General features: G+C 45.7%; 9 protein-coding genes, 2 long non-coding RNA genes and 1 pseudogene across 30 annotated transcripts; 8 read left to right on the top strand and 4 right to left on the bottom strand.

The window, feature by feature from the left end:
• The first annotated feature begins 142,117 nt into the window (after positions 1-142,117).
• On the top strand, positions 142,118-421,013 carry ABTB3 (ankyrin repeat and BTB domain containing 3). 4 transcript variants are annotated; one of them, XM_074326261.2, is made up of 17 exons: positions 142,123-143,768; positions 316,359-316,508; positions 323,177-323,381; positions 357,564-357,716; positions 381,322-381,487; positions 383,535-383,624; positions 385,819-385,920; positions 387,886-387,979; positions 388,091-388,226; positions 388,933-389,153; positions 390,915-391,093; positions 399,999-400,104; positions 404,941-405,043; positions 407,327-407,408; positions 409,795-409,863; positions 411,501-411,614; positions 419,199-421,013. In XM_074326261.2, exons 1-17 carry the CDS (start codon positions 142,628-142,630, stop codon positions 419,406-419,408), a joined length of 3,321 nt encoding a protein of 1,106 aa, XP_074182362.2. In that variant the 5' UTR covers positions 142,123-142,627; the 3' UTR covers positions 419,409-421,013. The 4 variants fall into 4 exon arrangements, with proteins under 4 accessions (XP_074182365.2, XP_074182364.2, XP_074182362.2 ...); XM_074326262.2 differs by lacking the exon at positions 385,819-385,920; XM_074326264.2 differs by lacking the exons at positions 388,091-388,226; positions 388,933-389,153 and having other exon boundaries at positions 142,118-143,768.
• Positions 421,014-440,083: 19,070 nt separating this feature from the next.
• PWP1 (PWP1 homolog, endonuclein) lies at positions 440,084-460,174 on the top strand. 2 transcript variants are annotated; one of them, XM_088796938.1, is made up of 15 exons: positions 440,084-440,257; positions 442,397-442,455; positions 442,924-443,108; positions 444,774-444,859; positions 444,964-445,060; positions 447,036-447,146; positions 447,985-448,115; positions 448,737-448,798; positions 453,728-453,824; positions 454,471-454,532; positions 455,569-455,680; positions 457,351-457,441; positions 457,536-457,657; positions 458,818-458,923; positions 459,806-460,174. In XM_088796938.1, the coding sequence occupies exons 1-15, from the start codon at positions 440,186-440,188 to the stop codon at positions 459,913-459,915; spliced, it is 1,503 nt and encodes a 500-aa protein (XP_088653064.1). In that variant the 5' UTR covers positions 440,084-440,185; the 3' UTR covers positions 459,916-460,174. The 2 variants fall into 2 exon arrangements, with proteins under 2 accessions (XP_088653064.1, XP_088653065.1); XM_088796939.1 differs by lacking the exon at positions 440,084-440,257 and adding an exon at positions 440,630-440,817.
• A 4,634-nt stretch (positions 460,175-464,808) lies between these two features.
• On the bottom strand, positions 464,809-487,869 carry PRDM4 (PR/SET domain 4). 3 transcript variants are annotated; one of them, XM_074326267.2, is made up of 12 exons: positions 487,731-487,869; positions 487,133-487,399; positions 483,758-483,891; positions 481,960-482,145; positions 479,109-479,903; positions 475,152-475,301; positions 474,022-474,140; positions 472,980-473,065; positions 472,258-472,385; positions 471,321-471,635; positions 470,020-470,188; positions 464,809-466,482 (listed from the first exon to the last, which is right to left on the bottom strand). In XM_074326267.2, exons 2-12 carry the CDS (start codon positions 487,141-487,143, stop codon positions 466,170-466,172), a joined length of 2,406 nt encoding a protein of 801 aa, XP_074182368.1. In that variant the 5' UTR covers positions 487,144-487,399; positions 487,731-487,869; the 3' UTR covers positions 464,809-466,169. The 3 variants fall into 3 exon arrangements, with proteins under 3 accessions (XP_074182368.1, XP_074182367.1, XP_074182369.1); XM_074326266.2 differs by having other exon boundaries at positions 487,581-487,754; XM_074326268.2 differs by lacking the exons at positions 483,758-483,891; positions 487,133-487,399; positions 487,731-487,869 and adding an exon at positions 483,135-483,244.
• A 9,433-nt stretch (positions 487,870-497,302) lies between these two features.
• ASCL4 (achaete-scute family bHLH transcription factor 4) lies at positions 497,303-501,541 on the top strand. The gene has a single exon (XM_019728493.3). The coding sequence runs from the start codon at positions 497,920-497,922 to the stop codon at positions 498,412-498,414; it is 495 nt and encodes a 164-aa protein (XP_019584052.2). The 5' UTR covers positions 497,303-497,919; the 3' UTR covers positions 498,415-501,541.
• An 8,918-nt stretch (positions 501,542-510,459) lies between these two features.
• RTCB (RNA 2',3'-cyclic phosphate and 5'-OH ligase) lies at positions 510,460-529,207 on the bottom strand. The gene is made up of 12 exons (XM_019728426.3): positions 529,022-529,207; positions 526,063-526,141; positions 524,916-524,983; positions 523,725-523,824; positions 521,524-521,680; positions 520,467-520,623; positions 519,287-519,446; positions 517,765-517,940; positions 517,064-517,252; positions 516,266-516,376; positions 515,132-515,251; positions 510,460-511,567 (listed from the first exon to the last, which is right to left on the bottom strand). The coding sequence occupies exons 1-12, from the start codon at positions 529,112-529,114 to the stop codon at positions 511,460-511,462; spliced, it is 1,518 nt and encodes a 505-aa protein (XP_019583985.1). The 5' UTR covers positions 529,115-529,207; the 3' UTR covers positions 510,460-511,459.
• Positions 529,208-530,487: 1,280 nt separating this feature from the next.
• Positions 530,488-578,400, bottom strand: BPIFC (BPI fold containing family C). 12 transcript variants are annotated; one of them, XM_088796901.1, is made up of 20 exons: positions 575,632-578,363; positions 570,982-575,523; positions 570,229-570,313; positions 570,020-570,079; positions 568,403-568,496; positions 561,992-562,115; positions 560,068-560,188; positions 555,843-555,971; positions 554,451-554,732; positions 554,258-554,321; positions 552,158-552,218; positions 548,904-548,995; positions 547,310-547,486; positions 546,134-546,187; positions 545,163-545,333; positions 544,402-544,469; positions 534,753-534,795; positions 532,704-532,767; positions 531,904-531,980; positions 530,488-531,067 (listed from the first exon to the last, which is right to left on the bottom strand). In XM_088796901.1, the coding sequence occupies exons 6-20, from the start codon at positions 562,113-562,115 to the stop codon at positions 530,945-530,947; spliced, it is 1,650 nt and encodes a 549-aa protein (XP_088653027.1). In that variant the 5' UTR covers positions 568,403-568,496; positions 570,020-570,079; positions 570,229-570,313; positions 570,982-575,523; positions 575,632-578,363; the 3' UTR covers positions 530,488-530,944. The 12 variants fall into 12 exon arrangements, with proteins under 12 accessions (XP_088653027.1, XP_088653037.1, XP_088653041.1 ...); XM_088796911.1 differs by having other exon boundaries at positions 568,403-570,313; positions 575,632-575,728; positions 578,261-578,400; XM_088796915.1 differs by having other exon boundaries at positions 568,403-570,313; positions 575,632-575,731; positions 578,261-578,399.
• Positions 578,401-578,493: 93 nt separating this feature from the next.
• On the top strand, positions 578,494-604,746 carry FBXO7 (F-box protein 7). 2 transcript variants are annotated; one of them, XM_019728424.3, is made up of 9 exons: positions 578,494-578,883; positions 582,399-582,693; positions 586,696-586,923; positions 588,260-588,401; positions 590,580-590,663; positions 594,150-594,245; positions 596,012-596,188; positions 603,054-603,091; positions 604,084-604,746. In XM_019728424.3, the coding sequence occupies exons 1-9, from the start codon at positions 578,762-578,764 to the stop codon at positions 604,471-604,473; spliced, it is 1,572 nt and encodes a 523-aa protein (XP_019583983.3). In that variant the 5' UTR covers positions 578,494-578,761; the 3' UTR covers positions 604,474-604,746. The 2 variants fall into 2 exon arrangements, with proteins under 2 accessions (XP_019583983.3, XP_019583984.3); XM_019728425.3 differs by lacking the exon at positions 578,494-578,883 and adding an exon at positions 578,975-579,115 and having other exon boundaries at positions 582,551-582,693.
• SYN3 (synapsin III) lies at positions 604,747-1,014,520 on the bottom strand. The gene is made up of 13 exons (XM_019728421.3): positions 1,014,210-1,014,520; positions 992,388-992,445; positions 961,827-961,918; positions 902,308-902,464; positions 899,151-899,240; positions 687,162-687,224; positions 638,026-638,168; positions 633,098-633,172; positions 627,852-627,954; positions 622,721-622,855; positions 621,432-621,519; positions 616,365-616,656; positions 604,747-613,344 (listed from the first exon to the last, which is right to left on the bottom strand). The coding sequence occupies exons 1-13, from the start codon at positions 1,014,518-1,014,520 to the stop codon at positions 613,212-613,214; spliced, it is 1,740 nt and encodes a 579-aa protein (XP_019583980.2). The 3' UTR covers positions 604,747-613,211.
• Positions 807,879-808,326, top strand: LOC148759013 (large ribosomal subunit protein eL21 pseudogene; annotated as a pseudogene).
• Positions 839,984-897,344, top strand: TIMP3 (TIMP metallopeptidase inhibitor 3). The gene is made up of 5 exons (XM_019728422.3): positions 839,984-840,406; positions 883,907-883,989; positions 891,444-891,555; positions 892,231-892,352; positions 893,424-897,344. Exons 1-5 carry the CDS (start codon positions 840,286-840,288, stop codon positions 893,619-893,621), a joined length of 636 nt encoding a protein of 211 aa, XP_019583981.1. The 5' UTR covers positions 839,984-840,285; the 3' UTR covers positions 893,622-897,344.
• LOC141570160 (uncharacterized) lies at positions 1,002,388-1,014,221 on the top strand. Its single transcript, XR_012494093.2, has 4 exons — positions 1,002,388-1,002,433; positions 1,004,959-1,005,104; positions 1,006,356-1,006,424; positions 1,013,987-1,014,221. It is a non-coding gene; the product is annotated as an uncharacterized LOC141570160 (long non-coding RNA).
• LOC141570161 (uncharacterized) lies at positions 1,014,433-1,016,142 on the top strand. 2 transcript variants are annotated; one of them, XR_016020780.1, is made up of 3 exons: positions 1,014,433-1,014,566; positions 1,015,248-1,015,339; positions 1,015,450-1,016,142. It is a non-coding gene; the product is annotated as an uncharacterized LOC141570161 (long non-coding RNA). The 2 variants fall into 2 exon arrangements; XR_012494095.2 differs by having other exon boundaries at positions 1,015,248-1,016,142.
• Positions 1,016,143-1,028,622: the final 12,480 nt, after the last annotated feature.

Raw genomic sequence — 1,028,622 nt, 5'->3', positions numbered from 1 at the left:
CCTCTTTTTCAGAGTGAGTATTTGTATTTAAAAGGGGAAAGAGAGATGGGGAGCATTTCAGGAATCTTGTGGAATTCTGCTGGGCTCCAACATCATGGCGGTAGAGAGAGTTTGGGACTGGGTTCTATTTCAGCTCACCATTAATTAGTTGACTTCAATAAGTCACTTAGACTTTCTTGATCTGATTAATTCATCTATAAAATGAAGAGATTGAAGTAGATGACTTTTAAGTTTTCTATACTATTTTAAAATTCTAGGATTCTGTCAACGCTACACTGCATGGGCTCAAAAATATCTAAGAAGAGTTCTGTTAAACATTTTTTAACTGCCACCAATGTTAGAAAAATCGATGTCTCTTTGATTTCATAAGCACCCTTGATAAAAGTATGTCAGCCTCTAAACTGAAAGCCTGTGTTCTCTCTTGACCCCATCTTACAGAGGTGATTTTTTTGGCATGCGTTATCAGCACACAAATAATGAAGGAGTAGACAGTGTGATCAGCTCATTCAGTCTTGATGTGATGTGAATGTTAGTGATGTAGAATATTTTCTTTGTGCCGGGATCGTGTCTTGTGAAACCAAAGAATGGAAGCACGGACGAAGGGAGAGGTGACGAGTTGTGAAAAAGGATAGTTTATTAAAAGTAAAGAGTAAAGAGTTGCAGCTCTCGGAATGAGAGGGGGTCCTGACCAGGGTGCCCAGTGACTGAAGCAAAAGCTCTTACTTTTCTACCTTCCCATGCCAGTTTGGAGAAGGGAGCTGGCGCCTTCTAATGGAATTCGTCTATCAGGTTTGTCCTGTTTGCCCACCCTAAAGGGATTAATGAACCCATTCCTATGTATCAGATCTGTTCCTTTTGTCCAGCCAAAAGGAATTTAGGAGATAATTTATTAACCTCAAGGCACATTCTTATATCTTTGTCCTGGAGTGAAGGATATGGCGGCCTTTTGTTTACTCCACCAGGGACCTTCCTGTCTACCTAACAGCATGCTAGCTAATCTGTCTCATTAGGCTGGTAGCCCTTGGCTGATGGACGCCCAACACTAGAGTTGGTGGGGGATTGAATTTAAATGTGTTAAAGGATCACATTTTTTTTAAAGGTAAAAATTATGACTCATATGACTATAAAATGAACATGTCAAAGATTTTACTTAACTTGTTAATTAATGAGGGAACCAGTAAGATGTTACAATGGAGTAAAAGAAGATTTCAAAGAGCAGTTACATATATAGCCCATCAGGAATGTTAAAAATGAATTTACTTAATATATGTAAAACTGGATTCTTCTACAAAGGGGTGAGGGGAGGGAAATCAATTGCACTTGCACAGGACAAAATATGTTTCCATGTCCATGGACATGGTTCATTTGCATTGCTAGCAATCAGCTACAATTTACAGAGTTGTAAAGTAGTTCAAAGATAAAAACAGGCAGAGAGTAATTTGAAAGGTGCAACTGACAAGAGATCCAGTAATTTTTTTGCCCGTTTCAAAGTCATTCATAATTTTTGTCACCTCACAGAGGTCTTCCAGGCAGCCCATTCTAAAAACGGCCCCCTTCTTTGTCTCTATCATAGTTCCCTATTTACTTTCATCAGAGCACTAATCATGATCTTGTAGACAGAAAATGTCTACATGATCATGTAGACATGTTAAACCTGACACACTCAGGGGAGGCCTACATAGTGGGCCGTACCTACTCAGAGACTGAAAATAACCGCACAGCATGGCTTGACATACAAATTCCTAACTAAAGTGGGCCTAGGCCAGAAGTTACTTCTTTAGCCTGAAGCTTCCTTGATAACGTCAAACTTTACCTTAAGTCTTTTTACCTGTCTACTGTCTTTCTGCATCAAAGATAACAAACTCCTGGAATGTCAGTAATCCCTTTTGCTAACCCCCCCCCCCCCCCCACAACCCACTGCCCAAGAGCAGGACACTACAGAATCCTTCATTGTTATTCTTGTCCCTTGATTACCACCTCTAAGTCCTGTAAGATGCTAACTCTTAACTATCCTGTACCCACCTATGTAGAAGAAGTATCTGTCTCGCCAATTAACTTTTTACCCAATCCCAGAGATTCTCTTCCCACCTTTGGTTTCTCCCACCTCCTTAATCTACCACCAATGGATTTCATATAACCCTCCTCCTTTGAATATAATGTATGGAATAAATTGCAAAATTGGCATTTTCCGAAGCACTTTCTCAATCTATTGAGATTTTGCTTCCCTGCAATTGTTGCCAGTTTGACTCAAATAAACTCTTATAAGCTTTCTCTCAGGCTGGATGTTGACTTCGGTTGTTTACTTTTATTATCAGTCACTCTGTGCCTGCCACCACCCCAAATGCAAGCTCCAGGAGGGCAGAGATTTGGGTCTAGCAGGTTCTTCATTGTGTCATTAGCACTTTGACACAGTGCCTGGTACTCCACAGACTCTCAATGTTCTTCTGGACACCATGCTAACACCCGATTGATCACATGGACACTGTACTTTATCCACTTGTCAGTTATTAATTTATTATCTCTCAGCTCCAAATTTACCTTTCATGCCTCCTCAGTGTGCATAGATTTAGACCCTGGAAGGATTTCTCCTTTTCCACTGGCTTCGTGTTAAACACTGTCAGTAGAGGGCGCTGGAGGGACACTGCAGGAGGAAAGGGCCTCTCTCTTCCTGGTTCTGTTCCGTTTTTCTTTTCTTGCTGGTACTCCACGGCTGCCAGAGGTGCTTGGGATGGGGACACACTGTGACACTCACTTCTGTCAAGTTTGAGTAGCACCCCTGCTGGTGAGACTTGCTGGCATTCCAGCAGGCAACTATCCTGCGTCAGCCCACCTGCCTTCTGGCCAGGTGTTTCCTTTCCTGTGGCTACTCCCAACCATGCTTTTCTTCCCAGCAGCCTTGGCTTCAAGAGTATAGATCAACTCTGGCACAGGGCAGCCCACTCACTAACTTCATCAGCTGGTAGCCATCTCAGATCCCAATGAGATTTGAACCCACCGTTGGAGATGACCCCTGGCACTCTCCCTCGCAAATTTGTCCTTCCTCGGGTACTCTCCCTCTGTCCTGGGGTATTCTTCATAGTTCCCTTCCCTCTTTATAATTAATCCCTGTAATAATTAATAAATCTTTTTATGAAATATTCCTTGGATTTACTGTGTGTTTTCTGTCTCCTCATGGTCACTGACTGATACAATCCATTAACTGACCAAGTCCACAAACATGTACTTGTGAACAATTTCTTGCTTGTTCTTGTCCTTTTTCTTGACCAAGTGCATTTAGAAAGCGTATATAATTCCACATGTGGCAATATGATATTGTGAAATATTAGCCAATGTTTTCCCCCACAGATCTTTTTTTGTCCTGTGACTATCCCCATTCAGGTCACTGGATGTGAGTCCTTTGTTGCCTCAGAGGGGCAGAACTAGAGGACAAAGGTAATCCAATGTTTTTTGTTCTAAATTTAAGAGTCTTGATCCACATGTAAGTTAGGAAAGATTTGCTGCTCCCTAGCCCTTCCCCCAACACTATATAAAAATTCTCTAAGCTGGGTTGGAATATGAGTGCAAGGAAAACAAGATAGATACGCATCAATCTTTTCTAAAATAAGAAGATACTGTTAAGCCATATTTAGACCAGGAGCAGAAACCTTACCTTAAAAACCATCTAGTCTTGATCCTGTCTTGCTGTATCTCCTAGAGGCCTGTGATCAGCGGGCCTGGGCAGACCTGGATGGTGACCTGGGACCAGGGTGTGGAGCCAGAGGGCTTGGTCATGCCCTGAAACCCTTTGTCAAAGAAAACCCTCTGAAGCATTGAAGAGGGACCAGCCTTGTTGACCCCCTCCTATAAAACTCCATACCCCTCTTTGCTCGGGGAGGTTATGATCTTTTCCTTCTGCTCTAGCCTGACTTCCCGCAGCTCAAACACGCTAAATCAATTCTAATAGACCAACCTTGGTCTCCCACGGCTCATTCCTCCGACTCATTCGTCCGGCTGTGCCTAACACATAGTATCTCACCTGTTCTTATTTGGGATTAGCTCCAGATTCCTAGATAAACTTAGGGTGTTCTGAGAGTGGAAGAGATTTGTGCCAGCTTTCCATCTGAAATCTGGAGTCTCACCCTCATGGAAGGCCCTGTACCACTGTACTGTGGCCTAGCACAAAAGCCTATCAGGGATGCCATCAGAGAGGGCCTGGGAAGCCCTGCCAAGCCACCTGCTGGCGAGAACAACTGGATGTTTTTCTAGATGTCCCTTCCTTAGAGGGCTGCAAAAGTTAGCTGAAATAGAAAACCAGAAAGAGAAATGAGCGAAGGAGGGAGGGGAGAGACAAAGAAACAGAGAGAAAACACTCTGGGGTCTCTTTTTACAAGGACACTAATCTTATTGGATTAGGGCCCCATCTTCATGACCTCATTTAACCCTAATTACTTTTGTAAAGGCCCTATTTCCAAATACAGTCACATTGGGGGTTAGAGGTTTGAATTTTGGGCCCCATGTGGTGAGCTGAATGTTTATTTCTCCCCCCCCCCTGCCCACCCACCAAATTCACATGTTGAAATCCTAATCCCCAAAGGTGATGGTATTAGTAGGTGGGACCTGTGAAAGGTACTTTAGTTATGACGGTGGAGCCTCAGGAATGGGATTAGTACTTTATAAAGGAGGCTCCAGAGAGCTCCCTGGCGCCTTCTACCTCATAAAGACACAGCAAGAAGCCAGCAGTCTACAATCCAGAGGAGGGCCCCCACCTGAATCTAACATGCTGGCACCCTTATCTTGGACTTCCAGCCTCTAGTACTATGAGGGATCAATTTTTGTTGCTTGTAAGTCACACAGTCTGTGGCATTTTGTTATAGCAGCCCTAACGGACTAAGACATCCCACAATATTTATTAAGTGAACGAGTGGATAAATACCCAAAATACTATTAATATAATACCCATATCAATCGAGTTCTTAATATGTGTCAGACACAGAATTATTATATTAGGCACTTTGCTACGCACCTTAGATACATGATCGCATTTCATTTTCACAACAGTCTCATGGGATATTACTATTTCTATTTTACAGATGAGAAAACTGGGACTCAGAATAGTTAAGTTCTCATAATTTGCCCTCAAACGTGGAAAAGGCAGGAAACAAACCCAGGCTCTCCCAACTCCAAAGGCTATGGGTTACCCAGCATACTCTGCTTCCTTCACTGCACTGGCATGTGGGTGCTTTTATGTAGGTGCAAAATAAGGACTGTCAGAACATGGGGGAGGCTGAGGGAGTCTTGTTAAGATGGACCTGGGTAGGTTTTTTGTGGAAAGCAGCACTTGCAATGGCACAATAAAAATTTTTTTTCTTTAATTCAAAGGAACGAAGGGAAGGATTCCAAAGGAGTAGATGGCTGTGCAACATAAGGCACATTTATTTTAAATGTTTATGGAATGAAGTAAGTATGCACAAGAAAAAAGTTGCCAAGTATGAATTAAAAACCTAGTAAATAGTGACAGAAACCTAAGGGGCATTTGTTATAATTGCAGCATCAGCACAACTTGTTAGTATAAAAGAAGACAGTAACGGAAACAAAAGGCAGAAGGATGGCACTGAATTGTGCTGCGTGTTATTCAGAGTTTTCGATGGGCTTCTGAAGGGCTCACCCCCAATGGTACTTGAGCATTCAGTGAGGAATAAACCAGCCACACCTGGGGTTGTTGTATTGAGATGGTAGTGCCTGAAGAAGGGTCAGGGTAGAGAAATGGATTTAGGAGTTGCTTCATAAGTTCACCAAGGCCAAAAAGGACTGCTAGGAGCTCTCTAAAGAAAATAACAATGCAAGTATTATGAACTCAAGGCAGAAGAAAGAACAATTCTTCTGTACTTAAAGCTCAATTTTTAAAAAAATACATTTTATTGGGGAATATTGGGGGACAGTGTGTTTCTCCAGGGCCCATCAGCTCCAAGTCGTTGTCCTTCAATCTAGTTGTGGAGGACGCAGCTCAGCTCCAAGTCCAGTCGTCGTTTTCAATCTTTAGTTGCCGGGGGCACAGCCCACAATCCCATGGAAGAAATTGAACCAGCAACCTTATTAAGAGTTTGCACTCTAACCAACTGAGCTATCCAGCCACCCTTAAAGCTCAATTTTTAAGTAGCAATATTTAGCAGACAAGACTGAAACAAGTTGGAGGAGTGTGGGGACAGAGCCAGGAGTGCAGTTTCCAGGCTCTCGCCCTCACGTGGAAAGGTGCTGGCTCATTTAGTAAATGGCCATCAACTATCAGCTGTGGCTAGTTGGCTGTCAGCTGTAACCAGTGAGCTATTGGCCACTAATATAACTGCCGTGGCTACACTAGCAGTAAACGGGGGCTAGCAAGAAGATGGTAGTGTAGTGGCGTGGCGTGGTGGAGTGTGGATTACAGATTACAAAGAAGTGGATAGCAGGTTGCGGATAGTGTGGCTCCTGCTTGCTGTGTCTCCAACCCAGCCGCCAGCGAGACTGTAGTGGTGTGACTCCCCTATCTATGGCTCCGTGGGTGTTCCTTTTTGGCCTCACCATGTCCTGTGTTCTTATGTGGGGAGCGGGAGCTGAGACCCTGCATGACGCCCTGCATGACAAGGAGTCAAGGTACACAGTATACATGCATGCTGGTGTGACAACAGGCACTACCCAACCAGCTAACTTCCTTGGTTCCAACCTCTCAGAATCCTGGGAAAGCAAAGAAGTTGTCAGGGGCTGGTAATGCCACCTGGTGGCTAATGCAAGAAGTACAAGCAGTTCCACAACAATCCATACATGCATTCCGAAAAATCTTCGTTCTGCAAAGAGGCACAGCCAAGACAATAAGGATTACGGAAAAATATTTCGTTGAGACACACCACTTAAAATGTATGCAACTTAATACCGTGTTTCCCCAAAAATAAGACCTAGCTGGACAATCATCTCTAATGTGTCTTTTGGAGCAAAAATTAATACAAGACCCAGTCTTATAGTAAAATAAGTCATAATATAATATAATATAATGTAATGTAATGTAATGTAATATAATATAATATAATATAATATAATATAATATAATATAATATAATATAATACCTGGTCTTATTTTACTATAAGACTGGGTCTTATAATATAATACTGGGTCTTATATTAATTTTTGCTCCACAAGACGCATTACAGCAGATTATCCGGCTAATTCTTATTTTGGGGGAAACACGGTAAATATGCCAATAGCAAAAATGAACCTGATAAAATAACAGTACAATTCAAAAGATAAGTTTAATCACTAATAAAGAAATAAGTAATTAAATATAGGGCTTTACTTTGAAAAAGTGAAGCTTGATGTAAACAGGTATAAGAAAAAATTGAGGCTATTGATTTATGGAGACAGTATTCAATAAACAAAGATCTGGTAGAATTTCACCTCTAAGACAGGACATGATTAGATCAAGACAAGAAAACAATGGGATGAATCACGGGTATTTATACAGTACTGTATTCCTCTGTGGCTTGCTGTGTTCAGCTGCTGTTACTTAGTGGAACAAAGTGGAACAAATTCAATGGAACAAAACATTGACCTATTGGGTAAAATTGTGTATGAGTCAACACAATTTTTGCCTTTTACTGACATCACTTCTCTATTGACCAATCACATATGGATAATTTGCATATCAGAAATACATGTTGTCTGTCTTGGATGAGCTTGTAAGCCATTTTCCCTTCCCAAACATTCAAAGGGATCTTGACCTACCGAGCATTCTGCATCTAATCCCCATCAATCCCCCCCACCCACAGCCCTGCTCACATTTTCTCTTCAAAAGTTAATTCCACCTCAGGCAAGCTCTTTATCACTCTTATTTAGCTGATATGAATCTCAGTCCACAAAACCAGGTGTAGAGAAAAATGATTTTCTACAAATCAACTTAATTTCTCATGTCATGCTCCAAGTTGGCAGGAAATCTGCTGCAGTCATTCTTGGAGCTCTCGTCTCACTTCCTGGGGGTCGTGGCAAGGTTACGAGGCCTTGTGCAGGCCCACATTTTGGGGGCCCTCAGTCATCTGTCTGTAGTGGCCTCTACAGAGATGGCTATTGTCTCTGTCTCTCTTACGTGGTCTTTTCAGAGCTGGGTACTGTCTGCTGATTTTTGTGCCTCCCTTACAGAATGATGGTTTGTCTTTCGTTGCTGGGATCTCCCCCAACCCCAGACAGGCAGCTACCTTCCTAGGTCACCACTCCATGGCTCTGGGGCCTTGTCAGCTCCTTGGGGCACTGCCACCAAGAGGTGTATGGAGCCCCTGCTTCTCCCCCCCCCCCACCCCGTAGGGAACATCTCTTCTCAGCCCCTAGTGATCTGAACCCCTCTTCCTGCTTCTCTGAGATACCTTATTCTACCCTCACATCTAATCTCCCTCTTATCAGTTAAGAATATTTTAGCTGTAAGCAGCAGAAAATATAGCTCAACCTGAATTAAAAGAAAGTATATTGGCTTAAGTGACTGAAAATCTAGACACAGAACTGGTTTCAGGTTGGGATTGATTTGGTCCATCAGAAAAATGGGTTGAAATATGTCCCTATGTTCCAGGCCCTGGTCTAAGCAGTAGGTATACTGGGCTGAGCAAGGCGTCCTCTGCTCCCAGTCAAGCTGCCATGTGGCACAGAGATAGCTGTACCTCCCACGTCTGCTCAGACCGTGTACTTGGGAATAGATGAATGATTATTGCTGTTTTAGCCCATTAAATTTTGGAGTGGTTTGCTACACAGCAATGGTAACTGAAACCCCACTGTGAGCGCAAAAGAAATTCTAGTATTTATTGGTAAATGTAAGATTGATGCCAATGAAACACTTTTATCAAGGATAAGGAAAGGGATACATTTTGAAATTAGAAAATAATAATAACAACAATAATAATGTCTATACCAGTCAACTGCGTATTCCCTTTCCGATCTGTATGAGCTCCTAGCTGCTCTGCCCTGAATTCAGTGAATCACCTTCCTCAGGCTCCTTGGCCTCTGGCTTCTAGATAGGTTTGGCCAGTGGAAGGTATTGGCATCAGACTGCAAAATAGACGGAAGGGAGAAGCTCAGATTTATCTCTATCCCCCATACCTCCCAGCTACCACTATTTCTTGTGTCATCATTTCTGGCAGAATCTGTGATTCCTCCATCATTCTAGTACCAGCTGGACAGTCCCTCTCTCAGTGATGCCAGTTTCTGCCTGATAACCCTCACTGTGGTTCTGGATCCCCTTCACAGCCTGTCTTCTGGGCTCCGACAAGATTTTTTCTTCATTTCCTCCTCCAGGCCCAGGGACGGGAGCCACTTACCGTTCGTGTTTGATGACCTCTGGGTTGTCCCACCAGACTTCCTGGCTTCTTAGCTCCTCCACCACCAGGCCTCTTTGTTATTTTCCCTTTGTTTGAAAGACTTAAAATGGTTCCTATTTCCTTGTTGAGCCCCGATTGATTCAGTTGCTAACATTTCTTGGTATATTTCAGCAACTACCTTATTTGGAAGCAACTATCAGCTCAGTATTCCATAGGAGGCAACGAAGGCACAGAGAGATGAAACTGCCCGAGATCACACATTCATCCTCAGTGATATGAATGTCTACAATCAGTGAGGTACAATCAGAAATTATTTCTTAATTAAAGGTTAAATGTCATGGAAGTCATGGTTAGGGGACTCCAGGGTCATCTTCTTGGATTGCTGGAAATGTTCTGTTATTTGATCTTGGGCTGGTTACCATGAGTGCTCACTTTGTGAAAACTCAGGTTGCTGTCTGCTGATTATGGAAATTTTCTGTATGTTATACTTCAATAAAAAGTATACTCTCTCTCTAGATACATGTCAATGTTGAATTTTTCAGAGTCTTCACTAAATTCCTCATTCAACCCGTTTTTCTCAAATGCTGAATTTCAAGATACACTATTTCTTCTTGAATTTTCAAGATTAGAGTTGCAATTTCATTTCAAATCTACATTATAAATAGTTTTTGGTGGCATAATTACGTGCCAGACATGTGCCGGGTTTGGGGAATATAACTAAACACAAACACAGTCCTTGCATCTGGGAGCCCAGTGGGGAAGACCACACTGAGAAGCGATCAGGACGTGGGTGTGTACCCTACCCAAGAGGAAGGTCCTTGGGATATGGGGCTTATGAAGGAGTTAACCCAAGTGGAATTGAAACAGACCTGAAGCTTCAAGGGGGATGGGGACGCAAGGGCAAAGGCCCTGCACTGGGAGAAAGCAGAAGTGAGAGGTTGCTGAGGAGTGGACAGAGCAAGGCTGGGAATAGCAGGGCAAAAAGGCTACAGTCGGATAAAGCAGGCCAGCAAAGGCCACATATCAGAAAGGAATTTTCTTGTTGTAAAATGTTATCGGTAGTTATCAACGGCTCTCAGGCTGCCTGCCTGCAAACTTGTACTAGGGAACAAAACCTACACTTAGGGGTTCCCCGAGGCATATCAGAATGTCAGAAAGAATGTCTTTCCATGTAGCAGTGAGATGAGACCTTACTGATTTCCCTACTACCACCACCACCTCATTGGTACAGGTTATAGCAAATCCTGTATACAGAGGTTGGAAATGGGAAGGTGGGGAGTTATGGAGTAGAAGTTCCCTGCCTTGGGCCACTGTTACCGTTATGCCTCTCCTCCTAAGCACGCACTTCTTGATGTCCAGCCAGCTCTTTTCCTCTCCCATTACACGCAGATGGCCACAAGCTTCCCTTCCCAGCCAGAATCTCTTCCTTCTCCATTCCTTCTTACAACAGAATGCAGTGTCATAGCATTCCTGGGACTCACTCCTTCCTTGAAGCAAACACAGGCCATCGGTTAAGACTTAAAGATTGTACAGATAGCAGACAAAGGCAAAAAAAATGGAACATAATGCCCGATTCAATCAAGCAGTTAAAAGCTAGTTGAATCCACTTAAAATTGTGAAGGAAACATGGGGGATGGGGTGGGTTGTGGACTCAAATAGGAGCCAAGAATTAGATAAATGGTGTAACTTAAATCCAGAAGGTGAGTTCAGCAAAACCAACCATTTCCATTGGAAAAAGTTTGGACTTAAATTTCCCAGTTGAAATAAATGACTAATTTTTAAAAAGTCGAATGCATCTATTTTTGGTGTTGGAAAAATAACCCTGGAATTCAGATCCTGCCTTGGGCCAAAAATTTCTGGCAAGAAATCAATGCAACTTGCTTGGGATGGGAATATCAACTCATACGGAGATGATATAACTGTACCCTTAGTCGTAGTATATGCATGTATTTTAGCCTTGGGAAGATTTACAGTTAAATATAGAAAAATAAAAAGACCAAATCCACAGTATTAACACTTTTGTATTAAATTGAGGAACAACAATCTGTGTATTCAGAGTATTTATAATGTTTAAAAAAATTGGGTGTATGAGAATATCTGAGAGATTAGCCTTCTGATTTCAACTTGAAATGCATAATGGAGTAAGCGACTTCAGATTTATAACTTATTGCTGAAAAGGTGTAAGAAGATTTTATGGTTTGCAAGCAGTATAATATTGGAATGTTTAAGAGATTCATTATATTTATAAATTTAATTGAGTCTGTAAGTACTTGAGAATGTTTTGCTTGTCAGGGTTGGTGACTAATGTGCTTAAAAAAAGAACATTGAATATGTTAAATTTATAAATGCAGTTTAAAACATTTATGAGAAATTTAATTAAACTAAGCTTGTAAACATAACTGGTTGAAGGAAGTTTCGTTTGTTCAATTTGAGAATGTTAATCAAAGCCCCCTTATTAAAAGGTACTAGACTTATTAATAGAATAATATGATTTGTATAGTAACTTAAAGGCTTAAAGAAACTATGCTTTAAATTTCATCATTTAAAAAAATTGAATATAAATTTCAAAATATTTTCTGTACATATCACCAACCTTCCACCTCTCTTTCTTCAGGGACACCAAGCTAAAAGAACAGTCTTTTCATTTTTCCCCTAAGAGATTTTACTATTAGCAAAATTGGTGAAAAGGAAAAAAGAAGCTTAAAGTTCCTGGCTGCAATGAAATCCCAAGACTTCAGGAGAAGAAAATTGGGAGAGTGGAGAGGGAAAGAGAGCTTCTGAGACCATGAGGTCAATTTGGCTGGATCAGCTTTTCCTACAGGACCATTTATGTATAAGAAACACACATTTGTTGTAGCTTTCTATGCTGAGGGCTCCCTTAAATACTGTAACAGTATTGTTTCCCACAATTTTCAGTTCAAATGTAATTTATTTCAGCTACAATATGAATCAAATAGGCTTGGAGAACTAGCCTGGAAACTTAACTGTTGACAAAATTGTTTTGATTGAAATGGAATTCCGTAACATTTCAGAACTTTTAAAACATGAAACAATTGGAAGTTTGAAGTCAAATACTGACTTTCACAAATGAAAGAAAAAATGGAAGAATATCCAGGAGGAGTATTGTGAATTACCTACAAATGATACTTTCTCTGAAAGTTAAAGATGCATACTTTTGTATATGGCCCACTTTAGAATGTATGAGAGTCAGGGTTATGTTGCTGCTCTCATTATAGCTTTTAAAGGACTAGAACTAATTTTAAAGGTTAGTAATTAGTGTAGCAAGGTAATATTGTAAAGTATTAATGACAGCATTCTCTTTTCTCAGCCCCTCCAAAATATCCTTGGAAATTCTTCATTTTTTCCAGGTAGGTCACCCCTCAAACCGACTGTAACACTTGAACTGTCCCAAAGAGAAGGAGGCTCAGCAGGGCTGATGGAACACAGCTTTCAAATTCCTGGGTTTTAGGAAAGAACAAAACAAACAACCAGCCAGAAACCAAACAAACCAAAAACCCAAACAGTGTTTTAGGAGTAAGGTTAAAAGATTTGGATAATTTCTGCTAAGCTACTTGTGTCACCTGCCCCTCCCCCAATTATGCAGATCCCCTGGGAAAGGGGCTACATGGAGAGAAAGGAGAAAGTTGAATAAGAAATTAGAGCATTAACTTCTGCTCTGAGATTAGCTAAGAACATGTGGGGGGAGGTACGATCGAACCCTTAGACACATACATTTGGGCAATTCAAGAAGAGGGAACTAGCACCTCCTTTCCTGCCTGGAATCCTGGGAGGCAGAAGCCTTTTAGAATCGCACTAATACAGTAACTGCTAGCATGTGCAGCAATTAAGCCCTGGAAAAGTGCCTGATCCAAATTGAGATGTGTGTAAAACCACCAGTTTTTAATATATTAGTATCAAAAAGAATGTAAAATATCTCACTAATAACTTTTATGTTAATTGCATGTTGAAATGATAACACTTTGGATATACTGGATCAAACAGAATATGTTATTACAATTAATTTCACCTTTAGTCAGGTGATCAACACTCAATGGTCATAAATCATATTGACAGTATGTATCCTTGATATGATGTGATCAAAATGGCACTTTACCTCTGTGATCTTCCTCACACATACCTATAATCCCAATCTAGTCATGAGGAAAACATCAGACAAATTCTAGTAGAGGAGTATCTTACAATATATCTGATGAGCAATTCTCAAAACTCTCAAAGTCAAAAACAAAAAAAGTCTGAGAAACTGTCATCGCCAAGAGGAGCCCAAGAAGACTTCATAACTACGTGTAATGTGGTATCCTGGATTGGAATCTGGAACAGAAAAAGGACATTAAGTAAAAGCTAAGGAAATCTGAATAAATTTTGGACTTTAGTTGATAATAATGTGTCAATGTTGATTTATTATTTGTAACAAATAGACCCTACTAATGTAAGACAATAATAGGGGAAACTGGGTATCTCTGGAGGCATGTGGGAACTCTTTGTACTATCCACTTATTTTTTCTGTAAATCTAAAAACTGTTCTGAAAATTATGTCTGTAGACTAAAAAAAAGAAGAAAAAAAAGTCAGGAGACTGGTAAAACACACAGAAGACAGGATTGGGTTGGCATTGGGCCAGGACACTTTAACAGCCTTCTGAGATAACCAGCAAAGCCTTATTTCCTGCCTTGGGTCATACTTGCACAGGTGTTCACCTTATAGTAACTCATTAAGCTATACATTTGTTCTGTGAGGTTTTCAGTATTTATGATCTGATTTTTCTTACAATATAAAAGTTAAAAACAAATAAACCAAATTTTAACGTCATCTGTTCTCTTTTACTTTTCTTTTTTCTTAAATGTGGCTACTAGAAAATTTTAAATTACATTTGTGACTTGCATTCTATTCTTATTGCAGAGTTCTGCCTTAGAGGCTTCCAGGGTCAGAATATTATTACATTTTGACTTTGCACCAACTTTTCATGCAAGGTGCTTGTCAGGCTCTATAAGGATAGTGAGCAGGGACTTCACTGAAAATACAGATTGTATGATTTTTGTGTGTGTGTGTACCTGCTTGCCAATAAATGTTTGTCCCTGTTGCTTTCATCGTACAATACCATCCAGTAATGAGGTTGTACAGAGAGACATATTAGTCTCTCTAATCATGGGACACCCCTGATCCTCACCGAAAGAGCCTGGCAATTACAGGACAGACAAATTAACTTAGGACAGTTTGCCAGGGAGAACAAGCGTAATTTCCAGAGTCTCCATGAAAGGCTTAGGAATGAGGTAAGAGAGAGAGTGAGTTTACAGAACACGTCTCAGTTCCAGGGACGGGGTCGATGCAGAAAGCAGTGTACATGATGCCACCTGGGCCATGGTTGCCCCAGTACAAGCAGCCTGGAAGAATGCCCATGCCCAAAGTTCACCCATGATTTATCCTTTTAGCCAGTGTCAGTGTAGGGCCAAGGACAGCTGCTAATCAGACATTTCCCTGTCTTGCTTCCAAGCTGCCTAGAATTTTGATCAGTCCTGGGGAAGAGGGAATAAAGAAAAAAGAGAGAAAAATCAGAATCAGCTGCATCTAAACCTAAGGTGCCTGAGAAAATCATGAGCTGACTGAGAAAAACTGAAAACATCCAGACTAAGATTTCTGCCCTCAGGCAGATTGGGAGCTCAGCTGAAAAACAAAATTGGCTATTGGGAAATATGCTTAATATCTGTTTGTTTGTTTGTTTGTTTGTTTATTGGGGAAGGGGAACAGGACTTTATTGGGGAACAGTGTGTACTTCCAGGACTTTTTTCCAAGTCAAGTTGTTGTCCTTTCAATCTTAGTTGCAGGGGCGCAGACCACCCTCCCTTGTGGTTGAGAGGATACCAACTGAGCCATCCGGGAGTTCAGTGGCAGCTCAGCTCAAGGTGCTGTTGCAGGGGGCGCTGCCCACCATCCTTTGTGGGACTTGAGGAGTTGAACTGGCAACTTTGTGGTTGAGAGCCCACTGGCCCATGTGAGAATCGGACCTGCAGCCTTCGGAGTTAGGAGCATGGAGCTCCGACAGCAAAGGGAGCTCTAACCGCCTGAACCACCGGGCTGGCCCCTTGTTTGTTTTTTAAACATCTGAGTGTTGTAGCTTCAGAAACTTATACCTAATGTGTAGGCCAGTAAGCCACAGCTTTCTAGCTTATTGAAAAGATACAAAATACTTGTTCCTGTTGGTAGTGGTGCACCAAATACATATTTTGGCCAAATACTCAAGAGCTGAGTGTTATAATCAGGTCAGGAATATTACCACCACAGAATGAATTTCTGGCTGACAAAAATGTGGTAGGTTATTGGGAAAATGGCCTTAATTATGCCCCTCCCTGTATTCATGCTTGCTTAATAGTTAGGATTCAATTTTTTGAGGCAATTTCATACAAATAAAAGTTCTGTGCAGTATTTGAAGAAGAGGCTCTTTTCTGAAGCAGACAAAATTATTGCCATCGCTTTTACTTTTTTTTTAAGGAGGGAGCAGCTCATAGTGGCCCATGCGGGGATTGAACCAGCAACCCACGCTCTAACCAACTGAGCTAACCGGCCACCCCCACTTTTTTATTCCTAGTATTCGTACATATACTTGTTGCCTCACACCATCACTTGAGAAAAAATTTGTTCTTAACTCTTGGGTCCAGAAATGTGGCAATGGACCAATTTAACTGGCTTCCCAGGTAACACCAATGGACCAATTTAACTGGCTTCCAGCATTTCCGTCTGCAGCTCGATTTGTGGCATGCACACCAATTTTAGTGCCTTCCTGGCACAAAACGGTAAGAGCATCTTTGTGATAAGAAAGACCTGCTCTCTTAAGGAACACTGCTTTTGGTATTTCTTCAGCAGGTTGTGGCGTATGAGACACTTTCTCTGCAGGCAACCTTTGGTGGTTAGTAAGTCCTGCTCTGTTGGTATTTTAATCTGCCAGGTACCACATTACAGGCTTTCTTTTGTTCAAGCAGCCTTTTAAGACTGTAATCGCTGCTATTTCATCTTGTTTGAACATCTTGTATAAGTACATGACAAGGCAGTTCCAAAATCCCTCGCTTGCCTTCTGGTCTGTCTTTGCTGGAAGAAAAATGATGACAGCGGCCTGTTATCTTTCTGTTTACAGTCAGTAATTCTGCTTCATTAGGCTGCGTGCTAATTACTTTCAGAAAACACAACTGAAAATTCATGGCCTCAGTGGAATTAAATAACTAAAAGCCAAATACAGTCTTAGAGGTTATTGTATTGAATGGTTATGACTCCTAGAACACCAAACAGTTCTACAAACCTTAGAATAATGATATAATCTAATCTCTACTATTCTGCCTTGTGCTATTTAAATTTATATAAAGCTTTGTTGATTTAAAAACGATATGTCCTTCCTAAAGCTTTGTAGTGAATGCTGTCTCTATTTCTATATTAGAAATTTCTTAACTATTTTTTTCATAACATGAAGAGCTTTCCCAATCCTCATTAATTATTCTAACATTTTACTCTTGTAAACTAAAAATATACAGTTAGAATTCAAAGTCCAAAGTGCACAAATGTTTTTTTTTGCTGTGTTCCATCTAAAATGCTTACCTATATTTGAAAGTATGTATACAGATATTAATAATGACTCTGAATGACATGTCTTACTTTATTATCCATGTGGATTAGATTTAATGGTAACTATGCAGTCACTTGCATATTGATCATGCAAGTTCAGGGAGGCCAGAAATGACATAGAAGTTGGCATTCTGCTAATTAGAATGCCAGAAGGCTTTATGCCCTTCCAAAGAGTATAGCCAATGCCAAAAACAGATTTTGGCCAAATATTATGGGTGAAGCCAAGCTTTGATACAGCTCAGATTTCTAGGAAACAGTGCTTGAAATGAAGTATAGGAAGTTAGGCAGGAAGCAAAGAGTAAGCTGCCATAAGAGATGGCAGCTACAATAGAATGAAACAACAATTGCTGAAATTAACAGGGAATACGGAGTTGGGTCAGAAATCAGGTTTGGTGACCAGGGCTGTAGGACTTCGCTGTCAATGAAGGGGAAGCTTAGTTTAGACCTATTCTTTATGAAAAGCCTGCTGAATACCACACCAATGCTAAGTATCTTCTATGTGCAGCCCAGATGTCTGCTAACTTCATGGGCCCACTACTTAGTAGCTATACCACAGCCTGCCCCCATCTCACCAGCGACCCCAGTTATTTCCAGAAGACACCCAAAGGTGTGACTTACATCTTCCTCTGTCAGTTGATATCATGTGTTTGTGGACACTGTCTATGCAGCTGCTTGGAAAAGACCCACCACTCAGCATGGATCTGGGAAGAACAGTCCAGGCAGAAGGAACAGCATGTGCAAAGGCACTGAGCATGGAAGATAGAGAGCACGAGAGAAAGAGGAAGGAGATGCTAATGCCAGTTCAGGAAGCATCTGTATATCAAAGTAAGGGCTGTGGACGCTTCCTAAAGTTTAAGGGAATTAAAAGAGGTTTTAAAGCAGGGGACAAAGCTGATTTATATTTTAAGAGAAGAGACATCTCTGGTAGCAGGGAGGATGAATGACTGGACCAGGCAGGAATAATAATGAGATAGGTGGAGGTGAAAGTAGAGAAAGGGGAGCAAATTTGAGAAGTAATAGGAATGTGGGACTCCCATCTCCCACCAAGTGCAGCCCTTCTCAATCATGGGAATAAAGAAGTAGTGATTAGACACGGATCCTACTGTGCCAAGTTAATGAATGAGGGCTTTGTAAGGCAACCCAGGATCTTTATCGTAATAGGATCAAAGTAAACTGAGATTTGGGTGTGAGAGGCAGTGGTGGGGGGTGGGGTAAATGTCATATATAGACAAGACGCAAGCCCCTGGAGGTGATTTCATGTTGCCTTCCTGATGGGTCTGATTAACTTTGGATACTCTGGGACAAAAATCAATTTGTTTATTTACCTATCCATTCTACCCTTGTTCCAGAAGCTTCTCCCAGATACCCCATGGCTTGTTTTCTCATTCCCTTCAGGTCCATGTTGAAGATGGGGAGGAAAAATTACTGGTGAAAACTAAAAGGTTGGGAAAATAAAAACCAACTTTTGCTTAGTGTTTTTGGGAAACAAGGAAAAGGGGATCAACTCTATTCTAAAATATTACTTTTATTCTTTTTTTCTATTGTACATTCTTTCTTCCTTATATTCTATGTGGTTTTTTTTAAGACTTGAATTTTTTGTTGTTTTTATTGGCTACTAAATATATAAAAACTAGTAACTATAACATACATGTAAGGCTTAAAGAGTAACAATACCATGAACACCTATATATCCAATGTCTAGATTTAAAATGGACTATTACCGGCATCCTTGGAGCCAAGTTCATTCTGAGTGTCTCCTTGATCTCTTTCCTCTGCCTTCTTCCCAGAGGGAACCATGATACGGAATTTTATCATTTCCTTATTTTTCTTTATGATTTCATCACATATCAATCTCTAATCAGTACGTTGTTTAATTTTTTGTACTTCTGAACTTTTTTTTGTTTTTAAAGGAGGGCACAGCTCTCAGTGGCCTATGCGGGGATCAAACTGGCAACCTTGGTGTTATCAGCACCAAGCTGTAACCAACTGAGCTAACCGGCTACCCCTGGACTTTTTATAAGTTGAATCATACTGAATTCAGTCTTCTATGACTTGTTTTTTCGTTGCTCACCTTATGCTTTTGAAATGCAGCCAAGTTCACTCATTTTCATAGCTGTCTAATACTCCATTGAAAGAACAAGTCACAATATACCCATTCTCTGATCAATGGACTTGTATAAATTTCATTTTTTTTTATTATTTCAAACATGGCTTCTATAAATGTTTGTCTTCTGATATTTATACACAAGAGTTTCTCTAGGAAGTATGCCTGGAAGTGGAATTACTGGATCATAGGGTATGTGCACCCTCAGAATTCTTAATGTCAAATTGTTTTCCAAACAGGTAGTATCTACTTCTACTCCCAGTGGAAGAGTGTACAGTATCTCTTGCTTCTCATCTCCAATCAAATTTGATATTGTGAGGATGAAAAATTTTTGCCAGTCAGGTAGATGTAAAATATGTCATTTTAGTTTTGATTTGCAGTTCGCTGAATAATAATGAAGGTGAGAACTTTTTCATATTTATTTGACATGTGGTTATGTTTTTTTTCCTCTCTGAAGTCCCTATTCAAGACTTTTGCCCATTAAAAATTATGTTGTCCTTATTGATATTTTGGAATTCTTCACATGTTCTGGATAATAGTCCATTGTCAGTTGAATATGTTTTTAATACCTTTTCCCAGGATATAGTGTATCTTTTCATTTTTCTCATGTTACTTTGCTGAACAGAAATTCTGCATGTTAATGTGGTTGAGTTTAATCAATCTTTTTCTTTTATGGTTTATGCCTGTTTGTGTCTTGATTCAGAAATCCTTTCCTCTTCCAAGCTCTTAAACATATTCTCCTGTAGGTTTGTTAGAAGTTTTACAATTTTGCTCTCAATATGTAAGCCTTTAATCCATCTGGCATTTATTTTTGTGTACGTATGAGGTAGGGGTCTAATTACATGTTATTCAATATGGATAACCTATTGTACAGGCCCTTCATTTCTCACTAGTCTGTAATTCCAGCTGTGTTTGATAATCTCTAAAGATGGCCATAATCAGTTCCTTCCCTCTTTATATGAATGCCACTCCATCCATCAAGAGGTAGGGTCTATTCCTTTCCCTCCCCCCCATCTGCCTCCCCTTGAATCTGGACTGGTCTAGATGCTAGTTTTAGCAAATAGAGAGAGTTCTCCTGGAAGAGAACTGAACTCCAGCCAGCAGTCAGTACCAAGGCCCCAGCCATGGGAGACCAGCCTGTTTGGATTTCCAGCTGGGCCCAGTGGCTAGCTGAATGCACTTGCATGGCTGACTCAATGTTAGACCAACACAAGAACTGGCCAATCAATCCACAGAATTGTAAGAAATCATAAAACAGCAGCTGTTTTAAGACATGAAGTTTTGAGGTTGTTTGTGACATAGCAATAGAGAATTGCTCGATAACAAATCCATTTTCCATACATGTTAGAGTCTGTTTCAGGGTTGTTTATTCTGTTTCATTGGTCAGTTTGCATCAATTGCTATCTGATAGGGCAAGTATTTTTACCTCATTCTCCTTTTTTACATTTTCATATAATGCATGGAAATAGCTTACTAGATCTCTCACACACACACGTGCACATATACATTTACACGCACATACACACACGTTCCCATTATACATCATTCTTCATTTATTTGGTTTCATTAAAAGATAAATGGAGGCATACAATTCTTAAGCGTTATTTGAGCAAATATCCATTTGAATTGAGCAGTACCAAAGTGGAAGTCATTAGGACTGCTCCACGACAGGAGCTAAGAAAAGTATTTTGTATAAAAGAGGCAGAAGCAAAGCAAGGAAATCAGTTGATTGGCTATAGCTTAAGGGATTGCATTATTCGGGAGAGCTTAGTGGCTATTTGTGACTGATTATCCTTGGGTTTCAATTTCTTAACACTGAGGCATCAGTTTCCTAACCTAAGGTTTTGGTTTGCTTACCTAGGCTTCTAGGGCTTAAAGCCTCCTCCATCGGATGGCCTCCTTTTAAATTAATTCAACAGTCTTTTGAAATGTTTTTTCATATTAGATTTGTAATTTTCTCCATAGAGATCTTACACGTCTTTTATTAGATTTATTTCTCAGTAACTTTTTGTTGTTGTTGTTATTGTAAATCCTCTTGTTACTGATAGAGAAAAACGCAATTTACTATTGTATACTGATTTTGTAACCAGCGACTTGACTAACTCTCTCATTAATTTTTAAACTTTATTTTCAGATTCTTTGGAGTATTGTATATAGACAATCTTGTCTTCAGCCTCAAGTTGTCCTTTTTTTAGTCTTAGTTGTGGAGGGCGCAGCTCAGCTCCAGGTCCAGTTGCCGTTTTCTAGTTGCAGGGGGCACAGCCCACCATCCCTTGCGGACGTCGAACTGGCAACCTTGTGGTTGAGAGGATGCGCTCCAGCCAACTGAGCCATCCGGGAGCTCAGCGGCAGCTCAGCTCAAGGTTCTGTGTTCAATTTTAGCTGCAGGGGGCACTGCCCACCATCCCTTGCGGGACTCGAGGAGTTGAACCAGCAACCTTGTGGTTGAGAGCCCACTGGCCCATGTGGGAATCGAACCGGCAGCCTTCGGAGTTAGGAGCATGGAGCTCTAACCACCTGAGCCATCGGGCTGGCCTGATGAACTATGATTTTTTGATTTAACCATTGCTAGAATCAGTTTGCTAAATTTTGTTTAGGAGTTTTGCATTTGTGATCATTATTGAAATTGTTCTGTAATTTTTAATTCTTATATTTGTCTTGTCTGTTTTTTATGTATGTCATACTTGTGTTGACATCATATAGCACAATGTTTCTTTATATATATATCCTAGAAGAATTTGTTTAAGATTGGATTTACTCGTTCCTTAATTATTTTATAAAACTTCCCCATGAGATTACCTGGGCATAGTATTTTTTGTGGAAAGATTTTTAACTAACTATTCAACTTCTTTAAAGCTTATATGATTGTTAAAGTTATTTTATTTAATCTGGAGTCAGTTTTAGTAAGTTATACTTGTCTAGCTTTTTATCATTTTGAAGTTGTTCATAATACCCTCCTATTTCTTTAACAATTAATTGTGTCCCTTTTATGATCCTAATACTATTTATTTGTGCTTTCTCTTTTCTTTTCCTTATTTGAACTTTACAGAGATTTGTCAGTTTTATGAATCCTTAAAAAAAAATATTTAGTTTAGTTGAGCCTCTCTGTTTTTGTTTGTTCTTCATAAATTTCTGCTCTTCTATGTATTCCTTCTTTCTTTCTACTTTCTTTGGGTTTATTTTTTCTTTTTCTAGCTTCTGAAGTTGGATGCTTACTTAATTACTTTTTTAGCCTTTATTCTTTTATAGTCTATGCATTTAGGGTATTTTAACTGTCCCTCTAAATCCCCTCTTTGCTACATCTCACTAATTTTGACAAATAATATTATTGTTCAGTTCTAAGTATTTTCTAATTTTTACTATGATTTCTTTGTTCCATGAGCATTTAGAAGTATGTTTTAAATTTCCAAAAGTGTGATTTTTAAAATTTGACTTCTAACTTAATTGCATTGTAGTCAGAGATTGTGCATGAAAATTATTTGAAATTTGTTGAGATTATTTCATGATTAGTATACAAATTACTTTTTATAAATTATTCATGGGGTTTGTAAGGAATGCATATTTTCCTGTTCTTGGGTTCAGTGTACTATAAATAGAGCTTACATCACGCTTGTTCATATCGTCTTTATCTTCACTGACTTCTTTGTCTCCTTGACCAGAAACTTCTTTACATGTTAAATTTCTTGTCTTGCTCTAGGAAGTGCCTATTATATGTTTACACTGCACCTCCTTTCAAGCCTCTGCTTAAATACCATTGGGTGACTCTGAAACTTGATGTTCTAGTCTACTCTTGCTAGGTTGTGTGAAATAACAAACAACCCCTACATCTCAGTGGCTGACAACCACAAAAGTTTACTTCTTATCCATCTTACATGTTGTTCACTGGTCAGCTCTGCTCCACGTCTTCTTCATTCTGGTACCTAAGTTGGAGGAGGAACCCATCCATGTCTGGATGGGCTATTTGTGTCAGAGGGACAAGAGCAATGCATTACTGGAAAGCTCTTCAAATTTCTGCTTGGATAAGGCATACAATACTTCCACGCGCATTGAGTTAGGCAAAACAAACCACTTGGCCAAGCCTGATGTTGGGGGGTGGGGAAGTATAATCACATCACAGGGAGGGAGGAGAGAATGATAGGGAACAATAATACAATCTGCAACACCTGTCTTTGTTCTGTTTGAATAGTCTCTACGCAGAATTTCGAAGCAAGATCTTTTCAGTAACTAATATAGGGCTGCCCCTGCCTGGCCCCAATTATATGGTACATCTAGTTCAAAACAGCTGGGTGGAATGATTTGTTGATGCTTTGGTTATATATGTCCTTGTACCTTTTGCATGTAGTTTTGCCTCACCTCAACCATTAGACTGAAGATGATTAAGAATCTGCTGAAAACAATGAGAAAGGCACATAAACACATATATCCAGTTTCACTTACTATTTAAGGGATTTTTAAAAACTCCTTGAATTTCATGCATGAGCGATAGGTCCTGGCTATTTTTGCAATTGCCTATTAACACATCTGCCTACACTGTGAGGTCAGGTTGCATCTATTTTGTTCACTATTGTGTCCTGGTGACTAGCACACCATTTAGCACATACGTAATAAACAGTGGATGAAAATGTGTGAAATGAATAAACCAACTAAACTGGAATTAAATTACAATGCTAGGATCCCACATCAAATGAACAGGTCTAGTGAGTAAAGATAAACTATTGTCATTAGAAGCCCATGATAAAATGGAGATAATATTTATACTAAATCAACAAAGTCTTTGGGGACTTTCTATTTCTTTTGCATAAAGCGCAATGAACAACGAAACACCTAGACAGATTGAAGCTAGTTTTAAAGTTGGTGTGAGTAAACTGACTTTTTTGCCCTTTTTCCTTCAAGGGTCCACAGTCAGAGCTTGTCAGGCTGGTAATGATTGTTCCTATTTTATGTCACATCCCTCCGAGAATAGTGTCATGTGAGAACCTCATAAAGGTTGAGGGCCTGGCTGAATGAATGGGCCGGAAAGAGTGTGTCACGTCAGGAGTCTTTTGCTTGGGAACCAGCCTTTTCTATATACCTGGATCAACCAGCAGATGTCCTGCCTGATCTCTGTGGTGATTCTGCTATCTGCTTTTGGTTAACTGTGTTCATCACACAATGTTTTTCCACATGTGGTGTGCATTGTACCACACAAGGCATATTTTCTTTATCATCCTCCATGATCAAGGCAGCTATAATGTGCTTATTTATTCCTTCAAGAAAGATTTATCATGTGCCTACTCTGTGCCCTGTACTGAGACCACAGTGGTGAGCAAAACAAAGTCCCTGCCTTCTCAAAGGATTCTATGGGGGAGGACAGTTATTCAATGACTAATTTCCAGTAATCATGATTTGGGTTATGATGGTCGGAGTGCATGGTACTAGGAGGGCAAGTGAAAGAAAATGAACCAAATGTAGCCTCAGGAAGCAAGGTTTCTACTGGGTTTTGAAAGACGACTGAGTTGAATAGACCAGGAATCACTGAGAGAGCCTGTAATTCACCTTAAGTGAATCTTTGTTTTTTTAATGAGAGACAAGAGAGTGTCTTATTAAACTCAGAGACTCTGGGCTATGTTTCCTGGGGTCTAATACTCACTGACATTTACTGGCTATGTTCCAGTTTTCTCATCTGTATAATTAGAAAAGTAACAATACTTTCTTCACAGGATTATTGTCAGGATTAAATGAAGTAATTCACCTAAGTGTCTGGCATAAAGTAAGCACTCAATGCATGCTGACCCTTAGTTACTGGAATATTCAGCAATATCCATTGCACATCAATTATGTTTCAGATTCAAAAATCTCTGTGAATTAGAGCAGTGCTAACCCAATGGACTACAATCTGCTAAGTATTTTTCTGAATCTTTTGGCTTTGATTGTTGTGTATGTATCCTGTGTAGATGGCACAGAAGAATCTGGCCAACATGTCATTTCACATGACAACATGATATTGTTATGAGCCACATAATATAGTTGTGAGTTGTATAAGGTGCAGTAGTTCCCCCCTTATCTGTGTTTTCCCTTTCCATGGTTTCAGCTACCTTCAGCCAACCATGGTTTGAAAATATTAAATGAAAAATTTCAGGAATAACAATTCATAAGTTTTAAGTTATGCACTGTTCTGACTAGCATGATGAAATCTCGTGCCATCCAGCTCCTTCCACCTGAGACAGGAATCATCCCTTTGTCCAGCGTTTTCATGTTGCATATGCTCTGCATTAGTCACTTAGTAGCCATCTTGGTTATCAGACCAATTGTCACGGTATCGCAGTGTTGTGTTCAAGTGACACTTATTTTACTGTCATAATTGTTCTATTTTATTATTAGTTACTGTTGTTAATCTCTTTACGGTGCCTAATTTATAAATTAAAGTCTATCATAGGTATGTATGTGTAGGAAAAAACATAGTATATATAGCATTTGGTACTACAGTATCTGCTGTTTCCATCATGCACTGGGAGTTTTGGAACGTGTCCCCCAAGGATAAGGGGCGACTACTGTAATGCTTTTGTCCCTAATGTCATAAGAGATCCCATAGATAACACAGACACATTGATAGGAATAGAGTCCTTGAATCTTAAGATAACAAATCACAGGCTCGTTTCAAAGTTATTGACACACAGGTCTTTGCAGTGTCTTAGACTCAATCAGTTTTAATTGCATCCTTTTCTCTCATTTGACAGCATAATCCCTTCAGTGTCACAGCTGTGGAGCATGTTAAGTCACATAACTTCCCTTTACTGTTTAATGAGGATCACTGTGATTAGATTTGGGGGAGTGCTTTACAGTTTCTTTCCAATAAAAGGAATACTGAAAAAGACGGATAGGGCATAATTAAATAGTCTCAGGTTGCTGTAGAAATTAGTAGCAGAAAAACCGCAAAATATACACACAGACCTGACAGAAAAATACTCGGAAAAGAAGAACACACCTTTTAAATTGCAAATGACTTTTGTCTTCTGAAATTATACCCTATTCCAGAATATCAAATGCCCTCTTGCGTTTTGAATATTGTAAGTTTTAGTTTTCTAACTTGTGCATGATCCACTCCTTCTCAATCTTTTTGATTGTCAAAGCATGCCAGAATTTTCTCATAGCTATTTAAAAAATAAAGCCATGGATACTATACCTATTTTATTTACATTTACATACAGATATATAGAGAAAATACTGTAAAACGTTACTCATGGTTCTTTTTGGTTTCTGGGATTAAGGGAAGCCTTTGTTTATGTGGTTACTGTTTTTCTATTTATAATTTTAGTTTTGTAATAAAAATGTGTGGTATTGGTTGGCTAAGTGGACCTAGAAAATAGTTCTCAGTCCTAAGCAATTCCATTTGAATATAATTCACTATTTTAAAACAAAAGAAAGCCAATCAAACAAATTAGCTGGTAAAAGAAATACTAGCTTTTATTGGAAAATTCCCCAGTCCCAATATGCTTTGCTTGTCAAGGGTTATTATACAATACCTACAACTTACCTTTAAATGCTTCTTCCAGATCTTACCCTTGGGTTGATTCATTACTGAGACCACGTTCAATTTTCTGGAAAAGAGAATTCCAGTGCTCAGCAAGCGAGCTGCCTTCAGATTGGCTACATTGACTACCTATTCCCAATTTAGCCAAAGAATCAATAAAAAATGGTGGAATAAGACAAGTTATAAATTTGATTTCTATTTCCAAAATCACTTCCATTCCGGGCTGACCTCACATCGGAGGTCTGATTTGATTACAAGGTCATTTCCCCACATGTTGTACTCAGCAGTTTGAAAGGTACAATGTGTTGGTTAGAATCTGATCCTTGGGGTGTATTTGCTCATTTTACAAGCAGCTCCTCAATTTGACATCATTCAATCCAGTGGGAGCCCCATGCGTGAAACCTCAGCGTTGTCCCAGCCCTGTTCTCGCCGTGCCCTGACAAAGCCTGTCTGGAGCGCCGCTCAGCCGAGCCATTGCTGCTGAGGCTCTGCTTCCTCCCAACCTCATTTCAACTCAAACCTTTAATAACAATCTACAAGGAAGTCTTTGTGCTCCAAAATGTTCTCATATTTATAAGAGCTCTAATGTGGGGGAAAATATTCAACCTAAAGATTTGATTGAAAAAGGTTTTCTTAGCCTCAGAATAGTCATTTTTATAATAATATTATTTCCATTACTCAGAACTTTAAAGCCACTTTAAAAGCACCATTTCTCATTGATTTTCATTTCAGAGCTGAAAAGGACGAGGTACAGTAGGGATTTTATTTAATAAATGAAGAGACTGGGGCCCAGAGAGAACCAACTGGACTAGCCCCCCAAGTCACATGGGTCGTTCCTAACAGAACTGGGATAAAAACCATAGGTCTTCTGATTTCTAATCCAATGCACTGCCTCGTTCTGCCCTTTTAATCCCCTTGTCAATGTTGGCTGAGGGACTTCCGTGTTATTAATAATGATCCATATTATTAATGACTCCAAATTATTAATAATGATCACTACCATTTATCGATCTGTGTATCACACTCAGTCTTGACAACAGCCTGATGAGGTAGGTCCCTCTTATTATTCCATTTTATAGCTGAGAAAATTGAGTCCCAGAGAGGATAAGTAAGTTACCTAGCATTTTAAATGACAGTAAGTGAAAGTCAGTGCTGGGGTTTACATCAAGTTCTTTCCGACCTCAGAACCCAAGCTTTTAACTATGTAGTACTGTGGCTGGACATTACAGAAACTTCTTTTCTTTGCAAAAGGTACAAAGTCTTTTTCTCTCTAAGTCTAGAGGGGTAATTGCTGAAGACCACATTTAACAAGCCGGGGATGGCTGGGCAGAGAGGCCTCTTGTCTGGGAAAGACAAGAGTGTGGGGCCCATCTGGGCGGCCCCCCGGATCCAGGCAGGCGTAGCACGTCATAAATAACCTCTTACACAGACCTCACTGCCAGCTCAAAATGGGTTTTGAGTGTACTTGGTTTGTTTTTAAAGAGAGTGTGAGCTAAAAGCTGTCATTTAAAATTGCCCAGAACCCACGTCACAAGAACAGGTGGGCCCAGATTGAAAACAATATAAATGAGAGGCTAAACTTACTAAAGCAAACATTTTGGAGTGATTATTTTTCTTTAGAACAGGATTACCCTTGAGACTCTTTAAAGTAGTGATCCCCCGCCCCCAACTGCAATTAAAATGTAAGTTTCTCTATTCAGATGTGGTTAACACTCATGACTTTTCAGGAAAATGCTTGTTTTATTAAGCAAGGGACTCCCTTGTACAGGAGAAGAGCAAATTAGAGGTTTGGTTCTTTCTTATAAATACTGAAGAAGGCCTGCAAAGCTCTGTTTCCTTTTCCTTTATAAATGTTAAAGCTGTTACAGAAGCCTCTTTGTGGGACAATTTTTGTTGTTAAATATTACCTGACATTCCTTCCTGAAATGTATTAAAGCCCAACAGATAACCAACCCGTTTTGAGCACATTTCATCTGCTGCTGAAGTCTTTTATCAGTAGGTGGTGCTCTAAGAATGAGGTTGCTGTAGTGGGGAGAATGAATTCAGGCAAAAAAGCAAACTTCCACCCTTTCTTGGGCATCTCCCTGAAGAAAACAGCTTTGCCCAGCCCCCCTAGAGGGCCTGTCTTCCCGAGGTCTGCACCTGCTGTTTGCACATAAGGATGCCCACATTTGTCCTTAGAATCACAGATGATGAAGGCTAGAAAGGAACTCTTATGTAATAGCTTAGCTTTCAGCCTTTTAGACCTGGAATCACAGGCTCTGTGAAGCTTGGAAGAACCTTAGAAATCATCTTCAACCCTCTCATTTATTTTATTATTTTTTTAATGCGGAAGTTGAGATCTGAAATGAAGGACTAGTCACCCAAGGTGACCTAGCTAGTTCTTAGCTCAGCCAGGACAAGAGCCCTTGTGGGCTTGCTCCACATCCAGCGCTTCCCAGCTTATGGGTGAACATCTGGGAGCATAGTGGGGAGTGAAAAGACGCCAGCTGTGTGCTGGGAGACAGTGGCCTGCTGGGGTGGGGTGGGGAGACGGGGTTCCAACAGAGCTCATCGACCATGCGTCGGGACACTAAGCACCTAGGATTTTCTTCCTCTTCACACTCATGACGGCCATTCTAACAGGACTTATTACAAATGTCAGGTGCTGAGTCTTTCTGTCCAAGCTACTAATAGCTTTCTCAGGTATCTTATCTCTGTCAACCCAGCCACCATTTCGACACCCCCCAGATTCGAAACCCTGGAGTCCCTATTGGCTAGCCCTTTAGCATGGATTCAACACGTGCTTGAAAATATTCTAGGCTCCAGGATATAGAAGTGAACAAAGCAGACAAAATCCCTGCTCTTACAAAGGAAACAGAGAATAAATAAGTCAATTATATAGCATGTTAGTGATAAACGCTAAGGGAGAATTGAAAAAGCATGAGAGAAAGATGTCAAGTGTTAGGGAGAGAATGGAAACTGGGTCAGGGAAAGGCTCACTGAGAAAGTCACTTTTAAGTTGAGAGGGAAGGAAGGGAAGGAGCTAGTTGCAAAGCTTTGGAGAGGAAGAGCACTGTAGCAAAGGCAACAGCAAGTGTAAAGGTCCTGAGCCAGGAGCAGGCTTGGAGTTGTAGGAACGTCAAGGAGACCAATAGATGATTTCTAAATTCTTACCAAGTGCAGATTTTTTTTTTTTTTTATCAATATGTCTTCTCACTCCCTCACTCACTTCTGTTGTCTCCTTAAGCTCAATCCCTAAACCTAGATTCTTACAATTCTCATCTAACTGGTCTCTTCACCCTGAATCTCTTTCCCAGGCGGCCAGATCGTTAATGAATTGCTGTGTTTGAGACAGGCCAGCTAAATGCAATGTTGCATCCTGGAGTAGAGCCTGGAAAAGATACAAGGCATTAACGATAAAAAACTGGTGAAAGCCAAATCATGTCTGGAGTTTAGTTAACAGTAACGAAGCAACGGTGGTTTCTTAGCTGCGATAAATGTAAGAGGTCAACAATAGAAATCACCAGGTGAGGGTATAATGGGAACTCTATGAACTATTTTTGCAACGTCTCTATAGATTTAAAGTTATTCCAAAATTAGTTTATTTTAAAAGATTCTATTTTTGATATATCACTCATTGGCTCTGGAATTTTGAATGACTCCCTAGAGTTTTTGGGGTGAAGTCAAAACCCCTTATACTAGCATGTAAGAGACCTATAGATAGTCACACTTTTGTTCAACAAGTAGGTTTTGGATCACCTAATGTGCCCCAGACACTGCTAGACACTGCGTGGTGAAAAGATAGACACGTCTTGCTCAGGCAGCTTATTGACTGATGAAGGGCTTTGGTAAGTCAACAAGCAATGAATTAGAAGGGGCTGGGTACTAACAGGGAGAGAGACAGCACGAAGGGCCAAGGGAATCCACGAGAGGAGTTAGGGAAGGCATCATGGCAGAAACGATGTCTAAGCATAAATGGGACACATGAGTCAGTGTAAACCAGGTGCAAGGAGTTGGGAGGGGTGGAAAAGAAAGGATAAGGAGAAAGTTCTCGCATGTAGTAAAGGTCCACTGTTCCCAAAGACTCACCTTGAGCCAAACTAGAGGACTTAGTGACTTTGGAATCCACATTGTTCACTCCACTCTTGTGGCCTCGCTGGTTATTTCCCCTATTCCACCTCTCAGAGTCCCATCTTACTCTTTCCAGGCTTAGCCTTCCAAACAGAGACAATCTTTTAAGACCCAATAAAAATGCCATTTCTTTCTCGAAGCCTTGGGCAATAGCCCCATCTTCAAGTGATCATTCCCTACTTTGAGTCCTATCACATTATAGACGACGCCTTTCATTTGCTGTTGAATCACCTTCTACTTTGTTACTGATCTTTGACTTGGCTGTGTGTTGGCACAACGCTGTTCTCAGCCACAGAAAGCAGGAGCTGTGTCTTTCCCACCCCCACACAGAGCTCTGCAGATTGCTGCCAGAACCTGCATTGAGAAAGGCAGTTTCCTCGTCTGCAAAATGAAAGTAGGAAAATCTGCCTCATGGGAGAGTTGTAAGGATTACACGAGATACTGTAACTAAAGTTAGGGTCTGTCTCCATTGTAACCGGTTAATAAAAGAGAATCGTGATTTTCTTGTTATTGGAAAGACCTTTGGGCTTCTAGTTCAGCTTTTGGTTCTGCTCTGTATGTATTAGCTTTGTGACTTTGGACAAGCCGTGTAACAGGGCTCTTGGGGGTCTCTCTTTTCTCGTCTGTAACATAGGATTATAATAACTCACCTCACAGACCAATTCTAAGGCCCAAATTGATAATCGTGCGTGCAATCAGTTCTGTGAAGGGTCTCAAACCATGTGGATGCAATAATCACAGAGCAGTTTTATTTTTTTCAGTCATTGCTCACACTGTGTTATGTTGCATTCATCTTTTTGCCCCAGCAGGGCTCCCTTGGTGGTGTCTTGGACAGGTTTCATAACTTTCAGTTTGCCTTTTCCAAATGACATATGATGTGGGGCATCTTTTCATGTGCTTATTTGCCATCTGTGTATCTTCTTTGGTGAGATGTCTGTTAAGGTCTTTGACCCATTTTTAAATTGGGTTGTATGTGTTCTTACTGTTGAGTTTTAAGCATTCTTTGTATATTTCGGATAAAGGTCCTTTGAAAGACTCATCTTTTGCAAACATTTTCTCCCAGTCCTTGGCTTGTCTTCTCAATTCCTTGGCACTTTTTTTCTCAGAACAGAGTTTTTCATTTTAATGAAGCCCCGCTTATCAATGATTCCTTTCATGAACCATACCTTTGGTGTCGTATCTAAAAAGGCATCGCCATTTGCCTGTGATGTCCAGTTGTTCCAGCACCGTTTGTTGAAAAGACTATTTTCGTTCCATCGTGCTGCCTTTGCTCCTTTGTCAAAGATCAATGGACTATAATGATGTGGGGGGCTAGTATATTCATCACCACGTTACAGGCAAGAAAACTGGAGAACTGGAAAGAGGTTAAGTAACAGCTAATAAGTAGCAGAGCCAACATATAATAATAAGAGTTAATAAAAGCTAATAAGCCTTGCACAAATATCCCTGCCCTTAACTGTCCCCTACTACCTGTCTAGATAAATAGACCCAGTCTGGGTCCTGGTGTCATGTTGGAGCAGATTGCACTTTCTCTGGACTGCCTATATTTGTATTTATATGTATGAAAAATAAATCTCTATTAGCTTGTATTATTATGTGTGAAAAATAAATCTCTATTGCTTAAGCCATTATTATTCAGGTCTCCTGCCATGTGTAGGAGATGACAGTCCTGTGATTTTAGGGTATTAGTCACCCAAGCTATAGGGTGATTAATACCCTAAAATCACTGTTATATGCTTTTGTGGCGTATCATTCCCCCGCCCCCATTAGGGAACTAGCGCAATGAAACTGCAGCAATACTGTGTATTATTGTACTGTAGTACAGTGCTCGGTATATATTAGATGCTCAATAAATATGTTGGAAAAATTGAATAATTCAATAATGATTGATCGCTAAGACTGCGATACATTTAATCTCCTGTTCATACTTTGCTTGGCATCACACCAATTTGCATTCTCTGTGTATAGGCTAGCAAAGAGAGGGGCAGAGGTTCTGTACTTCATGGTCATGTCCGTCTAACCTGGCATTAAAAAAATATACTATGAATAAATCATCAAGTCCATGAACTGTTGAGAGGTAAGTATGCTTTTGGGTTTTTTGTTTCCCTTGCAATTGTTCTGGCCCCTTTCTGCCCTGTGTTTAGCGATCAGCTTCTTATGTCCTTTTCATTTCAGACTACGTCTAACATCCATTTATCCTTTTGATTTATGCATCTCATATATGCTCTTTTCTTCTTCCTTGTCTCTCCTTATTTCCCTGGACATGCTGCACGGTTCCTCGCCACTTTTGATAGAGTGATTTCTCTAAGGTACAGAGAACTGTTTGCTACTCTGTAATGTACCCTGCTTGTGCCATCCTCACCACTCATTTCAATTTCCTGGTGTGATTTATCCAGCAAATAGACCATTGCCCAAAATTGGCTTGGAGAAAAGCTTAATACGTTTGGCTTACCCCTTCAGGGACGGCTCCTGGTTATCATCCAGGGGAGCTCAGGTCTCCGTTTTGCTGATCCTTCTTCACTTGGGCCAGCTCGGCCACGTGAGCCGTTTTGTTTAATATCAAATTGAGCTATGAATTCCCAGAGTAACATGCAATGTGTGGAAGGCGTCACGTGCCTCTGTCGGCTTCTGCCCCATAATGCAGCTGGTTTGTTCTCTGTGACACAGGGGAGAGAGCATTGGAAGGCAGGCGAGCTGGCGCCTAGGCTCATCTCACGGACACGTGGGTCATGAGCAAGTCATTGATTCTCTTCGGGCCTCAGGTTCTTAAACCTCTGAGAGTTGAACTCGATGAACCCTAACATATCATCCAGCCTTGTCATTTATGATTTTATAAATAAGAAATGGCAAAGTAGCTTGAAAAAAATCATTATTACAAGGCAACATCAATCAAATGTTAGGAAAAAGGCTCAGACTCTTCCCATGACCATTTATCATAAAATGAATCATATTCAATCTCACAGGCCAAGTTGGGAAAAACAGACTACAAGAGTGAAACAGTAGGTAAAATCAGAATCCAGGATTCAAGGTTAGATTAATGGCAGGAAACAAGAACAAAGGGATCGAGTGCAACCAATGACTTGGGTGAGGAGGCCCAGGGGAAAGGGCTTCGAAGCAGTGAAATGAGTTGTGTCTTCCGAGTTCTGCTCTCTGTGTTCTCTTGTTTCCTGGCCCCTGCTCTCTGCTCTCCTTCCTCTCTCCCAACAAGGATGTTTTTTATATTTCCTATAGAAAAAAATACATGTGTATATTTCGGTAGGAAATTTATAAAATAAGAAAGCATGTATTGTTTCCTTGTTCTTCTCCCATGATCATACTCAGCTGTGTTTGGTGTTCCTGGGCTATAGCCATCTAATCAGCGGGTGGCTCTAATTGCGGTGGTCCCAGGACAACAGGTGAGGGAGCTGCTGACACTCGCTACCTCAAGGTTCCTTCCAGTCAGTGATGCCAGAGGATGGAGCAGATGGAACATCAGAGACATGCAACCACGTGATTTATTACCTGCATGGACTCCATCTGAAGTCAGTACGAGTTGTAAGAACACCACTTGGAACCCAGAAAGTCTAACGTGCCCAGGCTCAATTTAGGCCATTCATGTACAACACACGTGTTCTGTCTGCTGCACAAATCTCTCCCAGAACGCCTCCCTAACCTTCTCCCAAGGTGGAGCCAGTTAGATCACGCACGGTGCTTGAACTTCTCTTGCATGCAATTGCCTCCCCATGAAGCAGGCATCCCCTACCTGCAGTTAAGCTGTGGTGATGGTTAATTTCATGGTGCCCAGATAGTTGGTCCAACATTATTCTGGATGCTTCTGTGAAGGTGTTTTTGAGATGAAATGAACATTTAAATCAGTGGACTTTGAGTAAAGCAGATTACTCTCCCTAAGGTAGGTAGGCCTCACCCAATCAGTTGAAGGCCTGACTAGAACAAAGACTGGCCTCCCCCCAGCAAGAGGGGATTCTGCCAGAATGCAGTTTTCAGTCAGTCTTCAGCCCACCTTCAGCTCTTTCCTGAGTCTCCAGCCTGTTGATCTGCCCCATCAGATTTTGGATTTGCCAAGCTTCCGTAATCATGTGAATCAATTCCTTAACGTCAGTCTCTCTCTGTCTCTCTCCCCACACCCGCCTTGATGGTTTTGTTTCTCTCGAGGATCCTGGCTAATACAGATTCCCGTGGCTCGTCTTGCACATAGAAAGCCCCTTGGCACACAGAAACAGAAGATGCCTGGCCTTGAGGTGCATGCGCAGATCGTAGACGATTACCCCGGACAGAATTTCAGGTCTTGGAACCAGGACCTTAAGCTTAGATGACCTGACTGGCTGAGAAGCAGAATTTCTGCCTTATATGGTAATATTAGTTGTTTCTAGCTGCTGCCATGGCTGAGGGTGTAGAAAGCCTGGAGCCTGTGATTCTGTGCTCCTCTGATCTGGCAGACACTTCACTCTGTGTGGCCTAAGTTTAGGGGCATCTCTCTGAGATAAGAAAATGGGGGCCAAGTCCATTCATTTGCACTCTTGTCCTATTCACACTCTTTGTGCTACTTCGGGAGTAATCCTAAGGAGAAGGAAGTTTGGACTGTCTCAGGTGTCATTCTTCCCTAGTCTAGAACCCAGACCAAATGTTACGGCGTGTCTCAGCACATGCGGTAGTGCCACGTCCCGCCATTGTCAGTCTCAAATGGACCTGCTGCTCTATTTGGTCAAACTCCAGCTGCTCTTGGCTACCTTGTCCTCTCGGTCATAAGGATGCAAACATTTCGCAATCTCCAGTTTCCATCTCTTTATCTCACCCGTTTTTCTACCAGGTCTTTTTGTCTATACCCAATGCCTTAAATTCGTTCCCTTCTCTAATACGATTGATTTTTCCTCTGATCAATGAATGCTCTTCATTCAACAGTGTAAAGAAAAACAGAAAAATCACCTGTAATTCTACTATCCAGGGGTCTCTATTAATAAATGAGCCTGGGCAACATGGCGGATGGCAGTACCCATTTATATAGACTGGAAGATTGGGAGAGGGGCAAATTTCAGAGATGGATATCAGGGTGTAGGGGAAATTAAGAGTTCTATTTCGGACAAGTTTGAGAGGCCTATTAGATATCCAAGGGCAGAAGGAAAGTAAGCAGTTTGATAGAGTCTGAAGTTTAGGGGAGAAACTGAAATTGAAGCGAGATCTTAAAAGTCATTAGTGCATAGATGAAATTTAAAACCATGGGCAAGATGAGGTCACCAAGGGAGAAGAAAACAGAATAGAGACTTGAGGACTGACTTCCGGGGCACTACAATGTCTAGAAGTGGGGAGAATACAGCGGAACCAGCAAAAGAAGACAAAGAAAGAGTGACCAGCGAGGTAGGAGAACAAGAAAGAGTTGAGTTTCAGAAGCCAAGTGAAGGAGGAATTTCAAGGAGGTGTAAGCCGTCGACTATGTCAAATGCTTCTGAGGTCTCAGGTCTAGAAAGATGAGGATTGAAAATTGGCCAATGGACTTAGCAACGTGAACGAGCAACGTGACACTGACAAGAGCTATTTTATGGAGCAGAGCCTGAGACAGGGACTTCCAGAGAGAATGGGAGGAGAGACTGGGGACAGTGAGTTCAGATAAGTCTGTCTAGGAGTTTTTCAGAAAAGGGAGGAGAAAGATGGGAGGTGAGATGGAGGAGGATGTGGTGGGTCCAGGGAGGATATCTTGTTAAATGGGAGGTATTACACAGCACGTTTGAATGTGGGCTGTGATGAATAATACTGCATTCCATTTATAGGTGCACCATCGTTTCTTTAACCAGTCCTGCATCAGAACACATTTTGTGTTTCAAACTTTTGTGATTAAAACGAATGCTGCAATAAATATCTGCACTACTTCAGGTGCAAGTGAAACCCAACTTGAAAAGTAACTGGCCTTCCCTGGACGTATACATGACCATTGGTCAAGGGGATGGGAACTCTCACTGGCTCAGTTTAGGTCAGGTGCCCAGTTCTGCTTTCTCCAATCAATCAGTGGTGGCTAGGAAGCTGCGACGGGTAAGAAGATAGCATTTCAACCACAGGAGAAGGTGAATTTCCACAAAGGTGCATGTGGTGAGTAGTTACTCTGGATAGATTTCAAAAACGTTGTTTATCACAATATCCTTGCATACCAATCATTGTTTGCCTTTCTAAATATTTCCTTAGGTTAAATTCCTGAGTAAAATTAGTGGGTCAAAGAATATGAATATTGCAAGGCTCCTGCCAAGCTGTTGGCCAATCTTCACTTCTACCTGCTGAGTCTTACAAAATCACGGCATGCCCTTTCCCATCTTAGCACTGACTGCTATAAAAATATTTCAAGCAGTATTTGGAAAGTGGAAAATAGTTTCCCATTGTTGTTTTGATTTTATTTAAAAAATATATTATAAGCGAGCTCAAATCCAAGCAAAAATGAGCATTAACTAACATGGGCTTCAAAAGTCCACTCGTTGGGCTGTTCAACATGGTGGAACTCAAAGGTGTTGACCCTTGGCAGCTCTGTCCCCTCACAGCAGCACAGCCAGGGGATGTTTCCAAACACAGAGACCTGCCTTCCTTTCAGTACCCTCCAACTTGAATTGTTCCCAGACTATCCGCTGCGGAGACTCAAGCTATCCTCCTCAAGGTCTCAGCAAAGAGGAGAAGCCAAGGGGACTCTTGGGGCACTTGTCCCAATGCACCAGAAAGTAAATTCCAGCCTCAGCTCAGGATCTGCTCTGTGTCCTCTGCTCACCTCTGTGACTTTCCCTGTCAGATGGAAGAGAACATGCCTGAGGCCACAGAAAGCAGCGGCTGATGGTGGCAATGCAGGCGGTAGTCCTAGTTCAGTCAGTCCCTTCTCCTTTCTCCAAGGCCCTTGTTTGGATGTCAGTATGATTCATGGGACCTCTTCCAGTCCAAGCACCTCTAGCCCCATCCCCTGAGTACCTAACAGACTATCTGCTGCGGTGACTGAATTCCTCAGGAGTAAAAAACGAACCTTTATTCCTAAAGGGGAAGAGAAGGAGGGGAAATAAAGCTTTATCTTTAAAATTTCCTCTTTAAGTCTGGGGTTTGTGCTCAGACGTTACAAGCTCAGGATAATGCGAAAGAAATCCATCTTGTATCTCCCCACTAAATTGCCTATGGTAATAGGACCCCCATAGAACGTATTTTGAGTCCTCTATTGTATTTGGGTAAATCATGTGACGTATGTGCTTCCTAATTTGTAAAATAAGGAGAATAATGGTTATCACTGTCTCTTGGGTATCATGAATGCTTGTTTGAGTGGGTTTCTACAGTGCTCGCTTCTAACAGCAAGTAGAGCATTGGATAACTGTATTGTACTGCATGCTGCTGCTTATGTTCTGGCTTTCTAGTGGGTTAAACATTGAGGGGCCACCCCCAATGTATTACAGAATTGTACACCTTAAATCTATGTAACTTTGTTAACAATTGTCATCTCAATAAACTTTAATTCAAAAAATACATGAGGGGCCTTGAAAAAATTTAGAAAAAAACAATGTCTCTCAGCATTTATTAGTGCTACGGTGAGACAAACTTGGGTTCAAATTTCAGGTCTCTCACTTTCTAGCTACATCAACCACAGGCAAAGTCCTTAACCTCTCTTTGCCTCAGTTTCCTCATTTACAAAATGGGGATATGAGTTTGACCTCACAAGGTCGTTAAAGGTAAAACATGTAAAATGCTTGGCACATGATAAGTGCTTGATATAGGTTGGCTATTATTATTTTTAAAAATTATTGTTAGTTAGCACTAAGGCTCTGGCATGAGAATAGACCTTGGGTCAAATGTCAGACCTCCTGTTTATTTAACCTCTCTGTGCCTCACTTTCCTCATCTGTGAAATGGGTGTAACTATAATAACACCTATTAGGAATGTTGTAAGGATTAATGAAATAATTAAGTAAAGTGCATGGTATAGAATGAGTGCTCTACAGATGTTAGTTATTTTACTACTGGTCCCTCACTGAGCCCATCCTAAAGCAAAGTTATGTCGCGGGTTCAAGTATGTCATCTGGGTTCTAGTGTCTGCCTACCTGGCTCTGCCATGAGTTCCTTTCCCTTTGACACCCCAGGTATTTATCCACGTCACGTTCCTTCCACACCCTTGATCAAAACTCAGGAGAAGCTCAGAGAATAAATTTTATTGTATTTGCAACATAAGCCTTCCCTTGAGTGTTAAAACAAAGCTTTGGCTGCTATCCAGGGAATGTTAGGCGTCAGCAACCAGGTAAGTCTATTTTGCAAGCAGCTGGCTTTTTCAGTGCTCTTAATATTGCAGTACTTTTGTGGCAGCTTTTGGAGAAGGCCAGACCTGAACAGAATAGTAATTCAAAATCAGGTGTATAAGATGACATATCAGTTAGGAATTGTGTTCAGCTGCTAATAGCAGAGTCCCAACTGAAACAAGTAGGGGTTTATTCTCTCACAAACAAGAAGCCTCTAGGCAAACATATTAGAGAAGGGATTGTATCTCTGACAGCATTAGGGACCGGAGTGTATTTTCTGCTGTGCCACCCTCAGCATGTTACTTCCATTCCCAAAGTAGTCCCATGGGCCCAATATGTCTACTGGAGGTCTAGCCTTCACATCTTTCCAGAAAGTAAGAAGAAGAAGGCCAAGGGTCAAAAGACAGGAGAAGAGAGGCTCCCTCCTGCCAAGTTATTCTTCTTTAAGGAGTGTTCCTGAAAACCCCACCCAAGATTTGCATTTACATCTCCCCAGCTGCTAGGGAGGATGGGAGAAGTAGACTTTTAGCTGAATATGTTGCTATCCCTAATAAAATCAGACTTTTATTAATGATAAAGAAGATGAGAAAGGATGATGTGTAGATAAACACTATCTCTACCATAGATAATATTTCTTTTAAACCAGCTACTTTCTTTATTTTGTTTTGTTTTTCAGGGCTGAGCCGGTGGACATATGCAAACTCACTTGGCACGTGATGGTTGTGGCTTGGACAGGATGGAGATGGTGAGAGGTGCTCAGATTCTGTATGTAATCTGAATACAGAGCTGACAAATTGCTGAAGCAGTGAAGGTGGGGTGTAAGAAGAAGGGAGGGATGACTCCCAATCTGTGGCATATCAGCCAGATGGAATAACATGGCAGCACTAAGACCATAATTATGAAGACCGTCGAAAATATAGGCAAATATTTATGATAAAATGTTAAGCGAAAACAATAGAATTCGAAACAGTGTGTGTCTGATGATTATAAGCCTATAAATTGCCAACACATATGCCAAAATCATAATAATTTTATGATAAATAAATTTGAAAAACGTATCAGCCTTAAATCCAAGAGTAACACCAGCAAAAGGTTAGCATGCCCTTTTCAGGATTTGGCCATTATGTAACTTCACAAAGTAGCTCTCTTGCTCTCAGTGCGTAAGAAATGGAATCACAGAATTTAGACACGCACAGGGCTTCTCCTCTTATAGATGACAGAACTGAAGCCCCTAAATGTTAAAAGGTCCCATAAGGTCACGCTACTAATTACAGGCAGAGCCCGACCTAAAGTACAGCCTACTAACTCCTGATCCATCCGTCCATGTAAATCCCTCCATCTAATCTTTTTCCTTCCATCTAGTTTTATTTTCTGCTTTTTAAAATGATCCCGAAATGTGGTTCTTATAGTTGACTGAAACCTTATTTCTTGGTGATTTATTCAAAATCACTATACTCACACAGACTTGATTGCATGCAAAGTATACCCTATTTTCAAAGTTGAGAAGATTTGAAATGTCTTTTCCTCTGCAAAGCCTTGCACAACATGTGAATCCTAATATTAGACCTTCAAATGCGGAAACTTGGTAAATCCCATATGTGCATAACAAATGCTTACTCCACATTTTTTCAGGGTCTCTGATTTATTCAGCAGGGCAAGTTATTAATAACTCTGTAGTGTTGGGTGAGATAGAGTTACCTGTCATAATAAATTTGAGTCTGGAAGTAAGTCAAGTCAAAAACTGGGAAAACCCCACAAAACCCACCGAGATCTTACATTTATTAGATTCCCACCAACGTCACATTCCTATTACTAAGGTTTTTGGGTAAATAGTACAGAGGAATTGGAGAGAAAATCCCCAATAATAAGATTGGTTATATATCTTTTACAGGAATCAGATACTGCAGAGAGAGAACTATGATTCTTGAAAAGAATGCAGAACCAAATACTCATATTACTAGATTTAAGATATTGAGGTGGTACTAGGTTGTAGAAAGAATTTTGCGCTGGAACTCAGCACACCAAAGTCCTAGCCTCTGTTCTATCACCATTAGGATGAACTTGGACAGTTTCCTCATCCAACCTTGAGTGCCTAGTGCTGACATTCAATTTACAAATATTTATTGAGCTCTGACTATGTCATTGGCTGCAGAGACATCGTCAGTGGCCAACTCGATATCCATCTCCCTTTCTTCTGTGCTCACAGAACCCTGATTTTGGGGTGGGGGAAAGGCAATGGGCTCAGCTAAAAACTCTCTTTCCCAGCCTCCCTTGCAAATAGAGGTGATCATGTGACACAGTTTTGGCCAATGAAATAGAAGCAGAAGATGACTGGAGATTTAATGGAGGCCAGAGGTTCCTGGGATGCAGAGAAGACTTGGCTCCTTCTCATAAGGAGTTCAGAATCTGAGTATGTGTATCACCGACAAGTTCTATGACAGAGGAAGCGTACCCTGCTCAGCCTGCAACAGAGAAGAGAAAACTGGGAAAGCTTGTTGGCGGAGATGATACTTAAACTGGGTCATGAAATATCTCTGGGCTTCTGGGCTTCTGTTTCCTCATTTATAAAACAAGAGGATTGAACTAGATCCACAATTTATGCCTTGAGTTAAAACAAACAAACAAACAAACAAACAAACAAAACCATAGTGATTTTTTTTTTTTAAATCCTACTTATAAAATACAGAGGAAATTTAAAACAACAAAAAGCCATATTCTATTTGGAATAATAAACAGGGCATTTGGAAAAAAAATACACACACATATATTTTTGCAATTTTATATATATATATATATATATATATATATATATATATATATAGTGCATATGAGAAATTCAACAACTTCAATGTGAAACTACAGCCCACAGCAAAGAATAAGCTTTATTGTAAACCCATGGCCCTAAAATGTACAGAAGTTATTTCTATTAATTTGTTTTTGGACCCCTGTTTTAAAACCATTATTCCTTGGGCAAAACTCAAATTGCAAAATTCCAAACTATAAAAAGAAGAACTTTTCTGTTACTAGAGGTGAGAGGGAGTGTGAGGAAGTGAACCCGACCATCTGAGAGAAACGGAGGAGGGGAATTAACTTGACAGCACCATGACCAGAGAGAATGAACTTAAAAGGCAAATGCAACTTGACTCCCTGTTACTGGAGATAAGAACTAACTTTGTCTAAAGCTTTATTGTGAACAAAATGTTTCCATATCCCTTATCTTATTTGATCCTCACAACAACCTGACAGAGAGGCGGTATTAATATCCTTGTTTGACAGGGAAGAGAGCTGAAGGGATCTGCCCAAAGTCAGGCGGCAGAAGTAAGCGGTAGAACTTGGACTCATATTACTCCAAATACTATGTTTTTATATGATTCCAGAATTACATCCACCTGAAATTTAAAAGACAATAATTTGGATGTCCCTTAACAACAAAAGACATCAGTGCAAGTGTTTCCTACACAAAATGGCCAAACAGCAAAATCTCGTTGAGGCAGCTAGGGGACAATTTTCTATTCTAGTCTTTTATCCCGGCTACTATAATTTGAAGCCATGGGTAGGAAATTTGAAAGTGGGATTTCAGGAAGCAACTCCAGAACAAAGAGGCTTATGTAAGTCAGGACAGGCTAACTGCTGTAACAAAGAGCCAAGCACTCTTAACATGATAAAAAAATTACTTGTCATTTTCAAAATGTGGCAATTCCTGGTCAGGAGACTCTCCTGAGTGGTTTTCATGTAAGTGGTGACTTAGGGATTAGGGTTTCTCCATCTCATGACACCACAATCTTCACAAATGGCCTCTATTGTTGCTATGGGAAGGAACATGAGTATGAGCTCGCGGTCACATACTGTGTCTGGGCTCTCCAGACACACATCACCTTTGCTTTCACTCTATTGGCTGGGACTAGTCACCTGACCACAAGAAAGTGGGGCTGGGTGATTTAGTCCCTGCCTGGGGGGCTGCTTCCCCATTCCAAGACCATACATGATGGAAGGGAACCATGGATCTTTGGCATCAGTTGTCTGCTGTAGGCTTCCAAGTAATCAGGTATGTGGATCTTCTCACCCTACTAAAACCCAGCGAGGCCTGAAAACATTGTTCCTTTGCAGCAATCTAGAAAGAAGGCATTTTGTCTCAGGAATATTTGCAAAATTGGAGGAGCGTTGTACCATCAGCATTGGCTCAGATATAAGTAACAGGGAAGGGAAACGGACCTAGTGGGAGCCAGGGAAATGTTGGGAAGACTCTGTGCTTTAAAGATGTTTTGCTGGTTACTGTTTGGTACCCACTTGATGCGGTAGTTTTAGAAACACAGTCACTGAGCCAGCTATCTTTTGTGGATCCCCTAGATTCACTCTCATCCTTTTCTGCTGCCCTCTCTGGCCTAGGAGCTTCCCTGTCTGTCCTACATTAAAGGCTGCTTTTGCTCTCTGGATCCCAGCTGAGTTTGGCCAATGGGGTTGCTTGCAGGAGACTGAATGGAGGAAGGAGAGAAGGGCAGAGATAAATGCCCTTGGCTTCATTCCTGTAAGGTAGTCTTGGGTTTGCTGTGTTCCCCTACAGAAGGTTATTGCTTCTCTCAAGGCTCCCTGCTCCACAGATGCTCTCTCTTTTCAGGTTCTGGTAATCGCACTCTCCCCAGGTTCTTTCAATCCCAGGGTGGTAATACCTCTTCTGCTGATAGGCCAGGATTTCTCCACCATCTCTTGTGGTCTTCCTAGGTCCCACTCACATTTTTGTTCTTAGCTCCTTTGTAAACGAATTATTCTAATTTGATTTTGCCATTTGTTTCCATTTCTTTTTTGTTTTTTCATTTATTGGCATTGCGTTTTCAGTCCCAAGGACCAGACCTATTCTCTGTATAAACTAAAAATCTTTGATTATTATTATTGTTCTTAGCATTTTTAAATAAGACTTAGAGATTTGAAGCTTTAGCCTCCAGGACATAATTCTTACAGGGCTTTGCTAGTTTTGGGCATTCAGTCTTGATTATGTGCCCCCGATTTCTCCTCTGGAACATGCCCTTTGAAAATCTGAGCTCATCAGCACACTCTCCACACAATCACATGCCCCTCATCATTGCTTCCTGGATCTTCTAAAAGAAGAAATTGCTAACAAGGCAAGTGGAAGATTCATCAAATGTTTTGCTTTTTGCAGAATGAGAGTTCTATCAGATTTCAAAAAAGCTGAATTAGGAAGAATCCAGTATGAGAGGTAAAAACTTGTTTTGAGATTTCCTGTGTTACCAGAGAAATCCAGATACACTGGATACCTGAATTTAACCGTTCTCTCTACATTTCTTTTCCTTTCTGATTATTTTTGAAAAATCTGTTTTTGTTTTATTCTTTTCAGTTTTACCTGTTTCTATCCCAGCTCCAAGCTGAGTCATTTCCCTCCCCAACTCTCTCACATGTCCAAGGAAGGTTTTGTTCGATTTCTGTTTCTGCTTCTAGCCTACACTTCTTTGATCCTGCCTGTCTGAGAAGCAACTTTCTTCTGGCGTGACTGTTACAAAACCCACTCTTCCTTCTCATTTTCCTCTTCTTTTTATTTTCCTAACATAGATTCAGGGTCGAATAGTGGAAAACAACCAGATTTTTGAGTCAGAACTGAGCTTGAGTCCTGTTTCTGTTGCTTTTTAGACTGAGTGAACTTGGGGATCTTTCTTAACCCAATTCTCAGTTTATTCACTTGTAAAATGGAGATCATTAAGGTTCTGTAGGTTAGAGAACTATTATGAGGATTAAATGAGAAAATGAATGTACAATGTGTGGCACACTCAATGAACATTGGTCATTTTTGTTGTAACCCTTTATACATCACCCAAATACAGGGGTGTAAATTTGGTCTATTGCTCAAAGTGGGACCCGAAGTCTTTCTGTTCCTTCTAGAAGACCCCACAAGTATTTTTGTTTCTTCGTGGCCAACTGATGCCCTCAGTTAATTCTGGTTATTGCTCTAAGTAGAGAATAGTCACTTAAAATTAGCTTAAAAATTAGTCACTTAAAAAGAAAAATCAGATTCAACCAATAATAATGGAGTAACTTATAAGAATCAGATATTGTGCTCACAGATTTTCTACCAAAAAGGTTCATGCCACCACAGAATCAGACACAGCCAGTGAACTGTTTTGCGTAGGACCTGTACACATTTTCAACTTTTTTATTCCTTATTCTGGTTTGACTTTCAACTTGTTCTAATCATCTGACCATAGGACTCTTTTCTGGAAAGATGGCAGTTATAAAAAGCAACCACAGTCACATAAAATTTAGATGGGAAGGGATCATTTTGAAGTCTTTTTTACTCTTTTACTTATCAAAAGACAGCACTTAACTTTGAATGAATATAATTTCAAAAGGCTTTTTAATGGTCATTTGCTTCTTGATAAAGCTGTACATTTGTTCGGGTTATATTTACTCTCCAGTTCTGTTCCTACAGATTTGCACCAGCTCTTTTCCCTTCTCCATAGGGACCTGGCCCAATTTCCTGTTCCTATGGGCATTTCAATTTGCATTTTAGCTCTTTATGCCATGCTTGTCAGCTGGTTGATATATCTAAGTTTAGCCATCTTCAATTGTTTCTTCTCCTTTTAAAACTTTTCTTATCCCTTCATGTATTCCAGGACAGTTGCTTTTTGTCTTTTCTTTTGGAGATGTTATTTAAAATTCTGACAATTTTGGACCTGGAAAGACCTCTAAAAGTTATCTACGTTGTTAGTTAGGAGTGTTCTTGGCTGCAAGTAACAGTATATGCAAATAAAGTGGTTCAAACAGTAGGGGTGCACATTTTTCATGTTAACGCTAAGACTGGAAATAGGTTGTTGTCCTAGGGTTGTTCCAAAGTTGCAGCAATGTCACAGGAGACCCTGTCTCTTCCTATCTTTCTGTGCTGGATCTCCAGTGTGTTTGCAGTCTCTCCGCTCAGGGTCCTAGGCAAGCTGCAGCAGCTCCAATTGTCACAATCTCACATTTCAGCAACCCCCCAAAAAGGAAATGGATAGGGCCAAAAAGTCCTCCTTCTTGTGCAGTTTTCTCTTTTATCAAAGAGGGCAAACTTTTTCTGAAGGCCCCCAGCTGATGTCCCCTTAATCTCATTGGCCACATCCTGATCACAAGTTTACCTTTAATTGGTGTCGAAAAATAGAATTGCCATTGTTGGCTTCAACTAAACATAATGAATCCCCTGAGAGTGGGCACATTGACACCTATGAACAATTGGGGGTCTGTTATTCAAGAAGAAAGTGAAAGGACTGTTGGGTAGGCACCCAACCGTCTCCATATTTCTCTTCCCACCACAATTTGTAGATGAGGAATCTGAGGTCCATTGAATTGAAGGGCTTTACTCAAGACCACATACCTAGAGAATGTTAAAGCCAAGACCAAATCTTATGTTTTAGAGTTAATTTCTCCATTTCATGCTCTCTAAAGTAACCTTTTAACAATGAAAATTCTGGGGAAGAAATGGAAGTAGGTGAGGGACCAGGTCAAGGGAAATTTCTGTTTGTATTCCAAGTCCTAGACGTTATAGGGAAGTGAACTTGTCTTGTTCAAATTTGCGAGAATCATCATTCATTTAGCAAATATTTACTGCTCTCCTACTATATGTTAGGAATAGTGTTAGGTGCTAGGGATACAGTTCATTTGGTTAATTTTTATAATTGCCTCCTCAAATATGAGATGGAAATCTAGGGGTAGAATTGTAGAAATCATTGTAATTGGGGACAGAGATAACTATAGAGTTCTCAAAGCCTGTTTTATTTTCTTCCTCCTAGTCACATTGGAAGACTACATTTCCCAGCCTCCATTGCAATCAGGTTGGCCCTGACTGGCATCTGGCCAATGGGATGTGAGCAGAAGTAATGTATGCCATTTCCAGGCCTGGCTATAAACCCCTTTGCACTCTTGACAGTGGACTTGAGGTTAAAGCAAGGACATCTATGCTAGTCATTTTGCCTGTAGTTTGGATTGTCAGACTGTACCTCCATCTTTCCCCCCTTTAGCTTCATGTGGTTTAGAAAACTGATAGCTTTGGGGGTAGTCTTGAACTCTCCTAGCCTTTTGATTCTTTCCCATGGATTTCTCTTAATAGCTTCACCTTGTTTTACTTCAGCTTCTTTAAAATGAAAAAAGGTTTTCCTTTTAATAATCCAAAACAGAATTCAATTTCTCCATCCAGAGAGGAAGATCTAGAAGTCACAACCTTGTTAGTGGACTTTCTAGCCCAGTCAGAGAGAGTGGGGAAGGGGATTAAAGTTCATATTAGGGGCTGAGCTTAGTTATTGTTTAATTCCCTTACAGTCTTGTGATTCTATGTTTTCAAGTATTTGCCATGTTTCTGTCTCCTAGTGCAACAACTCAATGGGGAGAGGAAAGAACGCAGAGACAAGTAACAGGATAAATCGAAGCCTTTTAAAATTTTAAGCTCCTCACCTTTAAAATGGAAGTAGGAAACCCAATTTCATTGGGTTCCTTAGAAAGATTAAACAAGATAAAAGATAAATGGTCTCACAATGAGGCCTAACACAGACTAAGAGCTTCAATGATGTTGTTTAAATTGATAGAGAGACACCAGAGTACAGTGCTTAAGAACCTAGCCTTTGGAGCCAGACGGCCTGCATTCCAATCCCTGCTCAGCCATTTACTTGTCATCTCATTTTGTGTAATTCAATCTCACATTGCACATTGTCTCTATCTACAAAATGATAATAATGATACTATCTGCTTCACAAAATTGTGAGGATTGAGTTAAGCACCTCAAAACGTTAGCTATTAGTGTGCTAGTTTTACGTTCCCTTGGCCCAATTTCATCTCTTTCTCAAATGAGACAGCATAGCATCAAATACTGGCCCTTTTGTGTTCTCCACGTTAAAAAAAAGGGAAAAATCTTCTGGTTTTCTATATGCAATTTACTTTTGCTGCTATGTCTTATAACTCTCTGTCGAAGTATGTGGTATAAATAGTAGGTTCATAATCAATTATGTATTAAAATTATATGCCTGCCCTTCTTTTGTGTGTGTGTGTGTGTGCGTATTTCATGTTAATATGAAATGTTTGTTTTTGTGATTATTTCACATGCTCTAGTATCCAAAAGTGTGAAATCATTTTTAAAATCCATCTAGTACTTGTGTGAATGAAAGCCATAGTCTCATAAAATTTGAGAAAAATACAAATTGTTAGCCTTTTAAAACTGAACATATCAGGACGCGCTTTGAGGTTTTACTTTTTTCAACTGATGCTGTAGCTTCTGAGTTGGTGGTTCCGTGTTAGCTCTTGGCCACACGTAAAACATCTCATAAGCACTGGAGATTGAATAATCAATATATCCTAATCAGTATGTCAATAAAATGCATGGGAACATTGAGAAGGTAACCAATAATAACCAGTGACCTATATAGTATTATGTAAATGTTATCCAACTTCTAGGCCATTTATAGCTAATTGAGACATAAACATAAGATAAAATACAATAGCTTTTGAATCTTTTGAAGAGACAATAGAAATCAATTTCAGAGGTCTTTGCAATCAATCTAATAACACAGACTATCAAGGTAATCTGCTATACGTTTCATTAAAGATGATCTGTTTGTGGGGTGATTAAAACCAAGGACAGAGAAAAGCAATAGATTGACTGTCACACCACCTCCTCAGTTTAATAGGAGCCAAGTTCAAGGGGACACAAGAACAACAAATCAGTGGAGGAACCCCAGAAGCCAATTATTCATGATCCTTTATGTTGCTCTTATCTACCTAACCCAGGAGGATGAGAGACCAATATTGGTTGTATAATAGGATGAGTTATGTGACCACGGGAAACTGTATAGGGTGTGGCTTTAACATAAAACTAGACCTGGATTTGGGTCCTGGTTCCACTGTTTCCTGGTTGTATAGCTTTGGGCTTCACCTTTGCAGTGTCACAGGTTTGTCATCTGTAAAGTGGGCATAACATTATTATTTCTGTAAGTGTGAGAATTATAAAGCATTTTACAATGGACCTGACACATAGTCAGTATAAAAATAAATATATCTATTATCATCATTATGTTTAATTTTTGTTAAGTAAGTTCCTTTGGCTCTCTGGGACTCACTTTGCTTCGTAAGTCAAAATGAGTATGACTATTTGTATGCATCTGAGGGAACCAGGCTATATTAGATGACCTCTCAAGGTCACGTCCTGTGATTCTTGGCTATATAAAACATATATGTATAGTTTTCAACTACTTGTCTTGAGAATAGCATAGGATTAAGGCTGATTCCATAATGAATCAGGATTTAAGCAAAGATAGCCCGGTGATGGAATCATTTTGATACCTCTCTTTTCCTCATACCTCATATTCAATGTATTATGCATATTCATTAAGCAAGTACATAACAAATATATATTGAGTGCCAGTTATACAACAGGCACAATTTTAGGAACTATAGATAAAGTAATGAAAAGAAAATTCAGACAAAACAAAAACTCAAAGTCTTGCCCTCTTGGAGGTCATTTTCTACTGCCAGAAATGGACACTGAACAAGTAAATGAATACCACGGTGTGACGTCCTCTGAACTGTATCTTCAAAATAGATCTCAAATCTGACCATGCTTACTGCCTCCCCTGCTACCAGTGTGTAAGCGACCATCATTTCTCACCTTGGTTACTGAGCCAGCCTCCTAACTGGCACCTCTGGTTCCCATTGTCCATTCTCCACCCAGGAACACGCATGGATAACACATCATGTCACTCCCTTACTCAAAACCTGCAGATGGCTTCCCATCACACTGGGAAACAGAAACAAAAGCCAAAGTCTTTCCATGTATGAGTTAGCCCTTGGCTACCCCACTGATGTCTTCCTACCACTCACCCCCTTCTCTCCACTCAGATCACACTGTTCTCCCTTGACCATGCCAAGCATGCTGCTGACTCAGGGCCTTTGCACTTCCTGTCCCTTCTGCCTGGGGCACGTTTTCTGTACCTTTCTTTTTTACCTCATTTGGGTCTCAGCTCTTCAGAGAGGTCTTCCCAACTACCCCTTGAAAAATGAGCTCTCTTACCATCTCTCTTTAACCCTTATCCCACTTCACTTATCTTCATAGTACATACAATCCCATGGCATTCTATGCGTATTGGTCTGCTTGTTTGTTGCTGTCTCCCTGCAGTGGAATATAATAAGCTCCAAGAAAGTGGGGCTTTGGGTCACCGCTGAACCCCCAGTCTCCAGCACCGTATCTGGTCCACTGTGGGCCACAGCACAGGTGAAGAGCACAGGTTCTAGAGCTGGATGGTCCATCTTTGAAGCTCAGCTCCCCACCTACCAGTTGTGAAATTTCAGACAAGGCCCTCTACCCCACTGCATCTGCACAATGGACATAACAGCAGGCATGTAGGGATAAGGTTGTTACTATGAGGGTTAAGTTGGTTAATATTTGTAAAGTGCTTTAAACAGTGCTGAATGCATGACAGGTCTGCAGCAATATTTGCTAACTACAAAAAAAAAAAAAAAAAAAAAATCTGTGCCATGAATAGACAGAGTCCTACCTGTCAAAAACATCTCACACAGTCTGCCTCAGTGTCTTGAATTCTTCCATTATTGGTAAATGAATGAATGTATTTGTTTTACTGCTTAATGAATACTCATGCTATCCTGCTTTTTTGTCATTTACTTTTGCCCAGGGATATGTCTTATTTCTCTAGCTATGGTAGATTGTCAACTGCTAGAGGACAGAGACTTTTATTATACTTTTAAACTTTCATTCGCCTTCTAGCATCTCTCCTCACCCTCCCACTCAGGCCCCCCTCCTCACCCTCGGATCCACACTCACAGCACTTATGTTTAGAAAGTATTCTTAAAAGTATAGTACTTCAGGGATGGAAGCTTCCTTACAGCACATCAAGTTACCCAACTCTGATCTGATTCATGAGTCCCTCCACATCTCTGCTTTTATGCTTCCAGTTACAGGGATCTTACCTATTTTATTTTCTAACCGACATTTTATTTTTACTACAATTTATTGAGCACTTACTACATGCCAAGCACTGCAGTAAGTATTTGATGTACATTATCTTCCCTAATCCTGACCACAACTGAAGGCATCGGTGTGGATATTGTCCCATTTTACAGAGGCAGGAACTCAGTGAGGGAGTTGGGATGTAACCATAGGCTGTCTCACAGTCTGACTCCTACATATACTATATTGCCTCTAGAAAGTCCCTCCTTAATATGAACCCTTTACTAGCAGTCCTTTTTATTTTCATTTAATCTTCCCTGTCTACATAGGAGTGTTTATTCTGACATGGTAGCTTATCCCATCTCTATGAACCTATAAAACCGGAGAGTAAATCTTATTCATTTTTGCATCTCTACCAACTAGCAGAGTCTGGAAGATGATAAGCATTCAGTAAACGTCCACTGAACTGACCTCCACTAAAATGTGAACAGTTCTGGGAGGGGTATTCTATACACAGTGCAGCCTCAGCCATTTCTCCCCGCCCCTTTCTCTCAGGCAGCCTCTTCATGCCTTGTCAATGCCACACTGTTCAAAAGTTTTCCAGGATGTGGATTTTTAAAACTAAAGATTATAAATAATAGTCACAGAAATGGATGCTATTTGGCTCCGCTCTAGTCTATGAAAGGAGTTCAGAGCAGCAGTGGGTGGGTGGCCAGACCGGGAGCGGCTCTGATGTATAAGTTAGGTGAACTGGAAAGTATGGACACAGTGTATACACACAGACACACGTGTATAGTTTTATATACAGAGAGAAACAAAGCAAAAGATTTTTCACATTTCTCCTGCTCTAACCACAGTATGTTGTTTTAGTTTACTGGAGTGAGTGATTATCCACTCCACAGAAAATTACTATTTTGGTTTTTCCTAAAGGGTGGTTTGTTCTACAGTAGAGAAGGACAAAAAGACTAAGTTTCTAAAAGGAGTATTTTTGTCATACAGCAGAGCAGCAAGATATGGAAGAAACAGGGCTGGCTTGGGGTCAGGATCCTGCATTTACACCCCGCGCTGCTCTGACAAACTGTTGCGATGGGGCAAGTCCTCCTTCTGAATTTTAGAGTCTTGCCTAGGATTATTATTATTTAATAAAAGAAATATTAAAGACGTAATCCTTACCTTCCATTTCTCCTCTGTAATCTAGCTGACCTACAGTAACCCTTGGAAATGGGGAGTGCAGGTTTGGGGTCCGCTGGAGCTAAGACTCAATGTCTGGAGATTCAGTCTATGGGAGCCCCTGTTTCCTCCTCAGTGAAATGGGGTTGATAATTGTGCCCACTTTCTAGGACTGCTATGAGGATGAGGAAACGGATGCACGTGAACACTTGGTTCAGTATTTGACACCAGGTATGTCCTGGACAAGTGTTAACTAGAAGAATAGCAGCAATAACAATAATTACTAAAAAACCAAAATATCAAAAAATTATCAAAATAACACAATAATGATCAAAATAGCAATAATGATCAAAACCACGTGCTGGAAAAGAGATGGGAGGCACAAAGCAGAGGACACAGTCCCTGACGCTGAGGAGAGACGGTGTATCAAACATGAAAACAATGAAAGGCAATGTTCATTGAGCTCTAGGGATGGGTAGAGAGAGGTGATATCAGAATTCAGAGGGGGAGAGAGCCCCTCAGACTGACATGGTCCACAGGGGCTTCCCAGAGATGGTGGCAGAGAACCTGGGCCTTATTATATCTGGGTGGCAGGAGGAAGATGGTGAGATTTCCAGGAGAGGGTGTAATGGGCTTCCAGAGGTCAGTACACAGATTGCTTTGACGGAGCACAGGGTTTTTAATCAGTGGGCAAAGGCCTGTCTAGTTTCTTTCTCAGGGAATACAAATCAATCATTACTGTTTTCTTTCCACACAAAATTCGAAATCTGAAATTTACTTCCATGAAAGCCGACTTTGCCCTGGGGACTGTGTTGGAGTGGCTTGAGCATCACGATGTTTGAATTCTCCTGGAGCATGCATGTAACCTACAGATGCAGCCTGGACAGGGCTGGGGGCGGGGGGACAGTGAATGTATGCGCAAGAGCCAATGCCAGCTGTCCAGCTGGGCAGGGCCTCCAGGCATGCAGAGAATTTGGCTGGAGAAGAATGAAAGACGGTCCTCCTGTTTGGTCATTTATTGGCTTGCTCCGTTATCTGTGGTTTGGACCCCCTGTGGTGGCCACCCAGGAGCCCACACGTCCACATAACCTGTTGAACAGGTTATAAGTCTGGTGCTGAGCCTCAGGGTTTGTTGAGATTCTGTGACAGGATAAATTATTAAAAAATAAAAACAGACAAAAGACTAGCTAAGAAAGTATCAATCACCCCCACCCCCGCCCCGCTCCCTGAAACAAGGTTAACAATAGATTTCTAAAGACCCATTGATGGAAATTGTGGTGAAGGGAAGAGCTTTTGGGTGGAGAGTGGTCATCCAAGAATGGGGAGAAGTGTGGAGATGGGGTCCCAGAGACTAATGCCCTGAGGAGCAGCCCAGCTTGGGGGATGGCCGCAGGGTGCCATGTCCTTGTGCCATGGGGACTACTCCTGGAAGGGTGTCTGTGGGCCCACCTACAGAGCGGCGTCCATGAGATGGATGGTGAAGACCAGGGCTCAGCAGACACAGCGTGAAGAAGCAGTGGTAAAGCTGGTGACCACCAAGGTGTAACGAGTTGCCTCCTACCCCTGTTTTCTGGTCTCACTAATTCCAGGATTCTTGAATTACCCAATAGAGAGGGAGAGAGAGGTCTACTCCCACAGCAATTACTAAGTTCCCAATACATCTTCCACCTGCCAGGAGAAGGTTGGGCAACTTGGGGCAGGTTACATTTGATTCTGAGAAATGAAAAGTATTGTGACATATCTTACACCCTAGATTATGGACTAAATTCTTTGCCCACTCCACTTCCATACTTAAGTTACTATGAGCAATTGAATACTAGAGTAAATTGATTTGCATGCTAGCATCCCCACTGTTGCTCCATGGGAAAAGCCCAGTTTAGCTCAGGAAAATCTGTGGCTAACTTTCCAATAGGGCAGCAGAGTTTTCTAGGCCTCTCACCAGGGTCTGAAGTGCAGTTGCTGAGTAGGCCCATCCCCCAAAAGCAAAGACTGCCCAGGAATCAGGCCAGGTGACCAGTGCGTATGGTATTTGTACTCACTGTGCCCAGACATTTCAGTGCCTCAAAGCCAAGGGGTCACATTACTATTGCAGAATTTACAGAGTAAATTTCCAAGAACAATTCTGTGACGTTTGATTCCCTCAACCAGATCAAGGATATAAAAAGGAGTTAGAGTGTGTGAGAGAGGATTTGTGGAGAAGGTTCTGCGTGGAGGCATTGTCAGGTCCTCTCTATCCTCCAGGGGGCGGGGAGAGGGGAGGGGTTTCTACCTCCTTTACCTCAAGTCTAGTGTAACCATTGCCACAATCAATTTTATCACGTTTTCATGAAGAAATCCCATATCCATTAGCTGTCAGTCCCCATTTCCCCCAAGCCCCACCACCCTAGGCAACTACTAATTTACTTTCTGTACCGACAGGTTTGCTTATGAAATCATATTATATGATATTTTGTGACTGGCTTCTGTCACATAGCATAATGGTTTCAAGGTTCATCATGTTATGTGACTCTGTACCTCGTTCTTTTTTCTTGCCCAATAATATGCTATTACATGAATGTACTGTATTTGTTTACCATCAGTTGGTGGACAATTGAGTTGTTTCTATTTTTTCGCTATTATGAATAACCCTGCCGTGAACATTGGTCTACAAATTGTTGTTTGGACCATATGTTTTCATTTCTCTTGGGCGTCTATCTAGGAGTGGAATTGCTGCATGATAACTCTGTTTTAACCTTTTTGAGGAACTATCGGACTGCTTACTGAATCACTTTTAAAGAGACGGTGGGAGATAAATATAAAATTGTGTTTGGATTATGTCACAAGTTGTACTTGTTTAACATGCTGATTACAAATGAACTCAACCCCACCCCAACCCCAGCCAACCACCCTCTGTGTCTCCAGAGGGACAGAGATGGGGGTGAAGAAGAGAAAGAGAGAGAGAGAGAGAACAGGCAAACAGGAGCTTAAAGATAAGGCAGAGGACACGAGATGAGACCTCAGGAGTGGTCAGAAACAGATAAGTGGCTTGAACCCTGAGGTCTCACTTAGCCTGGATTCCTACGTGTAACTTGCCAGCCCTTTGAAGGACTAGGTTTGCATGCCTCCAAAAATCCTTCTGTGGAGTGGGGTGTGCTGGTGAAATGGCTCTCAAACAACGTTCAAAAAGTCAAGCTATGTAGTGTGTGCTGATTGCCACGGTGGAGATATGCCTATCACAGCAGATTTCAAGGTACCATCGCCCTTACAACTAGCTCCCAAAACTCCTGAATATTTAACAATTAGCTCTCAAGAACCAATATTAGCAATGTCAGCACATCTCTGCTTCTATGCCTTTGAATTTTAACAGACCTTTGCTCCTAGTCTTTAGAATATGATTACCAAAATTCCAGAACAATATGCATTCCTTGAATGTTCTGGTTAATTGAGGGGTTTAACCTGTAAAACTAACTCAACAAATGATTTTGGAGGGAAGACACGCTTGTAAAACCTGATGTTTCATGACTCACAGAAATAGAAGCAAAGTCATATTAAAGACATGCACTAATTTGTATGCATTTTCCTCCTGTACATCTCACTAATAGTTAACATAGTTTTAGGCTTATTCCAGAAACGTCAGTTTTCTAAGCCAGTACACATATGACAGAAGCTAAAGTTGACAAACGCCGTCCCTTCTTCAACTCAGTATTTCTTAAACTAGGGTCTGCATGTTGATATTGTACCAGAGTTTAAAAACAATAGTACATGTTTCCCCGGGGAATCTGTAGAAACTTTATCAGTTATAAAGATAAAGATGAAACTTCTCTTTGTGTGTGACTCTCAGTCATTCAGCACAAAGGCTTTACTTTCTTATGGGAAATGAATTCTTTGGTGGGGGAGGATGATGCTATATATTTTTTTCCCTTAAGATGGGTATGTATATTCCTTATGGATGGGGAACCCTGCTCATTTCCTCATATCTGATCCTCTTTTTTAAAAATCACCCTTCTATATTGTTTCCAGATTTTTTTTACACATTCTTTTCAGCTTTATTCAGCTTCTTTTGTTTTCACACCAACAGGCAACTAGTGACAACCCCCAGCCCTCGCTATGAGACAGCTCAGTGAGAGCAGGATAAATCGGCAATCTGTAATCTTCCAACCAATTTCACGTGGTTCACTAGAGCAAGATCTGCAGGAATGGTATTTCCTAGCTGCTAATGACCAGCTTCATTATCATGCCGCCCTGAGCTAACATTTTTGCCTTTGGCTTATAAAGGGAGTCATTAGATTCTAGAAAATTCCCTCTCTGTCCTGTTTCTGATTCCAGAATCAGAGAGAATACACATTCTCCTGTGGTTTGCGTATAACAGGTAAATTATGTGGGTGAAACAAGAATCTGTATCACCTTCGTGTTGCCCGAGCACGGCCCCTGATCCAACAGGAAGAAGCCACACTCCAGGTGGACACTGCATCTGGAGCTCACTGGTGTGGCATGCTTGGAGTTTTCTGTAGGAAATTAACTAAATAACACTACCATTCTTTCCCTCCTCTCCTTTCCACTCTTCACTTCCCCCTGTAATGAAACAGCTTAAGCTCAGCACTTGAGCTCTCTCACGAGGGCAAAAGTGGTTGACAATTTCCTTCTCTTGTGACTCTCTGATCAAAAAAGCAAAGTTTCTTCTGTCCTTCATTTGCTTATTCCAAAAAGTACTCCTCATCAAGCCTATTGTACTTCACTGAAGACGTACGTTTCTGAAACAAGATGTCCTGACATGATAGTTGGAAGATGCAACCTTTAAAAATGGCAAAAGTGGCACTTTAGAGAGAATCCAATCACATTGTAAGTGGGTCCAATCCTGTATTCAACAAAATAATTGTGGCATCGTCAAATAGCGGGTTGCTAATTCTGTAGACATAAAATCATCCAATGAATCAAAATGAAGGTCAAATCTTCCCCAAGTGGTCATTCTTTTGTGTGATGTGTGAGTTCCTTCTTCATAATGAACCCGCGAGTGGAAGGTTTAAATGGAAATGTTCAGTAGCAATTTCAAAATATTGATGGAGTGCCTTGTAGATGCAATAATAGTTACCATCCACTTTAGAGACTTCTAAACACTCATGGCCTAGGATGCACAAAGCTTTGTGATAGGTGATGTGGGACCTAAATAGGTGGTCCCTGCCTCAGAGAGTTTGTAATTTAGAGTAGAAGAGAAGCTAGTATAGAAATAACAAGAATATCCGTGCCAAGTATATCCCCTTAGTGCCTTTCCTGGGTCAGGGACTTTCCTAAGATGATTGAGACACAGTGATGAGCCAAGGGGCATTGGTACCTCCCTTAATAAGAGAGATGGCAACTATTAACATTCCTTTCTTCCCTCAACAAATATTTATTGAGCATCTACTATAGGCCAGCTGCTGCTCTTGGAGCTGTGGGGATGGCAGTGAACAAAACAAAGACCCTACTTTCATGGAGATTATGTGTTATTGGGGAGATAGAAAACAAATAAATATATAGTGCCAGGTAGGGGTAAGTACTGTGATCAATATAGGAAGGGGTAAGTGGGTGAAAAGTGACGCAGGGGGCTATTTTAGATAGGGTGGTCGGGGAAAGCCTCTCTGGGAAGACCTTTGAGCAGAGACCTGCTTGTGGGAGAGAGAAGACAGGCAGATGTCTTAGATAGAGGGAATGACAAATACAAAGTCACTCAGGTGAGAAGGAGTGTTGTGTGTTTGTGGAAAAGCAAAGAGGCCAGTGTGGCTGGAAGAGAGTGAGGTGCAGATATAGCCAGAGGTAAGATCATGTGAAATCTTGAAGGCCCGGTAAGGACTTTATATGTTGTTCTGAGTGTGACAGAGGCCATTGGAGGGTCTTGAGAAGGGCATGATTTTACCTTATTATTTTTTTAATTATTTTGGCTACTATGTAGAAATAGATGGTATGTAGGGGAAGGCAAGTGCGGAGGGCAGGAGGAAGTTAACCCTCCTCCTGAGAGGAGTCCTCCCTGGCTGCTTTTGAACTGGGATATCAGCTTTTCCTGACTTCAGACAACAACTGAAACACTGGCTTGTGCTGGGTCTTGAGCTTGCTGGCTCATCCTGTAGATTTTGGGGCTTGTCAGCCTCCATAATCACGTGAGCCTTTTTGTTCTATTTGAGAACTCATTGGATGATGCCCACCTACGTTAGGGAGGGCAATCTGCTTCATTCGGTGTACCTATTTAAATGTTACACTCGTCCAGAAACACCCCCACAGTAACATTGAGAGTGGTATCTGACCAAATGTCTGGACACCCATGGCCCAGTCACACTGACACATAAAATGAACCATCACACTGCCATTGGGGTGCACCCGCCTCTCAGTCATTCTTCTACACACCCCAGTCAAAGGACCCCCAACTACTTTCTAATCATGCCCAGCTCTTCCCACCTTGGAACAGAGAGGTCCCCACCCTCATCTCTGCCTGTCCAACTCCTGCCCACTCACTGAGGCAAATACCACCTCCTGCAAGCAGTGTGCTCTGCCGTCCTCAGAATGACATCATCTCACCTCTCCTTTGTTTATGCCTCATATCATTTGACATACTCCCCTCATATCATTGTTACTTATACGTTTATAATGGAAGCGAGATGCTTATGCTTCTGAGAGACGTTCCAGGGAATCGCCTAGGAACCACTGGAGGAGTGGAGTTCCTTGTGAAGTTCTTTTACAGGGATGAATTGCCTCGGCACATAAATGGTTTGCTGTCTCTTGCTTCCTCGTCAGGAAAGTGAGGATAACGGGAGTACTGAACCTACCTCCAAAGATTGTTGTGAAGATTAAATGAGATGATGCATCGAAAGCACCCAACACAGGATGCGGTGAAGAGTAAACCCTCCATAAGCAGGAGTGAGTGCCATGGCCACCAAGGAGAGCCTTCCTCAGAGAGGTAGAGAGCTGGCTCCTACAGGTGCTGAGGGGAGCTTCCCACAGGAGGCTGGAGCAGACAGCACAATTAATAGACTGGAAAGGGTGTGAACTGAGAGCTACCGTGCTTTGTTTAAGATTGAAAAGGAACTGGTCTGACCCCTCTGAATGGTGAAGTGGTTCTGGATATGAAAGAGGATGATGCTTAAATGGGTCTGATAAAACCCTCCTGAGGCAGTGGGATTGTGGAGGTGGGGGGAGGGGGTGAAACGGACTATGCAAGGGGCTGAGGGAGCTGAGGACCTGGGGAGGCTGAAGCAACTTTGGTTCTGCTTAGCCAGGGGGTGGGGGGTGTGGAGCTGGCATCCCTCAGAGGACCCGGGCAGCTGGCTGTCACGGGGGCTGAGCGGGGCCACAGATCTAGGCAGCCCTTTGAGTGAGTCAGTTGTTCCCGTCAGGACTCTGGCAGAGCTCACCCCAACTGCATTTGTTTACCTTTTTTCCCCCACTTCATTTATTTCAATAAACTCATTATTCAAGTATAACACACATGCAGAAAAGTGCAAAAATCAAAGTCAAACAGCTCAATGAATTTTTATAAAGAGACCCCCTCCCACCCCATGTAGCCACATCTAGGTCAAGAAATAGAACTTATCAGCAACCCAGACCCCTCCCCCGTCATTAGTCTCCACCCCCATCCTGAGAAGTAACCACCAGCTTGATTTCTGACCACATAAGCTAGTTTTGCCTGTTCTCATCTAAGTGGAATCATACAGCATGTGCTCTTTTGTGTTTGGCTTCTTTGTGAGATTTGTTCCTTTACTGTGCATAAGATTACTTCATTTACTCTCATTGCTGATTGGAATTCCACTGTATGAATGGGTCACAATTTATTTGTCCATTCTACCATTGATGGATACTTGGGTTGTTTCTGGTTTGGAGCTATGGTGAACAATGCTACCAAAAGCATTCTAGCACATGTCTTTTGATGACCATATATTTGCATTTTAGTTGGGTAAATACCAAGAAATTGAATTCCTGGGACTTAGGGAATGCATATTATTTAGTTGTAATAGTAAAGTGGTTGTGCCAATTTACACTCCCACAAAAAGTATCTGAATGTACCAGTTTTACCATACCAGTCTCTCTACAAAATTGCCAATATTTGGTGTGTCAAGACTTCTTAACCTTAGCCATTATATTTCTGTGTGGTAGGATGACCAGCTTTAAGAGCATGGCAATGCAGCAGTAGCCAGAATGGGTCTCATTCATTGTCCCTGAGGTGTCCAAAGTGAGATGTGCTTCCCCAGGAGGGCACAAAACAATGAGGGGAAGGAAAAGAACTGTTTGTATGTATTTGTTAAACAGCATTATTGAGATATAATTCACATACCATATAATTCACCCATTTCATGTGCACAATTCAATGGTCTTTCCCCCCGCCCCCCCCATGGTCTTTAGTATATTCGCAGATACGTGCAACCATTACCATAGTCAATTTTAGAACATTTTGTCACCTCAGAAAGAAACCCCATACCCTTTAGCTATCACCCTCCTATCACCCACCATCCCTACCAGCCCTAAGCAGCCACAAATCTACTTTAGATTTCCCTATTTTGAGCTTTTATACGAATATAATCATTTACTGTGCGGTCTTTTGTCACTGGCTTCTTTTACTTAGCATAATGTTTTCAAGGTTTATCCTATAATAACATGCATCAGTAGTCTATTCCTTTTTATGGCTGAATAATATTCCATTATATGGACATACCACATTTTGTTTATCCATTCACTCATTGATGGACTATATGTATTTTTAATCATTTAAAAATATTGATTTTTTTGTGTGTTTTATAACAGTATACTAGTATGTAATTTACTATCTTAATATAAAAGAACTCATCCAAGGTTTATAAATAAGTAAATGTATACATACATACATGCACTGGGGAGACAAAAGATTTTACTGTAGGAGTTCACGGTCAATAGTTTGAAGGTCCCTGTATTAGAATCAATGTCCTCTTTCCCTTGGGGTTAAAAGTAGAATTGACTCCCCTTCGAGGCTTCCTAAGTTCCCAGGGTTTGTTTGTTTGTTTCAGATAATCATGGTGGAAAATGGAACCAAAAGAGTGAGTATTCCTGCTAATGTGACAAATGAGGGCTCCAGTCAATTAAGAAAAAACAAAAAAAAACCAGACATGGCCATATTTATACCTCAAATGTTAAGGAGCTGTTTATTCTAAAATTATTCTTCCTCTAACAGCAGAGGCCATACTTCTTTCAATGTTGGGTCTTCTTCAAGAGTGTAGACCCCAAGTCTAGTCTTGCTCCTCTGTCTGGAACACTCTTCCTGCTGTCTATGCAACTGGCAATGCTGGGGAAGAGCCCCGCCTCCTCCAGGAAGGCTCACAGGCTGCGCTCTTTTGGACGCAAATAACAGAACCTCACTCACTCTAGCACCGTGGTTCCCCATGGATGTGCAAGTTTGCTACCCCTCCCTTCCCTGGGGGACACTTGGCATTGTCCTGAGCCATTTCTGACAAGTATTACAACTAGAGAGCACGACTGGCATTTGGTGGGTAGGGGCCAGGGATGCTACTGAACACCCTACAGTGCGCAGGACAGGACAGCCTCACAACCAAGAATGATTTGACCCCAAGCTGCAACAGTTCCAGTCTATTGCACAATAGTACCAGTCTCTCTTCCTGTCTCTCTCTCTCTCCCCCTCCCTTTTTCTCTCTCTTGCCCTCCCTCCCTCCCGTTCTCCTTCCCTCCGTCCAATGTAGTAGCCTGTCTTTGTATCTCTCTGAGAATGAGTTTTATTCTCCCCTGTTTACAGCCTGGCTGTCCTCTCCCTAAGCAGCAGTGCATGACCACCCACTGCTCCCAAATCCACAAGTCCTTAGTGCAGGTGAGCAGCAAAGACTGACGAGCATCCCTGAAGCACAGTTCAAGGGAGAGGAACAATGACTCACCCAGCTTGGGGCAGGTGTCCACCTCTTCCCCCGTCTGTTATGACTGAAGGACCGGATGGCAGGATCACCGTGGTACATCATTGTCGGGTCCTACTCCTATGGACCAGAAAGGGCAGTTCTTAGAGAAACAAGAGCCGGGGTGGAACGGACTGTGGGCAGCCGCATCATCACACCCATCTCGCTTCCCGGAAATCTTTCACTATATCCTTTTTACGTCCACCAGAGCGTGAGCTGCCTTGGGGCTCATCTCTGTAGTACAAGCGCCAACACACTGCCTGGCACATTGTGAGCACCCACCAAAGACTCCTTGAATGAAGGAACATTTTTTCATTTGCTTTCAAATGATAATAAATGATTTGTGTACAAATCTCTCAACAAAAACACCACAAAACACAGTAAGTAAACAACAACAGTAACAGTGAGGTTCTTGAGGCATATCCTGGGGAAGGGTGTACTGAAAAGAAAAAAATATATATCTGAAAAGTGCTTGCCTGAAAGTTACAGAGAGTGGAAAAATGTCCCGTTTTAGGCCATTACTGTCAGTCATGGGCAGTACAACTATTACATATGACAACACTGGTGTCAAACCTCATTATGGAAGACATTCAAAACTTCACTTGGCATTTGCTTCCATATTCTAAAATCAGATCTTCTTTACATTAAACAAACAAACAAACAAACAAACAAACCACAGGCAGGGTGGCCTAGGAGACAGCCTCTGTGTTAGGGCCACCCACCAACAATTCATCCAACAATCTCCGTGGCTCAGGCTTTACTGTCTAAAATTTGTTTGTGTAAACGTCTCCTATAGTGAGGTCAGAGTGACCATGAAAGTTAAAAATGAATATTAAATTATTGTGATGGGTTGATTTTTGTGATTAAATTATTGTGATGGGAATTATTGTGTCCCTCCTAAATTCACATATTGAGGCTGTAACCCCCTGTACCTCAGCACGTGACTGTATTTAGAAAGAGGTTCTTTAAAGAGGGGTGATGACATTAAAATGAGGTCTTTAGGGTGGGCCTTAATCCCATCTACCTGGTGTCCTTCTGAGAAGAGTAGATTAGGACGCATAGAGATACATCAGGGATGCGTGTGCACAGAGAGAAGACGACGTGAGGTCACAGGAAGAAGGTGGCCATTGCAAACCAATGAGAGGGACCTCAGAAGACATCAACCCTGCTGATACCTTGGACTTCCAGCCTCCAGAACTGTGAGTAAATAAATTTCTGCTGTTTAAGCGCCTCCAGTCTGTGTCATGGCAGCCCCGTCAAACTAATAAAATCCCTTTCTCTGATGGCCCCCTATCTTTTCAAGTACGTATAAGGACTATTTGTTTCATTATTTGTTTATTATTGCATATAAATTTACTTCATTGAACCAGCAAAGGAAAAGCATAGCAAATTTAGCGCCAAAGCAAGTTTATCAGACATCCCAGAAAGAAAGCCTGGAAAACCAAGGATTAGGGCCCATCCTAATCCAGGATGACTTCCTCTTAACTTGATTACATCTGCAAAGATCCCGTGTCCAAGTAAGGTCCCATTCACAGGAACCAGGGGGTAGGTTAGGACTTAAATGTATCTTTCTGGGAGTCACAATTCTACCCACTACACATGGCTCTGCTTGAAGGGAGTTGGTAGTCATTGCGAGAAGCATGAAGACTCTCTCTCCTGGAGTACTGGTGGTATTCCTGCTTTTGATCTGGGTGCTGGTTGTACTGTGGTTTCAGTTTATGAAAATTCATCCAGCTATTCCTCTGTGATATATGCACTTTCTTTTATGGATGTTATGCTTCAACCAAAAAACATTTTTAAAGTTACCTTTGCTGAGAATTTATTTATTCTTTTGATTTATGTTTCTCTAAAATATTAGAAAAAAGCAAATCTATCAATGTCTCAAGATAAGGCAAGAGAAGACTGTAATTGGATATATCACCATGGGCTTTGATTTCTCCCCTGTATTTGTGATCAAGAAACTATATAATGAGTAAAAGCCACAATATATTCAATATTTTTAAATTGAATTGATATTTTTCTTCTTCACAATATCTATATACATTTGAAAAACATTTGTACATAAATGTTTCAGGCATTATATATTTGTTTACAGAGTATGCTTGCCTGCCATATGGAGTCACGGGCACTTTGCAATATTTCACGGTTATTCTGTAGTCACAGGTTGGGGATCACTTGTCTAAACCCCTTCAGGGATAAAGTACGGTGGTGAAGAGCATGGAATTTGGAATCAGACTGTCTGAGTTGGAATCCTGGATTCTGCCAGTTTCTTGGTATAATCATCGATGTGTGCCTCAGTTTTTCTACCTGTAAAATGGAGGGATAATAATGGTATCTAACTCATAGGATTGTTGTGAGTACTGAGACAAGTTAATACCTGTGAAACACACAAACTTTAAGTTTCTGTTACATAGTAATTGGGCCAGGTTATATATAAGTATTAGCCATTATTATTATTATTATTATTACTACTGTTATTATTATTATCAGGGTTTGCAAGTGTGTGGTTGTTGCCAGAGTGAGGGTCCAAGGCTGGTAGCTGCCCTGCTCCTGATTGGAATAGATATTGGGGGTACAGATTATTTGGTGGAATCTTCTCTTTTGGCTGTCGTGAATAATGCTATGAACATGGGTGTGCAAATATCTGTTCCAGTCCTTTTGTATATGTACACCCAGAAGTGGAATTGCTAATGCTAATGCTAATGCTAATTCTGTTTAATTTTTTGAGGAACTGCCATGTTATTTTCCACAGCAGCTGCACCATTTTATATTCCTACCAGCAATGCACAAGGATTCTAATTTCTCCACATCTTTGCCAATGCTTGTTGTTTTCCTTTTTTTTGATAAGCGCTGTGATGGTTACTTTTAGCCATGATGGTTACTTTTATGTATTCACTTACCTGGGTCACAGTGCCCAGATAGTTGGTCAAACATTATTCTGGATGTTTCTATAAGGATGTTTTTGGATGAGATTAAAATTTGAGTTAGTGGACTTTGAGTAAAGCAGATCTCCTTCCATGATGTGGGTGGGCCACATCCAATCAGTTGAAGGTCTGAATAGAACAAAAAGACCTCTCCTCCCCTGAGTAGTGGGAATTCTCCAGCAGTTGGCTGTTGGACTAGAACTAGAATATTGGCTCTTTCTGGTTTTCCAGCCTGACACTCTTTGGACTGGAAATGAAGCATCAGCTCTCCTGGGTGTCCAGCCTGCTGGCCCTCCATGTAGATTTTGGACTTGCCAGCCACTATAATCATGTGACTCAACTTATAGACAAGAAAACAGGCATGTAGAGGTTAAGCAACACTTGCCCAAGGTCATGCAGCTGGTATGCGGTGATTTGAACTCAGCAGTCTGGTTCCAGAATCTCTGCTCTTGCCAAATGATGCTCAGCCACCTTCTGTTCTGGAAGCTTCACTTAGTGGTAATCATCACGGTGACTCCTTATGTACTGATTTCCCTTCCTATCGCCTCCCATTCTCCTAGAAGTCCTTCTGTATCTTGTTCCCTAAAATCAGTCAAGGCTGGGTACTGCAGTATTGCCTATTGTGATGTATAGTGTGAAGGGAAGGAATAATCGTTTCTGGTCATGACAGAACCCTGAAAATATGCCCTTGAGAAATAAAATTAGGAACTGTTAAAGTCCTTTGCACTGAAAGGAGAAAAAAAATAAATCATTTAAAAATGCAAATTATTCCTATCATGTATTTCAGTCAAATAATTAAAGTGTACTCATATATAATTACACTTCAAAGATCTCCTTGCCCTGCTCTGTGGGGCTTCCCTTTTCCCTGGGGTTAAGTGAGGACAAGCTTTTTGAGGTGGCACAGAATTCCATTTCAAGAAAACTCTTACAAGGCTGGTTAGGTGAAGATTTCTATCCAAAAGAATTGCTCAGCCAAGCAATTAAGTCACTTTCAGAAGTTACTAACTTCCAGCTAACCTTTGTAAGAAGCTGGAGCCACATTTATAACTCACGGGTTTGATTTTTTTAAAGATCAAACTCTCCCTCCAGGACGAAATATATCCAGCACTTGAAACTTGGAAACAGAACTAAACCAGGTCCCTGTCTTTAGAAGTGCTGCAAATGCTGGCACATCCAGAGTTGACCTGACTGTGTCCCATCTTTTAAAAGCAGAGCCTGAATAATTTCATCAGAGCTGTTTGCTTTGACCTTGATGGGCTTCACAGGATAACTGTCTGCTGTAAAGTGTCTTGGAAACATGGACTCTCCCAGGCTGTAAAGCATTCGCTACTGCTAGAAGGTGGCTTAGCAGGGCATGCCACAGCTCAAATTATTTCAAAGACTTTTAAATCAGAAAGTGATCTTGAAGACCATCAAATCATACTCAGCTTTACAGGTGAGGAAATGGAAACTCAGAAGGTTTGTGGGAAGACATTGAAGGACTTTAATCGGGGAGGGGCCAACAGGATTCTCCTGCTGAACTCACTCAGTAAATCTATGGGTGATGCAAAGCAAAGAATCGGAGCGACCACTATAGATTGGGACAATGGGCCCAAACAAGCATGATAAAATTCAATAAATAATAATAATAAAGCACTACATCTAGCTACGGAATCAGCGAGACTCTCTAATAACATGAGGATATGGGAGATTTGGCAGACCACGATCTTTGTACGTGAGCCTGAAGAGACAGTGGCCAGCCAAATGTTTATAAACCTAATTAAATCCTAACAATGGCACAATCCTGTGTGCTAGTATATGGAAACTTCAGAAGGACACACAAAATTGTTCATGGTAGTTACCTTTGGGCGGTGGAACTAGAAGGAAACGGAGGAATATTTTTTACTTTATACATATTATATGACTTGACTTATTTTACAATGAGCATTTTATTAATTTTATAATAATCAAACCTTAAAAACTTTAAAAACAAATAGTGATTAACAACAACGGAGGCTAAAGGAGGCAGATGAACAGGAATGTGCTAGATCGATGGTATGGGATGTTGATTCTCTAGCCTTGGGCATCAAAGGGACGTCAGTAAGTTAACAGTACTATGTTCAGGAGGAGAGAAATCAAGATGATGGCAGGGGCTGTAAATCAGGTCACAGAAGGGATTTTTGAGTGAATTTAGCTAACTTCAAGCTGTTGAAAGCTGCGCATGTAAAACAGGGACTTACCATCCATCTCATTATGAAGAGCTAACATATGAATGAATGGACATTCATTCATTCATTCCTTCTTTCATAAAATATCATAAACAAAGTGTAACTTCCTTAAAAAGGCATTTGAGAAACTATTTCCCCTCACAAAGAATTAGACTAAGAAGAATGAGCTGCTTGTTCTGGAACGTGTTTAAGGAATGGTTGACTAATCAATTCTCAGAGATGAACACCTGCATTTTTAAGGATGTACTAGGGAATGTCTAATGATTCTTACTGGTTTCTATTTATATGTCCTCTTCCTGCTCAAAAATACCATGAAGGCTCCAAACTGCCCATATATAACGGAAGCTTAAATTATTTGCTGTAACGTTCAGAGCCATTCAGAATATTGCTCTGATCACCCTTCCAGTTTATCTCCTACCATCCCCATTAGGCACCCCCTTTCCCAGCCTCCCTGTCTTCCATTTGTCAGGTACCTTCTGGTCTCCTTGCCTTTCTTTTGTTCATGCTCTTCTTTCCTAGAATGCCCTTTTGGCTTTTCTTAACTTAGTGACATGAAATTAATTTTTCAGTTTGAATCATCAAATACTACTTTGCTTTGAGGCTTTCCCACTCTCCCAGAGATTACTTTTCAAAACTGACACTCGCTGGTAGGAATTCACATTCATACCAATAGCTAGGATCCACTCTAACGATTGTCTACTTGGTTGGTCAGTGCCCACGCCATGTTAGAGTTTAAAACTGTAAAACATCACCCTGCTGTCACTGTAACACATCTAATATTGTGTTATGGTTAGTTTTCTGTGCTCTTCTATCTGCTATTAGACCATGAGCCCCTTGAGGTCAGGACCATGTCCAGTCAAATTTGATCCCCAAGACTTAATGAAAGGCTTTTCACCATAGCTATCTGGAAATCTGAGTTGAATGAATTAATGAACTTTAAATATCTCTGGTTCTAATCTTTACCAGCCAGTTAAATCTTCTAATGTCAGTAAGCAGCTACCTCCTTTATGCTTAGAAACTTTAGCTGAAATTGGGATAATATACAAATGTAGTATTTCTTACTACTTTACAGGCCTTTGGGAACATTCTGAGAACTCACCTAGTTGTTGTAGTTAAACTTTCAAAGAGGCAGGGATACCCGTGAGCATGATTCTCAGAAGGGGTCGTTTTAGAGTCCAACAGATAGAGTCTACTATCCAACTCAGGAGTCCAACAGATCTGACTGAATTCTAGCTCTGCCAAGTAAGTGCCAGCCATGTGAGCCTGGATACGTTACACTGTATCTAAGTCTCAGCTTCCTCACCTGTAAAAAGAGGGTAAAAATGGTACCTCCCTTGTAGGGTTGCTGGAAGGAGGATTTCATAAAATTCTGCATACAAAGCACTAAGTTCAATACATGGCAGAAAAGTAGATATTTTTACTGCTGAATGTTCTGGGTTTGGGAGTTGCACAAGCATTCCTGGATTCGTAACTGTTACCTGTTGTAACTTCCCCTAGCTGCTCACAAGGATGTATACATATTTATAGTGCCTGGTTCCTAAAAGGCACTATAAGATGCTGAATATACTCAAAACATGTTTTTCAATGTTTAGAGGTTTTAGATTTGTCATGTTTAACGTTGCTGTTTTTGCCTTAAATCCAGCCACACATGGACTTGACCCATTTGTATTATGCCCTTTACATGAGCAGAGCACTTACTCACATCCCAATTAAGGGCTCAATCTGAAAGAAAAGAAAATTACCTTTTTAAAGATCCAAACTCCATGAGGGCAGAAAGTAGGCCAAACACCTACCCGACAAGCTGTTGGAAGGTTACACTGTTTCTTTTTAACTAGTGTTACTTGCTGCTGGCACTAAAATAAATCCATTTGTGCCAGCACCTATTATTTCCCCACTTCCAAAGAAGGTCGGCAATCAAACAATACAGAAGATTCTGGATAGAACCTCATAATAATGATTATTTCTCATGGAAAGTTTATATTCTGGTTCTGCATCCTTCAGGCTGTGTGATTTTGCTGTACCTCAACCATTCTGAAGCTCAGTCTTTGTTTTCCAATCTCTAAAATGGGGTAATAATGTAACTATATCCCTTAACCTGTGACTCAGTTTTTGGTCCAACCTCATATAATTCCAAACAATAGGGATAATATCTATGTCTGGGTTTTTTTGTGAAGAATGCCATAGACTCCTTCTGTTCTCACCCAAAGTTCAGCAGTTTTTCATGAATAAATAGTTTTTAATTTCGTGTTTGCCTTTGGTCAACTTCTAGAGCTCTGAAATGATCATTCTTGAATAATTTTGTCCGGTTTTATTGGTTATTGGTGGTGGTTGGGGGGGGATTTTCCTGCCTCTTCTCTCTGCCCTAGCCAGAAGCTCCTCTGGTGTATGCATTTTTAATACTTTTGATACAGAGGGATAAATTGCCCTCCAGAAAGATTATACCAAATTATGCTCCTATCACTAGTATACGAGAGTGTCAATTTCCTTATCATTTTTCCACGATTGGATAATAGCATTAAATAAATCTATCACAATTTATAGACAAAAATCTTACCACATTATGGGTTTAATTTAAATTTCTCTAATTACTGTTATTTCAAGGATCTTACTTGAAATAGGATGAGATGATATTATATGCATTTAAATCCCACTGGATGTAAAAAATGTCTAGAGAAATGCAAGTCATGCATTACTGTCTTGCAATACTTAAAGTCTGACCACAAACCAAAATAGTTCCCACAAATCTTTGCATTCAAGATCCTTAGGATAAGCCCAGAAAGATCTCTGCCTTGTATATAGAGAACTCAGGGTTTAATGCATGTGTCTGTCATACCCATCCTTGAGGAATATTAGTGATAATATTCCTGCAAACCAAGGTTAGAATAGTGTCCCAATAAATGCAGGAATTGCAGGATTTGGCAGGAAATGGGGGCGGGGGTGCAAACCACAATTCCACCTGACAGCTCAGTGTTTGCAGACCAGTTCTGATTGGACGTAATATCTGAATGTCAAGACAACAGCTCTATGACAGTGTCGTAAGAATTTCCAGGAATGATGTATGAATTGCTGAATTTTCATTCAGCATTTACTCTGCAGGGAACAAGAGAACGAGAAGGAAAATCCATTGGAAGTCCTTGAAACCCAGAAGATAAGGGCATGGACTTCTTTTTCTCTCTATTACATGATACATATCAATTGTAGAAAATTCGATATGCAAAAGAACACTTCTACTCTTAGTCTCATTACTCAAAGATAACCATTGTCATAAGGTTGGATATATCCTTTTTGGTTTTATATATGGGAAAGGGAAAGAGAGGAGAGTTACCTTGTAAGCCATGCGAGTTTTTTTTTTTTTTTTTAACTCTGGCGTGATTTTTTACCCCCTCAGTTGAGAGGAGAGGCTGCGAAGGAGAAATCAGAAGACTAGAACCTGAGCAAAGACATCAGAATTAATTTTTAAAGGCCAAGAGGTAAGAGGCTAATGAAGAATGTTATCTACAAGTAGATAATGAGACTTTTAATACCTGGGAAGACAACATCAATACCTGTTGTGTGAGAGAAGAGATGTAGAACGAAGAACGATGCGTGTGGACTAAAGCAGTACTTCTCAAGCCACCTGTGATGATGGATCCGTTTTAAATTTCCAATCCATCCTAGACTGATGCTTTGTGAAATATAAAAAATATATGTTATGGATTTGGATGTCACAGCAATTTCAAAATGCTATAAATTAAACTTCTGCATTTATTGCAGAGTGATAATAACCAGTTTGAAGGCCAGCATAGGTCCATGCCTCCCATAGTAGGCAGGGTTGTACTAAAATATTTGTTGCCGTGACAATTTAGGTATCAATAGGGATATTGGTGGAGAGGGAAACGCCCTGATTTATAGTGTTAGACAATTTCCATGGTGTAAGTATTCTCATCATACAAATTTCAAGTTCCTAAGGTGAAGCCAACGAACATAGAGAACAGATGCGGGTAAGTTGTCGGCAGCTCACCATGGTAAAAAGAAAGCTACAAATGGGTCTTAACACAACCGTCATAACAAAAATAGAATATATAACCTTTAAACCAACAGAAGAACACTGACCTTATCTGATGGAAAGCAGGAAAGAAACACCCTTCCTTTGTTTAGAGTATTTCTCACATCGTACAACCTGCCCCTTAAGACAGAAGCCAGACTCCTTTTCCCAGTTTCCTCTGCAGCTTAGCTGCAGACGTGACCTAGGCTCAGCCAATCAGATTGCTCCGCTCTAGACTTCTATTCAGAAGACAGTGTCATGAGGAAGCTTAGTGTAAACCGCAGCTGCAAAGATATCCAGATCTTGGCAAGTAGGAGCAAAGGGAAAACTAGCACCGGTTCCAAACCTCATCAGTGAGAGCGGTAGAGTCTGGCGAGTGCTGGCTTCACTGGGGAAGTCCCCAAGGTGTGGTTTGCGGACTGACACCCTGATTCTCCTGGAGAGTTTATGAGATTCCTAATAGCCTTACTAGATTCCCTTTTCTGTTTAAACTATCAACACTAGATCCCGTTGTTGGCAACAAAGAACAATGATTGATACAGCACCTGTACCTCATTTTTAAAATAACGTCTTTATTGAGATATAATTCACATACCATATGTGGGGACAGGGCCCCAGAAAGCAGTTTCCAGGCTCTCAGCCTCACTTAGACAGGTGCTGGCTCAGGTAGTAAATGGCCATCAACTGTGATTGCGTGGCCATCAGCTGTGGCTAGTTGGCCGTCAGCTGTAACCAGTGAGCCATTGGCCACTAATATAACTGCCGTGGCTACGCTAGCAGCAAATGGGGGCTGGCAAGGAGATGGTGGCTGAGCTAGCAAAAGCGGATTGCAGAGAGGCAGATGCCGCCAGCAAGAATATAGTGGTATGACTCCCCCATCTATGGCTCCGTGGGTGTTCCTTTTTGGCCTCACCATATGCTGCGTTCTTATGGGGGGAGCAGGAGCTGAGACCCCACTAGGTCTCCCACATGACAAATGGCGCAGCGAGCAGGGTCTCCTGTACGACACTTGGCGTAGTCGGCAGGATATGGTGCCGGCCAAGGCTCTCAGAAGAGTGGCAGAGCAGTTTGTGTGTATGAACACTCAGTCTCAGGAAGACCAGGAGGAGCAGCTGCCAGAGAGCTGGACCCCCGTGGAGGGGTGGGAGGATGTGGACGGTTCTCTCACCAGCACAGGAAAAGCCATGCAGCTGCTGGAGAGATGGAGCCCCGTGGAGGGGTGGAAAGATGTGGAAGGTTCCCCAACCAGCACAGGCCGGAGAAAGCAAAGGTCGTTGCGGCCCTGTGGGCTGGGAAGTGCTTGCTGAGGCAGCCCGGATGCAGGACTTATAGTCCCAGGAGGAAACGCTTGCTGAGTCCTCTGTGGGAGATGAGGGTGATGTCAAGGTCGTCCCTCACCCCCAGGACAGCCCTGGCAAATGACTATGGGGCCTTCCATCCCTAATTTAATGGACAGCTTGACTGTTTGTTTGGGAACATACCACCATGTAGCGGAACTGGGGGATATTTGCTTTTGTGTCTTGACTGGCCGCCACCGAGAATATGTAAGCACCTTGACTGTTAGTCGCTGTTGTTCCAGCATGGTACCCTGAGAGGCCCAGAGAGAGTGGCAGTGCCCTGAGAGCCCTGGCTGAGTCCAGGAAGTCGGGCTGTTCCCAGAGAGAGTGGCAGTGCCCTGAGAAACCCTGGCTGTACCTGGGGAGACTGGTGGGACCCTAACAAGCCCAGGAAGTCTGGCCGTACCTAGAAGTACTGGTGGTGCCCTGAGAAACCCTGGCTGTGTCCAGAGAGCCTGGCTGTGTCCAGGATATTGCATTCACCTCCAGGCTCCTCGCACAGGGCCCCTCGTGGAAGATGCTTGTCACGTAGATTGTGAGGTAAGAGCCTGTAGGGGTGGAGTGTGGGGACAGAGCCCCAGAAAGCAGTTTCCAGGCTCTCGGCCTCACATAGAAAGGTGGTGCTGGCTCAGGTAGTAAATGGCCATCAACTGTGATTGCATGGCCATCAGCTGTGGCTCGTTGGCCGTCAGCTGTAACCAGTGAGCCATTGGCCACTAATATAACTGCTGTGGCTACGCTAGCAGAAAATGGGGGCTGGCAAGAAGATGGTGGCTGAGCTAGCAAGAGCGGATTGCAGAGAGGCAGATGCCGCCAGCGAGAATATAATGGTATGACTCCCCCATCTATGGCTCCGTGGGTGTTCCTGTCTGGCCTCACCATATGCTGCGTTCTTATGGGGGGAGCAGGAGCTGAGACCCCACGGGTCTCCCACATGACACCATACAACTAACATATTTAAAGTGTATAATTCAGTAGTTTTTAGTATACACACAAACTTGTGCAGCCGTTCATAGTCAATTATATATTTTCATTACCCCAAAAAGAAACTATATAATCATTAGTAGTTATTGCTGATTTCCCCCCAACACCCTGTCTCCCCCCTGCCCCCCAAGGCTTAGGCAATCATTAATCTATTCTCTGTATTTGCCTATTCTGGACATTTCATATAAGTGGAGTCATGCGTTAAGTGGTCTTTTGTGACTGGCTTTTTTCACTTAGTTTCAAGGTTTCAAGATCATTGCATGTTGTATGTATTGCTGAATAATATTGCATTGTATAAATATACCTCATTTACCTATCAGTTGATGGACATTTGGGTTTTTTCTACTATTATGAATAATGCTGTTACGAACATTTGTGTACAAGGATTTTTTTGGTGAGTGTGTGTGTGTGTGTGTGTGTGTGTACGTGTACATACGTTTTCATTTTTCTTGCTGGGAGTAGAATTGCTGGGTCATACTTTGTTTAACCTCTTGAGGAAGTGCTAGATTGTTTTTCAAAGCAGCTGCACCATTTTACAATTCCTCTGTAATATATAAGAGTTTAAAGTTCCCTACCTCCTCGCCAACAGTTGTTATTATCTGTCTTTTTTTTTTTTTATTATAACCACCCTAGTGGGTGTAAAGTGGTATGTCATCATAGTTTTAATTTGCATTTTTCTCATGGTTAATGATATTGAGCATCTTTTCATGTACTTATTGTCCATTTGTATATCTTCTTTTGAGAAATGTCTATTCAGTTCCTTCATCCATTTTAAATTGGGTTATTCATCTTTTATTATTAAGTTGTAAAATTCTTTATATATTCTAGATACAAATCCTTTATCGGATATAATATTTGCAAATATTTTCACACATTCTGTGGGTTGTCTTCTCACTTTACTGATGTACACCTCATTTTTCATTTACAAAACAGAGTTAGTTAATCTTCAATTGAGTACTAGCAGAATCACAAACAGAGATGGTTTGTGAGTATTTAGAAAATATTAAAAAGATCACTTGGAGCTAATATGAGTTTACTGAGAATAAGAACTAACATCATTCCATTTTGCTTTTATATCTTACTTTCCTTCTGTTGCCTCTTATTAAAAATGTTACTTCCTCTTGCTATTAGTATTACCTCCTATAAGAAAGCAGATTTCAACTCTCTATAAGCCACAATATTCTATGGTAAAGCTGGAATAGATTATTTTACCAGGTGGAGAGCTAATCAGTGCAAAATCCAGATCAGGCAATTGGACCCACCACCTATCTGCTAATAATGTTGCAGAGGAAACACCTGAATTGAATTACATGGTTTCTGAGATCCTCTTCTAATCTAAGATTCTAGTAATTCATTCACTCATTTATCCATTCATCCACTAATTCATTCTTTGTCCAAGAGAGAATTTAAGAGTCTTATAGGAATTCATGAACTACTACAAGTGAACACAACTTAGAAGTGAGAAAGAGGAAAAATTAGCCATGTTGGAGATATCAGTCAAGAGTGAGGCAAATACAAAAGGGCTGTCTTTCCATTGCATGTTGTTAGATGTAAAGCCACACGTTTGGCTTCCAGTTTTCCAGCAGTCAAGGCCAAGAGGGAGACTGGATCAAGTACACAATTTACCGGGGCCATTAGGTACAATTCATCTTCATTCTAAAACCAGAAGAAAATGTCACCTGATGCCAGCCCCACAAGTCACTCCTTTGTATTACAATATTTCCTTTTCCTGTTCCCCATTGAGCTTTTTATCACTTTGCTAATGGCCTTCTCTCTCACAGTGGGTAACATTTAGGAATGCTGACAACTCTGAAGCCCAGAGCTGTTGCCCCACAAATGAAAAATTAAGACAAAAAGCACTTTTTTTCCTTAGACTCTTAACACTTGAGTCCTCCTTGAATTGGCTCTTATCATGATGTCTCTTATCATAATTGGCTCTTATCATTTGAATAATAACCACAAGTACCATATATTGAGCACCCAGACACTTTACCATCTTGACCTCTAGTCTTCGCAATAATCCTAAACAAGATAACAGACATATTTTGTTTTATTAAATTATATTTGCTTTATTGCGCTTCACAGATGTTGCGCTTTTTACAGATTGAAAGAAGACCCTCCACCAGCAAACAGACTACGACTCGTTCTATCGTGATACTTGCTTTATTGTGGTGGTCGGGAATCAAACCTGCAATATCTCTGAGGTATGCCTGTAGCATTTGCCTATTTTATAGATGGGGAAACAGACTCAGGGGAAATTCTCTCTTCAAGGTTATAGAGCTGGTAAGCAACAGAGCCAGGATTGTGAGGGATGTGGGGGTGGGGTGTACAAGGGGTGTGGGTGTGACATGGGTGTGTGTGTTGTATGGATGAGAGAAAGAAGAAGAAAAAAAGAAAGGGGATAAAGAAAAAGAGGAAGAATTCTAGAATGTGTGTCAGCAAAGTAAGCGTAAGGAGAATACAAGAGCAGGAGTAAAAGTAAGACAGAGACAGAACATGCTAGAATGTCTGTGAGGGGGGAGGGAGAATAAAACAGAGGTGGGAGAACTCTTAATGAGGAGAGGCGTGATATGAGAGCAAATACTCCTCCTTCACCAGAGTGGCCATCAGTCGGTCATCCAGCCGTTGATGAGTCAGTAGAGGTCACGGTCCCACCCACAAGGAGCTTGTAAGAAGATGGGGAGATACAGGAGAAAGACCTCAGAGCCCCAGAGCAGGGGGGAAAGTCAGAACCAAACAGCTGTGGGGAGAAAATGACTATATGTTAGTTTGCTGGGGGGTAGGGGATGGGGAGGAAAGAGGACCCTAGTCTAGCACTGAGTTTAACAAGAGGGACTGTTAAATAAATTATAATAGTCCGCCATGTAACATGCTGCCGGGAATAATGATATAGATGTATATTGATTGACATGGAAAGAGACCCATAATTTATTATGAGTGGAAGAAAAACAGCAGGTTGTGAAACACTATATACATACAGTATGATGCAATTTTATTAAAAAATACACATTTAGATATATTAAAAATGAAGGATATACATAAAATTGTCAACAGTGATTACTTTAGGATAAAGGGATCTTGATTTCCTTATAAAGAGAGAATGTGTATGAGAGAGAATGGGAGGATGTGAACGAGATAAGAGCAAGTGCCTGTTTATCAGTTCTGTTTGGGAGGGTGCAGAAGTCTCTGCTCGGAAGTCCAGAACTCACCAATGACCACCCATGCTGACCAATGGCTCCACTGTTACGGTTCCTGTCTCCCCTTCCTCCATCCACTTCTTTCCCTGCTTCCCCGTCTCCTCCACCAGCCTCCTGGCATTATGGGACAATCCAGCTAGTCCTTGGGAAGGTGCCGCCCCACCCAGCTGGAATGAGCCATGACCCCAGAGGAGCAGTGAGGTTTCCGTGCAGGTTTTCCCCCTCCCATTCCCAGAAAGCAGAAGTGAGTCAGGCCTCGGGGAATAACAACACACACGTTCTCCACTCCGCTGAACTCGGAGGGCCACTTTGTCCTGCCGCATGGAATACCCACATTGGAAATTCTTGTGAGAAAACCTAGGGAGCGCATTCTTGGCAGCTGACTAATGTGATTTGTGGCTCTGATTAATTCTTTGAAAGTTCAAGTTTGGGTCTGAGGCTGGCTCACACTGCCGGGGCCATCTGCCAAGTGGGCAGGGGTGGCTCAAAACTCAGCAAGCGGGGGGCTGGCATAAGGAAGACAGTGATATATACACAGTGCAGAAGGTGGACTTAACGTGGACTGTTCTTGTTCAAGTCCATTCTGTTCAAGGCTTTGCTTCTCCATACAAGTGAGTTTTTTACACTATGCATAGCACACAGAAAAATAAACCCTGCTATTTAAAACACCATTGCCAACAGCTGCTTCTACTCACAAAAAGGAATATAATTTCTCTCTAGAGGAGGTAGCTTCTTGCTTAGCAAAATTCAATTCAATTAGGTGCTCAAGCAAACACCCGTTCCTGTGGCCCCTCCCACGCCCAATCAGAGATGGTTGAGAAAGTGACAAGAAAGCAGGGAGAGATAAATATCTCTGATAGGCAATGCATGGAAACTTTGGAGTGGGGTATGGAGAAGGAAAGAGCTCAAAAGTAAGTGACATGGTGGCAGGGTAGATGCTATGGAGAAACACGACGAGGAAGGTCCCAGTATCTAAGGTGGCTTAAGGACAACTAAAACGGAGTTTTTAAATATTCAGTGGTTTTGGTTTTGTTTTACCACTTCTGAGACTCTGTAGCCTCCTCAACTACCCCATTATAAAGAGCATAGTTCAAGGGACAGAGAAGGGCCCATGGTTTAGAAATCGGGCTCTGGGGCAGGCTGCCCAGTGAGAGACCCATCTGTGCCACCTGGGGGCTCTGTAACTTTGACTTAAGCTCCTTGACTTTTCAAAGCTTTCTTGTCTTCACCTGGAAAAGGAAAGTAATGGTGTTTGTGAGGATTTGATGAGATGAGCTGTGCAAAGTGCTTCGGGTGGTGCTTGGCTCAGAGTAAATGCTTGGTAAGTGTCATCCACGGTGATGATGAAGATGGAGGAAATGAGGATGAGGATGAGGGCCAGGATAGCACAGTAGCTGCAGCTGCGTTCTGTCGTCTTTCATCTGCCAGAATTTATTATCAATGGGAGAAACCACAGAAAGCAAGGCCTCGTGGAGCGGCAGACTTGGATGAACTAGTGCAGTGGTTCCCAAAGTGTGGCCCCTGGTCCAGCAGTGTCGGCATCACCCGGGAACTTGTTAGAAGTGTAGGTTCTAAGTCCCCCCACCCCAGATCCACTGCACAGAAGCTGGGGGTGTAGGCCTAGTAATCAGTATTCTAACAAGCCTTCTGGGTGATTTTGATGCATGCTTTAAAGTGGAGAACTATTGAATTGGTGAATACCGTTTTCATGTCTTGCAAGAAAGGGGCCACACGGCTGCTGGGTTCATTTGTTTCATGCTTGTTCAAATGTGGGTACTGTGTCATCATCGTAATTTGACTGCATATGAGTATAAATAAACACGTGGTGGAATCAAAATTTATACAGGCGTGAAACACAGTACTTTGGTTTCCTAAAACTGATCTCACCTTGCTCTGGAGTTCCCATTCTCTGGGGCGGGGGGGGGGGGGGGGGGGGGAGGTTCTCTTTCAGCTTACCTCATCCGTTTGCGTCATCAATTAGGAATTGAAACTTCTGTCGGGGGTGGTTTTCCTTCCTCCCACACCCCCTTCCTAGGATGGCATCTGGTTGCAAGAGGGAGCTGAGGGAGCTTCATGGCGGCAGGGGAGATATCTCCGCACGTGCTCGGGATCTTCCTACCGCTCCAGACAGGAGCTCTGAGGCTCTGGCCTCTGGCTGCTCCCACCTCCTCTTTTGCTGCCTCATGCTGGTACCTGCTGCTGGTCCCTGACACAGGTTCCTTCACTGCAGCCTTCTTATTCCAACTCTATTGCCTAGGCCTCCTTGGACCCTAGCGACTTGGACAGTGGACCACAGTCCAGACTGCTTCCAGCCAGGGAGGAGGCAAGGGTAGAAATGCCGTTAGTAACAAAGGACAAAACACCACCTTATCCCATTGCTGTTCACTGACCTTCCTTCCTTCCTTTTATTTTCTTCCTTTTATGAAAAGCCAAGAAGGAAGACATCTGTCTTGGAAATTGAGATTTAATAAAAGCAGGTAATGTTCTGCGAGGCCTGGTTGCTATAATTGCTTAAATAATCAATTCAAGATTCTTCCCAAGAACTCAAGATCAAGGGTACCTGACAAGACTCATCAGGAATTAAATTTCTTTTTACTTTAGATAGAACAAAAATCAAAGTTTCAGGCGATTTGGGTTTTATAAACCCAGACCTTTCCTGATCATTGTGGGCCACCATGGGGACAGAGTCCCAGAGAGCAGTTTCCAGGCTCTTGGCCTCACGTGGAACAGTGCTGGCTTGGGTACTAAATGGCCATCAGCTGTTAACAGTTAGCCATTAGCCACTGATATAACTGCCGTAGCTAAACTAGCAAGCACGGAGGGTGGATTGCGGATTGCGGATTGCAGATTGCAGAGAGGTGGATAGCAGTTAGCAAGTGAGGTTGGTTTGCAGAGAAGCGGATAGTCATTTGCGCTAGCAAGTGGGGTTAGCGAGCATGGATGGCAGATTGCAGATCGTGTGGATCCTGCTTCCTGTGTCTCCAACCCAGCCACCAGCGAGACTATAGTGGTATGACTCTCCTATCTATGGCTCCGTGGGTGTTCCTTTTTGGCCTCACTATGTCCTGCGTTCTTATGTGGGGAGCGGGACCAGAGACCCCGCATGACACCCTGCATGACAGACACAATCTCTTTCTCTTCAGTGCCTTCTAGAATGTACAGTGTATTGAAATTTTTCACTTATTTGGCACTTCTCATAGGCAGTGAAAGCTTATTTAATATTTCATTTTCTTAAATCTCACTTCTGCTTTCCATGAGCTATCAGCCTCTGATGGACAATGATTATAATAATCATAGCTATAATTGAGAAGTTATTGTGTACCAGGTGTATTAGGCAGGATGGGCTAGGTTATGCTGCAATAACAACTCACCTCAAAATCTCGGGGGCTTAACAAAACAAAAGTTTTTTGTTTTTTTTTCCTTGCTCAGTGTACTGGTCCATTGGGGTCATCAGGCAGCCTCTGATCTAGATTGGCAGAGGCTCCATCACGACCTGTGCTCCCACCCAGCAGAGCAAAGGGAATGTGGCAGATTGCACAGCATTTCTTAAAACGTCTGCCCAGAAGTGTCATATCAGCTTCCTCACATTCCATTAGCCACAGCAAGTCACATGGTCACACCTAACTATACATTGGGAGGGTACAGTTCTATCGTGTGCCTGGGAGGAGGAGAGCTAGAAATATTTGGGGAGCAGCACTGATGATTATACACGCATTGTGTTAAGCTCTTGACTCTTTTGTCTCCATCTTTACAACTTCATCATGGAGGAACTGTATTCGTCCCCTTGTTTTATCATATGGGAAACCAGGGTCACACAATTTGTAAATGGTGGAACGCGATTTGAAACCAGATATAGTGGATTCCAACATCTGTGATTATAAACAAAGGCTACCCTTCTTTAAGAATAATGAATTTCCTTTTTTTGAGCTCACAGGCTATCGAGGCACAAAGTGTAAGTGTTTTACACATTTTATCTCATTGAATCCTCACAACAATCTTGTGAGGTGGCTTCAATGATAGGCCCAGGCTAAGGGGAATCAAAGCTTAGAGAAGTTAAGATCTCCCAAGGAAATTATTTAACTCCAAGGACCCTATTTAACTCCAAAGACTATTCTTCATGAGAAGTATTTGGGGTGTTTATCCAAATGCAGGCTCCTGGACCTTATACTTACCTACAGAATCAGCTTTGAGGGGAGGGCGTTGGGAATGACAACTCTGATGCTTGCCATGATCCTGTTGTCACTCTCACGCACTGCTGGCCCACTGCCCCCAGCGTTAGCCCCCTATGCCTGGTGATGAGTCATCAAATCAAAACCAAACAAAAAAACCCCAGCCCACCGCCAGACCAAAAAGAGATGATTACTTTGCCGGCGCTTATAGGAAAAGGTAAAGAAACGAATGCATTCAACACCAGGTTCCTGGGCAAAATCTCTTCCATCAACATTTTTTAAGACTTAAGGCACTAAGGGAGGAAGACACGTCAAAGTTATTTCTCCTTGAAATTAACTCCACACTTAAGTCATAATTACAGGAGCCATTACTGACCTGAAGCAAAAGCTAAAGACATTAAGATTCTGTGAGTGTAGACAGTGGGTCCCCTTTTCCCTCGATACCCCGCGTGAAGGCAGCTAGGTTCTGCTGCTCTGAACAGAAAGGGCAGGTCCATCCTACACAGCTGAGCAGGTTGAGCAGGGCAGGGTGCAAGGACAGTCCCACTCACACAGGCTGTAATGTACCCTCTGTGAGGAGGGTGACAGACGTGAGTCACGGGGCTTGCTTTCTGAGCCCGTCTCTGGCCTGCCCCTCTCTAGCTGGTGTGGCTTGGCCCCGTCTCTTAACCTTTCTGGACGTCTAAAATGTCATGATTTTGTGAGGTGCATTGCTGTGGCGATTTTACTGATTGTTGTATTTAATGAATACTTTATCTACCTAAGCCCTATTCTAGCGCTTTAAGTCATGCAAATTTCAAAATAACGCTGTGAAGTAGGTACAATTATTATCTCGTTTTTATAGATGACGAAGCAGACACAGTGAGGTTAAATGACATTTGCAACCCAGCTGCTACCGTGCCTCCCCAAAAAGAAGAAATAGCTGGACAATCAGCTCTAATTCGTCTTTTGGAGCAAAAATTAATATAAGACCCAGTATTACATTATATTATATTATACTATACTATATTATATAAGACCCGGTCTTACTTTACTATAAGACCGGGTCTTATATTAATTATATTAATTTTTGCTCCAAAAGATGCATTAGAGCTGATGGTCTGGCTCGGTCTTATTTTCGGGGAAACACGGTATGTTGCTGGGACAGTGTTCAAATGCAGGCACTCTGGCTCCCTAGCTCAATTCTTAGCCCTTACGTGCTATTGACTCTGTTCTATAGGACCTGAAAGCTGCAGGTATAAAAGTGAGCACCTAGAATGCACTAGTCCAGTTTAGTCAGGGCTGGCCAGACCAGTCAGTGGTAGTGCTCAGCTCTGGGTGATCTACTTTAAAGGAGGCGTAGACAAATCAGAGGTGATTCAGAGAAGGCTGGTTAGTACAGTAAGAGGGCTGGAGCCCTGTCATCGTTAATAAACTCACACTTACTTAGGGCCTGACTGTGTAAAGTGCTTTACCTGGATTGCTTCATTTAAGCCTTTATAACATCCCTGTGGAATAAGTTCGCAAATTATCCCCATTTGATAGAAAAAGAAACTGAGGCACAGAGAGGTTAAATAACCTGCTCTCTCACAGCTAATAAGCATCAGGACCAGAGTACAAACCCTGGCAGTGTGAATCCACTCAATATATTAAACCAGCTCTCTGCAGAATCACGGAGTGGGGGTGGGTAGGGGAAGGATCTGGTTAAAATGCAGACTCAGATGCAGCAAATCTGGAGTTGAGTCCAAGGTTCTGCATTTCTCACAGCTCCCAGGTGATGCCGCTGGTCCACAGACCACACTTTGAGTAGCAAGGCCTTTCAGTCGCTTTGCTTGACTGCCTGCTAAGTGAGCAGTGATGGGAGAAACCAAGAGTGTTTAGCCTCCAGGCAGCTCAGTGGGGTGGAGTTCAAGAATGTCATGGCTGCCCTCAAGTGTTTGAAGGACCTCCATGTAAAAGCAAATCAGACTTGACTTATAGAGCCCCAAGGGACAAAATGACATGGACATGTATTTATTTCCAGCCCTGACCTTTCCCTGGAGCTTCCGACTTCCATATCTAACTGCCCGCATGACCAGCCACTTGGGTGTGTCCCTCAGGAGACTGAAACCTCATATGTCCAAGTATACCCACTGCCTTTCCCCCGAATTCTCCACCTCAGTCGCTCACATTGGGAACTTGGAACCATCCCACACCACACTTGGTCACTCCAACATCCAATCGGTCATCAAGACCTGCCCGTTTTACCTTCTATTTTTTTTTTAAATTTTAAATTGAGATGTAATTGACATATAACAATGTATTTTAAGTGTGCAAATAATCATTTTATATACGTATATATTGTGAAATGATCACCACAATAAGTTTAGTTCACATCCATCACCACATAGTTCCAATTTTTTTTTTCTTGTGATGAGAACTTTTAAGATCTACTGTCTTAGCAATTTTTCAATATACAGTATTAACTATTAACTATAGTCACCCTGCTGTGCATTCCATCCCCAGGACTTCTTTATCTTATAGCTGGGAGTTTGTACCTTTTGACCACCTTCACCCATTTTGCCAACACCCCACATCTGGTAACCACCAATCTGTTCTCTGTATATGTGAGTTTGGTGTTTGTCTGATTTTAAGATTCCACATATAAGTGACAGCATACAGTGTCTCTCTCTGACTTATTTCACTTGGCATAATGCCTTCAAGGTCCAGCCTATCTTCTATTTCTCTGACACACCCGTTTCTTTGCCTCTATCTACTGTTGCTTCAGTCTCAGCATTTCCTCCCCTCAACTAGTACAGCTTCCACACGGGCCTTCTGGCCTCCAATCTGGTCTTGATTCCTTTCTCCACGCTTGGGCTGCTGGAATAACCTTTCTGAGGCTCACATCTCACCACATATCTTCTTGGTTTTGCACCCACGAGTGGCCCTCACGGTCGGCAGGATAAACCCAATCTCCGTAGGATGGCCGAGACCCTTCTCAGCGTGGGCTGTGGACTCCCCACCATGTTCCATCCTGCATGCTAACCTCCAGTCACAAACACCCAGTACTTAGTGTTTTCCTCAACACCTCCCTCAGTTTCCTGCTTCGTGGCCTCAGCCAGGCTGGTCCATTCCCTGAAAAGATCTTCACCTGCCAACCCTTACCCATCCAAGACTCGGTATTTCTCCTCTAGAAAGCCTTTACTGCCCTTTTTCTGGGTTCCCAACCATGTTCATTTTAACATTTAGCTTAACTACAGTGCCTGTACTATATTAGGCCCACATCTATTAAAATGGTCTGGGGTTGTGTCTGTCTCTCTTTCAAGGGAGTACATGAACCAACACGTGTTTTATTCATAGATGTACCCCCACCATCTTACGCAATATTTACTGATGTAAGGTTGTTTGTTTAAAAGTGACTTGGCATTATCTTTGCCTCTCCTCTCACTTTCACACCCGCGTTTAATCCCATGAGTCCTGTTGGTTGCACCTTTAAAGTATATCCAGAATCCAGCTGCTTCTAACCCATTGCTACCTGGATGACTACAGCAAGGTCCCAACTGACCTCCCTTTGCCCTGTCTTCTCCACCCTCCTCCTGTTCTCACACAGCAGCCAGGCAGTGCTTTGAAAACATCAATCAGCTCATGCCATTCCTCGACTTAAAATCTTCCAGTGGTTTGCAGTTATGCTTAGAATGAAATCCAAGGCTCGCCTGGTCCTCAAGGGCTTTATGGTCTGCCTTTCCAGTCTTCCCTGATCTCATTCTCCTGCTGTTCTCTCCAGCAATCTTGGCCTCTGTGCTTGTTACTCAGGTATGCCAAGCAGGTGTCTGCTTCCGGACTTGCCCCTTGATGTCCCTCTATCTGGAATGTTCCTCCCTCAGATCTTCACAAGGCACCCTCTGTCACTTCAGTTAGGTCACAAAGGTCATCTCCCTAGGGTGACCTTTCCTGCCTACCCTTTTTAAAATTGTGCTCCACTCACTCTCAACCCTTGCCTTGATGTATTTTCTTCATCGTACTTAGTGCTGTGTGTGTGTGTGTGTGTGTGTGTGTGTGTGTGTGTGTGTGGTGAGAGAGAGAGAGAGAGATTGTGTATTTTGACAATTAAGTTCACAAACTTGTTATAACAATGTTGCTAACGTTTTCTGATATCAGAGGGATTGTTTATTAGGAATTTGTACCAACTGGACAAACAGTTAACCAAGTTTACTATTTGGAAGTGCTGAAAAGGCTGCATGAAAAAGTTAGATGACCTGAACTTTTTGCCAACAATTCATGGCTCCTGCATCACGACAATGCACCAGCTCACACGGCACTGTCAATCAGGGAGTTTTTATCCAGTAAACAAATAACTGTATTGGAACACCCTCTCTACTCACCTGTTCTGGCCCCCAGCGACTTCTTTCTTTACCTGAAGATAAAGGAAATATTGAAAGGAAGACATTTTGATGACATTCAGGACATCAAGGGTAATATGATGACAGCTCTGATGGCCATTCCAGAAAAAGAGTTCCAAAATTGCTTTGAAGAGTAGAGTAGGCACTGGTGTCAGTGTATAGCTTCCCAAATGGAGTACTTCTAAGGTGACCATAGTAATATTCAGCAATGAGGTATGTAGCACTTTTTCTAGGATGAGTTCACGAACTTAATTGTCTGACCAGGTACTACAAAATTGCTTTCCCAAAGTGTTGTACCTACCAGTTTATATTCCTGCTACAATGCATGCAAGTGTCTGTTTCACCTAATCTTAGAAATTACCATTAAGAATTACCATTAAAATAAAATGGTTGCTAATTCAATAGGCCAAAAGGTATATTTCTTTACATTTCTTGAATTACTAATAAGAGTGAGCATATTAGCCTCTGTTTGATAACTTGCAACATTAAAAAGTTATCTTTTAAAAAAACATTTTGTAATTGAAAACATAAAGCATTCACAGTAGAGAGAATAGTGTAGTGAACCTCCATGTACCCGTCATCCAGCTTCATGACACCCAACCCATAGATGGATGGATGGATTTCATCTATAACCTGTTACTCTGCCTCCTACATTAAATTATTTCTAAGGAAATCCCAGAAATCATATTATTTCCCCATAAATATTTCAGTATGTATCTCAAAAAGATAAACACTTTTAGAAAACATAACCATAAAACCACTATGACACCTAAAATATTCTTTCATGTTAAATATAAAAATATTCTTTAATATTAGATATCTAGTCAGTGTTCGAGTTTCCCTGCTTGTCTCATAATTTTTTAAAAATTGGTTTATTTGAAATAGAATCTGAAGACCTGCAAATGGAATTTGCTAGAAGTGTATCTTAAGACTTTTTAACTCTACAAATGTATCCTCCATTTTTTGGGGTTTGTTTTTGGATTTATTTTTTTGAGGAAACCAGGTCACTTACTTGTCCTATGGAATTTCCCATATCCTGGATTTTGTTAATCACATCTCTGCTGTTTTTCAACATGTTCTTCTGTCCCTTGTATTTTCTGTGAATCAGTAGTTAGATGTAGAGAAATGGTCTGATTCAGGTTTGAATTGGGCAAAAAGTAATTTACAGATGGCATCGTAGGCTCCCACTGGGAGCCGTGATGTTGAGTTTTCCCTCTTTGTGATGGTAGCTGCTAGTGATGATATTGCCTTAGAACCATTATATCCTTAAATGAAGGTTTGGCAAAATAGTGACTAAAGAATTCTTTCATCCCTTCTTTATTTATTAGATGGAATGTATCCACAAGGAGAAACTTTTCTCATCGACTATTGGGTTACCCCGAAGTATGTTTATATATGCTTGATTCTTTCCCTTTACTTACCACATTTCAGAATGATGAGTTGGTGTATTCATTTTCTGGGGCTGCCACAACAAGTACCACGGACTGGGGGGCTTAAACAACAGAAATCAATAGTCTCACAGTTCTGAAGGGAAAAAGTCCAAGATCAAGGTGTCAGCAGAATTGTTTCTTCTGGGGCTTCTCTCCTTTGCTTGCAGACGGCCGTCTCCTCCCTCTGGCTTCACATGGTCTTCCTTCTGTGTGTGTCTGAGTCCTAATCTCTTCTTTTTAAGAACCTGAATTGTATTGGATTAGGACCCACCCCAGTGACTTTAATGAACTCGTGAAAGGTCCTGTCTTCAAATACAGTGACATTCTGAAATATTGGGGGTTAGGATTTCAACATGAATTTTAGGGGCAAACAATTCAGCCCATAGCAGTTGATTCCTTAGTGTTCTCCAAAGGTGACCAGTGACGTTTGTTTACCCTTTAATATCATTATAAACTTGTAGATTTCTAAGACATTTTATATATTGTAATCCATTGTAGTAGTTATTCTTTCTGCTGCTCAAATTGTCTCATTTTTGACTAGTGGGAAACTGTTCAGGTTGGCTCCTGAGTCCTTTGGACACGGTCTGATAGTCTCTGGTGGATTTCTTGCTTTCTGGCATAACAAAATGTTCCAGGCTCATCTACATGTTTCTTGCCTCAGACATGAAATCAGCTATTTCTCCAAGTAGCCTTGTTCTTTGTCATTGGAAATGGCAGTTAAGGCCCACAGTAGAGGCAGGGGGGATGCTCAATACTGCTGGGTTGGTTATGAAATATTCATATTTTTGTAAAGTAAAATGCCAAAATATCGATACGAAGTGATGGGATTATACAGTATCATAAATCTCAAACTCCTAGCAAGGGTGGGAGATAGTCCCTGCCCTGCCCTTACTCTGCTCTGTATTTCAGGGAAGTACATTTTTTGGGCCCTCTGGCCCTATCCAGCTCCCAGGGAGGTTCAGTCATGGAAGGTTCTGGTGGAAAAGTAGAAGACAGGTCTGGGGAGAGGGCAAGAGTATTTCTCCTCCTCCTGTCTGCCTCCTGTGGCATCTCCTCCATGGCTGCAGCTCAGCCCCTGCTGTGGTTTCTGCCCCTGCAGGACAGCCTGCTACTGTCCCTCTAGCCCTAACAGCATGCCGCTATTTCTAATCTCTGAGCTCGGTATCTGTTTGGTGTCTCAGCTCTGTTGTTGCCTGTGTCACCTATTTCCTGTATTAAATTCCTATTGATTGAAAGACCTGGAGTGGTTTGTGTTTCCTGGCTGGAAGAGTTACCAGCTAATATTAATATCAGTATCGCATTTAACTGTTTAATAATGACCAGGTTAGTACCGAAGGAAACAGAGACAGCATAAGTTTAAGTAACTTGTTTCCAGTGACATGCTTAGTAAGCGGTGGGGCTGGGATGTGAACCCAGATGTATCTGTCTTCAGTCTGGTTCTTGATGTGCACGGTTAGGGAAGACAACCACCTACCCACTCAAGGTGCTTTGAGAAGCCTCTTCTTATGCTAAAAAGCTAGTTCCTAAGCTAAGAAGGGGTGCCTCTTGATGTTCTGAGGTTATTTCCCTTTTGGGAATTTTTCTGGACAATTTTGTCATGAAGCTCTCCTCCTTGGGAACTCATGAATGAATTAAATGTCTGTGTTTCGTTTCTGCATTGCCCTGTTTTAGTGATTTATTGATCATTTAGAAGGCTTTACTGTCTAATGCACAGGCATATAATGGATAATTGATTAAGTGCAGGGTTTGTGGTCATGTCTATAAAACACTGAGTACTGGTCCTTGGAAGGGATGTAACTCCACAATAAGACTGTTTCTCTGGTGTAGCTAGAGTCAACTGACAATACCTTTTTCTAAATACCCATTTATAATAGCCCAAAGAATGCCCGTGCTATACAAAAGACACTCAAAGTTTAGAACAGCTGCCTTTGAGTGGGATGAAAAGTGAAAGCTTTACAAGGTGGAAAATTACTATTGTTCCCTAGAGCCTGGAATGAGAAATGGAACATCAGATTAATCTCATACACAAAATAAAAAGTATTAAAAATCCCTATCATCTTGGAAAGACATTAAACATGGACACTGATGAAAGATTACTTTGGTTCAGAGAACTGAGGCTTTTTCCTTACAACAGATACCATTGTTTTTACCTAAAAGATTCTTTACCTTTTTAATCATGAATCCATTCTTGGGTTTTGCCAATTAAGCGAGGACTAAATTTGGGGCAAGCTGATCATTCAGGACTTGTGTCCTGTGTCACCTTGGCAGGTCTGGTTGAGCTGGTTATGTAACAAGCTTGCTGGTTTTGTGGATTCTGCCTTTGTAGGCTCCAGCCATGAAAATCATTTCTGTCCAGCACCTTGGGAGATTTGTAGATTGGTTACATCCGCCCCAGTTTGGTGTTTCTACTGTAAACAATACTGGACTGAGATTCTTTAATGAGGACTTTTGAAACAAGATCTAGTTTCAAAGGGATGTTAGAGAGTGTCAGGAAAAAGACACCACGTCCCGGCACTACATCATACATTCCTGTTCCCTGCCCCAAGAAACGAGTGAATTCTTTCTTTCCAATCTTTACCTATTTCTCATTTTAAAGCATCCTCTGTCTACAATTACACTGAACCTGATAGGGCTCAAAGTCACATCTAGGCAGTAAGTTTAGAAAAACCATTCCTTAGTTTTCATACTTAGCTTTTTCCCCCCCGACTACTATTCATGAGTGCAAGACACTGTAGCCAATTAATTTTCATTTTATCCAGAGAGAGGTCACCTAATAAGTCTGTTGAATCCTTTTCTGTGGGAATTTCAAAGGACCAAAGCAAAACTGGGTCAAGCCCAAGATAGTCTCATTAAATCCCACGCTTGCCAAACTAGAATCATGGGTCGGGGTGTGGTGTGCAAACCATGCTGAAATGAGGTATCAGAGGCAGGCTCACTGTGCTGACCTTTCAGATTCTCTGCCTCCTTATCAATAGTGCAAACAGCAGCCCTCACCACTTAGAGCAGCCACAGAGCAGGGGACTCCTTACTGCCGTATCTGAGAATAAATATGGAGAAGGGGGCCAGCATGTATCCAGAGAGCAGGCTGCAGACAGCACCTTGACCAAGAACCCAGGCCAACCCTGACAAGAGCTAAGGAATAATTTGTGAAGAACAAAAAGAAGTTATCAGCCTATTTGCAAATTTCACAGCCATATCAATTTTTAGCATGAGGCAGAGAACTTTCCAACTTATGATCATCAAAGTCAGAAGAGTCTCCAGGCTTCCTGCTTGCATCGCCATCACACCTAGTGAGCAGAGTTCTCGAGGCCATTGTGGGGACAAGACTTTGCAGTAATAGTCAGTGATTGTCAGTAACTGTAAATCTCTTCCTTTCAAGAGACTGATTCAGAATGAACTAGAATCTTCTAGTCCCAATTCCAAACCCCCAGGATATGAATTCTGATTGGCTCAACCTGAGTCACTTATTATCATAGTTGGCCCAATCAACATTGGGTAGGTGGCGGAGGCCTCATAGAACACATATGGCTGCCTGGGACCTATTCCTGTGGGTGAGGGGGCAAACTAAGATCTTTGTGAGCTGAGCAAGTAGCAGATACTAGGATTGTCTTGCAGAGAAAGAAAGTGTGGGTTGCAATTCCTGTTCTTAGAATAGAATGTCACTACTCTAAAGCTATACCACCCCCTTCTTTACATTCTCCACGTTCTGATTTAGTTGTACTTTCAGAACTCAGGACATCTGTTGTTAGATGGACCCAATGCTAAGGATCCCAGATCCTGGTTTTTGAATTTTGCAACATGGCAGCACGTTTCTCTAGGCTCAATACTAGCTAGATCCACCAGCATGATAGCCACCTTTGATGAATTGCCAAACTGTAATGCTTAGTTACCAAGATATGCCAGATATTTTCAATCTCTCATCCTTTGTTCTTGCTATCCTTTCAACCTGGAATAGTCTTAAATAATTCAGCTATTGAAATCCTATTCATTATCCCTTAAGGCCCAGTTCAAATGCCAATTCCTCTCTGAAGTCTCCCTTGATCTTTCCAAGTTTAGAGTTGCCACATTTAGCAAATAAAAAGATAGGATACCCAGTTCAATTTAATTTCAGATTCGCAATAAGTAATTTATAATATAGGTATTTCTCAAATATTTCATAGGACATACTTACATTAAAATTTAATTTGTTATTTATCTGAAAATAAAATTTAACTGAATATTCTGTATTTCTTATCTGGTAACTAGACTCCAGTTGGATTTCGGTAAAACCTCTTTTTGCTTTCAATATTTTGCCTACACTCTTTTTCACATTTATTTTGTTCTGCTGTGGATATGTTTGTTGCTCCTGTTTCCTCCTTCCTCACTAAATTGTAAGATACTTGAGTAAAGTATTCTTCCTTGTGTTTAAGACTTTTGTTTTTTAAAGAGCAGTTTTAGGTTTGCAAAAAAGAGGAAGAAACAGAGAATTCCCACATGCCCCTTCCCCCCACACATACATAGCTTCCTCCAATATCAATATCACTCACAAAAATGGTACTTTTTTTTTTTTTTTTTTGCAAAGGATAAACCTACATTGATATATCATAATCCCCCAAATTCAATAGTTTACCTTAGGGTTCACTCTTGGTGTTGTACATTTTATGGTTTGTACTAATATATAATGCCGTGGATCCATCATCATATAAAATACAAAGTGTTTTTTTTGTGTGTGTGTTTTTTTTTTACAGGACTTTATTGGGGAACAGTGTGTACTTCCAGGCCTTTTTTTCCAAGTCAAGTTGTTGTCCTTTCAATCTTAGTTGTGGAGGGTGCCATTCAGTTTCAAGTTGTTGTCCTTTCAATCTTAGTTGTGGAGGGCGCAGCTCAGCTCCAGGTCCAGTTGCCGTTTTCTAGTTGCAGGGGGTGCAGCCCACCATCCCCTGCGGGAGTCGAACCGGCAACCTTGTGGTTGAGAGCCCACGCTCCAACCAATGACTGAGCCATCCGGGAGGCAGCTCAGCTCAAGGTGCCGTGTTCAATCTTAGTTGCAGGGGGCACAGCCCACCATCCCTTGCGGGACTTGAGGAATCAAACTGGCAACCTTGTGGTTGAGAGCCCACTGTCCCATGTGGGAATCGAACCAGCAGCCCTTGGAGCCAGAAGCACGGAGCTCCAACCGACTGAGCGCCAACCGCCTGAGCCACCGGGCCGGCCCCAGAGTGTTTTTACTGCCCTAAAAATCCTCTGCCCTCTGCCTACGTATCACCTCTCCCTCCAGAACCACTGATCTTCTTGTTTTCATAGTTTTGCCTTTTCTGGAAAGTCATATAATTGGAATCATACAGTATGGAGCCTACTCTTTCACTCAGTTGATTGTTATTATGCATTTAAGGTTCCTCTACTTGTCTACCTCCCAGACCTGTTTAGCTTGAGCTTGGCTATATGACTTATTTTGAGCCATGGAATGTAGATGGAAGAGACACTGTGTTAGTTCTAGCTAGGCTGAGTGTTTAAGAAGCCTGGTGAATTTTCCATCAGCCCACTAGAGCCGCCACCTTCACCACGGGAGGAGCGTGCTCTGTGTAGCCATTGTCCCTTCAGCCTGGGCTCTACGGTGACGATACCTGACACAGCTCTGAACCTGACCCAACTCTGGACCCACATCCCAACTAAGCTCAGCTGAGCCCAGTCAAGATGGGCCAAATCACAACTCACCCATGGAGATCAAATAAAATGCTTGTTGCTGAGATTGGAGAATAATTTGTTATGTGGCATTATCACAGATGAAACCTGACTATTGCAGTATCCCTACCGGAATGCTTCCAAGGTATAATTTAGGCTGACAGTTGGTCCGTGATCATGTTCTAGAACAGCTGTAGAGGTGATTTATCATCTTCCACTCTTCTGATTAGTTGGAGCCTGTATCATACGGTTGTCAAATATGTGACAATCATCCCTAGGTTTGGTTGTCCCTGGCTATATGGCTACCATTCTGGACATTCTGTGATGTACACCTAATATCCTTGAATAAATTAATTTTCTGCGCAATGAAAGAGTATGTTTTGATTTGCAACTTAACACCCGGACTAAAAGAAATGAGAGTGCCAAAGTCAGGGCTCCTTGACCTTCACAGGGGGGCTCTCACCTCCTTCAGTGACGACAACACATTTTCAAATTTGCTACATGAAAGTATTTCAGCACTTTCTATCTTTGGACATTGGGTAAAAATGTAAATAACCTAAAAACTCTGATGCTCTATTTTACAAATTTGGTACTTGTACTTAAGACTCTTCGTCGTGGTGCCCCTAGGGCAGGTTTCTTTTTCTGTTCAGTGGAAAGAAGACTTGGCCATGACCCAAGAGTCCTAGGCTGCAATCCCAGTTGTGCCAACAATCTGTATGACCTTGAGAGAATGAATTTACTTCCTTGGGTCTTAGTGTTCCTGTACGCAGAATCCCAGGACACTAACATCTACCCTCCTTTCTGTAATAGTGGCCAGGGAAAAAAGAAATGACGGAACGTTTCATGGAAAGACACAAGATCTAAATAAACGCAAAGTGTATGGCATGCATCTCTGTTTAATATGTAGTTTGGCATTAATTATGTATAACTGTGTATATAAGCATACATTAACAGTCTGGAAAGAAATGTGCAAAAATGCGAGTTGTGCTTTTCTCAGGGCTCTGAGATTATGGGTGATTTAAGTATTCTTTTTTAAAATGTCCCTGCATTTTCCACATTTTCTATAATGAGCATTTATTACATTTGTAGTGAGAGGATTATTTTTTAAAAGAAAAGAAAGGCAGTAATGTACTCTGTTAATGTAGGGGAAGTTCTGTTGAAATTATTTCGGCCTAAAGTGGGACCTATTTTCAAGTAGAAGTAAATTTAAGAAAAGGCAGGACAAATGAGGAGAGGGAACAAGAAATGGTAGGAAGGAGGTCCCCCCTTGCAGTCAGGGTACTGGCCCCTTGCAGGGAGGGACATGAGGAGAGGGGGGTGGAATAAGGATCTCCCTTCTAAGCCCAGAAACCCCCTGTATGGCGGCACTTTCAGTCACAGAATCATTCATCACCAGTTAAGCCATGACCACCACAGGCACAGGAAGTGGGGAGGAAACCTAACTCCCCAGCTTTAGCCTATAGGCTACCGTTGTTGCTGTCCCCCAGCGCAGGGCAATAAAGGATCCGATTACTCACATCCTCAGGAAATCCCCAGGAAATAATCTGGGCTCCTGACCCTGGTGAAGAGGGGCCAAACTCTTTCTCTGGGCCCCGGGGGTTTTGAGATGCCTGCAGCAATCATCTCCCATAAAATTTTTCCCGTTGTTAGTGCTCTGGTGATGAGGGAGACTGAGGCTGCAGGCTGGGGGTGCGTGCAGAGGTCACAGGGTTTGCTTGTCACCTCAGTCACCTCATCTCCATCATTACTGTTCCATCCCAACAAGGCAGCTCTGGTGCTGCCAATAACAACAAGAGAGAGAGGGAGAAAGGGAGAGAAGGAGCCAGGGAGCGAGCGAGAGAGAGAGAGAGAGAGAGAGAGAGAGAGAGAGAGATTACCATATTGCTTCCACAAACTTTTATGGAGCACATAGTGTGTTCCAGGCACAGGGAAGGCTAGGAGTACAAGGCAGTGTCCCGAGATTACAGTCTAGTGAGGGAGACGAACAGACACACAGATTTCAATACCGACTGGTAGGTTCTTTAACAAAAATAGTTAATGATAATTGCTAATATTTAATTGAAGTTTCAGTATATACCAGGCATGTGCTAGACACTTTACCTGGATTATCTCATTTAAGCTTCACTATAACACTATGAGGTCCCCAACACTATTCCTGTCCCCATTTCACAGATGGGAAAACTGTGGCTTGGGGAGTTTAAGTAACTTGCTGAGGTCACACAGCTTCGCAGCAGAGGAACAAACGTGTGAATCTAACGCACTTGGCTTCAAGCCCACCTTCCTAATCCGTTGGCTCTACAACACAGAGAGGGGAGGCAGAGGAAATACAGTCCCATCTCTCTGGGAGAGATAAGAAAAAGCCTCATGGAGGAGGTGACTCTTGAGCTGGGTCTTGAAGGATGAGCAGGAGTTTGCTTGAGAGTAAGGAGTTAGGAAGGGCAAAATATTCGGACGTAAAGCATGGAGAAGCACCTGGGCTTTTTCTGGAAATACCAAATATTCTGGTACAGCTGGAAGGTAGGGGGCCAGCAAAGGTAGGCTGTGAATGATGAGAAGTCTGTTGAGACCCTTGGCTTACCAACTCCCACACCTGGTGGCTTCTGCTCAGAAGCGTCACCAACATGTGGAGATGCCAGCAGGCAGGGTGTGAGCCAGCCGTGGCCTTGCAGGGCCTGGCACTCCCAGCCTAGCTGGGGCTCCTTTCCAAGGAGCTGAGTTGGGTCTTTTCCAGGATGTTCCCTGGTGGACCTGAAAGCAGCCTAGCTTAGTGCCAGATATAGCAACCGTGTTGGAATGTGAGAACGAAAGTTCTGGCAAGGAAAGACAGGAGAAGTCTTTTACCTGAAACGCACTTTCCCTACAGAGGACAAGACTTTACCTACAGAATCATAGATTTGAAGCTGGCGGCCTCCATTTACCTACCGTGTGACCTTGAGCATGTCACTTAGCTGCTCTGCCCCACCTGCCCCTCATGTGTGTCGTATGTACATTTGGGCACCATCATACCTGTTTCTTAGGCTATTTGTGAGGATTAAATGAAGCAATTCATATCCAGTGCTTAGCACAATGCCCTGCGCAGAGTAAATCCTTACTTAGTCGATGGTGGTCTTTATTATAAGCAGTTACAGTCACTCATTCAACACTCATTCAGCAAAGATTTAGTGACTGATTCCTCCTGCCCGGCATTGGATCATAGCCGTGAACAGGTATACAAAATTGTTGACTCCCTGCAGCTTATATTCTGGGGGCAGACAATAAACAATACATACGAGGTCTGGCAATTAAGTTCGCAAACTCAAGCGTTACATGGCTCATCGCTGAATATCACTACGGTCACCTACGAAGTACTCCCTTTGGGAAGCTATGCACCGATGCCAGCGCCTAGTCCACCCTCCAAAGCAGTTTTGGAACTCTTTTTCTGGAATACCCATCAGAGCTGTCATCGTATTACCCTTGATGTCCTGAATGTCACCAAAATGTCTTCCTTTCAGTATTTCCTTTATCTTCGGGTAAAGAAAGAAGTCATTGGGGGCCAGATCAGGTGAGTGGGGAGGGTGTTCCAATACAGTTATTTGTTTACTAGCTAAAAACTCCCTCACAGACAGTGCTGTGTGAACTGTTGCATTGTCGTGATGCAAGAGCCATGAATTGTTGGCGAAAAGTTCAGGTCGTCTAACTTTTTCACGCAGCCTTTTCAGCACTTCCAAATAGTAAATTTGGTTAACTGTCCAGTTGGTACAAATTCGTAATGAATAATCCCTCTGGTATTAGAAAATGTTAGCAACAGCATTGCAACAAGTTCGCGAACTTAATTGTCAGATCCTCATGTATCTACACTATAAGCATATACACATATATACATATATAGTATATATAGTATATATACTACAATATATTATGTTCTATGGTATACATGCTATATAGATGCATATATATTCATATAAAGGTTGTATATTACATACTATTACGGATACTGTATACTTCAACCCTTGCGAATATCTTCAGCTCCTTAGTTCCTTCCAGCTTTGCCATCCTCTTCTGACAAAACAAAGCCCTGGTTAAATCCAACACTGCCTACTCCATGTCCAAAGCTATGCAGCTAAACGTGACTGGAAAAAAAAAATCATCCAAACTTGCTGCTGGTTTCACTTTAAATTCATGACCACAGACTTCATCTGCTATTTCTCTAGTGAATTCACTCTCGCTGTGTAGATGAACTCCTGCTTCTATCTCACATCAATCCCTCCTCCTGTACACGAGATCTTATCCCCTCACCAAAGGGCATCACTTCAGCAGTTCTTTCCTCTCTCTCTTGGATTTTTCCCTTTACAAGATTATTCACAACCACATTCAAACCTGTTTTCTTTCTTCTTACTCTAGCCCCACTGTATTAGTTATCTATGGCTACATGACAAATTACACCGGAAACTTAGCAGCTCGGGACAACAAACACTTACTGCGCAGGTCTTGTGGGTCAGGAATCTGGACATGGCTTAGGTAGATGTGTCTGGCACAAGGGCCCTCAGAAGGCAGCCATCAAGGCACCTGCCAGGACTGCAGTCATCTCACAGCTCTATGGGGAAATGAGCCGCTTCCAAACACACACACACACACACACACACACACACACACACACACACACACAGCTTTTGGCAGGCCGCAGGTGTTTATTGGCTTTGGCTAGACACTTTAGTTCCTTGCCACCTAGACCTCTCCCAGGGCAGCTCACAGCATGGCAGTGTGCCTTCTTTAGAGCCAGAAAACCAACAGACGTTTTTTATAATCTAATGTTGGAGGTGACATCCTATCACTGTGCCTTTTTCCATTCATTAGAAGCAAGTCGATAACTCAGCCTAGGAGAAATTGCGCACCATTGGTGGGAACGTGAAATGCTGCAGCCGTTGTGGGAAACAGTATGATGATTCCTCAAAAAGTTAAAAATAGAATTACCACACGATCCAAGAATTCCACTCCTGGATATCTACTCAAAAGAACTGAAAGCAGGGGCTCAAACCCCCGTGTTTGAGCATGAGTGTATTTATACCCCCAGTGTTCATAACAGCATTATTCACAAAAGCCAAAAGGAGCAAACTACCCAAGTGTCCACTGATGTATGAATGGATAAACGCAATGTGGTGCATATATACAACGGAATATTATTCAGCCTTAACAAGGAAGGAGATTCTGATATATGTTACAACATGTGTGAACATTGAAGACATTATACTGAGTGAACTAAATCAGTCACAAAAGGTCAAATATTGTGTGATTCCATTTATATGAGGTACTTAGAACAGTCAACTTCATAGGGACAGAAAGAAAGTACGTAGAAGAGTACTTTCCAGGAGTACTCTTGGAAGTACTTGCCCAGAGCTGGGGAGAGGGAAGAATGGGGAGTTAGTGTTCAATGGGTACAGGGTTTCAGTTTGGGAAGATGGGAAACTTGTGAAGATGGATGGTGGTGATGGTTGCACAATATGTGACTGTCCTTAATGCCACTGAACTATATACTTAAAATGGTTTAAATGGTAAATTTTGCTATGTAGATTTTATGACAATTTTTCACAATGATAGGAGAAGAGAGTAAAGGGGGCCAAATATACGGTGATGGAAGGAGAACAGACTCTGGGTGGTGAACACACAATGCAATATACAGATGAGGTACAAGTATAGAATTGTACACTTGAAATGTATATAATTTTACTCACCAACGTCACCCCGATAAATTGAATAAAAATTTTAAAATTGTCTTGTTAAATTTAATCTGATTTATGTCGAAACATTAGAAAACTTTTGATTAAATTTAATAGTTACAAAAAATGATAGGAGGAGAATAAGTCAGCCGACACTTAAGAGAGGGAATGAATATATGAATACAGGGGCATGAACACCGGAAGTAGCTCTAATTGGTGGGTGGTTAGGCGTAGGGTGTGCAGTCTCAGTGGGGACAGTAGCCCCCCAACCAGGTGCAAGTCGAGTCTTGGTGGGAGAGAGGACTAAAAAAATCTCTTATTTTTTATGTATAACGCTGAGGTATGCACACAGTATGTAAGCAGGAGGACACTTGTTGGTGTTATTAAAATTTCACAGAATCTGTTAGGAAACAAATGCTTTCAAATGCTACTTTAGGGAAGACCACACTAACACAGGGTTAGGCATAAAGCTGGACTCTTCTGGCCACACTGAGGCAAGGGGGTTTGTGGGAACCCAAAATCAATGATGAGAATCCCTTACATTGATCTTCCTCAAGTCCCATCAAGTTTTCCAAGTGCTTTCATAGACAGCAGGTGTTCTTCGCGCTAGATCTGCGGACTTTTAAGTGATCGTGGATGGGCTTTGGGTGGAGGAAACGGACTCTCCCATATTGTAGGCACCATCTAGATACCCCCTGTATGAGGAGCAGTGAAACACGGTCGGTAAATCAGTGAGTTTGAGTCACATGACCTTGCTTCTTACTGTGTGTGTGACTTGGGCAAGTTACTTAAACTCTCTGAGTTAGTACCAAATCATAGGTTTGCTGTGATGATTAAATAAAGCTTCTAGAACAGTGACTGGAACATAGCAAGTGTTTAGCAAATGTTACCTATTATTATGCATGTTAGTATTTCTGGAAAGAGAGTGTATAGATTTCATGAAATTCTCAAATGAATCCATGGCTCCCATAAGGTTAAGAATCTCAGAAATGCAAGAAGTGTTCTCATCAGAAACCCATGAGGCAGTATGCAATCCTCACTCTGCTTACCCACTCCCCAAAAGCCACCACGCTCTGTCTATTCAATTAATGTATCTCCTACCTTTGCCCAATCACTCACCATCTCACACCTGGACAATTTCAACCACTACCTGCCCCCATCCATAACCCCCAATTCATCTCTTTGTCTTCCATCTGCCCTCTTCCAATTATCTGGAATCATTTTGGGTGGTTGGTTGGTTGGTTGGTTGGGTTCTTTAATCTTTCAAGTCCTGTCCTATCTCTCCCCTACTGAAAATGCTTCAGTAGCTCACCATGACGTTTAGAATAAAGGCCAAAGTTGTTTGCAGGACATGGTTCATGACCTGGCCCCACCCACCTCTCCGATTTATGGTGGCAGTCCCTGCCTCATGCTAGAGCCATCCTGTGCGACCTTCTCCTGCCTTCATGCCTTTGTAGATGTTCTTCTCTGTCTAGAATGCCCTTGTCTCTCACAGCAGATGTCTGAAGCTCAGGGCATTGCGTGGTATTTCCAGACAGACTTATGTGCTTTCTCTATACCTCCCTTGAATTTTAAAACAATTTTTTTCATTGTTTTTGCAGTCATTTTCTCATTTTTGTCTACCCGGGAGACTGTGAGTTCCTTAACAATAGGGAACAAATAGTTTCATCTTTCTTCCTTGGTGCCAAATTCAGTGTCTAGCACTTAGTATATGATCAATAAATGTTTTGAATAAGCGAATGAGTGAATAAATCAAAGAATGAATAGAGTTTAATAAACTCCCCAGGCTCATATGTTAGTAAATGCAACAGCTAAATCTAGAATCACTTTATTCAGACTCTTTTTGGTCATAAGGCACAACAAAGCCCCGAGTAGGCCAAGCTTAATCAAAAAAAGCAATAGGCCCAAAACTTAGAAGCCCAAGGGGTAGGATACAATCTAGGTACAACTGGACCCATGGGGGTCCAATGATAGCATCAGCATTCTGTCTCTCCCTCTCCACCCCTCAGCTCTGTTTTCTTCTCACCTCTGCATTCTTCTATAGGCCCCCTCCACTGAAGATGGCCTCTATCGGCAACAAGCTTAGTTCATCCTTAGAGCTCCACCATTCTAGAAAAAACAGAGCTACTCCCTCTCCTAGCAACCATACCTCGAATTACTTGGAGGGGCACTCAATGTCCTCCTGGGGTCTGTGTCTATCCCCCTACCATTACAGTAATCATTGTAAGAAGGAGATGGGGTGTTATGGTTGGCCAGGCCTGAATCTCATGTCCCCCTGTGGCCAGAGGGCAAGCAAGGTAATGTGATTGACAGTCCACTGGCACCAGAAGGGGTGGGGTCTGTACAGTGACAATGGAGAGAAGGGTTTTGGATGGACAGAAGCTGTGTATCTTCATTCTACCTAGTGTTCCCTTTCTTACTCCATGGAGACTTTCCAGCCAATGGCAGGCAGAGAAAGAGACAACACTTGTTTTCATTTGCATGGGTTCATTAGAGGGGTGGCTGAAAGGAATTTTGGTCATTCCTCCTTTCAGCTGGTTTTGTTTAAATGTGACTGGTTTGAGGAGTCTCAGCTTTTTTGGGGGGAATAAACATGTAACAATTTTTATTTATTCTATTCACTACTCCCGGATATACTGTATTAAATCTTTCTGCCTCACTGGGTAGTAGATACGTTATCAAGAGCATGAGCTGATCTAATCATTTTCTGGACACAACAGATGATTAAAACTCAATTCAATCCAGTTTAAAACCCTTGCTCTGAGTGTCCTTTCAAAACTCCCCGCTGCCCCATCCCAGAAAAGGGGACTGTGAGCTGCTGCCTTCCCTTGCACTTGGGCATTGTAGCTTTGGAATCGGGGGAAGGGGAGGAGGGCATGAGCAGCGTCTGGCTAACTCACTTCCCCTCCCTTTTCTGGGCCTGCTCCCTGCAGGGTATTAAGAATCAGGGAGAGGAGATATGTTATCTGTTGGTGGGGGTGGGGAGATGCCCTTGGTCTTCTCTGTTTGATGCAGGGCTATCTGTGTAGATGAGCTGCATGGTTTTCTAGGGGCAATACTGAGATTCATCCTGACACCTGCCGCCCCTGACCTTCCAATCCCCTGCTAGCAGCCCCTCACCTATGAGACATCCCTTCTCTTGTCAGCCTTGGACAGCCCACATCTCCTACCCCTTCCTCTAACCCCCGCTGCCTCACGTGGGGTCTTGCCTGGGAACCTCTGACTTCCCCTTTATCACTCTCAGATGGCCTGGGGAACTAGGCTGGGGTAGAGATGTCCCATTTTCTTCCTGTGTACACAGTGCACGGTCCCTTCTTTCTCTACCATCACAGGCTACTCCAGCAAGCCTCTTGACTTCAGAAATGTCCAGGCGAGAAGCCCCTGGGTGCACACATGACCCCAAACCAGAGCTGTCACTTAGTATACACTGTGCTTTGTGTATACCGTAAAAGGACACCCCATCTGAGTGGGCAAATTACCAAAACGTTCCCCTTTCCTATTGCTCCTCAGCCTCTATTCACCTCTTCTTTCAGGCATCTTAATGCAGGGCAAAAATGCACAATCCTACACTGTGACCCTCCCGAATTCCAAGGGACACATGCCAAGTTCTCCCAAAATCTCCTCACCCTGATGGCAGCCCAGGGTTTGCCCACTGGCTGCAGTTCCACAAGTATCCAGAGAGGGAGCCAGTGTCCACTTCTTGCAAGCACCCACTGCTCTGATTTTCTTGGAACTTCTCCTCCCCTCCATTTACTGGGACAGCAGTTCTTATATCGTGGTCTGTGGAGTCCTGGGGGGTCTTCAAGACCCTGTGAGGGGATCCACAGAGTCAAAATTACTTTTATAATAAACCATTATTTGCCTTTTTCACTGTGATGACATTTGCACTAATGGTCCCAAAATGATTGGTGGGTAAAACTGCTGGCACCTTCAGCTTGAATGAAGGCAGTGGCGCCAGAATGTATTAGTAGTCGCTGGATTCTCACACTCACCAGTACGAGAAAAAAGTTCAGTTTCACTTAAGGGTGTCTTGATGAAGTAGTAGGAATGATTAAATTGAGTAAATCTCAACCCTTGGGTATATGTCTTTGGAATAATAGACTGCGTGACAGACAGAATGGGAAGTACACGCAAATCACTGCTGCTACATACGGAAGTATGATGGCTGTCTTAGGAGAAAACACTTTTGCAACTTAGTTGTAAGCTGAACTAGCCACTTCTTTCATGCAACATTTTTATTTGAAAGGATGACTGACATAGACTATTGCTATCCTGACTTGGGTATTTGGCAGCTATTTCTTGAATTGTACAAAGAGAGCCTGTCGCTTCCAGAAAAATGGCTGACGGTATTGGTTGCTGGTGATAAAATTTGAGTTTTTAAGCCGAAGTTAGAATTTTGCAAAACTGGCATCTGAAACCATGAGCTTGCTAGCTTCCCGTACTTTTCTGATGGCGGTGTGGGTGAGGATAACGAATGTGGATTTTGACTGATATAATGAAAAGCATGAATCTGAAAGGTCTGCGTAAGTCAGTGAACTAGTATTTCCAAATGACTTATCAATGGATGATGTACAAAGATCTATCCTGAGTACAAGATAGAGCAATGGATTAAACAATTTTAACTGAGATATGATTAAAATATAGTATATTAGTTTGGGTACAACATAATGATTTAATATACATATACATTGTGACATGGTCACCACAGTATGTCTAGTAAACATTCATCACCTTACATAGTTATAATTTTTTCCTTGTGATGAGAACTTTTAAGATCTACTCTCTTAGCAACTTTCAAATATATAGTATAGTATTATTAACTATAGTCGCCATGCTTAAAATTTTTGAGATACAATTGACTTATAACATTGTAGTAGTTTCAGGAGTACAACATAATTGATTATAGATGTATATATTGAGAAATGATCACCACAATAAGTTTAGTTATCACCCATTCTTCACATAGTTCTTTTTTTCTTGTGATGAGAACTTTTTAAAATTTTTTATTAGTTTCAGGTGTACAAAACAACATGATAATTAGACATTTACACCCCTCATAAAGTGATAACGCCCCCAAATCTACTACCCCTCTGACATTGTATATGGCTGTTACAATACCATTGACTATATTCCCTATGCTGTACTTTACATCCCGTGACCATATATATATATATATATATATATATATATATATATATATATACATATATATATATACACTTACATATATATATATATATATATATATATATATATATATACATATATATATATGTATGGTCACAAGATATATATATATATATATATATTTATATTTATATATTTATGTAATTTATAGTTGACATTCAATGTTATTCTACTTCAGCTTCAGGTGTATAATGCAGTGGTCAGGCATCTACACAGCCTATGAAGTGATTCCCCTGATAAGTCCAGTGCCCATCCGATACCCTACGTAACCTTTACAACATTATTGACTATATTCCCCATGCTGTATTTTATATCCCTGTGACTATTCTGTGACTACCAATTTGTACTTCCTAATCCTTTCACCTTCTCCCCCATCCCCATCCCCCTCCTAGCTAGCAACCATCAGTTTTTTTCTGTATATCTCGGAGTCTATTTCTGTTTTGTTTGCTCATTTATTCTGTTCTTTAGATTCCACATATAAGTGAGATCATATGGTATTTGTCTTTCTCAGTCTGACTTATCGCACTTAGCATAATATTCTCTAGGTCGAGAACTTTTAAGATCTCTCTTAGCAACTTTCAAATATACAGCACAGTACTATGAACTGTAGTCACCATACTGTACGTGACATCCCCAGGACGTATTTGTCATATAACTGAAAGTTTGTATCTTTTGATCACCTTTACCCATTTCACCCAATGTCCTTTAATATGAAAAAGTACAAAAAAGATCAACGTGGTTTCAGATTCCAAATCGCAAATAATCCTTAAGAAATTTCTACTTAGTTGAGTTTTGGCATAACATCAAAGAATATCCATGGTTACATAAAAGGCTATTAAAATATTCCTCTTTTCCTACTGTATATCTGTGTGAGGCCAGAATTTTTCATACCCTTCAATCAAAGCACCATAATGTAACAGACTGAATGCAGAAGCAGACATGAAAATCCAGTTGTCTTCTATTAAACTAGGCATTAAAGAGATTTTCAAAAATGTAGAACAATGCTACTCTTCTCGTTAATTTTTTATTTTTGGAAAATGGAGTTAATTTTCCTTAAAATGTTATTTGTGTTAACATCTAATGGGTGTATTATTTCCAAATGAATTAATAAATATACAATTTTAAATTTTCTTATTTTAATTTGTAGTACTGTGAATATTCATAGGTAGAATTCAGATAAACCAAAGCTCTTTAGGGTCATCAATAAATTGTAAGAATAAAGGGGCCTCGAAACTGAAAAATTTGAGAACTGCTGTGCTAGGGAATGGGGAGACACCCTTCCCATCCAGTATAGAAGAAAAATTCTCTTACCCCACATGCACTAGGACCCACTAGGCCTGTGACTAACTACCTGGGTCTGCTACAACTCCTCTCTTCCTGATATAGAACCAGTATTTCTGCTGTTTTTATGAAGTCCTGGGTGGCTATCTGGCCCAATTATTTGTGGCTGTATTGAGAAGGTTGGGTATGTGGAAACTTCGTTCCGTCTCAGTTGTCAGTTCCAGGAACTAGAAAGTTTCCCATTTAATATCTTATTTAATAATCTCTAACAGTTTGACAGTATTTATTTTTGTTTCATTGCTTGAGTATTTATTTTTGTTGCATTGCAGGAGGATCGTTATTCTGTTACACTGTAGAGTCACTGTCATTTAAGAACATTCAATACCCTTTTGGTATGACAATGTGGAGAAGTCAGAAAATAGTGTGGTGTTTTGAAAAGAACACGGGCTTTAATTTAGAATCCCAGCTTTGCCACTGGCAGAGAAACTGTAGGCAAAGTACTCAACCTTTCTAACCTCATTTTCTCATCTGTGAAATTAGGATAAAAATACCTGCCTTGCAGGTTGTTTAGATAGGGCATATAAATCATAAGATACATGATACCCAGTCAAATGAACTATCATCATCACCATCATTATCATAACCATCATCCTAGTACAGGAGTTGGGAAAAGTTTCTATTGGAATCCTCTGAGACAAGCAGCCTAAATCCTTTGTGGTGTCCTGGCTAAGCTCTTGGGGGGCCTCTTATTTATTTTCTCACTGGAAACTCAAGGTTTCTCTCTGATTACGGGGTGAGAGCAGATCCATTGAACAAGATGACTATCTGTCATCCTCTTCCCCATTCTGTTTCCATGCTTATTTAAGGGTCATTTTCCCTAAAGAGACTTCTTACCTCCAATTTCCCCCGAGGCAAACACCTTTTCTGTGGGCTTCTCCTGAATTCTAGGCCTCAGTGTGGGCTAGAATGGACCAAAAAACCCACCGCTGGGTACCATGTTTGACCAGTAGTGAAGGAAATAAACAGCTGGATGAATTTTATGAGGTAGGATTTGCTTTATAAAGAGCTCTGTGAAGCTGCAGAGACTGTTCCCTTGAGTTTTTTTGTTTTTGTTTTTGTGTCTGTTTTAGATCAGGACTCTGGGAGAGGATTTTTATGGAATGAAGTGTGAAAATGGTGTGCTTCTTCTTGCTGCTAAAATGGAAGCCCTGGGTCCCTCTCATAGCTGAGGGAGGCAGATTAATGAGTTGAGGGGAGGTGGTTGCTGTCTCTTAGCAGCTGGCTCAATTACCTCTCCTATTCAAGCTGTGCTTTGGGCCTTGGAACATAAGCCTGGTGGAATTCTGCCCTTGTCGAAGGACTTGGTTCCTTCACTGAGGCTGCCTACTTTTAGCTGGAATATGTTCTTTACTTCTCATAAGTAGATTTGTTGGAACCATGAGTATGAGGAGATTGTCCAGTGAGTTTCTTTTCAAAAACAAGGGAAGTAAATGAGATCATGAGAATGTTAACTAATGAGAAGCTCTGGGAAGAAAAACGATATCTATTCGGAGAAAGGCTATTAGTGCATTTTATTCTGATGACGCATTTTGGTGGGAAAGTTGGCTTGTCCAAAGAACTTGGTCAGAAATAATTTGATTGCAAGTGACAGAAACCCTCTCAGATTAGCTCAGTAAAACATGTCTTTAAAAAAAAAAAAAAAGTAAGGCATTAGGTATACCTCATGGATCCAAAATGCAGAATGAAGAGCTGAGAATTAAGAGGTTTATTGTTTTAGGCTAAGTGTAGGGTTCTAATTCAAGTTACTCAGCTTCAAATTTTGGATCTACCGCTTACACCGGACGACCTTGGACAAGCTACTTATCTTTCTTCCTCAGTTCTCTTCTCTGTAAAGTGGAGGAAATAAGAGTGCTTCCATTTTAGCATTGTGGTGAGGTTTAAATGAGTAGATACACATAAAGTGTGTACAGCAGTACCTGGCACATATTAAACTTTTTATAAATAGTAGCTGTTGAGGAGTTCCATAATAGCTATCCTGTTTCAGACCAACTTTCCCATCAAGGACAGCTAGAAAAGCTGGATGAAAATTTTCAAAATCATGTGAAAGATATTGGAAAACTGCTGTGGCTGAGAAGACGTTAAGAGCCTAAGATCTCAGAGAAAAGGGAAACAAAAAGTTGTGAGCCTGACAGTTTGTGCTGCTTTTCTTCCAAGGCAGATGCTGGTCCATGGGTTGGCTGGGGTGTCTTAGCTCCTCTTGTCACATTCTATGGCTTAGAATTCCCAGGGTATGTCCTTCTCATGGCAATGGCAGAATCATGAGAACAGTAGAGAAAGAAAGGTCTTTCCCATAAAAATGGTCAAGCTCTGTCAAGTACTAATGTATATAAAAAAAATCTTGGCTTCCACCTCACTCAAAAATCAGTTACAGGTGGAATGTAAATCTAAATACAAAAGATAAAACAATAAAGCTTTTAGGATACAAGATGGGAGAATATCTCCATGGCCTCCTAAACATTATGGTCTTCATAGACAAAGATTTCTTAAACAGGACACAAAAAGCACTAACCATAAAGGAAAAGATTAATAAATTGAAATACACTTGAATAAAGAATTTTTGTTTATCTAAAGGTACCATTAAGAGAATGAAATGCAAGCCAAAGAGTAGGAATTTGTATTAGATGTAACCAACAGTGGACTTGTGTCTGGCATACATAAAGAACTACAAATCAGAAAGAAAAAGTCAGGGAACCCAACTTTTTAAACTGACACTTTAAGAAAGAGGAGATGGAATCAACTTTAAATGTTAATGCGTAATTTTGATTAAAACAAGTACACAAGCTAACTAAAAAGCAAAAATAAATCTTCTCAAATGGGCAAAAAAAAAATATTCTGAAAAAAAAAAAAAGAAAGAGGAGAATATCCAGTATAGCTATTAATATGCAAAAAATATGTATTAGTAACATACAACAATATGTATTATTACATAGTTATTAATAATCATTAACATTATTATTCACAAGGGAAATGTTAATTAAAACCACAGTACGATACACCTATATACCCATCAAAATGCCTCAAATGAAAAAAAACTGACTGTGTCAAGTAGTTGTTGAGAATATGGAGCAACTGGAACTCTCACGTATTCCTGGTAGGGATGGAAGTTAGTACAACCTCTTGGGAAAACTTTTTGCATGAATGCATCCATACCCTAAGACCTTGCAATCCCACTCCTAGGAATATATACTCAACATAAATGAGTTTATAAGGAAACCAAAAGACGTGTCTGAGAATGGTCACCGCGGCGTTATTCCTAATAGCTCCAAGTGAAAATAATCTCGATGTCCCTCAGCAATAGAATGAGTACCTTCAACGGAATACTAGAGAGCAACGTCAGTGAATAACCTAGTCCTACCTGCAGAAACATGGATGAATATCAGAAAGAAGCCAGATGTAAAAAAAATACATGCGAGAAGACTCCATTTATATGAAGTTCAAAATAGGCAAAAGTAAGACAGAATGTTAGTTACTTTTGGGAAGGCTGGATGCAGTGGTCATTGGAGGGGGACGTGAGAGATGCTGGTAATGTTTTATGTCTTGACACAGGTGGTGGTTACATGGATGTGTTTATGAGTGTGCACTTTATGTATGTATGTATGCTTCAAGAAGAATTTTATTTTTAAAAGGTTAGCTCTTGTCATTATTATTATAAAGGCCTGGTGAAGGAAAGCTGTCAGAAATCAAAGCAGCTTGGGTGGATTATATCATATAGGTGTTTCCTCAGACCCTTCCCTAACATTTGCAGGGTCTAGAACAAGGATACATACAGAAGCCCAAACACAATTTATTACATAAATCTGTAAAAGTTATAAATCAGACTAAGAGACTGTTAAGTAAAATAATGTCTCTCTTCCTACTTTGAGAAATATGCCTTTATACTGCTCTGGAAGGCCATGGTAGAATTTCGAATTCTTAGTTCCTTCTGAGTTCAGAACTATAGTGACAGTCTGGAGAGTGGTAGTCCCCAGCTCTTTGGACCGAGTCTGAGTTGTTCCAAGATTTGTGCCTGAGAAGCCACAAGCACAGAGAACACACCAGGTGGCTGAGTGCAGGACCTAGCTTTATGGAGACTTACAGACTGGGGACAGTCTCCGGGGGTGGCTGGCCAAAGGGGTAGCGCTCTACACTCGGGTGGAGAAGAAGCAAGGTTATATGGGTACAGCACAACAAAGAGCATTCCATGGGAGAAGTCATCCTGCAGGCCCTGCAGGCCTGCTCTCATGCACACAGCATCATCCCAAGAAGCCAGGAGAGCTTGACTGTAGGCCAGCGTACAGAACTGGCTGTCTGATACGCAGCGTTCCCATAGAGCCTGGGGACCTTGACTGCCTGGTCCCTACACCAGCTCCTGCTTATGGCCCACCCCTCCTTTTCTCCCATCTCTGGCCCTCTGAAAGGGGTCGTGCACATTTCTGTGGACATCCCAGCCTGCACATGCAAGCTCTTTCCATATCCCCAGCAAAGAGCTGCCCTGTGGCCACCCAGCAGCATGATCCAGCTTGGGAGGACTGACCTGGAGAAGAAGCCAGCAAGGCCTTGGAAACAGACAGAGGGGCTTTGCAGTAGGGGACACGGGGTCACAAGTAATAAGAGCCTGGTGTAGGAGGGTGGCATGTAGCCTCCGAGTGGGTATATGTTCTTAGCCTCATGGACTTCTCACTCTGGGTGGAGGGTATAGGCAGAGAGCAGTCAGAACGGGCCTCTCGAAAGTGTGCACCAAGGGTAGATAGAATCTCTTGCCCAATTTTAAGGGACATACTGCATTTTCTTATAAAACGCCAACTATACATTTTCAGGCATTAGAGGGAGGGAAGAAAGGAGAGAGGGAGGGAGGGAGGGAGAGAAAGATTTTTGAGTAAAGAATTCCACTCAGGAGCATACTTTAATACGAATCCCTCATCAGGATATAAACACCATGAGTATGGGGATTTTTGTTTTATTTTGCTCACTACTATATTCCCAGGGCCTGGTGCCTAATCGGTCTCGAAACATGTTTGACAAAAAACCAAATCTGCAGTTCCTTCAGTTGTTGTCAGATGCTACACGCTTCTCCTAGTGTTTAAAGATACAGCCAAGTGTTTCGAATAATGGAGAAAGGGGAGTGAAGTCTGGCTGGCCCAATGCTTCTCCTGGCAGATTGAAGAGGCTGGGATTATGGACCTGAATGCTGGAAGCATCTCAGCATTTCAGGGGATCCAAGTACCCCAGAAGCTATATGCAAATATGTGAGCGTGGACAAATGTTTATTTTTCTGGGGAGATGTCCACCACGCTCACGATAATTTCAAAGGTGTGCGTGACTCCCCAAATGTCAAAAGCAGAACTCTCAGTGAGACCTCTTTATTTCATAGACGATAGGTGTGCGGCACAGGGAGGTGAATTCAAGGTCACTTGGAGCTCTACTTAAATCGACTGATTCCTGAAGCTTCTTTGTATTGTCTCATAGCAGAATCCATGTCCTCAGGTGGAAAGGGGTTTGGGGAATTGTTAAGCTCTGCTTTGCAAAGGTTCTCAAGTTTAGCCACACATTAGAATCACATGGATCTCTTGTGGGGAAGGAAGTTCCAACGTGCAGCCAGAGTTGAGAATCACTGGGTTAGACTATTTCACTAAGAAGGGTGTTGTGAGGGTTGAGGGGTGAGATTTCAGTGCCAAACCCTGATCTGTGAATCTCCTAGCCCCAGAATTCTGATTGCAAGTGTCTATATAACAAGGAAAAAAAACCCAAATGAAAACCCAGGTTCCACTTTATCAATGGATGAGCAGGTACCCAATTACCCCACCACCACTCATACCAATTAGGGCTTCCCTGATGAACAGGGTCAGACCACTAGACTTAAGCTGGGAAACCCAAGTGGAGCTTCCTCTCTTTTTCCCCTAAAAAAGATAGCAGATTGCAGAGCACACCCCACCTGGTTTACCTACCTGGGCACAGGTGAAGATGCAAGCACAGAGAGAGAGAAGGATGGCTGGGCGTGCAAGGCAAGACGGCCTGGTCTCCATCGTCACACAGCGGCATGCTTTCTTACTGCAGCAATGGTACAGGAGAGAAGAAGTGGAAGAGAAAGCTTGCCTGAGTCACCGACTCTCTGTTGATGGCAAGGAAAGGCGAGGGAAGTTCTGACCCGGCACAGGAAGGGTAGAGTGATCTTGACCCTGGCAACCTGACTCACTAATGAAATGTGGCCTAATCAATATCTCAGGCTCATCAGATGAGCAGCTATTTTCCCATTAGGTGGGGGGTGATGGGGGAAAGGTGGGAATTAGAATAGAAAAAGAGTGCCCTGGCATGGTTGGGAAAAGGACATCTCGCCTCAACCACAAAGGGACAAACTACAAAATAGTGATCACAGTGAAGGTCAAGGTTTCTTGAGCCACAGGGCAAAGAGCTGCTAACCTTTCTGGGGTACAGTCAGTGGTCAGCAGCAGCTTTATGGAGGCAACTCTTTGGCTGAATCCTGAAGGAAAAATGAACGTTTTCCAGATGGACAGGGGAAGGAAATGAATTTTCACACATATTATGGCATAGAGGTTTGAGTAATACGTATGGTGAGCTGAGTCTGACTAGAATGTAGATTGTATGAAGGAGGTCTATTTGTAACGGGTCGTTAAAATATAAGAATTAGGCATGGCAACCACTCAATGAATATTGCTTGGGATGAATGAATTACTTATCTGATCCCCAAATTAAGGAAATTCTTCATCTTCTTGGTTTGGAAAATTTTCATTAATGTATTCACTAGACTCCAGATATTCTCTGAGGACAAGATTGCTTCGAATTTAACTCAATAAGAGTCACAAACAACAGTGTCGGACTCTTCATAAATTCTGAATTAGCGTATTTTAAATAAGCTTTCTATGCATGAGCCTGCATAGGAGAATCTCAGAGTTACCAGAAGTTGTTGAACTGGCCCATGAATTAACACAGTATACTCCTGAGAGTGGAAAGGTCTCGCGCAGGTTACAGAGAAAGTGGTCTTGGGATCAGCTGCTGATTCTGACACTGACAAGGTCCCTTAGGAAGCCGTGTGGTGAAGCAGAAGGTGTTTGGAGCCAGACAGGCTTGGGTTCAAACCTGTTTAATCACTTACTAGCTGAGCACTTGAGCAGGTGATGTTCCTGTCTTAGCCTTGGTATACACATTCGTAATGTAGAAATAATACTTATCTCATTGAATTGTGTGGATTAATCTGGAAAAAATGCTGGTGAACAGACTGTCCTGGTAAAGGCTTTTTATTCTAAAGCACAGGAAGCCACTTCAGTTGGTTCAGCTGAAATCCAGGAACAGGAAATAAAAGACAGAGTTGCAGGGGGAAGAGCCAGGAACTGGATCGTCAGAATCCAGCTACATGCTGCACTTCCGAGGAGCCACAGAATCAGTCTGATGGTGCCTCCATCTTTTCCTCTGTGCATATCTTCTCCTCTTCTCTCTCTGTAGACTTCTCTCCTCAGCTCCTTTCCACTTCTCGCTATTTTCCCATTCTCTATACCTTTCTACACCCCAGCCTTTCCACAGAAGGTGCTGTTCAGCTTTCCTGTGTCCAGTGCCATATTCTGGGGAGAATAACTGGATCAACTGAGTCCAGTGTGTATACCTGATCCAATTATCTGTTATCAGGGTATAAGACTGGTCACACAGGATAAACGTGGGCCTAGCTGGACCCACCCCTTCAGATCTGTATAGGGATCATTCCTAGAAAGAGGGCTTGTAGGAGTGCAAACACGAAAATATATCAGCTGCAAGCACCTAGCACAACATATTAGCCTCTATCTTTCTCCTCTCATTACTCTAGCAGAGTAGGTTTCCATAAGGAGCCCTGAACAAATTCATGATTATCTTTAGGGTTTTACTTTTGCTTGGGCTATAACTCTTACTAAGGATATACTCCTCCATCCATCTCTCCATCCACCTCTTCATTTAACTGTCCATCCACCCGTCTATCCATCCATTAGTCCATCCTCCCGTCTCTATCGTCCTTTTACCTTTTACTTATCTATGTCCTATTCACTCCTGGAGGCCCAATTCTTCCAGGAAATCTTCCCTAATATTGTCAGTCCTGCTTAATCCTCCTCATTTATGTCAATTCCTTATAGTCTATAGCATACAAGTTAGCACTGCATTAGGCAATGGCTTGGATTTTTCTTTCTATCACTTTTAAGGGCTTAGCCTTATTGTTCCAACTAGATTATAAATTCCTTCAGAATGCAGAGCACCACAGTGCCAAGCACAGAAAGGAACAAAGCATAGAATAAGTGTTCAGTGAATGGAGAAAATGACGGCACCGTGAATATTCTATAGCTGGAAGGGATCTCAAAAATAATTTAGTCTAATCTCCTTACTTTCAGAAGAACTGAAATCAAGACGGAGGAAGTACTTTTGGTTGACTGAATCTCAAGAATAAAATGGAGCGTAAATATTATATTATTTCTGTAACAGAAGAATCCTCTCCAATTATACTGTAGAATAATAGCATTTGAAGGATCACAACTCATTAGACCTAGAAGGGAACTCAGAGGGGATCTAGGACGTGCTGTTCAGGTTTATAGATGAGGAAACTCTTTCCTAGGGAAAGGAAGTGATTTGTTTAAGCTCACCCGTGTATTTTGTGACAGAGCTGGGACCAGGCTCCATATCTCTTTCTGCTCACTCCTCTGATTTTCCCCTGCACTCACTGTCACCAAGTCCTTGCCTGTGACCTGAGGGATTCCCACCCCCACCCTCACCATGCACCTGGCACCACGTGAACACCAGGCTCATTTGCCTTCACAGCCTGAGATCTGTATTACTTGCCCTGACCCATCCCTTGCGCTGTATTCCTTTTTGGCCTCTTCTTCCACCTGTCTGTTTTCACTTCTGCTGACTTTGTTATGTTTTGCCTTGCCTTGCCCTGTGGACTAAATGTTTGGCCCTATCTCTTTGGTTATGCTTTTGATTCTGCTCCTCACCTTTGGCTGGTGTATATACCCTCTCCAGTTCAGCCTGGCCTCAGGAATGGGTATTGCCCACTATTGGCTAATTTCTGCATTGATTTAACACACATTCACTGCACTTGTCCTTTGTGAAAGGTTCTGAATCTGAGGGATTCAGCGATGAAGAATACTTAGTCCTCACCTAATAAGTTTACCATCTAGTGGTAAGAGATAGAGATTTTAAAACAATATGTCAGGTGTATTAATTTCAGAGGTTTATTCATATGGCACCCCCACACTGAGCATGAAGTGGTGGGAAGGTGCTAATCAGGGAAGACTTCCTGGATGAGGTGTTCCCTGAGATGGGGCATTAAGGACAGATAAGTGGATAAGTGTTAGCTGGTGAGGCAGTGAGGTGGGGGTGAGGAATAACATAAGCAAAGGCATAAAACATGAAATTGCAAGAGGTATGAAAGAAATGACAAACACCCTGAAGGATAAAAGTTGGGTAGGGGGTAGTGTGCGGTGAGATTGAAGAAGTAAGCAAACCAAATCAGGAGGGCCTTGACTGCAAGGAAAATAATTCTACTGTTGGGATCTCGGGAGCTAATAAATGACACCCCTATTCCTTGCCCAAGTTCCTAATTAATTGAGAAAAACCCCAAGGAGTCAGCTAGATGGAGATAAAAATGTCAGCTTTACTGCTGATAAAACAATAAACATGGTTTAGATCTGGCCAAATTGCTTGGTAACACTTCCCAGTACTGAACTTAATTCCCCAAATGTAGAACTTTCCTGCAGGGACAGATCTGCTTAGAGCTGATGAGAACGGTTCCTGAGCATCTCCCCACAAAGAGAGAGAGAGAGATGGAACTGAGCATGCTCATCTCCCTGTCTTAAATTCACCAATCAGATACTGGTAAGTCACTCTTCCTCTGGGGGAAGAGGGCAGAAGTGTTACTATAAAAATGGTCCCTCTACTTGGAAACTTCAAGCAAGGGGGAAAGGAAGTTCCTACCTAACACTTACCCACCATTTACTGAGCACCTACTTACTGCATGCTGCCGTGCAGAATTCCCAGTTTCCACAAGCTGGAACTGGACAGAATCAGTATTAGGTTGGCAAGATTCTCTAACAGAATGGGTAAAAGGACATGGAAGCCTCCACCCTAGAATGTCAAGACTGACAGAAGCCCTAAAACTCATTGAATCTGTTTCTCCAACAATGCTCGAAAATATCAATAGCATCTTCTTCCTGCCAAATGGCCATTCACTCTCTGCTTGGATATGCCATTGAAAAGAAACTCACTATCTCCCACAGTACAGATATAGCAGAGGAGAAGGCTGGTGCTAACTTAGATAGGGTAGAGCTCTCTAAACATGATGTTCATAATCTTTGTGGTAATTTTCTATTTTGCTATTATACCTGCTGGAACTAGTAGGCACTTGATAGATATTTACTGAACGATCACATGAATAAGTGAATAAAAATATCCCTTTCTGATCTAATATCTAATATGGCTATAGATATGGGGGTCATGCTTTAATTACTCTGTATTGGTCAAAAATCTTTCCTTGCAAGTAACATAAAGTCAATTCAAACTACTTCAAGAAAAAATTTTAAAGCCAGGGGTGGAGGAGGGATATGGAATTTTTGCCCCTGCATAATCTAGGAGAGGAATGGGCTGGACTCCAGCTGCCACAAGGGGTCTCAGATGCTATTACGTCTCTCTGCTTCTTGTTCTGCTGTCTCCTTATGTGGGCTTTATTCTCCCTCTGGTGGGATAGTTGGCCATGAGCAACTCCAAGTTCATCCAAATCTGGCACTAGAATGAAAGGAGCTGAACAATGATTGGTTCAGTTGAGGTCACATGCTCATCATTGAATCGATCACTACGGCCAGAAGAAAGTGGCCCTCCTGTTGGTCTATCTTATGTGACCATGAGAACCCCAGAGGTTGAGTAAGGACCATACATGACTGGTAGCCTACACCAAGAGGTGGTTCTCCCAAAAGAGAGGAAGAACAGTAATCAGTTGAGGGAGAGGAGCTGTGGAGACCCCAAAATCCCAATTAGATGCCAACCGCAGAACCCAACCTCCATTGTCTAATTGTCTTTGCTCTCAGACATGCCTTCCAGTTCTGGGAGCTCCTTCCTGTCACAAAGGCAATGGTTCAGAAAAGAAAAAGCTGGTGAGTGGCTAATTCTTTGCAGGAGCAGAAGTTGACACAATGCATATTAATAAAAACTCAGGGAATATGTGCTGGGGCCTGATTCAAAGAGTCCAAAGTTGGGTGGAGATTTTTAAAGAAGACAGTAGCTGAGTCAGCCTTGACAAGAAGCTCAAGGAAAATGCCAGATGGGAAGACAATGAACCTGTTTTGTAAGAGAGTAAGAAGACCTGGTGGCTGTGATCTTGCTTTTATTCACAAAACTCATTAAGTACCAGTAAATAATCAGCTTGTGAGCAGGCAGTGGAGGTGACCTCTGTGTTTATACCTGTGCAGGTTTTCAAAGTGTGCAAATCTTGCTGAACTCATTAATCCTCTCTCCCTCTAAGAAGTCATTAAGCATTAGTTGAAGCCCAACTCCCACCCTACCCCCAGGAAGAAGCCCAAGGATCTTGAACAATTAGGCCAAGGCCATGTGGGACATATTTTGCTTTTACGCAAATTATTCAAATATTTGAGGCTAAAACAGTGGTTCTTAATGTGGGCAACTTTGCCCCTTCAGCTGTCAGCCCCTTCAGAAATTATTCCAGCTGCAGTGCCACCTTCCCCAGGGTAGCTCACATGCAATGACAGAGCTGTTTGAGGGTACAAAGTTCTGGTTGTCTTGACCCATCTTGATACAGCTATTCTATTCTATACCCAGAACTCCCCATATAGTCAGCTGAGGCTGCTGTTGGGCCTCGTCACAGCTCAGATGGTCCTTCTGACCAATCCTGTTCTTTTCCCTCCCTCCCTCTCACCCTTGAGAGGTCCCAGGACACTTCTTAATAAACATCCTTGCATGCAAAACCTCTGGTTTCCTGTTTCCTGGGAACCCAACCTGCCACATCCTGTCTATAAAGCTATGATTCAGCACCTGCCTCCCTCTCTGATGTCATAACTCATGAATCTCCCTCTCACTGAGTCCACTTCTGCCACATGGACCTTGTGATGCCTCAGGGTCTTCTTACTTGCTGTTCCCTTTGCATACAAAGCCTTATCCCCTTCACCCTTTAAGACCAGCTTAAACGACATGAATTTAGAGATGCTTTTCCTTGACTACCTCCACCCTGTCCAAGTGAAAATGGGATTTCCCTTTGTACAATCTCTTTCACCATCCTTCGCTTTTCCTTTATGGTGCTTAGACCACATAGCATGCTTTGAACTGAAAAATTAGGACGTTCTTACAACAGTTAGGATGCAATGAACAGAACATCTGACTAAAAGTAACTTAAATAATAGAGGTTTACAAGCCTCATGTAATTAGAGGTTAAAAGGCAATTCTAGGGTTGGTGTGGTGGCTCAGCTTTGTGGTTGGGCTGAGGGAGGGGTGCTTTGTGCCCCTTCCTGAAGTTTCCTTCCATGTGAAGGAAGCTCAATCACTGTAACTCCTATTCTCTTTCTTCCCCTTTACTCTCTCCATCCCTGGGGAGGAAGAGTGCCTTATCTGTTTGATAAATTTGGTCAAACTCCTTGTGCGACTGCTGGTCTGGGTATGATCTATAACTAGGTGCTAAGTCTGCCTAACTTGGAGGGTCAGGCCCAACTGGTTCTCCCATTTAAGTAACATCCCCATACCCAGCATTCATCAGTAAGCAAGATAATATTTTTCCCTTCATCTCTTTCTCCTTTATCTGATTTCTCGATGTGTTCAGAACTCAGAATGGGAAAAGGGAAGCTATTGATTGGCCTTCTTTTGAGACTCCAATAGACACCACCAGGAGCCCAGATATGTTCAATCTGCCTCCTCTGCCATCATTTTTGTGTCAACAGTGTGTTTCTTAGTATCACAAGATGGCTACCAAAGCTGCAAATATCACATTGTCACATGACTGCATCCCAAGCAGGAAGGACAGGGTAAGAGACAAAAGGGCTTTTCCTTCAAGTAGTTTTCTCTTTTATCCGGCAGGAAAATAATTCCCAGAAGTCTGCAGTAGACTCTCCCTTACAGTCTATTGGCCAGAACTGGGTCACATGTCCATCCCAGACCAGTGAGTGACAGAGGAAAATGGAAGTATTATGAAAGTTTAGTCCAATTCAACTAAATTATAGTGAATCACTGGGAACTGGGGATTTGGCTTTCCAAATGAAATCAGGGTGTGTGAGCAAAAGAAACAGGGTTGATGGTGTTGGATCGGCAGCTCATAGTGTTTGCTGATGTACTATTCACAACTTGTGGTTGAGTATTTCTTGGTTTGATGATTTAGTAATGATCTAACTATCCTTTCTAACTTAAGTCCCACAAGGCAAGATGGGTGGCTGTGTTGTTCAGTGCTGTGCCTTCAGTACCCACTGCAGAGCCCTCCTCAAAGTAGGGGCTCAATAAATATTCATGAGGCCCATGAATAATTACATGCTCAGAATTGCTGGGCACTGTAGTAAATACCGGAAGACATGCCAGACACACTTCTTGTTTTCAAAGAATTTATTGTGCAGAAGAGGCAAGGCTAGCACATTTAAATCATTTTCTATCGATATGAAGCAAGGTGTGTCTCTTCCTTACTTCTTCCCAAAAATATTTATCGAATGTCTACTATGTACACACATAGTGGTAGGTACTAGGGATGTGACAAGACCTAGATTCTGTCCCGATTGGTGAAGGACTAGTGAGGGAGGTGAATGAGAAAACCATTATGATAAAGATAAGGAGGGTGGCTATGGGAGCACAGGAAGGGAAATTCTGTTTCCTCTTTGTCCTCAAATCCACAGGATCCAGCCCAGAGTCTGGCACCTTGTAAGCACTCAAAAACCAGTGGCTGGTGCCTTGGAACACACACACACACACACACACACACACGTACACACACACGCACACACCCACCCCTTATCAAACATGTAGGGCCAGCATTGTTGGTTCCACTTTACAAATCAGGAAGTTGAGGCCCAGAGAAGCTAAATGACCTTGCATAAATAGTGAGGGACAGAGCGGGGATGAGACCCAGCTCTGCTGATGGCTTGCTTGCTCCTTGTTTCTGCTCCTCATGGCCTTCCTGGGGAGGTGACCAGCTGACATCACATTCTTAGGCATGGGAATTGTTCTATGTCCTCCTCCCGTGACCCACAAACATCTAAATCCATCTTCTCACATGTAGTGGGGACACCAACATTCATTTCCCCCCTGTCCTCCAGCTAGCAACCCCAGCCTCAGCAAATGAAAATAGCCAGTGCTGGGAGACCAAGGTCTAAACATGTAAGATTTACTTTTCTCCTTTTCTTTTAATGACAGTATGTCTTTTGTATTTAAGCACTAATTATAATTAGTCATTTCCTAGAAAGTGTGCAAACATCACAGCACAGCTGGGAGCCTGCATAATTTAAACATTAATTTAAACATGCTAATTTAACTTCACAATCTGGATTGTGTGGGTTCTACAAAAGAGCCATCACACCCTGGAAGGTGAGGGGGAAAGGTCCTTTGTTTTATTATCTCCCCTGGTGTTCTGTGCAGGCCTCTGTACAGATTTACAAGGTTTCACATGAAAATGGTAACAAATGTCCTCAAAATATTTAAATGCTATCGTTACCGTAAGCTTTCAAAGAGCTTTGGTTTGCCAATTCCCAGCTATCATTTTCATAGTTGAATGGGTGTGAATAACTGTTCTCTAACTCAGGCCCTATACGAAATAACATTTTCTTTATTTCCTTTAAATCATCTTAATTATGACACTAGACCTTTTTCCTACGGGGATGTGGGGGATTTAATCTCAAACCTTACTGGGGATTCCTTCATGTCCCAGGGTCTTAACAGGATCTGGGAGGTTCAAGGGATCAGGTGTCCTCACCGAAGCTCTTGTTCCTGGGCTATTCATAGGATTCGGGGATCTTCCCAGATGGGACTAGGGTCTCTCTGCCTCAGCCACACTAAACAGCTGTTCTCTCTGAGGCTCTTACATCTTCTCAGAATAGGCCGCCGAGCAGTGTGTGGGTGTCTGCCGCATGAAGAAACCATGGTCAACACCCCTCTTCCTGGCTGTGCAAGCCTTCCTCTCTCAAGTCTCTCTACCCTCCTTTCCCTTTAGGGGGAGGCCAACATTTTCTCATCAAATGGCTGAGACTTGAACAAAAGATCAGAAAAACTCTGGGCTCCAGGTGGTTTTGTCTCTTCCACCCTGTCAGCAGGCACACAGAATCCACTGGGCTTCTGCTTAAACTGCAGGGAGGGAAAGATTTAGGAAGAACAAACACAAATTAGTCTCTTAATATATTATCCTGCCACATTAGTTAATCCTCACCAACCGGTGGTTTTTTTTTTCCACCCAGAGAGATTCGTTTACTAAAAATACCCTATATATGTATTCACACACTATTTATTTCACATCTCTGATATACAATGCAGTGTGCTGGCAACTGCAGACACAGCCATGTGACATGTTGCACTATTGCCCCCCAACTCTTCACCACCCCTATACCTGCCCCATACACTGTGTGCCTGCAGGTGACCCTACTAGAGGGAGAGAGTATTTTCCCAGCCCACTGAGGTCAGGTTTGGCCATGTGACTCACTTTAGTCAATGGAGTGTGGGCAGAAGTGACTGTGTGTGTGTGTTCTGAGACTAGACCTTAAGAGATTTGTTAGCTTTCACTGCCTCTTGTACTTCTGTCACTGCCATGAGAAAAACATGCCAGTGGGTCTGAATAATGAGAAGCACTGGCAGCTTGTAGTTAAGTTCAATAGAGACCAACCTAGATCAGTCAAACCCCAGCCAACCTGGGGATATTTAAGTGAGGATAAATACTTGTTGTAAGTTACAGAGTTTGGGTATTGTTTCCTATTTAGCATTAGCTGATTGATACAAGTGGTGAGTGAAAAAGTCATGCTCTCTGTCCTTGTGGAGTTTATAGTCTAGAGAAGGAGGAAGGCCTCAAATCAGTTATTACACAAGCAAACTTTAAAATCGTGATGAGTGTCCTGAGGAAGTACATGAGAAGATAGGGTGCTGGGGCAGTGTGTAACAGGAGCACCTAGCCACGGTTTTTTGGTGGGAAGGTAGTTCTGGAAAGAGTAACAATGAGGTTTCCTTTCTTTAACTAATGATGCTTTCGAATTCCTTCATATAGTCAAGATTGACACATTTGTGTGGACCGTGTAAGCCATCTTAACTCTAAGAAAATAAGCAACTAAAATACATGAATAGGTACTGATGATGTGTACAAGTCTATGATAAGGCTCTGGAACGTTCAGGAAGCATGAGATTCAATATGCTCTCAAGCTACTGGGAAGCAATCTACAAGCTAACCAACAATATGAGGTGGCACACTGTTAGTCTCAGAGTGCCCCAGGTAAACCTTGATGGCTAGGTGAGGTGCACGTCTCTATGGCCTGATCCCTTCCTTTTTCTATCCTAGAGGAAAGCAGTCTGTGCCTCTTTAGGACAGTCCAAAGATTTAAGAGTTGTGGGCCTCTTCAGGTAAAGTCCCACAGGGATATGCCGATAAAATATTCTCCAGGTGCAAGTGGTCTTATGGGATTGGAGATGTCATATTCATTCATGTTGATAGTACAAGATGGAATGGGAGATGCAGAAAGGAACAAGTGAAAGAGTGGACGTCAGTGCCAGACCAGCCTCGATTTGAGGCCCAGCTCTGCCACTTAGGGTCTGTGACCTTAGGCGAGTGATGTCTGTGAGTCTCATTTCCCTCATCTGGGAAATGGGAATGACCATGACGGCAAAGGCTGCTGGAGCTCACCAGTGTCTGGTTCCCCTCTTCTTCCTGCTTGACTGTATTTGCAGTTAGGTAGGGCTCCATGTGAGTTCTGTTCCATAGAATGTGAGTAGAAATTAGTGAGTCCCTTCCAGGACTGGTTGATAAAAATCTCCCATGTGCATGCAGTACTTGCTATCTACCCCAGCTTCCAGCTGAATAGAGAATCCTGCAACCCCAGAGGAGGGTCCAGCCACAAGGTGGAAGGATCCTGGGTGCCCGAATGACTGCATGGAGCATAGCTCCTCCCCCCCCAACCCAAATCACATTAGATTGTGACGTGAGCAAGAAATAGCCTTTCATTGGGTTTCACCACTAGAATTTTGGGGTTGTCTTATTATAGTCTTTAACATATCCTGATTAATACAGTTATCTACTTTGCTTACAGTTATCTAATTTGCAGGATTGTTGTGAGAGTTCAACAAGTTTATGAAATGCCCAGCTTAGGGGCTCCATATATAGTTATTGTTATCATCAAGATTATTAATATTTCTATGAAATGGTACTAAACAGATGATATGAGGCTTTGAGGGAGTGTGGTGGTTTCCTGTCTGGCCCCCAGTTCCTTGAGTTTGGGCCCTGCCAAGCCACTGAGGTTATATGAAGTTTGAGGGACTCGGACACCTGCACTTGGGGTTCTCTGAGACCTGCCCAGAGCCAGCAGAGTACAGGAGACTGAGGGAAAATGGGAATAGGCTTAGAAATAGATGCAGTCAGAAAAAGAAATGCAGTTGTTTCCAGAATACAGACAAGCAGAGGGTTCTTGATGATGACTGATGCTAGAAATGAGAAACCTAGACATGGCAAAGCCACAATGTACCTCCTGAATCAGCCATACAGCCAGCCTTAAGTGCACTGTAAGATGTTCTGATTCTCAGAGATCCAATCATCTTTGACTGGATATATTGTCTCTGGTATGTCAATTAACTAGCATTTTCACTTAAACGGACTACAGTGTTTTCCAACCCAAAACTTGCAAATTGGCAGCCCAATTGTTAAAAAGTGAGTCAGTTGCCAACTTTTAAAAACTGGAGGATTTCCCATAAATATTTGTATTTCTAGTATCTCTAATCATCAAGTGACCTGGTAATGCTGAGCCCACATTTCCAACTGGCAACAGTTGGCTGGTGCTGAGTTGCAGTTGCCTCATTAGATGTGACTGACACTATAACATTGGCCGCCATACTTACCCAGCCCATTTCACCATTTACACTACTTGCCTGACCCCCACCAGGGAGTTTGCAACCCCTAGGTTAATGAGTATGATAAACAGGACTTTATTACATGGTAGAATTGTTGGTGACGATGGCTTAGGGCTACCATTTTTATGACAATGATATTTTGAAATATACTCATTTATTTGTTCAAGAAATGCTAATTGGACATTTACTATGTGCAATGCAGTGTGCTGGGTATTGTGTTGATACAAAGATGAGCTGTACTCTCAAGAAGTCCTCAGTCCAATAAGGGAGAGAGAACATGTACAAAAACTATACTAAGAGGTACAACAGTGTCCATTTCTAGGGAAGGAGAAGAGAAAGGTATATCTCTCCTGAGAAGACAAAATATGGCTTCATGGAGGAGGAAATATTTATGCTGAGCTTGGAAGCTTTACTGTGATTTAGGAGTATAGAACCCGCAGGGGTGGACTGCTAGGAATGCGGGAACAGCGTGAGCTAAAAGGCATGGAGGTATTAAAGAACTCAGTATGTGCAAGGCAAAAAGAATAATGAAGTTTGATGAGAATGTAAGATTCATGGATGAGAGTAAATAAAATCAGAAAGCTAGATGAGAGCCAAGCATGAAGGTCTTTGACGCAATCTAAAGAGTTTAAACTATTTCTGTGGACAATGAGCCACTGAGAGATTTTAAGAAGGAAGCTCCGAGTGGTGATTCAGAGAAAAGAGTCTGGAAAAGATGTGGCTGTAGATTAGTAAAGAGAGAAGCCAGAGATTATTGCAATTATCTATATCAAAAGTAATTAGTATCAAAATCAAGGTCATAGCCATCAGAATAACAAGGAGATGATGGAGGTGAGAGATACTAAGGATACAAAAATCTCTGGGATTTCATAAGCATTTGGTTGTTGAGGACCAAGAAACAACTGGAATTCAATGCTTCTGAGAAGTGAAGGCATAAGCAGAGAGTCAGGAAGAAATGGGAAGTATAGACAACTCTCTGAAGAAGTGTGGCAGCAAAGGAAGGGGGAGGGAGAGCCTGGCAGGGTGCAGAGATGATTTTGGAAGGGGGGTTCTTGAGCACGTTGTATTCTAAGGAGGATTCAGGGAGAGGCAAGAGAGAGGAGTCAATGAAGCAGGGCCTCCAAGGAGGCAGGAGGTGGAATCAGAGCACAGGAGGAACTACCCTCAACTGCTGCCTGACCAGTGAGAGCGATCCTTACCCGAATCAGCCACTGCTGGCCTCAGGACCATGTCTCACAGGAGGGACACCTTGACTGTTTACAGCTGCTGAGTGGAGCACTCCTGGGCAATACCTCCTTGGGCTGTGTGGATAGTGCCATCGCAGGAGGCCATCTCTGGGCCTCTGGTAACACTAGCTTGACAGCTTCTTAGTTTCTGGTTATCCTTTTTCATCTATCACCTGAAAAGTGATTTACAACCAAAACATGTTATACCCCAGGTAAGACTGTTCCTTCTCTAGTTCTTCCCTACCACGGGTTCAACTTACTAACCAGAGCAGACTCTCAACACCAAACTCTATAAAAGTTCTTATGTCTCTTCCCCATGCCATGCTTTCTATAGCTGCTTCTATTTCCTTTTCACTATTATTCTCTGTTCTCCATGCATGAAGATTTTGATGCTCACATAGAGGGTATTTAACATCTACAAAGTGTTTTCTCATTTGATCGTCTAACAACCCTGTGGGTGGGTCTACTCATTAAGCCCATCCTCCAGATGAGGAAACTGAGGCTCAGAGAAATGAAATATCTTGTGCAAGTGTTGACAGGTAATAAGTAGCAGAGCTGGGATATGAATCCAAGATCCTAAGACTTCAGAGTTCATGCTGGAAGGAGCCAACCCACCCAAATACTCCATCTGAGCTATTGCCCCGCTGAGGCACTTGCACAAACATTTCCTAGTGGAAGTCTCACAAAAATCATATTATTATCCTCATGTTACAGATCAAGAAACTGAAGCTCAGGGACATCAACTGACTTTAGTCAGTGCCCAACTTTTATACAAAAGAGTTACGGAAAATGTATATGTAAGTCAAATGTTAGAAGGGGTGAAGGAGGGGAGGTGTCTTCCCAGTTACAAGAATACTGTGCAGTTCCTATTTCTGTGTCATCTGTGATGGCATGGCTCCTATACTTTCATTGTGTTCTTTTTCTTCACAAGTAAATATAGTTGGCCAGCTTATATCAGTTAAGTGTTAAACTGAAACTAAACATTTACTGATTTGTCTGCTCCATGTTCTCCCTCTTGCTTCTTAACAGTGTTACATTTCTGAGAGCTATGTTTCTTAGTACTAATATTAATGTTATCAAGATTCTATTTTCCACTCATTTTTATAGAATGGTGAAGAGAAAATGAAATAAAGTAGCTCACATTCATTAAGCGCCTTACCATTTTGTGTAGCACCCATAAAAACGGTGTGGCGTGTTCACAATCGCGTATGCTGATTATCAAGTATTTTCCTGAAAAGAGAGAAATTCTGTTTTGATTAGGTATGGATGAGGACCCAGTCCTGCACTTAGAAATTTACATGTCTGATGCTGAAAGGAATTTTCCACAGATGGGGTGCTGCCTTCCTACATTTCAAGCCTTGTTTCTCTCCCCACCCACTCCCTTGTAGTGCCAGGCTCTGGCGCACACTTGCATAGCATCGAGTGAGTCTAGCCTGTTCCTTTGGGTGACAATGATGGATGAGTGTCACGGTCGGTCATAGGAGAATTCTGGAAGCCATTCCCACACTAGGCCACAGACAATAGCCTAACCATACACACAACTGACTGTGAAATGCATAATCATCTCACTAGATGTAAACTAAATGGTTCCCCTTAGGCCAGACCCCCAGAATTCCCATGATCATTTCAACGCCACCTGACATGAGGGAAAGTAGGAGGGAGAGGAAGTACTGTTAAAATATCTTCCTTATACAATTATATATATATATACACACACATATATATGTATGTGTATATATATATATATACATATACATACACATATATGTATATATATATATATATATTCAGTATACATGTATATAGATTCAATATTATATAATTATATATATATAATCCCATGCTGGGGGCCCACCTGGGGCCTCAGAAGAAGCAGGTACAAGTGACCCTATGTAGCTGAAGCGTCAATAACTTGAATAATTTCATGGTAATCTGCCTATTCTGTCACAACTAAACTGGAGTCATCTGAACTCTGATTTCACCAGGAATAGGCATTGTGGTAGCAAGTATAGTAGAAGGGATGAGAGTGCTAATAGGAGAAGCAAGTAGGTGATGACCCAGGGCAGGGGTCAGCAGCCTGTGGCCCACAGGCTGTCAGGCCCACTGCCTGTTTTTTGCAAATAAAGTTTTATTGAAACACAGTTACACTCATGCATTTATGTATTGTCTGTGGTGGTTTTTGTACAGCAGTGACAGAGTGGAGTTACAACAGAGACTGGTCCACAAAGCTGAAAGTATTTACTATCTGGCTTTTTATAGAAAAAAATTTGGGGAAATTGTAAAGGTCTTGAAGAAGAGGAAAATGAGGCAAAAAACAGCTTGTGCTATATTCAAACTATTGCGATTTAATTCTGGCTCCATTATTTCATGACTGTGCCTTTGGGAAAGTTACTTGACTTTTCTGAGCCTCAATTTCATCATCTGTAAATGGGGAGCACAGTTCTTCTATCATACCTTTGCTATGAGGATTCAATGAAATCCTGTATGCAAAGTGTGGCACAGTGCTTGACATAAAGCCACCGCTCCACACAGGTCATACTCTATAAGCCTCAATGATACCAGTTTTCTGTTGAAAATATTGTCAGCTCAGGTAGAAGGATTTTATATGTGCTGTGAAGCCCTATGGTTTGATGCTAGCGCTTTGTGCCCTGAGAAGTTCTCGTTGCTATTTTCCATGGTGATACAGCTGGGACAGCCCAGAGTGGTTTTGATGTGATTGAATATCATCCCATTGTCTCTCCACTAACCACCCCATATCACAACCAAGGTCTGTATCACTTTCCTTTTTCTCAGGACCCTCACCATTTTCCCAGAGGCAAGTGAATTCTTTAACTCAATCATTCATTCACCCATGTCTCCTTAGAAGAATTTCAGGATTTTCGAAGGAAACATAAGCTGCAGAGATCCAACTGCTATGCAGTTGCCACCCTGCCTCTCTTACTTATTCCAGGATACTCTTCCTCATCCAGTGCATAACAGGGATGGGGTTGGCAGCAGAAATTTTTTAGGAACTAAATCTGTATCAGTCAAAATAGTTTTGGCTATAAATAAAAGAAAACCCAGCTCAATTTATCTTAAGGAATAAGGCCAATTATTCGTTTATTAGCTCTTATACCCCTAAATCCAGAGGTAGTATATTTCCAGAGGTGGGTACTCAGAAAGTAGCTCAGAAACCTCAGCAAGGGCATGTTCCTTCCATTCTGATGGTGTATCCTCTTGGACTAGCCTCCCTCAGGGTCTCAGGATGGCTGCCTTAGCTCCAGTCATCACAGGATGATTCCACGACATCAAGAGCAGAGGCAGATTTGATAAGCTAATGAAATTTATACTTCAGTGTCCCTCACTTTCACAGACCCCTTCAGGGCCTAGCAATGTGTTCAAGTGACAATATACTTTTGTGAAATTTTCAAAAATAAGATGGATATGTTCTCTTTCACTTAAAGAAAGTTCTTCAAATTATATAAGCTTTAGGACACACAAAATCTGTATGTATCCCTGCTCCTATGATAAAAACAAACAAACAAACAAACAAAAAAGAACTGTCCTATCGTGGGTCCCTTTTCTAAGAACAAAGAAAAGCTTCCTGGAAGCCCCCTACCCACCCACCTCAGACTTCCCTTTGTATCTCATTGGCCAAAACTGTATCACACATCATGCTTTAATTGTTACTTGGTGTAATGGTCCAGTTTCTCTAAGAGGCAGATGCCAAAATAGAAGAAAACATACTAGAAACTTTTTAGAGGAAACGCCTGTGAGAGAAAAGGGGAGGAAGCCGGAAGAGACTGGGAGAGCTGACTGACAGCGGTGCAGACCAGACCCTGCGTAAAGGAGAGAGAGAAGGAAGTTTGGGTGAAAGTGTGTTACACTGCAGTGTAGTCTAAGGAAAGCTCAGCAGGGCCTGTGGTGAGAACTCAAGGCAAAGTCACCTGTTAAAGGAGTCCTGAGTCTCCCAGCAGTCAGCCTGTCTTAGTGTCCCTGCCACACTCTGTCACTGGCTGGGAGCAGCCCATGGGAGACATCACCAAAAGCAGTGGTTGATTTTCAAGCACAGCAGATAAGCTGATGTCCAATTACTCTCCTGGCAGTAGGGGATCTCAGAGACACGTTCTCATGGCCACCACATTTAGCAAGGAGAATGACAGCCCTCTGGCTGGCATAGAGCAATAAAGATTCATTCCCGGGGCAAGGAAGGGCCCAGCCTGCCCAGGAACTTGGCCACTTAGTGGAAGGGAGAGAGGGATGGTGATGAGGAGGCACCAATGTCTGCCAGCCTCCCCACCCACCCACCTCTCAACACAGCTCTTGTACCAACAGATGGCCACTAAGCATGTCCATCTCAGCCAGACCTGAATCACACATGGCTGACTCCTTTATCAGGATCCTTCCCCACCCCCGGGCCAGCTTAATGTGCAGTACAAGGGAAGAAAGTAGCCGCTTCATTAGTCCTGTCCAAACCTCAGTTTTTGTGATGAGCCTGTTCTATTGTGAAGCCAACAAAATGCCCGGGTCCTAGGTCTTCTCTGCAGACCACCTGAGCTCAGGGCTTGACTGCTTTTGTTTTTGATTTGGGAAGGCGGCTAGGTGAGCCTTGGTGTCCTGTGTCTATTCTAATTTGGCTAATTGCATGTTGTCTATAAAAAAGCTACCTCCACTGTTTCAATTAGATGAAGAGTTCTGCATGTTCTGCTTGGCAAATTGGGGAGCACTTGGGGTCCTCCCCTTTTCAGGGGAGATGGGTATCATTAATTATGCATGAGGTGTGGCAGGTTCAACAAATCGTTTGAGTAACATTGCCCTACTCTTGGCCATGATTTGGGAACCAAAGAAGTATTTCACGTGATCGGAGGCTGGATTACTGCCGTGATCTCCTAACTATTCTCCCTGCTTTCACTCCTGCCCCTACTCTCTATTTTCTATTCTCTACCCAACACCCAGAGCAACCTGGTTAAGATGCAAGTCAGATCGTGTCACTCCCATGCTCAGATCCTTCTAACAGGTAAGCAATTACTTCTGCTAAAAGCCAAAGCCCTTACAAAGATCTACAAGGCCCTGCATTTGGGCTCTGCAAACTACGGCCCTCCAGCCAAATCCAGCTGTCTGCTGCCTGTTTTGGTAAATAGCTTTGGAACACAGCCACACCCGTTATTTACATAGTGTCTATGGCTGCCTCTTTGCAGAGCTGAGTGGTCGCAGCTGAGACAATATATCCAGAAAAGGCTAAAATCTATTGGCCCTTTACAGATAAAGCTTGTCCACCCCTGTTCTACATGATCCCCCTCATTCCCACTCCCCACTGTCACATCTCCTACTGTCCTTGCTCACTTTGCTCCATCCACACTCAGCTCTTTGCTATTCCTCTAACTCAGCCCACATCCTTCCACCTTGGCCATGACACTGGCTGGTCCCTCTGTGGGAATATTCTTCCCCTTGGTATCCTCATGATTTGCTCTCTAAATTCCTTCAAGTCTTGATTTGATACTCACCTTCGCATTAGAGACTTCCCTGGTCACCCTTTTAAATTGCAACCCTTCCTCTCCTGACAGTCTCTATCCTCCTTCCGTGGTTTATTTTTCTCCTCAGCGCTTTTCACCAACATAATATGTATTTTACTAATATTGTTTATACTCTCAACCCTGAAAGTTAGCTCCTTGCAGACAGGTTATCTTTGTCTTTTTTGCTTTCTGCTCTATCCCCAGGGTCTAGAATAGTGCTTTGCACATAGTAGATGCTCAATAAATACATTTATCAACTGGATAACTATAACATCAAAGGCTCAGAATTCTGCTGCAGAACAGAAGACCCAAACAGCAGTGGCTTATCCAGGCCAGTACGGTGGCTTCACAATGCCCTCAGGGCCCCTCGGCTCCCACAACTTGCCTCTGCCATATTTGGTTGGTTCGCTTTCTTTTCCCAATGGTGTCCTCATGAGCACAGATGTTCACTCCACCTCTGGCCTCCCTTTCATGTTCCAGGCTGGTGAAAGAAGGAAGTGCCTGGGAGGAGGAGGTGACACCTACATCAGAAAAGCAAATCTTTCCCAGAAATGCCTGGCACACTGCTGCTTACATCTCTTAGGCCAGAACTAAACCGCACAACTATCCCCAGCTGCAAAAGTTAGGAAATGTGGTCTTATAGCAGACATATTACTATCCTGAAAAAAATCAAGTTTTAATAGTAAGGAGCAAGGAGAAATGAATATCAGAAAGGTGACTTACAGTGTCTGCCACATCTGGCCTTTGACTTCTTTTTCCTTCTTCTCATCTGGCAGCAGTATAGCAGGTGGAATGTGGGAGAACTCCCAGGACCTTGGGAAGTGTAAAAGGCAGAATCGCTGACTTTTACAGGAGTTCAGTCTAAACGTTCCCTGTACTATAGTGTCATAGCTCCCTGAAATTCCCTTGCCATCTCACTTATCATAAGGTTTATATCATGCTCACCATGGCGTCTCACTCTTAAGCAGTATGTGCAGCATATTGGTAGGTGCCCAGGAACTATTTCTATATGAATTAATAAATGAAGTGAAATGAATTCTGGGCGTGCATGTGCATGCGTGTGTGTGCGTGCATGCGTGTGTGTGCGTGCACGTACATATACGTCTGTGGTTGTCTCAAGGCCTATATTCCATTTATTACATACTTCCTGTATGCCGTCATATATATTCCATTCTGCCAACAATGTTGGAAAACCAGTAGTACTCCACGTTGTGGCGAAGACGACAGAAGTCTCCGTTCCAAGGCTCCTGTGCAGCAGCACACAGCTACTAAATGGTAGAGGCAAGACTCGAATCCTAAATCACGGATTCTAAAGCCTGTGCCCCAATCACATTCATTTGTTAAGTCATTCAACAAATGCTACTATATACTTACTGCTTACTGTGTGCCAGGCACTGTTGTAATAATTTCCTGTGTTGAGAAAATATTGCTCAAATCAGAAGACTGAAATTTTGGCAAGTGAAGGGTAGTACAGAGAAATTAAAATGCACATGCCCTATCCTGTTTTATCTGTGTCTTTCTTCTGAAAGTTCCCAGGTGAACAACCCACCCATGTGTCGTCTTCAGTGTCATGGGCCCCTTTTCAATTCCTCCACGTTTCATTCATACGCATATTATTTGTTTAATGAGATTATAAATTACTTGAGATTAGGGAGTATGTCCTATTTATTATTGAGTTCCCATCTTAAGCTTGCTTGCAGTTAGTACAATGTGGGCACACTGGGCTCAATAAATTCCTTTTGGATGAAACAGAGTTAGTATTAGGCAAGGTTTTTGGCTGCAAGCAACAGAATCCTGCCCTGAGTGATTTATGCAGGAAAGGAATTTATTGGAAGTATACAGCTCACAGAACTAGCTTTATAACATAGGTAGGAACAAACCGAGGTTAGATTAAAAAAAAAATACAGCCAAAGTCATGGCTGGTTGGGCTGTTACCACTGGCGTCACCCCTATTGGACATTCAATCTACCATTGCTGGACACTGAATGCTGATGTTCACTGCCGGACTACTGTATCAGCTAGATTGTGCTGCAGTGACAAACAGCCCCATCATCTCAATGGCTTAATGACAAAGGTGCATTTCTCACTCCCATTATATTTCTACAATGGTGGGCAGGGTGCCTCTAATGAGCAGTGTCTCTGCTCCTCAGAGTCACTGAAAGTCCCAGGCCAATAGAGGCTTTGTGATTCCATGACCCCAGAATCTGGAGAAGGGAAGGGGAGCAGGACAATTGCAGCTAACCAATTTAACCAGCTCTTAAAGCTTCTTTGTGATGTAATACATGCTACTTCCTCTCACATTTCACTGACCAAAGCAAAGTCTATGACCGTGCCTAATTTCTTAGGAGTTAGGAAAATGCAATTCTATTAAGTGCCCAGAATGAGAATTTTTGTGTTTGTGATCACCTTCGATGACTCCGCAAGTTCCAGTGCCATTGCCACCACTTCCTCACTAGCTCTGTCTGCATTTTGTGTGACCCATTTAAAATTCAAAATCCTGGAGGACTCATCCCACCAGCCGAGGTTAGATCATGTCCAGTGCTTCCTCAAGGAAGGGTACATTCTAGTCAGTCAAAAGGCCACAAACGTGACGAATTCTTCCCATCTTTTTTTGGTGGGAATCTGTACTGCTGATCAGTGAAGCCTGCTTCTCCCAAGGCGATGCATTCTGAAAGGGATTCTCAGATTGGGGCTAAAGTCTAAGCTCTTCAAGGAGACAGTGCTAGGTACTCAAAAATAAGTTGACAAAGAAATTGTGGACCTAGGACCTAGCACTCAATACATATTCTACATGTTTCCTCAGATGTTCTTCTAAATGAAAAAACTGTTACTTGAAAAAGTTAGGAAGCCAAATAGGTATGGAAAATGCCGGGTTCATTCTGTCATTGTTTGGGGTAGGCAGCCTCTAAGCTGGTCCATCATCCCTTCTCCCAGTAAGCACACCCTTGGGTAAGTCCCCCGCACCCGCCCCCCACCTTGAGTGTGGGTTTGATTTATTGACTCACGGCTAACAAACAGAATGACAAAAGTGATGAAATGTCATTTCCGATAATAGGTTACAAAAAGACAGTGGCTTCCATTTTGGGTACTTTCTCTTGCCCTTTTGTTCAGAGGGAAGCCAGCTGTCGTGCTGTGAGCTGCCTATGTGACAAGGAACTGTAGCCTCTAGCCAACAGCCAGCGAGGACCGGAGGTTTACCAAAAGCCATAAGTGATTTTGAGATGACTGATGGCACCCCAGCCAACACCTTGATTGTAGCCCATGAGCCCATGAGCTGACGACTGCACCCCCCTTAGCTGGGCCTGGATTCCTGACCCACGGAAACTATGGCATCAAAAATGTTTGTCCCACAGAAACTGGGATATAAAAAACTGTGTCGTTTTAAACCACTAAGTTTGGGGATAATTCTTTATCAGCCTTAGATAACTATAACATTCTTTCATTCATTCAATAAATGTCTAATAGCACTATATGAAGTTCTTGGGACACATTAGTGAGCACAACAGACCTGATTTCTGCCCTTACGGAGTTTAAATTAATTTAAACAGGTTTCTAAGCTGCAAGAATAGACAGCACCTTTAATATGCAAATGTTTTCCATGAATCTCGAAGAGAGGGGGAATGGGTCTCTAACTTTTAAACATTTTTTTCTCTCTGCATTTCATAGGGCTAATGTTTTATGGAACACATACTGGAAAATTCTCTAGTAGCTAAATGAATAAATGAGTTAAAGTTGTAATTGTAAAGGCTTAACCTCCCCTGCAAAAATCTCAGAGTATGCCCCCCTTTGCTTCCTAGCCATTCTTCTTTTCCTGGACCCCATGCTCACTTTCACTAATTTACTTAGCAAACATTGACTGATTATCCAGTGCACTGCAAGCACTGAATTGTTGCTTGGGCTATGGGGCTGCTGTATTTCTCCTGAAGTATATTTGGAAATCACATCCACTAATTGTTTCATTTTGTGAGTAATGGTTTCAGCCACAACATTTGGGCAAAGAGCAAAGGAGGAAAAGAATGGGATTGGCTAATGTTAAAATCAAACCTGTGCTGAAAACAGTAATGTGTATTGAAGCAAGGCATTGTCTTCAAGGAGAGGAGACATAATTGGTATTGAAACTGTGCCTGAAGCACTTCATCGGACTGTATTTAAAACGTTTAAAGAACTCTTGGAACAAATAAAGCCTTGAAAAGATCTTTCAAATTGAAATGAATTCTTGGCATGCTTTTCCCTCAACAACCATAGCTCTCCCCACAACAGCTTGCTTCAGAGAAGCCAGGGGAAGCTGGCTTTCGTCTCAATCGTCTAACATGGATCAAGTGTTTCATATTTTAGATGGAAAGCAGGGAGGAAGAGGCACCTCATTTATGAAATAGATCGAAATAGCAATCCTGTTTTGTCTTTGGTGCATTGCTCCTTAGGAATTCACGTGACATTTCCAGATGTAATGAAGTAGGAAATGGCCTGGGACACACATCTCAGCAAACAATGTCCCATTTCTATCGCGGGAAGGCACTTGGGGTCTGGTTTAGAAATAAGGCAGCGCTGGTGTTGCCAAAGGTGCAGAGAAATGAGATGGACGGAAGATTTAAAAGTAAAATGTGAAGACAGAAAATAGAGGATGATATTTATTCTCTTGAAAGTCGGGCAGACCTATCTAACCTACCAACATTAAACAGAAGACTTGACAAATTTATGCGAAAATCAAAAATTTTATGCTTGCCAGCTAGCTAAATAAACATAAATGTAGAGGGGGAAATGGCAAGCCATGGAAAATTACCTGCAATACATGTGACACAGAAAGAGTAGTTTTATTCTATAAGTAGTTCTTTAAAATCATTAAGGAAAAGACAAACATCTTAGGACCTATCTCTCTCCCGCCACCCCCAAAAAGGAAATGATGTAAACAGGGAATTCTTACAAGCAAAGACATAAAAGACAAATACGTAAACAAAATTCAACTTCAGGGGTGAGCAAATAAATGTTAGACACTCTATTGAGAGGTGAAAACATCACGTAGCTAATGGCACAGTCTCTGGATTCAGGCTGCCTAAGTTGCTGCTCCCTCGTTGTGTGACCTTGGGCAAGCTGCTGAAACGCTCATTGCCTCAGTCTCCTCATCTGTAAAATGGATGATATAGGGTATTGTAAGGGGTAGGCCAGTTCATATATATCATACATTTGGCACAGTGCCTTGTGCATCAGGAATGGTATATAAAAGTTATTATGATTTCTTGTTAAATTAATAAACACAAAAATAATAGCAGTGATGTCAAAGGAGTGAGGCAGGTACTCTTGTACACCACCAGTGGGTATAACTGGTACCGTCTTCTTGGAGGGCAATTTAGCATCAGCATCAGGCTTTTAGAATGCTGTGTTGCCTTGGACCAAATTCCATTATATGAATTTTTCCCAAGGAAATAAGAAGTCAAATATATAAAGAAACAGCTATAAAGAGTTTTTTCAGAGCTGTGTACAATTGTGCAATACCAAGAGAACCTAAATGTCCAACAATAATAGATTAATTGAACCAATTATTGAACATCCGTTAAGTAGAATTCTATGTAGCCATCAGATGATATAAGGAAAAACCACTATAAAGGACATCTTGGGGACAATTGGAATATGAATGGCATTTTAGATAATGTTGTTATATCCCTGTTATTTCTTGGGTGTGATAATCGTTTTACAGTTCCTTGTAGGAGAATGTAGACTCTATGCTGAAGTGTCATGATCTTTGCAACTTACTTTCAGATGGTTCAGGACAAAAATAACATGTATCACACACACACATACACACACACACACACACACACACACACACACACACACAGAAAGCAAATGTTAGCAATGGGGAATAGGGGTTAGGGATGGATGGGTGTTTATTTTATCTATCAACTTTTGTTTGAAATTTTTCAAAACAAAACGTTGGGAAAATTTTTAAAAAATGACAAGAAAAAAGTGATATATTTTCATGAAAAAAGTCATTTATAAGACAATATATACAATATGATATTTTTTGTTGGTTAAGAGTTTAGGATTCGATAACAGTAGCTGGTAGGCACTGGAGCCATTCCATGTCCCACTGTGCTAAGTACTTACAAGCATTGTCTCATGTAGCTAAAACCCTATGAGGTTATGATTTTCCCCACATAAAGAATTAATAGATGGAAACTCAGAAGTTAAAAACTTATCTAAAAACCACATGGCCAGCCACTGGTGCATAAACATGGGTCTTTACGACCTCAAGTCCATGCTCTTAACTCCTACTGCACAGAGGGAAGAGCAGAGGGCTGCTGTAGCTGCTTATATTGATTATAGCTAATAATTATTGATAAGGGCTATAGTGGAGGTACATTTAAAGAAATAGCGCAAAAAGAGAGGCTAGTTCCATAGGGCAGGACACAAGGAGTGCGGTAGCTCTTACCAAAGTGGTAAAATTTAAGATGGGCTTTGAAGGATACATAGGAGTCCAATAGGCAAAACAACAACCACAAAACATTCAATAGGGAACAGCACGAGTGAAGACCCACAGTGTATTTAAGAAACAAATACAGCCTTGAAAAGATCTTTCAAATAATATGATTAGTTTGTAGAGAGTGTAGAGGTGGAAGAGCAGGGCAGATGGCACCAAATGAGATTGGACCGAGACCTGCACTACTTCTGATGGTGATGAGACTTGTTTTAGAAAAATGGCCCGGGCAGCAGAGGAGAAGTGAGTCTGGATGGGGAAGAGAATGGAACTGGGGAGACCAAGTGAGGGGCTCTGGGGAAGAGTCCCAATAGGACGCACTGAATGATTTCACTGGGGTAAGGACAGTGGCAACAAAGCCAAGACAGAATCAAAGCTTCCTCCTCTGAAAGTTTGCAGCATTTCTTTGGGACACACTCCATAATCGATACGTCTTGAAATATCACCTAATCTTCCTGAACTGGTCCTTTGCTGGTCTGTGATCATAGCCACACCTGCCCTTCTCCTGCTCTGCTTTGCCCACTTTGTGTCACAGAAACTACATTTCCCAAAGGCCTTTGCCTTCCAGCGTCTTGGTGTGTTTGGCCCACGACAGGGATTGGCCGAAAATTGGGATACAGAAGGAGAGGAGAGCCCAGGTTGTTTCTGTCTCTCCTCGTCTGCTTCAGGTTGTGTTCTTGGCAATGGTTAGTTGTGTCTCATCCATTAGCCCAGACCCTGCCAGGCAGCCCCTGCCAAACTGGAGATACCTATCCTGCTGGGCCCCCATTGTGGTTCTACATCCTGTCAGGTGGCTTGGCTTCTGGGCTCTGGTAACACCATCTTCTCCCCATCCCTGCAGCCCTGGGGGTGGCAGAGCCTTCTTGCTGATGCTACTTTTCTGGTTGTCTCCTTCCTATCCCATTTAGCTCCTCAACTCTCCCATCTCCTCTGTAACTGACTCTTTGCATTAGAGTCTTTCAGATTGAAATACCTTGAGTGGTTTTTGTTTCCTGGCTGGACCCCACCCCCACCCCACTCACTCAGAGCAGAAGTTCCAAATGGACAGGATCTGTACCTCCACTTTTAGAATTCCATGGGAGGGATATAGCAGTGATCATATTAATGGACCATTAGGAAATCCATGGGTAGAATCTGGGGGTCAGTGAACCCCAGATATTGTATAGCAATTGTATATAAGTAGTGTTTACGCACATATATGCACTTTTTTAGGGAGAGAGTTGGTAGCTTTACCAGTTTGTCAAAGGATGCATGACCCCCAGACATGAAGGAATCGCTGCCGTGAGGTCACACTCACCCTGGGATCTGCTCTGAGAGCCCGCTTATGCTGACAGGTGCATTATACCCCTTGCTTAAAAGTAACCTGTTAAAGCTCTTTGAGCTGTGTGACCTATCTGCTCTGCGAATGAGCCAGCTATGATGTTGACTCTACGATTCCTTCTTTCAGGAGAAAGTTCAGAAGTGGGCACAGACTTCCCTTTCTGAGGTGGAGCAGGCTGGAATTGGGGTGGCCTCATTTATAGTCTTCTACTTAGTAACAGAGTCTTGCACTCATGAAGACACTTACATAGCAAAACGATCATCGCTGAGCTTCACTCACACTGACTGTGCATTTAGGAAATAGCTGATGTTTGCAAGGGTTTGCCAGAGAATGGTGCCGTGGAACCTATACAAACTGTGAATTCATGTGTGTAAGACTTGGACTTCCCCCTTTCTGGAAACATTGCACTTGCAGCTCTTATTAATGTCTGTCTTTGGACTAAAAGCTCGGCAGATGGAGTCCCCATAGCCCCCCCACAAATATCACCTTGCCTGACCTGTAAGAAAAGTAACCAACACTAGTAAGCTTTAGTGCTAGCCAGGCACTGTTCTAATGGTCTCATTTAATCCTCACAGGTAACCTATTGAGGCGGGTGGTTAAAGATGAAGAACTCTCAGAGGCACGGTGAGGCAGGAAGAGGCTCGGAAACTCGCTCAGTGTTACATAGCTAGTAGTTTGCAGGCTGCAAACCCAAGTGGCCTTGCTATGCACAGTAGATGCGTAGGAAACGCGTGATGAAGCCCCCAACATGTGTGAGTCCAGCTGAAAGAGGCTGGTCCACGTTCTGGTTGTTGGTTTAGTTGCTATGCTTGCTGATTGGTTTCTAGAATCCTGAAGGACAAAGGGTTATATATTAGTACTCTGATTGACAGGTAGCCTTCAGAATAATGGACAGAAAATAATTTAATTTTCTTTTGAAAATAGCTTTCTGGCTCTAGTAAAAATGATACCTGTTTGTTATAAAAAGTTCAGACATACAAAGAAGAAAGTTAAAAATCACCAGAAACCAAAAGAAGAAAACATCCGGGGTAGAATTAGAATCAATAAAACTCATTTAAAAACCACCAGAAATCCAACAAACTAGTTATAGCTATTATTTCCATCATTTCAGGCACGTTTACATACTTATACAGGCACACCTCAGAGATATTGTGGGTTCGGTTCCAGACTACTGCAATAAAGCGAGTCGTAACCTTTTTGCTGGTGGAGGGTCTTGCCTTCGAATTATAAAAATGCAATATCTATGAAGCATAATAAAGTGAAGGAAAATGAAATGAGGTATGCCTGTACATATATTTAGCTTTATCTCTACATAAAGCATTTTACATCAATGCAATCATACGCGCAATTCCAAAACCTATTTTCAAAAATTTCTTTGCTCACCCCAATATATTGTAGAAATAAGGATTGCCACCATTATTTTTTGTAACCGTTTTGTATTCCTTATATGAATTACTGTAATTCATTTCATCAGGCCTTATTGAAAGACACTGAGGTTGTTTCCCAAAGTCCTATGTTAAGACAACATTACCAAGAGTTATGTATACTTTTGAAAAAACTCATAAGGATCACCTTGGATAATATCAGAAGATAGGATTTCTGGGAAATCACAGGAACACACACTGACATTTTGATACATATTGGCAAACTGCCCTCCCCAAAGATTGCCCAATTAATGCCTCATCGTGACACACATTCATCAAGACTGACTCTATAAATCTTTGCTAATCTGATAAGCAAAACGAATCCCAGTAATTTAATTTCTGGGTTTTTTGTTTATCTTTTAATCTTTAGTATATGCTTATTGTCTGTCTTTATTTCTTAGAGGAGAACATATATAAAACTTCTAGTTTTGAGGAAGAGAGTTATTCATGTATAGAGAGGCTCATTATCACAGCAGTTAGAAAACAGGAACAACCAAATGGGGACTCAAAATACACCAATTAAGGTATAAACATATGTTGGAATATTTTGTAACCAGACAAGAAAAGAATATTTTGGATGAGTGTTTAATAGCCTGGGGAATGATTATACTATCAAGTTTGAGGAAATTTCTTGAGGACAAAAATCAAAATGCAAAATCATTTACACAATAAATCCAAGTCTTAAAATATATATTTGTAGAAGAAAAAAGATGAGAAAATATTAGAAAGACTATAAGGAAATAGAAGAAGTTGTTACTGGTATGATCTCTGTGAGGTGGAATTTTGGATTATTTAAATTTTCTTCTTCAAACTTCTTTGCTGACACTGGGTTTTCTAATTGTATGGGGCTCATATTTAACATTTGGTTGATGTGTTTATTATTTTCAGTGTCTTGAGGTCACTCACACTCAGATACTTCACATTATCATTAATGATTTATTTTAGTAAATTAAATGGATATAGGGTTTATTCACAATACTAAGGAACATGTTCATTCGTACTGGCACTGTGTTAGGGGGAAAGATCCCAGCTCTCAAGGAATGTGCCTTCTGGAAGGTGAGAGAAAGCATGTGCATACCACCTATAGCATAAGAAGGAAAAGCATGTCTGCTGAGATATGTAAAAACCTCCTACAGAGGATGGCATTTCAGCCCAGGCTTAAAGCATAAGTTGAATTTTATATGTAACATTTGTCATTTTTTTCCTGACTCTCTAAGAAATAAATGTTTATTGTAGTGTAGATAACGGTAACAGACATTTATGTGTGGGACAGTGTTAAAGCCCGTATATGGAAAAATCTCATTTAAGCTCCCATGGGTGTGATGATTTTGTGCATTTCAAAGGCAAGAAAAGGAAGGATAAAAGAGACTGAATGAGTGAACACTGGGTACATTGATTGGAAAACTGGCAGAGGCAGTACTGGAACCCAAGTCGACCTGGTACCACAGAAGAAAATAAATCAATATTAAGCTCACTGCTTTCAGTCTCTTTTTTCCCCCTACGCACAAGGCTTTCCCTGGGGTTCTTTTGCTGCCTGCACTCTCCTGAGTGGTCATCACTCATGCAATCAACACATAGGTGGTAACTGAAGGCATACAAGTGGATGAGATCACAGGGAAACAGCAGAGGAGAAGAGTCAAGGCCCTGGGAACAAACCCCAAGCATCACAGATAGACTCCTTCCCAGGTCTGAGCTGGGTGAAGAGCAGGCAGCAGTAGTGGTAATCTGGGAGCTAAGTCTTAGAGGGAGAGAGGTTTGCCAGGTGGAGAAGAAGACGACAAGTGTCTTGAGCAAAGGGAATAGTGTCTGCAAAGGCGTATCAGATGCAAGGGACAACACGGTAACTTGGAAAACCAGCAAGTGATTTCGGTATGGAGACAGTGCAGGGTATGTTTGTGTGTGTGTATCTATGTAGATGTGCGAATATACCTGTGTCTGTGTGTCTACATGAGTGAATATATGTTAGGGAGACTTGAGTGATGATAGAGAGGCTAGAGAGGAAGGCAGAGTTCAGGTCATTAAAGACCATATATTCCTGTATTAGTTGGGTTTCCAGAGAACCAGATATATACATATGCTAGTCTCATCTGGAAAAATCCTTACAAGACATACCCAGAAACAATGTTCAAACTGGGCACCTGTGGCCCACTCAAGTTGACACAGAAGATGAACCATCACAATCCCTTCTAAAGGTTTGGAATCTTATGGAAAGCTGGGAACAGAGTGAAGAGATCACTGAAGACCAGCCAGTCAGTGCAAACTTGATTTATCTGGAAGGCAACAGGGAGCCTTTGAATTTTTTTCTAGAGGAATGACAAGATCAGAACTGGGCCTTTGGAAGGTTCTTGGACTGCATGGTTTGGAGAAAGAAGAGGCAAGCGAGGAGACCAGTTGGTAGAAAGTTATACTAGTCAAAGTGAAAGACAATAGAATGTGTATTAGAATGGTAGCTACAGCGTGAGGGTGGTTTACTGATGTGAAGGGATGGGTAGTTTTCAATTTCAAGCTCTAGTTAGTTGGTTCATTGTGGTGAATGGAACAGGTGATGGTGGATTTGGATTGACAGATATGAGAAACATCAATCTACTGGGTTATCTGAGAAAGTCTATTGTTGGACATTCAAACCAACAGTTCAGAAGCATGTCCTTCCTTCCTTCATTCACCCATTTGCAACAAATATCAGACTGAAAAAACCTAGTGTTACAAGGGCCCAGAAATCAACAGGCTCAGAAGGTGAGCCAAGGACCCAAGCCAGTACTGAGGGACCTGGGCTACCTTCCTACAGGAGGGCACTTCTAAGCTGAAAATTCTAGCCAGCCAGAGGAAGAGACATTGTGTGAGAGCTGGGGAGCCCCAGGTGAAAAAGATACAGGTTTCTGCCCTGGTGGGTGGAGACAAATGGGAGGCCATTTGACATAAACGCAACCAAGTTATGCATATGTTTTATCTTTCTGTAGTCAAAAAAGAATATTACTCTCTGTGCAAATTTATCCTTTTTAAGGCTAAGCTGTCTGGAACCAGACCCGCCAGGACGGCTAAGTGGGACATGAGCTTTCCCTCCAGTGCACCCCCCAGGGCTTTGAAGGATGGGCGCAGGGTCCTCCTGGCTACTAAAGGAAACCTAGTTAATATGCCCTGGTGGCAGGCGCCTATCCTGAGTGAGATTCGGCCTTCCAGTGGTGTTCATCGCTCTCGCCCCTCAGCTGGTCTGGTTTCTCATTTCCCTCCACACTGGGGAAACCGGGGCTGAAAGAGCGCAGCATTAATTGGTTTGGAACCCGAAGGCGGGGGAGGGGTGAGAGAGAGGAAAAACATGTTTCGTGTATTAAAGAGAAAAGGTAGTGAAATCCGAAACGCGGGGGCAGAGAGCGACCCCAGGCAGACACTTTTGTAAAAAGCTAGGGGGAGCAAACCTCGGTGAGTGGGTGGGGGAATCACCTGCCCGCCCAACCTACCACCTTTCAGTCTGGCACCAAAGCCAGGCGTCTCAGGTTCAGGGACAGCAGCAAGGGGGCAGTAAAGGCGTCTCCACGCTTCCAAAGGGCCCCTGATTCCCAGGCCACCTCTCCTCACTTCCTGCAGCCTGGATCAAGTCCGGGGGCGTGTGTGAGGGGCGGGGATGCGTGGAATTGAGGCGGGGGGGAGGGAGAAAGGGGGGAGTAATTAGCATACTCAGATCCCATTGGCTTTCTTCCGGTCCTGCTTTACATACGCCCGCCCCACTGGCTGCTGGGGTTTGCGGGGTTTGGCTAGGTTTGCAGCCCCGGCGATCGCTGCTGCGCTTCAGTGCGGGGTGGGCGGGCGCTGAGCGGGGCGGGGAGCAGGGAGCAGGGAGCCGGGAGCCGGGAGCCGGGAGCCGGGAGCCGGGAGCCGGGAGCCGGCCGAGCGGCTGCTGCAGCGGCGGCATCAGAGTCGATTTCCGTCCTTGGAAGCCCGAGGCCGGCGGCCGGCGGCTTCTGCGCCCAGCCAGGCCCAGGGAGGAGCGGGTTAGACACTTCATATTTTTATTTTGGAAGAGAGGAGCGAGTTCCGGCGTGAGCTTCACTCCCGGCCTGGCTCGCTACTCAGTGCGCCCCAGCTCCGACCCGCGCTCTGGAAGATGACTCCTTGGTCTGCTCTGTGTATTGGGGAGGCGGTGGCTTGGGGAGGCAGCCGAAAGTAGTACCACTTGGTAGTAGCGGCTGGTGAAAAAGTGAGCTGAGGCGGCGCAGACTCGGCTCTCCCCGCGTCCCTGCGCCCGCTGCTCCTCGCTGTTCCTTCTCGGCTCCCCGGCGGCCGCAGCATGAAGTGGCGCAGCGATGGCCAGGAGAGGTAAGAAGCCCGTGGTACGGACACTGGAGGATCTGACGCTGGACTCGGGTTATGGTGGCGCGGCGGACTCGGTGCGCTCGTCCAACTTGTCCCTGTGCTGTTCCGACTCGCACCCGGCGTCCCCGTATGGCGGGAGCTGCTGGCCGCCTCTAGCTGACTCCATGCACAGCCGGCACAACAGCTTTGACACCGTCAACACTGCCCTGGTGGAGGACTCCGAGGGGCTGGACTGCGCCGGCCAGCACTGCTCGCGGCTGCTGCCGGACCTCGACGAAGTCCCCTGGACCCTCCAGGAGCTGGAGGCACTGTTGCTGCGCTCGCGGGATCCCCGGGCAGGCCCGGCGGCCCCCGGCGGCCTGCCCAAAGACGCGCTGGCCAAGCTGTCGACGCTGGTGAGCCGGGCGCTGGTACGCATCGCCAAAGAGGCGCAGCGCCTGAGCCTGCGCTTCGCTAAGTGCACCAAGTACGAGATCCAGAGCGCCATGGAGATCGTCCTGTCCTGGGGCCTGGCGGCGCACTGCACGGCTGCCGCGCTGGCCGCGCTGTCCCTCTACAACATGAGCAGTGCGGGTGGTGACCGCCTGGGCCGCGGCAAGTCGGCGCGCTGCGGCCTCACCTTCTCTGTGGGCCGCGTGTACCGCTGGATGGTGGACAGCCGCGTGGCGCTGCGCATCCACGAGCACGCCGCCATCTACCTGACTGCCTGCATGGAAAGCCTTTTCCGGGACATCTACGCGCGGGTCGTGGCCTCCGGGCTGCCCCGGAGCTGCAGCGGCCCCGGCTCGGGCTCCAGCTCCGGCCCAGGCCCGGGCTCGGGCCCCAGCGCTGCCCCCGCGGCGGATAAGGAGCGGGAGGCGCCCGGAGCGGGAGCGGCGAGCGGCGGCGCCTGCAGCGCAGCCAGCAGCGCCAGCGGGGGCAGCAGCTGTTGCGCCCCGCCGGCCGCCGCTGCCACCGCCGCCGCAGCCCCGCCGACCGCCGCTGCCAACCACCACCATCATCACCACCACGCGCTCCACGAGGCGCCCAAGTTTACGGTGGAGACGCTGGAGCACACTGTCAACAATGATTCAGAGATCTGGGGGCTCCTGCAGCCCTACCAGCACCTCATCTGCGGGAAGAACGCCAGCGGTAAGTGGCCGCGCGGGTGCCGCCCTCTCCCTCCCAACCCGGCCAACTCTGGTCGCAAGTTTGCCTCGTGCCCCCCTTCTGTATGGCTCTGGCCACCAGCTGCTGTCCGTAGCATCATAGGGGACCACCGAGCTGGACGCCGCCGGAAACCCGCCCGTTTCCTCGCGTACTCAGGATCCGCGTACTTTGCGAGGCTCCTAAGGTCCCAAGTCCAAGAGCGCGCCGTTCCTTCCCCACTGTGAGAGGAGACTGCGGCTGCCTCCCATAGGCTGTGGGAAGAATCCAGCACCCATTTGGGGGGCAGGTTTGCGGTCCTTTGCGCCTAGTACATACTTCAGTCAGAGCCTTGTTTTTTGACCTTGAAGATGCCAACTTCCCAGGCGCGCGAATTTGGCTTCCTGGAATTCGCAAGGAGGCGCATTCCTCCCTCTGCAGCCCAGTTCGCTCACTTCCCCGCCCCCTCGGGGATACTGTCAGCACGCGGGTGGAGAGGCCCCGCGGCGCTAAGGGTAGAACGTTTAAGAGCTCTAAGGGTCTAGAAATAGTAGGGGAGAGGTGTGTGTGTCTGTGGGGCGGAAATACTTATAGTTCCCAAGTTTTTCCCGGGCAGTTTTTGAGGGCCAGAGCGAACAGCTGGGGGGTGCTGCACAGTGGACAGCCCCACTCCCCAATTTCGCGGTCCCAGCTTTCGCTGCTGTTAGTGCGCTGTGGTAGGGAGATGCAGCTAAGTGACAACCCACTTAGCTTAAGGAGCGCCACTGGGAACCCGGGCAGGAGGGGAGTGCGGTGGGGTTCTGGAGGGGGTTGTCAGGGCGTCGTTTCCAGCAGATTCTGTCATTCCTCCCGCATCCCCCAGTTTTGGAGGCAGGAGTTGGGTGGGTTTGAACCTGCAGTTCTGGCGGTGGAGGGGGTGGGGCCGGGGCTCTTATTTTCGAGAGCTTGAGCTGGCCGTCCTGCCTGTCTGAGAAAGCCGGAGCTAGACACTTCAAAGCTTCAATTTTCCACAGGAAATGGTAGAAGCGTAACTGGAGACTCTAAAAGCGAAATAAAACTTTTGTTACATATTCAGCGGTTTGGCCGGAGGTTGCGTGGTGGGAGCTGAAATGCAGTCTTTCTGGGCAGATTTCATTCATGTTGCTGCCTGTCGGTTACCCGGGGGCTGAAGGAGAGATGCGGCGGGCGCGGCCCGGCCTCTGGGGATGCCAAGTCTGTGCATGGGAGTGTGCGCGTGAGTGTGTGTGCGGCAGTGCGTGTGTATGTTAAATGTGCTTGTGAGTGCGCGCAGGAGCGAGCTGGCGCGCCAGGAGCGCCCCTCCAGTAGAAGCCCTTTGGAAACCCATCCTCCAGCTCTCAGTCCCTTCACCTGGCTTTGATCATAGTTGGGGGAGGGGAAGGAAGGAGCAAAGCGGGTGTGTGTGTGTGTGTGTGTGTGTGTGTGTGTGTGTGTGTAGGGGCGGGATCGCGACTTCCGCGTTGATCCCCAAGACTATTCGTGATCTCTTGGCCAGAGCCCTTCCCCCTCTGCTGCCAGTCGGGAGTGCAACCCCCTAAAGAGAAGGTATCTGTAAGGTTCCCTCCTCTCTACCCCGCAACAAAGTGAAAAATTCTGACCAAGATGGAAACACCTGGGAGAAGACATTGGTCTTTGTGTATGCTTCTTTAGAAGGGGTTGGATACACCTGCAGGAACTGTCAGCTTTGGACTGGATTTTTCCTTGTTTGGAACCCTATGTCCCACGAAAAGTACAGAGGGGCTTAATTTTCTTCCCATTGTCTGTGCCCACCGCCCTTGTTCTTACCTCCTCCATTACAACCCTCCTGTACTCCTTACTACTCCCCTCTCCCCCGCCCCCCCCCCCCACTCCAACCCTCACCTCTCCTGGGGCTGGAACCTCCTCTAATTTTTCCCTCAATGTTTCCTTTGGGAAGTGGGAGCAATCCCCTTAGGGAGCTCCAGTTTGGGAATCTGAGCATCCCGCTCTACCTTTGTCTTTGCAATTCTCTTGGAGTTACTATGATTTGGGGTGACTTGCTTTCCTTCTCTGGGCCTCTGTCTCATCTGTAAAAGAAGAATGGAGATCTGCCAGACACCCCAGGTCCTCTCGTAGCTCAGTCTGTTTATGTTAGGAGCCTCTATATTTTTTTCAAGTTGGTTTTACTTTTATGATCTTGAACATCTTTTAAAGACAGTGTTTGTGTTTATCCTTTTTGGAGTAAGTATAATGGAAGGAAGGAAAAGCCCACAGTGTTGGTTTTGGGCAGGGTGAGTGTGTGGTGCTTGGGGTTTGCTGCCATCACAGTGCTTCCCACACCACAGATCTTAACTTCTGGGCTTCAGGGCCCCTTAAGCCATCGCTTAGTATGAGATATACTATCATTTCATTGTGATCTCTTCATCTCTTTTCCTTGGGCTTGTTTAAAATGGCAGGTCATCTATGCGGAAGATTTAAGGAATGAGCGATTAATTTCTTAGGTATCCGAAACATACATTATACATCAAACCTATTTCTTAAACTATTTTGCATGGCAGTCTTTCTGATCTGCAATCCATATGAAGGCGCCCATGCCTTGCATAATCGATTTTTTTCCCCTTTAACTCAGTAGCAGCCCTTATTCATTCATTTGTGAATGCATTTGTTCAGCAATATTTATTGAGCAGTTACTAAATCTAATGACTGAGGGATTCCTGAGGTACAGAGGCAATAACAACTAACACACAGCCAACAGTACTCTGTATGTTGACCCATTTCATCTTCAACATTCACTTGAAAAGGCACTATTACCGCCATTATACAAAGAGGAAACTGAGGCACAAGAATGTTGCTTAAGTGTCTTGCTCTTTAATGACAGATGAGTTGCCTGCCTTCAGGCCACCCTCCCTGCCCTTCATTTCCTATGCAGTTGAACAGAGGCCCCTCACAGCCTGACATTCTTCTGTCCCAATTTATACACCTTTTGTTCTACCAAACTGAACTGGGCGATACCAAGTTCATGTTTGCACGTGCTCTGGCAAGCCTAAGAGAGGATCTGGTACCGAGATGGAGCTTATTAGATGCCTGTTGAGTTGAGCAAACTATTGTACTGTATTGCCCAATGATGGCCTGAAAGAAACTATGGATTTTTGAGTTTCTTGAATCATCTTTTCACGTCTTTCTACCTTGGTCGCCCCTTCTTACTGCCATCTCTGTGCCTGTCCACCCTTCCAATGTACTGCCAAGGCCTGAGGAATCATGAAACCAGTCACATGGGACTCAACTCAGAGAATAAAAGATAAATTGGCTCTAAGCAAGAGCTTGGTGGCTCTCAGAAATCACAGGCATGGGCTTCAGGCATGCACTTTGTGGTGATTGATTCTTCAGAGCTCGTTTTCTTCTTATGTTGATTTTTAGCTGTTTTGAAGATCTGGGGACCCCAGTGAGTGTTACATTTCTGTGGGCTTTTAAAATGTGGCTTGATTGATTTTGCTGAAGCTAACTAAAGGGCAGACAGAAGTGCTTCACCATGCTGGTGTATGTGTTAGTCATTTTACCTTAAACCCCCTCAGAACTGACCAGTTCCCACTCATCCTTGAAGACTTGGCTCAAGAAGGATCTTTCTGGCATATCCGTGAGGACTTACTTGATGCAGCTCTCCCCCATTCCCCAAACCTGGGCCTTACACACAGTCCTTTCCCATTCCTTGGGAATCCTGACCCTGACCTTGTTTTAAGTGTTTCCCCATCACTGTGGTGCCTCCAGTGCAAGCTTGTATCTTATTCATCTTTATATTTCCTTCCATATCACTCAGCACAGCACCTAACACTTTGTAGACGCTGAGTGTTGTTTGTTGTTTGTTGTTGGAAAATAACTGGCCCCCGTTAAATCTTTGGGATTTAAAATTCACCCATCAACATCTGTAACCAACATCTATAAAGGCCTCTAAAGTCAGACCCCTTGGATTTGACTTTCAAGGCTACCATTTTCTAGCTGTGTATTCTTAGGTATGCTACCTAACCTCTCTGAGTCCCAGTTTCCTCAGCTGTAAAACTGAGGTAATACTTACGAGGATTAAATTAGATCATGTGTATAAGGATTACAGTCTAGTGCCTGACACAGGACAGGGGCTAAAATGGTGCCGTTAGTTATGATAATCCAGACACAGTGGTACCTCTTATCACTGTCTCATCTGGATTAACTCATCCCCATGTGTTCAGTGTGGATGGAGCTAGCAGGGTGCAGAATTGTATGGGGGTGTGGGTTCAGAGGCATGTGCATTTGTCAAAAGCATTGCATTGTAAAATTTAGATATGTGTGTTTCACTGTATTGCAAAATATACTTCGGTAAATAAAGACATACAAAAAAAGGACAGCCCTAGGCATCCGTGAATGAAATTTTGTTTTAAATGCAGAAAGAATTTGAAGGGAAGAGTGGAAGAGGCAGCGTGGTGTGATGAAAGGGAGAGGACTTGACACGAAGAAAGATCTATCCTTGAATTTTGGCTCTGCTGCTTTCTAGCAAATGACTTAATTTTGCTGAATTTGGTTTTCTCATCTGTACAGTGAAGATTATCAAAAACAAAAACAAAACAAAACAAAAGACATAAAAAAGGAAGAAATCCGAACCTACCACATAGGGCGATTGAAAGGATTAAGTCAGATCAAGTATGTGAAAACGCCTGCCGCATGGTACCGTGTTTCCTGGAAAATAAGACCTAGCCAGACCATCAACTCTATTATATTATATCATACCCAGTATTATATTATACTATATTACATTACATTATATTACACCCAGTCTTGTATTATATTAAAGTAAGACCGGGTCTTATATTAATTTTTGCGCCAGAAGATGCATTAGAGCTGATGGTCTGGCTAGGTCTTATTTTCAGGGAAACACGGTAGTAGGCATGCCATAATAATGGCTTCCTTAAAAAGCAGATTATTCTGGCTGCTGATAATAATAACGCTTTGGGGATTTTGAATAGTCTCTTTCATTTCAGGGATCCCCAATCACTTTATAAACATTAATTAACATGAGCCCTGGTCTCACCAACACGGGCATGATGGGTGCCCCATAGATTCTGATTCTGCACTGAATGCTTACTGGGTAGTTTTCCTGTTCTCGAACTGGCTGTGCTGTTCTATGGTACATCATCGCCGTGATGAACAAAAATGTCACAGAAGAAACCTTGCTTCTTATAAAGAACAGCAAAAGCTATCTCCTGAGCTAGCCGCAGGAGTGTCTGTGGCTCACAGAGCACGTTTTTAATTAACTAGCTCAGTGTAAATTAAAACTTGGAATTTGGGTTAGTGGAGGGTTATTTGGTTTTCTACACAGACTTGCCAGTTCAGAGCTGGGGCATTTGCAAGTAGGGTGTTTCCTGAAACATAAAATAAAAATAACAACAAAATAAAACAATGGGGGACCAACCTGGAGACCTGGGGTCAAGGATGAGGTTGCTGATGGTCTCTGAATAGGACGAAAGCCTCTAATTCTGGGTCTGCTATTTGTGACCTTGAGCCAGGCACCAATAAAATAGGTCTGATTATCATCTACTGGGAGGTGAATATAAAATAGTAATAAACTTTGGAGTCAGATACACCATAACTTGCAGTTTTCCTATCTGTAAAATGGGTATTGTAATAATAATAGTTATACTTGTGTCGGGTTTATTACATGTATGTACCAGGTACTGCTTTAAAAGCTCTCTGTATTATAATCATTACAGTTACATTGGCTATTACAAAAGACAACCCCTATATCTCAGGAGCTTAATACAACAGAAGGGCATTTCTTACTAAAGTCAGATTGGGAGAAGGGAAGAGTGGGAGGAGGCAGGAGGGTCATTTAGGTAACAAGATTTTTGCCGTCTTTATGGTCAACATGTGGCCTTCAGGGCCTTCCTTGGACATTCATCCAGCCAATAGAGGAAGAAGGAGAGTGTGGAGGACCATAAAAAAGGTGTTATGAGCTCAGCCTGCAAGGGACCACCTCACTTGTGCCCAAATGTCATTGGCCAGATGTGTCATTGGCCCCTGGCCACCAAACATCTGCGTGCATCCTTCTCACACATAAAACATGTTTCTCTTTCCACAAGGGAGAAAACTCCTGTTCTGTCCAGTCACGGCTCCCAATTTCTAGTTCAGGATCTTTGGTGAATCTCTGTCCTAACTATTGGATTGAGTGTGGCTACTCACGGTCCAGGGACCCCCGAGCCAAAAGAGACATCTTATCTGTCACTCCACGTCCCCCAACCCATTAGGAAAAGGCAGTAGTGGAAGTCACATAACTTAACAGTGACGAAATCTTGCCATGCAGGCACTGTGTGGTCCTGCCCTGGAAGTGGGTGAGGTTCCTTGCTTAAGCCCTCTGTGAGAAATTTCCTGTTTCACTCTCCTTGGCTCTGCCCCGTGGGAGGGTTTTCTTTGTCCATTATTCTTCTTGGCCACACCTGAAGTGGACCTTAGGCAGTATGGTCTCCTTCAGGAGCTAAATCTTTTGTAACCTAGTTCCTGCACTCGGGACTTTTAGGGGCTCAAGAATTGTTTAAAAATCCAGGCTTACAGATTTTGCCAATGCAGTTCTTTCAACAACTTAAGATCTTCATCTCTGATGTCTGCTGTGCCAGTAGCCACACCCAAAGTTACTGCTGAGACCTCATTCTGAAGCCTGGAGTATTTTTGTTGCTTTCTTAACCCCATGCCTCTTTTTCAATTTCATGGCAGCTACCTTGAGGCCATCAGGCTCACGTGGAAGTTTATACCTGTGATCTGATCTTTCACTTAAACATCTTCTCCGTCTCTTCTCTGATTGTTTGAGGTCTAGAAATAGTTGTCTTTTTCACCTCTCCACTATTCCTTTCCAATTTTACTTGCAAACTGGCTAATTCATGCCTGAGTTCCTCTCTTTTCCTAATACCATGCTAAACACAGCCAGAAACAATCAGCAAACTCGATTACCATTATTTTTTCAAACCTCTTTAGAGCCTCCAAGCTCAGTAGGTATGAGTTCTGCCTTCTAAGTTTTCATAGATGATAGTTTAACCAAACATTTTCCTGCTGCATAACAGGGGTCTCCAGTTTTGCAGTCTCTAATATCATAACCTGCTATCTGACTTGTAAGCCAATGTTGCATATTTACGCACCCCACTTATGTGTGGTACCAATTACTTTATTAGTTAGGGTAATGCTAACTCTTCTGTCAGATAAACCCTAACATCTTAGGGCTGAACACAGTACAATTTGTTTTCTCATTCAGGTTGAGTCCAGTTGAGGTCAGGGGAGGGAAGTACTCTGTTCCGTGGCAGTTGATGGGGTGCTGCCATCTGGTCATGTGACTCCCAGGAATTTCCCTGATTGGGGGAGACAGGAGTGTAGAGGATTGGGACATTTTTATAGGACAGTCTTGGATGTGGTGTTATTAATTTCTTCTACATTCCAATGACCAGAACCTAGTCATATGGCCTCAACTAGATACGAAGGGGCTGGAGATGATGGGCACTGGCAGGACGGCCACTGCCAGCCACAACTCTACACTATTGGAGGGGCAGACATTTTTGGTAGAGTGCTAGATACCTCTGCCACCACATATTATTTGAATCCTAAGCGCAATTTATGAAACAGATGCTATTCTGATTATTCCCATTTTATAAATTAGGAAGTCAAGGAACAAAACATTTAAACAATTGGCCAAAGGTGACATGATTAGCAAGTGTTTGTGTCAGATTTGAATGCAGACAGCCGTCTCTGAACTGCCTTATAGAGTGTTTATATATATGAAAAATGTAGTGGGTGCAAAGTGTTTTTCCCAGTGTCTCACACATGGTACACATGTAACAACTGTTATCGTATTCTGGAAGTGGGGTGACCCAGTGTGAAGCTCTCAGGCATGGGTAAATAGGACTCTGAAAGAGTGGGTGCTCCAGGCAAATTGTACTGTGCACCTGTCTCCTCCCCTCCGCCATCCCCTGTGTTTTATCCATAGGAGGACTGACAGCTGCTAAGCCAGGTACTGTGCTAGGTTTTTCACACACAGTACCTCATTCAGTCTGCGCCCTGTTTTTGTGAAGCGGGTGTTTCTTATCCCCATTTTACAGGGGGAATCTCAGAAAGGTCAGTGACTGGTTTGAGAGACCATTGCTACTAAGGGGTAGAGTTGGGATTTGGGCTCCAGAACCTGCATTCTGGATGGCTACGCACAGTGGTGAAATTGGGTTCAGAGGAGCCCCTGAGAGGAGCCCAGAAGGACGCCAGTGCAGCCCAAAGTGTGTGTGGGGTAGAGGGCAGGGCTTGCCTTGGTGCTGGTGGTCACGGTCAAGGACTGTCTTTGTGTCTAATGAATGTAATGTGGTTACATTTTTAATTCCCACCAACTTCCCTTTCCCTGGCTGCCCCGTGACTCACTGCCCAGCTGGCCATGAGGTTGCCATGTAGCCGCCTCAGCTGAGGCCCCAGGGCAGTGGGTGGCTTTATGGTCTCCAGGGTACAGCTCTGTTCATAGCTAGATAGGCTCAGTGCCAGAATAAGCACGGGCCTTCTCACAAGAACTAATGCAGAAATCCGTAGTATGGTGGGGGATTTGCCCTGGTCCTCCCTGTGAATCACAGAGCTGGGTTTTCCCAGACTCTGGAGTTATGTGGACCAAGGTTCAAATTCTGGCTTCACCACCTATAAACCGGGTAACCTAGGGCAAGTTAATCTTTCTGAGTCCCAGTTTCCTCATCTGTTAAGTGAGGAAAGTGGTAGTACTCTCTCCTAGGCTCATTGGGAGAATGAGATGAGTTAATTCATGTAAAAACCCTTAGAGTAGAACTGTACACATCATAAATATTCAATGTCTGGTAGCAATTATTTTTATTAACGAGTGCTTAAGAAGTGCCAGCTCTTTGCTTCAAGATCTGCTCCCTGCTTCATTTATTGAGTGTCAGGCTTTAACTAGTCTGCCAGACACCAGACTTCCAGGGTTTGACCATTTATTAGCTGTGTAAAACCCAGCTTTGGACAAGTTACCTAACCATTCTGTGACTCAGTCTTCCCCTTTGTTAAATGAAAATAATAGGAAAACTTAATTCTTAGGGCTGTTGGGGGAAGTACCTGACATAGAAATTGCTTAATAAATGTTGGCATTATTGGATTTTATTATATTCATTATGACCTTTTTTTATGGGCATTGTATTAGATATTAAGCAACACGGTCCCTGCGCTCGTGGAGCTTGCAGGCCTGTAGTGGACTTCATTATTATTTTTATCAAATAATCATGCAGATATAAATTTACAACTGTGCCAGTTGCTGCAAAGGAGAGATGCATGGGGCTCTAAGAGTCTTTACTGAGGCTCCTGATGTATTGGGAGAAAGGGAAGGCTTTGCTAAAGAAGTGCGGCTTGAGTGAGATTGAAGCATGGCTCGTTTGGTTGGAAAGGTAGAAGAGTACTCCATGAATGCAACAGCAAGTGCAAAGGACCTGGGGCAGAAAGGAGCATAATGAGAAGGAGAGCTGCCAGTGTGGTTGCAATGGGAGAATGAAGTGAGGGGAGCTGCGTAGAGTTGGTACAAACATGTGCCACAGTAAGAGCTTCTCTTTTCCCCAGGACACAGGAGAGGCGTTGAAGGGCTTTCAGGAGAGAGATTCTATGATCAGGTTTGTGTTCTTAGAAAGCTCGTTGTAAGCTGCCATGTGGAGAGCAGACATGAAGGAAGGGAAGGGTGAATATGGAAAGGCCAATTAGGTGTTACCACCCCCATCTTACACAAGAAGAATCTGAGGCAGTGAGACATTTAGTAACTTGCCCATAGTCACTAAGAATAAATGGCAGAGTGGGATTTCAGCTGAAGGCGGGGGGACTTCAAATTCTTCCTTGTCCCACCCATGTCACGCCTCATCCTTAGGGAGCCTTTGGTTCAACTTTCACATTTTACAGATGGGAAAACTGAGGCCCAGAGTGAGACACAGGCTTGCCCAAGGTGACACAGAAGAGCTGGAACCAGTATTCCAGGTTTCTGGATTCTTAGCCCATCTGTCTGTTGTGATGTATTGTCTCCTCCAAACCAGATTGCTCCTGGGAGGCAGAGTGGGAGGTGAGAGGCTGCCTGTTGAGAGCAGTTTTGGAGATTAATTTACGACTGGCTGTGATATCTCTGGTTTTACTCTCCATCTCGCAGTAAAAGACATGCTAGTCTGGAAGCATGTGGAGGTCCCCATTAGCTTGTGGCTGAGCCAGTGAAAGTAATTACTGTGAAGATCAGGTGTGCTCAACGCAGAATCAAATCAGCAGTTCCCCCAGTGCATTGCCATCTGAACGCAAACCAGAGACGCAGCTTGATGGGGCCGGCCCAGTGGCTCAGGAGGTTGGAGCTCCGTGCTCCTAATGCGAAAGGCTGCCTGTTCGATTCCCACATGGGCCAGTGCCAGATGGCTCAGTTGGTTGGAACGCCAAGGTTGCCGGTTCGACTCCCGCAAGGGATGGTGGGCTGCGCCCCCTGCAACTAACAACGGCAACTGGACCTGGAGCTGAGCTGCGCCCTCCACAACTAAGATTGAAAGGATAACTTGACTTGGGAAAAAGTCGTGGAAGTACACACTGTTCCCCAATAAAGTTCTGTTCCCCTCCCAAAAGAAATATTTAAAAAACAAAACAAAACAAAAAAACAATGCTGGCCTCGGAGGTGGAAGTTGCTTGGATCAACTGGATTTTTCGAGTGGCAGGTGTCATTGTTTTTTCCTAATCCCCACTTGCAGTACCATCCTGGGGGTCAGAAGCATGTAGACATGTTACCTCTTCTCTCTTCATGCCTCAGAGAATTTCTAGTATTGGGGAGCGGGCACAGCTGTTCCCTTCTCAGCTCCGTGCAGCCTTTTCTTTGCTGACTTTGAGGGTGGGGCCTGAGAGCAGAACTAGACATGATTCCTGCACTCATGCGGTTTGCAGGCCTGAGATGGGTGTAGTTTATTCACAAATCCTCACTCAGATGTTAAACTGCACCCAGGTCAGTAGCTACTTAGAAGAGGTTCCCGGGGCCATAGAACGAAGCCTTTTCAGACTGTGGGGTGAGGTCCAGGGAGGTCCAGCTGCCCTTCCCTTGTGCTTCCAGGGGTGTGTCAACGTAAGAAACCTCCAAACCTGCAGAGAGAAGTTTAAGAAGTTTATTTGAGCCAAACTGACGACAATTGCCGGGAAGCAAAATCTCAACGGATTAAGAAAATGCTCCGGAGAATGACAGTTTTGCAGTTTATTTTATGCATTAGAATCAAAGGAGGAGATGTAAGGAGGGTTATATGAAATCCATTTGTGGTGGATTAAGGGGGCAGGAGAAAGCAAAGTGAGGAAATCTCTGGGATTGGATAAAACGTAAAATGGACAGATACTTTTACATTGGTGGGTATAGGATAGTTAATAGCATTTTACAGCACGTAGAGATGGTATTCGGGGAACAATATAGCAATGAGGGGTTCTGTGGTTTTGTGTGCTGCTGCTGTGGGTTATGCCCTGAGGGGTCCAGAAAAAGGGATCACTCTGACATTCCAAGGGTACGTTATCTTAGATGCAAAAAGACAATAACAGACAGGCTCATTTAAGGTAGAGATCGACCTTTGTCAAGGAAGTTACAGGCCAAGGATGTGACTGCCCGCCATGACCCACTTTTAGTTAGGAATTTTAATGTTCAGACATATGTGGTTAATTTCAGTCTCTGAGTTGACCATACAGGCCTCCCCTGAGCTTGTCAAGTTTAGTGCGTAGCCCCTTCTTCATCCACAGATGGCTGTGGCCAGCACCAGGACACCAGACATTTGGGGGTCTGGCGTGGAGTTAGGGGTTAAGACTCGAGATTCTCCTTCCCACACTGGAGGCATGTCCTCAGGGTGGGGATGGGGGTGGGGGAGGAGAGCCGGGAATCTCATCCCTGAGTCAGGGTCTCTGCATCTGCTCCTCTCTCTTTAGGAGCCGACCCGGCCCTCCTCCTGTTCTCTCCTTTCTGCAGCTGCCATCTTCCGGGCCAGATGACCAGACCCTGGAGGTTTCTTATTCAGACCACTGGGGCAGTCTGGTGTGGGTGAGGGGCTAAAGGGGCTGCTCCGAGTGGCCAGGTGTGGGGCGTCCCCGCTCGCTCTTCCCCCAGAATTCCTATATTCCTCCCCACTTGCTCTCATTGCTCTTGCTGATTTCTGCCACTGCTCCAAGTTTTCCTTTTTCCCAGCATGAGACCCATGGATGAAGGGACAGACCAAGAGCAAGCTGGTGATTGCACATCATGTGGAACCGCTGGCTCTGGGCAGCCGGGAGCCTAGGGGGTGGGGTGCGGGGTGGAGGAGGAGGGGGGTGTGGGAAGTTCCTCTGAACCTTGCAGTCAGTGGGAAGGCTTCAGCTCAGCCCTAGCAGTGCTGTGTGACCTTGGACAGGCCCCTGACTCCTCTGAACCTCAGCTTCCTCTATAGGAATGGGAAACAATGATAATACCAGGTTACGTATTCATGGAGTCACAAGTATCAAACGAGGCAGCACTTAGTAGTGGAAAAAGCTACCTTTATTGAGTGTTTACCACTGTATTAGAGTTTTCAAGAGAAACGGAGCCAACAGGATATACAGATAATACATAAGAGGAGATTGATGATAGCAATTGGCTCACGCAGGTATGGAGGTCAGAAAGTCCCACAATTTGCTGTCTGCAAGTGGGAGAACCAGGAAAGTTATTGATATAATTCAGTCTAAGTCCTAAGGCCTGGGAACCAGGGGCCACTCGTTAAGTCCTGGAGTCTGAAGGCCCGAGAACCAGGATTTGTTGCCTTTGAGCTTCCTAGTAGCCTGTGCAAAAGGAGGGAGCTCAAGCAGATACTCAGTTCCTAGTATGATGGATGAGACAGAAGTCAACTAGCTGCTGTAGCTGTTCCTGCAGCTTGGGCCTGAAAGAAATGTCTCAATAGGAGACGAGAAGCAGTGATTAATTTGCACTTAGCACCCTCACATTTCAGCCCATGGTGATTGAGGAAGACCCAGGAGAGTCTCTTCTTGATTTGTAAAGTATCTCTCCTTTCCCTGCTGCCTGCACCCCTTCCCTCATTCCTTATCTTGATAGTCCAGTTGTTTTGATAGGTACATAAACATAAGGCCAGGAGTGAGGCAGCCCATCAGGGTCCCTCGTGTTCTGATGGAGGAGTTTAGGGTGAGAAGCTGGCCTGGAAGCTTATGTCTATGACAGATGGTCTCCCAGAGATAAGACATGAGTTCATTTGTGTGAAAGTGTGTAAGTTCTCCTCTTGTGGGGGAGGGGGACGGGAAGCAGCCTAGGCTCTGTCCCTGCAGATCTGGTCACCAGCAAGCTGGGGTGTGAGTTTGGGGAACAGGAGAGAGCTAGGTGGGGCCTGGGCTTAGGAGAGATTGGTACCAGTGTGGTCAGATAGGACAGCGCTTGAGAGTTTAAGGACAGAAGAGGGCACGCTGTGTGATCTCAGGCAAGTGATTTAACCTCTCTGGACCGTTTTTTTCATCTGAAAAATCCCAAGACAGTTTTGAAGCTCAAAGAAATCATCCGATGTGAAAGTGATCTACAAGCGGCAGATAATCATTTGTTCGTTTGTGCAATCAACAAATATTTATTGAGCGCCAACTATGTAGGAGGCATGGTTCTGGGCACTTAGCATACATCAGTGCCCAAACAGACAAAAATCTTTGCCTTCATAGAACTTGCATTCTAGTGGGAGAGACCCTAAACGATAATCATAAGTAAACAATATAGGATGTTAGAAGGTGATACCTGCCATGGGGAAAAAAATAAATCCGAGTGGGAGCTGGGAAGATAGGGGACGGTGGGTTGTAATTATAAACAGTGTGGTCAGGGTATCTCATTGAGAAGGGGACATTGGCACAGAGAGGTGAAGGAAGTGAGGGATTCAGCCACCTGAGCATCTGGGCGAAGCGTGCTCCACAGGGAGCAGCCAGTGCCAAAGCCCTGAGGTAGGAACAACAAAGATGCCTTTGTGGTGAAGAGGGAGTGAGCCAAGAGGGAGTAAGAGGTGAAAGCAGAGAGTCCCGAGAAGCCAGTTGGGGTAGGTCCTCATAGGCTACTGAAGACTTTGGCTTTTATTCTTAGTGAACTGAGAAGCCATTGCAGGATTCGGAGTAAAGATTGACAGGTCGGCTTATGATTTATAAGGACCACTTTGGCTGGTTGAAAGCAGGCTCTACAGGAGCCAGCGTGAAGGCAGAGAGACCATTGTGTGGAGGCTCTTACAACAATCAAGGCAGGCGATGATGGTAGCCTGGACCAACATGGTAGCAGTGAGGTGGGCTAAGAAGTGGCTGGATTTGGGCCATCATGAAAAGCAAGAGCCAACACGATGTTAGGTGTGGGGGGTGGGAGAACAGGAAGAGTCCAGAATGATTCCAGGGTTTTCGGTCTGAACAACGAGAAAGATGGAGTTGCCATAAACTGAGATGGGGTGACTGAGGAAAAACCAGGTTTGGTGCTGGAGGAGGGCCCAGGTTACTCTGGGACATGTGAAATTTGAGGTGCCTTTCAGATGTCCAGGCGGAGCTGTCAGCTCGGTAGTTGGATGAACATGGCTGGTGTTCAGGAGAGGGAATGGTTGGAGATACAGATTTGGGAGTTGTGAGCATCTGGATGGTTTTCAAGGAGACAAGACAAGGTCACCTAGGGAGTGAGTGTAGAAGAGACAAAAGGACCAAGGGCCGAGCCCTTCCTTGGGCCAGGCAGAAGAGGAGGAACCAGCAAAGGAGACTTGAGAAGGAGCAGCCAGTAAAAAGGAAAACCAGAAATGTCCTAAAAGCCAACAGAAGAAAGTCCCTAGAAGGAAGAAGTGATCAATTGTGTAGTGTGGCATGCAAGGTACTCACAGCTGAGGTACCCCCCAGCTGTGGGGGTATTTCTGCCTGCAGCCCCTGGGGACTGTTTCAGGCCCAGTGAGCGAGCAGTAGCAATGTGCTAACCAGAAGGATGTCTTCAGATGTTTTTCTCAAGGGAATGAAGACAAAGATGACCTCAGGATGTTATCTGTAAACTGAGGGGATTAGGCCAAATCGGTGACTTCAGTCTGGGCTCTCAGGAGTTTTGGGGTTCTATAAAGGGCCTTCGGGACCTCCGTGGGGGTCAACTGGGGAGGCGTCCCATCCTCACCCTATACACACACTTCACTAGTGTTGCTACCCTTTCATCTGTTTTATATACATTGGACTTTTGCATAAGGTATGTTTGAGAAAGGGATTCTGTTGCCAAATAGAGTTTGAAAAGCCCTGGCCTGGGTGATTAGCAAGTCGTCCCTGCTCTGCCATCCTGGCAGGCTCAGGCGACTGGGAGCAGGGATCCACCCCCCAGTGTGTCTGTGCTTTGGTTGTGGCCAGGAGAGTGCGTGTCCCGCTGAGGCAGGGAGAAGTACTGAGCAAGGGGGGGTGCGGAACCGTTGCAGAGCTCTAGTATCCAAAAGCGATGGAAGAGAGAAGGAAGGGAATGAAGAGAACCCATGTGAGAAACAGAACTGATAGGATTTAGGGGCCAACAACTAGATGCTTCCAAGTTGAAGATGACTCTCCTCTCCCCCTCATCACGATTATTTGCAATTCTGCCTTTTTTCTTTTCTTTCCTGATGCAAAGCTCTTCTTTTTATCTCACCTTCACAGCTGCACCCTCACCTCCCAGGTGGCATTTGTGATACAAGGGAGCAGAGGTGGAACTCACCAAAGCTATCTCTGACCCGACACTAACCCTGCCCAGCCAGACACTTCCCAAGCTCCCATGCCAAGGTGTTTGTGTTCATTTGTCAGAGTTGGCACATTCGCCTGTGGCTCTCAAAGGTCAGCCCTCTAAAACTGGCTTGCTTCTGTATTAAAGAAATACGTTTATTTTTTCCAAAGAAGTGTTGTGGTTAAACCAATTTTACAAAAACAGAAATTCCTAAACCTCGGTGGAGAAGAGGGTGACTTTGGGTATTGTGACTTGTGTGGTCTAAGTTATTTACTCACTAAGACGCCTAGTCTGGTTGATGTTACAGAGAGGCGTTCTGTGTGGTATAGTCAGTGGTGCTATGTAACCGAGGGTTTGAGCTCAGATACCCTGGGTCACATCCCAGCTTCCTCCCTTACTGTGCCCCCTTGGGCAAGTATTTCTCTCTCAGCCTCAGTTTCCTCACCTGTAGGAGTGCCCACCTTATAGGAGTGTTCGGGGATAAAGCGAAATGCCACGATGTGTATAAGCACTTAGTGTGGCAGCTTTTTTATTGGGATTCTCACTTCCCAGTCATCTGAAGCCTCTATGACATCACTCATCAGGTTATACCAAAAAGCCCACTTACCTGCTCACCTTTACAGGTCAGACTATTTCTTATTCACCTTCGCGCCTCCAGTACCACATCTGTTGCACACTTAGCACCTAAACACATTTGTTCAGTGAATGAATGAGGCCATAGACTGTAAGCTCCATGTAAGCAGCGATATCGGTATGTGTCTGTTTTATTCACCACCATCACCCCAACAGTGAGAACACTGCCCACACATGGTGGGCACTGAGTAAATATTTGTGGTCTGTGAAATGAACCAGAAATCAACAGAACTTCACTGACAGGCAAACCAAGAGCCCCCTGCTAACTATTGGCTAACTGGCTGGGAATCTTCCTCTGTATTTCTGAATTCTCAGCCTGGAAAATCTCTCCTTTTCAAAGCTTGCTTGTCTTTGAAGAACAGAAAAGGAATGACTGCTCATTATTCCTTTATACCCACGTTCTTCCTGTGAGACGACACCTCGCTGTAATTCAAAGTTGAAAGCTGTGTTTGCCTAGCTGTGTCTTGGATTTTTGAGCTGGGAGAAGCCGGCTCCTGGTGCAGCCCCGCTGCCTTTAGTCGGGGTGTCAGGCGGATTTTGCAAATCAGACACCTGAGAACCACTGGAATTAATGGATGTGTGTAGGGCCCCTCAGCTGCCGGCAGATGGGTGAGTGTGGTGGGTGAGGGAAGGTTCTGAGCTTTACAAGCGGAAAGCCCTCACTTCATGGCTGGGCCTGGACTACAGCTGCCTGAATCCCCAGGTTGATGTCCACGCTGCCCCAGGAAAAGAAGAATCAAGGCTTTGTTCTCTTTCCTTAGTTGTGCTTAACACCGGGTCCTGTTCATTGAGGTCTGCCCTGTGTTAGCATCTGTGCTGAGCACTCTTCCTAATATTCTGTCAGCTTAATCCTTCCAACCCCACCCGTGAGGTCAGTGTTCGTTTCACTGCACAGCCTAGGAAAGTGACTCAGAGAGGCAAGCAAGACTCACTCAAGGCGACGCAATAGGGGTACAAGAGATGGGGTTCTTACCCAAGCCACCTGGCGCGTCATCAGTAGGTACTCCCACTAACCTGTGTTGGCTGCCTGTGACAAGGGTGCAGTGGGACCCATGGAAAATTCCTTAAATGTTCTGATGACCCTAAGACTGTCTAGATTGTGCTGAGGCAGCTGGTCAATTCCATGGGGGTGGGGGCGGGGAGGAAATCAGCCATTAGGTGAACAGTCAGTTTAATCAGATTGGCAACATAGGATTGTAAAGATAAAGCAACCGCTTGTCCAATCCACCCACTTCTGACTCATTGTTTGTGGTTTTGTTGGTCTCTCTCCATCTCTCCCTCTAGTCCTGTATTCAGGACGCACTGTTTCCCCGAAAATAAGACCTAGCCGGACCATCAGCTCTAGTGCATCTTTTGGAGCAAAAATTAATATAAGACCTGATCTTATTTTAATATAAGACCGGGGAATAATATAATATAATATAATACAATATAATACTGGGTCTTATATTAATTTTTGCTCCAAAAGACCCATTAGAGCTGATGGTACGGCTAGGTCTTATTTTCAGGGAAACATGGTAGTTCAGTGTCTACTAAGTGCTAGGCACTACCATAGCAGGAAAAGCACACACCACTGCCAACATCTAGTCCAGTTTTGTGATTGGCAAGACCAGAACCATTTTTTTTTTTCCAGAATAGTGTGACACCGATTGATTCAAATACTTAATCTGAGCTGGTTTAACCTAATGTTGCTATTGACTAACTCAAGTTGGCCTCTTCTTACCCCTTCTCCAGGGAACAGACTCACCTTCTAATTGAGTGGAACGGAAGCAAGGGGCCACTGGAGGAGATATTTACTCTTTACAAGGCCACAACACCTTGTAATTTTTTTTTCATTTTTTTTTTTTTTTCAATTGGGGAAGAGGAACAGGACTTTCTTAGGGAACAGTGTGTACTTCCAGGCCTTTTTTCCAAGTCAAGTTGTTGTCCTTTCAATTTTAGTTGTGGAGGGCGCAGCTCAGCTCCAGGTCCAGTTGCCGTTGTTAGTTGCAGGGGGCGCTGCCCACCATCCCTTGCGGGACTCGAGGAGTTGAACCGGCAACCTTGTGGTTGAGAGCCCACTGGCCTATGTGGGAATCCAACCGGCAGCCTTCGGAGTTAGGAGCATGGAGCTCTAACCACCTGAGCCACCGGGCTGGCCCAACACCTTGTAATTTTGAACCCCACAACACCTTGTTATTATTGAGTCTTTAGACTTGCACGGTTTACAAAGTCTCACCAACCATTTCTATTGCTATTCCTAACAGCCCTGTAGTAGGTGGGTGGTTAGGTATTAGTATCCTAATTTTGCATAAGAGGAAGCTGAGAGTGGGAAAGGAGAAGTATCTTGCCCAAGGTCATCTAGTAAGTGGCAGCACAAGGCATCTCTGACTTCCGGTGCTTCCCAATGCCACTCTTTGCACGTTGTTCGTGCTCAAGTGTTTTGAGAACCTGGATTAAGTGTCTCAGGCGCGGGAAAAAGAGTACACTGGGGCCCTATCTGAGGGCTAATCAGGACGTGGAGTTTACCCCAGCTTTTGGAGCTTCCAACCTTTGGACGTATGGAGTTACTCTGACCCTCCCCGGCAACCTCTCAGGCCTCCATGGAACCATGAGTGTGACAGGCGTTTACCCTTCCATCTTTAGCTGTGGGAGGGAAAGGGCCCCCACCCCAGAGCATTATGATTTGGGCTTCAGATGCTGCTACTTGAAGGTCAGGAAGTCCTTGGGATGTCCATTCAGAAAGGAGTGTGGGGACTGTGGGAGCTCTGGTCATGAGAGCGTCTGTTGGTCTAGGCAGAACACGGCCTCTTAGCCAACTTCCCACTGGCCCACAAAGAAAGGGCCGCCATCTTCGGCTACTGGAGCCTCCCCCTGGTGGGACTTCCTAGAGGAATCTGTGGCCCAACCTGAGGAAGCTCTTTCTGAAGGAAAACACCAGTGCAGAGGCTCATGAAGCCCAGTGTGCCTCTGCTCAGCTGCAAAATCAATTCTGTGCCCGTAGAAAACAGGTCTCTCGGTGTTGCACTGGGTACGTGAAAAGGTGGGGCATGCCCATCGGGAGCCATGCTCCTTCGTAGGTTTCTGACCTTTATTGTTTTCAATTTGCTAAAAGTTTTCCATTACAAAGACATTTCTGTTGCAGCCAGAAATCCTTATGTATTCTCTTCACAGGGTCTCTGTTTTGGAGCTTAATCACTCATCATGTTTTCCTTAAAGTAAAATGAGTTTTCTATGAAAGAAGAAGTAGGAGGTTATTGATTGTACATCATACATCAAGGAAAGCTTCAGTTTGTTTTCATTTGGAAGAAGCGAGGAGAAATATTTGTTAACCACAGCAGTACCCGGGAAACAGGCAGCTGCTGTGCGTAGTGTGTGTGTGTGTGTGTGTGTGTGTGTGTGTGCGCGCACATGAGCCTATATCAGCTCAACAGAATTGTGGGAAATCAGACATTTCCCATAGCTTCTGGGTTTAGGCTGAATTACAATAGCTAACATTTTGTAGACTGTCATGTAGGTAGTTTTAATGTCTTCCTAAACTCTGGTCTCCCCACCTGTGGAGGTACCTACCATCCCCATTAAATTTGTATAATGGCTGGAAAAAGTTTGTAATTATTTTGCTGTGTGTGTCTTACCTGATTTTTATTGGTGGGCTCTGATTTATCTGCCGTCATCATCATGTATCCTTAGGAATTCTTGGAAAAGGAGAAAAAGCTAACCAGCGAAAACATCATGAAATTTTTGTGAAGGTTGAAGTGCGCAGTTCATGACGTTGACTTCATGTTACGGGTTTTAGTCACTTAATTACGCAGTAATTAATTATGGCTTTGCAGTTTTCTTTTCATGTTTTGGAGCTAATAATTTTGACTTTTAAGGCATTGGCTATTTTTTGTAGGCTTAAGAAGGCCCAAGGAGAGGCCCTAGAACTGAGTTGCCTAGTGGGAAAAAAATGGTCTTGTGCTTGTGACATCAAGTAATCTCAGAAAGGTTACTCTGCTGAGGCCCCCTCACCCCCCTGTGCCCCCCACACACTGTGCAATCATTGAGATCATTAGACTCGAGTATAAAACCAAACGATGAGCCGTCCTGCCTCTCCCCACTTCTGGTGGAAGGTGTCACATGTTGCCTGTGAATCTGGACAGGAAGTTTGGTTCTGCTGGCGTTTGGGCTCAGTGATATAGGGTGAAACCGCAGCTGCTGCCAGTGACGTGGTTCCTTGTCCGCCGGTCCCTTTTCCTACAGCTACACGAAGCATCAGTGCAGCCCTCAGGGGTTGGTTAAGGGGCCAACCTTACCATTTTAGAGAGAAGGAAAAAAGTGAGCACCAGGCAGGAAAACACCACTCCTGGGACACTCACCAGAGACTTCTCAGGACGGAGCCCTTTTCCAGCTCAGCCACTTCACAGTTTGCATGTTCCCAGCTGCATTTTCAAAGACTTGCCAAATGTTGTTTATTTTTTAAAGCAGGAATTTGGTGAAGAGAAGCAGAAAGGCAGTGCTGTGTGCCTGTTCTTGGCCAGGCTGGGTGCTGGAGAGACAGCCATGAATGTGACGCAGTGGGTGCCCTTAAGGAGGTCGCACCATTACTCAAATACAGGATGTTGTGAACTGTAGTGATGGCTGGAGACAGTGGCCATGGGAAGGGCTGGGGCACAGACTCCAAGCCCTGCCACAGGTGGCTGGGAACTGTGTGAGCACAGGAGCCAAGGATGCCCTGTTACCACACGCCCGAGCTGCAGGCGTGGCCTGGCATTGAATAACCGTGGTTCTGCCACTGGCTTGCTGAAAGCCACCTCTGTCCCCTTTCATCTGTAGCTCCATTTAGGAATCAGGTTCTTGTGAAGCACCTACCTTGTGGCAGGTTTTGTGCCAGAAACTGGGGAGTCCAGCAGTGAGTGGGAACAGCATTGCCTCAACCTCGTGAGGCTGTCCCGGAAATGTAAACATTGACCAAGGGATTACAAAATTGATGGGACTCATAAGAAAGAGAGGGTGAGGGTCTGTGGCCTTCCTTTTCTTGATCTGTGAGACAAGGGAGGGAGTTGGGCTGTGGATGGTTTTCGGCTTGGTAGTGACCCTTTGGTTTGGAATGCAACTGTTCTGGGAGCCTCAATATATGAAACATGAAAAGCAGAGTTGTTTGGGTCCAATCAGCATCCCTTTGTATATAGTGCACTCTACTACTGTGTGGAACCCAGTTTGAAAACTGGTAGGTGAGCTTATCCCTGCCTGAGGAGTCTCCTAGGAACCTATACTATCCTAGAATCCTGGGACTTTTGGATGACAGGTGAGGTCCCTCCCATACCAAGTCATTATGACCCTGGGTCTGGAATCTGGAACTGTCATTTGGATCTGGCTAGCACATTTCTTTGTATGTGGACGCCAGGTTCGCACTTCTTATTTCTCTTTGTGGGGAGGAAAGAGTCTGAAGGCAGAAGCTTCCATCCAAGGAGCTTGCCTGCAGGAGGGTAGAGGAGGGATGATGTAGAGTCAGCTTGCTCTGTCCCTCTGGCTGTCCAGAGGGATTCTCAGCTGGAAGGACTGGGTGATACTGTTGCACTGTCATTCCACCTGCCATGCTGGCCAGAGCCACCGAACCCCTCCCCGCTCAGAATGTCCCAGGAGCCTACAGACTGCAGTTTATAGTCTGCAGCCTCACCTCAGTCTTGTTCTCCACCCTCTCCTCGCCCCTGTCATCCCTCCTGAAACCCCGGATCAGCTTTGCTCTGATAGCATTATTTCCCTGTTGGCTGCAGGGTCAAGTCCGAGCTCCTAATCCTGGCACCCCCTCGTCTTGCCTCAGTGGAACTTTTGTAGCCCCAGCTTCCCCTGAACACTTTATTCTTAATTCCAAGCTTCTGCTCAAGGTATTTATCTGCCTGGAATGGCTCTTTTCCTCCCCGCCTCTCCACTGCACTGCTCCATTCCAAGCCCTACATCCTTCCTGGGGCAGCCCCAGAGCAAGCAGATTTTCCCTTCTTTGAAATCCCACAGCACCAGCTTGCTGTCTGAAATGCTTCAGCTGTGGCTCACACAGGTCCTTTTGTTGGAAACCTTTTGCTATGGCTGTGATCTGCCTCTCCCATTACACCATCAGCCCTTTGAGGACACAACCTGGATCTTCCAGTTCTTTTGTCTCTTTTCCTGCCCTGTACTCAGTGAAGATGCCACTTGATCGGCTCTCCCCAAATTAGAGCACAAACCCATGTATTCAGTAAGAGTGTTCTGATTGCTAAAGGTATCCGGAGGTGAAGGTGCCATCCTTGAGCAGTAAGAACACTTGATTTCAATTTGCCGCTCTGATGTCAGATTGTATTTGGTTGTTAGTGTCAGAGACCAAACTCACAGTGGCGTACAGAAGGCAGGAAGTTGGTTTCTGTTCTAGAACAGTCCAAGGCAGGTAGGCAGTCTGAGGTCAGGAATGTGGTTCTGTAACACCTGAGGCTCCTTTTTCTTTCTGCCCTACCATCTTCAGCACATAGTTTGCTTTCTCAAGATACCCTCGTGGTCCCAAGATGGCTGCTACAGCTCCAGTCATTGCTTCTACATTCTCAGCAGGATGAAGAATGAAGAAGGGTGGGGGGAGAGGGTACCCAAGCATGAGAGGAAAACATTGGCTCCAGTGGCATCAGCCCTTCTTTTAAGGAACTTCACTGATGCCCCACCCAAGAATCCAGCTTATGTTTCTTTGGCCAACACTTAGCCCCCGAGCCATCCTTTCTCCAAGGGAGGCGAAGAAATTTTGTTCTTTAGCTGATCGTACTTATCCTACCACCACTACTCAGTCAGAGTTCTTTTAGTAAGGAAGAGGACAGGAAGGGATATTGATTGGGTTGGCAGACAGCAGTGCCTGTTGTAGCTGGTTAATGGCACCTATTGTGTTTCTGGCTGAGTAAGTACCTGTCAAAGAAGGCAATGGATATTTCCAGTCCGTGCTTTGCAGTTTTCTGCCAGTAAATTGTAGGACTTTAGAGGTTGGTTTTCTCCAAGACCTCATTCTCAGACTAGAGTTTCTTGAATGATTCACCCTGAGCTCCCAAAGTCACGGAACTGTAATTGGCCTCATAAAGGAGTGATGACTGACACCTTTGTCATGGCCAGCTCATCCTTTAGCACTGAGGAATGGTCCTGCTGTTCTGGGTAACGAAAGATTTGCTAAAGCAAAGGCAGAGCCAGGCCATGCCCTCTGTAGTAAAGTCATTTGTTCCCAGTGCTTGATGACGAGCACAGTCTTGATTGCATGCAACACTGAGCTTCCACACAGATTCGATATTTCTGTAGGTTTTAACCTGATGAGATGAATAAGAGTAACGTCTAATTTCAAAATATGATTGATGTGCTTTTAAAATCACCCTGGGTAAAAGGGACCTGTAAAAGGAATGAGCCTCGGACCAGAAAGCGCTCCAACCTCATTTTAGGATTGGACCTTGTTTATTTCCAATGGAAGACAGTGATCTTCCTGCCAGGTCCTTCACCCTGGCTCAGCTGGCGTCTCCCTTGCTTTTACCGTTGCTCACGAGGTTCCCTCTGCCTGGAGGGAGAGGCCTTTCATCCACTTCTGCTACTAATTTCAGGGTATTTAGTGTTGAGAGATAGTGTGAAGTGTCTTGTGCGTGAATTGCCATGGACTGGCTCGGGGTTGAAAAGGGGGGCCAAATCAAGCACGTTGGAGGCAAGAGCCCCTTAATAAGTAAGTAGACACTTTGGCGGGCCTGAAACACGTATCTCTGAGGCCACTCATAAAAGCAAGTAGATGCTCCATTGCCTGGTTTTAGAGCTTTCTGTGAAGGGAGAGGCTTATAGGATTTGTTTGGCAAAGAGAATTGGAGGGAGATTTGATTTTGTGCTTGGATAAGAAGGGCTTGGTATCAGTGGAGTTTTTTCAGTTGCAAGTGATACAATGCCTGATCCAAACTCACGTAAGCACGACAGGAAAATATTGGCTCACGTCGATGAGAAATCCGGGAATAGGGCTGGCATCGGGCTGCCTCATGTACTCAGGCCTCTGCTGCCCTTTGCACTTTTCAGCGGTACCTTCCTCCTTGGGGGGGCTTCATCTTCAGCGTGGCTTCTCCTGGACTCGCCAGATGGCTATCACTACCACAGGTCTGACTTCCCTGTGTTACGTTAGGAGGAGAGAAAGAGCTTTCCTTTCCCAGACATCCGGTGCCCATTGGTTCTGACCTGGGCTTGGTTGGGCCCATCTCTGATCTCGTCACTCTGGTGGGCGGGGGGCACCCATGCTGAAATGAGGTTTCTTCCAAAAGGAGGGTGGTCCCAGAGAGCTGAAGACTGAACAGGTAGTTCCAATATCCAGAAACACCAGAAAATAGAGTTGGGATCGAGAATGGCCAAGAGGTTTTATGGGGCTGTTAGGGCTGCAGCAGGAAAGCCCTGATTTCAGGCTGAAGCTGACAGAGTGGTGTAGTGGCCTCCATCCTCATCAGCGATCTCCCTCCCTCCCGTCCTCCCGTTCTTCCTTTCCACAGTTTGTTCATTCACCCCGCACACATATCTACTGGGCCCCTGCTCAGGCCAGACCCCGTCACACATTCTGGGACTGTGAAGATGAAACATTCATTCCCTGCCTCTGAGAACTCACAGCCACGTAGAGGGGACAGACAGGGCACCTGGTGAGTGTGATAAGAGACTCAAATATGGGAACTGAGAGCATGAAAAGGGAGGTTGGGAGGTGTGTGGGGGATGAAGGAAATTCTGAATGAGACCAATCAGACTTTGAAGAGGAAGCAAAAGGATGGGTACCTTCTTCCCCCAAGTCTGAACTGACTTTGGGCAGGTGGGACGAAGCACTGAGGGAGCAAAGCAGGAACCATGGATAGAAGAAAATGCAGGCTGAGCTAGAGAGGCCACCCACAGTGAGCAGACGATCACCCTTCGCTGGTCTCTGCTGTCTGTTCCACTAGACCAGCTCTTGCATTCAACACTGACTACATTCTAAGCGTTTCACAAGACGTTATCTCATGCAGTCTTCACTAGTCCCATGAGGTATGAGCTGTCCCTGGCCGGGTTAGTCCCAGTGAGGTTACGTGACTTGTCTAAGGTCAAATCTTCTATAAGTGGCAGAATCAGGACTCACACCTGGGGCTGCTAAGATGGAGTTTGTGCCACTCCCACCCACCTGCTCTGCAAACCGGAAGCGTCTGGTTGAAAACGGCCTGTGTTCTTGAGCAGGGATTCGATCAGGGCCTGACATAAATGGCCCTGAGGTTCCTTTTGGTTCTGAGTTTATGGTTTCAAGGAAGAGGGAATGTCTGGATTTGGGCGGGAACTAAACTGAGAGGACTTTTTGGAAGCACCCCCATTGAGGGAAGTTGGGGGGGTACATTGGGTGAAGCACCCCACGCCAGAGAATGGCCTTTGTGATGGTCCAATGAAGGCATCCTACAGCCAGATCTCTCAGCTACCAGCGATATCATGTGACAGGAAGCCCTTCAAATTGCTCCTAATTTTTAGGCAATAAAAAGTAAATGTGATTTTTACTGGAGCCAGAGACCCTGGCTGGCCAGATCCTGTCTTTGAGTGCCTGGGAGTGAATGGCCAAAGCCATCGGATCACGTCTCCATGCTGGTCCTGCAGGGAATAAAGAAGTTTGTCAGGGCTCCTCGTACCAGACACAAAAAGAGTATTTTTATATAATATATTTATAGTGACTGTTGTAACTGGCAATATTCCTAAAACTCACTGAGCATAATTATAGTTTTAGTTCATCCCTATAAAAGTCTTTTGTTTAGAGCAGCATCTAATATTCTGTAACTTTCCAAATAAACTCTACCCATCCATTTTCACATGGGCTAGGTAGTAGCGTCAGCTGATCGCCAAGGACATTTTGGCTTTATCGACGGAAGCAGTCATCCTAACTTGGAGAAAATGTAATTCCGTCTGAGTCAGTTCAGTTCGGCCATATTTTGTGGAGCTGACTAGGAGCCTCACGCTGTTCTGGGCTGGGAGATAAAAAGTTAACTAAGAGATCCTCCACCGCGGATGTTCCAATGAACGACTGTTGCATAGCAAACTAACCAAGGCTTGTAGTGACTTACAGCCACCATTTTATTTTGCTGCTAATTTTGTGCGTCAGGAAGCTGGGACGGGCTTAGCCGGATGCATGTCTCTGGGGTGGCTGGGGCTGAAGGATCTGCCCCTGAGATGGCTTCCTCCCACACACATGTTGAGGAAGCCACCTTGAGGTTTTGCGCCCATCTCTCTACATAGCATCTCATCTCCCAGGGCCTCTTCACACGGCTTGGGCTTCCTACAGCATGGAGGGCTCAGGGTAATGTCACTTTGTGCATGGTGGCTGGCTTCCAAGAGGTAGAAGGTAGAAGCTTCCAGGTCAGTTAATGGCGAAATCCAAAACTGGCACAGTGTCACATTTGCCATTGGCCAAAGCAGTAACAAGGCACAAAGCACAAAGCACGCCTCACTTTCGGGGGCGTAGGAAGAATTCCACACCTGATGGGGGAGTGGCAAGGTCACATTGCAGAAGAGTAAGGTCAGTTTGGGATGGAAGAGACTGTTGCAGCCATCTTTGGCAAAATATAGTCTGCCACAAAGGACATCAGGATGCCGTTTAGTATGTAATTTGGGGAATAACCACAACAGTAAAAGCACCAGCAAGTTGAACGAGGGACCCAGAGATGGAGGAACAGGCTCTCTGATGGTCGGGGTAGGGAGAGGATCAGTCTTGTGGGAGAAAAGAGGTACCTGAGCTGAGTTTTGAAAGATGACTAGTTTGTACATTTCAGGGAGAGGGAACAGTATGTGTGAAGTTGTGGTGGTGTGGTCCTTATGAAGGGTTTACTCAGAAACAACCCCAACATGTCATTGCTTGTATTTACTTTTAGCTGGATTTATGGTGTGTGTGTGTATATACATATATATGTATGTATGTATATATAAATACATGTACACACACATAAATATACACACATATATATATACGTATCTATGTATCTATGTACCTATGTACCTATCTATCTATCTATGTATCTATCTATCTATCTATCTATATATCAATCGATCGATCGATCGATCTGTTTTTTAAAGCAGAGCCCTCCATGCAGGCTTCCACGCAGCAAATATCCTGAGCACTAGTGTTCTGGGTGCTGAGGATGGGCAGTGAAGAAAACAAAAGCCGTTAAACACGAGATCTGTTCATGGAGCGTGTGTCCTGTGATGGAGACCAGCAGTCAACAAGGAACATTTGAATATGTGATATGATTTCAGGTAGTGCTGAGGGATAAGGCAGAGACTGCAGGGGATGCTGTTTTAGACAGGGCAGTAGGGAAGCCCTCTCGGGAGGTGACACTTAGCAGAAGTGAGGGGTGATCTTGGGCACAGAGGTCCAGGCTGAGGGAACTGCTTTTATTATCCACCTGGCAGTGGGGTCCTGTCTGTAAACCTGCCTTGTTGCACTGTAGGCTCTCTGAGGTCAAACGGCGAGAGCAAGTGCGGGACTCCCTATGCAGTGCTCTCTGTTGCTCTGAGCCCCAGAGGACGGCAGCTTGGTTGAAGATGGTCAGCTCCAGGCCTCGAGCTCCAGGGCACTGGCTTAGGGTGGTGAGCAGCCTGTTCTGTCTGGACGCCTTTCCTCGCTTCTGTTCCTGGCACCAGGAGACTTGTTTTTACTTAGAGAGAACCTGGCCTCATCCACAGCATCAGTGTTGTTACCGGGAAGCTGGCCCTTGCCTGACTGGAGGAATGTGGGGCGGCGTCATCTCAGTGAGCCATCTCGTTAATAAGGAAGTGTGGCTGGGGTTCCAAAGAGGGAGTGATGACTCAGAGGAAAGCACAGAACAGGTTCCCTGGCTACTCACCTTCTGCCTGCCTGCATTGCCTTCATTCATTCATGCATTGATTCATTCATTCCCCAGACATGTATTGAACACGTAGATGGAAGCGTGTACAGGTTCAAAGTCAGCTGTCTCACCTACTAGCTGTGTCATCTCAGCAGGTTAGGTGGCCTGTCTGAGCCTTTGTTTCTTCAACTAGACAATGGTATGATACCTATTTTTCAGAGTTGTGAGGATTAGGTGAGAAGAAGCAGCCCTGGAGATGGGATCGCCAAATTTTGCAGGTGAAAAAGACAGGACACCAAAGAAATTTGAATGCCAGATAAACGAGTATTTTTTAGTATCTGTCCTGAATATTACGTGCTTATTTGACATTCAGTTTTAACTGTGCGTCCTGTATTTTCACTGGCAGCCCTACCTGGGGATAAAGGGAGGGAAGAAAATGCCTGACCTTGAAGAACGCACGCTGGCGAGTGGTAGGACAGGCGTGAAGAGCATAATTGCAGTGCAGGGCGATATGAGGTGTATACCTCCTGTCAGAGGTGCAGCCAGAGTGCTGTGGAAACACAGCCCTCCCCCTTGGCGCTGTTAAGAGAAAGTCCAGACTCACCCTTGCTGATGGCTGGCGTGCTTGTCAAATGCTCCTGTGACCGTGGAATTGACACCACGCAAGCACAAAATGCACGCGCCTTAAGTGAGACGGATGATTCGAATTCGCTTTGCCAAGTAATCTGGCAAGATGAACTTGGTTTTCTTCCCTCTCAAACAAAGGGTGATCTTTGTTGATCAGGAAACAGACAGTTCATTGCTTCTACTCAATTTCTATAGGCCATTTTAAAATAAAATGAAATTAAGTTAGGGGGGGAAAATCACATCGTTCCCTGACTTTATGGAATGTGCATCTCTTAGATGAAATGCTAGTAATTGATTATTCTGCTTCCTTGGAGACCTAGAGGTAAATTTGCCATGTGCCACCCAGGCATCTAATAGAAGACACACAATTGGATCTTTGGCTCCAATTTACCCAAAGCCTCTCTTTGGTAAAGCTGCAAACAGCAACATACTGGGAGAACAGGTTGGGAATATTTTTAAAAAGGTGAGACCTGCCAGGCCCATGGTTATTTGTCCTCGCAAATGAATGGCCTGGTATATTGAACATGGTCTGATCACCATTACTGAAAGCTCCCTCTCCCCTCATTTCCCAGACATGGCGGGGGACAGTTTAGATTGAGGGTATTGTTTCAAAACCCTGAGAACCTATGAAGACTGTGTGGAGTCCTCTCAGCTGCTTGCAATCATCTCTAAAACTGAACCCCCTGTGAAGTTTGAATTTTCCATTGTATCTCAGTGAGGGAGTCGGAGGATGGGTTTGTGCAAAGGGAAAACAAGAGAGCCTGGGGCTGAGTTGGGGGAGGAGGGAGCGTGCATCCCTGGGTTATGGAAAGCATTGTTCAGTTACAGGACTTATAGCCAATTCTGATTGGTTTGTAAGTGCCAGGCACCATGCTAAGGGCTTTTCATGCAAAATCTCTTTGATCGTCACCCACACCTCCTGCAGGAGGTGCCTGGGCTCCCATTTTACTGATTGGAGACCCAAAGGGTTTGAATTACCTGTGCAAGGCCACGCAGCTAATAAGTACGGCCAGGCCTTCTGACTGCCAAGCCCTTGAGATTAACCCCTGTGTTCCACTGTGGTATGCCATCAGACTCTCCTTAAAGGAGATTTGAGTCCTTTCCAGATCTCAAATCCTGTGTGTCCTACAGATGACAAGCCATTTTGTTTCACTCACTCAACCTCTTCATTCATTCATTCATTCATTCATTCATTCATTCATTCATTCAATAAATGTCTCCCTCGTGGCAAGTATGTGCCCAGATACAATGGTGAATAAACAGCAAGTCCTGTCCTTGCAGAGGTTTGGGTCTGGGGAAGAGACAGCTGATTAAACAGGCTGTTAGGGTGCAGGGTGGAAAGAGCTGTTCGGAGGGAGTTGCAAGGTGCCGTGGGGGCACCTGTCTAGGACTTGGTGGGGTCAGGTGGGGCTGTGGTTAAGGGAGGGACATGTAAGGTCAGGGCTGAAGGACGTGCAAACTGCGAGGGAACGCTTTGTGCAGAGGGAGGGCACATATGGAACGCTTGGGGAATTGAGAGCTGTGCTGTCTGGAGGGAGGTGGAGTGCAGAAGGGATGTGGTCGTCCGGGCAGGGGGGGAAGAACGTGAAAAAACAGACGGGGGCCACACTGTGCGGGACGTCAGAGGCCCCTGGGAGGGGTTTGGTGTTTGTTTTTAGAGCAGTAGGCAGACATTGGAGGTCAGGGCTGCCCTAGGTGGTTACCCACGTTGTGTCTTGCCAACTACGGTGGGGTGGGTTAGGGGGGCTCCACTCACCAAGCCACGGACCTGTGCCTGCCCAGAGGAGGCCCTGGTGTTGAAATCTTATCAAAGAGCCTTGGGGGTGGTGCTATCCTTAATATCAAGAGAATGATGTGATCAAATTCGTATTTTCCAGCCTTTTCTTTGGTGACAGGATTTGTTGGATGAAGGATTAGATGGGTGGGGTGGCACATGGAGGGGGTGTAGACAGAGAAGAGATGGCGTCAGCATGGGGAGGCAGTTGGGTGGAGAGAAGTGAATGGATTCCAGAAACCAAGGAAGTCCACGGCCTTTGCGAATCACCTAGATCTCCTTGCCTCCTGTGAGTTGGTGAAGTGAGGAAATTCCTTCAGGAGCAGAAACACTAAATCATGGAAGAACGCAGCTGAAAGTGTGTTTTTCCCCCAGGCTCCTGAGAGAGCCAGCGTTAGGTCTGGTCCCCTGCTCTCCCCCTCATGCTCAGACATTGGATCCAACTGCAGGAGACCCATTAGATGAGGGTCATGTGGCCCAGGGGCCAGATTCAAGGCCAGGAGTCAGGAGACCCAGGCATTCAGCTCATCTTAGGCTGTTCTTCTGCCTGCCTCTCTTTCCTTATACCCTGATCCTCGGACATTTGTGGAGTGCCTGCTGAGTGGCTCTGGGCCCAGCATGGTGGGGGTTCAGAACCCTAAGGCACAGTCTTGCCCCTCAAAGAGCTCGCCAATGGGGCAGTAGTGAGTGGACAGTCAACCATTGAAGACTACCTGAGAGGTGTTCAAAGAATGTTCCAGATTATCAGTGTATAGCGAGGCAGAGCCCAGTGGATATTGACATGGGATCTGGGATCGGACAAAACTGAGTTTGGATTCTGTTTTTGAAAATATTTCCTAGCTGTGATCCTGGACAAGTCACATAACTTCTCTGAGCCTCAGTTTGCCTGTCTATAAAATGGGGACAGCAATACTTAAGTGGTTTGCTTTAAGGATTAAACAATTCAAGGAATATAAAGTGCTTAGCATAGTATCTACTAGATGGTAACCATTTTTAATATTGATCAGCATTTTTGCATCTTTGGTGTATCAGTCTATGTGTTTTGACAAATGCATAGAGTCATGTAACCAACACCACAAACAAGATACAGAATAGTTCTACTACCTCTCCTCTTAATAAGTTCCCTTGTCTTATCCCTTTGTCATTAAACCCTTCTCATACTTTTTTTTTCTCTTGGTAATAGATTATCTCTTAGTTTCTGTAATAGCTTTCTTAAAATCTAATTCACATACCATACAATTAACCCATTTAAAGTGTACATTTCAGTGGTTTTTACTAAAAATTAAGAGTTGAACAACCATCACCACAATCAATTTTAGGACACTTTCATCACCTACCCCCAAAGAAGCCCTGTACCCTTTAGCAGTCACTGCCATTCCCTCTACCTACCCCCTCTTCCCCTGCCCCAGCCCCTGACAACCATTAATCCACTTTCTGTCTCTGTGGATTTGCCTATTCAGACATTTATTATTAATGGAATCACACAATCTGGTCTTTTGTGACTGGCTTCTTTCACTGAGCAGAATATTTTCAAGGTCCATCCATGTTGTGGCGTGTCTGAATACTTAACTCCTTTGTATTACCTAGTAATAATTCCACTATATGGCATTTTATTTATCCATTTGTCGGTTGGTAGATATTTGAGTTGTTTCTGATTTTTGACTAATATAAACGATGCAGTGAACATTGGCGTACAGGTTTTTGTGTGGACATAGGTTTTCATATGGAATTGCTGTGTCATATAGTAACTCTGTGTTTGAGACTCTGCCAGACTGTTTTCCAAAGCACCTGCACCATTTTACAATCCTACCAGCAGTGTATGAGGGCTCCAGTCTCTCCACATCCTTGCCAACACGTGTTATTATCTATATTTTTGATTATAGCCCTCCTAGTGGGTGTGAAGTGGTATCTCAGTGTATAGTCTCCCCATACATACCCTTACCCCCTGGCAATCACTGCTTTATTCTCTGGCCCTATCATTTTGCCTTTTCTGGAACGTGATAGCTGTAATCATACATTATGTAGCCTTTTGACTCTGCCTTCTTCCACCTCCATAACGCACTGGAGGTTCGTCCATGTTCTTGTGCACCTTTTTGTGTCTGAGTTGCCTTCCCTGCATGGATGTACCACCCTCGGAGCCCTGCTCTTACGTGCAGTAATGTGTGAGGGGCCCCTTGCCCAGATGAATCCAAGACTAAGTCTCTCCCATTGCCAGGGGCTTGTACGCTTAGGGAGGCCTTTGCCAAGTGTCCCTGGGCTGCCAGTGTTGTAGGAGACGCAGCCTGTTCCTCTCACAGCTCCCTCTGAACTGTAGAGTGTAGAGCTGAGTCTGTGGTCAGTGAGCTGGAACTCCTGGGGAATGGAGACTCACCGGGATGAGAATTTCTGTGTCACAGCTCTGATGGGCACATCATGGCAAGAGGACTCTGTGTGTGGGCCACCGCCCAGTGAGACAGGTGGGATCTGGGCCACGGGGACAGCTGCTGCATGGGGCCTGGGTCTCTGCTCTCCGGCTGTCTTCCTTCTCATCAGGGAGCCCCTGCAGCTCCCAGGGCTTATATACAAAGACATTTTCTTGTTCCTTATCTGTTTTCATGGCTGGCTCCCAACTCGGGGCTTTGAGCACTTGCCACCTCCCCGCTGTCCCCCAGCCACCCTAGTGTAGCAGTTTTCCAGCTCTCTAGTACAGGCACGGGGAGAATATGATGTATTAATAATAAAATAATAATGAATTTTCATCACCAAGTTCATTAACGTATATCAGAAACCACGAGGTAGACATACTCACTTTAGGCAGGCAGAAATCAAGATCCTTGGTGGGTAAATAACTCCTTCAAAGCCACCTGACTGGTGAGCAGCGGGGCTGGGTCTTGAACCCTCGTCTGTAATTGCGTCCACTACCAGTGTGTCTCAGACCTCAGTCATTTGCATATGACCTCATGACTTTCTTTCTACCACCTGTGCTTTCTTTATCTAACATTTTTATTATAATTGACTTTACATTAACATTTTTTGTTCATCAAAAGCTTGTCCCGTGCACTAGCCCTTGTGATGCAGAGGGTCTGATGTCCTCGTTGTATTTTTGTAAAATACATGAAAATAAACACATAACTCAAAATCAAAATGTTCATCCACATGTCACCTAAAACCAGCCATGTCCACCAGTGATACGTGTGGTGTGCAGTGACTTGCTTACCTTCTTTGTCCCTCGATGGGGAGTTAAAAGCAGCCTGTGCCTGTGATTTCGTCTCGGCGTCTCAGCGCCTGCACCATAACAGACCCATTGGAGGCATTTGGTACATGATTAAGGAGTAAATGGCAGAATGAATGGAGTGATGAAGGGGAAGATGAGGAATGAGTGGCATTTCCCCCTTCCTTATGGAGAACATTAGAATGACCTGACCGTTGATGAGAATGGGAGGCTGGCAGGGAGCTGGGGACGCCAGGAGAACAACAGTGCTTAGCAGCTGTCATGGCTGCAGCCACCAAGGAGATGGTGGGAGGCTGACGTTCTCTGTGGGAAGTCCTTCCAGGCCTCTCAAGCTCTTGGTTTGTGGGACTGTGGACATTGTCATCTTATCACAGCCCTTCCAGTCACGTGGATCCCCAAATGAGGACAAATCAGCCTGCATCTGGTTGTTTCTCTAGCCAGAAGAGTTCCCACTCTGTATGTCACTTGCTGCTTTCCTTCCTCCTCCGGTTTTCTTCCCCCCATCTGACAGCACTCCAGATTCAGCACCATCTCCTCGACAGGAAAATGCAGCAGCAGCAGTCTCCACAGCGGTCAAGGCCCTGGAGCTACCTTTAGTACTTGGAGGAGTCAGGAAATCTGTCTGTGAACCAATCAGTCACCATTGATTAAGGACCTACCTACCACACACCCACCACGGCGCTACCTGCCCTTGAATCCTCCCATCAGGATTCAGAATCAGATCATCTAGGCCTAGGTACTAAAGCCAGAACTTGATTTCTGAGGGCAAAAGGGAAAACGCAACTCCACAAATATTTGTTGAAGCCCAGCTGTGTGCGGGGATCTGAACTCAGCCTTGAGAAAGCAAAGATACTAAGTTTTCGCCCTCAAGGAGCTCAGAGAACCCTGAGGAATCTTGTTGAACTATAGCTTGGGAAGATGCATGTTCGTGGGCCAGTGTCTTGAAATGCCCCTGTACTCCTGACCTTAGACGGCCAGCATATTGAGGACACATTCAGCAGACAGATGTCATCTAGGAATTCAACAAACATTTATGAGGCACCATTTGCAAGTTTGGCAAATACATGGCACATGGGTGCTTGCATTCCCACCAACTGTTCCCCACTTGGTGGTCTGGAAGTGGCCTCAGCATCCTTCAGTGTCCCCAGACATTCAGAGTTGGTATTTGAAGTGAAATCTATAGCCCCTGTTCTGTTACTTGAAAGGCACTGGGGCTAAAACGTCCTTTCTGTCATGAAATGACGGTGCCCAGAGTGCAGCGTGGCATAATGAAGGCTGCAAGTTACCCAACCCCAGGGGCGCCGCGCACTCAGGCTGCCTGGGGCCTGGTGGCCTCTGGTGCGCCCTGTGGGGCCCTGATGGGATAGGAGGTGGCAATCGATGTTTCTGGGCTTTTAAAGCCTTTACTTGGAAAAAGAACAAACTCGGCATCCCTGTTCATCTACAACTATTAAACTATTGTCTGTGAGATTCCTTCCTTTCTTCTTTGTTTCTGTCTTCCCGTTCCGTTCTCTCTCTCCTTTCCTTCTCCCCTGTCTTCCTCCCGTCTTTCTTTCTCTTCTATCCACGAATAATAGATTACCTACAATGTACCAGATACTGTTCTGGGATACAACAGTAATCAAAACAGACAAAATCCCCTGCCTTTGTGGAGCCCGCATTCTAGTGTGGGAGGCAGAAAGAAATAAAGTCAGGGATACAAACTATATAGTATGTTACGTGGGAATAAATACTACTGAGAACAGTAAAGCAGAGAATGGGGGTAATAAATGTTGGGAGATTGCGATGTTAGAGAGAGTGGCAGAGGAAAGCCTCACTGAGAGAGTGACGTTTTATAAAGACCTTCAAGAAGTTAGGCAATGAGCTGTACAGATAACTGGGGAAGGGCCTTCCAAGCAGCAGGGACAGTACACGCCAAGGCCCCGAGGCAGGACCGTGCCTGGCATGTCTGGAGTGGATTGATTAAGGGCAAAGTGTGGGAGATGAGTTCAGGGTGGGAACCATACCTTTATAGGGCTTTGGAATTCAATTCTAAATAATGGTTCTCCAAGTACAGTCTCTGAACAACCCAAGATCCGCAGAATCAGAAACTGTAGGGGTGGGGTCCACAATCTCTGTTTAAACAAGCCCTCTGGGGATTCTGCTGCCCGCTGAAATGTGAGAGCCACTGCTATCAAACATCTGGTCCACTCTTGACCATTCCTACAGGGTCTGCTATTCCCTCTAGGGTTTGATACGAAACAGAAGGGGCAGTCATGGTTGACCTGACCGCCTGACCCCAAGAAATGAAATCATCTTAGTGCCTGAAAGTTGACATTCAGACTAATAAAAGAAGTCGGATGCTGTGCCAAGTGCTCAAACTGAGGTCAGGCGACTGTGAGGGAGGCGAGGGCCAATGGCTGGGAGATGGGGTCATTGAGTGTCAGGAGCTGCAGGGCCCCAGAGAGCCTGAGGACATCCAGTGCCATCCTCAGACTTGTCGGAGACGACTGAGGCCTAGGAAGGGAAAATCCGCTAAGGAGATACGTGTAGGGTTCCTGTGGGTCCTCTGGACTTCTAGGCACCTGCTGTCTTTCATACTGTGCTCATAGGGTTAGAGATTTGTGGCATCCAGGGAACACTGCTGCTGGGTATAGATGAGGATGGTGGTGGTGTAAGTAGGTGTAGGAGACGGTGGCGGTGTAGGTGGGTGTAGGGGATGGTGGCGGTGTAGGTGGGTGTAGGGGACACTGGTGGTGTAGGGGGGACGTTGGTTGTGTAGGTGGGTGTAGGGGACAGTGGTGGTGTAAGTAGCTGTAGGAGGGACGTTGGTGGTGTAGGTAGGTGTAGGGGACATTGGCGGTATAGGTGGGTGTAGGGGACAGTGGTGGTGTAAGTAGCTGTAGGGGGGACACTGGTGGTGTGGGGGGACACTAGTGGTGTAGGTGGGTGTAGGGGGGACGTTGGTGGTGTAGGTAGGTGTAGGGGGGACACTGGTGGTGTAGGGGGGACACTAGTGGTGTAGATGGGTGTAGGGGGGACACTGGTGGTGTAGGTGGGTGTAGGGGGGACACTGGTGGTGTAGGTGGGTGTAGGGGACATTGGCGGTATAGGTGGGTGTAGGGGACACTGGTGGTGTAAGTAGCTGTAGGGGGGACACTGGTGGTGTAGGGGGGACACTAGTGGTGTAGGTGGGTGTAGGGGGGACGTTGGTGGTGTAGGTAGGTGTAGGGGGGACACTGGTGGTGTAGGGGGGACACTAGTGGTGTAGGTGGGTGTAGGGGGGACACTGGTGGTGTAGGTGGGTGTAGGGGACGGTGGTGGTGTAAGTAGCTGTAGGAGGGACGTTGGTGGTGTAGGTAGGTGTAGGGGACATTGGCGGTATAGGTGGGTGTAGGGGACAGTGGTGGTGTAAGTAGCTGTAGGGGGGACACTGGTGGTGTAGGGGGACACTGGTGGTGTAGGTGGGTGTAGGGGATGGTGGTGTACGAGGACATCAGGAGGTGATTGGAGGAGGGTGAGGAAAAGAAACATCTCGTCAGGGGCTTTTGAGGGACCAGAGTATGGGCCATTTGGGGAGTGGTGAGGCTTTTATCTGGAGCTGACCAGCCAGTGGGTAAGTGTGAGGGCCAGATCACAAAGGCCCCGAAGGCCGGGCTAAGCATTTGGAACTTTAACCTTTGGCAGTGAAGGCCCCGAAGTCCCAGGCGCCCTCTTCCTGATAGTTCTTTCAAGGCTGTTCTAAGCTCCTTACTTGCGTCACCACCTCCCCTACCTGGCCACAAATGACTGTCCCATCAGGGCTTTTGGCTCCTACAGAACCCTGCCCCGACTTCTTTCAGAACAGAGTCAGAACAGCCAGACGTCAGGAAGACTCTGGACTGAGCACAGCCACGTTTACCTGATGGCTCTGTTTCCAAGCGGGGCCAGGCCCCTCTGAAGGCAGGAAGTCGAGGTTGATGTCTCCAGGGGCGTTCTCGCTTTCTCCATTGGCCACTGAGCAACTGGCTTTTTGAAAAATGAAAAGGACCATGTTTTCCCTTATTTTAAAGGAAATACATGTGCATCAGGGAAAATTTAGAGCATTTACATAACCAATAAAATATAAAATTTAAATGACCCCACCCTCCCACCATCTAGAGAGCAAGTGTTAACAACTTGTACACCCTTTTTGAACGTTTCTATGCATTTAATATTTTCCTTACAAAATAGAGTCATATTGCACATATTGCTTGTACTTGATTATTTCACTTATCAGATTATGAACATCTTTACCTACTCTTTGAGAGCATCATTTAAATGGTTGAGTAATGTTCTCTCTTATGCTCAGTTCCCTAATATTAGACATTTAAGTTGTTTTCCCATTTTTCGATTCTATAAACGGCTCTGGAGTGAATTATCTTGTAATATAACTTTTCATATGTGATTGATTATATCCTAAGGATAAATTCCTAAACGTGGGATTGTTGGGTTCGACCAGCCAGCTCATAAAAGGTCTTGAATGCCCGCCAGAAAGATTGCAATGACTATCATTGAGGTTGGAGGCAATCCAATAGAATAACACCTCCTTTCTCGACGCTAGTTCTCACATAGCTGAGGTAGTAGACACAGGATACATCAGGCAGATGGAGATTAAAGTGTTGCTTTTATTGCTAATGAAGACGGGTTTGGAGAACATGCCTTAGAAGCGCAGTAACCATTGGCTTCCTAATACTGGACTCAGCACCTAACCAGCTGTATGTACCTACTGGTGGGCAGTGCTGGAAAACCACAGACCTCACCCTGGAAACCAGTGCCGGAGTTTAGCAGAATGCTTGCTTCCTCTAGGCAGCTGGCTTCCAGGGCTGAGCTATGCAGGCCCAGCTCCTGCTACCCAACTCACTAATCAGGTGAGTCACTCCATCTCCCTTGGGAAGGAGTAAGTAAAAGGGTAAAGAAACGCCAGGAGTGTTATACAAATGGATGTCCCTTCACATGGCAGGAAACAGAACCAAGAGGGCAATAAGTGTTCTCCAATAATAATTAGAAAAGTGATAACTAATTTGGATTGAGTACTATGCTAGGCTTTTTGCATGCATCCACTGCTTTGATCCTTCTAACAATGAACTAGGTATTCTGTCCATTTCTATCTTGTATATGAGGAAACTGAGGCTTTAAAGAATTAAATAATAGGTCCCACATCTCCTAGCTGGTACCTGGAGGAGCTGGGATTTGAACCCAGGCAGCCTGACTCCAGAGACCACAGTTCTCCTTTATCTGCCTCCCAGAATCAACATCATCTGACTTTTGAAAGGTTGACCCATGCCTAAACTTAGAGAAAGAGTCAGCTAAGAGCCAGACCTGCTAGCTTGTCAGCACTCCCAGGTTGAAATGGCAAGCCCCTCACGGCATTCAGGCAGACCTTCTGACCAGCCCTGTTCCCAGGAATTCATTAATTGCTTTTGAAAGGACCACTTAACCCAGTGTCCTGAGTTATGATGGGCAGCGGATATGATGGATCGCACATAACAGAGAGGACCTTGACAAGTGTCCTTACTGAAAAGGGGACTAAGAGAGACACACTCAAGTTCACGATGTGAGGTTTTTTCGATGATTCCATTTTATTTGAAGGATCTCAGCAACTCATTAAGGATTTGCTTTGATTTGGGGAGAAAATAATGAATCTGTTAAAGAAATAATTATTTTTAGTTAGAAAGAAAACATATAATTTTGGGGGAGGATGAGAACACTAATTATACTTTTAATTGTGTCTATTGCCCTTTAGGGTAAACTCTAAGGAATTGGATAAAGAAAGAGAAACTTTCTCTTAAAGTTTTTCTTTAACTGTTTTTTTCTCCGTTATTGCAGGCAATTCCCCAAAGAAGAGTCACCTCTGTTGTAACACATTTTCAGTTTTAATTGCATTACAAGCAAAAGCCAGGCTGTTTTTTTGGTTGCTTTTTGAAAGCAAGCAATTTTGGTGTTTCTTTAATTATATGTTCTTATAATTCTATAATTTTGTTATTCTTTAAACAATGACTGAGATATACCAAGAAATGTATAGACCTTGGTGTTTATGCTTTAGCCTATCTGATTGGTAAAAAATGTTAGTGAGGGAATGAATACTGATTAAGAGCATGGGTTCTGAAGTCTCATTCTTGAGGTTCACAGTTGGTTCTGCCTTTTACTATTTGTGTGATCTTTGGCAAGTTTCCTACCTTCTCTGTGCTTTAGTTTCTCACCTGTGAAATGGGAGTAACAACAGCACACCCATCAAAGAATGCTTATGAGGAGTCAATGACCATTAGTCAGGATAAGCTCGGTTATGCTGCAGTAACAAACAAACCCCAAATCTCAGAAGTTTGACGTCAAGCACAGTTTGTTTCTCACTCACACAAAGTCTTCAGAACACGGGGAACACTCCCAGCGCACTGCCCTCCATGTGTTGGTTCAGCAGAGTCCAGGCTGCTTCATTTTTACAGCCCCTTCGTATCAGCGTGTTTTCATGCTTGCTACAGTGGAGAAGACAGAGTATGGAGAATTATGTCTTTGGCTACTGAAGGATTCACAGACAGTGACACACACCACTTCTGTTTGCATTGCATTGGCCAAAGCAAACTGCATGGTCATGCATAAATCCAAAGGGGCAGAAAGGGCCCAGAAGCAGAGGGAAACCAGGTATATGGGTGAGCTGTGGTACATCTACCACCGTATGAATTGTGCTTATTAGAACTGTGCATGGCACACAGCAAGCACGAAGTAAGTGTAAGCTATTGTTGCTGAAGGTTGGCACTGCCAAAACAATTTAAATTTTTACTGAGGCTATTTTCCCTTTCTTTCTAAATTTGGTGTAAAGAATAACTTCCATTCACTGAAAGAGGCCCTGATAGACTCCCCTGGGAGGAAAGGGTGTTTCTCGCTGTCACAGTGGTTGTTCTAGTGCTGTAGCACTTATTAGGTGGCACACATTTAGGAGGTAGCATGAGGCGTGTTTGAGAATATGGGCTTAGAGGCAGATGGATTTGAGTTTGAATCCCAGAGCCAACACGTACTGAATGTGTGTGACCTTGACCAGGTGATGTAAGCTTTTTTAGACTCAGTGGCTTCACAGTTAAAATGGTCATAATAATGCCTATATCACAGGGTTGCTGTGGTAATTAAATAATAGATATAAAGCATTTGCAGAGTCTGACCTAAAGTAAGTGTTCGTGGATAGTAGTTGTTGTTTGTGTTGTGATGATGATGATGATGATGAACAACAACAACAATAAACCTTCTTGAAGCCTTAGCTTGCTCACCTGCAAAATGGGAATGATAATACTTACCTTGAAGAGCTTTTTAGATCACATATGTGGACATGTAATACACAGAGCAAACACCAAATTTTTTTTTCCCTTCTTCTGTCCACCTGCTTCAGAATCATGTCAGATTTTGATCCTGATCCAGCTGTAGGAGAGCCATTTGGGATATCTTCTTCAACTCTTCCCTGCCCCCAAGGGTTAAGTGGGCTGATATAAACACCTATCAATGCAGGTACCTAGTAGCTGCTCAGTCAGTGTTGGTTTCCATCACCCTCCCCCATCCCATCATGTCCTCTCCTCACTAGAATGCTGTTCCTACGGTGGGATGGGATTTTAGACATCAGGGAGCAAGAGGTTTAGGACCATGTGTGGGTCCCGCTTGGCACTGCATGAATCTCAGCACACAGCTGCCCGTTCCACCTGCTGTGGTGAATTGATCCACCGCAAAGCGAAAGGTTAGACTTCACTCACAAATGAGTAACATTCATGGAATTCGACCACCTGCAAAGGAATGCCGGCAGCCAATAGCCACCTCACACCAGGATTAACGAAGGCTTAGGTGCCTGTAGGTACCCAGGGGAGCTGGTGAAGCCAGAGTGGGGGTCGTGCATCATGAGAACACACCACACATGCCTGATAGCACTGCTGCCACCAGCACCCCTCTCAGGCCACGCTAACTCTTCTAGAAGGCTTCCAAGAATGGGTCACCTCCTCTTGAAAGCCTTTTCCTCCCCTTCCTAGCCATTTGGCCACTCCTTGCTTTTTGCCCCCACTTGCACCCCTTGTCAGTATGTATCGGTGAGCCTATGGAAGGAGAACTGGATCACATTCATCTTGGCACCCCAGACACTTGCACACAGTGGGCAGTTAACAGGTGATTGTTAAATGAATAATTAAGGGAGGAAATCAGGGACCTTGAAAACAATTATTTTCTAGAGAAAACATCTTACATAAGCTCTTTGGATATAATGAGACTCCTAGGAAGAGGAGAGAGAATATTTTCCTCCTCTTCTTAAAAAAAAAAAAAAAAAAAGGTGGGGGAGGAAGTAAAAAAGAAAAACCCTTTTACTAGGAGCCTCTGCAGGACACTATTTGAGGCTGCAGAAAAGGCTCAGGATGAGAGGGAAAGCGCATGGTGATTGATTAGTCATGCCTGCAGGGAGAGGGCAGGGAGGAGAGCAGCAGTGATGCCTACACTTGGCATCTGTCTTAAACCCTTGACTAGCGACCAAATGAGTGAAAATGCAGCTCAAACAGTGAAGCATGGCCTTTTCTCCGATCTTTAATTGGGTTATTTAGCACATGTGTTTTACTATTACAATGAAAATGGGGTGGAAAATAGACTTCATTTTATAATCCATATCGAATATATATTGGTACCCTATCAACAGAAAAGATGTTTTTAATGAGTGAAAAGGAAACAACCCCCTATGTCTGAATGACTGATGATTCTTTCTGGCTAGAGAGGGATCTGATAGCAGTCCAGAGGACAGGGAGAACGGACATTGCTTATACACCAAAGGTCTCCTATAGGGGTCGTGTCAGTGTGCTGGTTAATCCTTGGCCTCAAAATCAGAACACCTATTTTCTTCCCAACTTTTTTAAATTGACAATTTTCAAACCTATAGAAAAGTTGGAGGAATAAATACAATGAATACCTGTATACCCTTTTTCTTTATCTTGTTTTACCAACTGCCAGCATTACGTTATATTTGCATGCCCTCTCTCCCTTTCTCTTTACACACACACACACATTTTCGTTTTGCTGAATCCTGTAAAAGCAAGTTTCAGATATCATCACACTTTACCCCTAATCTTCACCCCAAATGCTTCAGCTGCATTTCCTGAGAACAGGGACATTCTCCTACGTAATTACAAGACAGTGATCACAATCACGAGATTTAACATCAATACAATAATGTCATCACACCTCAGAAAATTAATATTAATCCAGTAATACCATCTACTGTTCAGTTCTTATTTAACTTTCCTCCAATGTCCCAAGAATGACTTTGATAACTTTTAAAAAATCTAGGAACCGATGCATTACATTTGATTGTGATATGTCTTTTAATCTAGAACAGCTCCTTGCCTTTTTATGGTTTCATGACTGACTGTTTTTAAAGAAAAACAGAATGGGTGCCTTGTAGGATGTCTCATCTTCTGGATTTGTTTGATGGTTTCCTCATGGTTCTAGTAAAATGAAGCATGTTTGGCAGGAATACCCACAGGTGTTATTGTGTACTTGTTACTGCATCCCATGGGGGACACATAATGTCTGGCTGTCCCACAGTTGGAGACAGTAAGTTTGATCCCTTGGTGAAATGTAGTGACTGCAAGATCTCACCATTATAGAGACACATTTTCCCTTTGCAGCTAGTAAGTAATGCGTGAGTGGTTCTTTGAGAGCATGTGAATATCCTGTTCCCCAACAGTCTTCTCCCAAAAGTCTTCGCACTGGTTGGTGATCTGTACCTGAGTAAATTGTTATAGTGAGGATTGCAAAATGGTGATGTTCTAATTCTATTGTTCCTACCACACTGCATTCCAGAAAACTGTGGGTTGATTATTTACTCTCTTTGAGCTTTATCTTACTTATCGATATAAAGAACGTAGTAAGAGTGTTGATATAAGGATTAATCTCAATAATGAATATGAAAGAACCTTGTATCATATGTTTGACAATTGAAAGGAATTACTATTACATTTGGGGGTGGGGACTCAAATAAAATGCGTATATTTATCAAAGTTAGTGGTTTCTAAAAGAAAATGAATAAGTAAGAAGCACATAAACAATTCAGTTCAGTTCAGAAAATATTTATAAGCTTCTGCTGTGTGCTTGACACAGTGCTAGGCATGGAGACAAATAGCTCAATGCCCTGAATTAATTCGATGCCTAGGGGGAGAGAAGATATGTAAAACAGAGATCATTGGAAGAAAACATTTTTTAATCAATTAACTAATTGATTCATTCATTATTTTATTCACACAGTAAACATTTGATGAGTTGCTGGAGAGACTAAATCAAATAATCCGTGGTCTCTGTCCTAAAGAGACTTACAGCTTCTCCCTGGGGGCACCCCCTGAACTCAGACTCAGGTCTGCTGGACTCCATGTTCAGCCCCTTTGCACTAATCATGGAGAGAAAATGATGAAGGGACTCTCTTTGGTGAGCTGTTTGGGCTGAGCTGTGTTTGTCTTTCAAGTGTGTCTTGCACAGTCATTGCTGTACTGTGGCTAGCTAGTGGCATTCCAAGTCAGACTACTTCTGAACCCCATGTCCTCCCTGAACCCAGCAAACTCGCGCTTGACTAAGAGCCTTGCATCATCTCCTGCAGGTGCCGGTCTGAGCAGGACCTGCAGACTCACCCACTTGGCCATTCCGTTTGTTCTCAGCTGACATCCTATCAGGAGCCAGGACTACGCCCCACATGGGGGGTGGGGCGCAGCCCATCAAAGCCATTGGCTTGGAGTTTGCCACAGCTGGTGCAGTTCCGTCCTTGTCTCTCCAGTCAGGCGGCTTGCTGTTCTGTTCCCTCACAGAGGCACCTTTCCTCAGATCACAGAGAAAGGAGATATGGGCAGTAGCTGCCATGGCTGTAATCTTGGTTCCTAGGAGGCCTGGTAACCATGGCAGTTGTGAGGCAGAAGCCTGTCTGGGTTGATTGAAACTTGGTGGGAAAGGGAGACTCTGTGCATGTAGGAGGTTGAGTGGTTATGAAGGGTTTAAAATGCATACAGAAGTCAGCTAAGAAGAGTTATTTACACCTTTTCCCCTTTCCTTTTTGCATTTCAGATACAAGAGAGAGTTGACTTATTCATACGCATAAGTTTATGGAAATGTCATCATCGATGCAAGGCTCTCTTCTAGTTTTAGTTTTCAATTTTTTTTCTCTTCATCTATGATGTCCACTCCCCTATAAGTACCCATCTAAGGTATTTAATATGCTCTTGAACAGATATGTCTGTAAACCATGTAGTATTGCTTTGTGTGCATGTATTATTGATTTATAAACACGATATTGTGCCAAGCAGCTTGTTCTCTGCTTACCATTTCAACACATGTTCTCACCGTGGTTTTAAGATCTGTCCATGTTGTTGGCTGGACATCTAGTTTATTGCTTCTAACAGCTGCATACTTGTAGCAACCAAGGTAGGCTACGTTATGCTGCAGTAACAACGCCAACATTTTAATGGCTTAAAATAATAAAGGTTTACAGCTTGGCCATACTGCGTGGCCATCAGGTCAGTAGGAGCTTCGTTTTACATCTCACTCAGGGACTTAGGATGCTGGATCCTCCACCATGGCAGGGAGAGGAGAAAGTGGCAAGTCGCTCCCTGGCTCATAAAGGCTCTATGGCAAATAGCACATTGGTCCAGAATGGCCAACATAAGTCACATGGCCATTCCCAACTTCATAAGGCGTGGGAACTGCAATCCTACCATGAATCTAGGAGGAAAACTGGAAATAATTGGTGAATGATGCTAATGATTACCACGTAGTACGTACCCACCATGTTTTATATTTGTCCATTCGTTAGTGGTAGGCAACCAGTTGCTTCCAATTCCCCACTACCACAAACAGTGTGTCATCATGAGTCTCCTTTTGCTTGTCCTTTTGTAGACCCATGCAGGTATCCCTCTGGGCTCTACCCGCAAGCATGGGTTTGTTGGGTCATAGGGTTTATACGTACTTGGTTGCAATAATCACCTGATGAGACTAGAATGGCTAGTCTAGACTCCCACTGGCGGTATGTGAGCATTCCTGTTCACCCATATCGTCTCCGGCATTTGGTATTACGCGACATTCTAATTTTGCCAATCTGTTGAGTATAACGTGAAAATTTCATTTTCGTTTCTTTCATGACTGGTGACTTTGTATCTCTCATATCTTGTGACTTAGCTAGCATTTATTTCCGCTTTTGTGAACTACCCATCATATTCGTAGACAGATTTTCTGCTGCTTTTTTTTCCCCTGTTGATTTATTGGTGTTTCTTGGATAGCTAGATGTTGATGCTTTATTGGGTTTAGACATTGAGTATATTTTTTCCCACTCTGCCAGTTCTCTGTTAACTTTGTCCATAGTGTCTTTTGTTGAACAGAAGCCCTTAGTTTTGATGTAATGAAATCCATCAACTTCTTTCGCTGTGTTCGTGCTTTGGGGACCTTATTTGAGAGGTCCTTCTGTATTCTAAGTTGACATGATAGTCTCTCACACTTTCGTCTGTAGCTTTATAGTTTTCTTCTCACACTTAGGCTTTTCATCCATTTGGAGTCCACCCTTATAAATGGTGTAGGAGAGGGATCCAAATTCTTTCAGTGAGCCAGTTTTCTCAGCATTATTAAGGAATCACTGTTATCTCCATTCGTATGAGGTGCAACCTTTATTATAGATCAAGTTCTTCTGTGCATAGGTTTGTTTCTGAGCTTTTTATTCTGTTGTGAGCTTTCTGAACCTTACCATTCAGAAACTAAAGCAGAAGGAGGTTTTGTTTGGGGGAATTTGTATGGTGTGTTCTGGGCCGGGAGCCTTGGTGATTTCCCGTAATGCTACGAGGTGGTGAAGCATAATGAAACCAACAGGCATCTTGGGGTCAGATGAACCTGCCGTCAGTCCCAGCTCCTCCACTTCCCAGCCATGTGACCTTGAGCAATTTCTTCAGCCCGTCTGAGCCTCCATTTCTTCATCTGTAAAACGGGTGATAATATGCACCTCCTAGGATTGTTGTAAGAATTAAATGCCTTAATATATGTAAATGCATAGCACTCAATAAATGTATTTCCTTTCATCATCATCAGACAAATGAAAGTAATGACGCTCTAAGTCATTTCCTGAGGCTTCATCGAGGTGTGGTTATACATAGGGAACATGTTACCCCTAGCACCCCAAATATCGTTGACTTTTGCCCCCACCTGCTAATACACGACACCTACTAATTATTTCTGGGTGCACCGTGGTGTCCCACGTGGGCTCATGAAAGCTTCCCACTGAGCTGTCCCCCAGCACCTCTGTGGGTACCGCTGAGGTCTCCATGGAGCACTTGCATTGTCCAGCCCCACGAGGCTCAAAGACCAGGGCCTAGCGCGTGGTAGCGGCTTAGCTAGGAACGTGGAACGCGTCATCCCAGTGCTCATCTCGCCTGCCATTTCTGCACCTGGACTTTTGGCACACGTCGTATTTCTGGTCAGCCCCCCTGAGACCTTTCTCCTGAAATGCAAATAAAAATACAAACAAAATAAAGCCAGGTCTCTGAGCCATGTGGTTGAGGGAGGCACTGAAGTCTTCACCACCAGGCAGGGGCTGGGCCCCCTGGTGGGGCTGGTCCGCCTGAGCTGCTGCACATAGTTTGGTTTAAAGGCCACACAAAGCTGGCTCTGTAAGGAGGCACTTTTTTTGGCTGCCTTTCAAAACAGGACTTTTTTTTTTTTTTTGGACTTTTGTGATTTAAGCTTTTGATGCCTTGGTGGCGGCTCTGTGCTGTCACCTTCTTTCCTCAGCCTCGGAGGGCTGTCAGTCTCGGCAGCAGGACAGAGCAGTTCCCCGTGACCCTGCGCACTGGCCAACAGGGCGACCGCCTCCCCCCAATATATGGGGTATCCACCCGGCCCACTTCCTGTTCTCCTGCCTTCTGATTGTTTGTGTTTTGAAGTATTGCTGGCGCAGCAAGTCCAGAACACGTTCTTCCTCCTACCCCCACTGGGTGATATTAATAAAGCAATTTCATTCTGTCTGGGTCCTGAGACCTGTGCATTGTCTTTGGCTCAATCCCAGCCTGACTAGCAAGTGGGAAGATCATTCTGGAGCTTTGTTGTGTCAGAATAGGACTAAATCCCATCTCTGCGTTGCTTCTGCCACGCTGACAGGGTTCTTCAAACAGCCTAAAAACGGGCTGTGGACAGGGTCCCGACAAAGGAGATGTAGGAAGTCTGCCCCAAACCTATTGCTGAACAGTCTCGTGAAGGGCTGGGCAGTGACAGACGGACATTTCGCACTGTCCACCCAGTCCCTGGGAAGAATCCAGTTCAAAAAGAAATTTCACTGATCTCCTGTCAGACTCCCCAAGATGGCCTTCTGTGGGACTCCGGGGAAAGAAGGTGTGGGGGCGGGCGGGGCAGGGCCCTTAGCCCAGAGCTCCACCCTGTTTCAGAGCCAGCACCTCCTGACATTAAGTTGCAACACCTTGACTGAGCCTTTTGTAGTTGTTCATTTAGTAGTAGAGAATTATTTCCTCTGTCTCTTTTTTCTTAAATATTCCTAGAGTTGAGGTAAATAAATGTACACTAATCATTATGAAATTGAATTTTTTTACTACTCCATTTCCACTTTAATAATGTAACATTTATTATATCTCTATGTTACATGTGAAAAGGAAGGACATAATTCACGCTTACGACTACAGTTCCACTTAATTGGTGCCCACTTAAGCTTGGATGGTGAAGATACTTGGTTCGTCTGCCACGTGGCACCTTTGTCCATGGCAGACACAGGTAATTGGGCATAGCACTTTTCCTCACTGAGCTCATATGGGACTTCAGAATCCTTCTCAACACTGTTCTAGGCAACCACTATTGTTTTAAAATGATTTTTTGTTTTACAATTACAGTTGACATACAATATTATATTAGTTTCAGTTGCACAACATAGTGATTAGAAATTTATATAACTTATGATCACCCGTAAATCTTGTACCCATCTCATACCATACATAGTTATCACAATCTTATTGGCTGTATTTTATATCCCCATGACTACTTTGTAACAACAAATTTCTACCTCTTAATCCCTTCCCTTTCTTCATCAGTCCCCTCAAGCACCCTCCCATCTGGTAACCAGCAAAATGTTGTCTGTATCTATGAGTTTGTTTCTATTTTGTTTATTCACTTATTTTGTTTTTTAGATTCCACATATAAATGAAATCATATGGTATTTGTCTTTCTCTGTCTGACTTATTTCACTTAGTACAATAATACCCTAAGGTCCATGTTTGGACAGATGGCAAGATTTCATTATTTTTATGGCTGAGTAATAGTCCATTATATACATGTACCACATCTTCTTTTATTCATTCATCTATTGATGGACACTTAGGTTGCTTCCGTATTTTGACTATTGTAAATAATGCTGCAATGAACATACGGATGCATAGGTCTTTTTGAATTAGTGTTTTGGGTTTCTTCAGATAAATACCCAGAAGTAGAATTACTGGGTTCTTCTTTGTCTCTTGTTATGGCCTTTGTTTTAAAGTCTATTATGTCTGGTGTAAGTATTGTTACCCCAGCTTTTTAAAATTTCTGTTTTCATGAAATATCTTTTTCCGTCCCTCTACTTTCCATCATTGTGTGTATTTCAATCTGAAGTGAGTCTCTTGTAGGCAGCCTATGTAAGAGTCATATTTTCTTATCCGTTTAGCCACCCTCTATCTTTTGATTGGAGTACTTAATCAATTTACGTTTAAAGTAATTGTGGATGATATGTAGTTATTGCCATTTTATTATTCACTTTTTAATATATTTTTTCTTCTTTTTAAAAGAAATCCATTTAACATTATTTATAATACTGGTTTGGTGGTGATGAACTCCTTTAGGTTTGTCTTGTCAGGGAAGATCTTTATCTATCCTTTGATTATAAATGATAGCTTTGCTGGATAGAATAATCTTGGTTGTAGGTCCTTGCTTTCAATATTTCATGTGAAAGCCTCTGGCTTGCAAAATTTCTATTGAGAATTCAGCTGACAGTCTTATGGGAGGTCCCTTGTAGGTAACTAACTGATTTCGTCTTGCTGCTTTTATGATTCTCTTTGTGTTTAACCTTTGGCATTTTAATTATGATGTGTCTTGGTGTGGACCTCTTTGGGCTCATCTTGTTTGGGACTCTACTTCCTGGGCTTGTATGTCTCGTTCCTTTGCCAGGTTAGGGAAGTTTTCTGTGATTATTTCTTCAAATAGGTTTTCACTTTCTTCTCTCTTTCTACTTCTGGTAACCCTGTGATGTGAATGTTGGTACACTTGATGTTGTCCCAGAGACCTCTTAAACGCTCCTTAATTTTTTGGATTTTTTTTTTTCCTTTTTGCTGTTTTAATTGGGTGTTTTCTGCTACCTTATCTTCCAAATCACTGATTCGATCTTCTACTTCATTTAATCTGTTGATTCCTTCTAATATAGTCTTTATTTCAGTTATTGTAGTCTTCATTTCTGACTGGTTCTTTTCTTTATTTTCTATCTCTATTTTTATGTTTCCTATCATTTTTGTTGACATTCTCACTGAGATCACTGAGCATCCTTATAACCAGTGTTTTGAACTCTGCATCTAATAGATTGTTTGTCTCCATTTTGTTATTTTGTTTAGTTCTTCTTTTTTTTTTTTTGAGCTTTGTTCTGTTGTTTCATTTAGGACATGTTTCTTTGTCTCCTCACTTTGGCTGCCTCCCTGTGTTTGTTTCTATGCATTAGGTAGGGCTGCTATGTCTCCCAGTCTTAGTAGAGTGGCCTTATGAAATAGGTGTCCTGTGGGGCCCAGTGGTGCAGTCTTCCTGCTCTCCTAAGTTGGGTGCTGCAGGTGTATCCCTTGTTTGGGTTGTGTGTGCCTTCCTGGTTGTAGTTGAGCCTTTGTTGCTGTTGGCATGTCATTGGGAGGGATTGACCCTCAGGTTTATCGGTTATGAAGACTGGCCATGACTACAGTGGAGGAGCTGTCATGCAGGAGCTGACAGTATGGAGGTAAATTCACTTTAGCAGGGCTCTGGTGCCTGCTGAGTCTGCGTTTTGGATGTGTCGTTTATGGAGGTGGTTGGGTGGTACCCTGGTATAGTCTGAAGCTGGCTACCAGTATGTTCGTTCTGGGGACTCTTGGGAGAGGCTCTGGTGCAGGCCAAACTCAGCTGCTGACTGTACCCTGCCCAGGGTCACTTGGTGTGCACTACAAAGTGATCTGTAGATGGTTGCTGCTTGTGCTGGGCTTGGAGGTGCTTAGAAGAGGCTAAGCTGTGAACTAAGGCCAGCTGCCACTAGTGCTAGGCTTGGGGCTGCTTAGCAAGAGATATGGGGTATGGTAAGGCCAGATGCTGTTTGTTTGGGGTTTGTGAACCTTCGAGAGATTTTTAAGGAAGTCCACAGAATGAGCCAAGACAGGTCATTGTATGGAAAAGCCACTGGAAGTGGCTTGGATGGGCCCACAAGTTGGATAAGGTGGGGGTTTCAGGGAATCACCAGGGAAGCTCCAGTGGTGTTAGCTAGGTTAATAAAGACTCAGATACAGTGCCTGCCTCCTCGTACAGGCAGGGTGGTGGGAGGGCGCAAGAAAGGAACAACGGCTTCTGTCAGCAGTTAAGTCTGGGAGAAAGCCGCCCTTCCAGCTCTCACCCAGAAGCCAGGCAATTCAGTTCCTCCTTGTATGTCCCTGATGCCTTTCGAGCTGCTGCCCAGCACTGGAGCTCAGAGCAAGTGAGTCCATCAGCTAGTAAGTCTGTGCCTGGGCCCTTTAAGAGGAATGCCTGGGACGCCAGCCATCCCCCATCTCACTCAGTCACAATCTCCACTGGTTTTCACAGCCAGAAGTTATGCGGACTTCTTTTACCAGCACTGGAAATCTGGGCTGGGTAGCATGGTCTGGGGCTGGGACCTCTCACTCCTCAAGGGGGACCTCTTCAGCCGAAATACTCCTCCCGATTTTTAACTGCCACATGTGAGTGTGAGACCAGCCCTTCCACATTTCCACCAGTCTCAAGGTGGCTTCTACTGTATATCTTTAGTTATAGGACTTCTATTCATCTAATCTTCAGGCAATTCTCGATGATGGTTGTTCTGTAGTTTAGTTGTAATTTTGATGTGGTCTTGAGAGAAACATTTACCTACTCTGCCATCTAGCCCGGAAGCCTAGGCAACCACTATTGATCAGAATTGGCATGTGAGATGAAAGCAATATGCTATACTGACTTATAAGTAGTCACCAATTCTTCATAGTTCTTTGTTAATTCTCTTCAGTTGGTACTTTGTACCTTATATTATTAATTAGCTACATGTATGTCTTAACTTTTCTACTACCCCGTAAGTTGCTTAAGAAAGAATCTCTGCTTGGTTTATCTTTGCATCATCCTAGCTCTACCCTATGGTCACCTTCAAATAACTACTTGTTGGATTGATGGAGAATACGTCTTCTTATTAAGACTAAAAGGACAGTGTTGAAATTCTATTCAGAGTCAGCTCCAGGTCTTTCAGCTTCCTCCCCAGTGATATTTACCATTATATACTCTCTCTCCTTAGGGGAATGAAGCCAACCAACAATTACAAAATAAAAGCTGACAGCGTCTTTAAACCCACTTCCTGCCTTAAACCAGAACAAAACGGGGACACCTTGTCTAGTGTAAATTTCATAGAACAGGAAACTGCCTGCCCAGAGCCAAGATACAATTCAACTTGGCATCTTCTTCAGTTTAGTTCCGGCAAGTGTGTGGCACCAAGAGATTGCATACAGGGACATGACCTGTGTCCTCAAGGAGTGTAGCATCTCTGGGGCCGTAAAATGACCACACAGCTAACTAAGTTGTCCTGGGAACTTTCCGACCTCATCTCTGACCGCTTGCTCTGTGCTCACTGTGCACCAGCTGCACGGACCTTCTGCTTTACCCAATAATGCACATGTGTCCTGCACAGGGCCATTGCACGTCACGTCAGGTAGCCACAGATTGACCCCTCACTTCCTTCTGGTCTCTTTTCAAATGTCTCATTATGTCCCCGGTGACCCCATTACACTCTTTCCTCCTGTTCTACTTTTTTGTTTCCTCCTTAGCACTTGGTACCAACAGACCTCTACACATTTCTCTGTTATTTGTTCATTATCTGTCTACTGTCCTGGGGTGTGAGCTCCAGGGACACTGTCTTGTGCAGAGAAGGGTTTTGCAACCTCAGCACTGTAGACAGTTTGGACCAGAGAACTCTTTGTTGTGGGGGGCTGTCCTGTGCATTGTAAGATGTTGAGCAGCATCCCTGGCCTCTACCCACTCGATGCTGGCAGCATCACCCACCACCCCAAGTGGCGACAATCAAGAATGTCTCCAGACATTGCTAAAGGGGCAGAATGACCTCTGATGGAGAACCACTGGCCCAGAAGCATTTAACACATAGTCAATTCAAATGTGTGTTGAGAGAATGAATTCACTCGGCATTTATTCACACTTGTACCATGTGCCGGGCACTGTGCAAGGTCCTCTCCCACTTACTATCACATCTGTGGGCAGATAGAGCAATTCTCACCTGGTGGAATGGTTTTGAAGTATAGGAATCATATCCATAAAGACATGTAGTAGTAGGTGCTTGTTAAGTGGAAGCTGCGATAGTGGGCAAAGCCCCTGACCTGACCCCATTGGTCCTTCCAGCCTTATCACCCCACACTCCCATCCCCAAGTCCCTCCATTTTACATATAAAGAGCTGGAATGAAGACTAGTTGAGGACTTTGCCCAAGGTCACAGAGCCAGGGGATGACAGAGCTGGACTTGAGCTCTCAGGGACCTGCCAGTACATCCCGGTGCTTTCTCTCCCAATCGTCCTCTAGAGAGGGGTGACCTCGTCACTCAGTGTGCTTGAGCCCAGCACCTTCTTCATGCTCAGTAAATATTTGTGGAAGAATTAAGTGCACAGCCCAGCAAATAAAAGTGAGACAGGATAAATACTAGGGTGGAATCCATGCAGAGAACTCAGGAAACACAGGAGGGAGACATCTGTGCTGGCAGAGAGGACTTTTAGTGGAATTAGTATTACCTTGTTTCCCCGAAAATAAGACCTAGCTGGACAATCAGGTCTAATGCGTCTTTTGGAGCAAAAATTAATATAAGACCCGGGTCTTATAATATATGATATAATGTAATATAAGACCGGGTCTTATAGTAAAATAAGACCGGGTCTTATATTAATTTTTGCTCCACAGGACGCATTAGAGCTGATTTTGGGGGAAACAGGATAGCGAGTGTCCTGGGCAGAGGCCCAGGGGAGCCTGAGGGCCGTCAGCAGGTCTCCATGTCGGAAGGGATGCTTGAGTCCTGTATCACTTACCCATGTGTGTGCTGTGGGAGTGGCCAGGGGATGGGCTGCTGGCAACTCTGCCTCTCCTTAGCCTGTCTCCCCAGTATCCCTCACTCTACTTCATCAGAGCCATTCTTTTTTTTCCTCCCCCTGTGCTCCTTTTCCAAATTGGGAGGCTTTGAGGCCCGCTTGGTCTTTTGTCTTTTCTATTTCCTATCTCCTACAGCCCCTGATTTCCCAGGCTTGAGAACTGCCCTAGATGCCTAACCTACATTTCCTTCCCTTGCTGCTCACACTTGTCAGGCCCCTCCTGGAGCTGAGAAACATTTCTCCCCTGCCCTGGGGGAGGGGGCGTTCTGAGGCTTTGCTTCCATCCTTTCTTGCTTCTCACCCTCCCCAGCTGGGACCCTTCACATCAAGCCCAAGATCTGGCTTCAAATCTTTGCACTTTGGCTGGTCAGGGGCCAAAAGTGCCCTCATTCTTCTTGGCCTTTTCAAAAGGAGCTTCGTTCTCTGTCCCCTACAGTTTGCCCCCCACAGACAGGGACTCCTGGCCGCCCTGCCTGCAAGTGATGCTGAATGTACATGAAATGCACCCCAGGAGATCATTTGCTTTCTGGGCTCTGGCCACCAGAAGATGGACTCAAGCTACTAGTGGCTTCTTGGCTTACGGCCTTGAATCTTCTCACGCCTTTTCTGCAGGCACCGCCCAGCTAAACACTGAGGAGCAGTTTCTCTCCATGGTGAGTGATGTGGTTATTCCACACTCTCGTATCCAAACTCACCTGAGAGCTGGACCGTTTTCCCTCTTGGGCCCTGAGTGAGTGCATGGGGACAGAGGAAGTAGCCTGCTCTGGGGAAAGGTTAAGTCTTTTTGGCCCCCTGTGGTGTGTGGAACAGAGAGAGGCTGGTCAGAGGACACAGAGAAACTGTTTAACGGCTGACACCTCAGCTGCCGTGACTAAGGAACCTCCTCCCTAAGCTGTTTCTTTTCTTTTTTTTTTAAAATACCATCTCTGTTAGTGTGAGGGTTTGCCTTACAAACATCAGTAACAAAACTAACACTCTCTCCTCCGTGTGTGCTGGCAGAGCACTTCCAGGGGAGAAGACCAAGTCCTCATCCTCCCTCTGTCTCTCAGTGGCTGTGGTATATTCAGCAGGTGTCTTGACGTCTCTGGGCTCAGATTCCTCTACCACATGGCAACATTCATTCCTTAATCCTCAGAAGGCAAGACGCTGGGCCAGATACTCTGGAGACTCTTCACTGCTTTGGGATCTTCTCCCTTTTTCCTCCGTTGACTTATGCTCAGCTGGACGATTTTCATTTGTGAACTTCTCTTCCTGCGTCTTGGAACCCCATGCAGCCCAGCAGCGTTTCTCTCCTGCTCAAAACTGCGAGGGGCTTCCTTCTGTCACCGTCAGGGGAGAATCCAGAGCTCTTGCCTGGCCTGAGACCGTGCGATCCGGCCTGACTGCCTCTTCAACCCCAGTGCCCTCCCCCGTTCCTGGCTTTCCAATCCCCCAGGCCCTTTTTGCCGTTCTCCATAGCAGTTTCCAACCCCAGGCTTTGAACTCGAGGTTCCCTCTGCCAAGATGGCGTCCATCAGATGTGCTAATGCCTTGCGTCTTCAGTTCCGTCTGGAGTTTGCTCACCTCCTCAGTGATGCTTCCCTGATCATTCTGTCCAAAGTAGTCGTTTCCTTCCCCCGCCACCTGCCCTTGCGGTAGTCTCTTCTGTCTTCTTCCCTGGCTTTATGTGTTTTCAAAGGGCCTGTGTCAAACATACGGCTGCTTTTGTTCCATCAACTCCATGAGGGCTAGGCTTTCTATGTTTGGATCCTCACTGTATCCCTGGGACCTAGAACTGTTCCTGGCATAGGCCCCGAATAAATACCCGATGAATTTGCATTTATGCTGCACACCCTGTGAGACTAAGAAGCAGGAACACTGCTGCTGTGGCCTGAAGTAAGCAGTTTCGTCCTCTCTTCTGGGTTTGTAATAATGATCATAGGTGCCTTTTATTGCGTGATGACTGCATGCCAGGCACATGTGTTGTTTCATTCAACCCTGCAATAGCTGAACGTGGGAGATACTATTAGGGTCCCATTTTATAAGTGAGGGGCTCACAGCTATGAGGGACAGATTCTCCATTGGAGCCCAGGCCTAACTCTAGAGCCTGGGCTCCATCTCAATTACTGCCCTGTGTTTTCCTGCCTTTCAATGGGGACAAAAACTCAGTGGCTATCCCCTGGACTGTCTCGTACACAGAGATGTGCTGCTGACGACCCCATCAGGACCTAAGGCCACTCCTCGCTGTTGGGACTGCTACTGGTACCACCCACGGCTCACAACCCTCTTTGGAAATTGCCTCCGTAAAAGAGAGTATCTGGACCAAAGTCACATCCCCTTTCTAGGCAGTGTACCTTAGTGACCGATTGACACATGGGTATGAAAGCACCACTCACCAACTCCGGACACCTAGGAAGGGTCATCCCAGCTTCTGAGCATCCAGCGGGATGGGCTCAGTCCTCCGCTGAGCTCATATCACAGCCCAGCTTCTCCCTTTGCCCAATCCGGCTTCTCACCTTCCCTCACACAGGGATCAAGCCCAACAACGCTCCTGTAAGTCCTATATATACACCTCTTTATACTCACCTCCATCGGCTCTTCCGCTTCTCAGGGAATGCAGCGTGCCTCGGGGACTGCCCTCCTGCTTCCCCTTGGAGTGTCCTGGGTCTTGGAGGGCCAGCACGTGCTGGTGGAAGGCTCGGAACTGTTCATGGGTAGTGATGGCCAGGCGGAGGGGAGTCCCCCGTCCCAACTGTCAGACTCAGTATGGTTTCTCTTTGTGGTTTTGGTTGTGCTGTTCCACTGGTGAGATAAAGAACTCTTTGCTGAGCCACTGTAAGCCCACACCGTGGTCTTCTTAGGGAAATGCTTGTGAGGAATGGGTGGTTGGAGAATGAGAAAGGCAGAAATGGGATTGCCCCTTTAAGGTATCACAAACAGCCCACACAAGCCAGGGAAAGACCTTGTTTGAGGTCGACCGGGATGTGGCCAATACATAATTCACGTCCCGGTTGTTCAATGCTTATGTCTGGTTGCTTCAGTTATAGCTCCGTCCCGACTGCTTTTAATACCCTCCTAGAGTCCAGAAGGACCACGACACACGTTAGAAGCTCAAGAAGTGTGGGAAGAAGAGAAATGAATCAGCAGGGAGGAAAGTAAAAGGGAACCCAGCAAAGTGAGAAAGCAGGGCACATAATCTCATTATCGACTTCAGGAGACGCAGCCACTTGTACATTTCTCGAACATTAGTGGAGTGCCCACTCTGTGCAAAGCCCGTAAAACCGGGGGCTGGAATATCAGATGATTCAGCCATGGCCCCTGCCCAGAAAACACTGTGACTCAGCCTTGGGCATGTCACATAACGACTTTCTTTGGCTTGGCCCTATCCAGACATGGTCTGTTAACTCATGTCATTTACAGGTTGGGGTGATATGACTGCACCCTCCTTATGTCTTGCCCACTCATGCCTTTGCCTCCCCTTAGTTTACACATCAGTTAACAGGACTGTACCCCCCCACCCCCACCCCACACCAATCACTCTTACATACTGAGCGCTTCTTATATGCCAGGCCCTGGGATTGAAGCAGTTTATGTGCACTTTTATTTCACCCTTATAGCAACTCTGTCAGCTAGGTAATATTGTTTATCCTCCTTTTATAGATGAGGGCCAGAGGCTCTGGGAGAATCAGTACTTTGTCCAAGTTCTCATAGAGGTCAGTGGTGGAGCCAGGGCTGTCCGACAATGTAGGCCATTCTCTTGGTGCTTCTTCACCTGGAGATACCCACCTTTCCACTTTTTTGCCTCCCACCTTGACACCTGACATCCCATCCCTTACCAGGCCCTCATTCCCCTTGAGCTTCCCGGTTCCACCTCCACACACCTCCACCTCCATCTTCCCTCCATTTTCCCTTTCTCATCCTAGACCTGACTGTTCATGCCCAAATTTACAACTGTGGTGGCTCCTTCTGCCTTTGAGAGTGAGAATGGATCTTCTGTCACTTGTGAAACTGTCCACTGACAGGGCTTTGGCTGCACGCCCTGCCCTGTGGACAGGAATCAGGTTCCTTAGAAGGCTGGAACACAGGTGTCACCAGGCTGCTGTCTGCACCTGACGTGAGAGCCACTCCGCTCTTACAACACAGCATGGCAGAAGGTGCTGGAAAGAATTCAAGAAGTCTGATTTCTGCTCCCTGTGGCAGGCAGTATGGGGTAGTGGTTAAGCACCGGAGCTGTCAAAGCTGACATTCAGGGCTTACCACCTACCTGCTGAGTGACGTTGGGCAAGTTACCGAACCTCTCTGAGCCCCCGTTTCCCCTTCTATACAATGGGGATCACAGCAATGCCCTCCCCATAGGTTGTTAGAAGAGTAGATGAGACATTGTGTTGAAAACACTGGATGTACCAGCCGGTGCAGAGTCAGGGCTCTGTAAGTGGTTGTTTTTAGCGCTGTTCTCAGTATTGATAGAGAAACCATAAAGTGAGCTCCTCTCTCTCATCTCCTCCCATCCCTTCCTCTCTCACCCCCCTTTCTTCCTTCCTAATATTAGTCACCACCTACTGCCAGCAAATCCTGGTGTTGGGGCAGTGAGAGACAGATGACAAAGACCGACCCAGCCTACAGAGCCTTCCAGAAGAATGAGGATCAGTGGACCAGGCTGCCCGGAGCCTGGGCTCCGCTCCTAGCCATGTAACTCATGGATGAGTTGATTTCTCTGAGCCTCAGATTTCTTAACTGAACAACGGGCTGACACGCACCCACCCTAACTCATCACAGTGCTGTGTCTGGCTGTGCTCCACAGGGGAAACGAACTACCACCATCAATCCTTGGGCCCCTGGAGCCCTGGCATTGCACGAGGTTGACATTCATCTAGGACCCGTAAAGGACCTGCCTTAAGTCCGGGGCAGAACAACAGAATGGGTTCTCAGCGCTGGTGAAGGTGCTCGGGAGTGAGTGCTGCTAAACGGACCTGGGATTTATGAATGGGTGTCACTGGCCTGCTGTTTTGCGTTTTATCACCAAAGAATATGGAAGATTGGGAGCTCTTATTTCAGTGCATGCTTTATGGTTTTCATTACTCTCTTAAATGTCTGCTTAATTCGCTGGGGTTAGAGCTAGAGCGCCTTTGTTTCTTTGTTTGCATTTTTTCCCCCTTCCATGTACAACATTAAAAAAAAAAAGTGAATAAAAGGCCAGCAAATGAAAGCCCTGCCCACACCAGAATTCGGCTGCACCGTCGCTATACAACCAAGTGGGTCCCCTTCTAGGTCAGGGAGCAGTGGTTCAGGCTGAGTGAACCTGACCCTGGGTCTTCATGCCTGTGTAGACTCACGGAGGCCCCTGGGGATTTACACCACACCCTGTATTTACAGACGGGTAAACTGAGACCAAGAATTAGGAAATGACCCGTCTGAGACTGACTTACCTGGCATCTACTGAACCCATCCCCTGAGTCATTTGATAAATTATTTTTGGGTGCCTGCTGTGTATAATTAGTTAGGATCAGGGAGTGGCCTTGTTTCTTTGTTTGTATTTTTCCTATTTAACACTAAGGCGAGCTGACATTTTGGCACAAGAGTCTCTAAATCAGGGTGCATACACGATTGAGCAGGATGATACACCAGGGGTCGAAAAGAACATTCTAGAGCATCTCTTCCTTGTAATTTTTTTCTCATCCTTTTGGTAGTTCTATATTTTGTGTATATTTTATAATGAGCTATATAATACAGGAGCACAGCAGTGATTAGATATAGTCTATAATTAAACATACATTCATATACTGGGAGGTGTCCTCAAGAATTATAGGGGTGTATGATCAAAAAACAAAATTGGAGATCATTGGCTTAGGGAATGCACAGCCATCCCTGACCACTCTGTCTAATGTAGCCCTATCCCATTACTCTTTCTGTCTCCTCTGCCTTTGTCTCCATCCTTCTTCCTGACATTGCATTGCATTTTTGTTTGTTTCCTGTCTGTCTCCCTCACTAGAAAGCGCCGCATGGTTGGAGACTTTGTTTTGCCGGCTGCTGGCTCCCAGTACCTCTAAGGCTGGGCACGTCATGAGCATGCAGTAAATATTTGCTAAAACAAATGGATGGACGTGGAGCCACTGCTGACAGGTGAATTCGCATGCCCACCAGCGTGGGCTACGTACAGGATTGGGGAACGTGTGGGGTGCTAAGGGGACATCTGCAGAGGGCGCACCTGCCCCAAGCCTCAGGAGGAATTTCCTAAACTGGAAACCTGAGCTGGTACCTAAAAGGTCAGAAAGGAATTGTTCAAGAAAGATGAGAGCTCCATATGGAGACCAGCAAGGGCAAATGGTAGAGAGGGAAGGGTCTTCCAGAAGGTTCCGTGGGGCTGGAACTTAGTGTGTGCGTCAGGAACTGGCGAGAGATGAGGCTGGAAAGGAGATTAGATCTGTTCACCAAAGGATTCCTCATTGTTTTAAGGATGGAAGGCTATATCCCGAGGTCAGGGAGAACCACTGGACCTCTTCGTGGTGTGGAATAAGGGCCTAGCAGCTTAATTGCCTGGGTTCGCATCCTGGGTCTGTCATTTCAGCAAGTAGTTTAACTCCTTCTGCCTCAGCTCCCTCATCTGTAAAATGGGGATGATGACAGGACCAGTCTCAGCAGGGTGTTGTGAGGAGCTACTTCACATGCATGACAGAAATCATTTCTGCCACAGAGTAACTGCTCAGTAAGTGTTACTGATTACACTTCATTCTCCAGATATTAATTGTGCATCCTACTGTGCTCCAGGCTGGGGATACATCACAAGCGAGTCATACATGAACCACCCTGGTATGGAGCTTGCATTCTGGTTAGGGGAGAAAAATAGCAAATGAGTAAACAAACAAGAACAAATCAGCCAACAATAAGAGAATGAGAGTCGGGATGTACAGGTGTGCCTGGGGCTCGCTCAGGTTGGGTCTCCTGGAGGAAGGTGACTTCTCTGCAGGAAGGGCCTCCTGAAGGAGGTGACTTACGTGCAGTGAGTTGGGTGTGTGCAAGGATCCAGAAGAACCAGCATGTTTGGGACCAGGACCCGGTCTGCCAAGGAAAGGGCTTCAGGTGGAAAGGCACTGGAGGGTTAAGGTGGTGATGGGATTTGGCTCCTTTTAAAAGGACCCTGTGTCTGCTGTCTGGACTCATTGCAGAAAGGGAGGAAAAGATGAGGTGGAGAAAAAGATGGGCTGTCTGTGTACCCGTTCTGAGTCCCTTCACCCGCCTTGATGGCACCTTCGCCTGTCAGTGCTACCAGTGTTGTCTCCCCACCCGTGTCTCACTCTGACAGTCATGCAGGAGAAGGTCAAAGTGATTGCAATACATACTTGGTGGCTCTTGATTTGGGGGTGAGATCACCCAGCAAGTGAATGCCACACTTGGGGTACAGACCCACTCCTGAAGTTGGAGCCTGTAGCCTCCCCGATTTGCTGAGACTGTCACCATCGCTGAGGTGTCTCCTACCCATACTGTGTTTCCCCCAAAATAAGACCTAGCCAGACAATCAGCTCTAATGCGTCTTTTGGAGCAAAAATTAATATAAGACCCGGTATTATATTATACCCAGTCTTACAGTAAAATAAGACCAGGTCTTATATTAATTTTTGCTCCAAAAGATGCATTAGAGCTGATTGTCCGGCTAGGTCTTATTTTGGGGGAAACACAGTAGGTCTTCCTTTTGCACTTGCCCCCAGTGATGTGTTGACTCCTGAGCTTTGGGAGCTGCATGGTGTAGCATGAAGCAGGCCCCAGACGCAGCCTGCCTGGGGTGGAGTCCTGCTTCTGCTCCTGCTGGCCTTGGGCAAATTCCTTACCCTATCTGGATTCTAGCTTCCTCCTCTGTAAAATGAGAAACCACAGTAGTAACTGCCTCATGGAGTTGTAAGTGAGTTAATATTTATAAAGCAGTTGAAATACGGCCCAGCACAGAATAAGTGGTCCATAAGTATTCCCTGTTACTCTCAGTATTATTCTCCTGCCTGTGCAAGGGGAGAGGCGCCTGTGCTCTGCCTATCTTTCAGAGATGGCTGTGGGATTAATGAGATAATGATTGTCGGCTGTTTGGAGCTTTACAGAACAAAGGCACTGCATAAATTCACATGGCTGTTATTGTCATCTTGAGGCTTTGCTGGGCGGGCCTAGTGTGTGGTTGGTTGATTTATGGAAATGACATGTCCCTGGCTGATCTGAATTAGTGATCAGCAAATTTCAGATAGTTCAGATAATAACAGTATCTTCCATCTCTGCTCAGGGTCTTTCATTTTGAAAGCTTCCAGAGGGATGGGTGGGGGTGGGGACAGCAAGAGAGCACGCATACAGGTACCACTCTGGCGTCCAGGCATGCGTCCATCTACCCATGTTTCCTGCCTTGCAGGCATTCATTCATTCATTCTTTTGAGGGTTCACTCATTCCACAGCTGTTTACTGAGGAAGTGCCAGGTGCTGGAATAAAGCAGGCAAGATGGGCTCTGTCCTCAGGGAGTTTACCTTCTCCTGGGTAGACAGACAGTAGACAAGTGAACACATGGGGTAATTTCCGGTAGTGGTGAGGCTGTGATGAAAATAAAGCCAGGTGTTGGGAGAGTGATTGGGGGCCCTCCTAGTGACAAAAATGAGCCAGTGACTTACACGTCTTTGCATTCCCTCCTTAGAGCAGTGCTTAGTGCAGTCTCCCAGGACATAACAAATATTTATTATTTGAATATAACTGATTGACAGGCTGGCTTAACTTTCATTGTCAGGACTAGGGAGCCTGTTTTTGTTTCTTGCTTGCTAGGGTGGGCTTCCACGCAGCTTCTCCAGAGGTGTGGTACCTGTTGACTCAGCAATCCTCTGCCTGCCAGGGCTGAGATTTTCTTGGAAAATCTCTCGCCTTGGTCTGGATACCCTGGAGATGCCGATCAGAGTAGCTCTGCCATGAGAACAGCTCGTGGGGCCCCATGGCTACATACCGCCTTCCGCAAGCCCAGAATCAGATTGGGCAGTCTTGTGAGAATGGGTGTTCTCTGCCATTTCCTGCTCTTGCTGGCCTGGAATGCCTTGTGAGAATAGCCCTACCTCCTCCCTCCCACCCGCCACACCAGCATGCCCAGCCTGGCCGGAGCCAGGACCATGACATGTAGGGTGTCTTCGTGGGACACGGTTGCAAGTCTGAGGTCCAGTGGGACACCTGTTGTGTGTGTGTGTGTCTGTTACCCTCCCCGCTGAGGGCGATTTTCTCTTCATGTGACTTTTCTATTATGTCTCTCCATACGGTCTTTCCAGCACAATAGCCACCGTCTCTTGTGATGGTTCAGGGCTCCCAGAAGGTCAAAAGCAGAAGCTGTTAAGCCTTCTCCTATGGCCAAGTCCTGTTTAGATTCCATGTGAGACGAGACTGGACCAGGGCATGGCACCCAGAGGGGTGGTCCATTCAGGGCCACCTTTGAAGACCAGCCACTAAGTCAGGGTCAGGCTGGTTAGTGCCGACATGGTACTTCTGAGGATGGAGAGAGTTCACAGACTGATGACCTCAGATGGTGCTTCTTGGAGGAAGTGGGATGTTGGAAAAATGATTGTAATTTGGAAAAAAGGCTGAGTCCTGGGGGAATAATAGTTGAACTTGTGTAATGTATGCCATGTGCTACATTGCACACTTACAGCTTTATGTGAATTAATTCATTTAACCTTCAAACAGCACAGAAAACTGGGTGTCATCATTATTGTCACTTATAGATGAGGAAACTGGAGCACAGAGAAGTTAAGCAACCTGGCCAAGTTCACACAGCTCGTAAAGTCGCAGGGCTGGATTCAAACCCGGGCAGCCTGGCACCCAGTCAGAATCCTAATCATCAGGCCTTACCGCCTCTTCTAAGGGAGGCTGCTTGAGGTAGGGGGGTGTCTTTGAGAGGATAGTATGTATACCAGTTTGGCCAAAACATTGTGTGCTTGTAGGGTAGGACTGAGCGCAATCGTAGTCAGCACTTAACTAGTGCTGACTAATTCCCCGTGAATGAATGCCTGTCTCCTCTCCAAGACTACGCTCCATGAAGGCAGGAATCACGCCCACTGATGAACTATTGGGGATACAGCAGTCCTTTCACACATGTTTACCAGAATGAATTGAAGTGAAATGTGTAGGTCATACTAATAGAGAAAAGGTATATCCTTTTGTAGGGTATCAGGAAGAGTTTCTCTAACTCGGGAAAAGCTCCATTACAGACTCAAGGTGGACAGATGTCTAAAAGGCCTGAAGAAGGAGGATGGGAACCTGGGAGGTGGTTTGGCTTCTTCAGGATGTGGTCTTCAGAGCAAGAGCTGTTGTGAGATGAGGTGGGGGAGGCAGGTGTGCAGGACTCGGGCGGTACTTCTGCTGCAGCTGTTGAGGAAGCTGGTGATTGGCTCACAGGTGACTCAGGAAATGCTTCCTTGGGGGGCCCTGCGGGGCATCAGGCAGTGACAGGAGCTTCTGCTCTGCAAAATGCAATCATCTCCTCTCGTCTTAAAAATAAATCTTCTGTGGTTTTCTAATGCGGTCACAGGAAGAATGTTCTGTGCTTTCTAGTAGGAAGGGTGAGCAGGGCGGGGAAGACGATTTCTGGGTCTCATTTCACCTGAGGCAGAGGTGCACTGAGGTGGGGGTGCCAAGGAGAGTCAAGGGAACGGAAATCCGTAAGCATCCAGAGCTTCCTTTCAACTCTTGTGCTGTGTGCCAATCGGGGCATGAGACCAAAAGCTCCCAGTGATGACAGGGCCCTGAGCGCTTGCATGTACAGTGGCTACCCCAATGGTACTGACTGTGGTCAGGTACCATGTAATGTCCTCCACAGAGGTGATGCCATTTAATCTTCACCATGGTCCCCCCATTTTCCAGAATCATGCCTGTCGGGGTGCCTGGGTCATAGTAGGCACTCAGTAAATGTTTGTTGAATGAATGATAAAACCAAGGCACAGAGAGGTGAATTCACTTCCTTAAGGTTGCACAGCTAGCAGGGCCTGGATTGTCACCCAGGACTGCCTGACTTCAAAGCCAGGGTTCTTAACCATTGCTCCATTCAGCCCTTTTATGAAGAACTTCCACATGGGTGATTCTTAAAGCCCCACAAGTAGTCCCCCAAACTGGGGTTTCTCCAAGCAGTCTGTATATATCATGTCACATAATTTTTCCAGTGAGCGTTTGACATGGCTCACATCAGCCCATTTTTCAGAGAGAGAAACGAAGCCTTAGAGAGGATAACCAGCTTACCCGAAAGTCGCAGAGTAATAATGACAGAGTCCTGGAGTGAAACTACAAATTGTAAACACATTTCATTAGTCAAGTTTTCATCCCCTTAGCATGGGACTTCCTCCTGGCACCAGAGTCTCCGTTCTTTCTGATCCCAGCTGCCCTGGTGGTGGTGGGTACAGCATGACTGCATTAAGACCACTTGAGGCTCAAACAAGGAAACGAATGCCAAAGGGCTTTTGTAAACCCTACAGCAATGTTCAGATATGAGCTGTTAGGAGTGTGGGCTCTAGAGCTACATGGTGGGGTTCCCAGCTCTGTTACCAGCGCAGCCAGCATAGCCCTGGGGGGCCACTCTGTGCAGAGGTCCTGGGGTTTTACCTGGGTCCTCATTCTTACCTTTATGTTTTACTCTCTTTCCTCTGGCCTCACCGTGGAGCTCTGAGTACTGCACACCCCAGGGTAGCTGGTGTGTTTTGCAGCTCACTCTCTCCCTCATCAACGGGTGGCATCTGGAAGTGCTGCCTTTGTCCTCACCTGTTGGAGTCCCAGACACCCATCACACATGCACTACCCCACTGCTGTTGGGTTTAACTGTTTCTTATGCTGGGGGTTCTGCCTTGGTTTCCTGGTTTGGCATTTAAGTCCCCTGCTAACACTGTCTAGAGGTCTAGGCTATATGCTTCTGACCTTGACAGCCCCACCCCCCAATACACTCTGCTCTGGGCATTCACCTGTACTGCTTGGACCCCTAGCCAGTAGCTCCAAATTAGTTTTGTTAAATGTGTTTATGGAGCACCTACTCAGTATACAATTCAAGGCCACTGTCTGTGCCAGCTGTGTCCAAGCATTTTCCCAATTGCAGGTACCCCCCTGGTCAGATGGGTGCTGTCACCCACCCAATCAGCGGTTCTTTCTGTGGCTGTGCATGGCCTCCCAAGTCGGCCACACTCCCCAGGTGCTGTGGGAGTGCCACCCAGCCCCAGCAGGGGCCAGCCCCGGGCACTTCCCTCACTCGGTCCATGCCCACCTGCCCCTCTTTTACACACTGTCCCCTGAGTTCCCATTTTTTTGCACAGAAGGGAGCCCAGGCACGGGGAGAATAAGTAATTCACAGAAGGCAACGTGAAACCATGTGTGGGACAAATGAATGGTGACCAGAGACACTCAGAGCACAGTGTGATGTGTACCAGGAAGCTGGTCTGTAAGGATGCTGGAGGGGATAGGACCCAAGACCTGGGTGCTCTCCAGCAGTGGGGAGGTTGCTGTGAAGTTGCAGACCTGGCTGGGACAAGTACCTGTTTCCTGTTAGCTCCTGACTCCAGCACGTCCTCCTCCTGGCACTGCCCTGCCTAAATCGGGGAGGTCATGGGCAAAGTGTGCCCAGCCTTACGTTTCAGACCCTTGACTACCCAACCCAACCTCTCTCTGCCTCCCCTCACTGTCCTCCTCATGTTAATAATAATACTTGCCTCTTGGGTTTGCTGTGCTATTTTAATAAGTTAATGTATATGAAGAATTTAGAACAATATCTGCAGCTCACTCCCTCTGCCCCACCTTCTCCCAAGCCTCCTGCTTCTCGTGTACATATGCCCTGAACTTTCCCTACCCATGTTTGTAGAGTTAGACCCAAGTTCAAAATCTGCTAGACTTGCGAGCTTAGGCAAGTACTTTAACCTTTTCAGACTTCGGTTTTTCCATCTGTACAATGGGGGCACTTCTAAGGCTGTTGTGAGAAATGAATGGGGCAATGCATTAAAAAGGTCCATTCATTCAGCAGGGATAGACTGTGGCCAGACACCATGCTCTGGGTTTGTAGCAAGAACAAGGTCCTAAACTCCACCCTCGGGGGAAGTGCACCCAGAATAAATAGTGAGATGGATGATTTTTTTCACATGATGAATTATAACTTTATTTGTTTTGGGATTTATGTTCTTTTCAATAATTAAAAAAGCAGAGAACATAAAACTAACAACTAGAATTAACAGTGTGGTTAGTAATTTCTCCTATTTGCATGATTTTCTCAAAAGAAGGAAAACACTTCAGCAAAAGCAGAAATCCCTCGTAGCCTCCCCCCTACCCCCTCCCCCCCCACACACCCAGACACCCCTGGACCTTTTGTCCTTCCCTAAAGACAACTATTGAGCTTGGGGCAAGTGTTCCAATCTGTTTTTATATTTTGCTTTCTCTGTAAATCACAGATGGTCTTTTTGTGTGTTACATCTACATTTATAATATCAAACTTGGGTGATACTCTGCAACTCACTGTGATCCACCCAGGATTGTTTTCCCAATATAGTCAGGTTGAAACATTGCATTCGTTCATTCATTTTGATGGCTACGCATTTTTTTCATCCGTTCCCAACCTTTAACCTCCCAGGGCTGGTGTTCAGGCTGGTATGCCTTTCTTTGGGCTCCTGTGGCAGGTGTCCCTAGGGGTAGAATTGCTGAATCACGGGGCGTGCTCGTTGGCAGCTTGGCTGGCCAGCGCCAACTTGTTTTCCGAAGTGTTTGTACCAGTTTACTCTAGCAACATCCGAGAGTTTTTGTTTCCCCACATTCTCACCAATGGTTGGTGTTATTAGACCTTTTAATTTTTGCCAATCTGATTGGGTGTGGAATGGCATCTCGTACTTCTCTTCATCTAAATACCTTTGATCACGAGTGAATTGAACATTATTCCAAGTTTTCTGAATGTTTAGGTCTCCTATTCAGTAAAATACCTGTCCAAATACGTTACCCATTTATTTTCTACTGACTTGCTTGCCTTTTATTTTATTGTTTGGGTGGGAGCTCTTGATAACATTTTGGGGACTAATTCTTTATTTGTAATGTATGTGGCAAATGCCTTCTGGTGTATTGCTTATCGAGCTTTGTTCATTGGGCTTTTTGTCATGCAGAAGTTTTTAATTTTGTTGTGTCAAATTGATTTTTTTATGATTACAATTTTCTTGTCTTAAGACCTAAGATTATAGAGATACTCTTCTATGTTTCCTTGTCATAATTTTGAGGTTTGTGTTTTAGTTTCATGTGTAGGTGGTTTCAAATTTGGAACTTACGGGGGCGGTCAGTTAGCTCAGTTGGTTAGAGGGCGGTGCTCTTAACAACAAGGTTGCGGGTTCAATCCCCACATGGGCCAGTGTGGGCTGTGCCCTCTACAACTAGATTGAGACAACTACTTGACTTGAAGCTGATGGGTCCTGGAAAAACACACTTAAAATTAATAAAAGTTAAAAAAAAAAAAAAACAAATTTGGAAGTTATTTTTGTGTGTAGTGTGAGGTAGGGGTCTAATTTAATTTTCCCCTTAAGGAAGGCCATTTGCCCTCCATACCATGGTTTGAACAATCCATCTTTCCACACTGCTTTATCCTGCCACCTCTATTGTATACTAAGTTGACATGTATATGGGGTTTTTTTTCTAGGCTCACTTTTTTCATCTCTTTCTAGATATAAATAATTACTTAATCATAATTGTGACAAATGCTGTGAGAGAAAAGCCCAGGATGCTATGAGAACATACAGCAGGAAGATTTGGCAGGTCCTTCCTTCCTTTGCTCTATTTTACTGCTTTCTTAGCTTTTCTATGAATTGCAGACCTTTTCATGACACAGCCTGGTTATCTGGTGTGAACTGCCTACCTTGATTGGGTTGCGACTGTGGTGGGCCCCCACTAGGAGAAGAAAGCCTGACTCATTGAGCAGTGACAGATACCACACTCCTCGGGGTGGCCCTGTGCAGGCAAAGCCCAAGTTTGTTTGTAGAAGCTGGTGTTTGTTTATGTGCACCTGTCCTCACTGTGATAGAGTCATTTTTCAGAGCAATTTAAGCATGGCCGTGGGCCTGTCCCCGCAGAGATTAGCTCATGTAGATGCACAACAGCACAAGTTGGTTCCCAGAAAAAAAGTTAAAGTCTCCCAGCTCATTGGCAGGACAGGCAGGCATCTTCCAACTGAAAGAGCAGGCTGGAGGTCCATTCCTAGGACGGGTCCTCCTGGGGCGCACGCCGAGGCCATCAGGAGAAAAGCAAGCATGCTGCTGGTCGGGGCCACTCCAGGAGGCTGCATGTCACGTTGCCACATCCCTTGTGCAGCATTTGCACGTGCCCCAAGGCACTCACAGCATCTCTCGATTTCCCGCTTCTGGTTCTTGCGTTCCAGGGTATGGCCTTGGCGTGCAGTGCTCACACTTGCTCAGTCTTACTTTAAAATCCAGTGCATGTGATTTAGAAGACTACTAAACTGGGGCTGAGCAGGGGCTGAGGGAGAGTGAGTCGATTGTTTACATTTTACACAGAGGGTGTGAACTCACACAGCCCAGGACATGGAACAGGGATTTCCGTGGAGCTCTGTGCAATTTGCAAAGCACAGTGTGGCTTCCCAGAGCCTCGCAAGAATCAGTACAATCAGTACAACGTTAAGCTAACTGGACTCCGGAGACCAGACCTGGGGTGAGTTCTCTATGATCCTAAATGAGCTACAGTGGCACCCCATCTTTCATGCAGTAGGAGCAACGGTGAGGGCGGGGTGGGGACTAAGTGTAACCATCAGGGCATTAAGCGAGAGTCGATGTTACTTTGGAAAAATCCTTAACATTGTCTATAAAGTGTAATGTACAGTCTTACATTCTCAAAACAGGGACACCACAGCTAGCTTTCCTGCCGTTGTTAGAGCAGGTCGCCGTTTCTTTGGTTGAGCACCAGATGAAGTAGCGGTGACTTGTGTGTTTAGGGGATGCATTTGGAAACCGGTTATCCTCAGAAAGAAGCACAGCTGGCTGGGAGTGGGAGGGGTGCGAAGGTGCCGTTGGCTGAGCACTTTCCCTGAGAGTGACTCCTTTTCGACGATGCTTAAGCGACATGTTTACATGACCATAGTTAAGACCATGAAGAAAGGAGCGATGTGGAAACAGGACCCAAGAAGCTGCCCCACAAGGGGCACAGCTCCCCACCCGCACACCCCTTCCCTCCCGAACCTGGCTCTGCCTCTGTCTTTGAACACTGGTCTCAGTGAATTCTGGGCCAGGAAGGAAGCCCCTTCAGATGGCCGGGAGCCACGGAGGAAACAGCAGATTCACTCCCATCTCCACTGCACTCTGGACACGAGCTGTTTGTAAGAGTGGGTATAATCACCAGCCCTGAAAATGATGCTAATCATAGCACTAATATTACAGCAGCTAACACTGTGTGTCCAGCGCCATTCTAAATGATCTCTATGAGCTTACTTGATAATATGTATGTAATAAACACGCCACTGTGCCCCAAGATAAGATCGCCTGGGGCACTCATTAACCAGACAGGTTGCCAGGCCTCTCTGCTGGAATCTCTGATTGAATAGATCTGGGAGGGGGCCCAGGAATCTTGTTTTGAACAGGTTCTCCAGGTAACCCTTGGATACAGATGGATTTCTGAAACCCGGAAGGAATCATGTTTCTCTCTGTCCCTGTTTGGTTGCTGAGCTGAGATGGTCAAAGTTGTCAGCTTCCATGTGTGTGGGTATTCGCCTGAACTGAACCTTTCTGAGCCCAGGTCTCCTCTTCCGGGGAGTGGGAATGGTGAGAGGATGTGCTTCCTAGCGTGTGTGAGAATTCAGTGAGATGAAGCTTTCAAACGTGATGTGTGTGTGGTTCCTGGTAAGTAGCCATGTTATTGCTACTATTTAGGAACGGGCAGAGCATGGGGAAGGACTCACACCCCTGCACTGGGGTGACCTGATGGCGTGAGTGGCCTTTGTCCAGTTTACTGCTGGGATATGCTCACGCTAATCTCCTTTTGCCAGCTCTTCCATGTAGATCCGGTGCCCGGAGGAAAATGGATTGGCAGAGAATTGATTACCTCCTGCCTCCCTCAGCAGCTCTGTTTCAGAAGGCCCTGGTCAAATTAAAATGCATTAACTGAGTTTGTCTAGGAGCCACCCGCCATCTGGGAAGGCCCGTCCCCTGCCTCCTGCCCGTGTGTGCCAGGCCACAGACCATGTCACATTCACATGCAGGACCACGCAATGCAGGACTTCTCTTATGGCCGCATCCCAGCTCCCATGGAAACCTGGGGTTTGGTTCTGAGCCTGGAGACAAATGAGGTGGCTGTCTGCACCATGTTCCCAAATGGGCACTCTTTCATGTTCAGTATCTTCTCTGCCTATTGTGGAGACGGAGCCTCAGAAAGCAAAAGCAAAAGCACACAAAGGCCAAACGGAGAACTAGAGCAATGGAAAGCGAGCCAAGGGGAGGTGATTACATAAGCCAGCAGTCAGGCTGTCTGCAGGCTGTATGACTTATTTAGCTGTCTGTCTTTGCGGGATGTCAGACTCCGTCCTTTCCAGCTGGCTCTCCTCTTCGGTGATTACATTAACACTCAGTAATTATAGGAAATAGACACCTCTCCAGTCACCAGCATTCCCATGTGGTGGGACAGGAGATATTTAATACCAGGAACGCCCGATCGCTGGCCAGCACACTGGTCCCTGCCCAAGGTCTCGACAGTCTGTGGCAAAATGAGACAAAAATAAGAGCAGAGTAGTGAGTTTCCCCAAGATGCAAAATATGTACAGTTTAAAGGCTGGTGCTTGATCTTGAGCTGACGTTTAAATGTCCTTTAAAAAAATCCAAAAGGATCGTGATACTAAATAGTGGTTGCCTCTGTCATTTGATACAACACAGAGTTGGCCCCCCTATTATTGATCTCTACTTTGGGGAGAAATTCCTGATCTACGAAATCCTAGAGTCTGAGAACCACTGCTTTATATATAAAGGACTAGCATAATAAATAAAATAAAAGAATAAGGAATAAAAGGAACTGCTTTCATTCGTAAGTCCCATGTGCATAGCATTTTAAGCCTTAACCTCTTCTCTTTACACAATAGGTGGCAGCTGCCGAGGGAATCCTTGCTGCCTCCTACTGCCTTGCTCCCCCATCTTCTGCACCCCCCACCCCCCGCCCTCCCAGAGTGGGCCTTGGAAGCATCCCTGCCCATTGGCTGCACCCTGTCTTGAGTTTAAGCCAATCTTGATTGAGATGGAAGTAAAAAAGTAATTATAACACAGCCAGCATTAGCTGCATCCTTACTATGTGCTAATTGCTTGACATACGTTATTGAGTCTTCATAACAACACCAGGAGGAAGGTACTGTTATTACTAGTCCCATCCTATTTAATAAATGGGAAAAGCGAGGCTCAGAGGGTTTCAATCTTTGAATGGCAGAGTTGGGATGTAAACTCAGGCAGCCTGACACTGAGCCCACGTACTTAACTGCTAATACACCGCCTCCCACTGGGTCAAGCATGGCAAGGGAGAGAGGTAAACCTGGATTCAGAGCCCAGCTTTGTTACCTAACAGGCTGGGTCTTATCCTCTTGGAGCCTCTGCTTTCTCTTCTGTAAGGTGTTCCTGGTAAAATCTGCCTCCCAGGGTTGTTTTGAGGATAAAGTGAGGTAATGGAAAGCCCTTGGGATGTGGTAGCTCTTCCCTTTCCTTCTCCCCACCTGGTTGGAAAATGGTGGTTCAGTCACACCCGCTGGCCTCTTGAATGGCTTCCTGGGACTTCTTTACTGCCATTCAGTCCTGAAATTTGCTCAGCACTGTGACTCAGCCAAGCTGCAGCTTCCCTTCCTCCCCACACATGGCTTTATTACCTCTATCAAGTCCTGACCAGCACCCTAGCTGCTACCTTCACCCCCAGGATTCTGATTGGTGGGAGTGGTGGGGCCTGCGAACCCCTACCCCCAACTCCATCTTACTCCACAGACTCAGAATTCTGCAGACAGAATTCTGAACTAATGACATCCTTGCCCCCTACTGCTAACCCCTAACTTCCTCCTCTTCCTGGATTTGCATCTCTGTGGCTGGCCCAGTGGATTGAAAACTTATGGGGCCAACAGTTTTCAGGATAGTAACTATGGCTGTTGGGTCACATACCCCATGTTTGTTTTCTTGCCCAAGCTGCACTGTCGGGAGGTGAGAAAGGGGTGGTCCCCAGCCATAATATACCTCGGGCACATATCCTTGCTCCTCCTTCTTCCCCGTTTTCCCTGTGTTACTGAGAGGGCTCCCATGGGCCTTGGACCTAAGTCATACGTCTGCTTGCGTGGATGCCATTGAAAGTGGCACCTGTAATGTCCCAGGCATGGTCTGTAGATCACATATGTAAGGCAGTCCTCCTGACTGCCTGGGAGATAGTCTCATTAACTTCTGTCTGGTGGATGAGCAAACCAAGGCCCAGCCAGGGTGAAGAGAGGTGCATATCACCCATAGCCATTACTGACCAATCTAGACTTCGCAAAAAGCCTTCTTGTACCCTGGCTTGACGCAAGCCAAAAATGCAATGGGTTGTTTAACCAGGCTCTGTCTATTTCCAGAATCCATAAGAAAATGGGGGATGGGTGGTACCACCTCCCAACCAGCTACCTCTGCCCAGGGCGTGCCTGCCCTTCTCCGCGGAGCCTGGGTTTTCTCATCCCTCAAGTGGGTCTACAGATACCTACTAATACCACCTACGGCTCTAGGAAAAATAAAATGAGATCATGTCTGCACTGTTCACCCACAGTTGACACTTAAATGTTATTCTCCTTAACCTTGATAAACCCTCTATAAATACAGCAGCATGCTTGTTTTTTGGAAAAATACAGCCCTCCGAGGGCACAAACTGTATGATCAGAGAGCCCTTTGCTGTCACAGATCCCAGAGGGCAGAGGAAACACCAGGCAAGGAAGGCACCTCTCCAAAGGGCTGCATATTTACTTGGAACTCTAAGGAGGCCCGTGAGACTCTCCTTTCCCAGCCTCCTCCCCAAAATGGAATTTGGGCAGAAACAAAATTGATGACAACCACATCGCATCTGCTAGAAGGAACTTGTTTCCACAGTGAAATACTATCTTGGTCAGGGGGATAGGGGCCAGTGAAGTTGCAGTTTGGCAAATTGGCCCCCTGTAGACGTGGTCTCTCTCTCCACACAGTGCAGTGACTCTGCCACCTCCCCATTGCCTCTCAAGGGCTCTCCTTGTCCCCACATCCTGTCTCTTTAAAAGGCATCGTAGACACAGATCTGCTTAAGATTGTCTTTGAAAGCAACGCCAGCATCTCTTCTAGCACCCCGGAGGATGAAGGATGCTGCGAACACTTTGATGGCTTTGGTTCTCCTAGGACTTCTTTTGGCTTCTAGGAATAATGCATATCCAGTTTTTCTACTGGTTTGGGAGCACTGATTAATGGTGCTGTGAGGCTCATTCGAAGCAGGTGCTTTTTCACTGCCACGGGCGGCCCTGATGGATGGCACAGACTCTTCCCTGACTCGGGCGGCCTAGATCAGGGTTCCCTCTCCCCACTGCAAGCCTTATTCATCACTGTGTCCCAATTGCCCGCTGTGTATGAGGCACTGTTTATGTGTCTGAGCTTGGGTAAACCTCCTAGCCACCTCACAGGGAAGGCACTATGATTATTGTTCATTTTGTAGTTGAGGATAGTAAGGTCTGGTGAGGGTCAGGAGCCTCTCCCCCTAACCCGCCCACCCCCAGGCCTCACATCAGTATGAGGTGGCAGATCCAGGATACAAATTCAGGTGGCTGTGAACCGAGGGCCCTGATATTTTGCTGCAGCACTCAGCTTTGGTGAGCAGGTCTTGGGAGTGATATAGAGAACATACTGGTTTGCTTCACCAGCTCCAGTGGGCACCTCTGTTTGGGCCATGGCATACAGTTGGCCAGGTTGTGCACTGCACAACTCTAGTGGGTACCAGTTACCGAGTAGTCTCTGTGAATGGTGTCAGCCCTGCGATTCTAGTTGTTTTCAGCAGTTTACTCAGTGACAGCGCTCAGGAGACTGTGCACTGACCCAACAGCTCTGGGTTGGACAGCTGGCTCTGCAGCTTAATGGAAAGCATAACCTAGATCAAGTTCCTTACCCCTTCTGTGCCTCAATTTTCTCATGTATGAAATGGGGAATAATAGCATAGTCTATCTGCAAGGGTTGGTACGATGATTACATGAGTCCATTCATGTGTAGTGAATGGGACAATCCTGGTCCATAGTAAGCACCCATGAATGTTAGTTGTTCATGTCTGCTGTCGTTTATATGACCCGCACAGCTTCACTTCTCACCATCCCTTTCACCACCCATCACCCTCAGCCCAGTCGAATGGCTTACCTTTCCCCATACTTTCCTCTACTTTCCCACTTCAGTGGCTCTCTTCCTGCTGTTTGCCCCAGCAAGAAGGCCGTCCCTCGTGTTTGCTATGTCCAAAGTCTACCTTCAAGGGTTAGCTCAGATGCAGCCTCTTCCATGAAGCCTTCCCTGATCTCCATAGGAGGAAGTTCCCCCTCCCCTCTTCTGATCTCTCATAGCACATTGCTTGCCTCTCTCTGACAGCACTCACATCACAGCTATGCCTCCTGAGTGAAGCGTCTCCCCCACGAGACCCTGAGCTGGTTGAAGACACTACCAGTTGACTGGCCATACCTGTCAGTCTGCATAGTGTCTTGGCCCTGAGCTGGGCCCGTGGTATATCTTTAATAATTAAACGGTTTCTGTTTTTAGTTGAATGACTAGATTAATGTCCTCCTAATGGTGACCTCACAACAGAAACTTGACGTATCATGGGCACAAGCATATACCTTTTTCTTTGTTTTGTTTCAAGATACAAACAGCAATTGTTTATTTAGTTATTTGACCTCATCTTTTTTCTTTTTCTTTTTGTTTATTTTATTTTTTAATTTTTAAGTGTCCAATTCAGTTGTTTTTAGTATACTCACAAAGTTGTGCAGCCATCAGTCTCTAATTCTAGAACGTTTTCATAACCTCAGAAACCACCCCCATACTCATTAGCAATCATTCTTCAACTTCCACCTAACACCCTCCCCGATCCCGCCCTCCCCAAGGCTCTGGCAACCGCTGTCTATTTTCTGTCTCTATGGATTTTCCTATTCTGCACAGTTCCTATAAATGGAATCATACAGTATGTCACCGTTTGTGTCCGGCTTCTTTCACGTGGCATGATGTTTTCAAGGCTCATCTGTAGCGTATAGAAGAACATTACTTTTTATGGCTGAATACTATTCCATTGTATGGATAGACCACATTTTGGTTACCCACGTACTCCTTCACAAGCATTTGGGTTGTTCCCACGTTTTGGCTCCTGTCAATAACGCTGCTGTAAATATTCATGTACAAGTTTCCACGTGCCTTTTCTCTCTTTCATACCAGCCCTGATACCTCTGTGCATTCAGGTGAATGGTGTGAGAGGGATGGTTACAGAATCGAGAAGAATAGAGGTTTTTTAAGGGAAGAGGTAGAGGACCAGAGGCTGAGAGATGGTAGCATGCCACGGGAGGGGCCTGCAGGGGCCAGAGGAGGAGGGTGAGGTGGGGTCCGGCAAAATGAACAGGTGCATACGTGAGGGATGTCAGAGTGTCAGACAGAGGGCCCCCTGCAGCCCAGTCTTCTACCGGGGGAGAGGGGGAGGCAGCAAGCCCCTTCCAGACCACTAATGACGCTTCCAGACCCAGAGCTAAGCTTCTCAGCCCACGAAACACTTACGATCACAAGTGCTTAGCTCCCAAAGGATCCCTTTGAGGTTGTGATCTGATCCCTGGAGGGTGGGTGGACTGACCCACAGGGATGTGTGTATGCGAGAGAGAGACCCTAACCTAACTGATGATACACTTGGGGTCTGTCCGGAGAGGCCTCAGGCTGCGATTCAGAGACCATCGTGATGCCGACATTGTTGACCGCCTGTGTAAGTGCCTTGGGAGCTGCTCCATCTCGTTTATTTCCTACATACAACCCTGTGTGGTGTTAGTGCTGATTTTATTTTACAGCTGAGGAACATGAGGCCCTAGGAAGAACTCTTCTTAGGCCACAGCACCAGAAGCAAAGGTGCTGCGATCTGGGCCCAGGCAGTGAGGTGCCCGACCCCAGCCCCTTAGTTGTGACCCCTCTTGCTTCCCCCTGACCACGTCCGAGGCTTTGCCAGTCTGCTCTGGCCAATGATCAGCAGGCTGCCTGGGCCTGGGTCCATCTCAGTTATTTATTTGCTGTGTGACCTTGGCCAAATCACTTCTCCTCTCTGAACCTTAGTTTTCTCGTGTGTGAAGTGAAGGGGTGGCCCGGAGTGATGGTTTTCAAAGTGGGTTTCACAGATCCCCCCAGGATCGTATGGGGGGGAGTTCAGAGGCCCCTGCCACCAGAGCAGTGCCCGTATTATTTATTCTATGTATTGGGATTCTGAGGGAGACTTTGAATAAAGACTTCTGGTGGTTATAAATAAACAAAGAAGTAAACATTAAAAACCTCCAAAGTAGAGACAAAAGAGCCCAGGCTCTGACCTCCTAAGATTCAGAGAAGCAGTCCTGAACTTCCCATCAGGAAACTCTGGAACAGACTGGGCCTGTATGGTGGGCTGTCCTGCTCTGAGGGGCTGCATTGGTGTTGGGGTGGGAGGTCCCCAAAAGGGGCCAGTGTTTCCCAGTTTTTTGAACACTAAACCATGATTTTTGTGCATCTGCGGTACAAGGGGCAGTATAGCCTGATGGTTAGTAATCGGGCTACCTGGCTCTCTACTTACTCTTTGCTGCCTTGGGCAAGGTACTTAACCTCTCTGAGCCTCGGTTTCCTTCTCTGTACAATGGGGTGATAGTAGGGCCTATCCATGGAGTTATAATGATTCAACACATGCAAAACGCATTTGGCACAGTACCCAACTCATTGTAAGTGCTGTTACTTAAGCTGTGTGATCTTGGCCCTTTATTTCAGTTTCCACATCTGTTAAATGGGGATAGTGATAATGGCAGCCTATCAGGGCCATTGTACGGTGTGAGTAGCATTTGTTAAGTGGTCAGAATGGTACCTATTTTTATTTACTTGTAGTTTTCTTTAAATCGATGCACATTTTCATCCTTTCCTGAGATGGCCACCATCTGAGCGGTAGGAGGACGCAAGGGGTCTGCGCTGGTATGGCCACCTGGGTTGTCCAGCTGAGTCACTGCAGGAACTTCAAAAGGACAGACACTTGGAAATCCTCAGATTTGGGCCAGAGCCATGGCGGGCGCTTGACCGGCCAGCTCTTGCTGGAAAGAGAAACCAGTCCCTGGGGGCCTGTGCTATAAACAGACACGAGGCCCGGCATGGATGTCGGCCTGACGTGGACGCTGGCCAGGGAAGCCCTGCCCGCCCGGGGGTGGTGGCATTGGCTGTCTCTGTTTACCTGCCTGCCTAGGGCCCCATTGTCTGCACGTCCTACGAAAGAGCTGGGCGATTAGAGATCCGGTGCCAGTCTCTGCTCCATCCCCGACCAGCTCCCTGAATTGGGCATAATGCCTCCACTCTTTGTCCTCAGTTTCCCCATCTATAAAGGAGGGCACGGTTTGGATGTCCTCAGAAAGTCTCCTGTTTCCCCGCTCTGGTTAGTATGAGAGGCAGCATAGGGTAGCAGTTAAGTGGAGCAGAGTCACACAGACTCCTGGGTTCTAATTCTGGCTTTGCATCTTTTTCGCTGGGGACAAGTTACTTACCGTCTCTGGGTATCAGTTCCTCATCTGTGAAATGGATTGACCGTGGGGTTGTGATAGGACCTGCCCCAGGGGCTTGTTGCGCGGACTGAGTTCACACACACAGCGTTAGATGGTACCTGGCACGAGCAGCACTCCACAAACAGAGCTGGTTACTTACTGGGCTGCTCCCTACAGATGCCCTGGTTTTCTTAGTCCCACAGTCGCTGGCCTTGGAATCTCGTTGCTGTTAAGCCCAGCAGCCTCAAGGCAGCTCCGAGTGCCCAGGTGGTCCCAGCCAATGCACATGCACCCCTTCATTCAGGGCCGCTTGGTGAGCACCTGTGCTGTGCCAGGCACTGTTCCAGGCATTGGGGCAACGCTAGTGACCCAGATAGGCAGAAATCCCTGTCCGTATGGAGGCTACAGTCTAGTGGGGGAGACAGACACTAAACAAATAAACAGGTAGAATATAAGCACGAATCTCTAGATGTTGCTTTGAAAAAGCTGTAGGTGACTTTCTGATTTCCACCATTCCCATCCCAGGTTGAAACTCACTGATTTATAAAGTCCAAACTCTCCTCTGTTCCTACTGTATTCCTCTAGAAGTTCTGAGTCACCATCCTCCAAGCTAGACCCTCACTCCATTATTACCCCCCAAGCTTGAGCTCTGGAGTCTGGCGGCTGAGCCCTGACTGGACCACTCACTCCCTGATGGCTCCACCTTATGCAAGTCACTTAACCTTTCTATTCCCGTTTCCACATCTTTAAAATAATATTGTCTGCATCCTAGGATTGTCATGAGGATTAAAGTAGTTAATACATGTAAAGCATTTAGAACAGTGCTTGCTCCTGTATGACCTTGGGCAAGTCCCTCTTTGAGCCCCATTTTGCCCATCTGTAAAATGGGCATAAAATGATACCTGACATGCAAGGGACGTGGAAGGCTTAAATGTGATCATATGTGTAAAACACTTGGCTTAGCACAGAGTGGATGCTCTTCCTTCTCGCCCACACTGATTAATTATTGTGGTGTAACAAATCACCCCGAAACTCAGTGGTTTAAAACAACAACAACTTCTAATTGCTTACATATCTGTGGGTCAGGTGAGGCAGCTGAAATACTCTAGGCTTCACTGGGCCGCTGTGCTTTTTAAGATCCAGATCCAGCAGGGCATGGCTCCTTGCTGAGTTTGGCCTCAGATCTGCCCCATGTGTGCACTGTCTTGGGACCTGTCTAAGAGGTGCCCAGGGGACACGCTTCTTCTGACGGTGCAGAGATGCAAGGGCGCAAACATGCAGAGTCTCTCAAGGCTTACAGACTGAGCCAGTGCTGTTCCTTCTGCCTGTTTCTGTGGGTAAAAGCAATCACACGGTCAAACCCCACAGCTGAGGGATAGAGAAATAGACTGGTCTTTGAGTGCAAAGTCACATGGTAGGGGGTGTGAGTAAGGGCAGGAGTGAAGAATCATTAACATTAATGGGACCTGCTGGGCCTTCTAAGCACCCCTAGGAGAGAATCAGTGTGAGAACTTCCAGTAAGGGGAAGTGATGTGGGGAGAGTCTTTGTATTTTCAGCTGTACCATGGGGCACTAGCCCTGCAACACTCACCGGATTGCTGCTCCAGGTTGCCCAGGGATGTGGTGTGGGATTTTCCTCCCAGGAATGCTGTGAAAAGATGGAGGATGGGTGCAAGAAGGCTGGACTGCAAAGCCCTGGAATGCCCCCCTTATCCCCCCATAGAATTTGTCTTTGCAACAAAATAAATAAAACTGTCAGCTGGAAAAATGAGGGGCAAACCGCCAAATATGATAAACTGTCTCTTGCTGTGTATTGTACTCTCCACAATAAAACCCCCAGCGGATGCTAAAAATGTGTGCAGCTTTGTGAGGAGACAAGCATGCTCTGTGTGGCCGAGATTTTCTGAGAAAGGTAATTTCACTGCAACGTACCTAAAGGAGAGAAATACAAAGAGTGGTAATTTGGAAATTGTACATCAGGTGTTTTTTTTAAAAATTGATATTGTTGGTTATTTTTCTTTTATTAAAACCCAGAGTCCTGCAGACTGCTGTCCCCTTCTTATCTAGCTCATTCAAGGCGTGCGTTGACATTTCTAATTTGCAAATTTAAAGATTGTCAGGAAGTGGTTTAAATACTCCACATGGTTGGGGAGCTCTTGACTATTTGTGACAGGACTCATTTCAGAAGACAGTGGGAGGAGAGATCAGCTGGATTTAGGGAGACTTGGGAATAGCTAACGCTTAACTGAGCAGTCAGTGTAAGACACATGTATTTTACTTTAGCTTATATTAAGCCTGTGATTTCCATTTTGCAGATGAGAACAATGAGGCACTGAAGGTTAGGTAACTTGCCCAAGGTCACATGGCTCCTCAGTGGAAAAGCTGGCATTGGAACCAGGCTTCAGAGCCTTGGGCCCTCCCATTGCTTCCCTGTCTCAGGGAAAGACCATGAGCCTCAGAGTCAGACAATCTGGGGGTTCACATCTGAGCTCTGTTAGTTACGACAGGCTCTGTGACTTTTCACTCATCCATTTATTAAGCGAGTGTTAATTGAGGATGTTATATGCTGGGTGCTACGCTGGGTACCAGAGGCCCAGTGGTGAGCGAACCCCAGGCTCCTGCCCTCCTCCACTTTGTGGCCCTCCCCCAAAAGTGCACGGCTGCTAGGAAGGAACATAATGCCATAAAGGCACGTGGCCAGGATCTTGGGGGTCTGGCAGACTTCCCCAAGCAAGGGACATTAGAATGGCTCTCTAATGGAGTAAAAGTCAGCTAGGCTATGGCTCTCTGTCTTGAAACTCTCAAACCTGAACCCAGCTGCCATGCTGAGAGAAAGCCCAACACCTGTAGGTGTTGAGGCCAACAGCCTTAGCCAGGACCAGCTACGACATGTGCAGGCTCCAGCGCGAAATAAAAAGATAGGCCCTGATGTGGTCAAATGACTAAAAATATAGAGATGGTGACCACAGAGCACTAAAGCAAGCAAGGGCCCTTCTCAGTGAGGGGCCCTGAGCACGTGTATAAGGTACGCGTACATGACGCTGGCCCTGGCCCCAGGTGAGGTCCCTGCATCAACTGCCTGCCGTAGGAGTGAGAAAGATTTCAAGGCGACTCCAGGCCCAGCCACTGTCTGAATGCAATGAAATGAGAGACCCTGGCTTAGAGCCACCTAGCTGGACCCAATGTGCCTCCAGATCTGCAAGCGGTAAAAATGGATAGCTAGATAGATAGATAGATAGATAGATAATTAATAAATAAATGATTTCTTTCTTTTTTTTTTTTTTTTTTTTTTTTGTGAGTCAGCTAGGCTAAAGACGTGGGTGGGAGTGGGTTCTGGGAAGGGGAAAAAGTCACAAGTGCTGGACCAGGTGGTTGTATGACTGTGCTTTGGCGGCTATAAGTGGGTCATGTTAGTGAGTGTAATAATAGGGGTGGGGGGCCGGAGTGGGAAAGAAGCCCTGAACGCAGGGGTTCTGGTCTTGGTCCTGGTAGCAGAGGACGCCGTTGGAGGGTTTGGGGAAGGAAAGGATTCACCTGGATTCACATTTTGTAAAGATCACTCTGGCTGCTCTATGAGGACGGATAGAGCGTCCGGACTAAAAGCAGGGCGCCAGTTAGGAGGCTGTGCAAGATGACGGGTCTTGGCGGTGTGGAGCAGGCGGTGGGCACTGGAGACGGAGCCGCATTGGACAGACTGTGATGATGGAATTTCACAGGCCATGATGAAGGATTTGCTGCTGGTCGGTGAGCAAGAAAGGGAAAGGCAGGGAAGGGCGACCAAGAAGCTGGGTGAATGGAGGTGCCGTGACCTAAAACTGGAGTGCAGAGTGGGATTTGAGGAAGAACATCGTGGATTTCATTCTAGACTGGTTGAATTGAAGGTGCTTTTGGTATAAAGAGATGTTAATCGAACAGCGGGACATACCAAACTGGAGATGGAAGTTGTATTGAGCTGTAGAAGGAACGTGAAGCCCTGAGTATCGATGAAGTGACCCATGGAGAGCGTATGTACGTCACTAGCCACTTGTGGTTAAAGAAATTTAAGTTGATTGAAATGAAATAAAATGAGAAATTCAGCATTTGGGTTGCGCAAGCCACATGTCAAGTGGTCAGCCGTAAGTGTGGCCAGTGTCTCCCGTGTTGGATAGTATAGATAGAGAGCATTCCGCCATGGCAGACAGTTCTCTTGGGCAGGGCTGCTATTGCGAGAAGGTAAGGGAGTCGAGGGACCCACGTTTCCTGGCCTGGTGGAGGAGGAGCTGGCATTGAGAATGAAGACCCAGAGGAACCAGGCCCTCCTCGGGCCAGACATCTCACCGTGTGAGTTTTAGTTTTCTCCTCTGGGAAAATTAATACCCACCTCATGGGGACATTACATGGATTTAATGCTGTAATATATGCCAGGCACTTAGTACAGCACCGGGCCGTCCTTAGACATTGCCTGCATGAAAGTGGGCTTTTCCATAGGCACGCAATAAATGTCAGCATCCCCTCCTTCTTGCTCTTCCTCCACAGCCTTCCCCTGGCCAGCTGTGATTCCTTTGTGAATCTCTTTCCCTCTCTGGCCTTCCGTTTTCCCATCTGTAGGACTGTGAGCCCTCTGAGCCACTATCTCTGATTCAGTGGCCCATCAGCTCGAGGGCGCCAGGGAGCTGTACAGGTTTACACTTCCTCTCACCATGTCCCTCAGCCCTGCAGTGCTTTGCGCTGGGAGTGTTTGTTCCTGGTTCAGGGATACTGGGGCCCCAGTATTCCTCACTTTTCCCGACAGACAAGCAGCTGCAGTGTCACTTGGGAATCGTGAGCCTTATCGTAATTGACCATGTTTTCGGGCGGCCCTCTATTACTCTACATTACTGCTGCCTTCAACAGCACACATGCGTTGAGCACGCACTCTGCTAACACTCTGTACAGACAGCCCTTCATCTTACTCCTGCAACGGTGCGTCATGCCGTTCTCCCCACTGGGTAGATGAGGTTTGGCAAGTAACATGCTCCAGGCCACCGAGCTCCTGGTCTGAGCTTGGCTCAGATGCCTGAGTCTACACACTTCCTCTTGGATATTGTTCACCCAAACAGGACACATCAGTCCTGCCAGGTTGAAAGAGGCAGTGAAGAGGAGCCATTTGTGCGTCATGTCCTCCAAGTAGCGATGTCATTCATGAAATTGCATTCACAGAGGAACATGGAGACGTAGGAGGTATGAGCAGGCCTCAGAGATCCTTTTTCTGTTATGCAAATGAGAAGACGAGGCCCAGAGAGATGACAGCTGAGCCAGGTGACACACAGGTTAATGAAGATACATCCTACCCTGACCGCCCAGTCAAACTGAAAGCCTCCTGCCGACCTCGTTCCCTTACTTAATTAGGGTGCTTAATCTTTCAGGCAAGTAAATTTGGAAAATGTTGAGTTAAAGGAGTGATGCCCAACTGTGTCTGCATGTTGCAGTCACCTGGGAAGCGACAGTCCTGAGTCCATCTTTAGGGACAAGACTCAGGCATAAGTAGTTTGTAAAGCTCTCCAGCTGGTTCTAATGTGCGGTCAGGTTGAAAGCCACTAGGTTAGACAAACGACTTTTGAAAAAACCCCAAAAAAACTGCAAGATTTCTCAGGGCCTTCAATACACAATGTACATTATGAATCTCCAAAAGGAGAAATATACAGATTATTTTCTTAACGTGGTGACCAGGGGCATAGAAGAAGAAAGAAGGCATAGCTAGCAAAGAAAGGCCATGGTGAATGTGGAGAGCGTGTATAAGAGGAGAGGATGGTAGGCAACGTGAAATTCAGAAGCCAGTGGAATTTTTGAACTCAAATGAGCACGAATGGCTTTCGTTAGATTGATTTGAGTAATGGTGATGATTTCATAATAGGTTAGTAGTTCTGATACCTTTTTGGCTATACCGATAGCATTTTTCTAAGCAAGAAAAACAGTGTTTCAAGGTTATATTTTGGGTGCTCCAAACACACTGGGTGGGTCGTCTGGACAAGGAAGTTAGCCATTCTATAGGGAGTGATGCTTTCTAAACATCAGCCAGTGCCTGTCATTCTCCCACTCTAAACTCTTCAAAGACTCCATCATCCAACTCTTCGCTCTTTTACAAAGCCCTACATTGGCGATGTCTAAACTTATTTTGTATTATGCGCCCCCACCCAAAGCTTGGAGCATGCACCCTCATTTTATGCATGATCATTGGGAAATTAAGTACCTGCACTACCAGCAATTATGTAGTGAAATTCATGAGTTTGATTTCCTTCTTATATTTTTAGGCTCAAAAATACATGTAGCTAGAAGTTCTAATACTTTTTTCCTGCACCTCGGTTGAGCATCGTGCGTACCCAGTTTAGAGCCCCTCCATCATCTGGTCTCTGCCTTTCTCCTGCATCATCTTTCATCATCTTACCGCCCACACTCCACTCCAGCCACTGGCTTCTGCCTGAATTTCCAAGTGTGGCTCAGCCTTTGGGCCTTTGCAGTAGCTGTTCCCTCTTCTTTGAGCTGCCCCTCTTGCTTTTTGCGTGGCTGGCTTCTGCTTGTTAACTCCGGTCTTATTTTCAATGTCAGCTCTTCTGAGAAGCTTTCCATGGCCACTCCAGCTAAAGCTGCAATCCAGCCACTTTCTCTGACGCTGCCCGTTTTAATTCTCTGAGTAGCACTTACCATCATCTGATATTTTTTTCGTTTGTTTACGGGCCTCCTTCAGCAGAGAGGATCGGTGCCAGGTACAACGTGAGGGCTCAGTAACTGTTTGTTGGATAAACCCACAAACTGAGAACTCAGAGGTTAGAACATTTACCTAGGACATGCCATCAGTAAATGGCAGAGCTAGGATTTGAACTCCAACCTGTATGACCCCAAGTTCAAGGTCTTTTGCATCAAGCCAAGCTGCTTCTTGTTCTTCAGAGGCCAGCCGAGAGATGTTTGAGTCCCGACTCTTGACAGTTTGATTCTGAAATCTGTTTTGATGTCAGATGACTATGGAATTTGAAAGAAAAAAAAAATATGACTGGCGTTTTACGCTCTGTTTCACAGCCAGCCGGTAATGGGAGTTTGGAAACATTCCAGAGTCTGAAATAATTCAGGCAGGCCCTGCTGCAAATTGGGAAAGTCTGTGGTCAGGAACCGCTGTAGGTGGATGCAGCCTGGAGAAATACTTGGCCCACATGACACGGGGAAGCCCGGAATCTGAGGAAACTTGCCTGTTGTAGTAGGAAGAAAGTCCTACCACCTTCCCTTCTGTTTCTTGTGCAGTTTTGAAGCGGGACCTCAGGAACTGACACCTAGATGAAGAGGTATTGAATGTCCACTTTCTTCCACCCTTCTGTTAGTAGGTTCTGAAAAGCCATCTGGTTGGCCCTTTCTCTATCCTGAAGGCACGGCATCTATCCCGTAGGCCTAGGCAAAAAGGGGAAGGAGACAGACAGCAGAAGAGAAGAGGAATGCCTGAGGCCCTGGACCTTTTGAAGAATAGGTGGTTCATTCTGATGCCTAGTTAGGTATGTTTAAGAGACCTATCACCTCCCTGCACGACTCTATTTTCTCTTTCCAGGAGTAACCCACTCACGTTTGAACTCACAAGCATTTGGTTGCCAGGCTCAGGCGGGTGGTTTCTCTCTTATTTTCACCCCACGGCCTCTTTATACGAGGCCTGCTGTCTCCTCTTCCCCTTTTTGTTGAGCACAGGAACCCTAATGATGAATGAACGGGCAGAATTAAGAGTATCAGATTTGATGCCTGAAGACAAAGAAATTGGCAGATTTATTGTTCCTGTCTGGCTCTCCCTCTTCCCCATCCTGACACCGAAACAATATTGATATTCTGCTGTAATGAGGTTTCCTCAGTAATTCACTCATTCATTCATCCAAGCAGGGATCATTCATGGTTAAAAGCATGGCTTTTGGGGTCAGACAGACCCACCTCTGCCACTCACTAGCCTTCTGGCCTGCATTAGTGTCCTACAGATGCTGTAACAAATTCCTACAAATTTGGTGCCTTAAAACAGTAGAAATTTATTTTTTCACAGTTCCAGAAGCTAGACATCTAAAGTGAAGGTATCGTCGGCAGGGCTGCACTCCTGAAAGCTCTGGGGGAGGATCCTTCCTGCCTCTTCTGGCTTCTGGTGGCTCCAGGCGTTCCTGGGCTTATGGCCACATATTTCCAACCTCTTCACATGGCCTCCTTCTCTTCCATCTCCTCTTCTGTATCTTTTAGGAAACTTGTCATTGGATCTGGTGCCCACCAAGACAATCTAGAATGATCTCATCTCAAGATCCTTAATTTAACTACATCTGCAAAGATTCTTTTTCCAAATAAGGGACACATTCACAGGTCCCACCATTCAACCCACTGTGTGACCTTAGGCAAATTATTCAACCTCTCTGAGCCTCAGTGTCTCTGAGCCTTAGCTGTAAAATGGGGATACCTCTACCACACGGCTCATAGGGATAGTATGTGGGAAACTTTCAGTGCCCATGCATAGCTCAGGCTCCATCAGTGGCCGTTATTCTTACTTATTGAGTGTCCGTCATGTGCTAAGAAATTGCTCGGGCTCCCACTGTATCCCCTGACAAGTTGAGTCCCATGTTCCTGCTGATACAATCTGCAGAACCTGTGTCTAATTCCAAGGCCTACCTACCCAGTTACATGTCCAGGAACTCTGGAAAACCCAGTTTTCCTATATATGTGTGGAATGACCCACAGCTCCACTAGTAGGGACAGTTCTAGAAAATTCCTCAGCTCAACCTTTCGGGGATTGTCAGGATAGAGGAAACAAGTCCCTCCCTGGCTGTCGGAAGTCATCCCAGCCCTGCATCCTGGCCCCCCACCTCCGCCCACCTACACCAGCTACCACAGTCTTTTCTCAGTGTTTGTAATTGACGAGGACACTTCTCACCCACCACATGGTAGGTGTTCCACAGATGGCAGGGCTGGGAACATTCTGAGAGCAGTGAGCAGCATACTGTAGCCCAGAAACTGGACAACCAAGGAGGGAGTTGGCCTGATGGAGAGCTGGCAGTGGGGTTCAGCCCTGCTCCGCGATTCCCTCGTATGACCTTGGGCAAGACTCTGAACTTCTTTAAGTTTCACATATTGAGCTAGGGATCAGTAGGGTTGCTTTAGAGTAATCCTCCAACTTAAAAAAAAAAAAAAAAAAAAAAAAAAAAAAAAAAAAAAGGCAGTAAGCCTGCTTTATAGTCTTATCCAGAATCCCATTTTGTGTAACCCAGATGTCCACTCAGGGCACCCTGTCCACAGTCCCATCCCCTGTGAGACTTCAGTGGCTTCCCTGTGATTTTTTTCAAGTGTCCATACTTGCTTCTTCATTTGCAAGTATCTCCCTCAATAACAGAATACAGAACTCACTCCCTTTCCTCTCTTGCAGGAACTCCCCTCAGTCCAAGGATTTTTATGGACTTCATTGAAGGTGTAAGGGAGCCATGAGAAAGGGTCACATCCTGGCCTGAGCTGGCCTGACACCCTTCACATGCCTCACCCCCATCTTTTTCTTCTCTTCTCTCTATACTGTCTCCCAACCTTCCACCATCACCCTGTCTCAGCACCTCCTCACCATCACCACACTCAACTCCCACCACCACCACCAAGGGAACTGCCACATTCCTCCCCTGGTCTCCCACATGGCGGGTAGCTCCTGCCGTGCCACCATCCCCACGGCTGATCCCAGAGCAGGGCAGACATGACTAATCCATCGCAGCACTTTTCCCCATGGAGCGTGAGTATGACCACAACCCTCCAGGTGGTCCTGGAGCTGGCCGCTCAGGTGAAACCTCCCTGCCCTCACACACCGGGATGGGGGCATGGGGACTGGTGCCGGGGGGGACTCACTGTATGACTGCAGGCTGACCTCCACAGCCTGTCAGGAGCAAGATTTCTGCTTGTCATGGGCCATGACCCCCAACTTGTAGATATCGGGGTTCCTTGTGTCCTTTCTTCTCGTTTTTCCTTCACACTGTTTTCACTGCCACCCTTAGAGTTTTCTTTCTCCAATACAGATCTGATCACCCCATTCCTGTACCTCAGGATGCTTAAAAATCTCCTGGCACTCCCTGGTGCCTACAGAGCACATTCCCAGGTTCCGACATGGTGTCACCAGCCTGGACTGCCCTGGCCCCCACGACTTTTCAACGTCCCTCCAGACAGTCCCTGCATGTACCCTATGGCCAAGTCCCCCTCTTGGTTTTCTAAACCTAACTGTGCCTTTTTGGCCTCTGTGCCTCTGCTATGCTGTTCCCCCAGCCCAGGAGGCCCTTCCCCACCATATTAGGTTCCTCGTGCCGCTGTAACAAATCACTGCAACTTCAGTGGCTTAAAAAGCACACAACTTTATTATCCTATAGTTCTGGAGGTCAGAAGTCCAAATGGGTCTCACTGGACTAAACATCAAGGTGTTGGCAGGGCTGCGTTCCTTCTGGAGACTCTAGGGGAGAATCTGTTTCTTGCCTTTTCCAGCTTTTAGAGGCGCCTGCATTCCTTGGCTCATGTCCCTTTCTGCATCTTCACAGCCAACAGTGGCCCATCTAGTTTTTCCCACGTAGAATCCCTAGGATCTCTGCTTTCATCATCCTGTCTCTTTCCCTGACTCTGACTCCTGCCTCCCTCTTCTAAGGACTCTTATGATTGCATTGCACTCACCCAGATAATCCAGGATTATCTCGCCATCTCAAGATCCTTAATACAATCATATCTGCAAAGTCCCCTTTGTCCTGTAAGGACATATTCACAGGTTCCAGGGATTAGAATGTGGACATCCTTAGGCGGCATTTATTATCTCTACCCCACCCACCTGTAAGTATTATTTGAATTAGTCCCTCAAAGGCGTTTCAAAAGTCCCCTCCTGTGTATAGCATCCCCTGTGTTTCTCACACAGAATTACTCCTTCATCTTTTTTAAGTCCATGACTCTGGGCATCATTCCGTTAGAGCAGGTACTGCCTGCCATTCTGGCTCTTGTATCTGGTCTTGCTTCCTTGGCAGAATGTGAGCCCTGGAGGCAGAATACTGAGACTTGATCATCTTTGGGACTCATTGTCTTCCATAGTCAAATATTTGAGGAATTTGTTGGATTTGCCTTTCCTTCAAGAGGCATCTTGAGTGCCACCTCCCCCACTATGCTCTTCTATTCCCTTTAAAAATGAGACTTTATCCTCTTATGAACCCAGTACTAGCTGCAGCCGGGTGCAGAACGGGGGCCCAATGGATGCTAAAGAGCTGACAACCTTTTCTAGCCTCTGATCTATATACAGTGGAGCTGCACCTCACCCAGGTGTTAGGGTAGAAAGTGGTTCTGAGTTCGAAATTATCCTTGACACGCAAATCACATCCAGAGCGCGTGAAGTTCACAGCGGAGCCCATGAGAACCACAGGTTCCTGTCTCCCGTCTCAGTCACTCCCAGGCAGTGTACAGTGACCGGAACTCTGGATATATCTGCCCAGCCCATCGAGACGGTGTTGTTCCTCTCTTTCCCTGTGTGTCTGTATAGGAGGGGTGGGCTTTGCAGAAGGAGAATGCCTACAGGAGGAAATAGCCAGAACCTCTCTTGATGCTCCACTTCCCTGAATTTAGGCTGCTTACCTGCTCCTCTGTTCCCAGGTAGCAGTGGCCTGATAATTGAACGCCATGAAAGGGAGCAGGTCACTGGGGAATTTATTTATTTTTTTTTAAAGCACTTTTATTGTTATTTATTTATTTTAAAACAACACGAATTTATTTATCTTGCAGTTCTGGAGGTCAGAAATCTGCAATGGGTCTTACAGGCCAAAATCAAGGTGGCAGCAGAGCTACATTCCTTCTGAAAGCTTCAGAGGAAAATCTGTCCCCTTCCCTTTTCCATCTTCTAAAGAATACCTTCATTCCTTGGTTCGTAGCCCCTTCCTCCATCTTCAAAGTACATCCCTCCAACCTTTTTTTCCATCCTTAAATCTTCTGTCACAAAAGCACTTTTAGAATGCTTGTTCTCAGGGACAAAGTTGAGGGCTGGGTGAGTAGGGTCACTGGGCCGCCCAGCCCCAGAGCCTACATTCACAGCAGAGCCCAGGTGAACGCCCCCCCAACCCCCCCCCCCCAGAGTGGTGTGGAGCATGACCTTCATGGCTGTGTACAGTGGCCTGTGAGGGAGAAGAGGTGTTTGTTCTGTGATCTTGCCCTCTCCCGTCCCACTCCTCCAGGCTCTGACTTGCTTGGTCTCCTTATAGGCCAATGAGACACTTAGGATAAAATCCAGATCCTTTCTCGTGGCCTAAGAGGCCCTCCACGGCCTGGCCCCTGCCTGCATCTCCAGACCCTTTAGCACCCGCCTCCCTTTGCTCACTACACGTCTGTGTCTCCAATATGTGGGATTGATTCCTGTCACAGGACCTTTGCACATTCTCTTTCCTCTGCCTTATTGTTCTTCCCCCCTTTGACCACCCCACTCAGGTCTCAGCTGAAATGCTACCTCCTCTGAGAGTGCCTGGAGCGCTCTATTTTTTTTTTCTCCCTATATTTTTCAGCTTGGGCTGCCATAACAAAATACCATAGACTGGATAGCTTAAACCGCAGACATTAATGTCTCACAGTTCTGGAAGCTAGAAGTCCAAGATCAAGGTTTTGGCTGATTTAGTTTCTGAGTGCTGTCTTCTTGGCTTTCAGATAGCTGCCTTCTCACTATGTCCTCACATGGTGGGGAGAGAGAGTGAGAGAGAGTAAGAGCGAGAGCGAGTGAGGGAGAGAGAGGAGAGAGAGAATGCTCTGGTCTCTTATTTTATAAGGACACTAATTCCATCAGATCAGGCCCCATCCTTACGATCTCACTTAACTGTAATTACTTTCTTTTTTTTTTTTTTTTAATTTATTGGGGTGACAATTGTTAGTAAAATTACATAGATTTCAGGTGTACAATTCTGTATTACATCATCTATAAATCCCATTGTGTGTTCACCACCCAGAGTCAGTTCTCCTTCCATCACCATATATTTGATCCCCCTTACCCTCATCTCCCACCCCCAAGTAATTACCTTCTTAAATGCCCTGTCTCCAAATATAGTCCCATTGGCATTAGGGCTTCAACATAGGGATTTTGAGGGAGCAGACACACACTCAGTTCATAACACTCTCCATCACCACCCCACCACTCTATTCTGTTACCCTTAGCTACTTAACACCTCTGTGCCTTGGGCTCTCACCAATGAAAGAATGGCGCCTTACCACATAGGATAGTTAGGATCGAATGAATTACTGCACGAGGAATACTTCGACCAGAGTCTAGCACAGAGGGGATGCTCAATGAATGCTTTTTCCCATTATCACCCTCCTCTTTGTTTTCAGCCCAGACTTGCTAACCCTGGCACGAAGCCTCAGAGAATGCTTTTCTGCACACATGCTGCAAGAATAAGAATATTAATGAAGGAACAAAGAGTTAGGTGAAGAGTTGAGGCAAGGGCATTCCTGGCAGAGGGAAGAGCACGATCAAAGGCTAGACACAGCATTGTGCATTGAGAGAGCCCAGCAGAGTAGTATTAATAAAGTATGAGGTTTGAGGAGTGAGGAGGGCAATGAGGGTGGGGGAGTCACAGAAGACCTGGTAGATCAAATTGGGAGGTTGGCCAAGAGGAACCAGGGAAGGGTTTTCAGCAAGGGAGATGTGTTCAGATTTGCACGTTGGAAAGATTTTCCTGCATCATTTTTCCCACATGAGGATCAAACCTAAGACAAGGGCCCCCATCACTTCACTGCTCTTGCAGGGACGCCAGTTTGCTAATCCAGTGGTGGGTTTTCAGGTGGTGCACTTCTTGACTTTTCTGTCTTGCTTAAGATGGGGCCACGCCATCCCTCCTAAGCCTAGAGCCTTGGCTTTCCTGACATGTTACCGGGTCTCCTGGGGGGCAATGCCATGTGCTGGAGAGAACCCTGACCTTGGTCCTGAGTTGGAATCACGGCTCCATGATTGTGTCCCTTGTGGGAGTAGGCAAGTTCTCTCACCATCAGAAACAACTCTGTGCCCTGGGGAATAAAAGACCTGCCTAGGGATTGACGTGGAGTACACAGAAGCCACTCCCCTCCCCCACCCCTTCCTCTATCTCCCGCCTTCCGTTTCTCCTCCTGCCCCTAAATGTACGTATTCTCAAAGGGGGCTGCGTGAATCAATACTGTTCAGATTACCTGAGTCTTGGTACCCAGTTTTTCTTGTCTCTTTCACCAACTTTCTAATCTGTTGTGAAAGAGAAGAGAGATCTCAGGACCCCTTTCCTGGGGGAAGTTGACTGAAGGATATTGTCTAAGGCAGGGGTGTCCAAACTGCAGCCTGCAGGCCAACTAGGCCCGCAATCCATTTTTAATTGGCCCGCAGCAAATTCCAAAAATATATTTAGTTTACTTAAATAAACCAGGTGAGGCAATACATACTTCACCTCGAGTGAGTGGCCCGGATGTTTGTGTATTTTACCGCATATGGCCCTTGGTGAAAAACGTTGAAAAAAGTTTGGATACCCCTGGTCTAAGGTTTATACTGAACCTTTTTTTTCCCCCCTACATACATCTCTCAATATGCTGAGTCTATGGAGGAAACTTTTGCCTCCAAGAGAAGGTGCAAGAATAGGCAAGAAGCACATTCTACTGAGATGCTTTTTAATTAGCCTCATACGTGGATCGATTTTCTCTTCGTGTTTAAACTTCACATCTCTGTAGTTTTAGAGAAATTTTCCAGTTTCTCTAAATTGCATGCAGTAAAAGAAAAAGGAGAGATTTGTTGCCAAGTGAGGAGGAGGGAAGGGATTTCCTTTAAATATCCGAAGCATAGGGACTTCTCTGCTGGAACCTATCATGGCAGAGGGTGTCAGCAGATACTGACCGGATAATAAATTGGTAACAGAGACAGTAACCCCTCCGTGTTTCTTTAATGAAGAGAAAGAGATTCCACTAAGACTTGCTCAGAATTTAAGGCAAAGAGAAAAAGCCCACCAAGCTCTTCTGCTATGAGAACATGTAAAGAGTGCTGAAATGACCTGTGTGCATGTGGCGGGATGCAGGGGGGGTGGGGCGCCTTAGCACTGAAGTCATCCAGAAGATCATGTAAGCTACCTCTGAACAGCGGGACGTGTTTATTTTCTGTGGAACCCCAGTATAGAAAAATAAAAGTTGAGCTGTTCTGTGGGAGTAAGGATGCAGCCCCAGCAGTGCCCCTCACACCCACCCAGCCTGAAGGTGAGCTATACATTGAAATCCACAGATCTCATCCAGTCTCTTCCTACATACACAGGAAAATGGATGGACCAAAGAGGCGGCCCATTGCCCAAGGTCATTCACTGCATGTGCAGTACTGACTCAGGCGCTCAACAAATACTTCCTGAGCACCTAGGATGTGCCAGGCACTGTTCTGGGCCCTGCCCAGGGGAGGCACACCTGTGCTCCAGTGGGGACGATGGGCAGTATACAAATGGAAAACATATATAGGCGTATAATGTCAGGTTGTAGCAAGTGCTACAGAATAAGTCAAGATGGTCAGAGTGAGGAGGGCTATTTTAGATGGAATGGTCAAAGAAGTTCTCGAAGAGGTGAAATTTGAGCAAAGAGAGGGAGGGAGGATGTATCAGACGAGGGTTGCAGACAGGAAGGGGCGGGTACAGAGGTCCTAAGGGGAGAGTGCACATGGCACAAGCAAGGATCCGCAAGGAGGCCTGCCTGGCCAGCGTCGAGAGAGGGATGAGGAGGGGCTGAGAGATGGGCCAGAGAGGGAGCTAGCTGGATCTCCCTGGCCTCAGATCTGCGTGGCCTGCTGGCCATGACAAAGCCCTGCAGGTGGTAGGAGGCCTTTGGATTTTCTCCAATGTTGGATTTTATCCAAGCATTTGGTTACCAGGCTCAGGCAGGTGTTTCTCTCTTATTTTCACCCCATGACCTCTTTATGCAAGGCCTGCTGTCCCCTCTTCCCCTTTCTGAATGCTTCTGAGCAGAAAAGTGACGTGGTCTGAGTTAGATTTTTACAGAATCTTTCTGTCTGCCTGTTAAGTGAAAATAGGCTGAAGAGGGATAAAAAGGGAAACAGTGAAACGGAACTGGAGACTTTCACAGTAGTTTAGGTGAGAGATATTGGTGGTGGGACCTTGATGGTAGCAGTGTAGGTAATGAGAAGTGGTAAGATTCGAGATATGTTTTGAAGACAGATCCAGCAAGATTTGCTAATAAATTGGGTGAAGAGATAATTTCTTACACCTCCTTGGTGGAAAGTACTGTGGTAGGTTATAGGAATCAGGACCCTTTTGCTTGTAAGAACAGAAACCCAACTCAGACTGGCTCCTATAACAGAATAGTCTAACTGTATATAGGCTTCAGGTACGGCTGGTTCCAGCAACACAAGCGCTATCCTCAGGACTTAGTCATTCTCTCTTTTCGTGTCTTATTTTGTCTTCATATCTCACATGGTGGCCCCCTGCAGCTCCAGGCTTACATGAACCTTACAGATAGCAATTGCCATGGGAAAAGGGTATTTCTTCCTTAATGTTATCGATAAAATTGACGATTCACCTACCTTACGTCATCTGTGCATCCCTGACCCAACCATTCTGTCCAAGGAAACAGAATACACTGATTGGCAACCCTTGTCACATTCCCAAACTGGAATCTGGATGGTGGCGGGGGAAATGCATACTCCCCCGCACCCCCAAAATAATTGTGCATTACTAGGAAGAGGAAAATTGGACTCTGTAGGCTAAAATGACCGATTTACACTATGCAGTCATAATACGAATTTTTTGTTTTAATAAATGAGAATTCTGTCATCTCGTTTTTCTTGTGTCACAAAATATGCTTTCCCGGAGACACAAAAAGTAATTGTAGCAATGAGAACGACAGTGTGCTGGATACCAGTTTGCATTATCCAGCTGCAGAACATGGTATTTCCATGCCAAGAAAAGGAACTTGAATCCTAAGAGCTGACAGGCACATGTGTTTCTCTAGCCACCTGATGAGCCCAGTGAGGACAGAAAGAAGGGCAGTATTTCCTGCATTCAGAAGGGATAGAACACTGCATGGAGCTATTGTGTAGGGAGAATGGAGACTCATAACACAGTGGGGTGGGTGGGGGCAGGGCAGGAGAGGAGCTGGCTCAGAGAACCATGGGGGACTATTGCACAGAGGTCCAGATTTGTAGCCAGTGATGCTTAATGACCCCCAAACATCAGGTTTTTCTGTTTTAAAAGGCAGCTGAATCATATTGAATTATTCAGATGCAAGTTCAGTGACAATCTGATAGCCAAGCCTGGCCCTCAGCAACCTGGGCTATTTGGCCTTGAGATTGCAAGCTGCATTCATTTAAAAAAACATTCCAAGAAGATACTGTTTTTGCTTCATTAAGATAATGGTTCCTCCGTCGCCTTTCTTGCTTTGAATGACACCTAGTCACATCCCCGAGTTGGTGTTTTTTAGGTAGTTTTGCTCTCCCCTGGGTTTGGTTTGCCTCTGGGGCTGGTTTATTCTTGCCAGTTAAGAAGCTCCCAAAGCCCCAAATTTGTTCATGAAATTGTTAACTTGTATCTTCCTCCCCACCACGGCATCATAAGCTGGGCCACGTGACACGGGAGGGATCAGCTAATGCCATTACCTTGAGAGGCCAGAGCCGGCACTTGAGTGGTATAAAAAAATATGCACGGTTCTGACTCTCCACCCCGGAGACGTCTCCCTGGTTACCTTATCGGAGGCTGCTTCGGCCTCACCACGCTGGGGTCTACTTCAAGTTCAGCAGCATCTCCAGCACATTCTGGGGAATTTTAAGTGTTTACTTGGAAAACTGTCCTCCTCCCCCTCTCTCCTTTCTCCGCCCTCTGCCCATCACTGTAGAACATCAAGATGGCAGAATTACAGCTCTGTGGTGTGTTCAGGCGCATATTCCTTCTTATAAGGAAGTGCTGTGTAGATTTAGAGTGTGAGGAAAGCAGCGGGAACTTCAAGGAAAGAATTTAAAGGCAGCTTGGCTTCATGGAAAGCTCAGGGGCTTTGGAAACAGCCAATGTGTGTTCGAAGCCCAGCTCTGACACTTATTAGCTATGTGGCCTTGGGTATGTGGCTCAGTCTCTCTGAGTCCCCGTTTTCCCATCTGTAGAATGGGCACACACCAATTCTGTAATGCAGACTGCTGTTAGAAACTACCCAGTTGCAGTGGGGGGGGAGCCATCTGGATTACCCCAAAACCTAACCCACAGCAGATCGTCTCATCCCCTCCCAGAACTCATCTGAGACTCCTGCCCATCTGTCACCCTCAATCCAAGGTGAGTGGGCCACGCCTGTTAGGTCTGTCCGTTTAACATGCCTGCAGCACGTCCCCACGGCTCCTACCTTAGTCCTGGCCCCATCCTCTCCCAGTAGCTGCCTAACTGGTCTCCCCCCTTCAGTGGTCCTCACTCCCTCTTCAGTGGTCCTCACTGCATCTTTTCTGAAGTGTAGATCTGTCATGTCACCCCCTGGTTTGCCTTCCATGGCTCCCGTTACCTACACATAAAGTCCCCCCAGCCTGCTAGGCACTTTCTGCCTTCTAAGCCTCATCTTTCACTGCCATCCTGACCTCTGGGGAGACCCTACTGTTTCATGCCTCCATGCTTTTGTCAGTATGCCCTCCTCTGCCAAGAATGCCATTCCCCTTTGTCTCCCTGGCTTGCACACACCTACTCATTTTTCAAGATCAGCTCAAGAATCCCCTCCTCTGTTGCTCAGCCATAAAAAGGAATGAAGTACTGACACCTGCTACCACGGATGCACCTCAAAAACATTACACTAAGTGAAAGAAGCCTGACACAAAAGGTCACATATTGTATGGTTCCATTTATATGAACTATCCAGAAAAGGTAAATCCATAGAGACAGAAAACAGATTGGTGGCTGCCAGGGGCTAGAGGAAGGGGGGGAATGGGGGCTGCATAATGGGTCTAAAATTTCCTTCTTGGTGATGAAAATGTTTTGGGACTACATAAAGGTGGTGGTCGTAAAGCATTCTGAATGTACTAAACACCCCTGAATTGTTCCATTTTAAATGGTTAATTTTATGTTATGTGAATTTTATGTTAATTAAACAAACAAAAAGATGGCTTATGCTATAGACTTTCTGAACCACCCAGGTGGAACAGAGTCCCCCCCCCCTTCCATGGAGGCACCCACACCCACCATATGCTGCCTAGATGTTTATCAGACCACTCCCAGGGCTGCTTCAAGTTCCTGTCTGTGCCCCCAGCAGTCTCAGCTCCTAGACAGCGTCCATCCAAGTCCATCGCCTGCATTCTCTGTAGCTCGCACCGGGCCAGGCACACAGGCATGCTCTCAGGGGATGTTAACCCTCCCACCCCACCTTCTCTTCCTGAGAGGTTGTAACCTTTCAAGTCCTCATGTTTTAGAGAAGGGTTTGACCCTCCATCACAGCCTTACTACGGAGATGCTTGGCATTCAGCCTTCTGCGGATCTGTTCTGCGGCTGCAGAAAACATTTGCATTTCCAACATGGGCTTCCCTGCCCCATCCCCCTCCTACCCCCTACGAGGGGGATTCACAGAGCTCTCTGGCCTAGTTACATAAATGCTGGCATCTCCTTTTCAGCTTTTCTCCTGGGTGTTTGTTCCCTTTTTATTTACTATTCTCTCCAATTTTGTGCCATCAGCACTTCACAGCGGTGCCACGTCCCTCTTCTTGGAGCAGTTTCGACTGATTAAGGACACAGCTGGGGCCAAGTAGTGGCCCGCTGGCCCCATTGTGTCTGGGCAGGCTGAAGGTGGATGGATGGGGACAGGGAAAGGCAGCTGTGATGCCAGGCCTGAAGTGGTGGCCGTGAGCCTGCTGTGAGTCAATGCAGACCCCTCAGGCAGCCTCCCCACCCCTGACACGACATGGCCTGTGGATCCATGTGTGGACTGCTTCTAGCTAGAGGCCTGGATGGACTCCCAGCCTGCTGTGGCAGGGTCGTGTCCAGAGCTAGGATGTAGACTTCACCTCCTGCCCACCCAACCCCACCCTTCTCCCCTCCTTCCTTGGTCACCCAGGCAACATCCAGACGTAATTCCCTGTAGCCCCCCCCCTCGGCTCTCTTGCACATCTTGACTAGGTTGATTTTCTGCATTAGCTCATTGCCACGCACTAGCCTTGCTGGGGGTCAGGCTGCAAAGAGGGTAGTCATTATGGAGAGGGGGTGCCAGCACTGCCTTGACTCCAGGGGCAACAGGGCCTAAAACTCATCTCTCCCAGCCAGAACTCAGCCTTCTGTGCCCACCACTGCCTGCTCTCGAAGCATCTCACACACTGGCTAGACACAACAGCCAGTGGTGCTCAATAGATGCTTGGGGAATGGCGGGATTAAGGATGGAAACAATGAACAAATGCATGAATGGACATAAGGAAGATCAGCTCACCTGCTAAGCCCTGAAATGGCTCAAAGATTGTAGCGTCATCGACATGCAGGGATCACATTGTCTAATAACCCTCGTCCACAGTAACAGGTACTATGCAGTGCCCCACCTGTGTCCTCGCCTGCCCCCCCCATCCCCCAGGGCATGTCTGCCCTGAGTGTCCTCTGCCGCTGGGTTGTGTTTAGGCTACACCCAGACAGGCCGGAACTGTTGGGAGTTAACACCCCAGAAGCGACCCTCCATCAAAGAAGGATGGGAGTTAATGGATAAACACCTGGCAATTTTGCCCCCGTGGTGGGACAGTTCTGGGGTGTGTTCCACAGACTCTCAGAGGGTCCCCAGCAAGACTGAGCCCCAGTTGCCTATAGTGTAACCCTCTCATTAAAGCATTCTTGGGTTTTCTTCCCACTCTCTCATGGTGCTTCCCAAATCCTTGTCTCAGGGTCTGCTTCGGGGGAAAGCCAAACTGAAAGAACACACACTGTGAAGAGGCGACATCGGCTTAAAATAATAAAGCCAATAACATCATTGAGCACTTGCTAGGTGCCAGGTGCTGTGAGAAGCCACCAACACCCCTACCGTTTCATCCCCACAGCAGCCCTGTGAGGTGGGTGCTAGTGTCACACTTTTTTCTAGGTGAAGGAAACAGAGGCTGAGAAACATGGTGAGACTTTGTTCTAAGTCACATAGCTGCCATATTGCTCCACCAAGCAACAGTGCATCTAGGGCAGGAGGGAAGGAAGGTCCAGGCGAAAGAGGGGGAGGGAAGGGAGGACCATCCTGAAAGGAGGACTTGTTACCAGAGGTGAGGTGAAGGAAGCGTGGGGTCACTTCTCTGGTTTAAAGCACAGAAAATGCTGGTCTTCTTTCAGTGCCAGCTGGCAGGCACCCACAACCTCCTGCTATGCCCTGCTTCTGAAGTGAGTCAGCCTGTCCCAAGCTGAACGGTGCCTGTGAGAGGGGGTGGCGCCAGCCACCAGCTGACCCTTGGCTGCACCCTCCTCTGCCCTCCCTTCAGCCTCAGAAGCCCTCTGTGTCTCCTCCTCTGAACTTGAGATGAGAACTGCCCTTCCATCCGTGTTGACAACTGGTCGACTATACTTCTCAGCCACGCCAGCTGTTAAATTTTCGTTTTCTTGCCTGGTCTGTCCTCTTCACTGGGAGATAGGGAAGCGGAGTGTCAGTGAATCAGAGCTGTCTCATGCATTCCCCTGGGCCAAACAGTTCCTCACCCTGTGGGCTGGGCTCTCAGAAGTTCTGGCATTTGCCCTCACCTGTCAGGTTTGAATTGCTTCACGGAAACCAAGGATTTCTTGGAACTCCATGAGCTGCCACTTGCTGAATGTGGTGTATGAGAGATTTGGCCATTGGGTTAGGTTTTCTCCAGGGCTCAGTGCACAAAACAGTCTGTTTTATGATTGCATAGACCTGGTTTTATTTTACAGATAATCACAGTCCAAGTCAGCCATAAAGCAGAAAATGCTGTTAGCCTGTTACTGGTTGGTGGAGAGGCTTGGCCATGTCTGGCATTGGGTACCCATTGCGATTGTGACCTGAGATGCAGGCATGCTTTACCAAGCATGGCAGGCAGTACGTAGCGCTGGTAAGCACTGTGTCAACTGAATTTTTAAATAGTACGTTTCGTTTTCTAAGTACTTAATAATAAGCACAAAGGAAAGGTAAACAAAACTACCAATATAATAGTTCTCGTATTTGTGTGGGAATCTTTCTAGTCTGTTTGCTGTGCTTTTACGAAGCTATGATTTACAAAATCAGATTATACAAGCATACTGTTTGTATCATTCCTTTTTCATTTAGTAGTGTATCATGCCCTCTTTCTTGTAATAAGTATTACTTAAAATAGAATTTTAAAGTACTGTTTTATATTCTATCCATCTCCTAAGGAAATCATGCTTGATATACCCAGTCCCCTTTTGCTGGACATTTAGGTTGCATCTCCTTTTGTCGTTTTATAAATAGCAGAATTTGAACATCCTTTTTTTTTTTGTATTTCCTTTTTTTAATTAAAATGATTTTATTTTCAATTACAGTTGACATTAACTATTATTTTATATTAGTTTTAGGTGTATGGCATAGTAGTTAGACATCTATGTAATTTAGGAAGTGATTCCCCCTGATAAGTCTAGTTACCCACCTGGCACTGTACATAGTTATCACAATATTATTGACTATATTCCCTATGCTGTGCTTTACATCCCTGTGACTATTTTGTAACTACCCCTTTTCAAAATTCTTATCATAGTTCTTTTATTATTATTAGTTTCAGGTGTACAAAACAACATAATGATTAGACATTTACACCCCTCACAAAGTGATAACCCCCCCAATCTACTACCCCTCTGACATCGTACATAGCAATTGCAATACCATTGACTATATTCCCTATGCTGTATTTTACATCCCATAACATATATGTGTATATATATGTGTATATATACATATATGATTATAGTTGACACTCAGTATTATTTTGTATTGGTTTCACATGTATCACGCGGTGGGTAGGCACTTATATAATCTATGAGGTGATTCCCCCCGTCAGTCCAGTATGAACACCCTTGAACATACCATTGCCCAGGCATCTCAGGTTATTTCCTAAAGACAAATTTCTAGATAGGCAATGACTGGGTTAAAAGGTATGAAAAAGGCTTTTGCTTTTTATGTTTGTTGTTTCAATATTGCACTTGAAAAGTCTGTATAATTTCTACTCTAATGATCAGTGTTGAAGAGTTCCCATTTCCCCAGTTTTGGCTTTCTAGGTTGACAGGCACCACACCTGCATATAATCATGATTTGGGCCTCTTATTTCTGGTATTTGTCTTTCTTTCATCTACCCCTTCATCCATCCATCCTTTCCTCAATGTATTGGCTACACTTGCCAGAATAATGTTAAGTAACGGTGATGGGTCACTTTTTAGTGTGCCTGAATTTCGTGGGAATATCTCAAATGTTTCACCATTAAGTATAGTATTGATTATTGGTTAGTGGGCCATTCCCCATAACAGTAAAAAAAAATGTCCTAGACTCTTAGTTTTTGAAATCTTCAAGAAGATTGTGAAATTCCTGTTGTCATCTACAGAGAAAATCATTTGTTTATCTCCTTGGATCAATCAGTGTGTTTGAACTACATTATTTTCCTCATAATTGAACTACATTTTATTATTAGAATGAACTCTTCTTAGTTGAGACTTACAGTTTCCTTAGAATATAACACTGTGTATGGTGTTAACGTTATGTTAATTTTATAAAATAAATGAAAAACGCTTCCTGGCTCTCCATTCCCCAAAACACTCACCATAAACATGTGACTATGTAAGTGCTTATACTCCCTCCGGATATTTCTAGTAAATGAATCAGGGTCTACATGACCTGGAAGAGTGGAAAGTGAAGCCTGCTAGACCTGGGTCGGGCCGGCTGTGTGTGGATCTGTATTGAAAAAATGACTCACTGTTTGATTTCTGTTCTTGTCAGTCACTGACCAGTGGGTGGCAGCGCACACAGGAAACACTCATTCTGTTTCGTAAACAGGCTCGGCTTAGTCACCTCTACACTCCTAAGAGTTCTGGCACATAGTAGGTACTTTAAAAAGTCAACCCAAAGAACTGCAAAGTGTGCCCTTTTCTCCCTGGGCAACAAGTATGTAAGTAAGGTCCATGTGACCAGACACATGGAAATTGTATTAACCTAGCTCCACCCTTTATCCCTCCTTTGTGTAGCCAGGTGGTATGAGGTGTAGAAAGCCCTAGAGGTCAAAGGTCCTTCTGAGGCTTGGGGAGACTGATGGGGGTTGGGAGGGAAGGAAAGAGCGCCCCTCCCACCCCTGCTTGTGAGCGCCCTCTCACCCCTGCTTGTGAGAAAAGAATGCAGTAGCAGGGAAGTGGGTTATGAGCTGTTTTTGTGTGAAAGACCCTCTCGTACACTTTTTCCATCTCTCTGAGTCACCATAAAACTATTGAGTTCTCAATAAGGCGGTCCCCTCAGCTCCTGTGGAGGAACCAACCTCTGTCCTTTACCCTAGGAAAGCCCTCGCATTCCTTCTTCTTTGAGGACCTACTGTGTGTTTAAAGCTGGTTCCCGATGTGCTGAAAGTGATATGGACCTTGTTTCCATTTGGCGACTAGTATGGTAGTCCCAGTGCCAGCTTCATGGCTGGGACAGAGGAGGTGTCCAGTAAGAGATGCTGAGCGGACGAAAGGATGGAGTTTATTCTGCTCCAGGCACTGGGCCAGTGAACACCTGTGCAAGTAAAGAACGAAAGGACTGGTTCCCCCAAGTGTGTACTGGGAGGTCCAGGGCATTAAAATCTCTTGGGAAAGTCACTACAATGCAAATTCCTGAGCTCCATCCAGATTTTCTGTATCAGAATCTCTGCAGGAGGGATCCGGGAATATGCATTTCTAATACACTCCCTCCACCGTTCTGACGCACTCCTCAATTGGAGACCCATGCTCTAGGTGATCGTTCTTAATGAGACTGTGTTGTGAACAGTTTCCTGTTCACCACCCCCTCATTAACAAGCACGCCCACTTGCCTGCCTCTTCTTCACTACAGAGTAGGCTTAACACTTTCAACACAAGAAGAGCCGTGGAAGTTTGTTGGAGGTAGCTCAAATCCTAAAGATGAGTTATAATTAGAAACTGTAATTACCCAGATAGCTGTTGGGGGAATAGAGGAGTATGACCTTGGCGGACCAGGGAGGCTTTGCTGGGCTCTGTGGGAACAGAGAAAAACTGAGGAGAGAGCAGTCTCCACCGAAGGAAAGTCCAATTTGCTGAGTGCCTACTGTGTGTCACTCTGGGTGTGGGATGTCCATCTCTGAATCCTCATAACAGCCTTACAGGATAGGTCTGTAACCTAACCTGGTCTTCTTAGGTTAGGTTTCCCCCAGAAGCGGAAAGACCACAAATAGATGTTAGCAAGCCAGCTACCATGGTGGGTGACTGGAGCTTATTCCCACTAGGGAAACTGGCAGCCAGTGTAGGAGATCTCAGAATTATCCTACCTGCAAGGCAGCTGGGGTATTTATACACCAGCTTCTAACAGTCTCAGAGGCTCCACCCAAATAGTTAAAGCAGACCGGGAGACAGGTGCTCACTGTAATTCAATGTCCAAGAAGCATCTCTGTGTTAGGGATAAAGGCCACTGGGAACATGGAAGAGAAAATCATTCTGCTCAGATGAGGGAGCCAAGGGAGTGGTCAGCTGGCTCTTAAATGTGACCAGCACCATCCCAAGGGGGCCACCTTGTCCCCCAGGGACACAGCCGCATGGCCCTAATTTTGGCGGAAGGTTGATACTTAGCTGAAGTTTCTTCTTTGAAGCCATGAACTTCAACAGCATTACAGAAACAAATAAACCAAAACCATACTTGCCGAGTGTTAATGAAACATAGGCACCTCTGAATTCTCTTCCAGTTGTCACTGTGTGCACACACGTTTTTGTGGAAATTTCATTGGTGCACACCAGGCATTTCTCCTGCTGCTTACACTTGACACTGTGTGCCCATATTCCAGATGCTGACTTTAATCCACATGGTCTGAGAGAAGCCACCGAGTCTTCACAGGTTAGGGGGGCAGTACACATGAGAGTCCTTTGTAAATTGTACTCTCCTCCAGTCACTCTCTGTGGCTTCAAGCGTTTTCTTTCTTTGGTGATACTTAACCCATTTTGAAATCATCTTTATTCATTGATCAATGTGTTTATCACCTGCTTCCTGCTCTGGAATGAAAGGTCCACAAGGACAGAGCCTTCTCTGCCATGTTTGACTTCTATCTCCTGCATTCAACACAGGGCCTAGCACACAGTAGGTGCTCAATAAATGTTTGTGGAATGAGTGAATAAATACAAACATGAGGAGTCATTACCTTCATGTTCAGGTAGCTTGCTTAGCCAGTCTCCTGGGTGGCATTTGTGATGTTTCCGGCTTCCTCTTGTTTGAAATGATGCCCTCTGTACAAGATATTTTGTTCTGCCTTTATTATTTCCCAGACTGTAATTCCTGAAGTGGAATTACAGCATCAGACACCATACCCTATGCTGTGCAATAGAACTCTCTACTCTGATGGAAAGTTCTGTAGCTGCACTGTCCAACATGACAGCCATTGGCCACATGTGGCTGGTACGTACTTGAAACATGGTTAGTGTGACTGAAACACTGAATTTTTAACTTTTAATTAAGTTTAGCTACACATAGATAATGCGTGCCATATTGTACAGTGCCGGTAGACAGAGACTGTTTTAAATTTTTTTCTCTGGTTTTCTAGGGCATCCTCCTCAGAAATGCAGCCAACGCACCGGGCCACTCGTTTGCCTACATCTGCCCACATGGAATTTTTATGATTCTTCCTAAGTGAAGGTAGAAGGAATGGGAACAAGGGACAGTTCATAGGCTCATTTCTTCATTCAGGAAACTCCTGCCGAATACTCTCCAAGGGGCCAGATGTGGTGCCAGGAGAAGAGAATTCAGAAATGACACTTAACCTCTGCCCTCAAACAACTTATCGACAAGGAACCATACTCCTTTTGGGAATGATGTGACAAACCCTGACAGAGGCCTAACCAAAGCCAGTGGTTCTGAGGGAGTGATAAGCTGGGCTTGGGGAATCTGAGTGTGGCCTGCAGTTAGCTCTAGAGTTGTGTTTTCTATGCCAGTCATGTGGTCACATGGTCTAAACAAGGATTTGGGGCCACTTCTGGGTGAGCTAGGCAGTCAGGAATATGATCACCATATTGGAATTTCTCGAGCATTCTAAGGGTGTGAGGGCTTCCCATGGCAATATATTTAAGGCTATGACTTACTCACAGCACTGGAAGTCTTATCCTGCCTGCCACACTCTTCCAGATGGAGCAAGCATTCAAGGCTCAAAGGAATATGGACCTCCTAGGCAGAAAATCCAGGTGTCAAACGCCTCTCTCTGTATTTTCCCAGCGTGTAGTGGGAAGTCTACTACGTATCTTTGCTAATTTAGCACACAGCCAAGCATCTGGCGCATAACAGGTGCTTTATAAGTCTTTGTGGAATGATTGCTAGAATAAGTGAGGGAATGAGTCACGAGCTGTATGACCCTGGACGGCCCTGGGCCTTCATGGAGATGTGTGGTGTTTGATACTTTTTGGAGTCCTGGTCCCATTTGATAGTCTGATAAAAGCTGTGGGCACTTTCCCCTCAAAAATGAGTGCCCAGTCACACAGAATTTTGTATATGATTTCGGGGCTCGAAAGCTATCTCTGAGCTCCTTCGGTCCAGGGATCCTTCTTGAGAAAGCTTGGGCTGTAGATGATGCTAAGCTCGTTTGGGTAATGTCCTCTAATTATGTGTATTAGATTCCTGTGGCTGCTGTAACACATTGCCACACACTGGGTGGCTTAAAACAACAGAAATTGATTCTCTTGAAGTTCTGGAGGCCCACGTTCAAAACTGAGGTGTCAGCAGGGCAGCACTCATTTGAGGTTCTAGGGAAAATCAATTCTTCCAGCTTCTGGTGGCTGCCGGCATTCTTTCACTTGTGGCTGCGTCGCTCCCGTTTCTGCCTCCATGGTCACATTACCTCCTCCTCTTCTGCCTGTCTGCGGTCTCCCTCTGCTTGTCTCTTACAAGGACACCTTAGGCCCACCTGCATAATCCAGAATGGTTTCTCATCTCAAGATCCTTAATTACATCTGCAAAGATGTCTGTCCCAAATAAGGTCACATTCCCACAGGTTCTGGGAATTAAGATGTGGACATATCTTTCGAGGGTCACCGTTCAGCCCCCTACAGTGAGGATGGGGGCTTGTTTGCCTTTTCTTGCTGTCACCCCAGTATTACCCCTCAACAGCCTGGACCTTGAGGAGAGCTGTTCAGTCACAACCACAGGGCCTGGTGTGCATTTCACCTGTTTCCTCTGGCCCCAGATGACTTCTTCGGAGGATGTTCTCTAATGGGAAGGACTTTCGGAGGTGATCCAGAGACATAAGCTGGGCCTCGCTCAGCTCTAAGGTGGCGCAGCCAGGCCCCATGGCCACTCTTGTGTCTCTGAGTCTGCTCTGGGTTACAGCCCCTGTGAACACTCTGATGCTATTTTCTGGAAACGTGAAGGGGATGGAGTGTGTGTGGGGGGGTCTCACATGGCACCGCTTTTTCATGCATTGGCACACGTAGAGAGGACTGTCTATAAGCTATTCTACTGAGGATGGAAAGTCACCAATTTGTGCCTTTCCAGGCCACAGAAACAAGACTGCCTTTTAAAAATTGTCTTAGTAGCAACTGTGTAGAACCTTGTGATGGGTTTCTTTAGGTGGGGGTGTGGTGTTTAACTCGGATAGAGCTGTGTATGAATGCTCAAACGGAGCCTGCCTTTTTCCTGCTGTAGCCTTGGGAGACACGAGAATATTGCTTTCCATTGCTCAGTGCTTTGTCCTCAGGAAATGCAAATATCGGTGCTTTGGGTGGTAGTGGGGTGGGGGCGACAACACACATCCTCCACCTGATAAAAGGCAGCCACCCTCTCAGAACTTCTCCCTCTCTTTCTCTTTTTAACCAACAAACTGCTGTCATTGCCCTGACTCCCCCCCTTGAGTTCATGGAGCCATTCATTCAATGTAGTGCCCCCAAAGATGAGACACAATGACACATTAGCACCAGATCCTTTGTGGGGATGGTCTTGATGGAAAAATAAATTCTTAATATCAGGAAGTATAGCTGCTTGCCTCTCAGAGGGCAGTAGCTCCAGGTGAAATAACTTTGCATGCCAAATGATTGCACCCCCTTTTCAAAAAATTCTTATTTAATATCTGTTTAGCTGAAGAAAGCACTCCTGCTTATGCTTGTACTAGGCAATTAGCAAATGGTACTGTGTTCTGCAAACAGAAGGTATCACCCATTTTATTTTATTTTCATGGTTGTTAACTGCTATGGAAGTGTGGCTAGCACTTGTCTCTTGAAGAACAAATTGTTTGTTGCTTAAACATAAAGACGGTCATCCACACACATGAAGTGCTAATAACTGCACGTCTTTAATGGTGCTGTAATTCATAGATAACAACACTTCAAAGGTCTGTGTATTTTCTTCTTCCAGGATTTAACCTTAGCCAGACATGCCTGGTTTAATAATAAGGTTGGCTGTCTCGGTTTGACACAAGCTGGGTCTGAACTTGAGCTCTGGGGATATTCGGAATGTGGAAGGAAGCGTTTAGACCAATTAGCCTCTCATTTCTCAACTTGGGCCTCTTACTCCCGGTGAGGCATCTGTAGGACAGAAATCTCACCTCTACCTGTCTGTCCAGTTGCTGGCTGGGGTGGACAGTCTACAGATTCCCTCTGATGAGCCCTGTGGATAACTGGGAGCCCATCTGTGGGGTGGGCTCCAGGGCACCTTGGGTGCCACATGGGCGGGGCTGAGACCACCAACTGGCCCCACCTCTCCTCCTCTGAGGGCCCCTCACTAACTCCCCCATCTCTCCTGGACCCGCAAAGAGACCTCCCCCTTGCCCCTGCCGTTCATCCGCACACAGCAATCAGAGGGGGCTTTTTAAAATGTCATCCTACTGGCATTATCCCTCTGCTGCTTTACCCATCAGTGGCTTCCTGTTGTGCTTAGAATGAAATCTAAATGCCTTCATAGGCCTTATTTGGTGCGCTGATATTTAGCTGGTATTCATTGGTGAGGCTATACTGGTTATTAGAAGTCTTGTGTGGTTCATTACCTGGGAACTCCCCACCCCCCACCCCCACCCCCGCATCCCCTTCCCAACAGCTTCTCACGATCCAGCAGTGAAGGGTTAACACCCGGCACATTTGGGGGCTCGAGGCCCCAGCTTCAGCGCTGTGGTCAGCATCCATTCCGATGCTGTGGAGGCCTGTGAAATATTCTGCTTGCAAGTCTCTATATCACCTGACTTCAGCTTTCCCCTCCAGGTCCACGTCTTTGACCTCTTTCAGTTCCCCAAACAGCCCAAGATCACGCCTGCTTTCCAGAGCATTCACTCATGCCGTTCCCGCTGCCGGGAAGGTTCTAATCTCCAAGCCCTTGTGATCCCTCAGCCTCCGTTTCACTGTGGCCTCTTGAGAAAGGCCTTCCTACCGTGCTTCCTAGTGAGGGGCCCTCCCTTGTTCTCTGTCTCTGCACCTTCTTTATTTCATTCACAGAAGTTAGCCCAGCCTTGCTTATTTTGTTTGTTTGTTCACATGTCTTTATAAACTCTTCCCCATGAGAATGTGTGCTCCAGCCCTGGAGCCATGTCTGTGATGACCACACTTGACCTTCCCAACTGCCTGAGACAGCGCTGGGAACCTACTATTCACGTGATAATTATTTCTCAAATGGAAGGAGGAAAGAAGGGAGACTGGGAAAGGAAGGAGGTGGAGAAAAAGAGACAACGGCAGTGAGTGGGAGGGGAGAGGCCCTCAGTATGAAAACAACAAAAATGACAGCAGCGTTGTATGGATGCTTCCACCGCGCTGAGCCCTGAGCCCTGAGCCCAGGGCAGCCACCATGGTCTTTAAAGTCTCACAATGACCTTTGTAAGTTCATAGTATTTCTCATTTCACAGATGAGGGGAACAAGACTCCCAAGTGGAAGGAACTTGCCCAAATCACACAGCTAGGCAGGTTTGAGGTTAGGGTTCATTCTGAAGTCTGCCGACGAGATAACCTGCTTGCACTAGCTACTGAGCAGGGGCCTGGAGGAGGAGACAGGCTCGGTTCTGTGGAGATAGATGATGGGCCACTGGTGCTCAGTCTTTAAGGTTCATACGTGCTTGAGACTCACCTGTGTTGTTTACTCAAAATGCAGAATTCCAGTTTTAGCCCTAGTTCTGATTTCTGTAGGTCTGGGATGGGGGCCCAGGAATCAATTTTTTTTAAAACACCTTTGGGCTACGTACTTTTCTGACTTTTGAGGACAGTGAGGGGTCATCCTATCTTTGCATTTCCAGGGTCCAGCATGGGGTGCATGTTCAGTAAACATTAGGCAGGTGAGTAAATGAGTGAATGAGTGAATGTTTTCATTTTGTATCCTTTTTTTCCAATTAAGCAAGAAATTTCTAAAATAATTCGGGTCCTGTTAGAATTTAATAGCGTGTTAGCTCTAATCATTTTGCTCTTTTCTGGGCTGTAGCCTAATTTGTGTTTCAAAAGTAGAGAAGACGCTAGGTTTCATTTCCTGTTTGGCCCGTTGGAAGCCAAACATATTTTTGGTTGTTGTTTAATTGTGTGTTTCTAACTGTGGAGGATTGACTTTGACGACTTATTTAATATTATTAATTTTGCCAACTATCCTAATATCGGCTCACTTTTCTTCACGGGGCTCCAACATTTTAGGAAATGAAGTAGTAAATCAAGAAGTCTATGGGTTCTTTTCTTGCCCCCTGTTTTCCTTCCTTTCTTTGCTTCCCAGTTAGTAATGATTCCAGGATAGGTGATAAGGGGCTCACGAAAAGAATAAAGCATGCAAGTCCTGTGAGATCATTGTGCTTCCTGGAGGCCCGGGAGGATTCCTAAGTAAAGAGCATAGGGGAGGGTGGAGGGCACTTGGTTTGCTTGCCATCCTGGACTCTTCTCACCTCGACTTGGTGTACGTGATTCCCAGGGCAGCCAAATTTATGTTCAACACACACACACACACACACAGAGGAATGGGATGCATTTGGTCAGAAAGAGTTGGAGAAACAAAATGGCATGGCTTGTTCTCTTAGGTTTCTCAAGAACAAAGGAGAACCTTGGGATGACCAGGCAGCCTGTAGGGGCAGAGGGCGTGAGATGTCCCCGACTGCCCATTCGGGAGAAATTGGAGGTCAGGGAGCCAGAAACTAGAGGAGTCAACTTGGGAGACGTGTGACTGAAAGGATGAGCCACTCACTCATTCGTTCATTTGTTCATTCATTCATTTATCAGCAACTGTTTATTCAACCCCTACGATGTTTTGTTCATTGTTGTAGCCTCAGCACCTAGAAAAGGATACAACCATGAGCAAAACATAGTCTTCGTGGAGCTTATATTCTAGTTGGGGAGACAGAAAATCCATCGATCACGCAATCAATGTAATGCAGACTTGGATGGAAGGTGATAAGTTCTAGGGAGAAAAAGCAAGAATAGGGGAGGCAGAGAGTTGCTGGGGCAGGGGAAGTGGCCATTGAGCAAAGACCATGGCGGGGTTTAGAAGCTAGCTCTGAGACAGAGATTGTCATGGAGAATGATCACAAATTTAGTGGCTTAAAATAATATATTATTTTACAGTTCTGCAGGTCAGAAGCCCTAAAATCAAGGTATTGGTACAGCTGCACAACTTCTGCAGGCCCTAGGGGTGAATCTGCTTCCTTACCTTTTCCAGTTTCTTGAGATCACCTGCGTTCGTTGGCTTGTGGCCCCTCCCTCCATCTTTAAGACCAATAGCATAGCATCTTCAAATCTCTCTCTCTGACTTCTGCTTCTATCATTCCATCTTTTTCTCTGTCTTACCCTCCTGCCTCCCTCGTATTACCCTTGTAATTACATTACCCCCTTCCCCCGATCATCTAGGATAATCTCCCCATCTCCAGGTCCTTAATTTACTCGCATTTGCAAAATTCCTTTTGCCAGGTAGGGGACCATCTTCACAGGTTTGGCCCCACCTTTTGGGGGCTGTTATTCTTCCTACTGCAGATGGAAAGGTGTACCAGGCAGGAATAACTGCTTTAACAAAGGCATAGTGAACACCGTGCTAAGTGCTATGTGAATAGAGAAGAATCCGAACTTTTGGGGTGTGGGGGCTCCTCCTAGGTGAGTTTTCAGCTCAGGGCTCCTAGATAGGAGGTGCTGAGGTCATTCTGAGTAGAAAGGTGATCCAGGGGACCTGTTCTGAAGCTACCATGTTCCATAACAAGCACACTGTCTACTTGAATGGTGTGTTTCTTCATGGTGGCTTGGGGGAGAAGGGACAGTGTGGAGACTGGGGGGGGGCCTGACACCATACATGGGAGGGGGAATGGGCACGTCTTTGGTCAGGTTTTATCGATTCTAAAGACTGGAAACCCACCGTGTGCTAGAGGATGGACACAGGAAATGAGACACCCCAAAGACCAGATCATTCCTCCCCTTTGTCCCCCAGCATGTGGGCTGAGAGGCAAACCCCAAATGACTGCCAGGACGTCAGAGCATCTCCTGGGCCCTTCCTGGGGCTGGCAGAGCATCAGCTCCGGTTCTAGCCACCCCTGTGTCTGTCCCCAGAATGACCACTGTCAATTCCAGAGTAAAGAAGTGACTTTTGTCAAATGGAGTATCCAGGAGATGTGGGATGGCAGGAAGAGGCTAGACTCAAATTCTGATTTGTGCCCAGATCCCAACTCTCTTGCTGCCAAATTGTGTGGCCCTGGGCAAGTTACTTATCCTCTCTGAGCCTCAATTTCCTCATCTAGAAGTGTGGATAATCACTTCTACCCCAGGGACTGTTGGGAAGATTCAGTGATGTAAGGCTTTGGAAAAGGCCTTCTGACTTTATAATTTTGAAAGGAGTAGGACTAAGTAAGGACTTCTCCGTAACTGTCTTAAATGCACTTCGGAGCAACCCTGTAAAAGTAAATTCTGCAATCCCCATTTTAGAGATTAGAAGAAGGAGGCTGGGGTGGGTAGAGAAGCAGACTGACCTGAGCTGGAACTCCATCTCCCAAACCAGGCTCCATCCCCCAAGTTTGTGTGGCTTGCACAAAATAAAAATACTGATCCTCTCGGCGTCAGTGTATTCACCTGCAAAAATGGGGCTTGTTTACTGAGGAGTAAATGAATTAAGGTGTGTAGTTAATTACAGTGGGAACGTCAAGTGGCAGCCCTGTGATTGATGGTTTGCCTAAGTCCCACATGGAGGATTGGGTGGCACCGCATCTTTGACCATTAGTTCCAGGCTCTGCCTTCAGGGCACGCCACTCAAAGTCTGAGCTCTAATCTGACTCCTGTCACTGTACAAGGCACCCAGAAAGAAAGGAGGGCCGTTTCCAAAGAAATTAGAAGAGATGAGAACAAAATAATTTAAATTTAAAGCAAAAATCCAAACCAAGCCCAAAGTGAGGCCTGAAAAACACCCACCATCAGCTACAGCTGCACCTGAGTTAGTCGGAGTACCAGCTGCATTTGTTCATTGTGGGGCCTCAGGACCACACAGAGTAGGAGCTCAGTGGCAGTTTCTTGAATGAATGAATGAATGAATGAATGAATGAATGAATGAATGAATGATCAAACGAAGAACCCAAGCAGTATCTAGAGAAGCATGAGGAAGTCCAGTACTGAGAAGTAAGTACTGAGGTAGCATAAAGGAAGCCTTGACGGGACCCAGGTGGCGTGGGGCCACTCTTGGGCTGCCACTTGCCAGTTGTGTGACGTCAGGTGAAGCAATCATGTGCCTGGGACCTTAGGTTTCCCACTTGTGAAATTCCAAAGGGACAGGCTAGACTCCAGAGCTCTTCAACCCAGTATGCTAGGCTCCAGGAAGCCCAGGCAGCACTGCAGGGAGAGCCACTGCCATTGGAGTTCTCTCCTTCCTGTGGTAGGTCTGTTTCATGGTGAGGACAGGCTGGATACGCTCTGATGAAGTAACACTCTTAAAATCTAAACTGCCCACGTCAGCATCGTATCTCCAGATGGCATGTGGGACAAGTAACAAAAGGACATCCCAAAATGTAGAAATGTAAAGCTACAGGGAACCTCTCCTCCACTTCTCGTTTCACTACCTAAATCTCCCTTCCCGGCCTCGGGGGCACTGAGGTCCTGGAGGGAGGGGCCTTGCCTTCTCCTTCTTTGGAATCCCGCCAAGCACCGCGCTGTGTTGGCCGTGGAGCATAATATCCTCAACAGCCTTGTACTGTCTGCATACCCTTAGCTACATCACTGAATTTTTCAGGCCTCTGCTTTTGCACTTGAAAATAAGGTCAATAAGATGCTCATTTCCGAAGGAAAGACGTGAGGCTTACCTGAGATGATGGGTTTAGCACAGTGCCTGGTATGTAGTAGGTTCTCAATAGATATTCTTCCCTTAATAGTAAATCTTTGCTGTCCAAATGATTCATGTATTGTTGCTGGAATTCGGAGCCACGAACAGCCCACGGGGACGGGTGGGAAGTGATTTGAAGCATTTCTTGAGGGTTACTTGTCTCTGGTCTATCTTATTCTTACTGATTCCGTCCTTTCCTTCCCTCCCTCCATTCTTCCTTTCTCTTTCTTTCTTTTTGTTTTCCCTCACTTTCTTCTCTTCCCATAGCAGGGCAGAAGAAAACTCGAATTCCCCATCTGGGGTAAGATATGTATAATTTTAACTTTTAAAAAAGAGAGCATGTGAAATAATTCTAAAAATGCTCAGGTCAAGGAATTCACCATCAGAAATGGTGCCCCTGCTAGAGCGATGGACTCCATGTAGCGGCCCCGAGATATCATGCAACTGCCATGTACAGCACGTTTTGCTTTGATAGGTTTGAAAAAAGTGACATTAAAGAAAGAAAACGTGGCACCATAGAGGATGGATTTTCCTTCTCTTGGTCACGACTTAGATCTGAGATGAGCTTGGTGTGCTGTGATAACTCTTTTCACTCTCCCTTTCTTGCAAAACGAGAGATGGAAACCTCATTCCTTTGTCAGCAGGATGCTGAGATTCCAAAGGCGAGCCTGTTGAGAGCATGTCAGAGCATGTGGGAGGCAGGATACTCTGCCACAGCCCATCACTCTCCCACTTCCTTACGTCCTCCTGAGCCCTCCGATGGGCCGCGTGCAATGCATGGATGTGTTCCCTGGAGTTCATAAAGAGCTTCTTCTCCTGCCTCCTTCTCATTCATCCTCCGTACAACCACCACCACACACTATCCGAAACAGATCATGTCTTGCTTTAAATTCTCCATAGGATTCCCTCCAAGTCCAAGCCTCTTAGCAAGGCTGACACCGTCTTTAGGGTCTGACCCGTGCTGCTTCCCCAGCTGCATCCCTCACTGCTCTCTCTCCACCCACCCAGAGCTCCTCCCAGGTAGCCAGACACCTGTGCTCTTTCCTGTCTCCCTGCTTTCCATTCATTCATTCATTCATTCATTCATCCATCAAACAAGTGTTGAGCACCAACTATGTACTAGGCACGGTGTTTGGTCCTGGAGTTGAGAATGACTCAGACAGACGAGAAGGTCTCTGCCTTCATGGAGCTTACAGTCTCCAGGGGTGGGTCATGGAGGGGAGATTCTTAAACATTTAGAATGTATCAGTGAAATAATCACCAATTGCGATAAGTGCTGGGTGAAAAACAAAAAACAAGAGGTGATAGGGATAATGGGGCAGGGCTGAAACCCCTTTTGATAGCGTGGTTAGGGAAGGCTTTTCTGCAGCTGTGACTTTTCTGTTCAGAACTGAACAGGAATAGAAGACCCGCTGTGGAGCAGTAGGGGAAAGTGATACAAGTCTAGGGAACAGCATGTGCAAAGACCCTGAGGTGGGAAAGAGCTTGCTGTACTCAGAGAACTGAAAGGAGGCCAGGATGTCAGGATAATCATGAGCAAGGGGGAGAGCAGCATAAGGGCAGAACAGGAGACCACATCAAGGGGCTTGAGGCCAAGCTTAGGTGAGATTTCATCCTAAAGGCAATAGGAAGTGATTGGAGGGCTTTAAACAACGGAGCGATATGATGTTGTTTACATTTTAATTCCTCTGGGGAGAGAGAATGAATGGGACGGGACAAGAATGGAAGTGGGAAGCTCAGTTAGGTTGTTGGAGCCCCCAGGTGAGAGGGGATGGTGGCCTGGAAGAGGGGGACCAGGGGGAATAGAGAGAAATGCACAGATTGGAGCTAAGTTTTGAAGGTCAAACCCACAGGACTTACTCTGGTTCTGCACATAAAGGTGAAGGGGAGGGAAGTGTTAGGATTCCTGGGTTTCAAACTGGAGAGATTGGGAGGATAGTGGCATGCTTTCCTAAGTGGGGAGAGTGTAAGCTGAGGAAGAAGGGAACGGGTTTAAGAGAAATCAAGAGGGCAGAGTTCTTGAAGGTAGAGTCCATGTCTTATTATACATACCCAGCACTTAGCCCTGTCCTGGTACACAGGTCAAGTCTACCTGACCAGTGGGGGTGCAGCTTTGGTCCCTGCTAATGCAGACCTGATCTGGGGATACCCAGAGGATCAGTCCACACTTAAATAGGTCCCAAGCAAGACAGTCTACGTGATTCACAGGCCTGGTGCAAAATGAGAATGGAGGGCCCTTGTTAAATAGGAAATTCAGGATGGTGACGGGAGAGCATGAAACCAAACACAAAGTACTGTGTGACTGCACAGGTCACACGCCTGTGAAGCTGGCCTTGTTCCTAATTAGGAAGCCAGCCTCTTGAGGGCAAACATGGGTTCATCCAGGGTTTCTGAGATAAAGTGTGATGCAGAACTTTCCTTAGAGGCAGCAGAAGGGGCTTAGCTGTTCAAGGAGCTCGGTGGAGACAGTCTGAGTGCAGCCTGCCTGTTTTGGGGAACAGTTGAACATGCATCTCTCTTTGATGATGTGTCCCCCCAGCTCTTAGGGGCAGGCCCTGGTGCAGCAGGCAGTACATAGCCCAGTTGGAGGTGGGAAGACAGACCCTTGTGGCTGGTGTCCTTCCTGGGGCAGGAGGAGGCAGTGGCCCCTACTCTCTAAACTGCAGGTTCCAAAGGCATGTCGACCCCAGGGCCCACATGCTGGGTGGGGAGGGGATACATTTTCCCTCCTTTACTCCCCCTTTCCTCTAATTAATTTATACCTCTGTTAATTCAGGCTACTTTTAATTATAATCAATAATAATAACAACAAATGGCTGCTAATTATTCAGCTCTTGGTATGTGTCACCTTATCTGTACATGGGTTGTATTTAACCTGAGGCACACATCTAGTAAGGGACAAAAAAAAAAAAGCTGGTGAGGGATTTGAACCCCTGTCTGTTCCATGCCAAAGCTGGAGCCTAGTGCACACGGTTGGGAGATGAATCTGTGTCTTAACCATATGGTCTTACGCAAGTCTCCTAACCTCTCTGAAAACTCTTACCACTTAGGTTGTTGAGATGATGACATGAATCCATCTAAATTGCTGAGATCTTGTGTTGACATGGAGAAGGTCATTTGGTGCTTGTTTTCCCTTCCTATTCCATCATTGTTGAGGGATGGGGTGCTCAAATCCCCTGCTCATTGGAGAATGGCAATAGTGGGAAAGAAATACTGTCACACCTCTGTGCCTTTGCTCATGATGGTCTTTCTGCCTGGAATGCCCCTTACCCTTCTTGGGGGGTGGGGGTGGAGGCAAGTTGGGGGAGGGGGGATCCTAAAAGGCCCAGTGTGACAGGATTTTTTTTTGCTGTTGTTTTCCCTACTTGACAGCAAATCCCTGAAGGTGCGAACAACATCTCATTCACCACTGCCTCCTCCACTGCCTGCTATGGTTCTCAGTATGTAGTTGGTTCTGTATCAGTTAGGTATAGCTGCGTAACAAGCAAACCAAGTTCAAAACGGCTTAAACAATAAGCATTTACGAGTATTGATACAATGCATAATAAATGTTTATGAAGTAAATGGATATGCACTTAGCATGTGCTAGGGACCATCCTAAGCCTTTTCTGTTGCTCCAGGCTGAATGTTTGTGCCCCCTCCCAATTTATTTGTTTAAGCCTAACCCCCAATGTGATGGTATTAGGAGATAGGGCTTTGGGGAGGTGCTTAAATCACGAGAGTGGAGACCTCATGAATGGGATTAGCGCCCTTTAAAAAGAGACCCAAGAAAGCTCCCTTGCCCCTTCTGCCATGTGAGGCTATGGTGAAAAGACAGCCATGTATGAACCGGGAAGCAGGTCCTCACCAGATGCTGAATCTGCAGAACCTTGATCTTGGACTTCCCAACCTCCAGAACTATGAGATAAAAGTTTCTGTTGTTTATATGCTACCCAGTCTGTGATATTTTGTTATAGCAGCACAGACTAAGATATCCATATTAACACATTTGATCTTGACAACAGCTCCCTGAAATAGTCACTAAGTTTTATTCTCATTTTATAGGTGAAGAAACTGAAGCACAGAGAGGTCATGTATCTGGCCCAAAGACACACAGTTAGGAGGTAGAACCTGGATTTGAACTTGGGCAGTTTGGCTGCAGCAGCTATGTATGTGGCTGTTAAGGTAGTCTTACTGCCTCTCCATAATTTCGGGCAGCCCTCATGTTGTTCACAATTGCTTATATTAGTCTGGAATAATTGTTTGACAAGCTTGCTTTTGATGGCAGTGGTTGTTTTTAATCCGAGGGTGTGGAACTTTGAGATATGGCACTCATGGCTCATTTAAATACAAACTGCTTCAAGGGCTATTCCAAATTTTACTGCTCGCAGCAGAGCCGACTTGCCAAAAGATAGACTCCCAAGAAGTTTTATTAACTGTCACCATGGCAATTTCAAAGACATTGGTTATGGCGAAAGATTTCCTGACACTTCTTATTCATAATGGTGCTGGCGGGTCCCAGGCAGGCTGATCTATGGCTTTTAATCAACTAATAGATGGGGTCTCTGGGTACAGATTCATAGCATTCAATCTTGTTAGAGCAGAAATGATTCTGTGGGCTCAGGGCTCCCAGCCCAGGGCCAGAGTCCTTCTGGGCACACAGTGATAACATGGCCTTCTTCAGCTCGATAAAAAGCAGCAGTGTTATCACGGCCCTGGAGGCATGGCCTCAACTGCCTCTTGTGTGCCCAGCCTCATGCGCTGTTCCTCCCTCCTTCTGTACCTCCCGCTCGGCCAAGTGAGCTAAGAGAATCAGTGGCTCAAATGTTCACTGTGAGAGAGGCAGTCAGTACATTACAATAAGAACGAAGGCTTTGGCAACAGAAAGAAATTGGTTTGAATTCCTGCTCTGTCCATTAGTGGCTGCATGACCTCGGGCAGCTTGCTTGACCTTGCTGAGCCTCAGTTTCTTCTTCTGTAAAATGGGAATAATAATGTTGTGAAGATTGAAATGGGTGATCCATTTAACTTTGCACAAGATTGGATGCAAAAACTCGGGAACTTCACTGCTGCTATCTCCTTTCTCTTCTTCTTCCTCTTCCTGATCATTGCTAGGGCTGCTTAATCTCCCCCTTCCTCCCAGGCTGGATGAGAAGGGAAGGCATGTATACTGAGCCCCTACTGTGTGCCAGGCACTGTTGTGAGTGTTCTACATGGGCTCAGGTATTTCACTGTCACAACTCCCTGTAGGATAAAGAGGTTTTATTGTGATTTCACAGATAAAGAGAATGGGGTGAGAGAAGTCAAGTGACTTTTGTAAGGTCACTCAGCGAGAAGGAGCAGAGCTGGGATTGGAGTCCACTCAATACCAAGACCAAGGGGTGCCCTCTGGGTGGTTGGCCAAAGGACCAGATCAGAACAGCAGCCTCATCAATACTTGTTTTATGGGTCAGGATGGAATCTGGTGGTATAGGTCTCCTTCTGGGGTTTTCCAGGTGCAGTCATGCCATAGTCAGACCAGTGAAGACCACCAAGCATGTCACAGCAAGAAGGGCACTCTACTCTCTTCCCTCATGTTACTGAGGGGGAAACTGAGACCCTGAGTAGTCAAATGACTTGTTCCAGAGACATGCAGCCAGCTGGAGGCAGAGCCAGAATCTGAACCTCAGGTGTCTCAGGGAGTATCTGTGGCCAGGAGGGCCCTGGAGGGAAAACCAACAGGCAACCTACTCCATCTGGACACCCCCCGCCACACACACACACACACACACACCCCAACACTTCTCACCACCGAATTATCAGCTGTGTCCCATGGGTGAGGCCTTGGAACACAGAACCGTCCTCTGGGGCTCTGGGGAATGAGGCATTTTCTCTGTATTCACCTGCCACCTTCTGCAGGCCTATTATGCGTCAGGCACTGTGTGATGCTGGTTGCCTCTGCAGAAATGGAATATGTCTCCCTCATCTTTTTTTTTTTTTTTAATAACATTTTATTGGGGAAGGGGAACAGGACTTTATTGGGGAACATTGGGTACTTCCAGGATTTTTTCCAAATCAAGTTGTTTTCCTTTCAATCATAGTTGTGGAGGGTGCAGTTCAGCTCCAGGTCCAGTTGCCGTTGTTAGTTGCAGGGGGCGCAGCCCACCATCCCTTGTGGGAGTCGAACCGGCAACCTTGTAGTTGAGAGACGCGCTCCAACCAACTGAGCCATCCGGGAGCTCAGCGGCAGCTCAGCGGCAGCTCAGCTCAAGGTGCCATGTTCAATCTTAGTTGCAGGGGGCGGAGCCCACCATCCGTTGCTCAAGTCGAGGAGTCAAACCAGCAGCCTTGTGGTTGAGAGCCCTCTGACCCATGTGGGAATCGAACCGGCAGCCTTCGGCATTAGGAACACAGAGCTCCAACCGTCTGAGCCACCGGGCCGGCCCTGTCTCCCTCATCTTGTTCTCCCCAGGAGAACTTTGCAGTCTTCTGCCCCAAATAATACTACAAATCTAATAATGATAATGGCTGATATATATGGGGAGGGTTGGCAGTATAACAGGCACTTCAGATTCATCTCAGTTAGTCCTCCTCCCAACCTTATGCGGTAGGCACTGTTATTACCCCCATTTTACAGATGAGGAAACTGAGGCCCAGAAACACTAACTTGCCCAAGGTCAAGTGCTAGACAGTGAGGAGTTAGATTCAAATCTAGAGAACTGAATCCAGAGCCTCATGTCATCACACTGAATCCTGTAGTAAGTTAATTCACTCATGTATTGATTTATTTAACAAATGTTTGTTGAAAGCCAAGTAATATGGCAGCCACTAGGGGTTCAACAGAGAAAACCACCACAAACATCCCCGCTGTCATGGGCCTTACAATCTAGAGGGATAGACCATAAACAAAATTGAAAACTATAATACGTTAAGATGTTGGAGGAAAATGCAGGGAAGGAACTCAGGGGTGTTGGGGGTGCAGTTTTAAGAAGGCTGGTCAGCGATGGTCTCAAAGATGAGATGGTTTTGAGCAGAGCCGTAAAGCAAGTGAAATGCCCATGTGCCTGTCTAGGAAGAATATTCTGGGCAGAGGGACCAGCAGGTACAGTAACCCCAAGGCAGGTGGGGACAAAGAAGACAATTATCAAACTCTCGCTTATTACCCATTTATTAAATGAACAGGATTATACCTGTGCTTTCTTCAGAGGGAAATCAGGGCTTGCTAGCTGGCACCCACATGGCCCTTTGTGGTCCAGCCCTGTGCCATGTGTGTTGAAGGGATGTGGCCGGGCCCTCCAGAGTGCCCACTGCAGGCTGGTTGAGTGCATCCCTCCCGCCCTCCAGGCAGACATATATCAGCCCCTCACTTTCATCTTTCCACAGATTTTAAAGCTACACTGGGGGCTAAAAAGGGAATTAGCCAAAGGAGCCTGCGACAGCATTCTGACAAAGCTTATCAGAGGGAAAAACAGGAAAGGGGAACCAACAACCTCTGGCTTCTCTTGATGTTTTCTTTTTAAGGGAAAACAGACTGGCTTCCACCCTGCTCTGCTACTCTGTTCTGGGGCACTCCTTTACGCCTTCTTACGTTCTTAAGAGGCGGTTTCCCCCAAGCCCCCAACAGGCTTCCAAGTCACCGGTTTTCTGTTGCAAACTCACCATCCCTGTCCTTTGCTGATGACAAAATGGGGAGACAGAAAGAGCCTTGGACTTGGGGGAGAAGGCCTGGGTTCTAGGCCCTGCTTTCCACTTAGCAGCTGTGCAACCTTGGGCAAGTAGCCTAACCTCTCTGAGTTTTTTCTTCATTGGAAGATGAGGAAGGCCACTCTCTGTCCATGGTCATTACGAGGTTATAGTGACGTACTGGCTGGGAAATGGTTTGAAAATTCCAGGTTCTCCCACGGAAGAGCCACAGGGTTGCTTCTCTTGCTAACTGGACATTTCTCCTTTTTTTGTCACACTGGGGGGTTGGTGGCTGTGTGAGGCACTCAGAAAGGAGCCCAGTGGAGGAAGGGACTAAATAAGTTCTGAAAATTCTTGCCCCCTGTACTGGGTTGAATAGTGCTCCCTCAAAATTCATGTCTACCTAGAACCTCAGAATGTGACCTGATTTGGAAATAGGGGCTTTCCAGATATAGTTAGTTAAGATAAGGTCATAGTGGACCAAGGTCGGCCTCTAATCCAATAGGACTGGTGTCCTTATCAGAAGACCAGAGGACACAGAACAGACATCGATGGAAGAAAGCCCTGTGAAGATGGAGGCAGAGATTGGTCTGATGCAGCTACAAGCCAAGGAACACCAAGGTTGCTGACACCCGCCAGAAGCTGGGACAGGCCTGGGGCACAGTCTCCCTCCGAGCCTCAGAAGGAACCAACCCTGCTGACACCTTGATTTCAGACTTCTGGCTTCCACACTAGGAGAGAATAGATTTCTGTTCTTTTAAGCCACGCTGTTTGTAGGAGTTTCTTACGGCAGCCCTGGGAAATGAATATACCCCTGCCCCTTGTTTGTCAAATCTCTGACTCTTGTGGTTTCTGAACAATCAACTTTCTATTTGAGACTTCTCTTGCAGAATCACCCTGAAAAAGAAAGACAGTTTTGAGGGTGGGGAAGCTGGGGAGATGAAGGACACAGAAGCCTGGAGTCAGAAACCCAAATCTCAGACATTCACAGCAAGCCCGAAGCCTCCAGAGAAAGAAGATAAACCCGGCCTGGAGCTGCCAATCTTGAGTGTGGAGCTCTCAGCCTTATCAGGTGTTCCCCTCCTGGCATGATTCCAAAGATGGCTAGACTTAAAGTCCGCTAATGAATAAATAAGGAGAGCCAACCAGAAGCAGGGCTTCTCTGGATAGTTTCATCTGATTGTGCATCATGGGTTGGGGCAAAGAAGAGGGTGTCTCCCGGAGAAGATATTGGAACAGGGAGAAGTCCAGTCCTCCCTGACTGGTTGTTTCCCTTTGGGGCCCCTGGGGAGAATCTTGAGCCTTAAGTCAGCTTCAGTTTAGAAATCCCTTTAGCAGGAGACGGGGTGGAGCTTTGCAGACTGTGGGCATCTTTTTAAATTGTGCATTGACTTTTTTTTTTTGCAGAAAAATTAAAGTCTTATTTTCATTAATGCCTTTCAAAGACGTGAGATTTTAATACTAGTTTAATATTCCATGAATAAAACTATCTTGAGTTCATTTTCAGCCTGCCTGTGATTGCTCTTGTATTCAGAACAATTTTTGTGAGTTGAAAAATCCTCTAAGCAATTATTTTGGGAGAAACAAAAGCTTCCCCGGGAACCAAAGGGTGTGGATTTGGAAGTCAGTCAGCAAGCAGATTTGTGGAGGCCTTCTGTGGGCCTGGCATTGTGCCAGCCTTCATGGAAATTTGGAATGATGAGAATGGTGATGGTGATGACGATGGTGATGATGATAATGATGAAGAAGAAGATGATACTCGTGGTGATGGGGATGATGGTGATGATGATGGTGGTCGTGATGATGGTAGTGGTGGTGATGGTGGTGATGGGAATGCTAAGGATGGTGAGGATGGTGGTAGTGATGGATGATGGTGATGATGATGGTAGTGATGGATGACGGCGGTGATGGGGATGATACAGAAGGTGATGGCGGTGATGGGGATGATAGGGATGGTGATGATGACGTGATGAGTATGACGATGATGATGGTGGTGATGATAATGACCTTTAATGGGCACTGGCTGTGTACCTGGCCACTCTGCTAAGCACTTTGCACACATGGTCTCTTTTCATCCTTGTAAGCTCCCCACGAAGTAGATTCTATGACTATCCCCATTTTATGCATGAGATAACTGAGGCACAGAGGGGTTAAGTAACTTACCCACACAGCCCGTGAGCAGCAGATGTGGGGTTGGAACGAAGACAGACTTCAAAGCCTGTACCCAAGCCACATAAACTCGGTGTGAGACAAGTGCTTGCAGTAACGATGATAACTGTCAACAGCAATAGCATCACATGCTCCTACTTTGCACCGGGCATGTGCTGGGTGCTTCGTAAACATTCTCATTTAATTCCTTCAACAACCTCACAAGAGGTTTCTACCTTCATTTGTAGATAAAGAGCGTTCCCTGATGCTGTGTTAAGGTACCTCAACTAGTCAGCTTCTTGCTTCTAGAGAATGCCATTCCTGCCTGGGGTCCGAAAAGATGGGGATTCTGGTCCCTGCACTGCCGCTGTGGGAAGATCTGCCCCCTCTCTGGGCCTCTGTCATTTCACCTGAAAGCAAGGGGGAAATACAGATGATTTCCACAGCCTATTTGGGTCCACCCGGGGAGGGAGGGACACAGTCTCTAGGCGCTGACAGCCTGGCTCTGCGTCTCGCCTTGCATTGGATCGTCAGGCTTCTCGAGTCAGGCCAGCTCTAACTCTGGCCAGATGTAAGTTAGCTGCAGGGCGGAGGGTGAAAGGAGTTTGGGAGCCATGAAACATGTATGTGGTGTGTGTGTGTGTGTGTGTGTGTGTGTGTGTGTGTGCACGCACACTACATGTTGCACTGGTCAGATAAGGCGTTTCTAAGGAGGTGGTGACATTTGAGCAGAGGGACTGAGCCATCTGGTTATCTGGGGGAAGAACATTCCAGGTAGAGGGAACAGGAGATGCTGAGACCCTAGAGCCTGAGTAGGTTTTTTTATTTGAGGAACAGCAAGGAGACCAGTTTGTCTGGAGCAGCGATTCTCAACCAGGTGCCATTTTACCCGCCTAGGGGACGCTTGGCAATATCTGGAAACACTTTTAGCTGACACAGCTGGGTGGAGGTATTGGCGATGCTACTGGTATCTAGTGTGGGGAGAGCCAAGGATGCTGCTGAACGTCCTACAGGTGCACGGGCAGTCCTCTCCGACCACACACATCAAAGGTGATCCCTAACACCAAATGTCAGTCGCATTCAGGCTGAGAAACCCTGGTCCAGAGTGAGTGACGTGAGAAAGGTGTTCATTGTTGAGGTCAGAGAGGGACTAGGTCATTAGGGCCTTGGGGCCCATGGCAGGGACTGCCACAGCATTTGTCATGGTGTAATCATAATTACTGTTACCATCAGTAGTAGTAATATATCAAACTCAGGCATTATATCCTGCAAACCATAGTGTTCTGAAGACTGCATACATATTAACTCGTTTAAACTCACAGCTACCCAGTGAGGGAGGCACCGTTACTACCCACATTCCAGGGATGAAGGACCCGAGACATAGAGGTAAAAGGACTTTCCCAAAGTCACATGTTTAGAAGGTGACAGCAGAATTTTACTAGGTAGTCTAACTCCAGAGCATAAGCTCACAGCTGGCAGGCTCCACCCTCTGGTTCACGATCATCTGTTTACATTTCTGTTCCTCCCCCCAGCCGTGAGCCTCTTCCTACCTTTTTATCCCCAGCACCTAGCATGGGGAGGCTGGCACATAGTCGGTACTCAGTAATGGCTTACTGGATGCAAGTGGGCACACAGCTCTTAAATTGAAAAACCAATGCAGTCTTGTCAATTCTGAAAAGTGGAGGCATCCTGCTTAGGGGAAGAGGGTGAGGAGGACAGATTTCAGCGTGACTCTGTCCTTATCTACACACAGGGAGGAAGAAGTCACAAGCAGGACCTCTGCCCTGGGCTCAAGCTCACCGCCGGTGTCTCTTGATCACTGGGCTGCTCTAGTTGGCACAGCCTCTGGCACCTGACTTGCCCACCTGATCTCATGGGCCTGGCTTGTCTCATCTCTCCCTGCTTTATGTTCCAGGCCTGACGTCCATGACCCCTATTCCCAGAAATCAATCTCTCTCCCTCTCTCTTTCGCTCGCTCTTTCTCTCTGTCTCTGTCTCTGTCTCTCTCTCTACACCTATCCCTCCCCTTCCCTCCTCCATTTATGTCTTTCATGCTCTTATAGAAAATAAATGTCTGCATTTTGTACTGCCTCTCAGGGCTAGTCTTCAGCTGTCATTCATTCATTCATTCATTCATTCATTCATTCATTCAGCATTCAATTGTCAAAATCCTACTATGCATCTAGCTTTGTGCTAGAGACCGAGGACACTGCGCTGAGCAAAACAGACCAGTGCAGGGAAGACCAGTGCAGGGAAGCTAGACAGGTAATCAACTGTAATAAACGGAACCTTTTTATAACTTTAGCTGCTGCCTTCAGAATACCCCAGGGAGGATGCTGCTGGCTTTAGGGAAAAGTCTTAACGAGCGGCTTGTGATAGAAGGTGGGAGCCCGAGGCTCAGGGGATGGGATGGAAGGGTGTGCGGAAGGTCCTAGGCAAGGGAAAAGCTGGCCATTTTCTCTGCAAGGATGGACCAGGAGTCAGATCTGCTCCTAAGAGGGTGAAGCAGAGGGGAGAAGAGGGCAGAAGGGAAGGGAGGGGGAAGGACCAGTGACATGGTGGGGGCTTGGGCACTGGGGAGTGGAAACCAAGAAGTAGTCCTGCAGGGGCATTTTAGAAGAGTTCGTTTAAGAACATTCAGTGTGAGGTGGGTTGTATTTCTACAGTGTAAACGTCCTCTCTATTCCACCCCAAACGCAAATGTCTGGCGAAGGTCACTCCTCTCTCCTCTGCTTTGTGGAAAGGATTTGTGCTGGACGTCAAGGAGGGAGCTGGTTACTGTGTGAACGAGACAGCTCACAGGAGAGAGCCTGGAGGCTGTGGTCACCACAGATGAGACCCCACCCCTGGGGATCTTCAGACAACTTGAGGGGTCTTTGGACTTCTGAGGGCTGCGGAATTGGGGGTGGGTATCAGATCCCGAGAGCAGGCGGGGTCCCCTGGCACCTGGTTCGTGCTCAGTGGAAAGTGTTCCTGGAGAATTAACAAGGAGCTGTGTAGCTCTGAGCCGGGCCAAGAAGGATACAACAATTCATTGTGGATCGATGGCAATCAGCTTGTGCCTCATCAGGGAAGAAGCATTTGGGTGGCTTTCAAAGGATGAATAGGAGTTGGCCAAACAGTGAGAGAAGTCAGGGGTACTCAAGGCACACAGTATTTATAAATGCCATAAGGAGCGAAAGGGCCTGATATGTTCAGAAACCTGTATGGTTGGCTCCCAGGGTGCGAACAGGAGTGTGTGAATAGCAGTAGGTCTAGGGAGGCATGCTGGGAGCAGAACCCACAGGCTTTTGCATCTGGGAAGGTAACTTTAGACATTTCCATATACACATTAGGGAAGCATTGCAGTCAGCGAGGCTGAGAGCCCAGTTCTGGAGCTGGTTGGCCTGGTGTGAAGCTGCTTCTGCACTTACCAGCTTCACATCGCCACGTGTCACTTTTCTCTACAAAAGGGCTCTTACTGCATTGTCTGTGATCCCAAAACTCAAAACGCTCTGGAAACCAGAGGGTTTTTTTCATACACTTGGCACAAATTCATGTGGCAGCTCAACCTAGCCCAAAGGACACAAGGCTGTCTATAGTCTTATTTTTCCAAGTGAGAATATCCCTGCAAGTGGTTGTAGCAGCGTTAAGGTGATGGATTACATATACGCCATATCAGCTTTCTGAAACTCAAAAACTTCTTAATTCTGAAACACATCTGGCCCTCAGCGCTTTGGAAAAAGGATTGTGTATCTGTGGCGTCTATCTCATAGCGTTGTGGAGGGAGATAAAAATTAGTTTATTCAAGTGAAGTGCTTAGAACAGTGCCGACAGCACATGGTAGATGCTCCGTGAATGGAAGCTGTCCACGTTGTTGGTTTGATGAGCTAGCGAATGCTGACATCCTTTGGTGCCGTAGTCTCGGTCCAAGCCCACAGTCTGCAGGGTTGGGGTGCATGGAACAGCCAGGTGGGGTAGGAAAGCCATCGGCACAGACAGCCAGTCTCTGGCTTAGCTGGGGGCCACATGAAAGCAGGCTTTTGTGTCATGCTGGGCGTCCTATGCCTGCAGCAGGCCCGGCCTGTCCTGGTGTGTCACAGACAGCCTGCAGGTTCCTGGCAGACCGGGCCTTCCTGTCACCTCTTGTCTTCAGTGCCAGCTGGGGCACACAGTAATTATTCCCTGAGTTGAATCCCGTCTATTGACTAAACAGAAGCTCACTTGAGACCTGCTTAGGATGCTGCATTATTCCCCAGCCCCGGGACACACACACGTACACATGCGTGAACACATATGCACACAAACACACATCAAGACCCAGCCTGTATTTGGATCCACTCAGAGCTCCAGGGGAACCAGTTTTTTGAAGCGACACTCATTTTTTCTCCTTCAGAGGAAGGGACTGTAGAGGGAGGACCAGGAGAAAATGCTTTGTTTTACATCAAAGGTTTAACCCTCCTTTTGTTTATGAAGAAGTTTCCTCTCCCATTTTCCCTTTCTGGAGCCTCTTTGCTGTCTGCTGCCTACTAGAAACAAAGAGCAGAGACGCGCTGGCTTGAGAGGACTCCAGATGTGGCCACCAGGGATCCCTCCAGATGTGGTGTGCCTAAAGGGACCGGAAGTGCCCCCCACCCATGTGTGGGAAGAAGCAAGGGAGGCGCCTGCAGAGACCCCTGTCTTTGCCTGGACTTCAAAGGTTCTTGGGCTTTGCTAAAACTCCTCCATGCTTTTCACAACCAGGACATGCCAAACCCATCCTTTGCCGCGGTTTTTTTGCATGTGAGCCCTTCCTGCAGGGGCTTAGGTCAGCTGAATTCAAAGCAAACCATGCCCCTCTGAAGGCTGGGCAACAAGGAACTGGAGTGGTATTAATAAAGCAAAAAAAGGGGAAATCTGAAGACCAGGCGCTCCCTGGCAGCATGAAGGTGGAGCTGGAGCCAGCCAGCGTGGGGTGTTTATTTTTCACTTCTGTGGGCCTGGCAGGAGACAGGCGCTCCTTCCTCCCTTAATCTGGGAGAGAGGGAAGCTGGTCCGACAGTGACCTCGTGAGTGGGTAGAGTTGAAGGGGGCTCTGGCTTCTGGCAGAGCACCACCAGTGCCATGGGAATTGCAGTCAGGCAGGGTTGGAGTGTGAGCCACATGCTGCTGGGGGGCTGCCGGCTGGGAAAGCAGGCTTTTGAGCGTGACCTTGAAAACAAACAGCGCCTCTTCAAAGATCTGCCATGGACAAACAAGGCTGGATGGGAAAAGCTGGTCTATAAAGATGAGCCGCTTCTGGGCTATGGATTGTGAGCTGAGTTGCACTTCATACTCGGTAAAGGGATGGGAGCAGTCACGTATTATTTTATCAGGTTGTTCAACAAGTATTTATTGAGTCCCTTCTGTGTGTTAGGCACTGTTTTCGGCAAGGGGGATATAAAAATGAATGACATAATGAGAGTCCTGCTCCTCAGAGCTTACATTTTGGTTGGGGGGAAAATAATAAGTAAGTAAATAAATCCATGAATACTATGCCTTCTCATGTAGATAAGAGCTATGAAAAAACACATCAGGATATAGAGGTAGGAAGGGGGGTGGGTGTTCTTCCTGTTGCTCTCGCTCCAATATTTAACAATAATGGAGTATTCTAGGTGTCTTAAACCTCTGGTTTATAACATTTAACCCTCGCAGTCACTCGGTGAACTGAATGTTGTCATTTCTGTCACCCTTGGATAGTTGAGGCTTGAAGCCAGTAGGCCCCGATGACACAACTGAAAATGTGGTCCAGGGCCGCATGTGACCTCAGAGAATTTCATCCAGGTCACATAACCTTTCTGTGTTTATCTGTAAAATAAAGATGGTTAGTGTAAGGATTTTAGGGGTTCAGTAAATAACACCTGTCTTCTCATACCCCCTAAGTTTGGGATTACTAGACAGAGAGACCCAAAAGCAGGCAGACAAGGATAACAGTATCTCTTTTCTAATGGGGGAAAGGCTGGGTTGAAGGAGGTGGCTTTCCTGTGGGGCCACAGTGGGCGTCCTTACCCCAGACCCAGCATTAGACAGCTGTGGACAGTCATGGGTCTCCAAAGTTTCACATGAAGGGATCCCGTACACAGAATGTGTTTCCTGTTGGCAGCTGGCTCCTAGAAACAGGCAAGAAAAGAGGAATAAAGGGGCTGACCTGTGCATGCTCACAGCCTCTTCCCCACGCTCGCATCAGCTTACCCACCAATACAGTGTAGACTGGGTTCCAGTGCTGGCTTTGCCCTTTGCTAGGTATATGACCTTGAACAAGCTACTCAAGCTTTCTGGGACTCCATTTTCTCATCCCTAAAATGGGAACAACACTGGCACCCATCTCCTAGGGTTCCTGTGAGGAGTACATGAGATGACATGTGTTAATTACTTAGGACAAGGCCTGGCAAATAGTGGAGTGGAGACGGTTCTCACAGAAGCCCTCTACTCTGAAACGCAAAGCTAGAGAGAGAAGGTTCCCCCCACCAGCAAGTAGTACCCACCCCAGAGGGTGATTGTGAAGATTCAACCAGTTAATCTGAGAATAGTACCTGGCACGCAGGCTGTGCTTATTAGATGATTCTAGTTTGAACCTTATGAGATTGTCAACATTTAATCTTTCTGACCTATAAAAATGGCAACTTCGTATGGTTCAACCCAATCGTTACTATTTTTGTTATTGCTTGGCAAGGTCCTTACGGTAGGGGCTCAAAAAGTGTTTAGTTCCTTCTTCCCAAAGAATCTGGTTGGGATAAGCCAGCCTGGAGTCCCAAGGAAAGCTGAGGTTCCCACCCTTGCCCCCCTGCACTCCAGCCCAGTGGCCCTGAGCCCTCCGGAGGGCTGACCACGCCAATCCCTGAAACTTTGATGCCCGAACAGCAGCTGTGGTAAGTGCAGTCACCGGAACCAGCTCGGCATGGTCCTTCACAGAACTGGACGCTCCTAATTTATCACTTGGAGCTGAGCAGGCTGCCATCTGCAGGGTCGCCCCTGGGCCTCGTCACTTAGTGCGTCTGCTAATTAAAGGCAAGATTAACGACTCTGCTCTGGTGGCACCTCTCCCAGTGCTTGGCTCTGGCTGCCTGAGCCTCAGCTGGGAGAGGCTGCCCCGGCTACTTGGGATGGTGGCCAGAGAGGAGGAAACCCACCCAGAACAGACACTCAGGGGAGAAAGCACAGAGCCATCTGGAAAGCTGGGGTTAGCCTAGCGCCTCACTGGCCACCTGGGTGAAATGAGATCTTCGTCTAACAGGGGAGTGATGGGGAGGGAGGAGGAGATAGGAACGTCTTATCCCCTTTGGTGTCCTAGCACCTTCAAACAGTTGTTGGGAATTGTTGCTGTCAGAGAGAACAGATGTGAAGTACCAAGCCTGCCGGGCACAAAGGAGGCATTTAATAAATAATAAATTGTTGACTGGCTGGATGCATGAGTGGATGGGGCTATAAGTAGATAGTCGGTGTTTTTAGCATAAATTATAATCGCAAGCCCTCATGAGGTACTTTTGAGATGTGTTATTCTAAACATTTATATATATTAACTCAATGGATTGTCACAAGAACTCTATGAAAGATCATTATCCCCAATTTACAGATGAGGAAAGTAAAGCACAGAGCAGTTAAGTAACCAGTATAAAGTCATACAACTAAGAAGTGTTAGGGATAAGAGAAGATAAGGATCACGAGATTTGGGAGATTTGGAGGGATTATATGGGTGAACCTGACCTTCTTCCAGAAAAGGTGTCACTTTTCACTTCCCTGGAGTCTTAGGATTGGGAACAGAAATAGGGGTTCCCACTGCAAGTCAAGGGGAGAGAAAGGGAGTGGAGAGGAGAGGAGAGGAAGTAGTTGTAATAAAAACAATACCTACTAGATATTGAGGCCGTACTGTGTGCTGAGTTCTATACTGCGCCCTTGAGCTGGTTCATCTTATTTAATCCTTAGAGTATTTGGAGGTTGGTGTAAGTTTTCTCCCTAGTGTGTAGCGTTTACAAATGGGACACATTGTAAATGGTCCTGGAGTCTCTGGGAAGGAGACAGAGCTGCAGCGTCTCCCTCTGTGATCCACCAGGTCAGGCTCTAAGACGGACCATTGGGGCTTCCTGGGCTCCTCCATCCTGACGTCCATGGTGGGGTGAGTGCTGTGTGTCTCAGTATCCTCATCTATGAAGTCAGGCTAAGAATACCTTCCTCACAAAGCTCAGAGGCTCAATGGCATAGTGGGTACTCACCACCCTACCCCCCACCCCAGTGCCTGGAGTTCTAAAGTGTTGGTTTTCTCACCCTAAAGCTTTCTATATGACTGCCGATTGGCCCCAGACATTAGGGCTGCCAGACCTTCCTCTGGGCCCTGGTTATAACCCCACCCCCTGGAGTAGATAGAGCAGACATAATCTCCCCAGTTTTCAGATGCATAAACTGAGGCTCAAGGGGTGACTAGAACCCGGGGCTCCCAGCCCAGTGTAGTTTCTAGGACTGTTTGATACCTCTTGAACCTAAAATAAAAATAGCTGATCATTACCAGGAAAGACAGTGGGGATCAAAGAGAAAACACTGAGGAACTCATGAAATAGCTTCTCTATCTATCCCCATTATTTCTGCAGCAGAGATGGTTTTGGACAAGAGAAGTCCAGAGCAGGGCCGTTTCAAAGACGAATGGCTTTGAGCAGCTGCTGTGGGTGTGTACAGATAAACCTGGAAGGTCTCTCCAAGCTAAGAGGGGCTATGATGGAATAAAATGTTGAAGGGAAGGGATGGTAGAGCAAACACAGGACAGGAGCTAGCCTGGCCTTGCCAGAAGCCAGGACAAATCAAAGCCCAGCCAGCTTTAGAGAGAGGATAAAAACATAGACTCTGGAGCCAGACTCCCTTGGTTTGAAACCTTGCCCTACCATTTACTAGCTGTGTGACCTTAGGCAGTTCACTTGGCTCCTCTGTTCTTCAGGTTACAACTGTAAAATGAACTAGAAGGTAGAACCTGCCTCGAAGGGCTGCTCTGATGATAAATGAGATACTACCTGGAAAGGGCTTAGAACAGTCCTGGCACAAACCTAGTAAGGCCTGTATGAGCATTGGCTGTTGCTGTTAGTGGGAATGTCAGCTGTCCCGTTCAACAGTTTATCTGGTCCCTCCACTTGGGGCTGGCTCTCAGGGTGCAAAAATGAAGGAATTCACAGCCTGGTGGGATAAGATATAATGACAAAATTGAGCATCGAGAGGCCCGTAAGGTTTAGCTGACGCCCAGGATACTCCATGGGGTTATCGAAGGAAGTTGGAGACATTTGGAGTATGACCTTGGCCTTTTGATATCCCTTGGCACCATCGTCAGAGACAGTCCCCACCAGACAGTAGAGGTCATCCCATTCCAGTGCCCTTGCTCTATGGATGAAGGACAACACTGAGTCCCCAGGAGGCCCAGGGACCTAGGTGAGGCCACAGCAAGCCAGTAGCCAGGTGAGGACAAAGGAGTCCCACGTGGCAATTTTCTGGATACTTTGTGCCTTTTTTCATTCATGAATATCTCTGGGGTAAAATTTTTTTTTTCTAGGTAGAAACGGAACATACATATAGCAAGGGGGCACATCAAAAGTAGACAGCTCGGTGCATTGTCACCACCAGAGCACACCTGCGGAATGTTGTCCTGACTCCTGCAGTAGTACATTAGTTTCACATAATAATGAACTTCCTGATAATGGACTCACTCTTCTATGTCTGGCTTCTTTTGTTCAATATTATTATTGCTTGATCGACCCATGTTGCTCTGTGCAGCTGTATTTTATTGCTTTGGGTGGAGCAACTCCACTTTGATTTATCCATTCTACTGTTAATGGGCATTAGGTTATTTCCTGGCTGGGGCTACCACATATGGTGTTGCCGTGAACATTCTAGAACATGTTTTTGGTGATGGTTTGCCTGCAGTCCTTTTGGGTATATTCCGGGGAATGGGGTGGCTGAGTCCTCTGTACTTGACCTCTAGCATCGGGCTCAAGAGACGCTGCTCAGCCCACATTTATTTGGCACGGTTCTGAGCTAAACCCCGTGCAGGGCTCCCAGCCGTCCACCGCAGCGGAAAGCCACCTCAGCTTACTGTTTCTCTAATCAGGATGTGACTCCCGAGTCAGGCCCCTGGGACAGAGCCACATGGAAGATTTATAGCAAGACATCAACGCATTTAAGGGAGTACTGCTCTGAACAGTAGGCTTGTTCTGAATGATGAAAAGCCAAGGGAAGCAGGGACACTTGAGCAAAGATTAAGAAATCAGAGCCTGTTTTCTGAAATGGCTCTGCTCTGGGGCAAATAGGCTGGGACCGGGGACCTGTGGCTGGACCAGTGATATTGGGAAGGAGAGTGCTCAGTCACACAAAGGAGGGGGGCACTAGAGAGAAATCCAGAAAGGTTGTCTATTAGGATGTCCTTAGCCCTGGAAGGACAGGCAAGGAGGAGACAGTCAAACATACATTGAATTAGGATAATATGAACCTCCACTTGTTCCCATATTTTACCAACCTTTAGTGCCACGCTTGGTTCCCATCCTCCCAGGGCCTGTAGAGTTGAGTTTCACATAGACATCTGGTCTACCGCCTCCCACTGAATCATATTCTCCTGGACTGGGGCCAGAGCAGCGATGTGTTTGTACTACCATGTTTCCCTGAAAGTAAGACCTAGCCAGATCATCAGCTCTAATGCGTCTTTTGTAGCAAAAATTAATATAAGACCTGGTCTTATTTTAATGTAATATAAGACCAGGTATAGTATAGTATAATATAATATAATATAATATAACATAATATAATATAATATAATATAATACCATGTCTTATATTAATTTTTGCTCCAAAAGACGCAGTAGAGCTGATGGTCCAGCTACGTCTTATTTTCAGGGAAACACGGTAGCTCTGGTAGTGATCTGATTCTAGGTTTGGAAACTACTGTTTTAAAGGCAGTCCCTGTGGCCTACACTGGGCCCCATCAAAAAGGGGCTTAGCTTTCCCGACTCACCATTCACAGCTTCCCTACTCCCTGACTTTCTCGGGTCTCCCAACACTGCGCTTGCCCTTTACTCTCATGATGATTTTTTTTTAACCATACACCCTGTCTAGATGCAGCATTAACGCAACTCATTAGTGGACCCCCTTCTCATCTCAGCTTCCTCGGGCTGCTTTTAAGTAACACCCCCATTCACGTTGACCTCCTTTTTGTACCTTTTAAGAGATAGTGTCTCTTTAGGCCCAAGACCAGGAAGCAGTCTCTATGGGCTGATAGGTTCAGGATGGAAGTCTAATGAACTTTGAACTTTCGCAGCCTCAGTTTCCTCACCTGTTGACTGGGAATAGTAAGACCTATATTAAGGTGTTGTGATTACCAAAGGACATGATGGATATAAGATGCTGAGCATAACTCAGCTGACCAGCTGGTTATCAGAGCAGCCAGGAGCAGATAGGACCTAAGGGTGAGTGCAAACCACTTCCATTGCCCAGGGTCTGTGGCACCAGCCTCCTGCCTGGTAGCCCTGTCTCCAGTCCTGTCCCCTCCAAATTTTATCCACACAGTTCCCAGAGAGATCCTAGTATAACCCAGATATGACTTGGATCCTTCCTGTGCTGCAGCCCTTCAGGGGCGAGAGAACTGTGGTGAATCCTACAGCGTCTTTGTATTAGCCCATGAGGTGTAGGGACTTTACATGGGTTATTTCATTTCCTCTTCACAGCAATCCTATGCAGATGACATTATTGTTAATTTCGTTTTTTAAAAATGAAAGTGAAGTAAAAGATAAAGCTGGACCTGGCATCCAAGGCTTCTGTTTTTTCCTCGTACCAGTTTGTGTTCTGGCCCTCGCTTGGGTGTCCCAGCTACTGTGAGTGACATTTGACAGCAGAACATGCCATGCCAGCTGAAAGTTGCAAATACCTCAGGGTAGGACCACCTGGCCTGACCAGAGACCATCTTTATAGCTTCCCAGGCCCCTGGAGCTCACTGTGTTGGGGTCTGAGATATGGGTTCTTGGTGGCTGGGGATTAAAACGATGGATCACATTTCTATAGGTAGGGGCAAGATGCAAACATTCCTACAGCAGCTGGGGCCCTGATTTGCTTACTTTGCAATTTTAAACCACTACTTCCTTCAGTAGGTTGGAGAGAAACAGCAAAGCAAGGGGCCCCGCCAGGTGAGAGGTAGAGCAGGGGGGGCTGGCTGGCTGGCTCGTTGGGCCCCCTGGCTGTCCAGGCCGAGCAGACTGTGCTCAGGCTGCTGGGCCCATTGCCTGCCCCTCCCTAGTTAGGCTTCCTGGAACACAGTGAGAGGTGCCAAATGTGAGCTGGGAGCTAGCAAGCTGGGTTTCCACCACCCCACACCTTCTTTCTGGATTGTGATCTGGAGACTTCAGCTTTCTGAAATATCCAGGAACCTAAACTTGCAAAAGGGTAGGGTGGGCACCTTGGGAATTGTCTAATCATCTAACCCCTTATCTCCACCTCCAGGTGTCTGGAGGCCTGGATTCAGTCCCAGCTCCTCCTTTGCCTGGAAGTGAAACCTGGATGTGTCAGACAATCTCGTAGGGTCTTATTTTATCATCTGCAAAATGTAGATAATAGTAGTTCCTACTGCAAAAGGGTTTTGTAAGAATTAAGTAAGATGATATGTGAAAAGCATCTAACACCATGCCTGACTCACAGTCACTGCTCAAAAACAATAATTCTGGTTCTGTTTTCCTGGGGACAACAGCAGTATCATTCATTCACTCACATATTTATTCACTTACTCTTTCATTCTGTGAGTATTTATTAAGCATCAGATGTATTCTATAACATCAGTGCTGTCACTGGACCTATAAGCCACCTCACCTGCTTGGGGGAGACAGGCTTGCCGGAGGAGGTGATGCCTGAGCTACATTCTGGAGTCTCCAAAGAAATAAATTAGTGAAGTACAGAGAGCCAGGATTGTAGGCACATGTCTGTTCCCCCACCCCGAACTGGACTGCAAGCTCCTTAGAGTCAGGGAACATGTATGCAGGAAGGAATGCAGCAAGTCTGTGTGCACAGATCTGCCTGCTTGCTAACTTGCTTATTTGTGCATCCATGCACACACACCCACATACTCCTTACTCATTTCATGTCTATATACTTTATCTAATATGATGTTCACATAGTAGGTGCTCAATAAATCTTTGTCAAATTGAACTAAAGAAAAGTAGCTTTGTTCTCTAGTTGGGGGTCCAACTTTTGGGAGAAATCTGCCTCCGCTGTGTCCACAGGACTCCCCGTGCTCTGAGCTGGCTTATGACGGGCATTTAAATAGACCTGTGCTTGAACAGGCTGGGCCTTTGTGCTTAAAAACTGAGGTGCTGGTACTCACGCCTTTAAACATGGCAAAAGACCACCTCCTTCTCTCACCTCTGGCTGAAGTAAGGTCAAGGGAGCCTGGGGCCTCTCCCCTGCTATTGCCTTTAGCATGTGTCCGTGATACAGAGTTCAATGTCAAACCACATCACTGTGAAAAACAAAGGAATGGAAAGTTGACTGACTGCTTCTTAATGCTTATTGGTGGGGAAATGGTGATGAAAAGTATTTTTTTCCTGGGGTGGGAAAGTCGCATGGATTAGCAGACACACTGGCATTAAAACTGGCTCCTGCCAGATGCATCAGTTGAGATGGGAGTTATTAACCAATCAGTGTTGGGCCTTTAGAAAGAAGATGCTAGAATGTACTCTTTGTGTTTTATTGTAAATACTGTAGGAATGTCATCCTGGTTTAGGGGTAGAGCAGAGTTTGGTGTTTTTTTAAAATTCAGGGTCAAAATTTATTTTATTTTACTCTACTTTAGTCTATTGTATTTCATCCCATTCCATTTCATTCTATTTTATGTAGCAACATGCTGCAAAAAGGATTAACGTTTGCTTTCAAGGTTACATAATACATGGCAAGATAAACTACATGCGAACTCAGTGACAGAGATAAAAGAAAAACAAGGGCGAAGACACAAAAAAGAGCCAGAAATGAGATGAATTTAAAAAATGAATGCTACACCATTCTATGGTGAGCAGGAAAGAGGGCTCTGAGCTTCCAGGAAGGCATTATAAAAAGGGAAACCTGGTCAGTCCCAGTGGCCACCAAACAAACCTGTTGATCAGGAGAAGCAAAACGATGGCTGATGCTGAGACTGGATGGCATTTCCTCAGAGCCCGTTGTGGGGAGGACCCAGGGCAGTGAAGAACAACCTCCGGAGGAAAATCCTCACGGAGAGCCCAGCATCACATGAAATAGCTGTGTCACTGGTTATGCTCAGCATAAGCCTTCCTCAGAGTACTGTTCGGGGGTACGTTATGGCCCAAATGCCCAACTCTGCTGATCCTGCAATGACTTGGGTTGGTTTAACACAGGATTCTTGCCTCAGAGCTGAAACTATATGTAATTATTTTTAAACTGGTGTTGAATCATATGTCATCCTTTTTTTTTTAAGAACATATGATCTTGTTTTAGTTTCAAAAGCTGTGACCGTTGACTGGAGAGGGAGTGGAAGGGGACCAAAAGCCCACCAAATCAGGCCACATGGTCAGGCTGGAGGAGGCGAGGGCCCCGTGGGTCTGGTGTACCTAGGCTGGTATGTGGCATCCAGCAGGTACTCAGGGTGTTTGCTGAATGAATGGGCTGGGATGTGGTTTGAACAGAAGTTTGATAACTGATTTAAAGCAAAGAATTAATCGAGACACATTAAGGCCGTCATCGTGAAAAATTGCTGAACGTTGTTTTCATTTTCCATCATTTGAAGAGTTTGAATAAGAAGACAATGACTTACAGTCAGGGAGGATTGGATCTCAGATAACAATCTAGTCTCATCCCTCCCCCCCCCCCCCCGTATTGACATTATATGACTAGTATGTTTGGGTACATGGGATTTGGAACCCCTCGCATCTCACCCCTTGGAGAAAGGACTCTCATCCGATCATCATCTTGAATCTGAGAGTAGTTTTCTGCCTTGGCCACCTTCTCAGCCTCTGGCCGCCCCCCTCCAATGGCCTCAGGCCCAGCCACCTTCTAGCTTTGCCCTAATACACACTGAGCCAGGAGTAGCCGTTGAACTGCCTGAACCTCCAAAACTTTGAAACTTACAGGGGAAGTAGGATTTGTTTGAGATTCTCCCCGGAGATGTCCTTTCTAACTTTACCCATCAACCTCCTTCTCCCTCCTTCTCAAGAAGTATTTTAAAATGCTTTGAGGAGCAACAAGTTTTGAAAATGGCACATACGTTTACTCGGCCCAGGGACTAGTGGACGCATCTGGGCGCCAGATGTTTTCCGGCCCTGCAGAGTGGTACGCGATCCCAGGTGGTGTGGACAGAGCTCAGACTAAACAGCAGATAGCCCTGCATAAAGGCACCTTTCACAGTCCTGTATGGTCTATGCCACTGTCTTCTCCTGGTCGCGACGCTCCTTGAATTGCTCCCCAGGGTCTCTGTTTCAAGGGACATCACAGACACACCTTGTTAGAGCACAGGATTGCTTAGGACAGGGTAGGGGGCTCGGGAACCCGGTGGCCTGGGATTGAATCCCAGTTCAGCAGTGTGACCACAGGTGAATGATTTGTCCTCGCTGTGTTTCAGTGTTCACATCTCTAAAAGAGAGCTAATGGTTTTCACCTTCTAGGGCTAGAGTGAGAATTACAGAGTTCATGCATAGAAAATGCTCAGGACAGTGCCTGGCACATACTCAGCATGACGTAGGTATTTGCTGTTATTATTCCTAAGTTCCTCCTTCTCTGGGGGCCGCTGTGGAATTTGACGTTGGTTCATATCCTTTAATTGGTTGTTATCAATTCACCTTAACCTCGTTTCCCCCCATCTCTCCCCAGAGTCTGATAACGATGGCGATGACAGTACTGAAATTTACTGAGCATCTCCTCCGTGATAACGCTTGACAGATGTAGCCTGTGTCCTATAGCTTGGCTCAGTGCCTGACATGGAGTGGAACACACGTAATAATTCTTGGATGTAGGCACTACTATTAGCTCCATTTTTCCGCTGAGGAAACGAAGGCTCAGAGAGGGGCTGAAACAGCAGGTGGTGTCCAGGACTTGATCCAGATAATGAACCTCAGATCCCATGTTCTCAGCTACCACACAGAAGGACGTCTTTAGGTGAGAAGCCACAGGTGCGGGATACAGGCAGAAGATGTGAGGCCAAGTGCTGTAGCAACTGGGGGTAGGAAGAAGCGGTGTCTGCCTCCGGAGGAAGTGGCCTTTGAGCCAGAGGCGGTGTCCTTTGAACAAGGCCTTAAAAAGGACGGATAGAAATGAGGCTAGAGAATGGCATTCCAGGGAGAGGGAGCAGCATGAACAAAGATACAAAGGTAAAACAACACAACAAACAGCGTTTCAGCACGGAAGTAGTTCGCTTTAGCTAGGGCGTAGGTAGGTAGAAAGCTAAAATAGGGCCTGACTATGGAAGGTATTGGTTGACAAGAGGTGGATGTTTTTCTTTAGGAAATAGGGAGCCATGCAAAGCCTTTGAGCAGAGGAGAGCATGCCCACAGCTGTACTCTAGGAAGATTAATCTAGGAGAGCAATGTCCGGTAGCATGAAAGGTCAAGAGAGTGGACACTAGGAGATCATTGGATCCGACGATGACTACTTTTCCTTACAGCCCCAAACCAATGAGGTCTTTCCAACTTTCCAGAACTGAGGCTCACTGAGGTCAGGTAATTTAGTTAGTAGTTAGTAGACCCCAAACTCCAGGTCTTCTGACTCTGAATTCTGTGTTCTTTCTGCTCTGTTAGGCAGAGACATGGCAGAACCTGTGAGAAGGTCTGCAAGGTTCAAGCACCACGAGCTCCAAAGGGTCTTGGCTCTAGCTTGAAGGGGGTCAGAGGACTCCCTGCCATTGTGTAGGCAGAATGGTGGTATGTGTGTGTGTCCTGTGAGCATGTGCGCAGGGAGGGCATTTCACTTGGGAGATGGTCACTGCTTCACAGAGGAAGCCATCACCACAAAAACAATGATGAACCACCGTGATGTGTCAGGGTCACAGCCAAAGGGGAAGCTCAGGCTTCTGCAGGAACAATGCCTGGAACCCAAAAGCAAGGAGAAAGAGATGGATTGATTGGTTGGTTGGTTGGTTGGTTGGTTGATTTTGCTGGGAAGAGATAAGGAGAGAGGTAAAATGAACACTTCCAGCTTAGGAACCAAGTGTCGCCCTCTGGGCTATCAACATTCTTTAAAGCAGTAATTTTGTCCAGGGGTGATTTTGCCCTCCCTTCTCCTGCCCCCTCCGCCCCCCAGGGGACATGTGGCAATGTCGGGAGACATTTTCGGCTGTCACAAGTAGGGGAGATATGCTGCTGGCATCTATCTCATGGCGAGAGCTCAAGGATGATGCTAAACATCCTAAAAAGCACAGAACAGCCTCCCAGCAGTAATTATCCACCCCGTGATGTGAATAGTATTGAGGATTCTGTAGAGAAAAAGAAGTCTTGCCTTACAAATACTCAGAGGCTGAGCAGGACCCAATACTCACGCCTTCTACGCTAAGCTTCCCTAAGCTTCCGAAGACATCAAGGGGCATTGGCCTCCTATGGAGTGCCAGACTGAAGTCTGCTGAGCAGGTGCCTGGAAGGCTTTATGATAGCCATTAACCATCAGTAAGAAGAGGACCATTCGGGACCCCAGGCCTGACCCAGGAGGCCCTGTCCAGCGCCCACTTGGCCTGGGTCCCTCTGGACACCAGGGTGCATCTCCCCCTCATTAGTGGAAATTCGGGACTTGGGCTGATGGTGATGGCCCTCTGCACAAACCCGCACTGCAGAGCTGGAGGGGACCTAGGATGTCATGACATGAAGTCCCCCCCACCCATGTAGAGGGGGGAAGGCACTAAAACCCAGGGAGGTGAGCCGACTTGCCCAAGGCTGTAGCTATATACCCACGCGTACTCTTCTGGCAAGTGGCAGGAAATCTGGCTCAGACCGGATTAAGCCAAGTGTCTCACTCAATAACCAACACACCCAGAGTTCCAGCTTCAAACACAGCTGGGTCCAGGGCCCCTGACAGTGACATCAGGTCCCGCCTCTGGCCACTTCTGGGCTCTGCTCTCCTGTCCTCAGCTCTGTTCTCTCCCTGGGGCATTCCAAGTCTTGCCTTTCTTGGAGGCAAGATAATCCCTGGGTTTCCAAGCTATACCTTCACAGCTTCAAGTGAGGAGAAAATAATTGTTCCTCATGCAACGGTCCCCAGAGTACACCTTTTTGGCTCTGAATTAGGGAACGTGTCCATAGTGACGCTCCAAATGACCGTCCCAGAACAGACAGAAGGGCCCCAGTGCCTGCTCAGTGTGGGAGAGGGCCAGTCCTCCAGAGGAAAACTGACGAGGCTATTACCCCAGGAAGGGGGAGTGGACACTGAGTGGACCAAAATGACGATGGTCACACCCTCAGCCAGTAAGTGGCTGAGCAGGCTCTCAGCCCAGGTGTCCTGTTGTCTGGCCTGCTCTTTCGGCCGTGTCACCGTCCCTAAGGCACAGCGGCTGCCACCCAGGTCCCCACACATGGTTTTGGCACTTGGCCCAGGATGCAGCAGGTTGGGGAGAGGACAGCCCAGGGACTGAGATCTGGCCCTGCTCTCCTCAGTTTCTACTGTGGTTAACAAAGTGGGGGCAGGTGGCTTTGATATGGGCAGAGACTCAGGGAGACAGAGAACAAGAAGGGCCTGCATCCAGGATTGGGAAATGACCTCCCGTTCATTTTGTTGCCTTCCTGTCTCCCTTCCTCCCTTCTCGCCTCCTTCTGAGAAATAGGAGTCGCATGTACATCACCTGTTTATCTCCCACTCCAGGCCGAGGGTCAGGAGGCTCAGGTGTAGGATATCTCCTCCTCTTCCTGGCCCCTCCAGAACTTGCTTTGATGTTTCTGAGAATCCCTTTTCATCTATAGGGGATGTAGGGGTGGAGGGTTTCCGCCTCCTGGTTTCCTTGGCTCCTGCTCTTCCTGGGGTCCAGTGAGTTGTCAGACCATCTGGCATTGCAGACACTCTCTGCCCCTTCCCAGGCACGCTGCCACATGTGAGGCCCACAGCCTTTCTCCCTGCAGCCCCCTCCCCTTCCCCGGCAGGCCCCTGGCAGCTCTCTGACTGGCACCAGCTAGAAGCAGAATGAACTTGTTTGTTCTGACTCCAAAATGCTTGCCCAAAGCTCTTTCCAGGTAGAGAGGAGGTGGCATTGATTAGACGGGTCCAGGTTGCTTCCTTTTAATAGAATACAAACCAGGAATATAAAGTATGCCTCTGCCTCATAAATAAGCATCTGTTAAGTCCTTCCCTGGGTGTCCATGGAGTGCGTGCTCTGTGCCACATACCCTGCTAGGCACTGGGATGGAGAAGGAAACACAAGACAACCATCTGTGCCTTCGTGTTGCTGACCATGAACAGAATATAAGAAGTCAAGTAGACAGTAAGTCAGGTTGGAAAGGCTGAGTGGAGAAAAACCAAGTGGGATGGGGGATCGAGAGTACCAGGGGCAGAAGCTGCGACTTCAGACAGGGCGTCCCAGAGCCCCTGAGAAAGTGACATTTGCATGTACCCCTGAAGGATGGGAGGGAGGGAGCCATGTAGTCTAGGGAGAGGCCCCAGGCAGTGGTGAGTCCCTGCCGCAGCCTGAGAACCGGTTAAGGGAGGGGTGTACCTACCAGGTCAGAGAACAGCGAAGGGGCCAGAGTGTGTGGAGCTGAGCCAGCCAGGTGGGTGATGGCAGATGAGCCCCAGAGGTGCATGATGCCCCCACCAGGCGTTGTAAGGACTTCAGCCTTGACCCCAGTGGGATGGGGGCCATTGGAGGGTTTGGGGAGGAAAAGGGACGTGATCCAACTTACTTCTTGACAGAATCGCTCTGGCTCCTGTGTTGAGAATAGACCTGGTTGAGGGCGGGGCAAGGCTGGAAGCGGGGAGACGGGTCGGGGGCTACGGTGATAATCCCAGTCAGAGATGAGGATGGCGGGCCTGGGGTAGTACCCGCGTGGGTATTGAGAGGTGATCAGATTCTGAACTTATTTTGGAAAACAGACTGCAGAATTTGCTGGCAGATTAGATACGGGACGTAAGAGAATGGAGAGTGAAAGCTGACTCCAGGCATTTGGGCCCAAACACTGGACGGTGGAGTGGTCGTTTACTGAGCTGGGGAAGAAGAGGCTGGCGGGGCTGGTTTGGGGACGATGCATAGATCAACATGCAGTGTGGGATGTGTTATGTTGGAAATGCCCATCGACATCAAGTGACAATGTCCAGTGGGCATCTACTGAGATGGAGAAGGCTGCAGGAGGCCTACTCTGGGGTTTACAAAAAGATCTTCATACACGCTCTTTTCTTTAATACGTATAAGAACCAGAGGCTGGTGGGTTATATTATACCCATTTTAAAGGTGAGGAAACTGAGGGTCATAGGGGTAAGTAACTGGCCAGAGGTCATGAGATGCATAGGCAACAAAGCAGGCTCAGCCCCTCTGATTTCAAACCCATCTCCTTTCCTCTCTGCCATGCTGCCCCCTCCAGTTTTTCAAGAGATTAAAAAACTGGTGGGGAAATAGAAACCCAGAGAATGATATCATCATCGCCCCCAGCTAAGGGAGGAGAACTCCCGTCTGCACCACAGCTGCTGCTGTGTCCCAGGAAGGCTGGGTTGTGGGTGACAGGGCCACAAGAACCACTCCCAAGTCAGGAAATGGGGCCATCTAATTCACCTGAAAGTTTTTTCTTGAATGCCTTTCTTCTGGCTCTCTGCCTCTTGCTCCTGGAAAGGGAAGCTCTTTAGAGGACTCTGGGTATGTCTGTCCATGTGTGTCTCTGTGTGTGTTTTTGCACATTGTAGGCCAGTACGATGAAAATAGCAGAAGGTTTGAACTTGTGAAGTGAATAATCTAACCTTGCAAATAAATCAGCCACCCCACCAGCCCAAGAGGTATTACATCTGTAGGGCAGTTGATGAAACCAGTTTCTCTTTTCTTTTCTTTTCTTTTCTTTTCTTTTCTTTTCTTTTCTTTTCTTTTCTTTTCTTCCTTGTCTTTCTTTCTTTCTTTCTTTTCTTCCTTCCTTCCTTCCTTCCTTCCTTCCTTCCTTCCTTCCTTCTTTTTTTTTTTCATATTGACACAAAACATAACTTTCTCCGGAAAGCACTGCTTCCAGGACTGCACAAAACTATGGTCAGAATTATTTTCATGAAAAAAAAAAAAAAAAAGTATGGATAGGCTGGGAAAAAATGACATTATGTATCTATTTTACTCTCTTAAATGTTGAATAGCAAATAATCACTGACATTTCTAGAAAACTGTGTGCCAGACTCTGTTCTAAGCGTGTCACATGGGCTAAGTAATTTAACCTTCATAGTAACTCTTAAGTAGTAGGTGCCTTTATTATCACCGTTTGACAGGTGACGAAACCAAGGCACAAAGAGGTTAAGGAACTTTCCACAGTCACACAGCTGGTAAGTAGGTGAGCTGAAGTTTGAACCCAGGAAGTCTGTCTCCGGAGGCCAGTCCATTCACCATCTTGCCGTTCGGTGCTGTTAGTATCCCCATTTTACAGTTGAGAAGCAAGAACTAGTATACAGCATAAATTCTGTTGTGTTACAATAAGGTGCACCCATGTCTGTCTCTTCCCAGTTTTTTCTCGAGGGCAGATATTCCTCTCCTCACCACAGACCCGGTGCCTGGAACACAGCAGGTGCTCAGTAGCCAACGGCTAAGGTGGGGTCACTTTCTCTACTGAGAACCCCTCAAGGCCAGGAAAGTCATTTCATTTATCACCGGTCCCCTGTGCCCAACACAGCTTGCCTCCAAGAAGTGGGCTCAGCAAATGGATGAGGAAGAAAGGGATTTTTCTGAGACTAGGAAGCCCTTCTCTTTTGGCTTGCACGTGCCCTTCCATTTCTTTGTGCCCTCAGCTCATCACTTCTATCCAGTACTGGCCGCCGAAACACAAGGCCTCTATCTTCCAGACTGCAGATAGGAAGAGGTCAGCCAATCCTCTATGCCAGCGCCTGTTTAACTTGGCTAGGAGGCATTCCCCGGAGAAGGGAAGGACGTGACCTGCTTCATTCACTGGTGCTTAATGTGACTTGGCTGCGTTTTCACTGATTGCACTTAAGGAGTAGATCAGCATAAATTCTGCCAGAACCTGGACATATTTCAGCAAATGGAATGTACCTCCCTTTCATTCCAGTGGGGTTGATCTTTGAGGAAACCCACTGATAGACAAAGACCCCAGTGACATTTTGGCAGTCACAAAATCAGTCATCTGGTCCATGAGAGGGAAAGAACAATTTTTTTAAAAATCACCGGAGTGCAAATGGTATTTGATCACCATCAATTGAGTATTTCAGTAGCGTCCAAGGAGTGACAGAGATGACAAGGCGATGGGCACTCACGGGAGAGGGGGCCGCCCTTGGGTGGGCTGGGTCAGGGCAGAAAGCCTTTCTGGAGGCAAAAAGGTTAAAGCCCAGCTCCTAGGGAGTGGTGGGGTTTGGTTGAGCAGGAGGAGAAGGGAAGAGAGGCATTCCCGTTTGGGAAACATTCAGGTACAAGGGGCCTGGCTTCAAGGGGACACATCCGAGGAGGTACAGCTGGTGGTGGGAGATTTGGGAGGACAGCGTGGCCCAGAGTCTGGTTCCAGCATCAGACCTGGGTTCAATTCTCAGCCACTCTCTTTGCTAGCCGTGTACCCTTAGCGCTGTGTGCTTGGGGAGGATGGAAATGTACGAGGACGTGGTTGAGGTCTTAGGTACTCAGGTTGTACATTTGTCGAAACTCAACACGCTGTACACTTAAAAACGGATTCTTTTATTGTATGCAAATTATACCTCAAGAAAGTTGATTTTGAAAGGAAGAAAATCGCTTTGTGTCCTGATTTCCTCATCGGAACGAGGGAAGAATAATAGTGTCTACTTCCTAGGAACGTGTGAGGGTTGTTCGAGATAATGGCCTGTGAACTGTGTAACCCACTATTGGCTCAGCACATTTTGATGCCTGTTATTGTGTTATGATTGTGGAGCACCTTAAAAGCCAAAGCTGAACCCTTTGAACTTGTGTCTGGTAGACGCAGGGAACCATTGAAGATATCTGAGCAAGGAAGTAATCAAAGCTGTGTGTTTTTTAAATTGTGTTAAAAAAAAAAACCACATAACATTTACCATTTTCACCATTTTTCAAGTGTACTGATTAGTGGCATTAAGTACATTCACATTGTTGTACAACTACCAGCACTGTCCTACACTTTGTTTTTAAGAAAAGCATTGGGCAGGATAACCCAGAGGCGAGAGAAACTCCAGGGAGACCTTGAGGATGTCATTAGAACAGGACATTTGGGAGATGGCAGGGGCCTGAACAAAGGAGGGCCTTACAGGAATGGAAAAAACACAAAAGAGCACTTAGGAAAGAAAAAACCTTAAGATTCGGTAAATGATTGCAGTCTGGGTATAAGAAAGAAAGAATCAAAGATGACTGTGATTTCCAGGAAGAAATAGAAGGACATTTCAAGCTCTATGTAATACATACTTCTATTCCCAATATATTATTTGGCTTATGATTCTGGCAGTCTTAGTAATACTTAATGCTGGTGAAGGTATGGTGAAGTTGGCACGTTAGTGTATTACTTGGGGCACAATCTTTAGAAAACTAATTTGGGAAAACATGTCAAAAGCTGATCCTGTGCTTCAACTTCCCAGGAATCCATCCTCAGAATAAGACAGACTTCACAAAGCTATGTGTGTATTGATATCCATGAACCTCACATTATTATTATTAATTATTATTATTATTATTATTTTGCAATATCCCTAAGTGGCAGCAACTCGAATGTTCCTGATTAATGAATAGTTCAATAAACCATGGCATTGCCCCTTAAAAATTTTCTTTCAAAAGATGTGTTGTAGAGCTTCCTTAGGTAGGGAGGTACTTATAGGCATTTAAAATAGAGTTGGACAAAAATTCTATTTATATGCAATAGTTAGGGAGTTATAGGCCCAATGGAAAAGTGAGATCCACTCCTAGGAGGATGTGTGTCCATAGACTCTTTAACCCTACTTTTCTCCAGCTGCCCAGACAGGAAGACAGCCTGGCCGTCATCACTGAAACTGGCAATGGCCCATGCAATGGATAGGAGAGGGTATCTTCTGTCCGCTTTGGGAAGAATATGATTCCATCCAAACTAGGGGAAGTGGCAGGTGGTGGCGTAGTGCTGCCTCTGGACTTAGGATCAGATGTGACAGTGTCCAGGACAGAGGGATGTGGGTGTTCACCAGGAATATCCAACCCTGGAATCTCGCACGCCCTTAGCAATCGAAATGGCGCAGATACCCATAGGAATTAACTGCAAAATGAAAACTACCTTTCCCTGGGTGCCTGTATGTTTATAAAGCACTGCCATTTTCTTTATCTCTTTGCAACAGTCCTTTGTAGGAGGCTGGGCAGATATTACTGACCACACTTCACAGAGGGAGAAACTGAGGCATGGTTGGGTAGAGCAATTTGCTTCTTTTTTTTTTTTTAACTGGGCGTCCTGTATTTTTATTCTTCTTTATTTTTTTATTTTTTATTTACTTAATTTTTTAAAAATGCTAACGAGTTTTATTATTAGTTTAAATTTTTTATTGGGGAATATTGGGGGACAGTATGTTTCTCCAGGGCCCATCAGCTCCAAGTCATTGTCCTTCAATCTAGTTGTGGAGGGCACAGCTCAGCTCCAAGTCCAGTTGCCGTTTTTCAATCTTTAGTTGCAGGGGGTGCAGCCCACCATCCCATGTGGGAATTGAACCGGCAACCTTGTTGTTAAGAGCTCGTGCTCTAACCAACTGAGCCATCCAGCCGCCCCTCCGGAAGTTCAGCGGCATCTTGTTGTCTTCAATCTAGTTGTGGAGGACGCAGCTCACTGACCCATGTGGGAATCGAACCGGCAACCCTGTTGTTCAGAGCTCGCGCTCTAACCAAGTGAGCCATCTGGCCGCTCCTGATTTGCTTCCTGAGCTGCATCAAGGATCAGGGGAGAAAGGGCGCTGTCATGTGTTAGCCACATACAGTGTTTCCAGGACTGTGCTGGGGGCTTTTAAATCATTGCCTCTCTTAATTCAGTCTTCACAACCACCCTATGGATAACTCCTTTTGTAGATGAGGACGGAGGCTCCGAGAGACTGAATCACTGGCTAAGACCACACAGCTTCTGAGAATTAGAACTCAGTTCTGCCTGACTCCAAAGCCTGCTGGGGCTACACCTTTACAGGAGTCACTGTTGCGTAATAATACTGTCCATATGAGTAGGATTCTCCATGGCTGAGGAATCAGCCTGCCTCCAAGACCAAAGATAAGACCAGCTCTCCAAGGTTCATTCGTCTGTTCATCACCCAGGTGCATAGCTCCTTAGCCATGTGGATTGTCCTGTGGATCAGGGCAGATCCACACTCCCTGTCTTCATGCTCTGTTCTTCAGGCCTCTCACGATGTTAATAAACAGGAGGGAACATGGTCCCAGCAGTGTGCAGTTTCCTTTTAAATGTGTTCATGCCTTCTTTCACCCATTCACTCATTTATTCATTCAACAAACATCAGCCAGGCGTACATTCCCTTTGTGGCAGACCTTGAGCTAAGAACGGGCGCTGCAAGCTGACTGGAACCCAGTCCTTGCCCCCACAGAGCACAATCAATGGGCAGGACGGAGGCGTTAACAGTGATAAACCACTTCATCCAAGAACGGGGTAGAGTTGTGGTTCTAGTCGTGGATCCAGGGGCCTTAAGGAGAGGGTTATAAAAAGGCGCGTTCTCTGAGGAGACTTTATAAAGTGATGTCTCTGAAGACTTTAAATGAGAATTTAGATTTCGAGAGTGGAAAGATGCCCCTCCCCCTTTACCCCTTTCCTGTTATGCTTCATTTTCACCTCCACTGACTACAACCTCCTAATAATCATTTATTGACGACTCACCATTTCCTCATCTGAAAAATGAAGGTGGTGCTGCCAACCCACGTGCCGTCGCTGCTCCCCGCCCTCCGTAAGGGGAAGCTGAGGGTCAGAGAACGCGCGTGCCTAGAGTGCATTGCCCAAGGTGCCCTGGCTTCCCTGCTTATTTATTAGCTTTGTGCCCTCAGCAGTCACATATCTTCCCAGGAGAGCACCGTAAGCTGAGGGCCCAGAAGGAACTTGAGGCTAATAAGTGCCACCCAGAGTCAGTGTTTGGTACCTGTTGTTTTCACGGTACTGCTGTTAGGATCAGAATGATATTAGACAAACAGGAAGCATGCTAATCCCCAGGGTTGGAGAGATGAGCTAAGCTCCCCCAGGGCCAAGCCACAGAGAAACGATTTCTCTTCCATCATAATAGGACATAGAGGAAAAACGCTAAGCACCAGCCCAGGGGAGTCACCGGGGGACTGAGGCAGCTCTTAGGGCGTCCCCACTCAGAGGCCCCTGAGGGAAACGTGGTCGAGAAAGACTGAGAACAGGTTGGCCTTTCCCTGCCGGCTTTGGCCCCGTCCCTCCACTCTCACAGGCAGGGGGAGCTGTCATGCAGAGGACAGCGTCTCCATGTGGAACAGGGCAGTGTTCTCTGGGGCAGGGCATCCCAGATGGGAAAGTCAGGCCAGAGCATGAATGCAGATCTCTGACGGCACTTGTCAGGGGGCACTTTTCCAGGAAGTAGGGCCTGCACCCACCAACAAAGCAGTCCGTGTGCTAGAACCTTCTCTCAGCCTCTGAGGTCAGCTCCTCCTTCATGGGGAAGGAAAAGGGCCTGGCGTTTCTTGAAAACCCACCTATGCTTAGTACCTTTATGTACATGTTATAAATTGAATTGTGTCTCCCCCAAAAGTCTTAACACCCGCCAAGTACTTCAGATGGTGACATTATTTGGGAAATAGGGTCACTGCAGATGCCACTAGTTAAGATGAGGTCATATTGGAGTAGGGTAATTTAGACACAGACCCACATGCACACAGGGAGACTGCCACGTGATGATGAAGGCAGAGATGGGGTGATGCTTCTCCATGCCAAGGAAACTACCAGAAGTGAGGGGACATGCATGGAACAGATTCTCTGTCCCAGTCCTCAGAAGGAAGCGCTCCTGCCAACACTTTGATCTCAGATGTCCCGCCTCTAGAACTGAGGCAATAAAAGTCTGTTGTTTAAGCCACTAAGTTTATGGTACTTTGCTATGATAGCCCTAGGAAACGAAAATAGTCTGTTACCTTCTTAGACCTCACAGCAAGCCTGCAAAGGGAGATATTATTATCCACACTTTACAAACGTCAGAATTCAGGCTCAGAGGGGTCAGGTGACTCATCCAAAGCCGCACAGTAAGCAAGAAAAGAGGAGGTGGTAAGCCCCACTCTGTTCAGCTCCAAGCACACAGGCAATGTGGGAGCCATTTGAGTCCTGAATCCTGGGTCTTGGTTGGAAGCAAAGGAGATCTGAGAACCACTGTGATATTCCCAGAGAAGCACTAGAAAAAAAACCCTGGAATTCAGGGCCTACAGAATGAGTCCTGCAGAGTCCCTTCAGCTGCCCACAATTATGGGGGCTGGGACAGAAAAGTGAGGGAATTGAGCTGAGTCGCTGGTAAGGGGTCTGGAAAAGTCAAGGGTTAGGAGCCGACCAGAAATCAGAGGGAGCAGCTCAGCCAGCTGACCAAAGGCCAGCGGTCAGAGGCTTCTCCTGGCCTGGGCTTCTTGTGGCCAGGGAGCCAAGTGGCTCCAGCTGTAAGGCTTGGCCTTGCAGGGGCCAGGAGCCAGGAGGTCATTGGAGTGTCCACCAGAGGGCTGAGTAAATCTGCCTCTGGCTCTCTTTAATGTTCTTCTCCTGTGGGCTTTCTATGCCTGGGCCTCTCCCCCAGGGCACTAGAATCCAGGCTAATCCCAGCAGGCCTCCTTCTTCCCCTTGCCCCCTCCCTAGGGCTCCAGCAGCTGTCCCCAGGCAGCACCTCCCTTTCCTGGTGAGGGCTTTCTCTCTGCAGCATCCCTCTCCCTTTCCTGTATCCGGCACCATCAGGGGAACTCATCCTCTCCTACCACAGGGCCCCAAGGATCATTCTTAATCAAGGCACAGAAAGATGGCATTGCAGTCCCCCTGGAGCCTGCAAAACAGGACTTTTAAGCTCCGTCTTCTGCCAGGGGACTGTGGGGGACTTGGGGGAGCTGTCGCTAACTGGGAAATGCAGAGGTAGAGAGCAGGCTGGTTGTCGCTTCTCAGGATGCAGAGGAAGGCCTAGGTGGCCAGGACCTTTCTCTGGGGCGGTGCACTTCCAGTTGTCCTCAGGAATGTAGCCTCTCCCTTGGTGACTGGGAAAGGGGACATGACATGTTTTGCAGGCAGCAAAGCCAAAGCGCACTTGGGGTAATTACATTTTGCCTTAGCGGTTGCCTCCTGTTGGACCAACCTTGGAAGGAAGCCAGGCCCACTTCCACTGGCTCAGCCATGCTGTGGTGGGCTCTACAAGTAGACCAAGCTCAAAGCAGGCAGCAGAGGGACTCAGGGACCCAGCCAGACCCCCATGTGCTGGGGATGATGGCCAGCCCTAGATGGTGCGAGACCTGTAGGGGGAGCTCCTGCCGGCCCCTGTGTGCTAGTCATAGGCCTGGCCTGGGTTCTCTCTAGAATGGCGTGTAGCCATCCCAGGACCCCAGCCCTGACGGGGCCACAGGGGCATCAGAGAGCCTAGAACTGGCTGCCCCCGTCAATTACCACCTTCCAAGACTCAGCCAGGACCCCACAATCCCCTCTCAGGGGCTGTGCTCTATGAGTGCTCCCTAAAATTTGGGGAAGGCCTGTCTTTAGCTGATACTTGAGGTATCAGTTCCTAACGTCCATTTCCCACTGGGTAAGCCGGGCGGCTTCTCACGGGGCCTAACATAGTCTTTCACAAGCATCCAGGTCCTAGGTCTCTGGGTTCCAGTGCAGCTTTGCCCACGTCACATAACTCTTCCTTGCCTCTGTTTTCTAATCTGTAAAATGGGGATAATAATAGTAGCTACTTCGTATGGTTTAGTGTGAGGATTAAATGAGATAAATTATGTAGAGTGGCACTTAGTAAGGACTAAATACACGTTAACTCTAAGGAGGACAATAATGAGGGTTCACTCCCCGCAATGCTGCTCCTCTTACTTTCACCACTGTCATCACCGCTGTGACGACTACTGGCATACAGTATTTCCACTGCTGTCTGTGCTGTTGCACCACTGGAATAAACACCACTGCCTAGGACGTGCATAACAATGACAGGTTTATAAAGTGTTGGAAACGTCAGTGGCTCCCCACTGAACTTCTAAAAAGTGCGTGTGGTCAAGGTTTTACATCCTAGAGTTCTGCTTCCTGCCTAATGCACCCTTCTCCCCCACGTTTCCCCTCTAGCCAGAGCAGCTCCTTCTGTTTTTATTAACTCCCCCCCCCCTTTTTTAAATTACACATTCCTGAAGATTCAGCTCAAATTTCATCGGTTTGATGAAGTCTTTCTTGGCTGGGAGGAGATGAAGGTGCAAAACAGGAATCAGGTTTAATCAGAAGCGGGGATTTGGGCGCCCGGGATGACAGCAAAAATGGAGGCAGTAAACACTCCCAATTAGATGCTGAGAACTAGGAAGAAACCAAGATTAGGGATCTGAAGCAACCAAACCTGCCTCTGAGTGCCTTAGATGGATTCTGGTGAGCGCCTTACAATAACGGGAAACATGGGTTATTGAGTATCGCATGTGTGCCAGTCACTGTTCAGGTGTGTGTACGTGCACAACAACCCTATGCTGTTCCTATCACCCCCGCTTTATGGGTTAGGAAACTGAGGCACAGAGAGGTTCATTCATTTGGCCAGGGAGTTGGTATAGTTCATAGGTGACAAAGCCTGCGTTTAAACCCGGCGCTCTGGTTCCAGAGCCCATACGCCTAAGCACTGCTCTGTCTTACTCTGTCCCGTTGTTGTTTCTAGTGCTGTTTCCCCTTTCCCATCTTCTCTTCATTCTGCTTTATCCACTCCCTGCCCCTAGTTGTGAGCTTAGGGTGGTAGGGACCGTCACCCTCTATTCATTAATTTATTCAGTGAATGTGTCACACTCACCACCTGAATATATAAAATGTATGAGTATATGACAAGCACTTTAAACAGTGGCTGGCACATACTGTATTTCCCCAAAAATAAGACCTAGCTGGACCATCAGCTCTAATGCGTCTTTTGGAGCAAAAATTAATGTAAGACCCGGTCTGATTCTATTGTGTTGTGTTGTGTTGTGTTGCGTTGTGTTGTGTTGTGTTGTGTTGTATAAGACCCGGTCTTATTTTAATATAATTAAAATAAGACCGGGTCTTATATTAATTTTTGCTCCAAAAGACGCATTAGAGCTGATGGTCCAGCCACGTCTTATTTTCGGGGAAACACGGTAGTGGGTGTTAGCTCCTATCATCACCATCATCACCATCTTCATCATCATTTTCATCATCACCACCATCATCATCATCATAACCATTATCACCATCATCTCAATCATGACCATCATCATCATCGTGTCCCTTGCACGGTATCCGGCACTAAGAAGGTTTTCAGTGAATATTGAATAATGGATGACAAGGCCTTTTTCAAAATCACTTACATTCCCAGCAGGGACAGCTTTTCAGTGTCAGAAAATCAATGCTCTGATTCTCTGAGTCCCCTGAGAAGCCATTTGCTGCCCATCTCCCTCCCCCAAGATGGCCGATGCACCCTTCCTTCTCCTGGAAGTGGATCTTTCCCACCTCAGCTCCCTGACCCTGGCGAGCAGGAGTGATTCCTCCTCCTCGCGCCTGAACACGGAGCCTGGCCCCCCTCCGTAAGGCCCTCTCCTTTCCATCTGTGTCAGGAGGGCCTTGGATCTGAAGCACAGCCCCCGAAGCTGAAGACAGTCTCCAAGCAGACACAGACATGAAAGGAGCCTGGGGCCATGGGGAGAGCAGCACTGCCCCCACGGTCACTTCAATGTGCTGCAAGGAATGAACACCAAGAGCATTTCTGTAAATGAAATGCCGGAAACAGTGATCTGGAGGCAGAGAGAGAAGTGTCTGGAAGAACTGAGGAAGAAAGTTATGGAAAATGGCATCCTTTGGTCATCTCTTTCTGCATTAAGTGCTGGAATGTACCCAGAGGGGAAAAAGCAAAGGCTGAAGGAGCTGGCCTAATTGAAAACAGGTCCTAAGTTTTAAATGAGATGTCTGGGCTTCTGGAAAGAAAAGTGACTCTAGCAGGCCCCCAGCAGCTCGAGGTGCTTTGTAAGGTCTAATTATAGGGGGCATTCGTTTCCTAGAGCTGCTGTAACAAATTACCACAAGCTGAGTGGCCCAGAACAACATAAATTTATTCTCCTTTATAGTTCTGGCGGTCAGAGTCCAAAATGATGTCGCAGAGCCAAAATTAAGGTGTCAGCAGGGTCGTGTTCCTTTTCCAGCTTCTAGAGGCTGCTCACATTCCTTGGCTCGTGGGCACCTTCCATCTTCAAGACCAGCTATGGCCAATCGAGTCTTTCTCACACTGTGTCACTCTGATACTGACTCTTCTGCCTTCCTCTTCTCCATGAAAAGGACCTAGTGGTTATACTGGGCCCACCCAGGTAATCCAGGCTAATCTCTTTCTCCTCAGGTCATCTGATTAGCAACCTTAATTCCATCTGCTCCCTTCTTTCCTTCCATCCTTGCCAGGTAACTTCACATGTTCCCAGGTTCAAGGGATTAGGGTGTGGACATCTTCGGGACCATTATTTTGCCTACCACTTGGTGTTAAGCATATAGGATTGTAGTCTGATTTTTCCGAAATTGGTGATTCATGCCCAGAGCTGGAAGTATCATTAACGTAATTAAACCAAGTTAGTGTGACCTCTCTGGTTAAACCTTTGTTTTCTCATTTCTAAGAGTTGTGCTGTAAGCTCTCTTAAAGAGGGGCCATGGCTTGACCACGTCACACCCAGGGTCCGGCACATCTAGGCACTCAGGCAATATTTGTGCTAACTAGGGGGAAGCTGGATTTAGTGGCATCTACCCTTCCCAGCTTTCAAAGTCCGCAATTGCACTCACTGGTTCTAAATAACAGAACACAGACTTTCAAAATGGATACTCACCTCTGTTGAAAAACTCCTCGCAGGTTAAAAGTGTCATTTTCTCGATTATACACACATGTACATACAGTAAATGAATAGATGGGGAGATGGGGAATTGTGAATGGGGGTGTCTTACGTCTGTGTGTATGTATAGTCATATAAATACATGGTTACACACACACATACACACAGAGGGAGAGAATACGTGTGTGCACACAAACTTCAGATCGTAAGAATATTTACCTGGCCAGCGAATGGACTCCCTGAACAAAGGCTTTCTAAAAACTGGGTGATGAATTTGCCCTGATAAGACAAGAGCCATTTCTTTGTTTTGGAGCCTGGGCTTCTGAGACCTGGCTCTTCTACAGCCGGTGACCTTGGATGAGAAAAGACCACTCCTCTGAGATTTGGCAAGGCCAGCGAGCTCCCCCACTTCTCCCTCCCTTGGGTTACCTCTTAGTTCCCTGGCCAGTGCCTCGTCAGGCCCACTCTGCGTTGTCTTCGTCCACTTTTCAATACATAGTTTTGGGGGTTCTTCCAGGCAACTAAGTCAGTGATTCTTTCCGATTCTTTCCTGAGCTTTGTCTCCATGATCGGTGACTGCTGGTCATTATAAGTGTAGTGCCCAACTTGGGAGATGAAGTTGGTTCAAGTCCCAGCTCCCACATTTATTAGCTGTGTGGCCTTGGGCAGTTCGCCAAAGGCTGTGAGCCTGGTCCCCGCTGTCTACAGGATTTGTCTCCCTGCCCTGCTCAGACCACAGGTCTGTATGAGCTGGGGGTCCTCCATCCTGGCTGCATATGAGAATCTAAACTATTTTTGTACAAGCACCCAGGTGTCATTCTGACGCAGGCAGCGAGCAGAGTCCACTCTGGGAAACTGCTCTCAGCCGCCACTTTCCTCCCTGGGACCCAGCTGCTATCTTCTCTCACCCAGATGGCTGCAGCCCAGCCTTGTTCACACTGTGCCCAGATCGTTTCTCTGTCTCCCTGAAAACCTTTACGTGGCTCTTTGTTAAGTTTAGAATAAAATCCAGGCTTTTTAACATGCCTGTGACTCCTTTCCTGACTTGGCCCCCACCTTTCTTTCCGAGCAGTACAAACCCTGAAGCCAAAGAGGCTAAGTTCCAGTCCCAGCTCTGCCTCTTACCAGCTGTGTGACCTTGGGGAAGTAACCTGTCCTCTCTGTGCCTCAGTTTCATCATCTGTAAGATGATAACAATAATATTATGCCAACGGCAGAGGGGTTTTGTAAGGATTAAAATAGTTCATACATGTAAAGTACTTACTGCCATATAAAGTCCTCACTGCTGTTTTTTGTCATTGTTATCTTGCCACATGCTGAATGGATGTGGAAGTTTCATAAGTCACCCTCCTATGGGAAGAAGAGGGAGTCCCGGTCATTTGGGGAAATCTGCAGGAGGAAGAGGCACTGGAGTTGTGCCTTGAAAACCAGGTAGAATCGCTCCCTGTAGAAAGCTGAGGGAAGGGTATTCTAGAATTCTAGATGGAAGGAACCATCTGAGCAAAGACACAGAGGTGGGGAGTCCTTTCAAGGAAAGTGAGTCCTCTGTCACTTTGGGAGTGGACAGTTAGGTTAAGTAAGGTCACAGAGGTGCTTAATGCCTGGTTAAGAAGTTTCAATCTTATCCTCTAGACAATGGGAAATTGTTGAAAGTTGTTGAAGAGGGAAGGGTGGTCATGAGCTCAAAGCTTTGCTCTAGGCCGTAAGAGACATTTGAAGTCACCGAGAAATCAGTTAGTCCTAGGGCTGCCATAACCAAATATCACAAACTGTGTGGTTTTAGTTAAGACAAAAATTCTTGTAGTTCTGGAGGCCAGAAGTCCACAATCAAGGTGTTGGTAGGGTTAGATCCTACTGGAGGCTCTGAGGGAGAACCTGCCGTGCTCACTCCTGGCTTCTGGGGTTGCCTGCATTCCTTGCTGTTCCCTGGCTTCTAGACACGTCAGTCTCATCTCTGTCACTATCGTCACACGATCTTCATCTCTGTGTGTCTCTGTGTCTCAAATCTCCCTCGGCCTTTCTGATAGAAGGACACATGTCCTTGGTTTTAGGGCCTACTCTAAATCCAGGATGATTTCATTCTGAGACCCTTAATTACATCTGCAAATTTTTATGTGACATATGGTCACATTCACAGATTCCGGGGGTACAGACATGTCTTTTGGGGGCCACCATTCAACTTACTACAAGTGGCTATAACAATTGTTCTATGTCTACACTTAAATGCCAGTTTCCTGGGCTGAAACAGGATAGAACTTTTAGAAGTGTGGAAGGGCCATGGACCCCTGACTCATTTGGGTCTTTTCCTGTGGTTCCTGTCTGTACAAGTACATGTAGTGTGCAGGGGCCAGGTTTGGTGAGGGGTCGGGTGGGGCAACTACTGTGATTTGGGTTAACTCAGAGGTTCTCAACCTGGATGCATGTTAGAATCACCAGGGAGAATGTTGGAAAGATACCAGTGCCTGGTCCTGCCCCCAGAGATTCTGGTTTAATTGGTCTGGGGTGGGGACCGAGTGTAGGTATTTCTCAGAACTCCCCAAGTTGTTTTCATGTACAGTGCTGATAGGTTAACTCATAGGTTTTCTACAGGGACAAAACAGCACCAACGGGGCGAAAATTGGTTGTTGGGGGATTTTAAAAAAAAGCCCCTCAGATATTATAATGATTTGTGACCTTACTAAGGGCCATAGTCCATAAGCTGATACACAGTATATCTATGGTATTAAAAGTTCTTGGGGTGGGGTGTTTTAAAATATATATTAATAGAAAATCTGAGGGACAGTGAGGTCAACAGATCAGGAGACGATTGCCATTGAAAATATAGTTTGTTAATCTCAGTTCCCAAGGAGAGAGGCACACAACTGGGGGTGGGGAGGACACACAGGGAAGCACCAGGGTGGATCAAGAGGCAGACGGAGAGGGGGACCCATAGGCAGGAGCCTTTATTGGGATTTCCTGCAAAGGAGCTGGTGAGGCAAGGTGAGCAGATTTAGGATTGACTGGTTTGAATAATTTCAGACGGCTCGTGGGGTGGGGTGGTGAGGCCCACACGGGCTGTCCCCGGTTGTCTGGTACCTGGCCCCGGGGTGTGATCATGGTCAGGACAGGTGGATAGTGGTCCGGAGCTGAGAGCCCGATTAAGGAAGTGCACACACTAGGCAAGTTGTTTGCTATCTCTAGGAAGTGGCTAACCTGGGAGGGGCAGCCCCTACTGGGTGAGCAAGGCCCAGATGTCAAAACATCAGCATACAGAAAATAAAAGACCTGGTGAATATAGCGGAGGTGAGGCGTGGGGTTGGAGGGAAGAAAATGTCCCAAAATTTTTCTTGGTGGGGAGAAGGCCATAATTTTTTTTTAAAGGTTGAGAAATATTGAGTTACATCTGGGCTATTTCACGTATTTCTCTATAGAACTTCCAGAACAGGTGCTAGGAGGAGGCATCTCCCCATAAACATCCTTATCCAGGTGTATAACCAGATAGGGCCCCTCTTCACCAGCAAGGACCATGTGCTCATTTCACCAGAGTCCCCTGGCCTTGTTGAAAGTGCAGTACCTTTTAACAGCAGCAACCAACGAGAATTTAGAGTCCTCTTGTGGTTTATTTTGCTCTGTAATCAGCTGCTGATTTTAACCTAATGGGATCCTAATGTTTTTAAAAGCCAATTTAGTAATCATTGTACAGTAAATCCTCACTTAACATCCCAATAGGTTCTGCGACTTTAAACAAAAGAACGGACAATGAAACCAATTTTATCATAGACTAATTGATAGAAACAAGAGTTACGTTCCTACGGCATCTCATCAGTATAATAACAAAATGACAATGAAATGGCATTGTTCAAGGACCTGCTGTATTTTTGATGGATTGCGAAAGCCCTGTTAGTTATTTATATCAGCATACACATGCATAGCTGCAAATGGCAGATTTATGCTTTTATGTGCCATTAACATCTAAACTACATTAACAGCAACATTTAACTAGCTCTCAAAATGTTAGCCTAATCTCTACGCCTGTAAACACACACATACTTGTCATTCCGTGCGGTCAGCCATAGGGTATTTCAACTTATTCAACATCCTAGTGAATAGTTCCCCACTATATCATATCAAATAAGTGACAAGTTATAGTCACCAGGCTGTTTAATTAAAAATAATCAGTCTTTGAAGACTTAGAATACAATTAAATATACTTAACACTAAAGCTTGGTTCAACATGATTTCATCTTTCTTGGATGATTCAGGATCTTACGGGCCTTGGGGGCCTTCATTATGAATATTAATGATCCCATGCTCTTACTCTGCAGAAGTTTCATTGGAAAGAGATTTCTGGTTGGAAGCCTGCCAGAGGCATGGGCTTCCACTGTAGAGGGTACCCTCGCTATTATCTGCAAGTGGTTTCTGGACATCCTGGGGATTACAAATCTGTGAATATTTGTCTTTGGCATAAAATGCTCTGACAGCTGGTTTGAAATCTCTCCATTTCTGAGCCCCCTTTTATTTCTCTTGACAGGGATAAATTTTCAGTGGGGTGTTAATGTGTTATTAACACCTTTCTTTAAAACTTACTAATCTATCTTTACCACCGGTAACTCTACCCAGGAGTTACTTGTTAAGTGAGTCTCAGTGAGATACAGTGGAATTAGGGAGTTGGCAACAGGGAAGGATACAGATAAATTTGCATTAGGGCACACAATGTATATTCACGTAATGAATCCAGAGGATTTCTTAAATGGACATACACCTCCTTACCACCCCTACCGCCTTCCCCATTTGAGCCATAGTCACATATTTAATGATTCAGAATTAAAATTAATCTGGGAAAGAAACAGATAAAAATAGCCTCAATATACCCTTTAAAAAGAAAAAGCAAAAACTGATAGAATTGAAAGGAGAAACAAGTGAAGCCACTATTATAGTTGGAGACTTCAATACCCCTCTATCAGAAATAGATAGATCCAGCAGACAGAGTATCAGCAAGGGCATAGTTAATTCAACACCATCAATCAGCTGGATATAATGGACATCTATAGACTACTTTATCCAACAACAGCCGACACACATTCTTCTCAAGCTCACATGGAACATTCACCAAGATAGACCATATTCTGGGCCATGGAACATATCTTAACAAATGTAAAACAATAGAAATCATACTGTGTCTGTTTTCAGACCACAGTGCAATGAAACTAGACATCAGTAGTGGAAGGTAGCTAGAAAAACCCAAATACTAGGAGATTAAACAACGCACTTCTAAATAACACAGGAGTCAAAGAAAAAATCTCAAGAGAAATGTTAAAAATATTTTGAGCTAAATGAAAATGAAAACACAAGTTATCAAAATTTGTGGGATGCAGTAAAAGCAGTGTTTAGAGGGAAATTTATAGCAGTGAATGCATATATTAGAAAAGAAGTTTAAAGTCAGTAACCTATATACTTCTGCCTAGGAAAGTAGAAAAACAAATAGAAAGTTAAGTCCAAAGTAAGCAGAAGAAAATAAATAATCAAAATTAAAGCAGAAAGCAATGAATTTTAAAACAGAAAATCAACGAGACCAAAAGTTGGTTCTTTGAAAATATTAGTAAAATCATATAATCTCTAACCAGGCTAAGAGAAAAAGAAAGAGGACACAAATCACTAATATCAGAAGTAAAAGAGGAGATATCGGGGCCGGCCCCGGTGGCTCAGGCAGTTGGAGCTCCATGCTCCTACCTCCAAAGGCTGCTGGTTTGATTCCCACATGGGCCAGTGGGCTCTCAACCACAAGGTTGCTAGTTCAACTATTCGAGTCCCGCAAGGGATGGTGGGCTGCACCCCCTGCAACTAGCAATGGCAACTGGCCCTGAAGCTGAGCTGCACCCTCCACAACTAAGACTGAAAGGATAACAACTTGAAGCTGATCGCCACCCTCCACAACTAAGATTGAAAGGACAACTTGACTTGGAAAAAAGTCCTGGAATTATACACTGTACCCCAATAAAAGTCGTGTTTCCCTTCCCCAATAAAATCTTTGGAAAAAAAAGGAGATATCATCTCAGACCCCATGGAAATTAAAAGGACAATAAATGACTACTATGAACAACTTTATGTACACAAACATAGGTGAAATGGATCAATTTCTTGAAAGACACAATCTACCAAAATTCACATAAGAAGGTATCTGAATAGGTCTATATCTATTAAGGAAATTGAATCAATAATCAACAGCCTTCCAAAACAGAAAGCATTAGGCTTAGGTGGGTTCCCTGGTGAATTCTACCAAACATTTAAGGAAGAAATTATACCAAATTCTATACAGTCTCTTTCAGAAGATAGAAACAGAGGGAATATTTCCTACCTCATTCTATGAGGTCAGCATTACTGCAATACCAAAACCAGATAAAAACATTATAAGAAAACTACAGCTCAACATTTCTCTTGAACACAGATGTAAAAATCCTCAACAAAATATTAGTAAATTGAATCCAACAGTTATAAAAAGAATTATACCCCATGAACAAGTAGGATTTATCCCAGGTATACAATGCTAGTTCCACATTCAAAAGTTAATTAATATAATCCATTACATCAACCGCCTAAAGAAGAAAAATTATATAATCATATCAACAAATGCAGAAAAATCATTTAACAAAATTCAACACCTGTCCATGATTTAAAAACTCGCAGTAAACTTGGATGGGGGGATCTTCCTCAACTTGATTTTAAAAATCTACAAAAAACCTACATCTAACATCATATTTAATGGTGAGAAGCTTAAAGCTCTCCCTCTAAAATCAGGTATAAGGCAAGGATGTCCCCCTCTCACCTTTCAACATCATATTGGGGGGTCTTTGCTAATGCAATAAGACAAGAAAAAGGAATGAAAGGTATAAAGACTGGGAAGGGAGAAATAAAACTGTCTGTTTTAGCAAATAATGTGATCATCTATGTAGAAAACCCAAAGGAATCAACAAAAACACCTCTTGGAACTAACAAGCAATTGTAGTAAGGTTGCAGGATACAAGATTAGCATACACAAGTCAAGTGCTTTCCTATATACCAGCAGTGAACTAATGGAATTGGAAATTAAAAACTCAATACCATTTACATTACCCCCAACCCCCAAAGTTGAATACTTTGGTATAAATCTACCCAAATATGTATCAGATCTACATGAGGAAATCTACAAAAAAAAATCTACAAAGTCTGATGAAAGATATCATGTTCATAGAAAGACTCAATATTGTCAAGATATCAGTTCTTCCCAACTGCATCTGTAGATTCAACTCAGTCTGAATCAAAATACCAGCAAGTTATTTTGTAGATATAAACAGATTCTAAAGTTTATATGGTGACTCAAAAGACCCAGAATAACCTGACATTACCCAACTTCAAAACTTAATATAAAGTTACAATAATCAAGACTGTGTGGCATTGGCAAAAGAATAAACAAATAGATCAAAGGAATAGAATAGACAGCTCAGAAATAGACCCTCCATAAATATAGTCAACCGATCTTTGACAAAGGAGCAAAAGTAATATAATGGAACAAAGATAATCTTTTCAACAAATGGTGCTGGAACAGTTGGACAGCCACATTAAAAGAAATAATTAGTTACCCTTTAATTTGGTAAAGGATGGTCCATTATATAAACAGAAGCTTGGCTGGATGGATGGATGGATGGATGAACTGATAAATGAATTTGGATTGCAATTCCCTCAGGAAAATGCATGGCCACCTTGATACAGAGCAAGACTCTCCATTTTCAAAAAAAAACTGCCTCCTCATTATTTTACCCTGGCCTGTTGACATGTGTTAATTGAAATGTCAGACTATTTCTTAACTCAAAACACTCCAACACACAACTTTCCTTTTAGTCACACCCAAGGCTATTTTATCAGCATCACATGCCACTATGCCCACAAATGTCATTGCTGTGTAGGGAGCAATAGAGATGCTTGTCAGAATTTCCAAAAGGCCCCAGTCCATGCTCCCAGGAGCCAGATGACCTCTAAAATCTGACCAACCTCTGACATGTCCACAGCTACCCAAGACCTAGCTGGAGGTCTAAAATTTTAATACCATTTCATTACTAGACATTCTGAACTAGAGCCCTGAACCTCTTAGGAGGAGTCAGGGACTGAAGCAGATGCTCACGAGCCCTGCAGGACCCCAGGCACTCCTTACTGCTGAGATGAGGAAAACGAGTCTTTCTCTCTCTTAAGCCCTTATGAGATGGATGTAGCTCAGGACTCTGGGTTGTAAAGATAATACAATAAAGCCTCAACCCTGGGAGAGAAGGAAGGAGGGCAAAGGAGGTGACCAAGGATCGTGTAAGGATGTTAACAGTGCTCCCTGGTGACAGGGAAGAGGAGAGAGCAAAAGAAGCATAAACAGCCTTGGGGCTTACATGATGAGGGTTTGCATTATAGGAGGTGGGGAGAGAGCAGGGAAACCTGCTTAGCAACTCCACCTGGGTGTTCAACAGGTGTCTCAAGGTGAATGTGACCAAAACTGAACTCTTGATCTGTTCCCCAAACCCAACCCTCCTGCAGTGTTCCCCATTTCAGTAATTGGTAAATCTGTCCTGTCAGTTGTGTAGGTGAAAATCCTTGCAGTTACTCTTGGGTCCTGTCTTTTTCTTACACCCTACACACAATTAGCAACTCCAATGGCCTTACATTCACTTTATATTGAAAATCACGTTTGTACCACCTCCACCATAACTATGCGGGTTGTACCTGGCCACTCCCTACAGTCTATTCTTAACTCACTAGCTGGAGTGACTCTCCAAAAAGGTGGGATCACAGCCTTCCCCTGCTCAGCACACTCCAGCAGCTCTCATCTCACTCAGAATAAAAGCCAAAGTCTAGAGTCACCCTGGAGGCTCTGCCCTCACCGCCTCTCTGACCTGGGCACCTGGTCGCCTACTACGGTTCCCCTCACTTTCTCTCTTCCTTTCTCCAACTGGCTAAGCCCAAACCCCTCGGGGCCTTTCCCCTTGCTGTCCCCTCTGCTGGCCTGTATTTACCCCAAGATGTTAGCCTGGCTTGCACACTCACTTTCTTCAAGACTCTCCTTGAATGTGCCCTTTGCAGTGCCTTGCTCCCCAACCCAGCAGTCCCTATCTTCCTTTCTTGCTGTTCTCCGTGGCACTTACTGTCCAACTAGCTCCATGTTCTAATTATGTATTTGGAACACATGTACCAAGATGGCAAGGATTTCCACTGTTTTGCTACTGGATTCCCAGTACCTGGAACTGTGCCTAGCAACTGAAGGAGTGAATGAACAAAGTGTTTTGCCCTTTGTTTCTTCACGGTCCTGTAACAGTTGATTTTCTTATTTAGGCTATCACTGTTAGAGCCAAACTATCGCCATACTGGCTCTGCGCGCCTCATACCATGTGTAATGTCTTAATGACCGCATGGCTGCGTCTGTGCCCTGCTCCCAGGACTAACACTCCCGAGCCCAGATTTTAATGAGCTCCCCTGGCTCCTGAGCTGACTGCAAGGGAAAGCTGGCTGCATCTGGCTCCAGCCTGTGGGGCCGCCTGGGCCACTTCCTCCTTTGTGACACCCTCTACCCTGTCCCTGCCTCTCTGTCTCAGTACTCAGCAGACATGCTGGGTACCGTTGTCTCGGGATCTCACTGTCTGGACTGTGAGCTTCGTAAGAACTAGCCGTGTGGCTTCTTTGAATCTGGGGACATTTGAATTGGGCCTTGAAGGATGAACATGAACTTGCTGGCACCCAGCAAAAATGGAGATAACAAGGTATAGAGATAGTGAGGGAGAGGAGAAATGGAGATGGTGGGTGTAGACCACTCTTTCTGGAGTTTTGGCTGTGAAATGAGAAGACGGAGACACGCAGTAGCTGGAAAGTGAAGGTTCAGTGTGTGTGTGTGTGTGTGTGTGTGTGTGTGTGTGTGTGTGCTTTTTTAAAGATTTTTATTGGGGAAGGGGAACGGGACTTTATTGGGGAACAGTGTGTACTTCCAGGACTTTTTTCCAAGTCAAGTTGTTGTCCTTTCAATCTGAGTTGTGGAGGGCGCAGCTCAGCTCCAGGTCCAGTTGCCATCGCTAGTTGCAGGGGCACAGCCCACCATCCCTTGCGGGAGTCGAACCGGCAACCTTGTGGTTGAGAGGACAGGCTCCAACCAACTGAGCCATCCAGGAGGCAGCTCAGCTCAAGGTGCCGTGTTCAATCTTAGTTGCGGGCGGCGAAGCCCACCATCCCTTGTGGGACTCCAGGAGTTGAACCGGCAACCTTGTGGTTGAGAGCCTACTGCCCTATGTGGAAATCTAACCTGTAGCCTTCGGAGTTAGGAGCACGGAGTTCCAACTGCCTGAGCCACTGAACCGGCCCCGAAGGTTCAGTTTTTAAGTCCAAATCCTTGTTGGCCCAATGCCCAAGGTTCTCCATGGCCCACCCTGCTTCCCAGTCCAGCTTCTTCTCCCACCTTCTGTACCCTCTGCTCCATGCAATCACTCATATACACAGCATATCCCCTGGGCCTTTACTCTCCCCTGTAATGTCCTTTTCTGATGGCGATGATGATGATGATAATGGTAGTAGTATTAAAAGTAGTGGCAGTAGTAGTTGTAGTAGTAATGGTAATATTTACTGAGCTGTGAATAGGGGCCAAAATGGACATGTATTAACTCATTTGCTCTTCAGTGGCCCTATGAGCATTATACTATGACCCATATTGTTAGGTTGGTGCAAAAGTAATTGCGGTTTTTGCAATTATTTTTAACCTCTTAAACCGCAATTACTTTTGCACCGACCTAATATTTGCAAGGGAACAGGTACAGGGAGGCTTAATGACATGCCTAAGGTGACATTGTTGGGAAGTGCACAGCTGTGGTTTAACGAGAGCATTCATTCAGGCTCCAGAATCCACTCTAAATATCGCTGTGAGGTGTCTGCTTCCCCAGCCCCCAACTGCAGTGTAAGTTCCCCCAGGAAGCTTCTCTAAAGCTCCTAGGCTGACGTGGGCTCACCCTGCTGTCCTCCCCACTGGGAGCCCAGGCACGCCTCTGCTCTCGGCTTTTCCCCATAGTATGTCAGTTGGTGGGGGGGGGGGGGGTCTGTCTCTCTGGCCAACTGGGAGCCTCTGAGGGCAGAAACGTGTCCTGTTGTCTCTGTGGTTGGTGCTCCGTGTCGTCCGTAAGTGTCTTCATGTTCTTTTCAGATGAGCACACGTATTCCTCAGGCTCCACGTCTGAGCATGTCATTGAACCCATTTCTGAAAATTCTCCATTTTGTGTTTTCTACCTCTTATTTCTTTTTTTTTCTTTTCTTTCTTTTTTTTTTTTTTTATGGTTTGGCTTCAGAATTCCGAAGAACTTTTTCTTTGAATGTAATTCATTCTGCGGGGGAGGGCAAAACTGAAGCATGGTCTAGGTTTATCCTAATTGGAGTAAGGCTCGCCTTTCATAGACGAATGGGTTTACCGAACCACCTCTGAATCTGTTTCCCACTGTCAAGTCTCTTAAAATGAAATGGGGTTTTCAAGCTACTTGTGCTAACATTAGGGGAAAAAAATCTGATAACTTCCTATTTTGTTTCTTAATAAATTTAACAGTAAAAGAAAGCCTCCTGGCATTGTGTTATTGAATTCCTAAATCTTTAGCTTCGAAGAAAGAACGTCATTTGGATTATTAGCAAACATTTATCGACCCCTTTTTCTGTGCCAGGTTGTCTCTATACATTATCGCATTAGGGCCCCCCAACCCCGCTAGGAGGTAGATAGCATCGAACATTTTATAGAGGGAGAAACAAAGGCTCAGAAGAGCCAATCACAAGCCCCGTGCCACACAACTGAGAAACGGCAAGGCAGGAATCTGAGCCTAGCCAGGTCTGTCCGGTGCACGGTCAAGGGCCGGTCTGCTGCACCCCACCTGCTTCCTTCCCATTTCTTAAAGCTGGGACTGGTGCCAGGACTCTCCACTTTAAATTCTGGGGATAACTTAGCAGAAAACAAGGTGTAACTTGGCAGGCAGGGGCTTAGGATTGTCTGTTCTCCTCTTGTAGCCAGAGACAGACAAGGCACACCCCAGGCCCATGTCCAGGGTGCCAAGGGACAAGCAGTCGCCTCCTCCTTAATCACTATTCTCACCATCATCACTGAGGGGAGAATGGGTGAGTGCTGACGGCTCTCACTTGGTTTTCTTTTAGTGAGTAGATAGCATCAAGGTCCCAGAATGGAGACACAGAAAAGCTGAGAGGGGAGAAAGGATGGCAGGGCATTATATTTGCCAAGGGGCTTTCCTGGGTGAATGGGAAGGTAGCAGGGAGGCAGAAGTGCACCCCGATCGCCCCCATTGGAGACAGATGCCAGATGTGGTCAGCCCAGGGGCCCACCCAGAGGAGCAGTTCTCATATATTATGTCCCCAGTGACCTAACCAAAAGTTATCTGTCTCCAGTTGCACGATATTTTGGAAAGATGATCCTCAAGACTGTTTGAATCCACACATTAAATAAACAAAACTGTACATTTGTGGGCACAGGGTGTTTAGCAGGCACTTACTGTAGGCCAGAGTATTTGATATATTTAATATTTAATATATTGTCTTGTTTAATCACTACAATAAACCAATGAAGTAGACATGTTCACCCCTCTGCTGGCATGGAGGCTGACTGGGGATCTGGGAAGGTCTTTATTCGGGTTGCACAAAGGGCTCCATCAGGGCCCATGGTCATACCCGGCCCACTCTGCCCCACCTACAGCCAGTCGGTCCCCGAGCAGAGACCTGGTGATGATGGCTGGGAGTGTGAACACTCAGAGGTATTGGTTTCTCACCTTTTAGGGCCCGCAGACCCCTTTGAGAATGTGAATCTACTTCCCCCTTAGACAAATGCACAACCCATTCCAAAGTAATCGCATTTCAGGGAGGTCATGATCCTTGCAAGCCCATCCTGGGCCGTAGTTGATCACCTGCTGTCCAAGGAAGTTATTCCCTTTAGGTCCAATCAAAATCATATTTGAACTTTGGTTCTCCCTGTCTTTGAACTTGAGGAGTCTTAATCACCAGGCTGTGGCTGTCCTTGGCTCCAATAATGGAAATTGGTGAGTAGCCCAAAATTCAGGCCTGCATCTGACACTAAAATATGATGCTGGGAACTTCTTATTGACCTAGTTGATTTTTATATAAAAAAGTAAATAACTCCAGTTTATGTATATACTCCTCTAGAGCCCCCCATTGAGAGAGAGAGAAGGAGAAAAAGGAAGGAAAGAAGGAAGGAAGGAAGGAAGGAAGGAAGGAAGAAAATTTTGGTATATAATCTTTGCATAATAGATCAATTATACAAGCTTTCAAAGCTTCTTTGAATAATTATATTTTCATGCTTTGATTTCATAACCTTCTAAAAGGGGGAGTAATCCCAAGGGAAATTGTTTTTGCTTATGATAAAGCGTAAAGTAGTCTAAAGCTGGGTTTCTACATATTAACTGTTTTTCATCTCAGTTAACATGTTGAGAACCTACTACCATGTTTCCCCGAAAATAAGACCTAGCCAGGCAATCAGCTTTAATGCATCTTTTGGAGGAAAAATTAATATAAGATCCAGTCTTATTTTACTATAAGACCGGGTCTTATCTAACGTAATATAATAAGACCGGGTCTTACATTAATTTTTCCTCCAAAAAGACTCATTAGAGCTGATCATTTAGCTAGGTCTTATTTTCAGGGAAGCACGGTATTTGCTCAGCGTATGTAAAATACTTCGCTATACATTATTTCATTTCATCCCCCCACCCCCAGCAGCCTCAACCCCATGAGGGAGATAAGGTCATTACCATCACCTCCATTTCACAGAAGAGGAAACTGAGGTCCACAGAGGCTCTGTGACCTGCCTAAGGTTAAACAGAGGGGGTGGAAAGTGGCAGAGCCAGGACTGAAGCTTTGGGTTCCAGACTCCCAAGTCCCGTTTGCTTGTGCCTCAACCAGTGTGTGCGGCAACTTCTCAGATGCAGGTCTGAGATGAGAACACTTGCTATACCAAGAAAGCAATCCTGTGAATATATGTAAGGGTCATTTCTACTATTAATTAGGTAACTTTATCCTCCCCGATATCCAGGGCTCAGTCTCAGGTCTCCTTTGTTCTGAAGCCCCCTGACCACCATCCCATTCCCCCTAGATGGGGGGACTCATGCCCTGGAACCTTGGGTCCCTTATCACACAGGGTCGTGATCCTCTGGTGCCATCTGCAGTGAGCGCTCCCGGGTAGTAAGTCTCTGAATAAGAGTCAGGGACATCCGGAGCGTCTGATAAGGGATTGGCCCAACGTTCTTGCCATGGCAACGTCTACTTGATTTGGCTTCTGACCAAATGTTCCGGCAGGTGAACAAACGGGAGGAATGACTCAGGGTGTCCCTAGTCAACAGGAGAATGACTTGACTTGGCTGTTACATGAGAGGGGACAGATAGGAGGCCAGCCTTGGATGATAGGAATTTCTGTGAAGGTCTTGTCTTTCCTGAAAAGCTGAGGGTTGCTGAAGTGCAGGCATCACCTTTTGGTCATATCTACATTCCATGTAGAGCCTGGCACGGCACTAGGTGGGGTCCAGTAAATGGTGAGTCTGTATTGGCCAGTAAATGTCAAGTTGTGTACTCGGTCCACAGTGTTTTTCAAACTGCCCATCATGACCCATTAAATCACTGTTAGTGCTGCAGACAGCACTTTTTATTGAGAGGAGAGGAAGGGAGGGAAGAGGAGGGAGGGGAGGGGAGATTGTGTGATAGTAAGGGTCAGCATTATTTTCCATGAAATTTTTTTTCATGGAAAACTGAAAAGTGTGTGGTGGTGCTGGTGGTGGTGTGTGTACTGGATCATGATACAAAATATATTCTTCTTCCGAGTCACAGTCAAAAGTATTTGAAAAACAATGGTTAGAGAACAATCTTAGAAAGAAACTTAGTTGACCAGTTTCCTGATTATAGGAACGTTAAAAGTGAGTGGTCATTTGCACCGTTTATCCATTTATTCACTGTTCATCCAAAAAACATTTCTCTAGTTACCTTCCCCATTGCGCCATCCTGTTAGGTGTGAAGGTGAAACATTCAGGAACAAGTGACTGACTCACTGTGGCTGGAGCCACTAATTAGGCAGCACAGGCCAGGAAAGGTGTGTGACAGGTGTCACCTCACACCTGTACATCTTCAAAGGAGGAAACTTTGTTGAGCTTTTGTGATTCGAGCAGGGTGAGGAGTGGACTGGAACTACTGACCATTGCATTCTCCCTGTTTCCCCTCACCCTGCAAGTTTTCTTAAATAATTCAGCACCTATATATTGATACTGTCCTATTGTTCCCAAATTATTTTGTCATCGCCAGTCTTGTCTCTTCAATTAATGTACACACTATTTGAAGACTCCTCTGCTTCTTTTGCATCTCCAAAATGCCTATCAGCGTTGGGAATACAGCAGGCACTCAATAAGTGCTTCCTACTTATTGACAACTATTCATTGTGCAGGTGCCTGCTAAGGCATCCCCTCCTGTTCGCCTACCATAGAGCATTTTTTCATATGGCTTTGTAGTTATGTGTGTAGCAGTCTATCTCCTTCGCTTAAAATGTGAGCCCACTGAGGGCAGGCAGTGTGTGTATTGTCTAACCGTGTTCTCAGCCCCTAACACAGCACAATGCCTGCTTTGTTCATTGTATCTTCAGTGATTAACTCTTGGTAGGTGGAGCTGTCAGTTATCACCATAGTAATGCTGAGTAACAAACAACCCTTCTATCTCAATGGCATACCAAAGTAGCATTTGTTTTTGTGGGACAGCTCTGGGCTGCAGGTTGGTACTGCATTTGCTCTGTGTATCTCTCACCCTCCTTAGACCAACAGGCTAGCCAGGGTATGTTTTTCTCATGATGATGACAGAGACACAAGAGTGTTCAACTGTACAAGTGCTTTTCGGGCCTTCGGTTCCACCGTGTCCATTAATCTTCCTTTGGCCAGAGTAAGTCAGTAGTCAAGACCAAAGTCAAGGAGCTAGGAAGCACATTCTGCCTCTGGAGGTTGGGGTGGTGAAGGGAATAGTGACTATTTCTGAATTACCTACCAGAGTAAGTGCTCAGGCTCTCGCTAAATGTTCGTGGAGTGGAAAGAAAAGGAAGAGAATAATTGGATTCCAGGGTTTCCCCTGGGTACGCTCCATACAAGTTACAGAAGTCCATGGGGACTCTTTACCACCTGACACTGAGCTCTACAGAACAAGCCAGAGCCTTGTCTAATAGATAACAGCCCAGCCACCCAGAGATAAACGTGTTGGGCAAATAAACCAAGCCCTCAGAAGAGACTGCCATCAGAGACCCTTCCTCCGGGCTCTTACGGACACCAGCTGCCTCTGGGAGGGAGAGTGGGACACTGACCACTGGCTTCTCAAGAGGCATCTCTGAGCGGGCAGAATCCTGCAGGCCAAGGAAAAGGAAAAGTTTCTGTGTTCTTTGGAAATGTGTGCGTACAGACGAATGCCCACATGTTTGTTAAAGTCAGCAGACCAGGATCTTAGAAACCTTCTACAATAGTTAGACATCATTTCCAAAAGGAGTCCGGAGCCTCGGGTGTCAGCTTGGCTCTAGGGTACGCACTCTGGTGTGGTGGAAGGTTGTGCAAGGTTTTGTACCCCTCCTTCAGTTCACTGAAACATAACAATCTGGTTTCCTTTCCTTCTCTCTCCCCACTGACTGCAGGAGTGCTGTGCCTGCCGGACAGTCTGAATCTTCACAGAGACCCTCAGCGGTCAAACAAGCCGGGAGAACTGCCCATGTTCAGCCAGTCGGAGTTGAGAACCATCGAGCAGTCCTTACTGGCCACCCGTGTGGGCAGCATCGCAGAACTGAGTAAGTGGATGCTGGTTTCCCAGCCCTCTCTGTGCCCAAGGTACCCCTGCCCTCAGGGCAGTGCTTTGTCACCAGCCAGCTGACACCTTTTATTGAGCACCTGCTGTGTGCACAAAACAGTGCCCAGGGGAAGGCTCTGGAGTCAGGCAGGCCTGATAAATGTCCTGGCCCTGCCACTGTTGTAGGTCAAGTTCATAAACTTTCTGAGTCTCACTTTCCTTTTTTATAACATAGAGAAAATAATACTCCCTTGCTTAGAGTGGAGTTGTGGTGATTCGATGAGCTAATGCCCATAAAGGAGTTTGACATGGTACCTGGCACACAGGAAATCCTCTGTAAACGGTGGCTGTTCACCTGATTTTCACAAGGGGATCCGTTTAAAGCATATATCAGATCACATTTCTCCTCTGTTCAGAATCCTCCACTGGCTCCCCATCTGACCCCAAGTCCTCAGAATTGCTTCTAGACTCCCCCAGGCCATAGGCCTCAGACATCTCTTTCTACTCAAGCTGCGGCCCACTAAACTCCAGCCACTCTGGCCCCTTGTTGGTCCTTGAACATAGCAGGCATACCTCAGGACCTTTGCACTTATGTTCCCAATTCCTGGACCACGCTTCTTTCGGATATCCACAGCGCTTGCTCCCTCATTACCTTCAAGTCTCATCCAAGTGTTACCTTCTCAGTGAGGCTTTCCCTGACCACCCTATGTAACATCATAACGCCCTGAGGACCCTTCCCCCTTCACTGCTTTACCTTTCCCCTTAGCAGTTATCCTGTGACATACTTGGTACATATTTTGTTTTTTAATAGCAGCATCACTGGGGTATAATTGATATACAGTTCCCCTATTTAAAGTACACAATTCGGTGGTTTTTAATATATTTACTGAGCTGTGCAGTTACAGCCACAACCAGTTTTAGAACGTTTTCATCACCCCAACAAGAAACCTGATAACCACTAGCAGTAGCTTCCCTGCCCCCTAATTACACCCTGTATTTGACTCATTCATTTTTTTAAAAATTATCTCTCTCTCCTTACTAGAATATAGTTTCACAAAGGGTAGAGATGTTTGTTTTGTTCACTAATGTAACCCCAGCACCAAGAATACTGGGACATAATGGGGCCTCAGGAAATTTTATATATATATGGAGAGAGAGAGACAGAGAGAGGAGAGGGGGAGGCAGAGAGAAGGGAGGGATTATGAAGAAGATTGGGGGTGCCTCGAGTTTGAGTAATGATTTGTCATGCTTGTGCACCCCTAATTTAGGGCTGTGCTCTCAGAGGAAAAGTAAAGCTGTGTTTCCTTATGATCCCGTTGAATGTTCAATGACTTAGCTGTGTGTTCGTTCCTGATGGGACTGGATCATTGATCTCAGAAATGCTAGATTGTCCTCAAGGATGAGTTGGTGTGCGATTCTAGAAAACCCTGAGCTATAAAAGGCGTCTGGATCTAGACAGGAACGCGTTCCTCTTCCCAAGGGGACTACATGTACACCCAGGAGAGGCAGCCATCCTCCCTTTAGCACATGGCACCTCTGGAAAGGGGAGTGGTAACTGATTGAAGCCGTAGTGGGGCCTTGTGGCCACTAGAGCCACTTTCCTGGCACCCGAATTTGGAAATTGCATTTCCATTCTCGTTAAACCCCTGAAGTCACACGATGTTTCTAAGTCACCAGGTCTTTCAGTTACCAGTCAGTCGATTTTCTTCAACTTTGGGATGCCATGGACCCCTCTGGCAATCTGGTAAAGCCTATGGACCCTGCCTTGGAATATTTTTAAATACATACAATAAAGTGCATAGGTTTACAAAAGAAAGCAATTACACTAAAATTTTCATCTCAATTGCGGTATAGTAATTCTATGCTTTTTTTCTTAGCACGGTAACAAAATCTAGCAGCAGCTCTGGTGACCTCATTATTTTGAGATGGTGTGTGTCAAGGATATTTTGAGATATCTACAATTGGCACGGGATAAGGAAATGTCTGCATTTTAACAGCTCTCCCCACCCTCCGCCCATTCAGATATAGAGGGTCCAAGCAGCCCCCTGGGAGAACGTCACTGTAAGAAATGCCAAGACATGTCCGTGACCCCAGGGGAAATGCAGAAGCTGGCTACAGTTCTGGGTCATGTCTGCAAGGCACCTGGGAAGAGGCCCCCACTCCCGCTGGTCCGCACACACTGTCCCCTGGGTTCTTAAAGGTTTGTCCTGGGCTATCCTCATGGCCCCTCCCTGGGCTGGGCCCTGCTGAATTCCGGAGCTCTCTTTGAAGAAAGGATTTGCTAAACAAATCTGCGCTTCACCTAAGCAGGCAGTCTGCAGGAGCGGCTTGCCGCATAAATTGTTTCTAAGGACAATTTACTCTGCAAATTAAATGCTGTCATTGTGGTTGAGTGTTGACTTTTGCATATGAATTGTTGGCACACAAATGGGTGCTGCTAATTATGAACGGATTTTGTACATTCATTAAGTGAGACCCATAGAACAAATGCAAGGAAGCATGTTGAGTGGGTGACTGAAGGTAATAAAATTGCCTTCTTTTCTGATCTGATTGTAAGTTAGATTGGCTTGCTCTGTGGTCTGAATCAATACAGCCTTGCTCTCTATGTACATAGAGAGCTATTATTCATATTCATATTCAAAGGTTACTCTGCCAGTGTGGATTTTACAAACCACTGTTTTTCCAGCAAAGGTGAGGTGGAAAGAATTTGTGCCCAGGCGTCCCTGCTCTTCTTGAATCAGACTGTCCAGGCTCGAGGGCGGAGCCCCTGACCATGGCCTTATTAATGGCCAATAATAATAACAGCAGTAAGTGATGTTATTGAACTAGGGAACTATGAAAAATCTATGTGAATTATTTCCAATGTCACCATTACTGTCTACATTGATATGGGAGTGGGTGAGACGAGGATAAACAATTTCTCTAAGATCAACCATACCTGTGAGCTGAATTCAGGGCTGGAGATTGAATCCAGGTAACAAGGCAGAGCTTTCATGCCTCACAACTGGACTAGACTCCTCCTGGGGGAAGCCCAGCACATGTTTCTACGTGTTGCAGGGGGGAATGAGAGGCCCCTCTGTAAGATTGGGGTGTTGGTCTGATCCGTGTTCCTTCCAGCTGAGGATTTGCACTTTTCTCTGTAGGATGCATTGTGGATGCTCTCCTCAAAACTAAATTGGAGATGTGAAAATTCACAAAGGTTAGTTAGCAAGTCCCTTTCCAGGCACCTAGATGGGTGCGCACCCCTGCAGGCTGAGGCTTCTCCCTGTGGCCATCATATTAAAATATAGAACTACCTTGATCGGTGGTGACGTCCAGAGCCATCTCTGTCCAGCCTGTCACAGCTTGGGGTGAAAATGTATCCACTATTTCTGGAGCACCTATGCCAAGTGATTTAAATACATTAAAGATATTATTATTATTCCCATTTCACAGATAAGAAAACTGAGACTTAGAAGGATAAATGTCTGGCCCAAGGCCACACATCGCTAGTAAGTGACAAGGTCATCATTCAAGCCTAGTTTTTCCTTTCTCCTCTTTGATACGCTGTGTCCAATTCAGCTTTGCCTTCTTAGCACCTAACACATTGCCCATAGCTTGGGAAATACCCGTTGAATGTCAAATGAATAAATGAATGACCCACAGTGAACTAGTCTGAAACAAAAGCTGCAGAAAATGCTGCAGGTCAGGGGACCTCTTCACGAAACGCCAGTCAAATATTAAATACTCTATTGAACTGAATTTTGAACTCAGAGAACAGGATCTGAACCTCTGTATGTTTAAAATATTTGAATGAGAAGCTTAATCAGGATACCACAAGGGTCCTCAAATTTACGCAGGCTGGTGATTCTTTAACCACGAGCCCTGGAAATTTGCATAGTGATGCACCAAACTTCACAGCTGACTTATAGTCTGGTGGGTCTGGCAGGAGGTCCAGGTCTCCTTCCTGAACCAGTGCCTAGGTCTGGGAGAATGGGGCCCATCCAGTCTCCTCCACTGAGGCCCTGGGGAAAGAGAGGCGCTGGTTTTTCTTTTTTGCATGTCCTCCAGAGATCTTGTCTCTGCTCTTCTGTCTGACATCCCAGTCTTGCCCCCCAAGCTCCCAATTAACCCCCCTTTGGTCAGTCATTAATTATAGTAATTGCTTTCTGTCATTTAAAGGGAAAAAAACTGAGGGCCTCATTGAAAAATACCTCTTCCTGTTGTCTTTTCACACTAAACCATGAACTTGTTGCTCCCACTCAATGAGGCAGTCAAACTGGGACGTTAATTTACAACTGTGTATAAAAAGTGTTTCTGGGTTGTCTCTCCTCGGTGCCAACAGAAACAAAAGAAAACAAAACAGCCCTTATTGCTTGGACAAGGGGAGGCCTCTCTTCTCGTTTGAAACTGCCTCTAGTCCCAGAGTTGTGGAAGGTTTTGAAAACGTGCTGCAGTAAGTGGTAGGTGACCACGGATGAAACGAAGAGAAGGGAAGGAAGTGAAAGGGCTGTCTAAGCACAAGCTTGGGCAGAAGGAGTCCCCCCACCCCCTGCCCTGTTGGAATGTGTGGCCCTTTGTCCCAGGGCAGTCACATCTGGCATGCAGGAGGACGGCTTAGTGGGAGCTGCACTGATCAGAGCCTGCGTCTGACAGGTTAGAGCCGCATTTCCCAAAGGGTGGCCCTGGAGATGATGGTAGGTGATACACACAAAACACTTTCAGTTTTTAATTGCTATGAATTTTTTATGAGTACTAGAAAAATATTGGTTTTCCATTTATGGCACTGATAGGAGGTTTCCTTTTAAAATGAATTTATGTGTGTGAAAGAATGAGCCAATTTAAAGAAAATTATTAAATAAATAAATTGTACCTGTGGCACACAGATATGAAAGAAGTCACAATGGTGACTCCCAAATGGCTGACATTTCGGAGACCTGGTTTATACATGGATTCTCAAGTAGGTGCCTAGAGCCAAACTCCAGCTGCCCAAACTCAGGGCAGCTAGTTACAAGTGATTTGTTGTTTGGGGTTGCAAGTGATTTGTTGTGTTGGGTTCATGAAGCTGACAGATAAAGCAACAGATAGCACTTATACAGAGTGGGGTTTAAAATCGAGCTAGTGATTGCAGAATCCCTGTGCCAATTTCATCCCCCACGGCCAGCCCTGCTCAGAAACACCCCGGGACCTCTGATTCAGGGACTGGGCTGATAATGATGGTGATGATGATGGTGATGATAATGGTGATGGTGGTGATGGTGATGGTGGAGGAGGAGGGGGGGGAAGGAGGAAGAGGAGGGAAGAGGAAGAAAAAAAGGATGCTGATGTGGCAGTCTGAGTCCAGAGAGCATATTCCTAACCACTGCACACACTGCTCCTTCAGGAACAGGACGATGAATGAGTCTCATCGTCTCTGCCCTTGAGGTTCAGTAGGGGAAGCAGACATGGGGACAATTAACTGGGAAACACGACAGAATTAAACAAGTAATGTGTTAGACTTTCTTAGCCGGTGTTGCCGGGTACACAGGGGAAGGGGAGATTGATTCTGACTCGGGCCATTCTGGAGGGCTCCGTGGAAGAAGTGGCATTTGATCACAGCCTTGAAGGTCTTCATTAGTTGGGAGAGTGAAAGAAAGGGCACTCTACGGTGAGAAAACAACAAGAACAAAAGCAGGAAGCTGGAAGTACAGGACGAGCTGAATGATGCTCAGAGGAGACGATTAGCCAGAGGAAAAAGGCTTCCCAGTGTCTTGGGGAATGGAGTGGGGGTGGTACAAGAGCCCTAAACACAGACCCTCTTCTCTTTTCCATTCCCTTTTGATTTTTCTTGTTTTGAGCTGCTTTTTTGGGAACTCTCAAGATGGAAAGGTGAATGCCCTCCAACCTGACCCCAAAGGAAAGTACAAGAACATAAACATGCCACCTAGGTAAGCTTATTATTCTGATAATACCAAGTAGCACATGCCATAATTCAAAATTTAGAAACTACAGAAAAAATGGAAGGGAATATCACCCATAATCCCACGAGGCAGAGAAATCCTTGGTCAACATTTTGGTATTTTTTTCTGGTATTTATTCAGTGCATAGTTTTTAATAACATAATCCTAATCACACTGTGCAATTTTAAATTTCACTTTTTTCCCCACTTACCATTTTAACATAAGGATTTTTTTTCATGCTACTGCACCTCTATGTAAACATTCTTAATGACTGCATACGTTTATGATTTTATCATGTGGATGTACCAGAGTTGATTTTACCATGCTCATATTTTTAAACATTTGTTTCTTTGTCAAATTTTGGATCCTGTAAATAGGGTTTGGGTGAAAATCCTCGTGCATAAAGATTTTGCTGCATTTTGGATTCTAACATTGGGACTGAGTCCCAGAAATGGAATTACTGAATCAAGGGTAAAGAACATTCGTTAACACCTTGGCTGCATAATGCCAAATGGCCTCAGGATGGACTTGGAGCTGGCCGTGGCTGCATTAGGCCAGTGTGGCGAGAAGAGCACAAGCATTAGAGTCAGAGAGACCGGGCTTCGAATCTTGTCTCTGCCTCTCACTAATCTTGCGACCTTGAGCCTCCGTTTCTTTATCTATAGAACAGGATTTCTCAAAGATCTTCAAGCACATCTTCTCTGTAAGTCTTTGCTGCCTGAAGGATCTGAAATCTTACTTCTGTCCGCAGGTGACCTGGTGTCCCGAGCAATGCATCACCTGCAGCCCCTCAATGCCAAGCACCATGGCAACGGCACCCCCCTGCACCACAAGCAGGGGGCGCTCTACTGGGAGCCCGAGGCCCTCTACACCCTTTGCTATTTCATGCACTGCCCGCAAATGGAGTGGGAAAATCCCAACGTGGAGCCTTCCAAAGTCAACCTCCAGGTGGAAAGGTAAGACTTACCTTTGCTTTGGATGGTCTACAAAAGGAGTTGCCCTGTGGCCAACACTGCCTTGTCATGGGAGGGTGGGTACTGCCTCCAGGGCAGCACAAAGTTGGGGAGGGGAGAGAAGCTGGCATCAGAACTGCCAGGTCCCAGAAATTCGCTAGAGGAGTCCAGAAAGGTACTTGGTGCCCTTAGAGGGTATCTGAGACCCTGGTAGGGTCTTTGAAATGGTATTGCTTAGGGCTAGTCCAGTTCAAGGTAAAATGGCCTGGGTCAGAAGAGCAGGTCAGCAAATTCTGGCGGCGTGAGGGCCTCTGGAGTGCAGGGTGGTTTCCTTGCAAAGGCAGCTTTGGGGGAATGCCAGCTCCTTAGGTGGGAGGTGTCTTGTCTTCTTGTCATCCTGGCTGCCCCGAGGCCTGGGGGTGTGATGGGGACGTTGGACCATACCCACCTGCTCAGCCAGAATGGACCTCTCAGCTAGGCGGGAGACTGGCTTGCTGGGGAAGTAGAATCCTCAAGGGAAAGGAAAAACAGGAGAGATGGAAGGGAGAGCTTCCTCGGAGACGAAGGTCCCTCTGACCCGGCTTCTGCTACTCCTTGGTGCTGTCCCTCTGCTTCCCTGTGCCTCAGTCTCCCCATCTGTAAACCAGCAGCTGACCCAAGTGGTTCCCAGATTCCCTTCTATCTGGAAAACCCCAGGATTCTCTGAGGATGGTTTCAGCCTCTCAGAGGCAGGGCATCAGGAACCACCCTGAGGAGAAAAGGCTGCCTGGAGGCATCCCCTCTCCCTCTGGGAGCAAGTCCACAGAGATCACCTTCCCACAGTGTCTCACAAATCAGCCCCCTCCTCCACACAGGCCTCTTTACTCCAACTCCTGCAGCAGTGATCCCTGTTTATCAAAGCAGTGGCTAAGGGAGCAGGCTCTGTGACCCAGACTTCCGGTGCAAGTCCAAGCTCTTCCAATAAAAGCCAGGGGGCCTTGGGAAAGTGCCTCAGTTTCCTCATCTGCATTATAGGGCTACTAAAGAGTAATTCCTTCATAGGGCTGTTTGAAGATTAGATGCATTGAATAATGCCCAGCACATAGTAAGTGCTCAATAAATGTTTACTTTTATTGTTGCAGTTAATTTATTATTGTAGATATTAACTGCATGTAGCTGAATAACTCTCTGTTTGGGCTCAAATGCATTTTCCTTTCTCTGTTAAATGGTTCCAAGTGGTTTTGCAATTCTCGTTGGACGCTCTGTTTCTGCCAGGATGGATTAGGGCTTAATTGGGCTCCTTTACAAAACCACATCTCTTGGCTTTTCAGTTAAGGAAAGAGGACGGAGCCTGGGCTAGACAGAAGGTGCCTTTTTTTTCTTTTTTCTTTTTTCTTTTTAAACATCCCAAGTTAGTGTTAGTATTTCAGTCCAGTCTGGAGTTAACTTAGTCAGAGGATTACTCAGATCTCCTGCAATCCAGGCCAAATCAGAGGGTACGCTATGCCTGTTTTCGTGTGCCAAACATACCCAGGATGAGAGGTGGCAAAATTTCCATGGTCCCTGGGCAGAAAATAACAGCAGTCAGACACACCAAAACTTTGCTTTCTAAGAGTGTGAATCCAGTGTTGAAAGAATGGAAACCATTGGCCTGTGCGGTGTCTAGGTTCTCAGCCCCTCCCCCACAGCCTGTACAATAGCAGTTTCTCTGACTCACCCCTCTCATCTTGTCTTCAACTCCTGAAGCAGATGACCCCTCTCCATCTCCAGCCAGCCAGCGCCTCCTCTGAACTCCAGAACCTTCTCATCCTCCTCATCCTTCTGGTTTCCACTGTCAAGTCTCATACTCAGTCTGGTTCCTCTTAGCACATTTATTCTTTTGTGCCTAACGTACCATAATTTATAATTATACGTGTATTTCTGTGTTTGTTTTGTTTATTGCCTGTAAGCTTCATGAGGGCAGAGAATACATCTGTTTTGGTCATCGCCACACACCTAATGCCAAGCTCAGTATCTGGTGCATAGTGGGAAGTCAACAGATATTTGTGGAACGAAAGAATGAACAAATCCATTGATCCAGCTGCCTATGGAACATTTCAATGTAGAGTGCTCACCACCACCTCAAAACGAAAGCCATCATCTTTTCCAAACCGACCATTCCTCCTTTCTCCCCAGTCTTTACAAAGGGTATCACCATCGATCGGGTCACCCCAGTCAGAAAACGGGGACTAGCCCCACACTTTTCTGTCTCCCTCACTGCCTCCTATGGCCAACTGGTCAGTATGTCTCATTGATGCTACACCTGTGACATCTCTCATGTCTCTATTCCTTCTTCCCCAGATTGCTGCAACTGCATGACTCAGGACCTCGTTCCCTCTTACTTCCGTTATCCATTTGATTTCTAAATGGTCTCCCTGGATGGGAGGCTGAGTGTCCTCTGACCAGCTCCATCCTCCTCACAGCCACCAGACTCAAGTTTCTCAAATATAAACCTCATCACGTGACATACTCCCTGCCCCCTGCTCAACACAATTGCACAGTTGCTGTTACATTTTCTAATATGCAGTTTCCCTCTTCCCGTCTGGAATCTATTTCAGAATTCAGAGTGTGGTTGGAATGGCTACGTCTAGGAAGACCATCTAAGAATTCCAAATTCCCTTGGACAAGTTTTATTTATTTATTTTTTGGATTATAAATTTTTTTAATTAGTTTCAGGTGTACAAAACAATGTAATAGTTAGACATTTATCATTTATACGCCTCACACAGTGATAACCCCCCTCCCCCCATCCACTACCCCTCTGATATCACACACCGCCATTACATTCTTACAAGAAGTGGAGTACAGCATTATACATATATAATTATACTTGACATTCATTATTGTTCAGCTTCAGCTTCAGGTGTACAGTGCAGTGATCAGGCATCTACATCATCCCTGAGGTGGTTGTTGGACAAGTTTTAAAGAGTCATGAACTACAAGGGAGAGCAGAGTAAAGAGAACATGTCCCAGCATTTGTTGGAGTCATTTATCTTGGTCTTTCCACTCCTTTTTGGTTGAATTTCCAGTCAACCACACAAAACACAAAGTGGAACTTGTCATTTTTAGAATTCTGTTCATGTTGATCCTCTGGAAAGAGTATGGATTTGGGAGTCAGATAGACCTCTGGATTTGGATCCCAGCTCTGCTTCTCTAGCTCTGAGACCTTGAACAAGTCATTTCACTTCTTTGAACTTCTTTTCTTCAACCGTAGAATGAGAACCAGACCAGCCTCGCAGGACGGGCATAATCAATGCATTAGATATTATAGCTGAGACATCCAGTGCCAGGGCCCTCCTCCCCACCCCCCAAACAGTAGCTGGTATTACATATTTTGTTGTTGCTCTAAAATCTGTCATCATTGTCCCTACAGAAGCCCCTATGTGGATTCTTCTAGACAAAAGCTATTTCTTCCTGTTCCCTGATGGACTAGGCATTGGTGTTTAGCATCTGAAAACACCCATGGGAGGGCTTCAGAGGACAGAGAGCCTTTAACTGTCTCAGGCAAGTGTTTACACCAACTCCTTACCAAAATCTTGAACCAAGAATTTTCCAGTGGGAGGTAGAACATGAGTTGGGAGTTGTTGGTCTCTCTCTCTTTCGGTCTCCTTTTTTTTTTTGAATCCCCCAGATCAAACAACATGTCCTCGACTCTCTATTTCTCTTCTGGCAAAGTCAAGTAGGGCCATGGTGCCCATGGTTTTCCACTAGACGATATAAGCTCTGCAGGAACAGGGGATGAATATCATTTGCTTTTGTTCATGCCCAGCAGAAAGCCTGGGAAATAGTTGTTGACTGAAATATGGATTGTTTTGTGCCTGAAACCATTTCTACTTGTCAGAGAGCCTTTCTTGGTGGGAGTATTTGGAAGTAGGCCTACGCGAACCATTTTCTTCTCTCATGTGGGCACAGCATTAGAGTTGCTGCATTTGTTTTGGAGAGTTTCATGTTTCACTGTGGGATTTTGAAGCAGCTCGGTGCCAATGTGAAATTTCTGTAATTTAAGTTTTTCCAGAACTTTGGCTACTATTTTTTGAGCTTCTGAAATTTTTCAAGTACCTCTGATGTTTTTATTTAAAAAAAAAAACCAAGTAAACTTATTTTGTAAGATTATCGTGAGGCAATGTTTATTTTCCAAATAATAGTAATAAAGGTAAACACCTTAATTTTGAAGGTAGGGGCCCCAGGAGGCTGCTGTCTTGAAATGGAATTATCTTAAATCTGTGATAAGATTTTCCTGGAAATCTCAGTGATCCTTAAATGTGTTTGCCATGGATGATTTTGGTAATTTGTTACCACAAGGTGAAAAAACAGTAGGTTGAGTGGAAGTATTTTGTTCCTGAGGTATCCTGAGAGGAACAGTGATCAGCTTCGCCTAGAAGACTAGACAACTAGGTAGTTCAACTCTCCCCGATCTCACTGGAAACAAACCAGAATTTATACTTAGGCAGTGGCTGCTTTTACTTCTTTTGTAACCGTTGCTGTACAGACAGATGTGGCACACTGTCTACCAGGGGAGTGTCAACTGCAAACACAAGTATACAATCACCAATCAACTATTCGAGGAAAACTAATGGGAGCAACAAAATAATCTTAACAAATGGAAGAATTTATACGTGAAGAAATAGAGTTAATAACGCAAGTACAGCAGACATTAGAAGTTAGTGGTATCCAATACATCTTTCAAGACATTCACCCTACTGAAAGATCACCCCAACACATCAGTTCTTAATGCTTTTTCATCTGTGGCATATGTGACAAATGATATTCAAATTTTAATATACTCCAATGGACACACCCAAGGTTACACAAAATTTCCAGCATTATAGTTATAACTCCCTCATTCTTTCCTGTGAAGGAATGTGTCAGAATCCAAGTGAGTGGAGTTATCCTTGACTCAAGCAGCACTCTTAGTAGGAATGCTTAGTTGTAAAATTGAATGTACTATGACCGCTTAAAGCAGAAAGAAAACCCCTGGGAGGGCTAGTGGAGGCAGAGGTTACCAAATCCTTTCCCCTTCTGCATGAGAATATGACCTTGGGTTAATTCTCTAGCTCCGTTCCCCTGGAAACCTCTAAAAATTGCAGTGTCAACTGTGTTGCTAAGCAACATTGCTTATGGTCAAAATGACCGTAGATTGGCAAATTAGATCTAACTTGGTGGTACTATAAATACTTCACAAATATCCAGAGCTGGGCTTCCTTAAATTCATTGACGCTTATGTCATTGCAGGGATCTTAGAAACTATTTTTATGAAGTTGTTACAGGAGATACTGGGGTTCATAAAGCAGGGAAGTTTCCACAACCAGCCAAGTGAATGTCATGTCCTTGCACCTGTCCTCTGGGCAGAATAGCTCTGGGTGAATTGCTGTTAGGACTCCCACTAAAAGGAACATCTGATGATGTCCTGCTGGGCCAAGTGTGACCTATGGAAGTCCCATGAGTCTAAATGTTTAGTTGAGCTTAAGAAGACTTATTTTGGGCACCAGACTCGAGGCTACACAAGCTGGAACAGTGCCCAAGTTGCACCCCAGGACTGCTCCAGCCGAGACTTCACAGCCTCCAGGGCTGGGCACAGACACTTGACCTTCTTACCACTGATGCTGGGCATTGGACACTCCGAGCAGGACCTCTATTACTGTTACCTCTGAAAGCTGTATGTCTCTGCATCACCCTTGTCAGTTCCATGTTTCACCTACGTCACACCAGGTGCTTGGAGCCCAGGGCACATGTCTGCACCATAGCTGCAAGGGAGTCTGGGAAGGTGACAGTCTACCTTGTTGCATCATGGACTAATAGTATGGGAAATTCTACAAATATAGTAAGGTCACCAGTGGTTCTAGGCAGCTAAAAAGGTTGATGAAATTCCACTACACTCTTCTACTTTGCTTTTTCTTTCGTTCTTTTTGTTTTTCATAAATAACACACAAGTGGATCATTTACACAAATCAGTATTTTTGATCATTATTGCCCATACATCTCACAACTGATTGGTTTACACACCACAGTTGAAAACCAAAATACTCCCCAGCATAAGGACCCCTTGGGCTAACACCCTGGGAACCTCAATAGCTATTCCTGGCATCCTAAGCAAGGATACAGAAACCTTTACCCAGAGGAAAAATTATCCTTCCTCATCTTCCTAAGGACAGTGATCACATCTGGCACAGAAGTCCTCTAAAATGCCCAGCCCAATGCTAGTGGGTACTGGCGAAATTCAGAGTCAACTGAAGAATGGGGACACGCTAGAGGGAGAGGCCCATATATATATTAGACCTGTTTTATGCAGGGCTGTCTGTGGGCTTTTGGGGCTGGCCTGGCATCTCAACCACCATATAAGTGGTTCCAAGTGGTTCTAAGGGGTTCTAAGTGGTTCTAAATGATTCAGCTAACAAAGTTTTAAAACATGATCCACTTGTACCTTGAGCATTTCTGCAATTTATTTCATTTGGCCAGGGTAAAAACAACTCTAAACCCAATATTTTTCAAACTGTAGGTTACAGCTCATTAAATGGGCCATTAAATCAGTACAGTGCAGAGATTGGCAAACTGCATACCCCCACAGGCCACATCTGGCCCACTGCCTGTTTTTATAAAGTTTTATTGGAACAGAGCCACACTCATTTGTTTACATATTGTTTGTGGCTGCTTTTGCACTTTTGATTCGTTGTAACAGATGTCAAATGGCCCACAAAGCTGAAAATACTATTGGGCCCTTTCCGGAAAAATTTTGCTGACCCCTGATCTTGTGGACTATGACCTGTATTTTTTAAAAATGAACTAGAATTGAATTTTTCTTTAATCAGAGTAGTTTACATGAGGTAAAGTATGTTTCATGAGACTTAGTTTTTCAGTTATATTAGTTGAGGTTGATTAACTTACCCAAGGTCATATAGCTAACATTGCAGAACTAGTGTTTGAACTCTTGGAGTCAGGCCCTGGTCGGTGCTTGAATTCACGAGGCTATTTTGCTATTATTGATGGACTATGGTTTTAAAGAAATCATAATGTTTGAAAGCCTCATCCCTAATCCCTAGAATTTTTTTTAATAATCTTCATGAATGTTTCCAGGATTTAAAACTAACACACTTACTAAATAAAATGTGGTAAATTAAAAACACACACACACACACACACACACACACACACACACACACACAATAAAAAAGAAATTTTTAATCACCCATAATCTCTGCATCCAGGAATAAGCACTGAGACCATCTGGGGCATTTCCTTCCGATCTTAGCTTTCTGTGTATACACGTTTTGTTTGGTTGTTTCACAAAACATATCCATGGTTGGTCTGTATCACTGAATAGCCTTTAAAAGCATTATTTTTCAATGGACTGTTCCATCCTTGGAAATGGAACTTATACTCAAGACAGATCTGGGAGTAGGACTGTCAAACATGTTTTATGTAGAAAATGATAAAACTGAGGCCTAGAGGGACAAGTGGACTTGTCTGGAGTCATAAGCACATTTGCAGTAGATTTGCAAGGCAGTGCCTCAGTGCCTTTGCACATGCTTCGCCTTCTTCCTGGAACATTGTCTCCCCTCTACTCCATCATCTGGCTACCTCCATCAGTTCATCCTTCAAGACTCATTTTAGGTATCGCCTTCTACCACCTCATCTGCACTAAGTGTCCAGGGCCTAGCTCAGGACATGGCATATAGTAAGTGTTCAATAAATGCTTGTGGAACTGACCAGAGCTGGGTCTGAAACCTATGTGTTCCGGATCTTGGTCCAGAGAGCCGTGTGGCCAGTGTCAACTCAGGCAGCCCTCAGCTTGGTACTGGCTCCAGTTCACATGCTCCAGGCCTTAGTTTCTTCAGCTGTAAATAAGAAATAATAATCCTGCTTCATGGAACTGTTTCAATGACTAGTGAACTAACTTATGTAAGTGCCACACACAATCACTGGCGCATAGCAGGTTTATCCATAAATGGCAGGAATTATTATTTACTCCTTTCATCTAGGGTGATATCTTCTTAGATAAAAGAAATTTTGATCAACACTTAGTATGTGGCAGGCCCTGCTGTACCTACTGTATGTGTATTAACTAAGTCAGTCCTCATAATACCCCTTGAGGCAAGATTAGCCTTACCTCTGCCCATTTTATAGATAAGGAAACTGAGGAGCAGTAAGGTTAACTTCACATTTCAGCAGGTCTATAAATATCAAATATATCAAATGAATGCTGGGGAAGAAAGCTGTACACTAAAGGAACGGAATATATGCCATGGTGTGGGGGCGGGGCAGGAAATGAGAGAAAAGAAAGTGAGATCTTATTCTGAAGAGGTGTTGGAGGCAGCAGTAAACTGGGCTAGAAGGAGGTTGCGAGACTCGCCAAGGTGTCAGGACTTCCTCCTATAAGCAGTGAGGAACCAGGTGGGATTCTGAGAAGGGAGGTGAGATGAGAACTGTATCTGACAGTCACTTCCCTCGATAGAGGTATAAGGAAGCTAATGGACATTTGATGAGCACCTACTATGTGCCATGTGCTATGCAAGGCACTTTACTTACAGAGTTTAATTTAATCCTTACATCAAACCTGTGAGGTAGACTGCATCTACAGATGAGACAATTAAGTCTCTTTGCTACTTAGTAGGAAAATGCTATTTGGAAGCTTTTTAGGTAACATTAAGGACCTTCATTGCACATTAATTATATCTCTGGATATTTTTTATTCTCGAGTTAGAATGCCTAAATTAATATCTTGGTACTAACTCTTATTAGCTGTAAGATCTTGAACAAGTTGCTTAACCATTTTGAGCCTAAGTTTTCTTATCTGTAAAATGGGAGATACCATAGAATCTACTTCAGAGGGCTGTTATGAAGCTATTAGGTGTATGTGTGTATATATATGTATATATAAAATACACGTATATGCATATATACATATACACACACATATAGCACTTAGGTGCTATATGTAATATAGTATAATATATATTATATATAATATATGTATATATGTATATGTGTATGTATGTATATGTACGTGTGTGTGTGTGTATATATATATATATATATATATATATATATATATATATATATAAAGAGAGAACTTTCTATATATATATATATATAGAAAGAGAGAACTTAAAACCCAGCATAGGCTCCTTATAGATCATGACCATTATGATTCTCGCTGTCATGGTGCTCATAACTGAATGTATTCTATAGCAGTGTTTCTCAAACTTGAATATGCATTTGAATTCCCTGGCATCTTGTTAAAATGCAGATTCTGTCCTTTAGGTCTGAGATGGGGCCTGAGATGCTTCGTTTCTAACAAGTCCCTAGGTGAGGTGATGCTGCTGGCCCATGGACCACTCTGTGAATAACAAGATATGATAGTTGTCATTCATTTCCCAACCTACTCCAGCTCCTGTTTTTAAGTTACAAAAGGGCAAGAAATAAGCATGTATGGTGCTTTTCATCTCTGGTAGAGTGTGGCACATAATAGGTGCCTATTAAATATTTCCCAGGCTTTGGGAGCTGGCGTGAGCCTTGCAGGACCTCTCCTTCCCTTACCTCATGAGATGCTGGATCCCTTTGCAATTTTCCAAAATGAATGGATTCCAGAGTTCAGACGCAGCCGGACTGCCGAACTCCCAGGCTTTGGAGCAGCAGCCAAGGAAAAATGCTGAGTATCCGAATGTAATGATGTCTTTAGCTTAACGAGGTGGCCAACAAGTCTGAAGTGGCTCAGGGACAGCAAATGAGCAACAAGCATGCAAGGGAAAGTGAGACAGGATGTGACAGGTGTCGTCCCTGGGGAGAGGCAGCAAGGCATATCCAGAACCTCACCAGCTTCAGGGCTGTGAAACACCTCCAGCCTCCAGGGCTTGTCAACAGCTTAGACTGACTTACCCAGGAGTCTTTTCCCAGCCAAGGGGAAGAGGTTGCTTCTGACTACAGGTGACAAGCTGAGGGGCTCAAGTTTAAAACAAGCCCCCCCTCTGCTAGCATACGGGGTTAGTCTGATCAAACACATGCACCAACCTTGTTCATTTCAGTGTCCACGTCTTTTCTGAATCCCAGTGAACTGGCTGCCACAGCAGTCTGGCCTGGTCTAACCCCAGCTTCTTTTCATTTAATGGAAAAAGGAAGGAGAAACTTAAACCTTTATGACACAAAGACAGAGGAACTAGCACTGTCCTCTCCAGTACGGTGATCAGTAGCCATGTGAGGCTGTCTAGATTTAAATGAATTAAAATTAAATCAAACGAAAGCCTCAGTTTCTCAGTACCACCAACCTCATTTCAGCTGCTCATTAGCTACAAGTGGCTAGTGGTTCCTGTGTTGGACAGTGCAGATACAGGACATTTCGAACATCACAGAACCTTCTATCGGACAGCACTGAACTAGAGACTCAGTGCAGGTAGGGCCCCTCCAAAAACAAACCAGAGAGCCCATGGTAATCAGCACTCCCAAAGCAGTAAGGTAAGGAGTGAGTGTAGAGACCAGGCACCAGCTTACCTGCCGCAGCATAGTCCCTGTTTCCATGTTTTGATCATCTTAGGGCTGTTTTTTTTTTCAGGGTGCGGGGAGGGGAATATTGAGAGACAGCGTGTTTCTCCAGGGCCCATCAGCTCCAAGTCGTGTCCTTCAATCTAGTTGTGGAGGGCGCAGCTCAGCTCCAAGTGCAGTTGCCGTTTTCAATTTTAGTTGCGGGGGTCACAGCCCACCATCCCATGTGGGAATTGAACCGGCAACCTTGTTATTAGGAGCTCACGCTGTAACCCACGGAGCCATCCAGAGCTGTCTTTTGAAGCAACTCTCATCTTCACTCACCATCACCACCAAGTTTTACCAGGTATTTACCATGTACCAGGCTCTCTTCTAAGTGCATTAGTCACTGAGTCCTCACAAGAATCTTATGAGTGTAATAGCACCATCTTTCGCTATTGCCCTCTATCTTCTCATGAGGAACTTAGCATTCTTGCTTTAATATGCTTCCCCCCCCCCTTCCCTTTTCCTTCTAGTATTCTCCATGGCTTAGGCCTCAATAAATATTGCTCATGCAAATGGAATGATAATCAAATGACTTCATCTCATCAGACAGTAGCTAAAAACCTTTGCGAAACAAGCTTACCTGAAACAGATTGCTGTCTATATAAACATAGAACCTGCCTTTTAAATCTTCACCTCGATGCTACTTGAGCTTTTCCATCTGTGTTTTATTTTTTAATTTTTAAAATTATTCATTTTCTTTTGATTGGCTTTGTTGTTCAGTTGTTTATCCTTCGTTCAGTGAACACGCATTGAGTGCCTGCTCTCAGCATATGGTAATAGTAGCAAGAGCTGGTGTTCATCAAATTCTCACATGTGCCAGGCGCCATTATAAGTACTTTACATGCATTAACTCATTTATCTCTCATAACCCCATAAGGTAGGTATTATTAGTCATCCCCATTTTACAGGTGGAGAAAGTGAGGCAGAGAGGATAAGTAACTTGCTAACTTGCCCAAGTTCACAGGGCTCCGAAGTGACCCTGTACTAGAGAGGTGGGACATGGGACCTTACGTGGCTCCTGTCCTGCCCAGCTCATTTATTGTCAAAGAAAGTGCAAAGAGTCAGAAGGGAGGTGTAGATAAACTGCTAAAGGGGATCAGGAAGGTGGTTTTGAATCAAACTCTGAAAGATAGATAAGATCACACATTCTGGGTGGGAGGAGCCGCTGGCAGAAGCTCCAAGGTAGGAAATCTCAAGATACATGGGGAGGAACCATGTACCATAGACTGACTGAGTCAGACGAGGGGAGAAGCCAGGCTGACCTTCCACTAGTTTGCAGAGGTGCAGATGTGAAGCCAGTTGTTAAAAACTGAAATAGGTCTCTACAGGTTGGTAAAGGGCCGCTGCCTCAAATGTTCCCTGTGGTGTCCCCGCCTGCCACTCAGCAGCTGCACCTTAGCCTCTGTCCGACAGGCTTCCTGTGTGCCTGTGCCTTACCAATAGTTAAACGTATTTAAGTATCACTGCTGAGTTGAAAGTGTGTGGGACAGAAGGATGTTCTGCAGGTGATGTTGGGCTCTGTTCCTTCAACAGTGGGGTTAGGGCGACGATTTGGACAAAGGGAGAAGCATGGGCAAGTGCAAATGCCTGCTCACCCTTCAAGGTTCAGTTGGATCCTCACCTTGGCTGTGAAACCTTCACTCCCCCCCCAGCCCCCATTTCCATGAAGCCCTCTGTGAATAATTCTAACAACCCTTGAGTGCCAACGTGTGCCAGGCCCTGTGACGAGTGCTTTTCCAGATCACCCCACTTCAACTTCACAATCACCCTTTGAGATACAGTCATTCTGCCTGTTTCACAGATGAGGAGAGTAAGGCTTAGCGAAGTTCAAGGATGTGCCCAAGGTCACACAGCTAAACTAGTAAGTAGCTGGCAGGAGGGTGAGCCCAAGCACTGTGATTCCAAGGCCTGTGTCCTCTTGACTACCTCCTGTGTGGCCCCAGTCATTGCTGTGGCGTCATTTGCTTTCATGTCTTGTGTCTGCTGCCAGACTTTGAGCTCCCCACAGGTAGGGATTGGGCTTGTAGCCTCCCTTGCTGTCTCTGGCAGCCAGCCAGGGCCTGGCACAGGGTGCTTGGGGGACACAAAGAGCAACTGAGTACATGGCAGCAGGAGGATGGAACTGAAAATGACGTAGGGACACATTAGAAGTTTCCTGCAAGACTCCTAAAGACAGATGACAAGTGCATGGCCTGACTGAATGCCATCCTCTCTATCCCACAGTGAGAAATGTCACCAGCTGGCCGCCTCCCTTTGCTTAATGGTCCCAAAGAACGCGACATTAGTCTCCTTGGATTTTCAGTTCTTTCTCACTTGCCTGGTACTGGCGGCCCTCTGCATGCTCTGAGTGGGGCCTTGGGCACTGTACCTGAATATTCTGAACAGGCAGGAAAAGTTTTTTTAAAGGACATTAGCAAAAGTTAGCCCCTGAACCTGCCCAGTGCAACCTGAGGACAGCCCCAGCATGCCAAGGGCCAGCGGGAAACCGAGTGCCTGGGAACAGAGAGGCTGCAGGGAGAGACTCAGCTTGCTTCCAAATCATCTGTCCCTGTGCCAAGTTTCTGCTCCTTTTTATTCTGCTGTCAGAAATAGTATATTGACAGCTGCCAGCACATAGCTGGGTTTCACATGTTTAGGAAAATAACCCAGGCAGTAAATCTGGTCATTTGCCCAGTAGACATAGCATCTGCGTTGATTTTGCATGCTTCAAAGTCTGACTTCCCAAATGAAGCCTATACATGTCTACATGTATCCTGGTCTGCCGCTTTCCTAGGTTTTTATTGATTTAATTACTCTCTCCCTTCCATTTTGGTCTCCTCATGGACTTCATTTGCTTATAATACAAGGTACTATAAATTCAAATTTTTATATGATTGTATTTTTTACTGAAAAGTTAGTTATATAGGCTCATTTTTTTTAATTTTGGCAAGTCCAAAAAAAAAAAAAAGACAATTTAAATTATTTACAGTTCAGTGACCCAGAGGCAACCAATTGATTATTTGATATATTTTCCTGTCTTTTTTCTTTTTTTAATACAAATAGTGAGGCTTTTTAAAATAGCTGTACTGGGCACATATATAATTTTAGATCTGTTTTATTTCACTTAGTATGCCATAAGCATTTTTCTACAAAATGTTCACAAACATCGTTTTTGTAATAACTACTAAATAGTCCATCTTGTGGATGCTCCATAACTCGCCGACCGGTTCCCAGGTTACTGGTCATTGGGGTTGTTTCCAATTTGTGAAATGCTGTTTTTTTTGAAACTGTCCATAGTAGCGTGACTAAAACACTCGTGTAGAGGGAATAAATATAAAGAGTCATCCGTCTGGAGGAGAGCAACTAAGGAGTTAATTCACGAGACCTCTGATGGTCTGTGTATGTGAGAAGTTGCAGAAGGAAAGCCTGGGAGGCTGGCTTACCCAGCCCCACCCACCCTGTTGGTTTTTCCAGGAAGAAAGGCCTTGTGGGAACCATAAGGAGTGGTGCCCTCTTGGCCTGTGAGGTCTCTAGCCACAGTCATCAAAATCTCTTGGAGCAAGCACTTCATGGTTTCCAGGGGTCTTCCACCCATACAATCTCCCTGGATTCTAGAAGTGGGACGACCAGCCAAGGTTGCTTTTCACAACTTAAGAGAGTCTAGAACTAAAGTCCTGAGATATGCCCAAAGCCCAGCTGTGAGTGGCCAAATTGAAACCAAAAGGCTGTTCTAGGGATCCCTGGAAATCCCCACCCTCCTTCCTATATTGCTTCTAGAATGGAGAAGAGACATTACAGACCATCAGAAAGCTAGTTTTGAGCTTGTACCTTGTACTAAGTTCATTGCATATGCACTTGGCCACGTCTCTAGACGAGGAAGTCTCCACAATTCTAGACATTATTTGTTTGTTTGGTGGTCGTGTTTGTTTATAATTCTAGATTTAAAATTTTTGCTCTGTTTTTATGTTTTCTGCACGTATAAGAAACATTGCCCATGAAGGCTTCATCACTTGTTTCAAACTGGTGTGTGAATCTGTCAAGATTCAGCCAGTCAGGTTCAGGCTTGCCCAGGAATTTAGACAGAACATGCTGGCAAAAGAAGGTGGATATTTTCCCAGGCTTCTGTTCTCCCTGAAAAATTCAAATTCCAAGGCTGGAGTGAGCCCTTTGGGCAGTTTTTTGTCATGCTGATAGTAGTTCCTTACACAGAATCCCATCCCTCAGACGGCCACTCCCCAGATCCTATGATAGCAGAGTGGGAAAAGACCATTTTTGTGAAGAAACAAGGAAACCAGTAAATAGGCAGAACCAACGACCAACTTGTTGAAAACGCTAACACTGACTGCAGGTTCCACTGCCTCCAAAATCCTTCCATGGAGGCACTTCCTTCCTCAGACCCCAAGCCCTTTATCATAGCACCTCGCAAGGCACTTTCCACAGGCAGCCTTGCATTATGGTTATCTACCCTTTCTTCTCTGACGGCCACTTTATGCTCCAATCCACCAATCAAAAGTCATGATCCAACAAGTATACGAGGATAATTAAGGGCAATCAAACAGACTTATTGCAATAGGCACTGCCCTGGGAAATTGGGGACGTGTGGCCACACTAAATTCCTTTGCTAGATAGACCACCAGGCTCCAGGCTTTTAAATCCCTGTGTGCTCCACAAAACTCAGCATAGACCCTTGCTCCGAAGAGATAGTCAATGAACGGGTAACAAGTTAAATGATCAGCTTGCTCCATAAATGGCCGTCCGTGTTCGTGCATTTATTATCTCTCAGGTTCATCTATCCACTTATCCCTTCAGCTACTGCAGTCTGCACAGAGTCCCCCAAACTTGTTCTGCCTTTCCTCATCTGATTTCCTCTGCCTGGAATCTTCTTCCAAGCCCTTCTTTCTCCCGGTGCCAGGCTCAGAGCAATGTTTCCCAACACACTCCCACACCCTTCAACTCCAGCTGATTATTTTCATTAGTTCTCTCATAAGGCTTTCTGCATTCTTTTACCATAAAGCTTTTCAAATAGCTTCTTTTCTCGTGGTTTTACATTAGACCAGGAGTTCACTGAGGGCTGGGACTGTTGTAATACTAGCAAGTATAGAAGCTGGTAAAAAGCAGATACTCAGTTTTTCATTCATTTATTCATTCAACAAGTGTTCATAGAGTATCTATCCTCTGCCAGGCAAAATGCCTGTCTTTGTGGTGCTTACATTCTACTAGGGGAAACACACAAGGAACAAATGCATAAATCATAAATTATCAGGCAAAGATAAGTGACATAGAGGAATAAAACTGGGTACTCAAACCAGGTACAGATGATGAGAGGTGCTATTTTAGCCAAGATGGTTAGGGTTGGCTTCTCTAAAGAAATACCGTGTTTCCCCAAAAGTAAGACCTACCCAGACCATCAGCTCTAAAGAGTCTTTTCCAGCAAAAATTAATATAAGACCCAGTCTCATTGTAATATAATGTAAGACCGGACCCAATATAATATAATACAATATAATACCAGGTCTTACATTAATTTTTGCTCCAAAAGATGCATTAGAACTGATGTTTCGGCTAGGTCTTATTCTGGGGGAAACACGGAAGCATTTGAGTAGAGAACTAAAGGAAATGAGGCTATAAGCTACGTGGATATCTGAGGAAAGATCTGGGCAGAGAGGGAACAGTACCATGCTGTACTTGGGAAAAGAGCATTCTTGGCCATGCAAGGAACAGCACAGAGGCCCATGAGGGTGGAACAGAATGAGTGAGCGGTTAGAAGAGGAAGGAGATGAAGTCCAAGGTGGGCACAGTCAGATCTTGCAGAGCCTTTTGGGCACGCTGAAGAGTTGGGTTTCTAGTCCATGTGTGATGAGAAGCTCAGTAAATGTTGGTTAAACTGAATTATTTGAATTGAACTGAGCTGAATTGGATTTCCCTGAGCTGAACAGAACCGGGTCTCATCTTAGTACAGACTTCATACAATTTTTTGAATCTTGCAATATCCCAAGTCTGCCCTTGTTACCTCCAAATGGAAAAGCACGATAAACAGTCCCACTTTGAAAACTTGTTAGTGTGTGAGTCTGCCTGTTCTAGAACTGGGTGACCTTGTAGGTTGTTCCAAAAGCCTGTGGCCCGTGACACTTTGGCCAGCCCCTCCCACTTGCCACCAGTTTCATTGTGGTGACAGATAGGTATAGGGGACATCTAAATTCTAGAGGAATGTGGTCCTACTGGCTGCCTATCATTTCTGCTTTATTTCTGACTTTCCCAGAGTCTTTGGAGGGTCACTGGAATTTATTCTGGGCCTTGGCCGGGGTCCTGGGCCTAACTTTTAACATAGTTTTTTACCCAAGCCTGGTTCTCATTGAATCTTAATCATGTGGCATTTCTACCCTTAATACAACTGAAATAAACCACATTTAGCCCATTTTATCATTTTATTTAGTCTGTATAAAATCGTTCCAGTGAACCGTTATTCAGAGAAAAGTGGGAAACCCACCAGAATCTAAGCTAGGCACAGTCACAGGATTCAACCGTACATTTATGGATTCACTTAACAAACGTTCATTCACTCAAAGAATTTTTTTGTCAGAAACTTGGGAAGTATTTTATTTTATTTTATTTTATTTTTGAGTGATAATTGAAATATAACATTAGTTTCAGGCGTATAACATGATTCGATGTTTGTGTATATTACAATATGATTACCACAAAAAGTCTAGTTAACATCTGTCACCATACATACTTAGAAAAAATTTTTTTCTTCTGATGAGAACTTTTAAGGTGTACTCTCTTAACCTCTTTCAAGTATACAACACAGTTTTATTAATTATAGTCACCATGCTGTACCTGACATCCCCTCATTCTCTCAAAGAATATTGATGAAGACCTGCAAAGTGGCAGATGCTATACTAAATGCTGGGGATACAGCAGAGCACAAGATACGCCCCTGCCCTCATGAAGCTGACAGTCCAGTGTAGGAGACAGAACTCTAACAAGGGCACTAACATAACATGTCACCTTGAGTAGTGGCAAGTGGCTGCTGTGTGCAAGTTTGGGGGATGCCCCCATAGTGCTGTGGGGGTGGTGGTAAAGACATAAATTCTAACACTAATATGATGTGAATGGTATTATGGAATTAAGTACAAAATTCTATGGAGACCGAGGGAAACACATAACTAACTCTATGTGGGTATGGGGCCTCTTGGGGAATACTTCCCAGAGGAGGCGACGTTTGATCGGTGTCTTAGAAAAATAAGTAGAAGTTAACTGGATGGAGAGGGTAGAAAGAGAGTGGAAACAACAGCAGAAGCAAAGGCAGGGAGATGTGAAAAAACATGCGTGTTCCAGAAAAGGCTGGTCATTTGGAGTGTCTGAAGCCCATGGGTTCTGGGACAGGCATGGAGAGGGAGCATGAGAGAATGAAGACGGGGGTTGAGGCCAGTTAATAAATGGCCAGGCCGCGGAATCTTTATCAGATGACCAGATTTACATGTTAGCACATTCACCCTGGCAGCAGTGTGAAAAGATTGGAGAGAGAAACTAGGATCAGGGAATTATTATGAAAACAGTGCAATGGTCCAGTCCTAAAAAGAGTCTGCTAAAGTGGCCAACCAGTTCAATTTGGAGCATTGCGCTCTTAGGGTAGGGAGGGACTCTAAAAGTCGTCTAGTCCAACCACCCATTGGATGTTTGAATCTCTTTCTAACATCTTACCCGAGGGACTGTCCAACCAAGGCACCAGCCCTGGAGGCTTCCTTCCCATTCCGGCTTCAGAGAGCTGAGACTCGTCCTCTGAGGTCTTACTGATGAGGAGCTGGGATCTGCTCCTTGGACCTTCTACCATTTCTCCTTCTTTTGATCCTTGGGGCTTCCAGACCCGTCCAATTCCTAATTCAGATGCAACTTTTCACTGTTTAAAAACAGCTGCAATATACCAAGCACCATCTGTGTGCCGGGCGAGCCTGCAGGGCGCATATTACCCCATTTCCAAATTGGAACCTGGGGCTCATTGGCCGTGTGACTTGCTGAGATTTGGTAACTGACCCAGTGTAACAGGATTAAAAGCCAAAGCTTTCCAGTCCAGTGCCCGCACTCCTGGAAATAGCTATCAATTTAACTTGACAAACATTTATTTAGCACATACTCCTATGAAACCCCCTGCCCTGGGTATCATAGGAAGGAGCAACTTAAGATGAATAAGCATGGTTATTAAGTCCCCTTTCTAGTAGTTTGGACAGTGGAGTCAACACCCCAGCATGGTGGTAATGCACACTTGGCTTTGGCTTGTAGCCTGGCTGTTCCAGAAAAGGAAAGTGATTTACGGGTTTGGCCCATTGCAGGAGCCACCCCATGGAGGCGGTGCCTGGGAAAGAGGTCTGTATCACAGGAGGCTGGAGGAGGAGGATGTACTTAGAAAGGTGGGAGGCGTGAGACCGGTGTGTATAATCAAATTTGAGTAAAATTAAGCTTCAACTTGGACACATCCCAGAGCTGAGCAGAGAGGAGTACGACAAGACTGAGAGGCTGGAAAGCTGGAAGCAGAATGAGAACAGGTGTAAGGAGACGATGGGCAAAGCCGTCAGAACGGAGCCTGTGCACTGAGCATGTATGCAGGAGCTCCCCCTTCAGGCAGATTGTGGTATTGCTCCAGTTGTGGCCCGAGGACTTAGAGGAAATGAACTCTGACAAGAGGAAGTTTTTGTTAGTGGGTTTACCTCCATAGTTGTGTTTTTCTTTAGTCTTTATTGGTAACAACTTAGACTAGATGTGATAGATGCCTGATGTACGTGAAAATGCCCGAATGTAAATCTTCCATATAATTGTACTTCCACACCTGATAACCTCATTTATCCTCTCATTTATCCTCATTTAACCTCATTTACCCTCCGGTCTTTGGGTGACAGAAGGATCTAAGTGTTAGGTGACATCTTTGTCTCATACACTCACCATACACTCAGCTTCCATTCAGAACCAGCACCTGCACCCCAGCCACACCCAGACACCCCCCACCTGTTTGCCAGCCCACGACCCTCCATCTTGGAGGAGTACTGCTCCTGACCTGGCGGGGCCCCCTTCCCTGGCCGCGGCTTAGCCCTGGATGAGATTTGCTTTGGTTCTTCTGGTTACTAATTACTTTGCCTACCCTGGAACTGGCCCCAGAACTCAACCTCTTCACTAGCTGGTTTGGAGAGAGAGGCGGCAAGAACTCTGCTAAGAAGGTTAGACGGGTCGTGGTAGGTGGGTAAGGGACACACCCGGTCCCCCTTCCATCTCACCAGATAATCAGCCCTGGTTGTTCTGCATGTGTAGTTGGAGAGGGTTGCCCTGGAGTACTGACCTCTACAAGGGTCCTTTCTTAGACAGCACCAAAGTCCAGCTTAAAAAATAGCCCTTTTGGTTTTCTTCCTTTTATTAAAATCGCAAGCATCCTTCCTGGTTTCTGTCATCTCTCACTTCCAGATTCAGCAAAATGTAAAATTGGTAACATTTGGTCCGAGAAGTAAATTGCACATATGTTTTCTTCTCACGCATGTGGAGATCCCATAAATCTGCTAAATGGCCAAATAGTTGTTTTGTGTAGACACCAAAACTGCCTGTTTTCCCCCACTTGTCTCTTCCTTGATTTTTAAGGCTCTCTGGGGATTTCTCTTTTCTTCCTTCCTTTCTCCTTTTTTATTTTTGTTTTACTGAGCAATTCTATCCCATTGCTATCTCCTACCTTTTCAGAGGACACCCCCCCCCATTCTACATGGTGACATTCTCTATTTCATTTTATTATCCCAGTTAGTCTTGGGACTTTGGCTCATTCTGAGACAGATGATGTTTATCTATTCGTCATTTATAACTAATCTAATTCTGAAAAGGGTTTGGGCTAGACTCACAGTATGAGTTAGATCTAACAGAACCACAAAACAAGGATAACAATACAAAAAAAGACATGTTATCAGCACTAAGGAAGACCGCTGTACCAGAAAATCTCACCTCAGATTTGTTACTATAATAGAGCATAAAATTTAGCATTGTTTCCTGGCCCGCAAGGCAGAAAGGGCAACATTCATTATAAAGCTCTCATTATCTAATGTAAACACACACACAAAAACAAACCAACACAAAAGTCTTCATCAAAAACCTGTTCACAGAAGGGTCTCTTCTGCCTTGAGCAGGTTCAGTCCAGAGCTGATACTCTTAGACCTTTCTAATGGTATGAATCACCTGGGGAGCCTTTAAAAACAATCTATAACGGAGTCCAGGGTTCTGTTTAGGACAATCATTGAACTGTGCTCAGAGTAATCGGGGTCGTTTCGTGTCACATGGTCACATCTATAAACAGGAGCATTCGTTGTATAAAAGTGGCCCTCGAGGGAAGTGGCATATAGGAACGATGACCTTCTCCCACTTAAGCAGATCTTAGAGTTCATATGGCCCAGCCTCCTCACTTCACAGACCGAGACCTGAAGCTGCTCAGGGTTCAGCAACTCACTCAATGCCACACCGATCTTTGGAGAAGTGATATACTCATGACTCAGCACATAGGCTTTGCATTCTGGCCGACTTGGGATCAAACCCCAGCTCTGCCTCTCTGAGTTATTTTATGTTAATGAATGTTGCTAAGGCTCAGTTTGCTCATCTATAAAGTAGGGATGATAATAAATACCTTCCAAGGATGCTTTTGTAATTAAATGAAATACAGATTATTTAATACAAAGCTTTTTGCAGAGAGCCTGGCACAATGTAAGCACTCAAGACATGGCAGGTGCTATAAAATGATGATGATGATGGTGAGGATGCAGATCGTGATAATGGAAAAAGTAGGTTAAAAAGTTCACGTTACCTAATACCTACTATAGCCCTTTTTCCACCCACATTCTACCAGGATTCTCGTCTGAAGGTATACTGGCCTGAAGGACATCCCTTAGATCTGCACTATGCCATAGGGTAGCTGCTCACCACACGTGGCTATTTCAAGTTTGATTAATTACGGGGTGGCCGGTTAGCTCAGTTGGTTAGAGCGCGGTGCTCTTAACAACCGGGTTGCCGGTTCAATCCCCACATGGGCCACTGTGAGCTGCGCCCTCCACAACTAGATTGAAACAACAACTGGACTTGGAGCTGATGGGTCCTGGAAAAACACACTTAAATAAATACAAGTAAAAATAAATAAATAAATAAATAAATAAATAAATAAATAAATAAATAAATAAAAGTAAAGTTAGATTAATTAAAATGGAATCAAATGAGAATGTTACCCACACTCTGAGTGCTCAGTAGCCGTATGTGGCTTGTAGCTGTTACATTGGACAGCACAGATATAGAACATTTCCATCGTAGCAGAAGGTTCTATTGGAAGCTGCCTTCTTGGCTTGTTTCCCCCTTAGCTTCCTTATATCAGTATTTTTGTTATTTATTTATTTCAAAATATTACACTATCATTTTAAGCTGGAAGAAAAGGTTTTCTGGTCTCCTAACTTGACAGTGAGTACACTCGAGGCCCGCAGAGCCTCAAGGATACACAGTCACCCAGCGAGTTAGTAGCAGAGCCTGCTCCAGAACACGCTTCAAGCATGCGTGGTGGCCCAAGACGCCTGGGGCGGCGGCTCTTTCAAATCTGTGTTTTGATAACTAGGATTCTGATTGATCAGGGCTGGGGTATGAATTTAATCCATCCTGTCGTACTGCCAAACGCAGGGTAATGTGAGTTCAAAGGGTTTATTACAAGAGAACTAGAATATCGTTTTCTCAAAACCACAACCACGGACAGCATGGAGAAAGCTCGAGACCACACTCAGCCTCTCCTTTGTGTGCCCTTTATTTGTGTGGAAGAAAGAGATTCTGCATGGTATTTTATTATAACGTTGATCTGTTGATGGAATATTATTCAGCCAGGAGAAAGAAGGACATCCTGACATTTGCAACAACATGGATGAACTTGAAGGTGTTATGTAAATGAAGTAAGTCAGACAGGGACAGACAAGTATTGTAGGATCTCACTTACATGTAGAATCTTAAAAAGCTGAACTCATAGAAACAGAGAATAGAATGGTGGTTACTACAGGCTGGGGTGGGGGTGGGGAATGGGGAGATATTGGTAAGAGGGTACAAACTTCCAGCTGTGAGATAAGTTCTAGGGATCTAATGTACAGCATAGTGACTGTAGTTAACCATACTGTACTATATGCTTGAAAGTTGCTAAGAGAGTAGATCTTCAACGTTCTCATCACAAAATGGAACTAGTAATTATGGGAGGGGATGGAAGTGTTAACTAACCCTCTGTGGCAATCATTTCTCAATATATAAGTGCATGAAATCATTACATTGTACACCTTAGACTTACACAATGTCATATATCAATTATATCTCAATAAAGCTGGGGAGAAATGGCTAAAATAAAATAAAATTGATCTGTTCATTTTAAATTTAAAATGTGTCCTTGCAAGAAGACTTCAGCAAGGATAGAGACTTTGAGATATGTTTTCTGACTCCAAGAGCATCTATATTGTTATTTTTCATTGATAGGGTTAATTATGATGAGCACAAAGCCATTGTCAGTACATTTTCACAAGGTTGCTGAACAAGCTCAACTTTCTATGACATAGTTTATCCCTGGAAATGAACAAACAATTGTAACAAATATTTTAATAAATGTAGCTTCTTGGCACAAATATAGTCTCAGGGCTACAAGTTCACAGTCTTTAGAAGATAACTATTAAAAGGAAGGCTTTTTTTTCTTTTTTGGTAAACAGAAATTCAAATCCATAGTGACACAAAAAAGGAAAAATGGAGATTTAACTTAGTGGTCAAGGGAACCGATGTGTCACTTAGAATGAGGTTTGGCTGTGAGTGACAGAAAACACAAATGCGAGTGTTTAAACAAGACGGAAGTTTATTTCTCATATAAACAGAGTCTGGGAGTAAGAATCCAAGGCAGGTCTGGCCACGTAAGCAATTGTCAGAAATCTAGGTCCTTCTTCTATGTTTTTGCTTTCCATCAACATGCGTCTTCCACCTCATGGTCCAGTGTGACTGCTGGAGCACCAGCCATGGTGTCTACATCCTTGCCAGCACAATGGAAGGCCAGAGATAGTTGGGCCACCTCCCTTTGGGGACCTTTCTAGAAATCCTTCGAGAAACTGCTGTTTATATCATCTTAAGAACCAATGCAAGGGAGGCTGAAAGATGTATGCTAGGTGGTCAGAAGCCCAGCTAAAGATTGTGGGGGTTTATTGCCAAGGAAGAAGAGGATAAGACTTCCAGAGGGACACCCAGCTGTCTCTGCCAGAGTATAACAATATTCTCTGTTAACTTTCTAAACAAACGGTTATGGCAAACCCATTGTTTGGCATTCTCAGAGGTATTTTTGTCAATCCATTCTTGATGTTTCCTTTCAAATACTTTTCTGATTTTGTGTTTTTCAATTGCAGTTCTAACTGAGGAAACATTAAAGTATTAGGAGTTTATAGTTTTATTCCAGAAGGTAAAGGCCCTGTATGATTCTTCCCCTGTCTCTCTCCAATGTTATCTCCTACTAATCCACTTCCCTCCGTTGCTTCCTCTCTTCCGTCTCAGCTCCAGCCACACCAAGCTGAGTTCCTCCAACGCACCATGCCCCAGCTTGCCTCTGGGCCTTTGCACATGCGGTAGCCTGTCCTGGCACTGATAGAACCCATGGCTATTAGCCCTGACTCTGGGTCCCACTGCCTATATGTGTATCCCGTAGGCAAGTTACACAGCCTCTCTGTGCCTGTTTCATTATTTGTAGAATGAAGATAGTAACAGTACTTACTTTATGATTCTTGTCATTCTCAAATAAGCCAATGAAAGAACAATGTTCAGAACCATGCCTAGCATGTAATGAGTCCTCCATAATAGCTAACTTTGTTGAGCATTTACTATGTGTAAGCACCTTACACAGATTCTCTCACCTAATCTTCACAGCAGTCTCGTGGAGTGGCCTTACTATTTCTCCTGTTTTACATAGGAGGAAACTGAGGCACAGGGACCTTAGTAACTTGCCCAAGGTCCCACAGCTAGCAAACCATGGAGCCTGGGCTCAAATGTAGGGCCTTCTGTCTTCTGGGTGTGTGCCCTTTCCCTCACGCCTGCCCCAGATTCAAAGGTGTGGTGGGTTTCCTTTGTCAGGCCGTCTGCTGCCTTTGCAGACTTTCCTGAGAATCCTGTTGGAGACAGGGGCAGGCCAGATGACTCCTGGAGCCCTTCTCTCACCTCCGCCTTTTGACCTGCAATAGGCTAGGCCCTACCCTTTTAGACTTCTCAAGCCACTGCTCCCAGCATCTGAAGCTGTACAGCCTCTGCTACCTCCTCGCTGTTTATCTTTTGTGCCCAAGTCTGCGAGGAACGTCCTGCGGCAGCCTTGAGCAGAGCCTGTGGCTTCCCCACTTCTGAAGCCACCACTCCCCTCCCATGGCCATTTATATCCTGGGCCCCATCATCATTCCACCCACTGGAGATCGGGTTCCCACCACAGAGGCCTCCGCACCCTAAGCCAGGCCTCGCTGTGGTGCAGCCAGCAGCCTGGAGAGGAGAGGTGCGGGCTGGTGTGCTGACCCCTGTGTGGCGTGTGAGCAGTGACCCTGGGCCCACCAAGCATCCTGCAGCTCAGAGCTAGTATTCTCTAGACCCGAGGGTCTCAGCCTTCTGTTAGCATCACAAGCCCTGCAGAGAATGGACTAGATAAAGAGGTCAAGTACAGTAAGCTACACAGTGGCCCCTAAAGAGAGCAGGTCCTGATCGCTGCAACCTGTAAATGTTATTTTATAAAGAAAGGGGGTTTTTGCAGATGTGATTCAGTTAAGGGTCTTGACATGGGCAGATTATCCTGGATTATCTGGGTGCACCCTATAGCCAAGCACAAGTGTTCTTGGAAGAGAGCAGGAGATTTGAGGGAAAGGTGACATAGACACAGACGCAGAGATGGGAGTAGTGTTGCCACACGCCATGAGTGCCAGCAACCAGCAGAAGCGAGAAGAGGCAAGGAATGGGCTCTCCCTAGATCTTCTGGAGGGAGCACAGACCTGCTGACACCTCAATTGTGGACTTGTGGCCTCCAGCACTCTTGAGATTTCCAATGTCTGTTGTTATAAGCCACCACGTTTGTGGTAGTTTGTTACAGCAGCCCCAGGAAACTAAGACACCTAGCAAACGGGCAGGAATCCAGGAATGTGCATTTTAACTAGTTTTCCAGGTGATTTTGAGCCCCTGCCTCCCAAAGATGGTGCATTAGACAGAGTACCTAGACTGAAACTCCAGGAGAATTGTGGATTCTTACACTCCATCATTTTGCTTCTCTCCTATTCAAAGTATGAGAGACGGGAACATGTCAAATGCTTAAATGCTTCTGCTGGGAAAGTGCGGAGGAGGTGGAGGTCGCATCATGGGACTGCTGGGAGGACAGTGATGGAGCCACGTCCCCAGGGAAGCACATGCATGGCGTGGGGTCCTCAGCTGTTTGTCATCAGGGAGGAGATTGTTTTTATTCGTATATCATCATTGCTCTGCCTGAACCTGCTTGTATGTCAGCATTCCATTTCCAACCCTCCAGCCCTCTAAGTCACCTTCTTGAAAATGCGTGACAGGAAAGCCAAGAGGGTACCGTGGTCGGTCACAAGCACCAGCTGGCACTATTAGCAGAAATCACCTCCTCACTCCGTGCCCCTTGGCACTTGTCCCATGTCAGGGAATTTACATAATCACCCGTGAATGGGGCCGACTTCCACACTACAAGGGGCTGGTTCTTTTGTCTGAAATGGCTCACCATTCCCTAAAATCACTGGCCATGCCCATGGTGGCCTGGTCTCACAGTTCCCAAACAGCGTGCCTGCACACTGGGGATGCTGGGAAGTGGTACTCTGGGTGGTTCAGCCCCAAGCTTCCGCCCTGCTCCGGCCAATGCGGACAGTGGTGAAAGAGTGGAATCAGTATAGAAAGAGGAGTCTGCATGGCTGCCCACAGTTGTCTCATGGCTCCTGTGGCAGGTGTGCGTGAGTCAGGGTTCTCCAGAGAAACAGAGCCAACAGGAGGTGTGTATGACCTCAGCTCAAATCTGAAGGTAGGGTGCCGGCAGAATTCCCTGTTCCCAGAGGAGGTTAGACTTTTTTCTCCTAAGACCTCCAATTGATTGGGTGAGTCCCACCCACCTTACGCAGCAGAATCTGCTTTACTCAGAGTCCACTGACTTAAGTATTGATCTCATCTAAAAATAAAGTACCTTCACGGCAGCGTCCAGTCTAGTGTGGTACCACATATCTGCATCCTGTGGCTTAGCTAAGTTGACACATAACATTAACCATTGCAAGGTATATATTTTTAAGCATTTACGTTCCAAAGAAGATCCTGAACACCGTCCCGAATACCAGATACCTCTCAGACAGGGGGATGGGTGCTTGGTTCCAAATGAGCTCCCCCAAACTGAAAGATTCTGTTTCAGAAGCTTGTTGGAAGGCTAAAGGAGAATTCTGGTAGGAGGCAGAACCGACCTTCCACAATAAAAGCTGAAATCACCACCAGACACTTGCTCTCCAAGCCTCCCTTGCAGCTTGGCACAGGCTTGTGAATTAGGCTCAGCCAATCTTTCATCCGGAGGGTCAGGTACAAAGAAACTCCTCTATTCCATTGTCTCCCGGGCCTCTAACCCCTCCTGCAGCTCTCTCACTTCTGGCCTCACGTCCTCCCCCTTAAACATGATAATAGAATTCACCTTCTCCGGTTTCTGGCTTGAATCATACTAATCCCTAGGGATGGGTTACTCAAAATGTGGTCCATAGACTGGCAGCTGCATCACTGCAGAATCTCAGGCCCTGCCCCAGACCCACTGAATCAGAATCTGCATTTTAACAAGATCCTGGTCGACTCACATGCACAGGAATATTCCAGAAGCACCGACCTAGATCGCAGTCCTTGGCTCCTCCTACTCCAGGCCGTCTGCAGGAGCCACCCTCATGCGCAGTCTGACCACACTTTGCACAGTAGGATTGTCACTATAGTAACCATCATGGCCACCTCTGACCTCTGCCATTATTTTAGCTCCGGTGCCCACAAATGCAGTGAGATTACAATGACTATTGCTATAGAAACCAGCACTGGAGATGGTCTACTATGAATTTTGCTGTTTGCCTTCACTCCCTGTGTCTGTGGAATTATGAACTTTCTAAACCACAGTCAAACACCTGAATTCCTCTTCAGCCTAAGAGAGAATCCACAGATAACAGAAAATCCACAGAAAAGTCAGGGCCACACAATTAATAAGTAAAGGCACAGCAACAGCAGAGGTTTGCTTTGATTGGAAAAGAGAAGACAGGAGCGTCGCTGTGTGTAGCAGGGCCTTTCCTCCATCCGGCAGAGAGAAGGTCGACTGATGCTGAAAACAAGCCGGTGGTCGGGATGCCGACAGCTACTACTTGTTGGTACCAGGCGCCAGGCTATGTCATCATCCCATTCAATTCTTGCAATAACCCTGTTAGTTTCCTGTGACTGCTATAAAAAGTTGCCACACACATGGAGGCTTCAAACAGCACAGATTTATTATCTGAATGGTTGTGGGGGTCAGAAGTACAAAATCAGTCTCACCGGGTTCCAGTGAAGGTGTCTGCAGGGCGGGTTCCTTCTGGAGGCTCCAGGGGAGAACCTGTTTCCTTGCCTTTTTTCTAGCTTCCGGAGGCTCCTGCATTCCTTGGCTCGTGACCCTTTTCTTGCATCAGCCCAACTTTTTGCTTCTGTTGTCATGTCTCCTACTTCCTCCTTTGGCCTTTTTACCTCCCTCTTCCAAGAACGCTTGTGATGGCATTTAGGGCCCACCTGGATAATTCAACGGTCTTTTCTTCTCAAAATCTGTAACTTAATCATATGTGCCAAGTCCATGTTGCCAGGTAAGGGAACATTCATAGGTTCTAGGGATGAGGATGTGGGCACCTTTGGGGGGAGCCATTCTTCAGCCCCCCACACCCTCTGAAATAGGGACTTTTTATTGTCCCCTTTTTTCCTGATGAGAAAAGTGAGGCACCACAATGAAAATACCTTGTTCAAGGTCACACAGCTAGAAGGTGGAGCCTGAATCCAACTCTTGGTCAGGCTCTCTCCAAAGCCTGAGCTTCTAACCTCTGCACTGTATGGCCTCCAGATGGCTTTGAGTTCATCTACTGCGTCACTAGGTTAAAGGAAGTAAACCAAAAGCATCAGCTCTCTAAAGAGTCTGAACCTACTTGGGGTAGAAGTTGACGCCCTTCTACCTCAGACTAAAACCTCACGGGCAGGGCAGGGCTTAAGTCAAACCACAGGTGGATTATTCTGCCAGGGCTTCCGTGACAAATTAACACAGACTAGGTGTCTTGAACAAAAGATACTTCTTTTCTCACAGTGCTGGAGGCTGGAAGTCCAAGATCAAGGTTGCATCCAGTTTGGTTTTTTTCTGAAGCATCTCTCCTTGGCTTGCAGATGGCCGCCCTCTTGCTGCGAGGGTACCCCTCTGTGCATATATGCCCCTGGTGTCTCTGCGTGTCCTAATCTCCTTTTGTAAGAACACCACTCATAATGAATTAAGGCCCACCCTAATGGCCTCGTTTTAATACAGTTAAACATTCTGAGGTATTACTGGGCTTCAACATACAAATTTGGGGAGATACGCTTCAGCCCATATTGTCTCCTACCGCAGGCACAAGGCAGGTTAGGGATCTGAGATGAATCCCAGAGCCCTGCGATGCCCTCCTTCCCACTTTACTACTTGCTTCCTCTTCTTTATCGCCGTGTCTCCAGCCTCACTCGCCATGACCTTATCATTACCCTGGCTTCGTGACTGTATTAGTTCCCTGTGGCGGCTGTGACAAATTACCACACAGTCGGGTGGGTTACAACAACACACATTTATTCTCTTACAGTTCTAGAGGTCAGTTGTCCCAAATCAGTTTTAGCGGTCCAAAAATAAAGGTGTCAAGTCTTTTGGAGCCAGAACTCAGCCTACCACAGATCCTTCCTCACACATGTCCTGGCCACCCCATGTGCCCTGGACGGACAAATAGGAGATGATGCCTGTGAAAGCCCTTGGTGAGCTATAAAGGTCTTTTCTGCCTCAGGACCTTTGCACAGGCTGTTACTGCTGCCTGAACATCCATCCCTTTGCACACACGTTCACATATGGCTGATTCCTTCCCATCTTAGAGGCTTTGTCACCTCCTCAGAGAGGCCTTCCCACCTCAACCCTGTTTATTGTCTACCCCAGCACCCTGGCTCTGATTACAATTGTAGTTGCTTTGTTCCATACTTGTTGGTTTATGTGTTTCTTATCTGTCTCTCTATTAGCCTGTTAAGTCTATGAGAACAAGGACCTGGTGAGTTCTGGTCACTCTATCTCCAGCCCCGGGAAGTGTGAGTCCAATTTGGTGTTCCCTAAAGGATTGTTGGGTGAATAAATGGTGTCAATAGATGACATTTATCAGTGACACATCATGGCCAGGTTTGGGTTTTATCACTGAAGTTATGGCCTCTGGTATGCCTCTGGCTCCGTCTTCCCCAAATCCAGCCATGACCTCTTTGTGGCAGGGCCCTATTTCTAATCTCTCCAGAGCTTTTTGTCCCCATCGCTAGCACCTTTCTGTGCTTATTCCCACCTTCCTTGCTTCACACTCGGGGCCTTTCCTAAGCCCCCAGGCAGCTGGCTATTTCAATAGAATCAAAAAAGTTTACAGAAGGAGGAAACCAGATAGACCCCGGGTCGGCCAACTATGACCCACCGTCTGATTTTGTGAAGAAGGTTTTCCTGGAACACAGCCAAGTTCATTCATTTATGTGTTATCTCTGGCTGTTTTCTCATAATGGCCGAGCTGGGTAGCTGCAACAAGACTATGTGCCCTGTCTGTAATATGTACTATCTGGCCTTTTACAGAAAAGGTTTGCTGACCCCTGAAATAGAGCATCTGATCCAAACCCACCCACTTTACAGATGAAGGCACTGAGAGCCAAACGTCTACAGGCCGGGGCCAGAGGTCCTACTGTGAGGTCCAGGCAGATTCAGGGCTGGGATTCAGTTCTGCAGAATCCCACACCACGCTTCTCCCACATGTCACACCATCCTCTTTAGCGCTCAGCCCCTCCCCAGCCAAACTCCTTTCAATTCTAGATAGTCACCCCCATCACCAGAGCTCTCTCCTCACATTTCAGACAGGTCCCAGCAAACTTCCTGAGCTGACTTGCTCTCTTGACCCTACAAGAATCCCATCTAGGCTTTCCCTTCCTTTCTAGAGAGTCTGGTCCCACCCCACAGACCGTCTCTTTGAACACCATAACAAAGATTTCAGTGGCCACTGCCCTATTTGAGTTGACTGTGTACCCCCTCTGTTCACCTCAGGCCACCGGTCAGGGGTTATCAAACATGACTTGTTCTAGAATTCCCAAAGGAGCTTGTTTAGAATGCAGATGCCCGGGCCCCACCCACACCTGTTGAAATCAGGGATTTGGCCATTTTCACACACTCCACCCATGGTCCTGATGTTGATACAACCTAAAGAGCCAGTTCATTAAGCCAGGAGCTCCTTAAGCTCCCTCTAGGTTTTGGTCACCACACTAGGTTTTGGTCACTACAGACGACTTCAGAACTAAGTTGGTAGCCAGTGGAACAATGTTTGCTTCAAAAACCTATAAGGAGAATGCAGTCTTTTTTCCCTCAGCATTCTCTACCTTCTCCTCAACTCAAGACCTTAGAATTCTTTCCCATCTCCAACTCCTCCAAAAGAAACTCAAAAATCATACTATTTTTTTCCACTCTGAGTAGACAAGATAAGAAGATTTTTAAATGAGTTGCTGGCAAAGAATTCACGAGCTTATAAACTGTTGAGGTCCGAGGGATGAAAAGACGGCAATGTTGAAAGGACAGAATAGGTACATAGAAAATTTCAGAGGAGGCTGGAATCCCAGGGATCAAGGTTTCTTATTCTCGTGCTGCCAGCTGTCTTGGTCAAGGTGGTGTTTTGAAGGCGGCAGAGCCTCTTTTTCTCCTCTTTTGGCATTCATCAGGAGCTGGCTGCCTGCCCTGGGCCTTGCATCGCCTATGAAAAGCAGCAGCCGAAGGGCAGCCTGTGATGGAGGTCAGCCCCCAAGGAACGCAGCCCCCATGACTGGGCTCAGTGCTTGGCTGTGCTTTGTGGGCACTGAGCAAAGTAAAGTGGTGATAGGGACAGAAGTGGGGTGGCGTTGCCTCTGCAGAACAACCCGGGGGAGTTTTCTGAGCACTCGGGGCTAGTTTCAGCAGTGATGGAGACGTGGTGACAAAAATAAGTCCTGCTCACCTGAGACAATAGAATCCAATTCAATTTCAATTCAGTGTGTGTTTATTGGGTGCCTGATTCAGTTTAGGTGATGGAGAGAATGAGAGAACGAGGGAGACAGCTTAGCAGCAGGCCCATTCAGGCAGAAATAGCCTGGTAGCCTGCCCCATAGGTCCATGGCTCCAGAAACTTGATTTTTATCCATTTCACACAGTAAGAAATTGGTAAATCTTAGTCTGTTTCATGAACAAACATTTATTAAGTGCTACGGCCTGCCAGGAACTGGGGCTGGATCAGCGAACGGAGCAGTCCCAGGTCCCTGCCCTGTGGAGTTTACATTCTGATGGGGCAACTGCAAGGACAGCAGGTAAGGCCAGTCCGCCATGCAAGGGGTCCAGGTAGGGTGGAGTCATCAGGAGACATGTCTAGGGAGAGGTGGAATTTGAACTGTGGTTTGAAGGTTAAGTGAGGTATAGATTTTTAAAGGGCTGGAGTCCTTTCAGACAGGGGATGAACTGCATTGATAGAACTGCACAAGGTGTGCTATCAAGGTCCATGACCAGATCAGCTCCCCTCGGGTAACAGGTACATGCTGGGTAACAGAGTGCATGCTGGGAAGTTGGGCAAGAGAATGTCAGTATCACATGGTGTTATGGCACATGGACTATGTAGTCAAAACACTTGGGTCTGACTCCCAGCTCGTTGGCTGGTCCTAAGCATTTAGATGAGGTCATAAATGGGATTAACTGAGATGAATGTAATACACTTAGCTGTTGAACATTATTAGCATTGGATAAATAGGCCCTACTCTGGGAAACCAGAACCTGCCACCAAATCTTGGTGGGAAGCTCATGACACCTGCATATAGTGAGGGGTTCTCTGCCTTGTAAACTGTCTGTTTACTACCCCCGCTCGTTCCCATGGCAGCACCAGGGCTAGGGGAAGGCAAGAGAGGCACCTAGAACAAATTTCATGACCTCTTCAAATTTTGTACCCTAGACACCCCACTTGTCTCATCCTAGTCTCAGCCCTGCTTAATGGTAAGAAACGTTTTTGATCTACACAGTGTGTTTCTCAAAGTGTGGTCCTCGGTCTCCCTAAATCAGTATCATACGGGCTGCTGATTAAAATTATACTCCTGGACCCTACACAATCAACATTGATGGAGATAAGGCTGGGAAGGTGCATTTTCACACACATACACACACACACACACACACACACACACACACACACACACACGTGATTCCCAAGCCCTCTATCAACACTTTAGAGCAGAAATTCTTTGAGCGTGGCCCCTCAGTCCAGCTGCTGCAGCACCACCCAGGAACTCCTTAGAAATGCAAATTCTTGGTCACCTCCCCAGATCTACTGAATTGGACACTCTGGGGGTGGGGCCCAGCAATCTGTATTTTAACAAGCCCTCCAGATAATTCTGATGCACGTTAAATTCACATGGGGAGGTTTTAAAAACTACCGATGACTGCCCCCATCCTCAATGAATTAAATCAGAATTCTTGGGATAGGACTCAGGTCTCATTATTTTTCAAAAGCTCCACCCCCCCCTCCTCTGTAATCCTTATGTGAGGACAGAGATTTATAATCATCTCTGGAAGAAACAGGAAGATGGCACAAATGTGTTGCACTTAGAAAGTTAGAGTTCAGCCACAGGCATTGTCTCGGTTAATTCTTGCCCCTGGCTGGACACCCTGCTGTGATCCCATTAGCAGGTGAGGAACCTGAGGCTCCCAGCGCTGCAGGCCTGTGGCCAAGGCCCCCTGGGCCCCTCCACCTTTGCAGGCTGTGACTGGGCAGCTGCTTGTTGACTTGGCTCTCTTTACGCCTTTCCCAGGTGCTAAAGCCTGTTGGCAGCTGGGTGCTTGGGCATAGCTGAGGCCTGGGAGAGCTCCAGAAGGATGACAGGGGGCAGCCTGGGGATGGGAAGGGAGAGCTGAAGGACGCCTTAACATTGAGCCCAGAATAGGGAGCCCCAAGTACTAATACTTTCAGGCTTTGTGGGGGGGTCGGGGAGGGGGGGGTTCTACTAAGCACCGGACCCTGTGCTTGGTGCTTTAAGTGACTCAGCTCCATTATGTTCACATGATCTCTGAGGGAGATAATACTCCCAGAATAGTCCCATCTTATCCTTTCACAGTCACTTTATCCCCGGTTTATAGATGAGGAAACTGAGGCCTAAAGACTCGGGAGAGCCTGCCCCGAGGTCACCAGTGCGGTCAGGATGTCTCCAAAGGCTATCCCGCTACTCTGGAATCCAGAGGCAAGGTCTCCTGGGAAAGCAGGATGGGGTCGGGAGATGGAGGGAATAGGCGACGAATGGGGATGGGGGAGCTGGGCCGGCAGCCCCCGTGCCCCGGCTGCCCTAACGTATCTCCACGTCACTCCCCCACTGCAGGCCCTTCCTCGTGCTGCCCCCGCTGATGGAGTGGATCCGGGTGGCCGTAGCACACGCCGGCCACCGCCGCAGCTTCTCCATGGACAGCGACGACGTTCGCCAGGCGGCCCGGCTGCTGCTGCCAGGCGTGGACTGCGAGCCGCGCCAGCTCAGGTAGGGAGGGCGGGCAGGGCGCAGGGAGGGGGCGCCCTTCCCGGACACTCGCCCAGCTCGCTTCCGGGCGGAAGGAAGCCGCCAGCAGCCCGCGGAGCTTGGGACTCATTGCATCCACCCCTCCAGTCTGAGTCCTGCAGGGCGGTTTGCTCTGGTGGCGAGCAGACGTTGCCCTCGCCGAGATTGAGGCTGCGCTGGTTTAAATGACAGGCGTGGGCTTAACAATAAGCAAGCCCCACGAGCTCCAGGGATGGATGGAGGACAGCAGCAAGGCTATGGGGGAATGCCCGGATTCTTCATTTACAAGACGTCCTGTGCCTTGTTTCTTTCATATTCTTTCTATTCGTGATTTCTCTCTCTCTCTCTCCCTCCCTCTCTACCTCCCTTCCACTCCCTCCACAAGAAGTAAATTTTGGTCTTCCTGTCGTTTTGTAACAAAAGCTTGCAGAGTACAATTTCTGGCTAGGGAGGAGCACACCTCTTTTTTTCACGTGCTTGGGGATGGAGTGGCTCGCTGTCTATTTCTCATGCCTCTGTCTCCTCTCCAGGCAGGTGGGAATGGGGCATGCGCTGCTCAGGTACCCCATGCATGGGTGCTCATTTTCATCCAACCAAAGCAAAAGAAATAAAACAACTCACTCAGCCAAGTCAAAACCTGACTCCAAATGTAAAAGGCACAGAAACTCCGAGGTGTGTGTGTGCGCTTTCCCGACTCCCTGCGCTGTTTGCCAGGTGGTCATTGTCCGTATTTTCAAATGCCCCCTACCCACATGATGAGAAACTGCCCTTCCTCTGAAGTTCATCTGGCCCGATCATGTGGCCAGGCTGCAGCAATTTTCCCTCTTTCAGGATCTGATTGGGGAGCTGCAAGGAAATAGAGGGTTTGTGGTATCAAACGTAGCCCATAGCAGCCCAGAGATACCGCTAGCAAGGGGCTGATCCAAGCCATCATTGCAGGATTTATTGAATGCTGACCATATATTGGGCACTGTCCTAAGTACTTTACACAGATAAACTAATATCTAATATTCCCCAAAACCTATGAAGCATGTACTATTATGTCCACGTTACAGATAAAGAAACTGAGACACAGATAGGTTAAGTAACATGCCCAAGGTCACAGGGACTAGTAAGTAGTGGAGCCAGGATATGAATTCAGGTAGCCCAGAACCCCCAGGCCCATAGTTTTAACAATTGAGTTGTACTATTCTAAGGTTTCTGTCTAGGCATTTTCTGGCTGTGCCACCATCCCTTACTCCTTATCACTTAGAATAACAGCAGATCTCAAGGAAAGGCCAGGGAGCCGCCATCTATTGAGCATTTATGTGCCATTTATGAATTGCAACAATAGATTTGTATTCATTACTTGTTTCCTTCAGTCCCTGAAGCAGCCTCCTGAGGTTAGTGTAATCTTCCTGTTTTGCAGATTAGGAAGCTGTTGGTGGGACAGCTTGTTGGTGGAGGTGCCCGGGTTGAGATTCTTGTGGCACATACTCCAGAGCCCATCCTCTGCTTCCGAGACTCGCCTGCCTCCTGTTTCCTGGGTGTGGCACCCTACCTGCAGGCTCACTCCCATCACGCCTGCTCACTGCCCCAGCTCCAACCTGGGATAACCTTGAGATTCTAGCTTTCTTCCTTGCAGGAAGCCTGGGGCGGCTGGGTGGTGGGAAAAGTAAGATGTTTCTTTTACTCTTGCTGACAAAGTACTCCTTGTTTGTCATGCTCTCAAGAGACCCCACAGTTTACAGGTTAGGAAGCTGGGCTCCAGAGTCCCATTGCCTGGGTCCAAATCCCACCACATGGTTAATTAGCTGTGCAACCTTGGGCAAGCTAGTTAACCTCTCTGGACCTTCATTTCCCCACCCAAAACAGGGACTTCATAGCAGCTCCCTTTGGAGGTTGGTGCAGGCACAAAGCAGGGCTATGAACATGAAGCACCTATGCAGACAATGCCTGAAAGGAATAAATGCTCACAACGTGGTTGTTACGAGCTGGCATTGTCCCAGCCTCTGCTATCCCTGAACTAGTAATGGCAGCTCACACCTAGGTGTTGCTTTATAATTCTCACAGGCTTTTAACATGTGAGCCTCCAAACAAACACTGTTGTTACCCAGGAAAGTAGTGCTGTCCCATTTTACAGAGGAAAAAATCAAGACCCCCAGCAGGATTAGGTAACTCTCCCAACATCACACAGGTAGGAAGTGACAGAGTTAGGCGCCGGATATGAAACCCAGACACCCAGAGACATAACCATGTTTTCTGGTCTCTCGCCCTAGTCCTAGACTCAGCCCTCTCGGAGAATGCTGGCAACCCTCTTCAAACTGCCTGTGTTCTTTGTCATAATTCCACAGGCTGAACGTGAGCTTCAAGGGCCACTGTGCATCTCTGTGGCCCTCGTCCTGCAAGGAGCTTTCACTCCATGGTCTAGGGACCAAGTGTGTGTTATTCTGACAGTCATGCCAAGGAGTTCAATTTCACCATCCGTCCAGTTTGAGATCTCAGCATGGCAGTCAGGCTGTGAGTGTGATATCCTGGCAGGCCAAAAATGCACACATTGAGAGCAGGGAGAGAAAGAAGTGAGTTCCCTGTGAGTCTCTGGGCTATTTTTGGTCATTTATCTCTCAATTCTGGACTCATTTGTCTCTAGAAGAATGATTTGTGCATAGAAAATATACTAATTGATTGTTCCAGCTATATTTTCATTATGTCTAGAAATCGTTTTCAACGAAAAACAACTAAAATAGAGTCTTTCCTTAGCTTTCCTACATAATAAGTGTAAGACGAGTTCCGTTAACTAGACTAAATTCAGTATGTGAAAGGAGGAATGAGTTGTTTTTTTAAAGTACCTATTTTTCAGTCTAGGCAACGTATAGGTACAGCTGTACAATCTCATTTAATGTGACATGCGGTAGGAATTACTGCCTTCAGTTTACGGGTAGCAGGATCAGAGAAGTTTTGTTTAGGCAGCCACCCTTACTCTGAGCCTTGCACTAACAGTCTTCATGGCGTGCTTTCCTCAACAACTGTGCAAGGCAGACTTTACTGTCCCATTTTACAAACAGGAAAGCTGAGGTTGCTTGAGGTTACGGAACTTATCCTAGGTCACACCGGCTACCGTGAGGCAGATGAGGTCTGGCATGATGCTTTGGCGAGTAGAGTTAAAAAATCTGTAGATAGTCTGCTTGTCTCTTTCCCCTCCCAGACATTCATCTTCGAAGTTGCCAGACAGGCTCCTCGGTCTGAGTCAGTCAGTGTGGAGTTCCCCTGTCCAAAACAGCCCTAGAAAAATTCAGGTAGTTGGGCGGCCTGACAAGTGCAGGAGCTTGGACCTCGGTGTGGGAGACTCGGGTGTCCGTGACCATTAGCACATATTACCTACGAGCTGGCTGAGGTTTCCTGGTGGGAGGCAGCTGGACACCAGCCAGGACAGAGCAACCGAAGTCAAGGATTCCCAGGCCTGGCACGCGTGCTGCCATTGATTTTCAGAGTGACCTTGGTCAGAAGCTGCGGGATTTCTGCTTTGGTCTGTATTTGGCTGCAGAGAAGCCTCACCATGGTGATCAGGTTTATTCAAGAGGAATACCATTTGATGCGGCTGCAATTTTGAAGGGGGAACCTATGTATTCTTCCTTAATTAAAGTATCAGACAATCTACCCCTGAGAAGTTCCCCCCCCCTCTTTTTTTTTCTTTCTTTTTCCTGTCTTTTGGGCAATGGAATAAGGGACAGGACAAATGGTACCTCCTGGCAGGGTTTGTACGTTTTTCTTTTTTAATTGGTTTTGAAACATTTCAGAAATGCAAGGGATAAATACTGTTGTTTTCCCCATATTTGTAAGAGGCAGGTTTTCTGCTCCAAAGTGAGGCTGTGTTAAAATAATGGTAGTAAGGGGTGTTCCAAGTTCCTGTCTTAGCTGCTACACGGCACCTACCCATAGGATTTGGGGGTTGTTAGAACCATGAACTCGCTCTAGAAAATGGTTAATCTTTTTGCAGGTGTTTCTTAAATTCAAACCAGATTTTGAGCTCAAAGTGGATACGTTTTGGGGTGTAACACACAAAGAGTTATCAGGATGGGACTCAGGAGCCCTGGGTCGTCATATGCTTTCCTTTGCTCTTTCGTTATATTTGTTGAGTACCTACTAAGTGCCAAACCCCACACCAGATGCTGTCATCTGGGTCTGCTGCTTTCTAGAGGTGACCTTGGGCAAGTCACTAGCCCTTCTCACAGGGCTGTTATCCTCGCCTATAAAGATGAGGGTGACAGCTGCTTCGTGGGCTGAGGAACATCACAGAGAGCCACGTGTGAATTTAGTGAATTGCACCACTGTTTGATCTGCTACTTTCCACCCGTCCCACATCTCCTGGACACCTTTTGAGGTTAACAGGTTTTGTTATTTGTACGCTGCAAGTCAAACTGGGTTCTAAGGTGAAGGCTGTGCCACAATAGTACCTGTCCTAAAATTCTGGCTCCTCTTACATAGCCCTATAATGACAGCTGAAAGTTCGGGTTCATTCACCAAACATGGATGAGGTGCTGATGGCCCACCAAGCCCTGTGTGGGGCACAGGGAGACCAAGTCAGGAAAGACCCAGCTGCTGCCCAGAAGGACCACAGCATCTAGTGCTGCTGAGTCAAGTAGGAGACAGGCCTTGTGCTGTTGGAGCTGCTGGCCCTCGTTTCTATAAATATCAGTGGCCTTTTAAGAAGATGATCACCCAGGTGACGGGAATTCCAGCCCTTGGTGTCAGAAGGCCAGATGCTCTCCATCCATTCTTTGCCTCATCTAGATGGATCCAGGTCTTCTTCTGGGCTTAGAGGAGACGGAGTCCCTGCTGGGCAGACACAGACAATAAACACTGGTGAACAAATGAGCAAGATCATTTCACAGAGTATGAGTTCTACAAAGAAAGTCAAAACAGGGTAGAGAGGAATTGAGGGAAGGACGGATCGATGGGCTGTCCAGAGAGCACCTCAGGACCTTGAAGGGGAGGGGACAGTGTTACTCTCCTGCTTTGGAGGCATGCGGGGTATCCTAGTCAGGAGTCTGGGAGAGACGGGCTGGGACATCTTGGGCTACATCTATGCCAGCCATTCCCTCAGTCATGTCCACATTGAGCCCTGAATTCAGATGTGGGGCCTCCACGCTTTCTCCCGCAGGAGGGCACCTGCAGCGGTAGAACACCTGGGCCTGGGCATGGCTCTGTGGGGCCCTGGAATGCTCCCAGCCTCTCCCAGAGTCAGAACCACCCTTTCCTCTCCCTGTGAGTGCCCTTGTCCTTGCCTAGCTCTAGACAAATCCCACAGCTCCCCATAGCCTCCCTGGCGGGGCTGCCATGGAAGTGCAGCCACGGAATGCCAGCCCCTTCTTCACCTACAGCAGACATCAAATCCACACTGCAGGCCCCATGGCGACCCTGTGGGAGCTGCTGCTGCCCTTGCACTGATGTGAATGCATTATTGCCTCCTGGAAGACAGGAAACTGCCCTCTCCCTGATCCCAGGAGGGTCACTTTTGGGCTCAGCTATCCTCCCCTAACAGTGCCAGGGACAGGCCATGGAGCTGGCTCCAGGAGCTGAGCTGGCAAGGCAGCCCTGCACTCCATAGGCACATACCAAGCGCCTACTGTGTGGCTGACCTACTATGAGTTAGACTGGGATGGGACGATTAGGCAGAGGGGTCAAAGTCATTAGGGAAAAATCTGGTAAATGCTGTAATAGGCAGTAAAGATCGAGGTCTGGGAGAGCTAGAAATGCATGAGATACTGTTTGATCTGAATCCTGAAGAATAAACAGATTTACCAGGTAGAGATGGGGAAGAGAGGAGAAGAAGAGGGAGGGCATTAGAAAAATAAGTCCACACAGAAAGAACCACATATGCAAAGGCCTCAAGATGGGAACGTGTGTTGGGGGAAACAAGGATTTCAAATCAAGAGCAGAGGGTTCAGCCAGCAGGACTGTTGAGTGCCTCCTGTGGACCAGCCCCTGGCACCGAAAACTTGGCTAAATTCAGCCCGGGCAAGGTCTTTTATGCCATGCCAATGAATTTTGACTGTATCCTGTAGGAGATGATGATTATTATCACAGATTATTAAGCAGGGAAATGACATCCGATTTATATTGTAGGAAGAGGGGCTGGTGGTGGCCTGTACAATGGGCTCAGGAGGGCAGGGACAGGGGCCTGGAGCCAAGGAGCTTGAAAGAATCCAGGTGAGAGATGTGGACAGCTGGACTAAGGCAGAAGCGTGGGGACAGAGAGATGGTGAGCATGCTGGAGACACAGAGAAGGTAGAAGCAGCAGGACTTGGTGACTAATGTGGGGGGTGATAGAGTGAAAAGTGTTAGAAAAGTCCCAGGTGGGCTGGGGGGAGTGGGGTATAGGGAGTTAGCGTTTCATGGATACATATAATTATATATGTACATATGTTTAGGTTAAGGAGCACTGAATATATTTTACTACACTTTTTTTAAATGGCCCTGGTGTGTTATCAAGTGAAAAAGACCACACAGAATAGTGTATAAGGTGTCACCCTTGTGTGAAATATACACATGTGTATTTGCTGTCTATACTTATATCTCCGAAAGTGTAGATATGAAACTGATAACCAGTGTCAAATCTGAGGGGAATTGGAAAACTGGGTGTATCAGGTTCCTGGGGCTACCCTAACAAAGGACCACGGACTAAGTGGCTTAAAACAGCAGACATTTATTGTCTCCCAGTTCTGGAGGCTACAAGTCCAAAATCAAGGTGTCAGCAGGGCCATGCTCCCTCCAAAGTCTCTAGAGGCAGATCCTTCCTTGCTTCTTCCAGCTTCTGGTGGCCCCAGGTGTTCCTTGGCTTGTGGCAGCATAACTCCGATCTCTGCCTCCTTTTTCACACAACTGTCTTCTCTCTGTGTCTCTGTCCAAATTTCCATCTTCTTATAAGGACACCAGTCACACTGGATTAAGACCTACCTTAATGACCTTGTCTTAACTTGATTACATCTACAAAGACCTATTTCCAAATAAAATTGCATTCACAGGTACGGGAGGAAAGGTGGCTTAGAACTTCAACATACCTTTGTAGGGGATGTAATTGAACCCCACACTGGGGGACAGAGATGGGAGGAAACTTACTTAACTGGTGGACTTTGTAGCATGTACACATGATACTGATTCCCGTTTACCAAATTTTTATGTTAAAAATCATCTCTAAGGTTTCTGTCTTGGGAGAGTATATAGCTAGGGATGCTTGTCACAAATACAGGACAAAGACAATGGGGGAGAAGTAATCACGTGTTCAGCTTTGAAAATGGGGAGTGCAAGATGCCGTCCCGCTTGGTTGACCATGGAAATGAGAGCATCCGTGTCAGGCTTCCCCGGCGGTGCAGAGTTGCCGGGGAATTAAGTGCTCACCCTATCATCTGATGAGAGAAGAAGCAGACCATAGTGGAAAGGAGGGCAGGCTTTAGAGCCCAAATGCCTGGGTTCAAATCCTGGCTCCACCACTTATTTCCTTAGGCAATTCACTCACCTGTCTAGACCTCAGTTTCTGTATATGTAAATCGGGGATGATAATATGCCCACCTGATAAGATTATGGGAAGGATGAAGTAAAATAATGTATGCAAACCATTTAGCACCAAGTAGCATGGAGACCCTGTAGCACACTTGTATCCGCTACCGCGACACACTCTCGTGTCATAATGCACATTATATATTAGTGATTATTCTTAGCCCCCACCCGCACTCCAAACCAAGAAGGTCAGCTCCTCTGGTTGCCAAAACAATAGCCTCAACTTCCTCTGAGAGAGAGGGGAAATAAACATCCTGAAGAGATGTGGTGGTATATCACAGGGGATATGGTCTGTAGGCCAGGCTGAGTCCAATGTGTGTTGGCCCTTCTGCCACAGCTGGTGACTCAGTCCCCACCCAGTGCAGGAAAAGAATCAACAGGGACTGACTGGCTTAGTGGTCACCATCCCCACCCCAGTGACTCTAGAGTTCCTCTGGATAACTCTGGTTTTATATTTTCTCTGAAGTATCAGATTCTCAAAACTGTCATTGGCTGGAGTCCATTTGAACCGTGTCCAAAGCAGCTGAATGTCCATCACCAGCTGTATTTGCAACCTTGGAGTCACTAGTGGGAAGATACAGGAGAAGAAAAGGAAGACGTGTAGTCAGCAAATATGGCCCCTGATGTCACATATGGTCTTGTCTCAAGTGAGCAGAGGTTAGGAGAGAAGTTACGGGGCCTAGGATATTCCAGAAGAAAGAGTGACAGCCTGGACTTTACCTCAGATAGTTGGCTTCATTCTCTCTTTAGGACTGGGGCAGAAATCAGTTTCCTTCATCATGGGGCCTACCACCAAGCCTGGCACATAGTGGGGCTCAATAAACACTTGTTGAATGAATGAATGGATGAATGAATGAATGAGGCAAAAGGCTATTACTAGGTGTGTTGCTGATACTGTAAGTAAACAGATTGAGACTTTTCCTGCACTAATTCAGATGCAAAAAGACTTCAACATGGAGACATTGGTAGGCAGGTAAGATTCAGATGTGGAACTCCGAATAGAGGTCTTCACCAAAGAGGCTTTTGGGGGAAAGGCTGGCAAACAGGTGGCCTTTGAAGTCATGGGTGTGGATGAAATTGCCCAGGGAGGGACTGATGGAGACACATCATCATGAGGCAAAAGAAGAGTGGTCCCAGGTCAGAGAAAAGCCCAAAGAAAGTGAGGTGGCAGACGCCAAGGGAGCTTCAGATGGAGAGGGGTCACCAGAATCCAAGGCTGCCACTCCGGAGGAGAAGACGCAGACTGAAAGAAGGCCACCAGGCTTGGCAGTGAAGAGCCATCCGCCCTCTTCACAGCAGCAGTTTCAATAACCTCATGTGGGTGGAAACCAGATTGCAGGCGACAGACAGTTTGCCAACACTTGGAATTTGTTCTGAGCTTCCAAAGTGTTAAAAGCAAAACAGAAACACATTTGGTGCGTACAGCAACACAGAGAACTACAGCTTAAATGGCATTTGGGGCTCACTTCCAAATTAGGGCTTCCAATTCAGGCTGGCAGGCCGAGGGTATGTCATTTGCCATATGGGATTTGGCTTCCAGAAGAACAGGAATTTTTTTTTTTGGCCCACTCTTGAGTCTGTTAAATTTCTGCCCAACGTGCTATTTCCTCATCTGCCAACAAACCTCCCAAACGCTAGTTAAAAATCTTAGCTACACAGGAACATTATCTTCCCTTAGCAATTAGTCAGGCAACCAGTACTTATTCCAAAGCCACGTACCTAGTACAAAGTACTTCCTACAAGCCGTGACAAAGGTACTTTGGGTAACAATAAAAGAGCAGGTCCCATCCTTCAAAAAGCTGTGGTTATCACAGTAAGTGAACTTAACCTTTCATCAGTTCATTAAACTACCCTATGGAAGGTTAAGGACCATCAGACTGAATGATCTTCAAAGTCCTTTCTAACTCTGAACATTATTCAATTTCTGGTCTAATGTTAGATGTACAAATGGTAATGACACTTCTACCTGTGGAGGAAACTGAGGCATGTAGAAGGTAAAGAAAATAAGGCTCTCAGTTCATGCCCTCTCCTGTATCTTACAAGGTGATAGAGGGAACTAAATCGAGAACCTGCATGGACCAGAACTATCCTGGGTGTTTCTTGTGCTCTGCTCCACTCATTTCTCCCCCAACCACATGAGTGGCTTCATTGTTCTCTTCACACCTAAGGAAACGGGGGCTCTGGGAAGTTAGGCGACCTGCCCATGGTCACATGTTGAATGTGCCCCATCTTGGATTTGAACCAGGTCTGTCTGACTCCAAAGCCCACGTTCTCTCTATTAGAAAGGTAGCTCCAAACAAAGAAGTCAACACTGGCAAATGTGAAAGTAACTTTTGAAAATGCCCAGGTTCATCTTGAAAGGCTCGGCCTCCAGCCTTAGCTCTTCTGAGAAATTTGGATGCCTGTCAGCCTCTTGTGTCAGTCAATCATTGTCACCGTTGTCCAGTGCCAAAGAGCCCTGTGAAGATTTCATGTAGAAGTATTCTGAGAAATATATGAAAGGATCTCAACCTCACTAGTAATCCTGGAAATGCAATCAAAACCACACCCAGTATGCATTTCATACCCATTAGATTGGCAAAAAAATTAAAGTCTGACAATATCAAGTTTGAGCAAAGATACAGAATAATGAGAACTCTTAAACACTACTGGAGGGGACTCTGAATCCTCTTTCAAGTAAACTTGAAAACACATAATTCTACTCTCAGGTCTATACCGTAGAGAAACTCTTCCATATGGAAATAAGGAGACATGTACCAAAATGTTCATAGATGCAGAGTTTGTAATCACAAAATAAATTAAAAGAAGAGAACTAAGCAGTCTGTCTACAGGAGAATAGATAAATAAATTATGGTATGTTTATACTTGGAGTACCAAGTAACAATGAAAATAAATGAACTAGATCTACAGGTTATTAAACAGCTAAACCTGGAAACATAATACTGTGGGGGAAAAAAAGCTAGTTGAGCCAGGATTTGTGTAGTATGCTACCATTGACATAAAGTTTACCAACATTCAAGACAGTCCATATATCATTAGGAATTCATAAAAGTAGTAAAAAGTATAAAGCATGCATAGGGATGATAAATGTCAAATTCAGGAGCAATGGTGATCTCAAAAAGATAGAAGAGCTGATGGAATCAGGAGGGGTATACAGAGGTCTTTGTATTTGTAATGCTTTATTTTTTCAGCTGGGTTGGGTAGTCAGCATGTAGGTGGTCACTGTATTCCTCTATATTTTACGTGTGCCTAAAATAACTCACTAACAATAAAAGTTACTTAGCTGGTGTTGGCTATAGCACATTCAGAAGACCAGTTCTAGGATATTAATAAGCATTAGTTAAAAAAAACCTGTTAAGTGGTTCAATACATTTGGGAAACCCTGGCTTAAATAAAATTAAATAGGCTTTTAAAAAATTTTTCTCAACACTTTTAACATCCTGTGTTTCTTATAAATCCCAAAGAGAAGGTTATCCTATTTAAATCTTTTACCAGAGATCAGGGGTCAGCAATTTACATCTGCCTGTCACTCATTTTTGTAAAGAAAGTTTTAGGGGAATGTAGCCACGCCCATTTGCTTAGTATTGTTTATGGCTGCTTTCACACTACAGTGGCAGGGTTGAGTAGTTATACAGAGACCATATGGCCCACAAAGCCTAAAATATTTACTAGTTGGACCTTTACAGAAAAAAATTTGCAGACCTGTCATAAAGCATTTCATAGAGCACAGACCTGGGAGTGTAACACTAGAACTTTACCTTTACACCTCAAGAATTGGTATGTCTATTTATGAAAATTGTTGTAAAGAAGACTATCAGTTCTTTCTAGAATTTCTTGGAGGATGGTGTGTGCATTCATCTTTGAATTTCTAGCACAGTAACCCAGCATAGACTTAACACTTTCTGCATGTTTCACTGAATTGATTTAAATTTAAAAACCATTTGTGGAATGGATTAACTAGGCTGGGGATTCATTAGTTATAACGTGAGACGTGCAGAATACCTGTGTCTTGAGTAAGATAGGAGTTTAAAATTCTCCCTCAAGTAACAATCCAGGCATAAGCAGTCCTGGGCTGTTATGGCAACTGCAGGTCAGGGACCCAGGCACCTTCCCTGTTGTTGCTCTGCCATTCCTTAGGTGATACTGTCCTCTGCGTGGTTGATATGGCCATCCCCACCCACCAGATCTATACCTATCTAGTGGGAGGAGGTAAAGTAGAAGGATAGGGCTTGCCCCAGAGATTATACACATCACTTCCTCCTCCCGATTGGTCAGTACTTAGTCATGTGGCCATGACTAGCTGCAAGGAAATCTGGGAATTGTAGTCTTTATCGTGGGCAGCCACATAGCCAGCTAAAAATTCAGGTCCTACAATACAAAAAGGAGATGAAGCATTCTGGAGGACAACAACAAATCTTTGCCAAAAAGGCAAAGGGGTATACATTAACAGCTTGCCAAAATCAGAGGTGACTCCTTTCTCTAGGGACTTTGCCTTATTTTCAACTCTTTTGAAACAAGGCATGCTGCCGAAGTAAGAGATGTGTAATGGAGCTTCATTATTTTCTACTCAAAATAACATGACAGTACATTCAGCTGTGAACACACTAGTTTCATTCTCCTGGGTGCTCGCATTTGATATAAATCTTTTTGCACATATTTGAACAGACCCAGATTTTCTATTGTGAGAGGAGGCAAACACAGTGGGTTTTACCATGAACTGGGCATTTACTCCTAAAGAGGAGAACGATTCCTGGCCCCTTGGTACTCTTGCAATGCAGAAAAGATTGGCCGGGAGGAGAATGTGGAATCACCCTTTCTTTATCTTATCTGAGGCAGGTTTAATGAGCTGGCTCTTTTCTGTATTTTAGTAGCAGCATTAAACAGCAAGTGGGCACAATTTTTGGACAAAGATTTCTCCTAGGAACTTTGCAAGCGTTGCATGCTCCATTTGCTTCTTTAATATAATTTTTTTTCTTAGAAAGGTGCATGGAGATCTTAGTGTGACTTGCTTCGGCACAAAAGTCTCAATTTGTTCATCTTTTTCCTACCCAAAAGAAAAAGAAAAACTCATCAATTGCGGGACTTGACGCCTATGAAAGGGAATTTGGCTTTCTTGGGAAAATGTGTTGAAGAGGGGGGTCGAGGGCCTGTATCCAAGTCAGGACTATGATTTGCCATTTCACAATTCATTTCTGAAGACACCATTTTATTGTCACGCTTACAGAACCCTGTAATGGGAACTGCTTGATATATAAGAGATGATACCAAAAAAAATTATTACCCTCCACCAGGGTTTTCAACCTCAGAACTAGTGATATTTTGGGCTGGATAACTTTTTGTTGAGGGGGGCTGTGCTGTGCACTGTAGGATGGTTAGTACCATCCCTCACCTCCACCTACTGGACACTAATAGCACCTCCCTAGTTGTGACAATCAAGTGTCACCAGACATTGCCAAATGTCCCCTGTGGGTGATAAAATCACCGCTGGCTGAGAGTCACTGACCTACACAAACCTAAAGGTCTCCATAGAGAGACTTGCTAAATGACTTTAGAAGAAGACATGGATTCTGCTCCTACATACATCTGTGACCTCCACGATTAGTTAACCCGTCTCAGGCTTCCAGCTGCCTGATCTTACGGTCAGGCGTTGAGCCGAGCGCCCTCTCTCAGCACCGACATTCTGTGATTCTGCAAGTCACAAGCTGTTACATGGTACTTGTCTCTAGAATACAACTGGAAGGCAAGCAGGGTACGGGGGAGAGAATTGGAAGTGAGGGACACGCCGTGCATGCAGATGAGAAAGCAGTGGGAAACTGTGTATATGGAGAGGGGAGCTGGCCTTGTTAGCTGGAATGGTGAGAAAGTAGAAATGGTTGAGATGGAGAATTTTTCCAGGACAATTGCAAGAGGGCCTTGAATTTGAAGCCTGTGGATGGGAATTTCTATTTCTTTGGCACCCAGCCCAGTACTCGGCATCTAGTAGTTACCCAGGCAGCAGTTGAATAGAATTTATGCGAACATGGAAGGCCTTTGGTAGCACAGAGAGGCCGTGGAGTCCCGCGGTGGTAAGAGCAGAGGTCCAACAGCAGCCTGCCTGCCTCAAATCTCAGTTCTGCTACTCGTAGTTTGCGTGACCTGGGGCAAGTACTGCAGTGTCCTCGCCTGAAAGATGAAGATAAATTTTCTATGGTCAAAGTGAGGATTACATAAGATCATAGATGTGAATGTGTGTGTATGTGTGTAATACTCATTCACAGATATGTGTAGGTTTTATACATGCGTGTATGTATATGTACAATTAGAATAGTTCCTGGCACACAATAAATACTATATGTGTTTGCGGCTGTTATTATTACTATTATTATTATCATTATTATTATTGAACCCATGAAATATTTTGAGTATGGAAGCTCTCAGTGTGCCTAACAAACTGTTTGACTTATGGTCAGAATGGCAGCTTTTTCCAATTTCCTAATTCTGGGAAAGGTAGTCTGTATCTGAACGGCCATGTGCCCAGTCAAAACTTTGTAAGGGCAGGCGATTCTGCACCACTATAAGGAGGAAGTGGAGAATGGACGCTGGGGGGACAGTTCGCACTTGTTGCCACACATTTCTTTCCCAAATGATCCTCTTGGTAATAACTATTTGTATGAAATAAGAGAGAAAAAAAAAAAACAGAGAAGCTAAAATGTTGAGATAGAGGAAGGGAGAAAAGCTATTGCATCGTAAAGAATGGCACGCAAGCCCCAGAAAACGTGATAAGCTCAGAGAATGTCCATGCTTGGAGGCGCCCAAGAGTTTGACTAGCCCAACACCCCATTTTATAGACAAGGAAACTCAGGCTGTCAGTGGAAAGGTGACTTATCCATGGTCACACAGCTAATGACTTAAAACCACTGGCCCTACTCCTGCTTTACCAGTTGCTTTCAGAACTGTTCTGTAAGCCCCTGTTCTGGAGGGTTCCTTTCCTGGCTCAGTCTGGACATGGCCTCAGAATCCTCCTTAACACCATACTGCCGTCAGCCAGACCAGCGAATCCAAGTTTGCCCAAGATGACCCCTGTTTTCCATCCCTGGTTTAGGTGTTGTTTCACAGCCAATACATTACCCCAAGTTCCCTAAGAGGTACGGGGGTGTTGACTGCCTGTAATGTCTGTCCTGCATTTCAGGTGGCTGACTTAGCTCCACATCTCCTAGACAGTCTTCGTCTATGTCAGCGTCACATACCCCACATGCTCTAGGTTCGTGTTCATATTCAAACAGTGCCTCCAGCCCAACAAGAATAGATTCATATGCAACCATCTCATTCCCTACAAAAACCTTAACACAGAGGTACTGCTCTCCCATTTTGTAAATGAGGAAGCGGAAGCCTAGAGAAAGATGGGGAGACTTGCCCAAGATTGTACTGCAAGGAAATAGGCTGTGTTGGCATATACTTGAACACCAATAGTTTTTCCTGCCGCCCTTGGGTGAGGATCCAGATAAATGGAGTCAGCCTTGTCGTCTGCTCCTGGATATCATAAATCTCTCTGGTGTGCCCGCAGAGAGATAAGAGAGGCCAGCATCTTGATCCTTAATTATTATTTTGTGTTAGTGTTGTGTTTTCATTTTTCTCCCCGAGGCACATGCATTTTCAATTATGTAGTCACCTATATAGCCAGTTTGCTCAATGTCTTTCTCCGTGACAGCCTGGGAGGGGAGGGCCCATGTCTGGCTCACTGGCTGCTGCATTCCAGCACCTCACCCAGTGCCTGGCCTGTAGCTGGCGCTCAGAGAATGCGTGTGTGGGAATGCATGAACCATGGCACTTCCCTTAGCCTCCGAGCTTCTCCGGGGCAGAAATCTCATCCGGTTGGCCTCTCTGTGTCCCCAGTGTGTGGCACATAGCAGGCATTTGATAACGTCGGGTTCTGTGGAATTGCGCTGGAACAGAGTGTGGGAATACACACAAATCCAAGTTTTCCTTAAGCCTGGTCTTTGAGATGAGACAGGTCTGGGTTAAATGGAGGGAGAAGGAGCCCAGTGAGTTTAGGGCAACATATGTCACTCTTCTCGGGCTCTGTTTCCTCATCTGTGAAATGGGGATGCTGAAACCTGCCTTTTGGGCTTCCGATGAGGGTTTAAACAAGATATGAGCATAGGCTCAGGACTCAATGCCAGCCCCACCGCCTATGAGCTGTGTGATCTTAGGCCGGTGACATAACCTCCATGCCTCAGGTTTTTCATCTGTAAAATGAAGAGGACAGGGCCTGGTCCATGGGGTAATTTGGGGGATGAAGTGGCCTATTACATGGGAAGTGCTTGGCACATGGAAAGCTATCTAAGTATAAATTATTATTATGATTATAACGATAGTGTGTTAGGAAAACTGTAAATACTCCTATTTCTCTGATTATCACTAACATCTGTTCCACTGGCCTTGGGGAGCCATACTGTAAACCACATCATGGGTCCGTGGGGCCCGGGTAGCAGAGTGGGGCCGCTCCCTCGCCTGGTCATCCCCACGACAGTCCTGCAATGGTGGGCTGGGGCACCTTCCTGGTGAGTAGGGCAAAGCGGCCCCTCCCCTCACACGGCCCCCCAGGCTGACCCCAGGTTCCTGCCTCTCAGAGAGGCTCTGACCCACGTTACCAGCCTGCTGGTAAGACCCGCATGAATGAGAACAGAAACCTGGGGAGAGAGCAGTAAGGAGCCATGGACAACAGCAGAGCTGTCACAGGGCCCAGCAAGCAGAGGACACAGGGAGGGCTCGGCTCAGAGGGGCCAGGCGCCAGAGCAGATTGGGGGCAAGGAGAGGCCCTCAGGGACTGGAGGATTGTGTGGTTGGAGGATGGGGGGAGGGTGGGACTTCCAGATGAACTGATTACATCCCTGAGAAGAGGACCTACAATTAGAAGATAATGGTATAGTAATGAATATGCATTTCATGCACTGGGCAATTAGTATCACACACTGTGCTGAGTGGTTCAAATATATTATTCCCTTTAATCCTCATCACAGATACAGACGGTACTGCTCTTCTCGTCCCTGTCTTAAAGACGGGGAAACAAACAGAGGCTTAGAGAGGTTAAGTTACCTGTCCCAGGTAGCAAGTCAGAAGCCAAATGGGGATGTGAACTCTGGTCTTGGCCTGATTTCAAGACCAGGGGCTCTGCCTGCTCCAGGGTGCACAGGCTTTGTGTCAGACTCTCAGACCTCAGCCTCAGTTTCCTTGCCAATCGAATGGGAATAACAGCAGCTCCTTCGTGGACAGGATCACTTGAAGTGGTGGGATCTGAGTACATAGCACAGTGTCTATGAGCATGCAATAAAGGGTAGCTTTTTTTATTACTGCAGAGGAAGGTCATGGTGGGGGAACTGTTTATGCCTCTTGGGCTACAGATCCCAGAGTCATGCATGAGGAATCCCTTTGGAAGCCCGGAAATCGCCAGTGCATCACTAAGAACTGGGTGGTACAGAGTCGTCAGTGGGACTGCCTCGGTTCAAATCCTGACTCCTACTTATTAGCTGTGTGACAATGAGCAAGTTAATTAACCTCTCTGTACCCATGTTCCTCATCTGTACAACAGGTTAATAATATTAATGACTTTCTCATAGGGGTGATCATGAGAATTAAATAAGTTAATATTTATAAAAAGCTTATATGTAATATGCCTGGTATATGGTAAGTGCTAAGTATTTGTTCAACAAGTAAAACGTGTAATATTAGTGTTTCTATTATATACGTCAGAAAAATAAATGAGGTTAAGGACCCCGTGCAGACTTTCCCAGTTAGTGAGGGCAGAGCCAAGCGATGAACCCAGGCGTTCTGGCTTCCGAGCCCACGCCCTCAGGATGAGCTTCCCGGAGTTATACTGGAGTGAGCACTCAGGGAACCTGGGAGCTGCCAGTTTCCTCTAGCACCGGTGCGTCCAGGTTGGTCCTGGGGGTAGAGGAGGAAAGAGGCGTGGAATCCTGGCTGCACGGGCCTCCAGCACCCTGAGCAGCTTCATTTTTTTCCTTGTTGAACTGTCCCAGAAACTGCTCTCATCAACAGTGGCTCCCTTTCCCTCTCCCTTCCCAACCTGTGTCATCACTTAATTTGTTTGAAAAACCATGCTGGACAGGACAGCAGCCCTTCTGGGGCCCAGGGTTTCCCCACTGGGAAAAGACCTGCCTTTATCCTGGTGGAGTTGGTTAGATACAGTAGCTGATTGGAGACCTTACGAGGCGCTTTTGCTGTAATGTTCTTTAGTCTCTGTGTCTCTCTATTTGCATCTGCCAAATAGGGTGTATTCTCTCCAAACAGTCTGCACCTTGCTTTGTAATTTATAGTAATGATTATGAGATGAAATCTCTAACGTTTAACAAGAGCTGTGTGCCAAGCTCTGTACTTTTCTAAGCACCGTGCATGGATTATCTCATTTAATCCTCACCCAAACTCCTAGGAGGAAGGTATTATGACTAAACTCATTTTACAGATGAGAAAACTGAACAACAAAGAGGTTAAGTAACTTGCCCCAAGATCACACAGCTGCTAAATAGCAGAGCTGGGAACCAGAGACCCTGCTCATAACTTCTATGCTAGCTTTAAAAATTAGTAAATGAATAAACTGTGTCTGAGGCCTCACCAGCTTTCATTTGTCACTCAGAGAGCATCAAGAGATCAGCAGAATGCATCCGCTCCCCCCTCCACACCACTCCTTGCTGTGCTGAGGCCTGTAAGCCTCCTGGAATACATCTTTCTGAAGTCACATTCCTGAAGTGATGGAAGCTATTGAGCTAGTCTGTTGGGGCTGGGGCCCTTGAGAAATCAGAGAAATTGACCGCTTTGGTAGCTGACCTCTTAACTTGAATTGATCCGATTTTTTATGGCATCACTGAAAGCTACTCGAAGGGAAAACCACAAACTTGATCACCTTCTGATGAAGCCCCAGCTGGCCGGCTTAATAGATTTCTGCATAGATAAGTCCTGCACTTAGAAGGGAACACCCATTTGTCAGGCCGTTGGGGATCTGTTGGTCTTCAGTGGCAGATCCTTCAGAGACTTTTCAGACAGAGGAAATGGAGCTCTGAGTCATCTTTACAGGAATGCTGCAGGAATTAAGATTTTGCAGAGTTTAGTTTGCTATCAAACCCGGTTAAACAGAAAGCCATGTTTCCTAGACCTTTATGAGAGATGTTTCTTACCTGCTGTACTTACCTACCTGCTGGTCTGCCTTGGCTGGTAAAATTCAGTGAGCAGAACCATTATTTACTTTGTGTGACCGAGGAATTCTTGATAAACAGATGTTTCTTGGGGCTTCCAGAATGAACGCTTTGCAGTTCATGGCTCACCTGTCAGTTAATACGTGTGCTTCGGGCATACGAGATAGGCATAACAAGACAGATATGGCCCTGCCGCCAAGGAGGCTGACATTCTCGTGGGAAAAGAAAACTTTAAAAAGTAAAAACAAATAAAATAGTCACAGATGGGAAAGGGTGCTAACAAGGGGAACGATGATACTGGCCTAGAGATGGGGCGTGTAAAGGCAAAGAGCATACCCTGGACAGAGAAGGAAGGCCTCCTTTGGAGGTGATGTGCAAACTCATACTTGAGGTGTGAGAAGGAGCCAGCCCTGCAAAGAGCCAGGGGAAGGGCATTTAAAGAGAGGGAACAGCAGGAGTAAAGTCCTCAAGGCGGGAAAGACCTTGGCCTGTTGAAGGAACAGAAGAGGGGAGTTACTGGTGCAGAGTGAAGGAGGAAGGGAAGGGTTGGAGAGCTGGGCATGTGTAGGGAGCTGGAGCCTATTCTTAATATATGGAAAGGCACTGAAAGGTTTTAAGCAGGGGCATCACAGGGTCCTATTTACCTTTTAAGCCCACTCTTCCCTTGAGTAACAGATTGGTTTGGATGAAGAGAAAAATGACAGCAGGAAGACCCGTTAGAAGGCTACTGCAATAACCTAGGCAAAAAAAAGATGCTGGAGTTTGGAACCAGGTACTGGACGATGCAGGTAGAGAGAAATGGATGGATTTGGAATTGGGGATTCGGATGGCAGAATCAACAGCTGGTGGAATGGATATGGGCGTGAGAGAAGGTTCTGGCCTAAGCAACTGGGTTAACAGTGGTGCCAATTATGGAGATGAGGTGACTGGGGGACATGTTTAGAGGGTGAGAAGTAAATATGTTAATAAAAAGTTCCATTTGGGACATATTAAATTTGAGGGTCTGGGAGACATCCAAAAGATGTATTCAGGTAGGCAGTTGCATATGTGGGCACGCTGGTTAGATGGAGAAGTGCCAGGTCCTGCTGAGAGGGGTCTGGCCGGGGGGGATCAGATGCCCTGGGGGGAATCCTGGCTCACTGCTTACTAGCTCTGTGCCTTGGGCAGTGTCCTCATCTCCAGAATGGGGCTCCTATCACACCTTCATCATGGGCTTTTGAAGGTCGTATGATGGAAAGAGCTTAGATTTCAATAGTAAGTATTCAGTAAATGTCAACTTCCTATAATAACAATTATTAACGTCAGCATCTTAGCTACAGTAATTTTCTTGCCATTTGTCTCTTTCTAATTAAAGTCAAGGGCATCTGTAGCTGGTAAACACTTCTAATGTTCTTGGAATTACCAGGTTAGCAGCCCGGGAGCTCATTGGACATGGATGGGGTGGGGTTTGTGTCTCTCCTCTTAGCACCCTTCTGTGTTGCCCACACATACCGTGTTTCCCCGAAAATAAGACCTAGCCGGACAATCAGCTCTAATGCATCTTTTGGAGTAAAAAATAATATAAGACCCGGTCTTACTTTACTATAAGACTGGGTATAATATAATATAATATAATATAATATAATATAATATAATATATAATATAATATAATATAATACTGGGTCTTATATTAATTTTTGCTCCAAAAGACGCATTAGAGCTGGTTGTCCAGCTAGGTCTATTTTCGGGGAAACACGGTAGTAGGTAACATTTACCCAGTCATGTGGAATTCACTTGACTCCAGAAAAAATTTGCTTATTTGAGAGAATCAGTCAAGCATTGAGGATAGCAGACAGGAAAGAGGAAATTGCAAAGTCTGTGACAATGATAGTTCACAGCATCTTTGTTCCCAAGAAGGAGGCTCTTGATTTCAGAGCACCCTCTTCCAGAATTAGATAGTGGTCTGTGAGAAGAAAAGTTTTCCTTACAATTATTCAAATCTGATACCTCCCTGAGGTTTGCACATACCCCCAGTCAAGGCTCTTGACACTTCAGTGCAACATGTGCAGACCCCTTTCTTTTCCTCTCCAGAAGCCTCTGTGAGGTATGCCCCAGGACCTGGCCTGCTGCTGTCATCCCCTGCTCTTTGTCCTGTTCATTGGCCTGAAGCTTTTTCCTTAACCATTTTTAGGGAACATAGATTCTTTACATGAAGCCTGCTGCCACTCCAATGGAGCTAGGTGCTGTCTACACTTCCCCGGGGCTCCATGGTCTCTTCTTGTGCGCTTTTCGGATCATGCCAAGTGGCTCTGCCCTTTCTCAGATTTAAAAAAAAAACGTTCAATTTCAGATAAACAGTTAAACATTAATATAAGTTTGTCCCATGCAATATCTGCTAAATCTGTAGCCTTAACTATGAGTCCCAAGTCCAAAGCCCCATGAACTGGGCCCTCTGGCACACCCCATCCTGTGCCCCAGAAGTTCACACCTGGGATGCTGATGCCATGGTCTAAAGCCAGGCCAGAGTCCTTGAGCCCTCGCCCAGCTCCAAGGGGTCATCTTGGCTCCTCCACCTGCCCTGAAAAGGTCGTAATCCTGAAGTCCAGGGACCTGGTCAACTTTGGGCCCCTAAATGCCTTTCTTAGTTCCTCCCAGGGCTCTCATACATACAGACACTTGGAACCGGGCCTGACACACAGTTCCTGGAGCATGTGTACAGATTTGACGCCCTGTCAACACCAAGCTTCAGGTCTCCTTCTCTGGACTCTATCTTCGCTGCATCAGCTCCCCCTGGTGGCCAGAAGCAAACTCCTAGAGTCTCCTGTGGGGAGCCCTAATATCTCCTACCACTGAGTTCCTATTTCAGGATAGCCTTGGGCCCAAGGCTCCTCTGTTAGCAGAGTTAAATGATACATCAGGAGCCCAAAGAAGGGTCAAGTGCACACCCATCCCACTCACTTCCTGTGGCTCTATTTGTGGTTCACCCCTCAAGTCCTGTCCCCACATCACAGCCCTATTGATGAGCAGGACTCTGTGCCATCAACGTCCTGGAACAATAGCCCCTTTCATTTCCTCCAAGAATAAAAAAGAAGGTAGTCCCCCACACACCTACTCCTTCCTTATGCCACAAAGTGGGTTAGTTAGAAGCAGGAATGGATCCAGGAATTCTGAACACCTGGCTCCTTTCCTCAGTTTCCACCCTCTGAATTAGCAAGAAGAAGAACAGGAAGGGGCCTGGGACAGCACTGACTCCAGCTGATGCAAGTGTGTGGTTCCCCAGCCCTGGAGCACGGGCCATAATCTGAGAAATGGGCACCTGTATGTGGAGAAGGCGGAATCCACGGCCTCTGCTCCATACTAGCAACCACTGCTTTCACTCAGCACCTTGTCACTTCATATTTTGGCTTCTCCTGTCCATTCCGCTTGTTCATTTAGCACTTACATGTCTCCCTACCTCTAGGGTTGGCTCCCCTCAAACCCATCCTCCACTATTTCCTAGACTTGGCCATCCAGCCGTCCCCTGCCTACATAAAAACCTTCAGTGGCTTTTAAGGATAAAGACTGGAGCCTTAAGTATTAAGTAAAGTTCCTCTGTAATCTAGCCCCTGCCTACTCATCACCCTCAGCTTCTGGCCCTCTGCCTAGAAGTGTGTGTCCCAGGAACACCGAAACTTTCATAGTTCCCCTGTCCCCTCCGCTTTACCTGTCATGTCTCACCTCCATACTTTTGCTCATACTGGCCCTCCTCAAAGTTCTTCTGCCCTCTCTCCTCCTGTCTCCTTATTTGTCACAGCTCAGGGGTCACCTCCCCCAGAAAGCCTTGCTGTGTCCCCTGGGCTCTGTTTGGTGCGTGTCTCTGATCCCTCCATCATTGCATTTGCTGCATGGGATTATGATGCCCGATGCCGTGTTCTCCCCACTTCCAGGCAGGGGGCCCCAAGGCAGGGCAATGACATGTTTAGCTTTGTGTCTGCAGCACCTAGAGCAGAGCTTGTCACACACAGGTGCTCAATGCATGCTTGGTGATTTGATGATAACTGATTGATCAGTTCACCATGAGAAGGAAGTAACATCCTTTACAAGCAGAGTTTGTAACACCTTCTGGAATCCATTGATTGTCCTGTCCACCCTTCCCTAACCTCTCCCCGAGCCTGGCTGGCTGGGTTGGTCCCCAGTGCATCTTACCATTGGGCTCTCATTCCCTCTTGCCGGTTCTCTGCCCTGCTTCTGCTGTGAATGTAGAGAACGCAGCCATTCTGTGTTCATTCAGCTAACACCTCCGTGTGCTCTGTGCTGGCTGGCACTGGGATGCAGAGACACATTAGACAAGGTCCCTGCTCTCAGAAGTCCCCAGCCTGGAGAGGAAGTCAGGCAAGGAAAAAAGCAAATAGTATGTGCTGTGATGGGGGACAGGGTGACACAGTGGATATCCAGTCCAGCCCTCCACAGACTGCCTTGGTTCACATCCCAGCTCCACTGCTGACTGGCTGGCTGTGTGGCCTTGAGCAAGTCCCTTATCTGTTTCCCCATAGTTAAAAGAGGGGTAATGATAGTACTTACCTCTTGGGGTTGTGTGGAGATTAAACAAATTCATTCACGTTAAGAGTTTAGCAGAGAGCCGAGCCCCTAGTAAACATCCAGTAAATAATAGCCATTATTATACTTAGCTCAGTATGCTGGGAACACAGAGGAGAGACTGGGCAGATCAGCAGCAGTTATAAAGGACAAAGGATCAAGACATCCATATTTTAATGGGAGTCCAAGAAGAGGCAATTGACATGAAAAACAAATGCATAGTCTCCGGGTGCTTCCTAACTCTTGTGGCCCTCCAGGACCAGCCCCTGGGGAAGCTGATGCATCCAGCTGACCATCTCTCCCTTCTTAGGGCTGACGACTGCTTTTTCGCTTCTCGGAAATTGGACGCAGTGGCCATCGAAGCCAAGTTTAAGCAGGACCTGGGTTTCCGGATGCTGAACTGTGGGCGAACAGACCTGGTGAAGCAAGCAGTGTCTCTCCTGGGACCTGATGGGATCAACACCATGAGCGAACAGGTACAGGGTCTTCTGAGTGTCTGACAGGCATCCCCACTCTCACCATGAGCACGGCCCCATGGCAAGATAGAAACAGTAGGCACTGGACAGCGGCTCCCCCTACTGGTGACGAGGGTGATTTTCTTTCTTTCTTTTTTTTTTTTAAATATAAAAAATACCCTTGTTCATCTTTATAGACGTTGCGCATGATCATTGCAACTGAAATGGAAAATAGAGAAAAATAGGCCTATTCCGGAAAGTAAATAACGCCATCACCCAGATCACCATCATTTATATTTAGTATGTGTCCTTCAAGTTCTTTTTCCAGCATGGTTAAAATTAGTTCTCTGCCTGCCTGTCTGTTACTGCGTCACAGAACAAGTCCAGGCAGCTTTTCACCAAACTTTCAGGGTATGTTTAAGATACACAGAAGTCATTCTGGGGGACCTTCAGAAACACCTCAGAGAGAGGCAGCTGTGTGTGCCCCAAGTGGCTGACACTGATTTACAGTGAAAGTTTGGTGGGTCTACCAATCAGGGAGATGCCCCCTGTGGGTGAAGATACCATGGACAGAGAAAACACACAAGTTTTCCATGTAAGCCCCAGATGGAAAGTCACAAGGGAGACATGAAGCTGTTTCTCACACGGACAGTTCATGCAGTGAGTTCCAAGGAAGGGATAGCAGCTAATAATTTTCGTGAGCAGCACCAATAAGCCCTAACATACACACACACACGAGTTTATTATACAAAAACAAGATTTTATTATATCTTGGTTTTTTTCAATATTTTTTATCAAGGGAATTTGTAATATTAAATATGTTTAAACACTTTTAAAGGCTACTTGAAACCGTCATATTATTTATTCAGTTAACCATGCCTGGGTTGTTGGATATTTAGGTTGTTTCTAATTACTTGTATCAATAATGCTGAGCTAACTAAACACAAGTCTTCGTTCAAATCTGTGATTATTTCATTAGGGAGATTCTTAAAAGTGGAAATAGTGGCTCAAAGTCATCAACATTCCTTAAGGTTTTTAATCTCAAGTTACTTTCTCAGAGACTGTTTTCTATACACACCCTCCAACTATATGAGTTCCCTATTAATCTTTCACTTGTCTTTTGCCTGTTTTTCATTGGAGCTTTACTGTCTTTATTTACTTAGAAGAGCTCTTTGCATTTTACGCATATAAAATAACCCTTTATTATAATGTGACAAATAGGTCTCAATTTATTTCTCACCTTTTAATTTTGTTTTCAATTTTATGTCCTCAATGCTGTAATGATTTTCCTTTTTTATTTCTTTTATTGCTTTTATGCTTAGATGTCTTTTATGGTTTTAATTTTTTTCTCCATATCACTAATCAAACTAGAAATGATTTTGGTGTATGGTGTGAGATAAAGCTCTAACTTGTATGTTTTCCCCAATAGCTGCCTTCACAACACTGTTTATTGAAAAATCCATCCCTTCCTTCTGTTGGTTGTGGTACTTTTTAATAAACAGGAGCCATGGGAAAATATGGAATTTCTGAAAGCGATTCCTCATTTGCTTACCTTTTGCTTATAAATGATAACGTCAAACCAGGTGTCAGTGATGGGGCTACTCTCAGAGGCATCCAATTTCCCTTGACACTGACCAGCAGCTTATAGAGAGTAAAGATGACACTTGTTCTACTGCAAAAGGGAAAATATTAAGGAAACAGTGTTTGTCAATTAGATAGCTTAGATGTTACAGAATCCAGAAAGTTCCCAAGTGCTGTAAGTTGAAAGCAGCCGCTTGTTTTAGCAACACTCTTAGGTCTGTTGAACTCTAAGACAGACAAACAAAAATTTTCCAACTTAAGCAAAGATAAATACAAAAAAGGCAATTTATGCTCCCTTCTGGCCCCCATTTTGGGTTTCAAAATATGGAGGATTGTGACCGTATGTATCATAGGGCTGTTTATTTTTTAATGCTAGGCTTTGAGTACAAGCCTAGTCTTCTACACACAAGATTTTCCATTTGTTCTCATCAAGTGACACAGCCACCTTGTAAACCTTCTCCGTTCTCTGGTTTTTAACTCACCGCAGGGCATGACCCCCCTGATGTACGCCTGCGTCCGTGGGGACGAGGCGATGGTTCAGATGCTGCTGGATGCCGGAGCTGACCTGAACGTGGAGGTGAGGGTGCAGAGGGCTGCAGGGCCCATGGGCCTGGCAGTCCCGGGAACAGGCCAGCAAAGAGAGGGGGGCTTCTTTCTCCCGAGAGCCACCCCTGAGGGGCGCTCAGTCCAGCAGATAGGTCACAGCAGCAGACGGATTTCCTCCAGCCCAAGCCCCCAGCCCAACCAAATGCCACGGAGCTGCCAGCATGGATGTTTCACTTAAAAACTACCATTTTTCTCCCAAAATAAGACTTAGCCGGACCATCAGCTCTAATGCGTCTTTTGGAGCAAAAATTAATGTAAGACCCGGTCTTATTTTACTATAATATAAGACCAGGTCTTATAATATAATAATATAATATAATATATAATGTAATATAATAAAGACTGGGTCTTACATTAATTTTTGCTCCAAACGATGCATTAGAGCTGATTGTCCAGCTAGGTCTTATTTTCTGGAAAACACGGTACCAACGAACCTACGAGGAGCTCCGGCTTTTCCTTGGCTCAGCTGTACCAAGTCTCTGATTCTTACTGCTGATCCATTCCTTCTGGGATTGGGGCAGAGAGAGCTCTCCTGAGCCATCAGCCCTTTCCCTCTGCCTAATGCAAAGCTGGCCCTTGTTCCCTGAGCTGAGGTGTAGCTCCCTCTCCCCCACCAAATCCTGATTGGCTCACCTGGTTAGCAGAGTTGGAGCCACAGGTCTTAAAGCTGATTGCAAAGCTTTCTTGAGGCAGTGTGGTATAGTAGAAAGCACACCCCTACAGGCTTTAGAACTTGACATTGGCATTCCAATTCTGAAGCTGCTGCATCTTAGTAACTTGCTTTTGTGCTTGGGCAAGTGGTTTAAACTTCTGAGCCTCGATGTCCCCATCTGCGAAATGGGAGAATAATCACACCCGTCTCAGAGAGTTGTTGGAAGAAATAAATACAGAGAGTACCTGGCATAGTTTGGGACTCAGTTAATATTGGTTCCCTCCCCCGCCAAGGGTTGTACCGTAGTAGGTGAAGTCACACTTTTTTGCCGTGTTCTATGCTGTCTGAAGACCCACTCTCTCCGGCAGCCGGACATTGGCATACTTGGAGGCTGGGAAGTTAGATGTGCTGCAATCCTAACTCAGCAACCCTGGGAAACATTTTTAGTTCAAAATTAGATGCTCTTGAAGTCTTAGTACTGTGGGTTTTTTGGTTTTGGGGTTTTGGATTTTTTTTTTTCTTTTTTTAGTGAGATTTGTATTTATCTGAGGAAAGCAAGCAATAGACATAGTGTTGGATCCAGAACCATTTTGGATCTTTCACGTTTCCAGTATTGGGGATGTTTCCCCCCTGTTACGAATCCCCAAGCACTGTGCAGACCCCGGCAAGGGCTCCTCTGCGTGGGGTCCTGGTGGGGTTCTCTGGTCCTCCCTAGCCCATCCCATGGCTCCCAGCTCATGGCCTTTCCCCAGCGGGTGATGAGTGAACTCAACTGCTCTGAATGACACAGGCATCGCAGTTACATGGTCCCAGGAAAATTTGGGAGAAAAGCCATGTGCGGGTGCCAACTCTGCAGGACCGCAACCTTAGGTTGCCTGCCACCTGTGTCTTGGCCTGGGGTGTCCTGAGGCCTCTATATCAAAAGGCCAATATCAGATTGCTCATTCCTGGTGTGTCCAGGGTAGGTTTTTATGCCCTGTTTCCAGTAGCGTGAGGCCCTTGTCCACCAGGAAACCAGCAGAAGAGTGAGATGAGGACACTAGTGAGCTGTGACCTGATGGTGACATTTCTCCATCAGATGGGTGGTGGTCTTCCCTGGCAGACCTCCCCTTGCCTGGGATTTGCCGCCACCAGGAATGTCCCCTAATGGTGTGGATGTAATGGTAGTGGCATCTCATGCTATCTGACATCCTATAGTTCTCAGAACCACCACCCTTCCTTAAGCAGAAAGAGGAGACAGGCAGGTGAGCTTGCTCATTGTAGATGCCATGACAGCTTCTCCAAGGCACCTTAGAGGTAGGTGCTCAGAAGTCATCCATTTACTTCCTTTCAGATGAGAAGCAAAGGAATCTTTATTCTCAGCTACCCCACATCGCCAGCATTTCCCAAGGCACCTTCCAGGATGCCCTTCTGTACGTCTCTAGCCCACATGCCCAGCCACAGACAGGTCAGATTTGCTGGTCTAAGTATTGTGAAGGTCACATTTTTTAAAATAACTTCAATTTGTTTATAGGTTGTCAGTACTCCTCATAAATATCCATCCGTCCACCCCGAGACCCGCCATTGGACGGCTCTGACTTTTGCTGTGTTGCATGGACATATTCCTGTAGTTCAGGTATTAACGTATTTCCCTATCCACATCTGACCTTTAATTTCACCTCTTCCATTATGCAAATCTGTACCCCTCCCAGCATGCATATGCGGTAAGAGATTCATATTGGTTAATTACAGTTAAATATAGCACATTCATATCATATGAATGAAAATATTACATGTAATGATCTATATGGCCCGGCTCTAACCAATATGAAATTATCACGTACCTACACGCAGCCTCACACACAGAATGGCCAACCTACGAAATTGTTCCCGGTTGCTCGGGGGTGGGGCCTGAGCTGTGGTTTTTGTGGATTGGTTCATTTTATTTGTTGTACCGTGAACGAACATAAAACTTGGCTGGTGTGAGACCTTAGAACCTCCCATTAGGTGTGACCCCGGCATTTACACAGAGTCTAGTGATTTCCAACAGTGGAAAGAAGTATTCTTGTCACCAAGACAACCATTCCAAAAGACACTCGCTTGGATCCCAGTTCTTGAGAATCGGATCCAGGAGATCTAGCATAGGGCCTTCGCATGTGTCTTCTGAAACAGCTCCCCAAGCATGGAGAGATGTCCTCATCCGAGGTCCTTGGGCACATAATGTGTATTGCTTGCACCTTTTCTGGCTGTTGTAGCGTTGGTGTCCAGTGAATAGCCATCTAATACATTCTAGATCTTAAACGTGGTCTTCGCTTCGTCGAAAAAGAGAGATCAGCATCCGGGTCCATGACCACCGCTGACTCTATAGGTAGTGCTGTGCTTTAGGGACATCAGGAACTCACCTCCTTTTGTGTGGTCCAAGCCCCTGAAAAGTGTCGGGGCAGGGCACAGTGGGGCAGGGACCACTAGGCAGTGCTGGAATTCCACCGGAATCCTTTGTTGTTTCCTAGGCTATGGGAATCCTGAAGACAGATCCAAAGTCACGTTTCAGGAGGTTGAGTGTGCGACGGGTCACACTGCGACCTGGCTTCTGCCTGCAGAACGTCATACCCAGTCCACTCCTAGTGGAGGAATCTAAGAAAGACGGGGTCAGAGGTGGCCCGGCGGACTCAGATGCCATCCCTTAACAGGCAGTGGCATCCCTAGTCTTTAAATCAGGAATAGGAGCAGTGGGCGGCCCAGCAAAGCCAAACAGAAGTTAGACCACCTGTCTGGTGCAGGTGCACCAGTCATGGAATGCCAAGGAGGCGGCCCCCTCCTGGCTGCGCCCCCAGGGAGCCCCGGATAGGTAATAAAGAAAGCAGACACCCCGCTTCCCCCATTTCACATCAGCAACAGCACATTTACCTGTGAGTGAGGATCTGGCCTGGACAGAATCTCAGGTTTTAAGAAGCACAGATATCTTAGGGGATGCACAGAATGGAGTCCTATGAAGTAAAAAGCTCACTCTGCCTCTTTCTCATCATTGATCCTGGTAGCCAAGAAGCTGAGCATCTGCTGAACTGTCCCCTGAGCTAGCCGGAGTGTTCTAGAAGGGATTCTTGCCCTGGTTGGCCCTGGGGGGGCGGGGGGGGAGCGGTCCAAAAGGTCCTTCAGAACTCTGATTCTGTGGTTCTGAGAGACCACTGTCATGCTCTCTGACCCAAAAAGGGACTCATACAGCACGCTGGTGCTGTGGGCTTCTAGCTCGGTGCTTCTAGAAACATGGATGTACGCGTAAATCATCTGGAAAGCTTGTTAAATAATGCAGACTCATTCAGAGGGTCTGGGGTGGGGCCTGAGAGCCAGTGTTTCCAACAAGCTCCCAGGTAATGCTGATAATGCTGGTCCCTGGACCACACCTCAGGCACTCACAGGCTCTAGAAGATACGAGAGGCTCAGTTCATCCTCGAGGTACAATTCCCCTCACCCTGTGCACGTGGTCACTGACCCAGAGGGAGAGCAGGACATTAGCCTTTCACCGATTTCCACCCACTTTTTTCTGACCCCTCCTCACAGTGCATGCCCTTTAAACGTTTCAATGGCCACTTTTCCTCCGCAGCTCCTCCTGGATGCCGGGGCCAAGGTGGAAGGCTCTGTGGAGCACGGCGAGGAGAACTATTCGGAAACGCCCCTGCAGCTCGCAGCCGCCGTAGGTAAGAGTTGCTGATTCTCGCCCTGGCCGAGGGTCTCCAGCACCGTGATACGTCTGTGACTGTATCTTTGCTATTATATCTCTTATGAAACCCCCTTCTCTGGGCTTGCAGGCAATTTTGAGCTGGTTAGTTTGCTGTTGGAGCGTGGTGCGGACCCCCTGATAGGAACCATGTACAGAAATGGAATTTCTACCACCCCCCAGGGTGATATGAACTCTTTCAGCCAGGCTGCAGCCCACGGACACAGGTAGGCTAGGACGGGCCTAAGCCACAAGGTCCCAAAGTGGTGCTTGTTAAAAATGCAGATTCCCAGGCCTACCCCAGACCCACTGCATCTCTGGATGTGGGGCCCAGAGGCAGTCCAGGCCCCAGCCTGGCCAGACTGGTCTTAACTTCCAGCTTTCTGCTGAAGAGCCAGCTTCATGCAGCACACATTCACTTAGCCTGGCTTGTTTTGTCGTTTCCCAACCAGCATTCACCTCCTGGAGACTTCACTCTTGGCCAGTGTTAGTCAGACTACATCACGTCTCTGAAGTGAAGTGAGAAGAATCCATTTAAAAATAATAAAATCCTTCGTGTTTGGTTACTTCCTATCTACCATTCCTTTAGGATTTACCCCCATCCGGATTTATTACACAGAACCCCAAGTAAAGCAAATTCACTGGGGGGCGGGGAGGTGCAGGCTGATGGTTAAAAGGGCCGAGTTCTAGAGCCTCCTAAATATTTAAGGAAAACACTGAACTCCCACTTGTCCCTGAGGAAACACGGCCAGTTGTGCCCCACCATCTCCTCCATCCCCGAAACACAGTGCCCGTGGCCAGGCCTCCGAAACCACCACCCCGGAGTTGGTCCCGTCATTCCCTTGTCCCAAGTGAGTGGTGTCCCCACTTCCCCTGTCCCGGCAAAGCCCTTCCATCTCTGAGTGTCTTCCTCTCTGGGTTTATGATTGACAGGAATGTGTTCCGCAAACTGCTCGCTCAGCCAGAGAAGGAGAAGAGTGATATCCTGTCCCTGGAGGAGATTCTGGCTGAGGGGACTGACCTGGCAGAGACAGCCCCGCCCCCCCTGTGCGCCAGCCGCAACAGCAAGGCCAAACTGAGAGCCCTGAGAGAGGCCATGTATCACAGCGCTGAGCATGGCTACGTGGATGTCACAATTGATATCAGGAGCATAGGTCAGTTCTGAGCACCCTTTACCTCTGGGCACGGCCCCACTGCCCACCCAGCTCTAGGTCTTTCTCACACACACACACACACACACACACACACGTACACACACCCCACACGGGCTCAGGAAACTTCTCACATACTGACTAGAGTACTTCCAGGCTGCACACACACACACACTGTCCCCATTGACGACATCCTGCCAGCCCTGAAGACCCACCCTCAGGTCATCTTTCCATGATTCCCAAACTCTGGACCCTGGGAAGTTAGGAATTTTAATCACCTGGGAGCTTGTCTGAATACAGATTGCCAGGCCCTACACCCAGAGGCTCTTCAGTTGAGGGTCTGGATGGATAAAGGCTGGAAATCTTTATATTTAACAATCATCCCAGGTGGTTCCCAGTGGTTGGGGAATCACTGCTCAGAGCACCCAAACGCATGAAGCTGCAGCCGGAGGGGCAGCAGCTACCATGAGGAAATGAGGGCATCCCTTCCTTACCACGGCTCGACCCACTGAGCTTCAGTCGGCCAGAGCCACTCTCAGGAAAAGCTTGGGGTGGCTCTTCTTTGAGTGAGGTAGCCCCGAGCCATCTCCTCCATGTATCTGGGGACCAGACTAGACCAGCCATCACCAGTCTAGCGTCATTAGCACCCCTGCACAGGAACGGTGGGACCTAACCTAGGCCTTAAACACAGGGTGTGACAGGTGAAGGTAGACTGAGGGCCTGAGAAGGGGCCCCCTGTCGCGGTTCTGGAAATGGGCCTCTCTCGCAGAGCGGCTGTTTAGTATGTGAGACATTTGTACCTCTGCCCTGCGAGCCTACTTACTGTATTTCCCTGAAAATAAGACCTAGCCAGACCATCAGCTCTAATGCGTTTTTTGGAGCAAAGTTAATATAAGACCTGGTCTTCTTCTTATCTAATATAATATAATATAATATATTACCCGGTCTTATATTAATTTTTGCTCAAAAAGATGCGTTAGAGTTGATGGTCCAGCTAGGTCTTATTTTCGGGGAAACATGGTCGCCTGACGATGCAGCTAGAGATCTAATGGTCAGCTTGTTATACACAATAGCGAGACATGCAAGTTCTCTCGTCTGCCTCACCACGAGAGGAGAGAAGCACATCACAGCAGTCAGCTGCTGGAGAGGTTTCTGTTGAAGGAGGTAGACCTGGTAAAGCCTGCAGACGGAAATGTGGTTTTGCACAGGGGAAGGGGAGCAGCTGCTATAGCCTCCCCGTCTCCTTATTCAGTTACCTGTCTTAGCCAGAGCAATAGATGGTGGAGCCCACCGGTGGGTTTCACCAGCTCTCAGCTCTCATCTGGGCATGGATGTGCCATCCAATCCTAGGCAAGACTCTGCCCCTCCCTGAGCTTCTCCCTGTCCAGAATGCAGAGGGAATGGAAACGAATGAAGTCAGCACTCAGAACTATGTAATAGGCATAAGTTGTGTGCATAATAAGTCCAATATTCTGCACCATAATTGTATGTTGGAAAATGCAGTCCGTGATAATATGAGTAGCATGCAGAAATGGACACGCATAGTTAAGGGAATTGAATTATGACCTTTAATTTCAACTTCTGCAAGTCTCTGGGGGAAAAACCAACACTGGTTCTATTCATCACAAGTCTTTCTCTTAGTCTCATAATTGGATCATGTCCTGGGGAAAGGCCAAGTTTTCCATAAAAACATGCCTTCTCTTGTGGTTGTTTTCTGCCTTGCCCTCTCCTCCCCGCCCTGCCCCTCCCGTCCTCACCTCCCAGGTGTCCCGTGGACCCTGCACACATGGCTGGAGTCCTTGCGGATCGCCTTCCAGCAGCACCGCAGGCCTCTCATCCAGTGCCTGTTAAAGGAGTTTAAGACCATTCAGGAGGAAGAATACACGGAGGAGCTTGTTACCCAAGGCCTGCCCCTGATGTTTGAGATCTTGAAGGCCAGCAAGGTACGAGGGGTTTAATGCTATTGTGGTCATCGGCAGCAAACTAGGCTGGAGGTTCCCGATCTCTGTGCTCCCTTAGCCTGCTCCTGCCCTTCGGGTAGGATCCCTGTGTTAATGGCCATTGGATGTGGGGTGCACCCCAGCTGGATAAAGCTACTTGTGTGGTCATTTGTGGGTGGGGCAGCTGTTTGGCTGAATACCTGTTATGTTCCAAGGCACTTGGGCACAAAAGTAGAAAGATAACTTCTAACCCAGGGAACTTGCGCGAAAGCTGGGAGATATACCAACACATGTGCCCCAAAGGCATCTGAGATGGTTTATGAAACAATGTAAAATTGGGTGGCACAGGCTCTGAGAGGTGTGAGACGATCAGAGAAGGTGCCATTGAGGTGCCGAGACTAGAACAGGTCTGACGGACAGATAGGAGGCCAGCGGGCAGAGGGAAATGGGTGCAGCACCCTGGATGGACAGGGCCCTGCCGAGGTTCCTGGGAGCCAAGCCCTGGGGAAGGCTTTTCGGGTACAGAGGATTGGGTAAGCCCAGCTCTGACCCCTTGAGAGTCACCCCTTTTTCATGGGCCCCTAACTCCTCCTGGCACCTGCATTCACAGCAACAGGGAAATGCAACAATGCTTTCGAAACCCCAATCCAGCCCTTGGGCTATCATGCCATCAGCTCTTAAAAATCTCTTTGGGGTCACTTATGTGGTGATACCATAGAGACACCCAGTCCTTGCCAGTGGGCCGTGTGGCATTGGGTATGTGGGTGGGTGGGGAACTCTGAGAATGGACAGCTGTGGCATACCCTCCTCCGGCCAGCCATCGGGGTGGAGAGCCCAGGTCAGGGTGACAAAGGCCCCACCACTGTGGCTGTGGAAGCACCAGGGGGACCTGTCCACTTCAGAGTCTGTGAGGAGTTTGTGCCCCAGCCAAGACATACCCCAAGATTTCCCAGGGGCCACAGACGACAGGATAGCACAGTGGTTTAAAGCCTGAGCTCTGGAGCCCAACTACAGGAGTTCAAACCGGGCTCTGCCAGTTACTGGCCTTGTGACCCCAGTCAGGTTATTTAACTTCCCTCTGCCTCAATTTAACTAACCTCTTAGGCTGGTTGTGAAGATAAAATGAGTCAATGCCCTTCAAATTGTCCCTGCCACTTAGTGAGTGCTTTATAATCTCTATCGTAATGATGGCCTCAGCAGGGGATGTGGTACCTCCAGTATTTCCCAAGGGGTGTTCTGCAGAAACCATCCCCAGAGACCAGGAGCCTGTGAATACCAACGTGTATCCAGCCGAATGTCAGCCCCCTCTTCTCAGGATAACATTACCCCAATTTCTCTACTGCAGAGCCTTGAATAGCCTAATTCACAAAGGCAATCAGGTGTTTCCCAAACTCACCTGACCTTGGAACCCTTTTGTAGTGAGCTGTCTCAAGACATATTAAATGAGAACTTTCTTAAGCTAAAATATATAGTTCCTATTTCCCATACGCCTAAGCACATTATAAGGATTAACTCATTTAATCCTCACAAGCAACCTTTCAAGCAAGTACTATTCTTATCCCCGTTTAACAAATGGGGAGACCAAGGCACAGAGGGGGTGACTAACTTGCCCAAGGTCACACAGCTGATAAGTGGCAGAGCTGGGACTGAACCCAGGCGATCTAGCCCGAGCACCAGCCTCTTACCCCTTTGCCTCAGAACAGGCTTTGTGGAACTCTGGGGTCCCTCTAAGACAGTGGAGCCTGTGAAGTCACGGGGTAAATAGGCCTCTGAGCCAAAAAGGCAGCGTGGGTTCTGCTGCCAGACTGGCTGATGGGCTGCCTGTGACAGTGAAAAGGGCAGCAGGGATGGTCCCACAGTAAGGCAGCAGCAACCCCGCCAGCTGCTTTTTGAGCCTGGAGCACCTGGCCTGGGGTCCAGAGCGAGTCCCATTCAGTCTTCTCATGAACGCCCCGTCCTTAGCCCAGCATCTCAGGGTCCCCTTCAGGCTGGATTGGTGTTTGACGTCAGTTGACATCAGGTCCCACCGAGGCCCAAAATGGGAGCAGGTGTGCGGGGCCTCGGGTAATGAGCCTCAGCAGTGCCATTGAGAGCAAAACCTGCTGGAAGCTTTCAAAACCAAATGCTCCCTGCCTCTCACCCCTCACCCCCCACTCCCAACTTGAAAATAGATAAGAAGGCTTTCACCTGAAATCACCTAAGAAACCACCTTCGTGAAAAACATTTCCAGTTCTGTTCCCAGGGTCTGGTGTTCTAATTGGGTTTTGTTTGGGGGTGGTTTTTTGTTTGTTTGTTTTCCTTCACACTATAGTGGGAATTCCAAAAATTACTGAGGCATCCTGTGTTTTAAGTAAACCTAACCTATGGATTTTGAAAGTAAACTTTATTTTGAAGTCTGACATACATACAGAAAAGCGCCCAGATCATTACGATAGAGCCTAATGAATTTTCCACAAGGTAAACAAACCTACCTGTGTGGTCAACACCCAAACCAAGAAATAGAACACGGCTAGCACCCCGCCGCCCCGTCCTGCCCCACTTAGCCACTACGTCCCAAACAGGCAGCCAACAGCTCTGATAGCCGCAGCTGGGGGCCAGGAAGAAGGGAGGGGCCTTGCCCCTCTACTGGTGTCATGTGTGGACTAGAGCCCACTCCCAGGCAGCTGTACTGATAGGTCATTGAGGGTGGGAGGAGCCAGAGATGGGGCGGGGCAGCTCCTTGTAGGCAGAGGCAGTCAAGGAAGGATGGTGTATTCAAGAGTCCGATTTGTTCTTACATGGGGTTCAATGGCAACCCCTACTGGTGAAGTGTGGTATTACACATCACATATACCAGGCATGAAGGAAAAGGTGACAAAGTGTGAAGTCAGGCATTCCCCAAGCCTGGGTGATAGCCCTGTGGTCAGATGCTGTGGGTTTATTTTGCTTTTCTCTTTCTAGGTTCTTGAGGTAGAAGCTCAGACTATTGATTTGAAACTTCCTTTTTTCTTATGTATGCATTTGATACAATACATTTACTTCTCAGTTCTACTGTAGCTGTGTCCCAGTTTTTGATGTTTTATTTTCATTCTGCTCAGTGCATTTTTATTTCCCTTGAAACTTCCTTTTTGACTCATGGCTTATTTAAAAGTGTGTTATTTTGTTGCCAAGTATTTGGAGATTTTCTGTTGTCTTCCTGTTTCTGATTTCTACTTTGATTCCACTGTGGTTGGAGAACATATTCTATATTATTTCAATCCTTTAAAAATTTTGAGATTTATTGTAAGGCCCAGGACATGGTCTATCTTGGTATGGGTTCCACAGGCACTTGAAAAGATGTGCTTTCTGCTATCGTTGAGTGGAGTGTTCTATACGTGTCGATGACATCTTGTTGGTTATGATGTTGTTCTATATCGTATACATTTTCCGTCTAGTTATTCTAGTTGAGGGAGGGAGTGTTAAAGTCTGCAGTTATCATTGTGGATTTGTCTGTTTCCCCTTTCAGTTCTATCAGTTTTTGATTCACGTACTTTGCTGCACTATTGTTTGGGGCATACACATTGAGGACTGCAGTGTCTTCTTTGTGTCTTAACCCTGTTTTCATTATGTAATGCCCCTCTCTGCATCTGCTAATTTTCTTTGAAGTCTCCTTATTCTGATATTAATATAACCATTCCTGCTTTCCTTTGATTAATGTTTGATATTTTTTTCTATCCTTTTACTTTCAACTTGCCTATGTCATTATATTTGAGGTGATTTTCTAATAAATAGCATGTAATTGGGCTTTTCATCCACTCTGCCAATTTGTGTCTTTTAATTGGAATATTTAGACCATTTATATATTATTCAGTTATTGATACTTTAGGGCTTAAGTCCGCCCTCTTATTTTTTGTTTTCTGTGTGGTCTCTCTTTTCTTTTTCCTGCCTTTCTGTGGAGCACTTGAACATTTTTTAATTCAATTTTTATTCATCTATCGTGTTTTTGAGTATATCTCATTGTATAACTTTTTTTAGTGGTTGCTTGATGTATTACATTATATATACATAACATTGAAATCTACTGGTGTCATCATTTTACCAGTTCAAGTGAAGTATAGAAACCTTATCTCCCGTCATATCCCTTTACCCTCACCCATTTATGACATATCCGTCTTTAAATATTTCATCTACATACATTTAGATCCACATCAGACTGTTATAATTTTTGCATCAACCATCAAACATAATTAGGAAACTCAAAAGGGAAAAAGAAAGCCTATTATATTTGCCCATATTTTTGCTTACCATATTCTTTCTTCCTTCCTGATGTTCCAAAGTTCCCTCTTTTATTTTTACCTTTCTGTTTCAAGAACTTCCTTCTGCTGTTCTTTTAGGGTAGGTATCCTGGTGACAAATTCTCTTAATTTTCCTTCATCTGAAAATGTCTGATTTCCCTTTAATTCCTAAAGGAATAAAACCAGTAAATATTTTTACTGGTTATTAATTACTTAATATTTTTCTTTAAGTCATCTTACCTTCCCTTAAATGTATTTAGAAAAGAAACATTATATTACTACCATAAATAGAAAACTCAACACTTTCCATGAATAGAAGGTATATATCAAAATAAATGGGTGATGATTGAAAAGCACTTCAAGTTCATTGTATGTTCAAGTTCATCTTGTACACAACTTCACTGGGGTGTGTGACACATTCGGGGCTATGTGCTGACCTCGGGGAATCCCTCTGGGGCCGTACAACCTTCCCACCTCTACCTTTTCCAGATGTGCTCCAGCAGAGAGGGGCTCACTGCTCACAAGTCAGCCCAGCATATTCGGCCTGTCTGTAGGGACGAATCGCTATTGATGATGGATTGAGGCAAAGAATTTACTGTCAGTGACCCTGGAAAGTAACAGTAATTCCACATTCTCTTGATTTTGAGATACAGTTTTTTTCACCTTTTTGCATTTCTCAATTTGAAATGGAACTGAAAGATGGATGTGTATTTTTATTGCATTGAGTTTTTTTTCTTTTCCTAAAAGCTGCTAGTAATTCTATGACATTTTAGAGTCTAGAAAAATAGAGATTAATTTTAATTATGGGAAATTGCTGTTTCAGGGGTTCAAAAATGGTCAAATATTGACACTTGCCTTTTGTTCAACCTAATGTTGTATTGTGATGCATTATCTTTTTGAACCCTCATAGCAACCTCACCAAGCAGGTGTTTTAAATCCACTTTGGAAGAGAAGACCGAGGCTCAGAGAAGCTGAGTAACTTTCCTAAGGTCTCAGAGCTAGTAAGCGAGGAGCCAAGACTGGGCCCCCCTCCATCTGGTCCATGTTTTTACCTGTGTAGAACCCCTGCCTAAACCACCTGTAAAGGACTTTTGGGACAGTCCTAGCACTCCTTTGCAAAGAAAAGAAAGTGTTTTGGTATCTTTTTAGGAGAGGAGTGAGAGGCAGAGCATGAAAGGAAAGATGTCAGCCCTGAAATCCACAGGACTCCATCTTAGAGAGTCTCCTGGTAACTGGGATTAAGGATTTTGCTTCATTCCCGTTTAGTTCTCTGTGGCCGCACAGTTCCGAGTCCTGAGGACCCAGTTCCTCTTGGCTGAGACAGTTCCTCTGACTTTCCTTGTTTTTGATGACCTTGACATTTTGTGGAGTACTAGTCAGATATTTTGTAGGATGCCCTCTAGTAGAATATGTGATGTTTTTCTCATGATTAAACTGGGGCTATGGGTTTTGGGGAGGAAGATCACAGAGGTAAAGTGCCATTCTCATCACATCTTATCAAAGGTACATTCTATCAATATGAATTATCACCACTGATCACCTGACTGAGGTAGTGTTTATCAGGTTTCTCCATCACAAACTCACTACCCCCCGCCCCCCGCCCCCCCCCCGCCCCCATTTCAAGACTGCAGCGCTCTTTGAAATCAAGTCTCTATGGGCAGTCCTCCCTTAGGAGTGGGCAGTTATGCTCCTCCCAGATAATGTTTGAGTATTTGAGCGTTGTGCATTTGGAGTTGACATAGCCAGACCTTGTCTTTCCTTTCTCAGGTGACATATTAAAGTTAGTAAGTGAGGTTGACCTGTGAGTTCCTGGAGAGGAGGGGTCTTGCCCTGCCTGCTTTTAACTGCCTTGAATACAGCTCCTTTCACAGAGCAGGACACCTTCTAGATGCTTAAGTAATGTTGAATTGAATTAAAACCACCACCCCCACCCCCACCCCCAAAAAAAAGCCCCACAGAAGAGTCCACTGGCCGCTCAGGTCCTTCTCAGAGGCCACCAAGTCCAGAAAATGGATTTTCATTCCTTCATCATGAATGGATGAAACGGGGCTGACTCACCAGCAAGGCTCACAAGACAAACCCTGGTCCAGATGAGTGACACCAGTGCTACTCATCAGTCTGCACAGAGCATCTTGCAGAGGACAGCCTTGTCTTATCTTGTGATCGGCAAGTACCTATTGAGCGTCCACAGTTTGTCTGGCACTCTGAGGTCTCAGGGATGACGAAATGTAGTGTCCCTGAGGTTCACGCAACAGGAGGTGTATTAGTGTTCTTTGTATTGCTACAGTAACAAACCGCCAGAACTCAGAGGCTGAAGACGACACCCGTTTGTTATTTCATGGGTCAATAGTCCAGGCATAGTGTCTCTACTGCGTTCTCTGGTGAGGGTCTCACAAGGCCAACATTAGGTGTCAGCAAGGCTGTGCTTCTTTCTGGAGGCTCTAGGGAGGAATCCACTTGCAAGCTTATTCAGATTTGAGTAGAATGCAGTTCTTTGTGGTTGTAGGACTGAGGTCCCATTTCCTTGCTGGCTGTCAGCTGGGGGTCACATTTTCTTCCTAGTATCATGGTCTGCTTTCCCTCTGAAGCGCGCCATGTGCCCCCCGCCCCCATCTTCAAGCAACAGCACAGCGAGTCCTCAAGCTTCTAATCCCTCTAACTTCCTCTCCTCCCTCACCTTTTAAACTTTTTTTCTATTAGAGTTGACATACAATATTATATTAGTTTCAGGTATAAAATATCCCTCCTCTCTTCTGGATTCCTTTTCTGCCTCTGAGTATAAAGGCCCACCCAGGTAATCCAGGATGATCGCCCTCTTTAAGGTCAGCTAATTAGTAACTTTAATTACTCCTACAGAGTCCCCTTTGCCTGCAAGGTAACATATTCACAAGCGGGATTTCTCAGGACACTCAGTCCCAGGGATTAAGGCAGGCGTCTCCTGGGGGCCATAATCCTGCCTACCACACAGCGCTTCTCGAACATGCCTGGGAGTCCCGTGCAGAGCGTGTTACTGTGGCTCCTGGCTCAGTGGGCCTCAGGTGAGAGTCTGCATCCCTGCACTGTCCACGGTGACGCTTCTGCTGCTGGTCCATTGAGCACGTTTCAGTGGCAGAGCCTTAGAGCAGAGGAAACCAATTTACAGCCCCCAGCCCAGGTCAAACCCAAGACAGAATTTCAGTACATGAAACCGGGGGCTCGCAAACCTAAGGGAGCATCAGAATCACCAGGAAACTTGTGAAAATACAGATTGCTGGGCCCCACCCCTAGCATTTCTGAGTCAGAAGGTCCGGGATGGGATCTCACAGGCCCCTAGGGAATGCTGACGCTGCTGATAAGGGGACCACCTTCTGAGAACCGCTGCGTGAAGCCAGGAGACAGGCAGTCACTTTGCATGAAGTGACAGGAGCATTTAACACCCTCGGTTTATAAGGCATCGTCTTTGAAAGCAGAGTCCCTTTTTCCATCCAATATGATTGCATCCCCTTAGGCACCTCTGTGGATCCTGTCTGAAGTGACATGGTGCCTTTTGGGATCTCCTCCACTTTAATCAAAGGGTTGGATTTTCTTTTCATGCGCTGAGCTGTATCCTTCTGCTTGGGGAACACAAAGAATTAGACTGATGAATAGCTTGCACCACTGACATCATTAGTTGTTCCAAACCCATCCTTTAAAATCAAATAGAATATGTGTTGTTTTTATCACAAAAGCACTGTTTGTTTGTTGTAGAAAATATAGATACAAAGAAAACATAATCCCACCCAAAGGTAGTTACTGTATTCTTCCAGACCTTTTTTTATAAATACTTGTCAATCCAAATACGTATATACGGCTTTATTTCCCAGAATACATGCTACAAACTGTGTTGTAACCTACTTTTTAAAATACATTATAAATGTCTATCGAACCCCCCTTTGGAGCCCCAAGTTTCAACCCCCTTCACCCAATAAAAGGCATCCAAGTGCTGTGAAACGTGGCTCTCCTGCACACCTGCAGTTGGAGGGAGCTTGGGGAACAGCATTGGGCCCCCACAGGGAAGAGGCAAAACCATGAAGAATGGGCATCAGTCAGAAACAGGTTCCTTCGTCCCTGAGCAATAATCAGTGGCAGCTGTGGTTCTGGGTGGCACAACTGTTTCCTCCCCCCTTTTTTGGAGAAAGTGCTTCAGCTGAGTACTCCTGATGCAGAAATGCCTCCGCACCAGAATCAAATTCATAAGAAAGCTGAATCAGGACCATTTGTGCCTTGGTGATAGAGACAGTCACGAGATCAAAAGGGTTTCCTGCTGGTATCTCCAGGACATTAGCTGCTTCCAGAATTTTGGAGTATTGATAAATGTTTGAGGTAGAAACTTATTTTCCATTCCATGAGTTCCAAAACCTGTTTTCCAATGGAGAGTAAATGAGTAGGGCAAGAGAGAAGGATTTTAATTACAAATTAATCTTTCACCAACAAACCTACTAGAAATAGCTGAGAAACAGAGCACGCAACCCAGGGCTTGCCAGGGCAAACTGAATATGTGATGTCCAGGGCAATTTCTCTTGGAACCTGTGGTGAGTTTGTGGGCTCCTCTGGCCTGGGGGGTCACACCCCTGGCAACAGCTTTGATGAGGTCGTGCACAGCCCCCGCAAGGTGAGCTGTTCTTTCTTTTCCGCAGAACGAAGTGATCAGCCAGCAGCTGTGTGTCATCTTCACTCACTGCTATGGGCCCTACCCCATCCCCAAGCTCACGGAGATCAAGCGGAAGCAGACCTCGCGCTTGGGTAAGTGTTTCTCTGGCGCTGCCCTAAAGTGAGCTATTGCTTTGTGATTTGAGGACGCAGAGGGAACAAACGCCATAAAAGAAGGGTGGGGGGCGGTTATTCAGGGACAAACAAGATAGATACAGGAGTCAAGCAGGGGGAGATCAGGATATCACCTTTGTCACGTGATCAAACTGGAGAATATACCTGAGGAAGAGGAACACGGAGACTCACCGATAACCTCCTTCCTCTGACTGAGGGATTTTCTCCCGCAGTCACAGGCAGTAACAGCAAGGCCTCCCCAGCTCTGCAGGCAGGTGGATTCCAAAAGCAGGCTGAGCTGTGCATGGCAGCTTTTTCCCCTCTCCTCTCCCTGCTAAGACATCCCTCTTCCTGCCTGAGGAGGAATGAGCAGACGACAGTGACTGGCCAGCAGTGTTGCTCGAATGGGGTCCTTCTGTAAGGAACTAGGAGGATGAGGGAACAAGTACCGCCCCCACCCCCACCCCCACCCCCCCCCACCCCCCCCACACACACGCACACTGGGGAACTCACCTGAGCTGAAGAGACTGGCAGCGATAACCACTTTCTATTCTTCTTGGACACTTGCATTGAGCCAAGCGCCTGACCGACCCTGTCTCAAGCCCCCCCCCCCCCCGTGTCCCCCCACCCCCCCAGGAGGCAGGCACTACAGTCATCCTGTCACAGCTGAAGAAAGGGAGGCTCTGCAGAGCCTGCAGTATCGGATCAGGTGGGGCAGGGCCTGAACCCAGGTCCACCCGAAGCTGTGATTCCATCATTCTGCGGTCCCAGCTTCTGGGATTTTCCAGGAGACAACCTTTCCATCAGGCACTGATTTCATTCAGAGGATCTTGGGGCTGCTGAAGCCTTGTTGATCAGAGTCCGGGGGAGGGGGGGGGGATACTCGGCTTCCTTGAAACCTGAAACATGAGCTGTCAGTTGCAGTGGCCTGTCTCCTTGCTGCCTGGGGAGTTATATTCAGGATAGGGGATTCCTTTTACAGTGAAGATTGGGGAACTTTCCAACTTCCTAGCTCCTTTTCTTGTAAAGACTGGGAAATGTTTGAGCACTGGAAGCATCTGAAAATTCTACTCTTTAGCAAAACCATTACTTTTGAAACAGGTGAGCTAGTTTAAATGAGTGAAAAGGCTGAATTCATGGAACCGTTTTAAAGTGTTTTTGTTCCTGTCTTGAATAACGGGTTCATATAAATGACACAACTTTTTTTGCTAAATGAAAAACTTAGCAGCTGAGTCAAAGGTTATCTGTTTCTCTTTCCACCCATTCTGTGGGCAAACCAGGATGTACCAAAACTACAAGTATTCCCACCTTGTAGAAAATAGGTGTTAATTAAAATGTTATAAGCACAACAAATTATAAAGACCAATCATATTAATAGATGTTAGAGACTGAAGGGTATATTCTCACGACATAGCAATTCTCTGATATCTGGGTGTCTTACAAGACACCCTTGTTAGAGCAAATATTTGCAAGGGCTGTTTTAATGGCACGGCATAAAAGTCTGCTTTTCTGTAACTATAGGAGAAAAAGGAACATTTTTTTCCTCCAGAACTTACTGAGATTTCTTTTATCAGCAACTTTAAGGGAAGGGTATTTGTTTTCTGTTTTGTTTTGTTTTGCCAAGCTTTGGAATTCCAAGTGTTAGCACAAGAGAAGGAAGGCAAGCCTGAGAGCCTCAAAGCTCACAATAGGGAAGAAAAAGGGCAGAACATATCATTATTAATAAATGGAATATAGAGCATGGAGAATTTTACATCTTCGATATAGCATTTCAAGCTAGGATAACTATAGTTTGCCAAATAGTGGTTCTTTAGGGACCTGCTTTAAAGGAAAGATAAGAATGATTAGTGACAAGGGTCCCAAACTGGCATCTCTAGAGAGCCAGGCAGGTCCTGTAAATGAGTGAAACGGGCTCATTGTGAAACATTAGAGAGTGGCAGGAACTCTGCAAACTGGTAAGCACACGCCTGATTTTTTTGTAGTATATCCCAATGAATTCTGGGAGAGAAGGTAAAAAAAAAAGCGAAAAGGAGGAGGAGGAGCCATTTGGAAAACAGGAGTGTGGGCTGGTTGGAGGTACACAGTGGGAGTGAGACAGTGAGCAGAGGGAGGCAGGTTGCTGAGACGAGGGAGAAAGTCACTCCCAATTGTTAACAGTCTTTAAAGCAAGTGGAGAAGTGAGTTTTAGTCAATTCTGAGGCCTTTCGCTGTAGGCTGTCTTCCCTTTACCTGGATAGTTCTAGAAGTTTTGGGATTACAGGTGATTTTGACTTTTTGAGCCTTTTTGATGATTTATATTAAAACTTCTTCATGGGAAGAGGTGAGGTAGTTACACGAGCTGACAGAGAAGAGAGAAGGAACACTAGGACCACCATCTGGGGCAGCTCAGGACGGAGGGGCCGGGCCGTCCCACCTCTGAGGGCTGAGTAAGAAGAATCATCCATGCAGGCCCGTTCTGGGTCCAAGTTACAGCAGGCTTTGGGCAAAAATGGGTCCAGGCCAGGGTCCAAGGTAAAGTCAGACAGGGTGGGCCCAACAGCTGAGGGGTCATGGCCCCCAGGAATCCAGGGGGTTGGCCTGCCTTCAATGGGTGAGGACAGCCTAAATCCAGTCATACAAAGCAGCTCGAGTTTGATTTCAGGACAGACCTTGAACCCCTGAGGAAGAGCCTGTCAATAGCAAGCAGGTCCCAGGCTAAGAAGGGGCCTGATGTCCTCAGCAGGCTCCGAGAACAAGAGTCTGAAGCAAGGGTCAGGCATTCTTTCATTCATGCAAAAAAAATTAATTAATTGAACATCTACTATAATGGTCATGTTTATTCAGACAGTATGTCAGCCAATTTGCTAAGTGCTTTACGTAAATTAATTCATTTAATGCTCATTGCAACTGTACAATGTAGGTGTATAATGGATATTACCAGTCCCATCTTACAGAAGGGGAAACTGAGGCACAGAGCGGTTTAATAACTTGCCCAAGGTCACACAGCTGAGATTTCTGGCTTCTAAGCCCCACACCCTTACTCCATACTCGACCATCTTTCTGTGCTAGACACAGAGGAAAGGATGTGAAAAGGCCAGGCAAGGTCCTGCCTTCCTGAGCGTGCAGGGCGCAGGGAGAAGCAGACAAATAAGAGTGGGTACAGTGCAGCCATGAGGTGACACCAGGCACAGTACAGGTGCTGGGAGCGCACAGCTGGAGGACGCTCGGTCAGGCTGGGGTGGGCGGAGAGATCAGGCGTGGCTACAAGGGGGCGCGGAAGGTCAAAGACCACGTAGGGGTGTGCCAGGTTTGGAAAGTGTTGCCAGAGTGTTCTAAGTAGAAGGAGCAGCCTGTGCAGAGGCCCAGAGGTGACAGAGGCTCAAGCACCCATGCAGTTTGATGGGCCTGTGATGGGAGAGGCCGGAGAAGGCAGCCGCTGCCAGTCACAGGAGCTTTGTTGAGTTCGCACTCAGAGCACTGGGAGATCTTGAAAGGTTTACAGCAGAGGAGGGGTGGGGTCAGATCTGTCTTTAGGAAGGGTGACTGACTGACGGGACTGAGAGTGGAGGCAGGACCCACAGAGGCTCCTGTAGGTCCCCAGACAGGAGAGACTGTAGCTCTAGGGAGGGCAGTGGCAGAGGAGATGGACTCGAGAAGCACTTAGGGGGAAGAAAGGACAGTGTTTGTGGTGGTCTAGATCTGAGTGAGCCCAGGAGAGGAGAGTATCCTGTTGCCTTTGGATCCGCGGCTTGGGCAACTGGTAGATGGTGGTGCCATCTGCAGGGATGAGAGGCTCTGGACAAAGAGCATTTTGCTCTTTTTCACCTGAGCGGGGAATGCGGGGGGTCCCCAGCCTCAGGAACTTGAATAATCTTCAATTTAGAGACTCATAAAGGTCCACCCTGGGGCACGCAGCTCCAGTGAACTAACAGGATGGGTGACCTAAGAGGAAGCCCCACCAGAGGTCACAGCCACCTTGCCCTCTTGCCTCGGTTGGGACAGACTTAGAGACTGAACGAGGTGGAGCCTGGTAGGGGTAGAGGTGGGGGGCGTTGGCAGAAGTGCAGGGCAGAGGACAGATGGGCACCTTAGCAGCCCGAGGCCTACATGGCTGAAATGAGAGAATGCTGGCGCTGAGCAAAGCAGCCCCTCCCATCAGAACGGCTGCATTCAAATCCTGGCTTCACCTGTCACTGGCTTCTGCCAGTCACCCTAACTTCTGTGTGCCTCAGTTGTCTCAGCTCAACACCTGACAGTGGCCCCTATCTCCCAGGTTGAATGAGCTTACACATGTCAGTGCCAGCTTGCACGGCACCTGGCACGTCGTAAGTGCTCAGTACGTACTCGTTTTATCTCCTTTGTTATTATTGGAGACGAGGGTGGGGGAGTCGCTTTTTGGCCACTCACCCAGGGAAAGAAGGGCTTGGATTTCGAATCACCTGGAACACAGCTGTAAGGGGACAGCTTTTCTCAACCAATTCCATCAGGCAGGGAGGACACAGGGCCTGAGAAGGAGGAGCAAAGATGAGGTGAGTGACATTCTTAGAGGCAAAGAGGGCAGGTGTTTACCGCTTACACCTGAAAGTTGTCTGAACTCAGGCTATGAGTGAGTCTTCTATGGGGAAGGGCTACTTCTCATCACGAATAAGCTATGAAGGTTTCCTATGAAAACGAATTTCAGTGGTTTGAGCGTTCCTTTGAGCTAGCTCCTGTTTGGTCACTGTGTCACGAGGGAGCATTTTATCCCGTCAGCTCTTAGTGGCACTTTCCAAAAGAGGAATCTAAACTTCACTCTTCTCTCTGCTAAAGCTTCCGTTTTTCCCTTTCCTACTCTAGATCCTCATTTCCTCAACAATAAAGAAATGTCTGATGTCACCTTTCTGGTAGAAGGAAGACCATTTTATGCTCACAAAGTGCTGTTATTTACAGCCTCTCCAAGGTATGTGTCATCACTTGGGAAAGCAGCTGAATTATGAGTGTGGCTGTTGCTATTCCTATTCTCTGAAGTTCAAGTTCGGTGATATCTCCTAGACTGGCAGATTATCTTCTCAAAATCAAGGATTCGAGACTGTCCAGAGCTTTCGTACACCATATTTACAGCAACGTTGTTCACAGTAGTCAGAAGGTAGGAGCAACCCAGGTGTTCCTCCGTGGATGACTGGAGAAACCCAATGTGGTATATACACACATTGTTCAGCCTTAAAAAGGAGGGCATTTCTCACCCGTACGACAACACAGCTGAACCTTGGGGATGTTATGCAAAGTGAAATAAGCCAGTCACAAAAAGACAAATACTGTATGATTCCGTTTATATGAGTAGTCAGATTCACAGAGACAAAAAGTAGAATCGTGGTTGCCAGGGGCTGGGGGCAGGAGGAATGGGGAGTTAGTGTTTAATGGGCACAGAGTAAGTTCTAAAGATGGGTTGTACAACAATGTGAATACCGTGTTTCCCCGAAAGTAAGACCTAGCTGGACAATCAGCTCTAATGCATCTTTTGGAGCAAAAATTAATATAATTTATAATAATAAATTATTTTACTATAAGACCGGGTATAATATAATATAATGTAATATAATATAATATAATACTGGGTATAATATAATATAACCTAATGTAATACTGGGTCTTCTTTTTGGGGAAACGTGGTATACATAACATTACTGTACACTTAAACATGGTTAAGATGGTAAATTTTGTTACATGTTTTTTACTTACAATAAAAACAAAAAATCAATACAGGGCTGCCACCAGTGTAAACAGGTGCACCTTTGTGTGACATCGCCAAAGGGCCTGTTTGTCTAGGCAAACAGCACGTGTGGGGCAGAGCGTGGTGAGCAGAGCATGGATTGAATTTTAGCTCCCTCAGCCAACTGCCTCGTGCAGCGAACAACCTGAAACCTCATACACAGCGGCCATGATGGGCCTGCTCTCCAAATACCAGGAAACTTTGGCATAAGCCACCAAAATACGTGTACACAGGTTCTGAATCTTACTTTTCCCTAACTGTGGAGGTGACAACAGTATAACACCCTCCTGCCAGCTCTGCCACTGCCCTTTCTCGGCCTCTCGATTTGAGATGAGATGGGGTTGACCATTTAGAACCACATTCTCCAGGGACCTGAACAGTATCAGTGAAGCTGGGCAGAGGAGAGACTGATGCTGAAAGATGGAGGAGGAGGCAGGCCACCAGGTGAGCAGAGGCTGAGGACGCTGGGGACCCAGAAGCAGAATCCACTTCTGGGAAGTTGGCTAAGGAATGTGTGTGCCCAGCACTTCATGAACCGTAAAAGCATCCTGGCATCCACAGTGCCCCCCACACAACCAAATACAAACCCCAGATGTCTGCTTTGCACCACAAGAAAAACATGTTGTCCCTTGCGTAGCTCTCGGTTGCAACACCATAGAAGAACCAAGTCAACATTGTACTGATGTTAATTTCTCAGTTTTGACAAAGGGACCTTGGCTGCGTAGTTAACATTAGTTAACATTGGGGGACACTGGGGGAAATGTAAACAGGAACTCCGTAGTATCTTTGCAACTCTTCTGTAAATCTGTAATTATTTCAAAATTAAAAGTTTAATTTTAAAAGTCCCAAAGAGCTTATTCTTAAATATATTGAGTATCAGTGTATTCCAATAACGGGGTCTCTACTGTCAAGGAGTGTGTAGTTTAGTCGGTGGCAGGAAAGTGCTTCTAAAACCCCAGACAGCAGGTCAGCCATAGGGATATCATTAGGTCATCAATAGATGTTGATTCAATACCCACAATGCATCAGGTCCAGACTGGTATTGGCTCTGAGAATGAAGCAGAGACCAAAATGGTGGAAGTTCCTGCCCTCTTGGAGCAAAGGTTGTATGGGTGATGGAAGAACGGGATGGGAGGGCTGTGTGGGCACCAGAGTGAAGCCTGGGCTCAGGGAAGACTCCATGAGGAGCCAGCCTTTGCGACGGGCCCTGCAAGATGGGATGGGTTTCAAAAGGCATTCTTTCTTTTCTAATCACCTGCCTGAGAAATACACACTGTTGTTGTTGCTTTTCAAGTTGAGTTTTAACTTCATGTTGGATTATGGAACCATATAGGGAGGGGGATTAAATTATAAGAAACCTGGATATGTCGTCGTTGTATGTCGAGAGTTAGAAGAGATAAAAGAGCTGAGTTTCTTGCAAGCTGTGTATGTGTTGGTGAGTCTTTCTCTCTCTCGTTTTGTGTTCTTGTTCAGGTTCAAAGCGCTCCTCTCTAGCAAACCAACAAATGACAGCACCTGCATAGAGATTGGTTATGTGAAGTACCCCATCTTTCAGGTGAGCCCCTGCTGTGGCCTGGAACACTGGCGGTGGGCGCAGGGTACAGGTGGTTCCCTCCAGTCCTTGACCTGCGACGTAGCCACTGCACCCGATGATAAGCCTCCTGTGCTCTTGGCCCCCTCCTCACACCGCCCTTCCCATTTACCATCCATTCATCCCTACAGCGTTACTTGAGCACCTACTATGCGCCTGACACTGTGCTGGGACCTGGGGGCACAGGATCAAGGATAGTCCTCTCCTGGGGACTCAGTCCAGAGGGGGTAACTGAGTAATTAATTACTATAGTATAATGTGGGGTGTGTGAGAGAGAGGGGTGAGCCAACGTGCTGTGGCATCTCAGACCAGGGAAATTGGGGAAGACTTCCTGGATGAGGTGTTAGCCGAAATACTGAAGGCTGAGAAGTTTGTGAGCCATAGGAAGGCTTAGGGCTTAAGAAATCGGGGGGGTGGGGGGGTGAGTAGGTGTGAAGTCCCAGAACTGTGGTTGAGACCATTGTGATCGGGAACTGGTGGACTTTGGGGAATCCAATATCATTTTAATATTGATCTGAATCTAACATAAACCTAATGTATATCACTAGGAAAGGAAGATCTCTCTGTGAAGGCCAGATGACATTACCATGTCTTTTTCCATTTGGGGGAAGTCCATACCACTAACGATGGGTTTTGGTTTATGTGGCATCTCTGAGGGAGGGGGCACAGCAGTTTTCTTCCCTTTTCCACCTTCCTTCATGCCTGATTCATAAGGCCTGCCCCACAAGGACATCCTTGCAGCTAATAGAAATTCACCACCACCCCCAAGCCGTCTTTGCAGCCCATTTCTAGAGCTCCGAGTCTCATCCAGGGCGTGAGTCCTGGTGGGCTGCTTACATCCATACAGGGCAGGCCTGCAGGGGCGATTGCGGTCCCTTGATGCTGTCCTCCCACCAGCCAGGGTTAGTAAGCCAACGTGGGTACCCTGGGGATGAAGTTCATAGGATTCTGAATAGGACCTTGTTTCGTCTGGTTCAATTCTGGAAGGACGGCCCTGGAAAGAGTACACGAGTGGGTAAGACTGAGGCCAGCCCTCAGGAAACTCTTAAGAGGGTTGATGAGACAACTCAGAGATAAGTAAGAGGCAAGGCTGGTCATGACCAGGGAGGGATGTTTGTTAAAACACAGAAAACTGTTAAAATGCAGATTCCTGGGCCCCACCCCTGGAATTCCTGATTCTGTACGTCTGGGATGGGGCCTGCGAACTCGCGTTTCTTGCTAGAACCTAGGTGATGCTGGTGCATCACCTCTGAGAACCATTGCTGTACATCATCTCTCTCAAACCTTCCAGCTGCCCCTCCAGGTAGCTCTTCTCCTGGCTGACCCCCAGACCCAATCTCTTAACTGCCTCCCTACTGTGGGGCCTTCGGCCCTCCCTGAAAGTCACCCAGGCCTGAGGGCAGCAGCTGTGTCCCCAGCTCTCTGAATGCTCGGGAACAGGACACGTACACCATGAGGCTGGGGTCTGGTTGGGGAGGTCCCCTCACAAGAACCTGGCTTGCCATGTCACTCAACAAATTCAGCAGATGCACTGAATGAGTGGCCTTCTCAGGAAGGCACGGTCCAGGAGAATCAAGGCCTGTAATTGCTTTTGACTGGGGAAGGTTTCCCGGCCACACGAGCCTCAAGCTCCTGTAATGGGGAAGACTGAGCAGGCCCCAGGGACTATTCCTTCTACCCGCCTCCTTCCCTGTTTAAAAAAAAAAAAAAAAAAAAAAAAAAAGCCTCATTTGTGGCTTGAAATAGGCCTAGTCGGGCTGAACTCAACCCAGCAAGAGGGTCCCAGGGGCCTGTTCACTTCACTTCCATGCTGACAGAAGCATTTTACTAAATGAGACTGCTTTGAGTTTCCTTCCCTCCAAGACTGTTCAACATCACAGGCAGGCAGGAGCCAGACACAGCAGAGGCTGCACCTGGCCTTGGGGCCTCCAGGAGGCTGTGGATGCTGTTTCAAGCCCTACGTCATGCAGCTTGACAGCTGCCAAGGAAAACAACTCCATAAACAGGCCGTTCAGCCTAATGATGGTTCGTTTCGCCCCCTTGCAGAAAAGGCTTGTGCTGGCAGAGTCTGAAGGGGGCATGGGACAGCCCAATTTAAATGCCATTAGCCGCAAGGTCTCCACTAAGGAGCAGCATGTCAAGTCCACAGCTAAACCTTGAGTCAATGAGATAATGTGATGGAGAAGCGCTTTATACATGGAGAGGCCCTGTGTTCAGGGCAGTTATTATTGTGGCTGATACTGGTTTGGCCTTTATAAGAGAAGTGCTAGGGGAATGACTTGATTTTAATAAGATTTGAAGATGATGGTGTGTGCCACTGATCCTCTGTTTACTGTGTTCTTTCTTCCAGCTGGTCATGCAGTATCTCTACTACGGGGGCGCAGAGTCACTTCTCATTAAAAACAATGAGATAATGGAGGTAAGGAATTCTGCCTGTCATTGGGGGAGGGGGCGCCTTTGTAAATCAGGTCACCAGCACACGTGGGCAGGTCTGGAGGACCTGTGTTGGGTTTTCCTTTGGATGCAGGCTTTGGAAGCCTGCTTGACTCAAACAGAAGGCTTCTTATCACCCTCTGGAAGGCTGGGGTGTTGGATGCTCTAGCTCAATCCCAATTTTACTGGCTTTGGAAGGTGAGCTAAAGGAAATCTACTGAAGAGTCTGAGGCTCCAAGCACAGCTGGGGGCTCAAATGTCATCATCAGGAACTATCCTTGATGACTTCTTCCCCTTGTCATTTGTAAGAGAATTCTATTATCTGAAAACATTCCTCAGATCACAGCACTGTCCGCTGACCAGATGCCGAGAGCCAGTTACAAGCTCTCCTGGCTTCATGCATGTTGACCATCCCTCACTCCCATAGCATGGCGCCTCGGCTGTCGGGTTTGCCGTCAGCCGTTGGTGATTCATCCTGTTCCAGGGGGGCTTGTTCTGCTCTTTTCTGTCCAAGGTCAAGATTTTCTCTGTTCTTTCCTAAAAGGAGAACCCTTGTTGGTTTTTCTACCCAAAGCTGGGAGCTTTGAACCCAAAGCCAAAATCACTCCGATAATCTGGATCAAACAGCCAGGACCTCGTTCAGGTGTCTGATGTGCAGGGTACCTGCCTGGTCTGAGATGTCAGAACCCGATCAATTCACGCGGTGAACCCATACAGTGGTTAAAACATGGACTCTGGGCCAGACTGGATTTAAATCCAGGCTCTGCCCCTTCTGAGCTGTGTGATTTGAGACAGGTTATTTAACCTCTTTGAGCCTCAGTTTCCTTACCTATAAAATGGAGGTAATGATACCTACCTCGTTGTGTTGTCAGGATTTTAAGAGTTCCTGTGTGTCTAAGGTGCTGAGAACAGTGCGTGGCACATAGTGCGTGCCCTGAGGGCTGTATACTCCTTTCGGCCCGTTAATCCTTTTCTTACTCTGGAATCCTTGCTTCAGCTTTTTCTTCCCCTCCCCCAAGCCTGTCACTCTTCCAACACACATCTCTTGAGCATCTGCCGTGGCCACGCACCATACTCAGGGCTGGGATGCAGCAGTGATGCAAATGGACAGAGATACCTGCCTTCCGGGACTCGGGGGAGGGTGACAGACATATGTCTGGTGTGAGAAGGGCTGCGAGGAGGAGAAAGAGAGGGTAAGGGGGACAGACGGTGATGGAGGGGGCGACCTGAGGTGAGGTGGTCTGGGAGGCTTCTCCTCAGAGGTGATGTTTGAGTGGATCCTAGATGAACAAAGGGAGCGAGCCACGTCGATACCCATCTTGCTAAATAACATCATTCACCCTTATTTCTGGACAGAACAATTTTAGGCATTTTTACTTGACCTCCGGCTATCATCGATGTGAACTTGGTTCACTTCCACCCCATCCCTCCCCTCTGTCATCTTCCCCTACCATCGTTCCATCACTGTGTCTTATTCCTCTAGTGTCAACCTCCGTGCTTGAAAGTGACCTACCGACACTGTTTCCAGTCCCTTCGCTGTGGAAGATGAGGATTTTTCTCTGCACTGTTGTACCTTTCCTCTTACCCCCTCAACCTCTAACAAGCTCTTTTTGTGCATTTCAGCTTCTGTCTGCGGCTAAATTTTTCCAGCTGGAGGCGTTGCAGCGACACTGTGAGATTATCTGTGCAAAAGGCATCAGCACAGACAACTGTGTGGATATTTACAACCATGCCAAGGTAAGCAGCCCACTGTCACGGCCGAGCGGACACCATGCACGCATGGGAGCAAGGCTTCTCCTTCGTGGATACACTGAGTCAGAGGCTGCTCACAGAGCCTCACCCGCCTGCACTCCACCCAACATCTGCCTCCTCCTCTGGAGAAGCTGCCTTGTCCTCCATCCCTCCCCTCCAGAATACAGTGAAAGCAGGAACCCAGAAGTTCTCAAAGCAGAGCTCTTCTCCCACGGTGCTTCTCAAACTCGAACGTGCACGTGAACCACATTGCAGACTGTCTCAGCCTGCCCGGGGTGTGCCCTGGGCTCTGTGTTTCTTATAAGCTCCCTGGGGAAGCCTCTTCGGCTGGTCTAAGCCACACCTCAAGTAGCAAGGTTCTGAAACCGTGGTTCTCAAAGTGTGGGCTTCGATCCATCAACATCCGCCTCATTAGGAAATCTGTTAGAAATGTAAATTCTAGGGCCCCACCCCAGACTTACAGAATCAGAAACTCAGGGTGAGTGAGGCCCAGCCATCTGTGGCTTCCAAAGCCCTCCAGACAATTCTGGTGTGTGCTTAAGGGAGAGGACTGCTATTCTAGAGCCGTGGTTCCAGCACTGGCTGCACAGGAGAGTCACCTGGGCGCTCCCATAAAATCTCCATGCCTGGGACCTATCACGGAGCAATTGAATCAACCTCTGGGGTGCAGCCTGGGAACAGGTGTTTTTCCCAGCTTCCCAGGTGACTCTCGGATGTGGCCAAGGCTGAGAACAGGTTGTCAACACTAGAGAGATCCATGGAGAGGTAAATCCAACACCTGACTACCAATCAGAATCACCTGGAGAGAGTCCGCCTCTCTGTTTAGCACCCCCACATCAGTGAGCCTGCCTGCAGTGGGGCCCAGGAATCTTCCCGGGGGGGCCAAAAACATGTATACACATGACCTGTATTCATCGTTTGTGATCAGTATATGAGTGTTACAATTTTAATACAGTTTTTTCCTTTCTTAAAATGTTACACTTTTGGGGGGGGGCACCCTCTGTAGATTTTGAACAAGGTCTCAGGATGACTGTGGCAACTTCAGCCCTAAGGCCAGTCTTCATGTCTTTTTGCGGGAACCTCTGATTTCCCCCAATTCATTCCACAAGTGGGGATACTGGGACCATTTTGTTTCATGTGCTCAGGTTGGAGGATTAACATTTGCTAGGAAGAACCAATGAAATAAGATCAGGAATTAATTTAAACAAACAGAAACTTGTCTTTTGTATAACTGGAGCTCAGTATCCTTGCCTCCCACCTCCACAGCTCTGGAGAGTGACAACCAATGTGAAGAACGCTCTCATTGCTCATTGTGAAAAATCAAGTTGTGTTTGAGACGTCATTTTCTGTCTTAAGCCAACAGCCAGTGAGCCCTTTCAATGCGCAGGCACCTGTGCTAAGAGCCTTGGTGCACCATCTTTTTAAAACCTCACCACAACCCTTTTACGTAAATGCTATCATTCGTCCCATGTCATAATAAGGAAACAGGCACAGAGAGGTGAAGTAACTTGCTTAAGGTCGCACAGCTATATCTTTTTATTGTGGTAAAATACACATAACATAAAATTTACCATTTTTACTAATTCTAAGTGTACCATTCGGTGGAATTAAATACATTCACATTGTTGTGCAACCGTCACCACCCTCCATCTCTAGAATGTTTCATCTTCCCAAACTGAAATTCTGTACCCATTAAACAATTAACTCCCCATTGCCCTCTCCACCCAGCCCCTGGAAACCACCATTTCACTTTCTGTCTCTATCAATTTGATTATTCTGGGAACCTCATATAAGTGGAATCACACTGTATTTGTCTTTAAGTGACTGGCTTATTTCACTTAGCATAATGTCCTCAGGATTCATTCATGTTGTAGCATGTGTCAGAATTTAAGTTTTTAAGACTGAATAATAATATCCCGTTGTATGTATATACCACACTGTGTTTATCCATTCATCCATCGATGGACATCTGTCCATTTGGGTAACACCTTTAGGCTATTGTGAGTAATGCTGCTATGAACATGAATAGACAAATACCTGTTTGAGTCCCTGCTTTCAGTTCTTTGGGGTACATATCCAGAAACATAAACCTAGATTTATCTCACTCCAAAGCACAGGTTCTTAACCTTGTGTTTACTGTCTGGCCTAAAAAAATGTTTGAAATATTTTCAATAATCCTTGATACTCAAAAAAAATATTTTCTGATTGGTCATCAGTAAATCAAAAACTACAGTCAGGCTCTCTCTCTCTCTCTCTCTCTCTCTCTCTCTCTCAGCAGGCAGCTTCTGTAGCTATCTTGTTATTTACTAATGCAGCCCCATGCAATATGAGCCCCAGCTGGGAGCATGTTTGTGCTACAGGCTTAGAACACCTATGGCAGCAAAATGTCTCTATCATGTTTGTACCTTTGCAGCCAGAGCTTTGCCTCTTGCAGACAGCAGCTTCAGCCTCCAAGGTTACATCCTGGAATGCTGCCAATGCAAACGTCTGCCCTTCGTGATATACACATGGAGAAGGGGGCGATGCCAGCACCCCTGCCCTTTGTGTGCTCTGCTTCCTCTATGCTGTGGATACTGGAGCCCCCGCTAATGATGGCCCGCCATGTGGATTCTATTACTGACTGTGCTGCAAACTGAGGCTGATTTAGTAAAAGAGACGGAAAAGAAAGAAACCAACACTCGGTTTGGAACGCCAGGAAATGCAGGCATTTTAGACACTAACAACCATGTTCCAAATGTCAGCAAGGCCTCTATACTACAGCTGTCTGTCTCAGTTAGATGCAGTGTTATTAGTGGTATAGAATTAGTGTTACACAGATGAGAAGCCCAGCCCATAAATGCACGGCTTCTCCATCCTTTAACTAGTAAAGTTGTGCTGAACTATTCAGTTATAACAAAAGAGGCCCTGAGGCTTCTGATGGCCCTTTCAGGGTATCTTTCAACTTGAGTAAAAGCACGAGCTAGTTCATCAGATTGAATCTAAGCTAATACAGTGAGCTCAACAGTGCACCGTGATGAAAAGAACACAGGTTTGGAACACACGGGATTCATTCACTGGTGTTTACTGAGCACCCACTATTTACCAGGAATTGTATTCATCAGAATAAGAAATTAGTGAGACATGGTCTCTGCCCTTGAAAAAATTAGTCTAGGGCAGGGATCAACAAACTTGGGCCCAATAAACACAGAGGGCACCAAAAGAAATGTATACACATTTTAAGAAAGGAAAAAACTATTAAAATTGTAATAATATATATGGATAACAAAAGATGAATACAAGTCACATTTGACTTCTGCAGTTACAGGAGGTGTTCAAATGGTTACCATCAGCGTCCAGACACTTCTGATGATGGCGAACTTGAGCAACGTTGACCCAAGTGTCCACTTGTATATGTTTTTTGGCACCCCTGGTATTTTCACAAAGGCTATACGGTCCCTTTTATACGTCCTCAGTTCTGCTATTGTAGTGCAAAAGCATCCACAGGCAATATGTAAATGAATGGGTGTGGCTGTGTTCCAATAAAACTTTATTTACAAAACCAGGTGCTGGGCCAGATTTGGCCCATAGGCCTGAAGTTTGTCAACACTGGCCTAGGGTACGAGTGTTCCAGTCCCAATTCTGTAAATAGTTAGCTGTGTGCAGGTAGGCAGATGTCTGGTGTGTAGTCTCCATTCGCTCACAGAGCACAGAATTACCTGGTGTGTCCCCGTCCTAAATGCACAGCACGGCCTGATTGCTTCTAATCCATCTCCCTCATTTTGTAGCTTGGGAAACTGAGGCCCAGAGAGGTGATTTGACTTGCACAAGATTGCATATGGTTGGTTGTTTGTTTTTTGTTCAAGCACTTTGGAAGGATTATTGTTTTTTGTGTGGTAACATTGGTTAATAACTTTATGTAAGTTTCAGGTGTATAACATTTGTGGGAACAGAGTCCCAGAGAACAGTTTCCAGGCTCTCGGCCTCACGAGGAAAGGTACTGGCTCGGGTAGTAAATGGCCATCAACTGTTACCAGTTAGCCATTAGCCACTAGTATAACTGCCGTGGCTACGCTACAGGGTTGGTTGGTTGGCAAAGAAGCAGATGGCAGATTCAGCTAACGAGTGCGGTTAGCAAGCGGATTGTGGATTGTGGATCGTGTTGCTCCTACTTCCTGTGTCTTGCCTGGCCGCCAGCAAGACTGGGGTGCAGTAAGACCTCTCGTTGGGGTACTGGCGGATGTTTTCTTTTGTGTCTCGACCAGCCGCCATTGAGAATATAGTGGTATGACTCCCCTATCTATGGGTCCGTGGGTGTTCCTTTTTGGCCTCACCATATCCTGTGTTCTTGTGCGGGGAGTGGGAGCTGAGACCCTGCATTACAACATTATAATTCGATATCTGTATACACTGTAGTGTGCTCACCACCAATATTCTAGTTTCCATCTGTCACCATACAGTTGACCCCCTTTAAACCATTTCACCCTCCCCCAACCTGCTTTCCCCTCTGGTGACCACAAATCTGTTGTCTGTATCTGCGTTTGTTTTTTATTTTGTTTGTTCCTTTGTTTCTTTTTTGTTTTATATTCCATGTATGAGTGAAATCATATGATTTTTGTCCTATTCTGTATGACTTATTTCATGTAGCATAATAAAACCTTAAGGTTTATCCATGTTGTCCCAAATGGCAATATTTCATCTTTTTTTATGGCTGAGCAATACTCCATTGTATATACATACCACATCTTCTTTATCCATTTGTCTGTTGATGGACACTTAGGTTGTTTCCAGATCTTGGCTGTTGTAAATAATGCTTCAATGAACATAGGGGTGCATGTATCTTTTCAAATTAGTGTTTTCCCATTCTTCAGATAAACACAGAAGTGGAATTGCTGGATCCTATGGTAGCTCTCTTTTTAATTTTATGAGAAACCTCCATACTGTTTCCCATAGTGGCTGCACCAATTTACAATGCCACCAACAGTATATGAGAGTTCTGTTTTCTCCACATCCTCTCCAGAACTGATTTCTTGTCTTTTTGATAATAGCTATTCTAACACCTATGAGGTAATACCTCATAGTGGTTTTGATTTGCATTTCTGTAACAATCAGTAATGTTGAGCATCTTTTTTTGTGTTTGTTGGCCATCTACGTGTCTTCCTTAGAAAAATGTCGATTCAGATCCTTCACCCATTTTTTAATCAAGTTGTTTTATTGTTGTTGAGTTGGTTGCACAAGGTGTTTATGCAGACAGTTGGGCTGTTGACTCAGTGAATTAGCCCATGATGTCACTGAGTTTAAGGTTACAGACCAGTTAGCTGAGCTAGATTCTGTAGCTACAGTTAACTCCTCTTATCACAACCTGGCCACACATGAGTCACTGGATACAAGTTATTGAAAAGGAGAGTAATAATGGTAAATAGTTTACATATATAATAACAACCAGCATTGAGTGCGGGCTGGTTACAGTCAGCATTCTGAACACTCCATGTATTATCTCATTTAATCCCAACAACAGCTTATTGGTTATTATGACCCCCATTTACAGATAGGAATACTGAGGCACAGAGATTAAATAACTTGCCCAACAGCAGGTGGCTAGTGAGCGGCATATTCCAGAGCCCCCCTCTCTTAGCTACCTTCCTAACCTGCTCCTCTGAGTGTGACAGATGACAAGAGCCCCACCCTAAATCATATTCCATTGAATCCCACCAGCAAGTCTGTGTGGCAGGAGTCATAATTCCCCTTTTGAAAATGAGGAACCTAAAGCCAGAGGTCAAGTGACCCAGCCCTGGTCACATATTCAGAAAGGTTGGTGAGTCCCAGCTCAAATCCAAGTCTTCCAGCTCATTCCACCGTAGCGCTGTCGGCATTGGCTCATCAGCATGCCATCATTGCACATTCAACAAGTTCAAATGCATCTCTGGTCTAAAGGACAGACTATCAGAGCATTCAGAAGGATGATTCAGCATCTAAATAAAGCAGCAGGGTGTCATCTCAAGGAACACTTACCAGCCAACGTCTGAGCATCCAGTTCATTATAAGAGAGAGACCTACAAGCTTTGAAAACGGTAGAAAAGGTCTGAAGGCAGACAGCGGACCCACTCATTAGCTTCTGCATCTCAAACATGAATTTCTCCACCAAGCCTGCCTGTGAGGTTAAACACCTACCCTCTGGTTAATGGCGTCAGGCTGGAGGCAGTGCCATCCTCGCGGTTACGGGGCGTTAAGGACTTGAATTACCAGGACTCAGTTCCTACTTCTGCCCTTGACGTGAGGTGTGAATTTTTGTGACTTACTCTCTTGTCTCCATCTCCTCATCTGTACATTGCAGGTGATAATAATACCTGCCTCAAGGAAATCTGAGCATTGAACAGGATGAGGCATGTGAAATGCGTTTGTAAAGTGCCTGGGAAATTGTAAGCTCTCAATAAATGTTTGTCGTTAGTTTCATTACTCTGAGAGATAACTGTTTATTCACGCATTCAGCACATACTTATTAAATATCTACTGTCTGCCAAACCCTCTACATGGGCTTATAATGGTGAGTCGAGTCAATATAGTCCCTTCCATATTGGTTTCCTCTCTCAGGAACCATGTCTCTAGAACAGGTTCTCAACCTCAGCACTATTGATTGTCAGCTTGGGCTGCATAACTCTTCACTGTGGGAGCTTTCCTGTGTCACGGGCTGTCTGGCAGCACTACGTGTTAGTTGCCAGTAGTACACACACCACCACCACCACCCAGGCTGTGACAATCAAAAATATCTCTAGACTTTTCCAAATGTCCCCTGGGAGGCAAAATCACCCCTGAATACAGGGAGTAGGTAGGCAGTGCCAACAGTCCAACAGGACTGTTGTGAGAATTAAATGAGTTACTGGGAAAGACCTTAGAACTGTGTCCACAACTCCACTTGTGTACCAGTGACCTGTGGTGCTACAAAGAAACACAAAACCCAGTGGTTAAAGCAGCGAGCCCTTATTTAGCATATGAGTCGAGGAGAAGGCTGGAAGCTCCTTCTGGCCTCAGCGGACCTTGATTCTAAGGTCAGCTCACTGGTCAGCCGTGGCTGGCTTTGCTGATGCTGGCTGGACTCGGTCATTGGTTTCAGCGGGGACAGCTGGGTTGACTCTACTCATCCTCACGTGGGCTGTCACTCTCCAAGCAGACAGGCTCGAGTTCATTTTTGTGGCAGAGGCAGGGTTCTGAGAGAGAGCCCAGAAGCACACGCAGCCACTTGAATCTAGCTCATAACTGGCGACTCTCACTGGTACCATGTTCTGTTGGTCTGAGCAGGTCACAGGGCCACGCGGTGGAGAAACAGACTCCAGCCCTTTAATGGGAGGAGCTTCGGACTCCTGTCCCAAGAGTGTGAACACAGCAAAGGGTGGAGAATCAGGGCCTCTTCTGCCGTCAATCTGCCTTCGTAGGTGTCCGCCATTATTCTGTTAGGTTGGTGCAAAAGTAATTGTGGTTTTTGCAGTTATTTTTAACCTTTTAAACTGCAATTACTTTTGCACCAACCTCATATATGAAAGCCATAGGGTACATTTCAGAAATATAACCATCTCCTGCTTCCTCTCCACTCTGCAGTTTCTCGGAGTCACAGAGCTCTCGGCATATTGTGAAGGCTACTTCCTCAAAAACATGATGGTCCTCATTGAAAACGAAGCGTTCAAGCAGCTCCTATATGACAAAAACGGCGAGGGAACGGGCCACGACGTGCTCCAGGACTTACAGAGGACGTTGGCCGTCAGGATTCAGTCCATCCACTTGTCATCTTCCAAAGGTTCCATTGTATGAAACGTCCAGTGCAGGGAATGCTCCCCGGGGACTTGCCAGTTCTCCTGCTGCATTGGCTTCACACAAACATACAAATTTCACCTGGCGTCTGTTTTGGGCTGGGCCACAGAGCTGCCTCTGCTGCCTCAGCTTCCCTTAAATAAGCAAGTTCAGCTCCCATGTGTTCCTGTTGAAAAAAACCAAAGGATGTTCACTGGTCTACAGATCAGAGCACAGCTGGGTCCAGAGCTTGAAGGTCAACATGGGGCAGCCAAGCTAACGCCATCGGAAAGCACGCCAGGGTAGTTGAGCACCCATTGTGGGGACCACTGTCGAAGGGATGGATTGGGAACTAAAGGTCGCTGGGGTTCCAGGTTGACAGTTGGAGAACTTAACTGCACTGACTGGCCCTGAGGAACAGCACGTTACACGTCAAGAACTTCATAGCTACAGTCAGCAAGAGCCAACCGTGGTAGCAGATTGGTGAGACTGTTACCAATAATGAAGAAATAATTTGACAAATTTTTAGGGGTGGGAACTTTTTAAACTGTTCATAAAAAAATTACCAAAACAGGGCAGCCTTGTAGTTTAAAATATATTTCTAAAGGCATAACAGTTCATTTTCAACTGAATTGTGTTTAGGGATCTGTGTTTTGAGGTTATTTTTTTTTTCTTTTAAAAAAACAAAAAACAAAACAAAAAACAGTACTTCACAGGTCCACACTGTATAAACCTGCATCTGACAAGATATTGCTGATAATCTATACAAGGTGAAATAATCTTGCCTTAGTGATCATGGTTACACAAAAGAGGTGCACTGCCAATAATTATCTCTTAATAGTCGAAAACAACCTGCATGCGAATCGTGGTTTCGGGGTGAGAATAAAACAGCCCCACATAACAAAACATGCATTTGCATGGGCCCGAACCTGTGAAATGTTAATGTTTGTGCTTCATTTTTGCCAAGGTAAAAATGTTCCATCACTTCTTGCTAAAACTCCATTTGGTGAAACGAACATATCCATTTCTTTTCCTAATTACGAATGATTCTGGGATGCTTTTGCAGAAATGTGTTCTTAGAGGATGCTGAATGGGGGGTGGGGGGAGAGCACGTCAGAGAATTTACTATTAATCCCAGAGTTTTCTCTGTATTCTCAGAAGATGTTAATAGTTTGTTACTAGCCAGAGAATATGACTATGTTAGATTATTTTTAAAGATGAAACCTGTATGATAGGATGGATTCTTTCTGTATTCTGAGAGTGTACAGTATAGGGTTATCTATAATGAAAGTTTATATCGACAGGGTTTCGTTTGCTCTGCCATATATTATAAGCAAAAGAGATTGGTGAAGTGCCACAATATTCCAAATAATTTCTGAGTTGCCGCCTTTTTTCTTGTCCTTTCATTTGAAACCTAGGTACATGCAGTAAAAACTAGGAGAATGACTTTTACCCTTTGGGATGGCAAAGTTTTCGTTGCTCAGCCTATTTCCTAGCATGCCTTTGGGAAGTTGTGCGCAGACCCTAGATTTCAAAGGAGCTGCTGTTCGTCCATCGTACTTGCTCCCTGAGCCACTGTTCAGAGGACAGATGTCATGTCCCTGTTTCATGGGTGTGACCCATGGAGAACCTGAGCCACGTCTGTCTACGTATTGACTCTTCTGTGGTGTTGATACATAAGGCCTGTCTTCCACTTGGTCATTTGCAAACCTCCCCAGGCCCTACCATCAAATGAGGAAGGGGAAGAAACAAAAAGTGCAGAGGAGTCCAAGTTACAGATACACAGCACGCGCGTGACTCGTCACTGCCTTCTGCCTCCGTGTCCTCAGAGATGCTGCGTGGATGTTTCCTTAACCGTGACTGACTTCCCTGTGAATGTCTCATGCTTGTTCAGGGCCTCTGGGCATTGACTTGTACAGTGGCAGCTCCTCATGGGCTTCTGTTATAGTTTGGTGCGCTTTCTCTGTCATTAAAAGAAATGATTTTCCCAAGCCGCGCATCCTTTGTATATACGAGTGAGCTCTTCTTTTTTAATTTTTTTCTGTTCGTGTAAGCAGACTTGGTATACCATATGATATTAGGTATATTAGTTTCAGGTGTACAATATAGTGATTCGATGTTTTTATACTTTGCAATGTGATCACCCCACTAATCCTATTGTGTTTCCCTGAAAATAAGACCTAATCGGACCATCAGCTCTAATGCATCTTTTGGAGCAAAAATGAATATAAGACTTATATTTATTATATAAGACCCAGTCTTATTTTAATATATTTTGCTATTTTAATTTTTGCTCCAAAAGACGCATTAGAGCTGATGGTTTGGCTAGGTCTTATTTTCAGAGTAACACGGTAGTACTCATCTGTCACTGTGCAAACCTATCACTGTATTACTGACTCTATTCCCCTTCCACTTTTTTCACCCATCCCCCACACACTCCCTTCTGTAACCATCCCTTTGGTCTCTTTCTATGAGTCTGCCTTTGTTTTATTTGTTTGTTTTGTTTTTTTAGATTCCACATGTAAGTGAAACCATATAGTACTTGTCTTTCTCTAACTTAATTCCACTTAGCGTCATGCCCTGTAGGTCCATCCATGTTGTCCCAAATGGCAATATATTTCATCTTTTTTATGGCTGAGTAGTGTTCCATTCTGTGTGTGTGTGTGTGTGTGTGTGTGTGTGTGTGTGTGTGTGTGAGATCACATCGTTATCCACTCATCTATTGATGGACACCTAGGTTGTTTCCATATCTCAGCTATTATAAATAGTGCTGCAGTGAACAGAGGGTTGCATGTGTCTTTTTAAAATAGTGTTTTTGTTTTCTCGGATAAATACCCAGAAGTAGAATAGCTAGGTCATATGGTAGAACTATTTTTAGCTTTTTGAGGAAACTCCATACTGTTTTCCTTAGTGGCTGCACCAATTTGCAATCCTACCGACAGTGCAAAGTTTCCCTTTTCTCCACATCCCCGCCAGCACTTGTTGTTTATTGACTTGTTGATGACAGCCATTCTAACAGGTGTGAGGTGATACCTCACTGTGGTTTTTATCTGCATTTCCCTGATGACTAGTGATGTTGAGCATCTTTTCATGTGTCTGTTGGCCATCTGTTTGTCTTCTTTGAAGAGATGTCTTTTCATGTCTTCTGCCCATTTTTTGATGTGAGTGAGCTCTTTACCCAACAGCTGGAGCTTAAGAACTTCACTCATTTGAGAGACTGGAAAGTGAGACCCCACAGAAAAAGTCGGGAGAAATGACATTAGATCAAAAATGGATGCTTGTGTCGCTTGCAGTGAGCCACCACCTATCCACTCTACCAACCAGAGTGTGGCTGGGCAAACTAGTCCCCTAAGTCAGCATGCACCTCTGGTTGCCACCCTCAGAGTTCCTTCCCATCATGCACAGGACTTACAGGTGCAGCTGTCTGGGCCACTGTCTTCTGCCTCTACCTACTGTAGCTAACTTGCCTGCAGGGGGCCGCATTTTCGGGTGTCGTTTCTGTGCCCTGATGAAACTTTTTGGGTTGGGGATAAAGACAAGTTCTCAACCTGGCGTGGCCCCCAACAAGGGCCAGTATGACTCCATGCTCGTGGATGGTGACAACATTCTGGGATGGGGCTTATGGAAGGACATGCAGCTGTCTTCCTGGGTGTCATCATCACTGAGGTCAGCCCAAGTCCCCAGCTGGTCCCCTGTGGCACCTGACCCAGCCTGGGCCCAACCCAGGTCTCTGTGGAGATTCATACCCATGGTTCATCCACAAAGGCCTGCAGGAAGCCAGGGAGAGACCCAGGGAGCCCCAGGAGACCTGAGCCAGTCAGGCTTGTAAACAGCAGACACCACCCCTGCTTAGAAGTCGTGATCTATTTCTCCTTTTAGAAATGACAAAAGCAGCCAAGTGCCAGCGGCCAGATCTCCCAGTCAGGCCAGGAGAACAGAAAGTCAATTTATTTTTGACTGTGCATCACCTTCCATGTAGCCTCAGGGTGAGGAATCACTTGATTCATTCCTTTAGGAAAGACAGTGTAGGCTACGACATTTGCCTTCTACTCCTCTGACAGGCAGCATTGTCATCTAGTCCTCAGGAAAACCTATACAAAGGCCCTTAGCATCGGGGGGGCAGGAAGGGGAGCCTGCCTGCCACAAGGCTCCCCTCCATCCCTTCCATGTGCAATGAGACACTAGAAGCAGTGTGTGTGCAGCCACCCCAACAAACACAAAGGCTTCGACTTGGCTTCTGCTGCCCCTGCCCCACGTGTAACTGGTCTTCCACATACCATATCTGAGTGCCATCCATTCATTTCTAGAAGTTTCTACAGCAATTCCCATGGGGGTTCGTGATTTTCTAGGGTTTTGGTACTTATCCAGGGGCTGTGGGGAAATTCCACCAGAAAAGATCTATTGTATCCTGCTCGCAGCATAGTACCTCACACAAAATCGGTGATCAAGAAATGTTTATATCAATGGAAGCCAAGGTCAGCTAGATTGCCTTTCATATAAATACTATATTGCCTAAATATTAGAGTTGCAGGGAGTAGCTCTCCCCACTCCTCATCTACTCAGGAATGTGAGACGCATATTTTTAACTCATATGACGTGAGTCTAACGCCCAAGACCCCACAAATAACTGAGCAGGTCCCAGAACCATTGTCTCGTACGGGTGTCCACGGCCCTTTGGAGAGGAGGGGAATAGTCACAAATCCACAAATAAAACAAACTACTAGCTGTCAACTTCAGGAAAATCCAGGATTGCTGTCCTCCTCAAGTCAGCAGCTAAGCCCATGTCCGTTGCGGCCACTTGAGTGTGTGACACTCACTCGTCACACCTCCACTGAGAAATCTCCCTGGTGAAACTTCACGTCGCCTCTGTACCTCCGAGCTGGCCAATGCCTTGAAAGAAGCAGCACATGCCTTGGGACAGATGCCATTTTTTTTTTTTTTTTTTTTTTGGCCTTTTTAAAAATAACCCAGCAGATTTGAAACTTCCTGCTTGGTAGGAAAAAAAATAGAACTGGTACTCAGCAATCACATCGCATATGAGTTCCCATTACTGATGAGGCAGTCAGATAACGAGTGTGCCTTGAAAAGACACATCTCCAAGTTTAGCTCTGAATCTGAAAAGACAGTCTGTCTGCGTGAATAGGCAATTAGAAGAGATGCCCTGATATCATTGATACGCTCTTTGGATGTTGCTTTTTAGAGTTAACTTGCGGATGAGCTCTGATGCCATCTCAAACCTCTGGGAGAAGAGCTGCACAGAGAGGAGGCAGGTGGGGCCCTGGGCTGGGAACCAGATCTCAGCTATTGTCCTTTGCCATATCAGCTAGTTGGGTGACCTTGGCGAGGCCTCTTCTCCATTCCTGTTTCCTCCAGTCTAAATGAGAGTTTTCTGAGCTGATGTTCTGTGAGCCTAGACTGGGACGTGTCACACTCCGCTTGCTACATTCATATGTCAGGACATTGTGGTAACACCATTTAGTGTGATAGAACATTCTGGGTTGCATCCAGGAGGACTTAGGAAAATGTACTTCCGTGTACAAAGTCTTCGGTGAAACAGGCAGGAAACCTGTTTAAAAGCCTTACAACAGACTCCGAAGATGTTTTATTATGAGGCTGCCTCTAACCAGGTGATGGCCTCATGACTACCATCTCCTTTTTGTTTGTTTTTTTTCTCTTTGTTTTTAAATCACTAGATTCACAGGAAGTTGTAAAGAAAGTGCAGAGAGGACGTGTGTACCCTTCAACCACTTTCCTCCGATGTACAGTGTCAGCACAACATCAAAACCAGGAAAGTGACATTGGTACAACGCGTGTGTCTAGTGCGCTGCCATTTTATGGCATGTGGAGATGCGTTTAACCACCACCATCACTACTGCATCACCATGAAGGCCTCCCTCGTGCTGTCCCTTTCTAGTCCGTCCTAACCCATTCTCCACACACGCACCGTCCCTAACCCCTGGCAACCACTAACAAGTCTGCTTTCCATTTATATTGCTTCGTCATTTCGAGAACGTTGTATAAATGGAACCATATAGCAGGTGGCTTTTTTCATTCAGCACATTCAGCCCTTAAGGTCCATCCAAAGACGTTGCGTGTATCAAGGAGTCTGTTCCTTTTTATTGCTCAGCAGTATTCCCAGTGGCCCATCTCTCTTTAACCAAACACGTGAGCATATCAGGAAGTACGGCAGTAAGACAGCTTGGCTCTGGCAGCCGACTCTCTGTCACAGGTCCCAGAAGACAACTATGTCTCCTGGGAGCTACATATGACTTCCTCAGCCTGCAGTAAGCAGGTGAGATTGTCCCATGGGGTTAGTCTCACAATTCGGTGTTGCTGATGGATCTCTGAGGTCCACTGCTCCCACCTGGGCTGAATGGTCTTTCAGCTCCGTGATAAGGTCCTTCTATGATTGACTTTTCCAAACCCCTCACTGATGGTATATGGAAGTGTTTCTCCAACTCACTCTGTGTACATATCACTGGGGATCTCACTGAAAGGCAGGTTTTGAACCAGCGGGGCTGGGTCAGGCTTGAGAAGCAGCATTTCTAACAAGCAGCCTGGCGATGCTGATGCTATTGGTCCAGGGAGCGCTCTTTGAGTAGAGAAGACGTCGGGTATAGAGGTCCGATGCATCTCAAACCCTTTCTGCTACCAGACCAACCTGTGACTTCTGTGATCACCTGACCTTCCTGGGACCTCAGCCTCGTGAGTTATTATGAGCCTTTCCTTCTAACCCAGACTATGAGGAAATTCTAGCAATACCTCTGAGAAAATCATTTAAAATTATATTTTTCTAGGTAGAGGTTTCAAACAGTCTGCATTAAGCCTAAGGAATTACTCACATACAACCCCATCCTACCTTCACGTTTTCCTGGGCTGCCTTTGCTCTAAATCAAATGTATTTATTTCACAGGTGTTTACTGATAGTCTAATATGCATAAGGAGCTCATCTCTTTGCTATGGCATTAAGCACCCTACCTCTCCCCCTTTTATGTTTCCCTTTTCCTTCAGGGTTGGCAGTAGAAAGAGAGCAGAAAGTTCTTATTTATTTTAAGATTGTTTTGTGAGGCTTGTTTCTGCATACACACTGGCCCCCTGGGAGTGGTAGGGACACCCAGGAGGATCAAGAAGGGAAAAATCAAAGACAGCTGCTGCTTCCACGTTCGCCTCAAAATGCTTGATAGTGTAGAGGGATGAATGAAGCATCCATTTCAAAAGTATGGCTGCTGGGTGACCTTGAGACCTGTCAGTTGTGTGCTATGGGGAATGACTGGGTGGGGAAGAAGAAAAAGTGGCAGGATTTTATCTATAATTCCTCGTTATTTTCTTTCCTTGTCAAGGGAATGACTGCATTTTCAGCACTGCAAAGGAATCTCTCTCATACGTTAATTATCATGGTTTGGGATGTAAGGGAAGCTCAAACATTGTTTTCTATTGAACAAGTAATAAGCAAGTCCATAAAGTCTGTTTTTCTAAAAATTCCTTAGGCCAGGGAATGAGTCCCTGACCCTGATGTGTGAGGTTTTCAGTTGACCCGTGAGTTTAATGGTAAGTCAGCTCTGTGATGTGGTCGCTTAGGAGAGTTCATTCAGCTATAGGCTACATTAATAGAAGCATGGCCGCTAGAATGAGGAGGTGATGGTTCCCCTCTCTGCACTGGACAGTTCCCTGATGGAGTTGTATATTCGGTTCAAGGCCTGTATGAGTCAGAGTTCCTAGCATCAAGCAACTCTGGCGAATTTAAGAAGAAAGGGGATTTCTTCAAAGAGATTATAGGATTCACCCAATTGTTGAGAAGGCTAAAGAAACCATTTTAAAGGTGGAGCTTTTAGGAATAACTTACAAAACAGGGCACAGAAAAGGTCTGATGAGGTCATTGCTGCCACTGCTGCCACCAAATATTACAAAGGGAAAAATTACTAATGGCAGTTCTACAGTTACCAGGAACTTGATTTCTGTGACTATTACTGCTGCCAGCACCAACACCCTCCTTGAATCAGGAGCTCAACCTGACCCTAAAAGCTCTTTGCCTCTGCCTCTACTTGCACCGTATGGACGCTCCCATTTCTTCATGTTGCTCTCTTCAGAAAGCGTTTTGTTACTATGCGTCCTGCTGACAAGACCTGGGTCACATGACTGTGTCTTAGCTGCAAGGGAGGCTGGGAATTTCAGTTCTTACTGCTACATTAGGGAGATAGGACATAAGGTATTTCTACAAATACAGAAAGATGATGCGTAGCCTTGACCATGACAAATGTCCCCTACACTTAATAAAGGTCACAGAGAAACTGCAGCCTCATCAGAAGGAAATAACCAGAATGTGAAAGAATGGCTGAGGGAACTGGGATGATTGGCCCATAAAAGACGTGGGTGACCAGCACGGTTGTCTTCAGATAGCAGGAGAGGTTTCATAGGTAAGAGGAATTAGCCTTATTCAGTATGGCCACCAGGATTAGAGCTGTTCCAATGATGGACTCTTCAAGGATTCAGATTTTTACCTAAGTGTACATAAGAAATTTTAAAAGTTAGAGCAGAGCCCTCCAAAGATGGAATGAGCTGTCTCAGGGGAGTGAGTTGCCCATCACATGAAGCATTCAAGGAAAGCAAACACTTGATAGAGATTCAAGCAATAAAGGAGTGTAGGGTGCAAAGGTCCCTTACAACTCAGGGATTTTGTCCTTATTAGTTCTCTCCTTCTGATATTAGTCATCTATTTGGCCTCAGACAACAGATCAATCTTGAAATATCTTATGCAGAATTTATAACGCCCTCCCGGCCTTCATTTTTGCTAGTGCTGCATTTTATTAAAGCCTGCCACCCTATTTATCCTCATCAAGTTAGTGAGGCAACAGATCAATTCATTATTCTTACTTATCTAATACAGAAGGAAGAGAAATGGCCTACAAAACCTCACCAGCTAGGAAAAGAAAAAGTAGCTAGAAGCAATTTGGTCACTGAAAAATGAAGCTTCTTTTTATAAAGGAAAAAAAATGGATTGCAGTAAAGCAATCAAGTTAGGGAAGGGCCGTTTTTGAGAGAATGAAATCCAGGTATGTGAAATTGCATGTGTCTACACCGCATCGGTTATGCATTTTTTAAACCAGACTCGACAGAGAAAAACCATGCATTGTGCATCAGTTTGGCCGCAAGTGCCTGGTGAGTTCTCCTCTCGGCCTCAACCTTCCCACCTACAGAATGGGCGTGTCAGTGCATTGTCACAGCAAGTGATAGAGAGGTACTCTGGTAGCATTGGTGGGAGGGAGGGCTCTGTCAAAATACACAATACGGTCATCTGGCAAGTGGGGAGAAGCAAGAGCGAAACCAGGGTTTGTTCCTGCCCTGGAGCTGCACCTCCAATCTGATCAATGATTGGTCAAATCCACCTCACCTGCAGCCTCAGGTCCCCAGAGGCCCGCAGTGGCTCTGGCAGCCATCCAGGCCAGGGCAGCCCAACAGCTCTGCTCTTTCTACACTATTGAGTTTGAGGGGTCATGCACTGGGTTCCAGCGTGAGACAACACTGTCTTGACGGCCTCGCTCCCTGGAGCTCCCCCGGGAACCCCAGCCTTTTGTTCATCTCCTGCTCTGAGCACTACGCTAGGGAATTGACTATGTGACTGTCAGCCAGGAGTCACATTTCGTCCCAGAGGTGATGGAAACAGTGCCTCTGTGAGCTGCATCAGAGATACTTCTACAGGACTGAGAGATCATTTTCAGTGGGCAGGAGCATGGTGTGTTTTCCATTCCTTTATATTTTGTGTTCCTCTTTTATATCTTTGAGTGCAGAAATTGGCATGAAAGGACAGGGTTGGTTTTAGTGAACGGTTTGCTGACAGATAAAGGACCACCACAGCTTAATCCTATACATACCTACTAGGGAAAGACACTCTGCAATGTACATAAATATGAAAACAATGAAAATCCAGCATTGCTCTCTCTGACTTGGACATTATAGTGGCATCTAACTTTTATCGAGCATTTATCGCATGGCAGACACTTTACCTAGTGCTGTAAATATACGGGACCGACGTTAGTGTGATTCCTCTTTGCCACGCCTCTTCATTTAGAATGCCTCCTTTAAAGATAGGTGGGGAGGATAAGATAGTCTCTCCTCTCTGCTTAAAAAAAAAAAGAAAGAAAGAAAATGACCATTCAGATAACTATTCAGAAGAGGAAGAAAAAGCCTTATGGGCGCAGACTAAGTTTACTCGTGTACCTGTGGTGCTATTATGCCAAGGTCAGTGTCTTCTGGATGTCAGTTTTTGTTGTGGGTCTTGTTTGGGGAGGAAAGGAGTGTTGAGTGACATAAGAGTTCAGTTCCTAAGGACCAGTATTTAATGGGTATCGTCACTGGGGACAGAGATGAGGAAGATGGGGGCCCTCCATCTTCTTCATCTCCCTGACATGCAGATACAGCCTGGGGACTGAGTTGCTACCAGGCCAACTCTTGTGAAGTGAAATGGCCAGATAGCCTCTGAGGACCCACCACCCCTAGGACCACCCCCACACGTCTTTGGCAGATAGGCCAAGGTCACCCATTGTCATGGTCATGCTCAGTAGGGCGATGGGTCAAACAGGAGACATGATTGGCCTGTTATGCCTATGAGCCCACAGCTTTCCCAACTCAGAATTTTGGCTTTTATTGAGCCAAGGTTCCACCGACCTGGGTCCTCAGCCTGCTGATAACTAGAGAAAGCGTCTGGGGAAAGTTCCCTAAAAGCTGATTTCGCCACAACAGCAACTCAGAGATGGGAATCATTTACCGAGAGACACACTCCAGGAGGCATCTCTGGGCCTCAAAGACCTGCTCTCCATTATCATGGGGGTTGGGGATCAGGGAGTAGCTGTGTTAATACAAAGCCAGATTTATTCCTCTTTCCAGGCAGGAAGCAATCTGAAATTGGGAGGTTTGATGTTTAGTCCCTTGTTAGAGCTGAGAAAGACCCAACCGCTTCTTAGAGCTCTATAAACGAGACAAGGCCCACGGAGCCTGCAACCAAGGCCTCCGTGATTCCCTGAGGGTGAGGAAGGTGCGTTCCATGTTCCAGTTCCTGCCACACACCAACCAGGCGTCTTACTTTGACCTCCATGGGGAGGTCGAGAGGTTCACTTTCTGTTGCTGAGAATGCTATAAAAACAAGTTTGTGTGCTACAAAAACAAAGGTTGCTTTTAGCTGCAACCTTTCAGAAGCACCCCAAGAATAAACCATGAAAACCTCCTCAAGCTTACATAGGCATTCTGGTTTTTCCATGGTTGTTGGTTTTTAGAAAAATGGGTCAGTTGGAGCTGAAGCACAGTTCTGCTTTCTGCCATTTCTTACTGTACATACAGCCTCTTCATCTTCAGAATGTCTGTTTTCAGGGGAGCAAGAACCTGCGGCAGATTGAGAAAGCCCAGTATATGCATAGTTTTTTGTTATTTTTTATAGGAAATAAGTAAACAGCTCTGATACCAAGACAGCAGGAGGTCTGGACATTGAACAACTTATGGTTAGCATGTGGACTCGGGGCTGAACGGCAAGGAGGGGTCCTCAAAGTGCCTTCAGAAATGCCAGCCTTGAGCTGGATGGTCTGGCCTTTGTTTCAGACCTACTGTATGTGGGTCACTTCACGACTCAGTTGTCACTCAGTTATGTTGAAGGAGAGTAGTGGAGGGTAGGTAGGGTGCGGATGGAGGGCTTTTATGATTGGGTAAAATTCTTTAATTGTCCTTTCATGGTCCAGTGAGGAAGTTACAGTTCAGCTGCCGCTCCTTCTGCTGCTGCTTCACCTTGGAATGAAAAACAACAGCACAACAGAGACTTGAACAGCGGCTTGGGAGCCAAGAGTGGCAGCACCACATGTCACTCACGCTCACGGTTGTTGGCAGCTTCGGGCGAGCAGGATAGCTTTCTGCTCTATCACATTTCTCCATCTTAGTGAGCATGTATAGCTTTCCCTAAGAGAAGTACTCTCCTCCTTGGCCTCTCAAAGTGGGGTCCACAGACAGTAGCATCGGCCTCCGCGGGAGTTTATTGGGAATGCAGAATCTCACCCCTCCCCACCCCAGACCTACTGCCCTGGAATCTGCGTGTTAACCGTGGGGTCAGGTGACGGCTGAACACGCTGAAGCCTGAGACGAGCAGGTCGCTGTGACTGTACCAGGCTTGTCTGTATCTCTTAAAGGAGACACAAAAACATGCCTGAAAACACGATCTGACAAGGTCAGGACTTGGGAAGTGGACCGGGGTGGGATGTGGGAGAAGATCCTTAAAATGTTTGATTTATTCAGCTGTAATAAGTCATTTTAAGACTTCCATGTTCTCTGTGACATCTTCTGACAGTCATTTGTGCATCTTTCTACTGCCAGTAATTTCTCCCCTGACTAGAGGTGTGAGGTGTTTCTCAAGCGTGCTGTCAATGTCTAGTAAATTTCCTTACCCACTGGACTGCTGCTTTCCTGCTGTCTCTCACCATGGGGGATATTGTGGGGAGGAAAGCTTTGGAACATTGCATATGCAATCACCCTTTCCAGCCACCTGTTTCTGCTGACAACGTTAGGAATAAGCTTTTTTTATCAAGCATTAGATAAGAATCATTCCATTCTGGGGGGAAATGACACAGGAAGTCAAAGGCTTTTTATAAAACTACATGCACATACATCAGGTTTGTCAAAAGCAACTTGTGTCCCAAGTGGGACAGACAGGCTGCTAATAGGGCAAGAAACTGATTTTTACAGAGTGCCCCCAACTCCTAGAATTTCAGCCTTTAGATTGTGTTCCTATATCCCTGTTAATGAAACATGACCTTTTTGCTGGTACAAAAGCAATTCTTTTCATCCAAAGGAGCCTGAGGCCCTGCCTACAATGCAGCATGGAGGAGGAAAATTGATCAATTATCCCAATAATTCAAGGCCAACCTCCCAGCCCAGTTACCTGTGTACACAAACCATCATCATGGCCTTTTCCAAAAACATCTGACCAGGGGAACAAACCACATGATTGGGACTTAGGTTAGCACACTGCCAGCCTTGTGACAAGGTGCAAGTTTGGCGGGGAGGAATCTGGCAATGTCTGGAACACTTGGCAATGTCTGGAGACATTTTTGGTCGTCATAACTGAGGGAGGGGGATGCTACCAGCATGTAATGGGCAGAGGCCAGGCTGCTGCTAAACATCTTACAGTGCACAGGACAAGCTCCCCAACCGAGAATTATCTAGATCAAATGCCAGTCGTGCTGAGGCTGAGAAGCTCTGCTCTAGGGAGATGGGTTTGAGTCTCCACCTCAAACCCAGCGGTACTGAAGGAATGTGGGTCAGGACTTCCTCCCGTGGTTTCCTGGATCACAGGAGAGTCGACATGAAAAGTCTCCAGGGATGAGCTCAAATCGCTCCGATCCCAGAGCAAAGTCCACCGACATTCAGCTGTGTCCTCTGGGTCTGACCCCTTAGAGAGCACAACCACTCCTTTAAGTTGCGTCCTCCAAGGGGTTTCTGGGGTTTAGCTTCTTCCGGTCCCACTACCTTGCCATAGATCAGGGCCTCTGGCAGGTCAAGAGAAACCCAGGTCACGTCTCCTTTGGAAGCTCCAGGTGTAAAAATGAAAAAAGGCAAAAATGAGATTATAAAATGTTGTTTCTTTTAAATATCTTTCATATGAGAAACTAATACTTCTACCCCCAAATAATGGAATGCAACATACTCATACCATTCACAATATAATTACAATATGTATAAAATGCATGTATTAATTCAGAGTACCCTACAGGCAGGGTTGTCCTGTAATGGGATACAACCTTAAAAGTGTACACTGAAAGTCTTCTTCAGTCCTGTCAGTGTGTCTCTGTAACGAAATATACTTACTGGGAAAAATATAAAAGGATCTCAACTTACAGCTCTTTGAGACTATGTCATAAGGAGCAGCAAAAGTTTAAAGGCAGAAAATAATAGTTAAAATATATAAATAATTACATATATATATACAGAGGGCACCCAAAAAATGTATACACATTTTAAGAAAGGAAAAAACTCTATTAAAATTGTAATACGCAATATATACTGATAACAAAAGATGAATACAAGTCATATATATACATTTTTTGGCACCCCCTGTATGTATATGTAGAACTACATATTTATACTTAAAGCATATTAATACTCGGTATCCTGGGTAATGTTCTGAGTAAAATACAGTGTGTTAGCAGAAGCAGGTATGTAAGTAGAATCAGGATGCAAACTGAGGGAGTTGGGCTCTAGAGGCCACATCCTTAATTTTTTTTTTGTTACACAGCACGTCCTTGAATAACAGCGTTTCATTCAATGTCATTTCATTGTAATATTGACAAGATGCCATGGGAACTTAACTCTTGTTTATATCAGTTAGCCTGTGGTAAAATTGGTGTCATTAGATGTCATTTCACTGCAGCTCCAAGAACCTATTGATGACGTTGAGGGGGGATTTAGTGTATAGCCTCTCAAAAGGAGAGACGCAGTTTTGGGATGTACAGAACCAGAGAATGGCTTTAGAGAACCTCTAAGGAGGGGGTATAGTGCACTGCCAACAGGACAGGCACTGGAATCAGACAGATAGCGATTCAAATCCTGCTCTGACCTTATTAGTGGTGAGGTCGCAGGCTCCTTACTTAATTTAAAGGCAGTTTTCTCAGCTATTAGGGCATGGGGTCCCCACGTGTCCAGTGAGGCTGTGTTGGGATCTGAGCATTAGCCCAGGGGGACATGGGTACACAGCTGTGTGATGACAAAACTGAAGCTCAGAGGGAACAAGCTGGCTGCCCCGGGCCACACAGCAAACCAGTGCAGGCCTCTGGACACAGGCCAGTGCTCTGGACATCAGCTGCTCTAAGCTATTGCGTATACCTGGCCCCCTTTATCTCCTACCAGCGGCTTTCTCAAATTTCCCATTTCAGGGCTCCAAATAGGCATCGCTCACCTGGAGGGCTGTGCTGCCATTCTTGTTGGTTCGTGCCAAAATGGGGGATATGGGAACAAGCAAATAGAGAAGGTGCAGTTCAAAACAAGTGGAACAAACAAAACAGAACAAATTGATGGTTCCCAGATGGGAAGGGGGTTCGGGGGATGGGTGAAAAATGGGAGGGGATTCAGATGTACAAATTGCCAGTTACAAAAAAACAGTCAGAGGGATGTAAAGTACAGCCTAGAGAATATAGTCAATAATATGTAATAAGTATGTATGGTGCCAGGTGGTACTAGATTTATCAAGGACATCACTTCGTAAGGTATATAAATGTCTAATCACTATGTTGTACACCTGAAACTAATATGAGATTGTACGTCAACCGTAATTGAAAAAAATAGTTTTTAAGTGGGGGGAAAATATTCCAGTACCAGGCGTAATCCTGAAGTGTCCACTAGGTGGAGCCACGTTTCTGCAGTCACAGGCTCCCCAACGTTTTGTAGAGAAGATACAGTATGCATTTTGCTCATAAGCGAGGGATTGAGAAAGTCCACTCATTTACTCACTCACTCGGTCACTTCAGTCATTCGTTGAATAAATATTTACTGAGCACCTACTCTGTGCCAGGCAGGGTGATACAACAATAAACACTGTGCTTAGTGAACACTAATTAGAATCTGACAGCTTCTCTGCTTCTGCAATGAATCTCATAGCCATGCAACTACGTAATTCCATTCATTCCACCCTTAACAAGGGCCCAGAGATGTGATTACTCTGTTTCTTCCTCAAATATTTGCTTGGCATGTATTCTCCACCAAGCTCCAGGAACACTAAGATGGAGCAGATACTGTCTAGTGGAGAAGACAAACACGTGACAAGCGTGCAGGCAGCCCGACCTGAGTGAAGACTGATGTTGGCCAAAGGCTGGCTGGAGGGGCCCAGAACTCACCTTCAGGATCCTTTAAAATCAAGGCATTCTCTTTGGGCATCCTGAAGGGGGAGATCAAAGCCTTTGCCCCATCCATGCTTTCTCAGCTTGTTGTGAACAATTGGATCTGCTCCCCTGAGCCCTCAGACATCTGTTAAGGCCTCCTAGGTGGGGCCTGGGATGGCAGGGAGGTGATTGATTTTATTATATGTGGGGCTTTATGGAAGCCTTCACTCTTCCCTGGACACACATGTCTGCCTTCCCTTCCAAAGGAGGCTGTGTGGATATAGAGAAAAACCCCTAAGACTGAAGTTAGACCTGGGCTCTGGCCCCCATCTTGTCCCTTATATGATGTGTGGTCATAGGTTAGTCAGATCCCTTTTCTGGGTCTCAGTCTTCTCATCTGTGGTAGATTACATATGGCCACAAATTTTTTACAGACCCTGCCCTCAGGAGATGGCATCTTTCCCCACTTCTCTACATCTCACAATCAGCCACACTCTAGCCCAAGTTACCTCATCTCCCCCTAGATTAGCCATATAATAGCCTCCAAATGGTCCTCCCCACATTCACTCTGCCCACCTCCCATTCTACACACAGGAGATTGAATGACATGAAAATGTAAGTTAGATCGTGTCATTCGTCTGCCATACACTTCCCCTAATGACAGCCCCCGGCCCCGCTTGCCATGAACTGTGGGACTGTTCTCCATCTGGCCCCCTGCCACCTCTCTGCCTGTCTCCTCAGTCACACTGCGCCCGCCTCGCATCTGGGATTGGGACCCTGGTACCACACCCCGGTACCACAAACCTGCTCATCTGAAGACAGATGGGAGCCGAAAACCAAGGACGAACTTGAGGTGGAAAGCTTATGGGATTGAAGTTTCACTCTAAGATAGACACTGAAGTGTTACCCGGAAGTGAAGGGAGACAGAAAACTACTCCTTGAACCTGGGGGCGAGGAGTTTTTCTAAAAGGTGGTGATGGTGGTGGCATCAGGGAGGAAGGGGTTTGGGAAATAGTTTCTGGTGGAAGCTGAATGATCAGAAACCTCTGCTGTCACCTCACAACTGGACGGTGACCAGGGTGAGTCACCAGTCAGGTGGCTGAAACCACATGTGTTTGCGCATCTTGTTTACTTTTCCCTTGACTATACAACTCTGATCCTCCATTACAGCATAAACTCCACAGCAGGGAAAGGACTGTCATATTCATCTTTGTAGCTCCCTTTTCCCCAATAGACCGCTGCACAAAGATGGCAGAGAAGATGTTTGATGAATGTCATCAGCAGCAGTTCTTGCCAGCCCACTCCTGGCAGCAGCACCCCATTTTCTTCTAGAGAATCCTCCCTTCCCCATTCTCACTTATGTGCTCCATGTACAAGAACTGACTCCCTCCCTGGCCCGAAAGCTGGACCCATGGCTCAGACCTAGCCAAGCACAACATCACTTTCTCCTGACAGTGACCGGGTCAGAACCGAGGAGACAAATGAGACAGAGAGAAGTCAGGATAAAGGCAAGTGCTTTCAGTCTAGGCCACACGCAGTAAGTGGGAGGTCACATTCCAATGACATGGTTTAAGCTCCTGTATCCAGCTGTGTCTGAAGCCATTTATGTCATTGGACTCTTGAGCCATATAAGCATATTAATCCCGTATCTTGCCTAAGGCAAGTAGAGATGGGCTGTCACTTGCATCCAAAAGAGTCCTGACAGATGAAGGAATGAATGAATGGATCTACCAGAAAACTGTGGCATAGAGGAAAAGATTCTGTGCAAGGAGTCAGGACAGTATATTTGACACTGGGGAACACTACTGTCTTTGGACTTCAGTTTAGAATTCTGATATCATTCATTTATTCAGTATTTATGGGCATTTATTGTGCTGGGCGCCGTACTAGGTGTTGGCTCTAACTGTGGTAACAAAACCCTCATGGTTCCTGTTCTCATGAAAATGGAAATGAAGTTCAGGTCTAGAAAAGTAAGGTTTCATTGTTGTACAACTGATTTTGTCACTGTAAAATCTGTCTGTGGTAGAAGTCTCTAGCCCTTGGTAACTGGTAGCTATTATTATTCCTTCAACTCCTGATTAGCTAATATTACAGGGTTAACCAGAGGAGGGGCAAGACTTACACGGAGCCTAGTATAATGGGAGAAGAGGGTACCACAGACTTCACTTCCTTGCCCATGCTCAAGGCCATTCAGAAATAATGCTTATGAGCCTAATTACACATGGCACTGAGCTCGAGGGTGTAATGAGAGCCTGGCCTAGGCTGGGTCCAATCCTCTGGGACCTTTAGTTCTAAGAGCCACCATGCTACCAAGTATGCGTTTTCTGGCCTCTGGCAAAGAGACTTTTCTAAGTCAAATAAGCTCATCAGTGTTCCCAAGAATCAGCCTTAGAAATGGACTTACTTAAGCTCGAGCTCTTTCCATTTCTGTCGGATTTTCGTTTTTAAAGGGAATTTACAGCTTGGGGTGAAGTGGCAGAAAGTCAGATCTAAGTCCAGAAAAAGAGTGTAAATTTAGCAGGCCCAAAATAACCAGTGTCCTAATCCACCTTCTGTTATTTAATTCATTCATCCATTTAACAAATATTTATCAAGTGCCCTCTCTGTACCAGGCACCATCACAGAGCAGCAGCTGGCTCATAAGAGGACAGTGCAGAGAGGGGACAGAACCAGGGGCAAATACTCAACACAGACCCACTCCCACGTACCAGGTGCGCACACCTGGCTAAGCGCAGCCAGATGTTAATAAATCAGCCTCTACTAATAAACCAGCTCATGGGCTCTAGTCTAAATATAGCACAGGTTCTAGCCTGTTCCAATTATTATTGCTGCATTAAAAAAAATGACTTTAAAACTTAGTGTTGTGGTACTGATTGCCATTGAACTATATACTTAAAAATGGTTAAAATGGTAAAGTTCATGTTAGGTATATTTTACCATAATAAAAAATTATGGAAGTATTTTAAAAAATGTAATGGTTTGAAACAGCCCTTTAAGCTCACAGATTCTGGGGATCAGAACGTTGGGCAGGGCACAGTGGGGATGGTTCATTTCTGCTCCACAGTATCTAAGGTGAGTCAATATCTGGGTGCTGGAATGAATCATCTAAAGGCTCTTTTATTGATATGTCTGGGTTGACTCGAAAACTAGGGCTGTCTACCAAGCTCACATGTGGCCTCTCCACGTGGTTTGACTTCGTCACAGCATAGTGGCCTCAGGAGAGTCAAACTTTTTATATGGTAGCTCAGAGCTCCAAACATCAGTGTTTCCTAAAAAAAAAGCAAAACCTTCATCCCATTTATGGCCTAACATTGGAAGTGTCATTTCTGTCATACTCTTATCGGTCAAATTAGTTGTAAGCCTACCCAGATTCAAGGTAGGAGATGATAGAATTAGATTCCATGTTTTGATGGAGTATCAAGATCATATTGTAGAAAAATGTGTGAAGGAAGATATTGTTGGAGCCATTTCTGAAAAATACCATCTGCCACACCACCTTCCTACATGGACCAAAAGCCAAGAAACCACGGGAGAATCAGTTTAGAGAAACAGCACTGGGCGAGGCCCTAATGAACAGATAATCTGCCTTCCAAGAATAAGCAACTCACTCCTCCGATCATCCCTCCTCAGGCTGGTAGAGTGCAAGTGCATTAGGCTGAGTGCAGAGCCGGTGGTGGTTAGTTGTAGTTCTATCAGTTCCTAACTGTGTGTGTGATCTCAAGTAGTGAGTTTAAAAACCCTCAAGTAGTGAGGGTTTACACCACAGAGAATTTTTATCTTCCTCATGTTTAAAAAGGAGGTAATTCTTGATCATGTTTCATCAGTGTTATGAGAACCAAGTAAAATACTGTATGTGACGACAAAGTTGTTGCAAAAACGTCCGCAAGTTGACCTCTCAGGTGGACAGCCCACTTTGACAATACAACTGGAGAGAGCCATGTACTGCCAATTTATTACAGCCACCAGTCTTCCCCCAGAGCAGCCATTCTTCTGTTTTTGCTTGCCTGTCTCAGAGCTAGGAGAGGCAGACGGAAGCTCAGAGAGGGCAAATGACATGGGCAGGGTTTCACAGCCAAGAAAGAGAGTAAACTCAGATCTTTCTGGGATGCTGACTTTCCAGTCTAAGTCCTCGCACCACTGACATTTTCTAGCAGATGACTCTGACCTTAGCTGAGAAGGATGACACGGAAGGTAGCCAGCATCTGGAGGCACAGTACCTGGGTTCACATCCTAGCTATACCACGTACTAGCTGTGTGACCTTGGGAAAGAATGAACGCGTCCCCGCGTGTGCAATGGGAATAAGACCCCCCCACATAGGGTTAAGAAGTAACCAAGTTAACATCAGGCACGTGAAACTGTGCCTCGCACATTACAAGCACTTTGGTGTTTGCTGCTGCTACGACCACTACTGTATACTTAGTATATAACAGGTGCTAAATGTTTTAGGGTGAGAATGTAACGTCCGAGAATATAATAAAACGTAACGGCAGAAGTATCCTTGAAATGACATTTTGGAGAAAGCTTGAAACCACCACAAACCTCTACCATTGATCAGTTGGAAGTCTATGGAACTGTAAGCAACATAAATGTTGGTAGAAACTTGCCTCTGCCTGAGCCCTGCAGTTCCAATTTTATTTGTTTAATGCCCCCATAAAACCTGAAGACATCATTACAGGCGGGACAGTCCTCAAAATCCCATTCTCGTCTCCCGACGGAGGACAGTCGAACCCACGTGGATTCCCCGCCCCTCGGCTTCCACTTCCGCTTCTAACCCTTTCCCCGCCCCTTTCCCATTCGGCGCCTTCCAATGACGTCAGAAGGGGCCGCCGACGCCGCAGGAAGTAGCGTTTGCGCCTGCGCTTTGCCCTGGAAGCGCTCCGGTTCAGATCCTCAAGCGTGCGGTGCAGGGAGTCCCAGTCCAGCGGCGGCCGAGTGTCCCTGAACTGAGGACAATGAACCGCAGCCGCCAGGTGACGTGCGTGGCCTGGGTCCGCAGCGGCGTGGCCAAGGAGACGCCAGACAAGGTAAGGCCCGGGCGTTCGGAGGCAGAGGGAGCGGATTCTGCGGCCCCCTGGGTGAGGCCCGCTTGGGGAACCTGGACCCAGAACCTGCGGCCCTGGCCTGGCTGGCATGACTGGCCGGGGTGAGGTCGGTTTAGGCCTGATTGTCGTGACTAGGGTCGCGGCTCCGAGGACGTGGGAAGTCAGGGACCGCGCCTCCCCCCAGTCAAGCCCCAACCCCACATTCGCGGATTTCCTGGGCTGGAAGGTTGTTGCTTGGAGTCGGAAATCCCCCCAAAAGCCTTTTTGATAACACCACAGCTTCAGCTACACCCCAATGCGTTTTCAGGCATAACGGGAGGAGGGAGCGTATACGTGAAACTACTCCTGAGCTCGGCGTTCAGAGGAGTAAACAGGATCGAAACTGTGATATAGAAACACTGGTGTGGAGACCTCGAAGTCGGGAAGCAGGGAGTGGAATTAGGAATGTCTTGTCCAAGTGAGATGTTGATGTGGGGATGAAAGGTAACCGTGGCACAGGAAGGAGAAACCCGCTGGAATTGGAGACTGAGTCGGTAGCAGAGGTGAAGATCGCTTCTGTTATTCAGCAGATACCTACTAGGTGCTTTCTGCTTTCCAGGCGTTGTTGATGGTCCTGAGATAAGCATGAACAAGTCCTTGCTTTTCTGGAGTTGACATGTGAACGGTGTATGTCAGTGGGAATAAGTGCTGTGAAAGAAGGGAAAGGGGGTGGGTGTTGGTTTGAATGGAATTGGGCCAGTGATGCCAGATAAAAAAGGTGGTAGAAATGTAAGTGGCTGGGACATAAAATTAACAGGAATGAAGGATTGAAATTGCCCCAATAGATGTAAATTCCTTAGGGCACAGACTGTTTATTTTATTCACCAGTTTCCCTGGTGTTGGGCTCACAGGAGGTACTCAATGCATATATGTAGAATAGGGGACAGGAAATTATCTCACATTAAAATTTATGGAGGGGGCTAAGTTATTAAAAAGGGACATATAGCCTTTCATATACTTGAAGAAAATGATTTCCAAACATGTCTACACATTGTTACCACTGGGGGAGCTTCAGAAAATACTGATGCCTGTGTCCCACTCCCAAGTATTGTGGTTTAATTGGTCTGGAGAATAGCCTGAAATTATTAAAAGACCCCCACACACACTTAATTCTAATGTACATACAAATTTGGGAACCATTGCTTGAAGTTTATAGCAAATAAATTGAATTTATTCCACAAAATTCTAGAAAGGAAAACTCAGACCATTAAGAGAAATCAGAAAAATAAGTATCATTTAATGAAACTTAAGAACCTTTCTGGAGCTGTCCAACAATGGAGTGTGATCCCTCAAGAGGATTTCCACATTACTAGAGACATTTTGGTACAAACGGAGTGATTGATTGGTTGATTCATTCATTCATTCATCATCTGTCTTCAAGCATCCCTACCATGAGCACTGAACTTTGTGCTTAAGCACACGATGACAAGTCAGTGTCTGTCTTCCAGGAGCTCACAGTTTGGCAGTGATGGAGGTGTTTTAAAAGGTACTGAAGCATTGATTAGGTGGAGGCATGCCAATTTTGAAGATAATGACTTCAGTTTTGAGCAGGATGTCCAAGTGGAGAGTCCTATAGGCAACTGGGAAAATGGAACTGGAGTGTGGTGCAAGAAAAGGGAAAAGTTAGAGCAGTCAGTTCAACGGTGGTAGTTTTAGTCCTGAGGATGAAAGAACTTTGCAAGGAAGTGACAGCATGAAGAGTGAATACTTGCCGGTGATAACAGGGAAAAGAGCAGAGGACCAAGGCAGGGGTGGTTTGTTTAGGCAGTGACCAATAAGGAGTCAGAGTAATTGGCGGAGAATGAGGTGGGCTTCCATAGAAGCCAGTTCAGACAGTCTTTTTTGGAAAGACTGGAGAGAAGTAGACTGCACATTCTTTAACAGTTTCAGGTGGGACAGGATCTTAATTGTAAGGACCTGTGAAAACTCCAATTACATTAAATTTAGCGAGCCTGGATTGATGTTTGATTCTTGATGTCTGTTCAAGTTGCGTTTTACATTAGTTTGCAAACATCTTTTTAATTCAAAGACTCACAATGATTTCTTTAACTATATCATAATGAAATGTTTGCTCTCTTATAGGTAGAGCTTAGTAAAGATGAAGTAAAACGTCTCATTGCTGAAGCAAAAGAAAAATTACAGTAAGTTTAGGAATGTTGGTGTTTATAGTAAAGTCCAGATAAAATGTAAATCTTTTTTTTTTTTCTGTTTACTTTTCTCATTTATTCAGGTCTTTAGATTCCCCATATCAGTGAGAGCATATGGTATTTGTCTTTCTCCGACTTATTTCACTTAGCATAATGTTCTCTAGGTCTATCTATGTCATTGAAAATGGTAAAATTTCATTATTATTTATGGCCGAGTAATACTCCATTGTATAAATATACCACAGTTTATTAATCCAGTCGTCTACCGATAGGCATTTCTGTTGTTTCCAAGTTTTGGCTGTTGTAAATAGCGCTGTAGTAAACATAGGCGTGCATCTATTTTTTTGAATTAGTGTCTTGGATTTCTCTCGATCAATACCTAAGAATGTAAATCTTAAATAATGATGACCAGGTCATCTTGTTATTGAATGGTGCCATTTGGGTGCTTTTTCATTGGCATAGAGAAGAAGGTGGCAGTGATGAAGAGGAGACAGGTGATCCTTCAGAAGGTGGCATGCAGAGTGCACGTACCCAGGCACGGCCACGGGAGCCCCTGGAGGATGGTGACCCGGAGGATGACAGGACGCTGGATGACGATGAGCTGGCAGAGTACGACTTAGATAAATATGACGAGGAAGGCGACCCAGGTTAGAATTCACCCACTGCTACTGGTTTTAATCACAAACTCAGTGTATTAGATCACGCTTCTAGTGTTCCAAAGCTTTCCTCTGAGACCTTGTTGTCCTTTGTCAGTCAGATAATCTGGCTCAAGGCTTAGGCAGACTGGCATGTTATTTAATGGGTAGAGAGTTTCTGGAGATTGGATGTACAACAGTGTGCATGTACTTAATACTGTTGATCTGTACACTTAAAAATGGTGAAGATGGTCAGTTTTATGTTGTGTATATTTTAGCACAGTTAAAAATAAAAATAAAGAAGGAAAAAAACATTTCCTCAGTTGAAAAGAAGCTCTAACCCACTAATCTAAATTTTTTTTAAATAGTGTATTTTATTGTAAGCAGTGAGTATAATAATCTGTAACTCATTTCTCTTTATCTGCAATAATGAGAGAGGAATTATTACCTCCATTTTGCAGAAGAGAAAACTGAGGCTTACAAAGATGAAATAACTTTGCCAGTATCGCACAACTAAATAATGGAGCTGAGGTTTGAACATTCTGTGGCTCTAAAGCCTTTGTTCTTTTCAGTACAGATGCTCCTCAAGCTGCAGTGAACTTATGTCCCAATAAACCCATCGTGAGTTGAAATACCTTAATTTGAAAATGCATTTAATACACCTAACCTACCAAACATCATAGCTGAGCGTAGCCAATTTCTAGTGATGCGTATCGTTTTTGCACCATCAGAAGGTTGAAAAATTGTAAGTTGAATCATCGTAAGTCGGGACTGTCTGTATACTTCCTTAGCTGCAGACAATGGCTTTTTCCTTTGGACTCTTGTTACCGTCCTGCTAGAACAGAGTGCCGTAGGAATACAGAGGAAGGAAGCGCTAACCCCGCCTGGAGAGGCACATTCAGACACTGCTCCTTAGTATTCTCCACACCTGACAGGGCCTGGGCTCTGTCTCATCCAGTGAAGTTCCCACCTCTGTTGCCTGTCAGATGTTTAAGACCTGTTAGTCCTTCCCCCTTAAACTAGCTTCCCCTGACAGTTAAGACTACCTTCCTTTTCCTGGGTTTTATGTTACTTGGGGTCAACTCTATGCAGATATGCCATAAAAGAATTCCATTTTGAGGTAAGTTTAGTGAAAACGGTATATAGTGTCCCGTCTTTCCGATTCATAAGGCAAATTATCGTATCAGAGGTTCTGAGAAACTTGCAATAAAGAAAGCCATTTAACTTTGTGAAGCCCATCGTTTTTCAATTTTATTTGACCAGCAACCCTTACTTATTCCAGGTTGGTTGCAGTGTTTTAGGGTAATTTTATTTCCAGGTCCTCAGGGCTGCCTCTCTGTAGCACTTTTGAATAATGGTTACAAGGAGCAAGCTAGAGAATCTGAATAGAGTTCTCATACCTTCAAAGGGAGTTTCATGGTTTGATTTAATTATTTTATTGGAAGACTGTGAATTCCAAGACTATCAGATATGCGTTCTAAGGTCAAATATAAATGGCTTTTAAATTCCTATTTATTATTATTATTCACTATTTCCTTTCCCAGCTATGGATGATCCAGAGTTAGTTATGAAATAGACGGTTGGATCTAAGTCTAAGAATAAGATGCCATAGGAAAAAATGCCTTTGTGGAAATGACTATGACTGTTTTATTCATTTCAACTTACAAATTTTTACAGACACTGAAACTCTTGGCGAATCTCTCTTGGGTCTTACAGTCTATGGGAGTAATGATCAAGATCCGTATGTTACTCTGAAAGACACGGTAAATATTTACATGGCTTTTCTAATCAAGCTCCTCAGGTGTTTGGAAAGCCTTACCACATGTCTGCTTTGGTAAGGTTTTTGACTTTTTCTCTCCCCACTTAGGAGCAATATGAGCGTGACGATTTCTTGATTAAACCCACTGACAATCTCATAGTTTGTGGTAGAGCTGAACAGGACCAGTGCAATTTAGAGGTGCATGGTAAGTGAAATGCATCCCGTACGAAACGGTTCTAAGTCTATTTATAAAGTGATATTAAAATGATAATGATAATAGTTACTATTATGAGCTGTTAGGCACCAGATCCTGCCTTCTCTCAGTTAAAGTTGGTTACATGGTTCAATTCTGCAGATTTCTGCGTTATTGTACCGGGCATGTACAGTCTGATATATCATTTGGGTACCCGACTTTATGGAAAATAGGTCTCCTGGAAGGTTCTAACAGGGATTTTTAATCTTTTATATAAATATTTTTGCCAGTTTTTCACTTATTCACCCCATTAGAGAAAACCTGGATGTAAAACTATGTAAAACTGTAAGAAAAACTTTATAATCCCATCTAAGTCACTCTAAGGTGACTTGTTGCCCCTGGCTTTTTACTCCAGTCTTCTTTCTGGCTGCTTTTTCTTTTTTTCTTTTTTTAATTTTATTGGGGAACAGCATGTTTCTCCAGGGCCCATCAGCTACAAGTCGTTGTCTTTCAATCTAGCTGTGGAGGGCGCAGCTCAGCTCCAAATCCAGTCGCCGTTTTCAGTGTTCAGTTGCAGGGGGCACAGCCCACCATCCCATGTGGGAATTAAACCAGCAACCTTGTTGAGAGCTTGCGCTGTAACAACTGAGCTATCCAGCCAGGGGCCCTGGCTGCTTTCTCTTTATGTGGCAAAGATTATACTCAATAGACAGGCTTTTATCCTGCGTTGCTTTTTTTTTTTTTCCTCCCACAAGAGTCATTTCAAGTATTTCCCCTTTTGCAATGCACTTTATTTTCTTCATAGAAATTCTGTACAGAGGCCTGCATTTCTCTTTAGGAACCAGAACACTTGGTCACCTTTTCCAGTTCAGGGAATGTTTGCATCAGAATGTGGGGTGAATGCTTTGACTCTGAACTAGTCAAGGATTTAAATTTTCCTTTTTTTTTTTTTGAATTTTTAAATCAGATATATTTTAGTATTGGTATTTATTAATTCAACAAACATCAATTGAATGATTGTTTCCTTAAAAATAGGCCTTCTAGGAGTCTGGAATAGTCTGCCTTCAGATTCCCACTTTTGTTTTCATGCCTTTTTGTTTCTCTGTGCAGACATTCTCAGACAAGTCCATTCTTGCCCAGATACTCTCCTTCCCCAACTGTCTTTTATTCATCTGTCTTAAAATTTTGAAGCTTTAAAGAAATTATTAAGCTAAGGCCTTTTATTATAGGAAGCACAGTTGCACAGTTTGAAAATGAAAACCTTTAATGTTTACTGGCATCTTCTAGGTTACTTTGTCATTTATTCTGTGTATCAGGTTGGGTTTCTGTAATTCTTCAGTCTTTAGGCTGCCTGCAGGAAGCCTATGGAATAGACCATTTTAATCCTGTGGCCTATTGTGTGCTATTTATAAAGTCAAAAAGGCTTTAAATAATAGATACTTCCAGGTGAAGTAATTCTAATTGTCTGTGAACTTGTTACATATTTCAAACGAAAACCATGTTGATGAAATTTTTAAAAGACCCAGTTCCAATTTCAAAAAATCAAAACTCAGTTACATTGATTTTTATACAGTCTCATGTGAGAACTTACTGTAGTCGTTCTTTTGAATTTCATGAGTGTCAGAAACGTCGTTATGCAGCGCATGACCAGTCCTTAGGAGACCTTAGGAGCATTCGTTTTCTATAATGGGAGAACCAGGACACGGGACCACTTTGGCCGGTGAGCACGCAGAGGGAGTTTTCAGGCAGATGTCCAGGCCCTACCAGTGTCCTGTTCCCCTTGAGGCATACCAGGTGATGACAACACAGTAGACATGCAATTTTTTTGCCTAGCAATATCAACAACTTGGGAGTCTCCTTTAATGTCATAAAATGTCTCGTTTTAGATGTGTGGCACCTGAAGGTTTAATAGGGAGAGTCTGTTCTTCAGAGTGGGATGTGATTTCTTATTCTGATTCAGTAAAGTCTCTTTTCCCAATCTTTTCAGTTTATAACCAAGAAGAAGATTCTTTTTATGTGCATCATGATATACTGCTGTCTGCGTACCCTCTGAGTGTGGAATGGCTGAATTTTGATCCTAGCCCAGAGGATTCTACTGGTAATGAGAAAATTTAAGATTGCTCAATGGTTCTTAGTCCTGGGTATTTTTCCTAGCCACCTAAGTTATCTGTTCTGTGTGAATGTTTTCAGAACTATTGATGTTTTGTGAAGTTGTAGTTATATAGTTCTTAAAATACAATCACTTAATTGTTTAGGGTCTGTATGTCTCCAGGCTTTAGCTAGGTTAAAAGGGTAGCCGCTCCACTGTAGGCCGAATAACAGGGCCTGAAAGCATTTGGGGCTGCGTGTGAAGGTCTCATAAAAACCCAGTAGAAAATGACATGATGTGTCTCATGTTACCAGCTAGAGGTTGGTGGCATGACCCTTTTTGGAAAACATCAACATTAGGAGAGAATTAGGTTCTCATGTTAGTCTTTTTAGTCAAAGCTGCACAGTACTGGTTGCCTCGTCCTGTTTCTTCTTAATAAGGGTAAAATCTGATAATACTCCTAACCTTACATCTCATCTGCAAAGCTTATTCCCATTCGTGATCTGACCAGATCCCCGTCCTCACAATAGCCTGTGGGGGCGGAAGGGGTGTTCTCATCACGTAAGTGAGGACCCTGGGCCGAGAGCCTGAGTCCTTGTCACTCATACTGTGGTCCAGGGACCTGGCTGCATGGCATGGGCATCACCTGGGAGCAAGTTAGAAATGTAGACGTGGGTCCCCCCAAGATCTCCTGCAAAGGACTCTGCATTTTAACAGCACTCAGGTGATGTACGTGCCTGTAAACGTTTAAGAGAAATTGCTCTAAGCCTTTGCTCAATTAATCCACAGTGTAGTGTAGTTCAGTATAAGTTATTTTTTATCATAAACACATAATTTCCTCCTGTAGGAAATTACATTGCTGTGGGAAACATGACCCCTGTTATAGAAGTGTGGGACCTTGATATAGTGGACTCTTTAGAGCCAGTCTTCACACTTGGAACTAAGCTATCAAAAAAGAAGAAAAAGAAAGGAAAGAAGGTAAGCCAGTTCATAGAGCTTTAAACTCTAATGACAAACCGATAAATTTACTGAGGCTCGTGGGGGGGTGCATAAGAACAGACAGACACTTGGGTGGAACAGGACAGGAGTTACAAATACTGTACTTCCTAGTTTTGAAAACCTTATCCAAGGATAAATTGCTATCTGACTGCATAAAACCTCTGCTGACACGTTATTCATCCTCACACAAAACATTTTACTCCCTGGTGATGATCTTCCTTTGTATATATTAACTGTTCACACTAATACGCTTGTTTTGAACTTGAAAACAATTTCTGTTTAGCCTTTAGTATGTTGAATTCTAAATATCCTTGTATTAATTCCTGTAGCTTTTTAAACTGTTAAGTTTAGGGGCAGGGGGTTGATACTTACGGAATTATAACACCTAGATTAAGGAGGACTACAGTTTCTTCTCTAAAGAACATTTGTCATGGGTCTCTGTCAGGGAGACAAGATGTTTCCTTCTCTGGGTCTTCAAGCAAGTTTGCTTAAGATCAAAACAATAACCTCAAGATTTAAAGAATCTTTCAGATTAACACCAATTTTATTTTGCGTGGCTGGGGGGCTTTAATACAAAAAGTAATTGAACACTCATTACAGAGTTCCGCAGCAGAAGGGCACACCGACGCGGTCCTGGACCTTTCTTGGAATAAGCTGATCAGGTAAAAAGAACTAACATTTGAAGTCTTGGTGAAGATTGTAACACTGCCATTTTACCTCATGTTCCGTTGTGTGGGGCAGGTCTTCGCGTCAGTGTCTCCTTTTTCTTTCCTGCTTTTTATGCTGCTTGAAGGCAGGGGCTGTGCCATCTGTGTCCTTGCATCCCCCACACCCCCTGCCAGCTCCTCACGTAACAGGTACTCGTTACATGTTGGGTGAATAGATGCCCTCCTCTCCAGCACCAGTGTTCTATGGAGAACTGTGTTCTACGGCGTCAGTGGTGCAGAATGGCTTCTTCACGGAAGATTTTCCCCTCACTGCATTTAGAGTTCACAAAATCTCATCCACATATTTTTTAAATAATATTTTGATTTAATTGTGGTAAAATAGATGTAACCTAAAATTTACCATCTGAAGCATATTTAAGTGTACAGTTCAGTGGGTGTTGTTATGCAGCCCTTACCACCATCCGTCTCCAGAACTGAACCTCTGTCCCCATTAAACACTAACTCCCCATTCCCTGCTCCCCCAGGCCTGGCAACCACCATCCTACTTTGTCTCCATGAATCGACTCCTCCAGGTACCTCACATAAGTGAAATCGTACAGTATTTGTCCTTTTGTGACTGGCTTCTTTCCCTTAGCGCAAGGTTCATCCATGTGGTAGCATGTGGCAGGATTTTTTCCTCGTTAAGGCTGAGTGATACTCCATTGTGTGTATAGGCCACACTGTGTTTAACCATCTGTCAGTGGACACGGGAGTTGCTTCCAGGTCTTGGCAATGGTGAATAATGCTACTATTCACACACGTGTGAATAACATGGGTGTACAAGTATATGCTGGAATCCCTGCTTTCAGTTCTTTTGAATATGTGTATAACCAAAAGTGGAACTGCTGGATCCTAAGATAATTCTATTTTTATCTTTTTGAGAAACCACCATACTGTTTTCAGTAGTAGTTGCACTATTTTATATTCTAACCAGCAGTGCACAGGGTTCCAATTTCTCGACATCCTCGCCAACACTTGTTACTTTGTTTTTGTTTTGCTTTTGTAGTAACCATCTTAATGGGTGTGAAGCGGTATCTCGTTGTGGTTTTGATTTGCATTTCCTTAATGATTAGTGATGGTGAGCATTGTTTCAGGTGCTTATTGGCCATTTGTGTATCTTTGGAGAAATGGCTGTTGTCCTTTACATATTTTTGAATTTGGTTGTTTGGGGTTTTTTTGTTGTTACTGAGTTATAGTTCTTTATAACTGGATATTATATTCTGGATTGTATTCTGGATATTAATCCCTTACCAGTTTTATGGTTTGCAAATATTTTCCCCCACTCGGTGGGTTGCCTTTAACTGTTGATAATGTCCTTTGCACAAAAGTTTTTAATTTTGATGTAGTCCAATTTATTTTTACTTTTGTTGCCTGTGCTTTTAGTGTTACATCCAAGAAATCATTGCCAAATTCATTGTCATGAAGCTTTTCCCCCAAAAGTCTTACAGTTTCAGCTCTTAGGTTTAGATCTTCGATCCATTTTGAGTTAACTTTTGTATATGGTGTTAGGTAAGGGTTCATCTTCATTCTTCTGCATGTGTCATCCACACATTATGCTTCTCCATAAACAACAGTGACCGCCAAGAAGCCATTTTCCTAATAGGATAGTTGGTTTGAAGGGCTGCTAAGGCAAGAAAGGTAAGCTTTAGGTTGAGTACAACTTACCTGGGGGTTAAGAACAAACTGGATTGCCCAGGTTATAGCTGCGGAGCATTTCTCTTACACTGGACACTATAATTGTGAGCATTCTAAAGAGGATCCCAGAGAGCTAGCTCCCGGAGGGCAGCCTGTCTTCTTGTTGGTGGTCAGACTTCCATTGTGCCAAATGGAGCTGAGAAAGTTGGTTAGGGTAGTATTCCCCAAACTTAGCTGCAAATCAGAATCTCCTGGGTAATCCTTTAAAGTACAAGTTCCTGGGCTCTAATCCCCCAAAATTGAGTCAGCAGATCTAGAGCAGGGACCCAACAACCTGTTGGGTTTTTTTGCAGGGGGCAAAGGGGAGGGGAGGTTTGTTTGTTGTGGTGGGTTTGTTTTTTTTGGTCTGTTTTGTGGGGGGGGTTTTGTTTTGTTTTTTGTTTTGTTTTGTAAGGTGAATCTGATGCTATCAGGCTAAAAGCAATTTTGCGGGTTTTGTCTGAATTGGGCCTGGTCCTGACTAAATGGGCAAATGAATAAGAGATCTAATAATGAGTGTACTTTGCTTTTAGAAACCCACCCTTATTTACGAATCTGAACTCTCACGCTAATTACATATAGTAAATTTTTGTCACAACTGTTACTTCAAGTAACTGAAAACATGTGAGTTATAAAACTGAAAGTAGTTTGTGTAATGGAAGTAACTTCTTCTGGAAATAATATCCAAAAATGAACCCATCAACGTTTTATTTTAACAGGGTATTGGTTTTCTGAACAGAAACATTATCATTAAGGAGTTGAGTCTACGTTGAACTGTTTTAAAGCTAGATGTTGAAGAATGAGCTTTCAATTTCAGGAGTCTATATTTTTACAAGGAGGAAAGGTAGCCACTAACATTTCTCGGGGGCCTGCTATGTTCTGGTCACTCAGCCAGGCACTTGCATAGCAGCCCTTTGAGGCTGGTTGTATCATTCGTATTGGCAGGTAAAGGAGTGTGACTTACTTTTAAGTGTTACAGCTCATAAGTACCATGTTTCCCCGAAAATAAGACCTAGTGTGTCTTTTGGAGCAAAAATTAATATAAGACCCGGTCTTATTTTAAGACCCATAATATAATACAATATAAGACTGCGTATAATGGTATAGTATAATATAATATAACATAATACTGGGTCTTATATTAATTTTCGCTCCAAAAGACGCATTAGAGCTGATGGTCCAACTAGGTCTTATTTTCGGGGAAACACGGTAGCAGCACCAGGAATCCATTCCAGGTTTTCTGGGCTCTAAAGCCTATGTTCTGTTGTGAAACTACATTATTATCGCTTGAGCCCTAAGAGGTAGGCATATTGTATTTTTCCTGTGAATAGTACTGAATGCTCCTTAGTTGAGAAAAAACAGTTGAGAAATAAATTCTCGTATGATAACATTCACTCTTTTAAAGTGTACAATTCAGTGGTTTTTAGTACATTCACAAAGTTGTACACCCATCACCAGTGTAATTCCATGACATTTTCATCCATCCAGAAAGCAGTCCACACCCATTAGCAGTGACTCCTCATGCTCCTGTCCCTCCAGCGCCTGGCAACCACTAAGCTAAGCTCTTTTCTGTCTCTGGATTTGCCTCTTCTGGACATTTCCTAGTGATGGAATCGTACAACACGTGGCCTTCTGTCTGGCTTCTTCACTTGGCTTGTTTTCAAGATCCATTCATATTGCCGCATGTGTCAGTGCATCCTCCCTGTACTGATGAATAATATTCCCTTGTATGGATATGGCACGTTTTGTGTATCTATTCACCGGTTAATGGACATTTGGTTTGGTTTGCTTTTCTGTCTATTACAAATATTGATATTGTAAACATTCATGAACATGATTTTGCATGTTTTCGTTTCTTGGGCATATACCTATGAGTGTAATTGCTAGGTTATATAATAGTGTCTATACCATTTATATTCCCAATGCAGTGAAGGAAGGTTCCAGTCTTTTTACATCTTGCTAACATTTGTTATTGTCTGACTTTTTCATTATAGCCAGCCTATATGAACTATAGTATGAAATAATACCACATTTTTTATTTTCATTTCCCTAATGGTGTTGAATATCTCTTCGCATGCTCATTGGCCATTTGTATATCTTCTATAAAGAAATACCTGTTCGGATCCTTTGCCCATTTTTCTAGTTGGATTATTTGTCTTATTATTATTTAGTTGAAGAGTTCTTTATATATTCTAGATATATATGATTTAAAAATAGTATGATTTTAAAATATTTGCTCCCGTATGTGAGTTGTCTTTTTACTTTCTTTATAGTGTCATTTGCAACACAAAAGTTTTTCATGTTGATGATGTCCAATTTGTCTGTTTCTTTTGTTGTTTATATTTAGGTTGGTGCAAAAGTATTGCAGTTTAAAAGGTTAAAAACAATTGCAAAACCGCAATTACTTTTGCTCCAACCTAATACTTTTGTTGTCATGTCTAAGAAACCATTGCCTAAGCCAAGGTCACAAAGATTTACATCTGTTTTCTTCTGAGAGTTTTATAGGTCTAGCTCTTACATTTAGTAGGTCTATGATCTATTTTGAATTGCTTTTTGTGTATAGTGTGAAGTAGGCTGTATCTAATGTCATTCTTTTGCGTGAGGTACCCAGTTGTCCCTGAACCATTTGTTGAAAATACTGTTGTTTTCCCCCATTGAGCAATGAATAATCTTGGCACTCTCATCATGAAACAATGGCCATAAATTTGAGGGTTTATTTCTGGACTCTTCATTGTATTAATCTGTGTCTATCCTTATGCCAATACCATGTGACTACTGTAGCTTTTCAGTCCGTTTTGAAATCAGGAACCGTAATTTTTTTCAACTTTTCTTTTCCTTTCAAGATTATTTTGGCTATTCTGGATCCCTTGCATTTCCATATGAATTTTAAAAGCAGCCTGTCAGTTTTCTGCAAAAATGTCATCCAGGATTTTGAAAGGGATTGGTTTAATCTACTGGTCAATGTGTAGATGGTAGTATTTCTGCATTAACAACATTAATTCTTCCAATCCATGAGCATGGAATCACTTTCCATTAATTTAGGTATTTTCTTTCAACAATCTTTTATAGTTTTTCAGTACATAAGTCTTGAGTTTATTAAATTTATTCCTAAGCATATTATTCTTTTTGATGCTATTATAAATAGAATTCTTCCATTTAAATACTCTTGATCTTTAAAAGATTACCTGATTTGTTTCCTCACTTTCTTAGAAACGTGTTAGCAAGTGCATCAGCTGACAACACTGTCATTCTGTGGGATATGTCCTTGGGGAAACCAGCAGCTAGCCTTGCCGTGCACACAGACAAGGTATGGTGGTTTAGTGGATAAAAGGGATTCAAAAAAATCTGAGACAGGTACTGGCTACAAATAATCCCAAACATTTTTGTGAATTAGAGTGCTTTGACATGCTATCTCATTATTGGATCTTCACAAAGCCCTGTATGATAGTTATAATTACCCATCTTAGAGACACAAATATGAGTGCAGAAATATGAAGTGACTGGGAACATTAGTGCTTAGTAACACCTTTACAGAGGCTCCTAAAAAGGGACTGGGGGTATCAGCCACCAAATGGGGTTAAAGAATTTAACAGATCTGTTCCTGCACAACTCAGGGATCTTATGTGCCAGGGCACACCGTGGGACTTCTGGAGCCTGTGGAGTTGCCCAGATACGTTTGACCACGCCCCTTTTCCCTTCAGAATATGTTTTAACGTTTGAGGGACATGTTACCTGCCAAATACAATTTGGGGAATGCTGTATTATGCCTTTTAAGTGTCAGCCTTTATTTGGCAATATGTTTTGTCGTTTTGATTATACAGTACATTTGTATTTCTTTAGTACTAAATTTGAAAGATAGAATTTATAGAAACACTGTCAAATTGATTCTCACCAAGTATTAGGCAGTTTACCAAAACCAAACAGGTCTCTTCATTTGTGTTTCCTCCTTTTAGGTCCAAACTCTGCAGTTTCATCCATTTGAAGCACAGACTCTGATTTCTGGATCATATGATAAGTAAGATAGCATTTCAGGAATTATTGCTGCTGTTTTTATCCTCTTGAACTAATTGAGAAAGTAACACTTGATGCTTAGACAGAATACATTACTGAGGCATTGATGTTTAAATTTTTAGTAATACTTATTTGTCCTTTTCAATTCGGGTCCTTTCAGTCTGCAAGGGAATGTTGTTCTGTCATAATAATGTAGTTCCTAAGTAGCAACTACTATGATTTTTAGAGGATTTTCTAATTAACCATTGCTGTGAAACAAGCCATCCTAGAATTCAGTGACTTAAAACAGTAAACATTTATTTCTTATAGCTCTGCAAGATTGAGGTAATCTAGGCTGTATTCAGCTGGTAGCTCTACTAATCGTGGCTTGTTTGGCTGGGCTGTGGAGACTTGGCAGTGTCCTCGTGTTCCATATCCTCCTGGGACCAGCGTGTTAGATCATGGTGGGGTTGGAAGCTCAAACAGAGACACCAAGGACTCTTGAGACCTAGGCTCAGCACTCGTACACTTCTGTCTTATTATTCTCTTGACCAAAACAGATCCCATGCAGTGGGAAATGAAACCAACTTGCGTCTTTGATTCCTTATCCTTTTGAAGAGTGGATAAGAGTCCACATTTTTTAGTTGTAATTCATGCACAATTATAAAAGTGTATCCATTGGTTCCCCCAACAAATAACCTGACTGTAGAGAGTAAGTGTGACTGAGATCATTGGTTACCTGGCTCTTAGCACTAGCGGAAGATAGAGATTGTCTAGTGTGGAAATAGAGATGATTCATCTTGTAACTGGAGGATTTGATTTGGAGAAGGTCGAGGCCACTGTTCTATCCAAAGACACTCATGCCTCCACGTGACAGGACCAGGGTCCACCAGTTAGTGAAAATCAATTCATCTCTTCTACTTTATTTTAGAACTTCAAAGAAGGCTTTAAATAATTAGATCTTGACTTACAGTGTTTTATTACCATGTCATTATAAATAAACTTAAGACACACAGAAGAATTGAACTGTTAAAACCCTAACTTTGCCTGAATGTGTTCAGGTCAGTGGCTTTGTATGACTGCCGAAGTCCGGAGGAAAGCCATCGAATGTGGCGATTCAGTGGGCAGATTGAGAGAGTAACTTGGAATCACTTTTCACCTTGTCATTTTTTGGTAAGACTATGCATACTACTGTGTTGCTTATCCAGGTTACTAATGACTTATTTTCTTTAATTCCATTGTAGAAAGATTCTCTAAAAACCTTTTCCTATATTAATAATGTGAAGTGTTTGGATTTTAGGGTAAAAAAATAAGGTATTTTTAACAAGAGAACAATGGATCAGCCACAAAAAATAGTAAACATGTAAATGACTTTGCTAATTTCCAACCAAACCAAAGTGTTTGTGCCCTTTTATTTTATTGATTTTGATCATTTTATTAATGTGTTTTTTGAGATACTTAGCATGGTTAATATTGTTTTTTGTGTTTTTTAATGGTTAACTCAATCCAGGAAGATACTATTTAAGTCCTGGTACTTAAATGGAGCTCCACTAATGAGAATGCTAGCCTCATTAATTAATATGGCACTGTCTCCCAGACAGGAAAAAGTACAAGATCTTTCTATAGGTACCTTCAATGTCTGTAGAATGACAGTTTTCCATGTAGCATCCAAAAGATCCCACTGGCATTTCAATCCATGGAGAAATAATATAGCAGCTTTCATCTGGAGGGAAGAGTAATAAAAGAAATTGTGACACACCCATACATTTCCTAATTTTCCATATTTATGAGTGCCTTGTAAATGAGGGAAAGAGTTCTTTACAAAACAGCTTTCTTAAAATATGTGGACAGTTTTAAGAAGGTTCCTGAAGTAACGATTCTGAGCACACTTAACTCGATGGACCGGGGTGCACGCACTTCCCAGCTGAGCTGCCTTAAACCCAGTTCCATTTTACAATTACCAGGAGTGAGGTCCCAGTTGTCTTTGAATGTTGTATTATACTTTGGCTCTCAGAGGTCAAGCACACATATTTCCTGATTTGCTAATAAATGGTCATTGGTACTAAAATCACAGATCTTTAGGAAAACGGGAAGTGATCAAAAGAAAATGGTGTCCCTTCTTCCCTCCAGTCGCCAAGGTAGAGACCTCTCTCTTCTGTTTTGGTCCCTTTCCGCAGCCCAGTCGGCAAAACTGCATCAATTGTCCTTTTTTTTCCCTCCCTTTTTTCTGCACTGGCTGTTGCTCTTGGCCTTTATGTAGGCTTGTCCTTGACTAGGTCTGTCTCTTAATTCCTTCGTTTCCTCTCCTTTATTTGAAAGTGTAACAACCCACTGTAATCTGCCTTTCAATTTTTATCTGATTGACTGACTGCCAAAATATTGACAGCAGTCATCACTCCTTGAGAAGCCCTGTCACTCTGGCTTTCTCACATTCTGCCTTATTCCCGCCTCCCTCTGATTCTTCTGTGAGCTCCTCCTTAGGCTGCACCTTAAGTGGCCACGCTCTCCAGGCCTCTGTCCTCGCCACACTGGTCTTTTAAGTCTGCGCTCCCAGGGCATCTCCCTCTGTTCGCATGGGTGTAACTGCCCCTCTCTAACCCTACTCCACACCACTCCCACAGCCTCACACTCATAGCCAGCTGCCTAGCAGACATATCAGCTGAATTTGTCCATCTAAGAGCAAACGTGGTTTGCCCAGAAGGAAATGCCTTCCATGTTAATTTTTAATAAGCTCCTCAGGTAAGTCAGGTACATAGCTGATTTTCACTATGATTTATACTGTTTATCCATTAATGTGTGTTATGTCATGTAGCCTGACCTTTTCCATCTTTTACTCTTTTCAGGCCAGTACAGATGATGGCTTTGTATATAATTTGGATGCGCGTTCAAATAAGCCAATTTTTACACTTAATGCACACAATGATGAAATCTCTGGTGAGCAAGAATAGTGCTTCTTTCATTTCTATTAAATTACGATGAAGTAATTCTGTATTTCAAAGTCACAGTCTCTGAACTAATCTTCCCTTAGGTCTTAATCTAAGCAGTCAAATCAAGGGTTGTCTTGTGACCGCGTCAGCAGACAAATATGTGAAGATCTGGGACATATTAGGAGATAGGCCAAGTCTAGTCCACTCCAGGGACATGAAAATGGTAAGAATATCCATGGGCATCTTTTGTTTTCTGTTTCTGACCTGCAGTGTTTGTCTTCTCCAGGAATCATTGCAGTAAAGGGTAGGAATTTGTTGGGGGAAGTTAATTTTGAGCTTAGCCAAATTTGGTACGAGTTTTAGGACTTAGGACAGTTTAGGGGGAAATCAGGGACCATCTGATTCCTTTTCCAACTCCCGTGGTTAACAGTTGCTTGGTAAGAGAAGAACAAGTGGGGGAGAAGGTTTTCTAGGAAACAAGTGGAATGGCCACGTTTTTCTTTACCCTAAAATCAGGACCATCCCAGAAAGTCTTGAACCTTGAGAGCGTCGTAGCTGTTGGGTCAGTTTATGACCTCTTTGCATAACTAGTTCTGACTACACTGAAATTGATTACTATGTAGTGGCAAAAAATTTAGAAATAACTGGAATTGATTCATTCAGCAAATATTTATTGTGTATTTACTATATGCCAGGTACTGAGTTATATAAATTAAATTGCAGACATAGAACACTACACAGTGTTTAAAATTATATATATGTATCCCAGTGTGTGTATAAATATTTATGGAAAGGCAGATTACAGAAGCAATTTTTATGGTACCATCCATGTTTACATTTGAATGTTTAAGTGCTTGAATGAGTATATTTAAATCTAGAAGACCCTGTCCCAAAACATGAACACTGATCATCTCACTGAGTGGTTTTTATACTTTTCCTTATTTATATTTTCTATAATGCATGTGTTACCTAGTAATAAAAACGTAAAAAAGAAAACATTGACAAAGTTTAAAAATTATTTAATAGCGACCTTTGGTATCATGATCATTGCTTAAAAAGTAAAATAAAAAATGCTTAGCAGATAAGATTTATTAGGAAATCCCTACCAGACAGAATGATAATGGAGATAAGAGACCTGAGTGGTCAGACCATACACACATTCCCACAGTTATCCATTATGCTGAACTCGTCTGGCTTTGTATTGTTGTAATATTCCTTCCAACTTGACTGTGAACCACCTTTGCAGGAGGCTTGTAAGAAATACTGGTGAGCTGGTTTTGAATAATTGTTCAAATCTTAGGTCCTTATAGACAGGAACAGGGATCTCCATTAGAGCTCTCTAGACAGATTGAAATCACCACCTTTCTATTCTATTCTCACCAGGGAGTTCTCTTCTGTTCTGCCTGTTGCCCTGATTTGCCATTTATTTATGCCTTTGGAGGTCAGAAAGAAGGGCTTCGGGTCTGGGATATAAGCACAGTCTCTTCAGGTAAGAATCTTAATTTCCTGCTTTTTCTGAACGAGCTCTGTAATGGCTAACACAGAACGTGTTGCTTGAATACATTAGATAGACAGCAGAGGCAGATCCAGTGTCCATCTGTCATGTAGTCTGCTTAGGAAATAGGAGCAAATGTAATTTGGAAATGTTCTTGTTCACAAATAAATTTGTCTTTATACTTGAAATATCTATTGTCTTTATGACAAAATTTGAATTTTAAAATGAAAAGATCTTAATAGAAAAGCTGGAAGCAAATGTAGCATGACCTTCCCCTTCCCAGTTGCCAGTGTGAATAAATCTACCTTTTTTCAACTACTTTCTACAGAATCTAGCTCTCCTCAAGGGGCGGCTCCCTTCTCTTCCTCTCCTTTTCTGGGAGCCTGGCTGCTTATTCATTACTTTGAGGTAGTCTGGTTTGTCCTATAAGCATGGAGCCCCACTATCTGATTCCTGAATCTTCCTTCCCATATAGAAAAAGCATCCTAAATCCAAAAACATTCTATGTATACATGATACGGAGACAGATGGAAGAAAGAAAATAGGAAACTATCAGAAGTAGAGTAGTAATGAAAGGATAGAGTCACTGTTATGAGGGGGGCATCTGTTACCAAGATGGATTAGAGAAATCCAGGACAAGGCAGAGAAAGTATTTTAAAAAGTAGACCAATTTAACATTAACCTCATTCGGAACAGTAACTTGGACTTCTGAGCTGGTTACTTACTTTTCCATTTACAAAGTATTAACTGTACGTTCATAAAATTTCCATCCCAAGGTAGAGTAACTTACTGCTCATTTGTACATTTTAGTCTCTGTATACTATAGACTTAATTTTCTGATCTGGTAGTTTTTTTAACTATTTATTTGTGTTTTAGTAAATGAAGCATTTGGAAGACGAGAGAGGCTTGTTCTCGGCAATACAAGAAATTCATCTATTAGTGGTCCTTTTGGGAGCAGAAGCTCAGACACACCCATGGAGTCTTAAAGAAGATCATACAATTTCCTGTTTTACTTACCTTAACTCAGAGTTTTAGGAAGCTGGCCTAAAAATGTTCCATGTGTAGCTGCAGCCATTCAGTGACTGAAGAAAACTCATTTCCTACTACCTGACATTCCTTTCTGCAGCTGTGGTGGCAACACAAACAGGGTTGGTCTTTGTGCTGGCCTTTCGAGCGTGTGGTGTATAAGGCTCCTGTTGCAGGGCTCCTTGAAAAGGATAATAAAAAAGGTCTTTAAAAAATAAATTCCTTAAATATGCCATCTGTCATAGGTAACCTAGGTTTGTAAAATAGCTAGTAAATTATAGAATTTTAAAAGAGGAAAATCTTGTTATTTTAACAGATGGGTAAACCCAGGCCTGGAAAGGTTGTGATTTGGCCAAGATTGCACGGTAGGCCACAAACTGAGGCAGGTACCACAGGGACTGCACTTTCCAAACGGACTGTTACCCAGTTAACACTCATGAGTTAGAGGCGTGCTCAGTGCTACTTGGTAACTAAATTAAAAGTGGCATGCCTTTTTTTTACTCCTAGCATGGTATTCAATGTTATCAAAGAAAAGAGACATTACATAATGATAAAGGCATTAACCCAACAAGAGGATATAATAACATTCATAAATTTTATGCACCCAACATAGGAGCACATGAATATATAAAGTAAATAGTAACAGACCTAAAAGGAGAAATAGCAATACAATAGTAGGGGACTTGAATACTCCACTTTGACCAATGGCCAGATCCTTCCGACAGAAAAATCAATAAACATTGGCCTTAGACAACTCATTAGACTAGGCAGACTTAATAGACATATACAGAACATTTCATCCAAAAGAACAATGCACATTCTTCTCAAACACGTGGAAAATTCTCCAGGATAGATCACATGTTAGGATACAAAACAAGTTCTTAAAGATTGAAATCACACCAAGCATCTTTTCCAACCACAACAGTATGAAACTAGAAATCAATTACAAGAAGAAAACTTGAAAATTGGATATGTCTTGGAGATACTTGTAAACATGGATTACCTCAGCATTATAGCAGGATTATAGCAGCATTGCATTGCTTAATATGGACATGCCATAACCATTTTCCTTCTGGAGCACACTTAGGTTTCTTCCACCTTCACTGTTAAAAACATTGCTGTATTCCTTCATCCTAATCACACCTGTAAGAAAGGAGCAGGGTCCTGTACATACTTTTTTTTTTTTTTTTGCATGTGTGCTTCTGGACTTAAAATTGGATTTCCTGGCCATTGTTTTTCTTTATATATGTGACTCCACACACCCCCACCTTTAAATTCCAATATGTACCTTTCCCAAAGCGAGTATGTGCTGAATGAATGGATCATCCTGCTTTCCTCTTGCCACAAAACACTTTGCATTTTGGGAATTTCAGATGCAGAATAGCCTGGCACGCTCTCTTTTTGCCACAGCATATATGGGTGAGGCATCTCCCACACCTTTGAGTAATTCCTTTTTTGACAAGTGCCAGTTGTCTCTAACTAGTTAAGCACAAAGGTGTCCTCTGCTTATCAAAATGCATTTCACAACCTCAGTGCAAAGAGACAACTTGTGTAGGTAGCAGTGTGATGTACCTGGGATGAGGTGTCAGCACAGCAGCAGGTAGATCACAGAAGTGAACCCTGGAGGAGAAATGTATTTTTAAAAGTACTCCCAAGGCACAAATCACAACATGAAATACAGAAAATCTTAAGTGTTCTGAACTTCATTTTCACCATCTATAAAATGGGGGTAAAACCCACTGTTACAATGAATGCCCTATGAGGACTAAACTACAACATACTACTGCTATTACAGACTGTACCTGCAAATAAATGTCACAAAGGCCCAGAGAGCATGTTAGCTGAGAAAAGCAGGAAGTTGTCTGTTGACAAATGATAGATCATTCAAGAAGTAAACTTTCCCAAATCAGCACCTTTCTCTAAGTGATTTTCTCTCCTCATTCTGCTCACATGTTCGACTTCTCCCAAAGCCCCTCTCCAGCCTGTGCCTCGGCAGGTCTGCAGCCACACAAAAGGGAGGGTGGGGCGAGCGGGCTGCAGAGAGCAGAAACAGACCAAAGCATGCAGTGAGCGCTGTAATCCTCGTACATCAGCAAACGCTTTGTCTAACTGGAATAGATTAGCTTCTTTCCGATCTGTAAAGACCTGTGGCCTGGATCTACGCCTGCCATGGTGAGAGCCCCAATTTCACCCGGCCACTACTGGAGAATCAGTGAGGCTTGGTGGGCTAGGCCCAGACCGCCACTGCTGGGTGTGTGACTGCACCGACTCGCCTCTCTGCACCCCCCTCTCTATGGAAACAGGATAGTCACAGGCCTACAGTGCAGAGTAAGTGTGTTATTGATAAAGCACTTGGAACAATGCCTATGCAATGAAACACTGATTAAAAATAATCAAAAAGCTGCTACTGATTTGGTAAACTAGGTATTCTAAAATTTGTAGTCCTGTATCAAATGTGTTGCCTCAGCTTTATTTTACCACACCACAGACCCACGCTTGTCCACCTTTTCTTGACTAGTCTTTTAGTGTGACTTTTTCACTCCTGCTCCTAGATTTTAGTATTTGTAACACAGGCATGGTCAGGTTCGCATTCGGTATAGATGTCTGCATCTGTACCTTGGGTGGTGACTGCGTCAGAACCCCGTGGGCAGCCCAGGAGGCCAAGCAGCAGGCCTGGGCTGACCTGCACACCTCACCGTGTGTCGCTCCTCAGGAGCCCTGTGCAGCCAGGGCTCTGCAGGAGTTTGCATTTTGGAGGGCAGGGGCAGGGTCTGGACTATTTTTCTGTTCCCTACATTGCCTGAAACTGTGCCGGCACTTAGTAAGTGGTTTTTGAAAAGAAAGTTGTTCTTGTCTGAGCACTACACAGGCCTGGGGGCTTCATGCCGCTCAAGTGTGTGTATGAAAGAGAAACAAAGGAGCTGAAACAGTTGAGTGATTGTGTCCCTTTTGGTAGGACAGAAATGCTACAATTTGTTCTCGTTGTTTATGCTGCTCATGATAACTTGTAAAACTGAGGTTGCCTGTAGTCACTGTTCTAGAAGCTGCTTCTCTATAAGCAGTCGTCATAAAGCTGGAACACGGGGTTGGACGCTGTTTAGTTTGCCAGGGCTGCCACAATCAGTACCACAGATGGACTTAAAAAACAAATTAATTTCCTCAGTTCTGGAGGCCCGAGGCTGAGGTCCGAGTGTTCGTTCCCAGGCCTCTCTCCTTGGCATGTAGATAGCAGGCTCCTCTGTGTCTTCACACCGTCCTTCCTCTGTACGCGTCTGGCTCCAAATATCCTCACCACTCACACTGGATCACAGCGTGCCTTAAGGGACTCTGTTTTAACTTAATCACTACTTTGGAGACCTTACCTCCAAATACGGTCACATTCTGAGGTACTGTGGGTTAGAACTTCAATATATGAATTTGGGGTGGGGGAACACAATCCAGCCCACAACAGACGGTAACCACTTACATAACTGAACATACGTCCCTTTTGAGTTTGACGCTAAGATCTGTAGCTTGGTGATCAGATACTGTAAGTTGACACAACTTGATGAGGAGCTCACAGCTTCTGCCATGTTTATGTTCCTCAAGACAGTCAAGTGTTTACTAGGAAGTATGTATACAAGTCAACAGGCTGAAAAGGCCGAAGGAGACTAGTTCCTGTTGCCCTGTGGGGCCTCAGTCGGCACATGTAAGGTTATGAGCAACTACTTTTAAGGGAGAAATACCATACATACATGGACCTACAAAAGACGACAGACTACTTTCTAGGCTTTGGCCTTGAAAACTCAAATCATGCCCCGTTTTACTTGTATTGCCAACATCTAGGGCTTCTTGGGCCATCTACAGCCTTATTTTAGGATAGAAATGTGTGCTAAGCTAATCCAAAACAAGAATATTGGCTAATGTTTACTGTACATAGCACTGTGGTGGCCCTTTACACAGATTAACTTAACTAACTAAACTAATTTAACTATTATGAAATGGGAACTCTTACTGTTCTCTACTTAAAGTGCACAGAGGCAGAGAGGTTACATAACTTAGCGAAGGCTGCAAACCATCACGCAGCAAAGCCCAGACGGGAGGACACTCAGCAGGGCTCCCGAGCTCACTCGTCACATCCTGCTTCTCAACGTGACCGTTTCCCCAACAGACTGATCCCAAGAGCAACAGCAGACGAGGCCACCTGCAGTTGGCATGGAAGGCTCAGAGTCAAATCTTGGCAGAAGGACAGTTACTAATTTATTCCTCTTGGGAGGACTCAATGTGCCATTTAAGTCTAAGAGGTGAAAAACAGGAGACAGTGGTAAATAAGCAGTTAACAGCTACACAGCTAGTCTCACTTAACTCTTCCAGGCTTCGCTTTGTTTTGGTTTTGGCCCTTTTGACGTTAGGCTCATGTTAGGCAGAATTTCAACCAGCATTGGGAAATGAATTTAACCCCACAGGAGCTACTGAGATAAAGGGAGAGAAAACTTGTAGTTCTGGCACCAGTGGTTTCCTGGGAGCAGGGCTGATTTGCCACCAGGATACCTTTGGCAAAAGGCTGAGCTCGGAGCTGCCCTGACCTGACAGAGGCTTCATGACCCAGTGTCGGCAGCCACGCACCCACCACCACCTCACCTCCTCCCTCAAATGTCCACCGGCCAGTTCTCCAAGGAGGCAGCCGAGGGCAGATGAGCTGGAAACACAGGAAGCAGTTTAAGCACTGTACGCAGATGCGTATTTGAATGTGATCTCAAAACTATAATACTTAGGAAATGCTTTCTCCACTTCTAATCTTAAAAAAACTCAAGTTGTACCAGATTTTTCCCTAAGAGTCATTCCTCTCCTACAAAATGAGATTACAAGAATCCTGTATTTTAAAAAAAAGTTTTTATTTTAATCCTTCCTAGAGGAATACAGATTTGAATGAAATACATTCATTCCATAAATACATTAGCAGCAAAACCTTCCCACCAGTCCTTGCTCTCCAGCCCAGAGGGCATGCCTCAGCATAGGAGCACGATTATCAACCGTCAACATAAGGACGCATCTGCTTCCTGCTGAGAGCAGGGTATGCATGGGGACACCAGGTGAGAGCAGATGGAGGGAAGAAGCAACTAAGCCGGGACCCTGCAAACACACCCGTGTAACCAGTAAGCTTCCTACTTTCCAAACCCTTTGGCATCCACCATGCTTAACTGCTGAGGTCCTGCACCAGACAACTAGGAAGGCCTAACCTTGCCAATGCACCAATGGATTGGGAGTCATCTGTCTGTCATTCTGACTTGGCAGCATTTTAACGGTGTCTTGATCCTTTGCATAGGGTAAGCCAGATATGAAGGATCATTGCCTCCCTCCTTCCAAGGTACCCCTTTGCCAGCCGAGTGCAAGTGTGCTTGTCGCCAGATGACCCAGCAGGCATTATCTGACTCTCCACCTCCAGCTTCCCTTCGTCTAGGGGCTGGAAGCTTTACTGGAGACAGATACGTCTAAACCTACAAAGATCTCTCAGGAACCACCATCAAGTGCCAAACCCTGGCTTCAAAGCTAGTTTCTTGGCCAGCTGCCCGGGAATCTCTCCTTTTCTTCTCGCCATCACTGCCCATTGCCTGGCTGCTGCTGGTTCATCTGCCCGCTAGGCACCTGGGAAATTGTGGGGAAGCAAGATCTACCCTAAACTCCCAAGTGGAGATTAAGGCAGGTGGTGCTTTAAGCTTGTTAGCTGCGGTCCACGCACAACGCTCACACAGCGGTGTTCTGACCTGCGCTGGGATGCGTGAAGTCACAGCTGCACATAAAACACCAGAACCATCAGCACCCGGAACGACTGTGAGGCAGGGACCAAGTTCAGATGCTAAATCACAGGACAAGGGAATGTTGGGATAATTTAAAGGAAATCTGGTTTGTTTGGGTAGCTTCTCTCATCTTAGAGGGCAGCTCTGCCTCGGACAGTAAAGCAACAGGCAGATTATCATGTAGAGAACAGACCTCAAAAGTTGACATTCCCCTCCCCACACATCACTTAAAAATAGGACATGTGCCCTTGTGCCCCGTTTGTGTTAAAGTGTTTTCTTTAGGATGGCCCTCTGTAAGTGCTTCATCCATCCCATTCAGTCTGTTTTGACTGTTGGCTGGAAGAAGTCAGAAACCATTTTATAGAAAAACCATTGTAGTGGATAACTGGTTATGTGTGTTTTTCCCTTTTGCCTTTTCCATCCAAAACAGCTGGCTTTTATTTATGTGCAGAGAGAGACTCGTCTGCTGAATACACAGCACTGTTCATCCGACAGTCTTCCGTCCCCAGGGGGTCTGTTAGCTCTTCCTCTTCTGACTCATCCTCTTCTTCCTCCTCTTGTGCTGAGGAACCGGAGGTGGGCCCTTTGCAGGTTTTCAGGTGACGGGTGAGATGATATTTGGTTAAATAAGCCTTTGTGCATTTTTCACAGACATAATCCCGTTTTCCTTCGTGTGAATTGAGATGTTTCTTTAAATGATTTGTTCTCAAGAACAGCTTATCACACTTGGGACACTTGATCTGGCGTTCTCTAAGAGGAACACGAGAAAAAACATTTGATTTGGGGTTACACACGACAACTGAGGCACAGGCTTATCCTCCCCAACCTCAGGCCTTTGTCAGAGAAGCTCCATCCATCTAGAATCATATGTTTTTGTAGGAGATACATCCTACAGACGAGTCATAAAACACTTGTATAGTTTAAAAAGCATAGACTGATTTTGCTAAATGGAATCATACTGTATATTTTGTGTGTTTTGCTTCTTTCACTCAATAGTATTTGTGAAATTCATCCAAGTTGCTCCAAGTGTCAGTGGTTTGTCCCCTTCCACTGCTGTACACTACTGACAAACACACACCTTATCTGTGGTACTGGGTCTGTCTGTTGTTAATGAGTATTTTGGTGGTTTCCAGTTTTTTACCACCACAGGCAAGGCTGCTCTTAACAATCCTCTACTTGTCAGGTGGCTCACATACGCATGGGTTTCTCTAGGGCACACGTGTACACTCAGGAGCTGTCTAGCTGGATTAAAGAGTAAGCATATTCAGCTCTGAGGTAACACTAAGCTGTTTTCCAGTGTGGTTCTAGCAATACACATAGCCATCAGCAGCCATCTGACACTTCCGGTTGCCCACTTTCTCATCAACAAATGGAAGATTCAAATTGGAAAACGTTTGCCAGCTGGCCGGTCCATGAGTCTACCTCACTCAGGTGTTAACAGTAGCCCCTACAACAAAAACACCCAGCTCACAACGTCGTTAGCATCAAGGTTTGAGTAACCCTGGCCTAGACATTTTGGAGCTGAAAAGAACCTTAGAGATCATATAGACCAGGCATTTTTAAACTCTTCTTCGAGCAGCTGAACCCTATGTCTAAATGAAAGCCCAGTGTATGAAACGGGTAAAAGGGGTTAAATCCGTGACGGAGTGGTAAGGTGCCGTGGGAGCCTCCGAAGGCTGGCGCCTTAGCATTTCCACCACCTTCTCCAAGCAGGAGACCCTGCCTTCATGGAGCTTACACCTAGTGGAGGAGTCACACCATAAACAAATACAGTAAATATACAGCAAGATATCAGATAGTAATAAGTACTATGGAAAAAAAAGAAGCCAGGTAAGAGTGAAGAAGTCCTATTTTAGATAAGACAGTCAAGGAAGGCCATTCTGAGGAGATGACGGCATTTGAGCAGAAACCTGAATGAAGTGAGGGAGGGAGACAGGAAGCTATCCAGTAGGAGACGTTTCTAGACAGAGGACGTATAGTGCAAAGGCCCTGAGCCTGGAGTGGGTGCACTATGCTGTATTAGCAGCAAGAAGAGGGCCAGTGTGGCTAAAGCAGAATATGAGGAGAAACGTGATAAAAGATGAAATGGCAGGGGTCACCAAGTACCTTTACCACTTCATGAAGGGGCTTCTAGGCTCTGTTAAAGACCTTTGAAGCCAAGTATGATGGCACGCCCACTGGAGAATTCTAAGTGGAGATGGGCACACCCTTCCTTCCGCTTTACTGGATTGCTCTAGCCACTGTGGACAGAATATGGGCAGCATGCGGGGTTTGTGTGCACAGGCCGGGGAGGCTGTGCTGGGGAATGCGTGAGGCAAGAAGAGCCGACACAGCAAGGTCACCCGGGACGTGCTCCATACGCAAGGTGCTGGTGGTGTGGACAAGGGAAGACGTGCAGGAAGGAAAGGGTGGAAGGCTGGGGGGGGATGACTCGCAGGTCCTTGGCTCGAGCCACTGGGATGACTGGTGATGCCATTTACTGAGCTGCTGAACACGGGACAATCACGTTCAGAGAGATCATGGTAAGAGTTGAGTTACGGACACATCAGGTTTGAGTTGCCTCGCAAACATCCACCACTCAGACACGCTGACTGAATTAGATACGTAAGGCTGGAGATATACATCACAAAGATGGCATCTAAAGCCACGGGACTAAGGAGATGACCGGGGAGTGAGCGTCGCTGCTCTTGTGCTCAAGCTTCTCGCTCAGAGGAAGCGCAAAGCATCTGCCTCCTGCCTCAGTCTCAGGGGATCCCTGTGGGGGAGGAACTCCCACTGCTGCATTTGGCTTTAGGGCTGTAGCTGTTTCCTAACCAGGTAAACAGAATGAACTGCAATACTATTATATCCATTTTGAAATTCCTAAAAGAAAAAATACAAACACCTGAAATTTTTCCCAGTGATCTTTATAGGAAGCCTAAAGTCTCATTCAAATATATTTTAAGTGGATAGTTTTCTTTTATGAATGACTTACACTAGCTAAAGGTCCTGACAGTCCAAAAACTTCTTTCTATCCCGTGGGAGTTTGGCAAAGAGCCATATTATACCAGGTGTGCCAAAAAAACTGTACACAAGTGGACACTGGTCAGCGTTGCTCAAGCAGCAGTTCGCTGTAATCAGATGTGTCTGGACGCTGATTACAACCACCTCTTGTAACTGCAGGAGTCAAACGTAACTTGTATTCATCTTTTGTTAGCGGTATATAGTGAGTATTACAATTTTAATAGTTTTCCTTTCTTGAAAGGTGTATATATTTTTTTTGGCGCCCTCTGTATCTCATCATACTGACAAAGAGTCCAGATCCACATTTAAGAGAACTGTTTTCATTGGTCAGTACCTGATAAAGCCCATTCTCAACCCAAATGGAGAGAAAGCTATAAAACTAATCTCAAAATAATTTATACTGCATTATGCTGTGAAATGGTGACAAAGAAAAAGTGCAAATGTAGGCATCACTTAAAAGAAGAGAAAGTCAAGATCAAAGAAAAGAGCAACTCTATTAAAACCTGAGCAGATCTTATCTGGAATACTGTGTTCACTTCTGGGTCCCAAAGTTGAAACGAGGTGGTAAGAGGAAAAGTTGCAGAAATTAAGGACATTTGACCTGATGAAAATAAGACTTAAAGAGACCACGACAATGATCATGAGTTTGAAAGGCTGTCAAGGTAAAGAAATATTAAACTCATGTGTATGATTCCAGAGGGCAGATGTAGACTAAATGGACAGAGGCTGATACAGCTTGATGCAAGCCAAACTTCTCCTCAAAACTGAATCAGTTATGTGGTATTCAAGAAGAAATACTATACTTGCCAGAGATACTGTGGAAACAAGTCTTGCATTTGGATGAACTCAGTTGTTCTCAATCTGGCTGGACATCACAGTCGTTTGGGGAGCTTTTTTAAAACACCAAGGCCAGGGCTCTACCTTTGACCAACTGAGTTAGAATCCCTGGAGGTGGGGCCCTGGCACCAACTGCTGTTTTTTCCATTTCCCAGGTGATTATTATGGCAGTGTTATGTGTCGAATGTTGTCCCCTCCTCCAAATTTGTTAAATATTTTGTTTTGAAAATATGAATAAAAGTAACAACAGAGAGAAGTGAAAATTTTTTAAAAAAGCAAGCAAGCAACCAAGTGAAATCTTCTAGGATAAAACCAAAACCTCCGGCGTCTGACCTGTGGCTCCGCGGACACGGGAGGCACCCAGCGGGCGCCAGCGGAGGAGACAGCAGTCAGCCAGCGCCTGCCCGCCCCACCCCAACACCTGGGCCCTGGCGTGGGGAGACTCACTGCGTGTGGGTGAGCACGTGCTGCTTCAGGTCCTGCCTCCGCATGAACAGCTTGTCGCAGTAATCACACTTGAGGTTCTTCTCGCCGGTGTGGATGACCATGTGTGACTCCAGGTGAGCCTTCTGGGTGAAAGACTTGTCACACAACGTACACCGGTAGTTCTTCTGACCTGCACAGGATAAGCGATCACACTGTGCATCGTGCAGCCACGAGCCTCTCAGTGTGCGCAGGCACACGTACAGGTACGAGGCGGAGGCAGGAATACAACAGAACCTGACGGGAGGTGGGACTTCACTTTCTAGGGCTGTCGACCGAGAACCACTCACAGCCACACAACTTATCTTCTGCAACTGAAGCTGGTGAAGCCAATACATCTAACCTACTTCTCGGACTGCTTACCTAAAACATTTATTTATGTATTTACTTACTTACTTACTTACTTATAGCGCGCACAATATAAAATCTGAAAAGTCACTTATAATCCTAGCACCCAACCTAACTCAATTATATTTAAAACAAAACAAAACAAAAACCTCATGAGTTCTAGTACTTTTCTACAGGCAAACGTAGTTTTACAACCTACATTGACCTCATAAACCAGGGATGAAACAAAATTCTTCTTAAGACTGCAGAAAGAAGACGACTCTATGTCAGGGGCTGGCAAACCTTTTCTTAAAGGCTAGTCAGTATTTTAAGCTTTGTGGGACATACAGTTTCTGTTGTGACTACTCGGTCGTAACGCAAAGGGATGAGGAAGAATTTTACTTTCAAAGTAAAGAGAACTGATGACCCAGCTAAGAAAACTAAAACTTCATCAGGTGTTTTGTAGTATGCATGAAAAAAATAAGTGCCAACAGAAAGGGGTTCGTTTGCATGGAGTTTAGACGATGGAAACTCAACATATTTGGCAGTGTTTACTGAGCCATAGTCCCAGGCAAGAAACTGGCTCTGGCTGGTGACCAAGAGGGAACTGTAAGGGGAGGCTCCGGCTATTTCCAGAGAATTCCCTTTGCTTTAAGTCCAAACAAATGGATCAGCTTCCTGCTTATGAACTGCATTGCCCCCACCGCATTCAAAGTACAGCGGGGGCACCTGGAAAGTGCAGCACCTCATACCCACTCTCTCTGAGGAAGCAGTGATCCCAGCAAGCCTTACCACCCAGAGAAGTCCTGCTGACAGCCCGCTGGATTCATCCTCTAACACCTTATCTCACCTCTCCCTGCAAGACTCTCTCGCCGTCAAGCCTTTACCACCGCAACTGCTGTTGCAGAATTCCATTTTGATGGTCCAAGCTCACTTACCGGTGTGTATCTTGAGGTGGGTGCGCAGGTTGCTGGGATCGCTGAAAGCCTTACTGCAGAAGTCACACTTGTGGGGCTTCATCCCCATGTGACCCATGAAGTGGACATGAAGTTTGGAAGGAGAGATGAAGGCCTGAGGGCACATGGAACACTTCCACTTCCTTTCTTTGCTGTGGCCGGACCCATGGCTGCCGCTGTGGCCCTGGCTGGGACAATGGTTATGGATGTGGCTGGCCAGGTGGGCCTTGAACTCTGCGTAAGAACTGCACTCCTTGCCGCAGTTACACAGGTGTACATCTGGGTGTTCGGGAGCACCTTGGAAGAAAAAGTACTCAATGTCTCCTGATATTTACATTTTAACGCTGTTCTTGATATCAACAATTGTTACTCACAATCCTCCCGTCTACCAAAATTTCCAGCTTGCCTACTGCCCCTAAAACTACAGTCTTGTTCAATGCTCTATTCCAGCACCTCGAGTAGTGCCAGGCACAGAGGAAGCACTCAGTAAAAAGTGGACTACAAGGCAGGTTTCCTGGGCAAGAAACCTATGTGCAGCACACACTTAACCTCATGTGTCATCATGACACAGTGTAAAGAAAAACCTACAGCGTTAAATCAATTCAAGGAGTTTTGTTGTCCTTTACGAACTTAAATTGCAATGGTACTGGCTCAACAAGCAGCCTCAGGAACTTCAAATTCCCCAAATCAAAGTCCCAACACAAAAGCTATGAAAGAATACTGCTTGGTCCACAACAGTCACAGATTTGTGAAAAACCTCACCAATTTTAACACGTCTAACATGGGGTAATGCCCTTTTATATAGACAACGGCGTGTGATTTGTTTCAGCTGATATTTAAATCATTACCAAAACTTTACTCTGGTCCTTGGGTTTTTACTATGCTAGATTTGTGACAAACAAATCTGACGTTCACTTACCAATCTGCTGAGCATAATCCCGGCTGTAATAAAAAAGCAATTCATTTTCAGGAGGAATATCTTGTGAGGTGCAGAAATAAATTTTTCCATCATGGGGATAAGCCACCAAATTCTGCTCTTCCCGGTTCCTAAGTTATCATATGTAATAGATCAAAAATGTATTAATTTTGAAATATTTACCAAATACATCCTATCCCTTTAGCAAAATCCTATATAATATAATGACTTCTCTGGGTCATTTTTCTAATTGCCTATCCTACCTATTACGAAAGACATGTATAGACACAGAGTTCTTCAGTACACCAGTTTATCGCCCTGTTTTACAGTCAGAAACACTAGAGTCTATTATTAGAAGAAAAGTACATTAAGTCTTAAAAAACAATATGACAAAGACACAGAGAGAGAGACAGTTGAAGAAGAATTAACTACAACTAATAGCCAATGTAAAGAGAAGGCATCCACTTGCAAATTCAAAGGTAACAGTATTGTTCCTTACTGCACTGGTAAGCTGAAGAAACTGCTCATTAAGAAAGGATAGTTTCTTGTGTTTTGATTTACAATTACGATTAGTCAACAACTACTGGAGTGAAGAAGGTGAAAAGCCTTAGGCCTTAGAGTATGAGCAGATGTCAGTGTAATTTGTATTCTCCAGCTATTCCCTGTTACATCAAGTTTCCTACTGAAAAACATCTGAATCATAACAATTTCAAGACTACGCTTACCTGGCTTTGCGCACAAACATCATCCAGTTACATTCATTTTCGTCAGTTGTAACAATGCAGAATTCTAGGACACCATTGTGGTATATCTGCCAACAGAAGGCAAACATACACATCAAACGAACTGATAAAAAGTGCTACTAAATTTAGGCTAGCAATTTCTTTTACTTTGCATTAGGTACCAGCTTTCCTAGTCAGTGTGAAAATACATAGCAGCCTTCTTACATCTGTTATTTCACCAGTCCCCCTATTTCTGGCAATCCCATAAAGACTATCAGAGACCTACACTCAATGCTCAGTGCTTAGAATGACATTGTTTTTGATGAATCACATTTTGGCTTGACTGGAAAAGACAAAAAACCTTGTTTTTATCACACCCCACATGGTGCCACTGAATGACCAAACAAGGCCAGAGAACCATCTCTTCTCATTCTTTTTTAATGGACTTAGCATTCTTCTAGGTTCCCTTTCGGATACCAAAATTAAAAGTCCCAGTGCCAATGGCATCTTACCTTTCCAATGATCACAAGACCCGTTTCCCCTCATGTCACTTTTGAAAGCGTCACTCCCCATCTATTGACTAAGATCTATACGAACATGTCACAGGAATAGCTGTTATGTCAATAGCTTGTATTTCTAGCCCCTCCCATTAGAAAACCAGAGAATCATGTCACCTTCTAACTCTAGAATTGTTCCCTATGATAAATATTTCAGGAATGTTTTGGCTGATTATAAAATAAGGCTTTCATCTTTCATCATATAAACAAAGCCAATAGCCTCAGCTGCCACAAGTTTAAAAGCAGAATCATTTGATTATCTAATGAAATGGAGACTAAAACATTTATCCTCTATATTCTATAGCTGGTGTTTTGCTATGCAATGTATATAACTTGGCTACCAAGAACAGAAAGTCAGTAATATTAAGTAACTGACAGGTGAATGGCACGGTGTGAGTTGTGGCTAATTTTGACTTTTACGTCACTTTTAACTACCTCATCAGAATAAAAACATCCAAAAGTCAGACACAAGTTTCATAAACACTGACCTTCCAGATGTGGCTCACTGCCTTGTCTGTCCATTCTGCTACCTCCATGGAGTGACTCTGCTGGCCAATCAGAGGCCCAAAGCAAGTCCGCACAGGAATGGTTTCTCCAGCCCACACGCCTGTCAGCAGAAGAACACTGGTCAGCCACACAATCAGTGATTTCAACATCTCAGACGACACAGAAGAGGGGAGCTAAGTCCACGCAAAGAGTCTTATTTTCAGTGAACCCAAGAACTACTGAGAATCCAGCACTTCTGAGACATATCTAAGTCTTATAGGCACATCCTGTAAATATGGAAAATGTCATGAACAGATTACAGGGAGCTCAGAAGAAACATGCAGAGTAAGAAATGGCATCGGAAATTCCTGAACCCAGATTTATATACTAGCAATCAAAGCATTTCTCTCCAAATATGTTACTTTGGAGTTAATACATAAAAAAGACCAGAGAACATTATTCTATTATAAAAATATAAAGCAATTACTACAAAATAAATCACACTTCTAAAATCGTTTGTGCTTAAAGCACTGCTCTATTATTACCTAAGTTGTTTCATGTTTTCAACTGACATCATGCCCAAGCTACAACTCAAAGAATAATGAACTTTGATTCATATTTTCAAAGAAATGGCGCGATACTTCAAAAACCACGTTAAATTCAAATATGGGTAAGCATGCTCAGGCAGTCTGCAGTCCTTATTCGTTTTCCCAAAGGAGTATTAGACAATTTGCAAACATTCGATCTAAGTATCTTTTGCAATAAATGGTTGTCAGGATGAATTTTCCATGTTTCTATGAAAGAAACAAAGTTTCAAAGAGTGTTTTGTCATGGTAATTGTTAGTCGATGCTATAGCTAAAAATAAAAGTCAAGTCTTCAAAGACTCGGGCCAGGATTCTCTCCTCTATTCCATTCTGACTCTAAGGGGAACTTTCCCAATAAAGTTTTCAACTTGATTCATTCCTATCACCAAGGGCCAAGATGAAGAGTCCCTAAAAAGATACGTCTTCAGCCATAAATTGACTTTGGGATCAACCAAATAGTCAGTAAATTATACACATCCACTTTTACAACTCGACCCTACAAAGAAAGAAGAGAATAGATGGGGTTTTATGGTCCCACAGTTCTTACCAACTTCTGCTCCCACAATTGACTGGCGGAGAACAAGCTGCTTTGGGAGAGAAAGTCTCGCTCTGCTCTCTATTGGCGTGTCCGGAACAAAAGTCACTGGTCCGTGGTCGGGGCAGTCTGAGGGATAGGCTCGGTCGCAGAGGGTGCACCCTGCAGGCGGAAAATATGAGAAACACAAATGGGGTTAGTTCAAGCAGGCTGCATTACCGCCCACTTTTTAGTTAAACGCTAATTACTAAAATGTAGTAAGAAGCAAGGTTCTAGTAGAAATTAACCAAAGAACTACTTTCTTACACTAAAATATACCACATATATATACATACACTTATATTTTTCAGCAAGATCTGAATTTTTCCCTTTGGATCCGACAGGACAGTCTCCTATTCAGTGCACAAGGGACAGACTGATCAAAAACTAACACTACATTACCTCATCCTTACGCACCTTCTTCCACCTACTGTAAATCATCCCCAGATTACGTATAACACCCAATACAATGGAAATAGCTGTTATACAGTATTGCTCAGGGATCAACTTCCTGAGATTTTTTTTTTTCCGAATATTTTCGATCTGCAGTTGGTTGAATCAGCAGATTGCAGAACCCCCCATGGAGATGGAGGGCCGACTGTGCAGCACTCCTTACGTTAAATACATAAGTAATACCTTTAGCTAGGATGTTCTAAAGTCCAAAATTAGATTCCAGTTCTACTAAACTCTAAGAGGAAACTGAGCCAAAATGCTGTTAGTCATGTAAAGCCAAAACAAAGATGACATTACAGGACCACGCTACACGCTGTTCTCTTTTGCTTTGCTACAAACACTGGTCAGCCAGATTCTGAGGACAGATACTTACACACACACAAATTTGCAACCTGTTCTTTGGAGCAGCAGGTAGAATATATTCTTGCAGGTGTATCTGCTTAACATTCTTAATTTCTTACTGTTCATATGGTCTTTCTTTATGCATCATCGGAAAGGGTGCTTCCTTCATATACTGTTTTCTACGCTTAGTGTAACTTCGCTATTACAAGCTCATGGGTGTCTTTCACCATAAATCTTTTGCTCCCCTTTTACTTTTCTTTCTCTATGTTGTAGTTCACGCCTCGATTAGCCAATGAATGAGTTCAAACTTCCCAAATTTGTTCACAAAATAGGTGAAATATGTAACTACAGCCACCTAAGTGTCTCTTTTTCCTAAGCAATTTGTTAAAATTTCTACTTATACGGCATAAAATATCAGTGTTTTCATATTTAGCCAAAACAGTAATAACATATTACTTCTTCAACTACTACTTGATTAAAACTTCTTTGAGTATCACATTAGAGATCCCTTACCCTCACTGAGAACTGACTCTTAATAAGAAAGGGAATTACCTCCAAATAAACAGGATTCAGATTTCGTACAGCAAAAATACTCAGTTTTCTCTAAAGATATACAAATAGCCAAAAAGTACATGTAAAGACGTTCAACATCATCAGTCATCAGGGAAATGCGACTCAAAACCACAGTGAGATGCCACTTCACACCCACTAGGATGGCACTAAAAAAACAGAAAGTAAGTAAGTGCTGGTAAAGACGGGGAGAAACTGGAACCCTCACACTGAAGCTGGGGATGTAAAACGGTGCAGCCACTTGGAGAAAGTCTGGCAATTTCCCAAAAAGTGTAACACAGAGCAATTTTCCTCCTCAATATTTATCCAAGAGAATCTAAAACGCATGTTCATACAAACACTTGTACGTGAATGTTTCATGGCAGCATAGTTTACAACAGCCACGGGGGGAAAACAACCCAAACGCCCACAAACGATAAGTGGGTAAGATGTGCTCCATCCACACAATGGAGTATTTTTCAGCCATAAAAAGAGTGACGTCCTGACGTGTGCCACAACGTGAATGGGCCATGACAGCATGCATTATGCTAAGCGGAAGAAGCCAGACACAGAAAGCCACACATGGGTGATTCCACTTAGAGGAAATGTCCAGAATAGGCAGTTCCACAGAGACAGAAAGTAGTGGCTGCCTGAGCCCGGGTAACACGGAGGGACTGATGAGTGGCTGCCAACGGGGTTTCTTTACGGGGTGATAAAAATACTTTGGAATTAGACATTGGTGACAGTTGCACAATCTTGGCAATTTACTGAAAACCACTAAACTGTATACTTTAAAGCGTACATGTGAATTATATCTGTTTTTAAAAACACAACTAAAAGCAAGAGGTTCTGCTTGCCCACTTACAAAGGATCAACAGGTTGATTTAGGCCACCTCTTATCTTCTGCTAAATTCATGAGCCTACGTTACATTCCCAGATTAAAATATTCAAAAATCATAAATTTGAGACTTAAAAGGTTAACACCAAAGGGTCTCCCCGTCGCTTGGCTTCTGTAGCACCGGAAGCTTCCTCCCACTTTTCCGACCATCCTGTCCGGTCTCCTGCGGCTGCATCTTATCCCCAGGCCACACTCCACACTCGTCCTAGCTGATCTGCCCCCACTTCCACAGCCACGATTAACGCTGAGGATCCCTAAACATTTCCAGACAGATCGCTGAGCTCCAGATACCGCTACTGAGTGTCTTACAGACACCAACATCAACATGTCTAACACTCAGCCTCACTCCTCAAAAAAATAACCTATTCGTCCTCCGCTATTCATTATCCTAAGGGATGGCACCACTACCCACCCCGTTCTCCTGCCAAAAACCAGGGTCTTCTCCTTAACACTTCACTCTGGCTTCATCCACTCAACAGGCTCCACTGAGTTCTCGTAAATATCCTCTTTTCCTCATCCTTGGTACCTCTACCTAGGATGGAAAATCATCACCTTTCACTTAAATGATGGCAGCATCTTCCTTACCTGTCTACTTGCCTCTACTAAACTAGTTATCCTCACATGACATCAGAACCTCCCGCCGGTGCTAAGCCTCACTCCTTAAAACCCTTGGTGTTCTGGCTCCTACGTCTCTTTCATCACATACCCCTCCCCTCACCCCCATGTCATGCTTTGGTAATTCTGAACTACTAGTCAGTCTTTTAGTTTGAGGCACTTCAGGGGAGACAACTTCTGTCTGGGACGTTGTTCTTCCTGATCCTCAACTGCCAACATCTTTCTTGCCCTTCAGGACAGTGCTACCATGTACGTTCCCTCCCCTGGTAAGTTTCCCCTGCCCCTTCCAAGCCCTGGTTCGACGCTTCCCCCCTCAGGCTCCTTGGGCGCCTTGCACTTCATCCCCCCTTTGCACTTATCACACCGGTACCGCGACAGCCTGCGGCTCGCCTCTGCTTCCCCTCAGACTGCAAGCTCCTTAAAGGCATGTGCTGTCTCTTGTGGACCATTTTCTCCCCAGCATCGAACACAGAGGCTGCCACGTAATAAGCACTCAACATGTTTCCTGCATGAATGACGCATGCAGTGACACCAAAAAAAAAAATGACCATTTTTATATTGCTTTTGGTTATTGTTGCCCCATAAAAAGAATTTTACATGCCCAACTATGGCGATTTATATGCATTCTGAGCAAACACAAAATTGCATTTGTATCCACCTATGCTTCCTTATGGGGACAAAAAAAAAAGTACACATAATCTTATCAATTTTGTCGTATGTTGAAAACGCACAAGGCATCTTATAGAGAATACCTTATTAAAGTTTATTCCTATAAGTAACTCTCTATTTGTGAAACCTTGGGAAACACCTTACATATGATAGAGGTAAGCTTATCTATAAAATGACGGTTTCCGTACTTCAGGGGGATGCTGTAGGAACCAGTGAAATGTCTGTATGTCATTTGGCTTACTTGAAGCAAAGGGCACCACACTCATATAAAGGACACTACAAAGGCACATTCCAGAGCCCCGTTACTTTCTATACTCCCGTAACAGCTGACAGTGACTAAGCCTGTTGGGGATGACGGCCCTTTCTACAAAAATGTCCAAAAGAAAAGGGCTAAGCACACTCACAAGTTGTAAACAGGGCTGCCATACTGTCCTTGTTTGAGTTGGAATCTTCCATTTGCAGCGAAGGTGGTACAAAAGAAAGACTGTCTGACGATACATCTACATGACCCGTCCCCATAGCAACCTCCTGGGTGATGGAGGACACAGCCACAGGTTCTAGGCTTAGGCCAACTTCATGGAGGGAAACCGATTCTAGGGAGGCGAGGTTGTGTGAGGTAGAGAGTGCCACGCTTACAGAGTTGGTGCTCATGGCCACGGTGTGGATGGAGTCACTGAGGGTCCCGTCAGACATCCCATTGACCCGACTTGCAATGTGGTCCGTCTCCATGACCACAGGCAGCTCCAGGCCGTTCCCATGAATAGGTATCACACCACCGTGTCCCACAGCGTCTGCTGTAAGGTTGTTGCTCACCGAATCCACCGACAGAGGCTCATGACTTCTGGAGCCATTTGGGATCTGAGAATGCTCGCCTGCAACACCATCCATTGTAAGCTCCTCCGCCATTCCATCTGTAGAGATGGGGCTGGTAACCCGGGAGACGTTCTCCATAGTGATTGTTGTGTCCAAGGCCACCTCGTGGCCATCACTGGGGTGGAGACTCTGGGCACCATGTGTGTTCACAGAGCGAGAGTCTATTGAAACAATGCCTGGTTCCAATCCAACATTTCCACTGGGCTGATAAGGATCTAGTGCTGAAGGGTTATTGGCAATAGATAATGCTGTATTACCATCAACATTTATGGAGTTGGGGTGGATGTACTGAGGAGGTGGCCTGTCAGCTAAATACGATAAAATGCCTGAGGAAAGGAAAAGATTAGAGAACAGGAGCTGTTAAATAGAAAGAGTTCCACAAGCTAGAAACTATTTTCCTCACAAATGTAACTAAATTAAAATAATCTCTGAACTACTTCTGTGGTTTAATCAATATACATACTTCATAAATAGCAACATATACATACCATAATTCAGTTGTTCCTGTGAAATCGTAAAAAATAACTACGTTCTTTTGAAATCACTGAAAATTAATCATTTAAATGCTGTCTTTAACATAGACATGTTTGGAATTCCTGAGTCCTAAGATGCTGAAATTTGCTCTGCAAGAGTTAAAAGGTAAAATGATTTAAAAGTAGATCTTCCACGTGAAAAAATAAAAGTTGATTAAATATAACTTTTAACTTATTAAACACACTAGGCTCTATTCAAAATAATCACAAATGTACTTGCTTTATTAAAACAGAAAGGACTATTTTTATACTCATGCTTGTGAGGATGTGGTGAAATGGTACTTCCTGCATTACCAGGAGGAGTGTAAATTACTAAAACCTCTTTGAAAAGGATACATATTAAGAACCTCGGGCCAGCCCGGTGGCTCAGGCGGTTGGAGCTCCGTGCTCCTAACTCCGAAGAATGCCGGTTCGATTCCCACATGGGCCAGTGGGCTCTCAACTACAAGGTTGCCGGTTCAACTCCTTGAGGCCCGCAAGGGATGGTGGGCTCCACCCCCTTCAACTAAGATTGAACACGGCACCTTGAGCTGAGCTGCCTCCCAAACGGCTCAGGTGGTTGGAGTGCATCCTCTCAACCACAAGGTTGCAGGTTCGACTCCCGCAAGGGATGGTGGGCTGTGCCCCCTGCAACTAGCAACGGCAACTGGACCTGGAGCTGAGCTGCGCCCTCCACAACTAAGATTGAAAGGATAACAACTTGAAGCTGAATGGCACCCTCCACAACAAAAATAAAGATTGAAGGCACAACAACTTGACTTGGAGAGGAAAAAAAAAAAGTCCTAGAAGTACACACTGTTCCCCAATAAAACCCTGTTCCCCTTCCCCCCCCAAAAAAAGAACCTCAAAAACGTTCATATATTCCTTCTTGCACAAGAAATTCCACTTAATGTAATCCTAAATGCATTTTGTAAATATTATACATAAAAATGTTCATGTAATGGTAATTTAAAAAAATGGAAAAATCAAACTGTCCAACAATAAAGACTGATAATAAACCATGCAATATCCATTCAGTAGAATGTAATGTATCATTAAAAAGGGTGATTCTGAAAGCCATGTAGCAGTCGGGGAAAATAACTACCCTGTTTCCCCGAAAATAAGACCTAGCCAGACAATCAGCTCTAATGTGTCTTTTGGAGCAAAATTTAATGTAAGACCCGGTCTTATATTATACTATTTAAGACCCGGTCTTATTTTATTGTAAGACCAGGTCTTATATTAATTTTTGCTCCAAAAGACGCAGTAGAGCTGATTGTCCGGCTAGGTCTTATTTTCGGGGAAACACAGTATGTAAAAATAGAGAAATATATTAAGTGAAAAAAGTAAGGACATACAATTGTATAAAAAGTATAATCTTAATTAATAAAAACAGCAAAATCTATAAACCAAAGACAGGAAGTATACCAAAAATATGGACGATGGCACTATGAGAGGTTCCCCTACCTATTTGCTTAATTGTATGAAATGAGTATATAATACTTTATATCAGAATAAAAATTCAATAAACTTTAATTGATAATAAACGACAACACTGTAGCAGGACGTGTAATAGGGAGAAATTACAATTGCAGAGTTAAAAAATTTAAACCAAGGGGATGGTGGAGAAAGGAGAAAAACTACTTAGGTGCCATTAGGAAATTAAGCTTAGTCAAACTGCTATATTAATAATGCATTACCTGTACATTCTAAGAGGAAAATAAATATAAACAACTTTTTTTCCACCTAGAAATTAATATCTAATAATGACAAACAGAAAAAAGTGTTATTCAAGTCTTCAAGCACTGAGGTCAGGAGTCAGCCCTATTCTTTCTTCTAACTTCCCGGAGAACTACCATATAATACTTACCAGGTAGGATGGTTCTGAAGTAACTGCTCTCCAGGTGGGGGTAAGGTGGTGGAGGTAGGGTGTAGTTTCTTTCAGGTAACCCGCACATCACCCCTCGATCCCCAATACCCATTGGGAGCATCAGAGACAAAGCAGAAGGCAGAGAGCTCAGGGAGGGACCCAGGTTTGGAATTGCCACTGGCAGGCCTATAAAAAAAAATGTTTTTCTCAATTAAAAGAAAATAAGGAAGTAACAATTCTGTCTATAATCACGGGCTAAACTCTTAGACAGGTTTTTTGCTTACAGGCAAGAATCTCACCTAGCAACCCTTGACATCCCCAGATAGGGAGTGTTGTGCAGACATCACAAACAGGTCCTAAAGTTAGTTCTCAAGTTAGTTTTAAAATGCCACATTGGTCCTCCAGTTGTCTGTACTGCTCTTAAGTACCAAACATTTAATTACAATTAAAAATCTAGCTTGAATGCAATTTGAGAAAACAAATTATACAGAGATTAAAAGGATGAGAAGAAACATACACGAGTTCACGAGAATGGTCTGAGTTGTGATGTTACAGGTTTTTACATATTTTATTTTTCCCATTTTATCTGGTAAGAATGCTTTACTTTAAAAATTCACAGATATGCTTCTACTTGGAAAATAATCTAATTTAAAGATAGAGGTAAAACTGTGTGTGTGTGTGTACTTTTATACAATCTTTTGCATATATGCTGTACTTCATTATTAAAAAAAATATAACCCTTAGCTTATATCTACCTTGGATTATATCCATCTGCAAAGTGTCAAAGTGACTCTTACTGTGCCTAATTATCATAATGAATACTCACCAACTTAGGCAATACTGATTTGCATTATTTTTACCAGTGGCAATATTTTTTAATAGGCTTTTCCTCCTTAACAAGAGTGTCCACTAAAAGAAATGCCTACGACATAATCAAATGGATTAACAACTAATAAATTAAAAAAAGAAATTTTATGGACATTTAGAGGAATGTAGAGACCTTAGTTTAGATGACACTTATTTAACTGCTGCATTTTAGTAATTAAGCAAGTAATTCTCTATAGAGAACTATTTAAATAACTTATAGATTTAAATACTCTTAAACATTAACTCTTATTTTGATAAAGGTCCAAATACATCACAATGTCACAGAGCCTTAAGAATCACTAGCTTACCATTCTAAGAATCAAGAGCTTGTTTCTTTTCCATTTCAATAGAAAAAAGAAAATTAAATTAGGCAGATAAAAGAGGTTCTAAAAGTATAGTGATGGGGCAATGAGCTTCTCCTCTGTTGTTCTCCCAGGTATTGAGGCTCGTGGGCAGTTCCATGCAGGAGATCCATCTCTGGTGCCTCCTCTTTCTCCATAATTCTAGGCTGGGAGCATTTGCAGTTGTTGCCAGTTTCAGATGCAGTAGAAAATAAAGCTGGATTTCTCATGCTTTCAGGGAATAGTTATTAAACTTTGATCCTCCGCCGTTAACCCAGGAACAGAGTGCCAAGAGTGGGAACCAGATAAATGGGTAATCTTAGACAAAATGCCAAGTCAATTACAGTTCGAGACAAAAGGCCACCAACTGAAGCAGAGGACTAAGAAAAAACCGCTAGTCCTATCACTGGAGCTCCAGTGCTCTGCAGAAATGTCTTCTTCCACTGTGCTACCCCATGGAGGCCGCCATTCACACCTGCTTGGCTTGTCCCTTCCACTCTTCTCCCTTGACTCTGAGCCTGTCTAGGCTCCTTTGAGAATTGATACAGCAGTTAAGTGTTGAAATTCAGTTGCTCTCCCTTACCACTCACCTGGGGCAGGGATGGCATTGTGAGTGGGTGAGGCAGCCAAGCCCAGGTGACTCCCTGAGACTGGCAAGGCATTGCTCACAGAGGATGAAGTCAGCTGCTCCATCCCCACTGGGCTCAGGTTCATTTCATTCATCCTAAGAAAGAGTACACATAACTAGTTATGCGAACAATTGCCTCAGGAACTCCATTTAAAGTACTAAAGAACCCAAAACAATGGGGGTGGGGACATGGGACTTAACCATCATTTCATTTTGTGCTCACAGCTCTCTGAGATAGTGTCATATTCTTTCTATTGACGAGGAAACTGGGATTCAGAGACAGTAACTCAGTCAATGTCACACAGCAGAAATAGGATTTAACTCGGGTGTGCCTTATTCCAAATGCTGCGCACGGTATCTGAAGTTTGCAATCCTTAGAGCACATTGGCAATGAGGGTTTGTTGGTCTTTTTAAATCACCCAAGTTTTTCCTTTCACAATATTTGTTTTCTCCAATTGGCTTATTATTTTGAACCAGGACTTTCATAGGCAGTTTGTTTTAACCTGTGCAAAAAACATTTGCTAGTTCTTACCAGGAGTTAAAGTGATACTGGGTCTGAATTAGATTATCAATGGTGTGAAGAAGCACCGTGCTTTCTCATGGATCAGCATTTTATTAAAATTGTATAGCAACATTTTAATAATTAATCATCTTAATTTCTTCCACATATCAAGGTTCGTTACGTAAGTTCTGCCAGATTCTACTTCATGTCTCTCACCAAGTCATCAAAATAAGGTGCGTAAGGAAACTGAGGCTCAAAAAGAGACTGCCAGATGCCCCAAATCACACGGCACCTCCGTGGAAGCACACACATACAGGTCATGCTGCCAAAAAGTTGTTCAATACACCAATTTTTACCTGTTTTTTACCGACAGACCATGTGGGGCAGGCCGAAGAATCTGAGAGTCACCTTTTCTATGCCGTCTATCTTGCATTACCATTAATAACGTCGTAAGAGTAATACTGATTTGAACAAGACATTATTGGAGGTTGTTATCAGTATTAGTCCCTGGATCAGAAATTACAGACTGCCGTAGTATAAACATCATACTTTCAAGAGGCCAGCCAACAGGCTAGTTAAGGGAGGTCACTAACACCCTCCAATCCTTACAATGAATATCACAGTAACACATTCTTCTGTGTGTGCCTGTATATACCTGGGAGGGGTGAAGAAGGGAAGGAGGACTCAAATGGATCTACATATTCCTTAGCCATGAAAGCAAATCTAAATAGGTTTTTAATTCTGAACAATGGCAGTATCAGCTATCAATCAACCTGAAAATAACAGCTAACACTTATTACTGCCTTCCTATATGTGTTAGATTCAGGGCTAAGTGATTGACATGTAATTATCTCACCTAATCCTTAACTACTGTAAGGTGGATATTCTTCTTAATCCCATTTTAGAAATGAGGCAAATGAGACTCAGAGACATGAAGAAACTTAACCCAAGATTACATAACTAGTAAGTTGCAGAGTTGGGATTTAAATCAGGTCTGCCTAACTTAAGAAAACCAAGCTCTTAACTACAATTAGAGAAAGACAATTACAATGAAAGGACCATTTTGCCTTTTCCACAATTCCGAAACATTCGATCTGTATTTACATAGTGGGATATGCTTCAAGTCCCATGCAGACCTGTTCCTGCATTATTCTATACCCACAGGCTTCAACCTTAGCTCTGGCCATGTATCTCATGAAACTAAGCTCCCAGACATTAATGAAGTATACAAGGCTGACGGAATACAGTACCCTGTATAGAGCAGGCCCTCTGAAATGATGGAGCTTAGATGGAGCAATGCAAGCTCATCCGTACTAGAAAGATAACTAGAAGCGCAGGGCAAATTAGGTACATCTGATGAAAGACAGTAATTACGTTATCAAAAAATGCAAAAAAAAAAACACCCCAAAAACAACAGCAAAAAAACCCCTTATAGCTTAAGGAAACCACAGCTACCTCAGTACTGAAAGTTTCTGGACTTGGGTTGGTTTCAAACAGACTTTTTCTGTAACTTTTTATAGCTACAAATAGAATGTTTACTTAAAACTCTGCAATTACTGAGGTAGCAATGACCTTCAACAAATTGGTTACACTAATTTTTTAAAGTACAATTAAAAGTCTGTGGCTTCAAATCCCATTCTGAAAATTCCTGAATATTAATAATCTGTGTACCAATTGAGATAAAAATCAAAATGGTGTTTACAGGTTGACTTTTCAAACCAGTTGAAGCCAGAGTTTAATGTGAAAGGCTCAGCAGATTTCTGCTGTTGTGAGTCACTAAAATGTGATGACCTCAGCAGCCATAAACCAAAGGTAACTAGTATCCCAGAGAGAAAGCAAAGGAAGAGAATTTACAACATCACCCTCATAAAACTCTCACTCTAAACTGCAATTCTATTGTTTTTTGTTTTTTTTTCCAATCTAGTTGTGAAGGGCGCAGCTCACTGGCCCATGTGGGAATCGAACTGGAGACATGGGTGTTATGAGCGCGGCGCTCTGACCAACTGAGCCAACTGGCCACCCCAGTGCAACTCTATTCTATCTACCTTTCTCATATGGGATCTAGGAAGCAATCCTGGGAGAAGAGCCGGAAATCAAGATACCAAGCTCTCTCTTCTTCCCTATATATTCCTCATAAAATTATTCCCTTCATACTTCTACAGCTAATATGTGTGTGTTTCTAACTAACCTATGATGGAACCATCTGCCAGCTGTTGGACTTACAACTTTACTTAGACTGACATATAAAAACTAACTGAAACGTAGTCATTTTGCAAAATGCAACAGTTACAGTAATTTCAATGAATTTGCTTTATCTTCTGTATCCTAAACATACAGCCTATGAAAGGATCCTAAAAGACCAGCCAAATGTAACTTTCTGTATTGTACTGGCATGGTACCAAAAAGTAGCAAACTTTAAACAGCATGAAGCCTGCAGAATTAAGAACTTAATTTCTCCACCTTACCATCCAGACAGACGGTAACCAGCAAAATTCAAGGTGATGCATGGTGATGAGCTAAAAATACACTCTGGAACCCAGATAAAGACATTATTAAACGCTCAAATAACTCAAAGGCATAGGATAAAGGTGACAACGAGCCAACAATTGATGAACGACTACTTAGAACAACTATGCAAATCTGGAGTAAATTAGGTTGAATCAGAGTATACTCAACATTAGTTTCTGGAATTCTTGTTCCCTTTGAGACACAAATCGACTTGCAAATCACACCTGTAACTTTCCCAAAGGTACCAAAAACAAAGGCTCTCTGAACTCTCAAGTGCCACATGTTTTCCAAAGACGTCACCAGCGTTGAACCCACCTCACTACTTACCTGTGATGCATCTGCTTGGGGCCAAGGGTCAGAGGAAAAAGCACACGGGTGGCGGGGAACCGGCATCAGGGTTTGCGTTCCAGGGTCACGTGCTACCGCATCTTGCTTACAACCTCTGCACAAATGCGGCCACTCGTCCCCGGGGCCGTCCGGGGCCGCCCAACTTCTCCCGAGGGCCGGCGGCCACGCACCCCGCCGCGAGATGGGACATGCCGGGGGACACCCGGGGCTTCTCCTCCAGGAGCTTCGGGAGGGGGGCTGCTCGACCTGGGGGGAGGGCAAGGGCCGTCACCAAAACACAGGGAGGATGCAACCCCCGTCACCTCGCGGCCGGAGAGCCCAGGCCAGCGGACACCGCCTCCCAAGGGCGGCCAACTCGCCCGCCCGCCAGCACGGGACCCGCAGGCCGCCACCGCCCTCGCCCCGCCCCGGCCCGCGCGCAGCCCACCTGTCGGCCGCGCGGGGGGCGCGCGCGCCAGCCCCACCGCTTTGTTCCTCATCCGGGCAGAGCTCGCCTTAGGGCCCTCCCCGCCCGCTCGACCCCCGCGCCCCAGGGGCCGATTGCCTAACGCTTCCCGCCCGGCCCAACCCGCCGCACCCTCCGAGGCGCGTTTCCGGCTCTTCAGCCACTCGCGGCACCCGCCGCTCCTCCCCTCGTGCGTGCGCCCCTCCCCGCCGCGGCCCGCAAACAGCACCCGCGCTTCGGCTCGCCCCTCCGCCCGCCGAGCCCCTTCCGCGCGTGCGCACCGTGGGGACCCGGGCGGCAGCCGGGCAGGGCGGGCCGCGTCTCAGTCCAGCAGGATCGAGTGGAGCGCCGAGCGATCGACCTAGTTGCTAGGCAACCAGGGCGGATGTGCACGCAGGGAGTGTGTTCTGTGTCCCTTAAAGACCCCAGACTCAGGGTTTCAGTCTTCAAGGTACTCGCCCATTAGGGAAGCGCGGGCCCACGCAAGCCCATAAGATTCGAAACAAGGGACTTAGCCCAGAAATGGCAGTGTTGGGATTGGGATTGTAGCTCCCGTATTTTTCACATATTACACCTGTAGGGTGGCAGTTTCCCGGCTTCAAGTCATCAACGGTGGTGGTGGGATTTTGTACAAATTTCTTTCCCCTTCTTTCTTTGCCCTTCTTTTCCTGCTGCATGCCAGGCACTGTGTGCTAAGCCCTAGGAATAATACTGAGATCGTTTTAAAGGAAAATGGTTCCAACAACACACTGCCTGGTAGCTTCCACACACCAGCAGAACAGCGGAGACCCAGGAATTCCTTTCGTTCAGAAGACATTTATTGAGTTACATCTCAAACACAGGGATACAAAATAAGACCCATGTCCTGACCTTCAACAGTTAGCAGTCTAGTGGGGACTGGTGGGTTTTGGAAATTCTGTCTCATGCGAAAGGACAGAGGCACACACAACGTTTTGGACTAGAGCCAGGAGTGGTGTCGACTCAATGTTTCCTTCTTTACTTGTCACAAGGAGAAAGCACATTCCACACGAGGGAACTAATCACTGGACATTAACAGGTCACATTGGTTTTGCTTTCGTGTTGACAACAGATAGAAATTTAAAGCAAGAAAGACATATCACAAGTAAGTAATAGACATTATTCCCTAAAATGCCACTTCAAACCTGGGGCCAAAGCAATGATGATGTGTTTGATAAAAGGCTGAATGATTTCACTCTGGTTTTCCATGCCTATTCTTTTTCAACCATTTTGTAAATATCAGAGGTGTATATAAAAATCAGGTCAGATGTGTGTAAGAGCTAAAATTTTAATACTTATGGAAGAAAAATAGAGAAAATCTGTAATCTTGATAGGACACAAAACTCAGGAACCACTAAAAAAATTAATGAATTGAACTTCATTAAAATTAAAACTTTTGGTCTTGAAAAGACACGGTCAATAAAATAAAAACTCAAGCCAGAGAAAGGGAGAAAATATTTGCAAAACAGATATCTGACACAGGACTTTTATCAGGAATATATAAAGAATCCTTTAAACTCAATAATAAGGCAAACAACCCATTTTTTTTAAATGGGCAAAATATTTGAATAGCTACCAAAGAAGACGTGGATGGCAATTAAGCACACAAAAAGATGAGCAACATCATTTCTTATTAGGGAAATGCAAATCAAAACACAATGAGGTAACATTACATACTTATTAGAGTGGCCAGAATTAAAAAGACCAACTATAACAAGTGTTGGTGCAGATCTAAAGAAACTGGAACCCTCACACTTTGCTGGTGGGAATGCAAAATGCTGCAGCCATTTTAGAAAGCAACTTAGCAATTTCTTACACCATACGATTCAGTAATTACACTCCTAGATATTTATTTACCCAAGGGAAATGTACATTTGTACAAACACTTGTAAACAAATTAAACAAATGTTCATAGAAGCTTCATTTGTAATAATCACAAACTGGAAAAAACCCAAATGTCCATCAACTGGTGAGTGAATAAACAAATTAGAGTATACCTACATATTAGAATACTGCTCAGCAATGAAAAGGAACAAGCTATTGATATTGGATGCAAAAACATTAAACTAAGTGAAAGAAACCATACACAAACGACTACATATTTTAAAAGTCCATTTGTATGAAATTCTAGAAAAGGTAAAACTATAGGAAGAGAAAGCAGATAAGTGATTATCAGGAGTTGGGAGGGGTTGGGAAGGATGAGGTTGCCTGCAAAGGAGCGTGAGGGAACTTTCAGGGGTGATGGAAAGTATCTTGATTGTGACAGTGGTTACACGACTGTACACATTTGTCAACATTCACCAGAATACACTTAAAATTGATGAGTTTTATTATATGTAAAAATACCTCAAAAAATAAATTTAAAAAATAAATGCTATCAGGATCACCAAAAACTGAAGCATCCGAACTCGATTCCCCAGACTAGATTAGGTCCATGGTATGTTCTCTCATTGTTCTTATCTTTATTAGAATTAATTGTTCCATTTTTTTGTCTTGCCAAATAGATTTTAAGTTTTGGGGAAAACACCATGTCTATCTTATTTAATGCTATATGACATAACACAATACCTAGCACGTATTGGGTGCTCAATAAGTACTTGATGAACAAATGAAAGTCAAACTGGCATCATTCTAAGCTATGCTTATGGATTCACAGATCTATTTACTTGGAGACATACAGCAAATGGATACCTAAAGGTTGCCTGAGGAGCTGATTTAGGGTGCCATGCCACTTTAAAGAGACACCAAGTTGCCAATAAGACAATAAAAACAATGGGAGAATTACTGACCAATCAGACAAACAGAAATGAAGAGTGTTGCTGCTTGTTTAGTATTAGAAGACCAAGTATTCAAAAGACTGTGAAACAAAGATGTAGGGTAGACCTTAGAGATAACTGTATATAAAATAAACCAGATAACAACCATTAATATTTTTGCTGGGTGGAAAAGACAGATGTAGAGAACAAATTACCTTTAAACATTGTCTTCTAGCCCTCAAACAAGGACAGTGATGGGTAAATTTGGGCCTGGAGTAGGCTTCTCAGGATATCTTTCTTTCAATTGCCTATAATTACCATTTCAAATCCTGCTTCTAATCTTTTATGGTAAGGAGGGTCTGGAAATAACGACTTTTCATGTGGGTGAACCTGTTCTTTGGCATTCTTGGGATTCTCCTCCATAAAAGCCTGATACAATTATAATTTATTGTATCAGATTCAAAGTGACTCATTTCTTTATTTAACATTTGCAGAAAGGCATGGAAAGGCTAAAGTTTATTCAGCAAATATTTGTGCCTACTATGTTCCAGGCATTGCTCTAGGCACTGGGGATAAAGCAGTGAATTAAACAGGCAAACAATACCAGTCTCTATAGAGCTTACGTTAATAGTGGGAAATAATAAATAAATAATAAACCAATAATAAACAAATAAGTACTTAAAATATAAAATATACCAGATAGCAATAAATACCATGAAAAAAAGATGTGGCAGGGAAGACAGAAAGTGCTCAAGGACAGGGGCTACAATTTTAAATAGGGTAGACAGAGACGATATCATTGAAAAGGTGACATTTGAACCACAGGAGGTTGAAGGAGTGATCTATGTGGACATCTAGAAGAAGAGTGTTTCAGTCCGGGGGCAGGACGAGTGCAAAGGCCCCAAGGCAAGAGAGTGGTTGGCCGGCTTGAGGAATTGCAAGGAGGCCAGTAACATTAGAACTGTACTGTCCAATATAGTGGCCACTAGCCACTGGTCACATGTGTTTACTGAGCCCTGAAATGTGCCTAGTTCACATTGTGTGATTATCTTAGGGTAGGAGAGTAAAATAAAGTGATCTGTGTTAATGGCCCCAGTTCTTTCTTCCTCCTGGTAACCATGCCCTTTGCAAGGTGACTACGGGTCGTCCCAGGAAGAGGTGGAGCTTCTTTCCTCCCTCGTGATTCTGGGTTTGCCACACCTGACATGCTAGAACTCAGCCAAACTTAGCCTAAATCATTACCCCTGAGGCTCATGAACTAAATAAATGCTTATACTGCTGTTAAGCTTCTGAGTCTCAGGGTGCTTTATTTGGTGGCCATTCTAATAGGCTGCCTTCCTTTTCTTGGATACCACTGATTCTCTGCTCTGACCTTCGGAAACTGTTACATGGGTATAAAAGATTAAGCACTAATATTTGGAACATTATTTCTCTTGGGTTAATGGTCCAGGGACTTCATTTCCCTCCTGTAAGGGCTGCAGAATGGCTTGTTTTTTTAATGGAGTAGATGTAGGACTAGAACTGGGATAATCTTGTGGGTTCTGTTAACTCTTTAGACTTAAAAAAGTGGAACACACGTGGTGTTGAACTAATTCAATTTCTCAGCTCTGAAGGAACTATATTAATTTCAGTGGAGGACTGGCCAGGCGGTGGCTGCTGAAGGAACCCTGACTACTCAGGCTTTGGAGTCAGACTCCTCTAGTTGAGACTGAGCAGAATTCGATACTGGGGAATAATCTGTGGAGTTTAACCAAAGAAACATTGATATCGAGATCTTTAAATTTTAACCTACAAGGGTAAGATTATTTAAACTTTGGGTTTTAATTTATCCCTAGTAATTTGATAATGAGGGGTGTACTTTTCGATTTGGAGTATTACTCTATTGATCATTTATTTGATTGCATAACCTCTGGTCAGCTATACTGGAATATTCTTCATTGGAGATAGGAAAAGAATCAAGAATGGGTTTTGGGCTGAGGGACCACCAGGCTTTGGGGTTAATTTAACTAAAGTATTGTTCTGATCAGTTTTGGAGATTTTAAGGGACAAAACCTAAACTGCCCATATGTGATTCTAGGATGATAAACAAAGGAGTAGTAGTTGCCAAAGAAGAAGAATGAAATCTCAGGAGGGAAAGATAAGAGCATTATATAGACTTCCTAAAATTCCAACAGTAATAATAAAAGAAATTACAAAGTAACTGAAAATTTAGCACTCAACAACTTCCATGTGTTTTTTAGGATATGTTTTACCAAACTTTCAAGAAATAGATAGTTTCCACCTTTTACAAGTGGTTCCAGATCCTAGAAATAGATGGAAAGCTACTCAACTTGTTTTTAAGAGTTTAAAATAATGCTGAAACCAGAAAAGGAGAACACAAGAGGAGAAAACCATGAGCCAATGTAACTTGGGACTAAATCTCTAAATAAAACATTAACAAATTGAATCCAGCAGGGCATTAAAAGAATTATGACTCCATAGGGTTTAATCCCAGGAATGCAAAGTGGCTCAACATTAGCAAACCTATCATCGTAATGTACTGTAATAGAAGTAAATTCTATTTAAAGAAGAAAAAAAAATACACGTGAATATCTTCATAGATGCATTTGATAAAATTTAATAGCCATTCCTGATAATACTCTTAGCAAACTAGGAGTAGAAGAAAATTTCCTTAATTTGCTAAAGAATATCATCTACATGGTGAAACATTACTAGCTTTCCCTTAAAAAATACAAAGATGCTAGCTATTACTTCTACAAGTAGCATTGGACTCGAGATCTTCCAGAGAAATTCAATTAGAAAAACAAATGAGTTATATTAGAAAGGAAAAACAAAACAATCATTATTAGTAGACAATATGATTATAGTTTAAGAAGTCCTAGAAAATCATGTTTTAAAAATAGCGATTAGAACTATCTTGAGTGGAGTGTTGTTTCACAAATGTGTACATTTGGCAAAACTCATTGCATTGTGCATTTAACATATGAGAGTATGTGCATTTAACTGTATGTAGATTTTTATCTCAATTAAAAACCACTAGAACTAATAAGGGAGATCACTGAAATGACTGGATTCAAGATTCACATGAAATAAATCAATAGCTTTAAAGAACAGAAAAAAATTCTATTCACAACAGAAACATTGAGACATTTTGACATAAACATAACAAGAAACATGTAAGATCTACATAAAGAAACCTGTGGAACTTTTTAAAAGACAAAAAAAAAAAAAAGAAGAAGAAGAAGAAGAAGACCTGAATAAATGAGTTCTATATTCATATCAAAGAGACTCGATGTTTTTTAAAAAGTCAATTCTCTCCAAATTAATCTGTATATTTAATACAATCCTAGTTAGAATCCCAGATTTGTTTGTGTGTTTGTTCCTCCTGGCTATGAAAAGTGCACGTCACCTTTGCTCTTCTTTTCCAACTTTGGGCAACCTTGCTCAAGAAGTTCTTCCAGACGAATTGTGGAGTCAGCCATTCATTCCCCAAGCCTTGAGTTTAGTGCCTTTTTCTAATTCACACAAAGGCACCACATAGACAAGGAAAGGCCTTGTAAAAGGTGTAGTTGGAGAAGGTAGCCTTAAATAATAAAGAAAAGACAAAAACCATAAGGAAAGAATTATTGTACTGGACTACATCAAAATTTTACATTTCTGTATGACGAAAGACTGCACAGATAAGGGGTAAATGCAAATAGTGTTTGAGAATAACAGAAAATATAAGTGATAAATTGTACCTAAATATCTGTGGTTCTTTAAATCTTGTTGCAAATTATCTTTAAAATACGATGTAATGGTGTAGCTAAAGAATGAATAAAGTTTTTACCCTTCTGCATGGCAATTTGACCTTCAGTTAACTTTCTGTTACCTGTTCCTCTGAAACCTGATAGAGATAGAATTGTCAGCTATAGCGTTAGGCAACATCACTTATATTAGAGCAATTACCTGATTGGTAAATTGCATTTGGACTGGCAAACTATAATTACCTCATGGGAGAGCATAGCTTTAGGATTCCCTCAGGGTGAAAACTCTGTAATTGGGCCCTGGTTGGTCCCTGGAAGCTATTCCTATGAGGTTGTGAAGAGCCGATCACAGTCTTCATCTCACAGGTTTCAAGCAGGTGACAAAGGACCTGAGTTTTAGGGGGGGGAATTTCTCCTAGGCCTTAGATGTACCTTTAAATCTACTGAGGCCGAGCTGTAGTGACTCAAGCAGTCCACCTAGGACTATAGAAGCCTAGCGCCAAGTGTCCTTGGAGGCTTAGCATACCTGTAACTCAATCTCACCAGTCTTATGGGAGACATCTTTAAAGTTGGAGAGAACCCTTGTCGGGATCAAAATTAACTGGAGGGTGACTGGGACTCAGGTCCGCCTCCTTTGATCTGCTTGTTTGTATTGAAGAAGGCAGCCTCTCTCCTCCTCCCCTCCCCTTCACATCATTCGAGTAAAACAATGCTTCTCACTTATTTCCGATGCATTTATGTCTTCAAAAGCATAAGAAAGACTCTATCAGTATTTGTTGTGACCATGTAGATATATCATAACATTACTTGAACCCTATAAAACGACCACTGTAATATCAGGTTCTGAAAATCAATTTTAAATAGTGGTATAAGTGCAGGGGTGGGAAACAAAGTCCTATGGGTATTTATTCTTTCAGGGTCAGGATTTATAAACAGCCAAGGAAACCTGGTCCAAGAGTTTTAAATTATAATGATAAATCTGTTGGTTTGGGTCAGATCAGGGGTGTCCCTTAAGTTTTCTATACATTCTCTTATTATTTCAAACTTCACTAGATTGAAAAATACAAAAGTGAGGGTGTCCGGTTAGCTCAGTTGGTTAGAGCACGATGTTCGTAGCACCAGGGTCTTCAGTTCTCCAGTTCGATCCCCACATGGGCCAGTTTGAACTCTGCCCTCCACAACTAGACTGAAACAACTACTTGATTTGCAGCTGATGGGTCCTGGAAAAACACACTTAAAATAAATAAAAGTTTAAAAAGCAAAAGAAGAAGAAAGAAAAATGCAAAAGTAATATGTGCTTTTTGTGATAAGTTAAACAGTAGAGAGATCCATAAAAAAAAATGAACACCTCCCCCACTCGCAGTGCCACCCTTTTTACGCAACCAATGACCAAAGTTTAGTGTGCGTCTTTCCACCTCCTTCTCTGTGCCCACACAAGCACATTTAAAGACATATACGTCACGTAGAATAGTTCGTTTAACTTCAAGCTGCATACATTACTCTGCATTTGCTCTTTTTCACTTAACACATAGGCATCTCTGCAAGTTCTTACATATAGCTCTAACATTTTTAATAATCGCATAATATTCTAAAAGGATTAGCTCTTTTCCTACTGATGGACATTCAGGCTGTTTCATTTTTTTAAAATCACTACAATGTTGTAATAGATATTATTATAAATATATATCCATGCCGGTGCGTTTATTTTTGTAGGACAAAATTGTAGGCTTCTCTGGGCGAAAGGATATGAGATGTGCACTATTAATTCTAACAGTTACTTTCCCAAAAGCTTGTAGCAATATATGCTTCCACCCCTTCCCCAAATCTTTGCCTGCCCTAGGTGTTAGCAATTTAAAAAAATTTTTTTTTGCCAATATGAGAATGAAAAACAGTATCTTTTAACTGTTCTCCTTTTTGCTCCCCTCCAATCTATTCTCCACTCTGCAGAAGTGATCTTTTTGAAAAACAACTTTTACTACATCACTTCCCTGCTCAAAATACCGCATTTATTTCTTGTCACTCTTAGAATGAAGGTGAACGTCTTTGACATGTCAAAAGGCACGTCGTGGTCTAATCGTCTAGCTGCCTGTCTGGTGGGGTTTTCTCCCAACAGGAAGAGCTTTCTCATGCTCTAACTCTACTGAGAAATTAAGATGACATATAAGCTTGTTTGCCGGTACAAGCCACATGGGGAGCTATGTCTTTTAAAATGTGACTATCTTATGCCTGAAAGGAATAATTATTTCCATTTTATTTGCCTTGATGGAAGTGTTTTTCCAGTTGCTTCGGGCAGATCGTTTAGAGTAAACAGGGAAGCGTAGGACTTGTCAAAAAAAAAAACAAAAAAACATGTTAGGGCGACACCTTGGCTCCTGAGGAACAGGCAGAAAGTCTGGTCATAAATGGAGGGGGTTTTTGCTTCTCTTGTTTTTAAGTTGGACTTTTAAAGTAGAAGCTGCCTTTAATGTGCTGGTTTGCAGAACAGGAAATCTGATTTTTCAGTGTGATAACACGTTCTTTGACATTAACCAGTACAGTTGGATTTTTAATGACACTTTCATCTTCAAAGCCCTTCACCAACATGGGTGGATTAATTATTCATTTTTGGTGGTGTGTGAAAAAAGAAAGGTCTTCAAAGCCACCATCCTTTCTCCTTGGAATTGGGGCTCTCCACCTTTCAAATGTTGCTTTCCTGCCCCCAAGGGAGAAAATAAATTGCACCTTTCTTTTTCTTAAGACAAAAAGAATACAATAGAAATCCGCTCTTTACAGTATGGAAAGACGATGTCCTTATATCCTGGGTGGGATTAGAAGAGGTCGGAAAGCTGTGTTTAAAGTGTGTTTACAGTAAGCACTGTGAGAAATGACTTTGGCTAAAAGTGTTTGTTACTATTCAGCCTTTTGATGTGCTCCTGAAAAGCAGCACAATGCGTGAAGCGCCCTGCGTTAACCGTGTAAGTTGAAGCATCATAGCCAGACCCTTATATTCGTTGCTAAACTATATTTCTTTCCTGTTCCCTTAAAAAAAAATGTCTAATTGGAGTTTTAAAAGATTTTACTTCGGAGAAGAAAACCCTCAAGCCTTCCCTAGGGTCCTCCTTGACTTAACACATCTTATAACCACAAGGGAGCAGTCTTTCCTTTGATGAGGTCTTCCCTCCACCTCCCCAGAAATGAAAGAGCAAGTGTAGGTTTGCAAACAGAGTAAAAGCCCTTTCCATTAGCCCTGGACGCCGGAAACCACAAAGGGCAGTCAAGTTTTGATTTTCAAGGAGAAAGCCTCTGGGAGAGCTTTCGCTCAGCCGCTCGGCCGCCAGGAGATCTGTTGGTTCCTGGGATGAGCTCTTCTGAATCCTCCCAGATTTCTATGCTCTTGAAGACCCAAATCAGTGGATTACAGTCATCGGAAAGCTTAGGTGACTTCGGAAGATTACTCTGTTTGGTGCACGCTCACATTGCCAGGCTGCGGGACCGAGCAGAGGAACCCCTTTTGTTATCTTGTTAAAGAAGATCAGAGAGGAAGACGGGGTTCGAAGCGTGGATTAGGGGTCCTAAATCTTTGCCTAGCACCTCCATCTGGATCTTCACCAATAGATCGAGGAGTGCAATGAATGTATGGGATCATGCGACGTGTCCTTGAAGCTTGTTCTGGAACCTAGCTTCCGGACCCAGAAACTTCTCCAAACACAGACCGGCTGTGCCAGGCAGTCTGAATGGACCGGCATCTCTGCTTTGAAGATTTGCAGGTTCCTTTTCTGTTGAGAGATTAATCTCTCGGGTGATCTGTTGGCCTTTGGGCGAATGATGGAGAAACACAGACCCGCCGGACTGCTGACCTTGCCGTACCACCTCCACCCGGTGCCGCTGAGCTTGCCTGGGACCCTGCCCCGCCTTCCTCTGAGCGACCCGTTCAGGGTCTCCTTGCATCTGGACGCCGCGTGCCGCGCCCCGAGACGGCCCTACCTGCCCCTGCCGCTGGACGGCGCCTTCCAGCCCGCCTTCCTCCACAAGCGCAACCAGCGCGAGCGGCAGCGGGTGCGCTGCGTGAACGAGGGGTACGCGCGCCTCCGAGACCACCTGCCCCGGGACCTGGCTGGCAGGCGCCTCAGCAAAGTGGAGACGCTCCGCGCCGCCATCGGCTACATCAAGCACCTCCAGGAGCTGCTGGACCGCCACGCGCCGGGGGAGGAGGACCCAGCCGGCACCCCGCGCAGGCCCGAATGCAACAGCGATGGCGAGTCCAAGGCCTCGTCGGCGCCTTCGCCCTGCAGCGAGCCCGAGGAGGGGGGCAGCTAGCGAGCGCCGGGACTCAGGCCGGACCTCCGTGCCCGCTCGCTGCACCGCGCGCCTTTGCAGTCTGGTCTGAGGTTCTCTCCCAAGTTGGTTGCGTTGTATTTTTGTCTGGCTTTTCTTCCAGGAAAAAAAAAAATAAAATCTTAGGAATAAGCAATTAGTGCGTTAGGGGGAAAAGATATTTTGACGTTCTGGTTGGCTTGATCCCCTCTTGTTGGTTTTGTGCCTGCTATGTAAAGGTGCTTATTAAAGGAAACTCTTTTGCACTCCTCAAAGGCAAACCATGCCAGAGTCTGAGCACCTCATTCTGAAAACTCAAAGCGCAATAACAGTGGATATTTCCTACACTCAGCCGTGTGGGTGAATTCTGTACAAGCTATTGAAATAAACCCAACCGTAAACAAAGAAGAACTTCCCCAAAGTGAATAAATAAATGGCAGTTGTTAAGATGAGAGGAATGCATTCTTTCCTTTCTTCCTTTGGAAACTGTATTAGGAATTTAATCGACGCGGTGCTGTGGCGGAAGGTGGTGATTCTGAGCTGACGCCTGAGAACACACTGGGCAGAGCGCGCTGGGCAGAGCCTAGGCCAGTCCAGGCTGTTGACTGACTGTGTGAACGGTGGTGCGAGAGAAGACGTTCTGTATTTGACATATCACGTTTTATTAAAAAGTGGCTCTTTGGAAACTGCATTGCATTTAGCAGAAAACATGTTAGTATCAACGATCTCTTTGGAAGAGAAGTCAGATTTGTATGAAAACTTACTTTTCCTCTCAGTTGTTTTCGTCCACCGTTTTTTCATTTCCCTTTTCTTTGCGTCTCCCCTTGTAAGTTCTCATTCCATCTAACTTTGGCTAAACTGAAGTGACATGGTGACTTTGAAAAAAAATAAAAAAGAAAGAAATGCATAGTTGGTTGAATGGGATGGACTCAGGTTGGTACATTCTCAATCTTCTTTCCAGTTACATTGAAATTATCTAGTGACATTGGCTTGTTCCTAGTCTTGTAAAAAATACTTAATTCTAGTTGTCTTTTTCCCCCTGAGACAAAATTATAAATTCGGTAGATAAGTCAAAAGCTTGTTAACCTAAGAAATAAACTTCCTCTCTCTAAAGTTATTTCCTAATATGCTGAATTGCCCTTTCCACACAAGCAGCTTTGGTATGGGAGTGGGGAGCGGGGCTAGGAAATAGACAAAAAGACAAACTGACAATGGTGAGTCCTTTCAGGGAATTACTTCACGTAATCCCCACACTGGTCTCCTGAAGTAGGTTTTATTACCCTCTTTTTACGGATGTGTCAACTGAGGGAAGCTAATATTCAGTGAACATCTTTTACATGCGAGGAATTAAGTTGTGTGCTTTCTACATTTTGTCTGAATTCTCATAAATCTGTGAGGTGAGTCTTACTCATATTTGGTGGTTTTAAAAAAAAAATGAAGCTCATGGTTATCTGCCTTGCCCAGGTTAGTGGTGCTACGATTAGTTGAGCTGAGATCCAGTCTTTCCCTTGCTCTGAGCAAACATTACTTGACCTATGGAACACTGAACCATGTTAAAAAGTATAATTACTGCTATTTATAACAATGAGTTATAACAGCATGCTATTGTTTCCAGCTGCACAGATAAATGCTGTGCAATGATTCACAACCAAACTTTCCTTTTTCGTAAGAACAAGGGAGAGTATTTTGGTTTGAATGAACAAGATGTAAGAGCTGTTTTCGCTTACCTGTCACTTAGTTACAACCTCATGCACTCCTACAACATATCCATTTTAGTCTCCAGCAGGTCGTTATTCCATGTGAGGGTTTCAGAGAAGCAAGCCTAACTACTAATTAGGAAAAAAAAAAGAGGCAGGGGACACCCATGTTACCTTCCTGGTGAGTTGGAGGAGATACCAATTAATCAAGTCGCTAAGAACCTTGGGAGACTTTTTCAGGGGTCTTTGACAGGCAGTAATCCCACTCTCCGTTCCTTTATTCTGGTCCGGACATGGGCTAACACCTTGACACTTTTTGACACTTTTTAAAATAGGAATAGCAACAATAAAACAGTGTATTTTGTTTCATCTACACAGACTATGTGATTGCTTTTTAAATGCATGAAAAAAGAAATACTTTTACCTCTTTAACTAAATGGATAAAATCCGTGAATAAATATAATACACTATGCTGAGATGAGTGGCTTGTAATAAAGAGAAGGACAAAGGTGGTTTTAATAGAGAACTTTATTCTGGATAAAATGCCTTAAGAGACTTTTAATGTGGCTTTATTTGAAGCCCTATTAAGAATAAGGCAATGATTTTGAGAAACCTTTTGGAAAAAATTACGTAAAACCTCATCTGAATCATATAACTTTGTTTTCAGAGAAAAAAAAAAAATCAGGCAACTTTTCTAGAAACTTCCTGATGGCTTCCAGGAGGAGCACCAGCCCAGGAATGAGACCTTTTAAAATGTTCCGTCTTTCCTTTTCCTGTGAGTGAACGCTTAATTAACCACAGAACCATTTGACTTTCAAAAAGAACAAAGTTGGTTCTAAGTACTTATGCCATTGTTTTTGCTGCAAACGTTTTCGCCACATCACTAATTGGCTGAAAGGTGATTTTGCCATAAAAAAAGATAAAATAACTGGTTAATAGTTTGGGTTTTTCTTTGGTTTGGTTGCTTGGTTTCATTTCTCCATTGATGAATCAACTGTGTTCATTTGACTTAATCTATTTGAACTAGTTGTCAGTTTCATTTCATTTTTCCGCTGACAAGTTGTCACAGTTACTCCCATTTTTATATTATACATAAATCTTACCTAGCCCTCATAATGGTCTACACAGTGACAAGCAGGTGTGGTAGTGGTGATGGTCTTAAAATATATAGTTAGCGTTTCTTTCAGATGAGGATGATTTGCCCTAAGAGTTGGCTTCTTATTTTGAAACCCACTACCCTGAGAGGAGAAAGGGGCTGGGGGTCCTCTCTGAGGGCACAGTGTTGAACCCACATGTCCCATAGAGTAAGGACAAGTGCCTAGGTACAATCCACAAAATAAAATCAGTTATTCGCACAGCGTTTCCATGAATCTACACACATTTGAAATGCATTCCGATATTTTGTATTTCACAATAAATTCCTTTTAATTTTATTATGTCCTTTTTATGTTTGTTTGTTCATTCATTCATTCATTCATTTTAAGTGTGTTTTTCCAGGACGCATCTGCTCCAAGTCAAGTAGTTGTCTCAATCTAGTTGTGGGGGGTGCAGCTCACAGTGGCCCGTGTGGGGATCGAACCCACAACCTTGTTGTTAAGAGTATTGTGCTCTAACCAACTGAGCTAACTGGCCGCCCCTGTTATGTCCTTTTTAATGTTCCTCTTTTATTTTTTGTGCTTTGATCCTTTTTACAGCAAAATGGCCTTACTAATTGGCTAACTAGATATGCAGTGAAAATGTTTGCAGTAAAAATGCGCATGACTTTTGTTGGGATGTGAAAATACCAGATGCAGATGTGCTGTAGAAGAAAGATCACATTCGTGTTTCCAAGAAAAAAAGAAAAAATGCTCGTGACAAAGATCCTAAGGTGAAGATACTAGACATGAACAAAATCAATGACCAAGAAGTTACGTAGAAGCAACAGAGGGGGTTTTTGTGGAAATGATGCAGTCACGAAAGGAGAAACATTTACATGACCTTCAAGATCTTCCTTGTTTTTTTGGCCACTCAGCCCAGACATAACCATTGATTATACTTTATTGCTTTTAGAATATTCCCTGTGGTTCATAACCCTAATTCAAAGCTGTGCCACCCCATCCCAACCCCCGAGTGTACAGAGAAGAGGGGCTGGGGTGGGGTGTGGCAGTGTGCCCTGGCCTAGGGCTTGGTCCAGCTCAGCCACGCACTGATCTGGTGACCTTGGGTGAGTTCCCCACTTCTGTGGTCTCAGTTCTCTATGCACAGACACGTGAAGATTAGATTGCATCATCTCTTAGGTCTTATAGCTCGAAGTGCCATTCAGCTGGCACGTGCAAAGTCGTAGACTGGGGGAAAGAAGTGCCTACGTGCCCACTTCCTGCCCATAGTACAGCAGCTCTCTGTTTCTGTAGCCTCCTTCCCACTAGAAAGGGCCAGTCCCAAAGCTTCAGCTTACTCGTTTTGCGTTCTAGTTGCTGTTACAATGCAAAAAAAAAAAAAAAAGAAAAGAAAAGAAAGAAGGAAAAAAGAAAAAAGAAAGAAAAGAAAAATAAAAAAAGAAAGAAATCAAGCTTCATACTTTTTTGTTCAATGGAATTTAAAGAATCTTACAATCTGGAGGAAAAATAGACCCATTTTGCCTGAACATGAGGAAAAAAGGTGTATGATGTCCAAAATTAAAAATGCTATGAAGATAGAGAGAAAAGAGCGATTTGTTCCAGCTTCCAGAGAGCGGAGAACTAGGAGGACAGCTTTTGGGGCTGCAGTGCCGGGCAGATGAACATGGAATGAGCATTACAGGCAGAGGGGCCGAGGGAAGATGCCTAGAAAGTAGGAATTGTGTTTGGAGAGTAGAGCCTGAGTAACAGGAGACTAGAAATGATGGCTGAGGCATTGAAAGCCAGGCTAAAACAAAACTTACCCTTTATATTTTAGACAATGGGGAACTATTGAAAAAAGCTTTTCTTTTTTCTTTTTGTTTATTTGGAAAGAGAGTGAACTGTTTAGCACTGTGGATGAGGGTCTCTCGCGTGGCAGGAAGCAGCCGGCCAATACGGTATTGCAATAATTAAGAGAGGAAGTGAGAGCCTAGCTTAAGGGGGGGAGGGGGAGCGAAAAGGAAGGGAGGGGTTGAGAGACCACGTGGGAGTAGCAATGACAGGTCTTGGTAACTCAGAGAAGGGGGATGAGGGATGAGGCAGAGGGAGAAAGTTAAAGACAACTCTAGTTAAGTTCCCATCCACTGAAATGGGGAACATAGAAAGAGAAGCAGATTTAAAAGGTACAAGTCTTGTTTCGGAGACGCTGGGTTTGAAATACCGATAGGCTACTCCTGTCCATAAACAGTTGTAAAGGCTGATGTCAAGGTCAGGAAGGACGTCAAGGACAGCTGTAGACTTGAGAGTCATATACATATAGGTACCGTGTTTCCCCGAAAATCAGACCGGGTCTCGTATTAATTTTTGCTTCAAAAGACGCATTAGGGCTTATGTTCAGGGGATGTCATCCTGAAAATTCATGCTAGGGCTTATTTTCCGGTTAGGTCTTATTTTTGGGGACACAAGGGAGGCTACTGATGAGAGCAAGAGAACAAAGCTGGGGCAGGCCTACCCTCAAGGGAGTGGCAGAAGAAGGTATGTCTTTGAAGAGGACTAAGAAGTTAGAAGGAGAACCAGGCTAGTAGGAGATCGTGACAATTAAATGTGGATATCATTTTATAAGAAGGAAGGAGTGGTTGAGAGTCTCCTATGAATCACAGGGGTTGGGAGCTTAAGTGTGAGAGGGACCCATTGGATTTAGCCATTAACACACCACGGGAGACCTTTGTAAAAGCATAAAATGGGTGGGACGAGAAAGCAGAGGTAAGGTGGAGACTGCCTTTTCAAGATGTTTCACAATGAATGGAGAGAGATGGGATGATGTATAGGGAAACCCACTGGAGGAAAAGATGGTTCATCAGAGATAGTTCTACGCCTGAGATCTTAGAGGTGAATATCCTGGTCAATTCAGAGACTCATAGGTGACAAGCCTTCAAGGAATCTGAAGTCAAGTGGAGGTGAAGGTCCTAGAAACTGGAGAAGTAAAAGAACTGGAAGGGCAGGGATTGGAGAGTAATGCATTCAGCTTAGGACTAAGGTAGGAATTTAAGTCATGAAGAAGACGGAGCAGGGTCTGCCATTTGCGGGTAACAGGGATGGAAGAGAAGAGGCTTGTATGACTATGTGATTTTAGTGCTGTTCCTTAGGTAATGTCTGGTTTCAAAAGCATTGAGTTAACAGTTTTTAATGACTTGGTTAAGAAGTTGGCACGTCTCCTCTGTGATGACACACAATTTTAAATTACATTCATATTTATTTCATGTTTTATAGTTCTGTGACTATGGTAACTCTGGAAAGTTCTACCGTGTTTATTACATGAACTAATGATAATATAGGCAAAACACCTTGCCCAAGAGTCTGGCAGCAAATAATAGATGCTCAATAATTGATTAATTTCCTTTTGTCTGTGGCTTACTTTTCCCTTGTCGAAAAACTTCAATGGAGTAACCAATACAAAGTCAGGATCAAGGGCTGGAGAGAAAGAAAACAGTCCCTTATTTTCTTCCCTTTGTGGCATTTCTGGGGACAGGAAGGAGAATAAAATCACCTAGGAAAAAAGAGTAGGGTTTGGAGGAGAGTGGAATTGGGATGTCCTTCCTTCCAGCAGTTTTTGATCTGTTGGTAGCATAACATCAACCCTGGACAGGTGAGCTTAACCGTCATTCTCCTGACTCCAGGTGCTATAAACCTTAAATGGAATCCGAGAGCAAAGTGCCATCGGGCTGCGGAAAGCATTTTGTAGGATGAGTCAGTGTTACTCAGCTATAACCAAGCCAGTCAGCCAACCAAGGTGTCAGATGGTGCATTGCAAACGCTTTCTGAGCTGTTTGTTTAGACACAGGTTTTCTTCAAAGCTCCCAAAGTTATCACTGTCATCTCTAAAAATGGAAAACAAGCCCACCTATGACTCTGGCAATGAGACTTTTGATGAAAATGTGGCCCAGATGATGTACTCCTTCTCTGCAGAGAGATCTCTAAAAAGGCAGACTCCATCCCTAGATGAGTGCTCTCGACCCTTCTCTATTAGCCGTCGCCAACCCTTTCAGCCTCATGTTGGCGGACAGGCTGCTGGGAGGGGCCGAGGGCCTCACGTTGCTTTATATTTTCTTTATTGGTTCATGAAACCATAGGACCCTTTCCAGCTCTTTGATTGTTATCGTTGAGTTGTTTGACTTGCAGGCTGTCTGGGAGGTGAGATTGGTTTTTAATCCTTTCGTAGCTATTTAGCTGCGTCCTTTGGTGAAAACCTGTCAGCGGCCTTTTCATGTTGGGTTACTCACTGCCATTAACCATGGCCAAAATGAAACTGCAGATGCTGCAGAAGGAGTGTCCGGACGATAAAACTCTCCAAACTGGTTTTTTACCTACAGAGCAAGCCTTGAGGGGGGCCACTCCTGAAGACATTTCCCATTTCCCTGACAGAGGAGACGTCTCTGAAGAAGGAATCCTAGCTCAGAGGCTAGGACTAGAAAGGGCCTGGGGAAATGACCTGATTCAACCCGAGGGGTTTGAGTGAAATGAAAGACTAAACCATGCAGGGGAAAAGTGTTATCTGTTCTCTCTTAAAACACCTCTAATGACAGAAATTCTCCACTAGCCAACATTTCCCGAGGGTCTACCTGAAGGCAGGCTGGCCCTTACATGTATTATTTTCATCTGATCGACACGACATTCCTATGAGGTATGTCTTGTGTATCGTTTCTACTTTAAAGATGAGGAAACGGAAGCTGAGAGAGGTGAATGAGTAGCTTATACAGGGAAGTGGTTGGTCTTCATGCATCCGTTCATCCATATATTCATCAATCAGCAGATTGCCTGCACTGGCAGTTGTTCTGTGATTGCCTCCACAGAACTTAGTATTGGGAAGAGAGTCAATAAACAAGCGTAAATATGTAATGCTTCAGGTGGTGATAATGGCTAAGAAGAAAAGTAGAGCCAGGATTTTTGTAATCCAATGACTTTCCCCCCTTATTTTCAACCAACATCTCTCCTTTCACTGTTCTGAAGCAGCCCCATGCAGATTCAAATGATTAGATAACTTGCAATCATAAAAGCGTATTTGAAGACCATTAAGTCCCTCCCTGTAAGCTCTTGGTTGAGACCCATGGTTACCATACTTACAGCTCAATATCCATGTAAAAAAAAAAAAAATTGAGGGACAAGTGCCTTAGGGGTCCTGGCTGTTTAGGGGACCCTCCTTAATCCCCATTCACATTCACAGCAACCAAAGTTGATTCAGAACATTAGAATGCTTTCTGATATAATTCTGGTTTGACATCTGAAGGGAGAGCAAAGTTTTCTACAGAAGACCCACGACTTCAGCTGCATCTTGACAAAGCAGAAAGGACCTGGATTCTGGTTCTGACTTCGGCACTTATTGACTCTGTTTCCTTGGGCAAGTGATATGACCTCTCTGAACCTATTTCTTCATCTGTAAAATTAAGGTTAGGACTATCTATTCCATCTCACAGACTTATGGTAAAGGTGACATGAGGCTACATTAACATCTCTGTGAACTAGAAAGTGCTGTCATCACTATTAATCCATGGGCAATCCATCAATTCTCTAATGGACGATAGGGACAGCTTTGCAGAACAACACTGCTCTAGTTCGTCTGAATTCTATTCAACGCAAAGTCAGTCGATGTTGATTAAACTCTTAGGTATAATGATGGAAATAATAACATGCTAGGTTTTTTCATGTGTAATGAGCCACTTACAAACCTCTAACAACAGAGATTTATTATGTCTCACAATGGAGAAATAACTGGAATCGCTGGCCTCTAAGCGATTCCTAAAATTTCTAAGATGGCCTCTCTCCACGTGGTCCTTCTTCCTTGAGGAGGCCTGATGATCTCAGAGCAGGAAGAGGGGGCAAGAATGGAGGCCGCCAACATCTCAGGAGTCACAGGTCTACATCCTTTCGGTCAAAGCCAGTCACAAGACCAATGCAGATGGAGAGAAGGAACACAGAGTCCACTTCCAGACAGGAGAGATTGCAGCCACGTGGCAGAAGCATCCAGATTAGGAGGAACTGTTGTGGCTGTGTTGGCAAATGACCTACCATAAACACTTTGTCTAGGAGGTGTCATTCTATTTTTAAATTACCCATTTATAAAACTATTTTAAAATTATTTCAAACTTAAAGTAGCCAGACAGTATAAAGAACTCCCATACCCCATTTACCCATAATCCCCGATTGTGGTAAAATATAAATTTTACCACATTTGCTCCTTTGCCCACTCTGAGGAACTAAGTACTAATTATTGTTAGTCGTTTTCCGAATCTTTAAGCTCTCCAGTATGTTTTTCTCCCAAACAAGGTCTGATGTGTTTTTTCCAACACCACCAAGCAATTCTCCTTTTCAGTGGACACTGAAAATTTATGCTACAATTTCTCAATTCTGACACTATCGAGCTGTGGATAGCCTCAGCTCCCACAGACTAAGGGCTCAGTCCCACAAGACTTCAGACAATCCAAGTTCAGGTTCTTACCTGTGCTTTTGACTGACTGGCTATAAACCAGAGGTTCCCATGACCCCTTCCTCGGGCTTGATTATTTGCTAGAGCAGATCACAGAACTCAGGAAAGCAGTTTGCTTAATAGATCATTGGTTTATTACAAAGGATATTAATGGATATAAATGAACAGCCAGATGAAGAGATACATAGGGGTTGGTCTTGAAGGGTCACAAACATAGGAGCTTCTGTTCCCAGTGTTTGGGATGTGTCACCCTCTGGGCACGGGGATGCATTCTGGTTCACCAGCCCAGAAGCTCTCCAAACTCCATCCCTTTGTTTTTATGGAGGTTTCATTACACAGGCACTATTGATTAAATCATTGGTCTTTGGTGCTTTAAGTCAATCTCCAGCCCCTCACCTCTCCCCCACTTCGTGGAGGTTGGGAGTGGGGCTGAAAGTTCCAACCCTCTAATTACAGGGTTGGTTCTCCTGGCAACCACCCCCCATCCTTAGGGGCTTTCCAAAAGTCATCTCATTAACATAAACTCTGGTGTAGTTGAAAGGGGCTTGTTATGAATAACAAGACACCTTTATCCCTGTTACCCCTTAGGAAATTCCAAGGCTTTTAGGAACTCTGTGCCAGAAACAGAATGGAGACCAAATATTTATTATATAACCATCACAACATCACACAAGCACACTGTCCTGCATAACCTCCATCAAGAAACCAACCTTGGCACATCACTACTGACCCATTTATAGATGCTATTCAAATTTCACCAACTGTACCAACAATGTCAGTTTTCCCTTTTTGGTCCAAGATCCTATTCAGGAACACATATTGTCTTTAGTTGTCACGTCTTTTCAGACTCTGGAATAGCTTGTCAGTCTGTCCCTGGCTTTTCGTTACCTGGACAGGCCTTCTGCATTCTGGAGGACCCTAAACTTGGGTCCATCTGGTGTTTGCTCATGTCCAGACTCAGGCAATGCATTCTAGACAGAAACAGCTGTCAAGAGATGGCGCTGTGTTCCTCTCTGCCTCACACCCAACAAAAGACGTGAGGTGTCCCACCTTTGGTCATGTTAACTGTGATTTACAACCTCTCTGCAAAGCACAACTTAAATCACCACTCACTTCTGTGTAACATGCCTCCCTTGTAACATTATCTTCTTGGATCTCTGGTGTTTCAGAGCAAGAGCTTTCAAGATCAGAATCTAGCGTAATGACTTGGCGTACTCCAAGTTGCCTGACTGATAATTAACAGAAGCATAATACTCAGCTGATCCAGATGGACACAAACCGGGCTCTCTGGACAACGTGAAAATCCCACAGTCGAGCATTGGGGCAGGTGCAGAAAGAATAGGACATAAGCAATAAGAACAGAATGCACTGTGTGAGTTGTGCAATGGGCTATCGGGCAGAGCTATAAAGGTTTCTGCAATATACAAGCCTCACTTTCAGAAATAGGAGAAAAGCTTGACAACGAACATGAAGAAAAAAAATGAAGTATTGAGCAGAAAAAAACAGGAAAAGCTAGAAAACATGTTATCTTGCGCTCAGGGTTTCAAAGGTTATCTTATAAAGATCAAGGTGGGAGTGTCTTCAGATCTGCAAGATTTTATTCAGTATTTAAATCTTCACTTCCTTGTTGCTCCAGGAAATAGTCACAAAATGAGAAAACTAGTGTTCCTATGTTATATCTCATGACTTGGTTTTCCTAACCATGTGCTGCTAACAGGAATAATAGTCTGTCACCAGGCCGTGAATGCCAGTCAGCTTTTGAGAAAATTAATTATAAACCGACTGACGACGGAGGCCTTAGAAAGGGACTCAGCTGTGCCCAGTGTTAAGCCTCCTCTTGGTGCCTGAAAGAACCACAGCGCCTTATCAAGGGCGTTCCTAGCTGTGTGCACGTGCACACGGGTATTTTTACTCCAGGCAATAAAAACAGCTGGTTACTTCAGCCTCATGTGAGCATTTCTTTTAAAGTGGCTTTTGGCCTCAAATTGGAAAATAACATCTTTAGAACAAAGAAAACAACGTTTGTACCTTTCTCTTTGAACTTAAAATATTAACCACTACTTTCTATGGTCATTAACTGGGCCAACTTCACTGGAAATGCTACGTATAGGAAAAGCTTATAAAGCAGAAACGCCACTGCATAAACTATTCTTTATTTCTCCTCCTCACCTGCCCCTCTCTCCCCTCCCTGGAGAGTAAGGCATCTAATAAATTCGATCTGCAGCATTTCTTGCACTGACCTCAGTTAGTGTTGGGAGGAGCCCTTGCTTTGAATTAGTTCCAAGTGACGTGTCATTAGACAAGCCCAGCTGGAGGGAGTCCACAGGACACTCCAACGTTGCCTCATCTCCAGAGAATCTAGCAGCTGCCAGAAGCCTGTTTCTCATCTTTCAATGCCCTCCAGTATTTCCTGGTAACTTGTACCCTTAAGTCACCTGTGCACAAGTTATTGCTCCAATCTGAAGGCATTATTAAGATTCCTAACTTATTTATTGATAACTTTCAAACTCTACTGTCAAAAATCTGAGTGCTCAGAATAAAGACATGCTATGTACTTCGTGTCACATTTTTCAGAGGCAGTCTGCTTTCCCCCAGCCTTCCAAATAGTACCTAGAAGATACTCCAGTGGGGGTTTTTATTTTCAGTTGAGGGATAAGTTTTAGGAAAGAATATTTTTTCAGGTGAGTCTATGAAAGCACCCTGAGAGAAAATCAGAAAACAGCAATACTGTCCAAAGCGACTCAAGAACAAATACAAATTATCTTAGACTATAAATTATTAAGCACAAAACATAAACAATGTATTGCAACTTTATTAGATTTTTCTATTTTCCTGGCTATTTGGACTCCACCACGGCTTGTCACCTCTGACCCGCACATCTTCGAGGTGTCACAATACATACCATGAAATCTAATTCGGTGGCACAAGAACAGTCAACCTGTCAACACAGAGCAATCATTAACATCAAAACAGACGTGTCCTTTACTGTTTTTATAATAATTCAATCACCCATGTAAAGATGTTGAATTTTATGTGAGGATTCTTTGCTGCTACTGTGCAAGTTATTATTCAACAAAAGTCTGCCAGACGAGGCTTAATTAATGACAGATACCAGCTGATGATACCATTTTGCTGGTAAGTCAAAACTCTGCCTTAAATTTAGAACAAGAAAGGTAGCAAGTCTATGAACACTATTTTCTCTTGTGGGTCTCTATTCTCATACTTCCACACATACTCCCTCCTCAGTGTGTCCCATCAGCCATTCATCTAATACCCGAGTATGACCCCATGGGTACTCTCTGGGTAGAGTGGTATTTAGGGTTTTGCTCAGTGCCGGGGAAGGGGATAGATGGTGCATGAATGGACAAAATGACAAAAGAAGGGCAAAAAGGAAACGTGCCAAAACCTTCTCATTGCATAGAATGTTCTTTATGACATCTCTCAGGATGTAAAGAGAGCTTCGTATGAGAGGTCCATTCTGATGATTAAAGACTTGTATATGACTGAGTAAGGCAGTTTCTTGACCTATCCCCACCCGCTAATAAATTTTCCTAAGAATCGGTGAGACAACCAGGGAGGAAGCACACACATCCCTTTCCAAATGAGGGCAATATGACTCCTCCCAGAAGGGAATTTCACAGCTCCTGAAGCAGCAGCCTCTTGGTCAGCATCTGGGTAGTTACAGCCACACATTCTGGAACCCGTCCGGTTTCTTAAGTCTGATGTCTGAAGAGCACTGCAGTCCACGTCCACCTCCAGGAGGGGCAGCGGTTCCGGGGGCCACAGCGAGGGTTCTAGCCTTTGATAACAGCAATGGGTCTCAGCTTAATGGCCTTCTTGCTGATTCCAGCGTCATGGCAGGTGTTCACCACATCGGTCACGTTCTTATAGGACTCAGGAGCCTGCAGGGAGGGAAACAGTATAAAGTTTCTTTAAAAAGGAAGCTTTGAATGCATTAAACTTCACTTATAATTAAAGAAATGCACATGAAAACAATACTGAGACTCCCCCCCATCAAATAAGCAAAGATTAAAAAGATGATTAAGTTCAGTGTTGGTACGAGGGTAGTGAGATAAACACTCTCAACTTGTTTTATATTTTTTCTGCATTTCTCCAAATTTTCCCAAAGAACATGTATCACTCGTATAACTAAGAAAAGCAGAAAACATCAATGAATAGAACATATACACCAATACCCAACTGAAAGGAAATGCACCAAACTATCCTGTTAGAGGTAATTATCCTTGGATGGCGGAGTTATTGGCAATTTTGATTTTCTTTCTTTACATATTTCTGCAGTTGTCAAAATTCCTGGAATGAACATGTATGACCTTCACAGTAAGTGAAAGTTATTAAATTCATATATACCTATATTTAACACTGTATGTGTGTACGTGTGTATGTATATACACACTCAAATTTGTCTCTGTGAATTTCAAGCAAGACCTGCCCCCTTCCTTCCCCCTCTAACCCTAACCCCCACTCACCATCTTGCCACCATTAGAATGAATTTCATCACACACACCCTTTATCCCCATTCATGTCAACAAGGAAGCTTAGGCCTCCCAGACTAAACCCATACAGCTCTGCACACACCCTTCTCTGGCCCATCTCTCATTCTCTTCTGATCTCAGACTTGTCCACTGTGGCCTATGAAACTCCTTCCACTAAGTCAAGTGCAAAATCCTTCCACTAAGTCAAGTGCAAAATCCTCTCCCTCTTCCCATCTTCTCTGAACATTCCCTTCATCTTCTTGTTCTTGCTGAAACATTGATCTCCTCTGAAGATGTTACTTCTGCCTCCAACTTTCTGAAATGATACCTGTTTTCTCTCCTAAACTGGGGTCAAGCCCTTAGGCTCAGAAGTGGGACAGGTCACCTTGCTCTTGACGGCTCTTCCCAGACCATTCTCCCTCCTTCCTCCCTAAACACCCCATTTTTGAACCTCGCATTCATCATTTAAACCACCTACCACCTCTTCTTGTTGCAATTATCTGCTCGAATCTGCATCACTCCCCATCATCACGGGAAGATTTCTAGTTCCTGCCTCACTGTCACTCCCTCCTGCTATAATAATTCTGACTGATTTCAGTGTCCAGGGAGAGGGTCCTTTCAGTACCTTGGCTTCTTGGATTTCTGCTCCTTTAACACTTTCCTCAGCCACTTACTCCTGGGGTCATCAGCCCAGAACTTGTCATTACCAAGGCCGGTTTCCAGCTCACGCCCCCTCATGTTATCTCCCTAATCCTTTAAAGCGCCACGAGACCTACTCCCGTTGCAACACCCTCAACAACCTGGCCTCTTTCGCTATGCTGTACTGGCAACCCTGGTTAAGAGATAACCCTACCCCAGCACCTATTTCATGTCTGCACCTCCACATCTGAAGGTAGCTGTCAACACCCAACCACTGAGTTTAGCTCAGCTGGGCCCTTGTGCTACCCTGGCAATTCCCCAGACTCTCACCAGGCCGATTACCCTGCCCCTCTCTTAGATGACTGTTTCATACCTTCTCCTGCATCCTCACTCTCAGTTGCTACTTCTTACTACACTGAACCTCCACGGACTCGCACCATATCTTTCCTGGCTATCTGCATTTGTACGTTCTCTCCTTTTAATAAGGATGAATTATCCGAGCTCCTAGCAAAGACCAACCCCATCTACTTGTATACCAGATCCCATCTCCTCTCATCTATGAAAGGACACTGATCCTGTAATTCCCCTCTTTTCTGCATCATCAATTTCTCTTCTAGAGTCTTCCCATCAGTATACATATTAGTCAGTCATGTTACTCTTCTGCTCAGATTTCTCCAATGTCTTCCCATCATCTCAGAATAAGAGCAAAAGTTCTCTGTAAAGGAAAAACCAAGGACCCACACAATGTGGAACCCCCCACCTCTCTGACCTCGTGTCTCTTGCTTGTGCTTGTCACAGCGCCCTCCTTGTTGTTTCGTGAACATCCAAGCATAATCTTGCCTGAGGGTTTTCGCACCTGTTCTCTCTGCTTGGAAAGCTTAGCCCTAGATACCCTCACTCCCTTCAGCTCTTCACTCAGATATCACCTTACTACGCCCTACGTAAAACTGTACCCACTCCCAATCTCTCCCTAACCCCTCCCCGTTTTCACTTTGTAGCACTTAATCATCTAACACACCAGACATTTCACTATTTGGTAAGTTTCACAAGAAGGGATTTAAGCTAGTTTTGTTCACTGTAGTCTCTCTGGCACCTACCCTGTTTCCCTGAAAATAAGACCTAGCGGGACCATCAGCTCTAATGCGTCTTTTGGAGCAAAAATTAACATAAGACCCGATCTTATATTATAGTAAAATAAGACCGGGTCTTATGTTAATTTTTGCTCCAAAAGACGCATTAGACTGATGGTCCGGCTAGGTCTTATTTTCGGGGAAATATGGTAGAACAGTACCCAACTATAGCAAATGTTTAATACGTATTAGCTGAATGAGTGAATGAAAAAATACTGTAAAACACGCAAGTAAAAATTATATGAATGTCAACAGTGGTTATTTTTGATTGGTGGAATCCTAGATGTTTTGTTTTTTTCTCTATATTTTCCAAAACCTCTTAATTAAACATGTGTTTGTTCTAAAAATTAGGGAAAATTAATAGTTATTAAAAAACAAGGGTGTGTCACACTCTTTGACGCAGTAATTCTACTTTGGGATTTCACTCTAATGATTAAAACATCTGGAAAAAGGCTTCATGCATGAAGACACTCATTATAACTAAACCTATAGTATCAAAAATTTGGAAGCTACCTAAATGTCCAATCTGGGCAGAAACTTAGGGTATTTAGTTGGCAGAATATTCGGCAACCATTAAAAGTGACACAAACAATTTATAATGTACTAAATAAAAAAAGGACTATAAATGTTTTTACACTACGATTATAACTTGTTTTAAAAAAGCATTTAGAAAGAAAAAGGCAATAAGTATCCTACAAAAGGAGGTAATGGTTGTGTTAGGGCACTGAGTTCCTGGATGACTAGTTTTCTTTTCTCTTAAACTTTTAAAAAAATTTAAGTTGCTTCTAATTTAAATATGTACATATGTACACATACATATATAAAATTTACACAAACTTTTTGCTCCCTTGTGAATCAAACAAAACCGTTTCCCCAAACATTTTCCCAGTCTTTTCAATTTTGCTTTCAAATTTAAATGTTCAGTGTACAGCTGTGCAAAAGAAAGGTTAAAATGAGTCAGCTCAAACTATTTCTAAAGCTTAACATGCAGACAGAGACTACACATGAAAGGTAAAGATCATTCTTTACCTTGGCTTGTAATTACTCCAAACGAGAAAAGACAATAATCAACTGTACTTGAGGTTATTTAAAAAAACAAAAAACAAACAAAGTTTCTGTTAGCGATACCAAAAACTGCTGCCTCTGTGCACTGGCATAAATCATAAACAGTTTTATACTGAATATTTATGAAAATCTTGCTTACCTCTTCCATAACCAGTTTGGGTGAGGCAACACGGATTGCAATCCCCATATCTGCCAATTTGTCTAAGACATCCTGGAAATCCAAATTACGTCGAGATTTTGCTCGGGACAATGCACGGCCCTAGATTGGGAGAGGAACGAATTTCACTTCATAAATTCTGAGCTACAGTTTATATTCAACCCCAGCAATTATTCAAATCTTTAGGATTATATGCCTTCTCCTTGACTTCTTTTTAAACTGAAAAAGGAGTTAAAAGACAATCTTTTTCTATTGTCTTTTTCTATTGTATTATTATGTGCCTTGTGTTAGGAGCCTCATCATATCCTTTTAGAAAACAAATTTCCATCTATACAAAGCACTTAGTATTTAAAGGTTTAGTATTTATTTCTAATTACTATTAGTTATCAATTCAGTATAAATATATTAATTTTAAATTGTAAACAGCATGTCTGTCATCAGATAAACTTTGTACTGCTTGTAAGTTTCTCAACCTTAGCACTACTGACATTTGGACCAGATACTTCTTGTTGTGGGGACTGTCTCGTACTGTGGAGGACGTTTAGCTGCATCCTTGGCCTCTACCCTCTAGATGCCAGTAGCCAAACTCCCTGACTCCACTGTGACAATCAAAAATGTCTCGACATTGCTCATATGTGTGTGTGTGTGTAATGTCACACTGGTTTTGATCACTGGGTTAAAATTCGTATTTGGGAGGCAGCTGGAAATGAGAAGGGATCAAACCATATCCCCCAAATCTTGAGTGGACCCATTTAGTAAGGAACAAATCATGCAAATGAGTAGGTCTGGTGAATCGTTGAGCTAAGCTATGACGTCAATTTGCATCAGTTGAAGTTCTATCAGTTATGCTTGTGTGACAATTCCTTAGCCTGGGTATTGTGGACCTGCAGCAATGAGAAACAGTCTCTGGCCTGACAACGACCCCCGAAGGTACAGATACTAGATGACCGTCGCTGGTTCACAGCGCTGTATGTATTAGGGGAATCAATTCAGGTAGAAGACCAGACAGACCCAAACCTCAACTTTAGTGCTGAATCAAGTACATTTACCTGTCAAAATGCAAAACCATGGATAAACTGAACAAAGCACTTCTAAGTCAGCTTCTGTTTTCCTTACCGCTCCATGGCAGGTGGTTCCAAAGGTCTCAGTCATGCCCTGCTCAGTGCCAGTAAGAACGTAACTGCAGGTTCCCATGGTGCCACCAATGAGCACTGGTTGTCCAGTGAGCTGAGGATGCACACAAATCAAACATGTTAAAATTTAGAAAAGCACGAGTTTTTAGGCCTGGGATTTAAATCTCCTCTTGCATTGGAGGATTGTGGGAAAAACCTGAGCCTCTAAATGCTTTCCTCTTACAACTATATTAAGAGATTATTTTGCTTCTTTGATAATTGAGAGTCAGGAAAGAGGAAGGGAATGAAAATGTGAGGACCAGAAAGCAGCAAAAGAAAGACTGAATGTAAGAACAAACCAAAATTCAAGTGTGTAGGGAATTATTGGGAATAACCATCCTGAGTGAGGAACCTGCCCTCTCCAGGCTTCAGTTTCCTCATCTGTGAAATGGGAGTAGGTTAAGAGCCTTTTTAATTCTATCACAGCCGGACACCAAAAGGATAAGAGGAATGAAACAGACTGAGTTGAATCTTAACGCTGTCATTCAAAGGCTTTAAAAAGATAATCTGAAATCATCCTCATGGAGTAAAATGTTCCCCATGCGGCACTTTTTAGACAGCACACTGCAAGCACAGAAGATGGGGAGAGCCACTGCTTCAGAAGACTGGAAGTCACTGTTTTCATGGATGACAGATTACTTCCTTTTCACAATTGCTGCTTTCCTGTTTAAATCCATCCATATTTAGAACTATGTGAATCATGCCCCCCACTGCGTAAAACCACAAGTGGCTGAGTACATACTTGGTAATCAACAGCAATGAGGGGGTGGTGAGGAGGGAAAGCTCGGGTGGACCCCTTCCGGTGGACTAACAGCGTCCTCTCCTTTCCGTCCACCACATGCTGCTCCACTTTGGCGATATTGTGAGAAACATCATAGATCACGTGGAGGTCCAGGTCATCAGGGGTTGTGTTGAAGACCTTGGCAAACGCCTGAGAGAAGAAGTTTACGTTTCAGCCAGCCAGAACCAGCTCTTCACAACTTGTCTTATTGATTTCAGGCAGTTTGTTACTGAAGGGAGTGAGGGATTTAACAGTTCAGAGCTAGAACTATTTATCTTCACATAAAGGACAAAAACTGCCTTTTAAACCACTGAGAAATTCCACTCCATCAATTCCAACTATGGCTGACAAGCTGCCTGGCTACTCTTGCTCCCACCCTTCAGAACTGCTTCTTCCTCAGCCTTCGGAATCCTAGTGGAAGGCCCGGCCCCCCTACCCTCTCGGCTCCAGGAAGATTCCGGAAATAATTCTGGCCTGTCTCCTTCCCTCATCCCCCACGTCTGACAGTCTGCTACCTAGTTTAAGCAGACCCAAAGTCTTGGACACTGCCAATCTTCTGAATATTACATAAACTTCTGAAACCCAATTCTACCCGCTTTGCTTTGACGACCCTGTTTCAAAGCACTGAACTTCACCACGAGGAAGAGCAGCGTCAGCTGTACCTGACGGGTTAGGAAGGTCATGGAAGAGCGGTTGACCCATGCGTAGTTCCCAGCGGCCGCCATGCCCTTCAGGTAGTCCTGACCTTCTGGGGACGCGATTCGAGCACAGGCCAGCTGCCGGTCATTGACGATAATCTTGTCTCTCTTCATAGCTTTTTCCATAGCAACCAGGGCATCTGGAATGAGACAGCAACAAGTCCAAACAAGCGAGCTTTCCCTTTATAATTCAGATTTCTTGCAGACAGGTAGGCTACATTCAAACTTAGTCTACAAAAAACCAAGTAAAATATAACTTTCCCTTTGAAGTGTTTCTGAGTTCAGCTATTTGCTTGGTCAAGACACATTTACTGAGAATTTTCTCAGAGCTGTGTGACACAACTATGTGGACTAGAGACATCATCTGCCATCCAGGAACTTTGAAGGGGAAGATGTGTATACACACAGCGACAGCATGGTTTAGTTATGCCTTTCCTGGCATGCGAATGAATAGGAACAGAAGTAGTAAAATACATTTTATTATCATCATGGTTTTTAAAAATCATTTTTCCGCGAGAGGGTAAAAGAGGAAGACACAAGTTGCTAGATCTGTAGGAAAATCAAATCCAAGACCAAGTGTCGAGACGTACTTAGCAGAAAGTTCACAAATACTAGTCAATGCTCCATATATTTGCTAGATGAAATATTCTAATGGGTCAGGCTGGCACAACTGATTAAATCCCCATAGGATGAAATGTACATACAAGGATGAATTATCATAATAATTTCCATGTGTCTCTGTAGCTTTTCACGCATTCATAAATCCTTTCACATCCTACTATTCATCCAAAGCGATCTTCCCACTATTTTCTGCTTTTGTTCATGCTGTCTTTTGGTCATGAATGTCCTTTGTGTAGGACTGCCCAAACTGCACACGTTACGCATCCATGAAGCCATCTCTGGAAGCCTGACATCTTTTCCCTAACCACTTCATTTAGTCTCTTCTGTATTTTATCCATCACCACCTTGTCTGTCTTTTTCTTTTTAATGAACATCACATCTCTTTCATGAGAAAATGTGATGGCAGAGTCCTTGCCTATTTCATCACTGAATCCACTGTAATACCCAATCTTGCAGTACAGGTATCTAAGACATATTTCCTGAATTAATGTCTACAACATAAACTGCAATTTCAGGTCTTTCCTGGTCAGACAGTAATAGCACTCTGTAAGAGTAAACCAAATAACTGGAGACAACATTTACTGAGTGCTTACTAAGTGCCAAGCACTGCTGTAAGTAAGTACTTTCCGCGTGCTGTTTCGTTTAATCTATGACAATACACTATGAAATTATTCTTCCCGTTTTATTCAGATGAGGAAATTAAGGCCCAGTAAAGTTAATTTGTTCAAAGTCACACTGCGAGTTAGAAGAACCAGCATAAAAACCTACACAGTATAGTTCCAGAGCTTTCTCTCTTAAATCTCTGTATGGTTCCCCATTAACTGTACATTTTAGCACCAAGCCAAAAATTAGGTCCAGAGCGTACCTGTGGCTACCTGGTGGCCCAAGCCTCTGCTTCCGCTGTGGATCATCACACACACCTGTCCTTTATGGTCAATGCCCATTTTCTTAGCAGCATAGTCATTGAAAATCTCGTCCACAACCTGGATTTCTGCATAGTGGTTACCTGCTCCCAGGGTCCCCAACTGCAAATATGAGAATGTCTGATAAAACAGCTTCTATTCCGGATTTCAAAAAATCCATTTAAAAAGCAAGCAGATAAAAAAACAACCAATGACAACAAAAAAATAACCACATAAATAGTATTTTATGTAAGAAAAAATTTTCTAAGCCTTAGAAATGCTTCACTCATTTAAAGCAATATTCCACACAACAAAAATAATAGAGAGCAGCTCTTGAAGTTTATTGTATCATCATCTGCTTGAGGTACATGTATTAAACGCTTCATAAACTCAAACTCAGATCATTAAATGGCTCACAGGACATTTTAACATCACTGAGAGAAGCGTTAAATTTTGGGATGAACTCTGGTGAATAATGACTCTTACACAAGGGCCAAGTTCAAATGATTTAAAACATCTGAGTTCACTGACACCGACCATTATCAATCATTGAAAGAATATATGCCTTAAGTAGAGCTAATAGATGATTTAGGGGAACCGGAGAATGGCAGTGCTCGAAGAGTGTTTTGAGGTTGCCTAGCTTTAACTCTCCCAATATTCAAACAAGAAAATGAGACGAGGATAGGTAAAAGAGACTTGCCCAAGGCCACAGTGATTTAATGGCAAAGCCATCAAAATTAGCGATAAATTTCAAACAGTTGGTATATTCTTGTCTCATGGACACCAGGAACTGACAAAGTGTCTTTTCACCTTAGACACCCGCAAACTTTCAGCCAAATCTTAGATTGTCAAAGTATGTAAATATGCAATTTTGGCATACATTTTAAGGCTTATAATCATATTCCATTTTTCTCCCATCCACTTCTAATTCATGATACCTTGTTTTATCTTATGAACATCTGCAAGCTCCGGATAGCTCTTTAAAAGAGTAAGAACGGAGCATAAACAAAAAAACTTGTGTTTCGCTGTACTGTGAAAAAGCCTGCAGATATATTTACTACATAGAAGACAGATCTTTTTTTCCTCCCCAAAAAACAAAATAGAAAGAAAATGCACACGTTGCCTCTCCAGCGTGAGTGTTACCTGAGGAAGGCCTCTTTTTTTAGCCCTCGCGGAGACCTTATTGGGGTCGGCTTGCAGCATCCTTCCGTACTCCTCACAATGCTCCTTATCTTCCGCCCAGGCATAGCCTTCTCGCAGGGACCAGTCCACACCCATCTCCAAGGCCTCTTCCAAGTCTCTGAGTGAGCAGTAAGATGCCAGTCATTTCACAGCCAAGGCAGAGCAAAACCTAAGGATGACCTCATCTCAAAGGGCACAGGAACTTCCTTCACTGACTATCGCCTGTGCATCAGGCATTGTGCCAGATACAAAGTTTACGCTCTCAGCAACTCTAGTCTTTGGAGAACAGCAGTTATACAAAGAATTGCAATGTAAATAGTAAATGCCATACCAGAGATGATTACAGTTCTTGACATTTATACAACCCCTTGTATTTTTCAATCTTATTTACATTCAATTTGCCTCTCTATCCTGAACTCTATAAGGTGGTGATTGAAGCAGCCAAAGAAAATTTATAACCATAATCAGATATCACTATCTACCATTAACTTTACCGCAGTTACCCGCCTTCATTAATAATTTATGAAAAATTACAGTCAGATAATAAAGCTATCTAACTGTCCTCAGGCGATACAGGTTAAATTTTAAGCTCTCATTCCTGCCTTCACAGAAGTACTATGTGGCTTTTTATTGCACCTGCATTTTGAAGCTGAGGTACACACACATTAAAGCCCTAGAAGGAAAAAGCTTTGATCTTCATGTAAGGTCCCAGCCCTCTTCCAAAACACTGCCAGGAGAGATTACAACATTCAGTGTTCCCTTCCCGCTACAGCCCATTTCAAATATTATTTACTAGGACAAATCCTATCGAAAATATTTGTAAAGGTGATTAGAATTTATTTATATGTTCTAGGTACGCTTTTCAAAGTGGGCGGGACCTCACGCTTAAAAACCAATTCATTATCACTTCCTGAAAAGAGACTAAACAATCCCCATCTCCTCAGTGTCCTCCATTGGCAATGAATAGGAGGGGCCTATTATTTCTCTCACTCTGTTTACTGGAAGCTCGTGCGCTTACTTGGCATTCATTGGGATGACACCTTTGGATCCCACCCCAACAGGAATGTGGTCAAACATAGCTTGGGCGAGTTGCTCCTTCACAGGCTGGACATCACTTTCATCTAAATTGGTTCTTAACAAGCGCACACCACAGTTGATGTCAAATCCGACGCCACCTACAAAAACAGAGAAAAATTAGTCAAGTATTAGCAAAACCAGGTATTGGGCATTGCTACCTGTGGTTTCCCACCATTAATTTATAATAGACAGCCATTGTTTTAAAGATAACTGTTTTACTGTAGCCAACAAAGTAGTTTTCTGGGGTGTCGAGGCTGATGCACCAAAACAGTTTAAAGTTAACGGACACACTAACGGTGCTTTGCGGGCCAGGCAGGCAGCAATGAACAACGGGAACATCTAGATAGAGATTAAAATGTGAGTTATGTGCATCTCTTTTTTTTCCTCAGTCACTCTTGTCGGGGTTTATGAATTCTATTTGCCTTTTTCAAGACCACCTTTTGGCTTTGTTGATCCTTTCTATTAGATATTGATTCGTTCATTTTGCTCTCAATTATTTCCATCTTTCTACCTTTTTTGGGGTTTTTAATTTGTTGTTCCTTCTCTAATTGTTTGAGATGGATGCTTAGATCACTGGTATTTTAACCTTTCTTCTTTTCTAATTTGTGCATATATTTCTATCCAAGTATGGCATTAACAGTAACCCACAATTTTTAGACATAAGTATTTTTATTAATTTTAACTTAGCTTGTATTTTCATGATCCCTGGGTTACTTTAATGCATACTGCTTAATTTATAAATATATATGAGGGTTTTTTTGGGTTTTTTTTGTAGTTAATGATTTCTAACCTTATTCCACTGTGGTAGGATAATATCCTCTGTATCAGTTGCTCTTAAGTGTGGTCCAGCGATCCTTCCAAGTCTATAGGACTAAATGTACAATAATACTAGGACTTTATTAGCCTTTTAAACTTATTCTCTCGAGTATAGTGACGTTTTCCAAATGCCACATGACATGTGATAACATGTTTGCTCCGGTGGGTAGTGAAACATGTACTTGTTTGTTGTTTTAAAAATGCCCGTTTTAATGTCTAGTAAGGTAAACATTGATAAGAGCCTTTGAAATCAACCCTCACAAAATTTTAAGGGTGTAAAGCGGTCTTGAATCCAAAAATTTTGAGAACTACAGCTCTATGATTTCAACGCTTTGAAATTTGAGAAGTGCTTTCTAGCTTAGAACATGGGCAATTCTGGTAAAGGTTCTGTGTGCACTTGAAAAACACGTGTATTCTGCAGTTCTTGGATGCACTGTAATGTGCGTATGCATAGAACCATGCACGTATGTTAGAGGTAAAGCTGTCAAGTGTGTTAACTGAACTGTTCACACCGTCTATATACCCTTCGACTGAACTCTGCTGTCACCTGAAGAGAAAAGCAGTGCTCTATGCTGGGCACAAGTATGTGCATTTGTCTTTTGCTCTGCATTGCAGCCTCATGCGTTCTTACTGCCTTCAGCGTCCTAGGCTTTCAAAAACAGATTTTTTTTTTTTTAATTTTATTCAGCCTGTCTTACTATTCTCAGCAGAGGATTAGTCTGAAACAACCCTGTTCACCATTGCCAGAGGCAGAACTCTCAACGTGTAATTTAAACTTTTTTTTCCCAGACTCTGAAAGCAAAGATATTATTTCTGATATGAAATATTTTCAGTGAAAGCACCCCACAGGTGAAAAGGTGTGTGCCACTGGACGTGAATGACGACGATGACAGTGAAAACAATCACTGAGTACCTCCTATGTGCCTAGCACTGTTCTAAGTGTCTTCCACAGCCTGCCTCATTTAATCCTCATGATAATGCTACCTGGCAATGTAACATTATTAGCTCCAATTTGCCCAAGAGGTAACCGGGACACAGAGAAGATAATAATTTGCCAGGGGAAGTGCTTCAATTTATTTTGTAGCCAATTCTGAATAATACCTGGCATATAATAAGAGCCTAAACAATTCCCAATAAATATAAGCTTTACTTGATATTTTAATAGATTCTGAGTGTCCACAATTAATTCCCTCAGTAAATGAGAGGAAGAAATGATAGGATGTGATGAGACTGAGAGATGCACACACAAGAAGCCATGCTCTATTTCCGAAAGGCTGACACACTGTGAGAAGCCAGACACTTGAAGCAGATGTGCAGTGACCTTACCTGGGGACACCACCGCTTCAGGGTCATTCATATCAAAGGCTGCCATATTCCCAATAGCAAACCCATAACCCGAATGGACATCAGGAAGCCCAATAGATCGCTGAAAGAGAATTAGAAAATGAAATACAGCTTGCCTGGTCGCCTGAGGGACCTGATATTGATTCTCAAATAAGCTGTGGGCTAAAGTCTTACCCAAGTCAAGATCTTAGTTTCATGAAATATTTATTCTCTGTTGGTGAAAATTAGGTGTGAAAACTCCTAATCATAAAGTTAATACAGTGGAGGAAAATCCTTCTTGTAAAGTCTGACCATTAACTAAGGAAAACTACAATAGAAAAGCCTCTTTATAACATGATACGGGGGACCACATACTAACTTTAATGTATTGTTACATTTTAAAGCCATTTAAAGATAGACACTGACAAATCGTGGTCATGTCAGGTTAAAAGGAGAGCAGTGTCTGACTTATATACGTCCTGAGTGTTTAAGCAATCACAGACAAATGTAGTGGCTTGCATGGTATGAATACTACATACTTCCTACATCTGGGGCCTAGAAAAGGATCCTGACCCGGGAGGAATGCAGAATAAACATGGTGAGGAAACCAGGAGACACCCAGACACTTCTGAGTTCCTCGTATGCATAAGTCATGTCTTTATTTCCCAAGTGCCCAGCATAGTAACTGGCATAAAGACTTCAAAAAATGTCTGTAGGATAGATTCATTTTAGCACTTGCCTCTCTAATGGTGGAATTTTAACCTTAGACTACAGTGGGGCCCACCCAGTTTTATCCCTATTATCGCCACTACCCACTTTTTCAATCACGTCCAGAGGACCTATACTGTCCTCTCTCCCTCTCCTCAGTCCCAATCCTTAGACTTGTTTCCATCCTCTTGAATGGGGCCACAGTGAAAACTACAAGGGTGGCACACCAACCCAGGAACAATGACATACAATGACAAAGAAACAGGAGCACATTAAAAACACCTTCAAAGGTTCTCTAACGCTTATAGATTCTAGCCAAAGGCAACCAGAACCTCTGATGTTATTTAGGCCCAATTATTTTGTAAGTCCCATGGTTCTTTCCAGATGCTCCAAGGTCACTGTCTACATGACATCACTATCATTTAAGCGTGGCCAGTCATCCAGTCAACAAACTTTTAGACTAAGAGAAAATATAAGCAGACTCACATGAACAATCCCAGGTAGGGCTGCCACATTGCCAATTTGTTTCATGGCAGGCAGGAAGCCACCAACACCTGAAGACAAAAAATCAGTATTAGAAACAAGGACACATTAGATTTTGAGTAAGCACATTCATACAATTCCAGATCGCGTGACATGGAGGGGAAGCGATTAGGACCACTGAAACAACGCATGAACGGATGGTTGAGATGGAGTGTGAAGGGAGCTTCCTCAAGGAGGCAACGCATGCACACAAAGGTAGTGAGAACAAGCAGACGCACGTGCTGTCAGTGTTCTGTACAAACCACAAGCAAGTTGCTTGTAAATGCTGTACTGGGAGATGTAAAACATAACTAGCGAGCGTCATGTTGTCAATATAAAAAAATGTATTCTTTCAATAGTTCATATTATTTACCAAAAAAGGTCCGCACTGGTTTTGTTCTAAGTGACAAAGAAGGGCAATGTGGAAGAGCTGGGAAAACACTGGACTGAGAAGGCACCGGGGGTTCTAGTCCCAGCTCTGTCACTTGGTTGCTAAGTCATTTTAGACAAGTCAGCATACCCTGGCGGGGAGGTGGGATGGGATGTAGTTTGCTGATCTACAAAACAAAAGGGCTAAAACTAGATTTCAGTTTCACTATCACCATTAGAGCTTATATATTTATGTCTACACGTGGCTGCAGTCCTGAAGACAGGTGTAACAGCCTTTCTTTTATAGATGGGATAACGGAAGCTCAGGGAGGCTAATCAGTATCCTGCTGAGAAGACTGACTTTGGAATCAGGCATCCCTGGGGCTGAAATCTGGCTCTGCCACCAAGAAGTTACGCAAATGACTGTTACTTAACCTTGACTCACACATCTGTAAAATGGAGACAGTATCTTCCTCTTAGAATTACTCTTAAGAACTACAGGAGGTTGCTCTTATTATCCAAGGTTAGCCTCAAAACCAACCAGGTCCACCCAGCTCCAGGTGTTTTCTACAAGGCCAGGTAGCTAACAATCACAAGTAAGTAAGTTTTTTGGTCTCATTTCAAGTCTTGGTCATTCTTGACAATATTTTAAAATAATAATTATCTGAATTCCCCCCTTTTTTTTCAGGCCACAGGGAAGACACTACTTACATTGCCACATGTAAAATTCTTATGTACTTACCACCACCTCGACAGGCATTCCTTAATTCCTCAAACATTAATTTTTCCAGAGCATCATTCACATAGAAAACTCCTTCAACCTGGTACCAAAGAAAAGGAAAAACTAGGTCAGAGCACATGTACATGATGTATAGGCACTGGACAGAATACAAATACTGTATGAGATACTCATTTTGCTTTACTCTTTATAAAACACTTTCACATTACCTTAAACATGCAGAAAATTTCCTATCAAAGACTACAAGATGTTCCCATCCTTAAATAGCGTACCCTTGAACAATACAAGGGTTAAAGGTGCTGACCCCCAGCCCCCATAGTAAAAAAATCCGAGTATAACTTTTGATTCCACCAAAACTTAAGTGTTAACAGCTTAACTGTTGACCGGAAGCCTTACTGATAATATGAACAGTCAATTATCACATATTTTGTATATTACATGTATTATATATTGTATTCTTATAAGTAAGCTAGAGAAAAGAAAATATTAAGAAAATCATAAGGAAAATACATTTATAGTATTTATTGAAAAAAATCCACTTATAAGTGGATCCATGCAGTTCAAACCCGTATTGTTCGAGGGTCAACTGTTACCTTAAAAATGTACTTTTAAGTGTTCACAAGTTGTTGTTTATTCTCCTACTCTCAAAGCCACATTGAAGAATTTAACAGGCAAAATATTTTTTTGTGTATATTATAAAATTAATGCCAAAAATATCTAAAATATCAATAGGTTTAAAAAAACAGATGAATCAAAATTTTAAATTCTGAACATAAAATGCAGTCATCTGACTTTAGTGTACCTTTTCTGTGCTTAAGACAGCAGCACATCACACTTTTTTGCATCCTATGCTGATTTACAATCTATACTTAGGTAAATAGTGAGTAAAAAAAAATTTAACATGTAGCTATGTAGCTGTGTGCTCAGTTCTATAATCTACATAATATTAAGGGATAAAGAAGTTTGACAATCGGGGCACACAAAAGGAAATGAAAGACACAACTATGCAACAACAAAGGCCCCAACATTTTAATCAGAGATCAAATGTCATGAAAGAACTGCCCAGTAATGGAGAACCAAAGATTTAACTTAATTGTCTGGACAAGTAAATTTCTTTAAAAAGAAAGACGACTTCTGCATTTTACCACTTTATAAATAACAAGACCAGTTGATGGAAAATGTATCCAGTGCAATTTCTAAAGGTCACATTTATTTCTTCTCCATTTACTGATGATACGTCAGGCACTGTCCTGGGCACAAGGGGAGACACGAAACAATACGCAAGATCTGCCTGAGGATCTCGTAGTCTAGGATGCAGCCCAGACAAGCAAATACTAAGAGTGCAGTGAGGCAAGTGCTGTCACAGAAGTAACCAGGCTACGGAAGAGTCTGATGAAGTGGCTCAGTCTAGGGAACTGGGGCAGGCTTCACAGGTTGCTCACGTTTTGTTCCGTTTGCTGAGCTGGCTCTTTAAAGACAAGAGACATCACTAGAACGACAGCACATTTAGGAGCTGAACACAAAGATGACATAAAGACAGGAGACGAATGTTTTTAGGGAACAAAGAGGAATTTTTAGTGGGTCTTAGGCAAGGAATGGAGATTATGTAAGAGCCAGGATAATTATTAGTGTGAAATTCATGATTCTCACAAGCATGGGAACATGACTGAAGCTTGGCATAGAGGTCACTAACTTTTTAAGAGCAATATATCAAGAGATCAGCTCCACCTTCTCAAGGGCCAGATGGTAGGAAATTGTAGAGTTAGACCAGAGCTGCCTCGCAAAATCGGACTTGCTCTGAGAATCAGCAGAAGCATGTGCATCAAAAGTTAAGTCAGAAATGCTGCAGACGAGTGTGTTACCGTCTCTTTATGATGATCATGGCACGATTTTTATTTTCTGCTTTTCATTCAGGGAACCAGATTATATGCACAGAAACCGGCCAAGTGGAAAACAGCAAAAAGAAGTCTCGTGACCATGGGCTTTTTCTCCCCTCCAGTGTCTAGCTCAGTGCTTTACTCATTGGGGACACTCAGTAAGTTTTGATGTTGAATAAAAGAGTAAGTGGCTATCAAGAATTTATACCAGGGCACAGGGTCAGAGCTTCAGTGCACGTGCATGGCCCTTGAAGGGATCTCACAAGCCAGTTGTGCACCCACACTGCACGAAGACATTCCTTATTTCTTTACTTTCACGGAAGATAACGTGCACAAGTGGTGATGAAGCCTGAGCGATGCAGGCAGCCAGGGCTTTCCGACTCTCGGGGATTGGCCGCCCAAGTCTCCATCAGGAAGACATCATCCTGTCAAAGGAAGCAGTGAACTGGACATCAAGTCCTGGTTGAACCTCTTATTACGTCCACAGAGGAGACTGTCACCGACTGTTCCTCGAGGTCCTTGTGCGAAGTGAATATTAAAAACAATTTGTGTGCCCTATGAGTTTTCTGGGCCGTCGCGAGGAACAACACCGTTTTATTAAAACCCAACACGGAGCAGTGAATTCTAAAAACATGGCTCAGCGAACCCAGGTCTGTAAAGGTCACTTAAACGAGCAGCATGACTCAGGAATGGGGTTCCGTCCCAGCAGCTCTACCCCGGACGGGTTGTGCCACGTGGCAAAGACCACTCATGGCTCCGAAGCTCAGCAACGTAACGCATCTTACCGTGCGTTTATGAGCCTTGTGTGAAAACGGTTTACAGACGCCAACTTCTTATTTACTTGGATTCCCTAGACATACGCCGCTTTGCCTGTCCCTTGAGATGGGGACCGCTCGAGGGGAGACGGGACCGGCACAGGCTAGGCAGTCCCCGAGGGCGGTGTGGGAGGAACTCTGCTGGGGCGACGGCGGCCCCGGAGCCCGCGAGGGGTCGGGAGGGCTGGCGGGAGGCCGGGCGGGTGGCGGGGAGGCGTCGCGCGCTCCCAGCCCCTGGGCCCCGCCACCGGCTCCTGCTCCCCGCCTCACCTGCATGTTGGGCACGAAGCCCTTCTTGATTCTCCAGGAGTTCTTATCGATCTTTTCCAAGAACTGCAGCTCATCGTTGTAGTTGCGACTCATGGCGGCGACCACGACAGCAACTCCCGCACCCCCTTTGAAAAGCAGCTGCCCCGCGCGGCCCTGTTCTCTCAGGCGCCACCTTCCGGAACCACCTGCGCAGGCGCAGTCGGCCCCGCGGCAGGATGGGCGACGGCAAGCGCCGAGGCTCGAAACTTGTCGCACCAACCGCGTGTCTCTCAGTTAAGTTAGACCGCCCTCTAGTGTTTCCCTTTGGGATATTTACTAGTTACCCTCTTCTAGGCTAAAGTTAAACTAGCTCAAATCCAGTAGTTTTTAGTATGATCTAGTTGCAGCACTGAAACGAACGTGCAATCTGGGTCAGGTCCGGCTGCTCGAATGAATAAGTCAGCTTGGAGTTTCATCCCCAGCAGCGAGGGGGGAAAAGACGTCTGCAGCTGAGAAAGATGAACAAGTTTAAATAAATACCACAACTGAACGTGTAATGTGTTTCAGAATGAATTTGTGGGTATACGTTGAATAACTTGTCTGTCAGGAAACAGCATCCCAAAGAATGACACAGGACAATTTACCATATGTTCCAACAAATACTTGTGGGGGCACCTATTACGGCCAGATGTGCCCTCCGAAATGAGTAAATCTCAGTCCCTACGGACAGCCAGGGCTTTCCCGTCTAGCTTTCTTTGGCGACTAAGTACTCCTGACCATGCTTTTTATACGGTGTCTCTTGTTCTGAGTAATAAGTGAGCTTTATGTGATTTCGGTTTCTAGTCCTATCTCGTGTAAAGAACGACTTTGGAATTAGAAAGACTTGGATTCAATTTCTACCTCTGCTGTTTACCAGCTTTGTGTGGTTAATCTCTCTTAACCTTTGTTTGCTCATCTGTAAAATGGGATCCTAATTCTTCATCGACTGGCGGTGAGAATGAAATGACCTTACACTTGTGAAGTAACCAACCCAGGGTTTGGCACATGGTTAGCACTCTAATAAACCGCTCTTTCCCACTCTTTCACTAGATGGTAAGCAACACAAAAGCAAAGTTTGTGGTTTCTATTCATTTCTTACATCATCCGTACCAGTTTCTCTTTCCTCCTCTTTTGCCCCAATTTCACTCCATTGATTAGGGATTCTACCTATATTAATATCATTGTCAACTATAAATTATCTAGGTTCAGTACGTGGCACTGCAATTTCATTTAACCTGGGAGTTTTAATCCTAAAACTTAAGGAAGTGAGACAACTTTCCTGTGATCACCTTGTTTCTCACTAGAAACATCTAAGAGGCAAAGAATTCCCCTTCGAAATCTGCACAACCTCAGTTTTCATCAACGATAAAGACACTAAATCCCCTTCCCTCATTCCTGTCTTATTTTATTTAGCAGGACATTTAGCAAGTAAAAAGACAAGGTTGACATTGATAGAAAACAATTTTAATTAAATACGGGGACAGTAGCAGTAAATATAAAACATAAAATCCGACATGCAGGGAGGGGGAGAACCCTAGAGAGCTGACGGGGCTGAAGGGATCTCCACCGACAACACCCATTCAACTCTGTACTTAAAGAGTTTCTCATGCACCTCGTCAGAAGTACATGCCTAGCTCTTGGCCCCCGAATCTTATACACACAGGAACACAAAACATGCATTCAAACATGAACGTGCATTCAAACAGCCACGATACACACACACGCCGATTTAGCTCTTTAACACAGTTTGCCCCCTTGGTCCCTGAGGCCTTGAGAAAGAAAACTTTCAGACTAAGCACTTCACAAGAATTTTAAAACTCCAGTATCCACTGTCTTCTCCCTCGGGGTTTACAGTAGGTAGCATTAACGGTCATTTACTTCCTGGAGAGGACCCCAAACAGGCAGTCAAGGGGCTGAATTCTCCTTCCACTGTCCACTTATCAGGTTCAAACCTTCCCAACCATGGAAACTTGGTTGATGCTTTAAGGACGTTTCATACCTCAGGTCTGTCGAAATCAATATGAAATGCTGAAAAGGACGCAACAATGAAGATAACGTTAAACTTTGGGCACCTGCAGCCATAGGATGTCTGGGTTTGCCTGAGGGGTGAGGGGGAGATGGTTTTTTACCAGGTCCTACTGTGTCACACCCTCCCCTCCCCCACCCCCCATGTGAGTACTTCAGACATGGGAACCTGCCATTTTGGATTGCCATTGACTTATGCGACTTAAGCAATTATAGAAGACTGTGGGGAGGGAAGAGGGAATTCAGGGTAGCATGTAGGATGGGAGAATTCCATCAGAATCTTATTTCCACCTTCCTAAACAAACAAACAAAGAGCCAAGAAGGAAGAAAAAAAGGTGTTCTCAAGTTTCTTAATAATGATTAACAGGGAAACAGCTCACAATAGATCCCTGAACCCAGAGGAGGGTCTTTGGTTCATGCAAAAGTTCATTGACTAGATATTCAAAACAGCCAGTCTGGTCTCAGCCATGTCTTTTTCCAGCTACACAAGCCACTTCCCCTCTCTGAGTCTTACTATCCTCATCTGTTAAATCCCAGCCTTACAGGTTGTTTTGTGGAATAAAGAAAATAAAGCACGCTGCAGTGCATTTTCTTGTACTGTGGTGTGACTAAATTTGGCTGGGAAAGGAAATCGGACTTTGTCTGATTTTAAAACTCAAGTTTCAATGCTTTTCGTTGTTAATCGCAAGCTTTAAGACTTGAACATTTTGTTTGTAAAATTCCCTGGGCTGGGGAAAAAACCAAGCAGAACAAAATAAAACAAAAAGTAAGCAAACAGAAAGAGGCTTCTTCTACTATGGAAAGAAATGGGGCAGTTAAGAGAATAATCACATTCTTACCTCAAGAACTTCAACATCTGAATTGACAAATGAGATTTTGTGTGGGTTGGGCAGAGGAAATCCTTGCTGCAGTTTTGCTAAAATATAAAACAAGATGTACAAGAATTGGGTACGGGCACAGAAGTTTTGGCAAACATTTTGGTAAGAGACTAACAAGCAGCTTTTAAATAATTTATCTTCTCATTCTTCCTGGTTCTGTGTTTTCATTCTGTCTGATGTGTCCCTAGCATTTCCCTGAAAGAATTGTTACATAATCCATTCTTAATAAAAATGCACCTGCAATTCTGGGCATTTGGATGGCAGAAACATGGTGGTACCTCGTCCAATTTATATTTTCAAAATACCTCATTTGGTCCTGCGAACTTTTTGGTCTCCAATACAAAACGTGTTTTAACCAAGCCAAACTCAAGATGCCGCACTTTGTAAACAACTGCAGTGCAGGCAGAAGGCGTAGGACTGCCCTTCATGAAAACTGTCTATCCAGATGGTGGTCTTTGCGTAAGAACCACAGAGGTACCCTCTAGGTAGGGAGAAGAATCTCATTTCTGGCCGACCTGAAGGAGACTCTTCAGTGCTTCGCTGTTTTTGCTGAGTCTTCAAATAGAGTTGCTAACAAGGCTTGGACCCAAAATAACTAATTTTATAACCATATCATTGATGGTACAAACTTCGCAAATTCTGGCACTGGCCTGGCGGCTTAATAAGGTTAGGGTTAGGGTACAAGTTTCATGAAAAGTCCCAAACAATGCCCAACATTTAGTCAATGTCAGAGTCACATTTCTCCCCCAAGAAACTCTTACCGTTGGCCAGTGGGAGGATGCCAAAGTGGAGAATAGAAGACAGAATATTCTCAAACCTCAAGACCTAAAATGAAAAGGGAAACTAAATCAGTTGCCAAATCAGGGCATTTTGAAAGTACCATGCCTGGTCTGGACCTGCACTTTCCCAGACCTTATCAGGATAGACAGCTATAATTAGAATCTCCCCATAGAGATACGTATTCTAGTTTTACAGACACTGAAAGCTATTTTGTGGGAAACCATATGACAGAGTTTCCCAGTCTTTTTTCCTCCTTGAGGATGGACATTTCTACTCTCTTCTACCCTGGATCATGGTGACAACAAATGTAGAGAGGCCAGATGGTGGCAGCAAACATGGCAGCTTAGATAGCTACCAAGTAAGACAATCGAGCACATCTAACACGTATCCCAGTTAGTAGTCCTTCCTTACTTGCCTGGGTACCCCAGCCACAGTAGGTCCCTTGCATTGTGTTATGCCTTATCGTTAATGCATCAGCAGAGCATCCAATTTATCTTTAATAAACTGTGGTAGTTGTATAGCCTTAGCTAAGTGTTGGTTCCTGGGAAGATTCAGGTATCAAAAATAAATGGATTATGATGAACATCAATTCATTCAATGACTATTTTTTGACCACCCTATAGGCTTAGCAATAATAAGAACCTCTTTGCAGCTTACCAAGGGTGGCTCTGAAGCAGACTTCCTAGGTTTACCTCTTGTTTTTACCACTTTACTGTGTGATTTTGGGAAAGTTCCCGAGCCTCTCTGTGCCTCAACTTCCTCAGCTATAAAGTGAAGATAATACCCTGTTTCCCCGAAAATAAGACCTAGCTGGAAAATCAACTCTAATGTATCTTTTGGAACAAAAATTAATAATAACACCCAGTCTTATTTTACTATAATATAAGACCGGGTCTTAATATAATGTAATATGATATGATATGATATGATATGCTATGCTATGATATGATATAATATAGACTGGGTCTTATATAATATAATATAATACCAGGTCTTATATAATATTATATAAGACCCAGTGTTATAATATAACATAACATAACATAACATAACATAACATAACATAACATAACATAACATAACATAACATAACATAACATAACATAATACCAGGTCTTATATAATATGATATAAGACCGGGTCTTATACTAATTTTCGCTCCAAAAGATGCATTAGAGCTGATTGTCTGGCTAGGTCTTATTTTCGGGGAAATACGGTAGTACTAATATCATAAGATTGTTGTGAGGATTAAATACATTAATATTATATAAAAATGCCTGGTACATACCATTGTCCTTTCTTTCAGAAATGTCACGGTTAGTACACTCTGCTGTTATACTAGCAGTTTGTCTGGGTGTTCCTGGAAGACTTGGACTCATTTACCTCCTCTGGGCTCAGGAAATATTATTTATGTGACAGTCAGCTATGTCTTCTCATTGCATATAGTCTGTCATCTACCAAATGGCCACGCCGCAGAGGTGCTAAATCATAGGGACCCTAGCTGAGAACCACTGCTCCAGAATATAAATGCCACTAGGGTAGGGATGCTACTTAGTCATTTGGCTGATCTTCCTGAAGCTTTGGGTCCCCCCAAAAGATATCGACACAACCAGCCTTGACTTAATTTTAGGATATGCCTGGAAAGCCTTCAAAGAGCAAACTTATAATAATTGACCTAATAATTGACACAGATCCTTTTGGAGTCTGGATCTTAAATTTAACTTGACAGGATTACTTTATCCAAAAAATAAAATCTCCCTGAAAATTCCAACATTATGCAATGTCTTAACAGTTTTTTGAGTTCTTTTGAAAGTCTTTCTGAATAGATAAAAGTGAATTGGAGAGTTCCGCTCTTGTTTAATAGTGCATGGGCTTGGATGAGTAGCTACATAAAGAATTTTAAAGTTAAAACTTACACTCATGGGAAAATCAAGTACTAGTCAGAGACACAGAAAATAGTCATCCAGCTACTACATAGGAGAATTTTCATTTTTCCCTGGACAAGGAACTCTGAGAGCTCTGATTCCTACCTCAATATTGCTGCGATTGGACTCTGGCAAAGAGAGGCGGAACCTGAAAGCAAAACAACAAAAACCAACAGGAAAAGGTTAAAAGAAGAACATTTTAAAACAACCATTTCAATAGAAAGGAACAAAAGGGAAAGGGGATTTTTTTTTTTAGCTCAATAAGCTGCTATTTAAAAAATACAGAACCCTGTTAAGGACATAATGTTCTATTATATCTTTACCCCTATATTTGCTGCTTAAGAAGCAGAGCAGGAATAGCAGAAGGCTTGGTTTTGTAACCAGGATGGGTTCTCCAAAGTGTCTTTTCTCTGTGGGACTTATTGTTGGGAACTTGAATGCAGAACCATCTTAAGAAACAGTTTTCTGTCTACAGCCATATCTTTCCCCCTCTCCTGATCTCCTCTGATCTCTGAAGCTAAGCAGGGTTGGGCCTGGTTAGTACTTGGATGGAAGAAATACTTTCCAGGTCTTCTTGCTCTGAACTCAACGGTATAACTTTTCTGAGCCAGGCTGATCTCTCATAAATAAATGTGACAGTAACGATGATGGTGATAGTGATGACACTATGTGACGTGTCCTGTTTTAGGAGCTTTATAAACATTTTAAAATTTAAAATAACCCTGTGATTGATATGGTTATTACTGTCCCTTTTGCAGATGAGGAAACTGATGATCAGAGAGAATTAAATTACCCAAGTCACGGAGTGAGCAACTGATGGACCCAGATGAGAAAGCTCACTCTGCTTGACTCTAGATTCTATGCTCAGTCCAGGCCACATCTCTCAGAGGGCGGTAACACTTATATAATTTTTTAGCTGCTCAATCATAACACAGGGGAAATGTTGGCGATGATGGCTGTCTGACATGAAAGGCAGTGCAGAATAAATGTCAAAGTCACATCTGGGGAAATGTGAAGGGATGCCTCCCCCTGGTCACACCACCTCTTATCATGGACAAGCTGGACCAGGTTAGAAATTTGGCCTGCATAGAGGTGGCACATACTTGAGAGTTTTCTTTCTTTCTTTTATCACAACCCCAAGCCATGATTGGCCACCTCAGGACCACCTGCTATGAGTGAGCTTGTTTGGGGTTCCCCACTAACTGGCTATCCTTTCCTCCTGAGGCTATTTTACTTCTATCTTTTTCCTAGAACTCTAGGCATAGTCACCAGGTTGGTTTACTGATGGCCACGTCTCACTGACTGCAGAGAAACGGGTGGAGCAAAGAGCAAACTCTCCCTGCTGTGGTTCTGAAAAACACGCAAGCGCAGCTTACACCACTAGGTGGCGATAGAGTTCAGTCCTTTGACCTTTCATCCTCTGTCAGGCCCCTAACCTGCTACTTAAAGCCTTGACCCTAGAACTAATTCTTATTAAAGAACCACAGAGTTCTTGGGAAGAAAGGGAGCTCAAACAGCCCTGCCTTGCAGACATACAGAAGTATAGCCCATTTAAAAATGCAAGTGCAAACTTCATGCAGCCCATGAAGTGCATGGCAAAAGGCCTTTCATCATCTGGGTCAACATAGCAAATGTGACATAACGAAGGTCAAGTAGACCAAAGCACAGGTACTCACAATTCCATTACTCCAACCTTGTGACCAGAGCAGACATTGAAAATCAGTCCTGCACTCAATACTCTATAACAATTGTTTATCTCTTTGCCCTCTGACTGTGAACTCCTTGAGGGTAGGGGTTCAGTAATAATTATATTTGTATTCCCAGGATTGAGTACAGAGCATATGTAGGTACCTAGTGTCCATGCATTCATTCATTGATTCATCTAGCAGGTATTTATTGAACACCTAATACATGCCAGCTCTGGGACAGGTACAGGAGATACGATTGTGAGCAAAACCAGACACCGCCACTGCTCTCACGTGGGGAGGCAGCTTATAGCCTCGTGGGGAGGCAGGCATGAATCAAATAACCCCACTGATGAAGATTTCATTATAGGTTGAGATAAATGCTCTGGTGGGAAGAAAGAAATTCACAAATAACAAAGGAATCTGCTTTAACTTGGTGGGTACAGGACGTTTTCCAAAAAAGGGAAATAAACCCTTGTGCTGGCATATGACGGATGAGCAGGATTAAAAAGGCAAAACAGGAAAGAAAGAGGGAAGGGGTCGGGGCAGAGGTTGCAAAGGCCCCGTGGAGGGAACAGAGAGCTATGGAGAGAGCGCAGCAAGATGGTGCGAGAGAGGCAGATAAAGGTGACCGCACAGGGTTTCTCAGGCAGCGTTAGAATTTTGATATTTACCCCGACGGCAAGGAATCTATGGAAGATTTCTAACAAGCGAGATGATATCTGTGTTTGGTCAAGAGCTCTCTGGCTGCAGTATGGAGAAAAGCTCGGCCGGCCAAGAGGTTTCCCAGGTGCTTGTTCTCGGCTCAGAAATGTGCCCGGCAATAGGAGGAATTTTATTTATATCCATACTTATGAGGAGTAGAGAGAAGCTGCATGTATAGGAAACAATTAGAGAACAATACCAATAGTGTGTGCTCAGTGTGCTTCACTGTGGGTTTACACACCACACGGGCTCGATGCGGGAATTCTGAGAAGGTGTGAAAAGGTGAAGAAACCAGTGTGGGTTGGAGGGGTGTGAGAGTGTGTGTGTGAGTGTGTGTGTGTGTGAGAGAGAGAGAGAGAGAGAGAGAGAGAGAGAGAGAGAGAGAGAGAGAGAGACGGAGAGGGGTGAGAGAGGTATATGGGGGGTAATAAACTACCATTTAAGAGAAGCACTCTGTCTACTACCTTGTAAGTACTCTACCATGTCCCTTAGTACCCGTATTATAATTGCCTATTAATCTGAGTGTTTCTTTCACCAGGTTGTGGATCTGGAAGGTAGAAACAAACTATCTCTATTCTCTGTTTTGAGAACAGTGCCGAGCACATAATAGGTGCTTAATAAATTGTCATCGAATGGCTATATGGATAAATGAGCAGATAAAGGAGATGGGAGGGGGAGTGTTTATTGGAACATTCTGCTTTAGACTGGCTCACTTTGGGGGTGAGCCAGTCTAAAGAAGAACGTTCATTTTAGGGAGCTATGGGAAGCAAGGTTAGCTGGTTTGAAAAGTAGGACCAGTAATTGAAGGGCTTGAAAATCCCAGGCTGTGGATTTAATCCAATGGTGAACGGTTTTGAGGGGAGGAATGTATTGAGCCTATTCCAGTATTAAAGGACCCTCTCGATGAGGAAGAGGCCCTCAATATTTTAACTTCATTGCCTTCTGCAGTCTGGAAATTCCCCTGAGAGTCTGCGAGAAGGGGAAGAAGTCATCTGGGGTTTCCTCCTCTGCCTGGGCCCTCCACTGTGGCATTCCTCTGCCCTGGCTTCAACAGTAGCTCAGAGGAAGGGTGGAGATGAAGGCGCCAAGCCTGAGCTCTGCTGCCCTGTCCAAAGAACCGTTCCAACAGAAACTGAATCCATTCTTCCTAGACCTGTTTTCCTTTCTGGGTTTCTCTCCAGATGGCTCATGTTAGGAAATGTTTATCCACCCAAGCAGTGAAGAGTGGAGTTAGGTGGTGATTCTATCTGCTGGTAATCAGCTAGATTTGCATTTTCTGATGGTGTTGTGTGGGAGGGGTTGTAGGGCGTGCACGTGCGCTGATAGTAGTGGGGTGGGGTGCAGTTAGAGAGCATCCAAAGCCTCCTTCATTCTGGCATGTCAAAATATTCTAAAGTTCTAAATGGTTCAGCAATAAGGTACACTTGATTGCTTCAAGCTTTACTTGTGATTAAGAAAAGTGGGTTGGAATTAAGTCATCTGGACGAGAATCAAAAAAGGGAAAGCGTCATTTAATTTGGCCTCTGAAATAGTCTCAAAATGTCTACTATGTGGGCCAACCTGTTTTAGGGTTACCTCCAAGTAGAACTGTGTTTGGAACAAAATTCTCTGTTGTAGACACAACAGGAAGAAAATGGTGACTTGGAGGGCCAACTCCACAGCCTTGAAGACCATCCTGACTTGTCATGTCTCTTGGGACCAACCTCTCCCTCTTATTTGGTCAAACTTTGATTCTGAAATGGGGGAAAGAGTGAAATACTGCTACTAGCAGTAACAAATCTTTCTTGAGCCCCGATTGTGTGCTAGGTATCATGCTTTTCATGCATTATCTAATCTACCCATAAACAATTCTATGGAGAGGTGTTCTGTTTTGCTGATGAGGAAACTGATACTTAGGTTAATTAACTTGTTCAAGGTCACACAACTCCAAATGAGGGAGGTAGAATTCAAACTCACCTATGCCTGACTCCTCTTAAGTAGACATACTCAAAGAAGTCAGGCTTATTATCCATACTCCCAGCTTTGCTTTCTTTATCCCTCCTTTGCGCAATTCCTTAATACAATGAGAAAAGGGCTGTGTCTGATGCCCGTGTCTTCTACCAATACTCAACGCGAAAAAGTTCATGCTGCCTGTTTCAATTTAGTGTGACTCCATGCTCATGCATTTCTGCTTCTAGGCTATTTATTTTCTAGGGTACTTATTTTCTAGGTCTTAGGTCTAAGTCTTATTGTCTAAGTCTTAGCTCTTTGCTGCATCAAAGGCAGTATAATGTAGCAAGTAAACACTCATGGTCTTGACAAGACTGACTCAGGTTCCAGTTCTGGCTCTGCTATTCAAGAGCTCTGCGACTTGGGTAAGTTACATAACCTCCACAAACTAGAAAATGGGGATAACAATACCTACCTCCGTGACTATTCATTCAGTCTACAGGCATTTATTGAGCACGGTGCCAGGTCTGGAGATACAGTTGTGAGGTTTAAATGAAATAATATATGTGCAGTGCTTGACCAGAAGACAGCAAAGGTGCAATAATAAAGAGTGGTCATACATAATAGACACAAGGTGACTTCTCTAACGCCATCACTGGGCAGGAGACAGGGGAGTGGGGGGTGACGCGTTTTCTGAAGAGGGGAATTCTTGAAATGATCTTGTATGATTGAGCACCTCCTTCCCCTGGCTGAAGCCAGCCCCCAGTTTTAAATAATAGCCATAGCCAGCATTTCTTGAACAGTTCACATGAACTTTACACGGGTTAACTTATGTGTTTCTCACAACAACCCCTGAAGTAGGTTTTATTATATCCTCATTTTATAGAGGCCCAGAGAGGTTCATTAACTTGCCTGAGGCCCTACAGCTAATGAATCTGGGCAGGGATCTGAACCAGCTACTCTGACTCCTACGCCCGTGATCTCACCACCTCCCTAAACTTACCACACCGGATTTGCCTCTGATTTCTGCATCTCATGTCTACATAGCCTGCCCTGGATGTTTCTAGAAAGAGATTCCTTCAGGCAGGGGATAGTTAGAAAGGCTATGGTGTTCTGGGGAGCCGGATTGGAGACCTTGTTCTTGATTCTTCTCAGGGATGTTTCACTGATCCCCACCCACTTTACACCTCTTTCTGACATCACCTAAGACCAAACCAGCTCATCCTGAAAAGCAGCATTTGCCTGTGGAGCCTGGAAGTGGAGGCCCTGGCTGGGGTGGCCTGTGTGGTATGTGGGGCTACCATTCTTGCTATCAAAGGCTAAGGCCGCTCTTTCGGCACCCCCCCCCCCCCCCCACACACACACCTTTGCAAAGTCTTGCCTCTCAGTTTGGCTGCCTGAGGCCTGAGAGATGCCTGGCCCACCTGCTTTGCCCCCAGTCCACTCGTTGCCCGAAGTCTGCTATAACACCTCCTGCAGGAGCCACCCTCAGACTCAACACAAGCAACCTGTGCAACTGAGAGAGGGCGAAATGCTCAGGAGGGCTCTGTGCTTGGTTTAATGCCCTGCTGTCTCCATCTTGAAATTGTTCATAATTTTTGAACAAGGGGTCTGCATTTTATTTTGCACTGGACCTTGCAAATTATGTAGCTGGTCCTGCTCAGACCCCACTACAGCCACAGGGTCCAGAAAGCCTCCCCAGCACAAGAATCTAAAAGGGGACTCCAGGAAGGCAGGAGTCCTCATTTTAGGTGTGTGTTTATGAGGTCAAAGCATGCTTGTGGACCGTAGGAAGCCGGAGAACGAATTTCCACATTTCTTTGGACAATGTGCCTTTAACAGGCTACAATGTGCCTTTAACAGGCTACAATGTGCCTTTAACAGGCTTTCCAGTTACTCCCATGAATAAACTTAACGCCACTGAAAGTGCAGTTTCTTACGAGTAGGTATCACTGGAGACGAGGGTCAGCCTGATTTAAGCAGAGAAGTGAACCTGGTCTCTCGCTCCTTAAGTCTTTCCTACCTGCCTGCCGTAAGTCTGAAGCTCCATCCGTATTCTATTCCTCCTTCGGATCGTGCCAGTAAAGCAGACCCCTGCTCAGCTTGCTAACTTGCTGCCTCAGCTAACAGCCCTGTCCCCACTTTCCCCATCACTCCAGATTTCCAGCCTCCCTATTAGCCCTTTCCTCTCAGTCTGCAAACAGATGGAGGTCTCACCTGTACTCATAGTCACGTTGCTCGGGCCAACCACGTTCCAAATTCTCTCCTCTCTCTTCTGACATAGCTCAGATGCTGTCCACTCCTCACTGCCTTCTTTTGCCTCCTCATTTCCTGCTCTCTGGCTCAACCATTAAAACTGCCACCTCACAGGTCGCCCGTCAGGGTTCAGAGTTTCATGAGCCTTGATCTTTTGAGAACAAGGCCACATTATGACTTCTGGAAGTCTAAGGCACTTTTGCCCTTGGGAACCTTTCCTTCATAAAAAAAAGTGATAAATTATATTTTGAAACTGTGTTGGCATAAAGACAGGTATAATCCATTGTGGATTGTATTCATGTTTTTATTCTTATTATGAAGTATATTCAAACATTTTCATGGGTCCTTAAATTACTGTGGGCTCTAGGCATGGTGCCCACTGAGGCTAATGGAGAAATCTGTCTGTTTTGAGGGGCTGGCAAACATTTGGTAAAGCCTTTTTGAAATATTTTGTCTCTGGGAAACCACACTACCTTTTTGTTGTTGTTGCTGTTCCTTTCATTGGGAAAACAATATGCAGTTGATCCTTGAACAACACAGGTTTAAACCGCGTGGGTCTACTTATATGCTGATTTTTTCAACACAGCTGGCCCTCCATATCTGCGGGTTTCACATCTGTGGGTTCAAGTAACCGTGGATCGGAAAAAGGTGACGGGATTAAGAAGTACACATTGGTAGTTACAAAATAGTCACAGGGATGTAAAGTAAAGCATAGGGAATATAGTCAATGATATGGTAACGACTATGTGTAGTGCCAGGTGGGTACTAAATTAGTCAGGGGATTCACTTCTTAAATTATATAAATGTCCATTCACTGTGCTATACACCTGAAACTAATATAAAATAATATTGACTGCCAACTGTAACTGAAAAAGAATAATTAAAAAAACTTATTTTGATCCACAGTTGGGAATCTGTGGATGTGGAGGGCAGACTGTGTGTATTGTTCTACGCCATTTTATATAAAGCACTCGAGCATGTGATTTTGGTACCTGCAGGGGGTCCTGGAACCAATCCCCCACGATACCTAGGGTGGACTGACTGTAGTGACGTTTTGGGGGAGTCAAAGTTGTCTGCAGATTTTTGACTGTCTGGGTGGTTGGTGCCCTTAGCCTCTGCATTGTTCAAGGGTCAGCTGTAGTTGTGAAGAAACTTCAGAGAAAAAACCCAGCTCTCAGAATCTAACACCCTAACACAACTCTTCATTTGCTATTCCCTTCCCTTGTCCAGATGGAAAGCTATTTTACACAGCTGACTGTTGTTATGCTGGTTTCATTTAATAGTATGTTACTGAAAACATCTATGTTTCTGTAATAGTCTTCCTAACCGTTAAGTTGACCGATGGTGATTGACTTACTTTCTTTTCTCCTCTGTTGGTTTCCTATTCTTTTTGGACTCTGCCTTCTTTGTTTTATGGCCTCCTCTTCCTCCTTTCATGGGTTTAGTCTGGGCCATCTGATTATTCTGTATGTCCTCCCTCCAGGTAGTCTGATTCATGACTCCAACTACCAGCTCTATAGGGCTGAGGAAAATGGGCCATTCTTTCAAATGGCAATTAGTGTTCAATGATCTGTGTATATGGTTGGCTCAGGTCCTTTCACGCTGCATGGCTTGCATTTGAGAGTCAGTGAGGCCACGTGGCACGGTCTTGTGAAACTCTACCTTCTAGTAATGGGATCTGAGTGTCAGAGCCTAAAGGTACCAAAGGAATGATTTAGTCTAACTTCATTATTTTACAGAAACCGAGACTCAGAGGTTAATAGACTTCATCATGGTTAGAGAACCAGTGAGCAGGGATTCAAAACTTCCTTCCTTTACCTCCAAGTTCATGCTCTTTCCTCAACAGCATGCTTTCTGAATTTGTCAAGGAGGAGCGACTTTAGATTATATTGCTGTACCATTAAAATGTGCATTTATATTACAGAGTTATATTTATAATTATCTTGCTGCCCATTTTATCTTAATATTATTTAATGGGAAGAAAAAAGAAAAATTTCACAGCACATTTTTTAGTTAAGTCCATATTTTGAAATTATCTGGGCTTGCAAACAACACTTCCAATAAGGGGCTAATATCCCAAATATACAAGGAACTCATACAACTCAACAACAACAACAAAAACAATCCAATTAAAAAACAGGCAAAGGACCTGAATAGACATTTCTCCAAAGAGGACATACAAATGGCCAATAGACATATGAAAAAATGCTCAACATCACTGGTCATCAGAGAAATGCAAATAAAAACCACAACGAGATATCACCTCACCCCAATCAGAATGGCTATCGTCAACAAGACAAATAATAACAAGTGTTGGAGAGGCTGTGGAGAAAAAGGAACCCTCATACACTGTTGGTGCAAATGCAGACTGGTGCAGCCACTACAAAAGGCAGTGTGGAGGTTCCTCAAAAAATTAAGAATAGAATTACCATATGACCCCAGCAATCTCTCTCCTGGGAATCTACCCAAAAAATCTGAAAACATTTATCCATAAAGACAAGTGTGCTTCAATGTTCATTGCAGCTTTATTTACAGTGACCAAGACATGGAAACAACCAAAGTGTCCTTTGATAGATGATTGGATAAAGAAGATGTGGTATATATACACAATGGGATACTATTCTGTCATAAGAAAAGATGAAATAGTGCCATTTGTGACAACATGGATGGATCTTGAGATTATTATGTTCAGCGAAATAAATCAGACAGAAAAAGTAGAGAACCATATGATTTCACTGATATGTGGTATATAAAACTGAAAACAACAAAAGAACAAGACAAATAAATGAAGAAACAAAAACTCATAGACATAAACAATAGCTTAGAGGTTACCAGAGGGTAAGGGGGAGGGGGTGGTAGATGAGGGTAAGGGGGATCAAATATATGGTGATGGAAGGAGAACTGACTCTGGGTGGTGAACACACAATGGGATTTATAGATGATGTAATACAGAACTGTACTCCTGAAATCTATGTAACTTTACTAACAATTGTCACCGCAATACACTTTAATTAAAAAAAAAGAAAGAAATTATCTGGACTATTACAGAAGAAGTGGTTAAGTGATTCATGCTCTATCCAATGGGAACTTCCCCTGTTCTGTTAATGTTCACTTTGTCTCTATGGTCTGTGGATTCACTTATGATGACGGTTTTTGACAATCAAATCAATTGATCTTACCTGTTCAGAGACAAGGAGCAGACCAGTCTTTGTCCCAAAATAACCAGGCCAACACTGGTACTAGCAACCTGCAGACAACAAAAGCATTCATCACTAAGAGGAGGGAATCTCTTTGGCCACAAATTGGCCACAAATATTATTTCCTATAGTGGAAATATCGTAAGCTCCACGTACCCTCTCATTCCAAGAGACATTGGAAAGAAATAACTCTGAAAACACCGTCTTTCAGGTAAGGAAACTAACTATAAAGACTTTTTGTTTGAGGATCTCCTTTACATTATTTTTCTATTTTTTCCCAATCTCTCTTCTCCGTGTACTGTGTGTGTGTGTGTGTGTGTGTGTGTGTGAGAGAGAGAGAGAGAGAGAGAGAGAGAGAGAGAGAGATTGTGTGTGTGTATGTATGTGTGTTGTATTTTGCTTACGTTAATTGTATTAGTCCCTTTCTATTGGATTGCATTTGGCTTTCATCTGCAAATACACCTGAATTCCACTTGAAAAAAGAAATTCAGCTATCACGGTAACTGAAGCAGAGGGAAGGGCACCCAGAAGCGGAGAAGGGTGCAGAGCTATAGACAACATAAGGATGGATGAACGCTGGCTTCCCATACCTCTCCCCACTGCAGCCTCAACCCTGTCCTCACTCCTAATTGATGCATCAGTTCCCACCCCTCCAATCATGTAGTAGTCCACTGCTGCTCAGTGGTCCGCTGCAGGAACAGGGTTGGTACCCACAGGCTGCCCTTCTGTCCCCCATGACTTACAAAGTCCATGGAAACGATGGTTTCGACAGTTGAGTTCTCAGTCTCCGTGAGTATCATAATGGAGGCAGGGATGTCCAGGGTAAAGTTACCCGGCAGCAAACTGATGACGGGAGGCTCTGTTGCCATGATCCGAACCATGAAGGGCTGGGACAAGATGGAGATCTCTGCAATCTGCCCGCATTCAGGGAAAGAAATGGAGATGGGAGCCGTGATCAATGAGGGGACATCACAAATTAGGGTTGGCCTGTGGTGATTAAATCTTATCCTCATGCGGTTAGAATAGAAAAGAAGCTCTTTAATAGTAATAACGATAATATGCAAAAACACACATAATATCAGCTGACATTTGTCAAACACGTGCTGTGTGCCGGGCACCATGTCAGGGCTCTCTGTGTCATCTCACCTAATCTTCACATAATCCCTGTGAGACAGGTTCTCCCCATTACACAGGTGGAGAAAGTGAGTCTTAGAGAAGGGAAGTAATTTTCTCAAGGCTTCAGGTGAGTAAGTTGTAGAACTGGGATTCAATACTAGGTCTGGTTGACTGAAGGCCCCTGCAGTAAAGCCAGGATGCTACATGAGTGTGTATCTCTTTGTCCTCTAGGGCAATCCTGAGCCTTTCTGTACACGATGTCCAATATTCAGGTGCTATCAAGGCATGACATTAATAGTTACTGTACTCAAGTCACAAGTGTAGGTAGTATTCCTCCATTTCCCATTTAAGCTAATTATTTCAAGTGTGGCGGGACCTTGTGGAAGGACCAGATGATTTATTTTGTGAATTTAAAATGCCTTTAATAGTAACTTGTTCAGTAAATATTTGTGGATATTTGATTAAAAGAAGAAAAAAAAGCTTCTTAAGAATGGAAAGATACACTCAGGCTTGCACCACAAAGCAATATAAAAGTCTTCCCGAAGTAATTCCAATGAAACCAAATACACTACCAAAGAGTCAAGTCCCAACTACTTACCCGGGAGAGCACGTTGCCAATGCCTTGAGAGTTTCGAACCAAATGGCTGAAAATCTGGAAAATCAACACCATCATATCACTGTAAAGTTTTTAAATGGGTTTGTCTTTTCAGGGAAAATGTAACATTCCCTATAATTTTTATGAATCACGAAGCTGTTGCACCAAAAATGGTTTAGTGTTTGAAGGCAATCTATCTGAGGCCCAGAGAAGTCAAGTGACTTGCCCAAAGTCACACAGGAAGTTACATTCCTTTTGAGTAAGTGCCTTTTAACCGTGGGAACATTGTGTATATCAAACATGTATGAGCCATGTGTAAACATTCTACAGTGGTTAACAGTAAGTCTTGTGTTCTTGTTCTCATTTTCAGAGATTACTGAGACATAGAACGCGTAAGTAATTTATCTCCATGCACAGATGGTTTTCAAGTCTTGAAGCCAGAAGTGCCTAATTCTCAGCACTGCATGGTAGCTGGCGCTGCCACACTTAGCATTTTGAACATAAGGTTTATAACTAGTATAATTAAGAGCTACAGAATGAAAATATTCATAAAGGATGCTCGATAGAGGTTGTTGATTGACTGGCTAGAAAGAGTGCTCTCATAAAAAGAGGGGCACGGCGAAGAGAATCAATGAGTATCTGTCTTAGTAATGGTCACTGCAGATAAATCAGTTGCAATTACTAACAGGAGAAATCTTTATCTTGACATAACACAAGAAATAATAACAATAATGATAATCCACAAGACTTGTAGAGTACTTACTCTGTGCTGGGCATTGGTCTGAATACTTTACATACATTTAAACCTCTTTAGTGCCCATATCAATCTAATGCATATAGAATTATTATTATACCCTTTTCCCAAAGGAGAAAACTCTGGCACAGAGAAATTAAATAAATCGACATTGCCCAAGGTCACAGGTAATAAGTGATGGCATTAATTAAGAGCAATCAACAACAGTGGCCCAATATCATAAAAAACTGAAATTAGAATAACTGGAAACCCAACAACTCCCCAACTAATAACAACATTCATTTAACAACCCCTTCATTCATTGTATTGCTAAGAGTGACAGTCTGCAAAGGCCCAGGATAGAAACTAAAAAACAACAACTCATAATGGGATACTTATATGAGAGTAAATGTTGGTGCCAATCGTCATCATCCACTAAATCTCACCTCTTTTGTGGAGAGAGTGACATTGAAAGCCCCACTTGTAAAATAAGCAAAGGATGCAGATTTAAAGAAATACTCCGAGATTCCAACGTAGAGCATAGAGTCACTGCGTTCTGGGAGCACAAAAGGCACTGGGGAGAAGGGGGGGTCGGTGAGGTCTTCCAGTGGGTAGAATGTGCCCTGTGGGAAAACGGAGAGAGACCAGTGTATCAGGTGAAGACCCGAAAGTGCGGGACTAAAGTAGATGGACCCTCTCAAGTCAGAATAAGGAAAACTCCAGAAATTCGGTAGGGAAGAAAACATGATAAGGCCTTGTGACTCCTTGACTAGTGACCAGTCTCTAAGCTCTGATGACTTCTTAGTATATATCTGGGTGTGTCTGTCCACCCTGGGTTGTAACCCAGTGAGAAATTCCTTGTCTGTCCTTTTCTCAGAGAAAGGAAGGCAGGTGTTTTTAGCTGGAGGTGACAGCTCTGAATAGTTCTTGAGGTACCAGGTAGAGATGTCAAACCCTTGACCTTCAAAATCTGTCAGAGCTGAGCATCTGGGGTGTCATAGAAAGACTCAGAAGGACCCAGGACTCTAAATGGTTTAAAGCATTTCTGTGGCATTTCGTATACTGCCCTCATTAGCCGTAGGTTGTTATTACACAACGGCGTCCTGTGTAACATTTAACTACTTTGAATGACTGAGTGATTGAAATATAAGCCACTATGCATTTTTAAAAACAATTATATTAACTTTGGGACAAAACTTAACGTAAGGACAGTTAATCACTTTTCCAGAATCAACAAATACCACTTTCATGTGCTAATGGCCCCAACAGAGGTCAGTAGCCCTCAGTTAAACTGACTAAGCTGAGTGTTAGGAATAGAAGTATCAATATGTACAATTACTGATGTGTGAAGTTCTAATAAATGCAGCTCACTCTACTTGCTGCCTCTTAGCCGCACACCTACTCCCAGAGGCAAAGACTTCACGATAGTTTTCTTGAAGAAGACAGACATGGGTTGTGCAATGCAAATAATCATTTACCAATCAAGAAAATGTTCAAGAGGCTTTTGAAAGAGCATAAACATGAGGGAATTGCTTGAAAGGAGATTAAATTATGTGAAGAGTATGTAGGTATATTTCCTCTGCTCGTAATATTTGTTCTCCAAATACAGTCATCCCTCTGTTTCTACAGGTTCTGCGTCTGTGGGTTCAATCAAGTGCGGGTTGAAAATATTCAGGAAAAAAAATTATGTTTTTGCTGACGCGCACTCTGTACTTAGGCCTGTGATGGTTGCATCTGTACTGAGCACGTAAGGACTTTTTTCCTTGTCATTATTCCTTAAACAATACAGTATAACAACGATTTACGTAGCATTTACATTGTGTAAGGTATTATCATAAGTAATCTAGAGATGACTTAAAGTAGACGGGAGGGTATGCGTAGGTTACATGCAAATACCATGCCATTTTATACAAGTGACTTGAGCATCTGAGGATATTGGGACCCGTGGGGGGTCCTGGAACCAATTCCCCACGGGTACTGAGGGACGACTGTGTTGGCTGTTGGTGGCCGGGATGAGGACTCAGATGATGACAAAGTTACCTTCAGGTCCAGATCAACGTAGTTCTCAGTAATTTCTGGAGAACTGATCAGGGAATAATCCAGAATAGTATAGTTGTCAATCTTGGTTAACACTAAATGACAAAAAAGCGAAAAGATTTATATTCTTTAAAAGCATAAGCATAGTATAACATGATTAATGTCTATCCAGAACAAAAATTTAAATAATTTAATAATTTTTAATTCTCTGCTGTTTAAAATAACAATTACCCTATTTCACAAGTAGGACATGCTCACTTTTTAAATTCCAGGAAAATTAGATAAGTCAGAAGAAGAAAGTAAAAACCCTTCTTAATCATATTACCCTGAGAGAAAATTAAGCAAAATTTTGGTGTATACTCTTTTATTCCTTCCTTCCTTCCTTCCTTCCTTCCTTCCTTCCTTCCTTCCTTCCTTCCTTTCTCTCTCTCTCTGTCTCTCTCTGTCTCTCTCTGTCTCTCTTTCTCTCTCTCTCTCTGTCTCTCTCTCTTTCTCTCTCTCTGTCACACACGCATACATACTCACACACACACAGTATGTATAATTTTTTAAAAAAGAAAATTAGACAAAACGTCACTTACCAATATTAAACCATATATACTAGGTTGGTATAATGACAGACTTTCAAGTTCTATGTCAAAGCCTCCTATGCAGTTAGAACTTTATTTTTTACAATGAGTCTGTATTACTGTTGTAATTAGAAATAATTTTGGAAAAGAAATATCGTGACAGACAGAAAGGAATAAAATTCACTAAGTTGTAGAGGCCAAGGAAATTCTCGGGCACACTTCTACCGATTGAGGTCATTTTCTTATACTATTATTTTCAGAGCAAAGCAGAAGTGCTGGGGACCAGGGAACAGTGGGTACGGTTTGCAGGAAGCGTGGATTTCAGTATCTGAGACAGTTTGTACATGCGGTGGTGCAGCGCTCGGTCTCTCACCTGGCCTGGGGCGCTGCTGTCCTGACCACCGCTGTGTGCTCTATGCCATGAAGACTTTCTCCCTGGTCTAGAGGAAGGTAGAGGAGCCCTACACCTTCCCTTCTTGCATGTCATGTTGGGTTTATTCCATAGATCAAGATGGGAAACCAGAAGAGGTAAAGTGATTTGCCGAGGTGAGGGAACCATACTACCCCACGTCACTACAGTTTTAAAAAGTGCTTTCAGATTCACAGTCGCAATGGATCCATCACCATGCTGTGAGAGAAGCAGGACTGGGACCATTTTACAAGTGAGGGGAGTGAGGCCCAGAAGTACAGAAACTTGCCCAAGGCAAGCCAGGCCATGAGAACGCTCGGCTAGTTCTTTCCTCCCTACATCTTTCTCTGTCCCTACCTCCCCAGTCCATTAATTTTCTTTCATCCACCTGTATCCACTCATCTGTCCAGGCACCCATGTCCTTTCATCCCTTCATCAGTCCAATTAGTGGGGATTAGGCACTGTGCTTGGTGCTGGGGTCACAGAGATGAGTCACAGTCCCTGCCCTCATGGAACTCATAGTCTGGAGGAGGGGACAACACATACACAGGAAATGATAATACCGTGTAGTAAGAACAGACCTAAGACTGAGCTGCTGAGGGTCCTACTACAAACCTATTCTCACAGTCCTTTCCGTTTTGGTAAATGGGAACTGCATTCTTTCAAATTTCTAGTTGCTCCCGGTAAAAACCTGGGGTCATCCTTGACTCCCCTAATGACCCACATTCAATGTGTCACCAAATACCTCTGAAGGTACATCCAGAACCTGAACATGTCTCACCATCTTCCTCCCGGCCAGTGGCCCTCCTTGCTCGTACGGGTCAGTGCTGAGCCTCTAAAATGTCTCCCTGCTTCCACCTTTGCCCACCCCCTCCTGCCTATTATCAATAGACACAAGTCAGAGTGATTTTTTAAAAACATCAATCAGATCATGTAAGCTTGCTCAGAACTCTCCAAAGGCTTCTTCTGTGAGACAAAGAGCCGGCTTTCGCAGTGACCTACGGAACCCTGAACATTTAACCATCTGCTTTCCCCTCTCCGACCTCACCTCTGCTATTCCCCCTCCCCCACTCCTTCTGCTCCCAATATGACCTCCTCACAGTTCCTCCAGCACATGTGGCAGGTTCCCGCGTCAGGGCCTGTGAGCTTGCAGTTTTATCTACCTGGAATGTTCTTTGCCCAGATCTAGGAGTGGCTCACTCCTTACTTCATTCAGAGTTTTACACTAATGTCACCTGCTCAGTATCTCAAATGGAAAACCATCTAAAACGGAAACCCCCGGCCACACTATGTATTAAAACGAAAACCACACCCCAGCTCCTTCCCTGCTTTATTTTTCTTTTTATCACTCTTCATCGATTTCACTTATTATCTTGCTCTCTGCTCCTCCCACCAGTCCCGTGAGGGCAGGAATTTCTGTCTCCTGGGTTAACTGCTACATTCCAGCACCAAGTGTAGTACAGTGCCCCACACACCACTGGTGAAGGAACGGGTGGCGTGCAAAGGACGAGGTACCTCCAAAGTATCATGTGGGTACAGAGGAGGGACTTTGGGGTGTGGGCCTCAGGTAAGATTTCTTGGCAGAGACTATGCCTGAGATGGGCCTTAAAAGACAAAGAGGAGTGAAAAAGACAAGGGATGGCTGAGGGGTAAGGAGAGGAAGGGACCATATGTCTCATGGCTGGCAGAGAGACAGGCACTCGATGAGTGTCTATTAAATGAATAAATGGATGAAGGGGAGAGAACGCTCTTCTAGGCCGAGGGGACAGCATGAGCAAAGACAAGAGGTGTGACGGCAGGAGAAGCAGTTTGCTTGCCGGAGCAGAGCAAGGTGCAAGGTGAAGCAGAGAGAGGAACCAGAGCACGGAGGGCGGGGTCCATCGGAAGGCATTTGGACTTGATCCTGAATGGCAGTGAGGAGCCACTGAAGGGGTTAGAACCAGGGGACAACCTGGTCCAGATCAGCATTAAGCATTGTCAGGAGGATGGATTTAGTGCCCGAGCCGGGATTCGAGCTTGCGAGAGTTTACTCCTCTGACCTGCATCTAGTCTCCCGAAGCCACGCCCTCCTTCTCCTGCAGAGAAGCTGGTTAGCAGCAGAGAAGAGCGGGTCCTACACGCACGCACGTCCTCCCACCCACCTTCCTGCGGCTCTCGTCTGCACAGCGCACAGCAGACCGAAGAGCTGGTACTGTACGGCGGGGAAAAGCAAACCTGGAGAGCTGTGGAGTTCCAAGGTGGGAAGAGAACCTCCCCGAGGAGACAGTTCTAGGACTCACCCTCCAGCATGCTGAGGTTGGCGTTCAGGGCTTCCACCTCACCTGTGATAATGGGACACAGCTGGCCATAAAAGGAATTAAAGGAAAACAAGCGGTTACCATATTATACCTCTATTTATGGGCCCAGACCCTGCAGACAAAGGCCTGCTGGTTAGGAGACATTCTCCCTTTGGACACCAAGACTTTCTCTTGAATTAGTTGACGCCTATGGGCCTAAAGTTACGTACGTACGGGCGGCATGTCACTGAGTGCTGACTAAACTTCATAGCAACTGGGGCTACACCCAGGGAGCCCCATAAAAGCGTGAATCCCTGCCTTTTCTTTCTGTGGCATGACTGGACATGTGCCCCCGCCCATGCTGGTGCTCTTACACCTGGGGAACCTGCTGCCGGAGTGGCTGTGCTCTTCCTCCCCTCTGTCGGCACGGCCATGCTGCTGGGGGTAGTCAGACCTGGGGCCTTTCCTTTCCCTCTGGGTTGGTTTGAGAGCCACTATATCAGACATCTGTTTCTATCAGGACCCCTTTAGGAATTAGAAAATCTGCCTTGAATCCCACTCAAGCACATCTTCAGGAAGAAGATGGGCCTGCTGTGTGCCAGGCGTGCGCTAAGTAGGGTGGTGGTTCCTGGCAGAGGCTTGCGAGCCCGGCTGCCTGGGTTGGATCCCTTGGCAAGTTACCTGTACTCTCTGCCCTCAGTTTCCTCATCTGCAAAATGGGGACAATAATTATATTTACCTCATTAGGTTGTTGTGAGTACAAATGGAGGTAATTCATGTAAAACTGCCCAGCGTGTAGTGAGCATTCAGTACATGTTAGCTGTTATTGTTTTAACCTCATTTCATCCTCACAGCAGCTCTGGGAGGTAGGCACTACTTTCCCCTATTTACAGATGAAAAGTGAGTTGCCAGGAGTTACACCACAAGGATTTGAAATCTAATCTGACACAGCTGGGCAACTGTAGTCTGAACATTCTTTTCCTTCTCCAGTGGCACAGAGGGAATCCTAGAGGCAAAGCACCTATGATTTCTAAGTCATACACGAACTCCAGGCAAACCTAACCATTGGCTTCCTGCCAGAGGATGAAGAACCGTCCCTCGTTCTGAACAAAGGCGTGAGGCCCTTGAAGGTGGCAGCAGTAAGTCCCAGTCACTCTTTAATATGCACAGCCACTGGCACTGAGCACGTCAAGTACGGATAGAGAAAGGCCGTGAAGCTTCAGAGTCCTGTGGGCAGCCGGGCCACCTCACTGGACAAGCTGCTGTGTGTTTTGGCATGTTGATTTCCTCACTACCTTCCTTAAGCACCTACTGCCTGCCAAGCACTGAGCTGAGCACGACAGAGATGGAGACAGCCAGACACCATACTTGCCCTTCTTTTCCAGGATGGAGTCGCCCTTCTTTTCCAGTCTCCCTCATCCTGTTCCTTGTCTCCCCCAAAATATGAGTCGGGGTTCAGGGAAGGTATGGTCAGGATTGAAAAGAAGGTACACAGCCAATTCCGTCTTTTCCCTTCCTCAAACACTGACTTCTAGAATCTAAATACTTGTAGCTTTGGAAGCCATCTTAACTTCTACTGTTTCTACTGGCTGGAAATATCCTTTCTTTTTTCCCATTCCTTAGCTATCCAAATCCTACCTATACTTCAAGGCCCAGTTCAAGTCCTGCATTCTCTAAAAAAAAATGTCTCCCAGGATACTTCCAGGCCCTATTTAATTAATTTTTCCATTTCTCTGAACCCCTTCAATTCAATCTAATGATCATGGAAGTATGGACTAAATTCAAGTACTTATTCAAGCCTGAATTTGGTTTTCCTAAAAAGATAATAAGTTCATTCCTTATTCATATCCCTAACACACCCTAGCTAGAGCCGGGCACACAGTAGGTACACAATAAATAAATTCTTACTGATTGTTTTCCCACCATGTGGCAAGAACTTGAGGGAGGGAACGCTGTAGGATGATGTTTTTAAAAAATGCCTTGGATGGTGCCTAGCACACAGTAGGTGCTCAATAAAGGTTTTCTGACTAAGAATTAATTAAAACATGGCAGAACTACTGCTGGTGGCATTTTACTATGGTTGTGTAACTTCTAAAGACTTACCATTTCATTGAACTTCTTTAAAATGGGTTTCTCCATGGGTTCAGCAAAGGAGTTATACAGGACACTAGGGAAAAAAGAAAAAAAAAGGGGGGGGCTTACTCAGGGAACATACCCGTGGGTTATAAACCACCCCTACGTGCTGCCGAGAATCCAGCCCCTGACTAGCACTGCCCATCATGACGCTCACACTCACCTGAGTTCTCCAGAAAATGAGACGTGGGCGTGGCTCACTTGGGCGTAGCAGTCTTGGAGCTCCAGGCTTGGGTGACCAAAGTCATTTCGGGCCAGGATAAGGATCCCGGTGAAGTAGACCCCAGAGAGAAACAGATCAGCTGCTCCTGTGTCTTGGCTGTTGGGAGAAAATGTACAAGGTTGCCCAGGTCTCTGCCAGGGTGGACATGGGCGAGTTCTCTGATACCCGCAGATTCTGAGCTCCAGGAGGGCAGGAACGTGGTCACCTCTGGATTCCTGGCACCTACAACAGGTAGGAGCAGAGTAGGTGCTGGCTGAATATTCACTGACCAAATGAAGTAATGAATGTGAATGGTGACAGCTTTAGGGACCGTGCAGTTATTTCATCCTGGGTGCTCTGGCTCCTGTAGTGGTTGAATAAATCCTGCGCACCATTTGTACACAATGCTTGTTTGGAGAGAGAATATGGGGGGTAAAGTTGGCCACACTTTATTTAGGAGGGGCACAGACGGGGCAGTGAGTGACAGTTAGATGTAGCCTGTGAACTCCTTGAGGGAGTGTGGGGGGGTGTTTTTTATGTCCACATCCCCAGGACTTAGATCCTGACCTGACACAAAATAAGCACTTAATATATCACAGATGAGTCAATGAAGATATGAATGGATACATGGATCTATGTTACTTGTAGGAGACTATGTCATTTCTCTTCAGCCTACAAGAATTCCTGGAGTTCTTGAGATGGGGATAAGTGGTAAACAGTAGGCACTCAATACATGGTTGCTGGATGACCAAATGGATGAATGAATGTGTTACTCTGGGGCACCAACTAAGGCAGACCTAAACATGACACCCAGGACAGTGACTTGCACATAGTAGGTGGTCTGTAAGCATATCTTGACTTTGATCCCTCTTTTCTAAAGAAGGGTGCAAAGGCTCTTTGGTAGGAGAGACCTGGGCTCAAGCTGCTCGTCATCCTCCAACCTCCTTATGAGGTAGGAAGGCTCCAGTTCCCATCAGAGGCCCCCACAACAGAAAGTGTGTTGAACAACTGGCTAAAATCATACAGTCACTCAGATGTTTGGCACATGCCCGTTTCTCCAACAGCCGGGGACTTCTGGCTCTTAGGAAGTCGACTGTAACGGACACTTTGATCAGTTGCTCTGCCTTTAAGGGAAGGATGATTTTCAGCCCCCTCCTCTCTCCCACCCCAGAGGAGATATTCCAATTTCAATCATTCCTAGAAAAATGCTCTCGAGAAAGTTTGTCAATGGTTGAGGAAAGAAGCCTAACATCAAAAACATCGGCAAATGTATACACTTCGGAGTTTTGCACCAACCGCCACCCCACCCCCACTCCCTCAGAACAGCGGGCGACTTTCCAAAGGAATACTCACAAAAGTGGAGACTTGACGTCCCAGTTTGTGCTGAGGTTGACAGAGCCATGGTTGGTCAGCGCCTTGATTCCCACCCCGGGCACAAAGGCTAGCGAAGTATTCGGAAATGAAAAGGCATGGATTTTGATGCTGTAGAACACGAAAGAGAGGAGTTAGTGCGACTTCTCTAACACATCTCTAAGTAAGGCGAAGTCGGAAATGCAGTCTGGGAACTCCTGCTGGTGACTGAATTCCTTCCTTCAGAGGAGGAGCCTCAGGCCTGCAGGGCTGCCTCCGGGCACTGCCTTCTAATTCCCCTCCTATCTTGGGCACAAGGCCCCTTGTATCTAGTTGAGGGGGAAATGAGCAAGTTTGGAAACAAATTGGCAAATAATCAATCTACATCTGTAGTTTCTTTAAAGACCAAAAGGTATACTATTCGCCATCATTATTGTTTCCTTCAGCGGTTCCGGTGTTTCTAAATGGGGAGGGTGTTAGCATTTTGGAGGGGACAACTATTTTTTGTAGTATCATCAAACACATTGCATCGCAGGATATTTGGCATATGTGTCAACTAAATGCCAGTAGTGCGTCTCCCCCGCAAGTCATTAGGAGAGTCAAAAGCGTGTCTTCTTCCTTTTCCCAAATGCCTTCTATGTGGAGAGTATCTTCCATATTTGCAAAACTTATTTCAGAGCGTTACCTTCCCCTGAGTAGGATTCTCTGAGCTGTCAAACAAGTCACTAGGAGGCAGAGGTTGCATGGAATCACATAGGTAGCTAAGCACACGTGTCATGGTTAGTTATTATGAACGTTACTCCCTGCCAGGCACTGTGGTAAGCACTTGACATGTATTAGCTCATTTTAACACTCACAATAATCCTATGAGGCTGTTGCTGTTTTTGCAAACTGCAATTCAGCGATGAGAAGCGTGGGCTGAAGTCATTGTTAAGTAGTAGAACCAGATCTGGAACCCTCCTCGATATGTCTTCAGACTGTGCTCTCAGACTAGGCTTTGCCACTTCATTATTGTGCAGAGGGCACTGGACTCGAAGCCAAGTTTTGTGCTAGCTGTGCAACCTTGGGAAAGACACTTAACCTTTTTCAGTGACTCAGAGGAAGTGCTACTCTCGGGTAGGTTGGGGAGACAAAATGAGATCATCTGTGTATACTTGTTGCCCAGGAGAAAGGCATGGTTATGAACCCTGATTAGGAAAACTTTAAAACATAAATGTGATAGCTGGTAAGAAATGATTAGTTGCCATCTCCTCTATTTTGCATCCTTTCCTACTTACTCTCTGTCACACCTCCTAAGTCCCACTGAAGGAAGAGGATTATCTTGGAAATATTTTCATGATATAGGTCTAACCCACGCTTTGTAACTGCTGTGGAATATTCCAAGCTGTGGATATATCATTAAAAAAGTTAATAATTTCTTTGTTGGTGGACACAGGTTATTTCCAGCGTTTCTGTATTATAAACACTGCCACAGTGAACATCCTCGTACATGCAGTTTATGTGTGTTTCTCTAGAGAGGATGCTGAGAAACGGAATCGTTGGGTCAAAGGGCATGCATAAAAAAAATCCTGGCTGCCCGGTGGCTCAGGCGGTTGGAGCTCCGTGCTCCTAACTCCGAAGGTTGCCGGTTCGATTCCTGCAAGGGATGGTGGGCAGTGCCCCCTGCAACTAGCCACGGCAACTGGACCTGGAGCTGAGCTACACCCTCCACAACTAAGACTGAAAAATGAAAGGACAACAACTTGACTTGGAAAGAAGTCCTGGAAGTACACACTGTTCCCCAATAAAGTCCTGCTCCCCTTCCCCCCTCCAAAAAAAATCCTTGTAAATCACCTTCTAAAATAACACTGTCCAATAGAAATATGATGTGAGACACATACATAATTTAAAATTTTCTAGTAACCACATTAAAAGAAGGGAAAGAAACATGAGAATAATTTTATTATTTTTAACTTCACCCAATATAGCTAAAATACTATAATTTCAATATGTAATCAATATAAAAATTATTAATGAGATATTCTATTTTCATTTTTCCAAAATAAGTCTTTAAAATATGGTAAGTATTTTACACTCAATTTTCATCACAAATACCTGATCTGTATGTAGATTTGATAAAATTTGCTGTTGAAAAAGTAAACTTACATAATCAGATTGCTCCATGGATACTTAAAAGTTTCTCAGTAACCGAATTGAGTATCCGTTTCTAAATTAAAATTAAACTAACTTAAAATTAAGTCATATTTCAAGTGCTCAATAGCCACATGTCACTAGTGGCTACTGTTTGGACAGCACAGGTCTAAAATTATTGTGCCAATTTATCTACTCCCCCTAGCAATTCTCCCGTTTCCCTTCATCTTCACTTACATTTGATATTATATGATTCTCCCTGGGTTTTTCTACTGTGGCATTATCATCATTGTAATTAAAGAATTAATTTTGTAAATACATATTTAATGTTCATCTCTCTCCCTGGACATTAAGAGCACGGGACATATCGTGACATTCACCACAATATCCTCTATGCCTAGAACAAAGCCTTAGTACGTAGTAGGTGATCAATAAATACTTGCTGAATGGCTGCCTTGATCACAGAATAGAGCATCTGCCAGGAACTTTCCCTAGATCACTCTCCCTCTTCCCCTATAAAACACTCTTGGTTTCATAAAATGTTATCCTTGACAGCGGGAAGATTATTACTGCAAAGGGTTGCAGGAGCAGGGAGTTATCAGTGGATTAATAAAGCCCCGGGGCCAAATGTAAATCACAGAGAATTCCTTATAAAAGGCTGACTCTCTGCTAACCTTTAAGATCGAGCTCAAGATGGACGCAGACGTCGTCTCCCTACACTTCCTCTGGGGCTCTTGTTGGCAACTAGGGCAGAGGCTGCCAGTTGCTCTCTAAACATCCATTTCCCCCTCTTTCCCAGCAATTGTTCGAGATGACAACATTGTCTGGTTGGAAAACTAATTTCCCAGTCTCCCTTGCTAATAATGTGGCCATATGACCATGCTCTGTCCGTTATCGTGTAGGCAGAATATTATTCAAGTGGAGCTTCAGGGAAAAAGCAAAAAACCTCATTGAAGAGGAGACTAGCTCTAGCTCAACTTATGAGAGTCCTTTTACCCGTGTGTTTTCCTCCTTCCAGGGCCCTGAAACATGGATTTGATCGCTGAGCTGTAGTGGCCATATTGAACCTTGAGCCAATCTTGAGAATGGAAGCCAGAGCGAAGGATGGTGGAACAGAAAAATATAAGAAGACTGGATACTGATGAAATCACATGGCTTCCATAGGAATCCTCCACTGTTTCCTTTGAGCTTCTTATTTGTGAGACAAAAACGAATCCCTATTCCATATACGCCATTGCAATTTTCTGTTATATTCAACTGAACTTTATTCCTAATTAATACAATCTCAAAACTCTGGGCGCGGTGAAACAAGAATCTGAATTAATGTGGCAATTCCATTGTTATCATTATGGATATCAGCCAACGTTTGTACAGCAGTTTCAGTTTCACACATTATCTTCACATTTGTTTCATCACCTGATTTTTCCTGTTTACTGATTTGGACATTTCATTACTGTAACATGGTAGAAAAAAATGACAGCTGCCACCAGAATTCTTCTTAGGAAGAGAAGTTTGTTGGTTGGAAAACTACTTTGGAAAGCATTTAGAGTACAAAGGAAGACTCTGGTACCCCAGAGCGGGTGGACCTGCTATGCAGGAGACCAGGGAAAGAAACTTCTGTTGCCCCAGAGGACGGAAGGTCTAGAGAGCAAGAGGGCAAAAGGCCACATGCCCTGTGACCTCTGAAATCCTGATGACACAACAAAAGAAAAGATTGCATGAGAGTCTATTTCTTTTTGAGACTGTGTTTGAATTCTGCATCTAGATTTCTGGGGGTGAGGATAACAATGTAATGAAGACGAATATCTTGTAGAATTCAAGGGGCAAGGTGGCCCCAGCTGACAACTGCGTTGAATTCTCATTTTAGGGAAGAGGCCAGGGCAGCAGGGCACCGACACCCTGAGCAGACTGGCCAGGGGCGCACACTCACCGTCCACTTCACGACCCCTTTCCTCGGGCCATTTATCTGATAAGCCCGTCACCAAAGGTTCATTGGCTTCTGTGCAGGTTCTGATGCCCCACCAGAACAGGTGGTGGCATATCCACAACTGTGAGGATTTAAAGATTAATTCACTGCTAACAATGCTCTTTGACTTACTTGGAAAAATTGTAGTTCACGTACTCAACCTTCAGATATTCAAGCGATTCAGAACCTTTTAAGTCTGGGATGTTTCTTTCCTTGACCATTTGCTCAATCACCTCCATCCCAGCTTGAACGCCTGTGGAGGAACCAAAGAAAGTGTTTATTGATCATAACAAAGACGATGATGGTGTAATGTCATTAAACATACAAGTGAAACCTATTAAGGCATGCTCTCAGATCCTTAGACAACAGCAATCCTACAACATGGGTATGATTACCCCTGCCTTACAGATGAAAACTCTGGTCCTCAGAGGGGCTAATGAAATTGCTCCAGACCCCAGAGCTAACAGCATGAGAGATTTTCATTATGTGGCCAGGCCCAAAGCAAGTTATCACAGGACAGTGTGATAGAAAAAGTGCAAAATATTATCATTATCCACATTTTACAGATGAAGAAACTGAGACTCAAAGAGGTTAATCCTCACCTAAGTCACCTAGCAAAGAACTGGGGGACCCGATAGTCAGATCTGGGCAGTTTGGCTCCAGAATCCATGTCTTAGTGTAGCCAGTTCCAGAAAGTAATTCCACATTCACACACCCCCTCCACCTCCAGATCCTTTAAGGCCAGGAATTTTTGGCCTGAGGTCTATGGACATTTGGCAACCCTTGAACTCCCGAAATCCTAATAAGAGCTGTGAATGGGTTGTACAAGTGCATGTGTATCTCATTTTTCAGGGAAGAGGGGCCACATTTTCATCAGATGCTCAAAAGATCCCAGGACTACAAAAAGATTAGAAACCACTGCTTTCTATTCAGGAATAGATCTGTGTTGGTGTGGTAGCACCACAGAACACATTTCTCTGAGTTCATGGAGAAAAAGAGGCCTCTGCCACATTAAAGAGCTCGAGCAAAGTAGCTCACAGAGTAATGCACTCTCATTCCACATAGTAAGGAAGAGGGACCTTTGCACTGTAGCCTTCTCAAGGAGGAAGCTTTGCCTTTACCTCTCACTTTGCAGCTTACGCTCATTTCCACTTATTCTGTCCTTGTTGGAGATAAAGAAGAGCAGATTTTATCCTCTGTGATACTATGAATAGTACTGCAATACGGGGGTGTAAAGATAGAATGTAAAGGATGTGAAGAGGGAACCAAAGGCATGCAGGTGGAACCCTAACGTTATCACTTACTTGCTTGTGTGACCCTGCAGTTACCAAATCTCTCTGTCCCTCACTTCCTTCATCTGTAACATGCGACATTCGTGAATATCAACCCGTATTCAGCAAATCTTAAGCAAAAATTTACAGGAGAAAAATAGGCCCATATACTTTGATTTTGCAGTCCCTTTCTGCCACATAGTCTGTCCTCACCCCAATTTAGCCCAAAGAAAATCTCAGTCCAGCATTTTCCTCTCCCTTGTGTTTATAAACACCTGTAAAGGCGTCCTTCATCTTTCAGCGTCTCAGACTCCTTTGTGCATCTGATAAGGGTGTGGAGTCTCGCTCAACAAAATGCGCAACCATCATGCCCATCAAACTTTGCACCCAATTTTTGGGGACTCTAAGTTCCTTTCGAAATTAAACCCTTTTTGAAATTCTAGGGTATTACTTTTACCCCAAATTTCCCTTCCTCTATCCTATAATGCATTCTCCTTTAGAGTTGAGATGTTCACTGTGTATGCATGTATGTGTGTGTGGAGAGAGAGAGAGAGAGAGAGAGAGAGAATGAATCTGTGGCTGTGCTTGGATATGCCTACTGTCAAAGTGATTATTTTTCAGGCAATACTTTCCCACTTTCTTCCCAGCCACCTTAGCAGATTCTGCAGAAGGGACCGCATCATGGAGCTTGTGTCAGTCATAACAGCTCAGTATGAGCGCCTGGGTTTGCGTCAGACTCCACCTAAGGGAGCCCGCAGCCTGGCCTTTGAAGGCATCCAACTCACCATAGTCCAGAGCCCGCTGAGTAACCCTCGCCTTGATTCCAGGGTAAATGGTCTGAGCAGACGAGATGTAGAGATTCCACAGGAGGAAACATCCCCAGAGGATTTGGACCATCTTTGTATTCATCTGCAATTAAACAACATTTATGGTTCCTTTATTATTCTTGACTTTCTCATTGGTCAATTCCATCCAGCATTTCTAGGCTTTCTCATTTTCATTGCTCACTTCTAGAACTCACTCACTCCATCCATCCATCCATCCATCCATCCATCCATCCATCCATGCAGTAATCATTTACTGAACACGCCAGAAGGTTCTAGGTGCTGAGGATGTAGACCTATATGTGGCCCCTGGCTTCCGCTTCCCACAGACTAGTGGGTGATTCACACACCAGTGCACAGATGATGATAACACAATACAGTATGATGCAATGCGATATAATACAAGAGCCTTACAGTAAATGCATTGGTTGGGATATACATGGGAATGATTCTGGGGTGGGGGTGAGGAGGTCTTGATAGTTTTGGTCAGGAGTTTAGAAAGGTGGCTTCAATGGATGTGAGGCAATCACCCAACTGCTTAAAGATCCGTGATGACCCCCCTTTGCCCACCGGACGGGGCTTATGTTCTTAGCGTGTCAATCAAGGCCTTTCCCCACTGGCTCCAAACTTCTTCCCAGCTATCTCCTATCACTCCTCTCCTGTCCAAGTGGTAGGGTTCCGAGCTGGCTACACTGAGCTGTATGCTATTTCTCAGTTTGCCAGTTCTCTCATGATTGACGGCTTTTTGTTTAACCCTTCCAGTGTAAACACACATGCATGTATACATTCTCTGTCTCTCTCTGTCTCTCTGTTTGTCTGTCTGTCTGTCTGTCTCTCTTCCTTCTTCTCTCGTTCCTCCCCTCTGCTCTAGACCACATACCCACATTCTGTCTGGTGAATGGATCCTTCAGGCCCAGCTCCAATGTCCACTGTGTGAAAGCTTCCCTCACCACATCATTTTGCACTGGGCTCTGTGCTTTCATTGCACTTTGGACAATACAGATGCATCCATCTGAGCATTTGAACCATGATGAGCTTTCAGGCTCACCGCTTCCACCGCTATACCTCCAACCACTATCCCAAGCCAGGATCATTTCACACGGATGCTTACAATCACCTCCTTACTGGTCTCACTGCTTGCTTTGTCCTCTTCTGGCTGTTCTCCACAGCACAGCCAGAGTAAGCCTTTGCACATGAAAGTCAGATCTTGTCACCCCAATCCCGTAAAAGCCTTCTAGTGGTTCCCCATCTTTCTCAGTATAAAAGCCAAAGCCCTTCCACCAGCTGCAAGGCCCTGCCCCACGCCACAGCTCTACCTTCTCATTGACCTCCTTTCTTAACACATCAGCTTGGCTCACCGACTGACTTGATTCTTGAACACTCTAAGCAGCCTGTTTCCTCGGGTCTTTGCACTTGTGGTTCCCTCTGCCTGGCAAAATCACCCTCCAGATAATTGCATGGCTGTCTTTCATGTTCTTCAGGTATCTCAAGTCTTATCTCAGTGAAGCCTTTCCGAACCACGCTGTACAAAACAAGGATCCCCCACCCTGTGACTCTGATAGTCCCTATGCCCCCTTTATTTTTTTCCAAGGCACTTATCATCATCTAGCATAGTCAATAGTTACTTATTTGTTTATCGTCTGTCTATCCTACAGGAATTTTGAGGCTTCATGGAGAAGGGCTTTACTTCAGCACCTTGAACAGCAACCGGCACACAGTAGGCAATGAGAAATGAATGAATGAAGGAATGAAGTTTCTTCCTTGAGACTGTGGAGTGGGCCAGGTTTGTCTGAGTTCCCACAACTCTTGGGGCAGTCCTTGATCTTAATATGGACCATCTGTATTGTGATTGTCTTTACTTGTCTGTTCCTTCATCACAGGGATTGTGCCTCACTTTTACAACTCCAGAGTCTAGTACAATGCCTGGCACATAGTAGATACACCAAAAAAAAATCTTAATCAGATAAACATCTCCTCCAAGGAGAGGGAGCATATCTTCTTCACTGTTATATTGCTGGTGCTTGGCATATATGAAATGTTGCATGTATACTTGTTGAATTAATGGACTCAATGAACAAATGCCACCCATTTTCTCGATGAATGAAGCATAGGGACCAATAGCATCAGTGACATGGGTTTTTCTTTGAATGACAGCTAAGTGAGTAATACATTCATAGGCCTCGTTTACAGTTCTGGGAGTTTACAATCTGGGTAAGCTATCATTGCTGCATTCACACATGCCAACGACCCACCGAGTTAACACACAAACATGAAACAAATCAGGGAAGCCTTTGTGGGGGTGGTCAAAGAAGAGGCAGTTGTAAGAGGCCTGCATTTAGACAGAAGAGGGGGTCAGGTCGGGTGGGGCAGGGAAGGCTTAAAAGAGGCGCTGGGATTCAGGAGCAATCCGGCTGAAGGAAAAGAGCTCATTGTAAGAGGTGTGTGTGTGGGGGGTGCTTGGCCAAAGTAAGTGAGAGGTTTGATAAAGCAGGTTGTGTGGGCTTACAGGTAAAGCCACAGAGGTGGGAATGGAGTTACGTAGACAAAGGGGTGTCCCAGAGAATTTACTTGAAAGGAACAGAGAAGTCTGACCAGGGAAGGGAGTATCTGAGCAGGGCTGTTGCTAATCTATCTTGGGGCTTTTGTGTGAAATGCAAAACGGTGCCCTCTGGCACAAAGTGGGGCCTGCGGAAAATGTTTTAGGAAAACCCCACACCAGCTTGGTGGAGAGAGCAAAGCCTTCCCCATTCACACCTGGGGCTGGCATTTTGTCTAGCGCACAAGCTGCCAAACCCATACAGTGCTCAGATTAGTGAATACTTTTGGGGGTGCTTTGCTGGAGGGCCATGAGGTGGAGAATTAGAGTCTTGACCTGTCTGTTCTGTACTGCCTAAGTCCAGGTGTGAGAAGAGGTTGGCTCAGTCACTCCGCTTCCGTTTCTCACCTGATCTCCCAGAACCCTCTCTGTGTACCCCCTGTCCAGACCATCTGAACCTCTGGGTCCTAAACACATGCCATGTTTCCTGCCCAGTGCCCGGGCTTATGCTGTTCCCCTCCACCGAGGCCTGCAGACACTCTGTAGGGTTTCAGGACATCCTTAAGGCCCATTTGAAACACAGCCTTCTTTCTGAAGCCATTTCTGACTTCCCTAAGCTAATCTCCTTTCCTGTTGAACCCTTAGTAAAAAAAAAAAAAATATATATATATATATATATATATTTACTCATGTGTGTATGTTTATTTTCCTGCTTATTGTCTGTCTCTCCTACCAGAATGTAAGCACCATGGGGCAGAGACCTCATCTGGTTTGGAGGTCCTAGAGCTTGGCTCAGTGTCTTGGACACAGTGAGTGATTGACAAGCGTTGGTAGAATGAATCAATGAATCATACATGAAGGAATAGCCCTTATCTCACTCTACATCATAGTTCTGTGCAGAGGTAATTTAAAAAGCATGTGCACACCAGTGGAGCACATGTACCCGTCAGAACAGATGTTGGCCACAGTCCTAAAGGATGGTTAGGAGATTAGGTTCTGGGACATGGGAAGACAGGAGAAGTCTTGGAGGAGTGGCCAGTGTGGTTGGGATGCTGGGAATGGGGTGAGGACTCATAGTAGTGTCTATTTACTATTAATACTTAGGTATTTCAATATTTTAACATAGCTATGGCCATAGGCCTTCAGTGTGATGTTTCAGCCTTATGGAGTTGGTTTGGGTTATACAGAACAATTTACAGAAAGAACCTGGGCAGTGGTGGTGGGGGGCAGAGCTAAGGAGGGGTGGCTTGAGGATGGTCAAGGTGCAGACAACATTAAGGGAAGCACAGAGGAGTGAGAGGGAGAGCCAGGGTGAAGGGACTCAGGTAGGTGAGGAGGGCCTCTGGTGAAGGCAGGAGTGATCTGAGGGTTAGAGGCAATTTGGGAGTAGGATAAGCAAGTGTGAACTCTTCCACATTCTAGGAGGCAGGGTGATGTTCACCATGTCCTACACTCAGAATGGATGCAGGAGCTAGGCCCAGTGGTCATCTGTGCTAGGCCTTCCTTGATCCTTTAGTTGGCCTGGGCCAAGGGGTCCTGGACAGGGGGACAGCAGAGATGAATGGGACACCCCTGGCCTCGGGTTATTGGCTATTCACCAACTGGTATAGAAGTATTTCCACATTTTCACAACTGATGAGGCCCTACTAACCTGTAGTCGTGCTAATATCTGTAGGCAAAGAACTGTCAATGGATGTGTCATGCCAAGGTAGGCATAAGAGGGAATTTTTTTTTTAAAGAGGAAAACATTTTCATAGCAGTGGAAAGCAATGGGAAAGAATGTTAGACAAAAAATTATACCTATTAGACTGTATGCAAATGAAGATATTATATCTCTCTGCCGGGCACATAGTAGGACCTCAATGACCAACTGACTGACTGGCTTACAAGATCGAGGTTAACTAAGAAAGGTTCTAGAATAGGGTGAAAAAAACGAGAAAACCAAACCATCCTATAAATAGATCTCTATTTCTACAGTGAAAAAGCACAAAAAGCCAAAGCAGAGATATTACTTGCTGATGGAATCACAACCAAAATAGTAAATTTGTATTTTTTTTACCATTTACAAAGCTCACAACAATTCCTTGAGGTAGATGTTACTATTATCCTACCTCCATTTTGGACACGTGGACACAGAACCTTAGAGAGTCTGAACGACGTGTCAGAGATCACATAGTAAGTCAGGCACCTGGGAATCAAATCCTGTTCTTCTGGCTCCTATTTCTAGTGTTTATGATTTTTTTTTTCATTTAATGACTTGATAAGTGCTAGAATTTTCATTTTCATTTGGGAATTTTAAATAGGAGTTGCTTGATGCCATCTTCTATGTGGAAAAAATCATTAAGCACTAGAAATTTTCAAGCATCAAAAGTGCAAATACAAATTTACAACTCTATATTTTCTTGGGCACAAATGGAGTTGTAAATTCTCTTTAGCAGCAAAACCCTGCTTTGCCTTCTTGTTAAAGGAAGTTTCTGAAGTGGTCTACTTTGATGGAGATCCAGAAAGTCAAAATTGCACATAGAAAAACATGTTTTCTCTAAAAATTTTCTGAGTGAATGAAACTACTGGGCCACACAAGGATGGATTGTATGTAACTTTCAGTTGAATGGTTTGGTCAGAATGATAATTTATGGGCAGGGGAGGAAAGGAACCTTGTCAAGCAAGAAGATGACGCGTAAAAGGTTAAGTAATTTGGCTGACAAGTAAGGGCAAGGTGAGTTGCTTGTTAAAAGAAGGGATCCAAGATGATTTAAGAACCCTGCCAGCAAGTTACCTATTTTGTTGCTTCTGAGGAATTGCTTCTTTCCAAGATCCAAAGCCTCTGAAGTCATTACACTTCCATACCAATATATGGACAGAATAACACTTCTAAATTAGATGGCCCTTGCCTGAGCCATTCTGATGACTAGAAATAAGAAAACTCTGGTACAACTGAGAACATTCCTGAGACAGAGCAATTTGTCATTACCGCTCATGGAGAAGAGCTTTGACAGATTCTGGAAAAACCGATTAAAGGAAGTCATGAGTGGGGAGTGTATTATCTCTTCTAATAAACTTCTCTTTCACCACTTAAAAATAAAAAGGAAGTGATGAGTGAATAAAATATAGCCTTTGAAACAGAGGCAAAGTTTGAATAATTAAGTTCCATTGGTTTAAGAAAGCCTAGACTATAAGAATATACCAATCTAATGGTTAAGGCAAAATGTATGCAAAAAAAGTCTAAATCAACAGGATTGGAATATGGGAAGAATTGGAGAATATTTCAAGGGACTCAGCCCACATATCAAGATCTCTAATGACCAGGGACTTGAAAATTTACACCAACTCTTTCCTCCCCAAACTCCATACTTAACACAGACAAGTTCAACAATTCAGGCAAGTGGGAGGGTCGTTTGCTGTGGCAGAATCTTGGTTTAAGACCTGGCTCCAAAGCATAGAAATCACAGCAGCTCTGTAATCCTAACCATGCTTGTTGAGAGACAAGTTAGAATTTTCTGCCACTGTGCTGAGTTTCCCCATTGAAATGGAAACAAAAATAAACCCAGGCTTTTGAGCAACCCTCTTAACGCTGCTGAACAATACCAAAGGAAACATGCAGTCCCAACCAACACTCTTTTCTTTCTTAGAGCTGTTCCTGTCTTCTGGGTGGGGATGGGTGACATAAAAAACAAATAAAGAAAATAGAAAAACCGAGGCAGACAACAATAACGCAGGACATGTGACAGCTGCCTGTTCAGGCGTCCTACCAGATCTGGGACGTCTCCAGCGAGAGGTTAATTCCTGTTGGGAGAGCATGTGCTGGCAGAGACCTGAAGTTTGTTCATGATTCTTACCTCAAGTAGAGGAAGCGTCCAAAGCTGGGGAGCACCTTCGATTCCCTCTGCCTTTGAAGTCGATGTGTTCTCTACCTGAGCCTGAACTCAGCTGCTGCAAAGACAAGGCAAGATAATTAAGTCTGAATCATTTAGTGGTGGATTTTTGTAATGCCTCTTTCAAAATATGATACATAATTGCGTCACTTCAATTACCCAATGGCATGAATGAACACTACAGTCTCTACCTAGATGAGCAGACAATGCCACCTATGCAATAATTACCTCCCTGCACACACACACACACACACACACACACACACACACGAAATTGTTACTTTACCAGAATGATTAAGTCAAGACTTCCAATGTGTTGAAAAAGATGTCGAATTGTATTGAATTGGAAGAGGAAGAAGTTTCCTTTCTGGGATAATAAGCTGGTTTCTCCTGGTCAGGGGCCTGCAGTATCCACTGCTGCCCAGAATACCTTCTGGACTTTTAGTGGCAGATTCAGCCTGAAAGCATGAGGCTTGATAACCAACCAGGCTGACCTAGTTAACCGTCTTTATCTTCCAGGGCAAGACCACAGATGACATCTTCAAGTGTCTTCTCCTTTTCAGAAGGTTATTAATGACTTCCTGTCCCAGCCTTCTTTTGAAGTTGGGTGGGTTCACCAACTATGTATTATGGAACTTGATAGCTTTAGATTCTAACCCCCATCCCCACTTCTATCCCCCATGTTTTAGTCATTGCATTTTCGATGGCCAGGGATCGGATTGCATGAAGTGTCTAATGTCTTATTTACAATTTTCTGGGTAAGATAGGGTGACCAACTGTCCTGGTTTTCCCAGGAAGCAGGATTTTCAGTACAAACCAGAGCAGTCATAGGAGAACTAGGAAGATTGGTCACCTTAGTAAGAAAAACAGGAATGTTCAGTTGGCATTGTCTGCACTTCTGACAGCTTATCAGTTTTCTCATCTAGTGTACCTCCAGTTATATTTACCTATTGAACCCGAGTTTCCTTAGGGGTACAATGAGGATAAAAATAGTATCTACCTTGATAGGTTCTGGTGAAAAAAAGTGTTGGTAACTGTTTTAGTTCGTTGGGGCTGCTATAACAAAATACTATAGATCAGCTTAAGCTAAGCTAAGCTAAGCTTGTATGCTAAGACCACATAGTTTATAAACAACAGAAATTTACTGCTTACAGTTCTGGAGGCTGGGAAGTCCAAGATCAAGGTGCCAGGATGGTCACCTTTTGGTTAGGACCATCTTCCAGGTTCATAGCTGGTGTCTTCTGGCTGTGTCCTCATGGGGCAGAAGGAGCTAGGGAGCTCTCTGGAGCCTTATTTATAAGGCCCTAATCCCATTTTGAGGGTTCCATCCTCGTGACATAAGGACCCACCTACTAATGCCATCACCTTTGAGGGTTAGGATTTCAACATACACATTTTGGGGGGACACCTTCAGTAATAACTTAGTACTAACATATGAGAATGTGCTTATCAAACCGTACAATGCTGTAAAATTTTCTTCATTAGGTATGTGACCATATCCATGGTGCTATGAGTCTGCAGACCCTCTTCAAGAATCATAGATCAATCCATTCATTAAATAACTATTTGTTGGGCACCTACTATGTGCGAGGTCCTCTTCAACAAAAAAGACAGAATCCCTGTCCACATGGAGCTGATGTTCTAGCAGATGGAGATACAAAATAAGCAAACAACAAAATAAACAAAAGGTATACAGATTGTAACATGTGCTATGAAGGAAATAAGGGGACGCAGTTGGTGGGGTTGTTTTATAATTGGTAGGGTGACATACCTGGGAGAGGTGTGCTTACTTTGTTAGGATGGTCCAGGAAGGCTTCTCTGAGGAGGTAATATGTCAGCTGAGAGCTGGGCATTAGAAGCCAGTCAGGCAAAGCACTGAGGGAAAAGGTGGGCCAGAGTTTGTGGAATGTAATAAGGGTAGAAATTATGGTACTAGACATCTAAATGGCTATGTCAGGTGGGTAGCTGGAGTTCTGGGGAGAGGCTGGCTGGAAATAGGAATTTCCGAGTCATGATCCTAGAGGTGGAATTAAAGCCACAGAAATGGATGGGATCCTCTGAGGCAGTTTCCCACGGTGCGTGTGCTACCCTGGAGGGATGTGGGATAATTTCAGGAGCTACACAGATGAACACTTGAGATTGTATTGTGATCATTTTTAGCAGATTAGAAAACAAAATACAGAAGCAGACATGGAAGATGAATGACATCACATGTCACATGGAAATAAATTCATAAAGGACCTGTCCTTTCCTCAGCATCTCCTCTCTCTCTGTGGTCCTGGGTTTCCTCTTATGTCCCCTCCCCAGAGCAGCTTCTTGGCCCTCCCTACCTCCCCTGCACCCCACGGCACTTCTGCCCCCATTCCTTTTCTCTGTCAGAAAGATTGAGATCTTGTTTGCCTTCCTGTTTGCACCTCATATCCATGAACCAGCCGCCTAGGATCTGCTAGACTTAGAAGGAAGCTGAAAACTGTAAAATAACACTATCTTTCCGGAGGCAAGTATTCATTTTTCTCATTGTTACAAAACCTGAAATTTCTTACCGTCCTGAAAACCTGAGTCATTGTTGTGTATCCTGGGGCTGTTGGCACAGGATTTGGGGAGAGTTCTCAGGAAGGGTGGCCTGGATGAAGGAGGAGAATGGGAAACATGGGACAGTCCTGCCGTCCTTGAGGAACTGCACATGGGCCTGCTTTGCCCTCACCAACTCTGGGACTTTGGGGGACTTACTCACTCCTCTGGGGCTCAGAACCATTGTCTGTAAAAGTGGAGATAACATTTACTTTGAAGAGTCATTATGAGAATCAAACTGAATGAGCTAGCACCTATTAAGTTTTTCATACAGTGTCAACAAAGTAGATGCATTATTACTTATATTGCCTCTATTTTTATTTTAAATTCATAACTTAAGCTATCTTAAACAACTTTCATTTTAAAGAAATGTGCAGTTTAGTTTTCATGGTATTTATTTTTCACATTTACCCTCTATTTGGAAATTAATACAAGTTTTCCCTTTATATAGCTTCCCTTTTTAAACAAATTTATATACAGTTTAAGAAGTGGTTGATTTATGGGAAAAAAAAGAAATAATAGTACTTGTGGGACATGGAATACTTTTGGAAAAAGGGACTCAAATAATTGGAGTTTAGGAAACTACGATTTAAGGAGAGAGTGCAGCTAGTCTGTTTCAGTTCATTTGGAATGGAACTTAGACACCAACTCCTTAGCTTTCCCTCCTGTTCAAGGAATCATTTTAGGGCAAATATGCCAAATTCATCTCTAAAAACAACAAAAACCAGCAGCACTATATCCAGTTTCATTATTTATTTTAGGTTTTCAGATTTAACTGGAGATTTCCTGGGAACTCCTGCTTCTCCAGCCTACCCAGGAGGGCAACCTGGAATGCAAGATTAATGATTTCACTTACTAATGGTTGACAGAAATTAGTCTCTGCAGATCAAGGGATACCTTTAATTAAAACTCCAAAAGAAAAATCATAATTAACTAGGTAGAATACTTGTTCATTATAGAAAGATGTCTAGATACAGTGTTAAGGAACTGAACTTCCTAGCTCTTGGTTTCTAGAATGTCTGGGCTATTCCCATATAGAAAGAAACTATCTGAATATCAGATTTTTTTTGAGGTTGGAAGACAACTTATTTTTTGGGGGGCAGACAAAAGTGGGAGGGGACAGGGATGATGTATATATGGGACACGAGCAAGATAGGGCCGTTTTAGGGCAAAACTCACCTCCAGCTCCCATCCCTCACTGCCCCCACCCCGCAACATTTTGTGTTGGCAAAATCTGGTTAAAAGGAACCCCTGAAGACGGATATAAAGGATAGAGAAAAATGAGAGGCAACATTTATTGTTTCTTATGGTCTGGGCTCCATATATGAATTCATTAAATCCCCACCAAGGCTGTATGAGGTACTAATATTATCTCCATTTTATAGATGAGGACATTAAGAGGTTAAGTAATTTGCCTAAATTTAGGCATCACAGCTAGTAAGTTATTGAGCCAGGATTCAGGACCCAGGTGTTTTGCTTCCGGGAATCTGTGTGCTTAACCACATACTAAGCTGCCTTTTTAGGAAGGTCACTAAAGGGCAAACCACAGCCCAGGGGATGTGGAAGGTGAGGGGAGAGAAGGATGCTGTTGCCCAGGTAGCACATCTGGTTTTTCAAGCTGCTAATTGAATCTGTGTAATTGCTAGTTGGAAATTGTTCGTTTATACCTGACCAGAGGAAGGGGTCTGTGTGGCTCTTGAGAGATACGTGACCCTCCAGTTCACTTCAGAAGGGCTGGGGAGATATCTGGCAGAATCATCCTACCACCTGGCAGCATCTCGCTCTCTCTTCCCAGTTCTGTCCCTGCCCACACTCTCTTGAAGTCTGTGTGATGATGTTTCTGGGTGGAAACCGATGACTGACTCAGACCATGGCTTCTCCCACTCACCAGACACACTCTGGAATGATTTAAGGCAGTGACTCCCGAATGGTTTTAAAAAATACACCCACTTACCCACTTCCTCCACTTACTATCAGTTATCTAAAAGGAAGTTACATTCTATTATTTGCAGTTCAAAGTGAACTAAATTCATGCTAAATTTTAAAAGCATATACATATGACTTTTACGAGACATGAGTGATATTGTGGAAGCAAGCAAACAAGATGACAGTGTGATATAATTCTGAAATGCCTGAGAACCATTGGCGTGAGTCCAATTCAAACCAACAAGAATTTTCTCTATTGGCACTATTGACATTTTGGGCCACATGATTCTTTGATGTTGGGGGCGAGCCTATGCATTGTAGGATGTTTAGTAGCATCACAGCACCCCTGGCCTTTGCCCTGAATTTTGTGGCACCACTCTCTCCTACTCGAGTTGTGATAAAAATGTCTCTATAGATGATGGCAAATGGCCCTTCACAGAGCTCAGTTGAGAACCAAGGGAAAAAAGTATATTATTCTATTTAGCCTTTGCAGTAGAAAATGGCACTCCCTTTGAGGATCATATTCTCATATTCTTAATGAGATTTTTCTTAATTACCCAATAAATACGTGAATACATTTTCTTGGTAAAAGATTCAAATAACGCCGATTTACAGATCCAACTGAGACAGTCTTAACGTTCCCTCTGACTTCATCCCTGTCTCCTATGCCACCTTTCAGTTTGTTTTCCAAGAATATTTTTATTTATTTCTTCAAATAGGTTCCAGATATCTTCATTTGGTCCATGGATTGGATTTTAATCATTTCAACAACTTCTGAAGATTCTCTTTCTAAGTTATATGGTTCTAATTTCAACTCACAACATTTTTGAAAGCCCATTTCAATTTATCACCAAGCACACCTACCTCAAAATCTTTTTGTAAGTGTTAAAAAAACAAAACAAAAAAAGCCCTGAATAACCACAGCAAGACAACATGGTATAGACAAGGTTTCCAAAGGTTTCACAGTAGCATTACCTAGAAATCATTAAAATGCAAATTCTCAAGCCTGTTAAATTAGAAACTCTGGAAGTGGGACTCAGCAATCTCTCTTTTAAAATGCTCTCCAGGTGATTCTGAGACTAAAGATTATGAACTATTGGTATGTAGATAAAAGCTCAGATTCAAAAAAATGAATTGGATTTGTAAGAGAACTCCCAAACTAAGGCCATCCTGACTTTCCCTGGTAGAGACAGAATGAGGATCTTACTTTTCCAAACAGATACATTAAGAACTCAGAGACAAGCATGAATATATCACTTTAAATCTTGCTTTACCAGTCCTGACACTGGACGTGGGGGTTGAGGGTTGTTGAAGATAGATTAAGACTTGCCCTTTCCCCTTGAGAAACTCATAATCTAGGATTCAAGAAAGCCTGGTGTCCAAATAATTGCACTGTGGTACGATGGGCAACATTGAAAAGTATGTTCCCAGTGGTCTTGGAGCAAAAGGAAGGAGAAACACACTCTGCTTAGAAAAAAGGAAGGAAAGGGGTTCCAGATAGAAGGGTTGGCACTGCACAAGCTCAGAGGCATGCAAATCCACTTGGTGGGAGAAGACACAAGGGGGAGGGGTGAGGCATTCTGAAGTAGTGCAGTGACCCCAGTGTAGGGGTCACTGGGCAGATTAAAGAAAGTGGTTTCCAGCTGGATTATGAAGGGTTTTTGTCAAGCACCTAAACTGACTTTTACCCAGAAAACTAAAGGAAACTCAAGCTAAAAAAACAAACAACCCAATTAAAAATAATATAAACAATGATTGAATAGAGAATAGATAAATCTCTTGTGCTGAAGAAATTCAAATCACTTATGTAGAGGCTTCACCCCTAAAGAGATGGAGCATAACTCCTGCTCTTCATGTGTGGGCTGCACATAGTGGCTTTTTTCCAATGGGTACGATATGAAAAGGAGAAAAAAGGAGTAACTTTACAGTGGAGAAGCCAAGTGGTCGGGGTTCTCACCAACACTGAGAAGCCACATTGATAGTATGTACTGTTGATATGATGTGATCGGAATGGCTCTTTACTACAATGGGTTGTCCTCCCAGGAGCTCATTCCCTCAGCCAAATCATGAGAAAATATCAGACACATCCCAATTGAGGACCATTTTACAAACTACCTGAACAGTAATCCTCAAAACTGTCAAGGTCATAAAATACAAGGAAAATCTAAGAAACTGTCACAACCAAGAGGAGCCTAAGGAAACATGACAATTAAATGTAATGTGGTATCCTGGATAGGATCCCAGAATAGAAAAGGGATGTTAGGTTAAAAACCAAGGCAATCTGAACAAAATATGGACTTCAGTTAATAAAAATATGTTAATATTGGTTCCTTAATTATGACAAATGTACCATATTAATCTGTTAATAATAGGGAAAATTAAGTATGTGGTATATATCTTCACAATAATTCTTTAACTCAAAAACTGTTCTAAAAAGCATCCAGGGAGCCAATGAATGGAGGCCCACAGAACACTGATATCGTCCTTTTGTGGTGTTCTAGGAAACGGTCCGTTAAAAAAAGGAATTTAAACTTCTGAACTCTTTGAAAGTTGTAGTGCCTGTTGCTTGCAGACATTAAGATGACATCCTGCAAAAAAGAAAAAAAAAAAATCTCAAGGAGGGAGATGGTTGAGAGAAGGGGTGTGTAACATGCTCACGGACTTTCGAAGTTTTGGAGGCTAGTCCTCCAGAGTACCTTAAATCCTGGCAGTTTCTTGGGAATGCTCGGGCTCCCTTCCAGGATCCTCCTGCTCTCCTGTGATTGGACTACTTCTGCCATCCCGGTGTTTAGTCTACTGGGCAAAGGAGTGAGACAATGATCTCAGGTGGATTCGTTTTCTATTGTTGGAACAAATGACCACAAACGTAGTGGCTTATCTCACTGAAGCTTTCCAACACAGCTGTCTAAAATATTTTTGTTACTTTTTCATTTTTATAGATAGTAATGTATCTAGGTTTGCATAGTATTAAGAGGTGGACTGTGGTAGATGGTCTCCGGAGATGGCCACCATGTTCACCTTGTACTGCTTTCTCCAAGAATGTTATTTCAGAGAGAAATAAACTTACATTTGTTTAGGTCACTATTATTTCAGATCTCTGTTAGAGCACCGAAGCTGTATTCTAAATAATACAACCTCAAAACATAGTCATTTTCAAGTTCTATTATTTCTACCTCTGTAACATCATTCCTGTCCATCCCATTCTCTCCATTCCCACTGTCATTCCACTCATTTCTTTCTTTTTCTGTTTCCAAAAGAGCCTCCTAACTGAGCTGGTCTCTAATCCAGTGGTTCTCAAGGCAATTTTGCCTCCTAGGGGCTATTTGGCAAAGTTTAGAGACATCTTTGCTTCTCACAACTGGGCAATGGGGGTTCTACAGGCATTTTGTGAATAGAGACCAGGGTTACTGCTAAACATCCTACAAGGTACAGAATAATCCTCCATGACAAAAACTTATGAGGCCTCAAATGCCAGTAGTACTGAGAAATCTTGATCTGATATGTCCTCCACACTCTATCCGTGATAGGTTCACGTTTCAGATCTGACCCATGCTCCTTATAGTGTACACCTGTCAGACGCAAGGCTTCCTACCATCTTTTGAACAGCCTTCCTATATTTTGGGAAATTCCAATATTTTACGTCCCACTTCCTCAGAAAAGTAGTTTGGGCCTCAATTTCCAGTCTCCTTTGCAGCCAGGACTCAGGCATGGGACTTGGTCTTTCTCAATCAGATGTAGCCCTATGAACCTTTGATTTAGAAGTGAGCAAGCTGAGGAAAAAGGCTCTTTTGGAAACTTGGCATTTTGCTGATGCAGGAGGCTGCAAAAGTGTGTGGCATTTGAAGGTGGCAGCCATTCCCCCGTGGTGATAGCAATGGCAGCAGTTTCCTCCAGCGTGGGGTGGGGTGGGGTGGTAGCAGCGATCCTAGTCATGGTAATTTCCTCATCAGGCCAGTTCTTCAGCATGGTTCTGAGCTTCATTCCTGGAAGCTTAGCCTGGAGCCACTTCTCCAGTCCTCCCCAGAATTCCCTGAGCTATCTGGTATCATTTTAACATGTTCTTTTCTGGCTTAGTGACCGGCTTAACTTCTATTGCTTAGAACTAAGCCCCCTGGTAGATAAAGACGCCCCTACTTAAAACTCTCCAATAGCTTCCCATACATTCTAGAATGCGTCCCAAATCCTTCGCTTAGTCCAAGGCTATTTTGTATCTGGGGATGTACCCTCTCTGTCCTTTACCCTGGCCACACCGAGACACCGTGATCCTGCCACCTTTCCTCAATCCCATATGGTTTGCCACTAAAGAACCCTACTGGCACAGCAAAGCTCCTCAATATCCTCCAATCCCTAGGATTTTCTCTTCTCTCTTTCATAAACAGAGACACTATTACACTCTGCTACAAGAGCTGATTCACTCAATTGTAAACTGTATCAGTAGGAACATGTCTTTTCAATCTTTGAGTCCCCAGCACCTAGGATAGTATCTGGCACAAAAGTGATCAACACATTTCTTTAATGAATCAGGATGTGGGCAAGTACCGCCACCTATTGGGAGAAACTTTATTCAACTCTTAAGATTTGGACAACACAGGGATGAATTTTAGCTACTTTTCCCCTCATCTAAGCTACCATCAGCGTCATTATTGTCAGGTCCTATATGGCAGCCAGCCTCCCAGATGGAACCCGATGGTCCCCGTCTATTGACTGGTATTCATGCCTTAGGATTGATCCTCCCACACTGAAGGGTTGGTTTGTGATTAGTAGAATATGACAGAAATGATGGTATGTGACCTCTGAGGCGAGATCATAAAAGACGTTGTGGCTTCTGCCAGTAGTCTCTCTGGGGTCACTTGCTCTGAGGGAAGCCAGATGCCATGTCATGGGGACACTCAAGTGGCCTTATACGGGGGTCCGTGCGGTGAATAACCTCTCCTGCCAACAGTTGTGAGTGAGCCATCTTGGGAGTAGATCCTCCAGTCCCAGTCGAGACTTCAGATGACTGCAAACTTGGCCTACATCTTGAGTGTAATCTCATGAGGCCAAGTCGGAACCACCCTGCTAAGCCAGGCCCAAATTCCTGACCTGTACAAACTATGGGGCAGTAAACACACGTGGTTTTCAGCTGTTAAGCTTTGGGGTGATTGCTATGCAGCAACAGGATACTAATACACTCTTCCACATACGTAGATCACTGACCACAAGCTGGTTCACATTTTGCTGTAACAGGAGCAAATGACCGGAGCCTGAACTCAACCTTAGGCTTCTCAGAGCAGACGCCGCAGGCACTGAGCGCCGCGGAAGAACTGGGCTAAGAGCCAGGCACACCTTAACCTTGCGGAGAGGCCAGGTGTGTCGTCTGCAGCATCCCTCTCAGCGTTACCATTCTCCAGGTGCACCTGGACGGAATGGGCACAGCCAAGGTGTGGAAGCACCGTGACGCCCGCAGCCCGCGGCAGGCTCGGCGCCTGCGCAGTGTGCTCCTCGAGCTCCCAGGCGGCGCCGTTGAGCGCCGAGTCATCGATCGTCAAGTTCCCGAGCGCCCCGGCTCCAGGCAGGACGCCAGCCGCCCGCTCGCGGGGTGAGCTCCAGAGGGCGCCCTCAGGAGAGGGGCGAGTGCTCCGGTTCAAGAGACCGGCCCGCAGCGCGGCCGCCGTGGCGGGGCCTTCTCCCCGTTACACCTCAGCAGCCCTCCAGCACCGGTAGTCGCCGTTTCGGCGCCGCCGCCGCTTGAGGCGGGAGCTGTCCGGCCGCGCCGCCGTCACCGTCACCGTCACCGTCGCCACCTCCGGGTCCAGGCCCTTGGGCCCCGCCGCCGCCGCCGCCGCCATGAAGCTGCGGGTGCGGCTTCAGAAGCAGACCTGGCCGCTAGAGATGCCAGAAACGGAGCCCACGCTGGGGCAGCTGCGTGAGCACCTGAGCCAGGCCCTGCTGCCCACCTGGGGGTACAGGTAAGCGGCTGCGGCGCGGCGCGCGGCGGAGCGGCGGTGGGACACTTCGGGCTCCGGGAGGCGTGCCGGGTGGCGCGGGCCTTGCCGTCACGTGAGGCGGGCAGTGAACGCCGCGTCGCGGGCCTGACGCCCCCGGGACTGTGACGCACACAGGCCGGGCGGAGAGTGGCGCTGGGGTCCCGGCTCGCGGAGGACATGGCCCAGCGTCGCGGGGACTCCGATCCCCTCCAGGGTGAGCGGGGGCTTCCGTTCTTGCAGTGAAAGAACCCAGGACTAGGCTAGCACGCAACTTTGTTCCGTCCTTTCAAATGTAAAGTTGGACATTATGGATTTGGTTTAAACCTTTCCAGGCGCTCAGGGGTTTACACTCACCAACTCCAGCTGATGGGGTATTTCCGTTTAAAAGTTTGGGAAGTATGAGGAGGAGTGAGCAATCGGCCCTCCATCCGAGGCCGTCTGAAACTTGTGCGGCCGCTGCGAGGCTGCAGTCATCTTAGGACTTCATTGAACGTTTACGTGCCAGGCGCCGCGGTGCCCACTTTGACTTTCCCGCTGCCAAGTTTTACAAAGTACGGCGTGTTGGCGTGTCTCAAATCATGTTATTATCCTGGGCGAGATGTTGCTTTTAGCTAAAACTAAGGCAGACGTAGGCCTTATGATGACTCTGGAGAGCTTGCAGTTTGCGGGCAGTGACATTAAGAAGTAAAGGATCATATTCTGTTATTCATTTATGGGGCTGCAGATGAGGCTGCTTTGTTTCCCCAGGGTATTTTCTGGGGACAATATTCTGGGAATAGAGGGGCAAAAGTAACGGTGGCCCTCTTCAAATACTGAGCTAGAAATTTGGAATTTTGTACTAAGGAAAGAATAAAAAACAAGTTCGCAGGGGCTTTTTAGGTGAATTCTTCACAAGAAAACCTTTGTTATTTAAGTGGCTCTTTTTATAAGACTTTTACAAACTAAAATTTTATTTTTAGGAAATTCAATAAAATGAGCCATATTATGAACTTCTCACCCATTCATTTTTTCAGATTAAGGCATTATTACATTAAAAATAAGCCTCATTTTTCCCCCCGAATTACGAGAAATAAAAACAAAATGCGGTATTGACATAACTCCTTTAAACATTATATTAAGTGACATACCTATTGTTATTTCTTGGTGTTAAACCTAAGTTGTTTTGCATGCTGGCATCACTACCCTTCCACAATTGTTCAGAATTAACTTGTCTTTTTAAGGTATTTTAATCTGTATGTATATATATATTATTATTTAATTAGGCTTGAAAGCGTGTGAAACCCAATGACGCTTTGTCTACCCAAGGGCCCCAGTTAGTTTCTCTTTCAGGTTTGTTTTTACAATGGAGGGTGGTTAACTGGAAAGAATATAAACTTCAGCTTGTGAAAGGAAATTCATTCTTCTGAAAGTATGTTCATTTTATAATAAATGGTCAGTTTTAAAATGTCCATATGACATTATTTTTAAAATGTCTTTGCTGAGCAAGTGGATCTGGGGTTGCTGTAAAATATTTTTTTAAATATTTTATTTCCTGATGAACTTAAGTTTCTTTTTCTTCCCCCCCCCCACAATTTCAGAAAACTTTTTTTTTAAAGCCTCTCCTGGAAAACCATGTATTATTTTAGAAATAGCTCTTCCCTTTTTCTATAGGGAGGAAAGCTTGACATTTTTATTAAGCAGACAATTCTTTACCTTTTCTATAAATAGATTTTTGAATGAACATTGTATTAAAAAAAAATACAACCTTTTGCTGTGACAAATGATCCATAAACACATAGTTCATTTGAGGTGTTTCTCTTTTTTTCTACCAAAGTTGGGGTGGTATTTTTCTGGGCAGCTGGCAGATTTCAACATTTATCAAAGCGTTTGAAAATAGAAGCATATAGCTACTTATTTTCTAATAAGCAGGAATAGTTTCTAAAACCTCAGTAATTTCTCAAAGACACTCTAATTGTTAAGAAAAAATGTATTTATAAGTGAAAGAAAAAACAATGAATTTTTTTCAGCACTTTTGAAAATGCAGCTTTGTAAGAAAGAATAAACAGCATGATTTTCAAAGGACTTCATCCTTTCACTTTTCAAAAAGTTAATGAAGTCAGCATTAACTGACTGAGTGTAAATGCCTTATAAAATAGTCTACAATGGTTTGTTAATTATTCCTCACCACTGTGCGGTGGAGTGATGGTTATTCTTGCAAGGTCAGATAATCTGATTTGGAAAGGATAGGAGTTCATCGCTGCAGGATAATTTGAGCTCTTAGCTTGTTTACCAGTGAGTTTTTGGATTTGTGCTCTCTTCCATGTAAAAGACATCATAACTGGTCATCAGTAGGAAGCGGGAACTTGTACTTATCGGTAGGATGGATGAATTTGTACTCAGCCATCTACATACACAGATCTAACTTTCTGTGATTATGAATATTCATTTAGGACATGGGTCTAGTATTTTGGAACCAACGTAAGCTAACCATCCTGTAAGGACATTGAATAGATACCCCAGATTTCAGTCTCGTGTTGCTCTTCCCAGCTAATGTTAGTTTGCATTTATTTCACAAATACTTTTCTTTGCCAAGTGCTGCAGATACAGCTTTGAACTAAACAGGCAATATACCTGATCGTACGAAACTTAAGTTCTAGTGTGGGGGTGGGGAAGAGAGACAATAAATATATTTTCAATAGTGGTATTGCAATAAAAATAAAACATGAGGATAGAAGAGAGTGCTGGAGGCTGGGTGGCAGGCATCTCTGAAGAGGTGACGTTTGAGTTGAGATCTGAATGATGAGAGTCAGTCAGTCACTTGAAGACCTAGAAAAGCACGTGCAGAGGCCTAAAGGCTGCGATAAAGTTGATCTGTTCTGAGGACAGATGGAAAGCTCATGTGAATAGAGAATAGTCAGTGAGAGGATGGATGGCACAAGATGGGTGAGGTAGGAGAAGCAGGTCCAGGCCAAACGTGGGGCTTTGGATGCCCCATTAAGGATTCTATGCCACGTTCAGCCATTGGAGGATTTTCAGCAGAGGAATGATGGGATGTAATTTATATTTTAAAAAGACTGTATTTCATTGAGTCTCAGTTGCTGTCACTCTTAAGACACGTTGTTATATGTAACACGGAAGGAAAAAATGCTGTCAATTAATTGAGCTGTGATATGTCATTGATTTTAAATGAACATCCCTATTTCAAAGATGTCAAAATGTTAAAAAAGTATGTCTCTTACAATTTATGAAAACATGGATTAATGATAGAGAATTTCTGTATCCCCTCTCCCAGGCTAGAATTTTAGCCATTAAAAAATCTATAACCTAGGTATTTGGTGATAAGAATGAATAATTTTGATAGGTTTTCCAAAAACTTTAGCTTCCTTCTTATTTTTGTTTTGTTTTCATTACTTAGTTTTTCTAGGGTCATACTATGTACCTTGTATGTGTTCCAAATGTATTACTGAGGATAATTGTAATAGGTAGCTCTTACCATCCTTATCCGTCTTTCTTGGCAGTTCTGATACCCGGTTTGCAATTACATTGAACAACAAGGATGCCCTCACTGGAGATGAAGAGACCTTGGCTTCATATGGGATTGTTTCTGGGGACTTGATATGTTTGATTCTTGAAGATGCCATTCCAGCACCTAACTTCCCTTCATCCACAGATTCAGAGCATTCCTCACTCCAGAATAATGACCAACCCTCTTTGGCCGTCAGCTCCAGTCAGTCCAGCATACAGGATGAACAGCGGAGTGATTCATTCCAAGGAGAGGCAGCCCAATCTGATGTCCGGAATGTTGACAGTATGGTGGGTATTGAAAGCAAGACGAGAGATGGGTAGTTAATAAATCATACACCCCAACTGAGTTTTATACCAGCCAGGATAATCATCACCAGTAGATTGCTAAATGCAATCCAAACTGCTAACTGCCCGGATCAGTATTGGGCGGCATGCTGAAGAACCCAGTTTTTACCAATTTATTTTGTTTAGACACTTACTCCTTCAGATAAGTTATCCCTTGGCTTCTATTGTTGCCTTTAAACTTATGTTTCCAGCTTTATTTCTGTGGTCTACTCCACTCACTAAGGCTATATATAAGTCCAATTATTTCCAAATGATTTGCAGGGCATTTATACCTGGATTTTAAAAATTACTACCTCAGATCTACATGCCAGCATAAATTTGAAAATATGTGCAGTGATGTTCTCTTCTTCCCAAGTCAGCCACCGTCTGTCTGTGGTACTAGTGTTTTCCTGAGCTTAAAACACTAGTCGAGTGATTTTGGACTCCTTACATCCAGCCCCTTAACAAGCCCTGCCAGTTTTTCCTTCCCATTCCAAGCTTTCAGTGTCTGTTCTTCAGTCTACCTAGGTTCATCTTCTTCCTACACGTTTTTGATTTTGTTGTTCCCTTGCTCTTTAGTTACTCTCTGTCATATTTTTGAATTGGAAAAGACCAAATATCTCCAGTTCAACCCTGTCATGCTGCAGAGGCGGAAAATGTCCTCGTGTTGAAGGCTTTCTGAGACGTTGCCACACAGTCTTTGCAGGGCTACTTTCTGTTCTTCCCTCCTGTAAACTACCATCTCCTGTCAGACCAGACTCCGTATCATTTTCCCTCTGCCAGGCAACACATTCACGTGCTCGCAAGTGCGCGCGCGCACACACCCACCGCAGTGACCTCTCCCTGCCTTTGCTCTTGCTCTCACCCAGCCTGTAATCCACTGCGTTTCCTCCCTCTCCTGTCTGTATCTACCTTCCAAGGCCCTGCCGACCACAGCCCAGTCATTTTCTTTAATTTCTCTTTGTTACCTTTATTGCCTTGTAAACAGCTCATTTATTATCCCGCCTTTTGATTTCTTGTGTGGCACAAGTGATCACTTTATCACTTAATTGATACCAGTATATATGCCATCTTGTTCATTGTTTTGTGTGTGTATACTTGTCACTTCAACTTTTTTTTTTTTTTTTGTGGGCCTTAAACATGATTGTGCCTATTGTGTCAGTAGTATAGACAGATATTAAAAAGTACTTTTTAATAGGTTTGTAAATTAGGAAAATCATCTATGTCCAGATTTTTAGTGATAGTATCCAGAGAAATTAAAGAAGTTAAAAAAAGCTTTCATAAAGCTCAAATATTTTTATGATTTTTTTTGAAGAAATTGTTACGTATTTCTGTGTTTCTGTTTTATAGAGATAAACGAGAGCCACATCTTTAAATTACATTTCTGAATCTTTTTTGCTGATGGACTTCTTCAGAGATTCTTGTAGAAAGGCCCATTCCCTTTACTTCTGTGCACTATTAAAATCGTCCAATAAAATGGAACTTTTCATAGTATATGTGATAGTTACTTTACTGGTTTCTTTTTGGAAAATTTTGAGAAATTAATATTGCCTCAAGGTAGTAATTTAAGTTCTAAAAGCATGGCATTTTGTATTCCGAGACTTTTATAGGGTGTCTGTAAAATCTTAGTGTGGAAGCTGAGCTTGAAATCTCATAAATAATGCTCTAAATACTTGAAACAATAGGGTCTGCTAATTAAATGTAGAATGGAGCATTAGGCAGGAAAACAGATGGGCAAAACTTGGAACAATAGGAAAACTTTACTCTTGGAGTTAAGTGTAAATTAATTTTCTTATTTCATTATGTTTGGGAATTCATTTAATACCTGTTGAGTCTTTAGTGGGAAACTGCATTTTAGTTATTTGTTCCAGTTGTTTGTAAAATGACATCTAACAAATGATCTATTCAGAGAGGTGGTGCTGAGCATTTTTTTTTCCATTTCCACATTTGTGAAGAATAAGACATATTTTTATCATATCAGAATGGCTCAGAATGTCTGGTTCTTATGGAGTGGGTTTGATAAGCACACCAGGGGGATAAGGTTTGATAAGCTCACCAGGGGATTCTGATGTCTTCCTCGTACGTCATTATCAGTTTAGGGCAACGCTTTTTATGTTTTTTTCCCCATGTACTCATATTCTCTCCCACATAACTGTCAGTGAGTAGTAAATGGCCAAGAGTTAGGCATAATAGATAGGTAAGAAGCAGAGAGCCAATACACTTTATAATTTAATTAGGTGTTAAGTGGTTCTAATAAGTAGTTTCCATTTGTTCAAAATATGGTGGAGCCTCCTTTTTAGGTAGCACGAATTGTCATTGGCCACTAGGTTTTAACGAGCGAATTTGGATCTTTTCCATAGGCCGTCAGAGCTTAGGTCCTCAGGGATTTTGGAAGAATAGCCTCATGCTGCCTTTGACTCATACTGTGTACTTTTAATTTCCTCTCCCCCTTTAATGGAAATATGAACTTTAAAAAGAAGAAACGTGCTTTGCATTAAAAGTTGAACACATGCTCAGGAAATACTTTTTGAGCAAAATTAATACAGGTAACTTAGTCTTACTGAAGGAGTGTATTATGCCTAAAAGCCCCAAACTGTTGAGTCTGGTGGTCTTGGTTTATTTCAAATTTTTATTAGCTGGTAACCTTGATTGTTTTTTAATCTGAGACACAGCACGTATAAAATGACGACATCATGTGTCTTGCCTATTTTATAGCATTTTCATGTGGTACAAATGAAAAAACACTGAAAACAAAAACGTGAAATTGTAAGATATCCTTCTGCATTTGTTCAAGCATTTGTTGAGTACCTACTAGGTGCCAGGTACTGTACTGGGGTTACATAAATGGGTGACACGTAGTCTGTTCCTTCCTAAGCTTGTAGCCACGGTAGGATGTACGTGTGTACTTAGAAAAGTGCAATACAGTGTGATGAAGCGCTGTAACCAAGGCCTTTCCAAGGCACAGGGGCAGTCTGTATTACCTTGTGAAGAGGTGGGGATGCTAGAGTGGGGAGGCAGGGGCTGGCAGAAAGTGAACTTGGTACAGAGTCCGGGATCAGGTGATGAAGGACCTTGTCTGCTCAGGAGTTTGGATTTTATTGCAGGCCTGCATTTCTCAGCGTGTCCTCTATGGAAAACTTGTTTCATGAGATCATAAGTAAGTGTTAGGGGGATGCTGAATGTAGAGGGAGGATAGTGTTTCTTGGTTAAATGCTATGCGCACTTATTATTGGACGTCTCAGAGCTTTATAATGACAAAACATGTTTTGTGAATATGGAGGGTAAGGCTAGATGGCCACAGCACGCGGAATTTTCCAGACTTATTGTAGACCTCTTTTTTTTTTCCCCCGAGAACATCTAGGGGTCACATTTCAAGGCACAATTTAGGGAAATGCTGCTGCCCTCATTGGGGGCACACTGGCAAGTTTTAAGCTGGGACATAGGACATAATTGGATTCTGGCAGCAGTGGTGGACTGTACTGGAAGACACAGAAGTGGAGTCAGGATACCTGGGGAGGCTGTTGCTGAAAGTCAGGAGATAAATGATGAGCCTGAAGTACCATTGGAGTGTGAAGGGGCAGATTTTGGAGACATTTAGGAGATCGATTCAGTGGGCCTTTAAGAATGATCAAATTGGGGGTGGATTTCGTTAGGTAGAGGGAGAAGTCTAGGATGATTGCCAGGTTTTTGGTGTATCGGCCAGAATTAATGGAGATTAAGAATTTGGGACGGAGGAGTAGATTTATTTACATAGGATTTAGATTTATTTACGTAGGAGTAGATTTATTTACATATTTATTATGTAGGCTCCTTTACGTAGGAGGGCTCACTTCAGCATGCCCCACCTCTCAACCCAATAATGTGTTTGGCTCTGAGCCCTAATCTCAGGTCACTTGAGGATACAGGTTATACCGTGTAAAAGTAAACGTCTTTCTAATGAATTCATTGTTTTGTTATTCTTTTCAGTCAAGGCCTAGTCAGAATTTTGAAGCCGAGTCAATTCAAGACATTGTGGACATGGAAGAAGGCCCGGGTTTCTGCCCCTCGGAACCAATGCTGTGCAGTGAAGCCGTGGAAGGGCAAGTGCCCCATTCCCTAGAGACCCTGTATCAGTCCGCTGACTGTTCCAGTCCCAGTGATGCCTTGGTAGTGTCCATACATCTTCTCATGTTGGAGTCGGGTTACCTACCTCAGGTGAGACGGCAGGCAGAGAACCAGCTTGTTAGGGTTTAAGTTTCCCATTGGGAAAGGGGGTGTATCAGTAACCATCACTCGGGTGCTGTGTCCTCTGGATTCCCTGGTAAATATGGTTGGCTGTTGATTGTAAAGTGCTGAACAGGGGGATTGGCACACAGCAGGTGGTCAGTAAATGTTCCCGTCCCTCTTGCCTTCTTTTTTCTCCCTCATTTGTTTTGTCAGTTTTTAGTTACTATTATAGAAGTGATGACAACTCTGGTTAAAAAAAAAAAAAGACGAAAGATTATATATGACAATATGTAGATAAAATGTAGTCAGTGGGTGTGGATTGGGCATGCCTCGATAGGTGGCTCCCTGGGTTATTTTTTTATGTTAATGGCTCTATGAGTTACCAGTGACTTAATAGGATTCAGTTAGGAAGATGGACATTGCTCTTACACTGTAGTTGCTTATCTTCATTCGTTACCCATTTGATAAGTGTCTGCCAGTGTCAGGTGCAGTGCTTTGTCTCTGTTCTCGGGTCGCTTATAGAGTGGGAGAGAGACAGGTATACAACCATTATACATATTGGTTAAATTCTAGGGGAGACTTACACATACATAGGATGCCAGAGATTCACAGAGGAGAGCATTTAGAGTTGAGTTTCTCAAACCTGAATGTGCCTGAGAATACCTGGGGATCTTACTAAAATGCAGATTCTATTTAGTAACTGTAGGGTGGAGCCTGGGATTCTGCATATGTCCACACGGTAGCGATGGACTACGTTACGAGTAACAGAATAATTCAGTGATCATGGAACTCCTGCAGCATGCATGCACCGAGCCAGGAATTAGGATATAATGACAGCCCTCTGTCGGAGTCCATAAGTGGGAGAGAAATAAGAGGAAAACTATAATGTATTATGATGAAGAACATATTACAAGTATGTAACAGTAGAAATATGAACAGAATGGTAGGGGATAAAAGAGATGCAATGACAAACAGGAGTTTTTTGGAAAAAGGCATCACAAAGGAAGTGCTATTTGAGCTGGGGTCTTGAATAACGGTATGGCTTTGTAGGCAGAGAAGTGAGTTTTTGAAGAGAGAAATCAGTCCCTAGCTCTGATGCCGTTTTATGTCTTTAAACAAAAATTTTGATGGAGAATAGTCTATTGTAACGTTTTTTTATCAAAATTTTATTAATAGCAATATGAGTGATATGACAGATTTTATTAAGGGGACCATATGGAAAGGATGCTTATTTCTAGACAAGTTAGGGGCTTCCTGGATTTTTAATCTTTTTGAGAGTAATACCTTTATTCATTGTTTGTTTCCGTGTCATTTCATTCCCCAGGGGACAGAAGCCAAAGCTCTGTCCATGCCAGAGAGCTGGAAGTCGGGTGGCGTGTATAAGCTGCAGTACACGCATCCCCTGTGCGAGGGCGGCGCTGCGGCTCTCACCTGTGTGCCTTTGGGAAACCTCGTCGTCATCAACGGTAATCTGGCGGCATGGCCATGGCTGTTGGCTTATGGGTCCTTCATGTTTCTCTTCAAATGTTTTGGAGCCGCTTCATTGATTGGCTGTCATGATAATAGTTATGCGTCCTTCTCAACTTTGTTTAATCACTAGACCATTGATAACATGAGTCTGAAAGGCCATAGAATACGGGTTGATGTTTAGGCCTGCGCTCTTGGGGCGCCATACTCTTTTGCTGTCTTAATCTTGTCATGTTTTTGCTCCAGGGGAATTGTAATAGGTGTGAGATGAGTTATTACATAAGAATTCTCTGAAGAATATTTTTTCTTTCTTTATGCCTGTGGATAGCTTTTTTATTTTTATTTTTTAACCAGGTTCTCAAACTATGATGTGAGGGATGACATTGAGCTGGGTCACTTTTTATTCAGTTTGGCCTCTCTGAACAGTGTAGGAATGCATAGAGACACTGCTAAGGGTTGTGAGGCCTTAGAATGTGTGCGTTTTATTCCTCTACCCCCAAGAAAGTCACTGAATAGTTTCTTTTTCTTGTTCTCCTCTTTCATATTAAGAAATTTCACTGGGACAGCAATACTTCCCATTTTTGTATTTCATTTTAGCTCAGATGCCACCTACAGGTCCATACCAACCAACCACCAGTGGTCTTATGGAACAGTCTCATAATCACACATTCTGCCGATGCATCTGAGTGACTAGAACCTTCCATTTTCATTCCATTTTGATTTTTGAGGTTTATCCTCGTAGCTAGATCAGGCAGTATGGTAAGATTGGAATGACTGCATTTTTCATTTACAATACAGCTCATCTTTTGTAGCAAAGGCAGGTGCTTTGGTAGCTCAGTGGTTTTCACCCTGTTCAGCAGCTGCTAGTTTGTGCTGAGATGGAAGCAAGAAGGAAGCTTAGTAGAACGAACCTGCCTCTGCTTTCACTTTGAGCAGCAACGTGTTTGTTTCATTAGCGAGGTCCCTTACAAGATTCTGTTTGAAAATAGATTTTTTTCTGCTAAAATTTGTTTTGAAAGCCACTGACTTACACTGTCTTGATCTTTGAAATGAAAGATAGTTCTAGGTGCCTTATTATGTAATTTCTGCTATTGCCTTTTAATCACTGGATTATTTGAAATGTTATTTGAAAGTCTTAGAATGTCAGGTTTAATAGCTTTGGTGGTATTCTGCCTTTGTCAGGACTTGAATATCTGATGGCATCAGGACCTAGCAATGTTTCTCCAACATTTCATCCCATTTAGCAAATGTAACTTTGGTTGGGCGTTCTTACACGCAGAGGGTCAACAGTTTCTGCCTGCATCTAATCATTCTGCTACATTACATCATAACTCGCAGGGTTGAAGTCACCAAGTAGTAAATGTGAGGTTGGAATTTTTGCCTCAATTTCATATAAAAGCACTTGAACAACATGTGTAGAATAACCTCTATTTACTAGTGTCAGGACATTTAAAGAGAATAGCTGCTGAATATCTTGTGATTGCTCAGTTTCCGACATTTTGTTCCTTTACTCTTCTTGGCAAATCAGCGACTGGCAGACTCCTGTGGCAGACAGCCATTCTCGGCTTGGTTCTTTGAAAAAGAGCAGTGTGTCTTTAAATCTCTCCTTCACCCAGGACATCCTGCTTGGTGCACGTGGGCCTCCGCACATCACTGGCTCTTTCATGGCATGAGATGAAGTGTGCCTTTGTGTACCCTCTGGTAACATCACGGGTATTGGTCTCTTGGGTCTAGAGAGAGATGATGCTGTGGAAACGAGCAGGATTCGTTTAATAAACAAGGGAAGACTCATTGCCAAGGGTTAAATAAAAAAATAAGTGGCGTTTTTAGTGCCACTGTTAGAAATAATGAATTTATTGTGTTTAACTGTCTTCTATTAATCTTGTTGCATGTTCAATTTCTAATAAGCTGCTGTTGGTAATACTTAGTGGATTTTACATGAAGGTGCTTACTGTAGTTTTTTAAAGGTAGTATTTTAGAGTGATTTTTAATTTAATGCGATGGCAGGTTTACACTTTGGACTTTGCTGTGAGGGAAGGAAGCAAGCATGGAGCAGTTTATTTTGTATAATATGTCTTTGTGTATTGGGGTCAAGGAACTGCAACGCCATACTGAAAAATGAAGGCAATTGATGAAGCGACAAAATTGTTCATCCTCCTTCTTTTGCTTGTTTACAGCTACACTGAAAATCAACAGTGAGATTAGAAGTGTGAAAAGGTTGCAGCTGCTGCCAGAATCTTTTATTTGCAAAGAGGAATCAGGTAATGTAACTATGATTTAACATTTGGGATGAAGCTCTGAGAGGGTCACTTTAAAAAAACTGAAAGGTAATGTTCAAAAGACTGAAAATTTCTGAATGAGATTAAAGCAAATTCAAAACAATGTTGCAGAGTTTCTGTTTCTTTCCTGTTTTTCTTAGGAGCTTGGAATGATGGATTATATTTACACTGCCAATATGTAACGACACCAATATGCAATTCATTGCACACTATTGATGCTTCATAATTTCTGGATTAATCTTTGCGGATTTTTCTGGCATTGTATTTAAACTGTATGGGGAGAATCTGTGTTTTGTGGAAACCATACAGTGCAGGTTCATTATCGAAGATGTTCGCTTAAACCTATATACATTTGGTTGCTATTTGATGCAGGGTGGAACTTTATCAGAAGCTTGCATTCTAGGCAGTTTTGCTTATATTCTATAAAATTATTAATAGACACAAAGAAGACAAGTTTTCCTTTTTCAGGTAAACCCAAAGGATGAGAGGCGGGTAGGTGGTGAAAGGAGAAGAGATGGGGTGGAGCGGGAACTGACATCTTGTAAGGGCTTGTTTTGATCCTTTACAGGTGTTACTCCATTTCACCCTCATAGTAAACCTCAGAGGGATTTCAAGTCCAGACGGAGAGTGGTGTGGGGTAGTGGGAGATGGCAGGTAAAGGAGTGTCTTTTCAGGGACTTCCACCTAGATCTGGACCTAGAGACTTGTTAGTTCCCACCCGTGAGAGACTGACTTACATGAACTAAAACCCAAAGCAAAAGGAGCCATCAGAATATAGTTGACCTTTGAACAACGGAGGCTTTAGGGGTGCCTCCCCGCACTGCAGTCAGAAATCCACGTACACCTTTTGACTCCCCACAAACTTAACTACAGTGTCCCTCAGTGTCCACGGAGATTGGTTCTAGGGCCCCCACGGATAGCAGACTCCACGGAGGCTCCAGTCCCTTTTATAAAATGACGCAGAATGTACACAGTCGGCCCTCCACATCCACGGATTCCCAGCTGTGGATCGAAAGCAGGATTTTCCATCTGCTTTTGGTTGACTGAGATGCAAAACTCAGGGACATGGGGGCTGGTTGTACATTTACTGACAAAATCTGCCTGTAAGTGGCACCGTGTGGTTCAGACCTATGCTGTTTAAGGGGCAGCTGTCCGTACGAGTACATATCTTGGTCTCTGACTATTTAATGTCATACTAGACTAGCGTTTCTTAACCTTTTTTCATTACCGATCCCCTAATGAGCCTTTGTACACATTTCCCCCCCTAATCATTCTCCACCATGAAATCTAATACGTTAGATACACTGTATATTTATTTGTATACTGTGGCCCTTTGGAGACGCACAAACCAATGTAATAACTAGGATTTCATTTTGTTTGTCCTCCAAGAACCAACTTTTGCCCTACTGGGGACAATATTGCCCCTGCTGAGAATTCACCACCTAGACTGATAAACCTGTAAATATGGTTTTATCATCAGGACCAGAAAAACTTGCAGTTGCTTGGCTGCAACACTATCTTCATCTCCATGCTAGGGAGGACCTGGCAGTGGGGAGTAGAGATCGTCTGCACTCTACAGCAGAGGCGGTTGTTATGTCCATGTTATAGGTCAGGAAATAGGTCTGGGGGAGTTTAAATTACTTCCAGGTCACAGAGCTAATTTTAATTAATAAAAATTAGCTCTGTGACCTGGAAGTAATTTAAAATTTGGGGAAATTCGGGATTAGAATGGATTTGAGTGCTAAGCCTATTTCTAAAAACAACTTTTATAGGAATGTAGCTCAGATACGTATTCTTTATCTGGTTTCTGTTGAAAAAGAAAAAGGAAATGAAAGGGGAGGAGGAAAGTTGATACAGTTATATTATAAGCTTATGGACTATATTGAATATTTTTAATGTAGCACTTTTTGTGTTGGGTAGGAATAGGCTGCTCATTTGACAAATCAGTTTAAATAATTTTTACTGTGGCTTATAGTACCTAGGTTCTGTTATTTATATTTTTATTTATAAATTTCTCATTACTTTTATAATAGGTCACTGAAGGAAAAAATCTGTTTAAAGAAAATCAGTTTTCACACTTGAAAAAAGGCCATTAACCAAATTGATTTTTAAAATGTCTTGAAATTTGATTTCAACTCAAGATTGTAGTTCATGCAACAAAGATTTTGTGTTTTGCTGCACATCTTGTATTCATTATCGATCAAGTTATAATGAGTGTTTTATTTTATAGGTAGTGAAATACATAAATACGGAATGGGGAGGGAGCAAGCATACACTGATTATCTACTGACATATACCAGGCACTGTGCGTGGAGCTCTGAATTCTAACCACCTTTTTTGGTGCAGTGGTTGGTGGTGTCTCCTTTCCATAGGTGTGGGTCAGAGGGTTCCGTGTTGTACACTTGGTAAATATACAGCAAAACTGAAGTGGGGACGGTAGGTGCAATTTGATGGTACCTCCCATGTTGAAATGTACATAAGAGTCCCCTGGGGACCTTACTGCAATGCAGGTTGTGATGAAGTAGGTCCGTGGTGGGGCCTGACATTCAATGGTTGTACACATTTCCCAGGTGATCAATTCAGTGATCCATGGACCGCACACTTTGAGTAGCAGTGTAGGGGCTACAATGAGTGCTTTGGAGTCAGACTTTGGTTTGTACCCTGCTCTGCCACTTATTATAAGGCCTCGGATGGGCTCTCTAACCCTTGTCCTAGTTTTATTTATTTATTTTTAAAATAAATTTTATTGGGGAACAGTGTGTTTCTCCAGGGCCCATCAGCTCCAAGTCGTTGTCCTTTAGTCTAGCTGTGGAGGGCGCAGCTCAGCTCCAAGTCCAGTCGCCATTTTCAATCTTTAGTTGCAGGGGGCGCGCAGCCCACCATCCCATGCGGGAATTGAACCGGCAACCTTGTTGAGAGCTTGCGCTCCAACCAACTGAGCCATCCGGCCGCCCAAAACCTTGTCCTATTTTTAAAGCAGGGATAATAGTATTTATCTCTTAGGGAGAACTGCTGATTCTAAAGTAAGCTTGAACAATGCCTGGCACAGTTGCTGATACATAGGCATCGTGTGATAAATACTATTATTATTCTGCTAGGATCTAAGCTCCACGAATGCAGTTCTCCAGTATATCCCGCTGCCCAGAACAGATTGGTAGATACTCAGTGAGTCTTTGTTGTGTACGAATCTCACACCACAGCGTTTCCTACTGTGATTGTAGCCTAGGAGCTGTATAGGTTGGGTACAGCTTTAAATTTGCTATCATGGGGTTTTTAGCGCTACATCTAAGGTACAGTTTTCACAGTCACACTCTGTGTACTTCTTCTCCTAGAGACTTTGGTTCATGTCTTGTGGGAATTATTTGTGAAAATTTATTTACTACTTTGATTTGGTTTGGCAGAAGTAGAGGACACCATTTCAAGTTTTTCCATTTGTGTTCTGATTTTTCATTAAAAAAAATATTCTAGGGGAAAACGTAGCCAAGGTATACAAAGATCTTCAGAAGCTCTCTCGCCTCTTCAAAGACCAGCTGGTGTATCCTCTTCTGGCTTTTACCCGACAAGGTGAGCGATAAATTGTCATAGGTCGAATGGCTAGAAAGAGTAGTGAGTTTCCGGACTCTTGGGACTCTGACATATGACTCTTCTCTCTTTTCTCCTAATGAAATTCTGCTCTTTTAAGACGAAGCTTAAGTGTTAATTCCTTAAATGTTATTCACTTCCTCTTTGTATTTCCACAGCATTTTGTACATAACCTTGACGGTATCCCCTTTTCCAGGGTATCATAATTGTTGATACAATTTCTTTCCACCTAAGGTTATGAATTCCTTGAAATCAGGGAATATGTCTTATTCATTTTGTATTCTCATGGCCTAGCACAGGGTCTGGCTCACCATCAGTGTTCAATAAATACATAAATAAGTGATGTAGAGCCTGTAAAGTTGGCCTAAGTTTTCTTGAACAGTGTTTATTGGGACGCTGTGCTCTGCTATGTACTTTGGGTATTCCTGTGTTCCTATCTAATGCTAACAACTTTGAAGTGGATTTTATTCTCGTTATAGATGAAACTAATTCAGTGAGGTTTATCATGGACTCAAGATCCGTGTGTTAGGCAGCTTGCCCTTATTTGTGTTGCAGTAAATAGTACTTAAAAATCTCCGTTACTTCAAGCCAACATTTATTTCTCACTCGTGTACGTGCTGTGAGCAACTTAGCTTTGACTGAAGGAGTGCTTCTTTTCCAGAATGTGCTCTTCTTGCGGGAGAGGGTAAAGAGGGCCAGTGGCCCAGCCGTGTGTTGGTTCTTAAAGCTTTTGCTCAGAAATGATATGCCACTTCCACTTGCCTTTCATTGGGCAAAACAAGTCAAAAATCGCCAAACCTGATGGTAGTGGGGTGTGGAAGTATAATTATGGGGTAGAAAATGATGGAGCATCACAACCTACCAGAATCCTTTAGCTGGTAAATAATTTCAGATTTATACAAATAGATGTGTGGCTTTTATTTGCTATCAGTATGTAGAGGAATAATATTTTAGGTCTCGAGTCGCATGGTGCCAGCGCTATTATTACCATAGTTTTCTTCTTTAGTTGGTAATGAGGAGAGAGAATAATGTGAATTTTAAAGCCCTCGATTGGATTTTGATTATCTTTGCTAGTGGAGAATAGTATCACATATATTCAATGGAGCTAATAATCGAAAACTAATTTTTGACTTTGGAATGTATTATTATTTTCTTGGTTTTGTTTTTGAGTTTATCTAACCCCCTTTTCTTCAGCCTGCCTAATAGTAATTGCTAACACCGGAGTGCTTATTGTGTGCCAGACGTTGTTCTAAGCCCTCTATATGTATTAACACATTTAATTCTCAACTTGGGTAGGTAATATTATTAACCCATTTTACAGAGGAAGAAATTGAGTTAGACAGAGTTTAAGTAACTTGTCCAAAGGCACACGGCTAATAAATGGCAGCATTGGGAGCCAGTTATAAAAGCCATGAGTATCCATTTTCTGTAGTTGAGTAGATAATTTTTTGTTGCATTGAAAACAAAAGAGGCCATTGGCTAATATTTAGAAATTGTCAGAGTTATTTATTTGATCTGTATTAAGTATTTGTTTTTTCATTAAAACATAAGGGACCAAGGGGCTTAGAGTTAGTAGTGGTAATGTAGCTACCCTGCTAAAAGTTTGTCGTAGATGATGTGTGTTTGGATAATTCAGACTGCCATCGAATTTGTTACCTCTCTAGGAAGGCCCAAGTTGGCAACTTAGAATCTGTGGGGAAAGCTGGATGTTCTTTTCTCAGTGATACCTGTTCTTTTTTTCCTTTTAGCACTGAACCTACCGGATGTATTTGGGCTGGTGGTCCTTCCATTGGAGCTGAAACTACGGATCTTCCGGCTTTTGGATGTTCGTTCTGTCCTGTCTTTGTCTGCAGTTTGTCATGACCTCTTTATTGCGTCAAATGACCAACTTCTGTGGAGGTTTTTATATCTGCGGGATTTTCGAGGTGATTTCTATGATGTCATGTTAATAAGAAAAGGGCTCTTCCTTACTGAGGTCTTAATTCTTAATTACTCAGCTTGCCACTTAATTAATTAATAATTAAGTAATTCTTAATTACTTAAGAATTAAGTAATTCTTAATTACTCAGATTTTAGTTATAGGCTTTTTAAAAAGAGTTTCAAATTATCATAACATTGCCTTATTGTAAAGAGACTCTAAGCTTCCTAAACCTTTGCTTATGTCCTGAAAACTCTCCTCATTCAATTTTGTGTTCTTTGCAACACAAATAGCCCCTTAGACTAAGTAGACTATTTCAGGATAGAAAAATGAAAGTGAGATAAGTTTATTCTCTCTCTGTAGACCATCCTCAGTATTGGATGTAGAAATCCGCTGCATTTCTAACTACTTCCACGGTTGTGACCAGGGTACAGCTTGAGAGAGCCCTCCCCTGTGGCACGTTGCTAGGGAAGCTATGTTTCCTTATGGTCACATTCAGGGTGACCTGGCCATCATTGCAGCAGTGATGCCAGAGGAACTTGGGGGATGAGGAGCAGTTATCCAAAATGTAAAAGGATTTCCAGATACAAGCTGGAAGCCTGATTGTGGAACTTCTTTTCTGCCACCACCATTTTACTACATATCAGTGTCTTTTTAAACTGCGGTTTGACCCGGGGTGGGTCATGAAATCAACTTAATGGGTCATTTTACAAAAAAGAAAAGTCAGATTGTATTTATAAAATAGGAGTAAACTTGTATTTCCGTTATGTATACATAGATATATACTGTGTTACGATGTCAAATGTTTGTGGTTCACATCAAAAAGCTTTGAATGTGGTGCCATAAATGACAATATACCACCTGAGCAACTGTGAAAATCTAGGGGTAGGTATCCTTCCCTTTTTAAAGAATTACATATACTTATTTGGATTGTTAAAAAATTTTTCTTCTTTAAAACTTCAAAATGTAAGAAGTGTGAATGACCTGGTTTTGCCTTTTCTTCCTTCTTGATTCCTAAGGTCCCTGCACTGCTTTATTTATGCCAATGAATGCAAAGTTTAAAAGGTTATTTTTTGTCCCAGGAGGCAGCAAATGTCATCTCAGAAATTTAAAAAACGTTATAGACAAAATGAAAAGACAAAATGACTAACATATATGGAAGACCCAACAACAACAAAAAAAGCAGGCTACGATAAAAATACCTGTAAAAGGAACTTTTTACTTGTATCAAGTTCAGGTTTAAAATATAGTCAGTCTCATTTCCAGATTGTAGTTCACAAGCTCAGTTTTGTAATCTGAGTGTTCAGATTTTATCATGAATTTCCCTGTCGATACAATGTTATGGGGCTGGAGCTTTTTGTGTGTGTGTGTGTGTATGTGTCTCCATTTTTTTTTTTTTTTTTAGTTTATTGGGGCGGCAATTGTTAGTAAAGTTATATAGATTTCAGGTGTACACTTCTGCAATACATTATCTATATCTCACATTGTGTGTTCACCACCCAGAGTCAGTTCTCTTTCCATCACCATATATTACCCTCTTCTAGAGCCCCCCCACCCCCTTACCTTCTCGTAACCCTTAAACTATTGTCTGTGTCTATGAGTTTTTGTTCCTTCATTTGTTTGTCTTGTTCTTTTGTTGTTTTCAGTTTTATATACCACATCTCAGTGAAATCACATGGTTCTCTACTTTTTCTGTCTGACTTATTTCGCTTAGCATTATAATTTCAAGATCCATCCATGTTGTCACAAATGTTCCTATATCATCTTTTCTTACCGCCGAATAGTATTCCATTGTGTGTATATACCACAACTTCTTGATCCATTCATCTATCGAAGGACATTTTGGTTGTTTCCGTGTCGTGACCACCGTAAATAAGCTGCAATGAACATTGGAGCACACATGTCTTTATGGATAAATATTTTCAGATTTTTGTAGGTAGATAACCAGGAGAGGGATTACTGGGTCATATGATAATTCTATTCTTAATTTTTTGTGGAACCTCCACACTGCCTTCCATAGCGGCTGCACCAGTCTGCATTCCCACCAACAGTGTATGAGGGTTCCTTTTTCTCCACAGCCTTTCCAACACTTATTATTTGTCTTGTTGATGATAGCCATTCTAACTGGGGTGAGGTGATATCTCATGGTGGTTTTTATTTGCATTTCTCTGAAGATTAGTTATGTTGAGCATTTTTTCAGGGGTATTTGCCATTCGTATGTCCTCTTTGGAGAAATGCCTCTTCAGGTCCTCTGCCCAGTTTTCAATTGGGTTATTTGTTTTTTTGTTGTTGAGTTGCATGAGTTCCTTGTATATTTTGGATATTATTCCCTTATCGGAGGCACTGTTTGCAAAAATCTTCTCCCATTCAGTTGGTTGCCTCTTTATTTTGTCGATGGTTTCTTTTGCTGTGCAGAAGTTTTTAAGTTTGGTATAGTCCCATTCATTTATTTTAGCTTTTACTTCCCTTGCCTTTGGAGTCAAATTCATAAAATGCTCTTTGAATCCAAGGTCCATAAGTTTAGTGCCTATGTTTTCTTCTATGCAGTTTATTGTGTCAGGTCTTATGCTTAGGTCTTTGATCCATTTTGAATTAATGTTGGTACATGGTGACAGATAGCAGTCCAGTTTCATTCTTTTGCACGTGGCTTTCCAATTCTTCAGCACCATTTATTGAAGAGGCTGTCTTTGCTCCATTGTATGTTTTTGGCTTCTTTGTCAAAAATTATCTGTCCATATTTATGTGGGTTTATTTCTGGGTTCTCAATTCTACTCCATTGATCTGTGTGTCTGTTTTTCTGCCAGTACCATGCTGTTTTGATTATTGTAGCCCTGTAGTACAAGCTAAAGTCAGGGAGTGTGATACCTCCAGCATTGTTCTTTTTTCTTAGGATTGCTTTGGCTCTTTGGGGTCTTTTGTGGTTCCATACAAATCTGATGATTTTTTGTTCTATTTCTTTAAAAAATGCCATTGAGATTTTAATGGGGATTGCATTAAATCTGTATATTGCTTTGGGTAATACGGCCATTTTAACTGTTGATTCTTTCAATCCATGAGCATGGAATGTCTTTTCATTTCTTTCTGTCTTCTTCAATTTCTTTTAAAAATGTCTTACAGTTTTCAGCATATAGGTCTTTCACATCCCTGGTTAAGTTTATTCCTAGGTATTTTATTCTTTTTGTTACCATTGCAAAAGGAATTTTTATTTTTATTTTTCTCAGATTTCATTGTTAGTATATAGGAATGCAATGGACTTTTGTACTTTGATTTTGTAGCTGGCAACTTCACTGTATTCATTTATTGTTTCTAATAGCTTTTTGGTGGAGTCTTTAGGGTTTTCTATATATAGCATCATGTCATCTGCAGAGAGTGACAGTTTAACTTCTTCATTCCCAATTTGGATGCCTTTTATTTATTTCTCTTGCCTGAGTGCTCTGGCTAGGACTCCCAGTGGTGTGTTGAAAAGCAGAGGTGACGGGACAGCCCTGTTGTGTTCCTGAACATAGAGCAAAGGGCTTTAGTTTTTCACCGTTAATTATGAGATTAGCTGAGGGTTTGTCATATATGGCCTTTATTATGTTAAAGTATTTTCCTTCTATACCTATTTCATTAAGTGTTTTAAACCATAAATGGATGTTGTATCTTGTCAAACGCTTTTCCTGCATCAATTGGTATATGATTTTTATTTTTATTTTGTTTATGTGATGTATCACATTGATGGATTTGCGTATGTTAAACCATCCTTGTGCCCCTGGTATGAACCCCACTTGGTCGTGATGAATAATCTTTTTAATGCATTGTTGCATTCGATTTGCTAGAATTTTGTTTAGGATTTTTGCATCTGTAGTAATCAGAGATACTGGTCTGTAGTTTTCTTTTTTTGTGTTATCTTTACCAGGTTTTGGTATCAGGGTAATGTTGGCCTCATAAAATGAGTTAGGGAGTACTGTCTCTTCTTCAATTTTTTGGAAGAGTTTGAGTAGGATTGGTATTGGATCCTCTTTGAAGGTTTGCTGGAATTCACTAGTGAAGCCATCTGGTCCCGGACTTTTGCTTTTTGGAAGGTTTCGGATGACATGATTCAATTTCTTTACTGTTGATCGGTCTATTTAGATTTTCCAATTCTTCGTCATTCAGCCTAGGAAGGCTATATGTTTCTAAGAACTCGTCCATTTCTTCTAGGTTACTGAATTTGGTGGCATATAGTCCTTCATAGTATTCTTGGATGATCCTTTGTATTTCTGTGGCATCTGTGATAACTTCCTCTTTTTCATTTCTGATTTTGTTTATTAATGTCTTTTTCTCTTTTTATCTTAGTGAGTCTAGCCAAGGGTTTGTCAATTGCATTAATCTTTTCAAAGAACCAGCGCTTTGTCACATTAATTTTTCCTATTGTCTTTTTGTTCTCTGTTTCATTCAGTTCTGCTCTGATTTTTGTTATTTCCTTTCTTCTGCTGACTGGGTTTCATTTGTTCTTCTTTTTCTAGTTCTTTAAGGTGTAACATGAGGTTATTTATTTGGGATTTTTCTTGTTTCTTGAGATAGGCCTGTCATGATATAAATTTCCCTAATAAAACTGCTTTCGCTGTGTCCCCAAAATTTTGGTAGGATGTATTTTCATTCTCATTTGTTTCTATGTATCTTTTGATCTCTCCTCTTATTTCTTCTTTGACCCGGTCGTTCTTTAAAAGTAATGTTGTTTAATCTCCACGTATTTGTGGTTTTTCCTGCCTTCTTTTGGCAATTGATATCCAATTTCAAAGCCTTGTGATCAGAGAATATGCTTGGTATGATTTCAATCTTCTTAAATTTGCTGAGGCTAGTTTTGTGTCCCAATATATGGTCTATCCTTAAGAATGTTCCATGTACACTAGAAAAAAATGTATAGTCTAATGTTCTAGGATGAAGAGCTCTATAAATGTCAATTATGTCCATTTCATCTAATGTCCTTTAGGGCTGCTATTTCTTTATTTTCTTTTTGGATAATCTCTCCATAGCTGTCAATGATGTATTTAGGTCCTCTACTATAATTGTGTTTTGGTCAATTTCTCCCTTTAGTTCTGTTAGTAGTTGCTTGGTGTATTTCGGTGCTCCCTGATTGGGGGCATAAATATTGATGACTGTTACGTCTTCTTGTTGTATAGTCCCCTTTACCATTATGAAATGTCCATCTTTGTCTCTTGTTACCTTTTTCACCCTGAAGTCTGTTTCATCTGATATCATTATGGCTACACCTGATTTTCTCTGGGTACCATTTGCTTGGAGTGTCAATTTCCACCCTTTCACTTTGAGTCTATGTTTGTCCTTGTAGCTGAGATGTGTCTCTTGGAGGCAGCATATGGTTGAGTTTAGTTTTTTGATCCAATCTGCTACTCTGTGCCTTTTTATTGCTGAGTTCAGTCCATTTACATTTAGGGTGATTATTGATATGTGAGGATTTCCTGTCATTCTATCTTTCGTTTTCTGGTAAGACTGTGTCTCCATTATTTCTTTGCCTTTTTTTTGTTGTCTATTATTTCTGTGTGGTGGTATTCTATGATGTTTCCCTCTGTTTCTTCTTTTATTACGTTATACATTTCAGTTCTGGATTTTTTTTGAGTGGTTACCATTAAGTTTATGTAAAAGAAAGTTTCATATTTAGAGTATTCCATTTTCTTCAGCATGCTTACTTTCTCCATTTATATATTCCGGTTCAGGCCTTTACTCTCCCCCCTTTTATGTTTTGGTTGCCACAAATTATCCCTATTTATGCTGGTCGAATGGCCTCCTTCAGTATTTCTTATAGTGCAGGTTGTGTGTTAGAAAATTCTCTCAGCTTCTGTATGTCTGAAAAGGTCTTTATTCCTCCTTCATATCTAAAGGATATCTTTGCTGGATATATTATTCTTGGTTCATAATTTCTCTCTTTCAATAGTTTGAATATTTGGTTCCACTCCCTCCTGGCTTGTAGAGTTTCTGCTGAAAAATCTGATGATAATCTAATGGGCTTTCCTTTGTAGGCTACCGTCTTCTTTTCGCTGGCTGCCTTGAGAATTCTTTCTTTGTCGTTAATTTTTGACAGTTTCAATACAATGTTCCTTGGAGAGGCCTGTTGGGGTTGAGGTAATTAGGTGTTCTGTTTGCTTCTTGGATTCAAGGATCCAGTTGTTTCCACAAGTTTGGAAAGTTCTCGTCGACTATTTGTTTGAATATACTCTCTGTTCCCTTCTCTCTTTCTTCTCCTTCTGTTATGGGGCTGGAGCTTTTATAAATTTTTCTTCCATGTCAGGGTAATAACTTCTAGAGAGGACACCACTATCTTTTATCCAAACTCTTCATTAGATTTAAAGTTGAAGGGGTTCTTCTTTCTTCATTTCACGTATTTCAAGTTAATAAGTACATTAAAAAATACTTAGTTATGGTCATACGTCTGAGAGTCGAATCATTCATAGCGTGGTTGAGAGAAAACCCAATTATGGAAGAAAACCTCAGGTCAGCTTGACCTCCAGTAATGACCATGGGCTGTTGGACAGACACTCAGGGGTCATCACCCAGTTTAATGTAACCTGAGACTTGGGGTTAGAAGCAGCTCAAATTAGGGGGAGAAGATGAAGTGTGGGACAGTTAGTACAGGAGACAGCAGCCATGTAGCCCTCTGTATCCCTGAAAGCATCACTGCATTGAATTCCCGTGAAGCACAGAGCAGTGAGCACTGCCCTCAGGCATCGAGGGAGGATCTGAGTTAGGTTCAGATGATACAGTGTGTGCGAAACACATGACTCCTGTTCCTTTTTGTGGGTAATGAAGAAGCTTCAGTTTCCTTAGGACAAAAGCAAACCTCTTAATGCTGGATGAATGAAGTATTTTTAAATCTATATTTTTTTCCTTTATAGATGGTACTGGCAGAGGTCGAGACACAGATTGGAAAGAAGTAGGTGTTTTTAAATATCAAGGCTAATATTCATAGCACAGAAATAACTAGTGAACTAATACACGAAGGGTATATTTCTACTTTTATTATAGTGTAATGAAATCTGTTTTCATTAAATTTGTTGCTAATTTTCAGTAAATGAAAATGTTTTCAACTTTTTACTCAGACTCAGTCCTTGTTTCTTGTGAATACACAGGAAAAAATATCTTAACACAGTGATTGTTTTTAACCTTTACTTCATATAAAACATTCTCCTTTCTTCTGTTGCAAAAAATTGTTGAAGTGAATTGGTTTTGTGCTGGAGTAGTCTTCAGCTGTTCAGCTAGTTAGAATAGTACATTATGAAAAGAATAAATGACGTTGTTTTTGTGGATGCCTACTATAAAATACATTGGTAGGATTGAGAAAAACTTGGGATGAAGGACTAGAGAATAATAAAATTCAATGAAAGTCTTCAAATATGTTCAAAATAAGTGCCATCCTCTAAAATAGACATCTACTTTTTGTTGTTTAAATTGAGGTCCATTAGGGACATATTTTAAGTTGAAAAAGTGAATTTAAATGATGTCCCCCACCCTAATACCTTAACTTTATATTTTGTGGCATATTTTCAACAAATATTTTAATTTCCTAGTTTCAGAAAAGGCTGACTTAAGATTGCGTATCAGCTTGAGCGCTCTAGGTTGCAGTCTTGCAAGTCCACGTCACTCAGCGGTCCCTCCCTCCTTTGGGTAGACTGCTGCTCCACGCTGGCACAATTGCTCAGCTGCCGTGTGTTAGCGTCGAGTTTATTTGGTGTGGTATTCAGAGCCTCTGCCTCAGTCCTGCTTACAGACACTGGTAAAAGCTCTCTTCTGGGCACCAGTTTCTTTGTCTGTCTGCCTCGGTAGCGGGGTAGGGGAAGAAGAGTATAGGTCTGAACAAGGAAAACAAATGGAGCTTTGGGGAGACCGCCCAGTCACTTACCAGATCTTGTTCTTGTTTTCCTACAGCTGTACAAGAAGAAGCACAAACAAAGGAAAGACGCTCAGAGAGGGCGGCACGTGATCTTCCCGCCGTTGTCACCCCACCCCATTCCATTTTATCCCAACCCCTTGCACCCCAGGCCTTTTCCTCCTAGCTCTCTCCTTCCTCCAGGAATTATTGGTGGTGAATATGATGAAAGACTAACACTTCCCTATGTTGGGGACCCAATCAACTCACTCATCCCGGGACCTGGGGAGGCACCAAGCCAGTTCCCTCCACTCAGACCACGTTTTGATCCGATTGGCCCATTTCCAGGACCTAACCCCATCCTGCCAGGGCGAGGTGGCCCCAATGACAGATTTCCCTTAAGACCCAGCAGGGGTCGGCCAACTGACAGCCGGCTACCATTCATGTGACTGCTTTGTCATCTCACTTCTGGAGCTTGTTTGCCTTTGCTTTTTACACCTACAGGTGTCATCCTGTCGGGGTGCTCATCGCCAGCGTTCTCTGATCGCGGTGCTGATAGGGGTCCGCACAGAAGCCTTGCAGTAGATGCCTAATTTAAACCCCAGGCTGGAAGGGTCATGGGAGCTGGTGGTTACTGACATCCCCCCTCTGAATTCCCCTCTAGGGTGAAGGTTGTTCACTGATAATGTTCTGCATCAGATTAAAAAAAAGTTACGTGTAAATTTCATGGCAGTCGTGACTTTTATTACAGAAAGTTATGTAATAAATATTCGGAACAGCTTTACAGTGATACTGGGACATGTCAGAATGATCGGAGAACCTGTTCACTGTCACTGGGTTGTTGCAGGGGACTTTTATTTTTGAATGGCACCCTTTCTTCAAGTGAAATAGCTTGCAGAAGCCTGATTTATAAAAGGAATAAAAGAAGAGCTAGTTAGGTTGAACTGGACTTGGGGTGGGTGCTTTAGACACCCACCAACTCGACCCACCGCCTCCCTCCCTGCAGCACTCCCTCAGGCTCCGCAGTGACACGTCCTGGGCTCGGAAGTAGCACTGTCGGATGACTTGTTTCTCGCTTCTGGAGTGGAGTTAGGATTTTTTTCCCCCCATCTGTTGGTGCCTAATTTGTAATCATATAGATGACATCTTTTTAACAACAAAGTGTTACAGCTTCGAGTGGTCAGGTACTTGTTCTTCAAAGATAGCCTCTTACTATTTGAAGAACATTTTTGTTTTTAAGACTTAAAATACACAAAATTCAAGATTTATTTTTTCTACAACAACAAAAAGGCCAAACAAGTGTCTTACCATACAAACAACTATAGAAACATGCTATAGTGGCAAATTAAAACCTGAATCACAACACAGGAATAAAACACTATTAGTATCTGCAGAAACTATTTCAGAATATTGCCAACGTCTTCCTGCTTAAAAAAATAACAAAACTGTTCTGCATATAAGGAAATGGCTTGGAATGTTCTGTGCTGCAAGAATATTTTGAGTCCTACATACATGTGAAAATATTTTTTTGCTACAGATATGTATTGTCTTTTTTTCCATCACAGTGGAGAAAATTCAGTCAATATGGTTTTCCAGAGGCCACGTCGCCTTTAGTAGCTTAATGTATAGGCAAAGGATTGGGGCTGTTGACATTTTCTGTGGTATTATGTAATATCTGAGCTAGAGGACAGCTTTTTAAAAATGAGGGTCCACTAGATGCCATATGGCTTTAATTGGGTCTGGGCTGAAAGAGTCCCCCTGAAGCTTGGATGGGTCCAAATACATCCTAGTTCTGCAATATATCTCTCTGTGCCCTCGGTGCAGGTTGCACTGTGAGGAGTGAGTGGGTGTGTATACGTGTGTGTGTGTGTGTGTGTGTGTGTGTGGTGGGAGTGGGAGGACAGTGATCAGAAGCACCAAATACTAGAAAGCAGTGAGTTTTCAAAATGCAGTCACTTTCGAATGGTCCATAAGAGGTCCGTGAAGGGTGCTGGTGTCCCCCAGGTACAGACGCTACTTTCCAACCTCACCTCGGACTTACTGGCATGTGTTACAAACCTTAGTTTAGGATACTGGCAGTGTGCCATACACCTAAATTTGCATCCTCTCACAATAGTTTATTCTAGATTCTTAAAACAACCCTCAAAGCATTCCCTCTTGAATAGCTAAACTTACAGTTAGAAGCTTGTAAAATTCTTTTCATTAGACCGAGACTTGAGCTTTGTATATTGCTGGTGTATGAGAACAAAGTCACGGTTTGGCAAGAGCCCGATCTCTCATTTTCTGACATCACTTTGATACATTGTAAAGGAAACAGGATAGTTTAGAGCGGGTAAGCATTTTAGTAAGATGCTGTTCTACATCATTGGCTTGTAGCCTTAAGGACTTTGTGACCCTTTATTTCCCCTTTTACTTATTTTTATTAACAGGAGCTTGCCTCCCCCAGCCCGGCCCAGTCTTTGCTTATAAATGAAAGATACGGTTTCACATGACAAGATCAAATCATGGGAGGAGGTAGCCTCTCTTTCCAACTTGTTTGTGATTCCCTATGTAAAAACAGTTGAAATCTGTCCTCTCTCACTCTTTCTTGGCTCTGCTCAATTCTTGAGAGCACTGCTGAGTCTAATATCTTTGTAATTCTTATTCTGATGGAGCTGGACACTCTTCCCTTTGCTCCCTAGACTCAGGGCCCAGCACCACAGTTTGTCTTTCTCCTGCCCTGGGCGGTAGCTGCCGAGTCAGCCTCGGAAGAGGGGGGCGGGTCCCGATCCTCTGCTGTGCTATAAGCATCAACATGGTTAATATGCCCTTGACAGTCTCTGACTGTAGAAGACATGGAGTGGATAAGATTATTGGGAAACTAGGTACGTCATGTAAAATAAAGGTTTACTCCTAACTGAAATGTTTCTTTCCCCTGGGATGCCCCAATTAGTTACAGCACTTAAATTTCTGCTATTCCATAGCAAAATAGGTGAAATGTTAATTGAGAGGCAAGGAAATGTTAACTGTTCTGCTCTAGATTCAAAGAAAGACCACAGAGAGGAGATACTTAACATACGAGAGTTTGGAAATAGAAATTAAAAGTGGGAGGACCAATCAGAATAACAATGAAAAGGTATTTAGGATTTTAAAGGACGAATACACGCGCACATGTTATAGAAGGAATGTTTAGTTTTGATTTGTTTTCTCTTAAAGGAATGCCTCACTAATTTTCAAAAACATTTCCCAGACATTTTCTCTTTTCCTCTTGGCCTGCCGGCCGAGAGAGCTCTGAATACAGATCTAAGTGTCCAGGTGTCATCCATTGTGGCTGCATGTTTTGTCTGGGGAAACATAGGGAGCCTCTGTGCCCTGCATGCGTTGTTTGCTTCGTGGACTGATGTGACTTGCTTTCTGCCCAACCTTCCAGTTTCTAACCAAACCAAAGGTGCCGCTTTCTGTTAGAGTCTAAATATTAGACCGAAACTGAATTTAATCAGTGACTGCTTAGGAGTCAAAGACAGCTTTCACACTTGTCAGTGTGTTTAGTAATCAGCCAGTTTGTTCTCCAGGATAAAAACATTCGGTACGTGAGGAAGTGCTCTTAACCATGAGCTATTCCAATGTAATTAAGTTACTGCTTCTATCTGTACGGCTGACCTAACCAGCTTCCACTCGGACTAACCTGCAGCCTTTCACCAACTAAACACATAAAATGAGCTGCCCACGTGTGTTATGAAGCTGAATGAAGCACGGAGCTCAGTCTGCTCTCCAGCACCGGGAGGGGCAGGGTTCTGAATGGGCACTGTGCCTGCGGGTGGCTCCAGCCGGGCTGTGCTGTGTTGTCATGCGGGGTGTCATGCGGGGGTCTCTGGTCCCGCTCCCTGCAAAAGAACGCAGGATGTGGTGAGGCCAAAAAGGAACACCAATGAGCCACAGGTAGGGGAGTCATACCACTATATTCTGGCTGGTGGCTGGGTTGGAGACACAGGAAGCAGGAGCCACACAATCCGCAGATTCTGCAATCTGCCATCCACTTCTCTGCCAACCAACCAACCAACCCCTTGCTAACTGCAATCCCCGCTTGCTAGTGTAGCCACAGCAGTTATATTAGTGGCCAATGGCTAACGTTACAGCTGATGGCCAACTAGTCACAGCTGATGGCCATCTACTACCTGAGCCAGCACCTTTCCACATGAGGCCGAGAGCCTGGAAACTGCTCTCTGGGGCTCTGTCCCCACACTCTACCCACCAGGGTCTCGTCTCACAATCTACGCGACAAGCGTCTTCTGCAAGGGGCCCTGTGTCAGGAATCCAGCTCATGAGAAAAAGTTCCAGTCCAGTTCAAATAATGTCCCAGGGGGTGTCCCTCAATGTCAACCTACTTTCTGGGCACAGCCAGGGTTTCTCTGGCTACCATCAGTCTTTCTGGGCACAGCCAGATCTCCTGGGCACAGCCAAGGTTCTCAGGGTACCACCAGTCTTTCTACGCACAGCCGAACTTCCTGGGTACAGCCAGGGCTACTCAGGGCACCGTGCTGGAACAACAGTGGCTCACAGTCAAGGTGCTTACATATTCTTGTCGGCACCTGGTCAAGACACAGAAAGTAAACATCCGCCTGCACCCCAACAAAGGGTGTTCCTGCATCACAGTCTCGCTAACGGCCGGGCAAGACACAGGAAGCAAACATCCGCCAGTTCCACCACACGGTGGCACGTTCCCAAGCAAACAGTCAAATGGTCCATCAAATCAGGGATGGAAGGCAATTCCCCATAGTCTACAGTCATTCGCCATGACTGTGCGTCGGCTCTACAACGAGTGCCCTCTCTTCAGGGTGAGGGCTCCAAGTCCTCCTCAACCTTGGGGTGAGGGACGACCTTGACCTCACCCGCATCCTCCACCAAGGACTCAGCAAGCGTTTCCTCCTGGGACTACAAGTCCCACATCTGGGCCTCAGCAAGCACTTCCCAGCTCACAGGACCGCAACGACCTTTGCTTTCTCTGGCCTATGCTGGTTGGGGAACTGCCCATATATTCCCACCCCGCCACAGGGGTCCAACTCCTGAGAACAGTGGCCACCAGGCACCACACATTGTGTGGGGGCCACCTGTCCTCCTGCCCAGAGCCAGACACCATTCCTACCTGGCCGGAATCCTGCTCGCCATGCCAGGCGTCTGATTGGGTGAAGGCTTCAGTATAAGATGTCCACAACCCTTGGAGCCTACAGCAGCAGCAGACCACCAAAAGGAAGGTGACGCCTGCCATGGCCAACAGGGTGGCGTGCCCTCCAGAGGCTAGAGAGGCCCACCAATTCACCGAGGGCTCACATGTCTCCCAGGCAGACCGTGCTTCCTGTTCCCGGTGCTGCTCCTCACGGGCTTCCCGAAACTGAGGGTCCATACGCACAAGCTGCTCCACCACCTTTCGGTGAATTTCAGCCGACACCACATCCTGCTCGCTGCGCCATGTGTCATGCGAGGTCTCTGGTCCCGCTCCCCGCACAAGAACGCAGGACATGGTGAGGCCAAAAAGGAACACCCACGGAGCCATAGATAGGGGAGTCATATCACTATAATCTCGCTGGTGGCTGGGTTGGAGACGCAGGAAGCAGGAGCCACACGATCTGCAATCTGCCATCTGCTTCTCTGCCAACCAACCAACCAACCAACCAACCAACCAACCAACCAACCAACCAACCAACCAACTCACCCCTTGCTAACTGCAATCCACGCTTGCTAGCTCAGCCATGGCAATTACATCAGTGGCCAATGGCTCACTGGTTACAGCTGATGACCAACTAGTTACAGCTGATGGCCATCTACTACCCGAGCCAGCACCTTTCCACGTGAGGCCGAGAGCCTGGAAACTGCTCTCTGGGGCTCTGTCCCCACAGGTGTCCAGTGCGTGGTGTAGGTGCTCATGGGTGTCCCTGGTCCTGGGCCTTCACTGTACAAACTGGTATTGTCCTGGGCTGCTCACCACAGCCTCGTCTGACAGGCTGACAATGGCACCTCGTCCCCTCCCATCCCAGCCGTGGCAGACCTGCAGTCCCCTCAGCGCTGTGTGGGCCATGCTCACCGTGGGGGAGGTCTCAGGACCCCCCGATTCTGCTTGCTCCCATTCCTTTTCAGACTCAGTTTAGAGTCTGAAACCTCTTCTCGAGGGTAAAAAACCTGCCGTAGATTTTCTTCAGTGTCTTAGCCCATCTTCCTAATCTCCCTGTTGCTTTGATTCTGTTTCTGGGCAAGTGACTTTCTCGCATTGATACCCTGAGAAAAATAGCCTTTTGCTTCAATCTGCACACTTCACTTAAATTTTATCAATTCCAATCTAAACATGTCCTGACCACCTACTGTGTGCCAAGCAGTGTCCCTTGGCTTGACTCACCCAGCTCATTTCCGAGATACCTGCACCAGCTGGCTCTTTTCTTAAACTCTCACAGCAAATTCGGAGAACTTTCAGAAGCTAGTTGATGCTCAGCTCCCAGGGTTTGAGGCTGGACCTGTGACCATGTGCGTGAAGAAGGCCCGTCACCCCTGACATTTTAGAGGTAGAATTAGGTGCCCCATCAGCAGGGACTGAACGCTGGGAGGGAATGCAGTCATGATGTAGAGAACACGGAATTAATGGACGAGAAAGCTGATTTTACAGTTAATGAAACTATGCTACCATTTTCTCGTGCTCCTCGGAGGATGGTGTGGAAGAAGTCATTTGCTCTGGCTGGCGGAGGTGTCCCCTGACGCTGCGTGTTTAAACCCCCACTCATTGTGCTACACGTTCGCACAGAACAAATGGATCTTTGTCAGATATTTCAGCCTCACCGAGTCAGCTGGGAGGGAAAATGCTAGTCTTTCTTTGGGTAACAGTGGTGACACAAAGCAAAAAAAACAACAAACACAACCTTGCAGAATCTCTCCAGCGTGACTCTCCTCTCACCCCTGCTTTTGGTCCATTTCCATTGTAAAAATGTCAGTTACTAAAGGTTAAATGTTTGGAAGGGATGCGCTAGCCTGTAGGACAAAACAGTCTTTTTGGGCATCTATGGTCTCCACGAGACCATTTGTGGTTTCGTCATTCAGACACAGACCAACGGGGAAACTTTATTTAAATGTGTTGGTTATAAACTGGTGTTAGGTCCTGGACCGTCTGTGCGTGGTTATACAAATCAGAATGTCTGGCCGGATAAAGGAGTTTGTGCTACTGTAGTTGGACTATGTGGGAGATACAGTTGGAATGTTGAGATGTTTTTAGGGACAAGGGACAGAATTTAGGAAAATGGGAAAATGGAAGCCATGTGGTCACTGCGTGTGAAACCACTAGTTTTGCCCACCAAGGAGAGGGTCCCTGGCTGTAAGGAACTCTACCCATCCTGTTTCTCAGAGAGCGGCTTTCCCACACAGCTCAGCTCAGGACTGCTGGTCTAACTTCCATACGCATTCAGAACACTTGGGGAGACTCACAGCGACAGAGGTTTGGGCCTTCTGACAGGAAATTCTGACTGCTTTGGTCTGACATGAAGTGAGCTATACACACACTTTGGGAACGGTTGTCTTTGTTGTGTGTTTTGAGCTGTATTTTATTACTAAATGAGAAATGGGTGCAATTGACTTTTTCCCATCTTAATCTCCACCATAAAAGAGTGACAATTGCTGAGGTGTTCTCTGTTTTCTTAATCTTCTCAAAGTGAGGGCTTTGTGATGCTACAGCACGCCCCACAAGTTTTCCCTCACTTTTCTTTCTATTCAGTCTGTAGCTCTGGGCCAAGGAGACTTTCATTTTTACCCATATTCCCTCTCTCCCTTCCTTGTAAACAGTGAGGGGAAGACAAGTCTTAAGTCTCAAGGGGGGCTGTCAGGGGATAATATGGCTGTTGTAATATTCTGGCCTCTTTGGGGGACCAGGAAGCTGATGCTGGCACCTGCAATGTTTCTAGCACCAGGGGCTTGGTGACTGGGGACACCCTTGCTCCCCATCTGCGCCTAGGAGGCAGTCTGATACAGGGGAAATAGCACAGGAAAGGGAGTCAGGACGACGCTTTCCAGCTCTGGAGTTAACTTGTTTAGTCCAATAAGTTCGGGTGAAACATAAGGTTAATATCTTTGCTGCAGGAATTCCAAGAGCCTTTGTCATGTAACGTGTACTACCAATCTCAAAAAAAAAAAAAAAAAGAAGAAGAAAGAAAAAAGGATGTATAAACAGTGTTTCCTAAATATGTTTGGCCATGGGTATCTTTTGTAACGGAGTAACCTACCAAATGCTGTACAGAGTTTGTGAAATGCCCACCTAGAAGTTACTATAATTGCGCTTTCTGGTCCTGCGTCATTGATCTGCTGATTCTCTCCGGTTCCTCATATATCCTTGAGGAGGAAACAACATTCCTGGTAGGAATTCAGAAAGAATTCCTGGTGGTGTAACAGCAAGGGTGGAGGAGCCCTAACCTAACTCCTTCCTGGGGACGCTGCGGGCATCTCTCTCCTCCGGGAACTAGTAACGCTTCCTAAAAGAACCTGTGGTCAGCTCGTGGCTGTCCATGCCGGGTGTGAGCAGCATTTCTGTTGTGTTCTGAAAGGCCTCTCTTGTCACACAGGATCTGGTTTCTTTCCATTGTCCTCAAGGACCCCAGGTGGTTAGGCGAGATGGGGGCCTTTGCCTGCCTGGTCTGAGGGGCGGTCTGTCTAAAGCCTGGATGGAAGGAGGCATGGGTGGGTGATAGGTTCTCCTGGCTGGGCTTTTCTCCTTGTGTTGGCAAAACACTGTCAAAAGATTATTGCCTCCTATGTTGCTGAGGTCCGACAGCAGTGTCTGCGTTGGATGGAGATGGGGCAAGGCCTCGAGGGGGACCTTTGCCCAAAGGCAAGACACACTCTAACAAGAGATGTGAAAACTAGCACAGACATCTCACTCGGTGTGCTGAGGCAAGGAAGCAAGCATCTGAGTGGCAGGCTGATGGGATGCCTGGCCCAAGGCCCATTTTGTGGAACCTGGAGGCTACCAGAGGCCCACCACTCAGTTGGACGACACTGGAATGTCATGATGAAGGGACGTGGGAACACACATAGATACTCAGTTCCTGGGTCAAAGGCATTTAGAAAGTATATTCTCAGGCCCTCCATTCTGTTCCCATCAGGAACCAAGGCTGAGAAGGAAGATGAGGCAGGACAGGGGAGAAGGTAACAGAGCACCCCCCTGCCCCCCGAATGCACAGAGTTAGTCAGAGAACAGGCTGGCGAAAGACTTTCTCAGGTTGCGGATGGTTTCAGCCTTCGCTTCGTCTTCACTTGGGGTCCCGCGCTGGGAAGTGTCAGTTGTGCTGAGGCTGTTTGTCAGGGACTGTGATTTGCTGAAACAGAAAGGCAAGGGAGGTTGGGGGCGACAAGGGCTGGACTCCCGAGGAAATGAGTTGCGGGGGGTTTGCCTGGAAGCCAGGTGGGCGAGCCCAGCCATCACCAGGGTATTAAGACCAGAAACCAGGCATTCCAATGCTTACACGATCCTGGGAACAACCCCGCACATTGTTTCACTGGCAGAGTGGTTACTGGTGTCCTCCTTTTTCAGGTACAGAAATTGGGGCAAGTCACGGGGACACATTCTTTCCACTAAACCAGGAGGCTCAGATGGCAGGTGTTATTAGAGCAGCTTGACGACTCTCCTGCCTGTGTACAAACCCACCTCGTAAACTATAAAGTGCTGTGTCAACATCGGCTTGTGTTTCTCCTCCTGTATTTCCCAGCACTTTGGGAATCAGGAGGCCTCTCGTAGACGCCCCCTTTGCCACCTGAGCCCCTCCGGCTTTGGGCAAGTAACTGACGGCGTAGGGCCTCTTTTACCTCATCAGGCGGTCTGGCCCACCCTCAGGCCTCGTCTAGCTCTGTCACTCTGGGATTCAATGCCCACCTCTTCCCTGAAGCCCTTATTGCGGATTCCAGCCTGTTTTGGAATTCTCGCGGTTCCCACTGTTGGAACTGCAGTGTTTGAACCTTTGTGCCAGCCCAGTGCTAGGTGACAGAGGTGTAGAGATGAATTCAATTCAGGCCCTGCCCTCAAGAGGCCCACAGTCTAATGGAGGTGACAAACATAGGCACAGATAATATAACTATGTGACCAGTTTAAGGGATCCACACATGGTCTTGTCACCACTATAAAAAAAATCAAAATCCTCTTCAAAACAGGGACTGTCTTTCACTCCTTGCATATTCCACATGGGACTTTATGCAAGACTAGGCACCGAGCCGGCGGTATCTGATAAATATCTGCTGACTTGCATTGAACCAAAAAATACGTTAGAGCCACAACCGGGGAGATCTAAGTGTTTCCAGCTAGATTACTAGGAGGTCAGTGTCCAAACCTGGCGGACGTCTCCACGCCCTCGCCTGTCCTGCGATTAGCTGGGCGGCCTCCGTGCACATGGTGAGAGGCTGTCACAGACATGCTGTACGGCGCCAGCTGCGTTCCAAGCACTAACTGTGCATAAACTCATCTGCATCCTTGTAATAACCCTGTGGGGTAAATACTATCTTCGTGTTGCAAGTGAAGCACTATAAGTTATGTTAACTTCAGCAGAGAGGTTAAGTCGCTTTTCTGAGGTCATGAAGCTTTTACAAGGTACAGCTGGAATCTGACCCCAGCCCTTCTGACTCTAGAGTCTGGGCTGTTGGCCACGAGGCCGCACTGCCTGGACAGCCACTTGCTAATATCTATCAAACCAAAAATACATTTATCCTTTGATCCGACAATACCGTTTCAGGTCTTTTCTCTACAGGTGGCCCTGCACACATAAGAAATAGCGTGTGCTCAAGGTTATTTACAGCAGCCTTCTCTGTAAGAGCAAACCAAGTTTCTATGGATGGTGGATTAGTTGGATACATTATGCTACAACTAGACAGTGGAATACTACACAGCCACGAAAAGGAGAGCATTTCGATGAACTGAGTAGAAGAGCTCCAGGGTTTATTGTTAAATGTAAAAATCAAGGAGCAGAATGGTGTGAATGGTGACACTATCATCTGCGTATAAAAGTGTGTGTGTGTGTGTGTGTGTGTGTGAATCAGAACACATGTTTTTGTATTTACGTAAGAAAACACTGGAGAAACGCACAAAAGTGGTTACTTCTGGGGAGCAGGGGGCAGGACAGCATTGGGCAGGAATGAGGTGGGACGAAGGCTTTTCAGTACACAGCTTTGGTATAGTTGATATCTTAGACCTTTGAGCCACGTGAATGTATTACCTACTGAAAAAATTATGGTCCGTCGACTGGGTGTCCTGTGTTCAATCCTAGCTCTTCTACTTACTACCAGTGGAAACGTTGGCCAGTTATTTAACCTCTTTCTCTTATTTAATATTATCCCCATCTGTGAAATGGGTATAATAATAGTTATTAACGCCTAAATTTGTGAGGATGAAAAAAAAAAAACCCCAACTAGGAGAATTGCTGGCTACACACTAAGTAGACAGCAATGCTAGTGTGAAACTGTGATTGTCACTATCAGCATTTGGAGTTGAAAGAGCTCCAAATGCTGACTGCAAAGAAAACGAATTTGGGATCTCTCTTTCCAACCTTGAACCAGAGATGAGCTTGACAGGGAAGAGGATATGCATGTGTATTGTGGCTGTTTACAAAAGTGACGGCAACAATGCCTTCTGTTCCTGTCCTCTAGCCTTTTGCAACGTGACTTTGCAGGGGAGAGAGAGAGTGACAAAGGCCCAGCTGACAGCCAGACGTGTGCACGGGGCCCTGTTGAAGCATCCAGCCCCAGTTAAGCTGCCAGATGATGGTAGCATTACGAGTGATCCCGGGAGAGTAGGGTTGCTAGACTTAGTAAATTAAAATACAGAACACCCAGTTAAATCTGAATTTCAGATGAAACACAAAAACTTTTAAAAGTATAAGTATATCCCATGCAATATTTGAGGACATACTTCTACTCAAAATTATTCGCTATGTATCTGAATTTCAAATCTAACTGGGTATCATGTGTTTTATCTGGCAACTCTACAGGAGACCCTGCAGAAGGACTTCTCAGCTGAGCCAAATTCAGAACAAATTGCTGAGCCGAAAAAACATGAGCAAAGAAAATGGTTGTGTTCTTAAGCTACTAAGTTTTGGGGTGGTTTGTTACACAGCAAGCGATAACTGATACACATCTCTCTGGAGGATCACGGAGGGGCCTAATCTATACTCACACCTTGCTGCACCCCACCTGCTGCCCAAGTTCCATCCTCGATGCCTCCTTCTACGCATTTAAAATGTGGGTGAGGCCTCAGTGCATCCTCCTTTGTCTGTGAGTCCATGACCCTGAGTCAGCCCAGCTCTGCCCACACCCCAACTCCACCCTAGACCCTCCCCAATTCCAAAGCACTTACTTGAGGTGGGGGTGGGGTGGTGCTGGTTTCTTGGATTCGTCACCCTGTTGGGACGCGCTGCGGCCTTGCACGGGGGGCCGGGGCTGTGAGGTGAGGGTGGCGCCTGGCTTGGATGCCTGGTTTGGAGAGCTGCCAGTGGATGCCCGGGACAGCTGTGGAGAGCCTGGTGATCGCTGTTGCTGTGGGGATCCAGACTGGGGGCTCAGGGGCTGCTGGCCTTGTGGGGAGAGCCGCTGTTGAGAGGGGCTTCCAGATCTCTGGGGCTGAGGAGACTGAGCTTGGCGAGGGCCCCCTACAGGACGGAAAAAAAATTACATTCAAATTTTTCTTAGGCTAAATATGGCTGCACAAACGTTGCTTCGAGGATGTTCATTACAGTGTTTTTTATAACTGTGTAAAACAGAAAACAATATAAATGCTTAACTAATTAAGAACATCAAGATACATCCATATAATGGAACATGCTGTGGTCATCATGTATGAAGTGGCAGAATAATATGAAATAAAATGGGATTTCGTTGATAGATGCTAAATAAATACTGCTAAACAAAACAAGCAACTTATAAAACAGTACATACAGTTTTATTGCACTTTGGCACATGTATAAAGCTATGCGAAAAAGAAAGACTGGAAGGTTATACACTAAAACCAGTGTGTCTCAAACTTTAATGTGCATGAGTCACAGGGGAATCTTGTCAAAATAAAGATTCTGATACAGTAGGTCTGGGGTGGTGTTATGGACTGAATTGTGTTCCCCCCAAATTCATATTTTGAAGTCCTAACCCTCAATGTGAGTCTTTTTGGAGATAAGGCCTTACAAGGAGGTAATTATTGTTCAATGAGGTTATAAAGGTGGGGCCCTGACCAGATAAGACAGGTGTCCTTGTAAGAAGAGAGAGAGACACCAGGGGCGTGCACGCAGAGGAAAGGCCATGTGACGACACAGTGAGAAGGCCATGGAGAAAAGCGTCAACCCTGCCGGCACTTCACCTTGGACTTCCAGCCTCCAGAACTGTGAGAAAATGATGTCTGCTGTTGAAGCCACCCAGTCTCTGGTGTTATGGCAGCCCGTGCTGACTAATCGAGGCCGGGGCTGTGATTCTGCACTTTTAACAGACTCCAGGTGATACAAAGTCCAGGATGTGCTTCCCAGGCTTTGAGTCATGAGGCATTGAGCCACAATTACAAACGTGGTGGGATTATGAAGGATTTTCATTCTCTTCCTCTGCTCACTGGTGTTTTCCATAATAAAGATGCATTACTTTTGAAGCAACGACAAGAATTATCCGTAACTCTTGGTTAGCTCTCTCAACTTTTCTAAGAACTTTCAAAAGCAAAATATCGTTTGATCGAGACAGAGGCTAGTAGGGAAGATACCATTCTTTTCATCCCATAGAGGTGACAACCGAGCCTCATTCAGGCGTCGTAATGTGACTCTGTGAGCCCAGAAAGCTCATAGAGGATCTGGCTTCTCTCTGTCACCGCACAGAGCATACGGTCACCTGCAAGCCAAGGGGCATCATAAGCTTAGGGACCTGTTAGCCATGCAGAGGTGACTCTGAATGGAGTTCCAAGGCCCCGAGTGAGGCAGGTACACTCTCCTCAACTCGGGGGTGTCAGGACCTCTCACTGTCGGCTGCTTTGCCAAAGCAGACTGGCTGCCTGCTGCTCTCTTCTCCCCTGCTCCCGGGACGTAGGAGGCCCCGCGGTTATTCTCGCTGTGCTTTGTGGAGATCACTTTAGAGCTGAGATCGCCGAGAGTTCAAAGGGGCCGCAGCCCATTTCTGTGGACCTTTCATAACGTGGCTTCCACTCGCTGGGACTCATCAGTCTCTACTGACACCAGTTACGTCCTCAGCCGTGGGCTGTGTATCCTCACAACAGCTCTGAGGGTTAGGCATTACCGACACCCCCATTTTTACAAGGAAACGGAGCCCCACATATACTGGGGCTTGCTCAAGGTGTCACTTCCAATAAAGGGAAGAGTTAACATTCAAATCTAGATCTTTTTGACTCAAAAGTCCTGTTTTTGTCTTCCTCCTTCCCTCCTTCCCTCCCTCCTTCCCTCTTCTCTCTCTCCCTCCCTTCTCTCTCTCTCTCTCCCCCCCCCCCCCCATACCACACAGGGCTGCCCTGAGTCCTTGCATCTTTGTGTGAATTCAGAAAAGGTCCTTTCCTCCAGTGGAGGCAGCTCTGACTGAAGTACAAGGGCCGCAAGGACTAGATGTCAGCTGACCGCCCCCTCAGACATCATCGCAGCTGGTCACCTTTGCCGAGGGCATACCTGCATGTTTGCTGGCCCTGACACCATGCCGGCACCAGGATCCCCAGGTCCTGACTCATGCCTTGCCATGAACTTGCTATGTGACTGTGAGTAAATCACGTCTCCCTTATTTGTCCTTATGTGTAAAACGAGGTCCTTGGACTCACCATCAAACGTCCCTCCCAATTTGAACACTTTCGTGAGCCTGCGCAATATTTTCTAAGTTGGATTGAATGGCAGCACCAAGTTAGCAACTGAGGGCACGTGGCTTAGATTCATTCTGTTTCTCTTTCATGACTCTATCTCCTAGCAGACGGGAGGACCCGTGATCTTAAAACTCAAATAGCTAATAGGGCCAGGCAGGTACAAACATTAAGTAAAGCAGGCAAGTGTCAGAAAAATCCCGAGGCTTTAATAAATTTTCCCATTTGAGATTAAAAAACATAGTTCAGAGACCTATTTCTCTAAAGAGGCGCAGCATGAAGAAAACAGCAATGGACCCCGAGTCTCGGTGGAGGTGACAATAGGGAGGACCAGGACCGGAGGCTCACGGGGAGTCCTTGCCCTGTCTCAGGAGCAGCTGTCACTAAATGTCAGGGGACAGTTGCCATGGAGGAATTCAGGCCCATTGTTTCTAGAGCTGCTGCTTTATCAAGAGAAGCTGCAAATACCTAGATGTTTATGTAAAAGCTCCTGATATTAAAAGGCTGGTTTACTTTTGTGTTGAACCCACTGCAGGTCAAAGAAAAGAACCTGTTTTCTCCTTTTGTCCTAAGTCTCCTCCCCCTCGCACCAGCCCCGACAATTCCTTGGAAAACCTGAACACGTGCTCATTCATTTATTAACTATTCATTGCGTCCCGATTATACACCTGGGATTCCTCAAGAGACACTCGAGTTATTACTTTCAGCTTCTCGGCAAAGCAAGCAACGTAGTATGTTTTATTTGAGCACACACACACAAAAAAGTGAACTTCTGTACAGAAAGCATTTGCCTGAGCACAGGGTTGGTGCTAAAATATGATGAGGCTTCTTAAGCGAAAACTTCACGGGTTACGGAGTTGAAAATAAACAGTGAGCTCCAACACAAGTTAATAGTGTGATCTTGTTATTTGGGAAACTCAATGACAGCATTGTTTTTAAATTAGCCTTGTTATTTTTGATCTGAATGTGAATTCAATGAGCATTTTCTTTAATTATCCTAATTGGCTTTAAATGGATTGTTGTTCAACTTCACTAAAAGTGTGTTTGGCCTCATGTCCCTTAAAATAATATCTCTTTATCAAGCGTGTCTCTACCCTGGGCCCGAGAGGAAACCAGAATACAGTAGCTCTCTGTTTAAAAAGTGCTCTGTTCGAATGTGTTTTAAAAAGTAAGTGCTGGGGCCGACTGGGAAAGGAGAGGGTAAGGCAGAGGCACAGCCAGGAGCCTAGCAGGGTGATGAATGTCGTTTTTGAACATTTATAACTTAGAACTGTCGCCAGGCGGGAGGATGGTGGGGCTGCATTCGTTATAAGGATTGTGAGTTATAACCATTAAGAACAACACGTAGATTATCATTGGTAGTAAGACACACGTTATTAATAGTAAGTTTTAAATAGGAAACGTTATAGAAATGATTATTAATAGTCAACTCTTAGTCGTAGGAGCTAACACCTACTAAGCGCCACCTCTGTTGGACATTTCACCTGCATTGTCTCAGGGGCAGCTCCCCGTAACTAAACAGGGGGCTGTACTTTCCTCCTTTATCACTGGGGAGGCTCGGAGGAGTGAGGTAAGTTGCCTAAGACGGCAGAAGTACTGAGACATGGAAGTGGATTCAAACACGTTTATCTGCTGAAGAATCCCTGTTCAGTTCACCTGTCCAGTTGTATACGTTACGCTTTTTCCCTTTTCTGAACGGCTTCCTGCTCCTCCAAGAAGAGAAGCATATACAAAAAAGATGAATGGGGCATTTTAGCTAAGACCTGTGCAAGAGGAAGCCATTTAGTGCCCAAGGCTTACCCTTGAAAGGTTGCTGTGAAACTGCCTGGCCTGGCTTCTTGATGCAAACGTGCTTTGAAGCAGCAAGCTAGCACTAGAGCAGTGAGTGCGCCTGGAAGGCTTGACTGCAAGAGGGGACCCGGCAGATTTTCTCTGCTGGCCTGTGAGTAAGAACACCCGAGCAGCTGACATTCTGAGAGGAAGGTAGTTATCATTTCTTTTCATCGTATCATCGATAGTTTTTCCATTCCCTAATAAACAGTGTCACTGAAATAGCAATGCTGGAATATTTTTGGAGGAACAATTTCAATCAACAAGTTTACATGTGATGTTCTGTTTTTCTCTTTCTTTCTCACTTAGCCGGTTGGCTCATAAATCTATAATTAGGCACCACGATTACTAGGAAACAGACACTTTCTAGGAGATCTGAAAGGCCAGACTTGTAAACCTGCCATTTTATTGTCATGCTTCCTTGGACAAGGCCCCAACCTCTACCTCCGTGAGAAGAAAATACTGCTATTTTTTCACTGTACAGTGCTTGGGAGGCTAAACATGAGGCAATAGATGGGAAAGACCCTAGCACAATGCCTGGCACACACTAGGTACTTAATAAATTTACTTGCTGTCTTTCCTTCCTGATTTTAAGGGGGTGACCAACCCCACAGTCTCAAACATTCTGCTTCTAGAACGAGGGCACATAGTCTGTGGATAAAGTATTAAGATGGATTTTTCCAGAGTGCCTTCTGGAAATCACACATGGATCTCTGAGTGCATTTCAGCATCCTCGCTGGATGGTTTCTCTCAGCCAGTCGTGGGTACTACCTTGTGTGGGTGGGCGTGGCTGGGGCTGTCCCAGCGGAGTCCCCAACTGGACTGGCCCAGGGGATTTTGCTGGTTTAGTCTGCGGAGCCTAGGGCAGAAGAGAGGAGAAGCCTGTTGTGATCACCAGTCATTTACTTCCTGGGTGGGAGGGCAGGATTTACAAAGATGTTTTCATCATTGAAGTAAAACTTACATAACGGTGCGCAATTCTTAAGCGTAGGGCACCATGAATTCTTACCCGTGTAAGCACCACCCCGATCAGGACAGACTCTTGTAGTGGACAAGGCTGCCCTGGGCCCCCTCCCAGCCAGCAACCCCTTCCAGTGTAACCATTATTCCAATGTCTATTGGAGATTCAAGTTTTTGTGTGGAAGGGGGAAGCAGCTTTTGATACTTGCTTTTCCAGAAAACTGGGGAGCTAGCAAATTCTTTGGAGAATGATCTGGTAATCCATGGTGTGGAGGGGAGGCGATGTGTGGGAGCTTGTCGAGGTTGGGGGATGGGGAACTGGAAGACACAATAGTCTCTATTGACTGGTGCCCTGGGATCACACAAAGGGCATGTGTGTACACAGACGTGCACACACACACACACACACACACACACACACACACACACACCCTGCTCCCTGCTCAGGCCCAGGATGGAGGGCACAGAAGGGACAGCTGACAGTTAACCAGCTCTGTCCACAGTCCTTTTGAGACAAGGTTTTTCTCCCCAGGATGGTGAGGGAGGAAGGGCCCCTCAGAGCCTCCAAACCCCCGTGAGGAGCAGGGTGTAGCTCTCCCCCATGCCCAGCCCCCGTCCACACCCATTTGTCATGGTCCCACTCCCCACATAAGAACGCAGGACATGGCGAGGCCAAAAAGGAACACCCACGGAGCCATAGATAGGGGAGTCATACCACTACATTCTCGCTGGTGGCTGGGCTGGAGACACAGGAAGCAGGAGCCACACGATCCCCAATCCATGCCCTCTGCTTCTCTGCCTGCCAACCAACCAACCAACCAACCAACCAGCATAGCCACAGCATCAGTGGCTGATTGACTAACTGGTTACAGCTGATGGCCAACCAGTCACAGCTGATGGCTATCTACTACTCGAGCCTGCACCTTTCCAGGTGAGGCCAAGAGCCTGGAAATTGCTCTCTGGGACACTGTCCCCACACCATTCCTTTCTCCCCAAGGTGGTTCCTTCCTGGGGGTATCTCTTTTGGATCTAGAGGCCCCCATTCCAGGACAGCCTGACATTTCTCATGGCTGCAAAGTCTTTGTTCCTGAAGACCTTACCCAAGGCCTCAGGGGTGAGGGCACTGTGCCTCCTGGCATCAGGAATTGGCTCATTTTGGAGACAACAAGGTCGGCCATCAGCTGTTTGTCCTCTTCCACATGCTCTCCAATCAGGGGCATCGAGCTGTCCATTACCTATGGTAGAGAAAGGAGACCTGAGGGACGCCCATGCCAGCGGTAGCCAGGCCAGAGAGCTGACTCAGAGCTCAGAACTAAAGTGACCACTAGATGGCGATGTTCTCCATGCAAACACCCAGCCCAGCGCCTCCAGCTGGGCATGACCCCCCTTGGAGATTTCCAGTTCCTTGCATTTCAGTCTAAATCAACTCCCTGGATTCGGTTCAATTCAGTCTACAGTCGCTGGGCTACAGAAATGCGACCCAGGGCCAACGTGACTTTTCTGCTCTTTTCTTTGGGGAACTGGTCTCCGCCCCTTCTTTTCCCACTTTGGCCTCTGCCCAAGGTCGGGGGCTGGCTTCCTGAACTTTGGCCCAAGGTCAAGGCTGTCCACAAAGCCGGAAGCCGTGAGGTGGGGGTTCGAGTACGACAGAAAAAAAAAAAAGAAAAAGAAAAGACATAGGCTGGGGTTGACCTAGGGTTCAGAGGGAAGAGGGAAGAGGAAAGTCTTGTTCTCTGGTAGAACATACTCTTAGAGTGAAACTCATTCCACAGGAGCACGCTGTTTCTCAAAGAGGGCAAAGCACTTACTGTGTTTCCCCAAATATAAGACTGGGTCTTTTTTTTTTTTTTTTAATTCGGGAAGGGGAACAGGACTTTATTGGGGAAAAGTGTGCACTTCCAGGACTTTTCCAACTCAAGTTGTTGTCATTTCGATCTTAGTTGTGGAGGGCGCAGTTCAACTCCAGGTCCAGTTGCCATTGTTAATTGCAGGGGGCACAGCCCACCATCCTTTGCGGGAGTCAAACCCGCAACCTTGTGGTTGAGAGCCCATGCTCTAACCAACTGAGCCATCTGACCACCCAGGAGCTCAGCGGCAGCTCATTGACTTCATTCTAGTTGCAGAGGGCGCAGCTCGCTGGCCCATGTGGGAGTCGAACTGGCAGCCCCATTGCCCAGAGCTTGCGCTCTAATCAACTGAGCCACCCCTCTGCCCCAAGACTGGGTCTTATATTAAGGTTTGCTCCAAAAGACGCATTAGGGCTTATGTTTAGGGGATGTCATGCTGAAAAGTCATGCTAGGGCTTATTTTCCAGTTCGGTCTTATTTTCGGGGAAACACTACATATTGAGAGAGGCATGAGAGATCATATTTACCCATCCTGTTCTTTTTGCAGCAGGGGAAACCGAGGCTCAGAGGTGGGAAGGGACTTGCCCAAGGTCACACAGGCCAACCACCCAGGTGATTCCCCAGGCACAAGCAGCTGTAGACAGTTGTGAAGAGGAGTGAGGCCTTGGCAGGTCCTTTCTCTACTCCTTCACTCCTGTCCAGCCCTCTGCATCCACTGTACCTCCACGAAACTCACTGTCATGTTTCCCCTTTGTCCAGGCTCTGGACCCACCAGGTTCTTTCTCTCGTCTGAGTCCCTGTGCATGCCATTCTCTCAGCTCGCTCTTTATCTGGCTCTCGTCTATCAGGAAACACCTACCTAGCCTTCCTCTGGGAAGCTTTCTCTGGCTGAGCAAGCTCTGATAAGACACCTCTCATCCGGACTCCCACTGTCCTCACTTTGGTTGTCCTACTGGAGAGTTTCCCCACAGCACTGTCCTCTGCTGTTTACATGTGTCTCCTCAACCAGACTATGAGAACCTGAGGTCGGGATGGGCCCTGTGTCCTGGCAAACAGGTATGCCCTCAGTAATGACCTGTTCCATGGAGGAATGAGAAGCCCTTGCAATAAGTCCTGCAACGATCAGGATAGTAACAAGTGCTATAATGTACTGAGCACTTACTATGTGCCAGGCACTGTTCTAAGCACTGCGTGTGGACGATCTCACACAAATCTCAGAATAGTTCTTTGAAGCAGATACTATTATTATCTGCATCTTAATGCTGAGGAAACTGAGGATCAAAGAAATGGCACATTCAAGGACACATCACGAGCAAAGCCACGGCCCTTTTACTTCTCGTCAAGCATGGAAACAGCTCTCTGTGGTCAGAACCGGGAACAGGAAACCAAGGTTCCAGGCCCAGGCTCTGCTATGGACTTGCTGTGTGATGTTGGGTAGGTCACCTTAGCTCTGTGGGCCCACCTGTAAACTGAGGTGTTTGGGCAGTTGAGAACACCCTTCCAGCGGGGATTTGTAGGGGCTCTTTGAGTCTAAAGCGTCTTTGAGTCTAAAGTGTGGTTGGGCAGCTGAAAACCAAACTCAAGGATGTGAATGATGATTCTAGCATGGTCCTGAAAACTGTCCTCAGATTGAGATGCTCATGGTTTGGGCCTGGGTCCCGGGCCTCCCAGATTCCAGTGCTTGTCACACAGATAGTCTCTCCGTCAGTGTGGGCAGAGTTGAGTGGTAACTGTGGAGTCTAAATGCACATAGGCCTGTCCCTTCTGCTCCTGACCCTGTCCACCTCCTGCTGTTCTGGTTTCTGTTTCTTCCATTCTCTGTAGTGGAAAACAGCCACCACAAGGAACCCGAGGTCAGAGCATTTTGGAATCCCCGTGGTGAACACAGCCAAAGGAAGTGGACACTCTGGTCTCCCCAGGGAAACATTTTTCCAGTGAGCACTGCTATTCCCTGGACAGGTCATGGAGGACAAGTTCAAGGGTCTTTCCCCTGAGTATTTCGCTTTGAGGATCTTCACAAAACATGTCACACAAATTTTATGTTCTCACCACAGAGGTGGCTGACGAAACCAGTATTTTTGGATCTCTTCTGCCTTTTTTTCCAAACTGGGGAAAAATACCTTCTATCTTCCTGGTAGCAAGATCTCTCTTGACCCCACCCTAAGCTCCCAAACAAGGGAAACAACTCTTCAATGTTTCTGAGAGAAAAAAAAGTCTGAATAAGCTATCATTTTATTTTCCCTCTGCAACATTTTTGAGAAGTTGTTTTCTAATGTGAAAGGTCTTTCATCCATGACCATTCTGAGTGTCTGGAGACAGGGAGCCGGGGCCGATGAGTACAGATTTTTGTTTCCTAAGAGTGAAAGTTGAGGAAATTCAGAGAGGCAGGAGCTCTGGAGGGCAGAGATAATGCAATTACAGGGAGAAGGGGCTAACCTCACAGGATGGAGGGGGGGGAGTCCAGGAGTCCCTCGTCCTGTTGATTGCCCATCACCTCTCCAAATGGGAGCTTTAGGAAGTAGGGACCCTGCTACCATGTTCACTGCTGTGTCCCCATCACTTGGCTCAGGGGCTGGGGCCCAGGGGCGGGGCTCAATGGTGAATGAATGAATGAATGAATGAATGCTTGAATGCCAAACCTGAGTTCATGTCTGGTGGTCTTGTGAGGTGATTCAGAGGCAGGAGGGCCAGGAGGGGTCTCAAGAGATGCAATGCCCCAGGCAGAAGGGCCCTTGGTATGAAGCTCCTAAGGCACCTCAGAAAGGTGGGGGCTCATCCCTCCAGGGAGTAGCCTGGCTCTGCTACCGGCAGGGAGTAGCCTGGCTCTGCTACCGGCCCCTTCAATGTCTCCTCTGAGGAGGGCTACTGAGGGAATCTCAGGTATGGTGGCAGCCAGAGGAAAAGCCATTCCTGGACTCGAGGGGGCGCTGTTTTCCAGAGCACGACTAAACCTGCAAACATAGATGCAACTCTTCCGTGGGAGCTTCCTGGCCTTTCTGGGTAGAGGGACTGTCTCACCTGGGACGGGACGTCCTCCCCTTCACCTCCGAGGGCAGCCACTCCCTGGGCATGGGTGTGAATGCCCTCCTGGCATGGCTGGAGGAGCACAGCCAGCCTCTCTCCCATCGACTCACCTGGTCCTGCTGCCCCGTGGGTCCCAGGGAGTGGGGCACACATGGGGGACTGAGGACTAGCTGGTTCCAGTGGGCACCCCGCCATGTGCTTCCCATTAACCGCCACACCCCGGAGGGGACAGCTGCGGGGCTCTCCCTCACGTGTCTTGGCCTGGTGTCAGCACTGCCTGCCCCTCTGTTGTGGTGTGAGAAGAAGGCCACAGAAAGGGAGGGCTAGAAGGGGCTCTTGGGAGGTTTGTGTGTGTGTGTGTGTGTGTGTGTGTAAGTGTGATGTGACATTGGGGAGAGAAGGGAGAACTCGGAGGCCACAGGGGCACTTTCAGGGGAAAGCGGTGGGCTGTGATCGTGGGGGCAGGGAAGGGGAGTTGGGGAGGGAGAGGAGGCTTGTGGGACCAGGAGAGACACAGAGCAGTCATGAGAAGAGAGAGGGATTGTGCGATGGGGAGAAACACAAAGGGGAATGGGGGGGCACAGAGGAGGACTGGGGACCACAAGAGCAATGGGAGGGGTCATGGAAGAGACAGGGGGATTGTGGGATTGGGAGAAGCATGGACAGGAAGTTGGTGCACGGGTGTAGGATTCCAGAGACGTGTAGGTGACAGTCCTGGAGGACAGCAGGGGATTGAGGGCTGCAGGAGACAGGGGAGAGCTTCCGGGAGCCACAGCCTCTCGTGAGCCTCTCTCACAATTAAGTTTCCTACAGGTTTCCCTCCATTCACACCTCTACAGGCTGTGTCCTCTTCACTAACCTTCAACGCTCTGTTAGTACCTGTGTATCATCCTTCTTCCCTGCAAGCCTGCAGACCCTCTGTCTGTTTTATGTCCCCAAAGCCGCACCCATGCCTAGCCCTTGAGAACCCTGATGTACATGTTTGTTGAATGAACAGAGGGTGGAAACTCTGCATGGTGACTTTACACAGTTGGACACTGAGAAAACTGAAGAGGCTCCATGGGGCAGACTCTTGATGCCTCTCAGCCTGATGTTTTTACCCTACCCTTAGGCCCAGGGGTGAGGGAAAGTCATCAAACCTCATGCCTGGAGCTCTCGAGGCCCAGCTCAGAAGCCCTGGGCACAAAGGCTTTCCATTCGGCTGACGGTGGGGACAGGGAGGTGTGTGAGGGTGGTGGGCGAGAAGCCTCTGGGCTGCATGTGTCCAGGCCACGAGTCAGGACACAGCTGACCGTGCTGGCGGCCATGCTTGGAGTCCTTCCCTCAGCCTGGCCAGGAGGACCTCTGCATCATCCCTCACCTCGATGATGTAATCTCTGCCATCCTTGCTGTGGACGGCCTTGACAGCGCAGATGTCTAGGCCACCAAACATTTCGGAGCAGCTGTCCACCCACAGCCTGTACCTGCAGGAACGGACAGACAGACAGGGAGTGTAGGGGGCAGAGAGCAGGGATGGGGGAGCAGAGGGAGAGAGAGGTGAAGAGAGAGATGGAGAGACACAGAGACACACAGAAAAAGAGGCAGCGGGAGAGACAGTGTCCCATGTGCACCCATTCAGAGATGGAGAGAGACGGTAAGAAATAACGAGACAGAGAGACAAAGAGACAGAGACACAGAGAGAGACAGAGAGGCAGTAGGAGATAGAATAGTAAAAAAATAAAAAAGGCAGAGACATAGATGGACAGTGAGAGAGAGGGAAAGGAACAGAAAGGGAGCCAGGCAGGCAGGAGAAAGAAAGAATGAGGGAGAGAGAAAGAGTTGGGCGAGGTCCCCAGATCCACCCCGGAATCTTGCTGGCTCCACAGTAGTGGGGAGCTTGCCCTGCCCCCACCCAGAGCCATCCCGGATGCCCAGCCGCCTCTGCAGGACTTTTCCCTTGGGAAAGCTGCTCAAAGGGGCTGCAGAAATCCCTCCCAGACCGCCCTTCCAGCCCCAGCGCCCAGGCTAGATGAGAGCCTGAGGGGGACAAAGCGCGCATTCTCCCCCGAGCCTGGGGTGGGCAGGCGGGGGAGTCTGGCAGGCTGCTCCCGGGCCAGGGGCCTGGCCCTGTGGACCTGCTGGCTTTGTTCTCTTTCCAGCCACTTGATGGCTGCGAGGCCAGTTTGCTTTGTAGGGGAAAGATCTCCACACTGGACTTTGCCCCTGCAACAAGGGGATGGCTGTATCAGAGAAGCTTTCCCGGGCTTGCACTTGGCTTTCCCTGTGGTCGCTGGATTTGGGAGTCACAGGGGACTTTGTGTCAATGTTCTTGCTTCTCTCCCCATTCTCCAGGGTCACACAGGGCACGCTTGCTCTGAGATCTATTTGTGTCTCTGAGCTCTAAGGCCTGGAATGAGGAGAGATCATGGCTCAAGTGTTCTTAGAACCAACTCTCTCGTCTTATCTGCCAGTGCCCACTGAGGCCCAGAGAGGGAAAGCAGCTTGGCCAGGTCACACAGCAAGATGGTAATAGAGCCAGGATTACCCAGATCTCCTGGCTCTTAGTTCAGTTCTTTCATTCACCTGTAGTAAGGAGCATGTGAGATCATAAAAGTAAAGGGAGGATGAAAACAGACACCTATTAAGCTCCTGCTATGTACCAGTCATTCCATGGGGGGTTGATTCCTCATTCTCAATAACCCCCTTAACAGCTCGATCAGGAAGGTTGAACCCATTTTACTGATGAGGAGACTGAGGTTCAGAGAGGTTCCTAAATGACTGTGCTGGTTTCCAAACCCAGGTCCTGTCTGATTCCACAGACTAAGCAAGCCATTCTTTCTTTCTCTCTGTTGGAACACATCAGCGTGGGAGACCAGCGAACTGGATTCTTGCTATTAATTTCCTTAGTTATTTTGGGTGAGCCTTTCCCTCTTGCAATCTCAGTTTCCCTATCCGAAAAGTGGGAAGGCCTAGGTCTGATTCTAGTTGTGCATCAGAATCGCCAGAAGAGTTAAGCAAACCAACATGCAAATAAACAGCCAGATTTGGGGGCCCTATGTTAGAATATTCTAAGTTTTTAAAGCTTCCCATGTGATTTTCATGTGTAGCCACATCTGGGGACAACCTTTGGTCCTCGGAGCTCTAAGAGCATCCTGGGCTCTCTGATCTGGGTCCCAGTGTTTGGCTGGGACCAATGGCTGACTGGTGGGACAGCTCTAGCGTAGGGAGACCCGTGCGCTGAGACAGAAGTCTGGATTTACGCCAAGAGGCAGCTGGTTTCTATAGGTTGGTTTCTTTCTTTCTTTTTTCTTTTTTTTAGATTAAAGATTATTGGGGTGACAATGGTTAGTAAAGTTACATAGGTTTCAGGTTACAATTCTGTATTACATCCTCTATAAATCACACTGTGTGCTCACCAACCAGAGTCAGTTCTCTTTCCATCACCATATATTTTACTCTCTGTTGAAAACTGGGCATTTGAAAAAAACAACCACCTGTCCCAGTCTCTGCAGATGGACTCTGCTGGGGCAGTTCTTCCCTGATTAGCTACATGTGCTCTGAGCCTAGGCATCAGTCCAACGTGAAAATGTAAGGTTTCCTCGGGTCTTTCCTGTGTGTGTCTTGCCCAAGACTGCACATGGCTTTCTCAGTTCTCTCACACACATGGCTGGGTTAAGAGTCTGAGCTTCCCAAAGAGTCTCACCTCAACTTTTCCTCAGGACTATTATATGTCTCCACCTGTGTTCTCTTTCTCCAGGTGCCTGCAGGTCTGAGGTGCCCATGCAGCTTTCATGAGCAGTGAGAATTGCTTTTCCTGCCTTTAGACAGGACTGAGACCAGCCCTTCAGGCAGCCTCCAGAAAGGTTAGAGTTTTGCCAATAAGGTCTGCTCTGCTCCCTCCAGTTAGAGGGAGGGAACTGGGGTCGAGGCTTTTGGTTCCTTCAGAGCAAGACCACGCTCCAGAGCAAGGCACCTGTGCAAGAGACATCACAGGCTTTCCTACTATTTTGAATGTGATTTTTTTTTCTTGATTGGGTGTTTGCTTGGTTGCTGTTGATCTTTGACTGCTTTCCAGAATTCCTATAATTTCTGGTTGCTTTTTGATGTTGGGGGAGGGGTGTGGGAACAAGGGCTTGGGATCTATAGGTTGTTTTCAATGATGAACTTCCAGGTCACCTGATGGGGCACAGGTCACCCCACCCCAGGATCAAGGAAGGGACTTCACAGGTGGAGCAGCGTGGGAGAGTCTGGAGAACATGGGGTCCATGCTCCCCTCCAGCCTGGGGGGACTAGCACTGACCAAGCCACATCATTGGTTTTGCCCAGGAGAAGAAGTTGAGCCAGGCTGAAGGAGGGGTCGGTGCCTGTTTATGGGCCCCCAGGGATTTTTCCCCTGTAGCGATGGGATTGGGGAGCTCTGTCCCAGGCCTTGGGGTACTTCCCATGACGTTGTAGAAGGGAAAGTGAATTCCAGGCCATGGCTGTGGTGGGCTTCTGCAAGGATGGCTCATGTGGCCTGGAACTGAGCAAAGCCAGGGATGGTGGCCTGCTGGGGACATTTATGAGCAGCTCATGACGCATTGGGGAAGGCTGGTTCACAGTCAGAAAGGCCATGGAGAACAGGGCCACAACTGTCCCATGAATGCCCACCGGGAGATGGACGTGAGTGCCCCAGACCAGATGATTTGTTGTGCCAGGTAATGAGCACACCACCCTGCGACTAGTTAGCGTAGGTGGGTTCTAAGACTGAAGGCGGCAGCTGCCACCTGGGATTGAGGGAAAGGGAAGGAAGCCAACGTTTACCGCGCCCCTCCTGGCCACTGGCCAGTACTGGATTAGGTATTAAACATCACTCTCAATCAGCACTCTAACTTGGGTATAGTCATACCTCCAATTTAAAGTCGAAGAAATTCAGAAAGGTTAGTTAACTTACCCCTAGGTAATACAGTGTGGGAGGGGCAAGACCACTCACTTTTGTTCATGCTGCTTCCTCAGCTTAGAGCTCCTGAACGGGAAGTTTGATGAGGGTTGGGACCATGTCCATCTTGTTTTCCACTGTTTCCCCAGGGCCTAGCTCAATAACTGGCTCCCAGATGGTGTGCAACAAATAACGGACAAAGTAATAAAGGAATGCCTCCAACTCCTACTCATTCTTTACAATGTGATTCTGGCACCACCTCCTTCAGGAAGCCCTCCCTGACCTCACCTCTCCCTCATCTGTGTGGGGTGCCCCTTCTCTGTGCTTCCACTGCAAGCACCCAACTCTCACTTTCACCCTAACATTACCACACTCTTTGTCTCTTTTGTTAGCTGGGGAAACTGAGAGTGGGCATCTATAATTTTACTCTGCACATTTGTTTTCCTTCCTGCTAAAGACTTCTTAATATTCCTTGGTGGCATATTCCTCCCCAAGTCTCACTCAGTCATTGTTGCTATAGCAGGGTGGTACCACTCCATTCTCCTGGGGCAGATGTGACATAGGCCAATCCAATCCCAGCATTGCAGCTTTCTGAGCCACAGGGATTGGTTCTGGGATCGTCATGTGACCTAAGCAAGGTCACTCAGTGAATAAGGCTCAAGCCCAGGATTTGGCTGAAATGACTGGGAAAGAGAAGTATTCTTTCTGCTGGACTTGACAGTATCAGGATGGAAGCCTGGAGTCATTATGGGTCACCATATGAGCGAGCTTGCCAGACTGAGGCCAACACAGAAGAAAGCTGAACTGAAGTGGGTACAATGATTCCTAAAGTCTTACCTGGAGCTGTGCCTCTGGAATTTTCATCTCCACAAGTCCATAAACCCTCCTTTGGGCTCAAACCAATCTCATTCGTGTTCTGATACTTGCAACTGATAGAGGATTCTTAAAGGGAAGGATTGGGTCTTTTCATCTTGGCTGCTTTCATGCTCAGCACACCATGGAACGCAATAGGCATTCAATTCATATTCACTGTATAGGTCTTTTTGACCCCATAGCCCACGCTCTGTCCAGCACCTTTGCATGCTTGCGTGCATAGGTCCCTGGGCATGCAGGAAAGAGCGTGTGTGTGCTGCTGGCCCTGAGAGCAGGTGACTGGCCCTTCTTTGGGTGAGGGTGTCTCACAGCAGTGTTTTAAGGGACAAAGACACAAGGGACCTTCAGCCAGAGCACATGAGGTCACATTAATGATTCAAAGGAAACCAACCTCTCCCTCCTCACACTGAGATGGAAATAAGTCTGAGAGAGAAGTGGACACTCCAATAGCCCTGGTGCTCCTGTGCAGCTGTCAGAGCAGGGAGAGACTGGTAAGGACTCTCTCTTTTCTTCCTGCAGCAGCCGGGCAGGAGTGGAAAGGCCTCTGGATTTGGAGTCAAGACATCAGGGTTCTGTTCTCAGCTCTGTCGTTGATCAGCTCTCTGACCCTGGACAAGTCATTTCCCCTCTCTGAACTTTCTTCTTCCATCTGTAAAATGGGGTTATTATAATACCTGTCCTATAGGTTGTAATGGGCAATAAAGGGGAACATACCTAGGAAAGTGCCCTGTCAGTGATGAGGGGAGGTGGCATCTCTTGCAGACTCCTTATTGTGTCCCTCACCCACCTTCCACCATGGCTGCTGCCTCTCCGTAAACCCCTCCTTTGTCTCTTACCTCTCTGTCATGGCCACCTGCTCCAGCATGGCAGAGCCTGTGTTGGCCTTCCAGTTTCCAGAGATGGAGGTTCTCCTGAATCAGAACAAATAACACAGTGAAGGCATTAGGGACATCGGTCACGGATCTGCTTTCCTTCTTTGCTTTGGCTGTTAGGAGGCTCTGATTCAAATATGTGGCTCATATTCTGACATGTATTCTTAGGAACACATCTTGTCCTCAGCTTTTTCATGTTGATTACTTTATTTCTTGGATCTTATGTGTCTTTGTCAAAGCCACCTTTGAAATCTAACATTTAAATTAGGAAAATGTCTACACCATCAGATGAAATCCCCCAAACCATGGCCTCAGTTTTTGAGAAGGAGAACTAGGGTAGTATAACCCCTGGTGATGCTGGAATTTTTTAAGAGTCCCCAAATGTAGGGAAAATGACCCATGGAGAGAAGTGATTGCTCTTCGATGATGAAGAGAAGAAGGCCTTGGGCCTCCTTACCCTCTCAGTTCCCATGACTTTTGTGCAACAACTGTCCTCCCTTTGGGTGCTCTAATGCCCACCGCTCTTTCCTATGTCAAGGCCCCCACACATCTCCTCTTTGCCCGATCCAGTCTTCATCTCTATCTTTGCTTTCCTAAGTCCTACTCATCCTTCAAGTCTCATCTGAAATGTGGTTTCTTGGCAGCCCACTTTCCCTAACAAGAGAAGACCCCCTTACACTATACCCTATACCAATGCCTCGTAATGCTCATCTCACCTGTAATGCCTGCATTATGTCTTGTCGTCCCTGAGGGCAGGCGACACGTTTCACTCATCTCCTGATGTCCAGTGGGACCTGGCATTGTAGGTGGGGCAAGGGACTGTGTATTCTGGGGGAGAATCCAGATAAACCATCTCCAATGGCAAATCCAGACTCAGCAAAGTGGCAGAGGTAAAGCTGTTTGTTTTACGGCCAAGGTGAGGCATGTGGTTGAGATTAAAGGGTGAACTGGGGAGAGGAACTGCTATAAAAACATGTCCTTCTAAAAGAGAAAATTAAATGTATCTGAGGCCAGCAGATTCTGAGACTAGACGGCGGCCACTAGGAGTCATAATTACTAAGGTTATCAGCCACATTGATAAGCTTTATGTCAGTTCAGTTTCATTTAGCAGCTCAGCTCAACTCCATTCAATCTGGTAAGCACTCAGTGGGTCACCGAATGTCATGAGAAATGGTCTGAGTGTGCAGAGGTGACCCCCTTTTCAGGCTGCTCACTACCTAGAAGGATAGACTAGCCTAAAACGAGAGTATAGGCATGGTAGGGTTATCAATATACATAAGGAGGGAAGCGCTCTGGGGAAGCAAAGAGGAAACCACAGCCACTTAATGTGATCCCAGAAGGTAGCCATCAAGATGAGTAGGGTTTGGTATAATGGGATCTATATGGTGGTAAGAGAAGGTAAGAAGAGACTTGAGTGAGACAGATGTGAATTTGAATCTTGTTTCCAGTATTTTCTAGCTGTATAACCATGGACTACAACTCTGAGTCTTTATTTTTTCGTTGGTAAAATGGGAATAATTAAAGTACCGTCCTTCTAGGGTATTGTGTAGGTTAAAGGAAATATTCCCATCAATCTCTTCATATAACAGGTGCTACTATTATTTTTCAGGAAGTGAAGACAAGAAAAGAAGGCATTCAAATGCCAGAAGCAGCAGGAACGCAGCCAGACTGCTCTCCTTCCAAGAAGATAATGATAGTGAGAGTTGATATTTAATGAGTGCTTTCTATGAGTGAGACATGGGTCTAAGGGCTTTATAAGCACTGGCTTATTTCAGCCTCACGAAACCTAATGACATGGGCATTATTATTATTATCATTCCCACTTAGTGGCAGAAGCCACCAAACCATATCTGAGAAACTCCATGCCCTTAACTATGACTGTCCGAGGCAGAGCCCATCTCAGGCTTGGGGAAAATAGTCAGTTGGCCCAAATGTGATGCAGCTGCTGGAATATTGGATGGAATGTAAACTGTGACAAAAGCATCTATCTATATCGCAAATGTATGACACTGACCCCCTTGCTGAAGAGGGTGGGGGTGAGGGAAAGGCGTCGACCTAGAGTAACCTTGGGAATGAGTGGAGACTGGATGACTAAATACGAAAGGAACTGTACTTAAGCTGGTAGTGTTAACGGTTCCGCATCTGTACACGTATACTGGGATTGAACAAATAAGGACATGGATGGGGGATGGTGGGGGCCAGGTTTTTCCCTGTTGGAGTGGGAAGTTATAGATAAACAATCTGGGAAGGCCAAAGTGAATTGTGCTACTAGATGAAAATCTGAGACATCAATAGGAACTCCATTTAGCTTTAGACATAGATGGATATTGTTATAGAAATAATTACAGATATGTGCGTATACGCGGGTTAAGATACACATATATCCTTCTTAGATCTGTTTGCTGAGAGGACCTGAAAACAATGACACCAAAGTAGCAACAAGCACAAAGGCCTGAGTGCAGGGCAGGAAATAGGGCAGAAAGGAGGCTGAATGGTCGGGGGTGGAGAGGACATTCTACAAGGTCTGACTCGAACCCCCTCCCTCTGATCTGGGCCAACCCAGGGTCCAGGAAATGCTATAACTAATGACAAATTGGAGCTGTCACGGAAGGAAAGCTCAGCATAAAGAATGCGGCGATGAGGTAATCCTTAAGAAGAGAAACTAGGACAAGGTGTCTCAATGTCAAGTGGAAACTCTGACAATGAGGAGAGGAGGGAAGTGATAGCATGATGGACGGCGGTGGCCTCAGGAATGCACTGGACTGCCTGCCACACTGGGATGTCCCCTCACTCACAGGGGGCAGAGGTGGCCATTACAATTCATGGTCACCCCGAGGGCATCTGAGAGCCGGGGCATGTGGGTGGAAGAGAGTGCGTGGCTGGCAGGACAGGACACAAGTATTCTTTGGGAACTGGCTCTATCCCTGTCCTGGGAATCTTTTCTTATAGGCCAACTGCCTGCATCTTCTCCAGTTTCCCAGGCAATGGCAGAGTGGTGTAGTTACCGCTGAGACTGTGTGGCTTGCAAAGCCCCAGGTGACCACCTGGCGCTTTGCAGAATAAGTTTGCTGAGCCTTGGTCGAGGCAGTGCAGAAGCAGCCCTACGTACTAATCCATATATGAACGTGTATGGCTGTGGTGGATACAACTTTATTTACAGAAACAGGTGGCAGCTGGGTTTGGCGTGTGGGCTGTGGTTGGCTGACCCTGACCTAGGGCACAAGCTCCACCTCACAGAAGCACATAGAGATTTCCAGCTGTCCAGAGCCAGACGTTGTAGCCCTCCAACACGCAGCCACGTACATAGTCAGTGCTCCATGCGTGCTTGGCAAGCAGGCACTGGTTGGCTCTCCGGGGTCTCATCATTTCAAGTGGAACCAACCACAACATTCCAAAGTGAGAGAGACGCCGTGGAGCACGTAAGGCCTCTCTAAAGACCTGCCCTCCCACCTGCTCAAGACCTCGTGCTCAGCCTCATAGCGGCAGCTCTGGCTGAGTCACCCTTTGCCCCAGCCACCCTGGGGTGAATGTGTGTTGGATTTTGTGTTATTCATTCCTTTGCCCGCAGTCACCACATCTCAATTTCCACTATTGCGTGGCACCTTGGTGGGACTCTCCATACGGGTTTTCTGCCTTTCTCTAACCAAAGCCTGTGACCCAAGTTGGACTAATCAGCACTGTTGCCATGAAAGCAGAATTTTTTTTTTTTTTAAAGGGAACAGGACTTTATTGGGGAACAGTGTGTCTTTCCAGGACTTTTTAATGGGGAATAGTAATGTGTTTTTCCCAGGACTCATCAGCTCCATCCAAGTCAAGTTGTCCTTTCAATCTTAGTTATGGAGGGCGCAGCTCAGCTTCAGGTCCAGTTGCCATTATTAGTTGCAGGGGGCACAGCCCACCATCCCTGCGGGAGTCAAACTGGCAACCTTGTGGCTGAAAGCCCGCACTCCAACCAACTGAGCCATCTGGCCACCTGGGAGCTGAGTGGCAGCTCATTGGCTTCATTCTAGTTGTGGAGGGCACAGCTCGCTGGCCCATATGGGAATCGAACCAGCAGCCCCGTTGCCCAGAGCTCGCGCTCTAACCAACTGAGCCACCCGTCCACCCTGAAAGCATAATCTTGAGTTAAGTCCTGAAAATGATTAGGGCAGACTCACTTCCTAGTCGTGGTGCCATGAAGATTGTCTGCTGCTTCTGGACCCCCAGATCCCTGGGGCTGCTCTGGATCCTCCTATTTTTTATATTGCTAATTTAGAACTTTGGTTTATTTGTTAGTTTGAGTTTCTGATCATCCAGGAGTTTCTAATAAATGTGCTTTAAAAAGCTCCATCAAATTAGTCAGATGTGATTTCTGCTGCTTGCAGCCAGAGAGATATGATATCATCTCCTATCTGGTCTTATTGGTTGCAGACAAACTCCTTTTGCAGCCCATGGCCCCAGAGCCATCTGTTATTAACATAGGCCAGATCATGCCACTTCTCTGCTTACGCGCGAACAGAAGAAAATGCACAATCTTTAGCACGGCATTAAGGCCCTCCTTGATCTGTCCCCAGGTTTCTCTTTCAGTCTTTTCTCCTATGATGTACATCCCGTATATCCTTGAAGTTCCCCCCAAACATGCCAGGTGTCTTTCTTCCTCTGGGGAGGCAGCCCTCGTTTGCCTAGACAGATTTCCACCCTGGGGTAAGCTGTGGTGAAACGTCAGCGCTCAGGCGTACAGACCAGAGAAGAAGGTCAGTAAAGGAGATGGAAAGGGAGCGTAGTGATGTGCTGAAGGGGGTCTCTGCCTGGGATGGGAGACACAGGGCCGGACAGGCGTCTCTAATCTCTCTTCTTCCCATGCTCGCCTCCCTCCCCGCCTCCCAGTCCCCTGCCCCCACCCAGGGACTCACATGTAAGCCTTGTAGTTGGATCCAATTTTCTGGATGCGGATGTCGTACTTGGAGTCGATGAAGGCCTCAGTGGTGGCGTAGGTTTTGGCCATAGCTACCATGCTGGTGATGTCCTGGTAATCAAGCTGGTTTTCTACTTTGATCTGTGCGGGTGGATGAGAAGGTGAGTGCCACCTGCCCAGCGTTCACCGAGCAGCTACCTGATGGCAGGACCCTGTGCTCCACACGCAGTGACTCTGAGAAGGTCCCCTGCCTAGCAGGGGTACGGACATAGGAAACAAGGCATCCCACTGCGTACCTGCTGAAGAGGAAGGGAGCTGCTACCTGGGCAGTGAAGGGAATCTTTGTAGAAGGGGTGAGCTCTGAACAGGGTTTGGGAGAAAGAGTGCGGTTTTCAGGTGGACTAGGCAGCGGAGACGCTCTGTGGAGAGAAGGGCAAAGCGCAGGCAGGAGGAGCCACGCCGGGTGGGTTCAGAGTGGCCAATGGGACCGAGGTGGGGACAGCTGAAGGGGGTCACCAGCGACCACAGAGCCTCAAGAGCTTGGCAAGGGGCTGGAATTCTAGCCCGAACGCTCTGGAAAGCCCCTGGGAGAAGGAGAGGAGCTTAAATCTGTGTTTTTGAAAAATCACTTAAGCAGTTGTACAGAGGTCTGAATGGAGGGGTGTGATCTGGGCTAGAGGGAGGCCAGTTAAAAGGAGTGTGTATGTGTGTGTGGTGTGTATGTGGAGGGCGTGTGCATGTGGGGTGTGTGTGTGTGAAGTTTGTGCGAGACGTGTGTGGTATGTGCAGTTTGTGATGTATATGGTGTGTTTGTGTATGTGTGATGTGTGATGTGTCTGTCACATGTGACACTTGTGTATGCAGGCAGTGTGTGTGTGTGTGTGTGTGTGAGTGTGTGAGTGTGCACACACTGGATGAGGCTAGCTCTGCTAGGCCAAAGGCCTGGTGGAGAAATTCACACTGTTTACTGGGTTGAGGCCAGGAACACAGGGTGGTGCCCTGGGGTCAGGGAGAGGTCCCAGGAGAGATTCCAAGGCCAAGTGCACGGGACAAAGCCAAGGTTCCGTGATAGTGATCTCAAGATATAACAGAGGCTGACTCCCTCCCCAGTCACCCTCACCTGGACAGCAGAGGGGTTCTGATGCTGGGCCAGAGGTGAGCAGAGCCCAGATCCCCTGGAGAGGGCAGGTGGGTCCTGGCAGCCAGTGTGGGAGGCGCTCCGGTCCCTACAACCTTTCCTTCTAGCCTTTTCCTGCCTCCTCTCGAGGCTCACCATTGTCCTGGCAACTCCGTCCCTCCATGGTGATGCCCGCCCACGAGTGCCCCACTTTCAGTATTTACAAAACATCTCCACAGCTCTCCTGTGGGACCAAAAACAGGACCGTGAGGCAGGCAGGGTGGGCATTATTACGGCCATTTAACAGAGTAATACGTCTTGCCTTGTCCAAGGCCATATAGCAGCTAAGCACAGAGCTGGCAATGAAATTCATGACTCCAAAAGCATGGCTGTTCTTTGAACCATTTCAGGGCATCTACAAGTGCATGGCTGCTGTTCCATCCTGGTGGATCGTAAACAAGACGGGGAGAGAGACTTAGCAAACCTCTCTCAGTAGTCCGCCTCTCAGCAATAACTCTGAGTCCCATTTTGCAGAGAAAATAAGGGTGACCTGGCAAGAGTTCCCTATTTTCCGCTCTTTTCCAAGCCCAGCAGCTTTCCCACTTCTTCCTCCCAGCATGCCTCCTCCCACTCACGGCTGAACCTACCCTTTGTTCTAGTTCTTTCAGGGCTGACTACTCATTGTCCCCTCCTCCTTCAGTAATTGGTCCCCTAACTTTATCTGGGCATCTGGTCTCTCAGGTAAAGATTACTTTGTCCCTGTCTCCCTTCCAGGTAGATGTAGCCAAGTCTCCAAGTCCGGTCAATGGAAATGTGAGCAGATGTGATGTGAGCAACCTCTGGGGGGTGCCCTTAAGATAAAGGGAATCTTCCTTTCTCTTTCCCTTCTTCTACCTGGCTGGGATGTGGACGTGATGGTGGGAGCTGAAGCAGCCATCTCGGACCACAGGACGGAAGACACACATTGATGATGGCTGAGTAGTAAGGTGGAAGGAACGTGGATTCCCAACGCCATGGAGTCCCCGATTGGCCCCTGACTATGTATGCTCAGATCCTGACACGAGACACAAGTAAACCTTAACCTTGTTTAGGCCACTGTGACTTTGTTTTCTGGTAAAGCAGCCAAACTATATTTTTGCTGGGTATTTTTAGTCTCGTGTTCTCTATTAATTCTTTACCCTTTGAATCAACATAGTCATGGATCCTTCATGCTCCTCAAATAATTTCTTCTTTCCAATGCCTCAGTGACTCACTGTTTTCTCTGTTGCTACAGCCTCATTTCCCACTCACTCCTAAATCTACTCTCTTCAGATTTCACTCCCCACCACTTCACTGAAATTGACTTGGCAAAGGTCACCTTTGACCTCCTCCTTGGTGAATCCAGTAGAGTTCTTTGACTCTCATCCTGCTCTGGGCATCTGAATTGGTGAACTTTTCGAAACTTGGTTTCCACACCACTATTCTTTTTTCCTTTTTCTGGCAACTTCTTTACAGTCTATATCGTCTTCATTTCCTCTAACTTCCCCTTCGATAATCACAGTGTTTCATGCTCTGCCAACATTTGGGTTCTGGTAGAGAAAGTCAGAGATCCCAGAAAGGAAGAATGGAGGTGAGCGCTCACAGTGACGGCTGGTCTGATTCAGTTTTCTCACTGCTGGCTCTGGAAAGGACCAGAACTCCTTCTGCATCGTGGTTCCCTACACAGCACAGTGCACAAGGCAGGCTGTCTCACACTTCCAGCTGTTCACGACATCTCTTCTCTTCTCCTCGAACCATGAAACACCCTGATCTGGGGCACAGAACCACCCATGTCCCTCCCTGGCATGTGTGTGTGGCCGTGGACCACATTATTCACGTCCAATGAGATGTGAGTAACAGTGGGGTCTGAACTACCAGGTCTGCCATTCAAGGGAAGGGTGGAGGGTCCTTTCCACTTCCTCCTTTCCTCTTCCTGCTGGCTCAAATGTGACCCTCTTCGACCTTGTGGCTGAAGAGCATCACCCCAGGAACAGATAATCAACAGGATGGAAGAAACCTGGATCCTTGAAACCAAGGAGATTCCACAGCAGCCTTGGGCTGCTTTTGCCCAGGCCATTAGGTGGGAGAGAAAATCCTCGCTTGGTTAAGCCACCTTAGGTCTTTGTTACAGCAGCTGAACTTTGTCCCGATTATTATAGGAGCCCTACGTAGGTATTTGTTGAATGCATCATTCCTGCATTCATTTATTCACAAGATAGAAAAAGAGAACAAAGAGAGAAAGTGTAAACGTCGGGGTTGAATTCGTTAATGAGTTAGCGGTCAGCCCAACTTCCCTTTGTGAACCTGTCTCTTATCGTCACCTGGGTGGTTTGGGGTGGGGGTGCTCGTCCTGTTCGTTCTGAGGATGTAACTCAGGATTCTCCTACGTGGGTTCTTCCAAAACCCCAGGAGAGGCTCTGGCCCAATATTCCTAGAGATATTATGTTTTTTTTCCTCATAGACGGCTTCCAGATTGTATGTCGGGGCACCATAAAAGCCAGCTCCATCTCTGGCTCCACCTATTTCTGTCTCTCATTAGACTGTGAGCTTCTTGAGGACAGAGAGTGTGTCTCCTTTCTAGCAGTAACACTGTTTCCTGGCACATTGCAGATGCCCCAAATGTATTTGCTGGATTGCATTTAAGAAGACGGGATAAAGATCCATGCTTCAAAAAAGGCAAAGAAAATATATCTCAGGGAAACCTATCTCTTATACGACGAATTTTTCTGAAAGTGCTCAGAGAGGATTCCACGCTGCCCAAGTTTACTTATATCACGAGCCCTTGAGAACCTGATGGAGGCAGGGATGCTGGAGAAGGGGCAGGTGTCCTGGAGTCAGGTGGGTGGGTGCTGGATGGGACCCTGGGCTGGTCCTCAGTCATAAAGGGCAGGTGGGGTGAGGGCTGGGTGTTGGGGACAAGCAGCCATATGGCTGCTGGCCTAGGGAGGGAATCTTGGCACTCTGCTTTATTTACGAGCTGGAACCCCCTCCAAGAGTTCACAGAGACAAGCTGAAGACAGCAAGCCCTAAATGAGCTGTGAGTCAAGGCTGCCCATTTGCTGCTCTGGGGACCTGTGAGGGGGTCGCTGTGAACTCCCTGACCTGGAAGACTCACCACATCCCCGCCTCCCTCCCCTCCTCTCCCTTCCCTGTCTCTCCTCTCCTCCTTCCCCCCTTTCTCTGCCTTCCTTGCCTTCTCTCCCTCTCATCTCTCCTCCCCCCATCCTTCTCCTGTCCCACACTCCACTACCTTCTCCCATCCCTTTCCTCTTTGAACGGCCTCCATCTCCTCTTTGCCTCTTTCCTTCCTTCTTCATTGTCCCTTGGCCACATCTTCCTTTCCTCTTCCTTCTCCAGTCGCTCCCTTTCACCTCCTCTCTTCTCTCCATACGCTTTCCTTGACTCCTTCTCAGCGTTGCCTTTCTCTTCCTTCTGCTTTCTGCTTCTTCCTCCCTCCCCTACCTCAGTCTCTCCTACCTCCTTCCCGTCACTCAACCCCGTGTTCAGTTTCTCCTATTTCTCCTCTCCTGCGTTTTGGACGACTTTACCTCCAGTGTGTGTGCATGCACGCGTGTGAGCACGTGTGCTCCATCCTGAGGGTAAGCGAGGAGGGAGAGGAGAAGCAGCGAGGGAGAGACGCTGGAGAGAGGAGTCAGGATACAATTCCGAATCTCAACGGGATTCACCTCAGAGGTCTCCTAGTCCACACTCCAGCCTGGGATGGGAAAGTCACCTCAGCAGAGGGGCCGCTATTTGACTGAACCCCTTCAATGACAGGGAGCTCACTACTGGGCAAGGTGACTCATTCCGTTTTAGGAATGTTGTATTGTATATTACACTAAGAGTGAATGAATAGTCCCAATTCCTGATCCCGGGGGGGTAAGTCTCAGCCCTTTGCCTTGTGTCTGTTCTTCATCCACTTGAAGAGGACCACCCAGGTATGCCTCTCACTCTCTTCTGTAACCCAACCTACCATGAGCTGGTTCCACCTAGAGATGCTCTCATCTGACAGTATCTGAAACTACGTGGTGCTCAGAACCACACACCGGACTCCAGGTGCAGTTTCACCAGCTGAGATTGGATGAGACTATCATCTCGCTCTGTTTGGAACACATCCGGCGTAATCCTGCCTCAGGGCCTTTGCACTTGCCGTCCCCTGCTGACATGGTTCACAGTCTCACTTTATTCTGGTCTGCCTGCTCCAGCACCACCTTCTCAGAGCTGTCTTCTCTGACCACCCTATGTGATGTCACTCCAGCTAGCACTCCTCATCCACCTTACCCTGCTTAATTTTTCTCCATAGCTCTTCCGCCACCCTTGATACCACAATTTACTTATTTGCTGTCTTTCTTCCCTGCCATTCCACTAGAATGTAAGTTCTGCAAGCGCACTGCTGTATTTCAAGTACCTGTAACAGCACTCGGGGAATACTAGGCGCTCAATACATTTGTTTAGTGATTGAATAAATATATTTAAGTATTACCGATATGGATTGAGTGCCCATTATATCCAAATAATTACTGAGTGTTTTTTCCAGATATGATACTGGAGGCTGGGGATACAACGGGGAACAAGAGAGTTATGATTTTTATCCCAATGGAGTTTTGAGCCTATTAATTATGTTGCTCCTATTAAAGCAACATAACACAGTGTTAGCCTTTCTAGGACCCATATGGGGCATGTTCTAAGCTCATGTCTCTAGGTCAGTTTTAAACACGAGATCCTGATAACCCACATCTCTCCCAGCTTGGACTTCAGTGGTTTTAATCCCAGAACAGGCTTTAATACAGGGTAAATGCAAAGCTCTCATGTTTTCATATATCCTTTCATCTTCCAATATTGATTCTGTCGCATAATTTGTGAGCTATCCCTCTCAGCTCTACGCCATTCATGATTTTGGTGCACCCTTCTTGTACCTAACTCCAGCTGTTTGACCTTATCTAAGTTACTTCTCTTAGTGTTAGTTTCCATATCTGTTAAATGCGATAATAACAACTGCCTCGCAACACGATTGTGATTTTTAAATGCAATTATAACGAGTATCAAAGCACCTCCCTAGCACAGCGTCTGACACCTAGTACAGGCTCAATAAAAGTTGGTTCTCTTTAGTTGGATAATCACTGAGACTCTTTGTTGACACTGAACTATCAACAAACACTTTTTAAATGCAGTTATTTACAAAATTATGCACCCAGCTACAAATCTAGCTCTTGTATAATTATCCTAATCAATGAGGAAAAGTCCTTCTTTTTTCGGTGAATTCCAGCTAATACATGCAGAAGGTGTAAGAGAATTAGAACATCATCTTTCTGCAACAATCATTCTAACGCCAGAACGGATCTAGACAATAGTGATCAACGCCAAGGCCTCCAGGAGTGGCCGATGGGGAACTTGTAACATGTGGATCAAGCAAACAACATCTGAGCACACAGATCTTAAATCTCAGAAGAGAGATGGTCAGGCATGAGCAGCATTACAGATACACAAGAAGCCCCCACTATCAAAGATAAAGTATTTTTGCCAAAACCCAGAATCTGGATTATATCAATTCTCCACATTCAGCTAACAGTGTATAAGAAATGCAGGTGGTAGAGAAACACCATGAAGCTCTCATCAGCCAAATTCAGAACGGAGGAAATTCTACAGGAAGATGACATTTGTTTTTCTTCCAACAAACACATGACAAGAAAAACAAAACAAAACAAAAACAAGCCGGAGGGAAGGGAATTGTTACAGATCAAAAGAGACTTACATCATATCAACTATGAAACATGAAGGCCTTGTTTGTCTACCATGAGAACAAATCAATTAAGAGGAGGCTATTGAACACAGACGATGTATTACATGATATTAAAGAATTACGACTCACTTTTTAGGTGTAATAAGGGCATTTGGTTATGTTTTAGAAATATTTACTGAAATATTTACAGATGAAATGATGTGTTATTTGGGATCTGCTGTAAAATAATCCCGTGATCAATAGACAAAGAAAGTAGATGAGCGATTGCCCGGAGCTGAGGGAAGAGGGGGAATAAAGTGACTGCTAATGGATGTGGGGTGATGATAACGTCTTGGAATTACAGAGTGGTGATGGTTCTACCTTGTGAATATACTAAAAAACCACCGAATTGTACACTCTAGAAGGGCAAATCTTATAATACAAAAATTAGATTTTACCTTAAAAAATGAAAAAGTATCGTATCTGGTGGTATTTGAGAGGAAGTGTGGAGGGGTATATAAAACAAAATTGACTATAACTGAATAATGGTTGCAGTGGGGCGCTTCGTACATAGGGATACAGTTTACCATTTTCTCTTCTTTTGTGTATGTTTGAAAAATTTTACCATAATTAAAGGTTTGAAAAAAAGCAGGACCAAAGGGGAAAGACAAATAAAGCTCAGGACATAAAATTGTGTTTAGAGATTAAAAGTGAACACAGTAATGTTTGTCTAGGGGTGTGAGCCCTTTTATGTGTCTGGGAAAGGAAACTTTGGGCAGTAACATGATTCAGCCTTCCTCAGAGGAAAAGCAACAAGGTACCTAAGAGAATGACAACCGTTCTTGGAATGAACATGAGTATGATGTTTGGGGCTCTTCCCAGGGAGGACACTGTGATGTGTAACAAATGTCATCAGTGCTCTCTGATGATTGGATATTCCTTGTAATATCCCTTAATGTAGGGCCATGTACTCATCATCTTAAAGCATGATTTCAAGAAAGTAGTTTGTAGGTGGCCAATAAAATGCAATCCAATGATCACTTTAATCCATTTTTATAGTTGTTTCTTTATTTGAAAATAAAAAAACAATACACAGAGGGTGCCAAAAAAATGTAGACACATTTTAAGAAAGGAAAACTGTATTACAATTGTAATACTCAATATATACCGATAACAAAAGATGAATACAAGTCACGTTTGACTTCTGCAATTACAGAAGGTGCTCAAAGTGGTTACCATCAGCGTCCAGACACTTCTGATTACAGCGAACTCCTGCTTGAGCAACGTGGACCAAAGTGTCCACTTGTCTACATTTTGTTGGCACCCCCGGTATACAACAAGGCCAAAAAATAGTCAACGATACAAAAAGGAAGCGTGGGAAAAAAATAAGTGTGTCTCTTCCTTTAAATCTTAACCTCCTTGATGATAAGATTATTTTGCATTCTTCTAGAAATATTCTATGAATATAATAATGTAAGAGGATGTAAGATGGGTGTCCTGTCTGTGATATTTAATTTTATGTGTCGACTTGGCTTAGCCACGATGCTCAGATATTTTGTCAAACATTATTCTGGATGTCTCTGGGGAGGGCATTTGGATGAGATTTCCATTTCAATTGGTGGGCTTTGAGTAAAGCAGGTGGCCCTCCAGAACCAAAGTGGGCCTCATCCAGTCAGTTGAAGGATTGAATAGAACAAGAGGCTGACCTCTCCTGAACAAGAGGGAATTCTGCAGCAGAGAGACATTGCACTTGAACTGCAGCATTCGCTCCTTCCTTCATCTTCAGCCTGCTAGCCTACTCTGCAGGTTTTGGCCTTGCCAGCCCCCATAATCGTGGGAGCCAGTTCCTTAAAACAGGTCTCTTTCTCTCTGTATGTACACTTTACATTGCTTCTGTTTTTCTGGACAACCTTGACGAATACATGGTCTCAGTTAGAGCTGAAGCAAACAGACAAAGATGCCGCGTCCCAAAGTGAGTTGTGACAGAGACCAGAGTGGCCAAGGACGGGTGGCCTCACTCACGTTGATATATCAAGGTTGGGTTGCTGGAGATTAAAGACTTTGAGATGAGGATTTCTTTGGAAAAAGTTGCAGCCACCTACTCCTCCTTGATACGTCTGATAAGAGCTTCAGTGGGACACTTAGTGAGACTGACAGGTGTTTGGTCTGCGAGGCGGGGCTGGTGCACTGGTGCTAAATCCCTGCCAGGCTCCCTGTAGCCGAGCAGCCTAGCCTTTGGGGTATCCAGGCTAAGAATGTGATTGCTTCCTGTGGACCACAGGTGGGATGTGAGGGAGAGAGACCCGCCTGGAGCCATTTAAAATCCCATGTGGAGACTTCCGGAAAAATGGCGGCGTGAGGTGAGCCTCTGTAAAGCTCCCCCGGAATTTACAAAGAATCGAACAACAAAAACTCCACAAAGGACTCCCTGCACAGCAGACAGGCAACATGAAGAGGCCCACTACCGACTGAAATCACCTACGGGTGGGAGATTCGCGCGAGTGGAGGGAGGAGGAGGAAAGGGAGAAGCGCGCGGAGACGGAGCCGCGCGGACGCAGGACGCAGACCTCGCTCAGTGCGCCGAGCTCGCTGCTTCCCGGAGCTACCACAGCTGCGGGAGAGGGAAGAACTCGGACTGCTAGGGCTCCGCCAGGGCCCCACAGGGCTGAGGGGACAGCATATAACACGGCTGAACCCAACGCTCACGGCAGAGACCTCGGAGAAAAGACTGAGGGAAGAAGGCTGAAAACGGTGGTTTAAGCCCGCACTGCTGAGCAGAGAACGGAGCCTTAGGCACTGAGACTAGACGCCCCCTCCCACCCCTCCCAGAGCTCGCCCCGCCCCCACCTGCCCGGTGCTAGAAGCGAAACAGTAGCAGTGTCAGATCAAAACAACAGAAAATTTGCTGTTTTGAGATCTGTGGACCGCAAACACAAATTCACAGCCCAACTAGTTCCAGCAAAGGGGAGAGACCTGTGGAAGCAGGACCGGCTGTGGTGGTGGTCGCCGCCATTGCTCTGGGCCACCTCTCACAACTCACCCCGCCCCTGACCCCACCTATCTGGGCGGATCCCTGCAGGAGTAAACAGAACTGCTGAAATATACGGGCTCTGAATCAGCAGCTGGAAGAGCTTTCGAACATCAAAAGCTCTCCGCATACCCACCGGGACACTGCGCCCTGTGACCTAGACGAACTATTAACAGAGGAGAAGCCCGTCTCCCAGGGAATCCCCCCTTTGCGTGAGAAGTTGGAATGGTGCAGAGAAAACATAGCATTACTGTGTGGGAGAAGAAAAATAAGTTGCAGTTGGAGAAATAATAAAACATTCTACCAACAAGTACTGGCAAACAAAAGAAAGACCGCTTTCTATCAACCTGTTGCAGAAGTCACTCCTGTAGATGTCTAGGAAGAGAAATAGTAAACCAGTAATCACCATGAATAACCAAGGCAACAAGATAGCTCAGAAAGAAAGTGAAAAATCTCCAGAGAAGGCACTTAAAGATACAGAAATATGTGACTTAAATGACAGAGAATTCAAGATTGCAGTTCTGAAAAAACTCAACGAGATACAAGAAAACACAGATAGGCAGTTAAAGGAACTCAGAAACTCAATCAAAGAACAGCATGAGCATTTTACGAAAGAGATTAAAATCTTAAAAAAGAACCAAATAGAATTTCTGGAGATTAAGAACTCAATAGAAGAAATTAAGAATGAAATAACCAGCTTAGGTAGTAGAGTTGACCAGATGGAGCAAAGAATCAGTGACATCGAAGATAGAAACCTGGAAATGACACAAATTGAAGAAGAAAGAGACTTGAGACTTAAAAGAAATGAAAGAACTCTACAAGAACTTTCTGACTCCATCAGAAAGAGCAATATAAGAATAATGGGCATACCAGAAGGAGAAGAAAGAGAGAAGGGAACAGAGAATATATTCAAACAAATTGTCGATGAGAACTTCCCAAATTTGTGGACAGAACTGGACCCTCGAATCCAAGAAGTAAACAGAACACCTAGTTACCTCAATCCCAACAGACCTTCTCCAAGGCACATTGTATTGAAGCTGTCTAAAATCAACGACAAAGAAAGAATCCTCAAGGCAGCCAGGGAAAAGAAGACGGTAACTTACAAAGGAAAGCCCATTAGATTATCATCAGATTTTTCAGCAGAAACTCTACAAGCCAGGAGGGAGTGGAACCAAATATTCAAACTATTGAAAGAGAGAAACCATGAGCCAAGAATAATATATCCAGCAAAGATATCCTTTAGATATGAAGGAGGAATAAAGACCTTTCCAGACATACAGAAGCTGAGGGAATTTTCTAATACACGACCTGCACTACAAGAAATACTAAAGGAGGCTATTCGACCACCATCAACAGGGACAATTTGTGGCAACCACAACTCAAAAAGGGGGAGAGTAAAGGCCTGAACCGGAATATGGGAATGGAGAAAGTAAGCGTGCTGAAGAAAATGGAATACTCTAAATATCAAACTTTCTTTTACATAAACTTAAGGGTAACCACTCAAAATAAATCCAGAATTGAAATATATACTGAAATAAAAAAAGAAACAGAGGGAAACATCATAGAATACCACCACACAGAAATAATAGACAACAACAAAAAGGCAAAGAAATAATGGAGACACAACCTTACCAGAAAACTAAGGATAGAATGACAGGAAATCCTCACATATCAATAATCACCCTAAATGTAAATGGACTGAACTCACCAATAAAAAGGCACAGAGTAGCAGATTGGATCAAAAAACTAAACCCAACCATATGCTGTCTCCAAGAGACACATCTCAGCTACAAGGACAAGCATAGACTCAAAGTGAAAGGGTGGAAATTGACACTCCAAGCAAATGGTACCCAGAGAAAATCAGGTGTAGCCATAATGATATCAGATGAAACAGACTTCAAGGTGAAAAAGATAACAAGAGACAAAGATGGACATTTCATAATGGTGAAGGGGACTGTACAACAAGAAGACATAACAGTCATCAATATTTATGCCCCCAATCAGGGAGCACCGAAATACACCAAGCAACTACTAACAGAACTAAAGGGAGAAATTGACCAAAACACAATTATACTAGGGGACTTAAATACATCATTGACAGCTATGGATAGATCATCCAAACAGAAAATAAATAACGAAATAGTAGCCCTAAATGACACATTAGATGAAATGGACATAATTGACATTTATAGAGCACTTCATCCTAAAACATCAGACTATACATTCTTTTCTAGTGTACATGGAACATTCTCAAGGATAGACCATATATTGGGACATAAAATCAGTCTCAACAAATTTAAGAAGATTGAAATCATACCAAGCATATTCTCTGATCACAAGGCTTTGAAATTGGATATCAACTGTAAAAAGAAAGCGGGAAAAACACACAAATACATGGAGATTAAATAACATACTTTTAAAGAAGGACTGGGTCAAAGAAGAAATTAGAGGAGAGATCAAAAGATACATAGAAACAAATGACAATGAAAATACATCCTACCAAAATTTTTGGGATGCAGCGAAAGCAGTTTTAAGAGGGAAATTTATCTCACTACAGGCCTATCTCAAGAAACAAGAAAACTCCCAAATAAATAACCTCATGTTACACCTTAAAGAACTAGAAAAAGAAGAACAAGTAAAACCCAAGGTCAGCAGAAGAAAGGAAATAACAAAAATTAGAGCAGAACTAAATGAAATAGAGAACAAAAAGACAATAGAAAAAATTAATATGACAAAGAGCTGGTTCTTTGAAAAGATTAACAAAATTGACAAACCCTTGGCTAGACTTACTAAGATAAAAAGAGAGAAGACACTGATTAACAAAATCAGAAACGTAAAAGGGGAAGTTATCACGGACACCACAGAAATACAAAGGATCATCCAAGAATACTATGAAGGACTATATGCCACCAAATTCAACAACCTAGAAGAAATGGACAAGTTCTTAGAAACATATAGCCTTCCAAGGCTGAACCATGAAGAACTGGAAAATCTAAACAGACCGATCACCAGTAACGAAATTGAATCAGTCATCCAAAACCTTCCCAAAAGCAAAAGTCCGGGACCAGATGGCTTCACTAGTGAATTCTACCAAACCTTCAAAGAGGATCTAATACCAATTCTGCACAAACTCTTCCAAAAAATTGAAGAAGAGACAGTACTCCCTAACTCATTCTATGAGGCCAACATTACCCTGATACCAAAACCTGGTAAGGATCACACAAAAAAAGAAAACTACAGACCAATATCTCTAATGAATGCCGATGCAAAAATCCTAAATAAAATTCTAGCAAATCGAATACAACAATGCATTAAAAAGATTATTCATCACGACCAAGTGGGGTTCATCCCCGGGGCACAAGGATGGTTCAACATACGCAAATCCATCAATGTGATACATCACATAAACAAAATAAAGGACAAAAATCATATGATTATATCAATTGATGCAGAAAAAGCATTTGACAAGATACAACATCCATTTATGATTAAAACACTTAATAAAATGGGTATAGAAGGAAAATACCTTAACATAATAAAGGCCATATATGACAAACCCTCTGCTAATCTCATAATTAATGGAGAAAAACTGAAGCCCTTTGCTCTACGTTCAGGAACACGACAGGGATGTCCCCTATCACCTCTGCTTTTCAACATAGTGTTGGAAGTCCTTGCCAGAGCAATCAGGCAAGAGAAAGAAATAAAAGGCATACAAATTGGGAATGAAGAAGTTAAATTATCACTCTTTGCAGATGACATGATGCTATATATAGAAAACCCTAAAGACTCCACCAAAAAGCTATTAGAAACAATCAACGAATACAGTAAAGTTGCCGGCTACAAAATCAACGCACAAAAGTCCATTGCCTTCCTATATACTAACAATGAAATCTCAGAAAAAGAAATACAAAAAACAATTCCTTTTGCAATTGCAGCAAAAAGAATAAAATACCTAGGAATAAACTTAACCAAGGATGTGAAAGACCTATATGCTGAAAACTATAAGACATTTTTGAAAGAAATTGAAGAAGACACAAAGAAATGGAAAGACATTCCGTGCTCATGGATTGGAAGAATCAACATAGTTAAAATGGCCATATTACCCAAAGCAATATACAGATTCAATGCAATCCCCATCAAAATCCCAATGGCATATTTTAAAGAAATAGAACAAAAAATCATCAGATTTGTTTGGAACCACAAAAGACCCCGAATAGCCAAAGCAATCTTAAGGAAAAAGAACAATAATGGAGGTATCACACTTCCTGACTTTGGCTTGTACTACAGGGCTACAATAATCAAAACAGCATGGTATTGGCAGAAAAACAGACACATAGACCAATGGAATAGAATTGAGAACCCAGAAATAAAACCACATAAATATGGACAGATAATTTTTGACAAAGAAGCTAAAAACATACAATGGAGCAAAGACAGCCTCTTCAATAAATGGTGCTGGGAGAATTGGATAGCCACGTGCAAAAGAATGAAACTGGACTGCTATTTGTCACCATGTACCAAAGTTAATTCAAAATGGATCAAAGACTTAAGCATAAGACCTGACACAATAAACTGCATAGAAGAAAACATAGGTACTAAACTTATGGACCTTGGGTTCAAAGAGCATTTTATGAACTTGACTCCAAAGGCAATGGAAGTAAAAGCTAAAATAAACAAATGGGACTATATGAAACTTAAAAGCTTCTGCACAGCAAAAGAAACCATTGACAAAATAAAGAGGCCACCAACTGAATGGGAGAAGATTTTTGCAAACAGTGCCTCCGATAAGGGGCTAGTATCCAGAATATACAAGGAACTCATGCAACTCAACAACAAAAAAACAAACAACCCAATTGAAAAATGGGCAGAGGACTTGAAGAGACATTTCTCCAAAGAGGACATACAAATGGCAAATAGACATATGAAAATATGCTCAACATCACTAATCATCAGAGAAATGCAAATCAAAACCACAATGAGATATCACCTCACCCCAGTCAGAATGGCTATCATCAACAAGACAAATAGCAACAAATGTTGGAGAGGCTGTGGAGAAAAAGGAACCCTCATACACTGTTGGTGGGAATGCAGACTGGTACAGCCGTTATGGAAGGCAGTGTGGAGGTTTCTCAAAGAATTACGAATAGAATTGCCATATGACCCAGCAATCCCTCTTCTGGGTATCTACCCAAAAAATCTGAAAACATTTAGAGATAAAGACACGTGTGCTCCAATGTTCATTGCAGCTTTGTTTACAGTGGCCAAGACATGGAAACAACCAAAATGTCCTTCGATAGATGAATGGATAAAGAAGTTGTGGTATATATACACAATGGAATACTATTCGGCTGTAAGAAAAGATGATATAGGAACATTTGTGACAACATGGATGGATCTTGAGAGAGTAATGCTGAGCAAAACAAGTCAGACAGAAAAAGCAGAGAACCATGTGATTTCACTGATATGTGGTATATAAACCAAAAACAACAAAAGAACAAGACAAACAAATGAGAAACAGAAACTCATAGACACAGACAATAGTTTAGTGGTTGCCAGAGGGTAAGGGGGGCGGGGGGTGGGGGGTGGGAGATGAGGGTAAGGGAGATCGAATATATGGTGATGGAAGGAGAACTGACTCTGGGTGATGAACACACAATGGGATTTATAGATGATGTAATACAGAATTGTACACCTGAAATCTATGTAATTTTACTAACAATTGTCACCCCAATAAATTTAATTAAAAAAAAATTAAAAAAAATCCCATGTGGAGGGAGCAGCAGCTAAGGAGAGAGGCTGCCACCTCCACTGCCACCACTTTGGTCCAAGCCACGATCATTCCTCATTGGACCACTGCAACAATCTCCTTTTAACATTCCTCTTGCTCAAGCCAAGCCTCAGATGGATTTCCTCACAATCTCTGGGCATGGGCCAAGGCAGCAGTATTTTTGGAAGCTCTCCAGGAAGTTGTGTGCAGCCCAAGTTGAAAAGCACAACTCTGTAATATCGCGTTGCTGGGCATCTCTCTTTTACACTCAGCCATACCTGGCCCTGCCTCAGTGCCTTGGTACTTACTATGCCTTCTGCTTGGAACAGTTTTCCTGAATACCTTCCCATGGCTGGTTGCTTCAGGTCTCAACCCAGATGACCCCTTAGTGGAGGCTCTTCCGACTATCTGATGGAAAGTAGCTACTCTTCCCTGCCCACTCAGGTAAGTCTCTAGTGAATTCCCTGGTTTATTATTATTACTTATTTTCTTACCATTTTGACGATCTGAAATTACTTATCTGCTAATGTGTGTATTGTCCCTTCTCCTCTAGTAAAATATAAGCCAATCATTCCAATGCAGGACGTCCTGTGTCTTGTTAGAGAGACAATATAAGAGTGTTTCGGAATGCAAGCTCAAATCCCAGCTCCATTACTTATTAGTTGTGTGACTTTGGGGAAGTTACTTAGACTCTCTGTGTCTCACTTTCCTTATCAGCAACATGTGGGTAACTTTTTGATGTAAAGTAGCTACTCCACATCAAATGTAGATAACTTGCTGGATTATTGTTAAACACTGGATTTGCTGTTGAACATTAAATGAGATACTACATGTAAATGGTTTAGAACAACGCTTGGCTCATCACAAACATTCGATAAATAGTAACTATGATTATTATCATTCCCTCTTATCCCCTTAACACCAGCATAGTGGCTGGCACACAGTCTCTACTCAATAAATATTTGCTGAGAGAATGAATGAAGGGGCCAACCAGGGTACTAGCTGAGAGAAGACAGTCTAGGCAGAGAGAAAAAGAGGTGCAATGGCCCTGGGGCTGATGCTGCGTGTTGAAAAGAGACTCACAAACATTAACAGAAAACTGAGCCTTAGCATCTTATGGATGCTGATGGTTACCATGGATTCATCCTCGAAGAGGGGCAATCCTATCTCCCCTTAGAGGCGAACACAGGAAAAGGGGCCCAGATCCTTCCCAGAAAATGGTTTGGAATTAATCCCAATACAAGAGACACATGAACAACTCAATGAAGTCCAATGCCCCCTTCCAATAGCCTAGGAAGCATTTCAGGCAAGAGTGACCGGCGGCTAACCCCGGCCAAATCCATCTCCGTCAAGTTCCCACAGAAGGCCCAGTTTGGAGCGTGCTCCTTTCTGGTGAGATGGCCCAGACAAAGTTGTTTTTTTCACAGGAAGATAACTACATGAGGCAATTTATTGAACTAGGTTATTTACGAACGAACTAACAGTTGGGAGGACATCTACGAAAACAAGTAAGCGTAGCTTTAGAACACTTGCTCTGTGGTCTCTCTTTCTGGCAAAAATTCTCTGTCAGGCCAGCTGGATGGATACTTGAGCCACTCCTAGTCCAAGATAATAAAACCATAACCTTGGCACAGAAATGGATGCTTGTTTTTCTGTTTTTATAACAGGAAAATGTGCATCCAGCTCATTACAAAGTGATATCTGCTCATTGAGAAACTAGCTAGATGGGGTGAAGAGGGACAAGCTCCATCTCTGTCTTCCCTCCCAGTAAATTTTTTACTAGTCTTGCAGCTCCTAAACTCTCCAGGCTCTTTAGTTCAGAATCATTTCCTGAGCTCAGCATCAAAAGCCTGAGGGAAGTCAATGGGTATTGCAAATATCCTAATGTAGAAGTTCCCAAACTTTCTGGGTTCAAGGCTCCCATGCCATGAATTATTTCACAACATTCCTAGGTCCAAAGAAATACTATGCACTTTCGTTTACTAAGTAGTTAGAGCTAACCGGCTTCATAAGTCTTTCTGTCCCAACAACTTGGTCGTTGTTTGAAAAAAACTACACATAATATTTTTATTTCATTTGAAATCATGACCATCACTTACGAATGGGGTGCGTGCACTTGTTGGGCACTACACATATTCCCAGACCCCAGACTCACATCGGATGTCATCACCCGCATTTCCTGTTCCACTCTGATTTTCGGATGGTACTTCTTTTGTAGCATAGCCACCACCAAGAACCCAGCTTTGCAAAGATGTGACACCACTGAAAGGAACATGTTGTGATCTAAGGTTGAAACTGTGAGCTACCTTGGTTAGTGATTTTCATGGTGTCCGACAGATGTCGAGAATTGCTGTTTCCCTTGAAAATTAATACTGTGCAGCCCCAGTGTGGCTGGGTGCAGAGCGTGGGAACCAGGAGCCTAATGTTATTACTTTTGACATTCTCCCCTAGCAATACATAACAGAAGTCATTGGGCAATATTCCTGAGAGAAAGCCTGACTGATCCTCCTGGAGAACGTGGGTGTGAGGAACTTGTGGGGGCAGAGTATCCAAAAACCAGTTGGTGTAACCAGTCCATACTTTAATGAAAGGATATTGCACTTTTGAAGGTGATTGATTCATCAGGATTGTCTTCTCAGTGCAAAGGTGGGTTCGTGAGCGTAAGCTCATTATTTTGAACCGTCCTTAAACAGATCTGAAGTGAAATAAAATGGTGTGCAAATTTTGTATTAGACAGATAATTAAGGCACCGTCCCTGTCATTGAGGAGTTCACGGTCCATGGGAGAGAGACACCAGACAATTCAGGAGAGGGTCCCAATGTTATGCGAGAGCCTTGTGTGGGAGGCCACGGGTGTGTAGCAGAGGGACCCGCTCCACCGTGGGCTGCGTGCGGCAGGGAACGGGTCCCAGATGAAGTGATGGATTCTACCTCAACTTGTTTCGTCACGAGGTTGTGGAGAGGAGGATGAATTTAAGCCCAAAGTTTCTCTTCCCTTTCAAATCGCAAAATAACAATTCTCCATGGGTGTTGTTATGGGGTCACGTATCTGAAATTTTCACACTCATTCTTTCAAGATAGCTCACCTAGTTTTTAATGAGCACTAACTCTGTGCCGGGAAGTGTATACTACACAATTTCCATATATGATCTCATTTAATCTTCAAAAACAACCGTCAGTGCTTCTGGCCATGATGTACCCACACAAGCCCTGTCTCTGTAAACAACTATAAAACTGGACACAATTTACGAGGTGTCTGTTTTCAGACAGGGGAAGTAGACAGTGCGAGGCTATGCTCCTTGAGAGTTGGGAAATTCAGGAGTTGAACCCCGAGGTCACCCTGCCCCTTTTCTCACGCCGCTCTGCCCTGGCCTGGGACACTCCACATCCTGGTTGCCTGGCACTTCCTAAACAACGCTAGCTCTTTCCCGACTTTGGGCTTTTGCATATGCTTTTCCCACTCTCTGGAAGGTTCTTCCCCATTGGTCCTCACATGGCAGCTCATTCTTCATGTCTTTGCTTAAATGTCACCGCTGCCGAGGTTTTCTCTGACAGCGCCACCCTGTTTGTCTCTTTCAACAACCTGTTCCTCTTCTGTCTCGTACTGAGGAAGGTTTGTAATTGTGTATTTCTTTGCTCGCTTGTACGCTGTCTGCCTCTCCCACTAGCCCACGATTTCTGTACCAGGTGCCCAGCACAGCACTCAGTATGCAGTAGGTGCTCAATAAAGAGCAGCTGCATGAGTGAAGGAAGAAAGGATACATTAGATTGGTCCTTTCCCTCTCCTGGGGAGGCAGGGAAATGGAGAGGTAGGAGGACAATGGGGAGGGAGGGGACACCTCCGCTCCTTTGACCAAAGTTACTGAAACTCAGAGACCCATAGGGCAGACCTGAGAAGGCTTCGTGCAGGATTTGGGACTTGAAGACAGCATATATCCACTCAGTAAATCCTCCCAGGAACCTTGAGAGGGAGATGTTATCCTTCCCATTTCACAGCAGAGGCTCAGAGAAGGGAAGTGAAGGACGTGCCCAAGGGCACCCAGCTGGTAAGTGGAGGGATGGGGACTCAAGTCCAGGCCTGGTGCGCTCAGGACCCCACGATCTGTTCACGGCCCTGCTTTCAAAGCAAAGGATCAAGGAACTTTCCTTTTCCCATCTTTTTCTCTTTCCTATCGTCTTCCTTCCCCGATTTATCCTCATCTGGTTCGTTTGCAAGCTCTACTGACAGATGGACTTGACTTTGCTGGCAAAGTGCAATTCCTGAGAGCACAATGGGGCAGGTGCCCAGTCTCTTCCTGGAAGGACCTGGGGAGGGGAAGCTCTACCAGCGAAACTCCACAGTCAAGGTATTCCCCAGCTGCAATCATGGCCCTGATGACTCACTCCAAGAGCCCCTTCGCCAAGGCAGCCTGTGCCAGGGGACCCCGGCATGGCTGAGGCTCGGGGCTGACTCACAGGGCAGGCAGCCACCACCTGAGTCACCCACTCCACCTCTGGCTGGAGAGACAGGCTGGAGAGCTAGGGTGGGGCACTGGGCTGGGACCATGTGACTCACCCTGTGCATAAATAACATGATGATTGTAATAACAACAAGATGGACAATGACAGCTACAGTTAAAGAGTGCTTTTTATGTGCCAGGTGCAATTCTAACAGCGCTATATGAAATCACTTAGTCTTCGTAACAATCCTATGGAGTAAGTACTATTATTTCCCCATTTCACACAGGAAAAAACTGTGGCACAGCAAGGTTGCGTGATTGGCTGCAGGCCTCCGAGCTGGCATATGGAAGTGCTGAGATTATAACCAAGGTCTTTCTCACGCCAAAGCCCAGCCATGTATTCGATAAATATTTACTGAGCTCCTACTGTGAGCCAGGCACGGTTGTAAGCACCAAAGACACAATGATAGAATTGGGTGAGAAGTTAGTAAACAGGTAAGTATGCGAAATATGAGGTGGAGATGAGTGTCATGGGGAAAATAAATCAGGCGGGGGGTACGGCTTACTGGGGTCTAGGGTGGGGGTGTTGTTTCATACCGAGTTGCTTGGCGTTTTCCCTAATAAGATGGCATTGAGCAGAGACCTGAAAGAAGTGAAGGGACGAGTCACAGGTCTACCCCAGGCAGAGAAGAGCAAGTGCGAAGGCCTGAGGTCGACCTGAGATTTCAGGGTGAACTTGACGAGTAGTGAGGGGGCCAGTGGGGATGCAGTGGAGTGGACCAAGGTCAGAGTGGTGGGTTCAGGTCAGAGCAGAGGACCTACAAGTCACGTAGGGCCCCAACGCCAGTGTGAGAAACCAGGGAGGGTTTGGGGCAGGGGAATGAACAGGATCTGACTTATGGTTTAAACGGGTCACTTTGCTGTGAGAAGACGAAAGCAAGAAGAGCTAAAAAGCAGGGAGACCGTTGGACGGTTAATTTAATCACAGGGGAGAGATACTAGAGGCATGAATAAGGGCGGTAGATTTTAGAAATATTTTGTAGGTAGAGCTGAAAAGAGGTGCTGATGGGGAGGATGTGAGGTGTGAGAGACATGCAAGAGTGAAAATGACTTCAAGGGTTTTGGTTGAAGCAATTGGAAGGATGGATCGCCTCTCCCACTTTGCCCCCTCACCAAATGGGAAGGCTACGGCGAGAGCAGGTGTGGGGGAAAAACCAAGTGCTCAGCTGTGTCCACTAGCAGGGGTCCTCGTGGACATTTGGTCATACAAGTTCAGAAGGGAGGGCTTGCTCAGGGATTTAAATTATAGATGGTACAGAAAGCCATGAAACGGACTGAAATAGCCTAGGGAGGGAGATGAGACAGACGAGGGGTTAGATGATTGAGCCTGTGGTGGCAGAGTTTAGAGGTTGGGGAGAATAGAGGGAACCAGCGAAGGGGACTGAGAAAGGTGCAGCCTTTCCAGGGAGGCAGGGAAACCAGGCGAGGCTGAGCTCTCTCCAGGACTCCATTTGTTTGGAAAGCCAAGTGGGGCTTAGGATTCCCAGAACAATGGACTTTTTCTGTCCAGGAGAACAAGTCTGGGTGGTCATTCAGGGGCCACACAATTGCTCATCGGCCCTCTTCTCATCCTGAAGGTGAGTCTAGGCCCTTCGTTCCCTTTCTTGCTCCCTCTCTCCTCCCTTTCTGTCTTCTTGCTTGATTTCACCAAACACAGATTCACACTTTCTCTTATGCCCCTCTTGTGCCTCCTCCATGCCATGTTAGGCACAGGGGTAAATACAGTTGAGGAAATGGTCAGACCAAAACCACCTAATTGGCATCAAATAGGATAAGAATGGTAGCAAAAGTGTTCCGGAAGCTTAGAGCCTGGGACAGAATTTCTTGTGCGTGTGCGGTTCACAAAGCGCTGTCACGTTCAGTGCCCTCATGTGGTTGCTGAGGCGGGAAGCCAGGGATGCTCAGAGCAGAGCATCCTGGGAAGGACAGTCGTGTCATGCCTGGACTCCGTCAGAGACCAAGCCAGGCCAACACAGATCTTCTAAGATGACTGCTGTCTTCTGCAGTGGATGCTGTGGTGGGCCACCTGGACATGCCCTGAAGGACAGAGACATTCTTTCCTCCACTATCTGGTGTCGTGGCTGCTGAGGGCTCATAGCCGAGTTCCTCTCCAGGCACTGCCTTCTGCTAAGGGAAGGTGCCTTGCCCAAGTTTACAGCACATTCCTAGAACAGCCCACATCCAGGGATGGATTGGTGCAGGAGTTCAATGGCCTGGCCCCTTGCCATGACATGGGACAATGGTGAAGGGCCATCTCAGCTCTAGCGCTCCCTGCAGGAGCATGTGAGGCCCCCAGGGTAACTGCAGCATGGTTCACCTTCTCCCCCTGCCTAATCCTGTTTCCCTCACTTCCCAAGGTAGTGCCCCCAAGTGCAGTCCGCAGTAAACATCCTGCAGTAAGTGTATGCACCTCAGAATCCGATGCACCATCCATTCCCCCTTCCTCCATCCTAACAGAACCCTGATTTTGTTTAGGTGTCTACCCACCTCCACCGAGCCATGGGCATCAGGGGAACCGATGTCCCTCCCAGCACGAGAGGGGGACTGTGATAATCCTACGCCGTTTAGAACACAACACTCCTCTCTCAAAGGCCCGGGATGGGCACATACACAAACTGGCCCAGTCAGATGGACAAGAACTTCATCTTCCACAATGGACGTGAACTGGGAAGCACACAGCATATTACCCAGAATGCCGCTGGCAGCCGGCATAGAACAGAGGAAGCTGCCCAAGAATGAAGCTGAGCCTGAGGCCAGCCAGCAGAGACGGAATGAGCCTGGGACCTTGGGGACTTCACCGAGATGCTAAGCCCCAAAGGCTTCGGAGTGTCTAAGCCAATTTGAGGTGGAATTTTCCGTTACTTGCAGCCACAATAATCCTGATACTGGGTCCATGCATTTACTGGCTACTGGCTACCCAACCCTGCTTTGCTGGCCCATGGGTGGCTGCAGGAAGGCATTCTCGCTGAGGCTCTTGTCTGAGACAGAAGTTTTCACTCTGAAGGCACTTGGGGACTCTGAGTCCTTTTCGTTGGCAGCAGAGTGCCTTCAGGTTGGGAGAAAGCTATGAGGGGAAGCCCTTTATTTTCAAACTCCAGCTGTTTTCTTCCATGTGGAGGGAGCAACACCCCTGGCCTCTCTGCCCCTCATCACTCACTCCTCCTCAGAGGGAGTGACATATTTGGATTGGAGGGTTTGGAGGAGAAATGGGGCAAGAGTAGTAGCCTAGCCCATTCTCCTCTCTCTTTGGTAGCTGTCTTTCCCACAAACAGCATGTCATCTGTTCTGCTTTCCAGACTGTAAATTTTCAGGTCAGGCCCCAATGTGGGGGAACCTGAGGCAACCCAAAGCTGCCTGTGCTTGTTGGGTATGTCTGTCTCATTCTGGGGTTTAGTACCGAGAAGCCCACTGGCCTGCATATCTAAGCCATATTCTTGAATATTTTTATTTCTACTAAGGTGATGCGTTGGATTTTGCCAATTCTTTACTGTTACTAAACCCCAGCAAGAGCCTGCAACATGGCTGACTGGTTGGAAAAGCATGTGGTAGGAGCAAAGTCCAGCATAAGGCGGGCGGGTAGATGACCTTTCATGCTGCTTCCAATCCGAGGTCCAGTGATTCTCTTATCTGACAAAGGGAAGTGGCCCAGTTCTGTCGAAGAAACAACATTTTTGTCCCCTAACACTTAATTCTAAAAGGCATTTATTCAGTGGTTCCTCAGAAGAGACGTTGCACAATGAATAGCAAAGAACGCCATTACTACTAGTTTTACAAAAATTGCTGAAACGTCCCCTGGCCCAACTGGCACCTCCCTCCTGCCCTTTCCCACCTTTTTTGCATGACCCCCTGGCTTTGTGCGGTGAAGAGAAGCCAGCAGGCTCCTCACAGAGCTCATTAAGGTTTACTTTTTCCTTGCCCAAAGCAATCCTTACTAAGTCTCCCCTTCACAGTCGTCCAGGTTGGCTTGGAAGGGCATTACTCACCGTGAAATGATCGCACCCCCCTGAGTGACAGGCCCTGACAGAAAGCCATCTCGTCTTCCCCGGGTCCCTGCCTAACACCCCCTTCTGTCTGGGCTTTCATGGGGAGTGCCCCAACCTTGGACTTGACCTGCTTTGCCTCCCTGTCAGCACTTCTTAGCTAAGCAGCTCCACCCTACTCTCTTTTCTGCCCAACAGGAGAATAAAGGAAGCCTTGGAGCCTCCCAGGCGGGATCAGATTCCAGATTGTTTGTAATGAAAACACACTAAACCAAGCAAACAAAGCAGATGCTCCCTCAGCCTTGCTTATTATTTCAACCTCAGCTTGGACATTTCATTGCTTCGGGACATGTCTGTAGGCAAGTTGCCCAAGGTCCCTCCTTCCTGCTGTCTGGGGGTGGGGGCTGGGGGGCATCAACCTGGGCTTTCATGGCAAAGACACATGACCAACCAAAAATGAGAAAAAGAACACTGAGAACCAGGAGGCCCAGACCCCACTTCCGGCAGGGAAGGGATCTCACTGGGTGACCTTGGGCAAGTAATTTTCCTTCTCTAAACTCTTGGCTTCAAACATTGACGTTTGGGGATTGGAGAGGGGTTGGGTGTGGCCAGAGCACTGGGTGGGAGAAGGCCTGTGCTGAGAGAGGACCCGGGAGGAGATGGTGGATCCCGGCGAGTCTTGCAGGCTTTACTGAGCCCTGCTGGGTTTAAGCAGAGGAGTGATGCAGCCAGTTCTGGGATTTAGGACCTGCGCTTCAGCAGCCAATGTGGAAGATGGATGGGAGGGGCCAGCCAGGAGGCTGGGGATCATGGAGGCAGTGACTGGCTGCAACTTAGACCAGAAGTGATGCAGAGGGAAGAAAAAGGCAGGAAAACGTAGGACGTGCTTGCGGTGGATATGAGGGGCTGAAGGGGAACCAAACAACAGAACTCGTGGCCGAGTGCTGACCACATGGCAGCCACGGCTGGAAGACCTTTACCCCGGGACCCCTGCCATGTGGCCGATGGGGAAAACGAGGCCCAGGGAGGGGCTGAGTCACTTCAAGGTTGCACAGCTAGTGAGCAAAGAAGAAGGATGCCTGTCCATCAGTCTGGTTTCAGAGCTCCCAGCTGTAACTACTGTGCAGGGCTGCCTCTCCATCAGAATAGCATCATTCTAAGCAACTTGTCCACGGTACTCAGCTAGCAAAGGGCAGAGCTATAATTCAAAGCCAACCAGCTGAGCTCTTGGACCACACTCCTTATCAGTATGCTGAATCGCTTTGGATGTCACTGTGATACAGGTGACACCACGGGAATGGATGCGATTGTCAAGGGCCGTGCTGTCCCTAGAGCCACGTGTGTAATTCTACTTTTTCTAGTAGCCACATTAAAAAAAGGAGAAAAGAAGCAGGTGAAATGCATTTTAAGAACATATTTTGTTTAACCCCACAGATTATTTTTAAAGTCATTTCCATGTGTAATCTTTATAAAAGTTAGGAATGAGACACGGTATGTTCTCGTTTTTTGGTACCCGAAGTCTTTGAAAGTAGATGTGTATTTTACACGCACAGCCCATCTGCACTGAGCCACACGCCAAGTGCTCAGCAGGCACTCATGACTAGTGGCCACCCAACTGGACAGTACAGGCCTGAGGAATCTATGTGCAGTGAGAAGCAGAGAGTGGCGAGGACGGAACCCCAGGGCACATGGACAGAAGGGCAGAAGAGGAGCATGCAAAGGAGGAGAGAAAGTCTGATTGGAGAGAAAGGAGGAAAGACAGGTGAGAGCGCTGTTCCAGAAGACAAGATAGAACTGCGTTTCCGGAGACAGGTCCACAGTGACAAATGGCCAAGGAGCCATCGGAGGGGCTGGAGACTTGATCGGGTTTGTCCATCCACAGGGCCTAGATGGTCTTTGCCAGATCAAGTTTTGGGGAGTTGGGGGAGCTGATTTAGGGAGCTGGAGAGGGAGTGGAGACAACAGGTACAAGCCCTTCTTTCAAGACACTTGGCTGAAAAAATAGGGGAAGGAGGCACCAGGCTTGGTGAAGATGGATTTATTCTTTTAAAATCTGACGGAGACTTGAACAGGCTTCATGTTGGCGTTGACATGGTGCCAGTTGGGAAGGAGCTTTGAGAACTAGGGTGAGAAGGAACGGACAGGTAGCCAAGTCCCAGAGGTGATGGGTGGAAAGGAGAGCCAGAGCTCAGAGGGAAAATGAACTCTGAATAAGAGAAAAGGCACCACCGAGGCCGGAAGAGGGTGTGAGGCACGGCAAAGGTGTAAGAAGAAAGTGTACGTGTGAGCGCAGAAAGAGACAAGATGATGTTTGCTGGCACCAGTGAATTCTGGGACAGGGTGTGTGTCCTCTTTTTTCAGGGAGTGGTGTGGAGCTTGAAGAGAACAGTGCAGTTCTAGAAACACTGCAATGGGGATGGAAAAGGCAGCTGATTAGGGAGATGTAAAAGCTTTGCCTTGATGACCCATTGGGGCCCCACTGAGGCTGGGAACATTTGTAGTTGCAGCATCAGATCAGTGGTGACATTTTTCTCCAGCAATCTTGGGATGTACTGAAGTCTAACGGTCCCCATATGGAGCTGATGTCACCCACTGTGTAGCCAGGGGAGAGGGTGGCTGCTCTGGACTGTGGGTACTGATCTTGAAGTCATGGAGGTGGGGACTACCATCTCTATATCTCCGGATGGGACTGATGAGGTTCAGAGAGGGCATGTGATCTGCCTGCGGTCACACAGCTAGGAGGTAGGAAGACTGAGTGGGCCCAGAGCCCTCTGCTTTTACTTTTCCACGTTCCCAAGTTGATGAAGCCCCAGGAAGAACAGGTTTATCATGGGTTTCCTGCCTCCCTCCTTCCTCTCTTGCCAACCCTGCCTGGGCCAGGGCCATGGCCATTTTGTACACAGATGGAGGTGTGATGGTGGAAGCTTGCTAATGAGGATGATTGCCTGTTCCAGAGGGGCTTAGGCAGTCCTAGGTGAATAAAATCCTTTGGATGATTCAAGCTCCTCATGAGAAGGAACAGCTGTTGGGGTCTTGCTGGGGCTGCCAGGGCGGAAGCACAGTCAGATTCTGCTTCTAGTTGTTCTGAGGCAGCTCTGCCTTGGGGTCCTAGATGATGCCAGCTTGCACTTTCTGGGCATTTGCTCTGATCTCTTCCCTGCCTGGAATGCTCTCCTTGCTCCTCTACCCAAAGCTACTCACCCATCAAAGCCCTACAACCTATCACCTCCTCCAGGAAGATTTTCTGGTTCCCTCCAGCTCATAGGAGTTTCTCCTTCCTCCTCTGAGCTCCCATAGGGCTCTGTACCATGTGGAGTGTTTACTCTTCATTTAATTCTGAGCATGCGCTCTTTCAGTTAGTCCACAAATATTTATTGAGAACACTGTGCTAAGCACTGAGAATATGGTAATAAATAAGACAGAGACAAAGGAATATTCTAGCTGGGAGAAGTAGAGAATAAACAAGTAGATACTTAAGAAGGTGGTTAGATAGATGGGTAATAAATAGGTAGAAAACAGCTAGTTTGCATGTGCTTTGAAAGACACATAGAGAACGTACACTGTGCACTGACTGAATTTTTAGGGGATTCCTGAAGCCCATTAGGCCAAGTTTGTGGAATTCCATTCAATAGGAGCTGGGCTCCACTACACAACACCGCCCCCCTACCCCATCCGAGTCACAAGTTGTTTAAAAAAAATCAGATGAAGTTCTGCAGGAAGCACAATGGAAGCAGACCATGGGGTCAGAATGAGCTCGGTTCAAATCCTGGCTTAGGCACTTAGAAATGCCGTGACTCGAAGTGGGTTCTTACATTTTTCTGGGGCTCAATTTCTTCATGTGTAAAATGGAGCTGATAATATTTTCATAGGGTTGGGAGGATTAGAAATTATATCTCTATGTCTGTATCTATCTGTCTGGCAATCTATCTATAATCTATCTATTTCTCTAAGTGATGGTTATTATTCATACTAAGAGTTCTGAAAAACACAAGCTGTCCCCAAAATAGAAGGTATTGCTTTGACCATGGGTTTGGGAACCAGGCTCTATCACTTACTACCTGTGTGACCTTGGGAAATTTCTTAACTTCTCTAAACCTCGGTCTTCTCACCTGTAAAATGGGTTTTATAATAGTACAGGCCCCATAGAGTTACTGCGAAGATTTAGTGAGAAAAGACATGTAAACAATTTGAACAGTGCCTGGCCCAAAGTAGTAAATGTTAGCTGCTTGTCATTAACTAGAAACACCTTTATGGACAAGGTATCTAGAGATTTTGTAATGTCTCATACACACTAAAAGAATTCAAGCTCCTTCCTTTTCTTTTCTGGGCCTGCTGGCTTACATTTTCTGGGCATGGAGGCGTCTCTTGCAGCTGTCTGTAAAGTGGTAAAGGGGGCTATGTTAGGTCCAGCGCCGCCATACCCAGCCGTGCTCACGTGCAAGATCTACAGACGATTAACCATGGTATTTCGGCCCCCTCCCTCCACACAGGGCCCTTCTAGGGAGGGTCTGAAAACCGGCTGACTTTCCTGCAGGACGTGGGCGGTGTCTGTCCATAGCCAGACAGTGGAGGGGGATGCTGCGTGGGGGTCCTGCCAGGGAATGGTTAGACTTCTTGTCTCTCTTGTAAAATATTGAGATAGTCAAGGTCACTGTAAACACTTTTTATAAACAATAAAGAGATTGTGTGTATGGGGGGTGTTGGGATGTGACCCCCTGGCAAAGGATACGACTCACTGCACCCAAGTAAAGGAGTGCGAGGGCCGTGCTGAGGTTTGAAAACACTGCAGTGTTTCTTTTCTCATTTAGAAATGTAACGTTCGATTGGGGGTTGGAGCTGTGCAGGCTTCTCTCCCAGGAAGATCGCCCTTTGCCGTGGGGAAGAGGGTGTCAGTGGGTGAGTGGGGGACGCTGAGGACGGAGGGGTGAAGGCAGGGCGCCCAGAACTTCGCTGCGTGTATGCCACCTTGAATGACTCTATATTTATAGAGTGAGCAAGTCAGAACCTCAGAGTGTGACGGGAGGTCCATCCTCTCATTTTGCTGGTGAGGCAAGTGACACGTGGGGGCGGGCAGGTGACTTGCCCAGGCTTCCTTATAAGTCAAGGACCAATACTGGTGCCAAGTCTTTTCAGCACCAGGGGTGCTGACTTCTCTCTGCCAGTGAGTGACGGACTCACAGTGTGTGTGCCTGACACTGGTGGCCCGCTGGGTGACTTCGAGGGTGTCCAGACGAACAGTTCACTTTCAACAGTTAGACATTTATTTCAATGTGTATTAGGAAAAATTATCTGGCCCATACAACTCATAACTTATGAGAATGACATAAGATGTCATTTAAAAATCTATTTATTTAACCAAAGAGAGAGGGAGAGTGTGTCTGTATGTGAGTTGATTAAAAAATGTTGGGTAAATAAGAGAACAGGTGACCTGTAGGGTTGTGACAAATCATAACAACAGTCCACTCCATCTTGTGTGTACGGTGCTGCAGAGGGAAAAGTGGGGAGGGCCTTTCAGGTTCTCTTAGAATTGGTTTTTTAGTCTGAGTAGGAGTACGCTTCTACTGCCTCCTCCCTGCCCCCCATCACCCCTTTTCCTTCATCTCATCCTGGCATTCTACCTCCTTCTCCTGTATTTCCCCCCTTCCCTACCACCGTGTTCTTCCTTCTGACCTCCAATGCCCAGAATGACCAGTGGACAGTGGGAATGGCTGGCCCTGAGCTAATCTGTAGGCTCTCCCCATGCCAGGAGCTGGAATTCATACAGGGCCCTGACTTCCGGGGGGAGAGAGGGGGACAGAGCCTTGGACCTTTTTCTCATCCTGTCTTCTAGGAAATTCTAATCAGAGCCCATCTATTTTCCTTCCTCCCAGGGCTGCTGTACCTGTGAAACAACTCAGCCTAAGATTTTAATGGGTTACAGTGGATAGATGTGTAACCAGCAGTCTCTCCCTGCAACCCCTGATCTATGACAATGGTACATTAAGAGGCCTTCAAATATCCCAAACTCATAATTAAACAATAAGATCAAAAGACTATGAAGACGACAGTGACATATTGTTACCACGCAGAGCTTACGTTAGAGTTCACTCTTAGTGTTGTACATTCACCGTGACAGCACCACTTTGAATCCTTTCACTGCCCTAAACGTCCTCTGTGCTCTGCCTGTGCATCCCTCCTCTCCTCTAACCCCTGGCAACCACTGATTTTTTTTTACTGTCTCCATATTTTTGCCTTTTACAGAATGTCACCTAGTGGGTACCATACGGTATGTAGCCTGTTCAGATTGGCTTCTTTCACTTAGTAACATCCATTTAAGTTTCCTCCACGTCTTTTCATGGCTTGATAGCTCATTTCTTTGTAGCACCAAATAAAAGTCATCAATTGTAACAAAGGTGCCACTCTGGTGGGGGATGATGAAAATGGGACAGGCTGTGCCTGTGTGGGGGTGGGGGGTGCCTGGGAAATCTGTGCACCTTCTGCTCCATTTTGCTGTGAACCTAAAACTGCTCTGAAAAATAAAGTCTATTAAAACAGAGACGATGCAGCGTCGTCGTGTTTATGTGCGGATTCTATGTTCGGGTTAAAATACAATCTGTGAAAGCTCCCTGCCCCTAGTCTTCCTAAGGGCAGCGATCACAGGACACTGACTGTGAGATCATCATTTATAGGTATTGCGTGTCTTCTAGAATTGACTATGAAGGCAGAGACTTTGTTTCGTTCTTCACTGGAATCTCAGTGGCCAGAATACTGCCTGGCCCATAGGAGGGGCTCAATGAATAATTGTTGACTTAATTAATAAAAATGTCAGGCCCTATGTTAGATACTGGGCTCCAACCACGGTGTCTGCTGTCAAGGTCGAGCTCAGAACGTTGATAAGCAGATTAGAACTGCAGGGCACTCAGTTGTGCAGAAAGACGGAGCTGTGGTAGGTCCAGCGCTGGCTCAAAGGAGGGCAGGTGGGCAGCAGCCATTGTGCTTGAGCAAGACAGAGAAAGTTTCAAAGGGGTGAAGGCGATTCAGTTGGGTTTAGAAGGATGAATCCCAAGGAGGAGACATCCCAAATTATGATCGGAGGTGTGCAAAGTGCAGGTGGGCTCGGCAGGTCTTGGCTTAAGGAGGTAACCCCATGGCTGTCCCTGGGGTCACACTTTGGCCATTTCTAACAGTAAAACAGTCCTTGGACTTACAGATTCCAGTTGCCATGCGTCTGCTCTCCTGCTCCCCATCCCATTCTAACTGCCCTTCCCTGGCTCCAGCCAAAGGTCTCAGGGCCTTGGGTGCCACTGCAGTGTTGGTTTCTGGCTGATGGCATTCAAGGGAGCTCTACCCAGAAGCACCAACTATATATGAGGGCTGGAAGCAGTGGTGTCCTGGAGCTGGCTCATGGAGGCAATTGTTAATATTTAGAAATTTTTAATAATAAAATTATTAAATCAGTGTTAGCTTGACATTGTCAACAGTAGAAATTTTTACACCCCCAGGAACTGGCCAACACTACAAATCAGGGCTTATTTTTCCTCCCAGAGAGCCAGTTTGTCAGCACACCACTGGCTGGAAGACAGCACATGCTGACTGTTTTTCAATGTTCCATGGGAGGAACTGAAGTATTGCAACAAATGTTTGATTACTGTTTTGTTAAAATAAAATATGTAAAAGCTGGATTTTCAAGCATCCAAAAAGCACACTCAAACGTTTGCTATACATTCACTTGGGCTGCCTGGGCAATTCTTTTTTGGGCAGCCCTCAGAGTAAGGCTTCTGCTTCCATCTTGGCATGTTTGGAGAGAAACCTGTGATTGCAGAGCAAGCTGGTGAAACACTGGTGATTTTCTCAAAACCGTGCTCTGTAAGGACACCAACTGTGAAGGTGTGTTGGGCGCTGAGGCTGACGTAAGGCCAAGTTCATCAAAACACCCTGTGTGTTCACCTGATGGATTTGGTGACGCGTATGGTAAATCAAAAGTCATGGAATAAAATTACAGCTAATATTACTGTTTTGTCTGTTATAATTTCAAGTTTCATGTAGGATTTCATCGGAAAAGAGAGCTCCGATGTCACCCACTCCACTCACGATACAGAAGAGGAAACTAAAGCCCCCGAGAGGGACGAGGTCACTGATTCTGGTGGTGCAGCTTCTGGAAAGGAAGGGAGGAAAACCTAGAAGGGAGGAAAGGAACTTTCTAAAACTTAGGACTCCTGGCTCCCCCATCCAGTGCCTTTTGCACTATGAGGGAGAAATGTGTACAGATGTCAGTATTTCATCAGGGAACAAAATCAGCATCATGGGGGTGCCCAAAGCATCTGAACCAAAGCCATGCTCATTACAGTTTCATAAACGTGCATCTATAAGGACCAGTATGGCTTGGTCGTGCTGATCTCTGACCTTAGCCCCTACCACCTGCCCCCCACTGGCTCTTTCAGTTCCTAGAACTTGGCCAAGCTCAATGCTGCCTCAGGGCCTTTGCACTTGTTACTCTCTGCCAGCAAACCTCTTTCTGCAGATTGTCACATAGCTGGCTCCTCCTCACTGCTCCTGTTCCATCATCACCTCCTCAGAGAGGCCTGTTCCCATCATCCTGTCTAAACCAGCTCTTTCACACCCTCGTCATGTTCTGTGACTTCACTCTGTCTCCTGGTCTTTCTCGCACTTATCTCAGATTATCTTGCAGTTGTCTATACCCCGGCAATAGGAGCTCCGTGAGAGCAAGGACTTGTCTGTTACATTCACTCCTATATCCCTTGTTCCCTGCACATACTAGGTGTTTGGGAACTATTTTCTGAACGAATAAATGAACAAATGGATGGCAACCAAGATCTCTGGGCACCCTTTTGACCTAAGGGAGTAGTTTTCAAACAGGACTCCACGGAGTCTTGAAGTACCTCGGAGAAGCTTGGGGGCCCCGTTTTTTTTGGGGGGGTGGACTCATGCAAGGAGAAGAGCTGAGTGGGGCTCTCGATCTCCCTTCACATGGAGCTGCTTCATATGGATCTGGTTCATATGTTGTGTGTTTTTATCACTCATCGGACAGAAGGCTCAGAGACCAAAGATCAAGGCCAGGTGGTTACTAAGGAAGCATTGGGTGGCAGTTTGGGTTCCATGCCTTCAACCTGATACTCGGAAGTCCAGGATGGGACACAGGCAGCATAAGTGTTGATATTGATGGGTGGCGGCCAAAAGAGCGTGGCCATGGCAGACACATCACCTGGAGATGTAGGCGTGAGGAAGGGGCCTTTGGGAGAGAGGTGGCCCGATTCTAAATTTTCTTTCCAGCTGCCTCAGCTCCTTGCCCCTGAGTCACAGACGATTGATGGGCTGGCTGATGCTTTTGCTGAGGCCACATGTGAGAAGCCAGCATTTTCCAACCACGACCTTAAACATACTGTTTGCTCCTACACTCACCAAGAGAGCAGCAGCCTTCTCTCTGTGGCCTCATTAAGTGGGATTCTATTTTCACAGCACTCGCTCATTTTCAGAACATTTTTATTTGCTGTTCCAGGCTCTCGGAGAGACAGCCCGAGAGGCTCTTGCTGATAAAATGGCTCTGGGCACGCTAGAGATGGGGAGATGCTGAAATGAATAGCAGCTTTGTTTATTTGGCACTGGAACAGGCGAGAGGAACTATAGTAAGAAAAAAAATAATAAAGTTCCCCTTCTCTCCACAAGAAAAAAAACCTCCTCTGGCTGCCTAGCCAGCAACACAATTCACTTCACAGAACAAATGCAAGTAGGCCGAGATGAACTTTTGGAGAAGAAATTAAAAATATGAAGTAATTATGGGGTGGGCGTGGGGTAGGGCTAGAGAATGGGGAAGAGCAAGAGGCATTTGAGAGGCCTAATTAGAGAGCCAAACCCAAAATGCAGCAACACGCTGGGTAGAGGTCTCATCACACACACACACACACACACACACAGGCATTTATATATGTACATCTATATACACACAGGGATCTGAAATATGAGAGGTTCCCCTGTCTGAAGACTTGACCTGTGTTTCCCTCTCATGGTGCCGAGAAGATAATAATAATAATTAGCAACACGGCCATTTCCTGAGCACTCACTGTGTGCCCAGCTCTGGGCGAAGTGGCATGTGCAACAATAACAGATGTCATCTCCCTTCCCGTTTACTTAGCTTTCTCTGAGCTTCTGTTTTCGCTTCAGCGAAATGGGGATAATCAGATTCCTTATCACATAGAGATGCTGCGACAATTAATAAGAGAATGCACATAAAACACGGAGCATAGGGCCTGGCACCTAGTAAGTGCTCAATAAATGGCTTGCGATTATTATTATTATTTTCTGCAGGCACCTCAAACTCACAATGTGAAAAGCTGCAGTTGTCTCCCCCTCAAGCCTATCCTTCCTGATTTCCTATTTCACTGAGTGGAATCATAATAGTCTCAGTTTTCTCTGCTGCTGACATCCAGTCGGTCCCTAAGTTCTCTCAATTCTGCTTTTCCCATGTCTCTGTCTGCACCCTTACGTCATCCCTCACCACCTCTGCTCTGGCCTAGGCTCGAACCCTTACTTCTTCTCTGAACTGCTACAGTTTCTTCCTAACAGGTGCCAGGGGCTCTAATCTCCCCCTTTTTGCTCCCACTCCTCTCCTCTCTTCTCGCATTGCTGCCTTATCAATCCAACCATGAATATTCTTTGCTTAAAATCCACCAATGGGTCTGTCTCTTACCTAGGATATAAAGTCCAAATTCTAGAGTGCAGGGTACTAGGCATCTATGATCTGGCCCCGACTCCTTTCCACTCTCACTGACCCTTCCTCGTCTCACTCCAGCCCTGAGCTTTGAAATATTGGCTTCACATTATCTTCACCCGGGGATACAAAACTGCCAGTGCCTGGGCCCTACTCCAGGAAGGAGGGCCCACGTTCATTTGTGGCTTCAGCATAGTGCTTGTACACACTTACAATACTTGGCTTTTGGACCAGTGAATAGATCAGTGAAGATGACCCCTCCATCATCATGGTTCAGTTTTATCGGGCCTCCCTTCTTAGCACTTGGCTTCTATTTCTGCTAGCAAGATGACTTCATGCTGCTTTGACTGTAATCGGTTACCTATATGATCTTCTTCCACCACCTCCCCCCAACTCTCAGGCCTTATTTCCACTTTTCACCTCCAGCACTCACTGCTGCACCAGAGGTGGCTCCTGCCCCAGGGCCTTTGTGCGTGCTTCCCCTCCCCCCCCCGCCCTGCCCCCCACCCCATGCTCATCCTCCGCAGGTCCACAGGGTCACTCTCTCTTTCCTTCACATGCCACCTCACAGAAAGCCTTCCCTGATCACACCCCCATCATGCTCTGTCCCTCTTCTCCTGTTTCTTTTGTCTTCAGAGCCCTTTGCCTCCTCTGACGTATCACAGTTTTGTTTATTCTTTTATCATCTCCTACGCCCACCACAGAATGTAAGCTCCATGAGGACAGGGGCTCTGGGGTGTTCAGTATTGCATCTCCAGTGCCTAGAATACTGCCTGGATGGAGAAAGCACTCAATAAGTAGTTCTTGAATAAATGAGTGAATAGACATGCTTTGCTTTCCAGTGAACCAGTATTTTTCAAACTGTGGGTTTGAAAGGGGTCATTAAATAAATTTAATGGGTCACAACCAACATGTAAAAAAATGAAATAGAATGCAGCAGAACATATCAAAAAGCCTTATATATATAAAGGGCAAATACTCTTTCAAACTTCTCTCTTTCTCTCTCTCTAGATATATCTCTGTATATATTTAATATCTGGGAATCAGATGACAAGGCAAAATGTTATTACTTATTGTGGTTTGCTATTCAAATTTTTGGAAAGCTTTTCACTAGACCAGAGATCGGCACACTTTTTTGGAGCAGAATACAATGGTAAATATTTTAGGCATTCAAGGCCATCAAAATACAATTGTCACCCCAATAAATAAAAACAATAAAAAAATAAATCATCTCTCAAAAAAAAAAAAATTATTCATTTCTGACCTTTTAGTATGAAAGCAGCCATTGACAATATGTCCACATAGGAGCAGGGCTGTGTTACAATAAAACTTTATTAACAAAACCAGTTCAAGGGCTGGATTTGGCCTGGGCGTGTTCGTTTGCCAGGGCCTGTCCTAGACTATAGTCTAGCACGAACCTGGGTCTTTCGTGGGTAAATTCTCTGCATTCACGAGCCATGTCTTTTTCATCTCTGGACCTTCACCCCAGGGTCCTCCATCCCAGGGTCTAGCCCACTCCTTGCACATAACCCATGTTCATAAATATTTGCCAAAATATTCGATAAACACTTACTGAGTCCCTAACTCAGAACAGCTGGATACCAAATCCATCAGTGTTTGTTGGATGAATACAAGAGCCCTTGGCCCTAAATTCTCAATAGGCTTTACCCCTCCTCCAGTCCTTCTAACTGCTGAGACTCAGAGCTCAAAGGACGTCCTTACCCCAGCTGTCTGGGTCACGTGCCGCCAGGGGTTGGAAGGGGTGGTGGGAAGTGATGGGAACAACGGAGGGTTGATGTACTGGTTAGGGAACTGCCTAATTATCTGGCTTATCAGCTTGCTGGTTCCTTCCCTTTGCTCTTCCCCTTCATAAATCAAAACTGCTTCTGTTGTTACGGAGCTCCCGGGTCACTGATTCTTTTGCCCACATGTTTATAGAGTTACAGTGTGACTGTGAGATTGAATGGAAGGGAAGGGAGGTACCTAACAAGTGTCAGCTCTGAAGGCAACACCTCAGTTTCCCAGGCGCCTGCCTGTTGTGCAGGGTGAAGGACAGGGCTTTTCCGCGGCCCGGGGCGCTGGCCGAGGCTGGGGGCAGGGAGGCGGAGGCCATTGGTGCAGCTGGTACACCCAGCGGGCTTACAATCTGGCAGGGGAGGCGGACAGCTTCAGATCTGAGGATGACGCAGAGCAGGGGTCTGCACATGACGTCTGGCCTGAGGGTGACTGCCAGCTTTCGGGTGGTCCATGAGTTAAGAATTGTGTTTCAATGGTTGGAAAAAAGAATATCGAAAGAACGCTATTCCATGACACGTGGAAATTGCATAAAATTTAGATTTCAGTGTTCATAAATAAAGCTGCATGGAAACACATCCACCCTCATTCATTTGTGTGTTGCCTAGGGCTGCTTGCAGACTGCAGCGGTGGAGTCCACTGGTTGCAACAGATACCGTAGAGCCTGAAAGCCGAAAATATTTACCACCTGGCTCTGTACAGAAAAACTGTGCAGACCCCTGACTAGCAGGCTAGCACGAGCTGACATGGACAAGCCGCCGTCACACCCCCTGGGAGCTGGTTGGAAATGCAGATTCCCAGGCAGGCCCCACTCAGGCCTCGTGAATCAAAATCTGCACAAATCTCCAGATTATCTGTAGGCACCCGAAAGTGTAGGAAGCCTTTAGGTCCTCAAGGAAGTGAATCCATATCTCTTAAGTAGCTACAAAAATTTTAAGTGCTTTTTCTCAATCAGTCTGCAGGGCAACCCCTCACCCACTCCTAGGGAGATGTAGTAGGGCCATTTCACAGATGAGAAAATAAAGACTGCAAATCAAGTGCTCGCCTAAGGTTATACACCTAGGAAGTGGCTGAGCTGGGATTTAAACTCCCTGGTCTGTTGCATAAGCTGTAGCCGTAACCATTAGGCCCCTTAGCCTCCTGTAAAGACAGAGCAAGAGCACACTCAGAATCCGAATTTGGAGGCACCCAACTGGTGCCCAAAGGTGTTCAGTGGTCACTGGATGTGTTTTATTTTGCCTCTACGGTGTTTCAGAACATTTTAAAATTAGTTACCAATATTTTAAAACCAGGAGCGTTCCTATCAGAAACCAGAGAACTGACTTCTTATGAAAGAACTGGATGGTCAGGCCTCCCTGGGCTGCGTGGTTGCTCAGGACTTTGCCCGGCTGGGGCTGAGTTGTGGTCTTTCTGGGTCATCACAAACCCCACCTGGGCTTTCCACTCAGTACAGTGACGGCCTGGATCCAGTGGGCCTCTTGTTCAAATGCAGAATCTGGTTCAGCAGCTCTGAAGACAGGTCTGCGTTCTGCATGTTTAAGGGTCTCCTGGGTAACGCCGAGGCTGGTGGTCCTCTACAGAGCACATATTGAGTAGCAAGGCTGTTGAGGGGCTCAGGCTGGTCTGACTTCAGGGGCTGCACTCACTTGGTCCGATCCAGAGCCTCCCAAAAGGTGCCCTTTCCTGCTGTTTCCTTCGCCCTTGGGGTGGCTGGGACCGCCTCTGCCCCCGCCCGCCCCAGGCCCTTCTCTTCAGCTGCGAGCAGCCTCCTCCAACGGCCCCACTGAGTCCCCTAAATACAACCATCTTCTATGATATCATGACATGCAAAAGCCTGAATAGCACTCACTGTCCCACCACACTGCCTCCCTCACATCTTCTGGCCTCACTCCTGGACAGTGGGGTGTTGGTGCAGAGGTTTCTTAGGGCCGGAGGCCAGGAGTCGAGGCAGGAGAACAGCCTCATCTGTTTGGAGGCTTATTAGAGGCTGCTGTTAATTGTGTCTAAGAAGTCTGCTCACTTTGCCCCCAAACATTTGTGTGCATAAGCAAGCATGTGTGTACGCACGTGCACACACACACACATACTCCAAAATGTAATAAACCCACTGTGTACACCTTTCTCTGACTTTCCCCCACAAATAACCGTGCCACTGCCACCTGTCAGCAGTGATGCCAGCTGCTCCCAAGTGGAGCTATTTCCAAGAAGCCAGAGATGTGGCCGTTTTCGCTTCCGGGAAGTGTGGTGGGAGGCTGCCCGGTGCTGTGCCACAGGGAGGCAGGTGGCCTCTGCTCGTTTCAGGACGTCACTTCTTTTGCTGGCCGATAATAAGAATGGGCTGTCTCTGCACACTTTGGCCGAGGAAGGCCTCAGTGGACACATAGCCTGCCTTCCAAACAGGCTGGTGGAACTCTCTGGAGGCTGCCCCGCTCTGGCTTGAGCGCCAGGAGCAGTGGAAAGTACGTGCAGCCTCACAGCATGCAATGTGTGACCTTGTGCAAATCATCTGGCCTCCTGGGCCTCTGCTTATCTCATCTGTTAAATGAATGTGATGGTACCAGGACCTACCTCAGAGGACGGCTGGGGCCTGAACGGGCTCCCAATATGGGTATAGTAGATTGGACACAACTATCTCATGCCGGGGAAAAAGGAAGGAGCTGGCAATCAAACTGCGGTAAGTTACACAGAGTGTTCCCCCCCCAGGGGGTGGGTGCCTCCTCCTCCTGCTGAGAGGCTCTAAGGAGATGAACTTCTCTGGCCTTTGTTGCATACAATGCAAGGATGGATCAACACACATTGCCAGGGAAACAGAGGAAGAGGGGAAAAAGGAACTCTTCTCAATGTTTGTCAGTTCAAAAATATTCTGCCTTTCATGGAGGCGCTGTGTGGTGAGTGCACACAAGAGCAGGTAATGTCTTCTTTCCAGACGAGTCTGTCAGGTGACAAAATGGGGCTTGTAGGTGGTGAGGCTGCACACAGCCTTTCAAACACAGTGCCAAGGGTGGTAGTCTTTTTCTTCTCGTTCTCTTGCATGAATGTTCTTAGTCTTGGCTTCAGGCCCGGGGTGAGGTCAGTCCACCAAACAAGAATAGTTCATATGCAAAGGTCATGCTGGTCCCCAAGGTACTGACATGTTTCTTGGGTGGAGACCTGTGAAATTCTTTATAAATCAACTCTCCATTTAAGTTGGCTGGTCGCCTTTGAACGGGAAGAAATGATTCCATCAGGGCAGCCCTGAGGGTCCCAGGCAGCAGGAAGAAAAGGGCTGAACATATCCGTTGGAATCCCCCCTTCTGCCACTTACCTGTGACCTTGGGCAAAACGACCCTCTCAGGGTTAGAGGAGATGCTGAAGGCCTGTATCCTGGTGCAGGCGCACTCAGGAATTGTTAACACCCTCCCTCTCTTCTTCTATTCGACTGTCTCATCTGCTTTGACTTACCCTGGAGAAGTCTAGGAATTCACTCACGCTCACAGTGCTGGCAAATGGCAGCACCCAGAGCAGAACCAGGGAGGTCCGAATCCAAGGCCCATCCCCCCTCCTTCGCTCACCAACCCATCTCACGTTTACATGGAGCTTCACACTTTTCAGTGCACGCTTACTCACTAGCTCTTCCAAGTCACTGGGTGAGGAAAATCATGCATATTTTGGATATTTGACACACTGCATTTACGTGTTTAAATGACTTGCCCAGGTGGATTCTTCTGGCCTCACAGGGCATGGAGCTGGCAGGAAGACCCAGGTTTCTGAACACAGACCAACACTCTTTCCAGTGAACCAAGGATGGTGCAAGCATATGGGAACTGGGAGAGGAAGTACTCCCAACAGAGATCTTAGCCTTAAACCCTTATATAAAAAAATGATAGTTGATGAACCAGGTGATTTTGTCTTCACTATGACAAACGTTAGGCTAGACAGACTCATAAAATGACTGTTTTACTTTGCTTCTGTTTGTGTCCAGAATCCTGGATGGCATTTTGGCATCCAAAGGAAGCAACAGATCTTCAGGATTCTTTACAGAAACATATGTATGTGTGTGATGTATATACTATAGACACATATGTACTGTGTACGAAAAAGGGGGTATGTACAAGTTCAGTGACCAAGAGTAACCTCACCGGGTGATCTGATCTTAAATTCCTTACTGGGCAGGTCCCGGTGGGTAGTCACGCCCCAGGCCTACGAGTATGACCTCTTCAGTAAAAGGGTTAAGCCAGCCCTGTCTACTGTCCTCGTGCTTCTCGGTTAACACACCTTGGAAATGCCAGAAGTTATCCCCTTTTCCAGACTCCTTGAGGGCAAAGCTGTAACCACCCTCCAGGAGGCACGTAATCTTTTTGAACTGTCCTGTCATCTGATCCCTGCCTCTGCTTTCTCCCACTTCCCCTTCACGTCATCTTCCTTCTGTTCCTTACCTAATTCCAAATGTGGAAAAGAAACGGCAAAATTGTCCTTCTCCAGAGTATTTGAGATCTTGCTTTCTGGTGTTGTCATCAGGTTGGCTCAAATAAAATCTTATGCAAATCCTCTAAAGGTTTGGACATTTCTTACATCGACAGTACAGATAGTACACACACACACACACACACACACACAATTCCGACTGAATTAATGAATACTGAATCGTGCTCCTAGGGGTAAGACAGTTAGTTTCCTTTAAGCCTCTCTAGTCACAACAGTTTCATCAACTGAGCAACACATAACCTTATTTTAGGCATGTTTCTGTTTAAAGACACCTCACTTAATATCTTTTGTTGCTTCATTAACCCTGAATTCATAGCCAACAGCTCTATATAACTCAGGCCTGAACGAGGCTGATCAAACACTTATTTTCTCCATAAGGCACCTCACAGCCTCCTTGCACTTAGAAACACTAGACAGCACTTCAGCACTGCTCTTGGGGGGCATTTTATCCAATGAAATCACCACCAAAAAGAATGTGGAGGTGTGGCACTCCATAGACTGAGCAGAGGGCACTTGTTCACAGTGCGGGAGCTGAGACAGAAGGCAGAACATTCCTTGACTGACCTCAGTTAGAACCATGGCAGGTTGGACAACTGGAATTATTTGCTGCTCTGTGAATGTGTAAATATGGAATCCATGAGGAATGAGGATGGACAGCGTAGACTGCGCATGTAGAGACCACAACCTCCTGCTGGAGTCTCTGAGAAGGGAGCACAGCGCTCACAATCTTCATGAAGGTGTAAAGGACTGATAGGTCCCCTCCAAAGGGCCCATTTTGCTCAAGAGAAGCAGAGAATAAATGAGGCCGGTGGTCACCTAAAGGGAGTGGCAGGGTAGGCGGGAGGTGAGAGAGAGGGCGGTAGAGTGGGTGTAGGTTCCCTCCTGCCCTGGAATCCCTTGCAGGCTGGGGCCTCTCCCCTGCTTTCACTTGACTTGGTTTCTGCTGAGCGTTAAACACAGAGTGACTTTCCTCTGACGGGCTCCCAGATGCTGGCGAACCTTTTCATTTCTTAACTGTTCCCCTGGGCTCCATCCCTCCATTTGCTCATTTTCTAATCCTCCCTCTCCATTACCCTGTTATTAGGCCACCTACTCCCACTTAAAAAAAGTGACAGTGCCGGGAAAGCTCATTGAATGAGTCAGCCTAAGAGAAGAGACCAGAGTCCAGGTCACTTGGAGCTGATGACAGCAGCAGCTCTGGCCACACAGGAGTGTGCATGATGCCTGGCTGGCAGAAACATCGTGTTTAGGAGCTGCCACTTCGAAACCCCAGAACAGACAGGCTGTCTGCAGGGGTGACTCAACCCTGTCATGCTACTCCAGGGTCTTTAGCAGGACAACAAACTCTGTGCATGCAGGGGGAAGTGTTAGGATACCTGTGACCGTGGCAATGGCCTTCACCTCTCTGAGCTTCCGCCCTGGAGCCAGATGGCCTGGGGCTGTATCCCAATTCCACCACTTACTCCCTGTGCCTCAGTTTCCTCATGGGGATACCAATAGTATCTTCCTCAGAGGGTGGAAATGAGCATTGCACTCGATGATTGAATAGATAAAAAGCACTTAGAACAATGCCTGCACTGAGAAAACTCGATAGAGCTTTAGCTTTTACTATTTTGTGGTTCTTATCACTACTACAGCTTTTATCTCTAAAGAATGGGATGGGGCTGAATAATCTCAAAGGTCTCTCTTTTCCTTCCTGTTCTGTTATTGGAGATGCCGCCCTGCTGTGAGGCTTTGGGCAAGACCCTTCTTCTCTCTGCAGCCTCAGGTTGTTTTCTTCTAAGTGAGGTGCTGGGACTCAGACCCTAAAAGTCTGAATCTCTGAAGTAGGGTAAAGCGACACCTGGGCGTGGGGGTGGGGTGGGTTCGTTTTTTATCTCTGCCTCTCCTGGGGATCCTGCTGCGGTAAGCCGTGAAGTCATCAGAATAAGTTTATATTTGTAGTGGATTTTTAAAGTTCCCATTCACTGAACAGTTACCAGACATGCTTCTAAGCCTTGACTGATTTACTCTATCATCATTACAACCCCAATAGGGAGATATTTGTCTCCAAATTAGAGGTGGGGAAACTGAGGCACAGAGAGATTTTTTTTTTTTTTTTTTTTTTAAGCAACTTACCTAAGGCCACACAACCTGTAAATGGTAAATCTGATTCAAACCAGAAACCCTGACTCCAGCTTCTACAAACCTTATCCTGACACTGTACTGGCAGTTGGCCTTAAACTTGGCTTTTAATTCTAATGACGGTAACGTGATTTCACGCCATTGCTTTCAATAGACCGTTCTTAATATTGAGAAAAACCACAGATTCTGATCAGTTAAGATAATATGGGAGTCATCTCGCTGATGTTTTAACCATTGGGAGGGTCCACAGGCCCCTGTGAAAAGCTGAGAAAAGTTATAGACCCTCTTCTCACCCCCCACCCCCAAATGTTCACACCATATCCACACATCAGTGTTTACTCAGATTTGTCTCAACTTCAGGGCATTCCAACATCTCAGGCTAAGACTCTCACACAATGCTGAAATTCCCCCGAAACTCTCCATCATGTATTCATCTTTGCTCCAGCTTTGCAACGATGAGAACCTCCTACCTGAAGAGGTTCCACTCCATCAACATTCACCTCTGATGGCTACACAGTTGCAACACAACTGACATCCGTTTCGCCCTAACTTTGCTCCCAGCTTTGCCTGCTCGATGTGGTATAGACTAGTCCCATCTTCCCTCTCAAGACAATTCTCCATGTTCCTGAGGTGCTGGCCACACCCTCTCTAGCCCTTCCGGGCTGCATGCCTCTTCCCTTCTTTGCAGTTCAGTTTTCCCGGACACACTTATTCGTCAACGGCTCTCTCAGACACCCAGCGCTGATGTACAGCCTGGATCCCAATACAATCTTCTGCCCTTGGACTGACCAGTGCACGCTCTGGATATCAGACCTCCGTGAACATATCCTGAGAGTGGATAGCATGTTTCAAACCTTAGTTTACTTCAAAATATAACACATATATGAAGAATTGCACAGTGCACAAACGACAGTTCAATCAGCCATCGCAAAGCCACCATCCACATAACCACCACCCAAGCCAAGAACTAGAACTTCTCCCACCCTCGTCCCAATGCACATTCTGTCCACCCCCACAAAGGTAACCTCTACTCTTTTACGGGAACAATTTTCTTGCTTTTAACAAAGCTTTATCGTAGAAATGTGCAGCCCATGTAACACTATAGTTTAGTGTCCCTGGGTTTTGGATTTTGTATAAATGGAGTCATATAATAAGGAATGCTTTTGTCTTTGACTTATTTCACTCAATGGTGAGTTTGTAAGATTCACACACGCTGTTGTATATAGTTGTAGTTCATACGTCTTCATTGTGGGAAATTTTCCATTTGTCTGAATATACTGTAATTTACTTATCTAGTCTAGTATTTGGACACATGTGCTATGTCTGGGTTTTGGCAATTATGAACAAGCTGCTATAAACATTGGGGCACACGTGCACACATTTACGCTGGGCATCCCCAAAAGAAGAACTGTGTGACTTCAGCTCAGTGAAATATCAAGCTGAACTCTGAACCAGTTGTATCAATTCATGTTTTCACTCACTGCATGTGTGTGTGTGTGAGTTCCAACTCTTTCATGTCACGGCCAACACTTAGTATTATTAATCTTTTTCATTTTCACTACTCTGGTGGTTCTATAGTGGCATCTCGCTGTGGTTTTAACTGACACTTCCCTAATGACTAATGAGGTCGAAGCCCATTTTCATCTATTTATTGGGTATTTGTGGATTAAAGGTTTTGGCAACTCCTTAGTCGTCTGACTCACATTGAACTTGTAGCCAAATGAAGTAAAGTCTCTGACAGATGCGGCTGCTTACTCATATCTCCCTTATGGACTCCAGTTGGGTTTTGGGTCCCCAGAGTAGGTTCAAACATTCTTAATGATAATGACAGCTAGTATTTATGGAGTGTCCCGTGTCCCAGGCACTGAGCTGTGTGCTCGATACATGTAGTCTCTTAATCCTCACGAAGAGTGTATGAGGTTGCTACTATTATCTTCATTTGACATAAAAAGAAACTAAGGTGGGGAGGCGAACTCATTTACCTAAGGTCTCACAACAGGTGATGTAACCTAGATTCAAATCGATACCCTTAGCCACTATACCATAATGCCTCCCAGTGGAAACATTTGACTCCATTAAAAATAACTTTAAAAATGGTGAAAAACTGAATAGTAAAATGGACATGTCACTGTCAAATAGAGAAGCATAGTTGCAAACTATCACAAAGGATTAGTATGCTTCACATACAAAGAGTTTTTACAAATGAATAAAAGCACAAGCACCACAATAGAAAGATGATCAGAGGTTTCTGAGGTCAGGTAAGTCTGGGAAATCCTGCAGCCTTCTCCCTGTTCTTCTACCCCTCCAATGGACATGGACAAAATGCATGACTCTGAGAATGGCTGCAATAGAACTGACTTTAACACAGAGACTTCCCAATCTATTTGACCAAAGTAACCCTTCACATCCTGAATAGTTATAATTCTTTGGAACAGACATACTGAACTCTGTCATAACCACTGTTTCCTCTGGTTGACAGTCTGGCAAAACTTCTGACAGAGGAACAAGGAAAGGAAATTAGTTTTGTCCAGGGTTTCTCAACCTTGACACTGCTGGCATTGTGGGTTGTATCGTTCTTTGGTAGGGGGTGGGGGGCTGTCTTAGGGACTGTAGGATGCCCAGCAGCATCCGTGGCCTCCACTGGTAGATGCCAGGTGCCAGCAGAACGTCCCTCATCCCCAGCTGTGACAACCCAAATTGCCTGTCGACATGGCCAAGTGCCTCCTGGGGGGCAGAATCCATCTTCCCCTCATCAGAACCACTGGTCCACTTTGAGTGATTTCTAAGGAACTCATAGAGGTCACCCACGATTACTCTGACCCCAGTGATCCCCAAACTGCATAGTAGTTCACTATACTTTGATTTCTGTGCCTTGTGACATCTACTGTTCTTGTTTTAACAACATAACATCCATCTCTTATCTGTAAGTGTTTCTTGTTTGTTAGAATTCCTTACATTTCCAGACACACCAAACCACCTACAGTTTCCCGAATGTGGGAGTTTTTTCCATCTTTCCATCCCCTAGGTGGACTTAAGCTCCTTCCTTCAACTTACATTAAAATCCCCATACTCCCTGCACTGCCTTCGATCAGGCCTCCAACATACATTATACTTATTTATTTATGTGACCGTCTCCCCAATTCCTTGAGAGCAGGGACTGGGTCCTATTCATCTTCTGATTCTCAGCACAGAGCGGGCACCAATCAATATACATGAACAAAGGAGCAAAATATAATTGAGGATAGGTCAGCGCTTTCATCCACAGGGTCCTAGGCGGATTTCTAGTAACACCGAGCTCACTGACAACCTCTTCGCCAGTTTTCTCCTAGAAATATTTTCCCTGCTGGTCTCCAGGCAGACAATTACTTCTTGAGACAAAGTAGAAGTACCAGGGAAGGTACCAATTTGTTTTTCTCCTTCTCAGCCATGAATATGACATCATCTGCTCAGCCGGCATGTCCAGACAGTTTCTGATCGTTTCTCATTCCAAACAGAAGGAGAAAAGTCCGTTTCCCTTGATCTCAGCATTTTTGCTAACCTCAGTTTATTCTGGTTGGTGACATTTTCTATCCTGGGAGATGTGTTCTCCTTTCTATGTTTGGGGAGTCCCTTTTGGGCCTGAGTTTTTCAGAAGCACCCCCCACCCCCACCCCGCTCCTCAGCATTGTGGCAGTCTCTTTAAGTATTGCCTTCTTTTTTATTTCCTGTCTGGGATTATTTTAAGTTTTAGAAACATAATTTAATTCTTGGGAACCCTCTAACTTTACCAGAGTTATCCAACTGGGTGGTAGTGGGTGGAAAGAAAAGGGACAAGTTTGACAAACATTAGTAAAGGGCAAGTGACCCAATTTGATGACCAATTATTTGGATGTGGAGGAGGCGAGGCGATGACTCGCAGATTCTGTTGGAAACAGTGGAGGGACGTGGCTCTGGTCGCAGAGATGGTCACAGAAGAGGAGGAAGATTAAGATGAGAAGAGGGAGCAGGCTGTCTGGGACGACCCTGGGCATGGTCTGAGGTTTTCATGGGAGACGAGGTCGAGGTGTCAGGGAGGTAACTGGATATAAGAGCCTGACGTTCTGGAAAGGAAATGTGATTTGGGGCTGTCGGTGTGCATGGCCGCTGAAGACCCAGGAGTAGCTGAGCGCTCAGCTGGGGTGCGCTGATGAAACAGACAGTGAAAAATGGAGTGGGAAGAATGGTCCTTGACGGAAACTGAAGGAGTGGTCAGAGAGAGGGGAGGAGGGCGAAGGGGGGGGCAGGAATTGGGGGTCACTGGAGAAAGGGTTTCGGGACAGAAGGGGTGGCCAGCAGCTTTATGATATAGAGAGGGCGATTCAGGTATGGGCTGAAAAGTGCCCGCTGGATTAGCAGTCATTGGGGGACCCCAGGGATGGCAGCCTCAGCAGAGGGAGGGGCTGGAGGAGAGGCCGTGGGGAACAGACACAGGGTCGTAAAGGAGGATTCACTCATGCATCCACTCACCCCACAAACTGCGGGGCTGTTGTGGGATACAGCAATGGGCAAACTGGCAAAAGCCCCTGCCCTCACGATATGTACTTTTTAGGGAGACATAGCATGAGGGACGATTCATTTTAAAGATGATTTTTAGAATTATCATCATTCTACCGATGAAGGGGTCAAGAGAAGTCAGGTGGCTACTTGCTCAAGTTCATATCAACGTCAGAGCTGGGGTCATGCCCTGACCTGCCTGGCCCTTTCCATTCTTTGCTGCCTGAAGGGGACGGAGTTTAGATGGGAGGAGATGATACAGAAGGCACAGCTGGGTGGGGAAGAACAAAGCTGCAAGGGCCTGGGCTGGGCCTTCTCAGAACAAGGTTTCTCCTGGTTCCTGCTATCCTTTATCCAGGACCCCCTGTGTTGGGCTTCGTGCTTGGGGTCAGGTCCCTCCCATGCAGTCACTGAGATCCACATGTTCGCACATAGTTCTATTTGAGCCAGAAGTTTGAGAGGTGGTCTGTGGCAGCTCCGCCTCCCATCCCCCTTACTTAGGAGTAAATGTCCATTTCCTGTGGAGACCCTGATCCATATGGTTTGAGTGGGGCTGAATACATCTCTGTATCAGCTTACTAGAGGAAAGGCTAATCAATGTCCCTCCATGAGCTCAGATATAAAGATGCTGGAAAGAAGCTGGGCCTCGCTTCCTCTGGAATGGTGAGCTTAGGGACCAGGGTGGGCCACCCACAGCCATGTTGACTATCTGAAGAAAACACCAAGTAGAGACGAACAGAGTCCAAAGACAGAGGAGACTGAGCTCTGACGATGTCATTTGCACTCCTGGGTCCAGCTCTGTCTTGACCTATCAAGGACTACTCCAGACTTTCCGATGGCTCGAACCAATGAATGATCTTTGGCCCCCAAATCTGAGTTGAGTTTCTACATTTGCGACAAAAAGAATCTGACCAATACAGTTTGCCATAAGATGTCAGCTGTGACTGTGTAAAATACATGAATTTACTTTTGCAACAGCTAACTAACTCCAGGGACTTCCTCCAAGGAGCCATATGAATCTGCCACTTTCTAGATATTCACTGCAGGTGATAAAGGCGCAAGACCTGAGCTTACAGCGTAGCCACGGAGATGACAGGAACAGCAGAATCACCATGTACAAAATGCTTTACGTTCATTTCCCTGAAGCCACAATCATAGGAAACAATTAGCTAGTAATTCCAGGTAGGTTTCTGCAAGTGTGGACTGAGCTGGAGAGAGGTTCCACGCTACAGGAGCTTGGAAGGAGGTGGGCTGAGAAGGGGAGGGGCTGACTGCGTTCTGGGCTCTTCTAACACGGTTCTGGGCAGGTGGGCTAAGGTGGGGACGGTGGGGGACAGAGAGAGAGGCACAGGGAGTCTGGGGAAGCTGTGTGGGTACTAATGTGAGCGATAAGAGCGGCTTCTCCTACCTTTCCCATTCCAGCGTGGGCATGTCCCAGCTTGACCACCACAGGGAAGTGAGGGGCTGCGAGCTGAAAAAGACAAGAGGAAATGCCTCATTATTATCTCAGAGCATCTCCGCCAAGGCTCTGGGCCCTGCCTGCTCTGTAGAAAGATCCAGTCGTCTGACATTGCTAGGAATCCCCACAAGAATACGTTGACAGACGGACATCCTGCCGTGTGGCTCAAACTCCCCAAACGCCAGTGCTTCTGGCTTGCAAAGGGAGTTCCAGCTCTTCAAACCAGTCTGCCCATGGCATCCACCAATCTGGAGAAATGGCAGAGGGGAGCAAACGGATGGGTTTCAAATCCTCTGACAAGCATGGATCTGTGCCTCAGTTTCTTCATCTGTAAAATGGGGATGATGGGTATCCACCCCACAGGCTTGCTGTGAGGAGTAAATGAGTGATTGAGTGTGAAGACCTTACATTTTTAGTGTTCAGTGAATGACAGCTTTGTTATTCTTCTGCCTTATGTTATTTCCCCCATGACCTTTGAATATTTGGAAACTGTCATTCCCTCCCCCAAGCCCTCTCCAGGTCACCCAGTGAGGTTTCTTAATAATAGGGGCTCTGCCCACCAGGGGCACAAACATTTATTGGCTGCACAGCGTGAGGCCATGTCCTGAGTGAGTACCCTGTGTGATCTCCCTTAGGGAGTTACACTTACGAGGGCAGCAGCTGGCCTGGTTGGTTCCCCGTTGCACCCCCAGCCCCAAGAATACTGCCTGACCCAGGGGAGGCACTTACACAGAATCTGTGCTTTAATCAGTGCTCTGGGCAAGACCTACAAGGCATGTGCGCTTTCTCCGGTGACACACAGGAGAGTAGGGCTCAAAAGATCAGGTGCTTGCCCACGCCCAGGCCCACGGTCGCTCAACTGGGAAGCGAGGGAACCAGGCTCACGGAGACCTAGGCTCTGCGCGTCCTCCTTCACGCTGCTCATATGCTGTCGGAGACAAGCTTGCTTGTGTCTAGAGGTATATTTGTAGTTGCTCGAGGCAGAGCTTATCCCTTCCAGTGACTTAGTCATAACGTGTCGCCCCCTGCCTGGGCAGCCTCAGCCAGGGGAAATCATGTTCCACGCACTATGCTGCACAGTTGTCTGTTCTGGCACCTGTCATTCTGTCCTAGTGCTGTCTGTTCTGACCCTCTGGGAGCCTTGAGAGGAGGAAGCCAGCTCTTCCCTCTTGGTGCCCAGTTCCTACTCTGCTATGGAGGAGCTGCTGTAGCGGCCACAGAAGGGTCGGCAGTGAGTCACAAAGCCATTCGATAGACCTCATCTCATTTACCCCCACATTGAGGCAAGTGGGGAAGGTATTCTTTTTTTAAGTAAATATATTGGGGTGAGATTGGTTAATAAGACTATGTAAGTTTCAAGGGTACAATACTCTACCATGACATTTGTATATTGCATTGTGTGCTCATCACCCAAAGTTTAGTGTCCTAGAGAAGGTATTTTATTACCATTTCACAGAGAGGACAACTGAGACTCAAGGCAGCTGCTGGGAGGGGGTGAACGCGGGTTTGTCAGATTCTAAGCTTGATGTGAATGGTTTCTGACCAAGGCTAGCATCGTGGCTTCCTGCAGTAGGTGCTGAGTAACACAATTTCCCCCTTATTAGGCTAGAGGCATATCCTGGTGTGTAGAGTGAACAAATGCATCTTTAAAAAAAGTCAGTGGTTTTGATTCCAGAGGCAATATGTACACACTATAAACAATTTGGAAAATATAATAAAGTGTTAATATTATTATGTATAAAGAAGACAATACAAATCACCCTCAGACTTTTAACTATTTTGGTGTATTTTCTGATGGTCTTTTTTTTGGGGGGGGCCCTGCATTTTAAGACGGGGCTTGAGGTGAGAGGAAATAGGCGTGCTTTCTCTTCCCCTCCACCCCTCCCAGCCCGTTCATTTCGCCGCACACTGATACGTATTGGAAAGAACATGCGTGTTGCAGTTAGACTTTCTCTGTTTAATCTTGGGCTAGATAACTAACCTCTCTGAACCTTAGCTCTCTAATCTGCAAAATGGAGAAAATAGTGCCCACCTCACAGGATTGTTGGGGGAAGGAGAAATGAAATAAGGAGGGTAAAGCTGCTTAGCACCAAGTGGAGTTTCAGGCTCAAAGTGGTGAGTAGAATTGAGAGGAGAAAGGAACGGATTCTAACCTTGTGGGGCAAGAGGGAGGTAAAGAAAGTCTGGATGATGGAGAAAGGAGAGCAGAGGCCCCAGCTTGGCGTACCAGGGAGAATGGGAGGGAAGGCAATGAAATCCAACAAAGGAAAATCAGGGAGCTACACCGGAGGGAGTAATCAGAGGTGCTTAAAGGCTGGCAGTTTGAATCTGAAGGAACCTGAGCAATAATCTTGCCAAGCCTCCATGTTACCATGTTATGATAGGTAGACTTTCTAGGAATACTGCCCAGGATGTCCCAACCCAATCTCTGGAGGCTGTGAATGGGCTGAGATCATCATACAATGTCACACAAGAATTGTTCTATGTTATCTGGTACAGGGGACCTTAAAATAGGGAGATTATCTGGGACGGCCTAATCACATCATAGGAACCTGTGGCGGAAGAGAAGGCAGAGAGATTCAAAGCATGAGAGTCAACCCTTCATTCCTGCTTTGAGATGGAGGTAGCCACGTGAGAAGGAATGTGGGCAGCCTCCAGAAACTGAAGGCAGCCCCTGGCTGACAGCCAGCAAAGGAAATGCAGACCCCAGACCGCCAGCTACAAAGCACTGAATTCTGCCAATAACAAGAATGAGCGTGGAAGAAACTCTTGAGCTTCCGAGGAGAACGCAGCGTGCTGGCACCTCCATTTTGGCTTCATGAGACACTAAGCAGAAAACGTTGCATGCCATCCTGGACTTGTGGTCTATAGAACTGTGATATAATAAAGGGGTGTTCTTGTAAGCTGCTAAATTTGTTAGAGCAGCCATAGGAAACTAATACATGTGTCCTCCTGGAGACGGAAGCCCAAAGAGCACAGTGATTGTTTTCAGACCACGCCATAGCAGCACCAGAAGTCACGCTCACGTGTTTTGACTCTCAGTCAGGCACTCTCTCTACTAAGGCACGCTTCCCTGGGGACCATACGCATATCGCGGGTGCAATCAACACTTCCCCTTAATCATAATGACCCATACAACAATATCAAATCAAATTAATTCAGTGGGTGCCAATGGAGTGAGAATTATGTGGCTGGCTCTATGTTTTGTGCCGTGCAGGACACACAGAAAATTGACGCAAGATTTCTTGTCTTGGAGAGATGGGCTGTACAATGAAAGAGCAGAAACAAGGCAGCTCGGCGGCTAAATCTGGGGTGGGTGGAGTCATGAGCAAGACGCCACAGCAAAGGACGGCTGAGAAGGATTCTGAAGGATGCGTGGGTTGTGGGTGGGTGTGGGGCGGGCTCAGCATTCCTCAAGGCATAAATCGTGCAGAGTACAGAGGCCTTCCCACGGTGGGTGTTTAGATTCTTCACGAGCGCTAATAACAAAGACACATAGGAAGGAAAGATTTGGTTTCGGATATTAATGTGAGTTTATCTGCAGTAAAGCTGTTTTGGACACGATGACTAAATAGAATTATATATTTGCACTGAGTGTCCTTCCCCAGGATTCTTCAATAAAATTGAAGGAATGCATATATTAATTGTCAGAAAGAGTGGGAGTAGAAATTGTGTCTGGATTTTGTAGGACACAGAAAGTCAAGCTAGAAAAATCTGAGAATTTACAGTAAGATAGTTCAAAGAAAGTATTTTGAAAAGTTGTTTAAAGCAATGAATTTGCCTGACACTAGGGGGAAAATTTCCATTGGCTTTTTCTTTCTTTTTTCTTTTTTGACTTGTTGAGAAGAGCATTCTTTTTAGAACCCACCAGCAAGGCTCTGGGCTGGGCTGGTATTGGGGAGAAGGAAGAGGCAATTTGGGGCCAGATTATTGGGGGCCTTCAAAGCTGAAGGGAAGAGTTTAAGTTGCTCGCAAGGGCCGTGGGAATATAGCTTAGTTTTGGGACAGGAGAGAGACATGCCAGCTGTGGGCAGGTTGAATTGTATCGGGACAAACTGAAGGGCCAGAGATGAATCTGAAATTGATTACAACCAACATGGAAACGCCACTGGTTGGGCCTGGACTGGGCTGGGGATGGTGGGGAGAGTGGGGGCACGCGCAAGGGTTTTCTTTCTTCTTTGTTTTTAGGTGACAGTTTTTGAAATTGAAATGTCTTCAAATGACCATAGAAATTCAACCTGAGGATTGTCCACAACCTCATCGTCTAATCAAATTGGGGTATTGGGCCACATTACTTTGTCATCCTGTTTGTACGTCCAATTGAAAAAGGGGATACTCTGCAATAATATTAGAGACAGAATTTTACATCTATCTTCTCTCTGAACATTACTCATTCCGTTTTTTTCCTATTTTTGCCACAGTCTTTCTCTCTCTCTCTGTCTCTCTGTCTCTCTCTGTCTCTCTGTCTCTCTGTCTCTCTGTCTCTCTCTCTGTCTCTCTGTCTCTCTGTCTCTCTCTCTCTCTCTTTCTCTCTCGCTTTCTTTCTGTCATCTCTCCCCCCCTCCCCAGCCTGGTTGACTGACCTCACCTTCCTGGTGTGTCTGGTAGGTATTCCTACCCGTCATGCATCGTACTCAATCTTTGCAAACGTGTACACACGTATATGGTGGAAGTTGATATTTGTTTTTACAAAAATGGCTCTTTTCACTTAATATCAAACCATGCACCCCCCCCTTCTATCAATAGGTACACTCCTAACCCAGTAGTTTTAATAGCTTCCCAACACTCCACAGGGCACATAGGCTGCAATCCTTTAGCCATTTTCCTATCAGTGGGCATTTGTATAAGCCTCTCTCTGCCACAAGCAGGACCACTACATATCTGTACATGTGTCCTTATAAACTAATGGCTTAATTCCTAGAGGCCGGGCCACGGGCTTTTCAAGAGGAGAATCAATAGAATTTAGAGACATTCTGACAGGTTTCTAAAGTCCTTTGTTACAGCTCAAGAAATGAAAGCGGGTGCCATGGTATGGCCACTGGGTGGGTCTACCCACCATATAATCTCCCAGGCTAATGACAACTACATTTATTGAGGGTCTCGTAAGGTCCAGGAATGGTACAAGGCCCTGTACGTTAACATTCTTCCCCTTCCCCAAGTGATAGATAAGAAATCAGAGGCAAACCACGCGCCCAACGTCAGACAGGTAAGGAATGGTGGAGCTTGTCCACTGCCACGCGTGTCTTCTCCCCACTCCCCCCACCCCTCGCCCTTTCCTTTCCTAAGCTGTTCAAAAGGGTTTCAAAGGCCGTTCCCATTTCCACTCATTTGCAACACACCAGCCCCTTCCCGAACACAGACAGGTCATGGAGGACAAAAAACATCTTGTCGGCTATTTTCTCTCTTCCCTTCCCAACAATAGCTTTATTAGTTCCCCTGGGGATGGCCAGCCCGTACATTTCTCACAGGCTCTCTGTCCCCACTCACATGCCCTCGGGTGCTCCAGAGTTCAGTATTACCCAATGGCATGAGAAGCCTGACATCCTGTTACAAGGGGCAGATCAATTTTTGAAACCAGAGATCCCCACCCTGATAAGGGTCCTATTCAAGTCTCCTCAGAAATCAAAATAAGTGGGGGTGGCCCAATGCGCATGCTGGGCGTTCTCCTGGCGGGTCGGAGGCAGAGCAGTATGAGCCCAGATCAACACTGTATCACCCTCATCGTCATGCCATGCCGTTGGAAAGCTGGGACCTCAGTGGTCTCGTGCCGCTTTCCACGGAAGGAGGCAGTTTCCTCTACATTCATGACTTTCTGGAGATTGCAATGTGTAGAGTGACTGGTCCTGGCTAAGTGACAGAGAAGGCTACGCCTGGAAGAGTCTGGAGGAGGAAAGCAAGGATCAAAGAAGGCTGGAAAGATTTCAAGGAGGAGCTGGTTTCTATTCCATGCCTGCAAGCCTCTGCCTAATTTAGTTCTTGCTGACCTCTTCGTTTCATCTTATGTTTCTCCCTCTTCACACCCCAACCTCTGCCTACCAGTTACGTTCCAACCCATGGGCCTTTCAGTTCTTTACTGATTGGGTCATATTTCCTCCAGCCACAGGGCCTTTGCACATGCTGCTCCTTTCCTATGAAAGACTCTTCCTAACACTCTTTTCTAGGCAAACCCCTTTTCATACTGAGGCCTCAGTTGAAACGCTTGGTCCCCAGACAGTGCTTCCTTGGCTACTGGTCTAAGGTAGGTACTTCCTTTTAGCTTCTCTAGCACAGCCTTCATAGAGCTAGCCACCATTTGTACTTACATATTTATTTCCTTTGTGTCCATCTCTCCCCTCCCCTGTAGGTACTCTGGCAAAACTAGGTGCTTTGCTGGTTTTATTTACCACTGTATCTCCAGGGGCCACACAGGCCCAGCATACAAAAAACACTGTGGATGCAGTAATTGTTGGATGTGGGTTAGACACAGCCAACCATGACCGGGAGAGATGTCATGTGCAAACAGGCAGAGCCAGAAAGAATCTGGGGACAAGGAATTGATAAAGTTGGCTTAAGGGAAAGGCTCGTTGGGGAAGCAGTGGGAAGTCAGGTGGAAATATGGGAGTCACAAGCTTGGAGGGCTCTACGCCAGAGGTAGGCGTTTGGGCTGTATTCTGCGGGCATTGGGCAGCCACTGAAGATTTGCATGCAGAGGGGAGATGCGTGCAAGCAGATGTGGGGAGACTTCTGGAGACTGTGGCAACAACAACTCCCATTTTTGGAGTACTTACATTGTACCAGGCATGGTGCTAAGCAGTTTGCATATATGCCTCATTTAAATCTCTTGGCGGTTCGATGAGGTAGCTCCTGTTTTTATCCCCATTTTACACACAACGAAATGAAGGCCAAGAGAGGTGAAGTTTCTGGCCTAGGATTACTGAGCAAGAAAGTGGAGGAACTAGGATTTGGCCAGAGCCACCGTCCACAGCCACTGCCCTGCCCCCGGACCCAACTCTGCTGCTTCTGAATAATCATACTCTCCACAATCGAGTGCTTCCCATGTGCTCAGAACTGTGTCCACTCATTTAATTTGATTCGCGTGGGTGGGTGGAGGCCAGCAGACTCGTTAGGACAAGACTGGCTACTGTAATTGCCACGCAGTTCAGAGCATGGGGGGAGCAGCATGAGCTTTGGAGCCAGAAGGACCCCTCAGAGCTCCCAGCTAGTTTCGATACCTATGGTGATGAGCCATTGGGCAGGCCACTGACCACTCTGAGACTCAGTTTCCTCGTCCACCAAATAGGGAGGTCGCTTGAGAAATCGACACTATAATAGATGCCAATTGCTAAATGGTCATTGTCTGTGGAGAGGCTTAGATCGAGTTAGAGGACATCCAAGGCCTGGCATGTGGCAGGATGCCAACCCATACTAGTTCCCTTCTCTTCACATCTATGACCTCAGGGAAACAGTGACCAGGGTGGGTACGGGGGCATCAAAGGCTGAGTGACAGGACTCAGTCACTTCTTGGAACTTGGAAGTGGAGAGATGAGGGGTGGGAAGCCTGGTTCCCAGGCTGTGAGCAGGAAGCATGATGAAGCCTTTGACAGAAGTGGGGCAGCCTGGAGACGGGGTTTGTTCCAGGCATTTAAAAAAGATTGATTTAGAAGAGAGAATGGAAACATCCTGACAGCCGCTTGATAAACTTTAACCTTGGAATGTAGCATCTGACAGAATCTTCTTGGAATGTGAGCACGGCACATAAAGACACTTCTGTCAGAAGGGAGGAAACTAGGCAAGATGACCTTTGACAATCCTTTCCAATCCTTTAATGTTGTGACAAACCTGTAAAATACCACCCGGATGACTGAAACCCTTAAAGGGAGGACACGTCAAGACCAAGTTCCTCACCACAGCTTACAGGGCTCTGTGTGATCTGGCCCCTGCCTTCTCCTCAACCCCTCCTTACCTACTGGTCTCCCATCAGCCCCTCTGTCCCAGTCTTATTGGCTTTCTGACCCTGATACCAGCTTTGCGCCCTCTGGCCACAGAGCCTTTGCACATGCTGTTCTCGTTGCCCGGAATGCTGTCCCTGTTCCTCCTATCCTTGCTTCAGGTTGTAGCTCCCGTGTCACTTCCCCAAGACGTTGTCTCTCACCTCCCTGCCTCGGTCACGCCTGCTCACTTCTCTCTCCTTTGTAGCATTTCTGCCATTTTGAACGTATCTGTGTGATTGCTGGACGAATGTCTGCCTTCCTCACAAGACTGTAAGCTCCGTGAGAAGCGGTGGGCCTGTGTCTGCTGCTGTTCATCATTGAACCTTCAGGCCTCTCCTGAATTACAGACCTGCCTCCTGAACCTGGCCCCCGGGTAGTCCCACAGGTACCTCCAACTCAACGTTTCCAAGTGACCTCATGAATTCCCATCAAAAATTCTGCCGCTTCTTCCTGTATCCCGACCTCAGTCAGTGGTCCCACCTCCCCCCACCCCCAAGTGCCCAAGATAGAGATCCCACCTGCCTTCTTCATTCTTGGGTCTGCCCTACACCTAGGTCTGGCACACAGGAGGGGCCCAGGAAATGTTTGTTGAACGAGGTCTGTGGTCTCAGCCCAGGCGAACGCTCTCTACCCTTAGAATCCCACCTCTGAACCCTCTGCATCACCTCCTACTTGTAGTGTTTCTTGGAAAAATACTGGTAGCATATTTAGAAAAATTAAACTAAACCTGCCCTACCAAAATACAAACATTCTTTTCTTTTACATTTCCTGTTTCCCTGAGAAACGGAATAGTCAAAAATAAACTGATAGGATGGCAAAATTTGTCCGCAAATAAGCTTTTTTTGTTCTCGCCCCTGTGATGTTTATGGCACAGAACGGCTCAGGCTGCCAGCCCTTGTCCTATGAGGTTCTCCTGGGTGCCTCTCAGAATTCAGACAACACCCCCAGCAAAACGGTGCCTCTGGAGGGTCTGAATGACCCAAAGTGCCGAAGATCAGCCTGAATCCCGTGGATATATGCCGCCATGGATTTCACTCCCCCTAGGTTTTTCATCGTTAATTTTATTTTATTCACAGTTTCATTCCAGCTCCATCTCTAGGTGGGGAAAAGCGCCCTGTACAAGTCAGATGATCCCAATATGGGAAATTATTTTTGCCTCTTCTTAGTGACTTCAGAAAATAGCTAAATAATAGCAATACTTTAGTATCCACATATATTTATTTTTTTGGCTTCAGTTTACGTTCACACACGTAATCTCTTAAGATGAAAGTAAATGTAAAACTGTGGTTAAAGTTACTCTTGTTGGTGTGGCATAGAACAAAGACTGCTTATTTGGAGCTATAAGCAAAGGGAGATATTTCCTCTGGCTCAGGGAAACTCTGTTTGTGGAATGTTGTAGAATGAGGAGGAAGAGCCAAGGGAGGCACTGAAGCCAGGCAGACCTGAGTTTGCGCACAGTTGGCGTCCCTTCCTATTGGCGCACCCTTGGGCAGCTTTCCCAGCCTGTCCAGTCTCAGTTGCACTATCTGGAAATGGGAACAGGCACGCCAGCAATTAAGGTCATCCTAAAGATTTGTTTGTGTGTCAAATACGTGCTGCGTATAGCTGGATCCTAGCCAGAAATTCTCTGCGGATAATTTGAACTAACATTCACTTAAAAATCAGCCAAAAACCCCCAACAAACCACAAAACAGAAGACCTAATTACCACCTGGTACCGTTAGGGGCATTTTAAAAAAGCTTTCCATGTTGTACTATGCATTGTAAAAAATCGGCTTTGAAATTATTTTTAAAATCAACATTAAGTTGATATAATAGATTGATGTGATCTTCCTGATACACAGAATCACTCCACACACTCATTTTCCTGTGCAGAAATATGCCCAGCCTCTAATGATCTCACCCTGCCTGGTTTTCATCCTGTAAACCTTTTATTTAATTCAGGGAGACCTGATCTACCATAGCTGCAGTGATAGTGCCTGATCTTTGTTTTTAAATAACAGCTTTATTGAGCTACAATTCATATATCATGAAATTCACCCTGTCTAAAGCCTACCAGTCAATGTTTGTAGTATATATTCACAGAGCTGTGCGACGATTCCCTCTATTATCTCATTGCAGAACATTTTTACCATTCAAATCAAATTTTCGTCACCTCATACCCATTACCAGTTACTCCCCATTCATTCCTCCCTCCAGCCCCTGGCAGCCAATGGTGTACTTTCTGTCTCTATAGATTTGCATGTTCTGGAAATTTCATACAAATGGAATCATACAACAGGTGACCTTTTAGGAGCAGCTTCTTTCATTTAGCGTGTTTCTAGAATTCATCCATGGTGTGGATGTACCAGCACTTCTTTCCTTTTTATTGCCCAATACTACTCCTTTGTATGGATGAGTCTGAATTTTAAATACATCTTGGAATGGCCTGGATGTGTGTTTCCAGTGACTGCAAACCACGAAGACAAAGGCATGGCTTAGCAAGTATCAGGGAACAAGGACAAGACTTCGGCAATGCTATGGATCAGAAATACAATATCCAGCTGCACAGCTCATGACTTTATAATATTTGGGAGAGAGGAGAGTGTTTTTTATTTTATTAGCAAACCAGCACTAGGTTGGAGGTACTTGCATTCTGTGGGTGTCAACCCTTGTGGGCCTCATTCCCCAGTGTTTTCAGCCCTTAGAAGCAGAGGGCCTAAGCTAAGTCCTTAGTCCAGGTATTATAACAAGCAAGATCTCTGCTTCTGGCATATTCTTAACTGACTCGGTCATCCCATGAACAGGTTGATAAAGAGAAGGGCTAAGAAGCAAGAATGTTTAGAAGCCAAAGAAGGAAGTATCAAGAAATACTGGTATTGGGTACCCGTGAGCAGAGTAAGAGAGAGCAAATGATCTCTGGTTCTCCCTCCCCCTTATAAAACCACTGCCCCTTCCCTTCTGAAAACGACCTTCCTTTCTCAAACGCTCATGGCGAACTTTGAAACCATTCAGAAAGGAAACGCTGACGTGTGGATTTTATAATCCTACAGCAAAGCTAAAATTGTGATTGCCCGTATGTATTTATGTCCATCCATGTTGGTTTGAGCTCCGTGAGGGCAAGGCTCGTCTTCACTGCATCAATTCTGTGCCCACACGCAGCAGGCGTTCCATATTGGTTGACGGAATGACTGTAAACACGCAGAGTACTACACAGAGACAGCTGTGTAAACATTAGGTGCCATTATTATTGCCATCATCATTATTAGGTATTGACTGAGTCACCTTTAGAGGTGCCTGCTCCCCTGTACTGAACCTTCTGCCATTCCAGGTGTCTAGGCTTCCCTTGGTGTCTCTGTCCTTACTCAGGCCCACTAGGACACCCACTTTAGTGTCGCCGTCCTGCTTCCTGACATCTATGGAAGAGGCTACGGAGCATAATGAGCACTTACAAGGGCAGGCTACCTGGGCTGAGCCCCGAGCATCACCACTGCTGAGCTGTGTGTCCTCGGGCAAGTGACTTCACCTCTGTGCTACAATTTCTGCATTTATTAATCGGGCTAAATGTAGCACGCTCCACACAGGTGGTCTCAGGGGTTAAATGAGGTAATATACATAAAGCACGCACCGGGGCACAGAGGGGAAGCTAGAATCATGCTGGCTGTCGGTATTATTAATCTTAACCCGACACCATCTTCATAGCTGCTGCTGTCTCCCCCCCACACGGCTCTCGGCTTTCCAAGGTGACACCTGCCAAGAGGAATCTGGGCTTCCATGTTAGAGGCTGGCAGGGGTTTAATGGGTTACCCATGTGGCCGTAAATCTGCAGCAGATGGATGTGTGTTGGTAAAAGGGAAGGACATCCTGAGGTGATGGCTCTGAACTTGAAAGGAAAGATGGACGGGCAGTCATTCTAAGCTCTTTCCTGGGCCTGGGGTCAGGCAGCTCTGCTTGGGCACAGGGGATGTGATAACCCTTGAGGGTCACCCCAACCACCAAGACCCCCACTCTTCATCACACGATACCAGGTCTCCTGCCTGACCTGACAGAGATGAACCCTGTCCTACCCAAGGGGGTCAGATGTGAAAAGGGACCCCCAGAACCATCAGCACAACAGAACCCCTGCACTGCAGAGCAGAGGAAAATGAGTCTGGAGAGGCAGAGACCCGCACAGGGCCACATCTCCTGCTAACACCCTTCATAGTTACTGATGAGATGCAAAAGGTGGCAGGCATCGCCTTCACTTTATAAATAAGGAAACCGAGATACAGAAAGAAGGCACTTGCCCAAGGCTAAAAAATAAAATTGTGAAACCAAGCCTTCCATTCTGGGGTGAGAGCCCCCTTCCAAATCAGAGTTATTTCTGTCCTAGCCCCCATCTTCTCTACTTAAAAAAAAAAAAAAAGTCTTTTGTGGAATGTGCCCACTCTGTGGAAGCAGCCCCTGACGCCAGGAACCTTTCCTTCTGCAAGTTCCAAAGAAATGTTGAAAAAAAAGTACTGTTCAATGAGAAAGGATGGCAGGGAGCTTACAAAATACACCCACCCTTTTTGGGGGCTGACTGTATGACACTCTGCTAAACGCTAACGAGTGGTTTCCATCGGCGCCTCCCAACAACCTATGAGACTAGATGGACAGAAGGGAAGGGGGTCAGGGTGGGGCCCGCAGAGCCACAGAGGAACAGCGAGGGTAACTGGCAGGGCCCCGGTTCCATCCCAGCTCTGCCTCTTTCTAGAGGAAGTGAGAAGAGCCACCAGGTAGAAACGCTGCTCAAAGTTGGGGAGCCTGCTGTAGGGGAATGCACACCCCAATAAAAACATAATATTGGTCTCAAAGCCTGGCTATGATGCCGTTTTGAACCTGGCTAACATCACTGTTCAGAGACGATATGACAGTTTTTTGCCCGATTTTTCTGCAGGGAGTGGAGATCTGGGGAGAGGAGGGCCAGTCTGGGGCTTGCTCTCACCGCCCCTTCCGTGCCGCATGCTGGGCCAGAGGAGCTCCCCCCACCTCCCGCTGCTCTTGGGAGAAGGGGTGGGTGCCCAGGCAGGACGGGGATAGCCTCTCAATGACAAGTGCGGGGCACACTTCGGGGCCTGGAGTCTCTGTATGTTCTTCCGGTGAAGGTGTGAAAGTAGGTGTGGCTGAAAGAAAGCCGTGAGGCCCACGCTGGGTCATCCCTGCCTGCAAGACGGTGGCTTCCTGGGAAGCTGAGGTTTCCCAGGAACGCCGGATGACAAGAGTTCTGGGCACGTTCCGGAGGGAAGAGGGGAGGACTCCTTTGCACCCGGCTGGGAGATGGAGGAGGAGTGACACAGCCCAGCGAGGGGGGACACTGAGGGCAGGGTGCAGGGGTCCCAGGCTTGCTGTCCTGCATCGAGAAGGCAGGGGTGAGGGGTGAGGAGGAGCCCTGGGGCAGCACTGCAGCCAGCCCTCCACTGCAGGGTCTGCAGCTCAGGCTGAGCAGGGAAATGTCCACCATCTCTCACACAGGGGACAACTCCCAGGTCCAGAACAGACACTGGGGCCTTGTGCCAAAGGGCAAGACATGTCTCTGGATGCAGGGGCTCCTTTAAGGAAAGAGTCATGCTGGCCACGGCTGACAGAGGCCAATGATTATTCAGTGTCTGCCTGTGGCCGGCTCCACAGCAGCTGGATAGACACAGGTCATTCCATCCTCACAATAGCCCCATCCTAGTGTTAGTATTACCCCTAATTCACAAATGACAAGACTGAGACCGAATTAACTATCTTGCCCATGTTGGCTGAAGCCAGAGTCCATACTTGGGACCACACTGCCTTTCACACTAGCCCCAGGGGACACAGAGAAGACCCAAGCCCTACCCTCAAGAGGCTCACAGGCTATGGGGGCAGCAGGTCTGTGAACAAATGATTTTAACTCATTAATGCAAATATTCAAGAGAACTGCGAAGAAAACCCTACAGAAGCAAAGAAGACTGAGTGGTCATCTGGGGGAGGGTCATTGGAAGAAATGTCATGAGGACATTTGCATTGGGCTTTGCAGGTCAAGCAGGAGTTTGCCAAGTAGAAGAAAGGATGATCCAGGCAGAAGTATCCACAAGGGAGAAGGCACAAAGGTGTGAAAGTTCCTGAATGACTCAGGAAACATCAAGGTCAAGTACAGGGGTAGAAGGTCAGGGGAGGGTGATCCTGGGAGAGCGGGGCTGACCAGGGTTTCACATTCACAAAGGACCTCAAATTTGGACTTTCTCATGCTCTCTCCTCATAGTCTGTCCTGTGTGTGTGTTGAAAACATTGGTTTGTTAAACGTACAAATTAAAACTACCACACATTTGGTTAACCTGTTTTGGAATTTTTAAAAACAAATCTGGATCCTCAAAAAAAAAAAAAAGGACTGTTTTCATCTTTCATAAATACATACTGAAGTATTTTCAGATGAAAGGACTTAATGTCTTGGATTTGCTCTAAAATAATCCAGTGTGGGGTGGGGAAGTAGAGGACACAAGATTGGGTCTGTACTGAAACTGGTGGTGGGTACACGAAGGTTCATCATTCCACTCTCTCCACTTTGGCGTAGGTTTGAACGTTGCCCTAATAAAACAGTTGTTGTTTTTTTTTAGTTTTTTTTTTTTTAGAGAGGTCACATTTCTGTACTCTGAGTGGTCCTGGGGAGTCCCAGGATGTCCTTCATAGTGAGAGAGAAGGGTGAATGATGGAAGGAGGGGACACGGGGCTGAAAACTAGACTGGAGCCAAATTGTAAAAAGCCTTGTAAACTATTCTGAGAGGGCTGGCCTTAATCCCACAAATGATGGGAAGCCTGGTGCAGAATTTTCAGTAGGGGAATGACACCATTAGCTTCACATTTGGGAAAGAATGCTTCTAGCTGGTGTCTGGAAGAGAGAAGGGGTGTGTGTGTGTGTGTTTGGGGAGGAGGTGGATGGGGTCAGGTGGAGGGCCTAGCCCAAGGCTGGGTCAGCTTCTCCTCCACACTGTCCCTTGGCTGTGCCACCAGGGAGGACCCAAGCAGAGACAGTGGTTCTGAGATAGAAAGGAGGGATGGATCTGAGCAAAATCTCTTTTATCTTTGTCTTCCTAGCATCACACTGTCTTGTGGTTACTTGTCAGAAGAAGTAATTACTGATTGCAGTATGCCAATAAGCATTACCTACTGAGGGTCTCTGGCTAGACTGGATGTAGCCAGACCATGCCTACCTTTCTCCCTCCTACCCCCAGAGCTGGCATGATGCCTGTCAAGAGCCAACTGCTGGGCGAGTGGATGAATGCATAGCACAGGGCTGTCTCTGGTCACTAAGTCAAGAGGGGTATGCAGCATCTATTGGGCACAGCCTACAGCACTTTCATTTTTATTACCTTGTTTATCCTGCCCAACTCTACAAGTTAGGTATTGCTATGGCCATTTTGCAGATGGAAAAATTGAGGCTCAGAGAGATTTAGAACCACCCTCACCCCAAGTTTATCCAGCACAGCACCTGACACATAGTAGCCCCTCCATAAATGTCCATGGGTTGGATTGAACTGATGTGAAATCACAGGACACCATTGCCCAGGGTGGGTGAGGAGGGTTCAGATCTCCCCTTAGGAGAAAACAATTTCCTCTTCACACAAGAGCTTCCAGAAAGGCAGTGGTTTCTAAGCTGAGAGGGGATGGGAAAAAAACAGACCGGGCGCAAGGTCTGTCCATTAATATGTCAGCCTTGGAAACTTATGTCTCCATTTCTCTTTTGGCTCCTTAGTGAGGTGCTTCCTCCATTTCAGATGGATGGTGTTTTTTTCTCCCCTTCTAAAAAAAGCTGCTAGATGCTTTTAAATTAGGCAAATGAGCAAGGGTGATGTTCATTTTTTCCCCCTTTCATTTTGAAGGTGTGTCGCGTGCCAAAAGGCCGCTGGACGGAATGTTCAGAGGGCACATAATAGAGCGACCGAGGGTGCCAAGCTCCTAAATCACTAACCAGACAGGATACTCTCAGCTCTTCAGACTGAGAGACCCCTGGGCCAGCACCACGAAGCCCCAACAAGTGAAGAGATGGCCCCCAATCTGAGGTCTCAGCAGGAGAGCACGCCCCTCCCTCGAGGAACTAGAAATTCAAAGTTCCTCCCAATTTTGGGCCACTGCTCCTTGAGCTCACGTCTCCGAGAGCTGCCTCGTGAAGGAGGACAGTGGATCCCTCTCTGTGCAACCTCACAGAGTTGGCCCAATGCCAGTGCCTCCTACCTGAACTTCAGTCCGCTCATCAGTAAAATGGGCCTAAATGAAGGACTGCAACGAACAGAGACGCTCTAAACGCAGGTGTCTCCCGGCCGTCTCCTCTTCGCTGGTCTCCTCTCTGTCATCTGTGAGCCTTGATATTCAAAGTGTGGTCCAAGGACCAGCAGCAGCAATGTCACCGGGGCTCTTGTCAGAAATGCTGAGTCCCAGGCCCCACCCCAAATCAACTGCTCAGATTCTGCTCAGATGAGTCATAGGCAGGTTGAAGTTTGAGAAACTGATCCCATATGATCTTGGCTAAGTCGCTTTACCTCGGCTTTCATTTATTCATTTATAAAACGAAAGGTATTCATTTAAATGGCTTCAGATCTGAAGTCCCATAAAATTCAAGTCCTGCTAATAAACACCAGCCTTTCATCCCAAAATGTGCCTAGGAGTTCCACCCTTCCCTGTGTGGAAGTATCAGGTTTCGAACGGGTCAGAAAATCAATGAACATGTCCTTCCGGGGAGGTCCCTGGGCCGGGCGGTGTAGGGTGGTACGGAGCTGTGACTATGACAGAGCACTCTGGAATTGCCAGTACAACCCTATTTGAAAAGATTGTGTCACATTGTCAACCCTTAAATCCCAAATTTTGGTTTGGAAACTATAGGCTTCAGCAGCATGAGCCACGGGCCCAGCTCATGGCAGATTGCTTCAATGATCCCAACTCACGGTTTCCCTGCACCCATGCCCTTTACAATGGGCTGGACTTGTGACTTTCTTTGGCCAAGGCAGTGCAGCAGAAGGGACGCTGGGGGTCTGAGCCCAGCGCCCTTAGGCACAGTCGGAGAGCAGCAGACAAGTCTCGCGGTGCCGTGCCACTTGTGTTCAAGGTTGGGTGCTGCTGCCTGAGGACGCGGAGGCAGGACAGAACCGTCCTAAGAGCCAGGTGAGGCTGGGTCCTCCTTACCTTTGTCTTTTTCGGTCTCTTTCTTAGGGCAGGAGTGAATCAGAAACTGATTCACACTAAGGTGAAAATGACTTTCTCCCATTTTGACCCTCTTAGGCATTTTGAAAGGGCATCAGTGACTTTGCTAAAAGACCAGAGCTTTAATAGAAAAACCGTCTCAGCCCAAGTCTCAGCCCAAGGGTAAGCGGGGCAGCCTGGGCTCGGTGGTGGCTGTTGCACACGGCTGTGTGGGTCGTGGTCTGCACACGGCCCCTGGCTGGGGGTGGGACCAGAAGGGGACTCAGTCCAGTCCACGCTTCATTGCTGAGCCGTGAACCTGGGACTGGGGACTGCTTTTCAGCTTGAAGGGAGCGCTGCCTTTCCCAAATCGCCCCCCACCCCTTGTAGGGAGTGCCTCTTTCCTAATTCATTCCAGGTCTCCATTGACATTCATTTCTACTCTAGAGAGAAGGATAAAGGAGCTACGAAGTGGCCAAGAGAAGCAGGCAGCATCTACTGGGCACCAGCTCTGTACTGGGCACTACAGCACTTCCACTTTTATTTCCTCGTTTCTCCTGCCCTGTAACTCTATGAGGTAGGCATCATTACGGCCATTTTGCAGGTGGGAAAACTGAAGCTCAGAGAAATTAAGAAGCACCTGCCAGGTTCCCGCAGCGAAGAAGCAAAGGAGCAGCCATCCTGACTCAGATTTGTGTGACCCTCCTGGTGTATAGGTGAGGCCTGCCAGGGTCAAGTATGATGACACATAGGGAGGGACGAGTCCTGGGCTCAGATTCAACTTCACCTGCCTGACCTCGACACCTCACACCTTCCCTACAGAAAGGATGGACTGAGTTCTGTGAGTACAGGCTGGGAAGAGGGCTGGTTCTGAACCTGCACAAAAGGCCCTGTTTACTTATAGTTGCACAGCTGGGCTGGATTAGTCCAGCTTCATAAATAGCTTTCAAAAACCAGAGGGCTGGAAAAGTCCAATTTGTCCTGGAGAATACACAGAGGCCCCACCCACTCTCATCAATGTCCCCTGCCATGTATCCATGCCTGACCTCTCTATTTTGTGGCCCATCTCCACCTCCTTCTCTGGGCCTCAATCAAAAAAAATCTTTTAGCATTTTTTCCCCACCTCCATCAAACCTTGAAAGGCCAAGTTGGAAGGAGAAGCAGAGAAGAGGAAATTCCTTTTAGGCTGAGCTGCCTGGATTTCCTTTTCCTTCCTGCGTCATTTCCATGAAGCCTGGGTCTTGAGGAAACTAGGGGCTGTATTGGGGGCCATTAGTGCAGCCCAAAGTCCTCCATTCCTGAGGGGCAGCTGAGCGGAGCTCCCCCCCACCCCCACACACACCCCCGGTGTGGCCTCAAAGGAGGGCAGCTAGAATGTTTTCTCACAGTCACACTTTGGTTAACATTCCAGAAAGTCAGAGCCTGGAGGGACTTACAGATCCGCAAGTGGGAAAGGCTCTGACCCTGGGCTGCAAGGGGCTGTGGACCTCCAGGGACTGGATGCAAAAATGTTCCTTTGTACGCGTGAGGAGTTGCATTTTTCAAGGGAGAGGCTCCACGGGTTTCTTTTGTTTCTAAAAGGGGGCTGAGACACACCCCTCTAAAAGTTAAGAACACTGGGTAATTCTAATGTATCTTATTTTTTGTAGAAGGGGAAACTGAGGCCCAGAGAGGGGAAGGGTCATGCCCAAGGTGATTGAAGTGACCGAGCTCAGGTTAGAGCCACGGAGAAGTATAGCTTAGGAGTAGCGGTGGGGCCTGTTCAACAGTGTTTGACTACAGCAGGTTGACCAGATAGCTGTCGTGAGAAGCATGAAGGAAGGATTGTGAACCATGGGGAGAAGGTAGGTAGTTAAAGGCTAGATCTTTTTGGATATATAGCACACATCTGTACCAATCAACGGCAGTGCCCCCACCACCCCAACCTACCCTGCTGGAAAACCTGGCTATGCCCCTGGATACCTGGAACCCAGCAATGCTACATGCCAATTCATGGCTCTTTCCTTCTTGCCATTCATTCAGCTAATATTGATTGATTTCTCAGCTGTGTACCAGAGGCTAGGATACAGTAATGAACAAGGTCCTTGCCTTCATGGAACTTATTCAAATTGAGAAAACTGGTGACATCTTTATAATAATAAGAGGGGACTTGGGTCCAGGGTGAGGTGACACAACTCTGTTGGAGAAAGGCTTTCTCGAGCTTTGAGGTGCCCTCTCCTTCCCCAGGAGAGGGTTCAGATGAGATGACACTAATGCCCATTTGTTTCAGAGTTGGTATCCCCCATCTTAACAGGGTCCTCAAGGTTTTCCTGACTCCAAGGACATTGCAGATTCCCAGCTCATAACAAATGATCTTCTTGAGCATGCCAGCCCTTTCTATGAGGCAATCCTCAGACGCCTTTGCCAAGATAAACTGTTTGGCCTTCTGCCTTGAAAGTTGATCCTCTTCCGAGTCTGATTATTGCTTTTCTGAAACACAGGGACAATGACATCATTGCTCCCTCCCTGGCTTGGGGATTTGATGGTCAGCATGAAGTCAGTGTTTGGAAGGGTGCCTGCTCTTTGCCAATGCCCAGGGAGGCCTGGGGTGGGGACCCTGGAGTGAAGCAAGCTTGTGAGGGAGGGAGGGTCCCCTTGAAGTCCCCAGAGGCTGGGAGGGAGGGCTCCCTTCCCAATCTGTTGCTGACATCTGGGTCTGCCTTGCTACATACAGGAAGGGCAGCATTCTGATGAGGGCTGATATTCAGCAGATACACACCTGCCTGGGTACAGCCGTTGTTAAAATACTTTCATTCCCATTGGTAATCATTTGCTGGGGTGCCTTCCTGCCATCCCACCTGCTCTGATAAGTTCCCTGAGCCAACTCCCTGTAATTCCTACCATCCAGCCTCTCCAAGGATCTGTCCAGCGGATCCGATGGTCAACGCCTGTGCTATACTACAGATAGTGTGGCTACTACACCTCACAAAGGGATGTGAAGACATTGGCTGGTCTGTTCATGGCCAGACACCTCCAGGAAGACATCACCATGTCAGTTAGGGGCAAGGCCTCCTTCTTAGGCTCCAGGCCTGGGACTCTGCCAAGAGCAACTCCTTTTGGTCACTGGGGGGCCCAGCCCTTGCATAATCAAGGGTTGACATTTCCTTTGCCAGAAGCGGGAAGGTACTCAGAGGTGTGCTAGTCCCGCCCTCTCTTTATACAGACAGCGCACTCTTTGCATCTCAGAAAAATCATTTGCTCAAGTCAGCAAGTTGGTGACCGCATCTATGTCTTTGGACTGTCCTTTAGGTCATGATACTCAAGGTAACATCTGTACCCAAAGGGTCTCGAACTTGGGGAGAAAGATCATGGATGCGGAAGTGATCTGTTTCTTCCATCTATAGCACAACTTTCCCAAGAACAAAAAGCAAGGCAGTGTCATGTAGGAGAAGACGCTGGGCCAGGGATGGCACACTTGAGTGCTCAGAGGGCCAGTGAAGGACGAATGTCAGCGGGGAGGGGGTGGAACCATTGCCATGATACCCAAAGTGAGCAAAGATCTTGGCTTTAAGGACCATGAAGGCATTCCAGACATTCTCCTACCCCCTCAGCCACCCCTTTTCTACACCCATGGTCAGTTGAGCGGAACAGCCGACATTTTCGACAGGATGAGTGGGTTTCTGACTTAGCTTCAGCAGGGAGCCAGCCACTTCACGTTACCCAGGAACCTGGCACGTACCGAAGCAGAGTCTTGATTTGGCAGCACCTGGGCTGAATGTGGCCTGCAGATCTATTTCATTGGGTCTACCCAGCGTGGTTGATTTTTTTTTTTTTAAATTGAATAAGTTGCCAACGTCTATGAAGTGGTAGATTTTATATAAAAACTTGGATACGAGCCTTTTCTTGAGTAATTGTTGGGGGTCTGGCCACCTGTGTTTCTGCAGGCAAGGGCAGAGCTCCTTTTAGATGGAGGATGTATTTGTTTGCCCCCACCCGCCTCCATCTCCCCACTGTCTTCGGTCATTTGCTGGCTAAGAGGCACTTGACTTTGCCATCCTTGCCCAGAGTCTTCTTGCTACCTGACCCTGCCTTGCTTTCGGTTTCTTAGAAAAGTTGTGCTCTGGATAGAACACAAAGACCACTTTAGCATCCAGGATGTTTGTCCCCAAGTTCAGGCCCTTTTGGGTAAGAGGGATGTCCAGGGTCAGAGGCCTGTCACAGGGACAGGCATTGGTTGACCATTTGGCTGCAATTTCTGAGGTTCCTCCCTTTCCTCGGCCCACCTCCTTCCCCAGCAGTGCCATCCTCTCCAGCCAGGCCACCCAACTCCTGAAATTCCACTCCTGAGTGCTGTACCGAGACCATCGCATGCACAGACATTTGCTGAACGTGTGTGACAGATACTACATGGGGATTCAAGCATGAGAAAGATACATTTTCTGACTTTTAGTTTTAAGGATCTCAGTCATGTTGTGGAGAATAGACAAAGACACCAATGACAAAAAATAAAGTCCGAACATGCTGCATCATATGAAACGTTTCAAATAAGACAGTTCATGTCTATGGGGGAAGGGACGGGAGGAATCAGGAGAGGCTGGAAGTGTTACAGATGGGCTTTGAAAGTTGACTAGGATCTCAAGGGCTGGAAATTGGTTGGGCGTGAGTAGAGGAAAGAATGTTCTAGACAGACAGAGGGAATGGCTTGAGGAGAGGCTGGGGTGGGGAGGAAGGTATTTCAGAGGGTGTACATGCTGCAGAGTGTGTGGTACCCAGAGGCAGGTGGAGGATGACGTGTGACCCAAGCTTGGAGAGGTGGGTGGAGCCATCCCTGGCAGAATTACACCGGGATTGGATGAAGGCTGAGGATCTCAGCAAAGTGCAGACGAAGGAGATGAGTTATCAGTAATTTATACCTTCAAGCGAAGGAGGATGGACAGAGGGAAGGAAAGAAAGGGAGGAAAGCGGATGAGCATTTGGGTAGAGGTGGGAGGGAAGGGGACGCTGTTGACAGGCTCTGATGGGGGAATGGCAGAGAAGGGAGGTGTACCGGAGCATGAAGTTGCTGTACTAAGAAGCATGGACTTGCCGATCTGGAGGAGGCTTTGCAGATAACCAGCTCTACCTCCTCATGTTACATTGGAGGGTGCTGAGAGGCCCCGAATGGGGCGGTGGGGACCATGAATCCTGGGGTGGCAAAGCTGGCTAGCTTTACCTTTCATGGTGTCTAACACATAGTCGGTTTTCAGTAAATGTGTGTTGAAATGATTAAAATGTTTATTTCTGCCCAGAGCTGACCTGGTGAAATGGAAAGGAAGGTCCCTCCTGCACACCTTGTTGGTTGGTAATAACTTCCATGTGAAGGTGTTGTCTCTCTCCTCCCCTCCTACCACTCCGAGGGACCCCTCTGTTTGGAAGAAGCCCCCAAATGATGCTCTTCTGCCCCCCACGTGGGCTCTCAGTTCCCATGTAGGGTCTGATGCTGGCTCAGGAGCGGGGGTGCCTGTGAGCTGCACACTCCCCTCTCCTGTCCACCCCCCTCCCAGGCATGTTGTGGACGTAGGCGGTGGTAGCCGGAGGGCTGGTGGCTTCCTGCGGCAGCGGCAGGGCTGGGCATCCGAGCTGGCACTGTTCAAACTCACCGCAGCATTCTGAACATTTGGGAACACAGGAAGGGCTGAGTTTTTAAAGTTCCCTTTGTTTTCAAGGAGGGTCCGGAGCCCACGGGGAGGAGAAAAACAAAACCAGGAAAACAGATGACTTGCTTCGCAAAGAGAGTGTGTGCGTTGGCTGTGGCTTCTGAGAGTCGTAAAGCACCCCTGTCGCCGTCCACATCTACACACCAACACTGCAAACACACACACACACACTCACACACACCTTGACTTATACCTTCCTCAGGCACGCAGAGACACAGACACACCCAGAAGCTGACACTGGGGTACATGTCGACACCACCCACACCTAACAACAGTGCGACATGTACACGCAGATGGCAAACAAAACTTGCACACATGTAGAAGCGTGGCGATGCCTCTGCACAGAGACACACCAGATACCCAGACACAGGGACACACACAGACACACGCTGGGAAACTCTGCGATAGTATATTCTCAGAGAGTCACAGACTGAAAACACACACACACACACACACACACACACACACACACACACACACTCATCCTTTCTTACCGCTGGCTCCACCTGTACAAACACAGAGGAGTATTTTTACAGGGGGCCAGGGAGCCAGCTGGCCCCTGGGGAACCCCTGCATCATTGAAGGAGACCCCAAGCTCTCATTCTCGTCCTTGCAAACCCCACAGCCTGCTGCCCACTTGTCTTCAGTTCTCAGCCCCCTGGTGAGAGTGAGGGGGCAGGACAGTGTTTCAAAGGCTCCAGGGTGCAGAGGGCAACACGGCCTTTTGTCTTCCCCTTTTCCCTGTGGTGTTTTGTGTTTTTATATTATGCCACTTAGTGTCCTCGTTTAATTTACAAGTTTGGATTCTTCTTTGCAAAATGAACTCTTTACAATTAAGGAGAAATGAGGGGAGAGAGGCAGGGAGAGGCCTCCGGTTGGTGGGAGCAGCCTGTCATCCGCCCCGCCCTGGGGGTTTCTGTACATTGTCGAGTTGGTGCTGATAAAGTGTAGCCCACAAGCGGCTGGAGAAAGAGGTTTGAAGAGAAGGTCTGGGGTGGTGCGGGGGCTTCACAATTCCTCTGACAAGAAAACGAGAAAGGAAGATGAAAAGCCCCTTGAATCTGGAGCTACCAGCTGGGAGATGCCCAATTTCTCTCTCCTGTAACCTGTGCCGTTAGTGGGAATGTCTCCTTTGGTGTGTGTTCAATTTTCCTAATCAAAATGGAATAGTGGGGCTTTCTCTGGAGGAAGAGGCTCAAGCTTTCTCTCTGAGGAAAGGCCCAGGTGAGCTGTTAACAGATGAAGGTCCAAGAAAATTATCTCGATCTCAGAGAGGCAAGGAGAGAGGCCCAGCTGACATCTGGGCAACATATGTAAAAGCATTTGCAAACTTTAAAACACTATGCAATGCAAAGAGTCATTTGCTATCCTTGTTATAATATATACAAACACCATCATTAAAATGTTTGTGTTGAGTGGTTGATAATTCTGAACGTAACTATGAAAGATCTGAAAAGACTCTCTGGGTCAAATCTTTGGGATAGCTGGGGCTTGTTGGGGCAGGTGGCTCGGTGTCAGGGGGATGTTGGTTGGAGGGAGTTTGCTCATGAGCAGCTAACCTCCTCCTAATCGTCAGGTCCCAAGTGGCACCCCCTGCCCTCACTAACTTTTCTGTCATCCACACGTTTATTTAAACACTTTCTAAATATTTTTCTTTGCGTGTTGCCAGAGCTGCGCCCTGGAGTCTCTGTTGCAATCGTCCTTCTCATGCAGCTCCCCAGTGTAAGTATCTCTTTGCACGTTCTTCGTCAGAGCTCCTCGAACTGAACGACGATGGCGCCCTGACCAGGAGAGGGAGACCACATGTGGTTAAGAGCATGTGTCCTGGAGAGGGCCAGGGCTCGCTGGGCACGGCCCGCACGAGGGTAAGGAGAGTGAGGCACTTGCTTCAGGCACAGATGTTAAGGGGGTGCCCCAAACTCAGCAATCCAAATAAATGTGGGAGTGTGACATTTTAAAAACTAAAAGGCAATGCAAGTACATCCACAGTGAACCAAATGCCAACATGTTAAACAAAGGTAGGATCTGACACTGCCCTTCCAGGATCCTACCCCAGTGGCCTCACCCGAATCCTAGTCTTTGGTGGATCTGAGTAGTGGCTTTGCCTTGTATTATTAGCGTGACACACTTGCCTTTTTAAAAAAGTTAATGTTTAGTTTACAGGCAGTAAAAAATATATATCTAAAGAGTACGGCTCCATAGCTGTCTATGTATGGTTACAGCTGTATGACCACAGATCTGAAACATTTCCATCACTCCAGAAAGCTCCTTCTCAGCTGAGACACCCTTTCTCTTAAAACCCTTCAATGGGGTGTTTGCTGCTGCCGGGAGAAAGATCAGACTCCTTTGTCCCGTCTCCTTCCCAGGCTACAGGTGTGCCCCCTGTCTTTCCATGGGAAGTCAGATACAGGTGTGTTTCACCTGAAAGCGCCCGTCCGTCTAGTACACCACACTGCTGAGCCTCTCGAGGCCAAACTTGACCTGAAATCAACAGCAACGCTGATCCCAACCCTAGCACTAACCCTAGCTGGAGGGACATTTTAAGATGGCTTCAAAGGCCAGCTGATGGTTGAGGTGTTACTGGTTGCACCTAGTTTAAAATCCTCAGTCCCTTAGGTCACCTGAGCACATCTTCTGCACAGCTCTGCTTAAGGCTTAAGAACGGGGATTCTGAAGTTCCTTCAGGGGCAAGGAGAAGACAATCAAAATCCACCTGGAGTCAAAGAATTCACAGCTCCTTAGAGCAGGAAACCACCTGATACAATCCTGGGCTTTCAAAGACGGGTAATCTTAGGTGCTGTATCTTTCCTAAAAGCTCAGTAGTAATCGTATTTTTTATTAAACAGCTACTGTGTGCCAGACATCGACGTGTTTTATATTCATCAGCTCATTTAATCTTCCCACCACCCTATGAGGTAAGCACTGTGAAGATTTTTGTTTTGTGGATGAGGACACGGAGGCCCAGAAAGAATAACTGACTTGCCCAAGGTCACACAGCAAGTGGTGATGTAGCATTTGAACCAGGAGTAGTCAGACTCCACTCTAAAACCTGCTTCGCCCAAGCCAGAGCCCTTTTTATGCCACCAAAGGCAGGAAATGAACAGTCTATGAGGTGGGGAATTTGCTTTTGGCTCTTATTTTTACTTCCTACAAAAACAAGTCAGATAGGGAAGGGCCAAGATCTCGTCGCCCCTTCTGTTGGTTCACCAGGCGCCAGAGAGACGCTGCATTTTGGCAGATGGGGGCTGCCCTGGACAGATAAAGGTATTCCAGCAACTCTTGGACCAGTGGCTTCGTTGCACAATGCAGGGGTGTCGGTGTCTGTGAGTGGGTGTGCGCCCATATCACCAGGCCCATCACGGAATCCTGGCTGTTCCAGCACCGGCTGCCGGGATATGGTAGGAAGGGGAGGGGTGTGATGAATCCCCCAGGACACTGGAGACTTGAATTGGCAATTTGGACATGGGGCTCTGTCCCCCGCTGGGCAGTGTGCTACGGCAGTTGGAGTACTTGCCTGGCATTTGGAATCCCAGATCTGACATTTTGTAACTATGTGACCTCGGGCAAACTACTTCCTCTTTCAGGGTCTCACAGTGTCTTAAATAAATGAGACTGTTTATGAGTGTGCAGGATTTGGTAAGTCCTAAATTAATGGGAACTGGCAGTGTGACCTTGGGCAAGACACTTTCTGTTTGGGGCCTTAGTTTTTATTTTCTCTGTGAACTATAAGGGTGGGCCAGACAATCTCCAAAGTTCCTTCCTGCCCGAAGATTTTATGACTGTGAATCTGTAGTTACAGCTCAAGGATTTGGGACAGGAAGCTCACTGCTGGGGCAGAAGCCCTCTAGGCATTCAACAGCTATTTGGCAAACACTCTCCTTAACCTCTCCTTCCTACTTATTTCTCAGCGTGGCTCAAGGGTTGATTCTATTACTGGTAGAGAAATAAATGAAAAAGCCAGGACAATCACTGATCCATTGTTTTCTTAATCTCATTTCTACTTATGTAATAATGCATACAGGGTTTGCAAGACCCGGGGACTGCCATGTTTGGCACTCACTTCTGTTAGTGACTCAGGTAGTTACGGATAATAACAGAAAGTCATTTGGCCAACACTTGACGGTTTAAACAGTGACCACTCATGTTAGCTACGAAGGTACAACCCTTAAGTTCTATCCCAGCTCTTCCCCATAGAGACGTAAGATTTTAGGCAAATTACTTCCACTCCATACCTCGGTTTCCTCATTTATCACTTTGCCCCAAAGGGCTGTTGCGAAGATTAATTGATTTGACATCAAGTAAAGCACCAGGGGTTCTCCTGTTGGGATAGGAGACGGGCTGTGCAGGTATGACCCGTCCCCAGCCCCTCACAATCTGCATCAATATACTTGTCAGAGCACATGGATTCATCTTGGATTCAGCAAACAGAGTCTGAAGAGGTGTTATGGACGGGGCTGGGCTTCAAGTCAGAGGCCCTGGTTTGCCCGGCAGCTACAGCTAGCGGGGTGTGTCTGGGCGCTGGCTCACCTCCCTGTCTATGTGCAGCAATACCGGCCTCTCAGATAGGTTGCAAGGATTAAAGGAGGTCCCATGGCCTCATCCTCTATGAGAAAAGCCTAAACACATTGTGTACAAGTGTCAACAAATGGTGATTAAATTACAGGCAGTCAGACAGGGCTGGCCTCCTTCAGACTTGCGATACGAACAGTGGAGTTCATGTGTTTAGAATGAGTATCAGCTCACTTGAGTCCAGTGGTTCTGAGCCTCTCGAGTGCACTTCAAAATCCCTGCAGAGCGTGTTAAGATACGCATTCTGGGCCTCTTCCTGGAGAGACTGACTCAGAGGGTCTGGAGGTCGAGGAATTTGCATATAAGACAAGCGTCCTTAACCCAGCAATTCCATTCCTCGGTATCTACCCAAGAGAAGTGAAAATATATGTCCACACGAATAATTGCACACGAGTGTTTACAGCAGCATCATTGATATTAGACAAAAGGTGGAAACAGCCTAAATGTCCATTAACTAATGAATGGAGAAACCAAATGTGGTATAGCCACCCAAAGGAATATTATTCAGTCCTAAAAAGGAACAAAGTATTGATACAACATGGATTATGCTAAGTGAAACAAAGCCAGATATGAAAGGAACCACCTTCTGCATGGTTCCATTTATATGAACTGTCCAGAATAGGCAAATCTATAGAAACAGAAAGCAGATTAGCAGTTGCCTAGGTGTGTGACTGCTTAATGCGTATGAGGTTTCTTTTCAGGGGGAGGAAAATGTTCCAAAGACGAAGGAGATGGTTTCGCAGATCTGTGAATACACTAAAAACCACGAGATTGTACACTTTAAATGGGCAATTGCCCAGCAGGTAAATTATATCTCAACAAAGCCCTTCAAAGGATAGCCAAACAACTACCCTCTGAGGGAGGTGGGGGACCCTACTGATTAAGGAACCCTTTTCTGGTTTCTCAAGTTACTAGCGCTGGATTCCCAGGGGTGCAGACTGGCCCTACTCAGCCTCCAAAGATGGGAACCCCCACTTCCTGAGCACTTCCTCTGACAAGCTTCACACTGTGCTTCCGGGTAAGCAGCCCCTCTGCTTCCCAGAAGGGCGATCAGAAGCACAAAGCCATGAAAGGACTTGGACCCTGGTCAGTGTCCTATGCCAAGCTTTTTAGATCAGATGCCCGATCAAAACAATTTGAGGGTGCATCTTAATATACGATGTTCTTTGCATTTTAAAAATCTATTTAAACATTATACTTGTATTACTATGCGGGTCCATTATAAACATGATAAAATATGCACGTGATTTACATTTTAAAAGATGAGCTTATAAGAAAGGAAAAGGGAGACCTCTGTGAGGGGGTAAGATTTGAGCAGACATTTGCATCAAGTTTACTCTCAGGCTTTCTTCCCACCACCTAATCTGGTCCCACAGGGGTCTACTTAGGTCCTCGGTGAATATTCTGGAAATCACTGAGTGAGGTCTCTAAGACTATTTAGGAGGGGAATTAGAAACGTATGCGTGGGTAGGCAGAGCAGGCTTATAAGGGAGGACAAATGAAGAAACAGAGGGACTGAGGGGAGAAAGCTGTACTTCAAATCCCAATATTTCAAAGCTCTAATATTTTACTAGAGGTGTGAACTTGACATGAGCTCAGTCTCCCAGTTGGTAAAATGGGGAGAACTACACTTACCTCATAGGATGGTGCAGAGCATTAACTGTGCTTAAAGAGAGAGATGAGACACAGAGGGGGAGGAAAGATGCATCAAAGGAGGGGCCTAGGAGGCAAGAGTTCAGTCCCCAAAGCCTGTTCTGAATACCTACTGTGTGCCCATAAACTATACTAGGCAGGGGATGCAAAGAGGCATTAGACCAAGTCTCTGCTCTTTAAGAAGCCCACAGTTTACTGGGGGCGACAAGAGGGGGTCATATAAGGCCACATTAGGACTAGACGGAGGGGAGGAGGCAGAGGGGCTGCAGCAGGAGGAAGAAGGTGCTGTCCACCAGTCCCCAAAGCTGTAACTGAGAACCAAGGTCCTTCTCCTGGGCGCCAGGTGGCAGCTGTCCTGGCAGGTGAGTGTCCGGGGCCCCGGGGGTGGGGGTGCCTTTTCAGCAGGCTCTGGTTCCATCAACCGCTCCCAAATGAATTCTTTCCAACCCAAACAAGCAGGGAACTTGCTGGGGCTGCAGATAGACACTCACGCTCACAGACACATGCACAGGAAACAGCCAACCACTGGACAGATTATTTTTGTTTTCCCCTCACCACCACCACCACCACCACCGGGGCAATCAATGACATTCCTTTCCCTCCTAAACAAACACGTTTGTGTACTGGAGCCTGCCAGGAAGTGAAGAAATCCCCTTTGGAATAGCACAGGCTCTGGTCTCCTCCCTCCTTCCACGGGGGTGGGGGGGTGGGGAGGCTGCGTGGGGCCTCCCAGTGTTGAAGCCTGGTTGCCTTTCTCCTCTTTTTCTGGCTGCTTCCCAAAAGTGGGGGAGAAACTGGGTTCAGGTCTCTGGAATCGCTGAGCCTCTGTATCCCCCAGCCTTACTCACCCGCAACCCCAGCTCAATTCCTGAGAATAATTTCAAATGTCATGGAGTGAAACGCTTGGGCAGTAGGAAGACGGGGAGAAGTCACCAAGAGTGGGGTGGGGGTGGGGGGGCTGGAGAAAGGATGTCCAGTTCTGAGAGGAAATACAGAAGGGGCAGAAGCGGGACAGGTCTCGGAGGTAAAAACGGGTGTTTTGACATGCATTCTTTCCTTCAGAACATTTTCCTTAGAAAATTAAGAAGGCAAGTACAAGGAGCCCAGTATCCTTCCTAAAGCCAAAGAATACTTAAAAGAGACCTAAGGGCCTAGGAAGAGCAGAAAAATACCTCCTTATATCTTAAATGTGGCTGCTTTCAACGATGTGCTCCAAAAGTAACATGTGCTTTCATGTTTGTCTCGTGTTTGTGAAGCTGGATGAGATTTCTGAAAAATTAGACTGGTAATGTTTTCCACTCTGGTTTGTTTGTCCTTTTTCTCTTGAGACCCTCCCCCATTTAAGCCCCTTGGCTGTTCTGCGGTCACGGCTTCAGGAAAGGGATGTGACAGTAGGGAGCAGAGTGAAAAGGGAGCACCTCCTGACTTTTGAGTTTCAAAAGCCTGTGAGTCCTTAGGAAAACCAAAAAGACGCTTGGCCACAAATCTGGGAGAAATATGGTGACGGGGAGCAGGGCTTCTCTGAGATGAGAAAAAGAAGTCCCCTGAATGGGGGGGAAGGGGAGATGACGAGGTAAAACCACCTAAGTGGATATTTTGGGAGAGAGGGGGTGGGGAGAGATAGCCTGCTTCTGGAGCATGAGTCTTGGGGTAGGTGGCAAATCCCGAGGATATTCTGTGACATTCAGGGGTAGAGGGGACCTGTGCACTAATTTCTGGCAGAACTACATCACTGGGGAGGCAGCAAGAAGCTAGAGATGAAATGGCTGCATGAACTGTCTGGGTAGATGGAGCCTCCAACAGAATTTCCTGTGCCTAATGAGATCTGAGAAGAGCTGAAAGATTCCTGTGTATCCAGGAGGGCACGGGAGCCACAGAAACCGGAAAGGGACCACAGGTTGATTGGATTCAAGCTGTGTGGCTTGTCAACTGAGGGCCATAGGGTGATAGACGTCTCTCTGGATGCCAGTTGCACCAATGACATTGACACTGACTGTTCCCTCCCAATACCTTGGAACTAACTTAAGCTCCAAAACTTTGGCACAACTCTAGAAGGGGAGGGAACCCCACATGGACTAAGTGTTATCCATGCTGGTGCTTGAAATAAAAAATAAACGGAATCCTAGAAAAATCCAGTTCCATTTCTTGCATCTGAGTCCTCCTGGGATGGTGGGCTGAGAGTCTTACATACATGCTTGCTTAGTGTTGGCAGTTTTAATAAAGATTTACATCTGAGTTTTAAACATTTCTTGAGCACGTCTCTGTACTGATCTTTTTTTGGGATAATAGATGAATAAAGACAAAACAGCATGTCTTACGAGAGGGGCTCCAGGAGGGTTGCAAATGCAGCGTTACAGAAGCATAGAGAAAATCTCCCCAGGCATTGCAAACTCTGGGTAAGGTTTGCTCAGGTTTGAGTGAAGGACTGAGGCACTTCTGATGGGACTGCCTTTGTGAACAGAGTCTCAGAAACAAAGAAAAGGTGAGAAGATTGAAGGCAGATATTGCAGGAATCCAGGGACAGCATATAACGATGGCCCCTCTCCCTTTCTGGTTGTATTTCTTAGGAGACATGCTAACGATGGATATTTCAGGTGGGGCCATTGGTGTCAGTGGAGACCTGTAGGGCTTGTGGGAGGGATTTTTGGTGAGCAGCATCAGGCACAGACAGTAAGAAGTCATCAGGATGAAAGATAGGGCCGACTCCCCTGAAAGCTCCTGCCCTGTGTGGCGGGGAAACCAAGTGAACCTTTCCTGGACTTGAATCATTCTGGATTTGCATTTCCCTGTAACGGCCACAGGCTTGGGGCTGGTCACCTGCTTTTGCGTGTCTAGGTTTCCTCTCTTTCATTTATTCTCTGTGTCAGGAGAAAACTGACCCTTTCCCGTAGAAGATGCCGTTAAAAGTGCCCCTCATTCAGTCAAAGAAAACCAAATCGAAGGGGGTCGGCAGGAGAGGGATTGAAGGGCCACCAAAAAGGTCCCTTGATGGTCTATTCTCAGCATCTACTGCAGGCTCTTTTCTAAGACTGCAGGCGTCTGAGGCTGGGCTGGGGTTCCTGGTGGTCCCCGCAATGGTTCTGGTGATGCTTGGATGAAGCATCAAATAGACTGAAGCACATGGGGAAAAGATTATTCCATTTTCAAGGAAATTTCCAGATTCCATCAAGGAGAGTCTCAGCTTGGAGCTGTTTCATAGCTCCCAGAGTCTGCAGACCTCTAACTTTATCTTGGAGCTTATAGCAGACAAGAGTATGTAGCATGAATTTCGTAACGTTGCTTTGTTTTTGTAAACCTTTTTGTGGTTAACGTCTTTTGTTTATGGCAGGAGATACTGGTTTTCCATTTATGGCAGTCATCGTCCTTCCTTTCTCTTAAAAGGCAAGAGCTTCTTTTAAAACTTATTTATTTAAGCTAAAATGGATCACATGCCGAGGTGTTATCCAACAGTTATTGGTCATTTATACAGTGAGCATGAATTTTACATTCCTTCCTCACAGTGAGTTTTGACGAGCACGATGGGAAAGCAAGAAGACCCTGGATACGGAGGAAAGTTGGAAATAAGGAAACGAATATTCCTGACCACTTATTGCAGTAGATTGCATTAGTGTTCCCAATTCTTCACGCTCTCTGTAGCAATACCTTTTTCCCGGTGACTATGTAATTTGTTTCCATGGAGGAAGAGTATACTTCTCTTGTCCTTAATTTTGGGGTTGGCCATGTCACTTGCTTTGGTCAGCAGAATGCCAGCAGGTACAATACAAGCAGTGGCTTAAAATGTGCTCGTGCACTCGGGCATGGCCCTCTTGTACTTCCACACTTGCCATGGTGAGAACGTGCCCGGCCAGCGTGCTCGTCCAGGGGAGCGAATCCCAGGGAGACCCAGTCGAGACCAGTCAGTTCCCAGCACCAGCAAGATTAATGGTTATTTTTTAAGCCACCGAGTTTTGGGGTGATTTGTTACGTATCGTAATTGTAGCAATAAATGTCGATGACCCCTCCTATATACTGGCACAGGCATTTTCACGTGGGCCATTGAATTTGATTCCCAAACATCCCCATTTACTAATAAGGAAACTGAGACTTCGAGAAAGCTCTCCTGGTCCCAGGTCACACAGAAAGGAAAGGGTACAGCTTGGAGGCAAGCCTATTCTGTCTGATTTCCAGAACATGCTCTTCCCACGACATCATGGAAGAATGGGGTGGTGGGAGGTGAGACACAACGTGACTGGTTTCACAGACGGGTTTCAGGCGGGTCCCATCTATAGTCATCCCTGAGACCACTCTGGCCAACATCGTAAACCTGGGATTGTGACATCACGGGATGACTCAGGCAGTGGGTGTCAAGACAGGGAAGCCCTAGTGAAGGGCTGCTCAATTCTAAAACCTCAGTCTAAATAGGGACAGGCGGTAACATTAGTAGACAGGGCTGGGCCACAGAACCGGGTGGTTTGGGTTGAATAACGACTTGAAATTTATTTTGGAAAATATTTTCCCAAGTGTCTCACTGAGCCATGTGGGAATGAGAAATCGATGGGGAAAGTCAAGAGGGAAGGCTGTCAAGGCTGAGAAGGCCCTGATTGCATACAATCCAGGGCATGAGGTGTTCCTGGGGGCAAACTCTTGCTCATCCTGTAGAACTCTTCCAACTCCCCTGCCCTGTGAGCTGTCCCTGTCGTAAGGCTGGCTCAACTCCAAGTCCCTCTATTCATTCTTCAGTGATCACAACAGCCAACATTTATGGGGCACGTACTAACTGCCAGACACTGTTTTAAGCACTTTACACCCTTATTTACCCTCCTAATCTTCACAACAACCTGAAGTGGAAGATAACCCTATTATCCCCATTTTATAAAAGAAGGAGAAAATGGAGGCACAGAGCAAGAAAGTGAAAAGCCCAAGGTCACACAGCGATGAAGAGGCAGGGCTGGGATTTGAACTCTAGAGACTATGGTCTGGCTCACTATGCTGTGTGTTTATTACCACACATTACTACACTGATACGAATTTTATTTTATCACCGCGGCTCCCATCGTTCTCCTTAGGGAGGGAAGTTTTTGTGGGGAAGATACTTTGCTAAGTGGTTGGGAGAGAAGGAGAGCCTCCTAAGGGCCTGGGTCAGCGGGAGCCAGGGCCTCATGGTGGCAGGGACTGCCCTGCATGGGACAACAGGAAGAAAACGGAGATCGTGGTGAACAGGGGAAGCTCACCAAGAGGAGTAGAGATGAGAGAGCAAGGAAGGCCAACAAGACGGAGGAAAGCTTAGCGTCATGCGATGAGACTCATTCCTAGGACCTGACTAAAGAGGTTAGCGAGTCCACTACACCCACCGTCTGTGGTGCAGAAATCACTGCTTGTGGTGGAAGCAGGGGAAGCAGCTGAGCCTGATGCTAGTGTTTGTGCAGGGGGGACAATGGCTGTGAAGACTTCAATACCCCAAAGGCTGTGGGTTCTGGAGAAGATGAGGGCACCACCGATCAGAAAAATATCTGAGGAAGGCCAAGGAGTGTTCCTTGGATCCTAAAGGGTCAGGAGCTCTTCAGCTGACACGAGGGAAGGCTGTTGTTACCAATGTCATTACCAATACCACATGCTCCTGGAAGGCGGGGTGGTGCTGCTCATTCATCCTGGCTTCCCAAGGCCAGCTCAGTGCTTGGAACTCAGCAGGCCTTCGACACACGTGCCTTGAGTGACTGAATGAAAAGACTTTGAACTAAGGATCACCAGTGCCTGCTCAGACGTGTGCCAGCTCAGCCATTCTTAATATCTCATCACAAGAAGGTGCTTTGGACGTCTCCGTATTTTCACATCTGAAGTCATCGATCTGCTGGCCATGTTCCTGACATGCTCCCTGCCACCTTAATTGCTACTGATGCTGCGCTCAACTCCAGCTCCAGGCTCGTTCCTCAGACTGGAATTCGAGCACAGTGTTTTATGGGCCTTATGGCTGCCCTTTTTCTCCTCCTACCTTGGGCGGACATTACCTGGGGATGATTTTTCCCTTCACTGGACATTTGGCAGTAGGACATATATATTTGTCACAACGAGGCAGATTGCTACTGGTATCTAGTGGGTAGAGATCAGGGATGCTTCTAAAAACCTCACAAAGCACAGGACAGTCCCCCTGTCTTGGTCAGCTCTGGCTACTATAACAAAATACATAGACTGAGTGCCTTAAGCAACAGGCATTTATTGCTCCCAGTTCTGGAGTCTGGAAAGTCTAAACACAAGGTGCCGTCAGATTTGGTTCTTGGTGAGGGCCTTCTTCCTGGTGTGTAGACAGCCACCTCTGGTTGTGTGCTCACATGGTCTTTCTTGTGAGTGTGGAAAAACACAGGGAGAAGCCTCTCCCTTTCTCTTCTTATAAGGGCACTAATCCCATCACGAGGGTATGACCCTCTCGACCTAATCTACAGCTAATTACCTTCCAAAGCACCCACTTTCAAATACTATTGCATTGGAGGTCAGGGATTCAACATGTGAATTTGGGGGAGACACAATCATTCAGTCCATAACACCCCCCCACAACAAAGAGTTATCTGGTCTAAAATAGTAATACCACTGAGGTTGAAAGACTCCGCATTACAGTGTTGGGGTTAAGAGCATACTTACTGGAATGTTAAGAGAACTGGTTTGAGTCCAGACTCTGCCACTTACTTGCAGACAGAGATGAAAACTTATCTACCTTCAGGGTCATCAAGAGATTCAAATTGGGTCTGACCAACAACTGGCTCCTGCCCTCTCCGTCCTCCAGTCTCCATTCCAACACACACAATATAGGACAGAAGCCAGATTTCCCCATGGCCCAAGGACAGACCTCAATGCGTTCAGGTGCCTCCAGGCCTGTTATTACTACTTCAAAGGCCAAACCTGGAGAAGCTAGTTCTTTGTCCCATGAACCACAACATGCTTCAGCCCTTACGTGTACCCAAGTCTGGGCCATGAGCACCTTTGCTGGAAATAACTAATTGTTTTGCTTCAATTGTATTACCTCCTGGAGAGTTGCTTTTGGGGCACAGCATAATTGTGAATGCAACTGGTTATATACAACTAGGCAAATGAGACTTACATAAAAATCTGGTTTTACTAAAGGGAACACTTTTTCGGTGGGGTTGGGGGGGTGGAAACAGGCAGCTCTATTCTAAGAAGCAGAAGTTCAGGCTCACAGAATTTAGGCTATAAAAATTTACTGCACATTGACGGAATGTGAACAGGAAGTGATGCCACAGTCCATCTTGTCAAATCCCCTTATTTTACATCTGAGAAACCAAGGCTCAAAAGGGAAAAGAAACTTCCTCAGGGTCACACCCTAGTTATAGACAGAGAAGAAATCAAAACTGAGGGCTCTTGATACCCGCTCTAGGCTGGTTCCTCCCTCCTGTGCTGCCTCTTGCTAAAGGGCGTCCCTCTCAAGTTAGACGTCAAGGAACAGACAATTCCCCCCTACGTTTTATGTTCGAGCTTCACACTAACCACGAATTTGATTTTCAGAATCATCTCCTGCAATGGGGCTTTAATTGCCTGTCTTTTTTCTGCTCTTGGCCTGGAGGCAATATTGAAGCAATTCCCTCTGTGGGTGCCTCACTCCATACGTAAACACATGTCTACCATATATACACAGGCATACACATTTGTCATTCCTTCCCAGAATGACTTAATGATTTCCATGTAACCAATATGTTGCAGCTGTTGGCTTCTTTCAGGCTGAAGCACTCAGAAAACCATCAGTTATCAAGTTGCCTCCGCCACTGCTTTTTCCCAGCCCCACCACTTTTCTTAAAAAAAACCCACAAAACACAAGGTAATGAAAAAAAAAGGTAAGAAAAAGGTAAGAGAAGAAGTTAAGAAAAAAAAATACTGGGGCCCTACATCCAATGAAATCCAGTTAGTGTCTCTGGCAGAGGGTCTGCAGGAACCAGGCTGATTCTGTATTTTTGCAGGAGGCTTCCAATAGGAGACAATGTTAATTTGCTCATACGCAGCAGACAGCTTCCCATCAGGAGATGCAGGAGCTGAGAGGTTGGGGGTCAGCTGGGAGGGGGAAGTGTGCTTTGGAGAAGACAGTGTACTGAGTGGACGTGGTCAGAAAGACTTGGGTACACGTCTGATTCGGCCACTTGCTAGCTTTGTAACCTTGAGAAAATTGCTCAACGTCTCCAAGCCTCAATTTTAAAACTTTCAAACAGAACCTGTGCTCACTGGTTATTGAGGATTTGCGTGAGTGCTCAGGAAAGATCTCATCTTTCCCTCCCTGTTTCCTTTCTCACCCCTTGATCTCAGGCCCATAGAAGGTAAGAAGTAGGTATGGTCTGTGAACAAGTGACACTGAACCTTTGGTACCTGGTCTCGACCCTCACTTCTTTCAGAGACTGCTCACCTGGATCAGATGCAAAAGATCTTCCTGTCCTGGCTTTGATGCCAGGTTCTGGGACCCACAGTGGGGGCTGTAGTGCCCAGGGTATCTCTTGCTAGGCCCATGCCTGAGAGGGAAGACTGGTTCCAGCAACCACGTAAGTCAGCCAGGAGCAGCCTGGACCTGTCAGGTTGCCTAAAGCTCTTACTGTCTATTTCATATCCTCCACGCCATCTAACCACCACGCCCCTCTTCTCCTGATGATATTTTGTCTGGTAAATACTCAAAAAGTACTCAGTCACAGTAAGTGCTCAATAAACATTAGCGGCTAAAACCAGGATCATATTTTTGGGAAGATAATAATGTGGAATGTCCTCTTATTTGCATTTCCTTCGAGGAATCACCCTGTGACTTGCCCAGCATATGCTTATCCTGGGGAGGATGAGTGTGACAGCAACACAGTATTTCAGAAGCTAACATCTGTCCATCACTCACCATGAGCCAAGCATTGGATCTACGTCATCTCATTTAATCTTCTCAACAGCCTATGAAATGGCTTCTATTATCTCCCCATTTTATAGATGAGCAAACTGAGACTTCCTACTCCCAGAGTGAAAAAGCAAACACATGAGTTATAGGGGACCAATATTCAACTTTTAATATTCAGAGTAGGAACTTTTGATTCTGTTATAGGATCATAGTATCAAGCAAAAACAGACCTAACAAATTATTTTTGCTGTTATCGACCTGTAAGGATTGGGACATAGGGTTTCTGTTAAGGGAGAGAGTGAATATCTCTTCTGCTTTTTGGGCTGAACCAGGAGGCTGAATGGCCACGGGAAGAAGACATGATGTAGGAAAGTCCATGCCAGAGATAATGAAGAATAAAGTTAGCCTTCTCCACCTCAGAGGACTGGGCAGGAAGACAGAGAGAGAAGCAGAGGGACGGTCTGGTGAGAAGCTGGTGACAATATTACCTCTGAACTAAAGTGCTAGCTCAGGGCACCTTGCTGGGTTGAGGAGGAAGATGGTGAGGGGCATGGGGGCACTTCTGCCCCATTTTCTTTTGGAATACTGAGAAGAGACCTCTCACAGCCTCCGAGCGCCTGAGTTTGCCCTCTGGAGCCACTCTTCATTCTCCTGTGACATGGAAAAGAACCAGAGACTTCCATAAGTACCTGAGAGGGATTTAGGAGTTAGCAGAGGCTCAGAGTGGGGCTCTTGCTGAGAAGGTTGTTGCTACCAGGGCCGAGTGATACTTCAGCCAGGGGCCTCTCACATTTCGGCTGGTCAGGCTGGACACTGGCCTTGCCCAGGCAAGAGCCCAGGCAGACCTGGGCAGACCACCAGCAGGAGCAAGGTGGGGCTTAGTCAGCAAGGGCAGCAGGCTACACTCTCAGAGGACAGACCAGCCAGGAGTCATGCTCCAGTGTCACTCATCAGCTGGATGCCCAGGACAGGATCAGTCTGACCAATCCTCTACAGATGCCAGCCAGACACTACCAAAGTTCAGACTCACAGCCCCCACTGGAGACCAGCCAAAGACCATTATGAGCTCAGGAGGCTGCCACCTTTTCTCCCCTTGCCTTGACAACCCCAATACTCCAAAGACACAGGTGGCCCCTGTATACCCAGAAAGCATCTTGGGAAGGAGATGGGGGTGGGGAGGTAGAAATTGGAAAGACTGAGCATTTATCTAAAGGGATCAAGTCATCCCAAAGGGACAACTTCACCCAGCTTGGCCGGGGAGTTAGACCTGGGACAGACTCAATCCCTAGCCTGAAAGGAGACAGTTCAAACCACAAGAGGCTGAGATAGCACAAACGGACAGTGTAAGTTTCTCCACCATCTGTGGGGCGAGGATGCTTATGAAATTCTAGAAAGGAAAGAACTGACATTTTCTCTGCACATCTGAGTGTCAATAAGTCACCCTGATACATAATTGTTATAACAGGTGCACAATAAATCCTTGTGAGCGAACGGATGCAAGTATGAGTACACGAAAGAATGTCGGATCGGTTGTAAGACCATTTCTTAGTTCCTGCTAAACACCTGCATTATACTTTCTTTAGGGTCTTAGGAGCAAACAAACAAAATACACCCAAACAGAATATTAGCGATTGGTATTAGAAAAGAACATGCACTAGAGCATTAGCCAATATATAACATTAGGAGACAAATAGTAATGTTAAATAAAGACTAAGCTGCATATTCAGTAATAGGTACTATAGGGATCGTTTCTGACAACTGCCTCTTATGACATCGAATTTTTAAGTTCATTACTAAATTTCGCAGTCCACTGACAATGCTCTGTGAGCCCAAGCAACACAGCGCAATGGGGAAGTAGAAGAAAGTGTCAGGGTCCCCTCAGAATTTAGTCTCATGTCTTTGCCAGGCACAGGGATGATTGTTGGAAAGTACGGATGTGTATAACGATGAGAGCACAGTTAACTTCCCTTGAAGGAGCTTTTATAAAAGGCAACAAACAAAGGGGACATTGAGCTGGACCTTGTCCATCTCAGGGAGAAGGTAGGAAAGGGCATTCTAGGTATAGAGAACAGCATGCGCAAAGGGATGAAAGCATTAGGAAGCATGGAGTAGTCAGTGATAGTAACAGTTGGCGATACATAGGGGAACAGACTCAACTAATAATGCTGGTATTGTACAATGAGTGCTTACAATGAATACATTGCTGAATTTCCCACAATGCCTTGCAGAGAGTAAGTGTTTCGCACAATGCTTGATGAGTGCATGAAGGAAGGCTTGTGAAAGGCCCTAAGGTGGATTTGAGGACATTCAAGCAAGCTGCAGGGGAGGAGGGAGGAACAAGAGAGAGGGGGTGTGGAGCCAGGAGGGGACCTTTCCATTCTTTCTGTAAGCACAGTTTAAGCCAGGCAGAGGGGAGAATAAAGGCACGGGGGAGAGGATGGCAGTCAGAGAGGCCCAAGAGCCCGGGAGCAACCAGAGGAAGGCGGTGGGCAGGAGTGGGTGGGGGCTCCCTGGGTGGGCTGTGCTGGCAGTGCAGCCTGGGCTCCCTGTGCTAACAGCCAGCACATGACTTCCCTGGCCCCCCGGGATGGGCAAGCAGCATAGCTGCCAGCACCTGGGAAGCAAGCGTGGGGGAGCAGGGCTGCCAAGCGAGCTTATGCATACGACAGGGAGGGGGTCCTGCTGCAGGCTGGGCCTCGGGTCACCTGGGTGGCAGCAAGGGACAGGCTGACCCTGCCCTGGCAGATCAGAAGCTGGGCAGCTGACATCCCTTCCATAATTATAAAAACACACCTTTCATGCTTGTCAAGGGCTTTGTAATTTGCACAGCCTACAGGCAGACTATGAGTTTGCCCATCTGATCCATGAGGCATCAACAATCGACAGATGCCATTATCCCCAGGGGATGGACGAGGAGGTTCAGGGTGTCAGTGGGACTTCTGAGGAACACGCAGTAGGGGGACATACAAAGATGAGGGCACAATTAACTTCCCTTGCAGCTCAAAAGGCGACATCGAGCTGGATTTTGAAGAAGGAGCTGTTGTCCATTTGAGGGAGAAAAGGGCATTTCGGGCACAGGGAAGAGAATGTGTACAGGGCTGGGAGCGTGAGGTAGCACAGTGTATTTACTGATAGTCACAGCAGCTACCGCTAACATATACTGACTTCTCCTGGGTGCTGAGCGCTCCACATGGCCCTGCGACTGCCCCACGCTGTGCGTGTTCAGTGACTGCACTTCAGCTCTTGCTATCTCCCTCAGATTGCTGGCTATTCTTTACCTCTTTATTTAGCACACTAGCTACGGTTCCTTATTTCCCTAGGAGCACGGGCCAGGATTAGAGTCCTTGAAAAGGTATTTCAGAAATTCTCAGTTGAAAGCTCCTCTACCAGGTATAACCCTAGGCAAGTAAGTGTCTGCTCCAGACAAATGTGCTGCCTTGCTTTATTCCTCACATAAGTGTGGGCTGACGCCGCCAGGCCCCCAGAGTGGCAAGTTAGAGGACATGCCCACCAGTCCCAGCTCTGAGACTAGCTGTGTGGCCTTGGGCAAGTCACTGTACCTTTCTGGGCTGCACCTAAGAAAAAGGAGGTTCTACTAGACCACACAGGCAATATATATTCTCTTCTAGCAAACAATGTTTGCTGTTTCTAGAGCTTTACTTCTAAGTGTCTGAGTTTATTCATTTGTTTAACATATATTTGTAGGGGCAGGCACTGTGCTAGGTGCTAGGGCCACAGTGGTGCAAGATACAGAGAGCCCTTGCTATCATTCAGGCTGGTTTTTTATATTAATGATCCCTGTGGCATCCACGTGCAGAGCACTTATTACTTTCCTGACCTTTTGGTAGAGGCTGTGAGACAGAGAGGAGATTCAGAGAAAGTGCTTGCTCTAAAGAAGCTTTATATCCAAATCCAGCTCCTTACGGGGAGACTTCAACCAGCCGAATGCAGACGGGGGACTTCTTAAAAGGTACTCTTTTACCCTTCACCTGTAACTACAATCAGATAAATACCCATGCCAGACCCTGTTTATTTTGGGGATTGCTTCCAAATCAACCCATCAAGCATAGGCGTCCCCACCATCTTTAGGGCGGTGAAACAGACATGGCTCAACAAGCCTACAAAGTGGTGGTGGTCTAGCATATTCCCAAACTGCTGGCGTTGGGGGCAACAGCACCCTCTGTTGGCATGGAGGGGAGAGATCACTTCATCTCTTACAGGGGCAGAGAGTAGGTACATTTTCACTGTTCAATTAAGGTTCTGACCTTCTGGAAAGTCCTGGGGGTCGGGACTTGGGGGTTGGTGGTTGGACAAAGGAAAATGGTGCTGAAGGTTGCCTTATTTAATCCAACAAACTTTCTGGATGCCTTCCCTCAGCTTCCTTGTCCCCAAGTCTGTGTTTGAAGATTTCCTCTGGGCCCCTCCACCAGAGCACTTGCCATATTGAATTTGCATCATTGATTTAACTGTCTTTCTCTTTTGTACAGTTGGGACCATATCCATTTCCTCTTGGAATCCTTGGTGCCTACACAGAATCTGGTCCACAGTGAAGACTAACACTCCTTGTCAAATGAATAAAGCTTATTCTAAGAACTTAAAGCAGACTCTCATTTGAATGCCATCATCCTGGTGAGGATCTTGGCTGTTAAAATCTTTGTACTCAAAGATGGCAATTTCAAGATGGGAGACGAAAAGGTGCCATCCAAGATACCCTAATGTGAGTCATTGGAGGAATGGCCAGGATCAACTTTACATCTACCTCTGCCCCAAAGATGTCAGCCTGTCCATGTCAACCAGACAGTCAAGGTGGGGAAGATGGGAAGTCCAGATCTGGCTAAAACTTGTGCCCTCTGGAGAAAACTATGGCCTTTAATCTGGGTGTTTACTTCATTTCCGTCTCTAACCTGGGAGGGAGGCATGAGTTTTGGTGCTGTAAAGGGGGTCTACCAGTTAGAACAGCAGGTGCAACGTGCTTCTCTGCCACCTTCCCCTGAGGCCCCTCCGCCCTGCTGCCTGGCACCTCTACCTCCACTGCGGGAGCTCAGCAAAGAGGAAAGCAGGCGGAGAGTCTGTGAAGGGCCCCACCTCTTCTCATTCTAGCCCCGGCCAAAGCCAGCCCCGGAACAAGTGGGGCGCCCCTCTTGGAGAAAGTGATTCAGAAACCACGATGGCCTGGCGGCTGGCTGTGACTCATGGCACATCAATGGGAGAATTGTCTGTGGAGGCTGAGAATACCAAAGTGCTTTTCTTTCCTTCCTTTTTCTTTTTTTTTTTCTTTCTTTTTTGCTCTCCCATTGGCGGCATTGTGCAACACCAGGGCTGCCTAGAAACATGTGTTTCTCATCATAGGCTCCAACCTTAGAGCCGCCTTAGAGGACTGGGGAGAAAACAAGACCGAGAGGGAACAGGCCATGAGGGGAACTGCAACAGTTAAAGGCGGCCCTCTCTTTCAATGAGCCCAAGTCTTATTTCACCTTCCCCATCAACACCAAAATCCCCAAAGAGCATCTGGAATGGTGGAGAATAGAATTTTGGATGCGGGAGAAAACTTAGAGTGTCTCTTCCAGTATCTTTATCTACAGATGAGGGAACTGAGGCCCCCAAGAGGGGAAGTAAGTGGCTTGCCATATAGCCCACAGCTGAGTTACGTCTTCCACCTTGCTGCAGCCACTGCATTTTCCTGTACCCCAAATCAGGAAATGTAGTTTGACAAAGCGTGATTTTTTTTCATGAATAGTGAAAACTGAGAAGTCATTCTGAGTTTTATTATAAATCTAGCAATTGTCCCTTTCCTCTTAGCTACCAGTCTCAGGAAACTGGTCTATACAAGGTCACTTGTGAGATCATTTGCAAAACCTACAGGCCTTTTTGCGGTCCTTATATGACTGGCTATATCTGCAGTGTGTGACATTGGTACCCATTGGCTTCTAGGCAGAAACCCTTCGTTTTCCCTTCCTACCTCTGCAGCTTCTCCTTTGCTCTCCCCCCACCCCTTCTCGCAAATGTCTGAGTGGCATTGAGCTCTGCTCTAGGTCCTCTTCTCTTCTCACCCATATCTATGTTCACGGTTTCAGCGACTGCCAATTAGCTCGTGCCTCCCAGATCTTATCTACAGCCCATTCATCTTTTCTGAGCTACAGACGTGTATATACAGCTGCCTTCTCAGCACCTTCTTTGGATGCTCCCAACTGAATGCACCATTTTCCTCCAAAGCTCTTTGACTATTTGGATTTTACTGCCAACCAATGATGGGACCAGTATAATTAGTGTTTCAAAGCATGTGCTTTGGAATCTCATAGACCTGGGCTTGACTCCCAAATATACCACTTAACTAGCGATGGGGCCTTGGCCAAATTACTTAACTTCCCAATTTCCTTATCTGTAAAATGGGAATAATACAAATAACCATTTCATAAGGCTGTCATTAAGAGGAAATGAGCTAATACAATAGTTAATGCAATGCCTGGCACATAGTAAATGCTCAATAAATGTTGGACTGTTATTTTTATTATGCATCTCCGCACCTTTGCCACTGAATTCTTACCACTTATTAAAGACAACAGGCCATTTTATGACTCCAGGCCTTTCTCCTGGTTTTAGGATACGCTTCATACCCTTCTCTGAGGCGAACTCCTATTTCCCCTTCAGACTGAGTCCAACGACCATTGCCCTGAAAAGAAATTTGCAGCTCGCTCTTTTGCTCTTCTAGAAGACTTTGTTTGCACTGCTGCCATAGCACTTATCACACTGAGTTCTGATTACCTACCTCTCCAGCCGCATTTCTCCCATCACACTCTGCGCCAACTGCATAGAGCTGCTTGAGTACATCACGTTTTTACACATCTTGATGCCTTTTCATTTGTGGCTTGCGCTGCTTGGAAGGCCTTTCGTTTTAGGGCACTTTATCCTCTAAGAAGATACTTCCTCTGAGAAATCTTTCTGGAACCCCAAGGCTGGGTTAGCTGTCCTTTCTTTGTGCCTCCATCGTGCCTTCAATGAGTTTCTGTAGCACAACTCACTGTATCCATTTTCAATGCTGAATTATCTGTCTTTGCCATTAGACTTTACGGTGTCTTACCCAGAGCAAATACCCATTGACTACGTGCTGTATACCAAGCACTCTTCTTGGTTCTGAATTGCATGAATGGATGAATGGATTTTCTGTTTCAATGTCTATTCTCCCTCAAGACTGTGACATTCTTGGGGGTACACGGGAGATACTGAATGAATGAATAAAATGAGAGGTGATGAGAACTGTCATGGAAAAGATCCACCGAGGATCATGGGCTCGGCATTAGAGAATGACTTGTTCTTCTAGTAATATTCATTCCACAACAATTTAAGGAGGGCCTACTATGTGTTCTGCACTGTGCTAGGTACTGGTGCTGTAACTGAGCAAGACACATCACAGTCTAATGGGGGAAGACGATGAAAACCAAGCCTCATGGGGGCAGTGTGACCAGTGCCACGATGGCGTTCACAGAGGGAGACTGACTGTAGGGTCGCCTTCCTGGGCACGGGACCTGGGCAGTGGCACCGGGCCTCACACTCAAAAGGGCTCCATGCTTGGTTTAATTCTCTGCCTGTTGCTGTCTTGAAATTCTTAACAATTTAACCTTTGAACTTGTGTAAGTGATGACTGATTGGACAGTGGAGCATGTACGCGAGCAAAGGAGCCATGTGCAATATACCCATCCACCGCTATTCCTTGCCCTCCCGTTCACATCTAGCCTCCTGGATGCTCCATGAAAACATAATCCCAGTGGATCTGTGATGCATAGGAGATCAACAAGACTCTCAGCCAGTACAAGGTAAGTGTGTTACATCTACAGCTGAGTAAGCAGAGAGTGTTGACAGCCCTGAGAGTCCAGGGCTTTCTGTTTGAAGTAGAACTTGCTTCCAAAGCAGACAGAAGGAAATCGCACTGTATGAGAAACAAGCATTTAATATCCAAATTGAGCCCTTGAATATCCCCCAAGCCCAACCTGCTCCTCGCATCAGTGAATGGCAGCTCGATCCCTCTAGTTGGTCAGGTCGAAACCTTAGAGTTGTCCTGACTCTTCCTTATCTTTCGCACCTCACATCCAATCCACAGGCAAATCCTGAATGAAGACTCTGTCTTCCAAATACATCCAGAATCCAGCCATTTCCCACCACTGTCTCTGCCGTGCCTTGGTCCAAATCACTGTCATCACTCACCTGTATTATTCCCATAACCTCTAAACTGGTCTCCCCGTTTTGACCCTTGTCTGTCTTTGAGCCAGAATGAGCCCCTTAAACCATAAGTCAGATCACGTCATCCCTCTGCTCAAAACCTGCCAATGGCTTTCATCTTAAAAGCATCCTAACCCTTACAATGACCACAGAGCCTTGCAGTACCCAGTCCTGGGGCCTCCTGGACTTCAGCTGTCACTTGCCCCCTTTGGTCACTCTCTCTGGTCTAGCCACATGACTTCCTTGCTCTTCGCCCAGCTCCCCAGAGACTCTCTCACCTTAGGACTTTTGTCCCTGCTGTGCCCTATTCCAAATGCTCTTTCTCCAGAAATCTGCCAGGCTTACTTCCTCACCCTCTGTAGGGCGTTATTAAATGTCGCCTTCTCATAAGGTTTTCTCAGGTCTTATCGAAAACTGCAACCTACTCCCGAGCCCATGCACATTCCCTGTCCCCTTTCTCTGATTGTTATTCCCTGTAGCACTTACCACCATCTAACATGCCGTGGAGTTGGCCTTCTATTCTGTTGTCTCTTTTCCCTTATTAGAACATAATTGCTTGTTTGTCTGGGGCTGGGACCTAGACCACCTTATGGTCAATAATTTGCCAAGGTATAACGCACCACCTTCCCCACTCGGCCATGCTCCAGGAACCTCTGTGACTTCATATTCCATCCTATACCTAGAATTTCCTCTGCCCATTTCTCTGGGTTTGAAATCATGCCATCTCTCAATCTATGGTTTAACAGTAACCTCCTCTTGGAAGCCTTCCCTGACCCCCCCCTTTCATGACCTTGATTGACCTTCACTCTACCAGAAAACTACGCAAATTACAAGACAGATAAGACCCTTTATGTGACTCTCATAGAGATGAAAATGAATACACACCAGAGTACACACCATTATATATTTGGAAGGCAATCTGGCCATTTAGCAAATTAAAATGTGCATACCTTTCAACCTAGCAGTCCATTTTAAGGAACTTACCCTACACATACACAAAGAAAACCAAACAAATGTATACAAAGATATGTGTGCCAAGACTTTGCAGCACTTTTGTACCATCAGAAGGGACTGATTTAATAAATTTTAATGCTATACATTACTCCAGGCTGATGGAAAATGTGTCAAGATATTTGTTAGGTGAAAACTAACTGTCAAATAGTATACATAATATTATCTCATTGGTATTAAAGAAAAAAAAAATGCTGGAAGTAAGGAAAGAAGAAAAGAGGGAGGAGGGAAAGAAGGAGGGAATTGTATGTTATCCTGGGATTTGATTCTAAAGCATAACAATAAGACAAAAAAGAAGCATATGCTGAAAACTACCCTTGAAAATCCATAGTATCACCTATAAAAGACAGTACAAAGCTCCACCATCTCTCCATGTTTTCCTTCAATATTGGAACTAATTTCTGGTTTTGCCATTGAGCACGAGATAAAGTAATTATTAAACTATTTTGGGGCCCTGCTGCATGAAAAGTATCTACTGTATCGTAAAACGCTAGAATGTCCCTCCGTTGGTTATCAGTCCCTGTGGGAAGAGCAGCTCCCCTTTTGCTGGGCCTTCTCTGGAGACGAGAAAGGAGGAAGGTCTTTCCTGCACGATTTAAATTGCTTATCTTAGTCTCTCTCCATTTCTGTCTGTCTTTGCTCTGAGCATGTTAAACGTGTTTGATGGGTCTACTACAGGTACGTATGTGCCATTTGTTTTTCACTTTGTCCTTTTCATTGTTTGAATTTTAAGTGTCTATTACTTCTATACTTAGTAATGAGATAAATGTTTGAAAAATCACCTCACGTACGCAGAACTATAAAATATACATCAAGACTCTAAATTCGTTTTTTTTTAAGCCATCAATTGTTTAGAAGTGTTAAAAAGTAATGATGGAAGTTAAATTGTTCAATTGTTACTGTCTTTTCTATGAAAATAACAACTAATTTTATCTCTCCTCTCTTCCTCCTTCCCTCTCTCATCCCCTTTACTTTCTTTCTTCCTCCCTCCCTCCCTCCCTCCCTCCCTCCCTCCCTCCCTCCCTCCCTCCCTCCCTCCCTCCCTTCCTTCCTGTGGTTTTGTTGTTGTTGGAAGCTGCTAGTATTTCAAGGAGACAGCAAGTCCCTTGCAGAACTGACGTAAAGGGACTGACTGAGCATGGAATCAGGACCATCCAAACATAACGCACAGGACACAAACACGCGTTAGGTAAGTCTATTTGGGGACAGGGAAGGAAAGAGGAAGAGGAAGTATGGTTTTTCTCCTTCACATGGTCCCTCTGCCCTCCAGGATCTGGCTGCCGACTCCATGAAAAGTCTCACTGTTCAGATGCTTCTGCTGAACGCCCCCATTGCATCCCATGGGGCAAGCTCATGGTGCCCCATGTTTCTAGGAAGCACATAATGGCAAGGACTCACGCTTGTATTTCCCACACTCTTAGCACAGTCCTGGAACAGAGTGGGCACTTAATAAAAATAGTTGGTATTTATTGAGCTCTTATTATTACATGTCCAACCTGGATGCCCTGATATCATCTCTCAAAAATCCTGGGAGGCACGTATGTAAATCTACATTTTACAGATAAGGAAAAGTGTATCCTAGACAGATGAAGTAATTTCCCCAGGCTTGTAGATCTGGGATTTGACATGAGGTTCTTAGACGCTAGGGTTCATCCCTTTATCTACCACCCTGCCTACAAAACTATGTATCGAATAAATAAATGAATAATGACTACATCACACCTGCTCTTATGAAGGTCCTGTCGGAAGATATTTCTCTTTAAAAAAATGGGGGTGGGAGTAGAGTGGGTAGGAACTTAGTCATTCACTGTCTAGCTTGTCATTCCTTATGAGCCAGCAGGCTGGCTACGCTTCAGGCCAAAAATCTTTGGGGAAGAGGCAAATTGAACCATGGGTCTGTTCCAGAATTGTCTAACAGATCCATTTGGCCCCAACCTCCAAGTGAGTTTCATTCGACTCTCCCCAGCTCTGCAAACCACTAGTTGGGAGTCATAAACACTAGGTGTGTACAGATAAGGCATCAGGGGAAGAGAAGGCACTATGAGAGAGACCGTCTTTCCACTTGCAACTGTTGGAGTAACTACTAGAAAGATGGCAGAACTGTTAAAAGTAAAAACAATAGTAATGGTGGGCAGGTGTTTTCTAACATCCATTCTGCCCTTCTTCTGTGGTTAAAGAACCACTAATTTATAGTTGTACATGTGACTCCCAAGAGGCAAGACTATTATTTCCCATGCTCCTTTCAAATTAGACATGGCCATATGACTATGTTCTGGCAAGTGAGATTTAAGTGGAAGTGTTATATGACCGCTTCTGAGAAACTTCCTTAAGGGGGAGCTGACACATAGCTCTTCCCCCTCTTCTTCATCCTTTCCTCCTTCCTGCTGGCTGAAATGCAGATGTAATGGCAGGGACCGGAGCAGCCATGTTGGGCCATGAGACAGGCATACGAATGTCTACATTTTGCAAATAAGGAAACTAAGAATAGAATGAAGGTAATGAGCTAGTAGGTGCTTGAATCCTTGAGGTCTTCATGGAACAGAGCCATCATACTAGCCCTGGACTGCCTACTTCTAGGTGTCGATTGCACAAGAAAATTTAACTTCCATCGTATTTAAGGCATAGTCTATTACTCATACCAACTCATATACATCATCATGGTTTCTTGAAAGGAGTCGAAAATTGGTAGTAAGAAGCTTGTGTTATTTCCACTTTTGCCTCTAAATTATATACTTCTAAGTCCTCTTGTTGCGAATCTAGAAGTTAGGACTGAATATAACTCCTTCACATGCATTGATTTTTATAGCAAAATATATTTCATAAAAAGGAGAATAAAGATTTGGGACATGGGTGCCAAAAAAAGTAGAGGGGCTATGGTTACACTGTTGTTCTTTGGCTTTGGGTTTCAAGGGGGAAGAAACTCCACTTTAAACAATTAATTTAAGTGCAAAGGAGAGTGTAGTGGTTCACAAAATCCAAGGGAGGGTTAGACATTCAAGTTACAGGAAGTCCAGAGATGAAGCTGGGCCTCAGAAAAGCTGCAAACAGGGATTCTCTCTGTCTCCTAACCCTACTGCTCTGTATTTTGGATTCAGTCTCTGTTGCTGTAGAGACTTTCTAATGGCACAAGGCAAGTTTCATATCTTACAGTTTTAGCCTTTGGCAAGGGGTGGCTCCCTTTTTACATCCTGTTGTCAAAACTCTCAGGGAAGAAATCAGATTGGCCCATCTTGGGTCAGCTGTTATCTATAGAGAGCAATCAGTCATTTCCAGGAAGCGTGCTGTGCAAGAGAACTGCTCCTGCAGAAGATGCATATGTGGAGATCACACAACGTCGAGATTGAATTTTACACACTAAGTATGTGTTACTTACACAATGAATGATGAGATCAATATTTGGAGTAATGAGATAAGTGTAGCAAGTGGGGAGTAGGAGGGCGCGAGGCGATAGGCACACTTTCTAAAAAGATGAAGCTGAACAGCCCATCCCTTAGGCGACCTCTACAGATGTTTGAGAATGACAAGATCAATTCTATTGGTAATGGAGCAAAGCATGGTGGACTGGGTGGAAGTTAGAAGACATGGGTTCTGGCTCTGGCAACATAAAGCTATTTGGTACATCTCTTTCTTCAGTGGGTCACAGTGTCCTCATTTGTAATGATGATGTTAAATTAGCTTGAAGTGACTCGATTGTTTTCAAAGTTTCTTTAGTTTACAAGGGTTCTTGGGGTATTGGTTAGGGTGCTGAGGATCGCAATAGATCTTCTGTCTATTCCCCACAAAAACATAGCTACTTACACCCATACACTCAAATTGGGCACTGTCTGGGGCTTTGAGCCTTAAATTCCAGAGAACAGCAGTTGATACAGAGAAAGGTAATAATTAAGAACGTCCACACAAATGGCTGGGAATTTCTACTCCTTTGCTTTTGTGCTTCCATCTGTCTTAGCCATTGGTGAGATTTGTCCTTTCACTAGTGATAGAAGATAAAGTACCATCTACAGACCCCTGAGGAGACGTACTTATGAAAAAAGGTCTGTACAAGCTCTAATTATATACAATGTCTTGCCCATCCAAGGGCATATATAGCTCCAGCTCTATAAATATATGCAGATTAGGAACACAAGTAAAATGGGTGGTATCTTTTGGTTTAGGGCAATTTTCTGAAAAATAGAGAAAAGCTGATGTGTGTGCAGGGTTGGAGAGAGATATTGTCTTGGAGGATGCTGGGAATGGCTGTTCTCGGGGTTAAGGTTTAGATGAGGAGTCCTCTCCCTGAGGGCACGTGTGTGTTTTCAGTTTGCCTGTTGCCTAGGGGAGGGATGGCCCAGCCACCCTTCACTGCTCCCCCTGGTCCTCCACAGGACATGATTCCACAGGACATGATTCTCCTCGGCCGGGGGAGAGGACAGATCCTCCCAAGCACAAATCCATGCTGTCTGGAGCTGGCACTTTCCTATGTGGGAACTCAAGCCACTCTTAACAGTCCCTTCTTTCTCTCTGTGACCCGTGAGCCAGGGAGGCGGCCAGCCGGGTGGTTCCCACATTGGGAAACTGGGTGGGGCCTGGGGAACCCTTTGTCCTGGGTCAAGGAGCCAGATCTAGGTCTTTCCCTGGGAATCCTGTGTAATGCGGAAATGGCCAGAGAAAGAGAGCTTTGTGGAGAGGGTTGCCTCCCATCAGGCCACAGACGGGTTGGCCACTGATACTGATGTGGACAGAGAAAAGTGTCTGTCTGTTTTGTCAGGACTTATACTTGGCTAGGCTGGGGCCCAATCCCCATTCAAGGGCCCCAAATTGTGTGTAAATGGGGGAAAGATGGATCTCCACAGAACGTCTGATGTGGGTCCCCTTCTGGGGGATGTAAAAAACAAAACAAAAACTCTCCTTCCTCTTCCAGGGAAGTAGAATAGGTTCAGCAAAACAAACAAAGTTTCTTGGGATTGAGGGTGGGTGGGATGTTCTTTGGCAAGGGGAGGGTCATGCTTTGGAATGGGAGCTACTCAATGGATAGCTGATAAGGGAGAGAGAAGAGGGGTGTCATAATACATAGGACACTGTGTCAGAAAAGGAGAGAGAGGAGCCAGGTGGCTCCTCCTTCATCATTGTCCCCTCCTCCTGAAAGAGACCCAGCAGTAGGAGTCAAGGGTTACACACCCAACATGGCCAAACAGGACCCTCCCCACAGTGGGCCTTGCTGCAAAGCACTGGCTATTTTGTCATTGTGTGAAACGATGGAGTCTGTCTTCCATGTTCCAGGCACAGCACACAGCAGATGTCCTCTGACCTCAAACAGCTCTCCATCCAGTAGGGAAGGCGAGCAAGCCAACAGGCCCATCGAATATGGCACCACGACAGCGGAGTGCAGGGCGCTATGGAGCTCCTGGCAGGGGGGCCTCAGCAGGACCTGGGGAGCCAGGGAGGCTTTCTGGACCAAGCTCTGTTTAAGCTGAGAGTTCAAGGACGATTTAGGATTAAGTCAGATGGAAAAGTGTGTGCGTGCGTGTGCGTGTGTGTGTTCGTTCTAGACAGCAGGAATTGCACGTGCAACGGCTTAGGGGTGAGAGAAAGATGGTGAGTGCCACGAGTTCAACATTGCTGGGGCTTGTACCACATACAAGGTGAGAAGAGATGCGATGCTGCCAGAGAAATGAGCCTGGGCTTGACCCTGCCGGATGGTGCTGAGGAGTTTGGGGCCGCAGGGGCCTGCGATGAATACGGAGCTTGGAGACTAGCAGGACAGAGGTGAGCTTTGGAAGTCTAGCTGTGGCTGCTCTACGGACATGGGTTTTGAGTGGGATAAGACGAAAGGCTGGGAGTCTGTTGCTGAAACTCAGATGGGAAGATGGATGGTGTCTGGTGTGCTGGGCTGACACAGAGGTGTTAGAAACAGTATGCTTTGTGCACCTCTGCACCCCTACCTGGGCCCCAGAGCACTGAATTTCTTCTCTTGCCTCCAAAGTCACCCTCTACAGAGATGAGTCATTGCCTTGGGGGAAGGAGGTTACTGTGGAACCCTACATCGCAGGTGCCACATTTATGAGTATTAAGCTAAAAATCGGCTAAGCTCAGGGGAAGCTCACAGATCCACCTGCCTGCTTGTGATCTGTTTGTTGCAACCCTCCCTGAGCTGGTGATAAGGAAGGAGACGAGACCATAGACAGGGAGCAAATGAGGGGGCCAGGTTGCCACCCCTGCCCTGGGAGCCCCTGGAGGGGCCAGAAGCTGAACGTGCTCAGGTGTCCTGATTTTACTGTCCCATGAGGACCGAGGGTGGATTGTCCAGCAGGAGGAAGTATGTGCCCCCAAGACATTGTTCAACTCTTATTCAAATTGCCATTGTGTGATCAAGCCTCATCCAGTGGTCCAGGGATGGTAGAGTGAAAAGGGAAAGCCCCACCTGGATCAACACCTGACAGGTATCTTGGGTGATGCCAGCCCAAGATCTCCCCTGAGGGCCCTTCCCCCGCCACTGGCCCTATTGCATGCTTATCAAAAGCAGTAGGGATGGCCCTTCATCAAGCCTTCCACCTTGGAGAGCAGTGTCAGGCGATGCCCACACTGCCCACCAGGTGTGTCAGGGGAATGGAAGCCCGTCATCTCCGTCTGGGAAGGCCTTGGGTACTTATAATGAGATGGGTGGAGGCAACAGGTACCAGACAGGTTGGCACCTGTAAATTTATCTGGGATCTGTCAGGGGAATGCCAGCTGGTTCTGGGGAGTTTTCCTACCTGCAAAGCCTGGAGGTGCATGGAAAGGGCCCAGTGCCAACCCAAGATCTCCCTCTGTCCTTCTCCGAGCACACACCAATCATCACAGTGTCCACTTCAAACACGACCCACACGCCAGGCCGAGTGCTGCATGATCTCGACCCTGCCCACAACCATACACAGCTGGGGAGTATTCTCCCCCCTTACACAGATGAGAAAACTAAGCGACACAGCAAGCACATGACAGAACCGCGACGATTCAAACTCTACCCAGTCTGGTTTCAAAAGCCCAAATTCTTTGCAATTTAACTCAACAAACATTTATTGGACACATATTGTGCGGCAGGCACTGTGCTAAACGCAGGGGATTCGGAGATGAGTAGCACTGACGCAGCCCTCAAGGAGCTTCCTGTCAAAAAGACTTTTACTAGAAATTTCAACACACTCTTGAAAATGCCATAGCAAAGGTGTAGACTGGACTAGATTGGACACAAGACTAGATTGGACACAGGACTAGATTGGACACAGGACTAGATTGCACAGGGGAGGGAGAGATCCACTCTTTCTGGGTAACCAGGAATGCTGTTTTCAGCAGCAGAGATCCTGGAATTGACTTTTGGACAAAGAATCACAGGGTATCAGGGGAAGAAGAACCTTCCAAATACACTGGTATGTAAAACATATGTTCCAGGATGTTTACTGCATTGTACCATTGTTCATAGAAGACTTGGGGGGCTCGTTGGTAGGGCAATGGTGGAATAAACTGTGGTCTAATCACATCAAGGCGTATTTTGAAACCATTGAAAGGAATGGATGAGAGTCATATCAAAATGGCACAAGATTTGCAGCATGGAAAACCCATTGCAGAAAAGCGTTTTGCTTGGGTGTATGTCTGCACACACACATCCGTACATGTGGTCGATGTGAATTCAGAGAAGGGGATTCCGTGTGGAAGAGACAGCATGGTCAAAGTCCAGGAGATGTTACATGTTGTTTGGGGAACCATGAAGTGTCACAAGGAAGATGAGGCCTCAGAGGGAAGCAGGAAGGTCCTAGGAGCTGAAAAGTGGTTGTGGTCGGAGTGAGGGTCTGATTTGGCAACTGGATAGGCATCTTCTGCCACCGGCTGGAGCTGGGAACACGCAGCACTGGGTTCCAACAGGCATTTGGTGTTCAGCTGCCAGCTGGTTCCTTACCCAGTGGTCCAGAACACTCTGAAGCCCCCAGAATTGACTCCGAGGAAGGGATGGTAGAGTGAAAAGGGAAAGAAAAAGCAAAAGCCCCACCTGGATCAACACCTGACAGGTATCTTGGGTGATACCAGCCCAAGATCTCCCCTGAGAACCTTTCCCCAGCCACTGGCCCTATTGCATGCTTATCAAAAGCAATACTGATTGCCCTTCACAGTCACACAGATGGGGTCAGAACTGAATTTGGATCTAGCATGGAAGACGGGGTGGTGAAATACAAGAAATGTCAGGTATCTTGGATGATACCAGCCCAGGATCTCCCCTGAGGACCCTTCCCCAGCCACTGGCCCTATTGCATCCTTATCAAAAGCAGATGTCTGGGAGGTCCAGACCTGTGGCCCAGTCCAGTCTAGCACAAACTCACTGGAGGCTCTCAGAGGCCTTCCCTGTTAGACCTTCCCCATGTAGTCCCAACTCCCTCAGAATGTGGGGTGTCAGATCCCACATGACACCCTAGCCACACCCAGGCCAGATCCTTGACAATTAGCCCAGGTAAGACTATGAGCACCAACCACACCTCTGTCCCCACTGCTCTGTCCCCATTGCTCTGTCCCCACTGCTCTGTCCCCTCTGCTCTGTCCCCATTGCTCTGTCCTCACTGCTCCGCTGAAAATGCTCTTGCTTAGATCATCAGTGTCACCCAAAGACCCTCTCTCACTTATTTCTTCCCTCAAAACCATTTGGCTCAGGAGCCAGGCCTTCCTTCACAAAAATGCTTGCCACTCCTGACGTGTGTGACAGGCCACTCTCCTGGCTTTTCTTCTCCCTTGCAGGCCTCTCTTCCTTGATCTTGGCTCACATCTTTATCTGAAACCTTAATGCTGCCCGCTCTGGATGTGGTTCTGAGCCCTCTACACTCTCCTTAGGGGATCCCATCTAGTCTTTCGGGAGGAGGGACAAAGAATGTTTCTTCTTTATTCCTCTGTTGCCATGAGGAGGACATTTTCTGGAATATTCTGAGCCTCTTGCCCCACTTCTTATTCTGTCCTACCAAGATGGAGTGTGCTACTTACTTGGTGCGCTTGGGAGGAGAACGAAACCTGCACAGTAGTTTTCTTGGTGCTTATTACTTTCCAAAATTACCTTGTTTATGTGTCTACATCTTCCTGCTCTGCCTCTCATACTAGACTATAAGCTCCATGAAGGCAGGGGCCCAGTCTGTCTTCATCACCATATCCTCAGCACCTCAACGCCGACACATAATAGAAGTTCAGTAAATACTTTGCAATTGAACGAATAAATACATAAACCTTGATCCCTATGTTCTTTTTCCCCTGGGTGACGTTAGGGTTACTTACGTCTAAACACAGCTCCCCGCGGCTCCTCAGACAGCTCGCTTATCCTAGCCACGTCCTCGTATATGTTTCCTGCTTTTCTGTGGCTCCTGTTCACATGCAACCTTCTCTGGGCAGTCTTCTCTAATTCTTCGTGGTAGAATTATTCACTCCTTTCTCTATGCTTCCACAGCTCTTTGCTTCTGCCCAAATCCTCGCCATCGTTTAATTCTAGTACAGAATTGCTTCCTCGTTTGTCTCTTCCATCAGATAGTCAACTTGAGGACAGAGGCCATGGTCTGCTTTCCTCTGTATCTCGCCTCCCCCACCCAGTACCTAGCTTAGTACATCCTTCAATTCAATATACTTGCTTGAATGGGAAAGAGCCTAGCTGACAGCATTCTCATAGCATTGCTTACACAGACTGGCCAACTGGTTTACCTGCCTTACCCCACAAAGCCTCATTAGGGCTAGGTTGACTCTGTTCCAGAAGGCAATCCTCTCTATTCAATTGCCAAATGAATTTCATCGTTTCGGATTCAGATTTTCCTATCTGTCAGAGTTGTAAATTTCAATGGCCAACCTACAAGTACAACTCCCTTCATTAGCTTCTCATGCTCATGGCATATTTCAAAATCAACCTCTAAAGTCAAGAATCAAAGGATTGCCAAATTCATTTTTTTCCTCTCTCTTGAGGTTTCTTCCATATATTTAGGCAGCACGAGCATCAAATATCACCGTTCCAGAAATGTAAGCTGGACTGAATCACTCCTTTTTTTCTCCAGAAGAAAGTTGTGAAGCTTAGTAAAATGTGTCTTCCTCTTCTCCACACATCTTCACTTGTTAGATTCTACTTATCCTACAGGGCTCAGCACAATATAAACCTTTCCATGTTTCACTTATCCCTTTTGTCATAATAATCTTAGCGATTATTGAGCACCTACTATGCACCTGGCTTTGTCCTGTTGCTTTCATCCGCACAACTTTTAGTCTTTCCAACAACCATGGTACACTCACATCATCCCAGTTACCACACGAGAAAACCAAGACTCAGAGAGGCAGAGGTGCTCAACCATGGTTACCCTGTTAATATGTGACCAGAACAAGACTGAAATCCAGCTCTGCCTGACTGGGAAGGCTGTGCTTTCTCCACCGTGTTAAGCTCTTACAGCTGATGACTCCATCCACCATTCTGAGGAGCACATCAGTTTATTCAACAACTATTTATCGGATACCTCCTATGTGCCAGGAAGTATTGTAAGCACTCAGAATACAATAGTGGATGTAGCAAACAAAAGCCCTGCTTTCATGGAGGTTATATTCTAGTGGAGGGAGATACACAAAAATGATAAACAATAAAAAAGTTAAGAAGTACTAGAAAGTAGTAAGTGGTATGGAAAAAAGAGCAAAGTGGGTGGGATAGAGAGTCCTAAGGACATCAGGTGGTAAATGCACTTTCAAATATCATTGTCAAGGAGCCACACCAAGATAGTATTATTTGAGCAAAGACTTGAAAAAGGTGAGAGAGTTCGTCATGGGGGATAAGAGAGAGTCTGGGGAACTCCGTCTGGGAGAAGAGCATCCAAGCTGACAGCCTGTGCAAAGGCTCTGGGGTGGGAGCTCACATGGCAGGACTATAGCTTGGTGGGATGAGGGAGGAGAAGGTACAGCGATAACAGGGGCTGAGATGGTGTAGAGTGTGGTTCTCAACCAGGGGTGATTTGACAGTGCCTGGAGACATTTTTGGTTGTTACAACTTCGGGCGGGGATGCTACTGGCATCGGTTGAATAAAGGTCAAAGGTGATGCTAAACATCCTACAGTGCACAGTACGGCCCCTCCCCCTGCCCCAAAGAATTATCCAGGTCCAAATATCAATAGCGTTGAAAGTGAGAACCTCTGGTGTAGAGACTTATAGAACTTTGGCTTTTGCCATGAGTGGGATGGGGCACCTTTTGAGGATCCTGGAGAGGAGTGACATAAACTGATTTACATTTTGAAAGGAGACTCTGGCTATTGAGAATAAATAGATATGGGGAAGGAGCAAGGAAGGAAGTAGGGAGACCGGCCAGAGGTTACTGCCTTACCCCAGGCAAGAGATATGGGTGACACATCCCCCTCTGGGGTGGAAGGCCCTGGAAGACAGGTAGGAAGGAAGTATCTTGCTGAGCACCTAGAAAGTGCCAGGCTTTCACATTCACTGTCTCTTTAGACCACATCTGATCTTTATTAACCCCAATACTTAGATTGGAGCTAAGCTATTTTAGTAGCTTGACACACTCAAATGCAAATAAGGCTTTGAGTAGAAACAAATGAGTCTTTTTATTTCACACCTTCTGACCATTCAATGTTATGGTGTTATTTCTCCAATACAGTAGATGCCTGGGCTACAGGTGGGCACAGACCCTTCTAGAGGCAAAGAAACCTCTTGCGGATGCCCAGGGGAAGCTCCCCCTCAGTAAATATGCACTTGGGAGGTGCCTTGATGAGGATGTTACATATGCTGTTAAGAACAGATGCTTGCACTGGGCACCTGAAGCCAGGTAGCTATTGCCATTCTTCTCGGCAGAGCCAAGCACTTGAAAATGTCTATATTAGGGTGTGTCCTCTAAAGACTGAAAAGCCATCCATATAAGAGCAGACAAGTAGGTGTGAGCAGGGCTGCAGGGGAACCAGAAGCTGGGCCAATAAAATCCCTGAATGGTGACTCACAGTGAGTGGTGACGGCAAGTAAACTTGCCTCAGTTGTGCCAATGGAGTAATTCACAGCTACATCAACATTGTGGCCCAGCTGTGTCTCTGTCCTGGAGGGGACTCATACAGCAGATGCTCCTGACACACCTTTTCTCCACTTTTTTGCCTCCCACATTCTGGCTGATCAAGCCCTTCCTTCTGGGAACCCTCGCTTCTTAAGGCTTCCGTGGCCATACTTTTTATCCCCTTCCGTCCCTCCTTATACGATTTCCTCTGCCAGAATGTCTACATTAGTTTCCTAGTGCCGCTGTAATAGATTGGGTGGCTTAAAAGAGCAGAGCGTTATTATCTCACAGTTCTGGAGGCTGGAATTCTGAAATCAAAGTACTGTCAAGGTCATACCCCCTCTGAAACCTGTAGGGGAATCCTTCCTCGCCTCTTCCCAGCTTCTGGTGGTTTGCTGGCAATCTTGGGTGTTCTTTGGCTAACAGCTGCCTCACTCCAATCTCTGCCTTTATCACACATTCTTTCTGTGTCTCTGTTTTCACATGGCTGTCTTCTTATAAGGACACCAGTCCTATTGGGTTAGGGGCCCACCGTATGACTTCATCTTAACTGATTCTATCTGCAATGACCCTATTTCTGAATAAGATCACATTCTAAAGTACCTGGGGTTAGGACTTCAACATATCTTTTTTGGGGGACAAAATTCAACCCATAATAATGTGTGCTCCCATTTTTTCCTTACGGTTAGAAGTACACGAGCAGGGCAAGACAGCACTACAGACACTGGGGAAATTCTTAGGCTCTTGTTATTGGAGCCCTCACAGAATGGATGGATATAAACCTCTTAAAGTTGTTTGGCTGTGTTAGTGGTCTTTTGGTAGCTTTCATTCATTCCCACTCAATGTGACCCTAATGGAGTAGCAAGTACGATGGTAGATCCCCCGACAAGAGTGGTCAATGAAAGTGCTGATGCCCCTGGGGACAGTGATTGATCCAGTGGTGGGCACATGACTGAAGAAGGGACAATCAGAGTTCTGTGAAATTTTGAAATATGATGTCAAGAGAGTGAGTCTCCCTAGCTTTTGAACACACATGGGCCTGGCCTTCTTGTTTGCTACGTAAAGACTTACAAAGAGAAAAGCAGAGCAGAGAGAGGAGAGAGTGACAGCACCCTCAAGATTTCTTTTCAGGCCCTGGATCCAGCTGTGCCTGAAGCCCTTGCCCCCTGGATCTGAGATTCGGCAACCAATGAATTTCTTTTTTTCATTTAACTGTTTGGAGTTGGATTTTCTGTTACTTGCAACTGAAAGAGTTTATTAATTCAACTGCCTTCCGCCACCATCAAGCTCTTTTCATAAAGAGCAACCACATCATCAGCAAATGCCACCATCGTATGAACTCTTCACAGCACAGGGCGCTTTACAAAGCACTTTCAGGCACTGAATTATAATCACTCCCTCAAACTCCGAGTCCTCAAATGGACTACGAATTTGGAAAATGAGCTTGGCATTTTTTTCATTTATTGCTGTTTATGTAATTCGCACTGCTACACATTCGTGAAAAAAGGGTCATCATGCAGGAGAGAGAGCTCTAAATTAGGAGTCAGGCTCTGGGTTCAAATTTCCAGCTTTTCCAATTACTAGCTGTTACTTGGTTTCTCTGAGCCTCAGTTTCTCTGTGTAACAAACACACACACTCATTCCTGCCATACTTACTTCACAAGATGGTTAGGAGGAAGAAATGAGAGGAAGCAGGAGTTGGCAAACTATGGCCCATGGGCTACATCTGGCCCACTGACTATTTTTGTAAATACAGTTTTATTGGAACACAGCCATACCCCTTTATTTAAGTATTGTCAACAGCTGCTTTCTCACAACAATAGCAAAGTTGAGTAGTTGCTACAGAGACTTTATGGCCCTGTAAGCATTAAATCAGAAACATCTATTTACTATCTGGTCCTTTCCTGAAGAAATCTGCCAATTCCTGCTCTCAAGTGTTCTATAACAACAAGGCATGGTTTGTATTGACAACAGGGTTTCCTCATGTGCCTCCACCTGGAAAGCCCCTTCAGGGAATTTTTTTCAAGTGATAGCATCCAGTATTGGCAAGACATGAGGGATGACGAATGGTGAAAATGGGAACAAACTTTCTGGAGGGCAACTTGACAATACTTTTTTAAAGCCTTAAAAATACATTATTCTGATTTTCCGGTCAAGATGGCAGAGTATGCAAACGCTGTGCTCACTTCCTCTCAGGACGACATCAATTACAACTAAACTACAAAACAACCATTACTGAGAATCACCTGAAGTCTAATGAACCAAGGCCCTACAACGACAAATGAACAGAAGAAGCCACCTTGAGACTGGTAGGAGGGGCAGAGACGCCGAATGGACTGGTCCCACATCCATGTGTGACCATTAAACATATGGAGGGATATCTTGGCTGTGGAGGTCCCCCCCTGAGGAGCAAGTGGTCCCAGCCCCTTCCCAGCCCAAGGTTTCAGTGCTGGGAGAGAAGTCCCCATAACTTCTTGTTGTGAAAACCAGCAGAGATTGTAGCTGAGTGAACAGAGGGTGCCTGCCCTCCCAGGTGCTCCTCTTAAAGGGACTGCGCATGGACTTACGTGCTGATGGACTCACTCACTCTGAGCTCCAGCGCTGATGCAGTGGCTCAAAAGACACCAGGGACATGTGGGGAGGAGCTGAGTTGTCTAACTTCAGGATGAGAGCTGGAGGGGCAGCTTTCTCCCCACCGGAGGAGCTGACGGAAGCCATAGTTTCTTTGTTGAGCCCTCCCCCTCCCTGCGTGCAGACGCATGCAGACACAGTATCTGAGTCTCCATCAAACTGGCTACACCTTTTATCTGCCCCACCCTAGTGATTCCCTGAGACCCCACCCCACCCAACTTTCAGGTATACCCAAACCTCTTCCAGTGGCTTTTCCGTATAAATGGGCTGCCTTGGCTTATGCTGTGGACTTTCCTAAAATCTCTCAAAGGTTCACAAAACCTAAACAAGCAGCATCTGGCTGCAGCTCTGGCTTCATGCTCTGGCTGAGCAGCCCTAAGCCTGGCACTAGCAACAGCTGGCCTTGGTTTGCAACTTGGCCTCTCAAGGCGCCCCCAAGCACATCTCTGGATTGCTTTCTGGCTCATGCCAGGTGGCCCCAGGCAAGGCACAGACTGCAGCTGAACTTGGCTAGCAGTGGGTCTCCTCCCAGGAGACCCTGGGGCTGACAGGGCAAGTGGCCTGGGCCAGTGCATCACTTGGCCACCTCCAAGGACAACACACCCAAAGGGCAGGTGGGGCAGGCACCAGAGCCCTGCTAAAGTGAATCCTGCTCTACAGGGTCAGCCCCTGCACAACATCTCCTCCACTGTAGTCATAGCCAGTCCTCACAACCAATCAGTCTGAGGGTCAATCCCTACCATTGACATGCAAACAGCAATCAAGTCTCAACTACAACAGGAGGGCACACACAAGGGCCACACCTGGAGCACCCAGCTCAGGTGACCAGGGAGACGGAACTACTGGGCCCCACGGGATACCTACTATGTGAGGCCACTCTACTAAGACAGAGAGGCATAGCAGCTTCTTTCATCCATTTTCCTCTTTTTCATCCATTCCCAAACCCCCTCCCATTGGCAACCATCAAAATATTCTCTGTATCTATGAGTTAGTTTCTTTTTGTTTATTTTGTTCTTTAGAGTCCACATGTAAGAGAAATCACAGTCCCGGTGTTGCAGACCTTGTCTTTTTTCTTTTTTTCTCAAGAAAAGCCAGAAATCTGGATTGTGATGGGAATGTACCAATGATTAAACTCAGTGTGGGTCAACTCTTGTGGCCTGAATCCAGCCCCCAAGTCACCCATTTGAAATGCCTGCTGTAAACAAGGAGACTTTAAAGCTGGAAAGACTGTTGCAGGTAATTTAGTCCAATTGCTATATTTGATTTGGATGACTGATCCAGGGTCATACAACTAAATATTAGCAGAGCCAATACTAGAACAACGGGATTCTGATTCTCAGACTGGAACCGTTTTTGCCATGCCACTACTAAACTGGAACTTTCCCCACCATCCATGTCTTCCTCCAGCTTTCCCCATCTCAGGGAACTGGCACTAGCATCCCATTAGATGCCCAGGCCAGAGGGCTGTGTGTTATCCTTGGCACTGGTCAAGCATGAATACCCATTCAGACTACCTCCAGAATATATCTTGCATGCATCCTGATTCCCTCCCTTTCCACTGCTACTAAGTCCAAGCCCCTGTTATCTCTCACTGGGCCCAATGCATTCGCTTCCCAACTACTCTCTGGTCTCATTTCTTTACTGCTTTAAACCTTTCCTGGTTTCCAAAATTTACGCTAAGACCCGGCATGGCCCCACCTCCCTCTATACCCCATCTTGTAACTCTCTCCCTTTCACTGTGGCCTTTCAGCTCCTCTAATCTTCCGTTTTCCTCTCCTCTGAAGGACTTTACCCACACCATTCCTCTTGTCTGAAATTCTCCCTCCACGTCTCTTCTTAGTGTTAATGCCAACTAATCTTCGAGGTCTCAGAACAGTGCTGGCCCATCCTAAGTGCTATGTAAGTATTAGCTATTGTGATTTTTATTCTCAGCCTACATGTCACCTTTTTTTTATTTTCCTTTAAGATTTTATTGGGGAAGGGGAACAGGACTTTATTGGGGAACAGTGTGTACTTCCAGGACTTTTTTTCCAGGTCAAGTTGTTGTCCTTTCAATCTTAGTTGTGGAGGGCGCAACTCAGCTCTAGGTCCAGTTGCCATTGTTAGTTGCAGGAGGCGCAGCCCACCATCCCTTGCGGGACTCGAGGAATCAAACTGGCAACCTTGTGGTTGAGAGCCCACGCTCCAAACAACTGAGCCATCCGGGAGGCAGCTCAGCTCAAGGTGCCGTGTTCAATCTTAGTTGCAGGGGGTAGAGCCCACCATCCCTTGCGGGACTCGAGGAATCAAACCGGCAACCTTGTGGTTGAGAGCCCACTGGCCCATGTGGGAATCGAACCAGTAGCCTTTGGAGTTAGGAGCATGGAGCTCCAACCGCCTAAGCCACCGGGCCGGCCCCACATGTCACCTTTTGGAGGAATGCTTCCCGGGCCAGGCCATCGTGTGGTTCACCTTCATAGCACTTAGCACAATTGTACCTCAATAACAAACTACTTATATTTATTTCCTATCCACCACCTCCATGAGACTTCAGGGTACCCCCAGGATAAAGACTTTGTCTGTCTTGTTCACTTCTTTACATGCCCAGTAATGGTCAGAGTACACAGCACAGCACTCAGTAAATATTTGTCGAAAGATGCTGGTTAAATCTTTGCCTATATTTGTACATCTCTATCAATCAGAATGTCCAGTGGAGCCTTCAACATTACTTCCGTGCTGGCCATTTCACAGATGAGGAAACTGGGGGTCAGTGGGGCCGATAAGTGACTCCAGAGGTCTGTGGCACATGAGAACATACAACCCCATGCCTTAGCCCGGTGTCCTGTCCGGTGCTTCTGTTTCTGATGACTGGGTGGATATCTACCTTCTGCTGTTTCTTGATTCGGAATTGGTACACATATATACTTATGAGTAGCAGGAAGTCTTGCCCAGAGGAATGCTACTTGCTTAGCATCTGGGGAAAGAAACATATTTTTCGCTTTGTTAACTGGCTCTGAGTAGCCTGAAAACTCTTGATTCCCCCTGTCTGCTGCTTGGGATGTAATGACCTGCTTTCAATCCCTTTTAATTATGGTATTTCTGATAGGAATTTGGGAAACAAGTCCAAAATCCCGAGGCTTGGAGGGTAGCCATGTTTTATCTCCAAGTCTCTGGACCCATTTTTTCAGAAAGACTTTTTCTACCTGACCCTCGGGCAGAGCTCCCCCATCTTCCATTTGGGAATTCCTCCCAAATTCCCCACCTGGGGGCTGTCTAGCCATGTTTGTTTCCCAATTTGCTTGCTCTAGGGAACCAATCCTTTGCCCCCATGCTGGGTTGTATTTTTAGTGCTGTGGCTGTCCTGGGGCTGTGCTCCACTACCTGGGCTGGTGTTCCAGGAGAGACAGCCTCAGACAATGGCCGGGGAGTGAGCAAAGCCAGCTTTGAATCCTTGTTCTTCCCGATGTTAGCCCTGGGGCTTTGGGCAACTGACTTAATCCCTCAAGCCTCAATTTCCTTGACTGTGAAATAGGAATAATCATCTCTCTTTTAGGGTTAGTGGTGGAAACACCCAGCAAATAAGCACTAAAAAAAAAAAAATTTCTTTCCTCCTCTAGCTGTTGGTAAGGCTGGGGCGGTGGTGGTGGGAGTAAAAGACCATAGAGAAGGGAGTCTGTTGAGATTGGCAGCTGGAAAGTCCAATCTAGGGAAGCGGTGGAGGCACTCTTGTTGGGTATTAGTATTGTATGAGTGTCAGTGGGGGCCTCGGGGGGTGGAAAGTGAATGGCCTCTGGGTGTTAGAGCCAGACAGACCTGCTTCAAATCCCAGCTCTGCCACCTAATAGGTGGGTGACTGGGTGACTGCAGTGCTCGGAGTCTCGGTTGCTACATCTGTAAAATAGGATCCACGATTCCCACCTCACAGGCCATCATGAGGTTCATGATCTTACTCTAGAGTTGGAGTGGCCATTGGTACAGAAAAGGAAAATAAAATAAAAATAATAAAAAGCTTGCCCATAGAGAGAGAAAAGAATAAAGCAGACACGCAACCAAAACAGAGTCTTGACCAAACACACAACCCAGTAGGTCCTTCCATGCAGACACTGCTGCAAACACCGGCTGCCTGCTCCTGTGGACACAGGCAGTGCAGCCAAGAGGATGGGGAAACCGACCCGAGCAGCGATGCAGCCAGGCCCTGAGTCACCTGTGCACGCCTGCCCTCCTGCTGGAGCTCAGAGCACGGCCAGCCTGCTCCTTCCCTCGCAAAAGTCCTCTTCTTTCTTTTGCACTCTTTTCAGATTTCTCTAGGGCTTGTCAATTAGCCTGCATTCGGGCCCTGGGAGCAGAGCCACGCCTCAAACATGAGGGCCCTGTGCTCCCACCTCCCTGGGGAATACACATCATTTGTGAAAGACGCATGCACTCTCTGCCACTGTTGCCTCTGCCTCATCTGCTTGATCTGCACCTCCAAAAAAATGACAGTCATTCTTCAAGGCCCAGCTCACACGTCATCTACTTTCTAAAACCTTTCCTAACTCACTCAGGCAAAATTAGTTATTCCTTCCTGTCACCTCCCCAAACCCTTTGTATGTTCTGCCATTACGGCCATTTTCATCTTGTATTATACTTACTTGATATTTAAGTTACATTTTAAACCACAGATGTAACACATGGTTTCTGTATAAAGTGAAGAATAAAATCCCTCTCCCCCTCCAATTTTTCCAGCACCACCCCCGAAGCTAATCACTATTAGCAATTTCTTTGGAAGGCTTCCAGAAACTTCTATGCATAAATAAGCACATACGAGAACACTGGTATGTATAGTTATGCGATCCAGAATGGGTCATGCTAATGTTTTTCAGCTTGCACTTTTCACTTATAGGGCCTTTCTGTTTGTAGAAAAGTACATTTTGTTTACATTAGTGCCCTACCAATATGTTCAGCCTAAAATCATGTCATCTTGTTTTATTTTTTAAAAATGTTTATTTTGTTTTCTATTTTTTGCTATGTGATCCCTTCCTTCCTCGTTCCCCCTCCTTCCCTTCCTTCTTCTTCTCCTTCTTTTTCTTTTTCTACTCCCCCTCCCCCTCCCCTCCCCCTCCCCCTCCCCCTCCTCCTCCCCTTCCCCGTCCCCCTCTCCCTCTCATTTTATTTATGAGGTTTCTTCTCCCCCCACCCCCCATTCTTCTAATGGTTTGGAAAGTGTGTAGTCTATTGAAGTGGTCACCCTGATAACTTTAAACAATATACTTAAACATCCATTTCTAAATTTATCACTTTTATGTGTTTGCCAATGCACGGGCTCTCCACCATGAAAGATGTAGAAATTGGGGCACGTGCACATCCACCCACACCCCCTCCTCTGCCATTGTTGTTGGTTAAGCTGTTCCTGTTCATTCTTCTGTGGTTTAGAATATTTACATTCTGTTCTGTAACCATAATCCCCACAGCTGTTTAGCCTTAGTTCTATATTTAAATGAATATAATGTTCACCACCAACTCATGCATTTCATAGCTTCTCCATTCCTAAATTGGTAATTTTGATCTATCTTTTGGGGGAATTAGATTTTGTTATCAAGTCCCCTAGACTCCTACCCCTTGAACTAATAAGTGCTGTGTGCTATTTTCTCTGAGTCTGTGTGTTGGCGAATGTCTTTCAGCTACTTTTATACATGAAAGAACCAGGCTGGCTGCCAAATCGGAGAACACACTCATTACCTTCAACATTTTGCACTCATTTGCTACCATGTTTTTTGGCACTAAAGGATAAAGTTGCAGGCCAGCCTGACTTTTCCTTTATAATATTTCCTGATTTTCCTATCTGAACACTCCCCATCAAAGTCCTCTGATATAGTAAGGTTATTTTTTTATTCCATCGATTCAGGCATTTCTTTGGTTCAGAAAAGTTTTCTTCTATAATATCTTTGAATAGGTTTGTACAACATTGTTCTGGTCTTTCCTTCAGGAATGCCCGGTATGCATAGCCTTTATATTTCACGAGCATTGCTTTTATTTTATTTCATTGTCCTTATTAGTCTTCCTTTTCTTTCATTTCTTATCCCTACTCTCCAGATCCTGGCTCTGCTCTCAACCAAATATATTAATTCCACATCTTGCTCATGCTAATGTTATTCGCTCTAGAAGAGTTGTATTTATTTTCAAAAATTTCACCCCATGTTGGATCCTGTCTGCTTATTTGTCATTTTACTTTGGGAATGTTTTACTCTGGTCTGTGATTTTTCTCAGGCATATAATGGGGTGGGAAGGGAGAGTGAGCTGGGGCTGCAAGCAGACTCTGCTTGAGTTTCTCATCTCCAAATCTGTTACCAAATGGGCTCTGCCCTGTGGGTACATCTAGCCTAGGTCCCTTCTCCTGCCACCCTCCTCTCCACACCCTCCACCACCACCACTGCCCAGGGACGAGGTCAGTGTGAGTCACAAGGAAGACCCACAGCTCATGGGTCCTTTGATCGTCCATTTAATGCTTGCGTCTCATTCTGGCGATTAGCTGCAAGGCTGACTGTTGCCTCCCTCTCTCTCTTATCTTACCTTTAAGACATTTAAGGAATGGCCATCAGAGTTTAAAAAAACACCTCATCCTCGCCACCTACATAGCACCTCCTTCAGCCCTGTCTCCCTTGCCCCCTCCTTGTGGAACTGAGTCACTATGGGGAACCTCTCTCTTCCATGGCCCACCCTCACCTCTGTTCCTTTGTTCTCCAGGAAATGATCATTCATTCAGCCTTTAGGGATCCTCTTTCTTACTTTCAAAGAAATCTGGCAATGTACATGGCTCCTCTTGTCTTTCTTCAGGGAAGTCCATGCTTCACTGAATGCAGCAGATATGGATTTTAGCCTGTTTTATTTGGAGTAACATTAGTTTCTGTAACAAACAGCCCCACCCCCAATTTTCAATGGTGTAGCATGATACAAGCTCATTTCTCACTTTCATGAGCGTCCAGTGAAGACGCTCCTGGCTAGGGGGCAGCCTGTCACATGACGATTCAGGGGCCTGGCCTCCTTCTGTTTGGTGGGGTCTTGGAGGTGCCCGTACCCAGCAAGAGGAAGGGGAGAAAGCATATCCATCTCTTAACTACCTTGGCCCAGAAGTGACATGGATCACTTCAGTTCACACTCCAACTCTGAGAACTACTCAGTCACGTGGCTCAACGAAATGCAATGGGGAGGCTGGGAAATGTGGTCCCTGCCTGGGCAGCTGACCCCTACCCACTCCTCTCCAGCATTATGGAAAGACAAGAATGAACTCTGGTAAACAGTTCATCATTTCATTTCCACAGCCATTTCCTAGTTTTATTGAAGATGGAATTTTCTCTACTATTTTCATTCTCTGTGTTGTTTTCAGAGTAGGGAGTACAGTAAACATCTTTCCACATGTTTACAAGTCTGTCTCCCCTACGAATCTGTGATCTCCTCTCAATGGAGCCCGTGACCTTACTGTTTGATATATTTCCAGCACCCAGCATGACGGCTGACACAGTCGATGCTTAATAAATGCTTCCTGGGTGAATGAATGAATGAATTGCTGTCCTGAGCAGGTGAAAGCTGCTCTTCCCGTCTCCCCCATTCTCGACTTAATCTTTCTATCCCCTTTCTCTTCTCTCTTTAAGAGAAAAGTATGAGTAGAGATTGTCCGCGCTCCATCCTTTCCTCTCCCCTTCCCCTTCCCATCATGCTTTGCTTCGAGGCGTGTGTCTCCTGTCTCCCTGCACTGATTCAACCCTGCCCTGATGATTTCTGAGCCTGGCCCATGGCTCAGCAGGCTTCTTGCTGCCGAGCCAACATTTAACAATGCCTCTCCTTGCAGCTTGCCTGTAAGATTGACGCTGGGGAAAGAAAATCTCTCTGTGTCTGGGGAAACATAACTCACTGGTGAAGCTGCCAGGTACGCTACCACTCCAGCTGGTGTTAAAAGTCATGGACCTTAAGTGGGACTAGGGTGAGAATCAAACGTGTGAGGGCGTCTGACCAAGGAAAGGGCTCTTTCCTGTTTTAAACGCCCTGCTTTACGTGGCCCGCTATATTCAAATCCATTTCCTATAGCAAGTTACGTCTCGCAAGCGGACAGTCCCCAGGAAGGGGCCTCAGTAGAAAATAGAACAGAGTAGCTAAGAGCTTGATTGTTGCACTCCAACAGACCTGTATTTAAGTCCTGCTCTGCCATTGATTGGCTATATGACCTTGGGCAAATTATTTAAGCAATTTGAGCTTCAGTTTCTGAGCCTATAACATTGAGATGACCATATCTGTCCTGCTGGATTGTTATGAGGGTGAGCTGAGTTTAATCTTAGACATGAAAGACACATTCAGTAGTGGTTGAATGAATAAACATCAAAGGTACATACAATTCCTAAGATAGTCCCTGGCACACTGTAAGCAATCAATATGAGACGGTTATAGCAGTAATAGTAGACTAGGTTTGCTAGGTTGACTGTGGCAACACAATCCTGTATCTTAGAACAAAGAAGGCTTATTTCTTGCTCATGCTACATGTCCACAGAGGGTCAGCTGGGGACTCTGCTCCAAGTAATCCTCAGGCTGATGGAACAGCTACCACCTGGAATGCTGTCGGTCACTGTTCATTAACAGGCAAAGTACATTTTCCACTCCTTGAGTCTGAGTTCAGTCATCTGACTGAAACCTGGCCAATGGGATGTTAAAAGACTCGAAGCAAACAGAGCCTTGAACGTGCACTTGCACATTTCTGCTTGAGCTCTTCTAACTCTGCCGTCAACATGAGAACATGCCTAGGCTCGCCTGCTGGGGCAGGAGAGACATGGGAAGCAGAGGCAAGGCTATCCTGAATTAGCCCCTACCTAGCTGACCCCAGACATATGGGCAAGATCAGTCAAGATCAGAAGAGCCTCTTAGACAATGCTGGCTGATCTCAGCTTCATAAGCAATAAATAGTTACTATTGTATATTGAGGTCTGAGGGTTGTTTGTTACATACCATTCATGTGGCAACGGATAACTGATATACCCTATCTTGGCCTCAAGCTCTCCATTACATAGGACTCTGGACCTCTTCACATACATCAGATAAAAAACAACAACAACAACAACAACACACACACACACACACAAACAACTCACATGGTGGATTTTACTGAAGACTTCAAGGGGAAGTCGAAAGGGACTTTGACATCACATAACTTCATGAATTTCCACTTAATGCAGCTTCTTTCCTGTTTCTTTGGACGAGATGCAAACCAGGGCTTCTTTTTCACTCTTACGTCACACAGGGTCCTATCCTGACAGTTTATATCCGCTCTGTCCCCCATTCACTCATCCGCTTCCGAAAATCTCTCACTCTCTTCCACAGAACAATTCAGCCTTGTCCCAGATATTTCAGACCCAAGGACTCGGCAAAGTCCTTCTGTTTGCAGGACCCACCCTCCTTAGAAGCCAGTGGTTTATAAATAATAATAAATCTTGTTTGTTTTTCACTATCATTAGAAAACCCCTGAAGGACAATGATGGTGCATTGTTAGTTCTCCTTAGTACCTAGCAAAGCTCCTGGATCATTTTAGGTCATTAGTCAATGGGTTTGGAAATATTCATTGTTATTGGAAGAATTTTAGAGCATCTATACCCTTAATTCCTATTTCCTGGGTAACTGAGAGCTAACCATAGAGAGTAAATATTATTTGTCCTCTCTGTAGGGGAGGAAGATATGAGACCTTAGCCTTCTGCAAGTACTCAGTGACATAAGATGGGAGACAATGGATAATGTGTTCCAAGATGGCAAGGTGACACGGTGTCCATTATATCCACACAAGGTCATGAGGCCCCATCAGGTCAGAGGTAAGGTCAGAAAGCCAATCAGAGGTCGACGGGACACAGGCATCTGGACCTCTTTCTCCACTGAGCAGACATTGAGCCTTGGCGCTGGACACTGACACTTGGCCTGGCTTCACACCAAGCTTGGCCCAGTGTCTCCCATGGCTCCACTGAGCTTGGCAGGGCACATTGACAGAGTTGGCCCAGAAGGACTCCAGGACAATACCCAAACTCAGCAGTGCCTCCACCCCAGAGCACTTGTTTTGGGGGCTTTACCTGACAGACAGCAGTGTGCGGACAGCCCCTGGCATGTGGATTGAAGTTGGTTCTGACAGCCCAGGGCTGCACATGGGCTGTTGGCTTCTCCTGAGCCAAGGTCTGCTGGGCTCCGTTGAGCAGAAAGGCTATTGCCAATGGGCAGGGAGATTTAGCATTCCACCCCTGCTCTTTTAATCCCCTGTGTGCAGGAATGTTCCACTGCAGAGACAGCAGAGCTTGCAGAGACAGGAGGTGGTGCCAAAAGGGAAGAGGTGGTAGAGAAACAGCTTTGTGGGATGTAGGTTGGTATGTGTGGGAAGCTGGGTTAGGCTCAACCACGGACTCACTGTGAGACCTTGGACAAGTCACAGCCCCTCTTGGGACCCCATTTATTCATCTTCAAAAGATGAGGATAGACTAAATATATATATAAGATTCATTTCAGGATAAAGTTTTAAGACGCTAAAAGCTCTTTCAGTTGTGAAGTCCAAGGTGGGACTTTTATTTCTAATCAGCAAGGCCTTTCCAGATTCCCATATAAGTACATTTGCAGGAAATAAGTTATCTTAGTGGGCTATCAGAGGGATTCTACCCTTCAACTCAATTCTAAGATTTGAATCACCTTAAGGCAGGGCCCATGACTCATACTGCCGACACATGAAATTCTTCTGAATGTCAGAAATTTGAGGGCACTTGGAGGTCACCTGGTCCAATCTTCTCAATGTGAGATGGGGAAACTGGAGACCAGAGATGGGTCGTTCTCTTTTTTACATTGTAGAATAATATCACGCCCAGAACTTAGGTTCTCTGATCCCTAGAATAAAACTCTTTCTAATAATTGAAATGTTCTGCCTGAAATTTCTATAAGGCCTCTGAACTCCAAGGCTTTCAGATGATTCATCTTTTAAAACAGGTTTGGGGGGCCGGCCCGGTGGCTCAGGCGGTTGGAGCTCTGTGCTCCTAATTCCGAAGGCTGACGGTTCGAATCCCACATGGGCCAGTGGGCTCTCAACCACAAGGTTGCCAGTTTGATTCCTTGAGTCTCACAAGGAATGGTGGGCAGCGCCCCCTGCAACTAAGATTGAACACGGCACCTTGAGCTGAGCTGCCGCTGAGCTGCCGCTGAGCTCCCAGATGGTTCAGTTGGTTACAGCGCGTCCTCTCAACCACAGGGTTGCTGGTTTGACTCCTGCAAGGGATGGTGGCCTGCGCCCCCTGCAACTAGCAACAGCAACTGGACCTGGAGCTGAGCTGCGCCCTCCACAACTAAGACTGAAAGGACAACAACTTGAAGCTGAATGGCACCCTCCACAACTAAGATTGAAAGGACAACTTGACTTGGGAGAAAAAAAAAAGTCCTGGAAGTACACACTGTTCCCCAATAAAGTCCTGTTCCCCTTCCCCAATAAAATCTTTAAAAAAACAAAAACAAAACAGGTTTGGCTCTTCCCTCCTTTGGGCAACTTTCAGGGTTAACTCAGGGATGGACCATACAGACTGTGAGGGTCTTAGGCTTATGTGAAACCTGTGAAATCCAAAGGCGTCAGTGTCCCTTGGGGATCCTAGAGATTTTCCTCAAGCAGCCCGAGCCTTGGGCAGCCGCCACCCTGCAAGGGGATGTGGGCTCCTGCATAGCTGGTCCCAACTCCAGCTCCACAATAGGACGTGAGACCCCAGTGGACATGACACAGGCCCTATTGTCAGTGCGAGAGAGTCATAACCCCCTGCTGATGAGTAACATGCGAATTTGAAAAGTCTGCCAACAACCAGGAAAACAACCTAGAACAGTGAAGCCTGAGGCAACCTTTCAGACAACCAGGAGGGAAGGGGACGGTCAGAAGCGTGACAGAAGGAGTCCCCAAAAGTCACTGTCCCTTTTACTAACACTCACTGAACACCTGCCTGTGCAAGCAGTGTGCCAGGCACTTGGGGGGATACAAAGAGAAAAACACACCAAGCCTACCCTTTCGGACATCACAGCTTAAGGGGATTAGACCAACACTCACACGGCAAACGCTTCCAGGAAGTAAGTGAAAAATATCCCATCCATCCCTTGGAGTTTTCAATGCTACATAATAGTAGGCAGCTCTTGTCTCGCTCTCTTTTGAGCTCCAGACCAGAATCCCACACAACGTCACAGGGAACATAACTTCTTCAAACAGAACTCATGGTCTTTTACCCCAAATTTCCATTGTTCTGTTAGAGTAAATGACACTATCATTTACTCAGTGTGTCGTTCCAGAAATGGGTCATCCTCAGCCACTACTTCTCCCTCATCCACCCCCTCGCATTCAATCAATCACGGAGTCCTATAAGTTAAAAACATTTAAAATATGCCTCCCTTTGTCCCAGCTCAATGGCTGTTTCCCTGAATGGAAGTCAACATAATGTCTTGCTTCAACAGACTCAGAACTGGCCATCTAGAATCCACTATTGCTTTCAATGTATTCTCCACAGAGCAGTGAGGCTGTTGTTTTTTTCTAAACATACATTTGATTTGATCATGCGCCTACTTAGTCTCAGTGGGGACTGTGGAGTCCACCCATGAACGATTTACTGTGATGGGAACTGCCCTAACACTATAAACCAGTAGGAAACTGGGCAGAACAGATAAAACAATGTTTTTCACACACTGGGTAACAGGCAGCACAGGACTGCAGTCCCTGCGAGAAAAGAAGCAAACAGGTGAGCCCTGGGATTGTCCCAGCTTACTGCTTGGAGCCAGTTTCCAGGCCGCCTCACCAAGGGGCACTGAAACAGAGGCTGACAGTCTCACTGAGTTAAGGAGGCAGAGAGTGAAGTTCGGAGATGTCGAGACAGCTAGAATTTGTGGACAGAACACTGAAGGGGAGGGACCTTGAAAGAGAGAGAGAGAGAAAGAGAGAGAGAGAGAGAGAGGAAGAGAGAGAGAGAGATGCCGAGACTCCCCAGATCTTCAGAGGGGTCCCCTGGAGTCTTTGACTGAATACTGATCTGAGCATACATGAGAGGAAACTCCCAGACATTGGGGGGAAAAGCACTGGAAAGCAGTAGGCCGAACAATTCCTAGCACTCACATAGGATAGGAGGAGTTTGTGTTTCCAACCGCCAGAGCAGAGAAACCTTGTAATTCAGAGGCAAAGAACAGAGTTCTCAAAAGGATCACACCTTAGTAATGAAACTAAATTAGTCCCCAAATAAAGGCTGATCTGGATCTATCACAACAAAGCTTAAAAGAGCCCCCTCCCCTCAAAGCTCTTTCAGTTGTGAAGAAGCTCATACAGAGCCTCAGTGGCCAGGGGTCAATATCACACTCGGATGTTTACTTAGAGTCCCAGAAGAAGAAATGAGTACAGCAAAGCAAATTAAAAGCAATAGACACATCTTTCCAAATTTCATGGCAATGTTAAACCTAAGAGCTCCATAAATCTCAAACAGAAAAAAAGAAACATAAAGAAAACCATATTGAGAAAACCATTATAATCAAATTGCAGAAAGTCAGTGACAACACAGACATTTTAAAAGCAGCCAGAGGGAAAAAAAGATACCTTACTACAGAGCGACAAAGACCAGAATGACAGCACATTTCTTGGCGGAAACCCTGTATGCCAGAAGAGAATGAAACAATGTGCCTAAAGTGCTGAAACAGAAAATGGGCAAATTAGGAGTCTGTACCCAACAAGCATATCTTTAAAAAATTAAGGCAAAAATGAAGACTTTTACACATCAACAAAAGCTGGGATGATTCACGGCCAGTCGATTTGTACAAAAAGAAATGTGAAAGGGAGTCCTTTGGGCAGAAGGGAGAGACCAAGAGGTAGAAAGAGAGAGAGAGACTGAGAGGAAGGAAGGGGCGAACTGAGGGGCAGATTGGAGGCGGTGGCCGAGAAGGAATTAATCTGCAGAAAAACGATGCAACGTTTTGTATCGATTTACAGCCGCTGGTGCACAGTGCGTTGGTGCTGAAGCTCTCTCTCTGGCCTCTGACCAGTCATTCCCACCTACACCCCACTGTTTGCTTTTGCCCCTTCTCTGGGGGCGTCCTGCCTCTCATCCCAGGTCTGCTCCCTCCTCTCTCTACTCCAAAATCACTCACTTCCACTCTATTGGTACCTCTTCTTCCCTGGCCCCTGTCATTCCCTGGAGGGCCGGACACTTCTCCTGATCTCCTTCCTCCTTCTCCAAGAAACCACCATCTTCCTCCTGCCAGGATGGTTTTAGAGCTGCATTCCCCTGGAACCACTGGGTGCGTGACCTTGGGAAAGGGTCTTCAACGGCACCTCAGTTTCCCTGTTTGTGAACAAGCAGGGGAGAAGCACACCTCCCTCCCAGGGTGGACATGATATGAAGTGAAATAATCTTTCTGAAATTGCCTACTACGCAGCCTGCCACCAGTGGGGTCCCAAGGGCAGTGGGAACGGTCCACCTGGGGCGCAGGCAAAAAGGGGCGACATTGCCCGTAGATGATTTAAAAACCATTATAAAGCTCACTAAGATCCCATCAGTTTTTTCTGACCCCTGCATATCAACATTTCTAAACCATGTCAGTGAAACACTTCATCATGCAAGCCTCCTACGTCATCCCACCCACATTTCAATGCTCACGCTCCTTTAAGATGACCCCCTTTTGCTTTTTGCTGTCCTCCCTTCAGCATCTTTTCAATTTCTAGTATGCGCATATATTAATTTAATAATAATAATAGTACTGATAAAAAACCCCATGATGGGGAATGAAGGAATGAATGAATATTCCCAGTCTCGGACTCTCTCAAATGGTGCAAACTTGGAATCCATGAGTGGATGTGGACATGTTTCTTCACCTCTCCAGGAGCTGTGGGTACTTGCCATGCAAGTGACCGGGACTTATGTCAGTATAAGGGCGGAGAAACCCAGGCCATATGGAGACAACTTGAATCATCCCTTTCAGCCCCAGATCTCAACTTGGAAGTGCTTCTGAGAAGCGTGGGACACAGCATTCCTTTTGCCAAACATCCCTTGTTCAGAAGTCCTTCACCCCCTTCCCAGCCACCCATGCGGTCAAGCCTTCCCTTCGCTCAGGCCTCTGAGGGAGGGAGGCACATAGCCTCAAACTGAGCAGGGCTGACTTTTGGGCTCTGCCTCTTATTTGTCCGCGTGCCTCCAGGTAGGTAAACGTCATGTTCCTGAGATGGTGTGTTTTCCTGTGAACTGGGGACGATAGTACCCGCCTCTTGAGGCTTCTGTGAGGCCCAAATGAGACACCAAGTGGGAGGAGGGCCTCATATGAAGTTGGAGCACTTTCCCTTGCTTCTCTCCAGCCAGTTAATGCTAATGGTGAGGTCTGTTCTCTCCTCCTGATAATCTCTGGAGACAATGCCGTAAGCCCTGGCCTCCAGCGGGCTGGTGGGGAAGGGGCTTGGAGGCCCAGTGTCTCATTTCCACAACTGTCCCTGGCTGGTCACATCACCTGCTGAAGCCTCTGTCTCCTCATGTGGAAAATGGGCACAATTGTACCTACCTCACAGGGCCAGTGTGAGAGCTAGGAAGGGACATGGAACGTTTTCTGGATTGCCAGCGCTCTGCAATGCGCGAGAGAAAGTGAAGTTTAGAGCCATGAGATGATTGGCTCAGGATTTCCCCATCTGTGATATGAAAGCTTAGTATTCATAGTGGAAAAATGGATTCTTCTTGTCTGGGAATGACAGCCAGTTGTATAGAATTTTTCATAACATGTAATAATACCAGAGCAGTAGCTATCATTTATGAAGTGTGCAATGTGTGTCCAGCCACGGTGTGCCCAGGTCGGGGGGCAGGGTTGGAGTGGTCTCCATGCGTGATGAAGTGTTTCACTGACATGGTTTAGAAATGTTGATATGTGGGGGTCAGAAAAAGCTGAGGGGATTTTAGTGAGCTTTATAATGGTTTTAAAATCACCTACAGGCAATGTCGCCCATTTTTGCCTGCGCCCCAGGTGGCCCGTTCCCACTGCCCTTGGGACCCCACTGGTGGCAGGCTGCGTAGTAGGCAATTTCAGAAAGATTATTTCATTTCATATCATGTCCACCCTGGGAGAGAGGTGTGCTTCTCCCCTGCTTGTTCACAAACAGGGAAACTGAGGTGCCGTTGAAGACCCTTTCCCAAGGTCACCCACCCAGTGGTTCCAGGGGAATGCAGCTCTAAAACCATCCCAGTTGAGGCTTGCAGGGTCCCTGGGAAAACATCAAGGAGCAGCGTCCTACCAGGGCCCTTTGGGGACCCTGCCTGGTGGCTGGTGGGTGTGCTGCCCACTTCACAGAAGTGGCTTGTCTGAGGCAGGAACTGACATGCATGGTGCTGGCCTCCCTCTCCTCACTTGTGTGTCTCCTTCTAGGAGCCCTCCCCACAGCCAGTGAGCACACCTCAAAAAACAAAACAAAACAAAAAAAAACTGTTAAAAAAGAGCAAGATGCACGTCTTGTTGGAGAGGAGCTCTGGTCTTCATCCACACCATCCTCAAGGAAGCCATTTCCTAGTGTGGGTAGCTTTGGCCTAAGGATGCCCTCACGCTGCAGGAATTTTACTGCAGGTTGCACAGCTGGGATCACACAGGCTTGGCATGGAGACGGAAGCCCCCAGGCCCTGCTGGGCAGTGGCCCCAGCTCCCATCTTGTGGGAGCAAGCAGAGGTTAAGAGCTGCAGTGAAGCCGAGGTCGCAAGGCAGGGTGGCTCCGACCACACTGTGGTCAGGGCCAACAGGCCTTCTGGAAAGGTCTCAGCTGTGGCTTTGTTCTGTGCCCTGGGGAAATGGCCACTTGCAGGGCCTTCCAGGCTGAGAGACAGCAATTTTATGGATAATTCAGGCTCCAAACCTCTTTGCCTTCATTCCAATTACTTAGGGTTATTGTGGGAATTCTGAGGAACGACTTGAACGGCATCAGACTATGAACCAAGAATAGGAACCAACCGCGCAACTGGCTGAACCCTAAACCAAACCCCAATATTAATTTTCTATAAATGCAATTCAGATGGAATCAATGTTGTTTTTGTTTTTAAACAAAACCAAACCCAAGTGGATCCGTTGAAACCTGAATCAAACCTCTATGTGTTCTAAAATTAATGAACCAGAACAAAATTGGAAAATAAAAACTTTTTCGGCATAAAAACACTATTTCATCAGGTTTGTTGGACTGGGATCTTTTATGTTTTTTTTAAAAAATGGGGAAAATTCCAAATATGGAAATAATAATTACTCATTGCAAAATATTCAGAAAAATCAAAACAGTTTAAAGATGAATACCATCTACAATCTCACCACTGGAATGTTTCTACAACTTTTTTCATTACATTTCCCCCTTTTTTACATAAATGTGATTATTTACATAATAACAAATATTTAATCATCTCCTTTTTTGTTAAGAATCTTTCATGAAAAAGTTCTGTGTCAGTATTTAGAAAACCACATCGTTATTTTCAATAGTTGCAAAGTATTCACTGAATATATCCTGATGCATTTCACTAATTCCTTCTTGGTAGTTATTTAAGTTACTTCCATTATTTTACTTATACAAACACTGCTTCAATAAATGGATTTGCCCATAATTATTTGTACCCTGAGCCGATTATTTTGGATAAATTACCAAAGTGTTTTTAAGTCAAAGAATAAACATAGTTTTGACGTTTCATACCTATTTCCAGATTTCCCCCCAGAAAAGTCATAATAATTTTTACTCCCACCATCAGTGGATACAAATACTGATTTCCCCATATTCTGGCTACCACTGACATGCCGAAGATGTCTGCAACTCTAGCTGTACTTCCAGAACTTCAAAGAGAACCATCCCACCCACAACTGTAGAGTGACTAACTGTCCCAGTTTGTCGAGAACTGAGGAGGGTCGTGGGTCATGAGACTTTTTGTTTTAAAACTTGGAAAGTCCCAGGCCAACTGGGATGAGTAGTCCTCCCTACACAACCCTTGACAGCCAGGATTTTTATGAGAGCCCCAAAAGTTCCAGTGCAGAGTTTTGCTATCGCTGACTGGACCAGGAGTGGATGCCTGGGTGAAGAAACGCGAATCACTTGGCATGAAGAGATGATCTGAGCCCCAAAGATTGTGTCTTTTGGGAATTTGCTTTGGGAACATGAGAAGGATTTCTCATTGGACAAAAGGGGCCAGTGAGCCAAGCACTGGTCAAAGGAACACGGGAGAGAAGACTAGGAGTAAGGAAGAGGAACTGGTTTTAAGAGGCAGAGAGCGAGCAGAGTGATTGTGTTGTGTTACTAGAGAAGCAAGATTCTTCAACTCCCTGCCCTCCCCAAGTGCTTTCTTGTCCTCCTTTTCTGATTCCTGTGCAACTGTCCTCAAAATAACTGTCCATGTCCCCTCCCTCTTGTTAACTCGCGATCATTTGAAGGAATCTCAGTTCCTTACAAGCCAAGAGGCCTGTTCAACTCTTCTGAGAATTACCTATCATTTTCATCTTTGCCCACTCATCTCATTGGCCAAAACGGGGACGTAATAAGACCGAGTTTGAACATCTTCTTGGAGATGCATTCTTCCAGGATTTAGTCTGCAGGCCAGAGACAGGTGAAGTGAGGTCCAGGATCTTCGGATGGGGGTCTGATGCCTGGTCTTCAGCTTGGCAAGCTGCCTCCCCTTTCCAGCCCTGGCTCTGGCCTGGTAGCTGACTATGGTCACGTGGGCTACCAGCTTACTTCCTGGTCCTTCTGGCTTTTTAATACCGGTCTGACAAACTCACGCAGATGAAATCTGAGCAGGAAGGGCTTCCCCCTGACCCTGCAATCAAGGCTGCCTCTGCACTTGCTCTTTTCTCTGCCTGGAGCACTCGCTAGTTACCCCACGGCCAGAGACTTCTTTTCATTCTGGTTTCTGCTCAAATATCAGCTCCCCAGAGAAGCCTACCCTGACTGTCTCATTTGATGTGGCTTCCTCCTTCCTACCTCCCCATGAGCTCTCCATAACCTTACTGTTTCATTTTCCATATAGAACTTATCACAATTGCACATTATATGATTACCTTATTGTTTTGTCTCCCCCACTAGCTGTAAGCTCCTCCGGACTTGTGATGATTTGCTCCCAGTGTTCCCGTGTCAAGGACATGCCTTGCAGGTGAGCAGGTACTGATTGAGCTCATGAATTAATGAAGGGAAGAAAATTCACTGCAGTAAAGCTGGGTTGGCCCCCTTACCATGGTCAGCACGAGGGGGCTAGCTGATGAGCCATCTCGCTTACAAGACCATGTGATTCGGGGTCTTGATATATTTCCCAGGACATCTGAGGTGGTTTGCCAGCTTCAAACCTTCCAGTGGCTTCCCACTGCACTTGAAACAAGGCCTGACCTCTGCTGATCTACCCAATGTCATCTCCTTCCCTTTGCCCCTTTCTCACTCTGTCTGCTTCAGCCCCACTGGCCTTCTTGAGTGTTTTGGAGTCAAGCTCCGTCCTGCCTCTGGGCCTTCACATACCCTGTTCTCCCTGCCTGGAATGTCCTCCCTCTAGTTTGATCTGCAGCCCTGAGAAGTTTCCTGTGACCCTCATCCCAAAGCATTCTCCCTGGGCTTGGCCTCTATCACTTCCACCTGCACACTTCCTCCACAGCATGTGTCCACTCACTACTTTATCTCCTTAGTCACTCGCTCATTTGTTTTTGTATTATGTGACTCTTCCCTGTCCCCTTCCCCATTCATTTTAAGCTTCATGAGTAGAGAGATTTTTTTTGTGTCTATCCCTGTGTCCCTAAACCCATCCCAGAAGCTTGATAAATTTATTCAATGTGTGAATGAATGAATGAGCTATTTTAAAATCAAAGCCAGCCACTGCAATAGACCACCTCCAGCATTTAACTGACTTATGGTCAATAATTCTGTACATCAAATTAACTCATTCAGTCATCAGATCATGTCTGCACTTAAATCACCTTCAAAGGCATATCAGAAAGTGACATGCTCAAGATTAAACACCGCAGGCTTTATGGAAAATGGTTTATGGGCTTTAAGTGTTACCTAAATTTAGGGTTTTTCTGCCCCCAGTGCTTCCCTGTTCTTCAAGGGACACTTTCCGGCCCTTGCTGTGCTTCTCACGCCTTCAGTGGGCTCCAGCTTATTTCTGAAGGTCATGGGCCCTGACTTTGACACTCCTTGCCCAGGTGGGCTGGGCCCCCATTCAGACTTGACAGCTTGTCTCAGCAAACAGACATTCCAGGGAACAATCAAAATCTGCATCAATATCAAAGGAATCCATCCCTCAGAAAGCAAAATGCAGGGCCAATCCCTCAGGGTGAACTTCCCAGTAACCCAACCATTTGAGGCTGGACCGGGGGCTGGCTTCCTCCAAGAGGAGCACAAGGGGCATAGAAAGACGCTGTGGCCTTATTCTTTACGCAGCTTCGGATAATGGCCTCCTTGCACAAAAGAGCGTCTTTTTCTGAACACCCATAGCTGATAAGATTCCCTTGGTGGGAAAGTAGCCAACTCTCAGCTATCCAAAATGGGTTTAGAGTTCAGCTGCAATAATCTCTTTTTAAGCAGTGAGGTCTGAAGATCTTTCGTGCTAAGTAGAAAGAAAATCACACAGGAGCCAAGAGGCCTAGGCTTTGCTCTAATGTTCTGCAAATCACTGCTGTGTGACTCTGGACAGGGCACTTCCCCTCTGTGGGCCTCAGTTTCCCCATCTATAAATGAGAGTCTGCCTGGTCTCTAAGGAAGGGCCCTTCCATATCAGTTTCAGTAGTTCTCAATGCTGGCTGCAGGTTAGAATTGTCTTGAGGAATGGGTGGGCTTCAGGCACTGGTATTTTTGTTGTTTTTAAGTGCTCGGGAAGTTCCGAAATCTGGGATATTCTGGAGTACGAGCCCACGGCAGATGATGAATAGGGAGAAGACAGGATGTGGACCATCTAAGAGTTTTAGTAACTTTTCTGTTATTTTCTAGAAGTGTCTCTGGCACATCTAGATGACTAGATCCTAAGCACAGCTCATGACATGTCCACAAATCATTTAACAAACTCTTCTAAAACGACTACCTAAATGTTGTTGCAAATACCCTCCCGTAAACATTATAATCTCTGATTAAGATAGGTTTTGTGCTGCGCCTTCCTGGCCATGGGAAGTTGGGAAAATTCTTTGATCTTTCATTTCTTCATCTGTAAAATGTGGCTAATAATTATACCTCCCCAACGGTTGTTGTGGGCATTAAATGAGGTAATGTACATAGAACACCTTCATTATGCTGGGCACACAGTAGATGCTCAATTAATAATATAAGTTCCTCTTAGTCCCTCTAGGCATTTAGTTAAAGTGCTTTTGCATAGGCCAACTTTCCCCAAAGGATGCTTTGTGGAACACTACGTCCCCCAAAATGCTTCCCACAAGGTGATAATGGAATTTTATGGTCAAATACCTTAAGAAAACCCCTAGGCCATGGTCTCTTTCTGAAATGGTATTCAGTTATGTACTTCTAAACCAGATTTATGAAAAAATAAAAGCAAACCCCCAGATCTGTAGTGTTTCCTGATTCCCGTGGTGTAAATCCTCCCACCGTGGCCTATTTCAAGTTACCAGTGTTGCATCATTGCACATGGCATTGGGAAGAGATGTGCAGAATTGTCTCTCGGGAGCTGGTAAGAGCTGACCTCAGCACATTACTAAAATAACTGTTAGTTATGTTATAGTTTCTGGTATGTCCTGTGATAAATAAACCTGTTTAGCTTTACTTAGCTCTGTATTTCCCAAACACATTTGACAATGGAATCCTCTTTTCTCATAATACCTCTTGATATCCTATGGAACTGTTGACGTGAAATATATGTTTTTGTTGTTGTTGTTGTTTCTTAAAATTCATCAACATGCCATCAATTAAAAAAGTAGACGTGTGCTCTGCACAGTTCGGGGCAGTGTGCAAGAAAAGAGATGCAGAGAAGAAAAGCCACAGCTTTCACCTTTAAGGAGGAGACAGAAGTGACAGACACGAAGCGACTGGTGAACAACAGCTGAGCTGGCACTGAGTAATACTTTGAGGCTTTGATGCTCAGTGCAGAGAATGGGCCCAGGGAGAAGTAGAGAAGCAGGGAGAATCCTCTGCAGGAGCTGGCTAACAGCTCAGCCTGAGAGCATGGAGGAGCTTGGGAGGTTCTGCAGAAGGTCAGAGGAGAGAGAGGCTGCTGCACGTGGGCAGGAGCCTGAACCAAGACCTGGACAGTGTAATAAGTGTGCGGTTGGTCACGCCGCCCCACCCCATCCAGTTTCCTTCCGGGTCTTATCTGGAGCAGTCAGAGCCCCCACCTCCAGGGACCAAAGTTCTCTCCTAGATCACCTCCTCCCGTCAGCAGCCCTGCCTGTCTGCCTCCTTGGGCATGCTTCTCTTTGAAACGTCTGTGCATATGTGTGCCTCACTGTCTGTGATTCAGAGGGCTCCCCAGGTAACCAGGTTCCTTGGTGGAACCCCTGGAGGACTTGAGAGTTCAATTCTCTCCAGTGGGAGAAGGGACCGGAGCCCAGTGTGGAATCTAAGCTCCATACTGGAAGAGAAGGCCTTTCCTCCTTCCATCTGGCAAAGAAGCCATATTTATACTAGAGCTCCATGAGGAGCTGACGGTGGCTCCATCAAGTAACAACAGCTGTTACGTTTTAAAATTGTGGTAACATTTACGTACATGCAATTTACCATTTTAACCAATTTTAAGTGTATAGTTCAGTGCCATTAAGTGTATAGTTCAGTTGCCATTGTTGTGCAACCATCACCACCATTCATCCTCAGAGTTTTATTTCATTTTTTTTTTTTTAATTTCCCCAATTGAAGCTCTCTACCCATTAACTACTAATTCTGCATTTGCCTCTCCTGCTGTTACCCGCTGACCACTGCTTAGGTCCCAGACACTGCTCTAAGAAATTTACATGTATCAACTCATTTAATCCAGATATAACCCCACGAGATAACCATCTCCACTCTACACAGTGAAGGAAGAGATAAAGAAATGGAGGGTAAGCACTTGCCCAAGGCCACAGAGCTGGGGGCAGCAGAGCCAGCATGGGAACTCACGAGATCCAACCGCTAAGCCCACAGCGCAATACCTTCTACTTCAGAGCCAAGGTTGGAGTCATCTCAGACTCAACAAGACGAAAAAACCCTCTGTGAGGCCCCCTGAGGCTCCTGGGTACATGTGGACTGGAAGCTTTCATCTTCTGGGGGACCAGTAGCTGACATCATCCGTCCCTCCCATATCAGATGATCAGGCCCCCAGCAGAGAAGATCTGGGGTAGTCAGACCACCCCGAGCAGTGAGGGCTGTGCATGTGGCTGGGAGGGATTTCTGTCTCTCTGAGACCTGTCTTCTAGAAAGGTTAGGATGGAGTAGGACCGGGTCTGGCAGTCACAGGCTCTGAGGTGGCTCTTTATTCTGGGGGTGTGTGTGGGGGTTAAGGGTGACGTCAGACTTGGGCAAGCTGAGGGCTGGGGCCAAGGAAGCAATTGGCAAGACAAGCTCTTGGCAGAGATGGCTCACTCTGCACTTGAAAACTGCCACCTCTGAGCTGCCTCCAACGCCCACGAATAGTCAAGATGGAGAGTGGGGACAGAGGTAAAGGATTCTTGGCTGTGGAAACAGATTTTTGGAAGCTGAGTGACAAGGCCTGTCAAACAACCTCCACTGGGGCTCTGACTTGAAATGGAAGCCTGGGTCTCAGTTCCTGTGTGGAGGCCTGTATGGCCTCACCCCTTTGGTGGCTTCATCTTACACCTTCCTCTTATGCCTGCAAACGTGTACGTATCTCTGTAAGTTCAACACGTCAAATAAGGAGGCTCTCTGTGGCTGTTTCAGATCCAATCACATCAAGACCAGACAGAGATCTAAGGCGACTAGCTTGTGTTTTTTCCTGTCAAATTCCTTAGCCTTCTTGGAATTAGACTCGTAAGGTTAGTTTACACAGCCAGGATGTGTTTCCCAGCTGGAGCAGGGTGGAGCGGAAAGTGATTGATGCTGTACTGCTCCCAGTCTGGGTAGCAGGCAATTACTATGGAGGGGGCCAAGGCTGGAGAGTCCACACCCTTGTCTCCCACATTCTTCCTCATCTCCTTTCAGAGCCCCTCCTTACTGACCTGCCCTCTTCATCAGAATTTCCCCAGATTCTGCCCCACGAAATAAGTCAGTAACGGTACCCACTACTATCACGTCTTTCAGAGGAACACTGTTCTGCCTTCAATGTTCTGCCAAGGAAAAGGCTCTAAGCTATTTCTTTGAGCAAGTGGTGGTCACTGATGGACACCTGACCCAAAGGCAGCCAAGCATACTAGGAGACAAGACCAAAGAACTGAAAACACTGAAAGAAAAGCTAGACAATATAAGCAGACACACGGGTAATCCATACATTGGCGTTATCAGCCATAGACTCTGATATGACTGATTAATATGTTTAAGAAAACAGAAGATTGAACATTTCTGCAGAGAAATTAAAGTGACAAAAATCAACCAGAAATTCTAGAACTGAAATACAAAATAACTCATTTTACATACCCCAAAGATAGGTTTAACATCAGTTTAGACACAGCTGAAGAAAGGATTAGTGAAGAAGAAGATAGGTGAGTAAAATACATGTGTGAGTGGGTCAAGCTCTTACTCAGCGACCTCCTATGACTCTTCATTACTACTAATGGCACCTGGAGTTCCCATAATGTTCTCCAGTCTCCTTTCTCCCCTACGCCCACCCTGTTTTTAACCTACATGGGAATGAACTCTCTGTGTTCCCAAACATGCTGTGCATATTTTTGCTTCTATGTCTGCTCTTATTGCCAGGGACTCTTTCCCTACATTTCTGTCTGGTGAAATCATCCTTATCTTTGAAGGTCAAGCTCAGATGTTATCTTCTCTATGATGCCTTCTTCAGGTTTCTCGTGGTTCTCGTCTCATCCCCTCTTTGAGGTAATGTGGGAAATTCCTCCAAAACAGTTTTAGCACTGTGTATTGAAATTACTTAATATGATACACCCGAAACTAATGTAAAATAATATGGAATGTCAGCTATAATTTTAAAAATGTATAGTCATGGGATGTAAAGTACAGCATAGGGAATATAGTCAATGGTACTATAATTGCTCTGTATGATGTCAGAGGGGTAGTAGATTGGGTGGGTTATCACTCTGTAAGGGGTGTAAATGTCTAATCACTATGTTGTTTTGTACACCTGAAACTGATAATAAAAAATTTAAATTAAATTAAAAATTATTTAATACATCTGTTTCTCCTACTAAAATGGGAGTTCATGAAAGGCAAAGCACATGTGTTACTCATCTTTTTAATCTCAGTTCCTAACATAATGCCTGGTACATAGGTGGTGTTAAATATTATAATGAATAATGCAAAAACCATATTATTTTAGGGGCCCACAGATAAGTATCTTACTAATCTTTAATAAACTAATCCCAGTGAAACTGTGACTTGATGTTCAATATTTTTACTTGTCCATTTATTCGTTTTACGTCCCACTCCAGAATGGATGCTCCATGAGGACAGGGATTTTTCTTTTTCTGTTCCGTTCACTGTTGTATGTCAAATGCCCAGCAGATAGTAAGTATTCAAGGTATGTTTCTTTGAATGAGGGAAATACTCCTTTTAATACCCTGGAGAGGAAGGCAGGCAAAGGGACCAGCTAGCTATCCAGACTGGGTACTTTGCGTCCACTGAAGATTGGACACAGGTTGCATTCGAGGAGGCAGGTAGGCACCCAGAGGAGAGGAGAGAAGATTACAGGGAGAATCTTTGAAAAATAGCTGAGTGACTTGGCACATCTTCAGGAGTCCAACCTTCTCCTGGTTCTAGCTATTTAAGAGAAACAGCAGTCCTGCCCCCACGTGATTTTTGTGAAAATAGACTAAGACTTGAGCATACGCATGGGGCATCACAATCAATCCACTATTGTTAACTTTATTGTATCATTTGGCCACGGGTCCAGCCTGCGCTTGTCTTCTGGTTTGGTCACAGATCGCCCTGTTCCTTCTAAGGCCTTTGGGCAAACCAGCCTCATCTTCAAGCATCTGCTCAGTGCTTGTAGTTTCTGTGTCTCTTCTCACTTAGTTCTTGCCCCCGTGACCATGAAGTTGATGTGATGGGTGCTGGTTACAGATGAGGAACGAGAGGCTGAGAGATGGCAAGTGCCTGGCCCAAGCACTCCCCACACAGAGAGAAGAAGAACCAGAAGGTGAACGTAGGTCTTTTTTGTTATCCGAGGCTCACTGACCCAGCCTGCCTTGCCCAAGGTCACACACCCAGCAGAACCCAGCTACCGCCCAGACCTTCTGGGCTTCAACCTAGTGTTGTTTTCACTGCACGATGGACAGCAACACCGGGTTCTCAGTGAGCAGCACCAGTGTGTCACGGGGCAGCTGAGAAGACTGAGGCCCACAGTCCACAAACCACGTCTTGCGGCCTCAACGCCTGTTGCCTTCCCACTGTGCCACCTGGCACCTTGGCAGCCCCCAGAACAAGGAAGCTATTGTTGTTATCATTAGGTGTTGGCCCAACTTGGTTTCCAGGCGTAAAAAGAAAAGAACTGAGCATGACTGGAAGGACCACCGCTCAGAAGCCCCCCTCTCCAAGGCCCCTTTCAAGCACCTATGTGGACTCTGATTTTGCCCCCACCCCCAGCTCTCAACAACCCCTTTCCTCTGCTGTTGAGACAGCTCTGTGGCCCCAGAGAGAGGGGGAGGAAAAGGCCCTTCAGTGCAGACGTTCCCATCCAGGTTCTTGGGGGCTTCTCTTTGCCTCCTCGGCTCTCAGAGCTGTGGCCAAAGCCAGAGAATCTGTTTCTCATTAGCTGTACTTTTGCTGTGAAATGAAGTGTTCTTTGAACCTGTGGGAGCAGGAAAGCCATTTACACCCCTGAGAGGACAGGGACGCCAGCCTTGCCAGCACATTCCTTTGGTTCCTTTTATCTCCTAGGCGGAGCTCTCTGCAGGCGGCTGCTACTGCCATATGCCTGATGTAGCCACGAGGAAAGGTGGTTTATGGGGTGAGCAGGAGAAAGGGGATCATGCCTCTCTCTCAACTGGGGTAGAAAAAGTAAACTCCCACTAGATTATCTGCCCCTTTTCCCTGTCCCTATCTTTTTCCTGAGAATTACTTTGTCCTAGGTGGCTTCAATAAAACCCCCAGAAGTCATTCATCTGTTTCGCTGTCCATCCATCCATCCATCCATCCATCCATCCATCCATCCATCTACTTATCCACCCACTTATCCATCCATCCATCCGTCCGTCCGTCCGTCCGTCCCAAAGGGAACTTGTGTGTGCAGAATCAGAGCCAGAAGAGTCCTTTGATATGACCTGTCTCCTTCATTTTACTGATGGGGTAACTGAAGGCCAGAGAGTTAACTCGTTCCAGGTCACAGCAAGTTCATGGATTCATTTGACAAATATTTACTGAGCACTTTTCATGTGCAAAGCCCCACTCCCACTCCCACTGGAGATACACTGTGGATACAGCCATGAAAACACATACATGTCTCAGCCGTCATGATCCTCCTGGTGATGGGGGAAGATGGTAAATGAGTGAACAATAATTAAACATGCGAATGTCAGATGATGGTAAGTGCTCTAAAAAAACCCAATAGACGCATCTCTCTGAGAGGAGTGGTTGGGAAGCAGGGAATACATTTAAACAGGTGGTAGGGGAACGTTCTCTGAGAGGGCAACATCTGAATTCAAACCTGAGTGGTAACAAAGGGCCAGTCACAGGAACATGTAAGGGCAGAGTATTACAGGCAGGGAACCACTGGTGTGAAGGTCCTGAGGTGGGAAGGAGCTTGGCTTGTTTGAGACAGAAAGAAAGCCAGTGTGGCAGGAGCAAACGAGCAAGAAGAGAGAGAGTGGTACCCGATGTGGCCAGATGCTTAAGTACCTCCCAAAGGACCTAGAAATCATGCACGGAGTTTCATCTTTGTCCAGTTGGAAGCCATGGGGCATTCTGAGGGGGCTGACACAAAATGTTCTGTATTCTCAGAAGGATCCCTCTGGCTGTGTGAAGAACAGACTTACGGGAGGCAGGAGGTAAGGTGTACACAGCGAGGCTGGTTGGAGGCTACTGGGGTGGAAGTACAAGATAATGGTCGCTACTATCATCTCTCCCCTGGCCCATGGTGGTGGCAGCCACGTGGCCAGAAGAAGGCAGAATCAGGAAGCCTTGGGGGGATAGAATCCAACAAAGAGGTCACATAAGTCGCTCACAGATTGGATATGGACGGTGAAGGAGAAAGAGGGATAGAAAGTTTTAGCGCGAGGAACCTGGGTATACGGTCATGGCACTTAGTGAGATGGAGAAGTGTGGCAGGAGCAGGTTTCAAGAAGGCAGTCAAGAGTTCTGTTTGGGAAGATTAAACTGGAGATGCCTCCTAGGTACTCAGGGGGTGCCAAGAAGGCAGGTAGAAGTCTTTAGTTAGTGGCCGAGGCTGGCCATACAGGGGCCCATCACAGATGCCTGCACACAAACGCCAGGGGTGAGGGGAAGCCCCTGGTCCTTACAGGGCTGTGGGCTCCGACAAGAGGCTGTTAAGAAGGTACTGCCCCCTTCCCACCTCCAGGCTAGGGAGGGGGCTTTGGAAAGGTCAGGATTCCAACTGGCTCTTCTGCTTGGAGTCCCTCCCTAGTAGAAGCAGATCTAGATGGCAGGTCTAGGTAGAGGGTGTAGAGATCAGACTTCTGTGGGAATAATAATAATAATAATAATAATAATAATATAAGCCTCTGTTAGGAGACTCCTTATCTTGTTCCTGAGCTTCTTCATGAATAGTCATCACCTCCAATTTTTCACAGTCTCTGGGACATTAGCAGCCTGGGTCCAATAACCCCATTTTATAGATGAGGAAACTGACGTTTTAAGGAATTCAGTGACATCTACAAGGTCACTCAGATGATGGGTCCAGGACTCAGACCTGGGCCCTCTGAGGCCAGTTTGACTGTACTCTGCTCAATAGTAAGCTGTCTACCCCCAGAAAGGTCTTATGAGAGATCTAGCAGGGTGGGCTCTGGGGCCAAACTGCCAGGGTTCAAATCTTGATTTGACCACTTTCAGGCCACGTGACCATGGGCAAATGAGTCAACCTCACTTCGGTTTCCCATCTACAAAATGGGGATAGTAAGAAGGTCCCCTTCAGAGTGTTACTAGGCGTGTTAAGAGAATCAATATTTATGAAGTACTTAGAAGAACACAGAAAGTGCCATCCACGTGTTGGCTACTAGTGATGCAATTACCTTAATTCAGGGGCTCCGTGACTCATCTGATGGGGTTATGTCCCGAGAAACCCAACATCAGTACTGAAAATACTGTAAATCGAAAATGCATTTAATACAGTAACCTAGCGAACGTCATAGCTTAGGCCAGCCTACCTGACGTGTCACAGGACACTTGCATTAGTCTCCAGTTGGGCAACATCATCTAACACAAGCTGATTTTATAATAAAGTGTTGACTGTCTCATATCATCTCTTATGCATGTCTCTTCTGCAGCATTGCAAAGTCAAACAATTGTAAATCAAACCACCATCACTCTGGAACGGTCTGTACACACCGTTCTGACCCAGAGACCTAGGGGTGCCAGCACCTAGAGGGAGGATCCAACCCCTCATGTAACAGAGGGGGAAACTGAGACCCAGACAAGGGAAGGGAGGCAGCCTCCTTCGCAAGTTTAACCCATGAATCAGGTAGGTAGAAGAACTCTCTCCAGTCTCTGAAAGCCACCCCCCGCCAGACGACTTTTTCTCTGGGACACGGACTTGCAAGCTTTGTATATCCTTAATTCATGTGGAATTTGTGCTCTGGGCTTGGCTCCCAGGCGGAGCCCCTCCACCCCTTTGTGAAAATAGAGTGGAGTCATTCGGTAAAACCTCAGCCTAATGCTTTTAAGGAACTGGCAGGTTGAAATAGGAAACTGGTCTAAGTAGAAACCACAGAAACAGCACATGCTTGCGGCTGCCGGCGGCTGTTGCCGGCATCCTTGCCAGGAGGCCCTGGGGATGGGGGAGCTGTTGGCCGAACCACGGGAAGGGGCCTTGGGAGTCTGGCCCCGCTGCTGCTGACCGTACGTGGCCATGGGACAGCAAATGCCACGTCTCCTGGGTGTGATATTTTCAGGTCAAAGCAAGGTGAGGTGGCCAGACAGGCTACCAGAGTTGGAAACACAGAAGGCTGCGTACAGCAAACCTGCTCTTTTCTGAGCAAGCCCCTCATGTTGACACAGAGGCCCAGAGAGGGGAAGCAACTTTCTTAAGTCACCCAGTAAGCAGGGAAAAACCAGCACCGCATCCAATGCTCTTCCATAATCCTCCCTGCAGAATACGGCCCATTCATCCCTTCCAAGATAGGGCAATTGTTCCCGAGCACAAACTCTGGATCAGAAGACCAGAGTTCAACCTAGGCTCTGAGTGCCTTTTCCTAGCTGGGTGACCTTAGGCAAGTTACTTAACCTCTCTGTGCCTCCGTAACTTTTTTTTTAAATAAAATGGGGGATAATAAGACCATTCAGCTAATAGGATTGTTGGAAAGATTCAATGTGATAATCCACATGAAACTCTTAGTAGGGTGCCTGACAAATAGTAAGAACTCAATACAATTTTTAGTTTTTGATGTATTAAATGCCCAGTAAGCACCAGTCACTTTGCGCCTAAAGAGCTCTGGTGGGGGGGTGGGGGAAGACAGAACAGTGAATTTTGATAAATTGCTAGAAATGCTATGACTGTGGGAAGCAAGGATGCCGTGTCAGGTGAAGGGCCTGAGCCCAGCGAGCAGGTGGATACTGAGAGCAGTGGGCAGGTCAAACATTTGTCAAACATCTACTAGGTGTGGCGATTAGAACCCGGGTCCAGGGGATTCTTTCCATTGCACCAGGGTTTCTGCTGCTGGTGAGGATGATGCCAGGGGGACATGCGTTGGTTTCCCAGGGGTGGGGACACATCACACGGAGTCACCTCCACGCTTTTGCCTGCCACTTGGACGGGCTGGCTGGTGCTGGTGTGCCATCTGAGGCCACAAGTCCCCATTTATTTCTTAGGAAGCTTGGCACAAAGTTTAGTTCTGACCTCTACATGTAAAAACCCACTTACTGAGAGCGGGAGAGAGAACAATGGCTCCCCCAAAGATGTCCTAATCCCCAGAGCCTCTGAGTACGTTCTTAGGTGCCCAGATAGACTTATGTGGCAGGTGTGATTAAGTTAAAGATCTTGAGATGGAGAGATTATCTTGGATTATGCGGTGGGGTCCAGTGTCATAGCAAGGATCCTCATAAGAGGGAGGCAGGAGGGTCAGAGTCAGAGGAAGAGGTGTGATGACAGAAGCAGAGGTTGGAGTCATGTGAGGAAAGGGCCACGAGCCAAGGAATGCAGGTGGCCTCTGGAAACCGAAAATGACAAGGAAAGGGATTTTCTTCCCTAGAGGCTTCAGAAGGAAACAGTCCTGGGTTGGTGATGCCAGCAGGAAACGGCTCGGTCCTGCTGGGGACCTCTGAAATATCATGTAGAACGTGCCCCAAAACTGTCCCACCAAAAGATGGAGAAATGGCAGCACTTACCCACTGGCTCTTTCCCTACTTGGTTGAAAGTTGCCCTGGGGGTGGTCAAACTGTGTCTGGCTGCAGCACATCCTGTGGCACCAGAGAAAGCGCTTAGGAGGAGAGATGGTGAAAAGCGAGTGGAGTGATGTCTGTCCCAGCGACCTCCAAGTTGGGCCGAGGAGACGTGGAGTGGGGCGTCACGACGTCTGATACACCATCCTATCTACTGCTTTCCCACTCAGGCAGTCTTATTTATTTCCATCATATTTCTCATCTCTGTTTGAAATTTTCTTATTTATTTATTCAGCTACCCACTGTTAATTGTCTATTCTTCACGCCCCCAACTAGAACACCCGCTACACAAGCGCCGGGATCTATCAGTCTCGTCCACCATTCCTTCCCCAGGCCTGAGAAGAGTGCATGGTGCAAAGCAGACCGTCAATAAACATTAGCTGAATGAATGAATGAATGAATGAATGAATGAGGTATTTCATGACCTGGGTACAAAAATATAGCGTCGATTCAGTGGGGAGGAGACAATAGGAAGCCATGTGGACGACGGACATAGACAAGTGGAAGGCAGAGACAGTGAAAGGAAAAGAGGTGATTGATACCCACATAGGATTACAGCTCAGAGGACATTCTAAGGGCAGATGTGAGGCACCTATGGGGGACCCTCCAAAATAATTGGGGACCACCCAGAGGGGACTACCATGTGTTTGGGCACTTTCAAGCCAGCAGTTACCATATTAGTAAGAGTACTGATGTTTGGACCAACGCTTCCTCTTTCAATAAATTAAAGTGGGCTCAAGGTTATCCCTGCAATGACATCATTCTCACTGGCTCGCAATCTGATCTACTTTCTTGAGTGGGAGCGAAGTTGGATTTACAGCAAGCACTTGCTCAGCAGGCGTGCAAAGCACGATCCATGTCGTCTGTGCTGCAGGGGGGCTGTGTGTTGAATGTAATTGGAATCCCTTGTCTTCCATTTGCTTGGTGACTGACCTTGGGCAAGTTATTCTAACTCTTTGAGCCTCAGTTTCCTCTTTCTTCAAGAGCAAAAGGAGAGTGAGAGAAACCATGCAACAGGGTTATGGTGAGGCTTTAAGGGGATATCAGTGTCGCTTAATAGCCTATCCTAAACGTGGGACTGCTTTCCATACTTCTGTTACGCCTGATGACGGTATTTATAATGACGGCAAAGGTTTAGAATTTTTCAGGAGGGCTATGTGCCCACGCTCCACTCTGTTCCTCCGGCATCAGTAACAGCTGCCCTTGGAATCACAGCACATCCGCACTGTGATACAACGTGGAGGTCACCTAGTCCACGGCCCTGAGACAGCGACATTGTCTGACACAAATAGCCTCAGACAATAGAGGCTACCATTTACCGAGGGCATAGCTTGAGTATTTTCCATCCCATTGCCCCAACTGGACCTGCTGCAAGGTGGCTGCACGAGGGTGTCTTAGCCCTGTACTGTCAACCATTCGCTACGACGGACTCCCCTTCACTGACACTTCTGAGACACAGGCTAAATGGCCACCAGAGCATGTGGCGGCTTCTACGTGCTTCTGCTTTCACAGCGAGAATGGGCTACACATGAAGATGACAGGCTTTTCTCACTTCAGCTGATTTTCTCATCATGAATTAAAAGATTGGCTTTCCGAATGCTATGCAATTTCCTACATATCTGGATGGCAGAAGATGAACTCATAATGACTTTAAGAGCGTTGTGGTCCAAACGCTAACTGTGCTCTGGTTTCGCTTTTGTATGATCGTGTCATGAGTGGCGTTAACTCCTGAATGGTGTATTTGGTTGGGATTTGCTGATAAATTCGGGTTTGGTGCCGTCTGACCCGCGAAAACTGTGATGTGCTAAGTGCGTGTTATCTGAAGCTGATGAATTTGTGGTGGTTTGTTCCGCAGCGTGGGAAACTCATACAGACCTCAAAGCACGCTTTCTCTTGCCTTGACCTGCCCACTAGCCACCTCTCCTGCCACGCTCCCTTCACTGTGTTTCGGTTTCTGGAATGAGCCTCTCTCTGGTCGCACATGCAGTATCTCTGCTTAGAGCACCCCTCGCTCCCCTTCACCTGAAAAACCCCCTCATTCTATGTGTCCCCATAAATGTCACTTTCCAGAATAGCCTTTTTTGATCCCCTGCACAAAGCATGTCACCCGATACAGGGTCCCAGAGCCCCCTGTGCTTTTCTCTTTACACTATTGATCACCATTGTAATTACCTGCTAAGCAGTTGTCTTCCCTGCTGGCCTGTGGGCCCTGCAACGGCAGGGACCACATTGCCTCATCCACCTTGCTATCCCTAGTGCCCACTGAGGCACATAGTAGGTGAGCAATCAATACCTGTTGAGTGAAAGAACGAATGCAGTGCCATGCAGGGGAATGGGTCTTGGATTAAGGGTCTTGGATTAAGAGTCAGGAACACAGACGTCCTGTCTGACCTCTGCTGTGCCTACCTGTGTGACATAAAGCTCCTGGGCATTAAGGCTTCAGATGACATTTTGAGACTAGGATTCAAGTAACCTGGGTTTGGGAGACATCTCTGCACCCAATTGTACTGGGTGACTTCGCAAAGGTCACGTCCTCTGTATGGAGGCTCCAGCTCCATGGTCTATAAATCTGCGAGGAGGCTGCCAGCACTGGTTCTGGGGCAACTGATAGAGGACAAGTGAGCAATGCCCAGGAAGTTCTCAGAAAGATACAGCTTCATAAAAGCCTACGGCTAGGCTTTTAGATTCAGGACACAACCCAGGCTCTTGGCGTGGCCAGCAGTGATGTAAAGGCCAGTGGTGAGGTAGCTGCCAAGCTGGGAGGCCTGGCCAGCGAGTGCCACGGGGCCCTGCTCCCCAGCCCTTGCAGCTGAGTCTTTTTTCTTTGTGTCTAAAGTAGGAGCCAAATCAAGACAAGGCTTGACGAGACAGTGGAGGCTTGTGGGCTAAATTCCCCACACTTAACGATAAAGCCCTCACCAAGACTTCCAGATGCTTCTAAATATATAACTGAGACACAAGGAACCAGAGGCAGTGGAAGCTATATGGTGTGATAGTTGGGACGAGAGGCTCTGAAAGCAGACTGCCTTCAGAGGTTTGAAAACAACACCACCGTTCAACTGGCTATTAAGGAACAACCTCTCTGAGCCTCAGTTTTCTCACGTGTAAATGGGAACTGAGTACGATGCAAGGTTTTGAGGGGATGATTGAGAAAATCTAGACAAAGAGCTTAACATAATAAGGCTGGGTGCAGAGAAAATGCTTAATGCATGTTAACTGTTGCTGTTATTATTGTAGTTTTGTTTTCATTAACTCCCTCTAAAGCTGCAAGCACTTTCACGTGCTTTCACAGTAATACAAACCTGTCTGGGAAGTACTTCCAAGTACGTGATCTTATCCTCTCATTAGACATCGAGGCAAGGACTTGCTCGGTAGCAAGCTCATGTCTTTTGCCCCAGGCTTCATCCCCAACACCTAGGACAGTGTCTGACACATTGCGGGCTTCCAACAACCACATGTCAAAGCAATGGATCTCGAAGGATCTCTGTACGGGCTCTCACCCAGAGGCATGATGGGTGCCACTTTGCACATGAGGAAACAGACTGACCTGCCTGCCGTCACCATCATTGTGAAATTAGATTCCAACCTGCCTGACTCCAAATCTGACCCTCTTCCCACAACCTTCTGCTTCCTGGTCTCTTCTCACACTCACCTCGCCCAGCAAGATGGTGCAGGCAACAGAGCAAAGCGGTAAGGACATGGGCACTGGAGCCAGAGGGCACGTTCATCTCCCAGCAATACAACTTTCCAGCTCTGTGGTCATGAAGGGTCATTCAATCTGTCTGTGCCTCGTTATCTATTGGGGAAGTGAGGAGTAGCGGTACCTACACATCCTCTGGGGTAGATCTTATTACCTGACTTACAGATGGGGCTGTTTCCACACAGGTGGGTCAAATCACCCACCTTTATGATAAAGAACCTATCTTTAGGATAAAGATCATAAGTTTCTTGAAGGTGAGGACCAGGTCCATCTCCTTCCCCAAACTTGCTTAGGACCTACAGATGGGAGCCATATTTATTGAGTGTGTCAGGCAACGTGCTAGAGGATTTACATATACTGTTTCACTGAATCCTGACATCGACTCTTTGAAGGTGTTTCCAGAAGACTTATTTTACACATTGGACAAAGAACAAAACAAAAACCTGAGGTTCAGAGAGGTTAAGAAAATTGTCCACGGCTTCACAGCTGGTAAGGGATTCAAACTCAGGGCAGTGAAACCTCAGAGGCGATGGTTTCTCTTCTTACTGCAGTGTCCTTCCATAGATCGGCACCAATTCACCAACTGAATGGTCGACCTGTTTACATGGTGCCAGAAGACAGGAGGTGGGATCGATGGAAGTGGCCCCCGGATTTCCAACTCCTTGGGAGGCAAAATCAAATGCCATTGAAGGAAGCTTGATTTATGGTGGCCACAGCAGCTAAAGCATCAACAGAAATTTATCTTGCCTGACCAGGATATGTCAAGGGGTGAAGGGGAAAGAGGGCAGCCATATTACACAATGATGATGACGCACAGACCTTTCTTGGGCCTAAAATGCTTCACAAGTCCCGAGGGGAATAGCATGAATACCTCATTGTGCCCAGGGAGGAGGAACGAACAAAGGCTTCTTATCTTCCAGCTTCCAATGCCAGGGTCAGAATTATCTCTGACATTCTGGGCTGTCGCGTGCTCTCCTTTGGCTGTCTGGGCCCAGGAGAGCCGCAGTTCCTCATAGCTGGCTCTTGGTTTAACACGGCAGGCGCTTGCTGGAGCTCCACCTTTGCCAGATCTGTGGTCTCCTCGAAGGCAACAGTTTTACAGTCTTCATCTCTGGGTCCTGGCATCTGGCATGGTGGTCGGTGGAGAGTCCAAACTCGCAGAATGCTGAATCAAAGCCCAAGAGTTTGGCCAAGTATAAAAACGGCCAAAGTCCATGAGATGTCCTTGAAGCCCTCAACATGGGTGTCTCTAATTGGCCCAGCCAGGTTGCTCGGCAACAAGGGATGGAGGGTGAGTTTTAAGGCAGTGGGCAATGACCTTCCTGAGGACACTGGACATGGAGGGACACGATAGGACCACAGGGTCATGCTCAGTCAAAACCTGGTTGAGAGAACAGAGATTCCCAGTGTGGAAACCAAGAATTGACAATTAGTCCAAGGGGACAGCAGCCAGGATTGAGCTGAGCAAAGAGCCAAGACTCTAGAGGAGACATGAGCTGAGTGAGAAAAGGTCCAGAAATAAATGAAGACCGTCTAGAATTGTTGCTGCCATGTGCGTGGGGCCTGGGGTGGGTAAACAGATGCAATCCCTCGTTTGTTGTCTGAGTGTCAATAGCTTGGAGGCATCTTTGCACATTGGAACAATCTGAAAAACTCCCCGAGACCCGATTAGGCTAGGGAATGGTATGCAGTGGCTCCATGTGCACAGGCTGCATCTTGGGGAGTGTTCTCAGCCTGTGGACCAACAGCTGCCCCTCCCCACTATCTTAACTGCCCACCTTTATCTCCAGGGGCAGGGGATGGGTGGGGAAAGAGGATGGGCAACTGCTGTTTAGTACAACACGTCCCTGCTTTCCCAGCCTTCATACATACGACCAGGCGCAGGCACGGGACCCCCGCGCAACCAAGGCTCTACCCTGGGCACTTGGCATTGGGGGAGGGAAAGAGAAAGAAACCGACTGACAGACAGGTAATGACTCTGTGAGACTGGCCTTGTACGGGCAGCCGTGCTTCCTGCCGCGTGGGTCGGAGAAGCAGCGGAGGCCTTTCATTAAGGAAAGAGAAGGAGGCAGTTGATGTACAGAGTGAGGCTGAGACCAGAGATGCAGGGAACATTCTGACCGTGTTTCCAGTTCCAGATAATTCCTGGACATATGATAGCCTTTGGATTCCACGAGACATTCCCCACGTGTCTTAGGTTAAATCCCTGTTGAAGTGTGTTTACTTCCATTGGTTTCTGCTGCTGGAAATCCAAGAGTCCCACCTAACCCTCCCATGCGTCCCCTCCACAGCCCTCGATTCCTCCAGCCCTAAGTTACCTCTTAAGGTAGACATGGTCTTCAGCATCCATGCCACTGCCTACCTGTTCTGGAAGAATCAAAAGAAGCTCAGACGACATTCCTGGACTTCTCTGGAGCTAAGGCTCCAGTGTGGCGTAGGGGCCCCTGATCGCGTGCACCTGTGCAAGATTTGGGAGCCAGAAGCGGCGGAAGGTCTCACTCTTACTTCTGCCACTGGGTTCTTCCATGGAACACAGTAAACACCGAGCTCCCTGTTTCTCGTCACTTGCTTTGTGTGTGTGGAGAGGAAGGCTGCGAGGCATCTGCTTCCTGCAGGCTCTGGTATCAGACGGACTGGGTTCAAGTTCCAGCTCTGCCACTTCTAGCTGTGAGACCTTGGACAAGTTACTTAACCTCTCTGTGCCCTCATTTCTTCATCTGCAGAATGAGGATAATGATGGCATCTACGTCCCAGGGTTGTTATCAAGGTTAGCTGAGGTAATGGATGTAAAGTGCTGAAGGAAGAGCCTGGCACACAGTAAATTCTCTATTAATGTGAACCTGTTACTGTTACTGCTGTGTTTCCCCGAAAATAAGACCTAGCCGGACAATCAGTTCTGAAGCATCTTTTGGAGCAAAAATTAATATAAGACCTGGTATTATATTATAGTATAGTATGAAGACCTGGTCTTATATTATAGTAAAATAAGACCGGGTCTTATATTAATGTTTGCTCCAAAAGACGCATTAGAGCTGATTGTCTGGCTAGGTCTTATTTTCGGGGAAACACGGTATTAGCAGTTCAAACACATCGTGTTGCAGTGGAAAGGAAACAATTGTGTGTAAATCACCTAGCGTAGGCTGGACCCTCATTCCTGTCTCCTTTCCAGCTTCCCCTCAGATCTAACGCTGGAATTCAGTGGCTCTGGGAGTTCCGATTCCCTAAAAGAAGGGGTCTGTCTTATTCCCGACATAGTTGCTAATGACCAGGAAGAGGAGGCCAGACCCTGACGCATCACCCTCGTGTAACGGCCCTGCGGCCTCCCACGCTGACTCGTGAATCATGGTCAGCAGACCCTCGCAGCCAGCGGGGTCACCAGATCCCCCAGCTCTGTGGGGGTGCTGCTGCCATTTCCCTCCCATTATGAGCTAATATCTGAGGCTCCCACTCATGTCTAGGATCTAGCCTGCACCATATTCTTGGTTTCCTGACAAAGCAGAGGGCTGCAGTGGACAGGCCCGAGGGCAGAGAATGAGTCCAGATGTGAACAGGGGGGGCAGAGGCCCAGAGGAAGGGAGAACTGCAGAAAATGTGCTTCAGGCCAGCAGGCCCTACTCGGTGGGCAGCGCAGGGGCCCCACTGGTCAGATCCCCTATAATCAGAGTAAGAAGTCATCTGGTACAATCCTCTCATTTTTGTTTTGTTTTGTTCATTTTTAAATTTACTTTACTGATATATAATTTACATGCCCCCAAACCCCCATTAATTTCAAGTGTTCAGGTCTATGAATGTTGACAAATGGATACACCCATGGGACCCTTGTCATAATCAAGACACAGAACATTTCCATCACCCCCTAAATTCCATCGTGCCCCTTTATGGTGAGACTCTGTATGAGTCGGGGTTCTCAGAGAAACATCCAATAGGATACATACAGATGTACACACACACACACATAAGAGGAGATTTACTATAGGAATTGGCTCACTCAGTGATGGAGGCGAGAACTCTCACAATCTTCCATCTGCAAGGGGGAGACCAGGGAAAGTCAGTGGTGTAATTTAGCCTGAGTCTGAAGGCATGAGAGCCAAGGGCCGCTGATGGGATAAGGCCCGATCTGAGTCCCAGAGTGCTGATGTCCAAGGGCAGGACAAGATGGACGCCCCAGCTCAAGTAATGGGGGGATGTGCCCTTCCTCCACCTTTTGGGGCTAGTCAGGCCCGGAATGGATTGGGGGATGCCCTCTGAAGGGGTGAGGATACTCTTCTTCACACCGTCTACCAACTCACATGCTAATCTCTTCTGGAAACAGCCTCCTGGACACACCCAGAAAGAATGTCTTACCAGCTCTCTGGGCATCTCTTAGCCCATTTAACACATAAAATGAACCATCACAGATCCCTTCACTCCAGGCTCCAGGCACCATGGACCTGCTTTCTGCCACTCGAGATTAGTTTTGTCTTTTCTAGAGTTGCATAAAAATAGAGTTATATAGTATACACTCTTGCATCTGGCTCCTTTTGCTCAGCATATAAATTTTTGAGATATATTGTGCATTACTGTATTGTTGCTTGTATCAACAGTTTATTCTCTTTTGTTGCTGAATAGTATTCATAGCATAGAATACCCATCCCCTCATTTTAATATTACCCAACATTACTGGATTCATGTCAGACAACAGTTTTCTCCTTGAGTCCCCACAACAATCTTATAAGGTAGGTACTCTTAGTATGCCCTTTTCACGGATGGGAAAACTGAGGCTCAAGAGAGAGAATAAAATTGTCCAAAAATATACAATGGGTAAAATTTAGAACCAGTATTCGAACAAAGGCAGTCTGTCTACAGAATCTACATCCTTAAGAATCACACTCTACAGTCTCCCATTTTACAGATGGAGAAACAGGCAGGGATGGAAGCAATGTGATCAGCATTATACTGCAAGTCAGAAGCAGAATATGTAATAGTTTGAGAACCCAAGGGCCCAAATGCCCAACATATCAGGAAGCCTCCTAGAAAGGAGGCTCAAAGACCCGGCTGGCCCCTTCCTTACTTGCTCAAAGCCTATGTATCCTTCAATGTCATTGAAATGCTACTCCTTGTTTATTCATCAAACATGTACTGAGTACCAGCTCAGGGCCAAACAACATGCTAAGCCCTGGTCACACCAGTAAGCAAGCAGACACAGCTCTGACAATGAAGCAATGGGTTGAAAGAACCAGCTCCAGAAGCACAGAAAAAGGAGAATCGCAAACAACAGTTCACCGTTTTGTGTATATGCTAAATTCAATATGTTCAATGATGTTATTGACCCAAAGAGCCAATATGATCTGAGCTCCAGACTCAACTAATATTTTTATAGAACATATAAAATTTTTGTACTCATAATAGGTCAGCCAGATCCTATGGGCTGTCGTATTCATCACCCAAACCTCAAAGCAACCTCACGAGGTAAGCACTCTCGGTATCCCCACTTTACTAAAGAGGAAACTAGGTTTAATGGGGCTAAGTAATGTCACCAAGCCATTCTTATGAATCTTTTGTACACATGGTCTCATTGTTCCCAAATCCTTTTAGAAATTGGGTGAGGGAGCAAATCTATCTCTACCGACCTAAATAACTGTGACAGAGATGGTATTAACCTCAAATACCCCAGGGGTCCCGTCCATTTTCCATCCTCCCTAAAGTCAGGCAAGGCCCTTGTAACAGTTCTGGCCAATGGACTATGAGCAATGGGGTTGAGGCACCACTTCCAGGAAAAGGCAGTTAAGAGCGGATCTACCTCCTCCATTTTCCCTTCTTTCCTATTGCGGTGACCGTGGAGGCCAAGTATTCCAGATGGTGTAGTTACCGGACGGGGGAGGACGGCCTGGCTCACAGCAGATAGTGCATGAGCAAGAAATTAGTCTTCGTTGTGGTAAGCCACTGAGATTTCAAGGGTCCGTCTGTTGTAGCAACTGAGCATTACTTATCCTAACACAGTAATACTAACCACAACCACTGCCACTTATTTCGTGTTTACTCTGTACCAGGTACCGTGTGCTAAGCCCTCCCTGTCTGTCAATTCTTGAATTTTTTCTTACCTTTCTAGCTTACCGACAGACGTAAGAGATACGTGGTCTCCGGTGGGCTCTGTTTGTTAATGACCTATGGTGGAAAAACCTTCCCTAGGAGGCAGAATGCTCAGGACTAAGCAACTCCATTACCAGAGATAATACAAACCATGGCACAAGCCTGAAAAATGCTGCTTCCATATGTGTCACGAAGTGACACTAGGTCAAGAAGTAGAATCCACACTTATTTCATCAGTGAGCAAGAAACACGGGGCTCCATTGGGAAATAGAAACTGAAAGGCTATTGCATATATTGGATGGGAGAGAAAGGCACCTCATAGGTGGACGCGCCCCCTCACACCCTCCCTGTACGTAAATACAGAGCCAGAATGAAGCTCTCGCTGCATGACTCTGGATATGAGTGAAGTTCTTCCTCATATCTGGTTTCCTGTAAGAGTGACTCCCGCCGGTTACTATTCCCTGATGGTTCCCTATTGCCCCCAGGAATCAAGCATGACATCCAGGGACCCCAATTTAAGTTTAAGTTCACAGGTAGGATTAGGTTCTGGAGGAGGGCCAGTATCAATAAATGAGCAGGCGTTTGTCAGTCAGATGAGGGAAGACAACGGATTCCAGGAAAAAAGAACATCAGATAAGGCATGGGGTTATCAGAGGGCATGGCATGTTTAGAAACTGCCAGAAAGCTCCCTGGGGCAGGAACATAAGGTGTAACAGGGGCGAGGCTGGAGATGTAGGGGGTGACCACATTGTGGGGGAGGCTGACCCTGGGCCCGTGTAGCCTGTGACCTTAAAGGTGAGTAGGGCTAATTCCGGGTTCAGTTAGGAGCCCACTCTCCTGCAGTCTCAAGCCAAGAGATATGTGGTCTCCTGTGGGCTCTATTTGTTAATGACCTATGGTGGAAAAACCTTCCCTGGGAGGTTCCTTCCAACTGAACCTTTCTCAGGTAGGAAAGGTGATGTTTTCATTCCCACCTGCTCATTTCTCCCCATTTATTCCTTAATTAGTTCTGAATGTTGTCAGGGAGGTGGAATGTCACTGTTTGTGCCCCTTCAAAGACCCCAACAGCAGGCACTACTTTCAACTCCATTTCACAGATGAAGAAACTGAGGCTCAGAGCTTTGAAGTCACTTGAAGCTGGTGATAGCCAGGAATGATATCCAGTGCATACAAGCAGGTATCGCTGTACCAGCTAATAAAATATTCAGATATTTCTGTACTGGTTGCTAATTAGCTGCTGCTCAGATTACTTTCTCTCCACTCTCATCCTATGATCCCAAAACTAAAGGGATTACAGTGGGCACGGCGGGGGCTTTCTGACCCTGCTCTAAAGCTAGAATTGACTGGTCAACTCCTGGGCCACGCCAGGTGTTAACTATTTTGAGTATCACCCCTCTTTACAGGGCTGATGGCTTCCAGAGTTAGAGTCTGAACCCATGTCCAGTTGGTTCTAATTCCAATGCTCTTTCCACACTGTGAGCCACTTTGTGCCTAGAACAAGTGGGACAGTCCTGCTGCCCCCGGCACATGCCAGGCCACCATGGCGACCTAGGGTTTAGCTTTGGAATGTGTACATTGAGGACACAAAAGAGCTGAAATTCGTCCAGAGGAGAATGAGGGGACCAAAGGGGGACTTGAAACCACATCAGGTAAGGGAAGGCGGGCGGAACTGGGAATGGAAGCTTGGAGAAGAGAAGGTTTCCAGGGAACATGAGGACTGTCGTCCTGTAATTGAAGGGCAGTTGTGTGAAGACGGATGGGACTTGCGCCAGTGGGTGGAATTACCCGCTAATTTAGTCCTCACATGCTCCCTGGGTAAATACTTTCTGGACACTTATTCTGTGCCAGTGTTAAACTAGGCCTGGAGTGGGGGGCGGCGATACCATGTCGAAAACAAATAATGAGCTGCCACAAGTGGGGGAGACAAGCACGTAAACAGATGCGTACAGTGAAAAAGGAGAAGTGCAGGAGAAACTCGGAGAATGGAACCCTGAAACCCTGAAGCCTTTTGGGGAGATGGCCAGGCTCCTGGAAGAGATGGGTTTTGATCCGAGTCTTAGAGAATGTGAAGGAGATTGTTCATCAGAAAAGTAAAGAGAGAGCACATGCACAGTAATGGAGTGATGAAATGGTATGCGACACTTCAGAGTAGATGGGACCTGGAGTGTGGCCGGAGTATAAGGCTGTGGGGTAGAGGCTGGAGAGAACACGGGGACTCTTGGGTGGGAGGGGGTCTTAGGAGTTTGGACATAACCCCGGGGGCCATGGGGAAAGAGCAGAGGTGAACTAACAGGGACATGATCTGATTGGAGTTGCTTCTGCAGTGACTCAGAGTTGAGCTCAGTTCAGGAGGAATGTTCCTCCCAATTAGAACCACCTGGAAAAGAGGTGGGGCGTCCAGGATGTGATGAGTTCTTGTCACAGGAAGCACTCAAGGAGAGGTGGGAGGGCAGCTTTGAAGGGAACAGAACCCAGTTAGCGAACAGACCCCAATATCCCAACAGTGATCAGAGGAGTTGACCTTGATGGTCTATTCCAACCTTGGGCTTCTCAGAGAGGCAACGCTTACAACTTTTGGGGCAGCCAAAGGGATGGAAGGAGTAGATTTGGGGCCCAGTACAGTGGGCACTGTAGATAAATGTTTCCATTTGTGTTCAACTAATTTTATTTCCAGGAAGAATAGAGACTCTGGCTCTCTATCCTGAGCGTCAAAAATGGGTTCCAAATGTTTCCCACCAAAACACTGGGGAGGAGGGGAGAGATGCAGAGGTGACAATCACCGGCTGGGACTTGCACAGGACCTGCGCTCAGCATTTTAGGCCGGCCCACTCATTCAGTCCCCACACAACCGCACACAGTGATATTATTGTCCCTATTTTACAGATGAGCAAACTGAGGCCCAGACAGGTTATGCACCTTGCTGAAAGTGCCAGAGCAGGGATTCCAACATCTGGAGCCTAGTTCTTAATCATTATACCATATTAACGTGTGCCTTTCCCTTGTGGGACATGCTGTTAAAAAAAACTTACTAAACAGAACTCTCAGCTTTAGTACAAACCTTTAGTCAGTGATAAATTACCAGGAGATGGTATTTCCTTTATGCATGATTTCTCACGGGGTCTCTTTACGAAACATCCTCCCCAACATCTGTAATTGACCCCATTATAGCAAGTGTCCCAAACCAAAGGGTTCCAAACTCCCATTGATAACTAAGATAAAGCAAATACGAAATTTGCTCTTTAACCTTGTGTCATGCAGGGTGTCATGCGGGGTCTCTGGTCCCACTCCCCACATAAGAACGCAGGACATGGTGAGGCCAAAAAGGAACACCCACGGAGCCATAGAGAGGGGAGTCATACCACTATATTCTCGCTGGCGGCTGGGTTGGAGACACAGGAAGCAGGAGCCACACTATCCACAACCTGCCGTCCACTCTCTCTCCGCCAACCAACCTCACTTGCTAGCTTCAATCCGCCCTGCTAGCTGCAATCCGCTCTTGTTAGCTCAGCCACCATCTTCTTGCTAGCCCCCATCTGCCGCTAGCGTAGCCAAGGGCAGTTATATTAGTGGCCAATGGCTCACTGGTTACAGCTGACGGCCAACTAGCCACAGCTGATGGCCATCCATTCACAGTTGATGGCCATTTACTACCCGAGTGAGCACCTTTCCACATGAGGCCAAGCCTGGAAACTGCACTCCTGGCTCTGTCCCCACACCTAGATATTTACCTTTCTAGTTTAAAACTTCCCATTTTACCAGACAGGAAGTTGAAGCACCAGGCCCTTGGCCACACAGCCCAAGATGGCTCTTGGGCTTCTGCTTGGGCTCTCCTAGGGTCTTGCAGAAACTTCCAGACAAACAGAGGACAGAAGGGCAGAAAACATGGCTCAAATCGAAGTTTCAATACTTGCTGGCTCGGCAGCTGAGGCTAGGGGTGAAAGGTCAGGAAGGATGGGAAATGACGTGACAATCGTCACTATAGGAAATGTTGTTTGCCAACGCTGGGCCAAGCAGAGACATGTTTGTGGATTCGTAAGGGCTAGTGGAGGTGGGCCCGTGGGAAGTCACGGTGACCTAAAGCCTAATAGTCCGGCTCTGATTCTGAACATACAGCGTCTCACCAGCAGGACGGGACTTAAACAACCATTCGCTGCCTCTGCAGACAATTCTTGGTCATCCCAGTGCCCTGAGCCAGCTAGTAACCTGCTAGTAAACTAAGCAGGGGGAGCAAGACTGGAGGCAGAGCAGAGGGAGAGGGAGGGAGCGAGGAGAGGGGCTGATGGCTAAGCTGTTGTTGCTGACGTTCCGACACGCTCAGAAAGATGTTTAAATCTCACGGGTTCCATGAATGTCATCAAAGTGGTTGCATGTTTAAAAATGAGAGCAGCAGAGATAAGTTACTTCCACCCCACAGCCCCGCACACCCTTCCCGGGCTGACATAGGGCTGTCTCAGGTGACAAGAGTCTTCAGCTATCCCTCACCAGGGGCTCCAATGAGCACAGGTGAGCTTGAAAGCCCACCTGGGTGGTCAACCTCTTCCACCCTCACCCCCACCCTGTTCCTTCCCTCTTGGAGCCCCGGTGACCTGAGGTCCCCTAAGGAGGCAGGGAGCCGGTCTTCTTGGGGTCTAAGCCTCCTCTTTGGAGGCCACTTTTTCTACTTAGTGGCATTCAGAGGCAGCAGGTGTCATGGAAAACCCAGCTCTGGGGTCAGGCAGACCTGGATTTGACTCCCGATTCTGCACACCTCCAGTTAGGATCTCGAGCAAGTGAACTGCTTAGAGAGAATCGGATGTACTTCGCCAGCTTGGCGAAGGGGTTATTAAGAAAGCGTCCCCTTTCGTGCCCTCCCAGGCCACTCCTTGCTCTCACTCCCTCTCCTTCGTGCAAAGTGCTGCCAGAGAGTGATTTATACATTACTGCCCTCAGGAGTTAGGGACCAGTGAAGCTCAGATGCTATCTCCTCTTCATTTTAATCGAAAACAAACAACCCTGTTAATGTGTTTATCGGGAGTTTAAGCAAACCGTTTCCCCTCTCTGGGGCCTCAGACCTAGAAGCTTCCTGAAATCCTCTGAGAGGTTGGGCATTCCCAGGAGCCACCGTCCAAAATGAACTGTGACAGAAAGCCACTGATGGAAACAACTGATGCGTGCCAGCTGTCCCATTCTAGCCCATCTCTACTTACTGAACGCCCAGCACTTTATCCCCAGCACTGTGGTAGGTACCAAGAGATCTAAAATGCCACGCAGTAACAGCTGAAGTCAGATCCCTGACTCACGGAGGGCTTACTGTGCGCTTACTGTGTGCCTCGTCGTCATATTTCACCTTTAGACTCCCATCCTGCCCTCATTATCTTCATTTTGTAGTTAAGTCCTTGCCCAGGTGCACAACTGACAGGAAGAGGAGGTCCGATACCAGCCTGGGTCTCGCTGACCCTCACGTCCTTGCTGTCACCCAGTTCTTTTTTTTTTTTTTTCATTAAATTTATTGGGGTGACAATTGTTAGTAAAATTACATAGATTTCAGGTGTACAATTCTGTATTACATCATCTATAAATCCCATTGTGTGTCCATCACCCAGTTCTTTATGGTGAATGTAAGACGTTGCCAGCAAGAAACAGCAGCTCTCTGAGTCAGTGAGGAGACAACAGTCTGAGGACTAACGACAATAACGGTGACAACAGCAGTAACAATACGGGGTGGCTGTTGCCAGTGCCAGGAGGTGATCTGGAGGGAGGCCTGTCGTGGCAATAAAGACCCATAAAGGGCTGCAGGGAGCAGACAGCAGTAGAGTGGGGGGACTTGGGTTTGTCCAGGAAGACTTTCTGGAAGGTGGTGGAAGGGACCCAGGTGCATTGCCAAGCTCTGTGCTAGTGACTATTACAGATTCCGATCTGACAGGTAAGGAATTAAGGGCCAGGGAAGGAAATCCAGGGGTCCAGAGGCACGCTGCCATGAACGAATGGGAGGAACCAGGATTGGAGCCCAGCTAGTGGGGACAGAAAGCATGTTGGATTTCTATTCCTCTCTCTCTAAACCCTGAGCTGCCAGCGCCCACCTCCCCATCCAGAGCAGATGGAGAGTGTGGACTTTGCTTTTCACTAGTATTGACTCCCGTTTCCCCATCCATGCCCTCCGCTCAGCTCCCCTTGCTTAGGCAGGCTGTGAAGTCACTGCCCGGCTCTTCTGCAAACCGCTCCAGCCTCAGGCCAACATCTGGAAGGCAGGACTCCACCCTTCCTCAAACCAGATTTTTGGGGGCGAAGGGGATGGGAGGGGACTGTCTCAGATCAATCTTTTCTGGAGCTCCTCTTTCCTTTCTTGCCAGGGAAATGTGTAGCTCTGGGCAGGGGCCAGGCAAGATTACTCAGCGGTTTCCCCCTCCCACTGGCCCAGGAACTGGACCCTGGGAGCTCAGAGAGGTCTGCAAGGGGCAGCCACCGTGCAACCCTGGGCTGGTCGGAGCAAAGCCATGGGCACTTCCCAGTACCTGCCTGGCGTTCCTGGGAGGGGAAGGAGCAGGGAGCAGAGAGAGGACCGATAGAGACAGACACACACAGAAAGAGAAAGCAGAGAGAGAAAGAGAGAGAGAGAGAGAGAGAGAGAACTGAGGCAGGGCCCAAGGCAGAAAAGATAGAACCAGTCCAGAGACCATACTGCAGCAGGTACCAACCAGTAATTCCTGCTTCTTAGAAAATGATTTTATAAAAGAGTAAGAAAGAAGGAGAAAAGAGGAGAGGGCAAGGAAAGTTACACACGTGTCATTTTAAAAAATGGACTTTCCAGTTTGCAGTCAAATCATGATGCTGATTCAGGGCTCCCTAACTTCTGAAATCAATTTCTCAGTTTCACAATCTTAAAGATTTTGTCCAGGCTCAGTACGTTTATCTGTAAACTATGTTAAATGACGGTCACTTCACAGGTTGCTGGGAAGACTGAGTGGGAGGTGATAACCTGTGTAAAGTGCTGTGCAAGGAAAAAAGTTCGCTGTGGCAGCTTAAGGCGGGTAGAAGAACAGGGGGCTCTAAGAATCCCCCTCTGGATTTATTTTGAAGACGCACTGGTGTCATTTCCCAGGGAGGTAGTCTGATTGGAAATGGATGTCCAAGGAGAGACAGTGATCTTCACATAAAAGCTACATGGTGTTTTCAGCACACCTCGCTGGGTGACCTGAGAAAGTCACTTCAGCTCTCCAGGCCCCTTTGTAATGAAAGCTGGATGAAATAATATTTTAAAGCCTCTTCTACCTTGGTGTGTTGACAAATCTATGACCACCGGCATGAAAAGCTTCTAGGATGGTGAAGGCTTCCATATTTGGACATGACTCTGTGAAGTTCAGCTCCTCTCAAATGTCCCCTCCTCCAGGAAGCCTTCCCTAATTCTCCCAGGCCATGTGCAGTGCCTTCCTCTGGGCTCCCAGTCACTGCGCTACCTGCCCTATTGTATCGTATTGTCCTTTGCCTGTGATGTGACTATGTCTCCACTGGACTATGAGCTTCTGAGGGCAGAGACCGTCTTGTTCATCCCCGCTCCTCAGTGCCCAGGGCCTGGCGCAGAGCAGATGCTCAACAGATGCCTGTGAACTTGAATGGGACTGAACTGCCAGCCTACATTCTTTCCCATCAGGCCAGACATTTTCAAGGAGGAAGGGCTGGGGCCAGGCTTAGCTGCCGGAGACTTTGGACGCAACCTTTGCACAATTTATGCTGTGCTCCAAATTCTTTCTGGGAATCAACTGAGATTCCAGGATAACCAAGAGCCAAAAAGGGTGGGAGAGAGACTGCTGGCTGTGGAGAGCATGGGTGGGGTGGGGGACAAGAAAGAGAAACCGTCTCAACACCATAGCTCACATTTCTGCAGACTTTTATGCTTTACTTAGTATTTCCACACCTACTAGTTCGATCAAGTCTCATGGGAATACTAGGGGCTAAGTAGGGCCAGTTTCAATATCACCACTTTTGCTTTTCAGATGAGTAGGACAAAGTGGAGAGATGAAGTGACTTGGTTGGAGGCCACACAGACAGACTGAAGTTGAGTGTCTGGACTCCAGGTCCAGTGTCCTTCTTCCCAGAAAAAGGTGGGACGTGGTATCCATGAGGCCTATATTAGTTCCCCCATTCATTGGTGCCTTAACGAATTGTTCAGTCTTTCTCAACCCATGCGCATTAAAAAAATGATTATAATTGGGGCTGCCATTTATTGAACACTTGTGAAGTTCTTTGTTCCAAGCATGCTATCAACATTGTCCCATTTAATCTAATCTATGACCCTATGAGACAGGTTATATTATTAACCCCATTTTACAGACGAGTAAAGTAAGACTCAGAAGGAATGCGGAACAAACTGAAGAGGATACAGGCAGTGAACAGACTAGATTTGCATGCAAGAACTCAGATCCTAGAATGGTGAGCTCTCAGTCCCCTGCCGTACTGCGACACTGCACCAAGCTGGAACCATGTAGTGAGTAGCCTCTGGTGCCTAGAGATGAACTCATGAGCCATTGTCAGGGGAGAGGCATGTTGTTGGCCTTGTTTCTCCAGCTGTGGTGACTGACCTGTCCTGGGCCTACTCTAGCCACTGATTCCTGGGATTCTTGTCCAGGCCCGGTCAAGGTGAGGGTACACTGGCCACAGTGTGCAAAGCTGGGACAGGTGCCAGGGAGACTCAGACTGAGCTCTTGCTCCCGAGAGCCTGTTCCCATCACCAGGAGTCACTCAGCCTGGACACGGCCTTGTGTCCTGGGTGGGGTGGTGCAGTGGTAAGAGCTGGGGGTCAAAAGTGTCGGGGTCACACAAAGCCGGGTTCCAACCTAGCTTTGAAACTTAGTAGCTGAGTGGCTTTGGGCTACTACGTAGTAATCTTACTGACTCTTGGTTTCTCTATTTGTAAGAAGGAATGAAATGGGTCCATTATACAAGGATTAAATAGAACAACTTACCTAAGTTACGTGCCTTAACGCAGTAGTGGGCATATAGGAGGTACTTGATAAGTCTTTATTCAAGAGAGGGTGGCCCAAGAGAAAGAGCATGGGATTTGGGGCCAGAGAGATCTGGGTTCAAATTCCAATCTGCCAGCTATAAGCGGTATAACCTTGGGTAGATGACATTCTCTCTGACCTTCAGTTTTGTCATTAATAAAACAAGGCTGACAGCGACTATCTCAGAACTATTATGCAAACAAGACCTAATGGGGGTGTGATCAGGGTTGAATCAATGAAGCGTATCCAACACCAATAGTACTGAAGTTGAGTCCCACTCTTCCTTTCCTTGGAGGGGGAATGAGAGTATTCATTTATTCATTCAGTATTTAGGAATGCTCTCTATTACAATCCCTGGGCTTATTCCTGGGGGTACCAAGATGAGCTCCTGGGGCGCAGCACCTTTGGAGAAGAAACCAGCCGTCGTGTAGATAATCATGATACAACTTGGAAGGTGCTTAGACTAAGCTGTGTGCAAAGTGCCCTTGGAAACTAGTGGGTTTATCCTCGAACAGCGGGGAGGGGACCCCTGCACGGCATGGGGTCAATTCAGATGGACCATTAATAAGCTCCTGGTCTTTGGCTCAGATGCCAACCCCCCTCCCCAGGGACACTGTGTCCTCTGTCTCCCTCGGCCTTCCTGAGCCGTCACATGACACTCTTCTGGCTTAGTAAATGACCAGAACTCCATCCTGGGGACATGCTTGGGTTCCCCTTCCTGGACTCCCCTCCACCATGGTTTATTAAAACCTTTGGGACATTCTGCCCTCTTCTAATTCCTTCTCCAAATAGCTGTCCCTGCTGATCTCTCTTGGACTATGGCGCATTAGATTTTCTGAAGATACCTGCTTTATAGTGCTGTAGGCCTACCTCCCAGCCCAGCCTCTTTCTGGAAAATGATAAGCATTAATGGGGTTAGAAATGTGGTTGGAGACAGGAGTATGGTCAGCAGTCCCAGGTCAAACTTGGATGCCAAGCTTCTCTGGAGGGCAACTAATCAGGACAAAATAGGAGTCTATTTGAATGAGAGTCTGAGGACATCTCCAAATGCAGTGAGAACCAATGTCCACAAGTGAAGTTCAAGGCAGTGGGCCAGGATTGGAGGTGGGTGCGGGTGAAGTCAATATCCCAAGGGATATCTTTCACAAATTCATTCTTTAAACACCTATGGTGTGCTGGCCCTGTTCTAAGTGCTAGAGATACAGTGCTGAATAAAGTAGGTGAGGTGGGGGACAGACAATGGACATCCAAATATGTCACTATACAGTATGTTAGCTGGGATATGAGCCACAGGGCAAAATAAAGTGGAAGAAGCAGATAGAGAAAGCAGATAAAGACTGGGATGAGTTCAAGTTCAAATAGTGTGGCCAGGGAAAGGTCTTGAGAAAGTGACATTTGAGAAACAAATCTGATCTAGGTAAGGGACAGAGCCACGTGGATATCTGGGAGAAGGTGATTCCAGGTAGGGGAGAGCAAGGGAAGTGGCCCTAGAGGTAGAGCACACCTGTTGTGTCCAAACTACAGCTGGTGACTGGACTCCTATTGCTCGGAATCCCTTTCACAGAGTGGGGATGAAGTCAGAGCAATGACAGAGTGGGGTAGAAATAACAGGAGGTAGCAATGACACGTGGCACCAGGTAGGACCTGGCGATGACTTTGATTCTGCCTCTGAGATGGGAGCCACTGGAGCCACTTGGAGAACTGAGGGGCAGACGTCCACTGCTCAGTGTCATCTGCTCCGCCGAGAAGATACTCAACGTGGGCAAGGGCAGAACTGCCGTAGCCAGGGGAGAGCTCGTAGGATTCTGGGTGGATTTGTGACGGCAAAGATTACAGGATGTGCTGAGGAAATGCATTGTGGGTGAGAAGGGACAGTGGGAGAGGGGCACTCTAGGAAGACGCCAAGGTTTGGGGTCAAAGGCAGCGTTGCCTAAGTTCACTTAGATGGGGAAGGCTGAGGAAGAAGTGAGTTTGGGGGAAAAAATCAGGAGTTCAGTTTTCGACCTGTGAACTTGAGTGACTAAATGTCCTGAGGAGATACCGCATAGCAATCTTGGATACATGAGTCTGGAGTCCTGGCTTTTAAAACCATGACACTGGGTGAGATCAACAAAGGAGTAAAGGTGTGGGTGCAGGGAGAGAAGAGAAGGTGGACAGAGCACTGAGCCCTGACCCCAGACCCCAGCCAATAGGAAGAGGTAGAGAGATGCCCAGGAAAGAGCAGAGAAGAGTGAGAAGGAACAGCTAATGAGGCAAGAGGGAAAGGAGTGTCCAAAAGACGCATCTGATAAAGGACCATTCCCCAAAATACACAAAGAATTCTTAAAACTCTACAATAAGAGGACAAACAACACAATGAAAAAATAGGCCAAAGACCTTAACAGTCACTTCACCAAAAAAGATATACCGATGGCAAATAAACATATGAAAAGATGCTCCATGTCATGTGTCATCATGGAAATGCAAATTAAAACAACAATGAGATGCCGCTACACACCTATTAGAATGGCCCAAATCCAGAACACTGACAGCACCAAATGCTGGCGAGGAGGTGGAGCAGCAGGAACTGTCAGTCATTGCTGGTGAGAATGCAGAATGGCATACACACTTGGGAAGACGGTTTGGTGGTTTCTTATAAAACGAAACGTAGCCTTACCATATAATCGAGCAATCAGACTCCTTGGTATTCACCCAAAGAGTGGAAAACTTGTTTCTACTCCAAAATCTGCACACGGTTCGCGGCTTTACTTATAATTGCCCAAACTCAGAAGCCATTAAGCTGGCCTTTGGTAGGTGAATGGATAAACGGTGGATAAATGGATAGATAAATAAATAATGGAATATTATTCGGTGCTAAAAAAAAAAAAGAGCTATGAAGCCATGAAAACTCGTGGAGGAATCTTAAGTGCCTATTACTAAGTAAAGAAGCCAGTCTGAAAAGGCTACATACTGTGTGAGTTCAAACATATGACATTCTGGAAAAGGCAAAACTATGGAGACAGTAAAGAGATCAGTGGTTGGGGGGGGGGTAGAGGGGAAGGTCAGGATGAACAGGCAGAGCACAGAGGGTTTTGGGCTCAGCGAAAATACTATGATATGATAATGATGGATACGTGTCCTTATACGTGTGTCCAAACCCATAGAATGTATAACACACGGAACGCTAATGTCAACTGCAGACTTTGGGAGAATATGATGTGTCAGTGGAGGTCCGTCCTTGGTAATATACGTGCCACGCGGGGGAGGGATGCTGGTAACGGGGAGGCTGTGCATGTGTGGGGGCCGGGGGTCCATGGGGAGTCTCTGTACCTTCCTCTCCACTTTGTGGTGAACCGAAAACTGCTCTAAAAAAAAGTCAAGTCTTTGCTAAAAAGAAATTAGCAAGTGCTCAGTGAATACTTGTAGAGCGAGCGCATGAATGCAGGTCCCCAGGCGTGAAACTTGATGAGTCCTGACTGAGAGGGACTCCAGGAGCATCAGGGAGCTTTCAGGATACACCGGCTGTCTGGGGACTAAGTGCCACGCCAGTGCTCTCTGCACACGGTCCATGTCCCCGGCCACCCTGGTGCTGTATGTGGGCCGCTGACTCGGTTTGGAACAGCCCTCACTCCCCTCCCCTCCCAGGTCTCACCTCCTCCACTGAGCCTGCTCTGACTGAGCCTCCGTCGGGTCTCAGCACAGGCTGCAGGGTGCACTGCTCGATGGCAGCTCCTTAGGCGTCTTCGTGCTGCTACATTTCTTTCTCGAGTGCCTCTCACTCTACCTCAGTCAATTACACGCTGCTGCTATTGCTGCTGCCGCCACCACTGTCACTACCACTGCGACTGCTATTACCACCGCCACCACTCCCAGTACCACTCCTGCCACCACCACTGCTACCATGACTCCTTCTCCTCCCACTACCTGCCTCTGACTGAGCCCTGCCATGTGCCATCTCACTGTCCCCTTCCCAGCCTCACACCGTTTAATCCTCACAGCAACCTGCAGATGCGCTCTATTATTCCTATCTTACAGACAAGACTGGTCCACGCCCAGTCATTTACACTCCTTCTGGAGTCCCGATTCCTTTGTCAACCTTTTCTGCATCCAGGAAAGGCCCTGAAACAGAGGTGGCCGTGGGCACAGCTGAAGTGCCAGCAGTGGTGGATGCCCCATTTTGCCCGTGGGAATGCAGGAGCTGGCTTCTCTGACAGAAAGGGTGTGGGAGCAGAGACATGGAGGGAGGAGAGCCGAAGCCTCAGGACCCATCCAGGGGGAAGCCGAGGACACTTGGGAAAGCTCTGGCCTCAGCTGGATGCTCTCAGGCTGGGCTCAATGCCAGGAGGAAATCCATGTGGTTCAGGATCAACCCTGACTGTTAAGCAGCGCTGGTTCTGGGGAGCTCCCAGGGCCCCCGAGTAAGACACATGGATGGAAGTCGACCAGCAGCACTGCCCCTCCTTTCAGCCGGAACCCTATTTTCCTGACAGCAAACCAAACACTAGAGCCTGGCAGGGAGAGGTCAGAGGGCATGAAGAGTCAAAGGTCATAGGTCCTACAGGGCTTTGGAGCCGACCCCCAGTGACTTCAAGTTGGGCAGGCGAGTGCTTATTCCCAGCCCCGAGGTCCAACCCCAAGGGATTGACAGCTGGTCACATTCAGAAATTCCCAATCCCTGACTCACGCTGTCTCCAGAGGTGCCTCTGGAAGATCCTGACCACCCTGTGACAATGACACGTGAGGAGCTTCCCAGGGAGGGTCTCAGGGAGGGTTGGTTCCACCACAGGAAGGGCCCCAGACACAATCAGACTCCCCCCAGGGACTTACACCTAGTGACCCCGGGGATCCATCAGAGACCTTCATTGCTCCCCGCTGTTAACAGCAAAAGTCTGAATTTCTGGCATCCAAGGTCCCACCACCTTTACATTCTCATCCATAGAGTCCTCTATGAACCCCATGCTTCAAAAGCACCCCTAAAAAAAAAAAAAGCACCCCTATTCTTGAGCATCTACTTTGGGTCAGACACTTCACGTGGACTGTGTCTTTCACCCAATCATCACACGGCAAGCACAGACTGAGGACTCACCCTGGGCCAGGCACTGTTTCAGGCCTTGGGCTTGCCGCAGCGAACAAGAGACAGAGTACCCGCCCTCAGGTAGCTTACCATTTAATGAGGAATTATTCCCTTTACAGATGAGAAACTGAGGTTCAGACAGGGTGACGGGCTGTAGGCGGCAGAGCAGTGATTTGAACACAGGTGTGTCTGACCCCAAATCAGTTCTTTTCCTCCCTATACTTTCCCACAACCACTTGAAGTAAAAAAAAAACAACAACAATTCCTTTCGCAATTGCAGCAAAAAGAGTAAAATACCTAGGAATAAATTTAACCAAGGATGTGAAAGACCTATATGCTGAAAACTATAAGACATTTTTAAAAGAAATTGAGGAAGACACAAAGAAATGGAAAGACATTCCGTGCTCATGGATTGGAAGAATCAACATAGTTAAAATGGCCATATTACCCAAAGCAATATACAGATTCAATGCAATCCCCATCAAAATTCCAATGGCATTTTTTAAAGAAATAGAACATAAAATAATCAGATTTGTTTGGAACCACAAAAGACCCCGAATAGCCAAAGCAATCTTAAGAAAAAAGAACAATGCTGGAGGTATCACACTCCCTGACTTTAGCTTGTACTACAGGGCAACAATAATCAAAACAGCATGGTACTGGCAGAAAAACAGACACACAGATCAATGGAGTAGAATTGAGAACCCAGAAATAAAACCACATAAATATGGATGGACAATTTTTGACAAAGAAGCAAAAAATATACAATGGAGAAAAGACAGCCTCTTCAATAAGTGGGGCTGGGAGAATTGGATAGCCACGTGCAAAAGAATGAAACTGGACTGCTATCTGTCACCATGTACCAAAATTAATTCAAAATGGATCAAAGACTTAAGCATAAGACTTAAGCCCCCCGACCTTGGTGGTGACCCATAGCTCTAGGGATTTGCAGGAGCTATTCCCTCAGCCTGAAATGCCCTCCTCACCTCTTCTCCAACCAGCTGAACCCCTTTCTTTCTTCAAGACTCTTCTCAAATCTGACATCCTCTTTAGGAAGCCTTTCCTGCCCCTATCCTCCCTGGGAGAGGTGACCCCCACTCCCAGGGGCTTTAGTTTCACATTCAAGGATGGAGTTGGTCTTCCCCTTCCTTGATTGTTGGTCTTCACTGGAAAGTGGGTCCCTGTGTCTCCTCAGGTCCAAGCCACTAATGCCTAATATGACACAGGGTTAGGGGCCCAGGGCCGGTCAGCTCAACCTCTGCCTCATCCTAAGATGCTTCCCCAGGGCTCCTCCGGGTATAGTTGGCAAACCACACCCCTGGAAGGAAGTTTTGATGCCTCTTGAAATGAAATGGCTTCTGGAAGAGCTGGCCCGAATGACTGCACCGTGGTGGGCACAAGCCTTCCAGAGCTGGCTACAATAAGGGGAAGCTCCAGGCTGAAGGCCTTGTTGCCAAGGGTGCCCTGTAGGGGGCTTTTTGGGAGAGGCAGGCGCCCGTGTTTCTTCCCTCTTCCTTGGGCATCCTCCAGTCCTGGACTAGCGAACTTTCCAAAGCCACCCGGGCCATCCTCTGTTACTGCAGACCTCCTACCATGTGAAGATCCAGGCCCTGAGCAAGGCAAACAAGCCCCTTCACCTGGCTCCCTCTGCCCCTCACTCAGATCGACATTACGAATTCCAGCAAGTTCTCAAAATTCTCTGAACATCCATACAGTTCACACCGTGATTTCTTTGCGCCTGCAGCCCTTGCTGAAAGGGAAGGTGAGTGTCCATCACCATTGGTCAAGCCCTGTGTAGAATGTCCCAGCTGAGAATCCCTTTTCCTCTGCTTTTCCCAGTGGGTTGGGCTTTGGGCCAGGGCCAGAGAGGACTCCAGCAAATTTCCCTATCTTAGTCACTTATCTCCCCACGGACCCCACAGCTGGCCAGAGAGGGAGGTGGAAACTCCCCAGCGTAGGGGGACTTCTTTGTTTTCTGTGTGAGATCAAAGTGGTGACCCCATTTCCTCCCTCCCCAGCCCAGCTCTGGGATGGAAGGGACAGGAGAGTAGGGAGGGGAACAGAGGCTGGGAACTGGGCTGGGGCGTTGGAGGAAGGTGGGGGGAGGTTGGAGGACGGGAACCAACATCTAACATTTATGGAGAACTACTGGTCCTGGCATCTTTTGGTGATGCTATCTTCTTAAACCCCAAATGTTACATAACCCCAATGAGGTAGGATTGTTCTAATTCCCATTTTTCTGAGGCTAAAACTAAGGCTCAGAGAAATCAAATGACCTGTCCAAGGTGGCGTAGCTAGGTTCAAACTGAATGGATGCTCTTATCCCCTTCACCCCCTGCCTCCAGACACATCACGTAGACTGTTCCAGAAGCACAAGGAGTCTTGAGAGCCCTGGAAGACTGACCTAGAACCATGAAATGTTACACCACAAGATCACCTCATCTGGTCCAAGGGGCCATGTTTACCATGTAGGAACAAAGGCCACGGAGGGAGGTTTCGCCTGGTGTTAACGTCAGGAAGTGGTGGACCCAAGATTCAAACTCATGTCTTTTGACACCAGCCTCCGTGGTCTTTCCTTGTTATCTGCTCTAATGACAACAGCTTTCTCGGCCAGGAAGTCATGCCCCACGTCGATTCCAAGTTCTGTAAGCGCAGCTTCCACTCCCTGTCAGCAGTGGAGTGACAGGAAGAGCTCTTGGCCCTCCTGCTGCTGGTGACCCTTCACCTGTGTCATGGCCCCACCCCCACCTTCTCACACCCAATGCCCCCTTCTATCACTGATATCCTGTATCTATCACAAATATTCTATCACAAATATCACAAATGCCCCTTGTACTATATTGAAATGAAATTCATAGTTAACCTACATAAACAATTTTTTTAAATTAACAGGGTGCCCTAAATGTAATAGAAAGGAGAAATCAAAGAGAAATAATTTATAGCAGAGAGGAGATACAATAATGTGCTTCCATTTATAAACACTCACTCAGGACTACAGTGTATAAGACAATGCAATGCTTGCACATATGCATTGAATCACTATGAAGTCAGGAGCTCCAAGTGTGGATTGATTCACATGTTTCCTTACCAACTCAAAGGCCATCGGTGACATGATATTTTGAAATAACTCTCGGTAATGTTCAAACAAAACAAAGCGGCATCTTCCCTAAATTTACAGGGTAGTTGCACTATTTGGAGGAAAGGGTATATATGGAACTGCTCCCCGGTCAAACGCTTTGTGTTTGAATTTAATGGGGCGTTTGGTTGTAGGTTCAGATAACTACAAATGGGTGTTTGTGTCTCTGGCTTGTCCGCTGGGATAGTCAAGGGTCCTGTGGGGTGCGGGGATGCTCTTGGCTGTGCAGAACTGTCCTGTACGCATCCCTGTCCCCTCCCAGTGAGGGCCCATTGCTTGTGATGACAAAGTCTGTCCACCCGTTTCCAACCTGCATCCCAAGGGACGGTACTGCCCCCGTACAGAACCATTGTTCACGTGTTTTAAGTGTTACATGAAGATTTTAGCCCAGCTTTTCGGCCAGGACCGCCATCTTCCAGTAATTCGTCAAAATGAATGAAACACAAAGGGAAAGAGGAGAGACCCCCACTCTATGTTCTCTAGGTCTTTTAGAAAACATGCAGTTGTTCCTTTGGCCACATACATGCGAATCTACCAGAAAGGTGATACTGTAGACAGCAAGGGGATGGGCACTGTTCAAAAAGGAACGTCCCACCAATGTTCCTGGCAAAACCAGAAAGGTCTACAATGTTACCCAGCATGCACTTGGTATTGTAGCAAACAAACAAGGGCAAGATTCTTGCCAAGAGAATTAATGTTCATATTGAGCGTATGAAGCACTCAAAGAGCCGAGATAGCTTCCTGAAACGGGTGAAGGAAAATGACCAGAAAAAGAAGGAAACCAAAGAGAAAGGTACCTGGGTTCAAGTGAAATGCCAGCCTGCTCTACCCAGAGAACACACTCTGTGAGAACCAATAGAAAGGAGCCAGAGCTGCTGCAACCCATTCCCTATGAATTCATGGCATAAATGTAAAAAAAAAAGACCTCTGTACTGCTTAAAAAAAAAAAAGTTTATCCCAACCTTGCAAAATCTTTCACAGTGATTCAAGCCCTGTATCAAATTGTGGTTCCCGGATGGAAGAGGCCACGAGAGAGAGGCGAGAGCACTCTGGGATCAGCTGGGTATCCAGGTTACCCTGCTCACTGCTATATTTCCAGGCCGACCTGGCACATACTAGGTGCTCAACAAGTGTTTGTGAAATGAAATTATTAGCTGTGTGGCCTTAGGAAAACGATCTAACCTTCTCGACCCACAAATACCTCACAGCAAAATGGTGGTCAGACTCTGGGGCTCATGAGAGGATGAATGAGACCAAACGTAAGGAAACTCGGGGCACGTAGAACGAGCTCAACAACCATGAGCTGATGATGAAAATCGTGGTCTTGCTATGATGTGGTGGGGATGAAATTCTGGATCATGGAAAAGCTAACAGAAGCGTGTTTTCAAATCAGCCTCTGACTAGACTATTTGACCTTTTGGAAAGGTGGTTCCTCCCAACCTTGAGATGCGGCAATTCTGAGGCGCTTGTCTAGACAGAGCTGGTAGTGAGGAGCGATGTTCCCGCACACAGTTGCTTACTCCTTGCAAGCTCCCGCCCTACCTCCACCACCAGCCAGGGACTCGCACATGCCCAGGCCCTCCCTCTTCCGGTGGAGTTGAAACATTCCAGGAGAGAGCTCTCCCTCCATTTCCGCTCCTCTGCCCTGCCATTCAGGTGATGGAGAGAAGTGAACACTTACTTACTGAGCTGCCCGAAGCTTTGCTTTTCTCTAAGTCATGCCATTACCTCCCCTCTTCTCCAGGGCATGAGGTAGGAAGCAATATCACACACATGAGGAAACGGGGCTTAGAGATGGTGACAGATGGGTCCAGGGGCTCACAGTGAGCGTGGTGGCCTCCTGAAGGTGGCCTGTCTTCCACCAAGCAGGGAAGGTTGACAGAGGCACATACAGGGTCCCATCGGCATGTCCACCTCAGCCCAATCCCAATACCCAGGCTCCTGGGACTCACCAGGCACAGAGTGTGGTTTCTCTGCCTTCTACCATGGCTGAGAGAGGCAGGGTTAAGACGGACTGGGAAAGAAAGTGAGGACATGTCAGCGGCCTTGAATGCCAGGGATCCTGGGAGTGGACTTGGACTGAGGCTGGCAGGACAGAAGAGATGCTCAGTGAGATGCTTTAAGAAGACTCTACCCATAGTGATGGACCAGGAGACTTCAAAACTGGTCAAGAGGCTCCAAGGGGTCTGCTTCAGTGTTTCTCTCAATCTTCCATTTCCCTACACTTTCACTCGAGCAGGGGGAGCTCTGGGGCACACGGAGTCCCAGCCAGTTCTCCAATGCAGCGAAGCTGGCTGCTGCCAGCCTCTAGAGGTCAGGATTCACTGAGTGTCTTCCATTCTAGCCTTGGCTCTGCACAAAGGTGCCACGTGTCCCAGGTCAGTCACGCTGCTCTCTCTCCTGGCCTTAGTCTCCATGTCGGCCACATGAGGGGACTGGACTAGCTGGTTATCAAGAGCTCTGTGTCCTTTTATTATTAAGGAGGAGAGGAGCCCAGGGAAGTAATGGAACATGAGCGAGAGGCAAAGGGTGGCCGGTGGAAGTCATGTGCATAAGACCCCAAAGGAAGCCCAGTACGCTGATGGGATGTCAGGCCCAGGTACGGGTCACTCCTGGTTCTTCTTCTATCCTAGTCTGGGGGTGGGGGTGGCGGGGAAGGACAACTGCAAGGTCAGGCCTCTCAGAGGCCCTGGGATGCAGCCAGCTTAACCTTGAGGGTTGGCATCCCAGTTCTGAGAACCGCTTGGAGGGACTGAGCAAATTCTTCTCTGGGGAGGTTGCCTGAGAACTCTTAGGATGAAGTATGGCCCCCGAGAGGCCAGGTACTACAGATTCCTTTGGTGATGACAGCTGCTTTGTTTTTGCGGGAGGCAAGAGAATTCCTTTTGAGCAAGATTTCCTTCCTCCATTTATTTATTTACTTTTTGCCAAATGATTCAGCGAAACAACCTCAAAACCAGTCTCCAATGGGAGGCAGGAAGAACCAAACCCTCAAACATCAGTGTTCCTGTGAGGTTTTTGCCTGTGGAACTTTCCTTAAAATAACTGCATCAGGAGATTGTTAGGTTGGGGGTGGGGAAGCAGGAGACCTGAAAGCAGAGTCCTGTGGGGCGTCTGAAGGATGCAGATAACAGCAGTACCCAGTATCTTTTCTCCACAGCGAGGTCTGGGATGGGTATCTTAGCATTGGTTTTCTCCATCTCACAGGTTCCAGAGGCTGCCGTCTTCCTGAAGAAGGAATGGGCCAGGGGTTTGAACTGCACGATGCAAGAGCAGTAACTTGAGGGACAAGCACGATGGCTGTAGCAGTGGAATATGAATTGGAACCCTCTTGCCCCATGTCCGTACGTTCTTCACCCATGTTGTAATATATCCCAATTCCTAATGCAATGGTTTTGGTTCCTTTAATTCAGTGGGAACAACAAATAAAAAAGTCTTTCTCTTTGTTATAATGCATTGAAATTGGAAATAGGCCAACAAGATAAAAGGTTGTGGAGGAAATAGTGCCAGACTGGAAATTCAAGAGACGTGGGTTTTATTTCAGCTTTGGCATATTTAGCCATGGGACCTTGCGTAGGTCACTTCCCTAAGACATAGAGATCTCTAGAGTCGAGGAAATCCAGTGTCTGTAACCCGGAAGTTGGTGGGTAGGATCTGAGAATAGAGTTGGCGAGGGATAGAGCAAGGTGGGGTTGAGCCCTTGCCTGAGAGTGACAGGGACTTGGGGGCATGTCCTACTTCTCCATCTACTGGCTGGATGATCTAGGCAAGTCAACTCCATCTTTCTGAGCCTCAGCTTCCCCATCTGTAAAGTGGGGGGATATAGTGGCCATCTGAAAGGACTTTTGTGATAACCGAAAGCGAGAGAATGCATAGGAAAATGCTTGGTAAGCTGAAAAGAATTAGTCAAACAAGAGATATTATCATTATTCTAAATACTTAAGAGCAAGAAATAATTAGTCTTCAAAGGGAACAAGGTTAAACAATAATAGCTACTATAACAATATCATTATTGAGCACTTACTATGTGTCAGGCACCAAATGCTTTAAATGTATGAACTAATTTAAATGCATGAGCTCATTTAATCTTTTTTAAAAGTATAACATATATACAATAAATTAATAAACTGCTCTAATCTTAAGAGGGCTGCTTGATGAATATTTATATTTCCATATATCATGTGAACTCATTAATCTTTACAAGAGCCCTACACTATTTATTTTCACTTTACAGATGTGGAAACTGAGGCAGAGCGGGACTCAAATCCAGACAGTCTGTCCGCAGGCTGTTAGCCACTGCCTTAGGGATCCAGCATATCAAAAGAGTGGCTGGAGTGACCAGTGGCTGGGAGACTGAGAGGTCCTGTGAAGCCCCTGGAAGATTCCACCCCAAGGGGAACCTTTTACTTTCTTCCCGATATGAGGAAAGTCCCAAATGGAGAGGAAGGAACTGAATGCAGCTGAGAGGAAAGGGGGAAGGAGAACAGGGCATGGAAAAAGCAAGTTCGAATAGTAGGGAAGAATTTAGAGGGAACAGGACAGTAACCGCCGATGGCCAGGCATGGTTTTTGATGACGGATGCTCCCAAAATTTGGCGTAGAGGGCCCAGTTCTTAATCAAGTTTCCTGCTGAACTGGCAGAGACCAAGATCAAGTGCAGACACGGCATCTGCCCCTTTCTCTGGAAGAGCTCACGGAGGCCAGCGTTGGGCCCACGGCAGGTGGCCTGCTCATTTCCCCAGGGACCACCCCTCCACTCAGAGCGTCCACTTCATCCTTGGGAAGGAGGCAGGCTGAGGCTGAGCTGAGAAAGCACGTCTGGGAAGGAGGCACCCGATGGCCCCACCGCTGAGGGTGACGGAGGAATCAGTGACCTGTTCTCAAGTGACAAGACACGGGGCAGAGCCACAGCTGATGGCAGCTTGGTATCTGAGAGAACCCTTAGCTGTGGAGCAGGAGACCCAGATTCTAGTCTTGGCCCAGGCTCTGGCTTCACTCGCGTCATCTTGGTCTCAGACCCCACCTTGGGGAAGTCACATCTCCTCTCTGGGCCTTAGCTCCCCCTGCTGTGGAATTAGAGGCACGGAGCAGATGACATGTGTCTCTTCCACTTTAAACACACTGGAAGTTCTACCTTGTGACCGGAGAATCCAGTGAGACTGCAGGCAGCCACTCCAGTAGGCGCAGGGTCCCGCGCTGTGTAAATACTGGGCTGGGGGAACGACAGGCGTCCATCTGTCTGTCCTCATTCTCATTCCTGCTCCCCGTCTTCCTCCCTCATAGTCACCCTTAAAGGCTGTTAGAAGGTTGTGCGCTCAGACTGAGGTGATAAACATCATCTCCTTATTTGGAGGCAGGAAGTCGCTCCCCACTCTCACCCCCTTGGTCCCTCCAGGATTCCTATCCCTTACCCCCGCCCCCCAATTCAGTTTCCTGCTTCCTGAGGGTCTTAGAGCTGGTGGGGGTGGGGGTGGGGACCTGGATGACAATTCCTCCTCAGTGATTTGAGGGGAGAGTGCAAGCATGTATGGATTTTGTAAGCCAGAGGGCCAGACTGAATACGCTAAGTGAAGGGGGAAGGCGGGGGCCAGGGTCACTTAGAAGAAGCCGGTCCCAAGAACCTAAAATTAGCTCTGGGAACTGGAATGCTAGGGCTCCAGGGAACCGCAGCTGTGAAAAGAAATCATAAGACAAGGAGGAAACTGCAGCCCACCCCACACCCACCACAAACTTAGATCACCCACTCCATCTGCCACGGAGTCGCCACAGCTTTTAACCCACCCCCAGAATCTCTCCGGCCAAGTCCACCGTGCTGGTCAGTGGGAATCCCCTCACCCCTGCAGGCTGTCATTTCCCTCTCTGGTGACCACAGAGCAAAGTGGCCTAGGATTCCTGATAGGACAAGGTTTAATTGAAAACAGGAAAGCTGAGCACAAGTTTGGGTCTGGGGTGGTGACGATAATGAGAAAATGACAGGCTCATCCAGGCGAGAGGGTGACCGTGGAGGAGGGTCACATGGCCAGGAGGGTGTGCACACGCGGGAAGTCCCCCTGGGAGAGCTGGACACGTGGGAGAGAGCACACAGGCATGCTGATGAGAGGAAACAGCCTGGGAAAGGGCTTGAGGAAGGGGAGGGGAGGAAGGAGGCCTGGGGCTGTGCACCTCTTTGCACAGACACAAGGATTGGGTGTTTAACAAATAAATCACACACTACTGAGTGTGCGATCCTGTGGAGCTCACGCCTCAAACGCAGGCTGTGGGGAAGAATGTCCGGGAGGGGCAAAGAGACAAACCTGAGCGAGGGGGCCCCATAGGGAGCGGCCCCATTCAAGCTGGGCTAGAGATTCCTGCCGGGCCTGGAAACCCAGGGGCTCCACACACTAGGCTGCCCCCTCCAGCTCTTTGTCCAGATGGTTTGCAGGGAGTTTTGCTCAAAATCAAGGAAGGCTACACCTTTGCAGTATGGAGTTTGGGGGGAGGTACTCAGAGCCAAACAGTCTGTCACCCAAGGGGAGGAAGGCTGGGCCTGGTGGGTGGAGCCTTTGGGAAGTCACTTTGGGAAAGGATAGGATGGAAGTGATACATGTTGAGCACCTTCTGTGCTTTTCATGCCCAGGCTCTGTGCCTGCAGCTTTTCTTGCCTCCATCACTTAGGGAGGAAGAAACGTGAAATGTTTTCTTTACCAAGGAATCCCCAGCCCTGGGAACAGTGCCTGGTACCTAGCATCCACGACAACCTGTTGAATAGATGTGACAGTCACAAAAGCTCTGGAAGGTCTGTACCATGGTCCGCTTGTATAGAGGAGGAAGCTGCTGCTCAGAGAACTGGAATCATTCGCCCAAGGTCCTACCGCAAATGTGGACCAAGATTTGAATCTCTGCAGCTTAGAATCTGTCCAATCCAGTGCATCACACAGCCGGCCCCATCCTTATGCAATGCTGTTTATAAAGTGACCTGATTCTGTCCTGGGGGCCCATCCCTGCTTCCATGGCACTTCCCCACTTTTGTCATGTCACTGAGAACCGAATGTCTTGATCCTTTGCCCCAGGTGCCCAGTCTAGGACTTCCAGACAATCAGTCCCTTGTATCCTTCCTTCAGAGGTCTACGCTAGTTGTGCAGCAATGGGTAATACACAAGTCCTAGACAAATGATGCACCAATGGGGCTATGATCCCAGATTACAGTATTAAATACACTTATACTAGAATACGTGCTTTATGTATGCAATTCTGATTGGTCTTTGGGTATCTACAGTAAACTGTTTTCTTTACCTCTCTCCCCTCCCCCAACCTTTCCTCCTTCTCTCCTTCTGCCAGCCAATCCCATATTTCTCCCTCCCGCCCAAATCTAAGCTAGCTAAAGTCCTGTGCCTTTTGGAATAGAAGGGACCCAGTTTTTAAATCATTAGCACTGACTTACTCCCTACTATGTGTCAGGGCTGTCACACGTTTGTACACGTTCCACCTCTGCCTGCTCACAACTCTTTGTCCTCTGCTTACAAATGTGCTTGGGTTTTGCTTTGATTGCTCCCTTAAATAATCTTCCCTTCTTGTTCAAGTTTCATATTTTTTGAAGGAGTATTCTCTGTCTACGGCTTTTATATCCCCTGCAATCTAGCTTCTGTTCTTACTTTCCTAGGATTGCTCCCCCAAAGGGTTGCTGGTAACTTTAAACACACACACACACACACACACACACACACACACACACACACACACACACACAATTGTATGTTTTGTCTTCCCTAATTTTGAGATCTTTGTTCTGATTTATTCTTCATTTGACTGGAGTAGATCCCTAAGTAATTCTCTCAGAAAGACTAGATGGATGGCATACTTTGAGTCTTTGTATATTAAAGCCCCTCTAGTATGAATGACATCAGGCTGGCTAACGGAATACTGGATTATACACATATCTCTCAATAGTCTGAGAAAATTGCTCCACTGTCTTTGAGATTCCAGTTTATAGATGACCGCCACTTGCCTGTCTCCTTCTGTTTCCTTTGTAAATAGCCTGTAATCTCTTTCTCTGAAAGCTTTTCAGGTTTGCTCTTTACTCTGAAGCTCAGAGATGTCACCAGATTTTGTCTTTCTATTTATTGCATCATTAATCTTTCTAGGACTCAGAGATCCCCTTTGTTCAGATGACTCAGATCTTTCTTTAGTTTAGGGACATTTTCTTCTAATATATCTTTAAAGTTTCTCTTCTCTTCTAACAACTCTGTTTTCTCTTTCCGAAGACCCTATTGTTTGTACACAGCTCTCTTGGGTCTTTCTTTCATGCCCCTTATGTTTTTGCTTAAAAGTTCCTTTTATTTGCATTTCTGCTAAGTGTTCTGAGATGACCCAGTACCAGTTTCCTTCTGGGCAAATCCAGGGGTCTTTCAACTTCTCTCAGCCTCCCTCAACGACTTCAATTCCTTTCCTTTGAACTGTCTCACTTGTATGCTTCAGGAAAAACATGCTTCATCTAATTTTTCACTCCTTTCTCTGCCTTTTTTCATGGATCCTTTCCTCTTCCTACCCCCCAAAATAAAGGTGTTTCCCAAGTTTATGCCCAACACTCTTCTTTTTATACTTTCTTTCTTAGCGATTTCACCTATGTTCTCAGTTTCAACGACCACCTCTTTGCTGATGACTCTCCCTGTATCCCAGATCTTTTTCTAAGCTTCAGATCATACACACACACACACACACACACACACACACACACACACACACACGTATTCAACTGTCTCTTCGCCATCTACTCCCATAGGCACTCAAACACATATTCAAAACTGATCTTGCCCTCCTACTGCAAATGTCACTCTGTTTCATCTTATTTTGCCCTCAGCTGCAAAGGTGATCAGAATATACCACATCTGAACATGGTAGGGGAAAAAATATGACCATTAACTTTAGAGAAGTTATGAGAGAGAAGACTCAGGACTTCTCTCTCATCCTATTACACTTCCCTAGTCCATTCACTCTCCCACCCTTTTACGCAATTGTATCTTTTCTTCTCACACTTTTAATATGTCGTCCTCCTCTAGGTTCTCTATGATAATGGCCTTACTTCCTATTTCACTGAAAACATCAGAAGAGATCTTCCAGAGCTCCCACCAGCACATTACCCCCCTTCTGGTATCTCTCGCCATACACTGTGCCTTCCCTCTTGTTCCTTTGGATGAACTCTGTGCCCCTACCCATGGGGACCTTGCACCTGTGCTCCGGATAGCACCCTCTTTCACCGATTCTAGAACACTGCCCCACCAATGTCTCCTCTCTCTCCTGTATCAACTTTTCTTTTACAGTCGGATCAATCCCATCACCGCTCAGACACGCTACTGCAATACCTCCCTTAAAAACGAAAACCCTTTCTTGACCCTGTAAGACTCCTCCAATTACCACCCGCGTTTTCTATTCACCTGTAGAGCAACAGGTCCGTACTTCTGGACTCTGCTTCTTCTCTTCCCGTCTCTCATGAACCCACGCCCACTCTCCCACCTGGCAAGGGCTTCCATGACGTCCACCTTGCTAAAGATAATGACACAATTTCAGCTCTCGTGTCATTTTACCCAGCAGTGGCACTTGACACAATCGATCACCCCACCTCCTTGAAACACTTTCTTCCTTACGTGGCTTCTGGGACACCCGTCTGGAGTCTCACCAATTGTTGATTTCAGTCACCTTTGCTGATTCTGCCTCATCTTCCTGACCTTTAAATTTTGAAGCACTCTGGTCTCTGGGCTTCTCCATCCTTTCTCCCTCTCTCGGGGATCCCATTCGGTCTCATGACTAAATAGCATCTACACACGGATGGCTCTCAAATGTATATCCCAGACCATCCTCTCCCTCTTCCCCCGATTTGACCGTCTCTCTGACATCTCCACTTGTATGCCTAATAGGTGTTCTAGTTTAATATGGCAGCAGCTGAACTCTGATTGCCCAGCCCCTGGCTGCTCGATCTGCAGACTCCCCGTCTCATGAACGGCAACTCCTTGTGTTTGATCAGTGCCAAAGCCTTGGTGCCACCTTGACTTTTCTCTTTCTCTCATACCACACATCCAATCTTTGGCAAATTCTGTCAGCAGCACCTCCAAAATAAAGGCATAATTGACTACGTTTTACCACATCTATGGCTACTCCCGGGTAGTCGCCATCGTTTCTCCCCTGGATCATTGCAATTGCCTGTATCTGCTATTTGTGTCTGGCCTGGCCTCCCTTACTCCCCACCAGCCTCTTTTTCTCATGGCAGACAGAGCGATGTTTTCAAATGCAAATCAAGTGCCAGTCTTCTGCCCAAAGCCCTGAAATGTCTTCCCATCTCAGTCTGAACAAAAGCCAAATTCCTTACCAGGAGTTAGAAGGTCGTGCATGAGTTGCCCCTCCTCCATCCCATCTCTGATTTCATCCCTCTCACTCCCTCTGCTCATTTGCCTTCCCTTGAACACCAAGGATGCCCCCATCTCAGGGCCTTTCCACTTGATATTCCCTTGGTCTAAAAACGCTTCCCCTGAAATCTATGTAACTTTACTAACAATTGTCACCCCAATAAACTTTAATTAAAAAAAAAAAAAGACAAAAAGACCCCAAAACTCTTCTCCTAGATATCCACATGGCTCTCTCTCTTTGCCTTTATTCATGTGTGTGCCTCATCAAAGAGACCTTCCCTCACCCACCTATATAATATACCACCTTCCTTATTCCTTCATACTCCCCAACGTATAGGTGTGTGTGGCTCTGAATCAAGGTTCTTAACAATTCTGTGTCTCAGTTTTCTCGTCTGTAAAGTGGCTGGAATAAGAGTTACTCATAAAGACGCTGTGAGGAGTAAGTGAGTTAATTTATGTAAAGCACCGAGAATACTGCCTGGCATATAGTAAGTGCTCAATTAAATGGTTAGCATTATTATTTTGTGTAACCATCCTGGCCCCCTTAAGTTATCCACCACACAGATGTTAAAATTCTAAGTACCTGAGAAAAAAAAGTTCACCTGCAGATTTAGTGACAGGGAAGACACCAGAAGCAGCCACCTAGCTTCCTGGCCAGACTCTCGTACCCTCTACACTGCCTGTTACAGTGGACCTCGCCCAGGCAGGTGGAAACAACACTAGGTGGGGACTGGGCTCCAGGGCCAAGTCTGCCACCTCCTATCTGCCTGACATTAGGTCAGTTACCTGACCTCTCTAAGCCTCAGTTTCCCTCCTTTAAAACGATAATAACATCTGCCTGCCTCGCTCACAGGGGAGGATCACACGACATTCTGATCCCCAGAACTTTGCTGCCCAGACTAAGTGTGCATGACTGGCCATTTCAAACACCCCAGCAAAAGATGGACAATGCCCTTTGTTCATTTTCAAGCTTGAGGACGGTGCAAAAAGATGCACCCTCTAGATGGAGCAGACTACGCAGGTGCTCGCATGTATTCATTCGTTCCCACAGTAAACATTCATTTCTCACCACATTCGCACTAGGTTGATAAGCCAATGAGGATACCCAGGAATTAACATATCTCTATTGCCGTGATCAAACTTTGAACGAGGAGAAAGAGTACATTTCTTAGTGAGCGGCTACATGGGGCCTGGTCTGTACGAGGCTTGGGGAGTAGAGTGGTTCACCTTGAGAAGGATGGCTGTTTACTTGAGGCTCAATAGGACATCTGGAGACTGTCTTAGCCCAGAGAGGACGGGGCAAAGCCCTCCTAGGACATCTGGAAAAGCCATCAAGCCTGAAAAATAAGGTGAAGAAAGGGTCCTACTCTGGAAAACAGAACTTGCCTGCTAAAAACTTCTCTCATTCTTTCTGTCCCTGAGGACAGCAATAGGCCAAGAGGGAGATAAAAGCAGGACCAGAAGGTCAAAAACTGTTGCAGATGTTGGTGTTATTTTATTACTTTTTTTGCAGGGAGAAGGAGAGCGGGGGTGCAGAAGACATAGGCAGTCCTGGGAAGTGGTTCACAAAGTGGAGGACCCTGGGGTAAATGTAAAGTGAGCTGAGGAGCCTCCAGATGGCAGACTCAGAGGGTGCGAGCTGAACGGTCTGGGAGTGGCTTCCTTATCCTTCTAGAACAGGGTCAGCAAATGGTCTGTACAGGGCCATGGGCGAGGCTGAAAAATGGCCCCCCAAAGATATCTACATCCTAATCCCAGAAACCTGTAAATGTTATTTTACTTGGGAAAAGGGTCTTTGCAGATGTGATTAAAGATTTTGAGATGAGGAGATTATTCTAGATTATCTGGGTGGGCCCACAATACCACGACATGTGTCCTTGTAAGAGGAAGGCAGAGGTAGGTTTGACCCACACACAGAGAAGGCCACCTGAAGGTAGAGGCAGAGGTCGGAATGATGAAGCCACAAGCCAAGGAATGCTGGCAGCCACCAGGGACCAGAATAGACAAGGAAGGGAATCTCCCCTACAGCCTCCAGAGGGAGCCCAGTGCTGCCGACACTGAGATTTCGGCTCAATGGATTTCTGGCTTCCAGAACCATGAGATAATACATTTCTGTTGTTTTAAGCCACACAGCTTGTGGTCCTTTGTTACGGCAGCCGTGGGAAACGAATGCACCCATCATGTTAACAAATCCTCAAAATAACCTATGAGGTAATATGATCACTTTACACGTGCCAGAGGGTGTTTATTCAGTATTCACAACAGCCCTTTTAGTCTGGTTCTGTTATCATCCCATTTTAAGGAGAAAACTACAGCCTACAGATGGGATCTAGCTTTCTTAGGGTTACCTAGCTGGCACACGGCAGAGCTTTGAACACAGGGGTCTGGCTCCAAGGCCGACCCTCTGGGCCAGCTGAGGTCACCTCTCTGCTCCACAGCAGGTGTTCTTTGCCCTGAGCTACATGGCCTTGAGCATTTAGGTAACCACCCTCCCTCTGCACCGCTCTACATGGCCTCCTCTGGGATCCTATGGAGATCAGACAGGACAGAGGACATGAAAAGCATTCAGTAAACTGTTAAGTGCGGTCCTAGGGGAGGCATAAGAATTCAAAGTGGAAGCAAATCTGCTTGCGTGCTGGGCACGCAAGGCTGCCATGACTATAGGTCTAAGGTAGGTGGGGCCCCCGTAGCAGAAGCTACTCCTTGCTCCCTGGGGAACACACAGGAAAGTTCCTAAAGCCGGGAGTGTCCCTGAATGCCCTCACAGATGTCACCGCCCAGAGCCACTCACGATGCCGACCATCCAGATGATCACTGGACATCACGGTGTCAGTTCTTCCAGCCTGAATCTGCCTTTGCACCAGCTCACCAGCGCCTTCTCCCATCTGCCGTCCCCGTCGGTTTCCAACTGAGAACCAACCCCTCCCAGGATCATAGATTTCCTTTCGCTGTAATGACTCCTTCATTCCTCCGAGAAGGAGACAGGCACGGACGGATTAAGTGACCTATCCAAGGCCACACAGCTAGTGTGTTCTGTGCAAAGTGTCCCTTGTGCCTAGCTGTGGCGTTTGGTCACCTCAGCGACTCCTTCATTCCAGGCAGCTGGAAATTCTGTCTTGTGGGGAGAACCCAAGAAGGGGGAAAACGGGCATTTGGGCACATTAGATTTCGTGTCATGGGCTGGAGCCAGGCTGGCCCTCCTTTTATCAATTATTATCACACAGAAACCTGTTTCAGCAGGAAGGTCCTCTCGGTGCACTGTTGCTTCCCAAGCATTGGGAAGGCTCCAACCTCAGTGGATTCGCCCGAGCCCGAGATGCCAAGCCTGTGCCACCACTCAGCCATCCGTCACTTCTGCATCCAAGCATTCCACAGTCACTGAATTTATTGAGTTCCTACCTGTCAGGCACTGTGCTAGCGCTTGGGATGTAAAGAATAAAAGACAATCTTTATCCCAAAGGAACTCAGAGCTTAATGGGAAAAGAGACAAGAAAATAAAAAATTGCTGGGTTTCTGAAACTCACGCCTTAGCTTTTCACATGCATGATTTTTGCCATTTTTCTTGTAACAGCTTCCGATTAATATTAACCGAGTATTTTCTTTGAACTGATTTTTTGTTCCCCTCCCCCTTATTTAAAATGCCAGCTTTGGGTTTATCCTAAGCAAGAATATCCATGAATTTGTGAATTCAATTTGCTAATTAAGTTTTTTTTTTTTTTTAAGTGCTACATATTGACTGAAAAATTAACTATTGGATACAAAGTTCCTGGGGACACCACCTAAAACCTGTGGCAAACACCAAATGATTACAAAGGAGGGTGATGTGCTATGAACGAGGTCTTCAGGCTGCCGCACCAAGAGGAAGATGCTTTTCTCCTATCAGGTCCTGGCTGCTCAAGATACACGAGGGGTAAGGAATTGATGAGCAGCGTCTGAAGGCAGGAAGTTTCATGGCAGGAAGCAGATAACTGTGCTCTCACCCTACGATCTCACAGGCATTCACTTGTCAGTGTTCACACCACCCGAGGGACAGACAAGGCCACTCTCATTTCCAATTTTCTAGACAAAAGGCAAAGGGGATCTGTGAGGTAAGACCGCATTTCTCAACCTTCCGTTTCCATTAAGACCCCGTGACATGACAGCTGGCATTGCCCTGGGAGGCATCTCCTAGAATTATTGTTGAGCACAGTATAATCCCCCGGGTTTGCATTGACTCGTAGCCCCCCCCCCCCAAGAAAGCCTATGAAAAGCAAGCTAAGGAGGATGACACTATTTAAAAGATAATCTTGAACATGCTTTAATTATCTCTTAAAAAGAAATGAATAAACTCCAGGACTTTCACAAACAATAACAAAAACGTATCTGTAACGCTCCCTTCCAAATACATGGACTACACTGGCAGACTAGGGATACTTCTCATTTCTTTCATTCATGTACTCCACAAATATTTATTGAGTAGCTATTATGTGCCAGGCTTGTGTTAGGCACGAGGGTGGCACTGATGGCCCAAGACAGACACCAGCCCTGCCTCCATATGACTCATGAGGGAGGCTGCTATTACTAGTCAAACAGATATCTCAGTCCATGTAAACTGAGACGTGTGCTACAAAGAACTGATAGAGGATGCTGGCGTGTGACAGCAGATTCTGATCTGGCCTTGGAGGTCAGCGAAGGCAGCCCTGAGAGAATGATGTGATGGAGAACTGTGACTAAAAGACACACAATTACTTATCACTCCTCATTAAGTTTCTTCCAAGAGCCAGGCCCTGTCTCGTATCATCCTCACTGCAACTCTCTGAAGTGGGCATTATTATTCCCTGGCCCAGAGAAGTGTAATGACTTACCCAAGGATGCACAGCTGGCTAGTGGCAGAGCTGGAAATAAACCCAGGTCTGTGTGACTCTCAGGCCCAGACTTAAACAGCCTTCCCAGGAAATGCATTAATAGGAAAAATAGGACTACTACTTTGACATGCTTTGCAGGTTACCATTGTGATACCATCTATATCAGCTCCTTTAACCCTCAGTACCATCGACGATACAGGTTGGGCAAATACTCGTGCGCCATTCTGCAATAGGATAACCAGGGTAGAAAAGTGAAACATGGCCGACGGAACTGGAACAAAGAACGCCCTCGACGGTAAGGCTGAGCAAACCTCTGTGTTGGGAGGCCCCTGAAGCCTTCCGCCTTGATTTCTGTTTTCCTTTGCCTACCTGCCTGCGTACAAATTAAGCAGCTGCCAGCTCACTGGTGTGGGACACTGTATCTGGTTTCTGCTTTGCTGAACTGGGCTGGAATTTCCAGGGCTGCCGCTGGCCCTGGGAGGACAGGACAAGGAGGTAAGTGAGATAGATGGGTGTGTCAGGATTGTGTCCTGGGGAGTGGTGTACAGTTGACCAGAGATGGAGCTGTGCCTGAGCAGACAAGGCCGCCCAAGGGCCTCTGAATGGTGCACCGTCGGCTGCCCTAGTTTCTGTTACATCCTTGTACACCTCGGCATTTTACACCGAAGTGTGGGCAGACACTTGATAAGAGCTAGCTGCTATTACAAGTATTGCTTCTGTTTCTTTTCCTTTCTCTTTTCTTACTCTCTTCCTACCCCTTTCTCCCTCCGCCCATCAATTGTTTTATAATTGTAGAAGGCACTGGAGCTGTCAAGACCTGCAAGACTCAGTTGCTCACAATCTTGCCTGAGGTCCCACAGCCAGAAAGCAGACTCGCTTGGAAGATCCAACTTCTTGGGTCTTGTCTTTTCCTCACGCGTCCCTTCCTCTCCCTCCTACTCCTGTGACACCCAGCATGAAGCCTTATCCATGTACCTGCTCAGTCAGTCCTTGAGGGTCTGATTAGGTCATGGTTAAGGGCACAAATCTTAGAACAAGACTATACAGGTTAGAATCCTGGCTCTGCCACTGATGGGCTGTGTGGCCTTGGGCAAGTTACCTAACCTCTCTGGGTTTCAGTTTCTCCCCTTATCAACGGAGATTATGATAATGTATTTGCCTCACTGGACTGGGTTGAAGCTTAAAGGAATTAATAGTAAAGTACTTATATCAGTGCCTGGCATACAGTAAGTGCTACTTAAGTGTTAGCTCTTATTATTATTGTTGTTGATGCACTGAGGCTGGGCCAAGGCACAATTGCTATTTAAGGGTTTCCAAGCTCATTTTCGGATGCATTTTCCTTTCTCCTGGGGCTGCCTTAGGTTTCTCCTGCAGAGAGTTAAAGTTCTGAGTACATCTGCAGCAGACTATGTTTCTCTTTCTCTTTCTTCTTTTCATCCCCTGGAAGAACAGCTTTCGTTTTTAATACAGAACAGAAAGCCTCAGCAAAGAGCTCCTTACCTCACAGTGAAACTTGCCTTCACAATGAGTCCTCCCCTTCCTATTTCCTCAAAGCGCTGGGGTTTTGTTTCTTTCCCCTTCAAAACCATTTCTGAAGGAAAATTCCAGAATAAGAAAGAAAAGAAATGGGGTTTTCAGGTCTTGTAGTCCTAACACAAGGAATCTGGCTTCCCTTAGCCTATGGAGCTGGGCCTTGAGGAAGTTTAGAAGTTAATCCAGTCTCCAGGATTTCACTGGAACCTCCAAAGGGCCAGTGGGACCAGCAACTGTCATTGCCATTCTATGGGGAAGGGAGCTAAAGACCCAGGGAGGCGAGGGGCTTGGTCTCAGTTCATAGTGGAAGCTGACACTCTGATACTTGAATTCTTGCCCTGTGGCTGCCTTCGTCCATTTGCTGAGCTTCTCGCCTGTCACTAAAGCTTACCTCCTCCTTTGCCTCCTCCTGTCACCATGACTTTATAATCACCTAGGAATTCATGGAGCAGTCACAGGAGGATGAGCAGTGACAGAGCTGTGGCCTCACTCGAAGAGCAGTAGGGAGGGGTGGGACCGTGGTTCACAGGAGCACATGTGCCTAGTCTAACCTGGGCAGCTGCTCCTCAGAACCCGGTAACTGCCCTGGAATTCGGACTCAGAGCCTTTGATAGGCCCCAAATCCTACCTGATGGCTCTGACCCTTGGGTCCTAGTGTCTCTGGGGTAAACTCAACCTCACCTCTAATGACTGACAGTCCTTGCTAGGTATGAACTCAGGAGGCAGACTGCCTTGGTTCCACTCCCAGCAAGACTACTCAATAGTTGTGCCCACTGGCATGAACTATTGGTGCCTCGGTTTCCTCATCTGTAAAATGGGCATAATAATATCTGCCTCATATGGCTGTTTGAAGGTTAAGTGAGCGCATGTGTAAAAAGTCATTGGTGAAAGCAATATGAGTGCTTATTATTACTAGTTCCCTCTTTTCCAGGTTAAACTTTTCAAGTTCTTTCAACTGTTCTCCACACCCCATGATTTCTGGGGCTTTCAACATTCTGATCACTGTGTTTGGAGGTGAGCCAACGTGGCCCCCATGCTCTACTCCTCTTGGTATTCACATCCTTGCACAACTTCCTCCCTGAGTGCAGGAAGGGTCTATGGCATGCTTTCAACAACAGAATGCAGCAAAATGACGGGAGGTACGTGATGACGTGCATGTGGTCATCTTATACAAGACTGCAGTGCCCATCTCGGGAGGAGACTCTTCCCTGCTGGCTTTGAAGAAGCAACTTGCCATATAGTGAGCTGCCTATGGAGAGAGTCATTGGGTAGGAGGTGGGGGTGAATTGTAGTCCATAGCCAGAGAGAAACTGAGTCCATTGCAAACTGAATGCTGACAATAATCAAACGACCAAGGAAATAGATCCTTTCTCAGTCAGCTCCCAGATGAAACTGCAGCTCTGCCAACATCTTGTCTGTAGTCTTGCAGAAGACCCAGCTAAGCCATGCCTGGACTCCTGACCCTCAGAAACCAGGAGGACATAAGGTGTGTTGTCAGCCACTGAGTGTGTGGTAAACTGTCACATAGCAATAGATAACTAATGCAGCCAGCTAACCACAATGGGAACTCTCCCCATCCACCTTGCTTTGGAAATGCTCTCGTATCTCAGTGGCTTAAAACAGGAGTCCCGGAATAGAACAGTGTGTCACTGCAGGCGTTATCTTCACACTGCATGAGATGTGGCCATAAATCATGTCACTGCTTTTCTAATTGACATAAGAGAACAAATGCACTTGTCTATGCGAGAGCAGGCTTGAGCCGCTACTGTGTGCAAGCCCTGGGCTGGATGTTAGGAGGCAGAGGAGTCACCATTCCCCGCCGTGCCCCCCTCCATCACAGTCCGACTCTCTGGCTCAGGTGTGTTCACCTAGTACAGCTCACATGCTTTCCTTTTACTTCCTTTCTATCTTTGTGTTACTTTTGTCTGTCATAGACGAGGCTGAGGAAGGAAAATGCCAGGTAAACTCACCTGTTACAATGGGCGGAGCCATGAGGGGCCATCCAGCTCTGTGCTACGGAGAGCTATTCTGAGATTCTACGGCTCACGCGGCAGAGCCAGGTTATAGCTGTGCCTTCCGACACCTACGTAGCACAGGGCTCTTTCCTCAAACAAAACCCTGCCATTTTCTTCCTTGTGAGCAGTAAGGGTTTTGTGGCTCTGGGTGGAATTTTGGTGCATTCAGAGGGCCCCTCTTTACCTTCTCTTGGTTCTTGGGCAAATGAACTTGCTTCTCTGAGCCTCGGGCCCTTCATCTACAAAATGAGGCTAACAGCATCTATCTCACAGGGAGTCCAGGAAGGCTGATGGAATAATATATGAAGGTCATGGCTCCAAGCAAGTAGTAGAGAAGTGTGTGCTCCTATTATGAGGTTCTTACAGAAGGATTTAAAACTCTCATGCACCCCACCAGGGGGATGCATTTCATGAGGAAAACATTTATTGAGCAACTAAATGGTGCCTGACATTTTCCCAGAAGGCATTTTCTCAGATTAGAAGGATCTAGTAGAACTTTCACCTCATCCAAGAAGTCTCTGGTTACCCTGACGAAAGCCCCCTGCTTGCCCCCCACCCCAAGGCATCGGTTTTCTCTTTCTCATTGCATTTACAACACATTAAAATGGTTCACCTCTTTGCTCCACATCTACGTCTATCTCCACCATGCAAATACAAGCTGTGAGAACAGGGACACATCTGTACTGTTTGCTGCTGTATTTCAGTACCCAGAGCAGGGTCAGACCCAGGGTAGGGGCTCAATAAATAAGGGGTGAATGGATGTTGGAGACTATTTTGTTTTTTCCTATGAGGATTGGCTGTAAGAAGAAGGAAGAGAGGGAAATCCAAGGAATTCAAACCGCTTCAAAGAAGGAAAAAATACAGCCTTGTAGAAAAACACACTTTCATTTACTTATTGTATACGTCCCACGTCCCAAGCGTAGTGATGAGCCCTCAACACGGGGTATCTCATTTAATTCTCACATCAGCTTTATGAGGTAAGAGATTTTGGTGCCCCCAATTCACAGATAAGGAAGCTGAGGCCCAGAGAAATAAAATCTTCACATAAAGGCACACAGTTAGTAAGAGAGAGAGTTAGTAAGAGATAGAATGCAAACCCCAAGGGCAGAACTATCCCACACTGTAAAGCTGACGGTGGTCTTGTGGTTAGGAAATACACACTGAAATATTTAGGGCTGAAGAGGCATCATGTCTGCAGCTTATTTTTAAACAGTTGTGTGTGTGTGTGTGTGTGTGTGTGTGTGTGTGTGTGTGTAGAAGGGTGGGGATGAAGGAGGGAGGGAAAGAGAGGAAATGTAGTAATATGTTAACATTTGGGAAATGTGAGTGACAAGTATCTGGTAATTCTTTGAACTGTCCTCGCAATTTTTCTGTAAGTTGGAATTACATCAAAATAAAATATTTTCTAAAAAGCTGCTGGTGGGAAGAAAATACAACTCATGTCCCAGGGAGGAAGGGCCGAGAAGGCCAGGCTGAGCAACCCAGTGGTACCAGGGAGGCATTGCACAGACACTGACAGGCTCCCCACTGAACCGCAGCTGCCCCACCTAGAGCATCCTGTAGGCTTTAGAGGTCAGCTTCTAACCCAGCTGGTCATTCCGGAAGTTACCCACCAGCAGGCACATATGCACATGGTCAGGGAGAGCTTCATTCCTGCGCGGTGTGGTTTCCACTCTAGTGACCCAGGCAACATACCAGCCTCTCCATCTCAGGACAGGAGAGGGACACTGTCACGTAGTCGTCCCTGGGCAAGTGCAGGCAGACACCTTTAGCACATTCCAACAATCACCCCCGGTAACAGGGGGCAGAACTTGGACTACACCAGAGGTGCAGGTTCCCATCACGCGCTTGCATGCTCATTTCTTGGGACCACCATCATTTTACTACTAAAGGGCTCGCTGTTAGCCTTGTGTCCTGGTTCCTTCCTTTAACACAGAGACACCATCTTCCCACTACTTCCTAAACTAGCAGCCCCAGGGGGGAGGGGGTGCGCACCCATCCTAAAACCTGGGCTTTGGGGCCTGACAGACCTTGGTGACATCACTCCCAGTGGGATGACCTTGGGCGGCCGAGTTAACCTCCTTGAGCTGCCCTGATTTAACCACATCTGGAAGATGAGAACAGTGGTGTCTAGCCTGTTGGGTTGTCGTGAAGATTAATGACCTTGACACATATTTATCGAACACTGATCTAGGCGCTGCAGTTAACAAGACAGTTCCTGACCTCAAGGAACTTCCATTCTAGTTGGGAAAAACAATGAACAAAAAAAAATAAACAAAGAAGATTTCTTTCTTTTTTTTTTTTTTTTCAGATAGCAATAAGTACTGAAAAGAAATCTGAAAAATTGGATGATGGGAGACATGAGTGATGGGGGATGGTTGTGCTACTCTAGCACGGGCGGATGTCTCTGAGAAGGTGACATCTGAGCTGGAAGCTGAATACAGAGAAGGCAGTGGCCATGGCAAGACCTGGGGAAGGCCGAGGGAGGCGGCAGGGCGGCCCTGGAGCGGGCACTGAGCTTGGCTTGGTTGAAAGGATGAGAAGGAGGCCAGTGTGGTGGGAACATGAGGGGCTCGAGGGAAAGCGGTGGATAGAAGGGCAGTGATGGTGGGGGCTACATCAAAGGGTGGGGCACGTAGAATTGATTTTAAACGCACTAGGAATCCACAGAGAGTTTTGAGGAAGAGAGTGTTATATCTGATTTTTTTTTCTGAAATCAGATAATATATGTAATGTTATTAGTACAGGACGCAACGCAGAGTAGATATTAATAAAGGATAGCTTTATCATTGTTTATCATTCCCAGGCATCACCACTCATCGTTACAGACTTCCAGAAGGTGGGTGGCCCTTGCATATCCTCCTTCTAGAAGCCGTGCTCCTGGATGCACCTGACTAGGGGTGGAGGAGAGCAGTGGGAACTATTCCTGACCCCTTTGACTTCCTCCCTCTTCCCCGCCACCCCCAACCTCCACCCCAAGGCAACTGCCAGCCACCTCTGACAGGCCAAGGGACAGCCAGGGTAGGCTTGCTGGGCCCTCGCTCCAGCTGGCCCCAGTTCCAGGCCTCCTAGCCGCCTTCATGTTACTGTAAAAATGCAAAGCATTCCAGCCATTTTAATTACTAGGCGTTGCATAAGCCAGCAACCAGATCATACAAAGGAACAACAGACAAAAATTATTTTTCAACATGCCTTCAAGCCTCTCCCTCCTTTTCCTCTGAAATCAGCCTCCAATCACTGGCTCGCAGGCCTGGAAAAGCACTCCAGGTATGTGCAATCTCTTTTAGGTTTGTTGATGTGACATCAAGATCTTTCTTCTCTAAATACTTGCGGCAGAAGCAGTTCCAGCTACCTTCAAGCAGTTCGGAAAGTTACTGGTCATATTCCTACTTGACACGCTAAGACTGTCATAGGGGATCTATATTGTACACACTGAGAACTTTGCTATAAAACGGAGTTCAATGTACGGTGGGTCTGTCTGGGCACCAAGTTAGGGGGATTTTAGTTCCTGAAATTCCAAAATGACCTCATTATAAGGTACTCCCAAGGCATGAACCCCAAACACAGTATCTCAGTAGTGCTTAAATGTGGAAAAGAATTTCTTAAAAGTTGTATGTGATGAGAGGAGCCTCCAGTTTCCTAATTCTGAGTTTTCAGTAGCTTCTGAACTCTTGCTTCACTACTAATCTAATAGTTCGTTGAGGACCTACTGTGTGTCAGACCTTGTGTTAAATACTCAGAAGAGAAAACTCAATCAGACTTTGCCAATTAACTCACTTTCTAAAGAGAGGAAATGACACAGAAACTTGATAATCCCAGCATAGTGTGATGAATATCAAGGCAGAGATAATCGCTGATGGGTGGCACCCAGCTTGGGTGGAAGGAAAGGCTACTTGTAGGAGACGACGCCCAATAGTAATCTTGTCTTAACAGTAATATTGACAGTGGCCACCCATTGATGGCTGATTTTGTGCTAAGCTTTCTTTCTACTAAATACTTTTCCATATATCATCCTATTTATTTCTCACAACTCTATGAAGTAGGCACTAATGCTGTCCCTATTTTACAGATGAGAAAACTGAGGCACAGAAGTTACTTGTCCAAGGTCACACAGCAAAGAAATGGTGAGCTGATAAATATTTAACTAGCTCTCCAGGACACGAAGCCCTGATTTGTACCATCTGCCAATTGCTATGGTGTAAATACTCCAATCGTGGCCAATTTTAAGTTCCGATGTGATGACGCTGAATGCAGAGGTAGGAAGAATGTGCACATTGTATATTATAAGAATATAATATAAGAATATTATGGAATATTTCCACCATACAGATGCAATAGTTGGAAATTACCTCTAGAGCTTAAATAGGAGTATAATGTAATACAACAATTAGGAAGTGGTGAGTTCTAAATGTTTATTACCCTTGTTTTTAATACAACTTATTTAATTATAAGTTTATATAATTCAATTTTTAATAACGGCTGTGCTCAGCAACTGACCTGCAAAATTCTAGGAAATTGAATAATCAGCTCTCCTAAACTAGCCCACCACTGGGGGCTCCAGAATTCACTCCTCCCTGCTCTAGACAAGGCACTCTAAGGACAAGGGAACAGCCTACCGCCTGAACAAAGACCTAAGATGTGGCTATGGTAGGACAGAACAAAGGTAACATTTAATGTTCACAAAATGTTTTCAACTGATCACTGGAGCGCAGAGAGGTGGCTATAAGCACAGAACCGGATCCAACCCTTATGAACTTGTGTGACTTTGGACAAGTTACCCAGCCTCTCTGTGCCTCAACTTCCTTTTCTGTAAAATGGGCATGATAATAACAGCCCTTACACCACAGACTTGTGAGAATTAAATACATTTCTATCTGTAAAGTACATAGAACAGGGCCTGGCACATAATAAATGATCAGCCAAAGTTATTTATCGATTTTTTTTAATCCTTGAAACTACGTCAGTGAATTAGATGTTTGTCCTCAGTTTATAGAGAAGAAGTAGAAGCTTAGAGAGAAACTGAAACAGAGGAGTTGGGACTTGAAAGGGGTCCTGATTCTAGCTTCTGTGCTCATTCCATCGGCTGGAAATCATCGTGACTCTATCGCATATTATTCTCCAGGAGGTCTGCTGATGTACTTTCTGCCCTAGTGAGTATCTCTTCTGATAGGGGTCACATCTGAGTCACGTTCTCATACAACCTGATCAGTGGGTGCGAGATATTCTGGGAATGGAGACTCACCCGGTGCCAGGCACTGGGCATCTCCCCCTTGTATCTGCATGTTCATATTCTCCATGAAGAGGCCGCTGGCAGGGTGGTTAAGAGCATGGGTTCTTGAGCCACACGCTCTGGTTTCAAACCCCTGCACTGCAGCATTTTGGCCAGGTGATTTTGAGCAAAATACATAATCTCTCCGTACATTTGTTTCCCTATCTGAAGAAAACAGGGGTGGTGAGGATAATCCCATCTACTTCACAGCTTTTGCTGTAAGAATTAGTCTGAATTAATGTATGCAAATCACTCAGAAGAATGCCCAGTACCCAGTAGGCACTCTGTAAGAATTAGCTATTACTATGGAGTTTTTGTTTTCTTTGCCTCCTCCTTTCCCCATCCTCCTTTGGGTATTACTTACATGGTCAAAGGGAACATGGGAATATGCTTCTCCTGAATAACACAGGTCATAGGCTACTTGAGGGCAGAGGCTGGTCTCACTCATCTCTCCTCCTGTAGGACCACAGCCTGGGGGAGAACTGGGGCAAGAGACGCTCTACTTATGTAGGTTCTCAGTGAGAATTTACTACGTGCCAGGCCCCGTGCCAAGTGCCTTATTCACCATACCTCGTTTGATTCTCCTGAAGGTCCTACGAGGTATGAACCTCCCCTCCATTTTACCACTGGACATCTGAGGTTCTGAGAGGTTAAGGAACTTGTTCAAGGTCACGGTGCAAGAGTGAAGAAGAACCAAAACCCAGGTTTATTAGGAGCCTTGGTCCCTAATCTCCTTGTCAGACTGCCTTCCAGAACATTCCATTGGGAAGTTCTGAAAGATAAAATCCAACTCCCTGGTTTTACATTTGAAGAAAGGGGGTTCATTGATTTCCTCAAGGTCACCCAGCTACTGTGTGTGGTAGAACTAGGACAGAATCCTCGTATATTGTCTGAGTCTCATGCTTGACATTTCAGGAGGAAATGAAGCCATATTCAGTAGCTATTAAAGTGTACGAATCAGTATTCCATCAGCTTGTTCTCGTTTCTGGGTCCTTTCTTTGTAATACAAATGTGATTTTCTTGTGGCTTGCATCCAAATTCTGAGGAAGAAAGGGCACACCCACACCATCAGAAATTGCCTGCCATGTCATTTCTCCTGCCTTTTCTCCACTGCAAACCAGGCACAGAGCAAGAGACGCATCTCACTGGCTTGATGATAAAGCGTCCTCACCAGCAGTTGGTGGGGAGGTACCGTGCCTCTCTGCTTGGTTGTATCGTACAGTGACCAAGAGCTCTGAGCATCCAATGGGAACCGAAAAGACAAGGAAGGAATCACCAGCACTTCAAGTGTCCCAATGAACCTACGGGTATAGTGGGTTTGTAGTCTCTAGAAAGAGTGCTGTTTGGGAAGGAGACCTCTGGGTTTAAACCACAGCTCTGCTACTTTCTCGCTTGTAAGAAACTGGATGTGGAATTTTACTCCTTTGAGCTTCAGTTTTATTTTTACCTTCTGACTCCTTTCATCCACTCCCACACACTAATCTGATCTATGTATCTATGAGCTTGCATTCTTTTAAAAAAATTCCACGTGTAAGTGAGATCATATAGTATTTGTCTTTCTCTGACTTATTTCATTTAGCATAATGCCCTCAGGGTTCATCTATGTTGTCGAAAATGGCAAGCTATCATCCTTTCTAATGTCTGAATAATGTTCCATAATTTCTCTATCCATTTATTCATTGATGGACACTTAGGTACTTAGGTTGTTTTCATATTTTGGCTATTGAAAATAATGCTGCAATGAATATGGGGGTGCAGATACCTTTCCGAGTTAATATTTTTGCCTCCGTTTTCTTGACTGTAAAATGGGCATAAAATAATATCTATTAGTTAGAGTTGTGAGGATTGGAGGAAACACTGTATTGAAAAGTGAATTGTACGGAGCTGGAACTCAACTAATGCGAGTTCCTTCCCCTTTTCTTGTCTTAGAAATCTTTCCCAGCTTATCATCCCAAAGTTGATGAATGTTGCAGGGAAGGGAAATGACTCTAGCTGAATCCTGAAAGTAAAAGAATCCTGACAGATGAGAGGTAGGGATTATATTGGTGGTAGATGCATTCCAGACAAAGAGTGCAGTGTGAACAAAGCCTCAGAGCAGGAAAATGATGGCTGAAGTAGAAAGGGTTGGGAAATGGGAATTAGGGCATAAGTTTGGAGAGGCCAGCGAGGACAGGTCTGCTGTTGCATAACTGCAGGGGCAGCCATCGCATTATATTCTATGTGAATGGACCTCCTCTGTGGAGCCCTGGGAAGAGCCAGATCCCAGAGAGCCTTGCGTGCCTCTCTTTGGAGTGGAAGACTTTGTTCAGACAGGCATGGAGAGCAAATTAATCACCTAAAGCACAAGACAGCATGATTTTAGATTTATATCTGATAAACTTTACAGGAGCGGCAGTGCAAAAGTTGAATTTGATAGAGAAAGACTCGGGGTAGGGTGACCAATTATGTGACTATTGAAATTGTCAGGAAAGAATCTTTGGGAGCCTGATCCGAGGCAGACACGGTGGGAATGGGGAGAAGCGGATGGTTAGAAGATGTGTGGAGTGAGAATTGATGGGACTTGGCAAATGATGGTGCCCATTGGTGGAGATGGGTAACACCACAGCTGGGCTGAGGGAAAAAGACAATGCGCTTTGGACCCTTTGGAGTCTGAGGAGGCCATGGGACCTCCAGGTGTCATTGTCCAGGGGGAAGTTGGATGCAGACTGCAGCTCAGAGGGGTACTGCTGATTACAGGGCCAGTTGTACCCATTCCAGCACACATGGCACAGTGATAAGTAGAACCGGGGGAGAGGGTGGGATTAGCCAGAAGAGGAGGGAAGGCAGCCAAGGACGGGAAATTGGGAAACACCTACATTTTAGTGTCAGGAGGAGCCTGCAGAGTCTGCCAAGAAGACTGAGAAGGTACAGGTGGAGAGGTAAAACGTGAAAACCCAGCCAGTGCAGTCTCAGCTGCCGAGGTTAAGGGAGAACAGGATCAGGGGTGTCCAATGCTCTGTGCATCGTCCCTGTAGCCTAAGACAAGTCCGTTTCAGCTGCAGCAGGTTCCACTGAAAAGAGCTCGAGTGCCTTGGCAGAGACAGGATTTCCAGCCCAGTCTCCCAGGAGAACGAGCATCCATCCATCCCATTCCCTCCCCAGGCCTGAGAGTACACACCAGAGACACTCATGTGCATCTACTGTGCAAAGCTGAGCATGCAACCTTCAGAGAAAGCACAAAGGAGCCACCAGAGGTAAAGGAAAAACACACGAACGCCTCGGGCATAAGGAAGACATTAAGACCGGGTCGACGAGGAGAAGTTCTCCCTCCACTTCAGGCTAGTCTTCTCAGGAATGAACAACTGAGCACACAGTCGTTAAAAAGCAAAAACGGCAAGAGCTGGAATATTCTGTTTCCCATCTCCCACCACCCCAGAAAACACGGGGCACAAAATGTCTGTGCAGTGCACATGTGTTTTCTGGCTTAAAATCCCCGGGAGTCGCTGGGGGTGGAAAGAAATGTGAAAACCCCAGGGTTCAAGTGAAGCAGCCAGACGCTCTTCTTGAGGGGTCTTCACTCCCTGGCAGGGCTGGGGGAGAGCAGGGGCAAGAACGTTCTGCAATTTTACTGCCATGAAATTGGCTCCAGATGGAAACGAGAAAAGGTGTTTACTCCCTGCGAGGGCCAGACACAGAAAGAACCTGAAGTACCTACCATCTTAGGTCCCTAATGCCCCAGGGCTGGGCCGCAGCCCCACTGAGGGCATATGGGGGGGTGGTGGTGGACCAGGGCTGTCTGTTGCTTGGGAGAGGCCAATTTGAATGGAATGACTTTCAGATGGTCCGTGGGCTTGGGGAAGGCATTGTGGCGAGGGTCTGGAGAAGAAGGAGCCAAGGAAGGAGCAGGGGAGCAAAAAGGTATTCCCCCATGGGGCAAGAGAAACAATACTTGTCGTGTCAGCACCTTCTCCGGGTTTGATTTCCAGAGGTCAGCTCAGGAAGAGTGGGGCTGTGGCATCCTCGGCTGTGTTCCCAGATCCCTGATCCCCCCAAACCCATGATTCACAAGGATTCTCTCTTCCCAAGAGCAAGTCTCCCCTTGGGTTGATGTATGGCCAGCTGGAGGGTGGAGAAGCTGGGCAGCTGCGGACCCAGACGGGGTGCTGACTGAGAGCTTTGTGGCTATTGCAGACGGGAGGGGTTCGCTTCACCCACGCAAAGGCACCCGCACCCCACTGATGAGTGTGGAATTGTGCTGCTGCTGCCTTCAGCGAGACTGTCTGAGACTGCAGGCTGACGGGATGGGTGTTCTCAGGCTTACAGCACCCCCTAGCACTGGCCAGAGGGATAGGGCTCCGTGAGCTCCACCTGCCCATCTGAATACTGGGAAGGGGTTGGTGGGGCCAATCACTGACTCATTCAACTAACACTTACTGACTTCTTTGTTCCCAAAACTCCATCCCTGTCCGCAAAGGGCTTACAGTCCAGGAAGAGAAGCAGACAGGTAAACAATCAATTATAGTCAACTAAGTGGTGTGAAAGAAAGAAGCACAGGAAGCTTTGGGGATACACAGGAGAGGGTTGATGAAGGCTGGGGAGGGGAATCAGGAAAGGCTTCCTGGAGAAGGTGACATTTAAGCTGCGATCTGAACCCAGTATAGAAGTCCAGTGAATTTGGAAATAATGTATGGAGACAATAAAAGATGTATTTCCTCATCTTTTAGTGCTTCTGGTCCAAGAGACAAACAGACAGTAAAACAAGAGATTACAATGGGGCTCTATCAGAAACAAGACCTCAGTCTCTCCTATGCCTTCACCATCACAATCTTTGTTTGCAGCCTGAGTCATGGGGGAGAGACTCTCAATATGTGTTGATGGAGAGAATGGCAGATGCGCTTCAGTGTTGGGCACATTTGATTTGCCTCAAACCTGTCTAAATGGCAAGATCTGTCTTCCCTTCAGAAACACTCACTTTGACCCTGAGATTTTCCCTGGGAATCTCAGACTTTTCAAACCAAAGGGGGGATCTTGGAGACCACTGAGTTATATCTTTCATCCAATACAAATGGAAATGGAGGCCTTGATAGGTGAGGTAACCTGTCCACACACACAACTGTTCTTCTGTAGCAACTTTTGAAACAAATCTCAGATTTTTTTTCTTTTTTTTTTTTCACCCAAGCATCTTTTGTCCCCCAGACGGAAAGTTTCCATGTATCTCTTTGTAGCACTATGCTTGGAATGTTTTCAAAAGGCATCAGACAATAATTTAGGAAGGAAAAAATAAACACACCAAAGATAAACTTCTGAGAGCAGAGAGCCGTATTCGTTCCAATTGGCTCAGAGGTGATGATTATCATAATAGACATCAGTGCAGGTGGAATTCTCCACAAGTCGGTCACTATACAAAGATTTTGAAATGAACTCATTGGCAGATTTGAAATGCAGATCTAGGATGGTGAGCGGCATGGCCAGAGTGCAAGCATTAGGTCATGTGCTGCAGTGGGGGGACTGAGACCCGTGAGTGTATGGGAGAGAGCCCAGGGGAGGGGACAACAGGGGAGGGGTCAGGGGGCTGCAGCACGATCTTAGCGAGGCCACGAGCTGGCCATGTGGTGCTGGGCCAATTCCTTCACCGGTCTGCACCTTATTTCCCCAGGATGGGACTTCTAAACATCTGTGAGAGATGTCCCACAGATCCCAGCATTCTGTCACTTGATATGAAGAGGATGGTCATGGACTCACCTTTCCTAGAAAAGTTCCAGGAAAGGGAATATCGGGTCAGTCTGGTAGGTTTGAGGACAGGCCAGCTACAGGCTGAAACTTCTCCTGCTCTTCCAAGGTTTATAAATCTATCATTGTTCTTAGCTGTCAAGCGAAAGTAGGAGAGCCAATATCTTCATTCCTATCATTAGCCCCAGGTTCACTCCATCTAGCTTATAAAGTGGCCTTGAAAAAGCAATTCTTACATGTTACTAGGTCCATGGACACTATGGCAACCAGATTGGTGGCTGTGAGTTTTGCTCGCTGGAGGGGCTGACCCTGGCAGAAGGGCTCCCCCCAACAAGCATTCACGGGGCTCGCTCTTTCTCTTCCTCGGGGTGAGCACTGAGTTGACCTTATATGGGTGGGCAGAGACATTAGGGAGAACTACTCAACTGAAAGGGCAGCTGAACTCCAAAGACGATAAGTGGACATCTTAGGATAGGAGCAAGAGGAAATAAACCAAAAGGCAATTTCATTACCTTTCAGCTGGAAAAACAATCAGATGACTTTTGCGCTTACATAACCAAGTCACTGCCATAATCAAATGTGTCAGATGCTTTCTACAAGGAACCTGCGGCTTGAAGTTCAGCAAAACTTACCTGCCTCGTCCTCACATATTCTAGGCAAGCCTTCCCTGGGAGAAAACATTGGCATTCTGGATAAAACTGTAAAGTGAAAAGAAAAACGAGGAGACAGGGCTTCTATCACGTGAGATGCTTATCCAAAGTGGATTTGGTCTGGAAAGGCTCATAATACCTTCCACATGACTGGCACTGTGCAGGGATAAGGGAAGCTCACAAATTCCACCAAGTATGCCCTCATTCAACTTGGATCCTTGGAGCAGTCTCCTGAGTGTCCACGGCACAAGACTCAATGGACTGGTGGCCACACCTACACTCAAGTTTCCTGTGACCTTATTTTGTCTTCTGAGGCCTAAAAAGCAGTGTGGCCAAGTATCTCAGAACTCAAAGTGTTTCTAGTGACGTTGGGGAAATAGTACAACCATATCCTGTGAAACAATGAGCAAACTACTGGAGTAAATATGGAGAGAAGGAAAGATCTACATGAGTCAGGTTATAGATACAGTTGAGGTGGGAAGGGTCTTAAAAATGGGGAAGGCGACAAGACAGAAAACTGTAAAAACTAGAGTCCTTTCCTTATAGCTAAAATTTTTAAGGGAGAAAAGAGAATTTTAAAAAATCTTGGAAATACCATTTCCAGTGAAATCTTCTGCTTCTGCCATCCCAAGTGTGACTTTTCTGAGGTGTAAATAGTTTCTGAGAACGAGGTTGAACTTGCATTTCTGAGCAGTATTCCCAGTGCTTTTTTGTTCCAAACTTTTAATATTTTCATAGCTCAAACATTCAAGTGTCTTTCTAAATGAGATGAGTTGGTAGAGAAAACGAAGAGAGACGCAAGAGTAAAAAGATAGAAGATGCCAGCTGCAAAAGGGCATTCACACCCTTAGGGCTAATTCTCTTAAGGTAGAAATGAATGAATTGAGTCCCTGGCTGGTTGCCAAGTCATGTCACCTTTCTGTACCAGTTTCCTCACCTGGAAAGTGTGATTAAAACTGTGAGTTTTCCCTACCCAGAAGGATGATTGTGAGATATAATAAAGTGAGGGATATAAAATATAAAGCAGAATCAAGATGTTACTTAATAATAAGGATAGTCATAGTATTAGTTACTAGCAATTATCCATTATAGTTCATAGTCTAGAATCCTGGCTAATCTTCCAGGATCTGGTCTTACCGCCATTTCGGATCAGTTCACCCCAAATTCCTTGCTGAAGGATGGAGACCTGTCTGCCCTAAGTGAGGTTACCAATGCCTCCTGTCCTTTCTACTTAACTGTTTTCCAAGTAAGTTCAAGGCTCTTGCTGTTCTCCCTGGCTGGTGTTCTCTCCTGCCGGATGCCACATGGCTAAGCCATTTTGTTCACATCTCAGCTAGGATGTCACCTCCTCGGAGAGACTTTCCTGTTCTTATCCCTCCACCTTCATTTCTAACGCATGACTTTGTTTTATTTTCTTCATAGCACTATCACCATAGACAATTACCCTACGTATTCATGGATTTCCTGACGTATTGCCGGTAAGTTCCGTGGGAGCAAGAACTTTGCTTGGCTCATCCCAGCACCCAGAACAGTGTATGTTGAATGACTTCACGATTTACTCCGCGTGAGTCTGGGGAACCGACCTTCTACTATTACAGCCAGCTCCAAAAGGCAGATGGCTTCCTCAGACAGGAAAGTCAGGGGCTGGAGGTGGGGGTTAGAGAAGGTAGGTCATCTACCTGTTTTTTCCCTCCAGATCCTGCCCTCTCCAGAGAAGGTGGAGAGGTAGCCTTTCTCCTAAGCTTTTCTACCGGGTGCAAAGTCTCCAGGGCCAGGGCCACCTCTGATCTGCGGAGAGGTTGGTACTGCGAGGGGTGGTAGTGGATTCTGGTTTAGGTCAGAGGAGCCCAGAGGGCGGGGTGGGCGTGTGGCAAAGGTGCGGGTGAAAGGGGGCACGCGGGGATTGTTCCGAGGGCCGTCTGCGAGCCCGGGTCGGAGGCCGGTCCCAGTCCACCCACTCGCGTGCCCACAGCCGCATTATTCCCTATAAGGATCTGAACCGTCCCGGGTGACCCCGCCCCGTCGCCCCGTGCCCCCGGACCCGCCCCCTTTTCGGAGGCCCGATGAGGTAATGCGGCGCCGCGATTGGTCGGAGGGGCGGGCCCCGGGAGCCCGCGAGGGAGTGCCGGGGGGGAGGACCGCGTTATATCACTCGGCCGCCGGGCAGCGGCGCAGAGCGGGTTCTCAGACGGCTTCTCCTGCTCCTACTCCTCCAGCGCCGGCTCCAGCTCCCGCTCCTTGACCCAGAGAGAGCGCCGGCCCGCGGAGTCGTGCGCCAGCGCCGAGGCAGCCTCGCCGCGACCCGTCCCGTCCCGCCGGATACTCGGTGGGCAGCACACCGGAGGCCGAAGTTGCCCTGCACGGCCGGGTGGGCGAGCTCCGGCTGCAGCGGCCCCGCCGGCGGCGCGCACCGCAACTCTGAAGAGGCGAGCGGCAGCTCCTGCAGCGGCAACCGCAATGACTCCGTGGCTCGGGCTCGTCGTGCTCCTGGGCAGCTGGAGCTTGGGGGACTGGGGTGCCGAGGCGTGCACGTGCTCGCCCAGCCACCCCCAGGACTCCTTCTGCAACTCTGACATAGGTAAGCGATCCCGGTGTCCCCGCTGGGGCTCCGCAGTGCCCCCCTCGCGCGCTGCAGCCCGGACTGCGCGGGGTGGCGTGGCGAACTCCCCTCTTTTTTTCTGCCTGGACTTGCGGCGGGGGCTCTGGCGTAGCCAAGAGGGAGATGCCCTGTAGAGAGACCCCGCAATGGCTGAATGAACCCTTTGCAGCCTGTGCTCTCTCCTTTTAGGGAATGAGGTCCCTATGGGTCCTTTTGACATATGGAAAAATTTCCTTTTCACGATGGAGGGAGGAAGGGCTGGGGGAGAATGGTGGGAGAGGGTTCCTAAAACTTGGAATGCCAACTAAACTGCTGGGATGTTGAATAGTTTTCTTTTTCTTTTCTTTAAGTTGGCAGCCATGTGCACAAAAAGTTGCAGGAAAAACTTGAAGTTTTCTGAGTTTGCATACTCCTGCTCCCAAGTTCATTCTTTTCATTGAGACTCAGACCAGCCTAGAGCTTCCCAGGCAAATGCTAACTGAGCTTCTTGAACTGCCAAGTGTGGGTGGATTTGAGGGGAAAAATGAGAAGAAAGCTGTGGGGTTGACCCTCGCCCGGAGGAACTATGTTTGAGAGGCTGATAGCATGCAAGAGGTGGCGTGTGTGTCTGTGTCTGTGTGTGTGTGTGGGGGAGGTCACTTATCACATAACAGTGAGAATTCACAGGAAGGCAATTTTTTTTTCTTGAATGTGTGCGGGGAGGGGGCAAAGGAGCAGTGGAAAATAGATTTGTCACCAAAAGAATAAAGATGCCACAGGTAACATCCTGGTGCCAATTCCAGACTGGACTTGGGCCTTGATGAGAAAGCCTCAGTAAGAAGGAGACCCAGTTTTTATGGAGGGCCTTGAGAGTGTCCTGGGAGACCCTGTTTGGGAGTGCTCGGGACACTTGTTTGGATGGCCAGAGGTGGAGTAGCAGCTGGAAACCATCTCTCCTCTCCTTTCCAGCTCATAAAGCATGCAAGTCCAGTGGCCCCCGCCGTGTGTGTGTGTGTGTGTGTGTGTGTGTGTGTGTGTGTGTGTGCTGGGTTTGGGGTGGGACAGTCTAGCCGCTCTGCCTGTGTCGATTCAGAGGTGAAGAATGGAGCATGTGTATTTTAAGTACAGTCATAAAGGGGAAGGAAATTTTCCACTGAGTCCTGGGTAAGGGCCTCCACAAGTGTGCTGCAGGGAAGGAGGGGGAGGACGCAGGAGCCTGGCAGGGGAGGCAGCTGAAGTTGGGAGGGGTGCTGCTGACGGGCCGGCCTCGCTTAGGAGAAGTCAGGGAGGTGGCTGTGGTGACCAGGTCAGTCCACTTGGCAGAGGCCGGTGTTGGTATGGCTGGGGGTCACCCTTGTTAGAGGTTTCCCAGAGCCTGTGTTGCACACCCTTCCCTCTCTGGGGGATCCTGGCTGGCTCCAGGGTTTGTGGATTGCCTGGAAGGATTCTTCGGGGTTGCCTGAGGCCTGGAAGGTTTTCTCCCTTCTCCTGACTGCTTCCACCCAAGTTCCACTTAGCCTGTTTCTTCTCAGCCCATAGGTGACCTTCCCACCTGAGGAGTGTTGGGAGCTGCTGCTGCTGGTGGGTTGGGTCTTGCTCAGTGAGGAGCATACGTTGGGGCCAGGAGGCTGACAGGCGGAGTCAGGGTGTCCTCTTCTGCGTGACAATGGCTCGGTGTTCCAATGACAGTGTTCCATTAGACTTTTGGGTATGTGGGCAGAGGGAGTCCCTCGCCCTTGGCTTTGGGTTGCCACCCTGCAAGTGGACCAGGGAACAGTGGGTGAACAGAAACAAGGAAACCCCGCTTCTAAAGGGGACACTGCCTGATTCTGTTTCCTGCTGGCGATCTGGGCTGATGCAGAAAGTTTCTTGTAATTTCTCTGGATTTATTCAAGAAATATCACTCACACACACCCCACCCCCATAAACTGACCAGAGAAAAGCTAAGTTGCCAGGAACTACAGAAAAACCAGAACATTGCGGTTGCAAAATTAATACAGGAATAAAAAATCTTTGATACGCTGGCCCCGATCCTAAACTGTTCTGCCTGGGCTCGGTGTGGTGACTGCACTAGTGGGGCGATGAGATAATGCTTTTAAAAATGGGAGGTGTGGATGTGGGCTGCTTGCTTGTTGACCTCTGCTGCCTTACAGTACCCGCTGGCGTCCAGCAGGGGGCTCCCAGTTTTCCTAGTCGTAGCCTTTCTAGTTTCCAGTCCTGGTTGCAGACCCTGCCAGTTCTCTCTCTGAAGGAAGTTGATAGCAGCTCCCCAATTCCCCTTGACCCCTATGACCCCACCAATCAATGCTGTAGCCCATTAAATATTCTCAAGCCAGCCTACCAGCTTCCTCTTCCAGAACCTCCCTGACTATTTTTCCTCCTTGTGGCCAGGTGCCATGTTGCTGGGTAAAGGGCATGACATGCTTGGCTTGGCTCTTTCTAAGGAAACCCCCCCATGGCCTTCCCTCTCCTTTCTCCTCATCCACAGGTGTCTCTTTTTGCCCTTCTCCCCTAAAGCCCTGGGGATTGGCACTGTCTTCTGGGTGAGGAGGAGTTAAAAGGTGTTTCTATGGCAACTCCAGGCCCTGCACCCTGGTGAAGTGTTTAGGAGAAGAATAAACTACATGCTGGCTTATAAAACATACTGTGGGGGAACAGAAAGGACTTGGCAGCAGCCACCTATCTGTGGCCCCCTCTCCACCAGTCATGCCCTTGAAACTCCTGACAAAACCTTGACTCTGGAGGAGGAAAGGGAGGGGGTGGGAATGAAGAAGGCAGCCTTGGCCGGGTAGATCCTGCTCCAGCAGCTCTGTCCAGCTCAGGAAGGGACAGGCAGTGCCAAGAGCCTTCTGAAAATTGGGATGTGTGTGTGTGCACACGTGTGCGTGCGCGTGTGTGTGTGTATAAGGGGGAGTATTTCTGCAGTAGGGGGTGCAGCCAAGAGAATTTTGCTTCAGAAGAACCAAGCCCTTCTCTGTGGACATTCCCCCCCGCCCCCGCCCCAGCATAGACTAACAGGGCTTTGAGATGGAGTGTTAGGGGACTGCCCCCTGAGCGTGCTGGGAATTTGAGAGTGAGGCTCAGCTTGGGGGCCCGCTGCCAGTCTTGGAGGATGGTCCCTGGATATCTCTGAGTTGTTTTGACAGGGACCAGTGCCAGCAGATTCTTTCGGTATCAGATCTGAAGTTGTGGTTTTATAATAGCAAAGAAGCCATTTTCAAAGAAGCCAGATTCATTCCCTCTCGCTCATACTCACAATTAGACTCCACACTGGGCTTTGTGACTTAAGGGGGGGAAAAAAGGATCAGACTTCAGAGAGAAGCCAGCCACTTGGGGAGGGTACCCAGGCCTTGCACATCTGGGGAACCTTGGAAAGAGGAGTGAAGGGGTATCTCTTAGACTCTTGCTGGGTACAAGCACTTCACAAATCTAAGGGCTTTCATCCACCCAGCAACCTGAAGAGCAGGTGTTATACCCAGTTTTTCAATGGAAAACTCGGAGGCTAGGAGAAGTTGTGCTTGGCTAAGGTCACCCAGCTGCTAAACGGGAAGGCTAAATTCATTGTTAGTTGTTCCATTCTTCAAAAGCTTTTCAACTTTCATTTACTCTTGACATTCTAAGTCACACAACTCCTCCGAGGACCAAGATGGAATGGACTTAACATGTGACGAATGCTTTCCTTATTGATTTGGGAAGTTTTTATTAATAATATGAAGCCAGCCAACTGGCCAGAAGTTTTCATCAAACATCATCATATGGGAGGGAGAAACTATTATTATTATTATACTAGCGTATAAATAGAGAAAAATAGAAGGAAAATCTCTGATGTTCTTTGGCTATTAGAACTGGAAGAGACCCTCAAAACCACCAAGTCAAAAAGTGACTCAGTTTGTCTCCCTGAGGCCCAGGAGGAAGTAGAGATTTTAGAGACAAGACTTCTCAGGCTTCAAGACTCTTCCCCTTCTAGGTGGCGAGGAGCTGGGGCTGCCCAGGGTGAGGTGATGGCCAGTGTGGTGGGTGGAAAACCAGAGAGAGAGAGACTGAGTTCTGGCTGGCTGGAGAAGGTGCCCCTCCCACCGTTCTGGGTCCCTTTCACAATCTCTGGATAGATAAGGCTAGAAAAGTGGCCACTTCTGTCCCTGGGTGGAGGGACTTTTGTTTGTTTTGCGGGAACAGCAGGAACCATTCAGGTCCATTGCTGACCAGCACATTCCAGCAGGTTCACACTGATGAAAAACAAAAAACAACAACACAATTCTCCATTGCGTTTGGCGTTGACCACTCTAGCCGGTGTGGACTTGGAAGCCCCTTCTTGTCACCTTTGTCATAGTCATCTTCTGGGTGGCCTGGAGAAGCAGTGTGGGGTGGTGGAAAGGCCGTGGGGCCGGCAGAGCTGGGCTGAAAGCCCTCCTGTGGGGCGGCTTGGCTGTGTGCGCTCAGGCACATTATGGGCGTCTCTAACTTTAGTTTCCTTATTTATAAAAGGGGAATAATAATTTGTATCACCTCAGCCTTTTAATTTTTATCTACATTGTAAAGTTACAAGCATTATGTGAATACAGTCTATGTTCATATGTATATGTATATGTGTGTATATCTATGTCCGTCTGTCCATCATCTATCTATCAACCATCTCTCTATTATGTATCTATCTATCCATCTACTATCGATCTATCTATCCATCATCAGATAAAGGTGAGGCCCTTTTTGGTCACATCCTCTAATTCTAGCTCCCTCTCCAGACCCTTTCCTCCCTGTGCATTTTCATACATAGGTACCCATAGAAAATTTATAGTTGCTTTTTCCCTTAAAAACACGAGTGGTAGAACACTATATATAGTGGAATACCACATATAGCATTCTGCTTTTTTTTTTTTTTTATGAGGTTGTTCTCAGTTAATATACATATGGAGCTACTTCTTCCTTTTTAGGTATAATATTCCATAAGGTTATAATTTTAAAAAATGCATTTGGAGTGATTACTCTGTGCCAGGCACCATTCTAAATAATTAATATGCGTTAACCCGTTTAATTCTCTCAACAGTCCTAGAGGGCAGGTGTGCTACTGTCATCTCCACTTACAGATGAGGAAATTGAGGCTGAGAAAATTAGGTAAATTGCTCAAGGTTAGAGCAGAGCCTGTATTTAAATCCTATGTAGCCTGGCTCAAAAATATAATCAACTACTATACTATATATTACATTATGTTATATAATATGTCATATTATATTATATAGATGACTATATACTGTTATATTGTTATAATGATATAATATCCTTATAGGTGCTGATATATACTTATTGAGCCATTCACCTATTGATAGATATCTAGGTTTCTAACAGCTTTTCATGCTTACAGTTATTGTACATTCCTCTTGTTCATGGGTCCACATATTGCTCTATGGCAAATACACAGTTGGAATTACTGGACATAAAGTATGAGCCTTTTACATTCTCATGGTTCCTGGTAATTTGCCCCCCAGAGTGGCGGTGCTAACAGCTCTTTCCAGATATGCAGCCAGAAGGGTTGCAGGAATTCTTACAGCCCTATGGGATATTTCCGTGCTTCTCTCAAAGGGGAAAACAATGTATAGCTTCTCTTGACTGTCTAGGACTTCTGCTATTTTCTTTGAAAGTGAGCAAAATTAGGGCCACTTGGACTAAGCTGATGGAAGCATTTGTATAGGGACAGAGGGGCTTAAGTGCCAGGAAAGCCATGGTCCTTGACTTGGTGCCGTTGGAGTAATTCAGTTGAAGATGGTTTAATTGTTTTGCTTTCACAGTAAGCAGTGGGGCTTTCATTACATGAAATGGCTTGACTTTGGGTTTCACCTAAACCCAGGGCTAAGCACATGTGGCTGTATTTTGAAGACACGTGCGCAGGGTTTATTTGCTGACTCAGAGATGGCCCCTAGTTGACAGGCCCTGGCCAGGCTCATGGTGGCAAAAAGCGGACTCATCCCTTCGTCCCCCTACCCCTCTGTCCTTACATTTGGATGGTGTCTGGATGAGAGTGGTGGGATGACCATGGAGATGGAGATGGATTTTGGAGAGGGAGGCGGGGGGGGGGGTCCCAGCCAAGAAAGAAGCTGGGGCTCCTCAGTCATTATGGCAACTGGGAAGGCTGGTTTAAGAGAGAATTTTGCTACCCTGATTAAAACCCTTCAGTGGCCTCTTGGGATAACTGGTCATCAGACGGCTCTTCAGGGCCAGTCTTGCAACGTCTACCTCTTCACAATCCGCTCATCACTGGCCTTCCAGCTCCAGCTGCTCCTATTCTCCCTCTGGGTCTTGGCCCAACACCCCTCATTAACGTCTCATTCTTCAGGTCTCATTTGGTCCCATTTTCCTGGCATGGGTGCCAGGGAATAATTACACCTTGACCAAATTTTATGTTTTAAAACACCATCTTTAGCAAACAAACAAATTCTGCAAAGCTTCATGGGAAATTCACAGAGGGGGTCATTTTGGGGCTGGGCGAAACCTAGAGGCTGTGTGCTACCCAAAGGGATGCCTGCATCTAAGCCCTCTGAGAGGGGAGGCACCTGCTACGCTGTCTGCATTACTTAATAAGTCCATCCAGTCCCATCTTCCGGACATAATACTCCAACACCCTCCCAGAGAAGCAAACGTGGAGATTTCTAAATGCCACCCCAGCAGGGCATCGCCAGAGACAATCGCTACCTTTCATTAAGGTACACATACGATGCGCCAGACACTGTACCAAGCTCCTTACTTGCCTGTCAGGCACCCCAGGGGCTGGAGAGGTGAACTCGCTAGTCCAAGGTCACACAGCTAAGAAACAGAGGCGCTGGAACCTACACTTGCTAGTCGAGCTCCAAAACCTGTATTCTGAATCAGTCTCTCTTATAGACCAAGAGCTAGGACTTTTTGGACTTAGGAAGATGCACCCCTTCTGCACCTTTGCTCGCGTTGGTTTTCTGACTCTCCATTGGTGGGGTTCCGCTCTGTATACTCCACTTTGATTTTCTCCCCTAGCCAGCCTCTCCCGCCCGGCCTCTCCTACTGCCCCCCAATTACTACAGTACGGTAGGAACAAAACAAAGCCTCGAACCCTATTTCTAATTCCTAACCCGGTGCTCTTTCCACTGAATCAGCGGTTCCCAGCCTTTTCAACACCAAGAACCACTTTCACAAATTTTCCTTTAATGAATTCCATGTTTCAAAAACTTATCCACCACAGCTTCATGTGTTGACTATTATTTTTCCATTAAAAAAAAACCCAATTAAACTATATCTATCACTGCTGATACTAGCTAGTCATTATTTTGACATAAGCAGCTAATACACCAATTAGTTGCAGCCCAAAGCAAAGAAATCCGGTGTTTTCTTAAGCCTGGGAAGCAGTCTCTTGGGTTATTGGATGATTGTAGTGTATGGTTTGGGTTGGCTTATTGAAATGCTGAAAATAGCTCATGGACCCTTTAGTAGATCACTGTTCTTCTCCACTCTGAGAATGGTTCTTTCGTGTCACACCAGTTTACCATCTCTCCTCCTCGTGGGGAGGAGTAAATGTCCACACATTTACTACCCTGGCCATTTTTTTCTATATACCCACAGTGCTGAGAGTGGGGCTGGCAGGTAAGCCGGTTGCTGATGGGTCCCGGTTGAGTTGTATACCTTTTCAGAGGGGGTGACATGGGTTCAGGTATTTATTTTCCTGTATTAATCTCTGATAGGCTGGAGCAGAAGAGTATTGATTCTAGCTAAAGGGACTCCCTAAATAGTGTTTGACAGGAGGTCACAAGGAGTGTGTCCCAGCCATAGTGGAACTAAGAGGACTTTTTGCTTGGTTGCTAAAACATTAGTGTCTGGAGGCAGGGAGGGGGCCCACTGAACCTTTCCTGGTCCGTGTATGAGCCATCTGTGAGGCTGGGATGGTTTAGCTGCCACAGAAGGGACGAGACGGTCCATGCTGATTTATGCTCACGTAAACCTTATCACCTAATGGTGGCATGCTCTGCGCAGAAAGTAGCGACTTAAAGTATTCCCAGGCCTGTGGCCACCTGGCTTTTTGTGGGGGTGGGGAAGGGAAGGAAAGCTGTAAGATTTGGCTTCAGAAAGCCCAAGGTAAAGTTCAGCTGGTGGAAAAACAGAGCCCTCGGAAGATGGGGGTGCGGAGTGGGGAAGAGGGGAAATCCTGAGCAGACCATTCCGGAACTAGAGACCTTAAATATTGCAGGGCAATTATCCCCTCCCCCTCCACCCATCTTTGATCCCTCTTGGAACGAGGGTGCCAGGCATCTGATAGCCCAGCCCTGTTGCCTGCAGAGGACTGTTTCATTCAGAAATCTCAAGGCTCCTGCAATGCCCAGATTAGGGCATGGGGAAGGGGAACCTTGCAACCTGGGTTGGACTTCATGAAGAAGTGGCTTTGTTACTTGAGGGATTACTGGTTTTTGGCTAACGTGCTTGCAGCTCATGAATTAGGCGGGTTCTCCTTTTAACCTAGACTTTATCATCATTAACAGACTCACCGCCTTTGGAAACAGTAGCTCTTGTGAGCTCACAAGCTTGGGCCTCAATTTCCTCATCTGCAAAATGGGGAAATAATAGTACGTAACACATTGGGTTGGTGATTGAGTGAAATAACTCATGGCCAGTGTTTAGCACAGAATCTTCCACATCCTAAAAGCTCAATAAATGTGTTGTGATGTGATATGTCAGAGCAGGGATTCTCGCTCTGCCACATCCAATGGGGCTCCTAGGGGCGATGTGACATTTTTCCGGCTCACATACAGAGAGCCGAGTTTAAAAATCATGGCTGTTTGACCACCCTCCCCCAGCCCCCGCCCCGCCCCATGTTGAATGCTTTTCCACTTTGTCACACTGCCTCCCACAGGACAGAGAAATGAACCACAAAATTTCCTACTCTGTATTTTCATGACATTCACAGTTTAGAGTCTTAAGTCCACTTGCTCTTATGCGATAACCACAGCAGCCCAGGGGGGAAAGCAGGACGGTGGGGGACATTGTTCCCATAAACAGATGTAGAGTGTGAGGACTGATGTGGTTCAAGAGCCCGCCACACGGCCGATGCACAGAATTGGGACTGGAAACCACATCTTCTGAGAGCAAGTCCGCCACTCTTTTCAAGGGTCACATGCTTCCCTTCCCTCTCTCCATTGCTCTTGTACATCTGCCTCTATGGGAACAGGGAAAAGATACTGGGGTAGCCAATGAGAAGGCCTGGGAAATGGATCGGTGACACTGAACTTGGACCTTGAGTCCTACCCCTGTCCCCGCCTACCCCCGTATACCATCGACCACAGGGTTGGGAGAAGTGTGGATGGACACGCGTGAGCACCGGCCTGGAGTCAGGACACCTGGGTTCTAGTTCTGGGTCACCACCTGATTCTGGAATCACCTTGGTGAGGTCAACTTCCCTGAATTTCAGGCTCTTATCTGTGAAATAGCAGGATTGGCTCTTTGTGGCACTTTTTTCACATATATTTTACAGTCATCGATATTTTCCTGAGCCTACCATCTGTGAAGTGTTTTGGGCTCTAAGTTCCCTTGGGAGGGGATCTCTAGTCGAGCTGAATAATTAATTGAGCACCAAATACATCCCCAACACCTTTTAGGAGGTAACTTCTTTAGAAATATGGTCTATTAAGATAAGCGACATGATCTTTGGGGCTGTGATAGTGGATGAGGGCTTCGGCTGAACAAAACCACTAATGAGCTGACATACTTCATCGGATGACAGATTTGACCACCAAACTTCCTGTTGGGAGCAGAGCTGATCTGCCAACCAGATAGCAACCTCGCAGACAAGTTGATGGCTAGAATTAAACATCAAGGTCACTTCAGTGTCCGTCGTTGATTGCTGGAGGGCTTGGTAAAAATTCTTGTGAACCCCTTTGACACCATGACTTAAGCTGACGGACGAGCGTTGGGACTGAGACCCAGCATTCAGCAGAACCCAGTCTGCTGACCCACAGGCTACCTAAGCAGCTCCTTGCTCCAGAAAATCTGGCGAATGGCTTGGCTCCAACATCTGGAGCACAAAAGACTATTCATGAAAGACGGGCTCGGACGAAGTCCTGTGATGTAGATGGGTGTGATCTGATGGACCTTGGTGTACACGGATGAGGAGGGGGTTTGGAAGAGTCAGACCAAGCATATGCCCTTTTGGGCAATCACATTCTACTTCCCTTGCCAACAATAGGACAGAGACCCCCTAATGAACCCATGCCTGTCGCTTCCTGATACAAACGTTTACCAGAAGGACGGAGAGATGCAAACAAATCTCCCCTTCCATATTGTTCTCAACGTACATTTCTGAACAAATGGGTACAGTGGGGAAAGGCTGGCCCTGAGGAAAGCAGGTCTAGGTGGGAATTCCGGATCCTTCTTGCATTGATTTTTCTCTTGGCCTGGGTTTCCTTACCTCTCATCTAGGTCACAACCCTAAATGTCTACAGAGGCCAGCCTCAGAAACGGGATGTTTGCATATGAAACATTGAAACATTAGTCACTTCTACCCAGAAATAGGTATGTGGTTCCCTAGTCTCTCGTTTCCCCTCTTTGGAGGGAGAAATGGGCACTGTGAAAAAATTGGTCAGTGCCTAACAAATAAGAAAAAAGAAATTCTTCATTAGAAGACAAACAACAAAACAGTGGGCACATGTGATGACACGTAGTTACTCCTCTCTGGCTTTGGAGTGGGGAAGACAACAGACTGGTGGCAACTGTGCTGAACTGAGACTTCATGTCCCTTCTGAAGGGGACAGCCCGTATCCAGCTCCAAGCTATCAGAATGCGAGGCCTGTAGCCCGAGATTTCCAGTCTCTTAGGAAACGCACGAAATCCAAATTCGTACTGTGAAATCTGATTTTTAAACGTTGGCGCAACGAAAAAGAAACAAACAAAAACCTATCTCGGGGTCAGACTCAGCCTTATGGGTTACCAGTTCTGGGACTTTGAATCCAGATGACCTTGAATTTCCTTTGGCTTATAGATCTCTGAGTGCCTAAGACCAACCGCTTTTTCAGACAAAATGATGTACTTACCCTCTTTCTTCCCAGAGAACACTGCTCACGTGCTTGTCACACTTTCCACAGTTGCTGAGGTGGTTAAGCGCACAGCTCCTGGAGTTAGACTGCCCGGTTCAAACCGTAGCTTCATTCGTTACCAGCTGTATGATCACAGGCAAGTCAGTCCTTCTCAGCCTCACTTTTCTGATCTGTAAAATGGACTGTGCCATAATAGTACTCTTCACTTCAGAGGACTGTGGGCGAATTCACTGAGATAACGGGAGTTGTGGGCTTGGCCCATTGCCCGGCATGCCGTACGGGCTTGATAATGTCTGCCATCGTATTATCAATACTTGGTGCCTCCCCCTAGATGGTCAGTGAGCTGCAGTACAAGGAGTCACGTCTTACTCACCAGCTCACTGCCCGGTGCATAGGAGGCATGCAATAGAAATATCCTGAATGAAAGGACATTCGAGGAAGATAGCCTTTCCAGGCAAGAGTGCACTTGTCTTTGCGAAAGAGAAAGAGAGAGCGAGAGAGAGAGAGAAAGAAGAAAAATCAGTCTTGACATGTTAGGCACTGACCAATCCAATGAGAAAAAGCTGTTCTGAGATGCTAAGCGAGTGTGCTGATTAGTAGCGACTGTCCTGGAAAGTAAAGCCAAAGCCATTGCCGATCCTTTTCTAACAGAGAAGACAAGAGATGGCCTGGGAAACCAGACTGCGGCTGTGACCCTGGGGTGCTGACAGTGTGTGAAAGTCATGGGGCGCTCTGTCAGCTTGATAGATTTTATTTTTTCAGGGCTCCGTTAAGCTGGAGCAGAGTCCTGGAGGCTCTTACAATGTAATGCTCCACCTGGATAGTTAACATCTGAGTTTTATTTTGTTTAAAAAAGTTAATCCCGAATAGTTCAAATTCCTTCTGTATCCCTCAGAGAAGAATTTCTTACCGGGCGACTGATAAGCAGGGAGACAGAAAAGGTAAGGCTAGACCAGCACGGTCCAGGAGAAATAATATTGCAAGATACAGATGAGGGCCGTGGAGGTCATTTAAAATTTTTTCATAGCCACAATTAAAAGAGAGAAAAAAATAGGTCCAAGAACACTCTACTTAATGCCGTATATCCAAGCTATTATCATTTCAATATGTAATCAATTAATACAATTAGTAGCGTTTTTAAATCTTTACGGTTTTGAAATCTGACATGTATTTTACAATCATAGTATATCTCAGGACCGCCGAGCTCCTGGGTCCACATTTCAAGTGTTGAATAGCCACCTGTGGGTCAAGGCCACCACATTGAACGGACAGTGTGAATCGAGATAATATTTGCGAATGCAAGGCATGTTTTTCTTCTCCTGCTAGTTGTTTTATGAGCTGCATGCACGGCGATGTGGGGAAACTGGGGGTGCGTTGGGGATGATCGAGGCTCCAAGGCTACTGACTTTGCTTTGCTGCAAGTGCCTTTCAGGCCACGTGGGCCCCCAGTGCTGTGATGCTGTGGAAGCCACCTGGCTGCTCTCACCTGACAAATGGGGAAACTGAGATCCTGAGAGGTGGGGGTAGATGGGCCTAAGAGATAGAGCTGAAACTAGAATAAAAGTAATACTCGTATTTGATAATACGTCACATTTGTTGAATGATTTTTATATTCCAAGACCTTTTCATGCATGATCTTTTTAAACGCTCCTAACCACCCAATGAGAAGGTGGTCTTATTTCTGTTTTGCAGATGAGGAAATCTGCAGATTCTCTAGAGGAGATTCCTCTAAAGCAGCTAATATTTACTGGCAGATGTTCTAAGAAATATATATATATATGGTCTGTTCTTTATTAAACCTTCATATTAAGAATTATTATTATCATCACCACCGTTCCACTTTACAGATGGGAAAACTGAGGCCGAGAGAGGCTAAGGCATTTCCTAGAATACAGCTACTATGTACGTGGTGGAGCCAGGATTTGAGCCCAGGCCACCGGACTCCAGAATCTGAGCTCTTTATCACAAATTACGCCCAAGGTCACCCAGCCATGCCATGGGTACAGATGGTATTTGAGCGAGTGTGTCTGTTCCCTGGTCCACGGTCTTCCTGCACCATCCCACTCTGTGGCCTCGCTATGCTGCCAAGTAAGGACCAGAACAGGCAGGCTCTGGACTCCAGCACTAGCTGAAGGGTCCAAGCAAAGCAGGCACATGGCCTCTGGCTTGGCTGATTCCCAGGCTGTCTTAGCCTGTGAAGGCCAAATTCCTGGCCCAGGGGAGGAGGGTGGGAAGAACACTTGTCCATTCTGCCTTCCCAGTTGGGCGAGATCTGTGTACCAGGTTGGAAGGTGGTATGCATCTAATTGCAGGGGGCGAGGCTGAGAGGATTAACACTCTTTAAATAGACACCAGAAAACTAAGAATAGCCTTGCTGCTGGGAAATTGATGGGTATTCTGGACCACAGGCCCTCCCACTTAGTAGGTGCTCAATAAATGGGAGTGAACTACAGGAATAAACAAATACTGAAAATGGGTCATTGAGGGAACCTTAGCCAGTAAGACTCTGTGCTCTGTACGATCTCTCTCTCTCTCTCTCTCTTTCTCTCTCACACATACACACACACACACACACACACACACACACACACACTTCAGACTGAGATTATTTGCATGTTCCTGCAGGACAGAGCTCTCTGTTACCTTGACTTCTTTACTTTTGTTGTCTTGGGGCCAATGTCTTTATTTTTGACCAGGAAAACGGCAGGCGGTTCTAACGCCAGGGAAAGACGCTCACTTTGCTTCTGCCTTATTTCTGGCTTGTTGCCCACCAGGCTTGAAAGATGGGAACTAGCGTGGATGTCCTTCCCTTTGTGCTATTACCACAACTTCAGTGTCTGTCCCCCAGGACACTTCCTAGAGTCTAGTCCTTGGGGCCTTAAGATGAGAACCTCCAGATGTGCCATGAAACCTTGATCCATCCTCTACTGCCGAGCTCCTGGGTCCTTCCCGAAGGCTCGCTCCTTGTCTGGTTCAGAACTGAGGTTCCTTCCTAGCAGAAATTCAGCATCACCACCTCCTGAAACTCATCAGGTGAATTTTGCGGATGGCGCAGAGGAGATTTCCGTGCACACACTGTGGGAAGGCCTACAGCCGTGTTTCTCAGGGTGTGATCCTCCAAACACTAGTCACGAGGAACCTTCTTTCAGTCAGCACATTTAGGAGAGCTGTGTACTGTCTTCCCCTCTTGGAGATATACAAAGACCGTGAGCATAGTAAAGGCTCTGAGAAGTCCTGCTGCCTGGTAACCTGTTTAGCTCTGGTTAATACAGTGCTTCGTAAACATGTGTGATCCAGAAACTAATTTTTCCCAAGAAGGACCTATAAACCCCATTGGCAAGCTACTGCCCAGGTGAAGATTCTGAAAACCGCTTGTGCCCTGTGACTGTGGAGAAAGTCAGAAGTGTCACGTGCGCGGCACAGGGAGGAGGCTCACCTGGGGATGCTCAACAAATGACTGCATCCGTGTGAGTGGGCACCTTATAGGGGCCGGAAGGGCAAGGGGCAAGGGAGGAGTGACCTTCAAGGTCCCACCTTGGCCAGAGTTAAGGATCCATCCAATGCCCGTGACTTGTTTTACAATCTTACTTGGCTCAGTTGAGGGCACACATCAGATCTTTAAATCCTAGTATCGTGTTTACACCCTGAGGGGCTTGATGGAGGGAAAGTGTGGCTGGTGGGAAGGTGAGGTAGTTGAGACTTGGGGGTCCAGGGGTAAGTACTGTGGAGAGCAGGTCATGAGCAGCAAGGGGACGTACCTGTGTGCGCGCCCCACGTTCGCAGCCTGAGAACTCCCCTCTCTGTCCTCTACGTCTCTTCCATGGGCGTCTGAATCACTTTGGGGACAGGAGCCTCTTTGAGACTCTGCTTAAAGCTGCACATCTAGATTTCTAGAGGTTCAGAGACCTTCCTGAAGGTCACCTGTAATCATCCCCCCATCCACCCAATGCAGAACGCTTGTCTAGAGAATCACTGAGTTGGTGACGGTGTGTGAAAACAAATGAAAAGAAGGATGACCTAACAATGCGAAATTGTCTGAAAGTTAGGGGTTGCTGGGAATGTCTTAGGGAATGAATTCCTTGGACACTTTGCCTCCGTCCACACAGGATTTCAGCTGGCCACGTGGGATTCCAGCTCCTGTTCAGGCCTCTGTGCACAGGCAAGGGTGGACGCCCCCAGCCTGTACAGTGCATGCAGTATATTCACACTGGTACCTGAAGAGCCTGGCTAGCCAGCGTCCTGGGGGACGGGGTGCAGGTGTAGAGAATGGGGCCAGTGTCCCCAAGGGGGAGGGTCCCAGGCCTGGCTCTGCTCTCTTCGGCTCTGTGATTCTAGGTGAGTCACCTTCTCTTGAGGGCCCTTGCTGTAGTTAATGAGAAGTCTTGGGTCCTAAGCATTGACCATTCTGTCTTGGCTCTCAGGATATTTAAATGAGAGAGAAAAGGAAAGAGAAGGGGGTGGGCGGGTGGAGGTGAAAGGCTGGGTGTTTGCTCACCCCCGCCCCCCACCAGGGCCGGGCTTACTGTCTGTTCCCCAGCTCCCAGACCTTTCACTCCAGTTGGAAAGTGCATGTGACTGTGGCCAACTGAGGAAAAGCCTCAGGATGAAACCGCTTCCCCCGGGGCCTGGGGACAGGGACGTGGCTGGCGAGGAGAGCAGCAGGTAAGGCTCTCAGGCCAGGAGGAATGTGGGCTGGGGAAGAATTCCCTGTCATGGGACGCTGACGCCACAGGCCAGGCAGGCGGTGGATTCCAGGCCAACGGGGTCACTTGGCCCCTGCCACTGCTCCTTGCCCCCTCCTGCCTAATTTCCTATTTCCTGCCACCTTCTCCTCTGACACAGTTATAAATAACCTCAATGGCTGGCCTCTGCGCCTAAGGATAGGTGAGCCAGAGGCAAGTGGAGGGGACCGAAGGTAGCGCTGATCCTGCCACTTGGCCCGGGGGTCACAGGGTTTCAGATTGCTCAAGGGAATGTTGGTTTCTTGTTTTTTCCACTTGGGAGGGAGGCAGTGAAAGAGGAAATAATCTGATTTAATCTTGGGCCGGTGCTGGGTTACCCCCACAAGGAGCTGCTTCTCTGCTGGGGCAGATTCTGGGGCCACGGGGCTGAAGTGGCTTAGAGAGAAGGCATCTCAGGATACGCAGAGGGCTGGGTGCCATGTATGCAGGACCTGTGGCCTCCTTCCCAAGCCCAGTCTGATCCCGTGTTCCAGAAGGCTGTGTCTCAGCTTCTGTCTTCTTACCAACTGCTAGCCATTGGTCATTCATTGAGACCAGCAGGCGTGAGCCTTGCTTGCCCGCCATCATCTCCCAATATGGGTGTCTCCTGCCCAGCTGGGTACATGGTTGTCATGACCGTGTACAGTTCCCAGGAATACATTCGCTAGAGACATATCTAGTCCTTGAACAAGGATTTATTGAGCATCTACTATGTTCCAGGCACCGGGTGAGGTGCTGAGGCCACGAGGATGAATTGGCCATGGCCTTGACCCTCATGGCCATGGGAGCTACTCTCCCATTTCCACAGTTCCAGCTTGGATAATTGAAGGGCTGCAGGAAGCCCACTCAAGGGCCCTCTTTCCCACCACATCTTTTGTTTTCAAAGGTTCAGAAAACAAAAATGGGGGTCCTGGAGCGGCCAGTGTCTCAGCTTCCTTGCAGACCACGCATTGCCTGACTTCCTATTCTGCCCATGGGCCCAAGGGGAGTTTGTGCCACCATGACGGTTTTCTGTGGTGCCTTTCCTACTGCATGGTTTCCTCGGAAACCCATCAACTTGTGTTTTTTCTGGAGCCTGAGAGCAGCGGGACCTTAAAGGGTTTTTTCAGTGTGGTGTGTGGTACAGGCTGCCAACTCCTAGAGGTGATGCCTTTTTCTGATTCACAGCAAGGTGCAGTGTAAGTGTCACTCCTGGCTCAGCAAGGGCAGTGAGTCAGGCCTTTCGCCTGGCCAGGCCCTCTTAGCATTTGGCTCTGTGCCCAAGGCCATTCTCATTCCTTTTGGATGTGACCACAGGTCCTTGCCTAGCATTCCCTTCTTCTCGTGAGTGTGTGTGTGTGTCTGTGTGTGTCTGCTTTGCCTGTGCAGTCATTCTACTGTAGCCTCATGAACCACTTGGGGACCTAGAAAAGCTGAGGCTGGAATTAGGCTCCTGGTTCCTGGATTGAGGAACCAATGGGCATCCAGCTTGTTGGCAATTAAAAAAAAAACCCATTTACTTTTCGGATGAGGGTCAGTCTTTAGAATCAGCCTGAGATTTCTCCTGACTCACGTGTCACTAAAAAATTGTGATTCTGCAACATGTTTGGTTAGGGATGGGCACGGGTCCCAGAGAATTCATGTCCCAGCATCACGAGGACCTGGTTACCTCCAGGCTCCAGGAAGCACCTGGGACCCAGGTGGAGGGGGAGGGCGCTGGAGGGAGTGGTCGTTTGGCGTCTGGGATGTGTTCCGGGGTAGAGGATTGCAGAAGCTTGCTCACACCTATTTGTAAGCCAAGTCTATAGATGTTGGTTTCTGGAAGAAGGAAAGGAGACTTTCTGCTGACCGATTGGACGAGAAGTACTGCAGGAATGATAAGGAGACCGAGCAGGTCTTGCCAGACGTTGCTAATTAGTTCTCTCACTGCCCATTTTATAGATAATAAAAGTTAAGGGGAGACATGTTAATTGGCTTCAAGGTCCCTGAGCCAAGCATGACCCATCTGAGAAATCCAGGTGACTTCATGCTTTTGCACCTCTCAGCCCTCCCTAGAGAATTTCATGTTTCTGAGCATGAAAAATCCTTCTGTAGGGCTGGTTGGAGAGACATGGGAGGGTTGTAGAAAGGATGGAGATAAGAGTCGAATAGATGTGAGGTTAAATCAGCTCTTTCTTCCATCCTGGGGTGTTTGATTGAAATGTTGTAAATTCGAAGCCTCATTTTCGCAACTGCAAATGGGCAAGACCACATTTATACTGCAGGGCTGATGGGAAGATGGGGAGATGTGTGACAGATGCCAAGGGCTCTCAGCTTAGGTTGAACTGAAGCTTAATTTGAAAAACATGTGTTTCACTTTCCAACGAAGATCCACTCTATCCTGCTCATCGCTACAATGGATGAGGGTGATGCTAATAAAAACAGAAGCCGAGAAAGGTGGGTGTGGCTCTTCATGAAGGGCGCGTTTATAAAAATAATAGGGAGACCGAAGAAAGGTGAATGGAGGGAGGATGGTGGGGGTCTGCCTGCTCTGGTCTTAAGGCTGGTTCTGAGATCAAAGAATTAAGAATGTCAGAACAGATGGAAAAACAGAGGCCCAGAGAGGTGAACCACTTTCCCAGGGTCACACAGCTGGGTGGGGAGTGGAAGAGGCAGCTTCCAGTGATGGTATTTTCAGGCCAGGTATTTATCACCACCCCATGTAGCCCCTCCTTACACCCTATGCCCCTCTCAGCAGAGGGACGCTTTGGGGGAGACACAGGGAGCCTCGTATGGCCCCCCTCACTCACCGCCTCATGCTGCCTGCTTACTACTGTGAGAGCAGCTGGAGCCCCTCCCGTCTGCTGTTTCCCCAGCTGCCAGCAACTAGTTTGCTTCGTGAGCAGATGCCTTTAGGGGATTTCCAGATAATGTCCCTGGACTGGTGTGGGGCATCCTGGCACTTGCGTTCCCATCCGCACAGAGTTTGGTCTGTCACCTTCACAGGCTGCTGATGGGAAAAGCACTGGCTATGGCTTCTCTGGAGGACAGTCTGGCGCTGAGAATCAAGGGCCTCATAGCTGTGCGTACCTATAACCGGCAGTCTCATTTCTAGAAATTTAGTCCAAAGAAATAAGCAATGGGGTCCATGGCTGCACTGTTTATAATTTCACACACAAAAGGGATTAATCTAAATGTCTACCATGCATAAGTTGCTCAAATTATGGTGTATTCATAGTGTGCTACCGGACAACCATAAAATAGCTTGAGGTAGTCTCCATATAATGATATGGGGATATTCCCATAATGCACTTTTGAGTAACAGAAGCCCATTTGTTAAAAAAAAAAAAGAAAAAAAGAAGAAGACATGAATATGTGTATAGATGCTTAGAGGAAAGTCCGAATGTCTGTCTACCAAAATATCAGCACTAGTTCTGTCTGCTTTGTCGGATTTGGGGTGATTTTAATTTTGACCAGTATTTTCTGGAAAATGAAATTTCACAATGGTGACACATTATTTTTATAATCAGATAAAAGAACAATGGTGGGAAAGTAAGGACTCAGATCCCCTCGATTAGTGGGTCCAGAGCACCAGCTGTGGAGAGCCAGTAGCAGCCTGCCTCTTTCCTGGGGGCTCACCTTTGACTCCCCAGGAGGACTCCTCCATCCTGTGGTGGGTTCCTGGCAACTTCTATCACCCATCTGTTCTGTTTCTGAGCACCTGAGCTGGATTTCCTGTCTCTGAGGGACCTGCAGTGAGTAGAACCTGCTGGGACTTGCCCCAGGGATGCAGGAGGGGGTGTCCCCATTGGGGGCTGTGTGTGGGTTGGGTTTCCTGTGCTTCTCTTCTAAATAGCTGAACCAGATTTGCACCTGGGGGTTTGCCAAAGAGAGTCTCCTGTGAGAAACCAGGGTGCAGTGGACTCTCCCTGTTCCAGCCCAGAAATAGCTGGGGGTGCAGTGGATTGGCACAGAGCTGGCCAGGCTCGGAAGGGAGTGGTCTGGGACTGGGTGAGCGAACACCAGCGAGAATAGCAATCGGAGGGATGGAGAAGCATCGCCAAAAGAAACCTGGGCTGTGAAGGCTGGCTCCGAACCTGCAGCCGGGTGACCGGCTGAGGTCACAGGAGGCTTGGCGTGCTCTCATGCAGGCCGGGAGGGAGTGAAAGGGGCTAGTCTGCAGTCGTCGGAGACCCTCAGTCATGGGTGCTGCCTGAGGCTGGTCACGCTATTTCAGAGCCCCCATCTCCACACCTATAAAACCAGGTGTCCCTACAATCCCTTGCCACAGGGCACTTGTAGGGGAAGACCTTTGCCACCTGTGGCTGTAAAGGTCATGGAGCGGCGTCTTAGGAGGTCAGCACACAGAAATCCAGAGTCGCGTTCAGCAAGTTGGAGAACGCTTAAATGCCTGTACGACACAGAACCATCTCTCGGGAACTCCATCTGAGCGTTCGCCATTGGGACAGATCACAGTCTCGGGCGAGCAGCCCCAGATGGAGCAGCTGGGTTGTTTGGGGGGAGGGGGAAGGGAGGGCACAACATAAGAATAAGACAATTACATGCTGTGTCTTGAATCCCACAGTCACTACCTGAGACAGAAGATAGCGCAGAAGCTCACTCAGGAATCAGACATTTTGAAAGAGAGAAAGAGAGAGAGAGAGAAATTATGCATACGTTTATGCCAAACAGAATCATTGAGTTCAGACTGGTTAGAGGACATGTATGTGTGGCGCAAATTCCCGGAATACATATAGAAGGAAGTTACTTTCATTAGTTGGATGGTTTATTACTATGACTCTCTTCACAGAAAAAACATTCTGGTGTGTTTCCTCTCCTTTTGATGTCATTCTTTTGCTTCAGGACCAGTGTTTGAGGCAACTGCCTTTGACACTGAGCAAAGAGAGGGGAAGAGAGTTTGCATTCACTCTTAGACCAGAAGGGATGCTCTCTACCCGTGCAGCATACTAAAACTGCCCTTTCCAAGCAAGCAGCTTTTATAAGCAGAAGGGGGCATGCCGAGGCTGGAAGGGACCTTGTTTGGGGAGGTGGCCTCCACCCGTGATTTTACGACATAAAAGATTGGGCTTCTCTTGGCCCTGCCTGTCCTGGGATGGTTACTCAGACCTTGTAAAAACTTTGAACTAGCAGGCTGGGTCCAACAAGGCAGAAAAGGGACGGGACTCAGGCAAATAGGGTTTCTTTCTGGCCTGATCACCAGCTGACCCAGGTGGGGTAGGGACAGGAGCTGTGAATGCTAGGATGGGCGGATGTAGGAGTGAGTTGTAGGACCTGAGAAACTGCGCCTAATGCTTCCTTAGTTGTGCTCACTGCAAGACTTAGCTGTTGGCAGAGCAGCTGGCTCACGAGTGGGAAGGGTGTGTTGACTTGGATTCACTGAATATTAAAATGACAGGTGTAAAAAGTGGCGATAATTTCTAGATCCAGAGGGAAAACCAGGTAGGTATGAGAAGAGGGTGTATGTGTGCACATATATAAGTCTGTGTATATATGTGTGTGTATAAACGTTTACATAAGTATATGTGTACGTGTACACCAATGTAAACACACGAGGGTGTTTATCACAGAGTTGTTTAAAACAATGTCCAAGTTGGTATATATCTGTGCAATTGAAAACAATACAGCTATTCAGGGCGATCAGGCAGAGCTATATGAATTGACTGGAAAAACCCAAGATCACCAACAAGTATGTTCTATATGATTCTATTATGGCAGGGGGGACATATCCACAGGTTTATATGAGCACGGGAGAAAGTCTTGAAGGTAACATGAATATGAAGCATGGTTATCACTGGGTAGTGGGAGAGTTTAGGTTCTTTTAAAAATTTATTGTCCAGTTTTCTTTTTGTTTATCTTTTTTCCCTCCCAACTTTTCTTAAGTAAAGTTGTATTACTTGCATGAAAAAGAAGTAACCCAAGAAAATAAAAAGCATGGAGAAAGCCCCAGAAAAACATAGGTAGTGTGTGGACCAGGAGCTACAGTAGAAAAACAGATACCTCCATCTCATTTTGTCAAATTCCAGCTGTGAGGCCTTAGGATATTTCAGTGTCTCTATTGTACAGATGACATGTAACTGAGGTCCTGAGAAGTTAACACTTAATTTTAAAAAAAGAAAAAAACTACTCAGTATGGTGAGCCTTCCCTATCCACAAGTTCTGCACCCACAGATTCAACCAACCTCGGTCGAAAATATTTGGAAAACCAAACTTTCGTTTTTGCTGACCGTACTCTGTATACTTAGGCCTGTGACGGTTGCGTCTGTGCTGAGCACGCACAGACTTTTTTCTTGTCATTATTCCTTAAACAACACAGCACACCAACTCTTTGCGTAGCGTTTCTATTGTATAAGGTATTATACGTACTCTAGAGATGGTTTAAAGTAGACGGGAGGGTATGCGTAGGTTGCATGCAAATACCATGCCATTTTATACAAGGGATTTGAGCATCTGAGGATTTTGGTATCAGTGGGGGGCGGGGGTGGGGTCCTTGGATATATATCGTCCTGTTAATTACTCTCTTCTGTGAACTTCCTGGCATTTTAATACTAGGACGTTTTAGCTGGGATATAATTTGCGGTGCATCTTCAGATTCTCCAGGCATTTACTGAGCACCGGGGTGTCCCCTCTTTAGCCCAAAGCTTGTCACCCTGAAGGGTCCAGTGAGCGAGAGAGTGAAGGAAGGCAGGAACTAAGCCAGGCCTTTCCACATCTGCTCTCCCCTGGCTCCCCAACAGCCTGAGAGGGTGCTGCTGCCGCCCCTCTCTTCACTCCACTTGAGCAAACCTAGAGGCAGAGACGGAGTTTGGATCCAGACCTCTGGCTTCCAAGCCAGTGCCCCAAACCCCAGCAGAAGGCAGACGATCCCATGATGCTTTCAAGCCCTGCTGCTCTGAGCACTGGGGTGCATTTTCTCGGGGTGCTGATCCTTACAAGGGGCCTCTCGGAAATAAAAAATCCCCAAGTGCACAAATCTCCGGCTCTCCTGCGCTTTCCTGAATGTGAGGCCAGGAGAGATGAGATTTTGCCAGGAATCCAGCAGTGAGCCTGCGTGGGGTGTCAGCTTCTCCACATTGCTGGGTGTTAGCTTACTCCCGTCCGGCACCAGCAGCACAAGCAGAGCCAGGCGTGGCCGAGAGCAAAGCTCCTGGTTTAAATATGTGAATTTATCTGGGCCTCGACAGCTGCATAGCTCGGGCAGGGCAGAACCTGCCACCCAACCTGGTTTCCTTGAAATCCATACAGGGACACAGCTCCAAAAAGCTGGTGCCTAGCCCTGCAAACTCCTACTTGTAAAAGTGGTTTTCAAACATGTGAGGATACGTGCCTCCATCCACGCCGCTGGACTTTTCTAGGTGTCAGCATGAATCTCATGGGAACCTTACAGTGACCCTGGGGGATGGGCAGGGAAGGGGTGGTTATGACTGTTATTAATTCCCTTGCTTTCACTCCAGCCTGCTGCCCCCATCCGTTCTCCAAAAAGCAGCCACGGTGACCTTTCTAAAATGTCATGCAGATCTTGGCAGCGCCCTGCTCCAAGCCTTCCAGTGGCCCCCAACTCCTTAACAAGTTCTAAAAGGCCCTGACGGATCTGGCCTCTGTCCCCCCTTGCCTTGCTGTGGCCACAGCGGGCTTCTAGCTGTTCCTCGAATGCTCCGGGCTCCATGTCTGTCCCTGTCTCAGCCTCTGAACCTGCTGTCCCCTTTCCCTGGAACACACTGTCCCCAGATTTTCATTGGCTGGCACCTTTTCATCAGGAAGATTTCAATTTGAAGGCCACCTTCTCTGTCCACTCTGTCTTAAAATACCACCACACGCCACGACCATTCTCTACCACTGGCACCACAGTGGATGCTTGTTTACTGTTCGGTCTGCCTCCTCTATACATTGTTTAGCACCAAGAGTGTAGAGACCTCATTTGTCTTGTTCAGTGCTGCGAACAGGCTTGAAACTCTAATACTCTGTGTTAAGTGCCTTTTGGTAGATCAGGCAGTTGAAGGTCAGGGGCAGTGTCTTGCCCCAGTTCACCCAGCCTAGTGAGAGGCAATGCTGGACTCCAACTTAGCTCCAGGCTCCCGCCTAGAGTGGCTGAAACTCAAGAGGAAAAGTTCTCCCAGGGCCACTTAGGAGCAGACAGCCTCTCAGGACAACATTCTTTCATGTTGATGTGAAGCCACAGATCTTAGAGAGATACAGGCCCCTGGGAGATTCTGCCCTCGGTCGGCAGTTGTGTTGAGAGCCTCAGAAAGGGGTCAGCCATCCAGCCACTTGCTGAGTGGTGCACACCCAAGGAGATATGACCAGAATTTAAAGAAGTTTTCTTTGCCATCTAGATGAGCTTTCTTGGCCTCGGGCAGGGCCATATGGACTTGTAGACTTTTAAGGGGCTTTTTTCAACCTCTTTGCGTCCCGTCCCGGGGAATAACTTGCCCAAGGCTACCCCACGAGTTAGTGGTCCAGGTAGCTGGAACCGAGGTTTTCCGACTCCGCTGGAGTTCTTGTCTGACCACTGCAGACTCCCGAGCTGGCCCTGAGAGACAGGATGTGTGGCCGTCCCGCATGCATTACTGCTGTGTGTTTGGCTCATCTGCACATGGATTGAACCTTCTCAGATTCAGTGCTGGGGCCAACAGAGGAGTGGCATTGGGGCCGAAGAGTCCATTGGCCAAGCTGGGGGGGGGACAGCCACATACGGAAATTCACAGTCTTCTTATTAGCGGGAAGGGGAGGACACACTCAGGGATCTCTGAGGCAAATCAGTCCTTGCTTCCCCACTGCCCCAGAGATAGTGGTGTGGATGGGAGGAGACCACCGGCTTGCTCGCTGTTGTGGATTTGAACTTGGCACAAACGATCAGCTGAAGCTGCCACCGTCTCTGCCTGCCAGAGGGTAGTACCACTGAAGAAGGGGGCAGGGATAAAAAAGGCAGTGCTAAATGCAGCTCAGCAATTCTCAGCAGCCCCCCTCCCCCTCCACCACTGCCGCCTTCAGTCCCAAGCCCGAGCATGAGTTGAGCCGAACATTAAAACTGGTGCCCTCTTTGATGGGAACCTCCCTTTCTTGATCACTCACGGTGGTTCAGAGCATTGCCTCCAGCTTACTGTGCTGGTGGTGCTGAAAGAAGACCCATAATTATTACCAAGCAGCGGAGCAGAGGTTGAGAGCTTGGGGGTGGGGGTGCCCGTGGTATTTCACTGTCACCCTTGTGTGGGTTTGCTGCGTGACCTGGGGATCGATCGATGGGTGCTTGATGCTCCATCTAGCCAGCGTCCCTACCATAGTAGGCTGCCCACCCTCTTTGCTGTGAAAACAGCCCTGGTTTCCATCAGTCCCTCATTGGACTGCGTCCGGCCTTCACACGTCCACGGCCTCCCCACAGAAAGCTGGCTTCTGGCTGTTCCCTCCTCCAGCCAGGACAATGCCGGGCTCTGGCCGCGGAGTCTGGCCAGAGCAGGCCTGCCAACTCCATGGCTCTCAGTCCTCCCTTTGCACAGCAGCGCTGGCTCCCCACACCCACAGCTTCTCTGGAAGGAAGGTTTGGGGGGCTCACCCACACACACTGATGGACCACTTTGGGCTCACCTAACCTCCCCCTGTCCCTGGGTAGAAAGGGACCAAGATGGGACACTGAAGGACGTAATTATTCATTAGCATGTGCTTCGTCTCTCTGTCTCTTGCTCTGCTCTGGGTGTTCACTCCACTTGGACTGCTACCAGCGAACGTCCCTCGCTTCAGCCTGACCTGAAATTGCAATGCCCAGAACAAGAGTAAGTGGGGCAGCCGACACCACAAAAGGGGAAGGTGGGCAGCCAGGTTGTGAGCTTGCAATGCTCCGTATGGGTCCCATGCATTTTCTTTTCTGTCTCCTTAGAACTGCTTTGTTCTTTCTCCTGCTGCCCTCTAGCCTCTTCACTGCCTTGGGCAAGGGGGCAGCTTATGAAATAATCATCGTCACCACTGTTTGTGGAAAGGTTCCTTAGCCGGGCACCGAGCTAAGTTCCTTACATCCAATGTCTCACTTCATCCTCAAGACCACCTCTTGAGACAGGGCCAACCGCATCTCCATTTGCCAGGGCCCGAGGGGTTGGGTGATTTGCCTGAGAGTCTGCCGCTCATAGAAGTTGGAGCTGGGATTCAACCCCAGGTTCTTTGGTGCCCAAGTCCTCACGTCCTTGACCACTGCACCGTGTGTCCCTCTTTCATAGAAAATGTGGCTTTGCTACACCTTGGCAGAGAAGGCCCTTGGGAAGGGTCTCTGATGTTTCTGCCTTTGACCTTTCTTACTGGGACCCCTCAGTACAGATCATGCGTAGGCAGCTGGGGACAGATACGCAAGTTAAAGGAATTCCCGGTGGAAAACACCAGAGGGATCTGCAGCCCCCCCAACTGCCCCCCCCATACACACACAGCTGTGTGTTCACCCTCCCCGGGCCTGGAATCCCGCACCCATTTCCTGTACCCTGACCTCGAGCGCCAGTCACACGGACCCAGAGTGTATCTGCCTCCTACTTCTCGGTGGCCCGTTTCTCCCAGTGGATTCCGCAAGGTGTTTCCTGCAGATCTTGCTGACGGTCTTTGCTGGCACGTAGCAAATTCCGCCGAGAACATCACGATCTGCCGGCCTCAGCCTAGACCCGGTTTTGTTTTTGTGTGGCCTTAAAAAAAAATCTTGTTTCCCCCCCACAACCAGGGGCATGGGGGCAGGAGGAGGGAGATGAAGGTAAAAATATTGACAGAGTGAAAAATATTGACTATTCCATCTGTTTCAAAAATAGAAATCTCCTGGGCTGGGCTGTAGCCTCACTGAGGTTGAACTGAGGTGAAAGTCGGGAGCAAGGTGGCAGCTCGGCCTTTATGCCTCAATGTATGCCTTTCAGCGGGGCGTGGGGACCTGAGGTTGGGAGAAGAGGAAAAAGCTCCCTCTTGTTTTAAGAACGGCTTGTTCTGAGCTCAAGGAGCATCTGAAATAAGCCACCTGGGGAGGATGGGGCTGCTGGCGCCCTGTCCCACGCGACAGGGGAACCGGAAGGACCCAGAGGAGAGGTGAGTTGTTTCAAGGTACTTAGCACAGTGGAGTGGGATGGAGCGTCCACATTCTTCAGATCTCTGTCTTAGCTACTGTTGAACCAAATCGTCAGGACAAGCGTGGCTGAATATTGTCTTCGAGGCTATGGCATAGCCCCACTGGGTACATGTAAGATCATTAGAACATAGGCGCCCTGGAGATGCCATCCTGGAAGCATTTTTATTACCTCGGATCCATGTACAACTGGGAGATTAAACGCAGAAGCCCTCTTCCCACATTCTTGCGAATTCTTCTGTAGGTGGACGGGAACATGTAGAGCAGAAGACATTGCATCCTACGCCCCTGCTTCCATAATGTACTTTAACCACTGAAATTATCCCATGTTTGCTTACATTTTTGGAAATAAACTCTTTGCTGGCCTGTCAGCTTAGAAAATAGGATGTTATTACCAAAAAAAACAACAAAAAAAACAGGATAGTGGCTCAAAGAAAACTGATGACGGCTACTCAAATTTTGGAATTGATGGACCAGGTAGGGTGACTTAGGAGCCAGTTCCATACTTGGCTGCTGTCCCCAGGTTGGCAACTTCAAATCATCCAGACAGATATCAGGACCAGAAAGATCTTTAAGACAAGGGCCGAGGAGGTACCTGAAGTATCCTAATTCCGTACTTGAGTTTGATCAACTTTTCAGAGACATGATTCTAGACCTTGCCAACAGGGAGAACATGACATCCTGGACCATTACTGATAAAGAGAAAGTAGGACCCAGGGGAAACGCATGAAGTAGAAATATAAAGTGATGGTGACCTTTAGGTTGTAAGGGACCCTTGACGACATCCAGTCCAACCTCCTCATTTTCCACAGTAAAAAGAAAGGGAAAAAAAGAGGGCTGTAAGAGAGAAGTGATTTGTCAAATTCACCCAGCAAATGAATGGAAGAACTAGAAAGAAAATCCAGCTCCCAATCCGTGGCCTAGGAGTCTTTCTACTGCTCAACACTTTCTATGTAATAAGACTTCCTCTTCCCCTCACCCCAAATTCCTTTACCTCCCCACCCAAATAAGTGCAGTTATATAGTGGAGTAAATAGTGTTATTTATCAACTCCTGTCAAACTTGGGAGATAGAAGCTATTTGGAAAACACGAGAGGTTTTTGATGGATGGTCGTGACGTCTTAAACTGCACTGCCAACAGTGAAAGGATCCAGAGTGGAGAAGGTCAAGTCTCTCTCAACTTTGAACACTGGGCAGCAACCCCTGGGAAATTTGCATTCATTCCCCACCAACACAATTAGAGCGCCAAAGGCCCTGAGTGAGACAGAGATGACGAGGGGACTTGGAACCATGTCACAGGTGGGGAAGGGCCATAAAATCTATGAAAGTCTTTCTTCTGGAGATGATTTAGGGAACATGACCAAGCTCTTCAACTATCTTATTCTGTGTAAAGCTAAGATGCCAGCTAGTTGAGGGACGGCCACAGGAGGCAGTATAAAGAAGAATTTGGTACGGCCAAAAAAGGGCTCCAACGGACCAGGCTGACCTAGGTCAGAGCTGTCTGCATGCTTGCCCAATTAACCTTGGCTTGGGATCGCAGACGGAATTCAGAGGAAGTTACACTGAGTGATCATGAAGGTGCCCAACCTTGAGTCTGTGGCCTGTGAAATGTGCCTGTCATACTGCGCTGTCGTCAAAATGTGCTTCTGGAAGGGAGGTATGACGCAGGGGTGAAAAGCTGCAGCTCCAGAGTCAGGCTGCTGGGACTGGCATGTGGGGTCCACCTCTTTCTAGTTAGATGATCTTGGGAAAGTCACTTAGAAAGGCTCTAGAAGCCTTATTTCTAGATGAGAGGGCCAATGAGAGCACTTCCTTTATAGGCTCAAATGGGGTAATCCAAGTAAAGCCACTAGCACTGAATGCGCATTGCAAGTACTTGCTAGAAGACGGCACATGGTATTGCTGACAGCATTATAATTAGCATCACAATCAGTGACAACAGTCTTATCCACAGGGAAAGTTGGGCATTACCTGCCCACCCCCCCAAGACCTGCTGCTTGTGGCAGTGTCTGGCCAGACGTGTTCATCTCTGGTACTCTCCTCACTTATACTCGGAGAGCACCATGCGAGGAAGGAAAACGTGTCCCGAGTTGCCCTGCGTTATCTCAGTCAGGAAGACTATGAGCAGTGGTTGGGGGTGAGCTTCCGGGACAATCTCAGCCCATCTTTCAGTATGAGCTTCCCATGGACAGGTGGAGCGAGAAGCTCTGGGTTTCATGCCGCCACTCTTTGAAGCCCCGCCAGCCCTCAGACGGACGGCAGAGATGATGGGGGAAGACGCTTGAGCAGTGGATGCTCTGTGGCGTGGGAATTGGCCTAGACAGCGCCCGGCTCCTAGCAACAGGGCTAGCTGTGGTCAAGCACATGGACCGTTTATCGGGCCAGCCGTCCTTCAGAGAGTACGGCCAGACAGACAGATGCTCTGTCGGGAGAGCTACTCTCTGGGTGGCCTACAGAACCGGGCAGCATGACTCCTCGGGTCGGGTCTGGTCAGGAGGCCTCCTGGCAGCGGGACAGGGACCCACATGAGACCTGGGAATCGCCTGTAGGGCTCTTCATGTACCTAACACTCAGTGGTCCCATTTGGTCCACAGACGACTCTCTTGGGAGGGAACAAGCCTGAATGTTGGGAAGAGACAGGGTGGGGATGGGGTGGGGAGAAAGGGGTTTGGGTTATCTTTGAAAAATGCATGCCAGGTGGCTCCTATCTTTATTATTTTCCATCCTTACAAATGTACTTTTCACCTTTCTTTAGAATGAGATAACTGAGGCTTGAAGAGCTTATGTAGCTTACCCAGCTTGGAAGAGCTGGTGGGCTGGGTTCAGAAGTCCACCCTCCAAGACACGCATAAGACTGAGCACAGCAGTGGAAGGTTATCACGATGGGACCAGGCGGGGGGCCGGGGGCTGGGGACCCTGGGCACAGAGAAGCAGTGCCAGGCTGTACAGACCCAGAGTGTGGGACAGTCCTGAGAAGTGTCCCCATCCAGCTCCTCTCACCAAGACAACCTCACATTTGCCTGGGTCACAAATGAGCTAAGGGATGTCCTCTGCTTCTCCCCAGCCGGAGGCTGCATGGTCCCTTAGCCACCTGACTTCTGACACTCCAGGCTGTCTGACCACTGTGCACTTGCTTACGCTGTTCCCACTGCCTGGAATAGTCCCCTCTTTTCTTTCCATGAGCAAAGCCCAACACATTTTTCTTGGTCAGCTCATGGCAGGGGAATTGGCCTTGGAAAGTTGCAGCTACATACAGCTGTGGCAACCACCGCACAGTAAAGAAAGATGGAGAGCGGGAGACTGTTAGCGAGCCATAAGTAGGTGCCAAGGTGCAAAAGAGGTCTTCTTTCACCCAGCACCTCTTTACTGAGCACCTACTATATTCAGGCACTGTGTGAGATATGGGGATAGAAGGTGAGCAAAGCAAGACATGATCTCAGCACAATTTGTGTGTGTGTGTGTGTGTGTGTGTGTGTGTGTGAAGAGATTATTCAAAGGAATGCACAAACATATACATACAAACTGGGGACTATGAGAATATATAGCAGTAGTTCTGTTTGAATCTGATGTGGGGGCAGTCGGATGTGCAGTTTCCCTCTGAGGAAGTGTCCCTTGAATTGAAATGTGAGAATGAATAAAAGTCCTAGGTAAGGGGGACACAAGAGAGTTCCGTGCAGAAGGAAAACGTGTCCTGAGTTGCCCTGCGTTATCCCGGTCAGGAAGACCTATGAGCAGAGTTCCGTGGCACGTACAAAGACCCTGAGGCCGTGCAGCTGAGCACAGTTAGGCCAGGGCTGCCCGTCAGGTGGCCAGAAGTTTTCTTGTCTCCCCTTTGCCACTGTCCTTGGTCCTGAGGCCCAAGCCCTGGGGCTTTAAGGCTGATTACTGGACTTCTCCGTTTGGGGGGAGTCAACCCACTTCATAGTTCTCACCCTCTGTGGCTTATATGAGGCCTTCTCTGGTAATTCAGCCTTGGGGATTTTCCATTCCTCTGAATTTCTGATGCATTTGACGTGCTGGCCGATTGCTGCAGATCTGTGAAGTGTCCAGTAGTGGAAACAAGATGAGCTGTGCTGCAGGTATGTGTGGATTTCATTCCTAGCTGTGTGACTCTGGCAAGTGTCTTATCTATCCCTGAGTCTTGTTTTCTTTACCTACCCGATGGAAGTAATGTTATGTCTCTTGCAAGTTAGTTTTAAGGATTAGATGTACTTTTTGTAGGTGTGCTGTTTTGCTCACTGTTTCTGCCACCCCACACAGTGCCTGGTATGTAGTCGCTACTCAAGAACTCCTTACTAAATAAACAAGGTGCTCAGACACCATGGATTGCATTTAGGGGTCCAGGGGTAGGTGGCCTTTTTCTTCTTTACCACTGACACCCTCTCCCCATCACACTGTCCCTCAAGACAGGTTGTTCCTAGGGATTGGTGCTTTAATGCTGCCATTACCCGCTTTGACCAAAGAGGGCAGCAGTTAGCATTCTTATTTACTTCGTTTAAAACAGAGGTTGGCCTCCTGAAGAGGCGCTTCATCTTATCTCCAGTCATTCCTCCACACCCTCGACATTAGCTGTCCTTGATAACTGTCTTGGGGCTTGAAGACCTTGCACTTCCTCATACCTGCTTCTGCCTGAGTGCCCACTCTCTGGGTGCCTGGTCGTGACCTGGTGGGGAGGTACTGAGTGAGCCTGGGCACGGGGGTACCCGTTTTCATTGGGACCCTCCAAGTTCAGTCCGCAATCGTCCCGGTCCAAGTTAGGAAGTTAAAGAGAGAAGTAAAGAGAGGAGGGGGAAGCCTTGACTATTTTAAAAGCTACCCAAAGGGTAAATTATAAATGTTCCAGGGTCTGCTTGGCATCGGTGCTGTACCATCCCCAGAGACAGAGTAGTGAGAGGACATTTCTGCTTGTTCAAACCACACAAAGTCCCCCGCCCATCCCCGGAGCATTCTGGGAACAGATTCACTGTCTGTGAAGAGGCATCTGCAGGTCTGGCATGCAAATGAGGGCAGTCCCTGGGCTTAACGGTGGTCCAGGGGCTGGGCCTCTCCTGCAGTCCCTCGGCTGCCCTAGCAAACAAAATCCCCATTAGTAGGAAAATAAATACTATAGACGGTTCCTGAGATGATGCCAGCTGTTCTGGTCTCACAGAATGACCTGACCTGAAAGCTCCAAGTTCTGAGAACCATTCGTCGGCACGGTATTTTTCTGGGCACTGCTTCAAAGGGGCCGTGGTTGAAGACCAGGCTGCTATTCTGGTGGCTTCTTGTGTGGGATAAAGTTTCCCATGGGCCCCTGGGGAGGGCTGGAGCACTCGGGGTGGGGGGTGTTCTGAGCACCCCTCGCCTATGAGCCCGCATGACTATGAACAGGGCGGCATCTCTGAACCCTGGGTGGGATAGAACTTTCTAGAGGTCGGCGTGCACCCTGGACTCTGGGACACGCCGGAGATGAGCCAGCCCAACACGCAAGGCCAAAACACTCTACAAGGCTAAGGGGCTTGAGAGGAAAGAGGGTGTGTGTGGTGGGGGTGGGGAGACAGGGATTCATTAAACCTTAACTTTGAAAATCAGAAATGGGGTGTGCAATGGAATGGGACCACTGGTGGGTCTGATGCAAAGTGGGCCAAGCGAAGCCCGGATTTGTTTTGGGGGTGTCTTGAGGCTTTGAGGACCTATCCCTTTGGCACATGGGGTCCTAAAGGCTGCGGGCAGGGACAAAGTGATGTCTACGTCATCGCCCTCAGAGAGTGGAAACCCATCTGAGAAATGACACTGTCACGTGTGGGAGCAAGACCCGTCCTACAAAGCTGGGCATCCCTGCTTACCTCTTGGCTTCCCCTGTCCCTTGCCCCGTGCCACACACTCTGCTTTCTGTCACTCTAAGCGGCTGGCCTCTCCAACCTCCAGGCTGATGCCTCTGCACCTTCCTCTACCTGAAGGCCTTTTCATTCTCTTTTGTTTGGCCGACTTCTGGAGATTTCTCAGGTCCCAGCTTCAGCAGGACGCCGTTCCCCAGCACCACGTGTCCATAGCACCAGCGGGGCTGGATTCTGGGCTGACCATTTTAGAAGGGAGGTGGTCTTTCTGTGTTCTGGGGTTCTAGGAGGCCGGTAAGTGACTGTCCCAAAGTGTGCACCAAGCGTGATTAGAATCGCTGAGGCTTTTGCTCTGCAAAGTGTGGTCAGGAGGGGAACGTCAGCACCTCAAAGTTCAGAAAGTGGGAGAAGTTGTCCTCTCACAGCCCCCCTCATTCTCCGAGGAACGAACAGGAACAACCACCTCACTCACACTCACCTGAGCCTCCCTTGGCTTCATGGTATCCACAGGATTATTCTGAAGTGCTCGGCAGTGCACACACATTCTCCGAAGCTGGGCCCCACCTCACATTCTACCATTCTGAAGTCTCCGGCATCCTCATTGCGTACCCCCATCCCCACTACACTGACTTGTCTTGTGATGTCTCTTGTCTCAGTGAGAATGACTTGCTCCCCAGCCACCTGCCCACCTGTCTTCCTGCAAGGCCCAGCCAGCTGAAATGCCACCTCCTCCAGGAAGCCCTCTGACTGCCCCGGCCACACGAGTCCGTCCTGTCTTCTGCTCAGCTTCCGTTCTTTATGCACAAGCTGTGCCTCCATGATCAATTCGTTGGCACTCAACAGGTCTGAGTTACTAGATGGAAGGGACAGTGCCTAGAATGTGACAAGGGTTCCCCAAAACGTTTGTTGAATGAATGAATGGCGCTACAGGAGGGAATTGAAGGTAATATGATAAAGGAAGACAGAAAGGGTTTCACGTTTAGGCTCTTGGAGTCCTAGTTCCAAAGGGTCACCCAGAAAAGAGGAGGGAAGCAGGAAACCGTGTGATCTGAGAAGGCGAAATGGGACCCCAATGCCCAAATACTAAAGATTCACATCCAAAGAGAGGTGAGTCACGGGGTCCTGTTACAGGAGGCCCCAGTTAACATGTCTCTTTGGAGGGGCAGCACCCAAACTCCACCCACAGAGGAGAAACCCAAGGCTCAGCATCGTAAAGAAGGTCAGCGGTACAGCCGCCACTTGCTCCTCACCCTTCCTCCTCCTCCTCGCGGGGATGCGTGGAATCGTTCCATCCACTCGTTTGCTGTTCATGCAGAAGTGTTAGAGTGACTGCATGGCTCAGAGCCTATGCCACGTCTTGGGGACTGAACAGTCAGCAAGCAGACAAGACCTCTACCTTCAAGAGGCTTATTTCTATCTTGGGAGACAAGAAGACAGGTGGTTCTCGCCCAGGGAGCCCAGGACACAAGCAGACATTCCCAGCCAAGCGAGGCGCTTTCTGTGCTTGGCGGTGCTGACGTTCCCCTCCTGACCACGCTTTGCAGAGCAAAAGCCTCAGCGATGCTAATCATGCTTGGTGAACACTTTGGGGCAGACTCCCAGATCACAGAAACACCATCTCCCTCCCGAAATGATCCTCACTCCCCAGGTAAGTCACCCCTGAATCCAGGAACGACCCGGTCCTGGGATGTTGCCCTGTCTTGGCCCAAATGATCCATATCTTTCTCCGCTGTGGGCTGTGGCGACAGGAAGACATTGGGGGTGGATGACTTTAAAAGTGGTTCGAAATGTAATGGCTCTGTGCGATGTCAGAGGGATAGTGGATGGGGTCAGGAGGGTTCACACAGTGTGAGGGATATACATGATAAACGTCTAAGTATTACTTTGTCTTGTGCACCTGAAACTAATATAAAAAAATAATAATAAACTACTTATTGCTCAAAAAACAAAAAACAAAAAAAAGAAAGAAAAGTGGTCCAAGTGGAAATGAAATGTGTTAATCCCAAGTCTAGGCACGTGCCCAGGTGGTGACTCTTAAAGTTTGTCTTTTAACGGTTTCAAATCAAGACCACCACGTAAACCATGAATGCAGGAGTGAGATACTGATTTTGCTTGTGTTCCTTGTGGATAATCTCCAAGTCCCAGGCGACTTGACCTTCCTGGGCCTGTTCCCTCTGCTTCCCTCTCCGGGCCCCTTCATTGCATATACAACAGACGTCAGTGGGGCCCCTGTGTGTTTCCTGGACTGCTCAAGCAGAAACCCACAGTGCTTACAAGGTACGGGGGGAGCACATGCCCCTCCTCCCTCTCTGCCGGGGGCCCAGCACAGGGCACCCCCAGGACAGCTTTGCCTGGGGGACCCCAGAACACAAGGCAGGCACTGAGAAACAAGAGTCTCTGTGCAGAGAGTGGTTTTAATATCCTCTCGGTTTTAATAGCTTTCCCTGAGATGGAAACTTGGGTTGAAATGATTTGCAGCTCTCCAGATTTTTCTGAGTGTATGTGTGTGTGTATTTGGGTTTATTTTTAGCCGCAAGGGTTCATTTCTTGCCAAAAAAACCTGCTTAAATAAAACCAAGATTAATATTTTTACTTAGCGGAAAGAGTTAGTCAGGACGGGCTTTGAACTGGAGACTCCCTATCTTGACTGGGGGTACATCTTCACTGTCTGGCTTTGGCTTTGACTTGAACAAAAAGGGCCTTTGAAACTAACAAGAGAGAAGTGCCCTCAGGGGACCAGGGTAGGATGCAGGAAGAGCCTATCTGTGAGACTTCTTTGAGGAGCATTCTTTCCGCAGACAGGCTGCCCTGCCCGGCACCCCTCATGTTCTCTCTTCTCTTGGACCATCTTCCCGGAAAGGTGGGGGTCTGCCCTGGCTTTGCTCAGAGCCTATGGATTCTGCCTCACTCCCAGCTGCTTTCCTTAGCCCCTCCCCTCAGGTCTGGGCCAGGCTTCTGCCTCCTCCGGATTCAGATAAGCAAACTGCATCTCTTCTCCAGAATGGACTAAGGCCCAGATCCACTGTCACCTCCAAGGAGCTCTTGACACCCATCCTCCCAGGACACACTTTGCCACTCTTGGTGCCATCCTGGCCCTTTGTTCTTGCTCATAAGTCCGTGTTTGCCATCCTTGAATGTCACTCACCTGTCTCCTTGCCTGTCTTTCTAAACTCTGGCTCCTGAGTTCCTCTGGGCCTCACGGACCTCCGTGTCCCTGTGCGCCAGCACCACGCTCCGTAACCCACTGCTGAACAGGTGTTTATCTGACCCTATGGACTCAGAACTACCAGTATCCCCTTCTGATCGAATAAACCTCAGAAAGACTAGATCATTTGCTACAGGTTACCCAGGGAGTTATTTATCTTTATTTTCTTGAGTCACCCTCTGTGTGTGGCACTCTTAGCTTCATACTCAGCACATACATGTCAGGGGCCTGCTGTGTTACAGCAGTCAGTAAAACAAAGAACCTGCCCGCTTGTGAAGCTTACATCCTAGTGGGGAGAACCCAGCAATGCACAAACAAGTGGATTTATAGTAAGTCAGACGGTGGTGAGCGCTACGGATTGCCACAGTGAGGCCTGCCAGGGGACAGAGGGAATGCAGGGTGGGGAGGGGTGTGGGGGGAGCAGGGAAGGCCCCCTGACCAGGGGACATTTGAAACAGGTGAGAGAAGGGGCCGTTTGGCTACTGAAGGCAGAGTGTTCTAGCAGAGGGATGGCAAGGGCAAAGGCTCTGAGCTGCGTTTGGCGTGACGGAGGGGTAGTGAGGAGGCTGGGGGGCTGGCCTGGGACAGCTACCAGCTTCCTGGGATGGGGAAGGCAATGGGGGGCCCAGCTGTGGGTGAGGGCCCCTCCCAGGAGCTCAGTTTGAGATGGTTGCACTCAAGACGTCTTATTAAACTTCCAGATGTAAACGCAGACGAAATGTAGACGCCTGGATATATGCCTTAAGGTCATGGGAGTTCTGGGTTGGAGGTTGCAGAAATGTGTGAGCTGCCCTTTGTACGGATGGTATGCAAGCCGCAGGCTGGATGGAAGTAAGAGGAGGCAGAGGGACCCAGCGCTGACCAGACGGAGCACGGTGGCGGTCATGGCTGATTATGACAAGCGCTGCACTGGCGGAGTGCGGAGTGGGGGCTTAGGTCATCCCAGGAACGCTTCAGGGGTTGGTTAACATCACCCCAAGTTATATATTTATGGAAGTGACTTGCCCAAGGTCACACAGTGACAGGGCAGTGACTTCACCCAGGTCCCCGTGCTCCATGCCTGTGCATTCTAGTATATCACGTCCACTTCTCCAGGGGTTTCCTTGATCTTTCAACTTCTGAGTCTGTACAGGGGCTTCTGGGGTTTGGGGTTTGGGGTTGTGGTGACAAACAGCCTGGGAACCTGAAGGGTCCAGCTGGACAGGCCCCTCAGGCCTCTGCCCTTCACCCTGAGTTCCGAAGGCTCTTTTCTTAAACATGGGCATCAACAGAGTGTCCCCAAAGAGGCGGCAGATAATTGAGGAGGACCTTGCAAAGGGCCACTGGTGGTGGGAGGAGGAAATGCTCCATCTTGGGCCCCCCCGCTGTCTGCCTCTGATGAGCACATTGAAGAATCTATAAGAAATCACCATCAGCAAACGACAGTATATCATTTGTTTAGCTTCAGGGTTACAAAGTGCCTTATTACACAGACATTGTCTCATCTGATTAATCAGTCTAACCTCAGATTCTAGTGTTGTGAGAAACCTTAGGACCTCGGGTTTTGTGGTTTTAAGTTGTGTTGTTGTTTTTTTCCTTCCACGAAAGCCTGGATGGAGAGCATAGTATGCTAAACAGACGATATTCTGTTATATTGCTAATGGTGATTACTTGTAGATTCTTATTTCTAATCAGAGGATATGCGTGTGTGTGAGTTATTGGGAAAAGGTGGTGAGTGGTCAAGGGGATGTGGGGGGGTCATTGGGGGCTTATCAGGGGGTCCTTCCTCCTAGAGACCATTTCTCTTCTCTGATCCTTAGCAGAGCTGACGGTGGGGGTGGGGAAGAATTATGAGCTATTTTGCAATCAGTACAAATCCCATGGAAATGTTTTTAGGGAGTCTGCTTTCCTGGGGGACTCACCCATTTTTTTCTAGGGGATGCAAACCTGCCCTCAGGGTTCCTGATCCTCTTTTCCTCAGTTAGAAAACGGGGACAATAACAGCCACCTCATAAGGTTACCACGAGGGTACAGTGAGATGACAGACACACTGCCTGGCACATAGGAGGGGTTTAATAAACGGTAGTTGTTACCACTGTGTTCTAGTTCCTTCCCTCTCCTCTAGACTAACTGATACAACGAAGTGCAAGGAGCTGATGGTTAATTAGCAGGCGGACAGCTGGAGGAGCAAGGGAGCCTGGCTCCGCCCTCCTCGGACAGGCAAGAGGCATGGTACAGCACAGGACCAGGGGATTGCTTACAGAGCCAGATGGGCTGGGGGCCTGCCTTGCTGTGGGGCCTCTTGCTTATGTCTGGCCTCAGAAAGGACCCTTCCTTTGCCATCCTGTGAGGATGACAATCAGGAAACAAACATCAAGTGACTCTTAGACAAGTTGGATAACAGGCATCCTTCCTTCCGCGTTGCTGGCGTGCTTCCATGGGACTGGGGATCATTCTAACACTGCCAGACCTCTCTTTCCTCCAAATCCAGGCCTGAGAAGGCAGGTGAGCCCGAGGCCCAGGCTTTCTGCCTAGATCCTGACTGCGGGGGCCGGTCACAGGAACCAACTCCTCCCTGGGGTGGACACGGATAGCTTTTGGATAAATTCATTCTATTAATACCTGCTGTCCAGGTGTGCCTTACTTACCCTGGTTGTCCATCTAAAAACCATACTTTGAGCCAGGAAAATCATTCTACAGGGCCTTTGGAGAGACAGGAAGGGGGCAGTGGGTGTATGTCACCCCCTAGATGGCTGAGCCGAGTCCTACGTCATGGAGGGGATCCGCAGTGCTCTTGACAGGATGCTAAGATGGGCAGAACCCGGTCTTAAGCTGGTGTACATTAGTCCAGTGAAGGGATCCTTGATCCAAAAAGCAGCCAAACTCAGCCTTCCAGCCCACCAGGAGGAAAGTCCAACCATCGACTCAGAGTAGAAAAGTCTGGATTTGACTAAAGATGGTTGGATGGGAGGTGGAAGGAGAGGGTAGGAGTCAGGGGCCAGCTCACGGGCCTTTTCCCCCTCTGAATATGCTGTTTCTGGACACACCTGTAAGCTGCACTGGAAGTTGAATCCTGTTTGCCATTGGACTTGGTTTTGGTTCCAAACTCGTGCAGCTTGTGCTATAAGTTACTGTGGATGGAGGTGTGGGCCGGCAGCACACAATTATTAGGTTGGTGCAAAGGTAATTGCAGTTTTTTGCAATTTTTAACCTTTTAAACCGCAATCAGTTTTGCACCAACCTAATACGTTTCTGGAAGAGATGCGCCTTGCTCCCTTTGTTTTTACAAGCCCTTAATAGCCCCCCCACAAAAAAAAGTTATTTAAGGAAAGCCGAGATAATAATACAGGGATATATATACCTTTGTATCTGGAGCCTCAGGTGTGTATGTTTCAGAGGACCCCACGTATACTTACTAATCAATGTACTAATGACAAGCACACATAGCCTGGTCAGTTTCTTCTTACATCCTTTTCAATTAAAATACTCTTTACTGTTTTCTCCGTATCCCCAGAAGCACAGATTCCGTTCCCAGGAGTAGGAGAAGCTCCCAGGCTGAGTTTCGGGGTACACCTCATCCCCCTTTCCAGGGGGTGCTCTGTACCTTGGCGATCAGCTCTCTCGCCATGAACTTTTAAACTCTGTCTCCCCACTCGCTAGACTGCACTCTGTGGAGGTAGGAAATGGGACTTGGATTTCTTGTTGTCACCTTCCCTAGCACCCAACCCAGTTTCCCGGACACCAACCCAGTTTCCACCCATGTTGGTTTAGCTGCTGGAGGACACTGGGCAGGCCACTCCCCAGCACGAAGGGGAATAAAGAAACCCGGTGTCGGCCAGCCCATCTGTGTAGCTGGCTTCTAGCTGCCACATCAAGGTGGCGGGAATGGCCTGACAGGCTGCCAGCTCCCAGTTTGGAAACTGTCTTCTGTTGTTGTTGGAGCAAATCACCCCTCCCCTGTCCACGGTGGCCCCTGGGCCAGCGAATGCCTCGGGAGCACCCTTATTGCCAAAAAGGAAAGCACAAAATAGCACGCATTTAAATTGCGGAGGCGAAACCGAAGCAAAGAAAGACATATTAACTCACAGACCGAACAGGCGGAGCTTGGGATTGGCCTGCCAGGTCACTCGGGAGGGACTTTGCGAATCTATTTAGGAGAGCAGAATGTCACTTAATTTGAGTGCAGTTTTGTTTTCGCAAGGGAAACACTGGTGTGGCCTCTCCACCGGGCTATCTCGGCCTCAGTCTTTCTGGATCACGACCACGGGACCTCGTTTGGTCCTGGGAGCCTGTGCTTGGGTTGCACGTGGGTGATGAGATGGGACAGGTATTTGTGAAGAAGTAGGTGCTGCGGGCACTTTTGTTCTGATCAGCGTGTGTGTGCTCCCCCATCGCTTCCTGACATTTTGCAAGGCCAGGGCATTTGATTGAGTGTGTCTATCTTCCTATCCTAGGGCAAAACCCCAGGCCGTAGCTTACAGGGTGTATTAGAAGCCTCCAGGTGCTCCAGGATGGACAAACAATGATGGCAGTCACGGTAGAGAGGTGAATGTTAGTAAGATATGTGGGGCTTGGGCTGGGCCGCTGTTCACCGTGTTTGTTATTTAACCCTCACGAAACTTTATGAGGTTAAAAAACAAACAAACAAACAAAAAAGAAACTTTATGAGGTACTGTAGTCATTGTGCCCGTTTTAGAAATTAGGAAATGAAGGCACAGAGAGGTGTGGTAACTTCCCCAAGGTCACAGGGTGCCAGTGCTGGGATGTGAACCAAGGGAGTCAGGCTCCGGGCTCGTCAATGCTACGCCGTGCTTCTGCTCCACTAGTAATGAGTGCATCATTTGTAAGCCACATGAGGGGCACTGGGCCAAGACAATCAGAGAAATTTAGGAGGAAAGAATTCAGGGGACACAGAGGGGTTTGCCTGAGGCCACATGGTAATGGGGGAACTCAAACTCAGATGTGGCTTCCTGACTACAAATACTTACTCTCTGTTCATGGGAACTATTCCTCAGATGAAAAGGTTCCAAGCTCAGGCCATTTCAGGGTAAGGAAGGAATTGGCTCCCTGTGTGTGCAGAAGCTTCCAGAAGTACCCAGATTTATGGGACAGGTCTGCTTATGGCATGTTACGTCTAAATGAAGTCAAGCCATTTTTTGTTGTTGTTGTTGAGCCAGGCAAGGGTCGATGTTGCTATTTAAAGGACCTTTTGCTATTTCCCCCCCTCGGCAGAGATGGAGTCCCTAGTTTACCTTCTGTGTTAATGAAGCAGAAAAAGATGGAGCCAAATCGATTCAGGAAGAATCAATAGCAAAGTCCTGGCCCGTGAGCTTTCTGCCCAACAGGGAAGCTGTTACAACCTGCCTGTGGGGGTTAACGTGGAGGAAACAGTCCTGGGGCCTCTGGGAGGGTGGCTCCCTGCCGAGGAGACTGCTGTGAAGTTAGAGGTGCAGGCGGAATCTCAAGGGATCCTGCCAGCCTCTCGTTTTTACAGCAGACTTGGAAACAGCCCCTCGCCTCCTCCCAATTGGAGCTGCCGCCGCGAAACTGCTGACTGTGCCAGTGGGCTCCGTGTTTTGCCATCCCTGGCAAGAAGGTCTGGAGGGGCCGTTCATGCTTCAGAGTCCTGACTTCATGTCTGACGGGGAAAGTAGGATCCAAGCTCGTTTGGGAAGAAACAGGACAGAGTCCAGTTGGGATGGGGGAATTGGTTCCTATTAAAGAATTGTTTATGAGATTACAGTCAATGAATTGAGAAACATGGTGGGACGTCCAAAATGGAGAAGAATAATGGAGTTACCAGAATGGGTGTGTGTGTGTGTGTGTGTGTGTGTGTGTGTGTGTGTGTGTGCACTCGCGCGCACTGAATTTGCTATTCAAAGCATGGCTGCTATACATGCAAAATCCATTCCATTCTGGTCAAGGTCTTAGCATGAGAGCATCCAGACCCTCATGAATGAAATTCTTTGCCTCTATGGCGTCCCCCATCCTGCCCTGTTCCGCCCCACCCCACCTTTTGTTATGGTTCTTTTACTACCGTGTTTCTCTGAAAATAAGACCTAGCCGGACCATCAGCTCTAATGAATCTTTTGGAACAAAAATTAATAGAAGACCCAGTCTTAGAGTAAAATAAGACCCGGTCTTCTATAATATAACATAGTATAAGACTGGGTCTTCTATTAATTTTTGCTCCAAAAGACGCATTAGAGCTGATGGTCCAGCTAGGTCTTATTTTCAGAGAAACACGGTAGAAGACTTTTTCTTTGAGCCAATGAACGCGACTTCGATGCGACTTCTGAATGCTGTCTTCAAGACCTGTCCCCCATGTGCTGGTTTTACAAGTATTTGACGACAGCTATTAAGTGCTTCTTTTCCACAAAAAGTGAAAACTCCTCTTATACTCTCAAAGCCAACCCCTCTCTTCCCTGTGTTCCCACTGCATAAATGCCTCTCGTCCAGCCTTTCTCATGCTGGACCTAATGATTTTCGTGTTCATAGTCAACCAATATTTACTGAGCACCGGCTTTCTCCTAGATGCTGTAGTTAAGACATTTCACAGGATCTTTTGTTTAATCCTCACTCCAGTTCCCTGGCATAGGTGGAGTTATTTACGTCCTCTTTACAGATGAGAAACTCATGGCTCAGAAAGAGGAAGTGGCTTCAGTTCTCTGTCAGTTCCCTTATCTGCTATCAGGTGGTCACTAATACCGCCCTGTCTGGGGGTTGCGAGGAGTAAATGAGTGAAATGTGCTTTGCACGAAATGGGAGCTATCTTTTGGGAACAATCCTTCCATGGTCAGCCCATCCCATTTTGGGTCATAATGATGATAATGATGGCATTCACATTTCTGTAACGTACACTGTGTCCGAGACACAGTGCCAACACTTTCACATGCATTATCTTGCCTACTCCCTTCAAATCAGGAGATTGGTGCCCTTATTACACTGGTTTCATTAGAAGAGGAAAGTTGGAGGCCAGAAACAAAGTTTCTTGCCCACTGTCATTAGAGTTAGAAAGAGCAGGGCTGGCATGAGAACGGTTCCGTTGGCTCCTGAGCCCACACTGCCAACCCCTCCCTCCTCTGCTGCACTCTCGGTGAGTGACACTCGACTGCGTCCTTTGCCATGTGAGTGCTGGGTAACCAGGTTCCCATCAGAACACTGACTGGGGCATGATGGGGAGGCTGGGTGCATAGCAACTCTGGGCATGTCAGGAGGGAATGAATTCATACATGCCAAGGAAGGGCGCCACACGAGGCTCAGGAACGGGTCCTGGTAGAAAGAGTAGGTCTGGGAGGCCATGGGAGTGGCAGGTGGGCAATGGACGGAGGGCAAGAAGCCCTAACAGGTGAACTAGGTTTTGGATTATGGTGGAACCACAGTCAAGCGACCCCTCCAGGCCCCTGCAGCCTAGGAATTTCCAGGGCCAGCCACTGTGGACATTCAGAGGCAATAACTCGAATCATGACCGCCTTCCCTTCTTTCTCCACTCCTCCCCCCCACCCCCAGTCTCCCTCATCTGAATTGCTGCTCTAATAAACACAGTTGTCTATTCTAGTTGGCTCAAAGGTAAGAAAGCAGTGCTAGGCACCCTGGGGGCTGGGGATCCCCCTCACGATGGGGTTCGTGATGTGGTTCAGGCCTCCCTAACCTCCTGCCTGTCTCTGTGTTCCCTTTCTCTGCAGTGATCCGGGCCAGGGTGGTGGGAAAGAAGCTGGTGAAGGAGGGGCCGTTTGGTACACTGGTCTACACCATTAAGCAGATGAAGGTGAGTGACGGCAGCCGGGCTCCAGGAGGGCTTCTGGGTTCGCTTTTGTTTTTCTGCCAGTGGAGGCCTGGTCAGTGGAGGCAAAGTGGTTTGGAACCAGGATGTGTGTTTGCTCAGTGTCTGAGCCCCAGACCCAGCCCTTCTGCCCTGCTGGAGAGGGTGTTTGTGAGGCAGCAGAAAGGGATGGGCGGGAAGAGGGGGAATGGTGGCTGCTTTATCCCACAGCTAGCCTGGGGGGAGTCCCTCAGAGGCAGTTGTTAAGAGTGTGGGCTCTGGAACCAGACAGCAGACAGCCTTGTTACCTGGTAACTATGAGACCTTGGCCAAATCACTGCCCCCTCTGAGCCTCAGTTTTCCCATCTGTAAAATGAGGAGCTTGGTCTGGATTGGTCTTCCAGCCTCTTTCGAGCTTTGACTTTTTGAGTTTCAACAACGCCTACAGGTCTGGTGCAGCCATTGAGGTTGTAACGTAGGTTTAACTCCTCGAATTTTTACATTGAATTTGCTGATCACAGAAACCTCATCCTGAGATAGGAACGGCACCCTCCTCACCTATTTTCCCAGCGTGTTAGCACCGTTTACTAAGCACATTCATGTAACTAACTATAGTCCTGAGCACGTTACCACTATAAGGCCCGTCAAGGAAATCTGTCTTAAGGAAAAGAGCATCAGATTAGAAACCTACCGACCCTGCTTCCTGGTCTCAGCTCCACTCCTAACTGGCTCACCTTGGAATCACCCCTTTCCCTGGGCCTCAGCTTTGCCATTGTTAACAGTGCAGGGTTGGGCTTGGTGCCCGTGGGGACCCTCCGGCTCAGGATTCTAAGTGCCCTGGCACACTGGCCCTGTTACTTCTAAGCAGGAGCGCTTTAGATGCTGGAAAGGAATAGTTATGTTTGCCTTGGCAGAGAGGACAGGGGCCTCACCTTCAATAATTTCACAACTGGTCCAGCACCCCACCTTGGTAAGCACCTCCCTATGTGTAGGCGCCGCGGAGGCTGCTCGGAAGATGGGGTTCCTGCATTTAGGAACTAGTCAGGCAGGGAGAGAGGACACATGTGTGTGACAAATCAGAAGTTCAAGACGGGTGCACTCAGGTCCAGGGCGACTGCCAGCCCCTTTACTCACTGCTCATATTAGCATGCACAGCAGTCAGGGCAGGGCCCATCACGCAGCAGGCACTGATGAATGCTTGTCCATCTAATGGGGGAATGAGGGTGAGAGCCCACTGGCCTGGAGAGAAAGCACTGGGGGGAGTGACACAGCCCACGGGTGGCACCCATCCATCCCAGAGGCAGACGTCGTGGTCTCACTCTTCCTGCACCCTCAGGCCTGAGGTCAGATGTACTAAGTTTTTGAACCTGTCGCTTTGGATTCAGTTTTGGAAACATCCACGGCCTCTGGTTATGTAATATCCAGAGTCAGCCCTGGCCCGTTGCCCTTGGCTTCCCAAGCTTGGTCACAGGACCTGCTTATGTTTTCAGATGGCCGTGGGATGAGGACAGTGGGCAGAGGGGGACCAATGAGAGCCACAACAAGCCCCCAAACCCACTGTGCAACCCCTGGCAGCTGGCGGGTAAATGCCAAAGCATCTTAGACAAAAGCAGAGGTTTAGGAAACACATGCCTTGCCTGCTCTGGAACAATCCTTCACATTTGAGACACTGGGGTCAGCAGAGAGCTGTGAGGAAGGGAAGTGGGAGGCAGTGGTTCCTGAGCTAGCCTAGCTTCCCTCCTTCCTCTGGGACCTGGATGCCAGGCTGGTCGGAGACCCTTCCTGTGGGCAGAATGTCCCATTTCCCCTCATTGGCATCAGACCAGCCACTTGGAGGGGGGAGTGTTTAGAGGCCAAATAACATTCGTTCCCCCTTCAGCTTCAGAGCACACCCCCCTGCTCCCAGGGTGCTGCTCTTCTGCTGTCCATTCACCATCCTTTACCCAGGTTCACGGAACAACGTGCTGGACAGTAGAAGACAAAATCCCTCGTTTTCCTTCTGACAGAGCCTCAAACGGGAAATGACTTGCTCAGAGTCCTGCATTTAATTAAAGGTAGATCTGGCTCCCTAGCTGAGGTGTCAGGAATCCTTCCCAATCCTGTGTGTTCTTTACACCACTCCCCAAATCTCCTTGCCATCTTACTCTGGTCATCAACCACTATCCAATGGCTTTTATTAACTCTGCCCCTCCTACCAGCTCAGTATGAGACAGTCCACAGAACTGGTCATTGCTCTTCTATCCAGAGTGGCCACTGGGTTCTGCCGGCCTCCAGGCACCAGGTTTCAGAGACGGTGCAGGACGTAGGAGTACACCATCCAAGCCCTCCCTCTCTCTCCCCTCACGCTCACCCTGTCTGCTTAGCACTGTGCTTCTAGCTGGGGCTACAAAGACAACACTTGTTAGAGTGAACGTAAGACTCCATGCAAGTAATATTTGTTGAGCCTTTGCTATATTCTGCTGAGCCTTGACCTGGCTCAATACCCACAATAACCCTATGGAACAGATACACAGTATCAAGATCGTACCGCTAGAAAGTGGCAAACCAGAGCCAAACTCTAAGCTTTGCCTACAAGGAGGTGACAGACCAGTGGAGAAGCAGGACGACTAACCATTCCTGTCCACTTTGGGGACTACCCCCACCCCATCTGGACCTAGTTCCCCCAGGGAGCAAAAAGAGGTTAGCTTGAGTTTGTGGGTTTGTCATGCAGCTGTGTAGCTCCTGACTTGCAACTGTCCTGCAAAGAGTGTATCCAAAAAAAAATCTTCGTAGGAGGGAAGGGGGACAGGTCAGAGAGGCGAGCCTGCATGAGTTTTGGCACTGGTCCCTGGGGCGCTTTGTTCTAGTGGATTAGAGAGTCTACCCAGAGAGTGAGATGGGGTAAGCAAGGGTTCCCTTAGAGTGGGACTAAAGGAACTTCGAGAACATGAGAATTCAAGCCACCCCGTCTCACCTCTCTGTTCATTCTCAGAGTTACCCCGCCAAAAAACAAAACAAAACAAAAAAACCCTCACCCAGATGGAAGACAGACAAACCCTCTCCCATATTCTAATTCCCGAGCCTCTGAACAATCTCTCAGGCACATTCAACGTGCACAGAGAGCCACAGGTGTGTGGTGGGGGGGAGGTGTTAGAATGTTGAGGGAGCTCATTGCAAACCCAAACTTGGAGATGAGCTGGAGCTGAGCCACTGGGCTGTGGTGCAAAGGTGGAAGTTTCCAGAATTGGCTGCTCCAATCTGTGGGGACCTTATCTCCTACCAGGACCATGAGAAAGCGGTCACCTTTGCCAGAGGCTGTAGTTTGTGCAGGAGGGATATGCTCGTAGGCCAGCTGCAGGGGACAGCACGTGGGGGACATTTTGTCCCCGATGGTCCTGGGAGGGGTCCCATGGGAAGGCCTGCTGGTCATGTGCTGTGCGTGTCCTCACTCTGGCAGGATAGATCTGCTGGGCAATCGGAATGCTTGGCCCCCGGGGACTTCCTTCCTTCAGTGGTTTGTCTAATCAAATGAGCAATACAGGGTCTCGCCTTTGAAGCTCCAGCTGGAAGCCTCTCTGACACCCCCGCCCCCAGCACACAGGGAACGGTCTCCTCCTCCCATTGTCTGTGGCTGTTATGCTCTGAGTCTCTCATTAGCCTTCTGCACAGACTGCCTCCATACTCATGCCTCTGCTTCCCCAGCTAGGCAGCCATTCTGTAAGGGAAAGACTGTGCGTTTGGTATCTCAATGGAGTAAGAGCTGTGAAACGCAGGTGCTTGGTCTGTAAAAGAGGCTGTGATGTGAAGTGGCGTTCACACAGTGCTAATCATCGGTACACATGCCAGAAATATTTGACAAAATGGTGACATCTCATGCTATCAATGTAGAGTGAAGACCAAACATTCCAATAGAAAGATGCAAATTCCCTTAAACTCAGAAACTTCTTTCTCCCATTATTTGTCCCTTCACCCCAAGGGAAGCTAACTTTCAGGAGCTTTGTGTAGATCCTCCCAAGGTGGGAGGCCCAGGGACTTGTAGAGTCCAGGGTCACACACACACACACACACACACACACACACACACACACACAGGAATACTATCCAGTCTTAAAAAAGAAGAAAATCTTGTCACTTGTGACAACGGGATGAACCTGGAAGACAGGTTAATTCAGATATGCCAGATGCAGAAGAACAAATACTGCATGATCTCACTTTGTTGTGGAATCTAAAAAAGTCAGACTCTTAGTAGCAGAGAGTAGAATGGTAGTTACTCGGGGCTGAGAGGTGGGGGACTTGGGGAGATGTTGGTCAAAGGGAACAAAGTTTCAGTTATGCAAGATGAATAAATTTTGGAGATCTGACGCACAGCATGGTGACTATAATTAACAATACTGTATCGTATACTTGAAATTTGCTAAGAGAGTCTATCTTAAGTGTTCTCGTACATACACACAAAAAGTAACTGTATGAGGTTACAGATACCTTAACTAGCTGTACTGCAGTAATCCCTTCCCTATATGTACACTGTTTATATATACACCTTAAATATATACACTGTTTATTTGTCAACCATATCTCAGTGGAGCTCGGGCAGAAGCACCTGCTTAGCTCCAACGATCCAAACCAGCTTTAACTACCGGCACTGAGAAACGAGACTGGGCGACATGCTCACTACAAATTGGCGTCTAAGTGGTTTTAAGCTAATTTGTGTGGCAAGTGCTATTCTAAGTCCTTTAATTCTCAAAAGCACCTTATGAAATAAGTCCTTTGCCCCATTTTACAGACAAAGAAACTGAGTCCCTTTCCAAGTGGCTAATAAATGGCAGAGACAAGAATCAGACTTGGTCTGTCTCCAGAACCCAGGTTTCCCAGTAATCCTCCATTGCATTAGTTAGATTAGATTACCATTCACATCCTTTTCCAGTCTGAGATTCTATGATGCTTTGATTTCAGGATATTATAAGCCCATTATAACCCTCCTAAATCTGGCAAGCCAATTCTAGGTCTCTATGAATACAAACCTCCTGACGCTTTTGGATTAATATTTAGGTGCAGGTAGGATTATTATAAAGAGAAGAAAACTAAATGAGCAAAATCTGCCTTTCCCACATACTGACTATATTGTGATTTTCAGCCTTGACCCTGCAAGGCAGTGTTGGTCAGACCCAGTCATTTGTAGTGGATGGCAATTTTCACTCTGTGTGCCAGTGCTAGAAGCCATGTTAAAACGAGGGTGCTTGCAAATTTAAAAGTAGCAACGATGCCGAGGTGATTTGGATGAGCTGAGTTCTTACTGAGCAGTTGAAGTTACTGGACTCTCAGCAGGGGCTTGGTTCTCACCCATAGAGCAGAGATCAGATGAAGGGGAAAGACCACACGGAATGAACTGAGGGTCCCATAGGCTGGACCCGAAAGACCTAGAGCGAGAACTGAATTGACACATTTGCCCCAAACTCAAGGATCGTCCACACCTAGATGAGAAGGTGCTGGGCACAGAACTGAGTGTGGGGAAGTTCTCTGAAGCCCACACCTGACGGCATGCACACAGCAGCACTCTTGAGCACGGTTCCTGTGAAAGCCAGCGAGGCACCATCCATCCCTGAGGAAATGGGGGGTGGTGATGGGACTCCCCCTGCTCGCCACGGCACAACTGAAAACTGAGTGTGGACAGCGCTTCTAGCGGCGCCTCGCTGCGTTTCCTCCTTCAGCGGCCAATCTCGGGGGAGAAGAGGGTTAAGAAGGGAGGCCAGGGAAATTAAAACCATCTGCAGTGATGGCTGCTCCCCTTAAAAAAGCAGAGGCTCCCAAACTCTGTCAGTCTCACAGACCCTTTGTGATGGCAGAGCTCCTTGTGGACCACCCACCCCCGCCAGCCAGTCGCCACTTAAAAGAAAAGGAGAAAAAAAATAGCCCATTATAACAAATGGGAGGCACTTAGATGAGACGACGCCATGAGGTGATGTCTGGCTTTTTATTAATTACCATAAGTAAATTAATAACGCATGCCAGGAGCTAAAGTAGGGACCCTGTCCTATTGTAAACCATTGGGATAAGCCCAGAGACCACCAGGCGACCATGGCCCGTAGCCTCTGAGAACTAGAGGGATCCTGGGAATTGACAACACCTCAGCGCCCCATCCCACTCCACCAGCTCACACTCAGCACAGCCGTCTTGATGGACCCATGTAATGCTCGTGGACTCGACCCAGAAGCACCAAGTGGGTTCAGCCTCCGTTATGTTCACACCAGTGGCTCTGGGAGCATGCTGATGATGGAGGCATAGTAGTCATACGTGACATTGGCCTGTGTCAGAGGCCCTTGGACATGAACTTGTGGGGCTGCAGTGGGAGATACCATAGTGTAACGGATAAAAGCATGGACTCTGGAACAAATTCCCCCGCTTGGATTCCTACCTCTGCTATTTACCAGCTGTGCGGCCTTAGAGAAGCCATTAACCTGCCTGGGCCTCAGGTTCCTCATCTATAAAATGGGCATAATAGTTCTTGCCTCATAGGGCTTTATTGGGATTAAATGGGTTAATATTGGAGCAGAATTTCTCACGTTGGCAGTATTGACATTTGGGGCCAGATAATTCTTTGCTGTGAGGGCTTCTCATGCATCACAGGGTATTTAGCAGCACCCCTGGCCTCTACCCACAGATGCCAGTAGCAACCCTTCCCCATCACCTCGCAATTGTGACAACCAAAAATGTCTCCAGACATTGCCGAATGTGTCCTGGGGTGGGGAGAGAATCGCCTCCAGTTGAGAACTACTGTATCAGATTATGTTGTAGATAAAAATGCCCACAGAGCAGCAATTTCATAATTATAAAGTAGTTAAAAATCTAGGCGTTTTGAACATCTGTATATGCTTTACCTGGGGTAAAAGAACCCAATGCTTTCATCTGATGCTCAGAAGAATAAAAGCATGGAGAGCCCCTGGCCTGACCTCAACTTTTGCCAGCCAAACAGAATTTCTCTCAGAGTCCTCATCTGTAAAATGGGTATAATAATACCTGCCTCTTAGGGTTCTTGGGAGGATGCGGTGAGGAGAAGGTGAGAATGCCTTTATACACTGGAAAATGGCAGAAAGATGTCATGAAAACGCTGGCTGGCTGGCTGCCTTCTTGGAGCTCAGATCCCGAGGTTGGGGAGGCTGGCAGGACCCCTTTCACAGCAAATTCATCTCTGGATTTCTATGCAGGGGTTGCAAATAGAGAAATGTATATCTCCGGAGGCGTATGGTGGGGGTGTTGGAGTGGGAGATGTGACTGGCTGAACAGGAAGTTTTCTCTGGGAAAACACCAATGATGGCTCAGCCACGAGGAGACTAGGTGGCCTCATGAGGAGGGAAGGACCTGGGGTGGGTGGGTGAGTGACTGGCCGCACGATGGCCAATGAGGGGATCAGATTCCCACAGACCCAATGACAGCATGCCTCCTGAGCCCTGGTCCTCCTCCCATGATGTTCCTTCTGCCCACAGATGTACCGAGGCTTCACCAAGATGCCCCACGTGCAGTACATCCACACGGAAGCTTCCGAAAGTCTCTGTGGCGTTAAGCTGGAGGTCAACAAGTACCAGTACCTGCTGACAGGTAACAGCCAACTCGAGCATCTAGGCCAGGGTGTGGCCAGGGTCCACCGTTCCTTCACTTCAGAAGGATGGGGAAGGAGTAGTTGACCCCAAAGTGTCCCAGGGACCTTTGCATTGTGCCCAGTGAACTATAACCAGTATCCAGTCTTGAGTCCATCTTGCTTAGCCAGTGTTGGGAGCTGAGGTTCCTACACTGAGGCTGGGGTTTAGTCTCAGCTCCACCACCACTGACCCTGTGGAGGAAATCTCCTAGTTTTGCAGTTTCTCAGCTCTACTGTTAAGTTAAAAGGGATTGCCAGTGCCTATTTCTCTCCACCTCACAGTCCATTTACTAGGTCCAGCTTTGAGAGTTACCCCCTTTTAGGCAGTCGATGTAGGAAAGAAAATACCAAAACCAAAAACCATTGATGTGAGAAGTGAAGAGCTGGTCCCTAGTCCCACGTCCAGCCCTTCATGGTTTGAGAACTTCTGCAAACCACTTAACCTCTCTGAGTTCATTTTCCCCATCTGGAAAATGGGGCTGCAGCTCATCTTAAAAGGTGTTGGGGAGGATGAAATAAAATCACAGGACTGAAATGTCTGTAGCATAGTACCTGGCCTAAGGTGGGTACTCCGTCGGTGTGAATTCTTTCCCTTTGGGCTGGGCTCCCCTTAACCGCCCTCTGTCCTCCTCTAGGCCGTATCTATGATGGTAAGGTGTACACGGGACTCTGCAACTTCGTGGAGCGGTGGGACCAGCTCACCATCTCGCAGCGCAAGGGGCTGAACTATCGGTATCACCTGGGTTGTAATTGCAAGGTAAGCCTCCGGGACGGGCAGCAGGGCAGGTGCTGGCTCCCAGCTCCTGCTGTGCTGGGCACTGGGGCGTGTGCTGGAAGGAGTGAGTGTGGGGCCAGGGCAGACGAGCAGGTCCGAGTGGGGGTGGTAAGGAATGTGGCCCCCAGCCTGAGCAGCAGAGAAGGCGAGAGAAGAATGCCTTTCTGCTGGAATCAGCTGGCTCTGTGCCACTTGGCAGCTGCTGGGGCACAAATGCTCTCCAGAGTCCGGCCCCTCCCGCGGCTCAAGTTGGTGGCAGGTACAGGGTCCTGGCACTGGCAGGTCCTACCAGGTAGTCCCAAGTGGGCTCGCCCGAGCAGCGGACTCATTGGTGCCCCCACCCCCACCCCCAGGTGGGCAAGCCGAGGTAGGACTGCTGATCCCACACACTACAGAAAGTGACGCTTCCACCAGGCCCAGCTCCTTGGCCCAAGCACGGGGCCCAGCCATACAGCCTTGCTGCTGTGGGTGGGAGCTGGTCTGTTCTCTCACTTGGTTCTCACCACTCTGTGTGGTTTCCATTCCTATTAGCCCTATTCTGCATGAGTGAATAGAGGCTCAGAGACCTTAAGTAACCAGCCCTAGGTCACACAGCTCGTGAAGTCTTCTTTCCAGCCTAGGGCCGTGGGACTCAGAGTTTATGCATTAATCTTTCTCATTCTTCAGTTTCCCTACAACAACTCAGATCTCTCATCCTTGCCTATTACCATTTGAGAGGGAAAAGCTCTCTCACATGTCTGATTCTACAGCTTGCTGGCTGTGTGACCTGGAGCAAGTTACTTAACCTCTCTGAGCCTCTATTTCCTTATCTGTAAAAGCGAGCTATATCTGTTACGAGAATCAAAGAGAATAACAGCAGCACTCAGCAGAATGTCTGGCACATGGTAGGTGCTCAGTAAGTGTTAGTATTATTTATATTATTGTCTCTAAGGGACTGATGTGGCTGGGCTGCACGTGCAGTGGTCCCAGGTTCTGAATCCAGACTCGGGCAAGCATCAGGCCTAGGTCCACCCTAGCGGGATCTACCAACCGATGGCTGTTATCTAATTGCAGATCAAGTCCTGCTACTACCTGCCTTGCTTTGTGAGCTCCAAGAACGAGTGTCTCTGGACCGACATGCTCTCCAATTTCGGCTACCCCGGCTACCAGTCCAAACACTACGCATGCATCCGGCAGAAGGGTGGCTACTGCAGCTGGTACCGAGGATGGGCCCCCCCGGATAAAAGCGTCATCAATGCCACAGACCCCTGAGCGCCAGACCCTGCCCCACCGCACCTCCCTCCCTTCCCGCTGAGCTTCCCTCGGACACTAACTTTTCCCAGATGATGACAATGAAATTAGTGCCTGTTTTCTCGCAAATTTAGCACTTCGAACACTTAAAGAAAAGTCTATGCTGTCCTATGGAGTTTATTTGGAAACATCCTCCTGCCCCCCTGCCCCCACTCCCAAGCCCTTCTTTTGGTTTTGACATCACCCATGTCCACCCAGGAATTTCTGGTGCCCTGCCAGAGAGAACGGGGAAACGTACACTCCTCTTCTTCATGATAACGTAATCTATATTTTTTTAGGAAAACAAAAATCAAAAAACTATCCCACTTGGGCATTGTCATACTGACCCCTCCTGATTCTTCCCCACCTCATCATCTCCCAGACCCTCCTCCCTCGGCCCTTCTTCTCCACCCCAGTACAGAAAGGCCACAGACAAGGAAGCCACTGAAAGGCCAGCTGTTTCAGGATCAGTCGAGGGCAGCGAGCGAGCAGATAGACTCAAGGTATGCAGAAGATCTCCCCCACCCAGGAGATGCTACTGCATGTCCCAAACAGACACCGTCTGTCTGTGTCTGCATGTCAGTGTGAGAGGGAAGGAACAAACTACCAGAGAGGGTGTGAGATGATGTAGCACACACACAATCCCCCCAGCCCAGTGACACCTGGGTGGCCCTGATGTTTCTGAGTCTGGAGCAAGCAGGCCGGCCGGCATAACAGAGCTTTCTTAGTGGGTGAAGACTTAAACATCTGCCCGAGGTCCGGAGGCAATTTGCCTGCCTTGTACAGAAGCTCAGGTGAAAGACTGAGATGAATGTCTTTCCTCTCCCCGCCTCCCACAAGATTTCCTCCTGGAAAACCCTTGGGTAGATTTGACCAGGAGCTCGCCTTTACGTAAATGGGAGAAATACAGACACCATACACTATCCACAGGTATAGCCAAGTAGACTTGGACAGAGAATACTATTTCCAAAGTAGCATTTAGCTCACCGAGGGGGGGATGTGTTTGCATACACATTTGCATATATCCACACAAGGACATAAGCTGATTTTTTACAGGACACAGAATTCTGTTCAATGCTGTTAAATACGCCAGTAGTTTAAGCTCTTCTATTTTGTTGTTGTTGCTTGTTTGAAGAAAATCAAGACATTCCAAGTTGATTTTTTTTTTTTTTTTTGCATTTTAATTAAAATTTGAAATTCTGAACACCCTCGGCATTCCTCTAACTGAGGTCATCTGACCTCTGTCCCTCACCTTTTCTCCTGCTTCATTCACGTTCGGGGCCTTCACGTAACTGCCTTACTGGCTTGGCTCAGATGGGAGGTGAGTTAATATGGGTCAGGGCCCTGGGCACAGGAGGAAAGCTGCATTGTCCTGCCAAGGCTGGACGGCCACCTTCCCTGGGCTTGGGGACAGTGCTCCTCTTCCTCCCGCTCCGTGGTGGGCAAATGCCCCCTCTGAGGTCTCCACCTCATGGATTTAAATTGGTGGTCACTGGGGGAGCCGGACTCAGCGGTCGGCTGTGGGGTTCTGTCATGTTTTGTTGAAATAAAACTATAATATAAATTCTCCAATGAAATAAAAGTATTTTATAATTTAGTGCTGAAAATGAGATGCCGAACGTAGATGATAATGTACATTTTACAGACTTGGGGATGGTAGGGATGGTGACATTTAACATGATTGCTCTCTTTTTTCAGATTATGGGTATTTATCCTCTGTTAGTGTTTGTATCTTCAGTTCATTCCGCTTAGGAAACAGCTGCCAATTGAAACAGGAGAACAAAAAGAAGCAGACGACATGTTGCAATGTCTTGCATGCACACACAGATGCCTAGGCAGGGTGTGTGGCAGAACCCCAGAGCGGGAAGACGGGACACGCGTGCAGTGTCCTTGGGATTGAGTTCATTACCTAGTACCTTCCACCTTGTGGTCATGACATTTGGCACGTGGGAAACATGAGGCTTTGCCTTCTCAGTGGGGCCGTCTGAGCAGAAGGAGCTGAGGTCAGCAGGCCAGTGGCTTTTATGGGGTGACCCCCCCAGACTTGGTGTTTTAAGATGTTCTCTATTTCAACCTCAAAGTCTTACGAGGTGGAACCCCTGATGCAACCCGCAGGAGTGCCCTCCCACAACCGGCCACCAGCCTCGCCTCCGTGAGGCATCTGACCATTCTTGGTCCCCGATGGGGTCACCTCCACTCATACAGGAGGGACTTGGGGTGAGGCCTGAGCATGAGTCAGCTGAAATTTCCCTGCAGACAAGTTGGCGGAGCCACAATGCCTCTGCCAGGTCCTGGCAACAAGCACAGGAGGTCCTGGGCAAAGGAGTTTCCTTTGCAAAGCAATGTTGGCAGAGGGCGGTTTTTGAGCTTTCTATCAGCTATAGCTTTGTTTATTTCACCTGTTCACTTACTGTATAATTTAAAGTCATTTATGTAGCTGAGACACTTCTGTATTTTCAATCATATCGTGAGCGTTTTATTTTGCTAAATCTTGTGTCATGTGTAGGCTGTCATATGTGTACATCGTGTTTAAGAGAAAAAAAGAAAAATGAAACCCACATGCCGCCATTTTCCTGAATCAAATTCTACAGTGGAATGGAGGGTAAATACTTCTACTGTGCAGGCAGCTAGACTGGCGAATTGGGGAAACGAGAAGAAACTAGCCTTTGAGCCTCCTCCAGCCTCTTCTCTGTCAGCATCCCAGTGCTGTCTGGAGTAGAATGGAGGAGGGGAAAATATAGCAAGCACACCCACCGTCCATGCTCTGTATCAACTAACAAGCCCTGGGCAGTCGGCTGGTCATTCCCATTCCATTTCCCCCTAGTCCCTCTGCCCACCCAACTGCAAAGCCATGGTTTCTCCTAAAAATCCCAGGCCGTGAGAGCTACAGTTCCAGGATCTCTTAGCCTCCCTGGCCGTCTCCTGCCTCCCTATCCGGGAAGCGCCACACCCAGGCTCTGCCCCCGGGGTCAATGCTCCATCAGGCCAGGGTAGGTAACACGGGGGACTCCAGAGCTCTGCCTTCACCCAGCCCCAGACTTGCCTATGTGATGGTCAGGCTACAGCGCATGAGCACCGTTTCTCATACCATGGTTCTTGAGCAATTCAAGAAATAAATGATTTACTGGAACAGCTCTGTCTCGAGACACGGAGAGAGACACCACCCTCCCCTACCCCAGCCCTTCGTCCTGCTTGACGATTGTCAACGCGGATTCCCCTAAGATGACACCCACGTGTTTGGCTTCTGCCTGCCTAAAGTAAAAGTATCAGTAAAATAGTTTCACCCAAGAAAAACACTTTGCAGATCTGATGGCAAAAGCAAAACAAACTGGGGGCGCGTAGGAGAGGTGGGTACCAACAGCCTCCAAATTGGCTCTTGGGAAGCTGAGGAGGGAAAGAACTTAGAGACCGGTTCCTGCTCGGAGGGGAGGGGCTTCGTGGATTCTCCCACACCCCCGCCTGCCCACTTTAGCCAGTCTGCTGTCCTGAGACTCGGAAGTGATGGAGAGAAACCAACCAGAGAAAACCCTGTCTAGAAGGAATGTATTTGTTGCTAAATTTTGTAGCACTGTTTACAGTTTTCCTCCATGTTATTTATGAATTTTATATTCCGTGAATGTATATTGTCTTGTAATGTTGCATAATGTTCACTTTTTATAGTGTGTCCTTTATGCTAAACAGTAAAGTGGTTTTATTTCTATCACACACCTGCAGTCTCTTGCCTCCTTGTGTCCTGGTCGCCACTGCCGGGTGTACAGCTCTCAGACCAGTCCTACTGCCCTGGCTCCAGGCCCATGCACCCTGCCCTCCTTCCACTCACCTCTAGCTTGAACCCACTCTGCCCCAGTCCTCTCCCAGGCAGGAGGGATTTCAGGAGACGCAGCATAGATTTTCCTCCTGGCTGCTAATGCAGCCCTGACCTTGCTCGCTGATTCTCTGGCCAGAGTTCTCCAGAATCTGGATTGTTATCTAATTACCTATCAGTGGTACAGGTATTCTCATACTGGAGCTCTGACTCGGCCTTTCCTGTTTTCTTCCTAAGAATGTCAACCAAATGGAAGTGGGGAGGGGAAGGCCGCACACAGCAGCCCTCGGTGCCAGATGCCTGCCTGACATGCTGAGTGGGGCTCAGCCTCGCGGGGAACGCCAGGAGCGCATGCGGCCGCCCTATAGCTGGCAAAGCCCTCCCGGAGCTTAGAGCTGGGCCCACCACCCTCAGCGGGCTGGCGTGGCTGTGGACCCTCCAAGCAACTTTCCCCCTTTGTTGACAGTGTACCAGGGTAGAGCTTGGCCCCTATTTTACAGCAACTCTACTTTGAGCCCCTGTGAGAGGCCAGGCACAGCCCTCCATACACGGGACTTCACTGAGTCTCCACAACTCATGAGGTTGTTCCACGGTCACCCATGGTTTTCAGCGATGGCAGCTCAGGCGCACAGAGATTAATTCACTGCCCAAGGCCTAGTCTTAAGCAGACCTAGGATTCAAATTCAGGCTGGTTTGATGACAAAGCCGGAATTTTCTCCACTGTTCATGTTTTTCTAGAATATGCTGGGTTCCACATGCCCTACAATTCCCAGCAGCACAACCTCGATCAGATGTAAGTGAAAGGTGATCCATGGAAAACCTCTCCGTCTGGGGAGACGGCTCCCACCGGGAGCCTGGCCATCACTGTCTCCAAACAGGGGTACCCAGCTCAGTAGCCTGCACTTGGAATTCTACAAACAGGCCACTGTCCCCAGCTGGTACTACCAGACACCCTATTAACTACCGTGTTCCCCAAGACTCACATTCTTCCCAAGGCACGTGTGGGGCTGTAGCCCCGTATTCTTTTGACCAATTTAAGAAGACCACCAACCATGCAAGCAGGCATGTCATGGGCTGTGCCCAGCTGCCCAGAACTCTTCTAGCCAACTTCCGCCAGCTGTGGGACGGAGAGCTCTCCACCCTGCTCACAGCGATGGCAACCTCTCCCACCCAGCTGTCCTCCGAATGGCAGGCTATACCACACACTCCAACTCTAGCCCCAACCACTTCCCAGAGACAACCTCAGATATATTCAAATGTCGGAATGTAAAGAGGACACACAAGGAAACTGCCCTTCAACAATCAATGCAAATCAAACATTACTGCTTTTATTAAAATAAGAGCTGAAACCAGGTCTGGCACAGGGCGCGAATGAAACGACACCCTCCCTTTGAAACATCTTTTATACTTATTATCAACCTTTGGCTCCAACGTGCTACTTCAAGTTGTCCTCTTATTTGCTAAAAATTCCTGATGTCCCAAAGAATCCTGTCCACCTTTGTCATTTGTCCTACTGCCTAACATTTCACCTGGAGAGATGACTCTTCCCTTAGGAAAGCCAGGTACTCCGCAGAATGTCACAGCTTTTCCTTAGACCCTGGTGGTCTAGACCCCTGAGCCCACCTACTCCATTCAAATAGACAGAACATAGACATTTATGTTTGTTCCGGGTCATACGCAAAAGCAGAGTAAAAATGCACACTCACCATTGGCTTATGGTTGGGGAAAAACGTTTGCTCCACAAGCGGGAACTTCTCAGGACCCAGGGAATGTAAGATCTTAATGAGCTGAGAGAACTAGGACAGAAGAGAGAACACAGGTCAACATTTGTCACCTAGTCTGGCGAAACCTCCCACTGGGTCCGACGCCTTGAGCATCTCACTGTTCTGAGCTGAGCCCCAGCAGCTGTGCGCTGCCTGCGGGATACAGACCAGGGTCCTTGGCTGGACATTCGCCCCTCCCCCTGGCTGCATCAACCCCTTCATTCCTGCCAGGCTTGTAACGAACACTTACTACACCCTCAGCATTTCACACAAGCCTCACCTGCTGACATTCACGCCATGTCCCCTGCCTGCCCTGCCCTCCTTCCTAGGGAGACCTACTAAGCAGTGGTTTATGGTATAGACTCTGAGTTCAAATACTCGCTCCAACACTTACTAGCTCTGTATCTTGGGAAGTCACTTTAGGTTTCTGAGCTTCAGTTTCCATATTTGTAAATAGAGAAAACCAGAGGTGCAACCTCACAGCACGGTTGTAAGGTTTAAACATACAGTGTTGTCAATAGCAGTGACCAGTCCATGGGGACACTCAACTGTTAGACCTTATATTTAATCATAGAAAGTTCTGCTCTGCGTTTACAACCCTACTCATTTCCCATGGCTGGAGCCACACCCCTTCCACGGAGGAAGCTACTGTCTCCAGGACGAGAGGGGAAGCTTCTGAAAAGCAGGTCTCAGACTTACACTCTTCTCCTTCCCGCACACCAGGCGGCCTCCTTGGCAGCGCCCTTTCTGCATGACACTGAGCCTTAGTGGTGGGGCCACCAGTTGACTATGGCAGACCAGGCCTTGCGAGAAGACAGACTCTGGGCGGATGGTTGAGATGATAACAATGTCTTGCTGGAAGGAGGCCAGGGCAGTTGTGGAAATGGGAAAAGGGACAGAATGGGGAGGGAGGGGGTCAGAGGACGTCAGAGCAGGAAGAAGGGCACTCCTGGTGGGCAGTGGGAGAGCATGTGCTGGAGACGCTCTGTGGCTGCCATGCTGTGGCCTTTGATGGGGGGGGGGGCAGCATAAGAGAAGAGGTCAGAGGGTAACCTAGCACACACCACCGGGAGCCTGAAGCGGACCGACGACCTTGGGGTCACCTGGAAGGCATAGGGGAGCTGCTGGGGGACGTAAGCATGGAAGAGCAAAGTAGACTCTGATCAGGAAGAAGGAAAAAACTGCAATTTGTGGCCTAAGGTGGATGCTCAATGTTAGACATGGAGCCATGTCTTGCGCCCAACTGCCTTGGGGGTAACACAATGCTAAGAGCTCAACAGAGAATGGGGTGACTTAAGAACTGTCTGCACCAGGCCAGGATGGGACCGCAAACTCATGGGCCGTGGCCTGCACCTGTGGTGCCGCATAGAGTCAATGTCAAGGGTTTGAGAGGCCTCCGATATAAGGCAAATGATGGGGGATTCCTCATTTAGCAGACAAGGCCACCACAGTCCAGAGAGGGAGAGTAATTCCACAATCAAACACACGAGGTTTGGAGATGCCCGGCTGCACCCCTTACTATTAGCTACGTGAGCCTCACTCTTCTGTACAAGAGAGACAGTAACAAAACCGACTCACGGGGCTTCTGAGGACGCAGTGCAACAAGCCCGGGAAGGGCCAGCACAGTGAACTGACTATGTGGGAACACAAAGGGGGTGGGTCAATACTTGCGACGACCCCCCTGGGACAGTGGCACTTGAATCTGGGAGGCCATGGGCCAAAACTCCCAATGAGGGGAGCATGAGAAGGAGACCAGAGCCACAACACTAGTGGTTAAAGATGATGCATAGCCATTCGTTGACTGCATGTATCCATTCAGTAACTACTGAGTGGAAACTCTGCAGAGACCTTGCTCCAACTTCTAGAGACAATATTAAGTGTCACCATGTATTGCGTGTGTACTTCATGCCAGCCAGCATCTAAGCACTTGACCTGTATTAACGAACTCATGACCCTACCAGGAAGTCCCTCATTTTACCATCATTTTACAAATGTGGCAAATCAACTCCGAGAGGTTAAGCAAAGTGCTCAAGGCTACACAGCTTGTAAATGGAAGATCCTGGGCCGAGGCAGTCAGGCTCCAGAGTCCACGCTCTCCACCACTGCCCTCCTACCAGCAGACAGACAACAAAACAAGAGACAAGATAGCTAAGAGCTTCATGGAGCACATTCTACAACCCTCTACCTCCACATTTCCTAGCCCCCTCCCCGCTTTATCGTTACCCTTGGCACGTATCACATGATACACTGCATATCTGGCATATTTATTAATGTACTGCATGTGCCCCTTCCCGCGAGAATGTATGATCCATGGGGCAAGGATTTGGGTCTCATCTCTCACTGCCTTGGTCCTAGGACTTAGAACAATGCCTGGAATACAGGGGCTGCCCAATAAACATCTGTTGCATGAAAGAATGACTTCTAGCAGGGGAATCACAAATGAATGGATAAACATATCATTCTATGTGGAGATAAGTAATTTGGGAAGAATGAAAGCAGGGTAAGGGATTTGAGAGCATTTGGGGGGCATGGAAGGGTGGTATTTTAGGAAAAGCCTCTCTCACCAGTAACACTGAAATGGAGACTCAAATCAAGCGAATGAATGCAATGAATGAATAAAAGGTGGGGGAAATCAAGTCTTGGGGGTTGGAAAGAGGGCTTCAAGTTCCTGCCTCACCCTCACTGTCTCCATGACTCTGGGTGAGTTCCTTTATTGCTCTGAAACGGTGTTTCTTTTTCTGTAAAATGGAGGCATGAGCCCGCATGCCACATGGTGGGCTAAACACCAGGCAGCACGATTTCCGGGTCATTACTAAGTGCTCAATAAACACTGCCCACTGTTAACAAAATGACTGATAGAACATCAGCAAGAACAGCACAGCACCGCCTCTTACTATGGATATTATTCTAAGGTAGCACTGTATCATAACAGGCTGTTATTTGTCAGGCAATAGTTACAAGAAGGGGGCTGGGAGCCAAGTCACTTATTCAGTTGCTGAAAACAACTCGGTTCATCACCGAGGCCGCCATGCTGAGGAACAGGCCCATTTCAGGGCCGGGAGCCCTCCTGCCCCCCCTGGGCTCCGGGTCTGTCACTTACCACCCAGGGCTTGCTGCAGAAGTTATAGACGGAGTAGAGGGAGTTGACGGCGGGCAGCCCTCCGTACTGGAGGCCGATGAGCAGGCTGCGGTAATCCTCTCCCAGGGCCATGCTGTAGGCGTGCTGACGGACCAGGATGAAGTCCGGCTTGAAGGATCTGCGGAGAGAGGGGCCCACAGTAGCGTCACCCAGGGCGTCAGCCCACAGCCTGCTGGGAAAAGGACTGAAAAACACCCCTACTTCTTCATCTTGTGTGGGCTGTTTTCTGAATGTTCTACGTTGAACAGATACTTCATGTACCATCAGAGGAAAATGTATCAAACAAGTCAGGGAATCTGAACAGGCACTAAAACGACTGCACATATTACATGACGTTACGGAATCCCCACGATGCGCACATGTTACGTTACTGAGTCCCCACAAGGCCCTGGGATGCGGGATTGCCGCCATCCACTGCATTTTACAGAGAAGCATGTTGAGGCTCAGAAGCGTAAGTCACGTACTCAGGTAAGTGGCAGGGCCAGGTCTGTGCAGCCTCACCGCCCTGGTTTCCAACCACCATGCAGCATGGCTTCCCTTCTGTGTATTTCAAGTGCCTCTTGTCCCTTTCAAGGAAACAGCAGGAGCACTAATGCGATGGCCGAGCACATTCTGAGGTCCCTCTGGAGACACAATCCTGATTAGGGCTCAAGCAGAGCTGGGTAAGGTCGGGACCATTTCCTCATTCTACAGATGGGAACACGACAGCTCAGAGAAGTGATGCATTTCCCTGAGTTACAAAGCTGGGAAGCAGGAGAGCCCCGCTGGAACTCAGGTCATCTGGTTCCAAGTCCATACGCTTTAACCTCCATCCCATAGCTCCAGGGGGACGGACACATTGTTTCACTCAAGCTACCAGGAATCCATCTGTTTCTGGATTTCTCACTTCTAAGGCACATGAGAAAATCAGCCTCACGGTAGGTAGTTGACACTCAAAATGGTATGATCTACTTGGCTTGGCCAGGGTCACACACTTAGCTTCAAATAAATGGTGTCTCTTTAAAATACGTCAAAGGTAAATTAAAATGACTCTCACAGGGAAAGGGCCTGCCCCCACTGGAGACAGAAGGAAAGATGCTACAGAGGCAGACATTTGCTAAATAGTTCTGAGCCTGGGCCTCATTGCACACTCCAGGGCCTGGCACCATGGAAACAGGGATGTAATAAGTCTGGGCTGAAGGAATGATGTACATGAACATCACCTCCTCGTCCCCCAAGGAAATGGCAAGGGTCTCCCTGGCTAAGTTGTAACTTGTCCCGAGGTGCCCACGTGGACTGTGACATCACGGGTATGGCTGATACTGTGCCCACAGAAACGGGCAATCATGTCACTCTGTGGTTAGGGTTAGGGGTGGGTTTGAAGCTTGGCGTTAGTATGTCTATGTCCTGATTGCATTCTCAGAACTGAACCAGTCCAAGTAGTGTATTTTAAGTACAGGGAAACGGAGGCTCGTAGCAAAGCAGTGACACATCCCAGGTCACCTGGCAAAACCATGGTAGAGCAGGAGATTGCGGTCGGTTCTCTCCTCCTGCTTTCCTGCTCTTTGTGCCCCACTTTGCTGGCTCTTGAGTAAGACAGATGGAAGGGAGGGATGAGGGGCCACGTGTGTCTCTCTAAATGGGATCTGATGACAATAGGGAACACTGACTTAAAATACAACCATTTTCTGCTTTTAGCTGGTTTTGAAAGTAATACATGTTCATTATATAAAAGAAAAAAAGTCTTGGATAACACAGAGAAGCAAACAAAATTACCTGTAATTCTCAACTCAGAGAAAATCCCTAATAACCTTTTTACATGTTGTCTATATGTACAGTACAATTCAATTATCTACTTTTAATGTATATAATATGCATTCACACTCATAATTGATTTCATGCTTTCTATTATTATTTTGCTATTTTCCACATATTATAGTGTGATAATATTATATATTATATTATATATTATATATTATAATATTATATTTCCCCTACTATCGAAATATCTCTAAAAATATCATTTCTAATGGCTGCCGAATAGTCCACTGAATGTATGTATCATAATGAAGTCAACCAATCATCTCCTATATCACGTAGGCTATTATTTCCAACATTTCACACATGTCCATATTTGTACACACGTCAATTCCTTCACGTTAAACTATTTCCTTAAAATAGATTTAAGAAGTGGATTACTGGGTTAAAGGGTATGAACTTTTTTTAAGGTACCCCAGACAGTGCCTCTTCTTTAAAGGTGTACGTCACCAGTTGCAGCAGGTTCCACCCACTCCAGCCTTGCCAGCACCTCAGTTTTCTAAAAACACATTTTTCAATTTGATAAGTAACTCTCCCCCCCAAAGATACCCTGCATCTCACTGCTGCTTGAGTTTGCATTTCTCTGATTTTAGTGACTTTGAGTACTTTCACTCACCATTTGCATTTTCTTTTGCATATCAGACTGCTCATATCTTTCCCCATTTTAAAAAATGGGGCCCTCCTGACATGAGCCCTGTGTATTACGATGCTGCCCCTCATCTGTCGTGTGTGGCAAGGCTTTTACTCGTTGCTTACTTTTTTTGTTTGTTTGTTTTATGGCTGTGCATCTTTGGAAAAAAACATGTAAACACATTTTCCATTCCCTCTGAGTCACATCTAGCAGTCTGTCCCTTCTGATTTCTCTTTCTGATTTGATGCTTGCAGTGTCCTCCAGGGCCTGGTTCTGACAGTGAGATGCCCCCTCCTCCTGGAACGGGGGTTTCCCAGACCACAGTGGCAGCAAACATGGTGTCTCATGAGGGGTAACTCCACTTCACTCCAGGAGGAAATAACTGCAGTCAGACGCCATAGGACGACATTTTGCTCAACAACAAAGTGCAGGGACAATGGTGGCCCTGTAAGATTATAATGGAGCTGAGGTATTCCTATCACCTTGTGCTGGCAGGACGACACCCATTACTTACGTGCTTGTGGTGACACTGGTGTTAACAAACCTACTGCGCTGCCAGTCACACACAAGTATAAACACATACAATTATGCACAGGAAGTAATATTCGATAACGATAATAAAATGACTGTTATAGGTTTATGTATTTACTGTACTAGTTTTTACCATTATTTTAGAGTTGTACCCTTTCTATGTATATATAAAACAGTTTGCTGTAAAACAGTATGCCATGTTATGCCAGCGGCGGCCTCATCTAGCTGGCATTTACCATGTCTCGATTGCATCACTTTCTCTTGCGCTTGACTGACTCTCGTGTTGTTTGGTATAGAGCCTCGGCGTGGGGTAGGCAGTACCATCTAGGTTTGTGTGAATATATTCTATGATGTTGGCACAATGACGAAAACCCCTTAGGACTCATTTCTCAGAGCACATCCTTGTCATTAAGCAGTGTGTGCCTGTAAGGTCTCATGCTAGCGAAGCTCCTGTTTGTGCAGAACTCGTAAGAGGGACACAGCTGGAGGGTGGAAATCTAGAAAAAAAAGAGGGTGCCCTTCTAAGACCATTTTCCAAGGGGAGCATCCGGTGACCTGTCTGTGGATACAGCAACTCTAGCCCCAGCTATTATTGGGCTCTCCCTCCAGGGTTTCTAGGACTCACCTCTAAATCAGAATCTTTCTGATTCTTTGAAATAAAAGTAGGGGTCACCTGCTCTTAAGGGTCGGGGAACCTACCTCAGATTCCATATTCAAAGTCATCTTTCCAAATGACACCTCGCATCCCTGCTGAAATCCCTCTTTCTCACGACCGACCCTAAGCTCCTCTCCACAGCTACCAGGCTCCCGTCCACGCCTCCATGCTCATTTCTACCTTCCTTTCTCCCTCATGCCCACTCGAGCCAGACTGACACGCTCCCTTCCTCTAATTCCTCTGCCTGGACGCTTCCTCCCAAACTGGGTGTGGGGACCTTGTTGTCATCATTCACTCGTTGGCTCAAACGCACTTCCCCAAAAAACCTGTCCTGTTCACTCTGTGGAAATTTGCCCCAACCTTCATACTGCCCTGGTTTCCTTTACTCACAGCCCTTGTGACAACTGTATTTCTCCCGTTTATCTGTTTAGTTGCTTATTGTCTGTCTCTCCTCTCTGAATATGTCAGCTCAATGAAAACAGGGAACATGCCTGCCTTGGACAAAACAGGTCTTACCGGTGGTTTTCAATGGATGATGGAGTTAATGTATGAATGAATGAATGAATGAACAACTGAATGAATGAATGAACACAAAATGGAATATCCACTGGAAACGGGATGGACCTCTTTCCTTGTGGTCCTAGAGAAGAGAACAAGGACTGATGGCCAAACTAGCAGGAGATATAACAGTGGCCCCTAATAAGTCAGGAGCTGCTTTACAAGGTAACAAGTTCCATATTTTTGGAGGTATGTTAGCATCACTAAGAGAATTTTAACCCCAGGGAATTAAGTTGGACCCCCCCCCCCCCCCCGGACCTCTTAAGATTCTCAGATACAATATGTGAAAAATAAGCACTTTCCATGAGGGCAAACCAGGCATGTGTTTGAATTCTGCCATTCATTGCTATATGGAATGCACAGTGTCCTTCCTGATAGCCTGAGGTGTGAGGGATTCGCAAGGAATGCAGAAGAATTAGTGACTCCAGCCAGGTGACCGGTGGCACGCAGGCCCTCTCTCCGTACCCAGCACCCCAGCTTCTCTGTCGAGTCAGGGAACATTCAAGGGTGTGACAACCAGCAGTGGTAAGGCCCTGACAAGCACCCTGCTAGAGGCTGGATATCCTGAGATGACCGACACCTGATCCCTGCTTGCAGGAAACTCACGATCCAAGGGGAGTTGAGTGCAATGCTACAGGATAAGAATATGTTAAATGAACCAGGAAATGTGTGAAGGATATCACAAGTCACGTAGGAAGCTGTATTCAGCTCTGTCTGGGGTGGATGTGGACAAGTGTGTACTGGAAGGATTGGGTCTCGAAAGAAAAGTAGGGATTTGTCACATGGGCAGAGTTTTGAGGGTATTCCAGGTCGAGAGAACTGCACCTGCAACTAAACGGATGGGCCCTCGTAGTGGGGGGTGGAGGGGGCTGAACCTTTTTTTGTGTTGTTTTGTATGCTCAGTGTCCTCCTTTCTTCTGCTTCTGCTTTTTTTTTTTTTTTTTTTTTTTGAAAAAGAGCCCATGACCAAAATCCTCTCCAATCAGAAAACCACGTTCCCCTGGGCAGTAACTGGTCTAAGAATTGCATCTCTGATGTCACAGGCCCGTTAGAATTCTTGAGTGCAAGGAGAGGCGTGGCCAGGTAAGCCAGCGTGATGGGAACTGGGGCTGATGGAGACCATTCTCTTGCTACCCGGAGGGATCCCCTCTGGAACAGAAATGCTACTGGGAACAGAGACAAAGAGGGAGACAAAAGCCTGTACTCGTGGAATCCCTGAGCCTGCTGAGCCTGCCACCAGAGCCGTTTGTATCCTCTGCATGATTTGCGCTGTGACATTCCCTGTTTTGCCTGTACTTGTTGAATCAGGTCTGTCCCTTGCCATCACTATTGCTCTGACTGATCCTGGGAGGAAATGGCAAAGTTTGCGACTGGTTACATGGCGGGAACAGAAGGTCTGGTGAGGTGGCAGCAAGAGGTGAGGTTGGGTAAAAGCCCCGACAATGCTCACGAGCCCCGTCCTTCCTGGATTATGTCGCCACAGGTCCCCCTGGGCCCACACCCTGTGTGGGTCTTGCCTGGGCAAGAAGGCCTCCTTCCATCCCACACAAGTTGGCATATCCTGGCTGCAGGCTGTCCCTGGGTTTTCTTGTGATTTTGGCTTTAGGCCTAATGTGAGCTATATTATTTGGGTTTCTGATCCCAGGTCTTTCTCAGAAGTGGCTGTCAGCACTGGAGAGGAAACCAAGGACAACCTATAATTAAATGGTGGAGATGGGGCAGGTGATCTGTGGCTGGGAGATTACTGCGTGCTTCAGGCAGCGGCAGGAGGCAGGGGCCAAAGGCTGAGTGACTTTTCAACCAGCACAGAAGTATAATAACACCCTCCCGTAGGCAGAAGACTGTGATGGCAAGAAAAGATCTTGGCTGGGTTTTGCCTGGGTCCTAAGTTAATGAGCAGAAGCCACGTTATTCTCAGCTGCTTGGCTGCTACTCTATAACTGTCCCTTGTTCTTCAGGAGCCAGGTTGACAAAGGATGACGATGATGCTGATTTTGGTCACATGCTGACCCATCACACCCAGGCCGAACCCCAGCTTGCCTGGGTAGGCTCTGGACTGTCTGACCCCGGTGTCCCCCAGCAGGGAGACCAGGTTTCCTCTTAACTGTCTCCACACTCATGAGCCTTCTCCATTTCCCTCCACCTCAGTACCGAATCTGGGAAAAGGCGACCAAGAGACCTGAGCGAACCATCAAAAACAAGTGGCCTGAGGAAAAGGGGAGGGGACCACAAGACATGGAAATGTCACTATGCTCCTGCAAGCTTACGGACTGCTGTCCTGCCGCAAGGACAGAGGAGAGGACACGTGCACACTTTGTACACGGAGGGGTTAGAATGGGCCATATGGAAGGACTTTGGGAATCAGCTATGTTTCCCACCAGCCCAAGGACTGCAAGAAATTAGCCCTGGCCGAAAAGAAATTAGGTGGCAGCCAACCAAGATTCTGGTGGTGAGCGGACAACCGGATGCTGCCGTGAGGCCTGGGGGGCCGCAGGCAGCTGCCAGCTGCACGGCATGATGACGAGGGTGGGGAAGGGGCCCAGCGGGCTTTGCGGAGAGCTGGGCTCGCTGATGAATCCCAGGGCCCTCTCTGTAAACGACTAGGAGGTTAATAAAACACAGACACGAGTTAATGGAGGAAGTGGGCTTCCTCGTGTCCCTTTTCAGCCTCAGAATCTTAATCTCTGTCTCCTGGACTCTTCCTTCCCTTTCGTTTCAGAGAAGGCGTCCTTCCTGCTGCATCTTACTCCTCCATCACCCAGGGACCCCACATGTGATGCGTTGACTTGTGTCCCTCGGAAGGATACATTGAAATCCTAAGCCCTGTTACCTGCCAGTGTGAGCTTATTTGGAAATAGGTCTTTGCAGACTTAGTCAAGTTAAGAGGAGGTCATATTGGACTAGAGTGGGCCCTGATCCAATGACTGGTATCTTTATAAGAAGTGGGAAATTTGGACACAGACACACAGAGAGGAAGAGGAGACCACCACGTGATGAAGGAGTCAGAGGTAGGAGGGACGTGTATACCCAAGGAACACCAAGGATTGCTGGCAACCAGCAGAACCCAGGAGGAGGTCAGGAAGGAGCCTCCCTAGGTCCTTGCGAGGGAACATGGCCCTGCTGGCACCTGGATCTCAGCCTTCCAGACTCCAGGACTAGGAGAGAATAAATTTGTTGTTTAAGTCACCCAGCCCATGGCACTTCGTTACAGCAGCCTCAGGAAACAAATACACTGCACGCCCCCAATATTTCCTCTTTCTAGCTGCTTTCAGAACTTTCTGGCTTCCTTTGGTCTTGTGTGCACCCTCCCGCAGCCCCCTCCCCACTTCCCAAAACAACACCCCCAGTCCCAACAATCCGAAAACCTTCTATTCAAGGTTGAAAATGAATTGACAGGTAAGTAATGTTCAAGTTTACATTTTAAAAAAATTAACAAATCAACACATTGATAAATGCATGACTTGTTTGGAAAGGTGTTCACCAAAATGCTAACCTGATTGTCTCTGAAGGGTGGGATGGGACATGCGGTTATAACATTCTTCTTCAGACTTTGTGGTACTATCTGCATTTTAAAAGGAAAGGAAAGGAAGGGAAGGGAAGGGGAGGGAGGGGAGGGGGAGGGGAGGGGGGAGGGGGGAGGAGAAGAGGGTAGGGAAGGGAAGGGAAGGAAAGGAAAGGAAAGGAAAGGAAAGGAAAGGAAAAGAGCACAGAGCATTTTTACAACCAGGAAAAAACAACGAGGTTATTTTCATTTTGGAAAAATGATAAATGTAACGATGGTGTAACATCATGGAAAATGCTTATGGGACAATTCCATGTGACATAAACCAATAGAAAGCAGAATCTGTGTTATGACTAAAACATTATAAAAATTATCCTGGAAGGGGAGATGGAAAATCGCTAATGTGTTAACGTGGTGAGGCTGCAGGTGAGTTCTGTTGTTTTGGAAATTTCCACTTTTGTTATAGTATGGTTCGGGTATTAACAAGAACTTTCACTTGGCATCAATAAATTACTGAATCTGAAGCAAGTCCCCTCCACTTGGCCTGGCAGCCATAAGCAGCCAAGCCCACACTTCCTTCCATTGCTACACTTGTTAGACAAGGTGGTCCATGCCTGGTGGTTCCAAATCCCATGCACCCATCTCCATAACCCTCTATATCTGCCTGCCAGCCCCTTTCTACCCCAGTGAAGTCGCTCCTGAATGCCAAACCCCAAGGTCAAATGGCTTTTGCTATGCCCTCGCTTTCCCTGATCTCTAGTAATAGCTAATGTACCATGAGCCTTATTCTAGCCCTCTGCATATATTCACACACTGAAGCCTGACAACGGTCCTATAGGAAGCAGCTGTTATCATCATCTACATTTTCCAGGTAAGGAAACTGAGGCACAGAGCAGTCAAGGAACTTGTCAAAGTCACACATCTGTTGGTAATAGAACCCCAAGTCAAACCCACAGGACTGCTGGCTGTAGAGAAGGGTTTCCCAGTCTCTGCATTATTGACATTTTGGAGCTGGATAATTCTTTGTTGTGGGGTGAGGGAGGCTGTCGGGGGGAGCTGTTCAGTTCATTGTAGGACTTTAAAAAACACCGCTGGCCTCCATCCAGTAGACACAATAGCGCCTCCATGCCCAGTGCGACAACCAAAAATGTCTCAAGACATTTCCAAGAGTCCTCTGGAGGGTAAATCTACCCCTTCCAGGTAAATCCACCTGCTGGGAGCTTGTCTGGTCCTCAGTGGCCTCGGCAGCATTTGTCTGTCCTCCCGCCCAAACCTCCTCCCCCATCTCGGAGATGCCCTCTCTCCTTGTTTCCCAGCTGCTTCCTCCCAGCAACTCCCTTCCTGTGGCTCTTGCCCAAGGCTCAGTGTTGGCTCTCTGCCCCGTGAACTCATCTCTATTCAGTGAGTTTCCCACCTCGTCCTCACAGGCAATAGTGAAAATGACGCAGAGGTAGAGAGTACTTCCCCAGGAATCATTTTTAGGCTTTTAATGATGCTATCTCTAAACTTCACAATGACCCTCTAAGGAGGAGAGTCTGGATACCTTTATTTTTCAAGAAATTAAGGCATGGCGAGATTAAGCCCAGCAGGACGAGGTCCGCATGAGACTTGAGTGCTTCGAGGCCAGCGTGCATGACCGCGGTCAAGCAGTACCATCCACCCAGCTAAGCACGTCCCCATCACCTCACACCCACTGTGCTCAGACCCTAGGCCTGGCCTCCCCCAGAGAGCATCTCCTGATGTCTGTTGAAGGGCCCCCCGTGCTCCCAGGAACCCAGGAGATGTCATCCTGCAGTCCTCTGATTCTCTCGGACACCCGGCTGACTCTGCCCTCAAAGTGGCTGACTCTGCCCTCCATACCAGTCCAGGATTTGCCCCTATACTTCTCCCTCCCTTCTCTCTCTGCTCCCCACTCCGTTGCCTCCTGCCTAGAACCCTCAACAGACCTGTACCTCCTAACCCCACGTCATAAGTCCGTCATCTCTTTCCTCTCTGTAGCACAGGGCCCGGCTCAGAATGCAGACTGCTGAGTGGTGAGTGTTAGCGATTTATCTGCCTCTACCACAGAGTTTCCCAAGCTCCAGGCCACAGGGTCCCAGCAGGGACCATCAGCTAAAGGAAGTGGGCCAGTCTTTTCTAGCGACATCTTTGCTGGTATTCCTCTAACACATAATCCCCTGGTTTCCGTATTAAACACACAGGGACAGCCTTCATTTCCACAATGCTCTCTCTCTGACCTTTTTTGGCAGCATGCACGTCTTACTCTAGTTTTCATTTTTCCACTTTTGATAACGACTTGAGTACAAGAAACGTTGTGTTTTTCCGTCGGAGACCCCTATGACCAAGGGCAGCTAACACAGGCCTCTGTGGACAGCACGGAGGGAGACGTGGGCACTGCGTCCAGTGCAGCACTAGAGAATGGCCGGAGTGCCAACCATGACAGCAACACAGGCATGAGGTCCCGAGTCCCGAGGGGCCCTGATGACGTTTAAACAGAAGCCCAAATCTGGATATTTATATGAAATTCTCAATTACTTAAATGCTGACTACTCATCCAAAAATTTTTTTAAAATCACTGTGCAGACTGGTAACCAAAATAAAGCAGAAGTGCTATGGGGAAAATACCACCGAAACTCAAAGTGGCACCTCCTGGGGACAGATGGGACTCCATGCCAGCATATCATGGCCATGCAGAAAGCCTTAGTCCGGTCTCACCAAGCCATCTGCTTTTTCAAATGAAGCCAGAAGCCTGCCTTTGATGTGAAATATTTTGCACAAAATCTCTCCTTTCTAGAAAAAGACTCTACTTTTAGGGAAAAAAAAAAACATTTTTGTAACTATGTGTGGTGACAGATGTTAACTAGACTTATTGTGGTGATCATTTCGCAATATATGCAAATATCGAATCATTATGTTGTACACCTGAAATTAATGTAATGTTACATAGTATCAACGATAACTTCACACACAAACACACACACATTTTAAACACAGGACCACACTGTATGGGCAATCCAAACTTGCCAGGACAAGCCTTGTGGCCCGAAAGTGGTCAGTGCATGGTTTCCTCCTTGGGGACGTAACTCCCCGGCTACCGACCTATTCTGCCCCCCACTCCTGGACTAATCTTGGAAGCCTGCTCTCCTCACGCCACTCTGCTGTTCAAACACTCCGGTACGTCCACCAACCGGAGTTCATACTTCCGCCCCTGGGTTCAGTGCTCCCCAGAAGTGGCCCGGGCCTCCTCTCAGCCCCCACTCCCCTGCACTCCTAAGAAAGCCTTCTGCCCAGGCTCACTGGCCCTGCTGCCTCCACACTCATCTCATCCGTTCATACTGAGCTCTGTCCACGCCACTTCCCAAGCTTAGGGAACTACCCCTCAAATAGTCCCCCAATTCGAATCCCACTTCCTCAGCAATTCCTCCCTCTCCTCCGTTCCTGTTACCCTCAGGGTTTCTCACTCGTGTGGCAATCACCCACACTCTCCTGACAGCTCACAGGTTGTGGTCTCCTACTTCCTCTTTACCTGCCCAAGGCTGTTTCCACCTGGGGCAGGGTCTTCCCTTTCAAGTCTCCTCTGTACATTGCCCAGGGAGATCTTCGCAGGAAACACATCTGAGCGTGTCATGCTCCGGGACCAAGGGTTTTGGGGGCTGTCCACTGTTTGCAGATCAAAGCTCAAAATGCTGTGGCATGATAATGGAGTCTTGCGTCTGATTGGTTTGGGTCTACTTCTTGATCCACCCTGGCCACCTCCTCCCCCCCAGGATGCACCCTACACTCCAACCACAAGGGATGACAGCTGACTCCCTGAAGCCACGATCTGTCTCACATGTGTAACTCTGTACATCTTTACATAGTGGGGGAAATGAAAGGGACAGCTAATGACCATTCACAGAGAGCATCATGGAAATTAAGAATATTCCTATGTTTTACATATGGAAACAAGACAAGTCCAGGGACGCTCATGCCCACCTGTCTGCTCTTACGGGTCTTTCAATGCTCACCTGTAGAATGGGCTGGTGTTATTCACCTCCTGGGGTCAAGTTAACCGACACACACATACTTGGGAAACAGTGAGGCTCCCTGTAACCACCAGGGGTTGGTCTATAGGTTTGTAAATCTTTTCCTGGTGTCCAGCATGTGCCAAGCACGTAGCAGGAGATGCACATGGAAGGTGGAGTGTGGTCTGGCTTCACTTCTCAGGGTCCTAGTCCATCTCAAGTCAATAACCCTTCAACAACGAGCAGGGAAAAGAATCTGAGATGCCAAAATAACATGCGGAATGTGGCAAAATCACAACCACGTCTAGTCCTAGCTCTGCCCCTGACTTTCTGTAGGTCTCTCCTCTCTGGGGCTCAGTTTCTTTATTAGCAAAAAAAAGAAAATCTGGGCTACATGACCTCCAAGGGCCCTTTCTGGAATGACTGTCTGTAATTCCAGACTTGGAACCAAGGCTTTCAACACCCACCTCTCTGTCACATCTGTCTCAGTTCCCTTGTGACTTTCTGTCACATAGTTTATAAGCGTCATGATTACCGAAGACTGGGTACTTGCCAAGTACCAGGCACCTACAAGGGGCTTTTCAAGCCTTATCTCATCAGATCCTCACACAAAGCCCCTGTGAAGTAGGTACTTATCTTGGGCTGGGTCCCCTCGAAGCAGAGCCCAAAACAGGTTTCCAGCCCATGATTCACGGAGGGAGGGTGTGCTCTTGAAGAAAAGCTGTAAGGGGGTGAGGGAAGCGGGACAGAAAGGGGACGTCCCAAGGAGGGGTGTAGTCGTGGGTAAGTCTAGTCTCGGCCTGACCCACAGGGGCCCCTGGAGCATACTTAGTGCCACCAAGTTGTCCCACCTTGAGGGGAGATGGCTGGGCTTTTGCATCCCCAATATCAGTCAGTTACCCATCCCCGGAAAGGTGGGGGGGGGTGGTGGAAGAGGGAGTTGGCCGCTTGGTTGTGTCAGGGATGGAGGTATCATCAGCCAAAGGCTCTGCAGGAGGACGGAGGTACAGCCATCACCACGGCCTTGCAGCGCTGGGGGATGGGTACACTGGCTGGTGAAGGGGATCTGAACAGAAAACCACAGCATCTACACACCACTATGATTAGTCCATTTGGCGGATGAGGTAAACTGAGACCTGGAGTGATTCAACGTGCGCCCAAGGTCACAGGACTACAAAACACAGAGGTCTGCACGCGCAGGTACAACTCACATTCTCATCCAGTCCCCACTCCTGAGGGGCAGGACCCGTGTGCCTGTTTTCCAACACCCAGAATGGTGACTACACACAGGGAGTGCTGCGATGTGCTTGGAATAGTTGGCTTTGTGAGCCGCTGCTTTGTGAGCATCGGTGGCATGTCTGTGTGAGGCAGGGAGTTTGCCCTCACCCGAGGCGGAGCCCGTGGGGAGGGGAGCGCCTTGCTGTGGGACAGCTGCCTGGGCTGCAAGTGCTGTCAGCAGCCTGCTCCATGCTGGGGGCGGGCCACCTGCCAGGCTGCCGCTGCTCGGGGAAGGGGGACGTTATTCATCAGGGAGATAAGGCAGCTGATGAGAGATGGGCCTCAGAGCAGCTGTTCCTTAGCAGCAGCTGGAACGGATGCTGGAGAAGGGGAGGGGAGGGGAAGAGGGGGAAAGCCCATTCCGAGATAAAAAATGATGGCCCTGCTGGGGGGTGACGGGAGAGCACATTTCCACCAGAGGCTGGGTGCTAGTACATACTATACCCAAGGCCTTCCCCACAGACATCCATGCCTGACAAGCCACACATGTGCTTTTGTCACGTTAACTGTTGTACAAGTCAGGTGGCTCTCTTATCAAATCACTCAGCAATATCCACCTGGTGGGGTGCACAGTTCTCGGAAAGCAATGACCTGGGGCCTGGGAGCCTAACCGCTCTGGCTGGGCGACAGCCCTAAATCACCCATTTCCTGCCCGTGGGGCACTCAGGTGGCAATGACTTCAGGGAAAATGACTTCAGGGACACTAAGCCCCCTTCCTGCACTCCGGGGGTCTCCCCTCTTCTCTCAAAGCGAGCCCAGACATGGTGAAATTTTCCAGATTGGGGAGCAAGTAAGAGTGAGGTTTCCGTATTGAAGAGAGCCATTCAAAGAGACCCTGAAAGTTTCCTGGGAGCGAGGAGAGAGTGGGCTGTAAAGGGACGGGGGCTCCGGGGCGGGGGTCAGGGGCAGTGCCTGTGCTCTGGGTGGACCCCCCTGAGCCCCCGCTCCAGCCTCCCCCTCTGCCCACCGCTGAGCCTCCTTTCTGACCACAGAGTCGGGGTCTCCCCGCCCCGCGCCCTGCAGTGGACGCCCCCTCCTCCCAACTCCCGACCTCCTGGCTAACCTGGACTCTTCCTTAGCAGTCAGAACAGAGAGGGGTGCATAAAGGGGGCTTTAAAAGTATCTACGGTATTCTACTCTTCATGAAAAGATCGAAAATAAACAAGCAGGATGCTGAGGGTAGACAAGCTGCGTCATGTACAGGTAACAACAGTTACTATTTTATTAAGCACATGGTATGCATAAAGTACTTTTTTCTTTTTAAGAGCTTTCTTTTAATCCTGAGAAGTAACCTTTTGAGGTAGGTGTCTGGTTGTTTTTCTGTTTGTTTGCTTTTTAAATAAGACAGAGGCACAGAGAGGTTAAGTAACCTCTCCCATGTCACACTGCAGAGCCAGGTAGTCTAGCTCCAGAGCGGGAGTTCTCAACGACCTCAGTATATGGGTGTTTGTTATATTATTCTCTGTACTTTTCCTATGTTTGAAAGAGTTTAGAATGATTTTTTGAAAAGGATCTGAAGTGAATGTGACCAAATGTTAATATTTGTTCAACTGGTCTGGTTAACTAACTATGTTTAAAATTATTCCAAACTTTACAATACACAGGAATATTTCAAAAGAAAAGTGCCTCTGTGTTGTTACTGCCTCTTCTGGGAAGCCTTCTGGAGCCCCCTCAAGCCCCCTCCGCTAAGCTCTCACATCTCAGTGTGAGTATCCATCAAGGCCTTTATCACACCACATCCGAACTGATGATTTACTTCCTGTTCCTCCCTCTGGGCTGTGAACCCCACCAGGAAAGGGGTGATGTGGGATTTACATCTGTATTTCCAGGGCCTGGCCTATTGCAAGGAATGTAGATACTCCATAAAATTGTTAGACTAAACGGAGCCACTTGGGGGGAGAGGGGGCAGGGTGAGGATTGAGCAGCTGATGGAAGAGAAGCAGCAGAGCGTGGAGGGAGCAAATGTGGGCTCTGCCCTCCCTGCTGGGAGGCAGATGGCAATAATTTTTAGGACTGTCACCCAGTCAGGGTTTCCAGCATAAACGCTTCCAGCCATACCTTTCACAGTGCACAGGAACTTCTTAAGACAGGATCTTGGCTACTTCCAGCTCAGCTCACGCCCATCAAAGAAGAAGAGGGTAGGAGCAGCTTTCGAGGAAGCCATCTGGGTTTTACCCATTGTGTCTCCAACTGTGACTCTTGCTGGTTTGGCAGTAGCAGATCAGCCCGCAGCACAGCACGCTGGCCCCTTCGCTCTAGCTTGGGGGCTCTCGAGCTTGACTGCACATTGGAATCACCTGGGGATCCTCAAAATTATTCACACCCAGTCCTTCCCTCACTTCCCCGCCCTCAGATATTCTGATGTGATTGGCTTGAGGCTGGGATTGCTACGCAGTTCTCCAGGTGACTGTAACAGAGAGCCAAGGCTGAGAACCGCTTGCAAAACAGACAGCTGCTACCAGGTGAACTGAGATGGTTTCTTCACTCAATGCGCAGTTACTGAGCATCTGTGATGTGACAGGCATTGCAAAAGCAGGAAGAGTTCGAGATCTCTAGCCCATGGAGAAGCTAAGCTGAGGAGAGGAATTACTTAGCTGGTTTTGGTACGCACAGATCACACAGCCAGCCTGGGTGACCTCCTAAGACCACATCAGGGGTCACCAATTGATCACAGGATAATTCCCTGCTGAGTCCATACTGATGGTCAATAAAATGGCTGCTGGACAAAAAGCAAGGTGATAACTATAGATACAATACGCAGGTATGTTTCCCCAAGGTCCAGCTGGGCCTGGATTTCTTCTTTCCCCTGCTGGGTGGGACTTCACATACTCAGTGGCAGCCAAGAAACACATCGGCATGGGGTACAGGTCTGGCTGAACCTGGGCAACATTTCTACGAATTTAAATATACTCCTGAGAAATTCTAACACTGCTGGTACGTGGACCACTCTTTGAGAACCACTGGTAGGGGAAACACTGGCTAAGCACATATGCGCTGTTAATCCTTCCAGTAACCCCAGAGGTCGATTAGTGGAGTCTTTAGGGCATGGACTTGGGGCCCAAGCTTAACAGCTGTGTGATCCCAGAACATTAGTTAACTTTTCGGTGCCTCGGTTTACCCATCGGTAAAAACCAGGATGGTAACAATGACAGGCACTTTCTAGAGATGCTTCGAGAATACAATCAACCAACCCAGATATAGAGTTGGGGCCAGTGCCTGGCACACTGGAAGTCCTGGATTAACGTTAGTTATGTTAGCTAAATAGTGATGCCGATAGGCAGACAGCATTTATTTGTAAGACTTGCCAGAGTTTCTACGCATACAATTTTTTAAAAATTTCTTTACTATCTTAAAAATGGGTGTCTCATGTACGTGAGATCACGTGCAATAGCCCCGCTGCGAGCCCACCCAGTCCTTGACGCTTTCTCCTCAGGAAGTTGGTCTTGCCAGCTGTTTCCTGTTGCAGGTCCACCACCAGGCGTCACAGCTTTCCTGCTGTGAAAATGTAGCTGGCAACATGGCTTCCTAGCGTCCCACCATCGCTGAATGTCCTCAGTGGGCGCCTCCATGGTGCAAGTTCTATTTAGGGTCTGTGTCCACCTTCCAAGTTCCTTTCCCGTACAACAATAGTCATGGCAATAAACTTCAGATGTTTTTCCATGACTGTGGACTTCAAAGTCTTCTGTGTACTGTTCTGACTCTTGTTTTTCTACTTAGCAGCGTATCTTGGAAATCATTTCATATCAGTACAAATGGAGATGCTTCTTTACGTTTAAGAATTGTAGCTCGTAATATGGCTGTACTCTAATTTATTTAATCAGTCCCCTACAGATGGATAGCTAGGTTGTTTCTAATCTATAGCTATCAACAATCTCTCCTGAGAATGAAACTAATCTTAGCATTCACACAATGTATAATATCAATTGCCTGCCACCAATTTTGAATGTAATTGAGTGCATACAAGTTTTTATAAGAATTGCACTATGGAATTGGACACAAAAAAACAAAGACGTTTGACAGCCTCTGCTATATCTTCTGTATGCAAAATGATTTTGGCTGCAAATAATAGTGATGACTAAATCAATAAAGAAAATGTATTAAATCACTGAGTAGTCATGTCAGTTGCCTCACGAGTAATGACAGTCACGGGGTGAGTAAATCAGAGTCTCAGCATCATCTTCAAGGACCATGCTTCGTGCCCTTCTGACTCTGATTCTGAGGGATGGACTTTTGTCCTCGCACTGTCCCTTCATGTTATCAGTGAGTCATCCCCGCTCTCGGCGTATACCCTCATGACTGTGAGAAAGAGCCCTTCTTGAGTGGCTTTTAAGAGTTGTGGTGGACTTTCCAGAGTGCCCTGGCAGGCACCTCTCAGGCCTCACTGGTCCAAACTGCCTCTCAGGCCCTTTCCTAAACACATGTCTCTCTGTGGGAACGAATGACCACGACTGGCTGAAACTAACCAAGATTCTTCCCTTGCATCAAGGAGGGGCCTATGTTGCCATGAAGCGCTATGGCTACCAAACATCTGAATAAACTCAGGATTTGGTAGGCACAAAAGAAGGCAGGCGACCAACAGTAGTAGACAGTATACTGTCTCAGCAGTATACACTATACTTTCTGAAACCTTTTTTTTCATGTTCTTTAAAGAATTGGCTCATAGGATTATGTGTTTCAAGAGAAAAATATTAAGTGTATTTACAATGACACATGTGGATACATTTTAAAATGCAACAAGAACACTTCAAATCCACTACGAGGCTTTAGCGAGGCCTGGAAGACCTAGGTGTACAAAGAGCTCTTGACTTGGAATCAGAAAACACAACCTTGAGATTCTCTGCCACTTCTGTGAGACCTTGAGAACATTTCTTTAGCTCTCCAGGCCTCCATGTTTCTCCTTTGTGAAAACTGCAACGCGGAGGAAAATCAGATGTCACAGAGAAAGTGGAGTTTGCCGTTAGACCTGACTTAGAATCCCAGCTCCACCAGCTGTGTGACTGTGGGCAAATTTTGGACCTTAGCTTCCTCCTAAGTAAAATGGTGACAAAAATGTGCAATTCATAGGGTCATTTAAAATACATACTTTATAGAAGTAAATTTTGCATAAAATAAAATATACTCATTTGAAATGTAGAGTTTGATGCGTTCTGATAAATGTATACATCCATGTAACCACGTTGCCAGTTAAGATTCATATTTTCATCACCGCAGAAGGTTGCTTGCTCGCTACAGTCCACCCCCCATTCTCTTGACCCTAGGTAACCACTGGTATTTCAGGAACTGTGGATTAGTTTTGCTTGTTTCAGAAGTTCCTATCAATGGAATTATAAAGTTTGTAGTCTTTTGTATCTAGCTTCTTTTGCTCAGCATAACGTCTTTGAGGTTCATTCATCTGTGTTATACGTTATGGAGGATGGACTAGAAGGCAATTCCACATGACCTCTGCTTCCTGGTGTTCGTGTCCACATATAATGCCTCCCCCTGAGTGTGAATGGGACCGGTGACTTGCTTCTAGAACATGGCAAGGGTGATGGGATATCACTCTCAATGATCATGCTACATTATAGATCTGTTTTGCCAATGGACTCTCTCTCTTTCTCCCTTGAGTGCTTTGAAGAAACAAGCTGCCATATTGTGAGAAGACCTATGTAAAGGGCCACGTGACAAGAAACTACAGGCAACCTCTAGGAACAGAGGGCAGCCTCTGGCAGGCAACTAACAAAAAGCCAGGGCCCTCAGTCTTAACAGCCACAGGAAATGAATTCTGCCAACAACTTGGATGAGATTAGAAATGATTCCAATGCCACTCAAGCCTCCAGATAAGAACCTAGCCCTGGATGACATCTTGACTGCCATCTTGCAGAAGATTTGACAGAGTTGTGCCCAGGTTGATCCACAGAAACTGTGAGATAATGAATATAGCAAGACCTCAAATAACTTTGTTTCACTCGATGTGGTTTTGTTATAATGTTGATGAGATGGGGTAGAAACTTAACTCTCCTTCACATTGATTAACCTGTGGTAAAATTGGTTTCATTATACATCCTTTCACGTAAAGCCACAGAACCTGTCATCAACCAACAACGTTAAGTGAGACTTACTGTACAGGTAGTCTTAAGTGAGTAAGTTTGTGGTGATTTGTTACTCAGCATAGAAAAGTAACACACATCGCTTAGGAGTCTGTTCCTTTTTATCACTGAGAAGTATTCCATTACGTGGATGCACCACATTTTGTTTATGCATTCACCAGTGGATGGGCATCTGGGTTGTCTCCAGCTTGGGGCTATTATGAACAAAGTTGCTATGAAAATCCTTACACGAGTCATTTAGTAGACATGTTTCATTTCTCTTGGGGAAACATCTAGTACGAGAATGGCTGGGTTATATGATAGGTATATATTGAACTTTATAAGAAACTGTCAAACTGATGTCTAACGAGGTAGAACCATGTCACACTCCCGCCAGCAGTGTAGGGAGAGTTCCAGTGGCTCCACGTCCCTGCTCACAGTTTGCATCGTCAGTCTTTTTAATTTGATATGTCATTAGAGTTTTTAATCTGCATTTTCCTGATGCTTAATGATGCTTGGCATCATTTCATGTGTTTATTGGCCATTTTTTAATTATCTTCTTTGGTTAAGTGGGTGTTCAATCTTAAGACAGTGCCATCCCATGGGTTGTTTTAAGAAAATAATATGTTTGTAACATGATTAGCATTTGACAAACCCTAAATAAAAGAGCGCTATGATCACTTACATTATTTTTAAGGTCACTTAAAAGATAAAGTACTATGATTCTAGAAAGGGCCCACAAAGTATACTTTTAATAGTGTATTCTAAGACCTTGTCCTGTAGAAGGGATGGAGGAGAAAGAACAAGAGGTTAAATGACAGAGGAGATGGAGCAGGAATGCAAGAGCCACCCCCCTCCCCCAAGTTTTGAGCTAGAAGTCTGCATGGGCAGGAGGTATTGCCCAGTTTAGAAATGACTGGGAGAACTACCTTAGAGATTGAAGGGAAAGCTGGCATTCAAGTGGCTTCATCGTGGGACCTTCAGCCAGGGTGAGAGCTGAGGGCCCCAGCTCTGCCAGACCTGCCATCCAAAAGGGTGCCAAACACCTCTATTTAAAGCATCAGAGATTTCAAGCATTTTGTTGCAATCTGAAGTCTGTTAGTGCCTGTGTTCGCCTGGCAGTTACTGGGGCGGGGGCCGGAGCACAGAGCTGAGCATGTGTGAGGGGACAGTATAGGAATCTTGGAACAAGTTTCTATCAGAGATGCTAAAATTAACACATCACCCTCCTCACTGTTCCTCCAGCCCCAACTCTAATTACTCACCTTTGCCCCAAGCTCCATTCCTCAGTTCTAGGGGCCTTGCGAGGGTTGGTTTTCTAAAGACTCTGGAGGAGGGTAAGGGCAGTGACTGTGTCAACAAGCTTCTCTGAGGCTAAATTTTTCCCCCAAAGGAAAAAAAATAGTTTTGTGGGGAGTTTTCTATTAATAAATATGACATGTGCTTATTTAAAGGGAAAAAAATCAAATAGCACAGCAACATATAAAGAAGAGGGTGAAAGAAAGCAGCAGTCCCAACATTCAGAGACAGTGTTTACATTCCAATGTATTTCCTCCCATATTTTCAATATGTAAACAAACCTGTAAGTGCATATATTTCTAAATAAGATGGAATTATACAGACTCGTACGTGCCATTTTGTAATCTTTTTGCACCATTTCACAGGGATCAGTGCATGCCAAAATCAAAACATCTCCTGGTTTCCTTTATTTGTTCCTTGATAATTATTGAGAATTAGCACCTTTTTTACCTGTTGTTCACAGGCTATTTCTTCTTTTTAGTGAATTACATGTTTGTATCTAGTGCTTATTTGTATACTGGGATATCCATCTGTGTGGACTTATAAGCATTATTTATATATGGAGGTAGTGATCCTTTGCCATCGTTTGCAATGTTTTCCCTAAACTTGTCATTTCTTTAAATAGGCTTTTTCCTCCCAAGGGAGTTATGGGGTTGAGGTTACAGAAAGGTCCACAGTGACAGCCCGCAGGCATTCTAGCTTTTCTGGCTCTTACTGTCCCAGTGGTGTGAGATGTATGGAAGCTTCTTGTGCCTCCTGGGGTGGCTGCTCAGACAACTGACAATCCACTCTCCTGCACGTGTGTGTTCCTCTCCTGCAGAGGATGGAACGCTGGGAACTTTTCTAGACTCCTTTGCGGCGAGGATTCTGAATATAAAGCAGATTTGGCTGATGAGAAGCACTTGCTGAACTTTGCAGAGTTGAAGTGAGGTAGAGATCATCTCCCTTCCCTCTTTGGCTGTTCCCTGCTGGCAGACACGTAAACGGAAGCACGAGTGTGTGTGTCTGTGGTTTCTCCAGGGCCCTGCTCCAGCTAGTTGGGTGCCAGGGAGCAGTGGAGGCAGCAGCTTCCAGAGGCTTTCTCTGAACCCCAGCTATGGCAGAGTGCTCTTAAACTGAGACCCTGGCCATCTGGTGGGTCAATTCTACAGAGTTCCAGAACCTTCTTGGAGGCCCAGCCTGGAGCCCACTTCTGCAGCCCTTCCACGACATTCTAGAGACCTAAATCCTTATATTAAGTTCCTTTCTGCTTGAAAATCCTTACAACAGTTTCTGCACTGAACACTGATGGATTTTTCGAGTATTTCCCATGGCTTCTAAATCCTGCTGCTTCTTTGTAATTGCCCAGGTTTTCTATCACCAGGCACAGAGCAATTTCCTCCTTTCTGCAGGCAGCCCAGAATGTTCACTGCAGTGTCTCCAGGATCCTCTAAGAAATTATTTGCATCTGGATTTATTTGCAAATGCCACAGTAGAAATGGATGTTTGCCATCCTACCTGGGTTCAAACCCTAGCTCAGCCATTCCTTGCTTCGACTCTCTGTGCCTCAGTTGGCTTATCTCTAAAAATCACACCGTCTGATACGTGAGACTGTTCTCAGGGCCACACACACTAAGAAAGGCAGCAGGTGCTCGGTACTTACCTCCATGTAATTCACTCAGGTACCGCCCCTGGTAATAGCATGACTCTGGGCCGACCACTACGCCTTCTGAATCTCAGTTTCCTTCCATGCAAACTAGGTACCCTAAAACTTACCTCACAGAATTGTGAATGAAAATTAGAGGAGACAGTACAATCAGAAGTAAATTCCAGGTCTCTATAAAAGGTATTATTTGAAAACCAGGTATTTTTTAAAGACTCGGTGTGTTTTTTTCATTCAACAAATATTTGTTATAGTACCAGGTGCCGTGCTGGGAGCTGAAGATATGGAGGTGACAGGCTAGGTGGGATTCCTGCTCTCATGGGGCAGTGGGTGGAAAGACAAAACCCAAGGACACACACACATACAATTACACATTATGATGAGTGCTGTGAAAGAAATATTAGGTTAGTGCAAAAGTAACTACAGTTGAACAGGTTAAAAATAATTGCAAAAACTGCAATTACTTTTGCACAAGCCTAATAGTTAGGGGACTGTAAGAAGTGAAAACTGGATGCTTGTACAGGGGTGAGAGAACTTTGAGGTATAAGATGGTTAAGTTCTGGGGGTGTAATTTAATTACAGCCTGGTGACTATAGTTGATATTGTATCGTATACTTGAAAGTTGCTGAGAGAGTAGATCTTAAATGTCCTCACCACACACAAAAAGATAACTGTGAGGTGAGAGAGGTGTTAACTGGCCTTACTTTGGTAATCATTTTATATATATAAAATCTTACATTGTATACCTGCAACTTACACAATGTTATTTGTCAGTTCTATCTCGATAAAGCTGAAAAGTGGATAAAAAAGAAGGGGTCTAGGAAATCATTTCTGAGAAACGGACATTTAGGCTGGCCCATCACAGCACCCGAAAGCCCTCAGAATCACCTCCCACCCCATCACCCACCTCCGTCCTTTTGATTAGAAAGTTCCAGAAAGTGGAAATGTAGGTCTTGGCCAGGAAGATGATGAATAGTTCTTTGCCCTGGGTTATCCAGAGGCTTTGGGAATGCCGGCTTGTTGCAGACTCCTGATTATCTGGGAGAAGTTGCCCATTTCTGGAGCGGGAGGTGGGTAGATGAGTGAGTAACCAAAACTTAGAGAGGTGAGTTCAAACAAAAAAAGAGAGAAGGTTGGAGAGTATGAGAAATGGGAATTCAAAAAGAAGCTTGGGAGAAGGTGAAGCTGACTTAGGACACTGAGATAGGGCCAGGAATTCTGACCATCTGGACCCTATTCCCGGCTCTTACAAAATAAAAAGGGTAGGTCCTGCTTGCTTCTGGAGGCAACATGGCGGAATCTGGGGTCAGTGGATGTTGTGTCCCTGTGAGACCATGGCCTAACACTCTGCACCTCAGTGCCTTCATCCGTCGGTGGGAATAACCAGGTCTGCTCTGTCCACCTCCAGAGCTTACTAGTCACTCCATCCTCCTCTGCTTATTGTACAGTGCCGGGCACTGGGCTGTGGAGATGAGCAAGGTGTATCTTTGCCCTCACAGAGCCCACGGAACACCGGGAGAGACTCACATATTCACAGCTATGCTACAAAGATAAGGGACATGGTAGAGATGACACGGCGGTACAGAGAAGGGCAGCCTACATCAGTCAGAAAGAGTTTCCTGGAGGAGTCGGCCCTTGAGTAGAATCTTAAAAATGGGGAGACTTGGGCCCTTAAGTGGAAGACACTGGAAATCAAGGCCTTCCAGGGACAGAATGCTGGTAGCCTCACGATTGTACACGTGTGGAGAAGAAGCATTTTCACTCCAGAGTTGGGAGAACCGACTGGCTCACACCTCCACACTCTGGACACTGCTCGCTGGGCCTGGAACAGCCTTCTCTACCTGGTCTGTTTGGTAACTACCTATTCATCCACTCAGGCTTGGCTCAACTATCATCTTCTTTGTAGCAAAAGCCTTCCCTGAGCATTGCAGGTGAGCTGGACTTTCTGTCGTGCCCCCCTGTAGCCCCTACACTTCTCTGTCACGGCCCTCACGCCCCCAGTGGCACACATGTGTTTCGTATCTTGGTTTTCCACCGGCTGTAAACTCACCCCGTACACCGATGGTACCTTCTTTCTTGCGACACTATCACAACCAAATATTTTGAGAGGGAGATAGTAGCTGCTCAATATGTGTTTGTTCAACAGGGTGAGTCTTGTTCCAGGGGACTAGATCCTGAGCCCCTGTTACTGGTCCACTTCTGTGCGGTTTATCCTATGAAAGTCTCCACCCTGTAATACTTATAGGCTGGGAGCTAGAGGCAGGTGAATCACTACTGAGAAACAGAAAGAATCATGGAGTAAGGGCTACAGATGCCAAACTATAGCCTAGAGAATAAAATGTCATTCTCTTTTATATATTATAGAAAGAGGAACATAGTCTAGGGTCCTAATTCTAACTTTTCTATTATTGATTCTATGACCTTGTATAGGTTACTATGATAAATGCTGTTAGCTGGCTAACCCCACAACTCACCTTCTCTTTCATCTTTCTATTGTTGAGGCTAGAAAGCCAGATACTTAATTTCCCAACCTCCCTTGTACCTAGTTTTAGCCGTGTGACCCTATTCTGGCCAACGAGATAAACATGGAAATCTGCCAGGGGCTTCTGGGAAAGTTTTTGCTTCTCTGAAAGGGAAGAGACATATGGAGAGGTACAGCCCCACCTCTTCTTCCTGACCTGAACACTGACACGATTCCTCCAACGATGGCAGCCAAGTTGGGACAGTTACTTTCACGAATGTATGGTGTCAGATAGGCAGTATACTTGAGGGGGTTACCACTTTGTGAGGGGTGTAAATGTATAATCATTACGTTGTTTTGCACACCTGAAACTACTAAAAAAAATAAAAATAAATCTATCTATCTATCTATCTATCTATCTATCTATCTGTCTATCTATCTATCTCCTATTGGTTCTGTTTCTCTGGAGAACCCACATTAATACAGACACGAAGGTATTGAGCATGAGAAGAAAAAGCCAATATGCTAAGCATGGAGGACAGAAAGACAAGATGAGTCTGGATCCTTGACAGCAAATTCTCTCGCTGTACCCAATCTGGAAACACCTACATTTAGACTCTTATTATGTGAGAAAAAAGAAATGGCTTTATTGCCAGCAGTGCAACATGTCAGGTTTTCTGTTACATGTCGTGAACGCATTCCTGACCCACCCAATTATCCCACATCTCTGAACCTCGTTTCTCCCAGTTACACACCAGAGTAAGACTGGGGAAGGGAACGGCCTTAAACGAAACTCAAAAGCATTTCTGGGTGCCTCCTAGGGTTCTGAGTGAGGGGCTGCAAGGGAGGCAGTGAACTGGGGCCTCTGGGGCCAGATCACCTGGCTTGAAAGCCCAGCCCAACCACCCAGGTAGACATGTGATTTAGCCTCTCTCTGTGTGTCGGTTTCCTTGCTTGTAAAGTAGAGATCACAACAATACTGTTTATAAGGTTGTTGGGAGGATTAAATGAACGAATGAATGTAAGACACTTAGAACAGTGCCTGGCGCATAGAAAAATGCTCAATAAATGCTAATCGTAGCTGAGAATTAGACATGGGTCCTCCCTTGGGAGTTTAGAGTCTAGCTTGAAAGCCAAACACATACACACAAATATGACACTGAAGCCTGAAAGATGTACACCATGATTTTTTTAAAAAGCAAGAGTCCTTATACTTCTTTCATTCTAAAGTAAACTTAGTAGCTCATTCTCATAAGAGATAAGAGGCTGAAAACTTAACTGCCTTCAAAGAAGGTTTAGATAAATCAGTGGATGACAAAACCATAATAATATGGTAATGAAAGAAGGTAAGCATTTTGGGGATAACCTCAGGATTTGACATTAATTGTAATAATATGACATAGCAAAAGACAATACTTTTTAGATTTGCTTGTTTGTGTTTAAAGCATTTTCATGCATTCAAAAACAACTCTGGGAGGAAGGGGCAAACGTGATGTAAAATTCTTTCCAAATGTGACCTCATTTTGATCCTCACCTCATTTAATAATGAGCGTCGTTCTCAGTTTACAGATGAGAGACCACGGGCTTATTGTGAGGCTGGATTACAGGAGACGACTCAAGTGAACACTGTGTCTCTAACTCTTCTAATATCGTGTTTGTAAAAATGAGTGAGGTTCTCACGATGTGGCAGTTCAGAAATCATATATTCTCCGGTGACATTGGTAACCTGTGCTCTCCCCCCAGCCCTCCTGAGGCTCTGTTGGACCCACTTCGCTCTCCGAGGCCTTGGGCTGCAGGCACTGCCCCTCCGAATTCCTCCGGCTCTCTCTGGGTCTCCCCACTCTCCGACGCCACCCCAGCCAAGCCACCTGCCCATCCGCTGAGCACCCACAGCACTTCAGGAATGTGTGAGTGCCTGGACCTGGCGCCTGCCACTTTGAGATAAAAGTGCTCTGGCGGGCGGGGGACATTGCTTTCCTCTGGGCCGAGGTCTCAGATTCCTGAAGCATGAATCTGCCTCTAATTGCCTGAGATCTGAGGCCCAGGCTTGGGGAGCACTGCTTATTCAGGGAGGTGCTTTCTGAGCCAGGCTGCCCTGCAGGATGCTGATTTGGGGCTGTCACTGCCCCGGAAAGGGCTCCTTGCTTTCCTACAGCAGAGCTCTCAGGCAGGACAATTACACAGTTCCACATGGAGGGGGTTCCCAGGATGCCCCCGGAAGGGCAGGGACTGGGAGCCTGCTTCCACCTCTTTCCTCCTGCAGAAACAGCAGCGGCAGAGCCAGTCAGACCTGGACCCAAAAGGCTCTGGGGCCGGTGTGCCTGGGTTCAAATCCTGACTCAGGCACTTCCTTGCCCTGTGATCTCAACCACTTTACTTTCATGTTCTGTGACTCATGTTCCTTTTGGAAAATGAACAGAACAACAGTATTTACTTCATAGAGTCAAGAGGATTTAAGTGAGTTCATAAAAAACGCCTGGCTTGTAGTTAGCACAGAATGAATTGCAGCCATTTTTATTATTATTTGTCCTGTGATTGTGAGTCTTTAACCTACCTGTGCCTCAGTTTCCTCATCTATATAATAGGGATAATAACACATGCTCAGAGTCCACTCTCTTTTCTCCCTTTGTTAATACTCATCACACTTGTAATTACTCACAGGATGTCCGGACACCTATGCATCTGTGCTGTATATGCTTGCAGCAGGGCTTAGTAGAAGTCCTGGAACATAGTAGGTGCTCAATAAAGTTCACTGAATGAAGAAATGGTACTATTATCAGAACTAAATGAAACCATGGTAGGCAGGTTAGTCTGACAGAAGGAATGCTGAACTCGTGTGTGTGTGTGTGTGTGTGTGTGTGTGTGTGTGTGTGTGTGTGTCTAAGTCTCTGCGTCTGTCTTTGGGAGGGAGGGATTCGGGCTGTCAAAAAACCTGGGCTGGTGCCCTATCTCAGTCCTTACCACCTGTGTGACCACAGGGAAGCAGCTGACCTCCTGAGTCTCAGTGTCCTCAGCTGTAATATGCAGATAGCGGTGTTGAAGATCACCGCTGGTTAGGAAGATCAACCAAGGTAAGCTGTGGTCAGGATCTAGTCCTGTGCCTGGCTCATACCGTGTTTCCCGAAAATAAGACCTAGCTCCAATGTGCATTTTGGAGCAAAAAGTAATATAAGACCCGGTTGTGTATTATGTTAGATAAGACCTGGTCTTACATTATATTATGTTAGATAAGAACCGGTCTTACATTATAGTAAAATAAGACCGGGTCATATGTTAATTTTGCTCCAAAAGACGCATTAGAACTGAATGTCCGGCTAGGTCTTAGTTTTGGGGAAACAGGATAGCAGGAGGCTCACAAGCATCCCCCACCTTCTGATTTCTATGGACTGAGCCAAATACACAATAAAAATGATAATAATGAACATTTCTGTAGCACTTACTGTGTGCCGGGTACTGGGCTAAGAGTTTTCGTTGTGTTGTCTACAGGGCAGTAGTTTTGAAATGGGACTTATTAAGAAAAGAGATCTTTTTTGTAAGCAGGAGTGGGGTTAGGGAATCGAGGCACTGTTTATATACACTTTCAAAAGATTGAGAAAACGTTAACTGTCTCTATCAAAGAAAGAGTGTAGGAATGTGTCGGGAAGGAGCTGGTCCGTGATGGAGACTAGGGGCCCCACCACTGGCCCTCCATGTGGCTTTATCCAGGGCAGCTCTGAGTTTATCCACATCAGCTTTCATGTGGACAATAGGGCTCTGCTGCTTACAATCAACATTAATTAATTAATTACAAAGGCTCGTGCAATGGACAGAACATCGGCCTGGCGTGAACAGCCCCGCTTCCTGTCCTAGCCCTGACCCGCACCCGCCTGTGACCTTCATCAACTTCATTCCCTTCTTGAGTCTTAGTCCCTTTGTGGGTAAAATGAGGAGGTGACACATTACAACCTCCGAGGCCCTTTCCCGCTAAAATAGTCTGAGAGGATGACCTTCTGGCTGTTTCTCCAGCAGAGCTTTCCAATCAAAACCCAGAGACCAGCTTGTAAAGATGGATTTGAGCCAAGAGAGGGTTGAAGTGGAGTAGATCTTAAGCTGCCACTCGGCCCCGGACCTCCTTCATAGATCCTTGCTCGGAGCAGGCCGTCCTCCTCTTTCAGTCCTGATGGGAGCTCTAACATCCTGGCCCTGCCAAGTCCTAGGACGTTTCCTGACAACATTCTCCTCAGCCTTCAAAACGGACTGTGGATGTCATGGTCATTTGTTTATTCAATAACGATTTATTAAATACCTACTATGTGCCAGGCACTCCTCGAAGGGATGCACAGTGAACAAAACAAAATCCATGTCCTATATATTACAACGGGGAAAGCTTTTTCTTATTAACCAGCCCTTTGCGCAGGCTTCTCTAACTGTACAATTATGTTTTAAATTACATGTCAGCCTCCGTGTTAGGCTGTAAGCTCCATGAGGGCAATAGCTATATACAATCCAGAGTTCATTCCTAGGTGCCCTAGTGGAATGCCTGGCAGATGGCCTGTGTGCCATATATTTGTCCCCGAGGATACAAGGACCAGGCATTGTATACTACAGTCATTACCACCCCTCCCAGACAACTGACTGACATTTATTGAATAGCTCTTCTGGGCAAGACTCAGTTCTTATGACCATGTTTTCCCAAAAATAAGACTTAACCGGAAAAGAAGCCCTAGCATGATTTTTCAGGATGACATCCTCTGAACATGAGTCCTAATGCGTCTTTTGGAGCAAAAATTAATATAAGACCCGGTCTGATTTTCGGGGAAACATGGTACTTCCCTACTTAGATGCTGACGTGACACATTTGATTGATTATCTCTGGTCCTTGCCCATTACACTATAAGGCACATGAGGGCAGAGAGGATGTCTGTCTGGTTTACTGATGTAGCAACAGCGTCCCATAGATGCATTCAGCACACAGTAAGGACTCACAATGGTCTGTTGAATGGCTGAGTGTTAGGAGATGGAGAGGAAAATACAGGAGATGCAAAACGATGTAAGTTGCAGTCTTCAGTACTCATCAGTCTGCTTGGGTGCTGGAAGCACGGCAGATGCCATGTGCTTAGAGGACACTTATGAATGGGAGCTGGCCTTCTAGGCAGTTACAAGTATTCGAACGTTGAATAAAGCAGTGCTGTGAGTGCGACAAAGCGCCACATTCCTGGTACAGATAAACGTTGGAAAACACGCTTTGGAGCCAGCAAGATCTGGGTACAAATGTCAATTCTGCTGGCCTTCCTAGCAGAGTCTTAAGGTGATACTTAAGCTGCTTTAACATCAGTTTCCTCCCTGGGAACACGAGCCCTGAGTGAGCAAATGCATGTCAAGCACATACAGTGTCTGACTTGTAGTTGATGCCGCGTAAGCATGAACGCTTATCCTTTCCTGCCACCAAAGCAGCCCCTCTCCATCCTTCCAGACCCAGGTGAAATGCCTTCGTCTCGGCGAACCTTTCCCTGACCACACACCTCATAACTACCCTTCCCTTCTTTTAGGTCCCTTGCAAGGATTGGCCAAGTATCCTGCTTTGCCTGTTTCGTTTTTCACCTATTATACTTACCATGTACCACTTCTATTCTAAGAGCTTAACAGTTTGTAATTCCTTAACCCTTAGAACAATCTCCCAAAGCCAGTTACCATTTTACAGATGAGAAAACTGAGGCCAAGGAGATTTCAGTAACTTGCAAAAGACACAAAGGTGGGAAGTGATCCCGCCAGGGTTCAAACTCAGGCATTCTAGCTCTAAATGCTGCACTTTGGAACCCAATGGCCACACTGCCTTTCTGCCTTACAATGTCTGCCAATCATTCTCTGAGCTGGCCCAGCCCTGCCAGCTAGAGCTACAGCCAGGCCCCTTCCTCCCAGCATGTGAAGAGAGCAGAGCCGCAAAAATAGTGAAGGCCACCTCTTAGCAGGGGCACAGAGATCCCTCCAGGAGCTGGGGGGCTGCACAGTATAGCTGGGGAGGATGAACCTGGAGCCAGGACTCTCCAACTCTGCTCTGATGGGAAGGAAATGGAGGCACATTCCATGCTAACCTTTGGGTTGTTGCTGCTCCCAACACACATTTATTTTGCATGAGCTTAAGGCTTGGTGCTGAAGATGAATGCAGCTCTTGAGTCCAGGATGGGGTTGGGAGACAAGCAAGGATACAGGCCAGCAATCTGATGAGTGTAGCACACACAGTCCCCAAACCCCAGGCTGGGAGAATGCAGCCGGTGAGGGCTTCTAAACACAACTGAGAGTTAAGAGGGAATCAGCAAGATGGTTGGGAGTTGGCCATGACAAGGATATCTTCTGGAGGGGAGGTGGTATTCCAGTGAATACAGGTATCCCAGTGAAGACTGGCCCATACTTCCAAAGCCTGGGATTAGAGGAAGCAGTCTGACATACCTGTTCTCATTCAATCCCCACAACCTTGTAGAAAAGAGTTTTTATGAGCCTGTTTTTCATATGAGAAAATTAAGGATTAAGGAAGTACCTTGTTTAAGGTCAACCTGCTAATAAGTGGTAGAGCTGCTCATTTCAAAACATCCACACCAGGTTCTGGAAATAGAGGCGTTTACAAAACATGCAAAGAAAAGAATGATGAATCTATAGGCAGATTTATAGGCCTAAGTTCTACTGGGAGATCTGGTTCCCTCACTGGCCATGGGGAGGTTTCTTTCTGACCCCCAGTTTCCATACCTGTTGGCATCTGCTGCACGGTCATTTTCACTTCTGCTGGGAAATAGGACAGATTTGAAGTTGCAGACTAGTAGCCTAGATTAAATACAGCCCTTAGGGGCAAAAAGAGCCAGTGATTGTAGACGTACTCCACAGATGAGGTTCAGAGCAGTTAATAATTTGCCCAAGTTAGCACAGCTAAAACATGGCAGAGCCGAGATTTAAACTATGGCGGTCTGGATTCACTGTCTGCAGTCTTAAGCAAGATATTCAAGGTCAGAGAAATGGCAATTGACACTCTATGTCTGTTGCCTCTATGTCTGTTCCTGTAATTGACCTTGGGTAAGGGCGGTGATGGTTTTGGGTCCCAATTGTCTCCTCTACGAAATTGCTATAATAATGATACCTATCTCATAAGGGTTATCTTGAAGACTAAATTAGTCCCAGTGCCTAGCACATACTCAACGTTATATAAGGGTAAGCTGGTACTATTGTTGCCACCTGAGCACCGACCTTTGTCGTAAACATTTGTGGTGCCCACTTAAATACGGTGAGCCAGGTGCCCCACTGAAGACCAAGTGCTGACAGCATCTCTGGGGCCTTTTCTCCTCCTTGTGAGCAACAATGGAGCTCCCAGAACCCAGGTCTCCAGGCCACAAGCCACGAGCTTCATGCGTCAGCAGCGGCCTCCATAGCTGGCTGCGGTAACCACTCAGTAAGCTCATGGTTACCATCGGCCTCTAGGCTGAAAAGAATGTGAGGTGTAATGGGCAGCCTTCCAGGGGCCCCAGAAGGGAGGCCTCATCCTTTCAGGAGGTTTCAGGCTTCGGATAAAACCCTTCCTGTCTTCTAGTTCATAGCTGGCAGGGGCAGTTGGCAATGAGTGACGGCAGTGGGTGAGTTGTCAAAAAGATGTGTGTGTGAACGACATACCAGCGAGCTGAGGCAAAAGCATGCATTCAGAAGGCTGGTGGAAAGACCATCAATGGCACAGTGGTTTGTTTGGCACCTACTATGTACTTTGTCCTGGGCCAGGCATTCAGGAGGTGATGAGGTTAATAACAGCAGCAGTTTACCTGCATTTCCTCTTACTGAGCACTAGAACAGCCATTCTCTCTCTTAATCCTTGGCACAATCCTATGACGTAAGGAGGCCTCATTTCCTGAATTAAAATATGGGCAATAGAAGAGACTTGCTCAGTTTCAAAGTGTAGCAGAGACTAGACACTTGTTGGCCAAACTTGTTTCGTTTTTCACCTGGGTAACCAGGTGGACTACATTTCCCAGCAGGCCTTGTGGTTGGGTACAGCCATGTGACTAAGTTCTGACCAATGGAATGAATGAAATGCTGATAATAATGAGGTAGGAGCTTGCTTGGTCCATAAAAGTCTTTGCAAGCAGTTTTCTACCTTCTTTTTCTCATCAGCTAACAGATGCAGACAGCCTGCAGAGGAATCTGAAGACCTACAGATGATGGAGCCACAAGATGGAAAAGGCCTGGCTGGACTCCTGAGTAACTAACAGCTAAATTTCTGTCACATTGAACTCTTAAGTGAGTGAAAAATAGATTTGTGTTAGGCCACCTAGTTTGTTTCTTTTTCCACAACAGTTAGCCTTCCTCAGTATATATACAGTCAAACCAGAACTTGGGTTTTAGAGGCATATTGCTTCTATCTCTGGCAGTGTTTTTCTACCCCCTTCCAAACAAGCAGACAAAGCCCCTTATGTTTACAGGGCATTTGGATTTTACAAAGCAGTCGGACAAGAAATGAGATAGTCTTTTCCTTCCACTAATCACTGGGCTGTGACTCTCATCCACTGTAGGAAGCTTCCAGGTGGGGTAAGGTGTCCAGACTAGATAGACACAGCTCTGCTATCCAGCTCAGCCATTCTCAACTAGTTCTGGGAGAAAATTAAGCCCAATGTCCAAAGGCACCCCTTGTAGATAATCAGGGAACTTTTCTCCTGTCAATCTATAATGGTACACGTTATGTACCAGGTGTGGGAGAACTATAAACAGTCATTCTCATCATTTTCTGTGTTCTGTCGTTCAGGTGAGGATCTCAATTGCAAGCCACTTCCTATCTCTGAGCCTCAGTTTTGTCAACTATAAAGCCACTACGTGGCATCAGGTGACCTTGGAATTTCTTGACAGCTACATAATTTGCTATAATCTCATTTCAAAAAGCAATTGGGTTTAGGATGAGTCAGACGCTTCCAGGTTATTTCATGTAGTCATGAAATGAAGAGGGATGGCAAATAAGGTTGTTGTTGTTTTGTTTTGTTTTGTGTTTCAAAAATACAAGAGAAACTGGAATTTCCCATTAGTGGAAATTCCCAATACCACGAAGTTGGTATTCAGTAATCTTTAGGTGAGTGGCAAACTGACACAGAGCATCACTCTAGCTGGTGACTTCATCGCACCTGCAATCTAGCTGGGAGGACAGGAAACACACACGCAAAACCAAGAAACATCCTAGAGAATGAGGCATAGTGGCTCGATGGTCAGGTAGAGGAGAGGTGAGCAGAGGAGAAGAGATCTACTTATCTCCCCTCGACCCACCTAAACCCAACTCTCTTCAAACACTGAGCAATGCCGGGATTGTCCCTGTTTAAAGAAGAGGGATCCAAGAGGCATATGGATATTAAGTCACTTCCCCAAAGCTGCGCCTGTGTGAAAAGTACCAGAGGCACGGGGGTTTGAAGCAGGTCTGTGTGGCTGCCTGCCTGCCACGTTGCCTCTGCCCTTCTGTACGTTCAGCTCTGTTCTAAGCTTCCTGCAGCTCTCACATCCCCAGCCCTGGGGGAAGAAATGCTGGTGTTCTGCTCTTTGACAGTAAAAAATCCCAGAGACAGCACTGCAAACTGAGGGGAAAACCTGTTTGCAGTGCATCCCTGGCAGAGCGGTCCCACATTCAGCAGCTGAGGGACACAGCAGTGGAGGCACCGTTAGCCGAGCCCTCAAAACACTCGCTGGGAAGCCTCTGAAACAAGAGGGCCACAGGTTTGCACAGCTGGAGGCCCTGGGGAGAGGCCTGGGAGCAGCTGAATCTAACTGACCCCACATGGAAGCAGAGCCCCCTCCAGGGAGACGAAGGGAGGAAAGGAGACTAAAGGGGGCTGATCTGCTTGTTCTCAGGAAGCAGCAGGCCTGAGCGAGAGAGACATTGTTCCCTGGAAACCAAAGATCTGGTGTTTCTCAACGTGTGCTCCTGGGACCCCTTGCGACACACTCGCTGGGCCTGTTGAAAAAGGGGATTCTTGGGCCACAAACATAACACATCCAAATTCCTGAGAAGCAGGGACAGGAATTTGCCTAATAGGCAAGGTCATCGGATGGTCCTGATGCTTGACGAGGCTCAAGAACTGAAAATCCCACTTCTCTGAAACCGTTCCACCCTGTTCTGCTTAGATGCCCTACTCCTTTCTGCCATTTTGCCCTCTGGTGACCCTTAACACCAGCAGGAAAATAAGAAAGAGGTTAATATCCATTGAGTGCTCGTCATGTGTCCCATACTCATCGAAGCACATTAGATGGATCAAGTCATTTAAAATCCTCACAGCGGGGCAGCCAGATGGCTCAGCTGGTTAGAGCACGAGCGCTGAAGAACAAGGTTGCCGGTTCGATTCCCACATGGGCCAGTGAGCTGCACCCTCCACAACTAGATTGACGACAACAAGCTGCCACTGAGTTGCCAGAGGGGCAGCTGGACAGCTCAGTTGGTTAGAACGCGAGCTCCCAACAACAAGGTTACTGGTTCAATTCCCACATGGGATGGTGGGCTGCGCCCCCCTGCAACTAAGATTGAAAATGGCGACTCGACTTAGAGCTGAGCTGCGCCCTCCACAACTAGATTGAAGGACAATGACTTGGAGCTGAAGGGCCCTGGAAAAACACACTGTTCCCCAATATAAAAAATAAATAAAAAATAAAATCAAATCCTCACAGCATCTTTATAAGGTAGGGATGATCATCAGCCTCATATTACAACTAAGGGGACTGAGGCACAGAGAGGCTAAGAAACTTTAAAAAGTCACACAGTAAGTGGCTGGGCCCGAATATGGACCCAGGCAGTCTGACTCTGAAACTTGAGCTCTTCATCCCTATGGCATGCAAACAATGGCATGCAAACATGTGGAAGGTTCCATCTATCAAAGACCCAGTCGATGCCAGACCCCATGCACAGAGGCCTCTGGTTTTAAATAAACATACTGCTCTAAGCTTTGGCCAGGCTGGGACAAAGGGGAGGTGAGTGAAGCACTCACCTTGGGCACAAAGTTTGAAGGAGAGATGATTATAATCAAGATAAATAATATTTTAACGCAACATTACAAAACCGAATGAGCAAGCTATGGCCTATGGGGGGTCACCTGTTTTTGTAAATAAAGTTTTATTAGAGGAGGATAAAGTAAGAACAAAATACTGAAAAACCCATGCCCCAATGGAGGTCACAGGCACAGCATCATCCGATTCTTACCCTCTGGCCCCAAAGGGCAGGTATTAACATCATTACTTGTTCACATACACTACTCTCCCTATGCGTAGCTAACGACGATGCAGGCTGACAACATGCCAGGCACTGGTTTTTAAGGGCCTTATGAGGATTATTTTATTCCTCACAGATTCCCTAGAATCATCATCATCTCCGTTTTAAAAAAGGTGACACTAAAGCACAGAGAAGCTTTATAATTTATCCAAGGTCAACATGGCCAGTAAAGGGCAGAGCTAGGATTTGAACCCAGGTAGCCACAGGCCAGAGGCCATACTCTTAACCAGAGGTTAGCAAACTATAACTCATAGGCCAATTCTGGCCAAATCCAGCCCACCACCTGTTCTTGTAAATAAAGTTTTATTGGCACACAGCTACACTCATTGACTTATGTATAGTGTATGTCCACTTGCACGCCACAACAACAGAGTACAGTAGCTGTGACAGAGACCCTAAGGGCTGCAAAGATGAAAATATTTGCTGTCTGGCCCTTTAAGGAAAAAATGTGCAGACCCCTGCCCTTGACCACGGTGGATACCCCATGATCAGCACGGACGCTCAGAGAGAGAAATTATGGCCACTGTCAGAAGGAAACAAAGACTGGATACGAACCCAGGTGTTTCTCTGAAGCCCATGACTTTTCAGCTCTGCCAGGCTATGTCCCCCCTCATGGATGCCAATACCTCCTCGTTTCCCAGGGTTTAGCATGCTGCCTGGCTCATGGAAGGTGCTCATAAATAGTCACTGAATGAATGAATGGACGAGCCTTAGCATAGCTTATAGCGGTCAAGTCTAGAGAAACAGATGGACCTGGGAATGTTCAGCCTTTCTGTTGCACTCCTTACAAGCCAAGATTCTTGGGTCTAGTTGTTATGGTAACCTTCCCTAATAGCCTAAATTAATTGGTAGGTAATAGAGTGTTTTGAGGATGTCTTAACAGTCTTTGTACCTATATGCTGTCCGTCTGAAGTTAGATTATCTCAATGGTCTCCATCTAAATCCACAGTCCAGCCTAAACTGCTTTGCCCTTGACCCTAGAGGTCAGGGTCTTAGTCTGAGGACCTAGTCATAATCAAAAGAGTGTGAATTTGGGAGGTGGAGAAGCCTGGTTGAATTCTGGCTCCTTCTCATCCATCAGCTGTGTGACCTTGAGCAAGTTCCTTCACCTCTCTGAACTTCAGCTTCTTAACCTGTGCCTTACAGTTCCCTGCAGGGAGAGGATCTACACAAAACTGCTCAGCCTCAGTGGATGGCTGCAATTTTTATGATGATGGAGACAGTTTAGGAGAGCTGTCTGCTGAAAGACCCCAAATTCATTATGTATGTTTTATCTTTGTGCTCCCAGGGTCTTGAATAAACAATGTCTTCATCCGGTTTTTAAAAGACACTAATTTTGCCTCAGCATAACCACCCCCTCCCACCCCTGCAGAAATTTGGCAGGCTCTGGGCCTGTCTGCTGGCCTGAATTTCCAAAGACTGTTGGTTTAGCATTTCTCAAATGTATCCCATTAACACTAGGAACCTGTCAGCCCTCCCTCCTCTCTGAGCTCAGGTCTGACCGGCACAGCGAGAGATGGAGCCACCAGTGGGAGGCCAGCCTCCCGGACTCAGCTTTGTGAAGCAGGGTGGTGCCCTGTCTGTCTGTCTGGGACTGGGGGCACCTGGCAGTATGTGCATGACAGGTGACAGGTGCGCCCAGAGCAGGCACAGACACAGGGGGTATGCTTGGAGACTGGGAGAAAGGGCACTGGAACGAGGGGGTTGGGAGATGTGAGCAAAATCTGTTCTCTGGTTGCAACTTGAGGGGAAAAAAGCAAGATGCTGAGGAGGCTTAGCCAAAAGCTATGCTCCGGGAATCAGGAGTTCTGCCCTCACAGTCTCCAACTCACTCCCTGTGTGTCTTGAGCAAGGCACTCACCTTCTCTGCGGCACATTTATTTTAAAATGAACGGGTTAGGCTGGGCTATGTGTTTTTAAACTCTTGCTTGGCAGCAGAGTTCTTTTTCAAACAAATTTTTACTTGGAATTTAAATATATAAATAGATGAATGTGGAACTGATTCTCTGGGTGAAGGTGGTGAGGTGGGAAGAAGGGAGCTGGAATCCTGTCCATTCAGCCTCCCAACAATCTGAAATAGACCGGAGGTACCGCTGCGGCACTGGGGTTGAGAACCACAGACATGGAGGAGGACCGATGGACTGTCCCCTTGTACTGGCAGCCTCTGACCCTGGCAGCTGCAGCGGCCGCTGCAGATAATGCAATGGCTCTTATTTGTGGAGCACTTTCTTGGTGCCAGGAGCCGGACTTGGCTTCTATGTGCTTTACTTGAGAGCTAGTAAAAGGCCCTGGTTCAAATCCAGGCTTCACCAATTTACCATCTTTGTGTCCATCTCTGTGTGCCTCAGATTCTTTACCTGGAAAATAGATTATTCAGAGGACTAAAGGACCTCATCCCTCTACAGGTGCTTAGAACAGTGGCAGGCACCCAGTAAGCAAGTGATGGCAGCCATGTTTTATCGTGACCATAAATTATTACTACTAATCTTTCTAAGGACCACTGTGTTTCACCGTGGAGGGAACGAGGCTCAGTGAGGTGAATTGAGTGCCCCGAGGTCACACAGCTGGTGAGTGATGGATGGAGGACTTAAATTCAGATTGGCTCAATTGAACGGTCTGTGGTCTTAACACTTAGCCGAAGCTGCTTTGCTCTTGACTCCAGAGGTCAGGGGCTTTGTCCTAGTAATTTACTTAAGGAGTTCCAAGCCGAGATGGAAGAGGATTCACGATGACTCCCCTGATTTATGCTCATAGGAGTTCTGCTGCCAGCAGGGTCTGGAGGCCGGTCATTAGTGAATGCAGATCCCAAGAAGAGAGGAGGTATTTGACTGCCAGAGCGCAGGGCGAGCTGACAGTCTTTTCTCCAAGCCACGTTCTCCAGCCTTTCCTACTGATCTGTCAGACATCTTTGTGCAAATTAGAAAAAGGGTAGAGGCAACCCCCAAATTAGAACCCGGGTGAGCAGAGAACAGGCTGACATTCAGCCCCCCCCTGGAAGGCATCATACACCGTTCAGCAAGCAGTGCACGAGCTGCACAACCTTATACGACGATGCTCACTCTTCTCCTGCCTCAGCATTTGGTCAGGAGAAGTACAGGGAGAGAGAAAATTGGGCTGGACGAGAGACAAAGAAAGGCCTCCGCCTTGCGCCGCTGCTGCTGTGTGGAGCCCCGGAGGAGAGGAAGGAGCACGGAGGCTGTGCCGGCAGGAAGCGCTGTGTGATGGCCCAAAGCAAAGGCCAGCCACAGTCACTTTTCCTCTTTATGTTTCTTTCTCTCAGCACAGAGGGTGGTAATAAAAGATGGCTGTATGGCTCTCTCTGGGAAGCTGAATGGGAGCCAAACCATCATATGGTGAACAAATGCTGTAATCGCCCAACTGCAGAGCTGCTGCTGCACGTTATTAAATGGCAACAACCTTTCCCCTGACCCCTGACCCATGGAAATGGGTAGCCACCAGCCCACCCACACAGAAAGCCCCAGTGCCCTGCCACCAACAGAGGCTCAAACACTGGCTCCGGCATTAAGAAAAAGCAGGGGGCGTGGCACAGTTGTAAGAAACCAGACTTTCAATTCAGAAAGAGCTGGATTCAAACCCGAACTCCACCCCCTCATGAGCAGTGGGACTTTCGGCAACATACTGAACTTCTCTGAACCTCAATCTCCCGTCAGCAAAATGTAGCTTATCATACTGACCATGCAGAGAGGATGTAAGAAACAGAAATAATATTAATAAATATGAAGTGCCCAGGGCATAGTAAGTACTTAAAATAGCTACTCATATAGGTTCCTTCACTTATTCAATGAAGAGTGGATTGCAAGCCCGCTGAGTATCAGCCACCGTGAATCTCATCTGAGTGGGTGTAAGTGGTTTCTCCGAGGCCGTGACACTTGAGCTGAGATCTGAAGGATGAGTGGGAGCTTTCTAGGTGACATGGAGAGGAAAGAACTTTCCAAGTAGAGGGAACAGAATATATGAAGACCTGTGATGGGAAACAACAGGTGAGGATTGAAAACTGAGAAAAAGTGGGTGTCGCTGTGTCGCAAAGAGAGCAGAAGGGGCTGGAGAGGTGGGCAGGGGCCAGAGCACGCAGACCACGGTGAAGATTTTGGCCTTTATCCTAAGAGTACAAGGAAAGCACTGACGGGTTTTAACTGATGGAGCGACGTGATCAAATTAAAAGCTCACTCTAAAAAGGGTACCTATTATATGGGTCCAACTCTAGGACATTCTGGAAAAGGCAAAACTACGGAGACAGTGACAAGATCAGTGGTTGGTAGGGGTGAGGGGAAGGCGGGGATAAATAGTCAAAGCACGGGCTTTTTAGGGCAGTGAAACTATTCTGTGTGATTCTATAATGGTAGATACATGCCATTATATTTCTGTCAAAACTCCTAAAATGTGCAACCCCAAGAGTGAACCCTAATGTAAATGAGGAACTTCGGGTGATAATGACGTATCATGTAGGTTGATCAATTGTAACAAATGTATCACTCTGGTGGGGGGTGTTGATAATGGGGCGGCTGTTCATATGTGGGGGAAGGGAGTATAAGGAATTCTCTACTTTCCTCAATTTTGCTGGGAACCGAAAACCTCTCTAAAAAAATTAAGCCTATCAACTAAAAATAAACAGAAACAAACAAACAAAAAACTCATTCTGGCTCTGTGTAGAAAATAGACTGGAGGCGGGCAGGGGAAAATGCAGAGGACCAGCTAGGTTTTCCTTCATTTCTTTTTGATGGGCTCCTTGGAGCAAGTTACGTAAGTTCTGAGAAGTTCAGTTTCTCCATCTGTGATATGGGACAAGAATATAAAGTGACACAGTGTATCGAAAGTGCCTCGAGAAAGCCTGGCACAAGGCAGGCACTCAGTTCCCACTGGCTGAACGTGAAAGGACAGGACAATGAGAAGAACCGCAAAAGGTGTCAGGACGCAACCCTCGTGCGGATGTCAGAAGGGCAGTAGGTCAGGAGCGGGGGCTTATCGCTTCGTGAGGGATGTAAATGTCTAGCTATTACATTGTTTTGTACACCTGAATCTAAAAAAGAAACAAACAAACAAAAACCAACCTGTTTCTGAGGAGACAGTGGGTATCCTGTGATGGTGTTTCGGAGCACGTAAAAGGGCTCACTGCTTATTGGCTGAGGCAAAAGTATTTATTCGAGTGTACGTCCTGCGGCTAAGGCTGTGCTTCGTGTTTTGGGAAAAAGAAAAAATACGAGTAAAAACTAAAGCTTATTAAGTGCTAATTATATGGAAGGTCCTGTTGTAAGTCGTTTTGGTGAATTAGCGCGCTTCATTCTCTCAACCACACCTCGGATTAGGTACAACCATTATCTCTGTTTTGTATCTGGGGAAATGAGGCACAGAACGGGTCGGGTCGTCAAGTTTCCCAATGTAAGTGACAGATCCAGTCAGTGACAGAGCTGGCTTGAAAGAGGATCCAAAAAAAAAATACAAATCTGAGTTAACTGAGGAAATAAGCTGCGCAAGCACAGGGCAGGAATGAAATGGTGCAGAACAGACGAAGCACCACCAGAGACTCTGTCATGTGGGACACAGGATCCATAGCTGTGAGGAGCATGGGTTTAGACATAGCCTGCATTGAAATCCTGGCTCCTCCGTTTTCCGTGTGACCTCAGGTAAGTGACTTAGCCATACGGTGACTCAGTTTCCCCATCTGTTATATGGGGATAGTACCAGGCCATATCATGTGAACTTGCTTTGAGGTTTAAATAAGAGAATGCGTATTATTCACGCGCTTATCACATTACATGGAACATAGCAAGAGCTCAATTGATGCTTCAGAGCAAAGCAGGACAGCGGGAATTTCTAAAAGAGTAAGCTTAGGACTTCAAACAAGGGGTAGAATTCAAATCTAGCTCCCAAAGGATAGTTATCAAGTACTATGCTAGGTGCCAGCTGGCTGAAATGATGAAAGCAACAAGACCGCTACCTACGAGGACCTGCCAGTCTGGGGTGGGGCAGTGGGCTCAAATTTAGGAAATAAAACAAAGGCAGGATGAAAGCATCAGTCACTCATTTAACTCCAATTATGCTAGCCACCATTGTAGGTGCTCGGGATGCGGTGATTTGCGAAACAGACAAGATCCCTGCCCAAAAAGCTTATGTTCTAGTGCCAGAGACAGGCAAGGACCACATTCACAAGCACGGCAGCAGAGCTGAATGCTGTGAAAAGATAAAGCTGGGTGAGCGTAGAGAGAGCCACAGGGGAGGTTATTTTGGATCGCATGGATGGGCAGAGAAGGAAGTGGTGACGTTTGAGCAAGGCCAAAATGTAGTGAGGGGGTGAACTGTGCTCGTCCCTGGGAGAAAACATCCCTGGGTTGAAGGAACAGCAAGTGCAAAGGCCCCGAGGAGGTGAGAAGCCACTTGACCTGTTTAAAGAACACGATGGACGAGGAGTCACTGTGGCCGAGGGGAAGGAAGGTGGAGAGAGAGCCGAAGTCTACTCCATCTGGGGCCTTGCAGACTACAGTCAGGAGGGTGAATTTCACTCTCAGAGGGATGGGAAGCCCTTGGAGGGTTTTACACATGGTCTTGGTATCTGGTTTAATTTCAGAACAATCGCTCTGGTTGCTGTGCAGAGAATGGATTGAAAGGGGACGTGGTGGATTATTAACATGTCCTCAGATTCTCTGCTCCTCTCATTGAGAGGTGGGTGTCCTTCAATCTAGTTTTCCCCCACGCTTGTCTTTGGCCACTAGCATGTAGCAGAAATGATGCTGGCCTTTAAGATATCCGCACCTTCCACCCCTCTTGTAACCTGCCCTCTTGAAACCCTGCTGCCGTATAAGAAGTCTGATTATCCTGAGACCACATTGCTATGAAGAAGCTCAATAGAAATGTGGAGAAAGAGAGACCACGTGGAGAGGCACCAGACATGAGTGTGAAGCCTACTGGGACCTTCCAGCCCAGCCGAGCCACCAGCTGCATGCAGCTCAGTGACTCACCCGCCGATACTACATGCAACAGAAAAACCAGCTAACCGAGCCCTGCCCAAATTCCTGACCCTCAGGCTGCAAGCAAATAAAATGGCTGTGGTTTTAAGCAACTAAGGCTGGGGGTCGTCCACTACATAGCAATTGATAATTGAGACGGGGGTAATAGCAGAAGCAAGGAGACCAGTGGGAGCGTACTGCAGAAATCCAGGTGAGAAAGGTGATATGGTAGGAGTGATGGTGGAGAATCAGAAAATGCTGGTAAGAAAAAAAGTTACACACACACACCATCGTCACCATCAGTAGGAGAAACTCAGGGGTCTGCAGAGCCCACGTACCCCACTGATGGTGGTACTGGTTCCCTCTCTGAGGCAATGAAGGGCTGACGGTCTACGGGTTGACTTCATTCTCACATACCTATCACTCTGCATCAGGACAAACACTGCAGAAAGTAAAGGATAGATTCCAGCCTGCCAGAAAACAGGCTTCATAGCACAGAAATATTATTTATGATCAAAATGAAGAAATGTCCCAGCAAAAAATTGTCACCTTCGTCTCACATTTAATGTTTACACACCCCTTCGTAGATTATCGTGTATATCACCTACATACACTTAATGTCTTCGGATTCCTTCCACTGTCCTATGAGGCTGGAATTGCCACCGTCACTTACAAACGAGGAAACCGACTCAGAGAGAAGACAAGGAGTCCCCCAGGCCCCGCAGTCAGGAACTGGGAGAGCTAGACGTGGACCCTCTCACTTCTCGAGGCACATTCAACTCGATTTTTAATTTTGATATGACTGTTGCTAACATGTCCACATTTATGTTAAAACTATGAAGAACACATGACAATAACATTTGTTCTATGTTTGAGTTATCTGCCTGCCACACCCCCTCCCAGGCTATGCGTTCGCTGGTTTTTAAAGTGGGGTCCTTGGACTGCTGGTAGCGAATCTCACAGGTGGCACTCGACCACATGCCAGGGCCACAGCCAGGAGCCTTTCTGGTAATGGGCCTGAGCATCTGCATTTCACGAAGTAGGGCAGAGCGTTCCCAAATTATGTGCCTTCACGCAAAAGTCTGAACGTCACTGACCTGGGGGACCACCAGGCCTCAGGAAGCACACAGACATGCTTAAATGAAGAGAGAGTCTGAAAACAGTTTGGCACCAGGTGATCACGCGGGCCTGTCGCAGGGGTTGGGGAGTCACACTCTCCCCTCCCGCCTCCCCACCAGCCTCACCCTGGGGAACCAGGAAAGGCAGGGTGAGAGGGTGAGGAAGGGGCAGAGCGAACACTTAGAGAGCACCCACTGTTTCAGGCACTAACACACTTTTCGTCCTTTAGTCCATAAAGGGGGCATTATTTGCATTTTAGTTGCAGACCCTGGGAATCAGGAGGTGAGGTTACTTATAGAGATTCGAACCCAGGGCCACTGGACTCAACGCAAACGTTTTCCCCAGTGTCAAGCTGTGTCCACCGAGTGGAAGGGCGTGTGATGTGAAATCACTGGAGTCTGAGCCCCACTCCTCTACTCATTAGAGGTGGGACCTTGCATTAGGCATTACCCTTCTCGGGAAGTGCTCCTTCATGTCTTTCAAAAGGGGGTGACACCCGCCACTGAAAAGTTCACAGTTGCCTTTTAGTAAAAGGTGATTGCTTCTGAATGACAAACGGCCAAAATCAAAACGGTGAAGTGACCATCAGGGCAATTTCTCCCCTAGTTGACTGTGTCAGGTGGGGAGTGAATCCCAGGGTGGGGGTGAGGGGATGAGAGGGAAGGGGGGACAGGGAAGTCGGACCCAGCGCTGGAGCCATTTTCTGGAGTGGCTACAGCATGTGGAAGGTGTGCAGGACCGTGGGGGCTCTCTGGTGGGCCCCCCAGGTCTCTCCCACCCATTTCTATGGTTCTGGGAATCAGGAGTCAACGCTGTTTTTCTCTGTCAGAGCGCCGCTCCCTCTCCTGGGGGAGTTGGCACATCTGCTGCTGGTCTGTTGGCTGGAGAAGCAGGGGCAGCGGAGCCTGGCATGTCTTTACAGACTCTCACTGTCTTTTTCTTGTGCGGCTCTTCCCGTTCCCACGCCCCACCTCTGCAAGCCCCCGGGATCCTGCTTTCTCCAGCACTGGGGAGGGCAAAGGCCCTGGGCAAAGAGATCGATCGGGGCCTAGCCCCCTCCAAGGCTGCTCTGCTGGGACCCTCAATGACTCATTGTCCCCTCCCCGGGAGAGGAGGCAGTGGGCGGTGGACAGGGCAGCAAGTCGGAGCCGGGTGCAAGCTGCGGCTGGAGTCCTCCGGCGAGCTCTTTACTTTGCAGAGTTGTGGGATTCTTACTCATTCAAAGGGTCGGCGGGTCCTGAATGCTTTCAGCAAAGACTTAGGCACTGTGCCAGACACTGGGGGTACAATTCGGAAAAGCAACCCTTAACCTGATCCTCAAGGAGGGGCCAGTCCCGTGGGAGACATGAGAGGTAAATAATAATTATTGCCCGTCTGAATCAGGCACGGTGCCGGAAGAGCAGTAAGAATAAGACGGCACAGCTGTGGGTTAAGGGCTGGTTCGTTCCTTCATTCATTGAACAAATAGTTACTGAGACCCTGATATGTGACAGACACTGTCTAGGGCCTGGGAACACAGTGGGAACAAAATTACATAGTAGCACATCTTATCTATACATAGAAAATGTGTTACAAATTTTATGTATTATGTTTATTATATATTCATGCATGTATCTAGTCTATATAATTACATAGTAGCATATTTGTCTAAAATATATATTCTCTTATATGTTATATTATTAATGTATCTAATCTTTCAATCAACCATCTATTATCTATCTTTCTATCTAGTATATCTATCTATCTATCTATCCTCTATCTATCTATCTATCTATCATTTCAGGCAGTGATAAATGCTTGAAGAAAAATATGCATAGTTGGGCCAGGAGAGTGGGGATAGTATGGTCTGGCAAGGTCTCTCTGAGGAGGTGGCATCTGATCAGAAATTTGAAAGGAAATAAGAGGGTGAGACGAGGCAACATCTGCAGAAGTGTTTCAGGAAGAAGGAAGAACAGTGCAAAGAATGTCCACCAGACACCACTCTACCTACTTCACACATATCACTCATACATACTTGTTCCCACTTCAAAGACGGGGAAACCAAGAGCCAGAACTGTGGGGAGACTCACCCAGGGCCTTCCGGCTTGCAGGTGGCAGAGCTGGGATCCACCACGGGCCATCTGCCCTGCCTCTCTGTGTGGGCCCTGGGCCATGAAGACACCCCACCTCCCTGGGCAAGTCCTAGATGCTTGTGAGCACAGAGGAGGGGGTGCCAAAGGCAGAGAAGAGGGTGGAGAAACATGACCCCGATGGACCTGAGTGTGCCGAGCCAAGGAAGGTCTCTGCTTTTCTTCTTTGCCTCTTCTGGCCCCCAAGCTGCCCCTCACCTATGTGCACGCCCACTCAAAGTCAAGAGAGAAAGAGAGAAGCGCCTCCCCAAATGCATATGTCACGTTCCGCTCACTTTATTCAGGTTTCTGTTCAGAGAGGCCTTCCCTGTCACCCTTCCTCAAAACACCAGTAACTGTCTCTTTTGCTTTACCCATGTCTCACCATCTGCCATTAGAACGTGTATTTGCTTACTTGCATGTTGCTCGTTTTTCTGCAACTTGAACCTCGCCTCCACAGGGGGTATTGTCTATTTTGTCGCTGCTGTATCGTCTGTGCCTGGCACATCTTTAACGCATGAAAGAAAGGAAAGTAGGAGCAGCTCAGTGGGTGTGCAACCACTTAGGAGAGTTAAAGGGAGCGCTTTTCCAAACAGACACAGCCCGAGAAGCCGGAGCAGAAACTGCACTCTTTGTAATGTTTGTCGGACTGCGCCCGGTGCTCTGAATGCGCTCAGGCGATATTTGTTGAATGAATGCATATGTGGAATTTGAAATTCCAAGTTCAGGATGCTCCGGAGACTGGGCGATAATGTATGAAATAAAAAGGAAAGGCACAAGTGTTTTATAATGCTCTTTGATAGGATGCTTGAGAGGCCCCCCATAGAGATCAGGAAAGCTGAGAGCTCATCCTGGCTGAGGAGCTCACATGCTAGGAGGCTGTGGACGGTTGCCCTCCTCCCTGCCCCCTCCCCGGCCACACTTTGCCCATCTGTAAAAACGGGGGCACACAGAAAACTCTAAGGGGCCCGCCCAATTCTGGACCTCTAAGATTTTATAAAATATCCTCTCCTCTGGGAAAGGCCCAGGTATCTCTGTCTTGTCCCAAACAACCTCCCTGGAAATAGTAAGTCGAGAGTGGGTACCGGGGAATTTTTGAGTCTCTGCTGCCTTTCCTCAAGGTCTTGTGTTACTTATGCTTCCTGGCTCCTTTTCTCCAACCCTCTCCAAGGTCTGACCTTCTAATGAGCGGATACACACTATCAGCCACTGTGGTTTGAACGGGTGCCTGTAACTCAGGGTTGCCTAATGCTGGAAATGGAGAACGTGGCTTGCGTAATTAGGCTGGGGCCTCATTAATGTCTGCCTCTTGGGTGTTTCTCATTCTTGGTTTCTCCTGTCCTGTATTTCGAATTCCATCTGTCTGTATGGACATGGCTGCCCTTTTTTTTATTGCTCCAGTGCAGAGCCAGGCTTGAATTTCGGCCCAGAATGGCCACGGCCATCCACAGAGCACGAATCTTAACGTGCCTTGGAATGGCCCCTGCTCTGCTCCCTATTTTGCAACTTTACTGCGAACCTCAATGTCTGGGTCGCTCTTAGGCACCTCCAGCTGGCCACCTGTAGTTTGGGTGTTTGACAGAAGCCAGAGGAAGGGGTGCTATCAATGTAATGACTGTAGTTACGGATGATTTAACCAATGTGTCTGCAGTACTTTGCCATTTGCAAAGCATTACTAGAATCTGAACTGGAACAGACTAAGTCTATTTCGTTCACTGATGATTTTCTAAGAGAGTTATTCTATTTCTCTGCCCTCTTGCTCCCACCCCACCTTCCCTACTCTGCTCTGAGCCCCAGGAGGCTGACCTCTGCAGGCAGTATCAACCTGGCTCACTGGTCTCTGCGTGGCTCTGGCCAAAGCGAGGCCCCAGCAGGAGAATGGGGGGCAGGGCAGGCTGGTGGTATTTCTTCCGAATGCCCACCCTGCTTCAGTGCCATGACTTGGGAAGCAGCTGAGTTGCTCCACACCTACGGCTTCCACTGAGCGGCTCTCCCGCTCAAGTCTAGATGAAACATACTAGATTAAGACTAGTAATTCTATCACCACTGCTTGTTCGTTCCCCTAGGGATGATAATGGCTTCCTGATGTTTGCTGTTGTTAGATGTCTCGTGTTCCCTTAGCCCCTCACACTCTTCTGTTAGTGGTTCCTTCATTAAAATCTCTTTATTTGAACTACTTGGGGGTGAATTCTGTTTTCGACAAATCTCAATATCTGAAATGGAGCCTGAAACAGAGTCGGCCCTTAATCAATATTTGTGGCATGAAATGAACAAACTTCTCACATGTAATAGCTCATGTGAGCCTTACAAAAACGACACGAAAATGATATGATCGCCTTTTACAGATAAAGAAACTGAGGCGCAGCAAGGTAAAGTCTCAGGTCAGAGCAGGAGATTTCTAAGAAAGAGCAATGCTGACACTCTGCCCCCTGGAGAAATGGCTACTTCCTGCTGCTTTCTGTCCACCTCTGCGGCCTCGGGCGAGCTCAGCAGGACCAGATGCCCTGGGGTGGACAGGGGTAATGCAACAAAGAGAATAACAAAGTCTCAGGATTTGAGGACACGTGGACATTCACTTGGCACAGAATCAGAGACCTGGATTCAAATCCAAGTGCTGCCACTTTCTTATTTTTCCTCCCAAGTTTACTAATTTTACGATTCACAAATAAAAATTGTATATATTTATGGTGTACAACATGTTTTGTTATGTAGATAAGGTGTATAGTGTATGTGTATCTATATATACATATATATATGAGGTCGGACAATTAAGTTCACGAATTCACCCCAGAAAAGTGCTGCATACCTCATTGCTGAATATCACTACGGTCACCTTTGAAGTACTCCCCTTGGAAAGCTATGCACAGACACCAGTGCCTAGTCAACCCTGCAAAGCAATGTTGGAACACTTTTTCTGGAATAGCCATCAGAGCTGTTGTCGTATTACCCTTGATGTCCTGAATGTCATCCAAATGTCTTCCTTTCAACATTTCCTTTATCTTCAGGTAAAGAAAGAAGTCATTGGGGGCCAGATCAGGTGAGTAGGGAGGGTGTTCCAATACAGTTATTTGTTTACTGGCTCAAAACTCCCACACAAACAGTGCCATGTGAGCTGGTGCACTGTCGTGATGCAAGAGCCATGAATTGTTGGCGAAAAAGTCAGGTCGGCTAACTTTTTCATGCAGGTTTTTCAGCACTTCCAAATAGTAAACTTGGTTAACTTTTGTCCAGTTGGTTCACATTCATAATGAATAATCCCTCTGATATCAAAACAAGATCAGCAACATTGTTGCAACAAGTTCTGGAACTTAATTGTCAGACCTCGTGCGTGCGTGCATGCGTGCGTGTGTGTGTGTGTCTAATGAAATGATTACCATGATCAAGGGAATTGACATATCCATCGCCTCACATAGTTAACCATTTTTTTTAGTTTAGCTTTCTTCCTGATATTTATTTCTAGTTTTATAAAACTAGTTGGAAAAGATATTTGATATGATTTCAATCTTCTTAAATTTGTGAAGACTTGTTTTGTGCCCTAATGCATGATCTATCCTGGAGAATGTTCTGTGTACACCTGAGAATATACATTCTGCTGCTGTTGGATGAAAGGAATGTTCTCTGCATGTTTGGTAAGTCCGCCGGTACAAGTGTATTTCGAGCCCAAGGTTTTCTCACTGATTTTCTGCCTGTATCATCTATCCATTGTTGAAAATGGGTAGTGAAGTTCTCTACCAATATTGTATCACTGTTTCTCCTTTCAGATTTGCTAATATTTGCTTTATATATTTAGGTGCCCTGATGTTGGGTACATATACAGTTACAATTATTATTATACTACATACATATTATAATTATTATATCCTCTTGATGAATTGACCCCTTTATCATTATTTACTGTCTTTCCTTGTCTCTTGTTATAGTTTCTGACTTAAAGTCTATTTTGTCTGAGAAAGTATAGCTACCCCTGCTCTCTTTTGGTTTCTATTTTCATGGGATATCTTTTTCCACCTCTCCACTTTCAGCCTATGTGAGTCTTAAAGCGAAAGTCACTGTCTTATAGGCAGAATATTGTTGGATCTTTTCTTTTTAAATTCAGACACTGTGTCTTTTGGTTGGAGAATTCAATCCATTTATGTTTAAAGTAGCTATTGATAGGTAAGGCTTCCTATCTCCATTTTGTTCATGGTTTTCTGGCTGGTTTGTAGTTCCTTTGTGCCTTTCTTCCTCTCTTGCTGTGTTCCTTTGTGATTTGATGATTTTCTGCAGTGATGTGTTTTGAATCCTTTCTTTTTCTGTGTTGTGCGTTTACTATAGGTTTTGGCTGTATGGTTACCATGAAGCTTACATAAAACACCTTATAGTTAGGACAGTCTATTTTAAGTTGATAACAACTTAACTTCAATCACCTACAAAAACTCTACTCTTTTCCTTCCCCCTCACTACGTGTTATGTTTTTGACGTCAGTATACACCTTACATCTTTTCATCTTGTGTATTCATTAACAAATCATTGTAACTATAGTTATTTTTAACACTTTCGTCTTTTAACCTTGAGAGTTAAAAGTGACTTACACCGACCATTACAGTATTAGAGTATTCTTAATCCGACCAAATACTTACTATTATCAATGAGTTTTATGCTTTCATATGTTTTCATGTTACTAATTAGTGTCCTTTCATTTCACTAAATTCCTATAATCTGAAGTCAGATGCTTGGATCCCTTCAATATTTTTCTGCCACATGGTTGTCATACTTTTGCATACCACTCATAATGGGGAACTTACTGCATCTTTAAGCAGCTCCAACTGTGAAACAGTCTCCCCCTTGGTAAGGAGCTAGTCCAGTGCAAGGTTGCCACACACAGGCTCTGGGGCCCGACCTCCTAGGCTTGAATCCTGGCTTTGCCACTTATCACCTGGAGACCTTGATGCTATCACCCAACTTACTGGTGCTTCAGCCTCCTTATCTAGAAAATGTGGGTTATAATAGCACACACCTTATAGGGTTGTTGAAAGGATGAAATGAGTCAATACATGTTAAGCGCTTGGAACAGTGCCTAGCACGTTGGAAATGCTATAAAGTGTTGTTAAATAAAAATTCATGAATTCTGCATGTGCAATTCCAGTTGGCTTAATCAAAAAGAGATTTTTGTTTGGGGAGGGGAGGGGGCTCAGATTTGGAGATGAGTGTCTGGATCCCGGGCCTCAAATAACATCATCGGGTCATATTCTCTCTCGCTCTCTCTCCCCCTCCCTCCCTTCTTCCCTCCCTCCGTCCCTCCCCCAGCTGTGTCTTCCTTTGTCCTGGCTTCAATCTCAACAGATCGTTCCCCTGAGGTGGAAGAGAGATAGCCATCAGCAGTTCTGGGCATCTATCCACCAGCTCAGCAGCCACAGTAGAACATATGTGTCTCTCACCCAAGAGTTCCAGCAAAAGTCTCACAATGGATTCTCATTGGCCTGGCATGGGTCCCAGTGGGGTAGTCTGATTCTAGGGCTGCTTATGTGTCATGAGTTCCAGACACCACACGGACTGCAAGTTGGGGAGGGGGGTCACCCAAAGGAAAATCGAGGTGCTATTCCCCAATGCAAAAGGAATAGATGCTGGAGAAAGTCAGCAGTGGTCCGCTCTACCACAGGTCAACTTCCCTGAAAGAGCTCCCAGAGCAAGCCTTTGGAAGACCTAGGTCTTGCTCATATTGCATGCTTGGAAGTGTTTACGGGCATTGTCAGTACAACACGAGTCTCTTTGAAAGAACACATTGCAAGTCAAGAGCACTGCTCAAAACTCTTGCTTTGGGAGGCCACAGTGAGAAATTGGAATAGCACCATATGCCTGAGGACGATTTTACTGACCCCACCTCTAGGACACACAGTGAGTGAGGCAGGGGGCACCTACTCTGCATGCGCGTTCTCACAGGTCTGTAAACTGGCTGGCCAAAACGAGCTTCCTGGCTGAGACTGGAGGCACCATCCCAGGCAGGGACAGAATAAACCTCAATAGCCCCATGGAGCCCTGAACAGAGGACTTTGGCTATACTGGCACTGCCCGCACAGCCCTGGCTACCCAAGGTACGGTCTTCCACCAGCAGTGTCAGCGTCAGGTGGGGGCTTGTCCACACCCTTGCTGCTCAAACTGCTCTGCATTTCCAGAAGCACCGACATCTGGGAGCTCGTAGGAAATCCAGAACCTCGGGTCCTACCCGAACACTGAACAGATAAGAACCTGCATTTTAGCAAGAGCTCCGGAGGTTTGTACGTGTGTAGGAGGCACTATTGTATTCGTTTTCTAGAGCTGCCTTCACAAAGTACTGTAAATTGGATGGCTTAAAGCAACAGAAATTTATTCTCTCACTGTTCTAGAGGCTAGGGGTCGGAAGTCAAGTTGTTGGGACGGTTGGTTTCTTCTGAGGGCTGAGCGAGAATTTGTCCCAGGCCTGTCTCTTAGTTTCTGGTCACTGATGGCAATCCTTGGTGTTCCTTGGCCTATAGACACATCCCTCTAATGTCTGCCTCTATCATCACGTGGCATTTTCCCTGTGTCTCTGTGTCCACATTTCCTTTTTCTCATAAGGACATCAGCTACATTGGATTCAGGGCCCACCCTACTCCAGTACGACCTCATCTTAACTAATTATATTTGCAACAACCCTATTTCCAAATAAGGTGACATTCTGAGGTCCTAGAGGTTAGAACTTTAATACATCTTTTCTTTTCTTTTTTTTTTTTTTTTGGGGGGGGGGGGTAGAGAGGTACACAATTCAACCCACAACAACTGTCTTCAAAGCCTGCCATTCCTAAAAGTCCTGGGAGACTAGCTGACTAGGAAATGCCTTGAACATTTTTGTAAATTTAATTGTGTAAAAAAAATTTGTAAGTTCAGGAAGAAGATGGCACATTTACAATGAGGCTTGGAGATGTCTACTTTTGCAAGGTGACTCTTATTTGGGCAGCACACCCAGAGGATCGTCAGTTTTACAGCTGACCCAGCCCCAGTGCTGGGCCAAGGTGAGAGTACCCTGGGGACGTCTTCCATCAGGCTGCCCATTGTAATCCCCTGGGGAGCTTTAAAACTACTGATGCCCAAATCCCACCTTCAGAGAATCTAGTGTAATTGGTAGGGCATATTGCCTGGGCACTGGGATTCTAAAGCATTTCTCATGAGATTCTAATCTGCAGTCAAATTTGAGGACTAATGGGATAGGTGTTCTGGTTTCTACACATCACAGAAGAAGACGAGTCAGTCCCTTTCCCAAATAGGGAAGCAGGACATCAGCGCCAATAACCCCAAATATGAACATACACAGATTCCTGAATATTGCATTTTAGGTTTTTTATGGTTCTTCTGTGCAAAATGAGGCTGCTGTGAGGAGTAAACGAATGTATGTACCACTCTTGAAATCTCCCATGATGACGAACTGGTTATTTCTTACTGTAGTTTTGCCAATTTTTGAAGTATATTTTGAGGCAGTTTTATTTGATGCATATAAATTTAAAATGATCTCTCCTGGGTAATGAATCCTTTATCATAATGGATTTCTTTCTTTTCCCTAGTAATGCTTTTCATCTGGAAGCCTATTTTCCCTGATATTAATATAACTACATTGGCTAGCTTTCTTCTGTGCAGTAGTTACATGCCATATATATCTCCTTTAACTTTCCAACTTTCTATATTCTTATGTTTTATTTTTTATTTTTAGTTTTTTCTTTTTATCGGCCTGTAGTTTTCTTTTTTTGTGGTGTCTGTCTGATTTTGGGATCAGGGTGATAGTGGCTTTGTAAAAAGCGTTTGGGAGTCTTCTCTCCTTCTGGATTTTTTGGAAGAGCTTGAGGAGAATAGGTGATAATTCTTTTTTGAACGTTTTGTAAAATTCACCTGTAAAGCCATCTGGTCCAGAGCTTTTGTTTGTTGGGAGATTGTTGATTACTGATTCAATTTCCCTGGTGATAATCAGTCTATTCAGGTTTTCTGTTTCTTCTTGAGTTAGCCTTGGAAGGTTGTACGCCTCTAGAAAACTGTCCATTTCTTCCAGATTGTCAAATTTGTTGGCATATAGTTGCTCATAGTAATTCCTTAAAATTTTTTGTATTTCTGCAGTGTCTGTTGTCACTTCTCCTCTTTCATTTCTGATTTTATTAATTTGGGTCCTCTCTCTCTTTCTTTTAATGACTCTGGCTAAAGGTTTGTCGATTTTGTTTATCTTCTCTAAGAACCAACTCTTGGATTCATTGAGCTTTTGTATTGTTTTTCTGGTTTCTATTTCATTTATTTCTGCTCTGATCTTTATTATATCCTTCCTTGTACTCCCTTTGGGCTTATTTTGCTGTTCTTTTTCCAGATCCCTTAAGTGTGAAGATAAACCGTTGATTAGTGATTTTTCTTGTTTCTTTAGGTAGGCCTGCAATGCTATGAATTGCCCTCTTAGGACTGCTTTCGCGGCATCCCATAGATTTTGGGTCATCGTGTTTTCATTTTCATTTGTCTCGAGATATCTTTTGATTTCTTCTTTGATCTCCTGGTTGACCCATTCATTATTTAGTAACATGTTATTCAGCCTCCATGAATTGGTGTGTCTTCCAGTTTTTTTTTTTTTCCTGTAGTTCATTTCTAATTTCATAGCACTGTGGTCAGAGAAGACATTTGGTATGATTTCAATTTATCAGGACTTGTTTTGTGGCCTAACATATGGTCTATCTTGGAAAATGTTCCATGTGCGCTTGAGAAGAACGTGTATTCTGCAGCTTTGGGGTGAAATACTCTGAAAATATCGATTATATCCAAGTGGTCCAATGTATCATTTAAGGCTGTTGTTTCCATATTGATTTTCTGTCTGGAAGGCCTGTCCCTTGTTGTCAGAGGGGTGATGAAGTTCCCTACTATGATAGTGTTACTGTTGATCTCTGTCTTTATATCAGTCAATATCTGTTTTATATATTTAGGTGCTCCTATGTTGGGTGCATAGATGTTTACTAGGGTTATGTCCTCTTGTCGGATCGATCCCTTTATTATTATATAGTGCCCATCTTTGTCTTTTAATATGTTCTTCATTTTAAAGTCTATTTTGTCAGATATAAGTATTGCAACTCCAGTTTTTTTCTCATTTCCATTTGCATGAAATATCTTACTCCAACCCTTCACTTTCAGCCTGTGTGTGTCTTTTGATCTGAGGTGAGTCTCTTGTATATAGCATATACAAGGGTCTTGCTTTCTTATCCACTCAGCTACCCTATGTCTTTTGACTGGAGCATTTAATCCATTTATATTTAAAGTGATTATTGATAGGTACATAGTTATTGCCATTTTTAAATTTGTAGTTAGATTGTTTTCATCTTTCTTCTATTTACAGAAGTCCTTTTAGTATTTCTTGCAATGCTGGCTTGGTGGTAATAAATTCCTTTAGCTTATTCTTTTCTGGGAAGCTCTTTATCTCTCCATCAACTTTAAATGATAGCCTTGCTGGATAAAGCAATCTAGGTTGTAGGCCTTTGTTTTCCATCACTTTGAGTATCTCCTGTCACTCCCTCCTGGCCTTTAATGTTTCTGTAGAAAAGTCATTTGATAGTCTTATGGGAGTTCCCTTGTATGTAACCCGCTGTTTTTCTCTTGCTGCTTTTAGGATTCTCTCTTTGTCTTTAAACTTTACCATTTTAACTATAATGTGTCTTGGTGTGGACCTGTTTGGGTTTATCCTGGTTGGAACTCTCTGCACTTCCTGGGCTTGTATGTCGGTTTCCTTCACCAGGTTAGGGAAGTTTTCAAACATTATTACTTCAAATATGTTCTCAATCCCTTGCTTCCTCTCTTCACCTTCTGGTATTCCTATGATGCACATGTTGTTGCGCTTGATGTTATCCCAGAGGTCTCTTAAACCATTTTCATTGTTTTTTATTCTTTTTTCTTTCTGTTGTTCTGTTCGGGTGATCTCTGCTAACTTGTCTTCTAAGTCGCTGATTCGATCCTCTGCTTCATCTAACCTGCTGGTAATTCCTTCAAGTGAGTTCTTTATTTCGGTAATTGTGTTCTTTAGTTCTAACTGGTTGTTAATTATGATTTCTCTATCCTTCTTTATGTCGTCTCTAAGCTCCTTAAACATTCTTATCATCAGTGTTCTGAACTCTGTCTCTGATAGGTTGGTTACCTCTGTTTCGTTTGGTTCCATTTCTGGAGGTTTCTTCTGTTCTTTTATTTGGGACATGTTTCTTTGTTTCCCCATTCTGGCTGACTCTCTGTGTTTGCTTCGATGTATTAGGTAGATCCCCTAGAGTACTTAGTTCTTGCTGGGTTATCTTATGTAGTATGTGTCCTTTACATTTGACTTGCACCACTTCCTTCTTCTCCTCTGTGTGTGCTCCAAAGGTGACTCTTGTGTTGTGTGTATATTCTCATGTTTTAGATGAATGTCTTTAATGGAATATACTTGGATTTTTAAAAACCTACTCTGACAATCTTACATAGATGCTCTGTAAATGAACACATTTAGTCCATTTACATTTAATGTAATTACTAATATATATTGGTGATACAATAAATATTTAACAATGCGTAGGGTACTTTGGGGAGGTTGCAATTCTCACAAGTGATCATGAGAGGGCGAGGCCAGAGGACTCTTAGGCATTTGCAGCCTTGAAGGGACAGAGGGAACAAAGCGTTGGCTCTCTGGGGTCCCACCACTGCTTCCAAGGGTGTGTCTCCCCTACAATTCTGGGCATCCTCTTATCACGGGAGGAACAGACATGGACTGCAGGATAGCAGTGTGGTGAACTGGGGGGCGAAAGAGCAGCCCAATGGCCATGCCCATCCATGGGGCGAGGGTGGCTGAAGGCATTCAGAGGGTTCAGGACAGGGGCTACTTATCAACTTGTACAGAAAAATGTCCATATTTGAATAACCAGTACTACTGTACAAGCCATTCACAATGATGTCAGCCTGCTGATATATTTGGATTTAAGTCTACCATCTTCTTCATCATACCCGTTCGAGGCTAATATTTCTCACCTTTCTTGACTTCTTGTATTATTTCTTTTCTCCTGCTTTGTACTTTTAAAATACTACATTCTGATTTGTTCTGCTTTGTTTTGTTTTTTTAGCAATTACCCAGAAATTACATCATTCATCTTTGACCTTTCAAAGCCTGTTATTAACCAATACATTGACTTTCCTCCCGGACAATACAAGGGCCTCAGAACACCTTAATTTACCCCCAGCCCCTTCTAACTTACTGTTTATTAACATTGAACCACCGTCTTTGTTCTTCATTCTTCTTGCTACTCTGTTACTCTGGGGTTGTTTTCTTTTTGCCTAGAGTCCATACTTTACAATTTCCCTGATTGAGGGTCTTGTCATGGTAAATGTTTTTATTTTGCCCTCATTCATAAAATATGTTTCCCTAAGGATAGAATTATAGGTTGGCGATTATTTTCTTTTGGCCCCTAAGGGTTACCTTTCCACCCCTTGGAACCGAATGTCAGTCTGTTAGTTCAATGAAAGCAATCTGCCTTTTCTTCTCTGGCTAATTTTTTTTCCCTATCTTTCTGCACTCACACTATTGTGTCTTGGTATAGAATTCTTTTTATTTATCCTACTTTAAATCTTTTGAGCTTCTGTTTTTGGTGGTTGTAGAGATCTTTCTGAATGATTTTGAGTCATTGTTTCTTAAAGTACTGCCTCTGTTCCATTCTCTTTTCCTTCTTTTTTTGAGACTCTGATTAAATCAATGCTAGACCTTCTCATGAGATTTAACCATCTCTTCTGACTTTTCCAATCTTTTTCTCTGTGTTTTGAGATAATTTCTTCAGCTCTACATTTCACTTTATTAACACCTTTTCAATGGTGTCTAATATGCTGTTAAACACAACACATCCAATGACTTGGGTTGGGTTATTGTATTTTTCATTTCTAGAAGTTCTATTTAAAAATAAAAAAAATTGGTTGTATCACTTTTTAGTTTACTATTCCCTGAAGATATCCTCAAACCTGATACATTTTAACTTAACCTGTATGATTTTTTTCTTTTGAGAATCTATATCTGAGAATTCCAATATCTGAGATATGAGGGTCTCTTTCTGTTGTCTATTGCTCCTGTTCCTTCTCATTCATGGTGTCTGTGCCTGGTTATCTTTGACTACGTGCTAGCTATTGTACAAAAAACTTATTTGAGTAATTATTTGGAGCCTAGGATGAAAGTGCCTTCTTCTACATAGGATATGTTTTTACTTCTGAGATGTGTGGGATCACCATAAACCAAGTTGCATGCGTGAGGTTCCCTGGAAGACCAATAAACTGCAGTTCAATCTGCACTTACTTGTGAGGGTTCATCTACTTGTAATTCACATTCACCTTGAAGATGTCGTCCTTTTGGTCTCAGCTTATTGTGGGGAGGGTCTACCATTACATTCCCTACCTTGAGTGGCCCTGGGTATTGATTTCTGTCTCCCTTGCCCCTGACAGGCAATCAAAACCAATTTCAAATTTGACAGACTTAGGAAATACCCTCAGGGACAAAGGTAGCTTTTGTACTCATTTATCTCTTTGAGTTTCCATTTCCCCATCATTCTCTTCTAGTAACTCCTCTTGAAAGGCTCTGAAGACTATTTAAAACCAGTTTTTAAGTTATTTTCTGTAGAAAAGTTAGTCCAAATAATCTACCCCACCATTGTTGGAAATAGGAAGCCACGTAATGTGTTTCTTGGCACAAGATTGATACTCAGTAAATGATGGCTGAATTATCATAATTTCCAAGATGTACTCTTTTTTTTTAGTCTCTCTCCATTTAAAAAGACTATTTCCTACTCTTAGAATGCATGAAATGCCCATAGTCCACCAGTTGACAAGACTCAGAAAAAAATGCCACCTTTTCCTCAAAGTTCTCCCTGTTTTCTCTACTTCCCCAAATCTGAATCTTATTTTCTCTAATCCTATTTCTTCCCCATCTAACCCCTCCCAGGACTTAGCTTGTATCATCCTCTGGGTGGCTTAACTAGATAAAAATATATTACTACAACTATTTACTATTTATCACTCCTATGGATTTTCACTTTCTTGACATTTCTGGCCTTTTGAAGAACTCCCTCATTTCCCTTCCAGCTCAGCCCATATTATGAACAGATTTCATGGAAAATATCATATCCCGTCCTTTTAGGTTTGGTGTCCTGGGAGGGGGTTCTCCAAATATTCCATCTGCCATACTGCCGGAAGCAGGATGTAGCTCGTTCTAATAAACCCTTACATTTGTGCCGCACTTTGCAATGAATCGGGTGCTCTCACAAACGTGCCTCCTGCTTCAGAGCTGCTATCCTCGTGCTGCCCATGAGAGTCAGAGGGCAAGAGACTACATGATATGTTCAAATAGAACCGCAAAGCCAGAAACGGAACCCAAGTCTTTTCTCTCCAAGCCCACGGCTCATTCCAGGACCCCACCATTGTTTCTCCATATTATTTGTGCCACTAGTCACTCCTATTGTAACAACACCTAGAACGCATTAGAAGCAGACCTTCTGGCTGGGAAAGTACAGGTAATAATGGAGGAGCTGGGTCATAGGAAATAGACAGAGGGGTTGGCTATGCGAGGTGTCCCAGACGCACCTCGCAGCTGAAGGTTCCCTGCATCCCTGTCATCCTTACCTCACAACTTTGGTCCCACTTCTCATGACCTGTATGTCCACCATGCAGCCCCCAGTAACATAGGCGGCGAGGTTCAACTCTGAGAATTCAGCCTGAAGGAGAGAGCAAAGCAGAAAAGGATTCATCAGGTATTAATGATGCTAACAACTGCAAACACGTATGGGGCAATCCCATGTGCCCAGTGCACATTTATACCTCACCTGAAACTTAGAAAGGCGCTAATGGTATTTATTTCCCTTGTTGAAAGATGAGGAGGCTGAGGTGCAGAGAGGCATACACTGGCAAGTCCAAGGTTACATAATTAACAAAAGGCAAAGTTGAACTGAAATCCATGTGTCTCTGATTCTAGGATCCATGCTCTTCACCACGACTAAATTCTATCTCGTGAAGGTGGCAGATGCTCCAGGACTATAAGAGGCCAAATGCTGTTCAATATAACATTTTCTCTAGACCTCTTCAGCTTCTTGCTATGCCATGGTGTGGCTCTGCAGCTACGTGACCACTTAGCACTGCTAATGGAACCCTCCTCAGGTTATCTGCCATCTGTTCCCTTTTTTGGTCGTGGCCCCTCCCCTCATTCCATCCACATGACTACAGTAGAAGCACCATGTCTGTGCAGTGAAACACCGTTCCCCTGGTCACAACTGATGGGGTTGGCCCCTGACCCAGGGTGGAGGAATAGATGCCCTTCCATTACAATTAGAATCTGCTGAGCAATTCATACAGCTTTCTCTAGAGGGCTGTATCTTTAATACACAAGCCTGGGTGCAATTAGGACTATGTTTTTTGCCATCTGGATTGGGGAAGCACAGAAAATCAGGGTGGAGAGAGAGGGAGAGGGAGGGAGAGAGGAAAGAAGAAAGAGTAGAGAGAGGAAGGAGGGAGAGAGAGAAAGGGGAGAGGGGAGAGGGGAGAGGGGAGAGGGGAGAGGGGAGAGGGGAGAGAGGAGAGAGGAGAGAGGAGAGAGGAGAGAGGAGAGAGGAGGAGAGAGAGAGACCAAAATCACCACAGAGGGACAGAGGCAAAAGATGAGAGTTCTCTTGATACTTATGGGCCAGCTATAATCCTGCAACTAGATTTTATGAGATGCATCTGTATCCTTATAAGTTCATCTTTGTTCTATTATTTGCTTACGCATAATTTAGTGTATTTCTGTTGCTTGTGACCAGAGTCCTATGGAATACAGCCCTCCTACCAGATTAAATGCTCCCTCAGGGGATAGCAATTTGATGTTAGAACCATCTGTATTTTGTTCTCTAGGGCTGCCATAACAAAGTACCACCCCTAGGTGGCTTAAGCAGCAGAAATTTCTTTTCTCATAGTTCTGGAGGCTGGAAATCCAAAATCAGGGTGTCGGTAGGGTTGGTTCCTTCTGAGGGCTATGAGGGAAGGATCTGTTCCAGGCCTCTCTCCTTGGCTTGTAGACGCCTATCTTCTCCCTCCCCATGTTTCATCACGCTGTCTTCCCTCTCTGTGTGTCTCTGTATCACGTTCCCCTTTTTATAAGGACAGCAGTCAGCTGGAGTAGGGCCTGCTCCATGACCTCATTTTAACTTGGTTACCTCCGAAAAAATCCTATCTCCAAATAAGACCACTTCATTCTGAAGTGGTGGGGGTTAGGACTTCAACATACAAATTTTAGGGAGACACAATTCAACCTGTAACTCCATCCCAGAAAGTATAGAGAACCAAGCTGTCTCACATTTACAGTAGATATCAAAAGCTATTTCTTAGGACTTAAAAGAAAAAAATAATTGCTCACACGTATAAAATACTCATCGTGTGCCAGATACTGTCCTAAGCATTTTTCATGTATGTATTCATTTAATCCTCACACTTGTCCAGATTTAAAAAAAAAGAAAGTAAGAAAGAAAGAAAGAAAACTGAGGCAGAGAGAGATGAAATAACTTGCACAATGTCACACAGTAAGAAGCAGAGCCAAGAGTTACACCCAGGCGGTCTGGCTCCAGCTGTGCTTTTAATTGCTGCCCCCCATATCCCCCACTGTTCAGCTGAATAAGGCACTGGGTAGATTACAATTGGGAATTTTGGGAACCTAAAAATAACCCATTTAAAGAGAAAAACTAGTTTACATTGAAGGGAACTATCATTTCATGGCAACCTTGGAAACACTGAACAGAAATTATGACCAAAGACTTAGCCATCTCCCCAAATGGCCTTAAAACAAGGCCCGAGTGCTTTATGCCTTTTGCTCTAATTAATGACCTCATTATGCTGTAGTAAGGTGAAAAGCAAAGAGCCCGGTTAATGAGTCCAGGTTCGTAAATAGTGGTAATGACCTAGTTATTAAGTCTAATGCCTTAAAAATGCCGTCCCATCACGTTTAAGATACTTTATTGGCAAGATCACAAAGAAGCATTAGCAAGAAAAGTTGCTGCTCGTGTTTGCAGAGAAAAAGAAATTAGCAGAAAGTTTCAACACAGAAGAGTCGGGCACCTAATACATAAAGAAAGAGAGTGAATCAGAGTCTTGGATGGTAGAATTTTCTACTCAAAGGTGGCAAAGACCCAGAGGCTGCCTCATTGCCCAAACGGAAAGAAAGACACCTGGAGAGAAGACACACTCAGGCTTGCACATACAAGAGACAAGGTCATCGTGTTCAGATTGGGTTGTCTAGAGTTATTTCCCAGTCATGATTTATGAGTAATCACAGAAAGTAAATGCCTAGGCTGCAGGGTAGCAAGTTTCTGTTGGATTGAGCATAGAGAGTTAGGGTATCAAAGAAAGGGAACTCTTCTGTATGTAACTTTCTAAAAGCTTGCACAGCCATGGAAATGAACACAGGGGTCCAAGCCACTTCTTCAAGAGAGCAGGATGGCCCTCCTGATAGCATCTTCAAGAGCAGCCAATTTTGAAGAGCTCCAGAGCTCTGAGAAACTGTAGCAAATGAACTGTATCCACCTAAAAAATATGTCCACATCCTACCTGGTGACACCTGCAAGTGTGACTTTTTGGAAATAGGGTCTTTGCAGATGGAATGAAGGATCACAAGATGAGATCACCCTGAATTAATGGGGGGGGGGCCCTAAATCCAATGACAAGTCCTTATAAAAGAAGATAAGGGGAGAGAGACCCAGGAAAGAAGGCTACGTGAAGACAGTGGAAGAGACTGGAGTTACACTGTGAAAAGCCAAGGAACTCCAGGACTCACTAGAAGCTGGAAGGGGCATGGAAGGATCTCCCCGGGGGGCTTCAGAGGGAGTGGTAGACATACCGGCACCTTGATTTTAGACTTTTGGCCTCCAGGATGGTGAGAACACATTTCTGTTGTTTTAAGCCACCAAGTTTGTAATGATTTCTCATGATAGTCCTTGGAAACTAATACAATAATTTAGGAAATTAAATGCAATTTCAGTATTGCATGCACAGGCATGACATTCAAAGGTCAATATGGTTCGGTAAGCTGCTTTACCCACTCCAGCTAACACATACACGTATACAGATATATGCACATTCTCTCTCTCTCTCTCACACACACACACACACACACACACACAAGGTAAAACATCAGCCATTCACCTATACTGTAAAATGTTATCATCAGGTCACTTACATTTTCTGCATAAGTTAACCCTTTGACCTCAAGACCCCTTTGGCCCCCACTGTTTTCTTATGTGATGTCTTTATGAATACTGCACATTAAGCCCTGTGCTGGGGATAAATGAATATTCAGAAAGATTGCATTTAACTGTAAGGTGTGTAATATATTAGCCGATGAGTTTGATCAAGTTACTAACTACTTTGAATCTCAGTTTTAACATCTCTAAAATAATGGAGATAACAATATGCATAACACCTATCTTTAAACGTTTTTTTGTAAAGACCCCAGATAATGTATATGAAACACCTAGCACAGGGCTGAGACACGCAAGGAGGAGCTCTGTAAAGTTGCCATTAATATTTTCAAAAAGTTCATTGTCTTCGTCAGAGTAAACTGAATGTACAAAAAAATGGTATGACCAGAAAAAGAGTAATAACCCCTTCAAATATGTTAACATAATTAAAAAAATATATTGAGCTATAAATTACACAAAGTAAAGACTTCTGCTTATGGCTACAAGGAAGGAACAGGGACTATATTTACACTCTCACCTTAAACAACTAGAAAAACAAAGTATATTAGGTAACAGTTTTTCGACAGTGGGCAACAAGCATGACAGGACTGTGATCCCTGCAAAAAGGAAACAAGTGAAATTATCCCTATGATTAGGGCAGCTGACTCCTGGGAGGCAGTTTCCAGGCCGTGGAGCACGTGGGACAATGCTGTGTGTGGGAGAAGGCCACAGAGCTCAGCAGTCTCACTGAGCTGAGGACTCGGAGATGAGAGTTCCCGGAGGCCAAGGCAGGTAGAATTTGCAGGACAGAATATGGGAAAAGATGGAACTACACAGAAACAGACCTCCAGGGAGACCTGTAATTTTTTGACTGAGTACTGATCGGAGCAGGCATGAAAGAACACTACTTAAGGCCAGGGAAAGAACCATCCCCAAACAGTAGTAGACCCAAGACTCTCCAGAACTCACACATGCTGGGGATAGTTCATGTTCTCAACAGGTAACATGTTAAGACCTTGTACGTGAGCAGGGTTCTCAACATTTAGTGGTGGGGCTACATTAGCCCTGGACTACAGTACACGCTAGCTGCAGGGTATTTAATTTGTCTGAGTTTGCTAGGAGCTTTCCCAATTTTAAACCTGAAACGCCTGCTTCTCAAAAACCCCTTCGCCCTGGTTTTTTAAAAAGTTGTGTCCTGGGAACCTTAGTCCCAGGCAGGTTTAGATGATTAATCACTCTCTCTAGATCTGCCCTGAGAAAAGCTTAAAAGCACGCCCTGAAGGTATCAACCATATTCCGAGAAATTAAACTGCATCCCAGAACAAAGGACAACACTACTTAAAGGAATACAACAAAATTCAGCACCCAACGTGTAAAATTCACAGTGTAAAATTTGTGGCATTTGATCATAAATTGTCAGGCATGCAAGGAACCAGGAAAATACCCATAATAAAGAGCACTCAATCCATAAGAACAGATCCAGAAATAAGGAACAGGATGGGAAGAGCAAAAATGGAAGTTAAAACAACTATTGTAAATATGTTCCACAGTCTCAAAAATGTAAAAGAAAAAAACATTAACATAATGAGTAGAGAAATGGAAAAATAAAACTTCTAGAGGTAAAAAATACATAATAGCTTAAGTGGAAAGTGCACTATATGGAATTAACAGCAGATTAGACATTGCAGAAGAAACTACTGATGAACTTGAAGAGAAAGCAATACAAACTATACAAAACAAAGCTACTAAACAAAAATACTAAAATACTAAAATACCAGGAACAAAAATACTAAAAAACAAACAAATAAAACCACACACCTCAGTGAGCTATGGGACAATATCAAACAGTCTAATACACGTGTAATTGAAGTCTCAGAAGAAGAAAAGGGAACATAAAGAATTATTTAAAGAAAAACGGCCACAATCATCACCATATCTGCAAATCCTTTTTGAGTATCATTTTCACAGGTTCCAGGAATCAGGGTGAAGACATCTTTGGGAGGCCACTGGGAAATGCTAAAGGCTACAGAGGAGGGGAGTGATTAGCTATTTAACCACAAATACTTATGCAGCATGTTCTAAGTTCCAGGCTCTGCCATTGGTGCTAGACATGGTTAGAATCATACCCACTCACAAAACCTCTTCTATAGCTCCCTAGATCAGGAGATATAAGCACCTGTTTATAATGAAATACATGTTCAGTTCCAAGAAAATACACATGCATGCACGTGTATAGACACACAAACACACACACACACACACACACACGGGAACGAGATGGAATGCATTCAGTTCCCTGCAGGGTCTTTCACTGCACTCTCAGTGGAACTGCATTTAGCAAGTATGTGATGCCGAGCAGATAACATTACTAAAGCGCAAGGATAGTCATGTTTCGTTACTAAGAGTGGCATTTGCAATGATAATGATGTTGATGACAGAATGGAAAATGGTGATTGCAATCATCATTATTATAATAAGTTGAAGGATGCTGTTAGGCCAACAGATCAATGGGAAAGAAACAGAAATTGGGACTTGGTATTGGATGACTGAATGGAATGTACACAAGAAACCAAAAATGTGTGGGAATGTGGAGGTAGCAGCTATCAGCCTTGACCGTGACGCCCAACGGGAGGAGGATTTTGACACAAAGAGATGTTGTCCAGAGTTCCTGAGAAAGGCAAGACGCTGGCAGACAGATTGTTCTGGAATCCAAGGGTGGCTGATAAGATACTGGACGTTCTTGTCAGTTAGTGAAGACCTATCTGGTCCAAACTGCACCCTTAAGCCCTTAGAGTGTGCCCGTTTCCATGGCCTTAGGCACTCCCTATATATTTTGCAGGAAGAAAAAGACAGACAGACAGAGACAGTGAGTGGATAGGAGAAGGTGGGCAGCCCCCGGTACCCCCAGCCTCAGTTCCTAACATTAGGACGACTTCTGACCCTCTTCCCGAAGCTTCCTCACTGTACCTCGTACACAGGAACTCTTGTTAACCAATGGTCAGGACACCGCAGTGCTACATGTAACAGTGGGCAGGGTCCCTGCTGGGTTGAAAAGCTCGGCAACCATGTGTGATTCTGGCTTCCACGTTCTGCTTCTGTGTAGCTGAGTGTCTGCTGATCGCGGTGGTCGTCCTATTAGCTTCCTCCCTCCTGCCTTGTAGCTCCTCAAAGAAGCTAACGCCGGCCTCCACCTTTCCCTCTGCCACACTCTCTTCCGTGAGTTGGCAGCAAAAGCTCTGATTCCCCGACAGCACAGATATCCTGCTCTCTCTTTTCATGATTGTGTTTGCTGCACCTTGGAACGCTTGTGTAACAACAGCAACGTATTTAGTAAGTAGCATCCACAAATGAGATTTTGGTAAGAGGTGACCCTGCTGTGGCCTAGAGCCTAGACGGACGGATTCAGGGTAGCGTTTGTTAGCTGAGAACCCTGCACGGGGGGACGGGCCTAGACCAGCTACCACTTACTGGCATTCTGACTCTGTGATTCCTCCTTGTGTTTTCAGCTACCGGAGGAACCTGCGACAGAGGCAGTGGTAGTGATTGTCAAGTTAGGATTAGGGCATTCCTGAGTCCTCCTGCAAGTTGTCATCAAAATTCCATCCTAATCACTAACTGATTGTTAGGCTTACTCCTGGGAACTAAACTGTCATCAACAAAATTCTTTTTCAAAAATCAGCATTCTGTATGTACTGTGTTCTCCTTCGCAACTTAAGTTCTTTCACAGAGTCTCACAGAGTCTAAGAGGCTCATTAAAAGGATAAACGGCAGCAATAATTTAAAAAGCAGTACTAAATACAGACAACCTACGCCCTACCTGCTCTATGAGGCCCCACATGGTTTAGACTTTGATGACCTCCTTGACATTGCCTCCCACCAACCCGTCACCCCAGTTCTGACTCAGTCTGCCATCGCCACACAGGCCTCCTTTCTCTTGTCACACACACTGAACAAGCTCCAGCCTCCAGGCCCTCAGCCTCTAAGCTCTTCCCAGAGCTGGAGCGCCGATCTGCTTCCTCACGCCACTCACACCTCTGCTCCATGGCGCCCCCAACAGGCAAGTCCCTGAAAAGCGCCTACTGTACTCAAAGCCCCATTTCCTGGTTTAATCTTCCCCGTAGCCCTCATCCCCATCTGACATCAATATTTACATCCTTCCCAATTAAATACTGCCTTGTCCATCACTCACGCTAGAATGGAAGCGCCAGGGGGCAGGCATTTTGTCTGTGTTGTTCACAGCTCCATCCCAGCGTACAGCCCAGGCGCTCAGTAATATCACTGAATGAAGGAATGCCTACTTTGCAGACGTCAAAGGTGAGGCCCAGGGAGGCAGAGTGGCTTTGCCCAAAATTACACCCGGAATGACATCAGCTGGAACCCAACCCAGGCCGACACCCGTCCCGCTGCAACAGTTTATTGGAGGTGAGTCGTGTTCTAATGTGCAGAGATGGGCCAGCCTCCGACCTCACTGTGTCTGTGGCCGCCCTCAGCGTTACATCTTCCCATGTCTTCTCCACGTCAGTTTGCAGCATCTGTCAGCACAGATGACAGCTGTGGCCCTCGTTCACCACTCTGCCTGCCCCAATGACCCCCTGCTGGTACCACGCGGCAGGCGGCCCCAGGCCTGCTGTCTGCGAGAACTGCTTCCTACACGGCCCAGCACAGGCCCTGTTTTTAGCTTCAAGGACCCTTGTTTTTAGCTTCAAGGGCCCAGCAGGCTCAGTGACTCCCTGGAGTGGCATTTCGAGGCTGAGGTCTTCTCCACCAGTGTAGACTCACCTTGCAGACAAAAAGAGGCCTTGAGAGTCTGCAAACTCACGTAGTGGCCCATTACACACAAGGACATTTTGCTCCGGAGCAGTGCCGGGCATGTCTGTGAAGACTTGGGCCATTGGGTCAGGGTGGGTGTCTGCCCGGAAGAACCTCCCGCCTGCCGTGCCGAGCAGGGTGCGACTGAGGGTAGATGCAAAGGCACCTTCCACTCATCAAAAAATCATAATATTCCTGTGTGTGTGTGTGTGTGTGTGTGTGTGTGTGTGTGTGTGTGTGTAGCGGGCAAAGCAGACATAGATAAATACAGAAAAACATGTTAAATGTAAATATAAAAAGATAGGAAAAATAATACGATAAAAATCCTTCACTCCTAAATGTTCCAGTAATGGAATATCCAAAATTAGTTAAAGGTCACCACATTAGTAAAAAAAAAAAAAAAAAAATCAACAGCAGTGGTTTGCAGTCTACAAAGTGCTTGGCATAACACAGTGGTTTTTAGAATCAGACCACATGAGTTTGAATGTGCACACCTTAGGCAAGTTAGTTAGTTAGCCTGTCTATGCCTCAGTTCCCATCTGTAAAATGAAGCTAAGAGCAGTGCCTTCCTAGGGTGGTTGTGGGCGTTCAATGAATTAATCCATTTAAAAGCCCTTAGCAAGGTGTCAAAATGAAAATCAGTGTGTAATCAACGTTGGCTATCCTGGTTATGTTATTTAATTTGATCATTGCAATAACCTCTTGATGTGAAGGTCAGGTTTAGCAACCCCATTAGCTGATGAGAACGCTGAGGAGCAGAGAAAACAAATGACTCGGCCAAGATCACAAGACTACTGAACAAGAGAGCAAGACCTTGAACTCAGGTCTGTGTGACTCGGTATCCATCCGTTAATTCATTCAATTAATAAATTAATCTTGAGCAGCTATGATGCCCAGGAGAGAGACTAATGACACGGCAGTGAAAGTAACAGACAAAAACCCATGTTCTCATGGAATCTATATCCAGTGGGAGAAATGGACCAGTCACAGTAAACAACCTATCAGGAGAGAAAACATGGAGGCCTCAGAGGACAGTGCCCAGAAGTGAGTGTTATCGCAAAGAGGAGGGGGCGCCCGGTCAGTGGCACTTGATCGGTGATGTGAACAAAGTGAGGGAGCAAACCATACAAACAAGAGGGGAGGAGACGGGCTTTCCAGGTGGACAGAACAGCAAGTACAAAGGCCCTGAGGCTGGAGCATGTGTGCAGCGCTCAAGGCACAGCAAGGAAGCCCGTGTGGCTGGAATAGGGCCAGTGAGGGGGCGACTGGGAGATGAAGTCACAGAGGGGACGCTGGATGGGACCACAGTAAGAAGTGCATTCTGCGGGGGACGGTAAGAGGGCAGCAGCACCCCCACCCCCCTCCCCAACGTCCTCATCTTCACCAGCGTCAGGGAAGATAAGGAACATTCATTATCATCACCGCCATCATCACCACCACATTTGGCAACACAAGAAGTTAGGGAGTCCAGTTGGAGAAAAATCACCAGTAAATGCAGCATTCTGATTGCTAAGGAATATCTCCACGGCCAAGTTCAGTTCTCCAAAGCAGAGACTCACACTCGTTAGGGGTCAAGGTGGAGCCGTGGTGGCCGGCAAGCAAAGGACCCAGGCACACCCTAAGTCCGTCCTGATGGTCACCCCTTCCCACTCAGGTTCCCAAGAGAACTGTGCTCACAAGAAAAACAGCATCTGAGAAAGTAAAACATCCACTGAACTTCTCCCTCCACTAGGGGAAAATTCACAGGTGGGAGGGCTTTTGATAATGTCCCACGATCAGGAAGAGTGTTCATTGAAAGGGAAGAGGAGGAGCCTTTACAGGGGACAGAATGGCGGGATCACCACAGCCTCATGTCTCTTCATTTCAGGAGCTTTACGAGGCTGGGGGACCTAGGAACGGATTTTGCTGCCTGCAACGGATCAGGCAAATGTTCAGAGATTTTAAGACCACAGCTTAGCTGTACAGAAAAAAACGACTGGAACTGTCCCCTTGACATCTACTTCTCCTCATTGCTGAGCTGGGCTCCATTTAAACACCATTCTGCTGAGTGTTCAGAAAAGTGTGCGTATAGGATCAAGCAAGCCAAGTATGAAAGACTCTCCCCATTTCTCCAGATGGACCACAGATGGGTTCAGGGACTTGGAGACTGGGCTGTGGAAGCAAAGTCCGTTGTTCAGCAACTGAAGGTGAAGAAGGTGACCGGCTGGTGCTCCAGGCAGAGGCGCTACCTGGGGTGAGCAGAGGCGAGAATGGGGCACGCACCACCCGGCCAAGCATGGTCAGGGGAGATACCAAAGGAGCTTACATAGGGCTGATGCAATGTAACTGCTGCAGACTTTTTTCCCAAAACAAAAATGGAAAGTTATAATGTGATAACAGGAACCTCTTATCCATCAAAGCTCTGAGAAATTAAAATGCTCTATCCAACCTTAACACAGTTTTATATTTTTCATGTTCAAGGTCCAACACCAATTTCAGGGTTGTCTGGATGAAAACAAAATCCCACTTCCCTTTTCTACCTACTGCTACCCACAGTGCGGACTTTCTCTTCCCAGAACTGCCTCCCACTATCTGTCTGTGCCCCACCTTCCCTCCATTTAACCCAATCTGAACATCCAGGGGACAGCCCAGCACCCCCAGGTGAGGGCCTGCCACTTCCTTCCACTGGGCCTTCCAGGAATATGGCCAGGTTTGAACGCCACACACGGAGGCGCTGGCTCAATGCTGCTGGGTACTTTGCAAAGACCAGAACATTTTGCACTCAGAGAGCCAAATGCTGTTAAGAAAATGAGTCAGGTGACATGGAAGAGAGTGGCTGAGAAGTGTGCCCGGGGGTGCCATTTTGGAGAGGGTGGCCCAGCATCTCTGAGGAGGTGACAGTTATGCAAAGAGCTCGAACACAGGAAGGGCACGAGCTGTGCCAATACCTGCGGGAAGAGGGCTCCAAAGAGGACAGCAAGAGAGCAAAGGCCCCAGGGCAGGATGTGCTTGCTTCCGTTTTTCAGTTTCTTTGCATTATGGGAAAATACACACAACATAAAATTTAGCATTTTAATTACTTTTTAACAGTGTTTAATTCAGTGCATTCTCATTGTCGGGTAACCATCACCACCATCCGTCTCCAGAACTTCTGTATCACCCAACAAACTCTCTGTACCCATGAAACACTGAGCCCTCCTTCCCCCAGTCGCTGGTAGTCGTCATTTTCCTTTCTGCCTCTATGACGCGGACTCCGCTAGGTACCCCATATAAGTGGACTCATACAACCTTTGTCCTGTTACGTCTGGCTTATTTCACTTCGCCTAATATTTTCAGGGTTTACCCATGTTGTAGCATGTGCCAGAACTCCATTCCTTTTTAAGGCTGAATATTATTCCATAGTATGGATATACCACATTTTGTTGACCTGTTGATGAACATCTAGGTGACTTCTACCTTCTGGCTCTTGTGCGTAATGCTGCCATGTACACGGACGTACAAACATCTGTTCGAGTCCCTGCTTTCAGTTCCTTTGGGTATATATCCCCAAGTGGGACTACTGGGTCTTCTGGTCATTCTATGTTTAACGCTTTGAGGAATCACCCCACTGTTTTCCCCAGTGATTGCACAGTTTACATTCCTACCAGCAATGCACAAAGGTTCCAATTTCCCTACATCCTCACCAACACTTGTTTTCTGTCGCTTGATTTTTGAGGAACAGTGAAAAGGCCAGCATGGCTGGATCAGAGGAGCCAAGAAAGACAGGGGCAGGAAGAGCAGAGAAGTCGAAGCAGAAAGAGCCTCCAGCCAAGGGAAGGATTTTGGCTATTACTCGGGGTGACATGGGGAGCCTTTGGAGAGATGTAAGCGGTGGAAGATCATCACCCCATTTCTAATAAGGAAGTTAGACCTAACAGCTTCCAGCTCCAGAGCCTGGGGCCTCCACGAATAACACAATCCTCCTTCCTCCCAAGCTGCCAAAGGGTTAAGTAAATGCAAACCCCCGGGTAAATGCAGTGAAAGGAGATATTTCCTTCCCCTGGCTGACACACCTGATGCAGGAAGCAGACTCATGCTCCCCAGGAATGAGAGGCCTGGCCAGACGTGTCCTTCACGAAGAAAACGAGTGTTGCCTGGACACAGGACGGCTTAGCACTTGCCATGTTAGTTCCTGGCGCTACTGAACAGCCGAAGACCCCATCTGTTTTCAATCTTGTTAAAAGCGCCTCGTGCACTGGCGCCTATTTAAAATAACGCACACATGGAGTTTCTAAAATGAAAAAGAAGAAAGGCCCAAGCTTCGCCTGCCGGCACAGCTCATGTGTTTGGTTTGGAGCAGGCTTTGGGAGTTCGGAGACAAGACAATTGCTCTTCACGAGGTTGGTTTGCAAGCCCCCGTAGGTTTCTGCTCCAAGCATTGAAGGCAGCTTGGTAGGAGCCACTCACCCCTTCGAAAGTTCACTATGAAATATCTCCAGATTAAGGCTGGGCTCAGGAAGGGGGTAGCCCAAGCACAACTTTCCCCATTGCAGATGGGCTGTTTCCCCGATCCCTTTTGCTCAATATGGACTCGTGTTTCTAAAGGCTGAGTTTCTCTCCTTAGATGCTCATTTTTGTCCCAACGGGCCACAGTCATTCTAAGACAGTGTGACCCAGCTGGGGTTCCAAGCCAGCCCGAATCTCATCCCCAAATGGGGACCCCAGGGGCGGTGTCAGGGGAAGAGACCCCCCCTGCAGTCATGCACTCACGTGTCAAGAAGCCAAGGCAAGGAGGTTTCTGTCCACATGCCGGGGAGAGGCAGGCCCTCTGAGCGGCTGAGCCAATGAATGACATTCTTCACTCACAATGGCACTTGCACGTCCAGGGCCACAAAGAGCTGTGACGGGTCATTTCTGACCTTGCAGGCTCAGAGAAAACACCTCGTAAATGTAGACTCACATGCACGACCTCATCGACAGTGGCCCCATGTGCCTGCGGACTTCATAAATAACTTCCCCGAAACCCAGCACAAGGGAAGTGCAGAGAGGACACAAGAGAAAGCGGACACGCATGTCAGCAGTGGCCCAGCAGTGACAGCTTGTCTTTTTCTGCCCCTTCACACCTGCTTTGACTCTACGGACTTCACTGACATTGCTTCCCCGTGGCGGGAGCAATGCCCAGGGGCGGTGGTGGCAACAGTTTCCCACGTAGGAGCTATAGCAGGAGAAACGGCGGCTGTGGTTTTGGGAGAAGTAGAAACAAAAGCAGTGATGTTATTATGAGTATGACTGTATGAACACCATTGGTAGTTCCAGTGCCAATATAATAACATTTGTATTGTAATTCAGTATCATAAATTACGTTTGTATTAGAATTACAACTTATAATCGTTTTTCATTTTTCGAAGCAGTTACTATGTGCCAGGCACTGTTCTAAAGGCTGTGCAGGTATTAACTCAATTAATTCGGATAGTAACCCCATAACATCGGTCCTATTATTATTATGCCCACTTTATAGCTGGGAGCACTAAGGTGGGATGAGAGTAAATATATTTCCCAAGGTCACACAGCTGGGAGGTAACAGACCAGGAATACAAACATAAGCAGTCTGGCTTCAGGGTCCTTACGCTTAACTACTCTGCTAGGCTCCTTCTAACCCTGGCAAAACTCGAGACAAGGAGGGCAGAGGACTGAAGCTCAGGAAGAATTACAGCAGGAGAATGACTTCTGAACAGCAGTCCAACAGGGCACGGGGGGCTCGGACCCTGTTTTTGAAGGTTGAAAGGTTTCAGGGTCTTTCAGCTATGCATCAAACAAAGCAGTCATTTCTATGTTTCAATTTGTTTAGATACTGGGCTTTATATAAGATTTAGTTGCAAACAAATGTCCGGTTTTGTCAAACTATTAAAAAGCAGCAGTGCTTTGGTAAAGCTCGGGAGTTAGACAGGTGTATTACCATATCTCATTTTCTAATTTCTAAGGCTTTGACATCTTCGGGCCTTGTCGACCCTGGAGGGACCGCGTCTCGTGGGATTAGCCAATTCCTGGAGAGAACAAACAGCTCCCATAGAGAGTGCCGTCCAAATGCAAGCCAGCCAATCCAGAACCCCTACTCCCAACTACTTCCCCTGATGGGCTCTCACACCCCAGGCCACTGTCCTCCTGCCCGATCACCCCAGGGCCAGATACCAGCCAACCAGGGGGAACAACTAGGACCCCGAGATCCCAGAGCGTGCTGAAATTATTCAGATCAGCCAATCCTAAACCTGCTTCTGCTGCCCTGTCCTTTCCTTCCCCAGAAACCACGGGGAAGGCTCTTGCCCACACTTCCCTCATTCCCTCTGCCTCCTCTCTGGCCCTGGTGCTTCTCCATGTGCCCCTCCTGGCCCCCCCAAGCCCCCCCACCCCCAGCCCCACCAACATGGCATACTGTGCTTCCTGCTTTTAGAGGACTATGAATACAACACACTTCTTCCCTCGTGACAGTCATTTCCACGTCTGCTTGTCTTACCATACTCCACTAAAACAAATGCCCGTTACTTGTACAACAACAAGCTTGGTCTAGCCCTTCAGGATTTCAACTGGCTCTAACCTCTGCTGGGTTACTGAGCACAGAGCCAGGGGACACACGTAGGGGTGTGGGGTGTGTGGCAAAGGTCACTGAACATGGTAAGGCAGACCCAGGTTTCAATTTCCTTCTTGACACTTCCCAGCTGTGGCTTGTTGGGAAATAACAGAAGCTTCTGCCTCGGTGTCTTTGCCTGTAAGAATGAAGTAGAAAGACCCTGTTCTCTGTCCCGGACCCAAGGCAACGTGCTGCCCAAAAGACAGTGAAGGGGAAGTTTCTTCAGAGTGGTCTGTGAGCCCACATTGTCTCATACACTGGATGACCATCTCCTGTCTTTAGGGTACCACGGGGCTCTCCACACAAAAGGTCTTTGAGTTGTTTCAGCCCAGAACAGCATTTCTCAGCCTTGGCACACTGACATTTTGAGCTGGCTGATTCTTTGTTATGAGAGGCCGTCTTGTATATTGTAGGATGTTCAGTAGCATCCCTGGCCTCTACCCATGGAGTCAGCACCATGCCCCTGTGGTGACAACTAAAATGTTTCCAGGCATTGCTAAATGTCTCCTGGGGGGTAAAACTGCTCCAGTTGACAATTATGGGTACAGAGGATAGATGAGTTAGGCTCTCTCACCCTCCTCCTCCCCCCCTTCCAAAGAGGCTCAATAGTTTGCAACCCCAGGTACCCTTGTGCAGCCCAAGTGCTCTAAAAAGTATGGCTGGAAAACAGCGGCGTGAGTAGACAACTCCGGGTTAGAGATCGCCAGAGTAGCAGTCAGAGTTCTGCTATCGGTGGCTCTTGGTTTCATTCCCATCATATGTTCACCAACTGAGCTCACCTGTCTAGGATCCAGCCACCTTATCCATAATTTACTATCTTTTTTAAGTAGGCTCGTATCAAACCCACAGACTGTGAGGACTGAAAGTTCCTTCGGGGTCACCCAGTGGGTTTCACCTTGCTGCCAGCTCTGGTTGCTGTGTGCAAAATAATGAGGCTGCCCTAAGCTTGGCTGAAAAGTGCGCTTTCATTGAGCAGTGGTGTTTGTGAAGGCTGGGGGAGGGCTAGCAGGTAGAAAATGCTCCCCGCATTCGCCAGTTCCTCCTTTTACAAATGAGTCAGCCTAGCTCCGGGGTCCACCCTGATTTAACTATTAATAAAACGAACGAAATTCTTCCAATGTGATAGACGTAGAAGTAAGGCTATTACCATCTCCATTTTGCAACTAAAGAAACGGAGGCTTAGAACACTGAGTCACCTGCCCACAGTCCTAATAGGTAAACAGAGACAGGGCCAGGATTTGGTCCCATGCTCTTCTGAGCCAAGGCATAGCTCTGTCCATCACACCAAACTCTCTCAAAATATCTCTTCTTTCTTCTGAGGCAACAAACAATTTTCCTCCACACAAATAAAAGACTATAGAGTTGTAATAAGAATTAGTGAGAATGAGCCTATTGGCTTTCAGAATCTTAATGTCATTTCCCCCGAAAAATGTATGCAAAGGGCAGCTAAAGGAAGGATTAGAAGAAACCAGAAGCCACACAGAAGAGTGATGGGGATAGCAGATGTGCATCCCAGGAACGAGGGGTGAGTCAGCAGGGGGAACTGGGAAAATAAAGTGTTTTATAGAATATGGGCTGCTTGGGAGCCCGGAGTTCAAATCCTGGCGTTCCCAATTACAAGTTGCATGGCTAGACCTCCCAGAACCTCAGTTTCTTCACGTGTAGCAGTAATAGATCACTCACAAGGTCACCACAAGGATAAAGTGAGGCAATATATAGTAAATCTTGGCAGAGTACCAGGCATACGTGGGGTGTGTGTATTTACATAGCAAGTGCCGAAGGTTATTATTATTATTACATATTAAGTTTCATGAAGGTGTTTCGGGTAAAGAAGCCCTAGTTCTGAACTGATTAGAGACCACACACACACACACACACACACACACACACACACACAAGGAGTAGGGAGACTTAGATTCTAGAAAGATGGGTGAATGCATAAACAGATAAGTATATGGATGGATGGATGGATGGATGGATGGATGGATGGATGGATGGATGGATGGAGGAATGGACAGAGACAGATATTCATCGAAACAACATTTTTGGAAACTGAGATGCAAAACCTGAGGGAAAGCCACTATGGGCAAGAGACCATCCAAATGAAGTACTTGGCTCCACCAAAGACGTTCGGGGACCACTGAGTAGGGAGAGCAAAGAGGAGGTGGGGAGGAAGGCAGGCGGTGCCTGGATGGGGAGGGCGGTGGTGCTGCCTGAAGACGCTGGCCTTCATCCCATAGACATCGAGGAGCCGGGACATGGAGAGCAAAGGGAGCCAGAGAGAGACCAAAGCAGGCGTACAAGAATAAGCAAATGAGCTCGCTCCGTCAGCACATGTACTGAAAAAAAGAATAAGCAAATTGAGATGAGTGATCCAAACCTGGGTCTGTCCAATGAATGCAACGTTGGGGTTCCTGGCACTTGGCTGGCCCAGCCAGGGAGGTTCAACCCCTCTGCGTCCCCTGCTTTTCCTGACAGCCAGAGGGATGGGCTATCTGTCTCCTCCTTGTCTGGACAGAATGAAGGCCCCGAGGTACGGTGGGTGGGAGGTCAGCTGGTTCAGTTCCATCTTAAACAGGTTGAGAACCCACCCATGAGCTCATGAGGGGAGCCTGAGGGTTGTTGCTCAGGGAGTAAAGAAAGGCTCCAGCAGCAAAGATAAAGGGGGGTCAGAAAACCCAGAGGGGCTGTCTACGGTCTTCGAGAAAACAGATCTGAGAAACTGCTTACGCCAGAAGAAGGAAACCTTTCTTCCAGGTCTGGCTGGACCACAGGTGAACCAAGGGGAAAATGATGAGCTTTGGGACCAGGCAGACACAGGTCCAATCACAATTCTGCCCCAACTGTGCAAACACCTGTTCTACCGTCCTGGCTTTGATGTCCTCCTCTCAATGCTAATGAGACTTAGGCCTCAGCAGTTCCTGAAGGACCTATAGCCACATGCGAGAGGCATCAGAGCAAGAAGAGCACACAGCTGATCTGCAACAGTGAATGTTCCTTCTGTCCAAACGCAACCTTATCCTATGATGGCACTCATGGTTCCATGTCCTGTCTGGCACTGGTCTCTTCTCATTGCCGAGTTCTTCCTCTGAGAACTCCCAAAGCCAAACTGGGCAAGGAGGAGACCAGGGCAGGGGGTTGTCTGGCTCTCCCAGAACCAGCAGCACGCAACCTTGGGCAAGGCGGTGCCATGGCAGGCCCCCGTTCTACGGACGAGGGAGGCATGTCCCTCAGTCCTGCCGCCCGGCCGCTGTGTGGCCTTGGGCAGCACACTTAACCAGTCTGAGCCTCAGTTCCATCAGCATGTACTTGGTGGGGTCTGAGGAGTCAATGAATTTATACAGATAACCTCTCAGACAGTGGCTGGCACATTGTGCTCACTGAGTATTCATGCCGAGCACTGCTTTACCTGTACCGTAACGTGTCACCGCTTTACTGTATCACTAGTGTCAGGCTGCGCTTACCAGTGTTGTTTGCCATGCAGAAGGAAACCTGGGTGGGTCTGTCTCCGGGGAAATTCTTAAAGCAGATCCAATATTTTCATTTTCCCCTACTTCAGATAAGCTTGATAAGTATTTCTTGAGCACATATTATGTATCTGGGGACTTGGAGCATCTATATGTACCTGAAGAAGTGGCCAGTGCTAGCCTGCCTAACATATGTCACGATAGCACTGTGCGTGTTTCTTTCACAGATCCTAATGCCGCTTGTAATTATGGGGTGTGTGTGTGGCGGGGGGTGGGGGGGGAGACACAGAGAGAGAGAGAGAGAGACTATGTGATTAATATCTGTCTCACCCATTAGACTCGAAGCTCCATCTGGTCAAGACATCTGCTTTGAATCACCATTGTAGTCCTAGCACCTAGTACACAGTAGGCACTCAATAAATATTTGTAGAATGAATCGAGATACTGTCCATGAGCCCAGAGTCTACAGGGAGTAATAGGTGGGTGAATGAGCAATTTCAAGGTCATCTGGGCAAGTTTAATTGTAGAAATATGCATGCGGTGTGTGACAGCATGGAAGAGGCACCTCACTCTGCCTGGATATGAGGGGTGGTCAGAAGAAACAGAATAGAAATAAATGCCTGAGCTGCACCTGGAGAAATAGAGGGGATGAGGTAGGAAAGGTGGGTGGGAGCTGACTCACAGAGGACCTTGGAGGCCAAGTTTGAGTCCCACACAACAAGCCAGCCCTTTACATATGAGAAGGAAATCGCCAAGTGTTCTCCAGATTTTATTTCTTCAGGATACACCTTCCCAGGAACAATAGCATCTGAAGTTAGACTGTGAATGCCAGTTCTGCCCCTTATACGCTGTGTGTCCTTGGGTAACCTCTCTGAGGCTTAGTTTTGTCATCTGGAGAATGGGGTAACTCATGGTGTCTGTTCTTCATAGGGCAGTGATGAGAATTACATAAACGAATCCATAGGAAGTGCTCAGCATGTGCCTGGCACTTAGTGTGTGATTAGAGACTGGCTATTATCATTAATCCCTTCTGAGCCCAGGCTGGACAGCTGTCATCTATATACAACACTATCCGTGAAAATTCTCTCATGTCACCCTCTAAACTCCCTGAGAGAAGTGGTTCAGGACAGGCTCAGCTTAGGCTAAATTCTATTCTAAAGTAAGTAGTGCCTTAGAAAAGCTCACGTCAAGATAGATCCAGAGGGGCACGGATACTCACTCTCAGATATCAGCCTCCCTTCTCTTTCCCAGGGAAACGCAGCCAGACTGGGTCTGATCCAAAAGAAGCCATTTCAAAGCATAGTCCTGTTTCTGTGTCGGCCCCACTCCCCTCCTCAGGAGATTCTGGTCAGGGTGGGCTGGGAGATTCCTTAGACAATCTAATAGATTAGTTTCTAGTTTAGCATAACAGCCAGACAGATTTTTGTGGTGAAGTCATCCAAGTCAATTAAAAAGCATTTTTCCCTGCTGTGAATTCAGAAGTCCCTTTGGTTTGTTCCAGCTTTCTGGGATGTTTCATAATAGGTTCCACCCCGGGTTAATTAATAACCCCTGATTCCTACTGAAATGCAAAGACCGAAGCCTGTGTGTAAGCACATGTGGGCCGGGGCTGCTGGCAGGGCTGGGGTGGACCCTGGGGGGCTCCTCTCATCAGGGAGCGAGCCAGACCCCAAATGGTGGCGACGACAGCAGAGCTGGCAGCAAATGTGAAGAGCAGCCAAACAAAGGTCAGAGCTGGGGAAGTGGCGGGAGGAGGGCAGAAGCGGGCAGAGGAGGGACACGGTAAGTGGCCAAAGGCATCACAAGGCCAGAGAGGAGGTAGGTTGGGAGTCAGTTGGAAGGTGGGATGTGAAATGGCTCAGGGCACGCGGCCGGGACTCACGTGGTCAATAACATGCAGGTGACCGTGGCTTGTGTTTACGTGATGCCAGCTCAACACCTCATGTGGGTCTGGTTCCAGCCTTTCTGCTTTCAGGAAAATAGGTCATCTCTTCTCTTCCACTTTCAAATATAAGTTACAGGTATGAGAATGAAGTTTAAAGGGCCAGAAACACAGGCGGCAGGACTATGCATGCATTCACTTACTACGTAGTTACAAAGGCCTTTGCATGAACCCCTTCCCCGGGTATAATATTCAAGAGCAAAATGCCTTTCACCGCATTCAGAGCTGTGTTTCCCAGCCTTCAGTCTCACGCCTCCATTCCTACCCAGTCTATCTTCTACAACCACTATTTTCATGTGCACCCTTAAAGGAAAACATCATCCTACGACTCCATAGCTTAAAAAGTGCCACAACAATGTCCCCGCTGCCACTAGGACACAATTTCTAGTTGCATGCCTTGCTACACAAAGCCAAGCCTGCATCGATGGTTCACTCTCTTCTTTTCCGGCATCATCTCCCATTACCCTTTCTCAGGCACCGTGTCCTCGGGCCACTTTCCCCACACGTGATAAACTGAGATTTAAAACATGCTCTTTAGCCGGGCGGCCCGATGTGCACATCTGCCCTTTTCTCGGCCGGACACGGCTTATTCTCTTCCCCAAACGCCCACGGAGCATCAGCTGCTCTGTGAAGCCTCTCCTGAGAACGTTCCAGGCAAGGTCGGCGATCCCTCTTCTGTGCTGCACTATGCCCTGGGCAGATCTCTGTGACAGCCTTGTCACACTACCGTGACCGCCCAGTATCTAACTTTCCACCAGAAGGGGAACACTTTGCGGGTGGAGGGCCCTGTCAGCCAGGGCAAGTACAGAGCAGGTGCCCAGTGTTTCTTGAATGAAGGAGCAGGTTCAGCTAAGACAAGTTCTGTTCATTTTTTTAATTACACATCCCTCAAGAAGTGAAAGCGCTCATTGAGTTCTCTTTCAGAACCACTACTTAGTTTCCATTGGAGTTTCATTTATCTGATACTAACCCTCTGTTAATATCAGGGCAAGGCAGAGGTTGATGGAGTGAGTTTGCAGTCAGGAAGAGTAAATTACCAAAATAACAGGTAGAGGCTAAGGCACTATAAGCGGGACTTCCCAGTGCAAGAAGATGGCCTTGCTTTGATTCCCATGGCTCCTTTCTTCTTATCGCTGGTTAAGGTGCCAATGGGTGGTACAGCCAAACCAAGGAGGAAGGAGAGCCCCAAAGGGTCACCCAACCTGTAAAGCAGTCCTCGTTGCATTCAGAGTCAGCGGGGGCTCATCCACGCACGGTCTCACAGTCCCCCACTGTCCCCCACCCCAACTGTTCAGAGCCCTCCTTTAGCTACCAGCTGGCACTCAGCACTCCATCCCAGCACCACCACCCCCGCCCGCCCTCCCCAGAAGAAATCCTCTTGCAGGTAAAGGGGGAAAATATGAACTTCATGACTAGAGCATTCGGTTCATTTGTTTGCTATTAAAACCATCAGAAGGGACTAATGGCTTAAAACAGGAAGACATAATAATGTTGGGGAGACGTTGTAGGAAAAGCAAAGACATGAGAGACGGGAGCCTGTGTTCTCCACACCTTGGATTCCAGAAATACTTTGAGGTGTGTGCTGGGTGCTCGTCACTTCCCCTCTCTGAACTTCTCAGCCTTTCAACCAGGAGGTTGGATTAATGATCCTCAAGGTCCCTTTCTGGCTCCACCTTCAATGACACACTCACTCAAAAACACTGAACCTAGGACCTGTGCGTCTGCTCTCAAGGAAAAGTTAGCAGTTTATGCCAGGTCCTAGAGAGTGCCATGCGTCAATGGGAAATATGATGGGGCATATATGGAAATTAAAAAATACACAAAAACATGAACTGTTTCTGTTTCTTATCCCCTAACTAAACAGCAAATTTCTTTAGAACATGGCTTATATCGTTCCCATTTCTGAATAATCCCAGAGACTGACACCTAGAAACTACGGTGTTCAATGATGTGAAGCGGTCAGAAAAACAGCTGTAACACGTATCAAGCTCTTTCTGTATCCTAGGATCCACTTTGAGTGCTTCACATGCGGTATTTTATTTCAATCTCACACCAACTCTGTAAGTACTTATTATGACTGTTATTATGTTAATTTTATACACGAGCAAACTGAGGCACAGAGAAGTCAAATTATTTGCTCTAGGTCACTCAGGAAGTGGCAGAGCCAAGAATTCAAACCCAGGTGGTCTGGCTCCAGAGTCTGAACTATTATACTATTCATGTAGTCTGAAGACACAGAGTTACACTTAAAGATGAATAGTAAACAGTCACTCTTAAGGGAAAACAAAGAACAAACAGAATGGTTAACAGGGGAATTACGCAGCAATAAGCCAGAAACATCAAATGATGAGGGAGAGCCAATAGGGCTGGTCAGGAAAGGAGGAATCTTTTGCTGGAAGAATAGCTCATAAGAATTTGTAATTTCTCCAGGAGATCAAAAGAGCAGGGTGAGATGGGAAGGGACAGTGGGATTACGTACTCAAGGAACCCAAGGACAGGGAGAAGGCAAAAGCTCGATGCAGACAAATTCAAGACCCAACATACATTCTAATAGATCTACTCAGTTAAGAATCAGGACCCTGGAGTCAGCTGAACCTGGGTTCAAATTCCAGCTTCCTCGCATTCTTACTACTGTGTGACCCTGCCTGGGCAATTCATTTAAGCTCTCTGAGCCTCAGTTTCCTCAGTAACGGGCATATCGTGAGGGTGAAATGAGTTAACACATGGGAATCACTTGACATGGCACCTAGCACACGATAAATGTTTGATAAAAGTTTACTACCATCACCATCACCATTGCTTCTGTATTGTCTTCTTAAATTGGTGTGAGCCTAAAAATAGATCCAGGATGGTGATAAACCCACATTAATCACTGCCATAGTTGAGAGACACACTTGCTCCTCTAATGAGTTATGTTTCAGCTAATCCGCCCTACTGTCCCACCTGCTTTTTTTTTCTCCCCCAGCTGGTTCTTAGATTTGAAAAGAAAAAGGCTTCCATGGAGACCTGCACGCTTTTAAAAATAATACAAAACAGAACGTCTGAGGTCAGGGGAAGCCAAGCCAAACAAATAAATCTTGCAGGATTGTGTTAACAAAACAAGGCTTAGTGGATCAGAGCGGGTCGAGTTCTGTCGGACTCAGCCCTGCAGAGAAACGCCAAGCTCTGGTGAATTTCAAACTCAAGGAGGTCACATAGGAAGAGCAAGTTATGGAGCACTTCAGAGTTCAGCCGTTGTCGTCTGGGCTGGAACCAGGCGAGCATTCTGTGCGGCATGGACTCCAGAGCCACGCGTGTGAAGAGTCCGGGAAATCCAGACCAGCAAGCAGGCTCTCATAGATCATCTATGCAACCGTACAGAGGCTAATGTGTCAGAACATACCAGAATCATAAATGTCTTGGGAGGTAGACTCTGAGATGGACAGTAGCCTGTGGGAGGCAGCTTAGGGAATGCTCGGGGAATCACCGCCACCGGAAGGAAAGAAGAACTGGTTAGAGGAGAAGTGGGGGTGCAATGCCATCTCAGGAGAGGTCTTTGCCAATTCCACAAAGAGTTCTGAAGCTGGCGAGGCCCTTCAGGGTAGTCCTAAATTGGGGTCAAGGGGTTAGGTCTTTATAGCCTGTACCAGCCAGTTATTGATGCAGCTGCTCCCAGGAAAGAGACAGGACCTTAGACAAGGCAGGTCTCCTCACCTGAGTGAGGCACTTTCGAAAGAGAGCTGACGGCTGTCTGCTGGTAGCAATTCCAGCAGCGAGGAGGACGTCCTTCATTCCTCAAAGTGCGTGAAAGCACTCACTACCTGCAATGCTTTGGGAACCAGTTGTGTTTTTAGGACGCAATCCTATGGCTACACAAACAAACGTTTGAAATCACATAGGTTTGGCATCATTCCTAATAGCAAAATTATGGAAAATAAACGATGGCATATCCATGACAGCACCCTAGGCCATCACTGATAAGAATGAGGCAGCCCTGCACATACTCTCATAGAATAAACTCCCAGATCTATGAAGTGAAAAGTCAGGAAGCTGGGTGTATGGCTAAGAAGACGGGGATGTCTGGATGTGGAGCAGCTAAGGGGACGGGCTGTGTCACCCAGCCCCCCACACACACCCTTCTGTATTCCCTCCCGCACTGTGGGGGCCGAAAGCCTACAGCTACACTTCCCAGATTCTTTTGCCACGTGGTTCCAGGTTTGTTTCTACCCAGGGGAGGCATCCATGCAAGAGTTGAAGTTAGGAAGATGGTAGCAACCATTCTGCTTCGGGTGGTAGCTGTGGAAGTTTCACCAACAGCAACAGCAGAAACTGTAGCACCCGTGGGAATGCAGGCTCCTGGATCTCCACTGGCAATGGTGACCGTTCCCACAGCAGCAGTGGCAGTGACAACAGTAAATGTAGGACTGCTGTGGCTCTGGGTAATATGATGCCGCCTTTCGACCCATTGGAGATCAATCCTCTTTATTAAATCCTCCTCTGAAATACCTACAATGGTTTATGATTTTCTGACCAACAACTACTTATGAAAAGCAAAGGAAAATAAACATCTATGTGTATTTGATCACTGCATTTAAAACTCTCTCCGGAAGTTGTCCAAGGAATAGTGATAATGGTTCAGTGAGCTCCTAACTATACTGGTGGGGGCAGGGTTGGGGGCAGACTTTTCACCAGATACCATTTTTTACCTTTTCAATTTTGGACTGTGCGAATAGATTACCTTTACTCAAAAACTAAACAAAAGAACACAAAGTTATTTCCTGCTAGCTACATAAATTTCCTATGAAATAGTCCCCAAACTAACCATCCAGTTTCTGCTGCAGCATTTCCAGCACAGGGGACTCCCTCCCTACCAAAGGGGACGGCCCATCCGTCGTTAGTCAGCACTGCTTAACAGTTTTGTTTATACCCAGGTGAAATCCGTCTTCTCGTGGGATTGTACCATTAGCCTGAACGCCAGTCCCAGTGAAACAACATAGGGTGGTGTTAGCAGATGTGCAGATGAAACCTGGGTTCAAACCCCTCCTCTACGACTCATTTCAAGCAGAGTGTTCCACCTTTCTGAGCCTCAGTTTCTTCTCTGCTATGGGGAGAGGCATAGCACCCATCAAAGGGGTGTGGTGAGGCTGAAATAAGAACAAGCATGTAAAGTGATTTAAGCAATACATTTGGTCATTGTTCTCGTTCTTCAACAACAGCAGAAAACTGCAGTGGGTAAGACGGGGGGTTCGAAAACAGGCTCCTGCCAGTCATACATCAGGCAATCACGTACTCCCTCTGAGCCTCCGTTTCCATGAGAAGAAGGCAACGCTCGTGCCCATCCCAACAATAAAGTGTTCTTATCTTGTAAGTGTTCGACATTCGCATATGGCAGCTGCTACTGTTTTCAATTATGCAGTCAGGAGGCAGCTATGTGCAAAGAGTACACTGGGTCCTATCAAATACCTCTCTTGTTTTGGACTAAACATCTAGAGTTCCTTACGCTGATCCTTTTTGCTCACAGATGTCACTCTCCTCTCTAACCACTCTCTTCAGAAGGCATTCCAGGTTGCTATTACGCCCTTACAGTGTGACACTGCAGCTGGGTCTCTCGGGAGAGTCCGACTAGCGTGTGTGTGCGTGTGTGTGCGTGTGTGTGTGTGTGTGTGAGAACCATCACCTTCCTGTATGCTAAATGTTGCACTTTGATAATACAGCCTGAAGTGGCATCAGGTTTGAGGGGATTAACAACCATAACTATAGTTTACCGCGCACTTAATCTCTGAGCCCGGAACTGCGCGAAGCATATCGTGCACACAAACTCAGTTAACCTGCACAATCCCTCTACGGGGAGGAATCGTTATCCTCATCTTGCCGAAGAGTAAACTGATACTTAGAGATGTTATAAGTGGAAAGTCAATGCCGCCTAAAGACGGTGGCGCTGAGAGTCTCTCTCGTTATCTTACTCTGGAGCCACTATCTTAACCTTTACACCACACTTCCTCCCACAAACGTTAACTATTTGCTCAACTCAAATCTTAGGTCTTTTTTTTTTTTTTTTTTTTTTTTCATTTTAACAAACTAAGTCTCTCCAATCCTGCTCCTCTTCAGCTGAATTTTGGACCAGGACTTTCTCCCATATCCCCTTTTGATGTGATTGTATCACATGTAATCCAGTACATTCTCTCTCCCATCCAGCTTCAAGTCATCAGCAAAGGTAATTCTGTAAGTCACTGGCAAGAAGGAAGAGGAGAAGAAAGGCACGGGCGGAGCTCTTTGGCAAGCCATCTGATACATTCCTCTCGAGGTGCGTTTCTACCACGCAGTCATCTCCTAACAGGGCTAGTGTTCAATCTGTTACCAATACACGAACCTGCAGTAGCATCCAATTTCCATTGCTCTGCCTCGCCGACAACTATTTCTTGAAATATCCCATGGTCTTTAGACTCAACATCTACAGCTAAGGTCCGTTCTAAGAAAGGTTGCCCCAGGAAGAACTGCGGATGGAAGGTTAAAGTGGGTATGAGGAAAAATAGAGACGATGGTCTTGAGTGTTTAAAATATTTTAAGGGAAAAATCCTACCTTGGCTTCCAGAAGACATTTAGGTGGAGGAAATTCAGAAAGGGCAGCAGAGGAACACAACCCCAGCCATCAGGCTTCTCGAGGACCACACACACCTACCCAAGCCCATCCCTACTCTAGCATCACACAAGACATGCATTCGTGTGTCAATCTGTGGCTTCCCCAGCTTCCTTCATTAGATTCAAGGGCAAGGTCTCCACCTTCTCTTGCCTTTCTCTCCATCTGCCGGAACAAGGCATTAGTGTTCCTTACGCTTTGGTACCTCCATGAACCCTGAGGAAAGACGGACCATGGTAATTTTAGCCTTTTTTTTTCCATTAGAGAAGAATGAAATCCAAGGCCTGTTCCACCAATGCCGAGTCCGCGAGTCTCTCAGAACTGAGCCTACTTGATATTAATCCATTCATCAACCTCATTGCTTAGTTCCACAGAGGGGTGACTTGTACCTGTGGAGAAAAAGACCCTTTGCCTCAAATATAAACAGAAGGGAACTTGACATGCCAACCACCCTGGCGGGAACCCCTCAGGCCCCACTAGGACGCTGCTGTGAAGCCCTGCAGAGCCAGTAGGGCATTCTGGGTAATGGGATGCAACATGATGCAGTCCCCCCCACGGGCCTCCCCAGGGTATCTGGATTTCTGGCTCTGCAAGAGCTGAAGCAAGCAGTTTTTGAACTGGGGGGAAAGGGTGGAGAGAAGGGGCGGAGGCTGCCTCCCGGCCAACCACAACTAACTCATTCGCTCTGTCCAGCAAAACCCAGACAGTGCAATTATCTGGTTAATTTGGCCCTTAGTTGGGAGACAGACTTCCAAAATGTGAACCCAGCTCAGACTAAACAGTGGCTTCCATCCGAAGCCTTCTCCCAAGTGCTAGAGGACGCACGTGACATTGCTAGGGGGTTGACAGCAATGCGTTGACCCACCCATTGATCCAGATGGATGGGAAAAGACAAATGATTCAGACTCTAAGATGGGGTTTAAGAAGGTATGTCTTCCAGGGAAAAAAGTGTTCAAATGACTTGCTAATTGCTCTCTTGGCTAATTTGCCTTCTGGCTTCCATGGAGGGGGATGGCTGGCCATCAGGACCATGTGAAATGTTTGCCAGTGTGACCGTAGTCCTCAGAGACTGGCTGAGTGGCCCTAGAGCCCCTGAGCGAGTTACCCTTTGGGCAATTCCCTCTGATGCTCCTGCTCGTGGACTCTGTACCCACACATTGAGCCAGGGGCAGCACTGAGAAAAAAGGATAAATATTAAAACATGCCTCTGAGGTTTGCACAAATGGAAGGAGACAGGGCTCGCTAAGCTGGCAACTGAGCATTTTCCAGTTGGTTTATGGGAAACTCAGATTTTTGAGGAGAGATTAAGGAGCAGTGATTTATCTCCCTTGGAAACTGACAAGCAGCCTGGAATCCATGGAATCTATAAGTTATTCATTCTGCAAATATTTGCTTCAGTTCCAGTACGTGCCAGGCCCTGTGCTACTTGACAGAGAGAGAGCCAAACAGCCACGGTCCCTACCCTCATGCAAGTAATCTCACATCTAGATATGTGGTTAGAAACTCAGATAAGGGCTGGGAAGGAAACGCTGCGGTAATGTGAAAGGGAATAACCTGGTTACCTGCGGGCTATCGGGGTGGGAGGTCTCAGAGAAGGAGTCTTTGAGGAAGGGGTTTTTAAGTTAACACGTTTAATAATCTGATTTGCTTTCCTGGAAAGCTCACTCTGGCTATAGTACAAACAATAAGTTGGAAGTGAGTGAAAAGATGGAGTGAGGAGTCTGGTGATGAGGAAGATTGGATGACAGTTGATGGCGGTTCAGCCAAGGATCTAGGCAATGGGGACGGAGAGAAGTGGACGCACTGGACAGATACAGGAGGCCAAGAGGGGCTGTGAGTGAACGGGCACAGCGGCAGGAGGAGAAGGGGGAATCCAGCAGGCAGTGCAGGGTCCTGGCGAAGGTGGAAGGTAGGTGATGGCACACTTCGCTGAGGCAGGAAGCTTGGGAGGACGAGTAGGTTATGGTCAGGGGAAGATGACGCGTCTTTCTGTGGAGTCAAGCAAACTGGACTCCCCACCATTCCACACCCTGCACTTCTGGTGTCCTCAGCTTTGCTCATGCCGCTTCCATCTCATATACTCTTTATGTTGCCATCTCCACTTGTTGAAATCCTCCCCATCCTTCAAGGTCCATTTAAAATACCCCCCTCTCCTCAAAGGCACTTCTGGCTGCCCCAGTTAAAGTGGCCTCTGCTGCCCATTCCGCTAAGTGTGGACCCCTCCTTCCTGGGCTCTCCCTGTCTTGAGGTTCTGTGACGACTTACCTTGCCTCCCTTCCTAGACCACAAGCTTTTGGAGACAGAGTGTCTGCTGCTTTATCTTCGTTCCCCACGTTAGCTAGCTAGCAGAGCATAAGGCAGTCAGGATGTAGACATTTGACAAACATTTGTTAAGTGAACAAAAATACCCAGCCAGGGAAGGAAAACCCATTGACCCTGGACTGACTTGAAAGCCACAGGATCAAACTGGAATTCAAGCGGGAGGTGTTTTAATACTAAGCCAACTCAAATTGGATGCTCAGAAAAGCGTTCTGTTCCTCCAACACACCAGACTCAGAGTGCTGGAAAAATCACACCCCTTTATTATTATTTTTTTATTGCACTTTTCTGAGTTCATCTTATAGCAGCGACCTTTTCTATCTTGTTAACTGTTTGCCTTTGATGATGATGATGATGATAAATGAAGTTTACTAAGTGCTGGTGTGTGCCAGGCACTGTTCTAAGTCCTTTTCATGGACTAACTCATTTGCTGCTCACAGCTACCCTACAGCGTTGATGCTATTATTCCCCTAATTGTATACATGAAGAAACCGACCTGCAGAGAGCACTAAGTATTACTCACCCAAAGTCACATGGTTAGTTGGTATCTGAACCTAGAATCATGCTCTGACATGCTCACCTACAGCCAAGCACAAGTCCTGGCACTGAGTAGGTCCTCAACAAGTGTTCGCTGACTGGAGGGGGGAGCCCTAGATCTGAGAGCACAGGTTCTAGTGCTAATTCTGCCACTGACTTCCTATTAGCCTTGAGCGAGTTCCCGTTCGTCTAATCTTCTTTGAGGCTTTAAACAATTTAACCCCAACAATAATGATACAAGGAAAATGGGTCACAGGGAGATTAAGTCACCTGCCCAATCCCTAGAAAATGAGGGAGCCAGGATTCAAACCCACCGTGCTCCCCAGCCCAAGTGGTTCCATGACGCAGGGACCATGGCGGGGACGCAGGCGGGCAGCAGGGCGGGGGTGGGGGGGGTGAGAACGCGATGGAGCAGGACTGTGGGCTCCCCATGCCCACTCCTGTCAGAGAAGCTCTACTTGTCTCTAGTTTACAGAATGGTCTCCTGCTTGAGATTTCCTTTGAAGGAAGGTTCTGCTGCTAAAACAAAAAGCCTGAAAACCATTGGACCAAATAATCCTAGAATTGAATGAGACTCCCAGGTGTAAGCCAGGATGTTTTGGTAATCTTGGTTCATTAGAGCCACATAAGATTGGGGACCACGGTGCTCCTGGGAACGGCTCCAGCTGTAGAAAGGTCAGGGTGGTAGCGCGAAAGTTTCCGCTCCAACCTACCTGCTCCACTCGGATCTCAATCTCTCCATTCACCTTCTTTCCATGGAAATACTTGGCCCTGCGAAGGAGAGGAAGAAATCTCTGAGTGAGGATGGAGACTGCGTTACTCGCTTTCTCCCTTCTCCTGCAGGCCCAGAGGGGTATATCCACACACATTCTCCACCGAACTCCTGCTACCGTACTGCTGGTTTCTCACTATTTATAAGCACTTGCACAGGAGAGGGAGAAGAGCACTGGCAGGGAGGGCTGCAGACGCAGGCTCTGGTTCTGAAAGTTGCTTGACCTCCCTGTGTCTCCGTTTTATCCTCGCGAAAAGGAAGAAATTAATACCCACAGGATATATTTCTAAGGGTCATTTTAAGGATCAAATGAGATAAAGAATCCTATGTAAATAAATACTACAGAATTATTTTATTGAGTTACACCCTCTATGCTCCATAAAGGACTTATTAAATTGATCTATCCAATTTCTCTACTCATTTCTCTTTTTGTCCATCTGTCCAGTGAAGCAGATCTTATCTGTTCCTTTGTCTGTCCATCCATCCGTCCATCCATCCATCCATCCATCCATCCATCCATCCATCCATCCATCCTTTTTCCTTTACACCCCTGCCTTCTGTTTTCCCATTATCAGTAAATGGCATCCCATCTACTCATTACTCAAGGCAGAAACACAGACATCATTCTCCTTACCTCTTTCTCTCTCCCAATCCCCACTGATTCTACATTCTAGGTATTTCTCAAATCCATCCATTTGCCCATTTTCCTCCAAAAGCACCCTAATCTTGACCTCCTTCACCTCTCATACAGATTCTCTTGTCATACTCTATTTTTCTTTCATAGCACTTATTAAAATTATCATTAGTAACTACATTTAATGCCCGCGTCCGCTAAACTATCACTCAGTTAATTCCTCGAAGTCAGGAACCATCTATCATATTCCTCATTCTATTCCCAACACCGACCAGAGTACTTCACACACAGTAGGAGCTCAATTAATACTTGTCGAGTGAATAAATGATTGAAGAGACAGATGAAAAAACCAAACCAAACAAAAACATTTGAGTCTTTACTCTGTGCCGGAAACTGTTCCAGGCTTTGTCCTCGAATCTTTTTCATTTAACACTGACAACCACCACCACGTGGTAGGTATTATTATTTCCATCCTATAGACAAGGAAACTGAAACCCAGAGAAATTAAATGCTTTTCTTGAGTCCTGGCTTCTAATTCCACACCTGTGTTTTTGCTCAACCCCGGAAAACAGCGGCGAATGTCGGGGCGCTCCTGGTTTTAGGGGCGCTCCTGGTTTTAGATGTCCTCCCACAAAGCAAAAGTAACAAGTATCCATTTGCTCTTGTTGATTGTTTGTGAAATGAATACTTGTTAGTCACCTGCTGTAATCGGAGCACTGTTAAGCGTTTCCATAAATCTTCTCTGGGGCAGAGAGACATCTCTTTGATTGTTATACCCATTCTCCTTCCCCCCACCCCGCAGTAAAAGAATTTATAGATTGGCACCAAAAAATGTATATTCCAACTCTGCATTCAGCTAGGTGTGGCCTCATGATTGAGTTCTAATCAGTAATTTGTAATCAGCACACCCAACAAGCTTCTTCTTAGTTTCTCCTTTTATTCTTTTCCTTGGAACACTGACATTGCCATCTATTTTTTTCAACCTTCCATTTGTGAAAGAAAGAATCCTTTCTAAAGATTCTCCGACCAAGTTTCAATCTATCTGCTTCCAAAGCCTATCTACACTCAGTGGATGCCCCTGGCATTCACCTCTTCCCAGCACTGCCCGCATCACTGATGGATAGCTCCAGTATGAATGCCACTTTTTCTTACAGTGTTCACAGGTTTAGATGTGGGCTGGGCAGGATTTTAGTGGGACAGGAGCTGTTAGTATGACATGAAAGCAAGATTTTGCTTTCTTCCAGGATGGTCTTAGACAATGTGTGTGTAAAATCAGCCTTATACAAAGGGAACCTTTTCACATAGTTTGTAGATTTTATCACGAATTCTTAAAGGTAGTGCTAGCAAACTCCAGACACTGAGATTAGCCCATCTCTAATATTTTGTGGAGCCTGGGGCAAAAAGAGGCCTATGTATCATAGGACTAATATTTAAAATTGATAAATGGAGCTAGAAAACATTTAAATAAGACATGTCTGCCTTCCTTCTTTGATAAATACAACTTCATAATGACCTGGAAGAATTTAGACTTCTCAGAACTCTAGGGGTTCCACCCAGAACCTCACAGCATGGGGACTGCCAGCTCACTGGAGGTTCCCATTGTCGTCTCTAATTCTTCTCCCATCCTCCGCTCTGTCCTTCCCCACTGGGGCTTCTGTGCAGGCTCGTGGAAGGCCCAGGCCACATGGCCACGCTTCACTGTCTCACCCCGCCCGATTAACAGCTGTCCCTTGGCCATGCTTTGGAAGGATGGACCTGGAATTAGGCCTTGGGTCCCTTTGGACAGGGAATTCTAGGGTGCACGGTCCTAAGGGTGAAATTTGCAAGGCCCTACTGCAGGGCCCTTGTTTGCTGTCAGGAGGGGTAGAGCTAGTAAGGTCCAGAGCAGGCCTTACGTCAAGGGTCTAACCGAGGTATTGTGTGGGCCTGGGACGTCAGATTGATAACTGATCACTCATAATTGAATGCAATGACTCATAAACTGGAAAAAGCATGGATTTGAAATCATACTTGGGTAAAGTCTTAGCTCTACTATTCACTCACCATGTGTTCTAAGACAAGGTACGCAACTGCTCTGGTCATAGTTCCTTCATTGGGCAAGTGGTGAATCACATCTACCAGCCAAGGTTATGGTGAGAAATTAACGTGCTCCTCTATGCAACAAGGCAATAGAGTGCAGAGGGCTCAGGGCCAGGCTGACTGGATGTAAGCCCAGCTCCCTCGCTCACTGGCTAGGCAACCCTGGGTCGTAACTCACTCAACCTCCATGTGCCTCAGTTTCCACATCCATCTGGGAAGTGGGAATAATCACAGTAGCTACCACACAGGGTTGCTGTGAGGAGTAAATGAGGCAAGACATAGAAAGCACTTAGAAGAGCTCCTGGCACATAGGAAGCTCCCAAGTACATAGCCTAGAGTCTGAAATAGACTCAGCAACAACGAAGAACGCTTTCTATGTAGAGAGAGTGCTTACTCTGTGCCTAGGGATGCTGTGCAGAGGGGACCCACAAGCAAACGAAATACAGTCTTCCACTCGTGGAGGTGACACAACAGAATTACAATTTACCTCACTGTGAGCTGTCCCATCAGTGCACTAAGTGGTGGATGATGTTAATCATAAATAGATGCCATTGGACAAGGTCTCGAGCCCCTCACACCCTTCCTATGTGTCATCCTGAGAGGTGGTGGGGCACGGGCAGTTCCCACATATTCCAGATGGAGAAATCCTGTTCAAAGTCACACAATACCTCTCTCAGTGGCAACAGTGAGTTAGATCTCGTGCTTTTAAGATTTGGGGGATTCAGTCCGGACCCTCTGAGTCCTTCATGGTCTGGGCCCTGCTGACCTCTGGCCCATTTCTCCGCCACTTTTCCGCCCACCATACGGACCCACTCAACTTTCTGTGATTTCTTAAATACATCCTACACTTTTCTGCCTCTGAACCTTCACACACGTGTTTTCTCAGCTGAGGATGGCTTCCTGCTCTTCTCCGCGGGGCTGCCTGTTTCTCATGTTCCAAGGTCCTCACCTACTCTATCAAACTGGCCTTGAAAGCACCCCCCTCATGAGGCTGGGTTAGGTGGCCCTCCGCTGGGTTCCCACAGTGTGCTGTATGTAACTATTGTGTCATACACATCACTCTGTGTTCTAATTACACGTTGTTTGTCCCCTGCCCCCTACACCTTGTCTGTGAGAACCTGGAAACCCGAAACCGTGTCTCCATGCTCACTGAATCTCCAGTCTCCGGCTCAAAGTGCCAGGGCACAGGCACATGTTTAACAAATGTATGCTGACTGCGTAAATGAATAATGTCTTCCAGGGATAGGCTGGAGGGTACCCTGTCCTCAAGACACATTACTGCCATCTACAGGTACACTGGTGTAACAACACTTACAAATCCACCACCTACGATGTGGGGTCATATTGTACAGTGTCCAACCTGCACGACTGGCAGCCCTCGACTTGTTTCTAACCCGGAACCCATAGCCCTTTGCACTACAGCCGTACCACCCAAGTCGCTCTGGCCTTCAAAAGCCTCACCTTCCCAGGAGAAAACACTTGCTATGCCCATCTCTGGGATTTTTACTGCAGGATCTGGCAGACAGACGCAGGCTGGAGCTGAAGGTCAGGCGGTCCATCCCCCTGCTTGGCCGGCAGTCAGAAGGCTGTCTCCTGACCGGCCACACAGACTGCTGCCTCCTTGCCGGGGGCTCATTCAGGCTTGAGCTGCCTCTGAACAGTTCTGTCTGGCACAGGGAAGGGTAGGGAGGGTCTGGAATTCTAGATGCCTTGGGGGCTGAGGTGGCTGCCTCCGTACTTGCCCAGCTGCTTGATCTCAGGTACAGTGGACGATCCCCCTGGGCCAAGGGCTCCGTCTCCCTAATGCAGACCTCTTCCTCATGCCCTAATATGTTTATTCTCATAATGAGCTTCCTGAATCTCCCAGCCAATCAGTCAAGCCCCTGGCCTTGGGAAGGGGGTGGGGGCAGCTCTTGATTCTACCAAGCTGCCATCTCTGTGGGTGGTCTCATATTTGACTGCCACATCAGAGGTACCAGGAAGGAGAATATTATAAAACCAGCGCTGCCTGGGGTGGGAAATCCCGACTGGGGGAGGCGGGATGTGGTGGGAGAGAAAGATTTATGAGGCGCGGGTACTGAGTTCTTTCATGGCTGTGGCAGAGGCAGAAGGAAGAGAATTAATACAAACAGGATCCACCTGTGTCCACGCAGCACCCTTCCAGTAAACCCTCTGGGACGGAGAGTCAACGTGGCTCGGCCTCGGTAATGCCCTCCCCAGGGAGGAGGGGTCAGGTCAGGAAGGGTCTGTCTCCGGCACAGGGATCTTTCCGCAGGCCGCCCCTGTTGGGGCAGGGGTGGGGGGGGAGGCGTGCAGAAACGCAGTTCCATTGAGAGATTGTCTGTTTCTGACGCAACATGTGAGCTGCTCTCTTGTGGACTGGACAGCAGCAGGGGCAGACGGATGATGGACCACGCAGGACAGGGCTAAAGTCAGGCACACGCAGGGCTTTCCCGGTTAGCAAGACAGGAGAGTCACATGGCAGCTGGGCTGGATGGAGGTGTGGCGAAAGCAGGGCCTTGGAACATGGAGGTCCAGTGTGGAGATCCGAGTGTGGCTGTTACTTACTCCCAGATACCGAACCCTCCTGGCCCCTTCCTGCTGCCAGAGGGGATCCTCCAACGATGGGGCAGCCTCTCTGTACCGCCCTGCAATTAGGGGGCTCCAGTGAGTTAGGAAAGGGAGGGACCCTCTGAGGGGGATCTGTAGCGTTAAGGAACTGAAACCCACTAGGCTCCCAAGCCACAGGATGTGACAAACATCCCCTCATAGGCGTTTGACAGCAGTAGAGAATATTTTTATAGCTAGGTCTGGTCACAGTTCGCATCATTTATTTACTGTCTCATTTAACCACTGTTTACTGAGCCTCGTATGGACTGGGCACCTTACGAGGCATGGAGGGAAACGTTGGCATGGTTCCCACTCTGGTGGAGCTAACATGCTCTTAGAAAAGTCAGAAATCTAACCAAGTGAAAAAGAAATGATGAGTACTGTGAACAAAATGCACAAACTGATGGAGAACAGACAAGGGAGTGGGGAGAGCTGACTTAGTTCGGAAGGCTTCTTTGGAAGACACTTAACACATTTTTATTGACCATCTACTATGTGCCAGAGCCCGCAGGCTCTAAGGAAATAAGGATGAAAACAGCTTAGTTCTTGGCCTCAGGAGGCTTCCTAAATAACTGGAGGGGGAGACACATAAATAGTTGATGACCACACAGGGCTTTCGCCCAGGGATCCAGGTCAGCCCCCTGAACAGGAGCCCAACGCAGTCTGAGGACCAGGGTGAGAGGCCCAGTTCATCCATCAATCCACTCAATATTTGGTACCTATTCTTTGCCAGGGCCAAGGGTTTCGAAGAGGAATATGAGAGGGCCTGGATGTGTGTATGTGTGAGAGCAGAGAAGGGCATATGAATGGGCAGGTACTGTGGGCACTCAGAGAGGGTGATGAATTGCCCTGGGGCATGTTCCTAGATGGGCAGGAAAAATGAGCCATAATATTGAAGCAGAAGGTCTAGATTTGAGCTGGCAGCTCTGGCACCTGCTGCGTGATTTTGGACCAGCCTCTACTTCCTCATCTGTAGAATGGGGGTAGGGAAAATCTACGCATAAGGTTGTCATGAGGATTAAATGAGAATGCAGATTGGAAGGCCTCTGGGAAGCTGCCCGAAATGTGCTAGTAAGTGTGTTGCACACCTGTGGGCCGCTAGGGCAGGACTTCACCTCTCCAGGGGACGAGGTGGGTGGGCACTGCTAGCATTAGAGACAGACCCAGGTCCTGTCCCACTCTGCCATGTACTTCCCAGCACTGCCGCAGACAAACATCAACCTTCCCGAGCCCAATGTCATTTGTAAAGTGAAGCACATTCCTATGCCTGCCCCAGGCCCCCATCGACGATATCCCGACACACAAGACATCGTCTCTTCATGTTCCTCTCTCTCCTATCCTTCAACTGCATGGGTAGAGGGACGAGGTCACTTAGTTGTGCCCTTGGGAAGTGACATGTCATCTCCTCTCTCCAAGAGGAGGACGGTGACAGTTCCTTCCTTGTGCTAAATGGGACTCCCACCTCATGTCTAGCATGATGGAAACCTCCCTGGCACAGGCCTTTAGGGTAAACAAAATCATCAGCCACCCACTCACAGTGACTACAGTGACAGGGCTAGAATGTCGTCTCCCAGTCCCCACCCCTCTCCCCTCCAAAGACACAACACTGTGTCACCCTTATTCCTAGATATCTGAACGTCCACAGCTTTCATTCCACCAAAAGGGATAACATGTAGAAAGACAAGCTCTTCCCTCAGCAAACATTTAATGACCAGCTACTAAGAGCCCAACCTGGGGAAGTGCCCATGGGAAGGGAGTACACCGAGAGGCAATTCATACCAAGGTGCAAGGGACTGATAGCAATCATTCCAGAAGAGGGGTTTACATGGTACAGGGAGGATAAGAAGAGGGCCACAGGAATACTGACTGCTTGCTCGCTTTAGAACGGGATTGTGGGGCCTGTCAAGGTAAGAAGGGGAGGGCACAGAAGGAGAAGGCTGAGAGAAGTTATTTTCCCTCCCTCCCTCCATCCATCCATCCACTTATCCAGCCAGCCTGCCAGCCAGCCAGCCATCTATCCATCATCCATCCATCCATTTATCTCTTGATTCATCCCTCCATCATCCATTCATCATCCATCCAACCTTCCTTCCATCCATCTATCCATCCATCCATCCATCCATCCATCCATCCATCCATCCATCCATCTATCCATCCAGGGTCCCCCATGTGCTCAGCACTGTGCTAGTCCCTAGGAATTGCACTGAACAACCAACCCCCCGCCCCTGACATCCTGGTTCTTACAATCTAGCAAGGACACAGGCTCAGAAGAAGGGCTAGACTGAATATTTGCCCTGATTCCTGTCTTCTTTATCAGAAATTGCCAACTGGCACACCTCAGAGTCCACAGTCCTGTTTTTATTGGAATTAAATTGTATACTTTTAATTTTAAAATAGAAAATTTATATAAAACTTCCGATGTCTGGCTTCTCTTGAAAATCAGTAATGGCAACACCAGGCCCTTATTCTCACATGGTAGAAATCGGCTGAGTGGACCCCAGCTATTGCCTTCAAAGGGGACCCCAGTTCTCATGCCCACCGCAGTGCCCGTTGCTCCCTGTCACCTCGCGGAAGTGGAAACCAAATGGCAGATACAGTTTTCATAGAGCTGTAGTCTTACTCATAGCGGGGAAGTATTTCTCTATGCCTGTCCCTTTTCCTACCACCTGTCCCTTCACTCACCGCCTGGCATGTCTCCTGTGAGCAGCTGCACAAGCAACCCCTAATTTAACTAATTCCATTCTGAAGACGGCAATTAGCCCCGTGCAAATCTTCAGGAAGCACATACCCCGGCCCTTCCTGCACAGCCAGGGTGGGAAGTGAGACAAGTGGACACGAAGCAACCACCCCCCGTCTTGCCATCACAGACAGCCTCCTCCTGCCCAGGAAACACGTCCCAGGCAGGCTTCCACAGGCCCCGGGAGGGGAGACAGTCTGTAATGAGGGTGGCATGTGCCCAGCGACCTGCCTCCCCCAGGGCAGGGCTGTAACTGGGCAGTGTGACGTCTGTAGGAACAGGAAGAGCTATTGCTAAGAAAGCCCAGGGCATCGGCGGGACTCCTTCGAAAGAAGGTCATTCAGAGGGCCTGGGCGAGAAAACCATGTTTGGGAGGGACGACTCACAAGCTACACTGTTGAACTCGGAAAAAACCAGGGCAAGAGCAGGAACAGTGAATGAGACACAAAGTCGGAGAGAACAAAATGAAAAGCTACAGGTCCCAGAATCCTTTGAGGCTTTACAGGCTGACCCCTTTAGAGTCTGAGCCTCTTCTGCGTTATTCCTCCCAAACGGCCAGCCCAGCTGTGCTTGAACACCTACAAGTGACGGGGAGCTCACTCCCTTGCCGGCAGTCCACTTGATCTTAGGATGACTTTTCTATTCTGTATATTGAGCTGAAATACGTCTCCCTCTTTGTTGGCCCCACTGGTTCCAGTTCTACTGATGGGGAGCCACATAAAACAAGTCCTCTAACTCGACACTTTCTAAACTTGGCTCTACATTATTTTTAAAAAATAGTTTCCCGAGCTCCACTCTAGATATTGAGTTCTATGGGGGCATCTCAGTGGGGCCAGTCCTGCATCCATTCTGACTTCTAGTAACAGCACCGCCATTGCATTTGCACTGATGGAACCAAGCCTCGCTCTTGCACACAGCCTTGGTGGGACCGTCCCAAGGACATACTGTGCAACCAGCCAGATCTCTCCTTCCCTAGGAATTGGATTCTTGAGCTGAGAGGTACCGGCTGGGAAGGAGCAGGCGCTGACTTCTCCAGTGACTGCCCCACCAGTTCCTGCCTCCTTGACTCCGAGGGAGCCCTGGGTCCCGACTGCCCCAAAACTCAGGTCTTCATATTTTCTTTTGAGTCTGTGAGCCTCCCACATATTTCCAATAAATCCCCATGTTGCCTAAGTCAGCCAAAATCTGTTTCTTTTTCTCACAAACAACAGACTCTGTCCAATACCAAAGGTGTGTGGTGGTGCCTGGAAATCTGAATGTCATTCTGATGGAAACAGTCTTTTGGGGACTTTGATCCCACTCCATCGTCATTGTTCGACTTATGAGGAAACCGAGGCTGAGAGGAAAGTGGTCCCATTAAGATCCCATAGCATCAGCAGAGAAGGGAGAAATTAGGAAGAAACAGCACCCATCAGATTTCTCCCCATATTCCCTTCTGCTCAAAGACATTTCCCCCAGACTTTCTAGCCCCAGTTTCAGAGGGTGAAGACTCTTGGGGGCGGGAGACAACTCTCCACTGTTTTCCCCTCCTGCCCTCTCTCCCTGCAGGAGCTGGGGTACGAAGCGACAGGGGCAGCAGGCCTCTGGATTGGACGGTTCAAAGACCTCACGGAGAGAGGTCAGCACTTGAAAAATTCCTCAAGTCAAAGGGCTTGGGGCTTGGGTGCCACACAAGGCCCTCACTGTGTGTGCACATTGTGTCCCTGATAAAAGGGGCCGGGCCTGGGAAAAGGGAGCCTGTCTCCAGGCGACTGGGTAGGCCGCTGGGGAATGTCCAAGGCCCCTCCCCTCCCCCAGGCACCAGGGCCAGGCCTTCCGGGGGGAGGGGCAGGGTGCCCAGAGCAGGCGGGTTGAGTCCAAAAGTCCAGTGCTAGTCCAGGTGGTGTTTCCTGGCCTGTGTGTTGCAGTGACCGGATCAAGGAGGAAGGTGACATCGGGTCTTTCCTATCTCCCTTTCCCTTCCACCCCCGCATTTCCCCACATGAAATGGTCAGGGCCTGTCATTGTTCAAGGAGAGTCTTGGGGGTAGGAAAGTGGCGGAGGGGGGGGGGGGGGCATAAGGATTTTGTTTCCTAGAGCCAACAGTCTCCAAGGAGCCCCTTGGCCAACTTTAGGAGAAGGGGACCGACTCCAGCCCCCATCTTCTCATCTTCAGAACAGAGTATCTGCCAGCCTCCCAGCATCCAGACACCCCTCCTCCAGGGCTTCTGGAAGACAGCCCTCAAGCATATCCAGCTGAACTGAGAAGCACGCCAAGTGGCTTCCTTCCGCCTGGCTCCCAATGCTATTATATTCACCAGCAATTAGTAATTGCAATTCATTGTTACTAACAGTTACCACTTCGGTGCCTGTTATGGCGGCCTAAGCCCCGCGCACCAGCGCCACCCGTGCCACCATCTCTAATCTTTACAATAACCCTTCACAAAGGACATGCCATGGTGGTCCTTGCCTGACAGCTGAGGAACAGGCGGTCTGAAGGTGAGACTGGCCGAAGGTCATTAAGTGAGAGGGAGAATGCGACCCAGGCGGTCTGCCTCAGGCCGTCTGCCTCAGGCCGTCCACTCCATTCTGCTCCCTCCCCACTGGTGGGGGGATGTCCTCAGTCCTCATCACACACTCTCTGTGAATGGGGTTACTTGAGGGGCCTGGTTTGGCTCCCTGACCAGAAAGCAAGGAAGTGCCAAGGCCAGGGCCTGTGTTAGCAGGGCCGGGTACCAGCTCTTACAGCCATCCCCAGAAATAAGGTGGCCAGATCAAACACAGGCCAGCCAGTTGAATTCGAATTCCAGGTGAACAACGCATAATTAGGTAGTGTAAGTCTGTGCCAAATATTGCATGGGATATACTTATACTGACTCGTTGTTTATCTAAGGAGTCACTGGTGTCCCACATTTTTATTTGCTAAATCTGGAAAGTCTTCCCCAAAGCCATTTCTGGTGATGCCAGCTCTGCGTTCAAACCCCCCCCCCCCCCCCGCAGGTGGCACAGTGAGAAGCGGAATGTCTTGGTCACCATGGGGCCAATCAGATCCACTGCGAGGCTTTGAGGGTGCGCTGAGACGCTCTGCAGTCGTCAGGCCCCTGAGGTGGAGGCTGAAGCCTCTGGGGAATCAGCCGGACAGGAAGGAGGAGAGGGAACCTCCGGAAGAGCACGGACAGATGGACAGACACATCCGACACTCTTCCTGAAGTCCAGGACGGCTGAGTGTTTTCTGAGAAACTCTCTCCCCCAGGGCTTCCTCAATCTTGAATTATTTCTTGGGATGATAATTACAGCGTTTAGCAAGCGCGTCCCCGGACTCATGAATGAAACCTCCATCTACCCTATTGTACCCTGTGCCAGGCAGGCACTGTGCTAGGCTCCGAGGAGGTTACACGAGGGACGCACGAGCTCTGCCTCTCCCGGCCTATGTCCTAGCACAACCCTGTGTCGCAGGTGACCCACTGTACAGGCGGAAGAGCGCCTGTGAGGAGAGGAGCCTCCATGGAGCCGCATGCCACCTGGTGAGCTCAGCGGTATGGCGAAGGTAGTGGCACTATGATCCCCACTGTGCAGGTGAGGAAACTGAGGCACAGAAAGATAAAGCAGCTCGGCCGAGACCACAGCACTGGTGAGTGGTAGGGCAGGCACTTCCACCCCGACTTGCCCCCGTGAGCTCTGAGTTGTCTGCATTTTTATCTTCTTTCCCACTTGAACTCTCTTAGGAAACATGTCTGACACATGTTAGGAAGTCACATCTTTAACATCAAAACACAGGGAGAAGGAACAGCAAGACCCTGTCGGTGCTCCGTTGGTGCTTTATGAAGAGGATAAGTCCCAGGGCAGTTTTGACAAAGGATCCAATTGTCAAACCTGAGCTCATGGGTGTCCCTTTTCCCTGGCACCTTAACATTCTGGCTGCCCAGGGGCACCGTCAGGGTGGGGCCGCCTGGCTCAAGGTGGGACGCTTTCCTCTGAGGGTGAGGTCACCAGGCTGTTGGGCTTGCCCGCCAGCCGTCACATGGAGTCTTGCCACCCCGTCCACTCCCGCTGCTCTCAGATGCCAGGTGTGTGTGTGGGGGGGGGGGGGTGCACAGGTGTGGGGCTCCGGATGCTGGCTCGGCAGGCCTGCACCCTCCCTCCCGGCACAGGCCTGGGCACGGGCAGGAGTGGGAAGAAGGACAAGAGAACAGGGCGTCGAGGACAGTGTGAGCTGCATCCAAGATGCCAGGGGCATCCATCTGGATACTGAGCTCAGAGCCTCAGTTTTCCTCATTTATAAAGTGAGAAGATGAATTGTACTCCACACAGTTGTTGGGACGGTGACACTGGAGAATCTGTGAAAACCATTCGGCACCCTGTCTGGTCATGGAAAGGGCATAACTGTTTGCCATGGGACAATGATGGAGACGTGACCCCATCCTCTAAGACCTCATGTTTATTCTCCTGTGCAATCATTCATTTCTCCCCCAGGCCTTGTCAGCGTCTACCTGGTGCCAAACACCGAAACTCTGGGCGGTGGGCAGCAGGAGGCGTGGCACCATCAGAGATGCCTTTCCAGGAGTTTGTCCGCATCAAGTCCCAGCCCAGCCAGCCTCCTGCTCTGGTTCCTTGAGCAGGTAAGTCATCGCTCTCTACGCTGCCTCCTCACCTGTAACACGCAGCCCCTCCCCCAATTCAGGAAGTGCTGAGCAATGAGCAGCCGGCAAATGCTTCACAACAGGCTCTCTGGGGAGAACTGAAGGGCCTGGGCGGTAGCATTTGCCAGATTCCGTGGTATCAATATTCTCACCATGGCCACTGTGATTTTCTGTTGGGTCGGGTAGGAGACGAGAGGGAAAAGGGGGACTTAAGAATGCCACCAAGTCACTCCTTAATTTTACTGTCACCCCCCTATCTGTCATTACCAATAACTCATCATTTTCAAAATGACTCATTCAATCAACAGACACTTCCTGACTATCTGCCTGCCCTGGGACACAGGACAGCGTCTAGGAGTGGTGGGGTGGGGGGGGGACACAAATCACCATACAGCGTAATAACTCTCGCGAATGTAGAAATGTACAAGATGCTTTCATGGGTATCATTAGCTTGATTTAGTAGGAAGGTATAGCCTGCTAGACTCCAAGCTGGAAGGATGGTAGCTGACGGGTGTGTCAAACCAAGAATCTTCTTTTCATTTCCTCCCCAACCAATAAAACAAAAAAAGGAAAAAGAAACCATAGGGAAGGGTGGAGAACAAAAGGGAAGGTAACAATAAATCATTGTTGAAACGGAATAGCAGACATGCTGGGAACAAGGCCACCGGTGAGGTAAGAGGAGAGAAGGGTTCCAGAGACCACTGGAGGGAAGGGGGGCGGGGGGCAAAGGCTTCGCTGCTTCTGTGCCCCGCTCACCCCCACACCCCTCCCCAAGCCCATCCAGAATCCGGACACCTTGTAGGTAAACCTGAGAGCAGGCATCACCTCCAAACCCCAACATGGTTGTGAGCAGTCTTTTTTTTTTTTTTTTTTTTTTTTTTTGGTCATGATCAATGTTTCAATTTTGAAAATCAAACCTGGAGTTCTGGTACATTCTGGGGGCAATAGTAAAAAATTTTGCCTTTTTTTGTTATTGTTAACAATCTCAAATAGCCTTACAGTGACTCTAGCAAACTTGAAAATAAAGAGCCAAGATTTTACCCATAGGTGAGTACGAACAGAAACCCCTCAGTTGTGTAGACTGCACTGCCCACTTCTGAGGGAAGGTGAGTCCCAGGCCCCAGCACGCCCCCTACACGCTCCCCTGACTGACATCTGCCAATCGAACACTTCTACTGTGCTGACCACCAGGGGTACAAAGAAGAATAAGACACTGCCTTGCTCTTGCAGAAAAGACAGCCACTGAACAGCCAGTTACAACAGTGGGACGTGTGCAGCCAGCGCACAATGAGGTGTGTGGTAAGTCATACAGGGAGGTGGCACTTAGCTCTATTGTCATGTGGGGTGTGTCAGGGAAGACGCCACAGAAGGGGTGACACCTGACCAGGCTTTTAAGGATGAGAGGAAATTGGCCACGTGAACAAGATAGGGAAGGGCAGTCCAGGTAGCAGGGAACAGAATGTGCCAGGGCAAAAAGCTTTGTGGGAGAACTACGAGTTGGTTGCCATTTCTTTGGAATAAACAGCAAAGCAGGAAGTAGAGCTGCAGAACTAGAGGGAGACATGCTCAGGGCTTTGAATTTGAACTTGAGGGCAATGATGCACCACTAAAGGATTATAAAAGGGGATGCAAAGCAGGGCGTTGGAGCAAACTGATCAGATTTGTGTTTCAGAAAAGGACCCCTCAGTGGGAACATGGAATGTAACAAGGTGACGTCAAAACTGGAGGCCCCAGACCAGTAAAGCTGCTAGAAAATTCTAAGAGAATGAATGGAGAAGCAGTAGGGCTGACGAAAACTGAGCTTGAAATCCACGTGTTTTATTTGCCCTTTCCCTCGTGGTTCTCAAGACTGATCTTTCCCTCATCCCAAGAACAAATTTAGTTCAGACTTACTATTGAGCCAGACCTTATGGGGGGGCTGGTCCAAAGATCCCCAAACACCCTTGCCCTAGCTAGGTGCACCTCCCGGGGCAACCCCCAAAAGTGGTGGGTTCTTAAAATGCTCAGCCATGAGTTCTTCTTCCCAGGAAAGGTGTCTGTGGGACCCTCTCTTTCTCCTCAGAAGAAAAAAAGTCCTTCCCCCCAGGTCACCGGCCAGGTATCCGATAGTCCTTGGGGGGCCCAAGCTGGTTCACAGAGTCTGCAAGTAGCCTCTGCCAGGAAGGGGAGAGTAGAGGGTTCCTGTAACTCCCTTGCCGGCAAAGAAACCTGATTCTGCAGGAAGGCCTTGGATTGGGAATGGGAAAGACAGAAGGATCTGGGGCTGAGTAGAAGGTAGAAAAGGGAGCGGCATTGTTCCCGGTGGGTCCCCCTCAGCCCAGATGGTGGATCATCTCCCCCCTCATTATCATCTCAAAGGGGAAAGAAAGGGGCTGTGTGAACTGGCTTTCCCCCTTTAACAACTTCTTCCTCTCAGGAGACAGTTCCACAATGAAGGAGGGGCTGGGCAGGGGCCTGACCGAGGCAGCCCAGGCTCTGCCAAAGCCTCCCAGGGACAGTGGGGCTGGCCCGCCACCTGCTGGCCTCTCCTGGCAGCGGGGACCACCATCTAAGCTTAGCGCACCCTACCGGGAAGGGTGAGGAGTCTGAGGCAGCCAGCATCAATTCAGAGAAAGTTGGAAATGTATTGAGATTAAGGGAGGTTAGGAGGTTTGTAAAGAATGTAAAACGGAGTTCTGCATGAGAAGCTGCTGTGTCAGCGAGCAGGAAGCCTCCATCACAAACATTCAATGAGTGCAGAGCCAACTTCCAGGAGAGTTCATGAGTCTCAGCTTCTCACTTCTCCTGTTTTATCCACTGAAGGGCAAGAAAAAGATTGCTCTTCTCAAGACCTAATTAAAGTGTGGGCATATAAGCATGTCTGCAATAGACTGGGAGAAATTCCTCCGGCCAAAATTGTGTCCCCCACCAGTGTGCACAGCCTAAACTTCACGCATTGGTCATGCCTGTGGATTACAGAGATTGAAGACTGAAGTCAAAATGTCCATGTTACTTGGCTGAGGCCATTCATTGCATTTCAACCTCATTCACTGTGCTCCTACACGATACTACATACCCTACGGGCACTGGGATAGGGACAGCGATTAATAACTTCATCACCAGAGAGTTAGCGGGAAAGTGACCAGTAGAAAAGCCCAGCACAGGTAAGGTAAATCCTAATCCACTCTGCCCAATACTGGGCATGAAAAGATTAAACAGGCATGCCTACAAGGGGCTGCTGTCCAAATGATGAATGCTGCCTAAGGCCATAATAGTCTGTGATAATAACATACGCGTAACACTTACTGTCTACCAGACACGTCCTAAGCACTTTTATATTAACTTGGATTTTAACCCTACTTACATTCATTCACTCAACAAAGTAGGTATTATTCCCATGTAGGTGCAGGATCTTGCAAAGGCCATATAGCTTCAAAGGGGTAGAGCTAGGATTTGAACCCAGACAGCCTAGCTCGGATGTCTGTGTTCTGAACCATGGCACCATGCTGTTAGTTCGACCTCCATATAGGAAGTAACTTTCCTGCTAAATAGTTCTTTTTTTCATGGAGGTATAATTGACATATAATATTGTGTAAGTTTAAGGTATAAAACATATCGATTTGATACATTCATATTGCAATATGATTGTCATTTTAGCACAAGCTAACACCCCTATTCAGTCCCATAAGTAATCATTGCTTTTTGTGGTGGGAATAATTAAGATCTGATCTCTTAGCAAGTTTAATGTTTCTAACACAGTTTTGTTGTCTATAATCACTGTGCTATGCATTAGATCTCCAGGACCTATTTATCTACTAGTTGTAAGTATGTACCCTTAAACAGCATCTCTCCTATTCCCACAGCCCCTGGTAACCACCGTTCCACTCTCTGTCTTTTTCGAGTTGGGTTATTTACATTCCACATATAAGAGATATCATACAGCATTCCTGACAAATAGGTTTTTAATACCCCATCACCATATCATAGTAAACCCTGACTGAGCCAGGGAAAACAGAGTCAGCAGAGAACACTCAAAATCAAGGTCAAGTATTGGATTAAAGAGAAACAGAGAACTGCAGAAGGCACACAGGCATTTAAATTACCAGGCTGACTAGCTGCAGGATTGCCCAGGCGAGAGTGCCTGGAGGCAAGACCTCTGCAGAAATCAACCCCTCAGCTCAGAACCTAAAGAGGGTGCTTTACATAAGCACATATACACACAAGCAGAGATGAACAAGGCTGCATGACGAGAGCCTTCAAGCAAACAGCCACACTGAAGACTAAGCAGACTGGATCCGACCAGAGGATACGCACATGCCCACTGTGGTGAAGATGAAGTGATTTTGTAGCAGGAAAGTAAGGACTGACCTCTGAACCTGCTAAAGACGCTTTAATGTTGACTGTATTGAATATGTATTATAAACTATAACTATCTCCTCCTCAATCATTCCCAATCTGAGTTAACTTCTCAAGGAATGGACGTGAGTTACACATGCATGTTAGAATAATGGAACATCTGTTATGCTTAGTGAACCAGATGCATTAATTTATTCCTTTAATACATATTTACTGGGTGCCTAGTATGTGGCAGCCTTTAGAAACACATGCATGCAACCTTGCTCTCCAGCCCCGAGGGTGCTCCGAGAGTCAACTGTCAGACTGCCTTGGATGACCAACGTCCATGTCTCCACATCTGGGCTTACTTCCTGGACTGCAGATTCCATGTCTCCGACTGGCAATATTTATCAGCTCTCTCTACCAAAAATTTGGAATTAAGATCTATTCTCCAACTGTAGCTCCATGTGAACAGGGCCTGTTCACCACTTATTTGAGCCCCTGTGGCTGTATCTTGCACTAACTTCGTGCTCAGGAAATACTGATGGAACAACTGCTGTCCAACTGACAATACACTCATCAATTCTCTGCCCAAGGGGAGCTTACCATCAAGCAGAAGTGCCTGAGAAGAGGCTGGAAGGCATGTCATTTGGTGTTAAGAGGACAGTCTCTGGGCCAGTCTACCAGTACATGGAAGATCTGGGATGCAAACTCAGGTACTCTGGTCCCAAGGGTTTAAATAAGGACTGCGGACCTTTGTTGGTTTCTTTTATCCTCATAGCAATATTTTATGGGGTGAGGATGGCTGAGCTGAGAGAGGTTAAGCAACTTGCCAGAGTTATTTCAGATTTTATAAGTTATCTGTTTGGTTTTTCCAGGCAAGATGGCGGAGTAGGTAAATGCTATGCTCACCTCCTCTCATGACCACCTCAAAATTATAACTAAACTATAGAACCATCATTGAGAATTGCTGAAGTCTAACTGAACAAAAGCCCTACAACTAAGAATATACAGAAAAAGCCACATAGAGACTGGTAGGAGGTACAGAGATGTGGAATGGGCTAGTCTCACACCCGCATGGTGGAGGGATATCTAGGTTGCAAAGGTTCCCCCTGAGGAGCCCCACACCAGACTCTCCAGCCCAGAGTTCCAGTGCCAGGAAGAAAAGTCCCCACAACTCATGGCTGTGAAAACCACCAGAAACTGTGGCTGAGTGACACGGAGGGTGGCTGGAGTCCCACCAGGTGTTCCTCTTAAAAGGCCCAGGCATGGATTTACCCACTGATGGACTCACTTGCTGTGAGCTCCGGTGTTGAAGCAGCAGCTTCTATGGTGCCAGGGACATAAAAGAAGGACGTGAACTGTCTGTCTTCGTGGCAAGGGCTGGAGGGGCAGCTTTATCCCAGACAGAAGTGCTGGCAGACTCTATTGTTTCTTTGTTGAGCTCTTCCTCCTCCTGGTGTGCAGACATAGGCAGCCACTATATCTGTGTCTGCATTAACCTGGCTAACACCAGTAGCCCCACCCCAGTGATTCCCCAAGGTTCCACCCCACCCAAGTTACAGAGCCTACCCAAGTCGCTTCCAGTGACTTTTCCATACAAACAGCCTATCTTGGCCCACGCTGCAGACTTTCCTAAAATCTCACAAACCCCAAACAGGCAGCATCTAACCTCAGCATGCCTCATACCTCTTCCTAAGCAGCCCCAAGTCCAGCAGTAGCAACAGCTGGCCTCAGTTTGCAGCTTAGCCTCTCCCAAACACCTCTAAGCCCAGCACAAGTGTCAACAATCTGAAGATCACTGTGTAGCTCATACCAAGTTGCCCCAGGTATGTCACAAGCAGTGGCTGACCTTGGGCTGCAATAGAGACCTTCCTAAGAGACCCTAGAACCAATACACCAGGTGGCCAGCTTCAGACCACACCAGAGCACCATCCAAGCATCTCCACAAAAGACACATCCAAAGGGCAGACTAAGAAGGTACCAGAGCCCTGCTAAAGCCATGCCTGCTCCATTGGGTCAGCTTCTGCACAACAGCCCCTCCACCGGGGTCATTGCCAGTGCTGACAACCAATAGGTCTGAGGGTCAATCCTTCTCATTGACATGCAAAGAGCAACCAAGGCTCACCTACAACAGGAGGGCATACAAAACCCTCACAAGGGACACACTTGGAGCACTTGGTTCAGGTGACGAGGGAGACAGCATCACTGGGCCCCATAAATACCTACTACATAAGGCCACTCTATAAACATGGGAAGATATAGCAGCCCTACCTAGCACATAGAAACAAACACAGGGAGGCAGCCAAAATTGGGAGACAAAGAAACATATCCCAAATGAAAGAACAAAACAAAGCTCCAGAAAAAGAAAAATTAAATAAAATGGAGACAAGCGATCTATCAGACGCAAAGTTCAGAACACTGGTTACAAGGATGCTTAATGATCTCAATGAAAACTTCAAGAAAGAGATAGGAAATATTAAAATTGGAGAGTGAAAACATAAGGAAGAACCAGTCAGAAATGGAGAATACAAAAACTGAAATAAAGAATACATTAGAGGGAATCAACAGTAGATTAGATGAAGGAGACGATCAAATTAGCAATTTGGAAGATAAGGTAGCAGAACACAGTCAGAACAGCAAAAAGAAAAAAGAATACAAAAAAATGAGAAAGTTTAAAGGGCCTCTGGGACAATATCAAGTGTACTAACATTTGCATCATACGGGTACCCAAAGAAGAAGAGAGAGAGAGCAAGGAATTGAAAACCTATTTGAAAAAATAATGATGGAAAACTTCCCTAACCTGGCAAAGAAAATAGACATACAAGCCCAGGAAGTGCAACGGGTTCCAAATAACATGAACCCAAAGAAGCCAACACCAAGACACATTATAATTAAAAGGCCAAAGGTTAAAGATAAAGAGAGAATCTTAAAAGCATCAGAGAAAAGCAGTTAGTTACCTACAAGGGAGCTCCCATAAGACTGTCAGCTGATTTCTCAGCAGAAACTTTGCAGGCCAGAAGGGACTGGCACAAAATATTCAAAGTGATGAAAAGCAAGGACCTACAACCGAGATTACTCTACCCAGCAAAGCCATCATTTAGAATCGAAGGACAGATAAAAGAGCTTCCCACACAGGAAAAAGCTAAAGGAGTTCTTCACCACCAAACCAGTATTACAAGAAATGTTAGAGGGGCTACTTGAAGAAGAAGAAAAAGAAGGAGGAGGAGGAGGAGGAGGAGGAGGAGGAGGAGGAGGAGGAGGAGGAGGAGGAGGAGGAGGAGGAGGAGGAAGAAAGATGGAAAGATAAAAAATATGACTAATAAAATGGGAATAACTACATATCTATCAATAGTTACTTTAAATGTAAATGGATTAAATAGTCCAATCAAAAGACATAGGGTGGCTGAATACATAAGAAAACAAGACCCTTACATATGCTGCTTACAAGAGCCTCACTTCAGATCAAAAGACACACGTAGACTGAAAGTAAAGGGATGGAAAAAAATATTTTGTGAAAATGGAAACAACAATAACAACAAAAAACTTGCTGTAGTAATACTTAGACCAGACAAAATAGACTTTAAAACTAAGACTGTAACAAGAGACAAAGCAGGACCCAGTAATCCCACTTCTGGGTATTTATCTGAAGAAACCCAAAATACTACTATGAAGGGACATGTGCATCCATATGTTCACTGCAGCATTGTTTACAATGGCTAAGACGCGGAGGCAGCCCGGTTGTCCATCAATAGATGAATGGATAAAGACGAGGTGGTACATATATACAATGGACTATTACTCAGCCACAGAAAAGAATGAAATCTTGCCATCTGCAACAACATGGATGGACCTAGAGGGTACTGTGCTGAGTGAAGTCAGACAGACAAAGACAAATGCCATATGATTTCACTTATATATGGAACCTGAAGAACAAAATAAACAATCAAAACAGAAACAAACTCACAGATACAGAGAACATTTTGAGGGTTGTCAGATAGCAGGGGGGGATAGGAGGAAGGGTAAAAAAGGTGAAGGGATTAAGAAGTACAAATGTGTAGTTACAAAATATAGTCATGGGGAGGTGAAGTACAGCATAAGAAATATAATCAACAGTATTATAATAACTATGTATGGTGTCAGCTGGGTACTAAATTTATCAGGGTGATCACCCTGTAAGTTATATAAATATGTAATCACTATGTAGTACACCTAACACTAACGTATTATTATATATCGACTGTAATTAAAAACTAAAAAGTTATTTTTAAAAAGTTTTCTGTTTTTAGAAAGACAAGATGGTGCATATACCATATATTATATATCATATATCACATATCACATATTCTATAATGCTTCCGGTGGGCTCTGGGCAGTAGCCCGTATCAGACATATTAAGATGTTTGCAGCACAGCCCTGGAACAAGCACAGCGAGTGGTATAATGAAGACTGTTACAGTCTCACTTTCCTTCAGATCAGGCTTGGCAGTCAAATGAATTATAAAATAATTTCTAGTTTTCAGTGCTTTTTGCATTTTCGATTTGCAGGTGACGGACTGTGGACCTGTACATGGAAAAGCCCAGGGAGAGTGTGCGGCACAAATTAGGCACCGTGCACCTGGCACGCAGTAACCACGTGGCAAATGTTCGTTTTCTCCCCTCCAGCCAGTCTCTGTACCACTGAGCTCGGCCACTGCCTCCCCCACAAGAGTGAGATAAGCCCCATCCCTTCTCTTGCCCCCAGATGTGAGGACCTGCAGTTCCTGCTTACCAGTCTGTGTGGGCGTCATCGATCACCAACAGGATCCTGGGCTTCTGAACGACAGGTGTGGAGGGGCCCAGAGGCTCCATCAGCCCCGAGGGGGCCTGCGAGGTCTGCTTCATGGCACTGGAGAAGGAGCTAAAAAGGCTGGACCCTGGAGAGGAGAAGGAGGCTGCCAGGGGCTGCGGGTGCCTCCGCTCCATGGCCGGGGAAGCAGGGGAGCTGGTGGAGCTGTCTGGGCGCTGCAGGTCCGTCATGTAGCCATTAGGCAGGTTGGCCACAAAGCTGCTGTCGGAGAGCCGCCGCCGGAGGAAATTCATGGCTGTGGATGGATGAGATGGCTTGTTCCTCCTCAGACTTGTCTAGGTGAGGCCTCGACCACAGGCTGCCGGGGAGAGGGCGTGCTAGGGTCTTGGACCAGAAGAGCCAGGGGAATCCTGCAGGAGTCTGCTTCAGCTGTCTTTGTTTACCTGTGGAAATAAACCAACACACATATTAGTGGAAACAGCCTCCGCCCCTGGCGAGCAAACAGATGTGGCACCTTCTGCTCCAATGCTGGGGGCAACATGAAGTGGGAACACCCTTTTGAAAAGGAATCTGGCAACATGTAACTAGAGCAAACCCTTTTAACCTACAGTTTCCATTTTTTGGAATTCTATCCCAAGAGAGGAATCAGACTGTCAGAAAGAGCCCCCTGCACAGTGTATTTACCACTGCATTATTTGTACTAGCAAAATACGGGAAAGGATTGCAACGCTCAATCACAGGATAACGAATCAATTATAGCACAATCACAGTGACACATTTTGTGGCTATTAAAAAAGCGTACTTAAAATGGGATTTTAGCAACAATAAAAAAAAGTTCGTGTCGTAAATAAAAACATCATGATACAAAATTATAGGTCCAAAATGACTCCCAGCACATAAAATTTGAAATAACAAAACTCTGTAAAGAAAATATATCAGAATGTTAACAGTGATTATATTTGGGTAATGCAATTACATGGGTTTTTTCTCCTTTTTCTTTTCCCTTACCTATAATTCCAGATCTTCTAGAATATATACGCTATGGACTGCATTGTGTACTCCCCCAAATTCATATGTTGAAGCCCTAACCGCCAATGTGCTGGTATTTGGAGGTGAGGCCTCTGGGAGGTAACCGGTTAGACAAAGCCATGAGGGGAGGGCCCTCCTGATGGGATTAGTGGCCATGCAAGAAGAGACACCTGAGAGCTTGCTCTCCTTCCAGCATGTGAGGACACAGAGAGAAGGCAGCTCTCTCTGCAAACCAGGAAGACAGCTCTCACCAGAGACTGACCATGCTGGCACCCTGAACTTGGACTTCCAGCCTCCAGAACTGTGAGAAATCAATTTCTGTTGTTTAAGCCACTCAGTCCATCGCGTTTTGTTATGGCAGCCCTACCAGACTAAGAAACATATGGATTGCTTTTCTGAACAGAACAAAATAAGTTTAGAAAAAAAAATTTTTCATTTCAAATTAAAATATCCTATTGAGAAAAATGATTATTTAAACCAGGCAATTAGACCCCTTATATTTTTTTGCTAAGTTTATTTTATATTTTTATTGAAGTAAAATTTAGAGTGAGATGCACGATTCTCAAATGTACAATTCTTTGTTCTGATAAATGTATCCACTGGTATAAGACTTATTAAATTCCCCTCAGAAAGTTCTCCTGCACCCCTTTCTGGTCAATCCACTCACCCCTATAGGCAAACACTGATGTCCACCATCATATATTAACCTTACCTATTCCTGAACTTCATATAAATGTAATCACATATATGCTTCTTTGGTGAATGGCTTCTTTCCCTCAACATAACGGTTTTGAGACTCAGCTATGCTATATGTATCAAAAGACATTCTGCTTTTTATCACTGAGTAATTTTCCACTAGATGAATAAACCACAAGTTGTTATTGCATTGTCTTGTTGATGGACATTTGAAATGTTTCCAGTTTGGGGGTACTGTAAATAGAATTGTTATGTGGATTTTTTAATTTAAGTCTTTGTGTCGAGGGAATGAGAGAGAGAGAGAGAGGCTTTTCTTTGGGAAAATACATACCTAGAAGGTAATTTTTGGGTCATAGGGTAGGCATATGTTTAACTTTATAAGAAACGGTCAAAGAGTTTCCCAGTCGTTGTACCATTTTGCACATTCATTGTAAAGTTCAGTGGTTGTTGTCAGTCTTTAATCTTAGCCATTCTGATGGGTGTAAAATAGTATCTTGTTGTGTTTTTAATTTAGTCTATCTTATCTCTGATACCAAATGAGATTGAGTGACTCTCAGGGGTTTACTGGCCATGGATATACCTTCTTTTGCAAAGTGTCTAAGTCTTTGGTCCATTTTAAACAGGTAAGCTGGTTATGTTTCACTTATATCTGCTCTTTATTACTTCTTCTCTTCTTACTTTGGATTTAAGCATTTAATTTGTTTTTTTTTCTAGATGCTTAAGATAGAAACGTGGATCATTAATTTTAAATCTTTCTTCTTTTCTGCTATAAATATTTAAAGTAATACATTTCCCTCTATGCACTGTTCCTGCTGCATCTCAGAAATTTGACGTTGCATTTTCATTATTGTTCAAATCAAATTATTCTTTCTTTGTGATTCTCTTTTGACCCATGTGTTATTTAATCACATATTTAATTTTTAAATTCCAGGGCTCTTTCAGATATTTTATTGTTATTGCTTTTGATACGATTCATTTTTGATTAATGAACAGTCTATAAGATTTTCATCCTTTGACATCTTTGACATTCATTGAGATTAATTTTATGGCTCAATATGCTCTATCTTGATGATTGTTCCATGAGCACTTGAAAAGCATGTGTATTTTGCAGTAGTCAGGTGTAATGTTCTATAAATATCAATTAGATTGTTGTAAAGTCAGGTTCCCGAGCCAGGAAGCTGACTCTGCCGTGGTGATTTGTAAGCAGGAAGTTTACTGGAGAGTATTATCGGGATGAACAACTGTGTACAAGTACAAAAAGCAGAAATGGGCTGAAAGAGAGGTTGAACGGCAACCCAGTTTTAACAAGAGACCTCACTTGATCTTACTGAGAGCAAGAAACGGGCATCTCTTTAGCTTTCCTCATTCTCCAGCTACTCTGTTAGCCTGTACTCTGTCCGCTGAGTTGTCAAACCAATAAAACTACGGCTTTCTGTTGTGGGTCGAGCTGCTCTATGCCACCTGGACTGGGGGGGCAGGGGGTGTTTTCAAGGAAGAGCCACATAAATATGGATCTCACTTAGTGGTTCCCTTCTTCCAAGGGTCAAATCCCCTCATAATCTACCTACTTTTTGCTTTTAATCCAGGAACCTCAAATAGTTTCTTTCAAACATTTTATCCAAGCTTTACGATTATCATCTATGAGATGGTTAGCACAGCACAAGCTATTGAGTCATTACTGGAACTGAACCTCTCTCATTTTTAAACTACAAGTTAGAAAAGTTAACAAAATGTTAACGTTGTAGGGATCTTAGAGATTATTTGACAATTCCTTCTTTAGGAAATCTGATCAAGTTTACATGGGTGGGACTTCCCTACCTTCAGGAGAATCACCCCATTATCATTTGACCAACTCCATTGTTAATCAACGGCTCTTCCTGTAACTTTTCCCACCTCAGGCCTCTTTACAGTCTGGTAAAGAGGGGCAGATAATGAACACGTGAACAAATATTTATGGATTGGAGCAAGAGCTAGTAAGGAATACACAAAGTGCTTGCTGTTTTAGGGATTAACATGGAAAGGGGCAGGGAAGGCCTCTCTGAGGAGTTGACCTTTAAGCTGATACATGAAAAATGAGGGGAACGGAAAGTACATATGCAAAGGCCCTGAGGTAGGAAAGAGTTAGAGAATTTGAAGAACAGAAGGACGGCTAGCCCAACCAGGAAACAAGGAGGAGATTTTCACAAGAAAATGTTTAGAGAAGTAAGGAGGGGCCACATCATGAACAGCCATGCTGAAAATAATTTTGATTTTAATCCAAGTGTTTAAGTAAGCCACTGGAGGGTTATAAATAAGAGAGACATAATCTAGTCTGCCTACTATGTAGAAACCAGACTGTAGAGGATGCGTATGGAAGCAGCCAGACACACTAGGAGACTGTGGGTCCTTAAGTGTGAAAAGGAAGTTGGATTATGTGATTTCAAGGTGCCTTCCCTTGAAGTCACTCACTTCTTGTGCCACTAGACACTGGATATCTCTTCAAAGCCAACCTTAATCTGGTAGTGGGACAAGGTGGGGATGAGAGAGGTTCTGGGAGGAAAAGGGGCAGGAAGACTTTCTGGGACAGAGTGTAGCAGGCCAGCAGAGTCCTCAGCCCCATGCTGCCCCACTAATGACCACTAGAGGGAAGGAGTGACCACACCAGACAAGAAAAATAAAACAAGAACAAACACTTTATAAAGCACCTTTGCAAGCTTACTTCTTAGAGGCTCTGGTGGGAAGAAACACTTTACTGGGAAGGGTTACAACATAAGGCTGGAGACTTTTCAGACTTGTTGGTAGAGACACAAGACGGAGTAAAGTACAAATCATAGATATACAGGTATTGCATCAAAATGGGAAAAAGTACATGAGAATGACAGCCGCCTCACAGTGGCACCAGCTACTTTGGGAAAAAATGAGCAACTGATCAGCCTGGACAGGAGAATGGACATCTCTGCTCAGGTATCTCATAGACACCCCAGATTCATTTCCTTGCTTATCCTCAGATGAATTTATGCACCTGGGCCCCCCCACTGCCTCCCAGAAGTACCATTATCAGTCCACTCATTTAGGCCAGAAACCTGAGTCTCACACCCTACTCCTTAACCCTCACCAATTCCAGCCACTCAGTAACCAGACCCTGTCAGTTCTGTCTCCCCAAACGTCTTTAATACCGTCTTCTCCTCTTCATCATTCCTACTGGAGTCTTGGTTCACATGGTACTCAATTTAAAAATGAGCCAAAGACCTTAACAAACACATCACCCTGGAATATATACCGATGGCAAATAAACATATGAAAAGACGCTTCACGTCATGTGTTATCAAGGAAATGCAAATTAAAACAACCTTGAGATGCCACTACACACCTATTAGAATGGCTAAACCATGGAACACAGACACCACCAAATGCTGGTGAGGAGGTAGAGCAACAGGAACTCTCATTCATTGCTGGTGAGAATGCAGAATGGTATAGACACTTGGGAAGACAGTTCGGTGGTTTCTTATAAAACTTAACAAACTCTTACCATACAATCCAGCAATCACACTCCTTGGTATTTACCCAAAGGACTTGAAAACTTCTGCCCACACTAAAAACCTGCATACAGATGTTTATGGCAGGATGTTTACTGATAGTCACCAAAACTTAGAAGCAGCCAAGATGTCTTTCTACAACCAGGATGTAGGTGAATGGATAAACTGGTACATCCAGACAAGGAATACTATTTATTAAAGCGAAGCAAGCTATCCAGCCATGAAAACTCATAGAGGAACCTTAAGTGCATGTTACTAAGTGAAAGAAGCCAATCTGTAAAGGCCACATATTGTGTCATTCCAACTATATGACATTCGTGAAAAGGCAAAACTATAGAGATAGTTGGCCCTTGAATAACACAGGGGTTACAGATGCCAAACCCTCATGCAGCCAAAAATCTGTGTATAACTTTTGACACCCCCAAAACTAAGTACTAGTAGCCAACTGTTGACGGGAAGCCTTACTGACAAAATAAATAGTTGATTAACACATATTTTGTACGGCATATGTATTATATACTGAATTATTACAATAAAGTAAGCTAGGTAAAAGAAAATGTTATTAAGAAAATCATTTTTAAAAAAGAAAACACACTTACAGAACTTATTGAAAAAGAACCGTACGGTTCAAACTTGTGTTGTTCAAGGGTCAACTGTAAAAGGACCAGAGATTGCCAGGCTTTGAGGGGGGTGGGGGTGTGAGGCAAGAATAAGTAGGGCACGGAGGATGTTTAAGGCATGAAAATCACCCTGTGCGATACCTTAAAGATGGGTACACGTCATTATACATTTGTCCAAATCTACATAATGCACAACCCCAAGAGTGAACCATAATGTAAACAATGGACTTTGGGTGATTACGATGTGTCAATAGAGATTCATCAATTGTAACAAATACATCACTGGTGGGGGGTGTTGATAACGGGGGAGGCTATGAATGTGTAGGGGCAGGGGGGATGTGAGACACCTATGTACCTTCCTCCTGTTTTTTTGTGAACCTTAAAACTAAAAAGAAAAAAAAATGCTTTACTGAAATTTAAAAAAAAAGGATTCTTCAAGGGCAAGACCCCTACCAATACCCAGGACAAGGACGACCGTGGTCTCCTGTCTGGTGCTGGACACAGCTAGTCAGCGTGCGTAAGCCTGAAGGTGATTTAAGCTCCTGCCCCCTGAAACCAGACGGCCTGTGTTCTAATCCCAGCTCGGCCACTACTACCAGCACAGTAGGTTCAGGTAAATTTCTTAACCTCTCTGGGCCTCAGTTTCCTCATCTGTAAAATGGAGATAGTGTAATAGCACATCTCACAGGGTTCTTGTGAAAAGTAAGTGACGTCATCTAAGGAGAGTGTCTAGAACAGTGCCTGGCACTTGCTGAGCAGTCCGCTCGCTGTTGTTCTCATTGGTCGGACTGCTTTTTAGACAGTGTGTGTTGCCCATTGCCAGAGGCCTGACCGTGTGGTCAGCGTGAGCGTGGGAGGCAACGCGGCGGGGACCGCAGTATTGACATGAGAACGGGCTTTGCGTGGACCTGACTTTGAGACCCAGCCCTGCCGCTTCCAGCTGAGTAACATCTAGGCCACGGGTTCCTGACCTGCGAAGTGGACACACGAATCCCCACCTTCCTACTTCACAGGTCTTTGGGCAGACCAAAGTAAAACGCTTTTCAAAAGATGTATTTTTTAAGTTAACATAGAGGAAGGTAGACTTTTTTGGTGGACAGTTCTTAATTTTCACACATTCGTGTAGCCACCATCATAACCAGGTTGCAGGAGAGTTCCATACCCACCCCCAAACCTCACACCCCCCCCCCCAAAATGGCTTTTAATCTTTCAAGGGCTCTGCAAATGTCGACAACAGGCTGTTTCAGGGGCAAACGCCTGGCTCTCCTGCAAAGGTACATTAGATAAGGAATATTCAAGGCCTGGGACCTTTCTTAGAAAATACAGGAAGAAGATACATTGCAATGACTGAACGTCCTGCTCAGCGGCCACCCTGGCACTGGCAGTGCCTTCACCTGAACGCTCTTTCTGTGGAACCCTGCAGGGCTCGATCCATCTTCAGACGTTTGCTCACACGTCACCTTCTCAGGGAGGCCTCCCCTGACACCCGGTCCTCGGAATCTCTCCTACCCTATTCCACTTGTTCTATCGTTCACACATACTGTCTTCTAGGAACTATAGAACGGACTCACTTATGTTGCTTATTGTTGATGCTCTGCTCCCTCTGGTAAAACGTAAGCCTCCAAGAACAGAGATCACTGTCTGATTTGTTCCCTGCTGTATCCTAAGCACCCAGGAAAGTGCCTCGCCTAGAGTAGGGGTTCAACATACTTTTGTTGCGTGAACTTGTGTAAAATAACAGGAGTGAAATTAAGCCATCCTCACCTTTTGTTTGCAAAGATTAAATGTGTGATTCCATCAAAGAAAGCAGCGATCACACTGCCTGACACAGAAGCCTAAGCTGAACCAAAATTGGAATAACGCAAAGGAATACCTGGTATCATTTTTTAGTGAGCTCTGCCCCCATGGAAACACAGCAAGACACATAACTGCCCCCCCCCTCCATCTCTGCTCAATGAGAGCTAAAAGATGTCCTTCTTCCTCCCCCATTAGGAACCAGTGTTTGGATAATTGATAGCTGCTAAAACCCTTTCGGCACGAGCAGAAAGTTTAAAAATGCATGGAGATAACATAGGCCGGGCTTCATCAGTATATTGATGAGCAGAGGCAGTGTGGGAGCGTAGGGTGAGCCTGAGAACCCAGAGGCCGTGCCACTCAAGTTGCAGGGTTAAGCAATGCTTAACTTCCCGAGAAAAGGTCAAGCATGCATCTGCCGCGAGAGTGGCTCCATCTCCACACATATCTAACTGCTGGGCCTTTCATCCTCAGAGTTCTTTTCCAGCCACAGTTATACGAAAGTGTGTGCTGTCTTTGATGTGTTCAAATTCACTCACACGGGCCTTGATCTCCTGTGGGGGACAACACTCTCGTTCCCACAGGTGGGACCCCGTGGGTCCCCCACCACGGAGGTCTCGGGCTTGGGAGCCAGGACTTGTGGGTCAGTGAGCCTTCTGCACCAAACAACTCACTCCCCTTGTTGGAAATTTTGAGAGCGTCTCCTTGAGATCAAGAGAAGTGAAATTCTTCCACCTATTCAAGACCACCCTCCCCAATCCAAAATACATGCAAATAGAGAAATGCCAAAACAGGATCAAATGAAAGCAAATTAAAGCTCTTAACCTAAAATTATAAAGCAGCTATAACTGTGTGATCTGCAAAACAACCACTGGATTTATTTGCAAACAGAATTTATCGAGCTTCCCAGGCAGCCCCAGGGAGGAATGGGATATAAGCTTGGTGCTCTCTGACAATCAGTCACACTGATTTGCCTCGGATTGAGCAAGACCTTCAACTGAAAGTCGGGGCAAAAATCTACACAGAGGCCCTTGATAACCTGAGGTCTGGAGCTAAACGGTCATCTTGAGTCCCCCTCGGTGACTGCTGTCCATGAAAGGCCCTTCAAAATAAATAAAGGTGAATTGTAGTGACGTTAACTTACTGTAAAACAAACCATGTGGTCTTGTGGGTATACGTCACATTATTATTTCTAGGCATTTCATTCTACGCGGGGGCCAGAGAGATGCCCCCCTTGGTGATCCTCGAGAACGCTAGCCCCTCCGTGCAAGATCTTCTCCTGAAGGAGCTTGTCTGCCTCCTTCACCCCTTCACATCACATCAGTCAGGCTCAAGCCCTGCAGGTAACGTTTCACTCATAGTCCTCCCTGCTTCTTGTTCCCCAGGCCTCCATGGATTCTGTCTCGTAAACGGCGCTACAATTCCACGGCATGTCTCTCCTCTTCTCATTGCCAGGCCCCCTCATTCCCACAAGTCCCAGGGCTGAATTGTACAGGCAGTTAGTCCTTCCCCACCTCTCAGGCCCTTAGACTAGACAGGATCACATCACTTTGTGCAGACACTTTTCTGTGGTTGCCCATGACCTCCAAGGTAACATTCAGGCTGGGAATGCCAGCTCTATCACCCCCAGCTTGGAGCAGGCCCCTTCTGCCCCCACACCACCCTCATGTCCCTTCTCTGGCTAAATCATACTCATCTGTTGACTCACTCTTGAGGACATCTTACCTGATCCTCTGCTCTGATCACATACGCCACGTGGGGCTCCCTGAATAGGGTGAGACCTCTCTTAAGGACAACTCTCAAAATGCAGCAAGCTCTGCCTGGCACAGCCTTCTCCTTCTCAGCGTGGTTAAGTGTCCCCTTCCTTCAGAACTCATCTCCTGCATCACTCATTCAGGAGAGCCGTCCTGACCACCCCCAGCACACTCCATGATGGGTAAGGGGGGTTCTTAGAAACCACCCTTTGGTTTCCTTCCACCATAGGCTGATTGCTCTGTTGATTTACAAACTCTAACATGCACCCATATCACCTGGGATGCTTTCTAACAATCCAAATTCCCAGGCTCCATCCTCAGTGGCCCAGAATCTGTATTTAACAAGCTATCCAACATGATCCAAATGACTCGCTGCAGTCATTTGCACCACATTTTGAGAGAGACTTGTCCAGACCAGACTCTGCACAATGGGAAGTGCACCCCCCAGGGATTTCCAAGCTGCGACCCTGGGCTATACAGGGAAAAAAGTGTTTGAACTTCTGTATCATTTTTTGACCTCACCCCTAAACTTCTTATTTGTATGTTCATTTTACGGACCCAATATATCAGTAAAGCATTCGTGGTTTGTAAATAAATAAATATACCTATGGTGGGGTGGGCAAATTTGTAGTTTGAATTACTAGCCACAATTCTTCACCCTTCCCAGGATCTACATAGTTTGCCAGGTGACTTTGCAGTTGCTTCTACTAGAGGCTGAGATGAGTGGCTGCCCTGCCCAGTGACTGCACCAGCCATGGGACTGGTTTTGGCTGATGGAACGAGGGTGGGCCTGACAGGGCACCAGTTCTGAGCCATGGACCTAAGAAACGCCATGTGCTTCTACTTGCTCTCTTGCACTGCCGCCACTGCCTGGGGACACGTCCTGTGGGCTGGCCCACGGATCCAATGAGGAGGAGAGACACGTGGAGAAGACGTAGGCTCCCGCTGTATCTTAGAGCCGCCCACATCAGCCCTCTAAGATTAGTCAATTCCCTACCAACCTAAAGACACATGACCAAACGGATGCTTATCATCTATGCCATCAAGACTTTGTGGTTGTTTGTTATCATAGTGGCTCCTGATACAGTGATGATTGGTTTAGATTTCAGATCACCCAGGGTAGGGTCTGTATTTCAGCTCTGTACCCATAGTACCTTGTAGGTCCTCAGGAAATAACTGAATGAATGAATGAATGAATGAATGAATGGCATCTTTCTTGATTTCCTGAGAAAATGCTAACCAATATACTCTGTGACCCTGTTTAAAAGGACTTGTGATTCATTCACTTTTCCAAAACAAGCTACAAGAGGTGGGTTCTTGGGGCCTCCCCAAGTCACATTTTCTGCTTGGAGTCCAAAGGTACCCCAGACTTGTGTATAATTCCAAGCTCAAAATACTACACCTAGGGCGGCCAGATGGCTCAGTGGGTTAGAGCACAAGCTCTGAACAACAGGGTTGCTGGTTCGATTCCCACATGGGCCAGTGAGCTGCTCCCTCCACAACTAGACTGAAGACTCAGCTGCCCCTGAGCTGCCAGAGGGGCGGCCGGATGGCTCAGTTGGTTAGAGTGTGAGCTCTCAACAACACCGTTGTTGGTTCAATTCCCACATGGGCTGGTGGGCTGTGCCCCCTGCAACTAAAGATTGAAAACAGCAACTAGACTTGGAGCTGAGCTGCGCCCTCCACAATTAGACTGAAGGACAACAACTTGGAGCTGATGGGCCCTGGAGAAACATATTGTACCCCAATAATTCTCAAAATAAAAAATACTACTCCCTAACATCCCTAAAATTAAATCTATCAGTGACCCAAGGGCTGATCTTGGCCCAGGTTCTTTTATTTGACCAGTTGGGCTCTGAAAATCGGAGACCCCAGCATCCAAGCTCGGTCTTAAAACCTTGACTGGGATCCCAGAATCCTTCCCCAATAACTGGCCCCTGCTGGAGTCCTGCTGTCTCTGGAAAATCAACTTACTCCTTCCTTCCTTCCTTCCTTCCTTCTTCTTTCCTTCCTGCCTTCTTCCTTCCTTCCTTTCTTCCTCCCTCCCTTCCTTCTTCCCCCCACCACTTCTTCCTTCCCTTCCATTCTTTTCCTCCTTCCTGATTCTTCATCTTTTATTCCTCCATTAAATCAGAGCCATTGTTTCAGGAACACATTTTAAATGTGAAAGGGACTTGATAGTTTCCATTGAGAAATTAATTCTCTTTATCTTCTTATTGAGATATTCATTAGAATCTGTCTTGTAGGTATTATCATTTCCTTTAAATAAATAAAATGAAACCTCTGAGGGATTAAGTTACTTATCTAAGATCAAACAGTAGCCCTGTGGCAGAAGCAGAATTTATATGCACGTGTTTCAGTGCCTAAAATTCTGAAGTAGAATCTTAAAGAGGATACAGTTCAACTACCTCATTTTATGCTCATTTTATGAATAAAGAGCCAAGAGCCCAGCAAAGACAGGTGAGTTTTACTTTACATTGGTTCATTTAGTCATCATAAAAATCTTAAGAGATATAAACCACTATTAACACCACGTCCATTTTACAGATATGGACACTGAGGCCCAGGGAGATGAAGTGACTTGCCCAAGGCCTTCTGTCTGGTTCTGTGGTAGAGAAGGGATTCAGACCCAGGCAGTCTGGGTCCTGGGTCCAGGTCTAACTAGAGAATGTTGCCTTCCCAAGACGCAGACTGGATGAGAGCAGACAGGGACAGGGCATCTAGGGAGGCCGGGCGTGATGCCCAGGAGTCTGCCATGTGCTCCCCAGGTTCATCATCAGTGGGGACCACGGGGAAAATCCAATTCCACATGAGTGGAGGGAGCAGAGAGAGGAATGGCCTCAGGATTTCCTTGTGCTTATCATAGCTTCTTCCTTTTCAGACAGCCTCTGTGGAATGCTAATTTACAACAGATTCCGAGAGGGCCCTGCAGCTGAGTTTCACATGACATGGGGGAAAGCTGACAACACAGCTGACAGAGTGACCAGCAAAGCACTGCTGTCCAGAAAAAGGCAAATAATCGTTTCAGGGCAACCATGGCCCTGACTTACAGTATTTCATTTCCAGTCTCCCCGCTGGATGATCCATGATACGTGCGGGGCGTAGTGAGGGAGTAAATACGCAGGGACTAGGTGCCGGGATAGCCCACATGGAAGTATAATAATCACCACGAGGATGGTTGGTGGTGGTGGTGTCAACCCCCGTTTACTGAGCCTCTTTCAGGAGCCAGGGATTGCACATGAACGGACTATGGATGGTCCCCAACCCTTACAACAACCCTGCCCAGGAAGTGCTAACGCCCCCATTTCACAGAGGAGGAAACTGAGGCCCAGAGACGATAATTTACTCCCGGTCACTCAATTTGTAAATAATAACTACAACTCTTCCAGGCACTGTTCTAAGCACTTGATACACATGAACTTCTGCCACCCTTCCTCGAGCCTTGTGAGATACGCGTGCTGTTCTCAGATGTGGCTACTGAGGCCCCAAGTGACACGGCTGATAAGTGGCAGAGCTGCGCTTCAAACCCCAGCAACCTGGCTCCATGGGCGTGGTCCTAACCACTAGGCAGCACTGCCCCCCTGTGGAATCTGGCTGCAAGCCCAGGTGTATCTGGGGCCAGGGACTACTGATCTCCCATCACGTCATGGGGCCGCAGGCCTCCGTGGGCCTGGAATCCATTCCCCATCCCCATGCTCTGGCCCCATCCCCGTGGTTTCACATCTCCGTTCTCTCTGCCTGGCGTGACCTTCCCTTTGCTTTCCTAAGTGCTCAGCTGGTTTGTATTTCTGACTCAGCTCATCCTTCTCCAGGGAGGCTTCCTTGACTACTGTCACCAACCAACGGGGACCAAGAGAGCTGCCCTCTGTCCCTGCAGAGCCCTGAGCACACCCGTCACTGCGGGTTTGGGGGAGCCACAGTATCTGGCTCGGACTCATTGAGTTGGAGATGGCAGCAGGCAGAGCCGGGCACCTGGAGACAAGGGAGAGATGCCAGCACTGCCCAGGTCTGGGAACAGATGAGGTGTTCCTTTCTGCTGGATCAGAAAACACATGGAGCTAAATCAGTAACCTTCTTCCTAGAGACAAAGGAGACCTTTGGGAGGCTCACTCAGGCCACAAAGTCCCTGAGGACGCAGAGGACGGGCTGAAATGAGGGGAACACCAGTCATCTGGAATACCTGAGTGAAGCTATTGATAGGTGAGGGAGAGAGGCAGAGACACAGAGATAAAGAGAGAGAAGAGATAGATAAAGAGACAGAGAGACAAAGAATGATAGAAACAGGGAGACAGGGACAAAGAGAGACAGAGATTGACAGAGTTAGACAGAGAGAGACACAGAGACAGGAAAAGAGAGACACATAGATAAGATCAGAGAGACAGAGAAAGATAGAGACACAGAAAGAGAGAGACATTGAGTCACATGGAAAAAGAGACAGAAAAATAGAGAGATAGAAAGAGACAGGGAAACAGAGACAGAAAGAGAGAGACAGAGACAGGGAGAGATACAGAGAGAGACAGAGACAAGGAGCAACAGAAAAAAAAAACAGGGAGACAGAGAAAGAAACAGAGAGAGAGAGAGAGAGAGAGAGAGAGAGAGAGAAACTATGCAGCCTTCAATCTTATCTTCTTACCTAATGTTTCCCTGAAAATAAGACTTAGTCAGACAATCAACTCTAATGCGTCTTTTGGAGCAAAAATTAATATAAGACCTAGTATATTATATTATATTATACCCGATATTATATTATACCCGATCTTATAGTAATATAAGATCGAGTCTTATATTAATTTTTTGCTCCAAAAGACCCATTAGAGCTGATTGTCCGGCTAGGTCTCATTTTCGGGGAAACACGGTCGTTGCCCAGGAAGCTTTGACAGGGCAAATAGTCAGCCTGGGCCCTGGCCGTGTTTCTGGTGGCCAGATGCCACCCTAATGAGGATTTAGCAAGTTCACTTGGAAGAGCAAAGGCACGCTATTAGGCACC

Source organism: Rhinolophus sinicus, chromosome 1 (assembly GCF_057876585.1).
Source record: "Rhinolophus sinicus isolate RSI-liver-muscle chromosome 1, RSI-T2T, whole genome shotgun sequence".
Taxonomy (NCBI): domain Eukaryota; kingdom Metazoa; phylum Chordata; class Mammalia; order Chiroptera; family Rhinolophidae; genus Rhinolophus; species Rhinolophus sinicus.
Note: the sequence above shows the minus strand (reverse complement) of the source record. Positions and strands in the feature narration are given on the sequence as shown.

What these genes read in the sequence shown, in the direction of transcription:
- ABTB3 (XM_074326261.2), top strand. Translation starts at nt 142,628, where the DNA reads ATGGCCAGGAGAGGTAAGAAGCCCGTGGTACGGACACTGGAGGATCTG. An exon ending in TGAAGTACCCCATCTTTCAG is followed by an intron (nt 407,409 to 409,794) that starts GTGAGCCCCTGC and finishes TCTTTCTTCCAG; the next exon opens with CTGGTCATGCAGTATCTCTA. An exon ending in AAAACAATGAGATAATGGAG is followed by an intron (nt 409,864 to 411,500) that starts GTAAGGAATTCT and finishes TGTGCATTTCAG; the next exon opens with CTTCTGTCTGCGGCTAAATT.
- PWP1 (XM_088796938.1), top strand. Translation starts at nt 440,186, where the DNA reads ATGAACCGCAGCCGCCAGGTGACGTGCGTGGCCTGGGTCCGCAGCGGC. An exon ending in TGACGAGGAAGGCGACCCAG is followed by an intron (nt 443,109 to 444,773) that starts GTTAGAATTCAC and finishes AAATTTTTACAG; the next exon opens with ACACTGAAACTCTTGGCGAA. An exon ending in ACTCCAGGGACATGAAAATG is followed by an intron (nt 457,658 to 458,817) that starts GTAAGAATATCC and finishes TATTCTCACCAG; the next exon opens with GGAGTTCTCTTCTGTTCTGC.
- PRDM4 (XM_074326267.2), bottom strand. An exon ending in CAATGCCATCCCTGCCCCAG is followed by an intron (nt 482,146 to 483,757) that starts GTGAGTGGTAAG and finishes TTTTTTTTATAG; the next exon opens with GCCTGCCAGTGGCAATTCCA. An exon ending in AATTGTGGGAGCAGAAGTTG is followed by an intron (nt 474,141 to 475,151) that starts GTAAGAACTGTG and finishes TTCTGCTGACAG; the next exon opens with GCGTGTGGGCTGGAGAAACC.
- ASCL4 (XM_019728493.3), top strand. Translation starts at nt 497,920, where the DNA reads ATGATGGAGAAACACAGACCCGCCGGACTGCTGACCTTGCCGTACCAC.
- RTCB (XM_019728426.3), bottom strand. Translation starts at nt 529,114, where the DNA reads ATGAGTCGCAACTACAACGATGAGCTGCAGTTCTTGGAAAAGATCGAT. An exon ending in GGGCCACCAGGTAGCCACAG is followed by an intron (nt 517,941 to 519,286) that starts GTACGCTCTGGA and finishes GTCTCATTCCAG; the next exon opens with ATGCCCTGGTTGCTATGGAA. An exon ending in CCAAACTGGTTATGGAAGAG is followed by an intron (nt 511,568 to 515,131) that starts GTAAGCAAGATT and finishes CCCTCCCTGCAG; the next exon opens with GCTCCTGAGTCCTATAAGAA.
- BPIFC (XM_088796911.1), bottom strand. Translation starts at nt 562,115, where the DNA reads ATGAATACAAAGATGGTCCAAATCCTCTGGGGATGTTTCCTCCTGTGG. An exon ending in TTGGCAACGTGCTCTCCCGG is followed by an intron (nt 545,334 to 546,133) that starts GTAAGTAGTTGG and finishes GAATGCGGGCAG; the next exon opens with ATTGCAGAGATCTCCATCTT. An exon ending in TGCTCCTTGTCTCTGAACAG is followed by an intron (nt 534,796 to 544,401) that starts GTAAGATCAATT and finishes TTTTGCTTTCAG; the next exon opens with GTTCCGCCTCTCTTTGCCAG.
- FBXO7 (XM_019728424.3), top strand. Translation starts at nt 578,762, where the DNA reads ATGAAGCTGCGGGTGCGGCTTCAGAAGCAGACCTGGCCGCTAGAGATG. An exon ending in CTGCCCACCTGGGGGTACAG is followed by an intron (nt 578,884 to 582,398) that starts GTAAGCGGCTGC and finishes CTTTCTTGGCAG; the next exon opens with TTCTGATACCCGGTTTGCAA. An exon ending in TCCGGAATGTTGACAGTATG is followed by an intron (nt 582,694 to 586,695) that starts GTGGGTATTGAA and finishes TATTCTTTTCAG; the next exon opens with TCAAGGCCTAGTCAGAATTT.
- TIMP3 (XM_019728422.3), top strand. Translation starts at nt 840,286, where the DNA reads ATGACTCCGTGGCTCGGGCTCGTCGTGCTCCTGGGCAGCTGGAGCTTG. An exon ending in CTTCTGCAACTCTGACATAG is followed by an intron (nt 840,407 to 883,906) that starts GTAAGCGATCCC and finishes CTTTCTCTGCAG; the next exon opens with TGATCCGGGCCAGGGTGGTG. An exon ending in ACACCATTAAGCAGATGAAG is followed by an intron (nt 883,990 to 891,443) that starts GTGAGTGACGGC and finishes TTCTGCCCACAG; the next exon opens with ATGTACCGAGGCTTCACCAA.
- SYN3 (XM_019728421.3), bottom strand. Translation starts at nt 1,014,520, where the DNA reads ATGAATTTCCTCCGGCGGCGGCTCTCCGACAGCAGCTTTGTGGCCAAC. An exon ending in GATGACGCCCACACAGACTG is followed by an intron (nt 992,446 to 1,014,209) that starts GTAAGCAGGAAC and finishes TCTCCTTCGCAG; the next exon opens with GGCCAAGTATTTCCATGGAA. An exon ending in TCTGCAGCAAGCCCTGGGTG is followed by an intron (nt 899,241 to 902,307) that starts GTAAGTGACAGA and finishes CTTCTGTCCTAG; the next exon opens with TTCTCTCAGCTCATTAAGAT.